Here is a 963276-nt window from a genome sequence, read left to right as displayed (position 1 = left end):
TGACAAAAGAGACAGCATAGCATTGTTCCTTAAGATCACAACTTTAAGATGGGTAGATTTCAATTTTGGTGGAGGACAATTTGTAGTCTGTTGCTTAAATGACTTACACATATTTTTGTTCCTAAAGTAATTTGGCCCTGAGGGATATTGACCTTTCACTATTCACCCCATTGTCATCTCAGAAGCAAAAGATGAATGTGAAGGGAGTACTGGCTGTAACTGGGGGCCATTCCGCACCAGGATCTATGTAGAAAATTGGTTTCGGAACGAAAAAACGCCATTTTAAATAGTGGAATTCGTCATTATGTATACCTGCCTTTGTAGTGGAATCCAGTTGCGTTTCTATCGTTTCCCACAGATTTCCGGTCTCGGCAAAAATCGCTAGCCAGGAAGCGATATTGCCGAGCTTTGTCCCACCCCTGGCCATCAATCAAACGAGCAGCCAATGGGCGGCCGTTATCATGCTCCCGAAAAGCCCCTTTCCCTTTAAGGAAGGTTTAAAAAAAAAACACGTTGCAACGAATCTGCGTTGATTCGCTGCAACGGAGAGACAAATCTAGCTAGCAGGAGAGACCCATCTAGCTAGCAGGTGGTGTTTGAGCTGCCATTTCATCATTGCCATCCCCCCCCCAGTGAATTAAAAAAACACCCCCCCCCCCGTACGGGCGCAATTTTTGGCCGAAAATAGAGTTAAAAATAAAGGGAAAATAAACCAGCAAACAGGGCTGTGTGGTGCTTGGTGCTTGGTGACTTAAAACAGCTGTGGGGAGGGACTGCAGCCGGGGAAGCCTCGCTGGGTAAACTAAGGCTTGCCAGTGCGTTGATCTCCGCTCGCTCCGAGAAAAAAAAATGGTGATCGCTTCACCAGAAGATCAGAGGAGAGAGCCAGGGGGAGGGACTTTGCGGAAACTGCAACAATGGTAACGCACAGAACTTTCCCGCTAGTGTTGCAGATTGGTTGCAAGAGTGTAGCGCTTTCCGGAGGGTGAATCCACTTTTTGGGATTTCCCTGAAAGCGCTACAACAAAGCGCTTTTTGCAGATCAGTTTCAGGAGTGTGGCATATTGTCAACGATGTTGTGCATAACAGCAAATTAGTAGCGATTTCAATTTGCAACCATTGTGCAATTTTGAACGAGTGCGGAATGGCCCCCGGATTTGCAGGAAGTGGGGCCTTAGGTCAGAGAGCCAGTGTGCTGTAGTGATTAAGAGTGTCTGCCTCTAATCTGGAGAGCTGGGTTTGATTCCCCATTCCTCCACAGACAGCCAGCTGGGTGACTTGGGTCAGTCACAGTTCTCTCAGAGCTCTCAGCACCACCTACCTCACAGGGAGTCTATTGTGGGGAGAGGAAGGGAAGGTGGTTGTAAACTGCTTTAAGACTCCTTCAGGTAGTGAAAAGCGGGGTATAAAAACAGACTCGTCTACTAGTAGCCATTCACTTCTCCAGATAGATTCGCTAGCAAAATTATAAATCATTCCCATTTTTTGCCTTTTTTGAATATGTGTTGTATGGAAGTGGAAGAAGTGCTGTCATTGACCACCTATGGGCTTATTTAAATTAAATAGTTGCGGATTTGGGTTTTGGCCCCTTGATTCTAAATAAATAGTTGTGGTAGCATCCATAGGACAGCATCCAAAGCATAATGGCACAAGTATTTTGAGTCTAAGGGGCCTTATGACTTGTTATTTGAACAGAAACCCTCTTTTGAACACGAGGAAAGCTTTCAAAGTTTGTGGTAGTGTCAATGGGATTGTGTTCTGTTGTTCTAGGAAGGAAAGTAAAATATGCATTAGGGATAGCATGAGCCCCTTTTGTGAACCTAAGAAGCTCTTCATTTGTAGCACCAGTGGCATGAATTTAATGCACTGGGAGTCATTTTTACTCAGTTCTGTGGGTTGTCTTTTTGCTGTGTTGCCATACTTTGTATAGAAGTGGGACTTCTTGACTAGCAATACAAAAAAATCACAATTTTGTGGAAAGTAATTGTAAGTCACTGCCTGTCTCCATTAACCCAATGTCCTCAGTACTGTCTGATTGTGTTAACCTGAATATATATGTAATGGAAAACATGTGGTTAGAGCAAAGAAGAAACAGTAATGATTTGCAGCTTTTCCTGAGTAATTTTTATTGTGTGCAAAAAGCATTCTTGTGGGTTCATTAGTTGTTGATCTTGACTGAAATAGAAAAACAGATTCCAATCCATTGATAGTGGATTCAGTTCCCAACAAAGTCAGTAGAGCTATGAGGGTCATCTGACCTTTGGTCCTTGCAGGCTAGAGTGTAAACTCTGTTGGGCAGAGTCCCATGTCGCTGCTCAGTTTGGGGGCAGAATGTACATTGCCGTAGATTCTGCATCCTTCCGACTGCATAATCAACACTTCAGCCTGTGCTGTGTTGTTACTTCTTAGAACAAGGATGTATCATAAGATAAAATGGAAACACTGTGTGGCTGGTGTGAGTGGCAAAGTAGCTGCAAGACAGTAGGTGAATTTCAGTAAGATACTGGTGTTAATCTGAAACACATGTGCAAGTGTGTGTTTCCCCAACTTTGTACATGTTAAGAACATTAGACTTTCAGCCAATTCTTGCTTCATAACACCATTTTAGAAAGCAAAAATAAATGTGATCCCATGAACAAAAGTATTGTGTACCTAAAGCTGAGATAATCGGTTATATTGGTAGCACCACAAACTAGTCCCATAGTGGCTTCACGGAACAAACCACACTATGAATTACAGTATTTGCTGGCGTATAAGACTACTTTTCCCCCCTGAAAAACATGCCTCCAAGTGGGGGGGTCGTCTTATACGCCAGGTGCACTTCAGTTGGGATAGACATAGTTGCCCATAGTGGCCCATAGTACTGTATTTTGAGTGGAAATGTTGGGGGGGGGGGTCGTCTTATACGCCCAGTCGTCTTATACGCCGGCAAATACGGTAATAACTCCGTATTATCAGGTGGTGCCCTGAGTAAGCACAGATCGATATCTGCTGACTGATCAAGTCCCTTTAGTTGAATCACTAAGTTGAAGGCTGTCTGCAGTTACATAGCATAATTGTTATAGGTTTACTATATTTTTGGAAGGACACACTTCTTTACTAGCATGGAATATAGAGGTTTAGGCTGTCTGATGTTTTTATGGTGACATCTTTCTAACTCAAGGGACCTTCAGGGTAGCTTATAAAACATAAAAGCAGTGTGTTAAAGTCATATTAAACCATATATATTAGGAATAAAACTTCCAAACCACAGACAAGTGTTTGACTGGTATTGTAAAATGAAGAGTAACTGCAAATGTTAATCGACCTCCATTTAAAAATGCTCTGATTTGATGAAGTTGGGATAGGTTTACCACCATGTATGTGATTCCGAACTATGGCATAAACCATATGATTAATAGATCTGCAAAATAGAGATTGGGGCGGTGTTTATCTGGAAACTTGAAGGAAGTCATCCCAGGCTTGCTGGGGAGGCGGGGAGGAATAAAATCTTTAAAAACCCAAACAAACCTATATCAAAGGATTAAAACTCCCACAAATAATTGAGATGCCTCCTGTAGCTTTAAGCAAATACTGCCCTTTGAGCTCTCAGTGACCATTTGCTAGGGAACTAAATCATAATTGCAGAGAGCTCATAGCATGGGCTTCTATAAAGCAAAACCATGGGAGTCAAAAGCAGGCCTGGAACAGGTCATCTCCCTCTCCTCAGTCTTATCCCAGATGGAGAAGTACTCACTGGCCAATCATCGGAAGCACACTTCCTGCCTAACTGGGCTTAGCCTGGCAACGGTTGCCACTATGCAACTGACCCTGGGGGCTGCTGCCACCACAGCTCACCTAGACTTTGCCAGCGGAAAAGGTGTCAGGGAAGAAAGAAGGCGGGGGATAATTGCAGATTTGCTGGTGGTGGGAAGGAATTGGTAAAATGGGAGAAGCTACGGTAAGGCCTTGCCACTGAATGGGGACAAGAAATAGAAGGGAGAGGATATAGGGGAAAATGAGATGCCCCTTCAATTAGATCCTCCAGTTGTTGCTTTCTAAGGCTAGATTATTTGTAGCAAGATGAAGCAAATACGGCAATGGGAAAAGTCTGCTCAGAGGAAGTACCATATTTGAAATCTTGGTGCTTTTATTTTTTGCAGTTTAGACATGGGTTAACTTTCTTTTTTCTTTGCTCCATCAGCAGGTTGTTGCCAACATAGCCAAAGTGCTTTCCAGTCCTAATCTACAATAAAAAAAATTTTGTTTGCTAAATAGTATGCTGCTGAAGCGTAAACAGGGAGTTCTGCTGTATGAAAATAATGTTTGGTTTTATCACCAAATTCCAGGGTCACCTGGTTTTAGAAAATACAGAAACAACAATAACAAATATGACTTGATATCTTAGCTTTGCACATCCAGTAATTAGTTTAGGACGTAACTGAAATGTCCAAGGATCTTGTTGCACTATGAAGAACCTCAGATTTTGTACCCTTCTAAATGCTAAATAACAGCCAGTTTGGTGTTGAGGTTGGGAGCAGTGACCTTTAATCTGGAGAGCCAGATTTGATTCCCTGCTCCTCCACATGCATCCATCTTGGTGACCTTGGGCTGGTCTTGGTCATGTTAGCTGTTCTCACAGAGCTGTTCTATCAGTACTGTCTCAAGGCCACCAACCTCATAGGGTGTCTGTTGAAGGGAGAGCCAGGGAAGGCAATTGTAAGCCGCTTTGAGACTCCTTTGCATTGTGAAAAGCAGGGTATAAAAAACAACTCTTCTTCCATTGAAGTCAGTGGGCTTAGAATGGTGTAATTCTGCTTGAACTGATATTGTAACCCCATATTGTAACCCCAAAATAGTGGACTGCGAGGAGGTAAATCCATGTTAAATAACTTTGAATATGAGCTCTTGAAACTTGGTGTCTTAGATTAAGACTTCTTTTTTGGGTTTTTTTTTTAAAGAAAATTCAAATGGGAAGTATTGTTTAATGAAGGGAACTTTAAAAAGTGGTGGTAGATGAGGCAAGAGCTTACACAGTCTGAAACTCTTTGGAGATTTGGAGTTCAGTGAAAACTGCAAGCCTGTCTAGGCTGCTCTGTCACCCTAAACTGTTACTTGTACAAAACAGACGAGCTGTTGTAAATCCCTATCCATCCTTGTTTCCAAGCAGAATCTTCAGATATTTCCCCCAATTCCCTTTGTGCTGGTAAATTCCCAGGATGCTGGTAAAGCCTCACCAGTTTCACAGCTTGCTATTTGTCAGCCATAATAAATGGGTGGGAAACTGGGGGAGCATGAAGCCAAGCTTCTGTTTTCAGATTCTTGACTAGAGAGTAGGCAGGGGAGGAAGATATTGTCTTGGGAAAGCACCAGTTATGTTATGAGAATGTGGTTTTTATCTCTTTGGGCACAGACAGCTAAGAGTGGCAGTACTACTAAATGCCGAAATCCCTGCTCATTCAGATAGCAAACTACATTTCAGCCAGGTATGAAACAGGGTTCAGAATCTGCATGGAGCATCTAGCAGCAAACCATAGTAATAATTGGGCCTACGTTCAAGCATGCCACTAAATAGGAGTTAAATCAAGCTGTGGTTTTGGTTTGTTGTGCCACCTGAATGCAATCACAGTTGTCAGTTTACTGGCAAAGCCCAGAATATTTCAATCTACCTCTGGTGGAGGCCATTTTTATTGCAGCCCTCTCAAAATCATTTATTGAGGCTGACAAACTAATCCAAACTTGTGTAACTGCATCTGGCAAATGGATAAAATTCATCCCTCGGATCCTGAAATGTTTCATAAAAGAGCTGCTTGGTTTCATCTATAAATAACTACTGGATAGAAAACAAAGGTCTTTCCTGTTGCTATTTCTTACTCATAAATACGTTTAGAAAGCGGCCCTAATGTTAGCATTGTGGGTGATGGTTGCTTCAAAGTCCAATTGTTTTAGTAGACATGATTCTGCAGATGAGAAGTACAAATCCATTGTTTAAGAAAACTTTCAAACAAATATAAGTTTGTTTTACATAGTTATTGCATTATATATGAAGCTTTGCATGACTCAAGATACTGTGTGCATGTTGTATTACATGAACTATAATGTATGTATTCAACTCATGCCGTCATGTGCTCAAAGAGGAACACAGAGCAGAGAGCTGGGATTGCCTGTGGCTAGATGCATTAAGAGCACATAGAAGAAATGGCTATATCCAAATGATAGGATTTTGGGTCCACACTCATCCCTGATGCACAGGGAGAGGTGTAGATTGGACACCTTAGAGATAAAATTTAATTTTTCAATTTCAAAAATCCTTTTTGCGGTGTAGTGAAATAGTGCTTTCCAATCTTGTTCATGAAAGTTTGGTTCAGGCTTCAGCCCTGCAAAACCTTAGTGGGCCGCATGAGAAAGTATTTGCTTCCCTTAGTGTAAGAATGTAGTGCCAATTAGTTGCACCTGTGCCCTTGGAAAGCTTAACACTGTCTACCCATATGGATAAGACAGTTGGCTTCAGTTGTTCCCAATTAGCTTGTTATGAGAATGGGCCTTGAGTGAGATGAGTTGGCATTGCATCATCTGTTTCAGGATTGGCACATCTACCCTGACATTAGTAACTCCATTGGTTAATTGATAAATTGTTAGTTTTGGTTTGATTGGTTTCTCTGTCTAAGACCCAACATGGGAATAAGCCATAAAGGTCTTCTATTGCAACATCACGTTGTTCAGATTTTTGATCTGTTCAGGTTTTGGCCTGCTCAAATTTTTAATTTGTTCCAGTTCTGTTCAGATTTGGGGAAACCCTTGTCTGTAACCTTGTGAACCTGCAACTTGTATTATGGACTTTGAAACTCTGTCTTATTGTCTTGCCATTCTCAGGAGTGTCTTGTATTAGACAGAAATATTGTATAAAGTTCTTATTTTCTCACTGCTAGTATATAACTTATATCTGTGCACATTAATAAATATCAATTAATTTTTAAAACCTTGTGCTTTGATTTTGGAAAAAGCCTAGCCTGCCTAACTTGTACCATACTACCACCAAAGCATTTTGATTTGTGAAACTTGTCTTTGGACGGGGTCAAGCTCCTTGGTAAACCCCTGATGGGCTTCAAGACTGCCTCTGGGTCTTGGACACATAAGGTCTTGGACACATATTCAGAGGTGGTGTTAGTACTACTGAACAAGGAGGTTGAGCTATCTACCGTCTTGGTTTTGTAACTGTTTTGACCCTTCTCGTGGGCCACCCTCTTCTCTGAGGTCTGTGGATCTTGGCATTTGGGGACAGGGATGTGACCACAGGAGAGAGCATTTCCCAATATATATGTTACCAAAGAAAGCCAAGTCCCTAGTTAAGCTTGTTCAGGCAGAAATAAACTGTCAAAGCAGGAAATCAATGTGGGGAAGCATTCTGCAGATGGGTCAGCTAGGTCCGTGGCTTTTGCCATAGTTCTTTGGAGGCATTCCTGGTTGTGCAACACTGTTTTTTTAATCAAGACCAGATAAAGTAGAGCAGTGGTTCTCAACCTTTTCTTTGCTGCGACCCCAACTTTAGCACTGAAGCCCAGCAGGGACCCAGCCAGAGGAGCTGCCAGCTAGCGTTGCGGAGGCGCTTTCACCGGCCACCCCAGCCGAGGCCAGGGGTGACCCCCCACAGGAGGTGACTGGAGGGGGGGTGAGGGCCCTGCCCTGGGGAGGGGGCTGCTGCTGCCATCACCACCGCATCCACATTGCTCACTGTCCCGCTCCCGGCCAGGCTTGGGTGCACGTCTTGCTTCCTTAGCTCGCCGCTACTCTCCTTTCTCCTTTTAACCACGGGGGGTTCCGCAGCGGCCCTGCTACAGAGCACATGGGGCTTTCCAGATGGAGTCGGGCGGGATGGGGCGACTTTGGACCCGTGGGGCAAGGGGGTTGCTTTATTGCCAGCTCTGAAAGCGCTTAGCGAAGCATTTGGCACATTCCTTGGCAGGTGCGGCATGACCCGCTGAGCAGCTGCCGAAGGAGCCAGTAGGGCGGTGGAAATGCATGTGCTCATGCATGCACATAACAATCAAGGTGGCATTGAGGCAGCCATTGCCATGGCTCCGCTGCCTGAGCCCACCTCCATCTGGTCGCTGCTTTTGCCACCGCCACCCACCTCCACATGCCGCTGCCACCACATGCCTCCACACGCTGCTGCCTGCCACTGCAGATCAATGCTCTTGTACCAATCTACAGACATGTTCCTTTCACTTATGAAGCAGAACCGGCAGATCGCAAGATTGCTAAGAGTTTTTGTTCCGGGTGTCAGGCAACAGTTTTCCCCGAGGCAACATGGATTCACCTCCCCCTTCTATAGGGGACAGAGGCAGCTCCATCAACAGCAGTTCCAGTATCCTTGGCAATATTTTCAGTCACCCTACTTTGCTTAAAAGAAACGGCACACAGTGACTGAGGGTTCCTCGGGAGAATTCCCTGGAGAGATCAGGATCAGCAACTATTAAAATTATGACTGACCGTTCCAGCCTTAGTGTTAGGCTGGTGCAATTTGTGGATGCCTGGCACCAGATTACATCAGATAGATGGGTGTTGTTGATTGTTATTAATAATAATGATTATAGGTTAGACTAGAGTTAGTGTCCCAGCCCCCTTGTCACTTATCCGCTACTGCTGTGAACTACCCCTGCTCCAAAACTTGGACGTTCAGTTGAAGGAGCTCCTCAAAAAGAGTGCTGTGAAACAAGTCCCTAGATGGCTGCTATCCTGGGGTTTCCATTCAAGGTTTTTCCTTGTAGACAAGAAGGATGTTAAGTGCGGACCTATTTTGGATCTTAAAAAATTAAATAGGTTTTTGAAAATTTCAAAGTTCGGGATGGTTTTTCTTCTGTGATTTGCATTACTGACCCTAGGTACTTGGTTTGCAGTTTTTATTTTAAAGGTTGCTTATTTTTATGTTTCAGTTCACCAGTTGCACAGAATTTTTGCATTTCAAACAAAGTTCTCACATTTTTCAGTACCATTTTCCTACACTTGGATGGGCTACAGGACATAGAACAGCCTTGTGGAACCCCTGGAATAAAATTCAGGCCTCAGGGAACCCCTAAAGATTTAGTGGGCTGTGCCCCTTCCATGTCATAAAAGGTAAAGGTATCCCCTGTGCAAGCACCGGGTCATGTCTGACCCTTGGGGTGACGCCCTCTAGCGTTTTCATGGCAGACTCAATATGGGGTGGTTTGTCAGTGCCTTCCCCAGTCGTTACCGTTTACCCCCCAGCAAGATGGGTACTCATTTTACCGACCTCGGAAGGATGGAAGGCTGAGACAACCTTGAGCCGGCTGCTGGGATCTCCCAGCCTCATGGGCAAAGCTTTCAAACTGCATGTCTGCTGCCTTACCACTCTGCTCCACAAGAGGCTCGGAAGTGAAATATTTAGCAAGCCCTGTCCCCTTTTGCATTACAGGAAATGTCATATTTTGTCCACACCCTTCCCACATCTCAAAGTGACATCAGGAGCCACTCCCCTTTCCCTGTCATGTGAATGGAAGTGACATGCTCTGAGAGTAGAATTCTGAGTGCAGCAGTTTGATAACTGCTCTTCAGGGGTTGCAAACTTCCAGTTTTTTTCTTGAACAGCATTGATAACACTGTGTGTCAGCTACAAGTAGTTCTCAATCAAAGGAATAAGAGGGCGGCTTCAGCTCTCTGTATTTCCAATGACACAACCAAAATTCTGGGATCTGGAAAGCAGAGCCAGAACCCCCCAGAAATAATCTCAGATGTTTTATGAACAGAATAATACCTGCACCATGGGCTAGCAATCAAAATGCTCACTACCAGAGGAAACATGCAGTGTCTTCATTTCTGTATTTTCTCTGTGAAAGAAAAGAGTTGTGAAAACCAGTGGCAGTGACAAAGAAGACCCCACAAATCATCTCATATGTATCTTGTGGACAGAACAGAAAAAATACCTGCACTCTTGGCTGGCCATCAAGTTGCTCTCCGCCAGAGGAAGCATGCAGTGCCTTCATTTCTGTGTTTGCTTTGTGAAAGAAAGGAGCATAGCCCAGGAAGGCAAGGCAAATTTATCCCCTACTCAAACCTAGTGGAGACAGTTTTGACACAATGAGGTTTATCTCACAAAGGTCTCTGGCCAGAAGCCTGGCTTCATCTCGTTTCCGGCCGCTCTGCACTGACTGAGTGTGCTGAGCCCTGTATGACTCACCTTGCTTCCAAGCAAACAGCCTCGGTGGAATGAAATGTACCTTTTAATTTTTTTCAGTGTGAGACGTGTGCTTGTTTTCTCCTTCTGTCCAAACCCTTGGCCAGACTTTGGAGAAGCGCACACAAATTTCATCCTTGATTGAGAGGAGGTGATTTCCCCCCCCCTTGTTCTTGCTGCTTGTTAAGCTCATGCATGTAGGATGCTGAAAACTGGAGCAAAATGTTCAAGGCCTTCTGATGAATGGAGGGATACTCTTCCTTCACTGAAATCTAGAGCTTGTCCACGGGCAGATGGCTGAATCTCATCCTGAGTGTACAGTCTGACTGCAGCTTCCTCTTCCTTCAGACTAAAGTTCTCTAGCTTGGGGGTCATCAACCCCCGGGCCACAGCCTGCTGCCGGGCCGCAAAAGCCTCAGCAGCAGGCCGCGGGGGCCGCACCTCCCTCTCCCCGCCCCTTTCAATGAGAAGCTCTCCAGGCCGCAATCAAATTGGCCGCCAGAGCACCCAATTAGCTTGCGGCCCAGCGAGCTTCTCACTGCAGAAGAGGGGGGAGAGGGAGGCGTGGCCGCTGGCACGCAGGTGGACGCAAATGTGCACATGCGTAGCTGCTGCACATGAGCATTTGCGCCCGCTGGGAGAAATGCAAACACGTATGTGTGCAGGTCTATGCATGCATACATGCAGAAAACTGCTGTGTTTGCACGTTTGCACCATGCCGGGTATGAATGCCCATGCGCGGTAGGTCCGCGCATGCTTGTGCAGGGCTGCTGTGCATGCGCAGGGCCACGGACCACCCTCTCCCCCCACCCCTCCTAGTGGTCTGCAACCAGGAAAAGGTTGTGGGCCACTGCTCTAGCTCATTAGAAGATGCAGAGAAAGGATCCTTAACCCAGTTATAGATTCACGTTGAAAGGGAGGTTTGGGAAAGTACTGTTCAGTTTTGTTCTGCAGAACTTCGAGGTGGTTTTCAATTAGATGTGACATTTCCTGTCTCTCCCCCCCCCCCCCAGTCCTGAGCAGCTGTGAAGACGTTTCAACCTTTTCTTTGGCCACATGGGCAGGTTTAGGGAAGGGAGGTATCTCAGCAGGGTACAATGTCATAAAGTCCACCATGCAAAGCAAATTTTCCTCAGGATAACTGGCCTATGTGATTTGGAGATCGCTTGTAACTTTGGGAGATCTCCAGGCACAATGACGAAGTTGGCAATCCTAGCATGACATAAGAATATATTTTCAAAGGGTCAGAAATGTCTGCATGGCAAGGGGAAACCTTGCACTGTATCCAGGGCTTTAACTAGCTCTCGGCTAAGGATGCCATCCCCTGGTATTATAGCTCATTGCCAGAATACAGAGGTCAGTTTCCCTGGGGAAAATAGCTGCGTTAGAGTGTAGACTCTGTGACATTGTACCCCATTGACATCCCTGTTCTACCCAGGCTCCATCCTCAAATTCCAGGTGTTCCCCAACCTGTATCTGGCTATGGAACCACTTCCTCCAATAAGATCTAAAAGGTAAAGGTAAAGGTATCCCCTGTGCAAGCACCGGGTCATGACTGACCCTTGGGGTGACGCCCTCCAGCGTTTTCTTGGCAGACTCAATACGGGGTGGTTTGCCAGTGCCTTCCCCAGTCATTACCGTTTACCCCCCCCCCCCAGCAAGCTGGGTACTCATTTTACCGACCTCGGCAGGATGGAAGGCTGAGTCAACCTTGAGCCGGCTGCTGGGATTGAACTCCCAGCCTCATGGTCAGACAGCTTCAAACAGCATATCGCTGCCTTACCACTCTGCGCCACAAGAGGCTCCTTGGAATAAGATCTAGTAAGCAAAATTTGCTCAAGATCCCTGGCAACAAAGAGATTGAACTGGTCCCAGCCTGGTGGGACACTCTGCCTGGTGAGATCAGGGCTCTGCAGGACTTGGGACGATTTTGCAGAGAATATAAAACAGAGTTGTTCCACCAGGTGCATGGTTGAGGCCTGAAATAATACCAAAATTATAGCCTCCCTGCCCAAAGTACCAGTCACTTTATCCCCTTGTTAACTATTGAACACGCCTTTATGCCCCCTCTCACCAAAAGAAGGAGGCGGTGTTTTAGAATACTCAGTTTTAAACTGAACATGTAGTTTCAAACTGAAAATAAATGATATTTTAGTATTTTAATATTAAATATTGTGTTATTTTATTACTTTATTGTTGTGCTTTTGTTGTTACCTGTCCTGAGTTTTTGGGGAAGGGCAGGATAGAAACAAAGCAAATGTGAACTAGCGCCAGGAAAATACATTACAATGCAGGATTTTATAACTGTAATAATTTTAGCAATTGCACCTACTGTGACTATGCTCTTATTGTGACTTTCATTATTTATGCTGTAAACTGCCCTGAGCCCATGAGGGAAGGGTGGTCTAAAATATTAATACATACATAAAATAAATAAATATAATAATAATAATGTGAGAAGAGCACGTGATTTGTTTTGGTGGGAAACTTTGCACATGTGCTGGCTCCAAAAGGGATTTGCCACCCCAATTTTGGAGTTTTCAAACAAGAAACAGTATAACTGCAAGTGGCCTGTGAAAGTGCAGTCCCATTGTGTGTCTGCACAGAAGACATTGATGAAAAATAGTTACAGTTTTGGAGAGAAAACCACAGAAATTCAGTTGGAGTATACATGGTTTTTCCACTGAACAATTTAGTATCTTTAAATACCCAAGTATAACTTTTAAGAGTTGGAAAACTCATTTGGATATTATTAAGTCGTCTGCTATTAAAACAACCGGAGCTATCCTAATATTTTATTTTTCTAAAGGAAGTTTACTAATAGAACTAGCGCTTAAATTATTTGTAACTAAGGTGATCTCTCAATTATTATATGGCTCTGTTGCATGGGGTTGGAATGATAACTTTAATAGGAGTCTGGAGAGCATTCAAAATACCCTTTTTCAGAAAATGTTGGCCCTCCCAAAAGGAGTTCCTGCTGCCACGGCTAAGGCTGTATTAGGTATGCCCTTCCTGATCAGCCGTATTCATCTGGTCTATCTAGTCTAGCATTAATAAAATAGAACAAGCTTAATAGCATTCCTAGCAGTATATCATCTAAAAAAAGTTTTAGTGCACTGTTAAGGGACAGTAAAATTAAACTAACTAAACTAACAATGATATTTTGTTACGGTACGATTGGGTGTACATGTGTGATAGTAATGAAGATAAAGGTAGATATAACACACATGAAATTTTCACCATGGTTTAGAAAGATTAAGAAAGATCACGTAAGAGCATTATACCTAAACTATATAAGCAGCTTTATTCTTAGAACTGCTTTTACTGCTCTTCGTTTTCAGACTGTGAAGACAGCTGTGTTGGAGGGCTGTTTTGCTTGTGGCCCTGCTGATTTAAGGCTATGCGTTTGTGGAGAGCAATATGTGGAGGACATAATCCACTATTACACTGTCCTCTTTACGTTGATCCTAGATCTAAATTTTTAGGAAGTTTTCTTGTGGAGCACCATGGACTGATAGATGTAGATAAAATATACTTGCTTTTATCAAATACTGACCCTGACGTCATTCACAAGGTATTTATTTATTTATTATATTTATATACTTCCCTCCTCGAAGGCTCAGGGAGGTTTATATTGAACAGGAATGATACAAGTAACTCAGTTTATAACAATAAAATAATAACGGAAAACATTATAGAACATTGGGGAGAACAAGTCAACATGTACTGATGGCCCAGTGGGATGGGCGAGTCTGCAGTGATGGTTGTAGGAGGGAGGCTCCAGGCAGTTGTCTAATGTTTCTGGGGGAGAGTCAGGGTGGCCATCCATTAGGAGGAAGAGTTGGTTGTTATTGGTTGCAACCCAGCCCAAATCTCCCCACCAGTTGAGCAAGAGGACGCCTAAAGATATTGATTAAGATCGGAGAGAGAACTGCCCCCTGAGGGACTCCGCAAGCCCGTTGGTGACGGCTTGATGAGCTTTCTCCTAGTGCTACCCTCTGTCTGTGATCCGGGAGAAAGGACATCAGCCACTGAAGGGCAGTCCCTCTGCACCCAGCATTGGTAAAGCAATATGCTAGAAGCTAATGGTTGACCGTGTCAAACGCTGCTGAAAGGTCTACTAATACAAACAGCGCCAACCCGCCCTGGTCCAACTTGTGACAGAAGTCATCCATCAGGGCAGCTGGCACTGTCTGTACCCTATGGCCAGGCCGGAAACCTGACTGAGATAGGTCTAGGATTGAAGCTTTTTCCAAGTATGTTAATAGTTGGTTTGTGACAGCCTTTTCAAGCGTCTTTCCCAGAAACACTAAGTGCAATACAAGTCAGTAGTTGGAAGGTTGTTGTGGGTCCAGGGATTGTTTTTAAAGTAGCGGGCGAATGCCTCTTTTAGCCCCTCTGAGAATTCTCCTGTTGAAAGGGAGAGGTTGATTATCTCGTGGAGGGGGGCCAGTACTCTTATATCAGATTTTTTAAAGAGCCATGATGGACATAGGTCTAGAGGGCAAGTGGTTGTCTTTAGCATCTTGTCCACTTTGATCAGTGTGAGTCATCTGAAGTTACTTAATGTACTCTCCAAAGACAGCTAAGGGGCCTCTAGTTCACATTATGCATCTAAAGTAGGAGGGAGGTCATGGTGGATTGTCGAGATTTTATCTGCAAAGTAACTCTCAAAGACCTCGCAGTTGATGACTAATTGGTTATTATTTTGGTGCTCTTCCTCCAGTGCAGTAAGGCAGTAGTCTGCAACCTTTTCTAGGCTGCGGACCGCTGGCAACGGGGAGGGCGATCGCCCGGCCATGCATGTCACGCATTCGTGGCACTCCCTCGCATGCGTGCATGCGTGGCTGGGCCGTGAATGCACATTTGCACCATGCGCTGCCGCAAACACATGTGCAGCACTCCCATGCATGCATGCGTGCACAGGAGTGCCACACATGCACATTTGTGGCCGCACATGGCGAAAATGCGTGGGGAGTGCTGCAAATGTGCGTTTGTGGCCGCGCATGACACAAACGCGCATGCACGGCCCATGCAGCCCTGCAGAGGCAGGGAGCCATGGCCCAGTGCCAGGGCCTTTGTGGCCCGGCACCGGGCCAAGGCCCAGTGGTTGGGGACCACTGCAGTAAGGGATTGAACTATCCTAAATAATTGTGCTGGGCATGAGTTAGCAGATGCTATTTCAGTCAAGCAGAATTTGCATTTTACCGATTTTACCGCCATCTCATAGGCTCTTAGCTGCATTGTACAGGATGTTTTCACCACTTCATCACAAGTCTTCCTCCAGACTCGCTCTAGTCGTCTCACTTCTTGTTTCTTCTCATGGAGCTCCTCAGTGTTCCAAGGGGCCCACTTGAGATGAGAACAGAGAGAATGTCTGGAAGCTATCTGGTTGATGGCGGCCAGCATTCTGTTGTTTCAGTCACTGACCAAGCTGTCTTGAGAAGTGCTGGGAGTCATTGGGTTCAGGAATCCAGTTAGATCCATAATTCTCCACAGGCAAGCTAAAATCTGCTCTGTGCCCAAATGAGGAGGGGGTGGCAGGCCTTGTGGTCTTAGACAGGCCTTCAGGGCCTTGTGGTCTGACCATGGCATGGCATTAGCCAAGACCAGATTCACACTCAGCCCCACACACAAAATGAGATCCAGGATGTGGCCTGCTTGATGGGTTGGGCCAACAACAAATTGTACGAGCCCTAGTGTTGCCATGGCTGACACCAGGCCCAGCCCATTTTTAGAGAGTGGTAGTTCAGCATGGACATTAAAATCACCCAGAATTAAGAGTCTGGGGTACTATAGTGTATAGGCCGCCACCTCCTCTAGCAGGGCTGTCAGGGTATCTGAAGGTGCATAGGGTGCATGGTACACCAGCCAGGTGGCCACACTCTCAGTTGAGTCCCATCCGAGACCAACACATTCAATTCCTGGGATTGTCAATGTGGGGAGAGCCCTGAAGGAAAGTTTTCATGGATTAGGATAGCCGCCCTAATCCTCCCTGCCCCACAATCCAGGACTGATGATGGACAGAAAACTCAGTAGGGGCTAGTTTTTTATGGGTGACTGTTTCACCCTCCCTGACCCAGGTCCCTGTCATGCATGCCAGAAGAATGTTAGTAAAGTTTAGTGATTAATCCATAATATAACAATACAGAGCAATAATCATCTTTATATGTGACAAGGGTTCATATCAGCAAGTATACTGGCAAATACAATATAGAAGAATATTTCCTTTCAGCTGTAAGTATGTATAATAAAGAACTCTTGCTTACATGAACATCAGTCCATCGTGCTTAGAAAACCAACTGAGTTTTTATTCTTTTTAGTTACTTTGTATCCTACAAAGTTCTAGTTATTGCTTTGGCTTTTGTATCACCCCAGGGTTGAACCTCTTGAATCTTTGTTTGTCTTTGAATGTTTTAATTTAAAGAAGTCAGAAACACTGACATGTTCATTTTAATTATATATGCCACCTTGTAGATTTTAAATCCTACTAAAGATTGGGTCATTTTTACACCTATTTAGAAATTGCCTTTAACAAATTTGGTGGTTTTAACTATAAACAGGCTTTTAAGAAAGTTTGGTGTATGAGTACTTTTGTATCAAATTATATGAACAAGTCATAATATTTGGGAGTTTAAAAGGTCATAAACAGAAGCAAGTCTGCTCAAACAGAGATTTACAAGGTTCAGTAGAGATTTATTGTTATGTTTGATATCTGTAACTATTGGTCTTTGTCTTCTTTTATTTTCTAGCTGATTATAATGCCATTTTTAAAGGTCTACAGTCCATCTTCCAAGAGCAGGAAATGACAGAGACTATTCATAACTGGGGAGATCTTGGTTATTTAGCAACATACATCAATAAAAATGGGAGGTGAGTTGAATTCTTGGCCCATGATTTGTGGAGATCATGTTTACAATAAAGTAAAGATATTGTCAGATTATATATTTATCTAACAGCAGGTAAATTAATAGGATATTTAAAGTTTTCATTGTTTTTGCAAGAGATTTAAAGGTTCATTTCAAATTCTACAGTAATTAGTGACTATTTTAAAAAATATTGCTGACTGGTTATATGAACTTGTACTCAGGTGAGGCTTTAGTGTTAATAATAAAGCAAATGCAAGTCCTTACTTCTTGATAGTATGCATGTCTTCCTAAGTAGATATATTTTCCATCCTGGAGCTATCAATTTATGTGTTGGCAACTATTCATAATACTGGCCAATAGGAATGGGCAAAAGTTAAAAATGCCCCACATTGAAGGGAAGGAATCACCTGGGAAGTATTAAATCGCTGGAAACCATTTCACTGGTCAGTTTTGCTTCCCCTGCTTCCAGTGAAATGGCTGCCAGCCATTTAAACCTAACAATGGAGCAGGTGCGCCTATCAACTCTTAGGCCAAAATGACTGCCAGCCATTTCCCAGGTCCATTTTGTTGGGAAAAGAAATTAACTGGTGAAATGGCTCACAGCTATTCAAACCTAATAGTGGGGTGGGTGCACCCATCAGCTGTTAGGCTATAATACCCAGTAGCCATTTCAACATTCCGTTTTGCTTCTTCCTGGTTGGAAGGGGGGGGAGCAAAACCAACCCCTGAAATAGCTCACAGGTCAACTGTGGACATGCATTTTTCAGCTGCTAAGTTTAAATTGCCTGAACCAAACAAAAATCTGGTAAATGTTCAGTGAAGATGACTTCCCCAAACATCAGTTCAAGAGCTCCAAATCTTGCCAGGTACATATGGCATTCTGTGGATAGTTGATGTAATGTGTACCATTTCAATATTATGTTAATTAAAAAAATAGAATGTTTTCCTGGATGTGGGACACCCTGTTGTTCTAATCTGGAGCTAATGCCTATCATTCAGTGTGGAAACCTAACACAGTACTGTTACCAGTGTGGTTTTTGTACAGTTCAGGTCAAAAGGAAAATACATTTTCCTATTATGTTTTTGTTTATATTCTGATGAATTTCTATTTCACATTCACAAAACATGAATATTAGAAGTATTCTTTTGAGAGTGAGCAAAGCCAGATGAAACTAGTGCTTATTTAAGATAGTTTGGATGGCATTTATTGCTATAGAATTGGATACTGTACAGATATATTAAATGTGCATGCTCTATAGTTTCAATCTATAGTTGTTGCTGCTGAAGAACTTTCTTTAACAGAGCCATTGTATTAATTCATGTTAACATCTTGGTTTTCAAATGACATTTATATGGAGATAGTACTATGTGAAGTTCGACCAGTCTGGTTTGTGAGGCTGATCTTGCAGCTTCTAAATGCACTAATTTTAGATAAGACATTAGGGAAACAGAAAAAAAAAATCCCCCTATTGACTTACTTGTGGAGGAGAATAAAGTTATTAATTCTGCTTGTTTCTGTTCTTTGAATTTGTTTTCTTCTTGCTTTGTAGTTTTGCCAGTCTAAGAATATATCCTCATGGGCTGGTGTTGGTTGATATACAGAGTTACAATGACATGAAAAGAGGAGAAGAAACAGAGCAGGTATGTCATTGGCTTTCTCAAAACACAAGGAAAAGTTTCAGAAAAACATGATCATGAAATAAACCCAAATATGCACATGAACTTCTCAAGATAAATTAGATTAAAATGTGATTGAGAAACCATTCTGGTTTAGAAAGGAAGAAGATTAGATTTAATAGTGAATATTTAGGAAGATACTATTCCAAAAAGAAGATTTATTTTTCTTGCACTTCTCTCTCTACCATTCTTTTATCAAGATGCACATACACTGAGCAATCTGTTGTATCATCATAGACAGTAGTTGCAGGTCATCTGGGTAGCACCATAACTGGGACAGAAATGCAAAAAGCTCTTTTAAACTCTCAGAATAACAAACAATACTGAAAGTTTCAAACAACTGAATTGTTAAAAGAAGAAGCTGCAAATATACAAATGGCTACCACGATTTTGTAATACAAACCAGTATGTTGTGATGATTCAAACTTGTGGAGTGGTTTGTCTGAGAAAGTATGGAGAGCTTTTCTTTCATTCCTCATAATGTACAAAATAGGCATGTTCAGTAGGGAATTTTGCTTTTACTGTGCTGTCTTTTGCCAATGTAATCTATGAAAATTGCTTGTGGTTTATCATGCTTTTGACAGTTTACTGTTTGTATTGCTCTCTAACTCTGTACATCTGGTCCTGTTGTTTAGCATATTTGATGTCTCACAGTGTCTGAATTTTTTTAAGTATTCTGTAATCCCCCTTGAATTTCACTGAGAAAGGTGGGCAGTAAACAAATCATAATATAGCTCAATGGGAGAACTTTGATTGTTGCAAAGGTATTTATGGGAATATAACAAAAGAGGAGATCACATACGCCACCTGAGATCCTTGGGGAAAAAAAGGATAAAAATGCAATAGAGATTGATGGCTGTTTCCTGGGAAATTGGCTTCTTCGCATCTCATAATTCACATCTTAGGTGACTGATACTATACGAAGTCTAAGACTTAATAGTGAAAAATGTCAAACTACTGCTAACTAGGGTTGGGTGCTTCGGCAGCTGAAACAGCCATTGTTGCCCGAAGCAGCCGGCGGGGGGGGGGGTGCCCGCACCTTCTCCCTGCGCTGTAGCGCTGGCTGCTTCAGGCATGAACGGCTGCCTCGGACGCTGAAGCACCCAACCCTAACTTTAGTAAATATATTGAAGCTTTTAGATTGTCTAATCTTACTCCCATTAGGTGTTTATTATTTATGTACGTATATTTTGTTTGGTAGCTTCTAAACAAGGTTGAAGAAAGAATGAAAGAATTGTTTAACAAGGACATCAAGCGGTTGAAACGGTAAGGGATTTTGTGCATCTGTTACTGAAGAATAAGATTTGGTCAGTGAAATCTGTGTTGATCCACTGATGTTGCTTTCTAATTGATTAAGAAGTAGCATGCCTATAATAGAGCAATGATGTATTCACATGCATCAAGCACATATGAAACCCTTAATGCATACTGAGAGCCTGTGTGGTGTGGTGGATTTTAATCTAAAGAACTAGGTTTGATTCCCCATTTCTCCAACTGAAGCCTGCTGGGTGACCTTTCACCAGTCACAGTTCTCTCTGAACTCTCTCAGACCCACCGATCTCACCATTCCAAACTTTGCTACCTGTGAGTAAAAAGCAGCGAGAGGGGCAAAGTCCTTTCCAGGGCTATTTTGACAATTGAGGGTAGATTCATTTGGGGCCAGACCTAGTTAGGGTTGCCAATTGCATGTTGGAACATTCCTGGACATTTAGAGGTAGAACCTGGGAAGGATGGTGCTGGGGAGGTTCGCCTACCAGTGCCATAGTGTCCATCCTCCAAATCAGCCGTTTTCTGTTGCAGGAGCAATCTACATTATTTAGAGGCCAGTTGTTATTCTGGGAGATCTCCAGGTCTTGCCTGCAGTTTGACAACCCCACCCCTGGCAGCATCTACTGGGTTACTCGATACCACCCAATTTGCATTACTAATTGCTTGCTGTTGTTCAGCCATAGCTACCCTATGAAAGTCAGTGTGGTGTAATGGTTAGAACTGTAGAGTCGAATATGGAGGATGCAGGTGTGAATCTCCATCTTACAGTGGAAGATCACTGACTGATATTGGGCTGTTCACATACTTTCAGCCTAACCTACCTAACAGGGCTGTTGGGAGGATAAAAAGAAATAGAGGCTTTGGTCCTTGTTGTGGAGAATTGTAGGGTATTGGTGAGGTAAATAAATATAGCTGAAGATAGACAAGTAAACAGGAGGTTACTGAATGTTTGAGAAGGAGCCAATGAGACAGGGAAAGGAGAGAGGATATGCGGGTTGACAGAAGAAGGGGGAAATTAAATAATGTGGTGAGGGAGGTACAATGGAAAGTGAGCTCCTGCCCCACATGTCTTTGAGAGTTCCCTACCTTGCAAGTTGTCCTGGCCCCAGTGGCCAGCACCCCACAATTAGGCCATACTTTTCCTAAGTAGAGACTACAGGGTGGGAGAGCCAAACAAGGGAACAGATGGCTATTGGGCGGAAGGGGAGAAGGAAACAGAAAAAGAGGCTCTGGTGGCTTTCAAGAAAGGGAAAGAGGAAATAATAGGGGAGGGAAAAATGAAATGCCTTCTGCAAGTCTTTGCAGGTTCTGACTTGTCTCTTTACCTAGTTGCACAAACTTAATTGTTACATTTCTTTTTGTTCTCAGGTTGCCAGCCATTGTGAGAGGAGATGCCATTGATAGATACTGGCCCACAGCAGATGGTCGATTAGTGGAATACGACATAGATGAAGTTGTTTATGATGAAGACTCTGCATACCAGAATATAAAAATTTTACATTCAAAGCAATTTGGAAATATTCTTATTCTCAGTGGGGATGTTAGTGAGTATTATCCTATAATCTGCTGCTAATTGCTATGGAGTAGGCTTGCACAACTCATATCCTGTTGTGTTAAACTTTACTAGTGGTGTGTTGAGACCTGGTTGGTGCTTGAACATTTCACCACCACCACCCCTTTCTTCCCCACCATCTTGAGAACAAAAACACAAGGTATCTCAAGCCACTGGTCTGTTCTAGAACCTTCTTGCCCTCAGCCATTATGTTTAGTCACCTTGCAGCTCCCCAGTCTTCAGAATAGGAAAGGAGGTGTTTGCTCAGGGGTGGCAACACCCAATTCCATCCTCTTTACTTGAAGTGTGGTTCTTTGGCTGAAGTCAATGCTCCCCACTCCTCTCTGGCCTGTTGTTGGAGCCTTCTAAAGTGCTATAACCCTGACCTGTTAATTAGCCCCCTCCCAATCCTGGTTCTAGAACCTGGGCTATTGTATTACCACTTCAGGCACCCATTCCAACCCAATTTGCCCTCTTCCCCTTTCTCATGTGTCCATGTTGAATGAATCCCAGCTGAGCCATCTCCTGTCAGTCCACTCAGCTACGTCCCATTCCATGTTCAGCAAAGGCTGTCATAGCCAGGTTGAGACTGGCTACAACAGGGGCTGCATGTTTGCCTAGTGGCTTCTATTGAGGCCTTTTCTTCCCTGGTGATACAAATATTCCCATAGTGCCAAATAAGGACATCATCCACCAGCATGTCTGGCTCTGCAACCTCAGAGAGAGCAGATGGGGTTCACTGCTTGCTGAGATGTGTTCTCTGGACTCAAGCTTTGCTGAGTGCTTCTTGAGGTATGAGGTGGTGGGAAGAGCCCTGTGTGCTACTGGCCTTATTGGTGGTGGTATCAACCTTTTATTTATTTTGTTTGTTTATGATATTTATATACTGCCCTCCCCTGAAGCTCAGGCCAGTTTACATAAAACTTAGTGGAATATAGGATGGGGAGACTTGTCTTGGCAGTAGCATGTGCGAAAAGGTTCTAGGGGTTTTAGTAGACCGCACATTGAACATGAGTCAGCAGTGTGACTCGGTGGCTAAAAAGGCAAATGGGATTTTGGGCTGTATCAAATGGAGGTGATGGTACCGCTTTACTCTGCTTTGGTTTGATCTCACTTGGAGTACTGTGTTCAGTTTGGGGCACCCCAGTTGAAGAGGGATGTTGACAAACTGGAACGTGTCCAGAGGAGGGCAACAAAGATGGTGAGGGGTTTGGAGACCAACACGTATGAAGAAAGGTTGGGGGAAAAGGATACCTCATCGATGGCAGCCAACATTCTGTCATGCCAGTCACTGACCAGACCATTTAAAGAAGTGTCGGGAAACATTGGGTCCCGCAGAGCTTTCAGGAATCCAGTTGGATCCATAAGTCTGTGTGGGTGAACTAAAATGAAGCCAGGCCTTCAGGGCATACAGTCTGACCCATAGCATGGCATTAGCCAAGACCAGATCCACGTTCCACCCCATGCTGAACATAAGGTCCAGGGTGTGGTTTGCTTGATGGGTAGGGCCAACAGCAAATTGCAAGAGCCTTAGCATTGCCATGGCTGACAATAGGTCCAGCCCATTTCTAGAGGGTGGTAGCTCAGCATGGACGTAAGAGTCTAGGGAACTGTAGCATCCAGGCTGCCACCTCCTCTAGCAGGGCTGGCAGGGCATCTGGGCTAGGTGTTGAGGCTGGGCCAAGTGTTGCCAACATTTGACAGTATGCAAATAGCAAAAACCAGTGTAGCAGATGGCATAGTATTACAACTCACCTGGAATATTAGTACATTATAAGCAGTATGTGCTCCTTCTAATGGCTCTAGCTTTATAACTGATCATCTCTGACAGGCTAATCATAAAGATATGAACTATTTAGGCAAAGGGTTCTGTTCTTGTCAGGAACATGTACTCAAGTTGGTTTGATAGTTTCTGTCAATGATTTTAAAGAATGAAGGACTGGCTACACTTTTCTGCATGTGCAAAACAGAGGTGGACTCCACACAACAGTAATTTCCCTGCATTGGGATGTGTATTGGGATGTGATTCTGGATGCATCACTTTCCATGGAGACCCAGGTCACCAAGGTAGCCCAGACAGCATTTTTCCACCTACACCAAACACTGCTACTAATACCCTACCTGCCCCTGGAACACCTGGCCACTGTGATCGATGCACAGGCTAGACTTCTAGGCTAGACTTCTGTAACTTGATCTACACAGGCCTACCCTTGTACCTGACCCGGAAGTTACAGCTGGTACAGAACGCAGCTGCACGGGTCCTCACTAAATCATCTTAGAGGACCCATGTTCAGCCTGTGCTGAAGCAACTGCATTGGTTACCAGTCTTGTTTCCGGAGCAGGTTCAAGGTTTTGGTTCTAACCTTTAAGGCTATACGCGGCTTGGGCCCTGCATACTTGAGGGACCACCTACCTCCTTATGCCCCCCCTCCCCCCGCAGTACACTTCACTCTGCGGGTAAGAATCTGCTGATGTTTCCAGGACCCCGGGAGGCATGGCTGGCCTCAACAAGCACCAGGGCTTTTTTGGTCCTGGCCCCTGCCTGGTGGAATTAGTTCCTTGGCAAGCTGCGGGTCGTGTTGGAGCTCTCTGAGTTCCCCAGGGCCTGCAAAACGGAGCTCTTCTGCCAGGTGTTTGTCTGAGGCCGGGTGGTGGTCCAGGGGTTAAGATCGGGGGGCCCTCTCCCCTAGGGATAGAGGCCAGTATTAGACTGGCTCGTATTCCCAGATCGATCTACCCTATGCCCAGTTATTCATCTGCCTGCCTTTTTGACCTTCCAGTGAGCCTGTGTGGGAAACAGTTTGTTAAACATTGTATCACCATTGCTGTGAGTTTATTGTTTTATGGGGGTTTTAATGGGGAATTTTAATGTTTCTAATGTATTGATTTGTATATGAAATACTGTAATCTGCCGTGAGCCAGTTTCCAAGAGCGGCAGTCATACAAATCTTAATAATAATAGTAATAGTAATAATAATGAATTTTGAATATCTTAGGTCACCATACATGTGAATAAGCTGAAACAATCTTAAACAATATTACTTTCTTCTAAGACCACTGGTTTCAGTTGCCTAAGAAGGGTGTAACTGCTTACAACTGGCTTGTATGTTTTATTTTTATAATAAAATAGTCACTAGATTCTGTAAAATATAGCACCTTTATAGTCTGATTTTTTTCAAAAAGTTGTTTTGTAAGATATTTAGTCTCATATCTATGCAGTTACACAATGGTGCTTAAAAGTGCAGCTAGTGCACAGAAATACAAAGTAGAAATCGCTGTTATTAATGTATGTATATGCATGCACACTTACATTTGATTCCTTGTGTTTTCAAGATCTTGCTGAGAGTGACCTGGCATATACACAAGCTATAATGGGCAGCGGCAAAGAAGATTACACCGACAAAGAAGTGCTTATTCTTGGAGGTGGTGATGGTGGAATATTGTATGAAATTGTCAAACTGAAACCAAAGATGGTCACCATGGTAGAGATATCCTTTTAATAAATTACCTAGTATCTGTTTGTTTTTTAAAAGCAGTTGTATATCCTATAGCAATATATGGTGCTGCTGAGCAAATCAAAATGTGTGATAACATGCAGTTTGCAGAAGAATATGAAAAGTTAATGGCATAGTTAACTTCCTATTCCCCCCCCCCCCAAAGTAGCTGCATTATGCAAACATCATGGAGAGAAAAAAGGCTGAAACTGAATGAAAAGGGGGAAAGATGTATAGGATTGACTGGGGCAAGAGAGCACTAGACCAAGATAGGAACAGAATGGGCTACAGTAGTGGTCCCCAACCTTTTTCAGGCTGGGGACCAGTGGCACCAGGGCAGGCGACTGCCTGGCCGTGCATGCACACATGTGCAAAAGTGCCGCGCATGCACATTTTCGACCGCGCATTGCACGTGCGCGGCCCAGCTTCCCTCTCTCCCCCCCCCTCCCACAGTAAGAAGCTTGCTGGTCTGCAAGTAGCGAAATGCACAACTGGGTGGCTGAATGAGGGAGCGGAACTCGGTGACTGGATGTCATATGCCTTATCATTTTCCCCTGGATTTCCCCCTGGTTTATCTCCCTGGGTTCCCCAACTCATGTGCTAAATTTCCCCCACTTGGGTGCCTCTTCCTGTATGTTGGCTTTCCCTTGGAAGTGTGAATATGCTTATCTCTTCCCCTGCCTTTGAAATGGTAAACAAGTATTTGTACATGCTAGCTAAGGCCATCTGGCCAGCTTTCCCATCCCACTTGTCTCTAGATTTTGCATCCGGTTAGATAAAATGTTCTTTCATAGGAGAGGTCGCCCCACGGCTTTGGAAGGGCAGGGAATCATGTGTCTGTATTACCCCAGATCAAAACCAAAGCTTTGTTGCGGTCAGTTCTTCTGTTTCACGAATTAGCTTTGATGAAGTGATCTCCTGTACGTCTCTTATTCAATAAACTAACTTTGGTTAAGTACCTGAGCCTTGGAATTTGCCATGTTAGGGAATGGAAAGGGACTTTGCAGTAGCACAATCCTAGGGTCGTGACACTAGATGGGTGGACCAAGGAAAGGATACAAAACAATAATCAGGTGGGGAACAGGCAGGGTGAACTTGGGAAGCTAGCAAGTAAGTGGGGGGGGGGGGATAGGAACCACCATAAGAAGCAGCAACCAGTGCAAGGGAAATAGGATTTCCTCTCTGTTTCCTTGATTATTTTACTGAACTTATGTATTCTATCTTTGGAACTCAGATTTATACTTTTAAGAGCATTTTAAATCTGTGTTGTATGTTCAGTACTTTAAACATGGTCCAGCTACTGTCCACCAAGGTTGCTAGCTTCAGTGAGGTCTACCACCTGTTCACTAGATCCCTGTCCTTCATGGCTCCTTAAAACGAGTGATGAGAGCGTAAGAGTACTGTGTCAGGAGATAATAAACTGATCCCTCACTACAGGGATGTTCCTGGACAGCAGTAGTTCGCCCCCTGTTGAAGAAGTCATCACTGGACCCACACTACTCAGCCAGCTACCACCCTGTGACACATCTCGCATTCTTGGGGAAGATGGTTGAGTGAGTGGCTGCAGACCAGTTGCTAGCATACCTAGAGGAAGCATTGGTCCTTGGCCCATTCCAATCTGGCTTCCGTCCTGGCCATGGGGTGGAGAGACAGCTATCGTTGCCTTGATGGATGATCTCCAGAGACAGCTGGATCTAGGCAGCTGAATGCTGTTTGTATTACTAGATCTTGCAGCAGTGTTTGACGTGATAGAGCACAAGCTCCTTGCTCACTTCCTCATTGGGGTTTAGCTCAGTGGGTTACCTTCCTTCTTCCACGGTCAAGGATACAGGTAGAATTGGGGAGAATCAGTTGCATTTCTGCGAGTTCCAGTGTGGAATTCCATAGGACATAGTTCTCTTTCCAACATTATTCAATGTCTTTATGTGTCCTCTCACCTGGCTGATCCTGAATTATGGGTTTGAATGCTACCGATATGCAGATGACACCCAGCTCTATCTCCTGTTAGACAATCGTGCGGATGCCCCTCTGGTCTCATTGGCCAGATGTTTTGAGGCTATGGTTGGGTGGTTCAGTCATCTGAAGCTGAATCGTTCGAAGACAGAGGAGGAAGGGCCCAGAGTAGGGACCTTGTCTCCCACACCTGGACAGAGTGTAATTAACAACTGCACATATGGGCAGGAATCTGGGTGTGATCTTTGATGCTTCATCTGTGGAGGCTCGCATTTTCCCATCCTTGCCAAGCTAAGCTACTAGCACTCTACCTAGCCGCGGAACACCTAACCACAGTCACCTCTAGATTATTGTAACATTCCACACAGTCATACCCTTGGCCCTAATTTGAAAATGACAACAGCTCCAAAATGTTGCTGCACAAGTCCTCACCAGGACACTATGGTTGATGCACATAAAACCAGTCCTGCAGCAGCTACATTGGCTCCCAGTTGAGTTCTGAATTTGTGCAGACTTGTGCAAAAGTTATATGGCCATCCTCAGTCCGGGATCTGCATATCTAAGGGACCGGTTGCCTGAATGTGTCTTCCGGAGAACTTTGCAGTCAGTGAAGGCTAACTGGTTGTCCCTGGCCCCAAAGAAGGCTGCCTGGTGGAAGGAGCTGCCAGAGAACATCAATGCTGGGACAGTTCTGCAGAGCCTGCAAGATGAAGCTCTTCTGCCAGTCATCTAGTTGAGGCCAGTATGCCCGAAAGATCAGAACACCATATGGGCGTCCTCTACTGGTTCTCCCATATCTTACCTCCAATAAGCAATGACTCAGCACAGGATATTTACTGTTAGCTTTTTAATAGTTTTAACTGTATTTTTGTGTTTTAATGGTTTTATCCTATCTTACATATTACCTTAAAATAATCTTTAAAAATATGGCTATATTATTAATAGCATATTGTATAGTTATTTGTGAGAAAATACCTGGATTGAGTGCCACTTGAGAACTTTATATTCTTAGATTAACATGTTTGGAATCAATGTATTTTGATATTGATTAAAAAGTTGATAGACCAGTTGATGTATCAGGTTTGTATGTTAAATATTTAAAACAAACATGGCAATTTTCCTTGTGATCTGAAAATATGACAAGATTTCGATTAATTATGCTGATAGTTCAAAATGGTTCATCAAGCACAACAGCTTGGCACACCCATATCAAGTTTAAATCAGACCTGAGTCTTGCTATTTAGACGGAATGCTATAAGACTACAGAACATAAAATAAACACAACAAAGTGACTGCAAGATTCTTAACTGTGATTAAAAACATTGATCAAATGGTGATCGACGGGTGTCGGAAATATATGCGCAAAACATGTGGAGATGTCTTAGACAATCTGAATGGAGATTGCTATCAGGTAATACTTTCTTCAGAGCATTCTAAATCATTTTTCTTTTTTACCCGTGAAAATACACATTTGGGAGAAGTATTTTTGAAAACCTTTGCTTGATTTTTGTTATCAAATCACTATTGTTATGATGCCAGGTATCCCTAATGCTGTGAAGAAGCCTCCTGATATAGTAATATGAATTACCTGGATAATTGAAGACTAGTAGCCAAGTCTGTTTTGAAAACAGGCTGTGGAAGGCCAGAGGTTAGCAGGGCTCCTGCAGAGCAGGCACAATTCTGCAGCTGAGTCGCCATGTTCTGCAGGAGCCCTCTGGCCTCCCACCTCTGCCTTGAGTTGGCCCAGCTTGACACAGGTAAGATACAAAAGGCACTTTAAGTACGCATGTGCCAATCACTTTGTCATACTTAGCTGTACTATAATGGAAGTGTTGCTTACTTGCTTAGATTCCACCACCACCCCTGCCCCCTGTACACTTCCGGAACTGCTGCACTACCTTCCCCCATCCCAATACTGATAAGTTGAGGACTCCTGCTGTAATAAGTCAGAATTCCATTATTCTTTTCAGGTTCTAATAGAAGACTGTATTCCAGTACTGAAGAGGTATGCCAAAGAAGAAAGGATGTTTGATTATGTAATTAATGATTTGACCGCTGTTCCAATCTCAACATCTCCTGAAGAAGGTTAATTTTTTTATTATGTATAATGCAAAACCTTGCCTGCAGCTGCATCTGAATTAGACGATGTGCTAGATGGGCATAAGAAATACGATGTACTTCTCATAAAAGCTGGATGGGAAGGGCTACTTCTGTGTGTGTGTGTACACATTTATAAGTGCCCCAAAGGGGTAGGGTTGGAGGGACTGTTCAGCTTTATATGCCATATAAGGCAATCCTTACCTAATCCCGCAGCATGTGGGTGCTGTGTTTCCATTGGAAAAGATTTGTTTAAAAAATCGAATGTCTTACTGTAAATTGTAATTTAAAATTAGAAGTTTCCATTTTAGATTCCACATGGGAGTTTCTGCGGATGATTCTGGACCTTTCAATGAAAGTCTTGAAACCTGATGGGAAATATTTCACACAGGTATGGCAGATGAAAGTAATTAAATCTTCTGTAATCAACGTTTCCTTGGTGGGGTTTGAAACAATGTAACTGCTCAAAATGCAACTTGTCTTCAGGGTGAGATTTTGTTTTGTTTTTTCTCAGTGTGGCATGCTTGTTCCGTGTTCCTCTTCTGTCTTGAGACCAATAGTAATTTAGCAAACAGCAGGAAATCTACTTATTTGATTATGGAAACTGTTAAAACTGGATACTGAATCACTAAATCTCTGCACGAAAAAAGAAGGAAAGGTGCAGAGTAGACTTGGCTCCTGTTAGCATTTATTGTGGATGTGGAGCCAGTCATTTTATGTGAGTTTTGACAAAAACTAGGCTTGAATTTATTGCTTAAGGGTGACTTACTTAACTGACTTGTTGCTTTTCATGACTCCAGGTAAGGTAAGGATTAAATACTGTGTCACTTTAATATGTTTCTAGGAACAAGGGGGTTATTAATACAGAGCTCTTGCAGCTGTTAAGATTCTGATGAACAGTTTATTGCCTGAGACTCCTTTTTTTTCAGAAGTCTATAATATCAGATATTCCTTATGTCAGTCATACTGTGTCAAAATAAGTAGCGTGTCCATTATGTTTTCAGATTGTACTTTGGCTAGTTTGGCTAGTGAAGAAATGTAACCAAATATAGTCATTCAATAACCTGCACCTGGATGAGGAATCTGCCCTGGTCAGCCTCTAGTTGTTGGCGGGTTTTAGAACCCCCTTGGCTGTCCAAAGGTTGGCTCCAGTTTTGGCCCAATTTGCCTCGAGATGAGGGAAATCACCAAAACTGGATTTGCCACCTCCTATTGTGTTTCTCATCAGGGAGCAACCAGTGTCAAGCCTGTATGGAAGGGGAAAGGCACAATAGTCTCTGTAGCATTGTCCTGCCCTTGTACCTGCCCTCCCCTCCCCTCTCCATTTCCTGCTCCGTGTTGCTGTGGGACCACAAAGCTACTTTGTCAAAGATAAAATTAAAATCTTCTGTAAAGGGGGGGGGAGAGAATGCGGTATTCTGGCAATTCTCCATAGCAACACAGAAGTGTTAATTTTGTATTTAAAATGCTTTTGTGTTGTGGCATTGCTCCATAGCAACACAAAAGTGCCTTTAAAAACTGAATTTGGGGTCTTGGTGGGGAAGAAAGTAAGAGCACCACTGTGCTGTGATTGGTAGCTTGCTGTGATTGACAAGCCAAGGAGCGAGGGGAAAAGTTCAGTTTGTTTTCCTTTGCAGCCTTGTTGAGAGGCAAAAAGCTGTGATGAGGCAGAGGGAAAACATGGGAGGGGTCTTCCGTGAGGACTCTTGTAAACGTGTGGCTTACAACCTCGTGTTTATAAACAGGAGGCAGCGTGAGGTTTGCGCTTCGGTGCGGACACGGTCCTTTAATTGGCAGAAAACACATTTTATTTAGATTTATATGCTGCTCTCCCTTGCCGCTCACGGTGGTTTACATAGAATATAAATTGCATAACACAGTACAACATGGTTTAGTAATTGTGTCATTAACATTAACAATGCATCAACATAAACCGTAATTGTAACATAGCATAGAAAACAAATGTTTATTCACAGTGACAGTAACCTTACAGCCGCACTCCTATAAAGTGAGCACATGTGGATGGGAGGGGTTTCTGGGAGCCCAATAGTTGCCATTGGCCTCAACCCATGTAAATACAACTAAAAATATTTAGTTAGATAATAGGAAAGGCCATGGAAATAAATAAAAGAACAGTTCATAAAATGGTAAAACAAGCTATAAAATATAAAATACAAGATGGACAACACTTTATAGGAACATCTTAGCTAAGACTCTAGCAACAATAATTGTGTATCAAAGTTGTTTTTTGCTTAGTTTGTCTTAATGTTTCTACATTTAATTTAACAAAATACTTTTGGTTTCTCAAAAGTAAAAAATTATTAAGCCTTTAAGTAGCAAACTGTCCTCTACGTCTGCTTTACCATGCAAAAAACTTCTTTAAAACAAATATTTAAAATAGATAAAAACAAAATAGCTCTTGCTGCTGACAAAAAGCACAAGACATGCATAGTCTATTGTTGTATGACTAAAGCTGTTCAGTTTCTCTGTACTGATCCCAGAACATTTTTTACTCCTTCAAGGCTGTTTCTCTGAACAATTCCACATTTTAAAAAATCTGCAAGTCACTTATGTGCACTATGCAGTTTGACCACTAGAATGAGCTAGATAACTAAAAATGTCATTGCAAAGAACATTGTTCTCATATGTACCAAAGGTTAGTGATGTGTTTTAAGCACATAGTGTTTTAAGCCATAAGTGATGTGTTTTAAGCACATAGATTCCTTGGCTACATCTGACAACTTTTACGGCTTTTTTCCATGGACTTAAAAACTTGGTTCTTAATAAATTTCATATAAATCTGACAACTGCAGAATGCAGTTATATTCAAATGGTTCGTTTTATTTCCATTCAATAAGAATTTTAAATGGTCTCAGTATAATCCTCAACAGTTAACATTGTCAGTGGTTACCAGTTTATTAAACTAAAAGAGAATTAAAATCCTGAAGACTAGAATCTTATCCATGCCTTCATGGCTTAAGAGCAACTAGCACTTGATCTGTACAGCTTTTTTATTATGTTTGTCTACATTGTTTTCATGTATAAGTTGTTTTGGGGTAAAAGCAAGTTTTTGCAACAAGAACATACTCTCAATCTGAGAGTCTGGAATTCTTCATATGTAAGTGCCATAAACTTTGCACTTTGGCTTGTTTATATATGAACAATGTTATCTTTATATGCTAGTTACCAAACTGTTCAACTCAAAATTTGGGATTACTTTTGATATTGGTGTGGGATTCGAGGCTGGACAGACGGAACCAATATTCCCCCCTCCCACCTTCTTTCCAATATCTGCCAGTCCTATATGAACCCTGGTGGTCTAGAGCAGTGGTCCCCAACCTTTCTGAGGCTGGGGACCGGCAGGGCATCGGGCCGCGCCCACGCGGACCACGCCCGCGCATCGGGCCACGCATGCGCAATGTGCGGCCCGGCCCTGATTCTCTCTCCCCGCCCTCCCGCAGTAAGAAGCTTCCTGGGCCGCAAGCTTGCGGCCTGGGAAGCTTTTTACTGCGGGGGGGCAGTGGGGCAGGGAGAGGGAGCCGCGGCCTGGCGCCATGGCCTTCCGGGCCGCGGGCCGCAGGTTGGGGACCACTGGTCTAGAGAGAGAGCCAGAAATGACATGACTGGTCAGGGCTGTTGAAATCCATGAAGGGAGGAAGAGGAGCAGAAAAGCGCTGCTTAATGGAGATTTTAGCCAAATAGGGTTTAGCTATTCCTTAGGGATCTTGCTCTGTGTCTAGTCACTTGAGGTGAAAGAAGACTATGGCAGCCTGGTATGGAATGCCAGTATATGGATCTCGTAGGTAGTCCTTCTGGGTGATTGGAAAGCTATTAAGGGCAGGCTATCATATTCTAATAGGAGTCAGGATATCTTTGGGTTCTTAAATCTGGTGTCTGGAGCTGTGACGGGACAAGACAAACAAGACATGGCTGTGTCCATTCCAACATTTGGTCTGTCTTTTTAATTAAAATGTGATCCAATGCTTGTAATCTTTTTGCACTCTTCACTACTTATTGTAGCCTTTCCCGCCCTAAGTTCTTTACAGCCGCCTTGGGTCCGTCTGCCCAGGTACCATGTATCCTCTCTCACTGCAAGACTTTTTTCTCTTATGTCCATTTTGTTTCCTGAAGGTCAGCTGTCTAGTTTCCTTCTCTGTCCAATCCCACTGAAAGCCCAGTCCCCTGGAACATGAGCCTTTTCTCCTTTGAGCTTGCTATGAAATTCTGTTTGCACCCAAATTCCTTCACAGCAGCTGATTTGATCATCATTCTTTGACTAATGACTATCAGTAGTTGGCAACGTTATGAATTTGTATAATGTTTAGCCATTCACTAAACGGCAAACATGCATAAAGAGATTTCACTACCAGTCGCTCCCTTTTATAGAGAAAAGTGTCCATCTTGCTGCATTCAGTGAATTGTACTCAGTAAGTCTATTTGCTGCACCTCAGGGGCACCACGGCATTGAAAAAGACAACCTAACTAATCATAATTATGCAGTCACCGGTAGTTGATTGGGCAGATATCTTTGGCTGACATAGTTATAATTATGTTAATTACTTAATTATGAAAAAGAACATGATGTGTATGTTTGGACAGCTTTGTAAAGATCAAATTGGTGAGAATCTAAATGGTGGTTTTGGTGCAAATATTAACATTGGTAGGAGAGTGAATGGGCATAACAAACGGCAGATTGAGCATAGAGGCATTCATATTGATTGCCATGATTTGCTGTGGTGACTAATTGCCATTTATGAAGATGATGAAGAGAGTTGAATAACCAGGGCTGTCTGCTGAAGTAAACTGCAGATGACACTCATTATACAGATGTTGGTCATGCCATTAAACTACCTTGGATGTCCCATAAATTACCTAGCACTGTTTTCTATTTGTGATTTCTAAATTACACACACAGGTTGTTTATGTACTATCCCATTCAATTTGATGCTGACAAAATTATATGCTTTGTAAAAGGCAACGGAACCAAATTGCTGCAGGGCTTTGGATAATAATAGATTACTAAACAAGTTTATACACTCAACTTTCTTACCTTGTCGTTAACCTTTCCTTTCCAACTTCTTTATGCTTACAGTATCTGTATAAATTCATACCATTTGTGAAATACTAAATTATTTTTCATTATATTTTACAACATTATCAAAACATAAAATAAAAATCTATCAAGAAAAAGTGAACAGAAAATTAAGAACTATGAAAAAATTGTTTACCTAATCCTTTCCCCATGGTTATCATTTATCTTAATTTTCATTTCGGTAGCATATATATTATGATCTGTCTTGGTGCCTTCGGTAGCATAATACTTTTTAGTGCCTTTGCTGCATTATCTTACCCCATGCTGCTTCTTTAATTGCAAACCATTCTTGTGTAAAATTGATTTGTTCTTTTGTCTATTATGTTTCACCCATATTTGTGGGAAAAATTTGTCCATAATGTCATATTTCTTGGTTGGATATTTTTTCCACTGCCTTATTCCATCCACCTTTCCACCTGAAGAGTCTTGAAATAGCTGACAACAGACCCACATCTAAAGCAATTTCATCACATCACAATAATAACATAAACCACCTACAGTTATTCAGGAATAAAACTGGTGCCTGGCTTTGCCTCTTTTAATCCAGTTTGAAGGTCTTCTGCAAACATCATTCAGTACAAAGGAAGGGTGAGAGAGTGTTCAGTTCAAAATAACTTCAGAGGAAGGGTGGCTCAGTGCCTGAGCATCTGACTGACCTGTAGAAGGTCCCAGGTTCCATCCTCAGCATCTCTAGTTAAAAGGACCAGGGAAGCATTGATGTGAAAGACATCAAGGGTCAAGTGGACAAGTAGGAGGCCTCATGTTGAAGTATATTGCCATCGGTTGAGAACTGAAAATATCCTATGACTCCTGATAGGTGGACACCTTCAGAGGATTCAGTAGCCCACAGCCGGATCAAGTGGGACAGGTGGGGGCTGGCTAGCTCGTTAGCAGGCCCAGGACAGAGGTCCTTAGCAGGCAGTCAGCAGGCCAGGAGACTCTCGTTAGGAGACCAAAGAGCAAAGAGGCTAGAGTTCAGGAATAGGGTGGAAACTGCAGCCAGACACGTCCCACCCCAGGCTGTTTCACAAATATATAGAAGAACCATGGATGAGTAGCAAATTGGACACAATTAGTTATTCAGGGCACCACTGTGTTTCCCAAATTATATGATGTAACAGACCTAAGTGGCATTGTCAGATGTCAGCATGCAGTCGTTATGATGCAGATAACTATTCTTTCATTTTGCTGCCCTCACTATTACAGAGTAATGTTCTTGGCACTTTAGTTCAACTGAGAACTAGCATAGATGAAATTCAGTGTAAGAGAGAAGACACATAGGACCAGTTGTGTTGATCAGTCTTGAGCCTCCTGCTTCTAGAAACCTTCCTGTTCTTCATTATAGCTATTAATAATGTCAGCTAAAAAATTCACAGAGCTGTTAGATCCATTTTTTCTTCAGGGATGGATATTTCTGATTGTTGTTCCAATGCTGCTTGTGCTTAAAACTTCATTTTGGTCTAAACCTCACCAGGTAATGATCTTCCCATCACTAGATTAATCTTCTTCCACAGATTAGATGAGTGATAATTTATACCAAACACCAAATATGTGCCTGGGACAATTCCAGGATTGTCGCAGTGGCTTTGAATTTCCTAGCTGGACTAGACAGTAAAGCCTCGGCAAGGATTTTGAAATCATACCTGTACTTTTCCTAAAATGACAGTCTGTTTTAAACCTACCTCCCAGTGGCTGTGGGGCCAATCCTAGTTCTGAGGCAGTCACTACAAATCCCACCACAGTTCTGTTACTCAGTCCTATAACTTTTTGCTCTTTATGGCTGACACCTGGAGATATTAAAACCTATCCATCTCCCATTCTTCAAAGTGGAGTCCAATTATTTCTGTTTGCCCACAATAAAACTACAGGTTTCTTTTCCTGTGCCAAATTTATAGCTTTTATAGCTGTTTTCAGAATTCTCTGCGACTTCTTCTAAGGCAGTTGCCCCTCATCCACAATACTATCAAACACTTAGATTAAATTAGTGCATATCAAATTTTATTAATCTTCCCCTTTGGAATACTGAAGATATTTTTGGTGTTGTGAAATATTTAATTGACAGTTATTATTTCCTCCATCAAACAATTCCAACATAAAGCTATTCCCATTCAGTTTTATTACGCTATATTTCACAAAGCATACTTCATTGGCTGTGGACAATTACTCCAGTTTATGATGTACCAGAAAGGTAGTCAGCTTAATTCACTCTTTCAGGATAGGTGCAAGCTGTGAAGGCCCTGTTGTGTGGTATGGGTTAGGATACAGGGGAGAAAGGCGTACTGTTTGGCGTACAATCTGCTTGTTTTAAATGGCCTCGATCAATTTCCTGGCTCAAAGGACTTTACTTTTGTACAACCCGTAGTAGGAGTGTACTTGACTATAGCTTTTGTTCTTTCAATTTTTTTACATCAGTTTATTCTCTGTCAATAGACTCACACACTGAAAGTGACCATCTACCTCTCCAACTCTCATTCCAAACCTTTCATACCATTACTTCAGACCAAGCCCAACTTTCTCCCCTTGAAAACGCTATGATCTTTAATAGAATTAGATGGTCACCTAAAGTTGGCACTGAATTCACCCTCCTCCTTAATTCTGCTCAGATGATTAATGTAAGAAAGGATATTACTAGAACCAGCTCCCCTTCTGAGATTCTAGGAACATTTAACCAAATTGCCTTGGCCTGCAGATCTAAGGCCCTACCCCTAAGATCCACTCCAACTCAACCTTCCTCTTGGTTTGATAACGATTGCCTCAGGGAAAAGGTTGCTCTGAGGAAGTCATTCCATGAAGCTCGTCTGTCCAAAGATCTCATTCTGTTAGAGAAAGGGTAATTTATAAATTTGACTTAACTAGATAAGTCATTTTTGAGGTACACTGTGGTTGCATTTATAATTCCTGAATTGAGATGGCACATCTCTAATGAGCTGCTCAGTAAATGTTATAAATATATGTTTTTGTCAGGGTTCCAAAAGCATGGAGAAGAGACATAGGCCTATTGTTTAAACAAAATAATCAAGCTGACTTTTGTTCTTCTGAATAGATGAATCTGTGCTTTAATTTATTGATGAATCTGTGCTTTAATTTTCAATATAACTGGTATGTAGGTAATAAGTTTTCCTTTTGTCTTGAAGGGAAATTGTGTCAATCTGACTGAAGCCTTGAACCTCTATGAAGAACAGCTTGACAGGTTATATTGTCCTGTGAAGTTCTCAAAAGAAGTTGTGTGTGTTCCTTCGTATATGGAACTGTATCCTTGGTTAATCATATCTTGCAAAATGGTACAAACTTTAAAATGTTGGATGGCTTGGCAGGAGCTCATGGAATTATAAAATCAATGCAAAGAAATTTAAATAGTACATATTCTTAAAAGTTCTACTGGACAGGCTGATTAGCAAACTTTAATTCCAATAATAGAAAAGAATGTGTGTGTGTGGGGGGGTATGGTCTTGAATGTAACTAGTAAATCAGATAGAACGACTGCAGAAACTTTTATATTTTATTAAGATATAAGAAGGTAGTTTCTTCAGTGAGCTAGACAGCAAAATTCAAACATGAAAAAGTTAACCCTACAATTACTGTGAAAACAAATACTAAAATTACTTAGCATTGTTTTAGCAAGTTCTTGACTCTGACCCCATCATGTTTTTTCCTAGTGCTCCAAAAAGAGGACGTCGCAGACCAATTCTGTATCTGAGGGATCTAAATTGTTTCTAGTATGTTAGAAAGTCCAAAATGTTGTCTTTATGGTCAGTCCTACAACCATTAACATTAAACTTTTGGTTTAACATGGTTGTCATTGCTATTCTGTGACGGCAACAAGAGATAGACACCCCTTGTTCAACCAAAACTCACCTACTGCCAGGTTATGGAGCTCTGTAGTCTCCTAATGCAGAAGATTGAAGATGAAAAGTGTTTCACTTACCTGCAATTGTTGTTCATCAAGGTGTCTTCTGTGCAGGCACACATCCCCTCCCTCTTACCCTGTTGGGAGTTCATAGGATGCAGTTACATTCATGGCACTCAGGAGGACTGCTAGATAGGAAAATGGCCTCTAACAAGATCTGTGGGGCAGGGGCTCCTTCTGGATTGTTAAAGAAATACCACAATAACTGTATGAGAGCCTCTGGGGGCTGGCTTGCACAAGTACAGTCCTAACATGTCCCTGCACAGAAGACACCTTGATGAACAACATTTACACATAAGTGCAACATTGCTTTGATTGTCACAGGAGTGCATAGTTATAGAAAAATATCAGTTATTATATCTAAACCTTGTCTATCATAATCATGTGATATCTAAATAACTGATTGGTTCATAAGAAATAAACTATGGTAGTGCTATTTAGCTAGCATAACCATGTGACATTATCAAGATACTGATTGATTCTTAACTATATAAGCAACATATAATCTGCAGGTGCATATGAGATGCATCTGGCAAAGCAAGATAAGAAGGCCCATTTCAACCTTTAGCCTACTTTTTTTCTGAAACTAGTTCAGCTAACTGTCTAAGATGAAATTTGCCTGAAGCAAACAGTTCATAGACTGTTAAAAGTGCTTGCGCTCTTGACTAGTTTGCAAACTCAGCAAAGAATAGCTTAGTGATATCATACTTACTACTAAACCGCCCAGAGCTGCAAAGAAATGGGCGGTATAGAAATCTAAAATAAATAAATAAATAAATAAATAAATAAATAAATAAATAAATAAATAAATAAATAAAGGGGTACCTTAGAGTTTCAGGATGCAGGTTTTCAGGGAACAAAGCTCCCTTTGTCAACTGAGAGAAATTGAGATATGAGTCCTTTTATCCTAGTCAGAAGGTGGGAGATGCTTGTAAAGGTATAATGCATATCATAATCCACTTTCAACCTCTGCTCTAATCATGCTCATTGTAAAACACATTGTACTTTTGGATTCTTTACGATACCCTTTCCACTTTCTGACATGGATAGAAGGACTGAAAGATCTCTTTCTTTTTTGTGTCTGCTGAAGGGAACTAACTCTCGCAAGTTTATACCTTGAAACTCTGGTTGGGCACTAAACTGCTACTAGACACAAATCTAACTGGAAGAAGACAGAAACTTATTCCTTCCCCCTGACTCAGGTGGCTGAGGCTGGCTGGTCTTCTGCTGTTGACACAGTTCCTGTAACAGCTGGCAAGTTTGGTTGGATTGGGCTCAAAAATCCTGTAACACTCCCAATGAAGTCAATGGAAATACCATGAATATCTGTTTGACTGCTCAGAATCAGTCCTGGATTAACCAGGTATATACTCATTTACCTCCTTATCAGCATATCACTTGATTTATCAAGGTGTTATGAGGTGGTCCTGAAGGACAAGTACATTGGTTTTGCACAATATTCTGCAATGCTGTTGCTTCACTAATAATATATTTCTACATCCAAATCACGTATTTCATTGACAATGAAGCCTATATCTCCAGTTGTGAAAAAGTGACAGGCGAATATATGTAAGGGATTGTGAATGTGTACATTTGTGTTCCTTCTATTATATTTCCTGTTTTTGTATAAAAGCCACAATATCTTGGAAAAAGTTACTCCGCTACAGTGAAACATCAGGGAATTGCCCTTCAACTAACTATGACATAAGGATCGTTTACACACTGGGAACTTCAGTGCCCCAGCTCCCATGCAGGAGCACAAATCGGGGGCAGATGAGGTGCACCAGGCCAAATGCTCCCCCATGTGGATGCAGGAAGAGGTGGGGCAACCTGCCATGTCTAAAACTCCAGCCTGCAGCCTGGCATGAAACCTCCAGTGCGTAAACAGTCAAGGAGAGTATAAACATTTGGGGAAGGAGGTTATTTATCATTTTTAACTGGTAATAATAATAATGAAAAAGCCTTGGAAATGTTTGAAATAGCAAGATATAGTAAGCTGTTCTGTTTTTATTATGAAAACTAATGAATATTGTGGAAAGTTTTTGGAAACTGTTCTTGTGGTATTGTACAAGATGCTTAGTTGGTTCCTTGACTCAATTTTTGTTCAGATGGGTATTTTATACTGTTTGGAAGAAGAGGACCGATGTTTGAAGTTCTAGATTCTCCCGCCACACATGCTGCATGAAGCATGTAGGCTTGCCATGTGCTATATCTCGGCATCTGGAATCTTTAAATTATATGCTGTAGATGATCTGAAACTCAGTCATGCTATCGACTTTGTGAATTCTTTAAATGTTTTTTATTATTATTTTAATTTAAAAACAAATGGAAAATGTATATTTTGATGAGCTAGGGTATTATTTTTTGAAAGTTAATGTAGATGACCTAGCAGCAAAACTATAGCTGCTGAATGCACTGAACTTCTAGAATGTGATCATTTTTATTTTTGGTTTATGTGCTTTTTTCACTCTTCAAAAATGAATTTAAGAAAAGAAAATACTAGCATTTTAGTGTGGCCCTTTAGATTTTTCTTTCTTCAGACATTAACCTGTTTAATAGGCATGGTGCTTTAAATAGACTTAAGTATTTTTTTAAAACAAATTTATCTTCAGTGTGCTTCCATTAGAGGAGAAAATAAGGGCAAACTTTTTTTTTTAAGGATACCTCCAGGCCCACTGTGATGTTGCAAAGCTACAATGACACGACATTTTCTTATGGTAGACTTTTATGCTGCATGCCCCCTGAGTCAAGATTTGGTATTTAATTTTAGTATTTCTTTGTGATGGGGCAAATGCCAGATCTTAATTCTGCAAGGCTTTGTTCAGAATAAAAGTTAATCACTTGAAAATTATACAGAAAAGTTACTTTGCCACATCCAAACGAACTTTTAATTGGGCCCAATCCTTATTTTAAAAGGGAAGAAGCTAACAAGATATTGTTCAACTGTACCAAACTAGTCTTATTCTGCAGACTTTTCAAAAAGTTTAATGTTGCTACATATAAGGAAGTTCACAAAGTAGTTCCACTGAAATGGTATCACTGACAAGTAGTCTAAGTTGCTAGTGAACTGTAATCTTGGGATTAAGAGTCTGTTTTACATGTCTTACAAATAGGGAGAAATGAACAAATACTGTTAGCACTATAAATTTTAAAACCATAGCTCGGCTTGTTGCTTCCTTCTACCCCTCAAGTGCATACGAAAAGCTGAAAAGTATAGTGAGGAATTCTTCTGCCTGTTATACTCTTTGTTTTAGTTTTAGTCACAATGCTCCACATGTATGAAAAGCCATTTAAAAGGGACATCAGAGAGTGCACCTTGAAAACTCAACAGCCCCATCACAATAAATGGAAACACTGGTGAAATCCCATTCATGTCAGTGCATGTGTGCAGCAGAAAGTCCTGGTGAATTGTGCTCCTAAGATTCTTGTGCATCTCGTATTTATATTTTATGCATGCCCTATAAATAAGAGTATTTACTCAACTGAGAGAAGCCCATCTGTGAACCTTGTGACTGACCTAGGCATCGCTACCAAATACATTGCATCTACATGTGTATGTTGAAATAGACATTAGTTCCTATCTGCTTCTCCACGTGGTGGTAAAATTATATTTTTGTAAGTTCTTTATGTGTATTTACTGGTCTTTCACTGATAATTTTGCTGAAACAAACCCTTAAATATAACTCAGAAATACAACTGTTTGGAAAGTGGAGAGAGGATTAAATTGTACTATTTGGCATTGGCTGTTTATGGTCTTAGAACAAAATGACACCCCCCCCCCCAATTCAGTAGAAAAGTTGTTTTCCATTTCACTTCTTCATAGGATATCACTGTTTGTCACAAGTAGACTGTGTGCCCAAAATCAATAAATACTATCACAAGGTTTGTTCTGTTTCTTGCTCTTTTTTATTGTGACAAAACTCACATATTTATTCCATGTTGTTTCTCTCCGAGGAGAATTTCTTTGTTATTTGTAAAGAAGTGCTTTCTCTGCTCCTTTATAACTTATGAAGGAATTCTGCAATGAGACACAGCATTGATTGAAATGTACTGTTTTGTTGCACTAAAACATGTATATAACACCTTGGGGTACTCATAATGTTAACAAAATGGGCATATAAAACAGGTCCTGAATTGTTTGTCATATAAACTAAATCTAGCTAATAAATCCTTTGAATCTGTATAGATATAAAATATTTTTAACACTTTCTGTTCTTGCCTTTGATACAGAGCAGATTTCATTTAAGGCAGATTTCATTATTTCTAATTTCACTTTCTGCATATTTTTGTTTCCCAATTTTTGGGTCCTAATTCAAATGTAGGATGTGACTGAGCATTTATGTTGGAGTAGAGTACACATGGCAGAGTACACATGGGAAGCTCAGACTTTCTGTTTCTATTAAAAGTGTACACTGTGCCCTGTTTATACTGAATTCTTACCCTGCTTATAAATTGTTTTCATATAGCATTCTTTTTCTCCTTCTAAATTGACAGCAGAAGACATACGGTAAAATTTTAGGTTTAATTAGTTATTTCCCCCTGAATTTGCTCATGAGGAACTTCAATATATGAGGCTCTTCCAAGTAATAGTAGAATTATGTCCAAAGTATATAAAAACTTGCCAATACTTTCTATCATAAATTTGGTATGCAAAGGATGCAGCATTCCTAATAACGCTAGTATTTTTAAAAAATCCAATTGTATTACAATTTTGTAGGCATGAGTGATGTAAACAAAACTAACATGGTTTTGGTGGAAGTTCCCATATGAACTGTACAGTGGCTTTATGAAGAAGGGCCTGTATTGTTATATTACTTCATGTACAAAAAGGAAGAGTAAACAATGTACTGAGAGTCCCAAGAGTGAAGCATTGTTTTCTAACTTAGCTACTGACTGAAATAAGGTTAAATACACTGATAATGTTTGAGGAAGAAAACGGTGATTCAGTTTTGTTGTATACAGAGTTCATGAGCACAGTGTTTGATTAGTTTGGGGCTAAAGGGATCTTGCCGTATTATCTTCTTGACACATTATAACAAACTAGCAATAAAGCTCGGTGTGCAAAAAAAAAATACAATGGGTTTGGGAAAACTGGAGAGGCAAAGGCTGTGGCAAGGAGGAATGGAGGGAATCTGGAGGCGGGGGAGAAGAGACACATGTGCCTTGACTGTGTCTTCCTTCCAAAAGCAAGGCCAGCTGCAGCAGGAGTGTTAAGTAGCCCACAGATACCCCTTGCGTCACTCAGGCTGTCCCTCAGCATGGCACACACAGAGAAACATGTTCCTTGCCTCAGGCAGTTGCAGTTAGAGGTTCCATTCACAGCAGTCCTGAAAGGGAGAGGGGGCTGTGAAAATCTGAACAAGAGTTGCAATTGGCCCTGAGTGAGGGATATTGCACCAATAGAAAAAGGACGGTTTCATCAGCAGTTGCTAGACAGATCACTTGGACTACATGGCATACTGGTTAACTGGTGAGAGGTCCTTGATCACAACTTCCTTTTTATGAGGCGGGGGGGGGGAAGGATGATGATGATAGGAGAAAGGTTAGTTCTGAATTTGAACAACAAAAGAGACAGAACTGGTATTTTTTAGAAACTTTAATTCATATACCTTTCTGTCAGTGAAAAAAACTTGGGAGCAAGTTTTTAAAAAATGGACTTGTAACATGCCGGTGTGTGTAAAAACAAATACTGGAATAACCTGATATCATCCCCACACACGTACCTTTCTTCTTTTTCTATTGTAAATTCTGAAGAAATGTTTAAAACATTGCTACTTTATTTACATATAGTTCTTGTAACAAACATGGTCACCCAATATCTGGGAGACCCAGATTTAAATCTCCATTCTGCCATGGGAGATTGTTAGGACTTCAGTGGGATGCTGTGAGAATGCAATGAAGTTGGAAATAAATCCCATTGGGCAGAAAGGCAGCTGTATAAATCAGGTAAATAAAAGCAAATTTTAAAAATTACCTAATTGCGTGTCACCACCACCTTGGATTAGTACTAATGACTTGTATTTGTTTGGTTTCCTCTTGAATGCTCATATGCATAAACACCTCATAGCATTTTTTGGTAGAATTCCAATGCACTTTGGAAGCTCTGTGTTCATTTTTGCTTCATGTGAATATGCTGGGTTGTCAGAAAATGCAATTTTTAAAAAGCCACATTTGGGAAAAAAGGAAGTATCAAGAAGGCATTCCTGTATTTGCATAGGCTAGTATTCTTTTCTGAGTGTTTTATTTCATATAAAAACGTTATGGGAAGTGTCAGGGAAGGGCTGACTAGGAACATAGCAATTTGGTTTACCAGGATAATTATATTTAGTTCTTTAATGTTCACTTATTGTAGTTTTTGTGTGTGTGTTTAAGGAAAGCAAGCATTTAAGCTTCATTTATTATATCCTGTGGGGATTTGCCTGGTGTTTTCAAGCAACAGCCACCTAGACTTCAACAACAGAATGCCTTCTAAATCTTTCTAAATGGTTTCAGACTGCAGGTGATACTTCTGTTTATATTTTTCTAATCCATTTCAGTTAGAATTATTTCATCCAAATAGCTTATTGCAACGATGTGTGGGGTGTCGTAAACATTGTGGTTTTGCTAGATTTTAAGCCTTTGAAAAATTAGTTCACCTAGTTTTCCATTGGTCTTAAGTAACTGATGATTCTTCTTTTTTTCCCTAACAAACTTCTCTATAGAAAAAAATTAAACTATATATGGGGATAGAAGGTACTCATCTAGTTTATGAAGTTTTCATCAATCAAGAACAGTAAAGGGAGACACATTTTGCTTTGTTCTCTGTTCTGTTGTGCAGTTGTAAGGGTATGTTGTTATGGTCCTAGAGCAAACTTTCAGGAACAATAGAGAAGCCCAGCAGACATAACAAGATGCACACGAACTCTGTGCACTGTAGACAGTCCTTTGTAGCTTGCTGATTTGTTGGTAGTAGACTCAGTGGTTTCTCAGATGAGTTGATCTGGAAAGTTCCCTGAACATAGTTACTGAGAGCCACCAAAGTAGCATCTGGAAATATGACCCAGAAATATGACAAATCAGTATGTGAAAGAAAGCCATGTATGTGAAAGAAAGGCAGCAGGTGCACATGTATTTTGGGACTGAGGGGGAAAAATATTCACTGGCATAGTAAGCAAACCAATGCATTTACATGATGGCTTGTATTAAGCCATAGGCATCTTCTCCATATACTAATTATAGTAAAGAATGATTTAGAAATTGTTAAATATTTCTTTAATATGCAGACTTTGCCATATATAGGCTCTGTCTCATTTGGAAGACCTATTTAATCTCAGTTGTTTCCAAGATATTCTATAGTAGCTTAGCAGTGAAAGCAATGTACTCTGCATGTGTTGAAAGCCCCTGTCAACAGTTCCTAGTCTTATGTTCCAGAATTATGCTCTGATAAAGATGCTGAGGTTGAAAAGTTCGGCATACTCTGGGTAAGTCTTCACAGAGAGAGAATGGTAGATCCAGACAAACGTGGTATTTATTTGTGTCAAGTGCAACCAATACATGACAAAATAAGATGAAAGTAATAAAATGGTACTACCAAAGATGTAAAACTGGAACATTCAAAGTGTGGCTTTTATTGGTGCTTTCATCTTTTGTCTCTCCCATGACATTTTATTTTCAGTTTTGATTTTTAAAAAATCACAAATGAAGATAATTAAAGGAGTGCAAAATCATTTCAAAAAATAGAAAGGGACAATACAAAAATACTAATGCGCTATATAGGTATGCGTAAAACTAACCATACACTTATAACTTGGATCCAAAGAATAATAGTTAGAAGATCTCGGGCCCAGATTTATATCTGGCAGAATAACAAGATATTTGGATTACTCTGGCATCTCTTGATCCACAATTTAAAGTGAAAAATGTATAGGCGGAGTGCTCATATTCTAAACTTTTCTGCCAACCAAGCATCAACAAAGATTGCTTTTTGGAAATCTATTACTTTATACCAAGATGCAATTCATGGTTGGCCTGCTATGGAGGTATGCATTGGTTCTGTCGAAAGAGAAAATAACATCATTAATGTTCATCTTTCTAACAAATGCATGAGAAAACTGTGTGGCAGACTTTAGTTCCTGACAATCTAAAATGGAGCAAACTTCCCATTCTAGGGAGGCTACTTGTGGAACAGCCCACAGTCAATATATATATAATGGCAAATGATACTGCCTATGTCAGATAGTGACTATTCATCAAATACCAGAGAGTTGTCATACTTTGTCAAGTCAAGGAAAATAGATGCAAAATACAAAGTATGTCGTATGTGTGAAACTTCTCTAAATTCTATTCAAATCAATAGCTTGGATCCCAGTAAAAGAGACCTGCCACTCCTTGCTTTACTTGCCAGCCCTGTAGCTCACGGGGCTTGCAATATTATTTTATTTGGGCAGAACCCCTATGCAATCCACAGGCTAACCTTGAATGCAGCTGGTGGCTCTATTTTTTCTCCAATGGTAATAAATATTTCAGTACATTTTGTTTGACAACAAATAATTATGCTCTTAAAGAAGCTGGACGCCTGAATTAAAGAATATATACTGTTTAGATTTTAATTAGTTTTATTAAGTAAACTAGGCTTCAAAGCCCGCTCGTAAGAGTGGGCTTTGAAAGGGGGGGCTGCGGGAGCAGCCCCCACGTGGGGCCTCCCCGGCCGGCTGCCCCCCTCCCCACCGAGTCCTCGATTTCCTTCCGGGTCTCGGAGCAGGCCCGACGCGTCCCCGACGCATCGTGCCTGCTCAGAGTACCGCAGGGAAGTCTCTGCCACCCGGGCTGCTCCCTGCCGAACTCCAGCCAGTTGGATAATGGGCCAATTGGAAGGCACTTTGTGCCTTCTGATTTGCCCCTCAACTGAATGGCTGCAATTATTGTCAGTCTGGGTGAGGGGCCAATCAGAAGGCACTTTGCGCCTTCCGCTTGGCCCCTCACCTGGACTGGCCCTGCCCACTTCTCCGCCCACTTAGGCCGTATCCAGTTATGAATACCGTTCCCAGCAGTTTTAGATAACCGTCAAGCCCATTGCATGCAGGAATAAAACAGGTGCTAGTGGTGTGCGCAGTCAGAGGGGGCAGGCGGCAGAGGCTGTAACTGAGGCACTGGCGGCACAGTGTTTGAACAGGGCGCAGCGCTGGTAGCCGTGGAACGTTGCTGGAGGCCACCGTACGCCTCCGGAGGCAGCAGGCTCACTGGTGGGTGGGGCAACATGCATTCTGGCAGTTGGGGTGGCATGGCTGCTGGCGGGTGGGTTGAATGGCGGTGAATGCATGGGAGTGCCCTCCTCGCCTGCCAGGAAGCATCTGGCGGCGAGGCTGGCTGAGCACATTGTGGTCAGCTTCTGGAGACGGACACTCCAAGGAGCGGCTGGCTTCTGGAGGTGGGCGCTCCAGAGGCCAGCCTAATCCAGGTGTGCCCGGTTTGGCCCACGTAGGCAGAAGCACAGGCTGGACACCCAGAAGCTTTTCCAATATATTAGAGCCAGAAAATGGTTAAGATGTAAACAAGTGTGTATTTTATCTAAAATATATTTTTGTAATCATATTTTACATTTCTGTATATATGATAAAAAATCGTAATGAATAATGGCTAGCCATTAAAATACAAATACTGATTATCAAATTCCCAAGTAATATGATAAGGAAAACAAAAATGAAGCTCCATTATATACTACATTTATAGTCCTACCATTAGGAGTTAAATTCTTTTCTCCTGTCTCTTCCCCTTGCGTATCCTGCATAAAGTTACTTGTGTGCATGTCAACGGTTTTGCAAATCAAGGCCAAATATTTTTAATTTAATCCTTGAGCTTTATAATTACTGTAAAATATAGTCCATTGGTAAACTAAAGTCTCTTAAATTGAAATGGAACTTCAGTAAGGATAGTGGGAGTTCTTGGAATAAGTGCATCATGGCCTGCTGCAGAGCACTCAAAAGGCAGGAGAAAGGAGAGAAAGCTTTGGAAGTAAGAAAGGTGAAAAAGGAAACAAAAAAGTAAAGGGGAAAATGGGGAAACCAAAAAAGGTCAGTGATTGGGGCAGGGACTTCCTAGGGAAAACCAAAAGGCAAGTATATGGGTGAGAGCAGGGAAAGACAAGAGGCTGCAAGCATAGATGGAGAGGTAAGGGAGAAAAGTGTGGTAGTTGTATTCTTCCCATATCCTCTTGTGAGTGCTCACAGGTGCTCCATTTGTATATTCTAATGGTCAACATGGCCATCTCTGAGGATACTTAAATCCAGTGACTAGAGCAGGGGTAGTCAAACTGCGGCCCTCCAGATGTCCATGGACTACAATTCCCAGGAGCCCTTGCCAGCATTCGCCATAATCAGGCAAGACAGATCTTTTGACAAACCTGAGAAACTGCAGGTTTGCAGAAAAACTGAAATCTTAAAAATGTACATATATATTGAAGGGTTAACCCCCCTGCAAATGATAACAGTGCCTTTCGCTTTAACAAATGGATGCTCTCAGTAGCTGTTGCTAGGCAACCATAACAGTTTTGCCAGCATTATGGGTTTCTGTCAGTATAAGGCATGATAAAGGCTTTGAGGGACGACTCATTTGGACCATGCCTCACAGCAACCAACCTTCTTAGCTCCTTGCTACAGTTCAACCACAGCAACTCCACAGATTGGCAAAGAACTTGAAAACAACTATGGGACTTTGCTTTTGCATATAACTGCTAGATTTTTATATGCTGAAAACTGGAAAACTACAAATTGACTTACAACAGAGGACTGGCTGTTAAAGGTGTTTGAATTAGCTGGAATGGGGATGGTGAAAGCTGGAATGGGCTTGTACAGACATTAAACAAACAATACCACATAAAACAGTGGAATCCATTACAGACACCTGGGAACAATATTTTAGAAATGAAAAGGAGGGAATCCTGCACCTTTATTAGCCTTTGCCAAGCCAAAAAGGCCTCCAGAACACCCCAGAGCAGGCTGGAATGGACATTAAACAAACAAAAGTACTGCAAAAAACAGTGGGAACAATATTTTAGAAATGAAAAGGTAGAACTACTGCCCCGGCATTACACAATAGTGCCGCTAAAAGCACTGGAGTGCATTGAAGTTTTTCCAGAACAATATTTTGAAAATCCAAACCCAGCAATATTAACCTGTTTTTTTGTAGTACTATTGGAGTTTTTTTTTTTAGTACTGTTTGTTTAATGTCTGTTCCTAGAAAGGATTACTAAAGGTGTAAGATTTCCATGTTTTCATTTCCAAAATATTGTTCTCTAGTGTCCTTAACGCATCCCAGTGTTTTGTGGTACTATTGGTTGTTTAATGTTCATTCTGGGCTGTTCTGGCTTTTTTCCTTTGTTTGCCCCGGGGCCAAATTGGGTGCAGCCTCTCTTGCTTAGTCTTAATGTGAAATGGCCCCTCTTTCCCCAACAAATACGATGGCTTCTCTATCAGATCTGCTGATGACTTCCTCAATCCCCAAAGAAGAGTTTGTGATGAAGTGCAGTAGGTTTACCCGCTTACCTTGAATCAACATATTTTGTCTAATCCCCATTCCTTCGCCATATGCAGACAGCTGGGTTGCCAGCCTCCAGGTGGGTCCAGCAAAAGAAGAAAAAGATTGACTTGGGCAATGTATCAAATAAACTCTATTTTATTCTCTTGACTGTATTTATAATTTATTAAGTAAATGCAAAATGGGCCCCAGGTACAGAATTTCCCCTTTTCTACTTCCAGTTTCATCAGTGGCTTATATCTTTGAATTTGTTTAAGAAATTTTAAATCTTAGTATTCCAATTTTCTCAAAATATACTCTGGCCATCTGTTCTATCAGTACATGGAGGGTCCATTGCAGTTGTTAGTTGGGAGGACCATGGATCCTGCATGTAACCAGGGTTTCATGATCTTACTGGAAGTGTTTCATTGATTAAGTGGGAGTTAATTTTTTATAATTTAATTATTATTGGATGATATGACCACATATGATCTGTTGACCCCCTCCCCCTCCAACGATGGTCAATGATGGGCCTGAAGGGGGTAGAAAGGGCACGCGCCCCAACTATACAGATCCATGCTGGTCGAGGCTCATTACATATGGTAGCAACTGGAGTCCAGAAAGGTAAGTACTATAACTTAAATGGGGGAGGGGAGAGTTGGGACAGAGCAGCATAGGCCTGCTCTGGCCCTGTTTCTCATGTTGGGGGGTGGAGGCGATGGAGTGGCATAACCCTACCCTAGCCCTGTTTTTGGCATTGCAGTGAGCATGGGGCCAACAGAGTGGTGTAGGCCTCCTCAGGCCTGTATCTGGTATTGGGGTTGGGATGATGAAGCAGTATAGGCCTGTACCAGCTCTGTTTCTATAGGCTCCCACTGCAGGTTCCCTTTGGTGAAGAAGAGCCAATTGGTAGCCAGCCCAGAATGCAAGTACGGTTCTGTTCACAAATCAACTGAAAATATTTATGTGCTGTCAATTTCTGTGCTGTGGGAGTGGACTGATGATGCCACATCTCGTGGGGGTGTCTGGGTGATAGCACTTGTGGTGGGGCATAGCAGGCCTGCTGACATCACTTCCAGAGTTTCTTGAAGTCTGAAGAATATTTCAGAGGTTTCTCAATGGTAAAAATGTTGGGAAAAGCTGGTTTAGAGCATTAAAGACAAAAGAATTCTGGGTTCTAGTCCATCCTTAGTCATGATGGTCTTTAGGTGAACCAACTTAATATAACCTCTCAGGCTGTTGTACTGATAAAATGAGGTATGAACAATGTATAAACCTGAGCTCTTGGGAGGAAGAACAAGATAAAAATATGAATGATTTTGCAGCTGAATAAGGTTTCTCAGCACTCCAGATGAGAAAAGTGTCGGACTGTACAACTTGAACTGTGAATGCATTATCTGTTCAACATTTTCCAGCCAGACGTCATGTCAGGAGTTCATAATGTCAGGTTTATTCATCTCTTACCAAGCTTCCTAACTGGTTTGCAAATTCTTAAAGCTGCCTCATTTTATAGAGGGGGAGAGGGGTTATGCCTCATCTTCTGTGATGCAATACTTCATTTTTTTTCCAAGTCTTGATGGCCCGTTCAGATTAGAATGATTCTTTTGTGCCATCATGACTTTAAAAAATAAAAGTGATAGTCTGCCTCTCACAGGTATGTGGAACACATGTCTTCTCCGGGGCTCTTTGGTCCTCCCTCCCTCCCTCCCTCCCTCCCTCACACACACACACACACACACACACACACACACACACACACACACACACACAGATACTCCTCCCCCCAACCTCTTCATCCTCCTCCCTAGTCCCCCTCCCTAGCACCTAACTTCCCAACATCCTTCCTAGTCCCCCTCAGACACACACACACATGAACACTCCTTTCCCACTCCCTCCTTACTTCTCATGGCAGGAGGGCCCCAGCCTCCTCCAGCTGCATGGGCAGTGCCCCAGTGGCTGCATGGGTGGCAGACTAGCCCCGGTGGTCTCAGGGATGGTGCCTCACCCCAAAGTGGTTGCGCAGGTGGTGGACCAGCCCCTGGTGGTGCCTTGCCCTGCAGGAGTTACGCAGGTTGCAGCTTTTTCTGACGCACATGAGATTACACTCTGAGTACAGAACTTAATGATAACGAAGAGTGGTGACTTTAGGGACATAACATAGGAATTGGTCTCCAAAAAGGATAAAATTTACACATTACAGATCCCACTGAACCATTCAGCTACACATTATAGAGAGTTCTATATAGGTATATTTATATAGAGAGTGTATTATCATAATCTTGACCACTGAGGAAGACCTGGAAGGGTCGAAACGCGTTTGGTCCTTGGTTCTATGTGCTGTTAGTTCAGTATAGTTTTTAAGAAGTTTTTATTCTGTTTTTAATTGTGCATCATAATAAATAATTAACAAGTTTTACATTATTTTTATTGTTCAGCTCAACTTTTGAGTTCCTACCTGTTAAGGTTGGTTTTTGTTCCTTTTTTGGTTTAGCATGTTCCCTGCATACATCATGTGTGTACCCATTTCCATCCCAGGGGGCGTGCCAGGTGTGTTCCACATCAAAAATTAACAAATCCATTCCATCCATTCTCTGCAGTTTTGCAAAGAAGAGGATCAAATTACAGCAGGAAAGTAGGCATTCTTTGATATTGCTAGATTCCAAAATACTCTACAAGCAGACATTTCACAGACTGAATGTATAGTTTGTCTGCAATGCACAAGGTCTGGTTACACATGTGTGGCACATTTTTGCCCTGACCTTCCAAGTGTCATCAGTTAAAATGGAAATGCTCACTATTTAAGTTTTCCTTCAACTATAGGTTAGCTGATTGCCCTTCACTTGGATTGAAGTTGGATACCAATTTGACAGGAGAGTGACTGCTGGCGAGTATGCCTTGATGAAGAGCAGAGCCCACCATTTCAGATGTTGCCTGCAGTAAATGCATGGCACAGCAAGTTAATGTTAAGCAATTATGAACAAGACTAGCAACTAAGCCCGCTGTACTCAAAATACAGCGGGCGCTAGCGGGCGGTGGGCGGCGTGTGAGGCGGCAACAAGTCATCTGCCCTCCCCGCCCCATGGGCTACCTTGGTTTGTGAGGGCGCGGCAGGAACTTGCAGCTGGAGGGCAGGAGACAGGTGGTTGGGCGGCTGGGCGTCATGGGCTCCGGTGCCGCTTGAGCACGGGGCGCTGCAGGCTGCTCCTGGCTGCGCAGGCTGGTGGGCAAGGCGCGGTGTGTGCAGGCGTGGTGGGCGGCGGCCGCAGCGATGCGGCCGCATGTAGCAGTGGCAGGTGGCGCCACGGGCCGCTCCTGACTGCGGGCTGGCGGTGAGTCGTCTAGTTTTTGGTTGAAAAATATTCCTCCCGGAGTGTGACCTCATTATATGCAGCCTTTGTAGATTTCAAGGCTGCATTTGATTCCATCTCAAGACCCAGATTATGGGAGAAACGGGAAGCTTCCACAATTGATAAAAGACTCAGTTTTCTGATACGCTCTCTGTACGAGCAAACCACACTCAGAGTCAGATGCAGTAGGAAAGGTCACCTAACAGAAACTCATAAAGGGGTCAGACAAGGCTGTTTATTGGCCCCGTTACTCTTTATTTTTTACATCAATGACTTGGAGAGCCACCTTGAGTCCATAGATTGTCACCCACCTAAATTAGCAGGGCAGCACATTCCTGCTCTCCTTTATGCTGATGATGTGGTCTTAGTGTCCAGAACCCCTGTCGGTCTGAACAGAGCCCTGGCAAGCCTGGAGAAATACAGTGAGAAAGAAGCCCTGGTAATAAATGAATTAAAAACTAAGGTAATGGCCTTCGGCAATCGCCCCAGAGTTAGGACCTGGCGCTTAGCTGGAAAGAGGTTAGAACAGGTGAAGTCCTTCAAATATCTGGTAATTACTTTTCAGGCTTCAGGATCAAGGCACGAAGACTGTAGACAGCTTGTGAACATAGGGGAGAGAAGTGCCCTCAGTATACTCAAATTCCATCGCTCCAATAGAGCCTATTTTGTTCCAGCAGCACTCAAACTCTTCCAAACTAAGACAATTGCTCAAATGGTGTACGGGACCTTTTTAGGGCCACCAACCTCTTGCTTTGTCCCACTTGAGCGGGTTCAAACAAAATTTCTTAGAGCATTACTTCAGGTTCCAAACTGTGTTTCGAACTCATGGATACATCTAGAGACAGGGTTTCCAAAATTCAAAGTGAAAGCAGTTACTTCGACCATCTCCCTATGGTTAAGGGCGCACTGGGCCACAGCTGGTTTACTTCCTTCAATCCTCTGTGACAATTTTAAATCCCAGTGGCTGTTGGCCACCGAGAGGGATATTATAAATTTAGGCTTTTCCTCACTTTCACTACTTGGGTTAGGGTACGATCAGGCGAAAATTGTAGTGAAACAAAGGATTGAGGACACAGACGTCAAACTGACCTTTCTCGCTCCGCTAGGTATGGTGCACCACTGTGTTCCAGATATATTCAAGTCTCAGCAGACTCTCTCTCCTATTTGGAAATAAAATACTATAGGAGAGCATTCACACTAACTAGATGCTCTGCGTTACCTTCTGCCATGCTGGTGGGCCACTTCAAGAAAACCCCATTAGCTGAAAGACTCTGGCCCTGTAATTCCGGGGAGATAGAGTCAATCGAACACGTCTGTTTAAGGTGCCCTACTTTCAGTACTGCGAGAAATAAATTCATCCTTCCATTACTCAGGAATTCCTCCACCAGCTCAAACAAAGAAAAAGTAAAATTCCTCCTGTGGAATAGTAGGGGCCATATTATTAAGCAGGTTGCCAAATTTTGTGCGCATGTGCTTAGCACACGGGAAAGACAACTTAAGCTTAAGTGAAGATTTTTAGAGGAATTTTACTATGCATTTTTTATAATGTACCCATCAATTATACAATTTAATGTATTTTAAATTTTGTACTGGCTCCCTGATTTTGCAATTTCCTACTCTGAAATGTTTTTTCTTGCTATCTGTTTTATCTGGCCGCAGTGCTGTATTAAAAAAAATTAAATAAATTAAATAAATTTAATTTGGTGTGAAGGACTGGCCATCATTCATTTTGGACACAGCCATACAACTCCACCCTCTCCTTGGCTTGCAGGCTGCCCTTTGACACTGCCATCACTGCTCAACTATAGACTGTAAAGATCAGCTCCCCAGGTTAAAATGGCTGCTTTTGATGGTGGACATGAGGCATTGTAGCCTTTTGAAGCCCCACTTCCAAATCTCAATAAATGTTTACAGTCCTTGGGTTGCCAGCCTCCAGATTGGATCTGAAGATCTCCTGGGATTACTGTTCATCACCAGTCTATAAATATCAGCTCCCCTGGAGAAAAATGGCTGCTTAGGAGGGTTCATCCTTTTAAGGATCTACTCCCAAATCTTCTGGAATCTCCCAGTCAGGTTGTTTACAACCCCGGCCTGGCTGGCTCCAAGGCCTTTGATAGCTTTGGGCTTGGAGACTCAGCCTCCCCATGCTGTCCAGCATAGATATGGGCAGAATTTGGGAGCTTCTATCCCAACCAGCTAATATGGCAGTCGCAGCTCTCCCTGGCCTTGCCGTCTGCCCTCCCATCCTCCACACTTCCCTCACCAAGCAGACACTCCCCTCTGACTGCCAGCCATTCCAATATTGGGCATAAACCATGTGAGACTCCTAACTTCCACCTCTGCCCAGAATACTGTTGGTCACTGGTAGCTATGTTGTTCCCAGGATTTTGAAGGCATGCCTTCAGCTGTCACTTTCAGAAATCCATGGTTCTAATGGTTGAAACTGCAGCAGGTAATGCTTGGGGAAAACTGAGTTGTCACCAACACGGCTTGTGTTTTGTATATATGGAATGATACTTTTGTTGCATACATTTATTTCATTTGAAAGTGAGCACATTCTCAAGCTTTCCTTCCAATCATGAAAGAATTATGGTATTATATGAAGACATATACCATGTTCTGCATTGTGTGGGTCTTGCATGCAATTGCACATACCTCATACCATAGCTTCTTTCAGTCCCTCTTGGCTGACTGCTTTCAGCCCGGGAAGCTGGCCAAATGTAGTACTCTGTGGCACTCCATTGTAAAAAGTACAGAAGCTTCCTGTTCTCAGACCATCATGTTACTGCTTTAACTTGATTCCCAGTCCTTAAAATTAAAGAGTTATTTCATACATCTTTACATTAAATGATCATGTCAAAGCTTCAGACTGTATTTTTACAAAAGAAAGATGCTTATTACCAATGAATTACTTTTTGCCGGCATCATCAGGTCCCTATTATTTTTAAAAGGAAGAAACTGCTACTAATAAAATATGGGTTGAGTGCTAAAAGTGTGTTGGAGGGGGTGGTGTACTTCTTGGAGGGCACAGACCACTCCTCCTGCAGTGCTGAATCATATTAGGTAAGGAAGCTTCTACACTGTGGTTATGACTTCATGATTCCCTGCCATTAAATAATTCGTGTTTGTTTACTGAAGCTCTAGAACTGGTTGATCTAAACTTTTGCTCATTTACATGAAGTAACCTCCATGAACATTGTGATTTTAAACATACAGTTTCCCCAAGCAGCTTTAATACACTTCTTGTCACCTGAGGCAAAAGGTATTAAGTCCTGTCTCTACTTTGCTTGGGCCAGTTGACTTTAAAGAATACAATCAACCCATCCACACAATTTGTAAAGGTTATTCTCTACAAATAGTATCACTATGGTTCTCTCTGTATACTAGGATAAATATCTGAAGAACTGATGTTTATAGCCTGGCACAGGCTTTCTCAACCAGGGTTTTGTGAAACCTTGGGATTTCTCAACAGTCATGAAAGGGTTTTCCAAATGGCTACTTAATTTTCACAAATTTGTTAAACATTTATTGAGTGATATGACCATGTATGACCTGCCCCCTCACACCAAATGGCCAATGATGGGCCTGGAGGGGGTGGGAAGGAGAGGTGTTCCAAGTGGGCGTGTACACAGCTGAGCTTCCCAACCCTATTATAGATGATTGTGCTATTTTTCAGGGGTGTTTCAATGGTAAAAAAGTTGAGAAAGGCTGGCCTAGAAGGATTGAGATATTTAAAACCTCCACACAGGTAGACATCATGTGCTCCTAATTTGTGCCAATTCCATTGCTTCAGGAATTGTGCATAAACAGTCTGGAGATAGTACCAAAGACACTGAAAGTATTAATAAAATATGAATGGCCTCAGTCTGCAATAGTAATGAGTCAGTTGCGAAAGCTTCTTGAAAAGGTTTCTTGAACAGCATAAAAAACCCTTGTGTGCCGAGAGAAGGCTAATGTTGCAATCAATGGGATTCCAACACAATTCGATCTACATTCCTTCAGATTCAGTTGTAGATTATACAAGGTTTGACATCATCACTGAAAGGTGTTTTTAAAAAACTCTTCCTTGTGTTTTATAACCACAGGAGCTATGATGACTGCAGGAGCTGAATTAAAATATTTTACATGAATTTAATTCACTTCCTAGTCAAATGGAACCATCCATCTAGCCTTATTTTTGTGCACACAACAATTCAAGACTAAGTCACTCTTAAATTGACTCAAGCTGTTTGTTTTTTTAAGTGAAACAATGCAAAATGTATTCCTTTCATCTGAGCAGGGAGTTTGGCATGGAAACGTATCTTCTTCCCAGTATCTCTGAACAGGAATACAGGATACTTGCCTTGTTGCCTTTGCCTTGCAAAACAGCAGAAGATTAACTGAAAAGCATGAAAGTAAATCAATTTTATATAAAAAGCAAACAGACTAAAATTAGGCCAGATAGGGGTAGCAGAATGGTCAAGCAAGAATATTTTTGCAGTGGGATTAAGGGTGGTGTGAAATCTAAGGTCTGTAGTAACTGTTTGTGAGGACTTCAGCCAGTGAAGCATGGCAAAGTTTTTAGAATTTGCTTTCAATCATTCTTTTCATGGAACGGGCCTGGGAGAAGAAGACCGCAGTGTCTGATCTTAGCATGAGCAAAAAATGGTGAATCTAAATTTCAATGGTGAGGATTATTCCTGAAACATATGACAAATATGTGTGATACATAATTCACTATTATGCAAACAGCCACACCTCATTTGTACATCTGGTCTATAGGGTCTCAGTATAAAAGGGTGGATTCCAGGTAAACTTAAGCCTCAGCATCTCTCTCTGTGTCTAGATATTTGTCACTAGGAGGGAACCTGAACTTATTTTCTCCAACTGTGATATTACTGTTAGAATCTAGTATCATTAAATTAATGTAAATATGGTTATTTGGAGACATTCTCCATAACAAAGCCTTCCATATTCACCTTTAAACATGTAAATCCATTTGCAGTGCTTATGTCTGGGCAGGGTCACTAAAGGAGATGCCCAGGTAGGCAGCCAAAGCACCACAGGGGAAGATAGTAGCAGCACGCCTTTTCGTATAACGTGTCATATCCAATGCAATATGGTCTGCAGTTTTAGACCTGCTTTGTCTATGGATATGAAGCTATGACTTATTTTCCAGAAAATTTGTATGTTTTGAATACCACAGTGTCTTTTTAGTAAAGGACTCAGTGAAGTGTCTAATTGCTGGCCCTGCAATTTAGAGTTCACATCTCTTAAACATATGTTTTGGGCATGTCCAGTTGTTTGGGCTTTTTGGCAAGAAGTAATTACTCATATTAGTTGTACATTAGAATATTTATTTACTTTTGAGGATGCTTATGCCCTAATATGTTCCTGTCTCCTGGAGGCTAAATAATGGTCAACAAAAATGTATCCGCCATACTGTTGCTAGAAGACTTGCAAAACAACGTTGGAGATATAAATGTCCACCTCCCATATCCTGGTGGATTGAGGATTTTATAACCTTACTAGTAAATAAGCCCGCTGCAGGCGGAATGCAGCGGGCACTAGCAGGGCTGGTGAGGCTGGCGGGTCGTGCTGGGACAGGGGCGGCTCGGCCTGGGGCCAGCGGTCTGGCATCGTGGGCAACCTCTTACCGGGAGCAGGAGGCGAGTACTAAGTATAGGCTGCGAGTCCTAAGCATAGTCAGGGCGGCGGCCAGGGGCCAATTGCGAGCCGCGCTGCGCACGGCTCGCAAGTGGTCCCTTGCCACCGGACTGACAATCGGATTGTCAGTCCAGGGGAAGGGGCCTATCGACACCCTTCCTCATCACGGACAGGGCCTGCCCTCTGGGCCATTAACGAATTATTTAATCCGCTCCACTAGGAGTGGGTTAAAGATCATGTATGGCATATAGATGTCTATTGTCTATGGACATATATTTAGTTATTTGGAAACCCTTTAAAGATGTTTATGTGTAGACTTGCCACCATTGTTGTCATAGTTTTCTTTTTAGTGCTGTACTTATTTTTGTTGTTGTTGATGATGATTTTAATGGTCATGTGTGTGTTCCTAAGATCATAAATGTGGTGTGTGAAGAAGAGTTCAGACTAGAGGGCTTCTTTCTCTGGTGACTCTCAGCAGCCCCCTGTCTGGGGTTGTTCCTTGAAGAACAGAATCCTTTAATCAGTGCACTTTCTTCACAGCACTATTTTTGGCTAAGAATTACAAAAGCCCCGCAGACACTAAAATATAACTTGCCCACATGTTGTTGTTTTTATATATAAAAAACTCCTGTGTAGGCTGTCTTAATAACTGCTTTGCCCTGCACTTAAGCATGACTCTGATTTTTGGCACATGGTATCGTACATAAACCTCCCAAATTAAAAATGCTCTAGGATATCTCAAGGACTCCTTGCAAGCTTTAAAAAGGGATTTGTGCATGATGGTGATGTCTTTCTTCAATGAAGACAAATGGTGCAGTGGAGACAGAAAGGAATTATGGTCAGAAGATAATTAGGTTTCTTAAATAGGTGGCAAGGCAACACTCCTGTCAATTTAGCATCTGGAAAACTTTGTCTGAAGTTCAAGCTTTTAAAAAAATATATTGGGCAGGATTTTTTTTAATTGCTGGAAGCTGGAATAGCTAAGCCATCTGTTTGGGCAACATTGTGAAATGTTTATGCCCTGAATTGCTGATAAGATGTGTCTGGCTCACAGAGGCTCACAGAGACATTGCAAGCAGCAAGAGCTATAAATTAAATTGTCACTACTTGTCTTTCCAAGTCCCAGTTGGAGGTGAAACTTAAGACTGCATCTGATGTGCTTCCCCATCCCCCCACTTTGAAAAGACTGAAGGACTTGGAGATGGGTCCTGACAGCGACTTTAGTTATAATAAATAAGGGAGATTGGAAAAGTGTACTCATGGTTGGGACGTGTCTGTAGCTGAACAGCAACAAACAGCAATAGAAAGAAAAGTAGATTTCTTTTGGAGAGTTTCGTTAATCTACCCTGATGGAAGGAGAGGCAGCTGGGAGCTCAGTGCCAGCCAGCAAGACAGCAGCCAGCAAACTTCTCCGGATAGCCCTTGGTGTGTTTGTGAGCAGCACGGTTGTGCTTGGCATTGCACTTTTCCTGGGTAAGTCTCAATATTTGTGGCTAGCGTAAATGCTGCTTTTATAAGGCTGTTCAAAAGCCTTGAAGCAATTGCTGTTTGTATATTGGATTTACTATGCTGATCACATTCTATTTTTCCTCCCAACTAGAACTGTTAGTGAAGTTTTCTTGGATGAGGTTCCCTGCCTATATGCAAAAGACTACATTAGATTGTTTACACTGTAACCCTAAGCAGGACTACTCAGAATCCCACTGAAGTATACACAATGGGGTTTACTACCAGGAAAGTGCTGTTAGGTTTGTGCTGTTCGAGTCATCCGGTTCCCATCCTATTATTTTAGGATTCTGAGAAGGCTGCAATCAAACTGTTCTTATTCTGCAAAATGTCAAACATGTCCATTTAGATTGTAACTAGTATGACTATGTACTTTCATAGTACTGATTATTTATTTAAAACATACTGATTATTTAAAATATTTATGTCCCATACTCTGCAAAATCTGCCTGAGGTGGTTGTTGTCAGGAAACTTCTAAATAAAAAGATTTAATGACCTTCAGTGACAACTATGGAACTGAAATGCATACATTTTGTTGACACATTTGTTTTTCAATTTTATTATAGTTGACTAAAAGTTCTACAGATAGGTTGTACACACATTTATCAATAGTTAAAAGATTGCTAGATGAACTTTAGAGTTTTAAGTAGGTGAAAAAGAGTTTAGGATATCATATAACTGCCATGGCTAAACAAAAATGTTTCTTCACTTATGGCTGGATGCTTTTGTACATGAGTAATGTTGATCTATCTATCTATCTATCTATCTATCTATCTATCTATCTATCTATCTATCTATCTATCTATCTATCTATCTATCTATCTATCTATCTATCTATCTATCCAATGAGCCATTTGTGAAAACAAAAAATAATATAATTCAAATTCTATGATTGTATCAATATCTATTCTTATATCCAAGATATTGAGGAGCTATAATGCGTTGAGGGTGGGAACACTGCTATACAATTCTCAACATCTCCATTAAACCATAGTTCCTAGAATTTCTCAGTGACCATATGGCAGTTAAACTGATATAAAATCTAGTTGTACTGTTGATAGTTCTGACACCATTCTAAACAGCAGGATTTGGTAGTCATTTGCCTAGTTCACAGAAACCCAAATTTATTAATGTTACAAAAATTATAAAGTTCTTATATAATCCAGCTGCTTTTATCAAGTACTTGAACCCTTTTAACAAATTATATAGATTATACTAGAGGCAAAGGCTGCTTTAAAAGAGCTGGGAGCTAGCGGCATACACCCCCCACCAGCTCTTTCTGCGGGAGGCCGGAAGCCGGGGCAGGCATCCACCCCATCTCACCAGCTTTCACTGTGGGAGGCCGGGACTAGAGGCAGCCCCCCCTGCCAATTGTTGTCATATAGGGCAGTGAACTGGCAGCTACCCTCGGGCAGCTCTGGCAGCAAGCACCCGCGGCGGGGACTGGTGGCAGTCCTCACCCTTCACACATGCGGGGTGACCAACCAGAATGGTGGGCAGCTACAGTGGATGCTGGCAGTGCTCCTTGCCTCACGCAGACATGAGGAGGCCAGCTAGAATGGCAGGTAGTTGTGGAGAAGGCTGGCAGCACTTTTCACCCTGCGCAGTGGCAGGTAAGAGCCTCTGATTGACCCTCCTAGTGAGGACCAATCAGAGGCCCATTGGTGCTTCCCAACAGCCAGCAACATTTAGAAAACCTGAATACCCAATCAACTAACCAGTGCCCTAATCCCATTTACTTTTAAAAGCACTTGGTGGGCACCAGGAAAGGTGTTTGGGGGGAGGGGCACCCAGTTTGAGGATCCCTGGTGTATCTATTATTCTATGATTCTATGTATTCCACATGCAAAAAAATTCAAAATGAATTCTAAGGGTTTATGCATACTTATTTTGGAATTCTGCTCACTGCCCATAGCTAGATTTAGTGGGATTCTACAGTTGATCATTTTGTTGTAATTGGGCAAGAATTGCAAATGTCTGTGGATTGTAAACTAAACATGAGCTGGCAGTGTGATGCAGCGGTAAAAAAGGTGAATGCCATTTTGGGCTGTATCAACAGGGGCATCACATCAAAATCACAAGATGTCATAGTCCCATTGTATATGGCACTGGTCAGACCACACCTGGAGTACTGTGTGCCGTTCTGGAGGCTTCACTTCAAGAAGGATGTAGATAAAATTGAAAGGGTACAGAGGAGAGCGACGAAGATGATCTGGGGCCAAGGGACCAAGCCCTATGAAGATAGGTTGAGGGACTTGGGAATGTTCAGCCTGGAGAAAAGGAGGTTGAGAGGGGACATGATAGCTCTCTTTAAGTATTTGAAAGGTTGTCACTTGGAGGAGGGCAGGATGCTGTTTCTGTTGGCTGCAGAGGAGAGGACACGCAGTAATGGGTTTAAACTTCAAGTACAACGATATAGGCTAGATATCAGGAAAAAAATTTTCACAGTCAGAGTAGTTCAGCATTGAAATGGGCTGCCTAAGGAGGTGGTGAGCTCCCCCTCACTGGCAGTCTTCAAGCAAAAGTTGGATACACACTTTTCTTGGATGCTTTAGGATGCTTTGGGCTGATCCTGCATTGAGCAGGGGGTTGGACTAGATGGCCTGTATGGCCCCTTCCAACTCTATGATTCTAGATTAGGCCATAGAAGCAGAAGAGAGTGAGTAGGACTCCATAACACATTGTGCAGAAACATTTTGGTTTCTGAATTTCATCTAGCCACTGTGGACGTTTCACAGCCTTCAGAAAGACAAATTTGTTCTAAATTAAAACCAATCTTTAATTTTAAAAGTGGCTAATTAAATTTTACATTATTACACAGACGTCCAGCAAGTTACTTCATCATGGGACAGAACTCTGAGACATCATGAAGTAGATGTCTGCTTCTCTAGATGCATAGAAGTGTAAGGCCATAGGTTTGGCTATCCAGTTCAATATTCAATAGAGAAACCCATTCACTGGTAGGTGTAGATAAACTTTCAAGCAGCAACAGAGAAATGGAATAAACATTAAATTTAATGCAGGATGAAAAGCGATAGGAGAACCCTAAATACTCCTCCCCCCTTCCAGTTGTTCATTTGTTCTACTATCTCATACCCAGCAAAGAGGTGTTATTTATCCCTCTTTGCTATTGCTTGAAAGTGTCTCATACGTACACAACTGTTTTGCTTTTGAATTGGAGTTTATTAATTCTCCACACCTAATAAATATTTAATCGACTCAAGGGGTGTACACTTCTAAGCATCTGAGTTAGTAAATTCTGACTCATGAAAACTCATGGAAAAATGAGATGTGTTAATCTTTAAGGAATACTGGACTCCTGGTACTTTGATGTGCAGACTAACATAGCTATCCCAATGGAATTTTTAAACTACACTCATGCATTGTAAAGTGTGTCAAATTTTCTTGCTCATTTGTGCTTGTGGAATATCAGATAGTATTTACCTTTGTAAATATGCACCTGGAAAGAGGCATATATATCACAACAACACAATTTTGCTAAAAACTGTTGTCTTCCGAGACCTTCCAAGACCTTTATTAAAAATGGTTGTAGTTCTGTTAATGTATCTCATTCCAAATGCTGAAGTTGAACAGCAATATTTTTAAAGAAAATCTTTAGTGAATAATATATTTGAATGTACATGACATTTTAAAAGCCTGCCATTATTAACGTCCCTGTTTATCCTTGGCTATTACATATTTAGAAAAATAGATCTTTCAATAGTTCCAGAAGTTATTCAGACTAAGTCATTAGGAGAGAGAGTTCATGAGCTAGCAGTTATATCATATGCATGCCACATGCAATTCTTTGTCTACAGTGTCAGAGTAATTGGTATAGCACAGCTTCCATGGTATATCATGATGATCCAGGATCATTTTCAGTGATCATAGGAAAGCCAGTGTGTTGTGGTTAGGAGCAATGAATTCTAATCTGGAAAATCAAGTTTGATTCTACATTCCTCCACATAAAGCCAGATGGGTGACCTTGGGTCAGTCATAGTTCTCTCAGAGCTCTCTCAGCCCCACTTACCATACAGAGGGTCTGGTGTGGGGAGAGGATGGGAAGGTGATTATAAGGTGCTTTGAGACTCCTTTAGGTATTGAAAAGCAGGGTGTGAAAACCAATCTGGTTAAATACGAAAAAAAGTTCATTCATGGTTCTTTTCCCTTTTGCAGCTTGCCAAGGCCTTATAAAATTTCACCCTAAACAACATATTTGCTTGACTCCTGAATGCATAGAAGCAGGTAAGTGACATATTTCTGCCCTGCAATATACTAAGAGCAATTTGGTATGGAGGAATATGCAGGTGTGTCCAATAGTCTAATGATTGATTCTCATCAAGAAGCCTTAAAACTTTCAATAAAATGTATTACTTCACAAATCAAAATGTAGCCTGTGTGATAAATCTGAGATGCAGCTGCATCCCTGTGAAGCTAGCTTTCTTTTTTGCAAATCATGACTAAGACTGATCGAGGTGTGTCTTGCACCACTACCTTAAAGGAAGAGCTACCTAAGTTATAACAGCTTCACGCCTGGATCTGGATAACCCAGGCTAGCCTGAACATCTAGAACTAAATAGAACTAAATAGGGTTGGCCCGGGCTAGTATTTGGATGGGTTTCCTATGTCCCTGCAGCAATCAAGGTTTTCCAGGGACAGATATAACTAACGTATGGCTTCCCGCTCTGTCGTTCACCTCCTGGAAGCAGTGCCATCTAAGTTTCTGTGGTCAATATTTGGAGTCTCTCGATTTATACCAAATGCTCGCCTCAAGCCGGAGGCAGGGATGGCCTCACTGGAAACATGCATGTGGTTTCAAATAACCACTTACTGGTTAAAATTAAACAGTAACCCCCTATGATTTACCCCTTTTATTCTTCAAGAAAATAATCATGGCTCAAATGGTTGAAGTGTCTACCAGTACTTTTCCACATCCAAAGTGTATGTGGGTGTAACAAAATTAAGTCCTTAAGCAAGGAGAACTGAACTCTTGTCTCTGCCCACATCATTTCCCTCCATTAACTGTTTTTCTTTCATTTCTGATTCTGATACAGGAAATGTATGGGGCTGTAAGAAAAGTTCTGAAAGCAACTGAATGCTAAGTGGTATTGCATGGGGGAGGCAGAGTTTAGCATCCTTTGCCTACATATTCCTTTTGGTTGTTTGTTTTGTTAAAAATAGACCCATCCGCCCTCACACCCCATTTTACATGTGAATAGGGAGGTATGTGTATAAATTTCAGGTTTTTCTGCACGCTTGATTTATTCCTAACTTTTTTGGCAGTCAACCCACAAGCATTGGAATAGTCTGACCACAGTTCTTCTGGACGACTGCCCTCCATCTACATTTTCACAGTTGTGGAGTCAGTCCCCCCCCCATATGTGCCTTAAATACTCTGGATTTTCCATGAAGGGTGATAGCATCAGCATTGGCATTGTAGCATCCCTTTTTGTATGTGTGCATGCTTATATTAATATAATGATATCATGGCTGCATATTTTTATCTAAGTTGGACAACTTGGGTTTCATCTGCTTTAAGTTATATTTCACAAGAGAAAGGGCTAGACACTTTTATTCCCAATAAAAGCTGGAGAGCTAAATTGTGTGTGTCTTCATTCCATGCCTGTTGGATAATGCACTTTCAATGTGCCTTTGCTGCTGGATTTTCCTTTGCAAAACAGGAAAATGTACTTCTGAAGTGCATTGAAGGTGCATTTTTGAACATGTGCAACATGTTTATATCTGAGAGCCAGCATGGTGTAGTGGTTAAGAATGGTGGCCTATAATCTGGAGAACTGGGTTTGAGTCCCACCCCTCCACATGAAGCCAACTGGGTGACTGTAGGCCAATCACAGTTCTCTCAGGGCTCTCTCAACCTGACCTACCTCACAGAGTGTCTGTTGTGGGGAGAGAAAGGGAAGACGATTGTAAGCCACTTTGAGTCTTCCTTGAGCAGTGAAGAATGGGATATAAAAGCCAACTCTTTTTCTTCTATATTGATATAACAATTATATATTTAAAAAAAAACCAAAACCAAGATGGGGGAAAGAGAAGGAGTAGTTTGTTTATGACAATAGTCTAACAATTGAAATATGAGCTGAAGGTGGATGGGAGTGGGTGGGACAAAGAAAACCAATAGAGACATGATGCACAAGTGAAAAAGTGACTCAGAATTGGCTTCAAGAAAAAAATTATCAGGCTAATATTGGTCTCAAAAGAACATGGGAAATAAAAAAGAGAGAAAATCCAAAGCAAAAACTGGAGGGTTAATAATGTAGGTGGAAATAAGGGAATTAACTGAAGCAATAGGGGGGGTGGGTGGGCAGAATTAATAAAAACATATCCTGAAAAAATCCTAGCTCACCTGAAGGCAAATAAGCCAATTTCCAGATCAGGTTAAGGATGCTGATACTCAGGTGGTCTGGGCCCTGCGTATCTGAGAGACTGTTTTTCCCTGTACGTTCCCTGAAGAGCATTGCATTTCAGATTAAGCTCTACATTGCTTAAGTAGGATTAGGCTGTTCCTATCATACCTCATAGTTCCCCTATATGCCTTTCACCTTTCTAAGATGATTGACTTCAAGGGATTTAGAAGGGAATAACTCTGTTACTCTTATAGTAAGTTTCTCTAATCAGTCAGTAAATCCATGCCAAAATGTTTAAGCATAGGTAACAGCAGCGTATCTGAAAACTATTGAGAAGAAATCTGAGGAAAGGAATTTGTAGATGGTATGATGGAAAACATGATAACCAAGAGTTCAGAGGGCTTTTGAACATTTATTTGTTTATTTATTTGTTTATTTGTTTATTTATTTATTTATTTGTTTATTTATATACCATCCTCTCCTTATATGAAATTATGTGACTTTTCCCAGCTGCAACCATCATGAGCAAATTAAACACATCGGTGGATCCCTGTGATAACTTTTTCCGGTTTGCGTGTGAAGGATGGATACAGAACAATCCCATTCCTGAAGATTCATCAAGTCATGGAATTTATCCTTGGCTGAGGCACAATGTAGACCTCAAATTGAAAGGTTGGTAGCTCTTACTGAAAACCTCAGCAGTCTACAATGCTAAGAGGTGGAGATATATTCACACATAGTTGAATATTGTGTTATAGCAATTATTCATGATTGGATTTTTCTGTTTGCACAAGGCATTATGAGCTGTTATTATATTCCACTGTCCAGTAATACAGCCACTGGAATTGCCAGTGATAGGAATATAATGAGAGGGAAACTGAAGTAAGAGAACTCTATGGTAAACAAGGCCCCATTCCTGCCATTATGAATGTAGAATTTATTCAGTTGGCCCAGATCTCATCTGCTAGACCCTGCTAAGGAATTCTGGCAGATGACACCTAGACTGTTTCCCAAGGGGAACTCCCCTGTTTTTTTGCCTCGGGATCGGTTTCCTGATCTTTTTCCATGTCTGAATGTCACATTTGAGTTCCCCCTCCAAGACCAAAATCTTTTTAAAATTACCACAATTACATTATAGTGCAAAACTGTAACAAAACAACAAGGGGATACAAAAAGCAGGACTGTCTTATCGTGTCATTCCCCCATGCAGACTGTCCTCAGTATCACTAAAACCGTATGAAGTTGAATCCTAAAGAAAAAGAGAAAGAAGAAAAAGTGCCAACCAAACATAGCAATGGCTAGGTGGGATTACTATTTCATTATATTGAAATTGCGTTTTAATGTGATTGGCCTTTTAAGAAAAAGGGCCTGAGAAGGTTGTGATGGTAGGTGACAGAATTGATGCTTGGGGAGGGGAAACAATGGCTGGGAATGCCCGACTGGGGACGGCTTGAGTTTTCACGCTTCCGCATGGCTCATCTCCAAGGGACAGACGAAAGGATTCACTTCTTCACACAGCACATAGTAAAATTATGGAAGTCCCTGATAACTTGGTATAGAATTTTGAAGCGTAACGCAGTCCAAAGCCTTTTGTCTCAGGTATTCTGAGAGAATGATGCATTCTGACTGATACTGTGGTGTGGTTATATCTCTGTGCTGGATCAAAAGAATTATTTCGTGTAGTCTTTCATAGATTTCCTAAGTTTGTTTATTTCAAAAAGTTGTATTGTAGGAGGGTAATTTCTTTTTCCTAAGTTCACTTTAAAAATATACCCATTGATACCTTTTATTCTTTTTTCTGTTTTTTTAAGTTGAGAAGGGGTTTCTTTATGAAGAAATCAATGCACCTTTTTGTACATTCAGACTACATATGTTTTTGATATTTCGTGCCACAGGTGAAGAAGGATAGGATGGTATGGGGATTGCCAGCTTCTGAGCATCTGTGGTGTGATATTCTGACATTTTGCAGAATTTTCTTTCCTGCCCTTCTTCTCTTCCAATTTCTATATATCAAAACAGAACTGATTAGAAACAGACCCCAAATTCCTAAAAAGGGGAAATAAATGAATTATTGGATTTCAGGGAAACACTGGGCAAAGACAAATTAGAATTTTTGTTAATGCAGTCAAAAAGCAGATGAAACCCAAGTTGTCCAACTTCCTTTGCAATTTCCCTGCCAACATGAAAGAGCTGATGTATGAGATGATTCTTAAAGTATCTTTCACCAAGAAACTGTGACAATGCCTGTCAGTAGAGTGAAAAAATACTTTTGGTGGAATATGATGACTGCCAATCATTCTCATAGATTCAGGTAGGTAGCCAGGTTGGTCTGAAGCAACAGAAAAAAGTTTGAGTCCAAAGTTTTATTCACTGTATAAGCTTTTATGTGCTTGCACATGAAAACTTATTTATTTATTTATTTATTTATTTATTTAGATTTATATACCGCCCTCCCCGAAGGCTCAGGGCGGTTTACATTAAAACTAGTCAACGATACATGAAACAGTCTTCGTTATACCTTGTATAGAATTTTGTTGGCCTTACAGGTGCTACTGGACAAGCTTAAATCAGTCTCATGTTAAGACACAAAGTGGTTCCAGCTTTTGTAATCTGCAACATGGATAATTACAGAAGAGCTTGCTTACCTGGTCTTGTACAATATGGCATGTAAATATGTTACTGACAAACATCATTTTTTTTAAAAAAGTGTCTCTCTCTTATTGATACTCCTGAGATATCAATAGCCAAGATGTCAATATTACAGCTATAGAATGGTCTCCAAATTAATACATAGGATAGCCAGAAAGAATGTGATATGTATGAAATCTGGTCAAGCAAAAACTTTTGTCTACCATAGGAAGATGACTCAACCAAGAATGTCAAGATTAGCAATGAACATTTAAGAACAAAAGCTGGGTTTCCAGTTCCTACTAAATACAGCCTCAGAAGAAGACTAATGATGATGATGATTTTTTTGGATGGCTTCAAAGTTTATGTAGTTGTCTGTCTCAAATGTATTTTTGGAACTGGATGGTGGAAAAGAGGTACTTAGGAGAAGTACTGGAATCAGACAAAACACACAAAGCGGTAAACTGACATGTCAGTTTGACTTTCTGTGTGTCTAAAGGAAAAGGGGGAAAATATTTTGACCTATTAGTATTCTCCTCCCTAGACTGTAGGTGGGGCTGCGAATTTCCACTAATTTGTTGGCAGGAGAGTCAGAGAGTGGTGATGTGGGCAGTCGAGTACCTGAATATCTTTTCTGGACAGAATTCAGCCCTCAGATGAATGAATTTGGCTGTTCCTGTTTTTTCCTAGACCCTTTTAGTGCTTTGGTCACAGCCCAAGTAACTAAAGGAGATTCACAAACATACTCATCCCCCACACCCCTGAAATTTACATGGAAGCATCTTCTCATTCTTTAATAGAAATCATCATGTCACAAATTAAAAGCCTGTTATCTGATAAGGTATTGGGTGCAGTGAAACAGTGTTTCAGGTCAGGCACTGTGTTCCACCTATGTTTTCTTTCACTCCACTTGAGGTCCTATTTCTGGAAACTAAATATTTTATATTCTATGGGCCGTTCCGCACTCGTTCAAAATTGCACAATGGTTGCAAATTGAAATTGCTACTGTTTTGCTGTTATGCACAACGTCGTTGACAATCTGCAACACTCCTGAAACCGCAAAAAGTGCTTCATTGTAGCGCTTTCAGGGAAATCCCAAAAAGTGGATTCACCCTCCAGAAAGCGCTACACTCTTGCAACCAATCTGCAACGCTAGCGGGAAAGTTCTGTGCATTACAATTGTTGTGGTTTCTGCAAGTCCCTCCCCCTAGCTCTCTCCTCTGATCTTCCGGCGAAGCGATCGCCATGTTTTTTTCTCGGACCGAGTGGAGATCAACGCACTGGCAAGCCTTCGTTTACCCAGCAAGGCTTCCCTGGCTGCAGTCCCTCCCCAGAGCTGTTTAAAGTCGCCAAGCACCAAGCAACACACAGCCCCGTTTGCTGGTTTGTTTTCCCTTTATTTTTCACTCTATTTTCGGCCGAAAATCACGCCCGTGTGTGTGTGTGGGGGGTTTCACTTGGGGGGAGCATGGCAACGATGAAACAGCAGCTCAAACACCACCTGCTAGCTAGATGGGTCTCTCCACTATAACGAGTCAACGCAGATTTGTTGCAACGTGTTTTTTTTTGTAAACCTTCCTTAAAGGGAAAGGGGCTTTTTGGGAGCATAATAACAGCCGCCCATTGGCTGCTTGACAGGGACAAACCTCGGCAATATCGCTTCCTGGCTAGTGATTTTTGCCGAGACCGGAAACCTGTGGGAAACGATAGAAACGCAACTGGATTCCACTACAAAGGCAGGTATGCATAACAACGAATTCCACTATTTAAAATGGCATTTTTTCGTTCTGCAACCAATTTGCTACATAGATCCTGGTGCGGAATGGCCCTAGATAATCACTTCTAGATTATTACTGATTAAGTTTGAAAAAGGTTAACTAATCATGAAATAGAATTATATACCCAGCTTTGTTATCTTGGAGAGAATGAAATCTTAAGAAGCAACTTCTGGGCACTATAAGATACATAAAGGAAAGTAGTAATGTGAGTGTCCTGCATAGTGCAGGGGGTTGGACTAGATCGGGGGTCCTCAACCCCCGGTCTGCGGCCCGGTACCAGGCCGTGAAGGCCATAGTACTGGGCCGCCAGCGGCCGCACCTGCCTCCCCCCCCCGCAGTGAGAGGGGGGAAAAAGAGGCAGGTGCGGTCGCCGGCATGCCAGCGACGCAAACGCGCACGCGCGGAGCTGCCGCACATGCGTGTTTGCGCCCCCTGCTGGCGAAAACGCGCACGTGCAGCAGCTCTGTGCATGCGGGTTAGTGCCACCTAGTGGCGAAAACACGCATGCGCAGCAACTGTGCGTGCACGTTTACGTGCAGCGGCGGCGGCTGGGCCACCGGCTCTCTCCCACCCTTGGAGGCGGTCCTGAACTACAAGAAGGTTGGGGACAGCTAGACTAGATGACCCATGAGGTCCCTTCCAACTCTATGATTCTAGTATTAATATCATGTGCAAAGAGGGCTGTGCTAAGTCCATTTACAATTTTACTTATGCACTGCTGGATCTAGGGCAATGAATATATAACTATGCTAGAAAGCATGCAGTAAAATTTTCTACAACTTGTCCCTTGGGTTGCTAGCTCTGACTGGCTACCAGCCGGGGATGGAGCTTGGGTTGCCAGATGGGGAACTTGAGATTTGGGGAAGGACAGGGACCTCTGTGGTGTTTCAGTGCCATAGACTCTACCTTCCAAAGCAGCCATTTTTTCCAGGGAAACTGATCTCTGGAAACTGATCTCTGGAGATGTAATTCTGGAGGCTGGCATCCTGACTTCCCTTCTCATACAAACACCCCACCCTGAAATGCAAATCTAGATTTGGGATTTTGATGACAAATAGCCAAATGTACAGACACAGAAAGTAATAAACAGATGTTTTGAATTTTTGGAGTTGACATCTGTAGTTAACTAGTTTCTGGGATGGGAGACATCTATTGTTTGATGTGTTAATGTTCCCTTGAGACCATATTTTAATTTCATTCTTAGTAGGGGGGGTATGGCCCTGTTGAAGAAGATTCTTGTATGAAAAGACTAGGTTCTCAGCCAGGAATTAATTTTGAACAGGAGCCCTCTTCTCCCAACCCAATTTTATATAAGTAACAAAGAGACTTTGGCAGAATCCTGTCTCAGCTGTTAATATGATGGACCCTGTTTGCTCTTCATGCTATTATTTATATTGGGATGGAGAAAACTTAAGAGCACTTTATCTGTGTCTTGTCTTCCATGAGAAGAAACAACTGAAGTGCATAATGAATGGAGTTTCTATTATGGTTGGAGATCCCCTGTAATTACAATTGTTGTGTAGGCAACAGAGATCAGCTCACTGGGAGAAAATGGCCAATTTGAAAGATGGACCTTATGGCATTATGCCCTGCAGAGGTCCCTAGGCTCTATAAACCCCACCCTTCTTAGGCTCCACCCCCACAATCTTGAGAGCTGGTAAAACTACATTATGAGGTAGTCCTTGAATTTGTACATTATAGGAGGGGCCAGATGGTAACTCGTTCTTTATTAAACAAATTCCTAGGCTATCAACTGTTGGAACTGCAATTAGCAAGTAATTTGGTGAAGTCAACATTGAAGGGCTATTGTTAAACTGTTTAAGCAGCTAAGGTGTGCCTATGTGCTCATTAGTGATGCTGGGTGGTCAGTGCTGGGACTGCAGCCATGAGCAGTGGGAAAACTACTGCACATAGTCCCACCCACTTCAAACTTCTTCAGAAACAAGGATGATGTGCTTTTGCTCAAGCAAGGAACAGCCATCATTAAGGCTCTCAGCTGTCTCCATCTGCTGATGTGTAGGGTGTAGTCAGCCTGCAGCCTAGCCATAGAGGTTTGCAATGTGCTGCTTTTTTTAACTATAAGCTTTTGTACTCTGCTTCAGTAAGGAGAATGAAGCAGATGAATATGACATATATTCCATATAATCTTCCCAGTAATCATAATTCTATTTAAATGTCAAAGTGCTGTGAGTCTGGATCTGTGCCTCATCCACAAAGGTAACTAATAACTTAGTTTGGTGTAGTGGTTAGGAGTGCGGACTTCTAATCTGGCATGCTGGGTTCGATTCTGCGCTCCCCCACATGCAACCAGCTGGGTGACCTTGGGCTCGCCACGGCACTGATAAAACTGTTCTGACCGAGCAGGAATATCAGGGCTCTCTCAGCCTCACCTACCCCACAGGGTGTCTGTTGTGGGGAGAGGAATGGGAAGGCGACTATAAGCCGCTTTGAGCCTCCTTCGGGTAGGGAAAAGCGGCATATAAGAACCAACTCTTCTTCTTCTTCTTCTTCTACTTTCAAACACTCTGTATTACTCTACAGCTGTTTCTTTGGAGAGATTCAGGACCAAGCCAAGTCCAAATTCCCAATGCTAACTGAATATCTCTAACCTGGCACTGGGAGGTGAGCAGTATTGTGTCGAAAGAGAGAATTTTGTTCATAAAGGACCCTGCTGGAGGGCATGGGCAGTTAAAAACAAAGTATTTATTTAAGGAAGTGTCGTAAATTGGGCTGAGCTTACAAGAGTGGACACACAGCTTGCTGGTGGTGGTAGAAAGTGTAATTAAGCCACTGCCAATTTATGGCAACCCATAAGGTTTTAAAGACCAGAAACAAACAGAGGCAGTGAGTCATTGTCTGCCTATGTGCAGCCAGCCTGGGCTCCTTCCATCTCAGCTTCTGAGATCTGATGGCTAGTTGTGACACCCAGGTCAGAGCAGCTTACTGGTAGGAACTCAGATAGATAATGTTTCAACTCTGCCTCAAGCAGTCTGGCATATGGTATAGGGTCTGGCAACAAGTAGGAGCCTGAGGAGAGCAGGGCTATATGGGGAGGCCTTCAGCATGGATGCTGTGATATCACATACAGTACGGGAAAAACTTGGAAATGATATCAGTGTTCTATTAGAATCACCATGTTAAAACCCCAGACTTTCTTGCAATTCCTACACTCCATATAACTTCTGGGTTGAGGTCCCACCATCTCAGCTGGTGATTTAATTTTCTCTCTCCTGCCGGTGTGCTGCCTGGCAATGGCCACTAGGGACATGAGACCTCCTGCTTTGAGCAGGAACATGAAAATCTTCATGTTCCTGGTTATCTCCTTCAGAGCGGATGGATCCTTAGATTATCTACATTTCTAGATTATCTAGGACCCTTAGGTTATCTACATTACACTACCGGACAAAAGTATGAGAGAGAAGTTTTACTCTTCTAATTATATGGCTAACAGGAAGAGAAGAAATTGGCCTGACTTCACAGGATTGCTGTCAGGATAAATGGGAGAGAACAACCGAAGTAGGTAGACAGCCTTGAGCTTCTTGAAGGGGATAAAAATTAACATTAGCACTGTAGATAATGCAACACTGTACATGCTTCCATTGAAACGGATTATGTACTATCATTTGAAAGAGAGAGAGAGAGAGAGAAATGGGCTCCTTTTTATTGTTACATTTCTCTGACTCAGTGCCTGAACGTTTTATGGCATTTGAGAACATAGTATCCCAGTATTTAAATGCAAGTGTTATTTTTTTGTGAGTAATGCAAATAACTAAGAGTAACTAAATAAATTCTTATAATCTGGCTGCTCTTTGACCAGAAGGCAAGCACTTAATTTCCCCTCATCTCCAGCCTGTAACAAATGATATGCAGCTGTTTTCCATATGGCTATTCAGGAAGCAATAAATTTATGCTTGCATTCCTAAATCTCAGGGTTACATAGGAGGTTATATAGAATGGTGGAATACTTCTCCAAATGTGCATGCCAAGGCTTTTCAGTAAGGTTATGGTGAAGGCAGTTTTTAAAAATCTTTCCATTGATCCTTAGCCTAATGAAACGGCATTTCCAGACAGAAAAGCAATTCACATTTAAATGAAATTTTCTTTTCACTTACCTAGCCACACTTCTGTTTGCTAAATACAGGCATTTACTTTTAAATGAAGGGTTTTTTATGTCACTCAAATAGCCCCATATTTAGATTTGCAAGCCCTAAGTATAGGGTGGCCAGACCTATGGAGGGGGCAGGCACATGAGGTGGTTGGCATATTACTTCTAGGGAAACCCAGAAGTGATTGCACGCCTTTCAAGGAATTGGACTGACAGATGAGCCATGTCTCCAGCTATGATATGAGAAACCAACTGTAACCATTAAATATGCGGCCTGATTCCCACAAGTCACTGTATCTGTGTCTCCCATTTGGGATGAACTCCACTCAGGCACAAGGAGATTTTGCATAGTAAGGGGAACTCCAGATTTGGTTTTGTATCCATCCTGTAATTGGACTAGCATCCTGATGTGCTCTAAAGTAGTTGTTTTCAATGAGGTTTATGGTAACGGAATCAATGTCATGTATGACAGCATTAATTGCTAGAAAGTTCAACCTTTGTCAAGGGACAGAAAAAATAACAAATGTACTCCATTCCTTTCTGGATGCTTGAATGAATGCATTTAAGAAGAAGAAAAACCACACAACCTTTTTTTGGTCAAATATTCTAGAAAGCTGTCTTGTGTATATCTGTAAACCACTCCTGTGGAGTGGTAGGAATAAAATGCTAAGGACAATATGGGAGGAGAAAGGGCGGGCCCTGTCTGGGATAAAAACTTGAGGGCCCAATCAGGAGCCATGAAGCAGCTCCTGATTGGGCCCTCCAAGTGTCACTCAAGGGCCAAGTAGCCAATGGGGAGCCACACAAAGCACGGCTCCCCATTGGCTGCTTGGCCCAGCCTCGCCTGGCCTGGCCAGGGAGTTGCCGCGCAGACAAACAAGCCAGCCCGCATGGTGAGTTCTCCGGACAGGTTCTCCTCCTACTAGGGAAAGGAGCAGGCCCTTTGGCCCTGGGAAGTGGTCATCCACCTACCTACCTTCCCATGTCATAGTTTTATTTTGTTATTTTAATGTGTCTCCCCCCCAAAAAAAATTATTTTCAATCCTCTAACATTATTTTTGGCTGAAATTCTTTATCCAGCATGTCACAATTTTAGAGAGGAGCATTGTTTCCTATGGACTTTGTAGATGATGACTGAAATTGGCACCAGAAACCCCCATGGGGGCTGTGGTGCCTGCACATATGACCATGAGGGTCCACAAGCTTGGAGGGGCCTGGATGGGGTGTGGCTCCCAACATGCTCCCGGGATCGTGGGCCAGGTGCTCTTACTGCCCACCTATCTACCCACCAACCTAACCAATTTTCTGTCGACCTAAGAGTAACAGTTCCCTTACAGAAGAATTTCAAACGGAGAGTTGAAAAAAGACTGCTGAATTGCAACTGATAATGAAGCTCAAGACAATGGACCCTCCTGGACTGAATTGAGACTAGATTTCCTGTCTCATTGCAATCATGTGCAGTCTTTGCCTCAGAAATAATGCCACCTTCCACTAGTACACAAAACAAGGTGTTCCACAAGCCTCAGAATAGGAGGAGAGGGGGCTTAGCTCACCCTGTTCCTTCTCCTCTTGCCTGAGTGACTCTGCTTCGCACTGTCATGTCCTCAGAATGGAGATAATTTAATAAAAAAATATTTTACCTCAAAAATATTTTACCTCAGGGTGGCTAAATTTTCTACTTCTAGACTAGATGGTGAAGAAGTCAGGAAACTGTGTAGGCTTTTAATGTTTGTCTGATGAGCTGTTGTTGTAATGGCTATGTGGGAAACCAGGGATGAGTAAACGAGATCATTTTGGTTCCTGAGAGAGGTTTTATGGCTGTACATCATCTAACCACAAGACTGCCATGGTGTCCTTTTGTCAGGAGAGAGAGACACATACACCTCCTTTGTGTTTTGAGAGTTCATGCCACTAGATCAGACAGACAGCTTTATTTGGCTCTGTCGTTTTATGCATTACAAATACTTACGGAGGGTACAAATTTTGTACAGTTTACAAAGCAACATTCATATTAGTCCCAGGGCTGTTTCTATATTGCTTAACTGTACCAGTTCTCCTGATTTAAAAATGCTGATGGATAAAATAAAAATGATTGACTTTTCCCAATTTTCCCCATGGCACTGGCTATATCATAAGAAAGCTGCCATTTGGAGGGGGCAGTTTTGTCATGGAACAATAATTTGTTGTTGTTGTTTCCTATCTGTTTTAATGTAGACCCAGCAGGAAAAAACATTTTTTTTAGCAGCACACAATATGCTCCCCACCTTTAACAGTGTATATTTGAACAATAACTAACAGAGAACCAAGCAGAGAATATCTTGGAAGGGTAGCTAATCTGAATTAAATTTTAATTTCGAATTAAAATGAGTTAGGTTGACTCCAGCTGTTTTAAGCAGCTGAGCCAGCTGGGTGTAGTAGTGAAAAGGGAAGGTGACTGTAAGCCACTTTGAGATTCCTTCTGGAAGACAAATGCAGGATATAAAAACCAACTCTGTTGTTAGCTACCCTGAGCCTGTTCCCATGTAGAGGCAGCATAATAATAATAACAACAACAACAACAACAACAACAATATAAACAACAACAACAACAACAATTTAATATCTCATGAGATTATCTGTATGTAAATAATGGAACAGGAGGGCATGGATGTTTGGTGTAGAGCCAGTTTGGTGTAGTTTGGTGTAGTGGTTAGGAGTGCGGACTTGTAATCTGGCATGCCAGGTTCGATTCTGCGCTCCCCCACATGCAACCAGCTGGGTGACCTTGGGCTCGCCACGGCACTGATAAAACTGTTCTGACCGGGCAGTGATATCAGTGCTCTCTCAGCCTCACCCACTCCACAGGGTGTCTGTTGTGGGGGGAGGAATGGGAAGGCAACTGTAAGCCGCTTTGAGCCTCCTTCGGGTAGGGAAAAGCGGCATATAAGAACCAACTCTTCTTCTTCTTCTTCTTCTTCTTATACATTTACTAGTAAAAAAGCCCATTGTATCCTAAATACATCCTAGGAGGCAGTGGGAGAGCAAAAGATGTCTTACCCGGTGCTGCGTCTTCTGGCTGGCGGCCATTCTGTGCGGCGGCTTGAGCGGCGGCGGCAGAGGCTTGAGGGCGGCGGCGGCTTTACAGCGAAGGCCTGAGCGGCGGCTTGACGCAGGGAGAGGCGTTTTGCGCCTCTCGCCGCATCAAGCCGCCGGCAAGGAAGCAACTGCGAGCCGCAACTGCCAAGCCGCCGGGCAGGGAGCCCCCGGCAGCCACACTTCGCGCGACTGCCGGGGGCTCCCTGGCCAATGGGCTGACGCGTCGGAGGCGCTTTGCGCCTCCGTCGCGTCAGCCCGCCAGCAAGGAAGCAACTGCGAGCCGTGCTTTGCGCGGCTCGCAGTTGCTTTCTTGAGCGGCGGCTTGACGTGGCGAGAGGCGCTTCGCGCCTCTCGCCGCACCAAGCCGCCAGACAGGGAACCCCCGGCAGCCGCGCATTGCGCGACTGCTAGGGGCTCCCTGGCCGGCAGGCTGACGTCAGGCCACCGGCAAGGAAGCAACTGCAAGCTGCGCTTCGCGCGGTTCGCAGTTGCTTCCTTGTGAGTGGGGTGGGAATTGGCTCGGCCGATGGTCCGTCAAGAGGAAGGGGCCAATCGGCACCCTTCCTCATCCCGGACCGAGCCCGCCCTAACTCCTCCTACACAGCCCTTACGGCTTTATTTAGTCCGTGGCGCCCGTGGCGCCACGGGCGGTATAAAGATACTGGGCTTGGAGAAATAATGCTTAAGTCCTGATGATGAATGAATTCTGTAGTAATTTACTGATAAGGAAAATAGACTGTGCCTCCTCAGGTGTCTTTTCACCATTCCTTTTTTCTCGTTTCTGGGTTCACTGGCATTCATAAGAAATCCAAGCCACACATTAAATCCTGATCTCAGGGCTATTGCCTGTGGAACATGCAGCCAATCTTTGCTCTGACCAAAGACAGCAGAAACCTTTAAGGCCTGACTTACTTAGTCGCGGCATAAGTTTTTATCTCTAATAAATTGGGCCATATTCTAGAAATGTGCCATTATTTGTATAAACAAAACTAATGGCTCATTTCATGAAAACATCCACAGCTACTGTGAGATATGACAGAACAAAATTACTTCTTGAGAAAAATATAGACATTTGGTCACTATTATTATGACTGCTGTCATTCAGTTTCTTTCCTGCAAAAAACAATTTGTTGTTTCCTAGAATATTATATCAATTTCATTTGATTTATGGGCTTACATGTTCATGAAATCTCTGTGGAGGTGCATATTAATTAAATGCTTGTTAACTGAACATTAGTATGCATTGACTAATCATTGTTATATGAATGCTAGATCCATTAATAATTATTAATGGTGACCCATTTATTTTCAAGTGTCAAAATATTATCTATGGTACAATGTGCATTTTAGGAGAGGGACATTTTCATACTGCCAACAATTAAATCCCCTTTAGTATACATGATCTTTATGCAGTATTGCAATAATGTGTCCTCTGTTGCATTCAATTAAAATATCCTATCAATATGTGTTATTGAGAATGTCATTTGAGATTGTGGCTATGACTGGCATCATTTATGTCTACAGTTGTCTATAGACTGTATAATGACCCTTGCTGGATCAGACAAGTGACCCATGTATCCCAGCATCCTGCCTCATGCAATGGCCAGCAAGTTGCCTTGGAAGGTCAACAAATAAGATTTATTTATTTATTTATTTGTTTGTTTGTTTGTTTGTTTGTTTATTTATTTATTTATTTATTTATTTATTTATTTATATACTGCCACTCTTCAACCGCTGCACATGCACGTTTGCTCCCCGATGGGAGCACAAATGCTCAAGCGCAAAACTGCTGCGCATGCGCAAAACTGTTGCTCGTGTGCTTTTGCGCCCCCATCAAGTGCAAAAGCGCATGTGCGGCAGGTCCACACATGTCCTTTTGCGCGGGGCTGCCACGCATGCGCGGGGCCCTGGATCGCCCTCTCCACCCACCCCTTGGCAATGGGCTGCAACCTGAAAAAGGTTGCAGACCGCTGATCTAACCCATTTGGAAAAGATCTTTGTCATATAAGTTGATTTGTACCATGCACAAGCTATGACATTCTTTTGTTCTGTGTTAACAAATCTGGAATAGATACCACTTTGGAGCCTAATTCACAGTTCCTAAATAGTGTTATGGCAATGCAATGTGAGGCAGTGACAGTTTATGCTAGGCTTTTGATTGGTTTTCTAGCTAAAGATGTTTCCTTCATGAGTGTTGGTGATTAACAGATGCTTCCCTCAATGGCCTCTAAAGGCTGGAGTTTTGAATGTAAGCCAGTAACCTAGAAACAAGATTTGAGTTTTGCAGCTGACTGGCAAGAAGGAGCCCCTGGCAGTTCTAAAGACAAGCTGTTTCTTTCAAAACTAGCTTTGCCAGAGATCTTGTCTCTCCTCTACACACTACAGAAATATTAATTTGTTAAAAGGCTGCTCCTGAAAAGTCCTAGCTCACCAAGCAGTGGTGATTTTGAATAATAGAATCCCTTAATTGCTCATAAGAACGCACTTCAAAGAATGATTTAATAAGGTGAGAAAAGGGGGGAAAAGGAGGCCAGTGGTTGGTCTTCATCCCAGTGTTTGTGGAGATAAGGAACTACAGGCTGTGAGTCTTCAGTCACTTTCAGACATGAAATTTAAATTGTATTTGAGTGTCTCCAACATTATTTATGTAAATGTGTGGTTGAGATGAAAGCATATTCTTGGATGATTCTGACAAATATAAATTTTACATTCATGTTACAAAGAATTTTAGCTTTGAATGTAAAAATGAGCTCTCTGAACTCATCCTTTGCTGCCAATAATGAAGGGCAAATAATGTATTCAATCTGAAGAACACCCAGAACCCAGTAGCAATACTGTGTAGACAGAGTGCTGGGCTACAATCCTGGAGTCACAGCTTCAAATTCAATTCTGCTATGAAGGTTGCTGCATGATGTTGGATCACTTACTCTTTCAGCCTAACCTACCTTATAAAGGTTGTTGTGAAGGGCTGTTGTTCATGAAATCCTGATTGAGAAAGCCTGCCATATATGGTAAAAGTCTTGAGCATCATTTGACTTGCATGAGAAATTAAAGTGGAATAGTCTTTGATATCTCTCTTTTTGTAATATATTTCCGGTATGTGACCATTGTTTTTCTTTCCATATTTGTTGGCATAATCCTGTTAAAATGTTGATGGACACCATTTATGTGGTTTGAAATACCTCTGTTGATATCCCATCTATTCCTGGTGTTTCGTTATTCCTGGCTTCTCGTAGACCGATTATGCACTGGGAACTTCACTGCCCCAGCTCCTGTGCAGGAGCACAAATCGAGGGCGGATGAGGTGCACCGGGCCAAATGTTCCCCCATGTCGGTGCAGGAAGAGGTGGGGCAACCTGCCATGATTAAAACTCCAGCCTGCAGCCTGGCATGAAACCTCCAGTGCATAAACGGTCGTAATGCAGCTCTCACTTCACTTTCTAAAACTGTAGATTCTTCTTCAAAAGATGCTTTTTGAAAGGAATCTGTCATCCTTTCAGCTATTCTGTACGGTTCTTCAGTGTGTTGTCCCATCATTTCATTCTTTTGTCCTATTCACTTAATGTTTATTTGTGGTGACCTTTCAACATGCCTAAATTTCCCTTTGATTTCCTGGGTCTTGTGGAAAATATCTCTTCTCCCTTTTTTGTCTTCAATTTCATTTTATACTTATTTCATATCTTAAAACAAATCTTAAAACATGTTCTAAGAATTGTTAATTTGCTTTCTCCTTTTTGTACCATTAGGGTACAAGTGCCAGCCAAACTTCAGAGCTAAATCTCCTAATGTTAATAATCTCTGATCTCTTCAAGGTATCCACTCCTTTATCCAAATTAGACTACATGCATCAAAATACAACCTCTAATTTGGTAGTGATTATCCTTCCCTCTTTTTAACATCGCATAGATTTTTCATTTTTATTCTCCCTCTCCAAACAAAACTCTGCCAACTTCTAAATGGCTTATCTAATTTATGCTAGCAAGATTTAATTCACTCCCCTCAGCTTTTCTTCAAGGGAGATTTACAAAAAGACCCTACTCAAAAAGAATATGTCCCTGTAATTCTGACTGCATGGAAAGCATCCTATATCTTGTTTTTATATTATATTGAAATAGTGTCTGGTCATCCATTGAGGCTTTTCATTTCTTTTGACAACAGAAATAGTCTTTTCACATTCTTCTTAAGTGGAGTTACACCCTAAAGTGCAACTCTATTTAGGATTGTGCTATTAGTACTGTATATCTGTTCTTTACATGACCTTTACATTATTCAGGAATGCAGTATAGATGGTATTTTGGCACTACAAATGTTTTGGTGTTTTTCTGCAGCTTTATTCTAATATTCAATATCTTGGATATCTGTACTGAAAAATAGATGTGCCAGCTTCATTAGTTCAATTTTTCTTTTTTCTCCTCTCTTTACAGAGGTCTGGAAAAGACATAAAGTTTGAATGAAAATATAGAATCTAATTTTAGAGATCTGTTGCTGTTGGATTGATATTTTCAGCAAGAACAGTATATACTTAGCATTCTTATGTTTTTAAACACCCCAGAACTCAGGCTTCTGTGACTTGTATGTCTATTCCTGGATGTTCCGGAAAAATAGAAATCAGATACTAGAACTATTCTCAAAGAATCCTTCCTGGAATGTCCTAGTGTAAAACTCCAACTCTGTAATTAAGGTTTGTGTGTTTAAGTCAAATCATGGTTTCCTAGGATAAAAAAAAATCACAACTATGGCATTGAGGGTTTTAAAAAATGAATTTGGCCAGCTGCCACAGAACAGAACAAAAGCTGTGCCTATGGCGTGCCTCAAATGTCTCCATATTTATTTACAAATGTCCAGCATCTGTCTCTTTTGTTGAATGGCAATTATCATAGCTGGTGTGAAAAATGGGTGCTGATTCTTACTGTCACCTTTCCAGCTTCCTTGTATATTCTATCAGCAGGATTACTGGTGTGATCCTAAAAATACAATTTTGTAAATATACGAAATCAGAGATGTCACCTAGAAATAACACCCTTTGCCTAGGGAGCACCTTTCCCTTAATGTCAGATGTTTGGGACTGGTTGTGGTGATACAGCAGTAATGGGATGCATTTTGCACTTTTTTCAAAGAAAATACACCATTCCCCCCTCCCAATTTTTGTGTGTGCAAAAGTGAGGTATTTGACTGTGTAACCCCATCCTGCACATCCATCCTTATTTTGATTTAAAAAGGAGGAAAAAATAGTTTGAAAGATATCCAAACCATACTAATAATGGCTTTGCCCATAGGCAGGAAAATGACAAGAACCAGAAATAGCCAGTTAAGATTAAAGGTAACATTTATCACAGGTGTATAATTAGGTAGCTTATTTAAAGGGAAAAGGGGGGGGGGAATCCTGTAGGAATTCTGGGATTTCATTGTAGGTTGTATTTTACTTCACAGAAGATGATAGACATTTACTGTTAGGGTGGTAACATAACCTTTTTGATCTAGTTTGGCCTTCAGGACACTTAACTATAGAGTTACTAACTCAAGTTAGGAAATATTTGGAGATTTTGTGGCAGATCTGGGGAAGACAGAATTTGAGGAGGGGAAGAAGTACAAGAAGAAGGGGAAGAAGGGTATATGATTCCATACAATCTACTATCCAAAACTGCTGTTTCCACAAAGGGAAATGATCTCTGTAGTCTAGAGATCACCTGTAATCCAAGGAAAATTGCATCCCCCCCCCCCCAAGAATGACAACCTTGCTTAAGTGGAGTGATATGAACCTCCAACAATTATTCGTGACAACCCAACATGGTACCTTAGGCACCAGTGTTCTAACCTTAATTGTACGAGTCCCTAGGATGGATAATAATGGACACAGCTCAAAAAAGCAGCAAATCGATTCTTATTATTCTTAAAGGTATAGAATAGACCACACTCAATAGATGTTTGTTGTTATCAATTGCCGTCTGCATAGTTCTAAGTTGATTCAAGGCTATCTGTAGATTAATATCCAGTAACATTATTTTCCTTGTAGTCCAACATAAGCTGCTATGTATTCATTGATTGAGATTCTTTAGTGAAAATTCTTCTGTCCTTGGAGTTCAACTCAGTTTCTTGTAGTAATATTATCATACTGTGCCCACATGGGAGCAAAAATACATATGTAAATGCATATGTATAATAGAATTCTAGAAACCCCTGTTTCAATCCTTCATCAGACACACTCGTAAGAAAAATATCAAAGTATAATAGTTCGTACATGATAAATACATATATTATAGCAAAATTTAAAAACTGTGATGATCTATCCTCAGTTTGATTGATTGATGTCATCCGTTCAGTCATATCCGACCCTTGAAAATTCCACAGGAAAGCTTCTGCCACACGTCCCTGTCAATGACCTCTTCTTTTAGTTGGTTCATGGTCATCCCTGTATCGGCTTTGATCATGTCGAACCAGCGGACTACATTTCCTTTTGCTGCTGACCATGCCGAGCATTAATGATTTTTCTAACAAGTTTGATCGCATGATGTGTCCAAAGTAATATCCTTAATAATATATTGCTTCTACGAACACATAAACCCAGGTTTAATTAATATGTTCTTAATTTCATTTTTGTTCTCATCATTTTAAATATAGATAGCTAAATCCAAAGAGTTGCTTAAACCTAATGGAAGAAGTGTACCCATCTCTGAATCCAAGATGCTTCAGCTCTTAGCAGATAATTTTCATCATTTGTGTATGTGAATTCTTTTGCACTATATTTGTAAGCTGGTAGTAAAGCAGCTTGCATGCTGAAATGCAACAAGCATTAGCTAGTGGCTGGGTGTGGGTTTTGCGGAGTGCTGTGTTGTCATGTGTTTGGTTGAGTGCAAGGTACAAAGGGGTCTAGGTAGCAGTCGGTATGAAGAGCTGCCCAGAGGTTATCGCCCATGTGGGACACAGCCATGCCATTCCACCTCTGCCTTTGCCTGTAGGCTACCCTTCATCAAAACCTAGTCCATATGATTAGCTAAACTCCAGGAGGATAGCTCTGTCAAAGACTATGCATTCTGACAGCTAAATGGAACCTATGGTTGCTTAACAGGGGTTTAAAATGTGGACACCAGCAGCTAAAGCTTTGCATGGCATGGCAGTAAACAGGCCACTGTTTCATCCAGGCTACCCTAATGGCATCTCCATATTCACAGGCAGTGTAGCAGTATTTAGCACTGACCCCTGGGGAAAGGCTATTGCCCTTACATCCTCCTTAGGACTCTGCCATAGGCATCTGCCTGGTTGCTGTGTGAAATGGGATGCTGCATTACATCAACCTTCTGAAAAGATGCAGCCAAATAATTCCTAATACATTCAGGTGTAGACCAAGAAAGAAAGAAGAAAAAAGAGCTGCCTCTTGTGCCAACTCCATGCAATCTCCCTCCCCTCCTCCCAGGCGGCACTCATCAAGGAGCTCTCATTGAGAAAAAAGGCAGGGAAATGGAGGGAGAGCAAGAGCCCCCCTACCTCCTTGGTCAGGGAGCTGCCTTCTGGATGGCTCCATGCCAGGCACAGCCGGAACAAATCCGGGGTTTAGTTGGAGACAGGGAAGGGGCCCACCCACCCGAGCAACATGCATGCAAGTCCCAGTCTCCTGCCAAAGAAACCGTTAAAAAAAAAAAAGTTGCCTGGAAGGAATAGTGAGCCCCATGGTCTGAGTCACTTGGCTGAAAGTCCAGAGCAGCTGTGTGTGTGTGCGCACCCATGCAAGAAAGTAAAAATTCAATACATCAAGGGAAAACACAAAAAAGATATGGGCTGGGGCATGAAGTGCTGCAGGACAGAGAGTGGTGAGAGAGATGCAATAGGCCCTTAGTGGAGGATATTTCACCCATAGGAAAAAGTCAGTCTGGTTTTGTCAGCAGTTGCTGGGCAGATCCCTTAGATTGCCTTTAAAATGTCGATAAATATGAATTGTGAGTCCAGATTAGGTGAGAGGGTAGAACAGCCTCACTAGAAGCCTTCTCTTTCAACAAGTAAGAGTTGGGGCAAAAAGACCTCCGTTGCTTCCTGTCTTTGTAAGAATGCTGAATGAAAGAGTGATTGGTTCATTATAATTGTAATAAAATTAGCTGCATTGCTAAGAAGCCAATAAAGGTAGCACATAAGTTTAGGCTAATTATTCATATTGCTCAGTCACTTTTGAAACAAAGTACAGAACTTCCAGATTATTATTTATTATTATTATTATTATTAGATTTATAGATGTTGCAGAACTATTAGTTATTGGGCAAGAGTATTGAACATAGCTGTAGTGAACTTCGATTCTGTGAGCCTGTATTTTGTTTAAAAATATTTAATAGCAATTTCCACGCATACTTTTTAAAAAGCTATATATAGATCTACATTGAATAGAGATATATTTTCAGCAAGAACTGTATATACTGAAAGGGTATGAGAAAAGTAATTGCTTAGTCCTTCGAGGCCCCAATGGGCAGTGTACATTAAACATTCTGTATATTCTTACAACTATTCTCCTTCCTTTGAGAGGATGAGTGGCTCGGTTTGTGTGATGGCTAAGCACCCATTTGAACTTGGTTCTCCTCACTCCAAGGCTCACTACAGATGCTTGACTGTATGCATAGATGTCTAGGGGCTGTAGACACAATTCCAGTTCCCTGCATGCACATAAACTCTATGCAGTTTTCAATGCTTGAACCATTATACCACACTGGATTTTAATACCATATTGGCTCGGTCATAAATCATTCTTGGCCATCTTCACCCTTGTCACCTAGGACAATCACTGGCAGTCCCCCTCACTTGGCAGTCTTCAAGCAAAGGTTGGATACACATTTTTCTTGGATGCTTTAGGATGCTTAGGGCTGATCCTGCGTTGAGCAGAGGGTTGGACTAGATGGCCTGTATGGCCCCTTCCAACTCTGTGATTCTGTGAATCTGTATTTGTGATCTATGTTAAATCTGTATTTTAGGCTTCTAGGCTTGGTTTTGTGTACCTGCCAGCAAGAGTCAGAGCATGATCTGATATGGATTTTTCTGCTGAGCTAGGTGTGATGGGCGGGGGGGGGGGGAGGGAGGGGTAAGCAGAAGCAGAAGCAGAAGCATCTTTGGCTTTTCAACTCTCCTGGCAGAAATCACTGAATTATTATGAACATTGAATCAATTCACTGAGTTTGGAAGGTTTAAAAGAGAATATGAACACCTTGAACCTCCTCTGGAGTGCACAGATGACACTTGCTTAATGAGGCAAGTTATGGCATTCCATTGCCTTGGAGCAGCAGTTAACAACTGGCTCTGGCACCTGCTCTTGCCATTTTATATTTCAAGTTAGATGTAAATCCTGCACTGAGACAAACCTGGCTGCTCTTCAGTGGAGTGTATGTTGGAGCTAATTAGGTCAAGGGAATGCCAGGGAAGCCCCTGGAGGACAATTTGGAAATGATCTGGGAATATGAAGATGGCAAGAAATGAAAACATACTGCAATATGGCATTTACAATGAAATCCTATGCAGATTTACTGAGAAGTCTCAATGTATGTTATACTCCCTCTCATAGGTAACTGTGCATGGGGGTGGGGGTTATAGGAAGTACGGGGAAGCAACACAAGGCATCTCTAGGGCAAAGCCTCATGCTTCACATTAATACGTTACAGTAGCGATCCCCAACCTGTGGGCCGCGGACCACATGTGGTCCTTCGACTAATTGGAGGTGGGCCCCGAAGGACGCCTTCTCCCCCCCCCCAGCCCTTTACTTCATCCCCCCCCCAGCCCTTTACAACACACTTCATTGTTGTGGCGTGTCTGTATCTTATTTTGAAGGGATGTTTAAATATTACCATAGCGATCAGAGAGCGCTAGGGCAGTGGTTGAGAGTAGAGGAGTAAACTACCCCCCCACCGGGCCTCAGTAAAAGGTGTTGAGTGGTCCCCGGTGAGTGGGCGCCGGCGTTGAGTGGTCCCCGGTGATAAAAAGGTTGGGGACCACTGCGTTACAGGATTCTATTTTTTCGTTTACCATTCTTCTTTCTTACTGTGGTTCTGTATCCTGCAGGCATATGCAGTTGCTTCCTCATCCCATTTTAAAAATATGAAATTGACAAGGTATCACAAAATGCTAGGAATCAAGCAGGATGTGGATCTAAATAAATAGCTCTTGAAGGCACAGATTACCAGAGACAAAGAACAATTCACTCCAGCCCCACATCCAGGAAGGAATAAGATAGCATCCACTGTAAATGTAGCCTTTGCCTCTGTTGCTGTGTTCTGGGAGGAAAACCCACAACCACCTGGGTTTCTCAAGCACAGATTTAGCTTTGTCAGTTCTGAGCTTAGCCTTTCATGACCACGAATTATGGTTAATTACATGAAATCTGATATGCTTCCTTTGGAAGTAGTAGTGTTTTATGGTTTTGGCCTGGAAGAAAAATAAATTAGTTTGTTTAGATGTTCTTCATCTGTGCCTAAAAAAAAGGGCAGATGTTTCTTTTCACTTGTTTTATGGATACTGTGCACATTTTTAATATGTGAGTCTAAACTCCCTTGAGCATTTCTCCCACTGTTTATGTAAACATCTGATAAGTGAGCCATTTGTAATGCCATGGAATATTCTGTTGAAGTGCAGTGGTTAGAGTGCCAGACTAGCAATGAGGTATCCTAAAATCAAATCCCTCCTCTGCCATTAAGTTCACTGGGCGCCTTGGGCCAGTTTCATTCATTTAGCTCACCCTTTCTCACAGGGTGTTGTAAGAATAAGATGAACCAGGCCAAGAACATTTGTGGTGCTCTGTGGTTCTTGGAGAAAGTGCAAGACAACAATGCAAAAAATATATGAATAAAGTTTTACATTTTAATGTGTGTACACATGAAAGTTTTTGTTCAGTGGTTCTCAACTTTTTATATCTTATATCCCACTAGCCACTCTGTTGAAGATAAAAAGCAAAAGATAATCCACAAAGATAAAAGCAAAAAGGACATTTTAAAAAATAACATTATATGCTACAGGACGCTTAAATCTGGAGATCTGAGACCTGAACATATAAGACAGATCTTTATATAAACCTGCAGGTGGGCCTGGTGATTGAGGGAGAGAAAATTCTTAGTAAATATTATGAAAATCCTGTGTCCTATATAGTCAACTTCTGGGTTCCATCAGTGGTATCCTTACTACCAGCTGAAAATACTCTTCTAATTGAGATGGAACTTGGTTCCTTTGAGATTGACATATACTAACGATTAGACAGTATAGACAGTATAGATTGTTGGCATTATCAAGCTTAATATTATGCAGATATAATTTAGTTTTTGCTGTTGTTGAAATACCCTCTGAGTTAACCTATGCAGTAAAAATATTGGGACTGATAAAATATATTACTGGCTATGAAATAACAATTGACTCCTAAGAATTTTGGGGGGTGTTTTTAAATACTTATGTTGGAACTGATGTTACGAAATAAATTACATCTTTGCTGTCTGCAGAAAGAATGTTCATAGCAAGACTTGAAAATGAAAGAACTCACCATCAATAATGGACTAGTACAAAAGAATTTGGAATGTAGCACTTGTTAAAAATTGGGTTTCTTTAAAAATTGGGTTTCCTTGGGATACAAAATTCTCCATCAGTGTAAGTTTAACATGTATCCAATTACAAACTGAAGAATGTCTTTGTCTCATGGAAGAAAATCTTGTGAACACATAGCTCAAAGGTAGCTGCTTGGTAAGGTTGTCAGGTCCATCGACACTGCTGGCAGGGATGGAGGGGGAGGTTTCCAGGAGTGATGAGGAGTGCCAATGTCATCTGGAAGGAACATTGGAGATGTGGAGGAAGGGATATTGAAGATAGTAATGCTCTGACTTTTGGCCAATACCCTAAATTAGAATTTACTTCTAACCATAGAGTTTTGCTGAAAACCAGAACATCACCCTTGACAACCCTAACATGCCAACATCACTTCTGGGATACATTCACACGTCATGTTAAAATACATCACTCTTTTGGTTTGGGGTAAGTTTGGGGGTAATATGATTGAGGGCAAGGTGCGTACAGAAAACAAGAGATCCCTGCCTGAACCAGTGGACCTGAGAATGATGACATCTCTATTTTTCCAGAGCTTTTCTCTTTTTTGGTGGGGGAGGGATTATTTTAATTTGAAACCTACTTACAAAGGCTGAATTTTGATCTAGAACATGCTGAGCAGTGAGAGAGCCTGTAGCGACTCTCCCACTAATGTGCTGCTACCCAAGTCTGAAGAAGAGATGTTCCCAGGGTGCATAACTCCATTCAGCCTGGAATTCTCTTGTTTTAACAATGGAACACATTGATGAAACAAACTGATGAAAATTAAACTCCAGAGTGGCTGAAGAAACATGTTGTCTCCTCATATTACTTTTAGCCCTCCTAGAGAAACCTCTGAGCAAAAGGCGGGACAGTGAAGCAGTACAGAAGGCCAAAATACTTTATTCTTCATGTATGAATGAAAGTAAGTAATTCACTCTTATTTTCAAAACTGTAGTTAAGAAACTGAATATGTTTAATATTTGGATGCACATTTTTAATTTCAATTGTTTTCATGAAGTTTTATAATACGCAGGTTTGAAGGTAATTCCATCTGTTTTCATATCAAACATGGAGAGAGTTGTCAGAAGACTAACTTTAATATCTGTTGCTGAAGCTTTCTTCCCAGTGGTTAATAGGCTACACATTCAGGAAGAAGTCCCACACAGGGAGTAATTCTAAGCTGGTCTACTAATAATCTTATTCAGATCTATTCAGTGGGGCCCAGGAAAGGATTCTTAGGATCACACTATAACTTACTCATACATAAATCCTTACCTGTCATAGAAGCCTGCTGTGTGCACCCCATAGGATTGCCAATGTCTGAGGCTGTGGCTAGACATCTGTTAATTACAACTCTTCTCCAAGTGACAGAGATCAGCTCTCCTGGAGAAATGGCTGCTGTGGAAGATAGACTTTATGGCATTATATTGATCCCTCCCCTCCCCAAATCAGACCCGTTTCAGTCTCCCAAATTCCCAGATCCTGGAGCTGGAAAACCTAACACCCCAACTCTGCAACTTTGGTCAATGATATTAACAAAGGTTAATTAATTTTGTTTCCATACCATCTTCCATTGTCTGCACATGATACATATTTTAATGGCAACTGTTAAATTGGACTGTCTGCCTTATCATTCTTAATTTTTTCTTCTCAGATAAGATAGAGAAAGCTGATGCAAAACCTCTCTTAAACTTGCTGAAACATTCTCCCTTCCGCTGGCCTGTGTTGGAATCAAATCTTGGGCCTGAAGGATTATGGTCAGAAAGAAAGTTCAGCATGCTCCAGACCCTGGCTACTCTTCGTGGCCAGTATGGCAGTTCGGTTTTCATCCGACTGTATGTGGGTTATGATGATAAGATCTCTAATGAACACATCATAAAGGTATGGATAAGGAAGCCATGCAGGTAGGATGAAAGTTTTCACTGGCTCACCTGCAGCATCTAGTAGTTCACACTTAAGCAATAATGAGTGTGTGCCCATAGTCCATACACCGTGTCTCTCTCCTGACCTTACACCATGGTTGGCCAACTCATTTTGCAGGGAACAGTAGCTTGCAACACACTCTTGGTTATGAGACCTTTTAACCTTGTAGATATCATATGCAGATAACCCTTTCCTATTCATGAAAAAAGTCACTATTGAAACTGAGCTTAACTCATAATTATCCATCCTTCAGCTAATTTTCTTGATTGGAACTATCAGCCCTTTCCCACCATGTTCGACAACATCGCCATGGAATCTGATTATTAGTGTATATGTACGTGAATGATTGAAAGTCAGTGCAGCACATGTAACTATGGGACACATTAAATACATTTCTAATTGGATTAGCAATATGACTCACAGAATGCACATGCCAGCATTCTACTTACTGAATGCTTAAGTGAATTGCCAAACTGAATGTACCAAACATTAACACATTTATAGTTTGAGGAATAATATGGTAGAATGCTGAAGCTACTAGGTGTCAGGTACAGACTGTTCTTTTACAAAGAACAAAGTCTTGTCTTGAGGTTAGGTCCTAATAGATGTCTGAAAACAATAATTAAAATAAGTTATCATTTAATGGAGGGAAACAATTATGTTTTTGATTTTTAGATTTTGATGTATCTTTTCCTACTCATTCAGCATGCTGAGTAAAGCTGCATACATGTAAATAGTGAAAAACATTATTTTTCTTTGTACATTTTAAATAGCTAGACCAAGCATCACTCTCTTTATCATCACGGGAAGATTACCTGGAGAACACAACAGAAGCTAAGTCTGTGAGTATTATTTGCCTTAGTGTTGCATCTGCATGTAAAATAATTTCTATGTTAAGGTATTTTATTTTCAATGCCACTATACAGGTCAATCTTTTTTGAACATTTCTCACTTGTGAGCTTACAGCTGACCAAACAGTTGACTCTCCTGAGATATCTTCATCTTTCTCCACTGTCTACAGATTATCTCCTCTCCCATCCCTCATTCTCCTTAACCATGCATCCGTTTCAATCATATGCCTTCAATGTGGTCTGTATAGGCATTCTGCCTGTAGACCATGTGTCCTCTGGTATCTGTGTATAAAAATGTGACATCTGTAGCATGAGACACTTTTCATTAGCTTAAGCCAGTCACAGAATCATAGAGTTGGAAGGGACTTCCAGGGTCATTTAATCCAACCCCCATTAAAATGAAGGAAATTCCCAACTACCTGCCTACCCACAGTGACCCCAATTCCATGTCCAGATGATGCCCCCCCCAGCATCCCTGGTCAATATGGTCTGGAGGAAATTTGCATTCTGACCCCAAAGTGGTGATCACCATTTCACTAGGCATACTTTAAATAGTCACCAACCAAATACGTCTGAGAAGGTTACAAACAATAGTTCGACACCAATAAATGTCTCCAGCATAATATGCAGGAGTATACTGTCCCTGAATATGGATGGTCCATTTAGCTATCATTGCTTCTACAGACAAAAAAACTTGATATTTCCATCCTTATACCTAATAATAACTTGAGCATAAATATTAATAATATATAATAATAAAACATTTAACATCAGTCTTGTAAAATTAAGGACAGAAATAGGAACAGAATTCTAATTTTATATTTACAGTGAGGCAGGAAAAAGCTATCTCTTATTCATTCAGTAGTTTCCTACCATATATAATATTATAATTGTGAAATTAAAAATGGAACTAGGAGAATAGGTTTCAGGTTAACACTTGATCATTTAATTTTTGTGTGTCTTTGGTGTGCAATATGATATTAATTGGGCAAAGAACACTGTAATGGTTATAGAATTCTTCTCCAATTACAGTACAGAGATGCTCTGTTACAATTCATGGTGGATACTGCTGTGTTTTTGGGTGCCAATGCTTCGCGTGCTGAGGTGGATATGAAGTCTGTGCTTAAACTGGAAGTAAAAATAGCTGAGGTTAGTATTCTTGTAAAATTGATGATTTCAGCTAAGCTGGTGACAGCTGGAATATCAGTAGGGGTTGGGAGCAGAAGGACTGAAGGGTTTCAAGAATGATTTCGCATTGTTTCTATAGGGATTAAAGTATGCTAGAAAAAAGATGAATAAAACAATTTTTATTTACTGCATCACCCCATTGTTTGGACAGTATTTGAGGTACTTGGGTATCATGAAGTAAGGTGGGAATGAACGGATGAATGAGTGGATAAATCTAGATAAATTGTGATACATTTACTATCAAATTACATGGAGCAAAATATATCACAATATATTTAAATAAAAAGGGATTTTTGCTATTAACTAATAATGGATTTTAATAATGGAATTTCTTGAAATCGACTGTAATTTCTGAAAAATTATGAATTAATGGATGTGTGAATGTTACCAAAACATCAATAGATATCTCAAGAAAGATAATTTGTTTGCATTTGTATTCTGCAGATAATCATTCCGCATGAGAATCGAACCAGTGAATCTATGTACAATAAAATGAACCTATCAGAGCTGAACATCATGATCCCACAGGTTGGTTGAAGTTAATTGGAAAATGACTGTATTAATGCCTGATTGGACTGTGTAATTACCTTTTTGAAATGAAAGGTGCTTCAGACATGCATAAGATGGCAATTTAAATAACATTAGTAGAAACAGGTGTTCACTATTATTATTTTAAATACAGCTGCATTTTTATTTATGTTCTACAATATTTGTGCTGTTGTGCAGTGATCTTGAAAATAAGCAACACTTTTGTCATTTAGCTAATTGTAGGCAAGTAAGAGACAATAACGATGTCTATTTGCCTTTCAGTTTGATTGGCTGGGGTTTATCAAGAAGGTGATTGACACAAAGCTCTATCCTCACCTTAAGGATATAGATGCTTCAGAAAATGTGATTGTACGTGTGCCCCAGTACTTCAAAGATTTATTCAGAATACTAGAAAGTGAACGGAAAAAGTAAGCATTTCCAGCATGTTGTGTAATTGGTATTCAGTAAAATGTTCATGTGCTCAACACAATTTTGAGAATTGAGACTTCATTTTCAACAGCAACACAATGCTCAGCATTATTTCTGCCACTAGGTTCACACAATAATGAAGTGCTAGCAAGGAACTTATTGCTAATGAGTGCATGCAATGGGAAGCAGTGACTCAGACTTGATGGAGTATTCTCTTGACAGTTTCTGCTATTCCTAAGCTTTACTACTGCTTGCATCATCTTTCATTACTTATGCACCAGCTATATCACAAATAAGCTGAATAACAGTTCTTTGCACTTTTACGGTGCAAAGTAGTGGCTTGTTCTCATGAATGTCTTCTTCTGAAGCATGTCCGTTCTTTTCAGTGGCTTCTACACTTCTCCTCCATTGTATCCTCACAGCAACCCTGTTAAGGTACAGTCAGCCATGAGTGTGTGACTGCCCCAAGAGCACCCAGCAAGCTTCTGTGACAGAGTGGGCACTCAAACCTGCATCTCCCTGATCTTAGTGTGACACTCTATCCATTACACAATGCTGGCTCTCATTTTTTTCATTTTTGTTATTATAATTTTGTTCATGAGACCCGGTGGAGGGAGATGAGAGAAAGGGACCTCTTTTGTTGGTATGTAGGAACTGAATCCACATCCTAGTATGAAGGAACCATAGACTTAGAAAGGGTTGCTATAGAGGGGCTCAGCAATTTTTGGGCTGTAGCACTTAAAGACTGAGATTGTGTGCTAGTTTATCTGCTGGAATATTTGTTTGGGAATTAGGAGATAAAAAGATCTGGGAGGAGTATTATAAACTTTCCACTCCTGCTTTGATGGCACTGCATAGAATTCCACACCTGCTAGCCAACCACAAACCCACTGATATTGAGATATCAGGCAGTCCTTCTGACTGAAGCTTTAAGCTGGCAGCTTCCATCTTGTAACTCGTATGCTATATCATATGAACCTATAATATGATATGATATATGTTAATTTGTCTATTTAATTCAGTTTTTTCCTACTCTGGCTGAAAATGGCTATGAAGTACAAAAAGGAATTTTCCAACACCAGCTGTCTGAAATTGTGGGACTGAACCAGAGACTTGACAGAATGCACATGATGTACTTCCGAGCCACAGTCCTGTTCCATAGGGTGTATGTCACTGGAAACCCTTCCTCTTTTGGAACAATAGATCCAATTTTCTGTAATTGAAAACATGCTGCTAAGAAATTGAGAAATATGATTGTTGCCATGGAATGTCCTGATTTCTTTAGAACTATGATTCCCTTTCAAAAAAACAATAAAGACACAATGAAAAAATAATTCTGGCTCTTCCCAGTCACAATTTCATTTATATTTTGAGAAATTTACAGCTCAGTCAAACAGGAAACACCAGGAATTATATTACTTCTAAAGTTTCCACTTTAGTTTTGCGGTTAACATAAATGAAACATAAATAACTGATTTATTTCAGCCATCCCTCAGCAAAAAGTGGAGCAGGGGCTCAGGCGGCGGCAACTTCCCTCAGCAAAAGACTACCCCCCCCCTGGGGCCTCAGTAAAATTGTCAAGCATTTACTGGTCCCCAGTGATAAAAAGGTTGGGGACCACTGGGGTGTGGAATTAGGGGATTGGAGAGAGGAATTAAAGGAGGTTCTAATGAGAGGTCAATGTAGTGATGAATGGAAAGTCAAAGAAAGAAAGAAAGAAAGAAAGAAAGAAAGAAAGAAAGAAAGAAAGAAAGAAAGAAAGAAAGAAAGAAAGAAAGAAAGAAAGAGCAAAGGTGTCAGAATTGAAGATTGGGTGGTAACAAGCAGAGATTCTGTGGTTACACTCTTTCTGAAACTTCTCAGAACCTTCTGGTGCTTGGCCCAGCAGATGAATTCAGCACCCCTTGGCAGACACCCAGGAACCAACGCATTGTTTATTGCATGTGTCATTTTGTCGATTGTATTGACTCACTCGGTGTAATCCACCTTGAGTCCTTGTGAGAAAGACTATAAATAAATAAATTAAAAATAAAAAGTCTGTTTCCTGTCAAGCCTTCCACACTATTCCCCCTCCCTCCTCCCATTGTGTGGCATATCAAGACTGGGTTAAGGGTTGTTGTTTTTGAAAACAAATTAACCTCAGTTTGTTCAGATGCTTGCATTTGTCAAAGCAAACTGGGGTTAAACTGAAGACTTCCTCCTTCAATCTCAGCAAACCATGAGAAGAGAGGGAGAACATAGCTTAACAAATGCCAAGTTCATGCTCTTTGCAAAGAAACCCTAGTTTGTGCAGTGCAGTGCAGCTTGAGCTTGGTTGGAAAGTCTCCCCACAGTCCATTGCATGTCTCCTCCCAATGACATGTTCCTGACAGTCTGAAAGTTGGAATGAACCAGAAAGCAGTGATACGGCTCATTGTTTCCCAAGTCTTTCCAAGACTGAATTCAAACACTGGGGACAATGCCCTTTTAATTGCAGACTTTTAAAAGGGATCTAACAATCTTTAATCAATTGATTGGTTTGATGAAAATTAACATTACAGCTTTAAATGTTCCACAGGGCATTCTCATATTCTTAGCTGCAGCCTTTTTCTCAGGAATATAGGCTTAATGCTGTTCTAGTAAATCATTACAAATAGCATCAGCTTGCTTGCAATTTTTTTAATGGAGTTGATATGTCACTGGATATCTTTTATTATGTGTAAGAGGCTAATATTGCCAACAAGTTTAGAGAAAAATATGCTATTTTACTGCCAGTGCTGAGTCTGAAAATGTGTTTTTAATGTCTCTGAGCATTAGTGTTAAGAGATCCAGCTATGCTGAAGCTTCAGGTGAATGACTGCAAACTACAAAAGTGTCATTCGATTCTGTATAAATGGTAGTGCTCTGAGATGCTTAATTTCTGAACTGGAAGGTTTAAAACCCATTTGGCAGTCTCATGTCACTCTACTCTGGAAACTCTCATCCTCTCTGTAGATAAATTTATATCAGAATAAATGGTCCCACAAGGCTCTTTGTTTTTCCTATGCATAAGCCCTGGCTGTGGTAACTTACTGTTAGAGAGACTGTATTATTCAAATGGCTCCCTGTTAGTTTCTGATAGGTTACATTGAACCTTATAGTAGAAAAGGGCACCAGGGCTGATCCTTAGTGTGCTATGGCTCACATTAAGTCATGATGCATATTCCCCTGACCTGATTTCTAAATGGACAATATCTGGTATTATGTAGGACTATGTGCCTACTCCAGTGTACAGTATGAGCTAGGAGAAAAGAAATGTATGGAAAACCATCTAAAAAAAGATGGAAGTATATGAACATGTTTGTTTCCACAATATGCTGAATCTCAAAACTAGAGGATATGTTGGAAAGGTAACAGGCTTTTATGATTTTGCATTCACCTTCACAAATGTAATTGTTTGGGTTTCTTTGGGGTAACAATGGGGAGGCAGCCCTTTCTCTGGATTAAAGAACAAAATGCATATCTTCCATTTTTAGAGTACAGCCTCCTTATCTTCTCTTACATAATTATATAACCCTGCTTTCTTAAATAATATATTAATTTAAAAAAACCTTAATAGCATGTGCCATAAAGCAGATACAGCAAAAGTTACAATAAGCAAAGACAAAAAGTTAATGTGAATTGAAATAATTATTACAGAAAATATTTACTGGTCCATAAGAGTTTTTTTTAATTGAGTTGTGTGAACTGAATACGTAGAAAAATTATTGTTGAATCTGAATATATAGAAAACAGTTACAGAAGTAATATGTTCATTTGACCAAAATATGTTGTTGTTGTTAGGTGCGAAGTCATGTCTGACCCATTGCGACCACATGGACAATGATCCTCCAGGCCTTCCTGTCCTCTACCATTCCCCAGAGTCCATTTAAGTTTGCACTGACTGCTTCAGTGACTCCATCCAGCCCCCTCATTCTCTGTCGTCCCCAAAATATATTCACAGCAAAACAATACCAAATAGTTAACATGGTTCAGTATAGTTATCACAAGTCAATATTCATATTATAATTATAATTAATTATAATCCTTCCTCAGTTTATATTCTATATTCTGTTGCTTTAAGAATTTTTCCTTGTAGACTGGCTGTGTTCTAGTGTCTGTGCCAGACCTGGACAGAAATGCTTTGAACAGTGGTATGATATTCCATCAAAGTAAGAAGACTGGAAGAACAAAGCAGCTCCACTCACCTGTGTGCTTCATTTTCTGTTAAAATTGCATCCCATCCTTCATTTGTCATATGAAGGAAAGGACATGCAGATCCATTCAGTCATGTCTAGTTTCATCCTGGTATAGCCTTAGATACAAATGAAATGTCTGCTAATGGGAGCAGTGCATGTGATTTTTGCTGATTCCTTTCTTCTGTGGCCAATACTGACCTCCCTTCATAAATCTGTATTCTTTATTCTTCTAACTCATGCTTCCAATACTGATCAGGGTAGCTAACATCATCATTAAAACAAACAGTTTAAGCGGAAAACATTTTCTAATTCCCCCCAACTAAGGCACTGGGAAACCACCCCGTATTAAGTCTGCCATGAAAACGCTGGAGGGCGTCACCCCAAGGGTCAGACATGACCCAGTGCTTGCATAGGGGATACCTTTACCTTTTACATTTAATTACGTAGCAGATGGGGGGGGGGGAAGAGTTTTCAGAGAGGATCTTTCCTAAATCTCCAGCAGTGAGGCCAGCATTACTCAGTGGTCATTTTGAGCCCTGATTGTAGCCCTGGTGGAAAAGTTCTTCTTCTTCTTCTTCTTCTTCTTCTTCTTCTTCTTCTTCTTCTTCTTCTTCTTCTTCTTCTTCTTCTTTTTTTTTTTCTTCTTTTTCTTTTTCTTCTTCTTCTTCTTCTTCTTCTTTTTCTTCTTTTTCTTCTTCTTCTTCTTCTTCTTCTTCTTCTTTTTCTTTTTCTTTTTCTTTTTCTTTTTCTTTTTCTTCTTTTTCTTCTTTTTCTTCTTTTTCTTCTTTTTCTTCTTCTTCTTCTTCTTCTTCTTCTTCTTCTTCTTCTTCTTATTGTTATTATTATTTCGATTTATTTCCCGCCACTCCCAAATGGCTCGTGGCGGGTTACAGTGTCTTACAAACCCCATTAAAAACTCCCATTAAAAGACTTTAAAATGTCACAACATGGCGGCACAATAATAAGATCCCCTTCCTACCCCTCTTCTGTCTTGCAGGCCCTGTAAAACTGATTAAGGTTCTACAAGACCCTGATCTCAGGCTGACCAATTTCACTTTGTTTGGGCCAGGGATCTTGGGCAGGTGTTGATCTGATGATCTTAAGGCTTTTTTTTGGGGGGGGGTATAAAGGAAAAGGTGGTCCTGAAGATACACCACTCCCCAACCATTTAGGGCTTTAAAGGTTAGCATCTAAATCTGATCTGGCCAGTACAGCTGGGAGAGAACTGATTTTGTGTGTGTCATCCATTGGATCCATGTAAGGACTTGTGTGGCTGCATTTTGAACCAGCTACAATTTCCTGACCTATTTCAAGGACTATGTAGAGTGAGTTGCAGAAGTATAATCTAGAGTAAGGTGACCAGATTTTAACATTGGTAAAGTGGGACACCATTGACCAGGGGGGTTCTTGATTTAAAATTTGGTCTATATGGAGCAACAAAAATTTTCATAGAACGCATAGAATGCAAAAATAGTATTGTAATATATATATTTTAATTTCAACATAAGTACAATTTGCCAGATGCCCCCAGATGTCCCTCCAAAAGTGGGATAATCTGGTCACCTTAATCTAGAGGTAACTGTGGCAGGGATCACCTGGTACAGATAGAAAAATGCCAGGTGAACTACCTTTGTGATTTGGGCCTCCATTGACAGGGAGGCATCAAAACACATCTAAGCTGCTGACAGAAGGCACTGGTATTAATTGGGTTTTGTTAAATGCTGGAGTTGTATCACCTGTCTTTCCACATGCCAACCCAGCCAGAGGACCTCCGTTTTGGCTGGATTCAACTTCAGCTGACTCCAGGCATCTGGCCAAGCTATCTGATGGTGTCGACAGATGGCCATTCATTAACAGAAATAGCTGGGTGTCATCAGAGTACTGGTGGCAACCCAGCTCAAAACCAGATCAACTGGGTGAGGGAATGCATATAGATGTTAAATAGCTTCCTGTGGATCTCTCCCTCATACTGTTTTTTGCAGGAACAGCATTTCAGGGTATGTGTGTTTTGGTCTGTAGCAAGAAGATTGAGGTCCATTCCGCACAACTTAAATGTAGCTGAATTGTAACACTTTGTAAATGCTACATTTTTAACATTATGCACATTTTTAACATTATGCACAAACCGCAGCACTCCTGCAACACTCCCGCAACATTCACTTTTTTATAGCACTTGAGGGGGAATTGTAAAAAGTGCATTCCCCCTAAAAAAAGCGCTTGACTCCTGAGAACAACCGGCAACACATCAGCAAAAGACACGTGCATTCTCAAAATAGCGTTAGGAAGAAGGTCCCTCTTCCGCTCCCACCCCCATGCTTCCAGGAGACGTATGTCCACCAGCAGGCTGTATTAATTAGCGTGGATGGAGGAACTGTGAAAGCTCCCTCAGTGGGCTTTTTTCCATCTCCAATGAATACCTCCTCCCTGGTTTAGCCTTGTGTAAAAAGCCATTTTGTGGGGGAAATTACAATGAATTACAGTTCCGTGTGAAGCAAAGAAGCAATGAATTAACACATATTGGTTGCCACATGTGTTTTCTGATTTTAAAAAGATAAAATTTTAAGGGAAAGGGGCATTTCAGAGCCACGAGGGTGATCCGTTTGGTTGGCTCTTCAGTTTGATTGATGGGCTGAGGCAGGCAGAAGCGTCACAAATTTAGAGTGCCTTGTTTGCAATTTGTGCAAGACCGGAAACATGTGCATTACCAAAAAAGCGCTCTGGGTGCATGAATATATATGGATATGTATCTGTTATATGTATCTGTTTCCTGTTCCCTGTAAACCGCCCCGAGCCTTCGGGGGAGGGCGGTATATAAATATAATCTTTAAACAGCCCCGTGGTGCAGAGCACCACGGACTGAATAAAGCAGTAAGGGCAGTGTGGGAGGAGTTAGGGCGGGCCCTGTCCGGGATAAAAACTCGGAGGGGCCAATCAGGAGCCACTTCGCGGCTCCTGATTGGCCCCTCCGAGTTTCCATCCCGCCCCCAGCAGCCATTGGCTGCTTCACCCGCCCAGACAGCCACGCGTGAGGGGTGGGCCGCGCCGCCTTCTCCTGGCCGGCGGAGTGGCCTCGCTGCGTCATAGACGCAGCGAGGCCGCTCCGCCGGCTGGGAGAAGGCTCAAGAGAGCTTCGGGTGGGGGGTGGGCCTGCTCTCAGGCCATCTAGGGCCCATTTCATCTCAAAGTGAAATGGGCTTTAGATCTAGTAAATAAATATTGTGCTACAATTCGCATTGTGCGAAATGTCAAAATTCCAGTACAAATTCTAGCGGTTCGGGCTGCTACGGACATCCAGCAACATTGGCAGATGTGCAGAATGGACCTGAGTGAAATTTTGTTCTGCTGTCAGAAATCCCTTCTGGCAGTAGAGATTTTTGTGAGTGATCCCATAGAGTGGTATGGTTTGGGGGTGGTGGCAGGGGAAATAATCAAAACACATGAAGCCCAAATTGAGGTTCACAATGACTTTATATGAAATATTGTGTGGTTTGAAAGCTTACATATTTCCATTTCTAACTTAACAAATCAGTTAACTAGTTATACAACAGCTATTATTGGCTACTTTCCAAAAAGCAAAGCTTAGACTGAAATTTTCAGACATTTAACAAAAATATGCTGCCAACAAAAATCTCTTGTTGTTAGTAATTGTGGAAGGGCATCTGGAAAGTTTATTCCTTACTGTGTAAAGAGACTCAGCTTAGAGTAGGCGAGTTGGGTTTAATACCCCACTCCTCCATATGCAGCCAGCTGGGTGACCTTGGGATCACCGCAGTCCTTTTAGAAGGTGTTCTCACAAAACAGTCTCTCTCAGCTTCACCTACCTCACACGGTGTCTGTTGTGGGGAGAGGAAGGGAAGACAATTATAAGCCACTCTGAAACACCTGCAGGCAGTGAAAGGCGGGGTATAAAACCAACTCCTTATACCTGATACACAAATTATGCTTCATATTTCATGGATGTTATTACCAAGCTCTCTTGTGATCCTTCACCTGCAAGACAAATTTTCCCAAAGATTTCTTTTTTAGTTACATTATCACTTTTTTTTTTGTTTTTGCTTTTTAATGCAACGAGTACTGAGGGGGGGGGGGCTTTCTGAGGAAATGCATCAGTAGCAGGTTGCAGCTCTAGCTGCCAAATGGTTGAAATATTTTTGAATGGATGATCCCATCATTCAGTTACATCCTAAATGACTGTTATCATGCGATCTCATCTGTATAATAGGTTTTTGTCAGTTCGGTCATTGTTCATTAATTTTCAAGGTGAAGTTGTTGCCATCGCAGGCAGCACATCTGAAAAAAAATCTATTTGTGCATTCATTTATAGTATAAAACAGCTGTATGTTATGACATATGAACTTAACTATCTGACATAAAGGTGCGTCTGGTTTGACAGGACTATTGCCAACTACTTGGTATGGAGAATGGTTTATGCAAGAATATTTAACCTCAGTCGACGTTTCCGATATAGGGGCCTGGAATTTTCAAGGGTAAGTATGAGATGTTGATATTAGTATGTCACCTGTGACTATGAAACCATTGACTATAATTGATAGCCAGATGTCACAAATTACTATAATTCAATTCAACACTTCTACAGGTCAGACTGTTAGACTCCTGTAAAGTTAATGGTGGAGATTTTTTGTCGTAAGTCTCTTTCCTCATATGTAAAAATTAGAATTGACTCTTAGTATATAGGTGAACAATGCAGATACCTAACTAAAGAAACATGACTGCCCCATGACATTTGGTTTGGTTCCTAATCACAGCTAATGCTAGATGAACTGGGAACAATTCCTCATGTATATACCTAATTGCATTTCCCTTTATGGAATAAACAGGAATATATAGAAGATAGGTTGGTTCTTTGGTGGATCCGTGACCAATTTCAGGTTGCTAATCCTGATAACCGCTGAGATTTTATGAAGATTTTAATCTGAACAAGCAAGTCTGTAACCAGATACATGATTTTTTTAAAAATAATACATCTGTTGCTTCATTTCTTGGAATTTGTCATACAATATTTTTCTAAGGAAGCCCATTATGTTTTATTGATCTTAAATCAAAAACAGATAATCCAGGGAACAACTTCCTTAGAGCCTCAATGGGATAAATGTGTGAACTTTGTGGAAAACACTCTCCCTTATGTTGTTGGCAAAATGTTTGTAGATCTTCATTTCCAAGAAGACCAGATGGAAATGGTAAGTTTTAGAACCTTTTAAATTTGTTTTCTTCTTCCATAAAATAAACAATTATGGTATGAATACATAGGATTAATATTGAGTCATTGTGAGATTAAGAACTTCTGGATCTGAGAACAATTTGGGTAGAATCATGGCAGCAAAGAAATGCTATGCCTAAAATGTGATACCTGTGACTAGAGTTTTGAAGGATTTTTTATTATGTCAGTTTTCAATAGATAGTACCAGAAATAATCAACAGAGAAGAAACACAATTCAAAAACCAGAACTGAGTAAAACATAGACATTAAATTTTACTTGGGGAAGCATGAAAAAGACCTAATGACATGAGACAAATAGTAAGTCCCTAACCAGGCCTCTGCTGATCTTTCAAAAGCAAGGGGTTGGTCAGGTTTAAACCAAGGCATGCATATGTGAAGTGAAACAACTGTTTCACCAGCTTGGGAATTTTTCTGCTAGCATTTTTTCCTCTTCTAATTGTACAACTTCACAAAAAAGGGAAAAGCTAAAATATCGTACATGTAGAGCACAACACACTCTGAAAGAGTTCAACTCTGCCTTCCATCTCACACATTATGTCTTCCCTCACAACAATAGCAGGCCCAAATCTGTGTAAAGTTTACTTTACACAGTAAGTAAAGTAAATGAGAGCTAATTTACTTTACTTGAGCTGCCTCTAAGCCAGTCTTGAATGATGACCTCTTGTGGTGTCTATTGACTTGCAGGCGGACATTCTTGGTCTGAAAGGAGACACTTACTCTCATTAACTTTTTTGGCAAAAAATAGGCCGCAGCTTTTATTAAACCAACAAATTCTACAAAATGTTGTGTTGGCCAGCAAGGGGAGAGGGACCCTGGACCCTGTCCCTTGGGCCTTAATAATCCTAAACACCCCCACAGCTCCCTGGAAAACCCACCCAGTATTCCTCTGGATCTGCGGGGCTTCTTGCTGTGGGGCCTCCCTTAACCCACCCCAGGTCACCCATTCTTTGGGCCCCAGCAAGCTACCCAGCTGGGTAACTTGACCCCAATTTTGCGCCTCAATCCTGAGGTGGCATACCATTTAGGGAATCCCTTTTCCTCTCCGGACTCCCATACCCTTCTACAAGCTCCATCCCATTGCTATCTCCACAAGCTGTGCCAAATATGTAAATCCACACCCAGCTGCCAACATGGCATATCTCCTAGAACCCAGGGAGGGAGGGTAGGCTGTTGCTTGCTCTGCTGCCGGGAGAGAAAGGCATGTGGCGCCTATAAAGACATGTGGTGCCTATAAAGGCACTGCGAGCCCATGCCTCCCACGTGACACAGCTCCCCGGGCCACGCATGCTCTCCTGACACTCTCCTGGGAGTGTCCTTCCCTCCTGCCGCACTGCGGCGTCAATGGTGGCTTTCAGAGAGTCTTCTACCACTTTTTAGCCATCCAATTGAGAACGTGGGTACAGAAAAGCATTGAGTAGGAAATTTAACAGGCTCTTAGAATGCTCCTTTTGGGGCACGACTGGCCAGTGTATATCTCACAGAGTTCTCAAAACTTTCTTTGCTGTTTACGCTTTGTGGAATGACAGCTGTCCAATCCTATACTCAAGTATATGTAATTACAACAATTCTGTAACTACTTCCCTATATGCTTTTTCAGAACATTGCTTAGCAAATATGGCTGAAGTGCTCCTTGAGCATTTGCTCACCAATACCTAATTCTTTTGCTTTTTGTCCTAGTCATAATTGGGTTTTTATATCCTCTTTTATCAGATTAGATTTCACAAAGGTAGATCCAAGGACAAAATGATGTGTGATGATACTTGTAGTTATGAAGAGGATTTTTACAATTATTGCAAAATTCCAAGGACTTAAGAAAGAGCATTTATATTGAAAGCCTGCCAGGGAATGATTAGGAAAAAAAAACCTTGATGCATGTATACAAGTTTGCACTCAGAAATGGGCTCTCATGCAACACGGTTCAAGAGAACAGATTGCTTATATAAGCAAGATCTTCTTATTGGTGCAATGAAGTCTCAGTACTGTGGAGTGTCAGCAGCTGCAGCAGCACTTTTTCCATCTCTGCTATTATAGTCCTTTAACAAGACAGCCAAGGTTAAACCTGTTTCTTTATAGATATAACACATGTATTTTAATGCAGAACAATAGTCCTGTTCCTATGTTTCTTCAATGTTGTAATAACTCATGTTACTTTACTGGTGTCCTTCAGTGCTGTTTGTTAACATTCTGTTTTTCAAAATGGACTAATACCAAATTACATATAGATATTACCGGAGCTAGACTTTTAATTATTTGATGAATATAAGATACAGTGAGAGCTGTTTTGTTTTTGTTTTTTGTACCCAAAGGAGATTTAAAGCAGTTTACAATTGACTATCCTTCTTCTCCCTACAATAGACACCCTGTGAGGTTGGTGGGGGCTGAGAGAGGGAACTGTGACTGGCTTAAGGTCATCTAGATGGCTACATGTGGAGGAGTGGGGAATCAAACCCAGCTCTTTAGATTAGAAGCCACCACTCTTAACCACTATACAATGAATGTTTACTCAGAAGGATATCACACTTACTAATATTATAGTCATTGTATGAAGACTGTGAGATTCACTTGGGGAGGAACATTAATAAAATTATAATTTGAACCATAAACTGCATACCCTCTTGATTTCTTCCCCTTCCAACATGCAGCGTCTTTTGTTCATTCTTTCCTTCTCCTTTCATCCTGTTTTTCAGCTGCATGGATGTTGTCAAACACCACTCCCTCTTCTAGTGGAAAGTCCATGCTAAAGAAATAATGAGTTATAGGAAGAATGATGTTTCTAGATTTGGTTACCGATGAGCTCATGCCCTGGATATCTTCTTGTCTCCCCTCCTTTTATCAAAGAGATATTATTTGTGTCTAAATATAGCACTGGGTTTTGACCTACAGTCTAGGCAGTATTTCATACAGATACGCCTGAGCAATTCTGAGAACAACTCTGATGGTATGAATAGATTTCTTTCCAACCCCTACTGCTACAGCTGGTGCATAAAATCTAGAATATACACCAGGGTCTAATTGTAGAGCTGGAATACGACCTGGCAGCCTCAAAGTACAGGGAGTTCACCTCATTAGTACACTAAGTTAATTGATACACTGCTCAGCCATCAATATTTTCTATGTTACCTTATTCCCTGGGATGTAGTTTACTCCAGACTGTTTAATGCTGAGTCTGTACTGATGTTTATATTGTATAAAAATTGTGCAATATGGAAAGGACAGTAATAAATCATAATAATGAGATGCTATAATTGTCTCCAGTCATTTTTAAAGAGTTGTCCACTTAGTTCAATATCAAATCTCTCAGTAAGGTGCATAATTCCTCAGCAATTTATCTCATTGTTCTGCAACTGAGCATTACAGCCTACTGAAGAACTAAATAATGGGGGGGGGCAGCCTCTGCCTCTAACTCAAGCTTTCATGGTCATGAGTGGTGAAAGGAAAGGAAGTACTGCAAAATAAAAGCATTAAAAAACCCTATGCAAAATCTCTTTACAGTTCTGCTTGAAACAACATACACTTAAAATAATGCAACAGTATAAATCAACACCATGGGTCATAAATACCATAAATGCTATACATAAAACAGACCTCAGACCAGAAGCAGACCATTGAAAAGCAGTTAAGATAAAACACCTGGGTAAAAAGATCTGCTTTAGCTCAGCATATAAAGGACAGTAAAGTAAATGCCACATGAGCCTTATGCACGGGGTGGACTGCCTGAGCTAGTGGAAATAGGGCTTTTGGGCCAAATCCTCAATTATGCCTGATGTCGACACCATCCCGGGCGCCCCTGAGCCCTGGCCCAACCCAGGCCCTTGGAAGGCCTGTGGTAAGGAGACATGGATTCTTCCGCATTCCCAGAGCCACCATGGGCGCCAGTGAGGGCTAAGTCAGGCTGGCCTCGTGCATAATCGGAGCTGGGCCTTTTGCCTGGCTTCTTCCCCAACCTACAGCAACCCTGCAGGGATGCCTCTTGCTCCTGTCAGCTTCACAGAGCTGAATGGGGCATCCCCCCATCATGGTGGGTGTTTAAGTTTCTCTTGTTGTCTGCACTTATAAGCAATCTGTCCAAGGTAAAATTGCTTCTTTTCTGGTAGCAACCCCGCCAGTCTTTGGCTGGGCCATGTAGAAGATCAATAAGTCTACTTTGTTTATATTTACCTGTTTTGACTTGATTGGGTTATGTTTTAGTAACCTAACCTTTTATTCCAGTCCTAATGTTTCAGTACCTTTGAATCTTCATGTGGTAACTTGCATAGTTCAACAAAATTTGAGTCCAATGGTACCTTTAAGATCAAGATTTATGTTGGTTTTAAAGGTGCTATTGGACTCAAATTTTGTTGTGCTACTTCAGACCAACACGGCTATCCACTTGAATCTTGCACAGTTCAAATTACCTGTAAACATTTAAACTGCCATTCCCTACATGTGTGTTAATCTGCTGTAGGAATTGCAATACAGTTTAAAGACAGAAAGGCTTACAGAAAGGCCTAAGAGAAGAACCAATAGCAACTCACAACAAGAATCCAGAAATAAGGATCTAACATATTTATATCAATTTATCCTCCTTTTTTGAGATATAAGATACACAAAAGATAGCAGTAGCAGTGATTCACATATCTTCAAATGGGTTGTGATCCATGTCTTACTTGCTTCTTCGATCACCGTAAGCTGAAATTCGTCAGTTTTAAACAATGTCAGTTGTAAACAAAATCTTTTAAAAAACAAATAGTGTTAAATTTTGGGGTGTATCATATGAATTATAAACAGGAAACCTGGCTTTTGGTAGTTATAGTTGACAATACAAAGTAAGAATCAAATTAGGCTTTGAGAAAGAAGGAGAATGGGAAGAAAATAAAGGAAATTTGATTGTTTATAAATCCTGACATTCTTTACTTATCCTTTACTTAATAAGATCAGTATTCTTTATGGAACTGCACATTCCTCAAATTCTTATTTGTGAAAACCTTTGTTGCAGATGGCAGAGTTGACTGAAGGGATTCGTTGGGCTTTTATAGACTTGTTGGAAAAGGAAAATACATGGATGGATTTAGAAACACAAAGAAAAGCGATAGAAAAGGTACAGGCATGTAAATGCTTGCTTTTTTAGATTATTGAATTCCTGTCAGCAATGTTGTTGCATGATTGTATTGTAATTTAATTATTCCCGCCCTTGCATCCTGTTTAATGTTCATTGTTACTTGCCTATGTAATGCTGATACATAATTGTTTAACTATTCATTCATTTTATTTTATTGTATTTTATTTTGGCCTTACTGGACCACACACACAAGCTAATGAACACACAAGCTAATGAAGATGCTTGGTTATGATGAATTTCTGAAAGCAACTTTCTAGTTAAGAAATTCCCAAGCCATTATGAACTTGTTATAATCAACACCAGTTTCATGTAGTGGTCATATGAGGATCTGAAAGACTCTTGGTTCCCTACACTGCTATGACTGTATCTCATCCTGACCTACCTTGCAGGCTAGCTTTGAGGGTTAAACAAAGGAGAGAAGACTGATGCATGCTACCTTGAATCTTTGGTGCAGTGGCAGGATAAAAATACATTAAAAACATAAATACCTCCTAATTTGCTTGGCACTCAATAGCTTGGCATCAGTTCTCTTATTTCCCAATTCCCACCGCCCCAACCCATTATTGCAAAGTTACCAAGCTGTGAAAATGTGAGAAGGCAGAAGGAAAAAGAATAACCAAAGTTAGAGCAGCAAGCTGTTTTCAACCTGTTCCTGCTGATATTAATTCTGGGAAATATCTTTTTACAAAATTCTTCCAATTCATAGATCTGGAGGAACCAGGACTTGCTCCTAGAGATAATTTGAATCAATGTTAAAAAATATTAGAACGAAGACTGCTGACTCTGGAATGTGTAGTTAATTTTTTGTTTACTGCCTAATCTACCAGAAGCACTGAAACCTGCAGTTTCTAGTGCTCTAGACTAGCAAGACTGTATGTGGTCTACACCATTCTACACCTTAAGAAATAAAGTGAAATGCTTACCTTATGCAGGCGCCGTATTTTTGGCATTTTACATGACATTGCTAACATCCAGGCCCATTCCGCACAGGTTTATTGTAGCAGGAGTGTGGCAAATTGTAATCGCTACTAAAATGCAGTTATGCACAATGTCGTACACAATCTGCCACACTCCTGAAACCGATCCACAAAAAGCGCTTCGTTGTAGCGCTCCCAGGGAAATCCCAAAAAATGGATTCACCCACTGGAAAGCGCTACACTCTTGCAACCAATCTGCAACACTAGCAAATAAAGTTCTGTGCGTTACCATTGTTGCGGTTTCAGCAAAGTCCCTCCTCCTGGCTCTCTCCTCTGATATTCCATTTGTTTTTCTCGGAGTGAGCAGAGAGCAATGAACCGGGGAGCCTTCATTCACACAGCGAGACTTCTCCGACTGCAGTCCCTCCACAGAGCTGATTTAAGTCACCAAGCACAACACAGTCCCGTTTGCAAGTTCCCTTTATTTTCAGCCGAAAATTGTGCCCCTGCACGGGCGGGGATTTTTTTTTCACTCGGGGGAGCGTGGCAACGATTAATCGCCAGCTCATACACCACCTGCCAGCTAGATGGGTCTCTCCGTTGCAACGAATCAATGCAGATTTGTTGCAACGTGTGTGTGTTTTTAAAACCTGTCTTAAAGGGAAAAGGGCTTTCGGGAGCATGATAACGGCCGCCCATTGGCTGTTCGTTTGAGTGATGGCCAGGGGCAGGACAAAGCACAGAAAAAATCGCTTCCTTTCTAGCGATTTTTGGCGAGACCGGAAATCTGTGGGAAACGATTGCAACGCTACTGAATTCAACTACAAAGGCAGGTATGCATAACGCCGAATTCCACTATTTTAAATTCCGGAATTGCTTACTGTAAACAATTGGCCACATTGATTCTTGTGCGGAATGGGCCCCAGTGTCCAAACAGCAAACCGATAACTACATCCTCCATTTTAAAGTGCTACCTGGGGAATTGCAAAAAGTGGATTCCCCAACCTATGTAGCGATAGCCAGAGGAGAGCACCAGCAAGCCACATGCCAAGGAAATGTGTGGAGCCGAAGTAGCACTCTCTCCGCCTCCAGTGCCCGCCCTTGCACCCGCCTCCCTCTCTTTTTTCTGGGTGACAGTTTTTTTTAATTGAAGCAAACTGCCTAGAGCAACGAAGATGTGTTCATTTGGGCAGGCAAAGCAAAAAAAAAATCCTCCCTCACTTAAAACAAAAAGCATGCCTCTCTAAAGCCTCACCCCCCAAAAGAAATTGGGCATGAGATTAATTTTTAAAAGCTTCAAGGCTCATAATTCCAAAAGGGGTGGCATTAAAAAAAGCACTATGGATCTATGATTAGATGCCTAGGCATCTCAATGGAGATGTTTTACTTAAAAAAAAAACATTACCTGTTATCAAGGGCCCTTTAAAACATGGAGAAAGGTGACTGGCTTCCTGGCTTGACTGACAGGTGGAGCAGAGTCACACGAAAAGTGTGTTGCTCTCTTCTGCCATTTCAAGGCAGTGTGGAGAGTGCTAAGAAGTGCAAAAAGGCAGCAGAGGAAAGCGAGAGAGACAGAAAGTGAGGAATGGCCAGAGGTGCATTATTTTTTTAGCGTTACGCTGGTGTCACACTACTTTTTTCAGTGTGCTGAACTGTCCCGAGTTTCCCTGCATTAGGCCTTTCTGATCTTCGGAAGATTCTCCAGGGAAAAATGATCTTTCACAAATTCTCCAACAAAGCTCAAAGATTAAAAAAAAACACCCACTCCACTTTTAACTGAGAAGGGCCGGTTTTCCCCATTCAAATTACATCAATTAGCACCTGTATTTAACAACTAAGTTGTCCTTCAAAGACCTGCAATTTTCTATAGAACATTTTAAGTATATTTTGATGTTCATTTAAAGGGTTTATCCTTTTTAGTTTTCATTTGGGTTAACAGCCTCAACACTTGTTGGTGACATCTTCTGAAAACAGTTTACCAGTACCTAGACAGTATTAATTATAGTAAATGAACAAGGATTTTGTATCACATTAAAAATAAGTAAAGGATTAGGAAGAGTATATGCCTGCTATGTTCTAAGAGGTGTCACTTTGCTCAAGAATGACTGAAACATTTCTTCTGAGGAAGATTTTTTATTATTTCCTTTGAATTGCTTGGCTTAATTGAATTCTCAAGACAACTGAGTATTTAGGGGGTGACTATCTCCCTTTCCAAATGCCTTTTGGTCCCAGGTAAAGCTAATTGTCCATCTCAGGAGCCCTTGCTGTTTATGCAAACTCATGGTAAACTTTGTGCTATAGGGAAATAGGCTGAAGAATGCAGAACACATCCTCAAACAGTTTACCTTAAGACCTTAGTCTCTACTTGCACTAACTCCTCAGATATTTTAGACATTTTAAAGGATCGTGTAAGATTTATTTCAACCAACAGATACATCTGTTTGGTTAAAAGTCTTTTTTTTTTGGTGTTACATGCAGCTTGTGGTTTCATGTAGGCATTCAAGCATGCAATACACTATATGCACCACCAATTTAAAATCTGTAACTCAAGGCATATCTTCTGAAGTGGGAATATAAAACTATTGCTAAACTTAAGCGGGGGGAAAGGCCCTGTGGCTGGAGTGCGACTATTTCATTTGGGCTGCTAAGCAGAAAGGAAGCCCCTGCTGGGGCTGGGGAAACCCTGCTTTGGCATCTCCCCCACTTTACAGTTTGATAAAGTGGGGAGTCTTCCCCAAGCCCATACCTGAAATTTGTGGAGCGGTGTTCTGGTAACAATGTGTGGTCTCCTGTCTCAGTTAAAGAAATTAGAACTTTAATAATACTAATAAAGCCAGGTAAAACTCCTGGCCCTTATATTGTCCCCCCGGAATTATTTACATCAAACCCAAATTAGTAGGCAGAAGTTTTGGCTCCAATTTTTATCCAGGTATAATTCCTAGTATTGGGCATAATACTATCAAAGTGGGTCTGTATATACTTTTCTACCTGTTTTCTAAATACTACTGTAGGGACGATTTTGCAATTAAAGTAGCAAAGTCTAAGACTGTAATTTTTAGTAGAAAACAGAAAATGGTTTTTCTGTTAACAGTGTCTTTGCAACAGGTCATTTTAAATCATCGAAACATAAGAGTTGGAAGGGGCCAAACAGGCCATCTAGTCTAACCCCCTGCTCAATGCAGGATCAGCCTAAAGCATCCATGATAAGTATCTGTCCAGCCACCCCATCCTTATGCAGTGAATTCCACTGCTGAACTACTCTGTGGATTTTTTATCCTGATATCTAGCTGATATCATTCTACACAAAGTTTAAGCCCATTACTGTGGTCATATTGTTCTGTGTTGATCTTTCATGGAGAACTCATATAGCATTGGTAACAAGATCTGTGAATAGCATTGGGAAATTGATTACTAGAGTCTTTTATACATTGTGGGGACAATATGTACCTTCAGCCCTTAGAGTATTTAGCTCTAAGGTAGCTGGACATTTGTTCTACATGGTTGGTGTCTGGATAGAGGCTGTTATTGTGGATATCGATCAACTGGTAATTAACTTTCTTTGTGGTATATTTTGGGGCTCCAAATGTGTGACTGGTGTTGCTCTAACAGCTGAAGTGGTTGAAAACTGTAATGAAACTACAGCATGGACATTTAATGTACAGTTAAAGATCCTGCAATCAGATCCGGAGCTAATTTTGCTCGGTCCTATTAAATCAGACTGTCATAAGCAAAAATTAGTGAATGATAAGCGATTGTGCCTAGAGATTTCAATAGAATGTATAGGGAGAGTAAATGTTGAGGAACTGAGGCTCATTCCACAGATGTTGGATAATGCTCTTCCAATGTACTTTTGCAACTAGATTTTCCTGAGCAAAACAGGAAAATCTGCTTCCAAGTTGCATTGAAAGTGTGGGACTGAAATTCATTTGAAACATCTGGATGATAAAATAAGATAAAGAAGAGCTCTCTAAACATTCAAGGTTTGCATTCTCCTACTAGTTAGCATCCCATTTTCTTAATATAACATATCCTAAATATAGAAGTGCCTTTATGTTGGGATATCTTAATGCTCTACCATCTGCAGTCTTGACACATATTCTGGTATTCTATGTTCAGAGAGAGCATGCAATTGCAATCTTTATTGCATTGAATCTATTGGCCGCATACTTTCAAACTGTCCGTAGTTTCTAAATCTTAGACAGGAGCTGGTTTCCTCCCTACTTAGTAAGTACTCTGCTTCTTTAACTGCTGAGACTTCTAAGCAATTGAGCAGTATAGATGGATGGGGTACATACAGGGTTGCTAGATTTTTTGGCTGCTATTGTAGAAGTACAGAAACATTCTAAAAGAACTGCATAAATCTTATTCTGTTAGGGAAATCCTGTTAAGTGGGTAATTTTCTGTTAGCTACTTAAACATAAACTCTCATTGGTTGTTCAAGACCACTAGATAGAATGAACAGCAAAGAAAAAGACAGAAGGACAGACAGACAGACAGAAAGGAAGGAAGAGGAAGATTTTCTGCTCCTGCAGTTCAAGTAGACAGAACCCAGTTCTTCTGTGTGACTCCTGATTGCCATTTGAGTTCGACTTCACCTGTTCCTGTATTGCTGGTTGCAGTTTACCTTGCTGCAGTTCAAGAACATGTAGTGTTCATGTTACAGCCAATGTTATTTTGAAGCCCAGCATTGTCCAGGGTAGAAAGACAGTCTTAAAAAAACCTAGTTAGGCTTTCCCCGCTTGCCTGGAAAGTTTTCTCCTCCAGTATATGTCATACATTGTCTCTGAGGCAGCTGGGACTCTCTGGGTATAAGGGCCCTAAAAATCAGAGGGGGTATTGGAGTGCCTTGGGGAGAATGGACAGACAGGCAGGAAGCTGGCTACAGAGAAATCCTCTTGGGCCGAATCATCTGGCTAAAGTGAACCAAGTACAACAGAGACTAAAGTGCCCATATAACCACAGAGAGGCATGGTAGGAAGTTCCAAGTAGAGGTACACCAAAATAATTGTCCTGTTTCTAAATCTGCATCATACCTTAGTCAACTCATAACAGTTTCAATACTGTGCGTGTCATTGGCAAACAACAGGCATGAAGTCAGTTTACAGATATCCAAAATTGTGGAACCTATTGTAATCTTCCATTTTAAGTTCTCAGGGAAAGCTTTGCAAATGCCAAGCAGCATTTAGAGTGACACTTTTAGAAAATACATGCATGCGCAGAGGCACAGAGGAAGAATTGCCTTGTAGAAATAATTGGATACCATGTTATTGGCAAATGCAATGAGTCATTTCCCATCTGGTGTGTTCCTATGAAAACAGGTATCATTTGAGGTTTTCTCCCTTTCAGGACGGAAACCTGGGTTTTTAGATAATGCTGATGTCAAAACTGCTAGTAATCCATAAATAGTTTAAAACCACACATGTCTCATGTTTAAATTATGCATTGGGCTGCCTATTTCAAGAACTTACTGAAAAGAGGAGTCAGACCATTTTAAAGGTAAACTCAAACCAAGGGATAATAAACCATGGCAAGGGGAGCTCAGTAAGATGAATTAGCAAGCTGTTTTGTGACAGCTGTTGACATTGGCTACTTTGATTATGTCTATAAATAAATGACTGGGCAGTAGGGAGTGGGTTGTAATTTCACTGATTCATTGACGGCCTTGATGTGAGGACTTGAATAAAGTTGAAAACAACAACTATGAGCTTACTACCTCATAACTTGGCACACCAACTCCATATCAATGCAGGGATTGTTCTTGGCGTGAGTGGAGCCTTGATCTCTTGATGCTGTGCCCAGATAGAGATAGGTATGGCAGCTGCAGCATAAAATTGCATGCCTCTTCTAATTAGAATAGACTACATCCTGGAGGCTCAAAGACAATTTACAAATACTACTTTTACAAACAACTATCCTCAGATTCCACATGGGAATGCCAAAAAGAACTAAGCAAGATCATGGAGAAATTACTTTTCAGATATGCTGCAGGAATCTGGATCAGATACTTTTGATCTTCTAACAAAAATGCACAAACCTGGCTACCCAGGACACCCCATTGTCTAAGGCATAGTCAGTCTCAATAGGGAGGAACATGGATATACGGAAACTATGGTAAATATTTCAGTATGTTACAAAAGAGATGTCGAGCATTACCTGGGACATCCCATTTTTGGAATCCACTGTGGCTTAGTGAGAGAGCATGTGCTTGGCATGCAGAAGGTCTCAGTTTTAGTCCTTTGCTGCTCTGAATAAGTGGTGTGCTTGCCATAACAGCTTCTAGAATTTATGATAGAGATGCAGAAGAGGTGGCAGAACACATCTGTGTTAAACTCTGTTGCAGCCTTGAGTGTAAGAATGCAAGTAAGTCTAGTTTTCAGCCTTAAACTGGAGCCTCATTTGTGCCTGAGTGAGAGGGAGGGAACAAGGATGACTCCGGGTAATTGGTACACGGTATTGGTGCCCCCAGAAGGACAGTGATGGGTAGGAAGAGCAGTTTCCACTGCTTCCAGCCCTCATACCAGGTTCTTCCCTTGCTTACCTTGGGGAAGGTGCTGAGAGCAGCTGGCGTGTCAACTGCACTTGTTGGCCCCAACCCATGATGCATCAAGACCTGAGAAACATGTTTGTGTTGTCCTTCTTCCCTTCTCCCATGGGCTGCTGCCCCCTCCAGGCACAATGTGGAGCTTTGTAGAAGATATTGTTATATCTGTTTGCTGTGGGGCCAGTGAAATGCAGGGGCATCCACTGGAAAAAGAGCATACTGTAGCCCCCCAAATTAGCTGTAGGCTGTGGTGTAGCTTGCTTGCCTGCTCAAACTTGGCATCTTATATTTTGAAACAGTCTTACTGGCTTAGGGGAAATTGGATCAAACACTTCCAGTAGAACCAATAAACTTCAAAGGAGCCCTGAAAGTGTGCGCCTGCAAATGCTTTCTATGCTGTGCTTTTCTGAAGGCCAAGGATAGTCAGTGTACATACTCAAGGTCTACTGATAGAAGAATTCCTTTGCGAGGACCCTCCATGTTATATCTTGATGGGTAAATGAGCTGTTCTTCTGCCAGGATACTGGTGCTATTAATGACTGGTATATTTAGCAGAAATGTGTCTTTCAAAGCTTTTGTTTTTGTCTTCAGTTTTTACCATCAAGAGAGACTATTTTTCTTCCCAGCACACAATAAAGCTTTTGTATTTTCTCTCCCTTTGTTAAAAAAGAAAGAGTAATGAAACCTACAAGAGGTACTTAATTATCTTAGTTGCTCTGACTGTTTTCTTGATATTCAGTATACACTTAGCACTCAAAATTAGCCATAAATGTTTGGGTTCTTGTTTTCTAGTTTTGAATGTGCAGTTCTCACATAATTCTGTGGGTGGCGCTCAAGGTGCTTCCATAGGTAGTAGATTACTTAGTAACTGTTGCCCATCACTTTGCTTTCATACAGTTTGGGTTTTTTTCCAGCTTTTTTTCCCCTTCAAAAAACCCTATTTTATATAGTAATCAAAGATCTAAGGAAGCTGCACATTTGAATCCTTTCAGTCTAAACACATTTTTAGACCTGGTGCTTAGATTGACTGTGGTGTAGATCAGTCTGCAAGGCACATGCAAATCCTATACCAACTGCAGCATTTTCCTTCCATGTTAACCACATTAAGATCATTCTTGTGTAGCACAAATAGGGGCTCAGAGGTACAATTCAAGTCTCTGTTGTGGATATAAACACCTTAAAGGCACTTGCATACAGGAGAGCTTCTTCATTTTAAACAACTTAAATTCTATCCCGGTGTGACAGTGACACTCCTTTACAGACATGCTCCTAAAATATGTCACACATTTTAAAATTTAATAGTAATATAGCAGATGTCCTCTATTGACAACCATTTCACTGAAAACTGGCAAAAAGCAATACATTTACAGTTTCCAGATGTATTCATCAGATATGAGTCTTTGTCACTCCTGGGTAAATCAAGCAGGTGGCCTTGTGCAGAGAGGAGGAGTCAAGGGAAATCAAAGACATCCCTGCTGGCAACAAGTAATGACATATTAAATGTCTATGTTGAGGAGCAACCTTGTGAGTATAACATCTCATTTCAATTTCTTTCCCCTCCTTCCCTTGCCACATCGTTGTCTCACCTTTGCATATGGTATACTTTATGAATGACTGAAATGGATTCCTGTCTACAGAAATGCTAGTGTTAAAACTACATATATACATGGTACAAAACCAGTGGCTCTTTTTTAGAGTCATGTGTAAAGAAGTCTAATATTAATTAAAATCCCTTTTGTTTATTGATTTATCACTTCCAATACAAAATAATCAGTATCATTAGGATGCCTCCATTTCTACAGGTGGGGGTATAACACTGTTGAGGTGATATGTTCTGCAGCACATTATGTTAGCTAGCCATGAACGTACTTCATCAATAATTCTCATCCTGGCCCAGCTCTGAGTCACCCTGTAGCCTAGTAGAAAAGCTGCTGAATGTGGAAAACATGCCTTTGAAAAGGGCTTTCCTTTGCTTCACAGCAGAGGCATAGATAACAGGCTGCTCTCTCAGCGAAACTATATTGAATGCCACGTTCCATAATAAGCACTCTGCAGAGAAAAGAAATGGAGGTAGCCCAGGAATGAGACTATGTTAATATGGTATTAACATGGGTTCCCTTTAAAATGGTAATTTACTGCCGTTCCCTTAAAAAATTTCATTCATTGTCAGTTTATCATTGTGAGAAGAAAAAGATACTGCATTTCTGCTGCCTGGCCATGACACATTAATTTACTTCCTCACAATCACAGAAGAGATTTCTCAAATCAATGCTGAGTGTGGGGGAATGAGCAGCAGACATGAGAGATGCAGCAGCTGTATAAAAGGTTGATCGACACACTGTACCCACGGGACAATTATGCAGACCTGGGATGCAGAACCTTTGCCCAGATATTTCAGCAAACTTGTTGGTCCACAATGGGCACAAATACTCTCCCCACTCTCTCTCACATGTGGGGTGCTGTTAAAGTTTTCCCTCCTGGGAAGACGTGAACAGTTCAGTTCATGACTTCTGAATACATGTGATGAAGCAGATTTGCATCCTTGCCCCAGTTCCTAAAATCAGAGTAATCTTGTGGCAGTGAAATTCCAGTCTGCCCAAGTGTCTGCATTTGCATGTCTCAGTATAGTGGAGTATAGTTCAACGTTTCCCAAACAAGAAAGCCCCCAATTGCTCTATGTGTATGAGAGGAATGCATAGGTACAGCATGGACTGAACTTTGTTTCTAGTGAGGTCGGGATATATCATTGATTGATTTGTGGGTTTTCTCAGTGGTCTATCTCCTAACAAAGCTAGTTTGGGGAAATGGGAATAATACAGTTATATAAGCAATTGCAAATAGGTTCTTATGAAGTTATGTAAGTGGCTGCAAATCATGTCCTTATGATGTTTTCTTCAGTTGATCTAAACATATAACCACTTAAATGCAAATGAGGTCTTATTGAGGTTTTATTAATGTGTCATGATTCCAGGGATTTCATAGTATCATATAGCTGCCTCCTGCCTTTTGTGGCAAACAATTTTTCAGCATATCTATCCCCATACCACTGTGGTATATAGAATAAAGTCTGAAGAAGTGTCCTGCCTTTATTAGCAAACACATTAGTAGATGTGCTGAAGAGCTTAGCTAGTGAAAATTTCCTTGTGCACATCCACTTACATGTATTGAGATATCCGCGTTTTGAGATTTTTCCTTTAAGCATCACAAAGCTTATATAATGGATATTACTATATGTCTTAGAATGCATATTATTATGGTTATCTTTGCCACATAAAGTGTGGCCCTCAATTTAAATTTTGACAGTTTGATGCCATTTCTGTTCTGGCAATTAGGATCCCCCCCCCCCGTGTACTATGCAAATCAGAACACTAACCTTAAAACCAAGCCCTTCTGTTTCAGTCTGTAATTAACACACAGAGCCTGGCAAACAGCAATGTTTTTTTATTTTTCTCCTAGGCTTTGGGTGAGATTTTAAAATGTATTTACATTATTTGTAGGTTGCCTTTCCCAAGGCAAAATACACAGAGTGAGTCAATATAATCAGCAGGATGGGACATTCAGCAAACAATGCAATGGGTTACAGTTGAGGAGTTATCCAGAAATCTAAACTAAAGCAAAACATAAATATTAACATGTCACACTGAATGCTGCAAAATTACTTAGTGGGTTTTATTGATTTATTTAATTAATTTATACCCCACTTCCTCTCTCCACAGGAGACTGAGTGACTGACAGGTTAAAAATACAATAAATACAAATACTTGCAAAAAACAGAGTAAACATTTAAAACATCGACTTATCAACACATTACTCAGAGAAATTAAAACAACTGGCTAGCTACCTGGTTTGTAATGTTAACCAAAGGAATCTGAAACAAAGCATTCCCTACGGAATGCTAGGAGATCCTGCAGGGCATGAACTTCACTGGGGAGCTCATTCCAGAGAGAAGGGACAAACATTGAAAATGATCCTTTCCTCGTGGTTGACAAGCAGTAAAGTCACAGGTCAGTAGAAGGTCCTGCAATTATGATCTAAGGAAGAACGGGGGGTCATGTTGAGAGAGGCAGTTCCAGGTAGGAGTTCAATACTGTTTAGGGTTTTATAGGTCAAAGACAGAACTTTGAATTTGCACTGGATACTGACTGGAAGCAGGTGCCAAAGCATTGGTGTTATATGTACTGACTGGGAAACCCAGTCAGTGATTTAGCAGTTGCACTCTAGACTTCCTGAAACTTCAGAGGCATTGCAGTAGTCCAGTCTGAAGGTGACTTTCACATAGATCACAGTGGTAAGGTCAGGACAGGACAGGGAGGGGGCCAGCTAGTGGATTTGGCATAGGTGACAAAACAGTCTTCACTACCCTAGACACAGTGAAGAATCAGGACACAGCTCTAAACACTTAATGGAGTCCACTGAAGAGAGTTGAACTTTATCCAGTTCATGTAAGGCCAACTCCAGACCTCCTGACAATATTGACCAGAGGACACATATAGATATTAAACAACACTGATAAGAAGTCTGTAATGTATGTACAGAGGCTGACAAATCGTGGGATTCACAGGGGAGATCTGGGGAGTTGACCTCTCTCCACTGATGTCTACCGTCTGTCAGTATCCTAGGAGGAAAAAAGAAAACAACCTCAGTGCAGTGACCCCAGGGAGGCTAGGCAGTTGACCAGGACCAAATGGTCAACTGTGTCAAATGCAGCTGACAGATCCAAAAAGATCAGCAGTATTGGCCCACCTTTGTCTTAGGGTTCCTGCTTACAGCAAGCTGTACACAGGACAATAGTCTGCAATAATTTGTCCGAGTAACTTTGTGAATCATTTTGTACAGTGCAATCCTATTGCCTGCATAGAAAACCCTTCTTGAATATACTATTAATAATAGTAGAGATGAGCAAAAGCAAGCTGCTTCTTCAACTGTGGTGTGTGTATGTGTCTGTGGGGACTGGGGATGTGGGCTATGCTTGTCACTGCTGCTATATTATTATTATTATTATTATTATTATTATTATTATTATTATTATTATTATTATTATTAGTAGTAGTAGTAGTAGTAGTAGTAGTAGTAGTAGTAGTATTTATTACCTGTCACTCCCAAGAAGGCTCGTGGTAGGTTACAGACGTCCAGTTAAACCCCCCATTAAAACTCCATTAAAATGGACAAAAAAATACCCAAAATACCAACAACCCAACAACATGGTGGACGTCTCCCCTATCCCCTATCACCAACCCCTACCTCTAGAGGGAGGAGGGAGGAGAGATGAGGAGAGACAATTCTCAATCCAGCTAGAGTATCTGAATCTCATCTTGAAAATGTTAAGAAGCAGGCTTTCTAAAAATGGTGTCTTACAGGCTACATTCTCAATCATATATGTCAGGCAAACAGCCTTTTACAATGTTGTTTTACTTGACTATGGTTGGTCACCAGTGTAAAGAATGTACAGTGGTTATATACCACATAACACATTGATGGATCAACTTCACATTCCCAAGATAGAAGTGGACACAAGTGGCCTTTAAAATAAAAAGTAGTAACACCCAGGCTCTCACAGATATGTGGGACACATACCTGCTCTGGAGCTTTTTAATCTCTCCCTCCCTCTCACATGCACACACATGCAAACCCTCTCACTCCCCATTTCCCACTCCCCTCTCTCTACTTCCCTCTTCCTTCCCTGACCTATTCCCCATTCCCTCTCCTTAATCACACACACACAAACACGCATACAAAGAATCCTCCTCCTTCCCTCTTCTCCCAGGAAGGCCCTTGAGGGCAGCACCTGGGCCTGTGCTGGCATCATGGCCTGCATGCTGGCCCCTGGAGGCCTGGAGGACAACTGCTCCACTCTGGGAGCTGTGCAGCCTCTCTCTTGGTCCCCAGAGGACTCCCCACCACCCAGACTCTATGCTCCCTCTCTCCTCTCCTCACCTTAACGGCAGCACTGGCACCTCAGCCTTTGTACCGCCTCATTATGTCCCTTGATTGGGCGGCGTGGTGCTAGCCTGCCTGGCCACTGCACTCCCTCACCTGGCTGCCACACTGCCTCCCAACTGCCCAGGTCCCCCCAGGGACCACTGTGGTGGCTGAGCCTCCTCCCACAACAGCCCACACTTCCATGGCCAGCTGCCTGCTGTGTCGCCCTGCAGCTATCCCAGCCTCTTCTGGCATGCTCCCTGGGTTGGGGCTATGGACGTCATGACCATACCTATTTCCTTCCCAGGGGCTGTGCCAAAAGATGTGTCTCACATCAAAACTCCCTCCACTCTTTTAAACAGAAATCATCCTCTGTTCAGTTCATGTTTCAGGATATCTTGCTCTAGAATGTTGTAATAGTTGCAGTATTTACGTTAAATAGAGATTATGTCATAGTTTACCCAGCCTTTTATCAATTACAGAACCATTGGAGAACACTGATTTAGTTCTTTGTTAGGATTAAAACATGTCATGGTTGAGGGAACACGCCAAGATGGACTCAGAGCTGAACTTTTAACAAAAGTTAATGATAATGCAGTCTCAGATTTTTCCTCAGCAACATATTCCTATCTTGCCATTTTTCAATAGTTATGTGGTTAGTAGAGTGAATAGGTGCCTCACAGACAGATGCACTGGAGGGACTAATTGTTTTCACAGTTTGGCTAAAACAACAATGCTACTCCCCCAAATTGTTGTTGTTGTTGTTGTTGTTGTTGTTGTTGTTGTTAGGTCCAAAGTCGTGTCCGACCCATTGCGACCCCATGGACAATGATCCTCCAGGCCTTCCTGTCCTCTACTATTCCCCGGAGTCCATTTAAGTTTGCACCTACTGCTTCTGTGACTCCATCCAGCCACCTCATTCTCTGTCGTCCCCTTCTTCTTTTGCCCTCGATCGCTCCCAGCATTAGGCTCAGGAAAATTTGCTGTTTTTCATGCATGAAAAACACTATTCAGATATCTTATTGGATATTAATGAAACTGAGATGGGAATGTGATTAGTCTTAAAACAACATTTCTGAGAATTCTTAAAAACAAAATTTCTTTCCTTTTTAAAATTATGATTCAGAATTAAAACAATAATTTTTCCAGGGCACACCGTACCACACCCTACCACTCATCTGAGATGATTTTTTTGTAAACAAAACTCTCCTGAATTCTTACTCATCTTTTTTCACAATCTAAATCTTTACAGGGAGTTCCTAAATCTTCACTTTCCTGGGAACAATAGGATACATTGTTGTAAGACAAATCTTGAGTGAGCACCTTTCCATATTGATCTGAAAAGCAGTTTGGAAAATGTCACTTCTTAGACACAAGTACATTTTTCTACTGCAAGATGGAAAAAAAATGGAAATGCTTGCTCCTGAACTTCTTTTATGGGTGTAAGTTTAAAATATTCTAGTTTAAATATGTGAATTATATGAACATTGAATTAAAAATCAACAGCTATTTATCTTAAATTTAGTATTTTGGATGATTAATGGTTTTTAAAACACCTGTGATTCCTTTTTTAAGGTGTAGGCTTCACAGGCACCTGTATTTTGCCAAAACAGTGCAGTCAGAACAGCGAGTGGATACGCTGACCTCCTTTTAAACCTGCCACTCAGTGCCACCCCCTTTAACTCATGAAAACCCATGAGAGCCTGGCCATGCGTGCACACATATGCTCAGGAGCCCGCCTGTTTTTTTGTTTGCTGGGCTCCTCCGCGCATCACAATGGCCGCCGCATGCTGAGGGCAGCGGCAGCACTTTGTGCCTGCACACAAACGTGTCATAAACTTAACAGTACCATACATGTATGGTATAAGGCAGCGGTCCCCAGCCCCCGGTCTGCAGACCGGTCCCGGTCCGTGGATCAGTTGACACCAGGCCGCAGCTCCTCGTTCTCTTTCCTGGCTGCTGCCTCTGGGGCTGCCCTGCCACTCTGCCACCAGCTCACCTTTGATGCTCTCTGGCGGCCGCCATGGCTGGGGCTCCCCCTCGGTGTGGCACTGCGTACCTACTGCTGGCACGCCCCCCAGCGGGCAGTGGGAAATCAGGGGTGCTGGCAGGAAAGCAAGTGGAGAAGGGGCTCAGGCGGCAGCGGTAGCGACGTCCCTCGGCAAAAGACAACCCCCCCCCCGGGCCTCAGTAAAATTGTCAAGCGTTGACTGGTCCCCGGTGATAAAAAGATTGGGGAACCACTGGTATAAGATATGTTTTTTCAAAAACACTTCAAGTTTTAAGTTTGATCTGGCACATCTGCATGAAAAAGGTTGTCAGTTTGCACTTGAGAGTCTCATTGATCATCACATGAATTTTTGCAGTATAGTGGAGGAACAGTAATGCAGGCAGGGTGGCTACTGACTGGACATTTTATATGCCTTTGTTTTCCTATCCTTTGTTTTTCCTATGCCTTTGTTTTCCTTTTAACATGGAAGGTGTGGAATTGAGAGAACCAGTGCAGGCTGCAAAAGATTGGGGTAAGGAGATTGAACCTGCCATCAAACTGAGTGTAAAATGAGAATCTTTGGTTACATGGGTTTAAAAAGACAGAGGGAAACAGAGTTGGCAGATTTCCCCCCCCCCCTTATACAGGGCAATGATAAGAACATCCTGGAACATTACTGAAACATTACTGGAACAAATGAATGTTATGAGGAAGCAAATTCAATGAAGGATAATTTATTGGTAGGCTGGGGGAGACCTGGAAGAGAAATTAATATATTTGGAGGTTTGGAAATACCTGTTCTACCTTTGATTATCTAGTCTACTTTAGCAAAAATGAAGTTATTGTAGCAAATGTGGGGTCAAAGAATGGCTTGATGCTAAGAGCTTATTCAGTCTGAGGCAATTCATTTGTCCATTAAGTCCAGCTTGCTGGATCCAGCGCCGGTTAGCCAAATGTCTCCGGGAAGCTTACAGGTAGGGTGTGATGGGTGACTTGGTGTCCTCATTTTGTTCCTAGTGTCTGATTTTCAAATATGTGTTGATTCTGGGCATGTATCTTATTTAATTTTCATGGCTGGTAAGCATCCACACACAGAGTTGATGGTACAGGTAAGAGGAGAGTAGATTGGGTGGAAACAAAGGATGGTATAATGTAAGTGTTTAAGGTGGATTCAACTGGATTTGTAGCACCTACTTCCAAAGCACTCACATCTGTGTATAAAACAGAAATGATATATAATTTTCTGAGCAAAAATGGAGATCCAAATGGAATATTCTCGTAATCTGAAACATCACCAAACCACATTTGTGTATCTTGTATCTTTTGACATTAGATGTGCTGCTGTCAGCTTCTCCCTTGTTACCTGGTTGCTGCCAGTGTTCAGTCAGTTGTACAGGGATGTCAGTTCCATTAATAACCTGAGCACTGCACAGACAGATTGCGGAAAACTGGTGAAGGGAAGGAAATTGTATTTAGCTCTGGCCTCCCAGCTGTCACTTTATTTCCTAATCCTAGCATCAGCCCATAAGGCTAACACAATTGCATGAGATCTGGAATTTGTAACTGCTCTCATATTTGATATGGAGAAGGAGAGGTAGATGAGGCCAGTATGCACGTCAAAGACACTCTTGCCATCCATTATGTTTATTTATTTAAAAAATTCTATGCTGCCTTTCCACTCAATTACGGGTCTTCAGGGAAGCAAAAGAATTAAAAATGTAAATATATTCAAAACAATGTAATAAAACTTTAAACACAGAAAATATATGAAAACATAAAAAACAAGGAGGAGGACTAATAGGAATTACTAAGGGAATGCCAAACACAAAAGTCTTGATTCACTGGCAGAGGACAACGAGGACCTGGAGAAGGAGCTCCAAAGTTTCAGCATCACAGCTGAAAGAGTCCTTTCCCTGTTTCACATCCAATGGTGGGATCACCTGAAGTAGAGCCTCTAACAATGAACAAAGTGGTTAAGTAAGTACATATGGGAGTGGGCCCAAGGCTATGTAGGGCTTTAAAGTTCAATATCAACTTCTTTAATTGATCCTAGAAACAAACTGGGAGTCACTGTGGGTGGAATAAGACTGAAGTGATATAGTTAGTACAGTCCTTTCCAATCAGCATTCTGGCCACAGCATTCTGTACTAAAAGTAGTTTCTGGAAAGTCTGGATATTTTACCAAGGGCATGCATCCCAGTGACAATATCTTTTCTACCCAGGTACAGTCAGAGCCAATACACCAGCTAAAAGCTTGTGAAAGGCAACTCTTGCCACCGTTGACTCCTGGTCATCCAACAGGAAGTCTGGGTCCAGTAGTTCTCATGAATCTGCTTTTTTGAGGGTACTGTGGCCTCAACCAGTACATGAGACATCCAAGTCTTTAAATCCCTCTCCCACAGTAGTACCTCTATTTGGGGGGAGGGGATAATTTCCAGCATCAACCCTCATCCGTCTTGAAACTATATTCCAGACACCTATTCATGGTTTGCACAGTCTGAGTTCTACTTGAAGTACAATATAGAGCTATCATCTGCACATTGGTGGTAACTTCGTTGAAATCAAGTACCAACCTACCTTTAATCTGACTCCCGTTTTCAGATATATTTATTCTTTATTTACTTCATTTATGACCTACTTTCTCCACAGATGGGACCAAGCAGCTTACAATAATCTTTTCTTTTTTATCAACACAACAATCCTATGAGGTAAGTTAGGATGAAAGCATGTAACTGGTCCAAAATCACCCAGTAAGCTTTCACTACAAGATTTAGATTCAAACCTGAGCCTCCCAGATCCTCGCCTGAAGCTCTATCTGCTATCCCATACTTGTTTTCATAGGGTGGCTGCTGTCAACAGCAGCAAGCAGCCAGGCTTAGTTAAGTTATACAAGTAGTATCTAGCCATTCAGAGGCTGCTGTCAGGCTTCAGTTTGTTAGCCTCCAGATGGAAACATCTCAGGGAACAGTGATCTGTCCCCTGGGAGACAGACTTTTGAGAGTAGACTCTCTTGCATCATACCATGTTGAAATCTCTCCCCTCCCTCATACTCTAGCCCCAAATCTCCAGGAATTTTCCAACCTGGAGCAGGCAACCCTAGCCAGGCCTGGTCCCAATAGGTTTTTCCTGAATGGCTAAAGTAGGCCTGGAAAGACCCTTGCCCCATCCCTCTGCCATTTCACTGACATAAACTGAAGCCTTGAACGCTGGTTGCTTAGCAGCAGAAGTTCCTTTAATCATTTTCAGATTTTTAAAAACTGTCCAGTGATTTTTTTTTTTAGATTTTACATTTTCCTGTAAACTCTGGAGCCTTTTCAAGTTTGTAGAAAGATATGTCTTGCCCATTCACTGGATTTAAGTATCTGGCTTCGTTATTAAAATATAAGATATTCTAAGACAGTGCTGTTAATTATATTTGCATTCAAACACAAATTTATGTTAATTTTCATTGCTTTTTATTCTTTAGAAACACAAATAAAACCCCAATTCTTTCAAAAATAAGAGAGGAGTATGTATGATAAAAGAGCCTCTTGTGGCGCAGAGTGGTAAGGCAGCGATATGCTGTCTGAATCTGTCTGCCCATGAGGTTGGGAGTTCAATCCCAGCAGCCGGCTCAAGGTTGACTCAGCCTTCCATCCTTCCGAGGTCGGTAAAATGAGTACCCAGCTTGCTGGGGGGTAAGCGGTCATGACTGGGGAAGGCACTGGCAAACCACCCCGTATTGAGTCTGCCAAGAAAACGCTAGAGGGCGTCACCCCAAGGGTCAGACATGACTCGGTGCTTGCACAGGGGATACCTTTACCTTTACCTTTATGTATGATAATGTTGCCTTGGTTATTTCATTTAAGCGGATGTGTTGTTGCAGTAGATTCAGATCTTCCATGCACAGTGATGTATATTTCTATCTTAGATGGCCACTCTAAAATGTAATGTTGTATGGCAAGAATTTAGATAAAGGCCTTATAAATACCCCTTTGAATATAAATCTAATTATCCTAATCAGTAATTGATCTTGGCAGAGCTAGGCTCCTGCATTTGTAAACTGAAAATCACATCACAACATAAGCTCCAACTTGTCACTTGATGGTATATAAACTCCAAGTTGTCACTTTGGTATATAGAAGTGACAGAATAGTTTGTGAAGAATGGTGCTGTCTATAAACTTCCATTACTGTAAAACATACATGCTTTTTATAACAAATTTATAAATGAATTTGAATTAATGCAGACTGTGAATAAGCAAACAAAAGATACATTTTGCATTTGTTTAATTTATTCTGCATTAGTCACTTTTATTTCGCACGGAATCACAAGTGGTCTTTTGTAATTCAAAAATGTTGGCATGATTTTAATCTTAAAGAGATATGAAATGATTGAAATAATTGTCAAAGAGCACATTGCTCTTAGGGGCTTCTCATCTTCATGAACAACAGACTTTAAAACAGAAGATAAATGCTAGTAGCACACAGCAGAGAAGGCTAAACAAAGAAATAAGAACTCCAGGAGAAATTAATAGTTTGTGGAGACTCTTCTTACTTGTCCCTTGTGTAAATATTAAGAGGTAAGATGCTATCTTACAGTCTCAACATCTTTCTTCTCCTGATATCTTATGCAAGGTTACAAGCCTTTAAGCCAACTGGCTTATCGAAGTTTAAGGGTAGCACTGCCAGTAATGCTATAGCAGCCTTCAGCTAGGAAATCAGTATGAATATGAAGGTTTTTCTTGGTGTTCAGATTTTAAAAATATATACTCCCAGCAGGAAAATCAGTAGCTTTTCTGAGGTGCTTTCCATGAGCTCCCATGAGAAAATTATGCAAATATTTTCCATGGCTGAAGGCTTATGTAGAAACTGTTATTGGTACACAATTCATACCTTTTCCATCATCTCCTTTTCCTTGGCTCCCCCACCCTATTTATTATATCATCTGGAGTCTGGTGCAGCCAGCAGTGGGAGGTAGGGTGGTGAGGGGGTAGGGATGGGTTTTTAAATTGTGTTTTAGTACTGTATTTTATTGTATTTTTATTATTATTTTGATTTTACTATGTATATGATTTATTGCTATGAAGTACCCTAAGACCATATGGGGAGAGTCAGTATAGAAATTTAATAGTAATAGTAATAGTAATAGTAATAGTAATAGTAATAGTAATAGTAATAGTAATAGTAATAGTAATAGTAATAGTAATAGTAATAGTAAGACAATGGGACTATGACATCTTGTGATTTTAATGTGATGCCCCTGTTGATACAGCCCAAAATGGCATTTTTTACCGCTGCATCACACTGCCTGCTCATGTTTAGTTTAGAATCCACAACTACCCCAAGGTCTCGTTCACACACAGTGTTACCTATAAGCATATTCCCCATGCAGTAGGTATGTTTTTCATTTTTCTGACCCAGATGCAGAACTTTACATTTATCTTTATTAAATTGCATCTTGTTCTCATTTGCCCATTTTCCCATTGTGTTCAGATCTTGTTGAACTCTGTCTCTATCTTCTGGAGTATTTGCCAGTCCTCCCAATTCGGTGTCATCTGCAAACTTGATGAGTATTCCCTCCACCCCCTCATCTAGATCACTAATAAATATGTTAAAAAGTACTGGACCGAGCCCTGAGCCCTGAGTGCTACTCACCTCCCTCCAGTCTGATGAAACACCATTGACAACAACTCTTTGAGTGCAGTTCTCTAACCAATTCCCTATCCACCTAACTATCTGAAAATCCAGATTGCAGTCCTTCAATTTATCCATCAGAACATCATGGGGAACCTTATAAAAAACTTTACTAAAATCCAAGTAAACGAGATCAACCGAATTTCTACGATCCAGCTAACCTGTTACTTGGTCAAAAAAGGAAACAAGGTTGGTCTGACAGAACCTGTTGGAGACAAATCCATGCTGATGAACAGTCAACTTTCATGTGTGCACCCACTGAATGAAATTATAGTCCAGTGGTGCTTCCACATTAAGGTGACCAGAAATCTGTGGTCACAAGGTGGGATGCGCCGCCACTACGGTGGTGGCAGCAGGCGGGCCCTCCCTTTCCCCCTCCCCTTAGAAGGGCGACAGCGGCGGCAGGCGGTCCTCCCTCCCCCTCCCCTTAGAAGGGCAGTGGCAGCGGCAGGTGGGCCTCCCCCCTCCCTTCACAACTGGCCTTAGGGTGGCAGCGGCTTGGGAGGTGGCAAGGTCTGGAGGCAAGAAGGCCACCTGAGCAGGTGGCAACAGACCTGGCCAGGAAGCCCTGCTCCAGAGCCCGGAGCCTGGGCCCCTGCGTGGGGGCCTCCTGAGCCTGGCCTGCCAACTTAGGTGCCCTCCGTGTGGCAAAAAAGAAATAAAAAAATTAAAAAATATATATGTGAACACTGTGGGACAGGCGGGAAATGCCGCGAGACATAGGGCAAATGCCCCAAAAGCGGGACAATCCTGTCAAAGGTGGGACAGATGGTCACCTTTTCCACATAGGCATGATCCTTTTTTTCTGCAACCAGTTTTCAGTCTCTCAAAGATGTTCTGCAAAATGAATAAGTTATAGTGGATCCTACCTTGCATGTTCCTATTCATGATTTCCATGTGTGTGTGTGTGTGTTAAGTGCCATAAAGTGTTTTTGACTGATGGTGACCCTAAAAATAAGTGTCTTCCAAATCCTCCTATTGCTAAAGTCTTGTTCAAACCTTGCAAATTGAAGGCTTTGGCTTCTTTTATACAGTCAATCCATTAATGTTTAGTCTTCATAGGCTTAATAAACTAAAGCATATGAGTATGAATTATTCACACAGCCATTCTTTTCACCATAGTAGTGTGCAGCATGACACATTTCCCCCCTCCCTTTTGGAAACACCATTTCTTCCTCCAGCAATATTTTAGTAAGCTTACTGGTTTCTAAACTTATTCACTCTGATTATTTTACATGCAGGGGTGGGAGGATAAGGGAATTTGTCAGCAGCCCTCTGGCCCCAGAGTGTATGTAAATAACTGGAGAAATGTTATGCAAGGCAAGAAAGACCAGTAAGTTGGGTTGGCGTACACCAATGTAGTTGAGCAAAAGGAATGGGAAGAAGATCACTGTAGTTTCCCTCCTTTGTTCCCTTGACTACTCATCATAAACATACTAATTTCCCATACTGAAGGCTTTATCTATAATCTTTTGACTTCCTGGAAAGGCTTGTTTTAGTCCTGCTCTCTGTGCTCCATGCCTGCAAGGGGGAAATTTGTAGAAGAAAGACAGGACTTTTTCAGTGATGACATCTCATTTTTGAAATGCCTTCTCCCATGAGGGTGTCCTTGCACTTTCCTTTCCTTTAAGTTCCCTGCTAAAACGTTCCTCTTAATATTTGTGAAACAGCCCTGGGGGTGGAGAGTGTCCTGGCTGAGAGCAAAGCTGGCCACACCCTGATTGGCCCTGTATCTACAGCTCCCGCCCTCCCTCTTTGGCGCTATCCACTTTGCTCTCAGACATTGTAGGAGCCAGCAGGAGCCAGCATGTGAAATAGATACACAGATAGCCCTGCCAAACCGCAAACCAGTCCTCATTACCTGCTATGGCTCCTGCTGCAAGGGAGAGAGAGAGACAGAGAGAGCCGCCCAAATGAGCCCTCATTCCCTGCAACAAAGTGTTCTGATTACTTCCTAGAATCATAGAATCATAGAATCATAGAGTTGGAAGGGGCCATACAGGCCATCTAGTCCAACCCCCTGCTCAACGCAGGATTAGCCCTAAGCATCCTAAAGCATCCAAGAAAAGTGTGTATCCAACCTTTGCTTGAAGACTTCCAGTGAGGGGGAGCTCACCACCTCCTTAGGCAGCCTATTCCACTGCTGAACTACTCTGACTGTGAAAAACTTTTTCCTGATTTTTCCTATGGCCCTTGCTGCCATGGAGAGAGAGAGAGAGAGAGAGAGAGAGAGAGAGAGAGAGAGAGATCTGCACCTGCTGGTGTCCCCAGGGTCCTAGTGCCCATTGCATTCCTGGTTGCAATGGGCTTTCTTGCTAGTAATTGTGTGATTATGTTTATGATTTGGTTTTACCTTGTGAGGTGCCTTGGGCAGGCTGCAGAGATGACATAGAACATTTCTAGACATTCTAATGTAGAACTCAATATTTGTCGTTGGTGTAGCCCCAGTTAATCCATATGGAGTCTTCTAAAAGTCAAGTTGCAAGATGAATTTTTTAATGAAGTGGCAATAGTTCATCAGCTATTTTACATTATTTTGTTCCTTGTGCTGATTGATTAAAAATGCTAGCAGGCTTATTTATGTGGACGTAGCATAAAGGGGGATTAATTAAGTGATTAAAATAATTCCTGCAAACTGTGCAGTGGAAATTTAAAAAATTATTATTCCCCCCTTGAATATAATTTGAATGTAATAGGAAACTAACATAAACGTGTCAGCCTCCGTCACTGCAAAGCTCCAGTCAACTGTTAAAGTAAGTAGTAAAATCATCAAAACAGATGCAGTTGAGTTCTCCTTCTCTGCCAATCCCCACCATTAAAAAAATTTCCCAAGGCCCTTTTGCATCTCTTGGTAAAAGGTAAAGGTAAAGGTATCCCCTGTGCAATCACCGAGTCATGTCTGACCCTTGGGGTGACGCCCTCTAGCGTTTTCATGGCAGACTCAATACGGGGTGGTTTGCCAGTGCCTTCCCCAGTCATTACCTTTTACCCCCCAGCAAGCTGGGTACTCATTTTACCGACCTCGGAAGGATGGAAGACTCAGTCAACCTTGAGCCGGCTGCTGGGATTGAACTCTCAGCCTCATGGACAAAGCTTTCAGACAGCTGCCTTACCACTCTGCGCCACAAGAGGCTCTTTTTGCATCTCTTGGAGAATGGTGCAAATATTCTCTTTAGTTATCATTTGCTTCATTTCCTATTTTCTTCTGTACCACATTTGTCTTCTATTGTTTTTCTATCACTGAGGATATTTCCATGACAATAGGATCTCTCTTGCTTAAGAATTCATCTGTTCCTGTTGCTAATTCCCTGCCTGTATTTTTTCAGTGTGTGACATCTTAATTGTATCTCTTATAATTAATTATGATGTCACAGGTAGAAGATTTTAATTTCAGCTGGGAAATAGAAACCTAGCAACTGATAAACTTTCAAGAAGAGAGAGATTGAGTTTTTGGGACTCCCCCACCTTTATAAAACTGAACACAGGCAGAATGAAACTATACTCTGAGCAGGGTTTGCACAAAAATGTCATTGAAAGAGTTCCTTGAAAGTCTTCTGCAGACATTTGTCCTTCTTCTGAAATACTGTTCACAATCTAACAATGAATGCACGTCTTTATATATGCCTTTAGAAATGTCCATGTTACATTTAATCTACATACAATTCAACTTGTGATTGAAACCCCACATTTAACTAAGTACTGGTTCCCAATTTAATTTGTAAAGTGAATGCTTGCTGGTTCTTTCCTAGAAACAGGAATATACATATACATGCATGATGTGCATTCTCTGCAACATGCGAATAGGGTTCCTGTCAATCAATGAACATTTGACTCTGCACATCCAATATCTATGTGTATCATGGACATTAAATGTGTATGCTCTATGCAAACGTTCTACTGCTAGAGGCTGCATATTGAGGCTGCCAGTGTCCAGCAACTTATTAGAGCCCATACTAGGGGCAATTCTGAACCGGGATCCATGTTGCAAATTGTTTACGGAACGAAAAATCGCCATTTTAAATAGTGGAATTCGTCGTTATACATACCTGCCTTTGTAGTGGAATCGAGTTGCGTTTTTATCATTTCCCACAGGTTTCCGGTCTCGGCAAAAATCGCTAGCCAGGAAGCGATATTGCTGAGCTGTGTCCTGCCCCTGGCCATCAAGCAGCCAATGGGTAGCCGTTATCATGCTCCCAAACAGCCCCTTTCCCTTTAAGGAAGGTTTAAAAAACACACACACACACACACACGTTGCAACGAATATGCGCTGATTCGTTGCAACGGAGAGACCCATCCAGCTAGCAGGTGGTGTTTGAGCTGCCGTTTCATCATTGCCACACTCCCCCCGACTGAAACCCCGCCCTCACGGGTGCGATTTTCGGCCAAAAATAGTGTGAAAAATAAAGGGAAAATAAACCAGCAAACGGGCCTCTGTGTTGCTTGTGCTTGGTGACTTTAAACAGAGGGACTGCAGCCGGGGAAGCCTCGCTGGGTAAACGAAGGCTTGCCGGTGCATTGATCTCCGCTTGCTCGGAGAAAAAAAAATGGCGATCGCTTCACCGGAAGATCAGAGGAGAGAGCCAGGGGGAGGGACTTTGCAGAAACCGCAACAATGGTAATGCACAGAACTTTTCCGCTAGTGTTGCAGATTGGTTGCAGGAGTGTAGCGCTTTCCGGAGGGTGAATCCACTTTTTGGGATTTCCCTGAAAGCGCTACAACGAAGCGCTTTTTGCAGATCAGTTTCAGGAGTGTTGCAGATTGTCAACGACGTTGTGCATAACGGCAAAACTGTAGCGATTTCAATTAGTAACCATTGTGCTATTTTGGACGAATGCGGAACGGCCCTAGTTGTCTGCCACTGAGGATCACGAATCACCTGTCCTCCCTCCAAGCATTTGGGAGAATTCCCTTGCTGCTGCCTGTCCAGACAACAATCCCTTTCCTTTGGCAATAACGAGCAAATATTGAGTTGCTGCTTGCTCTCTGGACAGCTGCTTGTTCTGGCCACCATCACCACTTTGAAAAGGGATTGGTGATGGGAAGCAGCATTCAGTGCTATTTTCTGCTTTCCTCCTCTGTATAGTGGGGTAGATGAGGAAGAGAAGCTGGAAGTACTGGTGATGGTGGAACTAAGGAATGTCTTGCCAAAGGCTTCCCAAGAAGTGGAGCTGGTCCTGTCTACTCTCTTTTGGAGATCAGGTTTATCAGTATTGTGATAAAAATCCCATCAACCATACATGGAGAAGAACAATGCTGAAGACATGCTTATTGTTTCTCATTCTGAAGTTGATGGCAACCGTGAAATCATACTGAATTCAAGCAGGCAATGGTTTTAATAAGCATATTTAATTGTTTTTTGTTTCTATTTCTTTCCAAAGGCAAAAGCTGTTCTGGCAAAAGTGGGTTACCCAGAGTTTATAATGAATGACACGTATATTCATGAAGCCATCAAAACAGTAAGTTTGATATGATACATTAACATAGTAAAAAAAATGTCCATGTGCCCCACTTAAGTAAACAGTGTATAGATCACTTGTAAAATGAAGTAAATTACAGGGATAAAAATATTTAGAAGAAAATAGATTTTTGTTCAAGTTTGGCATTGCCTGGCTCCTCCAGACCTCTGGATCAAACCATGGACAGCTCGAGCAGCAAAGCCTCTCATCCCCAGAGCTCACCTATCAGATCCAGTCAAGAGGAGTGGAAAACAATGGAAGTCTTTCCAGTGGGGCAAACCTAGGGAAGAGCAAAATGCCAGGCCCAAGGGGTAGGGTGTGGGCTAGGTACAGGCCTGGAGCTTTGAAGGACATGGATTCCCATTGGCTCTCAATGAGCCTGAGAAAATGTTCAGGCACAAGAACTTAGAAACAAGAGAAGCTTCATCTCATCCCCCATTGCACTGGGCCTGGGAAGGGCAGGTGTCAGCATCTGCCCAACAAAACTTCTAGAGAGCTAAATAACAATGGCCAAAAGAGGGTGGGAGGAAGGGCTCCAAGGGAAGAAGGAGGTAGAACCTGGAAGAGGTGGGGATGGTTTAAAAACAGAATGGTGATAGTCAAGGAGGAAGAAGGCTGAAGAATTCTACAGCTGTCAGTGGAGACCCAGCCAGAGGAAGAAGTTAAGGTGAAGAAACTTCTCTCCTTCCATCCTGAGACCTTTCATCTCTCTCAAAGCTGAGTCTGAAGATGGTGGAGAGTAATCAGCCTCCAGAAGGGAAGGTCGGCGGTGGCAGTTTTAAAAACTCAAACCACAAATATTTACTAGAGATCTGGGAAATACCTATATACCTACTTCTAATTAGGAGACCCAATGTGCTACATCTCTCTTTCCCCATCTTGTGTCTTGTTTCTGACCTAGTTCATATTTTGCCAATGTGGAGATTTTGGTTTCCAAAGTGCAGCATACTTTTTGGCACTACCACATGATATCATGGTATAATTGTCCTGTTCCCAGTTTTTCCCTGTTCTTGGTATCTTCTTTTCCTAGTCTGCTTTGCTTTTGTTTTGGAAAGCCACTGTGCATTGGCATGCTGTTTGGAAGGAAAGTGTACTTTACCTGTCCTGCAAAGGTTCAGTCTTCATCAATGAAGTTGTCTTGCTGTCAGTTCCTCAGCATGAGTTTCCTGGACTGATTCTGCACTTACTTTGTTTGGAGGATTGGAGACAGCAGAGGAGGGGGGGAAAACAAGAGGCAAATCTCTGCAGAGAGAAGTTAGGGCTTCTGGAGCGCAGTCACTCAGGAAGCCTTGCAACCAGGAACCAGGAAGACTTTGAACTGATGCCCTGGGAATCAGGGAAGACTGCTTTGCTACATCAGCATTGGAGGCATGAGGCAGTTATTTTGCAAAGAGCAGTGGTGCACATTTACTCATGGCGTTTTTTGAAATATTGAAGCTTATATCCATGCCAAGATATCGCAGGGAAAAGGTAGGGTCACCACAAATTAATCATGCTTGTTGCAGAGGGAAAATTTAAAGTGCCCAAAATCAAAATACAAATTGAATTCAGTGTAGATGGGAGGGATTTATTCAAACTGGGACTGGGTAAAAAGCCCCATGCAGACTACATCCTGGTGTGCTACAGGAGAAGTTTTTGAAGCTTAAAAAAAAATCAGTAATTGCTGTCACCATCTGTCAGGGCCCAAGTCCAGGTTGTTACCTAAAATAGACATCTGAATTCAAAGGGGGAAGTTAGCAGATTCTAGAAGATGCAGCAAGAAGGCTACCAAATTGGATCTCCACCAATGCTTATGAAGGTGTTCCCTTTAGAAAATTAGCACATAGACCAAATTGAAAATTAATGTAATATTTGCCGAAAAACAAATCTAAAAGTAAACCTGGTGATGAAGTATGGAAAACAGCTGATGTGGGGTAAGCCAACTAATTAGGGCAAAGAAGGACTTCGGGGTGCTGAAAGCATTGGCTGCAATCAGAGAGACTAACAAAGCCCCGGGTTTCAGAGTCAGAGGATTCAGTAGGGTTCCAGTTAAATAAATTTTAAACTCTGGTTTGCAAATGTTTTTATACATATTTCATACATCTTTTTACTGTTGTTAGCCGCCGTGAGCTCCTTGTCAGGGAGGGGCAGCTAACTCCAGTGAACTCCAGGGTAGTGGAGATTATGGAGAGGTTTCTTGAGTAAATGCAAAAGGTGCCAGAATGTGGCAGGCAATACTGTCAAAGTGGACTTGCTGATTTGGTGATTAAGTGTGGGAAACAGCTGATGTGGTAAACCAACAAATTAGGCTAAAGAGCCTCAGGTGTATTAAAAGCATTGGATGCAATCAGAGATATTAACAAAATCCTGGGTTCAAATTGCCTATAGAGCAGAGTAGTAAGGCAGCAGACACGCAGTCTGAAAGCTCTGCCCATGAGGCTGGGAGTTCAATCCCAGCAGCTGGCTCAAGGTTGACTCAGCCTTCCATCCTTCTGAGGTCGGTAAAATGAGTACCCAGCTTGCTGCTGGGGGATGAACGGTAATGACTGGGGAAGGCACTGGCAAACCACCCCTTATTGAGTCTGTCATGAAAACGCTAGAGAGCGTCACCCCAAGGGTCAGACATGACCCAGTGCTTGCACAGGGGATACCTTTACCTTTACCTTTTTAAGCAGTGTTACCATTCTAGGGTGAGGGCAGGGTCAGTGAGAAGGCCCCTTGTGGATCTGTATGATCCAGAGAGGGATGTGGCATCCAGTTAGATAAAGTACCTTTCATTTGCTGTGTGCATGAAAACATGGCTGAGACACAGGGTGAACTTGTTTGTTGTTCCCAGCCCCAGAGAAACATGCCTTGGGGTCATTTGACCAGGTCAGGGCCAGGACTGAAAAGGCCCTGGCCTGGGTTGAGGTCAGGCATGTATCTTTGGGGCCAAGGACCTCCTGCAGATTAGCACCCACAGAGCGAAGTGCCCTGCGGTAAGCATAAGGAGACAAGCGGTCCCTCAGATGGCCAGGACGGAAGCCCGACTGATATGGATTGAGCACCAAAGCTTCTTCCAAGTATGCCAGAAGCTGATCCACCTTAACCTTTTCAACTACCTTGCCCAGAAATGAAAGATGCAAACCCAGGTGGTAGTCGGTTGAGTCCTGCAGGTCCAGTGATGGATTTTTCAGTAAGGGATTAACCACTGCCTCCTTCAGCACCTATGTGAACTCCCCTGTAGACAGGGAGAGGTTGATATTCCCTCCCAGAGGACCTCCTATCCTCTGGTCCCTCATCTTGAGCAACCAAGATGGACAGGAATCAAGGGGGCACTTCAGTTCCTGAGAGTTGCCTGAAGTCATCAAACGTATCCTCCCTCAGTGGCCAACGGGCCTTTCGTTTAGTCCCTCTAATCACCATTTCATACACCCTCATAAGCGTGCGATGAAATGTTCTTGCTACTTGTTGCAAGACTTCCTCCACACTCGCTTTAGCTATCTCACTTCCCTTTTCCTCTCCCTTAGCTCCTGGGTATACCAAGAGCCCAGTTTGAGGTGAAGGCAGAGAGGGTGCCTGGGAGCAATCCTGTCAATGGGACTGCCAGTCCTCCATTAGCACTGCCATCAAGTCACTGGAAGGCATTGGATCCCATTCAGGAATCCAATTGGCTCCATGAGTTTCCGCAGGTGGGCTAAAATGTTACTACTGTCCACACAGGGACAGGTGATATGCTGAGCCAGGTCTTTAAGGCATAGTGGGGTGGGGTGGGGTGGGATGGGATCCACCACCATCAGATGCCAATCTATCCCAGCACCAAAGATCAGATTGAGTGTTTGGCCGGCCTGGGGTGGGTCGGTAGCAAATTGGAAGAACCCCAGTGCCTCCATGGTCAACAACAGGTCTGAACCAGACCAAGTGGACAGCATATCAGCATGGACATTGAAGTCCTCCAGGAGTAAAAGCCTGGGGTACTGCAAAGCCCAGGCTGTCACCACCTCCAGGAGGCTCAACAGGCTAGCTTGGTGAGTGTTGGGCAGGCAGTAAACCATCCAGATAGCCAAGCCCTCCACCGAACCCCAGCCCACTCTGACACACTCTATCCCAACAATTGACAGTGCCAGGAGAGCCCTCTAGGAGAAAGCCTCCTGATAATGAGAATTCATTATGCAGTACAATTGCAACAGTTTGGTGACAAGAAAACAAAGAAGCTAACTTTTTAAATACATTGTATATCTAATACATTGTATTAGATAGCACTGTTATAGAACTAAAGCCACACAGGAATAAACACAAAATTGGGGCTGCAAGTCACCATGGCAGCCATGCCAACTATGTGTCTAAGAGCCAACATGGAGTTCCCGTGAAATATGTATGGAAGGGAAAATTTGGAAAAAAGACAGAAGGAAGTGGACATAAAACTACCATGTGTAAACATCTTGTCGCCAATGTATTTGCCTTTGTATTTATAGTGGGAATGAAAGTGAAGAATCCTTGCTCTATCTGCCTTGTTTGTTTGTAGTTTGGCAGTCTGATGACATTGCTTTGGGAAACAGTTGAGCTTTCCTAGTATCCTGGAGAAGATAGGTATTACTTCCCTCACAGGCCAAATTAGCTGTCATCCACAATGACCACCCAGCTGTGATGGTTTTATTCATGAGGTTCTCTCACAGACACAGCATGAGATGGACTTCCTTTTGATTGAGTGTTGTTATGAAAGAGATCACAAGTCCTTGGACTGGAAGGTGTCAGCTGGATTGTAGTTGTTCCTATCCACCAATGAAAAGGGCTTACTTTGAAAAGGGCTTACTTTATCCCTTCTATTTCTCTCTTTCTAAATCCTCTCCTTATTTCCTATTGCGCACATCTTTCTCTCCATTCCCCCGATGCATGCGCTTTTCACTGCAAGGCTTTACAAGTACAAATGGAGCACAATACAAGAGGAAAGTCTAAGTCGGTTTGTGTAACTCAGTGGTGCCACTAGGGCTTGTGCTTTTTCACAGTTTCCATAGTTGTTCTTCACAAGCACAGGATGTGGCTTTGGGAGAAGAATTTAGCCTCTTGACATTATCTAAAAATTAGCACTTCTGTCTGCAAAAAACAGGCTCAAAATTATGCAGTTAAGACTAATTGAGCTCTTTCAGGCTGAAAGGGTGGGGCTGAGTTGGATTTTCAGTTTCAGTGTCCTTCATACTTTCTTGTTCTCATGCCCACTCCATGGTTAAATGCTGAATAAATTATGCACAATACAGTACAATATGCACACTGCTTAATGTGTATCATTTATCCCATTTACAGTATCCAGCCATTCTTGGGTCAAAGTTGAGTTTGGCCCCATGCATATTCAAACTATGATTTATAGTCATCCCTGATCATTACTTAGTATCATCTTTCCAGATAACCAAAGGTGAACAACAGAATGTATTGAAATTAATGTGTTTATGCTATATCCTTGAGAGAGAAAAAACATTAAAACTGCAATGATGTTTGGTTCAAGTTTGATTTAGATTTGTAATTTGCTAGCAAAGGACCCATGATTTTGGGATGTATTGTCCAAGGTGTAATGGCTAACACTAGCATATCTAATTCCCTGTGGAAGTAAAGGGATATTAACTTCCTAAGTGCTACATTTCTCTTCTAAAAACGTATGCTTTGCTTTCAGCTATAACATTTTCCCTTGCTTTGCACATTTTCTTGAGTTCTGCTTAATCTCCTACATTATTTACATGAGTCTTCGTTAAGCATCACGTCTCAGGAGAATGAAGTTTTAAAAAATTGAAACAGAAGATAAGTAAGTACTCAACGCTTTATTTAATCCATAAAAGTAAAGTCTTAACTGTGTCTAAGGCTATTTTTTTTTTTACAAATGTGATATCTCTAAGGTGTAACAATGGTCACTGACAATGTGTCACTGGAACAATTGTAAGCTGTGACTTTGGGTGTAACTGTAACAAATTAATATGCTGAATCTAGCCAGATTTTTCATGTTTGTTACTTCTCCTTACTATAGCCCTACCCTGTATTGCTTTTATCCCTGCAGGTCACATGATCTCCAGTATATCCATTTGGTTGTTACTGGGAACTCCTTACTTTTTCATCCTTAGAAAAAACTAGTCAGAATCAACCCAGTAACAACTGCACTCATTTTGAAAGTTCTACTCATTCTTTAGTTCTGCTGAATCCTGGATACTCCTGGGGTCAAACCACTTCTTGCCATAAAAGTCACTGAGTGATCTTAGGCTAGTCATACTCTCTCAGGCTAACCTACCTCTCAAAGTTGTTATGAGGCAGAATGCGGGGGAGGGGATTTTATATGCTGCCTTGGGGCCTGAAGATGAGGCAGGTGGGATAAAAATGTAAGAAGCAAGTGAATAGTAATTGTCCCATAATTTCCCTGAGCATGGCGGGGGGGGGGGGGAAGCAGTCCCAAAGGTACCATAAGATGATGTTCCTGAGGCCAAAATTCTGTAGTTAAACCAGCCTGTGAAATAAAAACATCACTTTGTTTCTTTATGCCCACATCCTATCAAACCATTGTGGTGTGAAAATTCAGTTATGGATATTTAGAACCTGTCAAGAAAACTGCAACAGCAAATCTTTTTTGACAAGTAAGCCTGCAATTGGAAATGGCCAAATTACATACCTTTGAAGATCTTATTAACAAAAGCAAAAATCATAAATTATATTCAATATCTTTACTAAAAAAAGGAACATCTCTATATCAAATAAGATCAATAATATTTGTTGGCTGAACTGTACAGCTTGAAGGCTTGTTGTACATCATATTCCATTTTATTTTAATGGTGTTTTTGTTTAATGGGGTATTCTGGCTCTGATGTGAGGATTAATATGTACATGTGCATAAATAACAGAAATGTAAGAGGAAACTAGAGCCTCTTGTGGCACGGAGTGGTAAGGCAGCCGTCTGAAAGCTTTGCCCATGAGGCTGGGAGTTCAATCCCAGCAGCCGGCTCAAGGTTGACTCAGCCTTCCATCCTTCCGAGGTCGGTAAAATGAGTACCCAGCTTGCTGGGGGGTAAACGGTAATGACTGGGGAAGGCACTAGCAAACCACCCCGTATTGAGTCTGCCAAGAAAACGCTGGAGGGAGTCACCCCAAGGGTCAGACATGACTCGGTGCTTGCACAGGGGATACCTTTACCTTTACCTTTAAGAGGAAACTAGTTGGAGGTACATCTATGTTGCCAATAACTATTATCTCTAGATTCTGTGTACTGTCGAATTAGGCATATTTTTAACTGATGTTTGTGACAATTTTCTTGAAATACATTCAAAAGAATCCAGATTCAGGTGGGTTGTTGTGTTGGGCTGAAGCACTAGGACGAAGTTTGATCCAGGGGAGCCTTTACGACCAACGGTTAATTCTGGATACAAGGTTTTGTGTGTATGCATACTTCTTGGCTTTCAGAATGGGAATTCCTTCTTGTCTCTCATGCTTTTTAATTTTTACATGCATAGTGAAATGACCTTTTACCATGTCAGTACTACAATTTACAATTTACAAAGCTGAATTTGCTTTTTTGTGGATACTCAGAAAATTGCAGATCAGGTTTTTCTCTCTAGCTTTCAGCCTGCCATGATAGCATTAAGTTGTTTCATATGTTGATAGAGATAATTAGAAGAACCATTTCCTACAGCCTTTCCTGTACTGTAAATCATTAACATTATGGGAAATTTTCTGGGAGCTGATTGGTACTTTTTCATTTGGTAGGATGGGGAGGGGCTTGATGGGTTACAAAGAAGATTGTCTGTATTTTGTGTAGAGAGACTGGGGAATTCTTTTGGAGTGATGGATGATGAGGTAATAAAGAAGGCTAATGCAATCTTGGGCTGCATCAACAGAGGCATGACATCAAAATCACAAGATGTCATAGCCCACTGAATACTGCATTAGTCAGACCCCACCTGGAGTGCTATGTACAGTTCTGGAGGCCTCACTTCAAAAAGGACATGAACTAAATTGAGAAGGTGCAGAGGAGAGTGATGATCCAGAGCCTGAAGACCAAGCCCTTTGAGGAAAGGCTGAAGGACTTAGGAATGTTCAGCCTGGAGAAGAGGTGGTTGAAAGGGGGCATGATTGCTGTCTGTATTTGAAAGGTTGTAACTTAGAGGAAGTTAGCGAGAAGTTGTTGTTGGCAGCAGACTATATGACCCACAGTACTGGGTTTAACCTACATATAGAATGTAACCGGCTAGATATCAGGGGATTTTTTTTCACAGAGTAGTTCAGCAGTGGAATCAGCTGCCTAAGGAGGCAGTGAGCTCCCCTTCACTGGCAGTCTTTCTTTAAGCTTCAGCTGGACTGATACTTATCAAGGATGCTTTAGGCTGATCCTGCATTGAGCAGGGGGCTGGACTAGATGGCCTATATGGCCCTTTCTATTTTTATGATTTTGTGATTTTGAGTTGGTCATAGAGGAAAATGTTTATCAAAATGGCCAGCTGAGAGAAAGATCATGAGAACCTGAACATAATATACCTTCAAAGGAGCAAACATTTTAGACATAGGATGAGATAAATTCCCTTGGCTCGGTAGTCAAGATTATTTTTGTACAGCCTTATGCTTTTCCTTTTTGTAACTAATGGCTACATATAGAATTAAAAGCTAAATTGTATTTTTATGAACTTGGTGCTATGGTAGTCTGTCTGCACCTGTATAAAGCCCTGTTTGGCTTACCAAGACACAAAGATAAGGTAAGGATACATCAGCCTAGATCTGAATTATTTTAATAAAAACAAACTTTAGGATTCCATGGAGATTTGTAGTGAGAAGGATTGTTCTTTTAAAAGAAGAGTTTCCTAAGAGACAGAAGTAGACTGAGCTATGGGTTACTAGACAATCATAAATCCAGCTCTGAACCAGAGGTCTATCAGTTTGAAACCTGGACAGTAGAATAAATTAATTCCACATCTCCTGTAGTGGAACAGCATGCCTACAAGACCCATTTAGCTGCAACACAAAAACTCTGGGAGATGTTATTCAGAGGTGTGGAATATAAAGACATTTGTATGCTAATGAAGCACAAATCTGTCTTTGCATCCAGGGAGACCCTCAGTTGGTATCTGCAGATAGTGAAGGGCTAGATGTGAGTAGAATAATTGATGCTTAATCCACACAAGATGGAACATATAGTTATAGACCATTTTGTACAAGGTTACATTTTCCCTGAAGGAACAAGTTTGCAGTCTAGAGGCACCTCAGGATTTCCCACTAAGGTTTGAGAAACAGATAGTGGAGCCAAGGGAACTTTTTTCCAGATTTCCCACTTCTATGTGGATGAAGACCTTTTTGTTTTGTTTGCCATTTTCTCTATCAATTTGTTTTGCATGTATGCTGTTTTACATTAAAGTTAATTTTAATGTTCCCTGTCCTGAGGGCCCTATCTAGGTGGGCAGGATACAAATATTTTAAACAAATAAATAGGTCTGGTTTACAAGCTGCAGCTTGGAATTTGCAGATGGGCCTCAGTTACATATGCTTGCTAACATTACTATAAACTGTGCTCTGCATAGGTTTGCCTTTGAAAATAGTTCCAACATTTCAGCAAGTGGAGAATATAGCAAGAGATAGGAGTTATTAATGAGGCTTAAAATCTGGTGTTATCTTTTGTGCTATAGTGTTGATTTACATAAAGAGAGACTGATAGCACCTTAAAGATTAGCAGATATATTGTGGTCTAAGCTTTTAATACAGTATATTATTTGCTATTCAATTACTACAAGGTTATTTTTTTTCTTCAGGATGCTAACAAGTTCATCTGGATCCTTAGGTCTCAAAAATTGTTAAAAAGAGTAGCAGTTTTTGTCCCCTATGCCAAAATAAAAATTTATAATTGAGCTGAGCATAGGTGAGGAACATGGCAAGGGAGCTTTGGCATTCTGAAAAGAATCAGCAGCTCAGTATTATTTCCAGACAAGTCACTAGCTACAATGAGATATTAATGATTTACAGTTCCTGCTAACAAGCTCTGAGTTTGAACCAGTGACCTAGATCCAATTACTAGTTCTCTGAACCATTTATGCTGTCAGCAGGCAAGTTTTGTAACTGTCTCCGCAATGCAATAAAATATTTATTGGCACTTGAGGGGTATAATTTGAAAATAAATAAATAAACATGTCGCTGCTTTGAGTATTAAAATTCCAGGGGAAGATTTATTTATTATTTTGAGGATAGCTTGTAAACTTCTCATGTTTCAATGCTTAGTGTCAGTTGTTGGAATTAACTCTTTGTGTATGCATGCCCTAGGCTGGAATTAGACTACAGCAGTCCTGGTTTTTGCATTCCTGGTTTTTATTTATTACCTGGCATGAATTGGGTCATGAACAGTGGCTGAAAAGTATGCCATGTTTTAGGTACCGACATACAACAAGGTTGTTTAAAATAATTATTTTTAAAGATTTCTAGCAGGCCAGACATGGTGGATTAATGAGACAAAAATGTTACTGATTCCAGCACATACATACATTTTGTGGGCCACCACCCTCAATAAAGTGGTTTCAAACTGGACCAGAATAATTATTTTAGGAGAGAAAACAGTTTTTCTGGGAATAATTATATTTCTTCAAGCCTACCTAGGTCTTGATATTCTCTTCAGAGCCCTTCTTTGGGTGTCCCAATGTCTGAGATGTGAAGGGCGGCCGCTAGAAGAAAGGCCTTCTCAGTCGCAGTACTCCAGCTCTGGGATGCCCCGCCAAGGGACATTCACCCACTGCTCTTTGCAATGATGTTGCAACTCTGAGGTGGTCTGCTGGTTGGCTAGTTAATGTTCTAATCCTTTTGCAGATGAAATTTATTTGCCTAACCTCATTGTTTTTGTTAGCTCATCACTTTGTATTGTTTTACACTTTTAAGTTCAAAAGTCTTAAATTCTGTTCCCAGATGAAGTTTTCAGAAGCAGACTATTTTGGCAACGTACTTCAGGCGTACAAGCATGCAGCACAATCTGATTTCTACTGGCTGAGAAAAGAAGTTCCAAAAACAGAGTGAGTAGGCAAGAACAATATTTGAGAAGGCTCATCCTGGCACTTCAACTCACAGTTAGCATTCAGCAAGCATCACCACAAACACTTTTAAGCCCCATTGACTTCAGTTAAGCATGTGCTGAAATTTCTCCCCTTGAAATCGAAGGGACCTAAAGGTGACTTTAATTGGAGTTTTCATAGAAACAATTGTAGCAATTTGGAAAGGTACAGAATAATTTTAATTCTTTTTTGCAAAAGAAAGTATCTGCGGTGCATAGCAGTGTTGTGGGTTAAAGAAATAAACTTTTATTTTAAGAAAATGAGGAGGATGCTAGTCTTCTCCATCAAAAACCTGGCTGATCTAGCTTGGCCTATCCTGTTCAGAGACAGTCCTCTTAAAAAGACCATCTGATGCTTTCAAATGGGAACCAGGCCAGTCCCCAACATTATGTGGTTTGACCTGAGAGGAGTTAGGTCTTGTGAATGAGCAATGTATAGTTGACTCAAATGGAACATTTCTGAGGTGAGGCAAGGTTCTGGCTAGTCTTAAGCCTTCCATCATTAAGCTTGTGCTGTAAAATAAGGTGAACATTGATTATTTAATGTTGATTCCTGCGTTATAGCTTCTTATTCAGTGAATTATCATCCATGTTTTAAATACTATAGCATTTCATATGTAGTCATCTAAGAAGTCCAACCTCTGTGGCACTGGGATGAAATTTTCTGAATGGCCTTCTATCAAAAAGGATTCTATATCTTGCCTACAATACAGTGAGATAGATCTTACTGAGATTAAAAGGTCAGTGTCTGGGAGATCACCTCTGAGATGCAATGCACATAGAGCACCATTAGTGTATTGACGAATAATGAATACTGGATGAGTTGAAGCATCTTCTGCCGGTAGGTGATAGGAACTGGCTAATGTTTGCATAGGAAAGGGGAGGCATCCAGAAGCAGCAAGCAAAAAAGCCCTCTGCTGCATAAAAAAATTCTGAATTTGGCCTTTGCTTCTCCAACTTGCTACTGTATTCAGGAATGTTAGCAATGGTAGTAATTGTTATGCATGTGTATGCAGAAACTCTTAGATATAGCCCTGAAGGAATCGCTTTGAGATTCTTTTGTATTGTGGATCAGCAAGACACATTATCTTCAGCTTACCACCAATTTTTAGAGCAGTAAAAAATATCCTCATTTCTTTCTTTGTGAAAAAGATAAACACTCTTGATCTTTCATTCTTGTGGAAGTGGCTATTAGGTGCACTAATATACCCTTTAGGGGTACTTAGCATGATGGAAGATGTCACCTAAGGTGAAATTAATTGGTAGGTAATCCCTGAAATATACAACTTTAGGGCTGTCCCCTATGAATCATCTCCCATCACTGGAATACTTTAAAATGAAGGGAATTATTCCCTTATCCAGCATGAGGAAGTAGAATGCAATTCAGCTTATCTCATTTTTCTCTCCTTCAAGAACCACTTAATGCCACCTGCCCCCAGTCTATCTTCATATTTATGAGTCTGATAATTGTAGATCAGCAGGCACTGGGAATGTAGCAAACATTGCACATGAGTGTATTCTCTGCTTTGGCAAATTAAGATGGCATAATTTATTCCACCTGGAGAGGCTGGCTTTGAACCCTTAGCAAAGACATTGTGAATCATACGGGAAAGTCACTGGCTCTTTTAGAAGTGGCTGTTAATGAAACATGAGCAAAATGTCCAGGCTTAACAACTTTGTGACAACTGCTGAAAGTCTTACATATGGGGACCTTGTTTCTTTTAAAATTAGAATTGTCAGTTCACTTTCAACATTAAACAAAGGAAGAAGTACTTCCTTTTATAGTTACTGTGATATGACTGATTCTTGTTGATTTGTTAGAACTGTTGGAACTATTCTTGAGTATGAACACAGGAAAGTGTTCATTACTACTTATCTATTTGTCCAACATGAAAGCAAGACGCACAGGAAACTATGAGGTAATTCAAGATGGGTAGCTATGTTATTCTGCCGGAAGCAAGAATTCAGTAGCACTTAAAGACTAATACAATTTGTAGCAGAATCTAAAGAAGTGAGCAGCAACTCCCAAAGGCCTATTATGCACGACCGCTGAAACGGCGGCATGGAGAACGTGGAGAAGGAAGAAGTGAAGCAAACCGCTTACGCATGGGATGGAATGCAACGGCAGCAAAACCCAGAGTATCCAATGATGCACGCGGCTATTCCGGAGCCGCTTCTGGTTGCGCCCTGGTCCCGGGAAGCTCCACTTTCTTCTGCATCTCGCTAACGTGGCTTTTTCGGCAGCATATATTGACTCTACGAACAGTTGCCCCCTGCGGTGTACATAATTGGTGATTTTAGCCGCTGCCATTCCACCCCGAATGCCAAAGACTCATGCCCTTACACAAATGAGAAGAATATGTCTCAACATTTGTACCCAGGATAGGTGATAGGAGTCTTGTAGGTCTCATACAGTAAATCTGTAAACTCAGTGAGGTAGGCTTCCCAGCAACAAGTTTTACAGTTCCTGGCACAATAAGTGTCTTGTGTATAGCAGAGCCAATATTGAAAAGAAACAAATAAATCTTACAAACTTAACATAGGCAAGAACAAAAGGAAAACTTAGTTGTTTGTTGAATATGTTCTGCTGTCCTTAATTTTGAATTTATTGCCAGAGGATTTTCCTTCAAAAACTTTTCTGAATGCCTGATTTAGAGTCCTGCCGTAAAATACTGAAAATATATCCATCTAATTAGAGCTGTACAAATAAATCTCTTTATATTAGCTGCTTGTGCTGTGCCAAACAAGAAATTTAACATAATTTGTCTGTAGTCTAGGTTTAAAAATCTGTCCATGCAAAATTATTCCAGGATGTTTTCTAGTCCTAATTAAATAAGAAAGCAAGCATGAAAAATGGGAATCTGACCCTGTTTTGAAATCAGATAGTGGCAAAAGATTCAGCGATATAATTAGATGGCTTCCCCTCATAAAAGAAGTTCTTGGATCCCAGTTATAGAATCATAGAATCATAGAGTTGGAAGGGACCTCAAGGGTCATCTAGTTAAACCCCCTGCAAAATGCAACTCACAACTACCTTCCCACTAACACACAATCTGCCTAAATTAATCAAATCAGCATTTCTGTCAGATGGCTATCTGTTGTTGTTGTTGTTGTTGTTGTGAGGTGCGAAGTCGTGTCCGACCCATTGCGACCCCATGGACAATGATCCTCCAGGGTTTCCTGTCCTCTACCATTCCCCGGAGTCCATTTAAGTTTGCACCTACTGCTTCAGTGACTCTATCCAGCCACCTCATTCTCTGTCGTCCCCTTCTTCTTTTGCCCTCGATCGCTCCCAGCATTAGGCTCTTCTCCAGGGAGTCCTTCCTTCTCATGAGGTGGCCAAAGTATTTGAGTTTCATCTTCAGGATCTGGCCTTCTAAGGAGCAGTAAGGATCTCCTCTAGGACTGACCAGTTTGTTCGCCTTGCAGTCCAAGGCAGTGGTCCCCAACCTTTATTAGGCTGGGGACCGGCAGGGCATTGGGCCGCGCCCGCAGGGACCGCGCAGGCCACGCCCACGCTTCCGGCCGCGCCCGCGAGCCGCGCCCGACCGCGCCCGCGGGCCGCACCCGCGGATCGGGCCGCGCCCGCGGGCCGCACCCGCGGATCGGGCCGCGCCCACGAGCCGCGCCCGGCCGCGCCCGCGGGCCGCACCCGTGGATCGGGCCGCACCCGGGGGCCGCGCGGGCGCGGCCCGGCCCTGATTCCCTCTCCCCGCCCTCCCGCAGTAAGTAGCTTCCCGGGCTGCAAGCGTGTGGCCTGGGAAGTTTTTTACTGCGGGGGGGAGGGGCGGGGAAGGGGAGCCGCGGCCCGGCGCCATGGCCTTTGCGGCCCGGCGCCGGGCCGCGGCCCGCAGGTTGGGGACCACTGGTCCAAGGGACTCGCAAGAGTCTTCTCCAGCACCAGAGTTCAAAAGTCTCAATTATTTGACGCTCGGCCTTCCTTATGGTCCAACTTTCGCAGCCATACATTGCAAGTGGAAATACCATAGCTTTGACTAAACACACTTTTGTTGGCAGGGTGATGTCTCTGCTTTTTAGGATGCTGTCTAGATTTGCCATAGCTTTCCTCCCCAGGAGCAAGAGTCTTTTAATTTCTTTGCTGCAGTCCCCATCTGTAGTGATCTTGGAGCCCTGGAAAATAAAATCTGTCACTATCTCCATTTCTTCCCCATCTATTTGCCAGGAATTGAGAGGGCCGGATGCCATGATCTTTGTTTTCTTGATGTTGAGTTTCAAGCCAACTTTTGCACTCTCCTCCTTCACCCGCATCAACAGGCTCTTTAGTTCCTCTTCACTTTCTGCCATTATCATCTGCATATCTGAGGTTGTTGATATTTCTCCCTGCAATCTTGATCCCAATTTGTGACTCCTCTAATCCCGCCTTTCTCATGATGTGCTCTGCATACAAGTTAAATAGGCAAGGCGACAGTATACAGCCTTGCCGAACTCCTTTCTCAATTTTGAACCAATCAGTGATTCCATGTTCAGTTCCCACTGTTGCTTCTTGACCTGCATATAAGTTTCTCAAGAGAGAAATATGATGCTCTGGTATTCCCATCTCTTCAAGAACTTGCCACAATTTGTTGTGCTCCATACAATCAAAGGCTTTAGCATAGTCAATGAAGCAGATGTAGATGTACTGGAACTGCCTAACTTTCATGATCCAGCGTATGCTGGCAATTTGATCTCTAGTTCCTCTGCCTCTTCGAAATCCTGCCTGTACTTCTTGAAGTTCTTGGTCTACATATTGCTGGAGCCTAGCTTGTAGGATTTTGAGCATAACTTTGCTAGCATGAGAAATGAGTGCAATGGTGCGGTAATTTGAACATTCTTTGGCATTGTCCTTCTTTGGGATTGGAATGTAAACTGACCTTTTCCAATCCTGTGGCCATTGTTGAGTTTTCCAAATTTGCTGGCACATTGAGTGTAGCACTTTTACTTAAAGACGATGGTCTTTTAAGATTTTGAATAGTTCTACAGGAATGCTGTCACCACCACTAGCTATCAAGCCTCTGCTTAAAAATTTCCAAAGGAGGAGAACCCACCACCTCCTGAGGAAGCCTGTTCCACTGAGGAACCTCTCTAACTGTCAGGAACCTCTTCTGGATGTTTAGCCTAAAATTCTTTTGAATATTTCCTTTGATATATATGTTCATGTGGTGGGAAATTTTGAGCAATATAAGGTTTTTATACACTTCAATGCAGTCTAGTATAGGTATGTGCTCAACCCCTGCAATGAGTGTATATGTTGATTTGAGTTTCCATCAATGGGATGGAAAACTAACATTATGCAGTGTTATTGCATGTCCCCTGTCCCTTCTTAACTGATATAATGGAACACTGTGCAAGACTTCTGTACCTAAAGTTACTACCACTAGTGTACAACAAAACTTTAATATTGAAATAAAAAGTCACGTTGTACTAACTCACACAAGTGCTATGTAGAAAAGAGCAAGTTCCAGTAGCACCTTAAAGACTAGTAAAAAATTATTCTGCCACAAAAGCTCATACCCTGCCTCCGATTTTTGTTAGTCTTTAAGGTGCTACTGGACTCTTGCTCTTTTCTATTGCTGCTAGTCAGACTAACATGGCTACCCATCTTGTTCTATCTCTAAACAACTGCTTTGGAAATATTCTACATGATGTTGTACTGAAATTTAGTATGGACATAAGACATCAAATGCCACAATATATTGGTTCTTCCATTCACAACAGGTCAGCTCAGTATAACCCTGCAAACTCATGCCCTTCCCACAGATAAAAATCTGTCACAGAGAAGAAACACTGAAAATCTGTGCACTGAGAAGTCAACTTGGAAGTTCTTAGCAAGAAAGATTAATTATTACAAATGCACACATTCTTCCTCTGAACCACGCAATGCTGCTGTCAGAAATGCATTAATGTGCTATAAAACCCATGACATTTAGTAAGGAAAATGAAGACAGGAAGTTAAGGAACCTGAAGGAGAATGCTCCTTGAAGATGTGAGTTCTAGCTCAAGAAAACTGATGCTGGAATACAATGTTGTTAGCCTTCAAGGAGTCACCTGGTTATTCCTAAAAAGCAGTCACTGGTAGGTGTGTGCATTCTAGAATTCCCAAGCTGAAAACATACCCAAAATCACTGTTTGAGATGGTTGCCATGATTTTCCAAAATGGTTACATAAATCTGGGATTTTTAGGCATCATGAGCCTCTGCTTCTGAATAATTGGTGTAAGTTATTTTGGGGGTATAAGTGCTAACCCTTGATTCTTCAGATTTTCCAGACAATGGCCCAGGGAAAGCAGTTCCTGGTTGTTGCAAGCCAAGCACAGAGCTTAGCAGAACTGCAAGTGAGGCTGGCTCCTTCTCCTTCCCTCCCTCCTTGGTGAGGGCAGGGCTGTTTATGCCCTGGCAAGTAGGTTGGCCAGGAGACATCTTGTTCCAGGCTCCACAGAATTGGACTTCTTTGTCCAATTTGCTTGAAACCTGGAGGAAAGACAGCACCAGCTTGTCTACAATTTTATTATTTGGTTGAAGAAAATCCACTCTAACCCCTCCCCCCAAATCCCTCCATAGGGAATAATGGAATCTGAATAATTCTGGAATTCCAGGGGGGAAAAAACATCTTTAATTATGAAATGTTGCTAGAGGAACAAAACATTGTTGAATATTAGTATTTATGCTCTTCCTTAAATCCAGATCAGAAAAAATACTGTTGTTCTTTTTCAGGTGCCCAACCCTAATCACTCAACCCTATAGACAGGCCTATTGCACCATAAGCTTCTGTGGGCCTGGGGAATGCATGAAGCTGCCATATTGTTCCATCAAACTGTATTGTCTATTCAGACTGGTAGTGGATCTCCAGGGTCTCAGGTGGAGGTCTTTCACATCACTTATTAGAAGTACACAAATATTTCTGTTATTTATACTCTACCTTTCTCACTGGGACTCCCATTATACAGAGAGAATCAAAACCCTCAACAGGATGGGGCATCCAATAAACAATGAAATAGCATTAGGACTGTAGAAGTCCAGAAGTCATAAGGAATCTTAAAAAAATTGTTGACAATCTGATTCTTGGAATTTTTTTAGATTTGCCCAAATGGCTGCCAGCAAATGCCAGATTTTTGCAGATTAACACATAATTTTGCAGTGGAACACATAATCTGCGAAAATCTGGCCCTTGCTGGTGGCTGCCACTCCAGGGGCCACCTGAGGGATTGGAGGGGTGGTGGCTGGCGAGGCCTAGCTCTAAGTCCCGCTCACTCTGCTGTCTTCATATCTGTGCTGCTGGCCACCTCCCTGCCTCTTATGCCACTCACTGGGGTGGGTGAGTGGGTTAGACAGACATCACATCTGTGATTATTTCTGTTTCACAGAGTGTGGCATAAGATGTATTCCACATAAAAAATCAGAACTAAGGCAAAGTGTAAGTATTAACATGACACATTAACAGATGCAAAAATAACACAGGCTATATACAGTAGTGTAGATACAGTGCATAATAATTTAACCAAGTAACTCCGTCAACTGTCTTGTACATTGCAACGCTACTTCTTGTATAGAAAGCTCTTAATTCAAGAGAATTCAAAGAACACCTATCAAAACAGATCAACACAATCAGTCCTGTTATTCTTCATGCTGTCTTTCAAATGAAAAATCTTTGTTAAGAAAGGGAAAAAATGATCACAGGTCCAAAAGGTGCAGAACAGCTTAATTTTGCTTCTGTCCTTCATGGAAATAAATAGCAAGTAATTTATGACAGCATATTTTACACTGATTGCCATACTGAACATGGTTTCTTTCAGTGGTTTGAAACATGTGCTACTGAAAAGGTCTCAGTGAGGCATTCTAAAATAAATGTTATACATTTGGGCAAATCTAAAGCAGGTGAAATTCAGAAACACAGGTAATGTTAACTCTTAACAAAAAGAGAGGGAACTAGATAGAGGCTTAGCAATTTTTGCCTCTATTAGGTTCCTTTCAATTAGCATTAATGAGTCCACAATAACTATGAAGTTTACAAGACCAACTTCAAACAGATTTGTAAAGATTTGTAAGAAAAATATTAAATTGTCATTTTTAGACAAACAATCTACTCACTTGAATGTTTAATCGGTTAGCAAATTAAATACTACTGGTGAGGATCTCCAAAGGCTTTGTGGCCAGCTTTGATGTCTTTTGGTTAAATTTGGTGAAAACTTCAAGTGTTAAGACTTGGGCAGAAAGCTTTGAAACAGTTGATGCATTTATGAATAAAGACATGAAGTCAAAGGTTGAGACCATGTTGCAGACTTGAAATGTGCAATGGCATTTTGAATTTCCAATAAAAATGTCCATTGTCTCAAATGTGTCCCTGCAGGTCACTGCAAAAGTCATTCAGTTTGTCCTGCATAAGGCCACCTCTTTATAAGTGGTTACACTGCTGCATTTCAAATTAGTTTATTTTGCTGCTTCCATAAATGACTCTGAAATTGGAATGCAGTCAACCCTGTTAAATGTTTTCTCCTGACTCTTCAGTACAGACGTCAGTCATCTTCTGGCTTGTATTATCTTACAAAAAATATATCTACTATCCTATCATTTTATTAGAAATCCTCTTTGGGTATGGGGAAAGGGAAGATGGAAGAGGTAATGTTTCTCCTAAATAAATTCCATAGGGAGAATGTTCATTTTTCAGTAGTTAATGTGGAATGCTTAAAATATGCATATTGTTCTATGCTTTAATTGATTAATCATCACCATTCTTATTTATCATAGGAACATTAAGAAAGAGGACATTTTCATTAATGAATATGCATTGCCAATTTATAATCATTGGAAAAAAATCAGTAAATGCCAACAGAAACATTAAGCATACTGTTAAACTGATTTATTTTTTAATGCTACTCTATGGTTTAGAATCACTTGGATGGGATTTGGGGGTGTTTGGGGCTTTGCAAAGGATGTCTCAGCATACCCCTCCTAGTAAAAAAGTACCTCTTACATTAAGTTTCATGTTCTAAAACCTACGACAGGAAGAAGTGTTGGAAATAAGGCCTTTGTCAATGATATGCCATATATTCTGTAATATAATACAGTAGATCACCAAATTTCTGTGGCCAGAAATTTTAATTGGTCGTAAATATTAGTACAGCCCATTGCAGAAGAGAATATAGTTCCAACTTGGGCTGATTGCAGTAATTGCCCATTTGTTACAGACCCAATTCAGAATATCAGCATTGACCTATAAATGGTTCAAGACTGAAAATCGACTCCTATGAGCATTCCTATATTAAAAATCTGCCGGTGATACCTTGTGTTTGCTGGATGACTAATATATGGGACAGCATTTTTAATCATGGTCTCTTATAACACAATTTACTATTAATCTTTGACTGGTTCATGGACACACAGTATTTAATAACATGTTCTTTCTATTGCAATAGGTGGTTTACTAGTCCAACTACAGTAAATGCCTTTTATAGTTCATCTACAAATCAAATAAGTAAGTATTTCTATTTCTGAATGTGGCATCTTGTTCTGAAACAAGAAATCTCTGTTCCTCCACTTCTTACATTTCCTGGCAGTGTTTTCCAGTAGACAAATGAGTGTTGAAACTTTAAGGATGTTATAGCTCGGAGGTTGCTTCTGCATTGCATGGTTAAAGCCTATGCCACACTGTGAATGTTTGGGCAGTGAAACCACATTGGATGTGCAGATAGTATTCCATCTATTATGCTCCCAGTGAAAGGTAGAATTGTAATGGAAAGTAACCAAGACATCTGTCCCATTTGGTTCCTTTACAGACATTATCAATTGCAGAATGGAACTATGGGTGTGCAAACTGAGCCAACTCCCTCCCCTGAAAAATACCTTGTCAATATTGGGGAGAGGGTATTGCTACATGTCAGTGGGACTTCCTTCATGTTCTCAGTTAGAACCCCTATCCCCCACTGGTTGCCAGGAGAGACCTAGTGAACCCAGTTAACCGGAATGCTTTAGTATACCATATAATATTTCATAACTATGGTGGCAGGATATTTCTTGATATTATAACTGATCTCCAGGAAACAGTTTGCCTGGAGAATATGGCCACTTTTGAAGGTGGACTCTGGCATTGGAATCCATTGAAGCCAGTTTGGTGTAGTGGTTAGGAGTGCGGACTTCTAATCCGGCATGCCAGGTTCGATTCTGCACTCCTCCACATGCAACCAGCTGGGTGACCTTGGGCTTGCCACGGCACTGATAAAATTGTTCTGACCGAGCAGTGATATCAGGGCTCTCTCAGCCTCATCCACCTCACAGGGTGTTTGTTGTGGGGAGAGGAATGGGAAGGCGACTGTAAGCCGCTTTGAGCCTCCTTCGGGTAGGGAAAAGCGGCATATAAGAACCAACTCTTCTTCTTCTTCTCCCATCCCTGACCCCCAACATCTTCAGGATCCACCTTCAAAATCTCCAGGTATTTCCCAGCCCAGAGCTGGCAATCTTAATCCTATTACCTGTTCCTAGGAACACAGGGTAGTATACAAAGTGGTCATTTTATATTAGGAATGGCTGCATATCGTGGGGATGACTGCAAATTCCTATTAAGATGTTGTTTATGACTGACTTTCACCATCAAACCTTTCCCCCTGATGAATGGCAATCTTTTGACAGTATAAGCTTTCCTACGTATTTGGAAAATTCCCCAAATACTCAGAAATGTATGACTTTGTAAGGTAACAAGAAGAAAAACAAGATCTTCCCCTTCCCAGACCTTGGAAATGAACATATTTCTGGAGGTATAGGATGTTCAGAAAAGCTGAGGCACATTTAAGGAAAAAAGAAAAAAAATAGATGGGGATGGGCTGCTCAAGCCTTTGACAGTTTATAGAAATTTGGAGGGGGACTTTTGGTGGTTTATGGATACTTCTTTTTCCCTCCACATTTGCTCCCTATGATAGTGAAGTTGATTGTCAAACGCCTAGCAATGGTACATCAAAACAAGACCACCCACAGATGAAACAGGGACTTATTCATACTTAGGAAACTCTTGAGTTATTCTGAAAAGTATTAAAATAAAAAGGAGCAAAGATCCCAAATAGACCAATACGCAGTTAACATTCTCTGTGAGCCACAGAATGTTGAAGATGATTGATTGAGGTGAGGAGAATGGAGAGGGGAGGGGAAAATCCTTCACAGTTCCTGGAGGGGAGTATCTTGATCAGGGTATAAGTGTGGACAAGAATAGGAACATATTTCACACACATATCCCCACCAGTCAAGGATGCTATAAACTTTTAAGGGCTATGGATGCAAACAGTTCTTGAGTAGGTGGGGGAGGGGGATTGGTTTAAAGGAAAATTAGAATTGGAGGAAAACAGTTTCCCCAATTTTGATCAAGGAAATTCTTTTTAGCATTTATCTATTTGGGAAAAATGCTATCCATTCTTTTTTAATGTCTTAATATTATTAGAAAATTAGAGAAATGTATTTCTGCTTGAAAATTTCTGCTTGAAAATAGTAAGATGATAAAGTGGGGTTTCACTGTAATCCTATGTATGCAATAGATATTAAGCATAGTTATTAAAGTCTTATAATTAATTCCTGGTTATGTCTCCAGGCACATGATATCAAAGCCAAAATCTTTCTTCAGAAAAACCCCTTATTCATCTTTATTGCATGATAGACCATTAAAATTAGTTTCAAATGAATGTCTGCTCAAAGAAATTAAAGATTAGCATTAAAAGCTTTTGAAGGTCTGTATAGGAAATTGTGCATGCAGGCTGTGGAAGGAATATTCTGGTGTATTTGGTGTATTTACAAAGTGGAAGAAGGTTTTTTCCTAGTTGTCCATGTAAAAAAAGTCTAGCTAATCAGAAACATAGTGATGAGCAAGCACTTCTAAAATAGCCCACTAGCTTTCTGATGGGTAAGGGCAGAGTTGTTCTAGAATTTACATGTTCAAGTAGGCTTGCTAATTAAAAGCTTCAAGCTGTTCTCATTTTCCTAATGACCAATGCTCATTACTCATCATTTTGTCTTTGAATAAAATCTCTATTCCTTCCCTTTGCATTTTCTACACCTTTGAAAGTACTTCTCTTTTCTGTATCTTTGTAGTAGGTAGGGATGGAGGAATCACTTCAACTTATAATTAACATAAATTGATCTGAGGAAGGTGTTTAGTATAACATAGTGGTTAGAGCAGCCTTTCTCAGCATTTTTACCATTGAGAAACCCCTAACACATTTTTCAGGCTTCGAGAAACTGCAGAAGTGGCGTGATCAAGCAGAATATGGTTGGGAAGCATAGCTGTGTACCTACCCACCTGGCTCCCCTCCCCACCCCCTCCAGACCCATCAATGGCCCTAGAGGGAGTGGGGCGATAAAAGTTTAACAATTTTTAAAAAATGTATTAAAATTAATTCTCTTCCACCTATTTAGGAAAACCTTCCAGAGACATCAAGAAATCCCTGGGTTTTATGAAACCCCGGTTGAGAAAGCTGGGTCAGAGTGTCGAACTAGTCCTGGAGAGACCACAGAATTTGTAGGGTCACCTTGGGCCAGTCATACTTCTCAAGCATGGCTAGACTTGTTCAATCCTGTTGTAAAAAAAAACCATGCATTTAAATAAAATACAGTTTTTAACAGGTTTCTTAGGGTTCTTCCAGACTCAATTTTTTCACTCATGTAGGGCACTTCTGTCAGTGGAACAGAACATTCTTGTCTCTTCCCTCCACTGCAGAGACCTAATCTCACTGGAATGCCTCTCCTGGACAAGGGATCCTCTGGCATAGCATGTCAGACAAAATGGGGATCTGCAGCAAGAGGAAGAAATTGGTGAAAATTATCTCATTCTTTCCATTCTTGTAAAATAGAGTCTGGATCCAATCCATTTATTTCAGTATAAACTCCACCAAATACAAATGATTTTCCAAACGTTAAGTGCTGTCTAAGAGAGCATTCAGCAAATGCCAACTTGCTGATGATCCCCAAGACATGTGCTTGGCGTTGACCAGAGCCTTTTCAGCCCTGGCTGCAACCTGTTAGAATGATTTGCTGGCTGAAATGTGAGCCCTCATGGACCACCATTACTATCAAGTTGGGCCCCCATTCAGGCCCCTCATTAGCCTCTGTTCTGTGCCTGGTTGACCAAGTAACTATCTTATTCCCAGGCACACAGGGGGAACATGAATGATGTGTATAGATTGTTTTAATGTAGTTTCAAACCTAAACTTATTGCACTGGTTTTAATCTTATTGTGTAAACTGCCACATGAGTGTGAGGAGAGGGGCAGCCTACAATTGAAATATAAACAAATAAATAATCTACAGATCATTTAAAGCACTAAGAAAACAATCAACATGCAGTTTTATTAGGAAAAGTGTGTTAATTGGCTGAAAGAAAGAATTGTAATGAAAAAATTCAGTAGGGCATCCATCCTACGAACTGCAGAGCTCATTGATCTGATGTAATATGTTTTCCCCCACTGCTCTAATTATCAGCTATAGAACAAATAATGGAACTTCTTAGAGTTTCTCCTTAGGCTAAGGCTTTGTGTAAGTCCCTCCCCCTTCATTCAAAGACGAGGGTGAAGGTGAGAAATCAGTTTGAATCTCTAGCGTTAGGAATCACTTTTGCAGCTCCTGATGATGTAAGAGACTCAGATGATGTAAGAGATGTAAAGATGATGTAAGAGACTCAGGAGTGCTCAGGTCTGTCATGTAAGGAGTTCATAGTCTGATGAAGAGTGCTTGCACTCAAAAGTTCACACCCTGGATAAATCTTAAAGGTGCTACTGGATTCTGATTTTATCAGGTCTGAAACATTAATGTCCTATCAAGACATCTATTTATCAACATCTGTGGATACTTAAATCTGGATATTGGGAGCATAGATAGACTAGACAACTCTCTCTGCAAACCTTATAAAAATCTAAGGTTTGTCAAAAAACCTAAAATCTTAAACTCTTAATCTTGCATTGGGGACATTAGCTTTACTAGAACAAGACTGGAAGATTTGAGAAATTTATAACTAGTGTCACATGAGCCAACTAAAATGGTATTAGATTTGTGGGTCATTAATAATGTAATGTGGTTGTTTGAACTTCCTAAAATCCTCCAGAGCCAGAGAGGGAGAGAGATTGAAACTATGCTTAGACCTTGCATTATGTAGGATTAAGAACCAAACACCATGAAGCTGAGATGTTGAGCAGTCCACATGGCAGAAATGAAAGCTCACACTTTTGTTTGTTCTATGGTGAGGATAAATGTAGATCAAGAAACCATGTTCCCAACACTGGTGTGATTAATTTGTTTTTCCAGAATTGAAAAAGGTTATTTGGCAACTTCTAAATAACAATAGACCATCAGAGAGATTGCAGTCCCTAGAAAACAGTTTTTCCTTCTCATACCTTGATGCCAAAACAGGTGGTAATGTTAGCAGGGGAACAACAGTCGGCAGACAGCAGATGGGCAGGGCAAAGGAACATATAGCTTGTTGCTTGCTTCACTCGACAGGAGTTACTTTTACTGTTTCCCTTTAAGTGATGCAGTAAGGAAAATGCTTGAAAGTCTGCTCACTCAGAGGATATTTATAAATCTGAAATAAAAGGTGTAAAACCTTAACATTTGGAATTGTTTGCTGGGGATGGTTTCCCCAGCAGTGTTACTAAGTAAATTGTGGAGGCAAATCTAACTGAGCTCTTTAACAAGCAAATATGAGGAAAGAGGTAAACATGAAATGAGCCATCACATCCTGAATCCACAAATATAGCATAATTTAGTCATAAATTATGGCCTGCAATTTATAAGGTTAGTAGTCTTATGTTATCCCCTAAACAGAGATGATAGATTTCTTCTCTGGCGGTAGCATTTGGTGAAATCAAGAGCCCAGTAATATGTTATCCTTTGAGCTTCTTGACTGGGTCTCTGCAGAGCTCAGCATATGGTATAGCGATCCTATGACTGCCTCACCACACAATTAATTCACAATCCATATTTGCCATGCCATCTCTATTTCTGACAGTTTTTCTATAATAATAAACAGAGTCTGAGACATGGAAAAACAATTGGACATCCATGTCACAGACTCAGTCCACGACTGGTGACATCACTAGTTTAGATGTGTGAAATCTCCTCACTACTGATGGGGCCATTTGTAATTCAACATTTTGGATCAATGGGATTATATGTGCTATGCCCTAATAGGGGAATTTCGTAGCTATTTAGCTTGTACTGTAAGGGCATATCAAGTAAGGGTATATCAAGCAGGCTTCATGTAGAGGAGCAGGGAATCATCAAACCTGGTTATCCAGATTAGAGTCCACCATTGTTAACTACTATACCATGCTGGCTCTGTATGCTGTCTTGCAGTATGCAGTTTTTTAAAAATGATATTAGCTGTACAGGTTGCAAAACAGAATAATCCACATATCTCTCTGAGTAGAACTTTCCTGCCTTCTTCTCAATCTGCAACCCTCTGAGCCCCACTACTAGAGACCCACTACTACTCTACAGTGGGAGAGGGCAATTGTTGGAAATTCCTCAGTCAATATAAGTGCTTTTCTGCCATTAGATATGACCTATAGGATCCAACTTCATGTTTTGTGATACTCATCTGCTACTGTTCTGTAGGCATTTGCACACATGCCTATCATTCTTGGCTTCCTTTGCTATGCTGACCAAGAAGTAATATCAGGGCTCTCTCATCCTTACCTACCTCACAGGGTGTTTGTTGTGGGGAGAAGAAAGGGAAAGCAATTGTAAGCTACTTTGAGACTTCTTCTGGTAGAGAAAAGCAGCATATTGCAGCAACTCTTCTTCTTCCACAATGCTAACCAATCTATCTTAGAAGTATTTGGCTATTAAAAGATGGGAGCCCTGAAGCTTTTCACCCATGAAATCACTCAGATTTTCTTTGTAAGTGTTGATAGTGGGACATATGCAGAATACAAAACTTCTTTCAGTGCTTGAACAGGGCCACAGCAGAAATGATACAAAGGATCCATATTTAAACAAACTCTCATTCACCTACTGTTCCTGAATTGACAAAACAGCCATGTGGAATTGCTGAATAGGAATATACTTAGGGCCATTTCCCACGGCTTAAAAATAGCACAATGGTTGCTAATTGAAAACGCTACTAATTTGGCATTACCCACGACGTCGTAGACAATCTGCAACACTCCTGAAACCGATCAGCAATAAGCGCTTCGTTTTAGCGCTTTCAGGGGAATCCAGAAAAGTGGATTCACCCTCCGGATAGCGATACACTCCTGCAACCAATCTGCAACACTAGCGCTAAAGACCTGTGCGTTACCATTGTGGCGGGTTCTTCAAAGTCCCTCCTCCTGAGCCTGTCATCCAAACTTCCGGCGAAGCGATCGCCATTTTTTTTTCTCGGAGCGAGCGGGGATAAACGCACCGGCGAGCCTCTTTCTGTTTAGAGGCTTCCCTGGCTTCATTCCTTCACCTTTAGTCACTAAGCACAAACCACATAAAAGCCCGTTTGCTGAAATAAAGTCCCTTTATTTTTTACACATTAATTCAGCCCAAAATCGGGGCCGTGAGAGGGGGGGGGGGATTTTTTTTTTATCACTCGAGCCAGCGTGCCAACGATCATACAATCAAACGACAGCTCACATTAGGCAGCTGGATGGGTCTCTCCAGTGCAAGGAATCTACGTAGATTCGTTGCTATGGGTCTGTTTTTTTTTTTTTAAAAACCTTCCTTAAAGGGAAAGGGGCTGTTTGGGAGCATGCTAACGGCTGCCCATTGGCTGCTTGACGGCCAGGGGCGGGACGAGCTTGGCAATAGCGCTTCCTTTCTAGCGATTTCTGCCGAGACCGGAAGCCTGTGGGAAACGCTAAAAAACGCAACTGATTCCACTACAAAGCCAGGTGTGCAAAACGACGAATTCCACTATTTTAAATGGCAATTTTTCATTCCGCAAACAATTTGCAACAAAGATCCCTGTGCGAAAAGGCCCTTAGTTTTGTTTTGAAGTTCCTCACAGATAGTTTGTAGCATGTATAGTCTGACTCTCAAAAACTGGGAGTCCAAAAATACAATAAGTATTTGTTTTACTCTATTTATAGTTCTCCTTTCTCACTGAGAGTCAAGGTGGATTGCAGGATATAAAGTGTGCAGAAGGAATAAGACAGCTATTGCAATAGAATAGGATGACAGAATTAGACAGCATTGCTAGCAACAAACTAAGGCAAATGCCCTCTTGAACACTATGGTTTTGAACATTTTGTGGAAAGACAAGTGTAGATGCCTTCCTAACCATATCAGTCAGGCCATTCAACATAGAAGAAGCTATCACTGAGAATGCATATAAATGGGTAGCTGTTGATTTTACCTATTTGCAGGGTGGCACCTTTACAAGGTTTTGCTCGGATGAGTGAAGTTGTTCCAGAAGAACTTAACAGGAGAGGCAGCCTTGGAGATTTTGTGTAACAAGGCATTCAATATTGACAGTCTTCAAACCTTGGTTTCTCTCAGTGAAGGCCAGAATGGAGGGGAGAATAGCCTTTTCCTTGGCTTATTTTCACCTCTCAGTCCACCACCGTTCTCCTCCCCCTGGAATGAAGACTTGTCAGGGCCAAGTACAGCAGCAACCACTAGACAACTTACTTGCATGCAATTTGTGCAGTTGATGCCACATAAGTCATATGGGCCCAGTAGTATCCTTCATATAATTTGTCTGAGTCCAGCAGTGACCACCACACAACACACCAGAACAACTTGCTAATACATGACTTTTGAAACCAGGGTGTAAACTGCATGGAGCTTTTATTCCAACCCCAGATCGATTCAGTCCCTGCCCTCTACACAGAATGTGATTTCCGTTTGGATTTGGGGCGATTTAAAATTTCCTTCTGCAGCAAGAGGATTGATCCGGAGTGACCCTACCTTTATTGTGCAATATCTTAGAGTGCTTTTAATGCTCAATATTTAAAGGCTGTTTTGAATCTGGGCTCTCCTCCATGGTAGAGGACCTGTGATTGGCCAAAGGTGGTCATGTGACAAACTTGCCTTAAAGGAGAAGTCCCTAATTTCTCTCAACTTTTGTCGGTCCTGGATTTTTTCTCCCATCTCTGCCTTTTTCGATCATCTCCCCCCCCCCCTCCAAGAAAAGAAAGAGGCTCCCTGCTTGGCTTCTCTCCCCCCACCCTTCAAGAAAAGAAAGAAAGAGGCTTAGATTCCCCCCCCCCCCCGAACTACCCTAACCATATGCAGAAGACTTTCCTGTTTCAATGGGGAGGGGGGGGGAGAGGAAGATCCGAGTTCAAAGTGATCTGAATTCAACAGGATTGACAATGGAATAAACAAAGCAAGTGCAGACTCTACCCTGGCCACCCTTTTCCACACTGGAGAGGCTGCCAGGGGAACAGAAGGAAGGAAAGCTGAAAAGCACTGGGAGAAACAGGCACTGGGAGACCCGCCATGGAAACTTGCTGCTTGAATTTAGGACAGATTTGCCTCAAAGGGTTGCTGTGATGATAAAATGAAGGGCAGAAGAATGATGTAAGCTACTTTGGGTCTCCATTGGGTAGAAAGGTGTCATATAAATGAAGTAAATAGATGATTTAGGGCAAGTAAAAGAAAGGATGATGAGTGACAGAGAAGAAAGCAAGTAAAGGGGAAAGGATACGGGATCTGCTAGGAGTACAGTAAGAGGGAATAGTGAGAGGAAGCAAATAAAGAGAAAAATGAAGTGACCCTGCAAGTTCTTGTTCATTTCCCATTTGGTCTTTTCTATTATATCTGATATAGCACTAAACAATAGTGGAATCTCTCCGCTGGATGACTGGTATCATTTTAACTGTGGACTTTTGATTTTATTGGCCATTATGTCATTTGTTCTGAGAACATCTAATCTTCCTTTGATCCATAAATACCAAAGGAACCAGATTGGGGTAATTGGGTGAGCTTCCTATAGGAATGACTCCTCAGGCCACATCACAGATACAACAAGTGCTGCTACTTTTCTACATATGATTGAATAAGCCATTCACTTGAGCATTAGCCCAGCTAGTTGCTTTTAATTGCTGCCTATTTTAGAAAAACGTTTTGCTAATGCTTTTAATAGCCGCATTTAATTTTTGCCTGTCTGGCCTTGATGTCTCGCTCATTTGCAAGGCCTTGCTGGGCTCCTGATTCACATACATAATGTTAACCATTTGATTAGCTCTGTTGACCTTGAGAGGGAAAATGAAAAAACCCTACTTTCTAGAAACACCTTTGAAAAGTCTTGGCTTCATTATTCTGGAACACTGAATTTACTTCATATTTTTCTTTTTTACAGGATTCCCAGCAGGAGAACTCCAGAAGCCTTTCTTTTGGGGAGCAGAATATCCCAGGTAACTAAATATGAGTGCAAGAAAGGGAAGCAGGAAGAGAAAGAACTTGACTTAATAGTTTAATAGTTCGATATACTGGGGTGGCCCCTATTATTGTATACAGTAGAAAGTCTTGGAGGAAGCTAACAACTGGAAACCCTGCAAAAATATGCCATTTACGTTGTGTTGCTATTTTTGTACTTAAATGCAGACAGGTATTTAAGACTGCTGTGCTTTAAAATTGCATGCTTTACTCCCAGAGCACAGGATGGGTGTCAGAATTCTACCATAACCACCAATTTTGCAGATTCATAATAATAACTCTGTATGTGGCTGTTGTTTTCAGTTTATGGTATAAAATCTAATGTCTTCATGGAAGCAGGCCTAAAGCAGCCTATAATTATTTGCGCACAAAACCTCATCACCTACAAGAATTGGGGCTGAATGGAATCTCAGGGGAGCATTCCTTTTATATTAGCCAAACGACTAACAGCCTCCTACGTGCTGCCATTCAGCACAAAATACCAACCAGCATTACCACAGAATATGACTTTAATGGGAGTAGAGTCAGGAACAATAATATTTACATACTAATTAGACTGTTTTACATTAACAAAGCCCTTACACAGTTTTTCATAGTCAGAATCATGTCTGAGCCTCAAAATCCATTCAAGTCAACAGATTTTGCAGCCATTGATAGTTTCAGTGAGCACTGGATTAGATGTATGCGTTTTTTCATGTCTCTATGGCTCTAGCTCTCAAAGTACAAGGCTTATTACTACTGTAGCTAACCCTTATCTATAGGATTCAGCTGTTGCTTATGCAAAAGGGGAATGGGAGCAATCTCCCTCCCCCCTTTAAAATGCACACTTGGGCACAGTTTTATCATCTGTGTTCTATGATGTATCCACTTGACAGGTGGAGTGGGTAGGAACTATTTTGTACAAGAGTTACAAAAAAACAGCAACTATGTGGTGCTATTCATATTGCACTACCCAACTGTAGGGGACTACTTTCTCTTCTAGATATTGGGTTGGATACTATAGATTCTTTATATTAACAGGGGAGGTTTTTTCCAGAGAACCTTCATTGGGCACAAATCAGCTCATGAACGAAAATCCATGATGAATTTTGGCTGGTTCATGCTTTGCAAGGTGAAGTTCATGAAACGTCAAGGGGCATGAACTTATGGGAATGAACTTTCCATTAGCTTTGAAGTTGCCACCACTCAATCAAAATATTTACCAACTCCAATGGGGAGAGAAGTTTCCCTATGAGGTTGGTGTCACTGGCTTGTTACACAGAGTCCTGTGAATGCACTAATGCAAGCATAAGAGGATTAATATGGGCACTGCCTTCTCAGGATGGGGGACAGTGCTGGCAGGGACTCACCTCCCCTCCATCACCCACCCCAGGCAGGCCTGCTGAAACCTGGAGAGGCGACAGCAGGCTTTCATGGCATGGGAGGTAGTGCTGGTGAGGACTCGCCTCCTCCTTCCCCCTCTAGGCAGGCCCACTGAGGCTTGGAGAGGCTATAGTGGGGATTTCTTGGGCAGAGGAGAGTGCTGGTGGGGTTGCGGCCTTCCCTGCACTCCCACACACCAGCAAGGCCAGGGCTTGCCTCCCTTCCCTCTCAGGACCCGGTCCTGGCTGCAGTCCCAGGTTCTTCCCCCCTCCTTCCAGCTTGTGCTTGCTGGCTGCTTTACCTCTTGCAGGCAGTCAAGTGGAGCAGGCTGGCAGTGGGGGGGAGTGTGGCCAGGTGCAGGATAGCTTACCTGATTGGCTGTTCTTTAGAATATGGCCAGTCAGGGACAGGACAGCCTACCTGATTGGCGGTTTATTGAGTGGGTGGCCAAACCTATACGTGATGAGTTCCAGCTCCTCCCACCATTCCTGTCCAGCTTTATTGATGGTACAGAATGTTGCCTGGGAAGCAATGGCTGAGGGACAGCAAATTGACTATCTAAAATAAAATTTATAAATGGAAGTTCAAATCAAAGACACACACACACACACACACAATAATAATTAAAGAAGTAGGTGCAAACTTAAATGGACTCCGGGGAATGGTAGAGGACAAGAAGGCCTGGAGGATGGGGTCCATGGGGTCGCGATGGGTCAGACACGACTTTGCACCTAACAACAATAACAACAAATCTATATTATGTTGTATTCTAAGCCATACTGTTTGATACAATCAAAAATCTATACAGCTTCACTCTGAAGGCCACACTATATATCACACAATATAATATTAAATAATAATCTTGATACTTAATGGTATTCTTCTACTGATGAAATGTATAATTTTTATCTTCATTCTATAATAGAATTTTGCTATGGTAGCAAACAACAAATGAGTAGATTTTTAAAATTAGTTTATTACATATAACACTGAAAATTTTGCCATGACTCAGGGGGAAGTTAAATCATACTGAAAATTTTAGACACAACTCAGACAAGTAATTAGCATATTATGGATAATTAAATCCAGTGGAAGAAACTTTGAAAACCTCGCTTTTCTTGTAATGGAATGTGTATACCATTATTTGACTAAAGATTATGTTGCCTCAGCTAGCTATGAAATGTTTAGAGTTCCAGAAGGATGGAATAAAACATACACAAATCTGTTTGAAATGATCATTTGCAGATGGGGCCAGACATATTCTGCTTATCATCTGCATTTTTTCCTTTGTGTGCTTTATTTAACATGCAAATAATTTCACTGTTCCTGCCCCACATGTCTCTTCTCATTCCTCCAAGCATTCATTGTTCTGCATCATACGTCTCTTAAACCCAAAACTAGACTAAGCCCTTCCTCTCTTGTTATTCTGTATTGTTGTTAAAATAATCTCAAGGCTAAACCTTCTGTCTACTGTATTTGCACTGCAATACTAAGAACGCTTTCCAACCAAATAGTCCTGATGAGAATTTTAAGTAGACTTATTTATGGTGGTTCACCTAGGTTCATGGTGAACCACCATAAATAAGTCTACTTAATACATGGTTTTCTAACTCACTTCAACTTCTCAACCAAGTGTTCTTATTTAAAGTTTCACACAACTTAAATCAGTTAATGAAACTTTAATTTGGGTTTTTAAAAACTTGGGTTTTTAAAAACACCTCTACCCAAGATTTTGGTACTGCTGAGTCCAGAAGACTGCCAGTTGAAAGGAATGTCTTGCTTTAAAAAGTACCACTTCCCTATCTCACACTTTGTGCCTCCCCCTGCCTTTTTGTAAAGCTGTAGAAATTGACATTTCTACACAATGACAAATGGGCTAATCAACAACTAAATTCCATTCACAGCAGATGCCTTCCAGTCTGTCTTCTGAGAAAGGAATGAACATGACTTCAAACAGGCAGCAAAATGGACTGAGGGGGGAACCCCCCACGCACACCTTCTAAGAATATGTGGTGATGAAAAATTTCCAAACTGCACACTCAAACTGCGCTGCAATCTGAAAGGGAAATAGTGATTTACAGCCATTTGCAAAACAGTTGTAAATGCTGTCTGAAATCCCATTATTCTCACTTCACATTAGAAAAATATAACAGCACAAAAATTGCATATAAAAATTGGAATAAAGATTTTAGTTTGAAAGGGATCTTAGACACCCTATAAACACTTTGTTCATTGCTAGGGAATTTAAGGGATTTACATTTCTGCCTTTTTTCCCCATTTATCTTCCCTTCAGTGTCCTTGTCATATTCACACTGTGAGGCCTGAAGGCAGGATCTGGGCCTGTCTTCATTTATGTTCCTACTAAGGGTGTGCCATGTTTCTTGGTATTTTTCAGTTCAGGTTTATTAGATGCAAAAACCCCCTGGGATTCCTTAAAAACAACAACACCCAATCCTAATATTAGTAGAGCATTCAGAATTGGGATTTTAAAAAAAATTCCTGGAGCCAGTTCTTCAAGGAAAGTTCTCCCAACAGGCTTTGCTGGGGCTCTGCTGGACAGCCCAGTTTAAACTGGATTGCCCATCAGAGCCCACGAAGTACCCAATCCTGTAGGAAGAACTCTTCCACTGGGGTCCACTGGGGAGTCGAGTTTAAACTGGACTGCCCAATAGAGACCACTAAATAGCTGATCTTGTGGGGAGACTCTGTTGGGCAGCCCAGTCTTGCTGGTGGTTTTTGAATATATCTGGGATTTTTGGGTTTTTTTTTTCCAGTTCTACTGAAAATTTTTGGATACATTTCAGGAGCCAAAGTATACCTGAAAAATATCAATAAGGTGTTTTTGGATATATTTTCAGTTCAGGTAAACCCAAATGCACACTGTTTGTACCACTAAATTAAACAAAAATGCTCATTATCATAATTTTAAAGACTAACAAAATTTGTGGCAGGGTACACATTCTGTTAGTCTTTATGGTGCTGCTGGACTCTTGCTCTTTTCCACTGCGACATACAAACTAACACAGCTACCAATCTTGATTTATAAACTTAATCTTTTAGGATGCTTCCAGTTCTCACCATAATAGAATTGGCTATAAATAACATGCATTTTACTTATAGCCTGATCCACACACACACACACATCTTTCTGCACTGTTGCTAACATGAAAAGAAAAAGTATAAACAGCATCTGAGAATTTAATTAGGTGTCATCCTATGTTACCTTTCTTTCTTTCTTTCTTTCTTTCTTTCTTTCTTTCTTTCTTTCTTTCTTTCTTTCTTTCTTTCTTTCTTTCTTTCTTTCTTTCTTTCTTGAAAGGTACATATGCTAAAGGAACCTGTTTCTTTTGCATCCAAGTGGCGCATGTGAGATTTAGCTTCTTGGAGTTTTCTGGAGTGAAGAATCTAGGGAATAAATTATAACAAAGGGGTCCTTTTGAACTACTGTGAATATAACATTCAAATGCTATTTGTCTACTAATATAAAATCTTTGACAACAATTTTAATTTAAAATGTGCAGTATTTCACACATTAATATGAGACAATGTGGGCTTTAGTTTTTTGGTATGCCTTCTTGTATAACTATATGCAGTACTTTTATCTTATATCCATTTGTCTATTAGAATCCAAATTGTACAATATGTTGTTATTTAGATATTTCATATCATCTTGAATAACAATGGTTTTCTTCAGTGGTTTCCTTCAGCAGAACCTTTCTTCCTTTTTCTTTTTTACTTATTGAATGAAACTTATTTGAGTTTAATTTTTACATGTAAAAGGTAAGCTCCATGTTATTCCACTGTCTCTTCTGTATGCTTTTGAAGTACATGAGACTGTATATATTTTGAAAGAAAGTGATCTTTTATGTTACAGGTCTTTAAGTTATGGTGCCATTGGAGTAATTGTTGGGCATGAGTTGACCCATGGATTTGATAACAATGGTGAGTAACTGCCTCAGTGGATTATTCTTCTTTAGATTAGAAGAAGAGCTGGGTCTTATATACCGCTTTTTTCTACCAGTAGGAGTCTCAAAGCAGTTTACTAATGCCTTCCCTTCCCTCTACCCACAACAGACACCCTGTGAGTTATGTGAGGCTGAGAGAACCCTGATATCACTACTTGGTCAGAACAGCTTTATCAGTGCTGTAGTGAGCCCAAGGTCACCTAGCCGGCTGCATGTGGGGGGAGAACAGAGTGAAACCTGGCTTACCAGATCAGAAGTCCGCACGTCTAACCACTACACAAAGCTGGCTCTTTATGAACCTGCTGATCAGAAAATACTGCTTTAGTTCCAAATCCTCTTTGATATGGATTTACTTAAATATTGAGATGGATTTAGATGTTTTGTTTCTAATACATTGTTTGAAATATTGGCGTGATCTGTTTGAAATATTGGCATGATTACTGTTTTGTTTGTTTATAATGATCGTATGTCAAATTGCTCTTAAATACAAATATTTGCCATAATAAAATGCCATTGAAATCTTATCCTTTTATTTAATACTTTCATGCTATCTCTATAACAGCAGTAGTAAGTATGGTAAGAGCCACAAATCCTATGGATTGTGAATTGTTCAGTGAATTAGAGATTAGATCATGGGAAAAGGCAATTCTGATTATGTCCAGATATATCCTGTTTATAAACATTAAATCAAGCAAACTAATGGTTGTGATCCTATATGGTAACATATTACTGTATTTGTGGTGTTGACTCTGATTGTGATAAAGCCCCTGAGAGTTTAAACTATACTATTGGCACAAACAAGTCTTGAAAACTGACCTATGCCTTTAGCTCTTATCCCAAGGCAGGAGAGGCTAAATTGAAGGCTCAGATGAGGGACAGTTAGAAGTAGGGGAGTTGGAAAGGAGGAAGCAGGGGCTGGAAAAATAATGTCAAGGGAAACCAGAGAACCTAACAATGTACAGTAGATAGGTTGCTGGACTACAGCCAGCAACCACCCAGATTTAGGGCATGGGTCCTGACACATTGGTGACATCATAAGATGCTCTAGAATCTGCAAAAAACTACATGGCTTTTGCCCAAGTGACATCAGTATTCTTGAGTAATGCTGGAATAGATCCTCATTCCCCTCCCTCATTTCCTTCCAGTGGTTAGAGCTCATTATAGTGGGGAACCCTAAAAGTAAAAAGAGAAAGTTGTCTAGATGGGAAGATGAACAAAACAGATGATAGCTTCCTGAGAGAATGACTGGCAAAGGATGAGCATAGAAGAGATACACTAAATGTACCAAAAGACAGAATCAGAATACAGGATGATCTTGATAGGCTAGAAAACTTGGTTTAAATGAATAAATGGATAAAATGAATTTCAATAGTGATAAATGTAAAGTTCTTCATTTAGGTAGGAAAAATCAAATACATCACTATAGGATAGGTGAGTCTTGGCCTGGCAATAGTACATGTGAAAAGGATCTGGGGGTCTTCTTAGACCATGCATTGAACATGAGTCAGTAGTGTGACTAAAAAAGCAAATGGGATTTGTGGCTGTATTAAAACAAATATAGTGTCCAGATCATGTGCAATGATGTTACCCTTTCCTCTGGTAAGACCTCACTTGGAGTATTGTGTTCGATTTTGGGGCACCACGAAGAAAGATGTAGAGAAACTAGAGCTTGTCCAGAGGAGGACTATGAAGATGGTGAGGTGTTTGGAGACCAAGTAGTATTTGGAAATGTTGAGGGAGCTTGGTCTGTTTAGCCTGCAGAGAAGGCAACTAAGAGGTGATATGATAATCATCTTCAACTATTTGAAGGACTGCCAAAGAGCAGACGGAGCAGAGTTGTTTTCTGTTGCCCAAGAGGGTCAGATCAGAACAAATGGGCTGAAATGAATTCAAAAGAATTTTCTGCTAAACATCCAAAAGAAGTTCCTCACAGTTCGAGTGGTTCCTCAGTGAAATAGGCTTCCTTGGGAGGTGGTGGCTTCTCCTCCTTTGGAAGTTTTTCAGCAGAGTCTAGATAGTCATCTGACAGAAATGCTGATTTGATGAACTTACGCAGATTGTGAGTGGGTGGACAAGAAGGGATGTACCAGTGTTCGTCTCTTGTAGCCTTTCCTTGCATACCCAGGTCATTGCTAATTGCCACTGTGGGATGGTAGGAGAATTTCCTCCAGGCCAGGCTGAATTCTGGAGATTTTTGGTGGAGGGATCACTGTGGGTGGGCAGGTAGTTTTGAGTTCCTGCATTGTGCAGGGGGTTGGATGACACTGGAGGTCCCTACCAACTCTATGATCACAAGTTGTGAGATGTGTCATGTTTCAATATGTCACACGAGCCCAAGAATGCAAAGTTCTTTTACATGAGACTGTTGATCCTTTATATTACCTCATGATTTGTTAACAAATATAAGTGGCCAGGATTAGGTTCTATGCTTGCTGCTACAACTTTCAAGACAAAGGCAGTAAGAAGCATGACCAATATATCTCATATAACCACAATATGGCTGTCACTATAACATCGGACTCAGTTTTTAAAAATCTTTTAGGTGATATGATTCATAGTGAGTTTAGTCTTTTTCTTCATGACCTGCAAGAGCAAAAAGCTTGAAGCTTTTGCTAGGAAATAAATAATGAAATATAAATGTAAGCAAAACATATAATGTTTCAAGATATGTGGTTGTTCTATTTGATCAATATATTTATATTAAGAATTACAAATAATGTTACAAATAATATTTTCTTTAAAAAAATATGCAGGACGCAAATATGACAAGAATGGGAATTTGGATCCTTGGTGGTCTCCAGAATCAGAAGAAAAGTTCAAAGAGAGATCAAAGTGCATGATTAATCAGTACAACAGCTATTACTGGAAGAAAGCGGGCTTGAATGTATGTTTTTCCCCAAAAAATAAAAATCCTGCATACATCTTGCACTATTATTTCCCAATATCATGGAAGTAGTTGCATGGAGCAGCACTAGGGTTGTCTGCTAGTGGCTAGCACCTCAAGGGAAACTGGGAGTGGAGAAATGATGGGGATGGTTGCATTAAAATGACATCATTTCTGGGCTGAAACCTAGATTTTTCACTGAATCTAGGTAGCCTAGAACTAATTTCATATCTTTGCTACAATGGCATTTCCTCCTCTTCATTCCCTTACCACTACTAGCCTGTTGAGCAGCAGATGAGGTTGGGAGGGGGGAGTTGCTCTGGGGAAGGCAGGAGACTTAACAACCCTGGCATGGGGCAGTTATGGAGACAAAGGTAGGAAAATCACTTATAATTTCTATTTTTTAAAATCCCTCAGATAAAAGGAAAGAGGACGCTGGCGGAAAATATTGCAGATAATGGAGGATTGCGAGAGGCTTTCAGGGTAGGTTGTTCTTTGCTTCTAAGCTCAGCTAAAAAATTAAAGCTCCATGTTGCACTAAGAAGGGCTGATGAAATTTGCACCTATCAGATACACTCATTGTATTTGTCATTAGGCATATAGGAAGTGGATTGAAGAAAAGAGACAAGGAGATGAAGAGCCCCTATTACCGGGCATTGACTTCACCCACAATCAGCTCTTCTTTCTGAGTTATGCTCATGTGAGTAGTAAAATATGGCCTTTCATAATGGATGTGCTTATGTAGCTGTTCACTGTGCAGTGAATGGACAATTCTGCTTGATTGCAAAAGGAACTCTGTTAACTCAGACCTTGCGTTTAGCTTACTTTTATGAAGCGTTCACCTGTTTTGCCAGTTCCCATTGTCTCCCTCTATTTTTCCTGTATAAGCAAAGCCACACCAGACTTCAATTTATTCTGATTTAATCTCTCTAAAACTACAACATTTTGGGGTATCTCTTGTTCTGTCTCTCAGTGCCTTTCTTTTAAAACTTTCCATGTACTGTCTGTCTCCTCTGAGAATTCAGAATCCTTTTCTTTTCAATTTTAGTCTGTAGTTTTAGCTGATGAAACATAGACGATTCTGCCCTCTTTTATTCCTTATTCAGCTCAGGGCAATCAGATTTAAAACACTGAATGGAATGTTGGTGGGGAGGAGAGAAGGGGGGGCCTGTTGAGTTCTGGAGGGAAAAGGGGGTCAGGAGGCATCCTGAAATAGACAGGGAGTTAAACAGGGACTGCTGCATATTGTTTAGACAGGCAGAGATTGAGTGCTCTCCTGCAAAATATGTGTAAAGCTAGTCTGGTTATTAAAGGAATTAAGTGTTATGTTTACAAACTAAATAAATGTTAAGTGGTTGGGATAAACTAGATTTGCAAGTTTTTAAAGAACTGGGTCATGGTTCCCTGAACGCAACTATAGTTATTCATAGCTGGGGAATGACAGCTGTGTGGAATTACGGTTAATAAAATATTTATTTATTAGTTAGCTTTTAATCCCACCACTCCCAGCAAGATGGCTCACTGCAGCTAACAATATGACATCATATAATAATATAACAATTTAAAACATCCCATAAAACAATCACAATACCCCCAAAATTACAAATTACAATTAAGTGGCAATAGAAATGTAAATACCCCTTTCCCAATGACTCATAGCTGTGGTCACTAGTACGACCAAGCAAGGCCCTAGATGTAAATTGGGATAGGTTGTCATCATACCTAATTCCAAGCCCAGGATGCCAGGGTGAGGGAACACTTGATCAAATACCCCAGGGCTCCAGCCCAGCCTCAACCAAATGCCTGGTGTAAGAGCTCCATTTTGCAGGCCCTGCAGTACTCTGAAAGCTCCATCAGGGACCACAGCTCTTCTTAGAGCTCATTCCATGAGGTAGGGATCAGGACTGAAAAAGCTCTGGTCCTGGTCAAGGCAAGGCATGCCCCCCGGGACCATGAGCAGATTGATACCTGCAGAGTGGAGGGCCCTGCGGGGGGATAAGAAGGTAAGTGGTCCTGTAAGTAAGTAGGGCTTAAGCTGCATATAGCCTTAAAGGTCAAGACCAATACCTTGAACAGGTTGACAACCAATAAAGGAGGATCTGTTAGTGTTCTCAACATCCCCACATTGCATGGGGGGGAGGAGAAATAAAGATTCCTACCTTACTCTCTAAGCCATTTTCTCATGTTAAAGTACTACCTGGGGGTTATCTTCCCATTTTTCTGTTGCAGGTAGAAAGAATACTTGTGTGGAGCAGCAAAAATGGGAAACAACTTCCTGAAGCATTATTTTGGCATGGGAAAATGGCTTGAGAGGAAATGGCTTTCTCCCCTTCCTCTCTCTTAACATTCTGAGCCCAAACGGGTTCTCCTTTATTTTTTTTAACAGTTATTCCCTGCTGCTGCTGCTGCTGCTATGTGGGCTGCAAGAACCCACATGCCAAATTTGGCCCTGACTCCATGGTTCTCATAAACCCACAGCAGTCTCTCTAAGAGCTGGAAGGAAAGGGTTCTGTTCAGTACCAGCTTTGCTCTCTGTTTTAAGGCTTACCGTAAGTGAGCCTATGTAAAGGAAAGGAAAAAGAAAAGGCCTACTTTGATGCACACTCCAAAAGCTGAAGGGAAACCTTTAAAAGACAAGGAGGGTATGAGTGGTGAGCTGGTTCACTTGAGAGACTTGATTGTGTTCAAATAGTGCCAACAGGAACTACTACTAGCTTCTGATGCTTGGTGACTTTTAGAGAGGGAAGATGGGGAGCTTAAACAGAAACAAACCCCCTTCCCATTCTCTTCAGTCACAGATCTTTTAGTTTTTTCCAGTTCTCCTTATAAAGGCAACTTACAATTGTTTGTGAGGAATTATGACCCTAATCAATGAAACTACTAAAAATGTATGACCCATTAGATATCTCTGAGGATTTTCTAGTTATGAAGTTATGAAAGTAATGCTGTTTCCTGATTATTTGGTTAAAATACTGCAATTTTCTTGATTTTTTAGGTTTCTTTTTTTTCCTTTAAAGCAATTGTATGGGACTGCTAAACTGGAGGAGCTGTGCTGAGTGACCTTTCTATTCCTAAATCATATTCTTTACCTGAAAGTAGATAAGAGACAGTCTGTTATTAGCCTTGAAAGGAAACAGAGTTTGTAACAGTTCAGGGATGATAATGAAGAATCATTTGGGCAATGGGGCTGCTCAAAACACTGAGCCTCAAACTCATAATGTAAAATGTTGAAAAAATACCAAAGGAGATACCAAATACCTGCGAGAACACACAGTACAGATGGCACAGTGGGATCTGTGTTGCTGCTGATGAAATAAAGTTCACACAAAGCCTTTAAAACATAGTAAACTACTATGAATCCTTTATTATAAGGAACTGCATTCTAGTCAGCATAGAACAGAGACTGCAATCTAAATGAAGTAGCTTAAGTGCAATGGATGGAGATGCAGGAAAACACCCCCTGCTGTCAAGGTAGCAAGATGGAAAAATGGAGGGGAGGGGAGAGAGAAGGTGTTAGCAAGAAGGAAGAAAGATTCCTGAGAGTAGCCATCTATATATCAGAGGGACAGCAGTAGGAAGGAAGGGTTCTGACCTATCTCCCTCACTAGGGCTGCAGCCCCCCTCGGAAGTGTGAAACAGCATTGCAAAAGATTTCAATTTCAGCACTAGCTGAGAGAGACTATATAAAAGTCTTTGCCCAAATTCTGTTTTTTTTTCTTATTGTTATACAAGTTGTTGGTTTAAAAAGCTCAGGGATTATGTAGTGTGTTCACCACCACCCTGCCGAAGATTGTGCTGATTTCCTTAAATTGCACACAACTGATCTTTTTTTTTTTTTTTTTTTACAAAACACAGTTTGGTCACTTATTTAACTGAGCTGCAGTTCATGTCTGTCTGAGCTTTTCTACACCAGTGTAGCTTCTTAATAGGCTTGATTTTTTCTTTCCCTACAAAAAGTAGTGTTTGTCCTTTGTTGCTTTTCCCATTTTTCTTGGAGTTTTTCCTGTTTTTTTTCCAGACTACCTTTGCAACAAATTGATTATGTGTATGAAAGAGAGTGAAACCTGATACAAGCCAAGCAAAAAACAACCCCCCTCCCCCAAAAAAAACAGTGTGGAAAAGTCCACTGATATGGACAAGGAGGTATATGTATAAAAGATAGCATATTCTTAGTTTACACTGTGGTCCAATTTAGTACGCATGATAAAATTAAGACACAAGACTGGGGGAGTTCTTCATTTGTTTGTTTGTTTGTTTGTTTGTTTGTTTGTTTTAGGTGAGATGTCATTCCTTTAGACCAGAAGCTGCCAGAGAGCAAATCTACACTGGAGCTCATAGCCCTCCTCAGTACAGGTAATTTTTCCAACTTGCAGAGAAACAAGCATCTGGAAATATCCTATAAACATTTTACAATGGACAGGGAATATGCTCTAACCTTATTCTGTTCATTCTAAAACCTTTTGAATAATGACAGTTCTTCCATCACACACATTAACCAGGTTCCAACATAGGCTTGGGAAGTATCAACTGGCTGGAGGAGGACTTACAAGCAGCAGAGGCTGGTGGAGGCAGCATCTTTAGGCAAAAACTCTATGGTAGGAGCCATTTTTACCATAGAGATTTTGCTCCAATACCAGAGCATTGCCACAACACCACAATGTGATGATGTCACTTCTGGTATATTCTAGAAGTGACATCACCACATTGCCAACAATGTCATCTAGACCTCCCTCCCATTCCTAGTAAGCCCCCACCTTACCCCCAGGAAGAACCTGGCAATGTAATATTTTTATGCTATACTTTCATTTTGACTTTCCAGGCAGGTTCCAAGTGAATATTAATACAATAAAGAATTTGAAATTAAAGCTACCAACTATAAAATATAACATCACACAAAGAATTAATTACAATGATCACAGCAGACAGTGGTATTAAATAATAACATAGCAATAAAATGCCCATGATAATAAAACAGCAGCAAAAATGACCTTAAATCAAACAGTGATCATAACTCCTTACCAATGAATTATTAAAACTATTCAATCTATATGCAAATTTCTATTCTTGTGGGACTTGAACCAAAAGGGTCTGGGATCCAAAAAGCTGCTTTAGGCATGCCCACTGAATAGTGAACGCATGCCCACTGAAATTTTTGGCACATTTTTTTTTCTTTGAACAGTCATAATTAGCTTTTGACAGTCCCCTGCCAGAAGCAGTTTCAAAACAGGAAAGGGTACTGTTTAAAAAACCCAAGACCCACTCCAAACATGTTGAGATCAGCTTGAGAGTTCAGGGTATATTGATTTAATCCATGACAGTTATATTTTGATGGTGGTCCAGCATGCAGTATTTCCTGCTGAAAAGGGAAAGCATACGGAATGAGGCTGTTGTGCTCTTTTTCAATGCATAAGGCTTCCTGTGTCCACATCACAAATGGTTCTTAAGATTTCCATTACATTAGTACTGTTGGAACCAGTGTGATGTGTTTATGTGGTGGATGAAATTCTGGACTAGGAAGAAGAGACCCATGAAGCTCATTGGGAGACTTTCTTTCAACCTAGCCTAACTTATAGGATTCTGTGAGGGGGAAAAAGTGAATGGCCATGTATACTACCCTGAGCTCAAGGATAAAGAGCAGTATAAAATGTAAAGTATAGTAACAACAACTTGAAGTCCCCTGGATCATCACTTTTATCTTAAGTCACTCTTGTGTCCCAACAAAGTGATTATATTTCTTGACAGCACAGTTTCTTTCACTGGAAAGGTGACAGGAATTCCCTTCCACTTTGCTTATCTGTGCTCAAAGGTTGAATTCCCAAAATGTCTCCTGCAGAATGAGGAGACATGAGATAAAAACGGTGAGAGTACTTAGGTGGATTTGAAAATACAGATTTTGGTGATATATGCTTTCTCCAAAGAACGAATCCAGCAGTAAAGCTGAACATTTTGATTATGGCACAAGCCAGTTTTATAGGGGGAAGTCAAACAAGATGGTGAAGAGATGGAGAAGTAGCTGACCAAACACGATAAATAAGAAACAAAACACGGTGAACCTGAAATGCAGATTGTGATCATATGAATCATGTGACCATACCACCAACTCAGAAATATGATCAGGATAAAATTACAGGTGTTCCTGCCAACAATGTTATGCTGCTGCAGGCAATGAACAAACAAGATACCAGAATGCAGAAACAGCCAGGATGAAAAATAATACTGAAACGATTATAATGCCATTATACAAAAAGATGATGCAACCTTATTAAGAATACTGTGTGCTGAATTGGTCACCTCATCCCCAAAATGAAATCTCAGGGCAATTCAGACAAGGGAAAACTAGTATAATTAAGAGAATATATGAAGAGCATTGCAAGGGGGGGGTTTGACAAAATTAGTGTTGTTTACTTGAGTAAGCAGATTAATAAAAAAGTAGACAAGAAGTAAATGTAATAATAAATGCTGTTGGGAAGAAACCCTTGAACTGCTCTTATCTGTCTTAAATCGTTAAAGTGTTACAGGGACATCTGGATATTTGCTGTGGCTTTAATGCTTTTACCAAAAACAAATGCTTGTATAACCTGTCCCTACATAAAGATTGGTAAATAACTGGAATATTGGGGTACAGGGTGTTCCTGAACCAAACCCCCAAAGCCAACCAAAGCCATGCCTCAAAGGAAGCTTTCACACACACACGCTAAGAAGTGGGTGGAAACTTTGTGCTCTACAAATGCTAATAGGCTGAAGGTCTATGGGATATTCACCTAGCCTTGACCAGGGCCAGGGCCTTTTCAGCCCTGGCCCCTGTCTGGTGGAATAAGCTCCCAGAAGAATGGAGGGCCCTGATGGAGCTGTCAAAGTTCTGCAGGGCCTGTAAAATGGAGCTCTTCCACCAAGCATTTGGTTGAGGCTGGGCGGACCAGAAGATCTTGCACCTCCTCCAAATGCCTGACTGGAACAACAAATCTGGAGATGGCAACTGGGGGTGGAAAGATTGAATTGGATTGGTGAGCGTTGGTGTGGAGAGTTGGGGTTAGAGTATAATTTTATTGTATTGTATTTTTACTGTTTTAACCATTGTTGTAAGCCTCAGTGAGCCAGCAGGTCCAGAAACAGTGGCTAAGAAATTTAAGTAATCAACCAATCAATCAATCAGGCTAATGAATTGACTGGCATCCATTTCAGCCTAACAGCAGACAGGCATCCCTGCCCTATTGTAAGGCAATTGATTTCACTTCCCCCTGCTTCTAAATGGGAGGGAACAAAATTGATTGCTTAAATGGCTGCCAGCCTTTTAAACCCAACAGCTTGGCATGTTCACATATTAGCCTTTTGGGTTAAATGTCTGCCAGCCATTTAGATCCTCCATTTTGCTCCCCTCCATTTGAAGCAGGGGGGAGTGAAATAGACTGCAGAAATGGTGATAATTTCAGCAATCAATTTCACTCCTTCTTGCTTGGAAGTGAGAGAGAATAAAATACATCACTGAAATGGCTACCAGACATTACAACCTGATGGGTCCCTCCATTTTGTTTCTCCTCCCTTCCAAGCACAGGGGATCTAACAGTTGATGGGTGGATATATCAAGCTGTTAGGTATATATGGCTGACAGCCATTTTAGCAGTCTGTTTCACTTTCCCCATCTTGGAAGCCATTTAAACCTTGCAGCTGCTAGGTTTAAATGGCCCGAACCTAACCCGGAACTGTCCAGTTAACCCTGGTTTTATTTTTTTTTCTCCAGAGTTATTGGTGCCATGAGTAACTTTGAAGAATTTTGGAAAGCTTTTAACTGCCCAGTAAATACTACAATGAATCGTGGGGCAGATTCCTGTCGGCTCTGGTAGCTACTTCTCTGGAATCCTGGGCTGAAATAGCTCTGTCCTTTCAACCATGCCAAACTATTGATGAGCTCCTGATGCTGCATAGCACTGTTGCCATCTATGGACCAGTTTTACTTTTTCTGTGCCTTGTGATCTGGGTGGGTTACCAACCCACCCAACGTAATATTTGCTTGTTTAAGATATAGAAACTATTTAAAATATAGAACATAGAAAAGTAACAGGCCTTGTGAAATATTTAAAGATGGAGTTCCTTAGGACATATTTTAATAATAAATTCTAATCCACGACATACATCCTGATTATTGTGTGTGCTTCCTTGGAAGTAAGTACTGCTGTATTCAATGAACCTTACTCATAGGTAAAGGATAAAGAATTTTAGGTTTGCAAGATTTAAATGGTACACTACTGGTTTTCAGAAGAAAGAAACAGAAACATGTTTTAGTTGCTATGGTGATAATTTGAAAGGTGTTGATGACACACTGACAGAACATATGTCTTTCTAGACCTAGGGTTGTGAGCCTGGATTTCTCCAGACTCCAGAGGTCAGTTCCCCTGGAGAAAATTAGTGCTTTGAAGGGTGGCATTATGATCCCATCCCTTCCCAAGCCGCACCTTCTCCAGGCTTCACCCTCAAATGTCCAGGAATTTCACAACCTGGTGTTGATAACCCTATATGGACACACTGTTGTACTTTTCTGTACTTAGTCTCTATATAACATGCAGCTGCATCTATCTTTCTTCACAACTTTTTTTAAAATCCAAAAGCAGCTTGAAGGTATTGCAAGCAGGAACAGAAGCATAGCATGTACTAAGAAATCGCAACCGTTTTTTCTCCAACATCTTTTCTGCTCAAAATCCTGTGACTCCCATATCTGATTGATTTCCTCTCTAGACATTCTACCTACCTAGAATCATTGAATTATAGAGTTGGAAGGGACCCCCAGGGCCATCTATTTCAACACCCTGCACAGTGCAGGAACTCATAACAACCTGCCCACCCACATGCCCAAATGACCCTTCCACCAAAAATCTCCAGAATTCTACCGTCCCACAGAAGCGATTAGCAATTCCCTGGGCATGCAAGGAAGTATCACAAGAGACAAACACTGGCACATCCCTTCCTGCCTTCCCACTCACAGTCTGTCAGATGGCTATCTAGCCTCTTCTTAAAAACTTCCAAATAGGGAGAACCTACCACCTCCCAAGGAAGCCTGTTCCATTGAAGAACCGCTCTGTCGGGAACTACTTCTACTTTAGGCTTTAATCATGCAAGGGTTTTTTTTATTCCTTTCCTCTATGAATGTATGTGGAAATAGGTATATTTGGGCATGCCCTATATCTACTCCTTGAGTAGCAACTTGGAGACAAAGTCCAGGATAAAGGAAAGCACCCTCTCATTTTCTTTACCATTGTTTTCCATACAGATTTACCTTATGCCTTAGCTGGGCCACAACATTAGCCGATACGTACCTAATGGTGCTAAGAACAAAGTGAAGCTGGACTGGTTTTTTAGCAATAGGAATTGTAACAAGAAAAAAAAATCTGTGGCTGTACATATGATTTTTTTCACATGTGTACATCTTTGGATTTGAGCCATCAAATGTCTGTAGTCCTTCGAAATGCTACTAATTAAACAAGGTAACTGTGAAATATATCATTTTGATTCAGGAAATGTAATCCTTGTGATGCCATCAAAGGCCTGGTCACGTAATGGTATTTTAGGCCTGATTTGTATATACTTTTAACAGTATGGCGCCACTGTCCCAAGGTGGTCTGTGAATGTCTAAGTACATTCAGCACACACATTCTGTCCTAAGAGTGTAAATATGCTCTCAGGCAAATGCAAGACCTCAGAAAGGTTCAGGATGTTGCTTCTATATATAAATATGGCATCAGGATGGACCTCATAGGCAGAAGCATTTGTATGTCTGGACTATTATGGGACACAGATAAGATTCCGAATCACCATGGATTCACTTTAGACGTAACATTACCCATTTGGCCAAAGATATACGTAAAAGTAGTCTTTGCTGGATTTTTATTTTCCCTTCAATTTACTTTATTGCATACGTTGCAGAATGGTTTCAAGAACAGATCAAGATGGGTAGCTGTGTTATTCTGTCTGGTAGCACTAGGAAAGAGCAAGAGTCCAGTAACACCTTAAAGAGTAACAAAATTTGTGGCAAAGTATGAGTTTTTCAAGAATAGTGAATTTCAAGAACAGTGCTTGAAAAATAATGTTTTCATAATTGTGTACATTTTTGCTCATTACATTTATATGGAAAACATAAGTGTTAATTTGTTTAAATATAGGAATTTTGTGAATTATTTCTTATAATAAAAGCTTTTGGGAGTACCTGGATCATATATGGCAGAGCCTTCTTGCATTTGTTATTATAATGAGAAAAAGAGTGAGATGAAATTTTAATCATATTCAGCTGCTCACTGGTGAGGAAACAGACACAACATGGCAGATCAAAAATATTAAAATTAGAAAGCAAATATTTATTCTTTTGTGCACATTAAGATTAAAACCAGCTTTAAAGTATAAAAATCAGAATCTGCAATATTGCCTGTACAGTTTTAATGGTCGCAAATGGTATGACCATAGATTGATCACATTTTGATCCTAAAGGGTCTTCATTAGTGGTCAAATGAATTAATATATACACAAACACAAACAATATTACAATAAGAAGTTTCCAATAATATATAATAACTAGAATTCAAGCCCGTTGTAGCTGATACAATGGGCGCTAGCAGGGGGGAGGGGGAAAATAGCAAAGAGAGAGGGAGGTAGAAAGGAAGAAAGTGATTAAGATAGAGAGAACTTGGCATTGGGTAGAGGAAGGGGAGGAGTTTGTAAGGGCATGGGGTTGAATATGTGTGTTGTGTGGGGGATTGTGGTGGTGTAATGACAAATGAGGGCATGGGTGTGGAGATATGGGTGTCAAGAACCTGTGGTTTGGAGTGTTCAGTGACCTTTGGGAATTGTGAGCTTTCCAGAGCCATGTCTTCAGATATGTGAAGGGAAAATCAGACTGGAGACTATTCTTAGGGGGAGATTACATGGCAGGTGTCCACTCTTATCTTCTGTTTCAATTTTTTTTTACTGGTAATATAATGTTATGTGCCTACAAGCATCTTTCACTGTTGCCCCTTAGAAGAAGAGCTGAATTTTTGTACCCTGCTGTTTACTAACCAAAGGAGTCTCAAAGCATTTTACAAACACCTTTTCCCTTCCTCTCCCCACAATAGACAACCTGTGAGGGATGTGGTGCTGTGAGAGGTCTGAGAGAACTGGGAATGATCCGCAGTCACCCAGCAGGCCTCAGGTATTTCAAAGCAGTTTCCACTTGCCTTCCCTTTCTCTCCCCATAACAGACACCCTTTGAGTGAGGTGGAGCTGAGAGAGCTCTGTGAGAACTGGGAATGGCCCATAGTCATCTATCAGGCCTCAGGTATCTCAAAACACTTTATAATTGCTTTCCCTTCCTCTCCCCATAACAGACTTCCAGTGAGTGAGGTGGGGTAGAGAGAGTGCCAGCTCATGGTTTGGTGTAGGTTTAGTGCCTAATTTTGAAGTTGGCAACTCTAAGAGGAGGTCTCTCTGTGCATAGCAGTCTTGACCCTAGTCAGGTTTATGCACACCTAGGTAGTGTTGAATTCCAGTATATGAACCTACACCAATATGGCAAACTTACCTCCTCTCCAGTGTTTTCTTGACTTGAAATAGGTCAGGGGGTGCTAGGTGGCTGTGGGGGCATTACACACCTTTGATGCCCCACATCCAGACTTCAAGGAATATGTTCAGACCAGGGCCAGCCAACCTCCAGGTAGGTCCTGGAAATCTCCTGGAATCTCTGCTCATCTCCAGACTATAAAGATCAACTCTGCAGGCAAAAATGGCTGCTTTGGAGGGGTGACTCTGTAGCATTGTATCCTGCTGAGGTTCAGGAATGCCAGCCTCCAGGTGGGGTCTGAGAATCCCCTGAAAGTACAGCTCATCTCCAGGCAGTTAGGCTGAAGGGAAAGCTCTCTCCCCTCACATACATCCTTCAAAAGGAATGCACATGACCCCAGACACTCCTTGGCTAGCACATTCTGTTGCTTGGCTAGCACTCTTCTGCCTTGTGGGGTAAATTGAGATAGAGCATTTATCTGTCTGGAGCAGCAGAAAAGAGTGAGATCAGCATGGTGGGACAAGTGGCAGAACTGAACTGAGAAACCCCAGAAAAAAACAATAATGAACAATGGATCTTCACGCCATTGGTCAGTTTTGGTTTAATTTCTGTGAAAGAACACTTGCATCATCATCATCATCATCATCATCATCATTTCGATTTATTCCCCACCACTTCTGAATCGGCTTGTGGCAAGTTACAAAGTCTAATGAAAACCCCATTAAAAGACAAAAAAATTCCAATGTGGCTGAAACCCTCCCCACCCATCCCTTACTACAGGAGGAGTAAGGAAGGAGGTTGATGATGTACTACGCATACCCAAGGGGGAGGGCAATGATCTACCTTGCTGACCCTAGCCTCAACCATAAACCCGGCAGAACTGTATTAAAGGGTCATGGCATTAGGAAGGTTGAGAACCACTGGCCTATGGTCATACTATGTGCAACCATTAAGACTGTATGTGCCATACTGCAGAGATTCTGATTTTTATATTTTAAAACAGTTTTTAATCTTCTTAATGGCCACAAAATAATAAATATTTGTATTCTAATTTTAATATTTTTTGTTCAACCTTGTTTTCTCAGATTGTGATTTTCGTTCCCTGTTTTACAACAGGGTAAAAACCAGGTACAGCCAGCATCACTTTAAGTCCCGCTGATTTTGCTTGTCTAATTATCCAATGGAACTCATCAACAAACATTTAAAAATATTGAATGGGGGCTGGGATAGGCACATGATGTTTACACGTGTGGCCTGTTTGGATACCAAGGTGCAAGTTCAACAATGCATTCAAATTTTTATGAAGCAAGTTGAATATGCCTCTGTTACTGATTACCATCTTGCAACATGGTTATTGGTAATTTATCAGATATGCAATATATATTCTCAGTTGCCAAACATTTTTTATTTTATTTTATTTATTTTTCTATTTATATACCGCTGCTTTTTCTCAGTACCCGAGGCGGTTCACAGTAAAACCCCATAAAACCACAACTTACAATAAGTAACAAGCGGTGATAACATCTAATCGATCGATCCCCTCCCTCCTTGTTCATCCAGAATGTATGTCATATAACCAGTGTTTACTGTATTCAAATCAACATTCTTGTATTGGGCACCTTGGGCTTAAGGATGATACCCACACATTTCTGTTGGCTTAAACAAGGCCACAGCTTTATTATTAACTCTGCAGGAGTGCGGGCACAGCATGGGAGAGGGAGCCTTACTTGCAGTCAGCCGACCACAAGAACCCAATCCCCAGTGGCACCCTGGGGCCCAACTGGTTCCCCTGCTAAGAACACGGGTCCCCTTGCCACTGGATTCCCACTGTAGGGACCTGAGGTACCAAGAGAAAGTGCACACTTCTCTTGTTCCCCCACCCCAGGCTACCTGGCACTGTGAGCCTCATGCCTCCCCTGCCGGATTGGCCCCACTTGCAGACCTGCCGCATCATAAGGAGGCCTCTAACTTGGAGAGTCCAATGCATAGACTGAACTCCCCCAAAACAGACTCCATCCCATGCCAAATTGCAAGCTGTGACAGAACGCAGATCAAGTACATATGACGGTGGCCCATGCCAAACTATAAACAGTATTAGCCAACATCACAGGGTGGGTGGGAGGGAAGCTGCCCTGGTGGCAGCTCAGGAGAAATAGGCTGGGCTCCTTGCAGGTGGTGCCTTTTAAGGCACCCAATGCCCATGCCTCCCTGCCCTGCCCCAGGGTGATGCCACATTGCAACTTCTTGTGCACATGCCACTGGGCTCGCCATTCAGTGTCTTCTCCTTCTCTGTCTGGCTCCTCTGCTGCATCAATGGGTGTCTGGAGGTAAGTTCTCAGCTGCATTTATTCTTAAACTAACCAGTTTTCTCTCTAAACTTCACATGCTTTTAGTGCATATTGCATTTTTAATATTACATTGCTGATTGTAGCAACTGGAGCATAAAAATCCCCATGTAACTAATTGGAATGGTAGAATGTAAACCTTCCTCAATTTCCCTGGCTTAAAAATGCACTTTAGCAGTTGCCAGGAAATACTTAGGTGAATGGTGGTTGAATCTACTGCAGTAGAAACCTGCTTTGCTAATCATATCTTTTAATCCCATTTAAAGTATGAGAGATTTGAGATTCCCTAGTGACTATTCTAAGCAAGCATGTGTCTTATTAAATATAGTATCAAAGATAGTAGGTAAAAAGAAGCCAGATGACATGTTCCACTAACCTGTGATCACAGAGACAGATGATGGCATGATATCAAGTTATTGCAGTTCCCACTATTAGGACATGAAATGGAAATATGCACAGCTTTTAATCTTATCATAGGCAGTACAAATCTGTTGGTTTGATTTCCTTTCTATATGTTTTATGCTACTCTTTCTACCGTTGTCCTGCCCATATGAGTTTGCTGCACTAGCAACATAGTGCTTTATTTGTAGCAGCAGTTCCACAATCATTGAATCATAGAATCATAGAGTTGGAAGGGGCCATACAGGCCATCAAGTCCAACCCCCTGCTCAACGCAGGATCAGCCCAAAGCATCCTAAAGCATCCAAGAAAAGTGTGTATCCAACCTTTGCTTGGAGACTGCCAGTGAGGGGGAGCTCACCACCTCCTTAGGCAGCCTATTCCACTGCTGAACTACTCTGACTGTGAAAATTTTTTTCCTGATATCTAGCCTATATCGTTGTACTTGTTGTTTAAACCCATTACTGTGCATTAGGGTTGTGCACGGGGGCCCCGATTCGGACCGTTTCGGATCCGAATCGGCCCGATTCGGACCGGTTCGGGTTCGGACCGGCCCGATTCGGACCGATTCGGATCCGAATCGGCCGATTCGGACCGATTCGGACCGGTCCGAATCGATTCGGGAGCCAATACAAGTCAATGGAGGCCATTGACTTGCATTGAAAGGCTCCCGAATCGATTCGGAGCTGTCCGAGCCGATTCGGGGCCAATGCAAGTCAATGGAAGCCATTGACTTGCATTGGAGCCTCCCGAATCGTTTCGGGCGTTTCGGGGCCAATGCAAGTCAATGTCTCCATTGACTTGCATTGGCAAGCCTTCCCCCGCCTTCCCCGGGGGCTGGGAGGGAGGGGGTGCAAGTTGCACCCCTGAAACTTCTTGGGGATCTCAGGGAGGGTCTTCCCTGAGTCCCCTGAAAGTTTCAAGAAGATTGGACCAAGGGGTCCAATGCTACGGGCTCCCAAAGAGGGTGCCCCTATCCGCTCCATTGGTTACAATGGAGCGTCAGGTTCTCTAGGCTGAACATGTTTCTCCATAGACTTCTATGGGGGATGTTCCTTGGGAGCCCCCAGGATGGGACCCCCTGGTGCAATCTTCCTGAAACTTGCAGGGGATGGAGGGAAGACCCCCCCAGAGATCCCCTGCAAGTTTCATGAATATTGGACCAAGGGGTCCCCATCCTATGGGCTCCCAAAAGCGTGAGAAAAAAATGATTACAGAACAAGGAAATTGGCAATTTACCTGCTGAAATCATTTTTTTCTCACGCTTTTGGGAGCCCATAGGATGGGGATCCCTTGGTCCAATATTCATGAAACTTGCAGGGGATCTCTGGGGGGGTCTTCCCTCCATCCCCTGCAAGTTTCAGGAAGATTGTACCAGGGGGTCCCATCCTGGGGGCTCCCAAGGAACATCCCCCATAGAAGTCTATGGAGAAACATGTTCAGCCTAGAGAACCTGACGCTCCATTGTAACCAATGAAGCGGATAGGGGCACCCTCTTTGGGAGCCCGTAGCATTGGACCCCTTGGTCCAATCTTCTTGAAACTTTCAGGGGACTCAGGGAAGACCCTCCCTGAGATCCCCAAGAAGTTTCAGGGGTGCAACTTGCACCCCCTCCCTCCCAGCCCCCGGGGAAGGCGGGGGAAGGCTTGCCAATGCAAGTCAATGGAGACATTGACTTGCATTGGCTCCAAACAGAGGCCAGGAAGGGACTCTCTCTCCCAGGTGCAGGGGAACCTGTGGCTGTCAGCCTAAGCAGCCTCCAGGTGAGAACTGCAGAACCAATAAGGTCCACTGAGTTCTCACCTGGGTTCCCCTGCAGAGGAGAGGGGGGCCCTGCACTGGCCTGTGGGGGGGATATCCCTGCACCACTAGGAACACTAGTGGCTCAGGGATGTCAACCTCCAGGGGAGACCTGGAGATCCCCCCAGAAACCCCCAGTGAAGCTGTAAAGCTTCACGGCACCTACGCACTAACCCAGGAGAGCCTCAGAAAGCAAATGGAGGAGCTCAGAGGCGAATCTGGATGCTCCATCCATGCTGTGGACTCATCACTGGCTCTCCCATCCAGCCTCCCCCCTCTAACAAATACAAAGCAAGAGGAAGACTTGCTTTTCACAACCCAAAGGTGTATCAAAGCAGCTTCCACTCACCTTTCCCTTCCTACGCTTGGGCCACCGCCCTCAAACACCACAAATCCAACTGCTCTACTCAGGCCACATCCTGAGAGAGCCCTGGCAGAGCTGTTCTGGGAGAACAGCCCTGGCAGCAGCAAAAAGACACATTCCCCCCCCAGAAGTCCACACACGGCGCAGTGGACACTGGTGGGGAATCCAACAACCTAACAGGCCACCGCCTCAAACCACCTCTAACCCAACTGCTCTACTCAGGCCACATCCTGAGAGAGCCCTGGCAGAGCTGTTCTGGGAGAACAGCCCTGGCAGCAGCAAAAAGACACATTCCCCCCCCAGAAGTCCACACACGGCGCAGTGGACACTGGTGGGGAATCCAACAACCTAACAGGCCACCGCCTCAAACCACCTCTAACCCAACTGCTCTACTCAGGCCACATCCTGAGAGAGCCCTGGCAGAGCTGTTCTGGGAGAACAGCCCTGGCAGCAGCAAAAAGACAAATCGGCGCACGCACAACAACAAACTCCTCCTGGGCACCCACTGAGAAATGCTCAGTTACTTCTTGGGTTTACCTTGAGCTCTAAGGCTCACTTTGGGACTGGGAAAAGTTTTCCAAATGGGTGGCATGACTGAGGGACCCAGATTTAATCTCTGGCCCTCTGGTGATTGCAGAATTTCTGTTTGTGTGGTTGGGGGGGGCAATTTAGATTGGCCAGGGCACTGGTCCTGTCTGAATTTTTACCTTGGGCGAGCGTTTTTCATCCCCGCCACCCAGAACAGACTCAGAGAGGATGCAGTCACAGCAATTCTGTGCTCACCTCAGTCCTCCTCCAAGAATAGTTCTGGATGGCCAAGAGCCGGCAAGTTGACCTTGAGGAAGACCAATTGCTGGACTCTTTCGGGCGCCAGGCGGGAGCGATACTCGCAGACGGTGCTGCTAGCATGAGAAAATGCCCGCTCGCTCTGGACGCTCGTTGGCGGGCACGAAAGGTAGACACGGGCCAGGCGGGAGAGGGCCGGCCAGACCGCCTCCATCCTGGCCCAGTATCTCAAGGGACAGGCGTTCTCGGACTCCTGGGGCTCACCGAGGTAAGCCCTCACCATCCCAGACGCACTGTCCTCCCTCGGGCACCCGCTGCCCTCAAGAGAAGGAGTGGGCTGGAGGAACCCCAGCAAGAAGTTGCCCTGCTCAGCCTTCTCGCTAGGGTGGCCCGCAGTGGCTGATGTGCCAGCAGAGGCTGGGGGGGAAGGAGCAGCGGACGTGCTGGCTCCTTCCTCCCCTGCCTGGCCTGACACCTCAGCCTCCTTGGACTTCCACCAGGCAAGCCTCTGAATGAGCAGCTCGCGCCATTCAGGAAGGCTCCTCTCCCTCTCTGCTAAGCTGCCCTTGACGCGCGGATCACACATGGCGGCGAGCCTGTATGTCACAGACTTGCAGAGGGGTTCGAAGCGGCTCTCAAGCCCTCTCAGAAGCCTCCTCGCAAGCGCGCGCACGGCTGGAACAACGTCTGCACGTCCTCGAGCCGGGTCCAGGAAGGGGGCCAGCACCACACGGGCCTTGTGGACCATGGGCACGACCAGACCCAAACTCGCCGTGTCAGACGAGAGCATCTCCGTGGAAGTCTTGAAGGGCGCAAGCACTTCCACGGTCTGAGAAATGATCTCCCACTCTCGGTGGGTGAGCCACTCCCCAGGCATAAACATCCTCGTCTCCTGGACAAGGGCGTCTAAGGCTCTCCTCTGCTCCACCAAGCGCTCAAGCATGGCGCGGGTGGAGTTCCAGCGCGTGCTGACGTCTCTGATAAGGCAGTGCTGCGGCACGCCCATCAGGACCTGCTTTCTCTCCAGCCTCGAGACGTCGTACGAGCTGTGAGAGAAATGCGCCACGATCTTCCGGCACTTCTCGATGAGATGCCTGAAGTCAATGGCTTCGGCGGATGAACCGGTTCCCTTGGAGCCGATCCCAAGGGCATCCTTAACCACGAGGTGGAGAAGGTGGGCCGCACAGGAGATGTGCTTCAGGCCCATGCCCTTGACCGCCTTGGTCATGTTGAGGGCACCATCTGTCACCAAGAAGCCCTTGGTGACCCCCGTCCCACTGCCTACCCAGCCATCTACCATTCTACGAATGGTGCCCTCGATGTTGTCTGCCGTGTGCCGCACATCGAAGGGTTCGATGTGCAGCAAGGCATGGCGATAGCCTGCCCGGCAGCCCTCACCCTGCCTAACAGGCTCAACCCCACCCAGCACCTCCCGTACGTCCCACCAATGCGCAGTCAGCGAGATGTACGCATCTTGCGCATGACATGACGTCCATATATCCGAGGTGAAGTGTACGGTCCCTGAAGCTCGGGACATCTCTACCTCCACCCGGCACCTGGCTGCCCTATAAAGAGAGGGCAACACTGTCCTGCTAATCGTGGTACGACTAGGAGGCGTGTACCAGGTGGATATGCGACGGCATAGTCGGTGGAAGTACATGTCGTCGGCCAGACGAAAGGGGTACCCACCCACGGCCATGAGCGCAGCTAGGTCATGGTTCGCGGCCCTACACCCTGCCTCAAACCCCCCTTTTGGCATGCCACTGCCAGCCCGGGCAAGCATCTCCACCATGGTCGCTTGCCTCCCTCTAACTCCACCCGCCCCCTGAGTAGAACTCTTAGGGAGAGCTCTCGAGGTGGAGGTCCCAGGGAGACTCTCCAGCCCCGTGCTGGTAGGTTGTGCCTGCGCAGGCACCCCACTGCCAGCCTGTCTCTCCCCCTGAAGCAGGACAGCCTGGTGGTGCCTCTTCAGGTGGTTCATGAGGCCGCTAGTCGTGTAGTGGCGCTCCTGCCTTCCACGACTAACCCTCTGCCTACAGAGCTGGCACTCTGCTAGGTGGGTTCCCTCCACTATCTGGAAGTAATTCCAGACTTTGGAGCCTTTGGACGACGCAGGCTGGCTTGCAGCCTGCGAAGTCCTCTGAGCTGCCTCCTGTGAGGAGCTCGGGCCGGACACACCGTGTCCTGAGGTGGGGACAGAAAGAGGTGAGAGAGGGGGAAGGGGTCGAGATGGTGGGGCAGGGGGTGCCACCTCCATCTCTCCCTCTTGCACCACCTCAACCATCTGCTCCTGTTCCCCCCCCAATTGAAGCCTGCTGGATCCTGGAGGAGAAAGGGGAGTAGACTGGCGGGCCAGTCCCTCACCCATCTCCTCCAGGGCTCTCTGCACCCCCGAGGTGATGCCTGGGGACATGAAGGACAAGCCACTCATGTCCCCAAGGCTCACCCCGAGGGAGAGATCAGGCAACTCCTCCTGATGCCCCCATGCCTCGCTAGCAAAAGGAGCAGCACGAGGGGCTGCCTGATCAGCAGGCCCCGCAGAAGTGCCAGCAAAGACCCCTGCCTGCCGCACCTTAGAAGGGGGCGCCCCGTCAGCCGCCTCAATAAAGAGACCCTTGCGGACACTCTTTATTGCACCACTCCGGCCAGAGGTCGGAGTGGTGGAAGGTCGACCCAAGACAGGCCTCTTCTCAGGTGGGGGGAAGGACGCTTCCTTCCCCCTCTCACTCCCCTCCACCCCTCTGGTTTTCTGTAGGGCCTTTCCCCCAGGGCCCCTAGCCTGACCTTCCTTCTTCCCACTCATGTTCCCTTGGACAAACTTTTCCTACTAACTGTCTGTAATCTAAGAGACAGGGAAATTTGAGGCCCTACCACTAACTGCCCTAACACTTGTTTCTAAGGAAACCTTGAAACTTATAAAACCCTCCCACCAGCTACCTGTTTAGTTTTTTTAGACCCTAAGCTGACCTAACTTCTATGGAGTTTTCCTGTTCTCTCTCTCTCCTTTTTTTTTTTTTGTTAAACTAAAGGAACCTGTCTGGTCCTAGCTAAGTTTAACTGTCCCTACCTAACCTACAGCAGGGAAAAATTAGGAAAAAAAACCTTTTTAGACTTTCAAAGTGTTTTAAACTACCTGAGTGTTACTAGCTAGAAGGAAGGCTGGAGCAGATTTGTGCACCAAGCCCCCACCTGATCTGCTAAGAAGAACCCCTAAACCTGTTGGCCTCTAAATCAATTCCTGTCTCTACCAGGAAAGCTGGCCTTCAATAAGGCACAGCCCCTGCTGGTTTAAATGTTTTTTTAACTATCAAGAAAATACAATTTTAACCTAAAACCCAAATCACTGTTCTCTTATAAAAATCCTATCTGGCTACTTAGGAAAGAAACTATCTATTCTAAAAAATTATTTGCACTTTATAATTTCTCCTAACACTATGGATTTTACTGCCTATTTAAAGGGTCACTAATTGGACACCCCAAGAAGAACGCAGCAATTCCCCCCAGGAAGGAAACAAACAATCCCCAAAACACCAACCAGCTGCCAGCCACCCAGGGCACTCTCCCAAAGGTGGCAACCAAGCAAAAGTGGCCCTGCAAGGCCCAAACTGCTAAATCAAACCAAGCCTAGCCTAGGCCAACCAAACAGCTTCTGCAAACAACCAGCAGCCACCCAGGGCACTCCCCCAAGGGTGTCCACCAAGAAAAACTTGCCCCGCAGGGCCCTAACCAAACAAGCTAACTCTACCAAAGAAACAGCTCCCAACAAACAAGCAGCAGCCACCCAGGGCACTCCCCCAAAGGTGGCTGGCAAAAACTGGCCCTGCAAGGCCCTAAGCTAAACCAACCTAACAAACACAACCTAACAAACTAAACTAAACTAAAGAACAAACTAAACTAAAACTAGCCCCCCACCAAAAAAACACCTACACACCTATCAAACAACCAGCTGCCACCCAGGGCACGAAGCCCAAAGGTGGCAACTGAGGAAACCTGTAGAAAAAAACCCAAAACAACCAACCCCCCCCCAAAAAAAACAATCAGAAACAAGGCAAGGCAACTTTAAAATACAAGCCCCAACCCCCACCCCCAAAATACTTTAACAAAAAACAACACAGCAAACAGTTAACACAATGAACAGCAAACACAATTCCCCAACCCCCCCAGGCCCCCACCCACAGAAACCCAAAGGCAAAAAACTTTTGAAAAGAGGAGAGAGAGAGGGGGGGGGAGAGAGAGAGGGGAAAATAGAGAAAAATAGAAAAGCAGAAGAAAAAAACCCCTAAAACAAACTATTGCTGTCTTGTCCAGCGCAGAGTCCACAGCCAGGTCCAGAAGTCCACCCAGGAGAGGAGGCAGGCAGGCAGGGCAGGCAGGCTGCTCAACCAAGCAGAGCTTAGGAGTCAGCCAGCCAGCCAGAGCTCAAAGTGAGCTCCAGCAAGCAGCCCCTTGCTTTAAGTAGCCTCCTCCCGGGCAGGCTACAAAGCAAGGGGATTTAAAAATAAAAAGTCTTCTGTGAGTGGCCAGAATGCCTGAGCTGAAAAGCTACAGGCATTCTGATTGGCCACTCACTCCCCCCCTCCCCCCCGCCGCCATTTTAGGCGGCAAAAAAATACTGTTTGAAAAAAAAAAAAAGCCAAACAGCAGAGAGGCTTCAGGCAACGGCTGCCTGAAGCCTCCGACTCATGCCGAATCGATTCGGGCCTGCCGAATCGATTCGGCCCGAATCGCCGAATCTCGGCGATTCGGACCGCTAGGGGGCGCCAGAGGTCCGATTCGGACCGTTTCTGGCTCGGAAACGCCCGAATCGGCCCCGATTCGGCCGATTCGGGCGTTTCCGAATCCGAATCGCCCATCCTTACTGTGCATCCTTTCCTCTGCAGCCAACGGAAACAGCATCCTGCCCTCCTCCAAGTGACAACCTTTTAAATACTTAAAGAGGGCTATCATGTCCCCTCTCAGCCTTCTTTTCTCCAGGCTGAACATTCCCAAGTCCCTCAACCTATCTTCGTAGGGCTTGGTCCCTTGGCCCCAGATCATCTTCGTCGCTCTCCTCTGTACCCTTTCAATTTTATCTACGTCCTTCTTGAAGTGAGGCCTCCAGAACTGCACACAGTACTCCAGGTGGGACTATGACATCTTGTGATTTTGATGTGAAGCCCCTGTTGATACAGCCAAAATTGGCATTTGCCTTTTTTACCGCTTCATCACACTGCCTGCTCATGTTTAGCTTACAATCCACAAGTACCCCAAGGTCTTGTTCACACACAGTGTTACCTAGAAGCGTATCCCCCATCCAGTAGGCATGCTTTTCATTTTTCTGACCCAGATGCCGAACTTTACACTTATCTTTATTAAATTGCATCTTGTTCTCATTTGTCCATTTTTCCATTGTGTTCAGATCTCGTTGAATGGTAAGTTCCATACTGATGATCACATCACAGACTCATCCTCCTGCATCCTCCTGCACAATCTCATGATTTACAGAGGGACTCTAGTACAAAAGGCCTTTAATACAGCAGTTCCCAGCCTTTTTAGTATGGTGACCATGTCCAAATATATTTGTTATGGTGGCTGGACAACTTTTTAGAGAATGACCAAATCATTTATAATTACCTAGGATCCAGTTTCACAGGCTTCATGACCCCGTTTTGGGACAAGACTCGCAGACAAGCTCAGGGCAAAGATTCATCAACTTCTCGGGTTGCCAGCTCTGGGTTGAGAAATACCTGGAGACTGTGGGGATGGAGTTGGGCAGTGCGAGGGATTTGGGGCAGGGAGGGACCTCAGTGGAGTATAATGCTATGGAGTCCACCCTCCAAAGCATCCCCTTTCTCCAGAGGAAATGATTTCTGTCACCTGGAGATGTGGCATAATTCCAGGAGATCATCCCTATCAACTTCCTATCATAGTTTCAATATTCTCAAAGTTGTACATCTGATGTACACTCATAACCTGGTGGGTATGAGTCTCCTACAAAACTGCCTCATGCTGCTTTGGGTTAAAAGCTGCAGATCAGGTTTCACAATATTTGGGTCAGATATGCTGTACCTTGATTTTTGAGAGAAAACAAATTCCACCTCTGTCTCTTCTAGGCAGAGTATCTCAGAGATATATATCTGTGGTAACAGACAAAAGTCACACTAAACTCCCTTTGTATTACATGACATCACAAGTTCATGCAGATAAGGAATTGTTTCAAGAATTCTTTCATGTTTTTTTTCCTTTTCTAATGAGAGATAGTAGTTACAGGAAGCTTGAACATTGTTGCTGACTCAGGGAAATGATGATTTTAGTCCTGTCAATACAAGTAGCCCTTATTGCCAATCAAACAGATTTGGATACAGGAAAGCTTAGGCTTAAATCACGGGGAAGGAAGAGAACAAGTGGGAATCAGTTTACTTAAAATAGTTAGAGACTGCTTGACAAATTAGCTCAAAGTAGTTTCCATAAATAATCCATAAAACAGAAAAGCACGAAACAATATTTTTGAATTTTTACATATACCCGGAACCAGCAGAAACACATTAAATTACCCAAATGCCCTTTTAAGTGATTCTGCCTTGCATTGTCTACAAAGCACTGACAGAGACAATCGTGCAATTCCTCTGCTGGGCCATTATACAGGATAGCTAGTGCTAGAGATACGACCCTGCAGGTGGGACTTGAGGGTCCCCAGATTTACAGCTCATCTCCAGACTACAGAGAGCAGTTCCCCTGGAGAAAATGGATGCTTTGGTAGGTAGAATCTGAGGCATTGTACCCCACTTCTTCCAAAGTTCCATCCCAAATCTCCAGAAGTTTCCCAACCTGGAGCTGGCAGTGTTCCCCCAATGGTGGCTAAGTGGGACCTGGCAAAACTCTCTTTTCAGGCTGAAAAATTCTCCCCTCCCTTAGAGTTGGATGAGTGAGTACTCTGTGCTCTATGGAGAACAGAGCTCTCAAGGGTTCATAGTCTGAAATGCAATATGTACGTGTTTCCCAAACTGATTAGACTTATAAGGTTAAAACAGAACCTTGATGTGAATTCTGAAATGCATTGGCAACCAATGTTGATCAGTAATATGACAGGCCTCACCTATATTTTGAACTTATTGAGGTTCTGAGCTGTCTGCAAGACCAGTACCTGCATCAAACATATTATAGTAACTTATCCTTATGGTTACAGTGGAGTGGATCAGTGTGGATTAGCTGTATCCAAAGCATACATAAATTTTAACCTAGATGTAGTTGAAAGAAGAGACTCCTATCAACGGTGCCAATCTCGTTCTCCATCCATTCAAAACACATTCAGGAACAAAGTATAAAAAAGGACAGTTGTGTAGAGACTTTGTCTTCTGCTAACCTAGCTTGCCCCCTTCAAGGATCGCTGCCTTGTTGTGGCAAGGGGGCTTGCGTAGTTCAGTGAAGCTATGAGCTATACCGTGCAGGGCCACCCAAGACGGACAGGTCATAGCTGAGAGCTCTGACAAAAGGTGATCCACTGGAGAAGGAAATGGCAAACCACTCCAGTATCTTTGCCATGAAAACTCTATGGACAGTTCCAATAGGCATAACGATATGACGCTGGAAGATGAGCCCCTCAGGTCGGAAGGTGTCCAATATGCTACTGGGGATGAGCAGACGGCTAGTACGAGTAGCGCCAGAATGAATGAAGCGGCTGGGCCAAAGCCGAAAGGACGCTCAGTTGTGGAAGTAACTGGTGGCGAAAAGACAGTCCGATGCTGTAAAGATTTTTATTCCATAGGAACCTGGAACGTCAGATCCATGAATCAAGGCAAGCTGGACGTGGTTAAACAAGAAATGAGAAGACTGAACATCGACATTTTAGGAATCAGTGAACTAAAATGGACAGGAATGGGTGAATTTAATTCAGATGACCATCAGGTATACTACTGTGGACAAGAATCTCGCAGAAGAAATGGAGTAGCCTTCATAATCAATAAGAGAGTAGGAAAAGCAGTCTTGGGATATAATCCCCAAAATGACAGAATGATCTCAGTTCGAATCCAAGGCAAACCATTCAACATCACAGTGATCCAGGTCTACGCCCCAACCACTGCTGCTGAAGAGGATGAAGTTGATCAGTTCTATGAAGCCCTACAACACCTTCTAGAAGCAACGCCCAAAAATGATGTGCTTATCATCATGGGGGATTGGAATGCTAAAGTAGGAAGCCAAAAGATAACCGGGATAACAGGCAAGTTTGGCCTTGGAGTACAAAATGAAGCAGGGCACAGGCTGGTAGAATTTTGTCAAGAGAATACAATGGTCATAGCAAACACTCTTTTCCAGCAACCCAAGAGACGACTCTACACATGGACATCACCAGACGGTCAACACAGAAATCAGATTGACTATGTGCTCTGCAGCCAAAGATGGAAAAGTTCTATCCAGTCAATAAAAACAAGACCAGGAGCTGATTGTGGTTCAGATCATGAGCTTCTTGTTGCAAAATTTAGGCTTAAATTGAAGAAAGTAGGGAAAAGCACTAGGCCACTCAGGTATGAACTAAATCATATCCCCGACGAATACACAGTGGAGGTGACAAATAGATTTAAGGAATTAGATCTGATAGACAGAGTGCCTGAAGAACTATGGACGGAGGTTCACAACATTGTATAAGAGGTAGCAACTAAAACCATCCCAAAGAAAAAGAAATGCAAGAAATCAAAATGGCTGTCTGAGGAAGCTTTACAAATAGCTAAGGAGAGAAGGGAAGTGAAAGGCAAGGGAGAAAGAGAAAGATACACCCAATTGAATGCAGAATTCCAGAGAAAAGCTAGAAGAGATAAGAATGCCTTCTTAAATGAACAGTGCAAACAAATAGAAGAAAACAATAGAATGGGGAGGACCAGAGATCTTTTCAAGAAAATTGGAGATATGAAGAGAACGTTTCATGCAAAGGTGGGTATGATAAGGGACCAAAATGGTAGGGACCTCACAGAAGCAGAAGAGATTAAACAAAGGTGGCAAAATTATATAGAAGAACTATACAAGAGCGAGCTTAACATCCCTGATGACCACAATGGGGTAGTTACTGACCTGGAGCCAGACATCCTGGAATGTGAAGTCAAATGGGCCTTAGAAAGTCTGAGCAACAATAAAGCTAGTGGTAGTGACAGCATTCCAGTTGAACTATTCAAAATCTTAAAGGACGATGCAGTAAAAGTGCTACACTCAATATGCCAGCAAATTTGGAAAACTCAACAATGGCCACAGGATTGGAAAAGGTCAGTTTACATTCCAATCCCAAAGAAGGGCAATGCCAAAGAATGTTCAAACTACCGCACCATTGCACTAATTTCTCATGCTAGCAAAGTTATGCTCAAAATCCTACAAGCTAGGCTCCAGCAATATGTGGACCGAGAACTTCCAGAAGTACAGGCAGGATTTCGAAGAGGCAGAGGAACTAGAGATCAAATTGCCAACATACGCTGGATCATGGAGAAAGCTAGGGAGTACCAGAAGAACGTCTACTTCTGCTTCATTGACTATGCTAAAGCCTTTGATTGTGTGGAGCACAACAAATTGTGGCAAGTTCTTAAAGAGATGGGAATACCAGAGCATCTTATTTGTCTCTTGAGAAATTTATATGCAGGTCAAGAAGCAACAGTGAGAACTGAACATGGAATCACTGACTGGTTCAAAATTGAGAAAGGAGTTCGGCAAGGCTGTATACTGTCGCCTTGCCTATTTAACTTGTATGCAGAGCACATCATGAGAAATGCGGGATTAGAGGAGTCACAAATTGGGATCAAGATTGCAGGGAGAAATATCAACAACCTCAGATATGCAGATGATACCACTCTAATGGCAGAAAGTGAAGAGGAACTAAAGAGCCTGTTGATGCGGGTGAAGGAGGAGAGTGCAAAAGTTGGCTTGAAACTCAACATCAAGAAAACAAAGATCATGGCATCCGGCCCTCTCAATTCCTGGCAAATAGAAGGGGAAGAAATGGAGATAGTGACAGATTTTATTTTCCTGGGCTCCAAGATCACTGCAGATGGGGACTGCAGCAAAGAAATTAAAAGACGCTTGCTCCTGGGGAGGAAAGCTATGGCAAATCTAGACAGCATCCTAAAAAGCAGAGACATCACCCTGCCAACAAAAGTGCGTTTAGTCAAGGCTATGGTCTTCCCAGTTGCAATGTATGGCTGCGAAAGTTGGACCATAAGGAAGGCCGAGCGTCAAAGAATTGAGGCTTTTGAACTCTGGTGCTGGAGAAGACTCTTGCGAGTCCCTTGGACTGCAAGGCGAACAAACCGGTCAGTCCTAGAGGAGATCAGCCCTGACTGCTCTTTAGAAGGCCAGATCCTGAAGATGAAACTCAAATATTTTGGCCACCTCATGAGAAGGAAGGACTCCCTGGAGAAGAGCCTAATGCTGGGAGCGATCGAGGGCAAAAGAAGAAGGGGACGACAGAGAATGAGGTGGCTGGATGGAGTCACTGAAGCAGTAGGTGCAAACTTAAATGGACTCCGGGGAATGGTAGAGGACAGGAAGGCCTGGAGGATCATTGTCCATGGGGTCGCGATGGGTCGGACACGACTTCGCACATAACAACAACAAACCTAGCTTGTGCAAATGATGGTAATGACACCCCATCTCCAGAGCCACAAACTAGAGACTTAAATTTCACAATGTACAAACTTCTTTTGTTCTGTTTTTCCTATACTTTTTATTTTTAGAACTGAGGCTTTGGGGACTGCTTAGTTATTAAATCTGTGTGTTCAGTGATCACAGACTCCAATTCATCGGAACAGCTCTTTTTATTTAGCAACTCCAGCAACAGACTACAACTACTGAACAGAGAAAAACAGGCAAACTCATGCCCTTTTATACCTTTCAGGCAGTCAGCTGCTGCCTCTGATTGGCTCTAAGCAGAGCAATCCGACTGGCCCTAGTGGAGTAATCCAAGCAGTCCAATTTGTCCTTAAGCAGAGCGATCTGATTAGCCCTAGCGGAGCAATCCGATTGGCCCCTAAGTGGAGCAATCTGATTGGCTCTAGCAGAGTGATCAGGTTCCTTGGATTGGTTAGTTCCTTGGCTGGCAGAAGCCCTCATTTGCATCAGTGTCCAAATGCCCACAGACATCACATTAGTCTTCTAGTCCTCAATGAGAGAAGAGCTTGGACTGAGGGCACCAGCTGGTTCACCTGGCATAAGGGGCTAATAGGCCTGAAATAACTGAACAGTGTGCTTGATCAAAATAATTAAGAAACAGTGGTACATCTAGATTGCTTGTTTCCTTGTTTTCATTTTGCTCCCCCAGCCTTCCCAGTGTTATAATAACAAAATTACTGGAGAACCGGGGCCTGAGAAAATATAACAGTTACAAGTAGGTTTCTTGTTTTACTGATTTGGACTTATAATGTGAAACAGAAAGGCTTCTAACTGTTTTAACCAGGTACAGCATACAAACTCTTCAAAATATCTGAAGTCCTTTTGCCTAATAGAAGACTTCTTAACTCTAATCCCACAAAAGTCAAATTTAAACTACCAGGCTCCTTTCCGCCCCTTTTCCATTTAAAAAGTCAAATCCGCTGTTTGAAAGTGATTGGGTGAAGCAGCTGGAAGGCAGAAAAACCATTCATCATATTTCCATGTTCTCATCAGCATTTGCCATCCTTATTCTGGGTTCTGGCTGGATGAATCTTTTGACTCACTTGGGCTATATGACCAATTGCTTGGTTGCATGCCTGGATTGGCAGCTAAATTCTTTATTCATGTACTTATGTGTGGCTATAAATGCATGTTTACTCAGAAGTAAGATTTTCTTCAATTAGCTTATTCCCCTCAGTGAATAGGATTGCAGCCCTGGTTTTGTTTTAATAAGGTCATTAATAGGCTTTAAGATAAAGGGGGAAAATAGGCTAAAACCAAACAGCTGAAAAATGACAATAGAGAAGACAGATTTTAGAGTAATTATGTAAGTCTGTTCATCTGTTAATTCTCTAGAGGATTTTAAATCAACTATTTACAACGAGAAACAAAAAGGGCTTTACAGAAGCAAGAGAAACTCATACAATGAGAGACTGAAAGGGTATTTTCCTTCCCTAAATTCCTTTCATATGATTTCTTCCTTCTCATTGTACTAATGAAACTACCACATTATTTCACTTTAATTAAAATCCTACCACGCAGTTCTTTTGATAGAGAAGCATTTCTATCCTTTATCCAGTTAAATCATTTAATGACATATATGTTAAATGATATCAGGATCAGTACTGCTGCTATGCTTTGATTGTCATTGGTTATAATGGTTTTTCCAACTGCTGGGGGGGGCACTCTCCCAATTCATAATTGGACATAGGTCAGTGATTCTGATTTCCTATGTGATTCTGAAATCCGATGCAGAAACTGATTCCTAAAAATATTGCTTTCTACCAAGCAAAAGTCCCCCCTGCAGGACTCCACAAGGGAGTCTGTTTTATTACACTGTAATATTAAAGATATATTATCTGCAATTCTTTAATATACATTTGTAACCTCTACCTTTTATGTATTCAGTCCCTATCCCTGTGGCAGCCATTTCCTTCCCCTGCCACTTAGGAGCTCTTTTTTGTTTGTTTGTTTATTTGATTGATTATTTGTTTGTTTTTGCAATTTATAGTCCACGCTGTCTTTGGGAACTCATTATATTAATATACCATTGCAACAACAGATGTAGCAGGTTCTTTGAATTACCAGCTTTCATTCTAATGAAGCCTCTAGTTCCTTCCCTTGTGCAGATATAAGGAAAAATTCAGCCAAGAACAATACTAGCAATGTTATTCTCTGTGTTTATACAGGCAGCAAAACTCATGTTTCTACAGTTTCTTAAAAACCTATCTCTGGCAAATATGGAATATACTACTTGAACAAGAGCAATGGGCTGAAAAAATTGGTTTTAGTTTAGCTTTAGTCAACAAAGGGGCTGGCATGTTCTGAAGTTTCTGACCATTTCTGCACAGAAGGATAAAACACGAGTGGTTTCCTGTTTACAAACGCAGGATGGCAAATCTCATGTTTTCAGCTTCCTCACGGGGAGACCCCTCCCCATTTTCCCCCTGCCCCATTGTGGCTTTTTGCCTCCTGATGAGACTGCAAAGGAAAGAAACATGAACTGCTCCTTGGCTTGTCAATCACAGCAAGCCACCAATCACAGCACAGCAATTATCTCGTGGACCCAAACTTTCTCCCCGCCCCCCCAGCCCTCCAATTTTTTTAAGGCACTTGCATATTGCTGTGTGGTAATGCCACAATACAGATGCATTTTAATAAACAAGAACACTGCCCCATTGCTATGGAGAAATACTAGAACAACACAGCATTTCCCCCCATTTTTGGAATTCATGTTCTTTTGCAGCTTATTTCTGTCTGGGTGGATTTCTGAAACCCTGAACATGATAACTCATCCAAGGTTTGAGCTATAATTCAACCTCTCTTAAAACAACAACAACAACAACAACAACAACAACAACAACCAGCTTTTCTAACCACGGCTTCCATATTGCCTGAATTCAACTTCAACTTCCTTGTAACTGGAATATATACTACCCACAAGTAGCAGGCATGACTTACCAGGGCCGCCTTTGGTACATATGATTTATGCACATTTGCTTGTATAGGGTAAAGGTAAAGGTATCCCCTGTGCAAGGACTGAGTCATGTCTGATCCTTGGGGTGACCCCCTCTAGCGTTTTCATGGCAGACTCAATACGGGTTTGCCAGTGCCTTTCCAAGTCATTACCGTTTACCCCCAGCAAGCTGGGTACTCATTTTACCAACCTCAGAAGGATGGAAGGCTGAGTCAACCTTGAGCCGACTGCTGGGCTCGAACTCCCAGCCTCATGGGCAGACTGCATGTCTGCTGCCACTCTGTGCCACAAGAGGTTCTTTTTGCTTGTATATGCATAGTTAAATGGTCCCCCTGTTCACACAAGGTGACTGCACAAATCAGGAAGATTGCAGGTAGTGCATGCCTACCATTATATGTGATTAGTAGGCACCACATACTCATGATTATAACATATGGGGAAAAATCTTGTCATTATCCCGTTGAGGGTTGTTTGTGCCATCTGAATATAGCTGTTGATTTTTTCTTGCCAATTAGCATAACAGTTTATGCCAACTAAATGGAGAACTAAGCAGGCTACTTCTGAGGTTACTGCAGTAAATAATATCTTCCTGTTCCCTCTAAGCCCTCACAATAAGCAGAGAGTATCAATAAAGCAGTTTCCCATTTTCAAAAAAGCAAATCTAATGCAAATTGCTACTACTTACTTTGTTTCTTTAGTCCTGACCTCAGGTCACAAATTGATGGTAGGTAGCAATTTCTCATACTCTTTCTTCAAATGATAACACTCACGCAAAAAAAATTGTTCTTTCACTGGAACAATACTGTGCTCAGCTGTTCTCACAGGCCATGTTTGATCTCTCACGTTCTCCTATGGTATGTGTGGGCCTGGTAATGATATCTGTCTGCTGGAGAGATGGAAATATATCTGGTGCTAGGTGGCTTTTCTGACTTCTATTTATTTTATTTATTTATGTGATTTCTCCACTGCCTTTCCCAACACAGTCAGCTTGGGCCGGTTTCCAACATATTTTAGTAAAACAGTACAAATTGATTAATACAATACAAATTCAAATACTAAAACCATAAGCAGTCAGTCAGCCAGGTGTTATCTGAACAAATGCTATTTCAGTGCAATCATGTAGCTATTCTTGGATTCAAGTTGGGTGTATTCATATGAAGGGGGCCCACATGATGTACTTGTTGGTATCGTTATTATTGTTGGTATTCACTGGTGTTCATTGGCTCCAACCAATGAACAGGCAATGTGGAACTGGGTCAGCTCTGACAGGGCCCTCAGTTCTTCTAAGAGCTCATTCCACCAAGTAGGGACCAGGACTGAAAAGGCCCTGAGGGCTTTTCAGGCTAGACATACTTCTCTTGGGCCACGGGTCATCAGCTTGTTAGAGTTAGCTGAGCATAACATCCTTGGGGGGTATATTCAGTCAAGTAGTCCCTCAGATACACTGGTCCCAGAGTGCATTTGGCCTTGAACCAGATCTGGAATTCAATGGGGAACCAGTGCAGCTGCCTCAAGCATGGTTGGATGTGGGTCTTCCAGGATGTTCTGGACCAGCTGTAGTTTCTAGATCAGGTACAAAAGTAGGCCCATGTAGAGCAAGTTACAGAAGCCTAACTTGGAGGTGACTGTAACATGGATCACTATGGCTAGGTAGTCCAAGGCCAGGTTGGGTACTAGTAACTTTGCTTGGTGAACATGGAAAAAATGCTGGTTGGTTGCCCTTGTGACCTGCATCTCCACTGAAATGGAGGCACTGAAAATCATGCAGAAGTTCCTAGCAGATCGTGCAGCTATCAGCTGCTCAACATCTAGGCAGGGCAAACATGCTTCCTCATCCAACCTGTTCCTACCAATCCCCAGGACCTTTGCATGGAGGCTCCATGTAGTCTTGAAATCTCTACAATGTTCACCCTTTAAATTTTGGGGGGTATATTCAGTAATCTACAACTGTCTATGCAGAAACATCATGGGTCTACTCTGACTGGCCTACTCTGAAGTAACTCAAAGTAACTTTGGGATGAAAATTTGTGTCAGTATAACACTGGGGTTTGTAAAACACATGACTACTCAAAAAGATGTTTGTTAGCAAGGTCATTGTCCAGGTTATTTAGTCTTAATAAATCAGAAACAACAGCCCTGGCAAGGCCATTGTGACTTAGGATAAAATCCCTGGGAACATTTTTTAAAAAGGTAAATGGAATAATCCATCATGGTTAGAAAGTGACATAGGTGATAGATGAGTTCAACATCTATTTCTTCGATGTCTTTCTAAGTTGCTGCTTAATTGTAAAGTAATGTACTGAATCTTGGAACATGAAAAAGTAGCCTCTCCTCCTCTGGGCTGCGAAAGACCTGAAGACTTTGGGGGTGGATCTAAGAGTGGGTGGGATTTAGGCTGGGGAGGGACCTCAATGGAATATAATGCTATGGAGTCCACCATCCATAGCAGTCATGTTCTCCAGAGAAACTGATCATTGTTGCCTGGAGATGAGCTGTAAAACTGGGGGATTCCCAGGTCCCCTTTGGGGACTGGTATCTGTACTCCACACCACGTGTATATTTTCTTTTGTAGCTGTTTACAGTCATATTGTTCCTCCCTCCTACACTTGCTTTCATTGGATATTCAGCTGGGTAATCATTTTCTGAAGCAGCAGAACAAAGTTTGACTCCAGTTGCAACTTTAAGAACATCTCCTCCATTACACCTCTCCAGAGAAATGTATGCCTCAGAGAAGTCAGATTGGCCTCAACCAGAGCTAGGGCTTTTTAAGCCCTAGTGCTGGCCTGGTGGAACATGCTCTTGAATGAGATCAAGTTCCTGGGGGACCTAAAAGCACTTCCGCAAAGCCTGAAAGACAAAGCTGTTTCCCCAGGCCTATGGTTGAGGTCTACAAATACTACTAATAAGCTGACCTCCATACATAAACCACAAATATCTGTATCCCCAGTCAATTACCAACATCCAAAGCACTTTACCACCACCCCTACTGGAGAGAAGGCGGGAAGTTCCTTGAATGTTTTAAATGTAAATTTGATTATTTTAAAATGTTTTAATCATTGTTTTATTATATATTATATGCCACCCTGAGCCCTTGGGGGAGGGTGGCATATACATTTTAAAAATAGCATTATAATTGAATTTTGGGTATAAGCTTTTGTGTGCATGCACATATTTCAGATGCCCATCTGTTAGTTCTCTTGCATTTGTAAACTAATTTTCTGCTATTCACAGGTTTTACCAACTATTTTAATCCAGTCTCAGCTATACTTATCACCCAGTTACTTAGGTATCTTGACACTAACTAGCCCTTCCTGGCAACAACCACCAGCACCACCTACCTATAAGGCTTGAGGGAAACCGTTTCTATGATATCTAAAAAAGGGTGCATGGACATGAAAACTTATATCCAGGATTCAACTTTGTTGACCTTAAAAATGCCACAGGACTTACATTTTGTTTTGTTGGATATTTGTAACCCTGCATGCAAGAGATCTTGGGAGAGGGAAAGGGTTAAGATAATTAAATCATGCAGGTACACTTGGCAGTTCATCCCATTCTTTCATTTGGTAGAGTTTTTCACTGTTGGTTGCTTTCTGTTTTATCTTATATAGGATCTCTATTCTTTTCTTCCTTACCAGGGCTTGGAGCTGTAGCATGTTAACCTATCTTTGAAGTTAACCTGTATTTATATGAATATGTCATGAAAGATGTGCTTCTATTTTTAGACGTAAAATTTCTTTCTCTTGTTACCATTAGAGTCAAATCATCCTTGTAATTTGTTGGAACAGAATTTTCCTCTTAACTGGGAAATGTGGAGGATTGGGGATATTGTATAAAGCTACTGTGCTTCTAAAACAATGGGTTTTTTTTAAATATTTAACCCAATAGCTATTTTCCGGTGCTATTTTCCTCTGCCAACTGGGCATCATGTAATGAGCAAGACATCGTCAAATTGCTATACAAAATCAGATTTGGCTGAGGAGCATCATTATTCAGGCAGAGTAATGTATTTCCCCATGGCCAAGGCAACCAAGCTACAACCTGTCTTCTTGTGTAATGCTACAAGGGAACATTGCAACATTGCAACTTAGCATGGCAGGACTAGGAATGTTGACCCATGCAGGGCCATGCTACCTATCTTCCTCTAATGCCATGTCCATAACAAGTTGTGTTCATGTTACAGTAAACTCATATACGTATTGAATCTTCATTTATACATGTGGGAAAAAAGCCAACATGCTTTCACTTACCAAATGATACTGGAGACCAGTACCTGGATCAGTGTGAGATCCCCGGCCCCCGGGAAGCATGTTTGGCCTCGACCAGGGCCAAGGCATTTTTGGTCCTGCCCCCTACCTGCTGGAATGATCTCCCGGAAGAGCTACGGGCCCTGCAGGAACTTCCGGCATTCTGCAGGGCCTGCAAGACGGAGCTCTTCTGCCAGGTCTATGGCTGAGGCCGACGCGTGGAAGGAAATCTGGACCCCCACTTGTCATCAAGTCCTATTGGGCTATTAGGGGCGGATTAAAGGATAAGATCAACCCCTCTATCCACCCTAAGGTTTTAGTAAAGGTTAACATTTTTGCCGCCGATTATGGATGGTTTTAAGTGAAGGAACCAGTTTGGGATCGTTTTAAATTATTTATAGGTTTTATTGGGGTTTTATGTATTGGGATTTTTATATTTCTGTTAGCCCTTATGGAAGTGGTGGGGTAAAAATATAATGATAAATAAATAAATAAAAATAAAGAAGAACAGTTGGGTTTTATACCCCATTTTTCACTGCCCAAAGGAGTCTCAAAGCAGCTTACAATCACCTTGCATTCGTCTCCCACAACAGACACCCTGTGAGGTAGGTGAGGCTGAGAGAGCTTTTGAAAGAACTGCGATGAGCCCAGTGTCACCCAGCTGGCTGCATGTGGACAAGTGGGGAATCAAACCTGGCTTGCCAGATTAGAAGCACCTGCTCTTAACCACTATACCACGCTGGTTGCAATCACACATTCAGCTGTATATGTGTTGAATGTAACATGAAAATAACTCAATTCACATATTTCAAAAATATCAAGTGCACACTGTACACAGATGGTACATCACTGTAACTTGTGAACAGGGCTACTGACTGACAACATCACATGATTGGCACAGCAGTGTGGTGATGCACTCCCTCCTCTTCCAAGATAACTGACAGGTTTCCTTACCAACTAATGTTCATATATTGTCAATTATTTAAATAGGGTGCAAATCACTTAGGACATGCCCACAGAAGTGTGTTAATTTGTTTATGAGGCTTTTGAATGCAAAAGAATAATCTGCATTGTCACAGGATTTTATTGTATCTCAAAGGACTCCAGATAACAACTTGCAACATTGCTTCAGTCTCTGGTTTGTTTATATGTTCAGGGAGACGAACAAGAGATTGAATGAATTAGAAAGAACTGGGGCTTTCCCTGCTATATTTCATCCTTGGATAAGTGATGTTAGCTAAGTAAATAACACAAGATTTGTTATCCCTGAGGAATGGAGCTCAAAGTTTCATAAAGAACTCTGAATACTGGATTGCATAATGAGGAATATTGGAACACTGTCTATGGTTGAGACACGTGCCTTAGAGGTTTGTCCAAGTATCTATTACTACAGAACGACAATGGACCATTAAGGCCTATTATGCACGGCCACTGAAACGGCAGCATGGAGAACGCGGAGAAGGAAGAAACGAAGCAAACCGCTTATGCATGGGACGGAAGACAACGGCGGCAAAACCCAGAGTATCTGATTATGCACACGGTTACTCCGGAGACACTTCTGGTTGTGCCCGGGAAGCTCCACTTTCTTCCGCATCTCGCTAACGCGGCTTTTTCGGTGGCATACATTGACTCTGTGCCCGGTTGCCACCTGCAGTGTGCATAATTGGTGATTTTAGCCGCCACCATTCCACCCCAAATGCGGACCTTCCACTCCGTGCATAATGGGCCTAAGAGGTTCAGAAGTTGGATTGTATAAACTAATTCCAGAGAAGTATTCATGAACACTGAATCTATAGTTTGTACACTGTAACATAATGAGATAACTACTGTGATTGCACTCGTGGGACCTTCATTACTTCTGGAGTTGTGCCATGGCCGTATCATCATACACATGATACATGTCTCTTGTCTGTTGATCAGCAGCAAGTTCAACAGAAGGTATACATACAGCAGTAGATATTTTTATATCATCCCATTATCACAGTGTATATGGCCACATACATCTAACACAGCTGGTGACCTGTTTTGTACGCACCAGCTCTTTCACGCTACAAAAAAACAATACTGATGTGTCCATCCTGTACTCCTAGTTGATGCTAATGATCTGTGATACTATTATTAGGTATGGGTATGGATCAGTTCACAAGCCAAAATTCAGCACAAACTTAGGCTAGTTCAGAACCCCCATACTGTGGTGACAGAGGCGAGAAGAGCCTCAGAAGATCCTCTCATGTAGATTCTCCACCTTGGGATCAAGGCAGGAACTTTTTTGGGGGAGGGAATCAGGTTTTCTGGACAGCCCTTCACAGTATAAAATATTTACAGTATTTCAAACCAAGGTTCTGGAAGGTATTAGAAACTACTTTCCTTAACTTTGCTCTGGCCAAATGCCAAATGGCAACCATGACTCACCTTTTCACAGAAATCATCCGGTTCTTTGTTGATCAAGTCTTCCTCTCAGGACTGATAGAATCTCCATAAAAGTATTGCAGGTCATACAGAAATCAACTGTCTGTTCCGCATCACTCCACATGCTGAAAATGAAGTTACTCCACCACTTTAGCTCCCAGGGTAGACCCAATAGCATCATGTTAATTGTATACTAGCAAGGGCATGCCAGCTCTGCTTGTGTCGGGCCGAATTCTACAGCAGGGTAGAAAGCACAGAAACAGGCTTGGCAACCAAAGCACAATGCAGGGCACAGCAGAGCTGTTTTCTTTTCCAAAGAAAATGCAAATACACTGAACAAGCAGCCACTCGAGGATCACAGTGGACACTCTGAACACTGAGCAATCTTGTTCCCTCCATGTCCATTGCTTTCAAAAAAGGAACACTACAGAACACCAACATTCTCTGGCACTGAATTAGGGATGAAAATGATGCCCCCTGGTGGCAAGCTGCATATTTATATTTTAAAGGGATCCCAACATCATCCACCTCATGGCAGAAATCCAAATGGAGAATCACTATTGAATTTGTCCCCACTACACATTTAGCCCTTTAGCTGTCGGCACAATTACATACTAATGCTACCATATGCACAAAAAGAGAAAATGCAGGACATGCCATCTATAGTGAAACATATGGTGAAAATGCTTTGCAATAATAGAGCTTCCACTCTTCTAAGGAAGGGTAGAATAAATGAAGCAGGTTTAGTGCAAACTCAAAAAGAAAAACACCAAAAAGAAATGCCGTTTGCAACAAACATCAGCGTGGGAATTTTACTTGCCGGAAATGAGGAGTTAGCCCACTGAGCAGAAAAGGTCTGAGAGGCTGAACACAACTTGCACAAGGATTCAGTCCCTGTGACTTAACTGCGCATGTTTAATGTGCACAGCTCTGTGACTGATCACATAGTTCTATTTTATTCCTAGAAAGATCTATGCTATTAAACAAATGGAATATAAAATCCATTGAAGCAGCTGTATGAAAATGCAACCTGATCTTGTCCTAAGTATGATCTTATTTTTGGAATTAAATTAAAAATAGATTGCTATTGCACAAAGAGATATTGAATGTGATCGAAATGTCTATGCATGGGAAGATAATCAGTCATACCCACATGCTAATCAGAAGCTTTTCCGCAATTTTCCATTAGCAACTGGTGTCAGTTGCCAGTAGCAACTGGTTTAAGAAAAGCAACTCACTAAAGCTCATAAGAATCATGTTAACTATGCAAGCATATACAGAATTACTTGACTCATATACACACGTTAGTAGTGTACACTGCAGTTCCATGCAGTAATAAAACCCTTTTTGTATATAACTTTTTAAAAGCAAGATTGTCTTACATTGAAAGGCAGCATTTTTGGTAGATATGGAGGCTGAACCTCAAAGAATTTCAATCTCAAATCTTAAACAACAGTTTCAGAAAGTTCTCAGTTCTAATAGATTTACAAAACAAAGGTGTTAAGTACTTTTTGTATAATTAATAGATGGCCTCATTAGATTTGAGCTTTACACAACTGTATTTTTATGCTGTACTTCCTGCATGTCTTGCCCCCCTTGGCTTATTTCTCATACCACTGAATGAAATAATTGCATAGTGAGGATCCAGTCACTGCAGCCACAAAAAACTATTATGTAGATCAGTGGTCCCCAACCTTTCTGAGGCTGGGTACTGGCAGGGCATCGGGCTGTGCCCGCGCATCGGGCCGCACCCACGGGCCGCGCCCGCACAGGCCGCGCATGCGCGAATCGCGGCCCGGCCCTGATTCCCTCTCCCCGCCCTCCCGCAGTAAGAAGCTTCCCCGGGCCGCAAGCTTGCGGCCTGGGAAGTTTTTTACTGCGGGGGGGGGGGCGGGGAGAGGGAGCCGCGGCCCGGCACCATGGCCTTCACGGCCCGACATCGGGCCGCGGGCCGCAGGTTGGGGAACACTGATGTAGATGATGGTAGGGTTGCCAGCCCTGGCTTGGGGAATTTCTGGAGATTTGGGGGTAGTTTTCAAGGAGGGAACTTGTAAAGTCTACCTGCCAAAGCTATCCCTTCCTCCAGGGAAACTGAACTCTCTAGTCAGACGTAAACCTGACTACCAAATATAGATTAATTAGATCCATCATATTTCCATAGCCACTTATGGTTGTGAAAGTTGGATGATAAAAAAATCAGACAAGATAAGAATTGATTTTTGAACTCTGCTGTTGGAGAAGGCTTCTGCAGGTTCTACGGATGGCAAAAGTTACAAGCAAGGAAATACTATAGTGTATAAAGCCTGATATAACACAAAACTCTAGCTCAGTTTCTTTGGCCATATCAAGCAATCCGACTCATCGGAGAAAGCAATTATGCTAGGCTTGGTCTGTGGAAAAAGGAGACCAGGCTGAAAAAGAATGTTGTAGTTAGATACGATCAAAATGGACAGCCAGAACATGAAATTAAAAAAACTTGTATATTAAAAAAAAATGGACACCAGCCAGAACATTACACAATTAAAAGAAGCAGCACAAGATCAGAAACCATGGTGCCATTTCTGCCATAGGATCACCATTCATTCAACTGAATGGCTATCATCATTATCATCACTGCGATTATACATATATTGATATATGAGCAGGTCCTTCTCAGAAATGTATTAGCACCTGCTTCTACTCCATAATATTTATGGGCAGTCCTCAGTATAAACATATCGAGAACATCAGTCACAGACGTCAAGGCTCAAATGTGTCTGTCTAAAATAGCCAATTGTTTCCCAAACAGCTGTATGGAAATGGCATTGCTCTCTATTATATCCACCATCTGAATTGAGTTCAGGTTATCCAAAGCTTCTGTATTAATCACCGACTTATCTTAATAATCCCCCCCCCAAATAAGTTATCTGGCTGAAAACAAGTGTGTATAAAAAAAAATGCTGAAGTTCAGGCATCAAGTCATTGTAGTACCAATGAAGTTGCATTGTGCTATGAAAAATATACAGCAGTAAGCAGAGTTTGATAAAAGAAGCACAAAGTTAAAATTTGATACTCTTGATTAAGAAGCTTATCTAATAGTTTAAGACAATTTGGGAGACTGCTGCTCCTTTGGTAGAAACTGTGCCTCCCAGTAACCCTCTTGCTGACATACAGTGAACCCATCTCTGACCAACAGTGTTAATGAGTTTAATAATGGCTTATACAGGATGCACCACAGTTTACATCTGCTATTAATCATGTAGATAGTTTCAGACTATACATGCTGCCATTGTAAATAAATAAACTGAGCCATAAATCCTAACTGATTACATGCAATTGAACCAGCCCAGCAACTCAGCTTTACTTATCTTTCATCAGTTCTCTATTAAAAGTGTTCACAGAGAGAGAGAGAGACACACACACACACACAAGCATACACATCAACACCAGCGAATGTATTACTTTGTTGCTCTACAGATAACAGCACAGAATTTCTTTTGTGTTTCCATAGTTAGCAGCATCAGGCCAAGGTCAATGCATATTAGTCTGTAATTTAATAATGGAGCAAATTAATTGTAGTATATCAGTACAGAAGTTCACAAGGTCTTGAAGCGCTATGCCAGCTTGGTAAAGTGTGAATTTTTTGCCCTTTATTTTGTGTTTGAATGCCACCTGTTGAGTAGGAATGTACCTCAGTTTAATTTGTCCTGTTCTTTTATCCCACGTACAACAGAAATTAAAAGCAAACACTCAATTGATGCACCAGAGCTGAAGGACATGGAGTTGCCATAGAAATTAGCAATCTCATGCTTTTTCCTTTGTAATGTGAAATCAATAAGCTTAAAAGAAAAATTTCAAAGAATTCCTCTTTCACAAAACATGACAAACTCCATGCAATTTCAACACCTTCCTCCTTCCTTCCTTCCTTCCTTCCTTCCTTCCTTCCTTCCTTCCTTCCTTCCTTCCTTCCTTCCTTCCTTTCGAAAAAAATTGTATTTGATTTCTTTGGGACTCTTGGAAGATATTGGTCTATCTATACAAGGTGTAAGTGAAGCAACAAATGCAGGGACTGTAAGAATTTTTTCTCTCTAGCTGGTATTGCTCTCCTGAGAAATGTAAAGAATAAGAATGAAGTTTTTCAGCCATATCTTTAGAATAGTTTGACTAGATTCAGCAAAATCAAGTGGTAAAACCTTTCCTTAACTGAATCTCTTCAGACTGGAGATGGTGGTGAGCATGCCTGAGAGGTTCCCCCCGAGGAAAATACTTTTTGCACAGAGAAAAATAGCATGACAGAAAAAAAGCTAGACTAATCATTTTCTCTAGCATGGTACCTTGAACTTCAGTGCAATGCAATGCAACAAAAAAACACAAACAAATCCCAAGTCTTCAAATCATGTCCTGTGCATTTCAAGATTCCCATTCTTCTACTCTCTCTGAGAACAGATTTAAGAAGGACACTAGCAGTGCAATCCTATGAAGAGTTACTCCGGTTCTAATGATAACACCATTTACAAATTAATGATGAGAAGTTTGAAATTCCTTCCACAACTAGCAGTTTTTGAAAACACTTACTTGAGAAATAGTAATTCAGCCAAGGATCAGGTAGCAGGTGATGTGAAAGACAGCCACTTGCTATCCTAGGGAGCCACTGCCAGTTTACCCAATACTGACCATTATAGGCCATGGTCTGATTCAGTATAAAGAGACTTCATGTATGTCCAAATGGGACTCCAGCAATGAAAGTACCCAGGGCAGCCAAGGACCCATTTTGAAGCAAGGAAAACTACAGCACTAATCTGTATACACTGATATTAGATGGGAGTGTGTCCTTGAAATGGTAGCATAGAGTGATTGTAAGCTGTGACTTCCTTGGGTAGTAAAAAATTCCAGTTTGCATAGGATACTGTGGTCTGTTATAGGCCCTGTACTGCTACACAAGAATGTTTTAAAATCTCTTTCCAGCCCAATGTTCTCTTTTTTTTTCTTTTACAGGGGGCTCTGACAGGTGCCAAGCAGCAGTGATTTTTATCATACTGCCAAATTACCAATCTTGTCAATTGTCTAACTTGCTTAGTGGTCAGCTAGTGTACAATGAAACCTGGAACTTGAGTCTGCTAGTTGTGTTTGCCTGTGAAGCATGATTTATAGTGCTCCACCCAGCTGCATGTCCTAAGCTTGTGTGTTAGGACTTTGTTTCCCTTTTTTAAAAAAGGGAAAAACAGCCTGCTTGTATCTTGGCTTTTAAAAATGCCAATAAAGAACAAAATAAAGAATAAATTAAAAAAAGATTTGGAAGATTTTTTAAAAACCCAAATAATACAGAAGGCATGCCCTCAGCTACAGTCTAGGAAACAAGGAAAGTTTTTGTAAGAGGAATCCTAATAGTAGTAACTGCAAAGAAAAAGAGAGAAAGAACAGAACAACTAATAGAATTAGTTGGGAAAATTCAGAAATCAGAGCAAGAGCATATGGAATCTCAATAAATATAAATTAGCACAAATAAGACAATTAAAAACGTTGATGTTAGACACTGAAGCGATTCAGAAATAACTTTAAATTTTAAAGCAAAAGCAGTTTGGACATGCAAATAAACCTGGAAGATATTTGGTACACCGTCGCAGAAAGGAGAAAGAGAAAAGAGCAAAACTATGCATAAAAGAGACGGCGGTCCTGTGGCTGGCTAGGAGGGGACAGGTTCAGGAAGCACACCTCTCCTGCCTGGACAGGGTACAACTTACAGCTGTGCCAGCACCTTTGATGCCTCCCTGTCCATGGAGGCACAAGTCACGAAAGGAGCCCAGGCAGTGTTTTTCTACCTATGTCAAGCATGGCTACTAGTGCCCTACCCATCGTTGGAGCACTTGGCCATCCATGCAATGGTCACTTCCAGAGAAGACTTCTGTAACTTACTCTATGCAGGCCTATCCTTGTCCCTGACCTGGATATTGAAACTGGTATAAAATGAGGCTGCAGGGGTCCTCACTAGGTCATTGTGGAGGGCCCATATCTAGCTAGCGCTGCTTTCGATTGTGATGGGGGGTTTATATGTATTTTATATTCTTATGTAAACTGCCACGAGCCAGCTGGGCTGAGAGTAGTGGTCTATAAGTCTCATTTAAATGAATAAACATAATTTTAGAAAGATCAAGTTATATGCATAGAAAAAGAGATACAGTTTGTTAATGTTTTTACAGGACAGTAAATGTAGAAAGTATGAAAATGAAATAAAAGAATATCTACAAGACATCTCAATTAAGAAGTTCACATCAGAGCACAGAAGAATTATAAACCAAGTAATAGTAATTAAAGAAATTTGTAAGGCAATAAAAAACATTTAAAAAGGGCAAAGCACCAGGTCCAAATGGACTAACAGCGATGTATTACAGACTCCTGGAAGAAATATTAATGATGCCATTACAAAAAGGAACTAAAAAGATAAACAAGGAAAGATAATATCTACTATATGGCAATAGGTATACATTGATTTAAAAGAAGGCACTGAAGCAACACCATTACAGTCCTACAGAGGCATATATTCAAAATAACAAAAATTTTAATAAATGGAAAACTGATAGAAACAATTCAAATTAAAAAATAAACTTGTCAAGGCTACCCCGATCACTTCTATCCTTGTGTTGGATTTTTTAGCTATAAAAATAAAACAAGATATAAAGATTGATGTAATAAAGGTAGATGATACAGAATTCAAAATGAAAAATTATTCAGACAACACTTTTGGAGACCAATGGACTGACCTGGTAGAGGGAGAAACATGGCGACTGTAGCTCCTTCCATGTTCTGCACTGTAACATACACTTAAATTTTTTAAAAACAGTTTTAGCAGTTGCAATTGGCTTATCCTCTGTTACACTTCACTTCAGAAAACTCTGTGTATTTATTCCTAGCGGGCTTGCGGGATCTCTGCCTCATGTTGAAGTGTTGCAGTGTTGAAGTGGGAGGTGGTCTGAGTGGAGTTAGGATGCCATGCAGGAGGTTTCTCTTTCCCTCCGTTTTGTGTCAGCTTTAAAAATAAAACAAGATATAAAGATTAATGGAATAAAGGTGGATGGTACAGAATTTCAAATGAAACATATGTAGACAACATGGTATTAACAGTTTTGGAGCCTCAAGGATAATTATTCTATTCTATTCTATTCTATTCTATTCTATTCTATTCTATTCTATTCTATTCTATTCTATTCTATTTATTAGAAGTTTTTTACTGCCCATCCTAGTAGAGTAACCCTGCTCTAGGTGGTGTACAACATGATATATTAATACACTTAAAATTAAATTTGAATTAAGACAATTAAAATACAATTAAAATAACAGCAAATGACTTCAGGTTAAAAATCTAGCACTGGCTAGCTAAGAACTGGAATCTCCTATTGTATCTCAATCAGATTGGCAATGGTTTAGATTGGTGGTAGATGGTAGATGTGAGCAGGAAGATCTCCATTTTGCAGGCCCCTCAAAACTATGTTAGCTCCAGCAAGGCCCAGATGTGCTCGAGGAGCTCATTCCACCAGGCAGGACCAGGATGGAAAATGTCCTGGCCCTGGTTGAGGCCAGACATATCTCCTTGGGGCCAGGAACCACTGGTTGGTTGGTATTAGTGGAGTGTTACCCTTATTAAGGGGGGATAGATACATAAGACCCGGACCATGGATAGCCATATGGGTAAGAACCAAAACTTTAAATTTGATCCCGAATGTGTTCCAGAATGTGCAGCTGGAGCAATGGATGAATGCATGCTCTCCCGAGTGTTCTCATGAAAACCCCGGCTGCCACATTCTGGACCAGTTGTAGTTTCTGGAACAGGAATAAGGGTAGCCCCATGTACAGCAAGTTACAGAAGTCCAGCCTAGAGGTGATGATCACATGGATGACTGTGGCTAGGTGCTCCAGGTGCTCCAGCTAATAGCTTGACTTGACTAAGGTGAAAAAATGTCAGCCATGCTACTCTAGAGATCTGTGCCTCCATAGATAAGGAGGGGTTGAAGATCACACCCATGTTCCTGGTTGAGGAAGCAACTATCAGTTAAACTCCATTGAGGCAGGGTAAGCGTGCTTCCTCACCTGGCACTTTCCTATCTAGCCACGGGTCTTCAAAGGGTTGAGTTTCAGGTGACTCTGCTTGAGCCATTCTGTCATTACTTCCTGGCATCTGGTAAGATTGTTTGAGGGTGTATCCAGATGTCCATCCATCGGGAAATAGAACTGGGTGTCATCTGCATATTGATGACATCCCAGCCCAAACTTCTATGTCAGCTGGGTAAAAGAGCACATCAAGATGTCTGTCGATTTTACTTTGAAAATAATATATATATTTACCAAAAAAAAAGAAAGAAACTGGAATGGGAAATTAACTAAAAATCACATATTGTTCAATCTAGTCTATTTATACTACCAGTGTGTTTCACAAGCCTTTGCCAGAAATAAATTTGTGCATCCCAACCCATGTCAATCCATGCATCCCACTGCTGAAATGTTGGTGATTTAAGTAAAGGGTTGAGCGACCTAAAAGAATGAAATAAGGCACGGTATTCTTTTGCCACAGAGTCTGTTGCTATTGGGATTTACTCAATAAAAATGATCATTCAGGGAGAGCTTTGTCCACAACACTGAAGGAAAATCACTAGGAATAGAGGCCTTATGTAACATTTCCTTCCCATTGTTTGCACTTTCGCTACATTCACCCTGACATTGATATGAATTGTGAAGAGAGTAGCATGGGTCACTCTACTCATTCTAAAATAGCTGAAAGTGCTACTCAAATGTGTTGCATTCATCACATGACTTGTTCCCAAACTGGATGAGCATGCAAAAGCAGCACTATTGATTTTTCACCTGTTCACATCAACCTTACATCCATACTAGTAATACTCAGTGATTGAAAAAGCAGGAGTAGAAGGAAATCTACTGCTACCTTGCATCTGATCCTGAATTACTCAGTGGCCAAAAGTCAGAAAACACAACAAATTTCCTCCAGGATTTACAAGCTATGCACATGAGGTAAAAACAGAGACAACTTATTTAATTTACAAATTTGTATCTTGCCTTTCTGCCCGCACAAGCTAGATTCAAATGGGTAGCCATGTTGGTCTGAAGCAGAAGAAAAAAAGTTTGAGTCTAGGGGCACCTTTAAGACTAACAAAGTTTTATTCAAGGTATAAGTTTCACGACACGAAAACCTATATCTTGAATAAACCTTTGATGGTCTTAAACATGTCACTGGACTCAAACTTTGTTCTGCCCTCATAAAGGGCACCAACTACAAATTTTACATGTGTGTGTGTAAAATAATTTATTTATTTTATTTTATGATTTGATTTATAGCCTGCCATTCCTGAAACCAGCTCATGGTGGGTAGCAGAATTCTAAAACCCCACAATAAAATCCCCCCATAACTTAAAACCCTCCCAGCCTATAACTACCTTGGTGGGTTAATTGGGAATGTGATGACTAACATTGATTTGGGGGGGGGGGCAGATGTTAATTGTCCTGGCCTCAACCAAAGACCTGGCAAAAGAGCTTCATCTTACAGGCCTTGTGGGACTGCATGGGCTCCATCAGGGCCCTCAGCTCTCCCAGGAGCTCATTCCACCAGGTCTGAAAAGGACCTGTTCTGAGTTGAGGCCAGGCATCTCCAACAAATTCACACCCACAGAGTGAAGTGCTCTGTAGGAGATATAAGGAAGCAGGTAGTCCCTCAGATAAGTGGGGTCCTGACTGCTGATGGCCTTGAAGGTTAATACCAAAACCTTGTACTTGATCTGGACTGCAACTAGCAACAAATGCAGCTGTCTCAATGCAGCCCTGGATATGGACCCTCCAAGATATTCCTGTGAGGACCCTAGCATTTTGAACCAGCTACAATGTCCTGAATTTCAAGAATAAGGGCAGGCATGCATAGAGCGAGTTACAGAAATCAAATCTGGAGGTGACAGTTGCATGTATGACTGTAGCCAAGTGGTCTAAAGACGGGTAGGGCACAAGTAGCTGCACCAGGCAAAGGTAGTAAAAAGCCATGCAGGCTAACCCTGTTACCTGGGCGTCCACAGACAAGGAAGAATCTGGGATCACCCCTAAATTCCTTACTGAGTGCGAGATGTTAAGTTGCACCCTTGCTAAGGTGGGTAGACATGCTGCCTGATCTGTTCCCTTTCCACCTAGTCACAAGACTTCTGTCTTGGAGGTGACTGTTCCAACCATCCAGCCACTGCTTCCAAATATCTAGCAAATATATTCAGGGGGGATTTTAATCAGCTGCCCAACAGGAGATAGAGCTTAGTATCATCTGCATATTGGTGACAGCCCAGCCCATAACTCCAGATCAGCTGGGCCAGAGGGTGCACACAGATATTGAACAGAGTGGGGGAGATGATCGCTCCCTGTGGAACCCCACAGGGGAGATGGAAAGACCACAACTCATCTTCCAGCATCACCCTTTGTGTCTAATTTTGGAGAAAGGAGGCAGCCACTGAAGGACTGTCCCCCATATCCCAGCCCCAGCAAGACGGTGGTATAAAAACTCATGACTGACCACATCAAATGCAGCCAAGAGATCTAATATCAGCAACATGTGTTCTGAACAGAAAAAAAACTTATGAATGAAAAATGCAGGAAGTTAGTTTAGTTACAACAGCACACAAAAGAGAATCAGATTAACCCAGGAGTTGTTTAAGGGTTTGTGGGAACCGAAGCACCAGAGCCAGTTTAAGGATCCACAGAGCCTTAGAAGAGTCCAGTTGCAATGGGAGCAGCATACTGGAGGCAGAGGTGTCCCCCCGTAGTGGAAAGTGGTGTCATTCCGAGTGTTCTTAAAGAGGAAAATGAGGGGTGGAGAGAGGTGAAGGCCGTGATCCATGGGGGGAGTGAGGCACCACAGCATGTGCTACATGGATAAATTGGCCCTGGATTAACCCAGTTTGTAAACATACAACAGGCTGAATTAAAACATCATAAATATACTGGTTTAAACTTAGTAAACATGTTAATTATGGTTTCTATTAAATAGGTGGAAATAAGGGAATGTCTATGATGTTAATATAACCAGCTACAAGTCTGAAATTCAATGGTGGGAAATCAAGTCAATAAAAACTGGCCGATGCTGTTTTGTGCCTGCTTGTTTTTTGATGCTTTATTCATTGGACCAGAATTTAGAAATCTACTGAGTACACATTTTGAAAGAATACAAGACTTGTTTTATGTAGGGTAGATGGTTGGTACAGTACAGTATTACTTGAGTTTTATCGAGATATGTGAAGGTCTGTTAAAAACAACAACACAGGAAATATCCCCCCAAACATCTCCTCTTCCCAGGTTTTCCAGCAAAAAAAAAATTAAGAGGCACTGAAAAAAAATCTAAAATAAAATATTATTCCTTTTTATAAGGCATTCTACAGCATTAAATAATGACAATGCATATGTATTGATATATGCAATGTGCTTTCAAGGACATGTTTATAATTTAAATGCAAATATTTTTGCAACAACAATATGCAAAATGTGTTTGATAATGCATTATGTGTTTTCAGTTATAATATTTAACACTAACCAAATGGCAGTTCTATCTATTGTCGTTGCTTCAGTCTGTTGTTGTCCAAATTGCAAAAAGTAAAATAAATGTACTTTGCCTGGAGAAAGCAACAGTATTTATAATTTAAAATTCCATAAATATGACAATAGTACAATTTTATATGTTAACTAAGTTATAAATGTTGCATTGTGAAGCATAAAGAGAAGTTAGGTTTTATAGTATGGGAAATATTGTATACATTTCAATTTTCCCAAACACTTCTGGATTTTTTTGGGGTGGGGGGAAGAAAAGAGGCTTTCCCCTCATAGATTTAAAATCTACAGAAACATCTCTATCTTTATCTGAATGTATTTTTTATTACTGCTGTTCTGCCTTTTTGTCACTGTGTGCAAGGTGATCTACAGTTCAAAACAGTTGTAACATCATGGCACAAGCAGAAAGAAAAGACAGCAAGGGGCAGTACAAATTTACACGATATCTGCCAAGTGGGATAGTTGCTGATAAAAGGAGATTTGGAAAGGGAACCTAAAGGGACCTGGATCAGGAAGGAACTTCTCTTAATGTAACTGTGAGGAACAGCTGATAGTGAAGGCAATTCTGGAATAGGATCTGCCCTACCAGAACTACATTTACTTACGGTACTTATTTATTTGATTTTTATTATATGAAACAGGTATGTGCAAAACAGATACACAAACAAACAAAGAGATGTTTTTCAGGTTTGGGCATATTGAATCTGAAATATACTGGTATCTCCTAATATCCCCAAATTCCAATACTGATATGATATTTAGATTCAGTTAATATTCAGGAATACCATTTTTTCCAGCCCCATTATACCTTATGGGGACCATTATAGACAATGGTCCTCATAGGATGTGATGGGGAATCAGTCTGGGGATAATTGGGGCTAGGGGAGAATCCCCACCTTTTCATGTAGGTGCTTGTCCTCAAAACACCCACCACGTTTGAAAAATATTGGACCATAGATCCAGTTTTATGGGTCCCCAAAGAATGTGCCCCATCTTCCATCGTTTCCCTTTAAACACATTCTCCATGCTATGAGTTCACCTGGAAGGTGTTTAAAGGGACTGCAATCCCTAAAAAAAATATCCCAGGTACCTGGCTGAGATTTCAGATGGCTGAAAAATAGCAAAAAATTATATCCTGTTGATGGTTTTTTTTTTGGGGGGGGGGTCAGGTCTATGCCCACTCATAGAATCCATTAGAAGAGATATTTTGGGGATATGGAGTGAGCAGCTATTGGTAGTCAGGTCCACCTTAACTCTGAGGGAAAGTTTACCTATAAACAACCTTCATTAAACATACCTGCACCCAGCTATGGCTTGGCCATCATCTCTTTAGATTGGAAATGTACCAAAATGTGTCAGTTTCAGCCCAAGATACTGAATGCCTATATACAAATACAAATACAAAACCTTTAATGGCATCCAAGGTATAAAATAACATACACAATTATTTCGGTAGCGAAAACAATAAAAATTGTAGATGACCAGTAAACAATAGGTACAGAAGTCTCAAAAAGCCTGTACCATTTACTACTTTAGCCTGTGGGCCATAACTATTGATAAAAACTTTGCTACCAGTGCAGTGGTCTCCAAGCATTTATCAGCTAGCAGCAAATTGAGATACCTTACATCTGCAACATTAGGGGAAGGTAAAAGCAGGGAAATCAGATCATGATGTTGTTGGTTAAACAAATTACATCACAAAATGATATGACAGAATGAATCCGGTTCTGTACAACAATACCTGCAAGTTCTTTTGTTATGGGGGATTCTCCTATATCTGCCTTCAATCACTGCAGAGGGAAATACATTTAGTCTAGCTAACATAAACACTCTGCAATGCAATGGTATTATTAGGTTGGAAAAATAAAGTGCCATAGAGTTTGGGATGTAGGAAAGACCAAGGGATCATGGAGAACATGACCTACCTGCATCAGCATAAGTTACCTGGAGGTCAATATTCCAGATTCTTCTTTGGATGGTTTGGAATATATGATCCTCGCCAGAGTTGGCTAAGGAATCTAGGTCAATACCTATAGATTTAATTTTAAAGACGATGGCATGAGACCATTTCAAAGTATAGTGGGGAGATGGTAAAAGTGCAAGGAGGCTGTTTAAAGGAGGATTAAAACCAGATGGAGCCAGTATTTAATGGATATAGTCCAAGCTTGAGATTCTATAGTATGGAGGCCCATGAACACCAATATCTGCATGTAAGCAGTCATGGGAAAAGGTACGCTCCAGCCAGACTCCATTTTGTCCAACATATGACTTTGCAGCCAACCTGGGAGGGGCCCCTGATAGCTAATTTTTCTCTTTTCCAAAACAGCAACAATATATTATCTGCAAGAATATGGCTACCCCCAGAAAGTTGCTTAATCTCATTTTTTCCCATCCTGCTACACTCAAAGAAAATACCACCCCCAGCCCAAATTGCTCTCCAAGGCTACCCCAAGAATACTAAGTGCCAATCTGCAACCTATTCCAGTGGATTGTTAACACCTTTGTCTTTTCCTGAAAAACACTTCCTCAAGACTACCCTCGTTAATAATGGGAAATGTTACAGATTAAGACAGAACATCAGAACACCTGAACAAACATCATCCTTTTTATTTTCTTTAGTATTGCCACATTAAAGGTGACCAGATTTTAACATTGGTAAAGCAGGACACCATTGACCGGGGTTGATTAAAAATTTGGTCTATATGGAGCAACAAAAAGGTTCATAGAATGCAAAAATAGTATTGTAATATATATTTTTAAATTTCAACATAAGTACAATTTGCCAGGTACCCCCACATGTCCATCCAAAAGTGGGACAATCTGATCACCTTACTTTAATCCCACCATAACATTGTTATATGGCTGTCATACACAACCTTAGCCTGGAGATAAAAATCTAGTGATAAGAAGGGGGCAGAGATAAGCCATCCCTGTTCTCATGTTTGACTTTCCATGCATAAAACCTAGCTTGCAGGATGGGCTGATGCTTCTTCTGGACTTTCTCCACATTGGATGTCAATTATAACGTTCTCTGACCCAGCTCTTAACCCCCTATTGAAAAAAAATGTATATGTTTTATCTTTTGGGGCTGCTTTATGGTTTTTTCCCAGCTGTTGTGTTTTATTAATACCGATTTTAGCCACTTTGTTGATTCATGCACTTTTTGGCCTATGCTTGCTTTTAGTAGCTCTACTTCGCTTGGATTGTTTTATTAGGTTTTTGTTGTTATGGTTTGTTTGTATTGTACACTTGCATTAGTGAAGGTTGCTCATTCAATAAGAAATCAAATGTTGGCTTTCTGTGTACCGTCTGAAGTCCAATGTAGGTGTGACAAAAACTGTTTCACTTACTTACAAATGGAATGACTTAGGGTCAACTCCAAGTTTGAAAATTTTGGAGATTTGGGGGACAGAACCTTGGGAGCAGAGGGAAGGGATCTTAGTGGGTTATAATACCATACAGTCTATCCTCCAATGATGTAATTTCCTCTAGGGAAAATTGTTGCTGTAGTCTAGATCTCAGATATATTTCCAGAAGATCACCCTGGTGGTTGGCAGCCCTAGCAATCATGTAGAAATGGTGGCTGGAAGTCTGAAGAGGGGTTGAAAATTAAAGGAGCTACACTGATTAGAAGAGTAGAAACAGTACCTTATGCATGGCTTACTTCTATGCAACTACTTTCCATGAATGGTTTTGGAACACACTGAACATGTGATCAGCTAAGCTAGGTAAAAGACATTTGGAGAGGAAATCTATGGCTTCCAGGAGGATGCACCACTGAATGTATCCTTTACTGTTTAAATAAGATACTCAGCCCCTCTGTCTATGTGACTGGGTGAAATTCTATGCTTGAACACATTACGTTGCTGCCATCCCATTTAGTGCATGTGGTCTAGTAGTCCTGCTGATAAGCTTGTTGCCCTCTGGCTGTGGAGGTTATCCTTTAATTTTCAATCTGTTGCAAAAGATTTGTGGGTAAAAGGAAAAGTATGGTAGGGTTTTTTAATTACTGTAAATCTGTCAAAGAAAACAGCTGAATCAGTTCTGCAGCTTGAAGGAAAGAAGGGAAGAAAGCTTTTTTGGTGAGGAACTTGGCTAAATTGTTTAGATTAGGATTTACTGGAGCTGCAGGCTTCAGGAGAAAGAAAATGAACACCAAGATGTTTTGAACAGGCAGCAAGAGATAAGATGGGCTGTTCTGAAAGGAGTGAGACAACAGTATCTCCTCCAGCCATTTGGTAACCCAGGAATGCCTCCCTGTCAAACCCTCCCTGTCAAAATATATTGTAATAGTGTTAGCAAATGATTCCTTTTCAAACTTCCAGGGGATTTGGACTGAGATCTGCAGCATTGAAAGAAGCTCAACTTTTTATTTAAAGAAAGATGAACAGAAGAATGTGAGGTCAGAATGTACAGTATGTGTTCTATCCTCTGCCACAGAAGGTGTTTACATAGAGTGTGGTTTCAATAGGCTTAGACTGGAGTAACTGTGCACAGGATTGAACAGTTAGTGTCAGAAAGACCTAGAAGAGCTTTGTTGCAAGAACATTTATCTGCCATATACCAAGGGATTAATGTATACAGATAAAATTATTACTGCAAAAAATACTAATAGGATTATCAACTGACCTTTAATGCCACATTCCATAAATCAGAACTTCAGTCTGACTTTAGACCTGGTTATGGGCTAGCACATTATGATGTTATGGGTGGTCTGTGTCTATGCAGCAATACTTGGAAAGATTTCCTGCTGATTTCACTGGAACTTGCACAGGTTTTTGGTACAGTAAGTTATTTGATTCTTTTGAACTTGGAAACTGTAACAGGGTTAGCTCTCCAGTAGTTTCACACATGTAAAACTTAGAGAGTTATTGGGAGTCATTTGTTGCATTCAATTTTTTAAATCTATTACAATATTGTTCTCACTCTACTTAGCATATTTAAAATAGTCTGCAGATTTGATGTATTATTAGACCAGTTACATATACAAATTCCAATATGCCACAAAATATCTGCATGGCTTTCTTTCTTAAATGCAACAGCATGGCTTCAAACAGTTAACTAATAATGGGTTAATTGTTTTGCTATTGTTCTTGTTTTGTATTGACCCTTTGATTTTATTCTCTCTTTTGGTTGTACCCTTAAATCTAATTCTAACTTTTCAAATGTTCCCTATAAATACACATCATTTTGATATTGTTCCTTCAAGATACACATTTCATTTTTATTAGCTGATCAGTGTGAGTCATCCGATTAATTGGCATTAGAGACAAACACACCATCAGTCTGGCCTTTGCAGAAAAGCCTAAGTATAGAAACCGAATGAGTTTGCAGCTGGGTTATATAATGGCACTGCTATTTTTAGATCTCCATTATACCTAGAGAGCTGTGTCCTGCCATCTGATCTGTTAACAATGGGCTGACAGAAATGTGATTATTGATTTCCTCATTGTATTGTTGTCCCTCAACCTTTCCCTCTAGAGACTTAACAACATTTCAGCTGTGTTTACCTGCAGTTCTTTATGTAGATGCTGTCTGCAAGGTAAGCACATTTGAAATTAAGGCAGCATGAGACTGCAAACTTGTTCTGAGAACAAACTGAACTGAAATTGATGAGACTAACTTCCAAGTAAATAAGCTTGCTATACAAAACAAGAGAGAGACTATCCCAGCCAAAATGTGGTTTTTCTTTTAATTACTACCCCTATATAACAGGAACGGGAGAAGCATAGAAGCATCTCATCTGGTCACTGATGTATACCAAAAATCTCCTCCTACTATTGTGAAGCTCAGATGCCATTCCCTTGTGGGCATAAGGGGGCAAGACCCTATTAAGAGCATTATAGGTCCCAAACCAAAGCAGTGCAACCACACAACCACTCATAGGGATGAAAATATCAGTTATTGGTAACGTTAAACTGATATTTATTGTTACATCCAACATCCATTCATTCATTCAGCCACAGACCAGGACATAAAAATAAGACATAAAAAACCATTAAGATTTTAAAACATATTGGGGGATGTGGAGAATAAAATTAGTCATTATAAAAAAGTTAAAGTTTGGTTTCCTTGGTTAAAGTTAAAGTTTGGTTTCCGGCGGGCTTGAATTGCATGGGCACAAGAGTTCTCTGTCTGCAGAGACACTTGAGGCTTGTCACCCATGAGAAAGGGCCATTCCGTACCAGGATCTATGTTGCAAATTGGTTTCAGAATGAAATAATGCCATTTTAAATAGTGGAATTCGTCATTATGCATACCTGCCTTTGTAGTGGAATCCAGTTGCGTTTCTATCGTTTCCCACAGGTTTCCAGTCTCGGCAAAAATCGCTAGCCAGGAAGTGATATTTGCCGAGCTTTGTCCCGCCCCTGGCCGTCAATCAAACGAGCAGCCAATGGGCGGCCATTATCATGCTCCCAAAAAGCCCCTTTCCTTTTAAGGCAGGTTAAAAAAAACACACACACACACACACACTGCAACGAATCTGCGTTGATTCGTTGCAACAGAGAGACCCATCTAGCTAGCAGGTGGCGTGTGAGCTGCCGTTTCATCATTGCCACTCTCCCCCCGAGTGAAAAAAAATCCACCCCCCCCCCGCACGGGCACGATTTTCGGCCGAAAATAAAGGGAAAAATAAAGGGAAAATAAACCAGCAAACGGGGCTGTGTGGTGCTTGGTGACTTAAAACAGCTCTGGGGAGGGACTGCAGCCGGGGAAGCCTCGCTGGGTGAATGAAGGCTCGCCGGTTCATTGATCTCCGCTCGCTTCGAGAAAAAAAATGGCGATCGCTTCGCCGGAAGATCAGAGGAGAGGACCAGGGGGAGGGACTTTGCTGAAACCGCAACAATGGTAACACAGAGAACTTTTCCGCTAGTGTTGCAGATTGGTTGCAAGAGTGTAGCGCTTTCCGGAGGGTGAATCCACTTTTTGGGATTTCCCTGAAAGCACTACAATGAAGCGCTTTTTGCAGATCGGTTTCAGGAGTGTGGCAGATTGTCTACGATGTTGTGCATAACCGCATTTTTGTAGCGATTACAATTTGCCACACTCCTGCTACAAAGAATCTATGCGGAATGGCCCAAAGTCTTTGATCTAATCAGCTTCAGTTTGGTGCAATCTCCCTTCCAAAAGAGGGTAGAGAAGCTTGTTCCATAGATTCTACCTCCATTAGTGGACAGGTGCACAGTCTCTCTGGGATTGGTATTCTTTTATATCTGCCCTCCAGAAATGGCATATCCAGAACTCAGGAAGTTCACAGTGCAGATGTATGTGCTAGCACCTGTTGTATTCATGGGTGCAACTGGTCTTGTTTCTAGTGATGGATAACTACCTATCCAGGTGCTTTTTTCTTGCAAAAACTCAGGACATAGTGGGTGTACAAGTGGAAGCCCATGAGACTTCGGGGGAGGGGGGAATTCCATCTCCCTTCCATTGCTCATGTGGTTCCAGGCCCCATCAACCACCTTAAGCCTGGTGGTGACAGTGTCAGTGCCTGTGAGTTGTTTGGAGCCCAGAGGGGCTCCTAGAATCCTCCATCATGGTGGCTACGGCTGGACCCTATCCTGGAGTCCTCCTCTTTTGTGGCTAGATCCACAGTGGTTCCTGGTGTCCACCATGGTGTCAGCTAGATCCAGAGCAGCTTCCAGAGTGCTCTGCCATGTTGGCTGGGCCTGATATCTGCTGCTATCTCAGCTGGGCTTGGAACTATTGTGCTCAGGGGATTCCTTAACCCCCATTTGCTGCCACTGGCCACAGGCTCAGCAGTTGCTGCAACTCCTATGGCTCCCCCACTGATATTGCTACTACCTCTGGCTGAATCCATTCAGCTTCCCCCCATTGTTGCCAGCACTGCTGAACAGGTATAGGTTTTTATGTTGTCTGCATATGCTTGGACAAACATTTTGGTTGGAGGAATGATTTTACTCCCCCAAATGTAATTTTTAAAGGTTTGCAGAAAAATCTGTTTAGTGTCAGTTTAGCTCTGATCTGCATATTTAGATATCCATGGATGGAGTTGATATATAGATTATTTTGCCATTTTAGGATATCATTGCTGCTACTTGGTTGCTTGACATGCCATGACAGAAAAATGTCTTGGTTAGATTTGCACAGTCCCCATTCTCAATTACTTATCACCAAACAAGCATTTAACTTTCAGAACATGTTCAGAGGCACCTTCATTATTAGGCCAGCTAACATCCAAAAAGTGCATTAAAAATGAGTTACCGGCTTTGGCATTAAACGTAGGCACATATGCCAGGGTAATTCTACATAAAGTGACACAGAAGATGTGGGTGGATGCTGCTCTCAAAGATGACCTTGTAAACCATTGTTAAGGCCACATATAACTGACCTTGTCAGTAAGGTGACCAGATTTTAAGTTTGTTAAAGAGGGACACCATTGACTGGGGACTGCCAACCTTCACACACAGCCTGGAGACTAGCTTCAAAGCTCATTTATAGAAAATGGGCTTTGAAAGGGGATAAGGGGTAAGGGAAGGAGAGCTCCCCCCCGACATTCCTGTGGGTCCTGTCCTCTGCTGCCAGCAGGACCCTCTCCCTGCCCTCCTACAAGTGACCGCCTTTCAGACATTTCAAGAGAGCCCTCCTCTCAAATATCCCCAAATCCCCCTACCCTCCCATGCTTGTCTCCCCCCTCCCTGAGCTTCCAGCAGCCAGGGCAGCAGCCCCCTTCAGCACAGAGGTGGCCTTCTCCTTCTGCCCTCCCATACGGTCCAGGTGAGGGGAAGACCCCGCTGTGAGGGGAAGAACTCGATTCCCGCGCTGACGAAATGGTGCTGCCAGGGCCCCGAGGAGACCGAGCCAGCTGAGGGTCACTCGCCCGCGCCACCACCGCTGCTGCTGCTTCCGCCGCCACCGCTGCCGCCCTTCCCGGCTGCCAGACCATGGAGGAGGCAGTGTGAGCATGAGGGGCCACTGCGTCTAACTGTCCTGCCTCCTCCCCTCTACCTCATGCCTCTTCGTCTCCGGCCTGGCAGGAGGGACGAAGTCAGCAAAGAGGGAGAGCAAGAGAGCGTGCAGGTGAAGTTAGCAGGGTCCCGCGCCACAGTGACCCTGGTGGCTCCCCGTGCCTCTGTAAGGAAGAAAAAGGGGGGCAAGGGAAAGGAGTCGATGTGGGATGAAGCCATGACTGCCGCCTGGCTCACTGCCCTCAGAGGGACAACAACAAAAGCCTACCTTTTTGCAACAGTTTTATCTGTCTCCGAAGCGAGTGACGGACACATTGCAGATGTGTCATGAGCCGTTCCCATGCCCAGGGGTGGCAGAGAGGCCCCCGCCGGGACATTATAACAATGTGCTGCGACGCGGGACTCTGGACTGAAAGTCATGACTGTCCCGCGAGATATGGGCCACATGGTCACCTTACTTGTCAGGCTACTTCCAGGGAAACTGTCATAGCTCAAAATGTAATGACTGATTTGGACATACTAAGTAGTAAAATGAAGCTATACAACCAAATATATCATTGCAGTGGAAATATCCCTTTGCCAGGTGAGTTGCTATAATGACTTGAGAAACAAAAACACTAATTTCTGGGTGTTTTGTTTTTTAAGAACTGATAAATGCTGTAGATTGATATGTGACCTTAAAATGACCTTCAAGGCAATTTATATGCCACCCTTCCCTGACAGCTCAAAGTGACTCAGAAGATTAAAATAAACAGAATAAAATAGAAATATTTTAAAAAATACAGTTACAGTGATTTAAAATTAGTAGCACCAATTCACTCAGAATCATCTCATATTCCTACTGGATGGGGAATGGTGAGTCATGAAGTACATCTTCAGACGTCTGTATTCAGGCAGAGAGGCCAGCCAACATTAATCTTTGGGCAGAACAGTTCTGTCTCGCAAACCCTGAAAAACAGTTTAAGGTCCCTCGTTAGGCAGAACATTCTTCTGGCCGGGGTCAAGGCCAAGCTTAGTTCTTTAGGGCCAGGGAGCCTTAATAGAGTTACGCCATTTGACCATAATGCTCTCGGTGTTAGAGGCAGTCCCATATATACGATGGTCCCAGACCATTTAGGGCTTTAAAGTTAATAACCCAAATCTTGAATCTGATCCAGTCTTCAGTCTGAATCCAATGCAGCTGGGAGAGCATCAGTTGTTTATGCATGGTCCATTACATCTCAGTTATGGCCTGTGCTGCTGCACTTTGGACCAGTTGAAGTTTATGGAGCAGCTTCAAGGGCAGCCATGCATAGAGCAAGTTATAGCAATCTAACCTGGAAGTGACCATTGCATGGATCACTGTGGCTAGGTTGGATGCTAACAGGTAAAGTTAATGCACCTAAGATGATAAAACATCTGACGCTCAGCATTTATGACATGGGCCCCCATAGACAGTGAGGCATTCAAGATCAGGCTCTTGACAGTCACTGAAGTTGTTAGTTGGGATTGGCCATGGGTCTCCTCTCTCCTCTAGCTTTCTCTGTTCTTTCCCCTCTTCTTACTTGACTTCTTGTTTTCCCCCAAACGGTCACGAGTGCCCCCAAAACATTATTCTGGTTTGTGCTTTGTACACATAGTGCTTTATTTAAATAAAGCCCTAGGCGAATAATCTTTGGGTTTTTCTTTGTACACACAACGTTTTATTTAAACATTTTACTACACCTTTCCAAAACTGCTCAAGACAACTAAGACCAACATCTTGAAATACAATTCCTTAGTAAACTTTTAAATAATCTAGGTTAAGATCAATGCCACTGACTTGAAAGGAAGGCTGAGACTTTCCATACCCATAATTCTCTTTCCCGCCCTATTCTTTCATTGACAGGCAGAAGTGAGCCAACTGGACGCCTCACTTTATACATATATATGGACAGATGATAGTTACAGGAATATTGTGAGAATATTTATTTATTTATTTATTTAATCTTTACATTTCTATCCCGCCGCTCCCACAAGGGCTCTCACAATAAAACCCCAATATGGAAGTTCTTTTCCTTCAAGTAATCACAGAGGTCCACTACAGGTCTAGCAGGAGGTTTGTTCCCTTCAGGCACTGTATATGGCCTCCAAGGATTGTTAGTCTTTTATTTCCTAGTTATATTAATCAGCTAGTTGCACTGTTGTTATACTAGTTCTAATTAAAAAAAAACAAAACACTCAGGTTTGGCAGATGTGAGTGATGAATTTCATGGACAACTTAAATGACACCCAGCACATGTCTACATGGGAACTACCTCATTCCAACTTCAACCTCCCCCAAAGGAGTAGCAAGAAATAAGAAAACGAGAATTGATGTTGCATAGTTGTTTGTCTTTCTTACCATTCATAGACTTTGCCAGCTGCATTAATCGCAGCAGTTCTTCTTCTATGTAGTATGAACTATGGGAGGGGGAGGGGAAAGCCAGACACACATAAATCTACAAAGTGAAATAACATTAAAATAATAATGATGAACAAGTCTTACTTCCACTCATTTAGATAAAAGCTATCTGTTATTAATGAAGTTACACTGGTATAATAAACAACATGAAACATTTTTTTCCTGGCTTGGTTAGACTTTGTTTCAGTTTCTCAAGCACACTGATTTTTGGTTTGTGTTCTTATACAAACCAAGCACAGGCATGAGAATGCAAAAATGATTTTTTTAAAGGGAGGAGATCCTCAAATGTACAAATAATGATAGCCATTAAAATACAGTATCCAGGTCAGGACATTAATATACTAAGCAACTGCCTTTGGCTTCTGCATGTACATCTGAAAATAAGAGGTGAGTTTTGCATACCAGAGGGGGAAAAAAGGATTCTCATGGCTGGAGTTGCTAATCTTTCTTACTACAGGGAAAGGAGCCTGCCACCATTTGGCAATGACAGTATCTAAACATTAAGAGAGGCCTCAGCATGTCAGTTAGAGATAATCAGTTCTTGTGCAGAGCCACCTGTCACAGATTCAGAAATGGGGAAAAAATGGAAAGTGTTTTGCATAAAACAACACTTGCTGTGGCGAATACTCATATAAAATGTTTGGACTTTGGATTATCTATTTTAGTACTTAGTGGGGATAATTTTGGATGCAGGAAGGAGCCATCAAAATGTCAGGACATCAGTCCGAGGGCTTTGATAGTCATAAAAGGTTCTGCCTACCAAGTAGTTTCCTGCATCTGTATGTCCCTTCTGTATCCATTTGTTTAAACAGCAGTGCAGTTTGATTTTCCTCTTCTAAGGTAATGTCCTGGCAAATGCTTATTTCTTGGATAGTGTTTAATGAACTTGAAACCAATATACGTTTCCCAATCAGATGGGAAAATGAAAAATGATGTGTGATGATGACCACATCAACAACGGGGTCCTTTAATGAGCACTGATACTAAGGCATGAGGCTGTACACAACAGGATTGACTCCTATAAGGAAGATGAATCTGTCACAGTGGCTCTGATTATCACCTGCAGTGGATCTCTAGCTTCTCATTCCACACATCTGTCTGGGAAACAAGGCCATTCTAATGATGTCCCTATTTACACAAAGTAAATTGTGTAAATCTAAACAGGTAAACGTAAACATGGACACTGACTATATTGGCTAGAGAATTTTCCATTTCTTACATATTAGTACTCCTACCATTCTGAGATTTCTTTTCATTTGAAGAAATTGTGTAATCAACTGGCAAAAATATTTGTTATTTTTTAGTAGTGTTCTGTAACAACGAGGCTTTCAACAATATATAATAGCTTATCGAGTTACCATCATGTTAGAAAGAAATTGAGGGTGTTTTTGTGGCTGGGCCTTCCATGGGAAATAGGGGGGGGGGGAGGAAGAAGAAGAAAAGAAACAATGTATAAGCTTTCTAAATTCCCAAACTGCTATCAACCCCTCTATGCTTATTTTTAGAAATTATTTCCCTTCAAAAGAACTGGAACAACATGAAAATATTGCTTTGTGGCAATAACCTGGAGGAGCCTGGCAGGATCTAAAACTGAGAAACAAGGGGCCATTTCGCACAGAGCTCAAAGTTGCTATTTGGTTGCCGTTTGTGAAAGCGCTACTTCAAGTAGCGAAATGTAACTAGCCGTGCCCGTAACGCACAGCTGCGGTTTTTGCGGAATTTGGCACTTTCACTTCTCGCCACTTTCGTAACCCACAGGCTTCCGGTTCTCCGTCTTATCGCTACAAAGGAGGTCCCTTTTTAGCGCTTCTGGCCTCCCGTGCCCATCAATCAAACTGCAGGCACACCTTTGACCTCGACCCTAAAGCCGAACTTGTCGGGGTTCCCTTTTTTTTTAAAAAACCCAGGAAACCCCGTAGCAACGCGTTATCGTCCAATCATTGGCGCCCTTGGAACGTGTTTTCTATTGTTTTCTAGGAACCAGATGCATTGACATGTTTGATTGGTTAATCCCCGCCCACAGTACACGCCCACAGGTTACCTGCTTATATGCACCTGGGCAGACACGCGGTCGGCCTCACTCTTTTGTTTGCGTAGCCTACTGCCCGCAGCACAGGTCAACGTTGCAATGGACAGGCTTATTTTTCAATTGCTGGCTCACATGCTCGCGGTGGTCCAGCGCATGAATACCGCCTTGTCGCGTCGGACGTCTGCTATCGCGGAGTACCGAGAACGTGTGGCCGGAACGCTGACCAGCAGCAGAAGACGTTCTGTAAGGGTAACCATGGCGGCCAAGAAACGCTGGCAAGCTCTGGCAGAGGTCCGGTTCCCCAGACAGTTCTGGGTGGACGAACGATCCTCTGACTGGTGGGAGAATTTTGTGTGGACTCGCTGGGATGATGACCACTGGATTGCCAACTTCAGGATGTCGAGGGGGACATTTTTTGAACTCGTGGAGGCTCTACGTGGCCGCATGGAGAGGCAAGTCACTGGCATGCGGCGCCCCGTTCCAGTTGAAAAAAGGGTGGCTGCCGCATTGTGGTACTTGGCCACCCCTCAGTACTTCCGGACAGTAGCCCAGCAATTCGGACTCGGAGTCACTACGGTTGGCGATATCCTTAAGGAGTTCTGCCTCGCCATGGAGGCGGAATTGTTCAGCAAAGTCGTGTGCCTCGGAGACCGGCTTGGAGCGGTGAGTGTCATTCTATCCCCTTTGCCCTTTAAATTTTTTTTCTTGTTTGACAGGTCAGCAACGAAGACGCGATACACCCCACGCTGACATGCAATGGCTTATATTCTTTTCTTTCCCTTATTCCAGAGTATGGACGGGTTTGCCAGGCTTGGATTCCCGCATTGTTTTGCGGCCGTCGATGGAAGCCACATCCCTATCCGTGCCCCCGGGGGAAGCATAAAAGAGTACGGGAACAGGAAGGACTTTTGCTCTGTTCTCCTGCAAGGAACAGTGGACTTCTCCGGCCGGTTTATCGATGCCGAGGTGGGGTGGAGTGGCAGGAGGCATGATGCCCTTGTTTTCAGGGAATCCAACCTCAGGAAAGCCATGGACGAAGGGGTCTTTGTTCCAGGAAACCCCACCGCCACCATTGAGGGCGTGCGTGTGCCGGCGTTGGTCCTCGGGGACGGAGCCTACCCATTACGACGCTGGCTCATGACTCCCTACAAGCGGCCAAGGACGGACGTGCAGAGCCACTACAACCTCAGTCACTCCCGGGCAAGGAATGTAGTGGAGCGTGCCTTTGGACGTTTGAAGTCACGGTTCCGTTGTTTAATGTCACGACTCCATGTACATATTGACAATGTGACTCCGCTGATAATCGCATGTGTGATTTTGCACAACATATGCGAGGACAAGGGACATAACATCCCCTTCCCTGAGGACGAACCTGAACCTGTAGTCCTTCAGGATACACAGGACATCCCTGAAGCAAGGAGAAAAAGGATATATGCTGAGGGGTGCAAGGTTCGGGACGCCATAGCCACCCACATCTACAGAAACAGGAGGCGTGTTTAATTGTTTTTCCTACTCTGTTGTTGAATAAAGTTTTGTGTTCTTTGTTTAACCTTGTCTTGTGCAGTTTGTGTACTTTGCCAGCAAAAAAACGGGGATTCTCTGGTCCAAAAGCACTTTGACAGCCCTAAATGCTAACTCCCCACTGAAATTGACAAACACAATACGGAAGCGCTGAATGGGGAAAGTTCGGGGAGGCGGGTAGCCAGGAAGTATTGGCGACCCCTGTCAAACCGGAGGATCAATCCACTTATGTTCCAATGAATAATTTTATTGGTGGGCAGCTTTGATACATTTAAAAAACGGGGTGGTCGATCGGAGCAACGCACGTTCGTTCCCTAACCGTCATTCCGAAGATGCCGAAGCCACGGAAGGGCTCCTTCTGGCAGCGCGCCGAGGCTGAGGCACTTCTGGAGCTTGTGCTCCAATCGAAAAGTGTTGGCCGCCTTATGGCCAGCACCCACTGCCACACCAAGGGTGCTTACCTGGTGTTGGCTTCAAAGCTGAGGGAGAGGGGCTACGTCCGGACCTGGGAGCAGGTCCGGACAAAATTCAAGCGACTTAAGCTGGACTTCCTAAACAGTCTGGAACAGTGGGGGGGGATCCCGCAGCCAAGTGGGAGAACGGTCTTCCACGACCAGATGGTTAAAATATGGGAGAAGGCTGGGAAGCCCCCCCTGGACATGAGGAGGCATATGGGTGAGTGCTGCCCTCGTTGTGTTTTGCCCTTAAACATGCATGGAATGACTAGCTGCCTCTTTCCCCTACTGTCCCCAATGAAATTCGAGAAAGTATTTAGATGCTGTCAACCCCCTCTGACTTAGCCCTCCAGTACTGTAGAACCACTTTGGTGTTTTACCCTTAAACATGCATGGAATGACTAGCTGCCTCTTTCCCCTACTGTCCCCAATGAAATTCGAGAAAGTATTTAGATGCTGTCAACCCCCTCTGACTTAGCCAGCCAGTACTGTAGAACCACTTTGGTTATGCGCTTAGACTCTAACTGTGGTGTGTCCACCAGCTGTGTTTCATCTCTGTTTTGTGTGCTTTTACTTATGATTTGTCTTTTTCTTTGCCCAGCCACACAATCACCATCCAAGCTGGCAACAGCACCTGAGCGTGAGGAGGGGGAGGAAGAGGGACCTTCCACCTCGGGACAGGCTGCAGGTGAGAGTTTTATGTCTGTGAGGGAGACCCATGTGTGTGTACCCCCATGGAGCCATATGGGAGCCTGATGTGATGCTTCCTTTTGGAGTGTGATCAAATTCTTTGTTTGATTTCTATAGCTGAAACTGTGGAGGCAAGGCTGCGTGCCATGGAGGCCAGAGTTACTTCCCTGGAGGCTCAAGTGGCAGAGCTGAAAGGGGAGATTGAGCAGCAAAGGCAACAGAGGGAGGCGGAAGAACGTAGGTTATGTTCCCCACTGCCCAACTCTTCTCACACTGTGGCTAAGGCCACTTAAAAGTGTATGCATGTAAACTAAAGAAATTTGAAAATATGTGTGGCATTAATGTGTACTTTTTCTCCCTCCCCACACAGTTAAGAAGAAGGAGGATGAGGACCTCTTCCGCCGCAAAGTCCGGGGGTCCGTGGGAAGGTTGAGCAGGAGAGTGAGGGAGATGGAAGGGGCTGGGCAGGGGAGCAGTGGGACCTGAGTTTTGTTTCCTGTTTGTGTTTTGGGGTAGGGGTTGGGGGGGGGGCTCCAAGTTTCATTCCCTAATGTTTTTCCCCTGTTAAAATGTTTTTTAAAATAAAATGTTATTGCAAATTTTATAACAAGACTCCAGTGTGACTTCTTAAACTCGCACATATTTAACCCCACACCACACTCCTAAAACTCCTTGAACTAACACCCCTCCAACCTCCAACCCACACAGCAGTACCACAATATACACAATCACTAGAGAGGCCGCTTTTGGCCTTGCAGATTCTACAGTAGGGTACACAGAGACAGAGTCAAAAATATAAACTTTATTCAACAAACAACAAAACACAGATAACATGAAATAGAAAAAGTGGGCCAAACTAGGAGGGGGAGTACTTGTCTGCTGGTTTTATTTTTCTCTTTCCGAGAATAGTCCTCCTTCTTGTTTGGGTGGAGGCATTCTGAGAGGGAGTCGGTGGGGTGGGTGCTGGAAGTGGTGGTGTTGGTGTGGGTGGTGGTGGGGGGGTGGGGGCAATTTGTGGAGGGTAGGCCCTTTCCATGACCACTACAGCCCTCTCCATGAGTCTCCTTATCAGTCGCACCTCCTCCACGCCTTCGCGTAGGATTTGGTTTGTCTCTCTAAGGACTGCCCTCAATTTTCTCCCCTCCTGGGCAATGAGTGTGAGCATGGCTTGGTCAGCGGCCGCGGCACGCCGTGACTCCTCCTGGCAGTGCTCAAGGAGCCTCTCTCCCACGCTTGTCAAGACGGAGACGCGCCTCAGCCTGCCGCGTTCCCTCGTAAGCCTCTCCTCTGCTGGGAGCGCACCTCTAGGTGGTGGGCTGCCTGGAGCCAGGGGTGGTTCCTCCTCCTCATCTGAAAGAACCTCTGTTGGCAAAAAATGAGAAACAAAACTGTTAGTAACATCAATAAAGTCAAAACACACCATGGTGGACATGGTGTTCTTTTTTGTCCCCGTGTTTTCCTGCCAAGAATTTAAACAATCCCCGGGGAGCACATGGTTATTGTTTGTTTGCCCATGGTGTGCTTTTACTTTTGCCTACTTTCACAGCAGGACTCTCAACAATTAAAAGGGAGCACATGGTTAGTGCCTAGCGACATTGTCCTGCAGCTATGGCTCGAAAGGAACAGGTCATGCACGCTCACCATCTTGAATCTGTATCCGCCTGCGCCGGGCAGGAGGTCCAAGCACCCCAGGCTGTTCCTCCTCCTGTGTTCCGGGTATGAAATCTGCAAAAAAAGGAAAAAAAACAGATCTAGGACCAAAGGGTGGCAAAGCCAGCTTCAAAGCCTACACCAGCAACGCAGAGGGACTCTCTTCTTTCTCTTAGCAGTGCTGCTGCCCTGCACAAACAGAAAAGCACAAAGCAGTTAAAACAGCCCCCCCCCCTATTTTTACTAATACTTACCAATGTTAGTTGATGCCCCCGAATCACTATCCACGTCAGGTGCTGCTGGAGACTCGAGGGGCCCCGTCCCTGGCAACTGTGTCTCTGTGGACAAGAGCAGAAAATAGTGAAAAATGAGCAAGCATACACCATGAACCACAAAGCAAGCTCCCAAAGTAGTGAGCCAAAGTACTGCAGAAGGCCTATGGGCGAGGCATGCAGCAAATATTTTGGGGCTGTTGGTTAAACATGACCGTTTCAAATACTAACCACATCAAGCACTCCACAGCCAACCATCTTATAAAATCTTTTAAAAATTAAAATTAAATTATGAAATCAAAACCGTTTCAAATAGTAACCACAGCAAGCACTCCACAGCCTACCATCTTATAAAATCTTTTAAAAATTAGAATTAAATTATGAAATCAAAACCGTTTCAAATAGTAACCACAGCAAGCACTCCACAGCCTACCATCTTATAAAATCTTTTAAAAATTAAAATTAAATTATAAAATTAAAACCGTTTCAAATAGTAACCATAGCAAGCACTCCACAGCCTACCATCTTATGCGTTGCAACGAACACACGAGAAAACGATGCCCAAACGTCATAACACACATTTGCTCAAAAGGAAATATAAAATAAAAAGAAAATCACTTACCGGAGGCAAGGGGCGTTTGCTCAGGAGCCTCCTCTGGCTCCCCAGGAACGATGGCGATCAGGTCCAGCGTTACCGATTCCGCGGCTCGTTGCTGGACGGGGGGTGGAGGGCGAAAGCTGGACGAGGTGCCCTCGCCGGGATCCTCCTCAGCGGGTGGTTCCTCGACCGGGGCAGCCGGCTTCCGAACCACCTTAAGGCTCCTCCCGACGCGCTTCGGCCTGCCGGATCCTTCCCCGTCTCCGTACAGCGGGCGCTGCTCCTCAAAGTAGGGGCAGGTCACCTTTTCGTTGCCGGAACCCTTATTATGATTCACGGCACGCATGTACTCCGCCCTCAGTGTTTTGGTTTTGGACCGGCATTCAAGGCCGGTCCTGTTGTGGCCCAGGGCACGCATCCTAATGGCCACTTGCTCGAATACCTCCCTATTCCTGTGCGAGGACTGGAAGGCGTCCTGGATTTTCTCTTCCGAGAAAATCGCGAGCAGGTCCCTGATCTCCGCGTCCCTCCAAGTTGGTCCACGGCCGGTTGCAGGGACGGACGACACTTGCGAGGAAGATTCCATGTTGCCTTCGCTAGTAGCTGAGCAAAATGGTGGTGCGGGGTGCAGGGTGCAACGGATCATATACCTTCCCGCACACAAAGACAAAGGGACTAGCCGGCTCCTGATTGGTGGAGGGCAGCAGGGGACACGCACATTGGCCACATTAGGTCACATGTCACGTTCAAAGCTCCTCGCGCGGGAACAGGATCTGCTCCTAATGGCCAGATTGGCGCCCTTGTTGTTTGACTTAACGCATGCGCTGATTCGTTTACACGCGAGAAGAGCAGTTTGAACATGCAGCGGGAGCCATTTTAGGAAAATGTCCGCCATTACACAAACGCATGCCGGTGTTCAACCGAGAGCAAGTGCGGCAGTACTCGGCAGTTCCCCAATAATATTCACCAGCCACAGCATAAATCAACCAAACATGACATGTTACTGGCGTACGTTCGTTGGCACGCTCAGAGGAATGTTTTTTAAAATGAAGGGGGGACGGCGACTCCGCTTGCCGGAGGTCTAGCTGCCAATGGAAGGGGTTGTCCGCACCCAAGCACAAGCACGCACCGGGAACCACACAAAGACCCACTACACATAAGCCGCCCCTCATGATATCACCTCGAATCATGTCTATTGAACCCCTCTAAGCTAAGCAGGAGACTGCGAGCGGCGACCGTTCGTTGGCACGCTCAGAGGAAAATTTTTTAAAATGAACGGGGGACGGCAACTCCGCTTGCCGGAGGTCTAGCCGCCAATGGAAGGGGTTGTCCGCACCCAAGCACAAGCACGCACCGGGAACCACACAAAGACCCACTACACATAAGCCGCCCCTCATGATATCACCTCGAATCATGTCTATTGAACCCCTCTAAGCTAAGCAGGAGACTGCGAGCGGCGAACGTTCGTTGGCACGCTCAGAGGAAAATTTTTTAAAATGCTCCCTGTACGTTGACTCCGCTAGGACTGGCCGATGGTAGACGGGGTTTTAAGCTTTGGGCAAATTTTGGGAACGTGACGGTGTGTGCCACTGTGCTTGTGAAAAACTCTTGTGGTGTCCGGGCAGAATTTCCGAAAGTGATCGTGCTTGAAAGCCAGTCGCTGTCCCGTTGCCTCGTAGATCCCCGCTCGCTCGGAGAAAAAAAAAATGGCGAACAGTTCGCCGGAAGTTTGGAGGACAGGCTCGGGAGGAGGGACTTTGAAGAACCCGCAACAATGGTAACGCACAGGTCTTTAGCGCTACTGTTGCAGATTGGTTGCAGGAGTGTATCGCTATCCGGAGGGTGAATCCACTTTTCTGGATTCCCCTAAAAGCGCTACAACGAAGCGCTTTTGGCGGGTCGGTTTCAGGATTGTTGCAGATCGTTAACGACGTCGTGCGTTATGGCAAATTAGTAGCGTTTTCAATCAGCAACCATTGTGCTATTTTTAAGCCGTGGGAAATGCCCCAAGATATTACCGTCCCCTCTAGTTCCACCTTGTTCAGCTGAAGAACTAGCTAAGAATAAATGCTGCAAGTGCCAGTGACAGGTTTCAGTGGTCCTTCTTCAGTAGAATCAAGCAATCCAAAGCCTGTCAAGTTAAACATCAAAAGAGAGAAAGACAACCCAGTAGACTGAGCAGGAGCATATTGACTTTCTGTCTCCTTACTATTTGGTTTAGGCCCTGCAGCCCCCGCTGCTTAAATGGCCATTTTTGCTTGTTCTTGTAATTTACCTTCCTTTGCTAGTTCATGACCCTTTCTTTCTTGCCTGATTCTTTGGGATTGAAAGGTGTTTCTATCTGCAAAACAGGCCTTGTATATCACATATATGTACTGACTTTGCCTGATGGAACTCAGGTACCATTCTTGGAGTCACACTATTTTATCTTTATAACAACAAGGCGAGATAGATTTGGTTGTGATATGGGAAATTTATATATGGAAAATAATGTGCAAATTGTAGCTTAGGGCTGCACAGTATGATTGAGGAAAATTCTCCCCTGGTCGCTGCTTTCATGAATTTTGCAGGCAAACTGCTATGATTGATGTATTTGTTTGCCATGCCCCCAAATGTAAAATAGAAAGCATGGCATGGCCCTTAATCATGGCAAACTAGGACTGGGTTGAAAACTGCTACATGGGGCCTGGAGATCTCCTGGAATTACACTGAAAGCAGCTGCCTTGCAGGGTGGGCTCTATATAGCATTATACCTTGCTGAGGCCCGTCCCCTCCCCACGCTTCACCCACAACTCCCAGGCATTTTCTAACCTGGATATTGCAATTCTGTGGTGATTACAACACTAGATGCAACTTTAAGGTATCTTAGAAGCACTGTTTGTATTTACCTGTCTCAGAATATGGACTCTTTGTTGTGTCTGAGGTTTCTCAGAGGACCGGGCTTGGGATCCGAGCTGGGATAATAAATCACCCAATCAAAAGCTTGAGATCCTAGCTAGGATCATCAGTAATAACCAATGGGAAACAAGAATTACAGCTATTTTGTCACCAATGAAATGCCAGAATTAGCAATGAGAGGTGAAATGTACTAGCCATGTCTGTGCTTTTTAAACCCATGGACATAACACATTTTATAATGCTTAGCTATATTATGAATTAAAGGCCTATGAAGTTGTTTTGTTCTGTAACTACTAGAAGCAGCAGCAAGAAGCTTGGGGACATGGAGCTTTACTGATAAAAGGCACTCTATGTTTTTGAGGGTGTTGGAATGTTGCTCTTTTCACTTGTTCAATGCCAGGGAGACATAGAACTTGAAACTACTAACATTCAGATGGGTTCATGGTGGAGGGAAAGGTGAAAAAAAACAGAGCTCAGAATCTTATGGGGTAGGGATCATTGCCCCGGAAGTGATGTTTCTACATAGCCTAGGCCTCAGTTTGCTGCAGGTAAATTCCCCCTCCCACCCTCTGCAAGTTGAGCCAGGGATTATCTGGTAAGTCTTCTCATTGGAGGCTTTAATGCTTTTTAAGGAAACTATATATACTCCTTATAATGTCCCTGGAAGTACAGGGGGCTTTCTGAAGGAAGAACAGCTTTTTTGGGAGACCTGTTTATATTAGCTGAGCCCAAGTTCTGAATCAAACGAAAGTGTCTAATGACACTGTTTTTATATTTTGCTTTCATTGCAAATATAAATGCAAAGTATTCAGTCATCTTCAGTGAATGAACACTGGATATCAGCACTTCTTTAATCTCCATTATTGCTCTGTGAGAAGAAAAAGGAGCAGTCTTCCTCCTTGTTTACATATGGAGACACAAATAATTTAATAAAACAAACACAAAGCAAACAATGAATATATTTATGGGTATCACACTCATATTTCTGACTGCAGGGTGTTTTGCAATGTGTATTGCTCCAGCTATTCCAGAGATACTCAGATTAGCCCTTCTCACATTGTGACGTCTCTAATATGCGTCTCAGTCTTTGAGATGCTTAATAAATAATAATGTTGACACGGTTGAGCCTTAGTTATGTTGCCTAGGAAACAGCAGCTTGCAATAGCCATGGGGTTTTCAATGAAACCATTTTGAGCTTTTCTCTCTGAGAAGACATTGCCCCCCCCCCACCATGAGGAATATTCCTCTGCTCACCATCTTGCCTGTCAGTATAGCTTGAAGGAAAAACCTCCAAAAAAACTGAAGTAAGGAGGTGTTCACATAGTGCTACCTTTTAAAATTCTGAACTAAGTAAAGTGAAGTATATACCTGCCATTCTCAAATTATTTCACTAACATCATTTGAATTAAAAAAGGTTTCCAAGATTTCTATCACATATAGTTAGAACAATCCTCAAACATAGATGTTTAGTGTTTATCCTTCTTCTTACTGTTTCAGTATCTGTTGTGGAGAATTGTTACCTATATTAACCTATTTGTTTTATTTTAATATATATCTTTTGTACACTGAGGTAACCCATGACACTTTTCCTAGTAGACACACACACACACACAAAGGGGAGGAAAAACCCAAGCTGAAATGAAGCTGAGAACTTTAGAAGGTTGAAAAAATCCCCCCCCCCCATAATGGCCAAGAATTGGCCTGGAGGTGGTGGAAAGCTGATGGGACCCAGGTAGGTGTCTACACAGCTATGCTTCCCAACTATATTCTCCACGATTGTGCCATTTCTGGGGTTTCTCAAAGCCTGAAGAATGTTTCCAGAGTTTCTTAATTGTGAAAAAGTTGAGACAGGCTATACTAGAGCATACCAGATATAATGACACTAATTCATTTTGCCCAGTAAACTACCGAAATGATTTTGGAAATACATAGTACTTAGGAACATATAATTATTCTTACACTAAGAATGACCATTGTATAGTTAGTATTTATTGTTCTGACTGCTAGCTGCTTTCTAAGGTCTCAGATCTTTTCTCTTAGACCTACCACAAAAATGGCTTGAAAAAGAGATTCTCAGATACCTTTGGGACACAAAATTTGCTCCTCTACTGAACTATGGTCCATTAATCCATACATAATTCTATCTGCATGTAAACAGAACATTTTGAGTACAATATGTAAGCAAATGTAAAAGATTTGCAGCCAGATCCTGTACATGTTGAATTATAAATTTTGCTGTTCAATAGGTTTTACACCAGCTCCTTAGGTGTGTGTACAGAACTGCAGACTTAGAACTTAAAATCAGTGATCTCTAAGTTCCCAACTCTGTGTAATTTTGTGATAGCCTCAGAATTTACCTAAGTTAATGGTGCCAGACCATTTTGGTCCAGAGGCATATATCAAACTACATTCCAAAGACTTAAGGTTCCTAGCATTTGATTAATTATTGGGCTGATTTATTCATCACAAAAATTATATAGTAATAATAATGTACATTATAAATTTTGAGTAAATTAACCGAAAGCATTTTGATGCATACATCAATATAAATGCAGAGCCTTTGGACATTCATTAGAATAATTCTATATGCACAAAGAAATGTTCACATGGAACTGCTTCCATCACTGAACTGACAGATAGGCCACTGTAGTTTTGAGGTGGGAGGGAAAAACACCTCAGAACATGGGAGTTCCTGCACTTAGAACAAATAGCTAAATTGGGCTGCTAAGAAGATGAGACTTATTTCATGATCAAAGCTGTTTTTTAAAATTCTACAAAACAATGTCTTGTAACATCCATTGCACTGCCTGATTACACATAAGGGACAAAAATAGCATGATTTTTCTATTTTTGCCAGGAATCCCAGTGCAGAATTTGACCTTGTTGGAGACACCAATGCATAAGAAATAGTTTGTCACCTAGTTCATACGTCTCAATCTGATGACTTCTCTCTATTTTTCATCCACAGATTACTGTTTCAGCTCTCCAAATATTCAGAAGAAAATACTATTTTTGCACTTTATTTGGTAGAAATCAATCATTAAGTAAAACATGAGGCTTCTAAAAACAAAAAAGCAGATGGAAAACAGAGGACTAGATTCTGTTTCTTGAGAAGATGAATAATTTCTATGTTTGATGTTGCTGGAAGAGAAATATTTTCCTTTTCTTTCCCAACAGCTGCCTGTGAACTTTGAAAAGGTGATACTAGGGTTGAGAAACCTGCATGGATTACCAGCCCCACCACAAAGTACAAGCAGAGATACTGAGAAGCAAAATAACCTCTCCCTTTCCCACTAGTAAAGCCTCTTGTAATCACAGCCAGGCAGGAGGAGCAATGTTACCTATTCCCCCCTTCTTAGTGCAGCTGCTAATGCTGCATAGATTTCATTGTAGTGTTCTGATTCTCTCACTGTGTTCACCTTCACACTTCTTGGTCTTTCAGGGATATCACAAAGTGTGTGTGTGTGTGTGTGTGTGTGTGTGTTTGTTTGGTGCACATAAGGGTCCCTGGATCACTTCTGGGCAGAGGGCATGGCTGTCCCTCAAGTATCCATTACCTGGGAACTGCAATGGCTCTAGAGGTTGCCCTGTAGACAGTGACATGCAGAATCATGGGTGAGTCTGGGGGTACAAGGCTGCATTTTAGGCACTCCAGCGGGGTGGGGTTGCCTGGAGTAGGGGGGATGGCTCTGCTATATACCTTCCTGGGGAGCCAATGTACATAGAAGGCTGTGAGGAAGGTCCTGGTTTGGGACCCAGGAGGATTGCCGCAAATCATCTATATTCAGCTCTGTATATGTATAAAGCATTTTCATATGATCTTTCTTGGGGAGGGGGGGGTACCTACTTCTCATGCAGAATGTCTCTGGTTTGGTTCCTGTTAATTCCAGATGCATGGGCCAGGTGGGGTGATGTAAATCAGTGGTTCCCAACCCCCGGTCTGGAGACCGGGACCGGTCCTTGGATCAGTCGGTACCGGGCCACTGCTCCTCCTCATCCTCCTCCCCGGCTGCTGCCTCGGGGGCTGCCCTCCCACTCTGCCGCCAGCTCATCTTTGGTGGACTTTGCTGGACTTAACTTTTGATTCAGTATAAGACAGCTTTATAAGCTCATAAATATAACAATTTAATTTAATACTGAGCAAGAATTACAATCCAACCTAAAAACAGGAAGAGCCACTGCTTGCTCCCATGGTATCACTTGGGAAGACATGCCCATCATGCTTCAAACTGCTATGATACTGTTTTTGTTGTTGTTGTTGCTATGATACTGTTGATCTCTTTGTTTGATTTAATTATTTCTTCAATACCAGAAGGATGCAGGAATATGGTTTCAGGTCTGAGCCCTGTGCAGATATGTAGTTCATGATTTATGTTGCTTTATAAGCAGAAAATTGTTAAATGTCATATCTACCAAAAAAGCCCCAGGGAGCAAGATGGCAATCAGGCTCAGTCCAATGTGCACTGTGCAGGGACCAGCCAAGGGGAGGACTTCATGGTCCACTGCACCCAGGACAATACGTGGTGCCTCTCCCATTGGGTCAGGCACTAAGTATTGCAAGCCAAACAGTATGCTGTCAGCCCCATTTAATGTACCTACCCCACAGATGGCATCACATGATGCTCTGGGCTACAACTACAGTTCTACAAGGGATTACTCAGGTAATTGCTCAGCTGTTGGATTGAATAGACCAACAAAACAGCAATCCAGTGGCTGGTGGGAGGCTTGCTGCCTTCTGTCCATATGGGGGGAGGAGGCAGCATTCACTAGCTGGATCAGATAAGTCCAGTGCTTCAAGGGGCAGCTCACCACAGTAGCCTCCCCTTTCCAAGAGGAATTGTGCCAAACAGAACAAGTCCTGCAGACCTCCCAGGGAATATGAAGCTTCCAGCACTGATGGTTCTGTGCCCTGCTGGCAAAACCCCTGAATTGAGTGACAGACAGCTTGCCAGAGAGCACATGCACAGGGAGCTTATGCGTGTACTTCTGGCACTCTTCTGCCCCACCAGCTTTGACTGAGGCAAGGAGCCTCATTGAATGGATCGTAAAGCTGCAAAGGGGGGGTTGGAGAGGAGGTGACGGTGGCAGGTGGCGGCGTGACTCAGCTGGCCAGATTGCCCCTGTAGGCATTTAGAGCAAGGCATCCTTAGCTGATTGGTATTACTATAATAGAGTGTTGTCCAGGAAACTATGAAAATAGACAATCCTTCAGATACGCAGGACCTAGACCTCATATGTTAATCTTTGAATGTATAATTAAACTATACACTATATTTTTTACCTTAGCACAGTGTATTAGCATATTAAATTTTCTTTTGGGGTATCGTTCTTTTGTAGGGTTCCCCTTCCCCTTTTGTTTGCACCTCACAAGAATCCCAGTACACTTGCAGGCCCTGTTTTCCTTCTGGCTTAGTACCCCAACAGTAAGGTGACCAGATTTTAACACTGGTAAAGCGGGACACCATTGACCGGGGGGGGGGGGGGTTCTTGATTAAAAATTTGGTCTATATGGAGCAACAAAAATTTCCATAGAACGCATAGAATGCAAAAATAGTATTGTTATATATATATAATTTCAGCATAAGTACAATTTGCCAGGTGCCCCCAGATATCCCTCCAAAAGTGGGATAATCCGGTCACCTTACCCACCAGGGCCACTGTGAAATAACTGAAGGATTTGTGGATGGATTCTGGGTCCCCTTTACAGGCCCCAGGGTTTCCATGGACTGCAGTAACTTGAGTCCTGCTAGGGATTTCCTGGAGGTCATAACAGAAAATATTACTAAGGAGCATGCAGGCCCCTTTGATCATCCACTGATATATAATACTGGGGTGTTCCCCCTGGGCATGGTGCCCTAGGTAACTTTATAATTCACCAACTTTCTTACCCCGAGGATTTCTCAGTCAACGACTTGATTGCTCTGGAGCTTTGTTCTGTCAGGGATATGGCTTGTTCAGTCGTGCTGTGTGGATTGTTTGGTCCTGTGGCCCTGATGCCTAATGGCAAAATACAACATTCAACCAGCATTTTGCTTGTTGCCAGTTTACCCGTGTTAAGAGGAGGAGCAAGGGAGACTCAACCTCTATGCCCAGTTTGTTTGGCTCACCAAAGCAACTGGTTGGGTACTGTTGGAAATGGGTGCTGGAATAGGTGGACCAATGGTCTGATCTAGCAGTCTATTCTTACATTCTTAAAATTTAGCTATCGTCACAATAGTCTTGCCTTATCTCCCTAAACGTAATTTCTCTATTTTTCTCTCTCTTCATCTTACAGTCTATAGATTGATCTCTGGCAGCCTTCTAATCTTTCTGCCTTAACTCAAGTCTTCTTTGGATGGCATGTATCTCCATTCTTCTTTAATTTGTTCTGTGCAGCTGTATCTATGCCTCAGCTTTATTGCCAAGGAAATTGCTGCTTAATTAATTTGTAACCTATGCCTTTAAATCCTATATTTTCTAATCAAAGTTTTGGGATCAGACTAATTTGACTTTTCCCCCGCAGAAATTGTCACGAACATAAAACATTAAAAGAATGGATTACATTGGCTTTCAAATAACATTAAGTAATTAGAAGGATGTAGCTTTAATTTTGTAGGATTACATTCTCACAGTCTGTGCTCCTATTTCATTGACTTAATTTAAAAAGAAGGAAATGCTCTAATGAAAAAAGTTATCTATTATGAGAATAAACTGCATGTTTACAAATTCTTGAACTCTTGCTTCTTTGTGCAAGTTTAATCTTTGAATTAAGGCAATGAAGGCATCTAACACAGCAGAACAAATATAAAAAGCATGATGGCTGTATTCTTATAATGTTATTTTTACCACCCTATGGCAAATATTTTCCATGGCAATTATGATTTATTAGTGGTTGCTAAAGAAGGTTCCACTAAAGAAGTTACCCGAAATTGAATTTTTAAAAATTGGATTTCAATATAACAAGAAAAACATGAAAGAAGCCAAAACAATTGTTAGCATAGGGTGATGCATCATTTTAATGTCTCTGCCAATCATTAATAAAGGGAAGTCATGCTTTTTGAAAGAGTGGGTTTTCTCTTTCTTTTCAAAAATCTGAAGTAATGGCAAAAATCTGCTACATGGCAAAGATTTGGCAAATTGTTATCTGATGCCAATAGCTACATGCTTACTAGCAATGCATATTTTTACAACTGCAAGTAATTTTAATCATTATATTGTGAGAGCTAAAGAAAATTAATCAAAACACTACATACCTTAACTTGGAACTCTTTCTAGAATAGCCAAGGAAAACCGGAGCAATCAAATACCAAACTCTTAATCACACTCCAACTTGTGTTTCAGATTTAATTAACTCACTGTGTCCATTGGATGATGACGCAGCAAATTTGTGCGTGCATTAAGTGAAACCTAGCACTTCAACCCTACAGTGTTGAATTATGGCTAAAGAACAGTGTTGAAAAATACAGTGAGGCACCGCAAATATGAGTTTGTTTCTCACAAACTCCCTTAGGATATTAGCTGCATTTAGGACTGTAATGCAGCTCTTATTCACTATTAGCAAATGCCATCAGTGAGCCACTATATATGCTAAAGTGACCAGAAATCTGGGGCCATAAGGCGGGACAGTTCTGCTAATGGCACAGACTTACTACTTTATATCCTGCTAATATATCACACCTAGACCTATAAAACAAAAGTGATAGAAGAAAAACTCTTCCTTTAGGACCTAAATAGGGTCACTAGACATTTTGTTAAAAAAACAAATGCGCTGAGGCTCCTCCTTTCCCTCCAGGCTCCTCCTTGTAGGACAAACAGCACCAAGCACTTTGTTTACCCTGTCAAGGCCACCTAGCCCCAGGGTGAAGTAGTAGCCACAGTTGTTGTTTTGTGCTGGGTACTCCCAGGTGCTGTTTGCCCGGCCAGGAGCACCAGCCCAGCGTGAAGCAGCAGTGGCTGCTGTTTTGCACTGGACTTCACTTTACTTGGGATCAAGCACTTTGCCCTGCTACAAGCACTCAGCTTGGGCTGTCATGCTGTTACCAGTTGATCTAGACCAGGGATAGTCACACTGTGGCCCTCCAGATGTCCATGAACTACAATTCCCATGACCCCCTGCCAGCACAGTTTGACTACCCCTGATCTAGACTAGTGTTTTGACTGTTCTTGAAAAATGCTGGCAAATACCAGACACTTCAATTAGTGAATACTACATAGCAGGCAACCTTAGAGAGGAAGGAACAGTTCAGTCATCCTAAGTAAGAAGTAAGAAAGACAGAGTTTATTTAAACTTAGGACATGAGAAAGAATGGAGGGAGGTATACTTTTCCTCCTTCTCTAACCTGATTTCCATTGAGATCTAAGGTGTGCAATTGTTTCTTAGGTAGATTTACCAACTTCAGTTTGGGAAATTACAGGGCATTCAGGGGCAGTGCTTAGGAAGGATGGAGGCTGGGGAAGCAAGGGAGCTTTGGGGCCATAAAGCCATACAGTCTGCCCTCTGGAGCTGCTTTTTTATCTGGGAAGATCATTTGTAATTCCAAGCCATTCTCCCAGCTTTGAAAGGGTGGCTGCCAGAGAACACTGCCAAAGGGCCTCATTCATTTGGTGCCTGTGTTATCCCTTAGACAAACCTGTTACCTTGAGTGAGTAGCATTCATGATTTGATCTCATTATGTTTCTGTTTGGTGCCTATTTCTAATATCATGGCACTGACTCATCTGATCTTTCCAAATATCCCATTTGCTTGTCCACTGAGTATTTATACTGATAACCTCATCGATTTAGTTTTGCCTGGACTTTTTTCCTGAATCTCCTCCTTTGGCCTATGACTTTGGCCTGACTCCCTCAAAACTGCTCTAGATAATATTCCTAGTTTCCCATCACCATCTGTCACTTTTAATATTACGCACTCACCACCTTGCTCCTGATCTCCTGTTTCTTTGACTTGTAAATATGCAATGGGTTTCTCATGAATGTTATTCCTCCCCTTAATTCCTTATTAGCCTCAGCTCTTAATGTGTTGACCCCGGTGTCTTACAGCATTGGTTGCTCCACTAATTCCAAACCCTGCTTTGCTGCCTGTAAGGCTCTGTGATGCCAGAAGCAATGCTATTTGGTTCCAAAGGATGGATTCTAATTCTTCTCTGCAGCTGGATGTCACTGACTAATGAGAATCTATTGGTACAATACTTGCAGGTTATTGTTCCATGTAACTGTGCATCTGCAAGCAGTTTGTGACTGAAAGCAATATGAATGCGCCCAACAATTCCAATATGCAGAATGTACAACGCCATACTGATTAGAAACAAAGCTTGACAAGATTATGTTTATACTAGAAAAGGAGTGATGAAACATTGCATTGAATTTACAATCTCTGGTAGAGTTTTGGAACAAGAAATTACAAACCTTAAATATTTGTACAGCAGCACAAAAAGCAACCTTATAGACTGCCATAATAAGACCATTTGCTGTGCTTTGCTGTGAGCTCAAGAGATAGAAATTTTGAGTAGACATGAATAACTGACTTTATCTCCATCACACTTTTTATTAAAAGTTGATACTTGCCACACTGTGGGAGGGGAGGGATGGGGGCTCAGTAGTAGAGCATCTGCTTGGTATGTAGAAGGTCTGAGATCCAATTCCTGGCATTTTCAGTTAAAAGGATCAGGTAAGAGATGAAGTAAAAAAACTTCTACCTAAGACCTGGGAGAGTGACGGTCAGTCTGAGCAGACAATGCTAATTTTGATGGACCAACAATCTGATTCAGTATAAGACAGCTTCAAGGATTCAAGTATTTATTCAGGTAAGTATGATCTGTAAAGAGATAAAAGCATCAAAGAGGAGAAGCATAAGAAGTCCTGTCAAGTCTACCACAATGCCTCATGAACAATGACAATATGAGGAGATGACTGAGTCCATCCCTAGTGTATAGAGATGTGGGTCCAGAGAGCAGTGCATGTAGGAAAATAAATAAGGATGTGGCAGGGCTTGACTTTTCTTTAATTTGCATGGAAAAGATCACTACTTTGAGTTCTGCCATCCTGATGCGTGCCAAAGCCAATGTGAGAAGCACAGGAGCTAAAAGCTGCTCTCTCTCTCTCTCAGGCTTAAGTCTACTACTATCAATTTTAGGGCTGCAGTGATGCAAAATTATTGAATTATCACTTCAGGAAAACAAAAGGAGGCCAATATGAGATACGAGTTTCAAGTTGTAGAAGGAGAAGAGAAAGGTCCATCTAATTTCAGTCCACTGTGGTTTCAACCATATACCTGGTGGAAGAGTACTGTTTTACAGGCTGTATGGAACTTTGACAGCTCTGTCAGGGCCTGGATTTCAACTGGCAACTCATTCCACCAGGTTAGAGACCAGGCAGACATCCTTAGGGCCAGGAATTGTATTGTGAAGAGAAACAGTTTTGTCAATAAAGAGAAGAGAGAGAGGCTTAATTAACTAATTGTTGCTCTTTATTCAGTCAGTCAGTCTGTGATATTCTGGAGGCAAGCAGGGAAGAAGTGTGTTCAGAGGAGCAGGAAGTCTCCAACTGAGCCAATCAGGAAGCTGGGAGAGATTATATGAAAAAGTTCAGGAAGTTCCTATTCTAACCATGTTAAATACACATCTGCAATGCCCCTGTAGGATATTCTTCATCCCCTTCATCCATTTCAGCCAGTTTAATATAGTGGTTAGGAGTGTGGACTTCTAATCTGGCGAGCCGGGTTCGATTTTGCGCTCCCCCACATGCAGCCAGCTGGCTGACCTTGCGCTCTCCACAATGCAGATAAAACTGTTCTGACCAAGTAGTAATATCAGGGCTCTCTCGACCTCACCTACCTCACAGGGTGCCTGTTGTGGGGAGAGGAAAGGGACATAGACCAAAGTAAGCTGCTTTGAGACTCCTTCGGGTAGGGAAAAGTGGTGTATAAGAACCAACTCTTTTTCTTCCTTTTGAATCATCTTGCATATTCTAATACAGATCCTGCATATTCTAACTTAGAAAACAAAGTGCCAGAATTACACTTTTCTAAATCCATCAAAGACTTAGAAAGGTAGAACTCTGCTTAGGACAACACTGATAGTGTGAGGGTATATATGCAGATATGATCTTGCACACATGCTTAGTGAGAATGAAACAGTGAAAATCTCCTGTGGAAATGTTAGAAATATAAAAATTCAATTGAAGAATCAGGCCCTGCTCAAGTTGATTTAACCAGTATTTTTTCGTTTACTTGGAGTGATTCTTGTAATGCTTAAACCAACAAGAATTTTGCCAGAGCCGGGACAAATTGAAAACAGTGCTTTCATTCACTGTATGACTCAGAAATCAATAACGAGAACTACATTTCAAAAGGAAGCTAATAAATGAATCTCAAGTCTGATCTACGACACTGCTGCTGAGGTTGACCCAAAGTGAATATAAGGACATTATAATACTAAAAAGGTTGCAGCACCCACTTTCCTCCCAAATTCCCAAATAGCTTATGTCTCAAGTGTCCAACCACAAAAAGCAGGCAAAGAGCAGAGAGCTATGCGTGAATCTCAGCAAAGAAACACTTTCCGTGGCTTCAACATTCAAACAAAGAGAAAGCATAAGGAAGATATATTCCTGTAATATTTATTATCATTAAAAAATGTGGAAATGAAAATCTGTTCTCAACCCTGTGGAAAAGGAAAAAGGCGTTGGAGATGACGTGCTGCTATGCAGAAATCTGATGGGGGCACCAGAAGGAGACAGGAAATGATAAATAGAAGTGATCAACCCTCAAATAGCACATTTATTCCGGTCCTTAGTAAAACACTGGGAAACAGTGATAATATAGCTCCATATTTTGAAACTATTTTTTTAAATTTTAGACTGTATTGATAAGAGCTTTAAAGCTGAAGGGGAATGCTATTATAGGAAAACAAAAGAAAAAATAGTTTTCAGTATCTTGGCAATGGCTTTTATTATAGACAAGGTTTTATCATGTCCTTTAAACTATGCAAATGGAAAGGCACCCAGGAGGGAGGCTGGACAATGTGTTTACCTACCGAATTTTCTTTGTCTCTAAATAGCTTATTTTATGGGAGAGTGTGATGGAAATTACCATGTTTGCTCTGGTAGTTCTCTGTGAATTTTTGTGGTTAATTATCCATGTCTTTACTGCCTGCAGAGAGAATTGCTTTGAGTTTCTTTAAAAAAATACACACAGGCATGCACACAAGCTTTCCATGCATTCTGTTTTTGAAACTATAAACTGTTTCAGTGGCCAAAAAAGAAAAAAGAGAAAACATGTAGTATTACCAAAGACTTAAGGGAGAACGGACACAACCCCCCCCCCCCCAGCATTATAGGAAAAACTAGATTCTCCCCAGTCAAGAGAACCTTGGCTAGAGAACTGTTATCATGGAATGTTGAAACTGAAGAAGCATTATTTATTATTTATTTAATGTATTTTTCAATTTATAATCCACCCCTCCCAGCACTGCTGGCTTGGGGTAGCTTACAAAATAGTTATATAAAAATATAATAAAAACGAGCAATTAAAATCACATTAAAACAATCATATCCACTGTGTGACAACCTCAGAGTATCTTGGTTTTCAGAGGGGGTATCCATATGTTAATCAAGCCGTCCAGATGTTCACTGGCCCTAAACAAATGCCTGATGGAAGAGCTCCATTTTACAGGACATGCAGAACTGAACAAGTTACTTCAGGAGCCCATTCCACCAAGCTGGGGCCAGGGCCAAAAATGCCCTGGCCCCAGTAGAGGCCAGACTTACTTATTTTGGGCCAGGGATCACTAATTTATTTAGACAAACTGGAGCACATCCAGAGGAGGGCAACAAAGATGTTGAAGAGTTTGGAGACCAAATCATATGAAGAAAGGCTGGTCTGTTTAGCCTGGAGAGGAGATGACTCAGAGGGGATTTGATAACTATCTTCAAGTATTCAAGTATAGAGGATGGAGCACAGTTCTCTCTTGCATCAGTGGAATGGACCAGAACCAGTGGGATCAAATTAATTCAAAAGAAATTCCATCTAAACATCTGGAAGAAGTTCCTGACAGTTAGAGCGGTTTAGTGGAACAGGCTTCCTCTGGAGGTGGTGAGTTCTCCATCTTTGGAAATTATTAAACAGAGGCTGGATAGCTATCTGATGGAGAGGCTGATTCTGTGAAGGCTTAAGGGGCTGGCAGGTTACAGTGGATGAGCGATAAGGTTGTGAGTGTCCTGTATAGTGCAGGGGGTTGGGCTAGATGACCCATGAGGTACCATCCAACTCTATTATTCTATGATTCAAACTTGATGCTCTTAATGTCCTCTGTAGAGGGCATAAACAGTTAAGTGGTCAAATCGTATGAACTATTTGAGGTTGAAATCTGTGGAAAGTAGGGTTTGGAGAAAGGAGTGACCTATCGTTATAATACAATGGAGTCTGCCTTCAAAAGAAGCCATTATCGCCTGGGGGTCCATTGTAATTTTGGGAGATCCCCTGGAGGTTGGCAACTCTAGCTGGAAGGAATCAAAGCTATTTTCCTGTTTCTTGAAGGATGAGTTCAATGCAGAGCTTGCAGCATTGACTGCCTTTCCTCAAGTTGTCAAGAGCAGACAAAACGCACAAACAAGCTTCTATAGAAAGAAAACTTTTCGAAGTCGATATTAGAAGAGCAGGCAGTTATCAATACAATTCTCCCGCTGAAACCCAAGCGTTCCCAAGGGGAGGGGGTCACCCTCTCACCCAGGTGCCAGCCAAGGCTTCCTGCCAACGTGCCAAAGTTAGCATGGCCTTGGTCAGGTCAGTGCCCCAGGCTAGCAGATAAGATGTTTACAGGAACACAGGCAACAATGTTTCACAGCAGGGAGAGTATGCAGTGTGAAAATGCAAAAGGAGGGGGTAATCAAAGGAAAACTACAGGCATACACATTCTGGTTACATGGGAAAGTTAGCAAAGACACAATACACCAAGATGGAGTCTATTAGGTTCACAGAACTCAAACAGAGCAGGGACTGATCCTCTGATCCTCAGAGTGCAGGGACTGATCCTGACATTCCTCTGGTCCAAAAACATCCTTCCCCTCACCCGCCATCCTTGGGACGAGGACAGTGTGGGAATGCCCTGTGGAACTCCTGCAACAACTTAGGGGCGCCGAACATCCCCAGCCTCCACCCATTCCCGTTCCCCCATGGGGAATTCTTTCCAGTCCACCAGGTACTGCAACCTCCCCTTATGCCACCGAAAGTCTTCGTAGTGTTGACTTCGTGTTGACTTCGTAGTGCGTGTCTTTGTCCACAAAAATAGGGATAGGGGCAGCAGCCAGCGTGTGCCAGTCATCCAGGGGCAGAGCATGCTTCAGCAAGCTGGAATGAAAAATGGGATGTACATTTCTGTAAGTTTTAGGCAAAGACAGTTCATGTGATTTTTTTTCCAAGCACAATGAATCTATTAAAATGAGTGTATTACAAAACTCTGAACACTGGTCAAAATTTTTGAAGCCCTGGTAGCAGTGCCCCATACTTTAGCTCTCTGAGGAGCCTCTTTGGAGGCTCTGAAATGGGGGGAGGGGCTCTGTGGGCAGGAGCCTGCCTCCCCCCCACACCAAAAAAAAACACACACACACACAGTGGCAGTGGTAGAGGACAGCAAAGTGACAGGCATCAACAGCTTCTTTCCTTCTCCAAGGAGCCCTGAAAGGAGATGCTGCAGCTGAGACCCCCAAGTGGGGAAGGGAGTCAAGGAACAGAGGTGGGAAAGGATGTTTCTCTGGAGTACTGTGTGCAGTGCTGGAGGCCTCACTTCAAGAAGGACGTAGATAAAATGGAAAGGATACAGAGGAGAGCAACGAAGATGATCTGGGGCCAAGGGACCAAGCCCTACGAAAATAGGTTGAGGGACTTGGGAATGTTCAGCCTGGAGAAAAGGAGGTTGAGAGGGGACATGATAGCCCTCTTTAAGTATTTGAAAGGTTGTCACTTGGAGGAGGGCAGGATGCTGTTTCTGTCGTCTGCAGAGGAGAGGACACACAGTAACCTTCAAGTACAACGATATAGGCTAGATATCAGGAAAAAAATTTTCACAGTCAGAGTAGTTCAGCAGTGGAATAGGCTGCCTAAGGAGGTGGTGAGCTCCCCCTCACTGGCAGTCTTCAAGCAAAGGTTGGATACACACTTTTCTTGGATGCTTTAGGATGCTTAGGGCTGATCCTGCGTTGAGCAGGGGGTTGGACTAGATGGCCTGTATGGCCCCTTCCAACTCTATGATTCTATTCTATGATTCTGCTGCTAGTCCTGGAGAGCCTAGAGGTCCCAGGTGGGCTGGCTCCTGAACCCTCTTCAAAACAGAAACATGTCCCACTCTGACCCAGTCTAGCCAGAAGCACACTCCGCTAGGACCAGAGGCCCACCAACCCCACAGCAAGCAGGAGACACAGGGCAAGCCAGGCAGTTTGTACAACAGCATGGCATAGTAGCTGAAATATATGCAATCAGAAGAAGAAGAGTTAGTTTTTATATCCTGCTTTTCTCTACCTGAAGGAGTTTCAAAGTAGCTTACATTTGCCTTCCCTTCCCTCTCCCCACAACAGACACCCTGTGAGGCTGGGGAGGATGAGATACCTTGGAACTTGGACCTGAGGCTGATAACATTCTGAGCTAATCCTGCAAAAATAGTGTCAGCCAAGTCCAGCTGTTCTGAATGTTCAATGCACCTGCAATTCATTCTTTCTAATCATGAACTGTGGACCTACCTGGACCCTGAAGCCCACAAGTCTGCTGACCTCATTCTCCGTCAGTGATGGGGCTGGCCCATAAGGATAGGGCTGCAGAGAGTCAGCTTAGTATAATGGTTAGGAGAGCAGACTTCTAATCTGGCAAGCCAGGTTTGATTCCCCACTCCCCCACATGCAGCCAGCTGGGTGACCTTGGGCTTGCCACAGCACTGATAAAGCTTTTCTGACCGAGCAGTGATATCAGGGCTCTCTCAGCCTCACCTATATCACAGGGTGCCTGTTGTGGGGAGAGGAAAGGGAAGGTAATTGTAAAACACTTTGAGACTCCTTCTGATAGAGAAAAGGGTATATAAAACCAACTCTTCTTCTTCTTCTTCTTTCTTCTTCAGAAAACTGCCTGAGAGTCATTTGGCTGATAACCAGTGCTGGGCACAATTACCCAGAGTCATCCTGTTCCCTTCTCACCTTCCACTCAGGCACAACTGGTGCTCCAGCTTAATACTGACAACTAGATTACATGTGAAATACCTTCCAAATGAGCTTCAGCAAGCCTTCTAGTTATAAGTGTTAACTGTCATTTTAATAATTTCTCCTGGTAGCCCATAAATTTAATTATTTTACATGACTCCCTCCCCTAAGAAATCAGGACTCTACTGGTATCAAATCTATTATTTTCAGGAAAGTGTGGCATTGAAAAAAAAAGACTGATTTATGCTTTAAAAGCAAGATTTCTTGTCACGAGGATTTTTGTATTCGTTTATTAACATGGAAGAGAAAGAAAATTCTCCCATGAGGCATACTTTGCTTGCAAATCTATAACTAGGAAGATTTAAAATGCTGATATACCATGAGAAAAGTCAGAATAAAGGTAAGTACATCAGCAATGGTTTCAGCAGGTAAGCATGCAAGGCAAAAATTTAAACATGCAAAACTAGAAGTAGTATTGAGATTCTAGTCTGATAGCAAAGCAATCTATTTCTCTCTTGAAGATAAGAACACAGGACAATTTGGATGTAAAATGGATGTAAAAATGCCTATACACACACCAGTATATGAGGGAAAGCCCTAAACGGTAGTGATTTACTTACTGTATTTGTTGGCGTATAAGACTACTTCCCCCCCCCCCCCTGAAAAACATGCCTCCAAGTAGGGGAGTCATCCTATACGCCGGGTGCACTTCAGTTGGGATAGACATAGCTGCCCATAGTGGCCTCCCGATGCCCGCCCACCTCATTCTACATACCATCCAGTATTGCACGGTATCCAGTGAGGCCGCGGCGGGTCATCTGTGTGGCTGCGACAAGCATCAGCAGTGAGACAGGGGTGCCAGCCTTTTCAGCGTGCCTGGCCTGTTCTGCTTGGCGGGAAGCAGCAGCGCTCCAGCCCGCCCCTTGTCTCCGCAGAGCTCGCACATGCACACTTGCGCACTAGTGCCAGTCACAGGGAGATGCAGGGGTGGGCCGGGTATATAACAAACTCTATATTTTGAGTGGAAATGTTGGGGGGTCATCTTATATGCCCAGTCGTCTTATGCGCCGGCAAATCCGGTAGTATAAGTCCCATCTTGCAGCCTATCAAGAAAGACCAGTCATAATTTCAAGCTTTTTAGGCATCAATATGTTAAATCATTATCCTCCTGAAAATAATGCTATGAAGACCTTATAAAAATTTTGGAAAATGGACCAAAGAGAAAATAAATTATTTGAAGCATCAATTTTACGGGTCTGTATCAACCTTTCCCTGCTTGCTAATTCCTGGCTGAAAAGGTGCCTGATTAATTCAACCACCTAATACAACAATACATGGTGACAATGTTAACTGAACATTCACACATGCATTCTAGCAGGACTCAATTAGAATTGAATTGTTCCGTCAACATGCAACTCCATACACTCAAACCAAATGCAGAATGAAAAATCTATAATAAATGGAATAGTTTCAGTATTTCAACAAAAAAATATTGCCACAATTTAAATGTACACTTTCCATATATTTCCAATATTGGTGGGAATTGAGATGCCTCTGTATCATCATATTTTCTTGTTTCATTTTCTACTAGACCTTATCTTGAACATATAGGGCCAAACCAGATGAGTTGTTGGCAGTTTTTAAAAAGTTAGATGTGGCCACTGGAGTGGGAAAGTGACTGGAATCAAGGCAATGGTATGGGGGGGTAAACTTTTGTGTATTTTCCAGAGCTAATAATAGCAAGGGGTGGAGAAAGGGGAGACCATTTTCTTGTGGAAAACTGCAAGAGGGATGAGCAGATTATACCCCCAATCTAATTTTGTGTGTGGGTTATTAATGTAATTAGCAAAGTGCTAATTAACACCCCCCCACACACACACAACATTTTGCTCAAGTAGAAATCTGATACCAAACTCCTGATAGTTTTGCTCTCCCCTTAGGCATTACAAGAAATAAAGATGTACCAGGAAAGCTCTAAAGACAGTAATCAAATTGAAGAACTCATTTAACTGATATTTTTTGAAATATAGGTTAGTGGAGCCTTTAGGCATTCTATAAAGCTAGGGCAAAAAAGTGCAATTTCATCCGCTTTGGGTGAATCTTCAATTCAAATCTCTGCTATATGGAAAGAATATTCTGCTGATTATCCTTAGGAATACTTATTTTTATTTTATTTATTACTTGAATGTATATACCGCCATTCCCATTTGGGCTCACGGCGGTTTACACAATAAAAGAATAAATGCCCCAATTACATTGTTAAAATTATTAAGACTAAAAGATGGCGGCAAAACTAATAAATCAATGTATCCCCTCAACCAGCCAGGCCACAGTTTTGCTATTCTACTGATGAGAGTGGGAACAGATGGACTCAATGGAGATGGGGGGATCCCAGACTGAATGGCGGGAACCCTGGCCTCAACCATATGCCCGGCGGAAGAGCTCTGTCTTACAGGCCCTGTGGAAAGTTGAAAACTCCTGTTAAGGAACACTTATTTGGGAAATTTAATCTTTTCAGTTCTCCTTGTCGTTCTATTTTCTGTTGCTTTGGTAACCTCTAATTACCACTGAGGTATACTTATTCAGCACTTAATGTACAAGGCTGACAACAAAACAAAAGGGGCAATAGGAAAATTTAGAAGAAGAGTTAGTTCTTATATGCTGCTTTTCTCTACCAGAAGGAGTCTCAAAGCGGCTTACCCTTCCCTTTCCTCTCCCCACAACAGGCACCCTGTGAGGTAGGTGAGGCTAAGAGAACCCTGATATTACTTTTCAGTCAGAACAGCTTTATCAGTACTGTGGTGAACCCAAGATCACCCAGCTGGCTGAATGTGGAAGAGGAGTGTAGAATGAAACCCAGCTCACCAGATGAGAAGTCAGTGGTCCTAACCAATACACCAAGATAAGACACCAAACTCAGATACAGTATGTAATCTTGGAATGCAATAATTTTTCTGATACTAAAAATCGTTTAATTCTTCCTTTGCTACAAAACATAGATCATATGGTAACAGTATCTTTTTATTAGAAGATAACAGGAGAGTTATAACTCTTTTAGTTACAAAGTTTTATACATCTGTCATAGATTTTTGCAGCTGTTCAAATGGTGTCTACTGATTTTTGCAGCTGTTCAAATGCAATCATACACGTTACTGATCTTCCATAACCCAACACTAACAGTTGTATCTCTTTGTCAGAGCTACTGTCCCTGGGAGTCCATGAAGGACTAATGTAGATCATAATATTTCAGGCAACTGTTGGGGTTCGGCTGCTTCCCTTCCCCACCAAGGACAGACCTGAGATGGCTGCGGTGGGGCTGGTGCTGAGGAGCAGTCTGCATGGGGCTCTGGGATTACCGCACCAGCAGTGGGCCTGGAATGGCTTCGGCGCTGACCAGTTTGGGGAGCTGGGCAAAGGTGTGGGCAAAGGCGGCGGTGGAGGTGGAATGGTTCGTGAGGCTGGTGGCGCCTTAGGGAAATGGGAGGCGGCCATGGAAGAGCGCTATTTCAAGGAGAAAGAGAGAGAACAGCTGGCTAATCTGAGAAAACACCATAAAGAAGAAACTGGTCACCACAAGAAAAAAATAGACTGTCTGCAGAAGGAAAATGAACGTCACAAGATCAAGAAGCTAGGAGATGACGATTGGTTGGCGGTATCCTTGTCGGGACGTTGCATATCTGGCATTGCTTTGAAGATGGTGATGTCAGATGACATTTAAGAACTTGCCATTATAGTGTGCAGCTTGTAAAATAAAATGATCTACTCTTCCTGAAAAAAAAATATTTCAGGCAACTGTTGATGTCATAGTATCTTGTAAAGTGACAATCTCTGATTAGTAAATAAGTGCTGTCATTTGAAATTATTATATTCCACTTTTAAAATAATAATAAAAAAGGCAAACTCTAATTACTATCAACTAGATACTGGAGTAATTCAGCAGTGGAATAGGCTGTTTAAATAGGTAGTGAGCTCCTCCCTCACTGGCAATCTTCAAACATATCCATGGACTACAATTCCCATGAGCCCCTGCCATGGAAATCTGGAGGGCCACAGTTTGCCCACCCCTGCTATAGACCACGACAATGAGGAAAACTTTTTATTCCATTTTCTGACTATAGCTTTTTTTGGGGGGGGGTTTGAGAGGGGTGTTCTCCTTTAGTCCTAGATGCATGCTTAAACAAAGCTAAAAAATGAACTACATGAAATGTTTCTGTTGTATAAATACTGCCTACATTAACCTTCATATAATGGTCTTGCCTAATAGATTTTCCATATATTTTATTATTTCCATTATTGCTTGTTCGCAGAAGTAACGTTTTATTCAGAGTTATACAGTAGTCACAAAGTGAGGAGTTGGCTTTTCAGCTCATTCTAATACTCCAACAAGAACCACTTTTAGAAATATCTGTTGGCTGTTCTTAACATGTTGTACAACATTTACCTAATGTTAATTTTGTATGCTTGAGCCTGCTTCCTCCTCAGTTGTAATTTATTACACTGTTGTTTATTAGTAAGCCAATAAGGAGAGGGTCCACAACTTTTGGCCTTCCCCATTATATGACATAATCTAATTCATTCCAGTACCTTATACAAAGAATGCCATCTGAAAGTTTCATAACAAGATTCTTACCAAGCCTTTCTCTGCTCCAAACTCCTCCCTTCCCCTCTCCCTACTTTTTATTATCGGAATGTGGAAAACAATTTCCTTTTTCTTAGCATCTCCAGAAATGACCCCTGACTTATCTAATCTCATATAGGAATATATATTGTTAGTCTTGAAGGTGCCATTGGACTTCCACTTTATTGTTTGGCACATTCCAAGCACTCACCCCAGTTTCTCTCTAGAATTTTGTTTTAAAGTGCCATCTATAATGAATCCATGATATTGAGCCATTTAAAGAATGGTCCGCATCCTGATATAGCAAGTGAAAGCAACAAGCAAGAAATGGCTGAACTTTTTTCTAAATTGTGTTATTAACATAAAAGTAGTTTGCATTTGTTAAAATTGGACTGAACTAGTAGATATAATGATGACAAACAATTGACATTTCATTTAATGTCCTTTTTTATGTGGTGCTTGCTGCGCGCAATGAAAGTGTCATTCCATCTCTCAAACCATTTTGTCTCATTTGGGCTGCATATCTACATGAGCCTTCCTATGATGTTTTTAATTAAAGTTTTAAATTTAATATTACAGACACATTTTATTCACACTAGTACCTTTAGTATTAAGCACATAAAGGAATCTGAAGAGTTGTTTCCTGAAATCAAATACTGCTCTGTGTTTTTCTTGAGGACAATTGGGCTTCTGTGCTTTTCAGCTAATGATCTTTTGTGAATATTTCAAACTAGAAAAGAAGCCCATTTTAAAGAGAAATAAAATGGGCGCTAGGGCCGTGCTCCCTGGGGAAGCCTTCGGAGGGCGAAGGCTGTTCCCGCGGGCGGGATTAGTGAGGAGTCTCACACACTTTCCCCCAGAAGTGTCTGGAGAAATCCATTCATCTGAGCATCCCTCCTTGAACTGGGCAGGGAACCTATTTTCTTCTCTGATCTAGGAAGTTCTCTGGACTGCCCCAAATTTCCACTAGCAACTCTTTGCCACAGTCCTCCTGACACTATGACTTTTAAACCCTTAGTGAAGACTTTCCCCTTCGACTAAATTCTCCTCAAAAGCAGCTGTACACAAAACCCTCTCAGACAGAATCCAGCCTCCAAATGGAGTCAGTATAACAGCTCCCACTCAGCTGTGGCCAGGACTCAGCCTGTTGCCTTGGCTCATACAGCTTAGTGAGGCTTTTTGCTCATCACTACCCGTAGCTGTTATTACAGCACTTAGATCCTCTTCTTCCAGGTGCTGTTCATCACAGCTGCAAAAAAATCTTCCAACATTTGTTTCAAGAAAAAGACTATTTTTTCAAGAAGTCCCAGTTAATACAACATTTGATGATCAATGTACCACATTGTGTGACAAAAGTACATACAAAGAGGAAAAAGCTATCTACGAAGCAAAATAAAGTCATATAATAAAGTTATTATATGAGTACATCACATCTTTTTTCCAGTTTAAAGCTGGTACACAGAATAGATAGGTCTGTTTCACAGAAAGAACAATTAAGGCAATGTACAAATTTTTTTGAAAATAAAATGTGCCATCATATATTTATTGTCTAGAAGCCGTGTATTGATTGAAAGGAAAGTAAACAACAATGCCCAAATATGTACACCAGGTAGCTGCATGTGAGCCTGGATTGTATTAATCACTACTTATGTCGTCATCCCTCCAGAGTAGTGAGAGGGTGAGACAGTGCATGTGGCTGCATCAGGGAAACATAGCTCAAGCAGGACTCTGAAGAAGTAACATATACATTTCCTAAATAAAACACTAGCCAGCCCCAGTACAGGATTTGTTCATCATTCTATGGCTGAACAGGATCTCTCCCCCCCTTTTTTCCAGATTGTATTTTGTTTGATTGTTTTGCCTATTCCATACTATGAAATTAAAGAAGGCCTATTTTGCCTATTCCATACTATGAAATTAAATCACACCATACAGAAAATAACCAAATCACAGAGCAGTAGGTACAGCGTATTCATACAAAGGGAAGCAGACTGTTTTTGTGAGGTATCACTCAGGAGATGTAGGAAACTTCCTCAGGCCAGTCCCCAAGGGCAAGATTCTGGCAAGAGCTGTACCAGGCATTTCCTTGAGGTTCTGTCTCATCTCACCCCGTGAAAGAAAGTAGGGCAGGGGGGGTTGAATGGAAAGGCCTCCCTCAATGCAATTAAAGTGTAGTTGTGAGAGAGCAAGACAGCTAAAATCCTGTCTTTAGTATCTGATGAGGATTTATCACTTGTGCCAAGGATGACTGGGGCAGGAACAGGGTACATCAGCCCTAAACCCAAATAAAGGTATCACTACACTGTGAGAGATGGAGGCCTCTATGAATTAATCCTGTTGTCAGTTCTATAAATTCAGTAAACCTGTGAACTTTTCAATCTCAAAGATCCTTCTCTCCCCCGTTTGCTGGGTACACAAGCAAATAGAAATAAGAAAAATGTAAAAGTTTATGTAGCCTTTGACAATTAGGGAACCCTTCATTATATGATATTAAGGAGATTGTTTTTACAAAATAGATAAACTAAAATATATTACATTTAAAAAGTGAAATTGTCTCTAAAAAGCAATCTGATAGATTTGGTCATTAGAGTGTTTGGAAATGCAATGCATTTTAATTATTTATTTTGTTTGTGAATGTTTTTTTTATTAAAGGCTAATCAGTGTTAATTATAAAAACAGTGTAATGACTTCTAAAGTATGATCTCTTTCTACTGATGTAATTTGGTGTCTAATTGAATGAGAGACCTAAAGATGGTGTTTTAAAACAACATAGATAATAATAGCTTTGTTCTGTTTTAATGTTGTGCTACCACAAGCTTAACTTCAGTCAAAACTTAAGAAGCTGCTTTAGAATGTATCAAAGCACAAGTTTCTTGGTCTACTCTGGCTGGCAATGGATTAGTCAAAGTCTCGGGCAAAGGTCTTCCTCTGCCCTGTTCTCTGAGATCCACCTGAGTCGGCCACAGTGGCGCAGGGCCTTTTCACAAACAGTCCTCTTCTCAGCTTTTGGGGGCACAATATTTCTTGTGCACATAAATGAATCTGAGATATCAGACTCTAGACAGAATTTGTGTAAATGCTTGAGGCAAATAAGGCCCAAACTAGAAGTTACTGGCAGATCTGTGAATGGGTCACATGATCATTTTGGGTTGGTAAATTGTAGCTATGAGATCTTAATTAGAAACAGGAATTCAGTACTGGAAAGAGTGACATAAATATTTTTGTAGCTTCAAAAAGTCTCAAGAACTACTTTTTTGCACTATTGTGGAAAACTAGAATATCAGTGAATGGATTTCCCAAGCAATTTGTATTAATAAATAGCATCCACGAGACTCCAGTTTAAATCAGAGCTGTAGTGCAGAGAGAGGAGGTAGACCTTTCTTCTGTATAATTTCTCAAACTTAACCATTCTTATCCAGAGTTATTAGTTGTACCTGAGGCTGGAGAAAAGGTAGAAGGGAGAAAGGACTGTGCTGCAGACCTGATCTGAATCAGAGCTCCGTGGGTGCAATAACAGCTACATTGGCTACCAGCTTGTTTCTGAGTTCAATACAAGGTGTTTGTTATGACCTTTAAAGCCTAGGATCCATATAACAGATGACTGTCTCCCCCCATAGATCCCCATGTGTCAACTATGAGCCTCAGGCGGCTGCCTACTGGCTATTCTCCCATTTAGCTCTTTCTTCCTTCCAAACCTTGAATATTTCCTCCTCCCAGCCCTTAGTTCATCATGGAGTTCTCTGTTCATCCACATTGCCTTTTGAGATTCCCTTTCTGTCTTGGTGGAATAGCGATGACTTAAGCTTACAAGAGTTGATGTCTCAAAAAAGCTCTTATACAAGTACTGAAATGCACCAAAACCACATAATTCATTTAAAAGGGACTTGTGTGACAATTCCAAGTTAATTTTGCTCATAAAATTTAAATCTGTTCAGTGTATTCTGATTTTCGATACATAACGGGATAAAATCAGAGTCCAGTGATACCTTTAAGACCAACAAAGATTTATTCAAGGCGTGAGCTTTCGAGTGCAAACACTCTTCCTCAGACTATGAACTACTTGTTATCCTATCTTTTATTTATATGGGTGCTCAGTTTTATAAAAATGCACTCTTTTATAGATCCTATCAATCTGTTGCATTAGTGGTCGTGCTGTCTTCCCATACAAGGAAACATCAGATACAAGGAGCTTACCTGGTAATGAAAGAACTAATTCTATTTAGAAAACTGGAAGAAAATACCACTGCTAACAGAATAGAACTACAGGATCTAGCCCACTGTAATCATTTTGAGATGTCTAGTTAAGTTCCTAAGTAATACTTAAAACATGTTACAAAAGCAGCTTACAAAAAAGAGAAGACATGATCCTCAGATTATGTACCCAATATTCAGACTGGACAATAATATCATGATATGTAAAATAAGGTGGGCCTTATATAATAATGGAGAAATGGAGCAGATGCCAAGGTTAATTCATTCCTGAATGTTTCTTGAAGCTCTGTTTTCTCCAGATAAAACATTTACATTTTAAAAATTCATTAAAATTTTGAAGGACATACTTTATTGGGGCAACACAGAATATGATACTGATACACTGAAAGGTACAGAGACTATGAACATTCTGCTCAATGCAGCCCAAATGTAGTGCTTTTGACTATTTTTTTAAAGGGGAGATAATTAAAGACATGCTCAACATATACATACGGTACTTTAATGTAGATAACTATATTTGGATTATATTCAGATAAACAAGAGATAAATAATATTGTATTCAAATAAACAAGAGAAAAATACTCAGGCATTTTAAGATTCACCCACATTTCTGCACAGTATATAGACATTTTTATTACTGTATATGTATAATCTGTATAATTCTGTGCTTTCTCTACCAGTGAATTCAGAGAGGTTATGGTATAATAAACAAATCCTATATAGGCTAATGTAATAAAATTCATATAATTCTTGACAATACAACATGAAAAATAAATGAAATACACAAGTCCTATAAAGCATAAGCAATCCATTATTAATAGTTGCTGTTATCTTTATGAACAGGGAAGTGTTACACATTCATCATTATTACATTGAGATGGAAACACCACTGATCATTATGTCCAATCCTGACCCTACAGACCACATAATAATGCTTCTTAAGCATCTGCTGAATGTTCTTGTAAATTTTCTAGATATTCCTCCACAGCTTCCAGGAAAATTGCTCTTCTAGTTTAATCCCAAGAATCTCCTGTTTGTACAAGCATACCATCATCTTTATCTATTGGCGGTACCATGTAATAGTGATAATGAAGCAAAATCTTACAAATTGTAATGTACTTCCCTGGGAGTGCTGCATGGGCTCACAGGCAAAGATTCCTTTCATGCTGATCCAACCCAAAATCATCCAAAAACAAACCATGGACCTTGTTAGGTTCATGGAGGGCAATTATTATCAGAACAGTCTAGTCCTCCTTCAGTGGTCTTGGTTGTGGGCAGGGCACCATTTATGAAGGGGAAAGACAATTTATATGCAATCATATCCCCAAGGTCACCCATATCTCTGGTCAGTTCACTAACTCTTCATAGTGCCTACTACAATATTGTTAGTGGGAATTGTAGTCCATGGACATCTGGAGGACCACAGGTTGACTACCCCTGTTCTATGGCACTGTACATTGCTAAGATACCTCCCTTCCCCAAACCACTCTCTCCTCACGTTCAACAACTTTCAAATCTCTAGGAATTTCCCAACCCAGAGCTGGCATCCCTATGAAATGCTCTGCCTTTGCCAGAATATTATTTTTCTGCTTTTTCAAATTAATTCAGGCTAAGCCATCAAGCTCACTTTTAGGGCACGAACTCCTGTTAATATTATATCAAAAGATTATACAAATTTGGGGTTATGTTAAAATCCAACCTTTACATTTGAAATCTGTCAAAGCTTAACACCAACAATGAAAACCCAGAGGGGGAAAAATACCACATATTCATTCTCTAGCCATTTTGATGCTTGTCAGATAAGAAACCTTTGAGGGGAAAACTCTATCAACATGTCTTGGGGTTCATTAAGGTTAATGTGGAGAGACATGGCATGATTTTGTAAAATCTTCTAATTAAATTGATTGCTCTAGCTTTTCCCCAGAGGCCAATATTCTGGCTATAAAATGCCTGCATAAATGAGGACCCCTGCCAAGCAGCAAAATCAATAAGCCTGTCATACTCATTTACTCTTGTGTTCAATTTGTGTTACACAACAAAACCCAGGACACGCAAACAGAAAGAAAGAAAGAAAGAAAGAAAGAAAGAAAGAAAGAAAGAAAGAAAGAAAGAAAGAAAGAAAGAAAGAAAGAAGAGTGGTGAACTTTCATTGTTGAGGCAATTGCAATGAATAAGGCAGAAGAAGGGCAACACTGCTAACAGAGAAAGGACAATATTACCAACAACCCTTCCAGTAGCCAATGAAACTTAATGAGTAAGGTCTACAAAGAAAGGAAAAGAGTAAGGGGAATTTTTACTCTCTCAGGCAGGGAGTTGGTATTACGCCCCAAGGTTGGCTGCCATACATGGCTGCTGAAGTACATTCAGCTTGAACAACACAGAAGAAAGTAGATAGAAAGACATTTCTGTTCCTCCATCTATTACTGTTCTGAGGTCATCCAAACTAATAGTAGATTCAAAATTGGGATGCTTATTTAACATGGAATTTAATCCAAAAGGATGTGACTTGTAGCTAAAAGGGTGATACAAACTCAATGGAGGATAAGTCTATTGATGCTAATCATGATGGCTGAAAGGAACCTTCATGTTCAAGGGCTGCTCTGATGCTGAAGAAGTAAATGAGAATAAGTATTGCCTTCATAATATGTTTGTAAGGGTCATCAGAAACAAGGTTCTGGACTAAATGAGTGTGGCCCTTCTTACATTCCTGTGGATTCTATCACACTCTGGAAACATAGAATGGAATGTAATAATGGTCTTGGTGCTTATTTTAAAGTAAAGGTTTGTTGGAATATGCAAAATCTGCAGTGTGCATGATTCAACAGCCTACATGAAGACTATCATACAGGGGGCATTGGAGGAGATGACCAATCTATAGGAAATAATGATTGGATGGGGCACCATCATAGGATGGCCCTATAATTGCACCGTCTGCCTCAATCTTTTTGCAACTTTGGACAAGACCTCCAAAAAGAAGACATCTTATAACCCTATCAGGTTCCCCAGAAGCTACCTCTTCCACCTCATCCTGTTCAACCTTTTCCTTCCTGGCCGCGAGATCCTTCTGCAAGAAAATTATGGACTCATAATATGCACACCACTCCACAATGAACATCACAGTTCTTTAATGTGTTCATGGAGTGACTTGCGTTTGATTTGTCTCCTGCTATTACAATTGACATCCATGATAGCCAGTTGCACCTCGAGTTCTCCTGCTATTACAATTGACATCCAGGCGACAGAGATCAATTTTCGTGGAGAAAAAAAATGGCTGCTTTGGATGGCTGACTCTTTCCCAGGCTCCACTACAATATCTCCAGGTGTTTCCCAACCCACAGCTGGCAACCTTAGTGGTAGCCTAACACAGGGCTATAATATTTCTAATTAAATATAAGCTGGAAATCAATTTATCAGAAAAAAAAGACTGGATGTGCCCATAGCATATGTTTGAGGGAAGTGTCCTATGAGTTATAACAGAGATATACTTTACTCAATCCTTTGCCAAAGAATTCATGTGGTATCCCATATACCCTATTTATATTTTGCTGAATAAGACTCAATTTAAGCTCCATGGAGAGAATAGGTATAAAGGCCGTATCTCATTACTTTGGTAGAATAGGGTGATCTGCTTACTTATTCCATTAATTCCTGAGTTGTTACTCATATCAATTTTGTATTAGAATATTCAGTGATCTGGGAGGAATGCTTGAAAGCTATCTGCCGGTTTCTTGGTATCTAACTGATGTTTCCATGAAGATGGACCCTCCTTGCTCTTACTACATCTAAAAGCCCCAGTTTTATAATATTAGAAAGATTAGTGCCCACCATAGGTAAATAAGTGGACTGAGTATCTTAGAACTCTTTCAATATTGGAACGGATGGCATATAGACAAAAATTGCACATGGACTTATTTTTAGATGTTGTTGTTAGTTGTGAAGTCGTGTCCGACCCATCGCAACCCCATGGACAATGATCCTCCAGGCCTTCCTGTCTTCTACAATTCCCCAAAGTCCATTTAAGCTTGCTTCAGTGACTCCATCCAGCCACCTCATTTTTAGATGTACGAAACTTTAATAAAAATCTGATGTGTATATCTGTAACCACTGTTTGTCTCTTCCTTCCTTCCTTCCTTCCTTTCTTCCTTCCTTCCTTCCTTCCTTCCTTCCTTCCTTCCTTCCTTCCTTCCTTCCTTCCTTCCTTCTGTTTTTTAAAAGATTTTTTTAAAAGATAGAAATCAGTTTGGGAGCCCAGTCCCATGTATGCTTATTTGGATGTAAATCCTTCTGAGATCAGTTAGATTTGTTCTCACCTGCAGTGAGCAGTCCAGGCGAAAATGAACTCAGGTCTTGGGATGAGACAGACAAAATGCTCTATTTTTATGCATCTAAGTCTTTCAAATGTACAAGGAATGTGTGGGACCGGAGAATAGAAATATTGCTCAAATCCATGCAACATCCTCTTTACAGAGAAAGTGAATTTGTTATGGCTAAAAGAATGCACCAGTAGAATATACTTAGACATACAGACAAAATGTTTAAACTTCATCACAGAATCGTGACAAACTATCTGTGAAATGTCCTAGTCCCAGAATTCTAGACTTTGGACTCAATGATACCTTCTTTACTTATCACTTTTAAACCAGCTTTTTGTTCAAGTAGTATGAACTTATTTAAATTAATGTCTGACAATTATTACTATATACTAATTTTCATGATGGAATTCTGTGAAGTGCCCTACCCTCCACCCTTGATTTTAATCATTTGAGATTGTTAACCAATAGTCCTCAATACAGAAGTGGTTTAAGGAATCGTGGGCCCATAGCACCAAAGCCAGTTTAAGGATTTGCGGAGCACTGGCAGAGTACAATTACAATTACAATGGGAGCAGCCAGACTGAGGGCATAGGGGGCCCCCCACAGTGAAAAGGGGTATCACTCTGAGTGTCCTTAAAGAAGAAAAAAGGGAGAGGAGAAAGGCTACAGCCTTGATTTATGGGGGGAATGCATCATGTGGGGCCCTTGGAAGTGCGGGGCCCATAGCACATGTACTACATGGATAAATTGGCCCTTCTATATGACAATAATTATTTCAACCATTTGCACTGAGAAATATATTAAGGATTTCAGACCTTCAGAGTTAAACTACCTATTATATTGGAGACCATATCCTTTAACCTGTACTCTAGCCTTTAAAAAGCAGCCATAGGCCATACCCCACAATTTGGATTGGTGTCAGGCACTAGAGAGCTCTTTCCATCTGTTCCATTTTCCTGACAGAATCTCTACATGGGATTCTTCTACCCCTTGGGGTGGGAAGAATCTTTGGCCTGTATTAGTTTACTAAAGGCACTGAAGAAGAAGCAGGTCAACAGATTATAAAATATAAAGAACACAGGAAGGAAAATTTATCTTTTGACTTCCCAATAGTATGGCGATGATTCAAATTCTCCTCCATTCTTTAGATTTTTTAAAGGTTAAACTGCATGTTGAGTATCCAGTCACTGATTCCCAATGTAATGCATGATTTATCATTTCTGACCAGTAGTGTTAACTTATCTGTTCAGCAACTACAAAATTGTAATGGCATTTCTGAAGCACTGGCTTTTCCATGAATCCACTACTTCTAGCAGTTTACAAATTCTAAAATGAAAAGATAGAACCTAGTGAAGCATATTTAAGGCACGGAACATTGATCCTAATACTTTAGGGGGGGAATCACATAAAATATGTTTTCACTTCCAACTACCACTATCTCTACACATAATCTATTAAAATGTGCAGTTCTGTTGAGGCTGGTGCTACTTGGGTTCCATGTCTTGTACAATGAAACTTGAGGGCAGGGCAAAAACTGCCATGATCACCCTTCTTAAGTATACTGATATTTTTTTGTGCGTGTAAATTAGCAGGGGCCTTCCTAGACTTGTAATTTTGTAGTTATTAGATAGCACAAGGTTATAAATACCCAGCCTGCATCAAAATAATTAGATCAATTTTGTTACTAGAATAATATTTTTAAAACAAGGGACAAGACAAAATATTCTCTAGGCTGAACAGGTAAAATGGCGTAATTTGTAATACCCAAGTTTTTAACACTTGGCTTATTGTAGCATTTAAGATTCTAGAACACATGGTTGATGATAACCTACTGAGGATAAATATAATATTCATTGATAGTAATTCAGACAGCATTGTTAACTTTGCATCTTGGCAACTGCAAAACTGTAATGATGGGTATAAGAGCTTTCCCATGATTTCATGCATACCAGTGATTCTGAACCTCAAAATAAAACTGAACAAGGTCAGCTGAACATATAATAATGTCAAAGCCACCATAACAACTTCTGTATATTCTTTCAGTGTCCCTAGAATGGCCAGTTGATCTGATGAAGAGAATATGCTTATCTATCTGTGTATACCTGTAATCAGCATGCATGGGAAAACCCTGTAAACAGCAAGATAAAATCCTCAGAATTATAACAGTGAGTTCATATTAAGGATGCTTAAGAAATTTACTCTCTCTCAGTTCCTCCATGTATTTTGCATTTCTGACTTATCTGATTTTCTGTATTTTATTATATTGTGTTGTTATTGAATAAAAACAGTTTGTATTTTTTATAAATTGTTGATGGAGGTCATCAATAACTTGTAAAAAAAGAAAAAAATATTTGATCTAAAAACTGCAACTAAAATGTACTGTGTCCAAAATTAATTTTAGAAATTCTTCATTTTAACTTTGAGCAGGACAGTTAGAATATAGATTTTTAGATTTCAGCAAGGCTTTTGACATCATGGTTCCCCATGATGTTCTGATTGGTAAACTTGAGGACTAGTATGAAAGAGTAGTTGTCAATTATCTTGATGAAGGGGTAGAGGGATTCTTCATTAAATTTGCAGATCACACCAAATTGGGAGGAACAGCAAACATCCCAGAAGACAGAGGTAAAGTTCAGTTCGATCTGAGCACACTGAAGAAGTAGGCAGATGAGAACATGATGCAATTCAATTTGGGTCATTTGGGTCACAAAATGAGAAGCATACATACTTCTGGGCAGCAGTGGATATGTGAAAATGATCTTGGGGTACGTGTGGACTGTATACTAAATAAGAGCAGCCAGTATGATGCGGTGGTAAAGAAGGCAAATGCAGTCTTGGTCTGTACCACAGAGACATCATATCTAAATCACAATATGTCATAGTACCACTGTATTCTACACTGGTCATACCCCACCTGGAGTGCTACGTGCAGTTCTGGAGGTTTCACTTCAAAAAGGATGTGGACAAAATTGGGAATGTTCAGAGAAGAGTGATGAGAATGATCCACAGTCTGGGGACCAAGCCCTTTGAGGAAAGGCTGAAGGACCTGGGAATGTTCAACCTGGAAAAGGTTTCGTTGAGGTTGAAAGGTTGTCACTTAGATGAGATCAGGGAAGGTTCCTGTTGGCAGCAGAGGATAGGACTCAAACTAATGGATTTAAACTATGTGTAGAACAATATAGGCTAGATATCAGGAAAAAAAATTCACCGTCAGAATAGTTCAGCAGTAGAATCAGCTGCCTTAGGAGGTGGTGAGCTCCCCCTCACTGACAGCCTTCAAGCAGCAGCTGGGCAGATACTTATCCTGGATGCTTTAGGCTGATCCAGCATTGAGCAGGAAGTTGGCCTGTATGCCCCCTTCCAGCTCCATGATTCTATGATTCTAGTGCAGAGTAGAATCAATCCAAAAAACAATATCATAGAATCAGAAAATTCTCATTTCTTTAGATATATCAAAATTCTTTACAGAGATAAGCAAGTTAGTAATTATAGTAAGGATAACTATCAACCAGGATTTAGGATCTCTATGACACACAAAGTGCCAAAACAAAGACATTGATCATAATACAGCTAATAATTTCTCAAATACAGTTCAGTTAATCACCAAAATAACTGTAATGAATGCTTGTGTAAGTCATCATTTATTAGTTTTAATTCAAGAAGAGTCCTTGGGAAAGATAAAAAGAACCCCAAGGTGCCATGAGAAAATAATCATTCACTAGCCATTGAAAAGCCAATGAGTCAATGCCAAGCATGAAAGAGAGAGTGGTGCTGTGGGAGCTGGAAGCCAATGCCTTGCCTCAGAGCAGGCTTGCTTGGGAGGCTGTGAGGGATAGGAGTCTAAGCATTGCCTCAATTCCTCCCCAGCTTGGGTAGGAATTTAAAGGGAGTGGGCAGACAGGCTGTCATTATCAGTTGTCACATGGTCACTCACTCCCTTTAAATATTTCCCCGCCCCTTCTTTCTTCTCCCAGCTCCCTCCTGAGCAGCCCAGAGTTGGCTCTTCATTGTCAAACAACGGAGCTGGGGGAAATTTAAAGACCTGGTGTGGATTGGAGGGTGGACATTGTACTCTCAGCTCACCAAATTCTGTCCTCCCCAGAGTACACCCCTCTGCCAAATCCCCAGGAATTTCCCAGTTCAGAGCCAGCAACCCTATGCACATTAAGACACCCACTGTGTTAGGGAAAAAAGTGCCATTTTCTCATCTGGATCAAGCTTACAGGAAGCTGGCTTGGTCCTCTTTGCTGCCAAGGCAGAAGTGTTCTTGCCTGCCCTGGGGCCCATCATAAAACCCCCTTTCTGCCTCTGCAGGAACAGGTTTCCTAGTTTAAAAATACACAAATCTGCAAATCAAAGCTTAGTCAAATGGATATGCATAGCAGGGGAGAAAACTAGGCAACTGGAGGCAATTGGTGAAGATGCATCAGTGCTGGGTAGGAAAGAATATGGGTGGGCTGGAAGCAGAGACTGGATGAGCTGACTGAAAAGTGAAATATCCCACAGGAAACCCTGGCAGGATGTGGCCAAACTGTGACTCTCCAACTGTTTGTGGACTGTGAATTCTAAGAGCCCCTGCCTATTGGCCATGCTGGCAAGGGTTCATGGGAATAGTGGTCTATGATCATCTGGAGAGACACAGTTTGGCCACTCCTATCTGAGCTTTACTCTGTTCACACACTTATTTTCTACAGCACCCTGACAGTTATGGCCACCAGGTCCAGGTTGGGGAGGGGAGAGACCTCATCAGGGTCCAGTGCCACAAAGAACGGTTCTCCAGAGGAACAGATCTATTATGTCTGGAGTTCTGTTGTAATAGCAGGAGGTCTCCAGGCCACACCTAGAGGGGGCAACCCAGTGATGCCAGGAAGGCCACGCTGGCATTCTCTGCTGCTCTGCAAGAGGCCAAAGGGTGAGTATATCAACTGGGTGAGGCCCAAAGAGTTCTTATAGCTGCTGGCTGTCATTGGTCTCCTTTTCCCAAGCAACTTAATGTTTGCCTCTTGCCTGAGTTCTCAAGAGAGAGGCAACCTGATTCCTGGCTTGCCGCTCAAACCCAGTTCTAGATGTAAATTCAGACATTCAAAAACATTGTAAACAACATCACTAGATAAAGTGTGGGTTCCTGCTAAAGCAATTCAGTTGGGGGAAAACCTTATATAAAGGGATATTTCACCCAGTTCTAAAAAAAGCCTGAAAACAATGAAATCCAGTGTGATGATTATTCAGCACAAAAGAGACAATAAAATCAGGAACACTCATTTTGTACTGCAGTTGAGTACTGAGTCTTGGATTTGCCTGCATTCCTGGTTCTGGTATATAACCTTTCATCTACTTTCACCTCTGAGATGAGGGAATCAGAAGTCTGATCTAGCATTTGGAGGGAAAGGAAGAAATCTATTTTTGAAGGCTATCAAGTCCATCCAAATATTTTCAGCTAGTATCAGAAACCTGTCTGATTCCCCATACCTTTTTCTTCATTCCTGTTCTGAAAAGGTAGCTAGGTTTCAATCAAATCAAAGTCTTGTAGCAACTTAATGGCTAATATGTTTGCTGTTGCACAGTCATTTTGAGCTATGGCATTTCTGTGAACTAAGTTCAGAATTCAATCCTAGCCCTGTTTGGCTACATCTGTGCTGGAAAGCTGGTGCAATCAGATCAGACATAGCAGTGCTATCAGGATTCCCAGCAATTGTCAGAAGGACACTGACAATGAATTCCTAAAAAGGTACAGCCTTCTAAATCCACCAAAGTCGATGGGCACTGTTTAGGATTGCACTTAGGCTACAGTTCCCTTTATCAGTAGTTTCAGCTGTAGGAAATCTGTTCTAAATGGAAAGCTTTTTACCTTTGTCTTGATTCACTGGATTTGACACTTGTCTTGAGTTTGAATCCTACTTCTTCCTCTATTAAGATTGTAGTAATAAGACAAACAACTTCTGTTTGCAGAAGCTCATGTATTCATTTTTATATTCACCATTTTTGAAGAATGTTTCATGCTTGCACCACTTACACTGCAGCAATTGTGAAGCTTAGAGCAATGGATGGCCCATGGCCACAATCCATAGCAGCTCTGTGAACTACGGATGGTTTATAGGCCATACAATGAGTCCAAAGCTGAGCCTGCAACATAATGACGATTAAAGGATACATATGAGTTAAAGGAGGCATTTATAGAAGGTGGATATGTTAATTCCATTTTATTCAACTGGTACTGAAATCTAATTCAAATTTTTGCATGCATACCACTTAATTGAAAATGGAACATATTAGAGAGAACTTTAAGTAGTGACAGTAAATGACTTCAAATTATTCTGCTATTAAAAGCACAGATATTTTTTCACTTTTTAATAGGCTTGTTCCTTGAGATTTCCATTTCACACAAACCACAGTGTATTTCCTAAGTAATCAACCGGCAAGTTTCAAATGAGATTAAATACAACCATATATAAATGGTTATGCTCAACAACATTCCAGAAATATAGTTCAGTAGCTGTGAATCTAGCAAAACAGAATGTCAGACGCACAGGAAACTCACAACAAAACTTATTCAAAAGAAAAGAGTTTTATTGATTAGCACTATACGCATTGGACTGAAAGTCAAATCTGACCAGAGGCCAGATTTGCCCCAGCTTATCAATACATTTCTCCCGCCCAAAACTTGACAGTTCCCAAGGAGGGGGGGTAGGAGAGAAAAGACATGTGTGTTACAACAACAGGATTCCATTCTCCCAGCCTTGAGAGAGGTGACAACAACCCTGTGAACCCACAACAAGATAAAGGTTAACATAACATCACTACTCTATTTTATAGCTTACAAACTACAAGGCCAGGGCAAGCAGGCGCCAGGCCCAATCAAGCAATATAACTGACATGGAGGAACTCAGGCTAATTTATGACAGAGATTCTACAATCCTGACATCCCTCCGCATTAAAACTATCTCACTCCCCCACCTAGCCGGCATCCACCGGGCGAGGACAATCAGGGAATGCTCGATGGAAAGCCCGGAGAAGGCGGGGTGCCTTCACATTCCCAGCCTCAACCCACTCCTTGTCCCCAGAGGGAAAATCTTTCCAATCGACCAAATACTGGAGGCGACCCTTATGCATACGAGAGTCTAAAATTTGGTTGACTTCATAGTGGGTGTCTTTGTCGATGTATATCGGCACAGGCGTAGCTGGAGGAGGGTGCCATTCATCCGGGACGGGAGCTCTCCGCAGCAGGCTGGAATGAAAAACCGGATGCACATTCCTATAAGTCTTTGGTAAAGCTAGTTCCACAGTTACAGCATTTATTATTTTAACCACTTTAAATGGGCCCACATATTTTGGGCCAAGCTTCTTGGATTTTTGTTGACACCGCAAATTCTTTGTGGACAAATAGGCCAGATCTCCCACTTTCCATTCTGGTGCAGGTACCCGTTTTTTATCTGCCTGGGCTTTATAGGCTTGTTTCGCTCCTTTGAGGCTGGCAATTATATCCGGCCACCCCGCACTGATGGTTGCTGCCCACTTATTAATGTCAGGGGCTTCGGTGGAGCTAAGTTCCCAAGTGGGTGCTGCCACTAAATCAGTTCCATACACTACCTTGAAGGGGGATACCCCCGTTGAGGCGTGGGCCCCATTGTTATAGGCAAATTCAGCGAGTGGCAATAAGGAAACCCAGTCGTCTTGCTGATGATTGATAAAGCAGCGTAAGTATTGCTCCAAGATCTGGTTTACTCTCTCGGTCTGGCCATTTGACTCGGGGTGATAGCCCGAGGTGAGGGCTTGATCTATGCCTAACAACCTCAGGAGCTCCCGCCAGAACTTGGCAACGAACTGGGGGCCCCGATCCGTCAGAACACGTGTCGGGATCCCGTGCAGACGTACCACGTGGTTTATAAACATTGAAGCCAATTTGGCTGCAGTAGGCAAGGCCGTGCACGGGATAAAATGAGCCTGCTTTGAAAAAGCGTCCACTACCACCCAAATGACGGTTTTCCCTTGACTGGGAGGTAAGTCCGTAATAAAATCCATAGTGACATCCGTCCAAGGCCGAGAGGGGGTGGGCTGGGGCTGCAACAGCCCTTTTTTCTTTCCTCCAGCAGGTTTTGAGGCGACACAAATGGGGCACCCCTGCACATACTTTTCCACATCCTTGCGCAGAGATGGCCACCAATACTGTCTCCTGACCAGGTGCAGAGTTTTCACAAACCCAAAATGTCCAGCTGTTTTCGCATCGTGACAAAGTTTTAAAACCTCTCCCCTGGCCGCTGCCGGGACAAAAAGCCTCTCGCCTTTGAAAAAGAGCCCCCCCTTCTCAGTCAGATCGGGGCGGAGGGAGTAAAATTCCGAGTCCTGTGACAACTCCTTCTGGACCCAACCCCCTGGAATGGGCGTTACAGACTTCGTGTGGCTGCGCGTCACCGCGGCCATCCCCAGTTGGGCGGGGGTAAAAACTGTATCCACCAATGGGTCTCGTTTGCTGTTGTACTGGGGCAGGCGCGACAAGGCGTCTGCCAGAAAGTTCATTTTGCCAGGTAGATGTTTAAGGGAGAAGTTAAAACGAGCGAAAAACTCCGCCCATCTCATCTGCTTTGCCGAAAGCGAGCGGGGCTGCTTGAGCGCCTGGAGGTTTTTATGATCCGTCCAGACCACAAATGGCACTGTGGATCCCTCTAACCAATGCCTCCAAGTGGAAAGAGCCAATTTTACTGCAGCCGCCTCCTTCTCCCAAATTGCCCAGTTTCGTTCAGCCCCAGAAAATTTCTTTGAAAGATAGGCCAGCGGGTGCAATTTCCCATCCTCCCCCTCTTGGAGGATCACGGCCCCCATTGCCACGTCCGAGGAATCTACTTGCACGGTGAATTGCCTAGTTGGGTCAGCATGGGCCAGCACCGGTTCGGACGTAAACAACAATTTCAGTCTGTCAAACGCGTCCTGGCATGGGGGAGTCCAATGGAGGGGCGCCCCCGGACGGTTCGCTGTCTTTTCCCCTTGTTTGGTTTTCAACAAATCAGTAAGAGGCAACGCCACTTTGGCAAAATTGGGGATAAAGGTTCTATAAAAATTAGCGAACCCCAAGAAACTTTGTAATTGCCTCCTAGTACGGGGGGGTTCCCAAGCCAACAGGTCCCGCACTTTGCCCGGGTCCATTTCAATCCCAGCCTGGGAGACCCGGAAACCCAGAAACTCCACCGCATCTTGGTGGAACTCGCATTTTGACAGTTTGGCAAACAACTGGTGCTCCCGCAAGCGGCGGAGCACTTCACGGACCAGGTTAGCATGACTCTCAACATTTTCTGAATACACAAGAATATCATCAATATAAACCAACACCCCTTGGTACAATAAATCATGCATAATTTCATTAATCATATTCATGAACACGCCCGGAGCGCCGGCGAGGCCGAACGGCATTACAGTGTACTCAAACTGCCCCAGGGGAGTGTTAAAAGCTGTCAAATATTCGTGTCCCTTCTTTATTCGGACCCGGTAATAGGCCTCCCTTAAATCCAGTTTCGTGAAGATTCGCGCCTTCCCCAGGTGGCCCAATAAGTCCTTTATCAGGGGGAGCGGGTAGGCGTTGCATGTGGAGACTGCGTTCAAACCACGGTAGTCGGTGCACAAGCGCAGTGAACCGTCTTTCTTTTTCACAAAGAGGACCGGGGCCGCCAAGGACGATGTGGCCGGTCTAATAAAGCCCCTCGCCAGGTTTTTATCCAAAAATTCCCTGAGCTCCGCCATCTCCCGCGGGCTCATGGAATAAAGTTTGGCTTTGGGGAGGGGTTCCCCTTTCTTCAATTCAATGGCACAGTCAGTTTTACGATGAGGAGGAAGTTGGTTGCACTACACCTCCGCGAACACATCAGCAAAGTCCCGATACTCGGGAGGGAGCGCTGCCCCCCCGGATCCCAAGGCGGCCACAACCCCCGAGCTCGGGGGGCTTCGCGGTCGAGCGTGCTGCTCACAAGCGGGAGAGGTGAATTCCACAGTCCCTTCTTTCCATTTCACTAGGGGGTCATGTTCTTTCAGCCAATCCAACCCCAACACGCAAGGAAAGGCGGAGTGAGGGGCTACCAAAGGTTGGATTTGCTCCCAATGTTTTTTTATGTCCAAGTCCATTGGGCGCGTTTTTGCCGTGGCTTCCCCTCCGGGAGCACATTTCCCATCTAATTGGGTGATTGGCAAGGGCTCTCTCAGCGGCACCTTTCCCACCCCCAAAGTCTCGGCCAGTGCCGGGCTCACTAAGGATTGGGTGCACCCCGAGTCCACGATACATCGGACTCCCACCGTTTTCCCCGACTTGGGGTTGGAGAGATTGGCGGGTAAGAGCAGCAAGGGGGAATCACTCACCGTGCGTTTGCCCCTGTTGGCGGCCTGCTGGCGGGGCGCCTTTACAGCAGACCGTCCTCGTTTCCCGACTGCGCCTCAGTTTGATCCTCGTCCTCCAGCCCGCTACTTTCCTCCGAGTCGTCCACTGCCGGTACGGCAGCCACTGGCACCAGAAGAGACTTGGCACTTTTCTTCGGAGCGGTTTTCTTGGCGGGCTGGGCTTTCGGTGGAGGGCTGCTCGCGGCCCTCGGGGTCGATACTGCCTTTGACGGGCATTGTGCGAGAAAATGCCCCGCTTGGCCGCAGCCTAAGCACAGCCCTTTTGCCATGCGCCGGGTGCGCTCAGTCGGCTCCAGTTTCGCGCGGGGCTTGACTTTCGCCGGGGTGGAAGTCTTCGCCACGGTTTTTCCAGCCAGGACCTGGACCATCGAAGCCCGCTCCAATCGATTTTCCATCTCCCCAGCCAATTGGACCCACCCGTCGACAGTAAGCGGGTCTTCCAAAAGGAGGCATTTGTCAGCCAGAGTAGGATTGAGGCCCCCCACAAACGCCAGGACGCGTTGGGGTTCGGTCCAGTCCGGCACCGAGGACGCCAGCTCCTTAAATTCCCTGGCATACTCAACCACTGACAATTTTCCTTGCCGGTGGGCTCTGAGTTTCTTCTCTGCAGTCTCCCGTTCGAACGGCTCCACGTACATCTGGCGCATGGCCCGCAGAAAATGGTTGTAGTTACGGATGGCTTGGGGATGGTAACGGTACAAGTCCACGAACCATTTGGCAGCCTTGCCTTCTAGGGCTTCCCCCACGAAGCGCACCCGCTCGGCGTCGTCATGGAAAGTGAAACCCATGTCCATCATGTAGGCCTGGAGATGCACCAGGAACGTAGGAAAATCTGCGGGGTTCCCAGAAAACTTAGCCTTGAACTTATAGGTGCTCCGCATCTCCACTCCACGGAGGTGGGGGGGTAGGCGTCCTGGGCCCCAATCCGCTGGCGCCGGGGCTGGGACCAGGGGTCTCGCACCACGGCCGATGCCTCGTCCTCTTCCCGCCGCCACTCTCGCTCGCTCTGCCACCCTCGCCGCCTCTGCTGCCCGCGCGGCCGCCGCCGCTGCTTCTCGTGCCGCTGCTGCTGCTGCCGCCTCGGCTCCCGCAACGTCCGCCACCGCCGCCGCCGCTGCCGCCGCCGCTGCTTCATCGTCTCCCCCCGCACCGTCTCCTCCGGCCCCGTCGCCGCCAGCGCCGCCTGCGTCCTCTCGCTCCTCGTCTTCATTTTCCCTCTCCCTCTGCGCTCTCGCTCGAGCCGCCGCCTCCGCCTCGATCTCCAGCTGCGCTCTGGCCCTGGCCACCGCTTCGGCATCCGCCGCTACTTGCGTGTCAGCCATGCCTTGCTCCCGCAGGGCAAGCCCACCGCTCGCTCTTCGCCCGCTGGTATCGTGCGCACCACCACCGAGCACTTCCTTCAACAGGCGTTGTGTCCGGCGTTTCTCCTCCGGATCCAGCCGACCCGAGAGGTCCTGCAGCCAGTTGGTCACCCTGTCCAGCTTGTACTGCAAGTCCTGTGTCTCACCCACAGGCTCCAGTCCGTAGCTAGGCAGCGCCAGGTGCTCCGGCCACAATTCGTCCCCAGTAGGGCGGTCGTACTTTGACAATCGCCTACGCTGGGTGACGTGTCGTTCCAAAAATTCCTCGGGCCCCGGGGTTGTCCCCGAGACTGCCCGCAGCATGCCCGAGCTGTACGGCCCTGCACTAGCGCCGTCGCCCTGGGAGAGGTCCCAATCCAGGCCCTCTCCCTGCTCAGAAAAAGTATGTCCCTCGCCCTGCATCTTTGCAGGTGAAAGGAGTTGTGAGATTTGACTTGATGTCAGACGCACAGGAAACTCACAACAAAACTTATTCAAAAGAAAAGAGTTTTATTGATTAGCACTATACGCATTGGACTGAAAGTCAAATCTGACCAGAGGCCAGATTTGCCCCAGCTTATCAATACATTTCTCCCGCCCAAAACTTGACAGTTCCCAAGGAGGGGGGGTAGGAGAGAAAAGACATGTGTGTTACAACAACAGGATTCCATTCTCCCAGCCTTGAGAGAGGTGACAACAACCCTGTGAACCCACAACAAGATAAAGGTTAACATAACATCACTACTCTATTTTATAGCTTACAAACTACAAGGCCAGGGCAAGCAGGCGCCAGGCCCAATCAAGCAATATAACTGACATGGAGGAACTCAGGCTAATTTATGACAGAGATTCTACAATCCTGACACAGAAGTGAATTGCTAAAAAGAATTTAATATATTTTGCTGGGTTGCATTCTGGATGGTGCCAATTTAGCAATCTGTAGCTCAGTAGTCTTCAACTTTTTCCAACACAGAACCCACCTTTAACCTGTAAACCACAGTATGTACTCACTAAGCATGCAAACTTTTGACCTTAGTCACATGATAGAATAAGGGGTAACCAGAGTTATGGGTCAAGGTATACAGTTCTAAGAAACATGCAAAGGAGTGGGGCCATGAAATTATCACTTCCACTGCTGACTGACTTTGCCTAGCCATGCTGCTGTTTGTCCAGAGAGAAACAGCACAAATGTTCTGTGGGTCTTCCGGGAGGTGTTGCTGGGGGGGGGGTGCTGCTGCCCACAGCACTGATCCTGGAGCAAACCTGTGAGGAAATGGCCCTGATCACAGGCTTCTTCAAATGGTTAAGTAGGATTAGAAGAGGGAAACAAGACCAAGGAATATGCAGCAGCAGCAGAAGAAGAAGGTAGAGGAAGTCGAGATGGAGGTGGAGGCAGAGGAGACGGAAGAGGAGTTAGTTCTTATATGCTCTCAAAGCGGCTTACAATCATCTTCTCTTTCCTCTTCCCAAAATGGATACTCTGTGAGGTAGGTGAGGCTGAGGGAGCCCTGATATGATTGCTCAGTCAGAACAGCTTTATAAGTACTGTGGCGAGACCAGGGTCACCCAGCTGGCTGCATGTGGAGGAAGACCGGGAAATGAAACCTGACTCACCAGAAGTCTGCTCTCCTAACCACTACACTAAGTTGTATGATAAGTGACAAGCTTGTCATACAACTATTTAAATAACCGAGAAATATCAGAGTTGCTAGCCTCCAGGTGTAGTTCTAAGATCTTCTAGAATTAAAACTGATCTTCAGACTGTGGCTTCTTTCTCCTACAGAAAATGGCTTCTTTAGACGATGGACTTCATGGCATTTCATCCTGCTGCAGTTCCTTCCCAAGCTCCACCCCCAAATGTCTAGAAATTTCCCACCCAATTTTGGCAACCAGGAGGCCCAGGAATACAGGTTAATGTGAATAAAGAGGGAGACATATTTGACATACTGGGAAAAAAGATTTCAAAACCTGTCCCTAAACAAAAAAAGAGGTCAAGTAAGAAGGGGAGAGCATGTGTGAACTGTACCAGTTTGGTGTAGTGGTTAGGTGTGCGGACTCCTAATCTGGCATGCCGGGTTCGATTCTGCGCTCCCCCACATGCAACCAGCTGGGTGACCTTGGGCTCGCCACAGCACTGATAAAACTGTTCTGACCGGGCAGGAATATCAGGGCTCCCTCAGCCTCACCCACCTCACAGGGTGTCTGTTGTGGGGAGAGGAATGGGAAGGCGACTATAAGCCGCTTTGAGCCTCCTTCGGGTAGGGAAAAGCGGCATATAAGAACCAACTCTTCTTCTTCTTCTTCTTCTTCTTCTTCTTCTTCTTAGGTAGACATTGACAGAGCTCCAACTGTTGCCAGAAATTTCTGATTGGCCAGCTGACTCTGTTTTACAGAAGCTCTGATTGGCCAAACCTGCAAAGCCAGCCAAAGCTGTTAGCTTTTCTTAAAGAGGAAGCCCTAATTTTCTTTCTGTAGAAACTGCAGAAGCCCTTACTTCTGTGGATAGAGATTTGCCTTGTGTTTTTTTTCTCTCTTCTGTGTTGTCTTCAAGCCCCCCCCCCCATTCAAGAAAAGAAAGAAAGAAATAGGCTCTCTGTCTGGGCTTGGCTCCCCCCCCCTTCTGAGTTTTCCCAATCAAGTGCAGAACACTTTTCTGTTTCAATGTGGGGGGGGGGGGAAGACCCAAGTTCAAATCAATCTGAATTCAGCAGGATCCACACTGAAAAAAACCGAGTAAGTGCAGAATCAGCCCTAGTCTCTGTGTTTTCATTCAGAAATGACAATGGCTCATTGTCCCATTTTTTAATCTTTTTTTTCAAGTAGCAGCGGGGATAGAAGTGAGGACAGGATGCTGTGGGCAATAGTGGCCAACCTAGCCCCAACAAAAGGGAAATTTAGCACAGTAAAATGATGTCCTCAGAGAACTGCCAACAGTGCTGCATATATACATATCTCACTGAAGCTGCTGTTCTCCAAGACATCTTTGTCACTGACAGGGGAGGCTTGAAAGTAACACCACTAACTGAAAGTGAAAATTGATGGTCATGAAAGCTAGCCATTGCAATGCAGGTCGCATTCTTTGTGATGAAAAACATATTCTCTAGACTGAGTTACTCTTCCATTTTGGGGTGACAGAACACTTCACACCAAGGGTCCTTTGACTCAGTTGGAGTCCAAAACATTTAAATTGGTATATCACGAGGACACTGAAAATGGCTGGCTCTGTGAATGAGTCTTCCTACAAGATTAAATTTATTTATGTCTTTCTTTTCATGATGCTTGGGAAGACACATGCTGAAGGAAATGTTACAAAGCTTCTGTTTACAAAGGAAGTCCTGTGGCAGTTTAAATGCTTTTGAACATTTTTAATTATCTGTTAGAAAGCAGCATGTATAATCAAACAGTAATAAGACTGCAGATAGAAACACAGAGCCCAGTTTGTACAATTCCTTATTCAAGTAACTTTGAAAACGAACAGAAAACTGCATGTATGCATGGTGGAAGAGAAGTCTGTGTCCATAGGAAGAAGCACTTATAATATCTACCAATTTTAATCATGGCAGCATCACTGGTGCAAAATTGGATAAGCTATCTTTGATTAGTTGAAAAAATAGCTGGTCTATCATAATTTTTGAGGAAACATTTGGGTCACTTTGAACATTAGATGTAAGGTTGAAGAATATAGAAAAGATTGCAGTTATATTTTATTCCCATCCTTATTATCAAATGTAAATGTATGGACATAAATGTATGTCCTTATGACCCAACCACTAAACGCTAGATCTCAGGATGTGTTCCATTGCTGATGGACTATCATAATCAATATGGGCTAGGTATTTAAAATGGATTTACATAAAGCAACAACAAAAAGCCCCTCAGCAGTTGTTAAGAGTAAATTCTATTGTTAGTCTCCACATGCTTCTGTACCTTATCTGGAAAAAAATACATATATCACTGGAAGTTTTTTGAAGATCAGCTCACTAATGCTTGTGAACTACCAGGGCCAAGTAACATATTATATGACTGATCCACAAATGGGTATTGTAATGGTTTTGCTTTACTTCAGCTGTGAAAGAAGGAAGTTGCAACATTTGATCACACTACAGTGTCTTAAATAGAGGAGTGCAAAAAGAAATCTGAATTTTTAGGTATTGGTATTTCCTTATATTTCAAAACTAGGGGAAAAGCCCATTTTATTTTAAAATAAAATGGGTGTTAGGGCGGCTCCACCAGCGAAGCCTTTTTGGGTTTATTTCAAAGCAGCTTAGGGTTGGCTTCATGGGACTGCTGCTTTTCTTAGAAAGTGCCATTGGGGGGAAAGAGGCACTACCCTTCCCCCCCCCAAGACTTTTGACCAATCTTAATCATCTCTCCCCCCGCAATAACAGAAAGAAAAATAAGTTATTTTCACAATTTTCATTAATTTCAGTGTTAAACATTTTGTATAGGATGAAGTGCTATGTGTGTCGGGTAGTTTGAAGAAAATTAAGCACTTTTTAAATTAAAAAAAATTATTTGGTTTTAAAAATCTCCAAACATGGAGAACCTATCACCTCCTGGGGAAGCCTGTTCCACTGAGAAACCACTCTAACTATCAGGAACTTCTTCCGGATTTTTAGAGATTTAGCTTTTCTTACACTCTCCCTACAATCATCGGTTATTTGTTTATACTCATCCTTGGTAATAAGGCCTTCCATTTCCTAAATGACTCTTTTTATTTCTCAAATCATTTGACAGCTGCTTATGGAGCCACCTTGGCTTCCTCAGGCTCCTTCCATCTTTTCTTCTCAAGGGAATTGTTTGTTATTGAGCCTTCAGCATTTCACTTTTAACTCCCTGCCCTCTTTTTAAGTCTTTCTGACCATAGGACTCCACCCAACATACATTTAAGTCTGTTAAAATTTGCTTTCCTGAAGTCTAGTCTATACGTCTGACTACATAAAGGTTTTGTAAATTCCAGAATCACATGGTCACTACTACCAAGTGTGCCCACTATTATAGAAATATGGAGGGTCGCTCCCAAATAATACACATGTGGAGATTTTTAGTTCATAGTTTTAGTTCATAGTTCATAAACAATGCAATTCTATGAACTTTTTCCCTGGAAGTAAATCCCTCTGAACAGACCTCAGTATGATTCTGAGTAGACTTACTGTATATAGGATTGCTCTCTAAGGCCCATTATGCACGGCCGCCAAAACGGTGATTTTGGGTCACATGGAAAACGCGGAGGGGGAAGACGCGAAGCACACTGGTTATGCATGGGACGGGGCGCGATGGCAGCAAAACCCAGGGTAACCAATTATGCACGCGGTGATCCCGGCAACGCTTCTGGTTGCGCCACGGTCACCTGGAAGCTGTGCTTTCTTCCGCGTTTCGCTAGCGCGGCTTTTTCAGCAGCATGCATCAAAACTGCGGCCGGTTGCAGCCGGCACCGTGCTTTATCGGTGATTTTAGTCGCCGCCATTCCACCCCGAATGCACGCTAAAACACCCGTGCATAATGGGTCTAAGAGACAAAGCTTTAGCAGGTCAATGCAGAATTCTCCTCAGCTTTATTTAATTAGTCTTATACCCAGGAAATTGATTGTAGGTCTGCATTATAAATCTTTTAAAGCATGTAATACATAGGATTTTATTTTTTTTTAAGGGATGAGAATCTTAAGGTTAGCATTCATGATAAAACACATATAATCATCTGGGCCAGAAATTAGTGAAAGTTACTTTCTAATGTGCTACTGATTGCTGTACATTACTGAATAAGAAAAAAAGTAATAACACCCACACAAAAGCTTAACTCCATCAAAGCTCTATTCACAATGCAAAATTTCCAGACTGTTGCACATTGATGACAACACAAAAATGTAATATGTATAGTAATCAGCACAGAATCTAAATACCATACATTTAATTCTACATTCTAGTGCAGCAGTTTTTATGCTACTTCAATCCTATCCTTCATAAATATAAAACTATATTAAAACTATCATATAGGCAACTAAAGAAACCGAATAATCTTGTGAGCAGCCACTCATGGTACCTTAATTATAATGAGAAAATCAATGTTCTCTGCCAATGTATGCAGTAAACATTTCAACTGTTGATTTGAGATCTGAGCAAGTGCTTGTCAATGCATTCAAAAAGTAAGCACTGTAGAATGCTTCATTTAAGACTGCATGAATGCTATTTCTCTTCTTGATTATAGATTGTAATTTAAATCTAAAATTCTGAAGTGCACTCCCATAATGTTGTTGTTGTTAGGTGCGAAGTTGTGTCCGAACCATAGTATAATACTTGTAAGGGAGAAAAAGAAGGGATTCTAACAGCATTATTTGCCCAAGAGAATAATACCAAGGAAATGTGTGGGCCAGACTGTGCATAACTAGGCTGAGATGGTGACTACCTTCCCTGGTGTGTGCCTGTCTTGCCTAGACCAGCTGCCATTCTTCCCCTGAGGTGGACCAACCCAAGTGGATGGGGGGCAGACTGACAGCCCACTGGGACTTTGCCTTGTGGCTATAATGTCTAGTTCACTCCAGTGAGGAAAATAACTACTGAAAACATGTTCTCCAACATGATGAAAATCTACCACACTAACCAAGCTTATGAAGCAGTACCTACTAATCAATTCAAGGCATACCCATAGTATACAGTGTAAGAAAGCATTCATGTCACATACTGGAATTATTATTTCTGGACCACAGTTTTATTAAATAAATTAAATAGTAGTTAAGAGTTTTTTTGCATTGATACAATTTAATGTCATTTTACTATGCTGTGTAATACACAGGGACATTCCGCACCGGGATCCATGTAGCAAATTGTTCATTGAACGAAAAATCGGCATTTCAAATAGTGGAATTCGGAGTAACGCATACCTGCCTTTGTAGTGGAATCCAGTTGCGTTTCTATTGTTTCCCACAGGGTTCCGGTCTCTGCAAAAATCGCTAGCCAGGAAGCGCTATTGCTAAGCTGTGTCCCACCCCTGGCCATCAAGCAGCCAATGGGCGGCCATTATCATGCTCCCAAACAGCCCCTTTCCCTTTAAGGAAGGTTTTTTTTTAAAAAAAAACCACATACCTGTTGCAACGAATATGCATTGATTCGTTGCAACAGAGAGACCCATCCAGCTAGCAGGTGGTGTTTGAGCTGCCGTTTCATCGTTGCCACGCTCCCCCCGAGTGAAAAAAAAATCCCCCCCCTCACGGGCGCGATTTTCAGCCGAAAACAGTATGAAAAATAAAGTGAAAATAAACCAGCAAACGGGCCTCTGCGATGCTTGTGCTTGGTGACTTTAAACAGAGGGGCTGCAGCCAGGGAAGCCTCGCTGGGTAAACGAAGGCTCGCTGGTGCGTTGATCTCCGCTCGCTCGGAGAAAAAAAATGGCGATCGCTTCACCGGAAGATCAGAGGAGAGAACCAGGGGGAGGGACTTTGCAGAAACCGCAACAATGGTAACGCACAGAACTTTCCCGCTAGTGTTGCAGATTGGTTGCAGGAGTGTAGCGCTTTCCGGAGGGTGAATCCACTTTTTGGGATTTCCCTGAAAGTGCTACAACAAAGCGCTTTTTGCGGATCGGTTTCAGGAGTGTTGCAGATTGTCAACGACGTTGTGCATAATGGCAAAACTGTAGCGATTTCTATTAGTAACCATTGTGCTATTTTGGACGAATGCGTAACGGCCCACATACAAGCTCCTATAGTTTACTGATCTGGAATGAAGACAATGAAGTGGAGCTGGGGAGAAGTGAAGCAAAAGTAAGGAATTGACTGTGCCCCTAGTGTGATGGCAAGGTTAAGCTCCACCTCTCCCTAAAAGCAACCAATGATTGTTAGTGGCATGAGGATTAGAGACTGGCAGGTAAGGTAATTAGTTCAGTTAACCAATGAGTTTGAAATGGTTGGGTAAGAAGTTGGAAGCTTAAGCCAATGAGTAGCAGAACAACAGCTTAAGCTGGCTGGGAGAAAGGCAGAGCTTGTGGAGCTGGCAGGATCTGTAAATGAGGGTCACATCTGCATCATAGAATCATAGAGTTGGAAGGGGCCATACAGGCCATCTAGTCCAATCCCCTGCTCAATGCAGGATCAGCCCTAAGCTTCCTAAAGCATCCAAGAAAAGTGTGTATCCAACCTTTGCTTGAAGACTGCCAGTGAGGGGGAGTTCACCACCTCCTTAGGCAGCCTATTCCACTGCTGAACTACTCTGACTGTGAAAATTTTTTCCTGATATCTAGCCTATATCGTTGTACTTGAAGTTTAAACCCACTACTGCGTGTCCTCACCTCTGCAGCCAACAGAAACAGCATCCTGCCCTCCTCCAAATGACAACCTTTCAAATACTTAAAGAGGGCTATCATGTCCCCTCTCAACCTCCTTTTCTCCAGGCTGAACATTCCCAAGTCCCTCAACCTATCTTCATAGGGCTTGGCCCCTTGGCTCTAGATCATCTTCGTTGCTCTCCTCTGTACCCTTTCAATTTTATCTACGTCCTTCTTGAAATGAGGCATCCAGAACTGCACACAGTACTCCAGGTGTGGTCTGACCAGTGCCATATACATTGGGACTATGACATCTTGTGATTTTGATGTGATGCCCCTTGTTGATACAGCCCAAAATGGCATTTGCCTTTTTTACCGCTGCATCACACTGCCTGCTCATGTTTAGTTTACAATCCACAAGTACCCCAAGGTCTCGTTCACACACAGTGTTACCTAGAAGCGTATCCCCCATCCAGTAGGCATGCTTTTCATTTTTCTGACCCAGATGCAGAACTTTACACTTATCTTTATTAAATTGCATCTTGTTCTCATTTGCCCATTTTTCCATTGTGTTCAGATCTCGTTGAACTCTGTCTTTATCTTCCGGAATATTTGCCACTCTTCCCAATTTGGTGTCATCTGCAAACTTGATGAGTAGTCCTTCCACCCCTCATCTAGATCATTAATAAATATGAGCACTGAGCCCTGAGGTACCCTGCTACTCACCTCTCTCCAGTCTGATGAAACACCATTGATAACAACTCTTTGAGTGTGGTTCTCTAACCAATTCCCTATCCACCTAACTATCTGAAAATCCAGATTGCAGTCCTTCAACTTATCTATCAGAACATCATGGGGAACCTTATCAAAAGCTTTACTAAAATCCAAGTAAATGACATCAACCGAATTTCCACGATGCAGCAAACCTATTACCTGGTCAAAAAAGGAAACCAAGTTGGTCTGACAGGACCTGTTGGAGACAAATCCATGCTCACTTCCTTGGATCACCAAATTGTCCTCCAGATCTTTTCAGATCGCTCCCTTTAATATCTGCTTCATTATCTTCCCCCCAACAGAGGTCAGACTCACTGGTCTGTAGTTTCCCGGGTCTTCCTTCCTCCCTTTTTTGAAGATCGGAATAACATTTGCTCTCTTTCCCAGTCCTCCGGGACATCTCCAGTCCTTAAAGAGGTCCCGAAGATGATGGACAAGGGTTGTGCAAGTTCTCTGGAAAGTTCTTTGAGCACTCTCGGGTGCATTTCATCCATCCCAGGGGATTTGAACTCATCTAGTGCAGCTAAATGCCTCTCGACAACCTCTCTATCCATGTTAACCTGCCACCCAGACACTATCCTTTGGCTACTGCCATCTCTAGATGTCCCTAAACCCTTTGACCTGTGGGAAAAAACAGATGTAAAATAGGCACTAAGCCTTTCTGCTTTCTCTGCATCTTCCGTTAGAGTTTGTCCATCCGCACTCAACAGTGGGCCTATTGCCTCCTTTACTTTACGTTTGCTCCTCACATAACTGAAAAATCTTTTCTTGTTACAATGGCCAATCTTAGCTCACTCTCAGCTTTGGCCGTTCTGATGATTGATCTAGAATGCCTAGTAATCTGTAGATACTCTTCTTTAGAGCTCTGTCCTTCCCTCCATTTCCCTCCATTTCCCTTTTCTTTCTTAGTTCCTCTTGAAGTTCTCTGTTCATCCAAATAGGCTTCTTAGAGCTCCTGCAGTGTTTTCTTCTTTCTGGGATAGTCATTGATTGAGCATGCAATAGCTCTTGTTTGAGTAGCGCCAACCCTTCACATGCTCCCTTCCCTTCCAGCATTCTCGTCCATGGTATGACACTCATCATGTCTCTGAGTTTATTAAAGTTTGCCTTATGAAAATCCAACATCCGCGTCTGGCTACAAGCTTCCTTGGCTCCCCATCTCAAAAGGAATTCTATGAGGACATGGTCACTTCCCCCTAGGGTCCCCACCTCCTTCACCTCATCCACCAACTCTTGCCTGTCTGTCAGTATTAAGTCCAGTATGGCTGAATCCCCTTAGCTAATTTGTAGTTGAAGTTCTTTAAACTCAATGAAAGTGCTACATACATTCCAAAACTATAACGGGGATTGAACAAAAAATAAGAAGAAAGCCATATATGTCTATTTTAATATAAGTTAAATTTAAATACAAATAAGAAAGGAGAGGAGAATCATTCATACTTACACGGAAATTAATCTAGCTCATTATATTCCTAGATGTAATGAAATAGATAGAATCAATTCAGAAAAATGTGCAGAATCCTCTGGCTCATCCTGGATAATTTCTTTATACCCAGTACCTTACACAATTTTAATTTGTATTGTACTTAAGGTAACAAAGAGAGACAGAGAAAACAGCTTCTTCACATTCTACATTTTTATAGGTCAAAGTATAAATTACCTGATTTAATTCCCTTTGAAAATCTTTATTGTTTTACTTTTTTGATTAATTTATACTGTGGGCACCAAATAATTAAATCACACTCATATCACAAGGCATGTGGAGGTGCAACTGTTTCAAGAATCATTGGCAGATATTTCATTTCCTAAGCCTCAAACTGAGACCTCCTTATAAGAAGATTTGAAGGAGGCAAGGGGGGAGGGTTGACATTTCAAGCAAATGGGGTCTTTGGGGGGTAGAGGAAGGGATGATTTTGTAATACTGTAATCAAATATATTTTTCCTTGTTCTTTTCTATGTAAAAATTTTAAAAAATTATTAATAAAAAAAAAGTCATGTCATATGTGTTGTTGTTGTTGTTGTTGTGTCCGACCCATCGCAACCCCATGGACAATGATCCTCCAGGCCTTCCTGTCTTCCACCATTCCTTGAAGTCCATTTAAGTTTGCACCAACTGCTTCAGTGACTCCATCCAGCTACCTCATTCTCTGTCATCCCCTTCTTCTTCTGCCCTCAATCACTCCCAGAATTAGGCTCTTCTCCAGGGAATCCTTCCATCTCATAAGGTGTCCAAAGTATTTCAGTTTCATCTTCAGGATCTGGCTTTCTAAGGAGCAGTCAGGGCTGATCTCTAGGACTGACCGGTTTGTTTGCCTTGCAGTCCAAGGGACTCGCAAGAGTCTTCTCCAGCACCAGAGTTCAAAAGCCACAATTCTTTGATGCGCGGCCTTCCTTATGGTCCAAATTTCACAGACATACATTGCAACTGGGAAGGTCATAGCCTTAACTAGAGCAAGGGTCTTTTAATTTCTTTGCTGCAGTCCCCATCTGCAGTGATTTTGGAGCCCAGGAAAATAAAAACTGTCACTATCTCCATTTTTCCCCATCTATTTGCCAGGAATTGAGAAGGCCAGATGCCATGATCTTTGTTTTCTTGATGTTGAGTTTCAAGCCAACTTTTGCACTCTCCTCCTTCACCCGCATCAAAAGATTCTTTAGTTCCTCTTTGCTTTCTGCCATTAGAGTGGTATCAACTGCATATCTGATGTTGTTGATATTTCTCCCTGCAATCTTGATCCCAATTTGTGACTCATCTAACCTCACCTTTCTCATGACGTACTCCACATACAAGTTAAATAGGCAAGGTGACAGTATACAGCCTTGCCGAACTCCTTTCTCTATTTTGAACCAATCAGTGATTCCATGCAAGGTTCTCCCTGTTGCTTCTTGACCTGCATATAGGTTTCTAAAGAAACAGATAAAATTATCTGGTATTCCCATCTCTAAGAACTTGCCACAATTCATTGTGCTCTACACAATCAAAGGCTTTAGCATCGTCAATGAAGCAGAAGTAGATGTTCTTCTGGAACTCCCTAGCTTTCTCCATGACCTAGCGTATGTTGGCAATTTGATCTCTATTTCCTCTGCCTCTTCGAAATCCTGCCTGTACTTCTGGAAGTTCTCGGTCCACATATTGCTGGAGCCTAGCTTGTAGGATTTTGAGCATAACTTTGCTAGCAAGAGAAATTAATGCAATGGTGCGGTAGTTTGAACATTCTTTGGTGTTGCCCTTCTTTGGGATTGGAATGTCAATTGACCTTTTCCAATCCTGTGGCCACTGTTGAGTTTTCCAAATTTGCTGGCATATTGACTGTAGCACTTTTACTGCATCGTCTTTTAAGATTTTTAATAGTTCAACTGGAATGCTGTCACCACCACTAGCTTTATTGTTGCTCAGACTTCCTAAGGGCCATTTGACTTCACATTCCAGGATGTCAGGCTCCAGGTCAGTAACTACCCCCTCGTGGTTATCAGGAATGTTAAGCTCGCTCTTGTATAGTTCTTCTGTATAATTTTGCCACCTTTTAAAAATCTCTTCTGCTTCTGTGAGGTCCCTACCATTTTTGTCCCTTATCATACCCATCTTTGCATGAAATGTTCTCTTCATATCTCCAATTTTTAAAAGAGATCTCTGGTCCTCCCTATTCTCTTGTTTTCTTCTATTTGTTTGCACTGTTCATTTAAGTATGCATTCTTATCTCTTCTAGCTATTCTCTGGAATTCAGCATTCAGTTGGGTGTATCTTTCTCTTTCTCCCTTACCTTTCACTTCTCTCCTCAGCTATTTGTAAAGCTTCCTCAGACAACCATTTTGCTTTCTTGCATTTATTTTTCTTTGGGATGGTTTTAGTTGCTACCTCTTGTACAGTGTTGCGAACCTCTGTCCATAGTTCTTCGAGCACTCTGTCTATCAGATCTAATTCCTTAAATCTATTTGTCACCTCTACTGTATATTTGTTAGGGATATGATTTAGTTCATACCTGAGTGGCCTAGTGCTTTTTCCTACTTCAATTTGAGCCTAAGTTTTGCAACAAGAAGCTGATGATCTGAACCACAATCGGCTCTTGGTCTTGTTTTTAATGACTGTATAGAACTTCTCCATCTTTAACTGCAGAGCACATAGTCAATCTGATTTCTGTGTTGACTATGTGTTGACATAGAGTGTTTGCTATGACCATTGTATTCTCTTGACAAAATTTTACCAGCCTGTGCCCTGCTTCATTTTGTACTCCAAGGCCAAACTTGCCTGTTATCCTGATTAGCTTTTGGCTTCCTACTTTAGCATTCCAATCCCCCATGATGATAAGTACATCAGTTTTTGGTGTTGCTTCTAGAAGGTGTTGTAGGGCTTCATAGAACTGGTCAACTTCATCCTCTTCAGCAGCAGTGGTTGGGGCATAGACCTGGATTACTGTGATGTTGAATGGTTTGCCTTGGATTCAAACAGATTATTCTGTCATTTTGGGGACTGTATCCCAATACTGCTTTTCCTACTATTTTATTGATTACAAAAGCTACTTTTATTGTATAATTTATTGTTGGGGCTTTCTTTTTCATCTTTCCATTAGACATGAGGGAGTACACTATTTCATGGAATGTAAATGTATGTAATGATTCATATAAGAAGGAAAACTTTCAGATTTCTAATCAAGGGACATGTAAGAGTTGTAGTATAAGGAAATTCATCTAAAATCACAATAATTATTGAAAAATCATAAATTAGGGCTGTTATTTAGTATTCCAGCTGAGTCAATGTTTTCATTAGAAATCCATATATTAGTATCCAGGATCTGTCAAAAAAGATGATTTTTTTTTACCTTGGTTAATCTGTATGCATCAAATTTTAACCAAGTGTTTATTTATAGACAATCTGAGAACTTTGAGGGAGATTTAGCAATTGGAAGAGACTTTAATACTGTTTTCAATAACAAGGAGGACTCTACAAATGTAAAAGGAGACTTGAGAAAATCTTTGAAGATTTAAAATAGTTCAGTAATTTATCAAGTGATAGAAGTATGGCAATATTATAATCCTCAAGGAAAGGATTTTACCATCTTTTCAGCCCCACATAGTTGCTATTCCAGAATTGAAATGTTTTTACAGTCTAAATCTTTCTTGTATGGAATAGAACCTATTATAGATGCAATATATCATTCAACCAATGTATCACTTTATATTTTTATTGTCGTTAATGATCAAAAGAAAAATTCACATTTCAAAAATAATTAATTGTTGAATTCTAGTATTAGGAGAAAATGCAGGTTAAGCTGCTTGGTTGGACCTTTAAATGCCTCCCCTTTCCTCCTCTGGCAGTGAGAGGTTCTCTGCTACCAGAAAAAGCTTGGAAGGAGGCATTTAAAAGACCTGCCAAGCAAGTGATACTGTCATATCAGCTGCTTTGTGCAGGTCCTCTCCCGTTGGCATGTAAACGTTATAATAATGAACTTTGATTTAAAGCCTTGAATTTCTTTTAATTCACATATATAAATTTCAAAGGGTTCACTTTCCAGTGCTGGAAATAAATAAAAAATAAAGCGGAAAAGAGACAGCCTTTTAAAACTCCTCTTAAAATTCGAACTGGATCTGAAAGGAATCCCCAAGTTAACAATCTTGCAAGTGATTCCAAATATGTAATTCTAGCCCAGCATTAAAAAATTTCCAATGCCAATATTCTAATATCGCTAGTAGAAACGTTGGCTCTAAATAGTCAAAAGCCTTTTCTGCATGAAGAAAAGCTGCCTCCAACTGTATCAAGTTAAATAATTCCTTACATTTGTCTTCAGTAAACATTCTGTAATAAAGCCAGTTTGATCAACAGAAATTCAATGACAGTTTGAGGAACACTATGATCCTACAATTATGAGCGTACAATTTCAATCAATTTTTAAAAGATGATAGACAAAGATTCTGTGTAATTAATACTATTCTAGCAGTATAAGATAAGTGTTCTAAAAATTTTGTCCCCCATGTCTGTGTTAGTTTCTGCTGCCTTATACTTTGCGTGTAAAGTAGATTTGACCAAGTAATAATGCAAATACTGATCCAATGCAATCTTCCTAGGGAAGCATGCCTAGCCTCAACCAGGGGCAGAGCCTTTTCAGTCCTGGCCCCCACCTGGTGGAACGAGCTCCCAGGTGAGCTGCGAGCCCTGTGGGATCTTTCAGCATTCCGCAGAGCCTGTAAAATGGAGCTCTACTGCCAGGTCCACGGTTGAGTCTGGGGTCGGCGTGGTACATCGACTGCCCCCCCGGGCTTCTTCCCCGGGCTTCTTTTGAACATCGCTGACCCCCATCTCCTCTGCCCCCCCTTTAGTAACGGGGTTAGGAAGGGGATTTTTGCTCCGCCATGTTGTGATGGTTTTTAAGTCTTTTAATGGGAGTTTTAATGGGGTTTTAAGACATGAGCCAATTGGGAGTGGCAGGAAATAAATCGAAACAACAACAACAACAACAACAACAATAATGATAATGATAATAATTTTATCAATTTTATCACCTAATACCACTGTCACTTAATCATTGTTCCTGGTTCCCATACCTGGAACACCTGAACAACTTCCCAGACTAGTTTACCTGTGAGTTCTCAAGGAGGATTCACACACAATAAACTAAACCTTCTAAAAATGTACTTCATACCTGTATTGCAGAGGATAAGTCTCTTATGGCATAAAAATCCAAGCAGTAGTACAGCAGCGTTCTATCTACTGAAATCAGCCGTAAGGAAGCATAGCATAACTCTTACTAGCCTATAGCATCAATTTGCTTCATGGAGTCAGGTGGCCAGATTGGTGTAGAGGTTAGGAATGTGGACTTCTAATCTGGCTTGCCGGGTTCGATCCTGCACTTCCCCACATGCATCCAGCTGGGTGACCTTGGGCTTGCCACGGCACTGATAAAACTGTTCTGACCGAGCAGTAATATCAGGGCTCTCTCAGCCTCACCTACCTCACAGGGCATCTGTTGTGGGGAGAGGAAAGGGAAGCTGCTTTGAGCCTCCTTTGAGTAGAGAAAAGCAGCATATAAGAACCAACTCTTCTTCTTCTTCCTCATCCAACTAAAGTTCTTTTCAGAAATCTTCCAGAAGTTGTTAGCTTCTGCTCCTAATTTCCTTACCCCATCCTGTTATCCAGTTAAGCACAAGTTCTCTTGATATACCCAATTACAACTTTCCATTGCCTGATCTTGAAGGATATAATACTGGTGGTAACAAGAGCACTGAAATCACAGACACCTGTAAGTTAAAAGTAGGGCTAAGAATATTCACATTAACCCTTGTAAAGGAATGAAGGTTATTAGCATCACATACCCTAGAAAGTAGTGGATTATTGTAGCAATTATACCATATCTTGTTTCAGTTTATGCTATTATGTGGTTTTATAAACTTTAAAAGTATGCAATAGGGAGATGGGGAGGAAGTTAATCAGCTTGCTACCTTGATATTGCAAAATCAAGGTACTATATCAACATATTATTCCCTATTATATGAGATCAATGATTCAGTTCCCAGTTTAAAAATGGAGGAAGTCAATGTTGTGATTTAGACAAAAGAGTATGGTCAAATTTGGTTATCCATGGTTACCATATTTCTGTATCTACCATTAAAAGGAAACATTTACAAAATGGTTCACCTGTGTCATCTTTCTCCTGTTTGAATTTCCAGGATTTATTTGCTCATATATGGAAATTAAAGAACAAACTATTGATGGTTGACTGTTAAGTAAATTAAAATAAATGTTCATATTGTTAAAGTTAAGTTCATTGCAAAGGTCAGAGGATATTGTAAATAATACAATACAATGGGATATTATGATTCAAATTTTTTTAAAAGTGTGGTAGTAATACCACAGTGTGAATGACTGATTTAGTGTTTGATGTTCATATTTTGTATGTCATGATGTAATAACTTCTATCTTCTCTTTTCTGTTCTACATTCTCTTTTTTGTTCATTCATATATGAGAAATAAATAATATTTTTTTAAAAATATATTCCTCTCAGAAATTGAAAAACTGCAAGTTATGAAGGGAGCTTTTCCATTACAAAATGAAACCATCTCTATTTCAGTGAGCTCAATCAGCAAAAACCACCAGATGTGGTGTCAGAACCAGTAAAAAAAGACTTCTTTGCTAATTTTATATTGGATTTAAAAAGAAATTATATTCAGCCATTTTAGATATACATAGGTATTCACCAATTTCAAGCCTTGCTCCTTTATTTCATCTCCCTTGAGCCACAGTAAAAATTTACTTCTGAAACCACAATCAGGAAAACAATGCAGTGACAAGAACCAGGACCATTCCGCACCTGATAAATATAGTTTAATGCTGACCTTCTGCAGATGTCATATTTTTGGCATTTTGCTTGCCAATATCCAGCAACCAAAGAGCAAACCGGTAGCTACATCCTACATTTTAAAGCACTAGCTGGGGAATCACATAGTGGATTCCCCAAACTATGTAGCATGAGCTAGAGGAGAGCAACCAGCAATCCAAGGAAATGTGCAGAAGTAGTGTGAAGTAGTGCTATGTCTGCCTCCAGTTCCTGACCTCGCACCTGCCTCCCTCTCCTTTCTCTCAGGAATGGGGCTTTTTTTTTTAAGCAAACTGCCTGGAGCAATGAATAGGTGTTAAATCATTCAGGCAAAGCAAAACAAAACAAAAAATCCTTGCCATGTTAAAACACAAAGCATGCCTCTATAAAATCCCCCCCCCCAAAAAAAATCAAGCTCGAGATTAATTTTTAAAAAAATCAAGGCTCATGATTCCAAAAGGGGTGGCATTAAAAAAACAATATTATACATCTGTGATCAGACGCATAGGCATCTCAACGGAGAAGTTTTACTTTAAAAAAATTGCTGGCACCATGGGCCCTTTAAAACATGGAGAAAGGTGATTCGCTACCTGTCTTGACTGACAGGCAGATGAGAGTCACGTATAAAACGCATTGCTCTCTTCTGCCATTTCAAGCAGGCACATGGAGTGCTAAGAAGTGTGAGAAGGCAGCAGAGAGCCAGAAGGTGAAGAATGGCTGGAGGCACGTTATTTCCTCTCAACAATTCTATGGAAGTAGTAGGTTAGTTTGACAGTAAGTTTGAGAGAGAGAGCAAAAGAGAGAGAGAGATCCTATGTGATGTTTATGGCCAAATGGGAAGCTAACTCATTCACAACCACACCCTTGGTTCTCTTCTAACTACTGCATATGCTGTAGTAGCTAATAAAAAATAAAGTTGGGCAGATAGAAATACCTGTGGGAAAGTTACAACAAAGACTACAAGATGCTTAGGGCTAATCCTGCGTTGAACAGGGGGGTTGGACTAGATGGCCTAATTCCTCCCCACTTGCCCCTTCCAACTCTATGATTCTATGATTCTATGTGAACAAGTTGTACATTGTAATTTCATCACAGACTATATGAGACATTGAATAATATATAACTGGCTGAAAGCTCCAATCAGCCCTAAACCCAGGGTGATGATTGGCTAAATCCCTAACTGTTCTTTAGAAAAGTGGGACTCCATGACCGTTTACTCACTGGGAACTTCAGTGCTCCAGCTCCTGTGCAGGAGCATAAATCAGGGGCAGATGAGGTGCACTGGGCCAAATGCTCCCCCGTGTGGGTGCAAGAAGAGGTGGGGCAACCTACCACGACTAAAACTCCAGTCTCCAGTCCAGCGTGAAACCTCTAGTGCATAAACGGTCCATGTGATTCAGTGTTCGTTGCAAATCTTAACTTGGAAATAAATTCTGTAGATTTCCATTGAATTCAGCCTTTATAATTTTGTAATATACATTATAAATGTTTATATCACATCGTTATGCATTATTCAAAATCAGAGCCTTGTAATGTATTATTGAAGTTCAGGGCCTTTGAGCTAACCATTTTGTTTCCACCAGTGGCCAGCCAGATGCTTTTGGAAGTGCACTAAAAGGACATGATGTTGATTGCCATCTCCCTGTTGTGATCCTCATGTAGTTTTCTTGGCTATACTAACAATTTCCCCAATATACAAAATGTGTTGCTTTCCTAAAAACATCTCTTAGCATTGTAGCTTGCAATGAAAACATCAATTCTAGCATTAAGCCATCAACCCAAAATATTAACTATTCTAAATTAATAACTTAATAACAAAACAAACCTTGGAAGAGTTAAGACAAATGGAAACTTTTGAGAATGTTAAAACAATGTGCTGTAGTTTTCAAGAACATAAGAAAAATAGTTGATTAAATCAGACAATGAAAACACATCCTCACATAATTTTTTTTTTAGAATTGTGTCTGTGTTGCTTCTCCAGTCCTGATGCCCTGACCTAAAAAGGCTTCTTGGAAGCCAAACACATCCCTCAGCTGGAAGAGGAATGTTATGACTTTTCAAATCATTTTTAAAAGAGATTATATCACCTTTTTACTAATGAAATCTTGCTTGACATTCTAGACAAATGAACTAACCATTTTGCTTTAACTATTGGGGGTGGGCGGAAATGGAAATCTACAGAATTTATTTCCAATTCATAACATGCAGTTGATAAAATCCTGTCAGGAAATAAACATCCTATTACTGAGCCTTTGGACTTTATGGAGAAATAGGGCAAGAATTTGTATGTTACTTGTGCTTCTTTTTCTCCTTTCCCTGTTTCCACTATATCATTTCAATCTGGGTGATGCGTGGGATGTGCAAACAGCTGCTGAACTGTTTCAAGAAGACCTGTGACTTCTGTTCAGATATTAAACAAGCAGTCAAGTTCATATGCAGTTCAAGTTACCAGTTTGTATTTTGTTGCTTTGCCTAGGACATTTCCCCCCTACAAACCAATGATGTCTATGTATGATCTTCACGTATGAAGCTGGTTCAGTTGTAATGTGATATTATTACCCACTTTCAGCACTTTGGCTTTGAGCGATATGTGTGTTTCTTGAGCATAGTTAATCCAAAATTAGGGGTGCATGCAAAGATATTGTGAGCTACTTCTCTTATCCTCTAACCAATTTATACTGTGATTGCCTTGGCAGGGGGTTGAAAAATGCTTCCAGCACCCCCTTTGACCATTTTTAAGCAACATATACTACACTATCTACGGCTTTCCTTTTATTTTATGCAAAGTCAATTTCACAGCACTGCAAATGGAAAACTGTCAATAAAAATGAAGGCTCATCCTAGATATGCAACAGGACTACTAAACCAGCCATTCAAAAATACACTGATTCCAGATTTACTGCACAGAATCTAGGAGCAGAAAAAATATATGAACCTATAGTATTTCCAGATGCTTAGTAAAAGACATAGTTTGACAAAGCTAAGCAGTGCAATACACGACTGAACAATGAACTTCATAAGAATGCCGAAATTGCATGGATCTAACAGCTACACTGGCAAACAATTTCTTATACAAATAATCATGATCACATATTAAAATGCCACACTTACTGCAAACCAGACAAATATGAAAGCACAATGGAAGAGAGAAGCATTTTTTTCTAACTGTAATTTATTTATTTCTTCATTTGATGTATAGTCTTTCTCCTTCCTGAAAGCTCAAAGCAAAGAATGATATTCTAATGTCATGAACCTCATCTGGGAATAGATCCCAGAGTGGTATGAATCATGTCTCTTCCCTTTTATCCTTACATAAACCCTTTCACGTAAAATAAGCTAAAAGAGGATATATCAGCCCAGTGTCATCCAGTGAGTTCCATAGCAGATTAGGAATTTGAACCTAGGTCTTCCAGAGTATATTCCAACACTATAAACACTACACCACATCATGTGTGATAGAATTAAAGGGCAACTACATATTTCATTTTATGTGTCTGTGGTGTAACATGTACTTTGCCATGAGAGTAAGGATTCAAATCAAAAGTACGCATATGGCAGATCAGGATTTCTGGTAGGCTGCATTCAGGTTTGTGGTCACAAGTTGTGTTTGCCAGCATTAAAACTATCATAGTTTTATGGCTTGGTTTGAGGTTCACAAATTCCATTATACATGCAGAAAAAATGAAGAAATGGAGGCAATGGGAACATTAAAACCAGCTGAATCAGACCTGTGATGTGTATTTATCCTTTCCTTTCTGCAAGCAACTGAAAACTTGAGCATGATCAGGGATAGGATCCTTTGCCCTATACCAAAGAGTATAAACCAAAAGCCTCTTGAATCTTTGATATTTATCTCACAGCTCACAGTTCACAGATGTGACCCTTTGTGAGTTGTTGTTGCAGAGGCAAAACCAGCCTAGGACAACCTTGTGTCTTTTGTGAAGATTGGGATTTTAAATGCCATTTAAACAGAAGTAGTGTGCTGCATAGATCAACCAGAGTCTACCTCAGCCTGCTACAGTGAACCAAAACGGCCTACTAAATGCAGTTATTATACACATCAGTAAATGCTTGAGTTTGTGAGGTGAATATTGGTCTTCCCTTAACCACTCACAGTAAAATCTGAGGTCCTCTTAGAAACAACAGAAATAGGGTCTTGAAACACCGAGTTTTTATCCCGGACAGGGCCCGCCCTAACTCCTCCCCACTTGCCCTTACTCTTTTATTCCTCCCGCTCCTCACACACATCTCACTTGAGATGAGTCACAGCTCACTTCTGTGATCCCAAAGGTCAGAGACATTCAGAAGTGTTTGCCATTGCCTGCCTCCACCTAGCAACCCTAGACCTCATTGGTGGTCCAAATACCAGCCTGGTCCAACCACCCGTGCTTAACCTCTGAGATTTGACTAGATTGAGCTTGCCTTGGCTATCCAGTCATGACTACCCTTCTCAACACATTTTCTGGTTTAGGCTTGCTTCCATACAAGGCAGACTCTGAGACCTAGATAGAGCTAACCCTCTGGAAATGCCAGCCATGTCTGATCTGAGCTGACATTTTAACAGCTTTTTCTCTTTCACGCCACCCATCCCTTGGCGTTCTCAATCTTCCATGGTCCATGATTGGATGCTGGCTGCTCTGCACACATGCTAGGAACCTGAAAGGTTGAGCAGCAGCAGCATATATATAAAATATTAAAATACAAATGTTTATTTCAATACAAGTGCATATATAAAACTTAAGAACACCAACATATATCATATACCAAACATATTTCAACCCTTCCTTCAGTAGTCTAATATTTAAATACACTCATGTGATGTAATAATGGGGATTATAAGGTGGTAAACACTATGAATGAAGAGGCTCCAATACTCATAAAATGTATCCAAGTATAGCTCTTGGAGCTCCCTAACTGAAATATTTATTCTTCAAAGTGCCAACATTATTGAAGCCCTCTCTCAGCCTGAGTGTATTCTCATGTGTCTCATAGAAAGTAGTGAAAAGGTTTTATATGTGCATATACATTGAAATAAATATTTGCATTTTAATATCTTTAACACTTTTTGCTCCCTTTTATAAAATGGAAATGGCCTCCTGGGAGGAGACTGTCCAGGGCCCGGTCCATCCAGTGCATCTGGCCCTGTCCGTCCAGTGCATCCCTCCTGATTGGCCAGCGACCATACGGCCCGCCCTCCACAACGCCCGCAAGGCCAGTAGTCGCCATTTGGCCACTGGACATCACCGGAGACAGAAGTCAGAGTCAGGGGCATTGGTCTGGAGAGTGGGTGACTGAAGGGCCTGCCTGCTGTTGCCCTTGCTGCCAGAAAACCTCTGCTGCTTGGGAGTGGGGCTGAGGCACTGACTGCTGCTCTGAGTCAGGGGCCAAGTGACTGCTTGCTGCACCTCAGAGCTCTCAGCTCCACTTCTCTCATAGGGTGTCTGTTATGGGGAGTGGAAGGGAAAGCGATTTTAAACTGCTTAGAGACAGCTGTGGCTTTCTGGGTGACTGTGGGCCATTCCAGTTCTCACAGACCTCTCAGGCCCACTTCTCTCATAGGGTGTCTGTTATGTGGAAAGGGAGAAAAGGCGATTCCTGTCTTCCTGATAGAGCACTATCCTGCGGTGTCTAATATAAGACTACTGGGTGCACTGATATTTTTACAAAGAGATATATCTCTTTTAAAAGAGAAAAATAATAAAAAGAATCAAATGGTATATCTCAATTTGTTTTCAGAATAATCTCCCATAACACTATTTTCAACAAAGATTTTGTATGCACTGTAAAATGTATATTTTCTTTTTCTGAAAAGCTACTCAGAATACATTCTGAAGCATCTGACTTATGAAAGTTTTCAGGAGCTTTTCCATGAGAATGTTTCTGAGTATTGTTATGTAAGGTACAACTGGCTATGCCACATGAACAGGCAGGTTCCCATTCCCAAGGAACAGAGTTATTGAACCAATGCCTATGGGGAAAAGAGGTGAGAGGTATAGGGGCAAATATGTGCCATCTGTACCTGTTAGCATTAGTACTGTGCTGTGTTCCTGGTGCAAGGATATGGGATGTGATGGGCAAGTTGCCATTAATCATCAAGCCCACAAACCATTAGTCCTTCCTGCTCATCCATATGGGAATGAATGACACTGCCTGGAACAACTTTAAGCATCTTATGACTGACAGTGAAGCTCTGGGAAGGACCATGTGGCTTTGCTGCTGTTTTCATTAATACATCCTGCAAGGACTACAAGGGCAGAGAAAAATACTTCATATGAATGGTCAGCTATGGAAATAGTATCGTTAAAAGAGAGTCGGTTACTAAGAATACAGCCAAAGCTGTGAAAGATAGACGATTTCTGCACAGAGGGGCAAAATGCGAGTGGCTTTCTGCTAGCAAATGGGGGATGGTAAACCTCATGTTTGTAGCCCTCCTCACAGGGAGACCCCTGTGAAGAAGAAGAAGAAGAAGAAGAAGAAGAAGAAGAAGAAGAAGAAGAAGAAGAAGAAGAGTTGGTTCTTATATGCCGCTTTTCCCTACCCGAAGGAGGCTCAAAGCGGTTTACAGTCGCCTTCCCATTCCTCTCCCCACAATAGACACCCTGTGAGGTGGGTGAGGCTGAGAAAGCCCTGATATCACTGCCCGGTCAGAACAGTTTTATCAGTGCCGTGGCAAGCCCAAGGTCACCCAGCTGGTTGCATGTGGGGGAGCGCAGAATCGAACCCAGCTTGCTGGATTAGAAGTCCGCGCTCCTAACCACAACACCAAACCGGCTCTCCTTTGTCATTTTAAATTTTACTTTGGGGACATTTAAATATATCAGATTTTTTCTGCACAGCTGGCAAGTCCCCCAAGTTTGCTGAAAAATGTTTGATATCTGTGTGGCCCTGGTCTACAGATTTAGGTGTTACAATAAAGTATAGATATGAGCTAGACAACTGTAATCCACAGAGGGCTCTCTTTCACTTGGGTTCTTCAATCAGAAGCTGGATGGCTTTATGTGGGAAATACCTTAACTTTGGATCTCCTGCAGTGAGCACTGAGCTAGACAAGACACCTTCCAATGCCAGGACTCTATGGAACATTACAGGCAAGAGCCTATACTATGCATCTACTCCCTTGGACCTCTAAATCACATTCCTGCCTCAGCTCGAAATGTAAATGGGGTTTGCATTTGAAGACACTAGTTTTCTGTTGCTGTGTGTAATTTAGGTCTAATGTTGCAAGTTACATAACTGAGGTATAAAAAAAAACGATCAAAATGCTCCTAACTTTCACTGTATGTTTCACTGCAATTTAATCTTTAATACGTACAGACATATATTTTTAGACTCTTGGTATTGACAGGAATATTTGCATTCCTCTATTAAAATATAAACTTATAATTTGATCTTATCAGCAGATACATTTTTGTACCTGTATTTATAAAGTCTATTCTGAATTATTTTTATGTGAAGCAAAGGCTTGTTTTTACCAGCAATAAATAATTCATTGTTACCTGGAGCACCTGTTATCATGTCAGAGAGGATCTGTTGCTATCCATGTTGTGACTTTACTACTACAATAGCTAATGGGCTAAACATGTTTTCATGGTTATGATTTTACTCTGAAAGCACAGTTCTTGATAGTATGCAGATGACTTTCTTTCTTACTGCAACAAAATAGCCCCAGAGCTACTATTACTGTTTGTTTCTTAATTAGAAGCAGTCTATATTATAAATAATGCTGGAAGTTGAATTGCCTGCAATGCAGCTGGAATTCATGCTGCTGTTATGTATGCCAATTCTCTACCTTTTGCTGCTCCAAAAGAGCCACCATTAGTGGTTTTAGGGGTATAATGTGAATGTTACACAAAATATGTCAAAAGTTAATGTCTATTAAAACATTGCTGGATGCAAATAAGGTCGATTATATAGCACCCCATCTGCTTTCCAGCTGAATGATGTCGGAATAGTGATACAGCCGTTTAACATCACGCAGGGAGAAAGGCAGAAGAACAGAGACAATATTCCTAATTCTCCTGTTTCACCCATCTGAATGTTATGCCGACAATGTATGCTTTTTCTTATTTTCAATTTTCCAACAAACCATTTCAATTTTCTTTTTACAATTATATGCAGTACAGCTATGAATTCAATGAATGGACTAGGAGCATCTAATGCTGTATATTGTTGAAGATAAATAGGTGTATATCTTATCAGTGGCTAGATGGTTCTATTGGATGTTCTGTATAAGCTGCAACACTTCCTGTGTCTGAAACTACTGCATGTGGGTCTAGATGTGGAAAGAAATACTCCACATTGTCTTCTAACTATTTATGAACCCATGACTTACAGGCCCCTTTTGTACTCACAGTCATTTGTCTTTAGGGAGACGGGGAAGGGTCATCTGTGATAACTTCTATGCTAACATCTTTGGATTGTTTGATGGCTGGGACATAGGATACCTTTATTTATTTCTACATCTTTCCAACTTCTTTCATCGTGGTCTTGGATATCTGTTGATAATAATCCATACAAATCCAAGAGGCAAAGGCAGACATATTATGGAATAAAAAATATATCCTATATCTTTAGCTGATTTCAGTGGGAATCCACAATTCATTCACATGTTGCAAGTGGCAAGGAACTCTCTCCCCCCACCTTTACTACTACTATTATGGTGGTTTTGCCTAATGTAGGCCGGGAAGAAGGGCAGGAGCTGAGAAGACATCCCAGATTCCTTATACTATGCCACAACCTACTACATCTCCTTTTGATTTTTACACTCATGGCATATCTAACTAACCCTCTGGGTGGAGGCAGCTGGTTCCCTAGCTTGTGGCCAAGTCTATTTAGGTAGGAGAGGAAGGCCACGGACTCCCTCTGAAGCTTCCACATACCCCCAGGGATCCAGGGACACCTGGGTCAATTCCACACAGCTTAACTATACCTGAAGTCTTACAGTTTGTAAACGCTATTATTTTAGCATTCTGCGTGACACTCGACAAACCGCCAAACTCCAGCAACATTTGGAATTTTATAGCGCTTCAGAGCTTCCAGAGACGGGATCGCCATTTCCCCCCCCCCCATAAATCGCCGAAAGCAACAAATAAGGCTTCTTTGTCTGAAGTCCCTTCACAAGCAATTCAGAAGTGCTTAACAGTAAAACAAAGCTCCCTTCTGCAATTGTCTTTAAACTTTCCAAGCACAATACAGACCCCAGTTCAACACTGCCCGTAATTTTGGCCAGAAATTGCACCCATCAAGGAAAAAAAATTTTTTTTTTACTTGAAGAGTGTGTAAACGATTAAGCACAAGCTCCAACGCCAGCTAAAATTGCAGGTGTGAGGAATGACGAAATTCCACTATTAATTATAGCATTTCTGCATACTGCAAACATTTGGCAACATTAATCGTTGTGTGGAATGGCCCTTGTTTGGGAATCCCTGCTCATAGAAAATATAACAATCAATTAATGACTCCTTCCCCCCAAAAGATAAGATAATGAAGCTTTGTGTTATGTGTAAATTATATTTGGGTGGGAAAACTATCCATAATAACATTATACTGAATGTCTTCCTTCCCCTGATTCATTTAATTGACTGCAATAGGTGGGGGTGGTTTACTAACATTATAGAAAGATAGAAAGAAGAATTTTTCTAAGGCTGCAGTTTTCAGACCATGTGTCATATTGAGTTCTGTCCTACAGTATATTGTTGACAATGACAGCCATTGAATGTATAAAATTGAATTGAATGTATAAAATCTGCCACTTTGAATGAGAGCAGGATAAACATAAACACAGGAAATAATCAACTGATTAAACAGCCATCCAACTTTTGCTCAGGAACCAAACTGCATTGAACATAGTGCCGTTTTTAAACACCAGAGATTTATATAGGGTGAGAAAGATTAATCTACATGATTTTCTGATAGCTTTAAGACATTTTCCTATTGAGCTCCTCTTGATGCCCTCGTTGATCCTTACTATTTGACAGCCCCTATCAAATTGTGTTGTGTTATGACTGTTATTTAATATACATGATGTGCTATGTATTCTATGACATACCACGCAAACCGCCCTGGGCCATATGGGAGGGTGGTATAAATAAATAAGTACCTAGGTCTTAGAGACTGGACAACCCCTTGGTTGGACAACCCCTTGGTTTACTGTGAGCCTCAAAAAGACAAAGGAAACAGTGGAAGATCAGTCATGACAAATCCAACAAGATATGGGCTAGAGCTCATCATAAATTTGCAAGTCACTCAGATTTGAATGGAATTGAACTCCATCTTTGGAGGTGGTCCCATGGAGGTATCCAGAGAACCATCTGGTTCTATTATATTGGATCAGTTTCAATTATTGCAGTCTGTGGAAGTGGACAAGCTGCTTGCAGGGATTCAGCCAACTACTTGTCTCAGTCCCTGGTGGCTAATAAAAGCTAGCCAAGGGGATTTGGCATGGTGTGTACAGAGAGTGATAAATGTCTTTTTTAGACATGAGGAGACGCCAGGGGCATTATAGTATTCTTGATAGCCAAGTGGCCTATTTAGGGTTCTTTTGCCCAGCATAATGCTCCCAATTAATCACACAGAGAAAAACATTTTTTATATTTTTACTGAAGAAGAAATATAGACACAGGGGAGTTCCCAAATAGGTGCAGAGAACAATAGGATTACAAAGTGTTTAATACCTTTCCTTGGAGGGTCAGACCAATAACCTGGGGCCATCTTTCGGGAACATCCTGCAGCTCCTGAGCCAGCCCACTATAAGCTGCTACAGGTGAAGACTGTCAGCCATAATTAAGCAGAAGAAAAAAGTCTCAAGCTGGCAAAGGGGTCACTGCTAAAGAATAATTATACATTGTGCTATTGATATTAGTAGACCCCTACAAATTTGGATATTATATGACCATTTTGGGATTAAACCACATAAACCAAAATATTACCAGAGTTATTTTCTATAATTTCATCACCCATAAGAATACAATTAGAGAAGCTGAATTATTAAAAATATTGAGAGTATCACTGATAAAGATATAGAAAACAAACTATACCTAGGGAATTTTGAAATTGCTTTGAACATTGAAATAAATCATTTCGCCATCACCAGCTTGAGATTTTTGTCTTCCACTATAAGCTACTGACAGGTCCAAAAAGCTGCTTGCATGCTCCCCCACCCCACCGCCAATTGTTTACACAAGCAGCAGTGATAAACACTTCTTTAATTCCTCCTCCAGCCTCGAGACAAGGACAGTTCGACTCCAGCTATAACATAAACTTTGCTTCTGAGAGAGCTTATCAAAAATTACATTCCAGAGAGGAACAGGCTGTTTTCTCTGCCTAGTAAGAACCAAAGACTTGAACCAGGACAAACCAGAATGCAGAATAATATCCTATCCCTAATAACTGTATGATCAACTAGAAGGTTGCAATGCAACCATGTCATTATGCTGTGATGCACCCCTCCTCAAGGAGGTCTTCTTGGATCCAGAGGTATTAGATAACTACCACTCAAAGGATAATATTCCATTTTGGGCAAGGTGTTAGAAAAAGTGGTGGCTATCCAACTGCAGGCATACTTGGACGAAATGGATTATTTGGACCCATTTCAGTCTGGCTTCAGGTGGGGGTTTGGCATAGAAACTGTCCTGGTTGCCTTGATGGATGACCTGTATTGGGAGAGGGGCAATGCCATCAACCATGATATCCTGCTGGAGCAATATTGGGGACTGGGACTTGGAGGCACTGCTCTACAGTGGTTCATGTCCTATCTCTTAGGTAGGGTCCAGAAAATAGTTATGGGGAACTTTTGCTCAATATCTGGGAACTTTCATGTGGAGTTAGTTTCCCAGGGATCAGTGCTGTCTCCCATGCTCCTTAACATCTATATGGAACTGCTGGAGTTTTGGAGTGTGGTGCTATCAGTGTGTTGACACCCATCTTTGAGTCAGGTCAGGCAGCCTAGATGCTTGATTGCTACCTCGAGGCAGTAATGGGCTAGATGAAGATCAATAAATTGAGGCTAAATCTACACAAGATGGAGGTACTGTGTGTTAAGAGTTCCCAAATCCTGGAAGTTTAGGGTTACCCAGTTCTAAATGGGGTTGTTCTGCCCAATAAACAATGGGTATGGTATTTGCCTACTCTCCTTGATCCATCGCTGTAATCTGAGACTCAAATGATGGTAGTAGTCAGGAGTACCTATTTACATCAGAGTACCCCAAGGTTCCAGGGTGGAGTATGCACGGAGCTTTTATTCCAATCCCAGGTCAATTCAGTCCCTGCCACCTCCACTGAATGCGATTTCCATTTTGATTTTATCCAATTTAAATTTTCCCTCTCCAACAAGCATGATTGATCCAGAGTGACCCTATCTTTATCCTGTAATATTTAGGAGTGGAAATAACCCTCAATATTTTCAGAATCAGATTGAGAAAGCATGAGCTCCGTGGTAGAAAGGCCCTGATTGGCCAGGGCTGACTCCGTGGTAGAGAAGCCCTGACTGGCCAAGGCTGTAAGCTTTTCTTAAAAAGAAAGCCCTAATTTTTCCTCAGCATAAACTCTAGAAGCCCTAGCTTCTGTGGGTAGAAAACTGCCATGTTTTTTTCCTCTCCCTCCTCTGCTGTTTCCAATCCTCCCGCTTCCGCTTCAAGAAAAGAAAGAAAGAGGTTCCTGCTGTGCTTGGCTCCCCCATCCCTTTCTGAGTCTCCCTAAACATGTGCAGAACACTTTTCTGTTTCAAAGGGAGGGGGAGAGGAAGACCGAGTTCAAATTGATCTGAATTCAGCAGGATCCAAACAGGAAAAAACAACAACAAAGTAAGTGCAGAATCAGCCAAGGTTGCCCATGTTTTGCAACACTTGCATAAAACAGTAGGGTGATGCAGATCTGGGCTGCCAATATGTAATGATACTCAGATCTATTTTGTGCTTTCAGCACATCCCATGGAAATTGTGGAAACATTGATCTGATTCCTAGATGCTGTTATGGGATGGGTGCTAATTAACTAAAACTTAATCCTAAAAAGATGGAACAAATTTGGAGTCCAGTGGCACCCTTAAGAATAACAACATTTTATTCATGGTATGATACAGACATTATATTTGTGGAAGTTTACATGCACAGAAAAGGTCATACCTTGAATAAAACTTTGTTGGGTTTAAAGATGCCATTGGACTCTAATTTGTTCTGCTCCTTCAGACCAACATGGCTACTCACTTGAATCTAATCTAAGAAGACGGAGATGCTAGGGTACCTAGAAGGACTGGCTTGGAATTTGAAGTGGTTTCTATTCTAGATGGGGTTGCACTCTTCCTAACGGAACATGTTTACAGTTTTGCAAGTGTTGCTGGACCTGCCGATAGAGAATGCAATGGTGGCCAAAAGTACCTTCCATAAGCTCCAGCTTTTCCTGAGTATATGCCTTGGTAACATCGAATTAGATTACTGCAGTTTCCTCTGTGTACGGCTATCCCTGTGTACCAAACTACAGTTAGTATACAATGCTCCATCAAGAATGATATCTGGAGTAAGCTGTAGGGTCAAAGTAACTCCAGTTTTCATTAAACTGCATGGGCTTTCAATTCCCAGCATAATTCAAGGTGCTAGTAATGATCTTTGAATCCCTATTTGGTTTGGGACCTGCATACCTAAGAACCACCTACTCCTATATGACCTACATAACCTTTACAAGTGTCTTCAGTGGCATTGCTTTAGGTGTCTCCATTACCTGGGGAAATGACCACTGGCCAATAAATTAAAATCTCTCTTTAAAACAGAAAGCATAATTGAACGAGAATTTTAAATCAGAGCATAAAATAACATGAAGTAGTAAAATCAAATAGTAATAATAGAAATGCTATCTTTTAATATGTAATATTTGAATTAATAAATTGTAAAAAGAATATTGTCTTATGCATATAAAATTCTGTCTCTTCCTTTTGAGCAACTTTTGCTTTTAATACAGTTTTACATTTGTGCAGAAAATCTCTCTGGTTTTGGCACTGTGTAAATCAATAAAATTATTCTTAGGATGAAAACATCTAAGGGACAACATCTCCTGTTAATGGAGTCAAATGTGTTTGTACAGTAAGATCCTAGGGAAAATACACATTGAGTGACATTTACCCTTATTGTACATGATGAAGGTCAAATCTATCTAATCAAAAATTTGTCGCCAACTCAAGCCTCCAGCTTTGTATTTCGCTGTTTTGTCTTATTAAAAATTAAACTCATGTTACTCCCTCGCTCATCATTATACACCAAAGTTGAAGATGAGAGCTGATAGACTTGTTAATAGGTTTACTGTGATTCCACATTAAAAATGTGTAAGGGATTCTCCTAAGAGAAAGGGGCTATCACAGGAAAAAAGCTTCAAGTACTGGGATGGTTTAAGACAATTGACAGGAGAGATGAAATAATCACAAGGTATTGTCATCAGTGCTTCAGCTGGTATTTCACCTTAAAACAGTAGTCCCTAACCACTTGGCCTCAGCCTGGTGCTGGGCCGCAGCTCCCTCTCCCCGCCCACCCCCACAGTGAGAAACTTCCCAGTCCGCAAGCAAATCGGCTGCCAAAGCGGCTGATTAGCTTGCGGCCCGGCAAGCTTCTTTTTGCGGTAGGGGGCGAGAGGAAAGTGCAGCCACCAGCGCAAACGCGCATGCACTGCAGGTCTGCACGTGCCCGTTTGCGGCTGCGCATGATGCAAATGTGCATGTGTGGACCTGCCGTGCATGTGCATTTGCGCATGGGCTGCTGCACATGCACGGCACCCAGATTGCCCTCCCCCCCACCAGTCCTCAGCCTAAGAAAGGTTGCGGACCACTGCCTTAAAACACATTATATATGCAGTGCTTCAGTCATAAAATGTTGTACATACACTGGGTGGAGAATAGAGACAATCAGTGTAAAAAAAAAACTGTTTAAGAAATAGGCTAACAATTTATTCCCCTTCTATCTCCTGCAAAACAGATGTTCACTTGGCACATTGTAGGCTTTTTCAATAGTTGAAGCTGCTTTCCTCTCTTGACATGTTACATAATGTAGTTCTTAATATATATAAGTGTGTTTTCATGGCAGACTCAATACGCGGTGGTTTGCCAGTGCCTTCCTCAGTCATTACCGTTTACCCCCCAGCAAGCTGGGTACTCATTTTACCGACCTCGGAAGGATGGAAGGCTGAGTCAACCTTGAGCCGGCTGCTGGAATTGAACTCCAGCCTCATGGGCAGAGCTTTTAGACTGCATGTTTGCTGCCTTACCACTCTGCACCACAACAGGCTCTAAACAGTGATAGGGGCTGTCAAATTGGGTCTTCAACCATTTGACACCCAGCAGGAAAGGGGAACAGTGAACATGACGGTGATGGTGTTGTATTGCTGGTGTGAAGTTTCTGGGCTAAACCCAGAAGTAATGTCACTGTCCTCAAGGATTCAGTGAAAATTTTATGGTGAAACCACAGAATTTCAGCTGAATCTTAGAGGTTCTGGTGTCACTTCTGGGTTTGTCCCATAAATGATATCACACTGCAGATGCAATAACCATTTTTATTATCTCCACACACTGGTTTATTAAGTGATAGCAAAGATCAGTGACTACTTTTGGGATGTTTCCAATGTAGTGGGAGATCTGGCAACCATACAATGAAATCTTGGTACAGTAAGATTGCTGGTCAGGACTCAAATGTGTAGCATAACTTTTTCAGGACCTGTGAGAAGGGAAATAGGTTCTGTCCTATGAGACATTAGATCCTACTGTGACTGAGATCCTAAATAATGGGAAGCAGATCTAATCATCTTCAACCTGAAGTGCAGATTGTCTTAGATGGCCATCCACCTTACAGTTATATAAACCAGGACCGCTTCTGTCATAACACTAACCAATTATTCCTGGCTGTTTTCTCTTGCCTTCCTCTTCCTGTGACTTGTATATACCTTTATCAGCTACTATTGTTCTAGCCTGAGTTGACATATCATCTCACCCTTAGCATTCAAGCTAGGGATAGATTCTCATAATGGCTGTTTTCTTTGCAATAGGACACTGCCATCCTTAAAAAGATGACATCATTTTTGTGTTAATTAAGCTCCCTTTACTCTATTTCAACTCACATGCTTCCTCAATGCACTTTGAATGGCAGCAAAAAAGTTATGGGTAAGAATGGAGATGAGCATAAAGAACTAAAATGAAGAAGTATGGGACAAAGAGATCTTTCACCCAATGCCCACCTATGAAAAGTCACAAATGTTTTGCTTTGTCAAGCAGTGGGACATTCAAGGCAATTTTTATGGTACCATGTGCACCTTGATGCAAATCACGGACAGACGAGTGAAGTGCAGTGATTAGAGACAAAATGAAGTGAAGTGCAGTGATTAGAGACAAAAATTTGAATCTAGAGACAAAATGGCTGCTGCAACAGGTAAAACCAGTCACAGAATGGCTGCCATAGGAGGTGGAGCCAACCACAACATATGAGTGCGGTTATCTGTAAGTCTAGCTGTTCGTTTTCATTATTTCCAGCATAAACTCTGCTTAACAAGATGCCTTATAAAATGAACACATAGTTCACATTGCATATGCACAGAATGTCTTCAGTAATATAGCGAAGATCTTTGTGTTTTGGTTGCAGCTGCTGCCCTAGCAATTTCTTTAAAAAAAAAAAGTCTGCACAGCTAACCATCTCCAAAGGTCAATCAGAAACCCTGCTAAACAAAGCCCTACCTGGCCTCACCCACTTTCTAAAGACACGTCTATCCTGCTCTTCCTGTCAAGGGTGGATTGCTGACAATTAATTCAATGCTTTAAAAAAAACCTAGCATATATTAATTGCATATTAAAACAACTGCAGTATGGTGGTTGTGTTAAAATAGCAGCAACAGCAGCAATTAAATAAGAATTAAAATAAAAACAAACAACAAAAATTAAAATTAAAAAAACACATTAACTAGTGTTAAAAATAATGAAAATTAACTAACAACTAGTCATGACAAGCCAGTATTCTGTAATAGAGTATCAGACTAAGATCCGGGAAACCACTTAAATTCCCATCTATTATGGAAGACTGTATGGTATCCTTGGCCCACAAACACCCTGTCAGCCTAGCCTGTCACACTGGATGATTGTAAGTGTAAAATGAAAGAGAGAAGATTTACATACACTGCTGTGGGGAGAAAGGTGGGGCATAAATGAAGTAAATAAAAAATAAACCAACTCCCTTCTCAAAGTTATTTCATTCTGTAACTCCTTCCTCTGCATTGTAATACAATTCACATATGAGGGAGTCATGCCCAATTTTTTGGTCTTGACCCAATAAAAAGATGATTATATAATAAAATTGGTTTTTCCCCCTCTCCCTTATATACGTGCACATATTTTCCTTTGGCACTCAAAAAACTTCCATAATTGTGCAAATAAGAAATTATTTTATGTAGTTTTAAATTCTAAGCAACATGGCACACTATTAGCATCTTCTTCAGTGCATAAAGATCTGATGTAGCTGTAATCAAAGCAGGACATCCCAGCCCCTTTGATAAACATATTTCATAGTGGATCTTGACGTAGGGCTTTAGTGCATATGGAGGAGAGAAGCCAAATAGTAGAATACTGAGTATGCTGTAATCAATGGTTCTGTCAAGGAGTTCAGTGGAATGAGTCCACCTCAGGTAGGAGAGAGACAAGATAAATAAAATACTCAATATCACAAGGCCATCACTATGATAAATACTCAGTGTGACATGATAACTGCTTACCTGTTTTTCCGTAAAACACTTGGCTTCTGTTAGCCATATTTTGTCTTAAGTGTGGAGGCATGGCTAGAAAATGAATGAAGTATGGAAGCTGTTTGCAAGCATGTTTTTATGCGAGTGTATTGTGGTATACTTTTGTGTTAGTAAATTAGAATTACAGTTATGAAAATTACATGAGATGGCTATACTTTGGGTGCGGAGGAATTCAGATTGCTTTGCTGATGTTAAACTCAAGGTAAAAATGACAGCCTATGAAAGGAGACAGTCTATAAGAGCCTCTTGTGGTGCAGAGTGATAAGGCAGCCGTCTGAAAGCTTTGCCCATGAGGCTGGGAATTCAATCCCAGCAGCCAGCTCAAGGTTGACTCAGCCTTCCATCCTTCCGAGGTCGGTAAAATGAGTACCCAGCTTGCTGGGGGGTAAACGGTAATGACTGGGGAAGGCACTGGCAAACCACCCCGTATTGAGTCTGCCATGAAAACGCTAGAGGGCATCACCCCAAGGGTCAGACATGACCCGGTGCTTGCACAGGGGATACCTTTACCTTTACCTTTATGAAAGGAGAAGAAAAGGAGGGAAGCAAACCCTTCTGTACAGTCTAATTATACCATCCAAAGTACTTATGGCATCTGCAAGTCCACCCTGGACCTTCTGAGCAGATTGTCTGAGAGTTCTGTGCTTGAAATTTGATTTCCAGGTCCTCAAAACCTATTTGGATTAGAACTGTGATGAGCAGAATGAGGGAGGAAAAAAACACCAAGATGCCTTACAATAAATTTTCATTTACAGAGCAAATGGCATCGCCACAAGGCAGTTACAGGTTTAGAAAACCACTTATGTGAGGAGCACGCTTCAGCACCCTTTCCCCACAGTTAAGATCTGAATTAGACCCATGCATGCCTGTGGACTAAGATCTGAACACGGAACTCTGAGAGTAGAGCAGAATGAGAGGGCCAGGGGAGAATGGGGGTGGGGGATGATCTCTTTATAAGATTAGGTCTCGGATCTTTTTTCTGTTGCTGAAGCTGGGCAAACATGTACGTAAGATTGCTATCACATTTTCCAGCTCTGTTATATTGACTCAAATATCTCCATTTTGTTTGTACTTTTCCTTTGTGCAGACTGAATTGGAGCATCTTCATTCTTACTGAGGTGGTACTCTTTTTTCAAGAAGCACATTTTCAAACTTAAGGTGAGGTCGCTGGGACTGAAAGATTGCCTATGGAAAACAAATTGATATAAGACTTATTTGATGCCCTTTATTCTGCCCTTTGTCCAAGAAGCTACAGGGGTACATACTGATCTCTCATCATCTATTTTATCCCCACAATAGACTTGTAAGGTAGATGAGGTGATTTATCCAAAGTCACCTAGACCGTTTCCATACTGAGGCTTCGTGCCGGGCTAGATTTTGACCGAGGGATGGGGAAGCATTTCGCATGGGGAAGCTCTCGCATGGGGAAGCATTTCACTTTGTGCACCTCATCCATCCCAGATTTGTGCTCTTGCATGGGAGCCGGGACAGCGAACTTTCCAGTGTGGAAACGGTCCCAGCAATCTTCAGAGCAGTGATATGAACATGTATAAAACACCTTTAACCATTACTGTTTCTCTAGTTTTCTGTGTTAATAATAAAGAATCACTGTGTGTTCCGTTCTGAATGATGAGCTCATGTATAGAATTAAAACTACATTACTACTATGTTAATAAGGGAAATCTATTGTGCAAAAAGTGTATATATCACGTTAAGATATTATATGTAATTATCCAGTGGTAAAGTGGAATTCCTGTAAAAATGGCATAAAGGACTAAAAGGACATGTTTTTAACAAAGAATTGCATTAGAACAAGAACAAAATTACAGAACTTTCAATGTCCAGTACACAAATGGCACATTTCTTGCTAACACACCTATGTAATTTATTCATCTGAAGAACTGTAAGAAATAGTCCTTGTTTTTGCTTTGTCATAAAGTTGTTAAATTCCAAACACACTGTGGGTTTCTAGTCCTTGTAAATTTATATCCAATTACGGGCTCTTAAAATCATTGTGATTTAATATTCTAGGGTCTCCTTCCGCACAGACCTTGAATAGAAGACATTATTATTTCCTTATAATACCTTTGACTGAACAAACTATACTGAAGACAACTATATTTTTGTCAAAAGCTGAAATAATTTTTACAGTCTACAATATTCAACTACAGTGATCCCAAACTTATTCCTTGCCATGTCTAACCAATCTATTGTAGCCTGAGGCTAAACACAGCGTTTTCTATATCCCCAATGCTAAAAACAAACTAGTTTAAAATATATTGTTAATATAAAATGCATGAGTTACAGAGAGTTATAGAGAGAGACTGCCCCAAGACTGACTGAAAAATGCTACAAGGATGGTGTGTAAAATTATGGCTGCTGCTAGCAGATGCCAGAAATGCAGCAGTAAATTTATCATAACAGGTGAAGTTCGGTGATAGCGAGGAGCTCTTTGAGGTATACATCAGCATTGGCTATGGGATATATCAGTCCCATTTGCTCCATTTTACAATCACAACAACCCTGTGAGGTAGAGGGACAGTGGCTGACCCAAGATCAAGCAAGAAGTTTCAAATCAACCTCTAATAGAAATGCCATTGATATCAGATAGTTTTACTAAAATACAGCTCTTTGGCAATTGGACCACCCAGAATGAAACCAGCCAAATGCTATCATTCCCATTAGAACAAAAAGCTATTAATTTGGTATAAGAGCCTCTTGTGGCGCAGAGTGGTAAGGCAGCCGTCTGAAAGCTTTGCCCATGAGGCTGGGAGTTCAATACCAGCAGCCGGCTCAAGGTTGACTCAGCCTTCCATCCTTCCGAGGTCGGTAAAATGAGTACCCAGCTTGCTGGGGGGTAAACGGTAATGACTGGGGAAGGCACTGGCAAACCACCCCGTATTGAGTCTGCCAAGAAAACGTTAGAGGGCGTCACCCCAAGGGTCAGACATGACTCAGTGCTTGCACAGGGGAAATCTTTACCTTTATAAGCCAGTACTTTCAAAAATACCAAATAGATTGCTGTTATTTTTGAACAAAGTATATGAGATCAACATCTTCGAAATCCTGCTACATCTCACCTAAATGTTGCCATATTAAAAAGGCACTGAAATTGTTTTTCATGTGGAACATTTTCTGGCATGACCCCTGGGATGGAAATGGGTATGGATGAGACATACATAGTCCCCCCCCCCCAGGAGTGTGCCAGAAGGGACAGGGAGGCATCTGGTGGAGGAGGCCAAGGTGCCTGAGGCATAGGCAACAGTCGCTGGCAGTGACCCAGGCAGTGGCCATGCCAGCATGGGCAATAGCAGCAGCTCAATAAGAGCCCAGAGCAGCACCCCAAGCTGAGGCACCATGGTGCAAACTGAGATGGCTGGTGGGGCAACAGGGTGGGTGGCCAGGTGGAAGGAGCATGCACCAGACACCCCCTCCCCAGGGCAAGGGGCACAAGCCAAGCTCAGGTGAGTATCCAGCCAGTGTCCTTTGCTGCCTTCTCTGCTGCCACTGCCCACCAACTGCACCATGTGGGGTGAGGGGGCATAGTCAATAGCTGTGCCAAGCCCCCAACAGCAGCCAGGCAGACAGGAAAAGTTTGGGAAGCAGCACAAGGAGGCAAGGCCATATGGTGGCCACCTCTTACCCACTCCTTCAGCCCAGCAGGGGTGGCTCAGGTCTGCCTGCAGCTCAGCCAGCCAGGCAAGCCCTCTGCAGCTGCCATACCGATGGTGATGGTGGGTGAGGTGCAGGCGAGTGGGAGTGGGACTGACAGCAGCAACAGCAGCAGCTGTGGCTCCGGAGAGGCTCCAAGAGCTACCACTGCCTCCACACCATCTGGCCCCAGCCCCCTGCTGAAAGGAGACAGGTGGGCAACGAGCCTGGAGATGCATGCACCGGGTGAGCAAGAAACGAGTCCCAACACATTGTACAGCTGAGCGCTGGGAGAGAGGAGCAGTGAGCAAAACCTAGTTGGAGCTGCTGCTTCACAATTGTCACAATTGTCCTGTGCCCCCCTTTTCCAAATGGCACCACATGGTGTGTGGGGGGGTGGAAGAGCCCCACGCATTGTGCACAAACCTGGAGTGGGCAGAGGAGTCCTTCGCCCTTACGTGTGAGGGAAGGGGTGATCTGAGGGGGGGCTTCATTTGTACTAAATGTCTCCTAGCTTCCCCTATTGCACCCTCCCCCTTTCTGGCCATGCTGTGCTTTTAAAGCAGCCCACTTTGGCAGAAATCACTTTCTAACTTCTTTATTTATTCATTTATTTCATTTATGTGCCTCCCTGCCCTATGGAAGGAACCAACCTGCTGATTAAGGCAGGGAGGGCAGTGGATGAGATTGCCAATTTTTTAAAAAACCATTTCCTGCTCCCATGTTTTTAAACATATCACTTCCACCTGCAGGCTTTAACAGGTGTTCATGCTGAGCTCCAATCCTCAGCATAATGTGGTTCTTGAAAGCACAGCAGCAAGCCTGGCCTGGGTTATGCTACAGCGGATGAATTGGCCTGAGTGCCGGAAAGGTATTTTTTTTTCTGATTTAAGACAGCTAGTGGGGTTGTTGGGTAGTACAGACTTTGTGGAACATGTAGATTGGCTCTCTAGTTTGAGTCACCTGGTGCTGCCCATGAAACTGCAATGCTGGGTGAGGAGCACTTTGCCTCCCAGGATCGGGTGGCTAAGAACACATGTCTAGATATTCCCTGACTTCATTCATCCTGTAAGGACATGTGTTAAAGTGGATAGAGCGCTGGACCAGAATTTGGTAGTCCTGGGATCTAAACCCACCCTATCATCAAGAAACCTTGCTGGGAACTTTGGAACAGTCAGCCCAACCTAGAATCATAGAATCACAGCGGTGGAAGGAACCATCCAGGCCATCTAGTCCAACCTCCTGCTCGATGCAGGATCAGCCTGAAGTATCTAGGATAAATATCTGTCCAGCAGTTGCTTGAAGACTGCCAGTGAGGCGGAGCTCACCACCTCTTTAGGTAGTCCATTCCACTGCTGAACTAGAATTATGGAATCCTAGAGTTGGAAGGGGCCATACAGGCCATCTAGTCCGTCCCCCCCTTGCTCAATCAGCCTAAAGCCTCGAGGATAAATATCTGTCCAGCAGCTGCTAGAAGACTGCCAGAGAGGGAAAGCTCACCACCTCCTTAGGCAGCCAAGAGAGGGGGGGGGGTGAAGGACCAAGGAGGAGATCAGGTAGGCAAGAAGTAAGGGGGAGGGAGGAGTCTGTGTCTGCTTGTGTGTGAGTACGTCTGTGTATGTGTGAGAGGGGGAGGGGCTGGGACCAAGAAGCCTTGGAGCAGGCATGTGTTTTACATATCCTGGTGAGAGTCAGACTGTCACACATTTTTTAAAATTAAAATTAAGGGAAAATGTTTAAATTCAATAACTAAGATTTTTTTAAAAAGAAAAATACTTAAATACAAGCTACCAACCATGATGACAAATATGTATTTATAAATTATTTCTAAATATCGATAAATAAGTCTATATACAATTGCATCTATATGTCATGTGTTCCAATGCTGATATTGTTCTAAGGTCTTCAGTCCACTGATTTGCCAGAGGTGGGCTTTCATCTTTTTCTAGTGTGGCAATATGAGTCTTTTAGCTGCAGTAAGAACATGGGGTGTCCATTTCCATTGACTTTCAGTTAGCCTCCAAAAGAAGAGCAGGTAGGAATCCATAAAATCAATGAACATTCTAATACATAATTGATACAAGCAGTAACTTCTTCCCAGAACAACCGAATGATTGGAAACATCCAAAGCATATATGGAAGGTATGCATCCTTTAAGTAGGGCAATCTAACTCCTTATTCCTTTCATTTCTAAAACACTGTACATCTGTTTGTTGATGTCAATTATTTTAAAACAAATATTGTTGTTTTTCCCATAACAACCTATGGATGCAAAAGCTGGACCCTGAAGAAGGAAGACAGGAGGAGAATAGATGCTTTCAAATTATGGTGTTGGAGACGAATGCTGCAAATACCATGGACAGTCAAAGTTACCGACAAAATAGTTTTAGAGAGTAGCAAACCAACTATGTCATTAGAAGGGAAGATATTACGGCCAAGACTCACTTACTTTGGACACATCATGTGATCAAACTTGCTAGAAAACTCATTAATGCTTAGCATGGTCAGCAACAAAAGGAAACATGGTTGCCAAAGGATCCGCTGGCTCAACATGATCAAAGCCGACACAGGGATGACCGTGAACCAATTAAAAGAAGCAGTCAGAGACAGGGGCACATGGCAAAGACTTTCCTGTAGAATCGCCGAGGGTTGGACACGAACGGATAACATCATCATCATTTTCGTTTTTGTTTTCTGCCACAATTCAATTAGAATTGCCAGGAGAAAAGGAAATTTTGAGACAATTAATGCTGTAAGGTTATATTCAGATACCAACAAATATTTATTTGTATGTATGTACATACATACCACCCTCCCTTGAGGCTCAGGGATACTGCAAATGTATTGTCATTTTACAGAAGGTGACAAATAATATCTAAATCTATGCTGAGAAAATGACAAAATCTCATGTTCAGAATTTGATCTCTTTATCATCTGATCCCCTTATCAGTCCACACCTATCACAAAACTGATTTCTTCCCAGTTTTTAGATGCAGATTAGCCCATGCTGTTAATTTAGAATGTGAAAATGGATCAACTTGATACTGTTGTGCCATAATACATCATTGTCTTCTAGTTCTATAAATTGCAAGAATGGGACCCACTCTAGAATAAGTAGACCCTAATGAATTCCACTTAGGAACATCAGAGAAAAGGTCTGCAACAGGGCATAAGATGCACAGTCCAACTGCAAAGAGGGGTTCACTAATTAGTACAAATTAACAGGTATGTCTGATAATATAAACTAAGATCAGGGAAAACAATCTTCCTTCATCGAATAGAGGTTATATATTCTTAAAAGAAATCTGAGACAATAAGGAACCCACCAAAAATGTTCAAAACAAAGTATTACTTTTATGAATATGTTTGCAGGATATAAATAAAGGAATTGCATGCAAAATATAAATAATTCTAAGTATAACCAAGATGGGTAGCCATGTTAGTAGAAAACAGTAAGAGTCCAGTAGCATCTTAAAGACTAGCAAAATTTGTAATATGATATGAGGTTTTGTAGAGCCTCTTGTGGCGCAGGGTGGTAAGGCAGCCAACATGCTGTCTGATACTCTAACCATGAGGCTGGGAGCTTGATCCCAGCAGCTGGCTCAAGGTTGACTCAGCCTTCCATCCTTCCAAGGTCGGTAAAATGAGTACCCAGCTTGCTTCTGGGGGGAAAACGGTAATGACTGGGGAAGGGAATGGCAAACCACCCTGTATTGAGTCTGCCAAGAAAATGCTGGAGGGCGTCACCCCAAGGGTCAGACATGACTCAGTGCTTGCACAGGGGATACCTTTACCTTTACCTCATGAGCTTTTGTGAAGCTTATGTTCTAACATAAATGTTGTTAGTCTTAAAAGTCCTACTGGACTTTTACTCTTTCTACTCCTTATAATACCCATTTTGAATATATTTACTTTATCACAGAGACAGGTTTAAACTTGCCCATCTGTCCAGATCCAAAGACATAAGCAATTAACTTATTAAAATGTATCATAGTCGTATGCGTAATAGCTCTAGGAATCAGTATTCCCAAGATAGGCATGACTGAAAACATCATTAGTAAAATACACTCTGTGATATATTGACTGGCAGGTGGCGACTCAACCAGCGAAGACACGACTCCAGCTTTTGGCATATAACTTGGCCGCAGCCGTTTATTGACAGACCACCCCCAACCGAGGGTTGGCCATATGTAGGTAAGGGAGCCTGACCCCATCAGCTGTCCGGCTGCTTGTACCAACCCGCAGCCCTTTGGCTCCACGCCTCACTCCCAGCCGGGAGGATGGGACGCCTTCTGCCGCGGGTTCAGGGGAAGCGGCCGCGAGGAACCCAACGGGCGTCCGCCTCCATTGTTGTTCCCCCGCCACTTGGCTCCCCGGGCCCCTGGCCTCCCAGCCGGGTAGGACCCCCCCACCTCAGGGAGTCCCGCACGCAGACGGGCTCCCTGCCAACAGGCTCCCTACCTTGCATATCTGCGACTGCGACGAACTTAAGAACAGAAACGAAAAAACAAAACCAGGGAGGGTGGGCTGGTATCTGTCCTCGGCGAGCAGCTGGCGCGAAAGAGGACGGGGAAGCCTGCTCCGGCCTTTTTAAGGCCGGCGGCCCCGCCCCTCTGCAGCCGCGCGCCGGCGCGGCCCCTATGACGCCGCCAGGAGCCGCGTCAACGCTGGGCGCCCCCGCAGCGTCAATGGCGGCCGCGCCGAGCCGCGGCCGCTATTTGTCTCCCAATGGCTTTAAGTCAGATTTTGCCAAATTAATAAATAATCAGCACATCTAAAAGGTAAAGGTATCCCTTGTGCAAGCACTGGGTCATGTCTGACACTTGGGGTGACGTCCTCCAGCATTTTCATGGCAGACTCAATATGGGGTGGTTTGCCAGTGCTTTAATCATATTCAATGGAATACAGGGATTTCAAAATAAATAATAACATTATCTGTATAAAGAAGAATTGTAAATTTGAAAGAGTTATTCATACAGCCATGAATATTATTATTATATCTAATGGCACAACCCAAAGGTTCCAGAAATCGTAACTGTAATCCAGGGATGTACCTTACCTATTTGGCCCTGAGGGCAGGCAGGTGGATGGGGCTTGGTGACAGAGGAGGCAAGGAATGGGGGGAGGCTTGGTGACATAGCGGTGGAAGGAGGCAGGGCTAGGTGATGTGGGGTGGGGGCATGCCCAAATAAGCTCTGCAACTGGTGGAGCATGTTCCTGGACACCCCCCCCCTCTTTCCAGGTCTCTGAAAGCCTTGAGAGCCAGTTTGGTGTAGTGGTTAGGAGTGTGGACTTCTAATCTGGCATGCCGGGTTCGATTCTGCGCTCCCCCACATGCAACCAGCTGGGTGACCTTCGGCTTGTCATGGCACTGATAAAACTGTTCTGACCGAGGAGTGATATCAGGGCTCTCTCAGCCTCACCTACCCCACAGGGTGTCTGTTGTGGGGAGAGGAATGGGAAGGCGACTGTAAACCGCTTTGAGCCTCCTTCGGGTAGGGAAAAGTGGCATATAAGAACCAACTCTTCTTCTTCTTCTTCTTCTTCTTCTTCTTCTTCTTCTGCTTCTTGTACTGTTGCAATTCTGCTCAGTTGACTTGTATTTGCAATACTTACAGCAAATGGCTCTGCCGCATCCACCAAGATTATGTACTCCCTTTGCTCTGACTTAACCAGTCACCAATGCTCCTATAGTTTTAAGTTCTGGATAGAGGTTCTACGGACTGCACTGATCTCTAGGAATGTATTGTGTAAGATTTAACATCAGATTTCCTTTCCTTTTTTTTTTTTTAAAGGAGAGCCATTATTTGCCATTTCACTTTGATGGGCAGAACATTAATTTGCAGACCTTCATTACACATTAATACATAGTATGAAAGATGTTAAGAAATAATCATATTGCTTCAGAGTAATCACAATCACTGTATCAATGTGGAGATGAAGCTCCTACTGAATATCTGAATGATTTATTATTTGCTAATGAGTTCCAGAGAACTTCACATTGTTATCAAAGATATACTTTCAAGAGACCTATTAGGAGTAATGAGACAATCATTTAATGCATGTGAAAACAAGAGAGTAGACAGCTTAAAGAGTAACACAACAGTTCTTAGGCTACTTCCTTAAAAGAAAATTCAGTTTATCTCAATGGGAGCTTATTACATCATCCAAAACATGTTTTCTTGGAACCGAATTCCATGGAGATCAATGGTCTTTATCCCAATATAGATGCAAGGATATTGGCATTTCATGCTAGGAGCTGATTAACCTATTACAAGATGTATTGACTTGCAGGAGGGCATTTTGGGTTCAAGAAAGACATGCACACATTTCCGTTCAACAAGGCCACAGCTTTATTATCATTCCACAGGAGTGTTGGCACAGCATGGGAGAAGGAGCCTGACTTGCAGTCAGCTGACCACAAGAACCCGGAACCCAGCAGCACCCTGGAGCCAACCCAGTTCCCCACTGGGAACAAGGGTCTCCTTGCTGCTGGGATCCTGCCCAAGGGATGAGCCAGCAGTGCTCTGGAGCCCACCCAGTTCTCCCTCCAGGAACACAGGTCCCTTGCCCTTGGATTTCCACCATAGGGAAGTGTCCACATGGGGTGCCAAGTGGAAGCACGCAATTTCCTTGGCACTGCCCCAGAGCACAGGCACTGTAAGCCCTGGGTTGCCAAGGAGAGGCACCCACTTCCTTCTTGGTCTCCACCCCGGGGTACCTGGCACTGTGAGCCCCATGCCTCCCCAGATGGGTCAGCCCTGCTCGCAGACCTGCCACTTCATGGGGAGGTCTCTACCATGAGAGTCCTATGCGCAGACTGAAGTCCCCCCAAGCAGGTTCCATCCTATGCCAAAACCGCCAGCTGTGACTAAATGCAATATAAAGGCCATACAGTGGCCAGTTATCCAGTGGCCATACAGACATAAGTTTAAGAGCATCAAAACAGGGTGGGTGGTATGGTAGCTGCTCAGGCAGTGCAAGAGGCGGGGCCCGTCCACATGGCTCCTTTTAAGGCACCCCAAGCCCACACCCAGGTGCCAACGATGCAGGTACGATGGACTCATGCAGCACCTGCCCTGCCTGCAACCATGGTACCTCCCCCTCCAGCACATCTTCCCACCCCCTGCTCCTCTGCCACATCAATGGTAACTGCAACTAAAGTCTTCACCACTTTTTCTGTTTGTTATCAAGACCTGGAGACTTATCATTTCTGAATTACCCTTGTGGGTCTCACAGTTTCCATAGTAAGCATAGAAGCAAAAAAGTAATTGAACTATTCTGCCATCTTCCTTTAGCAATTCTTTTATTTCATTGTCTTCCAAAGTCCCCACTGCTTCTCTGGTTTCCTCCTCTGGATATAGTTTAAAGTAGGGCCTGCAAAAAGGAGCTCTTCCTCCAGGTCTATGGTTGAGGCCAGGGCAGTGGGGAAGATCGGTGCCCCCCCCCTTGGTGTCAAGCAACAACATCGGTTATCTTATTCCTCCTGTCTCTTCCCTCTAGAGGTAGCGGCCGGTAGGGGGCGGTGTACCGCCATATTGTCTGGTTTATTGTATTTTATGTATTTTGTGTCTATTTTAATGGTTTTTTTAATTGGACGTTTGTGACCCATGCTGAGCCAGTTCTCGAGTGGTGGGAAATAAATTAAATAATAATATTTATTTATTTATTTAATTTATATACCGCCATCCCAGTGAACTAGCTCAGCGGCCATACATCATATTAAACATCAACAAAATTAAAACAGTTAATTAAAATTTAGTTTTAAAATATAAAACAGGTAAAACTTAAAAACATTTAATTTGACATTAGATGTCAAATACCAGAATAGCAGCAACAACAATCCCAGTTGCCTTCTGTACTTTCCCAGAATTAGCGTATGATCTAGGGGTATTCTATTTGAAGGGAAAGCCCAGTGGATGTTACAGCTTTGCTGACCCCAACGAAAAGCCTGGCACAAGAGCTCAACCTTGTAGGCTCTGTGGAACTGTGCCAGCTCTGTCAAGGCCTGGATCTGCTCTGGGAGATCATTTCATGAGGTAGAGGCTAAGACTAAAATGTCCTGGTCCTGGTTGAAGCCAGACATACCTCCTCGCTTGACCTGATGCTTTTAGCAATCTGCTCTTCAAAATCTCTTTTTGTGTGCCTAATTATTGACTTTTCTTTTGCCAGAGGCTGTAGCCTCTCCTGCTCATTAATTATTTGAAATTGGGAGTAAGCAGTGAAGTGGCTAAGCTTGCAGATGACGTAAGTTGTTCAGAATGGTGACAACCAGGGAGTACTGTGAGGCGCTCCAGAGGGATCTGTTGGGGCTGGGTGAGTGAGCATCCAAGTGGCAAATGAGGTTCAACATAAGCATGTGCAAATTAATACACATAGGAGCCAAAACTCCTTACAAAAAAACCCCAAAAAAAACATTGTTATGGTCTGAACTGGTGGTAACTGAACAGAAGAGAGATCTTGGAGTCATGGTAGATGACTCACTGAAGAAGTTGACAGTGCGTCTGCAATAAAAATGGAAAGTGCTAGGCTGAGGATTATTAGGAAGGGGATTGAAAACAAATAATCCAATATCATAATGATGTGGCCTCATTTCAAATATTGTTTACAGCAGCGGTCCCCAACCTTCTAGTAGTCGGGGACCGCCTCCGAGGGTTGGAGAGAGCCGGCGGCCCGGCCGCCGCCACCGCTCACAAACGTGCATGCGCAGTTGTCGTACATGTGCGTTTTTGCCACTAGGTTAACGCACATGCGCAGAGCTGCTGCGCGTGTGCGTTTTCGCCAGCAGGGGGCACTAACACGAACGTGCGGCAGCTCCGCGTGTGCGCATTTGCGTCGCTGGCGTGCCGGCGGCCGTGCCTGCTTCTTCCCCCCTCTCGCTGTGGGGGGGGGGTAGAAGAAGGCGCGGCCGCTGGCAGCCCGGTACCATGGCCTTTGCGGCCCAGTACCGGGCCGCAGACCGGGGGTTGAGGACCCCTGGTTTACAGTTCTGGTCACCATACCTCAAAAGAGATATTACAGCATTGAAAAAGGTTTGGAAAAGGGTAACTAAAATTATTAAGGGGATGAAACCCCTCCCTACGAAGAAAGGTTAAACAGGTTAGGAATCTAGCTTGGAGAAATGATGATTAAGGGATAACATGATAGGGATATACAAAATTATGCATAGAGAAGGTAGTTTAAAAAGCACTTTTCTCCCTTTTTCACCATACAAGAACTTGTAGGCAGTCAATGAAATTAATGAGTAGTAGGTTTAAAACAGATAAAAGGAAGTACTTCTTCACCTAAAGAAGAAGTCATGGCTGCAGGAAGCAGAGGTTTCTCTAGAACAGGCAGCTTCAAGATGCGATTGGTTAAACATATGGAGCAGAGGTTCATGAATGGCTATTAGCCACAAAGTATTGATGGAACACTATGTTTGGGGCAGTGATGATTTGGGCCATTCCGCACCCAAGTTAAAATGTGAAGTCCTAACCTTATGCAGACGCTTAAAAAAAAATCGTCTACACCCAGCATCCCAGCAGCAAACCGGCAGTTAAATCCTCTATTTTAAAGCGATAATTGGGGAATCCCAAAAAGTGGATTACCCTAACCATCTAGTGCTAGTGGGAGGAGAGTAAGCAGCCAGCAAGCCACATGCCAAGGACATGTGCATAACCAACTTGGGCAAAATAGTGCGATCTCTGTCTCCAGTGCCCACCCTTGAGCCTGCCTCCCTTTCCCTTCTACCCAAATGGGGCATACCTCTCAAACCCCCTCCCCCCAAAAAAATTCTGGAAAAAGAGTAAGCAGCCAGCAAGCCACATGCCAAGGACATGTGCATAACCAACTTGGGCAAAATAGTGCGATCTCTGTCTCCAGTGCCCACCCTTGAGCCTGCCTCCCTTTCCCTTCTACCCAAATGGGGCATACCTCTCAAACCCCCTCCCCCCAAAAAAATTCTGGAAAAACGTACTTCTGTTCATCTGCAAGTGTCAAGTAGGAGGAGAGTGAGGTGGTGAGTGAGGAGGTGAGAAATGGTGGGGGTGTGTTTTTTTAATAGCATTAAGCAATTGCGGTTGCTTAACGGTAAATTTTTAGAAGTGCAGAATGGCCCTTTGTATTCTTGGTGCTTGGAAAGCAAAAATGGGAGGGCTTCTGGAGTTCCGGTCCTCCTGGTGGACCTCCTGATGGCCCCTTTGAAACACAGAGTGTTGGACTAGAGGGCCCTAGATGTGATCCAAAACAGCTTCTCTTACATTCTCTTCTGCATCTTTTCTTGCATGTAGTCCTATTACAATAAAATATACACATAATAATATTTATGTAAGTTGCATCAATGTTCCCATTAGCTAATCTTCTGGTCACTCTCCTACCTCAGTTTTTTAAAAATGTTTTGTCTCCATCAGTTTATGTACATAAGCGTATGCTCCTTGAAGGAATATCTAATGAATTTATCTTAATATTTTCAGGTAGGGATCTGAGGCATAGTTTTATCGACAGAACACTTGTGGCAAAACTGGGAAATAAATCAACACTTCTAAGTGTCTGCCCAATGCCTTAATTACAAGAGCAGCCATTTTTCTGTTGTCAACAGGGCTTACAATATTTCCAAGTGGGATAAGAAAAATTAATGAATTGCTATCAACTGCTTCCCACCAAATCTTTAGTTAAGGCGTAAAGTATAATGTGACCTGACACTGCTTAATGTAGAACACTGCTAAAAACTTTCCCTTTAACCATGAGTGTGCTTTGATCACTTTTCAATCTCACATAAGGTTTAATGCCAGCCTCCACTTTGTACTGAGATTCCTCTTTTAATAATGGCAGCTTTACTGATTTCTGTAGCTTTTAAAATCTACTTCATAAGTCATACAATCAAAAGAGGTGGTCTATGTCCGAATGAGGTCTAGAGATGTTTTCAGTTCAAAAGGCCATGCTGTCATTCTCATATAAGGTAAAGGTAAAGGTATCCCCTGTGCAAGCACCGAGTCATGTCTGACCCTTGGGGTGACGCCCTCTAGCGTTTTCATGGCAGACTCAATACGGGGTGGTTTGCCAGTGCCTTCCCCAGTCATGACCGTTTACCCCCCAGCAAGCTGGGTACTCATTTTACCGACCTCGGAAGGATGGAAGGCTGAGTCAACCTTGAGCCGGCTGCTGGGATTGAACTCCCAACCTCATGGGCAAAGCTTTCAGGCGGCTGCCTTACCACTCTGCGCCACAAGAGGCTCATTGTCATTCTCATATAGAAAGGAATATTTCCTCGGTTCTATTGGTGGAAAAAAATTGACACCTTCAGGGTAACACATATTCTAGTTGTTTGAACATGTATAAAAAGTAATTGGTATTTGTTGGGAATTGATGCAAACCCAGACTTTATTCACTGCTGACCAAAACCGGCCACAATTTATGGATATGTCCATGCAGCATGTGAAAATCTTTGCACAGTATATCCTGAGAAGCCATCCTTCTTCCCTTTACTATGGCAGCAAACCTGAAATTACACAGAGCCTGTGACTGGTGGGTTTTTTTTACTTCACAAATTGTAATATATCAATCAACTCCCTTTGGTCCAAAGTCTTTGGTGCTCTCTGGTCCCCATTGTCCCTCATCAGAACTAGATCCTGCCTTAATGTTATTGCTGCTGATCACATCATGTTTGGTGTAACAACACTGTAATCAGACTTTGCCAGTGCAGGTTTTAAACGTGGAGAAATAATACTTTGCAATTGGGGCAGCATGCCTGCCAGGGAGGACGTGGTGATTCAGTCCTTTTGCTGGAACAGCTTCCCTCCCACCCACCCTGTTATGTTGGCCTTATGTTGTTATGTTTGGATGGCCATTGTCAATTATCTTTGAATTGCATTTTGTCACAGCTGGTGGTTCAGCATGGCATGGAGCCTTTTTTCGGGGAGGGTTCAGTCTGTGCATCAGACTTCCCAGGTAAGGGGCCTCTGTATGAGGTGGCAGGTTTGCAAGCGGGTCTGACCCAGCAGGGGAGGCATGGCGCTCACAGTGCCAGGTAGCCTGGGGTGGGACCCCAGGGTTTACAATGCCTGGGGTGGGTCCATGGGAAGTCTACATTTCCTCTTGGCACCCCAGGTAGCACTATGCAGGACACTCACATCCCTATTGCTCATCCACTGTAACCTGCCACCCCCTTGAGCCTTCACAGAATCAGCCTCTCCGTCAGATGGCTATCTAGCCTGTGTTTAGAAATTCCCAATGATGGAGAACCCACCACCTCCTGAGGAGAGATCTTGTTTAACAAGAGATCTTGCCTATTTTCTTAGTATGGGAAATCACTTAAAGGCTGAGATATCCCAGTGCAAAAACGCATGATGAATTTCATATTCCTGATTGTTTTGTCACTTAAGTAAATCTGATGCAACCTGTGGTTGATGATTACACATCATACACCTTTTGACTTAATCTAATTTAATTGCTTCACTGAAACCAGTTTGAAGCTAATTTAGTTGATTTCTAAAAACTCCATTGTAGTTTGCATAAATCATTGTAAGGGCATGGCCATAAAAAAACCATCATTAGTTGGAAATTGTACTACTAAAATCAGAAGATTAATGTTCAAATAGAGGCTCTGAAGTACAGTCGTCAAATGGAATCCCAATTAAAAATTATAAATTAGGGTTTTGCCTCTGGGACCACCTGCTTGCTGAGCTATCTAGCTGTCACTTATTCATAAAAAAAGGTTTTCAAGTTCTTGGGAATATGGAGATGAAAGTAAATAGACACTCACTTATTTTCAAATTAAAATAAAAATGCTTAAAAGGTACCGTGTTTGGCTTTAAGCTGGACCAAAGACCAAGCATCTACTGCTGTTCTGTTTCACTAAGAGTCCTTTTGTAAGAACAGCAAAATATGTCTATGTCTGAAAGTGTGGGTGTTTTGAAGCTGCAGTTTAAAATTCCCTCCCCTTTTATCACAACAACTGATTCACAGATTCAGATCACTAAAAGAAAGTGCTTGGGTCTTTTGAAAGCCTCCTGTAAGGTACAAAGGGCTAAACATTTGTCTACATCTGCTTTTGAAAAATAAATAGACAAAATGGAAAAGGTTTGTTCTTACCTACTTATTAGATAGTGTTTCGGATTCAAATCCGAAACTGCTATTTATACTGTAAACCTGGGTGACAAATGACCACCTACATCAAAGTATATGGAGAATATAAAATCTGTATTTGGAATAGTTTTGGAATGGATGTGGATTAATAACCTGAAGCTTAATCCCTTCAAGGCAGAAGTGCTTCTGGTGGCTAGAAGGCCTGATCCTGGATTTTTGTTGCCACCTATTCTTGGATGGAATGCACTCCCTTTTAATGAACAGGTCTGTAATCTGGGGTGCTCTTGGATCCAGGCACGTGGCTAGGTATTTAGGTGGCAGTTGTGGCCAAGTGTGTCTTTTGGTTGGTTTGCTAGCTGCAGCCTTTCCTGAGAGAAAAAACCTGGCCACTGTGGTACATGGCCTGGTTACATCTATAGTAGATTGCTGCAATACACTCTACAAGTCTTTGAACAGTTCAGAAACTTTCATTGATGCAGAAAGCAGCAGCCAGGATGTTGACTAGAGCAGGTGATAGGGACCATATCATTCCAGTCTTTAGCACTATACATTGGCTCCCAGTTTGTTTCTTGATAGAATTCAAGGTTCAACAGGAAAATGTAGTTTGGTTCATGGTTCATGAGATGCCTGTGTCACACACTATGAACTGGCATGAACTTTTAGCCACCAAACAAACTTGTTCAGTTTGAGAGGCTAGTGATGTGGTAGAACGCCCCCATCCCACACACACATACACACACACACATATTAGGGACACAAACCTTGAAAAGCTTCTCCAGTTGACTCTTTTATCTGACCCCAAGTTTGGTAAGTATTGGATTTTTGCAAGCCCAGCAGTAACAGTACAATCAAAGAATGCCAATAGGATCCAGTATTATTATGGCAATGCCAGTTCAACAGGACTGATGTCCAGCACAGAATCACCCACTAAGCAAGGCAAGTGTACTCCCAGCAAAACCAGTGCAATGTACTAGTGTCTTGCACAACACAATGTCATTCTGGCAGTGCCAGTTCAACAGGACTTCATTCATTCATTCATTCATTCATTCATTCATTCATTCATTCATTCATTCATTCATTCATTCATTCATTCATTCATTCATAATTCAGTTTGCATGCTGCACTTCCCTGGGAACAATTCATAAAACAAGTTAAACCATTTTAGGTTAAAAACTTTAAAACATTTAAACAATATATATTAAAAACCTAGAAGCACATATCTTATTTCCTATGTTTAATACCAGTGGGGAGATAGTCCTGATATTGCGGGGCAGAGCAGTCCTGTCAGAGCCCTCCCAGCCCCTCCTATCTCATATGGTATCTGTTGAGGGGAGAGGAAGAGAAGGCTCTTGTAAGCCACTCTGAGACTCCTTCGGGTAGTGAAAAGTGGGGTATAAAAACCAATTCTTCTTCTCTAGACCTTGATAGGCAGTCAATGTTGCTTGTCACAATATGACGACTTGCCTGCGTGCAACTAATGTGCAGGTAGTTCAGACCTTCTGCACTTCCCCAACCATCTGGTTTACACAAGACAACTTCAGTTAAATATATTACTGAACATACCTTTTGTGTTCTAGAATATGAAGTATAATCTGTGACCAAGAAAATCGATCGACCAGTTGTTTTTCCAGTGAGCAACAACGGGCTTCAAGAAACTTCTCAGTGACAGGATGATTAATTCAGATCAGAAAAAAAATGTTTTTTCTTCTGATTCTAATTAACGCCTTCATAAAGTGCATCTTATTTTTTATAAAACAGGATCTCTCATTTGAAAATGTTTTCTTTTTCTGTTTATATATGCCTTATGTTGCAGGCTGTTGTCCTATTTTTGTCACTAACATTATAACACTCACAATAAGTTAAATTATGTTTCCAATAGATAGCTGACAATGTGATGGCACGCAGGTTTTCAGACCGTTATCCCTCCCTAGTTGGTGTTTCTTTGTCCTCAGAATGTATGTGATTTTAGCTGCTACTTTGAATAGTTTCCATATACTGTAGACTAATATTAAGACTTTGCTCTGACAGGATAAAAGCTGAGGTTTTTCCTGGGGCACAGAAAGCATAGAGGGAGAAGAATATGAAAACATGAGAGATGGGTTTTTTTTGACACCCCTAATCTTCTCTGTGCAAACTGCAGTATATGTTTCAAGAGCTTTTCTGTGTGAATCAGGCACTGCAAACAACTTTAGAGAGTGAAATCACAATGGAATGGAACTTTCATGACCACATATAGAAGTAGAGGGTGGGTCATGGAAACACAGCATCATGAAGATGTTTATGAGATACAAGGCTATTACAGAAATAACTGAACTTATTCTCCGTTCCCACCTAAGAATGTAACTGATTTTGTTGTTGTTTTATTTACTGACATCTCTTACAAACATGAGGGATGCATAGTTAGTTGCTTTGCTTTGTTTGTTTCATGTCTGCCTCATGGAAGAAGCTTGAATGAAGTCCCAGTGAAGAAGCCTGTTTTCCTGGCCACATTAGGAGGCAGCACCAGGATGCTCACAGTTTAATCTCTGGACTTCTATTATCCTGCAGAGGTCCAAAAAAAGTTATGCTATTACATGAGTGAAATGCTGCAATTTACCAGTTATCTGGGTACATGTTTCACACATCTCAATATCCAGATCATGTTTTAAAACAATCCATCTTGCTGTTCCTGGCAATTCGAGCCAATAGTTCTTTGCAGAAACACATTGGTGCTTCTGAATCCGGACCTCTTGGAAAGTACATGGCTGGCAGAGTCCTTGCTAAGCTTCAAGGGACCTTATATCTCCAGATCATGACAGTTACTATTAAATCCGTGGTTTCAGTAAGACATGGACACTCAGTTCCAACAACCAACAGCTTTACTGGAACCAGAAATACTGAACAACAACAACAACCCAAACTGGGGGAACTTATATACACATTCATGACTCCCGCCAGGATACGTGGCTGGCCCTTAACTGAGGCCTGTGATTGGTCCTTAAGTCCATTCACTGATTGACACCCATCTCTCCACACCCATGCCCTCATTTGCCACCATGCCACCACAACATCCCACACAACACATACATTCAACCCCATGCCCTTACAGACTGGACAACTCCTCCCCTTCCTCTTCCCACTGCCAAGTTCTAGCGCCCGTTGTATTCCTGGATACAACAAGCTTTACCCCTAGTTGTATATATTTTGTTGCATTCACATCCCTCCTTTCTTTTATCAAACTCCAGGCTAGGCAAACAGGGTGATGGAAAGATGATATGGAGAAATGGGCCTCCCTGTTATTCAGCAGTAAAACATATGAAGTTTACAGGGGTTAAATGAATCAATGAACTGAGGCATCAAAATGCATTCCTTGACACTGTACATAATTAATTTATAGAACCATAAAATGTGGCCATGTCCACTAATTTAATTGGATTTAAAGCAGATTAGCCCAACTGATTTTCTTTCAGAAATGTTTAAAACCTGCTTTCATAAAAGATTCCAAAGTTGATTCCAATTATAAAAAGAGTTCAAGCAATTAAAAACAATCATGATGCAATAAAGGCAACATCAAAACCAAAAATATAGATATGGCTATACATCATCAAGAATAATAACAATCCCAAAGACCTGTTGAAATAGGTATATTTTTACCATTGTTCAGAGTACCAGTAGAGAGGGGTCCAATGCAATTGTGACTTATTTCTTCTTGTAAGAAGTAGGGCTTCCCTGGCTTATTTTAAATTTGCTTTGATATTGCCTCTTGAAATTCTTTGACTCTGATAAACAGTTCAGGTCATAATCTGAACAAGACAGACACAACATATTTAAAATTGGTTCATTATTTGGGATTTAAACCTTTAGAAATATGTAATTGCCTTGCAGTTTATTTAGCATTTACTTTTTCCTGATCTGAGCGAAGAAATTTGTATTTGTAGTAAAAGTAAATGCAGGAGATTTGAAATTGGCTAATTCTCAAACTCATTCTTTTTCTCTTTTCTAATGCCTTCCTAGGAAATATCTCTTTTGCTTGCTACTCTACAGTTGAGGAGGAGAGAAGACCCTTTTATCACTTACTATAAAGGCTGAGGAACTTTCTCCTGAATTACCACTTATTTTGAACAGATCAGAGGGTCTTGTTTTTAGGGCAACATAGCTTCAGCCAGTTTAAAAGAAGACATTTAAGTTCAGGCTCATTTCCAGTTCAATGAACAAGAAAAAATCTTCCATCTAAACAGGCTTTTGGGTTTAGATTCAAGTTTGTTTGACTTGCTAGTTGTACTATCCATTACAATTTGCTTAATTGAGGTGTTATGTACACCAAACACACAGGTTGTGTTGTATGATTCTGGATAATGCTGACACTAATTCTGCACGGATGCTTAAAACTTGCACCACCTTCTGCTTGCAAACGTGTGGTTGAAAGCCACATGTTTGCAAGCTTCCTGATGGGAGACCCCTCCTGTGTTTTCCCGCCACCTTATCACAGCTTTTTGCCTCCCAATGAGGCGACAAGGGAGAACAACACAAACTTCTTCCCTGCTCCTTGGCTTGTCAATCACTGCAAGCCACCAATCCCTGCACAGTGGTTGTACTGGGGATTCACCCCCTCCCCCTGAATCCTGGAATTAATTTTTAAGTGCACTTCTGCGTTGCTATGGAGAAACACCACAACACCCAAAGTTTTTTTTTACAAACTACTACTTCCACATTGCTATGGAGACATGCCACAACAATGAAACATTCCCGCCTGTTTGGGGGATTCTTCATGTAATGGTCTTTATTTATGTTTGGGTAGATGTGTGATGGGCTGGCCATGGTAACTGGACCCCTATTAGTGATTTTGTGTTCACAGTAAAGTTTAAAAACAAAGAGCACAGACACCTAGCTGATCAGGAGAGGGCTGCTTCATCATATGGCCCTTGTGCAGAATTGGTCTGGGGCTTTACAAACTGCTCTACAAAGAGAATGGACAAGAATAATGTCTGCTTTATTGGAGTCATTTTATCTATTTTATCTGGGAACAAATTACTGCTGAAAATGCACAAGCTGAACTAAAAACACGTCCCTTAGCTAGCTTAAAGACCACCAGTTAAACCCCAAAATTACTGATGTTGTTGCTACATAGAAATACTTAAATCATTCACATGAATCTTTTTTAAAAGATGGAACATAAATAGTTCCCAAGTTATCCAGAACCTGAAATAATACAAAAACAAAGCAAGAATGCAATCCTGTCCTTTACAACGCAATCCCACCTTCTTGAAAAGAAAATTTAAAAATGCCCCAGTTGGCTCTGCACCGCTGCTAAGTGCTACTGAGCCAACTGAAAGATTTTTCATCTCTGCCAAGACACTATAGGTAGGGGAGGAGCCAGGCCTGGAAGGTTCAACTCTTCCCATTCTGTACAGGCCTTGTCTGTGATAGGCCTTGATGATGCCTGTGGCAGGGAAGAATCCATGTTCCCTTCCTGTGGGGCAAACAAGGGCCTGATTTGGGCTAGGCTCGGGCCAGTGCCAATGTCATTGGGGATTAGCCCCACTGCCAGAGGGCTACTGGCTCAGCCTTTTTTCCTCATGCAGAAAAGGTCAAAGAGATACTTTTCTATTATATAGTGTCGTGCATTGACAACGCTGGTCCTTTATTTTTATTTATTTATTTATGTTTCAATTCTATACCGTCACTCTCAACAGTAGCCGTCTCATGGCGGTTTACAAAATATAAAATTAATAAAATCACAATACAACCCATAAAACCCAATAACAAACAATAAGATGGCGGCATAACTTCTCTAATTTTCCCAATCTCAGTTCTGCTGTTTGAGCCTTAGGACCTACACAGGTGGTCCTGGATGATATCAAATCAGGGCATCTGATCGTAAAGCATATAATAGTGCAGGACCCACAGTTAGTAACTCCAGTCACCCCCCTAGCCTCAAACAAATGCCAGGTGGAAGAACTCCATCTTCCAGGCCTTGCAGAACCTAGATAGCTTCATCAGGGCACTCAGCTCTTCCACGAGCTCATTCCACCAGGTTTTTCTCTCTCTTTTTTTCTCTCTCTACAAACCATCCCTTTTGTCTGTAATTTTTGTCAATAAATGGCAAGGGAAGGTTGCAGGGCTATTGACAGGGCCTGATTTAACCTCTGGGAGAGTATAAATGCAGGAAATAAGTGATGGATATAGCTGAGGGTGGTAGAGTGACCACTGCTGTATTCCCCAAGGAAGGCAAAAAGACTCCAGGATCCCTGGCCAGTCTGGCCTGAAGGAAAATCCCTTCCTGATTCCAGAGTAGTGATTGAGATGATCCTGGGCATGTAGGAAAGGGCCATAAGAACTATGCACTCACTCATCCCTTCCTGTCTTCCCTCTCGTGATCTGCCTAAATTTACAGCACCAGCACTGCCATCAGATAGCCATCAAGCCTCTGATTAAAAACCTTCAAGAAGGACAGTCCGCCATCTCCTAAGGAAGCTGTTCTGTTCCCCTGAAGAACTGCTATAAGTCTCAAGAAGTTCTTTGTAACATTTAGCCCAAAACTCTTTTGATTTCATTTCAGTCTGTTGGTATTGGTCTAGCCTTCTTTTGAACTTTGCTTCAGCCTCTGTATGATAGCCCTTCAAATACTGAAATTACATCAGCAAGTTCCTTTTGTGCCCTTGGATGCAATTCATCTGGCCCTGAGGACTTAATTTTGTATAGAGAAACTAGGGGCCTTTTCGCACGGGGGACTTTGTTGCAAATTGTTTGCGGAATGAAAAATCGCCATTTAAAATAGTGGAATTCGTCGTTATGCATACCTGCCTTTGTAGTGGAATCAGTTGCGTTTTTTAGCGTTTCCCACAGGCTTCCGGTCTCGGCAGAAATCGCTAGAAAGGAAGCGCTATTGCCAAGCTCGTCCCGCCCCTGGCCGTCAAGCAGCCAATGGGCAGCCGTTAGCATGCTCCCAAACAGCCCCTTTCCCTTTAAGAAAGGTTTTTTTAAAAAAAAAACAGACCCATAGCAACGAATCTAGGTAGATTCGTTGCAACGGAGAGACCCATCCAGCTGCCTAATGTGAGCTGTCGTTTGATTGTATGATCGTTGGCACGCTGCCTCGAGTGATAAACCCCCCCCCTTTCACGGGCCCGATTTTCGGCTGAATTAATGTGTAAAAAATAAAGGGACTTTATTTCAGCAAACGGGCTTTTATGTGGTTTGTGCTTAGTGACTAAAGGTGAAGGACTGAAGCCAAGGAAGCCTCTAAACAGAAAGAGGCTCGCTGGTGCGTTTATCCCCGCTCGCTCGGAGAAAAAAAAATGGCGATCGCTTCGCCGGAAGATCGGAGGAGAGAGCCAGGGGGAGGGACTTTGAAGAACCCACAACAATGGTAACACACAGGTCTTTAGCACTAGTGTTGCAGATTGGTTGCAGGAGTGTATCGCTATCCGGAGGGTGAATCCACTTTTCTGGATTCCCCTGAAAGCGCTACAACGAAGTGCTTTTTGCTGATTGGTTTCAGGAGTGTTGCAGATTGTCTGCGACGTCGTGCGTTAAGGCAAATTAGTAGCGTTTTCAATTAGCAACCATTGTGCTATTTTGAAGCCGTGCGAAATGGCCCTAGGTATTTACGTACCACCCCAATGCCTATCCTAGGATGCACCTCCCTTCCTTTATGATGTATTCTCTTTTTGTCAGGTTGAGCATCTTTTCCCTTGCAAGAGAAACTGAGACAAAGTAGGAAGTGAGCAGTTCTACCCTTTTTCATTACCTGTTAAAATTTCACTTTAGTCCTCCCCACTTCCTTGTTGTTGTTCTTCCGCTGCAAAGCTCCCCCCCCCAAAAAAAACACCTTTTTGATGTCATCCTACTAAGCATCTTTCACCAGCCTAAGCTCATATTGAACCTTCACTTATATAACACTCTCCCTGCAAGCACTGGCTAACTGTTCATATTCATCCTTGGTTATACAGCCCTCCTTCCATTTCTTAAAGGAGTCTTTTGATTCTCAGACTAGAAAGTTGTTTATGGATCTTAGACTTTTCCCTTACTCAATAAATTACAAAATTATGTGGTCACTGTTACTCAAGATGCCCACTTAGCAACCAGTTCTTCCATGTTGGTGAGAATCAGCACAGCAGACCTCCTGAATTCCTTCTCCACATTCTGGAAAACAAAGTTGTTGGCAAGACAAGAAATTGGGGCTTAGGGCTGGGATCAGTATTCTCTGGGTCTACTGGACTTGGAATCATTTTGGTATTTGTGGTATAGAATACAGATCTGGGAATCTTCAGAAATCTCAGTTTTTAAAGGTCCAATAGACACAACCCAAGAAATAGAATATTGAGCTCTCAGCTTCCACTGAATATACCAAAATAAAAGCAAAATAACATACAACAGCTTTATTCAGGCTAAGCTATACTGGATGGTAGCTGATCAGATTCTCTGATCTGTATTTAGCTTCAATAACATCCCCAAAATACTGCTAAGGTATTTTTCAGGTACTTTTTTTGACTTGGTTTGTGCAAGATGCACACCTTAGTCAGGAATTTATTAGACCTTTCTTTTTTTCTTTTTCTTTTTTTTAGCAGAGTTTGGCTTTCAACAGACAACCAGGAATTTAAATCTCCCGTGTCCACTATATCCCATCTCTGAAAACTTTGTAATATGTGTCATTCAAATCCTGATTTCTCACTTGATGAATCTCTTAAAATATGAGAACTGAATCAGGCACCCCTCTCATTTTGTAATATTTTGTGTTCTTTCACAAGATATGAAAAATCACTTCAAAATATTTTAGATGCCTTGCCTACATGTTCACTTTAGAATTTGGGAGTGTAATTAATCTGCTTCAGATGTCTTGTCGAGCTGAAAGCTGCCTTACAATTAACTATGGTTTCTGGCATAATCATAAGGTTTCCAATATTTTCTGCATGTGGAAATACATTCTAGCCTTTGAGATGTCACCTTCAACTTCTCAGAAATACTGTCAAAGAAATAACAGCCTCTCCAGAAAATGTATGTGTTGCCTCTCCAGAGTTTCACTCAAGGCGAGTCACAAAGTAAATTCAATAAAATCATAAAATATAACAGGTAGCAATAATAAAACAAGCCAGGCTAAACAAGCAAGTCAAGAAACATCGGAAAAGTATCTAAAATATAGTGATAAAACATTGTGTTCCCTCAACATATGATTGCCCATCATATGTGTACCTTGACAACATTACCTAAATTTTCCATTTTTAATTGAAGTACTTAAAATTTCAGAATAAAATGTGTTACTTTATTAATGATGCACCTATAGTTATATTTCTGTTAGCAAGCATCTGTAAGAGCACTGTTTTACAGAAGCTTTCACCAAAACCTTTGAAATAACCATTTCCTTAGACTCTTGGATGCAAACAAACTTGGATGCAAAGATGCTATTATGGTAAGTGAAAGTATTTCAGCAACAGAAAACCTCTCGCTCAGTGGAAGGAAAAATGGTTTTGGATTCAAACTAGGGAGAACTGTATTCCTGATGCTGCAGACTCAGCCAGGGAAGCTTATGCCTCAAAGAAGCTACTGAAGGGAAGCACCAAAAAGGGCAATGCCTAGGGCAGCAATTTGCTTTGCACAGAAGTGATTGATCCTTTCTGAGAACTATACTCTTAAAGAATCCTCAGCTAGATTGTTTAGTGAGGGATGAAGGTTATTTTGAAAACTAAAATCCAGCTTAATTTATCCTACTTTAATGGGCATCCAAATCAAGCTATTTTGAAGGTAGCAATTCCCTCAATATCATTAGATGATTCTGTGCTCGCTGGCAGTATTTATTAAGGAAGTCATTCGCTACTGTGTATCGTTTTCAGAGTCGGGGACTGTAATGCTCCACTTCATCTAGTGCAGGTCCACTTGTGCTCCGTAGGAAGCATTCCATTGAGAGTGAAATGGCTTAACTCCTAATTAATATATACTGGGAAAACTGCATTCATAAGGAGGAAGTATGCTAAAGTATAAAAATGGCATCTGAAGTTCTTGAAAGAGACAGGTAATACAGAGAAGTAAACGCACAGTAACAGTAAAAGGCAAACTAGAGAGCCGACAGCACAAAACCATGATAGAATGCTAATGAGATCAATATTAAGAGGAAAAAACAGAAGAGTCACTGGGATGGAACAATTAGATGCAAGGCTGGGGAAGTCGTGACTGTAGCCACTGAGATTTTGGCAGATCTTAAATCAATAGCTGCTCTTACTGATACAATGTCATGTCCAAACACGAAAGAAGCCAAAGTCTTTGGCTATCTGGAAGGTGGCTATCTGGAAGCTTAATTTGTTCAGAAAATTGATTGCTAAAGCTGATTCACTCTAGAGATATCTCCTTGGATATCAGGTTCAGAGTCTAAATTTATCCAAGTCTTAAAATGCTTGCTTGTATAACAAATCAAGAATGAGTTCCCTCAGAAGCTCCCTCACTGACTTAGAATATAAAACAAAGTTCTCCACAACACTGGATTTTGACAAAACAGGCTGCTTTGTAGACATATGTTCAGAAGTTCAGAACACTTGTTGGTTTACTGTAAGAGAAACCCTAAGTACTATTACAACCTGAACTTTAATGGATTTAGAAGAGTAGGTTCTTATATGCTGCTTTTCTCTACCTTTAAGGAATCTCAGTGGCTTCCAATTGCCTTCTCTTTCTACTCCCCACAACAGACACCCTATGAGGTGGGTGAGGCTGAGAAAGCCCTGATATCACTGCTTACTCAGAACAGCTTTATCAGTGTTGCAGCAAGCCCAAGGTCACCCGGCTGGCTGCATGTGGGGGAGCGTGGAATCGAACCTGGCTCACCAGATAGGCAGTCCACACACTCCTAACCACTACACCAAGCTGGCTCTGTACCTCTCTCAGGAAAATAGACATGAACCCTCCAGTTCTCCAACTGGTCAAATTCTCACAATGCTTTATTCCTTACTTGAACAGAATCCATAAACAGACCCAGTAGATATGACAGACAGGCAGAGATCCAGTATTAACTTCCTGCAAAAGATGTAGTATTACAAAGTATTACTTCAGTGACTACATTCACTTCCAACAGTTGAATCCAGTCAATCCAATCCATGTGGGATCTCCCCAAGGGATTGGAAGGAACTACTAGAATACCATGTACAGAGTGCTTAAGCTCACATTATGTATGCTGTCACTATGGAACAGCACTCACTGTGATGTTTACTACGTTTTTAAAAATCTCTTTAGGTCCTTTGCGGATAGACCTCAGTAAGGGACCCCATTCACAGTGCAGTGCCACCCTGCCTGACACAGCCCATTGCTGCAGTGTACACCCAGTGTACATCCAACACAGCCCACTGCTGCAGTGTACACCCAGACACTTTGCTGTGAGGTTGCCAACTTTCTTATTGTAGTAGTTTGACTCACACAGTTGTTTGAGTCACAAAGCTGTACTTATCAAAACCATGCAGTGACAGGGAAATTTGAGCCTTCAATTTTGTAGTCTGTCAATGCAGCTTTCAAATGCAAACCCCACAGAAACAAACCTTGATAGAGCAACAGATTTGGCAAGCCTGTTTAACTGGCTTGCATTCAGAAATCAATTCCTAATGCTATGCTGTAAATATTTGGATTGTTTCACAGCTGTGCTGCTGTTTGAACAGGTTCTGGTGGATAGGAATTGATGATCACTTCCTACTCATGCCTAACCAGAATTGTCTACAAAATGGGACTCATACTGTGAGAAAGCTAAAGAGCCATCTACTATTCAGCTCTAGCAACGGAGAAGGCAGACCGTTCAGTCTCCACACTCCTAATCTCTTATGACCAAATTAGTCTGCATTGTTTCCCAAATTAGTGTACAAGTGAAGGTTCTGTGACTTATAGAACATCTCCTTGCAGGCACAGACCAAACACATGTATTTTGGGGAACAGTTGTTGTTGTTGTTAGGTGCGAAGTCATGTCCGACCCATCGTGACCCCATGGACAATGATCCTCCAGGCCTTCCTGTCCTCTACCATTCCCCAGAGTCCATTTAAGTTTGCACCTACTACTTCACTGACTCCATCCAGCCACCTCATTCTCTGTCGTCCCCTTCTTCTTTTGCCCTCGATCGCTCCCAGCATTAGGCTCTTCTCCAGGGAGTCCTTCCATCTCATGAGGTGGCCAAAGTATTTGAGTTTCATCTTCAGGATCTGGCCTTCTAAGGAGCAGGCAGGCCTGATCTCCATGGGGAACTGAGAAATAAATTAACTATGAAATAAATTAACTCTGTGTGTACCAAAGTCCGGATTCAGGCCAACACTTGAAATAATGAAAGGAAATAAACCTTCTTAAGCAAAAAAAAGTTTTTTATTTAACAGAAAATAAACCAAATTAAATTAAGTGATTAACAGAACAAAATGGAGGTATACATCAAAGAAAAAAGCATTAGAAAAATGCACAAAGATCTTTCCCTAATGTACTGCCTAACTGGGGAAATAGACCAGAAGGAAGGCAAAACAAGGCATACAAGCCTGGTCTTGGAGAGAAGGGGGGGGGGGTTATTGGTGGCAAGGAAATAGTACCTGGAACTGAAATTGACAAGGACCTTCTCCTCACCCAGGCTGCCAACCGGGCTGCCACTGGATGTTTGAGCTGAGGCAGGTTGCCCTGCCTCTTCATGCTCCCATGCATTTGGACCGCTATAGTAACATGGGAAATGGCCTGACAACCCTGTCCACAAACCACAGTGTCACATTTCTTGAAGCAGGTTCTCTTGAAGCAAGAAAATGAGACATATCCAGTCATGATAAAATTCATGCTTATTTTCTTAGTTTTTAACTATTTCTATTACTTTCCAATGGAATGACTGATTAGTCAAAATTGGCCTTATTCTTAATACATGACATTATTTTTTGCATTTATTTGCTTCCATTGCAATGGGTGTTTTTAGCTCCTAATCCTGATTCCTAAAATGAAATTCAAAAGAGGAAGTGACCTAGAAACTTCAAACAGACTAGTTCGACTGTCAGTCTTCTGATTACCCCCCTGTATGTTGTTTGGCTATAAATAGGCATGAGTTTTAAGAATTAAAAATTATAAGAATTATACCACTCTAAATCTAGCAAGATAATTTCAGAACTCAAAACTATGCTTGAGAAATGTTGTTTATGTGGCAAACTGCCAACAGAAAAATTAATACTGCACAGATGACCAGCAAAATTTATCTCACTTAAGCAGACAGAATTGTAACTTCAGTAGGAAACTGATGCTGAAGCTGAAATATCTTCCACTGGAATGAAAATGTCACATTGATGATATAAAAACACGATAAAAATGTACAGTATGCATGCAATGAACACTGCATTCAATTTTCCAATGTGTTTCTTATTTTTGATGATGTTCTCCTGTTTATTTAAAACAAATTCTAATTTTACTTCAGCACATTTTCTCGAAATTACATAAAGAGCATATATGAAGCAATCTGCCATCTCCATCTTGTCTATTCCAGCATTAAAAAATAATTCCTGCCTGAATGCAATCTAAATTATGCACATGTAAATCAGATCTGCATTGCAGGATCTATGGTTCAAACTATCACTCTTCCCAATATGTTCTGATAATTATTTTCTGATGCAATAACTCAGTCATAAAATGGTACCATTACTTTGATTTGCAAAGCTGTTTGTTATTATATATATATATGCTCATTATTTCAATTGTCAAGCCTACGTTACCTTGGGCTAAACCTTACAACTAGCAAAATAATCTGCATGTTCATTATTATTATTGTTACTATAGATTCATTTATTCTCTCCTTTTTCTGCTGCAAAACTGTGTGTGTGAGGGAGAGAGAAATACTTTCTGGAAAATAAGCCCTATTCTTATTTCAATAATATGCATTTGATTTTGCAGCAACAGCAGGAGAGAGGGAGTTTCTGACATTAAGTTAAGGTAACAAAGGTTCACTTTTATGCCTGATTCACAAAGAAAACAAACAGCTACCATCAAACACAACAACTTCCCATGGGCTCCTCTGAAGGTTTATGTTCATAGAGATTGAAACCAGAACTGTTAGACCACTGTGAAACAGCAATTTAACACAGGTGCTGAGTTCTACACCTGAGAGAGGAGAATGTTCTTAAAATGATGATAGTAATAATCCTCTTGGCAGAAATTTGTCACACCTGCATCTGTTTGAGACTGTCCTACAAGGAAAAGTAGAACCTTCTTTGGCTGAGCTTTGTATCCTGGTAGAGATAATTGATGCTGATATACCCCAAATAACTAGAACCCTCTTGTGTTCTGCAACCTTTCCCATATATCGTTCATAAAGACGGAGAAAAAACAACAACTAAAATAATGCTTAATATTAATCTGCAACTTTAACCCAGTAGCTGGGAAAGGTAACAACTAATCACATTTGGATCATTTCAAATAAAGTGGCTTTACATTTCATGGATCTCAGTTTAAATCTGGTTCTGTTATCCTATATGCAGAAAATACCTGTGCCAGTTATTTGTTGCAGGTAAATTAGTGGACATGCTTTGTTTTCTATGATTAGGAGAAAAATACAAGCCAGAAGTATATGTATGTTTTTATTTGTTTGTTTATTTATTTTATTTATTTATTGACTGCCAATCTCAGCCTGGCTGGCTCATGGCAGTTTACATTAAAATCACATAAAACCCTAGTGCATAGACCAATATTGGCATCCACAACAATCTACAGCATCCCACATGTCATATTTTTAATGCTGCCACAGCAGTTACCGTTGCCCTGGAGGATGTTCACTGGCAGTGTCTGGCCTAGGAGACTAGAGGGAGGGATGCAATCTTTCTGGCCTGGCCTCAACCAAACTCCCGGTGGAAGAGCTCTATCTTACAGGCTCTGTGGAACTCTGATAGCTCCATCAGGGCCCTCAGCTCTTCCAGGAGGCCATTCTACCAGGTCGGGGCCAGACCTCTGAAGGCCCTGGTCCTGATTGAGGCCAGACACACCTCCTGGGGGCCGTGGACAACCAGCAGATTCATACCTGCAGAGCAAAGAGCCATGCGGGGGGCATAAGGAGATACACAGTCCCTCAGATAAGTGGGACTCAGACCACGTATAGCCTTAAAGATTAAAACCAAGATCCTGAACCTGATCCAGAAGCCGGTAACCAATGCAGCTGCCTCAGCATAGGCTAGACATGGGGCCTCCAAGATGACCTTGTGAGGACCCTTGCAGCTGCATTTTGTATCAATTGCAATTTCTGGGTCAGAGACAAGGGAAGCCCTGAGTTGAGTTACAGAAGTCTAGTCTGGAAGTGACCATTGCATGGATTACTGTGGGCAAGTGTTCTGAGGACAGGTAGGGTGCTAGTAGCCTAGCCTGGTGGAGATAGAAAAATGCCATTGTGCTACCTTCATGATCTGAGGCTCCATGGATAAGGTGGTGTCTATTTTGAATCGACAAATATAATCAGTTATTACTAAGCACTGTGGCCAGAAGTAGATTCACAGGGCTAAATTACAGGCAACCCTCTGCTTGTAACCACATGACATTTCTAAAGTGCGGCTGGGGGAAGATGACATCTCACTGGAAGAAATGTCACTTCCAGATAAGACTGTAGGTAAAGGTAAAGGTATCCCCTGTGCAAAGACCAGGTCATATCTGACCCTTGGGATGATGCCCTCTAGCGTTTTCATGGCAGACTCAGTGCCTTCCCCAGTCATTACCATTTACCCCCCAGCAAGCAAGCTGGGTACTCATTTTACCAACCTCGGAAGGATGGAAGGCTGAGTCAACCTTGAGCCGGCTGCTGGGATCGAAATCCCAGCCTCATGGGCAGACAGCTTCAGACAGCATATCGCTGCCTTATCACTCTGTGCTACAAGAGGCTCTTGTGTAGAAATTGTGTAGAAAGACTGTAGAAATTCCCCCAAATATCTATGGTAAAACTCTGGAGCTTTCTAGACCGTGACCACTACCCTAATGTACAAACATTCAGTTCAAGGTGCTTAATTATCACACATATGTACTTGTGTATTTGTATTGAGAACCATAATTAAGAACCATGTTTTTCCATGGTTCAGAGATGCATGGCTACACTTTCACATTTCCTTATGGCTCTTTAGATGATGAATTCCAAAAGGTGAAGGCAAGAATTAATTTTAAAGCCCATTCCATGGTAGCAATGAAAAATCTTCTCTACCACTATTGCATCCACACAGCACCTGCCCACTGTGAGGCTGAACTGTCTGGTAGCCATATTGGCACTTTGTTTTGCAAAACAGAGGGTTTCAATGCCTACCATCCACTAAAACTGAACAGCTGACAGGTGGATCGATCAAGATGTTAGGTTCGAATGGCTGGCAGCCATTTCAGCAGTCCATTATTCACCCTTCTGCTTGAAATCAGGAGGCAGTGAAATCCAGTTGCAACCATTTCAGCCTTACTATGGGGCAGGTGGACCTGTACACTGTGAGGCTGAAATGACTGGCAGCCATCTCAGTGGTCTGTTAACAAAACAGCCAGCCATTCATTTCAGAGCTTCTGGCCCATTTGGGTTTGGGGGTTTGGTTGAGGAACATCCCAAACCCCGAACCACAAACTGAACCGGAATTTCCAGTTTGTGCCTATCCTTAGTGAGCAATACCTCAGCAGCAGGAAGGGAGGAACGATTTCTTCCCCAATTCCCTCTATCACAGACCTCTGCCTGCCCTCTGGTTCTGAGCATAGGATTTAGCTTCCTTGTTCCATGGCTGTCTCCAGGCTGCCCTTATAAAAGAATATCTGGGCAGGACTTTTTCAGACTCCACACAGTGTATCCAAAGCATTGGGTGACTAGTGCCCTGACCAATGGGCATTTATTCTCCACCCTCTAAGTCTTTACAAGCTTTTCCTGGTCTCTCCTCCATAGGGAAATGGCCCTATTTTCCAGTCTGCTTTTGGCCTGCTGAAACTTCCTCCTACTCCAAGGAATCCCCAGAGGTTGCCCTTTCTTTCCCATGGTTCCCATCACTGTTTAACCGTCCCCTGTTGGCACTGCTTCATCTTCTTTTCCCTGCTCATTCTCTGGCATCCAAGGATTATTATTATTATTATTATTATTATTATTATTATTATTATTATTATTATTATTATTATTATTATTATTATTATTATTATTATTATTTAATTTTTAGACCGCCCTTCTCCAAATAGGTCTCAGGGCGGTTTACAACATAAATAGTTAAAACACAATAAAATCCCCATAAAAACCCCAATTAACATCAACAACAAGTCACATATAACATATAGCGGCGGTGGTCACAATTCTGATCTTCGTTACCTGAGTTCCCCCCAAGTTCAGCCTGGTGGAGAGAATAATATTCAGAAGAGGGTGGCACCAATACAATAGATCTAACAATGATCTCAGTGTTAGAGATCTCAATATTGGAGGGGATCCTCTGATGGATTAGTGGGAGAGCTGCCCTGGCCTCAACCATATGCCTGGCGGAAGAGCTCTGTCTTGCAGGCCCTGCGGAAAGCTGGTAGATCCTGCAGGGCCCTTAGCTCTTCTGGGAGCTCATTCCACCAGGTTGGGGCCAGGACTGAAAAGGCCCTGGCCCGGGTCAAGGCCAGGTGAACATCCCGTGGGCCCGGGACAACCGGGATGGTCTCCCAAGGCTCCTTCCATAAGGATAGAGCCAGTCAACTGTGGAGGCTGTAGGAGGCTGGCAAGCTTGCTGAGATCCTTAGAAGGATGTAAAGTGCATGGCTGGGTGGAATTCCATTCCAGCTACTTGTTCATCCTGGTTGCTTAAATGAAACTGTTCAGAAAGTACTGATGCTACAGAATACTGTTGCCAGTGTTGACTGGAGAGGGCTGGAAATACCATATAACCAGTGTTGTTCTATCTTTACTGATTCCCAATTTGCTACAGCACCATTCAAGGTGCTGGCATTGACCTTTAAAGCTCTGCATGGCTTAGGGTCTCATATGAACCTACCTCAATAGCTCTGGTGATCTTCAGAAACCTTGCTTTGAGTGCCCCTGCCATGTGAGGTAGATGGATGACAACCTGAGAAAAGGCCTTCTCAGTTGTGGCATGAAAACTCTGGAACGCCTTACCTAGGAAGACATTTTGTATCCCTCTGTCTTTGTTTTCTGCTAAGGAGTGAAGACTTTTCATTTTAGTTGGCGTTCCCTTGCTAACTCTTATTACTTCTCCCAGTCTGTGTTAATTTTTAAAAATTTAACTCTTAATATTTTAAATGCTTTAGCATTTACATTTTTTAAAAGGTTCACTGCCTTGAGGGCCCTGTGTTGGTAGGAAGGCAGCATAAAAATGCTTTAAATAAATCTACCTACCTGCATTCATTTGTCACTGGGAAAACAGCTCTATGTCTATGCAGTTCCTTTGTAATGTCTTCCTAGTGGTGCAAGCCACTAGACCAGCAGATCCCCCCCTTCTCTTTTTGAGAGATGGTTCCTTCACTAATGGATTGTGGATCCTATTTTTTCATGCAGCTCTCATTTATTTTCTTAGTTTAGCCTTGCATGAAAATACATGAAAAGATAAAAGAAAATAAGTGTGGGTTCTTTTCTTAGAATCTCAGGGCTCTTTTTTTAATATGAAAACATGATTTTCAACTTTGCAGATGATACTAAATTGGGAAAGAATAAAAACAAATGAGGAATAATTAGGTTTCGCAGTTAGATATAAAAGGACTTAGATAATTTCATATTTCTGGAATAAGAGATAGCAAATGCAGGACTGAGCAAATAAATTGAAAGTAATTAGGCTTATAATGCAGAATCACAAGTGAGAATTTGCATTAAGTGGAAAGGATCTATGCATGATGCTGGCCAAACAAAGAGCCAGATGGGATATCCCAATTGCATTTGTCACTGCAATTCACTTTTAAAATGCATATTGCCTTCCCACAGAAAGAATTATTCAGCAAGAGTCAGGATCTAAGTGTTGTCACAAAATAGAGGGCAAATGAAAGTCAGTTCTAAGTCTGTGCATGAGCGTGAAATTTTCATTTTTCCCTAAAGGGTTGATGGGTTGTTTTTTTTTTTTTTTTTAGTGTTAACAGTGAGAGATACTGAAAATCGTTGCAACCACTTCCCCCCTCCCCCCTACACACACATCAGTGACATTGTTACCCTTGCTGACCATGCACATTAGTTGATCAGAGGCAGCATGTCTGAGGCCATCAGCAGTAGAAGTTGGATTAGAAGGCAACATAAAAAAGTAACTTGTATCAAAAATATTCCCTAGATGCACAGATAATTTTTCTAAGATTTAAAATTTCCATTGTGCAATGATGTATCCAGTTTGTTTGCTATGATGTATGCTGTGTAAAAGAGAATTGCATTCGGATGAATGTAAGATTCAGTTTCTTTTGACATCCCAGAACCCTGATATAATTGAACCAGTTGCAAAGTTTTTATATCTTGCCATGAGAAATCGTGAATGTATTATGTCTTACTCTACAGCATGATCTTTGCCTTTGTTTTCTCTCTATGATGTTTGAAATCTACTCATATATAAGCATACATATACAATATAATTTTCAGAAGGCCAAAGGCAGCTTAGAATCACCACTGGACAATACACAAATTAATGTTCCAGGCAATACCAAGGCTGAGTAACAAGGGCCAAACTGGCTCTGATGTACAATTGCAGTCCTCCCCGCCTCTAAACATTAAAACCAGCACTAGATATTAAAGAATAATGACCGTGAGGAACAGCCTCCTGTTGTCTTTTGACTGTTTCATAACTATGAGAATGAAATAGACATTAATCTACAGCACAGCTCCAACTACAGAGTGACCTTCTGGACTCATCATTCCTCTGCAAAGGGTTATTTAAGAAGGCATAATGGGATAAGGAAGGAAAACAAACTCATGGAAACAAAGGCAATGGTATGACATTCTGAAAGCTTGTGTTTTCTGATATATGGCTGTATGCCTAAACTAAGATGAGGGCAGAATCTAACATTGAAAATAATTTAGTGTCTATCACACTTTTTTCTTACATACATTGAATAAAGTTTCTTCCTTGGTGTCAATTTCCTCTTGATTTTTTTTCTAATAACTTATATTTTCCTATGATATTAGTTCAGAAAACCAAGGACAAATTCTTGCAGTGGTGGTACACCTGTGTACCAAAACTGTAACTTTTGCTCAAATGAACAAAATACATGCTGTTATAAAATTAGCATGTCAAACAGAAAGCTATGATAGTACTCTTTCTCCTGATATATAGTGGGAAATTATTAGAATTCCACACTCCTAACCATTACACCAAGCTGGCTCTCACAAGTAGGCTTAGAGAATCATAGAGTTGAAAGGGACATCCAGGGTCATCTAGTCCAACGTCCTGAACAACTACATGCCTACCCACAGTGACCCCAATTTCATTCCCAAATGACCCACCTCTCACCAAATATCTCCAGAATCCAGCCTGGCCTGGAAGAAATTAACCTACCATCCCACAGCAGCAATTAGCTGAGGAACCACTCTGTCAGGAACTTCTTCCAAATGTTTAGCCGAAAATTCTTTTGAATTAATTTCAACCCATTGATTCTGGTACGACCCTCTCAGACAACAGAAGACAATTCTGCTCCATCTTCTATATGACAGCCCTTCAAGTATTTGAGGATGGCTTACTTCCTCTGTGAAAAGATCTCTGGCACATATTGTTGCAAGTAACACAGCTAGCCCCTGGCAGCGATCTCTGGTTCTCATGAATATTACAGCCATTCACGAGTTCATTGCTCATTACAGTCAGAAACCAAGTGCTGATGCTGTAATATAAACAAGTCACAGTTTTCAAATACCCCCCAAATAGCTTCCCACCTTCTACTTTATATCTTGAACTTTCAAGATTGAATCAACAGCAGTGATTCCTCTGATGATCAGGCAGTTACTAGGAGACTGCAAACTCAGATACAAGATCCAACTACATGGCTTAGAGTTACAAGGTTTATAAGAAGCCCTAAATTACTTACAATCTCATGAAAACCATGGCAGTATGAATCTATCTTGTACGATGTTAAGACCTGGACTTTAATGTTCTTCCTAGTGAATTTTGTCATGGAAGAAGATTGTTACCATGATCTGAAACCTTTCTCAGAATGCAGAAGAATAGATACAGTTTGGAGTAACAATGTGGGGGGTTACATTGTAAACTCCACTGGTTTATTGATCTGGATCTTTGTACAAATCTGGCAAATTAAGGCTGCAATTAAATCAGTCTTCCAAAGAACAGTAGCACATTCTGTTAGCTTGAGCTACTATATAAAAGCGAAACACCCTTGGGAAGGCAGAAACATTCCAAAATATTGATCCCAGTGCTACGCAATAGAAAAAGCACACACTTCTGCCTTTTCCCTAGTAGTTTATATTACTCATAACCTGTTGTTAATAGCTTTTACCAGTCTCTAGGGCATGAATATGATTAAGAAATTGAATTAAGAAACTACAGTTTTGTACTTCAGATGACAGTGGACCCTTTCCTATGCAGTTCCAAGAGGAAAGCTCACGCTAGCTGTGAGGGGGTTTACAATTCTTCTGTCCTTCTCAAAGCATTTTTACAGACCAGGGAGAAAGAAAGCATGATAAAAGTGAGTTATTTTCCCTCCGCTTCAGAGAACCAGAACCTGAGAACCTGAAGGAAGCTGTCTGATACACATTGGTGTGCTTATTAGGCAGTAGGCTTGGGATGAATTGGAAGTGGTAGCTAGTGTTACATCCATGAGCTACGGCATCTTTCTCTCTGGTTTACTTACCGATTCAGAAACTGAGCTTTTCACAAAATTACCATGAGCTTGCGGTGCAACCTCTTCTAAAGAAAAATGACCCGCAGAGGCTGCATTGATTTCTCCACTACACTTGAAAGGAGGGAGAATTACGCAGCATTGTCTTTTTTCACCCTCCAGTGATGATGAGCTACAGAAAGTGCATTGTCTGTTTGTGAAAATATAATTATTTTTCACAGCACTGCTCTCCATTCGAATTTTGCCTTGCCTTGGCTGAAGAGGCTCATGATTGTGTTTTTCCCCCACAATTGCAGTTTAGGGCTGTGGAAGCAATAGTCAGGTCAAGAGCCAAAGATTGTCTAACAAACTGGCTCCTTGATTTCAGGTCAGACATAGACATCTTGTTTAAAACAAATACTTTTATTCCCTGTCCCCAAAAGGGATAGATATTGTACTGGCAAAGATAGGAACATGAAATGTGAAAAGAGGGCTTCCCAACTGTTCCTAAGTTTTCCTTGGAGGTAGATGTACACTTCACTCTGCCTATTTATGTTTAAAGAGTATTATATTTATGAGAATAATTTACAGGAGGGTTTCTATAAGGTTTACAGTTCAATCCTAAACAGAGGTTATAGCCTTATAAGCTCATTGACTTCAATAGACTTAGACCCATTATGCACAGTGGGAAAGTCTGCCTCAGAGCTGGAATGACAGCAGCGGAAATCCCCGATAAAGCACGCCACCAGCAGAGGCTGAGCACAGATCTGACTTAGGCTGCCAAAAAACCCGCGTTAGGGAAACGCGGAAGTAAGTGAAGCCTGCCACCTGGCCAGGGCGCAACCAAACGCAGCGCTGGAGAGAGAGCATGCATAATTGGGGAGGGCTGCTGCCACCGTGGCTGCCCTGCGCTCCATCCTGCAGTCTCCAGCCCCTCGACTGCTGTGGGCTGCTGTGCCCTCCCTTGCCCTCTGCATTTGCTGGCTTACCTCCCTTGTGTTTCCAGCAGCCTGGATGCACTGTGCGAACCCGCCATACACGTCATCTGTGCATGAATGTGCCCTCGGCGGCCTGGCTGTTGGGCGCTTTTGGCGTAGTGGCCTGCTTGATGGTCCGGGAAGCCCTGCACTGCACTCCCATCCCATTTGCTCCCATCCCATTTGCTCCCATTGTCACTTTGGCCATCGCCCCTGGCTGCTCCGGGCATTGCCACCGTGCTGTTCATACACGGCTTGCTATGCAGCTTCCTCCTCCACATGTTCCATCAGACCCCCACCCACCGTAGCAGCGGCCATGCATGATGGGTCTTAGAAGGGTTTAACTCTGCTGTTTCATAGCACAAGAAACTGCTCTAACTTAAGTCTTTAGGAAAGGGAAGGTTTCTATTGTATGGCTTGGAATTAAATCTAAGACAGTGGCTCTCAACCTTCCTAATGCCGCAACCCCTTAATACAGTTCCTCATGTTGTGGGGACCCCAACCATAAAATTATTTTAGTTACTACTTCATAACTGTAATTTTCCAACTGTTATGGATCGTAATGTAAACATCTGATATAGAGGATGTATTTTCATCATTACAAATTGAACATAATTAAAGCATAGTGATTAAAAATGGGCTTTGCAAGGAGCTTGTCAATGATGCGGGGGTCTTGGCAACCCCTGTGAAACAGTCAAGGAACCTCCCCACCACAAGGGGTCCTGACCCCCATGTTGAGAACTACTGATCTAAGAGCAGGATCTAGGCCATTGGAACTCATTCTATTTATATCAGGGCAGCCCAGTCTGTTTGCCCTTAGAGGCACTTTTACAATTTTGAGAGGGGGTGGTAAACACCACATCAAAATGACTGATGCAGGATTAAAGCCAAACCCAACATGGCTGGCTCAGGAGGTAGATACAAATACAAAGGCTACCTCTTCACTTTGCCCAGCAGAATTAACATGCAGTTCTTTTGCAAACAAAAATATTTTATTCAGACTCTAGCTACTAGTCTGTTAAGGTTAATATTACCTTTATGTGGCTTGCTTGATCCATGCAACAGAGGAATTTTAAGACAATATTTTTTAAAAATTTAAGTAAAAGAACAAATACATATCTATTTTCCTAGTCTAAATGGCTTGGTCATGCCATGGGTTTGGGTGGGAATAAATCTGTTTCTGATTGCATTTTACGTTACTTTTAAATTACTTACAGACCTGCTATGTGCAAAAGCATGAGTTAAACTGACTGTTCTCTCAGTTGACTTTTCAAGAAATAGGAAGGTTAAACTGCTTGGACCTATAAGAAACCAGAGATGCATCCCTTAGGGAGGAGGTGGGTTTCTGGTGAGAATCTGGTGAGAATGAGTCTTATTTTTAGTCTGCATAAAAATTCACAAAGAAAATAAAAACTAAAAGGCATAGCTAATCCAAATCATAGGATTCCAAGTATATTTCATTTGGAAAACACAACTAAGACAACCATGTGAATAGTTACATGGATATCCTCATCACTGATCATGATTGTCATGGGGAAGGAGGAAATATGTGGAGAACTAGGTCAAGTCCCCTCTATACCCAATCAAGTGATTGGTGCCACAGGATCCAGATGTCTTTCTTGAGGGAATGGTTTGTACCAGTGTTTCTTAAAAATGCATATAGAAGTTTGGCTCCAGGTGTTTCAGCTATAGGCTATTGCTAATCCTGTGTTTGCTGGTACTTCAAAGGTAAAGGTAAAGGTATCCCCTGCTCAAGCAGCAAGTCATGTCTGACCCTTGGGGTGACGCCCTCTAGCATTTTCATAGCACACTCAATATGGGGTGGTTTGCCAGTGCCTTCCCCAGTCATTACCGTTTACCCCCCAGCAAGCTGGGTACACATTTTACCGACCTTGGAAGGATGGAAGGTTGAGTCAACCTTGAGCCGGCTGCTGGGATTGAACTCCCAGCTTCATGGACAGAGCTTCAGACCACATATCTGCTGCCTTACCACTCTGCACCACAAGAGGCTCTCTACTTCAAAGCTAGGAAATGCAAAATCAATTCACTGTTTCCTTTTGTTTGCACACTGCAGATACAGTGATGTAATACTTTGGTATATTTGATAGGTCAGCAGAGCTATTTGTTTTATAGCTGTGGATATGAAGAGAATACTGGGGACTGATCAAAACAAAATATATGGTTAGGAGAAGAAAAAGTAAGTAAAAAACAATACTAAGTGTTTGGTTTGACTTCTGCCATGCATAGATCTGTGATTTTAATTGACCAAAAAGTACACAAATCAGCCTTGATTCGTGCACAGATCATCCAAATCTGGTCTGAATTGCCATTCCACAATAAGTTTAAATGGCCAAATCAACCTTGTTCTAATTGCTGAGACATGTTTGAGGTAGAGGCACCAAACTTGTAGTGTGGCTGTAGAAACCTCTCCTCAAAAGAACTCCTCAGTTGCAAAAACATTGGACCAGGGGATCCAATTTAGGGACACCCCAAGAGAGTGCCCCATCCAAACTCCATTATTTCCTATGATGAGAACTTAGGAACAGAGCAGAGAATCTATTTTTCTTCATCATAGGAAAGAAAGGAGGTTGGAAAGGCCATAGTCCAATTGTTTTGCAACTTGAGGTTCTTTTGAGGAGATATTCATGCAGCTATGTTGCAAGTTTGATGCCTCTACCTCAACCTTCCCCTCGTCCAGAAAAGATTAAAGGGAAAAATTTCCATAGACTTCAATGGCACCATTGGCTTCACTGGCACCAAATCAATTCAGATTTGGTTGAATCGATTCAGCCAAATCAGAACAAACAAATCAGATTCAACCCAAACTGCTTCAGACTGAATCCAGTCTGGTCTGAATTGTCTGAATTTTTTTTCAAAAGCATTGGATCAGCTAAAAAAATGACCCCAAGATGGCTATACCAAGCTGGGCGGTTCTACAAATCCAATATATCAAATAAAAAAATGGCCCATATCCCTCATTGCGATCTGGATTTCTCTTTCTCTTGCACAGTCTATTGTGCCTCAAGATAAGAGTAAATATGTTCTATCCATATTGCTGTCAAATTTTAAATTCTGAAATTCAGCACTACTTTAAAAGGAAGCTGTTTATTCAGGGATTCTCTAAGCTGGCTTGTAATATTCACATAAGTAGGCAAATTGAAGTCCCTCAGAAAGCATTGAGACCTGTGTGAAGACAAGGGATACAATGGACCAGACCTCTTCTCTAACAGTAAAGAAATTCAGAAAAGAGGAAGGGAAATCTGCTGTGTGTGGGGGGAAAAAAACTTCAGCCTGCTGAACTCTATGTAATGTTTCAGTGAATAAAGCAAATACCATGTCAGACATTATTGCTTGAGGATTAAAGTGAAACTCCAGGGAGACAGTGTTATGACTGCACAAGGCCTCACTTTGCTAGATTAATATTAATTCCACTGCTTTGCAAAGTGTACATTTGTCATCTCTCCCTTGAAGCAAGGTCATACTATTATCAAAGGTAACCAAAAGTCCAAACCACAAATCAATTTAGCAATCCAATACACATCCTGGTATTTCCTCCTAGGGTTGCCAAACTCCAGGTGGGGACTGGGGTTCTCCTGGAATTACAACTGATCTCCAGTTAACAGAGTTCCCCTGGAGAATATAGGTGCTTTGAAAGGTGGACTGATTTAGAAGATAACAAATATATTATTGTTGTTGTGATCAAGTGCTTACTGCAATAGGCAAAGCAGGCTGTAGCCCACAGTTCCCTAGCCTTATTGAGCATGCGGGCTCCTCTGGAATTTCATTCATTCACTCACTCATGCATTCATTGAGAGCCAGCTTGGTGCAGTGGTTAGCAGTGTCAACTTCCAATCTGGCAAGCCGGGTTTGATTCCCCGCTCCCCCACATGCAGCCAGCTTGGGCTCACCACAACACTGATAAAGCTGTTTTGACTGAGCAGTAGTATCAGGGATCTCTCACTGGGTGCCACCTCAGCCTGCATCAGCTTTGCGGGTGATGGCCTGGCCCCTGGAGGCCTCACAGGTGCTGCCTCAGCCTCCTCCTTTGCCAGCCACCTCCCTACCTCTTCTGGTGCACTCCCTAGGGTGAGAATACAGTCATCATGTCCGTACCCATTTATGTACCAAAGGTCACACCAAAAGATGTGTTCCACATGAAAAAAAATAAGTTTTTTTTAAATCCATCCCCCCCCTCCCCCAAAAAAATCTGGGATAATTTATCTGGGGCTCTGGAGTAACACTGAGAGTACGACTAACCCTGCTTTAGAATAACTGAGCTAATCAGAAGCCCTACTGAGCAGAAGTCCAACCTGGCTCTGCCCACTTTCTAAACATGCTCAGCAGGCACAAAGAATGATGTTGGTGGGCACCAAATTGGGGATCCCATGCTCTAGTCTATGAAAGCTCGTGCCAAAATAACTTGTCAATCTTTGCAGTATAATAATAAACTTCTATTAATTTTGTACCAGCTTAACTGATATGGCTTTTCCAAATAATAGCAGCATAATGAGAGTGCAGATAATATTATTTGTGACTGTTCTGTAGAAATGACCAGTGAGCAAGCTCCATGTTTGAGAGCCATGATGTCGAGGTTAAGAGTGGCAGTTTCTAATCTGGCAAGCTGGATTTTCTTCCCCACTCCTCCACAAGCAGCCAGCTGGTTGACCCTGGGCTAGTCAGAGTCCTGATACAGCTCAGCTCACAGAGTTCTCTCAGCTCCACCTCCCTCACAGGGAGTCTGTAGAGGGGGTGATTGTAAGCCACTTTGAGGCTCCTCTGGGTAGTGAAAGGTGAGATATAAAAGCCAACTCTTCTTCATGTTATCCATTCTAGATTTTTCCCCACAGATATTTCATTTACCCAAATAGTCATATCATAACCCCAGAGCTTGACAAATCTTGATTGTCAGGTGTCCATGAGGCCTGGTACTTGGGGAAGAAACCCAGCCCTGCTCAGGTAATGCTTGCCATAGCAACCACAAAATGATAGCTCCAGTGGGAGGCCTTGATATATTTTGGGAGAACTGATATTCCTATAAGACATATAGGATTCCCAATTCCCAGCAGATTGAGATGCTGTGACTGCTATGGGATCTGCCATGTTTTGGCCTCAGCTGAGAGGCAGCAGTTTCTTTCTCAAATCTCAGTGCCTTGTTCTCAGGCTGTGTGTGCTAGCTAGGAAGAACAGAGGCAGCTTAGACCCATGGATTCTCAGTGCTGGACTGACCCTTCTGATATCAGTTGATGCAAATTTGATTTTAAGATCTTGCAAAGTGCTAGTGGGTTTCAGATTTTGAAGTAGTGGGTTTCAGATGTTTGATCAGATCCCTGCTTTACAGAGATGAAGTCTAGCAGAGAAACTTACTATGCAATTAGAATTTTGTGGGGAATATTGTGGGGTAGAAATAAAAAGGAAAAAGGAAAAAAAAGAAAGCCAGTATTTGTATTTTGACAATGACTATTTCATAGCTAGATGATGGTGTGGCTCATAGATCCTCTCATACCATATTCATTAAGAACAGACATTGGTCCTGATAAAAACATTATTCTCTACAGATTCCTGTAATATGTCAAACATCAGGAAAATATCAATCCAGGCACAACCACATGGCAATTGTAAGTAATAGTCTGGAAGCACCAAACAGAAATGGGGAACTGTGATGACATGATAAGATCACTTCACCACATGATAAAATGCCACTGATGATAAGATAAGATCATGCTACCACATGCTAAGATGCATCACTTCCCCATTCAGAGGTAAATTTCCCCTCCAAAATAAAAGGTGTCTTCACCGACTGATCTGTCCTTGTAGCATGGCTTATTTTGTTATAAGACAAAACCGACTGTCCCCCCCTGTCACTGAAAGATCTTTTCGTTTTACCACCCCTGGAACTTTTTGGAAGGTGTAAGAGCCCTCTTTTCTTAAAACTCTGTTTAGAATGGCATGGAGACACATCTCTCTCACAGCTTATCTAGGCCTGATTTAATTATGATGCTAGTGAGGCAAAGCGTTTCTCTGTGTAACTTGGTACAAGTTCAGTTACTTGTTTAAACTGTGCAACCCCTATAAAGCAATTGCATGTAATTTTGTGGCTGTTTTATTTGGAAACCTGTCAGTTGTAAGGAAAAATAGAACAATCTTACAAAGGAACAGGTTGTGTTCCAGAACTCTATAGTCCCTGAGGGCACTGTGCTGGAATACTAAGCACATTTAACTACTTCATGCAGATTGCAGCACACTGACAGTGTCTGTGCGAAATTGCATATTTGTTTTGTCACCTTCACATTTAAATCAAACCTTCCTGAGATGTAAAGAGCCTTAAATGCTGGTTTGAGCTTCTTGGAGAAATGCTAGGATACAAATATAATCAAGGCAATCAAGAATAATATTTTATTTCTCCACTCCACAGAGTTTACCTTTTGTGAAACCACCTAATTGCTTTAGCTTACAACCGTTTTTGGCCATAGTTATGGTACCTGTGGAAGTTCCATTTTTTTCCCTGATGTTCATGTTTTTAGCAACACCTTTATAACCTCCAATTAAAGGAACAAAAGACCCAAATTATATCTGGTAAAAAATATTTACACAATTTGGTGACACTGAATGGTTCAAAACACAGAAAGGAGTGTACCAAGGTGCTGTTGTGACCGAGCAATGATATCAGGGATCTCTCAGCCTCACCTACCTCACAAGGTGTCTGTACTGGGGATCACAGAGTCATAGAGTTGGAAGGGGCCATACAGGCCATCTAGTCCAACCCCCTGCTCAACACAGGATCAGCCCAAAGCGTCCTAAAGCATCCAAGAAAAGTGTGTATCCAACCTTTGCTTGAAGACTGCCAGTGAGGGGGAGCTCACCACCTCCTTAGGCAGCCTATTCCACTGCTGAACTATTCTGACTGTGAAAAATTTTTTTCCTGATATCTAGCCTATATTGTTGTACTTGAAGTTTAAACCCATTACTGCACGTCCTTTCCTCTGCAGCCAACGGAAATGGCATCCAAGTGACAACCTTTCAAATACTTAAAGAGGGCTATCATGTCCCTTCTCAACCTCCTTTTCTCCAAGCTGAACATTCCCAAGTCCCTCAACCTATCTTCATAGGGCTTGGTCCCTTGGCCCCAGATCATCTTCGTCGCTCTCCTCTGTACCCTTTCAATTTTATCTACGTCCTTCTTGAAGTGAGGCCTCCAGAACTGCACACAGTACTCCAGGTGTGGTCTGACCAGGGCTGTATACAATGGGACTATGACATCTTGTAGGAAAGGGATAGGAAAGGGAAGGGGTTTGTAAACTGCTTTGAGATTACTTTGGGTAGAAAAAAGCAATATAAGAACCAACTCTTCTTCCTCAACAGAGAAAGGATTAGACAATGGAAATAGGAAAACAGGCTAACAAAGAACATAGTGGTTAGATACGATCAAAATGAACACCAGCCAGAACATTACACAACTAACAGAAGCACTGCATGATCAAAAATCACGGTGAAAGTTGAGCCATAGGATTGCCAAGAGTTCAACTCGACTGAATGTCTAACATCATCAAGCAAATCTGGTAAAGGTGAGCCAAATGAGGATGGGTAAATAGATTGTGAATTTCCAGGGCAAAGTATTTTATCTTATTTCAAAAATAAAATGTGCCTTATAAAGATTCCCAGGATATAAAAGATTTTTAAAAACAGAAAATTACTTGTTATATAAAATATAGATAATAGAATAGAAATGGGGGGGAATTGCCTTTACTGTCCAGGTGGAATATTAGGTTAATGTTAGGTTAAACAGAAAGTCCCTCAAATCATACATGGATTTCAGATGGACAGGCACATAGGTTAGCACCAGAGAATTGGGAGGGTCATCACATATTTTTACAAACAATCAGCAAAAACTCAGCTCCCATTAGAAACATTGCTTTGAACCTGCCCATTCCTTTGCTTGGGTGGATACATAGGGCTCTATACCCAGTAAGAAAAGGCTTAAAGACTGGCCAAATGGTTAAAAATATGCAAATAAAGCTTTAAAACCTAATGTAAGTCAATGCAGTTTTTAACACATAATGTTCAGACATTAACACACTCCCTATGAAATGGTGTGGGAGGAAGGAATACCTTCTGCTGACGGACAGACACATTTTCTGCAAAGGGCAAAGACTCCTGCTGCAGAGCAACAGATATGAAGGACATTTTGCATATGTATGTCAACAGTGTATATCAATAGTGTGATTTAAAGTGTGTGTTACTTTAAAATATGGGGTTTATCTAATTAGTTGGCCAGACTTTAAAATCCAGCTAAAATCTAAGGCCCTAGTTTCAGTGTAATAATATCAATAATAAAATTAACTGCAAATGTTATCAATATGTAATATGCTATTTCTGGATGATGGCTCTCCTCCAGACAGATCTCTGTAAAACCTTTTATTCAAATATCTTCCAAACAACTTTCAACTCCTTACTATCCCACAAGAAAACAGAAATATAACAGATAAAAGGAGCTGCAATATTGTAAATGTATTTAGAATGTCTTGTGTTCCACTTTCCAAGCAATGTCAAAATGTGCTGATGAATATACAGCTAGAATAAAATAGCATGTGAAGAATTGGCATATAAAAGCCAGTTTCAAATTAATGTTAACTCACAGATGAGGGCATTACGGACAGCATTCTTTATGAGACATTGAGACTCAGAGGTGATCACAGAATGTACTTTTCAGAATTTATATTATTGGGAGGATGCCTTATAAATAGTATCCTAAGGGCGGGATAAGTGGAGTAGAAAGGCTTAAGAACTTATCAGAAGAAAATAGCTTATTCATTTCTTCCTAATGGATGGCTATTGAAAATATAACCTAGTGAAGCAAGAAGCAATGGATTGGTAAAATCCTCAGTCAGAGAAGGGTAATCACTAGAAACATACCGAGGCAAAACACATGAATTAATGAGTGACTTGTGCCCTGTTCCATGACAAGCTTTCTACTGTCTATTTAATTGTCTGCAAAAACATTTGAAAAGTACACCCTGTACTTCACAATTCATGCCCTTGCCATTGCAGACTTTGACAGGCAATGTCTTAGGACTGATTCACATATTATAAAAGAGCTACAGAAGGTGCCTAACAAATGCCCCCAGAACAGGTTTGCATGAACAAGCCAAAGATCCAGCCTTTATTTTTAGATGGAATTTCCAGAAATACATGAGAGTTGTAGGGATGGGCATTGGTATGGAAACAAAATTAACCATGAAAAAAATTCATCATGAATGTTGTCCTGTTCATTGTTCACACACAGAAGTTCATGATAGTCACGAACTTTCATGAACATTTAAAGCTGTTTGTGGCAATTCATGGTGGTTCATGGATGGAGCAGACAGCAGGGGTTTAAAGGGTTCATGGATGGAGCAGACAGCAGACAGCAGGGGTTTAAAGGGTATCCAAGTCCCTTTAAATACCTACTTTCTGTTCCCTGCCTAAGCTGCAAAAACAGTTGAGCAGTGGGGAGGCACTCCCTGCCATGTAGCTGTTTCTTTAAAGAGACTGAAGAAGAAGACAGTACAAAAAACAGCTGAGCAGCAAAGAGGCACTCCCTGCAACTCAGCTGTTTCAGGCTTTCTTGTACAGGCTCCTTAAACTTCAGTGCTTCTGTATTGTGCAGCTGTTTCTTGAGCTGTCTCATGCAGTCTCTTTAAACTTTAAAGAGCCTGCAGAAGACAGGCTGAAAAACATCTGTGTTACAGAGAGATGCTCCCTGCCACTCAGTTGTTTGGGGTTGTTTTTAAATGTTAAAGTGACTTCAGAAGACAACCCAAAAGTTTAAAGAGACTGCACAATACAGCTATAATATAATACAGACACAATATAGCTGACTGGCAGGAAGCAAGCTGATTCCCATTGCTCAGCTATTTTTTGGGCTTTCAACAATCCCTGTTTAAGGGACTACAGTCCTTTTCAAGGAATTTTGCAGTGCCATCAACTATGAACTGGTTCAATTCATGAACAAACTTCCTGGATTGGTTCATGATTCAACCACAAACCATAAACCAAACCAGGAAAATGCAATTCAGTTTGATTCATGGTTTGTGACATGCCTGGTTTGTGAGCTATGGACCAACAAAAACTTTTGCATGCTGGACAAACCAGTTCAGTTTGTGATGTGGTAGAATGGCCACTTGGTGTATTAAGGACACCAAGCTCACAGAAGATCTCTGGCTGATTCTTCTCTACCTGCCCTCGGGTTTTTGATGGGTTGGATTTATGGGGTCTGTGTTGTCCCCCCCAATAAGGAGCCCCCCAGGGAAGTGCTTTCAGGTTCAGGAGTGAACAGAATGGATTCTGTGTGAGATACCACATTTAAAGAAAGCCTCTGGCTGACTGTCCTCTACCTGCACTCCAAGTTTGGTGAGGATTGGTTTTACAGGGTCAGAGTTATGCCTCCCAAAGAAAGTGTCCCATCCTTCATTGTTTCCAATAGACTAGTCAAAACAAAAAATCCCTCAGTAGATACTGAAGGTAGGGGGCACTTTTGCAAGCCCAGCAGAATCAGTTCCAGTGTGGCACTGCAAACTGAAGAAGACTAAGGTCAAACCAGGAAAGTGCTTTGGGGGAAAATGTCAAATAAAAAAGCACATAGAAGATCTGACTCCCTTATAGCAGCAGTAGCGAAGTGCAATCAGCACCCTCTGTCTCCCATCACCCCTCTAGAATGGGTTATCTTGGGGTAGTATAGATTAGACTAGAGTTTTTTGCTGCATCTGTTTTACTGTTTTATTTTGTTTAGTATATTGTATTCTTGTTTTATGGATTTTATTGTATGGTTTCATTGGGGTTTTATATGCTCTCCTGTAACTCTCCTTGAGCCTCTGGGGAGAGGCAAGTAACAAATCTAAATGATGACGATGACGATGATGATGATGATGATGATAATAATAATAATAGAAAATATTCCCTGTAAGACACCCCAGACACACAGGGAACCTCACTCTGCTTCCCCCTTCTCTACAATCTCTCCAAGTTGCAGGCGGATAACATTTCTGGGGTTCCAGTTATAGACTCCCCAGAAAGGTCTCCCAATGCTCTCTCTGGAAAAGGAGTTTATAGAATGCCTCAGGAACAAGCCAGTGACACCAAACTCACAGATAAACTTCATGTGAAGGCTCCCACCCCCAGCCAGACAGTAGAAATAAGGCAAGTATCCCCCTAAAATCACAGCTCCTCCAAGTCTCCAAAGGCAGATTCTGAAGGACAGAAAACAAGTTATGAGAGACTTCAAAGTTGTTGTTGTTAGGTGCGAAGTTGTGTCCGACCCATCGCAACCTCAGGGACTTTCAATGTGCTTTGGCAGCTGGATTTTCCAGTGCAGAACAGGAAAATCTACTTCTAAAGTGCATTGAAAGTGCATTATCTATTGTGTGCAGACTAGGCCTAGGACTGACCGGTTTGTTCGCCTTGCAATCCAAGGGACTCGCAAGAGTCTTCTCCAGCACCAGAGTTCAAAAGTCTCAATTATTTGACGCTCAGCCTTCCTTATGGTCCAATTTTCACAGCCATACATGGCAACTGGGAATACCATAGCCTTGACTAAACGCACTTTTGTTGGACACTGGTGAGAGGGCAGGAAGGGAGATTCATGGCCACATTAGAAAGGTTAGGCCAGATTGCAGCCTTGTATGACCAGTAATCCAGGGGATCAGCAGAGGAGGGTTTAGGGCTAAACCACTGTCAGGGATTTCTCCAAAGAGTGTTATCAACTGCTAATCTCTGGACAGTACTAATACCTCTTTGTCCTCTGTGGAGAGTTCCAGGAACAGATTAGGGAAAGGAGGCTCCATGACCTCTGATAATTCCCTCCTAGGGGCAGGCTCCTGTGGGCTGACAGGATGGGTTTGTTGTCTGGGGATGGGGGTCTGTTGGATGGGTAGTGGGTAGAAGGACATCTTTCCCCATGTCCAGAACCCTTTGGACCCACTTTCACCCACATGGCAGAAAGGAATTGATTCACAAACAGAAGGGGTGGAAGTGTATAAAATGTAGGTCCTCATCTAAGGACCACACTAGTGAATCCTGTCTGCTTGTTGTGAGCAGAGAGATGGGTGGCTCTGAGTTCATCAAGACTCTTAATCTCCAGCAGGGGAGAAGAATCACAATCAGAATAGTCAAAGAACTTCCTAAATAAGCACCTCTGCTCGACATAAGCAGAGATGGCTCAAAGTCCTAAGTCCAACAAGACCACAAACCCCAGTAGAGGAGAGGAATCCCAATCAAAGTATGGGTCCTTAACTTGGCATGAGCAGAGACATGGTGACTTAGAGCCCTGAGTTCACATAACACCCAAACCCCAGTGGGGAGAGAAGTTCCCAGTCATGAGGGAATGTACTCTGCTAGTTCACTGCCTAGTTAGGTTTTGGAGGGCTCCTATGGGTGTTTCCAAGGCTGGAGAATTCTCCCCCCCCCCTCCTCATTGCCTTGGAGTTTTGTAAACAGTTTAATTGAGCAGAGACAGTCTGTCTGGAAAATGTACTCATTCATGAACTGCTACAAACAGCACCAGAGTTAATGAAGTGTTCATGCTGTTTGCTCTTCCACAAACATTGCCTTGCAAACCACAAACCAACCCAAATTTGTGATGAACTTTAGTTCATGAGCTGGTTCATAGAATCATAGTTGGAAGGGAACATTTAGGCCATCTTGTTCAACCCCCCGCTCAATGCAGGGTCAGCCTAAAGCATTCATGACGTATCTGTCCAGCTGCTGCTTAAAAACCACCAGTGAGGGAAACTCACCACTAGGCATCTGCTATTCATTTTGGATATTCCCAAAAGAACCTGAATCAATGTTGATTTGAACACTTTTTGGAGAAATCCAGTCCAAATCAGACTTCTCGTTAAATTCAATCAGCCTTGGCCAAATCACCAATATGCAATTTGGGTGCAACTCAGCCATGTGGAAATTGGGCAGTTTAAAGCAGTGGTCCCCAACCACTGGGCTGCAGCTCCCTCTCCCCGCCCCCCCCCCGCAGCGAGAAACTTCCCAGGCCGCGAGCAAATTGGCTGCCAAAGTGACCGATTCACTTGCGGCCCGGCAAGCTTCTTTCTGCAGGGGGGGGAGAGGGAAGCGCAGCCACTGGCACGCTGGCGGTGCAAACGAACATGCGCAGCAGGTCTGTGGATGCGCGTTTGTGCCCGGTGGGTCCGCAAACGCACGTGCGCAGTAGTTTCGCGCATGCGCATTTGTGCTATAGGTGGGTCCGCAAATGCATGTGCGCAGCAGTTTCGCGCATGTGCGGACCTGCCGCACACACGCATTTGCGGACCCACCGGGTGCAAGCGTGCATGCGCAGACCTGCTGCACTTGTGTGTTTGTGCAGGGGCTGCCGCACATGCGTGGTGCCCGGATCGCCCTACCCCCCACCGGTCCGGAACCCCCAAAAGGTTGCAGACCATTGGTTTAAAGAGACCATTTTTCCCCTTTTCTGACTATTTCATGGTCTGAGGGGGCAAAGATTTAGGTAGAGGCACCAAATTTGCACCGTGGGAGTCCCTTCACAAAAGAACCAGAAGATTTCAAAAAGATTGGACCAGGGGGGTCCAATTTTATGAACACCCAAGGACAGTGCACTATTGGACTTCCATTGTTTCCAATGACAAAGGGAAAAAAAGACAGATTTTTTTCCCTCCTCATTGGAAAAAATGATGGTTGGATGGAGCAACCTTTTTGGGTGCCCACAGAATTGGACACCCTGGTCCAATCCTTTTAAAACTTAGAGGTTCTTCTGAGGAGAGAAATCCATAGTTATACTGCAAATTTGATGCCTCTACCTCAACTCCCTTCCCCTCAGACCATTGAAAAGATGGAAAGGGAAAAATTTCCCATTGAGTTTAATGGCACTATAGATTTTTATGCCACTGAACTGATTTGGGATTTGGCCAAATACAAGCCAAGGAAGAATGCTTGAGTTCCTTTGGATTCAGCCTGAATCAATTTGGGCTGAATTCAAAATGATCCAGGTTTTTTTACACATGCCTACTCACCACCTCCTTAGGCAGCCTATGTCACTTCTGAACTACTTGGCCTTTAAAAAATGTTTTCCTGATACCTAGCTGATACCATTCTACACATAGTTTAAACTCCTTACTGCAGATCCTATTCTCAACAGAGCGCAGTACCAAGCCCTGTGGCACCCCACTGCTCAGCTCCCTCCAATCTGATGAAGCACCATTGACAACTACTCCTAGGGTCCGGTTCCTTACCCGACTAACTGTCCGAAAATCCAGTCTGTAATCCTCCAGTTAACACATCATAGGAATGCTGTCAGAGGCCTTACTGAAATTCACAATTTAATAAGCCCGTCAATCAGTCAAAGACGGAAACCTGGTTGTTCTGGCAGGAACTGTTGGAGACAAATTTGAGCCGATTTCTCTGGATCACCAAGTTATTCTTCAGATGTTTGCAGATTGTCCCCTTTAATTCATGGCCATCCTTATAGAGGTGTGCTGCCTGAAAATAGTTCTTGGTCCGGGAATGAATTCTTTATTCAGTATACATGCAATATATTTTCTGAAGCTCTGGGTTATGTAGTTAGTTTGACTTTAGTATTACTGTTATTTGCATTGGATGCTGACTTTGCCAGAAGAAATATAGAATACATAAATACCCTAAAATAAATCATTTATAGACTGAAAAGTCCCCATGGTACTTTATAGCACAATAAAAAGCCAGTGAAATCCAATAACTTCAGTTAAAATACAATACAAATCAGCTTTCAATAGTGCCACTCTTCCTGCAATACATTTGTTACTTATATAGCTCAAAGATAGCTCTTCAAATCCATCTAAAAGACCCTTAAAAATGGAGCTGGTCTCAATTTGTAAAGCAGTGCATTCAAAGTTGGGGGAGGGGAAAGGCAGCAGCCCAAAAACTCTTGGAGGAAAAATGATTAATAATACTGCCTTCTTATTTCTAATCTTACATGAAAAAACTGAGAAGTCATGTTTTCTAAGAAAGGTTCAGGTACCTGTTTTGCCCAGCTTTTAGAGATGTCCTATTTATAGCCAGCCATTAGAAGTGTAGCAGAGTGGTCATCCAGGCTGGTGACTGGCAACTGGTTCACTGTGATTGCTGTGACAGACAGCATATCATATAACCACAGCAGCAGTCTATGCTCACGTGCATCAATTAAGCAGTTCTATTCAGTCTACAGACAGTTTCTCACAAAGTACTTTTCCTCTGATTATGTTACAGAGGTGGCAATTGTCCATTGTTCTTATAGAGGGATAGCAAACTGTTCCTGTACTGTTCTATTATTATTATTATAGAATTTTACCCAAATTATATTTACTTACTTTGATTCCAGTTTATCTAGAGAATTCCTGAGTGTGCACAGTCTGCTATAATCTTAAGTTAATTTGTATCTCCTCACCCACACTGGTTTCCAGTGCAGATGTACACATTGATAAAACATTCCCCAAAATCATCTTGTTTGATTGTGTCTATGATTGCATCCCCATTTGAGGGGATGTCAAATGGGCCTTAGGAAGTCTGAGCAACTATAAAGCTAGTGCTAGTGACAGTATTCCAGTTGAACTATTCAAAATCTTAAAAGATGATGCCGTAAAAGTGCTACACTCAATATGCCAGCAAATTTGGAAAACTCAACAATGGCCACAGGATTGGAAAAGGTCAGTTTACATTCCAATACCAAAGAAGGGCAATGCCAAAGAATGTTCAAACTACCGCAGTATTGCACTCATTTCTCATGCTAGCAAAGTTATGCTCAAAATCCTCCAAGCTAGGCTCCAGCAATATGTGGACCATGAAATTCCAGAAGTACAGACAGGATTTCGAAGAGGCAGAGGAACTAGAGATCAAATTGCCAACATATGCTGGATCATGGAGAAAGCTAGGGAGTTCCAGAAGAACATCTACTTCTGCTTCATGGCCTATGCTAAAGCCTTTGATTGTGTGGAGCACAACAAATTGTGGCAAGTTCTTAAAGAGATGTAAATACCAGAGCATCTTATTTGTCTCTTGAGAAACATATATGCAGGTCAAGAAGCAACAGTGAGAACCGGGCATAGAATCACTGATTGGCTCAAAATTGAGAAAGGAGTTCGGCAAGGCTGTATACTGTCGCCTTGCCTATTTAACTTATATTCGGAGCACATCATGAGAAAGGCGGGATTAGAGGAGTCACAAATTGGGATCAAGATTGCAGGGAGAAATATCAACAACCTCAGATATGCAGATGATACCACTCTAATGGCAGAAAGTGAAGAGGAACTAAAGAGCCTGTTGATGCGGGTGAAGGAGGAGAGTGCAAAAGTTGGCTTGAAACTCAACATCAAGAAAACAAAAATCATGGCATCCAGCCCTCTCAATTCCTGGCAAATAGATGGGGAAGAAATGGAGGTAGTGACAGATTTTATTTTCCTGGGCTCCAAGATCACTGCAGATGGGGACTGCAGCAAAGAAATTAAAAGACGCTTGCTCCTGGGGAGGAAAGCTATGGCAAATCTAGACAGCATCCTAAAAAGCAGAGACATCACCCTGCCCACAAAAGTGTATCTAGTCAAGGCTATGGTCTTCCCAGTTGCAATGTATGGCTGTGAAAGTTGGACCATAAGGAAGGCCAAGTGTCAAAGAATTGAGGCTTTTGAACTCTGGTCCTGGAGAAGACTCTTGCGAGTCCCTTGAACTGCAAAGTGAATAAACCCATCAGTCCTAGAGGAGATCAGCCCTGCCTGCTGCTTAGAAGGCCAGATCCTGAAGATGAAACTCATATACTTTGGCTACCTCATGAGAAGGAAGGACTCCCTGGAGAAGAGCCTAATGCTGGGAGCGATTGAGGGCAAAAGAAGGAGGTGACAACAGAGAATGAGGTGGCTGGATGGAGTCACTGAAGCAGTAGGTGCAAAACTTAAATGGACTCCGGGGAATGGAAGAGGACAGGAAGGCCTGAAGGATCATTGTCCATGGGGCTGCGATGGGTCAGACACGACTTCGCACCTAATAACAACAACAACATGATTTCATCATTTTTTGTGTATATATGTATGTTTTAAGGAGGTATACCTGTTCCTGTGCATTAGTACAAATCTGCACTAGATGGGTCTTGCTTCAACCATATTTACAAGCACATCAAGCTTCTTCTTAGCAGTGTGTTATCAATGTGCCCAGTCCCTTGTTAAGGGGGGGGGGAGATGCAGATGAACATATGCTGAAGGAAGTGAAAACTCTGAAATTGTTTGCACATTAAAACAGTTTCCAACATGGTGGTTCTTCTTAAAAATAGTACCAGGTAATTTGGAACTTAAAATATGGGGGGAATTCCAAGAAGAATTTCAGAGGCATTTCTGTTTCTGGACCAATTCAAGAAAGGCTCATTGTGGTAGAGATGGTGGTAACATGAGTATAGATACTGCTTTGTGGTGAGCATTGCTACATACTCAAGTAATGCACATGAGCATACTCACTATGTTCTTTGCAGCCTTTTCTCCAAGTCTTTTTGTTCTAAAAGATCATCTGTGACTTTAAAAATATCCAGTGGACTCTGTACATTAAACATCCAGGCATGAAAACAAGATAACAGACACAATGCCGTTTGCATAGGGCATGAGCCATTTAGCAAAATGTTCAACAGAATAATAGCAATAAACAATATCTTTCAATAAATTTTCCAACTGAAGGGCTTCTGATTGCTCTTACTTCTGAAAACAGTCTTTATCTAAGTAAACACAATTCTCTTTTAAAACCAAACAGCCCTTTAGTAACCATTATTTTCCTGTCAATCATAAGATTATACAGCTATGTAATTGCAATGTCACTGGAGTTATCTGGTTTGCTGCTGTTTCCAATAGAATAATAGTTTGCATTTTCTCAGCTCCTACAGCACTGCACAGAAAAAGAATCACATATCACATTGCATGGAGAACACAGATTAATATTCCCCCAACCATCTGAAGAACTGCACCTGCAAAAGATGGATTACATGGAGCTGTAGTGGCTGAGATAAATATTCTTGTTCTGGTTTGCACATTCATTGGCGGGGCATCTGCCTAGGATTGCTCACTCTGAAAGCAGCAAGGAATGCTGGCAGAGGTTAAGCGACTTTATACTGAAAGATGACAGCTGGTAAGGATGAACTTTAGCAAAATCCATGATTCTTTCACAGCCCCAAATGGAAGTGTTTTGTTTGTTTGTCTAATGGAAAGTCTCAAATCAATTAACACAAAAATTCGCTTCCAGCTCTGAGCTGTGAATCCATTTAGAAAATACAAGACAAAAGACTGGGGGTCAGGAGGAAGGCTGCGTACAGAGAGATTTTCTGGAGTCAGCAATCACCAAAAGCTTTAGAGATTTTGGTTAATGAACCACAAAGATTCTTCTACACACATTAGAATAAGACAGTGACTTACAAGCTGCGTGGTAGGTACTGCGTGCCAAGAGAAGATCTGCAGTATATACCAGAAGTATTACATCAGCATTTTGGATGCATTTCACACATGAACACAAATGAAGCTGTCTTATACTGTATCAGACCATCATTCCATAAATATCAGTACTGCTGACTCAGACTGGCAGCTGCTCTCCAAGGTCGTGAGCAGAGGTCTTTCACCTACTGCCTGGTTCTTTTTAACTAAAGATGCCAAGGATTGAAACTAGTACTTTTTGCATGTCAAGCAGATACCCTGATCTATACTTGAAAGTAGAGATCATCTACATCTATCATCTGCAGCCAGAGGCACCATTGAACCTTGGTATCTCCCTGTTTTAGATATCACAAAAGGTGGGTAGGTTTCTTTCTGGTGCAGAAAAAGAGAACCACACTGATGCAGAGACAAAAAGGAAAAGCAGAGGGAAGGGCTGGTGTAACAGGGAAAGATTTTTTGTTGTGCATTATCTGAAGATCTCTATCAATCTCTATGTAATCCAATAATAAACAAAACAGCAAACAATAACAACAAAAAAGCCTTTGCTTCCTGTATCCAAAGTTTGATTACATCAACAATAGACATAATAAAGGTACATTGATATGCCATAAATCAACCACAGGCAGCCTGTTTAAGACACATTCATTATATGGAAAAATCACTAACCAAGCTGGCAATGATTAGGTTTGCAACTTTTGCAAACAAGCATTCTTTTTATTGATTATTATTATTTATATTTATTAGAACTCTCCCAATATACCCTACCCCAGAGAGAACTGTGATCTACTAACACCAATCTGTTGATAATCCCTGACCCTAAAAATGTTTGCCTGTTCTCCACCATGGCCAGGGCCCTTTTCAGTTGAAATTCAGGCTCTGACAGAGCTGTCAAAGTTCCACGGGGCCTACAAAATGGCACATTTCAGCCAGGATTATGGTTGACATTATGGTTGTTTGAAAACTATACAGGCCTCCCTCCTTCTCCATGGCTCCCTCCTCCCCATCTTAGACCATCACAGTCTGGTCAGCCTGGCCATGGTGGAGAACAGGCAAAGAGTACTTAAAAGGGTGGGGGAGGAGTACTGGTTTTAACTGTGTTTTTATTATTGTAAACCACCTGGTCTGCTTGATGGTATAGATATTAAATAAATAAATGTATAACTTGTGGTTCAAGGTGACAATACAAATACATACAGTCAGCAACTTTTCAAGACCAGTTTCAAAATATGAAACCCCAGTATGCCTAATCTACTATAAATTAATCCCAGACGATGCTACAGGGATCCACTAGGAAGCCCACCAGAATCTCTGCCCTCCCCCCCAAAGCTTCCTGAGCAGATGGTTGGGAACCATTAGGTGTCAGTCTCTGCTGGGTTCCCACACCCGGAAATGTGAGTCAGCCATCAAAGCCCCCTTCCATGAGTGGAGGCCACTCAGCTCCACATCCACCCAGCCACTGATGGAGGCCCCCTCAAATGGAGAAGCTGGTGTGCAGGCTCAGCTTCCCCCACAAATGGATCCACCCCATGCTCCAAACCTGCCAGCTGTGGTGATATATTGAAACATGTGTATTATGTTATCTGTTTTTGTATTTATGTTTTCCTTATTTGTTTTATAAAAGCAACAACCAAATAAAAAATATCAACAGGGGAGGGTGGGTGGGACGTCTTGTCTGGTGAGAGAGGGGAAAGAGGCCAGATGCCACATCCTAGGCTCCTTTAAAAGGTACCTTGTTTGACCACTCTCTCTCCCCTGACACACCCTCTCCCCTGCTTGCTGTCCAGGGCATGCCAGCCTGAGGTCCTCAGCCTCCACTTTCAGCCTGGTTCTTTGAGTGGCTCAGAGCCCACCAAACAGGGACCTTGGTCTCACTTGTCTGAAATTACTGTTTAAAATTAAGTAACGTGATGAGGAAAATAGTTTATTGGTTTGGATCTTATTGGACAAAACATTTGTATAAGATGCCTTTTACTTTCTGATTTGGCAATGATAACCCTCTCCTTCCGATGGAACCTTTTGATGATTAGAGAATCATTGCACATTCTGAATTAGCGAGCAAGGATACTTTGATTTTGCTTCTGTTTCCCTTCCCTTATCGTCTCCTTTGCTTAAAACCTTTTCAAATTGGGCTTGCGGTTTCCCACCAGACTTCTTCCCCTATGGCCAGCCATTCAAGCCAGGCTATTTTACACAAAACAAAGTTTGAGAGAGGATAAAAAGTTGCCTTGCTGGTGACAAGTAACTTATCTGAAGCTTCCTTCTTTAGAGAAGGTACTTTCCTTGGGATGAACATGAACATGTAGGTGGCAGCTCCAAAAAGCAGAGGGTTCAAATGTATGGGAGGCATACTTAAAGCCCTCTTAAAACACATATAACCGCAAGGCATTCTTTGTACTCCTTTACAATAGACAAGTTATAAATCAAGGAGTTCCTTTTTAGATAAAATGCAGGATAAATATAAAAGAAACAAAGACCTGAATTGACACTAACAAAGATAAATAAAATATCATATTTTAATTTCTGTTTAGAATAGAAACATACAGAAAATATAAGGATTTTTCTATCCTCCTACATGCTCACACATAGAGCATGAAGATTATGAAGACACTAACGTGCCTTTCTACTGGAATTAGTGTAATAGTGAAGCTACTTTGAACATCCATGCAGTCATCTACTGAAATATTTTGGCCAATTAATGCCAGAAATGAATGCAGCTTCAGAACTCTGGGAAGATATTGCATATTTATGCCTTTCAGCCTCACATTAGGCCATTCTTCCTTTCAAAAGTCTCAGGGCCAATTCACATTCTTTGGATGGTAGTTATCAAAGCACATCATCAACAGGGGGCATGCAGAGGACCTGCTGTGCATATGAAATCTGTCCAAAGCATTTTTATCCTGTCCTTGCTTCAAGGACCTCAGGGTGGCATACACAGTTTTCTTCTGCAATTTATGCTTACAACACCCTTGCATCATAGGTGAGGCTGAGTGGCCCAGGGTCAGATTTGAATCTGAGATTTCCTATAATCTAGTTTGATGTTCTAACCATTACACTATACTGGGTCTCACACAGAACAGATTTGCCAACTCTAGTGCATTACTGAATCAGTTCCTCAACATATCTCTGAGAGACTCTAACATAACAACTAAAGTTTGTGAAAAATTTTAGCTGATTCATGGTTCATGAAGTGATGTTCATGGCAGGTCAACCAGCATGAACTTCACATTAACTTTCAAGCTGTTCATGTAGGTTTGTGTCAGTTCATGAATAGATACATTTCCAGAAAGACTATCTCCATTCAATCTCAATATTTACCAAACTTCAAAGCAACCGCTTGGGGGACATGTAGGGGGGCATCCAAGGGAAACCATCTCCTCCAACTAAACTTCCAGCATACTTCCCCTGGGTGCTCCTCTATCTGCCTTCCATGTTTGGGGTCTCTAACTTGCACAGGATCTGTTCCATATACTCCTGAACCCGCAGAATCTTCAACTGTCAAAATTACTGTCAATTTGGCAGGTACAGGTTCTAGAGGTTCAGGGTTGTACAAGATGGGTCCATAGCAAGCTAGAGACACCATACTCATATGGGAAACCTGGCAGCTTCTCCTTTATCTTTTAAACCGCTCCTGTGGAGCGGTCTAAATAAAGCGCTAAGCCCTAAGGGGGAGGAGATAGGGCAGGCCCTGTCCAGGATAAAAACTCGGCTCCTGATTAGCCCCCCTGAGTGCCACTCAAGGGCCAATCAGGCCAGGGGACTCGCTGCAGAGAAAGACAAGCAGCTTTCCTACACCATGAGTCCTCCCGGCACCTTCCCCTTGCCATCGGGACAGGAGCAGGGACGCCGCGTCAAAGACGCAGCGTCCCTGCTCCTTTCCCACCCCCCACGCTCACAACCAACACCAACTACCCCCTCCCCCTCAGGTCCCTTCCCATGACGACAACGCTCCAAACGAGACATGCACCCACCCACCGCTAAATACACCCCTTGCCCCCATACCCCTTCCCATGCCGCCACCGCTGCTGCTTCCACCACAACACACACACAATGACACACACACATGCAAGCACCCACCCACCCCTTGCTAGCCCCCCTTGCCCCAGACCCCTTCCCACCCTGCCACCACTTCCACCACAACACACACGCACCCACACACATGCACACACACCCCCACCTCTAAAAACCCCTCTTGCCCCCCAAACCCATTCCCATGTCGTTGCCATGCCACGACGGCCACCTCCATCCCCACATTTCCCATCCCCACCCTGCCCGTCCCTTTCCCCACCCAAACAACGCTATGTGTGGGGAGCCGACAGCGGCTGATGCCTCACCTCGCCCGCCCGCCTACACAGCTGCTCCCGCCCACAGCCCCACGGCCGCAACGTCCCAACCACGAGCATCCTGACGCCGGTGAGTGGCCCGCATGCTCTGCCTCTCGTTCCTTTCCGTCACCGCGCCACACACTTTTGCCAGGGTCGCTGCCACACGTGCGGGTACGCGCATTGCTGTGCCCGGCCGTCTCCCTTCCCCCTACTCCCCTTCAAAGCCCATTTTTATAAATGGGCTTTGAAACTAGTCTTCAATATTAGTGAGGAATAGATTTACAGTGCCCAAGTTATAACACTTCAATGAAGGTGCCCCAGGAAAATGCTTTCCAGGGAAATTACAGGTGGCAATTCCTCCAGAAAGTACTTTACCGGGCAGGGTGACATGTTCCTGCCCATGTTGTTATGCAGATCAGCATTGGTGCCAAAACCAGGGGCAGACTGAGCTCCTGTAGCTCAGCATGCACCCAGCCTCTTACGGAGGCCCCCAATACTAGCAGAGCCTGGCAAGCAGGCATGGGCTCAGCACAAAAGGGATCTGACCCAAGCATAACCAGCTGCTGTGACAAAAAGAACAAAAAGTGCAAATACAAACAAATAGAAATCCTAAATCACAAGCAACTAGGGAGGGAGGGGAAGCAAGCCAGGAGATCATGGAGGAGAGAAGAGGGCTGGGGATGGAGTGCCTTTGTTTATATAGCTGCTAAGACAGCCCAATTTCAACTCCTGAGACTGTCCTGTGTGGCCAGGTAAGCCTACACAGCCAAGGAGGAAGCCAGCTGGGCCCCCGGCTAAGCCAAGCACCACCTCTTTTACAGCTGGATGAGCTGCAGCGGTAATCTGTGGTCCACTTGCGGATTCAGTGGCCATGTTTTCTGGGGGCATCTTCTTTGGGGGAGGGGGCTAACTTGGACCTCAATCATCACCAAAATTGGAAGGCAGGTAGAGGAAAGTCAGCCAGAGTTCCCTGCAAGTCTTGTGTCTACCAGGTCGCAGCCAAACAAGCTTATTTGGCTGCTAAAAGTTTGTGACAGTTTGTGGTTCACAAACTGGGCATACCATGAACGATGAATCATGCCGCATGTCCTGGTTTGTGCCAATCCTTACATACCAACTTTAAAATCTGCTACAGCAGAAACCATCTGTTATGCATGAAAGAATAAGAAAACTAACTTTTATGTGAAAACAATAGGGTAAAAATGAAAACTTAATATAAAGGAAGGAGTGATAGTGTACATGGAATTAAAAGACTAGCAAATTTAGAGTCCAGTGGCACCTTTAAGACCAACAAAGTTTTATTTAAGGTATGAGCTTTCGTGTGCATGCACACTTACTCAGATACAGTGTCCAATACAATGTTGGGTATTCCTCAGATACAGTGTTGGTCTTAAAGGTGCCACTGGACTCTAAATTCGTTCTGCTGCTTCAGACCAACACAGCAACTCACTTGAATCTAAAAGAAGATTGCCCTATATACACATATTAACTCTTGAGAAGACTTAAATAAAATGCCAACAAGAAGATCAGTTCCAGTGCAAGTTTTTTCCTACAATGTATGATGGCAGTGAGGCTTGGGAAGAGTGGTCCATAAAGACCAAGAAGTAATTTTGGTAGGAAAATGTCCTTGCTTATGCTTTTGGTCCCACATTCTAGAAGAGTTGGTTCTTACATGCTGCTTTTCTCTACCCGAAGGAGTCTCAAAGCGGCTTACAGTCGCCTTCCCTTTCCTCTCCCCACAACAGACATCCTGTGAGGTAGGTAAGGCTGAGAGAGTAATGGTGATATTGGGGGCCATTTCGCACGGCTTCAAAATAGCACAATGGTTGCTAATTGAAAACGCTACTAATTTGGCATAACGCACGACGTCGTAGACAATCTGCAACACTCCTGAAACCGACCCGCAAAAAGCGCTTCGTTGTAGCGCTTTCAGGGGAATCCAGAAAAGTGGATTCACCCTCCGGATAGCGATACACTCCTGCAACCAATCTGCAACACTAGCGCTAAAGACCTGTGCGTTACCATTGTTGCGGGTTCTTCAAAGTCCCTCCTCCTGAGCCTGTCCTCCAAACTTCCAGCGAAGCGATCGCCATTTTTTTTCTCCGAGCGAGCGGGGATAAACGCACCAGCGAGCCTCTTTCTGTTTAGAGGCTTCCCTGGCTTCAGTCCTTTACCTTTAGTCACTAAGCACAAACCACATAAAAGCCCGTTTGCTGAAATAAAGTCCCTTTATTTTTTACACATTAATTCAGCCAAAAATCGGGCCCGTGAGAGGGGGGGGGGATTTTTTTTTTATCACTCGAGGCAGCGTGCCAACGATCATACGATCAAACGACAGCTCACATTAGGCAGCTGGATGGGTCTCTCCATTGCAACGAATCTACCTAGATTCGTTGCTATGGGTCTGTTTTTTTTTTTAAAAACCTTTCTTAAAGGGAAAGGGGCTGTTTGGGAGCATGCTAACGGCTGCCCATTGGCTGCTTGACGGCCAGGGGCGGGACGAGCTCGGCAATAGTGCTTCCTTTCTAGCGATTTCTGCCGAGACCGGAAGCCTGTGGGAAACGCTAAAAAACGCAACTGATTCCACTACAAAGGCAGGTATGCATAACGACGAATTCCACTATTTTAAATGGCGATTTTTCATTCCGCAAACAATTTGCAACAAAGATCCCCGTGCGAAAAGGCCCTGGATATTTCCAAGAAGATGCAACAAGCACTCTGGTAAATTAAAAAATAAAATAAAACCGGTTCCGTTATATGCAGCATATGTGGCTGGGGACTTACCTCACCCCCAAAGTCGCTATTGATGAAGCGGCAGGGAGGGGGAAGAAGGGCATGAAGAGCCCCGAGGAGGGGAGGGGCCAGCGGCGCAGGGAGGGCACAGCATGGGCGAGGTGACATTGCAAGCTCGGAACGCCTATTTAAGACGTGGGCGGCGTCGCCTCGCCTTCTTTCTCCCTCCCTCCCTCCCTCCCTCCCTCCGGCAGCAGCAACAGCGAGTGGACGGCTCGCAGCGAGGCAGTGGCGCTCGGGAAGGCCAGGAAGCAGCGAGCCAGCCAGCAGCAGGGCCCGCTTTGACTGCCGCGGCGCTGATTAGCCCGGGGCTTTCAAAACAAACAAACAAACAAACAAAAGAACAAAACAAGCAGCGTGAGATTGGGATGGCACCGGGGAAGAAGAGAAAGGGGCCGGCTTTAGAGGGAGAGGGATCCATAGCGTCCACCACACGCCGGGCCTACGAGGGAGCTGCCAGGGGATTCCTGGCCTTTGCCAGGATGTGTGGGCACAGGGCTTGGTGGCCCATGTCAGAACCTCTTCTGCTTCAATATTTAGCACACCTGAAAGGCAAGGGGATGGCCCCAGGGACAATGAGAGTCCACCTATCAAGCCTTTCCTTTTAGAGCAGAGCTGTAGGAGCCTGGGATCCGGGTTCATCCTTCCTGGCCCGCCGGGCCTTTGAAGGCTGGAGGCGAATGGCACCGCGCAGACAAGATCCCAGGCTTCCCATCACTCTCAGCTTGCTGCAACGCCTGGTCAGAGAGTTAAGGGCAGTTTGCTACAGCCAGTTTGAGGTCATTCTTGCAAGGGCGGCCTTTACATTGGCATTTTTGGGGGCATTCAGGAGCAGCGAGCTCCTGGCCCCAGCCAGGAGGTCATTAACAGGCACTGCACTAGAGGTTGGGGACATAAAACTTTGCAGGGAATTTGTGGAGGTGCTTCTGCGGCGTTCTAAAACAGATCAAATGGGCAAGGGGAGCCGGGTCATTATTCCCAGCTCGCAGCATAAGGGAGTTTGCCCAGTGCGCCGATTGCGGGCGTACTTAGCTGTCCGCCCAGACGTTTCAGGACACTTACTGGTGCACAGTGATGGTTCCAACTTCTCTCGATATCAGTTTAAGGCCTTATTGATGGTTAGCCTCAAAAGGCTTGGTTTGAATCCCAAACCCTATGGAATTCATTCGTTCCGCATAGGGGCGGCTACCCATGCGTTCAGGCAAGGAGCATCGCCTGGACAGGTTATGTGCATGCTGAGAACAGGAATAACCTCTAACTCATTTCAGGGCTGCTGTTTCCACGTTGGTTGGTGATGATTGTGGGTCACAGTTTCGTTCACTGGGCCGGGTGCTATGCTGCAGACTCTGGCTGGACATTGGACCTTGGACTGGGAGATCGCTTGGCCGTTCACTGGATGGGTCACTGTGGTCTTCGCTGGTCAGCGTTTTGGAACCTGGTCGCAGATGCTGTATATGAGCGTGGGGCTCCAGCGGCTCAGATAGTGCACCTTGGTGGCAATGACTTTCCCGGAGGTGAAAGGCAGACAGATGATAAATATCATCCGTCAAGATTTGGCGGCGCTGAAGAGGCGACTCCCCAAGACTCAGTTCATTTGGTCCAGCATAGTCGAGTGGCTGGCGTGGCGAGGGGCATGGTCCTCATCTAAAGTTGACAAGACTGTTCGTAAAATTAACAAAGCTGTTGCCAGATGCGTTCGTCAGTGGGGCTGTTTAGTGGTTTTGCATTCAAGAGTTAACAGTTTGCACCCTGAATGATACAGGGAGGATGGTGTGCACCTTACGGGACTGGGGATAGACAGGTGGCTTAGTGGATTGCAAGCCACGCTGCAACTGTGGCTTGCAGCAGAGGCTCTATTGGCAGGGATGAGGCACTAAGGTGCCTGTGTCCTGGTGGCAGAATGGCACGGTTAGAGAGCACAGGGGGAGCTCGATGGAGCTTCAAAGGTTACATTGGGGCCTCAAAATTCGGAGGCGGCTTGGAGCGAGTTAGGCCGACCTGGAAAGGAAGGCTGGACACTCGCTGAGCCAGGTGGCTGGTGATGTCCCGAGGAGGTTTGCGCCTCTCTCGGGCACATCAGGAAGGAACACTTCCCAGGGGTGGCTCAGCGCCTGAATAGGGTGACCTGCGCTCCCGGGGAAGGAGGCAGGGGGCACCTTGGTGGCGCAGTGCCAAAACAGGGTGGCTGAGGCTGCAGGAGAGGCTCTTCTTAACCGTGCTCATTTAATGTCAACAGAGTGGTACTCAAATAAAGCTGTGGCCATGTTAAATGCCATCCTTTGTGTAGCGTCGTTCTTCCACCCAAAACCTGCCTGCAAGTCAAGTGTCTTTTATCCTTTGGCATAATAGCTATTATCACTGCTGTCTTTAAATGAACTTTTCAGGAGTTTCATTTATTTCATGAGTAAAACAGTGTGGATCTAAAACCAGCATGTTATCTGACCCACAGATATTTTAAAGTATAGGTAATTACCACTGACTGGTTTCTTGCTGTCAACATGTTATAGATCTTTGTGAATTAAGAAGCACAATATTTACAATAGAAACAATGAAGGCACACAGTATAGCATTTTGCAGTTTAAAAAATGCCACCAATAGCTATTTGCAACAGCAGGGTTTTAATTATGTTAAATGCTAATTGTGAGTGGCACTTTGTTTTTGTACGTGGGTGAGAAATGTCTCAAGAAAAAGGCATTGTTCTGAATACCAAGATATCTACTTGCTCAATGAGTCATCTAATCCTATGATGAGTTGGAACAAGGTAGGCAGCAAAACACACAGCAGCTGAAATTAGACTAAATGGAATACAATACCTTTTGATTAGGCACTAATATGTGATTGAAGATGGCCACAGCTGCATACATAGTATTAGCATGGGGATAATTTTTGAATGTTTTTTTCTTCCATTTCAAGGCTAGTTACATTTGTACTAATCAGCTGTGAAGTTAAAAAGTCTGACACTGTTTACATACAGCTTGTCTTCATGCTCCACCACACTGGACATCAGTGCTTCCCATAGATAACACATGTTCCAGTATAGGAGATTTTCAACAAAAAGGATTAAAAAGAAGTGCAACAACTGCCTCATTTTCCCAAGGCTTTACTGCTCCTCAAAAAGCATAAGGTCTGACCAGTTCCACCATTATATCATACTAGTAATCAAGCCCGCTGCAGGCTGAATGCAGCAGGCACTAGTGAGGCGAGGGAGTCGAAGGGGTCGTGGCGGGACAGGGCCGGGAGGCGAGGGGCGGCTCGTCCAGTGTCTAACCTCCCCGCAGCGCAGCGTACCGTAGTATTGGCAGAGGAGCTGGAGCAGGCGAGGGTGCGGCTGTCGAGGCTTTGGGCCCACTGGCGATGCGGCAAGGCTCCATGGAGGCGATGGTGCGAAGCCGGGCGGGCGGAGTGGCTGCAGGGGCAGCAGCGTGGTCGCGGGCTGCGGCGGCATGTGGAGCGAAGGTGGGGGGCGGGGCGTGTGGCCCAGGGTGAGGCGTTCTTCCTGCAGGTGTCATCACGGACAGGGCCCGCCTTGGGTGCCCTTACAAAATTATTTAATCCGCTCCGCTAGGAGCGGGTTAAAGACTAGACTAGAAGCAAAGCCCATTTTACCCAGGAATACCATGGGAGCTACTATGCATACCTTCCTAGGGGCTGGCTACATGGCAAAAGCTCCTGCCCAGCCTTGGATGGTTCCAAACCTGAAGGAACATTCCCGATCAAGGGGTCACCAACCTCCAGCTGTGTCCTGGAAATCTCCTGGAATCGGACTATAGAAATCAGCTCCCCAGAGGAAAATGGCTGTTTTGGAGGGGGGACTCTACAATGACAACTCATCTCCAGGCTCCGGGAGATGAAAGGGCTCCCCAGTTGGATTACTAGCATCCCTACAGTACAGAGCCAAAGGCCAGGGTTTACTCTTAACATTTTGAGATTGAATAGAGGTATTGAAGTACCAGTTTTCTCACAAGTATGAGGAACAACCACTGAGGAAAATTCCCTTTGAAAATGGGAGATATCTGGAACCCATTCTGGTTGGATGCTACAATAAACCAACATAATAAGAAGATACTTTTTACTTTTCTTTATCCTGTATTAATTTTGTTAATATTGTTAGTAGTCATGGAATAGGTTCTCTCTCTCTCTCTCTCTCTCTCTTTCTCTTTTTGTATAGACACTACAAAGCGCCCCTTTTGTCTGTATTTGCTCACACTGTGGCCAACCAATTCCTTTGTATTGCCAGCAACAGGGCTTTCTCCTTATGTGGCCTCCTGATTCTGGGATTCACAGGATTAATGTTTCTGAATCTGGAGGTTTCTCTCAGTCGCCATGACTAGTAGCCTCTGAAAGACTTTTCCTCCATAAATCAATCTAACCCCCTTTTAAAACTGTTTATCCTGTTGCCAACAGTACATGGTCTGGCAGCGAATTACACATTTTAACCTACTGTCCATCACTTTTACTGGATGTCCTTAAGTTTTAGTATTTTGGAAGAAGGAGAAAAAAATGACAGTGGCTTCCACTGAACTTGTTTGCATATAAAGTGCTGAAAGATGCCAAACCCCCTCCCCTGATGAATTATAAGGCCACTACCCAGTTTGGTAAGATGTAGCTCAGTATCAAGGGTGCTCCTTCCTAGGCCCACCCCTCCATAAGTGTAGGGAAGAGCATTTCTGGACACTGGGTTTAACTGGCATTCCATTCCAAGAAACAGACATAGGCAAAATGGGAACTTGGAAACAGAAGGTGGTCAAGGCAGACTTCACTCCTTCCCTTCCTTTTCTCTTGGCTTTGGCTCGTGTTAACTCCTTCTTTTACTCCCATCTTGGGAGGGTTACTCATTCACCTATCCTGAAACTGGGTTTGAGTTTCCACATGTGCTGCACCACACACACCTTTCTTCAATCATAACACAGTGCATGCCTTGTACTTTCATGTCCCTAACTCAAGAGGTCTTATCTTATCTTTCTTCTTATCTTTCTTTCAGGTGTGCAAATGGTCATCTTCATCCTGCTCCTTGTCTCTATAAACCAGCTTGGTGTAGTAGTTTAGAGTGGTAGCTTCTAATCTGGCAAGTGGGGTTTGATTCCCTACTCCTCCACATGCAGCCAGTTGGGTGACATTGGGCTACTCAGTCTTGATAGTACTGTTCTCACAAAGGAGTCCTGTCAAAGCTCTCTCAGCTTCATGTACCTCACAGAGTGTCTATTGTAGGGAGAGGAATGGATCATGATTGTAAGTCGCTTTGAGACTCCTTTGGGTAGTGAAAAGCGGCATAAAAACCAACTCTTCTACTATAAAAGAAACCTCGTCTCCTCTCTGACTGAAATCCAAGGAGTTTATGATTTTGTTTCCAAGAAAGAGAGTGACATAGTCAAGGTATCCTCCATCCCTGTATCACATCATATATTGCCTAAAAAGGAATATAAGTTACAATTTAACAATAGCCAATTACTTAACTTAAACCAGGGGTAGTCAAACTGCGTCCCTCCAGATGTCCATGGACTACAATTCCCATGAGCCCCTATGAGCATTTGCTGGCAGGGGCTCATGGGAATTCTAGTCCATGGAAATCTAGAGGGCAATGCTGGCAGGGGCTCATGGGAATTGTAGTCCAAGAACATCTGGAGAGCTGCACTTTGACTAACCCTGACTTAAACCCTGCTATTATTAACAGTAACAAGCAGAAAACACACCATCTTTGTACAGTGTTTATATTTTCCCCTCTGCGATCCTTATTACTGGTAATATTTAGAATGCTGAAAACGTAAGCACTGGCAAATCTCAAATTCCTTGCAAATTAGCCTCCTTAGTGCTGTGTAAATGATGAGAATTGAATAGTCAGTGCAAGAAATAGTCTAGTGTCTGCTTAACTGTAACATGACAAAAGATTTCACACAATGAGAAGAAGCATGGAGCATGATTGCCAGTATTGCCAGGCATAGTTTTTATCTTATTTTTAATGTAGGGAGCAAAACCAGTGGTTGTTTTTACTGTATTAGGGTTTTAAGCCAGTTCAGTGACAACATGCAGCACATGTCACGTGAGTTTGATTTGTGCTGGGAAGGTATGGGAGATGAATTTAGATATGGGGGATGGAACCAAACTTTCATCACCGTTCCAAAATGCACTTGCTTACAAAGATATACATGCACTACTTTTCCAGATTTCTAGCATGCAATGTTCTGAGTTTCTGTCATTTCAGTGAGAATGCTGGGCTATACAAACAGGAATGGGATTAACGAGGGCTGTCGTGATTTTTTTTTTAAGACCAGAAGCACCAGTTGCAACACAAAAACTTTAGTGGAGTATTGTTGCTGGCTTGCAAAAGGTACACTGTCATTAAAACAGTACTGTCTACGCAATCTGGAAAATTTTATCCAATGATATTTTAACAAAGGATATTTAGTATGAGGAGGAAACTTTCCACGGTGGTGAAGAATGTACAGAGACATGATTTTTTTTTAAGTTCTCTTCATTACCACATTATGGAGATAACTGTAAACAAGATAAAGAAAACTCAGGTGCAGCTTCCCCCTACAGACCTTCAGTTTAAGATCTTTCCTTCCCCAAAAGGCCAATGGAAGATTTTCTTAGGATAAACAGCACCTTCCAGCATGCCCTCTGGGTAGTTTGGCAGCATCTTCTGCTTAGCTGAGAGGGTGGAGGGACAGAGATGAGTAGCCTTCAGTGCTACTTCCCAGAAGCCTTACTTCCAATTGTAGGACATCAGTCATGCCCAAAGGCAGTGTGCTTTGTAACTCCTTAAATCCCACCAGTGCTGCTTCCCTTAATGAGGATGTATGACAATCTAGGCCTGCATTACAAAGCAGCTTTATCTTGCAAGGACTGTATCATAATACATGACTATCAATGAGCAAACAATATAGTTTATACAAAGTATATGCAAATTTATGATTAGTCACAGATCATTGACAAATCAGGCAGTAATCCAGGGAGGACCAGGTTTGGCGTGGAAAGTCTTCCCCCATCTGGACCTAGCAAACTGCCCCTTCACAAAGAACCAGTGCAGAAAGGGTCTCACTCTGCTTAACTGAACTGAAATAGCTCTTAATAAAGGGAGGGTGATCCCTGAACTCAACAGTTCTAATAGCTACTCTCAACTGTCACAGTTAACTCCCACTCTCAGTTGCAGGACTGATTGATTTTAATGGCTTCACATTTATTTTAATAGCTTTAAAATGCAATTTTATAATGTACTAGTAGTAAAGCCCATTGCGTTCTGTAATACAATGGGCACTAGCTCATGGTTTGGTGTAAGTTTAGTGCCTCACTTGGAAGCTGGCAACCCTAAGAGGAGGTATTTCTGTGCAAAGCGGTCTTGACCCTAGTCAGGTTTATGCATACCTAGGTAGGGTGGAATTCCAGAACATGAACCTATACCAATCTGGCAATCTTACCTCCTCTCTGAAATGTTTTCTTGGAAGTGGAGGCATTACATACTTTTGAGGCCCCACTTCCAAGTCTCAAGGAATATTTCCACACCAGGGACAGCCAACCTCCAGATGGGGCCTGGAGATCTCCTAAAATTTCTGTTTATCTCCAGACTATAAAGAACAGCTCCCCAGACAAAAAAGAAGTGACTCTGCAGCATTACCTAGTTCCCCCCAAAGTCTCACTGTCTACTTTCCTGTAAAGCTAATTCCACTTGAAATTCTGGGCCACTTACGTTTTGATTTTGTAGGACCTTCCTGGCAAATACTGTTTTTTATTTATCATGCTTAGGCAAAGTCACTTCAGTTCCTATGTCTCTCCAGCCAGTTATTTGTTTACCATTTACAGTTTAAAACTGTAAATATTCTTTATTTAGATATTCCTGCACTTTCCATACTTGCAGAACCCATGCTGGTCTATCTGTCTGTTTGCACCCCAAAATACAAATAGTTGCTGGTAAGGGGTGGCCAAAGCCCATAGTCAAGGCAGGACACACACACACACACCACTCCAGCCCAACCTACAGGAAAAAATGGCTACTTTTGGAATCTGAGGCACTGTACCATTTTAAGGCCCTCCTCCAACCCAGGGATAGCCAACCTCCAGGTGGGGCCTGGAGAGCTCCTGGAATTACAGCTCATCTCTAGACTATAAAGATCAGTTCCTCAAGCAGAAATGGCTGCCTTGTAGAGTGAACAGGGTTGTTGGGCAAATGAAACAGGAGGCAAAAGAACCTCCACAATAGCATCCAGTTTCAACTGCATGACAACCTTGTGTGGTAGGCCTCAAGTGTTCAGGGAGATGCGGACAAGAGACATGCGTGGCTTGGCTGCATCTGCCCTAGAGCAGTGAGGCTTGCCAGTATTTTAAGTTACAGGGTTTTTTTCTGCGGCCTCCCTGTCAGCCAACCATTAAGCAGAGGGGGAAAGCTTTCCCCACTCAAAAGGAATGCACACCCATATCCACAGGCTCCCCTACATTGCTCCTGGAAACATATCCCACCCCTCAGTCAGTTGCTGTTAGAGGCATACTTTACAACAGGCCTGAAGGGAGGGGGGGATGCAGAATCCAGAGCAAGAGCAGCAATTGGCCCTTGGGGGAGGAAAGATTCCACCAATAGGAGTCTCTGGAACCTTCAGCATGTTGTCAGAAATATGAATCACTCTTTATGTATATAGATGATTCAATCGTTAGCTGCCTTGGTGGCACTTATAATGACAGAAAGGTGGGATACAGAGTTCATAAATAATTAAAATAAATAATAACGGCCATCTGTTGGAAATTTGCAAGAGACAGAAGAAGACAGTGAAGTTGGCTTAAATGGAAACAGCTTGAGCTGCTGGATCTCTCTCTGGATATCTGTGGGGCATTAGATCTGCTGGTTTGCAAGAACGTTTCTTTTTTGCATGATGCTCCAGTTTCATTTTGTAAACACTACAAAGACACCATAAGCCTCTAGTGCTCTTTCATCCCAAGGGGACAAAACACAGGTAATGCCTGATAAAACCCAGGGAGTCAAACTCTGGAATATCTCTAACTAATTCTTGACATGGTTGTTATTACAGCTCATTCAAATCCATCTAAAAGTTGCTGAATAGTATTCAAAGGTTCTGATTCAAAATTTATGTCAGATCTAGGTGAGTTCCATTTCAAGCATCAGTTTCCTCAGATCAAGGGAATACTTTAAACAGAATCAGTAAAAGCTGTGAGGTTTTATCTGCCTTTGTGTCAAAATTAATGTACAGCTGTAGTCTCTTATGCTCCTTTCAAGCAAATATGAACCTCATAAACCCTCTTGACATGGCTCTGTTACCTGTTTGTAACAAAACCAGGAAATTTTGCTGAGAATGCAAATTTTATTTTTTTATACTCTATTTGTCTTAACATCACTTTTTCACAAAATTTCACACTGTAGCTGAATCCCTCTGAAAACTCTATGAAGATCAAACTGCCTCCTGTCTCTCCCCCCTCAGTCCTCCTCAAGCCTGCCTGTTAATGCAGGTGATGATGTCACTTTTTGTTATGTCTTCCTCAAAAGGTGCCAGAAAGAAATCATATGAACTATGCTATAGACACAATCCAAGCATGAACCATCAGAAAGAATTTGAGTCAATAGTTTACACCTACATTCCCAAGGAGAAACAAAGTAAGATGGATATGAAAACTGAGAAAGGCATGTTTGTAGGACATGTAGATGTAAAGGATACAGGGTCTTTAAACCAAGAACTGAGACTACAAAGATTTATAACACAGTCTACATTAACAAAAAAATTAAAAACTACAGAAAGAGTGAACATCAAAGAATCTACACTATAGGAAGAAAATAGACTACAGCAGCCAGAAACTGTGCAACTGAGCATCATGAACTTTGCAGATGAATTCGCAGCAAAACCCAAGGACCAGAAGGGGATGCAGAAGCTGACATCAGAAAAACAATTAGAGCAAAATTAAGGAGTACCACTGAGAAACTCTTATCTAACCGAATCAAAGACTGTGACAGAACCTTCCAAATGGGAAGACACAGAGCAGATGTCCAGCAACAAAGCAGAAGAGTGGAAGAAAACTGCAAAAGAAGAAATTGGAGCTCTGATTAAGGACCAGATATAGACATTCACAGACCTGCCTCCAGGCATGACAGCAGGATGATGCAGGTGGGTTTTCTAAGAAGAAACCCAGAAGATTTTATAGAAGATGAATTTGAATGACTATGCCCACTAGATCTTGAGAAGGGCTGTTAGAATATGCATGATCTGTGATGTACTTGATTCAATAGCATACAAAGAATATTCTACAGTGGGACATCATGGGAAATGTGTAGTTAACATATTTAGATTACGAACTTCCTTGGATTTTTCAAATAATCTCTATCTGTGTCTTGATTGGCTCAATTGGAGACTTCCTGCTTCTTTTAGCACACTTCCTTCCTGCTTGCTTCCAGAACACAGTTAGTTTGACTGTTAGGACTCCGTCTTCTTTCTCTTTACAAAGTTGTTTCTATTTTCAATAAAGCTTTAGTCTTTAAGAAGGTGGTAATTCGCTCCTTTGCATGTTTAAACACTTGTCAGCAGATTTATGTATACTAGATGAAGATATGTTGGATATTAAATTGACTAGTGCAAGTCAAACCTAGAGATAATGTAATATGTAATAAAATGCATAAACTCAGAAAATATTCTTGCTGATATGGCAAAACCTTAAGATTCATAGGATTCTATGTCTGGTGGAACCCTCATGTAATATGGCATAACCAGTGCAAGAGCAAAAATTGTATTAGTAAATGATAGTGAAGGAAGGATTGAGACTTTTATGCTCTGTCACTAGGTGGTAGTCCTCACTGCCACCACAGTCAGGGTAGAATTCTGCTTGATCCTGCAATATATCACAATAAATAAATAAATAAATAAATAAATAAATAAATAAATAAATAAATAAATAAATAAAAAAAAAAGGGAGGGAATGGGACTGGTTTATCTGAAGGAGAGGCTGAAGTTGGAAAGGCCAAGCTACAGAGACAGAGAGAAGGTAAATGAGTGATTGAGGGATTTGAGAATAAAGCCAATAGTGGGGATGTAATTGGAAATGAAAATTAGCTGTACTGTGAGGTGAAGAAGATTATTGGGTTGACACCAAAAAGGGAATTGCAAGAACGGTGATGAGGCAAAGGGGGAGGGGAGTTAACAGTAAATGACTTTAGATTTCACTGTACATAGGCTGCTGTTGCACATAACCTTTTAAATGGCTCATTGAAGGAAGGACATTTTTATCTGAACTTTGCACCACTCAATACAAGGATTTTTTTTCTTCAGATATTAATTTCCTCCTTACAATTCAGATTACATTTTCATCCTAAACAACTTTATCTAGGTCAGTGTACTAAAGAGACAGGAAGGTTTAATCTTCTTTCATATAGCAGGGGTGACAAATCTCTGAATTTTCATTGACACTTTTCTATCTTTGTTATCAAAGCTACAGCCTCCAAACCCTTATTTCCAAACTTCTACCTGTCACTGGCTTATTTTCATCCCATAATAATACACAGCTCAAAGCTTTGCTTTGACTGACAGCAAATCAAGTACTTCTGCTAGACAAAAAGTGCCTATCTTGAATTCCAAGATGTAAAACAAAAAAATTCTTGTGCATATTTATTTAAAAACAGAACCCAACATATTGCTAGTAAATCACCATCTTTTGTCGGCAACATTTTTATTTCTATTTTAAATAGAAGAAGAAGATCGACTGAGACAAAATGTAATTTAGCAGGAAGTCCCATTATAACATTTGATTCCAAAATTATATATAGGATTCAGTCAAAAGAAGGATGTTAAATCCAGGAAAATATTTTAAGAGATTCAATGCATAGGGGAAACCCCGCAGGGGGAAATGTGGAGATGATACTAACTACAGAAGTTATACAATAATTATTTTCCCTCCCGTTTCCCATTGACTTTGCCTAAGAAGCAGAGGAGAATCTGTGTGCAAGACAGCGCTTTCCCCAATTGCTTGCTTCCTTGCTTCCTTCCTTCCTGCTGAAAGGACAATGTGCCAGCACTCAAACTGTTCCCTTCCTCTTTCTACCCACAGCTTACGTAAGTCACAAATAGGAGAACTGGTTTTTATACCCCACTTTTCACTAGTTGAAGTAGTCTCAAAGTAGCTTACAATTGCCTACCCTTCCTCTCCCCACAATAGACAATCCAACACTTGTCCTCCTCCATCATCCACAAGCTCCTGCAAAGGATGCCCCCCATAATGTTGGCACCAGGCAAAAAGTGTAGCAGACAGGGGTACCCATTCTGCACGAGTGGTGCTGTGCCAGGCTGACACTGGGTGTTTGAGCTGGGGCAGGTTAGCCTGCCTCTTCCTGGGACGAGATAGGGGAGCATTTCCCCTCTGCACCCAGTCTGCCTCAAATTTGTGTCTTCAGATGAGGTATCTGGGGCAGTAAGGTACTGCATAACATGGTAATACCAGAGTCTTCAAACAAACAAAAATGCCCCAGGCATCTCCACCATTCTGTGTAGTATGGCAGAGCTGCTTGAGGCATTTTTTGTCCATTCTTGGATGTTTTTGTGGCAGCTGCAGGTGGGGAGGATCTAAGCCAGGATGGCCTAACTTCCCTTCTCAATGGACCAAGCTCAACATAGGCCCCCTCAATGCCTGGGGCCACAAAGGGAATGTAGATATATTCATGTTCTCTTGCCCCGGAACAAATGAGGGCCTTAGGTGGGCCAGGCCTGGGATGGCCCCGGCCCAGCCACAATGTCATGTGGAACTGGGAATTTGCCCCATCACCAGACAAGTGGTTGGTCAGGATAAATTCCCAGTGTGGAAAAGGTCTGGGAGAAACAAGAGGCCCATGCTCTCTCAGCAGAGGACAAGCAGAAGGAGAGGAGGAGGTCCCTTCAAATAAGGCTTCCCACACTCATGGTGCCATGGGTGGTAAGACATCAAAGCATGCCACCTTCTGATGGGAATACAAACAGTGACATACAAAATGGCTATATGGAGCACCCAGGAAGAAGTCACTTGTTTCTTTGGTGAGATGATTGCTGTGGATGGCCAACCCTTCTCCCCCATGGAGGAGGTGCTGCAACACCTGGCTTCCTGGAGGTCTATGAACCACCTGTCTGGGTAGACTGTTGGGGCATGGCCCAGACCCAGGAGACAGTTCTGCCACCAGGCTATATGCGCAGGGGATTGATACAGACCACAGAGTACAAAACATCACTGCCATGTTACAGAATAGCATGAGGAAGTGGGTAGGCAGCTGCAACATTGTTCATGGCTACATGGTCAAAGATACTGGTGCCAACATTTTGGCAGCAGTGAAGGCTGTATTGCCTCAAGGGTATCATCTGCCTGGTTCACACACTTCACCTGGTTTTGAAGGATGTTCTTGGGCTGGGAAACACTTTCAGGGCCACCCGGGATGCTGCCACTCTTAAGATGCAGTCTTTGTTGGAGCATGACCAACATGTCTGCTGCATGAGAGGAAGGGGGAGGGGGGAGTCTGATTACTGGATTATTCTCAATTTACCTGCTGGAACTTTGCCTATGCCATGGTTGCACATTTAGTCTGGATCTGGCACATTAGGTGCCCGGACCTGACCAGAGTGGGCAAGTTAGCTGTCCTGAAGGTCAACCTCCCCCTGTTGGGCTATCTGTCTCTGGATCTCAGAGGCCAGCAGGAGATCCCCTGTGAGTTTGCTCTCTATAGCATGCCAGGGAGGGCATTATATTACATAATGATTTTCACTAATTTGGGGGGCGGGGGTCATGAAAGTTCATGAACTGCACATGCACGAAACACAAACTGAACCACACTGTCCCCATTTGTGCCCTTACTTAATCATAAGCGCAAGGAAGACTGGAAACAATTAAAGGTAAGATAGGAATCAGCACCAGTAGGTATACATTAAAGAGGAGGAACTACTACTACATGGGAAAGTGGGGTTTGGCTTGTTTTTTAAAAGTGTTCTGCACTAAAATAACTAGTGTTGACTGTAGAGGAATGACAAATCTTCATAAAGAAGTAGAAGAAGACTAGGTTTTTATATCCCAGTTTTCTCTATCTTAAGGAGTCTCAGAGTGGCTTCCCTTCTTCTCCCCACAAGAATCACCTTGTGAGGTAACTGGAGCTGAAAGAGTTCTGAGAGAACTGTGACTGGCCCAAGGTCACCCAGCAGGCTTCATGTGGAGGACTGAGGAATCAAATTCTCCAGACGTAGAGTCTGCTGCTCTTAACTGCTATACCACACTGGCTCTCATGATGCTGGATTCTAGTATTCTTCTGAAATTTTATTTTGGGTAGAAAAGCAACCATCACCAAAACTAAACTCCTCATGTACCAAAGTGCATGACACACATTTTTTTTTACAAATGTTTTAATTCATAAAATACTAATGGCATAGATTTTTCAATCAGTGTAGCTCTGTGCTCTGCAGGAACAGATACAATTGGGACCGTTCCTATCTCCACTGAAGTAATATAATTTGAGTATAGCCTTACTCTGTTATTCACTTTTAAGCTTTCTAAAATGAAAGGGAAATTGTTCCTGGTGCAGAGCAGATGGCTCATTCTTTTTAGATAAACTTGCCCTCTCCTTAGGCTGAAATGTGTGACCCCAGCATTTTCTTGCAATAGGAATTTTGAGCTTGTACTATACAGAAAGCCTGCTTTGCCATGTACCAAGCTAAGATTCAGTAGAAGAGTTCAGTTATTTTGGTCCTTATGAAGCAAAAATCAATGCTAGATTGCTCAAAACAAATTATTGTGGTTTATCAAAAATTCTAAAATTTATAAAGAATTAGTAAGGATTCTGATTTGTCTTTTTTAGTAGTGCTTTAAAGATGCTACTGAAAAAAATGTTCCCTGGGAGTAACTCACACACCCACTCTTTTTGGCTAGCTATTTTTTAAAATCTGATTGCTTCTGTTCAAGGAATAATTTCAACTGATATGTAAGTACATAGCAAAGCAAATTTATTTATTAATTTTATTTATTCATTCATTATATTTCTCAGGACAGTTTATATAAAACGTGAAGGTATACGTTGAATCATGGTAACAACAATCATGAGTTCCAAGTTAACAATGGTTTACAAGTTTATAATACAACAATGACTTTTAACTTCCAACATAACCCACAGGGATTCAGATCATTGTGCGAGTGTTTGGGGACCAGCCATGTTTTTGATCGGTGTGGGAGCCAGTGAATGTTGTTTGGTTGGTCTGCCTCAACCAAATGCCTGGTGGAGGATTTCCCTTTGGAATTGTGGTAATTCAGGAAGGGCCCTGATCCCTTCAGGGAGCTTGTTCCACCAGGTGGGGGCAAGAACAGAGAATGCGCTGGCCCTGGTTGAGGTCCGACATGCTTCTTTGAGGCCAGGGACCCTCAGCCATTTGGTGGTGGCAGAGTGTAGGGCTCTTTTGGGGGTATAAGCATGGAGACAGTCTTGGATCCAGACTACATATGGCCTTGAAGGTGATTACCAGAACCTTAAGTGTGGTCCGGAATTCAACTAGGAGCGAGTGTTGTTGTTGTTAGTCGCGAAGTCGTGTCTGACCCATCGCGACCCCATGGACAATGATCCTCCAGGCCTTCCTGTCCTCTACCATTCCCCAGAGTCCGTTTAAGCTTGCACCGACTGCTTCAGTGACTCCATCCAGCCACCTCATTCTCTGTCGTCCCCTTCTTCTTTTGCCCTCAATCACTCCCAACATTAGGCTCTTCTCCAGGGAGTCCTTCCTTCTCATGAGGTGGCCAAAGTATTTGAGTTTCAGGGAGCGAGTAGAGTTGTTAGAGTGCTGGCCAGAGGTGCATCTTCCACAGTGTATTTGTGAGGATCCACTAAGCATTTTTTATCTGTTTATAATTATCATCAAGTTGGTTTGACACTTTCCTTATAACTATCCAATGACCCCTTTTGAAATAAAAATTGGTTCCTATGCATATGCTGTAAACTAAATGGCATTGAATAAGACCTGCCTGAGCCTGTACATATTCTCAGATTAAAAATGGATTCCACCTTTCTCTACCAATTGGTTTTTGCTGCTTTGCAAATGCTTAATAATTTTATCAGTACCACTACTGAAGCCAGACCCAGCAAGGCTAGTGTTTGACAAGGAGCAGTCATGTGACCTGTATTTCTTTCTCGCACTTTTGTACATTGGTTATTTACACAGGTTTGAGTAGTATTTTAAAATGGCAGGAATGGTTACATGGCAATAAGCTGAAACCTGGAGGCCTTAGTACTTAACCTTTTACCACTGGCATTTAAAATTTATTGTGCACTTATTGTGCTGACTGCATAAAATCTAAGTGACAGGAAAAATGATAGTGGAAGCAGAGATATAAGGGTTTAAGAGGCACAGGGAGCAGGAATGTCCTCTTGCACTGAATATATTGGTTTGGCGACACTAACTACAATTAACATCTTTTCCAAGTCTATTTCAAAAGGTACCATATATTGAGAGGGGAATTCATAAAACATTATATCTGAAGAAGTGAGCAATGACTTATGAAAGTGCATACCCTGCCACAATTGTTGTTAGTCTTTAGGGTGCTACTGGACTCTTGCACTATTCTACTGCTACAGACAGACTAACACAACTACCAATATTGATATTATATTTAGAACTAGAATTAAAGCTCATTGTAGCAGATGCAATGGGCGCTAGCAGGGGGAGGGCGGAATAGCAAAGAGAGAGGGAAATAAAAAGGAAGATAGTGATTAAGATAGAGAGAGCTTGTCATTGGGAAGAGTAAGAAAAAGGAAGATAGTGATTAAGATAGAGAGAGCTTGTCATTGGGAAGAGTAAGGGGAGGGGTTGTCCAGTCTGTAAGGGCATGAGGTAGAATATGTGTGTTGTGGGGGGAGGGTTGTGGTGGCATGGTGACAAATGAGGGCGCGAATGTGGAGAGATCGGTGTCAAGAATCTGTAGTTTGGAATGTTAGTTGAGTGTGGGAGAGGACTGACTTTTGAGAATTGTGGCATAGTGGTTACAGATGAGCTTTCAAGAGCCATGTCTTCAGATAAGTGAGGGAAAATCAGACTGGAGACTTCTTAGGGGGAGATTACATGGCAACCAATTCCTCCCAGTTCTGTGGCCCTGCTCCTTCTGTCTCCATTTTTTTTACTGTTGATATAATGTTATGTGTCCACATGCTTCTTTCATGATTGTCCCGTGAAGAAGAGCTGGATTTTTGTACCCTGCTGTTTACTAACAAAGGAGTCACAAAGCGGTTTACAAACACCACAATAGACAACCTGTGTCTAGACAACAATAGACAATAGACAACCTGTGAGGGATGTGAGGCTGTGAGAGGTCTGAGAGAACTGGGAATGTCACACAGTCACCCAGCAGGCCTCAGGTGTCTCTCAGCAGTTTAAGATTGCCTTGCCTTCCTCTACCCATTATAGGCACACTGTGAGGGAGGCGGGCATCGGGGCCGGCCCAATCAAGGTTCGGCCAGCTGGCCACACTCTAATTGGCCCATATTCACTTCCAGATGCACGGACACGCTCCTCCCACAGTGCCTTTTCACAAATATATAGAGGAACCATGGATACGATTTGTATAAAAATTTCAGTGTTCAAAGTATCCTCGTTATAATGTCCCCCATTTTCTGATGATTAGTACTATTTAGTACTAATATTAGTACTAATTAGTATTAGAACTATTAATACAATGGCTGATATATTTCTCAAGGAGTTTTAAACATCTAGGTTTACTCACAAAATAGAGAGATTAAATAAAAAGTTTGAAATCTTTGTACTACCTACTATGCTTCCCTAGCTGGCCACGCCCAGTGGCAGCTGTATCGGAGGAGCCTGGGTTGCAAAGCCTAGCCGGAGCAAAGTCAGAGTCCAGTACACATCATTAGGAATTAAACAAGCACAGTGAAGGGCAAGGTAAAGAATAGTCGAAACAGAGCCAAGGTCAAAGTCCAGATAGCAGGTATTAAAACAAAGCTAGTCCACTTTACCAAATGTATAGTCAAAACCGATGCCAGGAGTCAGAGGAGCCAAGGGAAACCAGAGATAGCCAGTCCAATTTACCAGAAGTGTAGTCAAGCTGATGCTAGGGGTCAAAGGAGGCAAAGGAGCCAGAAGATTGCAAGAGTTCAAACTGGTCCAGAGGGTAGCTGCATAAATTATATCTGCGCCGAAAGGGCTGCTGCTGCTTCTCCTAAATGCAGCTCAGCTAATTAGCTGCACCTGGGGAATGACTCACTCAGTCCTCCCCAGGAGTGATTCCAGCTGGGCCCGATCTATGTTGAGGAGCTTGCCTGCAGCCTCTGGCTTCTTCGGTGTGCTGCCAACCTCACCCTTCTGCTCTGTCTGTGTCGCTCGGGTGAATCATCTGATTCAGAGCTGGAATCCCTCAGCACCCAAGATGCCTCTTGTGCAGTGCCTGGCCAACTCGTGCTGCCTTCCCCGGCTGCACTCTCATAGATCCCTGTTTCTTCTGTCAGAGCTGCCGGCTCTGGTTGCTCTGGCAAGTCTTGGGAGATGGGAGGAGTCAGCGGGGGTGTGACAGGAGGAGGCAGCGGGGGCATGACACCTACTGTAAAAACATGGCTTCCTTAGGACTGCATGTTTGGGAAGATTGCATAGATTTATCTGGGTTTTCTTACACTTTGGCCATTTTTGGTAACAAACGATTAAGAATGAGAAAAGTGATAGGTATTGTAATTCAGTTCATTACTTTGAAATTGTCTGCTTCCCACATTTAATAATAGCAAGAACAACTAAAACAGCATGATAAAAATTAAGGCAGATAAAATTAATATACCTAAGCAGAAGGAAAAAATAATGAAATGTTTAGGAGAATTAGCAATGCCAGAAGATAATGAATTTCATAATATCCAAGAATCGTTAGTGAGGAATAGAATTCCTTACCAGGACTGTTTCCACATGAGTGATATTGTTCAACACTGCCTTTTTAAAAGGCCAACTTTTTCATCTGTTCCTGCACTAAAATCTGCCTTTTCAGGTCCAGACCTGGATTGCCCCCTCACTTGCCATGCAACAAAGGAATCCCCAGATACACCAATTTCATTCTTTCAAGCCGATTCTAATTCAGAGCTGTTCAGTGGAGAAACTGTAGCAGTTGGATTTTTTGTTTGTGCCTGCCAGTTCCCCACCTCCCTCTAATGTCACGTCTAGTGTCAGCCTCCTTTCTCTGCCCTTCTTCTAAACACACTAAACACACTAACTGCAATGGGCCACTTCATAACTTTCATGAAAAAAGTATTGTAATGATAGCCAATGTGCTTAGTTTTCATGCATGCATGTGATTGAGCCCACATCCGTGCAAGAAACCCTCCCTTGCTTGGGTGATTAAAGTGCTATTGGAATCAAGGGATGGGGAGGGGGTGATTTTTAATTTTTTAATTTTTTTAAAATTATGTTATGGTGCCAGTGTGTTATTGCACAAAAAAGGGGGGGGGGGCTGCCATGATGGAAGGTAGGACTGGCCACTCTCCTGAGAAAATGCAAAACAAATGCCACAATTGGAGTCCTGACCAATGACAGGAGAAAACCACAAATGCAGAATGCCAGGTGAAAATCAGAGTCTGTTTAGAATTCAATGTGGTGAGAACACGCAAGCAAATCAGAACTGCAGAATTAGTCAGTGTGTCTAACTCAACATCACCCTGTGAATTTCATGGCAAATTGGAGAAGTGAACCCAGGTCTTCTCAGTCTTTATCTAACATACTAACCAGTGCCTCATGCTGGCTCTCAGGTTGTCTGGGGAGGGATGTTAAATTAATGACTAATATTTAGTTGTTATTATTAATTATATTTATAGCCTGCCTTTCTCTGAAGACTCAAGGCAGGTTACATAAAAACATAAATTCCATAAAATCCCATGTAACAAGAAGTGTGCTAAAGGTTGTATAGCAGAGCCTGAGGGATGCCCATCGCTCTTACTCGCCTGGCCTCAACCATAGTCCTGGCAGAAGAGCTCCGTTTTGCAGGCCCTGAGGAACTTTGTCAGCATTCTCTCACATCGGTGAAGTCAAAGCAATATGAACCAGGTCTAACAACTAACCCCCTTCTCACTCTAAAATAGACTTATATCTGAACTATCACCTTTAATTTAGACTTAATTAATATGAATTTTATTACCATTACAGGAAGCTCTGCTATTGCACAACAGGAATAATGGACTTTTCATGGTAATTAAATCACTACACTATATAAAACGTTTATTCTCTGCTGTAATACAGCAGTTCATCATATGTACTAGTCTAGTTAATGTAAATGTGTGGTTCATTATTTAATAAGAAATGGCCACTCAAGTGACTTAGATATCTTCTTATCATTTATATCTCAGGGTTATTAAAATCTCATCTCAACCTGTAGAATACACAACCAAAAATACAGTCAGTAACTTTACTAAAATAATTTATGGCAGATACAGAACACAGATTAATTAATCATTATTATGCTCCACTAAGACCACAAGGGCAACTAGAGTTCTACTACAGGCTGTAAGTCAGTCTTAGTTCATAGGAACAAATGTATATAACAACAGTGGTAGAAATCTGTTCAGGCCACACTTCCTTTACATGAATCTAGACAGAGCAATGGAGAAAAGAGGCTGGACACCTGCGGACTAGGTGACAAAATCAAAAGGAGGAAGAATATGGTGAAGTAAAAGCTGATAAAAACACAAAGAACCCATCAAGATCCAGTCAAACCTCTGCAAAAGTTATGATGGAGATTCAGTTCTGTGCAACTAATTACTATGGCCACACTGAATCCATGCACTATTCTCAGTCACAAAGCAAAAGTAGGGTCTTGCCTCAGCTCTGTCTCAAATCAGCCTAATACCTATGTGCACAAGGAGGCAGAATAATTTTATTTATTCCCTCCTCCTTTGGTAGCCCAAAATATCCCCTGAATATTATTCCCTGGGGTACAGTGAATCTTCAGGAATAGCTGAGGGGGTGGGGGGATTAGAGGTCTTCTGAAGGAGCGGGGGACAGGACTGAAATGTGTGTCCCTCTTTGCACATTTTAGGTAGGATGCTAGCTTGTCTTTGCTGCCCATATAGTATGCTGAATTGAATGATATCATATAATCACTGCAATTTGACTGAATCTCTTGCTTTGTGGTCTTATACCACTACAGTGATTTCCTGCTTGAGCGGGAATGCTCCATTATCAAGCATGCAACTCAGTATTCTAGATACATGCTTATGACCTGAGTTACAGTATAAAACCATCATCAGTCCCTAAAGTCAGACATTACTAATAATGATGAAGATAGTAAGTTGTATCTGAAGAAGGTGCTCTAGTCATAAAGAATTATCTTCAGATAAAATTTTGTTGGTCTTTAAAGTGGCACTTGTTTATTAATTTTTAAGATTTCAGAGGATATTTTTGGATCCCAGAGTGGGCATACTAAACATGCTGCTCTGAAGTAAGGTTTCTGATTAACCAACTGCATTAATAGAAAACTGGGATTTTGTATAATAATCAGCTCTTCTGTCACCAGGCAAAATAGAGACTCCTTCCTTTTATGTTAGCCGAATCACTCTGCATGTTTGATATGCAAAGTTAAGAGGCTAGCGAGACCACTGAAGAAATTGTTACACTGATACTAGCAGTTGGATTTTACAGTCTTAAGAAAACATGATGAGTCTGCTAGTCTCCATCTGAATTATGTTTACATTGAGAAACTTGAGAAATCTGCTTTCGTCTACTCACAAGAGTCCCTCCCATCAGTGACCGTAGTAGGAAACCAAGAGACACACTGGGTAGTATCTCAAAGAAGAAGTACGTCCTATTGCTAGATTTAAGAGCTACCACCACAATGTGGCTAATCTGTGGACTAGCAATATGGCCAGGAATCTGGGGGTCAGAGCTCTGAATAAGATTGTTGGAAGTTCCACACAACACTTTCCTGTCACATATGGCATGGACACAGACTTAAATTTCCAGTTGACACTGCAGACCCCCTCCCTTGATCTAAATAAGGCACTTATTTATTTATTTATTTTCTTAGATTTTTATACCACCCTCCCATACGGCCCTGGGCAGTTTACATGGGAACATTGTGGAATACACAGAACGTCAGATATTAATAACAGTCATAACAATATATCAATAACAATTCTAACAGTGAATATTATAACAGGTTACCATAATTAACTCATTGAACAATTTCAATAGAACAACTTTAACAGAACCCCTAATGAGGTCAGAACATTCAGAACATTCAGCCTATGTAGGTATGACTTGAAGGGGACCGCCAGATGTTTATAGGTCAGATTAACCTCAGTCAAATGCCTGGTGGAGGAGCTCACTTTTGCAGGCCCTGGGGAATTCTGGAAGTTTAGTAAGGGCCCTGATCTCTTCAAGGAGCTCATTCCAGCAGTTGGGGGCCAGTACAGAGAAAGCTCTGGCCTGACATACTTCTTTGGGGCCAGGGATTACTAACTAGTTGGCAGTGGCAGAGCGTAGTACTCTTTTTGGGGCATAGAGATAGTCTCTCAGGTACACTGGGCCCAGACCACGTATGGCCTTGAAGGTAATTACCAGAACTTTAAGCCTAATATGAAATTCATTTGGGAGTCATTTGAGTTGTTGGAGTACCGGCCGGATATGGGATCTCCATGGTGTATTTGTGAGGATCCTGGCTGTGACATTCTGAACCAATTATAGTTTCTGGATCAAGGATAAAAGTAGGCCTGCATAGAGCAAGTTGTAGAGATCCAGTCTAGAGGTGGTGGTTGCATGGCTCACTGTAGCTAGGTGTTCTGGGGCCAAGTAGAGCATAGTAGCTTGGCTTGGCACAGGTGGTAGAAGGCCTGCCATGCTGCTTTCATGACCTGTGCCTCCATAGAGATAGATGCATTGAGGATCATACCCAGGTTTCTGGTGGAGCGGGCTACTACTAGCTGCATTCCATCCCGGCTGGGCAAGCATACTTCCTCACTTGGTCCCTTCTTACCTAGGACCTCTGTCTTTGAAGAGTTGACATTCAGATGACTCTGCTTCAGCCACTTTGTCACTGCTTCCAGCATCTGCCTAAGGATTTGGGGGGAAAGTCAGGACAATCATCCATCAGGAGGAAGAGCTGGGTGTCATCCACATATTGATGGCAACCCAGCCTAAACCTCTGCACCAGCTGTGCAAGAGGACACATTAAGATGTTAAATAAGATAGGACTGCTCCTTTTGGGACTCCATATGTGACCTGGTGACAGTTAGATACTCTCTCTCCTATTTCTATCCTTTGTCTGAGACTCCGGAAGAAGGAGATCAGCCATTTGAGGACTGTCCCCCAAATCCTGATGTCGGCGAGGCAGAGAGCTAAGAGCTTGTGATTGACTGTGTCAAACACTGCTGGTAGATCTAGTAATACCAGAAGTGCTGACACGTCTTGGTCCAGCTGGTGGTGGAGGTCAGCCATCAGGGCAACTACCTACCCCATAGCCAGGTTGGAAACCAGACTGAAATGGGTCTGTTACCCATGTGGCTTGGTTTGATTTCCTGCTGTTACAAAGCAGAATTTGTGTTGCGATTTCTAGACATTAAGATATGCCGTTAGGACTTTTTCAGACCATCAAGTACAAACCCAGGTGCCAACAAGGCCAGAACTCCAGAAGCTCTCCCACTGTTGCTCTCCAAATACCAAGAATACAGAGCATCACTGCTCTACACATGGTAATCCATGTATACTTTATGACTAATAGCCACTCATAGACCTTTATTCCATATCCCCTCTTGAAGCAGTCTGTGCTTTTAGATGCCACCACTTCCTGTGTCAGTGAATTCCATGTGTTAATTACTTTTATCTGTTCTATGCCTAATGCTCATTTCATTGAGTGCCCATGATTTTTATATTGTGAGAAAGGGAGAAAAGTAATTTTTTCCTCTCTTCTCTAACCCATGCATAATTCTGTAAACATCTATCATGTCACTCATCAATCATTGTTTCTCCAAAGTGATAAGCCCTAACCTTTTAAATTTTTCTCCATAGGGAAGGTGTTTCATCCCCTTAATCATTTTAATCCCATTTTCAGCACCTTTTCCAATACTTTTTTTAAGGCTTGGTGACCAGAACTGTACACAGTATCTCAAATGAGGCTGTACCCTAGATTTATATACAACATATATTTATAATTAGGATTGTATGACTCCAATGTGCATTTTATCACAATGTGTGGCTCCAATGTGATAAAAGGACTTTTATCCTATTACTGATGAGTTTACTTATGATCCTTTGATGAAGAAGTTGTTGACCACGAGCTCCTTGCTCACTGCCTCACCGATGTAGGGATCCAGGGGACAGCCCTAAAACGGCTGACCTTCTTTCTCCAGTGTTGAAAACAGAGAGTGATAATTGGGAAGGACCAATCACACCACTGTGAATTCAAATATGGAATCCCAAAGGGAGCTATTATCTCCCCAACTTTATATAATGTCTTCATGCACCCTCTTGCTCAGCTGGTCTGAAGCTATTGGTTGATCTGTCACCAGTACACTGATGACACCCAGCTCTGTCTCCTAATGGACAGTCAGCCTGAGGACCTCCCCCCTCCCCCCAATTCCTTGGCTAGATGCCTGGAGGCAGTAATTGAATGGTTTCAGTGTAAGCTTATGATCTCTACTTTCTCAATTGTTGCAGTTACTTATGCTTCTAAGATATGTTGCTGTTGCCTACTAATTGAAATGATTGTTATCTTTTATTCTCAATTGTTAAATAGTTTAATTTACATTCTATTTTTACTAGTTCTATGTACACCTACCTGAGACATCACGGCGAGGGACAGTATATAAATTGAACAAATAAATAATTTTATCAAAAGTGTTCTGGAAGTCTAGATAAAAAACATCTACAGTATCAGCCTTATCCACATGTTTGTTTATCCCCTCAAAGAATTCTCAAAGGTTAGTGAAACAAGATCTTCCCTTACAGAATCTATGCTGATTCTTCCTCAGAAGTTTTTGTGCACCAATGTGCCTACTAATTCTATCTTTAATAACAGATTACATTAATTTACCTCATATTGACATTAGATTGACTGGCCTGTAATTTCCTGGATGTCATCTAGAAGTTTTTTAAGAGATGGAGGTTACACTAGCTACTTTCCAGACATTTAGAATGGAGGCAAATTTTAGTGATAGATTGCATATTTTTGACAGGAGATCCACAAGTTCACATTTGAGTTCATACAGAACTTTTGGATGTATGCTATCTGGGCATGGTGATTTGTCAGTTTTCAATTTGTTCATCAGTTATGCTGTTGTTGTTGTTAGGTGCGATGTCCAACCCACCGCGACCCCGTGGACAATGATCCTCAAGGCCTTCCTGTCCTCTACCATTCCCCGGAGTCCATTTAAGTTTGCACCGACAGCTTCAGTGACTCCATCCAGCCACCTCATTCTCTGTCGTGCCCTTCTTCTTTTGCCCTCATTCGCTCCCAGCATTGGGCTCTTCTCCAGGGAGTCCTTCCTTCTCATGAGGTAGCCAGAGTATTGAGTTTCATCTTCAGGATCTGGCCTTCTAAGGAGCAGGGAGGGCTGATCTCCTCTAGGACTGACTGGTTTGTTCGCTTTGCAGTCCAAGGGACTCGCAAGGGTCTTCTCCAGCACCAGAGTTCAAAAGCCTCAATTCTTTGACGCTCGGTCTTCCTTATGGTCCGACTTTCACAGCGATACATTGCAACTGGAAAACCATAGCCTTGACTAGACGCACTTGAATTAGTCTTCCTTTGCTTAAAGGAATCTTTCTTACATTTTACTGCTTCCATTACTTTGTTAAACATGCAGGCCTTTTTTAAAGCTATTAATCCTTTTCTTAATCTGCAGTATTCATTTTATCTGAGCTCCCAGTATTGTAGTTTTAAATAATCTCCAAGCTTCTTGAAGGGATTTGACTCTCATTACTTTTCCTTTCAGTTTCTTCTTCACAAGACCCCTCATTTGAGAGAAGTAACCTCTTCTAAAGTTAAATATGGTTATCCTGGTCTTTTGGAGCAACATCCTTTTTACATAAATGTTAAGCTTAAGAGCATTATGGTTACTGCTCCCAACCGGTGCTATCTTGTTGATATCTCTCCAGGATCCAGGACCACCTCCCCCACCCCCAGTCTATTTACTCCTAGAAACCCATTTTCTTTTCCCTGATTTAAACACATAATGATGCAATCAATGTGTGGGCAGTTAAAATCACCTATTGTTGTTGTTGTTGTTGTTGTTGTTGTTGTTAGGTGCGAAGTAGTGTCCGATCCATCATGACCCCATGGACAATGATCCTCCAGGCCTTCCTGTCCTCTACCATTCCCCGGAGTACATTTAAGCTCTCACCAATGACAGTTATTTCATCAAGTTGCTTTCTTTAATTCTTTTGCTGTTTTTAAATGATTCTCTAACCTTTGATTTGGTGGATAAAAAATTCCCAGAGTTAAGCTTCCTTTTGTGCATACTATTTTCACTAATAGTGTTTCTGTAAGCCAATCTATGTCTCTTAGATTTTCAGTTTTACTGGACTGTATATACTCTCTTGATATACAGAACTACTCCACCTCACACTCTTTCCTCTGTATCCCTCTAATATAATTGATATCTAGGAATCACTGTATCCAACTGATTATCTTTATCCCATCAAGCTTCTGAAATGCTTACTGTGTTTTCCTGCAACACTAAGCATTCCAGAGAGTGAGTGAGAGAGAGAGAGAGAGAGAGAGAGAGAGAGAGAGAGAGAGAGAGAGAGAGAGAGAGAGAGATTTTAGACCCGCAACCTTCCTCCTTGGGTCACTAGACCTTGTCGGGCTTTCAGTATAGTTTGTATTTCTCAGTGGCCAATCCTAATCTCTTTTGTACAAGTTCTGGTTATTCCAAAAAGCATCCTAGTGCCTAACAAACATAAACCCTCCATCCCTATATCATCAATTCATCTATGCATTGAATCTCAGTTTGTGCCTGTCTAATTATCTCTATACCTAGAACAGGCAGCACTTCTGAGAAGGTCCTGGCCTTGAATCTCTTACTTTTTTTCTCTCCAGGACCACACAACTACATTTCCCACACCAGTGGTGCCAATATGTACCATGACCACTGGCAGATATCTACCAGCCATGCATAATGTCTGATGTCTTTATATCAGGCAGACAAGAATACATGCAGTACATAAGTTCACAACCAATCTATCTACATGCCTAAGGATCAAATTGCCAACTACCAGATGGTTCCTTCCCTCCCTGGCCAGGGATGGTTCTTTGATGTGAAAGAATACCTATTCACCAACTGTAGAAGGGGTCCCTTCTGAAGGAATATTCCCCCTTTCTTCAGGATGGTGTCCTGTTTCCCCATCACCCTCATGCTCCCTGACAGCTGCAGCATTGCCATTATTGGAATGGGAAACAACAAACAAGTCCCCAACAGTTTTATCTGTGTGCCCTACTTTCTGATTCTACAGATCAGCCACCTTGGCCTTAAGGGTGTAAACTCATTCCCTGACTAACAGGAGCTCCTTGCATCAAGCACACACCCATGACTGGTGTCCAGATGGCACATTGTATTATGTAACCTGGGGGACATCAACATTTCTGCCTAAATCCACCAAGTTGGTCCCAACACACTGCCCCCTCTTCTTCTCTGAACATGATAACATTGAGCAAATAGTTTAATAATCTTATAATTCTGTATTTCAGTAATTTGTGTTTTTTAGGAATTTACATATTAAAGAATTCAAAGTTTAGATTTTATATCTTAAATGATGTAGAATTTTAAACCATGTGTTTCTATCTGCTGTAGTCATCCTGAGCCTTCAAGGAAGGGTGAGTTAAAAATACAAAAATAAATAAATAATGAACAGGCGGAAAGTTTCACATACTACACTTACTAAAGGTCTAAATCTGTTGGAATGCATGTAAATATTTTAAATAGTCCAAACATTTTTGCAACAAAGGCCACTGTAGATTGATCTCTGTACCAAACATTTATGCAATTAATGAAAACGCTTTTCCAAGTATGAAGATTGCCACAGATACAGAAACATACTTTTTCATTAATGATAAAGCATATCAATAAAAATGCAGACATATTTATTATCATTTGATCAATATCTGCCAGAAAAATGATTCACCAAATACTTTTTTCTCCATGGCACAACAGAATATTTTAAATTACAAATGAGGATGAAAATGAATGTATCCAATGTCATGCTGATTTTCATTTAGGAAGGTTATTTAATACCATTATCTGTTGACTCTAACACCTTATCATTTTTTTCTAACAAGGCTGTGAGTAAGATTGCCAAGTTCTCCCCTGGCCAATGACAGGAGATATTGGGGTAGGGTGGCCAGATTTAAATTGAGAAAGTCCTGAAGATTTGGGGGTGGATTCTAGGAGGGACAGGGGCCTTAGTGGGGTGTAATGCCATGGAGTCTACCCTCCAAAGCAGCCATTTTCTGCAGAGGAACTGATCTCTGTTGTTATAGAATAATAGAAGAATCTCCAGGTTCATCGAAGTCCAACCCCCTGCACAATGCAGGAACTCACAACTACCTGCCCACCCACAGGGACCCCGATTTCATGCCCAAGTGATCCCTCCACCAAAAGTCTCCAGAATCCAACCTAGAATATTTTTTGGCCTCCTGAGAAATAGCAATATAAACAAATCATACCCTACCCCCCACCCCAAATAAAAACACTCAATAAAAGCACATTAAATTGAGTTGTTGAATATGTCATTGATAAAATAGTCTGGGTAAAGAGCAGTATTTTGCTCTACTGTCTTATGAAAGTAAACTGGGAACTAGGTGAGGCTTAAAAAAGAGGACATTTCCAAGGAGAGGTGTCATCTACAAAAAAAAAAGCCCTGTCATTGGTTGATACCTGCTTTACCTCTGCAGGTAAGGGCACAGAGATCTCAGCAGGTGGCCTGCACAATAGGGAGAAGGGAATTCCTCAAGAACCCTACCCTCAAAATACTTGATTCTTTATAGGTAAGAACCAGCACTTTGAATTGCACCTGGAAACAGATGGGAAGTCAATGTAGAAGTCAGCATGGGAGATATATGATTCCTGTTTCCAGCTTCTGACAACTGAAGTTTCCCAATGGTTTTCAAAGGCAGCCCCATTTATTTATTTATTTATTTATTTATTTATTTATTTATTTATTTATTTATTTATTTATTTATTTATTTAGATTTCTATACCGCCCATTCCTTTGCAGCTCTGGGCGGTTTACATTGAACATTATATAACTTACATGGAGTAAGTAAGTTAGAGTATATTACAGTATCCTTACAGTTATTTAACCTGGATATGATCAGACCATGGCTTACTGTGGTCAGATCAAGTGTTTCAAGGAAGAGCCATAGCTGGTATATCAGCCAAAACTTTTTTTAAAAAAGATTTTATGTGGCATGCAGGAGACCTGAGCCTCCAATGTATCCCTGCAAACTATGAACCCACTCCATCAGGGGGAGTGTGTTGACTTCTAGAACTGACTCTTCGGTCCTCAAGCAACTTTATCACTGAGTCTTGTCTGGAGTTTTAGTTTATTGACCCTCCTTGGTCTCCTTACTTTCTTTTCAGGTATCTGATCAGTACTTCCACAGACCCATTTGGTGGCTATTCAGGAGAAATAGAGCTAGGTGTCATCCAAATGTTGATATATTTAGGTGGGTAGCCGTGTTGGTCTGAAGCTACAGAACAAAGTTTGAGTCCAGTGGCATCTTTAAGACCAACAAAGTTGTATGCAAGATATAAGTTGGAGAGTGCATGTACACACAAGCTTATACTTCGAATAAAAATGTGTTGGTCTTAAAAGGTGCCACTGGATTCAATCCAAATGCTGGTGACACCTCATTCCAAATCCTCATAGGATCCCTGGTTTTACATACATGTTAAATAATATGGGAAAGATACCCCCACAGGACCCTTTAACATAACTGCCATGGAAGCAGAAGTCTCTCAGCACCATCTTCTGGGATTGGTCAGTTAGATAAGAGTGGAGCCCCCAGAGCACAATACCCGCTACTCCCATCCCAGCCAGCCTCTCCAGAAGGATACTATAGATGATTGTATCAAAAGTAACTCCAGGAGATGTCCTTTTTTCCTGTCTCTTAACAAAGGGTATCACAGTGACCAAGAAAGTTTCTATCCAAGAAGAAGAAGAAGAAGAAGAAGAAGAAGAAGAAGAAGAAGAAGAAGAAGAAGAAGAAGAAGAAGAGTTGGCTCTTATATGCAGCTTTTCCCTACCCGAAGGAGGCTCAAAGCGGCTTACAGTCACCTTCCCTTTCCTCTCCCCAGTACAGACATCCTGTGGGGTGGGTGAAGCTGAGAGATTGCTGATATCACTGCTCGGTCAGAACAGTTTTATCAGTGCTGTGGCAAGCCTAAAGTCACCCAGCTGGTTGCATGTGGGGGAGCGCAGAATCGAATCCCAAACACAGTCCTAAATCCAGATTGAACTGTCCAGATAATCCGTTTATCACCTGCTCCAGCATTTAACCCAAGAATGGAATGTTGGCTACTCACTGGACAGTAATTATGTTAGTCGTGGGGACCAGGGATACTCCCTTCAGGAGGTTTCACAGCCACCTCTTTCAAAGCCAATGGGGGAAAAACACTCTTCCAAATAGAAATATTTGTTACAACACAGACATGTACACCTTCAGTAAATTTGGGGGGAAAAACAAAAAGCTACTAACTGTGGGTAGTGAAATAAAAAGACAGATGGAGGAATGCCACTGACTTATGAATGCTGCCAACTATTCAGGCACAAAAGCAGCACACATATCCTAATTTAGCTGCTTCAAAGAAAGACATCCCTGATGACCAGGGCACAGAAATCAGCACAAGCAGCAGCTTATCTGGCCAGCCAGAATTCTGAATGCTGCCACTGCAGCAGTCCAAAGCTGTTCACAATACTGATATTGGAAGTAATAAAATAAAAGCTTGACTCAGCAAAAAGGAGAGTTCAAATAGTACTAAGCTTTACAGTAGTTTGCTGTGCCTCTGATTCTCCTGTATCCATATCCATATCCAACACACCAGGAAGCTCTGTTAAGGGCCTCTTGTTCAGATGATATTTCGGTGAAAAAATCAGACAAACTGATGTTGGATAGGTGTTATAATGGCCTTTAGCCATGAATACTATGAATATAAGTACTAAAGGCAAACAACATACCATGTTTTTCACCATCTTGCTTTGCTAATGACCTATCCAGAAATACCTGGGCAGCTGCTGACAGAGACAAAAGACTGAATCCAAATTCTGGCAGATATACTTAAGTGATATTCCCTTTCCTAGTGGTTGCCCGAATCTCTCAAACTATCACTGCTCAGGATAGTAGGACCCCCTGAAACAATCTGCTATGCAGTAGAACAGAGGTGCTTACAGCAGAAAGGTGCTTACAGATAAAAATCACCATCTCATTAGCATAAGTGGCACTTGAGTGAACTTTCTCTTACAAGAATTGCGGCCACGCCTTTACCGCTCAGTTGTCGAAGTGGATGGGTGGGGCTGGCAGGGAGGCAGCGCATGGGGCCATGAGCTAGCATGTGGGTCACTTGGAGCATCCCTGTGAGTCCTGTGCATGGGTGGAGCTGCCCCACTTATAGAGACGGCTCGCCGGCCTTTTGCCTACGTGACTGACCTAGCGGGATGTTGAAAACAGCGTTCTGGAGGGCATTCCAGCCTTCAACAGTGGCATTTTCAGGTCCCAGTAGACTTGGTAGAAGAATGTAAATACAGAAAAGTCTCCTCCTGTGAATTCATGGAAGCTTGAATCCAGCCTTCTCTGATCAGTTAGATGGACTCTGCTCCTTTTAATCTATTCTTATGTTACTGTGCAAACCCAGCTGAGACAAATGAAAAAGAAGAGCACAGTAGTGCTCTGACACTATTCCAGCCCATTTCTTTGAGGTGGGGGGGCTTGTTGTGAAGGACACTGTGCTTATTTCCTTTGATTGTTCCCTCTTGCCAAACTGAGGCCAAGGCCAATTGCCCTAGCCCAGCACCCATTCATTCCTAATGTATTATATGTAAATATTTTTAAAAAATACTGAAATGGACAGTAAATATGGAACAATGCTGTCTCTCTTTACTTGCTGAAAATATCAACAAATATTATGGCAATCTCTAAAGCAAGTACATTATCTGTTTCCTAAGCACTGTTTCTTGTAAAAGACAAAAAGAAAAATAGAAGGTATTTGGAGGGAAAATAACAACAAAAACTCAAGCAATTTTCTATAAATTTCTCTTTTGGAATCCAATTACATTATAAGCACTTGCACATAATTCAAATGTTGTTTCTGTATAACAGATCTAGAGAAATGCAAACAGAGCTCCATTCCCACCATATGCATCCCCCCCCCTCCATTCACCCAATCCTAAGGCTGTGTAATGAACTGCTATGGTGTGGGATGCCACATAGCTCTAGAGAGGTGAATCTAGGAAAACTGCAGACTCTTCTCTATGATGAACGGAGAAGAGAGGATTTGATCCAGCCCAGTGATTTTCCAGTGCCTCTCCAGAAAAGATCCCATTGCTAGCTTCTGTACTAAGCAACTCATCTTGTCATAAGGTCACACTTTCCTATTTAGTTATTTTTAGCCCCCTCATTCCACCTGGCACCATTTGTGGTTAAAGTATTGCCATCTGGAGTTGTTAATGACATGCTGATGGTAGTGTAATCACTGGATAACTTTGCTCAGCTTTCCCTCAGGGTATGGAAATAGTGCTACACATTTAATTTGTGTTCTATTGCACTCATCACTGCTTGTGCTTATAGCAGAAGTACAGTAATCGCCACATTAGGCACCTTGTTCCGGTACACAGCCAAATAATTCTGCTACATATATCAATAGCAAACATAGAGCGCCAGCAAAATGCTACTGCAGATGGAATAAAAAAGCCATGAATGTTTTACAAAAACCTACCCTGTATTTACTTTTTCTCAGGATTTAATATGATTTGTGCACAAGAATGCATCCCTGTTTAATCTTGGCGGGGGGACTTCGATTGTGTCTCCCTAACCCACTGAAGGTAAATTTTAGCAGCATTGTCTAAGTTGCCTGGAAGATAACAGAGAATGAGTTTTCTATTGTGCTCTGAGTCACAGCAATTTATATATCAGGACAGTGAGCTCTGCTTTTCTGCGAGGAATTGTTTTGCCTAAGCAATGGAAAGACTGAGAAAGAATGTAGGTATCTTATTGTTTCTTTGCCGAAATGTTTCAACAGGCGACAATCAAGATCACAGTCTCATTCACAGCAAATAGATTCCTCCCTACACACACTCCAGACAATTATCTGGATTCCCAGGGAGGCTTGGAAAAAACAAACCTGCATTTGGTGGACAGGAAATTCTTAAAAGGCTGTCATGATAAGCACAATATGCTTCCAGTGCAAAAGCCCACTTATTAATTTTAAATACTTATAGTCCATTCTGTCAATAAAAACATTTCAACAGCTGTTACAACAACAAATTATGTTTTTTAAAGAACAGGAGCATAAAAATACAAAAGTGTCAGAAAAATCATTAAAAGTAGCAACAGAAAGCAACAATCAATATTTTAAAAATCAATCATACAAAAAACAGCCAGTAGAGATAAAACCATACTGCAACAGTAGAGTGTGTAAGAATGATGCAGGAAGAGATAATGTTTTAAAAACTTCAAAAATAAGCCTTCGGGGAGGGCAGTATATAAATCTAATAAATAAGTAAATAATAATAATAAAAATGCATTGGCATGATTTCCAGCAGAACAGCAGATTTTACTAGTGAATTAATATGGTGAGGAAGTTCCAAAGTCTTGCCACAACAAAAATGCCCTCTTCCTATGCGCTTGCTCACCTTACTTCTATATGTGGTAGGACACAAATCAGGACATCCAAAGATTATTTGAGCAGGTTTATATGAGACTAGAAGAAAAGCCCATTTCTAAAAATGGGCATAGTGCGGGCATAGAGCGAGGTAATCCTAACTTGTAGCTTGGCTGGAAGCTGCTGGGGGCAGGTGGGTAACCGGCGCGGCTTGGAGGGGGGTGGGGCGGGCGTTGGGGAAGGGAAGCACGCATGCTCGGGAATCCGGGCATGTGTGCTGGAGTGGGGGGCTGGGTGTTGGGGGCAGGGGGCGGGGGGTGTCAGCATGAGCAACCAGGCATGCGCGTGAGTTCGCACATGCCTGGTTCATTTGGCTGGCGGCGTTGGTGCGAGGCGAAAGGGAAGAGAGGGACAATTGATTATCACAGACAGAGCCCGCCCTAACTCCTCCCCAATAGCCCTTAGGGCTTTATTTAATCTGCTCCGCAGGAGCAGTTAAAGATTAGGCTGTCTGTCAGGTTCTCCAGCCCTTTGGTTCCAGAAAGGAATATATTTTTAAATGGACAATATGCCCATAACATGCCTATAATCTTGCCACTAAACTCTGAGTCAAATGAGAATTCTAAGTCAAATGATAATTGATAATTCTAAGACAGTCTTACAGCACATTGTGGTTAGATCATGTCTGCCAAGGAAAGGGAACATTCATCCAAAACTGGACAAAGCTTCAGACTATAAAGCTGCTCCTTAAGGAGGCATGCAATCACATTCAGAACAAATTAAATTCACAATCTCATACTGGTCTTACTGTAAACAACAACACCCAAGTAATATAATTCAGTTTCAATTTACTGGCCTTCTTCCATCCAATTACTGCACCAGATATCAGTTTATAACATCTCACCTGACTCATTTGAAAGGAAGAAATAGAGTTGGCTATCGCCAGATAGTTGATGACACATTCTGTAGATGCTATACAATGAGCAAAATAGAACCTTGTGGGATGCCATCACATAAATAGTTTAAGGCCAAGCAGCTATATCCTGACACCACATTGTGGCTGGCTAGATAAAAGCAAAACCACCATAGTGGTACTCCATAAAGTGCCCATCTCAACCAATTGATTAAGGCTGATGTGAAAAACAAAAGATAAAAAGCTTAAAAGCACTGAAGTTGCACTCTCTGGACTCTCTCAACAGAGGTATTCACCCAAAATGATAGGCAGAACAAAGCTGTGTTTCGCTTGCACAGTGGCAGCCAGCCACAGCTCAGCTGTAGCACCACCAATCACCTCCATAAGGGGATAGCTACCTGGCAAATTAATGTGGAAAAGGTCCCAAAACAGTGTTGGGTGGTGCTACCACAACACTGTCCACGGCAATCCCACTGCAGCATTTCATTCTGGCTTTGTTGCAAGATGGGGGTGGTTTGATAGACAGGGCAGGCAGGATCCATGGGAGCTTCCAGACAGGCACTGAACCCTTGTACCCTGCCCCTCCCTAGAGGCATCTCACCTCTCTGAACCTCAGTTTTGGCTTATGTAAAGTAAAACTTGGACATGAGCACTTGGAGGCTAAAACAGCCCTGAAAAGACTCATAGAGGTCTTCCCAGGAACAGGCTCAGGGGTGACCACTAGAAAATCATGCTGCAGGGCTAGCCTTGTGGCTCATGCCCAGAATTTTCCCAGAGTAAGGTTGCCAGGGACAGGGTGGGGAGAGGGGAAAAGTTCAAGGATGTAGGACAGATATAGGCTACTTAGAGGGTAGGAAGCATAGAAGGAAGCAGGAATATATTAGAGAGGGAAAAATCAGGGGGATTTCAACACCCTTAAAAAATAGTGAAATACTTATCTCTTGTTGTCATTATATTCTGGCCCCTCCATATGATGTTGCCAACATGCAGCATCTGGGCTGCATGACCGGCTACATTCTCCATTTTATGACCGGCTACATCCTCCATTTTAAAGCGCTAGTTAGGCCCATTATGTACGGGGGGGATAGCGCACATTCGGGGTGGAATGGCGGCGACTAAAATCACCGATAACACACGGAGCCGGCTGCAACTGGCCGCAGATTCGGTGCATGCCACCGAAAAAGCAAAATGCGGAAGAAAGCGCAGCTTCTGGGTGACCGGGGTGCAACCAGAAGCGGCGCCGGGATCGCCGCATGCATTATCAGTTACTCTGAGTTTTGCCGCCGTTGCATCCTGTCCCGTGCATAAGCGGTTTGCTTCGCTTCTTCCCCCTCCCCCTTCTTCCCCCTCCACGTTTTCCATGTGACCCAAAATCGCTGTTTCAGGAGCCGTGCATAATGGGGCTTAGTGAATCCAAAAAAGTGGATGCACCAACCTATGTAGCGCTAGCTAATGGAGAGCAACCAGCAGCCCACCAGCCAAAGAAAGGTAAGGAGGCTCAAATGCATGAAAGGGACCTGCCTCATCCCACCTTCACTCCTGTCCCCCTCTCCTGGAGATGGGAATGTCTTTTAAAAAATGTCTGACATCTTGGAGCAATGAATAGGTGGATAAGCGTGCAGGTGATGGCAGAAAGAATTCTCCTTTAAATCATGGAGAAAGGGGTTTGGCTACTTGACTTGATTGACAGGCAGAAGAGAGTCATGTGTAAAGTGTGTTGCTCTCTTCTGCCATTTCCAGCAGCACTTGTGGAGGGGGAGAAGTGTGAAATGGCGTCAGAGAAGAGCAAGATAGCAAAAAGGTGAGGAGGGGCTAGGAGTCGCGATTATATTTAGTGTTATGCCATTCAGCTGCTGTAACGCTATTTTTAATGATGTGCGGAAATGCCCCCCATGTCCCCCACCAGATCTTGTATGTGACTTGCTTATATTATGTTATTTCATCCTGATTTAACACAAATGTAGCTGTACTTGCAGTTTTTACTCCAGAATTTCAAAATGCACTTTCACGCTACCTAAAACTAGCCTAAACAACTTCAAACACATACACATCATGCTGAATAACAGAAATCTGGAAATGCGACTGGATGGTTTGTGGACTCTGGCTTGCATACTATCAATTCCAAAAGGCTTAGTGGCACCAGACTCACAAATCCCATTAATTCTGGTATTTGGCAGAATCTATACAGGTAATATTTTTAGACCACATGCTGACTTTAGAATGCATATGCTCATTTAGCTGTGTAAAAAAAGGAAGTGTGGATCCATGAAGCACAGATACATTTTCTGAGTCAGAAAAGAGAATCCTGAATGCAGCTTGCCTCCTATCCCATAGTTGATCATATTCACAAACAAAAAAATTCTGGAGGTGTTCATAAATAGATGGCTTTAGCTCTGAAGTCTAAAGTTATAGCTAGATGAAAAACCAGATCTGTTAGATATGCAACCATTATTCTATTTAAATCATGGTTGTGACCTAGCACATAACATCTTTTCAGTCCTGCAGATTTTCCTATTGATAGACAACAACAGATTCCCCATGCATGTGCAAGGCTCTTTAAGTAAGTGGTGATTTGAAAAAAAATATGAACAGGCTTCATTAAAAAAAATAAGACAGGAATCTATTAACTTTAATTATCTAACACAAGTTAAAAGCTGTTTTACTAGTATTCATCAGATAGGGCCTTTATAATGCTCAATTTTGTTATTAATATTCTCCTCTGAATTAGACTTGCAAGTATTTATGTTGGATATTGTTCAGGTGTTACATGGATGGTTGAATGTTCTCTGTATATCTGCCTTCTGTCTTTGACAATGAAAGATACTGGATTTTCATAGTGTCTATGGTGTATTGGTAGGTAGGCATGCAATTGTGTTCTGTATTTGATAGCTGATATCTGTAACCATTGATAAAGCTGGTAAGGGGTGTTGGGAGGAGTTGGCACTCACTGTGTGCCTGACTGGCCATCTGTTCAACAAATGGCAAATCAGGTAGGCTGTCCTGACCCTGATTGGCTGTCTGTCCAACGAACAGCCAATCAGTTAGGCTGCTCCACCCCTGGGCACATCCCTCTCCACTGCCAGCCCATTCCACTTGATTGCCGGCAAGAGGTGAGGCAACCAGAGATCATGAGCTGGGAGAAGGGGGGAGGACCTGGGAATGCAACCAGGACCAAGGTCTTGAAGGGGAGGAAGGTAAGCCCAGGCCTCACTAGTGTGTGGGGGGAGTAGGAAGGCCACAACTCCTGCCAGTGCAGGAGGCCCTTCTCAGCCTCACGAGGCCTCGGTGAGCCTATCCGATGAGGGGAGGGAGTGGGAGCTGAATCCCCATCACAACTTAATCCGCAGCCTTTTTCAGCCTTGGCATGCCTGCTTGGGGAAGGGGGGAGGGGGAGGCAAATCCCTGCCAGCATTCCCCTCTACCACATGCCCTGTGGCCTTTCTCAGCCTCAGAGAGCCTGCTCATAGCAGGGGGTAGACAAGTATCTACCAGCGATCCCCTTCCACCCTGGGAACACGCGCTGCAGCCTTTCTTGGGCTCAGCAAGCCTGCCCATGGTGGGTTGAGGGGGAGGCTAGTCCCCAGTCAGCGCCCCCCCCCCACGTCCCAAGAAGGTGTGCTGTGGCCCTTCCTGACCTCGATGAGCCTGCCACGGAGAGGGGAGGAAGGGGACAAACAAGCCCCCACCAGCACTCCCCCCCCAGCCTGAGAAGTCCCTGCCACCACTCCCCTCACCCCAACAAGGCATGCCGCAGCTTCTCCAGCCCTCAGCCGGTCTGCCAGGGGCAAGGGGAGAGAAGGCTAGTGCCTGTTGTATTTTAAATTACAACAGGCTATTTTGCTAGTACAAAGGTATATTACTGTGGTTTCTGAACACTTTCCATAGACATCTGCCAGGAGAAAGAAAGGATGCCCAATCACTCCATTGTCTGCAATTTGGACACAAATCACAAGCTGTATCCTTGCATATATACACACATAGACTACTTCAGCAAAACTGAAACGTCCCTTCTTATTTTTCAACACTGCTGGTAACAAAAAAGAACTTCTCAAGAAATCATTCATACATTTCCCACCATCCTGCCTAATTTGCCCTTCAAGGTGTAAGCTTAATTTGTTTCCCAGTTTGGCCTTCAGCAAGCCAATATTACAGAATAAATGTAGATCATATAAACTCAATGAAGCTGCCTTAGCCTGAGTAAGATTACTAGATCATTAAGATCAGTACTGTCAGCTCTACCTAGCAGTGGATCTCCAGGGTCTTGGGCAAAGGTCTTTCATGTCACCTGCATCCTAACTGGAGGTAGCAAGGACTGGATATAGGTCCAGTGTTCAAAGCAAATGGTCAGCCACTGAGCCACAGAACCCTGCCTTGAAAAAAAAATCTTTTTCACCCCTGAGTTTTAGTGGATTCTAGATCACTCCACTGTTCAGATGGCAATTTTGTCACAAATTATAGACTGTTGAAAGCACAGAGACTCACATGCCAAAGTTATGGTCTTTCAGACATTTGAAACTGAATCACAAATGCTCTGCACAGGGACATTCTCATGCTTCCTTCCCCATCCACCCATGCTTCTTTCCCCACCCTATTGAACAAATGACAATTTTAATAGCTTGGTCACCTGAGTATGGCCCATTATGCACGGGGGGATATCGTGCATTCGGGGTGAAATGGTGGCGACTAAAATCACCGATAGTGCATGGAGCCAGCTGCAACTGGCCACAGATTCGGTGCATGCCGCTGAAAAAGCCGCGTTAGCAAAACGTAGAAGAAAGCGCAGCTTCCGGGTGACCGGGGCGCAACCAGAAGCGGCGCCGGGGTCACCATGTGCATAATCGGTTACTCTGGGTTTTGCCGCCGTTGTGTCCCGTCCTGTGCATAAGCGGTTTGCTTCGCTTCTTCCCCCTCCGCGTTTTCCATGTGACCCGAAATCGCCGTTTCGGCGGCCGTGCATAATGGGCTTAATTGAGCCAGGCTCTGTGCTCATATTAATAGAACCAGAAAGCCTCTAACTGTCCTCTGCAAAGCAGGAAAGGAATGAGTGGGAGGCTAGAAGGACAGCTCAAGCATGAAAATATGCCCATCTCAGACAGATTTTCCAGAACATCTCAATACAGCTTGCATGTGCTTCCTTGAGTTCCATGATGGAAGAATGGCAAGACAGAAAAGCAACACTAATAGTATGAGTTTGGTATAGTATTAATATGCATTTTAGAATGAAATCCATATTATGCTCTCTGGCATCTGACAAAAATGAAAACATTCAACAAATCTACTGGCTGTTCAACATACTTGCCTGTTAACCAGGCAAGGGGTATAATGAGACCATCATCTATTTTGAGCTTTATTTCTCTTCCATTTGGCCTTTCTTGGAGATAATTGTGTGAAAAGAAGAGGTTAAGTAAAAAAAAATGATTTAATACTCAGAGTATGAGTTATGAAGTCATACTTAGCCTAGAGGTTACAGCACGTACTGAAGCTCAGGGGGGAAAAACTGAGGCAAGAGTGCAGCTCATTAAATGATGGAATATCCTGCAAGGAGGCTATAGAAGAATCCTTGTCTATGGTTCAAAATGGTAATTGTTTCTCAAACAGAAGATGACACCATGGAACTGACAAGAGCTTTAGGAGACAAGTTGGTATGCTGCCCTGTCAAAGTACTTCAGTCATGAACGAGAAAAAAAACTGTCTGAGGAAAGTGTTACTTATTTCAATTAAAAAGAGGAATACATAAAAAAGAGGAATACAGAACTTGCAATGTTTCATTTGCCTGATCTGGGAGCCCATAAACATGCTGGAGGTATAGAGAATTCTCAACCAGTAGCTCTTTCAAAGACTTGCTGGACTTCTCTTGGAAGCAAGAATCACATTCATGCATATAATTTCTAAAGTCACCATTTCTATTAGAGATCACTGTTATGGCATACTCCTATATCTTGGGGGAAATAAGTCTAGTCCTGTGTGGGATTTCAGCTGAGTCACAAACTCCATTATGCTGAGATAACCCAAGCAGGATTACTGCCTGATTGGGGGGGGGGGGTGTCCATCATACAGATGTTATATCTGGCCATCTGTCACAATGTGCTGTGTTATTGTGCTACCACCCCCCCTCCCACACACACATTTTTCTCTTTCTCTTAAATTGCTTCAGTTCAAGCATACTGTAGGATAAAATGGGAAGGTTTCAATCTTTCTCCTCATACAAGAGTGCAGACTATGTTTACTGGTACATCATCAGTTTCATTCTAAGCAGAGTTATACTGTTCTAAACTCACTGAGTTGAACCAGCTTAGAAGAGTGTAACTCTCCTTAGGATGGCACTGTAAATCCCATCTATGGTAGCTGATTTTACTAAAGAGTTTTTGGTCCAAGACGCTGAGCTTGCTGCATAACCTCTCATGTGCTCACACAGGCACAGCAGATTTAAGAGGTGGATAGCGTATTATTCCTGCCCACACTAATCCTGGTGAAGAATGTATAAGCAACATGATAAATAAAGAGGACAGCTGCAGCCAGCATCTGCTCTTGGCTATGTACAGTGGCAGGGAAGAGAGGCTATGTGCCACCAGACCACATTGCATCCTGCAGAATTTCACCTGCAACCTGACCAGGGTAAAGCTGATGTGGAGACTCCTTGTGAACAAGGCATTCTGGTTTCTCCTGTCCCTTGATTATATAGGGTCGTGCAGTATTCCATCCGTTCTACTTTGTGGAGGTTGCTACTATTATATTAATCTGTGGACTTTCTTAATACATCCTGGATATTGAACGTCCTGGATATTGAAACAGCCAAGCACAATACACATCTTTCTTATACCTTTTAGAAATAATTCACACATGCAGAAATGATACAGATCCACTACTGGGGCTATATCATTTTAGACTGCTGCAGCCATGTGACATGCTGCCTCATTTAAAAAGAACAGGAAGTTATATTACAGAGGGTTTGGCCAGGATTTTGGTACATTTGGGTTTGCAATGCAAGCAGCAATATGAAGAGATTAGACATACACATTATGAACGTTTAAGACCCAGACATAGCAATCTCGAAAGTAACTAGACTGGTGATGAAAAATTCAGCATGCGAAAAGTCTCAGCTATTGTCCATGTCTTTGGAACTAAATACACATTACACTTAAACACCGAGTCCTGACTTGCATCTCAGGTTTGAGAAGAGGTAATTTTGAGTTTAGAAGGTTGGAGAGGACGGCTTGCTTGATCCTCTTCTCCTTCAAAGGGGCTTCTCTTCCAGACACTTGTCTGGAGGGTTGCCTTGTAAAAGCCATGAATGGGCTAAGCACACACTCCCTTTCCAGCATTTCTTCAAATCACAGCCTTCCAAATCTGATTTGCCTTAGAGGATGCAGTGTTACTGAACAAATTTGGATGTAATGTGTAGTTAAGCCTTTCAAGCATATTACTGAGGAAATCTGTATCTGGGCTGTACTACACCGTTACAAGTGAGGGCTCAAAAGTGCTTCTCCAGGCCCATTACAGAATCCCACCACAAAGAAAAGTAACCTGTCAGGGAAAGGTGTGGATTATAGCCTTTCTGATAATGAATTTCCTTTGTGTAGGAGAACAAGAAATAATGTCATAACTACAAGGACAAGCTGCATTTGATACCTTCCTATTCTGATACAATTTTCTAAGTCATGTTCCATAACTGGCTCCATTGATGTTTTGCATCCAATTAATTAGGCTGAGGAAACAATGCACTTCAATCAAAGATTCTAAAATTACTACACTGTGCTCAGAGGGAGCAGTTCTCAATTTTGAAAAGGACTAAGAAAACCTTTGCAATTATCAGAAGGGGCAGGGCTGACAATAGGATAGTGGCAAATGTGCTGCTGACTGTATACGCCGCATAATCCTATTTTTTCAGGGCACAAGGTTAATGGAAGAAACAATTAGCTGCATTGCTGTCTGATTTGCAAAGTAAACATATGCTTGTTCAAGGATTTTCTTTTACTTAGAAGGCAAAGCACTGGGATTTCTTGATTTGAACGGTGTATGGATTGACAGAAATCCTCTGTTCTCAGGTTCTTGATTACTAAAGGAGGCATTTAATTGGGTTTCTTGTCAAGGCACAACAAATCAGATAGCTATTTTTCTACTCTGTTTGCATAAATCTCTGGCATTCTGTTTACTTTCTGCGGGTATTTGTGGCTGAAGCAAAAGAAAAGTGTCACTTGCAGCAGAAAAGGGATTGTCTCACGGGCACTGCAGCTTTTCCTCTTACATAATCTGCATTTTTTCTTCAAGCCAGAATTCAGGCATCTGCACAGTAGCCTGATGAAAACAGCTCAATAAAGAACAGTACAGTACCCTGTAACTTCTTGTTTACTCATGAACATGCACAGACAGGAACAGATGCTGACTGAGAAGCAGAGCAAAAGAAATAAAATTGGTTTACATTGCTTCACGGTGAACTAACTGGGTCAAGATGGTTCAGGCAACCAAGCTATTCATACAGTGACTGGTCAACCAGCAAAATGTCTCTCCCACAAGCAAGGACTACCTGATTAATGCCAACAGGCTCCCACAGAGCACCTACAATAACTGAAGAAAGCCATGGTTATTATTGACAGCTCTTAAATGGGAAAATACTAGAAGAAAAACTGTTCACTTTATTTCTATTTATGCAGTTAGTATGCAGTTTTAATATACTTTTCAGAGGTGAATTCATCTGCTTTTCTTTCTTTGGATATTTGTGGGGGTTTGTGTGGTGCCACAGTGGCCTCTCATATAAAAGGGACTTTCTTTCTAGATAACCCATGAATAGTTCTAAATATCTGGGCACCGTGAATTAGTTCACATGGAAAGTTAGAATATGATTAGTCAGAAAGTAGGTTTCTAGTTTGCTGTACTAGAATGCCACTGCAGCAGTAACGATAAATGGAAGAGTTGCATAGTGATTCATGTTCTTGCCCTGTCCTGAAAGCTTGCTGGGGGAACCTTGGTCCACTGACACAATCTCAGCCTAACCTATCTTATAGGACTGTTGTGAGGATAAAATAGAAGCAGAAAAATATAAGCTGCTTTGGGTTCCCATTAGGGAGAAAGGTATGGTATAAAGGAAGTAAATAAAGTTTGGTGTAGTGGTTAGGAGTGCGGACTTCTAATCTGGCATGCTGGGTTCGATTCTGCGTTCCCCCACATGCAACCAGCTGTGTGACCTTGGGCTCGCCACGGTGCTGATAAAACTGTTCTGACCGAGCAGTGATCTCAGGGCTCTCTCAGCCTCACCCACCCCACAGGGTGTCTGTTGTGGGGAGAGGAATGGGAAGGCGACTGTAAGCCGCTTTGAGCCTCCTTTGGGTAGGGAAAAGCGGCATAAAAGAACCAACTCTTCTTCTTCTTCTTCTAAATAAAAATAAACAAGCTGGATTAATGCTTACCATCATACATATAGCCTCACCATCATACAAATAGCCCACATGCTAACATGCACAGTAATACAACACAGTAATACAATACAGCCAATTGAAAGCATCCTGGATTGACCATAACATGGTTTGTTACCTTTGTGTATGTCAGAAATAAACTCTTCTTATATGCTTCTGGTATACAGTGTGGTGAGAAGCATTATCTGTATTAAAAAGTCACCTAAAACCAGAAAGGCTGCAGCATGTTAAAGACCTTGTGAACCTCGATTCATATTGGAATAATTGCATATGAGCTGGTTTAAAGCAGAAGAAGACAACACATAGCCATATGTGCTGGGTTTTGTGACTCTAAAGCTGGTCTCTCCCTCCCCCCCCACCCCCAATATTTCTTTAAGCCCTGTTGGTAATAATTGTATGGAATCTAATAGCCTGCTGTTTAGGCTATTGTCGGTCCCAGTTTAAGAAATATGAATTGTGCTGTAACCCTGAAAAGGCAAGGGCAATATTTTCATTGTAAATGTAAACAAAACAAAATAAACAAAATAAACAAACAAAAAAAAAACACTGTGCCAGGCCCACCATGTGCCCCTCCACATGCAGAAAGTGTCTTCTGCTCTTGGAAGTTATAAAGGCGTCAGAGCTAGGGCCTCTCCCCATCTTCAACATAGAGAAACAAGAATAGAGAATTGCAGAGATGTCCTTTCAATTGCTCATTCACTCATAACACCCAACTCACACCTTTAACAGGCCCATTCCACCAGGAGACCACTTTTCCTCTCGACACTTCCACCTATTTCAATGCAGGTTCCAGGCTGGTTTCAAGCAGGAGTGCTTTTCGAGGTCCTTTCGTTACTGCTTCAGGCTATTAAATCTTTTCTACATTGTTAAGCCATGTGCTGGCTGGTTTATCAATGTCCCAGGAGGTTCTACCTGCTGGATTACTAGGCAGGGACACTGTCTCCCCAATCTCAGTTTCCTCAAAATGCAAGGACTCCCAGATTTCCTGGCTATTCTCTTTCCTCAGCTTCCCTGTATACCTGTCAGCTAGGGTTACCAGGTCCTCCCTGTCCAACAGGAGGGGATGAGGAGGTAGTTGCCAGATGCAAGTTTGGAAACACCTGGAGATTTGTAGGATAGGGACCTCAGTGGGGTACAGCACCTTGGAGTCTTGCCCCAAAGCACCCATTTTTCATCTGTAGTTTGGAGATGAGATGAGCTGTAATTCTGAGGGGATCCACAGGTCTCACCTAGAGGCTGCCTTCCTTATAATCCACTACCTCTTTCAGAGCTGTACTATGGCTCCCTGCTTTTTCCCACAGGCTTACAGCATTCAAGAGTGCAGTCCACAAGCTCCTCTGCTCCTTCTCAGTCAGGGAGGTAGAGCCCAGGGGTGTGAGAGAAAGACTCATAATGAAATGCTGCAGAAGAAAAGTGAAGTCATCCAGAAATGCACTTCCATTTGCATTAAAAGATGTACAACTTTTTGCACAATATTTTATACAAGCAGAACCAAAGGGACCATATAGAAACATCTTTCTCTGTATAGTTAGCCACTGAAAGAAGGAAAACAAACTCTGTGCAATTTCTGTGCAAATGTTTGTGGAATCTATTATTTCCCTTTTACTCACAGTTATTTGAAACCAACCCACCATGGCAAGCAAGAAAGTTGTCAAACATTAATAAAGGAGAGTTTGAATCTATTAAAGCACTTTCTTAAATGTTATATTCCTCAATATTCTAGGATTTATTTTCATGAAAGTTCCTGTAGCAGGTATTATTTTAAAGGATCTTTGATAAACTTATCACTTCGGTTGCCACTCCTTTAGTACAACCTAGCTGATTTAAGGTCTGTGTCACAATGCACCAATCATTTTAGTTTCATGAATAATGAGACTATAAATAAGGCCTATGTTATTTCAATGTATCCACTTGGAACAACTGGGGGATAGTGGACAGCTAAGAGAAGGATGAAAGATCACACAAATAACTTTATGGGGACCTGTTGCAGTGCAAGCCTGATGAATGGAGTCAAAATTGGAGAGGAACAACATTTCACTACCAGCTACACTTTCAAGATAAGCCAGCCTCACTGACATGGGTCAAAAGCAAGAGTGCTCAGCCATGATGTAAATGTGGATAAAACACCATATATCACACAAGGACAATGCTCAATACCCCCCAAAGGATAGATCGGTAAGAAGCGTTTGCAGCAAAGAACTCTGCTGTAATGCCCTCAGAAAGGAATTGCAGAGACTTTCCAACACAGGCTGAAATATTCTCACAACAGCATTTAGCAAACTGCAAACTCATTCACCGGCAAGCACTAGGTACAAATGGACATAGTGTTCCATTCAAAATATTTTCTTTGAAAACATGGCACTGTACTGTAAGAGTCCGTAAGAGCCTCTTGTGGCTCAGAGTGGTAAGGCAGCCGCCTGAAAGCTTTGCCCATGAGGCTGGGAGTTCAATCCCAGCAGCCGGCTCAAGGTTGACTCAGCCTTCCGAGGTCGGTAAAATGAGTACCCAGCTTGCTGGGGGGTAAACGGTAATGACTGGGGAAGGCACTGGCAAACCACCCCGTATTGAGTCTGCCATGAAAACGCTGGAGGGCGTCACCCCAAGGGTCAGACATGACTCGGTGCTTGCACAGGGGATACCTTTACCTTACCATGCTCCCGAAAAGCCCCTTTCCCTTTAAGCACAGGTTTAAAAAAAACACACACGTTGCAACGAATATGCCTTGATTCTTCCTAAGGTAGAGACCCATCTAGCTGGCGTGTGAGCTGGTGAGTCATCGTTACCACGCTCCCCTGAGTGAACCCCCCCCCCCCGCATGGGTGCGATTTTCACCCGAAAATAAAAGGAACTTGCAAACAGGGGTCTGTGTTGTGCTTGGGGACTTAGGGGAGCTTTAAAGCACTTCTGTGGAGAGACTGGAGCTGGAGAAGCCTCGCTGGGTGAATGAAGCCTCGCTGGTTTGTTGCTTTCCCCGCTCGCTCTGAGGAAAAAAATGGTGATCGCTTCGCCGGAAGTTCGGAGGAGAGAGCCAGGGGGAGGGACTTTGTTGCAACTGCTACATTGAGAACGCACAGATCTTTTTTGCTAGTGTTGCAGGTTGCTGGCAGGAGTGTAGTGATTTTCTGAGGGTGAATCCACTTTTCTGGATTCACCGGAAATCACTACAACGAAGCGATTTTAGCGCTACTGTAGCAGGACTGTTGCAGATTGCGTGCGACATCATGTGAAACGGCACATTAGTAGCACTTACCATTTGTAAGCCTTCTGTTACTTTGAACTCGTGCGGAATGGCCCTGAGTTCCCAAGTCTCAGACCTGTAGATCTCCCTCCAGTGCAATGGAAAGTCTCTAGCTCAAATGCTGGCCATTGTTATCTGGGGAAAGAATTACTGGAGGGACAGGAATATAAATAGCAATAACAAAAACAAAAAAAACTGCTGACAAGAACTTGCAAAGTTAAAATATTTCATCCTTTTAAAATCTTTCATAGATGGCTTATAAACCCATTCTGCTTCAATGGGTATAGAATAATAAAGCTACTTTGATAGTAACTGAGTGCAGCATTCACTAATACAACTTCAGCACCAAAAACAGAGCTGTCTTTCAATATTAAACACATTTTCACATCAGTATTCACCACTACAGTTTTAATTAAACTGCAGAGAACTGGAAATGATGAGAGACAACAATGACCTTAAAATCATGTATTGGTACAATGCTGTGGGAATTTCTCCCTTGACTTGGCTTGAATATAATCCCATGACAGGTATTTTTGCAAAACACAGGCTTTATCATCCAGAAGACCTTACTCAATTTGAATTTTCAAAGCTCTTATTTTTAGGGAATACTTTCTATACTGACCATGTATACCAAAGAACTGATGATGAATCACCACAGATCAGTAACAGAGGATGTTAGGATCCATCTGTCTTGATTCCACAGGAGAGGGCCAGGCCCTTTCCCCTAAGAGTAGAGAAGGCGAGAAAGGCATGTTGGAGTATGTGGGGGTTACCACAGCCACCTGGGATCCATAGGGAGGATGACACTCTACAGCCATGGCCTGGACCAAGCTAACAGGCCCAGAGTCTTCAAGAGGACACCAGATGGGGGGGGGAAAGACTAGTATACAGGCTTCCAAGCAGGCCATCAGGCACTATCAACAACAAGGATGAACAGGAAAGGTGGAGCAGCCAATCAACAGCGTGAGGGCATGTCAGAGCAGGGCTGCAGAGTAGAGCTAAGGAGGCTGGCCATACCCGTCCCAAAGAAAGAACTTTAAAGATAGAAGGCAACTGGGCTGGGGGACAGGAGCTGGGGAAACTTTATGACTGCAATTGGGAGGGGCAAAGAAAGTAAGTAGTGGAGCATAAAAGGAGGCTACAAACTGAAAGCCAGGGAGGTAGTGAATCGAGTGGTAGTGAGGCTAATTACTCTTTTGTCAAGGTGGTGTGCTGAAGCCATCTGTTTGATTAACCCCCATTCTAAAGCCTCTGAGACTGCTTCTGAATTAGTGTTTCAAATTGCATTGTTAAAGGACTGACTTTTTTTTAATCTATTTCTGCACTGAAATCCACTTCTTCAGGGACAGACCTGAATTGCCCCCTCACCTGGCCCCATAGCAAAGGAATCCCCAGAAAATCCAATTTCATCTTTTAAAGCAGGATCTAATGGGGTTTAATTCAGGGCTGTTTAGTGCAAAAATGTGTGCACTCAGGTTTTTTGCTGCACCCACCATTCGAAGGCATTTGGGCATGTCCCTTTCCTCGTTACCTTCCTCCCTACCCCCTTCCCCTCCCTCTCTCCATTAATAAAATTTGCTTTTTTTTTTTTAAAGGGGTGGTAATTGCTTTACAACACTCTTAAGTTGTTCCTTTTTTTAAAAAGCAGTCTTGTACAGCAACATTATGTTATAAGGTTTTTAAAAAATTACATTCAGGACATTCAGTTCATGTTGAGCCAGTTTTGGAAGATATGCTCAGTGCTGCCTTTGGATACCCCCACCCCTTTTAAGGTAAAAGCCAGACTTACCCCCATCACCCACTGGTTTTAGAAGGGAGAAAATGTCTCCATAGTAGCTAGAACCCTTTGTATGGTAAATGAATACCTGGCAGGTCCGCAAAGTCCCTATACTGAGGTGGGGGAGGGCCCAATAGGTCAGCTTGGATCCCCAAACATTACTGTTCCTGTGCAACTAAGGAGGCAAACCTGGGATAAGTGCCCTAGCCCTCCAATAATTACTGAGTCGTCTTAGGATGACTCAGCAGAAGATATGCTCCTGTCCAACATATGATTGGATTGAGTCACCTTTCGTGTATTCTGCCACTTGGCATTGTGCTTCTCCACACAAGTAGGGCTCTTAGTGTGGTTTTCCCCAAAACCACTGGTGATCGTGGTTTCCTGAGGGCAGGATTCACAGAGACTTTGGGGAGGGCTGCATGGGACCCCAGCTGTACCATCTTCTCCAATGCCTGCTTGATAAATATTTGAGAAATGTCCTGTAAAATTCCCGGCCCATTGTGATGTATTCCTGGTGCCATAAAGAGGCACTTTTGGAGAAATGAGCACCAGCTTGTGAAACCGTAAGGGTGGCATGAATCTCCCTGACATGGGACATTTGGCTGCCTTAGGCTGATGTATAGCCAAGCTGTTCTTAATGTTGGATGCCCTTTTGGGACGCATGGCAAGAAGCTAAGTACAAGCTAGGTGTAGCAAGCTCACAAGAAAAAGATGCTGCAACCCACCTCACTCATTCTCTGTGTGTCTCTCTTTCACACACAAACTTGCAATACTAAGAGCAGACCTTGCAGAGCAAACAAATTCTTTGGGTTTCATTTTACTATACTATAGGTTGCTTTTAAATTTTGATCTTAAATTATTGTACCTCATTTTCTTATGCTGGTCAATGACCATAATAGTGTATTTATTAACTATTTGTATATAATGATGAACTAAAACCGGTGTAATGTCAAGATAAAATAAATGGCTATAAATTAAAACTGCATTCAAAACTTTAAAATTCAGCAACAACAATACAGACTGGTAAGCAAAGATGGTTAAAGTTACCTAATACCAAACTTTAAATATGGAGCAAACTTGATTTTCTGTCCCCAACAGCCCCAGACAACAATGGGGGGGTCTGTTAAAGAACAATTAAATAGCTAGCATTGGCAAGATGCAGTACCAATTAATGCTGGATGTTTGGTTGAGATGGAGCCATCCATAATGGAGTCCTGAAAGCCATAGCTAAAAGAAAAGTGGTGATAGTTTTTCACCTGACCCAAAAAAAAAAAAAAACCCACTACCGTAAAGGGCCCTGAAGATGCAGGCTACCTCACCTATTGCCGTCCACTTGGAAAAGATTTCACCACTGCAAAGATTCCCAATGCATTCTTCCACTGCTGGTAGAAAATTCACACCAGCCCCCATTATGATGAAATTGACTAGCTGAATACAGTCCAAGCAAGCAGGTCTGCTCCCTTAAGAACTTTGCAGGCAAGCAGCTAATGGGATGCCAAACTGCCAATGGCCCCTTTAAATCCTTGCTAATGATCAGAAGAAACTTGCTGGCTTCTGTAGAAGAGCATGTGGTTACAATGAGGATCCTTGATGCTAACATCAGTAAGAAGCCAGTGGGAGAAAATTCAGAGAATTAACTGACCATTGCAGCCTGCTTAAATAGCCACTGTGGCATCCTGGTCTCTGGCCCTGGAGGCCAACTCAATTGACACAATTGACTGATGAGACACAGCAGATGACCCCACCCCACCCCAGGGGCACAACGATTCAGACAAACTGCCCTCCTTATAGCCTTCCCTCCTGAACTGCAAATGACAGCACAGAAGTCTCAGCCATGCTTATTGGGATAGACAGCTTTCTGTGGGCCCCAAGATAGGAACACTTTTAAAGGCAAGCACACAAATTTTGCATTGGACCAACTAACTGGAATCAACAGAGATTGCAAAATTGGAGCAATATGCTCCCAGGGATTAGCCCCAGTGGCAAGGGGACTGATAAATTTTGCATCACTTGCAATTTTGTAACAGTGTCCAATGGTATCCCCATATAGAACATGTTAAAATAGTCCAGTCTCAATGTTGTTGTAGTATGGATCTGTATGATCGGGACAGCTGTGTCTAAATATATAGCTTTCAGGATAATGTTGCTAGAAAACCTGCACTCTTAACCACCTGACGGTTCTAATAACAGCAATAGGTTTTTAAATATACAAACAGAATTTACAAAAACACAAAATGGGATAATCTTATTTAGATGAAAGATGGGATTCATTTATCTGATTGGATTGCCCCTTTCACTACCTGGGAATATGAAAATCAGACAGCAAGAATAAATGGTCAAATCAGGAGATTTCCAACTTCCATTTCAGAATTTGGATTACGAAAATTTAAAATATTTCCAAAAAGGTATTGCTGGGTCTTGATTAGTAAATTTCTACAATATCTAGGCTTACAAAGCTGCTTTTCATATTGTACAGAGCTTCCACAAGTGTCCAATGCATATTTATGCTTGTTATCATAAATTGTTAGCATTCTAAAAATATATACATGTCATAAAAACAGTTTTCCTTCTTGCTTCAGGTTGTTCTATATTTTCTTGAAAGTGAGATCTATATTAGTCTTTGTTCAGTTATTTTGTTGAAATCATCAAGTCACAGAGAAGAGTATTCTGATTATTAATTAACTGATAATTTGAAATTGCCCTTACTGAGTTTATCTCACTGTTGGATTCATTTCTGGATACTCATAAATTAGAGTATCTTAAGCCAATTTTCCCCCTACAATAGATTATTGAAAAATAATGCTTGCCAAATATTATAAACTGATGATATGAACCCACTTAGTAAACCATCACTTCCCAAGTGGCAGTTTAGAACTAAATGTTTGTGAGGAACATTGACAGATGATATTCAGCTGATGTTGAAAATGCAACAGATTAAAGAAAGAGTTGACTTGCATGTGAAGCAACCAACTAATACAATTTTGTAAGTAAGTCAGTTTTTAAACACATTTTGGAATAACCACAGGCAAGGGAGTTGCCACCAAATAGCAATTATACTCCTTGGTACCCAAGAAGAAGGATGTCATTTACATAATGGGTTATTTTAATGCAAATGTTGTCACACAAGAAGAGAGAGACATTACTGGCAACTTCAGACTTGAAGAAAGGAATGATGCAGGTGAGCATCTGGTACAATTCTGTCATGAGAATGGTTTTGCATCAAATACTTGGTTCAAACAGCGTAAACATCAGCTATACACTTGGATATCACCAAATGGACTACACCAGAACCAAATCGACTATATTTTGAGGAACCAATGATGGTTCAGTTGAATGCTGCCAAAACATATACTGGTGCTGATTACAGTTCAGATCATGAACTGTTACAGGCTAAAATCAAAACATAACTCCATTAACATCAAGATAACATCAAGGTTAAGGAAGTTCTATGTAAATAAAGAAGTTCCAGAAGTACAGGCAGGATTTCGAAGAGGCAGAGGGACTAGAGATCAAATTGCCAACATACGCTGGATCATGGAGAAGAACATCTACTTCTGCTTCATTGAAAGCCTTTGATTGTGTGGAGCACAACACATTGTGGCAAGTTCTTAAAGAGATGGGAATACCAGAGCATCTTATTTGTCTCTTGAGAAACTTATATGCAGGTCAAGAAGCAACAGTGAGAACTGAACATGGAATCACTGATTGGTTCAAAATTGAGAAAGGAGTTAGGCAAGGCTGTATACTGTCGCCTTGCCTATTTAACCTGTACACAGAGCACATCATGAGAAAGGCGGGATTAGAGGAGTCACAAATTGGGATCAAGATGGCAGGGAGAAATATCAACAACCTTAGATATGCAGATGATACCACTCTAATGGCAGAAAGTGAAGAGGAACTAAAGAGCCTGTTGATGCGGGTGAAGGAGGAGAATGCAAAAGTTGGCTTGAAACTCAACATCAAGAAAACAAAGATCATGGCATCCGGCCCTCTCAACTCCTGGCAAATAGATGAGGAAGAAATTGAGATAGTGACAGATTTTATTTTCCTGGGCTCCAAGATCACTGCAGATGGAGACTGCAGCAAAGTAGACGCTTGCTCCTGGGGAGGAAAGCTATGGCAAATCTAGACAGCATCCTAAAAAGCAGAGACATCACCCTGCCAACAAAAGTGTGTTTAGTCAAGGCTATAGTATTCCCAGTTGCAATGTATGGCTGCGAAAGTTGGACCATAAGGAAGGCCGAGCGTCAAAGAATTGAGGCTTTTGAACTCTGGTGCTGGAGAAGACTCTTGCGAGTCCCTTGGACTGCAAGGCGAACAAACCGGTCAGTCCTAGAGGAGATCAGCCCTCCCTGCTCCTTAGAAGGCCAGATCCTGAAGATGAAACTCAAATACTTTGGCCACCTCATGAGAATGAAGGACTCCCTGGATAAAAGCCTAATGCTGGGAGCGATTGAGGGCAAAAGAAGAAGGGGACGACACAGAATGAGGTGGCTGGATGGAGTCACTGAAGCAGTAGGTGCAAACTTAACTGGACTCCGGGGAATGGTAGAGGACAGGAAGGCCTGGAGGATCATGGTCCATGGGGTTGCGATGGGTCGGACACGACTTTGCACCTAACAACAACAATGTAAATAAAATTCTGCTCACATATGCAGTAGAGATGAAAATCTATTTCAACTATTGGACACAACAGAGAAGATACCTGATAAACTGTGGCAGGAAATTTAATCAACTGTTTTTGATATAGCAGTTAAACACATAATGCAGAAGAAGCCAGAAAAAAGATCAAAATGACTCTCAGATGAAACTATAAGAATAGCTGAATGTAGAAAAGCAGCAAAAGCTGCATGCAAAAGGGAGGAAGCGAGAAGATTAAATGCAGATTTTCAAAGGGCAGAAAGAATAGACAGTGAACCTTACTGGAATCAGAAATGAAAGCTGATAGAGGAAGATTACAAGAAGAGACACACAAGACATGTTTTTGCCCAAGTAAAGAGGTTCTGAATGCCATTTGTGGCTCACAAAAGGATTATCAAAAAAATGGAAAAGAACTGACTGACAAACAAAGCATCCAGGACAGGTGGCAGGAATTCACAGAAGAACTGTACACATGAAGAACGGAAGTTCGCTCTCTTCAAAATGAAATAGAAATTGAAATTGAGCCAGCTATTCTTGAGGAAGAAGTTGAACAAGCCTTGAGTCAATTCCCAAACAACAAGACCCCAGGCATTGAAATCATATCTGTGGAACTGCTGAGATGTGTACCAATCAAAACCATTACAGGCTTGTACCAGAAAATCTGGGAAAATAATAACCTGGCCAGAAGAGTCAAAATGATCTGTATTTATCCCACTACCTAAAAAGGGTGACTCAAAAACTTACTGTACAATAGCCCTCATTTCTCATGCTAGTAAAATCCTGCTCCAAGTCATACAATGTATAGCAACAACCACTGAAAGAATTACCAGATTTCAAATTGGCTTTCAATGGGGGCATGGCACTCATGATCACATAGCAAACCTGCACTGGATTTAGGAAAAGTCACAGGAATATCAGAAGGAAGTCTATACCTGCTTATTGACTAGAAGAAAACTTTTGATTGTGTGGATCACAATACATTGTGGGAAGCCCTAAAAAAATTGGGGGTGGCAGTGCATTTGATCAAACAGATGCAGTAGCTCTACGCAAACCAAGAAGCCATTGTATGTATACCATTTGGTGACACTGACTGGGTCTAAATAGAGAAAGAAGTGAACCAAGGTTGTATTCTTTTCCCCTTCCTGTTTAACTTGTACACTGTGTTCATTATGAGAGAAGTTGAACTCAAAGAATCAAACATTGGATTTAAGATTGGAGGAAGGAATATTAAATAATCTTCAGTATGCTGATGACGCTACCCTAGGAAGCCCTAGAACAGCTGATTACAAAGGTCAATGAAGTAAGTAAGAAATTTGGTCTTTTCTTAAACACTACAATAAAGAGCACTGCAAAAAAAACCCAGACATGTCACAATAACAATTGATGGTGAAGAGATTGAATGCATTCAAGAATTCATTTTTTCTTGGATCACAAATTGTATGGAAAATAAAGCATCAGATTGCTCTGGATCACTCACCAATGATGAGCTTGAACCAAACATGGAAAGGCAAGGACATAAGCCTGACTACCAAATGTAGATTAGTTAGATCTATTATATTTCCAATAGCCACTTGTGGCCGTGAAATTTGGATGATGAAAAAAATTGGTCAAGAGAAGAATCGATTCATTTCAACTCTTGGAGAAGGTTTCCTCAGGTTCCATGGACAGCAAAAGTCACAAACAAGAAAATACTACAGTGCATAAAGTCTGATATATCATTGGTAGGCAAAATCACAAAACTCTGATTCACTTACTTTGGCCATACCATGCGATCCAACTCAATGGAGAAAGCAATTATGCTAGGATTAGTCAGTGGAAAAAGGAAACCAGGCCAACAAAGAGCATGGTCATTGGACACAATTGGGATGGACACCGGCCAGAATATTACACAGCTGAGGGAGGTGGTGTGGGATTGGGAATCATGGTGATAGCTGTGTCATGGAATCACCAAGAGTTGGACACAACTGAATGGCTGACAATAACATGAATTGTTTCTCATTTCAGAAGGACTGCCACCAGCATCTTGCACATGCCCATAACACATGAGGAAGGTTAGACCGAGGCTGACCCAAAGTCACTGAATATCACAGCTGAGCCATTGCATTGTGGGAATAGCCAATGTAATTCCCCACACTTTATTGCCTAACAAGGAACTAGAAGCTGTTGTGCCAGACAACTGAGTTACAGATTAAATCAAAACAACCTTTATTTTTATAAGACTAAACAAAAAAATCATGCAGCTGACTGAGCATATGATACACATTTCCCTGCAGGACTACTAAATTATCTCCCTCAGAAGTAGCAATACAAACTATATCCTTGCCAGTTCAGTTTTCTACAGCCCCAGTGAGCTTTCTATGATTCTGACTGTGAATTCTATTAGACCCTACCTTACCTTTTCAGTCATCCCCATGACTGCCACTCTGAAACAGGAGACTGTTGTTTACAACAAAATACCTAGCTTGTGTTCTGCGCATAGCTCAAATGTCCTTTGTATCAAAGCAACAACTACTGTCTGAAGTAGTGCACATTTTGGTGAACCGTAGAATTTTAAAATTATTGTAAAGCTGCCATAAAGTACTCTATTGAAAAATACAGTAAAACACAACAGAACAAGAATTTGGAACAAAGATTCCCTTAGCTATGCCAAAGTCAAACCTCACTTGAAACTTTATATGGTCAGAATACAAGTGTCTTAGATATGTGTCCCATGTTATAATACAAATAGTTCACAAATGGCAACATTCAAGATGTATTATACTATTCAAGATGGAAGATACTGAAAGTCAAAAAGGATAAATCAGAAAAGCTCCAAACAAAACCTCCAAATCCATGCCAAGGTCCTGATGCCTAGGTTGCAATTAATCCAACGGTTGGGTATCATAAATCAATACATCATAGCAGTACACAAAGGCAGTGTGGAATAAACTTAGGGTTGCCAACTCTGCTTTCCTTGGAGGGCATCTGCCTAACATTGGGCTCAATTGCCTGCTACAGTTTGAGAGAGGGGATAAGGGAACATAGTAACAATGTAGGTATGAACTGCATCCTAACAAGAAGCTTCTGTAGCATCACATGGGCCTCTAATGCATGGGCCAGAATGCCAGTGCTGGCGGCAGGAGCACTTTGGGGTTAAAATCACCGATAACGCTCGCTGCCACCGCCAGAGCAAGCGCTTCCCAGCCCAGGGCTATGGAAGGCCCGCGGTAAGCAACTGTGGGATCTTCTGCAGCTTCCTGGGTAAGCCAGGGCTGTGACAGGCTGGCGTTATGCATAATTGCCAGCGCCAGGCTTGTTGGCCTGCCCAGCCCCAACCCTACAGTGTCCCTGTAGGGACACCACGCCCCCCTATGGACTCCGCGGAGCCCTGGAGCTGGCCGGGGTGTCCCCCTGCCCCCACATGGGCTTGCGGAGGGGGCCTGGCCCCCCACTCCCTCCCCGGGCCGTCCAAACCTCCCCCAACCCCCCGCCCCCCACCACACAACGGGACGGCAGCAGCGCACAGTAGCTGCCACTGTGCATAAGAAGCCATGGGGGCAATAACAGCAGAAATGCACAGAAGAATTTCAGGTTGGAGAAAGATTCTGGCTTCTATTGTAGGGCATGTATAAAATCAAAAGATTCATGTTTCCTGAGGTTGGACAAAAGGAATGAGGAAACAGGAATCTTTGTGAACTAACAAAATGAACATGATAGGGAAGAAGTGCCCAGGTTTTGCAAGGGGAAAGGTGAAAAGAAAGGAGGTATTTTCTGGATGAGGAGAAAACATGTTGAGGATAATTTTCACACAGCTAGGATTTATGGTAGGAAACTCCACAGTCAAAGTAGAGATCATTCTAGACTATAATTTAGTGTGCAATACTAATGTATATCCTAGGTCTGAACAGAAGGGAATCCAGATCCTTTGCAAAAGAGTACTGTAGACATGTGTGATCTGTTTTGGATAGTCTGAAAAGTACCTGCATCAGTGTTGACTTGGACACTTTTTGGACAAATCTGGTCTGAATGATTCCCTTAAGTTAAACTGCCCAAATCAGCCTTGGCCAAATCGCCAAACTGTGATTTGGGTGCAATTTGGAAATTAAAGTTTAAAGGCACCAAAATGTTATTTTTCCATCTATTCTGTGGTCTGAGTGGATGGGAGTTTGTGATATAGGCGACCAAATTTGCAGCATAGCTTGGGATCCACTCCTGAAAAGAACCCTCCCCCCAAGTTTCAAAAACATTGAACCAGGGGATCCAATTCTAGGGGAACCCAAAGAGGGTGCTCCCATCTGACCCCCATTGCTTCCAATGGTGAGGGAGATAAAGACAAGAATACGTAATCTTTTTTCTTCACCATTGGAAACAATAGAGGTTGGATGGAGGGCACCCTCATTGGGTGCTTGGAGAATTTGGATCCCCTGGGATGTTCTTTTAAGAAATGGCTCCCACAGCTCTGCTACAAAGGTTGTTTCCTCTACCTCAACCCCCCCCCCCAACCCAGATCACAGAATAGCCAGAAAAGGAAAATTTTCCAATGACTGTAATGGTGCCATGGGTTATTATGGCACCAAGTTGATAAGATTTGGCCAAATATGAGCCAGGATAGAATGTTTCAGACTTGGGTTGAATCTGAAATGTCTGATTTTTTTTTTTTGGCATGTGCCTACCCATGACCTCCCAGTTAACTCTGTAAGTGTTCTATGAGACTGACTGTGTGTAGTAAATATGAAAAAGATTATGTGGAATTACACTCAGTCCTCCTATTTTGTTCTGCCTCTCAGCCTTTGTATTACACATGGTCTGAAATCCATTTTAAGGGTTTTGTGTTACTGGTAAAGTTGGTGTTAGTTGCCCAAATGGAAGTTTGATGGCAACACTATGCCATATAGCTGTGAAAATGAGGTGTGGTGCTTGCCTCCCTGCCCCAGTAGCTAATCAAATTGTGAGTGACCAATTGAGGCATGCAGGTGGTTGATGGCATCTGTGGGAGAAAGTTGTTTCTCACATCCACAAGGAACAACTGAACACTAATATTCTGTTCTTCCAATAAATACATTTATTATTATTATTTATTGTTATTGTTATTGTTATTTGGATTTATAGCCTGCCACTCCCCTAAGGCTCATGGCGGGTAACAGCATATAAAACCCTCTGATAAAAACCCCTGATATATAAAAACCATCCTAATACATAACACATCAACCGACCCAACACGGCGACATTACCCAAGGAAGAGACCAGGGATAGCCTGAAGGACTGCAGAAGAGGGGGACCCGATCTCACCAGGTGCGCCGACCTCAGCCATAAGCCTGGTGGAATAGCTCCATTTTGCAGGCCCTGCGGAAAGCTGGTAAATCCCACAGAGCCTGCAGCTCTTCCAGGAGCTCATTCCACCAGGTAGGGGCCAGGGCCAGACACGCCTCCCGGGGGCCGGGAACCACCAACAAGTGGTTCCTTTAGAAGAAAGGAATCAATCAATATCAACTGTATAGATCCAAAAACTGAATTTGGACTTCTAGTTCCATCATTCCAGAGATCTTACTGTAAATAGAAGAAAGTATCCTCATAACTTGAAAACTGTGGTCATCAACTAATTTTACAGAAGAGGCATGAAGTAGGAGGACAGTGGGCCAAGCACCCATGCACTTCCAGAAATTGTTAACACAACAGCCCCAACTCTCTCCATATACCTTTCATGCATCTAGATTTGTAACAGTGTGGACAACTAGTTCTACGCAGATGACTGGATTAGCCCTCAGACCAGGAATTGGTGATATTAGTTTAGGATGTAATTTTCTATTGTGCTTTTCCTAATCAAACAGTAATTTAATAAAGCACAGCAATGTGCCCATAAATCAGAGTTCCTTGATTAAGTGTAGCATGAAATAAAACATTTTTCATATTAACAGTATACCTGGCGATACTGAGATTTAAAACTGCCGTTCACATGGAACACTACAGCCATTTCAGGAAGGAGAGTTTTCAGAGCACTAAATCTTTATGATAAATACAGTACCTAACAGACCTAATAATTGCAGACTGTACTAATTACCTTAAGGAGCTACACTCCAATAATATACTGCATAGACAACAACTCTTCCAGCTTCAGGCCTCTGCTCATTAAGCCAAATTAGTATGATAAATGAAGAAGGTTATTTGGTTACATCCACAGTTGACAGAGCTTGTTTATCACAAAATGGGGAGAAACAGACTTTAGTTGGAAAATAAAGGATAAGTAAGAATTATGTGGGTAGGGAAGGCAACATGGCATAGCCCAATCTCATCAGAGATCGGGGTCCATACTTGGATGGGAGACCACCAAGGAAGAGTGCAGAAGAAGGCAATGGCAAGCTACTTCTGCTCCTCACTTGTCTTCAAAGCTCCTGGCTGAAGTCACCATGGCTGACTGTGACACACACAAGAATTATGTTCTAGCCTTCTTAAAGAAAAGCATGATAGAAATGATACGCAAGACATATTTGCACTTCCAGCTACATCTGGGAAACCACCACAGCTAGTCATCCCTGTGAATGAAGAGTGCTACTGATCACTCTGTGAGAAAATATCTTTGACAGGCTATTGTAAAGTACCTAAGTCTTAAGAGGTCAGAACTGGAGGTAAAATATAATTATCTGAATAAAGCACTCATGATGCTAAAAAAAACCAGTGACTATCTCTAGAGATCTAGTACTTCTGAGTGGTTTTCAGAGAAAGCATGTAGAACTCTTGAGAGCATGCTGAGACCACTTAAGGCAATTAAAAAAAATAATCAGAAAGATATTTGCACCTACCCTATATGACCCTTTGCACTCATGGTCCTCAGAAACTTTATTACCTGCTGTCTTCAAGGTGATGGACAACTTGCTGCTATGTCTGATGAGTTTTGGACTGAAGCTGTAATGAGCCTGACTAATAATGAAAGTCATCAGGACACAAAATACTCGAAGGTCTCCTCTACAAGCTGCATTTAAAGAAGCAGGAACTGTGCTGCTTCTTTGTTCTTACATAAATCCTGTCCATCTTGAAGGATCTTGTTCTTCATGATTGCTTCTTTAGAGACTGGTGACTTCTGAAAGGGACTTCAGGAAAAAAAATTCAAAAGATGTTTAAGAACATGAGGCACTATATTTTATTTACAAGAATTTTAATTAATGCCACAGACTCAGAAATCTGCAGCAATCATGTGAGTTTACTGTCTCCTCTGGGACCTAATTGTCATTGTACAGTGTTAGCGAAGTTCCTATTAATGTAACATTGTGTTTCTAGAATTTTGCAAATAAAAATATTCAAAAACCCTACTCTTACATCAAAGATCATGGCCTGAGACACAAATTCAACATACATAGACAACTACTACATGCTGTTGAATGTTCTTCAACCACACATACTATATCCCTCTATTCTGAATTAACTTTTAATTCAGATGTATGAGTACCATAAAACCATGTCAATTCATTTATTTGAATTTATTTAAATTCACAGTAAATCTGACTAGATTTGTTACCCAGTACCACCAACCAAAGGACATTGAGTTATATTAAGCTGCAGAGAGAGGAAGAGTTTTATCAGCTGTTTAACATCTTTGCTGAAAATTGGCTTTTTCCGGCCACTTCTAGGTACCCAATACCAGTGGTTCTCAATCTTTAGTATGGTAACGCACAAGTCAAAATGTACTTTTTAAGAGAACCTATCCAGGGTTGGCCTAAGGGTTTTTGGTGCTGCAGGCAAACAATAACCTTAGCACTGATTTATTTGAGCACTCCATTTTCCATATGCCCAACCAGACATTTTTGAGAAGCCAACAAATATCATACAAAAGTTGCTGCTGTCACCACTGTGAACCCCAAGCAAGTGTGGGTTCCATCTCTTCTTTCTCTATCAGTTGTAGTTTGAGCAGTTGGGTTCATATGCTGTAGTATATGATTAATTTTTAAAAACCTTTTAAGGCCATCTCCCTAAATCTTCCCAAAATAGGCAACGGCTAGGATTAGGTATCAGGAAACAGGAGCTATCCTTGCTAAACCGGGGGAGTTGGACATACAACTTGGTCCCTTGAGAACAACAGCTCTTAATTGCAAAATGTAAAATTGATTCATAAACAGAAGGCAAGGTGATTACCAAATGCTGTACCTACTCTCCACTGACATGCTAAGTTTCTCATTAAATTAGTATGTTAGATCTGCTAATCTTACCACTCTCAGCACAATCACCTAAGACATCAAGAAACCCCAGGGTTTCATGAAACCCTGTTTGAGTAAGCCTGATCTAATCACGGCAATAAAAAATCTGGTATATTTGGTAAGGAATTAGAAAATAGTCATGGAATTGTCTGTCTGGAGAGCTGATAAGCTCCCCATCACTGGCAGTCTTCAAGCAGCTGCTGAACAGGTACTTATCAAAGGTGCTTTAAGCTGATCCTGCACTGAGCAAGGGGTTGGACTAGATGGTCGGTATAGCCCCTTCTAACTCTATGATTCTCTTTTACAATGTGAAACATTTTTGAATGCAGGATTTAAAAACAATATTATTACATAACAAATTTAGACTCCAATGGCACCTTTAAGACCAACAAAGTTTTATTCAAAGTATAATAATAATATTTTGAATAAAACTTTGTTGGTCTTAAAGGTGCCACTGGACTCTAAATTTATTCTGCTGCTTCAGACCAACATGGCTACCCACTTAATACTGTTACATAGTCAGTTTTCTCCTCCAAATCTCTCTGAAGAAAGATTCAAAGGTCCTAATGTTAATTATGATAGCCTTGCTAGTACATTTGACTAGATTAGGACTTGATCCTGGAGAACTGCTTTCAAATGTTTCAGAATACAAAAAAAAAAAAAACCTGTCTTGGTGCAGAGGGGCAATCTGACAGGCAACCAAGCAAATTCCTGCAACACTATGGCAAGGCCTCCTTTACTTCTCACTTATCTTAGTTTCTTTTGTTTTTTAAAACCAAATGGTCAAGGGACTGTCGTGATCAGCTGCAGCATGGAGTCCCAGTCCCTTTAAACACTCCACCCTGCCTGCCAAGGCTATCTGGAAGCATTTAAAAGCAGTGCCCCCATCAGCCTACCAAGGTAAGGGGTAGCATTTAAATGGAGTGAGGCCCCTTTGTTATAGCTGATCATGACAGCCCCACAGCTGTCATGATCAGCTATAACACGGCAGGGCATTCACTTTAAATACCCATCTTCACAGGCAAAGATTTACCTGTGACAGTGTGTGTGTGTGTCTATTGGGAAGGGGTCTTGAATATTTCAAACCATCCTGGCATGGGAAGGGCTCTGCCTGGAGGCTTTGGAACATTCAACACATTGTCAGAAGTATGCACACTCAATTATATTGTAAAGTTCTACTCTTTAATTACAGTCTATGAATTCTTTTCTCACCTTTTCTCAACAACTTTGGGCTTACAATGGTTATCACATTTTATTCAAATCCAGACTATAAAAGTTTAATTGTATTTCCAATTATGCTAATTTGGTCTAAATGTGCATTTTCTCTCTTTTTTCTCCAACTGGCAAAAACTAAGGTATATTTATATTCTTGAGGGTCCAGCAACTTGCAGCCCCATTTTGAACTTTAGCTATATTTGTTGTTATTTGTATGTGTGTGTGTGTGTGTTAAATTATAAACTTCTTAAAGTAAGGTTAGATTTGATAAGAAAGTATAAGAAAGTATACAGTTCATATGGTTTAATTTCCCCTCTATTCTGGGGAGGTAATATATTACTAAAAATGCCAAAAACTAAATAAACCAGTCTATTTTTTCATCAGGTAAATCAGCAATTGACCCATTGTTCCACTTTACATTTCTCTGTTTTTGTTATTATGAGTATTGTTATAAACCCATTTTTTCAGGAATTATTTCCCTCTCTCATGGGGAATCTGACTTCTAGCAAGAGGTTATCAACTTTTTGCATCAAAACAGAAAGGTAATTTATTATGGTCAGTTGCCTTCAACTAGCATGTCATTTAAATGATCCCTTTATTGCACACATTCATATACATGGCATCTTAAGTCATACCCATCGGTCATCTGTAACAGATAAAAGAACTGGCTCTCCTTCAAAACAAGCTCTCTTTTTTTACTATTCATAAACTTCTGTCAAAAGTCTTTGTGATTATTAGCATGTCCAACCTATCAGTAGAACGTCCACTTTCCACCCTCATTTTCCCCCTTGCAATCCTGCCCAAAATGATAGCGTGATTCTGGACTAAATCAACCAAGAGAGACAAACAGAGCAGTGAACATGAATGTTCTTTTACTGCAACTGCTTCTGAAGACTGCAGAATCTATGTTATGTCTTCTCTAAAAGTTCAAACAGCCCCCAAACAGGAATCCTATATCTCTACAGATCACAACAGCCTTGCTTTAGTCAGTGTGATTACCAATATAGATTACACTCCTGAAAAATCTACATAGAACACAAGATAACTTGGGGATGTGGTTCTTATTACCACCAGACAACTGGCATCTTTTGATGTAGGATCCCAAGCACTTTCCTGTCGTTGTTGTTAGGTGAGAAGTCATGACCGACCCATTGTGACCCCATGGACAATGATCCTCCAAGCTTTCCTGTTGTCTACCATTCCCTGGAGTCCATTTAAGTTTGCACCTACTGTTTCAGTGACTCCATCCAGCCACATCATTCTCTGTCATCTCCTTCTTCTTTTGCCCTCAATCGCTCCCAGCATTAGGCTCTTCTCCGGGAAGCCTTCCTTCTCATGAGGTGGCCAAAGTATGTGAGTTTCATCTTCAGGATCTGGCCTTCTAAGGAGCAGTCAGGGCTGATCTCCTCTAGGACTGACCAGTTTGTTCGCCTTGCAGTCCAAGGGACTCGCAAGAGTCTTCTCCAGCACCGGAGTTCAAAAGGCTCAATTCTTTGATGCTCAGCCTTCCTTATGGTCCAACTTTCACAGCCATATATTGCAACTGGGAATACCATAGCCTTGACTAGATGCACTTTTGTTGGCAAGGTGATGTCTCTGCTTTTTAGGATGCTGTCTAGATTTGCCATAGCTTTCCTCCCCAGGAGCAAGCGTCTTTTAATTTCTTTGCTGCAGTCTCCATCTGCAGTGATCTTGGGGCCCAGGAAAATAAAATCTGGCACTACCTCCATTTCTTCATCATCTATTTGCCACGAATTGAGAGGGCCGGATGCCATGATCTTTGTTTTCTTGAGTTTCAAGCCAACTTTTGCACTCTCCTCTTTCACCCGCATCAAAAGGCTCTTTAGTTACTCTTCGCTTTCTGCCATTAGAGTGGTATCATCTGCATATCTGAGGTTGTTGATATTTCTCCCTGCAATCTTGAACCCAATTTGTGACTCACCTAACCCCGCCTTTCTCATGATGTGCTCTGTGTACAGGTTAAATAGGCAAGGTGACAGTATACAGCCTTGCTGAACTCCTTTCTCAATTTTTAACCAATCAGTGGCTCCATGTCCGGTTCTCACTGTTGCTTCTTGACCTGCATATTGGTTTCTCAAGAGACAGATAAGATGCTCTGGTATTCCCATCTCTTTAAGAACTTGCCACAATTTGTTGTGCTCCACACAATCAAAGGCTTTAGTATAGTCAATGAAGCTGAAGTAGATGTTTTTCTGGTACTTGCTAGCTTTCTCCATGATCCAGCGTTTGTTGGCAATTTGATCTCTAGTTCCTCTGCCCCTTCGAAATCCTGCCTGTACTTCTGGAAGTTCTTGGTCCACATATTGCTGGAGCCTAGCTCATAGGATTTTGAGCATAACTTTGCTAGCATGAGAAATGAGTGCAATACTGCGGTAGTTTGAACAATCTTTGGCGTTGCCCTTCTTTGGGATTGGAATGTAAACTGACCTTTTCCAATCCTGTGGCCATTGTTGAGTTTTCTAAATTTTCTGACATATAGTGTAGCACTTTTACTGCATCATCTTTTAAGATTTTGAATAGTCCAACTGGAATGCTGTTACCACCACTAGCTTTATTGTTGCTCAGACTTCCTAAGGCCCATTTGACTTCACATTCCAGGATGTCTGGCTCCAGGTCAGATACAAATACCTGGATTCAATGACGCACAAGCAAAAGGCTAAATGGACCCAACAGTTTCTGATGTACAGTGTGCAGTACTGCTTTCCTCCCTATATATTACGGTGGCTAGAAACTTTTTCCTGAGATCTCATGTAAGCAGAAATACAAGTGGGGATATAGTATTTCATTTAGCATGTGGATATCATGGTCTTTATCTTATTCTATGTAAACTTTCTAAAATGTTTTATGTAAACCGCCCAGAGCCGTAGGGAAGGGTGGGATAAAAATCTAAATAAATAAATAAATAAATAAATAAATAAATAAATAAATAAATAAATAAATAAATAAATAAATAAATAAATAAATAAATAAATAAGGGCTTTTCCACACATCAAAAAAATAGCGTCACAGCAGTGAAATTGTATTAAGCTATTTCTCACCTGCTTGCTCTCCCACTTTCTTCTGCCGCTTTTTTGTGCTTCCTGGCATTCTGTACGGCGGAGGGGAAGAACTCGCTATATATGTTACTCTCTCCTCACCTGTCACTCATGGCTGGCAGGCAGGCAGCCAACCACCTTTCCCCTGTTTTAAAGAGACAGCGATACAAGCGTGCTTTTTTAAAAAGTGAAACTTCTCCATTGGGACACCTATGCATCTAATCATAGATGCATAGTGTTTTTTTAATGCCACCCCACAGCCTTAAAGCTCAAGAAAAGTAATTTTCTTAAGGTTTTTTTTTTTGGAGGGGGGGCGTCTGAGAGGCATGCTTTGTGCATCAACTGGTGGGGAATTTTTTTCCCCTCTGCCTGAACTAAGAAACGCATATTCATTGCTTCAGGCCATTTGCTACCAAAAAAAATGCCCCATTCCAGGTAGAAAGAAGAGGGAGGCGGGCTCGAGGGCAGGCACTAGAGATGGAGATTGCACTACTTTGCCAACTTTGATAATGTATGTGTCCTTGGCATGTGGCTTGTTGGTTGCTTTCCTCCTGCTCGCGCAACATGGCTGGGGGAATCACTTTTTGGGATCCCCCAGCTATCGCTTTAAAATGGAGAATGTAGCTGCCAGATTGCTGCTGGGATGCTGGATGCTGGCAATGTCATGCAAAATGCCAAAAATATGGCATTTGCACTAAGTGAGCATTTCACTTTTTAAATTCACAGAATCACAGAATCATAGAGTTGGAAGGGGCCATACAGGCCATCTAGCCCAAAGTATCCTAAAGCATCCAAGAAAAGTGTGTACCCAACCTTTGCTTGAAGACTGCCAGTGAAGACAATCAGATGCCAAACTGGGTGCAGAATGGCCCTAAGTATCCACCTGCACTCTAGCATAAGGACATTTTGTGCTGGATCCAGCTCAGAATTTCAATTCCATTCACATGAATCATTCAGTGCACAATGACAAAGTGGTTCACATATCTGAATTATTGGCTTTCATGACATAGGCTTAGTCAATAGGATTTGGGTTTGATGACTTGGACTACTCTGCTTGGGAGCTCATGAGAATTAGGAGTGTAGAATGTGCCTTTCATGTTCCAGGACACTATAAATTGTTTAAAGAGTCCTTGGAGAGATGTGATGACCTAAGGAAGTGCTTCTTTATTAAATTCCTAAGATTCAGTGTGGTCCAAACACTTAAGTTTATTGCATTCTGAACTGCTGGAGTAGAAGTTGGGGAGAAGAGAGAAATGATCCTCTAGAAAATTGACAGAGAGTTAGCAAACTCCTGCTTCCACATATAGAAATCCTTCCATCCATAAACACACCAAAATTAGAGGAAAGGGAATCCACATTAAATTCACAGCTTGCTGCAGTGGTTAAGAGCAGCAGCTTCTAATCTGGAGGGCCAGGTTTGGTTCCCTACTCACAGTTCTGATATAGCTGTTCTTACAGAGCTATTCTGTCAGAGATCTATCAGTCCCACCTACCCCATGAGGTGTCTGTTGTGGGGAAAGGAAGAGAAGGCAATTGTAAGCCACTGAGGCTCCTTTGGTTAGTGAAAATCAGAGTATAAAACCAATTCTTCTTCCTCTTCTTTTAATAGTAACTTAGTGGTATGCTAGCATCTGAATCCTAATCATTCTATTTAATATGTCATTAGGTGATCCTTGCAACTCTTTTAGATATGTTTTTGGATAAGAATAGATATTAGAACCAAAATACAGAGTTTCCAACCTTGTGTTCCTCTTTCAATGGGATTGAAGAGATGGGAAACACTTGTAAGAGAGAATGATCACTGGAGAAGGTGATGAACTCTAGTCTTGTTTACACATTCTACTCTGCTGCTGCCCCAAAGGAAAATCCATGAATTGTCTAATTTGTGTGAAATGGTAACTGCACATATCAGGCGCATGTTCTCCAGAAATGTACAGTCAGCAGGGTCACAGCCCATGAGGATGCAATATCTAAAGAGGCCTCCTGTCATATGTAACAGCTGATGGCAAGTCATTCTCTTCCCTTGTTTCCTCAGCCTTTTCCCACTTTCCACTGTCCACTATCGCTGTTTTCGTAACGCACAAGTTTCCGGTCTTCCCAAAATCGCAACAAAGGAGACGATATTTTTCTGTGCTTCCTCCCGCCCCTGGCCATCAATCAAACAGAATAACCAATTAACTGTTGTGTTCGTGCTTCCCTTTAAAAACTGTTTTTAAAAAACCCAAAAACATCAGTAGCAACGCATATTCATTCATTCGATGTATCAGAAAAGACCTTTTTCGCTGGCATGGCAGCTGGCACTTAATCGTTTACACGCTCTTAAAGTAAAAAATAAAATCCCCCCCCCCGTGCTACTTCTGGCTGAAATTACGGGCAGTGTTGAATGGAGGGCTGTATTGTGCTTGGAAACTTTACAGACAATTGCTTGTGGAGGGATTTCAGCCAAAGAAGCATCGCTTATGTATTGCTTTCGCCGGTTTAAGGGGGAAAAAATGGCAATTGCGACGCCGGAATGGCGATTGCGATGCTGGGTGCGAGAGCTTAGGGAGGGACATGCCTGCTAACGCTATACTGAGAATGCACATTTCTTTTTCGGATGTGTTGCAGGTTGTTATCAAGAGTCTAGCAGTTTTTTAGGGGGAATCCACTTTTGTGGATTCCCCGAAAAGCGCTACAACGAAGCGAGTCTTGCAGGAGTGTTGCAGATTGTGTACGATGTCGTGAATAACGAAAAATAAATAGCATTACACAATGGTAACACTTCAGCAGCATTAACACTGTGCGGAATGGCCCAATTAATTGAAGTGAAGAACAGAAGGATCTACTTTTCAGTTAGAAAACATTCTGTTTGGATTGAGAGCATTCACAATATTTACAAATGGAGTGAAACTGCTACTAGCAAATTTCCAACTTCATATCACTATTGAATTATTTACTGTAATTTGTGGTTGGTCGTTAACTGTAGAAGGAACAGTCTCTTTTTTAAAGGTAAGCTGCTGGAGAGATGTGTGTTTGTTAACAGGATGAACTGTATCAGGATTGCACATCTCCCAGTTAATGCTTCTTTTCTATCACAATCTTAAGCAGCTGCCAGCGTATTGTCCTTGCCTTCAGTACTGTAAAAGGAGATTTCTACTTAAGCAAGAATTTATCAGCCAAAGAGAGAGCCTTTGATCTGCAATTCTCTAGAGGTAGAACGAGGAAAGGAGGGGGAATGTTTGTTTGTCTTAGTTATCGCACTAGGTGATTAAAATCAATCAGAAAGCAAGTATTCTGCTTCCAATAAGGTGAGGCAAAGCTTTTGCTTTTTGAATGCTTCTAGAAAAACTTCAAAAGATTAAATGTCCTACAAACCATCACTCTAAAGTCTAATTAATTTCATTGGGCAAGTTTAGCATTTCCCCCTTTAACTGATAGTTGCTTTCCTATAAAAGAAAGCTGATCCTTTCAGCCAGTTAGAAGCAGTGCTCAGGAGTCACATCAACTGGAAGAGCTAAGAAACCATAGTTCAACTTGTCTTTTTCAATCCATCAGAACATTTGAACAACATACTCTTTCCCCCAACTTTCAAAGCATAAACATAGGATAGCCTTTTTCTCACTTATAAAGAAGATCGTATCCACCCCCTAACAAACAGAAGACCCCAACATATATATAAGAGGCAGTGACACACAGAATGAATCTGCACGGAGTTTTCATTCCAATCCCAGGTCAATTCAATCCATGCCGTCTACACTGAATGCAATTTCCGTTTTGATTTTGGGCGATTTAAAAATTTTCATCTGCAACAAGCATGATTGATCCGAAATAGCCCTACCTTTTCCCCACAATATCCCAGAGTGGATATATCCCTTGATATTTGAAAAATCAGCATGAGTAAGCATGCAACTGTCTGCTTTCCCTGAAATAACTTGCTGCCAAACCTCCAATGCTGTAGAAAAGCCCTGATTGGCCAGGGCATCAGTTCCTGGTTCCCAGGCTGCAAGGCTTCCCTTAAAGGGGAAGCCTTAACTTCGCTCAGCAGAAGCTCCAGAAGCCCTAACTTCTCTTGGCAAAGATTTTCCTCTTGGATTTATTCCCTCTCCTCTGCTGTCTCCAATCCTCCCCACCTCCAACCCATTCAAGAAAAGAAAGAGGCTTGTGCTGCGCTTGGCTCCCCCACCACCACGTTCTGAGCCTCTCTAACCATGTGCAGAACACTTTTCTGTTTCAATGGGGGTGGGGAATAGAGGAAGACCCGAGTTCAAATCTAGCTGAATTCAGCAGGATGCACAATGGAATAAACAAAGTAAGTGCAGAATCAGCCACATAGTTATCAGTTATACATGTTCTACAGACTGTTTTATGTATTGTTCTCTGTTATAATGTAAACCGCCCTGAGCCTCCGGGGAGGGCAGTATAGAAGTATGATAAATAAATAAATAAATAAATAAACAAACAAACAAACAAACAAACAAACAAATAAATAAATAAATAAATAAATACACTCCTCACACTCAAAGAAGATTCACAAATCAAGCTTCCCCAACAAAGACATTTCTGTGCTTCACTTGACATTTCAGAAGTAACACTGATTTCAATAGGATTTACATGTTTAGGGATACAGCCTTAATTAAAATTATTCTTGATATGTCTGGTAAAAGTAAGTCTTTTGTCAATTGAATCATCAGATGCTGATTATAAACAGAGACTTTTAAAAAAGTCCTACCTTTGGGGGCTCCTCTAAGTCCATGCGTATCATGGCTATTTCATGCATACACATTATCAAAAAGTCTTACTGGCACCCTAGTTCCCCTAGTTCATCATATCATTTATTTAGGCAGCCAACCATCCATGACACTGGTAGAGAAGCAGAGATAGAACACATGTTTTATAGGTAAAGGTCTCTGGTTCAATCCCAAGCATCCCCACCTGCTCTCAGAAGCCAGGGTCCTTGACTAAGAGTTGGTGTAATGAGCCTAGAAAATACTGGGCTAGCTTGACCAGTGATCTAAAACACACATATGTGTGTGTGTATATATATAGAGAGAGCCTCTTGTGGCGCAGTGATAAGGCAGCAGAAATGCTAGCTGAAGCTGTCTGTCCATGAGGCTGGGAGTTCAATCCCAGCAGCCGGCTCAAGGTTGACTCAGCCTTCCATCCTGCCGAGGTCAGTAAAATGAGTACCCAGCTTGCTGGGGGGTAAACGGTAATGACTGGGGAAGGCACTGGCAAACTACCCCGTATTGAGTCTGCCATGAAAAAGGGTCAGACATGACTCGGTGCTTGCACAGGGGATACCTTTACCTTTATATATATATAGAATCTCCCAAGATTCTAGGCCAAACGTCTACTAAATCTTATTGGCATTCTTGAATCTATATTTAAGCATCATGCATTAATATCCAGATATAAAGAGTCATTCCTGGATTTAAAATAGCCATATTTAATGGATACAAACACAACTCAGTTTTGTTTCTAAGAAATGGCAACTTCTCTTTATTACAGTGGCCGAGACTAGTCCTTGTGGAATGCCAGTAACTGGTACAAAGGGTGAAACAGAAAGCAAGGATTTATTATGTGCTCTAAATGGCTCTGTGGGCCAACTAAGTGCAAAAAGCTTACTGCTGATCTAAAATATGGATAATTGAAAAGAGCTTAGGTACACTTCCTCACAAGTGTTTTATAAAATGAGTTGTGATGGGAGAACAGGGATGTTAATTCACAGAGGATAAGACATCCCAAATTAGATACCCTAAATGTATTTTTACAGCACAGATTAAAATATACCTATACTGACCTTTTTCAATCTGTGGTAGTTTTGGGGACCTTGTCAGCAGAATAACCTAAAAGCTGCTACACTGAATTAGAACGTGTCGAAAACATCCATATCCAGCTAATCTACATTGCTACATGTTAGGTTCATATCGCTGCCTTCTAAAGAAACTTTCACGACCTTACGTTCCAAAGCAAGATGAAAAAGGCCCAGCTTTCTGATGAAAAACTGATTGGATTCTGGATAGCTCTCTCAAAGCAGACATCACATTACATGAAAAACAAATTGATCTGATGTACCTAGAGATGGCGTAATTTAGTCAAGAAAAACCTTGGGCTAGCTCACAGTGCCACAACATGTCCCTCTAAACAAGCACAGTCCTGACCACCTGAGACGTATTTACCTAGAAAATGCAAATTACAGTGAACTCAGCGATCACAGATACAATCTGCTTTCAAACGTTGTTTCCTGAGGCAGCAATGCAAAGTATTCATACATAGAAGTAAGATCCATTGAAATCTATGGTATTTGATCTAGTATTATGCAGGACTTCAGTGAATGCTTGCATATGTCAATATTTGGGTTGAAACATAGGAATGCTTTTGAAGTTCTCTTCCCTTCTGATTTTACTCCAGAATTCTCATTTCAGTTTTGCTGGTTCAATGAGCAAATTGAACTCATAAGTCCTTATTGTGTTTAATTGTGCAGAACATTTAAATAAAATACATATAATTTTCAGTGTTATTTTCTGTCAATTGCATATAATTGTTTTACAGCTTATAAATGACGTCATCCACATTTTAAAAACAAATGAAAAGGAAACATAGGCATCCTGCAAAGACACATATTGACAAACTTTGAAAACAAATAGGGTGCATTCATATATATTACAGTTGAAATTGAAAACCCTTAAATTAGGGAAATATGCTTCTTTTTTCACTCCTGTTCATGGCTATTGTTTGTGGTATAGCCCACTAATTTTCATCTGTCATAGGAATGTGAGCATCATGCTTTGGAGGGAGATGTGTCAGAGCTCTTTGTACTTTCCTCAGCTGTGATTGAATGGATTGAAAATTTAGGTATTAGTATTTAAGGGGATTGCCCAATCTGCCTGCATAACTATTGTACCTATATTGTATATTATTATATGCTTCCTGTGTGTAACTCTGACATATGATACATAAATACCATAAAAAGTTAACTTTTATTTCAGGCTTAAACAACATTGGAGTGATTCAGACAGATATGTTTCTTAAGGAATTATTTTGATCTAAGTTCCAAGTCTGTTTGTTACAAGTTTCAGTCAGCTTCAGTTTCCTAATTCCTCACACTCTGGCCCAAGTTCTCATCTCCCTTCTACGCCTCTCTCTTTTCCAACCAACAATACTGTGGGCCATTTCGCACGGCTTCAAAGTAGCACAATGGTTGCTATTTGGAAACGCTACTAATTTGCCATAACCTACGACGTCGTAGACAATCTGCAACAATCCTGAAACCAATCAGCAAAAAGCGCTTCGTTGTGGCGCTTTCAGGGGAATCCAGAAAAGTGGATTCACCCTCCGGATAGCGATACACTCCTGCAACCAATCTGCAACAGTAGCGCTAAAGACCTGTGCATTACCATTGTTGCTGGTTCTTCAAAGTCCCTCCCCCTGGCTCTCTCCTCCAAACTTCCGGCGAAGCGATCGCCATTTTTTTTTCTCCGAGCGAGCGGGGATAAACGCACTGGCGAGCCTCTTTCTGTTTAGAGGCTTCCCTAGCTTCAGTCCTTCACCTTTAGTCACTAAGCACAAACCACTGAAAAGCCCGTTTGCTGAAATAAAGTCCCTTTATTTTTTACAAATAAATTCAGCTGAAAATCGGGACCGTGAGAGGGGGGGGGGATTTTTTTTTTATCACTCGAGGCAGCGTGCAAACGATCATACAATCAAACGACAGCTCACATTAGGCAGCTGGATGGGTCTCTCCGTAGCAACGAATCTACCTAGATTCGTTGCTATGGGTCGTTTTTTTTTTAAAAAAACCTTTCTTAAAGGGAAAGGGGCTGTTTGGGAGCATGCTAACGGCTGCCCATTGGCTGCTTGACGGCCAGGGGCGGGACGAGCTTGGCAATAGCGCTTCCTTTCTAGCGATTTCTGCCGAGACCGGAAGCCTGTGGGAAACGCTAAAAAACGCAACTGATTCCACTACAAAGGCAGGTATGCATAACGACGAATTCCACTATTTTAAATGGCGATTTTTCATTCCGCAAACAATTTGCAACAAAGATCCCTGTGCGAAAAGGCCCTGTGTCTAACTGCCAACTCTTCTCCCAATATTCTGTCAGCTCTCATTGGTTTTCAGAAGAACGGGAGCCAGAGCTGTTCACACTCTTCCCCCAGTGGAATCAGCCCTGATTTTTCTGCCTTGAGAGAGAGAGAGAGAGAGTGTGTGTGTGTGTGGGGGGGGTTACTATCTAGCCTAGACTGTCCTGTTCTCTGTCCAGTTTAGGAGTAACATTCCAGTGAAGTATGAGACGGTACAGTTTTTATTCTTATTTCAGCTGGAGTCATTTGCATAACTAAAAGCTGGAGTGCTCTGTGCTTAAGAGACAGAGATGACTCATCCCCTTTGCCAGCTATAAGCTTGCCATCAGGTTCCATCTCATAGACATAATGCAGTCTCAGTGTCTGAATTACTGGGGTGAATTCTAGGTGGGGCACATTCCATCTGACTCACCGCTCAACCAGATTCTTCCACAGTCTTCTAATTCTTGTTATCTCTGTTTTTTGGCACCCACTTGAAGAAGAATTGATTTTTATCCTCTGCTTTTCAGTGCCTGGAGTCTCAAAGCGGTTTACAATGGCCTTTCCTTCCTCTTCACACAACAGATACCCTGTGAGGTAGGTGAGGCTGAGAGAGCTACTGACAGGATTGCTGAGTAAGAACAGCACTATCAGGACTGTGACAAGCCCAAGGTCACCTAGCTGGCTACATGTGCAGGAGTGGGGAATCAAACTTGGCTCGCCAGATTAGAAGCTGCCGCTCTTAACTACTACACCACGTTTCTCCTATGAATCCATTACCGTCTCATTCCCTCATTTTCCTGCACCTTTTGGAACTACCAGCAATCATCCAGAAAACAGTCACTCGTGGGGATCTTTCCATCCTGCTCCCAAATGTGTTGCTGCACCCTCCCTTGAAGATCTTTCCCCGTTTTCCTTTTTGCTATGAAAACCATGGCAATGCTGCTTTTCTTCTTCCCAAAATCTGCCAGTTGCAGCCCCTGGTGGGGAAAAAAAAAACATTCCTTGAACCATCCTTCTTTCCCAGCTATCATCTGATTTCATTTCTGCCTTCTGCTTCTAGACTCTACTTACTCCTGCTGGCTTGTTTTGCTGTTCTTTAATTTTTCTGTTAATTCCTTAAAGCATAACTTCTGCCTCCTTCCCTCACAAAAAGCATTAATGGTCTTGTCACATCAGAATTACAACACATTTCCTCTTTTCTCCTATTTGACTTCCATGATTCAGCCAAACACACTCTTCCTGTTTAACCCCAAGGTTCCAAGACAATGTCCTCAGCTGTTTGTCTTCTTGCCTTCTAATTTCTCCTTAAATATTTCAGCAAAAAATTCCTTCCTCTGCTTTCCTTCTCTCTGGTTGTGCCTTCCAGACAAATATCCTTTGCTTTCTTGTATTCTCTTGCTAAACACTGTCCTTGGATGAATTTATTTCATCCCACAGTGTGACATCAATGCTGATCCATCTACCTTTCTAACGTACTTCTTCTGTCTAGCCCTAGATCTCCAGCTGCCTGCTTGATTGTTTGGAGGTCTTACCATGCTATCAATTGCATCTTTCCTCTTCCTAGCATTCCTCTTCATGTACTTGAGAAGAATTTGGACACACTGAATACACTACATTTTACGCTACAAATTCACTAGGCTTATAGACAGCATAATCTTAACAGGGTCCAAGTTTACGACCCAGCTAATTAGGTACAATGAAGACCTTCACATAACATCTTTGGACATGAGAATTATCTGGGACAATACTCCAATGCTAAGAACTCATCATCTCGCGAGTGTACTTTAGCTATAATTCTCATCTTCCTTCATGCTGTGAAATACGATCATGTATTTCTATCTAATCTGTCTTTGAAGTCAGCTTAAAATACATTGCAAATCACTCCCAGCTCCAAGAGCACTGAAGAAAAACTAGGGGAGGCAGGTAAATGTTTCTTTATGGCCATGTTAATGCACTGGGAATGTAGGTCTAGGCTTTGTGCTAGAAGCAAAGCTTTTCTTGCTAACATGTTAGCAAGGTTAAGAATGTGAAGAACATCTGAAAAGGCATAAGGAGCGTAATTGATGCCTGAGAGGCTGGAAACAATCTCTCAAGTTGGCCTTAACACTGACGCTTGCTGCTACCCCAAAGATAGAGAGGTACTGAATGATAGCAACGCAATTTCTGAGGATGAATGCCATGCCACTTTACACCCTGCCTTGATATAATTCACCCTGCTTAGTATGGGATCCTGGCCACAAACTTAATTATAGCTTTCATGGTAGCAAAGCTACAATAAAAAAGTGAGCTTCTCCTCATTCCCTGCAGAGAAGCTAGTCGGCCTGTCAGTCACTGTGACATCTGCTGTGCTAATAGCAAGTACCTGCTCAGCTGATGCACTTGATAGTGAGCAGCCCAGGAAGAAGACAGCTACAGCGGGATGCTTGGAAAAGTGCAGGACCCCAAATCCCTCAAGCTGCCACAGCTGCTGTCTTCTAAGCTGGCAGCTATGGAGGTCTCAGTGTGATAACCTTCCGTCATATCTATGGTTCTCGAAGTTGACTTTCAGTCTTCCACAAAAAAGAATACACTGAGAACGCAATGTAGAGGTTATAGTTGGCTTTCAAATGGATATAAATACTGCTGGTCAACTTTGTAGAGCTTTGTGGATAAATATTCCTATTTAGCTGCCTGTCTTTTAACCATTTTAGCAGTGGGGTTTTCATACGTAGCAAGTTCATCTCAGCACGAGGATGGCAATTTTCATTGAGTTTCATTTCAAATTAATTTTTATTCATGTATTATATTTATGGATCACCCCTCTTTGTGCAAGGGGGCTAGGGGTGGTTTACAAAATAGTTAAAACATTTGCAGCTTACAATTAAAACTCCCAACCCAAACTACACCTACTCAACCTTACCCCACCCCATTGGCCAGGAATAAATGTCCAGCCAAGATGAAAAGGAGAGGAACCTGGAAAGGCAGGAGGCCAACATGAATTCAAGCTGCCCTGGCCTCAGCCATAGGCCTGGAGGAATAATGCAGCCTTACAGGCACTGTAGAACTGTGATAGTTTCATGAGGGCCCTAATTTTGGAAGGCAACTTGTTCCATCAGGCTGGTTGAGACCAGGTGGACCTTTTGGGGGCCACGGATTACCAACTATTGGACACTTGATGAATGTAGTGCTCCTTGAGGGCATATTGAGAGAGATACCCCAGGACCCAGGTACCTCAGATATCCAGAACCCAGACCACGTAGGGCTTTAAAGGTCAATATAAAACCTTGAACCTTATCTGCAATTCAACTGGCAACCAGTAGAGATGTTGGGGGGCAGGCTGGGGTCCTCATGAGTCCTTTGCACCAGTTGCACTTTCCAGGTCAGGAAAAATGGTAGCCCTGTGTAGAGCAAGTTATAGTAATACAGTTTGGAACTGACTGTCACATGGATCAATGTAGCAAGGTCTTCAGGGGCTAGGTAGGGCACTAGTAGCTTCACCTAGCACAGATGGTAAAATGCCAGGTAAGCTACCTTTGTGATCTGAGCCTCCGTGGAAAAGGGAGGCATCAAAGATCACCTCCACATTTCTGATGGTGCACCAAGTTGTTAGTTGCACACCATCAAGGCGGGAGATGGGCACTTCCTTTTCCTGCTCCCTTCTTCTCCAGCCACAGGGGTTAAGCTTCAGACGGCTATGGCAGAGACACCAAGTCATGGCCTCCAGACACCTGGCCAGTAAAACTAGGGGTAAATCTGGTTGGCTGCCCATTAACAGATAGAGCTGGTTGTCATAAGTGTCTATACCCTCAGACAAGTTGTGTAAGGAGGCACATAAGTGCTGGGACCTCCACTGCATGGAGCCTGAAGATTATTCTTTTATTTTCTGCTACCTACCAAGCACAGGACTGCTCTGTCAGAGAAGATGGGTTTGTGCATGCCAGTCACAAAGTATATAAAGCTACAAAGTGAATAAGAATTTTAATCATGTCAATCGGACTGCAATCTAGCCAAGCTCCCTTACTTGAGAGTTACGAATTAGGCCTGACAAGACTGTGATGATGTTTACAGGTCAGGGCTGAAAGAAATGAAAATTTATTCTCTACTGCAGTATTCTAGTTGAATAGATGGGATACCGCTGCACTGCAGCCCTTTGGATCTACTGTAACAGTGATTTATATTTTAAAAGCAGTGTGAAAGCCACAGAGCTAAGCCTTTGTATCTGAAACAGGGATTTTTCCCCCCAAAGGAAAAAAAAGCTGTTGCGTTATATAAAACCTATTTGTGAATCCTGTGAAAGTGAAATGAAACTGAATGTACAATATTACTGAGTTGGTCATGGAAATAGCATCCAATCCTGGGATGGTGCTGAAAAATTGTAGCATAGTCCATCCTAGCACTCCCATCTCCTATGTGTAAAGAATTAGTGGGAAAGACTATTTCACTCACAATGGAAGCTAATTCCTGCCAACACAAACACTAACAGGGATGGCAACAGTAAATGATAGAAAGGTTTACCTTTATTCTTAACTCTGATGAATATATATCAGGCATGCTTAACTTGTGACCAATCAAGTCCCATGCAGCCCATCAGCCCCATATGGTGTTTCCATCTCTCTAACCCTTTTGGGTTGTTGTTTTTTTTACACCATGTCAAAATGTCAGTTTTTGCATCCTCAATGGACTCAAATCATGTTCCTTTGAAATGTTCTTTGAGTTTTGGGGACAAAAAGAAGTCCGATGGGGCAAGATCAGTAGGATGGATGGGGTAAGGTTTCCCAACACAATTCTCATAGTGCAGCCCTTGCTACCCTTGAAGAATGGAGAAAAACAGAACCTTTCCAAAGCAATTGGTACATTAATTTTTATATATCAATAATTTTTTAAGGACCAACCAAAACGGTTTCTAGATATACTCAATTTTTCTTCAGTGGTTGATTCCTTATACTCTTATCAAGCAATTTTTATATATATATATAGGCCACCAGCTCTGTAAAGTATTGTGGGGAATGTCAGTTTTATATATATATGAATTGCTTGATAAGAGTATAAGGAATCAACCACCGAAGAAAAATTGTGAAAACGGAGTATATCTAGAAACCGTTTTGGTTGGTCCTTAAAAAATTATTGATATATAAAAAATATTGTACCAATTGCCTTGGAAAGGTTCTGTTTTTCTCCATTTATGTTTTGAACCTTTCACCCTTGAAAAATGAGCAGGTATATTGTTATGAAAGAAAAAAATTCCTCAATGCAACTTTTTCTCATCAAGCAGTTTTCAGTTTTTTAATTGACAAAGTGTATTACTTGTGTATTGACAAGTGTATTACTTAGAGAACTTCTCTGAGATCATCCATTGATCACGGAGACATGTTTAAACACATTTTGTTTGGAATAAACCCACACGTGTATGAACAGGAACCCTAATATAAACTCCATGCACATATGAACTGGATGCCTATGTATGGAAATCACTCCATGAAACATTTATGGTCCAAATAAAATCACTGGCTTGGAAATAGAGTCAGATACATTTGTGAAGGATACTATAGGGTTTCTCTTCCAATTGGTGTCTCAATTGTTTTGACTCTTGGGATAAGAGAGAATTTACCATCAATTATCTGGAGCTGCCAAATAAGTGACAGTAGTACGGGGGACTGTAGTCCATTACAGTTCTTCTTGAGTGAGATGGTAGATGAATGTCCATTACAATTAGTGTCTGATAGATCACCATCTGGGGAGCTGGTAAGGAATTTTCCTTTTGGATATACTGGCAGTGACTTAGGTGGGGCGAGTTCCTTCATTAGTAACATGGAGTCTGACTCATGTGAAAAAGTAATCTAAAACAGTGGTCCCCAACCCCCGGGCTGAGGACTGGTACTGTGGATCAGTCTGTACTGGGCCGTGAATCCTCCTTGTCTTCCTCCCCAGCTGCTGCCTCAGGGGCTTGCCCTGCCACTCTGCCGCCGGCTCACCTTTGGTGCTCTCCAGCAGCTGCCATGGCTCGGGCTCCCCTTTGGCGTAGCACTGTGCAGCTGCTGCTGACAGCGCCCTCCAGTGGGCAGTGGGAAGTCAGGGGCTCTGGAGGGAAGCCAAGTGGAGCAGGGGCTCTGGCAGCAACATCCCTTGGCAAAAGACTATCTCTCCCCGGGCCTGTGTAAAATTGTCAAGCGTTGACCGGTCCCCGGTTGGGGACCACTGATCTAAAGTAATTTGGGTTTTTTACAATCATCTTCCTACAGGTCATTTGCTTTTTGCTTGTGGCACATTGCGGTCAGGGTAGTCTACTTCTGTGTAGGTATGGATTGGACAAGAAGCTCTTAACAAATTTTACATTTGATAATTATACAAATTGGGGCTATTCAAACTTTTATCTGCTAACATCCTTTCTTCCTCAGCTAATCCAGCATCAGTCATTTGTTCCTCATGGACATATCGGTCAGGACTAGGTATTAATTGAAGCATTTGCCTTAGGGGAAAAAACAAGAGGAGACCTGCAATAAAACATTTTTGATGGCTTCAAAAAGCACTTTTCAGGCAAGCTAAAATCAACAATTTTGTCACTTTCCCTCCATTCTTAGGACTTTGACTGCATTCCATTTGGGGCAATCCCAAAAGGAGGGGTAAAGTTTCCTAAAATGATCATTATTTAGAGTGTAAAAAGGAGAGTTTCTGGGAATTTATTTATTTTATTTATTCATGAATTTTATATATTGCCCCTCACTTGATGTCTTGGGGCAATATAGATACAACCAGTGGGAAGTGGGAAAGGTATATTGAAACACTTGGAATGGTATGAATGAGCAAAAGATATAGCAGTTATAACAACAACAATCCTTGAGGTATGCAAACCCTGACCACGTATGGCCTTGAAGGTAAGTACCAGGACCTTAAACCTGATCCGGTATTTGATTGGTAGTCATTGTAACTGCTGGAGGTTTGGGTAATATGGGTTCTCCATGGTGTTTGAGTGAGAACACGGGCAGTTGCATTTTGTACCAATTGTAGTTTCCAAATCAGGGATAAGGAGAGGCCTGCGTAGAGCAAGTTGCAGTAATCCACTGTAGAGGTGACTGTTGCATCGATCACCATGGCAACGTGTTCCAAAGCCAGATAGGACGCTAGTAGCTTGGCTTGCTGGAGGTGAAAGAATGCCAGCTATGCTACTCTTATGATTTGAGCTTCCACAGTTAAAGAAGCATCAAAGATCATGCCCAGGTTCCAAACTGACTGTGCTGTTTTAAGTTGCACATCATTCAGGCTGGAGAGGCACTCTTCCTGGTCTGACCAGATGGCTGAATATTCAGGCTTCCTTGCTTTGCTCCTGGGCCAATCCCCGCTGTGGTTGTAATAAAAGGCTGCGGCCATTTTAGTGCCAACATTTTAAGTCGCGTCTTCATTGGCATAGTCGCTGTCTGCTTGTCAATTAGCGGCCGTGATTAAACGCGGCCGCAGTTGACGAGGCGGCAGCGGGGGCCAATGAGAACGACAGTGTTCCGGCTCGTGCGGGCGTTCTCCACAACTGGCCGGTGCTCTGAGAGGGGTGAGGCGCCAGCCCATATAAGGCTGGGACTGTCTCCTCCCCTCTTTGGCTCTCTGCGCTGCTTGCCGCTGAACAGCTACCCACCCACCCCTTTTTAATTCTGTTGTTAATGGTTGGCATGCTATATTTGTCGCAGCTGCGGGTCAAGCCAAGTAAGGAGCCTGTTGGCAGGGATTCCCGTTTGCGGGAAGACCTGAGCGTGGGGGGGTCTCTTTAAAGAGTCCGGCTGCCAAGAGGGTGCGGCCTACCCAGCTGGGAGGCCAGGGGCCCGTGGCCAAGAGGCTGGGGTAGTCAATGGAGACGGACGCCCGTTGGCCCCCATCAAGCCGCCTCCTGTGTGGTTGGAGCTGTGGCATGGCGCAACCTGCCCTTCCCAGCTGGGAGTAGGCAGGGAACCCGAGCGCCATGGTTCACGGGGGAAGAACAGCCGGATGGCTGAATATTCAGGCTTCCTTGCTTGGCTCTTGGGCCAACCCCCGCTGGGGTTGTAATAAAAGGCTGCGGCCATTTTAGTGCCAACATTTTAAGTTGTGTCTTCATTGGCATAGTTGCTGTCTGCTTGTCAGTCAGGCTGGAGAGGCACACTTCCTGGTCTGACCCTTTCTCACCTATCCCAAGGACCAAAACAACTTTCTCAATTATGCTATTAACATTCTCTGATCATGTTGCTCTGCCTAAAAGGTGAGATGCCACGATTTGTTTCAGGGAAGCGTTCCAAGGTCTCTTCAAGGACAACCAAACTGTTCAACGTTCCTTCATCTTGGTAGCTTGCAGAATTCATGGTCCTATTCCTCCAACTGACACCACAACTTGGCTGATATTAGAATCATAGAATCTTCTCACAATCTGCTTTACTGTTAGGACAATATCCACAGTATAACTAAAATGATGTTTGCCTGCTATTCTTTGCCATTTTGTTAGGATTACAGCATCTCATAGCCCTCCAGAGCCTAAGTTCTTGTCACTCAAGGACAACATTTCCAAGCCCTTACAACAGCTGCACACATTTCAGTGGAAAAACAGCTTCTCTAGTACATTATAGTGAGTCATCATCCCTCCTAAAATGTCCAGCTGAGGCAGTGGGATCTGGGGATAGGCTAGCATCTAAATATTAACCTACAACTGATGAAATAAGGATACCCATTTTCTACAAGACATTTTCACTCAACTGCGAAAGTATTCCAGCAATGGCAATGCTAGCAAAGTCTTCTACTCAAAGGCAAGGAAGTAAATCAAAGAAATGATACGTGTTCAGAGTGAAGACCAAGATCCGCTGACATACGGGCAAATGGTTCTCCTTTGTATTCCGTAACTTATCTAGTCTAGTATTAGAAATATTTTAAAAGATTCTCCTCTTAAAACAGTGTTCTCTGATTTTTCTTTTCTGAATTGCAAATTATATACTGGAACAGACTGCAAAGTAGCTTTCCCAGTCTTCCAAATGCAACAAGAAAGAAACACATATTTTTAAAATGCAGGATATTATTAATATAAACCTCACTAAAAATGCAATCAAGCAGGAATAGGTTTATGTTTCACCATCTCCTAATTCCCTGTTGGAAGTGTCTTATGAGATACAGAAAGCCAATTTGTATTGCAAAGGAAAAAATTAGCTTTGTAAATACACAGAGAGAACATGACAACTCGAAGAGATTATTTCATTTTCTGCAATTCCACACTGTGTAGAACTCCACACAACGAAACATGTGAAGTCCTAGGAATTGGCAGCAAAGGAATGGATATCTTTAATAAGAATTAGAACAAAGTTTGCTTCCAGCAGCACCTTTAAGATCAACTAAGTTTTATTTATAAGCTTTTATTTGCATTAACACTTCTTTAGATACAGTGAAACAAAACTTCAATCATTACGAACAGAAGGGGAGTTAGCTGCCAAGAACAGCTAATTATAATCAATATGCATAAGAAACTGGGTGATTATAGTTGAGATTGGATTAGGTGGTTGGTAAGATCTGTGAGTCACAGTAAATTAGCATACAAATACAAGAGTTAACAAACAGATGTGCAGCACCCACAGACAAGTGCAGTCCCCAGAGACAAGTGATCTGGAAAAGGAGGACTCTGAAGAAGAAACACCCTCCCCTCCTCCCATATGTAGATAGCTATTGGTCCTGCCCCGAACCCCCAGAGCGACAACCCAGCCAGGGCAGGCTGCAGGGCATCACAAACGGGGGTGTCAAACTTGGGTTGCTCAGTTTTGTGTTTGACACTCTAACCACTGCACCACATTGGCTATTGCTTCCCTTGCTTAATATTGAAATGACATGAGGAAAATGGCCCTTGTAGCCAGTCAAGGAAATTAAAGTGCATAGGAAATTGTCATGCAGATGTTCCACTGGCACTGTGACACATTCACAGTGGCAATGCATGCCACACTAGGCTAATATATCCATGTTCCCTTGCCACAGGGCAAGTGAGAGCCTGCGTCACACCAAATCTGGGGCCATCCCAGACCAGCGCCGATGTCATCCAGAATAAGAAATTAGCCCAGCGACCAGATGAGCACTGTGCCAGGCCAGATTCCTGTTGCGGAAAAGGTCAAAGAATTGTCAATGTGTGGAAGGAGCCTTTCATTTCCTTTTGCAGTATGGTTTTACAAAATTATTTGGTCTAATTATTTTTGGCATCCCTTTCTTTTTTAATATTTATAGTTTTTCTTAAAATAGTATTACTCTTAATCTTTGGTGTCTGCATTTTCCTAGAGGGACGACTTTATCTACTGTATCTTCCTGGGGCACCTCTGGCTAACCCCTTTAATATGGCTGTTAGGTGTTCCACTTCAGGATTTTCTCCAGCTACTTAATTAGTTTTCACAAAGACAGACAGCCAAAAGCTACACCATGAGGGATGGAGGAGAATCTCAGAATCTTTTGGGTTTTCACTTATCTTATACACATGAATGAAACTAATCATCTGAATTAGCTGCAGGAAAGAGTTTGGCAGAATCCTGCCAGTCTGTGTAATAAAGATTAAAGCAGAGATACAATGGCAACAACAAGGCAATCACTATGAATGGTGCCTACCTGTTAGAGAAGCTGCACATTCACAGAGCTGCATGCATACTCTCAAAGAGTCGCTTAAAAAGAAACCTACAGAGACCTCTAATTTGGAGTTCAGAAACTTCAAGAAGTACCTAAAATATGATCTGATGTCAAAAATTAAACTGGAATGTGCTCTATCATATACAATTCATTTGGGATTCATGGGCCTTACTTAGGGTCAAATTAGAGGGGGAGAAGAATTGGGTTTCATATCCTGCTTTTCACTACCTAAAGGGGTCTCAAAGCGGCTTACAATCACCTTCCCTATCCTACCAATGAATATCCCGTGAGGTAGGTGGGGCTGGGGCTGGGGCTGGGGCTGGGAGAGCTCTGAGAAATAGAACAAACCCACAGGCACCCAGTTGCCTGCATGTAGAAGAGTGGGGAATCATATCTGATCCTCAAGATTAGAGGCCACCACTCTTAACCACTACACCCTGCTGAAAGACCTGGAAACCAAGCCCCACAAGGAAAGGCTGAGTGACTTGGGAATGTTCAGTCTGGAGAAGAGAAGATTCACAAGGGATATGATTGTTCTCTTTAAGTATTTGAAAGGCTGTTCCTTAGAAAAGGGGAGGGAGTTGTTTCTGTTGGCAGCAGAAGCTAGGGCTCTTAAACTGGGCCTCAGCCATTGGCACCTTGGCTTCATGGGCTCTTTCCTTCATGAAACATATTTAAAATTATGTTTTACAACTGTGTTGGTATACAGACTAATACAATCCAGCCTGGATTATGTTAATCTGTATACAAATACAATTGAAGTGCGTATTAGGGTTGCATATAAATTTAATTTTTCCTTGATTTTAAAAGAAAATAAAACATTTTTGTGGGTTCCTAAGAATATTGTGGGCCCCAGGTACCCTGCCTACTGTACCCAATGGATAAACTGACCCTGGATTTAAATTGCATGTGAAGGGGTACTGGCTGGATATTGGGGAAGAGGTGAATTTCACAGTAAGACTAGTTCAGCAGTGCAATTGGTTGCCTAGAGAGGTGGTAAGTTTCCCTTCACTGGTAATCTTCAAGCAGTAGCCGGACAAACATCAGTCAGTGATGCTTTAGGCTGATCCTGCATTGAGCAGGGGTTTGGATTAGGTGGCCTATATGGACTCTTCCAACTTGATTCCAAGATTAGTGATAGGGATGTTCTGTTAAAAAAAATGGTTAACAGCAGCCACAGGTAAATCTCTAGTTTAGATCACAGCCATAGGACAGGGGAAGAATGAGTTTCCTTTCCCCCTCTATGCTGTTTTACTGATTGATACCCTATCCCAAGGGAGCCTCTTGTGGCGCAGAGTGGTAAGGCAGCCGTCTGAAAGCTTTGCCCATAAGGCTGGGAGTTCAATCCCAGCAGCCGGCTCAAGGTTGACTCAGCCTTCCATCCTTCCGAGGTCGGTAAAATGAGTACCCAGCTTGCTGGGGGGTAAACGGTCATGACTGGGGAAGGCACTGGCAAACCACCCCATATTGAGTCTGCCATGAAAACGCTAGAGGGCGTCACCCCAAGGGTCAGACATGACTCGGTGCTTGCACAGGGGATACCTTTACCTTTACCTTACCCTATCCCAAGCAGGTCATAACCTTGAAAAAAGATAGCCAAGAGGAAATGTTGGTTTCAGCAACACTGCACCCCAGGCCTAAAACAGACAAGCTTCCTTCTCTGGCTTGGCCCAAGGTAGAGCAAACGTTTTGTACTTCTCCATTTTGAAGGATTCTGTCCTCTCTAGATTTATTACTCTTTCTCAAAAACAGACAGAAGAACAATGAAACAAGTGGCATTAATTGAAACAAAAAAATTGAAAACGAAAGAAGAGGAAGGCTGTGAGGCTGTAATCTTGATTTTCATAGGGACAACAAAAATGGAAATCAGATCATTTGAGCTGCTCAGGCAGCTATGGTGTGGAAGTTTTAGCAAATAGTAGTCTCATGATGGATGAAAATACAAACAGAAATCAGTGGCTTAGCTGTTCAAATAACATATTTTTCCCACCAAGAAAAAAACATGACATTGGCTGCTAGCCTGATACTCATTAGGAAATCCATTTGGCTAATAGAAACTCTGTATACAAGAGGCAATTAGTAGGGTAAAGGTGTAGAAAAACCCAACCAATTTTCAGCCTTCTCTTAGATGCTAATTCATATTCAATTCCCATTCGAAATAGTTCACTTAGACAGATTCTCTAGAGTTTTCATGCCCGAAACTGAGACCGATTCTACACGAAGGCATAAAACTCATGCCGCTTCCTGCTTGCAAACATGCAGTCATAAGCTTGATGGGAGACCCCTCCCAGATTTTCCTGCCGCCTCATCCACTTCTTTTCACCTCCCGATGAGGCGGCAAGTGAGAACAACTCAAACTTCTCCCCTCCCCTGCTCCTTGATTTGTCAATCACCACAAGCCACCAATCCCTGCACAGCAGTTGTTTCGGGGACTCAAACTTCCATTCCCTCCCCCACACACCCCAAAAGTATTTTTTTAAGTGCACTTCCACATTGCTACAGGAAAACACCACAACATCAGAACAATTTTTTTAAACTTATGCTTACACATTGTCATGGGATAACACCAAAACAATAAAACATTCCCTCCTTAGATCTCGCGTTGGGATTCTTGGTGTAATGGCCTCTCTTTATGTTCTGGTAGATTTGTGATAGGCTGGCCATGGTAACTGGACCCTAATGATTGTGTATTAATGATAAAGATTTAAAACAAAGAGCATGGATGCCAAGCTGATAGGGAGAGGGCTGCTTCATCACCCCGGTCTTTCCCCATTCAAACCCCACTGCCAGAAAACACAACAGGAATGTATTTGGGCTGCCCAATCCCAAAATTACCAAGCACAATAAGAACATTTTATTTTTTTATTGAGAGCATGTGTCAAGCGCTGACAAAACTCACAACCAAAACTTCTATAAGAAGAAAGCTTTAATTGGTAGTAGATCAGATCACTATAACGTTCGAAGTCAAATCTGTTCGATACAAGAACAGTAGGCACATCAATAATTTTCTCCTGCCCAAAACTTGAGCGTTCCCAAAGGAGAGGGGAGCCCCTCACCCAGGTGCCATCCCAGGCTTCCTGCCAAGGTGTTGAAGTTAGCACGGCCTTGGTCAGGCCGGCGCCTCAGGCTAGCTGATAAGCTGTTTACAGGAACCGGGCAACATTGTTTCACAGCAGGGAGAATATGCAGCCTGAAAATGCAAGGATCAAAGCAATGGGGAATCAAAGGAAAACTACAAGCAGGGGCTTTGGTTACATGGGGACATTCCAGCAAAGGCACAGTATACAAGATGGAGTCAGATAGGTTCACTGAACAGTAATCATGACAGAGAGCAGGGACTGATCCTGACAGCATGTAGCTTTGCAGTCCCGCAACAACACGGACCATACCATTTTTTTAAAAATTCCTGATCCAGAAAAGGAGAGTGGGAGGCACCAAAGTCACACTGAGGTGAAATATAAACTAGAAAAATCCAGTGTTTATCCTTGCTTTTAAGAAACAGCCTTGCTTTATTCATACTCACAGACCCCTCTCCCCATCCTTTGCTATCTGAATTGCAGAAGTACCTCTGTTGTTGCACTTGTGAGTTGGACCTGGTTGGGGTTGCTTGCACTTGCAACAGAACAGCAGGGTCAGCTCCTCATGAGAACAGAAGAAAGAGGATCATTGTTAGAGGCCTGGCAGTGGGCCAACAATAGCAACAGGACTGGGGCAATTGCCCCTTTTGCCCATTGGGTAAGGTTAGTCCTGTGACTAACAGAAACAAGAAGACCTGTTGGCCGCCATTGGTAGTGAGGTTTGATGGCTTCAGGCGGCTCTCTTCTTCTGAAGTGGACAAGTTGCTAGGTTCGGTCAGGGCGACCACCTGCCCCCTCGACCCCTGTCCTTCTTGGCTCCTCAAGGGAGGTGGCCAGAAGATAGGGGGCCAGCTCAGAGACATCATCAACTCCTACCTGAGTACGGGAGAGTTTCCTGAGGGGCTCAAGGAGGCGGTGGTCTGCCCTCTCCTGAAGAAACCATTGCTGGACCCGCTGGACCCTGTTAACTACCGCCCAGTGTCGCATTTAGCGTTCCAGGGCAAGGTGGTGGAGAGGGCGGCAGCAGACCAGCTCCTGGCTTTCTTGGAGGAAACTTCAGCACTCGATCCATATCAGTCTGGCTTCCGTCCTGGCCACGGGGTGGAGACGGTTTTGGTCGCTCTGCTGGATGACCTCCGTCGCCAACTGGATAGAGGCGGGTCAGCCGTGTTGGTCCTTTTAGACCTATCGGCGGCCTTTGACATCGTGGGCCACGAACTGTTGGTCCATCGCCTGGCCGGTATGGGGATACGGGGCACAGCCTTGTGCTGGATACGCTCCTTCCTCCAGAACTGGTCCCAGAGGGTTGCTGTGGGGGATGAGCTCTCGCGGCCCTATAGACTCCCTTGCGGGGTCCCTCAGGGTGCGGTCCGCTCCCCCACATTGTTTAACATCTTTATGCGCCCTCTGGCCCAGCTGGTACGGAGCTTTGGGCTGGGTTGCCATCAGTACGCTGATGACACCCAGCTCTATCTCCTAATGGACGGTCACCCGAACTCCCCCCCGGAACCATTTGCCAGATGTTTGGAAGCGGTGACAGAATGGTTCGAACAGAGTCGCCTGAAACTCAACCCCTCCAAGACGGAGGTCCTGTGGCTGGGGGGAAGGGGGCGGGAACAGGTAACGCGTTTACCCACCCTAGCAGGGGTGCAACTTACCATCGTGCCCCAAGCTAGGAATTTGGGTGTGACCATTGATGCCTCCCTGACTATGGAGGCTCAGGTCAAGAGAGTAGCGGGCCAGGCATTTTTCTACCTTCGCCAGGCCCAGCTACTAGCGCCCTACCTGTCCTCTGACCACTTGGCCACAGTGATCCATGCGACAGTCACCTCCAGAATAGATTTCTGTAACTCGCTCTACGCAGGCCTACCCTTGTCCCTGATCCAGAAACTACAGCTGGTACAAAATGCAGCTGCCAGGGTCCTCACTGGAACATCTTGGAGGGCCCACATCCAGCCGGTGCTGAGGCAGCTGCATTGGCTGCCAATTGCTGCCCGGATCCGGTTCAAGGTTTTGGTTTTAACCTTCAAGGCCATACGCGGGTTGGGACCCACATACCTGAGGGACCGCCTACCGCTCTATGTCCCCCGCAGGGCCTTACGCTCTGCGGGTGAGAACCTGTTGGTCATTCCCGGCCTGAAGGAAGCGCGCCTAGCCTCGACCAGGGCCAGGGCTTTTTCAGTCCTGGCCCCTACCTGGTGGAATGAGCTCCCGGGTGATCTGCGGGCCCTGCGGGATTTGTCAGCTTTCCACAGGGCCTGTAAAACGGAGCTCTTCCACCAGGTCTATGGTTGAGGCTGGGGTCAGCAAATCAGGGACATCGCTCCCCCCCTAGGAGTTGGAGTGTACGCTACTCCCCTATCCTTTCCTCTTCACCTCTTAATAATTGGGGGAGGGATGGGATTTTTAGCTGCCATGTTATTTAGTAGATTGATATTTTAATGGGAATTTTAATGGGATTAGTTGTTGTGACCCGCCTCGAGCCTATCGGGAGAGGCGGGAAATAAATCTAATAATAATAATAATAATAATAATAATAATAATAATAATAATAATAAGAAGAAGAAGAAGAAGAAGAAGAAGAAGAAGAAGAAGAAGAAGAAGAAGAAGAAGAAGAAGAAGAAGAAGAAGAAGAAGAAGAAGAAGAAGAAGAAGAAGAAGAAGAAGAAGAAGAAGAAGAAGAAGAAGAAGAAGAAGAAGAAGAAGAAGAAGAACAACTCTCCAATTCTGGTGGTGATGGTCACAATACAGAGTACAAACATTTAAGTCCTTTTGCCAACCTCTCCTCAAGAACTTTTATTCATTTAATGTTCACAAGCAATTCCACAGCTACCTAATATAATTTATCCTTATACTTGGAAGCAAATCTTAGTGCTCCATTCAGGCAGGATTTTCTCCACCTTCTTTGTACCCTTGTAAGTGAAGACAAAATTAGGGGTGTTTCTGCACAAGGACCAATGTTGCCAATTGGTTCCACAAAACGGGAACACTATTTTAAATAGTGGAATCTCGGCGTTACGCATACCTGCATTTGTAGTCGAATCCAGTAGCATTTCATTTGTTCCCCACAGGTTTCCGGTCTCGCAGGAATCGCTAGAAAGGAAGCGATGTTTTCTGTGCTTGGTCAACACGCACCCAGATTGGTCACAGGCTCTGGAGTACATGGGGTAGAGTCTCAAAAGAGGAGTTGTTCCTTTGTGTGGAGTTCATTTTGGAGTGTCAGGGGAGCTGTTTCTCCTGCATGTTTCACTGGGAAGGATGACGGAGGAAAATGATGCTAAAGATGGCTGCAGGTGCACCAAGGAGGAGGATATCAGACAACTAACAGAGACATAGATCCACCCTTGAGTTTGTCATGCAGGAATGAATTTATCTAAGAGAGCCTTTATCTGCCTCAGCTACTGGGAATGCTGCAGTGATACACTCCTGTGGAGTTGTCCTCAGCTGACTCACAAGAAGAGCTGAATTTTATCCAAGGCGGTGGCAACAGCAGTGAAAGGGAGGGCAAGATAGTGGCTAGTCTTGTCTCACAAAGCGTCAAAGAGTTCATGACAGTACTATTTGCCAAAGGATGGTAGTTATTGCTTTAACTAGTGAAAGTCAACCTTGTCTACTTCTCTAAAGAGGCAAGTTACTTCTCTACAACTTTAATGCCTAACTGGGCAAACCCCTCCAGCTAGTTTTAAGTAGCCAAAATCTGGCAAGGATCAAGCACTGAGGCAGCCAGATGACTTCTCCCAAACAAAGCATCTACACCCCTGATCCACAGAGACTGAAAGTCATCCAAGCAACTGTGCTTGAACCAAGCTTAGGTGACATTCTGAGAAATTGCAAGTTATGTGAGTAATTTTTTCTGTGAACAGCCACCCTCAAATGACTCTCACAATCCAGATATCTAGATAGAGGGCTATTTGCAAGTACTACAGGATTGGCAAAGCATACCTCATCAGTATCATCACCAAAAACTAAATACAAATATGGGTTGTCTCATGTTCAGTCATTATGTGCCACTTTAATTCACTATTACCACAAGCAAACAGCAAAGGATGCTTCTTCTCTTCCTAAAAGTCCTGTTTTTTAATCCATTGTGGATCCCCCCCCCCCTGCCCAGGCTTTAAAAAAGGAAAGCATTACAGCCAGTTTTCTCAGTTGTTTCTGGGCATGTTTTAAAACAGAATAGGCTTATTTTGTGAACTGATAATCCAAACAAGACCCCAAAAGCGATCCAATAAATTGACACTTTAGCCGAGAATGCTAACTTTGTTCCACTATAAGCAAATGTGTGAAAGTAAGAACTCCTGAATTCAGTGACACTTGTTATGAAATAAATAACAAAATGTATTAATACCTAAACATGGCTGTTGTTGCTTTTTCCTGCTGAATATCTGGTAGGTGTATGCAGTTTTGCAATCTGTCAAACTGTGTCAGTTCAAGGTATACTAAAGGGACTTTATAGTTTAATAAACAGATTCAGCTGGGAGCCATATAAGCATGGAAGCAGATTTCTATTCACATCTCCCTAGATGCAAACAAATGTTGCACAAATTATTTTCCAGCATTTTCTAGTCATGGCTCATTTTACCTTTTCTTTTTAATCTCTCTGATTAGCTATTTGGGAGAAGAAACAGAGCACTGAATTCAGACCCATATATCTACATTTCACTTTTTTTGACCACACAGCTGGTTGGCAGTGGGTTTTAAAACACAGATATATATTTTGTACATAAAGAAATCAACACTTTGTTTTATTAATATTTCACTTTTTTGAACCTAAAAACCACTGTAAGCTGTTGCTGAAGAAGACCTACACCTCCACCCCAGCCAGCCTCACTTGTCCCCAAAACTAACAAACTATTATACTAGAAAGAACATCAGTCAGCTTTCTCCAAAGCTTTTCTCTGTCTTAGTTCTCAGAAGGGGTTAGTGCATAGGTTCAATTCAGATGTAAATGAATCATTGCTGGAATATCATTCCCAATACAAGAAATCAGAAACCATATTTCATAACGCTCTTTAACAGTAAAGTTTCAATCATCTGTGTGTTATAGTGGTTTAAGTACTGGATTACAACCAGAAAGATCCAAGTTCAAATATCTTCCTTGGCAAGAAGTTCATTGTGATAAGGATTCCTGTTTTGCAATGTTCTTCACTGCAAATACAGAGCCGTGCTACTACGGTTTCCACACAAGTCTCCTGTGTAATTTTCTCAATCACCCTCCCTTTTACCTGCATTTTTTTTCTCCTGTTGAACTCTGGAATTCTTTTAAAAAGGGAAATCAGTAAACTGTATAGTAGTATAGCAATATAGCAGCTATCATTATTTAAAGCCCTACAAAAACAGTAGTAGGGAGGGATAAATGGTGGTTACAAATTGCAGACAGAAGGAAAATGCACACTTTCCCTTATAGGCAGCATAATAACACATTTGGACTACATTCTTCCCAATATTCTTTAAGGGAAGGATAATTTCTAATGATATTTCTTAGTATTTCACATTTCAGTTAACTGAATCAATTTGTTTATTTCTGATCTGAATGCTACTGGCCAGCCAAACCAGAATGGGTTTATTTATTTCTATTTGTAGCCCGTTCTTTCTCCAGTGAGTACCAGACTGCGTGTTTGATGCCTTTCCCTATTTTTCCCCTTCACAACAGTGTGTGGTACACTAGACTGAGAGAGAACACAGGCTGCTACCATGTTGAGGCTTTTCTCCACTTTGGCATCCATATGGCATTGTGTTCCAGTCATCCTTGCCACATCTTCAATAGACTGTTTTCCAAACCTGCTTTGCTATGATCTTTGTATTTTGAGAAAGGACACACACACACTTCAGCACAGTTCCACCCACAGCCATTTTATTTTTAAAGTTCCCACTTTTTAAAGATTCTCAGAGGAAAAAAGTTTAAAGTTATCTATGATATTGTAAAAGGTAAAATAGAAATGCAGAAAAAAAGTAACCACCTGGTTACTGAAGAAAGAAATCTAGCTTCCCATGATGAAGTATCCTTTTGCTCTTTTGAATAATATGTGAAAGTACCTTCATAATGGCGTTTCAGCCTTTTGTCTACACTCAGTATTAGCTTTGACCTGTTATTATGCTTTTCAAGCAAGCACAGAACATTTCAGAAACTTGCTACTCAGTAACCCCCATCACTGTATTTCCAAGAGGTAAAACAAAAATGCATTTTAAAAAGCTATCTTTTCCCACCTTAAAAAAAAGAATCTGACCCTCAAAAGTCTTCTCTGCTGTTTGTTCTGAACCAGGGTGTAAGCGATAAAAGCCACTTATCACTCTTACCGTAAGCTGTATTTTCTCTGATAGTCACTGCAGTAACCACTAACTACCCATCATTTGAGGAACGAAGCTGGATCTCAGCTCTTCAGCCTGTGCCCTGCCACTTCAATTCCATTATGTGCCTTGTGTTCATAGAACTGTTTGCCCACCACTTTGACAACAGCTCGAGTGTATTGCAGGTCATTTAGCATAAAAATATTGCAAGCTGATATAACCAGCATAATTGCTAAAAAGCCTCAGTAAAATCATGGCATAAAGAACAAGCATGCTGATCATATTTGTAACCGCTCTACCTTTTCTGAACAAGGTTAATTTTAATGTAAGCAGCTCTTTAAATAAGCTTATTTATCATATAATATCTAGGAAATATAGCTACATTTTTTGGAGTTTCCAGTTTTGGCTGAGAATCCTGATTACCTATTACAGTGGCCTTACAGTGCCAAGCCACAAGTATTAATATAGCTCACTGTTCTGTTTTGACTGCATGAGATCATGAATTTTTAAGGTCTTCCAACTATTTCAACAAACTTACTGGCCTGAGCCACACTGGGTTTTTTGGAAACAATCACCAAGGTTCCTCTGCAAGGGACAGGTGGCCTGGCAACTGCTACAGGAAGCTCTCATGCAGATCATTTATATTTAGTCGAGAAGAGAAAAAGCGATTAAACTTCCTCTCTCAGACATGATACATTGTTGACCGGTAACAAAAACAGGGTTGCCAGTAGCTCTGTAGTTAAATAGCAAGGGCTTCATGCGTATTTCTAAATGGCACTAACTTATAAATTACAGTACTCCATAATTAATAGTGGAATCCAGAAGAACAGGTGAAAGATAAGAATGTAATGCTCATATTTTAAGGATGACTGAGCAGGATACCAAAGCAAGGAAAAATAAGCTGTATTTTGTTTTTATAACAGAAAAATACAGTTCACAAGGTCAGACCCAGTAATGTTCTCCATCCATAAGAAAGCCTGCATGTTGATATGTAAACAGGTTACATTCCATCCACCATCCAACCTCTACAAGGATGAGCCGATACAATAGATAACTAGCAACCCAGGATTCATAAACAAATTTTCCTTGAACATGTATTATTATTTAAAATATTTTATCCACTTTGCATTAAAAATATACAGTCATTTTTAAAAATTAAATCTCAGAAACAAAGCCACTGGGTGATAACACACAGCACAATAAACCCCCATTTATTATCAAAGGCACACTGGTTTCCACACATTGTTTTCAAAGGCTTTTTGGTTTCAATCACATTTCCTGTGGAAGGGTGTTTCTTTGCTTCATGGCTGCAGTAGAAAAGATCTTGCTCCCAGAAACAAACCTTGTCTCCTTGAACGATGGAGAACAAATTAGAGTCTCATTCACAGATGACACATGCCATGGTGGCATGGGAAAAGATTGCCTTTCTGAGATACTGAGGGCTTGCAGACTAGCACATTTTGCTTGAGTACTGAAACAAATGGTAAGCCAATATGCTTTTTCAAAGGCAACCAGAGAAGTATAACTCCAAATGTGTGATTTGAGAAGAGTTTTCAACTATTTCACTAATTAAGCAGCAAAATACATAAAGTTCTGAGGGTGAGATGAAGCAAGAAATGTTTTACAAACATACTGGGGTCACTAAGTAGCATAACTTAAATACTCAACATAGTACACTGGAACTAAAACAGGAGAAGAATATTGCATATGGTAATCCAATTTATGTATTTATACTCTGCTTTTGTCCCCAGAGGGGATGCAAATTCTCTTTTCCACTATTATATCTAATCTCGGTCTCCAGGAACCTGGCCTAACACTCTAACCACTATACCATGCTGGCTCTACTTTAGTTCATCAACTGGTTCTGAGAGAACTGTGACTGACCCAAGACTTCATATGAATGAATGAGGAATGAACCTGATTCTCCAGATTAAAGTCTGCTGTGCATATCTGCTATGCCATGTTGATTTTTTAAGAGTGCTGTGTCATCATTGGTGGCAACCATGGAACTGTGTTGTATTATAAATGTCTCTACACATTGTACAAGTTGTTGGAATATGCAAGATCTATAGTGTGCATGATTAAAAAGAACAAGAAGAATATCCTACAGGAGGCAACGGAGGAGATGTGTTTTTAGCATAGTTTGATCAGGAACTTCCTGATAGTTTTTTTTTTCCAAATTGCTAGGCACAGGGGCAAGTTCAGCACTCCAAGAACACTCAAACACAGATAAAAATTTGTTTTGGCATATCAATGAGCGTAGGCACAATTCCAAATGCAGAGGGGGTGGCTCACGCAAAATGCTCCTCCCCTGCTGCAGCCAGCAGATCATAGCCCTATGGGGAGGAGAACCCTCAACAGGCTCTCCCACAGGGATGAGTGACCCTCTGGTGAAGCTTCCCCTAACCATCAGGCCTGCTGGACCCAAGGAAGGTACCCATGGGTGTAAACCTGTATTGGAGCTCTTCCAGCTACCCCGACATGTAAGGTTGGTGACTTCCCATCTGTGGAATTACCACCCTATCACATGTGCCGCTTCCTAAGGAAGCTCCCCAAAACCAACTCAGCCTGTGTCCTCATTGGCTTAATGGAGACTTTCTTCTCCTTTGAGCATATTTCCTCCCTGCTTGGCTCCTGAGCAGACAGAATAATTGCAGAGAAGAGTTAGGAATCTCTCTCCTTTTTCTATACAAAGTTTGTTTTCTGTTCTTAATAAAATAATCTTTTAAATAGCCTTGCGCGCCACACCTCTTTAAGTCTATTAACAGGGTTGTGGGCTCAGATAACAATATAATAGGTTGAAGGCAATTTAAGGCATCACCTATTCTGGATGGGGTTGAGTTCCCCTTGAAAAAAACAGTCCTATAGTCTGGTTGTCTCAGGCCTATTGCTGGATAAGCAAGTGGTAGCTGTGGCTTCAGCTGGTTGCAGCCTTTTCTGGACAGAAAAGATCTGAGGACAGGTTTATGCCCTAGTTACACCTAGATTGGATTACTGCAATGCATGCTATGTGAGACTGACCTTGAAACCGCCTTAACTGTTTTACAATGTATTTTGTAATGTAAATTTTAAATTGTTAGCCACCTTATTGGCCATTGTCAGGGCAGAAAGATGGGATCTAAATTTGTTATAGTCTGCCTATCTCACTGGGACTCAAGGTGGATTACACAGAGTGAGTCAATGTAATCAAAAAGATGAGAAATTGAATAAACAATGAAATAGGATTTAGATTGTTGAATTAACCAGAAGTCTAAAAATAGAACTGAAGCAAAGCATAAGTGTTAACATGATAGATTAAATGATGCAAAATTACACAATAAGATCCAACCTGCCACAAATTATGCACAGCAGTAGAGATCATAGTCCCCAATACTTTTATGCAACATAACTTGCTCCACAAGAAGAAAGGGGAACTGAGACAACTAGAGCGAGTTTGGAGGAAGACTCATGACGAAGAATCGAGAGCATCTTATAGAATGCAGTTAAGAGCCTATGAGATGGCGGTGAAGTCAGTGAAACGCAACTTTTACTCAACTAGCATCGTGTCTACACACTCACGCCCAGCACAATTATTTAGGATAGTTTGATCTCTCATTGCCCTCGATGAAGAGCACCAAAATAATAGCCAATTGGACATTAGCTGGGAGGCATTTGTGAGTCACTTCGCAGACAAAATCCCGACTCTCCGCCATGACCTCCCTTCAACTTTGGACACAGAAAGTGAACTGGAGGCTCCATGGCTGCCTTTGGAGAGAACAATGAGTTACTTCAGATGACTCTCATCAGATGAAGTGGACAGGATACTAGCAACAATGAGGCCAACCACTTGCCCACTAGACCCGTGTCCATCGTGGCTCCTAAAAACAACAGACATAAGAATAGGAGCCCCCCTCCAGGAAACAATCAACCTCTCCCTTTAAACAGGAAAATTCCCAGAGGGATTAAAAGAGGCAGTGGTACGCCCGTTGCTCAAAAAACCATCCTTGACTCCGCAGGTGCCTGACAACTACCGGCCCGTCTCGCATCTGGCGTTTCTGGGGAAGTTGGTTGAAAGGGCTGCTGCAGGGCAAATATCAGCATTCCTAGAAGAAACTTCAGCCCTTGACCCATTTAAGGGCTTCTGGCCTGGCCATGGGGTGGAGACAGTGCTAGTCGCCCTGATGTATGACCTCCGCCGCCAACTGGACCGAGGCGGGTCAGCGCTGCTGATACTATCAGACCTGTCAGCAGCGTTTGACACAGTCGATCATGAGCTCCTAGCTCACCGCCTTGCTGACACTGGGATACAGGGGACAGCCCTCTAATGGCTGATCTCATTGCGAACAGAGGGTAGCAATAGGAGAGAGAGTATCTAGCCGTCACCAGCTCACATGTGGAGTCCCACAAGGAGCAGTCCTCTCTCCTAAGCTATTTAATATCTTCATGCACTCTCTTGCTCAGCTGCTGCAGATGTTTGGGCTGGGTTGCCACTAATACGCAGATGACACCCAGCTCTTCCTCCTGATGGATGACTGCCCTGACTCCCCCCCAGAATCTTTAGCCAGATGCCTGGAAGCAGTGACAAAATGGATCAAGCAGAGTCATCTGAAGCTCAACCCTGCAAAGATTGAGGTCATGTAGTTGGATAGGAAGAGACCATGGGAGGAAGCACGCCTGCCCACCTGGACGATCTGCAGCTCCTAGTGACTCACTCCACCAGGAACCTGGGCGTGATCCTGGATTCTTCCCTTACAATGGAAGCCCAGGTCACAAAGATAGCACGGCTGGCATTTTACCACCTCTGCCAAGCCAAACTACTAGCGCCCTACCTGGACCCAGAGCACCTAGCCACAGTGATCCATGCGATGGTCACCTCTAGACTGGACTTCTGCAACTCACTCTACGCAGGCCTACCCTTATCCTTGATCTGGAAACTACAACTAGTGCAGAACACCGCAGCCAGGATTCTCACTAAGACGTCGTGGAGATCTCATATACAGCCGGTACTCCAAGAACTTGGCTAGCTCCCAGTTCAATTCCAGATTAAGCTTAAGGTTTTGGTAATCACCTTTAAGGCCATATGTGATCTGGGCCCAGTGTATCTGAGAGACCGCCTCTCTGCCTAAACCCCCAGAAGAGCTCTACGCTCCGCCACCTCCAACTGGCTACAGATCCCTGCCTCTAAAGAGGCACGTTGGACCTCAACGTTGGCCTTTTCAGTCCTGGCCCCCACTTGGTGGAATGAGCTCCCTGAAGAGATCAGGACCCTGCTGGGACTTACACAATTCCACAGGGCCTGCAAAAAGGAGCTCTTCCACCAGGCATATGGTGGGGCCGACTGACCCATAATATCTACAAGTCCCCTCCAGACTGAGAGACGGAACCTGCTGAGGGAGTGTCAAAGTTATTGTTGAAGTGCTGTTCTAGTTGTTCTGGTTGTTGTTGTTATTGTTATACTGTTTTATTGATTTTGATAGTTCTATGTAAATGTTCCAAAATGTTTTATGTTAACTGCCCAGAGCCGAAGGGCGGTATAAAAATTCAAATAAATAAATAAATAAACAAATAAATAAATAAATAAATAAATAAATAAATAAATAAATAAAACATTGTGAAGCGTTTTTGTACAAAATAAACTTAAACAGTAAGGGGCCAGAATCAATGCAGTAACACCATGTAGAAAATGCCAAATAATCGGTTATAAGGATATGAGAGGAAGGTATAAATGTGTTCAAGGAGCTGAAAACTCTGGTAAACTATACACAACCAGGTACTTTGGCAAGGTGCATAGCACTGCTTTCTGCAGTAGTGGGTGGGAGGTATAAACAGATCCCCTTCCACGAAAGACTATGTCCATGTAACTTTGGCCAAGTAGATCTAGGGCATGTTCTCCTGAGCTGCCCCTTTTATGCTTAGGCCCAAGTAGATTCATCCTCCCTCTGGGTCAGGGCCAACAACACAGCCATTGTAAACAACACAGTCATAGTTAACCAATTATTGTCTGATGAAGCACCAGTAATTACCAAATCAGTAGCCAGCTTCTGTCTGATAGTTCTCAGAGTTTATGGAACTGATAGGGCATGCTTTGTGAACTGAGAATATCTATCTACCTGTATACTTCTTAAACCCTATTAAACTGGTTAAGGTTAATATTGTCCCTATTATCTAGATAATTTAGATTTCAGTCCTAATCTATTTTTTAAATTTTTTATTCTTATTTCTTATTTCTATTTTGTATGTTAGTGGTAAGTTTTTATTAAGTATTTGCTGTACTGTTTTTGGTATTTACTCCTATGTTATACCGCAATAAACTACTGTACTACTTTACTATACACAGCCAGTATTCTGTACAAATCTTAAAAAATAAAACCAGTAGAAAATTCCCAGTGTATTAGCTCTGCTTTCATAATGAGTATGGGTAATTTGTAACTCAATGGTCTGAGAAGAAATTTAGAGGAGAAGAATTCTGGAAGCTTCCCTACCAGCAGTGTCTGTAGTTCAGTGATAGAGCATCTGCTTGGCATCTCCACTTAAAAGGACCAAGCTGTGGGTGATATTAGATCCTGGAGTGCCACTTTCAGTCTGATTACACTTGATGGACCAATGATGTGACTCAGTATAAAGCAGCTTTGTGCATGTTTATATGCACTACATTTTAGTCAGTAATGTAGTGCTGTTACTGAAAATCAAAGCTACAACTCTCAGTATAGTTATTTGAACTATTTGGAAGTAAAACAACTGAAATCATCTTCAGATGGTAAGGGAGGTGGGGAGGAAGAGGAGGGGCCCTTTCTGATGTTGTATTGTGCATAAGTTGATCTCAACCATATGGTGGAAGAGTGCCATCTTCCAGGCCCTTCATAATGTGTCAGCTCTGATAGTGACTGGATCTTAGCTGACAACTCATTCCACCAGGCTGGGACCAGGGCCAAAGAGGCCCTAGCTCTGGTTGAGATCAATCACACTTCTTTGGGGCCGGGGACTACCAGTACATTGGAATTTGCAGAGCGCAATGCTCTTTGGGGGACATACTCAGAAAGGAGGTCCCTCAGGTTGTAGTGGCATCGCAGGAGGCCAATTGCATTTCGAATAGGATAAGTGACATGTCTGTCTTTCTTTCCATTCTACCTATGTTGCTGAATCACAATGCCACATATTATGTTAAGTGAGAAATGTGTTTTCTTAAGTTCCTTGTAATGCAGTTGTATGATATTAATGGGAGCTTTAGTTTTCTGGTCCCTATAGAAATGTAGCTGCTTCATTAGAGAAATGCTGCCGTTGGCACAAAGCCAAGGGGGTTGCAAGTGTTCTCTGGACAAAAGGCTTGGCAGTCTTCCATGAGATACTGAGGCAAGTTGCTCTCTCAGACACCTGTGTCAGGGGGGGGGGGGCGGACCGTAGGATAGATAACGGCAGAATGCCAGCTTTAACTGCCAGTCAGCAACCTTACTTTAACCAGCCTCATTTAGATACTAGAAATGACACCCAATTTTGAAACCCAAACTCCAAATGGGCAAGCACCAAGTAAGTTAATTGTTAAACTATAATCAGATCTGATAAGGAACTAAGTGAAGAGTGGACAGTTGAAACCATTACTTAATCTTGGGGGGAGGGGCTGTACAGCTGTATATAAGCAGCTGCCCAAGTTTCTGCTGGATGGGGAACAACACTACATCTCGGAATCCTGCCAAGAAGAAGGAAGAAGCCCCTGATGAACCTGGATCTTCCTCCAGGTTCTTTCTGCTTACTTTGGGGTAAGCTGCAGGGAGCCAGGTAGAACTTCTTGGCTATGAGGATAGGGACTTTTAATAGGTGCAGGAAGATAGCAATCTTGCTTGATATGCTATGCCAATGTTTGATATTTGCCTGCTAACTGAAATGAATATGTCTTTATTTATGCTTGTTTGATTTTTAATTGCCTGCCTAATAAAAGTACAAGATTCTCCCTTTTCCATTGAGTGTCTCATTACATCCAGATCCAATCAAGAACCTTTGCCAGAAAACATTTGACAAAACACAGGTACACAGTTCCCAGACCTTGTCTGTCAACATAAATCAGCTGCATCACTACTATTCACTGCAAAATTAAACCCAACACTTTGGCTGGTTGTTTTAAATGACTCTACCTCAAACTCCATTGAATGTAATACTCTGTCCCCCTCCTCCACCGTGCTGTGTGTTCGCTTCTATACAGTGAAAATTGTCATCAGGAAAACTAAGCTACTTTATCTAACTTTGCTGCTATTAGAAGAACACATTACTCATATATCTTGTTTTCTCTGCTGCCTGTCATGAAAATGCGTCATCAGAGAATGTTATTGTCAGATACTTTCTATGAATTTTAGCAACGGCTTACTACCTTCAGGGTTATATATTTTGATTAGCTAAATTTTCTCCAGATGAATATAAAACATTATGAAAAACGGAACTCTCTCGCAGCTCCTGAAATGAGAACTAAATTTTCAAGATGCTGCCTGATTAGCAATCCATACAATTACATTCTTGCAATGTTGTACACATGTTAGTGTAACTATCCAACATATTGCTGAATGCTAGCATTCACCAAGATACACTAGTGAAGGCTGACAGTCAGCTAAATGACCGTTTATGCACTGAAGGTTTCATGCTGTGCTGCAGGCTGGAGTTTTAGTCGTGGCAGGTTACCCCACCTCTTTCTGCACCCACATGGGGGAGCATTTGGCCTGGCGCACCTCATCCGCCCCCCCATTTGTGCTCCTGCACAAGAGTTGGGGCAGTGAAGTTCCCAGTGCATAAACGGTCAATGAGATGATCACCATTCACTGGTATAAGTATGACAGGCAGGAATATAGCAGTGAATGCTAAGATCACCAAATATAATTTTTGTAATTTTATGCAAGCATTTTCCAATGTTAGATATTTTAAAAAATAGATTACTTTCAGAAAGAGATTGTGATATGCTGAAATAATTCACTGGGTCAATATATACAGCTAGTTTCAAGGTGTCTTTATAGGAACTCTGGATTGTCCGGCAATGGCTGGCAATACTGTTTTTCTTGAAAAATCAGAACACAAAAGTATGTAAATGCAAACAAGTGCTAAATGTTTTAGTTACTCCTTCAGATCAAGCACAGGAAATTGTCTTTGGTACTTTTAAACCTTCTGGTAATCAATGATCCTGTACAGGATAAATTAAAATGTCCAAAAAGTACCACTTACCAGTTTAAGGTTGTCCTATCCTGATTTCTTGTACCATTTCAGAGTACATCTAGAAGGGGAAAGACAAGTCCTTTTTTGAGAAGATTTGTCTTTAAATATCATATTCAAATTATGTTACACGAAAATGAAATTAACATCTTCAACTACATTTAAAAATAAATTCAATTCTACTTTTTATAGATGTGACCATTATATTCATCATAAAATCATGACAGGCGTGTACAACAGGAATAGAATTCTACCAATTTTTAGGTCTACAAAAATCAAAAGATCAGATGTGATAATATTTCTAGCATAATGGCAGCTGAGAAACAGAAAGTACATCCATTTCCATGACAAAGATAATAATGAGATGGGAAATCAGGGCACAAAACTAATCTGTTCTTGAATATTATGCTACTTTGGCTTGAAGTGGTTATCTGTTCCATTCAGATAGCCAAATTTCAATGAATTTATAGAGCCACTCTGCTTTGAAGCTTAATATTGCTATTCTGTTGTCCCCTCTGGAGACTTGACGTGACCAAGGAGGTCTTTTTCGATCATTGCTCAAATATACTTAGAAATTAGTTTTTACAGTATTTTATTTAAACTGATTTCATCTTCACTATCAGCAATGGAATCTTTTAGAGGTATAACTATCCTGTTCCTTCTTTCATATAAAGCACAAAGTCAAAAAATGACACAGCAATATGGGTTCCCAGTGAAATCTGTTTTAAGGTGGCTACTGGGCCTACTGTTTCAATGGAATAAGCCATGTCTATGCAACAATGCAACCCCCCCCCCCAAAAAAAAAGCCAATATGGAGTATGAGGAAAATCCTGTAATCTGGTTTCAAACTGGCCTTCGCTGGGCAGCCATTTTACATATTTCAGCTATATTTTTTCAGTGTTTTCCTCCCACCCCCTCCATGCTTAGTAAAGTGCTCAGAAGAAAAAACTGTTGACCTTTGAGTAGCTCAGCAAATTGATTGCACCCTCATGACCTCTTGTTCTACAGCATGAGCAATTTAAACAACAGAAAATCAAAATACCTACATTGTAGAAAGAGTACAGCATAACTGGCCAATGTTTAATGTAGCTGAAATCAGAATAAATTTCATCTTTCACTTTCACATTTTTTAGGCTGACTGCAATAATTAGTTCTTAAAGGCCAAACTATTCCTCACTGAATTCAATTTTTTAAAATACCTTTTAGGCAGGCAAAATGTAGCTGATAATATTGCTCAGAATACCTCCTATAAATTACCTTCTAATATTTTATTCTTTTATCCTTTCATTTCCATTTAGCCTAAGAATTGACTGATTATGCACGGCAGAGCTGCACCGGGCCACCAGCAGTTTCGCACGGTGGGGCAGCATGCCCCGCCGCTTCCCTTGTATGCATGGGGGACATAATCCCCCAGTGCACAATCCACCCCAGAGTTGAGCATGCACACTCACAACTCTAGAGCTGGAAGGTCTCACTGTGCCTTGTGGCAGCAGCAGCAGCACCGGGGAGGGGAGGGGAGGGGGTCCCACTGCAGGATGATGGGGTAGAGGCATGCCACTATCCCACCATTATGGGGGGCATTTTGTATCCCTGCAGGGACACCATAGGTAGGTGGGAGGAGCTGGACCTTTTCCTGTATGTACAGGCTTGGCCTGGCTGAGCCTCTGCTGACCATAGCGGCAAGCAAGGAAATGAGGAAGTATCCGCTTCCTCTTGCTGTGGGCCATCAGAGGCCCTACAGCTGGCCAAGGCTGGGAGGGGACCCAGATGGTGTCATGCATAAGCAGGGATTAGCCCCGTTCCTTCAGGCACCAGTTCACCCTTCCCCGCCCATGCATAATCGGTCCATTGTTTCACGTGATAGGGACTTGGTGCCTTACAGGTGAGCTTTCCTGCATCTTGATGGTCCTGTGGTCTTGATGGACCACAATGTTACAAATGGATGGTGCTCATAGAGGTGAATCAGAGAACACATGCTGTTCCACTGCTCTGCCTATGCAGATATTCAAGGCAAACTGATCGATCCATTACTTAAAAGGTTCCCAGGATGTTCGGTTACAGACCAACCAAAGAGACTGTTAACATTCGGTGACAATCCAGCTTGCTAAGTTTCATGCCGCTGCCATGAAAATACAATTTCTTGAAGTAAGATAATTTTAAGTTTTATCTCTATGCTATGTCTTAACTGTACTATACCTTATAACCATAGTACTATGGTCTGTTATGATTTTGTTTGTATAACTTGCTCTAAACTATTGTAACAATAAACGTTGACTTTGACCTAAAGAGACATATACAGACCAGAATCAAAAAGTTGACATAAGAAACCAGTTGTCCTAAATGTAGGACTTGTCCTGTATGGAAAGAGCCAGTGTGGTGTAGTAGTTAAGAGCACTGGTCTCTAATCTGGAGAACTGGGTTCCCTTCCTCTCCCCACAACATACCCCCTGTGAGGTAGGTGTAACTGAGAGTGCTCTGAGAGAACTGTGACTGGCCCAAGGTCACCCAGCTGGCTTTATATCAAGAAGTGGGGAATCAAACCTGGTTCTCTAGTCAGTGGTCCCCAAACCTCGGTCTGGGGACCGGGGACGGGACCGGGGCCAGGGCCGGTCCGTGGATCAGTCGGTCCCGGGTCATGGCTCCTCCTCGTCCTCCTCCCTGGGGCTGCCTCAGGAACTGCCCTGTCATTCTGCCACCGGCTCACCTTTGCTGCTCTCCAGCGGCCACCATAGCTGGGGCTCCCCCTCAGTGTAGCACTGCGCAGCTGCTGCTGGCAGCACCCCCCAGTGGGTGGTGAGAAGTCAGGGGCACCAGCGGGAAAGCAAGTAGAGCAGGGGCTCAGGCGGCAGTGGCAATGTCCCTCGGCAAAAGACTACCCCCCCCCCGGGCCTCAGTAAAATTGACAAGCATTGACCGGTCCCCAGTGATTAAAAGGTTGGGGAACACTGCTCTTAACCAATACACCAAACTTGCTCTCATATATTGGATATAATGTATATTGGCTACCATATACAAAGCCCTTCATGGCCTTGGACTCTCATATCTGTAGGACTGTCCCTTGCCCTGTGCTTTACCATGACAGCTTCATGCATCTGAGCAGGACCTTCTGCAGTTGCTACCCTGTTAATAGGCAAGATCAACAAATGTCCAATCATGTGCATCCTCTGTCGTGGAATGGCTTGCCTGATATTGTTCCTGACATTCTGCAGACTTCACAAAACAATTATTCAGCAGGGCATTTTTTACAAAGGGCTTTACTATAACATAATGATTCAGCAAGATGTTTTGATAATGGATGACTGCCCTGACTCCCCCCCAGAATCTTTAGCCAGATGCCTGGAAGCAGTGACAAAATGGATCAAGCAGGGTCGTCTGAAGCTCAATCCTGCAAAGACGGAGGTCCTATGTTTGGGTAGGAAGGGACCATGGGAGGAAGCACGCTCCTAGTGACTCACTCCGCCAGGAACCTTGGTGTGATCCTGGATGCTTCCCTTACAATGGAAGCCCAGGTCACGAAGGTAACACGGCTGGCATTTTACCACCTCCGCCAAACCAAACTACTAGCGCCCTACCTGGAAACAGAGCACCTAGCCACAGTGATCCATGTGATGGTCACCTCCAGACTGGATTTCTGCAACTCGCTCTACACAGGCCTACCCTTAACCTTGATCCGGAAACTACAACTGGTGCAGAATGCCGTGGCCAGGATTCTCACTAAGACGTCATGGAGATCTCATATCCAGCTGGTACTCCAAGAACTCGGTTGGCTCCCTCTTGAATTCCGGATTAAGTTTAAGGTTTTGGTAATCACCTTTAAGGCCATACGCAGTCTGGGCCCAGTGTATCTGAGAGACCGCCTCTCTGCCTAAACCCCCAGAAGAGCTCTACGCTCTGCCACCTCCAACTGGCTATGGATCCCTGGCCCTAAAGAGGCATGTTGGGCCTCAACAAGGGCCAGGGCCTTTTCAGTCCTGACCCCCACCTGGCGGAATGAGCTCCCGAAAGAGATCAGGGCCCTGCCGGGACTTACACAATCCGGACCCTTCCTCATCACGGACTAATCCCACCTCTACCCCCCTTACCGAATTATATAGTCCGTGGCGCCCGTGACGCCACGGGCGGTTTAAAGATGTTTATAAACCAATTCTGGGTTAAATAGCCCTCCAAGCCAGGAAATTCATAAGAAAGGATAAGACAGTATTTGCTTACAGTGATGGTAACTAAACCAACTAAACACATCAGTGTGCATACACAAACCCTCATTTGGAGATGTGGATTTTGGAAGGATGGGGATCAATAAAAAAGATGGAACACATGGGTCAGCACACATCATATTTGAATCCAAGTGTCTAATAATCTTAAAGCACAATCTTTTCATAAACAGCGAATTTGATGTTGCCGTTTGCTCTTTTTGGTAAAAGAGAGAAGGATAGTAAAGAAGGGTTCTCTTCATTGCTATTGGAGAAAAGATAAAGAAAATGGACTCTCAGTTGTTAAGCATGAATAGAATCTCTATGGTGAGGACTGCAAATAAAGGAGTTGTGCCATGTTTTTACTAGGAAAAACTGCAAGATCAGTTCTGCACAGGCTAATCTCCATGTCCACATGATTTTGGTGCTGGCCCAGCCCCCTTGCAACCCTGACCTGCTTTAGGCCCTCCATTGCCCCACTGGAAGGAAACACCAATATTTCCGTGTCCCCTTTTTCTCTGTGGGCACCATCGGCAGCCATGCTGGGCCAGCCCAGTGTCCTGGTATGGTGTCCTGGTAGAGTCAACAAATGCCCTATTCTACTCTTTGGTGCTTCGCAATGCCACGGTGCCAAATGAGGCATTTTTTAATTTGCACAAAAGCGGGATTAGCTTGTTATGCAATCCCACTGTGCAAAAAAAAAAAAAAATCAACCACCACCCCTGTGCAGAACGTTTCCACCCCAGTTGCATCATGGGGATGCAGAAATCCAGGGCGGACAGGGCCACCACCAAAATGTGGTGCCACTGATGCAGAATGAGTACAAGTGAGCATTCAGGGACTTGCCATCCTCAAGGTGGGGTTTGGAGAGCTCCTAGAATTACCCTGGAGAAAATGGCTGCTGTGGAAGGTAGATTATGTGGCACTTAGACGCTGTTGAGGTTCCCCTCTTTCCCATGCCTCAGTCCCTCCAAGTCTGCATCCTCAAATTGCCAAGCATTTCCCAAGCCAGAGGTGACAACCCTATTTAAAAAATTATTGATTTTTTTTTTACAACCAGTGCTGAAGCAAGAGGAGTAGGATGGGTGTCTAATTCACAAATGAAATTAGGCGAGGCCTACAAGGAGAGGCCTACAGTGGCATCTAATATTTATGTCCGGGGTCCTAGCTGCAGAGAGAAGGTGGTGTGGTTGGAGACAAAAGCAGCACTAAGTACAAAGAAGTCTACCTGTTGTACGACAAAGACTCTTGGACTTGAGGATTAGGGCTTTAAACGGGAATGCATTATATTTTTAAAAAGTTATATTCTGCAACTAGTTATTTTCAGCTAGAAGCAAGCCATTTGTTAGAGCTTAAAATAATTTCAGAATTGTCTTTGTGCTTTCTACATATCGATTTTCAATAGAAGGATAATTGAAACTTATGAATGTTACTAGAAATATAAAAGCCAGGACAACAGCCATTTATTTTCTTTAGAAGCCTAAAATAAGAATTTGGGGAAATCCTCTCAATATTCTTTCCAGGATCAAAATTTACACACCCAGATTCTGATAGTGAGCAGGCTTTCCCATTAATAATAGGGCTGTGCAATTGTTTACAAATGAATGTAATAGAAAAGTACTATTTGGTTACTCAAATACTTATATACCATCCTTCTCCCCAAACAATTGGCCAAGACTTTTTATAAATGTAAACTGCAGCATGTTGACACTAGAAACAATAAAGTCACAAACAGCAGCTTCAATCCAAGGCCATCTAAAGGTGATAAACTTAATACACTTTCATGGCAGCCTGCCCCTCAGCACTTATACACGTGCTAAAAGAGTCATAGATAAGGCTAGCATAACCTGAACTTTCGTGTAGGAAGGCACATGCAAAAGATATGGAAAGCTAGCACATACATACATGCTAGAAGAGATCGTAGTTCAGATGCTGTTACACTAAAAAGAACTGATGGAAATACCAGCAAAAATGTAGGTAATGGAGCTAATCCATTCTACCATGCCTTTAGGGATGCCAATCCCCAGGCAGAACCTGTCAGTCCCCTGGGATTATAATTTATCTTGACTAAAGAGATCAGTTTACCTGGAGAAAATTGCTGCTTGGAGGGTAGACTCCATAAAATTATTCCACTGAGGACCCTCCCCATCCCAAATCCCGTCCACTCCTGGCTCCACCCCAAAGTCTCCAAGACGTCAGCGCTGGCCTGTCCCCGTCCTAGGCCTGGTGTTGCCTCACAGAAAGGATATGTGGATATTTTCACATTCCCTGGCCTGCTGTGGGGGCCAACAGGGCTATAGGGTGTCCCAGCAAGGATTAAAAAATGCCCCAGTCACCTCCGCAGTGCTTTACAGTGGCACAGGGCCAAATCAGGCATTTTTAAATTTACAAGTAATATTTCTTATTTGCACATAATAACGCAATCCCATCATCATGCAAATAACACACACACCTCACAATCCCTCCGTGTGCTGGAGCTTTTATGCCCCAGCTGTGTCATGGGGATGCAGAAATCTGTGGAAGATGGTGTGCGCCACCATAAAAGGTTCCCCGTAGTGACATAGGAAGCTGTGGGGTATGCTGCCCGAAGCGGCACCCACCAGTGCAGAATCGGTATCTATTTGCTGTCTAATTCTATCTGCTTTTTTTTTTTTTTTTGCAAAGCTATATGCAAGACATTTCATACTCCATAATGCTGGCTGTCTTCTTGAGTCAGTCACACCTCTCTTGCCCTTGCTCTATAATGCTGCTTGCTTTCTGGGGGTGCCAGATGTAAGAGGGAGTCAGGGATCAGGTTACTGGGAATTAAAATTTGTGCATGGCAGAGCTACCAAGGATAGCACGTTAGTTCTACTCTTATCTCCATCTCTCTCCAATTTGTTGGAATAATCACTTTAGAATGGAGGACAACCCCTGAGAATTTCATCCTAGCTCGGTGGGAAATGGGAACAGTAGAGTTAGAATGTACTGCTCAACCAGGTTATTTCCAAACTTCATTACATTGAAGTAAGTAAAATCTAGACTGTGCCCAAATAAAAACCCAAGTAAACAACATACACCTTACAAGTATTAATACATATGCATATTCTTCAGAATGGATGGTGTTCTTTGTAATAAGTTTTGTCTGTTTTTGTACTGTGATATAGTAACCTTGAAAGTATATATATAGTAACCTTGAAAGTAACATCTCTCTTGTTTATATAGGCTAACTTATTTTAGCTATGTAATCAGAATTTGCCCAGCCATTCAATAGTGGTTCAATGCACTTTGTCCTGAATTCACTTTAGATCACAATGAAGTACTTAATGACAAATTTTCACTGGTCAGGAGGGATCTTCCATCATTCATCAAAATATTGGGTTGGTTCCCAGAGAAGCAGCCCACATTCCAATTTCCTCAGCCTCCCCATAAATGACAAAAAAAGCACTGACAGAGGTTACAGGATACTTGTGAACAAAAAAATCAGTGTGGCAGATTGAGGGGGGAATATCAAGCAAAATCACTCCCCCTTCTTCCTTTATTGTTGAAAAACTGCTTGTCCTAGCGGGGAAAGTATTTTAGTCATTATCTGTATTTCACAAATCAGTGAGGCTTCTTCACAAGACCATACCCTGATAGAGCAGGTGAAGTCTACTTTCTCATTCATAGCCATTAAGCAAAATTAGAAATTAGAACATCTCTGTATTTACTAGCTGTGAGCTACTAATTAAACAGCCTTTTAAACTAGGAAACTGTTGTACTAATGGCCAGTACTATAATTTCCCCAACTATTGAATGTGAGCTGCACAATTAAAATCTAAAATGAAAGATTCATGGAACAGACCACCAAATGCTCTTCTTTGTTTCTGGCAGTAGATGTTAAATTATTAAGCTAACAAGCTATGCCTGCATTGTTAAACCCTAGTGAAGCCTGATTTATATGGTGACAGATTAATGTAACTATTCAAACAATAAATCAAAGATTAACTCTGCTTTGTTATTTTTAATTAAGTTTTGTGTCAATTAAACTGAAATATACTTAAGAGAACAGTTATTTGCACATTGGTGTTGAGTTTCACTTATGCCCAGAGGTTTTAGGGAACCATTCTTAATTACAGATATTAAATAACATGAACAGACCAACACAAAATTGGAGATTGAAATATAGGATAATTAAACAATGAGTCAATGGCTGAAAAATATTTTAGTAGAATAGTAGTAATCTGATCCTAGAGCTTGAACTTTCTGAAAATGTGATATATCCCTAGAATTTACATATATCAAAGTTTGCAGAAAATGTTGTGGGACTTCCACAATCAAAATCATATGACTTGGTTACAAACGTTATCTCACAGGTACACTGAATGAATATCTGACTAGCATATGGTATATCAACATGTCATTTGCTTTTTCTCTTTCAATTATTCAAAACTTGATTATCCATCATTTTAACATATTTTTCTAGAAGCAAGATTATCGGCACACAGACTTCCCGGGGGGGGGGGGGAGTGAAAACAACCATAAAAGGATCTGAAAGAAATTCTCCTTTCAAACCTGCTATTCTCGTACAGAAATATAAAAGGACTCATGTGTCCCCCAACAGAACAACAATGGGGTGATTGGGGAAATTATGGAAGATGAGGAAAGATTAAGTCCCTACCATCAGCTCTCTGGCCAAGGTATGGGTACATATGAAGGGGAGGAATTTCATCCATCCCAACTGATCTTCCTCTCCACACCATCTGATTTCACTACCCATCATAGCCACCACAATTTCTCCCATTTTCCTTCCTTCCTTCTCTCGAACCTAACTCAGCTCTCTCATATGCCACTTTCTCTCCAGTCCTTCCTCCCTTCCCTTCATTTCTTCCCTTACTCCAGCCCTCATTCTTCCTCATTCTCTCACTTTTTCCACATGGGGAATTAGGCCCAGACCAGTGCTTGTCTGGTTGTGAGGATAATCCCTGCTTCCACACAATGTCAGCACTGGCCCAGGCCTGTCCCAGTTCAGGCCCTTTGTTGTCCCATGGCAAGGGAATGTGGATATTTCTACATTCCCTTTTCTCAGCACCAATGGGGCCTATGCCAGGGTGGGCCCATGTGGCAGGGAAGAGTTAGACTTCCAGGGCCAGCTCCTCCCCCACCCTGGGTTGACCATGGTGTCTCAGAAGGGACACAAAATGCCCTAGGTGACTCCATGGTGCTGTGCAGTGCAGTTATGCTAAGGCGACCAGATTGTCCCACTTTTGAAGGGGCATCTGGGGGAACCTGGCAAATTGTACTTATGTTGAAATTAAAAATATATATATTAAAGGTAAAGGTAAAGGTATCCCCTGTGCAAGCACCGAGTCATATCTGATCCTTGGGGTGACGTCCTCCAGCGTTTTCATGGCAGACTCAATATGGGGTGGTTTGCCAGTGCCTTCCCCAGTCATTACTGTTTACCCCCCAGCGATATATATATATATATATATATATATATATATATATTACAATACTATTTTTGCTATGAAACTTTTTGTTGCTCCATATAGACCAAAATTTTAATCAAGAACTCCCCTGGTCAATGGGGTCCCGCTTTACCAATGTTAAAATCTGGTCACCTTATGTTACGCCACACTGCCAGGGTTTTTTTTTCTGTTTAGGAATGCGTTATTGGTACTGTGTTCCTAAACATGGAGGGAAAGGCCCCCTCTGCCCCCCTGCATGATGGAACCTTTCCACCCCATCTGTCTTACCCTGAGGCAGAAATCCAGATGGGGACATCAGCAAAATTGGTCCCCTGTGTGGATGCAGAAAGCGGTCGAGCAAACTACCCCATCACAAACACCCAGGGGCAGCCTGGCATGGCACCACCCATGCAGAGAAAGTATGTGTCTTCTCCAATATTCTTTCTTGTTTTCCCTGATTGCCTACTCCTTCTTTCCCAAACTCACCTCAGCTTTCAAAATGAATTTACAGCAATCATTTTGGACTACCTAGGCAACATCATGTATCACTGGTAATGTTGTATACATTGGGAATACAATGAGTAGTCAATGCAAATGACATTTTAATGGCACTTAAATGCCAAGATCACATTTAACATTTTATTTAACATATTAAGATTGTTTCAGTAAACCTAGGGGTTCTTACAGATTTGTAGAAATATATGTTTTTTCTGTATAAATCAGCACTGTACAGATTTTTTTATCCATACTGTGAGACCATCTTCAGGATTAGACATGGAAATTAAACAGAAGACAGCAATTCAGTTCAGCTTTTCATTATACAATTTCCAAGGATACATTCTTTCATGTTGAAGCAATTGCCATACTGTAGTTATCTATCTGTACCAATATGAAGAAACTTAAATATGATTGTGTAGAAGAGAAGCAACTGGTTAAAATGATGTTGAGTGAGAAAGACCCATCAGCTATTTTGGGGATACTCAAAATTTTGTTAGCCATTTAAAGAATAAATTTCTCATTGAAAGAGCCTGTTGGTAACAAATAAGGTACTATTATCCTATATGCCCTTGTCTGTGAACTTTATTCATTATGGGTTTACTTTTTTATACCAATAAAGGTTTTCTGAATCTGATCATTTTCAGTAATTGCTTTTACAAGCATTCACTAGTTTAGCAAGCAGTGCTATTCCTCTGAACTGGACACACTAAGCTGCCTTATACTGAGTCATTGGTCTATCGAGGTCGGTTTTATATGCTGTAACTGGGAGTGACTTTCCAGCAGATGTTGTTTACATCATCTGCTAACTACTAGATGCTTTTGAACTGGAAATGCAAGGGACATTCTGCAAGCAAAGTTCTTTCACCGAACTGATGACATTGTCACCATTAGCATCATGTAGTCAAATCTGACTGGCTATGTAGTTTTACAATATCATCACATTTCAGATGCAGTTGCTAATTGGCAGAGATAACATATGGAAGTAATGCAGAAAGAAGAAAGAAACCCTTAAAAGTTAGCTGCTGCTATGGCAATTTTTTAAAGTTAACAATATTTTAAAAATGGATATTCTTTTAAGGTGTTTTAGAAACCATTTATCACCTGACATTCAATAATTTTACTGTGTATTCCAAACTGCAGTGCAAGTGTCAATGAAATCAAGCTTTTCTCCCATGATAATCAGAGTATGAGAATCCTAATTGTGTCACCTGAGTCATCATAGTTGTTTTTAATCTGGTGTTTAAAATCCAACACTATTAACTATGGAATATGGATTAGTGCTTCACCTGTGATCACATTTTAATCAGATTAATATCTAGAATCATCAAAGAAAATCAAAGACATTTTACCATCTTGATAAATTTAGAAAATATTTACGACCCACCGGATATGCTGTTCTCCTACCAATGATTGAATAGGTTCTACAGATCCAACATGTTGCAAAATTTGGGGTGGGATTCTTAACAATCTTGCTTGCAGATAAAGATAATTCTGTTTCTTACATGGTGGCAAAGTTTTGCTACACTGCCAGCAGAGTGCGGAAATCTTTGGCTACTGTTGATGCTGAGTGACCTGACTGTCAAAATGCCGTATTAATGTTTTGTGCCTTTGTTAACTCCCTGATGCCGAATGTCCTGTTAAAACACTGTAATAATGTATGTGGTCTATAGATACTTTGATGCTGGTCAATGACCATAATAAGTAAAATAAAATAAAGATCTATTTTTAGAGACATCAGGCATTTTACCAATGAATTATATTTTTAAATGTTGTGATGACTCACTGATCTCTCAGACTGCACACAGAAGAGAATATCAGGCGCTTTGTAAAAGGAACTGGCTGCATGTTGGGTTCAGAGAACTGCATGTAGATGGGAACTCTCTAGTTGAAGAACTGCCTGCTCTTAGGCTTGTCACTGAAGCACATAATGCCACAGCAGCAAAAAGAATCTTGTGTCTTTTGTAATCCTTAAACTATGTATGTATGTAATATTTAAACTATGACTTGGAACAAAAAGTATAGAATGCCCACTGCTCTTAGGACAGGTGCAGGTGGGACCATCCTTCAGACTGGATTGAACATAGCAAACCAGCCTTCAGAATCATGATAAACTCCACAGGTACATTTAGGTATGACAGCTGAAACGTGAAGCCTATTTGGATAATGTTCATGTTGAATAACATTCTTTCACCCCTCTACAACATCCACAGCAGTTTTTGGAACAATGTTTAAAGTTTAAATAACATGGAGGGAAAGATGCTTATCCATCCATATCCACATGAGGGCTCATCTAGCTGCGAAAAGGAAAACAAAAGCAAAGGTCATTTCTACTTGTTAGCAACGTCTTGCAATTCAAATTCTTCAAGCTTGAAGAGCTTGAACTTTACTAAACGAAACCCTCCTATTTGGTCAAGTTAATTTCACCATTTCATTGAATTGCATGGGAATAAGGGGCAGTAGCTGCAGCTAGGAAGTTAAGAGAAACCAATGAGAATGTCATGCCATAGAAACCACTTTAAATGCTTCCTTCAACTCAATGTATTGTGCCACAATGCAGACCATTTCTTCCTAGGGAAGTTTAAGCACAGCATCTGCAAATAGCCTTTGCAAACATCTTCTTCAACATGCATATCATCTTCCCTTACCTTACAAACTTTTTGCTGGTCATGGGAAGTTAACTGCACAGCCATGCTTCTAGCCTTTCAGGATTTGGGCAGTCTGGATTACCACCAAGGCCCCATGTTCTGCAGCAATTCATCTTCGCACAGAGCCACGTCTTCCAGTAACTGCTTTCCTCATCCACAGAAACATATATTGTTATCTGGTTTGTTTCCACATTGCAGTAGCAGACAAAGCAATAGCCTGTGCGTTTTGCTCCACTGCCAGACTGAGCTGAGTGATGCTTTCATGCTCATCAGTGGCAGTCTGTAGCTAGGGAAACCCCCATGGTTTCCTAGCTGTAATTCTAAGCTTTCAACCTGTTGCTAGGGAAACCCTGGTATTTCCTAAACTACAAGCCGCCTCATTGGCGCCTGGACTACTTCAGTCCCAATCTGTCTGTGAAATCATCATAGTGGTGTGACAGAAAGCCTTCCTATAGTTGCGGTAGCAGAATCATTTTAAATTTTGCAGAAGCTAAGCACATTCTCTTGAGCTATCGTATTGTCTTAGCAACAATTACCTTTTAGGATGCCACGTTCTCCACCATGGCACCCCAGGAGACATAAAGGGAATTGTCCGAAGCATAAAAGGAATTATGAGCCAAAACAAATGTTTTCCTCTATGAAAACTGCCACAGGTAAGTGAAGAGACTATTTGGGAGGGGGGACTGTAAGGAGACAGTTGTTAACTGTAGTCAGCCTTGCTTACTCCGAATCTTTTCTTAAAGCAGCTATTAGTTATGAATCTCTACTTTAATTGTTATTAAGATTATAAAATGAAGGACTGTGACTATGTCTGGCTCTTTGTGTATTTATGTGCATGGGATACAGAGGCATATTGAAAGTAATAACTGGCTGATAAACAAGCATGTAAATACAACTATATGGTGTTAGAATTAAGCCTGTAACCCAATTCTCAGGGTTTAATACCAAAACAGTGTTTCAAGATCACATACTCTGAGATATAATTAGTAATTTAAATTTGAATCTGTTTACAGCAGGCTCCCTCCATAACCTTATCAGTTTTTGCCTCCTTACATTAGCCTTGGCTCCAGACAAAGGAACAATCATGCAAATGTTCCCACTCAAATTCAACTAAAGGGAGTCAGACTATTCTGTTCTCATGTAACAATGTAACTAACTTGCTCCATCTATATTCAACCCCCTGTCCCATTATCTAACTTCTGAAGGTAATATCACAAACCTAATCATTCTTCCGTCTAACTGCACAATTGAAACTTCTTAGAACTCCTAGCTTTCCATTCTCCGAGTTTCCTGTTCTTATGAATATAGGCCTGTTCTCAAAGGCCTAATTCTCAGAAGTTGCCAGCTCTGGTTTATGAAATGCCTAGAGATGGGAGCCAGGAATGGGCAGGATTTGGGGCAGGGAGTACACACCTCAGTGGAGTATAATGCTATGGATTCCACCTTCCAAAGCAGCCATTTTCTCCAGGGAACTGATTTCTTTAGTCTGGAGATGAGATTCCCAGAGATACCTGGGAACTGGTATCCGAAAGCCAACTTATGTCTGAAGTACACCAGGCTCAGTCAATGACACTCTTGGCATACAGAAAGCTAGGTGTCAAATGGAAGGGCTCTAGTCTAAGCTCACATATATATATACATTCTTTATAAATCCAGGATATTGCAAGAATAAAATGGAAGAACTCTGTACATGATCCTGAGAGTTATAGGGAAAGTTGGAAAGGAGCCCCAAACAAGGGGCATCCCAACTGAGAGCCAGTTTGGTGTAGTGGTTAGGTGTGCGGACTTCTAATCTGGCATGCCAGGTTCGATTCTGCACTTCCCCACATGCAACCAGCTGGGTGACCTTGGGCTTGCTACGGCACTGATAAAACTGTTCTGACCGAGCAGTGATATCAGGGCTCTCTCAGCCTCACCCACCCCACAGGGTGTCTGTTGTGGGGAGAGGAATGGGAAGGCGACTGTAAGCCACTTTGAGCCTCCTTCGGGTAGGGAAAAGCAGCATATAAGAACCAACTCCTCCTCTTCCTCCTCCTCCTCCTCCTCTTCTTCTTCTTCAAGCATTTGGGGAGGGCAACCACACTATATCCTGATCACATTATTTTCTTTGCCAAGTTCTGTACAGCAAATAAGCAGACCTTGCAAGCCAACTGAAGTCCTTTAAAGACTGCCCCCTCCCCTGTTTCAGCAGGGAACCTATTCAATATCACTGGAGCCATGATAGAAAAGGCCCCAGGACATGCATAATACTTCCAGTAGAGGTGAAGTCACCAAGGCATCGGTTCATGGAAAATAGCTTACAGTTTTCTGGGATATAGTTATAATTTACTTTTAATTTTTTAAACATTAATACTGATTTAACCATTGCAAGCAAACATAAATATGTGGCAGAATTAATTTGCAATGGCTATTAAAATTGTCTCTTTCTTTTAAACAAAAAAGGACTTTTGTGGCACCACTAAAACTAACATAGATTCAAGTGGGTAGCCATGTTGGTCTGAAGTAGCACAACAAAAATAGAGTCCAATAACACCTTTAAGACCAACAAAGATTTATTCAGAGTGTGAACTTTTGAGTGCATGCATGTGAACAGTCTGTTTAAAAGGCTCTAGAATGCAAAGAATACAATTTATGACATTTCTCTGACTACTGGCAAAAGCCTGGTTAATACTATTAAATCTTGTTAACTTGTAATTTAGCAAATATTTATGCCACAATAACTATGTTAAAAGGTTCACAGTTTCCCACCTATCCTCAGTGGGCCCTGAGCTGGACGGTCCAGGTTAGCCCTATCTCATCAGATCTTCAAAACTCAGCAGTATCAGCCCTGGTTAGTAATTGGCTGAGGGACCACCAAGGAAGTCTAGGGTGGCAACACAGAGAGAAGCAATGGCAAACGACCTCTGAACTTTTCTTGCTCTGAAACCTCCATGATGGGTCACCATGAGTTGGCTATAACTTGACAACACTTTCCATCATCCATCCATCTTCAGTGAGGGAAAGATCAGGAGAGAAACAGACATCTGGAGAATAGGTGTGTGGGAGTTGTCTAGGGAGCCACTTCCAAGTTGGAGGGTGGAAGAAGAGAGGAGAAAAATAACAATGGCAATAAAGCATGTTTGCTCCAAGCAATATTCCTGTAGGCATGTCACCCCTAGCAGTCACTTGTTCAGAGAGCCAGTCCAGCCCTGCAGTTATAAATTTATCTCACAAAATCTGATCAACATGACAGAAAAGTAAAATGGAAACTGCATGTTTTATTTATCAAGAGACATCAGAATTCATGGGAATATATTTTAAAAAATGCAGCAGTTATTGCATCCCAGTTATCTGGCAGATAACTGAAAATGCTGTGGGTTTTGTTAAAGCTTTGAATGTTTTCTTCTTGGTGTTCCATAGCAGCTCTCTCAGTTTTCATCCTCTAACCCTGTTCTGACCTCTGTTGCTTCACATGGTTAAAAGAAAGCAAGAGACGTGATTAATTGATTCAGAGGTGAGTTTATCAAAGGGACAAAGAAGATTAACACTCATGTAGGAGACTGATGACTGCCTTTGAAAAAAGTAAATAAATCTCTCAGAGGACAGAAACAGTTGGCAGTTTTGGTACATGTAATGAACAAATTACACTTCCAGCCCATATTTCCTACAGTGTGCCTGGTTGATAAAAGGCCAAAAAAGTGACAACTCCCTAATTATTTAACTCTGGGTGACAAATTAAAAACTTACAGAGTAAAGTCAGAGAGCAAGGAAGAAGAGTAGACAGAATTGATGTAATGCTTTGAGACCTGACTTCTTGAGCAAGAATTTTTGCATGCAATGTATTTGTGTTTTGCAAATATTTGTATTTTTGTTTACTGTCTAGTCCTAATTACTGACAAAAATAATTATTGACAAAAATAAAGTGAGTTATGCTTGAGTATAAATGCATATAAAACAATAACAATACAATCATAACCAGGACTACACTTCATCATTAAAACAATCAAATTGGAACAGAAAATGTGATGTTCCATTCTTTTTTTTCCTCCTTCATACCAACGGGATAATCATGGAATCTCAAAAAGGTGATGAAAGATCTTTATGCCTATTACTTCATGCTGAGGATAGCATTTTGGTTTATTATGTGTAGGCTCAAAATTGAGGCAAAGCTTATTGGCTTCAGATTAATGTTGAAAACATTAGATCTGATTATCAGCCAAGGTCACTGAGAAAAGCCACCTGCAGACTGCAAGATTAAAAGCGGTGCTCTTGCTGATTTTACATTTTGGAGACAATGTGGCAGATGTGGCCTCAATCTTACCATTTTTGTGTATAAGGCCTAGTCATGAATAGCACTGTTTGCAATGCTGTACACAAATAAAACTAAGAATACATACATATTAAGACACTGTAATGTAGTCATTCTAAGATTAAGATTAGTTTTATATATTTCTGGCAATGGTCTTGGTTCACTAGTGGTTTCTTTGTTTTCACATTCAAGTCATATACAGCTTCCTGTACATTGTTCAAGTATAAAAGAAACAAAGTTGGAAGGGGCCTCAGGGGTCATCTAGTTCAAATCCCTGAACAATGCAGGAAATTCACAACAACATTCCCCCTTCCCACTGCCCCAGTAACTCCTGCTCTACGCACAGAAGGAGGTGAAAAACCTCTAGGACCCCTGGCCAATCTGGCCTGAAGGAAAATTCCTTTCTGATCCTAAGTGGAAATTTGTATTCCCCTGAGCATGTAGGAAAAGGCCATGGGTGCTGAGCACTGACTCATTCCTGCTTGCACTCCTTCTCATGATCCGCATAAGTTTACAGAATCAGGATTGCTGTCATATGGCCATCAGCCTCTGCTTTTAAAAGAACATCCTACCACCTCCCAAGAATGCCTGTTCTACTGAGGAATTGCTGCATCAGGAAGCTCCTCCTAAAGCTGAAAACCTTTTAAATCTGATTTTAACCCATTGGTTCTGTTCGGACCTTCTGGAGCAACAGATAAGAATACTACTTCATCCTCTATATGACAGTCCTTCAAATATACTTGAAGATGGCTATCATATCACCTCTCAGTAATCTCTTCTTCAGACTAAACATACCCATCTCCTTCATTCTTTCCTCACAGGACTTGGTTTTCAGACCCCTCACCATCCTTGCCCTGCTCTGGACATGTTGCAGCTTGTCAATAACCTTCTTAAATTGCAGTGTCCAAAAATTGAACACAAAGCAAAGTGATGCCATCACTTTTGTGTGATCAAGACACTATACGTCTGTCGATACAACCCCAAATCACTTTTCATTATTAGTCTACTACTTCTCAAATCCTCTTCTGAAAGGATACACCATTATTCACTGGCAGAATGAACTGAAACTTGCTAGCATTTTCTGATTGAGCATTCATCTGTAATGTGATATCTCCCATGCAAGTTAACATACAGAAACATGGTTAGCATATTCATGCCATACTACGTCAGTCCATTCTTGGATGCTTATATCCTGAAAATCTTGCTGGTATCTCAGGTGCTATTGAACCAGAATCGAGCCCAATGCATTCAGTAATTTTCAAGGGGAACAACAAACATTGCAGAGCTGTTAAAGAACTGTACATTTTGGTAAGCCTTCTAATTGCTTGCATGGCCATGATGTCATGGAAAAACAGTGAAAGGATTTTAATTGCTCAGGTAATAAATCCAATTGTTAGTGTAGGTGAGGAAACCTTCACAGAGCTTAAGGTCAAGGGAAATTATAAAGAGAAGCAGCATAAACAAGAAATCTAATGTGAATACATATCAAGAATACCATCCCAAACAGAGTTATGATCTTCTAAGCCCATGGATTAAAATGAACCAAGAAATATATTATTATTATTATTATTATTATTATTATTATTATTATTGGATTTATTACCCGCCACTCCCTTGCGGCTCGTGGTGGGTTACAACAGTATAAAACCCCATAAAATACATTAAAATCCCATTGACACATCTACAATTAAAAGCTGCCTGGCAAGAGCGGCTAATCGACTACCCATTCCCCCACTAGCGGGTGAAGAGGGTATACTGATGGTACCCGTCTCTTTAATCCCAATCCTCAGTTCCCGGGGGGGCATAGATGTTAAGCCTGGTCTCAACCGTAAACCTGGCGGAAGAGCTCCGTCTTGCAAGCCCTGAGGAACGATGGAAGGTCCCGCAGGGCCCGCAGCTCTCCCGGGAGCTCATTCCACCAGACGGGGGCCAGGACCGAAAAGGCCCTGGCCCTGGTCGAGGCCAGGCGTGCTTCCCTAGGGCCGGGAACGACCAACAGATTTTCTCCCGCAGAACGTAAAGCTCTGCGGGGGGCATAGGGCGATAAGCGGTCCCTCAGGTATGTGGGTCCCAACTCGCGTAAAGCCTTGAAGGTTAAAACCAAAACCTTGAACCGGATCCGGGCAGCAATCGGCAACCAGTGCAGCTGCCTCAGCACTGGCTGGATATGGGCCCTCCAAGGTGTACCAGTTAGGACCCTAGCAGCTGCATTCTGCACTAGCTGAAGTTTCTGGATCAAGGACAAGGGAAGGCCCGCGTAGAGCGAGTTACAGAAATCTATTCTGGAGGTGACCGTTGCATGGATCACCATGGCCAGGTGTTCGGGGGACAGGTAGGGCGCTAGTAGTCAGGCCTGGTGAAGTTGGAAAAATGCCTGGCCCGCTACTCTTTTGATCTGTGCCTCCAAAGTCAGGGAGGCATCAATGATCACACCCAAGTTCCTGGCCTGGGACGCGATGGTAAGATGCGCCCCTCCCAGGGTGGGCAAGCGCGCTTCCTGTTCCCGCCCCCTACGTCCCAGCCACAGGACCTCCGTCTTGGAGGGGTTGAGTTTCAGGTGACTCTGCTCGATCCATTCTGTCACCGCTTCCAAACATCTGGCAAATGGTTCCGGGGGAGAGTCCGGGTGACTGTCCATGAGGAGATAGAGCTGGGTGTCATCAGTGTACTGGTGGCAACCCAGTCCAAAACTCCGCACCAGCTGGGCCAGAGGGCGCATAAAAACATTAAATAATGTGGGGGAGAGGACCGCGCCCTGTGGGACTCCACATGGAAGTCTGTAGGAGCGCGAGAGCTCATCCCCCACTGCTATCCTCTGGGTCCGGTCCTGGAGAAAGGAGCGTATCCAGTGTAAAGCTGTGCCCCGTATCCCCGTTTCGGCGAGGCGGTGGACCAGCAATTCGTGGTCCACGGTGTCAAAAGCGGCCAACAGGTCCAGAAGAACCAGCACTGCTGACCCGCCCCTATCCAGCTGGCGGCGGAGATCATCCAACAGGGCGACCAGCACCGTCTCCACCCCGTGGCCAGGTCAGAAGCCAGACTGATATGGATCGAGTGCCGAAGTTTCTTCCAAGAATACCAGGAGCTGGTCTGCCACGGCCCTTTCAACCACCTTGCCCAGGAACGCCAAGTGCGATACCGGGCGGTAGCTGTCTGGGTCCCGCGGATCCAGCATAGATCTTTTCAGGAGAAGGCGAACCACTGCCTCCTTCAGCTGCTCAGGGAACTCCCTGGAATCCAGGGAGAGATTGACAATATCCCTGAGCTGGCCTCCTATCTTCTGGCCACCTCCCTTGAGGAGCCATGATGGATAGGGGTCGAGGGGGCACGTGGTCGCCCTGACCGAACCTAGCAGCTCGTCAACTTCGGGTAAGGAGAGCCGCCTGAAGCCATCGAACGTCACCTCCAGAGGCGGCCAATGGGTCTCCAGTTCATTTACTGTATTAACTGTGGCGGGAAGAGCGCGGCGGAGCGACGAGACTTTGTCCGCAAAATGGCTCATTAAAGCCTCACAGCCTAGTTCTAATTTCCTACTATTTTGGCGCCCCTCAAGGGCGGTAAGGGATCTAACTGTCCTAAATAGTTGGGCCGAGCGAGAGCTTGCGGACGCGATTTCCGCGGCAAAAAATTCCCGTTTTGCCACTTTCACCGCCATCTCATACGCCCTCATAAGCGTGCGATGAGATGTTCTCGTAGCTTCGTCGCGAGTCCTCCGCCACACTCGCTCCAGTCGTCTCACTTCCCTTTTTCTCTCCCGAAGCTCCCTGGTATACCAGGGTGCCCGTTTGAGTCGAGGGCAGAGAAGACGTTTAGGGGCAATCTCATCTATAGCAGCCTATAGGCAGGACTGCCAGTCCGCCACCAGGGCCGCCAGTGAGTCACCAGGAGGCATCGGGTCCCGCAGAGCATTCCGGAATCCAATTGGATCCATGAGTCTCCGCGGGCGGGCTAAAATACGCCTGCCGCCCAACTGGGGGGGGTGGCATCCTGAGCCAGGCCCGCAGGGCATAGTGGTCTGACCACGGCACAGCCAGAGCTGTATCCAGATCCACTTCTATCCCAACGCCGAAAATCAAGTCGAGTGTGTGTCCGGCGTGATGGGTGGGCCCAGCAACAAATTGCGAAAGTCCTAGTGTCGCCATGGATGACACCAGGTCTCCGCCACGGACTGGAGAGGGCGCGTCCGCGTGGACATTGAAGTCACCCAGGATCAGAAGCCTGATATAACTCTGTTTAGGACTACATGGAAAGCCTGTGGTTCACTTGAATTTTGGGACATTTCTGGGTAAAGACCCAGTTCTTTACACCCTCTTCCTCTGTACTAAAAACAAATGTCTCAGAAGAGACAGAACATATTAAAAGCCACTTCCACCATACTTCATAATATACATGTTTTTTTATCAGAGGCCATTGCTAAAGGGAGCATTGTAGAAACCGGACTCAAAGGCAGTAACGTTACTAACTGTAGGTAAAGGAGGCAGGAGTGTGAAGTCAAGATGGTCAAAGAACACAAAGGAAAGGAGACACTAATGAAATGGACAATTGTAACATGAACTGAAACTTATTTGTACTGCACATGGTTTACATACAGAAGGTCCCAGGTTCAATCCTGTGTCTAGTTAAAGATCTTAAGAAGCAGGAAAGATCCTTCATGGTCTTGGCAAGGAAACAAAATGCCAGTTCAGTACAAGGCAAATTTACATGTTAAACATGGCAGATTTTAAGCCCAGGAGCAACTGCATACCGAAATCACAAGCTTGTTGAAATGAGGGGAGACAAGTTTACTTAATTATTAAATACAGAATTAAATTTTTAAAAAGGATTCAGAGTTGTTTCCCTTTTGAAAGACTTCTTGGTCCATTTGATTAGCTAGCATTTTGTTTTGGAATCAGAGATCTTTCTGGAAATGCAAGCAAACTGAGCTAACAATATTCCAAGATACATAAAGACAGTTGGCAGTAGCCTAAATGAGTAGACATTGTAGGTAGGAGACAGGGATAGAAATGGATAAGGCAAACAGGTGCTGAAAAATAGAAATGCTGTAAAACATCAAGTTCCAGACTTCACACATGTCAGTTAATCTATATCCTTTAGGTTTCTTTATTGTCATATCCATTATTGGACAACCTATATAAAACTTCCTTGTGGTTTACAGTTTACTGGTGTGTACCACCATTTGAGAATCCTTGACTGGCACATGGCAATAGCTGAGGGCAGAAATGTCTTCAAATCTCTTTCATTTGTAAATTTACACTAAGAAATGTAGCACGTGAGGAAGGCTTATTCTCCTAATCAATATCCCTGCAGCATGTTCTCCTTGCTTCATACATTTTAGGGGTTATTCCTTTAAACCCTTTCATCTTCCTCCTACAAAGAGGATTCAATTTATCAAGTTACTGCAAAGTACCATGCAGAATTTTGTCAGCCCAGCTGCATGCAATAATTACATGCTTCTTCCATTGGAAACCATGACAACTATCCAATAACACATTCCACAGATACTGCAATAAAATATTTCAGGAGAAAGGAGAACAAGGGGGAGGAGGAGTCAGGCCTTACTGCAGGAGAACTAGACACTGCACAAATAAAACCCTGTAGCTAAAACTGTGAAAAATACATCTTGCTTTTGAACAAAATTAGAACTGTGGTTTTAGTGACGTTAGGCTCTTTCAGTGAGAAACTTTAAAAGCATACAAATACATGAACAGCTTTTCAGCACTTTCATACAGCATGCCACAATAACCTGGCAATTACAACCAAAGTGGAGTAATAGTGAATGGATATCCTTTGTATGACACCTTTGGAATTTATTGCATAAGTGCATGTTTCTGTGTCAGCACATCCATCTCTGTCAGGCAGCTGGTGAATCATATTCTTCCACAAACAAGTGGTTAGCGGATGGGGAAAGGATGTTCAAGGGCTATTTCCTAGGAGAAGCAGGATCTTATACCAGCCATTATCTGGGTTTGTGAACTGAGATTTGAAATATATTTGAAATATATTTATCCTTATGAGGTCTCGTATGAACAGTTTATTTCCTGTCCTTTTGGATCTTGGTTATGTATAATGGGAAGGAAGAGATATATTATCATGTATCCACTCCTTCTCTATGGTATTTCTTGCATCAGGCACAAAGGCTTTATAAAATCATCGGGTTATAGTTGATGCAGTATCACAATACTCTACTGTTATGCTCAGCTATGCTCATTATCTTGACTTCTGCTGAACTACTCTTTTTTCTGGAAAAAGACTATCGAAGGATTTCTGTTACCACTGGCTTTGTTAGCATTAACACCTCTTCAATTGTATGATGTTTGCTAGAGTCTTTTCCTGGTCTTATTTTGGAGGATAATTGAGGACTCTTGTCTTGACTCATAATTACAGTATTTGTTGGCGTATAAGACTACTTTTTCCCCCTGAAAAACACGCCACCAAGTTGGGGGGGGGTCGTCTTATACGACGGGTGAACTTCAGTTGGGATAGACATAGCTGCCCATAGTACTGTATTTTGAGTGGAAATGTTGGGGGGTCGTCTTACACGCCCAGTTGTCTTATACGCCAGCAAATACGGTATGTACACAATAGATACATTGCAATAGAGAGCTAGAAACCCTGTCATTCAAGATTTACTGTAAATATATTTACCTAAAATCAGGTGGAACAAAAGTATTGTTCTCAACCATGCCTGACAAAATAAGCAAAAGATACACCATTTCACATTCCTAGTTAAATCATGGTGATGCTGATATCATTCAGTAGTGAATGTTAATACTCCTGGGCAGAGTCTGCACTTATTTTGTTTATTCCGTCGTAGATCCTGCTGAATCCAAATAGATTTGAACTCGGGTCTTCCTCTCCCCCCTCCCCATTGAAACAGAAAAGTGTTCTGTACATGGTTAGGGAAGCTCAGAAGGGGAGGGGGAGCCAAGCATATTTGGAGCCTCTTTCTTTCTTTTCTTGAACAAGGGAGGGGGATTGGAGACAGCAGAGGAGGGAGAAAAATCCAAGAGACAAATCTCTACTGAGAGAAGTTTAGGCTTCTAGAGCTTCTGCTGAGAAAAGTTAGGGCTTCCCCTTTAAATCCTGGAAACCAGGAACTGATGCCCTGGCCAATCAGGGCTTCTCTACCATGGAGTTCAGCAACAAATTCAAAGCAGGCAGAGCTCTGCGTGGTTTCTCATGCTTTCTCAATCCGATTCTTCAAATATTGAGGGTCATATCCACTCTAGGATATTGCAGGATGAAGGTAGGGTCACTCCAGATCAATCATGCTTGTTGCAGAGGGAAAATTTAAATTGGACAAAATCAAAACGGAAATTGCATTCAGTGGAGATGGCAGGGACTGAATCGACCTGGGACTGGAATAAAAGCACTGTGCAGACTACACCCTGAGCTATGTACCTCACTTAGGAATTATATCTGAACATTTCAGCCATTTTTTCATCTATGCAAGGCAACGCTACTAGTGCTGTACCTGGTCCCAGAACACCTAGCCATAGTGATCGATATGATAGTCACCTCCAGCCTGGATTATTATAACCCTCTTTATGCAGGCCTTCCCTTTTCCCTGACCCAGGAACTACAGCTGGTCCAGAAAGCAGATAACTGGGTCCTTACAAGGACCCCATGGAGACCTGCATAACTGGGGGACCACCTCTCTGTATATGAGGGACCGCCTTTCACTCTATGCCCCCTGCAGGGCTTTATGCTCTGCGGGGGCTAACCTACTGGTCATTCCCAGTCCCAAGGAGGCTCGCCTGGCCTTCTCAGTCCTGGCCCCAACCTGGTGGAATGAGCTCCCGGAACAGCTGAGGGCCCTGTGGGAACGTTCAACATTCTGCAGGGCCTGCAAAACGTAGCTCTTCTGCCAGGCTTTTGGTTGAGGCCAGACAGCAATGAAGATCTGCCCCCCCTCACGAAGTGGTGGCTGCATATGTCAGCAGCTCCCCTCCACTTCCCTTTTAGTGGGGGTAGAGATCGGGTTAGTTATTGAACCTTGCCGCCACTCTTGGCCTGCTATAACTATGTTGTTAAGGATTAGTTGTGGGTTCATGCTTTTATAATATTGTTTTAATGGGATTGTTTTATGTAACCTGCCTAGAGCCTCCCTTGGGGAGGGAGGTGGGATATAAATAAAATAAAATAAAATAAAATAAAATAAAATAAAATAAAATAAAATAAAATAAAATAAAATAAAATAAAATAAAATAAAATAAAATAAAATAAAATAAAATAAAATAAAATAAAATAAAATAAAATAAAATAAAATAAAATAAAATAAAATAAAATAAAATAAAATAAAATAACAATAGCTCTTCACCCTGCAAATTCTCTCTGTAAAATGTTGGTATCCCTGGCCTTGATCACAGCCCTAGCTGTTTTGGCCCTAGCTCCAGCCTAGTAAAGTGAGCTGCCAATAGAGATCCAGGCCCTTATGGAACTCCCAAAGTTCTGAAGGGTCTGTACACTTCCATCAGGCATTTGCTTGAGGCCAAGGCAGAACTTTACCATCTAATATGGGCCCCCTGCCTAATTTCCATCTAGGCCTTCACCTGCGTTATTCAACTCCAACTAAGTTGGGCCAACTATCTCTATGTTGTATGTTTAACATCTGGCCTGGGACATTTTAACAGTCAGAGTAATTGTGGGATTCGCAACTGTTTTATTAATTTTTAGACCTAAGAGTGATAGAGCGGGTCCTTACCCATCCTTATATAGTCTGGATTCCCTGGATGGGGCCTATCATCACCCCAGTTTATACCTTATTGCCACAGCCGGGAATAGAAGATCGGAGACTAGGGACCTCAAATGGGATTATGTGTCCACCATTTTGTGTAACGTCAGAATAGTTACCCTCCCAAAGGCTTTTGTTGTAGGCTTGTAAAAAATACTAGGAACTTGGTCCAACAGCATATATCAAAAACAACAGAAACAGGCAAATCAAAGGTAAGGGGGCTAATCTTCTATTATTAAGCAGCATAAAATATCATCCCTTAATAATTCTTCAGATAGTCTAAATAATGGAATTTTTGTTGCTGCTGTTGTTTTAGACACTGAAAGCAGGGGTTTTCATTGATTCTATATTGTTCTTGGCCATTAGGCAGCCTGCCATTAGGGGAAATTATGTTTTTATAAACAAGAACACAGAGCTAGGAGAATAGCTATTCTTGTTTACTGAGAGACCCAACTGCCTGGTTTCAGCCCTGCATCCAATTAAAATTTGGATTGGGTTCAAGGAACCCAGTCGGCCAATTTAAAGCCAGCTCCAACTATTAAAGATTGTTCAACATGAGTAATGCAGTGATTGCAACCATCACAAATAGGTGTATATTATTGAGCCAAGGAGAGTTTCTATGTTTTGAAATTCTGAGGGGAAACTGCTAACTCTGTACATAAAATTGATCTTTTCTACTACTGGGCTTTTGTAGCATTGAGCCTGTTATCTTCAAATAAACCAGCACTGTAAGAAAATCAAAAGGTGTCATTAAATGCCATGGTTCACTTGCAAAGGGAAAGAATCTAAACCTGAGCATCATGCTTTATTTTTTTAAAATCCTCAGATACAGGGATCTATCTCTTTAGTGGTGTTACTGCAGTGTTTGCTCCTCTAATTTTATAAGTAAATGCCAAACCTTCGGCCCACTGGGTTCCTTCTGTATCATGTTTCTTCTTTTTATCCTTTAGCTGGCGATTGGCAGAGCTGGTTGTCCTCTCAGCCAATATGCTACTATAGGTGCTGCTGGATTTTTTGCCTTGTTTATAATATGTTTCCATTCTTGGTGATTGGTGGCAGTGATTTTGGCCATATGGATAGTCAATCACTGGTTTCTAAGGTCTTCCTTGATCTGTTTAAGCCATGTTTCCTTTGTTTTCTGTATCATGCAAACAATATTAGGAGTGATTTTATTAAGGCTTTTAGAATAAAATGGATCAGTGTAATTTTGATGTGTAAGGTAACTGGACAGAATTTCCAATGTTTAGTATTATAGTGTTCCCATTAAACCTCTCAGTATTTGAAAATCCTGATTTTTAGATGAATTATATGTGAAACAACTTTGTTAAGAATACATAAAAAGGTGCTTCAAGACCTGACACCAAAACCTTTTTTTGCTTTTCCAACTATGGTAAGCAATCAAAACATTTGTTGGATGGGATGTATGTGTGAATCAAAAGTGACTCTCATCTGCTTTTTATATCCCACATTAATATCATTCACACATGCACATAAATGATACAGAAACACTAAAAGGTGCTTTTAGTTTTGTGTAAAAATAGCAGAATATCAACATGAAATTGTTTTTTATACGAAAAGAAGAATAAACTTGTCTAAATTCTTGAAACTTATAATTTGTCAAGTTTCTCAATTGAAATCCATTTTCTGGACTTCAGATCCAATATTGAAAAAGCAGTTGGAGAAGAATAAATGATGTTATTTTCTACATCTATTTTTGCTCACACATACACATATACCTTAGGGCACAATATCTATGAGGAACATTTGTTATGGAATGACTGTCCCCTCATGAGCACAATTCACTTGAGAATTTCTCTGCCTCAGCTTTCTCAAAACTATCAAGAAGCCGTTCAGCCACCATTCCCGCACATATTCTTTTTCTATTTCTAGAGAGAAAAGTGAGATTGTTTCCCAGAAAGGATAGGATATAAGGCAGTACCAAACACTGCTACAAAATGTCCTGGGTATTTTTTTTACTTTGGAGTAGGGATCAGCATAATCAGTTCACAAGCTAGTGAATGATGAATTCTGGCTGATTTATCTTTAACCCGCTCCTAGCAAAGCGGATTAAATAATCGGTTAAGGGCCCCGAGGGTGGGCCCTGTCCATGATGAGGAAGGGTGCCCATAGGCCCCTTCCCCCGGACTGACACTCGGAGGACCCAATCAGCAGGCACCAGCCCCCCGTTGCCTACCTGCCGCCGGGCGCCACCATTCCCGTGCTGCCATGTGGCCCGGGCGGATGCTCCCTCACGCCACGCCCTGTGGCCGCCAGCTGCCGCGGCCCTGCTGCCACCTCCGGCAGGCCTCGCCCTCGCAGACACCACTGACAGCGCCCCGCAACACCACCCACCACGCCGGCCGCCGGCCGCTGCCACACCTGCGGCTGCGGCACTGCCTGCCCTGCGCCCCGCCCGGCCTCGACCCTCCAGTGCCGCCAGGTGAGAGGCCTCGCCGTCTGCTGCTCATTCCCCGGTCATTGGGTTAGTCGCCTTCGGAGATGAGATGAGCAAGCTCTGCTTTCAGGATGGGCCACTGTGCTGCCTTGGCTGGCAGGCTCTTCCCAGTTGGGCTGTCTCTGCCATGGAGGAGGGGTCGCCAGGACAGCGGGGGAAGCGGAGCCACAACGCCGGAGCCACCCGCCAACCCACCCGCACACAGAGCAGTTCCATGGCCCACAAGGTAGGCCGCACCGCCGGACCACGCCGCACAGCCCGAGCCGCCCCAGCCCCTACATGCCTCGCCAGCCCCGCTAGCGCCCGCTGCATTAAGCCTGCAGTGGGCTTATTTACTAGTTTATTTATATTGATATTTATTAACTGCCACTCCTGGACGAAGCCAGCTCATGGCAGTTTACATAAAAATCTTTTAAAACCACCACATAAACAATACAAGTCCAAGAAAACCCAAGGCAGCAGAAGAATCTCAATCTGCAGAATATACCTCCTCTCTCCTGCCCCCACCCCATTACCCATTTGCAACAGTAAATAAGCCCACTGCAGGCTTAATGCCTAGAAAAAGGCAACTTCAGGTAATGTGGGAAGGGAGCCAATCTTGCTGGTCCAGCCACAACCAAACACCTGGTGGAAGGACACCATTTAACAGGCCCTGTGGAATGTTGACAGCTCCTTCAGGACCCTTGGCTCTTCCGGGACCTCATTCCAAAAAGTTGGGGCTAGGACTGAAAAGGCCCTGGCCCAGGTCGAAGCCTGGCATACCTCTCAGGGGGCAGGGACAGCCAGCAGATTCCTACGCACAGAGCAAGGAGCCCTGAAGGGGAATAAGGAGACAAGCAGTATCTGGTAAGTGGGGCCCTGGCCACGGATGCTCTTAAAGGAAGTTGATCCGGAAGCTGATCGGCAACTAATGCAGCTGCCTCAGCATAGGTTGGACATGGGACCTCCAAGATGATCTCATGAGGACCCTAGAGGCTGCATTTTGCACCAGGCGCAATTTCTGGGTCAGATACAAGGAAAGGCCCATATAGATCAAGTTATAGAAGTCTAATCTGGAAGTTTGGATCACCGTGGCCAGGTGTTCTGAAGAAAGGTAGGGCACTAGAAGCTTAGCCTGGTGCAAATGGAAAAAGGCCACTTGGGCTAATCATGATTGAAAATCACCCCAAATTCCTGGCCACGGGCACAGCTAAAAGCTGCACCCCATCCAGGCAGGGAAGGCGCGCTTCCTGATCCTGTCACCTTCTACCCAGCTACAGGACCTCCTCCATCTTGGAGAGGTTCCAAAGTTTGTGGCAGGTCAGCCAGTATAAACTTTCCATAAACTTTCAAGCAATTTATGGAAGTTTATACTGGTTCATGAATGTTTACCAAACTTCAAAGCAACAGGGGAGGACAGAATTCTCCAGTTGTGGAAACACTTTTGTCCATTTCAGACTAGTCATGTCAATTTCAAAAGGTGTCCTCCACCCCCCCACCTTGGCCAGCATTCCTTTGTGTTCAGTTCCCATTTTCTTGAACAGAGCTTTAAAAATGCCTCAGGATTCAGTCAACATTTTTTGGAGAGATTAAACTGAAAAAGCTGTTTCTGGCAAAGTAAATTCAAAACTTGCATTAAAGCCATAAATGCCCATCCTAGAAATACATCCACCCATTCTTCATTATTTAATGTCCCATTATACCATTTTTAAAAATTAGCCTGTGTTGCTTTGATCTAGAAACACTTTTTCCATACCACTATCACTCCTTGCTAAAATAACCTCCTAAGAGATTGAATATAAAATTCAGTGAAGACAGAACATATTGATTGACTATCTATGATTGTAATTCACACTACATGCACTCTGTTGTAAAATATTGCCTTTCCTAGTACTCCTTTCACCACACACAATTATCTGTGATCCATCTTAACATCCTTTACCAAACCCTTTCTGACAGAACCAAATAAGTGTTCAACATAATACCATTCCAGGGGGTATATAATTACCTAGCAGGATCTGTACAGCTGTTACAAGATCCATACATGAGGCAGAATTTCATAAACTCAAGATAGTAAAGAAAATGCCTACCAACAATACTGTGAGCAGAAAAATCCTTCGTCTCACAACAAATTCCCTCTTCACTAGAAGATCATTGTTTGAATCGTTATTGCTGTACTCATCTAACAGAGGGGACTCCCTTCTAGCAGCCAGAAACAGTACTTGTGAAGAAGGTGGGCTCTTCAGAATGGCTCTTCAGAGGGGATAGAAAATACCAAGAGGAATATAAAAGCCTGTTTCTCCACGGCCTATCCTGACTGGGGAAATTGAGCAAGATCCCTATAGAGTCACAGAGAGAGCAAAGACAAGCAGAATTGTATGAGATACAAGAAGTAATCTGGGAGGAGCAACAGGGGGAAAATGATTATTAAGCAAGTGCTCTGAAGCACAGCAGCTGTAAGGAATGACACTTCTTCAATCAGGTGCTATTTTGTAAAAATCTGCTGTGATCACAGGTTTATCAGATTTCTTTTCTGTAAACACGACTTGGTTATTAACAGAGATAAAAGCCTTAGTGAACCTAATCACATAAGCTAGTTCTATTTCTACTATTCCACTTTTTTGTCCTTTTTCACTATTCTGAAATTGCAGCCTGGAGGAAGAGACTGCAGAAAAGTTCAATCCTGTAACCTATTGCAACAATCTCGGAGAACATAATTAGTCATAAAGGCATCTCAGGACTACAGCAGAAGTCACTATCAGACTGGTACTCAACCATGCCATTGCATAAAACTGCAAGGGAATATAGATATATAGGTGGGTAGCCATTTTGGTCTGAAGCGGCATAACACAGAGTATGTATTTAGGAAAGCTTATACCTTAAATAAAACTCTATTGGTCTTAAAGTTGTCACTGGACTCAAAACTATGTCCTGCCAGGGAATACGAATAGCCCTTATGAAGGAAAGGCCCCTGCTGTCCTGTTGCTTCTTTAAAACCCAAAGACCAGTTTAATCTTGTGCTTACTTTTTGCTGCCTTTCAGAGAAAGGGAAAACCTAGGTGTAAACTGCACGGAGCTTTTATTCCAGCCCCAGATCGATTCAGTCCCTGCCCTCTACAGAGAATGCGATTTCCGTTTGGATTTTGGGCGATTTTAATTTTCCTTCTGCAGCAAGAAGGATTGATCCGGAGTGACTCTACCTTTAGTGTGCCATATCTCAGAGTGCTGAAAATCCTCAATATTCATTTGGGAAAGAAAGCTCTGTGGTAGAGAACCTCTGATAGGCCACACCTGGTCATGTGACACGCTTGCCTTAAAGGAGAAGCCCCTAATTTCTCTCAACTTCTGTCGGTCCTGGATTTTTCCTCCCTCCCTGCCTTTTTCGACCCTCTCCCCCTCCAAGAAAAGAAAGAGGCTCCCTGCTTGACTTCTCCCCCCCCTTCAAGAAAAGAAAGAAAGAGGCTTCAAGAAAAGAAAGAAAGAGCCCCCCCCCACCACCTTCTGAGCCTCCCTAACCACGTGCAGAAGACTTTCCTGTTTCAATGGGGAGGGGGGGAGAGGAAGACTCGAGTTCAAAGCGATCTGAATTCAACAGGATTGACAATGGAATAAAGAAAGTAAGTGCAGACTCTGCCCTAGATTCAAGTCCAGGAGCCCTGGACTTTGGAAGGGATACACGTTTTTGAGAGTCAAATCTCCCTTCATCCACAGAAAACCTGCCATTTGTCAACTGGGAAGAACTTTTATTGGGCATTTTAATCTGGATATGAGAACTGTGGTATCTTTACCTTGCTACTAAGCTTCCTGCTATTATTGCTAGGAATTGTGTACTAAGAACAAGGCCACTCTCGTATATAAGAAGACAACGTATTCTCCCTGCCTCCCTACCTATGCCCCTCAAAGAGCTCTACACTCCACTACCACCAACCGGCTAATGGTCCCTGGCCCTAAAGAAGCCCGCCTGGCTTCAACCAGGGCCAGAGCCTTATCTGTTCTGGCCCCCACCTGGTGGAATGAGCTTCCAGAGGAGATCAGGGCCCTGATGGAGCTTAAACAGTTCCACAGGGCCTGCAAAAAGGAGCTCTTCCACCAGGCATTTGGTTGAGATCAGGCATAACCAACAGCGACCGAAGGGCCCCTGCTCCCTCCCTCCCAGAACTCCACCAGAGCACTCTGGACCTGTTTGCACTGCTGCATTGTTTACATTGGTTATATTGTTACCACTATCGGTTATTAGTATTATTGTTATGGTTATTCATATGTTATGGATTGTTTCATGTATTGTTCATACGTTCCATGTAAACCGCCCTGAGCCTCGGTGGAGGGTGGCATATAAATAAATAAATAAATAAATAAATAAATAAATAAATAAATAAATAAATAAATAAATAAATAAATAAATAAATAAAATTATTGAACTCTCAACTCCAGCATCTGCAAATAACTGGCAACTACACCAATGTATTCCTGACTTATATAGGGACTTTTCCCACCCATTCTTCCTGTACATGCAATCCCTTCTGCTACACATTAGCCCATTAATACCTGGTAGATAAGACATAACACCAGGTGTTTTGATTAGCATGAGAAAGAAGACTCTTTCTCTAAGAGAAGGATCACAGAATGCTCAGATTGACAGAAGCCCATAGATGAGTTTGTGCAGAGACAGAATCATTTGCCCAAACTATCAGGAAGGGGCAAGATAGATAGCTATTGCCAAAACATGAGCTGGCCATAAAAATGGGTGAGACATGCATGCCAGAGAGAATAAGAGCTGGGCTCTCCTCGCCGTAAGTACAACATCATACAATCATATGTTCTCCCTGCTTATTTCCCCCGATGCACAGGTTTAAAGGAAGTTCTAAGAGTCCGGTGTAAGGGAGGGTTTGGGGATGGGATTGCTGCCCCTGTTTTGTATGCTCTTATTTTAAGGGTTGGGGCTTGCGCAGATATCTTATTGTAACTCACCATGAACCGGTTGCCTGGGAGTGGCAGATAATATATTACATAATCATAATAAATGAGCCTCTTGTGGCGCAGAGTGGTAAGGCAGCCGTCTGAAAGCTTTGCCCATGAGGCTGGGAGTTCAATCCCAGCAGCCAGCTCAAGGTTGACTCAGCCTTCCATCCTTCCGAGGTCAGTAAAATGAGTACCCAGCTTGCTGGGGGGTAAACGGTAATGACTGGGGAAGGCACTGGCAAACCACCCTGTATTGAGTCTGCCATGAAAACGCTAGAGGGCGTCACCCCAAGGGTCAGACATGACTCGGTGCTTGCACAGGGGATACCTTTACCTTTACCTTTACCTTTAATCATAATAAATTACCTAATAATTAGAGTAAGAGCATTCCCTGGCATCTCCAGCTAAAAGTTCAGGTGATAGGGCACGTGAAAGGCCTAAATCACTGGAGAGCTACTGCTGATCTTGATGGACCAAAAGTCTGAATCAGTATAAGGCAGCTTCATGTGTTCATGTGAATTTTTCTGGATTATTATGACCATGAAAGAGTTGGAAAGTCAGCAAGTCAGCAAAGGCCTTCGTAGTGGCAAATGAGCCGGTGTCCTGCTGCTGGGACTGGCAGAGATCTGGCTTAAGCAAACTGCTTTTGCTTGCTCCATGAAGAGAAGCACCTTTCTTCTGCCTGGACAAAAGCCCATCTTCTGGTGCAACTGCACTCTGGTTCTGTTGTTTTGTGGCACTGAGTGCTTCTACATTGGCAGAGTTTAAATTTGCAAACAAAAGAGGAACACCAGAATGCTTAAGGAAAGGCAATTTTAAGCTGTTCTGAGAATTCTTTGGGCAGTGAAAAGCAGGGTTTAAATACCAACTCTTATTCTAACTACGCTAAATAAATATCTTCTCCAATGCCCCCTCCAGGACACTCTTCATATTCTTTTCCAGTCATGTACACTGCAACTCTTGCATATTCCAACACTGCTGACTGCTGGTATTATGACTCTGTTCCCTCATCCTATGTAGCAATTATTATTGGTATGTTAAAATCAGACAGCAAGTTAACTGCACAGCCTGAGGCAATATGTAGTTTGTTTTCAGTTTCTATAGTGAATATTATAGATTCTCTTTGCCCTATAAGTCCTAACTGATACCAGCAACTAAAGGCCTTGTTTATATTACCAAAAACATTGATAAGTTTTAAATGAATACATTGACAACTTATGTTTAAACAGGGCTGTCTTTAATAACTGTATGCCAAAAAGAAATTCTGCCCAAGATGTTTTCCCAATCACTGTATCAACAAGCCAGGAAAACAGAGACTTTCTGCTTGTCATTCAGAAAAAGCCATATCAACAAGGGGTCACAGGGATCAAAGCAAATGCTTCAATAAGACAGATGAAGGGAATTTCACAGAAAGAGGGCCAGTCAGTGCCTACAGCATGAAGGTTCCTAGCCTGAATCAGAAACGAACAATCCATTATTAGTACTACTGGCTGTCTCCTTCCACTGAAGTTTCTGGAAGGGTCCACTGTCTGAGGGCCAGTTTCTACAGAAAATTATAGCTAACATGTCTATACATTTCCTAAATAAAACTTTTCAATTCTCTGTATAAACATCCAGAAACTTTTTTGAAACTTTTGATATGAAATATTTATTAAAATCCTGAGGTGTACCACAACCTCTGGTGTAACTTTACAGGTAGCAGAAAAATTGGTTGAAACTTAAAGGATTCAAGAGGCTGTGAAGAGGCAGGAAAAACCTTTCCAGCTTACTTGAACGTAATGTAGGAAGGCAAAGATTGATAGCACAGCGAGTCCCTCTCTCTTCTTTTGCCACTTAAATGGTCCAGAAACATATTGGAAAGTTTGACTGTCATTTGTCAGAGGTGGATGGCTGGATCTGGACCTTATAGGAGATACAAACATCTGATCCTCTTAGACCAAATTATACCTTTGGTCTACCTAGGTCAGCACTGACTATTCTGAGTGGATGGGACTAAATTCTTTGTTAGAGAAACATTCCAAAATAATTTAACTGGATGGTGCCTTCTTAATGCAAAGCTTTGGATCTCCTACTGGACAACTGCACCTCTACCTACCTCCATTGCAACTAGCAGTTTTGGCAACTCTTGCCCACAGCTGCAACTTCTGCTTCTTCACATACATACAAAAACATACACACACTTGCCATATTCCACACAAATTTTCCAATCACAAAAATAGTTGTTGTTGTTAGGTGTGAAGTCGTGTCCGACCCATCGCAACCCCATGGACAATGATCCTCCAGGCCTTCCTGTCCTCTACCATTCCCCAGAGTCCATTTAAGTTTGCCCCAACTGCTTCAGTTACTCCATCCAGCCACCTCATTATCTGTTGACCCCTTCTTCTTTTGCCAAAGTATTTGAGTTTCATCTTCAGAATCTGACCTTCTAAGGAGCAGTCAGGGCTGATCTCCTCTAGGACTGACTGGTTTGTTCGCCTTGCAGTCCAAGGGACTCGCAAGAGTCTTCTCCAGCACCAGAGTTCAAAAGCCTCAATCTCTGATGCTCGGTCTTCCTTATGATCCAAACTTCACAGCCATACATTGCACCTGGAAAGACCACAGCCTTGACTAGATGCACTTTCATTGGCAGGGTGATGTCTCTGCTTTTTAAGATGCTGTCTAGATTTGCCATAGCTTTCCTCCCCAGGAGCAAGCATCTTTTAATTTCTTTGCTGCAGTCCCCATCTGCAGAGATCTTGGAGCCCGGGAAAATAAAATCTGTCACTACCTCCATTTCTTCCCATCTATTTGCCACGAATTGAGAGAACCGGATGCCATGATTGATTTTAATGGGATTTTAACCTGTTTTAGTGTAACCCACCATTATTCTAGACACTGCCTGAAGCAGTCTGCAAAAATAATTAAATCAGTAACAAATAAAGTGATTGGATATAGTAACTCATATTATACTCCATTCCATATCAGTACCTCAGGAACCTCTATAGTAAAGGACTGAATAGACATGATATGACTGTTTTCTGTCATGCCTTCAATAATTTATCTTAAAAAAAATCACTGGAGTAAGGGAAGGAACTCAAAAGGACAATCCCTTTTCATATGTTACCTAGCATTACTAGTCATTTTTATCTTTCTTCCTGCACTGTCCTGACCAGAACACCTTGCCTTTATTTATGTCAGATGTTTGCTAATCAGTTGGAGATTAATTACCCCTCTACTTGGAAAAAATGGATGCTTATTTTGTAAAAAAAATTGTAACTTTGTAATTTCAACATACCTCCATTTCTTTTATCATTGTGCTGCATTCACCCAAATCTCCCAGGGCTTTGTTTCCAGTCTTACTTCCTAGGTCTTCCTCTCACTCACAGGAAGGGTGGCCATTAGGGGAGCCATGTCTGAACTGGGAAATTCCTGAAGATTTGGGGGCAGAGTCTGGGGAGAGCTGGTCTTGGAAGGAAGAGAGCTGGGAGGTATGATTCCATGTCATCCACCCTCCAAAACTGCAATTTCCTCCAAGGAAACTGATTTGTGTTGATCAGTTGTAATTCCAGGGGATACCCAGGCTCCAGGTGGAGGTTGTTAACCCACAGAACTGCTTGGCTGTCTCTCATTCCAATCAGTCCTTCTCTTGACCCCTTGAGCTGCCTGTTCAAGACAGCTATGCTAGATTTTTTGCCCTTTGAGTGTAAATTCTTTTGGAAGGAGGAATTTGCATAAGAACTGGATCATGCCATAACCTGCAGATCAGAAGGAGAAAGAAAATTTGGTGAAGAGCTGTGATTTATTTATTTGATTTTTATACCACCCCTCCCTACAAGCAGGTGTGAGGCAGTTAATTATAATAAAATGCCATAATAAAACACAATTTAAAACCAAAGTCTTAATATAGAAAAAGACCCCAGAACAGTCAGGAAGGGCCCCCCTCCCCCTTGCCCAAAAATCCCCCACAGGATACCCAGACTAGAGATAGTGTAGAATGCATGGTGGAGGAAGCCAAGGAGAAGGAGGGAGGCCTATCTAATTTTGGTCCACCATGGTCTCAGCCATAAGCCTGGCAGAAGTGTGCCATTTTGCAAGCCCTGTGGAACTTTAAGTTCTATGAGAATTTCCCAAGCAAGTGAAACCCAGTGTTGTTCTTCTCTTTCACTGGACTTTTCTTAAGACGACACTTAAGACGTATTAAGTGTATTGACGACACTTATCAGCTGGTCGCTTCTTTGTTTTTTGTTTTTCTGTAAATGCTTTTTATAAGAACAAATAACAATAAAAACTGAATAAAAAAAAAAAGATACTCTCTTATTTACTGTTGAGCAAGTCAGAAATCCCCTGTTATTGTAGTATAAAGTTCACCTGAGCAAGAGGGCTGAAGGCCACAAAAGCTAGTGCTGTAATAAAGACTCGTGATTCCATAAGGGGTGGCAATAAAAAAACACTATGCATCTATGATTAGATGCTTGAATAGATGCATAGGTGTTTCAAAGGATATTCAACATGGCGAAGACAGGAAGCTGTGCTGTCCCTGAAGAGAAAAACAGAACAGCCACTCAACTGTTTTATGTCTGAGCTTGTGCGAGTGCTGCCACAGCATCCAGTCACCTTTCAGAGGGAGGGGGGGTGGAAAGATGGAGGGAAGTATTGCAGCAAGCTGAGCTCATGTCTGCCTCTGGGAGAGTTCAGTGATTGTTTTCTGTCTGCTTAAGCAACAGAGCAATTGGAGGGAAAGTAGCTGTGCCTGGTACAGAACAGAGTACCCAGTTGTGAGCCCTGTCTCTGGAGATCAGCAGATCTCAAACCATTTAGTCCAGCTCTTGGGAAAGGACAATTTAACATGGGTGGAAACTTGTGTGTGTGAGAAAGGATCCAACCAAGTGGCTAGTCAGTGAAAATCTGTTTGTACCTGCATTAAAGAGAATTCAAACTAAGCCATAAATAGCTTAAATTCATGTGCCTCAGTCAGGTTTCTTGTTTGTCTAGAAATCTGTGTTGTTGATGTGTTCCTTTAAAACAGTGGCTCTAAACTCGGGGGTTGTGACCCCTCGAGGGGTCTTTGGCCCTTTCCCGGGGGTCGCCGCAGCAGAGGCCATGGAGGCTGCAGTAGTGGCATGGCACTGGCCTCTTCCTTGCCACCCCGGAGCTCACCAAAGCTGTGCAGAGGCCAGCGCCACAGGAGCGGCGGCGGTGGTGGCATGGTGCTGGCCTCCTCCATGCTGCCTTGGAGCTCACCGAGGCAGCAAGGAGGAAGCCAGTGCCATGGTGGGCAGGGCTGATTCTGCACTTACTTTGTTTTTTTCGGTGTGGATCCCGCTAAATTCAGATCGATTTGAACTCGGGTCTTCCTCTTTCCCCCCCTCCCCATTGAAACAGAAAAGTGTTCTGCACTTGATCGGGAAAACTCAGAAGGGGAGGGGGGATCCAAGTCCAGACAGAGCGGCCATTCCGCATTCGTTGAAAATTGCACAATGGTTGCAAATTGAAAGCGCTACTGATTTGCTGTTATGCACAACGTCATTGACAATCTGCAACACTCCTGAAACCGATCCGCAAAAAGCGCTTCATTGTAGCGCTTTCAGGGAAATCCCAAAAAGTGGATTCACCCTCTGGAAAGCGCTACACTCTTGCAACCAATCTGCAACACTAGCGGGAAAGTTCTGTGCACTACCATTGTTGCGGTTTCTGCAAAGTCCCTCCCCCTGGCTCTCTCCTCTGATCTCCCGGTGAAGCGATCGCCATTTTTTTTTCTCGGAGCGAGCAGAGATCAACGCATCGGCGAGCCTTCGTTTACCCAGCAAGGCTTCCCTGGCTGCAGTCCCTCCCCAGAGCTGTTTTAAGTCACCAAGCACCAAGCAACACACAGCCCCGTTTGCTGGTTTACTTTCCCTTTATTTTTCACTCTATTTTCAGCCAAAAATCACGCCTGTGCGGGGGGGGGGTATTTTTTTTCACTCGGGGGGAGCGTGGCAAAGATGAAACGGCAGCTCAAACACCACCTGCTAGCTAGATGGATCTCTCCGTTGCAACAAATCAACGCAGATTCGTTGCAACGTGTTTTTTTTTTAAACTTCCTTAAAGGGAAAGGGACTTTTGGGGGGCATGATAACGGCCGCCCAGTGGCTGCTTGACGGCCAGAGGTGGGACAAAGCTCGGCAATATCGCTTCCTGGCTAGCGATTTTTGCCGAGATCGGAAACCTGTGGGAAACGATAGAAACGCAACTGGATTCCACTACAAAGGCAGGTATGCATAACAATGAATTCCGCTATTTAAAATGGCGTTTTTTCCTTCTGCAACCAATTTGCTACATAGCTCCTGGTGCGGAATGGCCCACAGCCTATTTCTTTCGTTTCTTGAGGGGGGGGGATTGAAGACAACAGAGAAGGGAGAAAAAAAAAACACAAGGCAAATCTCTATCCACAGAAGTGAGGGCTTCTGCAGTTTCTACAGAAAGAAAATTAGGGCTTCCTCTTTAAGAAAAGCTAACAGCCTTGGCTGGTTTCGCAGGTTTGGCCAATCAGGGCTTCTGTACCACGGAGTCAGCTGGCCAATCAGCGCTTCTCTACCACAGAGGAAGTTCTTTCTCATGCTTTCTGAACCGCAATATTCCAATATTGAGGATTAAAAGCACTGATGGATATGGCGAAGAAATGGTAGGGTGACTCTGGATCAATCCTGCTTGGTGCAGAGGGAAAATTAAAATCACCCAAAATCAAAATAGAAATCGCATTCTGTGTAGACGGCAGGGACTGAATCGACCTGGGATTGGAATAAAAGCTCCGTGCAGTTTACACCCAGGAGCAGTGGCGGTGCATGCATATGTGTGCCTGCATGTGTGCCGGCCTGCGCCCCACCACTGCCGCCCCTGCTGTCGGGGTCGCAGCACTAGGGTAGTTGAGAACCGCTGCTTTAAAATGACCTGTACATAAATAAATATTCTTTGCTATTTACATGCAACCATGCCTCAGGTATCTCTGTGTTTTTCTTGCTTACCTCAAGGTTTACCTCATGCCAACAAACCCAAAGCCTTTATACTTGCTATCCTATGAACAACTTGTAACTGAGGAGAAGGTTTACCATTTAAACAAACTTAGTTCTCTAAAAACATAAAAAGCTGTGTGGGTCCCCTCAGATCCAAGAAAAGGCCGGTTATGTGTTTAAGGACATTTAAAACTCAGATTAACAAGCATTAACATTAAAAATATTCCTTGGGGCCCAAATTTTAGCAACAATGACAACAAAACAACATTTGAAAGGGAGAAGACTAGAAAGGGCATTTCAGTGGATGGGAAGGGATTTGGAGATCACTGGAAGAGAATTCATGAAAGCACTGTGGGGAATTTCAGTACGCACAGAGATGTTATGTGTTAAAAATGCTGTGGTTCCTCAAAAATGTCCAATTTCTCTACCCAGTCTGTTGTTTTTCTATAGTGAGCAGGAGGGAAGAGGGTCTCTCAGGACAGAATAAGGCAGCAGATCATAAATTTAGACAATCCATGACCCGGGTTGCTTCAGGATTTTAAGAATAAACTTTCAAAATAAAATTTAAAACCAAGCCAAAATATTATCTGCTGCTCTGACTGCTGTGCAAATAAAGGGAAATAAAATGTTTTTTATTACATCATGTTTTTTTTAAAACTGTGAAATAATTCTTGCTCTGAGAGAAGATAGGCCATATCAAATATATAAAACACTGAAAACTAAAGCAGAATAATGTCGCTTTCAGAAATCTAGTGTTAGGATAAATGGTTGGTGAACACAGTCAGAAGACCAGAAGAGTTTTTGTAGTTCAAAGGACTGTGAAACAAATTCCCTTTTGGGGTATAAAGCACTTGCCACTCTCAAAGATGCGTAATGTCATTTACCAGCTTGCCGAGCTAGCATTTTGCCAAGTGTGAAGTGTTTTAGTACTGTGCATGATGGGAAGTCAAATTTAGCAGCAGGGAGACTATCCTCCCCTTAAATTTCGCAGATGAATTCCCTAACTACCAATGTGGGAATTGTCAGTAGAACAATCCCACATGAAGGTTTCAGTTAACAAAATGTAAATTAAACAGGTAGCAACTCACTGTGTGACCTTCTGCTGTTTTCCCTGAACACAGAGACAGCTGTTCAAGAAAACCCATTCTTAGGTAGGACTTGGGATAAGGTCTTTTGCAAGAAGGCGACTGATGTTATCCAGTGAAGGGTGGGATTGCCCTCTTTTCCTCCAACCAAATCCATCTCTTGATAATGTTCTGTGACTGCAGCACACTCTAATGAAATGCATATCCCTCCTAGACAGTATCCTCATAATCTCCTTATACATTCGGTGCCTAATGCTCTCTGGATATTAGTGGGACAGTTACCCTCTGTGACTACGTGATGTGAATGTCTTGCAGTCAACTGTCTGGCACACCCAATGCTGTAACCTTGCTCAGGCTCATGATAGTTCAATGCAAGGCGTACTGACCTATATGAAGGAACACTGAGCTATAATTAAAGGAACTCTCAAATGTGCCCTGCCTAAAACATGCACTCAGACCATTATTCTGTAAAGACATTCCGTTAGTTCTAAAACAGCTATAAATAGGGGAAGCATTGTCTAATTCTGTCACAGTTTGCCTCCCACAATCGCACAATGTTGTCCAGCTTTAAGAGGACCGAGTCATTCTTCTGATCCTTAGTTGGCACTGCAAAATGTCACTACTAGCTCCCCTAACATCCTTTTCTTTGCCGCCGCATCACACACAACACAAACACACAAACCTCTTGCGTTATACTTTCCCACCACATTGGGGTTGTTACTCCTTACAGAGACAGTATTGCTGACTGAATGCTGTAGGTGGCTCAGGGTTTGAGCATCAAACCCTTGTGCTCGGTGCCTAATAAATCATACCTCTGCAATGACAGCAAAGCTGTTTCAAGGCATAGTATTAAAAATAATCTTGGCCTTTTTATATTGTTAATATATCTCTGCAATATTTATGCATTTGGCTTTCTTTGCAAATGACCTTTTACAAACAGTCTGTGATCTTTTCAGTGTTTGTTTGCTCGTGATGCTCAATTCTTGCATGTTTACCTTGTTTATTGCAAGTGCCAGTAAATTTGTTCAAAATTTTATTCAAATAAAAACAGCAGATGAGATCCAGAGGTTCATGCCCTATCATGCTTGTACTGGCAAAGGAGGGGATATTTTCCATTGATTCTTCCCTCCCAGTGCAGCCACCATAATAACTTCTGCTATTGATGAGGGTCTCTTAATCCCCAAGGATAATGTCAGGGGGCTCAATAAGTTACTGCAGCAGCAGGAAGAAGAAATGGGAAAGCCCCACTCAGCCGAGCTGTGCTTATAGATCTACTTGTGTACAAAGAAATCAAGGAGTAACTACTAACACCCCACCCCAAATCCTTAGAAAAGGTGTCAGACTAATTTGCTATGAGGGCTGGATATGCCACAAATGTCAAGTCAGGCCATGTGTGTCATAAAATGTAATTCCAGGAACTGGGAAAGTTCAGACTGGAGAAGAGAAAATGGAGAGGTGACATGGTTACCTCCTTAAGTATTTGAAGGTTTGTCACTTGAAGGAGGATAAGGAATGGTTCCCACAGTAATGGCTTTAAACTACATGTATAATGATACCAGCTAGGTATCAGGGGGGAAATTTGTTATTCAAAATTTTTGGTGGGTTCCAAATTACAGTGGAAGCATATCACTCCAAGAGGTAGAGTTAACAGTTTGGGCAATTTTGTACACAGTTGTACTTTCTTACAGAAATTAAATATGAAAATCTATTTTAGGGTATATTTTCCATAAGAAGCCTTGATGCTGGCATCTTAGAGAGATTAACAAGGATTTATTTATTCTTGGTCAACAAAACACTCCACAAACAGTTCCATTGTGTTGGTTTTCAATCCTTTATATTGGTAGCAGCGAATTGACAAGTGGCGATTTATAGCAAAATAGAAAGGAAGCAAACTAATCTCTCAAAGCCTGCCATCCAAGACAACGAAGGAGACACAGTTTATGAAAGAATACACACACAGGCATTCAACATGCACTTCATCAGAGATCAAAGAAGAAATAATCTTCCAAAGCTACAAAATTTGCAATTCACTGAATGACGAAATCTGATGCAAGTTTTCTAACAATGTCATTATGAACATGTCTGCTGATTAAACAGTGTCATCCTGTTTCTTGCTTAGAGTGAATAATCCAGTACAAAACTCTTGTCAGTTTACCCTATTAAAATACCCTGCAGTACAACAGCCTGCATTAAGGGGTATCTCCATTTTTTAAACATCTCTTCAAAATGGCCCATAATGGATAAGCTCTTGGATTTCACTTACCTAGTTCTACAACCACACAGCTACTCAAAACTAAGGCTTTGACTGGCTGAAACCCAGGCAGAAGTGAACTAAATTACTTATAAATCTGTGCTTCAGCACCTGTGCAGATAAAATTCTTTCTTTCTTTCTTTCTTTCTTTCTTTCTTTCTTTCTTTCTTTCTTTCTTTCTTTCTTTCTTTCTTTCTTTCTTTCTCTCTCTCTCTCTCTCTCTCTCTCTCTCTCTCTCTCTCTCTCTCTCTCTCTCTCTCTCTCTCTCTCTCTCTCTCTCTCCCTCCCTCCCTCCCTCCCTCCCTCCATCTATCTATCCATCTACCCATCCATCCATCCATCCATCCATCCATCCATCTATCTAACTGGCTAATAGCTTAAATTGAGCCTGGTAACGAATGGGCAGCCAGTAGGCAGCCTCCTGAATGTGAGTAATATGCATACTCCGTCGAGTTCCTGATAATTGCCAAGCCATCACATTCTGCACCAACTGAATTGATTTTGAGGAGAGACCAACATACTGTGCATTGCAGTAGCCTAGTCTTGATGTTATTGTGCTGTGCACCCTTGCCTTCTTTATAGACAGTTGTGTAGCTAAGTCCCCTAGAATCACAGCTCAATTACAGTGCTGGCCTCCAAACCAACTGTATTTGGAACCCTCGGTTTTCATATAGGAATTCTTTGTTTCTATATCCTTAGTGGACCTTACAAATTAACTACAAGGTGCTTTTATTGATCAGATGAATGAGATGTAAGGTTCTGTAGTCAGTTGACCATATGGCTCAGGCATATGATCCAGCCATAAGATTACATTATGCTGTACTAAGTGCAAGTAGAGTAAAAACCATTTTAGAAACACAGTTTTGAAATAGAACAGGAAATTCCTTTGTGGTATTGCTGGTGTTACATATCTGTAGTTTGAATTATAAGCTGTAATTCAATATGATGAACAGCCAGGGAAACCACACAAGACTTGTAATGAGACAATTGAAAGGGTACAGAGGAGAGCGACGAAGATGATCTGGGGCCAAGGGACTAAGCCCTATGAAGATAGGCTGAGGGACTTGGGAATGTTCAGCCAGGAGAAAGGAGGTTGAGAGGGGAGATGATAGCCCTCTTTAAGTATTTGAAAGGTTGCCACTTGGAGGAGGGCAGGATGCTGTTTCCGTTGGCTGCAGAGGAGAGGACACGCAGTAATGGGTTTAAACTACAACGATATAGACTAGATATCAGGAAAAAAATTTTCACAGTCAGAGTAGTTCAGCAGTGGAATAGGCTGCCTAAGGAGGTGGTGAGCTCCCCCTCACTGGCAGTCTTCAAGCAAAGGTTGGATACGCACTTTTCTTGGATGCTTTAGGATGCTTAGAGCTGATCCTGCGTTGAGCAGGGGGTTGGACTATGTGCAGCCCTGCCATGTGCAGCCCTGCCGCGCATGCACGATGCGCGGTGCAGCCTGATTCCCTCTCCCCCCCTCCCTCCTGCAGTAAGAAGCTTCCCTTGCGGCCTGGGAAGTTTATTACTGCGGGGGGGGGGGAGAGGGAACTGCAGCCCGGTGCCATGGCCTTCGCGGCCCGGCATCGGGCCGCAGACCACAGGTTGGGGACCACTGCTTAAAGGATAACTTTATCAACAGCTAGCAGGAAAACACAAGTCTGAGGATCTGAATGTCTGTTGATAGGGAGGAAAAAAGAGGAGGAGGGCTGCTTCCTTTATGTCCCACTGGCAGGTGTCCCATTAGCCACCATTGGAAACAGAATCTTGAAATACATGTACCTTTGACCTGACTATGGATAGCTCTATGTTCTTATATTCCCTCACAAATACACATAGCTGCAGCTTGCTATATAATCTTCACAAACTTTGTTCCACTTCTGTTTTATCACCAATTTCCATACAACATTTCCTTAGCAATAATTCTAACTAATCCCAGAGGTGACTGGTTCTAGGGATCTGGAGAGCAATCCTAAACAGGAGTTACTCCCAGGAGTAAATATTTTTACGGTTGCAGCATTAGCCACATAAAAATGAAAATAGGGAAATTTCCCTAAGACCATCAACAAGGATGTGAAAATACCCCCATTGATTTCATTATTCCTGATATGAAAGTAAGTATAGCAGCCATTTCAGGTTATATCCCTGATATTTGCTATATAAGAAAATATGGCCAGAATGTAAGCAAAGAGTACATCTGAAAGGAATTACAGCTGTTTATAACTCCTATAGTAGTTAGTGTCTCTGGGAATGTGACTTTCTGGGACTACTGAATAATAATCATCACATTTTGCAGACGCTATTTTTCATTGTCTGGTAAGGAAAGCAGAGTTAATGGTAAGGCAAACCATTTCTGCTCATTTATTGATCTCTAGGCTCAAAAGCTGCTCAGCATTCACGGTCCCAGGAAAGCTTGTAAGCATTGCCAGTATTTTGGAGTAGCTTAACATCTGAGAGGAAGCAATTTAGACAGGAGCATAAAAATGTTCAGGAAACACCACACTATATTGCTCAGGTTCCTACATCTGAAATGTGTCAAATGCAATAAGTAAATGCTATATATACTCACTCAAGAGCCCATTTGCGGTGCAAAAAGGCATGCAAGATAGTAATAACCTAAGCAGCCAATTCCAGTGTATACTTTTGTTAAATGATGAAACTAAGAAGGAACTGGAGAGAGACAGGAAGGAGAATGCTACCACTAGAATGGACATTCAGTTGTACAGAAGAATGGCTTGGCTCTTGTGGCTCCTTTCTACTAAGCAAGGAATCTTGCTCTGGACGAAGAGTTCTGTCTTCAAGTACAGAGGTCAACACATATTAGAGTCTAATTGGGTTAGATCCTCCACAGTTAGAATCCCGGCTATGTTGACCTGAGCTTCACTGGGAAAAAATCCATGTATTTCATAACCACATAATTAGATGTTAAGATGTGCAAAATTCCACCTAATATATTCTATGACCTTCATATCTCAGATACCCTAGTTAGCAGCACAGTAGCATCAGGTTTTTCGTTTGTTTGTTTGTTGCAGTGCTAGTTAAGTGGAATCAGGGTGAACTAGAAAGTTAAAATGGCCCAGGAACAAGCCACACTGACCAGCCCCAGTGGTTCTGAAAGCCAGAATTTAAGTGACTAATTACCTCAGATCAATGGTGCCACAATGGGTATTGATTCACCTGCTACATTCTTCTGCACTGTCACAGCAGCAATAGGAGGTAACAGGTGAGCTGAGACTTGTTAATGCACCACTGGCCAAGTCTGAGCTGAGTAGCCCTGCAACATTGACAGAAGTATTGGGGCTTGGCTCTTCTTATTCTCAACTACCCACAGCGCTCCAAGACAATGGCCCACTTGGAACTTGTCCTGTAAAATAAATAGAGTTCCTGCCTCCAGACTCTTTCAGAGTGTTTTTTTTTAAGCAACACTTCTTTCTCTCCCTCTTTTACAAAATGACATCATACACAATTATAAGTTGACTGATCTCACCTTTATTATATATGAAGACAACATAGTCGGCTTGCTTTCCACATGAGAAAATAGTTCCCAAGTTCAAAGTAATTTGCAATCAGCCAACCTTTTATAGATCAGCAGCATCCTTTCATTATTCATCCTGTTAATGCACTAATAAATCCATGAATATGGTTCCAGTTGCACAGCTAATCATACAAAGAGAGTACAATTAGATAAAAGCATGCTGTGCCATGCTAACCAATTACAAAGGCATGCCTGTGAGGTGTTAAACTATGCATCCAATCAATATTTTCTTGCAAAGTGATTATACATCAACCTTATGAAGATGGTTTAGGAAGAGGGGAAAAAACTAAATTGGGGTGGCATAAAAATGTGAAGTCCTGTGTTAAACCAGGGTGATTTAACATATGGAGATTGGTAGTCAACTGAGAAGCAGTTCAACAGATTTAATGAATAAAAAAGGTAGCAGCATGCCAGAATGAAGGCACCCTTGTGGGCTAAATGACATACTGTGCGGATACCTTCACCTTTTCCCCTGAACTGCGAAATAAACTTGGGGAATGGTTTTGAGTGAAAAAACAATCAGATAGGAAAGGACTGAAAATGGTCTTTGCTCAGCTGTTTCTCCACTAAAACTCACAGCCTTGGAGATTTTCTGTTTAAAAAGAAAAAATATCAGAGGAAGGATTCTCATGCTATGTGTAACATGTAGGTTTTAACCTTTGGGGAAACATAGCCATGTGTTTTTAGACAAAATTGAATTTTGCTTAACTTGGTTTTTAACAAGATTCTAAATAGCTGAAGTAAAAAGAGATGATCAAGGGATAAAGGATAGAGACATAAAAAGGATTTCTTATCTTTATCAGTTTGACTCTTTTGCTGTTACATGATCATTCCGTTGTTCTGATAATAATTCAGAATAATTAATATTATGTCCAGATCATGGGAGGTGATGGTGCCGCTTTACTCTGCTCTGGTTTGGCCTCACTTGGAGTATTGTGTTCAGTTTTGGGCACCACAGTTGAAGAGGGATGTAGACAAACTGGAGCGCATCCAGAGGAGGACAACAAAAGGCTGACATACAAAGGACAGAGCAGTTGTTCTCTCTTGCCCCAGTGATCCAGACTGTCACATGGATCACTGTGGATAAGTGGTCAGGAGACAGGTAGGATGCTAGTAGCCGGGCCTGGTGAAGATGGAAAAATGCCTGGCTCGCTACTCTCTTAACCTGCATCAATGATCACACCCAAATTCCTATCTTGGGGCAAGATGGTAAGTTGCACCCCTGCTAGGGTGGGAGGTGCGCTGCCTGTGCCCACCCCCTGCCTCCCAGCCACAGGACCTCCATCTTAGAAGGGTTGAGATTCAGGCAACTCTGCTTGAACCATTCAGACAGTGCTTCCAAACAACTGGCAAATGGTTCCGGGGGAGAGTCCAGGTGGCTGTCCATTGGGAGATAGAGCTGGGTATCATCAGCGTACTGATAGCAACCCAGCCCTAAGCTCCGCACCAGCTGGGCCAGAGGGTGCATAAAGATGTTGAACAATATGGGAGAGAGGACTGCGCCCTGAGTGACCCTGCAAGGGAATCTATAGGGCCACGAGAACTCCTTTCCCACAGCTACCCTCTGGGACCGGTTCTGGAGAAAGGAGCGTATCCAGCATAAAGCTGTGTTCCGTATTCCCGTGCCAGCTAGGTGATGGACCAGCAACTCATGGTCCACGATGTCAAAGACCGTCAACAGGTCTAAGAGGACCAGCACGGCTAACCTGCTTCTATCCAGCTGGCGACGGAGGTCATCCAATAGGGCAACCAACACCGTCTCTACCCCGTGGCCAGGACGGAAACCAGACTGATATGGATTGAGTGCCGAAGTTTCCTCCAAGAATGCCAGGAGCTGGTCCGCCACAGCTCTTTCTACCACCTTGCCCAGGAACGCTAAGTGCGACACTGGGAGGTAGTTGGCAGGGTTCTGCAGGTCCAGTGATATTTTTTTCAGGAGAGGGCAAAACACTGCCTCCTTGAGCCACTCAGGAAACTCCCCTAAACTCAGGGAGGAGTTGATGATGTCTCTGAGCTGGCCTCCTATCTTCTGACCACCTGCCTTGAGGAGCCAAGAAGGACAGGGGTAAAGGGGGCAGGTGGTCACCCTAACCAACCCTTGCAACTTGTCCACTTCAGAAGAAGAGAGCTGTCTGAAGCCATCAAACCTCACTACCACAAGCGGCCAACAGGTCTCCAGTTCATTTAATTGTATTAGTTGTGGTGGAAAGGTTGCGGCACAGCAACAAGACTTTGTCCGCAAAATAGCTCGCTAATGCCTCACAGCCAAGTTCCAATTGTCTAATATTTTGGCACCCCTCAAGGGCGGTAAGAGAGCTAACTATCCTAAATAATTGGGCCAGGTGAGAGCTTGTGGATGCAATTTCTATGGCAAAGAACTCTCGCTTTACCACTTTAACCGCCATCTCATTCGCCCTCATAAGCGTGCAATAAGATGTTCTTGCAGCTTCGTCATGAGTATTATGCATTTAAATACGTATGCATCTATTAATAGATGCACAGAGCACCTTTTGCTGCAAGCCCTCTTGCAATCTGGAGCCTTGAAGCTTAAGAAAAAATGGGGGGGGTGTTTTTGTTTTGTTTTGTTTGGTGGTGAAGAGGCATACTTTATGGGCAAACTGGTGGGGAAAAGTTTATTTTGTGCTCTGCCCGGGTGATTGTGCACCTATTTGTTGCTCCAGGCAGTTTTTTTTTGGGGGGGGGTACCCAAAAAGGTGCCATCATTCTCCATTGCTTTCAGTAGAAGGTGGGGAGGTGTTTAAAGGAAATGTGGTCCTTTTAAATGCCTTTTGCAAGCCATGAGTGAACTCAGAAGGCCTTTAAAGGACTCACTGGCCCTTTAAATGCTGTCTGAAAGTAGCACGTTCACCCAAAAGGCATTTAAAGGACTAGGCAACTAAAATTTAGCCAAAATCTATATCTGATTGAAAGAATAGCTGGAAAATATCAATACGGTATTGTTGACTATTTTGGGGGGCTCAGATATAACAAATGCACAACCTAGTCTGTATTCTGCAGTCTTTTTAATTATTTTTAGAGTAACCATTATACACAAAAATAGCTCACATCATTTAGCTTAATATAATTTAACTAGATTTAAAGCCCATTTTATAACGAAATAAAATGGGTGCTAGATGGTTCCCCCCCCCCAGAGTCTGAAGGGCTCCACAGTAGGCAGGGACGGCGTGGGGGAAATGTAGCGAGGCGGGGTGCGGCGTCCGTGGGGCCAGAGAAGCCTTAGTCCCCCTGGGACCGCAGAAGGCTTCTGCGGGGGCGGGCTGGAAAGAAGTAGTCATACCTGATAGAGCGGGTGCTGAGCAGCCGTGAGCTGCGGCGACGGTGGGTCGCGGCCGGCCATGAGGCGGGCGACCACGTGCAGATGCGTGAGGCGGTGGGGCAGGCGCGCCGCTGACGGCAGCAGGGCAGGCATGTTGCTGGCGGCGGCAGCGCAGCTGCGGCGGTGGAGACAACGGAGTTGGCGGCGGTGGCGCAGCTGCGGCCCTGGCAGCGCTCGGCCAGCTGTGGCGCGGCTGGCGGGAGCAGCACAGCTGCGAGGCCACTCCACTGGCCGGGAGAAGGCGGCGTGGGCCACCCCTCACCCGTGGCTGTCTGGAGCAGCCGGGCAGATTCCCTGGGCGGGTGAAGCAGCCAATGGGGAGCCGCGCAAAAGAAAGGGGCGGGATGGACACTCGGAGGGGCCAAACAGGAGCCGCTTTGCGGCTCCTGATTGGCCCCTTCGAGTTTTTATCCTGGACAGGGCCCGCCCTAACTCCTCCCACACAGCCCTTACTGCTTTATTCAGTCCGCGGCGCTTTGCGCTGTGGGGCTGTTTAAAGATTTATAATAATACTCAAGCAACCTAATTTAAAAAGTATATCTTTAATCTCTCCTCTGCCACATTTTAAGTAGTTTCATTGTGGGCACAGTAAGTGTAATGTATAATAAATAAGTCAAATTATACATATCCATTTAAACCATGTCTAGGTAGCTATAATAGAGCAAATAAGAGTTATTTGGATTTGTTACAAAGACCCACATGACTGGCCACCACCCCCATAGCAAGATCATAAAATATTCCCTCTCAGAGAAAACTGACATCCATGCAGCTGTAAAAATATCCAAAGGACACCTGTGGAAAGTTGGCAAGAGTACATGTCTGTATACACAGCTGTTTGTTCCAAGCTCAAATAAACCTTATCATTCCTGCAATGTAAAATGAAAGCAATCAGAAAGCAGTTTTGCAAGCTGTTTCTACATTCATCCTCTTTGATTGCAACTAGGAAAATTGTAGTGGGACTATTTCCTGAGGTTGCTCAGGCTCTCTTAAAAGAGCAGGCCACTGAACATACACTCATGGCTGATGCTTCTATCTTGGGTTCGCCACATCTGATTTTTCCAAACGTTTTTATGCACCAGCCCTGATTTTCTAACACTAGAACACCATACATGACATCGCAGAAAGAGAAAATACAAAGTCCAACTAAATATTGTTTGACGAAAATTTCCTGTAAAATCCATATGTATTGATGCTTTTCTGAGAGTAAGCCTCAATGAAAATACTTTTGTGTGGCCCTGTTTAGGATTGCTCCCCATTTTGCAAGCTTTTCACATCTGTTTTTCCAGGCAGGAAAAAAATATCCATGGCCCTCCAGGACTGATTTTATTTCTACTGTGTAAAGATAATTTTAAAGGAGAAATAAATCCAGCAAATTCCAAAAGCCACTTTAGATGGTGTCCCATGGATGTTAATCAGCTCAGAATGAGCAACATGCACTCGTGCCCGCTTAAATGGGATGCTTATGACAACTATGAACTGTGAGACCCCAGTACCTTCCATGATGATGCAAATAAGAGTTATTTGGATTTGTTACAAAGACCCACATGAATTCTATGAATTCCTTCTTGTACAGGATCATCTCCTATTGGCATTAGCCCTTAGCCACTCTGAGAAGGAAAAGGATTATTTTAAAGCTAACATTTGGTACCCTCAAATGAGTCCATGGAAAACATGAATTGTTATAATGCTAGACCATTCACACAAAAACATGTACCACGTGAAGATGCTTTTTACTGAATCAGACCTTTTAGCCCATGAAGGTCTGTACTGCCTACTCAGACTGGCAGCAACACTCCAGGGGCTCAGACAGAGATCTTTCATATCACTTACTACTTGAAACTGTAGTAACTGCAAGTACCAGGGACTGGACTAAGACCCTCTGCATGCCAAGCAGATGCTCTGCCACTGAGCCATAACCCCCTCCATAAATGCATCTAAATGCATTTAGAAGGAAGCCCTCCTTCAATCAAACAGCACAAAGATGCTGTTGTGAAAATTGTGGAGGAGATTACTAAACATTCTGAATATTCAGTTATAGCTAGGAAACCAACCTTTAGAAATCCAGCTAAATTTTATCCTTGGCTTCTTTCCTGTTTCTGTGGATACCCACAGCACAAATGATGAATGGTAGTAAAAAAACATGTGATAACCTAAGAAGATCTAAGTACAATCATTACTGTTTTATGGAATGCAGGAGGGAGGGAGTCTAAATACTTCTAATCTGGCATGCCAGGTTCGATTCTGCGCTCCCCCACATGCAACCAGCTGGGTGACCTTGGGCTCGCCACGGCACTGATAAAACTGTTCTGACCGAGCAGTGATATCAGGGCTCTCTCAGCCTCACCCACCCCACAGGGTGCCTGTTGTTGGGAGAGGAATGGGAAGGCGACTGTAAGCCGCTTTGAGCCTCCTTCGGGTAGGGAAAAGCGGCATATAAGAACCAACTCTTCTTCTTCTTCTTTATGGTGTTTTATATTGTGATGTTATCGTTTTATCTTGTGGACCACCATGAGACAGTCTTTGTCAGGAGTGGCAGTATATGAATAAATAATTACAGTATTTGCTGACATATAATACTACTTTTCCCCCCTGAAAAACATGCCACCAAGTGGGGGGGTCGTCCTATACGCCGGGTGCATTTCAGTTGGGATAGACATAGCTGCCCATAGTGGCCCATAGTACTGTAATGTAATGTAACAAACTCTATATTTTGAGTGGAAATGTTGGGGGGTCGTCTTATACGCCTAGTCGTCTTATACGCCGGCAAATACGGTAATCAAACAACTGGATTTTACTGTGTGAAATGGCAAAATCCACTTGCAAATCCTGCATTTGTTCCAAGAGAGGAAAGGGAAGGTGATTGTAAGCCACTTTGAGACTCCTTCGGATAGAGAAAAGCAGCATATAAGAACCAACTCTTTTTCTTCTTCAGGGGGTTGGACTAGATGACCCTGGAGGTCCCTTCAACTCTATGATTCTATGGTTGTTGAAATAAATTGAAACTACATTATTTAGAATGTGTGAAAGCACCTACAGCATATTTATGTGTGTTGTGTGTGTGGAAGGGAAATCATAGAATCATAGAATCATAGAGTTGGAAGGGGCCATACAGGCCATCTAGTCCAACCCCCTGCTCAACGCAGAATTAGCTCTGCAAGAGATTGCAAGAGATAGAGACTGCAAGATACTCAAACCTTTATTTATTCATCTATTGCATTTTCCTCACCATTCTTCTATTAAGAAACTCCACAATCATTCCCATTCAAGCCCTGACCAGACCTAGAAATGCCTGGTTCCAACAAGGTCGATGCATCAATGAAATGTGGATGCATCCAATGGAATATTTCAAAATAGCAAATTAGTATTTATTGTAAAGAACAGTTGTTTTTCTGGAGCTCTCACAGAAGGAGAGTTGAACTATAACAGCAACATTAGGATCTCAGCAAGGAGCTTTAAAAGTCAAACAGATGAGTCGTGCCTTGCCTGTAATGGAGTATATTATGTTGCCCATAGCCTTTGGAGAATGTTCATACTCTGATCTGCTATTCTAACTACTGTGACCTAATCAGCAAAAGCATTAGCATCCCATGAAGACATTTTTGTGAAGCCACAGGATGCTATATGGGAAGAGGCTTGTGTGACTTGAGAAAATCAGTAGCAAAACCACTGATTTCATTTGCAAAAAGAACAGGATCCAGATAACTGCTGTCACAAAAATTCATAGCCACGCTTACTTGCTCTGTTACATGTAGTAACACCTTTATGCAGTAACATTCAAGACAGTGTTTTTAAGATTGCCAAATATTTTGGCAGTTGCAAGGAAAACTAATTTAGTGGCATTATGTTCTAGATGAAATAAAAGTTCTGTTATGGAGACAAATTTTGTTATTTATAGAGTAAATGTGTCTTTCTTAATATTCCAGAGCAGTCTAAAATAGCTACTTTTAAATAGCACAGTTTTAATCATATAAAACTACTAAGCAGAAGAAGCTTTAAATAACCAAGAAAAGGAATGTCCAGAACAGTGCCTAATATTGCACAAGAAACTCATTATCAAGTGTTTGATCTGATTTCCCGAAACAGTATGAAAACTATATACCGTATATACTCGCATATAAGCTGAGGTTTCTAGCACAGTTTTTAGCACTAAAAGGACCTCCTCGTCTTATATGCGGGTAACTGATTAACAGCCTGCTTCCAGTCACCCATCGTAGCATTGCATTTGCAAGCTGAGCTTACTCTGGCAGCCTGTAGAACACCAATGGTTTGACTGAGGGATTCTGATATTTTCCCCCTTCTTTTCCTAATCACTTCTTCCAAATTATTCTTTTGGTTTCTGTGGGTGGGGTGAGGTGGGTTTGGGGGGTGCTTTGGAATTTACTGTTTCTTCTAGTATTTCTTTCTTCTTCTTTTATCTGAGAGGCAGCATTGTTTGCCTTTTCTTCTTGGGGTTGTGTTTCTTTTAAAAGTTGATTTTTACAGTTCTTTCAGTTTTCAGTTTTACAGTTCTTTATTTCAGTCTTTTGTTCTGGGGGGCACTGTTTGGTAGCTGTTGAACTTGTTGTAGTAGGTTGCCAACTTTGGGTACTGTTGTTCTGCTCTGGTTTCCTGGCTTGGGGGGGGGGGCACTGTTTGGTTCTCCTGCCAGAGCTGTTCTCACAGAGCAGTTCTGTCAGTGCTCTCTCAGGGTGTCTGGCATCAAGAGAGGAAAGGAAGGCAATTGTAAGCCACTTTGAGACTCCTTTGGTTAGTGAAAAGTGGGGTACAAAAACCAGCAGCTATTCATCCTCTTGACTTTTCTGTATTTGTTGGGGGGGGAGGCTGGATGGGAAAGCCTGTGATGATGGAGCATGGATTCAGTGCTTAGGCCACCCTGTAAATTTACCAGTAGCCTGCTGCATTTTCCACCCATGGCTTATATGCGAGTCAGTTTGCCCAGATTTTGTGGTAACATTTTGTGGTAAAATAAGCCTTGGCTTATATGCAGGTCGGCTTATATGCAAGTTATATGGTACTTGGGTCTTAGTAGATCATGCACTAGATATGAGTCAGCAGTCTGACTTGGTAGCTAAAAATGCAAATGGGATTTTGGGTTGTAGTAAAAGAAGTATAGTGTCCAGATCAAGTCAGGTAATGTTACCACTATACTCTACTCTGGCAAGACCTCACTTGGAGTACTATGTTCAATTTTGGTCACTACAACTGAAGAAAGATGTAGAGAAACTGGAGCATGTCCAGAGGAGGGCTACAAAGATGGTGAAGGGTTTGGAGACCAAGTCATATGAGGAAAGATACAGATACAGAAGCTTTTATTGGCTATTATTGGCATAATGAGCAATACAAGTAAGGAAATACAAAGTAATAAAATTAAAAATCAAACAAGGTTATTCAGTTTCATTAAAAACAAGGAATTAATTCTAAAATCCTTGCCTAAAAATGCTGCAATACGGGAGATTCGAGCAGGATCCTTGCAGTCAAGTAATTGATTGACTATTACAGTTTTCTCAAAAAGGAATTGAAAGGAGGACAGAATGTCAGATATTACATAGTGGTGTAAAGAGCACTTGGGGCAAAACAAAATAATATGAGTTAGAAGGTTGGGGACCATACAACCATGAAAACATAGTCTCTCCACTAAATGAATACGGTTAAACCTCCCTAAGAGAACGTTAGAAGGGAAAGAGTTCAGCCAAGCAAGCATGAAAGCTTTCCTTCAGTAATGGTAAAGTGGGGGGGGGATAACTTTATATAACAGGATAATATTCCATACATAAGGAGAGCAAGATGGAGATGTAGAATCATAGAATCATAGAGTTGGAAGGGGCCATACAGGCCATCTAGTCCAACCCCCTGCTCAACGCAGGATCAGCCCTAAGCATCCTAAAGCATCCAAGAAAAGTGTGTATCCAACCATTGCTTGAAGACTGCCAATGAGGGGGAGCTCACCACCTCCTTAGGCAGTCTATTCCACTGCTGAACGACTCTGACTGTGAAAAATTTTTTCCTGATATCTAGCTTATATCGTTGTACTTGTAGTTTAAACCCATTACTGTGTGTCCTTTCCTCTGCAGCCAACAGAAACAGCATCCTGCCCTCCTCCAAGTGACAACCTTTCAAATACTTAGAGGGCTATCATGTCCCCTCTCAACCTCCTTTTTTCCAGGCTGAACATTCCCAAGTCCCTCAACCTATCTTCATAGGGCTTAGTCCCTTGGCCCCAGATCATCTTTGTCACTCTCCTCTGTACCCTTTCAATTTTATCTACGTCCTTCTTGAAGTGAGGCCTCCAGAACTGCACACAGTACTCCAGGTGTGGTCTGACCAGTGCCGTATACAATGGGACTATGGCATCTTGTGATTTTGATGTGATACCCCTGTTGATACAGGCCAAAATGGCATTCGCCTTTTTTACCGCTGCATCACACTGCCTGCTCATGTTTAGGTTACAGTCCACAAGTACCCCAAAGTCTCGTTCACACACAGTGTTACCTAGAAGCGTGTCCCCCATCCAGTAGGCATGCTTTTCATTTTTCTGACCCAGATGCAGAACTTAACACTTATCTTTATTAAATTGCATCTTGTTCTCATTTGCCCATTTTTCCATTGTGTTCAGATCTTGTCTCTATCTTCTGGAGTATTTGCCAGTCCTCCCAATTTGGTGTCATCTGCAAACTTGATGAGTAGTCCCTCCACCCCCTCATCTAGATCATTAATAAATATGTTAAAAAGTACCGGACCGAGCACCGAGCCCTGAGGTACCCTGCTACTCACCTCTCTCCAGTCTGATGAAACACCATTGACAACAACTCTTTGAGTGCGGTTCTCTAACTTATTCCCTATCCACCTAACTATCTGAAAATCCAGATTGCAGTCCTTCAACTTATCCATCAGAACATCATGGGGAACCTTGTCAAAAGCTTTACTAAAATCCAAGTAAACAACATCAACTGAATTTCCACGATCCAGCAAACCTGTTACTTGGTCAAAAAAGGAAACCAGATTGGTCTGGCAGGACCTGTTGGAGACAAATCCACGCTGACTTCCTTGGATCACCAAATTGTCCTCCAGATGTAAATGACAGTAAGGTTTGATATTCAATGTCCTCCAGTCTCCTTACTATGAGCTTATATATACTTTTCTCCTCAAGATCCATCAAAGAGTGTAAGTCTAAGCCCAATGATATACGTTTGTTAGAAAGTCTTCGTGACCAATTGGAATTTTTGGGATCGTTTAACAGGGCAGCCAAAAGTTTATTTGACTGAGCCCTAAAATGAAAACTGATCCAATACCTAAAGGTAAGAGACCAGACTCTGGTTTCAAGCCTCTGTTGGGCTAGTTCAGCAATTAAGGTGTCATTAGCCACGTTTCTAGGGACTTGAAATAACAATCTGTGAAAGGACGATAAAGAAAGGTTGAGGGAGCTTGGTCTGTTTAGCCTGGAGAGAAGGTGATATGATAGCCATCTTCAAGTACTTGAAGGGCTGTCACATAGAGGATGGAGCTGAGTTGTTTTCTGTTGCCCCAGAGTGTTGGACTAAAACCAACAGGATGAATTTAATTCAAAAGCATTTTCAGTTTAACATTTGGAAGAAGTTCCTGAGTGGTTCCTCAGTGGGACAGGCTTTCTCAGGAGGTGGTGAGTTCTCCTTCTTTGGAAATTTTAAAGCAGAGGATAGATAGCCATATGACAGAACTGCTGATTTTATTAACTTAGGCAGATTGTGAGTGGGCTGACAAGAAGAGTTTGTCTCTTGTAGCCTTCCTTGCATACCAAGAGAATTGCTGATCACCACTGTGGGATGGTAGGTGAATTTCCTCCAAGCCAGGCTGGATTCTGGAGATTTTAGGGAGAGGGGGAGGTTACCTGGGCATGAAATTGGGGTCACTGCAGGTGGGCAGGTAGTTGTGAGTTCCTGCATTAAGCAGGGGGTGGACTTGATGACCCTGGAGGTTCCTTCGAATTCTATGATTCCATTATTCTATGATTCTATATGCAAAAAAATTAAATGAGTATATGGAAATCTGAAACTATAATGCAGCAAGCTGGATGCAAAGAAATCCTAATATAAGCAGTGGGCTCTTCCAATTACATTAGGGAGGTTTAACACATTCTTTGGACTTCCCATTGGATATAGCCTGCCCACAACATCTCATACTGTTCTCAAGGATCCTCAGACTATCAGAAGAAGTATTTGACTATTGATTATTTTACTATGATTTTATTTTTGATGCCACATGGTCTGTTAGGACCTTCACAGAAATATGGATTACATTAATTAATCATGCTAAGTTATTGAAGAAAGCTTTTAAAGGAACATTGACTGGGCAGCTCTGTAGGTATTGTGTGAATATTAATACATTCATGTAATCAGAAAGGTCCCTATGTATGGATTACACGTATTGTTTTCATCGGAGGAAGCTTCATCTTGCATAATTTTGCATATCAGACAACTGATGAAGACAGCTTGTCAAAGCATGTTTGATCTTTTGTTTTACCATTGATACTAGAAGAGTTTTACATCTTATGATCATTTTGTGACATTTTTGTGTATTCACTAAAGGCTGTTTAGTTCAGAATGTTATATATATATATGGACAAAGCCTCCCGCCAGCTCTGTCAGGGTTCTGAGGCAAGTTACAGTTGGACATGACAGTTAGGACAGCCTTGGGGCAAAAAGGGCTGGCCCAGCCTGTCCAAGTCTCTGTTCTCATCCTCCTTGGCAGCCCTACTGACCTCCAATCCCTGCAGTGGTCAGGGGCAGACTGGCAGCGATGTCTCCAGATTGCCCCTGGCTGGGCTGGGTGGGAGTGCCCTCTCAGAACTTTGGCCCTCTCAGAACTTTGACTTCACGCACCCCAACTGGCTGGTACTCTGGTCTGTCCTGGTGAGGGCCGAATCGGAAGGCACAAAGCGCCTTCCGATTGGCCCCTCTGCTTGTCAGTCCGGGACCAAGGGGCCCATCTGGGACTTTTGATCATGGACTCGGCCCACCCCAACCCCCCTTACTGTTTTATTAAGAGGGACAGATATATATTCACCACAGGATTCATAGTCTTAACTTGCTGCACTGCAAGCCAGTCCCTTTACACTGCAGCAACAAGCTGCTATTTTTTTATTTTTTTTAAGTTATCCCTATTGAAAGTTATTATTTTGAACAAAAGATTAAGTCAAAGAGCTGAATGACAGTTTTCTATTTTAGCCAAAACCTCTCTTCCATCGCAAAGTAATAACAGTTGCTTTCTTGTATATATATACATTATTCATTCATGTAACAGGGATTAGTTATGAGACTCTTTCTGATATAAAACTTGTGCACAAGTGTCAGTAGTATATATTCATATACTTTGGAAGCAAAATTTAATAGGAGAACCTTGCCAATATCACAACTGCCTAGCTGGACTAAATCACTGGTCCAATTACACAGAGCCAAGATTCTTCAGAGCATCATTGAATCCAAATTGCAATCATAATTCTAAAGTAGACTACCAGAGAGAATTAAAAGGCAGTTTCAGCATCATTATACCCAGCAAATATCAGTAGCAATCCAAAGGGCTCCTTTCTAGTTCATCGCATTGTCCTTGAGACTCTCTTGTGGGCATTAGATGCCTTCAGGGTCCCCATGATGGTCCAAAAAAAGAGATAGATTTGCCTTTGTAAGCATTCCGTATGCACTCTATCAGGTTAAAAGGACTTTCTATGTGAATCAACACACTTGGCTTGCAGTAACTGGTATAGTAGACATCATAACAAAAAGTTAAAACCTATTTTCTGAAAGAAACTCCCCATAGTAGTTAATCTAAAAGTTTCACAGTTTATTACAGCAATTAAAATGGCAATTCTATAAGCAGGTCAGATATTCCAAGAGAAAGCAATCTTGCTGAAAAGTAGTATAATAGTGCCCAGAATATATGGTCAGGGATTTGCCATTTTACCCACATTGTAACTCCATGCACATAATGGTTGTCTCTCAGCTTTCAGGCTAATAATATTACACACACACACACACACAAGCAATGGATTGCATTTAGAAAACTGAAATAAAGGTGCTCACCCTGCCAAAACCAATTTTTCCCTTGTAGCTCATATGAATGTGAACATTACTGGTCCAAAGTATTTCTCACTTAAATTGCCATTTTGAATCAAATGAGTATAAAAGAAGCACTGCCCCTGAACTGATCTGTTCACAATTCTCCTCTTACTGTAGCAAATGCTAAAATTGGGTCCAACTTTCTTTAAGCTTGTGTTGAGTGATCACTTCTCTAAAGAGGCAGAATAAAATATGATAGCATTACATGGCTTCCCTTTCCAGACTGATTTTCTGAAACCTTTATTCATGTGGGTTTGAATCCCATTGATCGCAAGGAGGAGGGGTCAATTGTGTTATGTTTGTACCAGCCCTTTGAGAAATACAGTGGAGTATTACTCCATATCCAAGGAGTTCATGATTCATTAATTATTGCAAGTAATGGATCTAGAACTGCATTTAATTATACTGATATATAATGTAAAATGACTGAATGAAGCAAATGCTTCTGCAGAGCTTGGCAGGAAACTTTGCCAGAGTTTTCTAATATTAATTGGCTTGGTAAATGCCTTGCATTACACATAGCCAAGGCTCCTGTATAAGGAGTTGTATATCAAGATTCAACATGATGTCTAGAGCTAGGTTTTAATTTACTTTTAAGATGCAATCATCCAATTTTTATGAACCTATTTGTTGTATACATCAAACCATAATGGATTGGATCAAAAGGCATTCTCATAATGGTGGAGGAATCTTCTATTCACAGAGGAATCATCTCCCACACTGAAAGAACCTCTTCATTAACAGAATACTTCCGTGAATAGAAAACTCTTCAATTAATAGAAGTACACCTTTGAATCTGATGGCTGGTATCTACCTGTAAGCCTGTGTATTCAGACCTGAGTTTTAAAGCTTTCTCTATGTTGCTGTACCTTGGTGAGGTATAGGAGTATGCTTATTTTGAAATCTGTGAACAATTAAAAGATATGTATTCTGTCCACTTCACAATATTCCTGGAATTTCTGCCCCACCCCCCCACATACATTTCCTAAATCCCCTACTGCCCTGACAGGTCAGTCGACTTTGCCTTCACTCAATACCTGCCCCAAGCTTAACCTTACCCTGAGGGGATGAGTTTCCAGTGGAGCAACTGGTGGACCCACCTGGTGGAATGAGTTGCCAGTGGAGATCCAGGCTCTGACAAAGCTATCAAAGTTCTTCGGGGTCTGTAAAATGACTTTTCCATCAGGCCTACGGTTAAGGCCAGACTGGCCAAGAAATCTTTTGGGCCTCCCTCCTCTGCTTTCTGTACTTTCTCCCTATATGAGACTTCCCCTGTATAAGACACGCATTACCATCAAACTCACTGAATCCACCAGTCATATTGTAGCAGCTATGGAACCATTGTATTTAATTATGTTTTATAGTTTTAAACCTATAAAAAAAAGTTGTAAACCACCCCAAGCCCATCATTGGAAAGGTGATGTCTGTTAACTGAATAAATAAACAAATAATCCTCTCATAAATAAATAATCCACTCATCCACAGTGCCAAAGCTTAGGGTCACCAGGATCCCTCACTCAGACACCCAAGCTTAATACACCCAGGAGAAGTTCAGAGCAGCAGTGGTTGAAGATCTGACCTTCAGGTTTAATACTTGGTATATCAGCCACTGTTCTCACTATTGCCATCAGAGACTTGGATTTTGGTTTTCCAAGGATTTATGTATCTCACCACCCTGAGCAGTCAACTAACATAGCCTCCTTTCTCCCCCCCCCTCCCCACACCCATGCACCATTTTATGACTAAATCCCTTTCTGCTTGGCCTGCCAGCCTACTCAGACCCTCCTTATTTTTAAATATTTTCTTTGGACAAACACAAAAAAGGAGATAATCTAAAACCTAAACTTCCTTTCCTCCCCTGCTTTATTCTTCCTTTTTCTCTGTGCCATCCTGTTCATGCTTTGAACCAACTTTCTTTCTCCTTCACAATTTTTGTTTTTGAAAAATGCAAATTTTAAATTGTAGCCATGCTCAAGAGCCTCAACGTCTGGTGACTCCAGAGCGCTGTGCCTGGAACAAACGAAGCCCTGCTCCACAGCCATTTTCAGGGAGAGTGCAGTCAGAGACTTCCTTTCCTTCAGAGGGCTGATGCAGGTTGTTGGGCCCCTGATCATGAGGAGAGCTATAGGGCCTCTCTTCAAGAGGAGTTCATACAGGCTGATTGGCTCCAGGCCCTACATGCCTTTGGGGAAAGCTCTGGATCTGTGCAAACTGTTGTTGTTTTTGTCATCTCATTAGAAAACAGTGTCCACCATAACTTTTTCCTAAGCAAGATAGGAAGGACAGATTCATGTGAATTTTGCTCAAGGATCTTAATTAATAAAAAGCTATTAGTTAGATCACAGCTTGGTAATTGTTTTAGCCCTGGAGTATAGGCCATTAACATCATTTTAAAGAGCTTTCTTAATAAGCAGCTATTCTTGTACTGCAATTGCTTTTAAATCTCTCGAGAGTAGGGTGTAATATGCGACTGTTCCAGTTCACAGCTTTCAGCACTCAGAGGACATGCATCCGTTTTCCAGTTGGTAATTTGCTATGGTAGTCAATACCCAATTCTTCTTAACCACAGAGACAAATGCATTAGCTCTTTTCAGACTGATCTGGATTGTATGTGATTTCCATACATAAATGTTTTAAATCTCATGTGCTGTAGTAGATTTACAATTTGTCCTCAGTGAGCTGGACATTTCTTCTCCGCTCCCCACACACACATACACAAGTTATTAAGTGGCATGGATGGAACACCAGTGTTAGACCTGACAGCTAGAACTCTGGTTTTCAGACAGCCTGTGGAAAATAAAAAATTCATAGCAAAGGACCTTGTATAAAATCTCTCATTCATCTATGCTTAAGCAAACTAGTTTGTCAACCATGATTTTTACAGTGCTTTGAAGCGCTTTGAGCTTTGAAGGATGTTGGATATTACAATTGTCAACATCAGGGGCTGGATCTTTGGGTTTTAAAATACATAAATAGATATAAAAAGGTTTTAAGCATCTGAGCAATCTTTGGATTAGTCTTTTTCAATGCATTCCTAAAAACAGTTACCTGGGATTACGTCCTTTGAAAAAGAACTGAGAAGGATTCTAAGTTGAAATGTTTAGAATTGCTCTCTCAGAATACCAATAGAGACACAGGGTTAGAATACAATTGAAAAACTTCTAATCTATTCTCCAGTATAAATACAGGTTTTCCACACTAAGAAATTGCTCACAGTCATTCCTTCATAACAAACCCTTTGTCATTCAATTTCTCCCAGTAAGATAGGAGAAATCATACTCCTTGGTAAGTTCCCACCAGCTATAGCTTGGCCATTTTGTAACATGTCATACCAGGACTGCATAACATTTTCCAGATGAAGTCTAACTATAGGCCATGAGGCCCCTTTGAGTGCATCACTTTGGCCCATTATGCACGGAGTGGAAAGTCTGCATTCAGGGTGAAATGGCGGCGGCTAAAATCACCAATTATGCACACTGCAGGTGGCAACCGGGTGCAGAGTCAACGTATGCCACCGAAAAAGCCACATTAGCGAGATGCGGAAGTGGAACTTCCTGGGACCAGGGCACAACCAGAAGCGACTCCGGAGTAGCCGCGTGCATAATCGGATACTCTGGGTTTTGCCGCCGTTGTGTTCCGTCCCATGCATAATCGGTTTGCTTCGCTTCTTCCTCCTCCTCGTTCTCCATGCCACCATTTCAGCGGCCATGCATAATAGGCCTTTCAGATCCCTATCATTATCTCCAATGCCCTCCACATGCCTCAGGTTAGCAATTTATGTTTTATGACGTGTAGTTAACAGTCTGCCTAATCTGTTGTGCTTTAAATGACCCCTGAAGTGAGTTTCATATCCAGGCAAGAAGTTTAGATTGTTTTAATGCTATACTAGGAGTCAGATCCTTAGTATAGATGAAGGGGCAATGAACATTTGCTTAGCACTTATTATATGCTTAAATATTAAAGAATTTATTCAATACTTCTTAAACATCATTAAATTTTGTCCCCTGAGTTGTTTGTCTCTGATTCCTTGAACTCTTAATTTCATTTTACAAGTTATTTATACTTGCTCTCATTCTCCACTCTGCAGCTTTCCATTCCACATCCATTTCATTCTTCTTCTTCTTCTTCTTCTTCTTCTTCTTCTTCTTCTTCTTCTTCTTCTTCTTCTTCTTCTTCTTCTTCTGTGTTTTGCCTACATTTTATTGCTAAATGCCATGGTCACACTTTGGCATTTCATCTGGGTGGCACAAAGCTGAAGTTGCTTGGTTTATAGGCCATGAAATTTTGATGAGATGTAGTTAATTTGCATGAATCAAGAAGCTGGGGCAGCTAAAGTCATTCATGGAAGCCGCTTTCCCCATGTACAAAAGCCTTCAAGTTGATCTTGTTACTTGATTGAGACTATTTGTAATTACATTAACCATATTCTTTCCTTTTCCCCTCAGTTTGTGTGTTATTACTTAATTTCATATTCAGCCTGGTATTTCAAGATACACTACCCATCCAGAAAATTATATTTGATTATATTATATAGAATCACAGAATGATAGAATCATAGAGTTGGAAGGGGCCATACAGGCCATCTAGTCCAACCCCCTGCTCAATGCAGGATCATCCCAAAGCATTCTAAAGCATCCAAGAAAGAAAGAAAGAAAGAAAGAAAGAAAGAAAGAAAGAAAGAAAGAAAGAAAGAAAGAAAGAAAGAAAGAAAGAAAGAAAGAAAGAAAGAAAGAAAGAAAGAAAGAAAGAAAGAAAGAAAGAAAGAAAGAATACTCTAATTAAAATGCAAGACAGGCATGACTAGGGATGGGCATGAACTGGGAAAATGCAGTTTGTTTCATGATTCGTGGCATGCCCTGGTAGTGAACCATTAACTGTCACAAACCTTTAGCCACCGAACAAACTGGTGGCTACACTTCCTCATCTTCCTACCTCAGCTCTGGACCAAGTGCCTAGGTAAAAAAAAAAAAAAAAGGGAGAAAGCAATCTAATGATGGGAGATACTAAAACAAATCACATGCAAATTGGCCAGTGAGGACATGTCATTAGAGGGTTTTCGAAAATAAAGATAATTACTAGGTGCAGATAAAAACATCCATTAAATGGGAAAAGGTGAAAACTATGATTAATTAAAGGGACCAATCAATTAAAATTGGTTAAAACAAATTGGTTTGTAGTTAAACAAGCTGTTAATTTAACTGCTAAGACTGTCGAACTTAGAACAAGTTGGAAGTTTTTTCATTTCAGTGCTTTCTGTGGGAAATTTTTCTTACTTTGCATCATACAGCAAGGTCCCTGCTGGGAAATATTGTTAATGTTTCATAACCCACTGGGAGAAAACAGCACTACACAATGAATGAAGATAATTGAAACAGTAGCAGGTATTTCTAAAATTGTGTTTGAAATTCCTGAGAGATGTCTGTATAATCTAGTAAATAATTGTTTAGCTAGACAAAGAGTACACTGCAGCAAAAATGAAGAAGAAAAACAAAGTTCTATATTTTGGGATGTAGAGGGTTATGTTCTTAATTTCTAAATATGTTTAATTTCTTTTGGGCTCAATTCTTAATCTATAGGAGAAATACTGTAATCTTAGTGATGCCATCTCCTGATGTAAGAGTCTCTTTCATTGCAAGGCTAAACAAATTGGTGTCCATAATCTTGTCAGAGTTCAGAATCTGGCATGTGGAGCTTGCTTTATTTTTAAAGTATACCAGAGGGAACCATGAAACAAAGTGGATTAGTTGTGATAGCAGCAATGTAAGAGGAGCAACAGGAAACTCGGTTTCTTCCATCTCTTATATATACCATATCATACTGTCTTCTCTTCCCCTTTCATTCCTCAGATTAGTCTTCCCACTTTTTCATTCCATGTTTTCCCACCAAGCTTGCTACCTGCTATGCCAACTCTTTTCTGTTTTAAGTTCTCTGTTTTAAAATCATTTGTTTCATTATAGTTTGGCTCTCCCTTTTGAATGATTGAATGCTTTCCACAGGCGTGTGTGTGTATGAGAGAGAGAGAGAGACCCGACACATAACACATATTACAAAACAGCAGCAGCACTAAACCCAGCACCGGGGAGGGGGGATATATACACGATAAACGTAGAGCCATCATAGAATTGCATAATTGCATTTTCCATATACTGCCATCAGAGAGTTTTTAATAGTTGAATACAGGTTTCCAAGTAAAGTGAAAATCTTCCTTGTTTCAAGTCCGTTTAATAATTTTAATATTACTAGGTTTTTATTATTATAAATTGTTTCAATTTGTTCCACCAATTTTCTATTTTGGGCATCTTTCCAATTATATGCAATTACCATTCTAGCTGCTACCAACATAAAATTTGTTAAAGACTTGTAATTACAACATGCAATCTGTTTTTCATACAGATTAAGAGCAAAAGCGGCTGAGGGGATTAATTTTTCCTTTGTTATATCTTGAATTTCATTAACTATAGTACTCCAGAATTCCTTAATAATAGGCCATTCCCACCACATGTGAAGATAGGTCCATAATTGCCCACATTCCAACAGTACTCCAACAGTATTTACCTTGAGTGTGGTTAACATATGATAACCTAATAGGTATATAATACCATTTCTGTGTAATTTTAATGCCATGTTCTTTTACACTCCTGGATATTGAATAAAATGGTATTTGATTAAATATTTTATTCCATTCTTTATCTGCAGTGTTCATTTGTAATTCTGACTCCCATATATTTTTAATTTGAGGTTCACTTTAGAAAGATGTTTGATAGAAAATGCAAATATTTCAATTTCTAACTCAATAAGGTGGGAAGCAATAAATGCATAACATTACAAGAAATTATTACTGCAGTTAAAATAGCCGCAGCACCAGGTACTGATGGGCTGACAACAGTGTTCAAAAACAGTTTAAGGATGTTTTCGTATCCCACCTGCATAAATTATATAATAAAATCATGGATGGATCTTCTCTCTCTCCCTCATGGCAGGAGACCAATCTAGTTCTTATTCCTACATCACATAAAGATTTGACATCAAGAGACTCTTATTACCATATATCTATAACAACCGTAGATTACAAAAGTTTTACAAAAATTTTGGCCTCGAGATTAAAATTATACACAGGTTTTGAATACACTGCCATAAACTCATCTGTTGTCCTGCAGCACAATTCACATGGGGAAATTACCACCATGGAAGACCAGGGCAGGGAAAATGTGGGGAAAGTTGCCACATGGAACCCTGGATGCCATTGCTGCAGCAGCAAAGAGCAAGTGCCATCATCATGTGGAAGTCACCTCAGTCTCCCTCTTCCTGGAGAAGGAAAATGAATGATATCAAGGCCCCATTCTCTTGATAAAGAATTGGGACAACAGAACTCAGTTACTGTTTAATCTTATGATGTTTATCTTGTGTATGCTGCCAAAAGCTCAAATAATTGAAGGATAAGATAGAAGTGTTAAAACTGATCAAATTTCACTTGATATAAGTGCCCCAATTTTTAATTGAACAGATAATAATGATAATAATAATACATAAACTTTAATTTTCTAACCCACACTTCCCATAGGCTCAGAGCAGGTAACATCTATCAGAGATACATAAATATTTTAAATCATACTTTACATTAAAACAATGCATTAAACGTATTACAGATCAAAAGTTAAGCCTCTGATGCTCTGTTGTTATTAGGAGGGTAGCCTTCTCTGGGGAGATGCATCTTACCCTGATGTTCCAGTGAATTTTACATTCTTTAGAATTCTTCTAGGGAGGGCAGCTGACAGATGTTAATTATGTTATCCTTCTGGCCTCAACAATAAGCCTGGCAGAATTGCTCTGTCTTACAGGATCTGCAGAACTGATCAAGGTCCTGCACGGCCCTTATCTCAGCCATTTGAAAAATAACTACGTTCTCAACTTCTCCATGTTGACTTGAAAACAAATGCCTAATAAGCACTATGGTACTAATTTCCTGGTACAGAGCTGAAGATTTTAGTATGAATATTATGTGTTTGTATAATATTTATATGCCAGTGTTATAATAGGCCAGGTGTTACCTCTGCATAAAAACAGAAAATTCTTGCCCCAAGGGGCTAAGAAGAGACAGAATTATACATCATTGTGAACTCTTTCATTTCCCCTTCCTCATCCATTTTAACATACTGGGACAAAGGCTGTCTATTTTTATGTACTGATAAACCCTGCTCCGTAGGCTGGTAAATGGTATTGTATATAAATAAATAATATTCAGATTGCACCCTTCAGAATCTTACCAAGGTGGACTACTGCCTTTGTTTTCAAACCAACAAGATCAGGCTGTTAATGTATTCATTCTTCAAATGGTAGAAGTAGTAGGAACTACTCTGTTATTTTCAAGCCAGACAGAAGGTCTGGTTCTACATCATGAAGAAATGGTCTATCCTGTTAAATGTTTTAATAGAGTGCAGAGCACTCCTCTTCAGATGACATCTGCAACAAACCTACTTGTGATAAGGTAGGACAGTAGTACTGATCCTATCAGAAGACAGCATCAACTAGCTAAATGGATAGATGATTCTGATGTAGATACTTAATAGCAAAGGACAAAAAAGGGAAAACTGGTTTTGACTTGACAATGGTTTCAGAAAGAGAATTCATCTGTATAAATATATTAGTGTCTTCAGTAACAACGTTCAACAGTCAAAGATATTTTAACTACTGGCTAGGGATTCTGGTTTAGGGAGAGGTATGGAATTGGGGTTACTGTGGTGGGCATGTAGTTGTGAATTTCCTGCATTCTGCAATGGCTTGGACTCAATGACCCTGAAAATGCCTTCCAACTCTATGTTTCTACTGAACTGCTTCATTGAAATGGGGGTGCCAGGCCAAACTGGAAAAGAGAGAACATATGAAGAAAGGTTTGGGGAGCTTGATCTGTTTAGCCTAGAGAGGAGACGACTGAGAGGGGATCTGATAACCATCTTCAAGTATTTAAAAGGGTGCCATATAGAGGATGGAGGAGAATTGTTCTCTCTTGCCCAAGAGGGACAGACCAGAACGAATGGGATGAAATTAATTCAAAAGAAATTCCATCTAAACATCCGGAAGAAGTTCCTGACAGTTAGAGTGGTTTTTTCAGTGGAACAGGTTTCCTCAAGAGGTGGTGGGTTCTCCATCTTTGGAAATTTTTAAACAGAGGCTAAATAGCCATCTGACAGAGAGACTGATTCTATGAAGGCAAAGGGGTGGCAGGTTACAGTAGATGAGCAATTGGGATGTGAGTGTCCTGCATAGTGGAGGGGGTTGTACTAGATGACTCATGAGGTCCCTTCCAACTCTATGATTCTATGATTCTAGGAAGATGACAATACTGATAAATCTATACCCTTTCATCTGGGAGAGAGTCTCCCCCCCCATCCCAAGACTGCACAAGATCTATTATGCACGGGGTGGGTAATCTGGGGTGGTGGCAGAAGAGCAGCGGGGCTAATCCCTGACTATGCATGACACTGCCACCATCCCGGCCGTGGCCTGGCATAGTGCCCTGGATAGCCTGAAGTTCCCTGCAATACCACGGGTGCCATCTACGGCCCTCCTGGGCTGGTCCTGTGCATAAACCCTGACCTGCAGGGACACCACATGCCTATGTCAGATCAGCACTGAAGCTGGATGGGGCATTCCCCCACCCCCACCTTGGTGGGAGAGTGGCATGCTGCTCCCCTGCCATTGTGCAATGGAGGCACCATGCCCCCTGATCCCCCCCCCACTGCAGCTGCCATTGTGCAGCACACCAGGCTCTCCCTGCCTTGGCGTGCATACTCCCACGCTACATCAGGGCAGTCTGCATATACCAGGGGATTGCCTCCCCCGTGCATATACAAGAAGTGGCAGGGCATGCCACCCTGGCAAAAGGACCCAACAGCAGCCTGGCCTGGCTGCTGCCATGCATAATTGGTCCAAGATAGTAATACTACATACCTCTGCCTTAAAAGGTAAAGGTAAAGGTATCCCCTGTGCAAGCACCGAGTCATGTCTGACCCTTGGGGTGACGCCCTCTAGCGTTTTCATGGCAGACTCAATACGGGGTGGTTTGCCAGTGCCTTCCCCAGTCATTACCGTTTTACCCCCCAGCAAGCTGGGTACTCATTTTACTGACCTCGGAAGGATGGAAGGCTGAGTCAACCTTGAGCCAGCTGCTGGGATTGAACTACCAGCCTCATGGGCAAAGCTTTCAGATGGCTGCCTTACCACTCTGCGCCACAAGAGGCTCTTTTCCCCTGCCTTAGGGGATGATAATAGGCTGTTTTGATAATACACTGAACCTATACAATGTAGGGAGTAGAAGGTAGGAGTGTATGCTACTTCTATACCCAATTAATGTATTGGTCCCACCTACAATTTCAGGCAGCATTTATATGTTGTGTCTGGTATGCATAGGTTCATATGGGCAGTTGAAGCCCTCAATTTAATCAGACTTTAAATTTTGGATGGAATCTGTGCACACTAAAGCTGAGGATTTACCTCAAAAAATTTACCTCTGATTTCACCTAATCAAAAATATTTTATTTTTGAACTTTGAAAAAATTCTCAAGTGCCATTTCAGTGATTTAAGTTAAAGTGATATTGTGACCCTTCCCACAGGTCCCTGGATTGAACCTGCAGCAAAATTCCATATTGTGACAGGGTGGGATAGCCATTGTTTTTCAAGAAAGGATGAAAACAGACTCAAAGGGCTGCTCTGGCAGAAAGGGAGATAAAAACAAAGGGAAAATCAAGCCTTTGATGGAGGGAAGTGGGTGAGGTCATCATAATTTATGACTGCGGTGGGATATGAAAACATAATCCACAACTAGTCTATTCCACCACATATACAAAGTAAAATAAGAAAATATTTTATAAATTTGTGACAAATTACTACAGAATTTCTGTCAGAAATAGTACCATCACATAGACCTAGAGAGCTGCATGGAGATAGTGAGGAATAGGAGACAACTGCAAAAGGAGAATCCTAGTCAGGAGGCAGATATTATGAAAATGAAAATTGAACTGGCAAGAACAGATGCAGAAAAACCCAGATTTCAGGCTTCAAAAGAGAAAGCCAATATTAAAGCAAAACAACAAAGTTAGCCAAAATTCAGGCACAAAAAGAAAAAGGCAATATTGAAAAAGAAAAGGGATTAGCCAGAATTGAAGCCAAAAAAGAACAACAACTAGTATTTGCCAGAATTGATATGGAAGAGACACAAATGGCGCAGCAAGAGAGGGAAGCTGAGAGGAAAAACACACAAAAAGAAATGTATAACATTATAATCTGTATGACATGAAAGGAGGAATTATAGTTAAGGGCAGGATTGTCACTTCCACAGAGAAGTATAAAAAATACATCAGTGGAATACAAGATATTTTCATGTTATCAAAAAGAGGGCAATGTGGAAGCATTTCTCTTGTTTTAAACAGATTTGGTGAGATTTTGTGGTCCCAGATGAAGACAGAATGATTTCTTAATAAATAAAGACAAGATGAAACTTTGCAAAAAAAAAAATGTGGCATATGGCTGAGACAATTCAAGAAGTGACAATTGAACTTCCTTGTCTAAGATTCTCAAAAAAAGACTGTATATGACCGTTTATGCACTGGGAACTTCACTGCCCCAACTCCCGTGCAGGAGCACAAATCGGGGGTGGATGAGGTGCACCAGGCCAAATGCTCCCTTGTGTGGGTGCAGGAAGAGATGGGGCAACCTGCCACAACTAAAACTCCAGCCTGCAGCCAAGCATGAAACCTCCAGTGCATAAACAGTCTATGAGATGCATGAGGGGTAAATGTGCTGCTATCTAAGAAAAATGCAAACAGCTAGTGATCCCCAGGAAATTAAGAATACAGCTTTTACAGCTGGCCCATGAGTCATCTGTGTCAGGACACCTAAAACTCAGCAAGGTGTCCTGTTGGATAGGTTGCAAGCAAGATTCTATTGGTCCAGTATGGGAAAAGACACCAGGGAGTTTCTCAAGTCTTGTGAAGCATGTCAGCCAGCGGGCATGGCATAAAACAAAACAAAGAGACTCTTATAACTTATTCCATATGTGTCTGAAGCATTTTCTAAAACCGAAGTGAACATTGTAGGACCAATTATCTGAGCAACTCAGCAGCGGAAAAATATATTTTGACTATTGTGGACTATGCAACAAAATTCCCAGGAGCAATACCCTTAAGAGGCACAGAGGCAAAAAAACAAAGCAGAAGCCTTACTGAAGATATTCACCAGGCCAGGCATTCCACAAGTATCACTGATTTGGGAACCACATTCATGTCCCAGGTGATAAAGAAATTTTAGCAGGCGAGTGGCATCAAACACTTTACCACCACAGCAAATGGCATCTTGAATAACATGCTGAATACCTATGCTGTGAAACATCCTAATGATGGAGATCAGCGGGTTCAACTTTGCTTCAACATTTGATTATCATGAAGAGCCACAAGAATATTCCAGTTTTAGTCCCTTTGAGCTGTTCTTCAGATGTCAGGCAAGTGGACATGGAGATCCTTAAAGAAGTGTGATCAAGAGAACATCGAAAGCAGAGGGATGGTCACCTATCTCCTGGAGCTACAGGAAAACTTGCAGGAGCTGAGAATAGCCCCTAAGACTTACTGGTGGGGCCTGTTGCTGCTGCGGGTGATCCGCTGCCACCAAGGGACCTGTTGGCCATGATGGGGACTTCAAGTCCCAGCATCCTCTGGGGGGCAGTGTGCTGCGGAGAGCCACGTGGTGGGTGGGGCCAAGCTGAGTGTTCTCTTAAAGGACGCTCTGGAGGGGCTCTGCCTCTTTCCCCTCCCTGCTCCATCGCAGTAACCCGCCATCCCACCCTAGGACGAGGGGTACTTAGTTGGTTTGTGGACAGTTTACTTTTGTTCTTATGCTTAATTGTCACAACCTGCAGATTGGAGTTCTTTTAGGGGATTGCCAGGCTTGCGTACTGGCCTCCCCAAGTTAGGGAACTCCTGTAAGGGGCTGGGTGTATGCTGAGCCCGACTGAGGACTCGCATTTCTGGGTGGCAGGGAACCCATCAGAGGCAAACTCCCAGTCGGTCTCCCCAGTGCCACCTCCCATTAGTCAGCAGGCCAAGGTCCGGGTACCAGGATGGATAGCTAGGAGGACCTGTTGAGGGGCTGCCCTGTGGTCAGCTGACCGCAGGAGGGCTAGATCCACCTCCTGTGCATGCCACGCTCATGTTAATAAAGGCTGTGGCCAAATTCATGCCAAAACATGTAGTCATGTGTCCTTATTAAGGCGCTAAGTGTCCCCTTGCAAGGCAATGGCTGCTGCAGACACCATGCAAAAAGCCCGGTAGAGGCAGAAGATCTGGTATAATGCCAAAACCAGATAGAGGGTCTTTAAGCCAGTAGGTCAAATCCTCATGTTGAAGTCTTAAAGAAAGAACAAGCTGAAAATAGCTTGGAAAAGGACATTTCAGAGTTGAAAACAAAGTTTCAAATACAAACTTGTATATTTAGTAAATGTAAATTTTGAAGGGGGACAATATAAAACGTTTCATGTAAATATGTTAAAATCTTACCATGATAGGGGTAATCAGGTCCTTATGGCCAGAGAAGTGAAAACAGTGGAAATTACTTTAACAAGTTGGAGGAAGATAACCAAAGGTATTTCAAATAACATTTGAGTCCAGTGGTACCTTTACAAGCAACAAAATTGTATTCACAGATACTCACCCAAAGATAGCACTGCTAATGAAGGTAATTTTGTACCAACCCTAACCAAATAAGTTTGTTTTAACAGAGTATCAGTCAAGCATTTTGAATTTTCCATGGAGAACCCAGTTAACTCAGCACAAGATAGATACTGGAGATGCCAGACCTATTGCTCTTCCACCTAATAGAGTAACTGGCTCAAATGCCATCACTGTTAAGACAGGTTAAAGAAATGTTGAACCTCAGACTTATTGTACTGTCAGAAAGTACTTGGACCTTACTGGTTATTTTAGTCTCAAAACTAGACAAAACAGTAAGATCTTGTGCTGACTATTGAAAGTTGAACAAAGTTACATTCCCCAGTGTATACCCAATGCCAAGAGTAGATAAATTAGTGGAAACAATTGGTGCTGCACATTTCATTTCTACTGTAGATTTAATGAAAGTGTATTGGCAGATGGCCATAGATCCTAGAGACCAACCAAAAACAGCTTTTGTGATGAGAGAAGAACTATTTAAGTTCATAGCTTTTGGTCTATGGAACACTTCAGTCATGTGCAAGAGGCTGATCAATTTATTTTATGTATCTATTTATTGTTTGAATTTATTACTCACCGCTACGGGGGAACTGTCGCACAGCAGGTTACAATTAAAGGTAAAAATCTCACATAAAATAGAAATGTTAAAACCCAATCACTGTCAATACTCCAAAAACCAGCAGCAAAACCCCTTTAAAAACCCATCTCCTCAACCCCGGTGCCTCGAGGAAATTCTTCCTGTGGGCCAAGCACCACCAACAAATTAGCACCAGCAGAGTGCAAGGCCCTATGGGGGGCATAAAGCAATAGATGGTCCCTCAGATATGTGGGTCCCTGACCACGAAGGGTCAAAACTTTGAACTTGATCTGCAATTGATAACCAATGCTGCTGCCACAGCACAGGCTGGATATGGATCCTTCAAGGGGTTTCTCTGAGGACCCTATCAGCTGCATTCTGTACCAGCCGCAATTTTGGGGTCAAGGACAATGGAAAGTCTATGTAGAAGGATGCAGAAATCAACCCTAGAGGTGATGGTCGTATGGATCACTGTGGCCAGGTATTCCAGGGACAGATAGGGTGCTAGTAGCTTTGCCTGGAAGATGGGAAAATGCTGATTGGACTACTCCCATGACCTTCACCTTCATAGAAAGGGAAGTGTCCAGAATCACATCCCGATTCTTGGCACAGGGCGAGATGTTAAGCTGTACCCTGGGCAGATCTGGTAGGCACACTTCCTGGTCTGTCCCCTTCCTTCCCAGCCACAGGACCTCTGACTTAGAGGAGTTGAGTTTCAGGTGACTCTGTTTCAGCCACCCAGCTATAGTTTCCAGACATCTGGCAAATGTATCCTGGGAGTCTGGGTGGCCATCCATGAGGAGATAGAACTGCATGTCATGTGCACACTGATGACACACCAGCCCAAAGCTCTGAACGAGCTAGGCCAGCAGGTATATAAAGATGGTAAATACTGTGTGGGAGAGAACTGCCCCCTGTGGAACTCCACATGGGAGTTGAAAGGGGCATGATACCTCTTCCCCCACTACAACCCTCTGTATCCAGTTCTGTAGGAAGGAGAGCAGCCACTGAAGGGCTGTCCCCCGTATCCCAGTCCTGGTGAGGCAGTAGGCTAAGAGCTCATGATGGACCACATCAAACATGGCCAACAGATCTAACATCATGAGAATAGGTGCACTGCCCCTATCCAGCTTGCATCAGAGATCATCCATCAAGGCAACCAACTCCGTTTCCACTCTATAGCCAAGACAGAAGCCCAACTGGTATGGATTGAGTGCCAGAGTTTCTTCCCAAAAAGCTAGGAGCTGGTCTGAAACAGCCTTTTCAACCACCTTACCCAGAAATGTGAGATGCGAGACTTAGCAGTAGTTGGCCAGGTCCTATGGATCCATTCACAATTTTGTTGGCCTGGGACAAACCAATAAACAAAGATTTCTACTTTGACATTGTGCATATAAAAGGGAAGGAAAATGTTATTACTGATGTACTTTCCAGAACCACCTAAAGGTAGAGATGGTTAAAACAGGTTGTTAATGCATTTTGAATGTTGTATATGTTATATATCTGTAACAGCGGGCTTGCTCTGCCTTGCACAGGCCATGCCCACTCCCACCCACCCAGCCGGCCAGGGGCTTTCTGCCACCATTGTCAGTAGTTTGCTCCTGGACGTTCCCCAGGACACATGTAAGTGCCCTGGGGGTGGGGGACAGTGGGGGGGAGGGTGGGCTTTCCGTTCCTATTGGCCCGCAAAGCCCTCTTGCCACCCCTGTAAGGTGGTAAGAGGGGGGAATTTCCCTTCCCTTTGAGCCGCACCTTCACAGGCCCTCCTGCCTGCTACCCCTTTCAATGCCCGTTTTTAAATATATAATGTATATATAATGTGTATATATAATGGTATAAGCATTGACTTTCAGTATTAAAGTAAACTAAATGGTAAAATGCACACACATGCTTCACTCATTGTACAGGATAGGCTTGTGAGAATCTCCCCTGAAGCAATGAGGTCAAAGAGTGGCACTGCACTTTCAAATCTTATAAGTGCAGTGTAATCTGTAAAGGGTTAATTTATCAAAGAACTGGAGAACCATGAGTGACATATTACTCCAAGAAATTTGATTGTTTAGCATCAGTTGAGCAGGAAAAGATTTGAGAGCTGAATACTGGAAAGAGCAGTATGAATTCAGCACTGACTTAGAAGTCTATTACTGTCAGTCTGAGTCCAATCCTAACAAAGAAGTGACAGGATTTATATTTAGTTGGTCTGAGAGCAGTTTAACACAAATTGAGTATTGGGAAGGTTGGCAGGAGGAGTGAGTAGTTAGGTGAAGACTCCTACTCAGGCCGAGAAAGGGAATAGGTGTATATAATATTTTTCCAATCCAGTTTAAACTGTTTGATATGGTTCAGAAGATCTAGTTTTATATAGATGGCTGTTGGCTCTCCACTTTCTCCTGCTTTTTATCATGCACGCATAAAGGCCAGCATGATATGTAAACTGGTTCATTACCTTTGTGACACTAGCGATAATTGTTTCACTGCTCACTCAAATTGCTCATTGATTTGCATGCCTACCAACTAACATACTATCTATTAGTGAGCAGGGCAAAGGCCTTAGTGCTTAGCAATGAATCGATGACTTTCTAGACAACAATCAATGCAGCTGCTGTCTGAAATCACTGAATAAAACTCGGATATGCAAGAACATATATATCATTACTAAATGGACACAGACAACGCATACTGCCTCCTGCTTTTGGCCGCTTCCTGACAGGAGACCCCTCCTGTGGTATCCCACCATCTCATCATGGCTTTTCCCTTCTCAACGAGGCAGTGGAGAAGTCAAAAGCTTGGACAACCCGCACTCCCCCTCCCCATTCCACATGTTGTCAATCAACGCATACCACCAATCCTCTCTCAGTGGGGATTTGGGGGACTCAAACATCCCCTCCGAGTCCCAAAATTAATTTTTTAAAAAAACAAGGGAAACTTCTGCATTGCTACAAGGACCCACAACAACAAGCAAACATTCTTCTTGATTTCTTTTTGGGATTCTTTTTATGGTGGTCTCAATTTATGTTTGGGTACCTGTATTCTACCTAGCAACACCCACTGACTGGAAAAGTGCAACTCCACACCCTGACCACTCCCAAAATTACCTTAAGCAACCTTCCTGGCAGCACACCTTTCCATCATCTCCCTTTTTTCCTGAAGAGGGGTAATTTCAGGCATGTGTGGAAATGGAGGATTGCAGGGTGATGGCTGTGCTGGCTCAGGTGAGTGCCATCCTGATGGCCATTGGGCAAGAAACCACCCATTTACTAAGGCAAATGCTCCATAGACAGCACCAGGGGGCAGTGTGCCTGCCTATTTTCATGGGTACAGCCAGTGGTTCCTGATCTCCCTATGGTGAAGGCAAGTCACCAGGTGTCAGTGGCTCAGGCTCACCATGGTGTATTTCCCAAAGCAGATATCGGTGGAGGAGAGGAGCACCAGCTGGTGGAAGAATTTAGTCCTGTCTGCATGGAGCAATGACTAGTGGATCTTGAATTTCAGGATGAGCCAAGGGACTTTGAGGAGCTGGTCTCTATGCTTCAAGGGATGCAGCAGCAGCAGACCAACAACATGTGCCTGCCCATTCAAATGGAGAAAAGGGTGGCCCCAGCTCTCTAATACCTGGCCAACACCACCTCATACCGATTGGTCTCTGAGCAATTTGGACTGGGCATCTCAATTGTGAGAGAGATCATCCTCAAGGTCTGCTTCGCCAAAGAGACAGAGTTGTACAGGAAGGTGTTCTGCCTGGGCTATGAGATTGGGTAGGTGAAATCCTGGTGTTCTTGTAAATTTCCTTTTGGGGCAAAAAGCCACACAGCAAGATGGGCACGCTGCCGTGCCCCATTGGGAAACTGTGGGAAAGCATGACCGAGTTTGGTGCATGGTTGCTTTTTGCTCAACAGTCTCCGTGTTTTTTCTTTTACAGAACATGAACAGTTCTGTGCCATGTCTCACCACCCCAGGAGGAACAGGGGGAGCAGATGGGGGGAGCACCCTGTAGGGGGCACATCCATGGTGGAGCTCCTACAGGCTATTGTTGGACTGCAGGAACCAATCATGTCAGCCAGTGAGTGACATCTTACCATGGGGGAAAGTCCTGCGGTTGTGGGTGGTCTCTGGGCATGGGAATTGAGTAGACGTGTTAATTCAATGAACCTTTCTTTTCCCCAATCCCACAGTGCATGTCCAAAATGAGAGGCTGGAGAGAGGAAGAGCAAAGCCAGTATAGCAGCAACAAGCCATGTCTGTGCACAACCCAGCTTTATATCTGCCAAACATGACATCTAAATATAGCCATTACCTCAAATGCCTTCCAGTGGACATACTGCAGATGTTCACTTGTAAGTTAGACAGTGAGGGGGCAATGAGTCGTGTACATACATGTTGATTCCAAACCAGTCCAAAAACCAGAAGGCAGATAAAATGCTGAAGCAAAGCGGTAATAGAAAATCTTTCACTGAAGGGAGGATAGGAAGATGCAGCTACTCTATATCTAGCTTTCCCTACCAGACAGATGCTTTTACCACCCAAAAGTTCAACAGGCTTTAAAAGGCTTTTCTCTTTCATATTCTACCTAAGAGCTTTGCAGTATTTTTGAGCTGTGGTCTCACAACAGTCCTGCAAGGCAGGGATTTTTTTTTTATTAAGCTACAGTTCTAGAATAAGGGAACACCAGCCAAGGAAAGTTAATTAGTTTACCTAAGGCCATTCAAGAAAACTTTGCCAGGATTCTGAATAGTTTGATTGCTGCTTTTTATTAATTCCACACTGACTGTTTTCTAGATGTTTTGGCACCAGGTATGAGGCCAATGTATAAAAGGGGGATAATATCCAGATGGTAGCTCAAAATGCTCCCCGTTGTGCATTGTTCACACAGGAAAACCTTTACCCAGTTGATTTGTCATGTGGAAAAGCTTCAGGGTAGATGTATTTTTGAATGTCTGTTATGCTAATGCAGTCCCTTGGTCTTCCCACTAGCCTACTGTTTTAGCCTCCTCCTCAGTCTTTAATATACCAGCCCTTCCTTTCTCCCAGATATGATGATGAGGATTTGTCACTGTCAGATATTTGACTGGTAGATGGTGTTCTGCAATTTGAGATCTAGCCAAAGTTCTTAGGAATTGCAGATGTATCCAAGCAACACTGTCTTCTGGAGCTGAACTGGTGTTATCTGCCAATGCTCAGAATATCCAGGTGTTTCTAGAGACTTCTAGGAACTGCTCCAAAGGCTCCATTGAGCCTTTGGTTTAGGGAAGCAGTATCATTTTCATTTCTGCTTCATCCTGGAAGTAGTACTTTCAAACAGTCCATAGTGCAGGAAGGAATGACTCAGTATCTTCAAGGTAGCCCTTAACTAGGCCCAAGATAATGGCAGCTCCAGCTGTGCAATGTTGCCCATCTCTAATCCAGGACCAAGTCCCAGAAAAACAAACCCTGAGAGAGGTGTTCAAATGGGTAGCTCTGTTGGTCTGAAGTAGCACAATAAATTCGAGTCCAGTAGCACCTTTAAGACCAACAAAGATTTATTCAGGGCGTGAGCTTTCGAGTGCAAGCACTCTTCCTCAGACTATAATCTTCCTAGAGTTGCCAGTTCAAATTTCAATTCCTGATCATCCTCACCCCTGATGCCAAACAATGAAATCACAGGCTTTAAAATACCTTCCATACAGTATAAAGGGTGAAGTTTTGAACCGTTAGCAGTAGCATTCTCCTCCTAAACAAAGCATATTCAGATTACTTTCTGTCTCTGCTGGAGCTCACCCCTCCTAGTCACTGTGTGTGAGTCACCGCAAATGCTGCTCAGAAATACGAAGAGGCAGCAGCGAAAACATAAAGTGATATAATCTGCCAGCACGAAAAGGGCACAGTCCATAACTGTTTTATTTACAGTACGACAGCTGAGTTTAATAATTGTCATGGTGGCTCTCACACTCAGTGCAAAGGTTTGGATTGGAATAAAAATGAATATATAAGAATTCTTGTCACTCCTAGCATTCTTCCTACTTCAAGAGTGTTTGCAACAAATGCCTCTGGGGATTTCAGGGGCAAAAAGAACATCTCCTTAACTTTGGAGCTTTTGGTTTAAGGTGACCAGATTCTCCCACTTTTGGAGGGACATCTGGAGGTACCTGGCAAATTGTACTTATGTTGAAATTAAAATATATATGTATTACAATACTATTTTTGCATTTTATGCATTCTATGAAACTTTTTGTTGCTCCATATAGACCAAATTTTTAATCAAGAACCCCCTCGGTCAATTGTGTCCTGCTTTACCAATGTTAAAATCTGGTCATCTTCGATGCAAGGCCAGAGTCTGCAGGCACTGACATGCTCTAGTCCAGGGGTGGGCAAACTGTGGCCCTCCAGATGTCCATGGACTACAATTCCCATGAGCCCCTGCCAGCAAATACTGGCAGGGGCTCATGGGAATTGTAGTCCATGGACCTCTGGAGGGCCACAGTTTGCCTACCACTGCTCTTGCAGTCCTAAAGTGAAGCTGTTGCTATAGACTTAGGTAGCTGGGGATAGTATGTTTGCATGGAGGAGGTGGTAAAAGCCAAGGCCAAGACCAAGGCCATATTCATGATGGTTGGCTTCCACCCACATTAACCCTGGACCATTTCACATTGCTGTGGGAAAGGGTGGAGAAACTGTTTTCACTATAGTAAGAATAGCATTGGAGCAATGATCTCCTGAGGCAAAGGCTTTTTTCCCCTCACAGCTGCTGTATCCAAAGAGCTGCTGTTTATTGTCACTGTTTGCCTTGGCAGCATCAGGGGAAAAAAACATGAGAGAAAGTAAAGAAGAAAGAGGGTAGATTCTGTCTCACACAAACAAGGGATGAGCAAAGAGGGCCGCTGTGCTCATTGTCAGCATTAAGTTTCATTTTGACTCATTTTCCTCACAGTCATTCTTTTCTTTCTTTTACACTATTTTATACCATTTAGATTAGCTATAGCACACATCATTTATACACCACATGCATGCAGTTCATATGCAATCAACACAGAAATAAAAAGTGGCATGAAAAAGAAAATGGTGTGAACATCAAGACTCTGAGGCTTGTTTTTTGCAAGGGCAAAGCAAACATAAAGAAAATGATCCAGTCAAACCAGAAAACTTGCAAAGTTTGGTATCAACCCTAACTTTTACCTTTCTAAGACCTCTGGAGAGGCAACATGTAGATTTTCAAAATAAATAATATGCCCATATTTTGCACAAATACTATCTGCCTTTATTTTATGTTATTTTAACATTATGTACACCACCATGGGGAAAGAAATGGGGTGGTGTACATGTTAAAATAACATAAAATGGGGGAAGAAATGGAGATAGTGACAGATTTTATTTTCCTGGGCTCCAAGATCACTGCATATGGGGACTGCAGCAAAGAAATTAAAAGACGCTTGCTCCTGGGGAGGAAAGCTATGGCAAATCTAGACAGCATCCTAAAAAGCAGAGACATCCCCCTGTCAACAAAAGTGCGTTTAGTCAAGGCTATGGTATTCCCAGTTGCAATGTATGGCCACGAAAGTTGGACCATAAGGAAGGCCGAGCATCAAAGAATTGAGGCTTTTGAACTCTGGTGCTGGAGAAGACTCTAGCGAGTCCCTTGGACTACAAGGCAAACAAACTGGTCAGTCCTAGAGGAGATCAGCCCTGCCTGCTCCGTAGAAGGCCAGATCCTGAAGATGAAACTGAAATACTTTGGGCACCTTATGAGAAGGAAGGATTCCCTGGAGAAGAGCCTAATGCTGGGAGCAATTGAGAGCAAAAGAAGAAGGGGACAACAGAGAATGAGGTGGCTGGATGGAGTCACTGAAGCAGTTGGTGCAAACTTAAATGAACTCCAGGGAATGGTAGAGGACAGGAAGGCCTGGAGGATCATTGACCATAGGGTCGCGATGGGTAAGACATAACTTCACACCTAACAACAACACACCACCCCAAGATGGCTGGACTGAGAGGGGCAGTCCTATAAGCTTAATTATAAATAAAATCAATTATAAATTAGCACTCCCCTTCACAGAAATATTGAAATATTCATCTCAGTCACAGAGAATAGCAGAATGGGGCTCCCATATGCTTCTATTTGTATGTATCTCTGTGTGTATAAAGGCACTTATGGAAAGAGCCATCATAGACTAACTGCATTTGCTCAAGGGCATGAATGAACCCATGACTCAAGTCATCATGAATTCTTTCGATCTATGTCATATTTTGCAAGACTGGCTTGATTCTAAATTGAATTGTACATTCTTTCAGACACATGTTTTGCTTAATTTGAACTGATTGCATACTTGGGGAAATACGTTAAATTATCTGTATATAGACAGAAATGAGTTGTTGTCCACTGAGGGTCTTCTTCATACTAGACTAAATTTTATTAGTCCATTAGCAGACCTGTCAGGCTCAGCTGATAATTACCAATCTGCTTGGTAAAAAACACTGGTCACCCCTCATTAAATTTATTGGAGCACTAACTAGAAAATTCAGCTTTAATGTTTAATGGGGATGTCTACAATTATAATCAAGTGACTTTTTTCTCCCCTGGTTTAACATCAAAGGCAGATAAGATAAGAACTTACTCCTGTGCGAACTTTTCCAAGTGAGTGTGGATTCCCCTTCAAGCCAAAGAGTCCCCCATTCACTAAATTGGTTTTGGAGGGCACAGGAAACATAGCACAGAGGGAAGGTGGAAAGATCTTAGTAGTTGAATAAATAAACTCTGGGATACACACTCAAATATAACTAAACAAAATAATGTATACATCTGTATAAATGTACATTTACTTGTAGGAGCCAGCAATGCTAAATATTTATTCGTTATTTTTGTTTGGCTTTTAGGCCATCCCTCTCCAAAGCAGTCTGTAAATGCTTACAACGTTTTAAAACTCCATTCAATAAAATATAATCTCATTAAATATTGAAATTAATCAATTTAAAATTAATCTGTCTAAAAACATATTCTATCATTTTCCACAAATGAATTTGAGATTACATAGGCAAAACTCAGGACCATTTCCACACAATGATTCTGCCCCTGGACAGCCTCTGGTTGCTGGCAGGTGTTAGAGTCCCCTCCGCAAGATGTTGCCTGCATCCCAAGGCTGTCCAAGGGCTGTCTCGAGTTTTGCCCAGATTTGCTTCGGGATGAGGGAAATTGCAAAAAGTGGATTTGCCACTTTTTATTTTGCATCCCAATGGAGAGCAACCAGAGGCAATCCTGCCCTTGCACCCACCCTCCCTTCCCCATTTCCTGCTCCTATTAATTCTTTTTAATGGTGTGGTCCACATTGCAGTGCCAGCCACAGCTACATAAGGTAAACTAAAATCTTCTTTAAGGTATCCATAATCTTTCTGGGATTGGGCAAGCAAAACACAGTCTGGTTTGTGTTTTCTGGAGATGGGGAATAAACAGGGAAAGAGGTGGTATGCATGATCAAGCAGTTTTCTACCGATAATCTGTCTGTGCCCTTTGTTTTTATGCCCCTATTCATACACAAGCAGTCTTTGAGCTTCAGTTACCATTTCCAGCCTCCCACAAACCCACCCAGACATAAAGAGTCCAAAACACCATGAAACCAAAAAAGGGGGAGGGATGCTGTATCATTCTGCCCTTTTTCCATAGCTACGTGGATGTATTGTTTTTTTATTAAAATGCATCTATGTTGTGGCATTAGTGCATAGCAATGCAAAAATGTCTTTAAAAAAATTAATTTTGGGGCTTGGGGGGGGGAAGCAAGTTTAGTCCACAACAGAACTGTGCTGTGATTGGTGGATTGCTGTGATTGACAAGCCAAGGAGTGGGGGGGAGAAGTTCGTTTTGTTTTCCCTTGCAGCCTTGTCAAGAGGCAAAAAGCTGCAATGGGACAGAGGGAAAATACAGGAGGGGTCTCCTGTTAGGAGGGCTGCAAATACAAGGTTTACCATCCCATGTTTGCAAGCAGGACACCATGCGTGTTTTGAAAGCCAATTTGGTGCAGTGGTTAGGAGTGTAGACTTCTAATCTGGCAAGCCGGGTTCAATTCTGCGCTTCCCCACATGCAGCCATGACGCTGATAAAGGTGTTCTGACCAAGCAGTAATTTCAGGGCTCTCTCAGCCTCACCCACTTCACAGGATGTCTGTTGTGGGGAGAGGAAAGGGAAGGCAACTGTAAGCCACTTTGAGATTCCTTCGGGTAGAGAAAAGCAGCATAAAAGAACCAACACTACTTCTTTTTCTTCCTCTTCTTTTAACCATCAGAGCAGTGCAGTGCAGTGCAGAAACAGTCCAGGAATTTCTCATTAGGTTCAGTAAGAGACTAGTCAAAGGGCATCAGCTGCTGTTGGAGCGAACAAGAAACAACTGTTTTTAAAAGGCAACCATGGATACCCAGAAACATTGACTGATCCTTGAATCAGGGTGGGGTATCAGCTCCTCCTCTTTAACCATTTACTTTAATCTTTAAACATAATTTTTCTTCCCAGTTGGGAAGCTTACAACATTGCTCTTCCATTCACCATTTCATTCTCAAAACAACAACCTATAATATGGGTTAGGATGGGGGAGTGACAAAACCAGGTCACCTAGACAAACTGGAGATTAAAACTTGGGTTTTACAAGTCTTAATCTGACTGCTACAATGTGTGACTCTTTGGATTCCAGATCTTAAAAGTCTTTAGCTGACCCAATACATTGGTTGAGTCCTGATGTCTCTGCACATATTTGGCTATCAGCTATTGCTATTGCAATATAGTTATTCCATGGTGTCTCTCTTTATAGTACATATTTTTGGTCTAGGTATTAGTGTCAATTCAAGCATCCCATCACTGAGATATCAAACCAAGAGAAAAACAATTTGGTGAGAGATATATTACTATTAACAATGAGTTTGCTAAAGAAAAAATTCATTGCTTTCCTGAAGAGTTATTTATAATGCTATTTATTACTTTTAACATGTCCATTCTTCAGATGGATCAAGGACCTTTTCTCAAATCTATATGCATTCTTTAAAAAAATCTAAGAATAGCATGTGATTATATGACTACACAAGAAAAACTGAACTATGTTCAAGGCATTGCAGTGATTAGTGAGTCTGGCTGTTCTTGTTTCTCCATATCATTTATGAGGTTGAAAGGGAGAAAAATATATTGCAAGACTGAGACAGCACAAAGAATAGAAGCAAAAGTCTGAAAAATGGAGCCGACTAAGAACTGATTTTGTGAGTAATTTAGAATGCCAGAGTTGGCCAGCTAATCCAGGCTGCTTAAATCTGAAGCTACACATTTACCCAGGAAGCTTCCCAAAATGAGTGGTGGCAAAGCACTAATTATAGTGGGAACTGTGATATTGAATTAGATTTGTATACCATCCCTCCCAAGAAGCTGACTCAGGGCTAAGAATTTATTTCAAGTAAACTTCAAACTACAATTTTTAATAAAGTTATAATAAATTCCTAAGCAAGTCTACTCAACGGGGGTCACCCCCAGGAAAGTATTATTAGGTCCACATTGTCCATAGCAGAGTTGAAACAAATTACCTCATGAAAATTCTCCCCCAAATATTCTTCTGCAAATTTTAAATTTAAATATTCACCAATATTATGGGCATTTAACAACTGGCTTCAGTATATGATGTTCAACCATACTTACTAGTCGAAGCATTATAATATTTAGTGGTATGTCAGAGCTGACATGAACTCAGATTTGGTATTTTACTGTAACTGACAATCGACTTTTACTTATTTAGAAAATTTGTCTACCATCTCTCTATAACATCCAGAGCAGGAGTCAATAAAACAATGCAAGCCAATAAAATAATGAAGGTTAAGCCTTAAAACATTAAAATAAGTTAAGCCCATAGAACAAGAACATTAAAAATCTGCCAGGACATAAAAGCAGTGTAAATCAAAACCATATAAAATATTGATAAAATACACCTGGCTCAAAGCAGACTGCTTCTGTACTAGAAGCATATGAAGAAATGCTTAGTTTGGGGCTTGGACTATAGAGATCCAAGTCATGAAACCTCGGACCAGTCTCTCTCTCTCTCTCTCTCTCTCTCTCTCTCTCTCTCTCTCCCATGCCTCACCTATCTCACAGGCTTGCCAAGAGGATAAGACCTGTGAATGTTCCCTTGAAGTCATTGGAATAAAATTCAGTGGAATAAAAATGCAGAGATGTATGGAAATAATTTGAGGCCCTTCTCAATGTTGATTATATCTGATTATCAGAAGAATCAAAGCTAAAAATTATTTTTAAACATTTGTGATCTTTCTGCCTGTGGAACTCAAGGTGGCTTACAAAGTATAAATAAAACTATTATAAAAAGACAACAAAAACAGTATAAATATAACACCAATGAGAAAAACACATGAAATGTCACAATTCAAAAACTCCTATTAGGAGTGCCAATATCAAAATTGAATCAGTCAACTGCAAACTGTCTTCAATGGTCCTGTGAAGACTGAAATTGTTGGAGCTAGGTGCATCTCTCTGGGGTGTGTTTCATAAGTGTGGAACTGCCACAGCAAAGACCTTCTTTCATGTTGCACTGGACAAGCTTCTTTGATTGGTGGGACAGACAGGAAGGCCTTTCCCTACAATCTTAATTCATGTAGGAACATGCAGGAGCAGACAGTCCTTCAGATATCCAGACTCTGAGCCAGGTAGGGTTTCCAAGGACAAAACTAATGCCTTGAAGTAGGCTTGAAAGTCAATCAGTAGCCAGCATAATTGTTGTAGTGTTGGGGGTCATATGCCTCCCAGGAACTGGCCCTGACCAGCAGTCTGGCTTTAACATTCTGCACTTGCTGCAGCTTCCAAACACTCTTCAAGGATAATCCCAAGGAAAGTGCATTGCAATAATCCAGTCTAGATATAATTAAGACATGGATCACTATGGCTAGATCTAACTGAACCAAGAATAGGTTCAGCTGAAGGACTAACCAAAGGTGGGCAAAACCATTCAATTTTCTAAGACAAATTAAGAATCTGCCTTTTTGAGGGGAGTATAATCCCAACTAAAACAGGAGAGAGCTCGAGTCCCTGTTCTGACTTTCTATTATCCCAGAGAACCACTGTCTTCTCAGGATTAGGTTTCATCTTAACTTTATCCAGACCATTACTGACTCCAAGCACTGGTTCAGAACATCAATAGCATCCTTGAAATTAGGTGGAAAATAAAGATAGAGCTTGGTATCATCTGCATATTGGTAACACTTTAGCCCATATCATCTGATCACGTCTTCCAGTGGTTTCATACAGATATTAATAGAATTGTGGAATCATAGAGTTGGAAGGGATCTCCAGGGTCATCTATCCCAACCCCCTGCAAATTGCAGGAAATTCACAATTACCTGCTCACACACAGTGACCCCAATTCCATGTCCAGATGATGCCCCCCCCCCAAAAAAACCCCGGAATCACTGGTCAGTCTGATCTGGAGGAAATTTGCCTTCTGACCCCAAAGTGGTGACCAGCATTTCCCTGGGCATGTAAGAAAGGGCCATGAGAGCCAAGCTCAGACACAGTCCCTTCTGCTCACCCATTTAAATCTGTCTATGTTCTCAAAATCAGCATTTCTGTCAGATGGCTTTCTAGCCTCTGCTTAAAAACTTCCAAAGGAGGAGAACCACCACCTCCTGAGGAAATCTGTTCCTCTGAGGAACCGCTCTAACTGTCAGGAACTTCTACCAAATGTTAATCTGAAAATTCTTTTGAATTAATTTCATCCTGTTGGTTTTAGTCCAACACTCTGGGGTAGATAACAGAAGACAACTCAGCTCCCTCCTCTTTGTGATAGCCCTTCAAGTACTTGAAGATGTCTTTCATATCACCTCTTGGTTGTCTTCTCTCCAGGCTAAACAGACCAAGCTCGCTGAACCTTTCCTCATACATCTTGGTCTCCAAACCCACTCACCATTTTTGTTGCCCTCCTCACTCCAGTTTTTCTACATCCTTCTTCAATTGTAGTGCCCAAAACTGAACACAGTACTCTAAGTGCGGTCTAACCAAAGCAGAGTAACGCAGTACCATCGCCTTGTGCAATCCTAACACTATACTTCTTGATACAGCCCAAAATTCCATTTGCCTTTTTAGCAACTGGGTCACACTGCTGACTCATATTCAGTGAATGGTCTACTAAGACTGCTGGATCCTTTTTGCACATACTATTACCAAGACAGGTCTCCCGCATTTTTAATGATGCTTTTGATTTTTCCTATCTAATTGCAGAACTTTACATTTTTCACTACTGAAATTTGTTTGATTCATTTTAGCCCAGTTTTCCAGCTTGTCAAGATCATCCAGTATCATGATTCTGTCTTCTGCTATGTTTGCTACCCCTCCCATCTGCAAATTTAATAAGCACCTCCTCTATTCCTTCAATCAAATTGTTTATGAATATATTGAACAACACAGAGCCCAGGACAGATCCCTGAGGTACTCTATTTGTTACTCCTCTCCATGAGGATGATGAACCATTAACGGGCACCCATTGGGTGCGATCTGTCAACCAGTTATCGATCCACCTAACAGCAATCGGATCCATACTTCATTTTACCAACATGTCAACAAGAATGTCATGTGGAACCTTATCAAGTGCTTTACTGAAATCAAAATAAACTATAGCCACAGCATTCCACAGCATATATTAAATAGCATGAAGGATAAGATGGAACCCTGCAGCACCCATGACAAGGGAACAACATTTGAGTCCAGGGACATCTTTAAGACCAACCAAGTTATGATGGTTAGGTCAGAAGGTCTCTGTCATGACTCATGCAAAAATATCACATAGAAAGTGACCTGTGGTAGAGCATGTGGTCCATAAATACAAAGGCAGCTAAGTATCATGGGTGAGTTCTTTCTGTTATTTTTTCCTTCTAGTTTTCCAAGCAAGGCTTCCAAAGCTTTGAATGCCAACAGGCCAAGACTTTGATAGCATTTCATATTTGGTGTAGTTGGCCTTGTAATCTTTCTGCCAAATCCCATCTTGAGCTATGTGTAATTGTGTTAATAAACCAGTGCTTTGTGAAGTTCCATCAACATATAAATGAAAGCCACGGTTTACTGTAATAATCTTGTCCAGTGTATTCAGGAAGCATGTAGACTTTTCAATCACCAATATTAGAGAAGACAGGTCCTTATTTAATTATGTTTCCTTTTAAAAGGACAACCAATTTACTTAAAGCTTGGCTTCTTGTTGAAGGCTCGTTGTTATACAGCAATGTAAACTGATAAGCAACCAAGTGGATGAAGAGGCAAAAAACATGTCAGAATAGCAAGCAATATACTTTCAGTTTACAGAATAATGCAGCTGTAAATCTGTCCAAAGACTTCTGAAAGGCAAAGCCACACCAGGCATTAATTTCCTCCTCCCAGCCACTCATATGGACAACATCCATTTGGCTGATTCAAAGAAAGGCCTGCAGTCTGAATTCATCATGTTGGGAGTTTTACCAGTTCATGTCCCCCATCAAATGAATATATGACAATGTGTCCCTATTTAATTTTTTCACACAGGCATTTTTATTCGGTTTTGCAGATTCATCTGTACCATGTATTCTTATTGTACATTTTATATGCAATTTTTATGGACAATGTATCATATGCATATTGAGTTATACCCAGATAGATTGTCCCCTCATCAAACTTCCCTCCTTACTACAGTTCCCATCAAACATGGATTTTGGACATCCAAATCCTACAATCCCCTTCATAGCCTATTTTGATAGGTGTTGAGGATCCCTCCTTCCTTTTTTCGTCACCGGAAAAAATAGGTTGGATCCCATTCATAATTTATAATATTGATTTTCTGATGCACAACTAACTTTGGAAGATATGTTCAATTTATAAGAAAACTTTTACAAAGAAATAAAAGAGTTTAATTGTGCAAATGACAGAAGCAAAATCAAAACAAAGAATTTCAGCCAGAAACATCAAAGACAAGAAATTCAAAATCTTTCCTAGCTGAAATGCTATATAAGAGAGTGGCTCCCATTCATCAGTGCTCAGGACATATACTAAGTGAGAGGTCTCAGGGACTGGCTACTAGGCCATTGTTATTGCCTCATCCCTTTCCAGAAATGGAAAAGGAAAATGAGCCATTGCTACTGCTTCAACTACTTTGCACATTTTCACATCTCTCTCCCCCTGACACCTGATTCACCAGTGCTGCCTCATCTCTTCAGAATCCCCACAGCAGAGGAAGATTCTGATGCATGCATTTGTCTAGCTCACCACAGAGTTACTGAAGGCTCTCTGGACATATAAAATGCATACTCTGTTGTGTGCATAGGAACAGTGTCTTTTCACTGGCTAATTACCAGGCATACTAACTTCCCAGGATGTAAGAAAGCACTTGCTTGCCCATTTGTACACTATGGGGTGAGATTAATCTCCTTGTCACAAAAAGGTAATGTGTGAAATGACCCTGAAGAGGTCAGCTTTTGAAGGGAGAAAAACAAACATAAGAACCCTCCTTAAGAGTATTTATTAACCCATCTGAGGATGGAACCCTGCTTTCATTAACCTAGTGGCAAATGCCTAAATGATTCCGATGAGTTTTGGATTATACCCCAAGCATTTTGCTGTATTTAATCATGCAAGGTCTGATTCAGCAATCCTTACCACTAATTGCCTTTGCTGACTGCTTGAATGCGTCAAGGCTGCAGAATCTGGCCCATAAGTATTCACCTGTCATTGCTCAAGCTTCATTACACTGAATAAGATCCAAAGAAGCATCTCAATTAATCACTCTCATGTATTAGTAATTAATTCATTAATTCAGTAAATTGCTCTAGGCCTTAGCATAATCAGTCATGTCAAAGACTTCAAAATCATAAACCAAAGTGTTAAACACAAGCCGCCTGTCTTGAGCTGATTTGTCATCTGAGGAAATTACTCAGGACTGGACAGGTAATACTTCATATACGTTTTTTAAGAAAGCTGGCATGGAAAATTTGTCAAGTTAATTGTCCAGATTTCCTTCCTAAATGTACTGCTCCATCATCGAGGGTGTTCAAGATCCACATCACATCACATTCAAAATAGTTGGTAGCTCAAAAAAAAAAAAACCTACCAAGGAAAGCCAAAGATTTTTTACTTCCAAATTCATGGAACATCACTGATACAGTTCAGTATGGCCTGACTTGCTGTAAGTGGAATTTCTGTTTATCTAAAATTCTGATTTCTCTTAGGTATTTTGGATGTCATGGTTTTTCTTCCAGATTATTCACTAATTATAATAGTACATGAACCAACGTGAAACTCTACTCATAGCAGAATGGCAGAATATAGATAAACATATTTCTGTCAATAAATAAATAAATATTTCCTTAATTGCATCGAGAATAGAATGAAAGGATCCCCAGAAAGCTAATGCAATGCCATCCTAAACAGAGTTATACATTTCTTGGTCCACTGAAGCTTCATTGTGGTATTTGAGTCAGTTTAGTCTTGTTAAAATTAAGTTGCTGAAATCCAAGAATCCTTGCTATGGATCACATGAGATTCATATCTTCATGTTCAAGCTGTAAACACAATGAATACAATATCACAAGGGCTTTCTCACTGCCAGTTAAGGAAGGAAAAGAAATGCATGCACTTATAGAGTTTGCTGTACCACATCTCAATAGGTAACCAGAATAAATACGAGACCTTGGACTGCAGGCTTTATATCTATATGCAGATTTACATTAGTATCGGAATGAAAAATTCTCTGTGCATACCAGGCACATTTGCAGAGAATTTATCTCTGTATAAGTAACTATGGGAATACCTGTGTACATACAGTCCTGCAGAGTGTAGCCATTATATGGAAATTCCATGGAAAATGAGTGTGGCCAGCTTCCACCTAAAGCCTTTAAGATCTGACTTTGAGAGTACTGTCTTATATGGCCTGGGGAAGAGTGCTTGCACTCCAAAGCTCTTTGTTGGTCTTAAAGGTGCTATTGGATTTTGTTGTGCTACTTCAGACTAACATGGCTACCCATTTGAATCTATTGTCAAAGTACATTAAATGAAAGTAGGCTTCTGTAGAGTTTCTGTTTCTCAATTTTGTTCAGAAGCAGTCACACATAAAATGAAAGCAAAAACATGTATTCCTGCTAGTACATGTGTGGTATCCCTTTTCACTCACAAAGAGTGCTCACCACCCTCTTAAACATATCTCTTAGGTTATGGGTCTGTTTAAATATATACAGAGAACCAAGACTATTTCACACCTGAGCCCAGGGGAGGGCAGTATATAAATACAAACAAATAAACAAATAAATATAGATCTTCTCTCTCACTGTCAGAGATATTCAAGATAGGGTAGCTCAGTTCCCTTTGATAACAAGCCCTGACTCATGCAGAATTATTAGGGCTGAGACTCAAAAAACTGCATGTATATACCAAGACTATTTCTCCATGAGTAATCTACCCCTGGACAGCCTTCAAATGTTGGCAGCTTTTAGAGCCCCCCCCCCCATATGATGCTTGCATCCAGAGGCTGTCCAGTAGCTGGGTCAAGTTTTGCCCATTTTAAAATCATGATTAGGGGAATCGTCAAAACTAGATTTACAACCCTAAATTGTGCTTACCTTTAGTGAACAACCAGGAACAAGTCTATATGTGTGAAAGGTGCAATAGTCTCTGCAGTGTTGTCCCACCCATGCACCCACCCTCCCCTCTCCATTTCCTGCCCTGAGTATTTTTTTTAATGGTGTGGTCCGAGTTGCAGCGTGACCACAAACCTACATTATCAAAGATAAAATAAAATCTTCTTTAAAGTGTCCACAGTCTTTTTGGGATCAAGCAGGCAAAATATACAGTTTTCTGGAGGTGGGAAATGAGCTGGGGAAAAGAGGGGCAGGTAATCGAGCAGCCTTTTCCCAATCATACAGTGGTCTGAGCGCTCTGTTTTTAAGCCAACTATGTACAAAAAATGACTTTTTAGTCTCCAGGGGCCATGTTCATCACCTCAGAAATCCACCCAGACAGAAATAAAGTGCAAAAGAACACGAATTCCAAACTGGGAGGGGATACTGTATTGTTCTGGAGTTTCTCCATAGCAATGCAGCAGTGTTGATTTTTATTAATCTGTGTTGTGGCATTATCGCATAACAACGCAGAAGTTACTTTAAAAAAAAAGTCAGGGCTTGGAGTGGGTGAAAGTTTCAGTCCATGAGAGAACTGCTGTGCTGTGATTCATGGCTTGCTGTGATTGACAAGCCAAGGAGGGGAAGGAGAAGTCATTTTGCTTTCCCTTGCAGCCGTGCAAAAAGCTGTAACAGGGCCGAGGAAAAACGTGGGAGGGGTCTCCCCATGAGGAGGGCTGCAAACTTGAGATTTACCATCCTGCATTTGCAAGCAGGAAGCCATTCGCGTTCAACCTCTCCATGCAGAAATGGTCCATATACTAAATAGTATGTGTGTGTTTCTCTCCCTTATAGGGTCATACAAAACAAGACATTAACTTTTGTTTATGGTATTAACATAACAATGAAGAAAGTGAGGTATAAGTAACAAGGTTTTGTTTCTATTGAACTTTTGAACTGAGGTTCTTCAGTTCCTGCAACTAGGATCCTTTAGTTATAAATTGAGCATTTTTAGACAGCTCTAAGCAGTTCTTCTGCACAGTTCCACTCAGTCCAACATCCAGCTTCTCCCCACCCTCCCAATCCAAAGCTTCCAACTCCTACCTGCTGATCTTAACTGCTGTTTTCTAATGGAAATGGAGTGAGGTCATCAGAAAAACAATCTAAAAATACAGGATTGTATCCTACCAACATTCTGCTGACAAAAGGACAACCAGGGTGACAGCCTCAGAGAAGATGCTTGAGAAAAGCAGCCTTATAGAAATTGTGTGTTGTTTCCTATTAGATCTATACTTAGTAAGAATATTAATTGTTACTGTTTTGTATAGTTGTTAAGCTGAATTATAACCATCTTGTATTCTGACGCTACCTGACTGAAGTTCATCTAGAACAGCGGTTCTCAACGTTTTTACCTTCGTGACCCCAATTTCGGTAGCGGCAGGGGCAGTGTGCACACAAGTAGGCACACAACAATCGAAGCGGCATGGAGGTGGCCAGTGCTATGGCTCTGATGCCTCCACCTGCCTCCGTCGGCCGCTGGCCACCGCCACCAGCCACCTCTCCCACCTCCACCTGCCGCTGCTGCCTGCCACCACCCGTCACCGCGGATCTGATACCCTGCCAACCCAATACCATCCTAAATATTTAGCATCAACAATGGATACTGTAAAAGTATGGGAATGTAAAACATTTTTTAAAAATTTCTCCAGCCCTGGGAGGGTAAAAATCACTCAGCCATTTTTGATCTCCCTGTTTTGTACAAAATAAACTTTTCTCTTTGCTTCATCCAGAGGTTTTCTCGCCTGACCCACTTTAGATTATTGGATTCTGTTTTGGTTTTTCTAATGCAATTGTGCAGAGGATTTGAGTCATAAAAAGGGAAATCTCATCCAATCCCTCTCCATACCTCAGCTTTCTCAACCACCAAGCTTTTTATATGTGAGAATCCTCCTTTTCCCACAAAGCCTTTTCAGGGATCACAAGAGACTCCTGGAAGAAAACAAAAGGGGGGAATCTACCTTGTCCGGAGGAAAATGAGAGGTACAGCCTGAAGAAAATTGAGGAAATTAGCTACATTGGTAACACCATTGGTAGAAAGCACAACTGCAATTATTGCTGTATAAATTAATGCACTAGGAAGGCCTTCAGAACACCACTGAAATGAATGAAACAGTGCGATTATCTTGAACTGCTTTTACAAGCAGGTGCTCTGTATTTAAAAAAATAAATTTTAAAGAAGCACAGACCCTCCCACAAAACCACATTTTGAAAAGTTCAGAGAAACAATCCTTCCCAGCCAGAACATCTAAAGTGGCAAATGTGGAACTAACCCAGCTAGATCCCTCTTTGAATAAACTAATTTTAGGAAATTAAAAGAACAGAATCATGCTTTATTCGGTGTAATTAGGCTAAGCTCAGACTAATGGACTAAGGAATTTGCATAGTCTCAGATGCCCTCTTAATTGCAGCTGAGTAAAAGGCAGTCTCGGCTAACTAAAGGCTGGGGGGTAAACAAGCTGGAAGATTCATTCTTTGCAGAAAAATTGCCAAGGCCAAACACAGAGGGTGACAGCTGTGTTCGACATCATTTCCCCCATCTGCCATAAACATGACAAATTAACTGACATTTAAAGCTAAGGGTAAAAAAATGTATTCAGAGGCTGTGCAAAAATAAGCCATTCCCTTTCTGGGTGAAAGATTCTAACCAATATGCAAGTAATGTGCAATTCAAATGAAAATCCCATCTTTAAATGTCAAAAGAAATCTGCCTGGGACCCCCTAATTCATGATCATATAAAAACAAAGTGACCAAAATTCAGCAGGCATCTAAGCAAGAATTCCTATTGATTTGTGGTTAAAATTTCATTGACAAACAGAAAGCCGATCTTGTGTAGGTCATGCTACCTAAACCAAGAGTCCAGACCAATGAGCCACTGCACTGGAAGAGATTCTAAAGCTGGCAAGACAGCAGGATTTATAGTGGTTGGCAATGCTGGATCAAGCCTGGGATCTTTCCACCCTGGCTGGTGCAGAATACAGCTCTGTCATGCATGGAATTTGGTCCAGTTCTGGTAGGGAACAGGCAGACACCCTATATTCTGTCCCCAACCACGGTACGCTCCAAGCCGCTTTGCATCACTTGTGCTGCCTTCCCAATCATAGTTTTATCCTTCTAAGTGAACTGAAGTCAATGAAGAGGTGGGTAGGCATGTTGGTCTAAAGCAGGAGGATAAAGTTTGAGTCCAGGGACACCTTTAAGACCAATGAAGTGCACATGAAAGTTTATACGATGAATAAAACTTCATTGGTCTTAAAGGTGTCCCTGGACTCAAACACGGTTCTGAAGTAATTGGGTTTCGAAGGGTGTAATTCTGCTTAGCTTTACATGGCATAGTACTGAAATGAATGAGACAGCCTTTATGTACGTTGCAAAGTTACAGAAGCATCAGAAATCACATCAGGATATACAAATAGGTACCAGCATGGGGAGGGGTTTTCTAACAAGATAACTGGAGTCACTTTCCTTTAAAAAAGATAGTCAAGAAATATTTCACGAGGTTTCAAACTTCTCATTTTTATTAGCTCTGAGGTCATACAACTTGAAATGCTTTTAATTGCATGTTATGAATGCTAAAGCTATGCAGTCAGATGCCCAATGGGAGAAAAGACATTAATGCAACTATGAAACCACTGAAGCATGTCATTTTGAAAGAAAAAAGCACGGCAATACAGAACAATGCCTGCCATTCAGCTACGTGCATCTAAAGAAAGACTCTGACATTGTCAATATGGTGGATCAAAACCACAATGGTAGAAATCAACATTATGCAATACTTCCTAAAATTGCTTATGTACAGCATAGTGTAGGGGCAAAGAGCAGCAGCTTCTAGTCTTGTTTGAGTCCCCGCTCCACCATGTGCAGCCAGCTGGGTGACCTTGGACTCATAACAATCCTGTTAGAACCAGTATGACAATGCAATGACAAAGCTTTTTCTGGCAAACATGGGAATGCATTTTTGATGTAGAGCTAGGCGTAAGCTGAGGTATTTATGGAGACATTCTGCTTGAAATGTGGGCATTTTATTTTAAATTTTTTGAATTGTATAATTTTATTTCCATGTTCTTTACAGAGCGGTAGCCTCAGATAATGTGTATTTTAGAAGGGGGGCTCCAAATAAGAGACTTTAAAAATACTTGTTTGAGCTATACCTAACAGTTACCACCATGTTTATGCAACTCAAATATATAAAATAAATTAAAAATATATATTACATTAGATATCCTTTTTAAAAAACTCATGCTCATTCTATCATGTTTTAAACATTTGTTTTTAAAGGATTTTTCTTTGCCACCCAGCAAGCCTTTAGATTTTGATATTGTACAAAAGATCATTCCACACATTAATCTGACCACTGAAGAAGTCCCCTCGGGGTTGAAATGCATTTGGTCTATTGTGTCATGTGTGGTTAGATAGGAGTTGTTTTTATTATGCTTTTAATGTATATCAGTGCATTTTGTTTTATAAATATTTGTAAGATTTTAAATATTGTTTTTGCAGCTCAGTTTTTGGGTTCCTGATTTATTGGTTGTGGAGAGGCTCTGAGAATCCAAGTACCCTGGCCGCATGTCTGAAGCTGGTAGGCATAACCCTAAGATGCAGTGCTTTAGGTTTTAAGGCATATTGATTATTAATAAGATTTAGGCTTACTGAAGGGAGAATTGCTGCTTACTTTTATTTTGTTACTTTCAAATGTCTAACATTTTGCTGCTGTCTCCTTTGTCTCATCATCTTGCTAAGTGTAATAAGTATTATTATCTACAATGAGACAGGATGCAACATGCCTGTAATACCATTACTGGAAATGAAAATCATCCCTAGGCAGCTGCCTTATGACTCTTGATTTGAAATTAATGGAGTTTGATGGTGAAATTAGGCAAAACAAGATTCCAGAAAAAGAGCTGTGCTTTGTCTATAGCAGTGATAAAGACATGTAGCTCCTATAGGAATAGTTGATTTAAACTATAGCACAGTCCTATGTAGACAAGAGCCTCACTTCATCAGGTGCATCAGGTATATGGAAAAGTGATGGTGGACTGGATATAAGATTAGGAGCTACAGGACAAGGAAAGGGTAAATAGACAGTTGTCCATTCTTTATGCTGAGAAGCTTAAGTTGGGAGTCACAATTCAGGGCACTTGTTCTTGACTTCAAAGCCCTGAACCACTTGGGGACAGAATACTTGAAGGCTCACCTCCCATACTGTCCAGTCTATCAGTCAAGATCTGCTTCTCAAACATTACCATCAAATAAAAATATAAGCAGAGATTAAAATCAATCAGTTATAAAATAGGTAAAAGTTACATGGATAAGACAAATGTATATACATATATCCAATATAAATCAGCAGTTAATATGCAGGATTGAGCCAGCTCTTCCTTATTTTTGGAACTACTCAGACATACTTAGCAATTGTTTTTGTTAGCTCTTTATTTGTATCTGACAGTATTAGTTTGGGGCATTGTTTCCTCAGACGTCTGGGACATTCAATAAGCATGGATGTCAATGAGCCTGTATGTATGCTATTATAAAGCTTGCACTCAAAAGGACATGTTCAGTTGTTTCTATTTGTCCTTCTTTACAGATACACTTGCGTGCCTCTCTGGGTAGCTCTTTAAACTTTCCTTACAGAGTTTTTTCAATGATGGCATCTTGCTTTAGGAATGCTTTAAGAATGCTCTCCCATTTGAGGCTTGCCTGGCTCTGACATTACTGTCTTTTAGGTACCAAAACAAAACATGTCTTTTACCCAGACTTTTTACTAGGGCTTTGATCTTTTTCAGATATTTTATGCTCCGTTGTTAGACTTTCTAAATGTATGCCTCAATATTTTTTTTAAGTTGGAAGGGGATTGATCTATGTGTTTTACACCCTAGCTTGTTTTTAATGACTTGTTTTAGAAACTGAACAATAGGGATTGGCACGAACTGGGGAAATGCGGTTTGTGGTTTCTGGTGTTCCTGGTTCATGAACCACAAACCATCATAAAGTTTTAAGAGTTAAAAGAACTGGTTTAGTTTGTGAAATTAATGATGTGGTAGAATCCCCCCTCCCAGCATGCTAGAGACACAGGAGCTCTCTGGCTGACTCTCTTTTGCATGGCGTTCAAGTTCAATGAGGGTTGGAGTTACAGTTCTACTTTAAAAGAAAGTGACCCCCATCCTCCATTATTTCCAATGGAGACAAAACAGCAAAAAAAAAAAAAAAAGCAAGCAAAAAGAACAACAGCCCAGCAAAACAATGTTGAGTCAGAAACTGAATTGGGGGAGGGGGGGCATTTTTGCTAGTTCATGAGAACCAGTGCCACTGTGGCACTGCAAACCCAACAGGATTAAGGTCAAACCAGATCATCTCTCCAGTAGAAACTGGAGGAGAGGGGCATTTTTGCAAGCAGACAACCAGTGCAATGTGAAGAGTGCCCAGCAGAATCCAGTGCATTGTAAGTTTAAAAGGACTGTTCTCAAAGCACAGAGTCACAAATCCAAGCAAAGGGGTGGGATTTTGCTAGCTCTGATGAAAGAAAATTGGAAGAACACAGAAGATCCCTAGCAAAGGGGAAGGGAACCCTTTTGAAAGGGTTGTGATTCATTTGAAACTGACAACAGTCTTTCCAAGGCTGGAGAATTCCACCTCTCCCTGTTGGTTTGAAATTTGGTAAACATTTAGATTGAAGGGAGATAGTCTGTCAGGAAATGAATCTATTCACAAACTGGATGGAGCCTTCATGAACCACATGAAATTTCAAGGGGAGTTCATGCCGGTTGACCTGCCATGAACTTCAGTTCACAAACCATCACAAATTCATCCCAAACTTTAGTTCATGAGCCGGTTCATGCCTGTCCCTATTGATAATCTATTTTGTTTTTGTGGTTTCATGGTATTGTTTTTACTTGTGAGCCACCTGAAGCAAGTCTGTGGAGTGGCAGCATGTACATTTTCTAAATAATAAGTAAATAAATAATAGCTGCACTTAAGCAAAGAATCAAGCACCCTTTCTAAAAGTATGCACTTAAAATTGTATGTATTCAAGTGAAGACGGGAAGGAAGAAGAAAATAGCAAGGGATTTAATGTACTTTACCCATGTAATATATTTCATGCACTTAAATTCTGTTGACAGAGTGGGTTGTGTACCTAAAAGGAGAAGCATTATGAATCCCATATCTGTCAGGTGCTACTTGGCTAGAATAGTAGCTTCTTAGCCCTTCTCTGAAAGTGGCTTTTGGAAAAGAAATCAACATTATAGAAAAAGAAACCCTGCTGTTATATGGTAGGACAGACGTGAACTTGGTGTCAGGAAACAGGGCTGCAAAAAGAACTCCTGTCAATTGGTAATACTATCTTGTACCATGGAAATGAATGTAAATTCCACCTAATAGTGCAATTGCTAGCAGAGCTACACCCTTCAAAATCCATTGAATTTAATAGTATTGGAAGGACATAATTCTGTTTAGGATTGCACTGTCTATGATCTTGTTCATTGGATGACCTAACGTTGATAACATTTACATCAAATAGGGTAATTACTGTCCAAATCTATGTAGAACAATGGAAGTCGTTACACAGATAGGAGCAAAAATATACAGGCAAGAGGAATATGCCTCAGATTTGTTAAAAGATGTTCAGCCAATGAACTGTCGTCATTTCTACCAGGCTGCCACACTGATTTGTGAAAGCTTTTTATGGGCTTTCATGGATGAATAAGCCAGTTCCAACTTCTTTTCTCTTTATATCTACACACAGAGTGTGCGTTTCTGATACCCTGGGGGAGCATAACAAAGTACCATTCCAGTTGGGGCGTGTGCTTGCTGTGCCACTCAATCAGAAATGGCAGGATTTGATACACATGGCTGGTCCTCAAAAGGCCATGATAATCATGTGAAATAACATAATGACCGTACAAAAACAGCTCACTAAACTGAACCTGGGCTCTCTATTTCATCTAAAATTAAGGATGCGTGTTTGCATTTTCTTCTCTTATCTACCCCTCTTTGTTGTTCCCCCATCCCCACAACTAGGTATCAAAATGACTTCATTATAAATTTTACTAGTCTAAGTGCCATGGCTCCTCTCACATACCCACACATATGAAATCTGAGAATTGTAATTTTGGTAAGGAACTAAGAATCACGAAAGTGCAATACTGAGTTCAATCAGTGAAGAAGAAGGCACAGGGGAAATCTACTGAAGCAATAATAACTCTGATTTATCCTTTATTGTATTGTTCAGAATCACTGGTAACCTTTGTCTGGGTACCCAAGACAAACACATCGATGCAAAATTCAGAAACCAAGCAAACTCATTTATTTGGCCCCGCAAGGGATATGGTACTAGGAAGTACATAACCAATCTCACTTTTTTCCGCTCTGGTAACCAACAGATGGGCCCCATCTCTTCCTTCTAGGATATTCCAACATGCAGAGTTTTCAGCCCACATTCATTGAATCTCCTAAGTTCAAAGAGATCTCAGAAGCTTTAGATCCTAGTAAGGCACTTACCGTGTCAATGGGGAGTCTATCGAGCCAATTTCGTTTTTGGCTCTCCGTAAGCCAGGTGACACAATTTTTTAACCCACTAGATAGTGTGAATCATATACCACTCATATGTATATATACAAGAACTCTTTTAAATATAATCAACATAACTTGTTGATGACAGCTCCTAACCTGAAATATGAGGTGTTCTCAAATGCATGCTTCAAGTCAAATTAACCTCTGAAACATTTCCATTCACTGCTGTAATCTCATTCTGTCTGCGATTAAAAAATGCCAACGATTTTCAGTTACCACTTAGCAAAGGATGTTGATTTCTCTCTTCCTAGAAAGGTCCAGTGACTGAGATTATTCCCCTAGTATGTAATCATATACATCGGAAATGAGGTTTCAGCCATGATCCCTCATGCAATCTCTTTTATGTGTAGTTTTGATGGTTACAGGCATTATAATGGACAGATAGCCTAACAAAGTAATATATTGTCTGAGCTATGGCTTCTTTTTAGACAGACAATGGTGGAATCCATTCTTCAAGCTTAGAATGTTTATTTTCACACTGAAGGATGAACCAGAACTTCTATTTTATGACGTGTATAAATTACATTGCCTACTGAGGGTTTCTCTTTTTTCAGTGAAATCCTTGTTAGCTTTTATGTAGTTATTTTAATTTTTTTAAATTTATTATTTGATTTTTACCTCGCTATTCCCCAGAAAGGCTTACAATATAAATTGAATACGAAATATAAGGAATATAATACAGGTTTAATATTTAATATTTAAAATCTGAATTTAAAATTCAGCTAGTCCAAATAAAATACAAACTCCAGAGCTATCTCTTCTTATGAATTGCTGTCCATTGAGGCATGTGGAATGCTTAGATATACCTGTGGGTGGCCTTTCAGACAGGGAGGCCTGCATTTTCTCAAAGTTAACTCTGGTCTCAACTGTAGGCCTGGAGGAACTGTCTTGCAAGCCCTGCAGAACTGGTTAAGGTTTTGAAAACAACTACAAACACCCCAGCATGGGAATCCCTGAAGCAGAGCCTTACAACTCATGGATGTATTAAGGGGCAGTCCTGACTACATAATCTACATTATTACTTATGGAGCATCCAGGATTTTTGTGGGGCTGGAGGGGTAGCAATTGAGTTTATGTTTGGCCACTGTAGGGAAGGAAGGTGATTGATTGTGCCTATAGTCATGATCCTGTGCTCCTCCAGGACTGTTTGGGCATGGGTGCACAGGTAGGGACAGTCAAGTTTTCAGTTTGCATGGGCACCAAAGCTGAATTACAAAATTAGATCATAATATACCCTTGAAAATACTGCCATCTTCTAATCAAAATCATCTTTAGCTTCCCATTCTGAATTTTCACTTTTTACTCCATGGTCTTTGGAGGCCTGAAGGACAAAAACAAGTTTATCCTCTTGCTCATGTTAATTTGTCTGGTGGGTATATTTACAAATATAGACCAGTTTCTTCTACATGCTAAATAAAATGAAATAATCTAAAAGAAATTAAATGATTTGAGAGTTGTACATGTTCATAGGATATGCTGTAGTTTCAATAACCTAGTACTGAAGGTAGTCTTGCATAGTGATTAGACAACAGTTTAAGGGATGAAGGAGCAGTTAAAAGGATATTTGACATCATTTTAATAAGAAATAATGGAAGAAAGGCCTGGGGGTGGGGACATAGAGGGAAATGCTCCTGATACTGCAGTGTTGGCAGTCTATAGGAGGCTGGTGATGGGAAGCACTACAGTGGCCATTAGTAACTTCAAGCAGGCCTTCCTTATTAAATAGTTTAGGGACTGTAATTCATGTAGTCTACTGAATGCCACCTGACCTCCACAATAAATATACACTTGAATTATAGTACAGCTCATGTTGTGGGACCTCAAAGTACAACTATATATTTTGCAGTGCACATGAAACGAGGGCAGGATGTGGACATGAGAGAAGAGCAAAGATTCTTTGTGTTCTCAGAATGTCTCATACTTTGCACTTTTAGCAAGGTCTCTGCCATCTCTTTAACATAGTGTGGGTTTTAGAGCTGGAAGTGGCATCCTGCAGTGAGCAGAAACTACTTGCGTTGGTATTCTACAGGAATGCATCCATAAACCTGACAGCAATTGGCACCCAGAGACCTCTCAGACTTCTGTCTGAAGTCTTTAAAGTTCTGAGCCAAACTATAGAGAAAATGATCTTCTGTAGTGCTGCATCCAGAAACCAGAAAGCATCCGTAGTGCTGGGGGGTTTCAGCCAGAATTTCTTTCCAAAACAGAGTTACTCTGTCAGGGTAGGGGGTCTCCAGATGACAACATTTTCACTCAGGGGAAGAGCTTGCCTCATTCAGTAATACAAAGGCAGTGCTAGGAAAATATCCACTTCTCAATTCTATGCATGGGAGAACCAGTTCAAGGTTTCCAGAAATATGCAAGTCTAGGTCAGATATGGCAGGGTCCTAGAACAAGGGAGAAGAGCCTTGGAGAAGAGCCTAATGCTGGGAGCAATTGAGGGTAAAAGAAGAAGGGGATGACAGAGAATGAGGTGGCTGGGTGGAGTCACTGAAGCAGTAGGTGCAAACTTAAATGAACTCCGAGGAATGGTAGAGGACAGGAAGGCCTGGAGGATCATTGTCCATGGGGTCGCAATGGGTCGGACACGACTTTGCACCTAACAACAACAACAAGAACAAGGGGACAAAAGTCCACAATTCTGGGGAGGGGGGAGGAATCTGTAGTCAAACATATGCTTTGTATGATCAATCCCTAGGATCTCTAGTTAAAGGATCTCAGGTAAATGATCTCAGATACTCTGGAAATCTACTGCCAGATATAATGCATTATACTGAGCTACATGGGTCAGCTTCATATATACACATTTGACTTAAATCCAAGTATGTGAATATCTTGGGAAAGCTGGTAAACATAGCAGATATTTCAGCTATTTAGATGGTATGTTCCACTGGGAGCAACATAAACTAATGAATCCATCTGGAACCTCCAGAAGGTGGAGAGGAAGACATATCCACCCCAAGACATCTAAAGAAGAAGAAGAAGAAGAAGAAGAAGAAGAAGAAGAAGAAGAAGAAGAAGAAGAAGAAGAAGAAGAAGAAGAAGAAGAAGAAGAGTTCATTCTTACATGCCACTTTTCTCAACCAGGAGAAGTCTCAAAGCAGCTTACAATCGTCTTCCCTTTCCTCTCCCCACAACAGACACCCTGTGAGGTAGGTGATGCTGAGAGAGCCCTGATATTACTGCTCAGTCAGAACAGCTTTATCAGTGCTGTGGCAAGCCCAAGGTCACCCAGCTGGTTCCAGTTGGGGAAAGGGGAATTATAAGTTGGCGCTCCTAACCACTACACCAAGCTAGCTCTCTTTAGCTCAAGGCTAGCTTTTTCATCCCCCTTCAAGGATCGCTGCCTTGTTGTGGCAAGGGGGCTTGCGTAGTTCAGTGAAGCTATGAGCTATGCCGTGCAGGGCCACCCAAGACGGACAGGTCATAGCTGAGAGCTCTGACAAAAGGTGATCCACTGGAGAAGGAAATGGCAAACCACTCCAGTATCTTTGCCATGAAAACTCTATGGACAGTTCCAATAGGCATAACGATATGACGCCGGAAGATGAGCCCCTCAGGTCGGAAGGTGTCCAATATGCTACTGGGGATGAGCAGACGGCTAGTACGAGTAGCGCCAGAATGAATGAAGCAACTGGGCCAAAGCCGAAAGGACGCTCAGTTGTGGAAGTAACTGGTGGCGAAAAGACAGTCCGATGCTGTAAAGATTTTTATTCCATAGGAACCTGGAACGTCAGATCCATGAATCAAGGCAAGCTGGACGTGGTCAAACAAGAAATGACAAGACTGAACATCGACATTTTAGGAATCAGTGAACTAAAATGGACAGGAATGGGTGAATTTAATTCAGATGACCATCAGGTATACTAATGTGGACAAGAATCTCGCAGAAGAAATGGAGTAGCCTTCATAATCAATAAGAGAGTAGGAAAAGCAGTCTTGGGATACAATCCCCAAAATGACAGAATGATCTCAGTTCGAATCCAAGGCAAACCATTCAACATCACAGTGATCCAGGTCTATGCCCCAACCACTGCTGCTGAAGAGGATGAAGTTGATCAGTTCTATGAAGCCCTACAACACCTTCTAGAAGCAATGCCAAAAAATGATGTGCTTATCATCATGGGGGATTGGAATGCTAAAGTAGGAAGCCAAAAGATAACTGGGATAACAGGCAAGTTTGGCCTTGGAGTACAAAATGAAGCAGGGCACAGGCTGGTAGAATTTTGTCAAGAGAATACAATGGTCATAGCAAACACTCTTTTCCAACAACCCAAGAGACGACTCTACACATGGACATCACCAGACGGACAACACAGAAATCAGATTGACTATGTGCTCTGCAGCCAAAGATGGAAAAGTTCTATCCAGTCAATAAAAACAAGACCAGGAGCTGATTGTGGTTCAGATCATGAGCTTCTTGTTGCAAAATTTAGGCTTAAATTGAAGAAAGTAGGGGAAAGCACTAGGCCACTCAGGTATGAACTAAATCATATCCCCGACGAATACACAGTAGAGGTGACAAATAGATTTAAGGAATTAGATCTGATAGACAGAGTGCCTGAAGAACTATGGACGGAGGTTCGCAACATTGTACAAGAGGTAGCAACTAAAACCATCCCAAAGAAAAAGAAATGCAAGAAATCAAAATGGCTGTCTGAGGAAGCTTTACAAATAGCTAAGGAGAGAAGGGAAGTGAAAGGCAAGGGAGAAAGAGAAAGATACACCCAATTGAATGCAGAATTCCAGAGAAAAGCTAGAAGAGATAAGAATGCCTTCTTAAATGAACAGTGCAAACAAATAGAAGAAAACAATAGAATCGGGAGGACCAGAGATCTTTTCAAGAAAATTGGAGATATGAAGAGAACGTTTCATGCAAAGTTGGGTATGATAAGGGACCAAAATGGTAGGGACCTCACAGAAGCAGAAGAGATTAAACAAAGGTGGCAAAATTATACAGAACAACTATACAAGAGCGAGCTTAACATCCCTGATGACCACAGTGGGGTGGTTACTGACCTGGAGCCAGACATCCTGGAATTTGAAGTCAAATGGGCCCTAGAAAGTCTGAGCAACAATAAAGCTAGTGGTGGTGACAGCATTCCAGTTGAACTATTCAAAATCTTAAAGGACGATGCAGTAAAAGTGCTACACTCAATATGCCAGCAAATTTGGAAAACTCAACAATGGCCACAGGATTGGAAAAGGTCAGTTTACATTCCAATCCCAAAGAAGGGCAATGCCAAAGAATGTTCAAACTACCGCACCATTGCACTAATTTCTCATGCTAGCAAAGTTATGCTCAAAATCCTACAAGCTAGGCTCCAGCAATATGTGGACCAAGAACTTCCAGAAGTACAGGCAGGATTTCGAAGAAGCAGAGGAACTAGAGATCAAATTGCCAACATACGCTGGATCATGGAGAAAGCTAGGGAGTACCAGAAGAACGTCTACTTCTGCTTCATTGACTATGCTAAAGCCTTTGATTGTGTGGAGCACAACAAACTGTGGCAAGTTCTTAAAGAGATGGGAATACCAGAGCATCTTATTTGTCTTTTGAGAAATTTATATGCAGGTCAAGAAGCAACAGTGAGAACTGAACATGGAATCACTGATTGGTTCAAAATTGAGAAAGGAGTTCGGCAAGGCTGTATATTGTCGCCTTGCCTATTTAACTTGTATGCAGAGCACATCATGAGAAATGCGGGATTAGAGGAGTCACAAATTGGGATCAAGATTGCAGGGAGAAATATCAACAACCTCAGATATGCAGATGATACCACTCTAATGGCAGAAAGTGAAGAGGAACTAAAGAGCCTGTTGATGCGGGTGAAGGAGGAGAGTGCAAAGGTTGGCTTGAAACTCAACATCAAGAAAACAAAGATCATGGCATCCGGCCCTCTCAATTCCTGGCAAATAGATGGGGAAGAAATGGAGATAGTGACAGATTTTATTTTCCTGGGCTCCAAGATCACTGCAGATGGGGACTGCAGCAAAGAAATTAAAAGACGCTTGCTCTTGGGGAGGAAAGCTATGGCAAATCTAGACAGCATCCTAAAAAGCAGAGACATCACCCTGCCAACAAAAGTGCGTTTAGTCAAGGCTATGGTCTTCCCAGTTGCTATGTATGGCTGCGAAAGTTGGACCATAAGGAAGGCCGAGCGTCAAAGAATTGAGGCTTTTGAACTCTGGTGCTGGAGAAGACTCTTGCGAGTCCCTTGGACTGCAAGGCGAACAAACCGGTCAGTCCTAGAGGAGATCAACCCTGACTGCTCTTTAGAAGGCCAGATCCTGAAGATGAAACTCAAATACTTTGGCCATCTCATGAGAAGGAAGGACTCCCTGGAGAAGAGCCTAATGCTGGGAGCGATCGAGGGCAAAAGAAGAAGGGGACGACAGAGAATGAGGTGGCTGGATGGAGTCACTGAAGCAGTAGGTACAAACTTAAATAGACTCCGAGGAATGGTGGAGGACAGGAAGGCCTGGAGGATCATTGTCCATGGGGTCGCGATGGGTCGGACACGACTTCGCACATAACAACAACAACAAGCTTTTTCATGCAAAGTAATAGAAGAGATTAGTTGCAAAGGTGCTTACTAGATGCGGGTCATCATCTAACTCCTCTACTAAACTGAAAGACCACTTGTCATCTACTCATATATTGCTTGCCTGAATCTCTATGTGTTTTAAGACCCTTTAAGGCCCTTTGCAGTCTTGGTCCAGCATATCTGAGGGACTGCCAGTTGCCCTATCACATAGTGATTTTATTCTGGGATGTTAATTGTGGCGGGTTACAACAACTGGGTAAAAATCCCCTAAAACTCCAATTAAGTCATCAGGGAGTGGCAGGGAATAAATTGAAATAATAATAATAATAATAATAATAATAATAATAATAATAATAATAATAATAATAATAATAATAATAATAATAATAATAATAATAATAATACCAATACCACCCGCCTTAATGTACAGAAATGGCTACTCCAAATCAGGGCATGCAGGGATTACGCTGGACACAGGACCCTTGGTTTGAATAGAAGGAAAGAAACACTTTGAAATGCTTGATTTAAAATAACTGGGTTTGCAACAGAAGCTTGGTGATGATAGAACTGGATCAGATTAGGAAGTGTGGCTTTGGGGAACTGGACAGCCCTCTACTTAGCCTGGGCTGTTATTATATCTCTTCTTGTCCATACCAACAGTATGAGGATGTACACACCTTTAAAAAATTGTTTTGCTCATGGAGAACACGTCACTAATTTCATCTGGCCTGTTGTTCTCCTATGGGAAATCAGAAAGGTTGTAAACATTAGCTTTACAGTACAATCCCAAGAACACTATCCTGGGTAGATTTGAGTAGGGCACGTAGATTTCTGCAATACACTGGTTGGGGGGAGGTTCTGGCGCTACTATCTATCTTAAGAGAGGTCTACAAAGCAGGTGCTCTTTGTGAGTTCTTAGAGTGGCCTGCCTCATATATTCAGCACCACTGGACTTCCCAAGAATTTTAATGTGTATCTAAGCACTTTCCTCAGTGTGACATATAGTGAAGGCTTCCAATTCTCCAATCCATGACAATTTTATTCTAGGGAAGTACCACTGAAAATACCAGAGATTGTGTAGGAGGCCAGGACCATTTGGGCACAACTGCAAACTTCTATATCAGCATTCTTAAGTAATCAAATTTATACAACTTTTTATCTCCCCAGGAGTAGATATGAATTTACTGCTCCATGACCCTGCATTTTCTGAATCCACTTTTTCTGTGATTCCCCCCCCCCTTCAGATCTTCAGTTTTCCTGTGAGGAATTCCCAATTTTGCAATTTGTTTCCTGCTGCCCCTTTGTATCATCAGTATCACATGTTTAACCCATCCATAATGTTTCTTTCCTTTCATTTTTTTTGAGTGGGTAGTTTTTGACACCACATGCTTGTAGTATTTCTTCATTCTTTCCAGCTTTTCTTCTCCTATAGCTCTTGGGGGTGGGGTGGGGTTTTATAATATTACTAGTAAAAAAGCCCATTGCACTTTGAAATGCAATGGCCGCTAGCAGTGAGAGTGGGTATGGGGGGTGGGGGACTACCTGGAGCGGCTTGCGAGCCGCTGGCGAGTGGCAGGAGTCCTGGAGTTTCGGCAGCCTGAGGCGGAGCGGCGGGTGGCGGCGGCGGTGGCGGGGCCTCCTCAGCTGCGAAGGCGAGAGAAGGTGGCCAGGCCCACCCACGACCCGAGGCTCTCCCAAGCCTTCTCTCGGCGGGCGGAGCGGCCAAGAGAAGGCGGCCAGGCCCACCCACGCCCCGAGGCTCTCCGAAGCCTTCTCCCGGCTGGCGGAGCGGCCTCACGGCGTCTACGACGCCGCGAGGCCGCTCCGGCGGCCGGGAGAAGGCGGCGCAGCCGACCGCTCGCCTGTGGCTGTGTGGGTGAAGCAGGCGGGATGGACACTTGGAGGGGCTTTGCGGCTCCTGATTGGCCCCTCCGAGTTTTTATCCCAGACAGGGCCCACCCTAACTCCTCCAACAGTGCCCTTATTGCTTTATACAGTCCGTGGTGCTCCGCACCACGGGGCTGTTTAAAGATGGTGTCATAACATTACTGCATCGCAGTAATTTGCTGGCAACTAAGGAGGAGCAGAGAACCCTTGAAATGGCAGCAACTATGCTGTTCTCCATAATACATCCAGCATTTTTACAATGTTATGATGTTATAATACTATTGCATATGCACAACAAAGTAGGTTCCATCACTGACAGAGTACACGAGGACACACTTATCATCATACTTCACAATTACTGAATAACAGTGTTATGAATGGGTATATCCAGTTCAATGATCACAAATGGAAAACTATTTTAATTAGAATTTGGAGGGAGTCTTCACCAGCCATTTCTTTAGTTGGTAACTAAGGAGGACTAGGGGACCTTTACAATGGTGGAAACCATGCTGTTTCCCATGATAAATCCAGCCTTTTTTATAATGGTATTATATAATAATAATATTATTTAAGAATGTTCTGTCACTGACAAAGTGCATGATGGTACAACACAACCGCACAACCCCTTTTCAAAGTATGTGCAGAATACATAGACAAGGTTGAACCCATATTCAAGACAAAAATTCCCAAAATAAGATGAATACGTTTTCTTGTCAAGAGCAGGGTCTGTCTGCACTGTCATATTTTATTTTCATTTCTACCAACCAGAGCATTTATAGTTGATTGTTCTTTTTTAACATTTGCATCCTTCAAATAAATTGTTTCAGGCATGCTAAATCTTTTCTTTAAAAATACAGTTGAATGAGTGTGATTTGAATAGTATTTTGTACAGCCTATACAATAATTTCTGAAATGTGAAAAATGATATAGAACCTGTAATCAGAGCCAATAACCAGCAGTGAATAATTCATGACACTTTATAAATTAAGACAAGAATGATTATACACAGTATAGGAAGAGAAAATTTCCAGTTACAGGAAGTCTAAGAACTTAATTATTACAGAAAGTTTTCCTCAAAAAGTTCCAGACATGAGCAATTAATGTCAAGGGAACTATTTACCCGATCGTATAAGTACAGGGAGAGCTCACAAGATTTTGCATAAGGATGCTAGTCCCTACATACTAATCCTTAAACTACAAGTACAACGATATAGGCTAGATATCAGGAAAAATATCCTGATACTCACAGTCAGAGTAATTCAGCAGTGGAATAGGCTGCCTAAGGAGGTGGTGAGCTCCCCCTCACTGGCAGTCTTCAAGCAAAGGCTGGATACACACTTTTCTTGGATGCATCAGGACGCTTTGGGCTGATCCTGCATTGAGCAGGGGGTTGGACTAGATGGCCTGTATGGCCCCTTCCAACTCTATGATTCTGCAGGTAACACTTGTGTCATCAGCCTACTGCTACAACTATTTCCCAGAGTAGCAGGTCAAGCCAACACTGTATTTTTGTTGTTGTTATTCAAATAATTCATCTACTTGTGGAGATGACATGGAGACCATACCAGTCCATGAAATCATATGAAGATGATCAGACCTAGACAAAATCTCAATTATAATTAGGTCTGTATCCAGAAATTTTACTATGTAGAAGTGTGAATACATTGGGGAAAGGGTGGTTTCCATCATTCTAAACTCTAAAACTGAAAATGCCCCCCGCCTCCAGCTTGCTAACATAAAATTGGAAGCCGCATATTTGCAAGCTTTCTTACGGGAGATCCCTCTCACATTTTCCCGCTGCCTCATCACAGTTTTTGCCTCCCAATGAAGCAGCAACTTCTTTCCCTGCTGCTCAGCTTGTCAATCAAGGCAAGCCACCAATCCCTTCACAGCTGTTGTTTTGGGGACTCAAACTTCCTTCCCCCCCCCTCCCGACCCCAAATTAATTTGTTTTTAAAAACTGCATTTCAACATTGCTATGGGGAAACGCCACAATACCAAAACATTTTTTTGTAACTTACATTTCTGCATTGCTGCGGGATCATGCCACAACAATGAAACATTCCCCTAGATCTCTTTTTGCGATTCTTACAATGGTCTATCTTTATTTTCGGGTACATTTGTGATAGGCTGGCCATGGTAACTGGACCCTGATGACTTTGTGTTCACAGTAAAGATTTAAAACACAGAGCACAGAAACCAAGCTAATAGGAAGTGGGCTGCTTCATCACATGCCCCCCCCCTTTTCCTGTTAATACCCCACTGCCAATGCCCCCTCTCCAAAGCAACCAAGGAGACCAGCAGCTCCTGGCTGGCTGCAGTGTGACTCAAGAGGAGGCTGAGTTCCTGGGCCGGAGAGCTCTTCTCTCCCTCCAGCCTCCACAAATCAGCCTCAGCCTGCCCTCAAAGCAAGGACCATTCAGGCAAGCAAACCACGTGTCCAAGATCCCAGGAGGAAGGGGAGGGAGGCTGGCCTGTGGTTCCCTGCTGCCTGAGCTCGAGGGGGACAGTGCCTGGAAATCTGTCTGTCCCTCTCCGCAGAGCCTCAGTGGAGGACTCCCATTACCTAGGAGTGTGCCTCTGCCCAAGTGAGCTGGACCTGCTACTCCTTTGGGCACCTTTGTGCAAAAGCACAGCTGGCTGCCTGGCTTGGTTGTCTGCTCCTCCTCCTCTGTCCCTCTGACTTGCTTTTTATCACTAGGAGCCTTGGAAGGCCCTCCCCCTACTCTTTTACAACACGTTCCAGCTTTCTCACTCCCTCGATAGGGGTATCCTGTACAACAAGTGGGGCAGGGGGAAGATGGATGCCTGGAGTAGGCAGAGTGGCTTTAGCCCAATCACATGAGAGGGGCTTTTTGGTGGGCAGGCAGACGGGCTCTGCTCAGTCCTTTGGCACAAAAGATGAGTCTCCGTAGCCTGGTCCCTCCGCTGCAGAGCTGTCTGGGCTGCTGCTCCCTTTCTTACCTGTTGCGGAAGGGGACTCGCTCCCCTGTCTATACCAGGGTGGACATCTGCTGGGCAGTGTTGTGCATCCCCCAGCTGAAGTCTCCACTGAGGAGAGTTCAGGGCCCCATTCGGGAGACCTCAGCCACCCAGCACTGCTGCACCCAGTGGAGGATCCTGCTGCACCAATAACTGGAGGATTAGGCAACAAGAATTTGCAGGATTTCTCCCTTTCCTGAAAAGGTTAACCAGCCTAATCTCTTCACACACATAAATCTGAAAGGGGAGGGCAGCGGGTGCATGGACGAGGGATTGTGGGGCCTTTAAAACATGAAGAAGGGGGATTGGCTGCCTGGATTGATTGATATGTAGAACAGAGTCTTGTATAAACCACGTTGCTCTCTTCCACCATTTCCAGCAGTGGTTGTGGAGGGCAAGAAGCATGAAAAGGTGGCAGAGAAGAGTGAGACAGCAAAAAGGTGAGGAGAGGCTGGGAGGCGTGATAATATTTTGCGCTATGCCATTCAGTTGGCATCACACTATTTTTACCAATGTGCAGAAATGTCTTGATCCAGACGTCTTTTAATTCCTTACTAGATTTTAATTTGGCTCTTCCTGGTTGTAAATTTTCTCTTTCAGCAAAGGCTTCTTTGCATGGAGGAGCCAAAGAGTGTCCACTAGCTATTTTAGTGAGTGTCCACTCAGCTAATGATCAAAAAATAAACTATAATAAATGTATTTGGATTGTTAGTGTCAGACTATTGATTCCCAGATCAAACTTATATGTATAGGAGTAATTTATGCAAAATTATACAATTTATACAAAGAAGACTTTTTAAAAGATATATATATATATACACAGTATGGCATACCATCGTTTATCCAGGAAAAGTGAACATACCATAAGTCCTTTGATGATTTATTTACTGTCAAGAATGTTATAGGACAAAAGACAGTGAGATGAATTAGGATATAGGTAAATAGCAGTTGATCAGTGCTTTAATAAATGTAATTATTTAAATGATTCCAAATTACTCCCACCAGCTTAGAAATTATCCCCTATTTCCAGTAGCATGTGTGGTTCCTGTGTGGTTACGGAAAAACATTCTGCACATGTGCTGAGTGTTTGCAGTTCAACCCTTCAGAGAAGGAATTATTCTCAGCCCAGATTTCTTCAGATCCTCTCAAGACCCTTGTTTTTCTGTAGTAAAAAAGTTTTGGATTGGCTAGGTATTAGAGCCCTGCAGCTCATCACTATGGCTTTTCTGCAATGAAGCACATCTTTTTCTGAGTGAGAAGTGTTGGAGTGCTGCCTGATGATAATGTCTTTTCAGTTCTGTTGCCCTCATCCCATAATAGAAGAAGGGGGAAGAAGAGAAGCAGGGCAGTAGTTATTAGCTGGTGAGTAAAAGAGGTTCTGTGTATGCTCAGAGGCATACATTCTTTCAGATAGACAGTGTCTTGCAATTAATGATCAAAAACAGATACCAGGCTGGATAAACCTGGACATTTCTTTTTCTCTTCTCCCCCTCCCCCCACCATGGGGCCCACCTACACCAAGACCAATTTCCCTTTTCTGAGTTGGCAATCCCAAAACAGCTGCAATGGCTAGAAGTTCAAAAAGTGAAAACCACATGTTTATGATGGCATATTCTTCCCATATGCCTGATGCATATATAGGCCTGGTTTAGGGTTGCCAACTCCAGTTCAGGAAATTTGTGGTGATTTCAGAGTAAATCCTGAGGATGGCAGGGTTTGGGCAGCAGAAGGGTCCAGTGTCATAAAGTCCACCCTCTAAAGCAGCCGCCTTTTGTATGGAAATTTATTGCTATAGTCTGCAGATCATTTGTAATTCTGGGAGAATTCCAGGCTCCAGCAAAAGATTGGGAGCCCAGGTTTGGTCATAATATTTTGTTTTTCATCTGTAGTTTATTATACAAAATATCAGCTTTGATTATTAAACTACTGGAGGATCTTTACAATTTTCAGGATCCTTTTCTGCAGCAAGTTTTGGTTACTGAAACTACTGGTATCATTGAACAAAAAAACAACAGTAACCCTATTAGTATGTTGTCCAGTGTTCGCTGTTTTTGTTTTCAAAGCTTGGGATTATCTTAAGCAGCCTTAGAAAAATATCACAATGCCTTGATAAAGACTCAAGCTTACACCTAATCTTAAACCCTCTGATAATACAACAGGCAATGCCAGAATGGCAAAACAAGCCCCAAATACACTCTGGAATCTACAGATCTGCACGTGGATTACACCAAAGATCAGATGCTCACTCTCTTATTTTAAGTGCGATCCTAAGCAAAGTTATACTTTCAAAACTCCATTGAAAGCAGTGGGCTCAAGGCAGAGTTGCCAATCCCGATGCAGGAATGGGACATCTCCCAGAATTATAGCTGCTCTTTAGACAAGAGAGATCATAGAATCATAGAACCATAGAGTTGGAAGGGGCCACGCAGGCCATCTAGTCCAACCCCTTGCTCAATGCAGGATCAGCCCTAAGCATCCTAAAGCATCCAAGAAAAGTGTGTATCCAACCTTTGCTTGAAGACTGCCAGTGAGAGGGAGCTCACCACCTCCTTAGGCAGCCTATTTTTTTCCTGATATCTAGCCTATATCGTTGTACTTGTAGTTTAAACCCATTACTGCGTGTCCTCTATTCCGCAGCCAACGGAAACAGCATCCTGCCCTCCTCCAAGTGACAACCTCTCAAATACTTAAAGAGGTCTATCATGTCCCCTCTCAACCTCCTTTTCTCCAGGCTGAAGATTCCCAAGTCCCTCAACCTATCTTCATAGGGCTTGGCCCCTTGTCCCCAGATCATCCTCGTCGCTCTCCTCTGTACCCTTTCAATTTTATCTACGTCCTTCTTGAAGTGAGGCCTCCAGAACTGCACACAGTACTCCAGGTGTGGTCTGACCAGTGTCGTATACAATGGGACTATGACATCTTGCAATTTTGATGTGATGCCCCTGTTAATACAGCCCAAAATGACATTCGCCTTTTTACCGCTGCATCACACTGCCTGCTCATGTTTAGTTTACAATCCACAAGTACCCCAAGGTCTCGTTCACACACAGTGTTACCTAGAAGCGTATCCCCCATCCAGTAGGCATGCTTTTCATTTTTCTGATCCAGATACAGAACTTTACACTTATCTTTATTAAATTGCATCTTGTTCTCATTTGCCCATTTTTCTATTGTGTTCAGATCTTGTTGAACTCTGTCTCTGTCTTCCGGAGTATTTGCCAGTCCTCCCAATTTGGTGTCCCCAACCATCGGGCCGTGGCCCGGTGCCAGGCCGCGAAAGCCCTGGCGCTGGGCCGCTGCTCCCTGCCTCCACAGGGCCACGCGCGGGCCGCACATGTGTGTTTGCGCCATGTGCAGCCGCAAACACGCATGCGTGGCACTCCCGGGCGATCGCCCTCCCTGCTGCCGCCGGTCTGCAGCCTGGAAAAGGTTGCAGACCACTGCTGTATACAATGGCACTATGACACCTTGTGATTTTGATGTGATACCCCTGTTGATACAGCCCAAAATTGCATTTGCCTTTTTTACTGCTACATCACACTGCCTGCTTATGTTCAGCTTACAATCCACAAGTACCCCAAGGTCTCGTTCACACACTGTTACCTCGAAGCGTATCCCCCATCCAGTAGGCATGCTTTTCATTTTTCTGACCCAGATGCAGAACTTTACACTTGTCTTTATTAAATTGCATCTTGTTCTCATTTGCCCATTTTTTCATTGTGTTCAGATCTCGTTGAAATCTGTCTCTGTTTTCTGGAGTATTTGCCAGTCCTCCCAATTTGGTGTCATCTGCAAACTTGATGAGTAGTCCCTCCACCCCCTTATCTAGTCTAGATCATTAATAAATATGTTAAAAAGTACCGGGCTGAGCACCGAGCCCTGAGGTACCCCACTACTCACCTCCCTCCAGTCTGATGAAACACCATTGACAACAACTCTTTGAGTGCGGTTGTCTAACCAATGCCCTATCCACCTAACTTTCTGAAAATCCAGATTGCAGTCCTTCAATTTATCCATCAGAACATCATGGGGAGCCTTATCAAAAGCTTTACTAAAATCCAAGTAAACGAGATCAATCGAATTTCCCCGATCCAGCAAACCTGTTACTTGGTCAAAAAAGGAAACCAGGTTGGTCTGACAGGACCTGTTGGAGACAAATCCATGCTGACTTCCTTGGATCACCAAATTGTCCTCCAGATGTTTGCAGATCTTTAATATCTGCTCCATTATCTTCCCCACAACAGAGGTCAGACTCACTGGTCTGTAGTTTCCCGGGTGATCCTTCCTCCCTTTTTTGAAGATCGGAACGTTTGCTCTCTTCCAGTCCTCCGGGACATCTCCAGTCCTTAAAGAGGTCGCAAAGATGATGGACAAGGGCTCTACAAGTTCTCCAGAAAGTTCTTTGAGCACTCTCGGCCATATGGCAGTTTGGGAAGGTGGACTTTATGGCGTCAACTTCATCCCCAAATTTCTCCTCCCTCAGTCTCCACTCCAAATCCCCAGGAACTTCCCAACTCAGAATTCACAACCCTAGCCCAGGATAAAGCTACAAGCTACCTATGATATTAATTGACATAAGCAAAATATTCACAAATTCTAAGCAATAAACCACACACCAGTAATAGAATTTGTGACTTGGTGATCAAGGTATCATATTGGGAAGGGTTAAAAACATTATATAAAGCCAAAAATTGGTTAAAAATAAAACGTGATATCATTAGAGATCTTTCAGAGATGGCTGCCCTCCCTATTCATACATCTAGAGCAATGGAAGCAGGTATGATCCTGCTTTTTCCCTTCATGTTTTGCCCTTTAGTCTTGACAACCATAGACTTGTGTTCTCGCTTGATAGAACCTGGTGGAAGTTAGATCTCAGACACTAATATGGATGTGACAGAGACAAAATGGAGACAATGTGCTAAGAAGAGATTGCAACTGATGTGTGTGTGTGGAAGAGAGTATCAACCATGCTGATTTTGCTACTTGCCAGTAGCTGGCACAGAAGTAGACACGATTTTGATCAGTGATGCATATTTCCCAAAGTAGTGGAAACATCTCAGCAAAAATCTATACAGGCATACCACAAGCATTTGGGAAAGGAGTTTTATAGCATCACAGAATCATAGAATCATAGAATAATAGAGTTGGGACCTCATGGGTCATCTAGTCCAACCCCCTGCACTATGCAGGACACTCACATCCCAATCGCTCATCTACTGTAACCTGCCACCCCTTTGCCTTCACAGAATCAGCCTCTCTGTCAGATGGCTATCTAGTCTCTGTTTTAAAATTTCCAATGATGGAGAACCCACCACCTCCCGAGGAAGCCTGTTCCACTAAGAAACCTCTCTACCTGTCAGGAACTTCTTCCGGATGTTTAGATGCAATTTTTTTTGAATTAATTTCATCCCATTCATTCTGGTCTGTCCTTCTGGGGCAAGAGAGAACAATTCTGCTCCATTCTCCATATGGCACCCTTTTAAATACTTGAAGATGGTTATCAGATCCCCTCTCAGTTGTCTCCTCTCTAGGGCCTATTATGCACAGCTGCTGAAACGGCAGTTGATGGTGGCATGGAAAACGCAGAGGAGGAAGAAGCGAAGCAAATCACAAACACACGGGATGGAATGCAATGCAACGCAACGGCGGCAAAACCCAGAGTAGCCGCTGGCTGCGGCAGACGAGGTGGCAATGCAGAGCAAACAGGAAGGGAGGTGAGCACGGTGCTGACTGAGGCTGGGCCGCCAAGCAGGGTGGCCATGGCACACGCAGGCACAGGCACTGGCACAGGCACAGGCCCTGCCGGTGGAACCAAAGGGCATGGAAGGGGAGAGAGCAAGCACACAGAAGCCCTGTACATCATGGACCTCCCCGATTATGCACACGGCCACTCTGGAGCCACTTCTGGTTGCACCCTGGTCACCCGGGAAGCTCCACTTTCTTCCGCGTTTCGCTAACGCAGCTTTTTCAGCAGCATACGTCGACTCTGTGCCTGGCTGCCGCCTGCGGTGTGCATTATTGGTGATTTTAGCCGCCGCAATTCCACCTCAAATGTGGACCTTCCCCTCCGTGCATAATAGGCCTAGGTTAAACAGACCAATGGTAATGACTGGGGAAGGCACTGGCAAACCACCCCGTATTGAGTCTGCCAAGAAAACGCTAGAGCGTCACCCCAAGGGTCAGACATGACTCGGTGCTTCCACAGGGGATACCTTTACCTTTAAACAGACCAAGCTTCCCCAACCTTTCTTCATATGTCTTGGTCTCCAAACCCCTCCCCATCTTTGTTGCCCTCCTCTGGACACGTTCCAGTTTGTCATCATCCTTCTTCAACTGGGGTGCCCAAAACTGAACAAGTGAGGCCGAACCAGAGCAGAGTACACTTCCACTGATTGCACAGGTGAAGGGGGTCTCTGGAAGCAGCCTGGGACTCCAGTGGAAATGTGCACTGTACCACATGCCCATATATTGCCCATCAACCAGGTCTATGTTGTCAGGCTTCTCCATCTGATATGGTCCTTTCATTGTGTATTAAGACAGAAAAAGAGCAGACATGCATCGGTATTTTATGTCCTAGCTATAAGAAACGTTTTAAAATAAGAGAATCAAACCTTAACACTACCAAATATAGCATGACAACTTTGTTCCATGCCGCTAAGACTGTGCAAGCATTCCAGCATCAAGGTACATCAATCAAGTTTAGGGATCTGATGAGCATCATGCTGCACAATTGGGTTGGGATACACATTCACATTAGAATTCACAGCGTATCCCGGATGGATGGCTGGGATAAGTAGGTTTAATAATATTTATGACCGTTCTCCTTCACAGATTAGAAGAACAATTACCTAATATGCCCAACAATCTTTTATGAATGTATTTCTGCTTGGTGTTTTAGGAAAAAGAAGCAGCTTTATTCTTTTGTATACTGAGGGATCAGAGAGCAGAAAAGACTGTTAAATTTGTCCATGATTTGCATAATGAAAAAATGCTGTGTCCAAGTAGTGGTTAGGTTTTCTTCTGATCTTCTCTAAAAGTGACTTACCAGCATTCTAAAATTCAGACAGTAGTCTTATTTTTAATTGACATAATTTTCAAAATTGATATAATATATAAAATATATAAAACAATAATATTATACACTTAAATAATAGAAAAATAGTATTTAACATCTAATTCCAACCAAAGCCACAGAATATAGATCAGTAGATATGCAAAATGGAACTAGGGACAGATAAGGCAGATTTCTGTACAACCCTATAGGAAATAACAGGTTTGCAGAAAATACTGAAAAATTCTAAAAATTACATCAGGGGGTTTAAAACTCCCCATATAATAGAAACAATGCCATTAATTATAAGATGCTATATGACCATTTTTGAAGTTTCTAGGCAACCACAACACTATTGGTGAAAATTCGTCGCCTTGGTTTCTGTTAAGCAAAGCCATGAGGAAGAGAGGACTTGCAAGTAAAAACTGGGTCCAGCTCAGTGGTATACCATGCAGTTAGACCTAGCAACCAGTTAGGCCTGGCAGCCACTGAACGGTTCAGCCACACTTTTCACAGGGAGAGGTTCCCAGGGAGAGCTGAAGATGAAGCAGCAGATAAAAGGAGGGTTGTTGGTTGACAGGGAAAAGAGTAGGAAGGTAGCAGGAAAATGAGAAAAACTATGGATGTTACCAGGTAAGGGAAAGAGGAATTAGCCAGAGAAGGGGATACCAGAGAAAATTAGATGCACCCTGCAAACTAGATTCTATCTTAAGAATCAGTTGTCAGTAATCATTAAAATAAAGATGTTATCCAGCTAACTTTGAAAGAAACAATGCCTTTTCTCATCTCTCACATTTATTATGTTTTTAACAGCATCATGTTTTTAGCTGTCCTACTCTGGAGCATACCCTCCTTCAGATTTCTAAACTACTATCATTCTAAAATGCCAGAAAGGTTATTGTTATGTACCTCAGTATTCTTAGCTTAATAGTTCCTCTTTATTCCTGTCTCTATGATGTGATTTGTTGGTTTATTTTTTCAGTTTGAATGTTAATAGTGTTTGGACAGTATAAAAGCAAATGTACAAGAAAAGATAGCAGACTGTCTACTGTATTTTAGACAGGATAGTAAAAAAATCGTTGAAGGTTTAATGATCAGCAGTTTTTTCTAGAACAAACACAACTGTTCATTTCCAAACCAGTGTACGACTTCTTATATATCTTCTATGTGCAGATTTGATATTTTCACTAGTTACAAACTTGTCTCCAGAAGTCTTACCACCAAGCTGATGATGTGAAGACCAGTTTCATGGTTCATGAAAACACTTACATTTGAGTACAAAAAGCACCTTGGAGACAAACAAGATTTTCGGGGTATAGGTTTTCAAGTGTCAGAGTTCCCTTCATCAAATACAAGTAGGAATAGAGATCTGAGTCTTATATCCCATTCAGAAAGTAGAAAAGGTGTTGTAAAGAAGGAACTCAGGATGTAAAAGTCCAAATCTCATGTAGTAATCTGCCTTTGAAGTTTCTTTGGTTGAGGACTGCCACTATTAGGTAAGCAATGGAATAACTTGAAAGATTAAAATGTTCTCCCACTGAGTGTTGTGCTTTTTAATGTTGGATCCATGTCCATCTGCGCAGGGACAGACCTGTTTGTTGGATTTGTTGGAGCAGAAGAGCTGACATTCAAGGGCTTAATTAACTTGATATAGTATGGATGCTTAGTAGGTCCAGTGATTGTGTTGTCAGAGTATATATGGGGACACAGTTGGTATAAAGAGTTGTTGTTGGAGGGGGGGAGTAGTCCATGTCCATGTTAGGAAGAGCATTGCTGAAGGTGAGTAGCAGTTTAAAGTAAGGAGGCTGTGAGCAAGAAAAGATTGACTTCCCAGTACCTGTGCTAGGGGAGTACCATTGTTCAGCACAGGTTGCAGCAACACTATTTTTGTATTAGTAGACAGGAATTAGTCCTGTGATTTATGTACTCTGAGAATAAACTGAAGCAAAGCATATGCATTAGATATTGGACAGGAGCTATATCACTTCACTAAATATAATAAAACTCTCAAGTGGACAGCTCACACCCTACCTGATTGGCCCTCCTTGGGGGTGTTGACAGCTCAACCCCCTAACCTGGGTGTGAAGCTCAAATTGACAGCTCACAGCCTAACAAGGGTGTGTGTGCTGCCAATAGAGAGAGAACAGACTGCTAATGAGGGTCAATCAGTTCAAACTGCACTCTGCCAATGAGGGCCAATCAGCTCAAATTGCATGCAGACAAATCACTCCCTATCTGATTGGCCCACCCTGGGGATGTGCCACTAAAAGGGAGGAAGCACTCTGCCAATGACAGCCAATTCAAATTACACTCTGCCAATGAGGGTCAATCAGTTCAAATTGCACTCAGTTCAAATTGCACAAATGCAGTTTAAACTGATTGGCCCTCATTAGCAGAGTGCTTTCTCTCTATTGGCAGCACACACACCAAGGTTAGGCTGTGAGCTGTCAACTTGAGCTTTATTATGTTTAGTACTGGTGGGAGACCTCCAGTCAACCGAAGCCCTTGCCCACTGATGCTCAGCTGATCTGGGGGTAGAAACTGGGGTTGGGGGGATACTACTGTAAGGCAGTGGTCCCTAACCTATTTATCACTGGGGGGGGACGTCGCCACTACCGCCTGAGCCTCTGCTCCGCTTGTTTTCCTGCCGGCGCCCCTGACTTCCCACCACCCGCTGGAAGGTGCTGCTAGCAGCAGCTTTGCAGTGCCACACCGAGGGGGAGTCCCAGCTGTGGCGGCTACCAGAGAACACCAAAGGTGAGCCGGGCGGCAGAGTGGCAGGGCAGCCCCCAAGGCAGCAGCTGGGGAGGAGGACGAGGAGGAGCCGCGGCCCGGTACCGAATGATCCATGGACCAGTACTGGTCCCCAGACCGGGGGTTGGGGACCACTGCTGTAAGGTGACCAGATCGTACCACTTTTGGAAGGACATCTGGGAGTACCAGGCAATTATGTTGAAATTAAAAATATATATATATTACTATACTATTTTGCATTCTATGCATTCTATGAAACTTTTTGTTCTTCCATATAGACTAAATTTTTAACCAGGACCCCCCCCCCCCCCGGTCAATGGTGTCCCGCTTTACCAATGTTAATAAACTTTAATAAACTCAGAGACATGATTAGTGTCATACCATGGATGAGAATGCTGGAATGGAAGGGAGCATGTGAAGGGTGGGCGCTACTCAAACAAGAGCTATTGCATGCTCAATCAATGACTATCCCAGAAAGACGAAAACACTGCAGGAGCTCTAAGAAGCCTATTTGGATGAACAGAGAACTTCAAGAGGAACTAAGAAAGAAAAGGAAAATGTTCAGGAAATGGAGGGAAGGAAAGAGCTCTAAAGAAGAGTACCTACAAGTTACTAGGCACTGTAGATCAATCATCAGAAAGGCCAAAGCTGAGAGTGAGCTAAGATTGGCCAGGGAAGCCCATTGTAACAAGAAAAGATTTTTCAATTATGTGAGGAGCAAACGTAAAGTAAAGTAGGCAATAGGCCCATTGTTGGGTGCGGATGGACAAACTCTAACGGAAGATGCAGAGAAAGCAGAAAGGCTTAGTGCCTATTTTACATCTGTTTTTTTCCATAGGTCAAAGGGTTTAGGCACAACTAGAGATGGCAGTAGCCAAAGGATAGTGTCTGGGTGGCAGGTTAACATGGATAGAAAGGTTGTCGAGAGGCATTTAGCTGCACTGGATGAGTTTAAATCCCCTGGTCCGGATGAAATGCACCCGAGAGTGCTCTAAGAACTTTCCGGAGAACTTGCAAAACCCTTGTCCATCATCTTCGGGACCTCTTTAAGGACTGGGCGTGGCTTCCGGGCGCGGCCTGATCCGCGGGCGCGGCTTGCGGGCGCGGCCGGGCGCGGCTCGATGCGCGAGCACGGCCCGCGGGCGCGGCCAGGAGCGTGGGCGTGGCCCGCGCGGGCGCGGTCCCCGCGGGTGCAGCCCGATGCCCTGCCGGTCCCCAGCCTAATAAAGGTTGGGGACCACTGGGTTAGAGAACCGCACTCAAAGAGTTGTTGTCAGTGGTGTTTCATCAGACTGGAGAGAGGTGAGTAGCGGGGTACCTCAGGGCTCGGTGCTCGGCCCGGTACTTTTTAACGTATTTATTAATGATCTAGATGAGGGGAGGAAGGGACTACTCATCAAGTTTGCAGATGACACCAAATTGTGAGGACTGGCAAATACTCCGGAAGATAGAGACAGAGTTCAACGAGATCTGAACACAATGGAAAAATGGGCAAATGAGAACATGATGCAATTTAATAAGGATAAGTGTAAAGTTCTGCATTTGGGTCAGAAAAATGAAAAGCATGCCTACTGGATGGAGGATACGCTTCTAGGTAACACTGTGTGTGAACGAGAACTTGGAGTACTTGTGGATTGTAAACTAAACATGAGCAGGCAGTGTGATGCAGCAGTAAAAAAGGTGAATGCCATTTTGGGCTGTATCAACAGGGGCATCACATCAAAATCGCAAGATGTCATAGTCCCATTGTATACGGCACTGGTCAGACCACACCTGGAGTACTGTGTGCAGTTCTGGAGGCCTCACTTCAAGAAGGACGTAGATAAAATTGAAAGGGTACAGAGGAGAGAGACCAAGATGATCTGGGGCCAAGGGACCAAGCCCTATGAAGATAGGTTGAGGGACTTGGGAATGTTCAGCCTGGAGAAAAGGAGGCTGAGAGGGGACATGATAGCCCTCTTTAAGTATTTGAAAGGTTGTCACTTGGAGGAGGGCAGGATGCTGTTTCTGTTGGCTGCAGAGGAGAGGACACACAGTAATGGGTTTAAACTTCAAGTACAACGAAATAGGCTAGATATCAGGGAAAGAATTTTCACAGTCTGAGTAGATCAGCAGTGGAATAGGCTGCCTAAGGAGGTGGTGAACTCCCCCTCACTGGCAGTCTTCAAGCAAAGGCTGGATACACACTTTTCTTGGATGCTTTAGGATGGTTAGGGCTGATCCTGCGTTGAGCAGGGGGTTGGACTAGATGGCCTGTATGGCCCCTTCCAACTCTATTATTCTATGATTCTATGTTAAAATCTGGTCACCTTGCAGTACTGGGAATAAAATTAATAGAAAATAAGGCTTTATCTATTTAAAGGAAATTCTGTCCATTGAATTCCTGACAATTACTAGACTTATCCAGAAGTCATAAGGGCAGCTATAGCACTTTCAAGAAACTTTATGGTAATCTTACCATAATGATTCTGGTGAATGTTAGAGCCATGCTGGTTATTTCTGAGTAGTTTTAGGAATCTCCAGGATCTCTATGGTCAGAAGTTTCAGTATGAAGCCAAGGCCTTATTTTTCTTTTTAAATCCCCCCCCCTTGATACTGCCCTCCCACAATACTCCCACCAGTTGCCAGGCGACTCTAAATAAGCCATGTAAGAGACTAAGATAACAGCAATCAGATACAAACAAAGTGTATGTTAAGCAATGCAGAAAGTCATAGCGCCCTAGCAGAAAATGATGCTCTGAGTACAGAATAACACATACTACAAACCGATATATTTATTCTAAAGGAAGATGATGCTGAATGTAAGTCAATCCCTTTGAAAAATATTTTACAAAAAATATTATTCTACATAACTGTGACTTGTATGCCTCAACCAGAGCCAAGGCTTTTTCATTGTTGGTGCAGGCCTGATAGAATGCTCTGCCAAGTGAGATCAGGGTTAGAGTCCTTGTAGGACCTAAAACAGTTTTGCAGGGCCTATAAAACAGAGCTGTTCCACCAAGCCCATAACTGAGGCCTATGGAACACCATCAATAGCTGGTCTCCCTACATACACTATAACCATCCATACACCATCTAGTTAATAGCATCTCTGCACTCCCATCAGAGAGAAGGCAGCATGGTCCTATGAGTTTTAATATAAATTTGATTGTAATGTTTAAAATGTTTTAGCTCCTGTTTTATTTTTATATATTATAAGCCATCTTGAGCCATCAGGAGAAGGTGGGACAAATTTTTAAAAATAATAATTAAATAAATGTAGATGGCCCCTCCCCCCTTTTTGATGGCACATAAAATAAATACTGTAATGAATATCATATTGTAATACATACTATACACATTAATGCTCCCTTTATAAAACACCTATCTGAACTAATCTATTATAATATAGCCATGTTACTTTTATAAAAATTCCCTCCTGAACAATTCAGTTTTGTATTCAAGTGGGAAATCACGTTGATCTGAAGCAGCAGTGTCCAGTGGCACCTTTAAGACCAACAAGGTAAGTGTGCATGCACATGAAAGCTCATATACTTTGCATAAAACTTTGTTGGTATTAAAGGTGCCACTGAACTCAAAATTTGTTCAATTTTGCATTGTTTGTGGAATGCCAGAAGAGGGGGAGCCCTCCCAACCACTTCAGGCACCCCACTCCACAATGGGGGGGGGTTCAACAGAGAATGTATGTGTACACGGAGCTATCAGTCTTACCTTCCAGCAGAGTGGCACCTTTGAACCTTTCCACAAATAAGCAAAGTTGTCATGATGCAGTCCTGCAGTCTGGTAGATATGACTGCCCAATTTCACAAAGGGCTTAGTATGCAGTTAACCAATAATCAGCCCATAGAGTGAATACAGAATAGATCTAATATGCATGCTTCACCTAGCTCTCTCAAATATTTCTTTCTTCTTGATACAAATATTGTAAAGCTTTCATGGGGAACATTTCAATCAGAACCAGCCCAAATATTTATTTTGCCCCTTTGCACTGTCATCCGAATTTACCCAGTATCTTCCTGCAGGGAAGCAATAACAACCACCATTCAAAATTCTACCAGGTAATGCATAGATTTTGCTCAAGCGACTCTGATTAACACCCTTGACAACAGCTATTGTTATTTCTTGTGGTTGCTGAAGCAACAGGCCCCAGCAATGCCAATTAGGGAAGATGAGCCTTCTCTCTTCTTTTCGATGAAAACAAACGGAAGTAGGAGTCAGAAATTCCAGTGGAGCCCTCCCCACATTAAGAAGAGGGACTTTCTTTGGCTCTCCTGAGCAGAAAGTGATAATCTTTCCACAACACTCCATTTAACACCTATCTGATAGTGTTAGAATAATTTTACTATATTTCATGCAAACTATCATAGTAGAACTAGATTATATGATCTTTTTGCCTCAAGGAGGGGGGCTATTCTGTATTCTGTTTAATTCAAATCCCCTCTTCAGATATTTTAAGCTATTTTCAGTTCGTACTGACATAAAAAGAAGGCTTCTTTTACCATGTGAGAATTCTATTTCAGTGCTGTTCAAACTCAGCTCTTAGAGAGTCTGAATGTTTCCAGTTAGATAGGGCTCCCCTGACTCATTCAAATCAGTTCATCCACTTACTAGGGAAGCTTAAAAAACCACTTGTGACCCAGGAGCAGAATAGATAATCCAGAAGAGCAATAAGCAGACAACTGCACATTACGTTGGCAAACATATGTTCCATAGCCACACTGGCTAAGGCGGGGCAGGAAGCTGGCAGACTCAGTGGCTGGGAAGAGATTGTATTCCATTTTACAGTTCTAAGGTTACAGTTTGACAGTTTATTACCATTGGAAGCCTACTGATAGGGAATGGTAGGTTAACACTGATTGATATGTGAAATCTAGCATCTAACGCCAGTTTTTCTTGGCACCTCATCCAACAGCCCTTCTAAAGAGCTCAGTTTTGCAGTCCCTCTGAAATGCCATCAGAGTTGGGGCCCTCCTCAGTATTTACAGAAGCCAGTAGATTCAAACAGGTTAGCTGCAGCCTGCTTGATCAGCTCACAGCAGGATCCTCTAGGCCAGTGGTCCCCAACCTTTTTATCACCGGGGACCACTCAATGCTTGACAATTTTACTGAGGCCCGATGGGGGGGGGGTAGTTTACTCCTCTACTCTCAACCACTGCCCTAATGCTCTCTGATAGCTATGGTAATGTTTAAACATCCCTTTAAAATAAGATACAGACACAACAATGAACATAAAGAACATTTTATTTTCATGGAAATTTTAACTCATGACAATGACAAATCAATGGGAACTCTGAGCTTGTTTCTCTGCAATGAGATAGTCCCATCTGGGAGTGATGGGAGACAATGACACCTGAAGTGTGTTGTAAAGGGCCGGGGGGGGGGGATGAAGTAAAGGGCCGGTGGGGGAGGCGTCCTTCGCGGCCCACCTCCAATTAGTCGACGGACTACATGTGGTCCGCAGCCCACAAGTTGGGGATCGCTACTCTAGGCATCCAATCAGTTCAAACCTAGTGTGTCCCATCACCCATGGCCTTGGGTAGATCCATTGTTCTATTACTGTATATATTGTGGGGTTTGGGGGAGGGTTTTTTTCCAGTGAAGTCTTGGTGCTACTTGTATCCTGTGTCTTCACCAATAAAGAGCAGCAATGATTGCAATGTCTGTGTGTTCCTTGGGCCAGTCACAGTTCCCTCAGAATTCTCTCAGGCCCACCTACCTCACAAGGTGATTGTTGTGGGTTGACAAAGGGGAGGTGATCATTAGCTGCTTTGGGACACCTTAGGGTAGAGATAAGCAGGGTATAAAAACCAACTCTTCTTACTAGATCATGAAAAGCTTTAAAGGAAAGCACCAGCACCTTGAATTGGACCCAGAAACAAGTTGATAATTAATGAATACATTTTAGAGTAAGAGTAATTTGCTCCCCTATAGCTAGCCCCTGATAGCAAAGGTGCTGTTGCATTCTATACTAATGGCAAATTTTCAAGTAGTCTTCAAGCTCCAAATAAAACACATTACAGCAGTAGAGATTTGAGGTTACTGTAGTGTAGTAGTTCACAAGGCCAGATCTGATAAGGGGAAAGCTTTTAAGTTAAGTGTAGCTAAAAAAATACATTTGGATTCAGAAAACCTTTATTTATAAAAAAGATATATCCTTAACAACTTGTTTTTCTAATCACAGTTTGGGACCTTTAAAAATTCTAAGTTATTAATAGTGTCTTTCAAAGAAAGTTGGACCTCAGCTAACGTAGGAAGTGTAACTTTCCCAAGAATACATGCATGTATAGCCAACTTCTGCTTGTTCTTGGGCATGGGATTATTCTCTTTCCACTGCAGTACCATGCAGGGTAACTATTTGTGAGCAATTTTTGTCTCTGAAAGGTTATAGACCAGCATTCTGCCCCATAGGCAAGGCCAAGCACTGTTCATTTCATGATTAGAACTATGCTTTCCTCATGAGCAGCTGTTGGAGATCATTTTGATACCAACTTGTAGACTTCTTACATCTGTTGTTTCCATCTGTTTGCATACATGTCATGGACTCCATTGGCAAAAGTTCAAATGCTGTGTCTGTTGGCAAGCGTGGTGATCTTTAAAATTACAAGGAAAAAGGTGAGGACCTTGATGTTTCATGCCAGCACCTTGTTAAAGGTGTCCTTCCCATTGTTTTGTTTTTTTTACTCTCTAGCAAACTGACAATTTAGCCAAGCAGCATCCATTTCAATCCCTCAACTGGCCATTACCTTATAGAAAGTGGGGGGGGGAGCTGATTTTATGATAATGCTGTGGTCAACTCTGCATCATCATCTTGATGCAGGTGTCTAGGAAAACCATATGTCAAAATGCTTCTAATTCAGCTATTCTAAACCCAGAAATGTTATTTAATCTAGGAAATGTGTGCTGGGATGGTAAGAAGAATCTGTGGTAAGGAAATACTTACATTGGCCAGTTGAGGATAACTCTTCAAGTACAAGAGTTATCATATCATCTATCCCATTCCTATTTATGCTCCAGTCCAGATCATTGGCTGCCACTGGTACACAAATCGAGTGCTATAAAATCATACTAAAGCATTGCCTTGTTAGTCCTGACCGACAACTCTGGATGAGAATTTCGAGTTGTATCAGAGAACTTGGATGGGTTTGGCAGCTCTGCCAGTGTGATTAATCTGCTTCCTATACTACAGTAGGAATGGGTAAGGAAGAAGCCTAACACTAACAATGCAATTCTATGCAAAGTTTACTCCCAGTTAAACCCATTACTTTAAATTGGCATAAATGGGAGTAATTCTGCTTAGGATTGACCTATAAATTACTCAGGTTTTTGCATTTCTTATTCTTCTGTAAAGTGTCATGCACACCAGCAGAGTGGATAAACGTTGCAATCTATAAAATATTCTGAGTTGTTAGAGACAATGAAAGGAATTTGAGGGAGAAATGTTGCATTACCTATGTGGACCAAAGGCACATATCCAGTCATGCAGTTCCCAGATTAAATAGCATTTCTGAGAGAGGGAACAGTGATTTCTTCCTCCACTGCAAGTCCCTACTTTGCTTCTGACGTTGACTTCCAGGAACAAAACTTCCAAGGGCTCAATGGACTGCAGCGGGAAGGGAAAGCAGGAAAGTCCTGCTCTGCAAACACCTCACCATCCTAGTGAAACTTTGGCCTTTGCACCATCATAAATTAGACCTGTATATTTGCATAAATTCTATAACAAATTTGCATATGTTCTATCCTGTCCACCCACCTTGGACCATATGCATAATTATGTCACGAGCAATACAAGCACCAGCGGTCCAGGTTACAAAAGTGTGTGGGTATTATGGTAAAGCACAGAGCTCTAAATGTACATTTTGCATGAAACCCATACATTTCATTTAAATGTACATTTCATTTAAATGCACAGCCCCATTGCAGTAAATTCTAAAGCATCATCTTATACAGCAGGATAATATCAGTCCAACGCTTCCTATTTTTGTGTGGGTGTTTAGCTGACTGAGTTGCCAAAGAAAATATTACACACTCCGTCCTACCCATTCGCACACCACAAGTACAATAAATATTTTGAAGAGGATGGGGGAAACGCTAACTGCAGTGCAGAACTATACCAACCAATTAATAGCTGGAGATGCCATAGCATCTTGCCACAAGAATATTCAGTTTCTCTCCCCTCTCTCATGCACACACACACAAACATCTCAAACAAGATTTTTCTCCAGATGTAAGCATTTGAAAACTGAGCTTTGCTTGCTGTCTTCACGCACTGCTACACTGCCTATATGACGCATTATCTGCGGAACTGAAGGAAAGTTGCAGGCTTCTTGTAGCATTGCCAAAATTCTCTGACACTTGCTTCCAAACACCTACTGATACTGCTGCTTTCTCTCCAAAGCGTCAAGCACTGCACCAGAGTTCCCTCAAACTGCTTGAAGCTGAATATTTTTTTTATCCCATTTGGATCTGCAGACTATTTGCCCAGTATATGGATTTAGTTTTCCTGTGCCTTTGAATACTTCATTCCAAATCTGTTGTTCCCAATCAATAACATCAGCAGGTCAGCATCAATGAAAAAATGCAGTCTGTTTCAATCAAAATTCTTTCTGCAGATATGATTTTTCTGTTTGGAAACTGGTCCAGGAATCCCATAAATGTACTGCTTAGCAAGACATTTTTTTACAAAGTCACCTGCTCCTTAAATTATGGGAAGATTGAAATAGGCATGAGCATTCATTTCAGTCGAACCTTGAAAAATACCTTACTAGTATTTTTTTATTTTATTTTATTTCAAAGCCAAGGGCAGATTCTCTAATCTACTTCAGCTACTGGTGTAGCTGGCCCGAATAAAAGCCAAATTATTGGCTGAAATGGCTGTCAGCCATTTAAACTTAAAGCTTTACCCGTCCACCAATGAGCTGTTCCAAAGGTTGAGAAATGAAAAGGACTACTGGAATGGCTGTAATCCGGTGGGGAGGGTTCAAACCAGACCCGCCAGTGCAGCCCAAGACAATTCTGCAAAGATAAAAATGCTGTCTTGGGAGGGGTTGCAAATGCCTGGATTAAAGCACAAAGGAGCAGAACCCAAGTTGTTGTTATTATTTGGTAACTGTTTTCATTGTGAGTGACTTTAAAACACAAATAGGATGCTATGAATAGCATCAAAAATATAGTCACTCCTCCAATTTAGAATTTGAGACTAGTTGGGGACAAGTTGAATTATAAAAAGGTTTTGCTGTTACATTATATGATTTTATATTTTATGTTTATTTTGTGTTGTTGCCCACCCTGAGGAAGGGTGGGTTATAAGAATAAAGATTTATTTTATAAATTTTCTAGCCATGCCATTGGTGTTTCATCCTGAGCTGGTTCACCTTAATATATACCAGCCTTCTTTGCCACTTTGGTGTAGTGATTAGGAGTGCGGACTTCTAATCTGGCATGCCGGGTTTGATTCTGCACTCCCCCACATGCAGCCAGCTGGGTGACCTTGGGCTCGCCATGGCTCTGATAAAGCTGTTCTGACCGAGCAGGAATATCAGGGCTCTCTCAGGCCCATTATGCACGGGGGGAATAGCACACATTCGGGGTGGAATGGCAGCGACTAAAATCACCGATAACACACGGTGCTAGCTGCAACTGGCCGCAGATTCGGTGTGTGCCGCCGAAAAAGCCGCGTTCCGAAACGTGGAAGAAAGCGCAGCTTCCAGGTGACCAGGGCGCAACCAGAAGCGGCGCCAGGATCGCTGCATGCATAATCGGTTACTCTGGGTTTTGCCGCCGTCACGTCCTGTCCCATGCATAAGCGGTTTGCTTCGCTTCTTCCCCCTCCGCGTTTTCCATGTGACCCGAAATCGCTGTTTTGGCGGCCGTGCATAATGGGCCTCAGCCTCACCCATCTCATAGGGTGTCTATAGCGTGTCTCATAGGGAGGCTTTGAGCCTCCTTCAGGTAGAGAAAAGCAGCATATAAGAACCAACTCTTCTTCTTCTTCTTCTTCTTCTTCTTCTTCTTTGTCCTTGCTGGATCAATTAGCAACACATCTGACCAATATAGCCTTTGGACACCTACACTTAAGAAGTTTTCATTAAATTAGCACCTGTCATCCTCCCCAAATGATTTTTTTTTTACATATCACCATGGCACATGCAGACAATGGAGTCACAGGCATTATAAACCAAGAACTAAACCAATTTCAGAGTAACAATAAGATTTTTAAAAAACACCCTAATTTACAACTGTAGAAGGACCTTCAAGATCTAAACGTGTATAAGCAGAAAGGAGGCAAAAAAGACCCAAGGGAAACAAAAGATGTATTCAGTGAATTTTGAACAGTATATATATTTTGAGTAGTGGAGCAAACAGCATACACACAGTGCTATTTAGTTGAAGGCATCTTCATTAACTAGCTTTGGGCAGGTAACTTGGCTATTGGAATAAGGAATAAAAAGACTTAACTAAGCTGTTTCTAGAGCTCTAGGCTATGGTTCTCCTGGCCTGGTTCGTCAGATTCTTAGTTGGCCCTGTGCTAGAGTTGCTATGTCTCTCCTAGCCACTGATGGGGGATGGGAGGGTAGGATTGCCAGATTCAGACTGAGTAACCGCTGAAAAATCTGAGGAGGACAGGAACCTCAGGGTAACACCATAGAATCCACCCTTTAAATCATCAATTTTTTTCCAAGAGAAACTTATTTCTGTTGTCTGAAGATATGTCATAATACCAGGGGATCCCTAGATTTTTGCCTTACAACAGATAGTACCAAGGATTTTCAGAATGTAGACATGCAATGAAAACTTTTTATGTATACCATTTAGGAACTCAAACTCCTGGAGGTTTGAATGCCACATTGGATTACTCAGTAGTTTTATAAAGTGGGGTTTATCTGTGATTTTTACTATTTCTCCTTTACATTTTGGATATACTACGCTATCAATCCATGACCAGTTCTGGCAATTTGAGTAGGTCGAAAGTCAACTCATAGATGATGCTCTGTTACTAGGCCAAGTCCCCCTAAAAGATACTTTGTACTAAATATTTGTATCTTACTTTGAAATTTCTCTTTATTATTTTTGGGTAAGTCTCTCTTTGTACAATATACAATTTATAAGGCTTTTTTGTTTTACTTTTGACTGGAATCATTATTTGGCATGCATGATATATTTTTTTAGTGAAACTGAGTTTGTATAGCTTTTTATAGAATGCTGCCTCTAAATGTAATACCAGAATGTAATTTGTTTGGTTGGTTTATATATCTGATATATATATATTTACTAGTAAAACATCCCACTGCAGTCAAAATGCAGTGGGCGCTAGGAGGGCACGCCATGAGGGCGGCGGGCCTCTGCGGGCTGGCTTGGCAAGGCCGGGTTTGTGCTGTGGGGCCGGGGGCTCGCCGCCTACCTGGAGTGCGGTAGGCTGGCAGGCCGTGGTGGAGGGCGGCGGCACCGCCGCTGGGGGCTCCTGAAGTGTGTCGCTGGTGGCGACGGTCCCGAGGCGTCCTCCGGTGGGCGGTGGTGGCTGGGCGGGACGAGGGGGCGATGTCCCATGGCGGCGGCGCATCCGGCGGCGACTCAGGAGGTGGGTAGGGAGCCCCCGGCAGCCGCGCTCTGCATGACTGCCGGGGGCTCCCTCAGGCGGTGGCCTGATGCGGTGAGAGGCGCTTCGCGCCTCTCACGGCGTCAGGCTGCCGGCAAAGGAGCAACTGCGAGCCGCGCTGCGCACGGCTCACATTTGCTCGGGGCTTGGAATCGGAGGGACTCCGATTGTCTGTCCGGAGGAAGGGTCCAATCCGGACCCTTCCTCATCCTGGACACATCCCGCCCAAGAACCCCTTACTGCTTTATTTAGTCCGCGGCGGTGTTGTTATATGTTATAAATTTAATACAAATACTGGTTATTGAGGAAGTCTATTGAAAAACCAATTCAACCGGTGTGGTTTTTGGCCATTGTGTTGAACAAGCAGTTACTCTTATCACAGCTGACTTTATAAGCCTCAACTGTGTTTTGTTTCTTGGCTTGATCATCCCACCTGGAGATGGGCATTCCTACCCTGCACTCCTGCAGAATGCTAGCAATGATATTGAGAAGAAAAGTTCTGAGCCCTGGGATAGCCTCTTAAAGAAGCAGTATACAACACTCCTCATCCCTCCATCCTAGGTAGAATATTCAGCCATCAGACCAGATGTTTTCAATTCCTCTGTGGTCTTCTGCTTTTACTTGTTTCAAATACAGTCTCAGCAGAAGAAGCCCCTTCCATGGGTAACTCAGTAATAAGATCACCACTTCCTGGCCTCCTCCAATTAATTCTGGCCCAAGTGTTGGTGGGTTGATTTCCTTAGAACAGTGGTCCCCAACCTTTTTATCACTGGGGACCACTCAATGCTTGACAATTTTACTGAGGCCCGGTGTGTGTGGGAGGTAGTTTACTCCTCTACTCTCAACCACTGCCTTAACGCTCTCTGAACACTATGGTAATGTTTAAACAACCCTTTAAAATAAGATACAGACACACCAATGAACATAAGGAACATTTTATTTTCATGGAAATTTTAACTCATGACAATGACAAATCAATGGAGATAGTCCCATCTGGGAGTGATGGGAGACAATGACACCCGAAGTGTGTTGTAAAGGGCCGGAGGGATGAAGTAAAGGGCCGGGGGGGAGAAGGCATCCTTCGTGGCCCACCTCCAATTAGTCAACGGACCACATGTGGTCCGCATCCCACAGGTTGGGGATCGCTACCTTAGAAGACTCCATTAAAGAGCCACAACAGTCCATCTGAATTGATTCAAATGAGTAGCCATGTTGGTCTGAAGTAGCACAATAAAATCAGAGTCCAGTAGCACCTTTAAGACCAACGAAGATTTATTCAGGGCGTGAGCATGCATCTACTCTTCCCTTACACACAGGACTGCCCCAGCTGGACCTATGCAGGCCAGCACAGCAAAACATGGAACACAGAAGAATCTGTGTTCCCTTGCTGCAGGTCATCTGAGACTCTGATTCGGGCCACGGCCAGCAGCAATGTTGTGTGTATGCGGGGATTAGCCCCACTGCCCTGTCACCGCCAGCCTGGCCTTTCTGTCCCGTGCATAATAGATCATAGTGAGCTAATACAGAGTCAGAGGTCAACAACTTCATTATGGCCAGAAAAGCTTCTTCATGTCTGTGAGTCGACTTCTATAGAGTATCTAACATTGATGAAGGGGTTCTGCTATGGAGCCAGTTTTGTGTAGTGGTAAGGAGCATCAAGGAGCAGTTTGATGTAGTGATAAGGATTCTACACTGTACTACATGCAGCCAGCTGGGTGACCTTGGGCTCGCCACGACACTGATAAAACTGTTCTGACCGAGCAGTGATATCAGGGCTGTCTCAGCCTCACCCACCTCACAGGGTGTCTGTTGTGGGGATGGGAAAGGGAAGGCAACTATAAGCCACTTTGAGCCTCCTTTGGATAGAGAAAAGTGGCATATAAGAACCAACTCTTCTTCTTCTAGTGGCCTTTTTAACAAAATCTGATAAAAATGTAGGTGTCTCAGAAGTGCCTGAAGATATTCCTTGCATTTTGGTCTAGGTGTATTGCCCTTATCTTATCATGTGTAGGGTGGATACCAGTTGTATCAGTCTGGTATCCCAGAGCTCCCAGTTGGTATTTCTCTTTCTTAACTTAAGAGCAGGTACCACTGGATAGTCTCATTCTTAACTCCACAGGTGATCCAGTCTTATAACAACCCTGCTAGAAGATCCCCAGATGTGCAAGGTTCAGCAAGGTGACAGAGCTCTGCTATGTATTCTACTTTATTTCCACTGATTCACTGATAACGCTGAAAAAAATTGTAGGGTAACAAATGGACAAATATGTGTCTTCAATAGAGTTATTCGTAATAGTCCCAAATGGTAGGGCTGACTTACATCAGATTCTTCCATATGGCCCAGTGCAACCATTTCTGTAGTGAGTCAACACTAATGTGGAAAGCAAGGAACAAGCTTATTTCCACAGGTTCCTAGGTGTTTAAACAGCAGGGGAGTCCTATCCTCATTGCCTCGTTTTGTGTACTGGAGCAATGTGCACAGGTGCAATCTATAAACACTTAACCCTCTCCCCCCAAAAGAAGACTTTGAACTTCTTACATAAATTTACTATCCATTTCATGTGTGTGTGTGTGCTGCTATCTACAAGGAACTGCACTGATACAGAAATAGAGTTATCAGCTCCAGGCTGCAACATTCCTAGAGATTCAGGTTTAGCCTGAGCACAAGGTTTGAGAAGGAGAGGGACCACTCCACAACTCAACCATTTTCTCCAGGGGAACTGACCTCTGTAGTCAGTTTTAATTGTGGGAGATCTCCAGGTCCTGGCTAGAGGTTCACAACTCTACATGGAAAGGGCTGCATGAACTAGCTAGTCCTATCAAGTAGAAATGCTCTCCAGGAAAAATAACAGTATCCATCCAAGTTAAAAACTATGCCTGTGGTTTGACACAGTCCATTCATTTGACCACTTTGTCAAAAATAATATGATGTGAAGGCCTGGTGACCTTTGAATGTGATAGTTCCTGCCTTGTGAAGAACATAGCAAGTTTCGAGTTATTTCATTTTCATCCCTTGCTGTTGACCAGAATGTCTATTATGACTGGAGAGTTTTTGCTCTTCTGCGTGCCAAGGACGTTACCATGGTTGCCATGGAATTTCAGCTCAGGTTGCTGAAGAAAAAAACCTGAAGATTTGAACGGAATTGAAGTGAGAACACGCACTAACAGAGAAGGAGAAAGCTTCCTCTTAAGCTTTTCATTTCTACCTATATGCTCATATTTTGGTGAATAAATAGTTTAAACTTGCCTATCTTGTACTTACCATTTTAAAGTCTGAACAAGCATTTCTGACTGAATGGTTTTCCTTGGTGATCCAACCAAGATAACAGGTCTGGTTTTGTGCTAGGTCCACATTTCTAACAATCTGCACCCCCTCAGGAGTGCCAAAGCAGATATTTTACTCTGAAATGCTTGTGCTGCCACACATTTTGTTGCTCTGTAATCAAATTTGGCTTTATTTGAATTTACAAAATTGATATTTTATTTCTTTATTTCTAATGCTATAAAAGCCTGGGGGCATTGCAATACACTCATTGCTTGTACTCAAGTATAAAATAAAGATCTCCTAGGAGTTCTTGAACCAATCTTGTTAGACATCATAAATAAACGAATCAAAAGAGACCTTATTGTAGTTCTTTCCAGTTACCATTCCTTTCAATACGTGAAGTAAACATATGTGAAAGGATAAATATGAGGCTTTATATTATTTGTTTGGAAGAAGAAGAGTTGGTTCTTCTATGCTGCTTTTCTCTACCAGGAGTCTCAAAGCGGCTTACAGTTGCCTTCCCTTTCCTCTCCCCATAACAGACACCATGTGAGGTAGGTGAAGCTGAGAGAGCCCAGATATTACTGTTTGGTCAGAACAGCTTTATCAGTGCTGTGGAGAGCTCAAGGTCACCCAGCTGGCTACATGTGGAAGAGCAGGAAATCAAACCCTGCTTGCCAAATTAGAAGCTACCAAGCTGGGTTGGGGAGGAGATTGTTTTGTTGTTGTTTTACATTTAGAACATCAAATTGATGTCATTATCTAGAGCAGGGATAGTCAAACTGCAGGCCCTCCAGATGTCCATGGATTACAATTCCCAGAAGCCCCTGCCAGCATTTGCTGGCAGGGGCTTCTGGGAATTGTAGTCCATGGACATCTGGAGGGCCGTAGTTTGACTACCCCTGATCTAGAGACAATGGGGTAATGCATTTTTGCAAACATAGATTATGGTTATTGGGAGTCTGTATCTCCCATCAGTTTGACCTAAGATGGCAGGCATGTCAAATGGATGCCTGAGCCCCAAAGGAAAGATATATATTCTAACAACCGTAGCTTGCTGAATTTGAAGTGTCAATCGCTCTATCCAAGCATGTATCCGAGCTTGTTGGGGGTGACCCCTTCAGTGTTTCTGTATGGCAAAAACAGTTTAGAATCTGGAAGAGACAGAAAATGATTTCACGTGAGATTTGTTTGTTTTTTCGGTGATGCCCATGTTGCGAGTACAATTACTGTTCAGTTCACATTTGCAACACAGATTCCACATGGCACATAGTAATCCAAGTTTTTTCCCCACTCTTGTTAGCCATGATTTCCTTTTCACAGCAGGTGCAGATAGCATCCCTTCCACAGTTGTCATGCCACCATCACTTTTTATTTTTACTCCATACATAGTGATACTCAAGAATAGCACAATATTACACTTTTTAAATGTCCCATACATTTGCACAGCATTTCTCTACAACACACAGTGCTCCCTGCTCTGATTACATCCAGTTTAAATTACTGTAATGTGCTTCACATGGGACTGCCTTTGAAAATGGTCTTGAAAATTCAGCTTGTCTATGAGAGGGTGGAATACTGGGAATGTATCACTGGCTGCCCATTTGTTTCTTGGCACAATTCAAAGTGCTGGTTTTTACCTTTAAACAAGCATGGTGTAGTTTCTAGGAGTGTTAGACTAGTATCTGGGAAATCCAGGATTGAATTCTCATGCATGACATGGAAGCTTGCTGGGTGACCTTGGGCCAGTCACACTCTTTCAGTCTAACCTATTATGACAGTTGCCTCTGCACCCTACCTTACAGTGAGGTAAATTTTCTCTCCAAAATGAAATGTTGTTCCCTCAGATACTGAGTTAGCCTTTGTAACATGGTTTCCTTTGTTAATAAATGAAACTTACTGTCCACCCTGTCACTATTAGTTCTGGTTGGCTTTACTCAGCCTACAACATTTTGAGGAAGGTGTAGAGCTGTCTTTTCTTTTTGAAAAAACCATTTGTCAGAATGGCACTGAGCTGTTTTAATAATAACCAAATTAAGATCTTATTATACAAAGAGGGAAAGGTAGTTGGAATGGAGGAATCAATTACTTTTTTACAAATCAGTTAATTCAAAACTTCTAGTTCTTAGTTACAGATTTTTCAGATGTTCTTAGGCTTTTCTTTCTGATGGTAAGAATTCTTTTGCACTGAGAGGTTTCTTTACATTTATTTTCACTTGATGTTTGTCTTCTATAGACTTCCCATGAACTCCCGGGTTCCTAGAAAGTAGATACTATTAGCTTGTACCACTACTTTCTCCCTTCCTGGATGAACCAGTCTCCCACTACCTTCTGAGGTAACTGAAGCGCTCTTCACAAAAATATCTTAGGAAATGCAGCCCTGATTTCCCATATCTAACTAGGTAAGGTTTCTCCTTCTCTTTCTTAGAGGGAGTAACCTTCCATTTTGGTCTAATTTGGGAGTAAACATCTGACTACCCAAATTCTCACTGCCAAGTAACTACAGTTGCCCAGACACTGTGTAAATTAGCTGCCAATAGAAAACTCTGCTCTCTCAGTAATTTCTCTTCAAAGGAGTTTATCAGATACTCAGATTTCTGTTAGACAAGTCTCAAACTGAATTGAATTCTCTCCCACCCAGGTGCAGCTGGCCAATCACAGGGCTTAGAGTGGCCTGTCACTCTGGCCCTTGCCTGCCCAGTGAGGATTTTTAACCCTCACAGTTGCTGTTGTTTCAGCACTTAAAGCCTTATTTTCTGAGTGCTGTTCATCACACCTAGCTCACAGGATTGTTGTGAAAATGAATTGATGAGAGGAGAATGATGTAAGCCTCTTCCAGTTCCCATTGGGGAGAAAGGCATGGTATAAATTACATAAGTAAATAATGGCTTGAATACTTTAAAGACTGCCTACTCCCATATTGCCCAACCCATCAGTTAAAATCTACCTCACAAGCCTAACCCTCTGTGATCCTACCTCGCAGGTGAGGTGAGTGGGAACCAGGCACAGAGCTTTTTCCTCTCTTATGGAATGAGCTTCACTTTAAGGTTCACCTTGGTATGGTAACATCAATTGCTGGGAGGTACTAGGTATCCTGCAGGTATCTATACCGTGAAGGCTAATTAGCTTCTTAGTGCAAGTGGGGAGAACGCTGCAGGATTTTTTTCAAAGGTTAATCAAGAAAGCAGAGAAAAATGCCTTCTATCTTCCTCTAATAATATAGCAAGCTACCTTGAACCACAAGGAAAGGTAGGGTATAAAAGTTTTAATTAATTAATTTTTAAAGCATGTCAAATCCCTCTCTTTTCATTAAAAAAATCCAGTTTTATTTATGTTAACAATGACACCAGGAGAATTCACTGTGAAAATTCAAAAGAAGGAGGCAAAGGGGCTGTTTCCTTTAATTCAAACACAAGGCATACCTTCCCTTACAGACACAGGAAAACCATCACTACACCAATGCCATACTGGAAAAGTCCTCTTTTTCAGGTGTGAAAAATCAGAGTTTTAGCAGAAGAAAACAGACTGTTCTCACAGGAATGGAAGATTGGGGGGACACACACACACACACAATTAGAGTTGTTGAAGCAGAGAAAAACCTCTGCATAGAATCAGTCAGAGAGGGAAACAGAGAGAGACTGTGCTGAAGTACCTTGGGACTATGATGTGAGATAGCACAGTGATCTTCAACCCACATCTTTTGTTCACAGATAGTGGTGGGGCTTAGCTACTAAGTGCCTTGGCTGAGGATTCATATAACTTCCTGATTGTGAACTTCTGTCCCCTGCTGGGTTTGGGATGTGAGTTAGACTCAGGGCTCATGGCCACACAAGAGAGACTGGGGCTAGATGACAGTCTTGCATGACCAGTAGTCCAAGCGATTGGTGTCATTGGGCTCATCATCACCTCTGCTGAATCCTCCACCTTGCATCCCTGCCACTGCTGACCTTTCAGTTCACTACTGATCTCTAGCAGTGTGCTTCTCCCTGGTTAGGCTCCTTGCGGCAGAGGTGCTGGGCTGCAGCTCCTCCTTCTATTCCCTAGCCTCTTCCCACAACTATTCACTCTGGCCACTTCTTTGCAGAGCTCATACTTCCACTGCAAGACCTGTACATGCAGGAGAGCAATGCTGCCTTTTGTCCAGGGGTCACAGATACGGAACAGCTTGTATTCCCCTTTCAGTACAGAAGATGAGATCAGGTGGTGATGATGACCTGCAACCTCTCTGCCATGGCCCTGACTTGTGGGAGAACTGTCGGCTACAGTGCAGAGGCCAGTGCCCTATTTAACCTTTGAACTGAGGGATGACTTGCCCCAAGCTGGCCATATGGAAGGACGTGAGGGCATACAATTTTGGGAGAGGGTCAAACAGTCATTGGAGCTGATGACAAGCTTCACCATGCAGGATGGTCATGAAGGAAATGGCATCCTGTGCTGCACATAGGCAGAGTTCTTCATCCCCCCCCACACACACACACACACATCTCATACAGCAGATGGACAGACTTCATTCTGCTCAAGAAGTAGTCAGCCGAGCATTCATGACCATAAAGCCACAGACAATGTTGCAGCCACACACCCACTCCTTCAGGCTACACTATATCATGGCAGTGACATTTTGTGCCTCCTTCTCCTGCACATGGAGTAGAATCACTGTCCAGTGACAGGACTCCTCCCTCCTGGGCCCTATCTCATGCTCTGACAATCCTGCCATTTGTTATAGAGGTCTGGAATGAAGTGTATGGTTCTTCCTAGTGCTCTACTTTCTCCATAAAAAAGGGTTGACCATCCACAACAATAATTTTTCCAAAAACAAGGTGAGTAACTACTTCCTGGGCCCTCCACATAGCTTTGGATGGTGGCAAACTTTGTTGTTGCCCCATGACGCCCCAAGTGCTGTGAGCCTTTCTTGGAGGGGCCCTTTCACTTCCCCCTGCTGAGAGGGAGTGGACCTCTTCTTCCTCCCACAGCCACTCTTTCCTCCATCATAAAAATGGTTGGGTGCACTCTTTGCAGGTGCCTGTGGAGAACAGAGGGGAACAAGTGTTGGGGGGAGTTGCACCCCTCTGGGAGGCACAACAGTTTTCTGGGAGCTACAGAGGAGTGTACTCGAGTCAGGAGCAGCAACAGACAATTACAATGTGGAAGAGGAGGATGCTTCTCCCCATACACACACATCCTCTAAATCAGGGGTAGTCAGCCTGTGGTCCTCCAGATGTTCATGGACTACAATTCCCATGAGCCCCTGCCAGCAAACGTTGGCAGGGGCTCATGGGAATTGTAGTCCACAAACATCTGGAGGACCACAGGCTGACTACCCCTGCTCTAAATCCCTTCTGTCAGAGAGTCCTCCTCTCCAAAGAGTATTAGCAACTCCTAGTGACTCTGAGCAGCGCTAACAACTCTTTTGCCTCTGTGGAGAACCCCAAGAACAGATATGGGGAAGGAGACTTGAAGAACCCTGGTGATGCCCTGGCAGGATGAGTCTAGTGCCTGGGGATGAGGGCCTATGGTATACGGTACATGGAGGACTTCTCTCCCCCCCCCCCCCATAATGAGAATACCACTTTTGCCCTCAAGGCACACAGAGGTGTTCACATTCAGGAGGGGTGGGAGGATATAAATGTGGGAGACTTTGGGGCTGACTGTAACTGGGATCCCAGATATGCCCCTAATTTGGAGAGATTGTAGAGCAGTCAGTCCTAATATCCAATATGGAGACAACTCTAGAAGTACATCTGTTACTTAGGAAAATACTTGAAATAGTGTCCATGAATTCATTATTTCATACATCAACACTTCAATCCATAAAACACTTGGTTGGGCAAGAAACTGTTAACTGCCCTTCTTTATTATGCAAGGCTGTTTGCATCATTAATCACTTAAAATGGAAAACTCTGATTCCCCCTGAGAAAAAATATCTAGTATTTATATTGCAACATATTAACATATTATTATTTCTAAACAAACAGAAGCAATTTTGTCAAACCGCCAGCTGAATTATTTCCTTTATTCTACAACTGACAAGGACACAAAATCAACTGACAAGGACACAAAACCGAGTAATAAGCATGCTACTCCCATTCACTTCACAGAATCATAGAGTTGGAAGGGACCTCCAGGGTCATCTAGTCCAACCCCCTGCACAATGCAGGAGCTCACAACTACATCAATGGGTTCTGTGTGGAGAATCCCACTGGAGTGAATGGAAACTGCCCAGCAGCAGTCCTTTCAGGATTGCTCCCAGTGCTGCTAAATATGATTTCTGCATTACAAAGTGAGAGTTGTATGAACTCTCTTGCTCCTATGGTGTTGCTAGGATGCCTGCCAAGCTGCTATGGGGTTACTTTGGGGAGACATTGTTGGAATTCTGGGGATGTCTGCCTTTCATTCATAATCTGCCTTTGAAAACTTGGGGGGGCATGCAAGTGTGTGGGCCTGCTTGCCTTGTTCTGAATAGGGGGGGGGGGGGTTCTGCCCAAGTGAAGTTTCCCTGTGAATTTGGTGTCACTGGCTTGTTCTTGAGCCATTCCACAGATTCCTGTAAATGCAGTTATCTTTTCCAGAGCATCTTTCAGGAATACCTTTGGGGGGGGGGTGCATAGCTGGGACCCTGTAAATATAATCTGGCCATAAATATAATCTTGGAAAGGTTGTAGAGAATCAGGCAGCAGGTTGAGGTCCCATTGTGCCTTTGGTGTATGTAGCTTGCATTCTGTAAACTTTTAAACCTGCACATGACATTTTTCTGGGAGGCATCTTCTGTGGAGGGCCATAACTCAGACCCCTGAACTTCTATCTGTACATAACTCGTCAGGCATGTAAAGTAGCATCAGTGGGAGGTCTCTGCATAATTAATGCCTCTAAATTGCCGAGAGTCCATTCTATACACTCCTAAACCTGCACCTCTAATTTCTCCAAAAAGCACTTTTCTGGAGGCACCTTCTTTGTGGGAGATGTAATGAAGACAATTGAAGTCCAGTCCAACAAATTATAGGTAGACGTGAATCATCCAGAGATCCCCTGTGAAGTTGGTATCTCTAGCATGCCTGGGGCATATTCTTCCGCAACATGAACAGGTTCATTTTACATCAAACAGTTCGTGACAGTTTGTGGTTCGAAAATGGGGCATGCCACGAACCATGAACTAAGTCATTTTTTTCCAGTTCATGCTCATCCTTAGTTGGGACCTTTAAGTGGGTCACAAGCCCATTTAGTAGAACCACTGTTTTTTTCCTTTCTGCCTTTTAGAAGGATGAGCTAAGTACCCATGTATAGAGAAAAGGCCATGCCTCTTTCCTCTTTATAGAATCATAGAGACAGACCCATCTAGTCCAACCCTCTGTTACCTCCACAATAATCAGAAGTCATTATCTTACCTATCTAGTGTAGACATTCCTGAACATAGAAGAACATTTATGCTATTTCGTTATAATATACTTCCATCTGCTTTCAAGGAAGGCTTATTTTTAAAAACAGCTATGCACAAGCAATTACATATCTGTAATGATGGGAGCATTGAAACATCAGAACATGTTTTGCTTGAATGCCAACTGATTCAAATTAGAAGAGAACATATTTTCCACAAATTACGCTTAATCCTGAGACATATAAAATAACGCTGTCAGATAAAAATATTGAACTAACCTCTGTCATGGTTAATTTGCATGGAGGGCAATGAATATAAGGAAGACCTGGGTGAATCCAGAGCAAAGATATTGTTACTAGCCGTATTATATTTTAATTTGAAACTAGTAAAAAAAGCCCATTGTATAAAGAATACAATGGGCGCTAGCAGGCGGGGAGAGAGCGAGGGGCAGGCGAGGGGCGGAAGGCTACCTGTAAGAGGAGGCTGCCGGCGGCTCCGCGGCTCTTCACGGGTACTCCTCGGCGACTCCTGAGGCGGCTCCACGGCGCTTGTTGGAGGTTTTTTTTTTTCTTTCGGTGGCTCATTGAAGGTTTGTTGTCTTCTGCAGCCATGCGGCGCGCTGGGCTGCGGCGGCTCCTCGGCGGCAGCTCCGAGGCTCCAGACAGCTGCTCCTCGGCGTCTCCGGCGGCTTCTTGGCGTCTCCTCATTGGTTCTTGCTAATCAGGCAAACGCCATTCGTTGCCAAGGTGAGGTTTCCATCGACGTCAGCGTCGTAGCTTCCTGACGGGCCCCCCTGATTGGCTGAGCTGCCAGCGGTAGCTCCAAACAGTATTAGCATGGCTGGGGCAGGGTGAGACGAATCGGAGCGGGCAGCCCTTTGTTGCAGAGGCCGGCGGGCTGAGGGCGCTGCGTGTACACCGAGAAGCGCTGGACGGCTAGCTGCGGGGGGCGCGCGTGTGGGAGCGTGAGCACGCCATGCCTCCTGTTGCGAGCCGGGTCGGAAGGGAGCGCGAACTTTTGCCAGGCGGAGCGGCGGTTTTGCGTGGCAGCCTTGAGGGGAATGCGATCGCCCGGTGGACTCTGCCTTCCCCTCGCTGGGCTGTCTGCGTTCGAGACGCTGCCCTGACAGTGGCGCCGCTGCCTTGCCTCCTCGTGATTGTTGCTGTTCCTTTCCTGGGCAGGATGGTGGATGTGGAGAGCGAGGTCCCCCCACTTCCTCCCAGGTACAGGTTCCGAGATTTGTTGCTGGGCAATCAGGGCTTGCAGAACGACGACAGGTAAGCGGGCGAGGTGAAGCTCACCGGGGGAAAGGAGGAAGCTCCTCTTTGGTAGTTCACGCGGGGGATAGCCCTCGAAATCGGGAAGACGGTCGGCTTGCTTGGCGCCTGTGCATGTGGTGCTTTAACTGGATGGGGAGGGGAGACGACTCGTGTAACCGTGAAATCATCAGGAAATGCAAAGCGGGCATCTGTTCGTGTCATTTTCTATTTCTATTAGCGCTAGCCATGAGCTCTGCGGGGCCCCCCCCATCGCCGCGGCCTACCTGACCCAACAGAGTCCAAGCAGAGTCCGCGCGCCTGCCGGGAGCTTCCTTGACGGTGGCCTGACGCATCGGGAGGCGTCAGGCCGCCGGGCAGGGAGCACCCGGCAGCCGCTCTATGCGCGGCTGGCGGGTGCTCCCTTGCTGGCGGCTGGAGGCAATGGCGGCCAAGGAGGCGCCGCTTCTGCCGGTCCCTGCGGCTCCATTTTTCTTCTCCTGGTGTTCTGCTGGGGCTGCTGGGGCCAGCGCGACCGTCATGAAGGTGAGGGAAGGTCCTGGGTATCCGTTGGCCGGCAGGCCTCTCGCCGCGTCAGCCCGCCGGTCAGGGAGCCCCCGGCAGCCGCGCATAGCATGGCTGCTGGGAGCTCCCTTGCCGGTGGCCTGACGCATCGGGAGGCGTCAGGCCGCCAGGCAGCGAGCACCCGACAGCCGCACTATGCGCGGCTGGCGGGTGCTCCCTTGGCGGCGGCTGGAGGCAATGGTGGCCATCCAGGATTGACACTCGGAGGAGCGAATCAGGAGCCGCTTTGCGGCTCCTGATTCGCTCCTTCGAGTTTTTATCCCGGACAGAGCCCACCCTAACTCCTCCCCACCACTGCTTACTGCTTTATTTAGTCCGTGGCGCCGCGGGCGGCGCCACGGGCGGTTTTAAGATTGTATTAACTTCCATGTTTTGGAATCTTTTTTTCTATTTTAGCTTTTGTACATCAAGTGTATTTGTACTGTATATGCTTGCAACTCAATGACCCAAGCTGGTGGTAACAGGACTTCAGGGAAAACCCCCGATTATGCTCAACGTCGCCACCATCCTGGGCACCGCTGAGCCCAGGCTCTCGGAAGACCCACGTTAAGGAAACAGATTTTTCTGCGTTCCTGGGTCTCCTGAGGGCACAGGCAAGGGCCAGGTTGGGCTAGTCCTATGCATAACTGGAGGAGCTGGGCCTTTGGGCCCAGCTTCTCCTTTGACCTACAGTGTCCCTGCAGGGACGCCTCTCACCCCTGCCAGCTCCGCGGCTCCACGGAGCTGAAAGGGGCATCTCCCAACCCCCACAATGATGGGAGACCAGCATACTGCTCCCCATCATTGTGCAGTGGAGGCCCCATGCCCCCGATTCCCCCCCCCCCGCTTCACCACTGCTTACACCGCTTTGAAGCATTCCCAGAGCTTCTGGCCCCATGTTGCTTGTGCGCGGCTGTTGCACAGGGGCAGCTGGCGTTATTTGTAAACTAAGCAAATTACCCTTACCTGGATAAATCCAGGCAAGCCCAATCTCATCAGATCTCAGAAACTAACCAGGATTGGCGCTGGCTAATCCAAGGAAGTCCAGAGTCATGATGTGGAGGCAGGCAATGGCAAACCAACTCTGAATGTCTCTTGCCTTCAGGATTCAAAAACACTGTAATCCTCATTGCTCTTTCTTTCAAAGTGTATGTCCAAATAAGTGCTGCCTCAGAACCTCTTATTGCTTCAAGAAGTAGGGCACTCAGAACAATATAGATTAGCAAGCACATGTACATTTTAACAACAAAATGGGGAACAACAGAAGGAAGCAATACAATGGGAAAAGTTAAACTGAAAGTGTTCACTCGTTGTGAAATTATCCTGAAGCTGATTATCACTGGATGCTTACTAGAACATTGTACTTACAAGTTCATAAATTTGGGAGGTTGCATACTAAATGCAATTCTACTTGATTTTGCCAATTTCCACCCTCATTGCATTCACCAGCCTTTCTGGATCTTGCCCACAAGAGTCCAAGGTAGTTTTTTCTGAGGTCAGGAGAGAACCCTCCTCTCACTTTTGACAGCAGAAAAGGTGGTAGAATCCGATCTAGGAAAAATATCCAGGTAATGCTGATTGTTGGTAGCCAAAACCTCACAACATAGACTTTAATCCAGTAGTTAATATTAAAGATTTCCAGACAGTGAGAGGTGATTTTACATCTGTTTGGAATGAAAATATTGGCATCTGCCTTTTATACTCTTGGATTCATTTGGTGATGGATTAAGCAGAATGTGTTCAGATTAACTGTGAATTATGCTTAAAGTAAAAAGTCTTAGCTCTCTAATCCACTTTGAAAATTTGTATGACTTCTTTCCCTCCTCCCCCCTATGGAAATTCCTGGACAGCCAACAATGGCAGATATCAAAACAACACCAATTTCACCTATTTTTCAAGAAGTTCCTCATAATGAAACTATATCATATTGGAAATTCATATAGACTTAAATATATTAGAAACAGTGAGAATTTGCACTGCCATGTATCAATACTCAGATATGAGCTGAACCAATATCAGTTTTCTGGGTTGGAGGAGAACATAGGAAACCTTGCAAACCCAGCTCTTCCGCCAGGCCTTTGGTTGAGGCTGGGCTGAATACAGGACGATAAGAGTGGGTCCTTCCCTGTCCTTGTATAATTGTGACCCCCCCTGAGGAGGGGGCTTACCATCGCCCACAGTTTATATCTGATTTACATCTGATTGACATAGCTGGGAACAGATGAGGAAAAATGGGCATAAGTTTGTGATTGCCATCTTGCTCTTTTCTGCTATTTTATCTGTTAGATTTCATTTTATAGGTTTTTTAATGTTTTTACTATGCTGTAAGCCACCACAAGCCAGCTTGTCTGAGAGTGGCGGGGTACAATTCTACTAAATAAACAAACAAACAAATAAAATATGTCAAAGGCTCTTCCATGATTATTTTGCACTGTAATCCTAGACAAAGTTACAACCTTAAATCTATTGACATCAATATAAAAGGGTATAACTATTTTTAGGATTGCACAGTCAGCTCACAATTTCCTCAGCAGGCCTATGCACATCACAGTATGATATTACCTATAGACAAGGCTCCAGGGCAGCCCTTCTAGCAGCCATTAGGTTTCTGTCTTGAAAGTTCTGCCTCTGGCCATGCTTTACTAAATGTACTTGGTCCTACATCCATCTTTGTTGTTACATGCCTTGACCTCTCCTGTTTTATGTTTGTGTTGGACTTTGATCTACATGGTGTGTGTTTATCTGTTCTGAGTGACAGGATGTAAAGACATGGACTAGACTGTGCATCAGACTATACAGTTCTAAAAATTAATATTTTTAAAAGCCACTATGGGTGTGAATTGCTAATATTTAAGACTTTTAAAGAATCTGTTCCATTTTATGCCATTAAAGGCAATCTGTATTGCTATCTATCTGTAATCTGTTCCATTCTTGTCTGGGTTGTTGTTTTTCTAATGCCAGTATTTATTAGAAAGTTAGAAATAGGAGGGTAGACTCAAACCAATATGGCAGCTTTTTATACCATTTTAAACTAGCCTTTCTCTGATGGCTTCTTTTACTTTTCCATTTCAGTAAAATCATATACATGATGGTCATTTAATTCTATTTGCTGCAGAGTTAAACTGGTTTACAACTGAATAGCCAAGGACTTTTCAGCAGCAGTCTGAAATCCAAATAATTTTAACTCTCCTGTGCAGTTCCTTCAAGGGTAGCCTGAAAACTGTGTTTGATTTCTCATAGATATACACATTGAAGACTCTTTTCTTCATTACCAGTCTGCAGAAGCCAGGGAATAAAACTTCTCTTTTACATAGTTCCTCAGGTAACATATAATATTATTATTATTAGATATATTAAATGTATGTGAAGAACCATCGCTTCTTTTGCATTATATGACAAACAAAACTTTGTACAATCATTCATTCATTAACCTCACAGCAGTCCCATGAAGCATGTTAAATGAACAGAATTTTCCCAGGCTTTGTACTTAATAAAATGCAGTCACAAAAATCAAGTGCATGAGTGTACTCATGTTTCTCTTTTCTTCTGAATATCATAAGATTGGGGGGAGAAGAGTTCACACATATCCCTAGCAGGGAGATGAATCTCTGTGCTTTTTATATATCTAGAGACGATGCATCTCAGCACTAGACAGTTAACATTGGTTAAGTTTGGATTATCTGATTTAGACCTAGGTGTAAACTGCACGGAGCTTGTATTCCAATCCCAGGTCAATTCAGTCCCTGCCGTCTACACAGAATGCGATTTAAATTTTCCTTCTGCAGCAAGAAGGATTGATCCGGAGTGACCCCACCTTTATTGTGCGATATCTTAGAGTGCTTTTAACCCTCAATATTTTTCAAATCCGGATTGGGAAAGCAAGCTCCGTGGTAGAGAACCTCTGATAAGCCACACCTGCTCATGTGACAAGCTTGCCTTAAAGGAGAAGCCCCTAATTTATCTCAACTTTTGACGGTCCTGGATTTTTTCTCCCTCCTCTGCCTTTTTCAATCCTCTCCCCCCCTCCAAGAAAAGAAAGAGGCTCCCTGCTTGGCCCCTCTCCCCCCACCTTTCAAGAAAGGAAAGAAAGAGGCTTGGCTCCCCCCCCTTCTGAACTACCCTAACCACGTGCAGAACACTTTCCTGTTTCAATGGGGGGGGGGGAAGGAAGACCTGAGTTCAAATCGATCTGGATTCAACAAGATTGACAATGAAATAAACAAAGTAAGTGCAGACTCTGCCCTAGGGAAGCCAGAGAACCACTGAGATAAAAAACACTACTAAGAACAGAGAGAACAACTGTTCAGCAAGGCCATAAAGTAAATGCTTTGCTGCACTGAATTAAAGTCTGCTGACTTGTGACAAAAATATACTACTTTTGTCTATTATCTATTATATCTATTATCTTACCTTTCCTGCCCACCTTGGTTCTCTTCTCCTTAGTTTTCTCTTCATAATAGTTTTCAGGGGTAGGTTAGGCTAAGACTAAGTGGCAGACATTGCAAAAACTTGGAGTTCAGGCAACACGTTGGGTTACTGTAGTTACCCTAATGCCACTTGTTATGGCATTGGTGGCTACTACAATGAGGGTGAAAATAAGGTGTATGTTATGGAGGAAAGAACTAGATCCTGCAACTGGAACAGCAGTGAGGAGAAGTGGAAATGGAACCAGGAAGGGGTGGGGCAGTCAGGAGAGGAAGGAAAGAAAATTGGAGCTTGTGCTGGGGATGAGAAAGTGATTTCCCATCTCTTGTGAATCTTCATTGGTCCCCCTCTTGTTTTCCCTGTTAATGGCTGCTCTCATGCTTTGGGTTTGAAACAGAATTAACTTTTCCTTTAAGCCCTTACTATTAGAAAAATCTTATTGCTACCTTTTGAAACTCTGTGCATTTCTCACACTTATCAATCTGCTGTGTAAAGTTCTTGATGATTTTCACTAACTAATGTTGAAAGAGTTAAGGGGGCAGAATAAGTACAGGACTGCTGGGATGGGAATCAACAACTGGCTCAAACTGTGCTATTGGGTATGGCACTTCCATATCTGCCATGATTAGGAGCAGAAGTTGTAGATTTAAACATATTTCAGTCAGATCTGGCCCCTATCAACCACTGCTGTTGGATTTGCACACCAAAAGAGATATACAGAATCCATTGTAGGAATCTCTGTGAATGTAATAAAAAAATAAAGATCAAGGACTGCAGCATTCTTCCACTATGTGCATGTTAAAACAGCTTCCCATGGCAACTAAACCTTCATTATTATATCATATGCACAAGAGAAATAAACCAAGGTAATTTGGAGCCAAAAATACATTCTCTGCACCTGCTGAGTAAAATCTACTCCAGAATAAAATCGACTCCATTGATTTAAAAGTAAAATCAAATATAACCTAGGTATGTTGTTCTGAGACCTCCGGTGAGATACCCAAAACGATTATTTCTTTTTAATTTTCTTCTTCCCCAGGGAAAAATGGATAATCTACAAATCCTAAACAATGTGGCTGCTCTGTTTCATCCAGTTGAACTCTGTATGCATTTTGGAGACCTAGGTACATAAACTTAATTGCAGTCCTAAGCATTCAATGAGACCTTCTATGTTGATTGTTTTGTTTTAATGATCACAGCAACTACAAAAAAGGGCAGAGCTTGAATGACTTTGGGAATAAGGTCCTGTGTATGATATTTAACTTTTCATCAAGGCCAATTTACTGACTTAAATCCTTAAACACATACACACTTTTGTCACCCAGGAAAATTAGTTCATTTGTTCATATTTAAATAAGAAAAATAATACATTGTGTCCACTCATGGTTCTTTTGATTAGCTTAAAACATATATGTACATCAATCCCAATCATTGACTTGTAGTTTGGCCTTCAGTTTTGGCAGTCAAAATGAATTTTCTTTTGAGATAACAATGAATTGGATCTAGCCTGATGTTTCACTCATTCTCACCCAATTTTTTTCCTTATTAGCGCCACCATTCCATAAAGCTTTAGTCCATGCAAGGATCCCCAACAAGTACTTTTTGGGTAGGCAAAAGGGTCCCCTCCTCCCTTTTTCATCCAAGAAAAAGCTGGTTGAAGCCAAGCCCTACCTTTACATTTGCAGAACTGTCCATAGTACTGAAAAATGAATGCACGTACTTATTTATTACTGGTTTTGCCCCACTTTCCCTCAAACAGTCTTTTATTCTCATAATCATCCTGTCTATGTCCTAGCTCACATTGTGAACTTCATGCTGAGTGCAGCCTGGGCTTCTTGCATCTTACCCTAACACACCAGTCAGTGCATCATCACTGTCTCCACTGCCAATGTGTCAGATGCTAATTCATATAAATAATTCTGCCTATTTCCTTGGGTCAAAATTCCACATTCCTATTCTTCTAGAGTTGTTTTTGTGGGCATTGAAATGACAGCATGCTGAGAAGTAGACAAACAGGAGGAGGGGAAATGTCACTTTGCTTGCAGTGAGTTATTTGTTTCTCACCAAAACTATTGATTGCATACTGTGGTCTGAGGTTAAGCGTTCCTTTCTTCAAAGAATAGCAGTTTTGACTTAAATTACATTGTTTACTATGTGCAGGCAGGAAAAGTCATAGTGCTGTTTCACCCAGCTTCACAGCGGATGCTTCCAATTTCAATGTTTAGAAGCCAGTTAGCATTGTGCATGCACAGTATCGGTGCACACAGAGGGGCTTTTGCTTGGGAGCTGTTCACGTACCGTGCAGAAAATCCTGTTTGCACTACACTGTTTAGGGAAGGATTTGCAGTCACATGTTTAAAACAGTTTCCTGAGGGTGAGTAAGAATCCCTTCCTGGCAAAGACCTCTTCAAAATTTAATAGTACACAGTATTATTCGGACTATCCCTGCTGCCCCTGAATATTATCAATCAAGAAAAAAATTACTTCCAGTTTACAGATGAGTCTGCACTGTACTTTATGGAGGCAGACCTTCATGGACATAGGGACCATGTAGTTTAGAAACCTGAGCTATAAATGAACAGTCATCACATGGGTGGGTTTCCACTAAGTTAAATTCAATGCAATCATCATACAGCCGCATTGTCATATGAACAGGTACAGTGCTCTAGTGTTGCATGTTGTGGAATTATATTGTGGAACAGATTGCTTCCTCATATAGCTAGCTTGAATAGTGAGAGAGTACCATAACCTCTGACATTATAAGGGTGTGGTATAGTTCCTTCCTCAATATTAACCATTCAATTGAGTCTGTGTGGAAGTCAGGTAAGTGGAGCTTTTAGACATAACAATCAAATAACCATATATGCTAGTGATCGAAGTTTGAGTCCTCCGGTATGTTTAAGACCAACAAAGTTTTGTTCATGTTTCTGCATATGAAACCTTATGCCCAGAATAAAATGTTGTTGGTCTTAAAAGTGCCACTAAATTAAAACATTGTTCTGCTGCTTCAGACCAACATGGCGAATGATTTTATCCTTATTATTATGCAATACCCTAGCAAATATTAATGTTTTAGCACTATCTGTTGCAAATATGACAAGCTGGTGTTGTGACACTGTATTCTTAGGAAAATAATTAAGGAGTGGTTTTTAGGAGCTGCAGAAAGTATTTCTGTGGTCTCACTTTACTTGGCCTGACTTAGAAGACAAGGAAGAGGAAAGGAAGGATGCATCAATCAGCTTGGGTAGCCTCTGACAGAAGTATGCTGTTGCATATGAATGCTGGTGCACCATCAGCAAAAGTCTGTGCTTGCATTGTAGCCTCCTATCCTAGAGTAGAGTTATCTGACATCATAATAAGAGGACTTTTTGCCATTTGGAAAAAAAAACTAGACTAGTTATCAGCTCAATTAATAATACAGGATGGTGTGGATCCTTTCTGGGGACAATGGCAGAGACAGCAGCATTGACTTAAAAAGTCAAAAGAGCTTTGCTATGCGGCACGTGGATAATGCTTGCAAAAACCAAGGCCCTCTGGATCTCTTTTGGGGTACAGAACTTCTTGTACAGTCCTTTATAGTTAATCCTAAATGTTGAGGAGGCATTGAAAAGACAGAGGGAATGATGCTATGCTGGGATATTTTGGAGGCCCAAATATGTGGCAAATTATGTGTTTGACTCACACTCCAAGTAGAATATGGTTTAGCGCAATGATGCACATTTTCTAATTGTGCATCTACTTACAGGCTATCCAGAAGTGTACTTTTCTTGAAGGCATAATACCTCTGTTTTAGATTAGTCTATCTAAATATATGAGCAGCTGCTTCATACAGATTTATGCCCTTGACGAAATATTTGCAGTTATTGCTTTCTAGTAAGCTCCCTCCTTCACTTCTCTCTTATTTAATACTCTTTAATTAGCATCAACATGACTGGACTGTCTTAAAGGCAAACCTGTTCTGTTATCTCATCTACTCCTTCCCTGCCTTTCAAAATATAGTATGAAAGCTCTAAATTGACTTGTCTTTTGGGATTAGCTGTTATGTTTCAGTACATTGGAGCCATTTAGGCTGCATGTTAGAGTAAGGACGAGATTTCTTTCTTGCAAGGATAGTCTAAAGTTTATTATTGCTTTTTAAATTAACATCATTTTTTCCATTTGCATTCATTTTATTACTATATTACTATTGAAGAAATACCCTACTGGTATAGGACTGAGCGACCAAACTGTGGCTTTGGGTAAGTAATGTGCAGCTTGCAGACCACCACCATCCTTTGTGGTTTCCACAGCCAACCTTTTATCTTTCCCCATAATTGGACATTTTCCTGTCCTCATGCTGTAGTTATTAGCTCTTATGCAGAACCATTTTTGATATCTAGCCCATGATTTGCCCAGGAAGTAAATAAAGAAGACATGAAAGGATCTCACTGTGGCCCCTTCCATTAAATTGTAAACCTAATCCTGTCATTCCTTCATGAAGTCACTTCTTTCATCAGGCCCTTGAGCAAAATAAAAGAGCAGAATTCTCTGTCAGGTCTTCTTTCCTCATTTGTTTCTGCTTGCTTGTTATCTTGCACAATTGGGCCCTGCTGGGAAAGAGAAGCTCATCACACCTTTCTTTTCCCCTCCCTAGGTGGGAGACCCACTGCTGACATTATGTTGTGCTGACAGACCGGTCTCCCCTACCCCAAATATCCCCTTTTTTCCGTAACTAGAATGATGACAAAAAGGCTGAGATTTGTTAACACAATAGGAAGTCAATCTAACACTCACCTTTGAAGTAATTCCCAAACAACTCCGGATTGGTCTAATATCACATTGGTCCTAAATTGGGGTATGATCCCCAATTTTCTCACTGGTTATAATCTAGCAGGATAACTTAGCACTAAAAATTCAAATTCTCTATAACATGAGAAATCTGGCTATTGTGGAAACTATGCTGATCCAGAGTGAAGAAGAAGCAATATTGCAAATGAAGTTCATTGTTAGTAAGGTGATGCACATTAGAACAAACAATCCTAACTGGCTGGCTGGCTGGCTGGCTGGCTGGCTGGCTGGCTGGCTGGCTGGCTCCCCGGCTCCCACACACACACACACACACACTGATCCTTGTCGCGTATCCTCGTGCTGCTTCTCCACTGGCAGTCAAAAGGAGGAGAAATCCTCCACCCTCCCCCAATCAAGTGCAGAGCACTTTCTGTTTCAAATTGGGGGGAAGTAATGAGGAACACCTGAGCTCAAATCAATCTGAATTCAACAGGAATAAACAAAGTAAGTGCAGATTCAGCCTAGATGGACCACTGGTCTATTGCAGCAGGCTGTTCTTATGTTAATGAGCTCTGATGAATAACTGTCACTAGCTCAATATATCTGTAAGGCTTGGGACTGTAGCTAGCTAATTGATGAGTTTTGCTTTATCAATTTTGCCTCTGTGGTTTATTGACTCCTTTGACTCCCTGATTAATTTTGAGATTATTCCATTCACCACATACATCTTCATACATCCTATCTTGTACCTAAATAAATGTTATCATTTAAACTTTTAAAAACTTGGAAACGTGGCTCTATCGATTTGAGCCATCTATACATATCCTGGCTACCTCTCAAGAAAAGAGTCAATGTCTCTTCCTAGGGTTTTCCTTGATCAGCTGCTTCCCCGAGAAAGGACAGAGGAGAATTCATAAACTTGGCTGAGTGTACTAGGTGAGCCACAGAGCACATTTCCCCCCATTTCCTTCTGAAGCGGATGGCAGCTAAAAGCCTCCTTTTCCCTTGCTGGTTTCGGGTGTTTCTTGCCCTTTCCCCTCAGGCTGGGAGCAAAACTTAGACTATTATATTTCTACAAAGACAGGAAATATCTCATAAAACCTGATCTTATGCATATTTACTCAGAAAATGATTCTGCTAAGTTTACTGGGACTTACTTTCAATTAGGCATGCATTATAAACCATTCATATAGACTGATCCTTTGTCCTATTGCATTCTATGCTGTACACTTGGAGTGTGCTTAGGACTGTAGTCTTAGGAATCCAAAGTTATAAGCATGGAGAGGGAGAGGGAGAGTGGTGGAGGAGCTCTGAAGAGCCTGAGGGGAACTAGGGTGATGGTAGAATATTATGGAGGAAGAGGACATGGAAGTTCAGAAGACTGGACCAACTAGGTTTTATCAGGACAAGTATTTACTGCACACAAGCAACAGCATGTCAATTTTCTAGTACCAAGAACAGGTCAAGACTTGACCTTGATAGTAGTAATCTCACAGTTCCATTATTAATTTGGATTTGCATTACCTAATGTCTGTTATCAGCTCTTGTGCTAATCTATTTAGTTATTTTTTAAAATATATATGACTGCCTTTCTTTACATAGCAGTCCCAATGTGTTTGGTAAGGCATGTTAACAAGAATGCATAACAATAAAGTCCTAAAACCATAAATCAACATCATAATTTATATTAAAAACCACTGGATAACCCATTATTGTAAACCACCGTGAGCCAGATACAAGTCCCAGATGATTTAGAGCTTTAAAGGTTAAAAACAAAACCTTGAACCTGATTTGGTCTTTAATCTAGAGCCAGTGCAGCTGGGAGAGCACAGGTCAAAGATGTGCTCTCCATCAGGTCCCCAAAAGGACCCTTGCTGTTGTATTCTGGACCAGTTGACATTTCTGGAGCAATTTCAAAGAGCATAGAGCAAGTTATAGTAGTTCAGCCTGGAAGTGCCTGTAGTGTGGATTGCAGTGGCTAGGTCAGATGCTGACAGGTAAGGTGCTAACTGTCACGCCTGGCAAAGGTGATAAAACCAAACAAAAGAAAAAGAGGTACCCGCTCAAAATAGCTGATGTTTCCGAAAATATTGAAATTATATTATTTAAGGGCAATCATACAAAGATTATATACCAACTGAATAACATGAAAAACTGAAACTTTCTAATTAACAACTAGCAACAAAGTGGCAATCAAGATTACATACAAACAGTAAAAGAACAATAAAGAAAGAAAAATTAAACCTAACCATTCTTCTTCTTGTTATCCTTTAGCTGGTGATTGAATTTGTTCTATAAATTGTAGCTGGTTGTCACATTTTGTCCAAATTGTCTCATTTTGATTATGATCACATAGACCATTTATGCACTGGAGGTTTCATGGCAGGATGCAGGCTGGAGTTTTAGTCATGGCAGGTTGCCCCACCTCTTCCTGCATCCACACGGGGGAGCATTTGGCCTGGTGCATCTCATCTGGCCCCGATTTGTGCTCCTGCATGGGAGCTGGGGCAGTGAAGTTCCCAGTGTCGGAAGCATCACATTTGGAAGGTATCAAGTTTGTTTATGTCAGGTTTTAGTAAAGTCCATGTTTCTGATCCATATAGGAGGATTGGCAGAATTAGTGTTTGGAAGAGACGAACTCTGGTCTTGTGAGAGATGTTTGTCTTCTTCCAGAGGCATCATTTGAGTGTGGCAAATGTAGTCTTCTGTATGATCTTCATAAACACTTTGCTAATAACTGACAAGATGCTGATGCCACGGTAATTCTTACATTCTCAGTTGTCACCTTTCTTCAGGATTGGCACTATGATGTTGTTTTTTTCATGTTGATGGAATGCATTCTGAGCACCAAATGAGTGTTAAGGGGGTCTGGAAATGCTGTAACAGAATGTCTCTCCCAGCTTTAATCATTTCAGCAGTAACTTGGCCTGCTCTAGGTGATTTCCATTCTTCAGTGATGCGTATATTTTCTGGCAAATCAATAAGTGATGGTTCTGGTGATAATCCCTGAGGTGCATCATAGTTGTATAGCTGGTTAAAGAATTCTTTCCATTGCTGCAGGCATTCAGTAGTAGATCTCACATAAGTACCACCTTCTTTCTTAATATTATCATTTGTCAACTTAGTTTTAACATTTAGTCATTTGAGGGTCTGATTTAGGGTTCCATATTCATGCCTGGATGCAGTTTCTTCCAGGTCTGCTCCAATATTGTTCCAGTAGGCTTCTCACTTCTCTTTCATCTTCTGTCTTACCTCTTTGTTCAGTCTTCAGTACTTCTCAAAGTCAACATGTTTGGCTCATTTACATTTTTCTATAAGGTCTATACATTTGCCTGAAATCCAGGGTTGTGTTCGGTGTTTGATGGGTGGACATAAGGAGGTAGCACATTCTAGGATAGTTCTGAGAGCTCCTTTTCATCTATATCCATATCATCTGATGGTTCAAGAAGTACAAATGTATTTGATAAAGCAATGTGACATTTTTGTATGAGTGCTGGTTCTATCAGGCATGCTCAATTCATTTTGGCTGGTGTATGTGCCTTGCTGCATGCTGCTCATTGTAGTTGCAGTTGTACCTTGGCTCATACAAGGTAGTGATCAGATCTGCTGTCAGGCCCTCTCATGGCCATGACATCCTGGTGTGATGAACGGAATCTGAAGTTGACCAGGAAATAGTCCAGTATTACTAAGTCCTTGCCTGATGGCTTTCTCCATCTTGGTGTTTTGCGGGCTGTTGAAAGTAGCTGTTCCTAATAATAAAATTATTTGATGTGGCAAAAGACATGAGGCGCAGTCCATTGTCATTTATCTTCCCATGGCCAAATTTGCCCATTATTTCCTCCCAACCGGACCTATCAGTACCAATATGGGCATTGAAATCTCTAGCCAGGATAGTCAAAGCTGTCTGTGGTATTGAATCTAGTGCATCTTGGAGCTGGATGTAGAAGATCCATATATTATACCCCCAAAATCCATTAGGGCCTTCTCTTCTCTTTGTGAAATGCTGCTGCTTCTACAGACCTTTCTTTGGTCATTTCCTCCCTCTCCTTCCTGATTTCCTCTTAACTAGCCTTGTACGTGTTCTTAGTGTGTTTGTAACTTTTTATTTCTCTTTTTATAAAAGAACAATTTGGATTGAATATCGGCTGATTTATTTTTAGAGTTCTCTTAAGAGGAAAATCCCCATAAACATTGGTGGTGAATCCCAGTTACCGCCTCCTTTAAAGCTAATTTCCATCAATTAATTAGGAGACCGCCTCTTTGGGTAACAATCTCCCTTTTCAAATTGCCTTCTTTTGCATTATTTACCACCACCCCTCCATCACTTACCACAGACTTCATATTGTATTCACCATCAACATCCCTCTTCCCGTTCCCTTCATCCCACTGCTGTGCCATCACCACATGTATTTAATTAGGTTTGCTATGTCTCTAGGAAGAGAAGATGTCATTATGTATTTTGTAAAACATTGCATGCATCTGTTGAGCAATGTAATGAATATATAATAGGAATCTGTATTTTCCCCTGAAAACCTAACTCTTTTACATTGCAATCCTAAACAAGTCTTCTCAGAATCCTGTTGAAGTCTACTCTGTGAAACTTAATCCCAGGGAAAATTTTTGTTAGTCATTTAAAGTTTTTAGTTGGTTAATTTTTCAGTTTAAAGTAATTAATTAACAGGACAATAATAAACAGAGTTTTGCATTTCTGACTACTGAAGTCATAATTGTGATTTTATCATTTAATTTTGAATATTTACATACCAAATTTTTAATCATGAGCTTGAGGTAGATAACAGCATAGAAAGATTATTAATTTATTTATCGTATGGCAGAGTTACACACAGGAAGCTTATAATCCTTACCATAGGTCTTCTATATATTTTCAAAATGTCCACCAGGGTGGTCCTGTCCAGCCACTGTCCCAGACAGGAACCTCACGTCTGGCCACCGCTTCCCATCCAGAGGGCCAATCCGGACGCGCCCGGATTGGTCCAGCCCCTGGAGCGCCTACCTCCTTCAACCACGCACCCAGCAAAGGCTGCCGCAGAGTGTGTGGGGGGGAGGATTTTCCTTCCCCTCGGTCCCCAAAGCCCTCTTGTTGGCTCGCAGAGGTGAGGGGGAGATGGGTGGGGTAGGGGAGCATTCCCTTAACTTTGGCCTGCAAAGCCCTCTAACCGGCTCGCAGAGCCAACGACAGGGCTTTGCTCCCCAAAGGGAAGCCTTTCAAAGCCCATTTTAAAAATAGGCTTTGATACTAGTATTAATATAAAATATGTAGCCAAAGTAGGTACAATGGTTAGGCAGACAAGTTTGGCAATCCCCCCCCCAAAAAAAAATCAAATCTCTAAGTTTTCATTTCATTAAGTCATATCTGGGCAAAGTTAAAAGAGCTCTTTCACATCTCCCTGGAAAGTGCAATGCTCACATTCTGTAACAGATCAATAATAGTTTGACAGGCTGCACCACAATCAAATTCAGGACCTGGTATTTTGTCCCATTTAAACAACAGGTCTGCACAACTGCCATAACCTGTTCATATTCTATTAGCCATCTTCCATACATGACAGGGCAAGTTAAATCTTGTGGGTCTCTCATTAGTGTAGTCATCAGGCCATCTAAAATAATCTAAAATAAGAGTAATATAATTCCTAAAGCAACTAAACATCACAAACAATCCTTGAAATAAAATCATATAAGCCATAGAAGTAGCATATGAACAATAACAATATTCTGATGTATTATCAACTGTAAAAAATATAAAAATACACCCACAAAAATATAAAGGCATAATATATTATTATTAAAATTGCTATAATAAATTGCTAAAAAATAATCCATGCCAGAATACAGAGAGATAATACAATTATCTACATTTGGGAGCCACAAGGCCCTATTATTTTTGGTCACACACTTAATCTCCGAAGGTGGTCAGGTGAATCAGGGACTTAAATGATAAATTTTGTAGGTGTTTATGGGATATTCAAATATTACTTAAAATCATCTTTTCCCCCTAAATTCTTTTTTCCATACTGTTTCACGTCATTCCTTTCATTGCTATTTTTGTATCTGTGTTTAGTAAAGATTGGAACAAAGAACAGGAGAGTAATGGGAACCTACATATTCAGAAACAGTAAATCTCTTAATACCAGTGCCATTTCAAAAATTATCAAACTACTAGGGAGCAACAAAAGTGCGTTTAGTCAAGGCTATGGTATTCCCAGTTGCAATGTATGGCTGCGAAAGTTGGACCATAAGGAAGGCCGAGCGTCAAAGAATTGAGGCTTTTGAACTCTGGTGCTGGAGAAGACTCTTGCGAGTCCCTTGGACTGCAAGGCGAACAAACCAGTCAGTCCTAGAGGAGATCAGCCCTGACTGCTCCTTAGAAGGCCAGATCCTGAAGATGAAACTCAAATACTTTGGCCACCTCATGAGAAGGAAGGACTCCCTGGAGAAGAGCCTAATGCTGGGAGCAATCGAGGGCAAAAGAAGAAGGGGACGACAGAGAATGAGGTGGCTGGATGGAGTCACTGTAGCAGTTGGTGCAAACTTAAATGGATTCCTGGGAATGGCAGAGGACAGGAAGGCCTGTAGGATCATTGTCCAAGGGGTCGCGATAGGTCAGACACGACTTCGCACCTAACAACAACAAGGGAGCAAAGCCTGCTTTAAAAGCGGACTGGAAGGTAGCATGCCCCCTCCCTACTAGGAGTAGTGGCAGGAGGCCATGGCAGAGGGCAGCATGGTCAGGAGCCAACAGCTTGCAGCACAAGGTGGTAGCAGGGGTAGAGGGCAGCATGTCCTAGGGCACTGGAGCCTTGGTGGGATGCCGCACATGGCACTGTCCTTATACTCGAATGGCAAGGGTTGGAGGGGCACCCACCACTAGATAGCCTTAAATGTTGGTAAGGAGGGAGAAGTCACCATGGGCCTGACAGTGGTTGCAAAGGGAGAGCAGGGAGAAGTGGGGCCATGCAGCACGACATCGTTCTGCACTGAACACTGCCTGGGGTGGGGCCTCCCATAAAGTCCACCATCAGCACGTGGTGGTGCTTGGTCCATGAGAAGGTGGGCAGAGGGGCAGGTATGGCCGTGGTGGAGGCAGCAAGGAAGCACAGCTGCCACTGAGGGCTGGAAAAGCAGCATCCTCAACGGGGGAGGTTCTCCTTGCAGCGAGAGCCAACCAGAGGCCTCAGGGCAGTGAATGATGGCACAGTAGCCTCTCTGAGTAGCTCTGTGGCTGAGCACTGTCCCTCCAAAGGCCAATCAGAGGGTCATCATGTTTTATTTCATTACTGCACAAATGTGTTATTGCACATGCTCAGACCAAAAAGGGGGGAGGCATGATGGGAGATGAGACTGCCCAATCTCCTGACAAAAATCCAAAACACATAGCTTGATGACCAGAAATGGAAGAAAACCACAGGTTCAGAATTCCAAGCACAAATTCCAAGCCTGCATTTAGAATCTGATGTGATGATAAAATGCCAGCAAATCATAACTATGGAATCAGTCTAAGTGATGACATCCTCTTAAACTGCCACTGCTAAGTTCGCTTAGAAGCTTTTGTGAATGATTCTTGTCTAAAGCCTTTTGATCCTCCAAGCCAATATGGTCTCCTGAATCATTCATTTATGTGCTTGTTGACATTCTCAGAGATCTCTGTAGGGTGAGTAAGGCAAGACTTCTCTTTGCAGTAGCTGTGCTGATCATCATTAGCAAGTGTTTCTTCTATGCACTGAACAGTTCCAGCCTTAACAATGCTTTCTATTTCATTCCAGAGAATAAAATCAACATTAGCACTGTCTACCTTAGTCTTCTGATAATGAAGCTAGTATCAGTATCACGTAGCAAAATATTGTATTTGATTTAAGTTGATTGAATTCCATCCTTCTCGCAAGGATTTGCTATTTCTTATTATTACTAATGTTTCTGCATTGTATTCATCAGATATGCTGCCAGAAGAAGCTTTTCGCATACATACCCCACAAGTGTCTGCATTTTTAATATCCATTTCAAAATCTAAATTTTACAACTCCTATGCACTCATCACACACAGGAATCAGAATGATTTTGGAAACAAAATTTCAAATCTCATCAATATTGTGAAGGAGCCAAATCTTACTGACATTGAGCATTGTCAGCCTCAGTCATCTGCATTTCTAGTTTTTATAAGGAAGTGGCCTCAACATGAAATTCAAAATATCTATCTGTCATGAAAATAAACAGCCAATAAATTGCTAGTAACCATCACAAAGTGTTTCTAAGGTGAAGAACTTAAAAAAAAATCTATCCTTTTTGAATTTGTATAGTTCTCTGTTTGTTAGTCTACAAAGTGTTTCCTTTATTTAAAAGTATGTTTGATTTCTTGTGCAGAAGAACGTATCTTTACAAATAAGACTTAAAAGATAACAATTCATTGATCCATCTTAATCTGTCCCGAAGACAGATTCTCATATGGATTAAAATGGATTAATCCAAAGGAAGCAGAGAGTAGGCATAAATGGACAACAGAATGAATCAAGAAGTAGACTCTCTCAGGATTGGGGCCAGGGCTATTTAATTTGTTCATAAATTGTTTGGAATTAGGGTAGGATAGAATTAGGATAGTGAAAAACAAGGCTATAGCAGAATCTTTAAATTGGTTGGATGGGCAACCAGAAAGCAAATGAAGTTCAGTGTGGCGAAGTATAAGGTGATGCATAAAAAACAAAAAGGCTAATTTTAAATATGTGCAGAAAAATGCAAACTCTATATCAGGAATTATTATGAGAGGGATTGAAAATAATGTGACCAGTATACTACTGCTCTTGTATATGAAGATGAGTTGGTTTTTACACCTGGGCTAGGGTGGAGCCGTTGCTGATGCTCTGCAACGCCAGGTCAATTAACAACAAGTCCTCAACCTAAGTGCCGTCTCTGCCCTTGCCTCAAACAAGCTCCTTGGTATTCCCAGAGGCTTTGGGAGAGGAAGAGGGAAGTGAGATGGCTGCAGCAGGTGTGGATGAAGACTTGTGATGAAGCGGTAAGGACATAACATCGCTCGCTTATGAAAGCATATGAGAATGCGGTGAAAGCAGTGAAAAAGGACTTCTATGCCACAGAAATCATGTCCACAAGCCCTCGCCCACCACAATTGTTTAAAGTAATTAGGCCTCTGGCTGCCCTCGAGGAGGGACACCAAATGTTTAGGGAATTGGATTTGAGCTGTGTGGCTTTATCAAGCTATTTCACAAAGTCCGGTCGCTCTGCTTGGACCATCCTGCCACAATTAATACAGGTCATGAACTAGAAGCTCCATGGCCATTGTGGGGGTTAGTGTTTGATGGCTTCAGACAGCTCTTGATAACCAAAGTGGACAAGTTGTTAGGTTCAGCGATGGTGACCACTTGCCTCTTAGATCCCTGCTGGTCTTGGTTACCCAAATTTGGTAACCAGTGGATAGGAGGCCACATGAGGGAGATTGTGAATCTCGACATCAGGAGAATTCCCCAAGGGGCTTAAGGAGGCAGTGGTTTGCCCTCTACTGAAGAAACCATCTCTGGATCCGTGGGACCCTGCCAGCTACCGCCCAGTCTTGCATCTTTTGTTTCTGGGTAAGGTCGTAGAGCAGGCCTTGGCAGATCAGCTCCTAGCTTTCTTGGAGGAAACCTTGACCCTAGATCCATACCAGTCTGGCTTCTGTCCTAGCCACAGATGGATACTGCACTGGTTATCAGATATATCCAGAACCAGCTGGACCAAGGCGTGTTGGTTATCCTCATACTTTTAGACCTGTCAGCCACATTTGACATGGTCAACAGTAAGTTGTTGGCCTGCCGCCTTGCCGGGTTTGGGATTAGGGGGACTGCACTACAATGGCTGGTTTCCTTTCTCTGGAACAAGATGCAGAGGGTTGCTGTGGAGAGTGAGCTGCCTTACCCCCTGGGACTCCCTTGTGCACCCTCTATTTTATTGCTTTATTGTGAACCGCCATGAGTTCAAATGAAGATCGGTGGTATATAAATGTGAAAATAAATAAATAAATAAATAAATAAAATTAATAGTATTCATACCCAAATGTCAAGAAGGAATGTGGAATTGTTGGTTTTCCCAGGACTGCTTCTCTGTCGTCTATGTAGAATAAAACAGTGTTTTGCTGGAGCTGCATTACTAAAGCTGTAGGCAATCCCTCTAGAATGTTATAGCAGCACATGCTGTGACAATTAGCAACCACGTATTCAGAATCTTCATGGTGTTTTTATTTAAAATACAACATTAATTTAAACCATAAACTGTATATCAGAACATATGTTAAATGCAGTCTAAGCCTGTAATCATGCCATTATCTTTATGAAAGAAGGAAAGAAGAAGACAACATTCCCTTGACTTATGTGGCTGCCTCTTTCTACGTTTGCTCACCCATATCAAGCCCATGCATGCTAATAGGAAATTTATGAAGAGAAATTAACATATTGATATAGTGGATAATGAGAATTAACTATGAATTAATTATGAAAAGATAGACTAAGGTTATCTTACACTGAACATTAGAGCCTAGCAATTGAGAAATAGATTGACTATTCTTGTCTATTAGACCTCTGCTGAATGAATGTGAGGAACTGTCTAATGAGAAAACAAGTTTCCTTGTGCAGAGGGCAGATGTTGAACCATTTAGTCAGTGGATATTTTGTGAAAGTCTTTAATGGGCATTGAAACTGACATTCAGTGAGTTGTATTTTAATTTGCTGAGATAATCTATGATAGCACACTCAATGATAATAGTTTCATTTGTTTACAGCACTAGCTCCCTACTTCTTATTATTGGAAGAACCCTTGGGATGGATTGACAGATGGATCCACCATGTCCACAGAAACAATTATGGAACAGACATGCTGTTGTCTCCCTATGGCATGTTCTGCCTATCCTGGCTCTCACGTTCTGTCTTCTTTCCTCTCTCTCTCTCGCTCTCTCTCCCTTTCCCTTTCTCTGCATATTTTCCCTTTGTTACCCATCTCTTCTTCCTGACAGCTTTCCCTTTCAACACATTTTCAGTACCTGCAAAATGCATATATGAACCATTAAATCAGCTGCTTAAGCTTAAGGCAGGTGGGAATGTGGTTTTCTACTGTTTCTCTGATCATATTCTAACACTATCATATTCTGACATTTTAAGACATGACACTTAGAAAAATGTATTAGTGCACTATAGCTTTCTCAGAGAATATGATAATATTCAGTACTGTACAATGACACAGTACACTACTAATATTCAGTATTGTACAATGATACACTACTAATCATACATTCACAACAAATTCAAAATATGAGAGCTGTCATTCTGCACCTGCAGAATTGGTTCTGGCACATCCAAATTATTAACACTGAATTGCAGACTTCTATCCTACACCTGGCTAAAGGAGTGCCCCACCCCCAATGTGGGCAAGGATACTTATGAACAGCAATATAGATCTGCTGGCAAAGTTATACAGAATCTCCACAAACTCGGAAAAGAATCCTAAGAATTCAACTACTGTAAAATCAAAAATAAAGTTTATTAAGGGAATAATACAAGCAGTTGGCCTGGAACATTAATGAAGTCACAATAACATCAAGAAGACTGCGGGATTTCCTATATTAAGTACTAAACAGGTAATGTAGTAGCCACAAATATCACATAGCCCATGGAGTCTCAATCTGAATCGTAGTATAAAGGGATGTGGCTATGTTATATTTGTAAATACCACATTACTTGATATATGTATTTCAACATAGATTTCTATAATACTTAAGCTACTGAGGAAGACATCCGTCTCCAAAAATGAGTCTTTTAACAGCACTCGTTTGCTGCTAGCCTTGGCTGACAGGTCTTCTCTTGTGCTTCTAGTCACCAGCAGACCTCTGGCCCAGTGACCTACTGGGAATTTCCCTGTGAGTTAAATGGCCAAACTGCCTCTGCCATCTACTGTTTACATTTAACAAATGTGTTGTCTGTATGTGAGAGAATCAATGAACACAAAGCTGACACAAGAAATTGTAATATCCAGAAACCAGCAGGCGAACATTTTAATCTTCCTGGGCATACTGTTGCAGCTCTGAAAGTCACTGTTCTATATACAAATAAAATTCTAGCTTAAACGGAGGTTTGGATTTCCTTACTCATTATAATTTCTAACAACTCAACAGGACCTACTTTGTAAAACATTTAAATGACTGTTTTAGCAATTAAAAATTCATAGGGAAGGGAATTGGGATTGTCTGGTTCCGCCACACTCTCTAGCAACTTTCTTTTAATGACCAAATTTTTTTGAAAATGGTTTTGGCACCACAGATCAGATCCATGGCATAACATCTTGATTGGCCTTGTATCTCAGGATACCTGGCAAAATAGGGCATGAATACAAATTGGGGGCAGATTCTAGCTCCAGATAGAGCGAGAAACCAATTAAACCTAAACTAAGAACCTCACACCAAAAAATGCTAACAATGGCCAAATAATAGTAGCCTATAATCCTGGCTGATGGAGACTTTGAGGCTGGCAAATCGTGTTAGTTTGAGAGTTCTGGGCTGCTGCAGCCTATGCCGATTGGGTGTCTTCACTAAGTTTGGCACCACTAATGTGATGCAAGGTTTTTGTTGACATGATCCTTTGTATTAAACTGTATGATCAATGGACTAATTAATGGTCTGATTGCCTGATTCTAGGCAGAGTTTGGCTTTTCTCTCTCTAGAACACTCTTGTTCCTCAGGAAGTGCAATGAGATCAGGTTTGGACACAACCATTTGTTGCATAAATGGGCAGAAACACGGCTTCTTGGCCCACTGTGAGTCTAGCAGAATAACTGAATCAAGGCTCAAGATGGAAGTAAGCAAGAAAGATGGGATGGAGATAGTGTTGGTCACCTTGGTGGATGATCTCCAGCACCAGCTGGATTGGCAGTGTTCATGCTTTTAGATCTATCAGCTGCATTTGACGTGGTTGACCATGAGTGACTGGCTCACCTCCGCACCGGGGCTGGGGTCCTTTCTCTGGAACTGGACACAGGGGGTTGCTGTAGGGGAACAGTTATCATGCTCCTTCTATCGCCCTTCCCCCTTCCCCAGGGGATAGTTCTCTCCCCTACTCTGTTCACAATATATATGTGCCCTCTGGCACAGCTGGTCCAGAATTATGGCCTGGCTTGTCACCAATATGCAGATGGCACCCAGCTCTACCTCCTCATGGACAGCCACCCAGACTCCCTCTAAGATACATTTGCCAGAAGTTTGGAAGCCATAGCTGGATGGTTAGAGTCTCCTGAAACTCAGTCCCTTCAAGACAAAGGTTCTGTGCCTGGGCAGGAGGGGGCAGAACAAGAAGAGTGCCTACTCACCTTGGCTGGGGTGCAACTTAACACCATATAATCAGCAAGGAATTTGGGAGTGATCTTGAACTCCTCCTTATCAATGGAGGCCCAGGTCACAGGAGTAGCCCACTTAGCATTCTACCATCTGCACCAGGTGCAGCTACTAGCCCTCCACCTGTCCGTGGATCACTTGGCCACAGTGATTCATGCAGCTGTCACCTCCAGATTGGACTTCTGTAACTAACACTATGTGGGCCTACCCTTGCTCCTGATCTAGGTTCCTCACTGGTGCCCTTGGAGAGCCTACTCTTGGAGAGCCCACATCCAGCCAATGCTGAGGCAGCTGCATTGGTTGCCAGTTGTGGTCCAGATCAGGTTAAAGGTTTTGGTATTAACCCTCAAGGCCTTCTGCTGTCACAGCCCTGTTTATCTGAGCAACCGCTTGACTGCTTATGCCCCCCACAGATCCCTTCACTCTGTGGGAGCTAAGTCCCTGGCCTGAGGGAAGTTTGCCTGGCTTCAACATGGGCCAGAGCTGGTTAAGATCTTTGCTTCTCCCATTGAGCAAATTAGGTTGATGCATCTCCCTTGACCAACCCATATGGTGTTATCAGTCTGTTAAGCTGGGAGAGGGAGGGTTGGCCACCGCTGTCTGGAATTGGTTATGTTTTAAATGTAATGGGGTTATGATTTCATGGAGGGTTTTAATGTGGGGGTTTTACACTGTTAGCCTCCAGGAGCCAGGCTCTGGGAGTGGCAAGATACAAGTCAAATCATAAATGATATAATTAATAAATGCCACATATTTGGAAAAACTTCCCATTACATAATGTTAAAAAGTAATTTAAAATTAGCCTATCTTAGATTTGCTTCAAACAGAACAAGAGGGATTATTTATTTATTTATTTATTTATTTATTTATTACATTTATATACCACCCTGAGTATCCAGGGTGTTGTCTTCTTCTTTCCTTGCTGGGGGGTAAATGGTAAATGGTAATGACTGGGGAAGGCACTGGCAAACCACCCCATATTGAGTCTGCCATGAAAACGCTAGAGGGCGTCACCCCAAGGATCAGACATGACCTGGTGCTAGCACAGGGGATACCTTTTAATCTTAATACCACCCTACCCTGAGGCTCAGGGTGGTTTACATGGAACAACAAAACAATACAGTATAATTCAGTGGTAACAATGATAACAAGAGAACAGAGTTTAACAACATCAGCATTTTAACAGTTTGAACATCAACATTTTAACAGTCCCATAGTTGGTCAGTTCTGGCTGTTTGCTTCATGGGGAATGATGCTGATAGTCACATAAATATATGGGTCGTGACATTATGAGATTAAAAATCCTAAGGCGAGGATAAAAGGGAAAAAACAAAGGAAATGTTGGTTAACCATCTTGGCAAATGTTCTGTAAGTCACATCTTATCTTGCTAGTGTGTGCTGCAGTTCTCCATTCCTAGTTTTGACTTTGCTCTTAATCTATTGAGCTACGTAGACAGCACAACATTATATAATAGCTGAATAAGAACACAGGCTAGACAATAAGATTACATTTCCTCTTGTTCCTCTCCAGATATACCACAAAGTGTTGTTCTTTGCACTACATGTTGCTCACTCAGCCTTCCTCATCTCTTTTACTGTTGAGAAACTCCTGAAACATTCTTCAGGCTTCAAAAAACCCCAGAAGTGGCATCATCATGCAGAATATGGTTGGGAAGCATAACTGCAGACATGCCCACCTGGGGCCCCTCCCTTCCCACCCAATCCAGGCTCATCATTGGCCATTTTGGGAGGGAGAAAGGCAGGTCAACATGACCATATATAGTCATATTATCCAATAAATGTTTAATAGTTTTATACATTTATAAAAGATTAACTCTCTTCCATTCAGGAAACTCTTCCAGGGCCATCAAGAAACCCCAGGGTTTCACAAAAACCTGGTTGAGAAAACCTGGATCAGATAGATAATGGATTGTAGAAGAGCCATCAATAGCCTAAGAGAACCACAATATGTCCATATGAGATCTCAGGATGCTGCCAATTCAGCGTTTTCAACTAAACCCAAATGCTATAAAGTAGAATCATCCTCACACAAAAAATAAATGCACCAATATACCATGAACATAAGCATAAGCTCAAGAATACAGTTGCTGTGTTATTTACAGGGATCATACTATTGAAAGATCTGACTTGTACAATGCCTCTTGCTTCAGCCTGCAGCACGGGAACTTGGGAATATTCCTTAAAATAAAGTTAGCGAGGTAGATAGGAATAGACCACTCACTTTTCTGATGCTGTCCCTTTAAGGCTAGACTGTTTCCTACTTCTTCAGAAACTTTCCTCCCCTTTCTCCATCTTGCCTGCCTGCAGTATGGTGGATAGAGAGATGCCTCTTGCATCTCTCCCCATCCAGAGGATGGGTGAACTGTGAGTCTCCATGAGTTGTTGAATGGAATTCTCCAGTGCGGCAGCTGGAATTCTCTCTAACAACCTGTCTGCCTTCTCTCCCTCAGTACTCTCATCTTAGCCCCTGCACTCTCATCCTAGCACCTGCTTGGAGAAGAACAAGCTGGCCACAGTGAGGTAGTGGTAGTTTTGGTTCCCTTTCTCTATAGCTAGCCATGTCAGTCTCACTGTCTTACTTCACCTGCTATGCCTCATGCCATAGAGAAAGAGCGAAAGAAGAGAAGGAAGCCTTTCCCCTCATTCCTGATACACAAGGGCCGGCTAAAGTTCAACAATGGTGGAGTCAATCCCCTATGTGCAGAGGTATCTGATAGCTATAAGGCTGTAGCTATATATTTAATACTAAAATAAAATGTATGTTTTATATTATTGCATGCATGTTTTGAAGGTGATGTATTAATTTAAAACAGAAATGTTTACATAGATTGGAAGGATGGACGGTGATTAAGGATACCGGTGTGCAAAGATAAAATTCGAATAATAAGGAAAATAAGATACAACTGGTATTGGATCTTGCAAGCTGAAATGGGTGGGTTTAACGAGATCAGAGCAAGAAGACAAAGACCATGCTGGCACAGCTGCTCAGCTGAAAAGGAGAGATACTGAAACATGGTGACAAGAGAATAGACCTCTCCACCGCCACATGGAAAGTATAACTGGCAACGCTGACAGCAACAAGTACACAAAGTCAGGATAATAAATGAGAATAACCGGTCATGCAGAATGAATTCAAGTCACGGGGGTTAAGCAAGCATCATAGCTAACCAAAGCACATTCTTGAACCAAGATTTTCATGTTAACTGAGGATACTGATTATGAAAATAAAAATACTTCTCTTCTTCAGACAGGGTCTAATTACGTTTCAACTAGAAGATTCAACTACAAATCCTTTATTTCTACAGCAATCTCATTTTTAAAAAAATGTTTATTCTTTGATCACTGATAACTATAATCTCTAAAATCATCAAAGTTACAACCAGGGATGATTGGTCACCCACCCTGTTCACAGATAGTGATAATCAGAACCAAAATTTCAACACAGTATTTGGCTGTACTCCAACAGCTATAACATGTTCCACTGCAGAAAAAGTAAAAATTGGCCATTTGTGATATTTTTTTGCAGCTGCTTCTGTATCACTGTCACTGCTTATACTTATTAAAATGTACATTCTTAAAAGAAAAGAATACTCCATATTTTGAAAGATGTTAGTGCTTAGTGTTTGTCTGTGCAATCTGATGCTCCATAACTTTCTTTTTTAATTGCAGTGAGATTAGGATAAACTCTTCTTAGGTGTGTACTGTCAATGTGCCTTACACAACAAGATGGTGTCTGAGTACTACTTAGAGTAGCTATAAAGCTCTCCAGATCCTTATTGATTTACACACTCACACATTTCCATAGTGCTTCATAGGAAATTCAGTTCCCTCTTCCTATGTCCTTAAAAACCTTGTTTTTGAAACTTGTATACTATGAACTTGTTCCAACAAACCATTCCTTGCATGTATTACTGTTGAGACTTTTGGACTTGCCTTGGTCCTGAGTCCCTCCAGAAGAATAGAACTGCAGAATACCAGAGTGATTTAAAGTATTCAGTTATTAGTTCCCTTTGTGTATGAGGCACAAATCCAGAATCACAGTACTTTGAGGTTAAAAACAAAGTAATCTTTACTAGGGGGTATTATGCACATACCATTTTTCACCAAAGTCAGTTCGCTGTCTCTTTTAAATTGCCCCTATTTAAAACAGTCCTGTTTATGCATGTGCTCTGATACTGCATTTTTTTGCAGACCATAGTAGACCACGTTAAACAATTATGCATTTGAAACAGTTTTGACAACAAATCCTCAAGTGGGAGGGGTACTTCCTCCATTGTACTAGATGCTCATTGGTAAGCTATGGTCAACTGCAAAATCACCTGACTACCACTCTGACACATGCTGCTATCAGGACCCCATGGGAATTGTATTTCATGGATGTGAAGACTTCAACAAGAAATTTCTATGGGGCACACAGCTTTTTGGATGTCAACACTACCACCTTTCCCCCTCAGAGCTACACTGTTCCTCTTAGAGGGTGGATTGAAATGCCTCTGAGGGAATGACAGAATGACTTTCTGTTGGTGTAATGTTATAATAGAGGTGGGAGGGGCCAGGCCTCAAGCTCCCATTGGTGAATGGGGGATTACAAACAGAAAGGGGCATTCCATTCACCCATTGATGTATGATAGCACAGGGGAGGAGAGAAAAAACATGGTCAGATTTATGCCTGCAAAAAAGGCGTCCCTGGAACCATCATAAAGGAAAAAGTCATAGCAAACAAGTTTACAATACTGCAAGGAAACAACATGGAAAATGAGGGGTAAATATCATACAGAATTAAAAATACAAAGGTGGAGCTTCCATGGAGAAAATGGTGCCACATGCAGATCACATGCAGGAAAAGATGTGATTTTTTGCAGAGTATTTGCAAGGTTTTCCCCAGTGCATAATGCTCCTAGGAACGATTATTTACAAATACATATCATATTCATCTCCTTACTGAAGCAGAGTGCAAAATTTTAAAGAGTAATTACAAAATCAGCAAATTGCAAGTCTCTATGGCTTGGCTACATGAGCCTTTTGTGGCGCAGAGTGGTAAGGCAGCCGTCTGAAAGCTCTGCCCATGAGGCTGGGAGTTCAATTCCAGCAGCCGGCTCAAGGTTGACTCAGCCTTCCATCCTTCCGAGGTCGGTAAAATGAGTACCCAGCTTGCTGGGGGGTAAACGGTAATGACTGGGGAAGGCACTGGCAAACCACCCCGTATTGAGTCTGCCATGAAAACGCTAGAGGGCGTCACCCCAAGGGTCAGACATGACTCGGTGCTTGCACAGGGGATACCTTTACCTTTACCTTTATGGCTTGGCTACAGGCAGGAATACATCCTATACATTATTAGCTGGAGAGAGCTGAGAGCCTAATAGTGGCCAGCAAAGTACATGGAGCTTCTCTTCTTGAATTAAGAGGAAGTAGGCAGGAGCCCACTTTAAACAAAGGAATCCCCAGAGCATGGGCTTGAAGTTTTTCCACTGCAACCCCACCAGCGACCACTTTATGTCACTAGTGAGCATACATGTACAGCTCAGCTGCTCAAACAGTTTAATAATCCTTCAGGGCTCAATTTCACCAAATTACTTACAGATTACAACTCCCGTTTTGGAAACTTACAGTTGTGAAAAATGAATGTTGATATAATTTTATGATTTACATTGTATAGATATCCATCCTTTCAGTTCCAAACTGCCTTTCAGTTTGGTTTTTTGTTTTAGTCCTTTGAAGTTTTTCTCCCTCTTGTGTTTTTCTTCTCTCAGAACCTATCACAACAGGTATGCTATTGTCCTTTCCTTGGGGTGTGTCTGTCCCCTCAGAATCTCTTCCCACCTGATGCGTACCCTCTACATACCTGAACATTTAGTTGGAAGTGTGCATTGGGACTGCAGTTGGAATATTAAGTATCTAGCATAGGTTTGTATAGCAGCAATGTTCTCAATCTCCTTACAATATATATACTTGCAGATATGTTTCCTCTTCGAGGCCCATCAAAGAATGTATATGTATGCCAACTGAATAAAGTTTGTTAAGCTGTTTACACATCGAGTTGCAACTGTGGGGATCACTTAATAGCACAGCCAATAAATTATTGGATGGAGCACTAAAGTGCAAACTAAGCCAATATTTATAGGTTGGTATCCAGGCTCTGGTTTTAAGTCGCTGTTGACCTAGTTAAGTGATTATAGTATCATTAGCCACATTTCTAGGGACTTGAAAACGCAATCTGAGAAAGGAAACATGAAGCCCTTTTAAATCAAGGTTAAAAGCTTCAATCCAGATCAGAATATCAAAGAGCAACTGTACGACCCTTTTAGTGTTGTATATTTTTAACACTGCTTTTAGAGCTTTTTGAAAATAAAAGGGCCAAAGGCCCTTTCATGGAGCTCCTGACTTTCTTATTTCAACAACATTTGTTGACATTTTTGTTGTTGAAATTTAAATACTTAAGTATTTGAATTGAAAAACTTTTTTGTTCTAGAAATTATAACTGTTATCAGCGTACAACATCAAGGAGGTAGGGCTTGCACCTAACTTCACCTCCTCAAGGAAGATCATGTAAATGTAGATTAAATAGGCAGGATATGGCCCTGCTTGACACCGATCCCAATAGGGATTTTATGAGTTAGATTACCTTGAGATGAGTATTTTATTTGACAGGAAATATTAGAGTGCAGAATCCTTAATAATAATAAGAGATGGGGGGTCAATGTTTAAGTGGACAGGCTTACCCCATAGAATCGATCTGGGAATGGAGTGAAATGCTATCGTCAAGTCTACAAATACTGCAACTGCTCATGAACAATGCAGCCCTCTGAGAGTGGACATGGCTGGGAGGGCAGGCCAGGTAGCCACAGAGTGAAGAGATAGCCACACGTGACATTGACTACCAGTATTTTCAGTAGTCAGTGCTGAGTACACCATAGTTTCCAGCACTGTCCTCGAACACCAGCCAGCTCTTGTTTTGTTACTATTGCAACTAGTGATTATTGCTACTGCTGGAGTTGCATCATATGAACTGGCAAGATCAACTCAATCCTGCATGAATGGCACATCCACCAGTTGGTGATTTCCATTGGCTGGGTCTGCAAAGCTGTTTGGCACTGGTCTGCTGTCATATATCATCCTCCAGTTCAGGCTTTCCACCACCTTTATCTTGTAGGCATCCATCAGCTCCAATACAACCTTGTCTTTGACAGCTTCCAGCTGCTTATATGCTGCTTGCCCTTTGGCATGGATACATGCATTGAAAGTAGGCTTACTAGGCATGGTAAATGGGGCAAAGGGGGAAACAACACACTTCCTGGACTGGAAGGGCTCACTCTTGCAAAAGGACCATATTTCCTTGATAAACCTTCTTTAATCCTGGAGAAATTGAGTTCTCCTCCATCTTCTGGGTCATTTTTTCCTATTAGATCATCCTGGACAAGTCCCTCATTCAGATCTTCTTCCCCCTCCAGTCCTGTGCCCTCTCATCTTTGGTTCCAAATATTCTAGTTCTCAGTCCTAGGTCATTCAGTCCAAAATGAACAAAGACTGGAACCTTTTCAGAATCACTGACACCTCATTTGTGGTGGCCATAAGTGAATTATTTTAAGTTATTCGTTCTTTCTTTATAGTTGATTGGTTGGTTTCTCAGGAAAGCACTTTGAACAAAGGTGCATGGCTTACCTACTAACCCAGGGGGCTCTCAGTCAGCCACATAGGTGAGCTTCAGCCCATAAATGTTGTGATCCATTCAGCATAAGGACAAGTATGATATGCGTCTTCTCCAATGCCTGAGAAAATTTACTTGATGAATTTACAAGTGGCCACAAGCCACAACACAGAAGTTACAAATGTATCTTATTTTCCCAAGGCGCCACTGTATCATGACCCAAGTATAAGCAGCTACTGCACACATGCACAGCTGTTCAATGCAGTGTTTGATGCAGAAATCAAACAGTAACATTGATCCTATATGACTAGGGGCTGAACTCTCACATAAATGAAGAATTCTGTCAAGGTAAGTTCAGTTGGTGACTATTAATATCAAAGTTCTTAGTATCCCTAATTATAACATGTATTCATGTTTTGTAGATTAATTAACCCCTTTACTTAAACCTGGAATTAACTGTGTTTGAGTATTTTGACAGGTCTTTATAATTCTTTAAGTAAAGGAGCAACTCTATGCTGCCTCAATGTCTACTTAAAATATTACAATTTTCTGTACCTCTTCTTCATGAACAGTATATGCTCTCATAAATCTATTGGTTTTCTGAGTATCTGATATGTCTGTTGGTAACAGGGCCCCATATAACCCATAACAGTTTCCATAATACAAGTGTAGTTCAGAGTCTTGTACAGTTTTTTCAGTCTTGCCTTATTTAGTCAAGAAGGCTCTCTCTAATTTCCATTAGAGTTACTGCCAGGTAAATTTGCATAATAAATTTGTATATAATTGAAGTGATTAAAGCAAAGGCATGCTTTTTTATTTTTTGCCATTTCAGCACCAATTTAGTATAATCCACATTAGAATTTGGGAGCACAGAGCCAGGGTTTAGTCTAGAGTAAGTAATCAATAGATGTTATCTAGCATGTCCCTCATTGGGAGTCACTGTGGTAGAGTACACCAGCACAAAATCTGCACAACCAGTAAGAGATCTCTCACTAAATCATCTCATGGCATTCTTGTCTTGTCTTTCCAAGCAGACATAGGTGATCTTTGCTCAGTCACCTTTTCTCAGCATAACTTACCTTAAAGGGGAAACATATTTGCCATCCTGAGTTCCTTGAAGAAAGGTATGGGTGGGGAAGGTAAAATCTAGACTACACAGAGATAACACTAATTGGGAAGGTTGATGTTCTAGAGCAGGATTTCCCATGCACAGTACCAAGGTACCATACATTGCTGTGAAGGCCCATCACTGGTACTACATCATGGGGATTTTCAAAATGGAAGCTGGCGGGAGACCTTCCACCCTATGAAACAAAAAGGTGTTAAATTTTTAAAATATCTATCTTTATTTCAGCATTTGGAACCACCAATGATGGGCCTGGAGGGAGTGGGAAAGGAAGGGACCCCAGCCATTTAAACCTTTAATGTCCAAGGCTCCTCTCACTTCTGAGGGATGTTGCACTGAGGCATAGCCAGATGGCACCACTTCCTGGTACCTCAAAGCTGTAACTCCATTGTTGGAAATGGATGTTCTAGAGAGACTGGATCTACTCATCCTGGAGGTACTGGGGTTTACATTTTCAGAGCAGGACAAGAGATTGGAGGTACTCATAGACCCAGTCTTGCTGAGTGAAAAAAAAACACTGTTGGCCAAGAGCACTTTCTAACAGCTGCATCTAGTTTGTCAACTGCCTTAAAAAAAAAAAGTCAATCTGGCCACGCAGATGCAAGCTTCTGTAATCTCATGGCTGAATTAGTGTAACATGCTTTACATTGTCCTGTCCTTGAAAACAATCTGGAAACTGTATCTGGTCCAGAATGCAGCAGCTCAATATTTAGGGACTAGCTGATAGGGGCATATTTTCTCAGGTTGAAACCACTACACTGGCTGCCAGCTTGTTTCCAACTTCTAAATCTTTAAAGCTATTTAGAATCTACCATTCCCATATCTGAAAGAACCGTCCTTCCTTACATTCCTGTACATGTTATAGACTTCAGGCAGCTGTCGGTCCCCACACTTAGTGGCCTACATGGCTTTGACCCTGGGCCTTTTTCATTGTGGCTTCCATTCTGTGGAATAGGCATACTGAAGACATCCTATTTTTTTGCCACGGCTGTTGATGGGCTATGAATAGCAGACATCTTGGGAAGGTGTGTGTGTGTTCTTTTCTTTTAGTTTTAACATAATATTTTACTGTAAGCCACCTTGAGCCAAGAGGTAAGATAAAAATATTTGAGTAAATAAAAATTTAAAATGTTACTTTTATTTGCACCACATGTGTAGGTTCTTTGGTGACGTGACAGGACCTAGGCTCTTTTTAGGAGCTATCTCTTATTCCAACCATGGCGGGGGGGGGGGGGTGAGGTGTGCATATGTATCTATTGGGGAGTATGTGCATCTGACTTCATTGTAAAAGGTAGCCCCTTTTGCAAGGGGGGGGGTTCCGGTAGGGGCAGGGACAAGGTGAGTTCCTGGCTTTGTGTGCTTCCTCTCTCCTACCTCATATTCTATTTTTAATACATTTATTTAAAAGGATTGTACACCCACATTTTTCTCAGTAACGGGGATCTACATTTGGGGGGGGGGATTCTAAAAATATTTGAACACTTTCAGCATTTAAACATTTTTATTCTACCCTTCCTACCTGGGACTATCCTACCAACAATCCTTCCATGCTATCCTACCAACAATCTAGTGCCCTAAATTAGGCTGAGAGACTGGTCCAGGGGTCACCCTGTGGGCTTCATGGCGAAGTAAGGATGTGAACCAGGGTCCCTCAATGTTGTGTACACCATTCCTATAAGCAAAGTAATACACATTACCAGTCAAAGGAATAAGGAAGGGGGAGAACCATTCAGTCTAAAACGACCTAGCTGCATTACTGAGGACCAGCAATGCACAATGCTAATGGTCAGAGACTTTGTGCCTATTGCAGGGAAAAGGAACTCAAACTGAAGTTTGTTTTTATACTGTTTTTCACTACCTGAAGGAGTCCCAAAGCAGCTTACAACCACCTCCCCTGCTACTTCCCACAACAGTCACCTTGCCAAGCAAGTGGGGTTGAGAGAAGTGTGATTGGTCCAAGGTCACCTAGCTGGACGCATGTGGAGGAGTAGGGAAATAGTCCCAGTCCTCAGATTGGAAGCCGCTGCTTCTCCAGGGCTCGAAACTGTCCTGCAGTAGAAGCACAGGGCACTTATGCAAGAAATATCACAGAAGTCCCCTTTGTATTTATATGCGCCCCCCCCTCGAAGGAAACGTCTCATTCCACAAGGTCATTTGCTCTACCGACGCAGAAGGGAAACCCTTGGGCGCGAGACCTGCGGCTCCTTCCAACAGGTGTGCCTGGAGAAAGTGATCTGACACAGTCGCTTGTGCCTAGAAGCAAAGGGCTTTTGAAGGGATTGCTGTGTCTCCTTCTCACCCTTCCGGAGGGTCGGGTCGGGTCGGGGGAGAAGTCAGCACTCGTGTCTAAACGGGGGCTCAAGCTCGTCGGGAACCTGGCTCCGAGAAGACCTCTCTTCCCCTCCCATTCCAGACATGTAGGAGCCGTCTGTCGCCAGTCGCCAGAGAACAGCACATGCTCAAACATACTTCACACGAAACACCAGTATTAAGCCGCAGCAAGAACCGGGCTCGACTTGAAAATCCCGGGGGGATGGGTTTTCTACGGTGGCTTCCACTTTCCCCGCCTCGTTTTGCCGTTCCCACCGCCTTCCCTTCTAGCATGAGAATCCTTCCCACCTGCCTGGACCCCTCACGCCCCATCTGCTACTCCTACTGCGCTGCCCCGGTCCCCTGGCGCGCAGGCGCAAACGGAGTTGTGCCTATTATCCATCCCCCCCCCCATACCGTTTGCCTTTGAGAAAAGGGGGGGGCGTGTTTTAGGGAAGCTCTGGAAAGGGGTTACGGGGACCAACTTCCGTGTGGCTTCACGTTCTTTAACGGGCATGTGCACGCCACTCGCACATGCCCATTTAGGCTTGAGACTGGTCGGTTTCTGCTCCCGCACCGACAAGCCCACTGAAGCGGCATCGTAGGGAGGGAGAAAGAGAGAAAGAGACAGGCAGGGAGACGAAAAAGAAGTCAGACAGACCGCCCAACCGAGAGAAGAGCGTGCGGGGAGGGGGGAGGAGCGGGAGGAGAAGGGGAGGGGGAGGAATCGCCTAGACGTTTCTGACTCTTCACATTTAAACCAGCAAATCCTGGCGATGCGCTGACCAACAGAGGCAATAAGGGGACACCCATGAAATACACAAAACTGTATCTCTGCGCTGATCCCGACGGAACACAATGGGCGCCACGGTCGGCCGCGTGCGGAGAAGTCCTGTCCAAAACGTGCCTCTTCAAGGGTGAGGCCGCCAACTTTGCCATGCGACAGGTCCCAGTTCGGCGGCTGACGCCCCCCTTCCCCCGCCTGATCTTCCCACACCCGCGGGCTGCTCTTTCGCTGGGATGCTACACGCCGGCAGCGCTGCCATGGATCTGACTTGAAGAAGCATCAGGTCCTCCTTCCTGGGGAGCACAAATTCCCCGCGGAGGCGAGTCGCCCGCGGCCACTGGCAGCCGGCAGCCGGGGACCTCCGGCGAAGTTCCCTGCACCTGAATGACCGCCGCGGGGTCCGTGTCCTTTGTCTCTGCCTTCTTGCGCTCGGCCACGCGGCGCCGGAGCGGGCCAGATGGGTCGGGAAGGCGCTGCTCCGCCCGGCCGCCAGTGCCGTGCCACCGGGGCATTGCCTAGTCATTCGTAAGCTGTCATGGGGAAGCCGGGCACGAAACTGCCCCTGAACTCCGGCGGCGACAGCGGCGGCGTGTGCTTGGGAAACGGTACGTCTCTCCCACCGGGGCGTTTTTGACTGAGGAAGAGGCGAGTCTCTTTCCTGTCCTCGTAGCGAGGCGCGGACGGGGGAGGAAGCCCGTTCATTCAGTTCTGCAGGTGTCTCATCGGCCGGAGCCTCGCCATCTCCGGGGGCTCCACCACCGCAGCCGGCGCGAAGACGGCCGCCCAGGGATCCAGGTTTCGGGGGCTCGCTCGATCGTGCGATCGCTCCATGATTGCCCCCGCCCCCGCCCGTGTGTGTGCTGTGCTCGGCGCCGGGGAGTGGGCGCTCGCCTGAGATTAGTCAGCAAGTGTGGCTCTTCCCCTCGTCCCGCTCCTGGACAAAACAAAAAACCCACCCCACCCACTGGGTTTGGCGGAGGGGGGAGGGGGCCGCGAACGCACAGGCGAGCAATAGGTGTTGCCGCTACTAAGCCCCTGGTGGCCTTCCTTCTCCCCCTCCCCGGAGAGTCTTTGTTGCTGTTTAAAGTCAGACAATGAGGCGCCGGGAAACTCCCCTGGGCAGCCTGGCGGGAGGCAAACGGCGTTAGCCCCCCTCCCCGGGGGGGGGAGAGGGCGGGCGGGCGGGTTGCCTGCCTGCCTGCCTGCTGCCTGCGTGCCTGGTCAATTGGAGCCCGGAGGGGAAGCGCCTGCCCGCCCGCCCGCCTGGGCTCCCCGATGGTTTTGCCTCGGCTCTGGGAGAGCTTCAGATTCCACCGCGCGCGCCTCGCCCTCCTGAGCTGCTTCTGCACTAGAATGTTGCGGCAGGTCTTGCACAGAGGGCTGAGAACGTCTTTCGCCAGACTCGGCCACTTCATTGCCAGCCACCCGGTCTTCTTCGCCTCCGCACCTGTGCTCATCTCCATCTTGCTGGGGGCCAGTTTCAGCAGGTACCAGATCGAGGAGAGCGTCGAATACCTGCTGGCCCCCAAACACAGCCTGGCCAAGATCGAGAGAAACCTGGTCAACAGCCTCTTCCCGGTCAACCGGTCCAAGCACCGGCTCTACTCTGACCTGCAGACCCCTGGGAGATACGGCAGGGTCATCATCACCTCCTTCGTGAAGGCAAACATGCTGGACCAGCACCACACCGACCTGATCTTAAAGGTAAGGGGAACCAAGGAAATCCGTTCGTGGCAGATTAATCCCAGGGTCCTTTCGGCACTCTGGTCCTCTCACCCTTTTCTTTCCCATCTCCTTAACCTTTGCTTTTAAACAGATGTGAAGATGTAGCTACAGCATTCTTTCGTAGAGACTGAGGATGATGTGTTGGTAGCTCCTCTCTGCTGGAGTACTTAGCTACCAAGTCACATCCCTGCAACAGTTGGGTTGGCTACTGGTTGCAGAGGCGAACAGAGATTCCCTCTGGCTTGGGGAAGTAGTAAGCTAGCAAAGGGTGGGGGATTTTTGTGAATGGGGGATGACATTTTGAAACCATTCTCCCAGTATTTTCATAGGGCTATTTTCCCTCTCTCACTTTTTGTAATACGGATCCATGACAACTGGCACACACACACACACACACAAACACCATTTATGCTTGATGATCTAAACTTCAAGATTGATTTAATGGGATTTCTAAAAGTAACGTTTCTGGGTTGTTCCTGGTTCATCTTCTATCAAGGCAATGTACTTCGGTAATCATAGCACTTGGATACTGCTACGTTTGGAAAATACTCTTTTTATGTAACCAGTCATGCTTTTTCTAAAAGGGCAATTGCCATAATATTATTGCATTTTTTTCAAGCCAAAAGAAGAGGCAATTAAAAAAAAATGGGAATCTCCATGTAGATGTTTCTTGTGTATATGCTTGAAGTTGCAATGAGTGTTGCCTACCTGGATCAAATTGCAATTGTATAGGGGAAGTCCCAACATAATTTGTCAGTAATTACTTCCATTTATATAAGTCCTTATTACAATAATTTTGAAAGTGGATTTGGGACGAAACATGGAAAAGATTAGTTGGAAAAGGATCAAGTTGAGAAAAAAGGAGGGAAACAATTTTCTGACACATGAAGAAATGTTTTTAGAGGTGTGTCTAGGGGCACATGTGTACACACACACTTCTCCCGCACTGCATGTTTTCAGTGCTGTCTTTGGAATACCCCAGACAATAACTTTATGAAAACAGAAAAATGTTGACAAGCCTTCAAAACATGGGCAAAGTAATCTTAAATGTTTTGACCTTTTGAGTCTGTCTCCTTCAATAAGAATATACATATTCATAGAGTCCTGCATATTCTGCCAAAACTCAAAACTAGCATTCCAATGATTGATATAAAAAAATCTTTCCAATGACATGAGAATAATATTTATTGATGTAACAGTGATATGTAGATAGAAATGTCAACAAGCAGATGTCATTTGTGTCCTTCCTGGAAAAATTAATGGCAAATAATAAAAACAAAATCTCTGCAAATGTCAGTCCTTTTTTCTACATTCCCTCAGAAGCAGTCATAGGATTAAACTGGATTTTCTCCTGGTGTTCTAGGTCTAGAAATCTTACTGAAATAGTAATGGTTCCCAAATATTTTATGTAGAATATATCTTGCTTTAGAACTATCAGTTCACTATCAGAGACTGATAGTTGTAGTCAATCCAGAAGGAATCTAAGTTTATAGTCAGAATTTGACCACAAAATGATTATTATTAATTTAATTAAAAAATGGTTAGCCACATATCATTGCCATTTTGATACCATGGGTTCTTGCAGTTGTGTAGAAGTTATTAGGCATACCTAATGCCTATTGCCATATAATAATCATCTGTTCGTTGTACAACCACCTCTGGTTTAATTACTTTGCTTTGAGACCAGTGCCATGCTCAGTAAATGATGTGTGAGGAGACCTTTGAAAGGCAAAGGAGGTTGGGCTTAAACAAATAGAAAGGTTGTGATGTTGTACTGAGTAGCTGTAGAGCAGGAGGAGGAAGGGTCACTGGGGGAGACATACATAGAAATTATGTCTTTAGGTTATTACTTTGTTCCACATAAGAGTTGTAGTAGAGGTACTAGTTGACAAAGAGAAGGATTGCCTCCAGGGGAAAGTATTCAAATTTATTTTAATACAGCACTGCGGCCAGATAAAGTATTCCTTACTTCATCTTCCTCATACTTTCTTCTCCATTCTTTTCTGAAAGATGGCCCTAGTGTCACTGATGTGAACTAGTCACTGAAAATATTGATCTAAGAGTGGAGAGTTATTCCCAATCTGACAGGGAATCACATGTACAGAATATATTTCCCACAGTGTGGGGAGTGTGTTTTTTGGGCTCTTCCCATTGGCTCTTCCCATGCGTCATTAATTTGGAAGAAGTAGAGTAGGTTTTCTCTACCTTAAGGAGTTCTAGAGCAGTTTACAATTGTCCTGCCTTCCTCTTCTCACAACAGTTAACTTATGAGGTAAGTAGGGCTAAGAGAGTTCAGAAGAACTGTAGCTAGCCCAAGGTCACCCAGCAGGCTTCATGTGGAGAAGTGGGGAATCAAACTCTGTTCTCCAAATTATAGTCCACCACTGTTAAGCACTACAGCATGCTAAGGGGTGGCTGATTGTTTGATTTTGACATGGTTTCCTCATGGTGAATGTTGGTCTTTTTGCAATAGTGAATCATTCTTGATAGAGACTGGGGGAGACATAACAATCAGACAAAATCAGTAATTCTACATCAACAGTTCTACCGACCCAGGGTGTGTCTTACTGTTACATCTGCTGCTTATTTCCAGTGCCAAACCCTCCTTCATGTATACCGTATAGTTCAGGGAGAAAATTTCCTAATATAAGCTCTCAAGACTGAAAATGTTTATGCATCACAAGCCTGGTTTTCAGAGTGATTGGGGAGGGGGGCTGCTTTTCAAAAATACATTTTCTATCTTTACTTTGTCAAAGTTCTGTAGTAATTGCCACAAGAAACATAAGTGTAGAGATTTTACTGCACTGTCTTTGATGGGTTACCTGTTCAACTCTTGGTTGACGTCAATGGGTTTTAGATTTCAGCCCAACTCTATCATCACGCTTCTTCCTGCCACTTGTATTTGGGAAGCTGCTATTGCCTTGCAGATGATTTTCTTTCTTGATGTGTAAAATGTATATTTTTTAAAATCCTGTTCTTGCCAAAGTCTGGCAATCACCACAGTGCTACCTTTTTCAAGACTGAGGAACGACCTAATGGTGATATGAGGAGGGGTTTGGAGGAGTCTGATAATCTTGTAACTTGAAAAATAGCAATCTGACTACAGTGTCCTATAGTTTCCTAGTCAAAAGAGTGTGACTTTTACTTTGGGTTAATATAGTGGCAAAACCAGTAAAACCAACAATAACACGAGGAAGAAAATGCATTATGTTATTTCAAAATAACTTGGAAAAGATGGTATTTTTATTCTACACTGATGAAGAGGGATTCTGCATGATGATTTGAGATCACAGAAATTGCTGTCTGTGGCAAAAGGGTGTGGAGGAGCAAGTTGGCCTTATTAATGCTTTGTGATTTGGGGGGAAAGTGCTTAGTAAAGCTGCAGTGTTGCTTCTATGTCTGCAAGAGTTGTCTGCGTATCTGAAATGACAGTTGAAATCTGCTCAACGTAAAGGGGTCTGACGGTCATCTATATTTGGGGTTCCGTATTTGACTTAGGCAAATAAAATCCATGATGGGGGAGGGGGAAGGAATCACGACTGTAGGCGTATGAGAAGTTTGTCTCCTTTCAGGTAGGATGGGAATGTAAGAAAAGACTAAAATAATATTGAGAGAGTCTGCAAAGGAAAGACTACAGTTTTCATTTTGGTCCTGCTTTATTGTATAAAATTCCCAAGACTGATTACAAGCGGAATTTCCCCCAGTATCATGAAGCACACATATATGGAATTGTCAAATCATATTTACAGAGTTTTCCCGCCTAAAGAAAGGGCAATGGCTCATCAAGATGTTAGTACCATCTCTTCTAGCTTTGCATACCTATGGCTGGTAATGAAAAGGAAAATACTGACAAGTAATAGTGATTCAGTAAGGAAAAAATGTGTCTTTGTTACAATCTTAAAGCACCTATATGAAGGATTTAATATATTAGCACTGCAATTCTAAGAACACTTTCCTGGGAGTAAGCCATACTGGGTATACTTCAGTAGGATTCTGAGTAGGCCTGCTCAGCACTCTTATCTATCTGATTCTTTTGATGTATAGATTAGTGATGCAGATTAATCAACACAAATTTTCATTAAGAAAGATAGTAAATAAATAAATATTTATTTGTAGTAAATAAGGGCTGTGGCTCAAGGTAGAGTATCTGCTTGACATTCAATCCCCGGTATCTCCAGTTAAAAGATCTGGTAGTAGGTGGTGGCCTCAGACCTTGGAGAGCTACTGCTTTTTTGATGGGCCAATTCAGTATAAGGCCATTTCATGTATTCAGCTTCTTAAAACACTAAAATTGTGTGTGTGTGTGTGTGTGTTTGTGTGCGCACATACATTTCAGCAGTGGAATGGAAAATTAGATCACTTGACACCTTAAGCAAGGAGTCAAAACATTACACTTTTCGTTACAGTGAAACTGGGACTGAAATAGTTCTGATCTGGTTACACTTCAGATTTAGTATCTATATCTGAACCAGCTGGTTTTGATTCAGTTTCCATAAGTGTTATTCCCCAGTATTCATATTCAGATAAGTTACATCTTTGTGATGAGCTATCCTAACATCCATAAGGAAGGCCGAGCGTCAAAGAACTGAGGCTTTTGAACTCTGGTGCTGGAGAAGACTCTTGCGAGTCCCTTGGACTGCAAGGTGAACAAACCGGTCCATCCTAGAGGAGATCAGCCCTGCCTGCTCCGTAGAAGGCCAGATCCTGAAGATGAAACTCAACTACTTTGGCCACCTCATGAGAAGGAAGGACTCCCTGGAGAAGACCCTAATGCTGGGAGCGATTGAGGGCAAAAGAAGAAGGGGACAACAAAGAATGAGGTGGCTGGATGGAGTCACTGAAGCAGTCGGTGCGAGCTTAAATGAACTCCGGGAAATGGTAGAGAACAGGAAGGCCTGGAGAGAACAGGAAGGCCCATGGGGTCGCAATGGGTCGGACACTACTTCGTACCTAACAACAAAAATCCTAACATTAACATTGGGTATTGAGTTATATTTTTTAATCAATGTAATCCACCCTGAGCCCTCAGGGAAGGGTGGAATATAAATATAATTTATTATTATAATTAATGACTGTTGATATCAAGAATGCTAGACTGAAAAGCCTGATTTTGGTCATACGAATACATGGAAGTAATATACTAATCCTGGATTGTGACTAGATTTTTTAAATATTTTATTGCAAACTTTTTTTAGAAATCCATCCTCTTTTTGCTTGCATGCATCTACCTTTTATGCAGCCAGCTATCCTTCTCTGGAAGGCCGAATCTGCCTATGTCAGAGGCTGCTGCAACCTGGTCTACTTGGGATCTGACAAGGCTAAACTACAGATACAGTGAGGCTATAAGGGGGAAATGTATATGCTGACCTTTATGTTTGGGTTGTCAACTGATCAGAAAGAAAACTGATCTAGTTGGGTTTTTTTTAAAAATTGGGCCCAGTTGCACGAAGACAAAGGTAATACTTTTTCTCCTTTTAAAAAAAGTATAGACCCAAGGCAAATAGACAGCCTTTTAAATTTGTTTTTCACTTTATTCTGCCCTCTGACTCACTCTGGGCACTGTGCCCAGAGGCCACAACTAATTTTTGATTTCAAGTGTAGGTCAAAGATTAGAAAGAAAGGGATCCAGAGCAGTTGCTACAGACCTTGGTTAAGCACTACCATTTCCCTCATTCTGCTGTCTTCAGAGACTGTCTGCCTTAAAGCGGCAAATCTCCATCTTCTGACTTCCAGGCCTTAAGGAGGATGGAATAGGGGAACTCAACAAACAGGATGAAATCCTTCCAGATACTGCCTGTGTGTGCTCATGAGTCATTTTGGTTGGAGCCTGTCTGTGTAAGTTCAGAATCATTGTGTTTATTCTGTCCCATATGTTCTTTTAGACATCATGCCAAACCCAAACAGTTTGCTTTCATTTTCCATTTGCTCACTGCCTGTCTTGCTAGGTCCAGAAGCAGAGCACATACTCCCTGTAGTAGAATTCACCAGGTTCATTGTCTAGCTGAAGTTCCAAACAGACAGACAACCAGGTAACAAGCTTAAAGATTTATTTGCCAGGCAAATGGTGATCACAGAAACAGGTTTGCAAAAGAAAAAAAATCACTTATTTGCATGGGTGTTTCCTTTCAATTATACTCTTAGCTTACGTAGTATGTGCAAAAGCTAAGGCCTGAATTGAAACTTGAGACTTAAGAGTAAATTTCCACTGCGGACCCCCTGCACGTTCCAAGGGCTGTTTGTGCAAGCCAGCATCCTTAGTGTCTGTGACATTCTCCTGGAGTTGTATACCCAGATGGACTTAGCTGCCTCCCTTAGATAAGCTTATCACAGGGCTCAACACAAGCTTGTTCCCTTTGTACTACTGTTTTGCAAGCAGAGGACCACTTGCAAGTTGCAAAGCAATTACACATAGCACTGGCTATGCTAAGTTGCATTGTTATACTTCATCTCAGAGTGCTTTCCTAACCAAACAATGGTTAAAGAACTTAAACAATGGTCCAGCATGGCATTCAAACCAACAAACTGTGGTTTATAATTGACTGGCCAATGGGAACAAGAAAGCCACCACTGGAAATAGATTTTCAAACTATGAGTGCTACCTAAACTACTGCAATGGATGTTCTTCCACCTCCAAAGGCATGTGAAACTAGTGTCAACAATGCTTGGACATGAAAAATTAAACCACACAAATAGCTCCAAGTTGTCCTGTGCATTATTGTTTGGAAGTATAAACTGGACAAAGAATGATTTTGCATAATATCTGTCCTGCTCTAAATTGCATTTTAAAAAGAACAGCAGTAATATCACAAAAATAAAAAATACCCCCATGTCTCAAAGGCCTTATAAAATAAAAAGATATTTCCCTGACTGTTGGAAGGCAAAGAACAAGGAGCTTGGTGAGCTTCCTTAGAAAGAGAGACTTCTGCAGTCTGAGCACAGTGTCAGAAAAATCCAAATCATATGTGCCAGCTAAGCCCAAATGTGTTACGTTAGATTCAGTTTCTTTTTATTTATTATTATATTTTATTATTATTATATTTCTATAACTACCCCTCTTGGCACAGCCATCTGTTTTATCAGAAGATAATACTGTCTGAGGAATACCTCCCACTTATTCTTACTGCTCTTTCCTTTTCTAAACGGAAACAGGAATACTAGAAACAAAATCCATAAGTAATAAGAACAGTGTTTAGAGCTACTTATTTCAGAGCATTCTAGTGACATAAATCGGAATAGAATCAGTTTGCATTCTTTGGACTCCACACTTGCTATCTGGAAGGAAGAAGGGACCCTATATATCTGAAGCAGCAGAATATTGTGAAATATAAGAGACTCCAGAAGCACCCCCACCTTAAACACACTGCTATATCCTTATATAATATCATTAAGTGAAAAAAATCATTTTGTGTCAAACTTATTACAGTTAGAGTACGGGGGTAGTAGAATTTGACTGAAGATAAAAAATGATTGTGTTTGTAGACTGCTTCCCAAAGAGCACCTAACTGGATCAAAGAATCAGAGTGGGAGGGAATTATCTTGAGACCTGGAGTGGAACTAGGAAGTAGTGAGACCAGAAATTGTGATTTCTCCCCAAAATAAATGAATTCAAATCTCTTGGTAAAAAAAAAAATAGGTGTCCATGAAAATCTGTTTCCTGATTCTTTTCTTTCTTTCTTTTTAAGGAAATCAGTTACTGGTGGTAAGCGTCGACAACAAAAGTCATTGCAGGAAGGATAGACATTTTTTTTTACAGAAAGGGCTTAAAGTTGGGTTGCCAACTGAAGGTGGAGCTTAGTGATCTCACAGATTTAAAGCTAATTTCCAGACAACAGACATCAGTTGCTCTGGAGAATATGGCTGCTTTTAAGGGTAAGCTTTAGGCCATTATATACTGCAGACCTTCCCCAGCTCTGCTCCCAAAAGCCCCAGGAATTTCCCAACCCGGAACTGGCAACCCCAGCTTGAACTGAAGGAAACAGAAGTCCAGTTGCTCCTTAAACCCTAACAATGTTTGTTACAGCATAAATTTTTGAGAGCCAGAGCTCATTTCTTCAGAAACATAAATGAAATTCGTCCTTAAGGTGCCATATAGTTACTTTGTTACAGTAGATTTATATGACTAGCCTTCTTGAATCTAATGACAGAAATCTGATTTAAACATATCTAAAGACCTACCTATATCTGATGAAACTTCAGGTCTCTTTGTTCTTGGAGTTACATAATCCTTTACTGAATCTTTTTCACACTTTTGAAACATTTTTGATAGAATATTCCTAAGGAACTTTACTCAGGATCCTCCTCTAATCTATCAAATGTGAGAGGAGTGTCCTTAAGACTGCAGTACAAATCAGACTTCAGGTACATATAGGGTTGCCAGGCACACACCCCCCCCCGGTCATTAGTGGGGAATTGGGGGGTAGGATTGCCAGATCCAGGTTGGCAGAGTCTTAGAGATTTGATAATGGGGCCAGGGGAGGACACAGACCTCAGTGGAGTGCATTACCATAGAGTTCACCCTCTGAATAATGCACTAGGGGAACTGCTCTCTGTGGTCTGGAAATGAGCTGTAATTCTGGAGGATTCACAGGTCCCACCTGCAGGCTGGCATTCATAAGTATACATGTTACTATTTGCAAGCATGCCAACTGATAATTGGCCATGGGTGTTCTGGTGTGATCCTTGAAATGTTTAAACATCCTCTCCTTTATTGCATGTTGCAGTGCCTTGGGCTGGTGGCTCTTATTCAGCCATCTTGCCTGGACTTAACATCTTCTCTTCTTGAGTTAAAATCCCTTCACTATTTCTTTCCGTTTGTTCTTTGGCTATAGTTTACAAGCACACATTGGCACAAGGTCATCAGTTCTTTCCGGGGTCTCTGGTCGGGTTTGTATGCCACTCAGTCAATGGCTCAGATACTGACAATTGATATCCTGAAAGACTGTTGTAAAATATTGTCAAATACTCTATGAAGTCAAATATTCTGCTATGTAGTCAGGGACAGCTTTTTCATTCTCATCCCCTAGCCCTGCAAGGGCCAAACAAAGAAGCAGGATAAAGATTCTTCTAGGCTGATTCTACACCAGTGGTGCCACTCTGAGTCACCACCTGTGTCCCCACGGGGGACCTTTTACCACGATGGACCTGGTCCACCCTGGATTTGTGCCTTGAAGGGGAAAGGTTGTTGGCAGGAAGGTGGGGAAATAAAAATGAGGCCATAAAAAATGCCCCATTTGGCTCCACGGCACTGAGAAGTGCCACAAAGCCAACTAGGGTATTTTTTTGTCCCTGCCAGTACGTCAACACAGGCCTGCACTAGGCTAGGCCCCATTGCCCCCCAGAGCAGCTGGGGGAACATGGAAAATATCTGTTACCTTAAAGTGGGGCAATGGGGGCCTAAAGCGCACCAGGCCTAGGAGGGGGCTGGCCTGGAACTAACATCATGCAGAAGCAGGGATTACCTCCCCCCCCGCCGCCGCCGCCATATGACAGCCTTCCCGGCCTTTTCCAGTCATGCAGAATCAGCCCTGCTGGCCCGCTGATGTCATGAAAGAAGGCAAGGTCAAATGCCAGGAATGCAGTGGAACCATGGAAATGTTTTGAGTGGACATGAAAAAAACACCTACACATTTTGCATACAGCTTCACCAGGGGATATGGAACATCATATAAAGGGAACATGAATAAAATCATATTAAAACAATAAAAATGAACATACATAAGAAAAAAACATAAATTAATAGGCAGGAGTAAATGTTACATATGTTGAGAAGTCCATGTAACTATTAATATATAACTTTGTTTGGGGGAGGAGCATATAGTTAAGATCATGTGTCCTAAAGGTAAAGGTAAAGATATCCCCTGTGCAAGCACCGAGTCATGTCTGACCCTTGGGGTGACACCCTCTAGCGTTTTCTTGGTAGACTCAATACGGGGTGGTTTGCCAGTGCCTTCCCCAGTCATTACCGTTTACCCCCCAGCAAGCTGGGTACTCATTTTACCGACCTCGGAAGGATGGAAGGCTGAGTCAACCTTGAGCCGGCTGCTGGGATTGAACTCCCAGCCTCATGGACAGAGAGCTTCAGACTGCATGTCACACTGCATTACCACTCTGCCCCACAAGAGGCTCTTTGTATCATGTGTCCTAGGGGTGAAGTATTGCTAAATAATGTATAGACCAGTGGAAAGTATATGGTAACAAATTAATACATTCATTTTTAGTTAACATAAAGATATTACTAATGATTACCTAATAGAGGTAATACTTTAAAACGTCATTATTTTGAATATTTGACCAAATATATTTTTGATTGGAGGAGTGCTTAGTCAAGGTATATGATTCAGTCTACCTTTCTGTGGCGTTCAGGAAATTCTGTCCCAGGTCCCCGATCACAACTGGCAATATGAGTTTCTGCATTATGGCAGCTCTATGAAAGTGTCTCCTGTTGGCTTGATGCAACAACCGTTATGCTTCACTGTCCAAAATATTGCCCTAAACAACTAGCTATTATTATAAGCCGCTTGAAATGAAAGAACTTGTAAATAAGCAATAGTCTTTTCTGGAAGCTATCGAAAATCCTACTGCATAAATATCTGAATTTTAAAAGTCCATTCAGAAACATATCCCGAACTCTCAGATCCTACTAGAAAAAGGTAAATTTTGATCGATGTACTTTAATAGTATGTCTCGGCCTGAATGCTATACCTTTTGTTATGTTCAATTCACACCATAAGTAATATGCATGTTTTCAAGTTCCTTCTTTAGACTGAAGATTAAGGACAAAAAAGAGGGTGGAAGATATTACTGGCATGCTGGAAAAACCCTCATAACTTCAGTTGTCTTCAGGAGTAAAGGGACATTCCCCCCCCCCCGCATTCTCAATTTATTAGTCTGCATCTGGCAATGTGCGGTTATAATTAACAGATCTTCACTCTGCCCTAGAGTTATTTCTGCAGGCTCCCTTGCACAGATTATAGTGATTTTAAAATTACATACAGAAAATTTTGCATACTTACATGTTTCTGGTTATGAAACAGATTTCAAATTTCACAATGGACTGCTGAGAGGTGAAGCAAAACCCCTTGATTGTCTCTCTTTGAAGGTATAAAAACCACCAGTAATTTGGATTTGCCTCACAATAGATTATTTTATAACTAACTTCCTTAGTGAATTTATTGTTAAACTGTTGAAATATTGAGTCATGTATTGGCCAGTTTCCAGATATGAGCTGGAATTCTCTCATGTTTGAAACCAATCTCCAGATTACAGAGAAAGCAGGGGGGGGAACAGCAGCTTTGGATGACAGACTTTACAACACAATATCCCTGTTGAGGTCCCCCACCCCTCCAAATTCCACTTCTCTCCAGTCTCCATCACCAAATCTCCAAGAATTTCCCAACCCGGAGTTAATAGCCCTAGCTGGAGACCATAATAAGGTCAGAAGTCATGAGACTTGTAGAGATGTTTCGCAATGTGAGGTGAAGCATCATCATCAGGGATATTATTCCATTTTGACAGATCCAGGTGAAGTGTAGAAAGTCTCAGTGGGGGCCTGGCATTCCTGCTGGAACAGATGCAGGTGAGCAACCTGAAGACCAGGATGCAGATGGTGGGATGCTGAATTAACCTGTTTTAAGTGGGTTAGCACTCTTCAAGAAGAATATCAGGTGCAGATTTTTTTGAAATCCAAGTATGCATGTTATTTTTCTGTTCAAAGATCATCCATATTCAGAATGCTAAACATAAAAGAAGTGAAATTCTATATCATTCTATGAGATTTAAGAGCTAGCTCTGACAGGGGAGATAATTGTTTCCCATTAGAAAGGATGGCATGAACTATGGTATTTATTAAAATGACATTTATGCAATTGCAACCAGTGGGGATCTGCATTGCAAAAGAGGCATTATCAGGTGATATTTTCAGCACACAGGTGTGATCTAAATTTCAGGTATGCTGTAAAAGAACTTGAAAATAAGTCTTGCCCTTGACATGGAACTCAAATATATAACAGAAGAAGTGAAGTCATTTGCCCTGTACATCAACTCCTACTTCTTATGTGGGTGAGTACAAGGGAAGGCAAATACCCAGTCAGAGAACAGTTGAGCATGATTTACTAGTTGTTTTCTTCAGGAAAGCAGAGTAGGTTTCCTAGATGCTTAGACCAGCAAGTAATGCTTGGGCCTGTTAGTGAAAAGAGGCCTCAGTAAAATGGCCTCAGTTTAATCATTTCTGCTTCTCTAGAGAATTCAGGCTTGATTTGATCTAGAGTAGTGATCCCCAGCCTGTGGGCCATGGACCACAGGTGGTCCATCGACTAACTGGAGGTGGGCCACGAAGGACGCCCCCCCCCCCCCGGCCCTTTACTTCATCCACGATCCAGCAGGCGCTCGTTGCAGAGAAACAAGCTCAGGGTTCCCATTGATTTGTCATTGTCATGAGTTAAAATTTCCATTAAAATAAAATGTTCCTTATGTTCATTGTTGTGGCGTGTCTGTATCTTATTTTGAAGGGATGTTTAAACATTACCATAGTGACCAGAGTCAGAGCGCATTAGGGCAGTGGGCCTCAGTAAAATTGTCAAGCTTTGAGTGGTCCCCGGTGATAAAAAGGTTGGGGACCACTGATCTAGAGTTCACAAATTTATCTTTTGGGCAGTCCATGAGATGTATAAAATTCTCTTACAACACCTATATTTAACATTAACTAGAAGTTCCCATCACTTGCTCTACTTAATTTTGTCGTGTACCGTTAATGATAAGTCTTGCCAACTGTTTTGCTATACACTGTGCTGAAAAAACTCAAAAGTCTTTTGCAGAAGATAGATGAATTCTGAGGTATGTGTGAAGTATGTGATTTAATTTGTACAGATATACTTTTTTTGGCATAGTTTATTTTCCTGCTGGTCATGATGAAGATGAAATCATTTGTTAGGGGTAGTAAATTCCTGATATCTAACTGTGTTGCTTATCCATCCCCAAGTTTTGGGAATTCATCAACTGTTTCCCACACATTTTCTGTGCTATCCATGCAGCTAAGTTGACGACTAATTTTCCTAGCCAGGAAGCTGAAGTTATCAAGATGCTAAATCCTGTGTCCTGTAGAAATTCTGAACAGTTGTGTTGAGCAGTCACTGAATTGCTGTTCTTTATTCTAACATTCAACATTTTACAATTTGATATATGCTACAAAGATTGTCTGCCCTGAACTGGATAGCCCAGGCTATACTGGTTGCATCAGATCTCAGAATCTGATCGGGGTCAGCTCTGGCTAGTTTTCCAATGGGAGACCTCTATGGAATACCAGCGTCGTGTCATGGAGGCTGGCAATGGCACACCACCTCTGAACATTGCTTGTCTGGTCGCTGTGACTGGATAGTACTTTCCACCACCACACAAAGATAGTCCAGAATTGAACTTTATATCACTCTGCAATTATTCAGATATGAATGTTGTGATTATCCAAAATCATTTATTTCCATATAATCACATTTAGGTGACTTTTAATACTTTCCACTGTATCTCTAGTGATTCTGACATTCACTGAAGTCACGAGCATTTGCATGCAAATGTTGATATTCATCAGGTTGCAGGTGTTAATTTCATATGTTTGTGCACTAAGAAATAAAGTTTGTTCAGAAGCTTCAGTTGGTGCGAATGCTGCAACAAGATTGCTAATGGGCTCACGCTTTGGGGAATACATTTCCCTTCGTCTTAAAAGAACTGCACTGACTGCCTCTTTGCTTCCAGGCATAATTCAAAGAGTTAGCTATTTCCTTTAAAGTCTTAAACAGCCTGGGTATATAGTATTTAAGGGATCACTTGCATCCATTTTGATCTGACTGGCAACTTGGATCATATTTGGAAGTCCAACATCACCTTCTTAAGTAAGGTGGGTGGCCACTAGAGACATTGTAGTCCTTACCTGGTCTGGACTGCTGGGCCAGTCACCCACAAGACCATTTCATGTGTGGAGTTTTAGCCACCAAGTTAAAATGTTTCTGAACAACAAGGCTTTTAATTCTGCTTGAGTTTTGGGTTGGGTTTTGGGGTTTTTTTTTAATGTTCCCTTCATTACGTACTTTTTTAATGTGATAAATATTACAGATGTTTCTAGTGTTTCTGAATGGACTTCTAAAATTCAGATTACTATTGTTAGAAGCTGTTTAACTGAAAACCTTTTCAGTAAATAAAAAATATAAAACCATTGTTCTGTGTCACTATTAGAATCATTCGTGGTTTTGTCACATTTAGGATCCCACCTGTTAATTCAAGTACCTTATTTTCTTTATTTTAAAAAAAGCTAACCAATTGATAGTTACTTGACTAAACAATCATCCTGAACTCAGGTTTTACAAATAACTAGAGGGAAATCACAAAAATAGATTTGTTTTTGAACCAGCCTTTCTAATTTTGCCTTTAGGGATGTATGCCGTTGGAAATGACATTTGCTATATTTCCTGCCCTAAAGGTTTTGAGGAGAAAATATTTCTTTCTAATGAGAGAACCTGAGGTTCTCTAATCACGACTCACCTATAATGGCATGACTGCACATGGCTCAGGCTTTTTAAAGAGAAAAATGCTACCCTTTGTAAGTGATTTTAACCCCACCTGCATCCTTTCTAGTTCTAATCACAGGGCGCTCTTTGTCCTTGGCCTCAAAGTCAATCTGTAAACAACAGAGGGCAAAATTTATGGTTGCGTGACAATGTCACAAGTGTCAGCCTGTCATATCAGCAACGTTTCTCTCTTTCTCTCTCTCTGTCAGATTACTCAGTCTGCTGAAACAAAATACATCAATCACACTAATTTTATGTGAAGATCTATTTATTGCCACATGTCTAGTGACACAGCAACAATGTACCACATTTCTCCACATATTGAGGTTTGAAAACAGTAGCAAGTAAACACACAAACACATACTTACACTTAAGTGGGCTAAAGAACAGACAAGCTTCAAACATAGTGTAAAGCACAGAAATGTTTTATCTGCTACCCAAATCAGCCTGAGATAATTTTCTACAAACTTAGCATCAGTAAGAGATCCTGAAATTCAGATGTACTAGGATTTAGCAATGGCATATATTTTCAGTTGTGAGGTGCATTCCTTGGATCCCATGAAGCAATGATTAAAATCCCATTCTGAAAAATTGGGTCAAGTTGACCAGAGATGTGGAGAGGATGGATAAATTGCAGATGTCAGTCTTCTATAACCTCATGCAATTCCATGTATTACTTAATAAGGTCTATTGCCCATAGTTAACCATACTCTACTGCTTGTAATTATTGCAAACTGAAGTGCATTTTGGTAAGGATATCAAGTCATTTTTACCACCAATTGGACTGACTAGGATAGTGAAATGAGCATATAAATTGAAATTGACAAAATTGCATTTTTTGCTCCAGTTCTTTTCCTGTACTGCCAAAGAGAAATAAATAATGAACAGTAGAGATTCCTTTTTTTTTTCTTCGCAGCTGTTGTCTTCACTGAAACCCCCAAGGATTTTTTTTAATCTATTATTTTACTTTATGGTTTATTTGAGCCCAAGACCATGTTAGTAGAGTACAATTTTGTTTGTGTTCAAAAACAGAATACCTTTAGGAATGTGCAGAGTGCATTTTTCTGATTATAGATGTCTGCTTACAGCATTATATATTATTTTATAAATGTTCGTTGGCTGTCTGACAACAGGTACAACCCAAGTTCTAGGTAAAAGGGAAGGGTTTTCTTTTTAGAGGACATTCAAGGGAAATCACTGAGGGTTTTCCTGTTGTCCAGAGTAAAGGTTAGATTAGTTTAACTCTGTGATTCAGAGTTTGTTTGGAAGCTTTTAGGTTTTATCATGGAATTCTCTCTCTCTCTCTCTCTCTCTCTCTCTCTCTCTCTCTCTCTGTCTCACTCTCTCTCTCTCTCTTGGACAGGTATCTCTTAGTCTTTTATTGTTCAGCCATAATTTTGGTTATAGTACTTTGGAGGCAAGAATAAGGTTACTAGGATTTCAAAGATGATGGAACTATACAAAGTAATGTTCCTGACCTTCTATGACAGGAATGTACTTTGTGTACTTCAAAGGAATGACAATGTTTTTAATATACTTTGTGACATAATCCCAATTTCCCAGGTGGTTACACTTTTGTGCATTATATTCTGGCATTTTTGAATGAGTGCAGACACTTTTCATTTTGTGATTTGAAGGATCTTGTTAATAGGACTAAGAACAGCACCAAATTTTCTATTTTTTCTCTGCAAACACCCCCCCCCCCCAGTCAGTTTTCAATTTTAGTAGCAATCTTTCAAATAAGTACTCTGCTGAAGAGGAAGGACCGAGCCATTGGAGAATAATGAAAGCAACTAGATGCAAAGTGGGAATCTCTGTAGACATAAATACAGAGCGCATGCAGGCGTAAATGATTTCAGTGTAGAGCATGCTGTGGAAGTGCGCTCATGATGTTTGCGCATAGATGGGGAATCTCCTCTTCTAAATTTCTCTCTGAGGAACTGGCTCAGTAGGTTTACAGTGGAAGATAGCTGTGCACAGTGCAGGTGCACTGGTACACAGTTTTCAGGGAATACCATAAACATTAAAAACAACAACAGTAAATGCAAACAGTCAGCATAACAGCAAATCAGTTTCAGAAGGCCCTTCTAAATGATTCAGCTTTACATTTCCTAAACATGAAACTTCCTGTATTTCTGTAGGGTAATACCAAGGGAGTGCGGCTATCACTAGAATAGAATGAGCTGAAACTGTCCTAATGTCCTTCAGCATTGGGACTGTTGTGATGAGCACAGTGCCCTCGTAGACTCATACACAGTCTAGCAAGTACGTAGCTCACAGGGCATTAAGAGATTTTATGGTTAAAATTAGCATTTTGAATTAAATTCATAAATAACTGGCAGCCAATATAGATGTACTATAGGTCTTTCAGTGGCTTTCGATACCATCAATCATGGTATGGAGTTGCTTTGGGTACTGGGACTCGGAGGCACTGTCCTTTAGTGGTTAGTGTCCAGTCTTTGAGGTAGACTCCAGAAAGTACCTGGGAGGGGGGGTCTTTCACTCGATGCTCTGGGAGCTTACAGTAGGGATTGATTCTGTCTCCTATGCTGCTCAACATCTATTTGAAACTACTGGGAGAGGTCACCGGGAGTTTTGGAGTGGGGTGCCATCAGTACACAGATGACATCTAACTCTCTCTGTGTTCCGAGTCAGGTGAGCCTGTTGAGGTGTTGGAGGCAATAATGGGCTGGATGTGAATTAATAAATTGAGGTGGAATCCAGAAAAGTCAGATATACTTTCAAGGGCTCCAGAGTCTAGGAATTTAGGGGGCATGCAGTTCTGTTTGGGGTTGTTTTACTCCAGAAAGTATGGGTATGGGACCTGGGTATTCTCCTAGATTCATTACTGCCATTTGAGACTCATGTGTCAGTGGTAGCCAGGAGCACCTATCTCCACCTCTGACTGGTTCACCAGTTTCAGCCTTTCCTGTATAGGAATAACCTGGCCGCTGTGATCCATGCTCTGATAACCTCCAGACTGGACTACTGTAATGTGCTCTTCCTGGGACTACCCGTGAAGATGGTCCAGAAGCTGGAACTGGTACAGAATGCAGCAGCTCAACTGCTGATGGTAGTCTCTAGTCAGATGTAAATTCTTGAATGATCTGCACTGGCTCTCTATTTGCTACCAAGTACAATTCAAGGTGTTATGTTAAGATATATGGCCTAAAGTGGTTTGGACCCCAGTTATTTGAAGGAACGCCTTCTCCCTTACAGACCTGCCCAAGCGCTGAGATCTCAAGGAGAGAGCATTCTTCTAGTTCCACCTCTCTCAGAGGCACTAGGAAAATGATATGCAGGAGAGCATTTTCTGTGGTGCCCCCCAGACTTTGGAGCAGTCTCTGTCTGTGATTTGCCAGACATCTACACTATATGGTTTTGGACACTTGGTGAAAATACATCTCTTCTCTCAGGCCTTTGATGTCTGCTTTCCTCTGGGTGCTGTCCTTCTAGGGTGTGAGGGAGGAAGGGAGTGTGAATAGTTGGGTGGGTGTTAATATTTTAAATGTATTTTAGATTATTTTATTCTATATTGTTGTGACCCACACTGGGACCTTTGAGTGAGGGATATAAATCCCTAAATAAAAATAAATAAAAGGTAATATCTCAGTAATATGGCTTTATGTGCCAGCTCCCAAGCACCCATCATGTTTGAAGTTTTCAAGTAGTCTTTAAAAGGCTTCTCTTACAGAGTGCATCACAGTAATCTAGCCTCAAGTTTATAGTAGCATGCAGCAGCAGCATACTTCAAGTGGCAATGTACAGGCGGAAACACAAATTTCAGTCTACATAGAACTGAAGAAAAGCACTTTTTGCAACAGCATCATTCTATTTATCAGGTCGGGTCCAGGAATATCACCCACCTTCCTTAACAATGGTTAATGATTTTCAAATGCACTGAAGATGAGAAGAATCTGAGCTCAAGCAGTGAGATTGTGGGGGAAATAAAGCAATTCCTAATCTGCATTTACATATGTGTGCATCTTCAGTTACGCCAAGAGAGAAGAGCCAAAAGTAGTTTTAGTTTAGTTTAGCTTTTGTTAAAAGTTGATCAACCAACTCTCAGATTAGGTAAGCTGATAGACTTCTTATATTTGCTCTAAGTGCTTGAAGGCCTTTTCATATATAATATTTGTTTATGTCAGAATTACTACTGGTACAGAGGCATGCATAAGATACTTGCATAAGAAAAACCATGCTAGAAATGGGCCATCTTTGTGGATTCCCCTCCCCCAAAGGATTCATGGAACTGCCATAGGGTGTCAACCTATTTATGCACAGAGGCTAATAATTGTATCAGAAATAGAAATCAACAGGTGACACTTTTGCTGATAAGGCAGGCAATGCTAGGGAAATCTTACTGAGCCTTCCTAAGCAGTGTTTTACCCTGCTAAGCCCATTGACTTTAGGATATAGTTCTGCACTGTTCATCTCTTAACTTCTCCCTGTGAAAAAGAGCACTAAGTCTTTATATATTAAAAAAAGGTCTTGGTCCTAAGCAGAGAAAATGTCTTCTGCCATTCTGTTATGTTGATGTCTGAGTATTCTTCCAGCATAAGATGGCTTCCACTGATGCAAGGTATTTTCAATAACCTTTTGGATCGGCCAAAGTCACCTTTCAGCAAAATAGGCTACCATAAGAATCATCTGGAAGTGCTGCTATTGAAACAAAACACTAGAACAAAATCCTGCAAAGAGAAAAAGGGATTCCCAAAAGAAACAACTTCATCTGAGCTGAAAAATGAGTCTAAATAAAGTTGATGGAGAAAAGTGTTATCCTTTTTGTAATGACATTTTTTTTCAACAGATTCAGGCCTTTTCTGCTTACAGGACCTGTTGTAAGATCACTGCAGCTGACTGGGAAGAACCTTTGGCTTCACCCATCTGAAACCTGTATTCATTTTTCTGCAACAGATAGGATTTTGGTATAGGAAGCAGCTTCAGCCCACTAGTGGTAAAGCTGAAAGAGTTTTTACAATGTCTCAGCCCTTGTTATTGTTTTTTGTTCTGTTTTGTTTTTTGTATTGCTGTGAATCAAACACCACTTCATATCCCACTGGCCATTCACAAGACCATTTTACATGAATTAGAGAAACCCTGGATTTTTTTTTTTTTGCTATGCCAGTTACATCATGCAAATAATTAGTTTCCTGATACAACCAATTTATTGTTCAGAGGATGGAGGAGATGGTTAGAAAGTAGAGAAAGAGGCATCATCCAAGACAAAACCAGCGTAAAGGACTAAGTGTGAAGATTATGCAATACCGGGACAGAAAAGGAAACTAAATTAATGAGTGTCATCAGATGATAATTTCGTATGGTGCAACCCTCAACAGAGTTGCATTCTTCTAAACACATTAAGGATTAAGTCTGTTTGGATTGTAGTGTTTGTGCATTAGCTGTGAATGTACTGATTTGATAGGGGCAATGTTTAATGAGATGCTCTTCACCTCGTTCCTTACATTTACCCCCTGCAGAGTCAGACTGGAAACACAGCCAGGTAGGGAAGGAAACATGTGCCTCTTATTCCTCATGATAACTGTCAAGCTGTGGTGCAGTCTGCAAACACATCCTTTCCTCTAGGCCTAGCCTGTTATGCTGGAAAGACCAGGCCTGAGAGGAGCATGATTGGAGGAAGGGGGAGAAGAAAAGAAGAAGACTCATGTCCTGCCAGGGAGGAGGTCTTTTGGCAAGCTGTGGTAGGCTTGCTTGCAATTTAGCTGGTTACTTGTGGCAAGCAAGAATATATTGCCAGATAATGGAGGAAGGATTCTTCAATTAATAGTTGGACGGATTTTTTTTTCCTTTTAAAGATTCTATATGGCACGAGTAATAAAGGGAGGTATGTACTGCAGGGAAGAAGGAATGTTAGTGATTCCTTTTACATTGTAGTGCTTTTGCTTGTGATTTGAAAACCTCCTAGAGTCATGAGGAAAGATAGGATGCACATATTTTAAGAAATAAATTTGAGCAGGCAGGCTGGCTAGAAACTTTCTTTGGAGAAACTATGGATATCAAGCTGCTTTATAAAGAAGAGTCAGTTCTTATATGCCGCTTTTCTCTACCAGAGGAGTCTTAAAGCAGCTTACAGTCGCCTTCCCTTTCCTCTCCCCACAACAGACACCCTGTGAGGTAAGTGAGGCTGAGAGAGCCCTGATATTACTGAAGAAGAAGAGTTGGTTCTTCTATGCTGCTTTTCTCTACCCGAAGGAGTCTCAAAGTGGCTTACATTCACCTTCCTTTTCCTCTCCCCACAACAGACACCCTGTGAGGTAGATGAGGCTGAGAGCCCTTATATTACTGCCCCATCAGAACAACTTGATCAGTACTGTGGTGAGCCCAAGGTCACTCAGCTGGCTGCAGGTGGAGGAGGAGCAGGGAATGAAACCCAGCACTCCAGATTAGAAGTTGGCGCAAGCTGTGGTAGGCTTGTTTGCAATTTAGCTGTCTCTCTCTCTTTATGGTGCCAGGGTCTGGAGTACCAGAATCATGCGAAGCACTGACAGTGAAAACCACAAGTAACATCATGTGAAACTCTAGGACTTGCAAAAACTCTATGGTTTTCGTAGAAAATAATGTCAGTATGCAAGCACAATTATGGTGTGTGACCCTGTTTATCCCCTTCATTTTCTCCTGCTGGTGTTGGGGAATTTCATCCTCCCCCTTGGCTGAACCGGGTCCAAAACTAGGGATTGATATAAAATCGATATAAAATTTCACAGAGCTGCCTTGTAAAATGCAAAAGGAAAAAAATTGTAACTGCAAAGGAGAGCCCCCAAAATTGGAGGAGACACTCTATGAACAAAAGCATGTTGCAATCTCATATAGTCTTAAATAAACACGTTATTTTCAGAAAACATATTATGACAAGCAGTGAAGCCTAGCAGTTGGTACTTTTTTTTGTCTTGCAGTTTCCTGTTATTGTTCTTTGCAGAATATTTTTATACAAGAGAAAGTGACAACACCAGTAACAGAGGAAAACATCCATTCATTTCTCTTTCACCAAGCTAAAATTGCAAAGTCTTGTACTATTTATTTCTCATGCTAAGGAAAGTAAATGTGACTGTAATGTGAAAGGCATTATGAAATCTCAGTTTGGGTGAAACAAAGGCCTGCACACAGAGGCCTTCACACAGGCTTTCCCCTTTACGGGTGCTTCAGGTACCAGTAGTCAACAACCAGGAGTGCCAGGTGCTCTCCAGCTATAATGAAAGCCATAGCAATTCTAGGAAATTCATCCAATCCGTGATTAATTTGCAAGTCCATGGAATTTGTCTTGCTCCAGCTCAAGACAATGAAGCCAACTGGATTTATCTTTGAGAATATGAGGGAAAGGATGGTTAGCTGTGACAACTGCTTCAATTGAGGATAGAAGCAAGAAAACAGGATCAGACCATTCTCTGCCCCCATTAGCTCCAAGGATTAGAGCCAAGCTGAACAGCAAGCAGCAGGGACTGACTTTAAGAATTGGACTTGGTCTCCCAAACCTATGTTACTGCAAATAGTGTGCTATTTTAAAAAAAAAACCAGAACTATTAAAATATTAAATGGCAAGACTGCATGATAGAAATATTGTGGTTACCTGACAAATATTAATATTTGTCAGTTAATTATCCTCAAGTGCACTTCCAGTCACTGATGCCCATTAGAGCAACCAACTTGTTGAAAAATAAATGAGAAAGAAATGGATTATAATGTTTTACAGCAGGGGTAGTCAAACTGTGGCCCTCCAGATGTCCATGGACTACAATTCCCAGAAGCCCCTGCCATGGACATCTGGAGGGCCGCAGTTTGACTACCCCTGTTTTACAGTATTGAATATTTGGTGAAAATTGTCTAGTCTGAGATGGCTTTTAGACGTGTCAGTAACCCAGGCTGTATTGAAGAAGAGTTGGTTTTTATACCCCTATTTTCTCTACCCTAGGGAGTCTCAAAGCAGCTTATACTCACCATCCTTACAGCAGCGGTCCGCAACCTTTTTCTTGTTGCAGCCCGCTGCCAAGGGGTGGGGAGAGAGGGCAATGTGCACATGTGGCAGTTTCACTAATGTGCAGAGCTGCCGCGCATGTGCATTTGCGCTCCCAGTGGGGGTGCAGACATGCATGTGCAGCAGCTCTGCGCATGCGCAAAACTGTTGTGTGTGCGCATTTGCGCCTACCGGTGTGCCGGCATCCACGCTTCCCTCTTCCCACCCCCCCACCCCCCCGCAGAGCTAATTGGTTGCTTTGGCGGCCGATTTGCTCGCAGCCCGGTGAGCTTCTCGCTGCGGGGGGCAGGGTGGGGAGAGGGAGCCGCGGCCCATTGCCGAGGATCTCGCAGCCTGGCACAAAGCCGCAGACTGGGGGTTGATGACCCCCGCTGTACAGTCTTCTTATGAGGTAAATGAGGCTGAGAGCTCTCTGACAGAACTGTGAAGCTTACCGCACAGAGGTCTGTTCATCAGGCTGCTGCCTGGCATTTGCCTCGCCTGGCTTCACACAGAGGAGCCTCTGGTCCGTCGCAGGCAATCTGTCCTCGATTTGTGCTCCCTCATAGGAGCTGGGGCGGCAGGGTTCCACTGTACTGTGGGATGGCTTGATCCTATTTATTTTTATTTTGTTTAAGAACATGGTATTACATGATAATGCAATAGTGCATTCTTTTAAAAAATGCCCCAGGCATTTCCAACATGAGGGACATATTTTCTCTCTTCCGGGATGCCTTACTCATGGCCATGGGTAGGGAGGAGCTGGGCCAGGACAGCCTAACTCTTCATTTACAGCCAGCCCAGGCCCAACATAGACCCCATCGCCACCTGGGACAAAAAAGGGAACATGGATATATCCATGTTAACTTGCCCCGGGGCAAATGAGGGCCTGAGTGAGGCCAGGCCTGGGATGGCTCCATCCTTATACTGACATAATGCAGAACTGGGAATTTGTCTGCCACTGGATGAATGGTGAGTCATGACAAATTCCAAGTGTGGAAAAGGTCTATGACTGACCCAAGATCACCCAGGCTTCACCTGCAGTATTGGAGAATCAGAATCCGTTCTCCAGATTAGCCTCTGCCACTCTTAACTGGCTGTCAGGCAGTCATGCTTGCACACTGGGGACTCATTTTGGAAACTCGTATAATTCGGAGTCACCAGCCATTTTTATTTTGTTAGCTTTCACGCACTGAAGAAATTCCCCTATATCCCCCAAAGAGGGTTAAGATCAGATTAGGATCCCTAGCCAAAAAGAGGTGAAATTGTCCTCAACCAGAGCAAGGGCCTAGTCAAAATCAGGGCCATGTGGGACCTTAACTAGTTCCACAAGGCCTGTAGGACAGAGCCGTTCCACCAGGCATACGGTCGAGACCTGGAAAGACCAACAACAAAAGCTGGCCCTGCTGAGGAAAACCTGTTCTGTAAACCCTGAACCTTCCCCGCTGCCCCATTTGAATGTAAATTTGCCTGGGGAAAACAAAAGACAACTGTTTTTATTTTATTTTATTGTTTTTACTGTTTGTATATTATTGTGTTGTTACCTGCCCTGAGCTCCAAAGAAAAGGTGGGATATAAAATTAAAGTTTATTTATTATTTAAAATTCCTTCCCCTGAATACACAGTTCTCCTTATTTCTATCTAATTGAAATCCTCTGCAATATCCATAACTTTCAATTGCTCATGTTGTTTAAGGAGAACTTTGGCAAAAGGTGTGGTTAGAGAGCTGAGTCCAAATGGTAAAGCATATTTATGCCAATCTATAATCACAGAGTTCTTCAAAGGGCTATTTTATTGTGCTCTTATGAGATCTTTATTACCTTTCTGAAAATGCAATTCAAGGTAACATCAAGTTAACTCACCAAGTACATGACTAAAATAGTTGTTGGTTACTATAGGGGGCTGATGGAATAGCTGAGTTTACCACTTGGCGACCTGCTGCTTGAGCTGAAAGGGAAATGCAGGTCATGTTTTTGGAAGCTTGCCCTTTTTTCCCCTTGAATCTAGGAAAGGCACGAGATTTAAATTTTCCTTTTAGGCACTACTGCCCAGTTGGTGGGCCAACTGTTGGATGATCAGATTTGGCCCGTAGGCTACACTTTGGGCAATGTGAAACTTCTCTTCCTAGAAAAAGAGGCTTTGGATAGCAATAATAGCTGTTGCTTTATACAGAGAGGGGAGAGAGTAACAAATCTGAAAAACATCTTAGGTATTTAGAGAAAACCTGGTTCATGTTTACTGCCGATTTCAGGACAAGGAGGAAAGTGTGTGTCATCCTGGCAACTTGTAATGTTGTGCAATCCACACTGCTGCGGTGTTTTAGTGAGATTGCAGTGTTCTTGTGTCTAAAGTTATTTATACTGAGAAAGCTCCTAAATTATGAGCAATGACTAAGCAGTGCCAGCCGCTCCCTCCCCCTTTTTTGCGTCTCAGTTAAGAGTTCCTCGTACAGATTATACTTTTATCCCTTTAATCTTCCTTTCTGAGCTTCTTTCAGAAACCACAGTTTGTTGATCAAAATTATATGGGAAAAAATAAAACAGGCCAAGCTACTTCACTGCACCATTTTCAAATCCAGCATTCCTATTTAACAATTCTGTGTCGATTGAATGTGCACTAATGCTGCCCCAATTAAGCATCATTCACTGTCATTAAACTAAAAAGTTTCTCAGGGAATTCTTTTAATATATTGTGTCCAAATGAATTAGCATGTAATATAGTAACTCACATTTATAACACCTTTCATATTTTGTATCAGACGGAGAAACAGGCATTGAAATGAATTCCTTTAAAATGAATTATTGAAACGGAAATAATGAAGGGGAATTCAGTTTTGAAAATGGGAAGACTTGGGAGGGACAGACTGTTCACAGTAGGAAGGCTTGGACGGGGGAAGCAGAGATAACCTTTCAGGTCCCCTCATCATAATGAGTCAGCAGGTGTTGGAAGTTCTACCATAATAGGCAGTGTCAGAAAGCTGCAGATGCTTCCAAAGAGAGAAAATCAGTAACCATTGATGCACCTAGGGTGGTCACCTGTTCATTTTTCACCTGAACAGGTTTGAAAATGAAGATCTATGTCCGTTCCAAGCTCAACTGCTTCAAATCCAGGAATGGCTTGAGAAGGACTGATATTTGTGCACCTCTGCACTGCTTACAAGTTCTGGGAAGAAGAGCAAAAGATAGCTGGGGAAGAAGGATGTAGATTGGCAAGGAGCACTCTGGGCATCCAAGTGCCAAACTACCAAGAGGGGTGATTCTTGCTGCAGGTGGTCAAAGTCATAAGTGCACACTCCAAGTCTGCTGGCAAGGGAAGGAGAAGGACGGTACAAAAATAAAACCTCTCACGGGCAAGGGTTCTCAAACTCAGTCTACCTTGACCAGGGTGTGTGGCTCCTGATCCTACTGCAAGCCAGGCACTTCCACCAAGTTGGAGCCCAAGTTGTCATATCAGGTATATTCCTTTGCTATGGAAGCTGGGAAAGGCCAGTCCTGAACCCCATTGATGCCTCAAGGGTTCCAGCTCTTCCAGTTGACAGTGCGGATCAGCAGTCAGATAAGAAAAGGTTAGACCATCCTATTAGAAGTTCTGGGTGAATCAAATAACAGCACAAAAAGGTGGAAACAGAACAAGGAAGCTGCCACAAACAATACATTATTTCCCTTGCCAGTTAAGAATATAAGAGGAGCATCTACCTGGTTCCAATTTTTTTTTACGGGCAACACTGGCCTCTGGAAGATTAGCAACAGGGCATGAAGGCAACAGCCCTCATCTGGATTCCTGGCATGTCAATTCAGAGGTCTACAGACTTGGGGGTTCCATTCAAATACCATAGCTAATATCTGTTGACAGACCTGTCCTTTATGAATATGTCTCATCCTTTTTAAAAGGGTCTGCTACATGTCAAATATGTACCAAAAGTGAACAGTTATTTCTGTTACAGGAAAGCAGCAGCAAAAAAGGGTGGTTTTTTTGTGGGAAATAATCACAGTGAGGAAGGGGAAGAGAAGTGCATCATTATCCCCCTTTGGGTTATTTACTCTTGCAAATTCAAGTTGCTTTTCTTCCTGAAAGTTTTTCTAAAGTCTATGCTAGTAGTTCAGGAAGACGTTCTGTAAAAATAATATTGGGCAGAGCCTATTTTTACAACATATCACTGAAACTATATGAGCAGCACATGAGGAATTGACCTGAGACCACTTGATCCTTCTTATACCCCCCACCCATACTTTTCAATTGTCCCTCATTCTGAAGGTCTTCCTGTATAATCATTTCTGTTTCTTCACATCTGTATATTTTATATATCCTATCATCTGGTTTTACTTGAAAAATCTTATAATGGAACCAATAGAATGGAACTGTACATTTAATGGCTTGAATCCACTGATCCACAAGTAGAATCTTGCACTTGTGTAAGGTCTTGTGCAATACCTAGTGCTTTCTTCCTTGTCCACTAGAATGCCCCAAAATTGGTGGCACATGATCTTGTACAAGAAGAAATGCAAGCGGGAATACAGTAAACTTGAATTAGCAAAAGCAGCTACTTGCATATCGCTTTGCACAAGAATCCTTATGTAAGATGTGACAGTGGTAACCATGTCTGTTATTTACATCTGCTTGTAAGCAGGAGTCTTGTGGCACCTTAAAGTAATAACACATTATTCTAGTAGAAGCTTTAGTATATATTTTAAACTAATAAAGATGGACAAAACACATAAGATATGACTTTTTGAAGTAATCTCAAAGCAGAATCCATTTTAAATTATAACAACGTCCCGGTTCTCAAATTATCCTGCTTTCCTTCTCCCAGCCCAATCTTCCTCCCTCAAATCCAGTGCAGTCTGAAAAATACAGCAGAGTTGCTGCAATATTTATTATATTTAAACATCTTTAACCCACCTTTCCTTGCGGAAAGGTGTGGTTCAAGAGAAGAGAGAAAAGTCTAATAATTCCAAAAGAAGCATGCGAAAGTGTGTAGTCATTTTTAAGTGTGCAGATCTTTTTAAGAAAGTATAAGGCAATTAAGCTCTATGTACTCAATGGAGTGATGTATACGAATAGACACATATACTGACAGCTGTTAATAAGATCAAAGCAGGTTTTCTAAATAAGCAAATGGCTGGTTCCACACTTTCCAAAGTTAATTTTTCATATTCGTCGATTTAACTGTCTTCATTTGCAAAGATGTTACCGCACTATAAAGAAACCCCCAAAACTTCATGCTCTATGATTAACTTATTGATTATTTAAAGTCTTCCCATAGCCTGCCATATGACATTTTGGCTGGAACATATAAAGGTAAAATTGCACTGTGTTTGTAAAGGGGAATTGAACTTAAAACACAATTTTAATAACAACTGAGCAGAATCAAAGTCAATACAATTTATAGCCCTGTTATTTGACAACCTTCTTCCAAATATAGTGGGAATATGTTATGATTCTATATGTGATACCATGTTTTAATTTTCTACATTTGGGATAAGAGATTTCATTCATTTGGCATAACTAACATAATGCATCAGCAGTTCGTCTGATTCATGCCCAGATAAGATTGGCATAAACCAGAATACTGTCAAATCCTTCTTTCTCCAATAGCTTGTTGGGATCATTTCTCAAACCTTAGTAGCAGAAGAAATGTTATTAGGTGCAAGCAAGAGCAACCATGTGTAACTTTGTTAGAGATACAGATGAGTATACTGAATTAAAGATTCAAGCAACTGCAAAGACCAAGGTGCATCTCTCAGAATATATTCCTGGAGTATAAAATGCCATTTATCAAACACTTTAACTGAGCCCTCCAAAAATGAAATCAATCTGTATATAGTTCTTGGCTTTCCTCCAATTGCTAAGGATATAGGGAAGCTCCTTTCAGCTATTTTGAGGTGGGAGTTAACTAGAGACTAACTTGAGGCAATATATTTCCAATTGAGTAGAGTACTTGCAGTCCAAAGTGAAGACTCAGGAAAACCATATTTAAAATTGCATGCAGCACTATCTAATTGATAATCCCCCAAGAGTACTCAGTTTGAACCTATTGTCTGTCATCTGTTTCTGTTAATCCAGTGAACACACACCACATCTGGGCTGCTGTAAAGTAACATTCCAGACTTTGAATATCATTTGACAAAAGGCTTCTACAAGGTTAAACACACTATTGGGGATTTATGTCCAAACAAGGCAACCTGTCTGAATCAACATCTGCCACTGTAATCAACATTTTCTAATGTAAATACAGAATGAGGGAGCATTCCGACACCAAAATCCAGGCTAGAATCCCAAGATTCTAGGCTAGAATCCCAAAATGAGAATCTCATCTCATGGGCTCACCGCTTTCCACTGCATTTTGACCCAAACCAGAAATGCCAGTGAGCCCCAAACTGCAAGGAAATCTAATGCCCTTCCCTCCCTATCTCAGAACACTGGGGATTTTTAAAAGCTTTAGTCCAAGAGTGAGAGGAACAGCATCTGGTCCAGGTACAGCGAGAGCTTAATGAAACTAAGGGACATGCTAGATGGCACAAACATACACACAACTGTCAATTTCACATGTAGGCTAGTAGGTATGTTTCTGTGTTTCAGTCTCACTGGGCTTCTCTGGACTCCTTGCAAAGGAAGTGATCATCTCCATCAGTACTGCAGAAAAAACAGTGCCTTTGATTCAGTGGTAAATTCCACTGACGGAAGGGACTTCCTGCAGCAGATTGCAACTTTTTTGCCTCTTCATTTCCACAACAGCCCCTTGAAATGATGTTCCTGGAGCACAAGGGACTAATTAGGATCAGTGTGAAATCCCATTGCAGTCACAGGTCTGTAAAGGAAGGACTGGATGGGCACAATGGCCTTCCGTTCCGTCCATGGAAATCCTACACTGGACCCAGCACATTACTTACACTCCAGTTTGGCTCTGCACACATCATCTTTTCTTTTTAAAGCAGCTTTGGTTTAATAGATAACAATTCCCTGCTCCCCTTGACAGTTCAAAGAAGTCTGTTTAAATTTACCAATCTCATCAATTTCATCAGGTTTCTTGCACAAGATGAATAAGAGAGGAACTGTTCTTATCAATGTCTCTGGTGCTTTCTAAAAAGAAAATATTTCCTTTTACTGCTACCTTTTTTTGCACATATGCCCTCTTTAAATAAAAAAAGCTGTCCCTTCCTTAGAGTACATTCTCAACACTGCACACTTTGTAAATGCTACAGTTTGTAAATCCTACCCTTTTAACCCGACAGTCTCAGAGGCAAGCAGAATGGTGATGACGGAGTGAATTGTGGACGCCATTCCATAATGCATGATTTAAATAGATCACATTAATGGCAGAGCTATGAAGATGAATGAAGGATGATTAAAAGGCAGTTTCATTCCTTTCTGCCCTCTAAACACAACCTCCTGACCCATCTGGCTATTGGTCAACTTTCCAGAATTGAATGATATGGTGGAGGGAAATAAATATCTATGGATCTTGTGCCCAAGGTCATTGAATCCAGCCTCATGAGAAACCTTCATATTGATAACAGTTACTATTCCAGCTAACAATAATAATTGTGCATATGTGAGGTTTATGGTTTTTTTCAAATTATAAGGGGATGTCTTATTAACTTGTTCATAGGTGCCTAGTTCAGGAGTAGCTTTACCAGTTGACATCTTCCAGCTGGCGCCACAGAGATTGGGGTTTCCTAGAGGGTCACTTGGAAATTACATCCCTGCTATTTCACTCACAATGACACTGGAGTCAGGAATTGTGTCAGGGAGGAAGTACAGCAAGGAAAGGAAGAGAGGGGAAACATGCCTTAGCCCCTTGCTGGCTAAACTATAATGGGTTGTTATTTTCTGTGGGCAGAAAACCTGGGCTTATGTGCTGCAGACCAATGGGGAAAGGTGCCCCTCCTCCTACCCTGGTTCCTGCTAGCTGAGGGGTGGAGAGGAACTTCAACAGTGATCATTTTAATTTCCTTCAGAAAGGGCATCACTACAATATCCACAATGTTGGAAGTATTGGTCTGATTTATTTATTAAAATGGAAATTTTTCCCAGATACAACTTTCTGGAATGATAACAATACTCCCAGCTATTTAATAAAAATTATAATCATGCTCTTCTTGCCTTTCCAATATGTAAATAAGATGATCACTTTTGAATTGCACATGAATAACTGATTCTGTATATGCTTTCAGAGGTCCACAATCTCCAGTTCCAGTATAAATATTAATTATGCAAGCTGCACTTCAAAAAGAAATGCACTGCAAACAGTTGTGAGGGAAATTATTCCAGCATTGAACAGGCCATGGCATTACAGTGAGAACTTTTTCTGGCTTGCATCTATTTTGTTTTTACCCCCGGCAGAGCCTAAATTCTAGCATTAGCTACTCCCCAGTATGGAAACCGATGGGAGATAATGAATTAATTTGTATTATCTGATGGAATCATTCATTTATTTATTTATTTTACAAGACTCACAATGGTGGTTTCAAGAGCTCCTTTAACAAGCTTTGATAAAATTGCTATGCATGATACATTTGAAATGTTCTGGAGAGTCTCCTTCCATTTTTGTTTAAGGAACTCTTAAATGTAGTCTTGTCTGGTTCTGTGTCTTCTTGAGCCTATATGGATGCTCTCCTGTTGTGTTCAGTGTACCATGGTCTGTGCTGGCCAGCTACCTTGTGCTGGGTTTCCTCTTCTTTGTTTCCTTCTCTCCGAGGTACTTAGGGTGAGTCCAACCTCAATCCTTTCTTAGACCTTACTTATTTGTTTAAAATGTTTTTATCTCACCCCAGCAAATCTGGAGACAGCTGTGAACAAAGCAAACAATAACAATTGAGTACAAATTAAACAATGCTCTTGTAAATAGTAATGACTAAAGGTGTTCCTAGGGTAGCAGAATATGGAATCAGAAATGCTAGGTGGTAGGTGCAACAATCCAAAAGCTAGATCAAGTATTGCTATTAGCTATTCAAGCTGGGTTATCAAAATTGCATAGTCCATGGTATCATAAGCTACTGAAAGGTCTACAGTGATCTAGAGAACAAATTTCTCTGACTATATCATGAGCTTAATTGACATGGATCAAAGAAGAACATAGTAGCTGTGCTACTACATGGTCTGACCTTCCCTAAAAATGGAAATGTTACAGCAGGATGTAAGCTGGTTCAGGTGTTTCTTTTTTAAAATGGTCTATTCAGGAACAGACGGATAATGCTTCTTTCCTTGCTATATAGGAGAGGAAGCATATATATTCAGGATGGCATTGTGAATAAAAAGCTCCTGTTTATTCACTTATTAAAAAATTGCAGGTAGCCTCACTGTTTCAAAGAAAAATGGGAAAAGACAAGCCACATTAATACCCACCATAATAATCCAGACCAGTGTAGAAGGTTTTTCATTTCTGAGAACTCATTGTTGGACTAGAGGTTAAAGCGAAGAGGTGTTTCATCATCTAATTTTCTTCCTGCATGCTTTAGTGGTTGAAAGCAGTGGACTCAAATATGGAGAACTGGGCTTAATTCCCCCCTCCTCCACATAAAGCCTGTTGGGTGATTGTGGGCAAGTCACAATTATCTCAGAAACAGCTAAAGATACAAAGAAAAACAGACCATAGAACCAAACAGGAAAAGGTGAAGAAAGACTTCTGAGTGTCCATCAGGTAGTACTCAGTTCTAGGCTAATAGATAAAGGACACAAGTTGTTTAGTGCTTGACATTCGTCCTGCACTTCTGAGCATGCCCAGTCTGTTTGAGTACATATGTGCAGCGAGAAGAATGAACTCAGCAAGATGCTATTCAGGTTCCTGAGAGGAACATAAGATGTCCTGCAAAATTTAATAATTCAGATAAGCTAAATGATGTACATAATTCTGGCATTGTATGATAAAGTTTCTATTGTGTGCGTGATCCATAACAATCCCTATTGTTTGTTGTAAAGAACTTGCAAACTGGAGGGTTATATGGGGTAGGGGGGTTGCTTTGCATGTACATGTGTGAGAGAAATCATGCAACTGGTGCATACATTTTTATATGCCAGAGCCTAATTAGTTTAAGAACAGTGTAGTGGAATGATAACAGTTTTGTAATACATGTTTTCCATTTTCATCAAGTACTTATGATTACTACTTGCCCTATTAAAAACTGCTTGTTAAGTTAGATAAGACGGAACAGACTGTGTTGACAAAGCATTGATATAATGCAAGTTAATCTGATAAATAATGTGTGCTTTGTGTGTGTTTTTCCTCCCTTGTAGTTGCACTCCGCTGTGACCAGGATCCAAGTACGAAGACCTGGTTTCAATTACACATTTGCCCATATCTGCATCCTAAATAATGACAAGTCTTGCATAGTGGATGATATCGTGCATGTCCTGAAGGAGCTGAAGGCTGCTCGCTTGTCTAATCAAACTAATTTTGCTATCACGTATCCCATCACGCAATTGAAGGATGGCAGGGAAGTGTACAACGGGCATCAGCTTGGTGGTGTCACTGTGCACAGCAAAGACCGGGTGAAATCTGCAGAAGCTGTTCAGCTCACCTACTACTTGCAGGCAATCAATTCCCTGAATGACATGGTGGCAGAAAAATGGGAATCCAATTTTTGCGACACTGTCCAGCTTTTCCAGAAATCCAATCCAAATGTCACAATGTATCCCTTCACGTCATCTTCTCTTCAAGAGGACTTTCAGAAGACAAGCAGGGTATCAGAACGTTATTTGACTACAAGCTTGGTCCTTGTGGTCACATTGGCCATGCTCTGCTGTTCCATGCAAGATTGTGTCCGCAGCAAGCCCTGGCTTGGCCTCCTTGGATTGTTAACTGTGAGTTTGGCTACTTTGACTGCAGCTGGAATCATTAATCTGACTGGTGGGAAATACAATTCTACCTTCTTGGGAATTCCTTTCATCCTGTTAGGTAACTATGTCTTACTCTATTTACTGGTGTGAATGTGTCTGAAATACTTCGTTTGTCTGAGACATTGACTGAGCCTAAGGCTAGCAAGAAGTCAAAAGAAGGGGGTATTTGGGCAAAGCGATCTGGGTGAACCACAGTTCATTTAAGCATTAATCCTGTTCAGTTTCAAAATTAAGGAGGTGGTCATGTTTGCTTTGCAGCTGACAGCTTACCAGAACTCACAGTCAGTCTGTTTATCCTTATACTGCAAACTGAACATCAGCTCCCCTGATCTACATAATACTTAGGATCTTTATCATTTATACATAACGTAGAATGAAATTTTCCGCTCCCTCTCTGGTTAAGCTGTTCTATAACATAATTCTGCCTGCCTTTCTGATTTGGAAAATGCATGGGTTAGCATTAGGAATTATGCAAGTGATAGAGAAAACTCAGTAGAAAAATTGGTTGGCTTTGGAACTTAGCTTTATAAAAAAAAATCTCGCACAGCTCATCTTTCTGAAATTAAAATGTCAGTGAGTAAGAGGAGTAACATGGTCTTTCCATTTGCATTACAAGCAACACACTGTCAGTCTACTCTTTGCCAAGTACATGTTGTTTTTTATCACTGGATTTTATTTTAATCAAATTTGCTTAGGGATCTGTCGTAAATGGCCCAGGTTTGATTGGATTCACTCTTAACTCTGCACAGCCTAACTGGAGCACATACTGCTGAACTAGTTCGCTTTCCAGCAGAGAAAAATAGTGCTTTTGAGACCCTGTACCTCAAATGTGGCAACTAAGAGATTGATTCTGGGTCTTAGTAGGATTTATATCTCCTTAGAGATTTCGGGGGAAATGAATCTTTATTCGCCTGTGTTTTTTGATTTTGCAGAGATCATGACATAGTGGAATCATAAAACAGAAAGGCAGTTAACTGGGCATGATTCTTTTGGTGCTGATGTAGGTAGCAAGAAGGAAAGTGTAAGCAGTAACTACAGTGTCAGATAAGAACCACTTTGTCTGTTTTCTCATCTGTCTGAAGTTGGCATTTCATGAATAAAAGGTGTAAAAACTAGAGAGATGCCTATTCATGAAAAGATTCTGTGGACTGAGTCTTCTGCAGTGAGCTAATTGTGTTAAAGTATTAGATGAAGCCAATGGTTACTCTGTCTTCTACTGTGTGGGTTCTCCTGGTGCTCTTTTCTTAATGTTCAAAAATAAGCAATTTAAAAATGGCTTTTAAATAGATGGAGGGAGAACTGGGGAGGGAGAGGGACCCAGTCTGCAGGATGTAGAATTTCCTGGCTCAGGGCAGGGCAGTTTGATTAGATGATCTTCAAAGATCCCTAGGTATTATTTTCAGAGTTCTGTTTAATTTTTCCTTTGTTCATCATTGCTGGGGTGGGAGTGAGGGGGGGAATCTCTGTAAACTGCAGGCTGTATTTACAATTTGCAACATGACTCAGTTGCAAGATTCCTCATTGTACTTATTTAACAGAGACTTCCCACTAAACCGTAATGCAGTTCTTCCTTACATTCACCAGAAATGAATTTGTATGGCTTCATCACATCATGTAGTTATATTATATGTCCTGTTGGGTTTACTGGCTTACACACAATATTGAGACTGAATATCAGGTCTGCTCAAATGTGCACATAAAATGCCAATTCCCCCTTGGGCTGTAACAAAAAGAGCCTAAAGATTTGTGTTTCACAGAAGCCATTCATGGGCACAAGGATGCTTAGCAGAAGGCAAAAAAGCCAAATTGAGAGTCAGGACTCATTTTGTTCCATTGCCCCCTGATAGCCACAATGCAAGATTAATGTCATATGATCTAAAAGCACGCTGCAGGAATTTCTTTTTAGGAGGCTTAAGTCATTTCAATAGATTTGACTGTATGAAATATGACAAGTTAGTGTGTGAGTGCATGCGTGCATGTGCACATGTGTGTGTGTTTGTGTGTGTGTGAGAGAGAGAGTGTTGTCAAGCTACTTTCAGCTCAAGACAACTCCATAAATTTAGGCATTTAAAAGTCTTGCAAACTGAAGGATGTGGCTTCCATTTCATGTTGGGTTTTCCTCTTTCCTAGCATGATTTTCTTTCCCAGTGACTATTCTCAGAATATGACCAAAGCATGATAGCCAGTGTAGTTTGGTCAGTGTAGCTTCAAGGAAGAATTGAGGCTTGATTTGATCCAGAACTCACTTATTTTCTTTTGGCAATCCATGGTATCTGTAAAATTCACTCTATTTTAATTATTCATACTTCCATTTCTAGGCCACCCCTTCCTGCAAGTAGCCTTTGGCAGCTCTCAACATATAAAATCACATTTAAAATATAAAACAATTTAAAAATGTAACATGTCCACTTTGTTCCACAACCTGTGCTGCCTTGTCTAATTGCTCTTCTCAGTCCTGGTGAGTTTCACAGGCATGTGGGAATATCAGCATGGGGCTGGATCAGAGAGAGAGGGCACATGAAATGGGTAAGTCAGGGGGAGGCCCATAACTGACCTGACCTTAACCACAGGCCTCATGGAAGACTGCCATTTTGAAGAACCTGTGGAACTTCGTTAGCTCTGTCGGGGCCCAGATCTCTACAGGCAACTCATTCCACCAGGCAGGAACCAAGGCCAATGGGTTGGTATTTGCAGAGCATGAAGCTCTTTGAGGGACATACTGAGAGAGGCAGTTCTACAAATATGTGGGGCCTAGACAGCTGTGGGCCTTAAAGGTAGCACCAATACCTTGAACATGATCCAGAATTATACTGGCAGCCAATGCAGCTGGCAGAGGGTAGGTTGAATATGAGTCCTCCAGAGGGCCCTCATAAAGACCCATGCAGCTACGTTTTTTACCAGCTGTAACTTCCAAATCAAAACCAAGGGTAGGCCTGCATAGAGCAAGTTACAGTAATCCAGCCTGGAGGTTACCATCACATGGATCACTGTGACTTTGCCTTCTGGGGCCAAATAGGGTATTAGTAGCTTTATCTGCTGAAGATGGTAAAATGCCTGGCATGCTACACTCGTGACCTTCATAGAAAGGGAGGCATCAAAGATCATCCCCAGGTTCCTGGCAGAGCACGAAGCTGTTCATTGAACTCCTATCAAGATGGAAGTTGCACTTCATCTTCTAGTCCTTTCTTCCCCAGCCACAGGACCGCCATCTTCATGGGTTAAGCCTCAGGCAACTCTGCTGGAGCCATCTCATCACAGCCTCTGGCCAGTGCTCATTAACAGATAGAGCTGGGTATCATCAGCATGTGGATGGCATCCTGGCCCAATACTTTTCAACATCACATTTTAAATGAATGAACTTTCTTCTAGTCTGCTTTATACTTTAACCAAAACTAAATAGATTGGGCAAAACGGTTTTTCCTTGTATTTATGTTAGAGAATATTCACTGGAGGAATAAAATCTACAAGTCTAGGTATATCATAATAATTTAAATAGTGATTTTGATATGAGAAATGATGGATGAATTAATGGAACAAGACATGTTGCCAGAGGTCAGCTATCCACATTTTAAATTGACTGCAACGAATACTCTGTGAGCTCACTTTTTAATGGGTTAGGATTAACTGTGCCAAACCTTACTTGAACTTATCATTGTTCCACAAGAGATAGAAACACATCTTTTGGTTCCCTCCAGGAATAGGTTTCAAGCAAGCAATTCAACTCTAAGTAATTGTCAGAACAACATTGCCCAGTTCATTTGAATCCTTCCAATGCTTTGCATGGCTTAATAAAAACTGACAAAAGCTAGACTGCAAAGTCAAAGACCGAAGCATAGCTGAGTCTAAAGAATCCTTAATGAGAATTAGTTCAGCCTGGGAGACAGCTTTATCTCAGCCAAAATAAAACATTTTGTACTAGTCTCAAGAAATTATGTATTTACTAGAGACAAATATCTGGATGTTTATTATAAATCAGTATGAAAAAATATAACCATCCTTACCTCTGGTACCCTGGCTGCAAACAGTGCTAGTTGTTGCTAATTCTACACAAGTTTCTCCTCATTTCCCTTTTGCCTCACCACACCCTCATTAATCCTTTCTGTCACAAGGCCTTCCTGTCTATGTGCTTCCCCTTGGCCAATTCACCTTCCTGTCTAGCAACTGTTTTTTTCCAACATTATAGGATTTCTTTTGCAATTATTTTTTTTAAAAAAAACAGGCAGGAGTTGGTTAAAAATATTGATTATGAGCCTACTATATGTGGTCCATAGTGTCGACCCAAAGCCTGCTGAACTGACCATATATAGTAGGTTGCTCTAAAGTCTGATGAGCTTAGGTGATCAAAGCATATCTAGAGGATTGTTGCTCATCACATAGTTAATGCTAGTAGTAATGGTTCTCAGATCCCATGTTCATCACCAGTTTAAAATGACTGGAAAAGACCTTTGCTGAAGTCCTTAGGAAACTCCACATTAAGCTCCTGTGTTTCTAAGCAGACCTGAAATGCAATATCTGTTGATTGATTTCAGAACCCCATGTGCAATGTGGAAGGCAAAGGGTCTCCTCCTTTTGTTCTGTGACTGCAAGAGGCTCACTGCACAGTGCCAAGGGAAGGTGGAACTCACATCTTTCAACATGACACAGACAACTACCAATACTGCAGACAAACTGCATTTCTGCTGACCTGGTCTCACTCCTCCCTCTCTCAGCAGTAATGACAGCTTGGATAAAAGGCTGAGGGTCACCCTGTGCCCTTAATCATGACAGGCAAATATGCTGTGTCGAAATAATTACTCATTTTTATGTAGTGGCTTTATAAAGGGGGGGTACCTTATTTTCTGTTAGAATGTGCTGCATCTATCCCTTCAGAAGGAAGAAAATCAAACAAAGAAGCATCTACAGCCATGAAAAGAATGAGAGCTCCCTCTTTGTTGGTGCTCTTGCATGGAGGCCAATGAGAACAAAGCTTTCCCCCCATTATAAATCCAGCATCTGGGAGTTTAGGTTTGTTCTGAAACAGCAAGTGCCTAATGCTATGGCAAAAAAAATCATCCCAGAACCACATGGTATAAAACAAATCAGTAAGCAAGGTTTGTGACAGTTATTTGGCAAGATATCACATGGCTACTGAAAATACTGATATTAGGCATGAAAGTCTAAACTATATATCCCCATAGGTTTTCAGGTTTTCAAGAATATCCCTGTAGATTTTCAGAAAGGACCAACTGTTAACCTTTTTGAAGCAGCCAAGGAAAGGAGCATCTGTATAAAAATAACGGATTATTTATAACATGGCCCAGAAGACCAAACATACAGTAAACGTCCACATGCTTGTATTTAGCTGCTTATTTGGACGTGTGCTACAGTGAAACTGGTCATGGAATCCACCTATAAAATATTAGAATGACCTCAGATTTTATTGACTATCCACCAAACTGAATCCTGATCAGACATTCTGGCACGTTGAATGAAGTGCAAATTAAGAGTTACATCAGCTCTGATTATCCATTCTGCTGTTTTTTTAAAAAAATAACATTTGATCAGCCAAAATATTCTGCTGTAAGTATTCTGACTTTTAACATGGTGAAGCTTATATCTCCTCCACCACTGAAAATGTGAAATTTAATTCTTATCCGATATGCTTCCCTGAACTTCTTTTTCAAGAATGCTTTACTCCTGTTCTTGTCCCATAGGTCCCCTTAGTTCAGAATATATTGCCATTCTCCAGTGCCCAGTTTCCCCTTCGATCACTCTATTTAAGAGTAAATGGGCTGGCCTCTGTGTGGATGATGAAAGCTCACACAATGAATGGAGCCATCTACAGGCAAGGAGGGAGGTTCTGTCGTCTCATGGGGACTTGCCAGTTAGACAAAACTTATGATTTTGTAATAGCCGAAAAGGGGGGGGGAGGGGAATTGAAGACTGGCCTATAGATGACTAAATATGCTGCAGAAGAAATTGAAATTTGAGAGTGAGATAAGTGACAAAAGGCGTAGATGGTGGGGAAGGGAATACATATGGAGTTTCCCCATGATTCCCCACAGTCCTCCAGTTTGTTTTTCTTAGTACCATTCTGACCTTCACTCTGGGAACTCACTTGTCCCTTTCTGATTCAAGATCTGGGCTTCACTTTTTTTCCTGCCCAGTTCATTTGATATTCTATTGTCCATATAGTACTTGTTAACTGACTTTCAGCTTTCCTCAGCTCCCCTCATGCTGTCCCACTCCCACTTCGGAGGAAGGTTTATTTATCCCTTCTGCCTGAAGTCCGTTTGTTTTGCTTTCAACAGTCACAACAGAATCCATCCACCTTCTCAACCTGCAGCCTCTTCTCTGACTCCTGAGCTCCTCTGTACACAATCAGTACTTTCCTCCTGTCAGTTTTCCTGTTAATGTCACAGACCACTCCTAGAGAGATAAGCATTGCTTACCTTTCAGGCTGACAAGGTTCAAAGTGAGTGGCACAAAATTATTCATAGAGATTTAAAATGCTGCAAGTTTCTTTCTTTTTCTACACGTTGCTCCACATCCATCGTCGGGGTCCCTGCAGGCTGTTGTTTTTAGTGCATCGAGAAGCCTTTTGGTGACCTAGGTGTCTTTCCTCAATGTAATGCTTCTATTGCAAGGTGATCATTTTTTCTTAGCATCCAGATATTCAAATTAAGAAAACTGGTTCCTAAGAAAAATAGGATTCACTTCTCATCTGGTCATCACAAGTGCTATGTAGACAGTAACATCAACTCACACTGTTTATAGTGTGCATACATGAAACAAATATACAATCCTTGCACCATCGTTACTGTTCCCAGAAGAAAATTATGCCTGAGTGCAATGAAAAATTTAAAGGCAACTGGTTAAAATGTATTCTAGTTTCTTTAAATGGCTGCCACTGCATCATATATCCCCTGATCTACTGTATATTTATATTATTTAAATTCTCATGTGGTATTGCAGCAGAGGAGCTTAAAATAGAAGACAGTTGCCAGTAAAATTACTTCACTTCCTTACAGTAATTCTTTTTCAGACTTTTATAATTTTTGTTTTAGACAATTTAGAAAACTGCTCTCCCCACTTTCCAGTACTGTCTACAGATTTACTAAAGGTTTTAAAAATAAAAGCCATGTCAATTATAGTGTTTTGCTAACAGGGAAGTGAATTGGCAAAGCATTGAACAAGACATTTCTCTCAGTCTGTATCCTGCCCTTTGGGGGTTGGATATAATATTATGAAGGGTTTGCAGAGAAATTGCGCAAAAAGGAAAAAAAGCATGCTTTGGAGTGTCTCCCTTTAGAGAATCATCTAGATAAGCCCTCAGTCGATTAAAATCTTATTTCTCCTGTAAACTAATTTAATACAAGCAGGACTGTCGGGAATCGTATGTGGGATGTGTGTGTTTGCAGACTAAAATTTATTTACATTTCTAATCTGCTTTCTTCCCAAGGCTCAGGGCATGCAGTAACAAAAATATCAAAAAAATACAGCACATCACTACAAAACAACAAAAGACAGTCCAGGCAGAATGATGCAGGCACCTGAAGTAGCACCATGTGTATTGTTCCTCATTAAAACCTATCTCCTCAAGTCACAGTGGGGTCATTGCCCATCCCTAAAAGATTAAGTGAACTGACGTGTTCTAAGCTATGAATGGATCAACTGTCCTCGAGGCAGCTGGAATTCCACAGCACTTCAGCAAGCACAAATGCAGCCATTTTCACTTGGCTCAGTATGCATTCATTATACACAACCAATGAACATCATCACTAATATATATATCAGATAACTTTCTGTTCAGAAGGATAACTGGGACAGTTTCTTAGCATTTCAACTACATTTCAGCATTTCTCTTCATCTATCATATTGAATGTTTGACAGTTTGATTTTTCTCATGGACTGTCATTATTATTCATGCTTCTATCCACCCAGTCTTTGGTTCCTGTTCTCCAGCGGTTTAGGAAGTTGTTTAAGACTAAATTGTACAGAAGCCATTTGACATATACAAGCAGTATGATCTGGAATATGTCTCTGAAAGTTACGTATTGTTATGAACCCCGATTCATGCCATCCCGATGCTGCATTTCTCATACTTTTCTGATCTCACCGGCCAGCTCTGGCCAAGGCCATAAAGCAATAAACCTGTCCTCTGGTCTTCTTCCTTTCCCAGCGGGAGAGGCTCCATGCAAATGTATCAATCTTACTGTAAGTGTCCTTGCGGAGACAATTCAAAGTCTCAACGAAGTGCCAACCGCTTGATAAGGTTCCAGGCCATCTGACAGCTTGGGAACCGACTTTCCTCTGTAACTTTTCCACTCTCCCACCAAAATACCTTCGGCCCCCCTCCCCTATTTGGTGGGCCCTATAACTGCCCCGTGTGTTCCCTTGTACTTTGTTATTATCAAGATCATTGCTTAGGAAGATCTTGGCATGCTTTAGCTTTCTGTGGACTTAGCCGAATAAAGCTCTTTCTTAGAAATTTGCAACTGACTGTTGGATTTCGGATGTGCTTTTACTTGGGACTCCACAGGCTGGGCTTAGCCTGATTCCTGACACGTATGTTGTAGTGGAGGCCCTTTTGTTGTTTAGTGTAACTTTAGATTTATGAACTAGTTGGAGTTTGATTTTTCAGGAATAAAACATACTTAAAAAAAATAGATACAATTTTCTCAGGGTATCTGGACTGATTTTACAGGTAGGTGGGCTACTAAATACACTAATTATAGGTAACTAGTAAATAAGCCCGCTGCAGGCTTAATGCAGCGGGCGCAAGCGGGGCTGACGAGGCGCGCTGGGGCTGGGGCGCCTCGGGCTGGGGCGCCTCGGGCTGGGGCAGCTCGGGCTGTGCGGCGTGGTCCGGGGGCGCAGCCTACCTTGGCAGCGACATTGCAGGCAACAGAGCAGTTCTGTGGCCAGGTGGGTCGGCGTGGAGGCGCTCGGAGCGACACTGGAGGGTGGGAGGCTGGGCTGGGTGGGGCGCAGGGCTGCGGGGCAGCGGGCGGCGGCGCAGCTGCAGGCGCAGCAGGGGACGGAGGTGCAGCCACAGGCACGGCAGCGGGCGGTGGCCGGTGCGGTGGGTGGCGTCACGGGGCACTGCTGGCGAGGGCCAGGAGTGGCGGAGGCGGTGGCAGGGCCGCGGCAGCTGGCGGTCAGAGGGCGTGCCACGAGAGAGCAGCCGTCCAGGCCGCATCTCAGCGCGGAAATGGTGCCAGGCGGCATCAGGTAGGCAAGCAGGAAGGGGAGCGAAGCGCCTCCCAATTAGTGAGGCCGGCAGCAAGGGACCAATTGCGAGCCGCCCGCCGGACTGACACTCGGAGGGGCCAATCGGCAGGCACTTTGCCCCTGCCGATTGGGCCCTCTGAGTGTCAGTCCGGGGGAAGGGGCCTATGGGCACTCTTCCCCATCACAGACACGGCCCACCCTCGGGGCCCTTAACCGATTATTTAATCTGCACCGCTAGGAGCGGGTTAAAGATGTGAAAGACCTCTCTCTGAGACCCTGGAAAGCCAATGCCAGTCTGAATAAACAATTCTGATTTCAATGTACCAAGGGTCTGGTACAGCAGTGGTCCCCAACCTTTTTATCACCGGGAACAGGTCAATGCTTGACAATGTTACTGAGGCCCGGGGGGGGGGGAGTATTCTTTTTCTGAGGGATGTTGCCACCGCTGCCTGAGTCTCTGCTCCACTTGCTTTCCTGCTGGCATCCCTGACTTCCCGCTTCCCCCTGGGGGGCATTGCCAGCAGCAGCTGTGCAGTGCCACACCGAGGGGGAGCCCTAGCCATTGCGGCTGCTGGAGAGCACCAAAGGTGAACCGGCAGCAGAGTGGCAGGGCAGCCCCTGAGGCAGCAGCCGGTATGGAGAACAATGAGGAGACATGGCCCAGTACCGATTGATCTACGGACCGAGACCGGTCAGCGGACCAGGGGTTGGGGACCACTGTGGTACAGTATAAGACAGCTTCATGTGTTCAAAATAGCGTAATCTATATTAGTCACAGTATTTTGTAATTACAGTTCTAAATTCCTGCTGTGAAGGAGCTCCAAGTATTTTGGAAGGACTATGATCTCCAGAGGGCCAAACTTTGCACAAGAAACAAGTTATATATGCCATAAGAGTAGTCCATTGTTACGCTTAGGTTCCATCCTTCCTTTAACGAGTTCATCAAGTATGTATGAAAATATTCTGTAATAAGAACTGTTTCCACACCAAGGATCTCCTTTAGTATCTTTTCATGCTTCTCTGTGATCTTGTGCTCTATTTGTGTACAAACTCTTAAATACTGTTCCTTTTTTGGGGGTTCTCTGCAGTCCCACTGAGTGAGTGCACTTGTGCAGGCATGCTACAGAGATCTCTTTTAAAGCTCTGTAGAAAGTTCAGAGAGCTTATCCCCCTCCCTCCCACTCAGCCAACACATGACAGAGCAGAGGAAGCACTCCTCTCTTAGTCCTTTCTTTGCTGCTGTGGAGGTTGGATGTCTTCACTGTTTTCTGATTGTTGTGAGATTTTCCTCAGTGATTTTTCTCTGATTATTTGCTCTTCTCTCTTCACTTCTTCATCCTATTTTCTTTCTATAAAAGTGGGATTGGAAGGAGGATATTGTTGTTGTTAGGTGCAAAGTCGTGTCCGACCTATTGCGACCCCATGGACCAGGGGTAGTCAAACTGCGGCCCTCCAGATGTCCATGGACTACAATTCCCAGGAGCCCTTGCCAGCATTCGAATGCTGGCGAATGCTGGCAAGGGCTCCTGGGAATTGTAGTCCATGGACATCTGGAGGGCCGCAGTTTGACTACCCCTGCCATGGACAATGATCCTCCAGGCCTTCCTGTCCTCTACCATTCCCCGGAGTCCAGTTAAGTTTGCACCTACTGCTTCAGTGACTCCATCCAGCCACCTCATTCTCTGTCGTCCTCTTCTTCTTTTGCCCTCAATCGCTGCCAGCATGAGGCTCTTCTCCAGGGAGTCCTTCCTTCTCATGAGGTGGCCAAAGTATTGGAGTTTCATCTTCAGGATCTGGCCTTCTAAGGAGCAGTCAGGGCTGATCTCCTTTAGGACTGACCGGTTTTTTTGCCTTGCAGTCCAAGGGACTCGCAAGAGTCTTCTCCAGCACCAGAGTTTAAAAGCCTCAATTCTTCGTCGCTCGGCCTTCCTTATGGTCCAACTTCCGAAGCTATACATTGCAACTGGGAATACCATAGCCTTGACTAAACGCACTTTTGTTGGCAGGGTGATGCCTCTGCTTTTTAGGATGCTGTCTAGATTTGCCATAGTTTTCCTCCCCGGGAAGATATTAGGATAGAGCTATAGCCCAATTTAAAAAACGCACTAAATATGGTCCTAAAGCGTCCCAGTTGGATGACCACAACCACTGCCCTCAATACTTGGATGAAGCCCACAATGTTTTGGATTGCTCTATTTGCAAGAAGTTTGCCTCAAAAGCTTATATATGCCCCCCGCAGGGCGCTACGCTATTAGGGACTAATTTATTGGTGGTTCCTGGCCCCCAGGAGCCACGTCTGGCCTCGACCAGGGCCAGGGCCTTTTCGGTCCTGGCCCCCAACTGGTGGAATGAACTCCCGGAGGAGCTGCAGATCCTGTGGGAATTGCCATCCTTCCACAGGGCCTGCAAAATGGAGATCTTCTGCCAGGCTTATGGTTGAGGCTGGCGCCTCCCCCTTCTTAGATCTACATCAGCAGTGACCCCTGGTTTCCCGGATAGTTCTGCCGCCATCAGGTGGGGTGGGTTGGGGGATTGGGGATTGTTTTTAGGTGTTTTATGTATTAGGGGTTTTATGGGGTTTTTTACATGTTGTTACCCATTGCGAGCCTCGGGAACGGTGGGTTAGAAATCCAATAACAACAACAACAACAGATCACGCTTCCAGGTTAAATGCTGCCTTTTGAAACAAGGCTCTAGAGACTCCAGGAAAAGATCAGAACCTGTCTGAATAGTTGGAATCATTTGACCTGTACCCTTCCCTTTGGGGTCAGTTCTGATAGGATCTGTATCAGAACCAGGTCCAGTATGAGCGCTAAAGAAATCCTCAAGAGTGCATAGTGCCTTGAAACCACTGCCATGAAAGAAGAAATGAAAGTTCAAACACAAGACTTCATATCCCTCTCCCACCCAACCAGATAATGATCTGTCCCCCAGCTGATGATCCAGTGTCCAGACCACCCAGCTCTGATGATCATCCTGGGCATCCAGGCTGGGAGTCCAAACATTTAACAGGTGGCCAGAGACCCCCCACCCCAGGGCTCAGGGGCCTGGGGACGAAGACAGGTGGCTGTATGTCTCATTCGTGGGCCACTGAGCTGCGGGCAGGGTGGCCAGGGGCACAATGGTAGCAGTGGCTCCTGGCCCCCATGCTATGGCTGGGAGAGCCAAGGGCATGGCATACTGATGATGACACAACCTGGCAGCCCTGCCATCACTGTGGCCCCAGCATGTTCACCAGCCCCAGCACAAGCAGCCGATGGGGGGAGGAGGCCAAGACCAATGTACAGCCAGCATGGAGAGGACCTGAAGGCTTGCAGCAGTGGCCTGAGGGGGTAAGACTGACAGGACATACCTGGCAGATCCCAGACCCCACAGCTGGAAAACGGGGAGAGAGAGGAGAACTGGGGCGGGGAAGTCCCAGGCTCGGCATCAGGAGCGGTCACCGTGGATGGAGGCCTGGTGGTTCCAGCAGAAGGAAGGAATGCAGGGGGCAGGGCAGGGTTGCCTGGGGAAGGAAGGTAGAGGAGAAAAGAATTGGGGAAAGGACAAAAGAGAGGAATACATGGAGGACTGAGTGGTGGGTAAGGTGAAAGACAAATGGGACAGGAGAGCACAAAAGAGAAGGTGACAACAGGAAGGAAGACAGAGGAGTGGTGAGGCCCCAGAAAGGGTATAGAGGATGACATTGATGAAAACTCCTCCAGCAGTTTGGGGGACAGCATGGTTGAAGTCCTCAGACCTTGCAACCTTTACATCACTGCCAATAAAAGATGAATAATCCATGGGCTGCAACGCTCAGACTCCATCGTGGGCATCCTTGAGATTCCAGAGGCACCCCTCAACTCCCAGGACACTACCCCTTCGCACCACACCTAACAAACCCTACAGGGGACGTTCTCCTGCCCTGACACCAAGAACCCCATTTCAGAATTGCAGATGATTACTGTTGCCCTTGTCTGACAATGAAATCATTGAAATTGCCCATTAATCTTCTTTGAACACTGAAGCCCCTCCATCACATCTTTGGAGAACTCTCAGTATTGAGGACTTCCACTACTGCAGTGGTTCCAGTATGCTGTACCCATGTACTGGTTGGAACAGCAATAACAACCTTCCATGGAACCAGGCTCATGGCCGCACCAGTCCCCCATAAGCTCTGTTTATGGCTTCTAGCCCTTCATTATCAGATGAAGAAAAGCCTCTGTCTCTGAATGGCTCTGATGCCACCTTGGATGAATTCATCATTGGTCTCCCCAATAGAAGACCTCTCTCTTTACTCTGAACAACTGATTTGGATGGCCAAATCTCTAATAATAGAGGTGATCTGCTTACAACCATCTACATCTGACTCCTTTCTTAAGGTCCTTTAGCCACCCTATGGGGAGTAAACTGCTTTTCCAATGCTAAAGGGACTATTGGACCAAATCAGTATCAGTCTCCCCTACTGCCATGAAAACTGACCACATGCACAAGGTTTTCTGTGATTTCCTTTTTGACCATCCTACTGACAACTCCATCATGAAAGAGTTCATCCCATCCTAACAGTAGCCTGGACCTCATTCTTCACCATTTAATCAGACAGGATGCAAACCTGATAGCCTTAGCTGTAAAATTTATGCATCATAGCCTCTGACTCTATGCATAGCAAAGTGTAATGCTATCATGGGGCACTACCAAGTGTCCATGTGGTAACAAATGACTACGCTCATGATTCACTCCCAGAAAAGCACAAGTCTATGGCTAGAGTCCTACATGCAGAGAGCTTCAAGTTTGGAAAGTAGCAGCTAAATGCCACATGACACATCACTGACTCCTGCAGAAGATGCATTGCTTCTATCATAGCCCTACAACACTGCTCTGTTGCATTGCTCTTCCCAACTATGCTAAAATGAGAATCAAGGATTTCTCATTGGAGGGAAGGAATGTATTCAGATTCCAGGCAAATGATGTCCTAGACCACATGAGTAAGAATAAGATCACTACATGTTCCCTTGGTTATCACCCACCCACCCAGGTACACAAACCTTGCTACTTTCCAAGGTGCCCCACGCATTTGCAACCATCCCAATACTATCAGTACTAACACTTATACACACTTTGTCTCCATACCCACAGGGCAAAAAGCATCAGGGTTATTCTCATTATCAGCAGGGGCCTGTTTCATTTCACAAGGTTACCTGTCTAGGATAAGCTTCAATCCTGATTATCTCAATCTCTACCAGTTTTTATCTCATCTCTTCATTTGGGAGTCAGTTACTTCCAACACTTGGGTTCTTAGCATTGCTTAGTAAGGACATTTCCTTTAATTCCATGTCTCCCTGGTATTTCCCCATCTATACCTCTACCAGAGTTACAGCAAGAGATGCTTCAACTTTTAAATAAAGGGCCACTGAGCCTGTCCCATTGCAAAAGACCAATTCTAGTATTCTTGTTATTTCTTAGTTGATAAGGAAGACACTAGTAGACATTCTATTTTGGACCTAAAAGCCCTTAATAAGTTCCTCGTGTTTCAAAATGCCTAATGACAGGAAGTCTGGTTCCCATGTCTGATTTGACATTATTGATATTAAAGAAACAACTTCCATATCACCATACACTCCAGATCTAGGAAGTTCTGTTTCCAGTGTGCAAAAATAGGGAGCGGTAGGACCCAGTGAAGGACTAGACACAGGGCAAGTAAAGAGGCACTGGGATACCAATATGGCGAATTAAATATACAGAGTAGACTTCTATGGAGTCTTCAAACTTCCATTGTTCTTTATTCTTTGATATTCAACAAATCCTAACGCGTTTCGCTCCTTAGCTTTTTCAAAGGACATCAATTTTAATGTTTTCAAAACCAACTTCAATTTTGTGAAATAACCTCTTAACAGTGAGTAAGGTTGTTTTATCAAATGCTATTCATAGCTTATGGTGTTCCAGACAAAGTTGGTTTTGAAAACTCTGTATGTTTAATTCGCCATATTGGTATCCCAGTGCCTCTTTACTTGTCTTGTTTCCAGTGTGGCCAGGAGTATTTCAAGTATATCATCCTCCCTTTTGGTTTGGCCACTGACCCAAGATGGTTGACAAAGATGGGGGTAATAGTTGCTCACCTTCATTTAAGGAGTTGCATTGTCTACCCCTACATGTACGTTTGGCTTTTTTCCATGACATCCCCAGATCGGCTAACTTAACCCACTTCCCTAGCTGTTTCCACCCTGATTTCTTTGGGTCTCAATATCAAATTAAATAAATCCATTTAAACTGGATCCATCTTTTTCATTGAGGCCCTTCTAGATGATGACAGTGACAAAGCCTTTATCTCTCAGAGTAGGGTAGCCTCCATATAAGCCATGGGTTGGAGGTTTTTCCCCAATAGATTTCAGTCTGCTAAGTCTATGCATAGGCTTCTAGGTCTTATATAGAGTTACCATGTTGGGGGGGGATTTGGGGGCATGGTCCGGGAGCTCTCTGACATGCTATCATCACATGAAAATGATGTCAATGCATCCGAGATGTTGGGGTCGATGATCTGAATTTTGGGCAAAAACTGAACAAGTGGTGCATCTTCTCCCTCCCACTCAAAACTTGTGGAGCCTCTGCAGGTCTGCCACCCACAGACCCCACCCATTTCCATTGTGCTTGCACCCTTCCACTTGAAACATGTGGAGCCTCTGTTGACATGTGGCAACTGCAGCAAAACTGCAAACAAGAGATCCAAACGTTTCACGTGGGGGTGAATGGGTACACCACCAGCAGGTGGTGTCCGCAGCTGGCAAATAACACAGTCATAAAATAACACATATCTATTATACTACACTAGTTTGTCATGTTTTATTCCATTTCACTTTAAAATCTGGGAGAAAAAAACCTCTTGGGGGAATGTGGGGAAATGAAACTGTCCTGTCGGTTTGAGCTTCAAAACAAAAAAACAAAAACAAAAAAACAGGTACTGAAAAGATTAGGTGATAGTGATGATAGGTCTCTGCTGCATCATGGAAATACCATTTCCTTAATGTTTCCCCTTTGCAGTTTATGGACTGCCACTACTTTGTACTATTGTGCAATTACACAGAAAAGTCTATAGCATCATTCTGAGACAGTCTTAGGGGATGGACCATCCCAAGTATGGTGGCTGCACTGTTTCTACATCCAGCTTTATCAGTATTCTAATGTTTATCAATAGTATAAAATTTTGGCTGGCCTATGAAGCCTACCTTATAGTTACACCTCTCTGTTTTATTTATTTATTTATTTATTTATTTAGATTTATATACCGCCCTCCCCGAAGGCTCAGGAGCGACAGGATCTTTCATCATTCCATGATCTCCATTATGATCTTTCATCATTCCATGATCTCCTGGACATTCTTCCGTCCTATATATTCTTCTTTTACCAACTGTGGCCTTAAGCAGAAATAAGTTTTAATCATTCTCATAATAATCCCAAATTTAATGTGGGCCTGAACTGTAAAAATTATATCCTTAAACCATATATCAAGGTAGCAGTGAGATTTAATTATATTGCTTCTGCGTTCAGTATTTTGTTTTTATTTAGTGGAAGCGGACTTGTTTGTTCTGGCCAGAGAGAACAGACAGCATTAATGCAGAGCTGCAATAAGGAAGACAGGCATGTCAGATTTCTGTGATTTTTATCTGACTTTCTCTGTGCCTCTTTTTCTTCTTCTAGTACTCTTGTTTGCTTGAACATAATAATTCCAGATGCCACAAGCTTCACTCAGAATATCCATCCATTTTATCATAATCTCCTTTCTGCCCATCTGGTGCTACCATATCCTCTGTGAGCAGGTCAGATTTTCTTCTTTTATCCAGATAAAAGATTCTCTGTAACTGAAGCATTGCCATTTCAAAGCTGAAGTTGATATGGGGAGTAGATATTCTGTGCAGTAAAGCTGCATGAAGGACAACTGAGGATATAATAATAAATAAAATGTCCACTAAAATGAAATGGCAGTCCTAATAAAGGAGTGTCTATCAATATGAGGTAAAATCATGACTGAAGATATTTACATAATCAGAATATCCAGACCTCACCAGATCCTAAAAGAGGCAGGGTTTCAAACAGAAGAATCTTTCAAACTGTGTTTTTCTTTCTCAGGATGCACACAATTGCTGAGATTCTAAGCAGAGTTAGGGATGGTATGCTTGTTCTCATGGACACTGAGACATTTGTGATTGTGCAATTAAAAATAGCCCAAAGCCAAATTCTTCAGTACAAAATATGTCCTTTCTATTCCAAAAACTAAACATTATTGTGATTTTGTTCCCTAAGTGGATAGAAAGCAGTATGACATGTATTATCAAGGACTCGAAATATTTCTTGAGGAACGAGTCTGTTCACAGAACGGTATGTTTTACACAAACCTGTGATTCACTGGAGAACTGTGAATGGTAATGAAATCTATTCTCAGCAAAGGAGATTTCTCAGTAATAACAAGGTACTGTTACCAAGTCAGATGAAAGACATCCTGAGAAAACAGTGGTCTGGCTCATTTAACTGAGAAAGTCGACTAGAGTATATCAGAATGTTGCATGGTCCACTCCCTTTCCTAGAGGTTTTCTGCCTTCATGCACACCCCTTGTCACTATTTAAATACTTAAGAGAGACATTTAGCTGTGTCAGACAAAAATCAGGGAATTTCTGCACCCGTTAAATGTAGTGACCAATTCAGGGTCCCCAAGGCAGCACACATAAAAATATTAGAACATTTCAACAATTTAAACAATATTTAAAATTATAAAATAATTAAAAGCACATTAGTGCTACCAGAACCAAGGAGAGGGCCAATAACAGTTACTGGGGGTACGTTAAGCAAAACTCAAACAGATTTCTCTGGGAAGGGATTTTCAAAGTTTTGGTGACACAATTTTTTAAAAAAAATTCTTGGGCTGGCACCCATTTTGCCTCAAGTGGCAGAGGCAACTGAAGCAGGGCTTCCAAAGATGAGTGAAGTGAGCAGGTAGGGTTCATTTGGGAAAAGGTGTTTAAAGTATATTGGTTTTAGGCCATACATGGTTTTATAGGTCAGTCCATCAAGTCCAGAAGCAAATTGGAAGCCAGTGTAAATAGATCGAGCCTGGAATGATATAGTCTCTATGACTCACTGCAGTCAACATTCTGCAGTCAACATTCTGGCTGCAGTAATCTATACCTTCTGCAGCTTCCAGACAAACTTCCAGGGTAGCCCAACATAGAGTGCATTGCAGTAATATAATCTAAGTATTGTGTAGGCATATAGCACAGTGGCAAAACCTTTTCTGCCCAGGAAGCTTGTGAAAGGCACCCCTGGCCGTTGCTGATACCTATTTATCCATCAAGAAGCCTATGTCCAGTAGCATCCACAGGTTGCAGGTCTATTCTAACTCCATCCAGAGCAGAAGATAACCCACCTCCTTGGCCTAGATGACCCCTCAGTAGCACCACTGTTTTGCCAGGATTAAGTTTCAGTTTATTTGCTGTCATCTATTCTAAAACTACTACCAGTCACCTGTTCAGAGTTTCCAGATTCTCTCTGGAATCTGCTGGTAGAGCAAGACAGACCTGGGTAGCATCTGCATACTGGTGGTTGCTTCACCCAGATCTCCAGAAGACCTCTCTCATCTGCTTAATATGGATACTGAAAAGAATGAGGGACAAGATTGAATCTTGGGGAATCCTGTAGGCCACAGCATAAGGGGCAGAGCAGCAGTCCCCAAGCACCACATTCTGAAACCTACCCTTGAGATAAGACTAGAGCCACTACAGATCAATCCCAAAAAGCAATCTAGAAGGGTACTATGGTCAATGGTGTTAAAAACCACCAAGGAGTCCAGGAGAATTAATAGGGTCACACTCTCCCTGACTATCACATGGCACATGTCTCCTGCCTGGATGAGCAAAGCTGCATTACAGTCCCATAACCAAGTGTGAAACCAGATTGGAATGGATCCAAACAATTCACATCACTCAGGAATGCCTGAAGTTGGTCAGCTACCATTCATTCATTCAGTCACCTTGCTCAAGAGTGGCACATATGAGAACAGTAGGTCTCTTTAGGAATGTGTGCACCACTGCCCACTTCAAAGCAGGAGTGACCACTCTCTCAGGAAAGCACTTACTGTCTTCCTGACCCATCTGCCAGCACCAACACTCCTAGCAGGAGGGTCTTCTCAATAATTTGAGACACATTCCACAGAAGAAGAGCCAAATTTGTGGTTCTATAACCATTACCCATCGCTTGAATAAAAAATCTTGTATTGGGTTTTTATGTATTTTTTGCCATCATGGGTCACTCACAATATAATCTTGTAATACACCTTATGAAGCTCATTGACGTCAATGGATTTAGAAGGGAATAATTCAGTTTAGGATTCCACTGTCAGTGCCCACCACACATTATATCATATATCTGCAAATAAATTACTTTTCTAATTTAATGAATAAATTCCTGTGTTTGTAAAGTGGAATGACAACATGAAAATATTACTGGGTCTTGAATTCAGAAATTAAGTGGGAGTCAGAATAAATACTTGCTTTGCTGCCAGATCCCCCAAATAGGGATAGTTGCACATAGAATCATACAGTCTAGTCCAACCCGCTGCAGAATGCAAGAAATTCACAACTACCTCCCAGCCACAGTGACCCCTGTTCCAAGTCCAAATGAGTTCCAAGTCCAAGCCCAAAAAAAACAATCCTATGCCCAAAGTGGTGATCAGCTTTTCCCTAGGCTTGTAAGAAAGTGCCACAAGAGCTGAGCATGGACACAGTCCCTTCTGCCCAGCCTCTTATGGTCTGCCTAAATTCACAGAATCAGCATTTTTGTGAGGTGGCTATCTATCCTCTCCTTAAAAACTTCCAAGGAAGGAGAACCCACCACCTCCCAAGGAAGCCTGTTCCACTGAGGAACACTCTAACTGTCAGGAGCTTCTACCACTCTGGTGCAATAGAAAAGAAGTCTGCTCCATCCTGTATGTCAGCGCTCCCCAACCTCTGGTCTGGAGACCGGTACTGGTCCGTAGATCAGTTGGTACCGGGCCGCAGCTCCTCCTCGCGGCTCCTGATTGGCCCCTCCGAGTTTTTATCCCGGACCGGTCCCGCCCTAACTCCTCCCCACTACCCCTTACTCTTTTATTCAGTCCGTGGCGCCCGTGGTGCCACGGGCTGTGTACAGATGATGTCTGGTTTTAATGGGGTTTTAATGGGTTTTTATAGAAGACTATTGTAACCCACCACGAGCCGGTTCGGGCATGGTGGGAAATAATAATAATAATAACAACAACAACAATAATAGTGCTTGCTTACAACTTTCCTAGTGCCTGCCAATTGTTTTTGGAAAATAGGTGAGGCTCCTTTCCAGCTTCTGATTGCTCATTGGTGATCTGACTGGCTGTGCTGATTAAACTAACATTTTTGGGCAGCAGCTGCCATCACAGCATGCGTGTGTGTGTGTGTGTGTGCGTGCGTGCGTGCGTGCGTGCGTCTTGCCTTTTGCAGCGGCCATTCATGGTTGACTTCACTACACTGTGTCAGAATTCCAAAGGTGCCCACAGGCTTTAAAAAGTTCCGCAGCTTTGCTTTAGAGCAGGGGTAGTCAAACTGCGGCCGTCCAGATGTCCATGGACTACAATTCCCATGAGCCCCTGCCAGCAAACGCTTATAGGAATTGTAGTCCATGGACATCTGGAGGGCTGCAGTTTGACTACCCCTGCTTTAGAGCAAGACAGAACTCCAAAGTTATTCCAAAGTGATTGCCGATGGGAGGGAAGTTGGGTGATTTCTTTAACTGGCTGAACAGGCAAGATCTTCCCAGTTTGATTTCTATTATCCCAAAGGTTGATTAATTACTAGAGAAGGTATCAAAATTGTTGTGCATTTCTCCTTCCCTTACCTATGGAGTACTAAAGTGAAAAATGTAACCTTAAAACTTATACTATTTTACATTTTCTCATTGAAAGCAATGGCAAGTAAGAACCAATAATATTGCTACTACCTCCAGCTGTTTACTAATAACAGTACTAGACCTTGAGTCAGTTTTACCCAGATATAAATTTTGTTTTATTGCAAAGAACAAGACCTTGCCAACTGCATAAGAATATTTAAAATGTTTTAATAGACATCCAATTACTAGTATAAGTCTTTTCACAAATTATAATAACTAGAAATTTTGGCACAAGAAATAAGTAATATGCAATGGTTCCATTTTAGAATGCTTTGTTTTAATAGAAGCCAGGTTCACATGGATACATCTCAGACAGGCTTCTTTGCAGCATTTACAAAATCTATAAAAGGATTAAACTACTCAGTCCCTCCTTTGGCAAGCAATCTGCTTAAAAAATTAATAGTAAAGGTCAATCTGCCTTTACAAAGAACACAGTGAAAGTGAGCTTAATAATTTTCCCTACTGAGAATAGAACATAACTATTTAAAACATAATTAACAATGGGATGTCAGTCACCAATTTTACTTTTTGCCTGATTTCATGTCTGGGGAGTTTTAGTGCTCCCAATTAGCTTTAATGGGGGCACCATACTAGTTATCAAAGTGACAGCCTCAACCTGCCAGCAGAAAGCAAGTATACAGCAGTTTAGAAAATGAAGATAAATAGCAAAAGCATCACCAGAAATAGGACACAAATATTCTTTATGTGTCTATTTATGTCTTAGCATGACAAGATTACAAATGAAGATTACTCTGTCACACATAGGATGGACAAGAACTGAAGCTTGGCCAATGTAAATAGCAGCTGATTATAAATAAACACATAAGAAAATGATCTTAAATCCCAGAAGCCTCTGTGTTGCTTCATTCCAAGCAGAATTTTTTAAAAGGTCAGGGCAGAATGCCTTTATCTCTGCTTTTGTTTTAAGGTTGAATTTTGGAACTGCTAAATTGTTCTCTGCGTAGAACCTTCTGAATAGACCCTTGCGTAGAACCTTCTGAATAGACCCTAAGCAGGTCTCCTTAGAAGACCCATTTTATTTAGTAAAGCTTGGAAAGTATTCTTAGGACAGCAGGTACCTCACAAAATCTTTGAAGGACCCAGCTACTTGCCTAAGTAGGGCATTGAATAGAGCGAGCTTTCAAAAGCCAAGATCTTTAGAGTGTATCTCTCTAAAAGGAGTTCAGAATTGCTGTAAAACAATATGGCATTTTTGATAACATCTGAGGTGTTTTCAAATAAAACTCAGTTTTCAACATCATTCTAAGGTTCATCTCCCTTTCTCTGTTTGATCCTGTTTTTTTGTTTACTCCAGAAATAAGGCCCATGGATGGAAACTGTTTTGATTTTGGTAATAAATGAAGTAAGCTATTGACCATGCTGATTTCACAACATTTAAAACAGCATTTAGTTCTGCTGATTTAGGTGTAAGTACACCATTTACTGAGAATATTGCGAAGCTATTGTACTAAAATGAATGCCACAAAAGGGGAAAAGAAATATTTAGGCTTACAGTTCTTAGGATAAACCATTGCTGGCTTCATCTATTTTAATTCAGAACGTTCTTGACGGTATTATAAACACAAACTCTAATAAAGTCATCATACTTGCTTGTTTTACATTTAGTGTTTTCTAGCAAATTTCATAAAATATTACCACTCAAGACTAACTTTTTCTGATTATAATTTAAAAAGAAAAGAGGGAGTATTTCAAAGTTGAGGTTGGAAGCAAAAATAATTTCGTTAAATTTAGAAGTGAAGCTCTACTGGCAAAATCTTCTAAACTACATTACTTTAGGTTGATTTTTATAAAATAGTAAGAGTCAGGGAGAATTCTTTAAGTTTTAAAGCTATAATTTAAGAACCTTAAATATTATTAATTACTGTGAGAGAGTTAAAGTCACTTGACTTAAATGATGCTGAAAATTAATTTGCTAATGTTGAGTTGCTAGAAAATACCTGATATTTGTCTTTGGGTAGTAAAAAGTGGGCATAAAAACCAATCTTCCTCTTCTGAGCCTTTGGGGAGGGCGATATATAAATCTAAATAAATAAATAAAATAAATAATAAATAAATTATCAATTAATGTTTGATATCATTCTTTGCAGTGATTTAAAGCCAATAACTGATAAGCCCCTAACCAGAGTTTTGATCACAGATTACTTCTGGATAGTTTTAAATAACAGTGACACATAAAATTAGGATGTCCTCTTTTTGAGGTCTTTCTAATAACTGGAAGGGAATACAAGATATAAGACTTTAAAATTTAAACATAATATTGTCTGCAGCAAGATATGTTAGAGTTTCTGGGTACTACGACAGAAACAATCCATCAGTTTAGTGATTTCATGGGGGATGACATCAAATCTGAAAAGAATGGCCTTAAATTTAAATATATATATATATATATTTAAAAATCAAATCTTTTTTAAAATAACTATATTGGGAAAGGAGATAAATATCTACTAGCTTATCTAACAACTTTGATGATCTTTACAAGAATAACCATGAACAAGTAAAAAAAATGCATGGAGAACCCTGAAAATATCTTCTATCAAAAAAAACCAACAACAACAACCAGGATTCTTGGTGTCTGCATGAGCAATGCTTCCTATTTCTATAGGAGATATATGAATCCAATTGATATATAAATGCAGTTGATATACTGTGTATAAAGCTCTCCATGCTGCTGGCACAGGACTTCCACGTGAATCACATTGCCCTGGTACTCAACAGAACTGTAATATTAGGTAGCTAGAAACAGCACATCAAGTCCAATTTACTGGATTTCACAAAATGTGTACGTGGCTGTGATTAATCTGTTTAGCTGTAACAACTTTGCAACCAGTGAAAACAGAAGTTTGGGTAGGGTCACAGCTTGCCTAAAATACTGATTGTACTTCATGAATGTTATTTTGAAAAGAAAATTCTGACCATAATACCATTCATTTAGAAGTACATAGCTAATCCAGCAAGATTTAACACAGGAGCCACACACCTTTATTGTGAGGAGTAAATTTCCTAGTTTCCTATCAACCTGGTGGGAAAGATCAGCTTTAAAATATTCTTAACCACCAGGCCCCTCCTATTCCCACCCTCTCTAGACCCATCATTGGCCATTTGGGGTGGGGGGAGTTATATGATAACCTGATAAATGTTTAACAAATGTAAAAATGTTTAACAAATGTAAAAGATATATAAAAAATTAACTCCCACTCATTTGGGAAATTCTGTCTAAACATCCGGAAGAAGTTCCTGACAGCAGTTTCTCAGTGGAAAGGCTTCCTCGGGAGGTGGTGGATTCTCCATCTTTGGAAATTTGTAAACAGAGGCTGGATAACCATCTGATGGAGTCTGATTCTGTGTAGGCTTAAGGGGGTGGCAGGTTACAGTGGATGAGCAATAGGGTTGTGAGTGTCCTGCATTGTGCGGGGGTTGGACTAGATGACCCAGGACATCCCTTCCAACTCTTGTTATTCTATGATTCTGTGGGAAACCCTTCCAGGGCTGTCAAGAAATCCCAGGGTTCCATGAAATCCTGGTTGAAAGAGCCTGACCTAGACATATACCAGTTCCATTGCTTTTGCTCCCTGCCTCCCCAAATGAAAATCAGCTGGTATCTTAGTCTGCTTTGAAGCAAGGTTGGTGCCAGAGAATAAGGAAAGGTTAAGCCAGTTGTCCATATTTGTACATCTTGCAAAACCATAGTTAAGAATAACTGGTTCATAAATTGACTTCTTACCGTGGTTTTAGATCAGAGTAGATAATCTCTGGCACATATACCAAATGCTCAGAACTTTTTGTTCTCTGCCCAAGCAACTGCTCATGCCACTGAGGCCCGGCTTGCTGTATGTCTAGCCAAATATATTCCCTTCTCAGTCCAAGCCTACCCTAATTTTAGGTGTCTGATGCACCCCAACCAACGATAAATAGTAGAGTGGCTTAAGTTTGGATAATTACATATCTAAACTACAGTTTTGTCAGACATCCAACGTAAGCCAATGGGTATGTTGGGTGGAAGGTTTGAATATTCAAAATATTATGAAGGAGTAGAATGATCTATGACATTTTTATATATGCTGAATTTGTCATCATATATATAAAGAAAGAAAATAGGTATAAGCTGATAAGAAGCTGCATAGTAGAACCACCAGGAATTCCTTTAGTTGCTATGGCTTCATTATAGCTACTAGTGAAATGACTTTTGCTGTCAAAAATAGCAACACGCTTTAATTTCAGGGCATTGTTCCCTGGGTTTTCAGAGGTCAAAATGCTTCTGCACATTGAGATCATTGAAATGGCATGACTTTTAACTTGTTTGTGAGCAGTTCAAATATACTTAAAATGGATCATATGTTCTACTTTGACAAGGCGTGGGAGTGACTTTCAAGAGCATCTAGTATCTGAATATTTTAATGAAGGAAATGATCTCACATCACAGGCATTCTTGAATGCTGTCAGCAATGTGTCCTTTATTGTCATTAGCTCAGCAATATCATCTATGAAAGCCCTAATGAATTATTGACCATAGGCTTATTCTTGGCAAAAATACAGTGAATACACTTTTTTGGCTTTCGTTCATGTCATTTCAGTTATTGCTGGGACTTCCATGGCTCCATTTATGCAAGGTTTTACATAGAATTTTGAATCTTGTGCAGGATTCCATGGCTGCTAAAAACTTCTGGTGTGTGTCAGTAGCTTCTGTGCATGTATGAAAGGAATAGACGCACAGGCTACGTTCCCTACAGTAGCACATATGTTCAGGATTAGACCTGTGAAAAAGACTCGTTTGGGGATTGAAATACGTTAGGCCTATGATGTAGGTCTCGCATTGTATGGTGTATATTTTGTGATTTCACTGATTAGCCTATGGGCTATGTCTAACTATTTATAATTGGAATATAAATAGTTTGTGACCACGGAATTTGGAACCTCATACAATTAATCCAGATTGCCTTTGTATATTTTAAAGTATTCATCATAATTTGAAGTTTTTTGGAAATCCCATGTCAGAAGGGCTTCTTAACCAGCTGCTGGCAAGTTTTGACATATTTTCTCAACTATGAGAGCTAGAAACTTGCTTAAAAAAAACACCTTAGGGCAGTGGTCTCCAACCCCCAGTCCGTGGATCAATCAGTACCGGGCCACGGCTCCTCCTCGTCCTCCTCCCCAGCTGCTGCCTCGGGGGCTGCCCTGCCACTCTGCCACTGGCTCACCTTTGGTGCTCTCCAGTGGCCACCATGGCTGGGGCTCGCCCTTGGCATCGCACTGCGCAGCTGGCAGTGAGAAGTCAGGGGCGCTGGTGGGAAAGCAAGTGGAGCAGGGGCTCAGGTGGTGGCAGCAATGTCTCTCAGCAAAAGACTACCCTCCTCCAGGCCTCAGTAAGATTTTCAAGTGTTGACTGGTCCCCAGTGATAAAAAGGTTGGGGACCACTGCCTTATAGTCCCAAGATTTTGCAAAGACTTTCACATCCACTACAGCATTAGCAAATATTTATACATGCACAGTTTTTGTCCTTTGAATAGTTATGAAAATTAAGCAATTTTGCATCTACAGTTATTTATAGAGTTATTTTCTGAGTACACTACTGGTATTTCCCTGGTGTAGACTTTTCTCTGTTTCAATGCAAAACAGGGAGAAAAAGGAAACTAGTGATCTGTGCCATGTCTTCTTTTTTCTAAACTCTATTCCATTTATTTAAAAAGTTCTCCTGGCTGAGTCCAGTGTTTCATTTTTACCATCAATAAAATATAATTTATATTTTCTTAACTTAGGTAATATTTAAGTCTTCACCAAATGAAAACATGGCATGAAATGTGCATAATTTAGTTTTAATTTGGATAACAGGTCTTATTAGCCTAATTCTCCTTGACATTGCATTTGGTTTGTTTTGGCATTGAATTCTACTAGCCCTAAATATTATAGTTCTGTTGTTTAAGAGAACCTTGATGTTTTCCTCTGATGTAGGGCAATTGCTTCTTAAATTAATGTGCTCAAATGCATGTACCTTTGGACATAGCTGGATATTCTAGCAGACATTTTTTGTCAAGGCAGATATTTCCCATCTAGTGGGGAATGTGACTCATGGGAATAAGGGGTTGCCATAAAAATGCAAAATCAGGCAGAATTGTCCCCCCCACACACACACACACACACCAATTGAGACTCTGATGATAGAGGAAGTAGCCAATAGAACCGTGAAGACTCTTTTGGCAGAAAAGAAGGATGGAGGCCTTATCACCTTCCTCACAGCAGCCCCTTGTGTCACATTTTGTCCCAGCATCAGCTTTTCAATGCTCACTGGAGGCTGCTTTGGAGAAGGTAGGTTGGGAAATATTTGCATCCAATAGCACTTTTGTGCTTGCAATTCATAGGATCCAGTTCATTGATTTGTGCTGATTTGTCCTTGCTCACTAAAACTCTAAGACCATTAAACAGTGGCTTTGTTCTTTATTCCAGGTCATGGGTTATATGGAACTTTTGAAATGCTGTCCTCCTGGAGGAAAACTAGAGAAGACCAACATGTAAAAGAGAGAACAGCAGCTGTATTTGCAGACTCCATGCTCTCCTTCTCTCTCACCACTGCCATGTACCTGGTCACTTTTGGAATAGGTGCCAGCCCCTTCACTAACATTGAAGCAGCCAGGATCTTCTGCTGCAATTCCTGTATTGCAATTTTCTTCAACTACCTCTATGTACTCTCCTTTTATGGTTCCAGCCTCGTGTTTACTGGCTACATAGAAAACAACTACCAGCATAGTATCTTCTGTAGAAAGGTACCAAAGCCAGAGGTATTGCAAGAGAAGCCTGCCTGGTACAGGTTCCTTCTGACAGCCAAATTCAGCGAGGACTCAACAGAGTCAGAGGAAACAAACAGTTATGAAAGTCACCTTTTGGTGTGTTTCCTCAAGCGTTATTACTGTGACTGGATAACGAACACTTACGTCAAGCCTTTTGTAGTTCTCTTTTATCTTATTTATATTTCCTTTGCCTTAATGGGCTACCTGCAGGTCAACGAAGAGTCAGACCTTAGTAACATTGTAGCAACTGCAACACGAACCATGGAGTATACTGCTGCTCAGCAGAAATACTTCAGTAATTACAGCCCAGTCATTGGGTTTTATATCTATGAATCAATAGAATACTGGAACATGACCGTTCAAGATGACATGCTAGAGTACACCAAGGGGTTTGTGAGGATATCTTGGTTTGAGAGCTACTTAAATTACCTTAGAAAACTCAACATATCTACCGGATTACCCAGAAAGAATTTTACAGATATGTTGAGAAACTCCTTTCTGAAAACCCCTCAGTTTGCTCACTTTTCAGAGGATATAATTTTCTCCAAGAAGTACAACCAAGTTGAAGTTGTAGCCTCTAGAATGTTCTTGGTGGCTAAGACAATGGAAACCAAACGAGAAGAGCTTTACCGCCTCCTGGAAACCTTAAGAAAGCTTTCTCTCAAATCTAAGGTTAAATTCATTGTTTTCAACCCCTCATTTGTATACATGGATCGTTATGCCTCGTATGTGGGGGCCCCCTTGCAGAACTCCTGCATCAGTGCTTTATTCCTGCTCTTCTTCTCTGCATTTCTTGTGGCAGACTCTCTCATCAATGTATGGCTCACGCTCACTGTTGCCTCAGTCGAATTTGGAGTTATAGGTTTTATGACCTTGTGGAAAGTAGAACTGGACTGTATTTCTGTGTTGTGCTTAATTTATGGGATTAATTATACAGTTGACAACTGCGCACCTCTCTTGTCAACATTTGTCCTGGGCAAAGATTTCACAAGGACTAAATGGGTAAAGAATGCCCTGGAAGTGCATGGGGTAGCTATTTTACAGAGCTACCTCTGCTATATTGTTGGTCTGATTCCTCTTGCAGCTGTGCCTTCAAATCTGACCCGTACACTGTTCAGGTGCTTGTTTTTGATAGCATTAGTCACCTTCTTTCATTGCTTTGCCATTTTACCTGTGATACTGACTTTTCTGCCACCATCCAAGAAAAAGAGGAAAGAGAAGAAAACTCCTGAGAACCGGGAGGAAATCGAGTGTGTAGAAATGGTAGATATGGACAGCACCCGAGTGGTTGACCAAATAACAACTGTGTGACTAGTTGTTTATTTTGGTTTTGGTCTTTTCTTTAACCCTAGATCTTATGGACAGAAGAAAAATCATATTGATTAAAAAATGGGGGCATGGATTTCATTTTCAAATTAAAACTAGAAATACCCAAAGCAGTGGGCAAGGAAGAAAGAACATTTCTAAACATTGATTGGCCTTCTCTATAAAAGTATATAGAGAAATTTACATCCATTCAGTACTAAGAGGGTGTCAGCTTGGATGGTACCTGAGAACAGAGGTGGGTTACTAAATCATATGTTGCTGTGTTTACCCTGCAGAATCTGCTGCTTTTGTGGCAGAAACTCAGCATATTGAAAGGTCAACTGTCAAGACTGAAGGAGCATTAAGTGTACATTTTGGACATAACTTTAGAAAATTTTCAGTACAGCAATAACTCCAGTGAGTCAGCTATTATGGATCTTAGCCATCCCATTGAACTTTCCTTTCTATTGCTTTTTTGTTTTCTGAATGGAAACATATATGCAAGTTTGTAAAACATACAAAAAAAAAGCCAAGCAAATTAGGTTACATAGTTGTAAACACAGCAATCACTGTCATTGTAGCGTTGTGCTGCCGTCGCCTTCTTTTCTGAATTCAGATGTCTTGAAATGCAATTAATCCCCAGTATATTTTAAATATAACATAATTTTGTAGCATTTTTTAAAAAGAGAGTGTGTTAATTATATGCATAAGGCACACAGCCACACAAATCATTCTGGTTCTCAGATAAAAATCCATTTTCTGAACAGGTCCTCTCTCCTTGAAGAGATGCTGTTTACCAATGCTAGATTTTGTAGCTCTAACTTAAACTATGCTAGGAGATCTAACAGCAGCCTATAGAAGGGGTATCTTAAGCACTTCACCAAAATCCATGAACAAAGCCTCAGATGCCTAATTTCCTCAAACAAATAAGAGCCTTCATGGCAGGCTGCTCACTACTAATGCTCTCCAAATCAATGGGTAGCTTCACATGACATGTAACATGGATCACAGTCCCCAGTCCTCTTCAATCATCCCTGCTACTGACAATAAAAGACTTGAAAATGAATGGGACTACTAAAGAAGTAGTGGCTTTTTAACACTGGATGCTGTAACCTTCCTTAAGGCCATGCTCTAAGTGGCTTCCCTAATAATGGACTTCAATAAGGTTCATCCCTGCCCTGAAAAAAAAATGTCATCACCAAAGACAGGCAGACAATAGTTTTACAGATAAGGTTCCTGCAGTGATTTATGCTACAGCAGTATAAAGATTTAAAAAATTGGTATATCTCCTTACATTAGCTGGAGCCATGTCAGTATCTGTGATACAGATGAACATAATATTACCATTCCACACATGCACTTTACTACAAACGAGAAGTGATGATAGATCTTAATGAGGGAATCAGCAATCTAATCTTATGCTGCTGCTTTAGTCAATGCAATGCTTGTGCCTCGGCAGATGTGGGATCCTTTACCAAAACATCTCTCTAAGTTCCCTTGAGCTCTTGCTACAACCAGTCATTCATAGTGTGTCATTGCCCCAGGACTGGGGAGGCAGTCCTGGGTCTGCTAGCCCTTTTTATCTAATACCATTGACCTGACTTCACTGCTGTCTTTTTCTCATTCCAGAATTTACCTTGGAAAAGCCTTTGTGTGTGTGGTGATGTGTACAAGCTGTGCTGGAAGAATCTTGTAGCAGCCCCACAGTGGCTCTTGCTTATCCCACATGAAAGGTTGTGGGGCCCTAAGATTGAGACAAGGGGCTAAGTGTTTATACTGACTCTAACGCTGATATCGGGTTTCTTGCATCAGTTCCTGTTTGCCACAGCAGAGAATAAGACTGAGATGTTAATATCACAGTTGAGAACTGAAGCCCATTTCTTCCAGATGAAAAAAAAATTAGCCTTAAAACAAAGTTGTGATGAGCTATTTTGTTCAAATATTACAGGTTATATTATGTACCCCATCACATCCACTCAACCTGCCAAAGACTTGGGAGTATACAAAATATCTTTAGTAAATGAAAATGCCTTTGATATCTCTCACTAACAAAATTAGGCTCCAGGTATTTTTGGTAGCTTGTGTGGATAAACACCTAGAATATTTGATCAAAACACAAACTTCAGTAGCACTTACAAGACAGGAGAAGTTTTCCAGGGTATGAACTTTCAAGATTTAGAGTTTACTTTGTCAGATGCCTAGTGGTATCTAACAAACTGAGCTTTGATTGAGGAAAGATTATACCATGCAAAATGTTGGTCATTGAGATGCTGCTGGACCCAAATGTTGTTCTTCTACAGATTAACATGGTTACCCATGTATACCATTTGATGTAATACAGTAGCAAATTTGCTGAAGTCTTTTCAGATATGCATCTTAGCCATTCTTGCTGCTTACCTCTGCTAGAAGAACCTTTTGTTCCTATTTGTTCGGTATCGCTCTATGTGAAAGTGAAGATGTTTTGTTTCAATGTAAAATATTTTGCCTTTCTTGCCAGTGAGTGAGGTATTCAAGCAGGAGACTTTATATCCCTGCCAAACCTTTCTCCAAAACAGAAACTGAAAATTATATGCCAGAATTTGGCATGTTCTTTGCACAAAACTCTGATGATTTTACAAATAGCAGCTAGAAGTTGTACTGCAGCTTCATTCTCAGCAATGATCAGTGCAGAGCATGCTCTCTTTCTCTGGCATGGGACATACTGATAGCAACAGAAACCAGGCAGACTAGTACTCCAAGCAGACTCAGTCCCATCTATGCTCAAACTCTGTGAAAATGATCTCAATGAAACTTGCAGCTACTAGTCCAGAATAGGAATTCATAGTTCATATAGCTCACTAGTATGAGAAGCCAAAGGCTACTGTATTTTTATAATTAATTTTAAAAATACAAATGGTCCTTGCATAGGAAAATGTCATACCTAATAATATGATCCTGTTTGTTTATTTTAAAATTTTTACCCCGCCTCTCATGTCGCCTCAAGGTGGCTTACAGAATAAAACCATTAAAACAATATATCCCATTAAAATCCCATTAAAAACTACAATAACATTAGACCAGGGGTAGTCAAACTGCAGCCCTCCAGATGTCTGGGAATTGTAGTCCATGGACATCTGGAGGGCCGCATTTGACTACCCCTGCATTAGACATAACATCTCACAGTTAAGATGGTGGAGAATAATCTTCCCAATCCAACTCTGCTGATTCCAGCCAGGATGTTATTAGATCTTAATTATAATCCTGGAATGTTCGGATAGGGTGCTCCCCACCCCGATCAAAATTCCAGTCAACCTCCCCTGGTGTATCACAAAATCTTGAAAAGTATGATCTTTGTATAATTGTAGAACAAATTCTGTAATGAGTTGTAGTAAGTTGACAAACATCTAGGTCAAGCTTTCTTAACAAGGGTTTCACAAAATCATGGGGTTTGTTTACAGCCCTGGAAGGGTTTCTTGGAAGGGTTGGGAGTTAATTTTTTATATATATTTTTAAATGTGTTAAATATGTATGGGTGATATGACCATATATGGTCCTGTCAACCCACCCCTCCCCTCCCAAAATGGCCAGTGATGGGCCTGGAAAGGGTGGGAAAGAAACCTGTGTGGGCTATGGTTCCCAACCATATTCTGCACAATCAAGCCACTTCTGAGGTTTCTTGAAGCCCGAACAATGTTTCAGGAAGTTTTCAACTGAGAAAGGTTGAGAAAGTCTGGTCTAGGTGTAAGGCCACTTTGTGGGTGATCTTCCTGAGACATTATTCATAGTAGATCTTCCTCAGAAATTATTTCCCTCTTATTTACAACGTAATTTTTACACAAGAAGCAAGCCAGTCCATTAACGTTCCTTTACTCAGGTAATTGGGTACAGTCTACAGAAGGTTTTGAGAAGTGTAAGGACCACTTGTAGTTTTATTATCAATTATCAAATTCAGTGGCCATAAATCATAATGATTCCTTGCTATAAGAACTTTCTAGGACATGGCCTTTGGGTTCTGATATCAGTGAGCTATACAAGCTAAGCAAATTCGTATTCCTAATATTGCTGCTGAATTCTGGACTAAATTGAAGTTTCCAAACCATCTTGGGCATCCACACATAGAACACTTTATAGTAACTCTATCCCTACTTGCCAGATCAGACTTCTTGAGGAAGCTGACAAGCTAGCTGAAAGTACTATGTGCTGAAAATGGAATCTGAGCATCCAACTGTCAATTCAGATCTTGAAAAACCCCTAAACTGAAGTAGGCTGACTCCTGATTCCACAATCAGTAACTGTACCCACCAATAGTATCCCTGGAGTCTCTGGACATCTATAGTCTTCTCTGGATTGAGCTTCAGTTTACTGGCTCATTACCAGTCCATTACCAAATTCAGAACCTCACCTCATTCAAATGAAGAGTAGAAATATACTTATTAGCGTATTGATTACATTTATTTCCAGATCTCCAGTTCAGTATTTTTGTATAGCATTGGGAGGGGAATGCTGTACCAGGCTGTACCATGCTAGAAATGCAAAAACAAAAATCCCGTTATCTGGAAAAAAATAGGTGGGAATGGAGCCTGGAATACCTAAACTGCCTGGAATACCTAAACTAGGTATCCAGAATGATCCAGAAGGTTGCTGTGGCTGATAGTGTAGAATGCTACCAAGAGATCCAACAGATCTAACAGGGACATGCTCCATTTGTCAAATTTCTGGCAAACCTTATCCATTAGAGCAAACAAAGCCATTTCTATCCCAATACCAGGCCTGGAGTTCAATTGAATCTAGTTAATCAGTTTCATCCAGACATACCCATGCAAGCATCTTGCTCCTTAAGGAAATATTTGCAACCGGCCTACAGTTATTTAAAAAGTTACTTGAATTTAATTCAATTTGTTTACAAACTCAATACTTATTTCATTATACCCAAATTTCTGAAATGTTAACTTTAAAAAAATTTATTAGGGGAGAGAAATACTACATATTACAGGACTGCTATTTGAAGAAAAGATAAGCATAAAGCTGGCATTTGACAACCTTGGCTTTTTTTCATCACCTTAATAATAACATACCACATACTGCATTTTTTCCAGAGTTTGCATTTTCTCCAAAGTTCGCATCTGCAGTCTAAAAATTGATTATTTCTTTTATCACAATTTTTACTGTTCAATATAATCTAATTGGACTCAGTTTCCTTCTGAATTGCAGTGTTGATTTATTATGCATCAAATATGTAAGTTTTGCAATTTTCCCACATTCCATCAGAAATGTTACATTTTTGTACTTGCTTCAAAACTAGATGAAGAGAATGTTTTAAAGTTAGCTTCTAAACAGAAAGTGGAAGAAAAGCTCAAAGATATGCAATTTACATGTTATTGAAATCAGTGGGATTTAAGCACCAGTCCTATGTTGGACTATGATAACTAATCTTAGGTTTTTTTCCTTTTTCTATGGCGTGTCATTATACTGTTAAAACACTACCCATTTTGCCTGTTAGGATTAAGCTCCTAATTTCACTGCATCATTATTTTTTGGCAGAATAACTCTTTTGAAAAATATGACATCTGTTTAATAACTGATTGGCCAAAACACTGTTGTGTGTGTTTGGGTTTTTTTAGTCTTGGGGAAAAATAAATCTCACTCTCTTCCTAACAAGTTCACACTTTTCTTGTCTGTGAGAGTTATAATTCCCTGTATTAGCTTTGTATGAGTTAATTCTCAGTTTACAAGCATTCTGAGTCTAGGGGAAGATAAAGAAAAAAAACTGAAACAACTTGAAAGATTTCAGTTTGGTGTAGTGGTTAGGAGTGCCGACTTCTAATCTGGCATGCCAGGTTCGATTCTGCGCTCCCCCACATGCAACCAGCTGGGTGACCTTGGGCTCGCCACGGCACTGATAAAACTGCTCTGACCGGGCAGTGATATCAGTGCTCTCTCAGCCTCACCTACCCCACAGGGTGTCTGTTGTGGGGAGAGGAATGGGAAGGCGACTGTAAGCCGCTTTGAGCCTCCTTCGGGTAGGGAAAAGCGGCATATAAGAACCAACTCTTCTTCTTCTTTCACCATAAATGGTCCATGTCCAAAATTTATGCTCAGCATTTTATTGGAAACCATGCAAATTAGAACACTAGAGTTTAGAAACCCTGTAGAAAATCTGCCCAGGAAGGGAAAATTGATCTTTTCCTAAATGCCAACAACCTCACAAAATGAGGTTATACCCGGAAAAGCATCAAGATGTATAAAAGTTTGACATTTGAACAAAAGGTGCCAGAATATCTTTGTATCCTGTGATGGTAGGTTTTTCAAATTGCTGTTTTCTGTTCTTCAGCATTACCTGTATTAGCATTAGCATGACCTGGGAAAATATGCTTTCAAACAACAAAAGGAGGACAATAAGCACTTTTCTGGAGAGGGAGACTATTTACTAGGAGTTCTAGCAGGCCTGGCAATGGTGGCAAAGCAACCCAGAGACCCACAGCAAAGAAGCTGAACCAGGCTGGGTGGCAGCTGCCAGAGAACCAAAGGGCTATGGTAGGCTTGGAGAGAAAAGTGAGAGGAAGATAGGATTCCCTCCCTGCAAGTCTCACTGACCCCCATTTGTGTGTGTGTATGCAGTATTTATACTATGTCTACTAATGAGAGATTAAAGGCCATGCAGAGGACGTCTGTTACATGGGTCAGTAGATACCAAGAATATAGGCAAAGGGTATGGCTACTTTGTTTTCACATATACTGAACACACACAAGTGTGAGCTTGCTTTATACTGTTTTAGACCGTTGGTCTTCCAAGGCCAACATTATTCTAATAGCAGCAACTGTCCAAGGTCTCAGGTGAAGATATTTCACATCACCTGTTATTAAACCTGTTATTGTTTTGCTTTTTAAATAAGATGCTGTGTGTTGAATCTGGGGCCTTCAGCATACAAACAATTGCTCTACCACCAAATCACAGCACTTCTGAAATGTTTCTTCCTGGTCCTCCCATACACAGCGAGAGCTATATAAAACAGCTCTGTTGTAGAAGCCCACAAAGGATCTGTCTGCACTTAGCCATAATTCAAATGAGTTAAAGCACATGAAGTCAGAATATCATAATCAGAGTAGCTTTTTTGTTCATAACCTCTTTAAAAATATAAATGCTTTTATAAAAAAAAACTTTATTGTAATGCTTTAAAAACACTTTATGACTAGCAGGGTCAGCCCTGCCTAGTGTTTGGATAGGAAATCACCAAGGAATATCAGGGCTGTGATGCAGAGGTACACAATGGCAAACCTCTGAACATCTTTTTGCTTTGAGAATCCTACAAGGTCACCATGAGTCAGCTCAGCTGTAACTTGAGAGCAAAAACAACAGCAGGCAGATTTCCTTAGGGAACTCCACAGGTTTGAAGCCCATTCCAGGCCCTCACCCTGTCATTACTGCTGCTATGGACAGCTGAGAAGTGATAGGACCTTTGATGCCGTTTCCAAGTCTCTCTCCTAGCAAGGCTCTGGTACAGAGGGATCCAGGTAGTCTCCATATTAGTTCCAGTCTGGTAGAATCAAAAATACTCCAAAACTATCCCCATCTTCCTAGGCTGGGGAAAGGGAGGGATTCCAAGCACTGGGAATTGTCACATCAAACCTGTCCCATCAGAAGATTGACTCAGAGGAAATTTCCAAGTTGTCCTCTGTTCTGCTAACCTGACGCTTAACAAGAGTCAGCATCCAGCAACACAAAATAATAAACACCCTGCTGGCATCTCAAATGATTAGACATCTGAGTTACAAGTCTTGATAGAAATACAACCTGCACACATAGCAGTTGATAAAATGTTTTGTTAATTCAGTGCTGTAAAGAGAATTCATCTAAACCAAAGGAGTTGTAAACTGGCAAGTGGGAAACATCAGTAGGACTTGAAGGCATCTGCAAAAACTAGTAATTTTACAGGCTGTAGAGCATGAAAGCACAATAATGTTCAATATGGAAAGAAGAACAAAGTCAATTTTAAGATAGGGTAGTAATAGGATAGTGTCAGTATGGGTGCCTGTAGATCATAAAACTATCAGGATAAAATATACAGTTGCTACAGTACTGATCTCAGAAACTGACGATATAATGGTGCCACTTTGATTTCCAGAGATGTGAATTCCTGTTTTTTTGGCATGAAGTTACTTCACTGAAGAAGCATGAACTTTCATGTATCTTGCTCTGCCTTCTCTCTTCTCTTGCAAAAAGCTTTTTAAAAATCTTTTGAGTTATAAACTGGCAGCAAATTTGATTGACACAATATTTGTTTAAAACACCGTCTTTCATAGAACTGCCAAGGTTAAGATGCTTGAGAACATTCACAAGTGGTTCTCAACCTTCCTTATGCCGCAACTCTTTAATACAGGTCATGTTGTGGTGACCCCCAGCCATAACATTATGCAAGTGTTCTTTCACAGAAATTAATCCGAAACTGACCAATGGTGTGAAGATCCATTGTTCATTATTGTATATAAACTTTTTTTCCTGGGGTTTCTCAGCTCAGTTCTGCCTCTTGTCCTACCATGCTGATCTCACTCTTTTCTGCTGCTGCAGACAGATGAACACTATCTCAATCTACCCTGCAAGGCTGTTGTGTGGATGGCGCCCCCCTCAGCCAAGCTGCTCGCCCTGCCATGACCCCTGTGAAAGCGTCATTCGACTCCCAAGTTGAGAACCACTGCCTTTAAACCATCCCAAACCGTTTTCATTATCTTCCATTTAAGAGATTCTTACTGCAGATAATACTTATTTGTACATTTATCTGCCATCTTAAAAAATGTAAATAGCAACAATTACATGACTTTGCTTTTTAAAAGTCACAATCCTTTAAAATGTTTGCCCACAAACACCAGAATCACTTTTAAGTGTAACAAAACTTCCTCCCTCTTCCTCCACCCCTAACCATGTCTGCTTCTATTGTGGGAACTAGTCATTCTATTCTCTTACTCCCCAAAAGCTCATTCTGCTTCCCAAAAAGCCTCCCCCCCCAAAAAAAAGAAGGTGGCTACTTAATAGTGCTTACAGCTGTCCTCTTGTCTGCACTATTTCCCTGAATGCAGATGCCCACCCCTTCAGGTACTGCTAGTTGTTAGGAGGTCAGGGCAAGTTCATGGGAGGAAAGTTAACTCTCCCCATGCCATTCCCCTGATCCCCAGTGGGTCTTCAATTTGCCTAAATCAGAGGTCCAAATTCCTCCCGGCTGTATGACTTCTTCTTCAACTGATTCTCCATCTCACAGAAACATTGTCCTTTTGAAACCTCTGGGTATGGGAGACTCTTCCTCCTAGAGCAGCAGCATCTAGGGCAAGTAGAGACCCCTAAATCTTGGCTGCAAATGATCATCCTCTTCCATGCCTCATAAATCAGTCATCACATCTAAGCCTGATCATTTGCATCATTTTAAAGGTGGCCCTGTGAAATAAATCAGCGTTTAACTTTCTAAACAGTGGTGAGAAATTGTTGACGAACTTGCACTGACTTATAAAATTGGAACTGCATGGGAGATTGCCGTGGATAGCTTTAATGCACTTAGACTTACTACATTAGAAATACCGTAAGCAGACATACCTATTTGTTTTGGTTTTTTATACATATTCTGAAATGAAGAAAATTGTATGTTTGACTTTAATAGCTTTCTCATCAATGTTAACCAACTTTTGCAAACAGATTTTCCTTCAGCCTGAAAAGGAATTATCATGTGGGCAGTGACATATTTATATTGCTTGTAGTTCCGTTTCAAGACTGTAGTAGTAAATAAGATTAAAATTATTTTCAATTTTAGATGACCCAAATTTCAGGAAGGATCATTGTGTCAAATTGACTTATTTTAGAAAACTGATTTTCTGTCTTATCAGCTAACTATAATAGTAAATCATCGGAAACTCTAATTTCCAGTAAGATAATAAGATTGGAAATTATACCAATTAAATTACTGGACATGTGAAGCACTTTTGAAATGCCTGTTCAAATACATAAAATTTGTGAGAAGCATTTCTAATAATGAGATAGCTAATTCTTCTGGCAACAACCTGAAAATTCTTTGGGAGTAGACAAAGGCCTTTAGAAGATCCACTGAGAGGCAGCACTCATGTGGATGCTTTATTATGAGAACTGGTCCTCTACATCAGTTGTGCCCATCCCCCGGTCCGCCGCCCGGCACTCCCTGCCCCCCCCCGCAGTGAGAAGCTTGCCAGGCCACGCATGCGTGTTTGCACGTGATGGGGCGCAAGCATGCATGTGTGTTTGCACCCCCAATGGGAGCACAAACGTGCATGTGTGGCAGTCCCGCACATGGCAAAACTTACGCGTGCATGTTTGCACCCCTGCCAAATGCAAACGTGCATGCGCGGCAGGTACGTGCATGCATGTTTGCGCAGGGCTGCTGCACATGAGCGGGGCACCAGGTCGTCCTCTCCCCCCACCCCTTGGCAGTGGTCTGCAACCTGAAAAAGGTTGTGGACCGCTGCTCTACATGGAACTTGCACATGGAGAACCATGATTTGTGTAATTATGATACTCTAAAGAACTGCTTTAGTCACACAAATTATGCAAGTTAAATGTGCATTTCCCACGTGGAGGTGCTCCTAGGTCTTACAAATTGTGTCTCACAACCAGTTGCAAATGTGGTAAAAGCCAGTGCACGTTCCAAGGTGTGTAAGTGAAATGGGGTTCACATAGTAAGGACTTAATAAATAATTTCTTGACATTTCATGACCAAAACCCAGCTCAAGGATGTTTGTAAACTGGACAACACTAATTCGTGTTTATTTTGAAAGACCACACTGCAATTTGTAACTTTCTTTCTCCAGTGGAAGTAATCTCAACATTTTTCTTCTAGCATATGTTTCTCCAATGGAGTTGCCAACCTCTGGGTGGTAGCTGGAGATTACAACTGATCATCAAGCAACAGAGATCAGTTCATCTGGAGAAAATGGCTGCTTTATTAGGTAGATTTTGGTATTATACCCCATTGAAGTCCCTCCCCAAAAATGCCTGGGTATTTCTCAGCCCAGATCTGTCAACCCTAATATCTATCTACAAGCTTGAGGGAGAGGTATACCATCAACCTAATCTGTATTTTCTAAGATTGGAAGCTTGAGTAGGATCTTTAAAAATATTGGTTCCATGATTAAATATTGCTGGGCAAATTTTAAACTTTGATTTCCTCCAGAATAATATTCTGTAGCCCAACATATATAAGAAAGTATTTTCATGGTGTTTAAATTCATGGACCCGACTACTACATGTGTTTCCTTGACCAATCCTTTTTTGAATGTCTTAAATGAAATGTGCCAATACCCAAGTCTGCTGGGCAGTCATACTTCCTGCTTTGGAAACATTGCAACTTTACCTTAAATGTACAAAGACAGCTTGCCCTTGCACGGAGTGAGTGAATGTTACTGCATACGTGTTTCTGTTTTTCTTTATTGTTACTTCATATAATCCAAGGTTCCATCTGGGCTCTGAAAACACAACAAGACAAAGTCCTGGTTCAGCCAGTTAAGTAAACAAAAACCATGCATGTAGTGAAGAAGGGGATGCAACCTTCCCATCTGCCATGCAGTCGGCCGTCATTGGTGCCAACGTGTGATATAAGTGTCTGCTTTGGGCAAACATATTTTTGGTGCCAAGGTGCCTGAACTCTGGTACAAATTCAACCCTGCCCACAAAGGTTTAATTCTTTAAAGAGATTATGGGCATAATTCCTTCTTTCAGTAGTCTTCATTGGTCTGACAGATCATGACAAGAAGTATAGCCAAGTGTTCTTTGGGATAGAAAGACAAAATATAAATTTTGTATAAAATAAATAAAACAAAGAAGATCCAGGGTGTTTCAAAGCTCTTCCTCACATAGGAAGGGTGTTTCAAAGCTCTTCAACAACATATGTACCTATCACTTCCATGTCAGACTTCCTGTGTGGGGTACCTTTCAAGTGGCCTTTCATGCTGCCTATAATATAAGTAACAATAATGAATAACAGTATTTTGACTAGCGAACATTTCTGTGGCATGGAGCACATAGAAACCTATTAATATTTCCTTTTTTTTCCTTTCATAACGTGCATACGTAAGTCTGTTGCACTGGACTGCAGAAAGAGTCAAAGCCTTTCAAAGATGACAGATCATGTGACAGAACAGCAGGTCTTGGAAAGCAAATCAGAATAATTATCTGCAATATGGCAAAGTTTAAGGAATGTCTGAACTGGGAAAATTTTAAAACCATGTCACGTGACATCAATAGCCAATCACAGCATTCATAGAGAAACATTTATTGCCTAACACATGGTGCCTATAATTCATTATGATGATCTAGAACCATTTGCTGAACTAATTTGAATGATTTATGTTAATGGATCCAATCTTCGACTCTTTATTGGATTAGTCATCTAATAAGGGCCTTCTATAGTTCTAGTATAAAGATTATGAAACCTGAAACAACAGATGGAAACACAAGTTGATCACAAGAAGGAACTCTTACTGGAAAAGCAAATTCTGTGATTATTAGTGAGTCTTTTTGTTTTAAAATGTAACACAAGTGCACTTTCTGAGGTTTGGCAGTTGACCTTCCATGGGAAAGAATGCTGAGGTATAAGGAGAATCCCAGCTTCATTAATTAGATTATTACATCATCCTTCTCATGCTCTATGAAACAGACAGTCTTACATGATGCTCCTGTCTAATGCTTATTTGAATCTGGATTACCTGAAATGAATGACCTAGTCATATTGGGGGACATGAGCCCTCTTCAGGTGTTCTAAGGATGGAGATAATGTGTGTGGGAAGAAAGCAGAAAGATGGTGGGAAACAACTCAATGAACCTGTGTAATATTGGCATAGACTCTACATGCATATACATGTTCAGCTCTCTCTGTGCATTTGGGAATCCAGAGTTCCTGATCATGAGGAGAGAGCCATATGCACATGCAAGTGTATGCATATAGACTCTAGCTGGGTATTCCAGTGAATATTCATAGGTCAAAGGAACAGCTTATCACCATGACTCCATTCCACCCACAAGTATGTGATACCATTTTGGAACATCTGAAGGTGGTGTACAGTTAAGTTTGCTTTCCAAAATTCACACTGAATTAATTAGCATCATGAAGTCTTTGCTGAATTCACACTTTGACACAACTAGTCATGTGTTGGAGGGATCGAGGAATAAACGTTCAGCCTATAATTGAAGTATCTATGTACTAAACATGAATCAGAAATAGGCTATGTGGCTCTGATATTAACACTATTAGATTTCTGAACGAGCATGGACAGGATGAAGGAAATCTCAGGTAACTAAGCAATGGAATGAAAGGAGTTCACAGAAAGTTTTGTGGATTTTTAGCCACTAGAGAGGAAAAGGTATTCTAAGATTGTTTTTAACCAAGTCTGAAAGTCTACTGTTTATTTTCTGTCTTGAAAGAGAAACTGTCTTCTCAATTTTTTTTCTTATAAGTTATCCAGAATTCAGCCACTATGGTTTAATGGCTCCCCTAACACTCTTTTGCAATTGTAAGCACTCAGGGGTTTCACTGAAAAGGGTGGCTGGATGCAGCTTCAGGACTAATTGTATCCTACAGAGTTATGTAATTATGCACCAACAGCTGAAAGGACACAATTTTAAGTCAACCTGTTGTGACAGACACTGTGTAATGTCATACAATCAAATGCAATGTTTAGTAAACATAAACTTCTTTGTCATTTTGTATTTATTTATACAGGTTTAAAAAAATAAAGCACACATTTAAAAAAACCTACTTGGTATAGCTATACTGTTACACCACTTTGCCTGGAACTCAATTTATAGGTTATAAAATATGGTATGATTTTTACTGTGCATCAAACCACATGGAATGCCTTGTCAGAGAACTGTGCTGCCACAAGGAATGGCAACTATCCTAATGTGGCAAGCGTTCAATACACGGTCATGACTTAAAGAGACTTAAATTGTGGGATTTCAACACAACTTGAGTCATCAGACCTTGTCCTGAGCATGATTAAAATAAGCTCAAACCCCAAGGAATTCTCAGACTTAGTTAAGGTCCTGGTGCTTCTTGATTCCATCAAGTCTCTACTTATTGTTGAAAAAGATTAATTCTTTGTCATGAGGTAGAACTAGCCATTCACCCACCTATCCTTGGACTGAGCAGCCATTGTAATAACAATGGAAATATATTAAATGCATACAGGTATACCTTCTATCCAATAGTTTACGCATGCAGGTTAAGACCCACTGAAAGCAATGGTATAAATTATTTACACATAAAATTTCCTTATAATTGTTTAGATCCAGCAGTGTATAAGCAGAAGCATAAACAGCACATTTCTACCTGCACATGATCTTGTGCAACACCTAGCACTGTTCTCCCTACATATTATAGTGCACAGGAATACTTTGCACAATACAATTGGTTGAACTGGGGATTTAAGTTTGACTTAGTGCAAGGGCTTCCACTATCTTTCTTATATTTCAGCTTGCACGTGATCTTTTCTGCAAGCAGAAATTGTATGCTGGGTTCAACCTACTGAATCAGGCCATTAATTAATCAAGGTCAGTATTGTCTCTGTGACTTTCTCTCAGATGGAGTTATTTCACATAACTACTATCTGATCTTTTTAACTGGAGATACGGTGGGACTGAACTTCAGGCCTTCTGCATTCAGAATAATTATTCTTACCTTTGAGCTATGGCCTCTTGTTCATACCTAGTTCAAAGGTACAAGTAAGTAAACCAAGCCACATGCTACAGCTAAAACAAAAAAGTAACAGTTACAAGCTATTGGATCTGGAGGCAAGTACTGTGGTAGTTAATATAACCCCAAATGTTAAAAAAAGCTTGTTCGAAATGGAATATAGTAGCTCCATGCCACTGAGCATACTGTCACATGGTATGCTTGTTGTCCAAGAGGAATGGTAGGAAAAGCCAAGAGGCTGATAGATCCAGAGGAGTTGATGATGTCTCTTGGTCATTGTGGTCAACAAGGTTGGTGCTCCTGTTGTAGCTCTGCTTGACTTATGGGATAAAGAGATGACCTGGGCTGTGGACACCTCCTCCATCCATGTAGTTCAGAATGTCTCTTGGTTTACTAAGAAGATTTGGATGATGAGCAGATGGTTAGAGAGTATGGAGAAAAACTCAAAGTAAATGCAAAGTACACAGATGAGAGTAAATTATCACCTACTCTTTGGTGGTGATTTCAATAAAGGGAGCTGACTTTTCTGTCACCTCTGTCTGCAAACTGCTATTCAGCAGAGATTTTTTGGGCTTGTGAACAATCTTTTATCTCAAGTTCTAGAATATGCTGACCAAGGAAACATAGTCTGCTGTAATTCATTTGCAGATAAAACTGCTCATGTTTTGCATGACCTAGACAGCACACTTGGACCATATCAGCCTCTGAAGATGACTGGAATGATCTGTCAGGTTCATAAGGGATTAGGCAATCCTTCAGGTATGCTTGTCCCAAACCTACAAGATTGAAAGAAAACAAAAAGGAAAAAAGTGCTGGAGTCCACCAAAAACAGCGAAATCAAGAGAAGGCCTGTATGGCAGAGAAGAAATGACAGCAGCTTCTTTTCATGTTTAGTTCCTGGAGCCATTTCTATTTACTACCCTCAATGAGTGGTGAAAATGGAAGCATGGATTCCAGATAGATACAGGGCTAAAAAGCAAGCTTGAAAAAGAAAAGGTCATCATTCTAATTTATCTAATGGTGAATCAGGCAGATGATATTTTAATTTAAAGAAACAAGACAAAAATTTAAAGAAATAAGACAAAATTGTAGAAGTTTTGAAACAAGCATTATAGCTTATGAATGGACAACATTTAATTCACACATGTAAAAAGAAAGTGAACCTGTGAATGATTTCATTTTGTCATTATGTTCACTCTCTGAACTTTGCAAATATTGGCTCCTAAATAAGGAAATGATCCAAGGGAGAACTGTACTGGGAGTCAGGGACAGTTTATCTGAGAAGCTAAGGCTAGATGATTGGCTTACTCTGAAAAAGATGGTGAGGCAGCATGAGAGTGTTAAGAAGAAACAAGCAGACCTTCATGGACACTTTGCAAAGGCCTCCTTTTCAGATATGGCAGTAAGGAAAATTGCAGCCAATCAATTTTCTTGGTCACAGTAACAGAAAATTGAGTAAGTAGAACAAGGGTGTAGGAGAAATCAAGCTGGAACCTAAGGCAGATGTTATAGTTTGTCTACATTCAGAAAATATCTAAAACAGTGCCTTCTAAGTACAAGAACCCAAGTACAGTGGGAAAGTTCAAAGAAAACGTGCAATGTGATAGGAAAGAAATCACTAAAATGTGAAGTCCTGAGGTTGGCTAAATGCTTGGGACAGATGTCAACAATCCACAGAGAGAATACCCTACTCTCTTCCATGGCCAAAGCTGGATAGAGATGCCATAAGATCTTAAAACTAAATACCTAAGACTTTCGCATATGTATGCCTATCCCCCAACATGCAGAATCAAAAAACAACTGGAAGATGTTATTGAAATGGGGGTCATCAAACCAGTTGATGAGCCCATAAATTGGTTATTACCAGTAGGCCAAGTGGAGGCATAATGATTTGTGTTGATCTGACCCAACTGAATAGCAGAAAGAATAGCACCTAATACCAATAGTGGAACACCCATTGGGGCATCTAGGCAAAGGCTTCTTCCCCCTACATTGGATGCTAGAAAACTCCATGAGGCAAAATCAACTGTCACCACTCCCTTTGAGAGATATTGTTTCAAAGGACTGCCTATCAGGAACCCTTCAGTAGCCAAACAATTCCAAAAACAAATGAATTAGCTATTTTAAGATTACTTCAAGGCACTTTGCTATATGGACAATGATATAATAACTGGGATTACAATGAAATTGCATGACACAAGATTAAAACAGATCTTGCAACAACTCGACAAATGTCACCCTCAACTGTGAAAAATGTGAGTTCAAAGTGTGTGCTTCTGTAGACATACCTCCTTGTTCCTGCAGAAGTAAAAGCAATGGCAACATTTTCAACTTAAAATAGGTCACTGAAATCCACCAATTTTAGGAATGGTAAATTTATTAGGCCATTTCTTATCTTGCCTATCAGATTTCACATACTGAGATCAAACAGGAAGTTTTGTTGGGGCCCAAGTGAAGAACAAGCTTTTCAGAAAACTCAAAAGTCTCTCCAAAGTACTTCTGATGACTTTTGATCCAATGAGGGAAATTATTATTTCAGCAAATGTCTCATCTTATGTACTAGATGTAGTACTGCAAAAGTCTCAAGAGGACAAACAACATAAGCTGATTGCTTTTGCCTCAAGGATATTGTCAGCATGAGAAAAGGGTTATGCCCAGATTGAAAAATAAGTATCAGTTATGCATGGACATTTGAATGTCTCCCAAGTTTTCATTTTATGATTGAAACAGACCATAAAGCTTTGTTCCCTATTTTCACAACAAAAGGCTGTAAGATCTCACACTTCAGCTGCAATGCTTTCGAATAAGGACGATGCATTATTCATTGGATTTCATGCATGTACCAGAGAAAGATCTAACTTCCTAATACTGTTTCCAGCCAGTGGCAAAAGGTGGAAATCATATACTGGAACAAGAAGTTAGGGATCATATTTGTTCCACTTTTACTGACATCCTAGCATCCAACAGAGAGTTGCAAGAGATCTGGAAGAAGCAACAAGACATTGCTGCATAAGATGGCACAGCATATTGACAAGAGCTCACCAGAGAAACAAATCAGGTTTGGAACTACCAGAAGTTTGAGTAGGTGTGATGGCAGTTCAATAGGAATTATGGAATAAATTAAATCACTTAAATGCACAAATCTGTACTAAGTCCACAGTGGGCAGCAGAATACTGCAAAAAGTTGGACATGAGCAAGGGAACCACAGTGATAGTCAGGGATTTCAATTAGAATCATAGAATCATAGAATCATAGAGTTGGAAGGGGCCATACAGGCCATCTAGTCCAACCCCCTACTCAATGCAGGATCAGCCCTAAGCATCCAAAAAAAGTGTGTATCCAACCTTTGCTTGAAGACTGCCAGTGAGGGGGAGTTCACCACCTCCTTAGGCAGCCTATTCCACTGCTGAACTACTCTGACTGTGAAAAATTTTTTCCTCATATCTAGCCTATATCGTTGTACTTGAAGTTTAAACCCATTACTGCGTGTCCTCTCCTCTGCAGCCAACAGAAACAGCATCCTGCCCTCCTCCAAGTGACAACCTTTCAAATACTTAAAGAGGGCTATCATGTCCCCTCTCAACCTCCTTTTCTCCAGGCTGAACATTCCCAAGTCCCTCAACCTATCTTCATAGGGCTTGATCCCTTGGCCCCAGATCATCTTCGTCGCTCTCCTTTGTACACTTTCAATTTTATCTACATCCTTCTTGAAGTAAGGCCTCCAGAACTGCACACAGTACTCCAGGTGTGGTCTGACCAGTGCCATATACAATGGGATTATGACATCACGTGATTTTGATGTGATGCCCCTGTTGATACAGCCCAAAATGGCATTCGCCTTTTTTACCGCTGCATCACACTGCCTGCTCATGTTTAGTTTACAAGCCACAAGTACCCCAAGGTCTCGTTCACACACAATGTTACCTAGAAGTGTATCCCCCATCCAGTAGGCATGCTTTTCATTTTTCTGACCCAGATGCAGAACTTTACACTTATCTTTATTAAATTGCATCTTGTTCTCATTTGCCCATTTTTCCATTGTGTTCAGATCTCATTGAACTCTGTCTCTATCTTCCGGAGTATTTGCCAGTCCTCCTAATTTGGTGTCATCTGCAAACTTGATGAGTAGTCCCTCCACCCCGTCATCTAGATCATTAATAAATATGTTAAAAAGTACCGGGCCGAGCACCGAGCCCTGAGGTACCCCGCTACTCACCTCTCTCCAGTCTGATGAAACACCATTGACAACAACTCTTTGAGTGCGGTTCTCTAACCAATTCCCTATCCACTTAACTATCTGAAAATCCAGATTACAGTCCTTCAACTTATCCATCAGAACATCATGGGGAACCTTATCAAAAGCTTTACTAAAATCCAAGTAAATGACATCAACCGAATTTTCACGATCCAGCAAACCTGTTACTTGGTCAAAAAAGGAAACCAGGTTGGTCTGGCAGGACCTGTTGGAGACAAATCCATGCTGACTTCCTTGGATCACCAAATTGTCCTCCAGGTGTTTGCAGATCGCTCCCTTTAATATCTGCTCCATTATCTTCCCCACAACAGAGGTCAGACTCACTGGTCTGTGGCTTCCCGGGTCATCCTTCCTCCCTTTTTTGAAGATCGGAATAACGTTTGCTCTCTTCCAGTCTTCCGAGACATCTCCAGTCCTTAAAGAGGTCCCGAAGATGATGGACAAGGGCTGTGCAAGTTCTCTGGAAAGTTCTTTGAGCACTGTCAATTATTTAATTGAAATAAAGGAGATAGTAAAGAGATGTCTGCATTCAGAATGCTACTGTACATCATGAACTTTAATGCCTTCCATCTCTCTAGAGAGGCTTTAGCAAAAAGTGGGACTCAACCTGCTTTGTTGCTAGGGGAATTGGTTTCTCCTAGTATAGATTACTAGTCTCCTTTGCAATCACTAAACTGGATAGTTTGAGTGTCGGTGTGATGATCCTACACTGTAAATCCTTTTTTCCTTTTCTTTTTCTTTTGGCAAGCCAGAGTCCTTGAGCTAGTCTAAAATTACAATGGTTCTCAGTTTCTGTCTTTGAAGACATAAGAATTCCAGATTTGACAAAGGCCTATGGATTTCAACATCAAACATCCATTCCCCAGTTTTCCTGGACTAGGTGTTAAATTAGGTGTCAAAACAGTGAAGAGCTGTCCTATCATATCAAGAAGTCATTGCCAGTTTTATAGGACATCCCCCAGAAAATAAATGAAAAGGAACTTATTAAGTGGGGAAGCCATAAAAGATAGTGACAAAAGAGGAATCATGACACAAATCAGGGTCCTTGAGTATGAGAAGACTTTGAGCTAGGTGGAGCTCTTTGGGTTCATACCAGGCTCTTATTGGGTAGGTGACTTTGGCAAAACTATTTCCATCTGACTACATTTTAACATGGTGAAAAAACTAAGATTATGACTATATGGAGACAGAACAAGTGGCAGGTAAGGATGAATTAATAATATATCTTTTACAATGTAAATACAGGAATTTACAATTATCAAATTTTATATTTAAAGTAAATGCACTAAAGTATATATCTGTTATAATAAGGAGAGATGTTATCTTAAATCCTTATGTGGGGAATTATTCAAAGTAAATAATAAACATTCTAAGTTGGAATAACTGAGCTGAGGAAGCTAGCCTTTTTTCTTACCATTTTACAAACATAGTTATGTCAACCAACAGAACCAACAGTTAATATTAAATGTTGGTTTTAGTAAGAAAGGGAAGGGGGAGAGAGATAATCAGAGAAGGGGATTCAGAAGGAATGGAAGAAAGAGAGAACAATGGAAAAACAGACAGAAGAAAAAATCAAATGAGAAAAATGTAAAGCAAAAATGGGGTGTTCTATTATGTGCTGTTACAATTATGTTGAGGGAGAAAAAAGATGAAAAGCTAGAAGAGAGAAAAGAAAAGAGGAAGAAAAATGTATTTGATTTATTGGCTCTTAAAAGTCTATTCGTCTGTTTTAATTCACCCAAAGAAGGCAAAGGAATGAAAGGGGGGGTTGCCGTGCTTTTGTTTCCCAAGGTGCTGATTCATCTGTGGTTCCCATCATTAGAAGAAATATTGTAAAAATATAGTACAGGGTCCAAAGCCTTCTCATTATTTTAATTTGCAGGGCAGTATCAAGAATAGTACTCTAGTATAGCAGTCCCCAACCTTTTCCTTGTTGAGGACCACTTCCAGGAGTGGGGGAGAGCCATCGGCTCCACGCAAATGCGCATGCGCAGAGCTGCTGCGCCAGCAGCCACACCTGCCTCTCCCCCCCTGCTTTGGCGGCCACTTCGCTTGTGGCTTGGTGAGCTTCTCGCTGCGGGGGGGGGGGGAAGAGGCAGCTGCGTCCGCCAGCGGCCTGGTACCAAGGCCTTTGTGGCCGGGCATTGGGCCACAGACCGGGGTGTTGGGGACCACTGTTCATGATGAGCCAGTTACCCCATTCCTTACTCTGGCCCTAAAGATGATAAGGGTCATGTAAGCAGAGAGGCCCAATTAGCAACACCAGCAAGATGGAATGAAGCTGTTACACATTAACCTTTGGGAGGAATCAGGGGTGCTTTGCCTCACGTCTCCTGAGAAAAATCTCATAAATTTCTTGTTGTTGTCTGCAATTTGTAATCTGCAATTTTCCAAAAACTTTTACTGGTGAGATGCAGTGGTGCTGGCAGTTTGCCAGCCTTCTGAAATGAAGGACCGTTCTTTGAGGGCTAGCCAAAAGGTCACAAAAATTTGTAAAAATAATTAAAGAGAAGAGTAGAAGTAAATGGGGGATGAGCCTTGACAACATGTGCTCTGTGTTCTCCACTGATCTTGGTGTTATCAGAAACTGTGAAATTTGTATAAATCAGGTCCTGTCAATTGGATCTTCCCCACAAGATAAGTCTGGAGCCTTTATAAACGCCCCAAAAGTTGCAACCCTAATGACTGATGCTTTGCTGACTTCAAAATAGAGACTTACCAAGCATCCGATGGATGACAGTACACACAGTGACAGGCCTGCAGCAAAGGATAAGGTTTGTATATAATGTGTTTTAGAATATACTGTAGAATGACACATTCCATGAAACCTTAGATTGCTAAATCTTCTGCCAACCTCTTACTTCTGTCACGCCTACCTGTAATCCCTACTAATGCCTGACTCCTCAGGACTTCTTCCAACTCCCTCCATTCTCTCCAAGGATAGATTGGCTTGCTGGAGAACATTCCTTTTAACTGCAGTGCGCTAATAATCTGACAGCAGCAGAAAATGAAAACAGTGAGCGAACTGGAAGGGGCAGAGAAAGCTTTTGGTTTGCTGCTCAGTATATTTATCTACAAAATCCGTTTTGTAATGCCATAAGAATGACTTGTTGAAGAATAGTCAGCAACACTGACATTCTCCATTTTGCAGGTATCTGTGTCCTGATACACAGTGCTTGTTTACAAAGAAATTCCTGTCAAATCTTACAAACTATATATCATATGGCATTATCTGTTTCACTAACTTGGCCATGTTGAACATTCCCAGTAATTTTTAACATTGATATCTTTGTATGATATATCTTATTAAATTAAAAACACAGTGAACCAACCTATCATCTAAACCAGCCCGCAGAACATTTGGACCTCCCAGACAACTAACTCCCCCTCCCCAACCCTGCCCCCTGCAACCATATGCAATGGTTGGTGAATGTTATCTGAAGAAGTATGCATGCACAAGAAAGCTTATACCCAGAAGAACCTGAAGGGCTGTCACACAGAGGATGGAACAGAGTTGTTTTCTGCTGCCCCAGAGAGTCGGACCAGAACCAATGGGATGAAATTAATTTTCAGCTAAACATCTGGAAGAAGTTCCTGACAATTAGAGCAGTTCCTCAGTGGAACAGGCTTCCTCGGGAGGTGGTGGTTTCTCCTTTCTTGGAAGTTTTTAAGCAGAAGCTAGATAGCCACATCACAGGAATGCTAATTTTATGAATTTAGGCAGACTGTAAGTGGCTGGGCAGAAATGACTGTGTCAGTGCTTGATTCTTGTGGCCCTTTCTTGCATGCCCAGGGAGATGCCAATCGCCACTTTTGGATCAGAAGGTGAATTTCTTCCAGGCCACAGTGGCCAAGGATTCTGATTTCAGGAGGGAGGGACATCATTTGGGCATGGAATTGGGGTCACTAGAATGGGTAGGTAGTTGGACTAGATGGCCCTGGAGATTCCTTCCTATGATTCTAGAATTAAGTTTTGTTGATCTTAAAGGTGTCACTGGACTCAAACTCTGTTCTGTTGCTTCAGACCAACATGGCTACCTACCTGAATATATAAATATTTCCGTTTGTAGCTGATGTGATTCTCATATTCTTAATATACCCTTTTTACTTACTCTGAAAACACTAGAAGATGGGAGGCCTCCAAGCAACATCCACAAGTTGCCTGGGACTTTGGCACAGGGATGTCTGGTACATGGCAAGTGCGAGTGGACAGGGCAGGATTCAGCAGTTTGCAAATAAAAAATTAAATCAGAATGGGAATCCCTGAATTATGTACCTCCAGCCTCCTCCTTTTTGCTTTCTAACAGAATTTCCTGAGGCTGCTTCAGGTGAACATTAAATAATACCCATTAATTTCATTTTAATACAGTCCTATTCACTCTCACTTCAGGAATTTCCAAGAGAGGAATTCCACACACACCCTAGAGCTCTTGAATATAAGCTCATGACACCAGAGATCCCTGTGTATTTGGGTAAGTGTTTCTTAGCTTATGCATCTGAGGTGTAATGAAAATGTTTCTTCAAATTCAGAGAATGGAACAGCACCACGAAAAACTTGCTGCTTTTTCATTGGAAAGAATGGTACCCCACAAATCTCAGGAAGCATTTCCCTGAAGTCTAAATCCATATCTGAAAATCAGTGCCTCTGACATCTAGTGCTCATGGGTTGTGACTTCAGCAGAACAGGCTTCCTCAGGAGGTAGTGAGTTCTTCTTCTTTGGAAGTTTTTAAGCAGAGGCTAGATAGTCATCTGCCAGAAATGAACTTAGGCAGATTGTTAGTGGGTGGGTAGGAAGGGATGTGCCAATGTTTGCCTCTTGTGGCCCTTCCTTGCATACCCAGGGAATTGCTAATAACCACTGTGGGATGGTAGGTGCATTTCCTCCAGGGCAGGCTGGATTCTGGAGATATTTGGTGGGAGGGATCACTTGGGCATGAAATTGCGGGTCACTGTGGGTGGCCAGGTAATTCCTGCACTGTACAAGGGACTGGACTAGATGACCCTGGAGATCCCTTCCAACCCTATTATTCTATTATTCTATCACTAAATGTTCTAGACATCTTCCATGATTACAACTGTTGTCCAGACTACAGAGATCCATTCCTCTAGAGAAAATGGACTCTATGGCATTCTACCCCATAGAGCTCCCTTCCTTACTCAAGCTCTGCTTTCTGCAGGCTCTACCCCCAAATATCGAGGTATTTCCCGAGCCAGAGTTAGTGACTGTATTATACGAATTTCCCCCTCCACAGAAAGCCTGTGATTCTGTTTAAAAGTCTATCATATTTCTCAGTGCAAAATAAATCTAATTAAAACAGAATGAATAAAACCAAATGCTAAAGTTCCCTAAGTTCACACTATTCAATCCAAACACCCAGAGACTTTGTTCCTAGTGATGTGAAGAAGATGAAGCAGTATCTCCTGCAGCCGTTTTTCAACAGTGCTCTGGAGCAGTAGTCCCCAACCTTTTTATCACCAGGGACCACTCAACGCCGGGGACCACTCAACGCCTTTTACTGAGGCCCGGTGGGGGGGGGGTAGTTTACTCCTCTACTCTCAACCACTGCCCTAATGCTCTCTGATCACTATGGTAATGTTTAAACATCCCTTCAAAATAAGATACAGACACACCACAACAATGAACATAAGGAACATTTTATTTTCATGGAAATTTTAACTCATGACAATGACAAATCAATGGGAACCCTGAGCTTATTTCTCTGCAACGAGATAGTCCCATCTGGGAGTGATGAGTGATGGGAGACAATGACACCCGAAGTGTGTTGTAAAGGGCCGGGGGGGATGAAGTAAAGGGACGGGGGGGGGGAAGAAGGCGTCCTTCGGGGCCCACCTCCAATTAGTCAAAGGACCACATGTGGTCAACGGCCCACAGGTTGGGGATCGCTACTCTGGAGGATCCTTCCTCTTCCTCAATGAGCAATTTCAGTAACACCAGAAAACTGAGGAGGTAGCTCAGTAGAAACATGAATCAATAACAATGACTCAGCAGATTTACAAATATTAGATATTAATATTATTCATTCCAGCTGAGAAGAAGCTTAACATGCCTTGCTATCTTTTCACCAATTCTACACATACACCTTCTAACCTTGTGCTAGAACACAACAAAGACTTGCTCAGGCTTAAATCCCCTCCCACAAGAACATCAGTTCTTTCTTTTTCAGGACAGAAACCACTTTAATCTTTTTATAACTTGGTGTCAGGAAGGATCAAGCCAGAGTGTGCCACCTGTATAACAATATGGTAGCACAGTATAACTACCATAAATGCCAACCTTTTAATCTTAGTGCTTTGCACTAAAGCAAATAACTGAACTCCGCAGGTATACAAATCACTACACCTATTTTCGCCTTTGCCACCGTTTCATTTTCTGCCACTAGATGGCTGCAATATATGCATTTCCCAGAGCTTCACACACTGCCACCATCAATCAATCTGCTTAAGCATCCTTACTTCTGAACTGTATTGAGGTCAAGATGTCAGAATAGCTCTAGGCATATGACACTTCTTAAACAACTACAAAAATAAGAAGGATGCATGGAACTATTAAGCAAGCATACACTTACTCTATAAGTAACTCTGTGAGAGTATGTGATAAAGTGAACAGATAATTCATTCTGAATCATTCATTGGATGAATTTATATTCTTTCCCTTTGCAAAATACCAACAAGCAGATTGGTTTTCCTAAACTGTATGTGTTAGTCTAAAGCTGTTTTGTCGTGTTAGTAGAAAACATATTCCAGATTAACTAACATTATTCTCTGCATTTTTTTTCATATTTCTTTTAATCAAATCAGTTCCTGACAAACCTATGAACTAAGAAAGGTCAGTAAAGTCAAACTGGTATTCAGGGCAGACTACTACAGAATAATCCTAGGGTTTTCCCCACACACACACCAGGGGGTGGCAGATCCTCCAATCCTGGATGGCAATTCTTACTGCTGCTCAGAGTGGTGGCAAGAGGACAGGCATCATTTCTGGGTTTTCACTGGAAGGGATGTCAGTTCTTCCTAGGAATGCTTGAAAATAATTTCTAAAGAGGCATGATATCACTTCCTGGTTTCCCAAAAAGTAATGTTGCACAAATGACCACAATTCTATGCACCCCTCTTGACCTCCTACTGGCTGCAGACAGGCTTCACAATCCTAGTCTCCGTCCTAAACATGTTTTTCATTGTATTTGAAGAACAATTTTTTAGTCCAGTAGCACCTTTGGTCTTAAAAGTTTTATTCACAGTATTAGGGGCAAAGCCCATTTTATTCAGAAATACAACAGGTGCTAGAGCTTGGCAATGGGAAGAGGAAGGGGAGGAGTTGTCCAGAGTGTAAGGGCATGGGGTTGAATGTGTGAGTTTTGTGGGAGGTTGTGGTGGTGTGATGGCAAATGAGGGCATGGGAGTGGAGATATGGGTGTCAATAACCTGTGGTTTGGAATGTTTGTTGAGTGTGGGAGAGGACTGACCTTTGGGAATCATGGCATAGTGGTTACAGATGAGTTTTCCAGAGTCATATCTTCAGATATGTGAAGGGAAAATCAGACGCTTTTTAGGAGATTACATGGCAACCAATTCCTCCTAGTTCTGCATTCAATGTCATTTCCATTATTGTGTGAATTAGGCCACAGACAATGAAATGTCCCCCTGCCCTAATTCACAGGGGGTAATCACAGTACACAGGTGTCCACCCTGCTCCTTCTGTCTCCATTTTTTTATGGTTGATAAAATGTTCAGACCATGGACAGCCAACCTTCAGGTGGGGCCTGGAGATCTCCTGGAATTGCTGCTCATCTCCAGACCATAAAGATCATGTCCCCAGGCAAAAATGGCTACTTTGGAGGAGTAATTGTGTAGCATTGTATCCCACTGAAGTTTAGGGATGCCAGGATCCAGGTGGCATATGAGAATTCATCCCTGGCAGAGAGCTGTTTAATGCAAAAAGAAGAACTGGGGAAAGTTGGCAGGGACAAGTGAGTAGTTAGATGTAGACTCCCATTTGGGTGAAACAAATAAGATAGACCCAGCTGAACAGGGAGTTAGCTTTGAAGAGTGCGGAGGTCCCTGATCTCTGTGGTTAGAAACTGACTTAGGAGACCTTAAAAGACTCAGTTAAAAACTTTGGTGTTTCCAAAGAAGGGGATTGGGAACTAGAAAGAGTGTACCAAAAGAGCCAGAGAATACTCAAAGAAAGTGTGCTGGAGAGTTTGGGAAACACTTGAACAAAAGGCTCTCAACATAAAGCTTTTAAGCAACTATAAATAGCTTAAGAAATTCTCATTCGCCTGAAACATAAGAACTAAAGTCTTCCCATGTACTGAGTTTCCTTCAGAATTATCTATATTGAGTTACTCAAGAATTTTGCCCCTGACCTTTCCCCTCTATATTAAATAATATAATTTGTTAATTTGATATATAAAAACTTCCCAAGTGCCGTTTAAGTCATATAAGTTAAAGGGGTTCCCATTCCTTCCCTTGGGTTCCTAGGCTTAGCAAACCACCAAAATATTATACTATGACAGCCAGAATTTTTCGGTTAAGGAGAAAGCAGACAACAAGGGTGGCTCAGTCACAAATGGGAAAGGGAAAAAAAGTGAAAATCTTGTCTCTGAGGGAGGGAAGGCATCATACAAATTTTCTAAATAATAAGTGAGGAATTGGAAGATTAGAAATTTTGTCTAGGGACCCAATTTAAACATGTAAATTTATCTATGAAATTCCTACATGGGATTTCATTCATCTTTTGTCTGAGGTTCACACACTTCAACAGTAAAATGTGTAAGGTAAGTTGCATGAAGTACATTTCAAATAGAAGTTTTCATGCTGTCCAGTCTCTTTGTCCCTTTGAGTTTCTAGCAAGCAGGGAATATGAGGAGGGATAGTGTGTATATGTTCTAGGAGCACAATTACTGGTTTTGTTTGTGAACCAGCACAAATAAATAATTCTACTTGAAAATCAAAAAGAAAGGAAGATACATGTTTGAAACTGGTAACAGCAAAACAAACTGGAATGCGACTGGTCAATTTCTCTTCTTAAACTGGCAGAGAAACAGAGGCAGGAACCTGCCCCTGATCAACTAATTTTACATGTCAGCTAATTCATGAGATGAACAACACAACCCTTTCCTGATCTTCATTCTTGGTTGTCCAGACATAAAGGAAAAGGTAAAGGTATCCCCTGTGCAAGCACTGGGTCGTGTCTGACCCTTGGGGTGACGCCCTCCAGCATTTTCATGGCAGACTCAATACGGGGTGGTTTGCCAGTGCCTTCCCCAGTCATTACCGTCCAGACATACATTTTGTTATAACCCAGAAAGGAGTCTGAACTGCCCTGTGACATTTCACTATAAATAAATACCTTGTTTTGAACAAGGTGATTTTTAAAAAGTCTACCGAGTTAAATCACAGTAGTCCATTTGGCTATTGCTTACTTAGCATAATAATTAATTCAGCCCTACTCAGTTGGATGTACACATTTAAAAAAAATGGAGACAAGGCTTTGGGTTCAGCACAACTACCCTGAACTGACAAAAAAATTGAGGCATTCTGTGACAAGCACCCTCTCATCAAGCAAATCTAGTCAGGTGAACTGGTCATTCTTTTATTCATAGTGGGTTTTTAATTGTAAAATAAAACAAAACTCAGGAGGAATTGTAAATAGGAATTATAATTAATGTTTGAGAAGTGCTTCCAAATCTTTAGATGAAAAGTACTAAACCTGAATAAAATATGAAGCATTTCTATGTACTTTTTAAAATGCACAGCATATTTTCCCGAAAGGACAATAAAAACTAGTTTGATTTAGATCCTGTTGGAAATAGCTATTTACCCAGAATAGTTGATTATCTTGTGCTAAAAGTTGTGATATGAAAAATTTAAAGGAGAAGCCATAACCAAATCCTTTGGGTCTACTTTAACTGTAGTGGCACAAACCAACATTTTAATTCCAGCAACTGAAGAGGTATTTCTAGGCAGGGCGTGCAGCCTAGGTGCTATGGGAAACCCAGCCAAACTTATTGACTATAAAGACCCATAGTCAGCAGCAGCTCTATCATAAGGAAAGATGACACTTCTTTCAGAGATGGCAGATTGTGAGCAAAATAAAGGGCAACAGAGGGGAGAAATCTAATCCACAAATTGTAGCACATTGTGCAAGAATGCCAAGTATGCTCTTCACTTTACTGGGGTATGTATAGGACAATTTCCGTTGTGAATGCAGATGCTTTGAGAAGTCAGTTATTGCTTGCACGAGCCCCAGCAAGCCACATGCTAAAAAGCACCCAAGCTGCGTGCTAGGCAGCTCATCGGGGAGCTTGCATCTCTCATCTCCACCACTCAAAAGACTAGGGGAGAGATGAGGGAAGGGAAGAGGAAAAAACTGCTCTCACTAAACTTTCTTTCTCTTTTTCTCTCAAATAGCTCAGAGAGTAGCCAGCTCACTGTGCTCCCTCTCTAGGCAGAGAAAAGACTGAGGACATAAGGGGCATTTCTCAGGGAGACAGAAAGTGCAAATAATTGGATCTACCTCCCTCAAAGAGAGGTGGGAAACACCCACCAGGATGTCCAACTGACCTATCAGAGAACAAAATATGTTTTCCACTCCATCCCTTCTTTTTACATGTCCTTCTAATTCACCTTTCTTTTCTACAACACCCTGACCTTCCGTCTGACTAAAATCCACCTCCTCTCATATATCTTTGGCCCAGATCCCCCCCCAAAAGAGTAGCTGTTTCTCTTCATCCAAAATTTTTGTAAAGGGTAAACAGGTTCAAGCACTGCCCAAAGAACTGAAGCAGGATACACAATGCAGCTTTAATGCAGCCAAAGAGAGCTGTTTTCCGCACATACCAAGATTAGGGATGGGCACGAATCAGCTCATGAGCAAACCTCCATCTCAAATTTAGGCCAGTTCGTGGTTTGTGAATCAATGTTCGTGGAAGGACAGCCAGCACAAATGTTTCACAAACTTTGATCTTTATGATGGTTTCTGAATGGAAACTGTCTCTGCTCAAACTGTTTACAAGTGTAAGGCAATAGAATGGTGGGATTTCTCCAGCCTTGGAAACCCAAGTAAGGGCCCTCAAAAGTTTAACGGGCACTGTTAGCTGCCGATAACTGAGTTTCTTCTGCCCTCCCTACCACCGCCCAGAACAAATGGACATTCTCCATTTGTTCTCCATGGAAAAAATGGATGTTCTCCATGGGAAAACAAGTTGGCCTTCCTCAAGGTCCAACTCCCCCAACTGGGCTAGCCCTTTCTGGACACCACAGGGTAAGATATAGGCCTCCTGTTTTCCCCTTGCATGTACCCTCATTCCTCCTCTTCTCTGGTGATCTGGTATGCAAGTTGCACCCTTGGTGCTTAGATGGATGGTCTCCTCTGCTGAATATGGATGGGCTCTCTCACCCAACACCTACCTCATGAAACATCTACCACATTAAACAACACTGGCCTCTTGGGACAACATTGAACTCAGCAAATATCTGCCTTTACAATGAAGCCCCCATATGACTACCCCTTTCCACTGTATTTGTACAATTGAAAACAGGAGATGTCTTATCTGTACCATGTGTTCTTTTAATGGTAAATAACCAGAAATTTTAGCTTGAAGTGAGCTGTTACTAGAGAATTTATGTGTTTTGGCCTGGGAGCATTGTGGGTATGCCTCACTGGGTTCCAATGTTTGCCAGGGGTACCTGCCAAGTTGCTGTGGGGTTACTTTGGGGGGGGGCTGTTGGAGATTTCTGCATTTCTGTCATTCAGAACCTGCCTTTGAAGACTTGGGGTGGTCCAGCCAGCTCTACATGTGTTTCCATTTTCCTACAGAGTAGAATACACTCTGGTTGTTGCATTTATCATCCCTTGGGGTGGGGCTGTGAGAGTTGTGGGCAAACTAAGCTGTTTTGGGGTTACTTTGAGGAGTCCCTATCAAAACTGTTTTCATGACTGCTTTTCTATCATTTGAAATCTAACTTTGGAAAATTGGGTCTGGATAAGCCATCTCAACATGAGTTTCCATTTTTCTGCAGAGTTTAAGAATACACTCCAGTCTCTAGGTGTGCTCAGGGTCTGCATGTTTCAGCAGGGGTGGGAGGCTGTGAGAGTTGGGTGCATGCTTCTCAAGCTTGTCTAGGGTTCCCACCAAGCTGTCATGGCATTACTTGGAGGAGCCCATGACAGAATTCATGTCTGCCTTTCTGTCATTCCAAATTCACTAGCAATTAGCACGACTCATGAATTTTAGATTAATAGGTTCTTGTGCTATGAGGAAATGCTTAATTCCATTTAAAAGATAGCCTCTAAGATTCTTTCCTGCTCCTAACTTACCTTTACTCTACAAAACAATCCCCTACAGAAATGTTTTAATGAAAATACACAAATTATTCTATATAATAAGTTCAACTGATGATACACTGTAAAAGAACACTTAGGCTTCCAAACAGATTGCATCCAGAAAGGTCACAAATTACATAGGGAGGCATTCTACAGTTTAATGAATAAGGGGGGCTTGCCTCTTTCCCAGAAGCAATCATTGGTGGTCAACTAGTTTATAATTAGACTTTCCATCTTTGAGAAAAAACAAAATGGATTTTTAATTCAGTCACCTTTGCATCAGATGTTTGATGCCTTATATTGCTACATTTTTCATGCTGATCACAAAAGTAAACCTTTCTTTAAATGAAATATTAGGCGCTAACAGTGCAGTCCTAAGTAGTGCCAAAGTCAGAAAGTTTTTCTTAGAGGGGCAATTTTTGAGTGAGGGGGCAGTAGAGCAAAGTGGACAGCAGCCCATTACGTGTCCATACAGAACCATCATGCCTGTACTTCTACTCTCTTGCACTTGCCATTGAGTGATTGTTGGTGACCACCTCTGATTATGGAAGACACATAGTCATGAGGACACCTCCAAACCGCTTGGTTCCCAAACCAGAATAGAGCTGTCCGGCTTGAGCTGTCCGGCTGTATCCAAGCAGGCAGAGGCTGCTGGGAGCTAGGAAGAGAGGCAAAGGGTGTGTGTTGGATGAAGGCTAGTGCCTCTGAAATCGCCCATGTACAGCAACAATGGGGCTACCCCACACAGCTCTCCAATCAGGAGCTGAAAGCAGTCAGACAGGTTGTCCTATCAGTCATGGAACTGCAACTCTGCTGGCTTCATTTCTCTTCCTCCCCTCAGCACTGAGAGATCAATGGCCTTACACCGCTGGGGAGCGGTTAGGGGAAATTTCCCCGCTCCTTCCCCTCCCCCAATAGCTACAAGGTTAGGACTATGTTTTTTTTAATAATTCAAAATGAAAACATATATAAATCCTTAGCAGTATTTGTACATGCATTTATTGTTGTTAGCTGCCCCGAGCCTATTCCCAGGGCAAGGCAGCCAATAAATTCAAATCATATGATAAACAAACAGTTGGGATGGCTTTTAATCCTATCAGACATTTTGTCACATATATCAAAGCTCCACAGATCAGCCACACTTGCAAAATTTGAGGGAAACTTTGAACTAGAGTTTTTGTGTGTCTTTGTTCCCTATCAAATATTGATTCTGAATATTGATGGGACAATAAAAGCTAGCTGTAGTACTCATTCAAGCTATCTTGAATTCAAGATATTCAAGCTACATTCCAGATATTCAAGCTACGTTGGTATCAGAATTCAATGAAAATCTGATAGGGCAAGTTATAACAAAGGTAGAAAAAAACTTACATCATAGCCAAGTCAGTTTTTTTCCAATTCAATTTCCTTTTCTCGCTACAGTTGTTTACATTAAATTATTTTGCTGAAATCAGATTTTGTGAGAAATCTTACAGAGTTGGTAATCTTTCTTTGCTATCAGATTTCATGGGCATTTCATGGGCATGTAGTGAGTCACCTTTCTTACCAGGAGGCTAGCCATTTTCATATCATTTCTGGGTTGATATAAGGCATAGTTCAATGCAGGACCTATTGCTGAAGTCAGATCTTGACTTGATAAAAGTATGAATGATGACAATAAATTTGCATCCTCAAGTATGGTGATTGCTGTGCCGAATTAAGAAATGCCTTCTTGAACACAGCTGAAATACCAGCAAGCTCATTTCAAAAGATTAAGGAGGCACAAAAACCCTGTCTTGATCTCAAACCTAGGATTCAATATAGTCAATTGCATACAAACAGTCCCATATACAAGTTTAAAGGTACTTCCTCTCTCACAAGAAATTGGTTCTGTTGGTTCTCACTTCCTACAACAGCCCCCCCCACACACACACACACACACTATATCATACACATGCCCAGTGGTTCCCCATCCTTCAGGAGCTGCATTTCATGATAACAAAGGGTCTGCAGCAGGAAGGGAGAATTGGTAGCCTGTTCTATAGTATTGTCTACTCTCACTGGTTGGGACTCTTCAGAGTCTTAGGCAGAGGTTTTCCATACTCACACTGCCTGATCTAATCAGCTGGAATTGTTGAGGTATGAACCTGAGACCCTCTGCATGAAAAGCAGATTCTCTAGCACTAAACAATGGCCCTTTACCAAGTACAACTTGGATTCTTGATATCCAAGTCATTTTTCTTAAATTTTGCACACATATAACAAATGCTATCAGATCAGAAGTAAAATTAATTGGCATTCAACTGAAAGTAATATAATTAAAGCTGCCATATAAATGGTAAAGTAGTAGCTTAACTTTGTTTTTCCCCCAACCTTCCTTTTATTATGGAGATGCAAAAATTTGAAGTTTTTATTGTGCATTGGTATTACAAATTCAAATTTGCTAGTTTTTTGGGTTATATTTAATAGAATTCCTTATTTATACCACTAAAGGGTTTTTATAGTTTTATGGTGATTAAGGAAGAACACTGTTCTTGCTACTGTGATATTTTTCGTTTGGAGACACTCCTCATATCAATAGCAATATTAACTGTATATCCAGTGTGGTATAGTGCTGTGTCTAGGAAGATGTGATTTCAAATTCCCACTCGGCCAGGAAATTCACAGAGTGATCCGAGGTCAGACTTTTCCCTCAGCTTAACCCACCTCACAGCTGTTATGAGGATAAAATGGAGGGGGATCTATGCATATTTCTCTGTGCTCCTTGGTGGTAGGGTGGGATAAACAAGGTAAACAGGCAATTCTATATCCATTTAAACAAAGCTAGATATAAATCATATAACTTGCATCAGTCTTGTACCTGCAAGTCCGTGGCACTATACTGTCACCTTTATTTTTCAAGAAGCGTATTTCTTCCCTAATTTAAACTTCTGTACCCTTGTCTGATACTGCAAATGCAGACAGTCCATGATGAGAGGATTAAACATTCCAGTGGTGTCTCCAGCGTTCGTCTGTCTGGAGCAGCGGAAAAGAGTGAGATCGGTATAGTGGGACAAAAGAGGCAGAACTGAACTGAGAAACCCCGGGGGGGGGGGGGGAGGGGAACAATTTATATACAATCATGAACCATGGATCTTCATGCCATTTGGTCAGTTTTGGTTTAATTTCTGTGAAAGAACACTTGCATAATTTTATGGTTGGGGGTCACCACAACATGAGGAACTGTATTAAAGGGTTGCAGCATTAGGAAGGTTGAGAACCACTGGCTTATGGGATGTGCTGTTCTTTTCCCTTTATGCAACACCCTACATAGAAATTCTCTAACCAGTGGGAACTTGCCCCCCTGGAGGAAATAGTCAATAGGACTATATATATATATTTTCATTGATATTGTTATTCCAAGTTTTGCTGCCATTAAGGATTTTCCCACCCTTCTTTCCCACCCTTTTATTGATATTTTTTATACCGTTTCTAGGAAATTAATGCACAAATAAGTTTGAACAAATGAAACACTCATCTGGTATGGAACAAAGTTTGAATCCAGTGGCACCCTCGAGGCCATCAGAATTTCATTCTGGGTATAAGTTTTTTGTGTGCAAGCTCACTTCTTCCGGTGAAGACTATATTGGATCAAGCCAGTGTCAATTAGGAGAGAATAAACTGTCCAACATTTGAGGGCAGCTTAAAGCTGCATTCCTTAACGTCTGTTGTTTTTGAATGTTTTAGTGCATACAGTTCAACAGGAAAACACCATAAATCTGTATCATTCACTCACTCACTCACTCCTTATATTTATATATCACCTTCCCTTGCAGCTCATTGCAGTTTACATAGAACATAGGAATAGTACAGCATAATTCAAAGCATCGGGTAGAATAATAACAGTAGTTTCAATAACTGATAACAATTTCTGTAACTTTTCTAATACTATTGTTGACAACGTTAACTTGCTAACTATGGTTCCGTAGGTAGATCAATTTGGGATTCAGTACATGAGTAGGGGTTTTACGGGGGGGGGGGGGGGGGCTCAGTTGAGATTTTTGATTTGGCTGGTCTTAACCAAATGCCTGGTGGACTTATATTAACTGCTTGACACGTTGAAAAGATAAAGAATCCAGTAGCACTTTAAAGACTAACAAAAGTCATGGCAGGGTATGAGCTTGAAGAAATGAGTGGTGACTCACAAAAACTCGTCCCCTGCCACCAATTTTGTTAGTCTTTAAGGTGCTATTGGACCCCTGCTCTTTTCTACTGCTACAGACAGACGAACGTGGCTGCCCATCTAGATCTCTCTCCATAGACGGCGCCACATTTAACTGAGCAGAACATCAACCTCGAAATACCTGAAGAAGTGAGCAGTGACTCACAAAAGCTCCTCCCCTGCCATCAATTTTGTTAGTCTTGAAGGTGCTATAAGACTCTTGCTCTGATCCACTGCTACAGGCAGACTAACACGACCACCCACCCTGATCTCCGCTTGATTCATAATTGCTACAAACCAGAAAACGATTTTAAATAATCCTTACTTTGGGGAGTCCCCTTCCCTGGATACTTAAAAAGAAGAAGGACTTGCTTACAAGGAACAGGCTTCCTCGGGAGGTGGTGGGTTCTCCATCTTTGGACATTTTTAAACAAAGGCTGGATAGTCATCTGATGGAGAGGCTGATTCTGTGAAGGCAAAGGGGTGGCACGTTATAGTAGATGAGCGATTGGGATGTGAGTGTCCTGCATAATGCAGGGGTTGGACTAGATGACCCATGAGGTCCCTTCCAACTCTATTATTCCATGATTCTATTGGATATTTTCCAGGTAGCATTGGCTAAACCAGTTGTCACATATAAGACCCTGGGGCCAGAACTGGCCTGTCCAGAGGTCTTATCCAGCCCATGAACGACTGGGCAAAACCAATCCAAATGTGGACCAGAAGGGCCTTTATTAGGGTATAATACCCTTTTCTGAGATCCCCCTTTCCCCAAATGCAGGTCTTCTCCCAGGTCTTCCCCCAGATTTCCAGAGATTGACCAGCATAGAGTTGGCAGCTATAAGGGAGGAGACGGGCTAGTTTTGCCCTGAGCTCTACATGCAGCTAATCCCTTGGGGGCAGCCTGCTACCCCAGCAGCACCACAGCACCAGGCTAGGATGTGCTGCCTGCCACCACTGTCTCCCCTCTGCCCAAAATGCATTGGGCTCCTGCCTGTGTCACCTGGGCTGCTAGAAAGATGATTGATTGCTCATGTGTGGCAGGTAGAATCTCTTTGGCCCCAACCTCAAGTCCAGCTAAGGTGCTCCCTATTTGCAGGCAGCCCAGGGAAGCAACTGGCAGCTTGCCCATTTGTTGCCCATTTATATGTTTATGTCAGTGTGTGAATGGAGCAACAGGCCAGGCTGGCTACAATGTGAGCAGCAGCCTGGGCAAGGAGCCATGCCCAGCATTTATATAAGGGGCATAATACATGCAAAACACTGAAGGTCAAGGGCAGAGGAGGCCCACTGAGTTGAGTGAGTGGGAGCCTGCTAACTTACTGACCCAAATGTGCTTCCCTCCATCTGCAGTGCAGGCAGGATTAAATAAGAGGCAAAGCCAGAATGCAAGCACACTCCCTGTGCAGGGGCTATCTGAATGGATGTGGGGATGGGGGTGGGGATGAGATGAAGGTTGGGAATGGAAATAGGCATTCAGAAAAGTGCACTGGCTATGTTGTAGGGCAATGCTGTGGAGCCAGCAGGAAAAAGAGGTCTGGAAAAGGAACAGGAATCTTTGGAGAGTGGCAACGCTTAAAGGTTACTTCTGGTGCTGGGAAGCATCATAGTTCCCTTTGTGCTTCAGGTTTGTGGCTGAATTTGGAATTTTGACAGAGGAAGGTATTGGTTTGTGTGGCTGCCTCTCCCCCCCCCCCCAAAAAAATAATTTAAATGAATAAAATCTGGAAAGGGGCAGGTCCACCCTGATGTGGGGGCCCTGAGACCGTGGAGACAAGGAACAGAGGGGGTGAAGCTGGGTCAGGGCTTTGAAGCCTTGGGTGGGATTGAGTTGGGAAAGTGGAAAGAAATAAAAGAAGGCTCCAGAAGGGAGGTCAGGGTGGAACTAACTACCTTACCACCAGGGCAAAGTGATTGGCAACAGGCTAACCAAGCTCATGAGGAGACCTCCTGGAGCCTTCCAGGATGGGAAGCAGAGTGTGCCAGGATGGCAGCGTGCAGCACAGATTCAGAGGTGACCAAGGGACCCAACAGTCCTCCAAGATATCAAGGTGATCTGCTTGAGATCTATGTAGTGTCAAGTTCTGCTTCCAAGAATACTGTCTCATAGTCACCCAAGGAAACAGACAGGCATTCATTGATATAATGAGATTAAACTGACTGCAGTAACAGTCTACTTGTCTTCTTTGACTATATCCAGGTAAAAAGTTATTTACTGAAGAAATTCTCTAGAGGCAGCTCTCTGAGAGGCTTTTCAGACTTTGAAACACTACTGATTAAGGGAGGAAGACATATGTTTCCTGAGGTCTATGAAATGTTACTTCAGCAAAACTTACCTATAGGTCACATTCCACATTTTCTCCTCAAAGGAATATATGATTTGTGTTATGGGTCATTTTGAGTTTCTTGAAATATGCCATCTGGGGGATGTTCTACTACATTTCTATACTTCAAAGAAAAATTAAGATGGTCCATCAGATTTAATTTACTTGCAAGAATCTTGCAGAGATGTATAATACAGCCACTAATTGTTGGTTTTCTCATCATCTGCAGATATTATTTTTACATACATAGCATGAATTATTGGGATAACATAAGAAATTGCAGAAAGGGTTAGGAAGCAGTGCACCCTTAAGTCCAGAAACCTTTGTGTTGAATCACATATTGGATTTTCCTGTGAAATATTAGGAAATCTCTTTAAATAGTTTAATAATATTTAATTTTAATTTAATCTATAAACTAATTGTTTTTATGTTTTTAATCCATGTTGACAACCACCCTGAGCCCTTATGGGAGTAAGGCAGTATAGAAATAAATAAATAAATAAATGTACTGCAATTATGCAACTTGTTTCTGCTCAGTATTGGAAGCTAAATAAGGTTCCAAGTATGCTGGAATGGTTAGATAAGGTCAAAGAGCTTTTTATAATTATGTGAGAACCCACAAATACTTGCAGGAGGCATGTTATTTCTATCTCCCCCATTATTTCCTCTTATCTTTTCTTGACAGCCCCCAGAGCAGTTCCCTTTCCCTACGTCCTTCTCTCCTTGCAGGGTTGACAACCTCCAGATGGGTCCTGGTGATCTCATCAATCATAACAGCTCTCCCAACTACAGAGATAAGTTTCCCTTTAGGTTACTTATATGTTTTATTGTATTAAACAGGACTTAAAGAGAATTGATTCCTCATTTACTACAGCTAAATTAGCATAACTGGACTGCAATCATCACTGTGAATTGTCATAATGGGTTGTATTCAACATAAAGGCTGCATCAGGAATAAAGTTAGTGCAAATATGTTTGATGCTGTCCCACCTTGCAGCAATGTTCTGCAGCAAGTAGTTCTCCAAGTTAATGCTGCTCTAAAATAGAGTCGACAAGCTGTTAAGGGGAATAAACTCTCAGAGATCAAATCACACAGCTGGAACCTGTCAAGCAGACCACTCCAGGAGAGGAGCAGGATTGAGCACTCTACCCAGAGATTCACAGAAACAAGATTTTAATTAAAGCATAGTTTATTCAGCAACAGAAAGGTAGCAAGCAATTAACATACCCACTTAGCCTTCCAGAGATAAGAGAAGTAGCAACACACTCCCACACACAGAAAGACAATATAGACCTTACAATGCACTATAGTACCATGGGTCATCTGGACTGGCCAGCAGGATCTCTTCTGTGTAGGAAGAGGTTGACCATTTGCTGGATTTGGGGCCTCAACGCATACCATGTTCAAAACCACTGCCTATAGTGCCATAACATGTCACTATGAACACGCAAAACTGTATGTTCTCCCTATGTTATAAGTGTCCCTGATGTGATAAGCCAGAGTGAACCCTCCTTGTCTTATGTGGACCTCAGAAATTGTATGTCCTCATGGGGCATGTCTTTGACCGCTTATGCACTGGAGGTTTCATGCCAGGCTGCAGGGTGGATTAGTCGTGGCAGGTTGCCCCACCTCTTCCTGCACCCAAACGGGGGAAGCATCTGGCCTGGTGCACCTCATCCGTCCCTGTTTTGTAGTCCTGCATGAGAGCTGGGGCAGTGAAGTTCCCAGTGCATAAACGGTCTTTGGGGTGCTTATTCTCTTGCAGCAGAAAACTGACCTTCAAAGTGATAAGCTCTTGACTATTTCTAGCCAACATAAGATAAACTTGTTTTTGACAGAGAGAGGCAGTTTTGTGCTTTTTAGAAAGACCGTGAAGCATAAACAATTCTAAAATATCTGTGATTGGTCAATAGAAAGGCCTGGCCAAAGCAGGAAAACAGTTCAGAAGAATGCAGGACTAGTTTTCATATCTGTTAACTGTACTGCTTTCATTTCATGGTCTTCTGAGCACATTGTTTATCAATTTTTGCCTATATCTGCATCTGATGAAGTGGGCTTTAGCTCTTACCTCAAAAGTTGATGCTATAATAAATCTATTAGACTTCAAGGAGGCACAGGATTCCTGATTGTTTAATCTATAATCTGAATATAGTGGGACTAATTCCTTCCCATAGTGAGGATTGACTTCAAAGTAAAGTGTACAATAAATTCTTCCTCTCTGCAGGTTATACTGGCCCACTGGTTTTCTGATATCATGCTAATTGTTTTATCATAATAGGAATACGAGGCAGGCATTTTACTTCATGAAACATTCCCATCATATGCAATACATAAAGGTTCAACAATCACAGGTAAATTCATTATTGCTATCCTTTTTTCCTCCAGCATAAAGGCTTCAAGAGGAAACAATATCCAGAGTAAAAATAATGCATGAGCAGAACTGTGAATATAAATAAGTAAAATCTATTCATCTCTTGTGAACACAAATATTTCAGAGAAGACTGCAAATTAAAAGGATGTCCTTGAGAGTCAAGATTTGTATGCTCATTTCAGAATTAAATAAATGCAGAAGTACATGCTTCTTAGGACATCCTTTCATTTACAGCTTACATTGCTATAGTCCCATTGCAGCTCAAGTGGACACCCTGGTGTTTTGAACAAGTTACATTGACCATACAAACTTTTTGATATTTCATTTACCATTTCGCTTCTGAATGCTAGGAAAATATTTGATCCAAAGTATGACAAGATGTATGATGGTGTTTCTTCCACCTGAGTTGGTCTCCTATGTATTTGATTTATTCTGCCACTAATAACATACTCTAAAATAATTCCCAGTACTCAAACTCTGGATATGGACGGTTTGCCCAATAGCTTAACTCAGACCCTTAAACCCCAGCCACCATTTGTGAGCCAGAGCCCTGATCTGACAATCAACCAGAAGAGTACACTGTTTGTTTCTTTGTTGGAAAAAGGTATACCTAAGCTGACCAGACATCCCGCTTTTGGTGAGACAGTCCCGCTTTTTAACTATTTGTCCCGCGGGGTTTTTAAAAGTCCCAATTTTTTAAAAGAATGCCGTGGGAACAACAGATCCATCCTTACCCACAGTACACCAACCCGAGGGGCTGGGGAGGGGGCACGCTCTGCCTCTCTTTCTCCTCCCTCCCTCTCCAGCCACTGTGCGCCCCTCCCCAAAAGCCAAGAGAGGGCAACCCCTGAGGGTAGGGAGGGAGCTGCCAGATGGCAGCAGCGGCAGCAGCAGGAGGCCAAGGTGAGGCATCAGTCCAGAGCATCCCTGTGCGAAGAGGCACTGAGGTGGGGCAGCGACGGCGCAGCTTAAATAGGGATTTATCTCAGGGCGGCAGGGCCAGACCAGACTGGGCATGGAGGGAGGGATGCTGGCCTCCTCCTTCTCCTTCTCCTTCTCCTTCTCCTCCAGGTGGGGCCTGAGCAGGTGCTGTGATTGCAGAGTCCCTGGGCCATGGCATCCCCCTTTCCTCCCTCTCCCCAAGCCCCTTGTGTCTGCCCCAGGCTCCATCCCCAAGGAGGCTGGGAAGCTCCCAGCCTGAAGGGGCAATCCTCCTCCCACTCTCTCCTAGCAAAGGGCTGCTTGGGAAGAGGGGACCCCCTGTCCCTGCCCCCTCCCCATGCTCCCAGGAGTTCCACAGCTATGCTATACTCTCCCCACCGGGGGCCAGAGTCGACCCGGCTGCCCTGTCAGTTATCCTGGTGGAAAGGGATGCTGGGGATCACTGTCCTCAGACCCCTCAGGGGCCCCTGCCCTCCCCAAATCTCCAGGACCAGGCAACCCTACTCCCTCATCTCCCACCGAAAGCAGGGGGAACCTGGCCGCCCTCTCCGTTCCCCTGGAGGAAAGGGATGCTGTGGAGGGAGACTCTCTTGTCCCTGATTTCCCCAGGCTCCACTACCCAAATCTCCAGGAATTTCCTAACCTGGATTGGCAACCCGACCCCCATCCCCCCCCCCAGGCTGGAGGAGGCACCTGGCAAATTGTACTTATGTTGAAATTTTAAAATATATATTACAATACTATTTTAGCATTCTATGAAAAATTTTGCTCCATAGGGACCACATTTTTAATCAAGAACCCCCCCCCCCGGTCAATGGTGTCCCACTTTAACAATGTTAAAATGTGGTCACCTTAGGTATAACCCATCTCCTTTATTCAAGGCAGCCAACAAAAACCATATTAGAAACAATACCAGATGTTAATAACTACTAACAAGATGGATCAAACCATCCGCCAAGCATTCTTCCTCCAGCCTCTTCATCCAATGGAGCAGCCACTAATTTGGAGGAATTCTCCTTAGTCTGGAAATAAGTTTTTAACCTGAGCCAAAAAGGAAGATGGGCTATAAACATGTAAATTAATAATATTTGCTTAGTGTGATGGTAACAAACAACACAGTCATTATCAATAAAAGTGGAAAACTACTAACATGGAATTAAAGCCTCAAATCTAAACTATACTTCAGTAAAGAAGGACAGCAACTTGCAATCAATAAAAGGCTTGAGCAAATGCCCACTGAAATAACTGGGCCTAACATACGGAGTTGCCAACAGCACAGAATCCTAATCCAGAGCCCACCTAACCAGGTGCAGGACCAGATGGTCAAGGAGCTTAGTGAGTCTAGGGTCAAAGTCCATACAATTCACTAACAATAGTTGCCAGCTGTGGCTTGGGAAAGACCTGGAGATTTTGGGGGCAAGAATGGGTACAAACCAGTTCATGAAATAAAGATCATCATGAATACTGATCAGTTCGTGGTTTGCAAAGTGAGGTTAATGAGAGGACACCCTGCATTAACATTCCATGAACTTTGGTGCTGTTCGTAGCCATTTATGGCAGTTTGAGAATGGATACATTTCCAGACTGTTACCACACAATTAAGCTGTTTACACAACTCCAAGACAACAGAAGGGAGGAATATCAAAGGAACAGAATGAGCAGTATTCTCAAGTCTTGGATTGTCCCCCCCCCCCTCTATGCCTCAGGTTTCCCTCCTCTCCATTGTGATAACTGTTCATTGATTCCTGTCATTTAACCAGTTTTTAATCCATAAGAAAACTTGTCCACTTATCCCATAACTGCTAAGTTTACTCAGGCATCTTTAGTGACATACCATGTCAAAAGCCTTTTGAAAGTACAAGTATATAAAGTCTATCAGGTCACCATAGTCTAAATGCTTGTTCACTTTCTCAAAGAACTCCAATTCCAGTTTCTGGGCCCATGGAGATGACAAGTGATACTTTCAATAACTGGGTGTATTTCAAACACAGTGAGAGAAGTGTGAAATTGCCACAGGGTTAGATGGCAAGGATGAAAAAGTCAGACTTCCAACTTTATTGGCTGTAATGTGAAGGGGATATTTCTTTAATGAATGTGAACATAAACCTATCAAAACCACAGACCAGTATATTCCCCAGCTGCATAGAAAAACAGATTCACATGTATGGGGAACTTCGAAAGAATCCAGAAGAGGCAGATGGATCATTGGTACACAAAAAAACAGAGAACCCTAGCAAACAACATATCCACATATGCACTACTTCAGACTCACTACCCAATGTCTACAATAGAGGAAATTTTACTGGTCCTTGCCAAGGCAAAAATATTCTCAAAGCTAAATGCTAGATCTAGATATTGGAAACTTTTACTAGATAAAGCAATCAGCACTAACCAGAAGGCTGCTACAGATGTGTATGCCATAAAACCAGCAGTCAAGGAGTATCAGTATTGCCAACAGGATGTTCTGGCAGGTATCACAGGAGTAAGTGTAATTGCAAATGACATTTTAGTGTATAGTGTTGGATAGCACAGAGGCAACTACTGTAGACCATGATTGTAATCTTATTTACCTCCTGGAATGGGACCAGAAAAGGCATTCTGAAACTCAAGAAAAATAAAATGAGGCTACAAATGACAGCAATACGGGTCACCTCTTAATATTTCAAGATGCTGAGACGCTGAAAAGCATTTGCTAAATCAATCGATATCAAACTGAAACAATTCCTATGATCTGTCAATTATCTAAAGACTTTTCTCCTTCACCTATGCAAAGCATATGAACCTCTATAAGGCAGATAAGACATGGCTACCCAAACATGATATATCCCTGCAACAAATGAATGGCCTAGCTACCAAATACCCCATTTAAAAATATTATGATTTGAATGAAGTTACCATCCAGTATGATGCTAGTGAAACTAGCTTTGGTGCACTACTTTTGCAAAATGGGCAGCCTGTTCAGTAACATCAACATCTTTATCATAGACTGAATGACAATATGGCAAAATTGAAAGAGAATACTTAGCATATTACGGCCAAATTGAAAAGGAATGCTGTGAAAAATCTGATCAGTTATGTACACGGTCAAGAATCCATTGATGTTGACAGTGATCATAAAACACAGGGAATTATTTTCAAGAAGCCATTGCTTCGAATATTTTTCATGTTTCCTTGCTAACCATTCAAGAGTTTGTTTTGAAAAAAAGAAGATGGGGTGTACTGTAATAAGTACATTAATAGTCCCTTGGGCAGTTAGCCAAAGGAAATCTTGATGAAAAGTCTTCCTCAGTTTTGATTTGATTTTAAAACTTCAGATTTGGGCAGGGGGTTGGAGAGACTGGGGCATGAGGTTTTGTGGAGAAAGTGTTTTTTATGTTTCCATATCTATGAATTCTGAGGCAAGTCTGCACAAAATTCCAAGGGCCATTCCGCACCGGGATCCATGTAGCAAATTGTTTGCTGAACGAAAAATCGCCATTTTAAATAGTGGAATTCGTCGTTATGCATAACTGCCTTTGTAGTGGAATCCAGTTGCGTTTCTATCGTTTCCCACAGGCTTCCGGTCTCGGCAAAAATCGCTAGAAAGGAAGCACTATTGCCGAGCTCGTCCCGTCCCTGGCCGTCAAGCAGCCAATGGGCGGCCGTTAGCATGCTCCCAAACAGCCCCTTTCCCTTTAAGAAAGGTTTAAAAAAAAAAAAACACCCGTTGCAACGAATCTGTGTTGATTCGTTGCAACGGAGAGACCCATCCAGCTGGCAGGTGGTGTTTGAGCTGCCGTTTCATCGTTGCCACGCTCCCCCCGAGTGAAAAAAAAAAATCCACTCCCCTCACGGGCGCGATTTTCAGCCGAAAACAGTGTGAAAAATAAAGTCAAAATAAACCAGCAAACTGGCTTCTGTGTTGTTTGTGCTTAGTGACTTTAAACAGAGCGACTGCAGCCGGGGAAGCCTCCCTGGGTAAATGAAGGCTCACCAGTGCGTTGATCTCTGCTCGCTCGGAGAAAAAAAAATGGCGATCGCTTCGCCGGAAGATCAGAGGAGAGAGCCAGGGGGAGGGACTTTGCAGAAACCGCAACAATGGTAACGCACAGAACTTTCCCGCTAGTGTTGCAGATTGGTTGCAGGAGTGTAGCGCTTTCCGGAGGGTGAATCCACTTTTTGGGATTTCCCTGAAAGCGCTACAACGATGCGCTTTTTGCGGATCGGTTTCAGGAGTGTTGCAGATTGTCAACGACGTTGTGCATAACGGCAAAAATGTAGCATTTTCAATTAGTAATTAGTAGCAATTTTGAGGGAGTGCGGAAAGCCCCTAAGAGTCCAGAATTATATGTGTATGTCATATACGGGTAATTTCTGTATGAAATATATTCATATTCCTCTAGTATTCTCTGAGTCCTGACCTGAATAGACTAATCTCATCAAATCATGGAAGCTAAACAGGATTAACTATGGGTAGTATTTGGATGTGAGAACTCCAAGGAATACCAGGGTCATGATGTGGGGGCAGGCAATGGCAAGCCACCTTTGAACATCTCTTGCCTAGAAACCTCCATGGGATCCCCACAGATCAACTTTTAAGGAAAGAGACAGCCACTCACTTGAGCCTATAGGAATATTGAATTAGGGAGCATATTCTAAAGTTGTTTAATGATTATATATCCTACAAAAGTAGCAGAAACCACAATTCCCTTGTCAATGAAGCATTTTTCACATTAAGAAATCCAAGTTCCTAGTACTGCCAAGTCTCATATTTTTGAAATATTTGTATACAGCTGAGGGCCTTGCCGGAGCGATCTCAGTTCCACAGGGCCTATAAAATGGAGCTTGGTTGAGGCTGGGACCGGAACAACTGGGGCCCCTCCTCCAGCAAATTCCACCCTGTCATGGTAGTTGACAGTGGATAGGGGAGGTTGGGATTATGCCGCTTCTTAAGCTCTATGCTATTGGGGGAGGGGGTTGATTGGGTTTTATTGGGGATTTTATATTGTTTTATGTGACCCACCATGGAGAGTGGCAGGATGTAAATTGGGTCAATCAACATAAATAAATACCTTAGACCAGGGGTAGTCAAACTGCGGCCTTCCAGATGTCCATGGACTACAATTCCCATGAACCCCTGCCAGCAAATGCTGGCAGGGGCTCATGGGAATTGTAGTCCATGGACATCTGGAGGGCCACAGTTTGACTACCCCTGCCTTACACTTTTAAACTAGATTTTTAGCCCTGGAATTGTAACTGTTGAATAGTTATTTGGCTTTTAATTTATGATGTGACCTATCTTTCAGACAATGGCCACAAGATGGAGAATTCTTCTGAAGTCTCGCAATCCCTCAGACTATCCAATGTAGCATTGGGAGAAGATGTATAGATCTTCCTAAGATGCACATAGCTGGATTGTGTCAGGAATCCCAGGAAGGCAGCCAGTAGATGAACCCCTTTGTAGACAAGACCATGAAGACTCCCTTCATTCAAAAGTAGTAAAATCTTTAATAAGAGAATAACAGCAGAGCAAACATCTTCAGGAGTTACACAGAGCAGAGCAATTAGCAAAGACGGGGAACAAAGAGGGAACAGAGCTTATATCAACTGGAGGGTGGCCCTAGAGACGAAATGTGGGAAAGAGAAGTTCCCATACACTTTCCTGGGAGCCGAATACCAGAGACTAGAAATCTGGACCCCCCCCCCCCACACACACACACACACTATAAAACCAGCAAGGGCTGGGAAGCGTCACACTTGCAAGGACGAGCGATAAACTGGGCAGCTCCAAAGGCATTCCTGAAAGCAGCAACAAGGCACAGGGGTTGGATGACCAAGCAGGGAAAGAAACACACATCAAACTTTGAGATCAGAGTTGATCAGAACTCCCAGTTAGAATGGGAAATGGCATGACAGATTGGTAGTGGTGAAGGAAAGTGCTATAAAATTACAGCTGATGTATGGTGACTCCATAAGGGTTTAAAGATATTCAGACACTCTGATGTGGTTTGCTATCATCTTCCTCTGCTTAGCAATTCTGGACTTCCTTGGTGGACTCCCATCCAAGTATTAACCAAGGCTGACCCTAGCCTGGGACACCCAGGTCAGGGCATAGCTGGATTACAAGACTGGCAATTTAATGTTGAGTAGAGATGGGTATGTCAGCATACTCATTGTAAAAGTAAGCATAGGGAACCATTAAAGACTACCGGTTTGGGTACTGTACTGTCTTGAATTAAGACTACAGTGTACATTTTGTTGCATATTTGAGTCTTTGGGTGAGATAGTATATTTAAACAGAAAATCGCAACCTTTTCAAACATTAATTTCACCTAACCCTAGCTTTAGACATCAAAGAGTGATGCAGCTCCAGCCTTTCTTGAATTAAATGGAATAGCTCAAATCATTACAGTCCAGTTTTGGACCAGATTCATCTGCCTTGTTGCCCTGACTGATGACCATATCTATGAGAAAGATGATAGGGAGGTGTGGACCTCAAAGAGGATTTTAGCACCTCTGGTCACTATTATTCTGCCTGACTAGTTGGCTGAGACAAGCATTGGGTTCACCACCATGCTTCACTGGTTCTAGCCCTGTCTAGCTCACTGGTTCCAGTAGAGGTGCTTGTGCTGCAGATTTCCATTGCCTCTCACATAATATAATATCTACATGGAACCTTTAAGAGGTCAGGCAAAATCTTTGAGTGAGGGGTCCTCAGTAAGCTGATGACACTCAACTTTATTTTGCATTACAGTGAGGCTGGTAAGATACTGGATATCCTGAATGTGTGCCTGGTAATGGGCCTGATAGCCAGTAAAAGGAGACTGAAATCCAGTCAAAGATGTTGCAAATGACGTTTTAGAGGTCTCATGTTCTTGCCCTTCTCTTAAAGGATCAGGTTCAAGGTCTGAGATGCTTTTAAAATTCATGCCACTACATACCATGCTCCCTAATTCAAGGCCCGAAGACTAGTAGGTACAGATCTACTGCCCACACAGAGTCATTTAGCTATAAACCCCCCAAATCCCTCAACATCTGACTTAAAACTAGAAGTGGAATTAAGGGAGAGATCTGCCATTATTAATAAAAAGTATCTTATAATACATTGGTTTAATTGATTTTGTAATGTCTGGCAGTGTTTGGATGTTTACACAAGTGTTCCATTTCAGTTATCTCTTTAGCACTCTTTCAAGGAGCTGCAGTGTGAGGGAAAACTGCTTTGCTCAAATGACTGACAAGCAGTTAGAGAGATGAGGCTGTTTGCAAGTCAGGGAGGGATACGGAGGCTTTCCCCCCACTTTCTCTTCTACACCTTTCCGGCATTGCCATACTCACACCTTCAGGTGAAACCTTCCAACCTCTGCACAGCAGCCTTGCTTCTCTAGTCCCCTTGCAATACTCTGAAGCCTCATTGAAATTCCAGAAAGGTAGCTGTTCATGTAGGCACCCCTAGTTAGGTGCCCTTTCAGTGCTTTAAACGCCACAAAACCTGAACAAGGTAGAGCACATTACACTGGCATTATCATATTAATGTCATAGTATGGCAATATAATCCACTGTCACCTACTGTCGTTTTTAAACAAAATATCCTGTGCAATTAGTTTCTTATCGGTAGTGTTTAGTTGTTCCTACCTAGCTTAAATGCCATGGAATTTAAATTGCATCTAAAAACAGCAGCTGAAGCTGGCATTAAGCGTACATACTTGCCTCTGGTAACCTTTGTCCCAAAACCTCATTTAAATTCAAGGATTTAAATACAAGTTTCCTTCCAGGAATATGGCTCATGCCTCCTGGCTTTTCTTCTCCCTTTGGTAAGAGCCACACATCATGAATATAATATTTTCTACACATGCCAACACAGTTGGAATCTCTAAAACACAATGAAATGTGAAGGTGACAAGCAGCAGTGCTGGGAGGAAGCAAAATATGTTATACAAGCAGTGCAACAAGTACTTCAGGAGCTTCCAGGCATGATGGGTGCCCAGCATTTGAAAAGTATGCAAGTATAGGTTAACAAGACAGACTGCGCAGGCCTTGTGGTCTCTCTGGAGCATCTCTGCTTCTCATGCAGCAGCTTTCCAAACAAAGAAGCTGTTTCCATGGCACTACACCATTAATTTGAAGCAGACATAAACAGGCAGATAGGAGAACAATTGCACAATGTGCCACTGGATAATTAATTTTTTTCTCTACCCTTAAGTTAAGCTTTGGGTGAAACAGGCTCTTTTCAACAATCAAAATGTGAAAATTACACATTGTAACTGGCAAATATAGTCAGCTTGACATTTTGTATCCTTATTTCATTTCTGGCCAAGTTTGATATGTCTGGGCTATAGGAAACAAGATCATTCCACTTCAATAGACCAGCTCATGTATCTCCCTTTTACCTTTTAGTTAAATTAGTCCCTATGGTTTATGCAGTCTGTTCTTTATTAGACCTAGGCATGTCATTTTCCATTTATTGCAAAACTCCCAAATTTACAGTAATGCTGAAGACATGTAATTGGCTGTGTGTATATACTTTTATTGTTGTTGTTTAGTTTCATCTGAAATATAAATGTAATGGGAAGTCATCCTCAGAATGGCAGCTGCAGTTGTGGATAAGCTTTCATCAGAGAGGCTGAGCAGCTAGCAAGTAAATGGCATTAAACACCACTCATTCTTATGTGAATCATACTCAATAACACATCCAGCCAGCCATCCTGCCAAAGACATGTCATTTTTCAGCTATATTCATGTTGAAATAAAGATAAACACACAATTTGAAAAACAAAAACAAAAGCAGACTCCATATTTTCTTTTCAAATGTTTTAAGACAAGATTAGGAGGAGGAGCATAATAAACTGAAGGGCTGATTTCATGCTTGTGCCAGGAGCTGGCTCTCAAATACCTACAAAAACAAATGAATGCCACTCTTGGAAGCCTCGCAAATCAACAGCCAAGTATTATTCATGTCCTTAGCTTCATTAGCAAGCCCAGGACACCTTCACTACATACACCCACGCACTCCCCAAGTGTACTGCTACTGGAAAAGATATATTTCAAGACTGCATTAGCCTAAATTGTTTGGAAAGGCTAAGGTGCCTGAACACAGAATATACAGGATACAGAGCCTTCCTAATCATCTCTGTCTCACTGTGTGTGTGTATACATTTGAATGAATCAGAGACAGCACCAAGGGTTATGATTCATATAGAAATTGAAATTCATCTCATTTTCTAAAAATATATGGGGCACTTAGAAAATTAAATACAAAGTGGAATTTCCCCATCAAACCTTTATTGTGCATGAGCAGCTTAAAAGGCAACTAAGAGCATTTGAATTCTAGAACAAATAGGGAAGAGGCAATTGAAGCATCTGAAAGGTAAATTCATGTAGGGGTTTGTTTGTGTCACAGATTATAGTTATTTATTTATTTAGATGTCTATACCACCCATTTATTTGCAGCTCTGGGTGGTTTACACAAAACATTATAACTTACATGAAACATTATGCAGACTATAACATCAAAACAACTTTCAATAAAACATCAAACGATTACAAAACCACAATTATAATATAATAACAATTAACAGTAACTTTGGGAGAGTCATGGGCAGGCGTCTGGGGGGACCAGCAGGTGTTCTGAGTCGGTCGGCCTCAAGCAAATGCCTGGTGGAAGAGCTCCCTCTTGCAGGCCCTGCGGAACAGTGGAAGTTCGGGCAGGGCTCTGATCTCCTCAGGGAGCTCGTTCCACCAGGTGGGGGCCAGGACCGACATGGTGTTATGCAACACTGCTAGACCCTTGCATGTCATCCATGCAGAGACTACATGGAATCACAGGCTTTGTGTAGAGAGTATACTGTGTACCTTGGGGCAGGAGAAGTGCTATGTCTTCTACTAAAGTACAAACAAGGATAAGCTCTTATTTCTTTAAGCTTCAAGGTATCTTTTGAGAGCCAGCTTGGTGTAGTAGTTAGGAATGCTGACTTCTAATCCGGCAAACTTGGTCTAGGGCTCACAGCACTGAATAGGCTTGTGCACTAAGGGTCCAATCTGGACCGCTGAAGCTGCTTTGGCCTTGGCTTCAGCCGAAGCAGCTGAAGCTGCCAAAGCACTCTGGCATCCACTGAAGTCAATGGCAGCATTGACTTTAGTGGGAATTTTGGCTTTTCTGCGTTTCCCGTGGCCTGTGGGGTGGGGGTTAAGTTACAGCCTCCACACTTTCAGGATAGCTCTGGGAGGCTCTTCCCTGACTCCCCTCCAAATTTCAAAGGGATTGGACCAAGGGGTCCAAATTTTAGGAGCTTCCTACGAAGGGATAGACTATCCATTGGATATAATGGAGAGATGGGGCATCCTCTTTGGGAGCCCTTAGAATTGGACCCCTAATCTAATCTTCTTGAAACCTGGAGGGGAGTCACAAGAGAACCTCCCAGAGATACCCTGAATGTTTGGAGGTTATAACTTAAACTCCCACCCCCAGGAAAGGCAGCAGGGTCCAGGAAAGGCAACAAAGCCAAAATTCCCCAAAACAGGGGAGGGCCTCTCTCTACTCAGGTCTAGCATGCAGATGTCACCCTCCAGACAGATGATGGGAATAAACAGGAATTGCTGCTCATCTACACAGAAAACGGTTCCCATTTCCATCACCTCCCCTGGGGGAAAGGGACACTGCATATCAGAGCTGCAGGGGACAGCTGAGGCTGGCTGCCCAAGCAATGCTTGGGCAGTCAGCCTCCAGGTGAGAACTGTAGACCCACTGAGTGAGTTCCACTCAGAGCTCACCTGGTTTCCCTTGGAGATCAGGAGGGTACCCGCCAAGGTGAGTGTGGAATCTCCCTGCATCACTAGTGGTCTCGATTGCCCTCCACCCTTATTGACCAGAGGTCAGAGTGGTGGAAGATCAAGCCAAGTCAGGCTTCTTCACATGTGGGGGGCAAAGGATGCAGCCATCCCCTTCTCCCTCCCCTCCATCCCTTTAGACCAGGGGTAGTCAACCTGTGGTCCTCCAGATGTTCATGGACTACATCTGGAGGACCACAGGTTGACTACCCCTGCTTTAGACTTCTTCGTGACCTTGCCTCCCAGGGCCCCTCTGACCTTCAATGCCTGCCACTCATCACTGCAGCCCTTGGCCAAACTATGTCTAACTTTAGAAACAAAGAAATTAGAGGCCCTGAACTAACTGCACTGACACCTGTGTCTAAAAGAACCATGAAGACTTATGACACCTCCCTCTAGCAATTGTTTTGCTTGGTTAAAACTATAGGGACCTGATGCTAAACCTGGATAGCCTTAAATGACCCTTTACTTGAGCAGTAAAGAATGAAGAAAAACCCTTTTAGAAAGTGAGAGGCTTGTAAAAACTAACTGATACCTGGCTAGCAAAAAGTCCAGGAAGAAGGCCACAGAGATGTGCAGCAGACCCTCACCTAAATAATAGTAAGTAGGACTTTTAAATAGTTCCTAAACTACTCTCCTTTACTGCCTATTTATAGGGGGAATATTAATGGGCACCCCAAGAAGAACCAAACAGTACCCCCCAGGGCATAACCAGAGCACAACAAAAGCCACCAACTGAACTGTACCCAAAGTTGGCAACCAACAAAAACAAGAACAACAACTGCAATGAATTACTAAACCTTAAACTGTAAAAACAGTACCACTATCAAGCAGGCAAACAAACACTGCCCCCCAGACCACAATATCACAGGCCTAGAACAATCAAAATGGACTCAAACAACTAACATTAAAAACACTAGAAGCATCCCCCCAACCAGGGAAACAAATTCTGCCCTGCCCCCCAAACCACAACAGAACCAACAAGGAAAAACACTTGAGACAACTTTCCTTAAACACACAGCAGCGCCCCAAAACAACCAGGCACATGTCCTGTCCTACCCCTGCCCCCAAACAACAGCAACAACAGAAACTACAATGAACAATTACCCCACAACACCCCCACCCAAACACACCCCACCCCACCCACAAAAATCCAAAGAGAATAGTTTTTTGGGGGGAAAGAAGTCAAGTAAGAAGAGGAAGAAGAAGAAAGCTAGAGGCGAGAGAAGGCCCTCAGTCAAACCGTGAGATGTCTTCTCCAGCGGTGATCCTCTAGAGTTCAGCACAGCAAGGCAGCCAATCACCAAGCCAGGGCCAGCAGTCTGGGAGTCAGACTCAAAGAATCTGTCTCTCTACCAGAGCTCCAAGTGACCTCAGCAGCAGCCAGCCCAGGAGGTACTCTGCATGGAGCCAAATAAAACAGTTTAAAAAACAGCCAGTTTAGGCCGCTTTATTATATTACAATCGTTCTGCATTGAATATAGTCTGTTGAAAAACTATGTTGCAATGCTCTCTGCATGAAACAATTCATAGCCTTGCCCCCTGTAGTTTGCCAACTTCGCTTTGTTCTCTAATGCAGTCACTAATCTGCATAACTAAAGAGCTTCTCTGCATGGCTAATAGATCATCTCAGGCAGGCAGGAGAGAAATGAATCGGTGAAAAGCATCTTTCAGAAACAATGCTTAAAAGACGCTTAAAGCACCAAAAAGGCAGTTCACCATGCAGAGCAAAATCAGTTTTGCAGAGTAAATTAACTCTTCTGTGCAGAGATCAGAAAAACAACGATGTATTTAGTGAGTTTTCATCAGCTTATCCATCATGCAGAAAAGGCCCAGGAACAGAACAGGTAAGGGACCCCCTAGCATTAAATAGTATCTGGGCCATGCATGGAAGATTTTCAAAAAGGAAAAACCTTCTCTTATTGGCCAATAGGTTTCCCCCCAAACCTGCCTCCTTATTGGCTAACATCCACCCCACCTTCTCCCCTACCTATCTTTTTTTGTTGTTGCAGCAAGCAAGCTTTTGCAAGCTAAAAGACCTCAGCAGCATTTGCAATGCATTTAAAGAAGCAAATGCATTGCAAATTGCAATGATTGACTGGCCTCCCTTTTTCCCTCCCTCCACCTTATCTGAGCAAAGGGTGGGAAAGCAGAGCGGGAATACCCGGGAAGACAAGGTAAGTGGCCATTTATATTTTAAATGGCTGCCACCAAAGCACTCCAAAGTGACCTGGTCCGGCTCCATTTTTTGAGTGGGGGTGCAATTTGCACTGCCTTGGAGTGACCTGTCTCCAAATCAGGGCCGCTTAGGAGCAAATTGGACCAAATTGCACAACCCTAGCATGGATAAATCTGTTCTGACCAAGCAATAAATTCAGGTCTCTCTCATCCTCACAGGGAATCTGTTTTTGAGAGAGGAAAGGGAAGGCAACTGTAAGCCTCTTTGAGACTCCTCCTGGTAGAGGAAAGCAGCATATAAGCACCAACTTTTCTTCTTCTTAAAGCTACATTTCAGTGAATTTTATCTTTATTTGATCACAGGCAACTGTATTCTGAGGTATGGTCTAATGTAGGGATGAATAAAGACCAATTCATATGACCACTGAGAGCATTGTACCAGCAGCTGAAAAACAGAATATGCCTCCTTCCTGGCCATAGGCATCCACAATCACCATCACCACACACAGCAATAAGCTTTTTGCATATCACTAGAGATGTACTCATCATTTAATCCTCCACTTGAAAGCTGACAATGCTGATGTGCAGATTGCTGACACATACAAAGATTCAAATTGTTCACATGTGTGCCACATCTCTCCACTGTTTCATAACTTGCGAATCAGTCTAACCATATAGCTTTTTATTTCTATCAGTGATCATAGTAAATATAATCATTTACTAAGAGGTACCACTTTTCTGAGCAAATAAAAACTTGGGGGTACAGTGAACAACAGCCATATATATGCAGGGAGGATAATTTTAAACTTTTCTTGGAATTTATTATCAAATGTGCAAATTTGGTGAAATTCTCTTCAATATGTGGATAGGAGGCACAAGTGGCACCTCAAGTTCATAGCAATACCTTACCAGCTATTAACAGATACTGGTTTTCAACTTTTGAATTCTATGGCTTTATTATCAGATGGCATAAAATTAGCTGATTGGAGACTGAAAACTTCCAATTTTAACTGGCAGGTTGTATTCATCCATTACCTTAAGCTGATGCTAGCTGAGTTGAAAACTGGAGAGGAGAGGTAGTCCTCTAAAAACTGGAACTCAAGACACCAATTCAAAGCTGAAAAGCATTTGGCTTGAGAAAACATCTAAGAGACTTTATAACAATGACAAGGCATTGAGGGAACTAACTTACCTAATGTGGAAGGTACACCTCATGAGAAAAGTCCTAAGGCACTGCTGAAAGCAAAAGGGTAGACAAATAGTTCTGAGAAACCTGCTTAGAAAAGACAGTGCAAGCCCCAGGTGGAGATGATGTGGGTTAATTACCCTGCAAACGGCTGAGCCAGAAGCAATAGACAGCAGCTGGGACTAAGTGAGGCAATGCTTACAACTTTAGTCTTGTATTAAAAATCTTAGAAATTGTAAATTAAGGGTCTTGCCTTAAGGTGCCCACCCCAAGTAGTACGGTCATTCTACAGTCTCACATTGTAGTATAGAAATTAAATAAATAGAAATGGGAAATATGTTTTTGAGCAAATGCCCGCTATTGCTTGGACTCATTTATGAAACTAAAAGTATTTTTATTGGTGAGCACAGAGGGGCATAGGATCACCAAGAGTCAGACACAACGCCATGACTAACATCATCACCATCATTATAGAATACACATAATTCTGAAAACAAAACAAAAGATTATCATGACTTTTCTACATGGAGGTCATGAAGACAAGTAGGATTTTTCTTTGTCTTAGCCTGCACTGACTGATTGCCTGTCCCTCCCCCACCCATCCCTATACACTTGGTTTGGTCAGTTTGTTGCTGCACCCTAAGAGTCCCAGATACCTTAGAATCCACTCCATAGGATCTTTCCAGCCATGTGGAAAGTGCATCATTGTCTGCTTAAACCTTCCCTTGTGTTCAGGGAAATTTTAGGATCCAAAGGAACCCTGTCTCCAAGTAAAGCAGTACACATTCTTGAACTCTAGCAGAGGAATGATCAGAGTATTGGAAAGGAGTCAAACTCAAATGGCCACCTGGAGCCACACAGTGGCAGCCTGTATTCAGGTGAGCTAAAGGCACTGGAGGGGAAGAACTTATGCTGCTAAGAAAATACACAGATCATCTGGAATCAGAATCACGCAGAGATGGAAGAGACCACAAATTGCCATTCAGTCCAGCCCCCCACCTTCTCAGGGAACTTAAAGATCACACACTCAATGAGGGGCGCTGAATGAGTTAACATAACACACAGATACTCACTGCCAGTCTTAGATACGTGAGTGAAACTCTCAAGCCTGCAGGGATTAAGATATGTGGATATCCTTGTGTACTCTTCCGGACAACGAGAGTGGTCAAACTGTGATAAGTGTGTGTAATGAAGGCTAGCTAGAAAAAGCTAGGAAAAGAGTGCATAAGCAAAATGTACTGAATAAAGCCTGGGGTCTGGAGAAGCCCCAGGAGAGAGACAGGCAGAAGATTCCCTTTTCCTCCAGATACCTGTGTCGTGTGTGTCCTTTCATCCCTACACTCCTGACAGGTGCACATCCAGTCTCCTCCTAAAAACTTCCAATGAGGGAGACTCCACCACCCTCTGAGAATGGGTGGGTCTCCAAATGTCTCTTGTCTGGCTGACAGACAGAATCACCTGGCTACATTATAAATATAAATAATATAGCTATAAAAATGTATATGGAAACTCTTAAAAAAAGATTAAGACAGATACCAGTAGCCACCATTCAAAGGAGTGACACTTCAGATAGAAAAGGTGACAGTTAACCTGATCATTTTCAGTTGGTAGTTGCACTTCTGTGGAGGGCCTATCTGCCAACTAGTGAAAGATTTCAATTGATCCCCATACAACGACTGTTGGATATGAGTGCAAATTTGTTGAACATCATGTTGTTTAAAAGAATAAAATAGTTTAATCAAGAAGAGAAACAGGAACTTTATACAGGAAGAGAAGAAAGTCCTGACTGCTCTGTTGTCTTCATTTAGTCTGTTGTAGGAAGAAAGTATGCTCAAGGAAGCAGGAAATCTCCAAATTAGCCAATCATGACATAGGAGGAAACAATTGAAAAATATCAGGAAGTTCCTATATGTCACCTCCAATGCCTCCTGCAGGACACTCTTCATATTCTGTTCAATCATGCAAAATGCAGATCTTGCATATTTCAACAACTCCACTGGCTCCCAGTTGAATTCCAGATCAGGCTTAAAGTTTTGGTAATCACCTTCAAGGCCATACACAGTCTGGGTCCAGTATACCTGAGAGACAACCTCCCTGCTTATACCCCCAAAAGAGCCCTACACTCTACCACCAACTGGCTGAGGGTCCGTGGCCCCAAAGAAGCACGTTGGACCTCAACTAGGGCCAGAGCGTTTTCGGTCCGGGCCCCCACTTGGTGGAATGAGCTCCCTGAACAGATCAGGGCCCTCCCTGAACTCCCACAATTCCATAGGGAATAAAAGGGAACTCCTTCACCAGGCATTTGGTTGAGGTAGATAACCCAACAACATTTGCTGGCCAACCAGACCAACCAAACAACACCTGCTGCTCCCAAGGTACCCCTCACAATGATCTAAATCCAAATTGACCTCCCTAAGGGTTCATGTAAGAAGTTATAAAAGTTATCATTGTAAACGTGTTGTTAACTTGAAACCCACTATTCTGATTATTGTTATTATTGTTATCATGATTCAATGTATACCTCCACATATTATGTAAACCGCCCTGAGCCTTATGGGAGGGCAATACAGAAATATAATAAATAAATTTTGTCTTTCCAGCAAGAGGACTGATAAGCAGTTTTGGAAGATAAAACTTGATAAGTAGGAGCAACAAGTTGAATTATGAAAATGAATTACAAATGAAAAACATAGCCAGCAATATCAGCTATATGTGAGAGAAGTTTCTCACATGATCCTGATCAGTACAGATTACAAAAATACCCTGAAACCCTCAACAATATCAGATCCACTTTTAGTCCAACTGAATAATCTTCCACTTGATGACTTCAAACTATCTTCTTATAGCCTAGCTTGTAAAAACCAGATAACTGCCTAGCACCTGGAAACCAAATCAAAATCCTGTTGGCTAGACTACAATGTGAGTTCATTAGATTGCACATTAATACTGAAATATGCATTCGTTTAACATGAAAAATATTCTCATGTTGGGAAATCATGAGGATTCTAAGACAAGTTTAGCATCCCATTTAAGGAAAACTGATTAACACATAATGGATAACCAGGTTCCCCACCACCACCACCATAAGGTTTGGCACAAGAGGGGAGAGGGAGAAGCAGGGTATATGTACAAGCTCAGCAAACACTAATGATTGTTCACATTTTTCCTGAACTGTTCTTGGATGATGTCTGAGTGAAGCCTTTGATGATTAGCTTGGGAAACGGTCCCTATATTGTTAAGGATAGAGAATTTGCCAGGACATTGAGGGGTAGGAAAGATAACTGAAATTATAGTGGAAAGGACAGTGACTTTGCCTCCAAGAAATGAGGTAGTTTATACTTTAAGACTGAAAAGAAACATCATAGAAGAAGGGGAAGACATGCTAGAACCCCACCACTAGACCAACATGATTCAGGAGACAAGTCTTGCTGAAAAATCGAGCCCTTAATCTCAGCACTGACAGTACCTTAGATAGGATGTTGATTATTACTAGGACAAACTTCTGTTCATGAACGGGTATGTAACCTGTGATTTTATATGGCATTCTTCAACCACAACCATATGCTGATTGTATCTGCACTAAAGTACAACATTGGAGAGTCTTAGTTGTAAATATGAGGAGAAAACCACAGCTTCCTTAAGGTTGTGATTTGATATTTATGGATAAAAACATCTTAGTAGGTCAGGCTCATCCCCCCCCCCACCCACACCCCCGCCACCAACTTATGTATTTGATCTATCCCCTTACTAGTTGAGCTGTCTTAATGTAGCCGTGGTGAAGCTGGTAGGAGCATGGGAATTTATTTTTAGATGTGTTTTATTTTACTTTAATTAGGTTTTCTATGTGTACATTTATAAACTGCTATTTCTTGCTTCAAGCCTCTGGGATTTGATGCCCAGAAATGTGAATAAATAAATAGCATAATCTGTGCAAAACAACTAAAGTATCTGCAGATATCTGAAAAATAGTTTCTGGATGTGTCCGATTAAGAACTGGCATATATTTATTTTCTTTATTTTATTAAGATATTTCTATCCCACCTTTCTGCAAACAGTGACTTCAACACAGCTCACAATACAAAAAAATTACACTACAACAAGAAGACTAGAACAGATGTGGGGGGGAATACAGAGGGCCTTTTCGCACAGGGATCTTTGTTGCAAATTGTTTGCGGAATGAAAAATCGCCATTTAAAATAGTGGAATTCGTCGTTATGCATACCTGCCTTTGTAGTGGAATCAGTTGCGTTTTTTAGCGTTTCCCACAGGCTTCCGGTCTCGGCAGAAATCGCTAGAAAGGAAGCGCTATTGCCAAGCTCGTCCCGCCCCTGGCCGTCAAGCAGCCAATGGGCAGCCGTTAGCATGCTCCCAAACAGCCCCTTTCCCTTTAAGAAAGGTTTTAAAAAAAAAAAAACGACCCATAGCAACGATAGGTAGATTCGTTGCTACGGAGAGACCCATCCAGCTGCCTAATGTGAGCTGTCGTTTGATTGTATGATCGTTTGCACGCTGCCTCGAGTGATAAAAAAAAAATCCCCCCCCCCCCTCACGGGCCCCATTTTCGGCTGAATTTATTTGTAAAAAATAAAGGGACTTTATTTCAGCAAACGGGCTTTTCAGTGGTTTGTGCTTAGTGACTAAAGGTGAAGGACTGAAGCCAGGGAAGCCTCTAAACAGAAAGAGGCTCGCCGGTGCGTTTATCCCCGCTCGCTCGGAGAAAAAAAAAATGGCGATCGCTTCGCCGGAAGTTTGGAGGAGAGAGCCAGGGGGAGGGACTTTGAAGAACCAGCAACAATGGTAACGCACAGGTCTTTAGCGCTACTGTTGCAGATTGGTTGCAGGAGTGTATCGCTATCCGGAGGGTGAATCCACTTTTCTGGATTCCCCTGAAAGCGCCAGAACGAAGCGCTTTTTGCTGATTGGTTTCAGGATTGTTGCAGATTGTCTACGACGTCGTGGGTTATGGCAAATTAGTAGCGTTTCCAAATAGCAACCATTCTGCTACTTTGAAGCCGTGCGAAATGGCCCAGAGAATAGTTCAGCAGTTTGGGAGATAGCAGCAGTGGGGAGGGGGAATCACAAAGAATGGAATCATGCCTGAAGCCTGACAAAGGAACTATACTTTAGTATGTTTCCCGAAAGCTGCAGGGGGAGAGAGTTTCATGAAGAGAGCATTCCACCATCTTGGTACCAACACCCACAAAGCTTTGTTATACCTTGCTAGTCACTGAATGTCTGATGACAGAAATACACATAGCAAGATCATTCCATATTATTGCAGTGTCTGGGTAGAGGAGGCAGTCTTTCAGGTATTCTGTTCACTGGCAGTTTTTCATGTGGCCACTATTTCATGTGGAATTTAATACTTTTAAACATTTACATTAACAATTAGAGGGACTGTCAAGAGGCTTAGGTTGTGACACTATCTCTATCTCTCATTTCTATATGGGCCCAGGGGAAGAACAGCAGTCATCTATCCCCACCTTCTGGATCCTGTCCTCTAGGAAGGCTGGAGCCAATGGTATGTGATGCTTACATTGCAATTCAAGCACAGTGGTCCAAAAGGATATCATAGTCAATAACACTGAAAGCTCAGAGATCCAGATAAATCATCAGAAATGTACTACTCCTGCAATACAGTGTTTTTTTTTTTTCAATCTCTGTACTTGAGGCAGAATTAGTTCAAACAGGAGGTACAGGACATTTACAGTTTCTGAATACACACATACACTTTTGTTTATAGGATCTATGATCTTTTGCACAGAGATTTACTTCTCTAGAAAGCAAAGGAAGTCATGCACAGTATTCAAGGGAGCTGGAATTGGGCTGTGGCAGATTTTAGATTAAGAATAATCACTGTCAATTATTTTAAGAATGAGATAATCAGTTTTCTGTACCCAAGAGGGAAAGAAGTGGGAAAGAGATCAAAAACAAAATTTTCCTCCACTGAAAAATGCTTAGATAGCAATGTTTGCAATAAGAAGAATATGGGCAGTCTAAAGGTTTTATACATTCTTAATGACATAAGAACAGCAGCCAATTTCAAGTGTATGTGACCCCTATGTGAGTCACATTTCTAGGATTTGTACATATTGTTACTGTTCAAAACTGTCCAGTTAAAATAATTGTTTTATTATTTCAGACAAGTGAACTATGTTGATTTTTCTGTTTAAAAAATACCTCTACTTCAGAAGCTTCTTTAACAATGACATTTGAAAAGACATCCTGAGTTAATAGCATTTAACTTTACTAGTTGCCTTTTTTATAAACAACTAAATTCAAAACAACTTACAAAAATACAAACTAAAAAAAATTAAAAGCTATGGCACAATTCTGTGGGCAGTTAATGTTCATGGGAAGGTACAGGGATAGAGCCCAGAAGCCTCTGATCCCCAAACAACTTTCAGTTGATTTTACAGGCACATAATAGTGTTGCCCATATAGGTAATTTGGGGGTCTCCAACAATGTTTACGGCAATTGTTGCCTTAGAGCAGCCTTTCTGAACTGTTTTACCATTGAGAACCTCCTGAAAAATTCTTCAGGCTATGAGAAACCCAGAAGTGGTGTCAGCAGGGCACACTTCCCTACCATACCTCTAGAGTCACATGTCACCAGAAGTGCCATCACCCAGACACTCCCATTGGATGTGACATTATACTCCATCTCACTCCCCACAACTCTAGAAATTAGGGTTGCACACTCTGGCGTGCTTCAGCTGCTTTGGTGAGGACCGAAGCCTGAGGTGACCAGTGCTGTGGCATGGAGGGGAGGGGCGGCGCTGGTGGTGGCGCAACAGCCAGCGTTGCTGCCCCTCTCCTGCTTGCCAGAGCACTGGCCGCTTTGGGCTTTGGTGCTCGCCGAAGTGGCTGAAGCACACCAGAGCACACAGTTCTATTAATGGCCCAACAGCCTACCCAACTGGGCCAAGAACAGGGCTGGGGCAGGTGTCCACTGCTCCATTGCCCCTGCCAATCCCTCTCCCAATGCAGTTAAGAGTACTTACCTTTCTGGACTCCAGTTGCTACCACATGCAATGAGCCTCATCCAGCAAGGACTTGTATGACTGGGGCACCTCCCCTTTCTCCCCCCTCCAGGCCCATCACTGGTTATTTTGGGAAGGGTGGAACAGGTCAACATAATAATATATGGTCATATCTGATAATTTTTTTAAAAAATTAAAATATATTAAAATTAATTAACTCCCACCAAATCGACAAAAATCTTCTGGGGGCATCAACAAGGCATACAGGACATACAAAGAGACTGGGGCAAGGGATCTCTTGATATGGCACAAAATACTACCCCAGACTATGCTGGCATGTTTGCTCCAAAACCAATGATTTGATGAGTGTTCTGGAGTTGAACTATGATCTTGATGGGTTCCCAGAAGATAGACAATAACTTTGATAGCTTTACCTGAGGTAAACTATAGGTATAAAATAGTTCTTGGAAAAGCTTTAAGCAATAAGTATAAAGTTTATATACTATAAAGAGTTTGGGAAAGGTGTTAAAAATTGCTAATTCAGCTAGATGGCTGTAGGGTAGGTGAGATTGGGAAATCGAAGAATTAGTCACTAGTTACCTGAGAACCTATTGTCCTAAATTATTAATCTCCCTGGGGAGTGGAGGAGAGCATTGGTAGGTCACCCAATCTTTCTCATAAGTTCTAAACTGTATATCCAGACTGGGCCTGGAGATTGGCATCCATGTCAGCATCCTGCTTGCGGCAATGTATTTACACTTCAAAACCGGCTGACATCTATTTTTATTTTATTTGATTAGATTTTTATACCACCCTTCCATACGGCTCAAGGATGGTTTACACATAATGTCGCAGGGGGATACATGGAACGGTCTAACATATAACATAGTCAAAACTAACATCTGTACACAGCCCGTGGCGCCGCGGGCACCACGGACTGAATAAAAGAGTAAGGGGTAGTGGGGAGGAGTTAGGGCGGGACCGGTCTGGGATAAAAACTCGGAGGGGCCAATCAGGAGCTGCGAAGCTCTCCAAGTGTCCATCCCGCCCGAAGCAGGCAATGGGGAGCCGCGTGAAGCGCGGCTCCCCATTGCCTGCTTCACCCGCACAGCCACAAGTGAGCGGTCGGCCGCTCCGCCAGCCGGGAGAAGGCTTCGGATTGCCTCGGGGGCGGGTGGGCCTGGGCGGGTGGGCCTGGCCGCCTTCTCTCAGCCGGCGGAGCGGCTTCGTGGCCAACAGAAGGCTTCAGAGAGCCTTGGGGGGCGGGTGGGCCTGCGTCAAGCCGCCGCTCAAACTGCCGCCTTCGCCTTCATCTCCGCCGCCGCTCAAGCCGCCGCCTCCGCCATCAAGCCGCCGCCGCCGCTGCCGCTCAAGCCTCTCTGTAAGTCAGCTATCTTTTACTCTGCCCCAGCCTCCTAGCGCCCATTGTATTTCGGATATACAATGGGCTTTTTTACTAGTTAACAATAATCCAACAGTGGTTCTGAATCTTAATCAACAACAATATAACAGGGATGATAACTTAAATAGGCCCCCAGAGAGGTCAGACTGGTTCAGGGCATGGATGTCTGAGGGGGGGGGGGAATCTATGGATGTTGTTGAGTTTGGTCGGTCTCAGGCAAATGCCTGGTGGAGGAGCTTCCTTTTGGAGGCCCTGCAAAATTGTGGGAGTTCCGGCAGGGCCCTGATCTCTTCAGGGAGCTCATTCCAGCAGGTGGGGACCAGGACATAAAAAACCCTGGCCCTTGTTGAGGACTGACATGCTTGTTTGGGGCCAGGGATCACCAGCCAGTTGGCAGTGGCGGAGCATAATGCTCTTTTCGGGGTATAGGCGGAGAGACGGTCTCATAGGTACACTGAACCCAGATCGCGTATGGCCTTAAAGGCTGCACCCTGTTTGGAAAATGTTGGGTTGAATACAGTAACCCACAACTATGCAAGCAATGCACCACATTTAATTCTTCCTAGCAATATATTTTGTTCCCACAAAACTTGATTCCTGGGATGATGGGACCTGCATGGATTAATAGCCACATGGGCTTGGGAACTGCGCTGAGAAGTTGGAATGGGACAAAAAATTATCTTTCCACCTCAAAAGCATGTTCAGTGGAACATGAAGCAGAAAGGCATTTCACCCACTTTTACCTGAATGTCCCAACCACATAGCTATTCGTTCACAAACCTAGGAATTAACAGTCCTGGAGTTGGAAGCAGTAATACAGGCAACAATTTGTCAAAGCAAAGAATGCTATTTTTCTTAATGAGATTTATTGGTGCCAATTTAGTGTGTAATTTTAGAAATGAAAATAATACAGTCTATGTTCCATATAGTATTTTAGTGGCAATGACCAATGACATTTATTTACCTAACCTCGTCATTGCAGGGCCCCCATATGTAAAATATAAATATCTTGCTTTGTATATTGATCTGTCATTGTACAATGCAAATTGTTTGATAAAAGAGAAATATTCCGCCTTGTAAATCTCCCACAGACCATAAGCTGATTGAAACAAGTGCATTGGCTAACACTGATAATTTGTAAACCTTTGATGCCTGCCTATGAAATAAAGGTCACCCACTACCAAAAGTTGTGTTGCATTTAAACTAGGGGTGTTTTTTAAGATATGGAGGAGTTTTATTTAAGAAAAAAGAGAATATCAAATGAATATTTATTCTGGGATGGGGGAGCTATTTTCACAAAACAACAGAACAGCAGGGGGGAAATCCTTGTAAATCCCATTAATTTGCAAAGGCGAGATTAGTGTTTCTTTTATTTTTTCATAGGGACAGAAACTAAAATAGTTGAGGATGATGAAATCCCATCAATACCTTTAAAAGCAGGAAGTAATTTAAGAATTCACATAAAGAAATACATTTAATTAATAAAGATGTCATAAATCAAATGGGTTTTTAAAAGATATTAAAATGTCACACTGCTATAAAAATCCAACTTCAGATCTTTTAAAATAAGAATTCAAGAACGATTGAAGTCAGGTTCCTTAAACAAGAAGAATCAAAGGTAGATAGATCTGTGTATCATTAGTGAAATAAACAGGGCACAGATATGAAATATATAAATAAAATTATCAAATGTGATCTTTGTTCATTCTTTTTAAAGTCCTTATTATGTATCTCTGTACTTAATTTTGGAAAGTGAACTCTATTACCCTTTTCTGCTTGAACGAAAAGTAAAATAAACACCAATAGGAATTGCATTGTACAATGGAGTTTCATTTGTAACATACATCCTGGTGGACCTTTTCTATTGCCACAGCCTGATGACTCTATTAATGCTACACAAGTCCTGAGGGAAAATTTGCTACACAGCAATAAGACAAAGCTGCTGGAGGAGGAGAGGCCAATGGAAAATTATGTTTCTCTTCAAACACTAAGTCATTCCCCTGCCTTTCTCTGACAATGTCTTTGTCTTTGTAGCATGTTCTCCCCCTCCCACCACTCTTCTTGACAATTACAGTAGGTGATAAACAAGGGACAAAAGTAACTAAAAATGAATCAGGAATTTCCTAGGTTAATTTAAAATTCAGTACTGTAGTTACATATTCCTATTCAGTTATATTTGTTGGAAATTCAGGACTAACCACACTCTACACTTTTCTGAATTCACAGTAAAACCTATCTTTACTCTTTTTAATATGAGGCTGGGAGTTCAAACCCAGAAGCCGGCTCAAGGTTGACTCAGCCTTCCATCCTTCCGAGGTCGGTAAAATGAGTACCCAGCTTGCTGGGGGGTAAACGGTAATGACTGGGGGAGGCACTGGCAAACCACCCTGTATTGAGTCTGCCATGAAAACGCTGGAGGGCGTCACCCCAAGGGTCAGACATGACCCAGTGCTTGCACAGAGGATACCTTTACCTTTTAGTAACTTTTTCTAGAAGCATGATTACCAGTATCAGAAAAGAAAGGTAGACGTGTATGCGTAACCTCTCCTTCCACCACCAGCCTCAGCTAAGCAAAGTAGTTATGGGCTTGGGTTGGTTAATGGGAAGAACCAAAAAGGAGTCAGTAGTAATGTCTCCAGATCACTGGAATCCATTGCTCCCAACAGGGAAAATCCACAGTTTTAAAACAAATTCTCAAACCGATTTATTTGCTTTTACTTTTCACAAACAAAATTTTAAATTACATACGGGGCTTATTAATCAAAGAAAGGTAGGAAATCAAAGTCAGGAAACAATACAAACACTCAAAGCTAAGCAACAAAAGGAGTTTACAATGCAAAAAACAAATTGTAAAAAAAAAATTAAGACGGAAAGCTTTTGAGTACATACAGTACAATAAACAATACAATACAATAAACCTTTATTGGCATACAATCTGAGTACATAGCAGGTTTTATTTCTCCTGAATGATCTTCCCGCCAACTTAAGACTGCAATCCTCAGGCTGAAAGCCAAATGACAAGAACCCTTCAACTTGTACCTGTGGACATGCCAAGGCTTAAACACCTGTGAAGTAAGGTACTATACATTTATTGCTATCCAGCTAAGAAGATTCTTCCCCACCCCACCCCCCCAGCCAGAAGCTGCTTGCTCTTGTCAGGTCAAACCCTCCGCCAAAGAATTACTGGACAGAAGTCTAACATAAAAAATCATAGCACTGAAAAACCTGTACGGGGACATAGATTCAAATGGGTAGCCATGTTCGTCTGAAGTAGCACAACAAAAATTGAGTCCAGAAGCACCTTTAAGACAAACAAAGATTTATTCAAGGCGTGAGCTTTTGTGTACAGAATGTGCAGATATATAGAAAAGGTCAATCAGTGGCAAATTATTAAACTGTGGCATTATTTACTAACTAGAAATTAAGCCCCGCTGTAAGAACAATACAGTGTGCGCTAGCGGGCAGTGGGTGGGTGCGGGAGGCCCCCCCCTGGGAAGGAGGGAAGGAGGGAAGGTAGGCAGGCAGGCAGGCAGGCAGGCAGGCAGGCAGACGTAGAGAAAGAGAGAGGGAGAGGGAGAGGGAGAGAAAGTGAAAGAGGGGAGGAGGGGGGAAGGGTCCACAGTGCAGGTATGGGGTGGAGGGAGCTGCGAGGGCGGCTGGGAAGGGCACCCCCCCCCCTGAGCCCCAGCCCCCGGCCGGCTCCCCGGTGAAAGAGCTTCTGCAGGGCAAGGGAGAAGCCTGCCGTGTCTGCCTGTCCCTTTGGCTGGGCCGAGGCCTCCCCACCCGCCCGGCTCCTGCTGGACACTGGGTCCTTGGGGCCTACCTTCCCTCTCGGCAGCCATCGCAGGAATGGCGGCTGTGGGGCGAAGGTGGCCCATGTTGGGGGGGAGGTTGGGCGGCCTGGTCAGTCCTGGGGCAAGGGGCCAATCAGCACTAAAGTACTATGTGGCTGTAATTTAAATAGTTAGCCCACCCCTGCCACCTTCTCAGGTGGATTCCATTCCCCTTTTGTGAAGGGAAGCAGGAGCTGGGGAGCATCACAGACTAGGCATACATGACAGCTTTGAGAATCAATCACAATCAATATGGCAGAAATTCCGGAGGGATTCTGACACTGGCTCCTCCTATCGATACCCCCAAAAGGCCTGCTGTGGCCTCCAGAGGCCTCAGTGGGCATTTTCCAAGGCTGGGGAGGAAGCACCGGTGGGGACCCGGTTCCTTCCACTGCTGCCCCCCAAAGGCCTGCCGAAGCCTCCAGAGGCCTTAGCGGGCATTTTGCAGGGGGGGGAGGCACCAGCAGAGACCTGGCACCTCCCACCACAGCCTCCAGAGGCCTCGATGGGCATTTTGTGGGGTGGGAGGGAAGTATCGGTGGAGACTCTGCTTCTCTCCCCGCTGCCTCAGGCAGCCCCGCCAAGGCCTGGCAAGGCTGCAGCTGCAAGGTATTCAGGGGGTGGGGAGTGCTGGTGGGGACAGGGTCACAGTGAGCACTGGCAAGGCCACACCCGGTGCTGCTCAGGGCAAGGGCAGGAGCTGACAGGAAAAAGTGCTGGTGTGGGCTCCCTCTCCCCATCCTCACCCCCACTCCCACCACCTGCAGTCCCATGCCCTCCTCCCTCCCTCCCAACTCCTGCTTACCAGCCTGGAAGAAGTTGGAGGGGGAAGTGGTCAGGAGTGGGACATCCTTTCTGACTGGCCATTCATTGAACAGACACCCACCAGGGATGGGACAGTCAGGACAGCCTTCCTGATTGTTAGGCAATGAGTCCCAAGTCCCCCCAGCACCCTCTTACTATTTTATTTATAGGTTCAGATGGTTATATTTTAAAACAAACTCCTAGAGACCCATCTTGGTGTAGTGGTTAAGATCAGCAGCCTCTAATCTGGGGAGCCGGGTTTGATTCCTGGGTTTGATTTCACATTCAGCCAGCTAGGTGACCTCAGGCTAATCACAATCTGCTAGAGCAGTTCCCAAAGAGCTGTCTTAGCCCCACCCACTTCACATGGTGACTGCTGTGGGGAAGGAAAGGGAAGGTGACTGTAAGCCCCTTTGAGACTCCTTTGAGTAGTGAGAAGCAGGATATAAAAAACAACTCTTCTTCCTCCAGGGTGAAAACAAACCTTAGTGCTATAGGACCCACTGAGAATGACCTTGCAGCTGCCTTAGATAGTAAGTCTGGATGTGTTTTTGTTTTTTGTTTTGAGTGTTTGTCTTCCTTTTGGCTTTCGTAGCTGGGTGTTCAAAGGCTGCTTGGACGTGGCCCCTTCAGAGGTGGATTTCAGCTTGGAAGCCAAAACAGAGGTCACGGGGGGGGGGGGGCGAGTGAGAGGCCATTCCAGAGGGGCCTGAGGATTTCAATGGAACTCCCAGTGATTTTTCCCATAGTGCCACTTTATGAAGAGGTGTTTTTTATACTCTGCTTTTTACTACATGAAGGAGTCTCAAAACTGAGCACAAAGCCTACTCGTCCTCTTCTCACAACAGACACCACGTAGGTAAGGCAGAGAGGGCAGTCCTGATTGCAGACACATAACAGGAAGACAAGGGTAATCAAAATATCATTCCAAAGCCAGATACCAGTTAAGTCACACTCACAGCTTCAAGTACAAAGGGAAATTCAAAAGGAGAGTTCTAGAATAAAGGCAGAGTCAGAGATGAGGGAATCAATCAGGAATACAAACTGCCAAGGTTAGGAACTATCAGACCATTGCTTTCATATGGCCACTCCCCTGTTTGCTTTTTTAATACATGACACTAAGCAACTGCCAGCCCCCTCAGCCCTGATCCTGCAAACATCCTCATTGTCAATGTGGAGCCTATGCCATGCTGCCAATCTGGCACAGTGCCCTCTATCTTGCAGATGCCTCCTGTTCTCTCTTCTATCCTATTCCCACAGCTCTGGTGACAGGGGAGGTGAACTAGCCAACTCTAGCTCTCTGTTGCAAAGTAGTGCTGAGGGACCATTGTAGTGGTATCTGGCAGTGGGTCCATGTCTGGCTCTTCAGAGATTGCCACTTTCTGTAGTTTCTCTGTTACTGACTGTGGGTTTGGGTCAAGTCTGCTGGCTGCCTCTTAGAGGAGTCATCTGCATCACTGGGCTCTGCTGGAACTGACTGGTTCATGATAAGAGCTCTGAGAGAGCTGTAACTGGCCCAAGATCACTCAGCTGGCTGCATGTGGAGGAGTAGGGCATCAACCCTGGTTATTCAGAGCAGAGACTGCTGCTCTTAACTACTACACCAAACATTGTACCCAGTCTTCACATGCTTGAGGCTTTAAAAGGTGGCATGATATGACCTTTACCTAAAAACATGTTAAGCACTCAGAGTACTCATTATTTTGGGCCATTTTTATGCTGCAAGATGTTTCTACACATGAAACAATGGTAAAGTGGCACACTGGGGGGAATGTAGAAGAGGAGCTTGTGGCAGGTTCTGTCTCCACAGTGAGAAGAACTGAGGGAAGAATGCTCCATCCCCCTCCATCATATGACCAAGGGAGTGTGAAAAGGTTGCTTCCTCTGATGGAGTGTAGGGAGAAAAGTCACCTAGGAGCTTTGGAGAAGCTTGTGGATTTCTTGTCCTCATTTCACCCAGCTCATCACCAAAGAGAACTGCAAAAAGCTTTAATTCTATGTAAGCACAGTGGTTCTTGCCTGCTTGCTATTCTGTCTCTGGCTGCATCTGCTAGGCACAGGGTTAAATCTTTTGCTTGAGCATATCAGCAGTGGAGATCGATGACACTGTGAAACAGGCAGCATCTGGAGTGCTGTCTTAGTCTGTGTGTGCTGCCAAAAGTATCAGTAACGCACCAAAGAGAGAGAAATTGACAGATGGAACAAAGCAAGACCAAATCTTGAAGAGGGTAGATCCACAATCTCTCAAAATCTTTAGTTTAATTTAAAAGCAGCCATGCCATTTCTTCTAGTTGTAATTAGCCCAGGTAGAGAGAAAAAAAGGGAGTGCGTGGGCAAAGAAAACAGATTCTGAAGGATCTGTGTCTAAAGTAAACTGGGATCTTCCAGTGAGGATCATTAAACCCTGCTCCTTCCTCAGACTTACCTCACTGTATTTAGTACTTCAAAGGGTTTTCGCCATGACCATATGTGGCTTAAGAGAAAAATGCTTCAAACAGCAAAGCAAAATGCACTATGAAGCATGGTTTAGCTCTCTTGACTATTACCCTCCTACTGCCACAGGCATAGACGGTTTTAAATGGAGATTAGGCAGACGCATGGGGGAGAGGTCTATTGGCCATTACCCTGAGGGCGACTAAAGGGAGCCTCCACATTCAGCAGGAGGCAATGTCAGGGGGAAGCCTCAGTCTCTGTGCCTTGTTGTTGGCTTTCCAGTGTACCTTTAGCAGGACTCATTGTGGCCAGACTCAGGATGAAAATGAACCGTGGATAACCCTGAGGGATGATCAGGTGGGTCTGGAGTTTGGGAGAGTGAATATTGAGTATGGATGTGACTTTATTTTTGGCTATTTATTGGCTCCTTTGCCTGGGAGAGATGTGCTTGGGGTGGGGTGGAATGGGGCAAGAGATAGGGCGTGAGAGGGAGAGAGATGGTGGGGGGAGAAAATCAGGCCAGCAAACAATTGTGCTGTTGCCCTTTCTGGCTGCTTACCCAGTCAAAGTGATGTTGATAACAGTATCAACTACCTGCCAGCCTGTAAATCCAACGGCTACATGTCAGGTCAGTTGCAGGAAAAACAGCATACATCCAGGTATCTCCCCCAGAGACTTGTGCTGCCTTGGTGGCCCTCATAGGAGCAGAAAGGCACAATATAAATTTTGTAAATAAATCAGTTCAAGGGATACCTGACACCACTGACCCCTTCAAACCCAGGGTCCCTGATCTCCAGGACCCCATCAAATGTTCAGCTCCAGATTGTGCTGCCAGCACAGAGACTGCAGGACAGTCAGCTCCCTCTACCTTTCAGGGCCAAATCCCAGACTATCATTCCTCCAGCATCTCCCCCTACCCAACAGGAGCAGCAGAGAGAGCAAGCCCATGATAAAACAGCTTAACAACAACAAAATACCAGGCTAGTGAGCTGTGTTTCAGGTTTTGAGCCAGATCTCTACTTAAGTACATATGCTTCACAGGAGCCGTTCTCAATCAAGCTGGAGGAAGCCCAGCAATAGATGGGGTTTCTCCCTTTGGAAACTATTTAAGCCCTGGGCTAAGAGAGATCCTTGTGAGATCAACCAATTCACTTGGCCAGTATAGTTTTGTGCTGAGATCTAGGATATAGCTGTGCCCTGACCTCAGAATTATTTGGATAAGCAGGCCCTGCTTCTGCTGAGGAATCTAAGGACTGTTTTGAGTCAGACAGCACATCTGCTGTGTATGACAGGATGCTAGAATAGATGGTTCACTGGTCTGATTCAGGAAGGCTTTTCTTCTGCTCTTTCTTTAGAAACAATTTCCTGGCACTTTCTCCTTTAGATATTAATAGATGTTCTCAGACATGAGGATCCCCTTATAATTCATGCCTGCTGCCTACTTTTTTTCAGTTGTCAAACATCTCCCCATGCCCCCTGTGCACATGTGTATAAAAAGAACCTTTTAATCTATCCACCTTAAAATTGGCAGAGAGTTTCAATCTCTGGGAATGGACAAAATAAATTACAGCAGCAACAGTGTTTCACATTGAAACCAATGGAAACAAAGAATACACTAAAGAAAACAAACCATGTGATTATATTATATTAAAACATTGTCTACTGTATAGAAGTTAAACATTCAAACTAATTTTATTGTGGGGTTTTAATGTTTTAGCCTGTTGTGAGCCAGCTTGCTTAGAGCAGCAGATAACAATAACGACAACGACAACGACAACGACAACGACAACAATAACAATAACAATAAACAAAACAAAACCCCTACACATCCCAATTCCCTATACAAAAAGGTACCCAAATGGCTGATAGTTATCACAAGAGCTAAGAAGCAAAAAGCTTAAAAGAATATGAATATGCAGCCTAATGATCCAATGTCATGATGTAGAATGTTTAAAATGCCCAAATCTACAAAAATGCATGTACTTATTTCAAGGTTATTTAAAAGAATTACTGGCCTAAATGATTTTATTTATTTATTTTATTATATTTGTATACCACCTTCCCCGTAGGCTCAGAGAGGTTTACATAAAATGTAAAGCCTTTCTACTGAATACAAGTACATACTAATGGCTCCATAACATATTTGGGAATTATTTTATCTGGATCTTGAAAGGAAGATACATTGTACAGTGACCATCTTTAAACAGCCCGTGGCGCCACGGGCGCCATGGACTAAATAATTCGTTAAGCCCCCTAGAGGTGGGCTTTGTCCGTGATGAGGAAGGGTCCGGGTTGGACCCTTCCTCACGACAGACAATCGGAGGGACCAATCGGCAGGCGCGAAGCGCCTGCCGATTGGTCCCTCCGATTCCCAGCCTGAGCAACTGCGAGCCGCGCGCAGCGCGGCTCGCAGTTGCTTCCGGACTGACGTGGCGAGAGGCGCGAAGCGCCTCTCGCAGCGTCAGACCGCCGCCCGAGGGAACCCCCAGCAGTCGCGCAAAGCGCGGCTGCTGGGGCTTCCCTCCCTGCCGGTCTGACGCGGCTCCCCTTTCAAAACCCCTTCTCCCCTTTCAAAACCCCTTTTTATAAAGGGGCTTTGAAACTAGTCTTAATATATGTCTATTCAACTAGGTCTGACTGTAACTTATAAGAAGGCCACTGCATTTTAAACTATGCCATTATCCTTATCCATGATTCCTCTCTATATTTGTGAAACAGCCTGGAGGGTGGAATGTGTCCGACTGTCCAAGTCGGAATAGGGTCAATCAGGGTGCAGCCATCCACACTGGCTGCACCCTGATTGGCCCTGCCCCTTCAGCTCCCGTCCTCCCTCCCTCAGCCATGCCAGAGACAGAGAGAGACACACTGAGCCCCGCCAGACCGAACACAAGCTCTCACACCTTCCTATCGCTTCTTTTGCGAGGGAGGCAGAGAGAGAAATAGAGAGAGCTGTCCCAAGCTGTCGACCAGCCCTGCTTCCCTCCTAAGAATGAGCCCTAATACCTGCTATGCCTGGAGAGACAAGCAGTGAGAGGGAGAAAGAGACACACACACACACACACAGATCTGCACCTCTGGTGTCCCCTGGGTCCTAGCGCCCATTGCATTCCTGATTGCAATGGGCTTTCTTGCTAGTAGTCAATAATTCTAAAATCTCTCCTGACCACTGAATAAGGCCATTTGACCAGATGTGTTTGGTGAGCATCATATGGCCCTTATTAGATATAATTTGATCATTTTACTTTGCAAGGTTATCATTTAGGCCTGTAATTGTTTGAATTATCTTGTAATAAAAAAGGTAAAGGTATCCCCTGTGCAAGCACCGAGTCATGTCTGACCCTTGGGGTGACGCCCTCTAGCGTTTTCATGGCAGACTCAATACGGGGTGGTTTGCCAGTGCCTTCCCCAGTCATTACTGTTTACCCCCCAGCAAGCTGGGTACTCATTTTACCGACCTCGGAAGGATGGAAGGCTGAGTCGACCTTGAGCCGGCTGCTGGGATTGAACTCCCAGCCTCATGGGCAGAGCTTTCAGATGGCTGCCTTACCACTCTGCGCCACAAGAGGCTCTATCTTGTAATAAAGGCAGGTCTTTTCATATATTTGAGCATTTTTAATTTTCTACATGGTAAAACTGAATTATTAGGACACATATTTGTATTTCTTTAATCTTTTTGATTCTTGATTCAAGTTTTTTGGTTAAGTTCTTTTTCTCCCTCTGACTGGGTAAGCACAAGAGTCCAGTTCACTGCTCTTAAGGTGCATTGATACTGCACCGTTGTAAGTTATAAATTTAGCCTAACTGATCATGTAACTATTCCTGAGATCTTCTAACAGCACCAAAGAACACATCAATTTCTGCTTTAAAATATCACTTCCAAGCTTGGCTCCAATAAATGCCAGTCAAGGAGAAAGCCTCCGCAGCAACAAAATTTACACATAGAAATTGTACAGACTTTTGCCTACTGCACAACAAATGGCAGCACTACAGCAACCCCTGTCAAAATTCCTATGTTGACAGAATTTTAATTCAGCTCAGTCTCCCAGGGATCATGCCAATCCAGTCCCATTTTCTGCAAAGGCTTTGTTTCAAAATGAAAGTAATTGTTATTTGGAAATAAAAAAGCAGGGCATTCAAATAAAACAGGGATTTGATAAACATAATGTTGTATGTTTATGACAAAGGAACAAAGGACCAAGTTGTTTGGAGCTCCCACTACAATAAGGATGATCGTGGAACACATTATACATTTCCAGTCAGAAAAGGTTATTGAATTAACTGAAAAAGAAAGGCATTCAATTTGATAAATGTTAACATATATATGTGTGTGTTGTTATGCAGACTTTTTGGATATTTTTAAAGTGCAAGCCTTATACTAGAAATGGTAATTTGATAAGCAAGATCATGTTTTTCCTTTTTAAAAACTCTTTGTTATATCAACATCTGTTACTAGTATGGTCCATAAAAAGAAAACAAATTTGATTATATATATATATAATATTTCCTAGCTTGTGTGACCTTGAAAGTGTCACTTTTTTTTAGATTGCCAAGATTAGACCACCAGTGTCACAATGCACAATGAAAGCATGCAAAAGATTAGACTGATACAGGATGTTGGCAAACATATTGGGTGACCTTTTCCATCTGAACATAACGGTTTTGTGACCTCATCAGTACAAGGCTCAAGGAGAGTCAAAATGACAAGAGGATAGCAACAGAAATAAAACCTTCCCAAAAGAGTCTATCTAAACAATTAAAAAGAAAGAACCCTTTGGACTTATGTATGTCAGACAACCATCAGTCTCAACAAGTTTAATCTGTTTCATCTGCCTTGAAGAAGTACCACGTCCTTACCTCTGAAATAATCCTTTTAATGCTGGTTTCTTATTTGTCCTGGATTTCAGTTTACCATGCTTTTTGCTCACAGCTGTTTACAAATACTTCCAGCTTATGGATGAACAGCAGGTTAACTACTTTTGCTTACCTCTAGCTTTGGTTATCTGGATTTCCTTTAGTTGCTTGATTTAACTGGTTCTTTTCATCCAGCTCTTCTACTCCTACTGCATCAGCTAAAATCTTAGGACTATCTTCAAGGGACCCCAAGCCTGCCAACACATCTGTTTTATCTTCATAGCAATGATACATTTACTATTCATATGGGAGGCACTCTCTTTTATGAACAACTCACAGAAGAGTTCCATATATATATATATGTCTTGAAAACCCAGTGGGGTTACCATAAATCAACTGCAACTGGACAGCACTTTCCACCACCAGTATAAACTTGTAGACAGTATTTTATTGAGATGAGACTACTGGATTGGCACCAGGGATATCGAAGTCCAAATCCTAATTGGTCATGAAGCTCATTAGGTGAACTTGGACCAGCCAATTTCTGTAAGCATAAGCTACATTGCTGGGTAGCTGTAAAGATCAAATAAAGTGGAATGATGCCACAATCCGGAGCTCTTTTCAGGAAAGTTGGCATAAAAAACATGACATACAACAACAACAAAAATCTCACCATTCAATAAATGCAATGTTATGTGTAATGAAACAGTCTATTTTATATTGAGACCCAGGACATACCTCTCACCAGGACTCCAGAATCCCAGCAAATTCCATACCTCTTCCCAGGACCTACATGTCCATGCTTGAGATATGCTGACCTGTGAACTGGCTTTTCATAGGACTATCCACCTTAACATGATTTTGTTAAGACATTAATGTTCATTTGTCAATATCTGACCACTCAGTAACTGTGGTAAATCTGTCCAAAATCACAACAATGTGGGGTGCTGCTTGAAGTTGGCTGAAAAATTCATTTGAAGAGGAGTTAATTTATTTCAGAATAGTCTCAGAAATAGAATATCAGTAAGATGAATTAAGGAGAGGCAGTTAATGTTCTAGAAAAATGAATGCTCTTTATAATTAGTTATTTTCTTTGTGAGCTTGTGGGACTTGTTTATGAATGCATACGCAAAGGATCATACTTCTTAGGATTAGGTTGCAATCCTTAAAAAAGTAAATCCCATTGAACTGAATGGAATTTACTTCTGAGCAAACATGTTGATTTTGTAATGTCAGCTTCTTTGCATTCAAGTTAAAAGAAAGAGTTCCCAGGTGTTTTTGCTCTGGCTAGGGCAATATGGAAATAAAATAATGATTGTAAAATGGAGCATTGAGAAAGATCTACTTCTAAATCAAATTAAATTTGGGAATAATCAGGCTGCTGGAAAGAAATTCAAGTGCTAAATATATTTGCTAGACGAAGTAAGACCTACTGTAGTTCAGAGTAAACATGCTTAGCATTATGTTGCATAACTCCATAAATCTTCAGTACAGTACATGTGTGTGTGTGTGTGTGTGTGTGTGTGTGTGTGTGTGTGTGTGGCACTGTTCCTCAAGGAGAAAAATGTTTTTTTTAGTCATGTTTCATGGCTTATTTCAGGTTTGGGTATGTTACTGATAATAGCAACAGGATCACATGCTGTTCTAGTTTCTTGGATCTCAGAGGACAGCTTAAAATAGTTCAATTATTGTGGCATTACCAGATAAAAGCTCTTAGTGCCCTGTTTATTGTAAGCAAGTCAGGTCAGTGACCAATTCCCTTGTGTAATCAACTACCAGATCAGGTTCAATAATCAGATCTGGAGAAAGTTTTGAATTCACTGTTTCCTCACAAAGCATACCACTATATTCACCTGTTAATTATCACATTATTATTATTGTCATATTACTTTTCTATCATGGACTTTTGATAATACCAGATTTATATATGGGGGAAAATCCTATATGTACTTTGTGAATTGAGCCCAGAGCACCATCTTGTGTACTGATTATAGATTATTCATGCTTTGAATGGGTGTTTGAGCGCAAATGTGCTCTCAGATTGCAGGCAAATTTGTTTCCTTGTTATATATAGAAGCTATGTAATATGCACATTTATTCAGAACTCCTAATGTTCAGCAGAATTTTATCCCAAGTAACTATACATAGGATCTCAGATTTAGATACACTTGAGCATTACCTAAAGTATATAGGGAGTTAGTGGGCTTAATTTTGAACTTAATTGTGGCCACAATCTTTCAGTACCTAGTTAGTGAGGGTTTACAGAATCTAAGTGAAAATAATTTGATACTAAACATAGACTATAACATACCTTGTTGTAACATAAACTGTACAAAATAAAACTGAGCAAAAAAAATAGAAGAATAATCTAGTACATCTGTACTCTTTCGTAAATAGAGAAGCATGCTATTTAATTCTTTCTTTTTTATTGACCATCTTGGAACATAAATTGGGCATGAAACAGACTTCAAGATCTAAAGGACCGCCTGGTCCCATATAAAAGTGTCAAGCTATACCTGCCAACTAAAGTACGTCAAGTCAAGGCTATGGTCTTCCCAGTTTCAATGTATGGCTGTGAAAGTTGGACCATAAATAAATGGGGAAGAAATGGAGATACTGACTGATTTTATTTTCTTGGGTTCCAAGATCACTGCAGATGGGGACTGCAGCAAAGAAATAAAAAAAAACACTTGCTCCTAGGGAGGAAAGCTATGGCAAATCTAGACAGCATCCTAAAAAGCAGAGACATCACCCTGCCAACAAAAGTGCGTTTAGTCAAGGCTATGTTATTCCCAGTTGCAATGTATGGCTGTGAAAGTTGGACCATAAGGAAGGCCGAGCGTCAAAAAATTGAGGCTTTTGAACTCTGGTGCTGGAGAAGACTCTTGCGAGTCCCTTGGACTGCAAGGCAAACAAACCGGTCAGTCCTAGAGGAAATCAGCCCTGCCTGCTCCTTAGAAAGCCAGATCCAGAAGATGGAACTCAAATACTTAGTTGTATGTTACAAACAAACATTGATCAGCAAAGAACTTACAGCGGATTTCTCAATTACTACTCCTATGTCAGCTTTTTTTCAACTTTTTCACCACTAAGAAATCCCTGAAATATTCTTCAGGCTTTGAGAAATCCAAGAAGTAGAATCTCCAGCTCCCAGCTGGAGGCTAGCATCCCTGCCACCATTCAGAGATGCCAGCCCCCCAGTGGGACCTGGAAAACCTGAAGAATGAATGTTACTCTCCAGACTGCAGAGATCAGTTCCCCTGGAGAAAAAGGGCTGCTTAGGATGGGAATGAGGGGGGGGGGGCTGTGAAGCACTCCCCTCTACACACACATATCAACACAGGGAGAGCAAACACAGAAAACAAAAGCATTCCTCCCTTCTCAAATTGCAAACCTTATTAACCACACAATCACCTCTTCATGTAAGAAATACCTGAGTTTCTCCCTTCTTGGATTGCTCTGAGAAGTTATTGCCAAGTGGCCCAAATTTATAGAAAAAGAATCCCATAAAAGTCCTCTTCCACCCAGCAAACTTCTGAAATCAGCAGGAAGTTGAAAGTGGGGAGCTGATTCCTTATTAGCCCTTCCTAGCCAAGGGCTCCCTCCTGATTGGGGCTAAACTACCAGGGTGGGCCACTACTGCCTGCCATCTCCTATTGGGGGAATATTTCCAGGAGAGACTGATTAGGTAGAGAATGAGTTATCTGCATGCATTTTGATCTGATTGGCCCTCATTGGCAGGTTGCAATTTGAACTGATTCACCCTCATTGGCAGAGTGCTATCTCTCTATTGGCAGCACAACCTCAGGGAGGGCAAATTAGGTGGGGAGTGAGTTGCCTGCAAGCAATTTGACCTGATTAGCCTTCACTGGCAGAGTGCTTTCTTTCTGTTGATGGCACACTTCCAGGGAGGGCCAATCAGATAGGGAGTAAACTGTCAACTTGAGCTTTATTATGTTTAGCCAATTTCTCATGTCTCCAATGGAGTGCTAGTCCACCAATCTGCTTCAAGTCAGTTTATTCTTCATGGAAAGTCTACTTCATATGCTAGAGCAAGTGAAACACGGGACTACAGGACTCAGCTATGAAGTAGCCATTTTGACTCTAACCTATATCCTGCTCTTATTAGGAAGACAGGACATGTTATCTGAGCTTGCATCCTGGAGGTGGCAAGCGATACTGAACTACTGTACAGGGTTAATGTTGCTGTAAGAATTACAACATACTGTATATGGAATCCTTTGAAGATTCTGTTCACAAACAGTAGGTTTCTATTAATGTTCCTCAATTTTTAAATAAAAGAGTGCAAGTCAATTATTCACAGTTATTCACAGTGATAGAAAGAGTTTTTAAGAAACTGTCTCTAAAATAAAATTTCAATTGTGAGGAAATTATTTAACCTGTGATCTAAAGGACAATTGGGCAAGTACTGGCTAACTGGTACAGCTTTTCTGTTCTGAATATCAGCTGGACAGGATACTGGGAAAGTTTCTGAAGTAATCTGGAAATGCTGTGCACATGAGAAGCTTTTGTTAGGCATGTGGGAGCTGGAAATGCTGCTGTGCCATGAAGAAGCTTTTTAATGGCTTCTCTGGTTTGTAGTCATATTCCTTATACTTTTAAAATACAGAATAATTTATTGGACTTGTATTCATTACAACATATTGATATTTTGTGAAATATGTCTTAGTGATAGCATTAATTCCCATATGCAATATTAGATATTAAATATTTAGTATTATATATTACTTTTATTCTCTTGGTAGGCATAAATAATTTGTTGGCATAAAAAGCTACAAAGTTCCACTTGTTTCTCTGAGGGGACACTGAATAGCAGATCTGCCTGGTTTATATTCTCTTGTGCATTTTCAAGCCACATTTTCATCTCAATATGACATTCTTGTACAAGAAAAACAGAAATCATACTAACAATGCAACTGTCACCAAAATACAATTATCTTCAGTGACACCAGGGAGAATGTACTTAATTAAATAAATAAACATTATTTATTACCCCTCCGGAAACCAACACAAAGCAGCTCACAAATAAAAACTACCATAAAACCATAAAGACAGCATAGCTTAGCAATATTAAAAAAACAAGCTATTTACATGAAAACAGCATAAGATAACCATTGAACAATCTGAGATATGCACATAAACCAGTCCTCAAGATAGTATCTGTAAACCGCGTTCCGCTAAGGGGCATGGGGGTGGGCACAGTCCAGGATGGGGCAACAAATGACCCCCCGCCCCGGACTGACAAGAGGAGGTACCAATCGGAAAACACGAAGCACCTTCTGATTGTCCGGAGATGGCCAGGGAAGCCTTTGGCGCAGCCCTCAGAGCAGCCCCGTCACAGCGGGCCCTGCTCCAAGAGCTGCGCCGAAGCCAGGCACTCGCTGGGGAGGGTGGCGCGCAGGGGAGGCTTTGGCACAGCCCTCGAATCGGCCCCACAGCGGCAGCCCTGCTCCAAGGGTCGGGCCAAAGCTGGGCAGTCATGGGGGATGCGGGAAAAAATGGGGATGCTACTGGTAACACTAGCTAACAGATTGCAAACAAGCAATTCAACTGGAAATATCCAATAGGAAGTCAATAAGACAATAAATACCTCAAGCCTTAAATTTTCTGACCTCACAGTTATTTTAGTGATGCAGGTTTGAGGTCCTATGACATTGCTTTGATGGCAGACTGTTCAATAGATTTATTAGTCTAGAAATATTTTAAAAGCTTGCTAGCATCTGCTCTAAAATGGCTGAAGCTTTTTTTTCATTATACGTTTCTTTGTCTGGTCATCTGTTCTGCTTTGATAGTAGTAACTCAACTGGATGTCATATAGTTCAATAAATCTCCACTTTGCTGCCTTTCTCTTATGCTAGGTATATTAAATATTTTTTTTATAAAACAAACAAAAAAAGGTGATGCATTCTCTATTATCCAAAGACTTGGGTCATTTTTTATCTTATAAAGAGAGCAGTGTTGAGTAGCAAATTGATTTTAATTCTCCTTATAACACAGAATCTGAAATGATGAACGGCAAAGTTTGTATGTTTTTCAAAGATCACTAGGGGTACAGATTGAACTATAAACAACTATGCTATCCTTGAGCGAACGTGGCTCTGTGCTAAAACATCTGCTTTGAATCCAGAAGTTACCAGGCTCATTCTCTGGCATCTCCAATGTAAGGTACCTGGCAGTAGGTGATATGATAGTTTAAATGAGCAGCTTTCAAGTATTCACAAAAAGGAGACACTGTTCATTTCTTATGGTGAGAGGGTCCATTGGTGGTGGTGTTGCTGTTAAGTGCGAAGTCATGTCCGACCCATTGCGAGCCCATGGACAATGATCCTCCAGGACTTCCTGTCCTCTACCATTCCCCGGAGTCCATTTAAGTTCACACCCACTGCTTCAGTGACTCCATCCAGCCACCTCATTCTCTGTCGTCCCCTTCTTCTTTTGCCCTCGATCGCTCCCAGCATTAGGCTCTTCTCCAGGGAATCCTTCCTTCTCATGAGGTGGCCAAAGTATTGGAGTTTCATCTTCAGGTTCTGGCCTTCTAAAGAGCTGTCACTGGTGTTATTGAGGGCATATCTATTTTCCTCTGTAGACCTCCATAATTTTCATCATGATTTAAACTTGCATAATATATTTTTTACAGCTGCTGCAATCATATAAATCTTTTTGAGTCTTTCTTCTGTCATTCTTGAATGCAACTGGTCCATTAAAAAGTCACAACTGTACTACAAGTACCTTTATAAATTGTTCTAAAGGATAATTTCCATTATTATCTGGAATATTATATCTGTCTTATGATTTTTTAACAAGAGATGTATTGTGAGTGATTACTTGGATGATCAATTTGCTTAAAATGGTGTGTGTGTGTGTGTCAGTATGACTAACGAGACATGCTTTTTTCATTCTTTAGAAAGCAGAATGTTCTCCAAATGTCCTTCTTGTAAGGGCATCTATCTAGTCTATAGTTCAGATTCATGCTTCAAGCGTACAGTAGTACAGTCAGTCCCAGCAGCTATTTGGGTAGTACTTGTAGGATTAGTATAACTTATAAATACAGGTGCCGTCTCGAATATCAAGTACCTGAGCCTTAATAAAATATTCAGGAATATGTACATCACTGTGTTTCACAACAGACTGCCTCGATGTCATCTAGCTAGAACCTTCAGAAAGAAAATCTTACTTTGATAGAGCAAGTGTGGAAAGGCACTGAATAGGCTTGAGTAAGATTCTTAAATGTTCTTAGTACTGCACTCTAGTTGAAACTGCTGAATCATGTTTTGAAAGTGTTTCTAGAATCATCCTAAAAACTTCCTACTAGTCACTAATGCCTGCACAAAAAAAGCTCTTCCAGCAGAAATGCCAGATAAGGTGATCATATGGTAGCATCTGAAATACTTCTATTTTATTGACACAAGCTCTTTTGAGACTTTCACATAATAAAATATCTAACTAAGCTCACCTAGTAACCTTGGCCCACTCCTTGTCTGTCAGTATAACATACCTCACAGGAGACTGTGGGAGCCTAAGATGATTACATCCATAAACAGTGTGCATGATTCAAAAAGCATATGAGGGATATCCTACAGGTGGCATTAGAGAAGGGGAATTTAGCATAGTTAGATCAGGAACTTCCTAATATTTTTCAAATAGGGAGCAGACATGCAGTCTGAAAGCTCTGCCCATGAGGCTGGGAGTTCAATCCCAGCAGCCGGCTCAAGGTTGACTCAGCCTTCCATCCTTCCGAGGTCGGCAAAATGAGTACCCAGCTTGCTGGGGGGTAAACGGTAATGACTGGGGAAGGCACTGGCAAACCACCCTGTATTGAGTCTGCCATGAAAATGCTAGAGGGCGTCACCAAGGGCCAGACATGACTCGGTGCTTGCACAAGGCCTGATAGGCTCTATTGAAGATTTCCTGCTCCGTTGAGCATACTTCCTCCTTGCTTGCCTCCTATCAGACTGAATGAATACAGAACAATTACATAGGTCTCTCTTTTCTCTTTCTATAAAAAGTTTGTTTCCCTTAATAAAACTATTTTAGCAGCTTGGTGCTTTACCCTCTTGCATCTTTAAACTCTGCCAAGATAAACACACCTTGAGCATTCACTCTTTTGGAGGAGGAACTGAATGTTGGAGGTAAATACAGCAAAGAGTAATTTAAGTTAGTTCTGCCTAGGGAGGAGTTAAAATATAGTCTCCCTCAAGAAAACAGAAGAGTGCCTAGTTTTTGTTGGTAAGGTTTAAATATGCAAAGAGGAGCAATATTTGTGATAGGCTCTTAACCAATCCCTAGGACTTAACAGGGACTTTAGGTGATTAATCCACTTACCAGTGAAATCAATTAATAAATATTCCACACATATGTTAACCTGGAGAATTGTTATTTTGGGGTTTGAAAAGATATGTATGAGCATTCACAGATCAGAACAGTTCACAATACCATATGTATGTGTATACACACAGATGTGCATACTATGCACTGTACATGTGAAAATATGTTCTTCTGACATTCAAAATACAACTGTTTTTCTCAATGGCAGTAAAAGAAATTAAAATCATATTAGTTTTTTATTGGCTTATATATACCTCATATACAAATACACAATTTAACAAACAGATGTGAGAACTAAGTTTGAGTCCAATGACTCCTCTAAGACCAACCAAGTTGAATTCTGGGTACAGGCAAGAACTGACTTAGCATGTGTAGATGCACACTTCTTCAGATATATTGAAATAGATTTCCTCAAGTGTTACATATAAAGGGCTAATTAGAGTCAAGACGCAAGAACAAATAAGAATGGTATAATGCAATTGGTAATGTCTGTGAACAGCAGCCAATTAGCATATCTTTAACCGCTCCTCGCGGAACGGATAAAATAAAGGAGTAAGGGTTCTGTCGGTGGGCCCTGTCCGGGATGAGGAAGGGTGCCGATAGGCCCCTTCCCCCAGACTGACAATCGGAGGGCCCAATCGGCTTTCCGCCTGCCGATTGGGCCCTCTGATTGTCAGTCCAGCTGCAAGGGACCAATTGTGAGCCGCTGTGCGCAGCTCGCAATTGGTCCCTTGCTGCCAGACTGATGAATCAGGAGGCGCAAAGCGCCTCCCAATCCTCCCCCCCTCCACATTTGCCCGAAGCCGGCCGGCCGCCCCCATTGCCTGCCTCACCTCAGACATAGCCGGTCGCTGCGTCGGAGCACCCAGCAACGGTGCCAGCGGAGCTGTCGGCGGCTGCGCCCGCCAACAAGATGCCTCGCCGGTGCCCTGCAGACCATGCAGCACCCGCCGGGGGCAGCCGGCACCAGGGCACATGCCAGCGGTTGCGCCAGCACCGCTGCCCACTCAGACAATGCCTCCGCAGCTCTGGCAGTGGCGGCGCCAGCTGCTGCCTGCGCACGCTCCAGCACCGCCGCTGCTGCCCGCCGGCCCGCCCGCTCATACCGCACCTCGCCCGCTGCTCCACGTTGCCAGGAGTGGCCGCCGGCAATGTGTCAGCCACTGGCCGCGGCGCAGCCAGCACCCGCGGCCACAGCAACAGAGGAGACGCCAGGAGAAGAAGACCGGTGCAACTCAACTGAGGTAGCCAGCGAGCCGGGGTGGGGCCCGGTAGCTGCCGCCGCCTCACGGGATGCCCTACCGCCAACTTCGGTTGCGGGTGCGGGGCATGGACACACCGGAGACTCCCCACCCAACTCAACAGGCCCGCTAGCGCCCACTGCATTTACCCTGCAGCAGGCTTAATTTCTAGTAGATAATAAAACAACAGATGTGAAAACTAAGGGCCATTCCACACTTATTCAAAATTGCACAATGGCTGCAAATTGAAATTGCTACTGATTTGCTGTTATGCACAACGTCGTTGACTATCTGCAACACTCCTGAAACCGATCCGCAAAAAGCGCTTCATTGTAGCGCTTTCAGGGAAATCCCAAAATGTGGATTCACCCTCCGGAAAGCGCTACACTCTTGCAACCAATCAGCAACACTAGCGCATTACCATTGTTGTGGTTTCTGCAAAGTCCCTCCCCCTGGCTCTCTCCTCTGATCTTCCGGCGACGAGATCGCTATTTTTTTTTCTCGGAGCGAGCAGAGATCAACGCACCGGTGAGCCTTCGTTTACCCAGCAAGGCTTCCCTGGCTGCAGGCCCTCCCCAGAGCTGTTTAAAGTCACCAAGCACCAAGCAACACACAGCTCCATTTGATGGTTTATTTTCCCTTTATTTTTCACTCTATTTTCGGCCAAAATCGCGCCCGTGCGGGGGGGGGTATTTTTTTTCACTTGGGGGGAGCATGACAACGATGAAATGGCAGCTCAAACACCACCTGGTAGCTAGATGGGTCTCTCCATTGCAACGAATCAACACAGATTCGTTGCAACAGGTGTTTAAAAAAAAAACTTCCTTAAAGGGAAAGGGGCTTTTCAGGAGCATGATAACAGCTGCCCATTGGCTGCTCGTTTGATTGACGGCCAGGGGCGGGACAAAGCTCGGCAATATCGCTTCCTAGCTAGCGATTTTTGCCGAGACCGGAAACCTGTGGGAAACGATAGAAACGCAACTGGATTCCACTACAAAGGCAGGTATGCATAACGACTAATTCCACTATTAAAAATGGTGTTTTTTTGTTCCGCAACCAATTTGCTACATAGATCCTGGTGCGGAATGACCCTAAATTTTAGTCATGGCACCTTTAAGATCAAGGTATTCTGGATACTTTAATTTATTTTTTATTTATATTTGGATCTATATATCGCCGTTTCTGGGTGGGCTCATGTCAGTTTACAACAATAAAGAATAAAAACACAATAAGACCCCATAATTTCCCTAAATAAATACTACTACTACTGCTGAGGCGGCAGGCAAAAAATCCACTAAATGTCTCATCCCTTTGTCCAGCCAGGGGCCAACCTTCCTGCTGTTCTACTGGTGGGAGTGAGGTATCAGAGCAATCAGATGTTGGCATGGGGGAATCCGAGATCGAATATTGGGACCCGACCCTGGTCTCAACCCAGAGTCTGGCGGAAGAGCTCCATCTTGCAGGCCCTTAAGAAGTTGACAGTGATAACTGAGAAATGTAGCATGTGGAGTGATATAAGATACTGATATAATTGTTAAAACCTAGTGGTTCCATTATCCCGAATGTTGTAATAACTCGTAATTTAGTAATCTCCTGTTTCAGTCTATTTCTGAAATCCCTGTGCAGTAAAACCGCACATTTGAGGTCCCCATTAAGTGTCCTGGAAGGTTGAAATGTTCTCCTACAGGTTTCTCAGATTTGTGATTCTTGATGTCAGATTTGTGTTCATCTATCCTTTGGCATATAGACTAATTTGATCTATGTAGAGAACAGAGGGGCATTGTTGGCATTTAATGGCATATACAATGTTACAAGATGAGCAAATAATCCTGAGATGGTGTAATTGATGTTGTTAGGTCCAGTGATTGTGCTATTTAGATGTATGTGGCAGCAAAGTTGGCATCTGGTTTTATTGCAAACTCTGGTACCTGTGTCCATGTTCAAATTAGATGTTGTGTTATTGTGAGTTGTTTGAGATAGTGGGGCTATCTGTGACAAGGTTTGCCTCTAAGTACCTATGAAAGAAAATTGTCAGTATCCAGTGGGGGTTGTCTCTGATGATGCATTGGACATTTTAGTTGAGACTGTATGTGACTACTAGTGGGGTTTCGTTGTTGTCTCTTTGGAGCTTGTCTTGCAACAGGTTTTCTCTGGATATAATTCTGGCTTTGTTCTTCTGTTTCTTGAATTCATGAGGTGGCTACTTTAGTTCCAAAAACGGTTATTGTAGATCCTTCAGGTAAGAATCTCCATCTGTAGGACTGGAGCAGATGTAACTGTAGCATAATGCCTGATTGTATGCTTGGATCGCTTGGTATGTTTTGGTGGGTAGCTGGAGGCATGTAGATATGTTTGTCATTCTATAGGTTTTTGGTATAAGGTGGTATCTATGCATCCATTGTATATTTTTTACAGTAGTGTCCAGAAAATGTATTTCATGCATAGTTTGTCAGGTAGATGGTGGAGTGAAAGTCACCAAATGGTTGGTAAAATACAGGGCTTCTTTACATGTGTTCAGAGAATTAAAATGTTCTCAATGTATTGCAGGCATAAGAGAGGTGTGAGGGGGCAGGAATTTAGGAAGAATTGCTCCAAGTCAGCCAAGTCAGCATGTGGCTGCCCCTAACTGTAAGAACTGAAGCAACAAATTATCACCAAATTTGAAGTGGCTATGGGTGAAAACAAAATGGAGCAATTTTGTGACACAACCAGCTATGTTGTCAGAAATCATGTTTCTTATTGCTTGTAATCCATCCTTATGTGAGATGTTGGTATGGAGGGATTCTACATTCATGGTCGCTAAACTAGTATTATCTGAAAGGCTGTTCAAAGATTGTATTTTCCTTAGAAAGTCTGTGGTGTCTTGTACATAACTAGGTTTGATAGCATAATACCTTAGAGCAGCTTTTTTAGGCTGCGGACCGGTGGGGGGAGGGCGATCTGGCCGCCACGCATGCGTGGCAGCCTATGCACAAATGCACATGCGCAGCAGGTCCGCACATGCACATTTGCGCCGACGGCTGTGCTTCCCTCTCTCCCCACTCCCACAAAAAGAAGCTTGCCGGGCTGCAAGCTAATCGGCCGCTTTGGCGGCCGATTTGCTTGCAGCCTGGGAAGTTTCTCATTGCGGGGGGGACGGGGAGAGGGAGCCGCGGGCCGGTGTCGGGCCGCTGCCCAGTGGTTGGAGACCGCTGCCTTAGAGAACAGAGTCCATATATCCAGATACCAGAGACATAGCTGATGCCTGAGACAATGAGGTGTTCTGGGTTGCCAGGTTTGTGTGTTTTTGGTAGATTTAAAAGTACCTGGTTGAAGTTCCTGTGGTGGGTCTGAAAGGATTTGTTCCAGAATGTGCAGGTAGGATTCTTTTATAATCTTGTTTAGTTCTTTTTTGTATTCCTGTGTGGTATCTGTGGAAGTGTGTATCTACACATACTAAGTCTCTAAGTTCTCACTTATACCTAAAACTGAACTTTGTTGGTCTTGGAGGTTCCACTGGACTCAAACTTAGTTCTCAGATCTGTTAATTCTTGTATTTCTATGCTAATTTGGCCCCATTCATAGGTCTTGTCAACTGCTACAGTCACATTTCAGCTATACTTATAACAAAATTATTTTTATAGCCCACCCTTCCCAGTTGGCTCAGTTATCACCCAGTTACTTATGAACCTTGATTCTAACTAGCCCTTCCTGGCAACTAACACCTCCCCACCACCCACCACACTTTTTTGGACTTAAAGGTGCCACTGGGCTCAAACTGTGTTCTACTGCTTCAGACAGACAGGGATTTATCTAAATATGAATTTATCTAAATATAAAAGTGAGAGTACACTGCCACCTATTGAAATTTTCAAGTCATTCACAACATCAGATACTGGCCTCCCTAGTTATCTGGAAAACAAGAAAATCCCTTCAGCGTGGTGACACGCAGGATCTAAGAATAAAGTATTTGTTGTTATTGTTGCTGTTGTTGTTATTCTTACAATATTATAATTATCCAGAAAACAATTACAACCCACACTAAACTCCTGAAATATTCACAACACTCACAGATCCATTCTTATGAAACAGCTGCTGTTTCAGCTTCAAATATACATTTAATAGTAAGAGCCTCTTGTGGTGCAGAGTGGTAAGGCAGCCGTCTGAAAGCTTTGCCCATGAGGCTGGGAGTTCGATCCCAGCAGCCGGCTCAAGGTTGACTCAGCCTTCCATCCTTCCGAGGTCGGTAAAATGAGTACCCAGCTTCCTGGGGGGTAAATGGTAATGACTGGGGAAGGCACTGGCAAACCACCCCGTATTGAGTCTGCCATGAAAACGCTGGAGGGCGTCACCCCAAGGGTCAGACATGACTCGGTGCTTGCACAGGGGATACCTTTACCTTTACCTTTATACATTTAATGAGTTTGTCCAAGCCTTGCATATTTCTCAGTGTGTCACAAAGGGGCATCTGAGCTTTTCTTTCCAGTTGGTGGCTCTATTCCGTCAAGGCTCTCCTCAAAATTCATGTTGTTTTTACAAGAAAATCGGCTCAACCTGTAAAAAAAACTCGAGCTCTATTTTCACCACCTGCTACTTTACAAAGCTTGTAATCTAACAGAAAAAGGAACCTGTCCACATTTTGTTTATGAAATACTGTGTAGCACTGTGTATACTGATGGTAGCAGATGGGGGGAAATAGATAATAGCAACAGACCATTCCTAATTATTGGAAGCTAAACCCAGTCTTTATACCCAACCATTCTATAGAATCAAATGCTCAGGTTCAAGGCCAGGCAAGTATGTTGGGCGACAGACAGGATAAAGTTGGACAGGTTGTTGGCTAGTACCTGATGGCACAGAAGAGGGCATAGTGGCCTTCCTCTGCAACAACATGCCAAGATGGGAACTGTACACTAGTGAGTGCCATCTGATTAGCTCTCTGGTGTCATTTGATATTCCAGATCAGGAACTGAATGTTCAGCAAGAAATGCTTCCAGTTGCCCCATTGACCACCTGATCCCATGGCATGGGTATCAGGGACCAGGTGTCTGATCCACAAAGCCCCTGGCTTGAGTTTACTCATCATTTCTCTGATGACCTAAGGGCCACCTTAAATTACGGAAAAGATGGGAGGTAAATAAATACATCAATAAATGCCCATTAGATCTATTTACTTAAATAAATTTCATTGTAGTCAGCTTTCTAGCTGCATTCCTACTAACAAAAGTATGTTCTCCCAGAAGAACTATTAGTTCATTGGGAACTCTTTTCCTTGCCCTTATCCAAAGTAGCCAGTATGGTGAAGCCAATGCATGGTATTACAGCTGTAACAATTTACAGCTTTGGCATATTCAGATACTGCTTGGCACTAGCATGTATAAATAAACAAACAAAGAAACAAACAAATGTTTTATCCATTATTATAATTTATAAAACGGTTATTTTTAGCAACTGCTAGATTTCAGGTAATAGCAGACATTATTTGGGATTTAATTAAACAATCATATGGCACCAGAAATTTTGCTGCTTTCCTGTATGCTAGTAGACAGGGAACCATATGGTACTCTGGAAAACAACAAAAACTTTTAGGCGATCCATCAAAACAATCTGGGTCAGGTATTACTGTGACTAACTCTCTATGTGGCCAAATCTGTAAATACTTAAATCTGAAGACTGGAGCCATGAACAGACAAGACAGATATTCATACAAACCTGAAAAACACCCGATTTGCAGAAAAATGTGAAACCTGGGGGAGGGGGGGAATAAAACTCCAAAATAATCGATGCAGCACCTGTACATTTGAGAATCTAAAACCACAGCTAGGCAATCATAACAGTATTGCCAGCCTTCAATCCTTGGTTTCTGCGAAAGACAGGGGGATAGGCTGCTATGACCTGTGAGGAAAGACTCATTGGGACCAAGCTGCAATCCAAGCCCAGCTGCTTGTTACTATTCAACAGCAGCCACTCCGCAAAAGACAATGAGTATAGTGGTTAGAATTTCAGACTAGGATCTAGAAAGTCCAGATTCAAATTTTCATTCTGCCATGGAAACTCATTGGGTGACTATGTACTATTTATACATTCTTAGCTTAACTTAAAACAGAACAGAGGAGAAGGATGTAAGCTATTTTGAGGAGAAAGGCAAGATATAAATGAAATATTAAATATAGTTTAAGAGGGAGAGAAAAGGAGATGCACCCTGCAATATCTTGGGGGTTCACTGCTTCTCTCACACAATACTCATAATCATCATATAATAAATTTGGATTGGGCCATTTAGGCCATCTAGTCTAACCCCCTGCTGAATGCAGGATCAGCCTGTATGCTTTACGTGTTGTGAGCCGCTGTGAGATGGAAGGTCCAGAAGCAACAGCATATAAGTAGAATTTAATAAATAAAAAAATAAATAAAGCATCCATGATTGTTATCTGTCCAGCTGCTGATTAAAGACCACCAGTGAAAAGGAGCTCACTATTTCCTTAGACAGCCTATTCCACTGCTGAGCCACTCTGTTAATTTTTTTGTTCTGATATCTATCTAGTACTGTTCTACATGTAGTTTAAATCCATTACTCCGAGTCCTAGCGTATGTTACCCATTCAATTAACCATGGTGGGAATCAGAGCAGATTCTGACAGATGAATTTAGTGAACACTTTGAAGATTGCAGTAAAATGGTAGGAAGGTTGTTCAGTTTATTGGGGGCGGGAGAGAACCGTGTTTAAAACTAATTACCTATTATTCACTGCCCCATCCATACTGAAAAGAATAAATCAAGACATTTTGACCAGTCTGTTTACTTTTATCATTTGCCAAATCCAATTCAATCACTGGAATGAGAACATTTCAAACAGACAATGCAAACCTATTTCAGATTTATGACATGAGAATTTTTAAAATGTTTTTTCCTACAATCTGTGTTGTAGTGTTTCAGCTAATTGCTATTGCCAGAATTTGCTTGAAGGCAGAATTACTGTAAAAGCAAGGAGCTTCTCACAAGTTGAATATTTATGCATGTGAAATTCCATTTTAGAGGCATTTTGCAGTCCCTGCACATTAGTGTACCCACCAATTTTCCTTTAAAGAAAGCCAAAACATTGGTAATTCTAGTCATGTTCATTCTACTGAGTGCAACATTTTTGAAACAGATGTTTTCTATTCCCCAGGAAATGTATGTATTATGCTACAGATTTGTTGAAATGCCATTTTTCATTTGAGAGGACAGGGCACAATCCTAAAGGCCCAGTGGAGTCTTAGCATGGCAGCTAAAGAATGTGGAACTCCTGAACTTTTATTAACCATTTCTAAGCCAAGATATCCCTGGAGGACCATGGAGGAAGCTGGATCCGGCACTAAACAAACGATATTACCATGGAAAAATAGTGGGATGCGTTACACACACTTGAAAACAGTATTTAAAAAAATAGAACTCTCACATCTTCATTTACCTTTCTGGGCCCAAACCCTCCAAAACACCATAGTGAGGCCAGAACGGGTATTAAACAAACAACGGTACCACAAAATGCAGTGGGATGCACTACACACCCTTAAGAACAATTTTCACGAATGAAAACACAAAACTTGCGTACCTTTATTAATCTTTCCCAGACCAAAATGCCTCTGGAACACCTCGGAACAGGCAGGAATGGGAATGCAGAAGCATAAAAAACTGTGGGATGCACTAAAAACTCGAGAATTCGTGTAGTTCAGTTTAAAGGTACTGCCCAAGACAGCCCTAAGTGAGCCTGTGGAGAGTTCCTCTTCCCGAAGGTTCAGCTGTTTTGCTTATTTATTGTCCATTCCGGCCCGTTCCATAAGCATTTGGGTCCGGAATGGGTTAATTAAAGCGCTAGAGTTTCACACTTCATCATTTTCTAGAATATTGTTCTTGAGTGTCCGTAATGCAGCCTTTATTTTGCTTAATGCTAATCCCAGCCTGTTCCAGAGGCATTCTGGGCCCAAAAGGTTCTGTATTTTTTTTGTAAAAATATTTTTCTCGAGTGTCTGCAATGCATCCCACTGTATTATGTATAAAAAAAAGAAAAGAAATAATGCATATTTTGTTCTTTCTTCAAGCATTCATTTTAACACACACACCCCTTCCAGACATGAATAGGGAAGGGAGTAAAGGGTCACTGTCGTGGCCTGCCCTCCTGAAGGTTGTGTTTGTGTGGCGAGAAGAGCGTCTTGGAAACCATCACAGGGCTCCCTGCCTCCCACTGGGCACTGGCGCACTGCTGATGGTTTAATGCCTCTTCCGGCTTTTACCCTGCCCGTCGCTTCGGGCCCGCTGAGCACTGCCCCGCCGCCTGCAGCCCGCGGTGCGCCGAGGAGAGAAGGGCGGGCGGGAGGCCGGGCGGGCCCCGCCTCCAGCGAGAGCGATCTCGAGCGCCTCCCTCCTGGCCTGGCCGCTGCAATCCCTTGTGGTCGAGTGGGACGTGCGGCGGTTCAGCTCGCCATGGAGGCCGCGGGGCTGCTGCGCGGGCTCCGGGGCAACTGCCTGGCGGCGAGGGGGCGGGGGGGCCGGCGGTGGCGGTTGCGGCCAGTATCTCAGGCCGTGGCCTTTTGGTCGTTCGTGGTTCTGATGGCGGCGACCAGCACGGAAGAGGCAGGAACAACCGAAGAGCAGGCGACCCGGGGCTGGGGCGACGAAAAGTGCCATTATTACGCGGGGGGCGAGGTGTACCCTGGAGAGGCATTGCGGATGCCCACCAGTGACCACTCCCTCCACCTCAGCAAGGCCAAGAGTAGGTGCCCAAGAGGCCCGTCGCGCCGGAGGGAGGGGGGCTCGGAGGAGTGCCGGACGGGGCTCGGAGGGGGGGGAGAGGTACCACAGAGCCCCGCTTCCCCCAAATGGCCATGGCGCGGAAGCGGGACACTGGGGAGTGATGGCGGGTAGAAAGAGGAGCCACCGCTCTCCTCTAGGCTCCTCAGCCCAGTTTCCATCGTTGGAAAGGCGGGGGGGGGGGGAGACACCCCACAACTGCGCTCTTTCTGCAGCTTCAATTTTATTATTTCTTGAAAAAAGATAATTGAGGGGAAGCTCTAGCCATATATGGGAGACCCTGTTGGGAAAGGAGGCGAAAATATTTAACGACTAAGTGCCTTGTGAACCACCTTAGCAGAAATGAACTGCAAATCATTTTTAAAAGGGTTTCAGAGTTGGATTCCCTCCCCCTTAGTGGGGCGAGAATGCGTCGAAAGCAGCCATATCGGTTCCTCCCCTTTTTTGCCAGATGTTTGCTTTCAGTTGACTAGACTCAGTGGTTGATAACCTCCAGCAAAGGACACGTCAGACAAAGCCTGTCGGTTTAAAATGGAGAAAGAAGAGAGAAAATTCAGATGCCAGTTTGGTGTTTTGTACCAAAGTACATTGAACTTCACTTGTAATGTATTTTCCAAAAATGCTGCTTTTAAAGGAGAATGCAGGATTAAATTGCCCTGTTAGAAATGTCCCACCAAGGTTATAGATGAGTTGCAAAGTCCATCATCATACAAAAAGTAGTATCATGCCCCAGATTTGTACATGCAAGGGTTCACTTGCTGCTTCTGCTTCAAAAGTTACTGTTAAAGCAAAATTTGAGTTCAGTGGCACCTTTAAGATGAACAAAGATTTATTCAAGGTGTGAGCTTTTGTATGAATGCACACTTCCTCAGACAATGGAACAAAAATCATAGGAGTTACTGTTAAATATGCAAGCTGCTTGCCTTTGCTGCAAAGTAGCAAGGAACATTCTGCATGCACAGATCTCTTGTGGGCTTTTTAGAGTTCTGGCCGAAGGCTTTGTCACTGGAAACTACAATAATTAAGTGCTAATTGCATGTCTCTTTATCATTGAAAGACTTCAAATTGCAACCTTGGGTAGCTGTAATTAAATACAGACTAAAGCAACAGATTTTGTACATAGAAACACAAACCTCTAATTGTCCACAATAGTAGTTCCCCAGCCATTTGTCCATAATTTCTTAGCTGTGTAGAATAAATCCATTGGAAAAATTGGAAATGATCTCTTCCTTTATGCAGCCTCCTTTATCTCTGAAAGTTTGCTGTTGAGGCCTGGGGGATTCCTGGGAACAAAATGGCATGGGGTGGCAGTGGGGATACAGAATTACTAGGAGAAATAAACAGATTTGGCAAGCACTGCCAAATCACTTTTCTTGCTGCAGTGCCCGGTGTTCTTCCCATTTTGTTCACTGGTACACGTCCAGAATTGTATCTTTAAAGTGAAGAATATGTATTCATCATGTGTACAGAGATTTTATAATTTTATTTAAAATGTTTTTAGTTTCTAAACCAGCACCTGTCTGGGAAGGAACTGCAGTCATCAATGGAGAGTTTAAAGAACTGAAGTTATCAGATTATGAAGGAAAATACCTTGTATTTGTCTTTTATCCTCTTGACTTGTAAGTAAAACTGCCAAAACATAATGCATACATATGTCGACAGTACTGGACTTGTTGGGTTACCAGGGGATTTAGCAGATATTATTTGCTACTTTAACATCTCTACTAGTTGCAAGGACTGAATAAAATACTTTATGGAAAGTAAATATAAATATGAAAAAATATAAATTGGATACTTATGTCTGTAGATGTCCCATGGAAATCATCAAACATACATATTTTGCAAGTTTGTACAATATCTGATATGAGGTTAAAGACTGATCTCAGCACTTATATTGTAAAACATCTGGGAAAAACCTTCAGTCCTTTTAAAGTTATTACTTCTTGAATTTAAGTATTTCTGCTTTCATAGAGTACCAAGAAAAAAATGGGCTCACTGATTTCCATAAATGAGAGACAATTTCATATACAGAATAATGTAGATTTTCTGATCATTATTTGCAGTTTTAAACTAGTTTAATGTATCCCAGTACTTGTTACGACCCACATAAGACTTTGGGATCTTTTTCTACCAACATATCTATCTCACAATATTATTCTGGTATGTTTAAAGGACATTTCAAGTACTGCAACAAGATTTGCTAGCAGAAATATTTTGGAAACTGATCTATCTCAGAAAACTTGCATACGTTATAGAGAACATTTAATCTGTATAGTGATATAACTAATCAGGAAAGTATCTTTTTGTGCTCTGTTAAATTCAGAATATAATTTTCCATTTTTATATTTCAGCACATTTGTGTGTCCAACAGAGATACTTGCCTTTAGTGACAGAATTGAGCAATTCAGAGCAATAAACACTGAAGTGGTAGCTTGTTCAGTTGACTCACAGTTCACTCATTTAGCATGGTATGTATGCTTGTTTTGCTTGTGCAAATTATTAGCAGTTGCTTGTTAAAACTTATGGCCAAAATAGCAAATATTTTGTGAAAACACAAGTCCCTATGCAGTTGAACTCTTATACCTGCTCTTAGGAACCTGCAGCTGTTGCATGTGCATAATTCTGTTCCTAAGAGGGAAAACGGTTGGTTTCACCGTGCATCTACACATGGAACTGTGTGTACAAAAGGGAGTGGAAAGGAGGAAAGGACACCTTGAAATGCAATATGTAAGAGGCAAACCTTGAAATCTTAATAGAAATATTTTCATAATAAAAATTAAAATATTTATTTAAAATATTTCTAAGCGTGCTTTTCGCTTAGCACAGCTGGGACCAAGTGCAATTGACAACAACTAAAATGAAATAAACAGCCATGCAATAACAATATTTTTGAAAACAAAATAAAACCCAGAGGGCTTGCATCTCATAGCAGCTAATACATCTTAAGTGCCAACAGCCCAAGAAACACTGCTAAGATAGGTCACATAAAATTTATTATCTGTAGTGTTTACATTTGTTACTAAAAATGAATGTTTCTTGGTCAAATAAGATGTATTGGTCAAATAAAAAAAGAACTGTAATACTTTGTGTAATAAAAATAATCAGCTTAATTGTACATGGCAACATTTGTCTTTTGTTAATTTTTTCCCTCATTACATGGGTTGGATCCAGCTAGTTTTTCCATAAGGAAGGGGTGATCTCAGCTGATTCACTTTCTCAGTGCATCCAACCCTTGTTGTGCCTTTGTGTGCAAGAGTCCTGTGACTCCTAACATTATTGGAGGGAGGGCACAGGATGCTGATGGGGAAAGGAGAATGACAGCTAACGTAGTTCCTTTTTTGCAACCTAATAAATTGTGGTAAAATCTAGTTTAAAAGAAAAAAGTTGGATTGCTGATTATGTTTTTGTTATTGATGATTAAAAGTTGATTGTATAAAGATGTGAAAGTATCTCCCTTAATTAGTTGGTTGTCTTTATATTGTAATAGGATCAATACTCCACGAAAAAAAGGAGGCCTTGGACCAATAAAGATACCACTTCTATCAGATGTGACACACCAGATTGCAAAGGATTATGGAGTTTATCTGGAAGATCAAGGCCATGCTCTCAGGTATAGTTCTCATTGTTGGATCCTCCTGTTATGAAAATTAGAAGAATCGTGCTTTGTTTTTCCTCTTGCTATACAGTACTGTTGTATTTCTCGTACCAGATTCTGTTTTGGGGGAGGGGAAGTAGCAAGGTTAAAAGTAATTAATTTTACAACAGCTGTCTACTGGAAAGAGAAATTAATGGATCACAATAGTAGAATGTTTTGGGGTAGCAAGAGAACAAATCTTGGGTTTGGTGTTAGCAAATCAAATGACTATGTAATGATAGAAAATTCAGCTCTAAAAGAATCTCAAGTATTATAATAAAGTACAAGGAGGACCAGGCCCTGGCACAAATCAGTATCTGAACAGAGCAATGATTAACATTTCATTTATTCTGTTTTCTGTGTTTTCACAGAGGCCTTTTCATTATAGATGACAAGAAATATCTACGACAAATAACAATGAATGACCTACCCGTTGGCAGATCTGTGGATGAAACTCTTCGTCTAGTTCAAGCATTCCAGTACACTGACAAACATGGAGAAGGTACTCACCTTTTAAATATTTTAGTATTTGAAACATTTGTTTGTTTGTTACATTTCCATACCATCAGGGCAGTTTACAATAAAAGTTTGTAGATCTCCATTTTGCAGGCTCTGCATAACTAAAACATATAATTGTAGATACTGAACTAGCCATGCATTCCAGAATATAATCCTGGATTCAGGCTCATTACTGTTTTTACTCCAAAGGGTTTGCAATTCTAAAATGTTAGGCCCTGCAGAGGGCTTTGAACTTCAGGTAATTGTTTTCCCTTAAATATGATGTATGGAAATTGCTACAAAGCCAGAGTGGTAGCTGTGAGTACTTCCATTGGTCACTGTTTTGTATGGATGTAAACATCCTAACTGAAGTTATATGATACTGGCCACTCCAGGCTTGCATTTTGGCATTAATTGGCCACGATGTTCTACATTGGAGATCTTTTTGTTCACTGATAAAAATTTTACATTTCCCACAACTTTTATCACACCTGTATGCAGGGTATCTTTTCTGTTGTCTGAAAAAAAATAAAAACTAAAAGCATATGAGAGTACAGTGATACCAGTTGTTTGTTTAGAAATACCTCGTTATTTTAGAATTCAGAACAGACTCTTCATGGAAAAAACAATATAGTATTTAGCATAATTGTAATGATGAAGCAGTTAGCTACCATATTAACTTATATTGTTGCCTTTTCAGTATGCCCTGCTGGTTGGAAACCTGGCAGTGATACAGTAAGTTGGATTTGTTTATTTATTTGATTTTTTAATTGCCATTCACCCAAAGGATCGCATGGTGACTTAGAACATCAAAATCACATAAATGAGGTAAAAACAACCTGATTTAGAACATTAAAATCACATAAACAACCTAAAATAAATAACAAATATAAAATACTAACATAAAATATTAAGCTATCAAAAGGCACTATCAAAGTGCTGTTTCTGGTAAATTTTTGCTTTGTAATAGTTTTACAACTAGTTGTGATTAGGAGAACTTTATAGGCTTTTGGTTATTTAGGAAGTTTATATATCACATCTCCAGAACCTGCTCAAGGCAGCTCACCATTAAAATAATATCAACAAGTAAAAAAAGATAAGTCAATGAAACATACCAGGGTGTAAAAGTAGCATAAAACAAACAGAGGTGAAAAAAGAGCTGATTGCTTTCACAAATAGTACACTAATTTCTTCCATGCTAAAAAATTGTGCTCTAGCTCCTTTCTATGTAGACATGATATACAGTTATATTCAGAAGTTCCAAAACCTACTTCTGATATTTTTTTACAAATCATATGCAAAATTGTCAGTGTATTCAAGTTAGTATATAGGTGCACTAAGTACATTGACAGGTGTAGCCATGCCTTTTAAATATGCTTAATTACATCAAATCTGACTCTGCAATCAGTGTGGTGGCCAAAAGAAAAGCTGGAAATAGCTGTGCACTTGAATACACTGTTCATTTAGGCAAATAATTTCAGAGATGGTGTGACTGATTTTAATCAAATTAAATCTAAAATTAAATTTAATCAAATTAAAATCCCTCTTTTAATCAAAATGAGCTTTTGTGTGCATATATATGTGTGTGTGTGTGTGTGTTTTTATCTATCTATGAAAAATTGTTATAATAAATTTGTATTGGCTTTGTTTTTATAACACTGTTCTTTTCCTTATACAGATAATTCCAGACCCTGCAGGAAAACTGAAGTATTTTGGGAAATTTAGCTAATTCGTCATTCTAAATAAAAAACTAAGAAGTTGCAAATAAAGTTCAGTTCATTTTGATGTTGCCACTTGTGTTGATTTACAGATAAGCTGAATAAGACACTGATGTGATAAACACTACTGAAAAAGTCACAGACAAAACACTTAAATCAATGGATGTAAGTTTTGCCACATTACTTGCCAGAGTCAAATTTAACACATTGTACATCCCAGTGCTATGTTTATTTTTTCATATCCACACCCCAGTTAAAACAAACACACCCGCTCAGGCCAGCCCACCCCCCCCCCCATTAAAATGCACACAGACACACCCTCTCCTGACAACCCCCCTGTTAAAACACATACTCCCTCTTCTGCCACTCCCCGAGTTACAACACTTTCTCCCACCAACCCACCCACCCTATTAAAACAGCACACTGCCTCTCCTGCAACTCCCCTATTCCCATTAAAAGAAATATGCACAACCAGGCCCCTCTATTGCCAACCCTCCCACCCCGAAGTTAAAACAAACCCACACAAAAACGCCAAAAGACCCACACTGCACTTCGGCCACCACTACCTATGCCACTGCATGCTGCAAAGTGATGGAAGAGAACAACTGGAAGTATGCATGGCTGCTGGTGGCAATTTGTGGGCTGCCCAGGAAGACCACATGCTGCTGCAGTATTGTGCAGGAGAAAAGCTGATGTCAAGGAAACATGCTCTTCTGCCCCATACTTGCCCACAAGTCTCTGCTTAAGCAAAACCAGTTGTATTTGAAGACCATTTAATTTTCTTTGATGATATAGGTGATAGCAGAAGTGTTGACAAAATAACTTAAATGGTTTTTAAATCCTGGTGATTTCACTTCAGCTAAATTCAGTTCAATGCTAACTATACTAGGGTTCATTCTGCTCATTTATTTATTTAGGATAATGCACTTTCAATGTGCTTTTCCAGCTGAATTTTCCTGTGCAGAACAGGAAATCTAAAGTGCATAAACCATTGAATGCAGCATGGGCCTAGGTGGGCACACCGTAAATTCATTCAGGACATCAGCCAGGCATATGAAGCTGCTTTGTACCAAGTCACATAATTAGTCCACCTAGCTCAATTTTTCCAGCATTTGTTAGCAAAGGCTCAATATTAACCAGAAGTTGGAACTAAAACCTGTGTGTATGTGAACCTAAGTCACACAAGTCTTCTATAATGTACACCGAAGAGAAATTGGTGGTGGGTGTTTCTTCAGAGAAACTTGCTGATTTTCTCATACAGCTTATAGGTTTCCAGGAAATTCCAGGCTGACCTTGAACACAGCTTGACAATCATTGTTTAAACAAATAATCAAGAGGCTCATTATTGGTACTTGTTTATTATTTGTTCCATTTATATCCCGCTTTCTTCTATGCAGCTCAAAAAGAATATGTACCAGACATAGATCTGCTAAACTAAGTTGCTGCATCCCATATCCTCCAACTAAAATTGAATACAAAGCAACATGGATATTATTGTAGCTGGTATCTATAAAAACAGGCTAATTACTTCTGCCAAATATTTTTATGAAAGCATATATATATAAGGGTTCTGGTCAAACATTTCAACATCTGATATAACTAGTTCAAAAGTTACATACAAGACTACTTCCTGCTTAATGGAAGAAAATTTCAGCAAGTTACTGGTTGCAGTTGCTTTAAAAATATCCTATTCTGTGATTCTGCCTTACTTCCCACTTTTGTGGGACTTTGTACAAGAATATGGCACGGCCTGCCAAGCCTTCTCACAGAATGGCAAGCCCTGTGGAATGGATACTATATAGGAACACTTGGGTTGGGATGAAGATATGAAGTTATTTGCGGGCCATGTATTTACAGTTAATCCTTTTCAGTTGGTGTAAATGTTCGTTCAATTGTCCACACATCAATTATAGCCAAAAAGTTTGAAGACAAAAATCTAATGGCATATGGATAGACTTTCAGGACAAGTGTGCAGGATACGAAGTACACATGCCCACAAAAGCTTATACCCAGAATTAAATTTTGTTGGTTTTAAAAGTGCCAGTGGACCGAAACTTCATTCTATTGGTCTAGACCAGGGGTAGTCAAACTGCGGCCCTCCAGATGTCCATGGACCACAATTCCCAGAAGCCCCTGCCAGCGAATGCTTCTGGGAATTGTTTGTTTGACTACCCCTGGTCTAGACCAAAACATCTGAATCTAGTCACAACCACAATTTTGTATCCTTATATCTGTGGCTGACTCTTATGCAGATAAGAATTTCCAGGGTCACATAAAACAATTTTTCAAGTAATCTAAGAAGAACTGGCTTTTTTGTACTTTGCTTTTTACTCCCCAAAGAAGTCTCCAAGTGGCTTACGATGACCTACCCTTCCTCTCCCCGCAACAGAAACCTCTTGTGAGGTAGGGGAGGCTGGGAGAGCTGAGAAAACTGACTCAGCCGGCTGCCTCTGGTGGAGTAAGAACATCCCCAAAACATCATTAGCAAGGTCTCTGCAAATAGCTTGGCATTTAGGGCTGATAAACCCAAAAGAGTTCCTCATGTGACAGCGGCAGGGGCCACTGCCAGGAAGAGGTATGAGGATGCGAGTTGGTACCAAGGAGGAGAAACTTCAGCCACAACCAACACAAGGGGGAGGGAGATTCAGGACTTGCAAGTCCCTGTACATTTCTCTTGTTCAATCTTACCCACCCACCCTATCAGAACCACATTATTTATTCACACACAAGAAGCACGTAATGTATGTAGCCAAGTAGGTACAAGAGTCATGCAGACAGAGTGGGCAATCCTCCATCAGAACCACAATTTATGATTTTGTTGATTATATTTATTCTTCTATTGAGAGAAATATACAAAAGATGAGCAATAGCAAAACTAACTTAAATATTTTGTATAAATAGCAGTAAAGAATATTTGTATATAAAAGCTGGAAGTGTATCTGTATTCACAATTATGTCTTTTAGGAGTAGAAATGTTGCTCGACCATCCTTTGATAAGTATCCCAAGTCTTAGTGAAGACCTTCTATACAGCTGCATGGTTATGAAGCACGGGTTTCTTTCATAGCTGAATTAAAGTGACGCTTCCCATCTAAATACAACATGGATTCTGAAAAGACAAAATGTTCAAGGGCATCTACAGTGCTGTGTCAAGCAATGTGTCCTCTAATTTATTTTCCCCTACTGAGTGGAGCACTTCACATCCTGAGCAGATATATAGATACAGTCTAGGAACAAAGATGTGACTCCTCTTAAGAGAACAGTCTTCCTTCCTCTTATACTTCATGTTCAATGTGATTTGAGGTGCGAAACCCACATGGTGGCTGTTCATCATTCCACGGAACTGTCACTACACCCATGACAGAACTGACCAACAGCAACATGCTCCTGATCTCATAAGCAGCCATTGCAGAGTGCTCAAATTTCTGACCCTATGATCCTACAAGACGTGAGATGTAAAATGTATGGTAATTTTGAAGCCACAGGGGAAAATATGTTTTTATAACTACATTGCATACATCTACTGTATATATAGGAAATATTATATTGTAGATTGTATATTGTGGTTTCCTTGTATGCTATTAAAATAAAGCCTCAAAAAACATTTCACTCAGTCTAAAAGGGGAAAAGGTGGGATTTTTAAAAAGTATTTCCCCTCGGACATATTCATGCTATACATTCTGAATGAGAAAAAACTTGCCTTAAGAAGCATTTCACTCATTCCAAAAAGAGAAAATACTTGGCAGACTTATTTTTTTCAGTGCTATCCAGCATCTCCCAATTTTCCCACTGGAAAAAAACTGAAAGTGAGATCTCCAGTGAGGGTGGGAGTGGATGGAGAAAAAAGACTTCTGAATTTTTGCGCTGTTTCCCTGGCTTCACATCTTCACAAGACCATTACTATACTGAGAGAGCAATCCTAAGCAGATAAACTCAAAATTCTATTGTAAATAAGATTTTCTCTCAGTAAATAAGATTTACTCTCAGGAAAGTGTTTTTTGGATTGTGCTGTAAATTACAGGACACCATCCACAGATTTCCGATGAACATTGAACTAGCCACTTACCACCATATGTCTTTGGGACGATCTGTGGTATCTGATTTTCTGACATGAATGTAAAGTGAAAGACGTTAGTTGTGTGGTGCTGCCTGGTGTCTGAATTATAAACCTCACTGTGTACCCGAACTTGAATGAAGTTTTCTTCAGTATAACATACCTAGTAAATCAAAATGGAAAAAAAGCATTAGGTTTGCAGTTTCAGATTTAACTGTGGTTCCTCTGACTTGGTATTACTTGCTGTCAGAGTGGCATATGTGATTTACATTAATATAGTATATTAATATTGACTGATAAAAAGTATTACCTGGGAAGAAAAAAATAACAAGGATCCAATTTCAACTGGTCTTTGAAACATGATATCATCTACAGCTATCACATAAGGTCTAGAGCTTCTGAAACAGAAGAAAATTTATATTAAAAGGCTACAAGTTACCCTAAATTACACAGCAACTCAAGTTTTTGTGAACAGACATCTCCTGAGTGTCTGCAAATATTCATTATATGATATAAAGAGGTCTAGTGAGGAGCGTTTCATGTAACAACACTGATTCTCAGACCTAAACCATGGAATCTGTGCTAGGGACTCACTGCTGTAATTATAATTACCATAAAGGCCATCTGACCCTCCATCAGTGGACTCTTCTTTAACTCCAACAGACTTGTTACTATAATTGGACTTAAGTACAACAAAACTTAAAGGCTTTGGGAACAAATCAACCCTTTAAAAGGCTTGATTTGATAGTGCTTATGTTACATGGTTAGAAAGTAACTCTACATTAAGATAAACTTTAAGGCCAACAAAGTCTTATTCAAGGTATAAGCTTCTGTGTGAATGCACACTTTGTCAGATACAGTTATAACTGACAATGCATGTATGCACACAAAAGCTTATACCTTGAATAAAAACATGGTCTTAAAAGGCATCACTGGATTCCAACTTTGTTCTGCTGCTTCAGACCAACACAGTTACCCACCTGAATCTATATGTTAAGATGGCACTGAAGTGGCATATAAGAATAGGAATCAAGGTGAAACATATTGTGCATTTCCCTACACATTCAAACTTAACCTGGAACACTACTTATATACTGCTTTTCAAAATCACAAATTATTTTGCCTTGCTTATCTTCTTTCCCAAGTCAGACTGTGTATACAGTCTGTATACAGATTTCTTGTCATGGAGTGTGGTTGGGAAAGCGCTAATAGCTCCAAGAGCTCTAAGTCCTGGTTCAGCAAGAGACAGCCATGTGTAGAAGCAGGCTTAGTCACAATGCCAATGATGCACAGCATGTCTTGATGATCATTTACATCTACCATAGTGCTCACATGGCCTCAGAGAAATTGCTAGATGTGCCTTTTAATATTGATGGGAATATCTGGCCAGAACACTTCCAGAAACAAGGCGGCTCTCATATTTAACCACCTAAACAAGATTTAATTTTGAGATGAAAGCCCAGAAAGTTAGTATGGTCCACTACTTCTAGGTAGGCCTTCAGGCATCACTAGCTATTTCATGGTCTCCTGCAGAGATTCAGATTTGCATTGATGTTTTCTTCTTTCTATCCTACTCAGTCTGGTTCTTGCTGCTGGCTCTGCTTTCTTCCACCTCAGGCAGCTCCCTGGAGCTACCAATATTTGTCTCTATTTCCCCACTTCCTTGAGCCCTAGCCATCAAACTTTGACAGCCATCAAGAAACACCGTCAGAAGGTGTTATCAGCATTTCTGTCATTATAATTATTGTTTTTCTTAGAGGGCTAAAGTTTTGTAATTAGAATAAAATGTGAATTACCACAGAATCATACCAACTCTCGTTGCAAGTGCATATCCACTGCCACTTGGACACAGAACATTAAGTTGGTAATTAATAAACCTGGAGAAGATTTTGGCATGCTTATCATACTGGTCATAACATTACTGCACTAATGAAGCGGAGGTTTGAAATTATGTTTACAGGCAACAGCTGCAAAAATCTGCTTAAATTCTCCAACTCAGTAATAAGCACAGCTTTTTGAGCTTTCATTCACCATCAGGGCAAAAATCTATATACCCTCTCCGATAAATTAAACAAAATATAGCTTTGGATATCTGACTTGATGGGATCTGAAAAATAAAGCACAAGTCCTCCCTTGTTCACACTGTGCAGTATAAATAGGCAGGCCCTCAAAGAGAGATGTTCTTCTCATCCACACCATGGAGAAGAAGAAGAGTTGGTTCTTATATGCCGCTTTTCTCTACCAGAAGGAGTCTCCAGAAGGGAAGCAAACTTGGGAAAAGTTTGACAAGTCCCCCATCCACCCACCAAACTTTATGAGCATAAATATTACAAACATTTCTAGCTTACCCATAGCTGCAGGCAGTAGCCCATCCAAGTTCATATGCTTTTCTCATAAGAAATCCCCCAAAGATTCTATTGAAAATGTTGCGCTCCTATATTCAGAAGCATCAATAAAGACAATGGATTTTTGAAATTAAAACATCATAAATAAAACATGGCATCATAAATAGGTAAGTAGTAACAATTCATACTGTCAGAATGCATTGTAACAAAACATACCTATGTGTGCAATAAAGCAAGAAAGCAAGATACAATTAGAATGAACTTGCAAATAATAGTTCAGGGGGGTGGATGCCCTCCACCTGCTCCACTCTGCACTAAAACAAAATTCAAATGAATTCAAAGTTCCACACCAAGAAAACCAGTGGGAATTTTCCCAGATACCATTCCCAGTTTCTACGTTTTCCCCAGATCTTACACAGGTAGTTCCAAGCCCACATCTCTGCCTCCGCACTGCTTGAAGTCACAAACACAACCACTAACCAGCAGAGCTCTCTCAGTTTGCTTGAGTCCTCTTCCCCACCTAGAAATACCACTGGAGAGGCAATCTATACAATCCTCTTTAAATATGCAGATGCACCCAGCTCTACTTCTGGCGGCTGGCCAGATCCCCCCCCTCCATAACAACTTGCCAGATGCCTGGCAGCAGTGGCTAAATTGTTAAAACAGTCACCTGAAGCTGAACTCTTCAAAGACAGAGGTCCTGTGGCTGAGCAGGAAGGGACCAGCATTTACCCAGCCTGGACAGTGTGCAGTTCTTCATTTATGCCAGGCTAAGCTACTAGCGGATCACCTAGCCCTGGATCACCTAGTCAAAGTAATCCTTTCAATGGTCCCTTTCAGATTAGACTTCTGTACTTCACTCTATGCAGGCCTTCCCTTGTCCCTACTCCAGAAACTACAGCTGATCCAAAATGCAGCAACCAGAGTCCTCACTAGAACACAGTGGATGGCTCATACACGCCTTGTGTTCAGGCAGCTGCATTAGCTTCCAGTGGAGTACCGGATTAGGTTCAAGGTGTTGGTTTTGACCTTCAAGGCCATTCACAGTCTGGGCCTGGCTTATCTGAGAGACCATCTCTCTGAATACAGTCCCCAAAGAGAATTATGCTCCACTAGATCTAACAGGTTAGTTACCCCTGGCCCAAAAGAAGCTCACCTTGACCGTTTACGCACTGGAGGTTTCATGCCAGGCTGCAGGCTGGAGTTTTAGTCATGGCAGGTTGCCCCACATGGGCCTATTAATGCACAGCCGCTGAAACGGTGGCATGGAGAACGAGGAGGATGAAGAAGCAAAGCAAACCGATTATGCACGGGGCGGAACACAACGGCGGCAAATCCCAGAGTATCCAATTATGCATGCAGATACTCCGGAGTCGCTTCTGGTTTTGCCCTGGTCCCAGGAAGCTCCACTTTCTTCCGCATCTTGCTAATGTGGCTTTTTCGGCGGCATACGTTGACTCTGCACCCGTTTGCTGCCTGCAGCGTGCATAACTGGTGATTTTAGCCGCCGTCATTCCACCCCGAATGCAGACTTTCCACTCCGTGCATAATGGGCCATGGGGGAGAAGCATTTGGCCTGGTGCACCTCATCCGCCCCCAATTTGTGCTCCTGCACGGGAGCTGGGGCAGTGAAGTTCCCAGTGCGTAAAACGGTCTTTTTTGGTCCTGGTCCCCACCTGGTGGAATGAGCTCCCAGGGGAGACATGGACCCTGTCAGAGCTTATTGAGTTCCACAAGGCCTGCATAATGGAGCTTAACTGTTAGGCATTCAATCAAATCTAGAGAATTCATGCCTAGTTTTATGACTATAAACATTTATCAAGACTTACATGAAATAATTCAATAAGAAAGGAAGAAAGTATTATTTTGTTTCATTACATTTTTTAAAAGTCTCAGTGTACAATGCAGTAAATAAATGTATTCGCCCGTAGATGCAATTATTAATTTGAAAAATATTTATCTTAGGCTGAATCAAGAACCAACAGTTCCATATGAGCAAATACAAAACTATACTTGTAGTATAGCTTGGCAAATACCTGCGGATGGCAGATTTCCAGGCCCTTGAGTTTTGCATCTTCCATCCACACAGAATTGGGAGGCAACACACGGCTCCGAAAACTAACTGTCCTACAAAACAAGAGAATGAGGCACTAAAGGACACTACCATCCCAAAGGTACCAATAAAGTTCACGCCTTGAATAAATCTTTGTTAGTCTTAAAGATGCTACTGGAATCCATTTAAATTCCTGATTTTTGTTCCCCACAACTTTTCACAATGAGCACAAAATAGTGGTTTAAATGGCACTCATAAGCACCTGCCATAGTGACTGTGGTACACAAAGACAAATAAATTGTCAGCAAACCAACTCTAATAACGGTTAAATCATCAAACAGCTTACTTTGCATCCAATGTATTAAGAAACATGTTGTGAATGATTGTTCTCTCTTCTGCAGTGGGAGCCATTTTTAGTAAAGAGGCCTTGTTGAAATCAGTTCTTCTCATCTTGTTCACTAAATAATAAAACAAAAAAGATGTACAAATTATGGGGTCTAGTAGTTTCCACTAAGGCTATCAGCCAATCAGCTTCCAGTTCCAGAACTAATGACAACATGCTATATAGATTTGTGAACTCAATCACAAAATCCATTTTCACAGTATTATAGCCTCAAACAAAACAAGTATCCTATCCAAGAACGTTATTTTTATAATAGCTGCTTAGCTGGTGGGCTGATGTCACAATTCTCAAAGCAGAAGGTAGCTTACCCCAAGGAGTTTGAGGACAAACCATAAGCAGCTCTGTCTGTGTGAATGAGTGTACATGTGTGAACATATTGACCTGGTCACATGGAGCAGCGTTACTGTTCTTCCTGCCTTCCACCACTGCTCACCACTGGCTATAGGGATGACACTGAAACAGTGTCTTCCTCCTGGGGATCTTATTTTACTTCGATCTGTCTAGGATTTTCTACATCATCTTCAATATTTTTAAATGCAGAGATGGGTTGGGACAGAAAAATACATCTTTGGAATCCTGAATTGTATGAGTAGGAAAGGACAATTTGAGACAGAAACTTTGAAAGTTACAAGCCCAAATTATTTTTCAACTAGTGTTTGTTTCTATTTTTGAAGTACCCAAGTTGGAAGAATGGGACAAGATCAAATATCCCCCCTTCTCATAAATAACATGTTACATACATTCTCCTTCATTGAAGATTTTTTCATCTTCTGGGCCTTCAGGAATCAATGGATTAACAAATGCTGGCCTGCAGACATAAACAAATGTAGTCAAAATGAGATGCTTGCAAACTTCTTCCCTTTGGCAGCAACAGGGTAACTTCTTCTGAAATGCCCACACTCACCTGAAGGCAGTGGCCAGTCTTTACTTATTATCATTCAGAAATATGCAGTGTTTTCGTTATTAAAAAGATAAACTTATCTGATTGTATCCTACATAGGTTAACACATGCTTGTGTAATTCCTCAAAGAAAGAAGAACCTGAAATTTGGGCATGTTCCATTAGTCATTTTCCCTATCCTGTTCTGAAAAAGAGAAATGACGATTAAGAGGGAGAGATATACTCTAAGAGAGAAGTGAGTTCAACAATTGAGGCCTTTTACAACCTGTTTTTCCCTTACCCTGTGTGCCTCTCTATGAAAAATGTGCAGCAGTATTTTTCAGCTTACTTTGAATTCTTCCAGGAGTAATTCACTCTGTATGTCCCTAAAGCTATCTCATATTACTGGATATACAACAAAAATCTCTCCTCATGGTTCTTATTCCTTCATGCTCTTAATAAAAAGATTGTATTGGTATGGCGAAAATTTTATTGCAATTTTCTCATATAGTTAGTTCAAAGACGGAAAAAGACAGAATGCTCTCCTGCACTGTTTTGTCACTCAAGAATGGCAACTGTGTTTTGGGAAAGAAACCATTAAAGAACTATGTAGTCCAAACTTCCACAGATTTACTCTGGCCTTTCCCTAGCCTTAGGCTGAAGTAACTCTGTATAGGATTGCACAGTTTGGTGTAGTGGTTAGGAGTGCGGACTTCTAATCTGGCATGCCAGGTTCGATTCTGCGCTCCCCCACATGCAACCAGCTGGGTGACCTTGGGCTCGCCACGGCACTGATAAAACTGTTCTGACCGGGCAGTGATATCAGGGCTCTCTCAGCCTCACCCACCCCACAGGGTGTCTGTTGTGGGGAGAGGAATGGGAAGGCGACTGTAAGCCGCTTTGAGCCTCCTTCGGGTAGGGAAAAGCGGCATATAAGAACCAACTCTTCTTCTTCTTCTTCTTCTTCTTCTTGTGCCAGAGATGATTTAAACTTAATTGCTCCAGAAAATTCCTAATGAGGTTCCAGTCTCTTACAACCAGTGCATTAATCATACTCTGAATCAGAGAAAAAACATATTTAAGTAAGGGGAGGGTCTGAAAGGTAATGAATACTATTTTTATGTCCTGGTCACACAGAAATCACTGACTGTGTCACCTCTTTCCCCTCAAGAAGTAATTTTAAAATCTTACAAATATCTCAGTTTTGTTTTTATTAACCCTGCTAAGACAACACAAGAAACCGCTCTCTCCTTCCCCACCATTCCTCCCACCCAAATTATACAACTTTTGTAAGTATCTTGCTCAAAATGTTACCTTTTGTTTTCTGGATCACGAGCCACCATGACAAAGGTTGCATCTACCAAAGGACAGTAAACATCATTGTGCAGCTAAAAAGAAAGGGAGCAAGGATGGGGGGAAATTGTGTTTGAAAAGTTTTCCAGTTTCTGTCAATAATGCAATAATGCAATTGTCTTCAAATTGTTCTAGAAATCTGAACCATTCTGTAATGAATCAGAGGCAAATGGAGAAGGCAGTGGTTCAGTAAACGCTTTTCTCTATAGGCAATTAACATTTTTTAAAGGCCATTCCCTACAACTGCTCTGCGGCTGTAGGGAACCCAAGTTTGGACCAGGGAACTCAGACTCAGCTCTTAAAAAACATAAAGGCGGATTTTGGCCCTGTGTACTAATAAATCTAGACAGTGGTTTATATCCTACACTAGAAGGTCTTGCAGCTTTTCTATGACTGTTAACCTGACAAATGAGTCTTCATCGATTCTTGATAGTATAAACAAACTTTTAATTGAAAGTTGCATTTTATCTGGTCAAATCCTAGATTCTTATTAGGCAAATAATGCATATTTGCTGCCACTAACCTGAAGTACATGCATTTTCACTTCCATTGATGTCCTTCCAACCCATGTAACATTTCCAGTGAACTTGATATCACAGTCTGGATGAATGACCGTTTTCCATAAACCTAAACACATACCAAGAGGAATCAGGGAATGAAAACTGAAGATTAGTAATATTAAAAAGATCTAAATTTTCTAGTAGTCTAAGAAAAGCTAATTGCTTTGCATACAGTTACTATGAACTGTAGAATGCCAGAGAAGATAATAAGAATGACATAGAAGCACTTCCAATGATCTCCTCCACAAACAAAGTGACGAAACGGAATGAAAATTCTGGAGATTAGTTATACACAAACAAGATTTTATAATGACAAGACGGGAACCAAAAGCAGACTGGTGTTTGGAGAAGTCAGGGCAAATTGCTGTAATGTTAACTTTGATTCCCCAAATCTTTATTTATTTATTTATTTATTTTATTTTTAGATTTATATACTGCCGTTCCCCGGCAGGTCTCACGGCGGTTTACATAATAAAATGTTAAATATTAAAATACAATAAAAACAATATAACAGGCAGCAATTGACTTAAAACCCCCATAATTTACCCAATTAACAGTAAAAACAATATAACAGGCAGCAGTTGACGTCACTCAAAGGCGGTGGAAAAATTTCTCCCCTCTTCCCCAACATCTGGGTGAGAGCTAAGTCCAGTACACTGTGTATTCCTAATACAGATATTAATTTATTAACAAAGAACATAATACTGTACCAATTTTATCCACCAGTGCTGTAACAATTGATAAAGGAGATTTCTGAACAGCTTCATGTTTGGTGTGAGTGTAACAAATGAGAACTGTAGAAAGATAAAACAGACATTCCACTATTTATTCTCTGCATTGATAACTGGGCTTTTTTCCCTCAGATTGAAGTAAAACTTTACAGTGTAGTCTTTGTATTGCTTAAAGAAGGGACAGAACCCATATGAACAAGGAAAACTACTAAGATTTATTCAGTCATATGAAGAGCAGAGCTAAATGCCCCTCCCTTTAATACAAAAGCTTGCTTGGAAGCAATTCATATCAGCACTAAAGTAGGGCAGCCAGAATCACTAGTGACTTAAACATCCACATTTCATGCTTACTGTGGAGGGCCTGAAGCAGGGATCTTCAAATCTTCTTCATGGTGAGATTCAGAGTACAGTACATATCTGGAGCTCAACCACCTAACCACTTGTACATGTTTTTACTATTTTATTGTAAACCACCGCAAGTCTTTGAGAGTGGCGGTATATAAATCAAAGAATAAAGAAAAGAAAAGAAAAGAAAAGAAAAGAAAAGAAAAGAAAAGAAAAGAAAAGAAAAGAAAAGAAAAGAAAAGAAAAGAAAAGACCCCAGTCAGACACACACTCTTCTTTCACACCCACCCTCAAATTCTTCAAAATGTCTAATGTCACCCTAAAACACTATTTACCTCATAATGTCAGAAAGCAACATTAGTTATATTTGACGTATCTACAGGTCTAGTTCTACACTCCAAAAATATCTAAGCTCTTTCTATATTAACCACTTCTTCAGCTGCAAATCACAACTATTAAACTAAAATATTTTAAAAGACTTGTGAGTAATTTAACAGAATAATCTTCACCAATGTCATTTGTAAGCCAAGTGACAACCGATCTGTTATCCAAGGGAAGAAACGGGAATTGCGTAGGGATGGGCCCGAACCTAAAAATGATGATTATTTGGTTCTTTTCAGAGATTAGGATGGCTCCCAAACTGAACCCGAAACTGAGCCAAGTTAGCCCCACCTGAAATCAAACAGGTCCAGGAAGTTTGGTATCCTGTTGTTTCCAGCCACAGCTAACTGCAGTTGAGAGAAAGGGGATGGGGGATCACCCTGGAAAAGACTTCCCTTCCCCCTTCTCCTGGCACAGTTTGCCATGGCTGGGAGAAAGGGGTGGGGATCACCCTGGAAAGGAATTCTTTTCCTCTTTTTTTCCTGGCTTGGCTTGCCACAACCTGGAGAAAGGGGACAGTGATGGCCCTAGAAGGGACTCCCTCCTACCTTTATTTGACTGCAGCTCACCCTGGCCAGGAAAAGGGGGGAGGGAAATCACCCTGGCAGGGACTCTATCTTTATCCCAGCTGAGGCTCTCCCTGGCAAGGAGAAAAGGAGACAGGATCGTCTAGGATGAGGCTCCCCATCTCTCTTTTCTGGTCATACAGCCAGGGTAAAGGAAGATTGGATCACTGGGGAAAATCTTTCCCATCTCCCTCTCTCCTGACTGTGCAGCTCTCCTCGTCTGCTCAGTTGTCTTTGGCTCCCTTATGCAGTCCCTTTAAACTGAGTTGTGAGAGGGAGTCAGACAACCCAGCTGTCTCAGGCTCCCACTTGCAGCCCAAGGGACTGCAGGAAGAAGCACAATATCACTGAGCTGTTGGGGAGAGAAGTACAGTCATGGGGACAGGGAGATGGGATGCTTCTTCCCCAGCACAGTCAGAGGACAGAGAGATGGGATGCCTGTTCCCCACTGATTCCATCTCCTTTCCTCCTGTGTGTTACAGCCCACTTAAAGGGCTTATAGCAGAGTGCCAGGCACCTGCTGGCTCCCTAGAGAAGCCTCTTTAAACAGGCTGCACTAGCATGCAAGAGACAACTAGGCCAGGGTGGAGAAGGCTCTCCATACCAGCTCAGCTGCCTCAGACTCACTGTGCAGTTGCTTTAAATGGGCTGCATGAGGAAGCCTGCAGCTGAGACAGCAGGGAGAGTTCTCCCTGTCTATCACCTGTTGGTTTAAATGGCTCAGAGCCATTTAGATCCCTGTATTCTGCTCTTCAAAAAGGGTCACGAACCACCACAAACTGCCCTCCAAATTTCTGAGAAATTTGTTATGGTACATCAGCTCATGAACTTTGGTTCGTGAACTCCGAATTGACCAAAATTCATTAGGAACTTTGGTTCATCAGCTGGTTTGTGCCTAGCCCTAAAACTGCACACCAGAGTGATGAAATTATATGTTTGACCTGCCCACCGTTTAGTTGGACATTTGCTTAATCACAGTTTACCACTAGTTTTTATCCCGTATAGCAAAGTCAGAAAGATGATGGACTTGACCCTGCATGAAAGAGTTCAAATGCAGTATTAACAATACAATCCTATGAAAAGTTCTGATTTCTGTGGGCTTAAACTGAAGTACTTATTTTTATTTATTTAGTAAATTATACTCTCTATTTTATTTTAGTATATTTTGCTCTAACTCCAAGGAGCTCTGAGTATCCTATTCATTCTTCTCATGTATATTTTATCTTCACAACACTGTGAGGTACGTCTGGGCAAGAGCATAACTGTCTAAAGGTCACACAGCAAGCTTCATGGCAAAGGGTTTGAACCTGGGACCACACTACATGAGTCCTCCTCTATACAGGATTCCACTATAACTCAGGCCTTGGGCTTACTCTCCTCTGCCTTTCAGGTGCTTTTTGCATAAGATTTTGAACTCAAGTACTAAATAAAGACAGTGCTATATATATAAAGTGGTTACCCAATAAATGAAATTGTATGACAGTTACCTACCTCCTAAGCTGTCAAGGTCTTCAAGAATTCGGCCAAATCTGTTAAGAAAAAGATATTAAGATTAAAAATGAACAAGTGGCAAAACATTAACATCATGGGTTCTTTGCTCAGCACAAAGACCTCTGCCAGTACCTGACAGTGTTGTTGACATTCAGATATTTTTCTCTTATTTCAGGCTGACTTCCTAGAGGCAGGATAACTTCTATATAGCTGTCTCTCATTTTCCTAGGAGGCAGGTCAGCTTGGTTTTTAGCAAGGAGTGTATGCAAGGCTTTTCTTTCATCCATTGCTTGCACATGATCTCTGTGTGTGGGAGGGAATAAATCAGATCATTCCAGAGGGAAATCATCAGAATCTAACTGGCAACAAATTCTCAAAAACTCTGCTTGAGGAATAGGGAAAGGAAATGCAGTAAAGGCATGCTATCCAGATAAAACAATCACTAGCTCTGCCTCCAAGTCACTCATTCAAATCTTGGATCTGCCACAAAGGCATTGGTGACCATAGGCAAGCCACTGTAATATTGTTCTTAATATAGCATTTTTCAAAGGACTACTATGGTACCGTACATATGCTATGAGCACTTGATGCTGTTATTGGGTTGGAACCAGTGCCTTCTCTTTGAGGAGGCAAAAGGGTATTTCCACGCATGAAAAAGGAAGATATGATTTCTACAGATTCCCTTTCCCACTGGAACTCATATGCCATTACTAAGAGTCTCTTGGCCCTCAGGAGAGTCTTTACTGGGGTGGCTGAGCTCCATACACAGTGCTTTGGATCTCAGCCATTATTATTTACTTCAGAAATCTTTCTCTTCAAGAACAAGGTGGCTTGCTATAATAAAAAGAGATCTAAAATATCCAGCAAACGAATGCCTAAGATATCAAATTGAAAATGATGATTTGAAGATAAAACAGTCCAAAATGGATAAAAGAAACACTCTCTGAGGAATCAAATGTCTTCAGTGGTACCAGACAAAAATGATAATATTTCTGCAGGATATACTGAGGTGTCTTCTTTCATCTTTCAAGGCTGCTTCACTGACAGTGCAGTCCTATGCACTGTCAAAGATGTAACCAAAAATGTAAAGTATCACTTGTGTACACCATTTACCTCCAATTGGTAGATGCCCCCACTATACTCCTCAATTTGTTTCGCACTAAAACAAAACAAAGATTGGTCAGAAACACTGAAATTGGGGGTACTATGAAGTTGCTTATGACCAAAAGTTGCGATAGCCATTTCAAGAAGCAGATTAAGCTAAATCATGCAAGAGTAGCTGTAAATCAAGAAAAAGGTTAGTTTAATTCCTGATTGCTCATTATGAGTGAATGAATAAAGTTTTCTAAAAAATAAAAGATATAATGAGCAAGTACTGAGCTTATCAAGGAATATGTAGGATGGCGTCTGCCTGAAACCAGTCTAGAAAGTAAGGTTGCTGGTTCTAGGTTGGGAAATACCTGGCGCTTGGGGGAGGAGACTGAGGAGGGTGGAATCTAGGGGGGGGAGGGACTTCAGTGGAGTATAGTGCCATACAAATCACCTTACACAGCTGCCGTTTTATCCATAACTGATCTGTCACCTGGAGATGACAGATCAGTCATATCAGTTGGAATACCAGGAATTTCCAGCCACCACCTGGAGATTGGCAGTCTTACTAGGAAGGGAGAAGCTAAGCCTACATACATTTAGCCCTGTAACAGGCTTCCCCTCCCTTTTACAGCTGACCTGGTGTATAGTTTTGCACTAACTCAGCTGGGAAGGGAGGAAGTAGGGGATTGCTGGTCCATGGGGAGGCTGGAACAATTGTCATTGTGCTAATATACAGATGGAAAAGGGGAGAATGAGGCAGTAGTAAGCATGGTGAAGACAGGGTGAGAATGCTGTACCCATTCACTTCCACACAATTTGCCGGTGTTGCCACAGAAGGAACATATTTTCATGACCTCACAAAGAGAGTAAGAGACACCAGAAATGATAATCTTGTATTGTTATTGTTCCCAAAATGTTAATACTAACTTGCAGTAAAAGAAGGCCCAAAGTACCGAACTCTGGTTATTTCTCCTTTATCTTGCCTAATAATCACTTTATTTCTTTGAAACTGCATAGTATAACCAGGCAAGCATATCTACCAGGCTAGATGGAAAACATCTGTGGATGTTCCTTAATAAAGGTGCCTATGTCAGTGTAGGGGGAAAATCCATCCCTGTATATTTCTTTAGGGAAATAATCCTTTTAAGAAAAATTATAGCTGCTTTGGACTAGCCAAAAGGTTTTTAAAGTCAATCAAAACACTGTATTATAAACAATCTTGGCAGGGATACGAAGATTAGAATTTCAGTCATTTTCCCTGATCCAGTCAGAAAAGAAACTATTGACTTTATTGTATCTTACTGACGGCATTTCTGCACATCAGTAAAAATAGTGTTTTGCCAGCTGCATGGCAAAGCACTAAATGTTATCTCGCTTCCCAGCCATTCCTTACCTTTTCTGCTGTCTCGCCTTGTCTGCCACTGTTTGGCACTCCTTACCCTTCACATGCATTGCTGGAAATGGTGGAAGAGAGCAACGCACCTTATACCTAACTCTCTTCTGCCTGTCAATCAATCCAAGTAGCCAATCCCCTTCCTCCAAATTCTATAATGGGAATTTCAGCATCCCAGCCTTTACCGGGGCATGGGGGGTTTGAAGTTAGTGGTAGAGCCTCCAACCTTTCAGGGTAGCTCTAGGAGGCTATTCCTGGATGCCTCTCCAAGTTTCATAATGATTGGTCCAAGGAGTCCATGTCTAGGGGCTCCCGAAGAGAGTGTCCCCATCCATCCGTTATATGTTTTATTGTAAATAGGAAATACATGGTATTTTACAGAGCAACAGAAGTTATAAATACAAGTTCCTGCCCCTAGAGAGGCTAGGGTGATGAAAGGAAGCAAGAGAAAGTAAGCAATAAGTTGAAGAAGAGATTCTAGGAAACAGAGATAAAGAACTGAAAAAAGTGAGTCACCAAGGACAAAAGTAGGATCAGGGCAAAACTATACATGGGCCTATGAACAGGAGGGATTTTAAATAACTGGCAGAAAAGAAATGGACATGCAATGGAAGTTTGGAGAGCTGGTAATTTATTTATTACATTTATATACCGCCTTCCCCTAAGGCTCAGGAAGATTCACATGGAATGTAAACAAAGAACAGTACGTAGAACTCCATGACTATATTGAATAGAGTTAACAGTAATAATAATAGCAATAAACAGAGAAATAATATTCTAACAGACCCATGGTTGGTCAACATATGGTTTCAAGGGAGGGAGATCTGGAGCCCTGTCAACATTGTTTAACTTTAGTCAACCACAACCAAATGCCTGGGAGTGGCCCTTTTACAGGCCATGCAGAACTATTTTAGTGGGTTTGAAAGCCAAGGGTTTGGAACTGTTTCAGTGGGTTTGGAAGTCAAGGGAGACACAGGATTGCTAGCTTGCCAAAGCTTGGTTTCTGACTTTTAGATTCAGCATAACTGTATAAATAAGTTTTCCTGTACTACTTAGCTATTTCAATGTAAATATAAATAATTGCGGCAAACATACATAGATAAGATTTTGATTAATAAGACATGCTTTATTTACTTAGCAGTGAAAACCCATTTAGTGCCACCCACAATGATGACTCGGAATAGCTGCCAGAAAAATACTAATGCAAATTTTTCATTAGCCCTCCAGCAAAGACAGATAGAAGCAAGACAGCAGCAGACATACACCCATATTAAAATGCATACAGGTTACCACAACACACCATTATTCACATGAATGGGTAAATGCCCTGTGAAGTAGAAAAAGCAATTTAGATTATCAGTGTAATTGTACAAAGGATTGTTTGTTTAGTCCTTCTGCACTCAATCACAAACATACAGACATGCATACGCAATTGCACATTAGCATATAATTGAATTCTGCTGTACTGGTAATCATTTATTTCTGTGCCTGGGTTAATATATTCCCTCATATTTTCAAACACATAAGAGAACTGCAGGATACCAAGTTTCCATCATTGTATTTTCTTTCCCCTTCTACTCCACTTCATGTATATATCAATCACATTTTTACCCCATCATTCAACTTGCAGCACAAAACAGTCTTGTAGGCCTAGTAAAAAATGACCAAATTGTTTCTCCATGCAAAGTTTTGCCACTAGTACTAGATTACAAAATAAACCAATGACTGTAATTATGACATTTTTCTTCTCCACATAAATGGGCCGAGCCTTCTAATCATAATATCCTAGTGTCTATAACCCGGTTACTTTACCTTCATGCATGTTAGGAAGAGGTTTCGAGCTGTTAGTGGTGGAAGTCAGCATCCTCACCAGGATAGGATTGGTCTTGCTTAATGAAAACCATCTACATAATAAGGAGAATGCAACATTGATCAAAAGGAGCAGGTAAAGGGGGAGGGGGAAGGAGACTCAGCAGTTCTCTACTAATAATGGGGAACTTCCTGTTGCAGCCCCCGCCTTATTGATTGACCTGCCTGATGAAGTCAGGAAACTTTCAACTCTCTTGGCACTCCTCAACCTATGCAAAACTAAATTGTTCAGGAGAGCAATTTTCATAGAATCATAGAGTTGGAAGGGGCCATACAGGCCATCTAGTCCAACCCCCTGCTCAACGCAGGATCAGCCCAAAGCATCCTAAAGCATCCAAGAAAAGTGTGTATCCAACCTTTGCTTGAAGACTGCCAGTGAGGGGGAGCTCATCACCTTCTTAGGCAGCCTATTCCACTGCTGAACTATTCTGACTGTGAATTTTTTTTTCCTGATATCTAGCCTATATCGTTGAAGTTTAAACCCATTACTGGGTGTCTTCTCCTCTGCAGCCAACAGAAACAGCATCCTGCCCTCCTCCAAGTGACAACCTTTCAAATACTTAAAGAAGGCTATCATGTCCCCTCTCAACCTCCTTTTCTCCAGGCTGAACATTCTCAAGTCCCCCAACCTATCTTCATAGGGCTTGGTCCCTTGGCCCCAGATCATCTTCGTCGTTCTCCTCTGTACCCTTTCAATTTTATCTACATCCTTCTTGAAGTGAGGCCTCCAGAACTGCACACAGTACTCCAGGTGTGGTCTGACCAGTGCCGTATACAATGGGACTATGACATCTTGTGATTTTGATGTGATGCCCCTGTTGATACAGCCCAAAATGGCATTTGCCTTTTTTACCGCTGCATCACACTGCCTGCTCATGTTTAGTTTACAATCCACAAGTATCCCAAGGTCTCGTTCACACACAGTGTTACCTAGAAGCGTATCCCCCATCCAGTAGGCATGCTTTTCATTTTTCTGACCCAGATGCAGAACTTTACACTTGTCTTTATTAAATTGCATCTTGTTCTCATTTGCCCATTTTTCCATTGTGGAAATGTTACTTTTACATAAGTAACAGCGCTATACTATAACAGAATGCTTCAAGGAAGGAAGAATTGCAGTTTATACTATTGTGCTGTTTGTATTATTCTATGATGGAATAGATTCAAGTGGGTAGCTGTTTTGGTCTGAAGTAACTCAAATTTTGTTCTGCTGTGGAATGTCTCCATTGTTTAACATGTCACGTTAATATTTATGCTTTGCTTCAGCTTTGTCTCAGATTTCTACAATTCTAATGCTATTATACTCCCTGGAGAAGAGCCTACTCCCTGGAGAAGAGCCTAATGCTGGGAGCGATTGAGGGTAAAAGAAGAAAGGGACGACAGAGAATGAGGTGGCTGGATGGAGTCACTGAAGCAGTAGGTGCAAACTTAAATGGACTCCGGGGAATGGTAGAGGACAGGAAGGCCTGGAGGATCATTGTCCATGGGGTCGCGATGGGTCGGACACGACTTCGCACATAACAACAACAAAATGCTATTACATTGCTTACTGGATGTCTCATCCTGTTTATTGCACTCATTTTCACTGTGTGAACCTTGAATCTCATTCAAAATGGAAGACTATAAAAACGTAAATATTTTTAACCCTCCCCCCCAAAAAAAAACATGGTTTCTGCTACATCAGACTGGCCCGGTCACCTGTGGATGCGGGATCCAGAAGAGATTCCGTCACACCTGAAACAAGGCGTGGAATCGAAAGCTCCCTTGCTCTGGAGCGCAGAGAGGCGGGCCTAGCACTGAAAAGAGGCCTCTTCCTCCTCCCTCTACTTCGGCTTCCGAGGCTCTGCTCATATACGGCTATCAGCAGCAGCTGCAGCAGCACGTTAAGCTGGCACTCGGCCCGGGAGCCGTGCGCTCACTTGCCTGCTTGGCTCTCTTCGCGTCGCCCTGTTTCCGTCGCGCCTCAACCCGGCCGGCCTGGCAGTAAGGCCGCCCGCAAGCCTGCCGGGAATGCCCTTACCTGCGGGCCAACATTGTGCTCCACGGCCGAGCTGCAAAACGCCTTGTGGCGGCCCCTGGCTGGAAACCACTTTGTACAGTCGCCTCCGGCTCTACTGCGGCCGACTCTCCCGCGGCTCGCTAAGAAGTTGCAGCTGCCGTCAGCCAGGAGCCACGCCTGGGACGGGAAGTCGGCCCTCCCCGCCAGACGGGCCCAGGCTGTCAAACTCCCAAAACGCTTTGTTTCTGTTTCCCACTCGAGAAAGCCGGCCCTGCAGCTCTCCTTCGGCACACCCTTCTGCCACCAAGTGGTTGCTCCCAGCCCTTATTTCCGATCTGCTAGCGTGAGCGTTCCCATTTAATACCTTCTCGGTGCTTTCGTCCTTATACACAGGCAGCTGACAACCTATTCGCGGGTGATAATCACCAGTTCAGGTTGTCAATGCTGGCATGAGAAATTCTGCGAAATTTAAGGTCAGTGCGTAGATGGAGTTTTAGGAGGAGAAGAGGCTCAGCAGGGATGTGATTCCACAGTTGGCATCTAAAACTGCCTTTTCCTTCAAAGATTATCTACCTGGCCTGGCGGTCAGCTGTAATTCTGAGAAAAGTCCATGCCCCAAGTGGACAATCTTACCCTTGGTCTATTTACTGTATTTATTTAGAAGATGTATATGCCACCTCTTCAAGGCTCCACTCACACTTATGTTTCATCTAAGCAGAGAAGATAATACACCCTGTCTATTGTTATATATAAAGAAACGTTAGGAAAGAGCCCAGTTCTCCATAGAGTATCTTGTAGCATCCTCAGAAATGAGTTTTCCGTGCGCCAAGGAATGAGTATTTAGGGGTGAGGTGGCAGAAGATGTATAAAACTGAATTCACTGAAATGTCTGATGATGGAAGGGAGTTTAGCACACACTCACACATACACACACAAAATAGGTCTTCAAGTAAGTACTAATTCCTGTCTTCTGACCAAAAACCACACTCCCTGGCCAGAATTCAGTTCTGGAGAAGGGCCTGAGTCAGCCACAGCTCTCTGTTGTTTGTTCCAGGTTCTCTATCCCTGGTTCTGTTTGTCTCCAGTAAATCTGGACACCCTATAGATTCAGTGAAGTACTTATGCATAAAGATATCCTTAAGCATGATTTTCTACCATTTAGTTTCAATTTGCTCCTCATAGTATTGGAACCAGATACTGGCTTCCTTAACTCCTGATCCATTATCCCCACCCATCCCTCCCGTCTGCCCTTTGTTGCCAAAAGCCTCCTAAGGCAGCTGGGACCTACTTGAGTTTTCCTCCCTAACTATTCACATATTTTATCTCCACATTAGAGCCCAGCACAGGGAGCAGATTAGGACCAAAACTGGGAGAAGGAAAAAAATGTGTGGGTGATAGTTTTTGTGTTCTCAGGAGAGGGTTGAAAGCAGGGAAACATCTCAGCAGTGGTAATAGATTAGGAGAGTGTGGGTTAGGTGGGTGGTCATGCAATTGCTGCTTAAAGTAGGTAATAGAATATGAACTGGAGCTGGCTGAGGAAAGATGAAACATGAGGTGTATGGTTATATTTCAGTTTGTATCTGTAAAATGTTTTGTTTTTACTTTATTTTCTATTAATATGGTACACCAGCCTAAAATCATGTACATATTGAAAATGGAGGTGGGACAGACATGGAACAGCACATTTATACAGAAGTAATTGCCATTTATTTCTGCAAGATTTACTCCCTAGTTACAGTACTGAAGATATCAACCTAGAGTGTCTTTTTCTAAGGCTAAGCATTCCCAGAATCTATATTTGACCGCAAGAGTCCTAGGCCCATTATGCACACACTTGATAACACACTTTCAATGTACTTTAGAACTAGATTATCCTGTTCCGCACATGGAAATCCAGCTGAAAAGCACATTGGAAGTTCATTAACATGTGTATTATGGCTCCTGGTCTAATATTACTGGCCCAGCATGGAGATATACTGCAACTAACATAGTTTCATTCCCTTTATCTAACTTTTTTGTTCATTTGTTTCCTAATTCATTTTCTCATTTTCCTCAACAAACCTTATTTGGGGTACTTATTTTAAGAGAACTGATTTTAATGATAGAAACATGGAAACAGAATACCAGTAAAAACATAGCAGGGTGTTAGATGCACAAGCTAAATGTGATTAAGTTTGCTGATTGATCAGTATTTGGTAAAACAAATCATGCACAGATTGTAAGACTGATGCTGAAATCATGAGAATGTTTGTGGTGGGTGCTTTTGCATAAAATCCTGTTCTAAAATTTGCTAGGGTTTGAAGAGTTTGTCAGATCTTCAGGATTATATTATTTCTACTTAATAACAACAATTATGAAAAAATATCTAAAACAATGTCCTATTTCACCCAGCACTTATACAATAACTTGATTCACCATCCTCTCTTACCCACCCTTCTCCATTTATTGCATCCACATGATGAATCGTTTCTTCCATAAGAGTGACATCAACAATCTAACCATATAATATTGTTCTTACAAAACTTGAAGTTTACATCCTGTGTACTGGCTGAATTTCAAACTAAATTCAATTCATTTAATACTACTTCTTGAATGCCTTTTCCTTTCAAATGGCCTCATTGGTAAAAAAAAATGTAAAAAGAAACAAAAGAGTACAGTAAAATATATTATAATAAACCCAACCTTTCTCCAGGAAGTTCATGACAGGATCCATGATTCTCCCTCATCCATTTTATCCTCTCAGCCACTTGATGGGGTAGCTGCAGTGGTCCCCAACCTTTTTATCACCAGTGACAATTGACAATTTTACTGAGGCCCGGGGGGGGGGGGGGCTAGTCTTAAGGGATGGCAAATAGCCTGGAGCTGCGGCCTGGTAATAGGTAATAACTCATCTACAGTCTGGTACCGGTTCACGGACAAGGGGTTGGGGATCGCTGGCTTAGAGTAAAAGACCGTGATTACTTTGTGAACATTTTATAGGTATTTTAAGGCAGTACAGGATTATAAGAGAACTGTAAATAAGTTGAGGTCAGACTAGCTGACTCACTACAGAAATGGCTGCACTGGACCATATAGAAGAACCTGATGTAAGTCAATCCATGTTTTGGGACTGTTATGCAAAAAGATTAACTTACTATCTACAAGCTAATAATACTGAAGGGGCAGAGCAAAAGCATGCAATTTTATTGACTGTGGAGAAAAACTCTCCTATTGTTAATTCTGTTGATGGCACCTGCAGCACTAAGTATAAAAACTTATGATGAACTGGCCAGGAGTGCAATGGTGGCAAGTTTGCCAGAGCGCTCCTGGCTGGGGTTGTTGGGGGCGGGCAGTATTGGGGCTGGGCCAATCAAGACGCGCACAGCTTTGCTGTGCACATCCTGATTGGCCCAGAGTCCGGACACATACTCTGCCCAGGAGGGCTCTGCCCTTTTATTTCTATAGCAAAGATTATAAAAGTGTGAAATGGAAGTTGACTCCACATAAGCAGCAACACATTTCCACAACTATTCCAGGATTATTCTCCCAAATTATACAAAATGTCACTTTTGTGACTACAATGAACAGATTATTCAGTTCTTTGCAAGTTGTGACATAGATGTTTGCTATGGACATGTCAGATAGACATTCCTTTTACTACTTACAAAAGAGATTCATAAAAGTCTGCTGGAAAGAAACTGCTTCATATCCATGGAAATCAGTGTTTAAGGAGTACATAATACTGGAAGTACTGGCACCTAAGTTCCCACTTGTAGTTACTGAGGGGCACACAAAGGTCCACTAGTGACTTTTTAAATGAAGCCTATCATAATGCCTATGTATTTGAAGGTCGATAATGTTCCTTTCACCCTGAAATCAAAGATCGATTGCACAAGATGTTGTACAGTCAGCAATTTGTGCAACCTGGATCACCCCTATTGTCCTGTGTACCCCAATGGCAATGTACATATTTCTAGGGATTACATATGTACTGTAAATAAGGCACTAAAGCAAGACCCATATCCGGTGCCTGCCAAAAACCAGTTGTTGTCTATCCTAACAGGAGGGGAGGTGTTTGCTAAACTGGACCTTTCTCAATCCTATCAGGCTGCAGATACCTAAAACATTTTTATACCCAGAGAGACTTTTCATGTGAAACAACTTCAATTTGGAATCTCAGTGGCACCAGGAATCTTTCAGAGCCTCATGGAAACTTTATTAGCAGGTATTCCTCGGGTTGTCTTTCTTCAGTGATCTACCTAAGGGGAGATGGGTGCTGTCTCAGTAGGCCTCAGCGCAGCCAGGAGGGACTCTGTGCTTGTCTTCGTGTCTGCTAGCAGCCTGCAGGTGTGCAGGGCCTACTAAAGAATCTGCAGGACAACTCTGGTCTAGAGCTTAGTTAAGTATTGCTATTCCTTATTCTACTAGCCCTACAGTTACTGCTAATAAAGACACCTTCAATCAAACAGTAATGGGTGTTTGTTGTTTGCTACACAAAAGTTATAATCTTACAGCAAACTACCAGAGTATGGGTCATCTATTGCTGAATCATGGCTAGGAAATTTTTGAAAAGAGTTAAATAAAGTTTGCCAAATGTAACTTTAAAAATGTGTAATTCTCTGTGAAGCTGTAGTGGTTTATCTAAGCAAATGGTTTAGGGAGCTATAACCCCAGTGCTTTTCGCAGTTATGACAAATTTATGGATTAAATAGCATGTGTTCCAACATGGTAGAAGTGTGATTGTTCACTCCTTTAAACGTTTGTTTGTTTATTTATATACCACTCTCCTTGAAGGCTCAGGGCAGTTTACATGAAACAACAAAATGATACAGGTAACATCATTTATAGAACAACAAGGTGAATAACAACAATAACATTAATATAATAACAACAATAACATTAAGGAATGGTGGAACTACAGGGAGTCTCAGATCAACTCTTACTGAGACCCAGTGAGTTTGGACAGATTCGTAGCAGTTGTAGTAGGGTAGGGGCTAGGGGCCAATTGGAAGCGATAGTTTAGGTCGACCTCAACCAAATTCAGATTTTTTTAAAGTGCTGTCAGGACACTGAAAAACAACTGGTGGCAGAAGATAGATTTTTGTTTTGTTTTGTTTGTCTTTTTGGAGGAGGGCTGGAATCATCACTACTCAACCCCATTTCCTTATCAGCTTGGAGAATTTTTTTTTTCTGATTTAGCAGATTTCCATTTATGGGAAAGAGTAACTGAAACTAATGAAACAAGGCTAATATGATCCAGATTGTGATTGAGTTACTGGTTATTTAACTTGTGTTTGGTTTATTTATTTATGGCTTTATTTTTAAAAAATAATACCAGAAACCTCATATATAAATCTAAAACCGATATATATATTAGCCATCACCCCCCCCCCCCCGAACAAGTGTTATTATAAAAGAAATAAATACCTTTCAAACAAAAGTCTGAACAAACAGGCAATCCAGTATCTGGACCGAGAGTTGCACAAATTGAGAATTTTGCCACCTCCAGCTTTTCTTGTCACAGCAAAAGTGTAATTACACCTGACAAACACAGATATTTTAATTGGGTTTAAGTGCTAATCCTCTAGCATTAGTTATTCGAATTAAAAAAGTGTTACAGATTAGCTGCTCTGGACTAGTTAAGGAAACATTTTAATGTATATATTATTGTATGTATTTATATTATAAATTAAAGGCGTAACAGATTTTGGTGTATTAATGGGGCTGCGACTCAATGTCTTTATTATTAGATTATTAGATTATTAGATTTCTATACCGCCATTTCTCCAAAAACTCGTTACGATGGCCAACCCTGGGTTGAGAAATTCCTGGATATTTAGGAGTGGAGAGTGACTTCGGCCACGGATAATGGGGTCGAGTCTAATGTCAGAGAAACCGATCCTTGTAATCTGGAGACCAGTTGTAATTCTGCCAGATCTCCAGATTGCACCTGGTGCCACCATCATACAATGTCTCCAGCGCAGATATACGGCTAAATTACGGCGAAGAATGGTTGGAAGGCAACGAAGACAAAGCTTCAGTTCCGCTGAACAAAAACAGCCCAGTCACGGGGTTCCATTTTTCTCTGTAGCAACCCCTGCGTTCCATAAGGGGGCGACGGCTGCCCAGGCCGCTTCTGCCTTTTGGCTCCAGCCTCGATGAGTCATAGGATTCCGCTGAATGTCGTTTCCTAGAACGGTGACGTCTGCGGCGAGCGGGGGGGGGGGGAGGGAGGGAAGGAGACCCGTAGCTTGACATCATTGGCTGGGAGGCTGAAGCGGCGGACGTGCAGGCTGGCTTATAAATAGAGGCTCCTTGGCAGGCGCGGGGGCAGAGAGCAGCGTCCGAGTGCGGGGTCGTGCTGTTTCGTGTGCCGCTTCTTCCGCCGTGCCGCCGGGGGATGCTTGCCGCCTGACTGTGCCTGTGCCGCCGACGCCAACGCCGCGCCCGGGACGCGAATGAAGAAACTGCTCCTGCTGCTCTTCAATTATCGGGGACTCACGCGAGGCGGGGGGCGCAGGGGGAAACGCCGGCGAAAATGGCCACGTTCCATCTCCGCGCTGCGCGGCCCGAAGACTGCGCCGATCTGCTGCGCCTCATAAAGGTATGCTGCTTTGGCAAACTGCACCCAGGCGCAGCCCAACAGGCAGGACACAGGCGCCCTACGACGAGCGTGATTTCCCTGGCCGCCCCTGGAAAGGCCGGAGAAACAAACACATGTAGGTAGCTTTAGCTGAGGGGGGAAATCTCTGAAGGAAGGCAAACGCGGGAGCTGGGTGAGCTGTGTAAAACGGATGTGCTCGCGGGCATCTCAGTTTCCTTTAGAACCCCACAGATGAGCGGGACCCTAAAAGGAAGAGGGTTGAGGCTTCTGAAACTGCATCTGCAATAATTGGATAGTGAGGCTGCATCGAAATCTGCCCAAGTTTAGCCAGCATGGGCATTTCCACCTAGCAACCACTTACTTATTTATTTATCATACTTCTTGTATTTATCATACAAATTTTTGTCATTAGTATTGGAAGCTTAAGAAGTCTGTGTTCTCTCCTTTTTTGTGAGGATCCCCTACACACACGCACACATCTTTGTACATATAGCTTAAGGTAAAATTTCCTAGGGTGGAATTCACAGTGGAACAGTTCACCCTGGGCAGGTACCTTTGCCCTCCCAAGTCAGCAAAACATCTCATGTACCCCCTCCCACCTCTTGTGTAACAAGCTGTATAATCTCTCTGCCCTGTGAACAAGGAAGTGACTTGTGTTTGTTTTTTCTGAGTGAAGAGATATTAAACTGCTGTGACTTCCGTGTCCTAGGACGACAAGCAAAGACATTGTGCCATCTATTTAAATGATCAACTACTCCTTTTTTCTTTTAAAGATGTTTCCAGTGTCCAGTTTAAATTTATTTAATGTAAATTATTTAGATGCATTGTTGTCATTCTGTTCTTCCTGACACTGAATATTTCTGAAACGAGGTAACATATCCATACTATTAAGTTCTACACCTTGAAAGTGAGTTATGCTGTTCAATATGGCTGAGTACCAGGTTGCAACCTTAAGGTTCTCTAAAAAGCTTTGTAAGCTCTCATGCCTTACACACAGATCTTCTAATATCCATGTACTGTTCTAAATCCTTTCCCACCTTTGTGAACAGCTGGCCAGCATGACAAAACAGAAATAAAAAAACGAATACCTTGTATAATATGTTACTTTCTTTTTCAACAGGAGCTTGCTAAATACGAAGAGATGGAGGATCAAGTTGTGTTGACTGAAAAAGGTAATAATATAAATAATCCTTTCAAGGTAACTTCATGACAGATTAACTAGATTACAAAAAAGTGATACTGAGGTTTATTTACTGTTACCTTGTAGATCTGCTTGAGGATGGCTTTGGTGAACACCCTTTCTACCACTGTCTTGTTGCAGAAGTGCCAAAAGAAAATTGTACACCTGAAGGTGAAACTTGAACTCTTTTTTTTTGGTTGGTTAGAAAAAAATAATAGACTATAAAGTGCCCTAAATATTATTTATAGAACATGTATACGGTTCTAGCAACAAATTACAGCAAGAGTAAGTGTTAAAACTCAACTTGTGAAAAGAAAAGTGTAGCTTTTCTATTAATTGTTGTTACCTTGAAGACCATGGAAGACCAGGTATAATGGGGAAAATATACTGTAATACCACTTCATTACATGGTTGTTCTTGTTTGACCCTAATTTATCAGTATGTAATCCTGTTGAATCACATGTTTTCTTCAATTTGTCCCCAATCTTCAGGTTACAGTCTCTAGCTTCGCCATGTACATGGCCCTTCCGTGTACATGGATGGGCGGGGAGGTAACTAAAAGATCCGTTACACAATAAAGTAGATGATCATGATATATGAGGTAAGGTCTCCAGGGACAAATATTATTCCCAAACATCTACCTCACAAAGAAAAAAGACAGAGAAAAAGCATACAAAAACACTCGGTAGATCAGAAATCCTGTATTTAACTCTGTTCCTAAGAACACGTTATCTATCTATGAATATAATACAGATAAGGAGTTCTACATTTTGAGTGGAATATTTTAGGAAAAGGATTACCGCTTGCACTGACTTGTTTCCCAGTGGAAACTTGTTTCCCAGAATGTGCAAGCAAGAAAACCAAGAAGGAACTTGAATGTATTTGACTAAGGAATAAAAAGCATGTGTGTGAATGGCTGCATTGTGAACAACTGGCCATACATTAATGTAGAAGACAATGTTCAGATATGTTCACTTTAGGGGTTCTGTGTTCATTATTTTAAAGGAATCAGAGTTGAGATGACTGCCACAATATTCTGATCTGCCGTGTAATATTGTAGAAGTCTGACTTATATTTGGTCATGCCAATAAATCATTAGGGTATGTACAGAATATCTCTGCCAAAGAACTGTAATTGTGAAATAACAGTTGACTGCCATGTTCTGCAGTGGTGTGACTATATAGGTATGTACAGGAGCAACATTCAGTTGATTGTCCCCAATAACTGTAATGTTGACTTTGAGTATTTTGGAGCATTCCAGCATGATCACCACTTGTTAAGAATCTCTTCCCAGTTTGCAGCACTACTTTTCTTATAAACAGTATATAGACTGTATTGACCAGTGGAAGTGTAATAAATTAATTTTGCATGTACACAGAAGCTACTGTGATGTATGCATGTAAGATATGAAAGATACTAATTTCTTTTTTCCTAATGAAATTTCACTTGATAGTAAAGTAACTATAATCTTTGATTACAGGATATGGAATTGTGGGCTTTGCAATGTATTACTTCACTTATGACCCATGGATTGGAAAATTGTTGTATCTTGAAGACTTCTTTGTGATGAATGAGTTCAGAGGTAACATTTATTCTTAATTTTGAAGATTTCTTTGTGATTCAGATTCAGTTCTTCATCCAAGATCTAACAACATGTAATTATTTTTAGGCCTGGGCATTGGTTCTGAAATTCTAAAGAAATTGAGTCAGGTAAGTAGATTTCTTTCATATTGCAGAATTTTTACTTTCTAAAACAGCCATTTAAAGTCACTTAACACAACCCGTCTGTATAGATTGCAAGTTAATCAGTACAGATATTGCAGTACTCCTAGTCAAGCAGTTGAAAGATCAAGCTGTGATAATATTAAAAGATATTCCCATAGGTGCAGGAAATAGTTTAACAAAACACAAAAGAAATCCATTGTGCTTCCATAGAACAGGTCAATGTATATTGCTCTTAAGGAAGGCCTTATGTGAAAACACTGATCTATGTTGTGTGTGTTTAAACTGTTTATTTCACTTCGTGTAACAGTTGTTCCCTGGAGTAGTAGACTATGTTCCTTGGAATTATTCAGGTCCTCCATCCAACCCACATCAGTGTTTTTTTCCCTCATGGATGGGGGATTCAGATAATTCACCAAGAAAACATCTGCCTAAATGCAGAATCAGCAACAAGTAAGATGTACTAAAGTAATATAAATTCAAATATACCTTAATATGCACATCATTTCAGTTAAACATGACATAGCATACCACTTTTTTGGACTGTTGATGACCCACACTGTCCAATCTATAGTTTTGTTTTGCAATCTATAGTAATAATATATTATTTTCAATTATGTAAATTCACATTTCCCCTTTAAAAAGCATTCCTAATCGAAACTGCAGAGGAGTTAAGAACCAAGTATTTTCTGAAACTTTTGGAGAACCTTGAATGTATGATTGGAGAGGTTTAGTTTAGTACAACTATTTCGCATGGAGAGTCAACAGCTGATAGTGAGGATTCATTGAAGCAACAGAACTGCTGACTCACGTGCCAAGGCATTATCTCTTGTTGCCATGTTCTGTTTTGCTTTCTCTAGACGGCTGTCAAGTGTCGTTGCAGCAGCATGCACTTCTTAGTGGCAGAGTGGAATGAGCCTTCCATCAGGTTCTACAAGAGACGGGGAGCTTCTGACCTGTCATCTGAGGAGGGCTGGAGACTCTTCAAAATAGACAAGGAGTACTTGATGAAGATGGCAACTGAAGAGTGAGGGATTTTGCCTGGCCATTAACAAATTCCATCTAGTTATCTTTGTGTTCTCCCTGCCTTGCTTTTCATACACTCTGTACTGAGATAGTTTGTGTGAACCCTAATTCAAAAGCTTTAAATACCAGTGGCATTGTTGCATAGATGTGATTGGAGTCCCACAGGTAGCAACAGTTGTGGTGTCAGTTATGCCTCTATCCTTCCTCGTTGCACTTGTCATCCTAAAATGTATATTGTATATAACTTCATTCTTGTAAGTGTCATTCAAATGTGTACAATGTACACACTGGTAGGGTTTTGTTTTAATTATTTCTGTTCGTAAATAAATTTTTTCCACTAGTATGGGTTTGTGTGTGGACATCTCTCTGCAGGCTTTATGCTGCATGTACTTGCTGTTTGTTAGTCTGCATGTGGAGCTGCATGGAGTGGGTGAGGAGGAGGGCTCCTATTCCTTCCAGCTGCAGATTATCCAGCCTTTGTTCCAGATTACCATCCCCGTTACTTACCTCTTTGCACCACAATTACTGCTATTTCTCTTTGGTCTTGGACACCTTGAAGAGTCTTCCATAGTGTGGTGAATACTTAGAATACGTAAAATACTTAGGGTAGTTCCTTAGGGCTGGGTTCATCTGACTTTCAGTGGTGCCATCTTAGAGGGATTAAACTGGCTCATTAACTTGGATCTTCAAGCCAGGCAGTACAGTGAAGAAGAGATTATAATATGGAAAACGAAGCTTTTCCTCATGCTCCATTGTTTTGCATATAGGTTGTTCTAATTCCATCGCGGCTGGCTGGCATGAGATGACAGGAAGACCAGGCAGTGGCATACAGGCCTCCCACCATACTTACCTGGTGCACAAAGTTTGAGCAATCTAAACATTTTATCTTGGCAGACCTCCAAAAGGACAAAGAAACTTTGTTTTCCTAGCATTCTTCTTTTGATACACATGTTCAGAGCATGACCAAGTGTTGGGTGCTGGAAATCCTATAGAAAATACTTCACATCTTCAGATACCTTTGCTGTCTTCAGGATTTACATTCACACCAGGCCTTGAAAAAGAGGTCCTTACTTTTCTCATTGTGCATATTGAGAATTGAGGCTGAAACTTATTTGCCCAAAACCACACAATGGCAACAATGAGATTTAAAGCCACAGAAAGAAAATGGGGGGGGGGGGTTAAATCCTCCGAATATGTGACCTCTAAAGTCTATAGACCTCACCTCTAAAGTCTGTCTACAGCTATAGATAACGACAGACCATTATTCATCTTGATTGGCATGCAGATAATGCATTTCAAGTGGCATACATTTTACATAAGGAAGAGATCCTGGGCTGTACAAGTCTCTTGTGTCTACCTTTAGCCTTGTTACTTGTCATTTAAAGTAATTTAGTCTGACAGATCCCTAAAGACCAGATAATTGGCTTAATGCACATCTTTGGGAAGAGGTGGTGGGATGAAGAGATTTCCTTTGCCTAAGATACTTTTCATATTCTTGGTTGTATATGCTACTGTACCAAAGAGCCCAGAAAGATCGCAACCGATATTAACCAGAAGATTAATGGCTCAAAAATTAAGAAGAGTTGGTTCTTATATGCCGCTTTTCTCTACCCGAAGGAGTCTCAAAGCGTCTTACAATTGCCTTCCCTTTCCTCTCCCCAGAACAGAAACCCTGCGAGGTGGATGAGGCTGAGAGAACCCTGATATTCCTGCTCGGTCAGAGCAGTTTTCTCAGTGCTGTGGCAAACCCAAGGTCACCCAGCTGGCTGCATGTGGGGGAGCACAGATTCAAACCCAGCTCGCCAGATTTAGAAGTCCACACTCCTAACCACTACACCAAGCTGGCAATACAAAAAGGAGTGGTTTTGCATGTCATAAAGCAGGTTCTAGGTTAACTACATCTTCAAGCTAAGAGTGTGTACATTAAAACATGAAAACATACAACTTAATGAAGATTTGTAGCTGCACAAGGGCAATGAGGTTATCTATACTAGACAACAGTCTGCAAAATATAGATCTATAATAATAACACTTCTGTAACATGCTTCTACTTGACTCCTGGACGTAGTCAAATGAGTTTTTACATAAGTGTGTGGTTCAAGCAAGGTGACTGAAATGTATGCGGAAAGTCTTACATAAAATGTAGATGAAAAGATCATGACTATTTGCTTGGGTGGGACTAATAAATAACACATTATAAAAGCATCTAAAATAGCAAACTGACATGAGCAACTGATAATTTTTTAGAGTTGTAAAGCATATATTCAATGAAAATGGCAAAATGGCTTATTCAATGAAAATGGCAAGTTAAATGCTTTAAAAGACAACACTTCTATTGATGAAGCATATTATTGAACACAAAGGCTCAGTCACAGAACTTTGATCCCCTGAAGCATCAAATGCTGAAAGACAACAATATGGCAGTTAGACTGACCATAATCAGAAGTATAGAAAGTCCCATGTTTTCTGCTGCCTATGTGATTGACCTGAAACATGTGAAATGTGCATGTTTTGGGTTTTACATGAGTTTTGGCCCCATACACCCCCGACTGAATGTATCACAGACCAGTTGCCTTTCTAAAAGGATACATGGGCACCATGGGGAAGTCCATACAAAAATTACCACACCACAGTCCTAGGTTGAGGTGTATGCAGTACTGAATTTATTTTAATAATTAATCTTAGTCCTGAGCAGTCAGAGGTGACATTTGCAAGCAACAAACCTTTTGTTAGGAAATTATGGAACTTTATCAGAAAGTTTGATAGCATGTGCTATACAGTCTGAGAAACCAGACATGTTACTAAATATAGCAAAAAGGAAAGCCAACTATATGTTGAATTTAAAGACTCCTTGTATTGTGTCTTGCTTTTCCATCATCCCCACACACTCTTCTTTCTCATCTATGCTCTGCTCAGCAGAGGCTTTCCTTTTTCAACAGAAATAGGACAGAGATTTGACAGACTAACAACAAAATGCTTGGGAAGCCCCCTCCCCCCAAAAACAGTTCAGTTGTTGAAACCAAAGACCAACACCCATGACATGAAAAAATTGTGCTTTTCCTTGATCTGAGTAATTTGGAACTTTCATTTGCCCATAGAAAGAACATTTTTCAGACATTGCTGCAGCGGACAAGATTATGTAATTTGATTCTTTAAAAAATCCAAACCTGCTAATATCAGCTTGTTTAGAAAGCACAGTGCATGGGTAGACTGCCCAGATGGAAAAGCTTATTTGCATTCGCTTCACCACCAACCCATCAGTCTTCTGTGTTTTACCTCTAGGCATTTACTATCAATTAGTAAAATGGCAACTACTATTAGCACCTCCCCACATACATATGCCCCCACTGCCTCAATGACAGCACCTAATAGGGGCCCTAATTTGACCATGGTGGTTGTTGGTGCCAACATCTTTTCTATAGCAATATTCAGTCACAAAAAAAAAGTCCTCAGAAATGTACTGTTCATCTCTGTGTGTTTATTATATATTGTAAGAGTATAGAAACTACAGGGCATTTTACTGGTTGGCAATAGGTGATGAATGCTTTAATAATTGCATGAAAATTTTATCTATTCTAGGTGCAAACAGGATTCTAGTAATCTCATTTAAATATAAATGGTGAATTTTCCTTACAGTCATTATAAGAGTTTTTCAGTTGTTCTCCACATTGTGTGTGTCCCCCCACATATGTGGTTCTCATGCAACATTTTAAAAGAGAAATAAATAGTTTACAGCAGTAGTCCCCAACCCCCGGTCCAGGGACCGGGACCGGTCCGCAGATCAGTTGGTACCAGTCCTCAGCTCTTCCCTGGCTGCTGCCTCAGGGGCTGCCCTTCCACTCTGCCTCCAGCTCATCTTTGGTGCTCTCCAGCGGTCGCCATGGCTTGGGCTCCTCCTCGGTGTGGCACTGCGCAGCTACTGCTGGCAGCACCCACCAGTGGACAGCAGGAAATCAGGGGCACTGGTGGGAAAGCAAGTGGAGCAGGGGCTCAGGTGGCAGCGGCAACATCCCTCGGCAAAAGACTACCCACCCCCCCGGGCCTCAGTAAAATTGTCAAGCATTGACCAGTCCCCGGTGATACAAAGGTTGGGGACCACTGGTTTACAGGACTTCTACCTCCAGTTCCTAAGTGGCTCACATGGTTGCCTCATGCAGGGTGGAGGATACAAGGTTGAAGTGCATCATGTTATTAGCTGACTTAAGAAAACATTTTAACCCACAAGCTGATAAGTCGAAGTCACATCCAAAAAGAAGTCTCTTGAGGTCACTGAAGTTGTGCAATTCACCCAAGCCATAAAAGAACAAAATGTTGCCAGGGAAGTATTATTCATGGCATGAGACAGAACATGCAGGTTATATACCACAGTGCTACAAGCAAGCAGGAAAATACTGGTTCTGCAGCTTTGTTGTATGAGGAGATGAAACTAACTGTTAGCTAAGAGTTTCACAGGGAGAGCCATGTTCGTCTGTTACAACAAATATAAATAGGAGTTTTGTGGCACTTTAAAAGTATTCAAAAATTCTATTGTAAATTTTCACAAATTAAAACCCACTCATTCAGATAGTCTACAGACCACAGTTCAGATACTTACACCCAAGTTTATCCTGAAATAAAACTTCTTAACCTATACTTCAAGGTACAAAATAACTTCTATTTATTGTTAGCCAAGGGTACCCATATTTTAAACTGAATTTTTTTTCAAAAACAGAATTAAAACTCTGATCATCTAGCCTGATAGAAGAGCTTTGTGAGCTCAGAAGTTTGCACGTTTTATGTCAGTTTGGTTGGTGCCAACAACAGTTATTTCATGGAATTTTTTTCTTAGTTTGGGATTCTTCATTTCACATGGACCAATATATTTACTCATAACTTATTTCTGCTTTACAGATAACTAATTTAGATTTTTAGATGACCAGTATGGTCAGAGTAGGATCTGGGAAAGCCATCTAAATCCCTGCTCTCCCATGGAAACTTGCTGAGTTACTTCGGGCCAATAACATATTCAGTCTAACATACCTCACAGGGTTATTGTGACGATAAAATGGGTGACAGAAGAATGACATAAGCTGCCTTGGGTCCCCACTGGGAAGAAAGGCAGGATATAAATACCAGCCATGATCAACAAGATGAAAGCAAACCTGGGGGGAAAGGATACTTATGATTTTTCTCCACACCTTCAGTTAGAACTGGCCAATCAGACTTTAATCAACTATGCCTCAAACTACGCTTTATCTCAAACTACCAGGTGAAGACTATCAGATGCTTCTTTTCTCCTCTGTTCATGCCTACTCAGGGTTCTATCAATCTCCAGCAGCTAGAATTCTCTGGGCTCCCCCACATCTGCTAATCCCTTCAACTGAATTCCTTTATTGCCAGAGCAGAACCATTTTGCAGGCCTGTTGTTTGGGATGGCCCGTAATAGCCAGAGCTAACACATTTTAGGGTAGTTTTCAATATGTTTTTACATAGGCTTGAATCAAAGCAATGACAGGGAGACTCAGGCTAGAACCTTACACATTGCTTGTACTTTATTTTATCAGCAGGCATTTCCAGGTCTTGAATAGACAGGCCATATTCAAACACAGTGTCCCTTTCCAGCAGTGGGAAACTGATGGTATGGAACCAGTACACAAAGTACCTGGTATATGTGTGTTTCCCCTCTATTACTGCTTTAGTTGCTATCCACAATATTAGCAGGGGACTTTCATTTCCAAGGCTTTGGAAACACAACTGATTTTTAAAAGTGTGGCTTTGTTACACCATATAAAGCAAAGATTAATCGGTGCTGTGAGGGAGGGTGTCAGGTACAAAAAGAGTAAATTAAAAGTTACTAACATTTTGGGTTCAGAACAGGATGACTGAAGAACAAAGATAGGCACACACAGGGGAAACCAAGTCAAGTATTAACCTTGAGACAGTACACCAGATGCACAGGATTCAAATAAGAGCTGTTGCTTTTTACCCTGCTTTTCACTACCTGAAGGAATCCCAAAGCAATTTACAAACACATTTCCCTTCCTCTCCCCATAACAGACACCCTGTGAGGTAGATGCAGCTGAGAATGCTCTAACAGAACTGCTGTGAGAACAGCCCTAAGAGAACTGTGACTAGCCCAAAACACCCATCATGTGGGGGAGTGGGGAAACAAACCCGGTTCTCCACACTTTTGCACTACTACCACAAGGGTTGCTACTTCTGCCATCAACCAGAAATCATCTGGTTAGACACGGCTATAAGCAGCCGAGTATAATATAGATGAAGGCTTAAGAGCAACTCCACTACATCCCCAGGACAGAATTTCCTAATCTAAGAATGTTCCAGCTTCAAAGCACTTTGGCTCTATCCAACATTTCCTGGGTTTAGAGATTTTTTTTAAAAAAAGCTTTTCTAATGTTCATCTTGTGGAGAAGGCAAAGGCAAAACAAACCAAAAACAACCTTGTATTTAACTGTGAATGTTTGTTTTGGGAAAGAAATGATTACAGAAGTGTTGCATGTGTCATGTATGAAAACAGGAAGGACTGTTTTGATGCTTTCAATGTGTGTGAAAGCAGAGAAAGCAGTAAAAAAAACCCAAAGCCAGCAGTAGCATACTATAGCATGAAGTTCCACACAAGCAAAAAGAATATACAGAAATCTATACGGATAGCATACAAGTGCTGTTATTAAGGAGATCAAGAGTTACAATACCTTAGAATTACCCTGGCATAATCATATAAAATACTGCACAAATATCTGAAGTGCAAAGCACATAAAAACTGCCAATATGACCAAAAGTTTTCCTATTTCGACTGCCTAGTATTTTTAGAATGTACAGAAACATTGTTGGATGAACTTCTGCACTTTCATGTTTGAAATTTATTTTCAAAATTGAGACAAAAACAGAGATACTGCCACTATGTTACCCTTCTGCATCTCACCCCGGAAATTATGGATGTAAATGGCTGTGAGTAATGAATGATTTGTGTGTTGTGGGCCATCCTACACAAAATGTTTGTGTCTCCTTTGTTCTGTGGCTCTTTTCTCTGGCTGGCAGCGAATAAATCATTAGCTATGCTATGGTTAGTTCCCACCAGTGCAGCATTCTGATCCTTACTGAGCTGTGCATTCAAGCAAGGAAAAAGACCTACAGAAAAAAGCCCAGGCATTTCTGTTCCCATCCATCTATGGAGAGGAGTGCACAGATGCTTCATTATATACTTCCCACTGACCTCCATCATCCAGAAGTGTTTCATTAAAGGGGAGAGGGGGGAAGGAAGGCTCAGACAAGGCCATTGTCTTTGTGTCCCTTTTGTCAACTTCGCTAGCCAACTGCTAGACGTTACTACAGTGCAAAGATGTTAAGCTCACTCACCCCAGTAACACAAAAAAGCTTTGTTAGATTCTTTCTAAGAATGCAATTCATTCCCTTTTGTCAACATAATATTAAGATACTGATTAACATGTCCAGACATAAGAATTTACAGGCAAACCATTTTTTTCATCTTTCATTTAATTAAGTCCATTAATAGTAACAAAAGATTCAAGAGTGTTGAGACAATTAGCAGACCAATCCCAAACATTTACTTAGAATCAAAGTCCCACTGAATCCAATGGAACTTCCCTTTTTGCATTTGGGGTTCATGGTTGTGGAATCATGCCCATCTCCTGAATTAACCTATGAGAAATCTTGCAGAACTCTGACCCGAAGTCAAAAGCTGGCAGAAGGCAAGGCTGTGTCCTTTCACACTCAAGCTCTCAGAGACAGATTGCAAGGACAGTTTTTCCTAAGGCAAAAAATATGCAAACTGCACTCATATTCAACACAGATTCAGTGGAGAGCTTCCGTTTCAGAAGACTGTTGATCTTTCGTAGACCACCCATCTATATCCAAAAGGAGGATCACAGTTAGACTGACTACTATCAAAACTATCACTAAAGCTGCCACCAAGTTAGATTTTGCTTGAATACTTTAAGCGTGAATATGACAAAAAGTAGTAAGCACATTTAGTAATCTGTAGTAATGCAAACAATTTTTTCCTGCATATGGCAACATTATAGTTACAATAATTTATTGTGTTTCCCAGTATATCCTGGTTAGTTGAAAATGATCTAGATGAATTAAAATATTTGTTTTGTATAAACAAATTCACAATGGGGAAAATTTTCACTCATTGTTCCACATTGTTTTTGTTACTCCTGTCCCTTGTTTTCATGCTTCTACATACAAAGCCTGTGCTCTAGCACTGAGTTACATACCCATGGCAACTGTGAAAACTGGAGTGTTCCAATAAGAAGCTGCTAGCTTGATTTCTATATTATGTTCCTACTTAAGAAGCTATACCTTTGCAAAGATTTAACAGAGCATTATGGAGGAAAGCAAACAAGAATTAAGCCAAATTTACTTTGAGCTAACCTTTTATATAGTTGGCTTACAGAAAACACACATGTATGTGTTCATCCACATATATAACGCTGTCATATATACTCAGACCATTAGTCTAGGATCTGCCCTGACTAGCAGTTGATCTCCAGTATTTATCTGCTTCTGGAGTTTCTTTAGAGAAGCCAGGTACTGCACCTGAGCTGTGGCCTCTCCCCTTGAGAGTCCTATGTACCTGCTAAATCTCATCCATATCAAAATAATCTGATAGTCAAGACTTGAGAGATTTGACAACACTTACTGTAAAGTAAATGTCATAATAAAAAAGCCCCAAAAGACACACTGTTCACAAAACCTTCTTAGCCCTGAATGAGTCATCTTGATCTGTTCACATGGGATGGTTTGACAATGAATGCAAGCAAGTAAAGAGAGGTGCAGACTTCTCATTACTATTATTTTCAGTGGGCTAATTCAGTGGCAGCACTGCAGATCGCTTGTGACAAAAAAGATCCCATATGACCTTTATTTTCTCTAGGAAATCCCAGCACCAGTGGTACCAGCTTATATTAGTGCCATGTAACCAAGATGCTAGGGGTTTGTGGGCTTTGGTTCCCAATTCCTTTGCCCCTATTCCAACAGATCTCTGGCAGGCTTGCCCTTCTTGATGTTTCAGTCGCCAGCAAGTCCTTCCCCTTTTTACTATCATTCTTGATCCCACTTGGCTCTTTGACTATTCGGCCTCCAGTAATAGAGCAACAGTGAGAGTATGAATTTACTGTCTCAGGGCTGGCAAGGCTACTGGGCCAGATTTCTTGCCAGCAGATTTGTTGGACACCTTCCCTATATGATCTTTCAGGGATCCCAGCAGAAGTAAATTCTCATGTCCTGATCCAGCTAGGCAGATGATGCTGTCCTATCTAGATCACTGGTGGGGTCTACATAGATTGCTAGAGGAATTTCACAATTGTTGCAACACAAAAGACTTGGTGAGAAACTGTGAGAAATCTGGAGTTATGGTCTTTTCAAGATCTTTTTTACTTATCTTGGAAGTTGAATAATCAGCCAACTGAGCAGTTTTGCTACCTATCTATTTTCCAAACTATTCTGTCATGGAAAATTCATAAGGGTGGTGCTGGCCTACCAGTGGCCATCTCCTTGACAGCTGTTTCCTGCCTTTCTCCCCTTCTGCTGGGGTCAGTATGTTTCTGCAGCCATTCAAGTCTTTAGGACTAACGTGCCGTCTCAGATTTTATACATTCGGACTTACTGGCCAATCTTTAGAGTTTTCTTTCAGAAAATTTTCTACAGAAAACCAATGGAATTCCTCGTTGTGTTGCCTCTGTGGTTCTCTTGTTAGAACTGGACTCAGAATCAGTAGAATGCCAAGCTTAAAACCTGGCTTTTCAAATTTATTTGAAGTGGTTTTTTTTCTGAACATATTAACAACTTCCTCTCTCTGATGGTCAAATATTTATGTTTCATATTGCTGGCCCAATCTAAACCCAATTTTCCCTCCTGTCTATTGGCTCATTGGCTGCTAGACTATTCTTAGATATCAGGAGGCTCTTGGCAGGGATTGTATATATATGTGCCCCCCTTACCATTCCATCCTATCTTTATCCACTGACTGTCCCCAAATACTGCAGGGGTTTTCTCCTGGCTTTGGTGGTAGCTTCCAGGGAGTACCCTACTCAGATGCCTGTGGGGAGCAAATGAGTAGTTTATCCCATATTTCCTTGTGTACTGTTTGCCCCTTTCAGAGATCTGTGGATACAACTGGCGATAGTCTCCAAATTTCTCCTGGTTTCCATGCCTTTCCTGCTCATTGATACTGATCCTGGTATTACTTGGGCTGTGGCTACATTTTTGGCAACAGCTGCTTCTATGCAAGGATGGAAGTAGTGGCATGGTATTATTAAATTAGTGTTAAATAAAGAAAAACTTGGTCTGTTCTCTGCCTCCTATGTTCCCTATTAAACAACATTTTTAAAGACATTGCTACACTGTACAAGTGTAATTTTTTGTTATGAAAGTAATGGGACACTTACCGTCCTACCTTTCTGAGAAGCAAATTATGTTTTATTCTTTATTCCGAAGAATCGTTTTGTACTTTCACTGTCTTGTCTCTGTCTGCATCACCCTTCAAACATAACACAAGATTAGTTAAATAAGAAATCTAGTTAACATCCTAGAGAAACTCTTATATATTTTCATCCTGAAAATGTATTTGGAGCATCAGATAATAACTCTCAGTGACATGCTAAGAACAGTAATACATTTAAATTTTAAGAAAAATATTGCCTAAACATTTATAGATCAAAGGCTCACCCTTGAATAAAACAAAGATTTAAAAAATGGGGCAGAAATGGAAATGTAGTTCTGTTAGATCATTCTGGATTATTTATATTTTAAGTTTATGTCACAGAACTGATATTTGTGGTACTGTCTGTTGTGCACACAACTTCCAGAACACATCTGATCACTCTTATCTGCTATTTTGAGAGTTATGAACTAGCTGAAAAGGTTCTTTAACAACCACTCAGCTAGAAGTAGCTAGCAAATATCTGCATTTACAGAACATCCAATACCCAGGTTCAAAGTTTTACCAAGAATCAATGCTAACTTGGCTTAGATGCACAGAATTATGGAAACTATGGAAAACAAAAAACATTTTGAGATCTTTATAGTTCTTTCTAGCTTTGTCTCCTCTGTATTTATTGCAGAAAACTCTTCAATACAACCTGCTTCACTTGGTAAAAAGGTCGTTTTCATTTCACTCAGGGCAGATGATATTAACTGATTCAGGCCATGCAATACATGTCTGAGTAGACTTTACCGACATGAGCAATAATTTCCAGCTTCCTAAAGGATGTCCTTAAACAACCTCAGTTAGGTTGATTCAGAATTAATATACACAGCCAAGAGTTATTTTCAGGAGGGTAGCTGTGATGGTCTGAAGAACTCGAACAAAATGTAAATCCAATGGCACCATTAAGACCAACCATTAAGTTTTAATCAAGGTGTGAGCTTTTATGTCCATGCAGTTACAAAACTGATGGTATGTCTGATGACTCCTGTGTCTATATTTTCCCCCTCTTGATAAAAAGTGCAATGTCTGTCCTTTTAACTTACAGGGACACAGATATATTAGATAAATATAGTAATGTGGAACTATGGACTGGGTGCCACAGTATTTGTATCTCTTCTTCAGTCCCTAAATTTGCCTCTTGGCCTGATGTTGAAGTTTGTCTGTGTTATGCTCTTTAAATTGGAAAAGAAAAAGATGAAAATTAGGCTAACTGTTGGGTTGCAGCCAACATTTTTATTCTTCTAATGGTGGATCCTTCATCTAACGCAGCCTTTCTCGACCTTTTTAGAAGAGTTGGTGCTTATAGGCTGCTTTTCTCTACCAGAAGGAATCTCAAATCAACTTACAGTCGCCTTCCCTTTCCTCTCCCCACAACAGAGCAGGGCTGTGAGGTAGGTGAGGCTGAGTGAGCCCTGATATTGCTGCTCGGTCAGAACAGCTTTATCAGTGCTGTGGCGAGCCCAAGATCACCCAACTGGCTGCCTGTGGAGGAACAGAGAATCAAACCCAACTCACCAGATTAGAAGTCGGCACTCCTAATCACTACACCAAACCAGCTCTTATTTAGCTTATTATTCAGCAGCTTTTTGCTTTCATCCTCTAAAGGTATTGTAAAGAGTGCCTAAGAAAAAAATAGCAAGAACTTCAACAGAGGGAGACAGGCAATAAATCTCAGGAATGTCATACCTTGTCAGATACTTTTGCAGATTTTTTCTTTTTAGAACTTCCTTTCCAGAGAGATTCTATTGCTATGTATGCTTGCAAACTCCAGTCATACAGCTGAGAACCAGTTACCTTCAAAACCAGAAATTTGAAAGTTAATTTCACAGTCAGTAGCAACTATATATTTTTATTTTTGAATTGTTGCAAATTGGGCTTTGTTAGCATTCATCAAGAAATATACCAAATAGTTACAAGCATCAATATCAATGAATGGCAAGCCATTCAGAAATAAGGTAAGACAGAAAAAAAGTCAACATAGCAAACAACTGCCTTTCATATTCTAAAAACATGCTTTCATGAGAACTAACTTTTAATACTGTTATTTATTTATGGCTTTTGAGTGTTTAAAGTTCTTCAAAAAAAATCCTGTTATCTCAAGTTGAATCCTAGAAACCAAGCCACTTATTTTGACCTCCAACTGAATGTAGATAAAACTGGCTACAAGTCAACAAATAGAAACTTAACTCTGAAAATACAGAGGTAATGATGGTTGAGAAGTCAGAGGCCTTGAAGGATAAAGTTCTCCTATTTTTGATGGAGTTCAGCTGACCATTGCTGACTGTTAAGAGTTGGGGTACTCCTATATCCAACTGTATTACTGAAGAAGTTAATGCAGCTGCAAAAAAAATCAACTCAACCTAATATGTAAGATGGCTCCATACTTTGATATCATATGAGAGACCTGGTTACCTCAGTAACATTGAGACTAAACTACTGTAACGTACTTGATCTCCCCTCAAAATCAACTTGGAAGTGCCAACTGGTCCAGAATGCAACAGCTTGACTATTAGCGGGAGCTAGACAGACCATGCACATTACTCACATTCCGCAGATGCACTATTAGTTCCAATTTGTTACTGAACTCAGTTTAAGGTTTTGTCTATCATGTATAAAATCTTTCATGGTCTTGGCCCCTGTTATTTGTGGGACTGCCTCTCTTCCTATGATCCACCATGGCAACTTTACTCACATCAACAGTTGCTTTTGTAGGTGCTAGCCTGCATTTTTGCAAATGAGCCAACAGTTTTCTGATATACGTTCCTTCTCTACTGTGGCTCCTGCCTTGTGGCATGGCTTGCCCAGGGAGGTCAGGAAAACTCCCACCCTGCTGGCCATCCCCAAGCTATGTAAAACTGAAGCATCCAAGAGAGGTTTTCTGTGCATTACAAAATGGTTCATAAACTTACATGGATAAATGACTAGGGCTTGTGGTCTAGTCTGCTGTATATTGTAAGTAGGATCCTATTATGTAATTTCTGTATCATTTATTATGTCGTGTTCATACTTAAGCTATGCTCCTGTTCTCTTTAGTGGTTCCAGACTTCTTATCTTCTAATGCATTAGGTACTGAATGTCCCATTTTATTGACTAAGTATAATCCACCTTGAGTTCCTATGAGAAAGGACTAATTAAAGGTAAATATTTTTTCAAAAATATGATGAGTAAATATTTTTTTCAAAAAATATTTACTCATCATTTATCAAGTACGGTATAGGTCTATTGCAACTTCTTTGGTGGCCTTCCTTCAGTCTAAATTTATACTGCCCCTGCTAAGGAACTCTGTCCATTACTAAAATCATTTCACCCTTCAGAATTTGTCACTTTCTATTCTATGGAAATCAAATCCTTATTTTTTTCCACAGGATCACTTTTCCTTTGTCAATTTCTGACCTCTCCCCATATGTGTAACACTAGCAAAAAAGGCCATTGCAACCAGGAATACAATGGGCACTAGGACCCTAGGGACACTGGGAGGTGCAGCTCTCTTTGACTGTCTGTCTGTCTTCCTCTTGTTGTGTGTGCCTCGCAGAAGGAGGCATAGCAGGTAATTAGGGCTCGTTCTTAGGAGGAAAGCAGGGCTGGTGTGCAGTTTGCGGCAGCTCTCTGTCTCTCTCCCTCCGTCACAGCAGGGGCGGCTCTCTCTCCGTGGCAGCAAGAGCCATAGCAGGTAATTAGGGGCCCTGCTTAGGAGGGAAGCAGGGCTGGTGAGCAGCTTGGAGCAGCTCTTCCTGTGTCTCTCTCTGCCTCCCTCACAGCAGGAGTGATAGGAGAGAATGAGGGCTCGTGTTCGGTCTGGCAGGGCTCTGTATGTCTCTCTCTGTCTCTGGTGCATCTGAGAGGGCAGGAGCTGTAGGGGCAGGGCCAATCAGGGTGCAGCCAGCGTTGCTGGCTGAGCCTGATTGGCCCTATTCTAACTTGGACATGTTCCACCCCAACCAGGCTGTTTCATAAATATATAGAGGATCCATGGATAAGGATAGGCTAGTAGCTCTCTGGGTAGGAATTGTGTGAGCTGGTTCATGCCTAATGAAAAACCACAGAAAATACAAGCACAAATTTGGACCCAATGAAGAAAACATCATTTTGTTTTTTCCTTCTAACCAGACCTGACCCCTCTCTTCAATGAGGTTAGCAATACCATTTTAAATATCTCAGTATTACTGTGTAAACAAGGATCCTAATATATTTAATCTAGTTTTTAAAAGATATTTATCAGTGCTAGAAGCAATAAAAACAGCTCTCAAAAATCAAGAAACACAGCCTTAAATAAAAGGATAAATAAAAATTAATAGGAAAGATGCTGCAGGTAGCACACAATTTCTTTAAAAGAAAAATGAAGACATGCTCCATATTCAAAGCAAAACAATAAATAAATCTAAAAGCAGAATCTAAATGCTTCTTTTGAAAAAATGGCAAATAGGAACTGATATTAATCATTAACTTAGATTGTCATCTACTAACTTGAAAACATATTGTGCTGCACTTGCAATTAATGTTTTAGGATTTCAAAGTGTTTTGTTCTTAGGATACACTCAATGTAATATTGTTTCCTGGTTCTAGCACATTAAGTATGGAACTTTTCAGACGTAATATTTTAAATTAAACTCTCTGAACCCCAATAGTAGCATATGTGACTGAAGCATTATTCTTGTTGCATATCAACTGAATGTTTAAGCTCATAAACATTATACCATATATGTTTATAAATAATACAGAACTGAAACACGGATAAGAATGTAGTACTTCAGAGTAAAATCTATGAAAAATTAACATTGCCCATATAGCCTGTCATTTTATCTAAAATGGAACAATAGCCTGAGACTGTGGATTTTAAAACAGCTGCAAGCTCAACTTTGCAGAAAAATACAAAAATATACCAAAAAAAAAAAACCCATGGACTTTTAACTAAAAAAAAACCTCTAAAATTACAGGAACAAAAAATGCCTGCTTCATTTAAGAAAAAATGCCACCAAAATCTCACAAGACTAAACTGTGAGATCTCAATGGCCATTCTGGAAGTTGCTAGGCAACCTCTGAACACTGATAAAGTGTCCAACCCTTTTAGTAAGGGGTTGATGAGAGCCTAAAAAAATGGTAAAAGGCTTGAGAGACGCAAGGGAAAGATGAAAGAGCAAGGTGTAAGGAAGATCACTATTATCATACATGGTGTCTATTTAAATACTTGGGACAGAGTGAAGGTGAATTAATTCACATGTGCTTTTTGATTGTGTGATAATATTCTGGAAAATTAAAAAACATCACCATCATTTTATCAGGTATATGAAACATGAAAATTTGTTTCCAGGATATATTTGTTCAACAGCAAGAAGCCAAATTCTATTTAAAGACTAGAGGCAAAGCCCAGGAATACAGCAGGCACTAGCAGGCACTCCTACGCTGTGCCCTTCCTGGTTGCTGCCCCTCCTCTCCCAGCTTGATCCTGAGATCCAGCATGGTGTAGTGGTTAAAGAGTGACAGACTCTAATCTTGACAGCTGGGTTTGATTTCCTGCTCCTCCTCCATGTGCAGCCAGTTGGGTTGCCAACCTGCAGGTGGGTGCCTGGAGATCTTCAGGCATCAGTTTCCCTGGAGAAAACAGCTGCTTTGAAGGGCAACAAGTCCTCCATACCTCCCTGCCACTCTCTGGAAGTGAGAGGGGGGGAGAACATTCTTCCAGCCAAGCAAGGAGGGAAGCCACAGATGCACAGCAGACCTTGCCGCACTGGAGCAGGCCCTTTTCTTCCTTCTCCCACCCAGCCATGCAGGCCAAACCTTCCAGAAGTGAGGAGAACTGGGGCATGGAAGACCCGCAATTGACCCTCGGTGAGGGAGTGGCCAATTGGGGGCATAACCCCACTGAGGGCCAACTGGGTAGGGTGTGCGCCATCCACATACCACCCAATAATTATTACAGCTAAAGATACTTCAAAGCAAACCGTTAGATGTTTAATACGACTTGTTCTTAGATAAGCGGGCATAAATGTTCTAAACTGTTCAGGATACAGATCAGATCGCATGTAATTTTAATGTTTTCAAGTAAGCATACAAAAGCACTTAACAGTATTTGCCAGATTTAAAAGCTATATAGAAAACAGGAAGAAAGTGTAAGTTCCTCACAAGTTACTTACCTTGGCAATGACAATGGCTTGTTGAGGATAGTATAAGGAGGCACCAATCCCCATGAACCCTATTGGATACACTAACCTCTTTACTTTGGAACCTGTTTCACAGAAAATATCCCTATTAATGACATCAACATTCTTTAAAAATATTTTCAAGTACATGTATCCATGGAAGTATAGATATGACTATATAAATAAATTGAAAAGTTACTTCAGCTATAAACCATGCATATGGGCCAGTTCCATCAACGCACTTTAAAAAAATAAAGGATTGTTTCAACATTTGCAGAACATTTAGATTTTCAAGGCAGCAGGCATTATAAACTATCATTACCTCTAGAAAGGAACAATCCAACAACACCAGCAAAACCTATAACTCCAAGCCTTGGGTAAAATCCAGGTGGTGGGTTTTTGAGAAAGTCACATCCCTCTAAAAAAAATTAGGAACAGTATGTTTATTTTATAGAAAATATATAAAAACAAAGATAGATGTTTGTGTTTTAACTAAACCTGAGACTTCTGTTAACTTATTACGGAATATGCTGAAAGTGTCTGGTACTGTTGTGGGGTATAAAATTTTTAAAAAATGTATAGGAGTTTCAGACCAGGCCGTGAAAGACATTCAAATTAACTCTGGATGTGATGCCAACCCTGCGTTTAGCCACGGTCAAAGTGAGTATACTGCCCAAGTTCAATGTTTTATTCCAACTTTTACCTCTGCAAATAAAATATACTATCTTTATCCATTGTTCCTATTAATATTTGTGAAACAGCCTAGGGGGTGGAACGTGTCCTAACGAGCTGGCCAGCTCCTGCCCGTGCCACTTGATCCGGCTGCCAGCTGCTTTGGAGTCTGAGCGGCCCAAAGCCACTTTAAGCTGCCTAGCCAGGGACCAGGGGAGGGGGGCCTTTTCAAGGCCCGTTCTTAGGAACGGGCTTTGAAGCTAGTCTTGCATAAATGGCAAAGTGCTGTATATACATTTGTTTGGGCCAATAAGAGACCCAGGATAGCTTTAAAATTTTACAAGATTTAAAGAAAAGAAGAGGGCAAGGAATCCCTAACTTGAAGCTTTATCTTCATGCTGCTATATTGACAGCAGTATCTGATTGGATACAAGATCCCTCCTCAAGAGACTTTATCCTTGAAAAAGTGGGTTGGCAGGAAGGCTTTCACAGTGCTCTTTGGCCTCCCCCTGATGACAAGAGAATCTGAATCTTTTGATGACTAACATATCTGGAATAGGTACAAATCAAAACTTTTGGGTACTTCCTCTGTGCTGAAATCGCCTGTAGAGGCCTATTTCTCTAGACTACAACCAAACAGACTTAACTGTTTAAAATACAAAGATTGTCTGGCATTCTGAAAAGCCTACAAGTTTTGAATAAATGGTTAGAATATAATCAACTAGTATCAAGATTCAAATAGAATTTGGGAGTCAAGCAGATGTCACTGCACCCCTCCCAGAATTTGAAAAATATTATATTTCAAGGTAAACCACATTTGCAAGGTCAACTGTACAAAATTCTGTTGAAATATGATACAGAGGCTGAGCAGGTTAAAGAGTGCATGATTAAATGGATGCAGAATCTGGAATGTAATATCCCATTGGAGTTATGAGAAAGAATATGGCTTAAAGTACCGAAGTTTATCAAATGTTAATTTTTGCGAGAGAATTGGTATAAAATATTTTACCGCTGGTATATCACTGCCAAAGTGATGAGTAAAATAGCAGGTGACAGAAATGATATTTGTTGGAAATGTAATGATAAACCTGGTTCTTTTTTTATATGTAGGGGAGGTGTAGTAAGGTTAACAAATTCTGGTCTAAAATTCATTCTTTACTAGAATCTATATTTAATGTAAGATTTCCCATGAAATCTGAATATATGTTAAGTGTCTGTCCAGAGAATCTCCCACATCAAGCAGAGGTCTTCTTCTTTTATGCCACAACCTCAGCAAGGCTGATTTTGGCCAAAGACTGGAAAGTTTCTAAAGTACCATCAACTGCGGCCTGGCTGGAAAAGTTGGCAATCTCTCAAAAATGGCCAAACAAACTAGCTTAGCCAACACAAGTCCAACACATGCATATCAGGAACAAGGGCACTTTTACACGGACTTTCTTAACAAACAGAGCTAACTAACTGGGTTCGTGGACCAAGGAGCCAGACTGATGGCTCAATTTGTTTTAAAAATGTTGTATCTTTTATTTTTCTTTCTTATATTGGAATAAAAGATTGTTATTAAAAGAATAAGAATAAAATTGCAACACCGTGAGTCATAAATAGTAAATTAAATAGGGAAAACAGTCAACAAATTGCAGTTTTTCAAATACATAACATGAAAATCTTGTTGCCTTATAACACCTGCTTTTTATAAGAACTTACCTTTACCATACTCCACTGCTTTTTCTGCTCCGGGCAAGACTTTTTCATAAACATTCTAGGGAGGAAGGGGAAGAGAAATCATGAAAGAACAATTAAGCTTCAAATAACATACTATTTATTCTAAGAAATTTAAGCCAACTTTTTTTACTGAAAGGTTCATATGAAGTCTCTACATTATAAGCATAAATACTGTTAGCATGGTTCTGACCCTTCAATTAACCTGCCAGTTCCTCATGACCTGAGCAACTGAAATGATCCCATCTATTTTTGGTGCAGGGATTTAGAACACATTGCAAAACTAACTCAGCAAACATCTCCTGGAGTGTATACCAGTTGTAAATTGTGCATCTGGAACAATGGGCAAGAGTGAATTGGGTCAATTTCTGTTCCTACACTACTTCATGTAGCACTCCAATAATACAAGCCCCATACATTTCAAGGGGGTTCACACTAGCACAGCATTTTAAGGATCAGGCATTGTGTTATTGTTGCATCTATGCTTATAACTCAATCACCTGATCAAGAGCTCCTTGATTAACTTGGTAGTTTAAATTGTATGAGATAAAATATTTGCAGCTAAAATGAAATGAATTCTAGAATCCTGGCCAGCAACTGGTTTAGCAACTTTGAAAAAATCAACATGAGCTAGCTAATGTTTAATATTAACACAGCAAAGAGCTCTACTAACATTTTGTTATTATAGTTCCTATTCTCTCTACACTTCTATTTTGCTTTCTACTAGGTAACTGGAAACGAGCCTCTTGTGGCGCAGAGTGGTAAGGCAGCAATATGCTGTCTGAAGCTGTCTGCCCATGAGGTTGAGAGTTCAATCCCAGCAGCCGGCTCAAGGTTGACTCAGCCTTCCATCCTTCCGAGGTCGGTAAAATGAGTACCCAGCTTGCTGGGGGGTAAACAGTAATGACTGGGGAAGGCACTGGCAAACCACCCCGTATTGAGTCTGCCATGAAAACGCTAGAGGGCCTCACCCCAAGGGTCAGACATGACTCGGTGCTTGCACAGGGGATACCTTTACCTTTAGGTAACTGGAAAGTCTGGGAAGCATACAACAGCGGTAGGTGTATCAGCACTGGATTTGGTCCAGGGACTAGAGACACTAGACATTATCACAGTTTGAATCAGATTTGGTCCTGAATGTTGTAAAACCAAGTTGGGATTATTTCAAAGGGTTCACTTTCAGACAGGCATTAGATTAATATATAGATTTAAATATGCTGTTATCCACCCTGAGTTACCCCAGACAAGGCAGAATAGAAATTTAGTAAATAATAACTTTTAAATTTCAGATGGTGTCACATTTTCTTGCAATGCCTGATTTTTTCATTCTTCTCTCTTAGCTTTGTGCTATACTGACACATCATATGAAAAAGTGCTTTAGGTTAAACAAACTGTAGAAATCAGCGGGAATAGTAAAATAGCTCATTGCAAAGCACTACAAGTAGTTCATACATAATTTTGCCTCACAAAAATATATAAAACCTTCATCTTAAAGGGACAATGTCCTTTAAGGATTTGAAATGAAAAAATTTGCCATTAGATCTGGTGACAGTTTAAAGAAATGCCTATCTGAAATGCAATAATTGCTGTTCTCTTTTTTTCCATCAGATACTAAAAAAATAATACATCCACTTGAAAACAACCTACTTGCTCCTAATGCCTACTCTAGAATGACAATGACCATTAAGGAAAATAGAGATTTTCTTCTCTGTTGGGGGGGGGGGGGGCTTTGACAATAGCATGATTGCCCTGCTACCACAATCTAGTCTCTATCCTTGAATTTATAATGCCATTTCAGAGATACAAACTCTCAGTGTTTGACTGTAAAACTGTTATAGTTGTCTCTGATGAAGGGAGCTTTTACTCTCAAACTTATACTCTGAAACTCCTGTGGGTCTCTAAAGTGCTAGAGGACTCAAATCTAACTGCCCAAAAATACTGGATATGCTTTGCAAAGAAATAATACCCTCACTGGCAGATACTTCGAAAATAATGAGCAGTGGATCTGGCTGGCTACAATGTAAAAACAGACAAACATCTATCCACCAACCACCTCCACACCTTGCAATTGATTATTTACAGTTCATTAATCAATGCTGCAACAGAACCAGCCAGCTGGAATGAGAAGTCAGCCAAAATCTTAAAGAAGCAGCGATCCTAGGAAACTACATCACTGCAACTAATATTCTTCATCTAAAAAAGTCACCACATATCAGATTGGGGAGGGGAGAGAATGGAAAAAAACACTGAACAGGGCAGATTACATGTTCTGTATTAGAATCCAGTGAATAAATCATAACAATTTCATACTAGATGGCTACAGTGGACGCAACTCTGGTCAACACATAAAATCAGAGGATGAATGGATAATCTTATGCAGAGTTAAGCATGCTTAAAAGTCTACAAATTCAATCCCAGCTAAATCTGGACAATGGCAGATTATAAGGCTGTTAAGAACAGAGCCTTTCATAAAAGGCAGATTGACCTTGCAATGATGAAAGGTTAGTTCCCTTTCACATCACATTCCTAGCTTCATATCCTTATAGGTTTTCCTCAACATCTTAAGAGAACAAAATGCACAGACAGTTTGGAACCAACACGCTTCAGAAACTTGCATTTCTCATCTTCTCTGCATTCTAGTTAAATGGAAGTATTGGGAGATTTAGAAGCAGAGCATAAAAACCTCAGTATATATGCCAGTAGCTCATCTAGACTGCAGCTGCTTTGAGAACCTTGTGATTGTATTTCCGCAGTTTTAACTAAACAGTATCTCATGACAAACGATATGGATCGATATGCTTGTCAACACTCACTGCGATATAGCCAGGAGCCTACTTTTTGGGATTAACTAATTTATTACTCTCAATCACACAATGTCACATTACTATCCTGAACAGAATCCAACCAATATGAGAAAATTCAATATTTTTAAGGCACTGGGCCAGCCAGATCTATTTTCAGAATGCTAGATTTATTTTAAAGTCAACTGGTTTAATCAAAAGAGAACACTCTTAAAGTTTAGTTTGTCATATATCTATACTGCAATGAATTCTGAAGTTGCTGATACTCTCAATTCCTTTAAAATATAAAATCACTGTACCTGAAACCAAGCTGTATATGGTTCCAAAGAATGTCGCAGGTAACAGATGCCATCTTCCAATTGTGACTGCTGATCTTCTACATACTTCGATTTTGGTTTTGGACTGGTATAGAGTGAAAGCTTTGAAAAGCAGAAAATACAAAATTACATTCACAGCTTTACTGCAAAAAAGAACAATTCGGGTATCTCTTATTCCATGCCAGTTACTACTATGATAAATAAGAACTCCAAGTAGTACTGCATCAGTGTGAGACAACTCTTTAAATAATTGCACACCAAGGAACAGAAGCATTCTGATTATTAATTTGTACACTGAAACTGATCTATAGCTGGTTTGGAAACAGAGAGAGGGCAGAATCTTACCTCATCAACTTTCAAAAGGTTCCTTTTAGAAGTTTCATTCTCAAGAGCGGCAGCATGTACCCGGACTGCAAGAAAGCTCAAGCTAGCAGGAGCAGCCACTAACTGTATTACCTAAGCATAATGAAAATATGCAAGTTTTATGCACTCATTATATTATTATTGTTATTTAATTTCTTACCCACCAATCTCAGCAAGCCAGCTCATGGCTGGTAACAGCATTAAAACTCCCATTAAAAAATACAAAACACAACATTAGAAAAGCAACCTGGCAGAAAAACCCCAATCCATTCCATGCACTATTCTTGCCCCCACGGTGGCAGGGGGCTATGTTAACCAACGCCACCTCATGGCGTTCTAGCAGGCAATGTAGCTTCCTAAGGAAGGGCCCAACCAGATCTTCCTCTTGTCCCAGCTTCAACCAAAGACTTTGTGGGAGAGCTCCGTCTTGCAGACCCTGCAGAAAGCACACAGGGGTGCTTTCTTCAGGGCCTGCAGCTCTCCCGGGAGCTCATTCTACCAGGTAGGGGCCAGGACCAAAAAGGCCCTGGTCGAGGCTAGCCAAACCTTCTCGGGACAGAATGACCAACAAGTTGGTACCCACAGAGCACAAGGTCCTGCAGGGGGCACAGGACAATAGGCAGTCCCTCAGATACATGGGTCCCAGACTGTGAAGGGCCTTAAAGGTTAAAACCAGAACCTTGAGGAGATAGAGCTGGGTGTCATTGGCATATTGATGTCAGCCCAGCCCAAAGCCCTAGCCAGATGGGCCAGAGGGTGCATAAAGATGTTGAAGAGAGGGGGAGAGCCCTGCAGAACTCCACAAGGGATAGCTCACTCGCCACTACCACCCTCTGGGTCCAGTTATGGAGAAAGGAGCATAGCCAATCAAGGGCTGTGCCACGTATCCCCGTCCCAGTGAGACGGTGTACCAATAACTTGTGGTTGACCACATCAAAGGCGGCCAACAGGTCTAACATAACGAGTATGGCTGACCCACCCCGATCCAACTGGCACCAGGGATCATCCATCAGGGCGACCAGCACTGTCTCCACCCTATGGCCAGGACAGAAGCCAGACTGATATGGATAAAAAGCCAAAGTTTCTCGCAATGTCAGGAGTTGGTCCACAGCAGCCCTTTCAATTACCTTACCCAGAAACGCAAGATGCGAGACCGGGCGGTAGCTGGCCAGATCCCACAGGTCCAGTGATAGATACACAATCACAATCCATATGCCTAACATCCCCATCTGTCAAGAATGTGTAGTCAGTAATAAGTAAATTGAGTAACAACTAAAAGGGTACACTAGACCCAGAACAGCACTTTAATGAATTTAAAATTAATTTAAAAGTTACTTTAATGAATTTGTTGTGATAATGGAAGCACTCCACAGTGAAATCATAAATCAACTGAAGTCAAGGGTCTTAGAGGAGTCTAATTCTGTTTAGTATTACACAAGTTCAAGATTAATTTTTTCTATTGAATGTATGTTTCTATGTATCTGTTTTAAACTGAAATTTAAGCCACTTCTAGCACTTTACCGTACAGAATAGAAATATTTGTGTTAATTAATGCAACCACAGAGTTAAGACTAACATACTGATCTCCTGAAATGTCACAAAGAAATGTACATATTTGAAGAGAAAGTATAATAGCAGAGGAAAATAAATTATAACTGCCAAACTGAAATAATTTTACTATATGACAACATGTAAACCTACAGTATGTTCATGAAACACTTCTTCACCATAAAATTGCTAATATTAAGGGTTTCCCCCCCCAAAAAATATGCTGAATTGGTTAAAAAATCCTGAAAATGTTCAGTACTAAACATTGGCTAGATTTTAACTTTAAGCCTCTAACATTAAGAGTATTTTTATTGTAGACCTCATGAAATAGGACAACTTAATATTTGACATTTAACAAATAAAAAAGAATACATGCACCTAGAAAACATGCACAAGACAATCCAGAAAATCAATAGGGGATGTAAAAGTCTATCTATCGAACGTATGTTTCTCCTTTGTAGTCTACTGAACAGCATAAGATATTACCTAGTAGAGAGAATATGAAATTCCTTTCCGTGTAATGCCCTAAATAACTTTATAAATCACATTCCCATTCCACAATTCTTTATCTTATAGCTCCCTCTGTAGAACAGCAGGAGGTATAACACCATCATACAATTTAAAAATTCAAACAGGGAGAACACATAGTCACTTAAGTAAAATGCAACACATAACTGGCCTGCAACTGTAATGTCCCCTTTTGGCTGTGAATTCTCTGATTCCTCATTCAGGCACCTGTTCTCAGGGCCATTCAGCAGTGACAAGCTGGTTCAAAACATCTGCAGTTTATTTACAAGGAGACCACTCCAACATCTTCAACTCATAGGCAAACTGGAAACTGAAACAAGAGCTCCACCCAGAAGAACCAGGGTCACACATTGTTCCATTTCATATATATAATACATATACTGCCGCATCAATATGAATTACAGCTCTGTAGATCAGGAGATCATCAGCTTCTTGTTGCAAAATTTAGGCTAAAATTGAAGAAAGTAGGGAAAAGCACTAGGTCACTCAGGTATGAACTAAATCATATCCCCGACGAATATACAGTAGAGGTGACAAATAGATTTAAGGAATTAGATCTGATAGACAGAGTGCCTGAAGAACTATGGACGGAGGTTCGCAACATTGTACAAGAGGTAGCAACTAAAACCATCCCAAAGAAAAAGAAATGCAAGAAATAAAAATGGCTGTCTGAGGAAGCTTTACAAATAGCTAAGGAGAGAAAGGAAGTGAAAGGCAAGGGAGAAAGAGAAAGATACACCCAATTGAATGCAGAATTCCAGAAAAAAGCTAGAAGAGATAAGAATGCCTTCTTAAATGAACAGTGCAAACAAATAGAAGAAAACAATAGAATTGGGAGGACCAGAGATCTTTTCAAGAGAATTGGAGATATGAAGAGAACGTTTCATGCAAAGATGGGTATGATAAGGGACCAAAATGGTAGGGACCTCACAGAAGCAGAAGAGATTTTTTAAAGGTGGCAAAATTATACAGAAGAACTATACAAGAGCGAGCTTAACATCCCTGATAACCACAATGGGGTAGTTACTGACCTGGAGCCACACATCCTGGAATGTGAAGTCAAATGGGCCTTAGGAAGTCTGAGCAACAATAAAGCTAGTGGTGGTGACAGCATTCCAGTTGAACTATTCAAAATCTTAAAAGACAATGCAGTAAAAGTGCTACACTCAATATGCCAGCAAATTTGGAAAATTCAACAATGGCCACAGGATTGGAAAAGGTCAGTTTACATTCCAATCCCAAAGCAGGGCAATGCCAAAGTATGTTCAAACTACCGCACTATTGCACTCATTTCTCATGCTAGCAAAGTTATGCTCAAAATTTGACAAGCTAGGCTTCAGCAATATGTGGACCGAGAACTTCCAGAAGTACAGGCAGGATGTCGAAGAGGCAGAGGAACTAGAGATCAAATTGCCAACATACACTGGATCATAGAGAAAGTTACCGGGTTCCAGAAGAACATCTACTTCTGCTTCATTGACTATGCTAAAGTCTTTGATTGTGTGGAGCACAACAAATTGTGGCAAGTTCTTAAAGAGATGGGAATACCAGAGCATCTTATTTGTCTTTTGAGAAACTTATATGCAGGTCAAGAAGCAACAGTGAGAACTGAACATGGAATCACTGATTGGTTCAAAATTGAGAAAGGAGTTCGGCAAGGCTGTATACTGTCGCCTTGCCTATTTAACTTGAATGCGGAGCACATCATGAGAAAGGTGGGATTAGAGGAGTCACAAATTGGGATCAAGATTGCAGGGAGAAATATCAACAACCTCAGATATGCAGATGATACCACTCTAATGGCAGAAAGTGAAGAGGAACTAAAGAGCCTGTTGATGCGGGTGAAGGAGGAGAGTGCAAAAGTTGGCTTGAAACTCAACATCAAGAAAACAAAGATCATGGCATCCGGCCCTCTCAATTCCTGGCAAATAGACGGGGAAGAAATGGAGATCGTGACAGATTTCATTTTCCTGGTCTCCAAGATCACTGCAGATGGGGACTGCAGCAAAGAAATTAAAAGACGCTTGCTCCTGGCGAGGAAAGCTATGGCAAATCTAGACAGCATCCTAAAAAGTAGAGACATCACCCTGCCAACAAAAGTGCGTTTAGTCAAGGCTATGGTATTCCCAGTTGCAATGTATGGCTGTGAAAATTGGACCATAAGGAAGGCCGAGCATCAAAGAATTGAGGCTTTTGAACTCTGGTGCTGGAGAAGACTCTTGCGAGTCCCTTGGACTGCAGGGCGAACAAACTGGTCAGTCCTAGAGGAGATCAGCCCTGACTGCTCTTTAGAAGGCCAGATCCTGAAGATGAAACTCAAATACTTTGGCCACCTCATGAGAAGGAAGGACTCCCCGGAGAAGAGCCTAATGCTGGGAGTGATCGAGGGCAAAAGAAGAAGGGGATGACAGAGAATGAGGTGGCTGGATGGAGTCCCTGAAGCAGTCGGTGCGAGCTTAAATGGACTCTGGGGAATGGTAGAGGACAGGAAGGATCATTGTCCATGGGGTCGCGATGGGTCGGACACGACTTCGCACCTAACAACAACAAGATCAGGAGAATTCAGAATTTCGTTTGGAAATGCAGAGTCAGCATGAAATCCATGTCACCGCATATATTGCTCTCTCACAACAGTTGTATGGAAACCAAACTCTCACGGATATCTTTTTCAAATAACTTATTTTGTCTGTCTTTGCATACCCTTTGTAACGTAAGCGAAGCAGGATGCCTGCCGTTTGGAGGGGGGGAAAAAGCAACGACTTCAACCTTTAAGACGCAAGAAACCTCGGATGTACCGCCAGATGCAAATCATTATTTTCTTTAACCGAAAAAAGTTAATTCGGGGACGCGGGTGGAGGGCGCCAGGAACGCCGAGCCTTCTGGCTCGAGATCGACGCAGGCAGACAGACGAGCGCTCTGGCCCTGTGGCGTGAGGCGGCGACAGGAGTCACTCACGCGCAGGGAAAGCGAACGCGAATCCCGACCGCCAAGAAGCGAAAGCAGCGGGTCGGGGAGCTCCTGCAATTCCCCTCGCCAGGTCGGAAAGCCACGCGCCCTGTCTCCATGGAAACCGCTGCGCGTAACGCAAGGACTGCGCGAGGTTTAACCGAGCCCCGCAGGGAGACAGGAGTCAATGGCTTCAAAAGGGAGCGCGGAGAGACTGCGGCTAATTAATAAAGAAAGGAGGGGGGGCAGCGACCGGGGCGGATACAATCTGTCCTAAAACGCCTTCCCAAACCACTCATTAAACTTTCTCACCTTGAACATAGCGGGGACAGAGGCACTCCGCAGTTTACGGCGCGGCGGTAATGACGTTTAAAGGCGCACCCGCCACATACGGATGCCGGAGTGGGCCATGTCATCGGAAAGGAAAGCCCGCGCTGCGCAAGGTTTTAACGTAGTTTAACGTATGCGAAGATGGGCGGTGCCCAGCACGTTTCTCTTCCAGTTATCAGGTTTGGTTTCCAGGCAACGACTGAGACGCGCCGAAGGGCAGCAGGCTGACTATTGAGCCGTCCGCCTGGGCGCGCAACCATGTGGGGAAGTACCGACCCGTTCTTCTTTCTCAAGTCCAGTGATTACAGTGCAAACCGGTAAAGCTGTGGGATGGCGGGGGCATTTGCGCTCCTTATTTCGAATTCATGGATTTATTAGGGTTGCCATCCCTGGTTTGGGGAATTCCTGGAGATTCCCGGGGGGGGGGGGTTGGGGAAGGGAAGGACCCCAGCGGGATATGATGTCACAGAGTCCACTCTCCAAAGTGGTTGGACATCATTTGTAATAGCAGACCTCCAGAACCCCCCCCCTCCCTGAATAGGTGGAGAGTGGATATAGGTTGCCCAAGGAGAATCGTGGATCTCATTGGATTGGGACCCAAAACCCCTCAGCAACTCAGCCAATGAGCTAGCGGAAGATTGGTACTGGTGATTCTCCGAAGCCATTGATGAGATTGCTCCCCGATGTCCTCTCATCTCCCATCCAAAGCCAGCTGTGGCACCCACCAGAGCTGCGCCAGTGGAAATAGGAGATTAGCCAGCTGGAGCAAGTCTGGTGGAAAACATCCTATAAGGTGCTTATGAGATGGCAGTGAAGGCTACAAAGAATGAATTCTATGCAGACACGATTATCTCCAAATCTGAGAGGTAAAGTGCAAGTTGCCTCACCTGGCACAGATGGAAGAATGCTTCCATTGATAAGGAGGAATCCAAACCTGTGCCCAAACTGATAAATAAGGGGGTAAAATAATATTTTTATTGTTCTGTAAAGAGAAGCTTAATATACCAGATTGTTTTATAACAAAAGGCCCCAAAACTTGTTCTTGACTGTATCTGATATGTTCTGTTCTCAAGGCCAGAGACAATTGTTTGTATTACCAGAGGATTGAGAAAGAATGGAAAATTGCCTTTTGTAACCTTTTCCCGGTGACTTAGCATAATAGCAATGGGGTGGTCCTGTGGGATGTGCAAGGGAGTGGAGACCCCAGGTTATTGGCTTGACTTGAAAAGCATCATCTTTCCATGCAATGGAATATTATAAAGTCTCATGTAATCCTTTGTTTGACACACAGGCTTTTCTGGGACAACTCCCCTGCGTCATTTTGTTCATCTGCAGTTGAATAAAATCATAAAAGGTTTTCTAGTCTAGTGGTCACTCTTTTTGGGTACTGCACACTAGGCAAACAATCCTAAAATGCCCAGACCAGGCCCTGGGCTATCAAAACTTTTGATAGAAGACACAATATTAACTACACTCCATCAAGTTTTGGGAGCTGCATCAGTGCTGTATCCACATTCCAGCCTAACCAGAGGACCTCCGTCTTGGCTGGATTCAACGTCAACCAAGTCCACTTGAACCAATCCACCATAATATCTAGACACATGGCCAAGTTATCTGGCGGGTTGAATGGATGGTCATCAATTAATGGAAATAACTGGGTGTCATCAATGTACTGATGGCAGCCCAGCCTGAAACTCCAGGTCAGCTGGGCAATGTGGCACATATAAATATTAAATAGCATTGTGGAAAGTATTGCTCCTTGTGGGACCCCACAATTGAGGGTCTTGTGTTAGGACATACTTCTCCTTACTGCCACTCTCTGTCCCTGACTCTGGCAAAAGTACTCCAGCCATTTCAAGGCTATGTCTGTTATCTATATGTCAACTAGTCAAGTGTTTGTAATCAACCTTGTCAAACACTGGTGTCAGTTGTTTTCCCTTATATTTCCCCAAGGTCACTAAGATCATTGGAACAACATTTGCTCAGGGTCCCCAGCCCAAAGTAGGTGAGATTGGCCCTGACCAGAGCCAGAAACATCTCAACCAGCTCTGCTGGATCTGTAAGACAAAGCTATTCCTCCAGGCTTATGGCCAGGGCCAAAAATAACAACCACCAATAAATGTTGTCCCCATTGCTGGAATACAGAAAAATCAGCTCCTGATGTCTCCCTCCCTACCCCCACCCCCGGGGTCTGGATTAGTTGTGGGCATCTAGATTTAGATTGATAATGTTTTAACATATTTGTAAGTTGTTTTAATGAATGCTGTTATTCCCCCCTGAGCATTTCTGGAAGGTTAGGCTAAAAATAAAATGTTAAAATATTCAGGAATCCTGAATTTTTCAGGTCCCTTATACTTTTGAGATTATTAAAGTCAATGGCAAATCTATCCTTGGTTATTTTCAGTGTTTGAGAGGAAGCGGTTGAGGTAGAGCCATGAAATTTGCAGGACAATTTCTGGAAGCACTCCTTAAAAGAACCCCCAAAGTTTCAAAAAGATTGTGTCAGGGGGTCCAATTTTATGGACCCTCAAAGAAGGTGCTCCCATTCTCCATTTTTCCAATGGGGAGAAAATAGCAAGGCAATACAAGCCTAGCAGAATGTCCCGGAGAATCTCGGAGTCTGAAGTAGAAAGTGAAGGGGGGCACTATTGTAATGTCAGCAGCAGAACAAGTACAATGTGCCCGGCAGAACCAGTGCCTCTGCCTCTGTGGTAGTGCCAAAACCTAAGGTCAAATCTGAAAACCTCTGAAGTAGAAACTGGGAGGGGGGGGGGAGTATCATTTCTACATTTCTAATTCAAAATTTAGCACCAAGCTCTTGAACTCTCCCATCCTAGCTCAGAGGTTTTTAGCACTGGCATATAGGCACCTAGAATGTGTTTCCAACAACCCTTGCCTTCCTGGGCCCTTTTGTCTCTGCACATAACCCTCCTTTGCCATCCTGTTCATGCTCCCAAGTTCTACTGTGTCCTTACCAATATTATGCTGGGAAAGGATATTATGTACATTTCTGGTACTATAGTGCAATATTAATAAATCACTCCCTCATGTGAAAATCTGTATTTAAACATTTAAAAGTCATATCTGTTTATAGAACATGAAAGCTGAACCTAAATTCCACTGAAATACATGAAACAGGCATGCTCAGTTAAAATGGGAGCATACAGCTGGCGCATACAGCAGAGAAGGAAGGCTTGCTGGCCATAGAATTATAGTTTACAATTTATTGTGATGACTGGTCAATGTTTTGGACATATGAAGAAGCGGTTGTGAAACAGGAAATATCTGGAATTCTATTATGTCCTCCAAGTATCTGAAAGTTTAAGGATATTGTCAAGTGTTTGCAAGTCTTCTGTGCAACAATTAAAAATTTGTAAAAGCCAGTAAAGCTATGAACTGCAAGCTAGGCATAGGGCCATATTGTGAGATACAGTTAAAATGGGATACATTTTTTAGAGTTACAAATTAAGTTGTCATTAAACTTGCTAAACAAGTTTAAAACTGCAATATTAAACATCACTGAATTATTCTGATCCTTTTAATTTGCTATACTGATTTTTTAATATTGCAAGTTGTTGCCAAAACGTCGCCAGCTCTGTATTAGTTATTGGATGGTCTGTTGATTGGTATATTTCTATTAAGAGAGCCATATTTCTATTAAGAGAGCCAGTTTGGTGTAGTGGTTAGGAGTGCGGACTTCTAATCTGGCATGCCAGGTTTGATTCTGCACTCCTCCACATGCATCCAGCTGGGTGACCTTGGGCTCGCCACGGCACTGATAAAAAAAACTGTTCTGACCGAGCAGTGATATCAGTGCTCTCTCAGCCTCACCCACCCCACAGGGTGTCTGTTGTGGGGAGAGGAATGGGAAGGCGACTGTAAGCCGCTTTGAGCCTCCTTCGGGTAGGGAAAAGCGGCATATAAGAACCAACTCTTCTTCTTCTTCTTAACCTTTCTATAAAACATTCTGTAAATATTCAGAATCTTTCCCAGGCATTTTTCATTTTAAACTCACAGTGACCATCCGTTTGATATTTGCTTTTTCTTCCACTAGGATTAAAAGAGAAAAAGCAGCAAGAATTATTCAGAGAATACGGTGGATTCATGTAAGAACACGATTGTTTAAGCTCCTGAAACATACAATCCGTGCAGCGGTAAGTTACTGTACCTGGTAATATTTAGCTAGATGCTCAACCTGTAGTTTAACTGTTCTCTCACCTTTTTCTTACCACTCTCCCTAATTTCAAACTGGATTCTCTATGTGCTGGAGCCAGGAGGGGGTTAATTCATTCTGGGGGACCCCTTTCTGAATCAGTCAGGACTTTAGGCTGCCAGTGCGTATTTCTCTCTCTTGTCAGCAATCTCAGCAAGCCTAGTAAAGAACGAACATTCAGTTTTGACTGTTTCATGCTGATTTACAATGGTATCCTCAACCCTAACTGGCACAACATGTATCACTACAGACCTGACAAGTTAGGGGTGGTTCCCCTCCCCCATATTTACTGCCCCTGCCAGGGTATTTTGCATTGGAAATCAAACAAGTGAATATTGGCTTTCCAATGAGCATTTTTTGAATTTTTTAAATTACTTTATATTTCAGCTATGTATTATTGCTACTTTGCCTAAAGATTAGATGGATTATTAGTGTTAGAATTTGCAAGTATTAGAAGGTGTTAATTGGATGAATGTGATGGTTAACTAATGTCTGAACAGTAACTATTCTTTTGCAGAGTGAAGCATGTTACTGTGTTTCATAATTATAAAAACAATCAGCAAAGACCATTTTTCTTTCAGGAGCACTGCATTAGTTATGATATTTTGAAAAGAGTGAGTCCCTTGGAGGCAGAACTTCTTAAGGATCCTAGTATTCTGTGCAAAGTCCGATTCAGGTAAAATAGGTAGATTTGTTTTCATTGGTTCAGTGTACAAAATGAATAGGTTCAGCATCAGCCTAGGCTTGGTGGGCAGGAAGGGTGTTTGGCTGTGATCTATTGAACCCTTGTGGCACCCCCTTGGGTGCTTTGTTATCCAAAATCTCAATTTTGAGTGTAGGTACTTGAGGCTGGGAATTTGGAATAGAAAAAAGATTCAGTTGGTATGCCATCCAACTCACTGCCCGACTTGCCAGGGCTGGCAGAGGTGACGTTCAGCTTGGTGCTAAGCACCCCAAGGCTTGTGGTGCTTTAGGCCTTCAGTGTTCATGTGAATGCTGGCATGACCCATCTGGGAGCTGCTGTAGAATATTCTGGTTCCCTCTATATGCACACAGTAGGTCATATGCTGTTTCAGGCAGATTACAATGTTATATTATTCCTCACAGAAGAATGTCTGGAAAGGATCAGTTCCTACTGATAAATATTACTTCCTTGACCTGATAGAAAAATTATAAGGCTAGCAAGAGTTTACTGTGAAAAAACAAAAACCCACCCAGGCCTTTTCCACACTAGCACAAACCCCAGCATTGGCATTCCTAAAATGTTGAATAATGCAATTACCGTAGTTCCACACATAATTTTTCCTCCCCAGATATAGATTCAAATTTGGTGCTCCCTTATACTGCATTTTCAGATCCTCTTTTATACCAGTTATCTTCCTTATGGGTTGCAACTCTTAGTATTCAAGTGAGGAATCCCACATAATTCAAATTTCTTTTCCTGCCACACTACCATTTTGAGTTTTGTCATGTCTAGCCTGCCTACCATCCTACATCCTACACCCTCCTCCTGAGTTCCCCTTCAAGACATCTGCCAATTTTTAAAATATGTTTATAGCATAACTACACTTTCTCCTCCTTTCCCAGCTCAACTGGATCCTGGACTTCCTGTGGACGCTGGCTGGCTTCTGCCACTCTCAGCATTCCACTTGACTTCCCAGGGTGGGAAAGTGCAATTAGGTACCCTACTGCTGCTGGGAGCACCTTACTTCTCTGCAGCAGAGGGAAGGCAGGCACTGGGACTTGCTTTCCAAGCCTGTGATTTCAGTGCACATGTACGTGTACACACACTTTTAGGGTAGTCTCTCCAGAGACCATCAACCCTTCATGTATAGATTGTGAGATGTCTTTGGGGGTGGGCTTTGAAAGAATAGCTAATATAGGAAGAGAGGTATACCTTGACTTGCTCCAGGCTAACCCCATCTTGTAAGATCTCAGCTGCTAAGCAAGAGTTGACATTGGCTCCAAGGAAAAGCAGGGTCATAACCCAGAGACAGACAGTGACAAACTCCCTCTGAATGTCTCTTGCTTTAAAAACCCATCAATTCTTTGGGCTCACTTCATCTGATCCCCTTGGCAAGAAAGTACATCCAGGAGGGGAAGACGGGCAGCCAGGGGAGGTTAGCTGCATTACGACACACTTCAGTTAAAACAAAAGATTTTACTTTGTAATGGAGTCGCTTTGCACTCTCTCCCCAAGCAGAGTACCTCCATTTTTTAAAAAATGTTTATTGCTAACAGAGCTTTCCCTTCCACTCCCAGCTCAGCTGGCTTCTGAACTTGGGCATGCCAACTAGCTTCTGTTGCTCTTGGTGCTCTACTCAACTTGTTCACCAGCATAGGTGATAAGCAGTCATTGGCTTGAAGCTCTGAAGACCCAGAGCTTGGCAGCATCTCCTGCTGCGTTCCCAGACTGGCTTTACTCTCCATGGGCTTGGCTCACCAAGTGACAGCAGGATGTGGTTTCTAAGTCTGAACTTCTCCACAGAGGAGAGTGGTCTGGTTGCCCCCATTGGCTCTTGAAGAGCAATAGTTTTTTTCTTCTTTAAATCCAGCCACAGAAACTCCTCCAGGCATGAGATGCACAGGACTTTGTTCTGCTTAGCCTGGGTTGCAGCTCTTCTCTGGGGCTCTTCATGTTGGATCTTAAATGGCTGAAAGGTTCCAGGCTCCCTATCAAGAATGATCCTTGCATGCTGAACCAAATTGTATTTCCTCACATGGAGAAAGCTTCATGTGTTTGTGCGGATCATTTTTTCGCTGTGTTATAACGTAATAAAGAATTTCTTTTTTGAAGCAGACATTTCAGACATTCCATGAACATGAAGGGGGAAAGGTGGCAGGCAGGCTCAGCCAAACACTTGTTAGGAAGGACACAAAATGGCTGAGTGGCATGGCAGGAACCAAAATGGCACTGGTTGCCCCTTGTTTAACAAATGAGCAAGATTCTGACATTTCTATTATGCAGTAATGTTGATGCACATTCCTCCCCCCCCTCTAATTAAAAATTGCCAAAGGAGGCTGCCCCTTATTAGAAGCAAATGCAGAAAGCATGTAGCTGATTACAACAAAGATAGGAGAATGAAAAATCAAAGAAAAGGCAGTAGTATGTAATGACTGCTGCATACTATAAGTATCCCTTGGGAAATCAACTTGGACTTAAAAAGAAATAAGTCTACACTGCAGAAATGGTCCCAGAATGAGATCATTTTAGATGATGACAAGTAACCAGGTTTTGTTTTTGTAGGAATAGGATGTTGATACTGAATATTAATTGATTTAATTAAAGCATCCCTTGATATTATGATTGACAACAAAGATGAAATTCTTTTGATTGTCATAAATAACTTATAATGAATAAAACTTACGTAACTTATAATGACTAAAACATTTAAAAGGTTCTAATGGTATATATACATGAGAGCAAAAGTGAAATTACATATGATAAAAATTAAGCTTTTAATTATACAAAAAAAAAATTTCTTTCAGATTTGCAGGATCCCAATTTCCCCCTTTCATCGTGTTCAAGATATTTTGCATCTCAGGGGGACAAGCCAGCAAATACATCAGTGGGAAAACAATAATAACACCAAGAAGTGAGGTGACCTACTGGATGTTTGTACATTCTTAGGTTTTACATTCTGTAACATCTTTAACATCTACTACTTCAGTGGAGAGATCACACAACTTACTTAAATGATGCCCTTCCTTAAAACATACATGGAGAAACCCCAGTTCTGTTAGGACAACATTGTCCTATTGCTTTCATATCAAGTTGATTGCTTGCAGTAGGCTGGATCCAATGAATTCATTCCACTAACAGGCAAAGGCTTCCACCACCATGAGGAACCTTGCTGTGGCAGAACGGGCCTCTTCCACTAGAACAAGGTTTCACTGTTAGCCAGACAGATCCAGAGGACACAAACCAAAGGGGCATTCCTAATTAACCTTAGTTTGACTCAGCACAAAAGAACAGGAATTTTGTAACAGGAATTTTGCAATCTGTGACACACCAAACCCAAGGCGCAGTGGACTGGATAGATACACCAGCCCAAGAAAACCTTCAGAAATCGCATGGTTTTGCTGTCTGAGAGTACATCTGGGTACATTATAATACATGGTTAGTGAGCTGCCTTTAGGTGTATTAGTTTCCAGTGGTACAAGTATGTTCCTTGATGTTCTACAGATCCCCCTAGCAAATAAGAAATTGTTAAAAGAAATAAGGAAAGCTGCCACAGCTGCAATTCAGAAACATGAATGCACACTATCTATACCAGGGTCCCCGACACGATGCCTGTGTGTGCCGCTGTGCCTGCTGACATCTTTCTTGATGCCAACCAAGTGCTTTTCTTCTTCAAGGCCAACCTTTCACATTTCAATTGTAGCACATGTTAACAAAATGTTTAAAAGTTTGCCAAATAGTTGTAACTAGCCAAGCAGATATCATCCCCCCCATGCATTAGCTATAATTAAGTGATACCAAATGGACTCCAGGGAATGGTAGAGGACAGGAAGGCCTGGATGATCATTGTCCACGGAGTTGCGATGGGTCGGACACGACTTCGCACCTAACAACAACAACAAACCTTTCACATTTCAACTGCAGCACCTCAATAGCTTATCAATGTTCTGAATAGCAGTTTTAAAATGCTCACAAGTAGATCAATTTTAAATACCCTGTTAAAAGAGCAATTAAGCAATAATTACATGAAATATTCAAAATTATCAGCTGCAAACCTCACATATTCAAAGAATAGTCTACTACTTAAAGATTCAATGTGTCACAGACAGTGTGACCGTGTGTCACCATAATGCTTAAACAAAATAGCTTAAGCAGGCAAACCACCTCATCACTTGCCTCAAAAACCCTACAGGTTCACCATAAGTCAGCTGTGACTTGACAGGACTTTCCACCACCCCCACTTTGGTTGAAAGATTAATTCTCATGAATCTTTGCCTTCAAGAAGTAGAGGGAGAGCGTGCAGAGCAGACTTCCAGAGAAGAGGCATCTTTACATGTGACGTGTAACATGAGATTTGAGGTGCAAAGAGAGACCCACATATGCACTCTTCTACTGTGAGAATAACATCTCTGTTACTGTAGAATCTTTCCAAATTCTTTACGATTTTCATATACTAAATTGATTCTTTTTTTCGTTACAGCTATAAGTGGAATCTGATCTCAAAGTAAAGAGCATAAGAGTTTCATAAGTGGTGGTTTGGAATGGAGATACAATTAAATTACAGTAGTTTTATTATATACTTTTCACTTTTTAATAGGCAGCTGTCGATGCTTGCAAACTAATGGGATATCGGAAGTATTATAAGCAGATATTGCAAGATGAGCTTAATTTTAAAAGATATGGAGTAATAGATCAGATAGATGTTGCAACAGTAAAAGATTACATGCAAGTAAGTAATGTTCATATGGTTTCTTTAAAAACCCAATGAAAGATGGGAGGAATTGGAGGAAGAAAGGCATGAGTCCAGACTTATTCTGAATCTCTCAGTCTGTACAGGCTTCAAGTGAGATGTAGGCCAAAAGCAAATATATTCATCATTTCTAAGAGGAAAACTTCATCTTGTTAACATAAGGAATGTTTAGTCACATTCTAAAGAACCACATATGCATCAATCCAGATTCTAGACACAGGATTATTTTACTGGCTCAACCATTTAGATTTAGCTCCTCATAATGGTTTGCAGAAACAGAGGCAGCTTGCAAAAATACCAGTAAATGCTATCATACTTCTAAGTTCTCAAAAATATTGTTGCTTTATGCCTCTAGTATAATAGTCATTTGGATGAGACTCCAGCATACTTTGGTGGCAGACATAACTACTGGAGAAGATTATCATTGGAAAATTTTCCCAGGACAATGATAATGTATGACATCATGGAATATGCACAATGTGGGAAAATGTCTGCCAGACTGAGATGTGAACTTCCATTTCTACTGCTGAAGCCAGAAAATGAAGAGACGTACCATGCTCAACTTATGGCTGTTTGTCAAATCAGGTAAAGTTTATCATGTCAGTTTGCTTCCTCCTTTGTGATCTTAAGTATTTGTCCCAACAAGGGAACATTGTTCATATATGAAGTCGAACAGCACAGGGATATAATGCTGTACTCGGTTTAGAATAAGGAGTACCCAAGTGTGGACTTTTGACCTAACTATTAGATAATAAACCAAAGGACAATGAAAAAGTAGAAAGAAATAAAATATGCCTTCCCAGAGGCCTTACAGTTTTCCTGCACCAGGACTGCAGACATTGCACTCACCAGAAATCTAAGTTTCAAGGCGGCAACTGGACCTGCAAGAACAAGCCACCCCCAAACAGGCAAGGAGAAACCATATCTTAAACCAGGATTGCTGCATATTTTAGAATGTCCCTGGCCCTCAAGAAAAGAGCTGAACACTTAAGCACCCATAACATAAATAACATCCCCATTCAAAATATGGGGAAATTATGTAGCATTATCTTATTTTCCCTCCATTATTCAATGGGAGGAAGCATCTATTGCCCTGTGCAGAAAGGCTGGTCCTGTTGGCCTCAAAACCTCCATTATGAGTAAACTCCCACCTAGTTTTAAGTTTAAGACATTGGACAATATAGTCCCCTTAATTGGTGAGTATGAGGCATTCTGTCTCCCTCCCCCTTTTATTTGAAAGCATATCAAGCCTTGTCACATCTGCAGATACAAAGATTTAAAGACCAATATCCACAATGACATCCATACAATCATAGTAAGAGTTTGGGAAGCATATGTTGTCAGTGTTTACAAACCTGCAGTTTCATGACCAGGACATGTCCTGTCATGTATGTTGGTGACTTTATTTTTTATTTTATTTGTTTAATTTATTTATATACCATCCTCAGGCCATTCAAATCTTTCTCCCCGTGGACTTCCTGGAAAATTCTAAATGTGTTCTGGGAGAATAAAGGAAAGCTGGCACAGACCAATTCCTGTATATTCTAGTGCAGAATCCAAAGACAAGGCATGGCAAGGCAGACAGGACTCCCATCAGTTCCTGTTTTGCTAAACTCTTAGCTTCTTCTCATGCCAACATGCTTTAACTGGTACAGCCAAGTTCACAGCACCTCAAGTTGTGTACTGAACGCTTCAAACTACATGTTTGACTAAGGTGGTATATTACATAGTAAGATGGTCTGTTGTAGGAGTTCTTACAAGTTTACCCTTGCAAAACATTATTTCAGCTCTTAAATAACATGCTGAGTGATAGAACCTTCCAAGTAATTATGGGCCGGTCAGTTAAAAAGAAGAAATTGAATGACAGTTTACCCCAGGATTTGGTCTTCAGCTCATTTCAAAATCCAGGAAGTTTGTTTATGTTGATGATATGGTGATTGGAATAAGGCATAAATGGATCAAAAGGACTGAGGAAATATTAACTAGGGACCTTGAAATTTTTGCTGACTACTACTGTAAATGGTGGTGTATTCGAAGTCCAGGAAAAGCAATGCTCTCATTTCTAAATCAATAAAAATCTTGCCAATTGTGAACTGAATGTCTACCTTAATGGCACCCAGCTTTTACACAATCATAAACCTAAGTGCCTTGTCATTACCCTCAACAGAACCTTGAACTATAAACACCATTTTACCAAAGTAGCAGTGAAAGTAGACACACAAAACATCCACCAAAAATTATGTGGTTCAGTTTGGGATGTATCTGCTTAGATGTTCAGCTTTGGGATTGGCTAATAGTATTTCAGAATATGGTGCTTCAGTATGGCTCAACAGCCCACATGTTCACAACCTTTATGTTTAACTTAATATAACAATGAGAACCATCCGTGGATGTCTTTGCTACTTTAACCTATTGGTTACCTACATTGTGCCGTATCACTCCCCTGCCTCTCAAAGACAGGATGCTCTTCTTCATGAACATAGAAGATAATCAAAAACAGGGAGCTGCCTACTCACAAAGACATAGCTGACACAGGTTTGTCCAGACTAAGGTCCTGACACCCAGTAATAAGATCTGCACAAATCACACAATCACAAAATTTCAATCTAAGGAATAAATGATTGTGAAAATTGATAGTTCTACCCAATATTGATAACTTGATAAACATCAATGAAAGGCCCGCAAGATTTGACTTGTTAGATAAAGCATGAAAGACAGCTATCAGAATACGAACAGGCTCTGACAGATGTGCAGACCTGTCATTTAAATGGGGCAAAATGCCAGGGCCCAAATACAATCGCAGTGCAGCCTGTCAAACTATTTTGCATCTGTCACAGGAATACAAGTGTCATGTTTTCCTGGGAGATGTGACAGAGTTCTTTGAACTTTCTCCGGCTGTGATTGTATGGATTGAAAATTTATATATGAGTATTTAGTGTGATTGTTCATTCTGTCTGTACATTCGTATCAATTTGGGTAAACATTTTATATTGTGATTTTTGTGTGTAATATCACCATATGCTAAAAAAACACAAAGATTTAAAGGCTCCTCTTGGAGCCACTTGTGAATTTACACATATAGGCAAGCTTACATGTATATATTCTGGTATTCTAAGTCTTACCAAAGATACTCTGATCTTATGTGTCAGAGCATGCAGCATGGACTTATATTACTCTGTTCTTATGCCCTCATAACAGGATTAGTAATATTAACATTAAACATGTCGCCAGAACTTTTTGAAATCATCAGCATATCATTATTGCCATAGCGGGGCATAGACATGTATGAGCATTGTTTTAATCTCAATAATTATACCATGTTGGACAGAAAATGTTGATCTCTTAACTAGATGTGCTGTTTTGATATTGAGCAAAATGTCATGCACAGTAAGGAAAAAATGTTTAGTGTTTTTTCCCAAAATTAGTAAGGAAAAAATATTCATGTGAATCTGTTCTTCCTTAGCTCAAAACAAAAAAAAAATTAATCAGCAACTGGTTTTTGAAGGTTGTACAGCATAGACCTATTTCTTAAGTTATCAGATGGAAATTTAAATGAACCCTATTTCTTAGAATAGCAAAATTGGAAAGAGCCCTATGAGTGGCCTGGGAGCCATAATACTAACACTACAACTCTCATATAAATGATTGCTGGGAACTCCATCTATAGCAGAGTATTATGTTATGCTTAGAGGTTTATTATCTTTAAATAGGGTTGGTTTTTATATGCTGCTTTTCTCTACCAGGAGTCTCAAAGTGGCTTACAGTACTTTTCCTCTGCCCACAACAGACACCCTGCTAGGTAGGTGAGGCTGAGAGAACTTCTGACTGGACTGTTTGGTCAGAACAGCTTAATCAGTGCTGTGGCAAGCCCAAGATTACCCAGCTTGGCTGCATGTGGGGGAGTGGAGAATCAAACCCAACTCGCCAGATTAGAAGATGCTGTCTTAACCACTACACCGCACTGGCTTTAGATTTCATTTTGGATACTAAACAAAATTGAAGTAGCAAAATGGATATTTCAAGAAGAAAGCATAGTCACTCTCATACTAAATCTGCTAGCCTTTACATTCTGTCAAAGACTCAACAACGTTTTCTTCTAGATTTGTTACACCAAAACCTACAAAGATCAGCCCACCGGGATTAGGCCAACAGTCAGCACCCAGATGTTCTGAGCGTCGCTCTTTTCAAGCTCGGCAGAAGATTGCAAAAATGAGGAAGTCTTATAAGCTTGGTAAAGAAAAAACGGTAAGTATTTACAAAACTCAAAAAGTATAACTAAGTTTTAGAACAACTTGGCTATATCAACCAGGATTCTGATAGGATATTTTCTAGCCCTAGGAATTTTGTTATGCTTTCGTGATGTTTATTTTTCCATACATCCACATAGATATGCTTTATTTTATATGGAATTGTAGTAAGGCTATTTGCGCAATTTTGTTGAAGAGATACTCTGACTGGAAAAAATACACTTGATCTGATTAAAAAAAATATCTACACATCATGGACTTTGCATTAATTGTGCAAAGCAACATGTAAGGTTTTGGATGAAATGGGGGGGGGCACAGGCAGCTAACTCAAACACTGTAATGTCTTAATTTATATTTTATTATTCAGGAACAGAAGATGTCTATTTCAACTCCTTTAACTGGTCATCAAAAAGTGAAAATTCCACAGGAAGGCACAGCCCACCAAACTCTATTTGTAGAAGAAGAATGGGAGAAAGAGGCAGCAAAGCTTTTTGCATGGTCTAAATCACTTGAAGATATTGGAGATGACCTCTAGTAAAAGTGTTTTTCCAGAAACAATTACCCACTTGAAATTACACTGGGGCTTCTGTTCTCCACGTGCAGTTATCTTGGCCACAATTCACACACAGTCCTGACAGAACATAAATTTCATATAAACAATCAAGCTCTGGCTTAGGGGAAGCAAAAAACTGTGCTTCAAATGATACGATCATAGTATTAAGGAGGAATAAATGGGGAAGAATTGCACCACTAGAAAAGTAGGGGGAGGCAGGGAAGTCCAAGTGCATCATGGCCAACCAGAACATTGATCTTTCAAAGCAGTAATGCTGGACACGGTAAATAGACTCAAGGTGGGTAATCAGATAATATAGTTTCCAGCTAAGAGGAAACAAAAGGATGATGTTATGAAATGATTTAAACTGGTGTCTACTGAATTTAATGCAAAGATACATTCTTTTAAATATGACTGCCTACAATTGTTTTTTTTATTCAAATGCTGTAATAATGTTATAACAACTATACTATGAATAATTATAGAGAGTCTTAGTCCCAATGGTAGGCAAAAAGAACTTTTAAATATTAAATGACAACTCCAGTACATCTTTTATTCTCTCCCATTACAATACATGGGATTTGCAAGTACTTAACTTCAACTACGTTCATCTTTCCCAATTAGACTCACATGCTTTGTGTATAGTAAATCTGAACTACAAGGCGGAGTATAATAAAGATTAAAAATATTTTATTTACATTTTCTTTATGTACAGTTTGTACACCTCTTTTAGTTTAAAATGTAAGAATACATATGCATGTCCAGACATAATGCATTCACAGCATGAAGACGTTAACCTGCAAAACAAACAAACAAAAAACAGAAGAAAATGCTTTTAAAAAATTGGGGCAAACCCTAAATTTTAGAATTTCCTAACCCTGGAAACATTAGAAAATATTCCAATATCCGCATTGGAGTCCATCTATATATTTTAGTCAACAAAGTATGCTCATTTGCTACAACACAGCATGAAATCAGGAAATGTTTTAGCTAGTCAACTGGAAGAATTATTTATGCCACATCAATTTGGGGTATAATGAAAATCAATACTGGATTATGCCTAGGTAACTTCTTAATGCTGATACTATTGGTAGAATTTTACCGCTTATAAAGGTTCTAGACTTCAATCCAATGCTGGCTATTCATGACTACTGGATTTTTGATCCTGAACTAACCGATGAAAGTTTTAAGGCAGAATCCACCCAAACAAAATCGGAGTTTTTTTCTAGTTTGCCATTCAGTTTCTTCTTTGTTCTTCTCCAACACTATTGAATGATTGCTACTGATAAAATACCACGTAACATAAAAACTAAAGTTTCCAGTCCTTTAAGCACATCTTCAGCCTTTTGCAGGTAAACTCACTTGTTTTTCATTTCAAGTATGAATAAACCTGTTGAAGCAATGCACTTGCACATTTCAGATTCTGACATTAATTTGCTACTTTTACCTATGCAAAGTAAGTTTTCAGAAAGTTAGTAATTCACATAAATAGATTGTATTAAGAAAATAGTATTTCCCCATTTTAATTAAAAGTGGAAAAGGTGTTCCATGTAATCCCAGTGCAGTTATTTAACCCCTAAAATGTAAAAGCAGTATTTCTAGCAGCAACTAACTTGATACAAAAAGTAGGCATGCTAAACATAGTTATGCTTTTATTTGGTGTCTATTTTTGAATGCTGTATCCTTTTTCTATCTTGATCCTTTTGTTCACCCAGTTCCTAGAGGAAAACATTATCCATTGCCAGAGTAACTAAGTATGAACAAGTGTAAAATCACATTTCAGGAATAAGCTAGACTAAGCAATGATTGTGTAGCCACTTGGCTAGAGGCAAGTTCATACCAGTAAAATATAGATACCAACTTTTTCAGTAGCATAAATCATATGTAAACATTGGCTGTTTGCAAGAAACTATTTGAGAAAGCCACTGGTCCCTTAGCATTAATTTCAGTTTCCTTTCTTCAAACACTAGTTCCTGATATTTGATATACTCCTCATGCATTCCTTCCTACAGAAATGCAGAGGTCACAATCCAGTGCAAAATTAAGTATGCTAAATCCCACTGAAATCAATTGGCTGTAAATTCATTTTGACTGGGGTGGACTGGGAAGGTGGGCTAGCCAACTCTACTAGGCTTTTATGGTCTCTTATTTTGGAAGGTGACTCACCAATGCAAATGGAACCTGCAGTGTCTGAACCAAACGAGTCCAGTGCTTAACAGAGTCTAATTTGAAGACAACACAGCTGTAATGTGTCAAACAAAAATGGAGGAAGAGAGAAATGCTGAAGAACAATTTTAAAATGGTGTCCACTGCCCTTAGCTCCCTTCCTCTTTTATATTAAATATATAAGTATCAAAACAATGTGTACATATAGTAAGAACTCAGCACCTTAATATAATGCTCTGGACAGTATCAGCAAAGGTAGGTTAAGAGTCACTGACACATCGAGACAAATAAATAGCTTAACCATACCCAAAAGCAGCAATACCTTCCTTTAGATGCTTTTTTATCTGCCAAATGGGAAAGAAGTAATACAAATAAGCATATATACGCTATAAAACACATTCCAGTGTAAACAAAAGAATCTAATAAAAATGGCTGCAATTCAATGCATGCCATCTTGAAGATAAGGCCCATTTAATTCACTTGGATTTACTCCCAATTAAACAAGTGCATGATTTGGCTGTAACTAATTTTCAAATGATGTATTACAATAGAATGAAGTAGTAACTGAAACAAGCACTTTAGAATATTGTTACAGGTCTTTTCATTCCTGTTCGATGATTGGCCTTAATGCTCTGCCTCCAACTTTAAATCTATGTATTATTTCAGACGAGTCTTCTAAAATGCTAAAAGCATTGCTTAAAACCTAATATTTAGTTGAAGTCAAAAGGTAAAAAGTGTGTCTGTGTATATAATGAGCTTGCTTTTGGCGGAGTGTTAAGCCCCTTTTTAAAAGGATATACCTGTTTCGTCCTGCAGATTCAAACATCACTGTTCTACGAGATATGAGAAGATCATGTTACAAAGTCCTGCTACATCACATTTAGCATGCTAGGAACAAGGGTAGGCCTGAAACCAGCTCAGCATGCTAGCCTTGCATGTACAGCAACACTTTGGTCAATTTACCTAACTGATCTCCACTTTGAGATTTGAAGCTATACACCATAGTGTCCTGTTCAGCCTTGGTTGATAAGAGATTAAATACAAAGCCCAATTTACATAAAACAAGTAGCTATGTTGTGGCTGCTTGAACTCCAAATGCTGAAAGTTCTCAGCCACTCCCCAGTCTGATAATTTCATCATTTCATTGTAAGCTATTAAAACAAGTAATTCCCTCTCATGTAGCAAAGTAGGCAGATTATTATAGTAAGATTTCATACAGCCACTACAGAAAACTTCTAAGAATGAAGCAGACTCAAATTCTTGTTTTGATAACATGAATTCCTAGAATGAAGGGTAGGAACAAACATGTAAACACACCATCACAAAGCATGTTATTGTCTTGAGATCACAGAGGTTTAATACCAACACAAATGGTGGTGCTAGTATGTTTTAGATAATTTATTGAAAGCTACTGTTAATTGACAGATATCCCATTCCAGCCCCCATTTAAATTAATTGGTTTGAAATGGCATAGAATTTAAGAGTTATCTATAAGGTCTACATATTGTAATCATTACTCTTCTTGGTTGTATCCAAACTAGGGAAGATTACAATTCTCAAATGAGTGTGATCTTCTCATACATTGGGGGATCCAAATACTATGTTAACTTTAGATTGAATTCTGCAACAGTGTTTTGCCGTGCAGGACACCTTTCTTTAGGCAGGAACTACTAATGGTGTGTGTGCCTGGAATCCTGCAATATCTCACTCTAACATAAGGTTAAACAGCCAATGTAATTAGGGTTTTTGTTTCCTCCTACAGTTGAAGTACACTATCAGCAGCTTTGAGACATCTCTAGGTTATTTTAAACCACGGGATAGAATTTCAAATGCTTCTTTGACATTAAAGCAATTCCTAACACTTTCTAAACATTTCAGAGTGATGGCAAGACCAAACCTTTCAGACGTTCTAGTTTTGTATATGAGGAATTATATTGCATAATAATGCTAACTAATAATGTAAACTGGTTCTTGGTCCACTTGCCAGGAAACGGTGCACTACTGAAACAATTCTAAGGAACTTTTGAAGTAGTCAGTCTGCTTGTAGGTTCTGTAGAGCAGTGGTCCGCAACCTTTATTAGGCTGCGGACCAATCTGGGGGAAGGGTGATCCGGCTGCTGCGCATGCGCAGCAGCCCATGCGCAAACACACGTTTGGCAGGTACGCACATGCGCGTTTGCGCCATGTGCAGCTGCAAAAGGGCATGTGTGGACCTGCCACGCGTCTGTGCATGTGCATTTGCAGCCGCGCATGGCACAAATGCTCATGCACAGACCTGCTGCGCATGCGCACTTGCGCTGGCGGTCGCACTTCCCGCTCCCCCCCTCCCGCAAAAAGAAGCTTGCTGGGCCGCAAGTTTGCGGCCCGGGAAGTTTCTCACTGCGGGGGGGGGGGCGGGGAGAGGGAGCCGCGGCCTGGTGCCAGAGCCTTCACGGCCCGGCACCGGGCCGTGGTCCGGTGGTTGGGGACCACCGCTATAGAGAACACCACATGCACTTGGGTTTGTGCTGCAAAGGAGATGTTGAAGTATATGCAATCTCATATTTCCAAGCACAAAAATATTGGCTATCCGTGGTCAAGAGGTTTACTAGCAAGTCTTCTGTTGTGGATAAATAATTAACTCCCACCCATTCGGATAACCCTTCCAAAACCATCAGGAAACCCCAGGTTTTCATGAAACTCTGGTTGAAAAAGCCTGTATTATGCTCACCTCATTTAACCAAGTGTAAGTTTCCCCCCTCCCTTTTAATCAATCTAAAAGAGAGAAATAAACGTGGTAGTCTGGTCCTTCCTGTCTCCTTATAAATCTTTATATCCCAAGTGATGTAAGAATAAAAGTGCCCTATAAAAACACACTTTTATATTATAAAATAACAGTTCATTTACTTTCCAGAAATGTGTTACAGTGCAACACATTTAGGGAGAATTTGGTCCTTTGGCATACTTCACTTCATGCTCCTTGAATATAGAATGCTTGTTCTATGTTTTTCAGTGAGAAAATGCTAAAAATAAAATTTCCAAACATTACTGTGTGACCTTGCACCCATTTTATGCTGTGTTTTTGTCATTTTTGCCTATATTCTACATGCCCTCATTAAGTACATTGAGGTAGCATGAAATTTTATTTTTTTTCCGTTCAAAACTCTCTTTTTCAGGGACCTACAGAAAGCTCTTCACCAGATGCAGCTGCATAAGCCCTTTAGCCCTCCATTCAAGGACAGTAGTTATTTTCCAAATTTACTTAAAAAACCCAGCATATTTATCTTGGCCCAACATTTAAACACACCAGAGAACGCTTTCCAACAAGTGCTTTAACACTTCTAAAAACACCTACAGAAGAACACAGTACTTGTCACAGGGCACTGTTAGTGATTGTTATACATATTTCTGATTTATATTTTGGAAACACCATTATAAGATGACAAGTTAGAAGCTATGGCCATTTTTGTAAGAGAAAAAGAGGTGCAGCTAACATTTTTAGCATTAAAAATTGAAATATTAGTTTTCACCAAAAATCAGCTTATAAACAAGGCTTCTAGGTCCCCAGGAATTTAAATACATGAAGGGCGATACTATTATACATAAAACTCAACAGATATGGTTGATTATCTGTGTACTAGTTAAAAACAGACTTTTCTAGTTGCACATAAAAACGCATTTTATAAGTGATCTTAAAGTGTATGTATCTAAGTATGTACATATATTATTCACAAACCGCAATGCAGACAAAGGCAGCCTAGAAATTTTCTTCCAGAAAACTTTTGATGCTAAATATATGTATATATATTTATATATATATCAGTAGAATTACTGGAATTATTGCACAAAACTGTAGGAAAACTCATGCAAAAATATAAAATAATTTTATATTCCTACTAATATCAAAGTGAGAATTGTGACATGATCAGGAAGTCAGGTTATGGGGGGGGGGAGGTCAAAGTACAGGGCAAGACTGAAAGGCCTCTGCTCCACCATGATCTCAGGTTCTGTTCTAATAAAACTGTGGAATCTTATCTGGATATAGTTTTAAAAAGTTAAAATGCACAATACTGATGGAAAAACGGAAAAAATGCTGAGAAACCCCCACCCCCTTTTTTGTAATGGAAAAAAAATTTGGAACTCTGGGGGAGTAAACTTATGAGACCCCTCCCCTTTTGAGTGAATAAGTGAAAAGTTATTAAGGCAATATTCTATTCAAAATGTGTAGTACGAAAGATTTATAGAAAACACTCTACAACATCAGATAATAATTCCTATATATCCTGTAAACGTATACAACATATCTTAACGAATGTTCGTTTATATGTGAATAATTTTGGCAACAATACGCTATATTGTTTAGTGATAATGCATAATGATAATGCATTGTTTTAGAGTGTTATTATATCCAAATATACTATTATGACTATGAAAGTGCTTCTGTCCAAACAAACTTTTGTTCACAACAGAATTTGTTTCCTACCTTCAGTTTTAACTTTTTCCTGCTTCTGAGACAGTAAAAATCAACATGTATTTAGGTAGCATAGGGTGCAGTGGTTGCAGCCTCTCTCAAGTACTGCATATAGTTTAAATTTCTTAGTTTTCTTTAAAATATTTATACTTGCAAATCCCATAAACAGGTCAAATAATATGTTATTTGCTAAGTTATACATGATATATTTTGTGATGTTAGGTCAGCAAAATAAATTAATGTTGAACAAGAAAGTATGGCATATACTTCAACTTTTCCCAAAATTTCTATTTCCTCCTCTTTCCAATAAAAGACCATGGGAAAACACACAAACACCTGCTTTAAAAATTCTGGAAATTTTACATCTCTGAATCATGTAGCTGTCCTAATTCACACTGAGTGAACATATGACAGGGTTTTAAAAACACATGACGTTGAAGAATAAGTTATATTTCTCCCCTCTCACAAAACATGTGACAGCATGTAAAAACAAAAGCAACCAAAAGCAGAATATAAAAACACAGTTACTGGCATTCCTAATAAAGTTGGTAGATGCATTCCCTGTACACTCTTTTTCTTTATTGAATTAAGAGGTGTATTACACAGGTCAATGTCTTCAGTGGGCCTAAATTTGCTTTCCCTACTCCCTCCTTCCACCACCCCTTCCCCCCCACCCCAGTTTATAAATAGGTTTCTGGATCTTTTAGCTACATCGTCTAACATGCTCCAACACATATTCAGGAAAATGTAGACTGCAAACTTGTAAACCATCTAGTTTGCAGGGCATTCGTGGATATTCATCTTCTTTCCATTTATTATCTTCCGGATCAAACGTGAGAATTGAATCACTGTAGTGACCATTGTAACATAGGCCTCCAAGAACCATTATCTGCTTGTCCAACACAGCTACACCATGGCCACTTCTACCAATTGGCATAGAAGCCAAAATAGTCCACTGATCAACGTCTGGGTCATAAACCTCTGTGGACGGACATCCCTGAGACTCAAAAGAGGCCCTAAGGATTACACAAACACCTCCAAAAACATAAAGTTTGCCATTATAAGAAATCATCTTGTGAAAACATCTTGCATAATTCATTTTGCATTTGTTTTCCCAGCAGTTAGTGACCACTTGAGTCCTCCTTGTTCGTTGTTCCACAGTCCCTTCTTTACTGGGATCAAACACACAAACCTGCTTAGATGTGGAGGAGGATGTAATTCCACCTGTGATATACAGCTTGTTCCCAAGAACAGTTCCTTCATGTCCATATTTATTGACTGGATAGGGATCAACAAATTCCCATTTGTCTTCTGTGATATCATATCTCTCTGTTGAATAAAATGTCTCATCCCTTGTCCTCCCAGCCACAGCATAGATGTACCTGCCAATAACTCCAACAGCAAATTCTGAGCGCGGTACAGACATGTCTGTCATTCTCAACCAGGAGTTCTGTCTTGGATCATATCTGAACACCTTGGAAGAAGCATGAAATTCACCATCTGGACCAAGTTCTTCCCCACCCAATAAGAATACAAAGTTATTTACAATGGCAAGGCAATCTGGGCGTAGAGGTACTTGTGGGCCTTCCAGCTCCCACCAGACCCTTGGTTTGTGCAGGAGGAGGATCTTACTATTTACCATGCTGTGCCCTATCATTCCTCTAAATACTGCAGTTTGGGGTTTGGCAGAACGAATGCGATTTGATTTCATTTCCATCAAAGGTTGCTGGTGAACACAATGGAAGTAATTCATAGCTTGTTCCACTTCATGCCGCAACTGCCGGGAATAACGATAAAATTCTGAAGTTTTTACCTAAGGATAGAGAAAAAATATGTGTGTATATATGTACATACCAAGGCATGCAGGGTGAAGAAATCTTTTTTTTAAAATCACACAATAAAACCTTGAGCAAATATAAGCCATATTTTAAGAGAGCAAGTCCTGAGGTTCTTGCAAGTCCAGGCTGTAAGGACTTGCAAAGAGGCTGTAAAATCTCCTTCACAACCCATCCTCTTCCTTCTATCTCCATATTGCCTGCTTTCCCTGACTCATCAATGGAATTCAGATAATGAAGCCTATAGATCCTGTTGTCATGACAAGAGGACTGTTCAGAAGTATGCATTTGATTAGTCAGGGCTTGAGAACTTTTCAAAATATTTAATTTGCTAGTTATACCTCTCCCTTGAGAATTTTAAATGTTTCATACTGAAATGTGGTATACATAGCTTTCCCATGCATTTACTTTTGTCAAGGAAATTCTTCAAGCAAATACAGTTGTATTTCAATTCCGTTGTGAATTGGTAACAGACCCGCTGAAACCTCAGAAAGCTTCTATTATTTTTTCAAGTACCATACCCGTGGGTTGCCATAGTGTGACATCACAATTAACCCAGCAGATCCAGAATGCATAGCTATTTTATTTATTTATTAGATTTATTACTTGCCATTCCCAGACTGGCTGGCTCGTAGCAGGTTACAAGTAAGATCCCCACAATAAAAGCATAACCCACCTCCCTTCAAGCAGCAGCAGCAAAATTCCCCTTTCTGTAGCTCAGGAGAAACACCCCCCCAACTCGTGCCTCAAGGAGATAAGTGGGGAGTCATTACAGTTCCAGCTGTAATGAGGAGGGGCCCAAAATCGGAATCACTCTGGACTCAACAAAATACCTGGTGGAAGAGCTCTGTCTTGCAGGCTCTGTGGAACTGGGAAAGTTCTTGCAGGGCCCTAAGCTTTTCCAGGAGCTCATTCCCCCAGGAGAGAGCCAGAACCAAGAAGGCCCTAGCCCTGGTTGAGGGCAGGACACCACCCTAGGGCTGAGAACCATGAACAGATCTGTACATGCAAAATGAAGGGCCCTGTGGGGGACTTAAGGCGATAAGCGGTCCCTCATGTATGTGGGGCCCAGACAGCAGATGGCCTTAAAGCTCAAAACCAAGACCTTAAACCTGACCCAAGACACAACCAGCAATTAATGCAGCTGTCTCAGCACTGACTGGATGTGGGCCCTTCAAAATGTTCCTATGAGGGCCCTAGAAGCAGCATTCTGTACCAGCTGCAATTTCTGGGTAAGGGATAAGGGAAGGCCTGCACATCTGGCCCCTTCCTTCCCAAACAAAGAACCTCCGTCTTGGAGGGGTTGAGTTTCAGGTGACTCTGCCCCAACCACCCAGCCATAGCTTCCAAACATCTGGCAAATGTTTCCCAAGGGGGGGGGGATGGTCAACCACATCAAATGTGGCCGACAGGTGTAACAACACAAGGACAGCCGAACGACCCCTATCCAGCTGGTATCGGGGATCATCCATCAGAGCGACCAACACCATTTCCACCCCGGGGCCAGGACAGCAGCCAGACTGGTATGAGTCAATCGCCAAAGTTTCCTCAAAGAATGCCAGGAGCTGCTCCATGGCAGGCCTTCCAACCATCTTGCCCAGTAGCTGGCTGGGTCCTGCAAGTCAAGTATTGATTTCTTCAGTAAAGGGTGAACCAGCACCCCTGGGAACTCCCCAGGTAACAGGGAGAGACTAACAATTTCCCTAAGGTGGCCTCCTATCTGCTGGTCACTTGATTTGAGTAGCCAGGATAGACAGAGATCAAGAGGGCAAGTGGTTGCCCTCACTGACCCCAGCAACTTGTCCACTTTGGTTAAGAAGAGTTGCCTGAAGCCATCAAACGTTATTCCCCAGATTGCCATGGAGCTTCCAGTTTCCTTTCTGTGTCAATTGTGGCAGATAACTCATGGTGGAGCAACAAGAGTTTAACGGCAAAAAACCTTGCTAATGCCTCACAGCTCAAGTCCAATTGACTAGAATTTTGGCACCCCTTTTCTAGGGTGGTAAGAGACAAAACTACCCTAAACAATTGTGCCAGACAAGAGCTCGTGGATCCAATAGAGGTGGCAAAAAAGTCCCATTTTGCAATAATGAATTCTTCAGATCTATTTCAAAGATTCATGAACAACTTCTGCCGAACTTCTGACACTTAAATTGTACCAATGGCTTTCAAAATATCTTTCTGATACAGTTCACACTTCTAACAAAAAGAGACACTTTCTTTACTGCAGACAGAAAATAGATGATGTCAATACCTACACTCTGACAATGAACATGCTAGGCAAGAAACCTACAAAGAAATCTGTCACGTGATCAGAAATTTAGCATATGTATCTACAAATAAATACTAAAAACATAACCCTCAGATTTCTGAGTAACTAATTTTAATACACATGACTAGAATTTCACAAGATATATTGCACTCAGCACAAGATCTGGGATTCTTTATTGAATCCTGAAAATCTGCTATGATTTAATTGATTTTATAATATCATAGTTCATACAGCTATACAGTATTTTAAAATTTATTGTGAATCAACAGAAATTGTATGAAAAGGCTAGCAAATAGTTAGAGGGGCACCAAAAGACAGTGCATCTCCACAAAAATAGATGAGTGTCACAATAATACTGTAAGACGATGCAATGCTTACCTACATCTAGAACAGCTTACATCAACACCCCGACAACACAAGTTGTAACTAGCACAAAAGCCGACTTGTAGCCTGTTCTGTATAACTAATAACTAACAAGCTACAGTGTAAATCTTTTAAAACATGGGTATTCCCAAATTAAATGAGTGCCAGCTTGGTGTAGTGGTCAGGAGTGCGGACTTCCAGTCTGACAAGCCAGGTTTGATTCCCTGCTCCCCCACATGCAGCCAGCTGGGTGATCTTGGGCTCGCCACAGCACTGATAAAACTATTCTGACCGGGCAGTAATATCAGGGCTCTCTCAGCCTCACCCACCTCACAGGGTGTCTGTTGTGGGGAAAGGAAAGGGAAGGTGACTCCAAGCTGCTTTGAGACTCCTTCAGGTAGAGAAAAGCGACATATAAGAACCAACTTTTCTTCTAAATTATTATCTGCATGTAATATGAGGAGTCCTCTCTTCACAGATCAGTGGGACTTGCAAGATCTGCAAAAAGATTAATGGCAGCTATGAATTTCCTCTCACAAATCAGCTTTGAATTTGCCTTCACTACAATAGGCTTATTCACAATATTTGTATATACCAGGGCCATAAACCAAGGATTTTAAAAGATTAATTAAAATTGGTCCCTAAGCTAAGTTAGCTTCTACCAGTTATTAACAGGACAGCTTTAACTGATTAACCTACTGATTATTTCAACTGAGGTTTGTAGTGCTACAATAAACATTTAGATACAAGGTGAGGATAATAGGATTCCATTTTCACTAATTGTAACTCTGAGATAAATTAAATATTTATAAACCCATCTTTTGCTGGACCAGTGCTAATAACAACTTTTGCCTTACCACTATTGATGCAAGTGTTATGAACCAGTTGGTATAGTTCCATGGTTGGCAGGTATCTATTTGAATCAATGTTTATCATTAAATCAATCCACAGCTTTCTACACACAGTAACAGGCTGTGGGAAATTTGCATACATGCATCTTCTGAATAGATAATCAGCACAGGCCTGGGACAATGCTGAATCTCATCACAATTAGATCAGTAGCACCCATAGGGTATTCCCACTTTACATAATAATTCCCTTTCTCGCTTGGTTTTGGAGTTATCATTACATCTGCACCAGTATTTTCGTCAAACAATCATAGTTTGCACCAAACCTCAGCTTCCAACCAAAGTACAAACTGAGGTTTGTAGTTTCCTACGAAATATGGTTAATTCCCTGATGCAGACAAAATGCTGCTCACAAGTTAGCTGTGAAACGGAAAAAGTGCACAAGTTTGTGGAACATTCCTGATTTAACCACTGCTAAGCAATGAGACAGTGTTGTGACTCACTTGATCTAAACAGCTGTTAGGAGAAATTCAGCCTACTCTCCAATAACTGCACACAGATGTAGTTGACATGTGTGTGGGGTTTCATCCCAAATAACATTCCACCTGTGCACATGGGATATAATCTGGAAAGTACTTATTGGATGAAATTAACTTCCATCTCTTGCAAGATCAGGGGGGGTCTATGCTACATGCCAAACATTAAGTCAAAACAAAGTAAACCAAGGTTTAATCTCCTACGGAAATCATACATGGCTATGTACAGAATCCTCCCCCTCTTCTGTATGTACTGGCCTCCTATTCCTAGAACAAGCAATTACTAAGAGCTTTCCTACCTCTTTGAAATTCATCACATAACTCACTATTGCTCCACTATTGAACTTCTTGCACCTTCTAATCTCTCTACCCCCATTTTGTTTTTAAATCTCACACAGAGGAAACATCTGTGTTCCCCTGACAGCATTCCGGAGACAACATATAATATCCAGGCATACAAAGTATTCTGAAGAAGAAAATATCTAGATCTTATCACAAATGCTCTTAGAAATTGGGACTAGAGAGGAAGCAGTGATAAAAAACAGTAAATGAGTATCCAGAAAACGTTTTTGTGATTAGACCCCTTTCCTTTGGTAGACCACCATACACACTGAAATGTTTGGACATATTAGTACCTCATTAAGACACCAATGTGAAAAGTGATGCCAAAATCCTGGGATTTGATACAAAAAGTAAAGACAAACTATATATATTTGGAAAATGAAAATAAAGTTGAGAAAAATGAGGGAAGTATTTAACAAAAAATTAGCAAGGTTACAAAAAAGCAGAGTATCATGTATGAAAATCAAAAGGAGAATTCAGTAAAATGTTTGTAACCAATGACAACAGTACACAATGGTCAGAATACAAACACATTTATTCAGTAAAAATTTCAAGAAATATGGCCTTAGAGCATGGTGGTAAAAATGTATTTTTCACCCTTAGTTATTAAGCTTGATGATTTTAAAAATCTGTTATTTCATTCTGAGTACATAACACAGAAGTCTCAACTTGAGAAACATTTTAAAGAAAACATACTATTAAGATTACCTTTTGAAACCCTATTTTAAATATCTAATTTTAAAGATGTACCTCAAAAGTTTTACCAAATTCATAACTTTATGAATAAGTACATTGATTTAAGCATTTTGCTTCTTACCTAAAAGAGACTGAAAAGTTGCTTTTGCTTGGCTGATTTGCCTAATTCAATAACTTCACTCTGTACTGACAAAATCCCCCACCCTGTCCTATCCTAAGAGCTTGCTGATCTTGTGCAATTCCTCTTGGTGTAGTGGTTAGGAGTGTGGACTTCTAATCTGGCTTGCCAGGTTCGATTCTGCACTCTCCCACATGCAGCCAGCTGGGTGACCTTGGGCTTGCCACGGCACTGATAAAACTGTTCTGACCAAGCCGTGATATCAGGGCTCCCTCAGTCTCACCCACCTCACAGGGTGTCTGTTGTGGGGAGAGGAAAGGGAAGGTGACTGTAAGCCGCTTTGAGTCTCCTTCGGGTAGAGAAAAGCGGCATGTAAGAACCAACTCTTCTTCTTCTCTTGAACCCCTGTCCCCTCGCGAAGGGCAACATCCCCAAACTTCAGCACATGAGAACAAAGAAGGTGGAGGAGAAACAAACGTTTCTGGTATGACTCAAGCAAAATAGGTTCTCCATTTTATAACTTCCGTTTTGTGGGAGAAGAAAAATAATACAGAAGAATAAGGTCAATTTAGGACCTTGTATTTATTTTAGGTGGAGACTATAATGAAATCCCCACTCTATCAAGAAACATACCAAGAGTATGATTCATTACTGAGATTGCAGGGCTTCAAAATGTATAACTAGTTTTAGGATTACAAAGTCAGTGATTTTCAGCCCAACCAACCTCACAGCATTGTTTGGAGAGGAAAGGGACATGAGAACCAGACTCGTGTGCCAGGATATTTTCCACTGTTTTATTTTTCTGAAGAAAACTTCATTTCTAAAGATTCATCATTTCATAAAACTAACAAGCTGGGTAGTTTCAAAGGGAGCTCTTCCATCAGACATTTAGTTGAGGTTAGCTGGAACCAACAATACCCACTGGGACCCTGAACCTCCCTCCCAGAAATCCATGTACTGAACCCTAAACCTGTTGATTACTATCCTTTTAAACTGTTATCTCTGTTATTGTTATTACTGTTACCATTGTTGCATTCTAACTTACTGACAAAACTGAATTAATGTATAGTTCTCTACGTTCTATGTGAACTGCCCTGAACCTCAGGAGAGGGCAGCATACAAATGTAATAAAATAAGTAGATAAATAAATAATCCCTATAAATAGTCTGAAAAAGTACATGGGTACTTTTTGAATTGAGAATATAAACCCATAAATACACACATTAATTCAGATTTTTAAAAATTAGCATGATTGCCTGTGGCAAACAAAACAAAACTGATGGTAAGATTCTTATCTCATATGGTAAAAGAGATATCATAACCACCAATCTGATATGGAACTACAAAATAACGCAGTGAGTGAAAATTGAGGCGAAATGGATAAGTGGACAACAATGTTTCTGGGTATGCCTTAGGTTTTTGGGCTATGCTAAAATTTGAGCATCAACCATGTTGGTACCCTTAGATTTTTTTCTTAAATTTAAATAATGTAAAGCATGCATGTTAAACTATTTTTCCAATTATTATTCCAACAGAAGTAATTTCCACACAGAATTTGTTTGAATAATTAAACTACATCTAATTTATTCCACCCCGCCCCCGATACTCTGGGAGGGGAAGGTATAAATTGAAAAGAAAAATTTCAATTCAAGTATCTGTTATGGAAACATGAAATTAATATGGGGTACTAAATTTGTTTGTTTAGAGACAAAATAAATATGCTAAATCAAAATATTTTTCATGTCAAAGCTTTCCAGAAAACCTGCACAACTGGTGAGAACAAAGTATAGTACTCAGAGGAAGAATGGGATAAATATCTGCAAAAAGAAAGATATTTTCGCTATCATTGATACCCCCCATAAAAGGCTACAAACCTACCTGTTTTACGGCTGTCAATCCTGCTACTTTGCAGGAGGGGATTATTTTAAAAGTTAGATGGCACTTGTTTCAGACACTGAAGACCTCAATGTTCCATTTTAGGTCTTACTTTTCCCTCCTCCTATTCTGGGAATTTTATTCATGACAGATGAACAGCATGCTGCTCTAACTGCAATGATGAATTCTAACTATTGCTATCAAAGGCACCAACCTTTTCAAAAACACTGGATGGTGTCATCAAACAAAACCTGATGTTCTGAATGATGGTGTCGGTATGCCTCCAGCGTCTTCTATCATGCCGCAACCAAGCCTGCACAGCTTCGTAGAGTTCTATCTCTGGGAACCTGCTCAGATGATCATTATCCAAGTATGTCATGAGCTTTTCAAAGCTCAGATAGGACAAGAAGTCAGGTCTGGCCATGAGTGGCACAAAATTCTCTAACAAAAAGGAGTCCAGCTTTTCTCTGACTCCCTCGATGTTTACACCAAAGTCATCTAAGAGTCTCATAATTTCTGCACAATTTTCCAAGCAGATTTTTGCTAAAAGAAATGAGCAGCAGAACTTCACCACCTCAATAAGCTGGACGTACATGGCAGCCTGCAGGATCTCATGAACGGTTGTCATACTCAGTTCAATGGTTCCATAGTACATAAACTGAAGTACGTGGCTGAAGCCTGTGGCTGTTAGGCCTTTCAAGTGGATTTTGTCCTGATCCCGCTCTCTCATATCAGCTGTGAACATAATTCGGAAGTAATCACTTTGAGTGGCAAGCAATGCTTTATGAGCCTGGAACGGATGATCTTCAATAACAAGTGTGACGTCAAGAAGCAGTCCCTCCTCATACAGTGTTCTGAACCCAGCAGAGACGCTGGTGTCATGGATGGAGGAACTAAATCCTTCCACGTCCCCTGCCATGAATCACCTGGAAAAAATGAAAGTGCAAAACATAATTTCTAAGAAGTCATAAAATATAAGCATAGCACCTTATTTTAAAAATCATTATAGTCTGACAAAAACACTTTATTTGGCACAATAGTAAGTAATATAAATTCCAACGTTTTGCTTCTAGAGTAGAGAGAGATGGTCCTTATAAGCTACTTACTATTTCTAAAATTAAAATGTTAAGATCCAAGGTCTCACATTAGCCAAGAACCACAGTAACAGATTGAGCTTGGAAGGGGGGGGGGGGAGAGAAAGCAAAACAAAAGATCAACCACACAAAATTTTGCTACATTTAAGTAGGGTGCTCAATAGTTATGTTTCCGCAGTGGAGGGATCTTGAGGTACATGGAGGAACACACTCATATGTGGACTAATCCAAAAGTCATGTTCAAGCAGCCCAGAATGAAAACTCAACTTTGAAGCAACTCTCACTATACCTCTTTACAAGCAACTTACATGATTTAAAGAAAGTGAAAGACTAATCCAATTTTGCAAGAGTAGCAGATGAGAAACTTAGTAATTAAGCAAGCAACTTCCCTTCCCTGTTAAATAGTTATATCTTATAAGGACAATAATTTTGACCATTCAATTGACACTGAATAGAGAGGAAAAGTGAATCGAGAAGAAGAGTTGGTTCTTATATGCTGCTTTTCTCTACCCGGAGTCTTAAAGCGGCTTACATTCACCTTCCTTTTCCTCTCCCCACTAGATACCCTGTGAGGTAGGTGAGGCTGAGAGAGCTTTGACATTACTACTCAGTCAGAACAGCTTTATCAGTGTTGTGGCATGCCCAAGGTCACCCAGCTGATTGCATGTGAGGGAGCGTGGAATCAAATGCGGCTCGCCAGATTAGAAGTCCACACTCTTAACCACTACACCAAGCTGGTAAAGGTTCTTACAACAATTCTGATCTGAATTTTTTTTAGAAATATTCTGTCCTAAAATATTTCACATATTAGGTTGAGCAGATCTACTCTATTTTAAAATCTAGGATATTTGTTTATAGAAAAGCATCCTGAAAGGATGAATAGGACAAGTATAAATCAGAAAACTGGCATGATCTATACTTATGGTTTACACAAGGAAAGAAGGAAATTATGGCCCTATTAAGCTTGACCTTTATCTGGGAATAATTTTGCTATCACCTATAGTAGTATTTACTAAGAAACAAAATCAACCAATCTATTTCTTTTTAATAAGATTTCTAGTTCAAAAGACAAACAGTAACAACTGAACTATCCTCCGCTGTCATGCTTTTGACTTAAACCTAAACAATAATTCTATATAAGACATTTAATAAATAGAGACATGAACAACCAACCATCCAAAAATAAGCATTTTGCTAAGGTCAACATATTGTTCAGTATTTCCAACATTTTAATTTATAAGGAAGGAAAATGGGGAATCAGCAAAATGTCAGATTTTACCAAAGCAAGTACTGTATTTACAAGGACAATGAAAAATAAAACGGAATGCACTAGGGAGTAGCAAAAATAAAACCTAACAAGGAAAAATCTGTGTAAACAGTGTAAAAAGTGTAACAGCCAACCTAAACAAATTAGGTACTAACACACTCAAGACTCAGAAACAAAAGTAGATTGTAAATTGAGTCATCAACATGAAGCTATGACCAAAAGAGAGAAACCAGTGACACCTATGGCTATATATAAGAGAACCAGTCAGTTTTGAAAGAAAGTTATGCAAATCTGTAAGATTTGGTGATTGCCGTTTTCAATGGTTGCTGCAACACTAAGGACTAAGTTAGTAGAGGTGATAGTCAAAACCAAACTGTGGATTTATCTGAAAAGACTGAATTTCCCAATAATTTAAATGGCTTTCCACCTAAGTAGCTTGCAATTCTTTATGTACACACAAACTATACATGTATTGTTCTTATGTTATTATGTAAACTGCCCTGAGCCCCCGGGGTGGGCAGTATATAAATATAATAAATAAAATAAATACTAAATATTTTAGGTAAGTTTCTCCTTAACATGCTTGTTTTCTGAGTTGAATACAAAGTACAAGCAGAGCTCCATTCAGAATATATCTTTTCTTCCTCCTAGATTAGAATCTTGTACTATCCCACATCTATTCACTTAAACAGCTAATCCTAAGAGCTAGACCCTTGGGAAAAGCATGGGGTTGCAGTAATGGAGGGCGGGGTTGTGGCTCAACCACAAAGGTATGAAAGTCTACTTCTCGGTGTGGCCAAATCTATGGATACTTAAATCCAGAGACTGGAGTCATGAACAGGGAAGAACACTCTTCTACAAACATGAGAAGAGCCTCAGGTTTGTAGGGAAAAGGGGCAGAATCTTTCCAGGGCTGTTTTAGCCTTTGCTCTATCTCCTGATGAGTGGCTGGCTGAACCATACCCCCCCCCCAAAAAAAAAACTTGCTAGATGTTTGGCAGCCGTGGCTAAGTAGTACCAGAACACTGTGGAGGGCTCATATATGTCCTGTGCTCGGGAAACTGCACTGGCTTCCAGTAGAGTACCAAATCAACTGATTGATTAATTAATTATTCCATTTGTGTGCCGCCATTCCCAGACCAGCCAATCCATGGTGCCTTACAAGTATAAATAAATAAAAATACCAGAAAAAATAAGAAACGTAATTGTAAACTTTAAAAACATCTTTCCCCCTACCTAATCGCCCACCCCAATTCCAATATAGCCCCCTCCAAACCACGCCAACAACTGTCATATGCACCCAGGAAAGTGTAACAGATAGGCATCAGCACCACGTAACAGTTGCCAGATTAGGTTCAAGGTGCTGGTTTTGTCCTTCAAGGCTATTTGCAGTCTGGGCCCAGACAGTTACACATTCTTAGTTAGCCTCATGTACCATACAGCGTTGTTTCAAGGAGCAGAGAATTATGTAAGATGCTTTGGATCACACCGTGGAGAAAATAGAAGTATAAGTGAAGCAAATAATATAGCTGATGGGGGGGACAGAAAAAAAAGGTAACTTGGTTGATGGATGAGAAGAACGGAAGGACACGGGAAAGACTAGTCCCCCACAAACACACACATACAGATCCTTGTTGAGTTCTCCACCAGAAAACTGAATGGGACCCAGTAGCCAGCACTGCACAACTCTTGGGTAGAAGTTGTCAGAAGCAGTAAAGGAAAATCTGAAGACAGGAGAGCAGAAAAAAAGTAGGCGCTCGTTGATTAATACAAAAGGAAGCAGAAACAGGGAAGAAGTTACGGAGGCTTTCAGAAAAGGGAAAGAGGAAACAGTGGGGAAGTAGAAAATTGATCCTTGCTGGGTTTCCTGTAGCGATGTGCAACTTTTTTTAATCTGGCATTTTTCAGTGGAGGTCTATTGGATCCCCCCCCCAAAAAAAAAATTCGCTCCCAATATTCAAAACCTGGATTTTTCCAAAATCCCAAATGTTTTGGGGTCCAATAAACTCAAGAAAAACACCAGATTAAAAAAGAAGCCAGCCCAATCCTGGGGCTGGCTTGGCTTCTCCCACAGTGCAATTTAAACCATGCTGCAGGAGAAGCTGACCCCAGGATCTGCATCTGAATGACTTGCGACTGTACAACTTCTGCAAATGGGTCATACATTTCCTAGGGAGAGGCTGCCAGGAGGAAGAAAGGGCAGAAAGCTGAGCTGCAGTGTGTTATGCTGGTTATAGTGTTAGATTAAGATATGGGAGATCCAGATTCAAATCCCTGTTCTGCCATGGAAGCTTGCCAAATAACTTTGGGCCAGTGATCCAACCTAATTTACCTCACAAGATGGCTAGGAGAATAAAATGGAGGTGAGGACAGTGATATAAGCTGCTTTGGGTTCACATTGAGGGGACAAGAGAAAAGATATGGGAGCTTCTAGGAGAGAAAGAGAAAGTTGTATTAAATGATAAACTACTTAGAGCATCAAATATAAAACAGGCAACAACTCTTTCACCTTATATCAAGTTCAGTTGAGAAGTGGGTAGAATTAATTTCTTGACTACTTGTCCTACTCATGCATGGACAAATTTGTCACTATTTCACTATGAACAGAATATGAGACTACAGTTTTAAGTTGCTTTTAAAAAGCTGTCATTAGTGAATTTGTTATTAATGCTAAGAGCACGGTTGGGGAAAGAATGGGAAGAATTTAAGAGAACAGATGAGCAGCTCATTCCTAGTGCCTTAGCCACAGTTAAAGGTTGCACAAAATTATCTGTCCCCAGCCTATACTACTGCTCTCTCTAGAACGGCCCAGAACTTACACAGAAAGCAATGAATAGTAAAAGGCACAACATTGTAATATGAGAAGTGATATGAACTTGAGTTTCCCTGATCCTGTAACATCTAACCACTCTATCATACTGGCTTAGTTAAAACTGTTCTTAACATCTAGTTTTCTTAGGTGACCATTTTACATCCAGTTCTAATTCATGAACTCAGGGTTCTAAAAATGAAGTAGATCATACAAGAGACCCATTGAAAGATTCTTGTAAGAAGAAATTAAGTGTATGCGCACCTGTATATTTAAAATATTATGGAAATATAATACGGATATTAAAAACCTTTGATACTCGTAAACTCTTCAAATACTATAAGCTGAATCCAAATGTTTTTTTCTACAAAGCAGAAGGGGACTTCTATTCATATAAGCAGAAGGAACTAGTCTGTCAATTCCCCTCTCCCACTGCAGCTCATTAGTGTTCCTGAGAGCCACTGGTGGCAGCGTGGCCCGGCATGAGAGGCGTGGTGGGTGCGGCCGGATCGGGCGGTGGCAGCGGCGACTACGAACGGAGCGTAGCTGGAGGAGGCGGTTGGCGGCACGGACCGCTCCCGGCCACATGGGCCGGTGGTGAGGTGTCAGATTGGTGGGCGCGGCTGCAGGCGGCGGCTTCTACGGGTGCGGTCGTGGGGCCCTCCTGGGCTCGGGGGCAGGCGGCGACCTGCAGCATCGACAGGGACTGAGGTAATGGCGGCGGTGGCTGGTGGCATGCAGACGAAGTGGGAGGGGGCAGACTGGGAGCCGCTCTGCACCTCCCGCGTTGTCAGGCCAGCGGGAGAAGGCGGCCACCGATGTTGCCTCCCCGCTAATGGACAGGGTCCCCGGGGTGGGAAAGGAGCAGGGATGCCCCTGCTCCTTTCGGAAGATGGAGGAGTGGCGGGGCCGGAGGACTTACAGAGTCCCTGGCCTGCCTGCGAGGCTGGGCCAAGCCGCCAATGGGGGACCCACGCGAAGCGCAGCTCCCCATTGGTGGCTTGGCCATGGATGGACACTTGGAGGGCCCAATCAGGAGCCCCTTCACGGCTCCTGATTGGGCCCTCCGAGTTTTTATCCCGGACAGGGCCCGTCCTAACTCCTCCCAAACAGCCCTTAGCCTTTTATTTAATCCACTCCGCAGGAGCAGTTTAAAGATGCTATCCAGTTTCGATTTACTTAGTGCTGGAAATATGTTGTACACCACCCGGAGCCTGGATGCAGAGGAGTGGTTAAAAAATCAAATAATTCAGTTAATTAAAAACATGCTCCTTAATTACTTAAGTCAAGCAGCATTTACTTTGTAAGTCAAAATCAAGCAGCATTTACTTTGAAGTATCTAGATACTGCAAAAAAAAAAAAAATCCCTGATGTATCATGATAATGTACAATGATTTCTCAGAATTTGGTGGTTTGATCAGGATTGTATAAATGCTAAGAAAGATCTTCTTTTATCCTTTGCTGCTTTCAAAGCTAAGCCATCTCACCTTGCTAAATTAGAAGTTATAGAAAAAAAGCAAGGCTACAAAACTCTTTTAAGGAACAAAAAGAAAGCAGCAGTCCATGAAAATTGGGCATCTATCATTAGATCTGTCAAGAACAAGGATTCTGGGGGCTTCTGGAGATTAACATCTACCTGCTCTGACTTTGCAATAAGTCATATGGCAAATACAATCACAGCTGAGACTTGGGAACTTCATTTCTCTAGCCTGTATAGTGAACATCAATTACATATTTAACTAGATTTTCCAACTAATTGTTTACCACAATGGCCACCAGTAGCGGCTCAAGAAATTAAACAATTAATTCTACAATTAAAGAGTGGGAAAGCCCCAGGCAGTGACTTCATCCCTCCAGACTTACTTAAATCAAACATTGATTGGTGGACCCCAAATTTAGCCTTCTTATTCATGTACATTGACCAGACAGCTCAGATTCCCCAAGACTGGGGTCTTGCAGTCATAGTTCCCATCTTTAAGAAAGGCAGTAGAGAAGAACCAGCCAATTATAGACCCATAAGTCTCCTTACCATAATCAGTAAATTATACTCTAAACACAGTTTAAGATTGTGTGATTGGCTTGATCAAGAAGGTTTCTTAGAAGAACAGGCCGGCTTTAGACACGGCAGATCAGTTATGGATCATTGTTTAGTCTTACAGCACTTAATTGACAAGTATGTGCATTCTGGTAAGAGATCACTTTTTGTGGCCTTTGTTGACTTTAAATCTGCATTCGATTCAATATCTAGAGATCTTCTATGGTCAAAATTATCCAACTCAACAATTGATAAACGGTTTTAGCTATTACTTTATAAACTTCACAAAAATACAAGTCTTTGTGTCAGATTCAGCCCAGAGGGTCATTTAACCCAGTGGTCCCCAACCATTTTATCACCAGGGACCACTCAACGCTTGACAATTTTACTGTGGCCCGTGGGGGGGTAGTTTACTTGTCTACTCTCAACCACTGCCCTAAGGCTCTCTGATCGCTATGGTAAACATCCCTTCAAAATAAGATACAGACACGCCACAACAATGAACATAATGAACATTTTATTTTCATGGACATTTTAACTCATGACAATGACAAATCAGTAGGAACCCTGAGCTTGTTTCTCAGCAACGAGATAGTCCCATCTGGGAGTGATGGGAGACAATGACACCCGAAGTGTGTTGTAAAGGGCCGGGGGGGGGGAGAGAGAAGGCGCCTTTCGCGGCCCACCTCCAATTAGTCGACGGACCACATGTGGTCCGCGGCCCACAGGCTGGGGATCACTAATTTAACCAACTTAATCCCTAAACAGAAAGGTGTAAGACAGGGCTGTATTCTGGCTCCTTTTTTTATTTAATATCTATATTAATGCATTAATCAAACATCTAAAGAGCTCAGACATTCATGCCCCTAAACTTGCAGACAAAAGGTTACCCATAATTCACTCACAAACCAGAATAGGGCTGAAAAGGGCCTAGGAAATTTGGCTTTGCATTGCCAGGAGGCACACCTAGTTATCAATTATACCAAAACAGAAATTATGTGCTTTAACAACAGGGCAAAATTTTTTACTTGGCATATTGACCAACATCGTATTGAGCAAGTTAAATGCTTCAAATATCTTGGTGTGATCTTCCAGTATAACGGAAAGCAAACTGCTCATATTCACTCAGTAGCTCACCTCGCTCAGAAGAGTGCAGCCGCTATCTTAAGATTTTATCAAACTAAGGGTGGTGGCTTCATTCCTGCTCCAATCAAACTGTTTTCAGCCAAATCACTAGCTCAACTTACATATGGTGCCCAATTAGGCCCTTACTCCAATTTTGCTCCCTTAGAGAAAATTCAAGCAGGTTTTCTAAAAGCCCTCTTTAATGTTCCAAGGTGTACAGCTAATGTAGTTCTCTGGCAGGAGGCAGGGTTGATAAAAATGGAGACCAGGGCATGGATAACAATAATTAACTATTGGCTAAAAATTCATCTTCAACCTGTAGGCCTTACTCCTTCTTTCTTGTCCATTAACCCACAACCCACCTGGTGTACAGAAATAAGTAACAAACTTCTTAAAATTGGTTTCGCTCCTGATTATCTATTAGAAACGGGGCACAGGCAAGAAAACATCTGGTCTATCAACAACTTATGGATATTGAGCTGCAAAATGAGATGGCCCTACTCCCAAGCCCATATAGGTTACTAAAGTCCTGGGAGGGATTTTCTACTGCACCATATCTAACATATATCACCTTTACTAAATTTCGATGGGCTTTTTCGAGGGCCCGGTTCAATGCATTTCCATCAGCACTGCTAAGCGTGTGCCTACAGTGTGTGCCTATAGAGGACCGATTATGCCCTTGCAATTCAGGTGTAATTGAATCGATTGCCCACATTATATTATACTGTGACTTTTATAAGGTTGCCAGAAGCCGTTTAATCTTGCCCTTGCTATCTAGGTTCCCTGGACTTACAGATTATCATCTAATTAACATCTTGCTTGCAGATAAAGATAATTCTGTCTCTTACATGGTGGCAAAGTTTTGCTACACTGCCAGCAGAGTGTGGAAATCTTTGGTTACTGTTGATGCTGAGTGACCTGACTGTCAAAATGCTGTATTAATCTTTTGTGACTTCATTAACTCCCTGATGCAAAGTGTCCTGTTAAAACGCTGTAATAATGTATGTGGCCTGTAGTCAATGACGGTAATAAATAATCTTCTCTGAGGAAGATGATCATATAATGGTCAGAGTTTCATGCGAATTCAGACTATACTGTCCTTTATTCCAATTCTGCCTTCAACTGCTAAAGAAACTAGATCATTTAATGCTGATGGTTTTGCATACAATAAATGTTATGCAAATAGTAACCATATACCAGCAACTGGCACTTATGATATGGCCCTGTTTTGGTTTATTTTTTGAGAAAAGACTGGTTAAGAATAGGGTTGGTTAAGAATAGGCTTCATTAGAAAGTCAGTTGTGCTTATTTTAAAATTTTTGCCCAAATTTGTTTTCTGACAAATCCAAGGAAAAATCCCCCTCCTCAATGGCTGTACTGTTTCCAGAAAAAAAAATATTTTTACCTTGCATATTCTAATGAGCAAGAAATTACTGGTGCTTGGAGTTAGTAACAGGCTGGTTGAGGGTGAACAAAATGAAACTTAATCCAGGCAAGACAAAGTCTCTGTGGGTTAGCAGAAAGGCGGATCAGGGACTTCAGACCTCTCCTGTCTTCGGTGGGATTACACTCCTCTTGAAAAGCCAGGATGGCAGCTTTAGAGTGCTGCTTGACACAGCAATCACTTTAGAAAATCAGGTATCTGTGATGGCTTGGCATGTTTTAACTCAGCTTCAGCTGGTGCATCAGCTGTTCCCCTGCCTGGTTCAATCAGATCGAGACACAGTGATCCATCCTTGGTTACGTCTAGTTCTGCAATGTGCTCTCCTTAGGGCTACTCCTTGAAGAGTGTTCAGAAGCTTCAGCTGTTAAATATTGTGGCTAGACTGCTTGTCAGAGCCAGCTACCAGGAACATATGACCCTGACAGTACAGCAATTACACTAGCTACTTATCGGGTCTTAAGCCCAATTCAAGGTATTGGTTGTGTCCTTTAAAGCCCTTTGTGACTTGGTACTAGGATATCTGAAGGTCCATCTTCTGCTGTATGTTTCTGCGCAAAATCAATTAAGATCACAGGGAGAGGCTCTGTGATTAGCCAAAGAGACTAATCTGCTGGCCTTTTCAATGGCAACCCCCCAATTATGCAATAACTACCCCAGCAAGGTACACCTGACCCCCTCACCATTGATCTTCAGGAGACAGTTGAAAGCAATTTTATTTAGGACTGCATTTGACGGATGCTGCTTTTGTTTACTGGCAATCCTAACTGGGTGGGTATATTTAGATCTGTAACCATTTATGTGTTTTTAGAATCGTTTTATTCATATTGATGATTTATTGTGCTTTTATAATTATTTTACTTGTACCATTAGCCACCTTGCGTTCCTCAAGGACGAAAGACTGCTAATACATGAATGCAATCTAATTTTTGAAACCGAATATTCCTAATAGAGTAACACTGAAGGTCTACTAACTACAAGCTTCTGTGCATAAATTCTTAATTCCATATTTATCATATTTTGCATCATAATTCAATAGTTTTCTTTAAATATACCTGGCCTAAAGTAAAGCCAATTTGAGGAAACATGTAAAAGTGACCAGACACATGGCCATTTTAACATGTTGAATGTCCTTGTTAAAAGGAAACTAAAATTCCCATGGCCTTCAGTGGATGAGACCAATTCCAGAAGTCATTCACTACTCTTCGGAAGTACTTAAAACCATGTTATATAAATACATGTGTTGTGTCATTATGAAGTCTTTCTTATAACAAATAATTGTCTTAGGGCTACAGCATTTAATTGATTAGACAAATTGAAATTTCTGACCAACTAAGACTGTAGTCCCCAATTAATAAGAACACTTTGTAAAGAGACCTATTTTAAACACAGACTCTGAAATTCTAACCCAGGATGGTGGGCACAACCACAAGATATAAGCCATTGAGGCTATGCATAACTGCATTAGTAACTCTTCAAAATAACAAGACAGCTTTGCTGCTAAAGTAACATTTTTAGAGATCTGCACAGCCAACTGGACCTCTAATGGCCAACAGGAAGCTGTGCTGGACAAAAACGTATCTGGCCTCATCCACCTTCTGCAACACTTGACAGGACAGGTGTTGGTTCCAGAGGCACCACATGGGGAACTTATTATTTTTCTCCTATACAAAAGGATGAAATGTTAATAGATTTACAGTATTTTATTCCAGCAGCCTAGGGCTGGAGTAACTATAAATTATATTGTAAAACACATGTTAACAGATTAAGATTTATTTTGGACACAAACTGAAGATTTATTTTACACACAAACTGAAATCAAGGTGAAAGTAATGAGCATACTCGAGGACTGCATATTTAATGGAAATCTGCACATCAAGTTTCCCCAGCAAAGGACCAATTTTCCATGCATAACATCACTGCATACTCCAGTGCGTCTAATAGCAGAGCAGATCACTGAGGTATAATGTTTAGTAACAGGACTTCTAAGTTATTCTCAGCAAAAAAGCAGCACTAGGGGAAACAAATAAGAAAAGCTTTGTTCAAATAGGAATTAATAAATGGATAAAGCTGAATAGGAGAGTTTGGAACACAGTTGCCCCTGCCCAGATGTGTGTACGCCCAGAAGATACATGTATCTCCTAAAATCATCAATCCTAACTGCTAATGCAAACATCTGGACATATTTTGCTAAAAGGCTGTTTTTCTTCCTCATCTTCTTCCTCATAAGTTTAAAAGGATAAATCTTTATGTTTAATATGACAATTAAAGAAATCACTAGCATATTAACAGGCCAGAACAAGTTACTATAAAACTCCCAAATCCATAGCCACAACTTTTACTGTATCCAAATCCTGACCTAAGATACCCTTAAAATAAAGGTGCTACTGGACTCTGATTTGATTGTGCTACTTCAGACCAACACGGCTACTCATTTGAATCTATTCTTAAAATAGAAGTGTCCCCTCTAATCTAAGGAACAAAGAAAAAACTCAATGTGGGGGAATCCGTTGGTCCATATGTGATAAAGGAGACATCAAGAAGGAAAAGAGTCAGTAGAGAGTTTCACTTAACTAGAAAAGCAGTAAGTAGGAGGCATATAGATGGAGGGAGTGCATTCTCAGCAGCAGCTTCACCTACCTTTCAACAGAAATGAAGGCACAGCCCTTCCCACTAAAACTGCAGAGGGGGGAGACCTCCGGGTAACATAAGGAAAGAGCAGGAGAGACAGTGCGGCTCAAAAGGGGCCACGGAGACTGAGGTGTCGCGGCCGGGCCCTTCCGCATCTCTTGCGTGGGAGCCTCCAAGTGTGAGGCCTCTTTGCAAGGCAACCTCCAGGCCCCCACTCGCACCTACTTGGGCCCCCACCCCACCCCCGGGAGTCCCTGCCTCTCCCCTTCCCTCTCACTCTTGTTTACCTTCTTCACTGCCTAGCACAGCCACAGCCGCCATCTTCCCCCAACGACAAGCGCCCCACACTGACCGTCACTTCCGCCGCCACCTGTGGGGAAGGCAGAGGGACACACACAGAAGCAGTAGCAGGAGGAGGAACCTCCATGAAGACGGCCGTTCCCACCGCTTCGAGGTCGTCCAAGGCGCGCCGGCCGCCTCTTGTCGGTCCGCCCCATTCGCCGCTGCCGCTGCCGCCGCCACTGCCTCACAAAAGCGGCCAGCCCCGCACGCAGCACTGGCCCCTCCTCACCCGGCATCCCGTACGAGGAACCGCCTCCCACTTGCGCTCCCTTGCCCATTACGGGCCCGCCCCTGCATTGCAATAACGCAGCCTCCGACTACGCTTCACCTTCACGCCCAGCAAGGCTGCCGCCCACCACTACATCCCCTTCTACAAGCATCGGAATCTGGCTGGTTTCCGTGGCCTATAAACCCGTTAGAACGAGCTTCATTGATTCCCTCCCAACACACTCGTTCGACTTCAGAACGCAACTGAGCCGGTGGCGTTGCCTTTCTTTCCTTCACGGCAGGGGAAGCGTTATGTGCCCGGAGACAGATTCTTCTTGGAATATGCGCTTAGAGACATTTACTTTACAAAGCTTGCATCGCATTTTGTATGAGTTTAATCATTATCGCCCCTTTCCTCGCTTCCTCCTTCAAAGATTCCTGGGAATTGTAGTTCGGAGGGTTCCTGAGAACATTTCCTGCTTAATGTTACGTTTGTGATGAAGACAAGCTCTTGCGGCCACCTGATGGACATTTGTTTCCTTTTGTTTGCCTTATCATATTTACAAGCAGAGTAGCAAACGTGTTGAAGGAGGCATACAAACGGATGGAACAAATGTTATTCTGAACAGGCTTTTGAACAGCCTTTGCAGGCTATTGACTTTAATGGACTTAGGGTGGAACTCTGCTTAGAATTAGCGGGAGATGGAGTAACAGTGCCATCCTAAGCAAAGTTACAACCCACTGAAGACTACTTAGTATGACACTGTAAATACTGCAAACAAAACTAGGGGGAGATCTGGATTAATTAATAAGGAGTGCAAGGATACAGCATAGTAGCACAATCCATAACTTCACACCAGAGGTGGTATATCAAAGTTGGTTGCAACATGGTGCAAGATGCTTGTGGCTTGGTGCTAGATGCTTGTTGCAATGTAGTAAAACCAATGTATATAGCCCCAACAAGAATTTGGAATTTGAGTGGTAAGCCTCCAGTGTTACATCTGCTTCCCAAATAGTTCTATATATTAATACCCCAGTTCAGTAAAGCTTGAAAACAGGTTCTCCCTGCAGGGCCAATTTGCTTGACAAATACTGATAACAAACATTTGGGCTTCTGGTACAGGCATGTAAATACGTTTTAAGATCTGAGTTCTCAGTTTCAGTTTCCAGAATATATTTCCCTTATTCTAATTTTTCCTTGCATCTAATTTCAACCCTGGCCCTGAGCGTGCAAATCCAAAAAATATGATCAGGTACAAATTGTGATTTATTTAAATAAACATGGAGAAAAAGCCTGGGGGGGAGCTCAAAAGGAAATGAGTGTTACAACGAAAACAAGGTAGAGACTGTCTCAGATCTCTTACAAGATCTCAGTAACACCCACACTAGAGGTAGCTTCCAAGGGAAACGCATCCAATCTGCTTTCCACTCCCAGCCCCCCTATCAGCAGTGACTGGGGGAGGAGGGGAGACTTGAAAAGGAATGCCTGTTTTGTACAAGAGCCACTTTCACCACCAAAGTGATAGGGGAAGTTTGGAGATTCAGCATATACTGAACTGCTATTTATAACAGCAGAAGCCACTAGGAATGAGAGTGGGATATCCTGCCTCCCTAGTCCTTCGGCTTCTTATCTAACTGTTGAGTGCCCAACTGGCTTTGTCAGTCTGTTTTTTTCATTTTCCCCTTAATGAATAAGAGTGCCTGATAGTAAATTCTGCAGGTGCTTGTCCCATCTTAAGGACTGGATTAAATACAGTTACCTTGTAGGGCTTATCTATGGGTCTTGAACGCTATAGTACAGGTTGAATGACAGCTAAACACATGAAGGGATGCTGGTTTTAGATATAAATTGGTGTTGACATGTCTATTGGTTAGTTACACTGCCTTGTCTGGGTAATGATCCTGCTATGAGGTATAGTTCAAGCAGAAAAGGGATGAATGCTGGTGGAATTTCCCTACAGCCTCTTTTGCAGCTTTTATTATGTCAAATTAGGCTCAAGGTTCATGACTTCCTCAGTTGCAAACAATGAGACACATTTATTTTAGAAACGAATGTGTTTAAAAGATGACAGGTTTTGACTAAGTTCAACTAGCTATCAGAATAATGTTTTGGATATCTCTGCTTACCTCTCCCTCGGATTTCAAGACCAATGGGAGTCATCCTTCCAGTTTTGAGAAACTGTTTAGCTTAAGGAAAAAAACAAATTTAACGGTTTTATAGAGATACAACAAACCACAACTCAGCTGTGACATAAACAAATTTGAAATCCTTGGGCTCTCGCACTCACTTCTCCAGTCTACTTCCTCCCTTCACAGTCTGTGAAGAAAAAGGCACTACTCACTTTCCAATCACAACAAAAGAAAACTCCTCTGGCTCGTTTAAAGACTAACAGGCGCCTAGCCATGACTCACAATCCCCCCCCCTTGGCCCTACCCACTTTCTTCCCCCACTTCGGTGCGTGAAAAAGCGACGTTCGGTCACAGACCACGCCTATCGTCGCAACTGCCGGTTGCATCAGCCAAGCACTGGGGGCCTCGCCGGGCTGTCTTTTCTTTGCCTGAGCCAACTCCCGAGGGCGTCCGCGGTGAGCCTGCGGCCTGGGAAGAGGCGGAAAGGAGACATCCCGTTCCTAGTCATTTCCCAGCACCGTCTCGGCGGGGAGTCGACGCCGACAAAACCCCTGCGTCGCTTAACGAAGGGTCAGGCGGGTTCGGCGGGCGCCTAACTTCCTTTCAGGCAAGATGGCGGGGGATGAGGCGGGAGTGACTCTGGGGCAGCCGCATCTCTCCCGGCAAGACTTGAGTACCTTGGTGAGAACGGTGGTGGAAGGGCGCAGGGCGAAGGGAGGGCACGGCCTAGGGGTGGGGTGGCTCGGAGGCTCGAGAACCCGGCCTCTTGTGGGTCAGTCACGGCGTTGGGCAAGCCTGGCCAGCGGAAGGAAGCTAGCTAGCTCGTGGAAGGCTGTGAGTCTCCAACCTGGCTGCTGTTTCTCTTGTCTGGCCAAACGCGAAGCAGCGTTCCTCCTTATAGTCCAAGCGGTTGGGAGGAGGAAAGGGGTTCACACGCTCTTCACGGGCTTCCTTCCCTGTTCCCTTCACTTGCGTTGCAACTCTCGGCTTTAGTGCCCTATGCGCCTGAAATGCTCTATTCCTAAACTTGATTATGATTTCGGTGTTACCTGATTATAGTTCGTGATACCCCTTTTGCCTTCTCCTCACTCACCCTGCCCCAGTTTGCTGTCTCATAATTAAGAGTAGGTGACAGAAATTTTGGTGAGATTACAAAAAAACCCAAAAAATCTCCTAAGTAGAGAGGGAAAGACAGGAAGCTGCGTGCTGCCTAATCATAGTTTAGTAGCTTCTGCCTACAGAGCAAGATGGAAGTATACTTATTTCTCAGGGAACTTCTAGTGTGTTCTTATATATGTTCTTGCATCATTTTTGTATTATTTGGTGGAACTTTGGCTGCAAAATGTTTTATTGGGTAAAAGAGGCCCTTGGCTTCAGTAAATTCTGTCAATGCACAGTTGTGTACTTTGCAGCTGTAGTCATGAATTAAACCAATAATGTAGCTAGTTCTACCAAGTAGCCTTGGCCAAGCTACCATACTTCATATTGAATTTCTCATCACTGAAAAACCTCTACAAGGTCCCAATAAGAATGGTAGCAAACAGCCTGTAAGCTACTTAAGACAAACTGTGTAGCTAATGAGAATTTAATGAAAACTGAACAACTGACATATATCACAAGTTGTAGAGCTGACCTTCATCACTTTTAAAATATTGATGCTGAATGCATTGCAAACATTGGATTCATAATTCATTTGTGTTCAGTAAATTGTGGGATTCATACTAAAGCATTCTGTGTCATTATTAATGTCTGTTTTCTGAAATGATGCATACCCTTACATCTCAGGTCTAGGTTTGCTGCCAAATTGCCTGTCATCATAATAAAACCTGAGTAATTTACCCTGTATGGGTGGTTACTGTAGAGCAGTGGTTCTCAACCTTCCTAATGCCATGACTCTTTAATATCATTCCTCATGTTGTTCCATAAAATTATGGAAGTGTTCTTTCACAGAAATTAAACCAAAACTGACCAATGGCGTGAAGATCCCTTGTTCATGATCGTATATAAATTGTTTTTTCCCCCGGGGTTTCTCAGTTCAGCTCTGCCTCTTGTGCCACCATGCCAATCTCGCTTTTTCCGCTGCTCCAGACACAAATGCTATCTCGATTTACCCTGCAAGGCTGTTGTGTAGGTGGCGCCCTCCCGACCAAGCTGCTTGCCCTGCCGCAACCCCTGTGAAAGGGTCATTCAACCCCCAAAGGGGTCCCGACCCCCAGGTTGAGAAACACTGCTGTAGAGCAGTGTTCCCCAACCTTTTTATCACCGGGGACCACTCAACGCTTGACAATTTTACTGAGGCCCGGTGGGGGGGGGTAGTTTACTCCTCTACTCTCAACCACTGCCCTAACGCTCTCTGATCACTATGGTAATGTTTAAACATCTCTTCAAAATAAGATACAGACACGCCACAACAATGAACATAAGGAACATTTTATTTTCATGGAAATTTTAACTCATGACAATGACAAATCAATGGGAACCCTGAGCTTGTTTCCTGGCAACGAGATTGTCTCCCACCACTCCCAGATGGGACTATGACACCTGAAGTGTGTTGTAAAGGGCCGGGGGGGGGGGGGGAGAGAAGGCGTCCTTCGTGGCCCACCTCCAATTAGTTGACGGACCACATATGGTCCGTGGCCCACAGGTTGGGGATCGCTACTGTAGAGTAAATCCAATTGCTTAAATTGCATACCATTGGAAGCTCGGGTCACGAGGGTAGCATGGCTGGCATTCTACCACCTTCACCAAGCCAAACTTCTAGTGCCCCCAGAACATCTAACCACAGTGATCTATGTGACAGTCACCTCCAGACTGGACTTCTGCAACTCGTTCTACACAGGCATGCCCTTAGCCTTGATCCAGAAACTGCAGCTGGTCCAAAACACAGCAGCCAGAGTCCTCACAGCAACACCATGGAGGTCCCACATCCGGCCCATCCACCAACTACAGTAGCTTCCAGTTGAATTCCAGATCAGGCTAAAGGTCTTGGTAATCACCTTCAAGGCCATATGCAGTCAGGGCCCAGTGTATCTGAGGGACCACCTTTCTGCCTACGCCCCTCAAAGTGCTTTGTGCTCTGCCACTGCCAACTGGCTAGTGATTCCTGGCGCAGAAGAAGCCCGCTTGACCATGACCATGTCAGAGCCATCCCTGTCTTAGCCTCCATCTGGTGGAACGAGCTCCCAGAGAAGATCTGGGCCTTGATGGAGCTCAAGCAGTTCCGCGGGGCCTGCAAAAGGGAGCTCTTCCGCCAGGCATTTAGCTGAGGTGTGCTAGAATCAACAACAGCTACTGGGCCCCTGAACCTCCCTCCCTGGAATCCATTTATCTGAATATACTCTATAGACCTGTTTGATTACTAGTTCGTTAAACTGTTAACTTCTGTGACTACTGTTATTGTTACCATTCTAATTCATTGGGAAAATTGAGTTGAGTGTATAATTCCTTACATTCCATGTAAACTGCCCTGAGCTCCAGGGGAGGGCAGTATATAAATGTAACAAAATAAATAAATAAGCATGCATAGGAAAGTAGCTTTTGTTTCAGAAATGGTGTTATGCTTAATTCTGATTTCTTTTACACTCATTATTAATGTTTTCCTATTTTTCTCTGTGTATAATATAAACTCATACAGCTGTTTAATTTGTAGTTTAGTTAAGCATTGTTTGGTAATAATAGTAATATGGTTGCATGTTAAACATTTGGAAGTTACTGAGGTTTTGTTCCCTTAGAATGTTGCGAAGTTGACACCTCTGTCACCAGAGGTCATCAGCAGGCAAGCTACAATAAATATAGGTAAGTTAAAACAAGTTTAACTAGAATATGTTAAAACACATTAATATTAGAGGGATAGCCATTTCATCCAAAACGACCATAAGCCTTATGGCACCCGGAAGGCAAATACATTATTTCACGATTCTTTATGCACGGTACAGTATTGCCAATTAAGTCCATGTCTCTTACTATAAACTGAGGCTTTGTAGAAAGTGCTATAAAAGATGTGGTCTCTTCCCAGGCTACAATCCAGCATTGATTTATGTGTGTTCGCATTATCAATTAAAAAAAATTAAGTGCACATAACTTTGTGTTGGATTATTGATTGTAGTTTAACTATTATGTTAATCAATCGGTGTTAACCTTAGACTGCGCCTTCACAAATAGTACATGTCCCCTTCCTGGATTTGTTGTCCAGGTCTTTGAGTTTCTTCCTTTGAGAACTTTGGATATTCTATCCCATGACTATTAAGTTGCCAATAAACTAGTCTGTTGCCATTTAGACATACAAAGAACTTCTGTCCTAAGTTGCTTCTGTCCTAAGTGAGCAGCCACCTTCAGGTACAGATTCTTAAAATAAGTCCCTCATGTCATTCTCCTTGCCATAAAGACTTGAATATATTCTGTTTCCTTGGCTGTATTTCACCAAAACATGATTTATTTGTACACTCATTCCCTTACTATCAGGGCTGCCAAGAGCCATTAAAAGGCCTCAGACAAAGTTTCCCTTTGGGTCCTGCCTTGCTACAGTGCAATCAACCAAAACATTGTATAAAAACAAATGGAGGCATTGTACCATTTACCCCTCCCTCTGTCCCACTGCTCTCCTTTCAATGGGGTTTGATATATTGTGTCAGACAATTGCTAAGAAGAGGACCTCAAGTGTATACTGTTGAACTGCAATCCAGGAAGCTTCTTTTGTCATATCCAGTATGTCTTGCCAAGTAGCCTGTTGTGCTGCTTTTTGAGAAATGTAAGTTTTATGTCCTATTTGTACATTGCATCTTGACCATTATGAATTCTTTCAAGGTTTTTATAATGTAGGTAGGTGATAAGCCTGAACATTCTGTCCACTTTGCTTTGTTCCCAGAAGCATAAAATATTGTGGTGAAGAAGAAGAAGAAGAAGATTTGGTTCTTATATGCTGCTTTTCCCTACCAGTTTGGTGTAGTGGTTAGGAGTGCGGACTTCTAATCTGGCATGCCAGGTTCGATTCTGCACTCCCCTCATGCAACCAGCTGGGTGACCTTGGGCTCGCCACAGCACTGAGAAAACTGCTCTGACCGAGCAGTGATATCAGCACTCTCTCAGCCTCACCCACCTCACAGGGTGTCTGTTGTGGGAAGAGGAAAGGGAAGGCAACTGTAAGCCGCTTTGAGCCTCCTTCTGGTAAGAAAAAGCGGCATACAAGAACCGACTCTTCTACTTCTTCTCCTTCTTCTTCTCCTTCTTCTTCTTCTCCTCCTCCCCCCCCCCCGAAGGAGGCTCGGTTAGAGCGGTTTTCTCAGTGCCATGGCGAGCCCAAGGTCACCCAGCTGGTTGCATGTGGGGGAGTGCAGAACCCAGCATGCCAGATTGGAAGTCCGCACTTCTAACCACTACACCAACGTGGCTCTAATCAGTACAGTATGGAATTTCATTCATGTATATACTGTGGATATAAGATCATCCCACAGAAATTTCTTCTTGCTCACTATCAAGCTGGACTGTGCTAAAAGAGCTGTCACAGTCTTGAAAAACAAAACAAAAATGCTTCATAGAACTGTATTGAAAGCAGAAGTGAGTTTTGTAATTAGTACTTCAACTGCTCTGATCCATATGGGAGGGCAGTATAAAAATCTAATAAATAAATCTTGAAGTTCTATGAAAGCATAATTCCATTTCAAGAGAACGATTCTACCCTTTGAAATAAGTCTGCTGCTACATGAATTCATCTAGTTGTTAATAATTATTGGTTACGTAAGAATTTCTATTACCCGGAATTTCTATGGACACTACTACAAGTAGATCTCATTTGGGGTAGATTGGTATGCTGCCAAGGAAACTTTTTGGTGAATGGAATGTTTGTTAACATAGAATATCTAAGTAGTTGCACATTTGAGTTTTTGAAGGAAAAGTTTCCTAGGTCATTTCAACTTGTGAGTCTTCAGTTAATATGGAGACAAGGAGGATATGGTTCATAAGAAAATAAGACCTAGAGTTCAAGTGAACGTTTAGGTAGTTCCTATCATCTGTTGTAAGTAACTGGTTAAACGAGCCTTTATAAGTATGGGAAGCTCTTGGACCCAGTGTGTGACACTGAATGGTTCCTGAAGAATTGATTAAAAGCCCATATACTTTAAGTACTGTTTTGATGAACATTTGTTTTTAAAATCTAGGTACGATTGGTCATGTAGCTCATGGAAAGTCAACTGTAGTAAAAGCTATTTCTGGAGTTCATACTGTTAGATTCAAAAATGAACTGGAAAGAAATATCACTATCAAGCTGGGCTATGCCAATGCTAAGGTTTGTCAATACCCTTATATATACTATAATTTACGATACTGATTTGAATTGTTCTCTGTTTATTGTCCTTCACTGTGTTACTTTAATTGAACAGCAGCAAGCTAAACTTTCTGTCTTGTAACTCTTTGCAGATTTATGAACTTGATGATCCAAGTTGTTCTCGGCCAGAGTGTTACCGGTCCTGTGGGAGCAGTACGCCTGATGAATTCCCTACAGACATTCCTGGGACCAAGGGGAATTTTAAACTAGTCAGGTGAACATGCTTGACATTAATGTTTTTATCATCATTGCTTAATGTGGGTCTATGCTTAAGTGTTGTACACATTTAAAACTCGCCATTCTATATGTGTGTGTTGAAAACTGTGTATACAGGTTCTCGCAAAGGCCTTGAGAGCAGGGAGAAACAGTGTCTGAGGACTGACTAGACTCTCTTTTTCCATAGTTGTACCACTTAATCTCTCACAGTAGGGAAAAAGAAACAGATTATATTTTTCTCAACATAGCAATGACCAGAGAAAGCTCAGTTGGCCAAAACACTTTCTCTGACAAGAGTGCAAGAATGGCAGCAGGTGAGCAAGCACTGTATCTCCCCAGTTTTTCATGTCTATGGCATGAAATCAACAAACCTGAGCTGCTGGACATGTTTGTGGCATAACACAGGTCTTAAGGGTTTTTTTTTTTAATATAGAAGCCAGACCAAAAATTCAGGAACTTGACTTATCTGTAACAAATACAATATTTTCATAGCTGTGTGGACTGCTTTGCTTTTCTGAGGAGACCTTAAGAGCATTGGCCAGTACCAAATGAGAAGCTGAGTTCTTTCTTTTTCCAAGGAATTTGATGTCATCCCATTCACTAAGGAGAAGTTGTTTGTTACATCTGCTTTGTGGTCACCATATGTTTTATTTGGAAATGCTGAGCCATTTTGATGACATCTGTAAAAAAGTTTATCAACTGACCAATCCTAATGTAATCAAACAGTAAAGCTCATAAGAATGTTAGAAGAGCCTAGCTGGATCACACCAATGGATCATCTAGTTCAGCATCCTGTTTCACACAGTGGCCAACCAGTCCCTCTGAATTTATTTATTATTGTATTTATTGATCACCACTCTCAGCCTGGCCAGCTTGTGGCAGTTTACATAAAACATGAAAAACCCAATAAAACCCCAGTACAACAACTGATATTGGCGGTGGCCAATCAACAATCTATGACTTCCCCCATGCCATCTCCTCAACCTTCCCATAGCAGTCACTGTTGTTCTGGAGGATGTTCACAGGCAGTGTCTAGCCTAGGGGGCTACAGTGGTATGGAGGGGAACGGGACCAAAACTTACTGCCCCAGCCTCAACCAAATGCCTGGCAGAAGAGCTTCGTCCTACAGGCCATTGTGGAACCCAGATAGCTCCATCAGGGCCCTCACCTCTTTCAGGAACTCATTCCACCATATCGGGGCCAGGACCAAAAATGCCCTAGCCCTGGTCAAGGCCAGGAGTCAGGGACAGCCAGCAGTTTTGTACCCACAGAACGAAATACCCTGCGGGGGGCATAAGGAGATAATCAGTCCCTCAAATAGGTGGGACCCAGGCCACGTATAGCCTTGAAGGTGAAAACCAAAACCTGATCCAGAAGCCAACCAGCAACCAATGCAGCTGCCTCAGCTTAGGCAGGACATGGGTCCTCCAAGATAACCTCCTGAGGACCCTCGCAGCCACATCTTGCATCAATTGTAATTTCCGGGTCAAAGTCAAGGGAAGGCCTGTGTTGAGTGAGTTACAGAAGTCTGATCTGGAAGTGACCGTTGCATGGATTGCTGTTGCCAAGTGTTCTGAGGAAAGGTAGAGCGCTAGTAGCCTAGCTTGGCATAGCATAAATGCCATTTATGCTACATTCATGTTCTGAGCTTCCATAGACAAGGAGACATCAAAGATCTTCCCCACATTCCTGGCCACAGATACAGGTATAAGCTGTCCTCCGTTCAGGCAGGGGAGACACGCTTCCTGATCCTGTTCCCTTCTGCCCAGTCACAGGACCTCTGACTTGGAGGGGTTGAGTTTCCATCAGGAGATAGAGCTGGGTGTCATCTGCATATTGGTGACATCCCAGCCCCAAACCCCAGACCCACTGAGCTAGAGAGAGCATATAGGTATTAAAAAGCATGTGGGAGAGTATCATCCTTTGCAGAACTCCACAAGGGAGCACAAAGGGGTCTGATAACTCTTCCCCCACTGCAACCCTCTCCTTCCAGTTCTTGAGAAATGAGGCCATCCACTGGAAAGCTGCCCTCCTAATCGCCATCCTGATGAGGATGTGGGCTAATAGCTCATGGTCAATTGCATCAAATGCAGCCAACAGATCTAAAAGCACGAGGATGACCAACAACAGGGCATAGAGACCAAGATCGTCCCCTGATGTTGCCTCCTGGCTCTGGAATTCAGAGGATTAATGGCTCTGAATGTGAAGGCTCCTTTCAATCACCATGATATTAATTCTCCGTTAATCTATCTAAATGCCTTTGAAAACTGTTTGTTCCTGTGGCTGTCACTGAATCTTCTGGCAGTAAATTCCAAATTTTAATCATTCACTGTAGAAAGTAGTATTTCTTTTGTCTATCCTGACCTTGCTGCCTGTCAGTTTTATCACTAGCAACCATTTCGGCCTCACAATGGACAGGTGTGCTGTCACTACCAGCTTGGTGCAGTGGTTAGGAGTGCGGACTTCTAATCTGGTGAGCTGGGTTTGATTCCGCACTCCCCCACATGCAACCAGTTGGGTGACCTTGAGCTCGCTACAGCATTGATAAAAGCTGTGCTGACCGAGCAGTAATATCAGTGCTGTCTCAACCTCACTTACTTCATAGGGTGTCTTGTTGTGGGGAGAGGATAGGGAAGGCAAATGTAAGCTGCTTTGAGACTTCTTCAGGTAGGGAAAAGTGGCATATAAGAATCAACTCTTTTAATAACTGAAATCATGCTGCCAAGAGTAGTGTGGGATGAGAGTGGGGAATCGGGACCACACCCTTAATAAGCAAAAGACTCTTCTGCTAACCAAGAGATGTCAAAGGATGTGTTTGGCTTTCTGTTTCAGCTTATATGGTGGTGGTAGTAGTAGTAGTAGTATTCTTTATTACGGTCATAGACCAGCAAAATCAAAACAATTTCACAGTTACATAAATAATATGGCTAAAACACAGCTTATATGGTGAAAGTGCTTTCTTCCTGAATTCTGCAGTGTTTACAGGTAGCAGCAAAAGTTAATGGGCTGGATCCTGTGAATCCCTTCTTGCTTGGTCCTCTGCTGGAAGTTTTTAGATCCAGCACATTGATAACTGTTAAATAAATCTTTATATCAAAATTTACTGTTTTTCATAATAACAGTATATTATTGTTAGGCTCCTAATTCTTAATGGCCTTGATTATTTTCCCATCAATCAAATTTTATTGCAGTAATTGCCAGCCATAACAAAAAACTATAAAATAGTAAACTTAGAATAAAAAATAATAGTTAATTAAAACAAATAAACCAAGAGGTAAAAACTGTACAGCAGCTATACTTCGTTGTCTGTTCTTAATTAAAATTGCATAGTATTTTGCAACCTGAAGATGGTGGGAGTGTTACCTCCCATAAGGAGATTTTTAATCCAATCATCTTCATCCTTAGTGCTTATCTCTCATTAGAGGCTTAAAAGTCTTGGCATAAGGTTCTTTATAAAAAGGGTATCTGAAGAAAACATGGTTAATAGTTTGTTATTTTAACTAGACTTATTTGTGAAAATGCTTCTTGTTTGTATGTAACAGGCATGTCTCCTTTGTGGATTGTCCTGGCCATGATATCTTGATGGCTACAATGTTGAATGGAGCAGCCGTCATGGATGCAGCTCTTCTGTTAATAGGTACTGGTGCAGGGTGTTGGCAACTTCTCACTGTTGATCAGCTGGATAATATCACAGATAATGTATGCATAAAGGGTTGGACCCATGAGTTTCTTCTGCTAATTGAGGAATCTGCTTCCAGAGTCTTTGAAAGAAACCCAGTATGAATATACACAAATACTGTATATGTTTACAAGCACATGTTTGTTTGTCAGAATCAGCAAGCTAGGTGCATGTGTAACTAGCTAAATATCTTATTGTGTTTTTAAAAATCCTCAAATATGCTCTGACCTTCAGATTTCAAGATAACTTTTGCTTCCTGGTATTCATCTGCATTATGCACACAGTTAAGGCCTGGGTGAAATTTAATTTACAAATATAATCGTGCATACGCATTTGATTTCCAGTAATGACTATGACTTGCTAATTCATAGTTGAAAACCTCATTGGTAAGCCTTCAGTATTTATATATCTGTGGGCTCTGATCCACCTAGAGAGTAGCTGAATGCCCTTCTATATTCTGTTGTGCAATATCACGTGTTTCTCTGTCTTTCCAGCTGGCAATGAGTCGTGTCCTCAACCCCAGACCTCAGAACATTTAGCTGCTATAGAAATTATGAAACTGAAACACATTCTAATTCTACAAAATAAGATTGATTTGGTAAAAGAGAGCCAAGCCAAGGAACAGTATGAGCAAATTCTAGCATTTGTACAAGGTAAGCTTCCAGAGAAAAAAACAAATCACTGTCAGGAAGTTTGTGTTGTGAAAAATCCAAAGAATTTTACTGATAGTTTGGTATGATAAATGTTAGCTTTTCTGAAATATTTAGTGTAGTCTTGAGCAGAGTAATGCCTTTTTAAGGCTACTGATTTCAATGGATTTCAAGTGTCACTCTGTTTAAGATTATGCTTTAATTCCAACTGAAGATTCTAAAGATTTCTGGTGCAGGTTTTATAGGATGAATGTTGTAAAAGTTTTGAATCAGACTTTCCATTGTTGAAATGCAGGGAATCCTTTCCTGATGTCAAGTGATAGGTATAGTAACAGTTCTGTTCACCTCTCTTCCACTGAGTCTTTCTTTGAAAGAGAAAATCCCCAATGGAGAATCAATTTCTGATTAAGGAGACATTCTTTTTTTTACAGTGCCATTGGATTTGGCCCAGCTCACTCGCATAGTATAGCAGAAACTAATGCATGGTTTACTGAAGTACTTAATCTTTTGTTCATTAAACTATTTTTATAGCACTTTAGTTTGGCTTGGTTTGACTCTTTGCTAACTTGAGTAGTCTAACTTGATCAATTGCATAACTATGCTGTCAGTAATTCTAAATTTGTTATTTTCACAATTTTGTGGTAGGTCATTTTTAGTCATGTTTGAATGTATCAGTCCACTTCCATCAGAGCTGTAAAAGTGGAGAATTTGCCAAACCATAGGCTTTGTGTCATAATGAGTTTTGATATTTGCTGTTTTCTAGTGTGTATTGGGGCCAATATAGGCAGGTTGCTTATAAATTATTTATCCAACACTGTCATAGTTTCATAGTCTGATGTAAATCTGCTTGTTCAAGAGGAAGTTACTCCTAATTTCAGTAGGAAATCTTCACATAAAAATGCTGAACATTGCAGCCTTTCCTTTTATACCCACACATAGGTACACATTCCAAAAATAGTTATTCAGAATTATGTATCAAGTGTTGTTAGATCAGCTTTGTAACTTCTAATTGCATGTAGCTATAACTACCTCAATTTTTGTACTAAAATTTTCCTCCTTCTAGGGGTTCATCTTGCATTGATTGCGATACAATGCTATGGCTTTCCTAGAGGAATTTTTATTGTTTGTAATTTTGTAAAAAAAAAAAACATTGCCATATCACAAGCTGCATTTAAAATTATCCTTGGTTTAAGCTGCTCTCCCCGTGGTACAAGAACTCTTTTTCAAGATGTATCTGAGACATTCTTAGACACTAGTTAAGTTTCTTCTTCTCATACTACAAGATTCCAAGGACTAGAATGAACCAATGAGCTATTTTGTTAAGGGGTTATTTTACCTTGTCAATTTTCCCCCCAGATTGACCAGTCTCTGTTGACAAACTCAAAACTTTATGGGCTGCTAATTAATTCATATTAATTCATATAACCACTGAATACAAATATAAATGTAAGTGCAGAGGAGTAAGCATTTCACTTAAAGAGAGAGACCTCCTGTAATATTTGTCCCTTATTTCATTATTTACAAAACAATATCGGGTTGCTTGGCTCTTTCCCTGGGGTCACCAGGTTGCCCACCGCCACGGCAGGCGGCGGCAGATGATGGGGGCGGCGGGGGGCGGCGTCAGAGCTATAGCAATGGCTGCCTCAATTGTGTGTATGCGTGCGCACACTGCCGCCACAGCTGCACCAACCACAGCCAAGTTAGGGTTGCCGAGCAGGTAAGGTTGAGAACCACTGATATAGAGATTGTACGTAGTTTGCTTTCTACTTGTCAGATGTGATGGTTAAAGCTTTATTTTGATAATTATAGGTACTGTTGCAGAAGGAGCCCCAATTATTCCAATCTCGGCACAGCTAAAATACAACATAGAAGTTGTTTGTGAATACATAGTAAAGAAAATTCCAGTGCCCATAAGAGACTTCTCGTCAGAACCAAGGCTTATTGGTATGTCGAACCCTATCTGTTTGCATGTAGAACTAAATTCCCTGGTCAGCATATCAGTATTGGATAATTAATATGCCAATATGGTATCCAAATGGTCTTTGTCAGTGGTCCTCTCCCAACTCATGTTAGCACCCTTTGAACCACTTGGCTCATGTAGCTTGTGACCCTTGTCCTTCAAGATCATGTTTTTGGTAGCAATTACTTAAACCAGAAGAGTAGGAGGATTGGTGGTCTTGAGGATTCACCATATGTTAAGTTTCAGACAAGTCATGTACTGCTTAAACCTAGCTTATGTTTTTGCCCAAGGCGATCTCTAGGTTCTGCCTTGCAAAAGACACACATTTGTTAGATGTTATTTACTGTTTTACCTAGACAGAATAAAGAGTTTCTGATAGTCCCCACATTTATTTTTGTGCTATTCTGGTAGTCCAAAGGAGAAGCCAACCTCAGCACAGACCATTTTCAGGTGGTTATTTTTTTCAGTGCAACTAGGCTATGCACAAGGTAGTCTGCCACGTCCTCTGAGGCAGTGGTCCCCAACCTTTTTGAGGCTGGGGACCAGCAGGGCAACTACCCGCCCGCGCACGCTGTGCATGCGCGGCTGCACCCGCGCATGCGCGGGCCTGATTCCCTCTCCCCCCCTCCCGCAGTAAGAAGCTTCCCTGGCCGCAAGCTTGCAGCCTGGGAAGTTTTTTACTGCAGGGGGGGGCGGGGAGAGGGAGCCGCGGTCCGGCGCCGGGCCACAGGCCGCGGGTTGGGGACCACTGCTCTGAGGCTTTGAGTGCATTCCACACCGATGCAGGCAGCATCAGCAGCACTTCAGAGAGGCATTCTGTTGGAGAACATGTGTAGAGCAGCTACATGTTAGTCTTTGAACATTTTCATGAAGCATTATGCTGTGAATGTGAATGCAAGAAGAGATTCAGTAGTTGGTAGTCAACTGATTCTCACCCTACCTCCAAGGCAAGGAGTTCTATAGTCTCCCAATGTGGGATTGAACAGAAGTCTGAAGATGAAAATTGTTGAACTTACATGTATCTGTTGTTTCCCAGGGTGTCTTGTACAGATATACATTGCCTCCAGCCCTCCTACCCTCTTCAGAGATCAAGGGATACTTTTCATTTCATTTGTGAGTCTCGGCGAGATCAGTAGGACTGAGGGAATGGGGAAACTCCTCCCTACACATTGAGCATTTTAGTGGGAAGGCATCCTCCAATATGCTCTGCTGGGAACTAGCTTCCCTTGGAGTATTAAAAATACCAGATCCAGCTGAAAAAGCACCTCTGGTTGCCAGCCCATAAAAGCACTGTCTCAATGTGGGACTGCACCTAAGACACCTTCATAAACAATGGTTACAGATAAGTTTAACACTTTTCTTGTGTGAGGTTATCAGTTACATTGGTACATCTTTTAAAGTTCAGTATAGATTAAATTATAGCAGAAGATACCTGTAAGCTCTGCATCTGTGCCTGATGAAATATGTCCTTAGTTATTAGATCTTTTGATGTCAACAAGCCTGGATGTGAAGTTGATGACCTGAAGGGGGGCGTAGCTGGAGGTAGTATTCTAAAAGGCGTATTGAAGGTAAAGTCCATGTCTTTTTACTGCTGCCTCCAAAGATATTGCTGATTATAATAAAAGGATTTTAAAAATTGCCTTCTGGTGATACTTACGAGTTTTGTAATTTAATTGTCCAGTTTCTGTTTTTATGAAGTTTTTGAAAACAAGAGAAACTGGACACTTTAGTATTCTTCATAGCCATAACCTTGCATTGTATATGTGAGTATCTTCTGTCTCTTTGCTGATTAGGAAATGCTAAACAAGATTGAGGTACAAAAGAAATTGACATGTTAATAGTTACCTATAGCTGTACAATGTAAACTTGTACAACTGGGTTTAATAGGATAATTATATAAACCTGCCCATATCTTTTGCTTTAATAAAATAGCAACCTAAATGTTTAATTCAAGCAGGATTAACTTCATAAGTATAAAACTTGATACAGCTATTATGTAGCTCTTCAGTTGGTTTCTGAATGGTGAATTAGTACTTTACAAATGTGTAACATTACTTTCTACCAAAAAAATATGTAATTTTCAACAGTTAATATCGCCAAGTAATTTTTTGTACTATTGGTGGCATATGCTATAAACAGACATATTTTTTGTATTATTGATAGGTAGGCCAGGAGCTTGAAGTGAGACCCGGAATTGTCTCAAAAGACAGTGAAGGAAAACTTATGTGCAAGCCCATATTTTCCAAAATTGTGTCATTGTTTGCAGAACACAATGATCTGCAATATGCCGTACCAGGAGGCCTTATTGGTATGTTTATGTAAGATTTCTCCCCTGACTTTCTAGAATTTTTTAGTTTGAAGAAATAAAGAGGTTGGGCTGACCATTTTCTACCATGGAAGGTTTTTTCATCAACTGTGTCCTATCATTTCCTGGAAGGATCTCCGGTCCCTAGGATTAGCTTTTTGGAGAGCTTGGAGGACTGATGTGGGAAGGGAAGAAGAGACAGACCCACTGGTTCAGCTTCCAATCTTACTGTTTAACTAGGATGGAGGGGGAGGGCTATGAAAGTTTAAATGATTAAGCTTGAGGGTATCTGCAATATATAATGCGAACGTCCAGAACAAATAATCAGATGTACTCAAATAAATTTTGTTGTTAGGTGTTGGTACCAAGATTGATCCAACTTTGTGCCGAGCTGATAGAATGGTAGGACAAGTTCTTGGTGCAGTTGGAGCACTCCCTGAAATATTCACAGAGCTTGAAATCTCCTACTTCTTGCTTAGGCGACTATTAGGTGTCCGTACTGAAGGAGACAAGAAAGCTGCAAAGGTTAGTCAAAACACTTTTTTCCATACAAGAACAGTCGATGGTTCTTGTGCTCTTTTGTATTTCAAAGAGATGCTTTTATGTTTTTTATTCTGAAATCCTTATTCTGAAATCCTATTTCAGGTGCAAAAGCTATCGAAGAATGAAGTCCTAATGGTAAACATAGGGTCGCTGTCTACCGGGGGACGGGTCAGTGCAGTGAAGGCTGACTTGGGTAAAATAGTGCTAACAAACCCTGTATGCACAGAAGTAGGAGAAAAAATTGCCCTTAGTCGAAGAGTTGAGAAACACTGGCGGTAAGTTTGTTTGATGTAAAGTAGCAATTATTGTAGTAGAAATTTTAATGTTGTAGCTTGCATACTTTTAAAATACAGGCCTCCAATTACAGCACAAAAGGAAATGACAGTATTTTAAGGGGTTTAAATTACTGCATGGTTTGAAATGAGGAAGCACTATATGCTTATAGATTCAGCACTGATACTCTAAATAGGCTGTACTTCAAAATTTACTACCTTCCATGAATATCTCATTCTTTAGAGAACAAATGAGAAAGCAGAAGGATTTTTTTGGTGTTCTGAAGCTACATCACAATCAGTTACTTCTTCTAAGCCTATTTTTACCTAAATATTTTTTCATATACCCACCCCATTGTCTGAAAATTATACTCATTAAGATAAGATGAGCAGTGGGTAGTGTAGGACAGGGAGAAGTGAAACATCAATAGGCATTGTAGCAGGTATCATTCTGCTTACAGTGCCAGAGATTCAGCTGTCTAGCTCCAACAACATTTGGCTGTTGCTGTTAACAGTCTTCTCCTGTACAAATGGTTGAAGGACTGTTTGTAACTACTGCTAATAAGTACAGCCAAGCATTATTGGAACTAGCCCCTTTGGAGTCACAAAAAACACAATTCAGACCTTCAGCTCAATGCCTTCTATGAAGGAATGTAATCAATTCTGTCAGGCTTGGATCCTTGTGCAGATATGTCTGGGTCACCAATATCATTTTCACTGAAATGGTTTTCGCTCAAAAGCCACAGTAAATTCTGGTAGAACCCCATCCACCACTCTACAACAACGAAGTTCTGTTCTATATCCTAAAGACATTGTATAAAACACTAAATGAAATTTCAAATAACTGATGCAAAAATTTAACTGTGTGTTCTGCCAGTGAGAGAAGTTACAGTTAAGTATAATATTGGTATAGTGCTGTTGTTCCAATAAGGATAAAAACTGGAATGATTCTGTACATAAATCTTCATAAAAGCTACTATTTATCCCCTATACTCAGGAAGGGGAAGTTGGCAAAGAGAAGATCAAGCAGTGGTGGGGATTAGCCACATGCTACTTTTCCTTGCTTCCTCTTAATACTCCACTTAGACATTGCAGCTAATTAGATCCAAAAGGAAATGCCACTTGGCATCTGTGACTGAGAAGAAGAAAAAGCAGAGGCAGCCTGTTTAACATGTAGTTTACTCACGGCTTTGCTGGCAGATTCTCATCTGCACTTTCAGATGTAATTGTAGCTAAGTGAGGGGGACTTCCCATCTTTAGGCATGTATGTTTTAGAAAATGGCATTAGGGGAATGGGGAAGGTTTCTGTGATCCAAACTCCAGACCGTTTTCATGATTAGCTCAAATCCCAAGGAAAATGAATGGTATTCCATGAGCACAAGTGATTTTTCCAGGCTCCTTCCCAATGCAGCCCTTATGCCGCTATGAAAAGCAGTCTCAAGAGTGGGCTTCCAAGGCAGGTTTCTAGGTGGCATGAAGGGCTATTGCCTGGAATGGCATTTGAAATCCCTATTCCTTGCAGATATACTTTCTGTTTGGGCATGAGTTGTTTGGATTCCAGTCAATATGAACAGGCTTAAATCCTGCTTAGGTGGAACTATTGTGAGTGCAAAAAGGTAATAAAATATAAGATGGAAGTGATAACGCTCACGTCAAGTGGCGCTCATGTAGTAATAGCTGTATATCTTACTCAGAAACCAACTAATCACTCATTTTTGTTCCCTACAAAATGATATAACATTGATTCTAGTGCTTTTGAAATGGTTCTTTAAGTATGGACTGTTCTGTTTTGCAGTTTAATTGGCTGGGGACAGATTAGGAGAGGAGTGACAATCAAGCCCACTGTGGATGATGACTGAAGAGAAAATGCAACCCTTCTTTTGATGGAAGATGAGGAAGTGAGCAGCTCCATAAATCTGGGGTGTATTTTCAGTGTGGCATTTGTCGCGCAATATCTACATTATACTGAAAATCTATCCTCATTAAAACTCTGTTCAGTATCTACAATAAAACTAAGCAAATTGGCCGATGGATTTAATTATCCACATTTTAGCAGAACTAAACCTCTCATGTTTAATTTATGTATGCAGCTCTGTTTGGGGGCTAGTTTATCTAATTTTAAACTGTAACAGAATACCCCACTATTTGTTTTGAAATAAAATTGCTTATTTTTTCATTTAATTCTTACAAGTACTTCAGTGACACAAAGCTGACAGAATTGTTGAACTAGTGAAAGAATTTAAAATGAAAAGAAATAAATGCTCCTTGGAAGATCAATCCCTTTCTTTTGCCCTATACCTTATTTTGCTTAACCTTCAAACTTGCAGCATTCTTTCAGCTCATCATAGATTCCGTTTACACTGACTACAGTTGCTAAGTGAAACTCACTTTTACATGTAATATCTGAAATATGGAAGACATGAAATCATAGTTATAGTGAATCTCCTGATGGTACGCACACTACATAATGCACGAGTTGTCTAATCTATCTATATGATTTAAATTGCTAATCCCACTGTTTTTTTGCAGGTAGGTATCTGCATTTAAACACTTTCTATCAGAATCAGTGTTTAAAAGTAAAACAAAGTTTGAGTCCAATAGCACCTTTAAGACCAATGAAGTTTTATTCAAGGCTCACTTCAGTTACAGGACAGTTTGCCACCATAGAACATTTCTGGCCCACAGCATGTCTGGAGAACAAAGGAGGACTAAATGCAAGTTTTCTGTCCCTGCTGAATAAATTGAGAGGGGGGAGAAAGAATGCTGTAAGTAGTTAAGGAACAGCATTAACAACTGAAAAGCCAGTGGTTTGATCTAGTCACATTTCCTGCTCAGTTTCATCTAGATCAGTGGTCCCCAACCTTTCTGAGGCTGGGGACCGGCTGGGCATCGGGCCGTGCCCGTGTGGACCACGCCCGCGCAGCGTGCCGCGCCCGCGCATCAGCCCACACCCGCACGGGCCGCGCATGTGCGATGCGTGGCCTGGCCCTGATTCCCTCTCCCCGCCCTCCCGCAGTAAGAAGCTTCCCGGGCCGCAAGCTTGCGGCCTGGGAAGTTTTTTACTGCGGGGGGGCGTGGAGAGGGAGCTGCGGCCCGGCACCGGGCCACGGCCCGCAGGTTGGGGACCACTGATCTAGATCTTACAAATGAGGTTCTAAATCTGCCTCATGGAACTAGGTCCCATGATCTACAGCATAGCCTTTTTGGGTGATCAGAAGGGATAATTCCTTCCTCTTCTGTCAAAGGAAAAGCTGATAGCATCCAGTTAGGTAACAGCTCCACAAAGCTTAAGAACCAGGGAGTGAAAGACTCTGGGTGGCTGGTGTTCAAATCCCCACTATATTAAGTCTACTGGTAAGGGTGTGGGGAAACAAAAAACAGTATTTTCCAGGTTTTTGAACCTGAAAAATACCAGTATTTCCTGTTCTTCTTAAATTGTGATACAACTATGCTTTAGACAAAAGCAGTTAGTGTTTTCAGTATGGGGTTTCAAATATACTTGACCTGTTCATGTCAGTAATACAAAAGGAGGCAGTGTCTGGCTGCATTATTTAAAATGCACTGACGGGTCTCTGAGAAACATCCCCAAGGAGCTCCACTGTAGATGACCTGGAGAAAGTTATTTTCAAAATTGTGTGTGCCAAATCTGTGGAAATTAATTCTGAAATCAAGTTGTAGTGATATGCAAGCCTGATCCTGTACAAGAACGTATGTATTTTCAGTAGCTGAAACCTCTCTGGAAGATATTAGCCCACATCATCCCCTCTTCCAATTATCACCAACAGAAAACCCATTATGAAGTGCTATTTATGCTTCACCATTAAGAGTCATCTTGACAAACTCTGGCACATGAAAAAGTCCAATGGCTCCTTTAAGACCAACAAAGATTTATTCAGGGCGTGAGCTTTCATATGCATGCACACTTCCTCAGACAATGGAACAAAATAAGTACAGATAAAAGGAGAGAGTAAATTAGTAAACAGCATAACAATTATGCAGCATGATGAAGACACGCTAGTTCCTTGCTAAAATAAAATCTGTCCTTTGGGTTGAGTTGTCATTCACAACAAATGGGGATATAAGAATGTTAAGGTAGTGATTAATGGCTGATGCTTTCCCTGTTGTGGAAAGAAGTAATTAAGAGACTTGTTGCTAGTCCCATCCATTTCCACCCAAGCATGGAAGCATCCCCATAAGTGACAAGCCCCGCTGTGTTATTCTGTCTGAAGACCAGTTAGATTCTAAATTACACTGCATATATATTTACATCACACCACAGTCCCATTGTCACAAATGAAATGAAGAAGGGATTGTATGGAATATGTAAGAATTGAATGAGGTTAATGTATGTAGTGAGATAAGAAATCTATATCTTTGTTGAGTCCTGGGGATTCCATTGTTTTGAATGTTGTAATAACTTGCATTACTGCAGTCTCCATGGGTGCCTGCAGGAGGAGTGGCAACAGTGGCAGCGCCCCCTCCCCTCCCCAGCCAAGCTGCTTGCCCTGCCACGACCCCTGTGAGAGGGTCATTTGACCCCCAAAAGGGTCCCGACCCCCAGGTTGAGAACCACTGCCCTACGGGTTTCTCAGTCTTGTGATTTTTTATGGCCTGTGTCCATTTATTCTTTGGTGGATGGTTTGACCTGTTTGTCCTATATAGAGAACAGAGGGTCATTGTTGGCATTTAATGGCATATACAATGTTAGCCTCTTGTGGCACAGAGTGGTAAGCAGCAGAAATGCTGTGTGAAGCGATGTCCATGAGGTTGGGAATTCAATCCCAGCAGTCAGCTAAAGGTTGACTCAGCCTTCCATCCTTCAGAGGTCGGTAAATGAGTTCCCAGCTTGCTGGGGGGTAAAATGGTAATGACTGGGGAAGGCACTGGCAAGGCCACCCTGTATTGAGTCTGCCATGAAAACGCAGGAGGGAGTCACCCCAGAGGGAGTCACCCCAAGGGTCAGAGATGACTCAGTACTTGCACAGGGGATACCTTTACTTTTACCTTTTACAATGTTAGAAGATGAGCATGTGAAGAAGCCTTTGATGGTATAGATGATGTTGGTAGGGCCAGTGATTGGGTTATTATTTGTGGCAGTAAAGTTGGCACCTGGGAAGTTGTAAGCTCTGTTACCAGTGTCTATGTTCAAATATATTTGCTGTGACACTGTTTACTAATTTACTTTCTCCTTATATCTGTAGTCTTATGACTTTTGTTCCGTTGTCTGAGGAAATATGCATGCACATGAAAGCTCACACTTTGAATAAATCTTTGGTCTTAAAGATGCCATTGGACTCAAATTTTGTTGTGCTACTTCAGACCAGCGTAGCTATCCACTTGAATCTGGCACGAGGGACTAAGACTTAAGGTGGAAAGTTTAATTTTGATGCCTTTCTGAATATGGAGTGGCCAACCCAACCATTGATCTCAAAATGTATTGCCATTGCTCAGTGACCTTATAAATATCCCATTTACCAATTTTTAAAAAATTACTACAGTCTTTTTAAGACCTGATTTTTAAATGGTTGTTTCACAAAGGGAAATACTGTCCTTCAACATGTTTAGCGACTGTTTTGTCTACTGCTTTAAATTGATTTCAATTAGCACTTCTGCTCCCAAGACCAATAAACTAACACAGCCTGGACAAACAAGAATCTGTTTAATGTATATACTATTGACTATATAATGCCTGGCAATGAGCATTTTTAGCTTTATTTTGTACTAGCTTCAAAGCCCGTTCCCAAGAACGGGCCTTGAAAGGGTCCCTTCCCCTGGCCAGGTAGCTTAAGGTGGCAGCTCGCAGCCAGATCAAGTGGGGCGGGTGGGGGCTCAGCAGTTTGTTAGCAGAGCCGGTACAGAACTCCTTACCAGGCAGCCAGCAGGCCAGGAGGCCGTTAGAATGCCCTGCTTAGCAGGCCACGAGGCCCTTGTTAACAAGTCCAACACGACCCTTTGCCCAGGGTCCTCTCCCCTTACCTGCTGCTGCCTCCAGGCACTGAGGCTTCTGAGAGCAAAGAGGCTAGAGTCCAGGGATGGAGGGCAGGAGCTACGGGGGCAAGGCCAATCAAGGCAAAGCTGGCTGAACCCTGATAGGCCCTATTCCAACTTCGACAGCTGGCCACGCCCCACCCCCTAGGCTGTTTCACAAATATATATATAGGAACAATGGATGGATAAAGATGTAATCTGATGTAATTTTTACTTGCAGTCATTTTCAATGAAGGACAGGCATTTGTGTTATTACAATTAAAGCTAGTGCATTTTTATTGGAAGAGTGGGAAACTTATCTTTCCTGATTCCTACCCTAGAAAAACCTATTTTCACGGGTATATTATCTTACCCTAATCTGGATGGCTCAGGCTAACTCAGTCTCTGAAGCTAAGCAAGGGCAGCCCTAGTTAGTATTTGGATAGGGGATATCCAAGGTTACAACAGAAGAGCGATGGCAAGCCATCTCTTTTAGTCTCTTGCCTTGAAAACCCTACAGGGCTACTGTCATCAGATGTGACTTGATGGCTCTTTACTTTACTGCCATGTCTTTTCCCTCCAAATCAGTAGTATTTTGATTGAACTGGTATGTATGCTTATGTTTAATACTCATGTTTAATACTATGTTTAATACTCATGGCATTCTGAACTACTACTCACTATGTTGACTTGCAAACCCAAGCCTAGTCTCTGCTCCATACACCTGATAAGGCTGCTGCTTACTTTATTCTTGAAGCTGAGCCATCTAAATCTATGACTTATTCCTACCAGCAATACTCTGTGGCAACCTCCTAAGGACCTGTACTGACCGGTTGCATGAGCTTTGCTACGGGTTGCCCTGATTTTTTTCTTCCACAGGCTTTCTTATCAGAACTAAGTTTGTGTGATCCTGATAGCTACCTTAGTATCAAACCCACAGTCAACCTGTCTAATTTAGAATAAGGGCAGACAGTCCTGTTTTCATTCTACCAAATAGTTTCTCAACCAGGGATGGCCAAGAAAATTATGGAAAACTGCTCATAAGTGAGAAATGCTCTAATTTAAAAATTGTACATAACCTTGTTCGTAAGCATATGTTGCCTATCTGGTGAACCCTTATAGCTAGATAGAAGTAACTTTATAATGAGCTTCCAACCTCCATCCAAATACAAACCAGGACCAACTCTGCTTTGCTTCTAAGATCTGATATGAGCTATTCAGGACAGGGGCATTAATCCATCCAGTCACCAGAGGTCAGAAGTGACCCACTGTCATGTAAGCTGCCAAAAAAGTTTGAATTAAAATACAAATCTTTATTACAATTCAGTGCACATAATAAAACTAAAACATTGATAACATCAGTTACATACTGTATAATACAATCAACCATAACTCATGGAACATGAGAAACAAACACCAGACATGTCTCGACCCCTAAAGGGTAAAATAATTTTAAAATGCACGTACACAATAAAACATTAAGGCTTGCTGGGTGGTATAAAAAATCCTTAGGGTGATGCTCCAACTAATATGTGTATATAAAGCTGTCTAATATGGAACCCAAATTTTAAAATATGATTCAAAGACAACCACTCTCAGTGTTGCCTGGCCCTTATTCAATGTGCATTCTCATGTGTTTAGATGGAGGAAATATTGCGATTATCCCAAGCTATCTAACAACTTTTTTTAAAGTCATGTCACTCATGAAAATCCTGAGGTATTTGACAAGAAGCTTAAGCTTCCAAGCTAGAAATAAACTACACATTTGTGTTTTATTTATTTATTGTACATATATCTATGCCACCCTTCCATAAGGCTCAGGGTGGTTTACATAAAACAGGAATATACATTGCAATCATAACAACCATAACAGTGGAAACCAAAATTAAGTAACTATATAACAATTAACAGTGCAAGAACCACAATGCAGAA

General features: G+C 42.0%; 11 protein-coding genes and 3 long non-coding RNA genes across 31 annotated transcripts in view; 9 read left to right on the top strand and 5 right to left on the bottom strand.

The window, feature by feature from the left end:
- SMS (spermine synthase) overlaps positions 1 to 41966 on the top strand; it is a 45333-nt gene extending 3367 nt beyond the window's left edge. The window contains exons 2-11 of the mRNA XM_077343045.1: positions 16924 to 17044; positions 18591 to 18681; positions 19919 to 19983; positions 21355 to 21530; positions 24872 to 25028; positions 28309 to 28396; positions 28956 to 29070; positions 29394 to 29473; positions 37309 to 37424; positions 40190 to 41966. Coding sequence (XP_077199160.1) covers positions 16924 to 17044; positions 18591 to 18681; positions 19919 to 19983; positions 21355 to 21530; positions 24872 to 25028; positions 28309 to 28396; positions 28956 to 29070; positions 29394 to 29473; positions 37309 to 37424; positions 40190 to 40232 — 1052 coding nt within the window. The 3' untranslated portion in view covers positions 40233 to 41966. The remainder of the gene's footprint in view (positions 1 to 16923; positions 17045 to 18590; positions 18682 to 19918; positions 19984 to 21354; positions 21531 to 24871; positions 25029 to 28308; positions 28397 to 28955; positions 29071 to 29393; positions 29474 to 37308; positions 37425 to 40189) is intronic.
- A 17376-nt stretch (positions 41967 to 59342) lies between these two features.
- Positions 59343 to 184253, top strand: PHEX (phosphate regulating endopeptidase X-linked). The gene is made up of 22 exons (XM_077343042.1): positions 59343 to 60037; positions 64248 to 64316; positions 66947 to 67108; positions 90387 to 90473; positions 91206 to 91432; positions 92248 to 92316; positions 93358 to 93474; positions 93958 to 94041; positions 94324 to 94469; positions 103060 to 103153; positions 103736 to 103864; positions 108881 to 108982; positions 135425 to 135502; positions 146363 to 146466; positions 155914 to 155972; positions 165761 to 165815; positions 171074 to 171141; positions 173918 to 174048; positions 174466 to 174531; positions 174644 to 174748; positions 178325 to 178401; positions 181787 to 184253. The coding sequence occupies exons 1-22, from the start codon at positions 59914 to 59916 to the stop codon at positions 181887 to 181889; spliced, it is 2256 nt and encodes a 751-aa protein (XP_077199157.1). The 5' UTR covers positions 59343 to 59913; the 3' UTR covers positions 181890 to 184253.
- On the bottom strand, positions 158467 to 162530 carry LOC143840069 (uncharacterized). Its single transcript, XR_013232001.1, has 2 exons — positions 160860 to 162530; positions 158467 to 159264 (listed from the first exon to the last, which is right to left on the bottom strand). It is a non-coding gene; the product is annotated as an uncharacterized LOC143840069 (long non-coding RNA).
- LOC143840068 (uncharacterized) lies at positions 168830 to 501731 on the bottom strand. 2 transcript variants are annotated; one of them, XR_013231999.1, is made up of 5 exons: positions 501594 to 501731; positions 488844 to 488892; positions 218236 to 218501; positions 211502 to 211732; positions 168830 to 170604 (listed from the first exon to the last, which is right to left on the bottom strand). It is a non-coding gene; the product is annotated as an uncharacterized LOC143840068 (long non-coding RNA). The 2 variants fall into 2 exon arrangements; XR_013232000.1 differs by lacking the exons at positions 168830 to 170604; positions 211502 to 211732; positions 218236 to 218501 and adding an exon at positions 256908 to 258839.
- On the top strand, positions 238249 to 239600 carry LOC143840708 (uncharacterized). The gene is made up of 4 exons (XM_077344251.1): positions 238249 to 238631; positions 239013 to 239099; positions 239219 to 239338; positions 239472 to 239600. Exons 1-4 carry the CDS (start codon positions 238289 to 238291, stop codon positions 239585 to 239587), a joined length of 666 nt encoding a protein of 221 aa, XP_077200366.1. The 5' UTR covers positions 238249 to 238288; the 3' UTR covers positions 239588 to 239600.
- A 155-nt stretch (positions 501732 to 501886) lies between the features above and the next one.
- Positions 501887 to 641632, top strand: LOC143840067 (uncharacterized). 3 transcript variants are annotated; one of them, XR_013231997.1, is made up of 3 exons: positions 501887 to 502246; positions 639256 to 639337; positions 641480 to 641632. It is a non-coding gene; the product is annotated as an uncharacterized LOC143840067 (long non-coding RNA). The 3 variants fall into 3 exon arrangements; XR_013231996.1 differs by lacking the exons at positions 639256 to 639337; positions 641480 to 641632 and adding exons at positions 567476 to 567616; positions 567729 to 567959; XR_013231998.1 differs by lacking the exon at positions 639256 to 639337.
- A 28782-nt stretch (positions 641633 to 670414) lies between these two features.
- On the top strand, positions 670415 to 748515 carry PTCHD1 (patched domain containing 1). The gene is made up of 3 exons (XM_077343041.1): positions 670415 to 672178; positions 704954 to 705614; positions 733150 to 748515. Exons 1-3 carry the CDS (start codon positions 671750 to 671752, stop codon positions 734799 to 734801), a joined length of 2742 nt encoding a protein of 913 aa, XP_077199156.1. The 5' UTR covers positions 670415 to 671749; the 3' UTR covers positions 734802 to 748515.
- Positions 748516 to 828351: 79836 nt separating this feature from the next.
- On the top strand, positions 828352 to 834639 carry PRDX4 (peroxiredoxin 4). The gene is made up of 7 exons (XM_077343040.1): positions 828352 to 828684; positions 830224 to 830341; positions 831074 to 831190; positions 832210 to 832332; positions 832728 to 832858; positions 833555 to 833589; positions 834533 to 834639. The coding sequence occupies exons 1-7, from the start codon at positions 828396 to 828398 to the stop codon at positions 834581 to 834583; spliced, it is 864 nt and encodes a 287-aa protein (XP_077199155.1). The 5' UTR covers positions 828352 to 828395; the 3' UTR covers positions 834584 to 834639.
- Positions 834640 to 835914: 1275 nt separating this feature from the next.
- ACOT9 (acyl-CoA thioesterase 9) lies at positions 835915 to 856378 on the bottom strand. 5 transcript variants are annotated; one of them, XM_077343034.1, is made up of 16 exons: positions 856106 to 856378; positions 854029 to 854120; positions 853517 to 853543; positions 850845 to 850890; positions 849864 to 850034; positions 849732 to 849769; positions 846928 to 847011; positions 846181 to 846284; positions 845619 to 845692; positions 844166 to 844233; positions 843369 to 843480; positions 843006 to 843096; positions 840973 to 841058; positions 838935 to 839022; positions 838637 to 838787; positions 835915 to 837679 (listed from the first exon to the last, which is right to left on the bottom strand). In XM_077343034.1, the coding sequence occupies exons 1-16, from the start codon at positions 856117 to 856119 to the stop codon at positions 837612 to 837614; spliced, it is 1314 nt and encodes a 437-aa protein (XP_077199149.1). In that variant the 5' UTR covers positions 856120 to 856378; the 3' UTR covers positions 835915 to 837611. The 5 variants fall into 5 exon arrangements, with proteins under 5 accessions (XP_077199149.1, XP_077199151.1, XP_077199150.1 ...); XM_077343036.1 differs by lacking the exon at positions 856106 to 856378 and adding an exon at positions 855784 to 856032; XM_077343035.1 differs by lacking the exon at positions 853517 to 853543.
- Positions 856379 to 862366: 5988 nt separating this feature from the next.
- SAT1 (spermidine/spermine N1-acetyltransferase 1) lies at positions 862367 to 866938 on the top strand. The gene is made up of 6 exons (XM_077343033.1): positions 862367 to 862667; positions 863788 to 863839; positions 863935 to 864018; positions 865328 to 865429; positions 865517 to 865557; positions 866430 to 866938. Exons 1-6 carry the CDS (start codon positions 862602 to 862604, stop codon positions 866598 to 866600), a joined length of 516 nt encoding a protein of 171 aa, XP_077199148.1. The 5' UTR covers positions 862367 to 862601; the 3' UTR covers positions 866601 to 866938.
- A 3122-nt stretch (positions 866939 to 870060) lies between these two features.
- On the bottom strand, positions 870061 to 894522 carry APOO (apolipoprotein O). Of its 3 annotated transcripts, none has more exons than XM_077343031.1 (9): positions 891282 to 891513; positions 889037 to 889147; positions 888674 to 888793; positions 885559 to 885613; positions 883508 to 883603; positions 883180 to 883271; positions 878735 to 878842; positions 877016 to 877099; positions 870061 to 874460 (listed from the first exon to the last, which is right to left on the bottom strand). In XM_077343031.1, exons 1-8 carry the CDS (start codon positions 891327 to 891329, stop codon positions 877046 to 877048), a joined length of 684 nt encoding a protein of 227 aa, XP_077199146.1. In that variant the 5' UTR covers positions 891330 to 891513; the 3' UTR covers positions 870061 to 874460; positions 877016 to 877045. The 3 variants fall into 3 exon arrangements, with proteins under 3 accessions (XP_077199146.1, XP_077199145.1, XP_077199147.1); XM_077343030.1 differs by having other exon boundaries at positions 870077 to 874460; positions 877008 to 877099; positions 891282 to 891504; XM_077343032.1 differs by lacking the exon at positions 891282 to 891513 and adding an exon at positions 894389 to 894522 and having other exon boundaries at positions 870084 to 874460; positions 877008 to 877099.
- Positions 894487 to 909548, top strand: C6HXorf58 (chromosome 6 CXorf58 homolog). Of its 3 annotated transcripts, none has more exons than XM_077343027.1 (8): positions 894487 to 894723; positions 898461 to 898560; positions 899201 to 899295; positions 902109 to 902220; positions 903899 to 904030; positions 904407 to 904636; positions 908152 to 908296; positions 908666 to 909548. In XM_077343027.1, the coding sequence occupies exons 1-8, from the start codon at positions 894665 to 894667 to the stop codon at positions 908831 to 908833; spliced, it is 1041 nt and encodes a 346-aa protein (XP_077199142.1). In that variant the 5' UTR covers positions 894487 to 894664; the 3' UTR covers positions 908834 to 909548. The 3 variants fall into 3 exon arrangements, with proteins under 3 accessions (XP_077199142.1, XP_077199143.1, XP_077199141.1); XM_077343026.1 differs by lacking the exon at positions 894487 to 894723 and adding an exon at positions 894767 to 895272; XM_077343028.1 differs by lacking the exons at positions 894487 to 894723; positions 903899 to 904030 and adding an exon at positions 894762 to 895272.
- Positions 909520 to 939732, bottom strand: KLHL15 (kelch like family member 15). 7 transcript variants are annotated; one of them, XM_077343019.1, is made up of 6 exons: positions 939592 to 939732; positions 939431 to 939490; positions 937042 to 937124; positions 933531 to 936136; positions 924567 to 925278; positions 909520 to 917280 (listed from the first exon to the last, which is right to left on the bottom strand). In XM_077343019.1, the coding sequence occupies exons 5-6, from the start codon at positions 925269 to 925271 to the stop codon at positions 916171 to 916173; spliced, it is 1815 nt and encodes a 604-aa protein (XP_077199134.1). In that variant the 5' UTR covers positions 925272 to 925278; positions 933531 to 936136; positions 937042 to 937124; positions 939431 to 939490; positions 939592 to 939732; the 3' UTR covers positions 909520 to 916170. The 7 variants fall into 7 exon arrangements, with proteins under 7 accessions (XP_077199134.1, XP_077199132.1, XP_077199133.1 ...); XM_077343017.1 differs by lacking the exon at positions 933531 to 936136; XM_077343018.1 differs by lacking the exon at positions 933531 to 936136 and having other exon boundaries at positions 939646 to 939723.
- A 153-nt stretch (positions 939733 to 939885) lies between these two features.
- Positions 939886 to 957654, top strand: EIF2S3 (eukaryotic translation initiation factor 2 subunit gamma). The gene is made up of 12 exons (XM_077343025.1): positions 939886 to 940114; positions 943165 to 943228; positions 945586 to 945713; positions 945845 to 945966; positions 949511 to 949605; positions 950142 to 950300; positions 952107 to 952241; positions 953731 to 953825; positions 954421 to 954565; positions 954918 to 955087; positions 955208 to 955380; positions 957173 to 957654. The coding sequence occupies exons 1-12, from the start codon at positions 940046 to 940048 to the stop codon at positions 957234 to 957236; spliced, it is 1419 nt and encodes a 472-aa protein (XP_077199140.1). The 5' UTR covers positions 939886 to 940045; the 3' UTR covers positions 957237 to 957654.
- Positions 957655 to 963276: the final 5622 nt, after the last annotated feature.

Source organism: Paroedura picta, chromosome 6, assembly GCF_049243985.1.
Source record: "Paroedura picta isolate Pp20150507F chromosome 6, Ppicta_v3.0, whole genome shotgun sequence".
Taxonomy (NCBI): Eukaryota; Metazoa; Chordata; class Lepidosauria; order Squamata; family Gekkonidae; genus Paroedura; species Paroedura picta.
This window is presented reverse-complemented; position numbering and strand designations above follow the sequence as displayed.

Bases quoted from the DNA above. Each gene is read 5' to 3' on its own strand.
- PHEX (XM_077343042.1), top strand. From the start codon at position 59,914: ATGGAAGGAGAGGCAGCTGGGAGCTCAGTGCCAGCCAGCAAGACAGCA. The intron at 60,038-64,247 runs GTAAGTCTCAAT...TCCCTTTTGCAG, and splicing joins TGGCATTGCACTTTTCCTGG to CTTGCCAAGGCCTTATAAAA. The intron at 178,402-181,786 runs GTAATTTTTCCA...TTTTTTCTCCAG, and splicing joins CATAGCCCTCCTCAGTACAG to AGTTATTGGTGCCATGAGTA.
- LOC143840708 (XM_077344251.1), top strand. From the start codon at position 238,289: ATGCCGAAGCCACGGAAGGGCTCCTTCTGGCAGCGCGCCGAGGCTGAG. The intron at 238,632-239,012 runs GTGAGTGCTGCC...TTCTTTGCCCAG, and splicing joins GGACATGAGGAGGCATATGG to CCACACAATCACCATCCAAG. The intron at 239,100-239,218 runs GTGAGAGTTTTA...TGATTTCTATAG, and splicing joins CACCTCGGGACAGGCTGCAG to CTGAAACTGTGGAGGCAAGG.
- PTCHD1 (XM_077343041.1), top strand. From the start codon at position 671,750: ATGGTTTTGCCTCGGCTCTGGGAGAGCTTCAGATTCCACCGCGCGCGC. The intron at 672,179-704,953 runs GTAAGGGGAACC...CCTCCCTTGTAG, and splicing joins ACACCGACCTGATCTTAAAG to TTGCACTCCGCTGTGACCAG. The intron at 705,615-733,149 runs GTAACTATGTCT...TCTTTATTCCAG, and splicing joins AATTCCTTTCATCCTGTTAG to GTCATGGGTTATATGGAACT.
- PRDX4 (XM_077343040.1), top strand. From the start codon at position 828,396: ATGGAGGCCGCGGGGCTGCTGCGCGGGCTCCGGGGCAACTGCCTGGCG. The intron at 830,342-831,073 runs GTAAGTAAAACT...TTTATATTTCAG, and splicing joins GTCTTTTATCCTCTTGACTT to CACATTTGTGTGTCCAACAG. The intron at 832,859-833,554 runs GTACTCACCTTT...TTGCCTTTTCAG, and splicing joins CACTGACAAACATGGAGAAG to TATGCCCTGCTGGTTGGAAA.
- ACOT9 (XM_077343034.1), bottom strand. The intron at 850,035-850,844 runs GTAAATGGTGTA...TCCCACACACAG, and splicing joins GGGGCATCTACCAATTGGAG to AGATCATGTGCAAGCAATGG. The intron at 843,097-843,368 runs GTAAGCTGTTTG...CTTGTTTTGTAG, and splicing joins CTTAATACATTGGATGCAAA to GACAGTTAGTTTTCGGAGCC.
- SAT1 (XM_077343033.1), top strand. From the start codon at position 862,602: ATGGCCACGTTCCATCTCCGCGCTGCGCGGCCCGAAGACTGCGCCGAT. The intron at 863,840-863,934 runs GTAATAATATAA...GTTACCTTGTAG, and splicing joins AGTTGTGTTGACTGAAAAAG to ATCTGCTTGAGGATGGCTTT. The intron at 864,019-865,327 runs GTGAAACTTGAA...CTTTGATTACAG, and splicing joins AGAAAATTGTACACCTGAAG to GATATGGAATTGTGGGCTTT.
- APOO (XM_077343031.1), bottom strand. From the start codon at position 891,329: ATGAGGAATCAGAGAATTCACAGCCAAAAGGGGACATTACAGTTGCAG. The intron at 883,604-885,558 runs GTAAGTTCTTAT...AATTTTTTTTAG, and splicing joins AGCAGTGGAGTATGGTAAAG to AGGGATGTGACTTTCTCAAA. The intron at 878,843-883,179 runs GTAAGTAACTTG...CTGGTTTTGAAG, and splicing joins AAGCCATTGTCATTGCCAAG to GTAACTGGTTCTCAGCTGTA.
- C6HXorf58 (XM_077343026.1), top strand. From the start codon at position 895,211: ATGGCAGTGAAGGCTACAAAGAATGAATTCTATGCAGACACGATTATC. The intron at 904,031-904,406 runs GTAAGTAATGTT...TTATGCCTCTAG, and splicing joins CAGTAAAAGATTACATGCAA to TATAATAGTCATTTGGATGA. The intron at 908,297-908,665 runs GTAAGTATTTAC...TTTATTATTCAG, and splicing joins AGCTTGGTAAAGAAAAAACG to GAACAGAAGATGTCTATTTC.
- KLHL15 (XM_077343019.1), bottom strand. From the start codon at position 925,271: ATGGCAGGGGACGTGGAAGGATTTAGTTCCTCCATCCATGACACCAGC. The intron at 917,281-924,566 runs GTTGGTGCCTTT...CTCTATCCTTAG, and splicing joins CATCCAGTGTTTTTGAAAAG to GTAAAAACTTCAGAATTTTA.
- EIF2S3 (XM_077343025.1), top strand. From the start codon at position 940,046: ATGGCGGGGGATGAGGCGGGAGTGACTCTGGGGCAGCCGCATCTCTCC. The intron at 943,229-945,585 runs GTAAGTTAAAAC...TTTAAAATCTAG, and splicing joins GCAAGCTACAATAAATATAG to GTACGATTGGTCATGTAGCT. The intron at 955,381-957,172 runs GTAAGTTTGTTT...TCTGTTTTGCAG, and splicing joins AGAGTTGAGAAACACTGGCG to TTTAATTGGCTGGGGACAGA.